This window comes from Lissotriton helveticus, chromosome 4_1, assembly GCF_964261635.1.
Source record: "Lissotriton helveticus chromosome 4_1, aLisHel1.1, whole genome shotgun sequence".
In the NCBI taxonomy this organism is placed as follows: Eukaryota; Metazoa; Chordata; class Amphibia; order Caudata; family Salamandridae; genus Lissotriton; species Lissotriton helveticus.
The window spans coordinates 709,635,878-710,789,310 of NC_136063.1; the positions used below are offsets into that span (position 1 = coordinate 709,635,878).

At 44.8% G+C, this 1,153,433-nt stretch overlaps 2 protein-coding genes across 21 annotated transcripts in view; both read right to left on the bottom strand.

The window, feature by feature from the left end:
• The window catches only part of MAPRE2 (microtubule associated protein RP/EB family member 2), a 1,024,543-nt gene extending 968,185 nt beyond the window's left edge, over positions 1–56,358 (bottom strand). For all 3 annotated transcript variants that reach the window (XM_078687332.1, XM_078687330.1, XM_078687331.1), the window contains exon 1: positions 56,241–56,358. The gene's annotated coding sequence lies outside the window, so the exon portion shown is untranslated. The remainder of the gene's footprint in view (positions 1–56,240) is intronic.
• Positions 56,359–119,866: 63,508 nt separating this feature from the next.
• On the bottom strand, positions 119,867–778,720 carry DTNA (dystrobrevin alpha). Of its 18 annotated transcripts, none has more exons than XM_078687336.1 (24): positions 778,590–778,720; positions 584,106–584,173; positions 515,731–515,811; positions 494,749–494,962; positions 442,482–442,567; positions 415,083–415,237; positions 390,631–390,736; positions 379,098–379,264; positions 368,491–368,615; positions 358,238–358,321; positions 341,161–341,250; positions 313,559–313,636; positions 301,536–301,628; positions 277,201–277,288; positions 268,957–269,054; positions 265,368–265,481; positions 255,828–255,924; positions 255,085–255,105; positions 242,010–242,169; positions 204,478–204,567; positions 199,736–199,904; positions 168,335–168,467; positions 160,902–160,948; positions 119,867–126,042 (listed from the first exon to the last, which is right to left on the bottom strand). In XM_078687336.1, the coding sequence occupies exons 2-23, from the start codon at positions 584,170–584,172 to the stop codon at positions 160,931–160,933; spliced, it is 2,334 nt and encodes a 777-aa protein (XP_078543462.1). In that variant the 5' UTR covers position 584,173; positions 778,590–778,720; the 3' UTR covers positions 119,867–126,042; positions 160,902–160,930. The 18 variants fall into 18 exon arrangements, with proteins under 18 accessions (XP_078543462.1, XP_078543460.1, XP_078543459.1 ...); XM_078687334.1 differs by lacking the exon at positions 778,590–778,720 and adding an exon at positions 769,603–769,794 and having other exon boundaries at positions 268,957–269,051; XM_078687333.1 differs by lacking the exon at positions 778,590–778,720 and adding an exon at positions 769,603–769,794.
• Between the last annotated feature and the right edge of the window lie 374,713 nt (positions 778,721–1,153,433).

Here is a 1,153,433-nt window from a genome sequence, read left to right on the forward strand (position 1 = left end):
GCGCAGAGGTGTCAATTTGAAGAACACTGAAGAGAAGAGTAAAGGGACAGCAGTTACTGAGATGAAAGAAATTCATGAGCAGGAGAGCTTCTGAACTGTTTAGCCCGAAAAACCGTTGTGAAGCATGTTCTTTTAGGGGTGACTCCTTTTGTAGAGTCCCCGATACCTAGGGAACGCGCATCGAAAACGTTTACAAACACTTCTTATTAGAGCATGTGCAACGTGTAAATGATGTCTGAGAGTCTGTTTGTTGAACAGACACTACTCTTTCGCATTTGCACATTTGTTACTGGACTCGTTTCCATGATGGTGGTATCTTTGTTAGAACTGCCGTTATTCTAGTGGGGAGATTTCATATCCTTTAATATTATGGTGAGTCAATAGCAGAAATAAGTTTGGGATAGAAAGTGGATTTATTCTGAGCCCATCATGGGACCTCAGGTGAGTGAATGAGCTCTAGTTATCCTTTATTTGTATGGTTTCTGACACCCATAGTCTTGAAAGCACACATTCACCTGTAGTTATCTGGGCGCTGAATAACAGACGTTTCTTGTTACTAAACTCAATGGTACTCATTTTATCGACCTTAGATGGTTGAAAGGCTGAGTGGACCAGCCGGGATTCGAACCTGTAACCATGAGGTCAAACACAGGCCCCTGCAGTGGAGGCATTAGTCCACTGAGCTACCAGACCTGGCAGACAATGGTTCCAATATACAATTATGTACACGTTTACAAAATGTAACAATTTGTGGTTATGTACAATGCTTCCAGAATGCTCTTTTGTCGTATAACATTACTTTCCAGAGTAGGGAGAGGTACAGAGTAATAAGCAGGACCACCACATCAACCTGGCATTCCTACTTTCAATGCAGAGGGTGATAAAGCCCAAAGGATCGCAAGCCACTCAGATGGCAGCAAAATGGATTCTTATCCTTCCATATTCAAAATCTCTGATGTCTCCCTTTTCAGGCTCAGAAAACATTTTGCAAAAAGAACAATTGATGGACATAATGCAGAACAATGTCATACATTCACCCCAGTACAGAGATCTGGGCCTAAATCCATCCTGTTTTTGCTCCCCATGACATTTCAGTTTGAACCCAGCCATATTCAAATCAGTCTTGACCATGCACCCAATCAGAACAGTCCGGCCCGAACTGCCAGGCCAGGTCCTCCCTGGACTGGAAACAAGCATCCTGGGACCGGTTTCGGGGTTTCACCCCTCATCAGCCTGGGTAGCTTGACTCCAGTGGTATGGAGAGCACAGGACCAGAAGAATGATGGATTTAACCCAGATCTCTTGACTGGGGGTGAATTTTTTGATTTGTTCTGCATTCTGTCCATCAACTGTCTGTCTTTTGCTTTCTCGCTCTAAGTGCGCCGGGTATGCCCAGACGTGGGTCCTGGGCTCATTGTGTCACTGGATTCAAGCTATCCTGGCTGATGAGGGGTGAAACACCGAAACCGGTCCGAGGATGCTTGTTTCCAGTCCAGGGAGGACCTGGCTTGCCAGTTCGGGCTGGACTGTTTCCAGGAGGCACAGGGTGAAGACTGACTTGAATATGGCTAGATCTAAACTGGGGTGGCATGGTGAGCAAAAGAACGATGGATTTAACCCAGATCTTTTGACTGGGGGTGAATGTTTTGATTTGTTCTGCATACCGTCCATCAACTGTGTGTCTTTTGCAGAAAACGTTTTGAGCAAGAAAAATACATGAGTCAGTGAACCCAGCTAATTCCTTGATTCTCATCAACAGAGTGACACGGTCCACATGTCATGGGCTGCTAAGAGATCGAGGAGTATAAGCCTTATTTTCCTGTTTTTATCCAGTGACAACAGCAGCTCTTCTCTGATATTAGCCAGGGAGGCTTTGGTATCCCTACCTGTCCGAATGCAGGTGGATTGTGTTAAAGAATGAAATTACGTTTAATGTGTTCTTGAGGTTGTCTTCTACCATCCCTTTCCATGCTTTTGTTTGGGTAGGGTAGGTTGGACATGGGTCTGTGTTTGGACTAGACTAATTTTCTGATCATGCTAAGGTTCTGAACAAGACAGCATTTTCATCATGCAGGTTTTAGATATTATTTATAGCAGCCTTCAGGATATATCATTGCTCTCTTTCTTACCTTAGTTCTGGGGAAGAAACTTGTTAATTATTTGCTCTGGCAAATTTACTTCTAACACTCATTAGTTTTTGCAAACATTACTGTGAATAAAATTAGATTTTACTTTGGGGCCCAGTCCCTCAGTTGCCAAATGAGGAACAAGTTTGACATTTCCCACTTGACCACCTTGTGTAATACTTGGGCATATCACTTCTTCTCACTGTGCGCAATATCCGTGTGTGCCATAATTGTCGCACACACTAGGTTCTATATAAATGACTGGACATTTACATTTTAGAGCTAGATTAACTCTGCACAGTCTGGTTAGAGACGTTTACGGTTCCAGTTCTATCTAAGCATGCAAGTTTGACTTACACACAAAAGTTTTTTTTCCACTCATACCAGGATATACTTGCATGAAGGTTTTCTTGTGAGCAATGCAGCGTTGTGATTGGTTTTGAGCGTCCTGGTTTGACGCTCAACCAGGTAATGGGAGCCTGGGCATGTTCTCCACGCAGGCTGTAATGCAGCCTGCATGAAGAAGGAGGAAAGTGTGCATGACTGGTGTGGGCGGCCCGAGAGGGCAGACTAAACAGTCATTGCGCTCTTAGGAGTGGGCAAACCACTCTTCCCCTGCCCTGCTTCGAGAGCAGAGCAGCCCTGCCCGCCTGCAAAGCAGCACAAAACTGAAAGTTATTATCATTTTATGTTTTCTCTTCTCCCACTGCTTGAAAGCAGTGGGGCGACACTCCTCCGCCATAGCGGAGGAGCTGCCACTGCAGCATTGAGAGCCATTTATTAGAAGTGATCATTTTCAAACATGAACGTTAAAAAATTATTGGCTCCCCTTCTGGACAAGAATGCCATAAGTGAACCAGGAGGCAAGCCATTTGTCAGGTACACCCTCAGTGTGGCCGAGGTTTCTATTAATATTGGAACAACATTGTAATTTAATAAATCAAACACAAGATAAGGTTTTGTACAGCACATATCTTGAAGTCATGCATTTGTAGGTCCTCTCACATGTGGTAATGAAGAAAAAGGAGGCAAAGTGAAATAAAACAATTGCCTAGAATTACACAGTTTGGTCAAGTGAGGAAGCTGGGATTGACCCCAGGTTTTCTTGTTTCACACTGTGCAATCCACCCACAAGATGAGTATTGCTTTCCCTTTCACGTTTTACAACAAAGTCTAGGGGGTCATTAGCATGGTGGGCGGATCGCCACCGCCCGACCGGCGGTGGTGATCCGCCCACCAAAACACCCCGCCAGATGGCCTGTTTTCAATGCCTTTCCTTGGCGGAGACTCCGCCTTGAAAAGGCATGCAGAGTTCTCTTTAGGGGCCCGTTGCGGGTCCCCAGGGGGATGGTGGTGTGTGGGGGTTGTACTTGGGGGGTACCCATGGTACCCCCCAACATTGGCATGCACAAGGTGGCAGGCACAGCGCGGTGCCTGTCACGTTGTGCATGCCAATGCACAACATGCATTTATTGCATTGTGGCGGGTGCTGCTTGCAGCATTGCCCGCCACAATGTAATATATGCGGGATGCCACCACCACCGTGGCGTAGGCATCCTAATTGCCAATGCAGGACCGCCGCACCACTGGCGATCAGTCCCAGCACTGCTAGGGTGGCGGGCAGACTGAAGTTCGCCCGCCATCCTAATGGGCCCCCTAATTCTTTATCAAGTGAGGTTAGAGTATGGATGGCAGACAGAAGCCATGTAAAGGCTTGGTGAATTGTCCACACCATGTAAATGTTTTGTTTCCCCCTCCACCCATCTTAAGTAACTGTGACCCTCACCCTGCAGACATTAATGTGGCCCTCGGGTATTTCAATGACCATACTTTGTGGTCCCTGAGGAAATGGTTGCACGTACCCATGCAATAGACGAAGTGAGCCATCACAAGGGCTCCATTGAGCTCCAACCTCTATTGTATCATCATTTACAAAGGGTTTCTAAAGATTTCTCGATTCTCGATTGAAAGGCTTTATTTCGATACGTGAATATCTTAAAAGCAATACATTACAAAATACAATTTCAAGGATTAAGAAATGACATGCAGTTATAATTCATAAAACAGTCAGATAAAAATACAATAAATAATTAAAATAGGATTAAATTGAAATGGAAAGCCTTTTCGCTCGAATCATCCAAGCCAATTTTAGGAATTTGGAGACGGCGCAGACAATAAAAGGGGAAGTATCAGTTAATAAAAATGCGGAGGGCCACCAAATGTTGTCTAGTGCCAAGGAGCCTGCAAAGAGGTGCTAGCCAGCGCTTCCTTGGGGCACGATAGTCAGGACATTCAAAAAGGAAGCGAGCCACTGTCTCAACCCTTGTCAGACACACCGCACAGGAAGATGAGGGCTGAGACGTTGGGGATCTCCACCTGGACACCAAGTCAGCCAGAGGTAAGGTACCCACTCTAAGTTTGAAATAGAGGGCCCTATCCAGGGGAATGGAAATTAAGTCCAGGTAAGGCTCTAGTGCTACTATATCTTTTATTCGTAAAAATGCGGCAGTTGAGTTGCAGTGGTGGGGATTGCAAATGAGTTTGTTGGTTACCCAGTCCCAAAATATCTTTTTCAGGGTGGCTTTTGGAGGGGCAGAGCGGGTGGCCCAGCAGTCTTCCAAGCCCAACTCCACCAGAAGGTTCTTAATGTCTTTTAACCATTTTATTCAATGCCATCGTTCCATTGCAATTACTTCAGACAGGCCAGCTGCATAAGATGCTAGCTCCGGGACCCTCCATAAACGGGCCCACAAAAGCAGAGGCCACAATCGCGCCTGGTCCATGATCGATTTACAGCCCGTGTCGAGAAGAACGGGGACAGTAGGTGTGCTTGTTGGAAGTATCAAAAGATCTTTAAAAAATTTATTTTCTGCTTTGCCCAGTGCCTCCAAGTTTGATGAGCCCCACAGCTCCGCCCCATACAGAGCCGATGGAACCCCTCTGGCTTTGTAAATGTCTATTGCTGGGGAGATACAATGTTTAGAGGAAGAACGATGTTCCCTGAGTATGGCGCCTGTCACCCTTTTATGATTAAGTAACATCTTATTAATGTGTGGGGTCCAACTCATAGAGTTACTAAGGCGAATCCCCACGTAGTCGAACTCCAGGACCCTTTCTAGCGCGACAGAGTTTAAGAGCGGGGGTGGCCCAGGGTTTTTTGGAGGGTTCATGGATAGAAATTTTGTCTTGTCCACGTTAATTATAAGGCCCCTGAGGGAGCAGAACTCCTGGAAACGATTGAGGAGCTTCTGGAGACCCTGCGGTGTTTTGGCGATGAGCAAGGTGTCGTCAGCAAAGAGCAGGGTTGGTATCCAGGTGCCCGCCAAGGACGGGGCGTCTGCAGGTTCCTTGAGCAGATATTCAACCACACCATTCACATAAAATGAGAATAGTGTGGGGGCCAGCACACAACCCTGTCGGACACCCCTTTGCACTGGGATTCTGTTGGTTTTCTCCCCGTCCTTGCCCCACCGCACCTGTGCATAGTTATCTGAATGGAGTTTGACAAGAAGCGACAGGATGTAAGCGGGTAGTCCCAGCCCCTGCAGGACCCTCCAAAGCTCCTCCCTTGGTACTAGGTCAAAGGCAGTCTTCAGGTCGATAAAGGCTAAATAAAGACTGCCCTTGCCCAGCACCACCACCTTCCAGTGCAGGAGGGTCAACCTGAAAGCTTGTTCAATCGTCCCCGTGCCTGTGCGAAAGCCCGCCTGGAAGTCTGACACTATCTTGTGCTCCTCAGCCCATTGGAGGATCCTCCCCAAGATTGCCTTCCCTGCCACCTTTTGAGAGGAGTCAATCAGGCTGATTGGCCTGTAGTTGGCGGGGCTGTCCGACATCCCTTTTTGTAGATCGGGACAACCTCCGCCCCCTTCCAGGAATCAGGTACTGGTGCACCCCTCATAATTGCGTTTAGTAAGGTGGCAACCAGTTTGCCCCATACCTTGGGATTGGCACGGAGCAAATCGCCGGGGATCCCGTCAGGCCCCGCAGCTTTTAGTGGGACCACAGACTTTATTACTGCTTCTACCTCCCTCTCGGTGAAGTCATCCGTATCACTGACCATTAGATCGTTCACGAGGGAAAAGGAATCACTAAGAGCCCCTACAGGGTGGGAGTAAAGAGCCTCAAAGTGAGTATACCAGAGCTGGGCGGGGATGTTGCAAGTAACAAGCGACCCATCTGGCCTATTCTTATTCTTAATCAGACTCCAAAAGCTCCTTGCGTCCTTTCCCTTGCTTGCGGTCAAAAGATCTTCCCAAAATTCACCTCCCATTTGTTTTTAGCCGCCTTTATGGTCAGGGAATAGTCTTTCCTGGCTAATCCAACTGCAATTGGGGACTTAGATTTAACTGCCTCTATCAGGGCCGTTTTCTTGTGCCTGCATTTAGTTGTATACCAGCCCTGTTTTGTCCAGGGATCTTTCCTGTTGGACGTACTCCGGGCGCCGCTGGGTAAAACAAAGAGTTTGCCCAGTGCACCAATTAGGGCACAAAAGACCTGCGTGGCCTCCTTTGATGCACTAGGCAATAGGGTCAGTTTGCTCTGGGCCTCGACCAGCAGGACCCCTATAGTAGAAAGTTTCTCGCTGAACAGGGCGATCTTGGGCCATTTTAGCCGTCTCTCACAGTTAGATACCGTAAATCTCGGGGTATTAGGTGCCAGCAATGATCGTTTGGACCTATCCATATCCCTAAGCCACCCTGGAATCAGATCGAGAGACAGGAGATTATGGTCGCTATCAATACGCTCAATAATCTTCATATCGCTCAGGGTACTCCATAGACATACGTCGAGAAGAATATAATCTATTCTCGATGTACGATTGGGCCTATTGTATGTGTGTGCGCCCTGCACATCTGATTTGGACCTCCCGTTTACTGCCCTTAGATCAAATTCCAAATTTAGTGCGTTGATCTGTAAAGCCACTTGCGTCCATTTCTTAATGGGGGGCAGGACCAAGGCCGGGATCCCCCTTTTCGCATCCTCCTCCTCTAAGCCCAACACATCGTCAAGACCAAGGGGCTCGAACGTGCAGTTAAAGTCACCCGTCACCATAGTGCTCGAGTTCCTTGGCCGTTTTCTTAACAAGTCTTCCAGGAGTGCGATGGTGGCCGATTGCACTCCCCCCCTTGTACCTCTGGCGTAGACGTTATAAATGTCTAGCTGGATGCGACCCCGGGAATCCTTCAACATGATGTTGAGTATGTCAGGGGAGTTTGTAAAATGCTCCTCCACCCTGCAGTCCAGAGAGACTGCAACCCAGATGAGGAGACCCCCCGAGGGGCGCCCCCTCCCTGCCAGGGGCTTGACCGCGGGGATAAAGTGTGACGAATAACCCACCTTGTGACGGGGCTCCAGGGCCCATGTCTCTTGGAATATGCAGATGGAGTAACCCTCCACGAGGGCACTCCATTCGGGTGACTCCAGCTTCCTATCAATTCCGGCGATGTTCCAGCTGAAAATACTAAGAACTGGATCCGTCACAGCTGTAGCAGCGCCGGGAGTTGGTTCGTTCTCACCCGCCACAGGTTCCTGTAGCACTAGAGTACTAACCCCTTCTTGCTCGGCTCGAGCCTGGCTTCTCTCATACATGGGTGTGGGGATTTTGCTGCATAAAAGGGGAGTGACAGGGGCAGCGAGCAGTCCACTGGAATCGGGGTCTCCCGCAGCAATGTCGTCTCCGACCAACTCCACAGGATTTGGTTCGTTTCAGTATCCCAGAGGGCTCCGCCCAGTTGGTTGCCAGGCTGCCTGAGGATAGAACAGAGGTTTGGTAGGGAAGTCAAAGTAGTTAAGGCTGTTGTTTTGCCCTGACCCAAAGTCTCGACCAGTCAGAAGTGGGGTTATTCTTGGATAGAAGAATGTTAGATCCACTAGGCTGATTCCCTGCCCCCCAGGATTAGGATTTGAGTCGCAAATGGATTGTGCTACTCTACTGTCTCTAAAGTTAACCACCACACATTCACCTTCCACTTTCTTTTGACCATAGCCCACCCAGTTCACCCTTCTTGCTCCTATGATATGGCCATCAAGGCCCCTAGCTAGGGGTTTATTGGATTCGAGCCAGTGCATAGTTTTATTTATTAATGCCTGGGGGGATTCATTGGTGCCAGCCTTTAGTGTGGGTACATTAATCAGGACGGCAACATATGGGTGGCAATCTGGTGGCAAGTTGACTGGAGGAGGTTTGGGGGCAGTTTTAGACAGTACGGCTTTATGGACAACCTTAGATGTTGGAATTTGCGGTCGCATTGGGGGATTGCTAGCGTGTGGGGTTAGAACAGTGTGGGCATACGAGGTGGTTTTACTTTTGCCCAACCCTGTAGGAGTTCCCTTAGTTGTTGCTTGATCGTTCCTCCCCGGCAGCTCTGCCCGACCCGATGCTTTAGGGTGCTTCAGGATACTTGGAGCAGCTCGCACTGCTTGACCAGTGCTACCCACAGGAGAAGAAGCCCTCCGTGGCTCAGCAGGTGCAATGTCGACCGGCTGCGATGTTGTTACACTGGTCGCGAGTGCTGTATCTGGAAGGGCGAGCTGAGACACCAGGGTGGAACTGTTGAGGGTGCTCCCTCCCTGCCCCTCATCCCTTGTCTTAAAGTGTAGTTTAATCAGTGCTTTCAGCGAGAAAAAGCTGTCCAGGGTCGATTGTTCGAGCCTGTCTAGCCTTTCTCCCATCCCTGCTACTTTATCAACAATCGGGACCAAGAGAGATTTCAGGAGCCCCTCCATCTGGACAAAAGTAACCGGGGCACAGAGAGACAAAGACTGTGGGGCAGAAGAGGGAATGGCACTGGCGTTAGCAGCAATTGAGCCTGCCCCCTTAAATACAAAAGGGGTTTTAGTTTGATGCTTAGAGAATGAGCCCTTCAGACCCCGTTTCCGCAGTTTCCTGTACCATTTCATGGAGCTCTTTTTAAAGGGGCTGACAGTCCTTTTCGTTTTTGTTTTCCCTGTGGTCAGAATCCTGGGGTCCGGCATTGGTTTGTCCGAGGACCCAGGGTCTCTTACTAAAGCTGGAGGAGCAACAGGGCTTGTTATTATGGGGAGCGGTACCTCAGAGCCAGCAACCTCAGGATGGAACTGTTGAGGGTGCTCCCTCCCTGCCCCTCATCCCTTGTCTTAAAGTGTAGTTTAATCAGTGCTTTCAGCGAGAAAAAGCTGTCCAGGGTCGATTGTTCGAGCCTGTCTAGCCTTTCTCCCATCCCTGCTACTTTATCAACAATCGGGACCAAGAGAGATTTCAGGAGCCCCTCCATCTGGACAAAAGTAACCGGGGCACAGAGAGACAAAGACTGTGGGGCAGAAGAGGGAATGGCACTGGCGTTAGCAGCAATTGAGCCTGCCCCCTTAAATACAAAAGGGGTTTTAGTTTGATGCTTAGAGAATGAGCCCTTCAGACCCCGTTTCCGCAGTTTCCTGTACCATTTCATGGAGCTCTTTTTAAAGGGGCTGACAGTCCTTTTCGTTTTTGTTTTCCCTGTGGTCAGAATCCTGGGGTCCGGCATTGGTTTGTCCGAGGACCCAGGGTCTCTTACTAAAGCTGGAGGAGCAACAGGGCTTGTTATTATGGGGAGCGGTACCTCAGAGCCAGCAACCTCAGGATGGAGAGTAGACGATGCAGCCAGGTTTTTCAGTCTATCGATGCTGGCCCTTAGTGAAACAAGCCGAGGTTCCTCATGTATATGAGGAGGGATTAGCGGTTGGGCAGGGGAGCTCATGGGGGAATCAGCTCGAGCTATGGAGCCCAAGGATGATGACTTTGACGGGTTTAGGTCCAACGAAAGCCGCCGCTCCGTCATGACAATCTCCTTCTCGATAACGGCAGCAACCCGGGTTATGAATTTGTCCATAGTGCCTATTGCGCCTATTGAGCACCCTCCACTTCCTCCCCTTAAATTCTTCCCTGAGCGGGTTGTCATTAGTCCAGGGAACAGGGGAAGAGCATATACTCACGCTAGAGTTTGTATTTTCACCGGTGGTATCCGGGTAGCAAATCACAGGAGGGTGGCCCAGCCCAGCCCTAGACAGCCCCTGACTGCCACAGACTGCTCGCCCTTTGCCCGGGCTTCGCTAGCGTCCCGCTCGCATCCCGCGAGACGCTAGGCGGGCTGTTGAAATAAGGGGCGTTGCAGGCTGGGGGCGTGGCTATCAGGGGGCGCGTCCGCGATCTTCCTGGGTGTGCAGGGACTCCTGGGAGACAGAGTCTCTCCCGCGCACCACCACTGAGGCAACTGCCACACTCCAAGTCTCCCACACAATCCGCAGCACAGTCCTGCCGTCTGAGCCCACGGTCCTGAGCGCGAAGCGGCACCCGCGAAGCGGGTGCGGCAAGCTGCAGCGCTGTTAGTAGAAATCCACAGGAGGGTCTAAGAACTGCTGCACAGCCCGACACACAACAAGATGGTAGGCGTCCCACAGGCTCACAGGGAGAGCCCAGCTATATCCACCTGGACAGGCTGGGGGCGTGGATATCAGGGGGCGCGTCCGCGATCTTCCTGGGTGTGCAGGGACTCCTGGGAGACAGAGTCTCTCCCGCGCACCACCACTGAGGCAACTGCCACACTCCAAGTCTCCCACACAATCCGCAGCACAGTCCTGCCGCCTGAGCCCACGGTCCTGAGCGCGAAGCGGCACCCGCGAAGCGGGTGCGGCAAGCTGCAGCGCTGTTAGTAAAAATCCACAGGAGGGTCCAAGAACTGCTGCCCAGCCCGACACACAACAAGATGGTAGGCGTCCCCCTAAAGAAACCAATGGATGCTTTTAAAATGCCTCATATTTAAGTGTGAATCTGAGATGAGGCAACCACATAAATCCAGCCTGGAAATGCACCACTAGCTCTGACTAGGTGTAAGAATAAGGTTCTAAATTCTAAGCGCCATGTAAAGGCTTACTGTGCCAGAGGCCTAGGATAACTACAGACAGGCGTCTGTGAGATTAACAGAAACCTAGGACCAGTAACAGCAAGCCTTGTCTCTTATCAAGCATTCAGATGGAACACCCATGAAGGTCAAGGCTAGAATGTGGCACTTACTGAAACCAAGCCTCAGGGAGGAACCAAACTAAAAGCGTTTCCAGAAAGACATAAAAACAGAACGCATCCAGAGTGCATTCAGCTAGACGTCTCACTCTAGGGACAGTGGCCGAAGAATATCAGACTGGGACTCTCGTCAACTGGACTCTTATTCCCCTAGTCTACATCTTACTAAGTGATCTCAGTTAACCGGAAGCGACTCGTAGTTCTATAAGTGCTGGAGCCAGTGCTGCTCCAGTCTCAACTCTGAAGAAAAGGGCCATGCTTACAAACAACTTGGCTAGCACTATTCTGTCAAACAGTGCAATCATTATACACACGTCCCATCAAACTCACGATGCAGAAATGTTGAAGGCCTCCATTTAAACTGCCCTAAATGTGTGCTTCTCGATGGAATTTTAGAACACAAGATAATCATCCACAAAAATTGTCTTTTCTTGGCAGTGAACAATCAAATGGGGGAGTTGGAGTCCCAAGCAATGCCCTCTCCACTGGGAAACCAACGACCCGCATGGTTCGGGTGCCAATGTGTTGCCCAAAAATGGTATACTTCTAGTCTGTAATCCTTCTTCTTTCTGATAACTTGACCTTAAAAGCTACATTAAAAGCCAAGTAGATCAAGTAATAGGACTTGGTATTTAAATACTATAAATGTTGCTTGCACTCAGGAACGTGCCAAGCACTCTTTTATGTTTCATATTTATACAATCATCAAACGTGATGTCTTTTGTCACACAATACATTCCGCTGTTCAGCTTTAAATGACTGACCACTTTGTAAAAGACTCCAGAAAAACTAACAAGGCTCTTCAAACAAATCTACATCAGCTAAATGACACCACGGGAAAAAGCGATTGACTCATAATAAACGTTTTATATTGTACTTCATACTGAGTTTCTGCTGTTTCCGAACATAACATGTTTTTATATTGTGCTTCAAAACTGAAATCTGATATTACCAAGCACTGTAAATAATGGATGTTATTAACATCCATCCAGGTACTCAGTGCGCGCATTTCAGAAAGATGTAACCAGGGCTCGAGTCGGGGTACCACGCCGGTGGACGGCGTCCCCCCACTTATTTTACCAGAGGGACGCCGTCCCCCCTGCCAAACAGCTGGACTTCACTCTTTGGCCTCTCTGGGACGAGGAGCTCGGCACCTTTTGTGACGTCACTCCCTGTCGTGACGTCACTTCCGGTGACAGCGTCCCCCCACTTCTTTTTTTACGACTTGTGCCCTGGATGTAACACTGATTTGGCCCAGACGGTATTCAAAGTTGTAGTCAGCAGATCCCTTCATGTTTCAGTGGCAGACAATCAACTCACTGGGGTATCCTACCAGCTTCAGGAGTATTACCACGCACCCTGGCAAGACGTTAACTGTCATTGAACCACAGCATACTGTCAGCTGTCACTTTCTGCACAAACAACTATTCTCCATCAGCTCCCAGCCACTACTCACCAATAGGTTACATATTAACAACAAAGGCAGCTCTGCAGGACATCGCAGCTACCAAAATCCTAATGGTTGCCCCGCTGAACTACAGAGCCGGGAGGCCCAGCCTGAATGAAACAGTTAGTGAGGGGGGCACTGTTAAGGCTGCAGAAAAGGTAAGGGCCAAACAGACAAAGTGGGAGTCCGGTGGAGCGCCTGTTGGCTGACTGGTTCAATGCGTGGACTGTGGCACAAGAAAGCCTTAAATGAGTCAAGCGCGGGGATCAGAGAGGGACTACAGCTCCGGTGCACAACAGGAGGTTATGAAGGAGAGCGGACGGAACCCAGCAACGAGGATGAAACTTGAAAGGACACAAGGAGTACCCCATCTCTTTTTTTGTCTACAATGCTTATCAGCCCTGTTTTGATCACTGACTGAAGCACTTGCCCACAATAGGGGATAAGGGGAAATCCAAGAGGGACAGGAAGAATTTCATACCAATCCTGTCAATCATATCAGGCAATACTGTGGCGACAAGGCCAGTCCTGTGGACGATGAAGCAGGCAGCGCAGCTGGGGATGAAACCCTGAATCTGTGGCTCTAACAGTGTTGCAACACACGCCTCAAGTCCTGAGACAAAGGTTTCTTCTATACAAGATGCAATGGCTGCAATGGATCAGAGGCTTACAGTGATTAAGGAAGATGCAGTAGCTTCCAAAGAAATGAAGAGCCAAGCAGTAGCTGCAGGAGAAACTCAATAAATCTAACAGAATATATCAACAGACATAAAAGCCATAGCAGATTTACGGCAAACACCAAAGGAATTATGTAACAAAAGACTGTAAAACTGATTCCAGAGATAAGACGACCCGACAGTGGTGTGGTCAAAAATAGCTAAATTGGAGTTGTCCATCAAAAATTTGAAAGAGACAGAGGGCTCTCATGCTATGCTACAACCTTTCTAGTCCACTTGGATTCAAAAATTGAATATATCAAGAACTTTCAGCAGGTTCCTAACATCCACATATTTGATATGCCAACTGATTCCAATGAAGGGTCTCACTTTAAGATATGCACCACCGTTTTTTGGAAAAGGAAGATCTGACATCTGGTCCTCACCTCATGTTGTTGTGCGGAAAGCTATACAGACTATACAGAACGCGGCGGCACGCCTGTTGTCCAGAACGCCTAAATTCGCGCCCATTTCAGACACCTTAAGGACTTACCATTGGTTGACCATCCAAAACAGGATTAAGTTTAAATCCCTGTGCACAGTTTATAAAGTACTGCAGGACCAAGGACCTCGTTTTCTCAAAGACCAGCTAATTCTTTATAACCCGGCTAGACCGCTCCGATCTACATCCCTTAATCAACTAGTTGTCCCACGTTCCAGAACAGTCTCCTGGGGCGACCGCCGCTTTTTAGTGGCGGCTCCTAAAATCTGGAATACTTTGCCACACCACATAAAGACCAGTCCTTCACTCTTGCAGTTTCGAAAAAGACTGAAGACGTGGTTATTCAACCAATAACATAGAACATCAATCTGCATGAGCTTTCAATCATTGGGGAGGGACATTGCTGTAGTCTAGCGCCGAGACGCCTACGGGTATTCGTTCGCGCTCTATAAATGTCAGTAAATAAATAAATAAATAAATAAAGCTTGATTGTCTACGAGCGATGTGAAGACTGCTCAGGAAACCAAAGGTAGTGTAGTTCATGAATTGAGTAGCCCTCAAGACCGCAAATGACTCCTGCAGGAGGCCAGTAAATAGAACCTATCTTCTGATAATCTTGAGAGGATTTTGATTTTACGAGACTGTCTCAAGATGACCATGAAATGGAGGCAGATACTGCAACAGGAAGGAATTGAAAAAGCTGGATGAGAAGGAAAGATGAGGGTCAAGGCAGATGGTAGACACCATGTTTTATGCAGGTCAACGGGCTGAAGTGTTTCTTGAAGACAGGAAGAAGATCCCTGTGTAGTAGCACAGTGGTAGGAAGGTGTTAGCCTTTGCTGTTCATTATATTCAACAGTAAGGTCTCCTAGATGTTTTAACCCTGTAATTTTCCTGAGGTCAGAGCGCGTTGTTTCAGTTATTGGGCTATATTTTCCTTCTACGACATTGACACAATTGGTTCCCTCCTCCCCTTTGGTCTCCTACCACCGCCTGTCTAGCTAGGCAGCAATGCCTGCGGCCTACACAGAAATGGCTAATATTTTTCATAATCTGTGATGCCTGTTGGCTCCTTTGGTCCCCATACTGCTTTATTATTATTGTGCTTTTTACATTGCTGCTCAATACATTTTTTAAACGAAAAACGAACTCTTCTGAAGTGGCCACAAGCCTACACCTTAGCCATTAAATGAAAAAAGACAACAACAAAAAACTCATTTAACGTGTGCAAAAATATGGAAGTAGTAAAACGTTATATTGTCATTGACAAGTTTACGACTGTTGCAATTTATTTCAATTAAAGTAAATTAACCTCTAAACATACTGTCAAAGTTAAAAACAAAGCATTGAAAATCAATACAAATATGCCCTGCAGCACACAGTCGTGTCTGAGTTGGGGGCGGCTTGTATTTTTTTTAATTGGAAAGCCTTCCACACACAAGGGAGGAAACGAAAATATGATAACCAACGCGCCGTCAAAGCAGGGTTGCTTTGCAGAAGAAAAAAAATCATTGCGGAAGTGTTTTCTCTGGAGTTAATGAACGAGACTGTAAATCAATAAAAGCGAGAGAGAGTGCAGCTTGCTGGGAACGAGGCGGTCGGCTGCAGATGGGGCACGAATGGAGTGCACATAGGATGGAGAGCATTTCCGTTGATAAATTACCCTTATCCACCAATGGCTTTCAAGGTGCAGTAGCCAATGAAAAGGATGTGTCATTTCAATTTTCGATACTGGAGTCCACTCTACTGGAAATAAAGGATAAATAATGTTTAGGTTTAAAATACAAGACCTCTGAGTTTTGTGGGTTAGAGTACCCCTAAATGCACAATAAGAGGTTAGTTAGGTTATTAGGGTCGAAGTGGCACAGTCGGTAGATGCCCGAGGCTGCTCCTGCAGAACCCGAGGCTGCAGTGGCCCGAAGGGCACTCTATTGGCTGACATAGCTGCCAAGGTTTGAGATGCGTGACATTTTCATAATTTAAGTATAATTACGAGTGACATTTCAGCAACTATGAGTGACACTTTCTTGCGCGCAAAATCAAGCAATGAAGACGAGGGAAAAATATACATATCAGAACTAATACCCATTTGAGCACAGTGACTGCGCCAGGAAAGGCACATTTTCACAGCATAGGAAGTCAGTGCAACGGTTAATCATGACTTACAGCATAGCCGCCACGTTTTCAGATTGGTTATGTATGACATTTCCGAGTGGCATTGAACTGCAAATGAGTGAAACTGACAGTGATATGGAAAAAGCTAAAATACAAGAAACTTCAAATTATTGAGAAGTGATAAGGTTTAAAAAATACTTCAAACTAATCAAAACTCCTGAAAACCGCTTTCTGAGTTGATCTATCTATACTAATATAATAAAGAGAGAGCCCAAACCTTTGAGGCGGGTAATCTCAGGAACCACAGCACCAATCACAACACCCAATACAGTGTTGGAAAGGGCAGTTGCAGCAGATGGACATAGGCTATGCAGACGTCCACCATATACATTTAAAAGGTAAAAGAACTGTGTCAGCAAAGTAGTCCCTTGTGGGCGTGTCTGCGTTGTGCTGTGGGGGTGTGCTGGGGGCATGACAAACGCTGGGGGCGTGTGGTACGTTCCGCCCTTCATGCCATGTCTCATATCGTGTGCTAATCCCACCCTGCTCCCTTTAAATACCCCTGCACCCCATAATCATAACCCACCCGTACTCCTTAAAATACCCCAACACCCGTAAACACTAACCCATCTTAACCCTATGAATATACCCTGTACCCCAAAACCCAAACCTAGCCCGGAACCCTATAAATACCCCTGTACCTCAAAACCCAAACCTACCCCAGAACCCTAAAAATACCCCTGTACCCTAAAACCCAAACCTAGCCCTGAACCCTAAAAATACCACTGTACCCCAAAAACCACCCCTGAACCCTAAAATACCCCTGTACCCCAAAACCCAAACCTAGCCCTGAACCCTTAAAATACCCCTGTACCCTAAAACCCAAACCTAGCCCTGAACCCTAAAAATACCACTGTACCCCAAAAACCACCCCTGAACCCTAAAATACCCCTGTACCCCAAAATCCAAACTTACCCCTGAACCCTAAAAATACCCCTGTGCCCCAAAACCCAAACCTAGCCCTGAACTCTAAAAATAACCCTGTACCACAAAACCCAAACCTACCCCTGAACCCTAAAATACCCCTGTTCCCCAAAACCCAAACCTACCCCTGAACCCTAAAATACCCCTGTACCCCAAAACCCAAACCTACTCCTACTCCTGAACCCTAAAAATACCCCTATACCCCAAAACCCAAACCTAGCCCTGAACCCTAAAAATACCCCTGTACCCCAAAACCCATACCTATCCCTAAACCCTAAAACTACCCCTGTACCCCATAACCCAAAACTATATCTGAACCCTTAAAATACCCAAACACCCCAAAAAATATACCTCAGTACCCCTAACCATATACCCCTCTACCCATACTTACCTTTTCCAAACATTAAAAAAAAACATGCGTTTACCATTCATGCATTTACAACGCTTTTCGTTGTAAATGTATGCGTGGTAAAAGCATATAAAATGTAATGCCATGCGTTATAATGGCATTGCGGAGTCATGGTACTTTCGTAATGAAAGTATGCGGAGTGATGGTATGCGGAAAGAAAGTTGCAGAATAATGGGTGTTTACCCTCCCCCGGTAAGTACATTGGTGGCACGGCGGCCCACATCTCCAGCAACATACTCATATTTTTTCACCACCCATTTGAAAAATGCACAGGTCTCTCTCATTGATGGCCAGCACCGACATACACTTTTAGACACACCTCCCGCCACAAGTTCTAGAATTGCGAACTTTAGAGCTGGGGAGCTACGTTCGAATCTCGTCATCAGCTCAACATCCTGTGATTCCAGGCAAATCGCTTTGTCTCCCCCGTGCCTACCACAAATGAATGTGTTCTTCTGTAATGTAAATTGTGCTCATGCCATGTTGTCGAGTTTGCGCTATATAATATTGCAAGGAAAACTAAAGTAGGGAAACTCGAGTTCACACACTACTGAACGCGCACTCTTAAGTGCATCAGCAGTGCACTGTGAATCGGAGCGTTTCACCGGCCTGTCACAGATAAGAAATGCTATCAAAACGAATCTTTTTTTTTTATTTTTATTTTTTAATAAAAACTTTTATTGAGCAATAAAATAAGAGTTACAGAGATGGGCCTACAACCACACGGGCTGGCCGCTAATAGCAACGCACAACATAAGTAGCGAACGATCATTCCCGTGACCGGGCACTAAGAATGTACCAATTATTGCTCGAAGCATAGGACAGGACATAACAATTTTTATATGAAGCATAAAAACAACAAACTCTGAACAAGGCGAATGCACAGTAATCAAGTCAGCCCAGAAGGTGGAGGGGAAAGCAACTAATCAGGAAGACAAAAGCAAAGCAATGAAACTCGGCATGGCCGAGGGGGGGGGGGGCAGCGGGGAGGGCAGGAAAATCCTAAAACCATATGAAAAATTTTCGGGAACGTCAGCCTAGGGAGACAGGGTAACATCGGGAGTGTCAACCAAGGGAGGGGCACAAATATCTCCACGATATGCATTCCACTGACCCCAAATCTTCGTCCACGCCCTGGGTCTGCCCCTAGCCACATAGACGGTCTTCTCTCGGAACATGGACCAGTCCATGTTATCCTCCCACACCGAAACTTCGGGAGGTCTGGATGCGCCCCAAAGTTGCGCAATGTCCCGCTTCGCGACCATGTATCCCAAGGTCGCCCATCTGGTCTGGGTCACAGAATAGTCGGTGGGTTCCCACACGTTCAACAGGCATCGTCGGGCCTCAGGCCGCAGGGTAATACCAGTCACAACAGTCATCACCGCAAGCACATCAATCCAATAGGCTGCTACCACCGGGCACTCCCAAAGAATATGCAGAAATGTAGCACTCATCCCACAACCACGCTTGCATAAACCATCCGGGGAAAAACCCATCACAACCAAACGCGGACCAGTTACATACACCCGGTGGAGGATCTTAAGTTGAACCAAACGGAGACGGGCGGGGATGGCGACCTCTTTCGGAGAAGAGAGTGCCGACTGCCAATCCTCGTCATCCAAGTCCAATCCGTCACCGACCCAAACCTCCCTAAGTCGGACCAATAAGTCAGCGCGATTATTAAAAAGTTTCTTGTAGATAAGGGAGATAGTGCTATCGGGCAGGTGCCCATCCAGTATACGATCCTCAAGGGGAGAGGACTCGGGCAGGGTCACGTCAGGATTCAGAACCGAGGCCAGGGCATGCCGGACCTGCAAATACCGAAAAAACTCTCTATCACTCAAGTCATATTCTGCCTTAAGGGCCTGGAAAGACTTCATTCTACCCTGCACACAGACGTCACCCACTTTACATATCCCAATCATATCCCAGCGGTCAAAGCCCTTAGTAGACCAGAGACACCCCAAACGTTCAGAAGCATAAAGCGGGGTCGCCATTGTCAGTCGGTTCTCCCACCCCAAACTCACATTCGCGGGGCGCCACACATTGACTGCGATCCTGGACGGGCCCACAAGATGGCGCCCGGCCGATCTGGAATAAAGCGCTCTATTAAAATCCCCTCCCGGCAGCTGGAGTCTATCCATCTCAAAGGCCGGATCTCGACCCGGGGAATACATTGCGTGATTAATGGCAGACAGCTGGGCAGCCCAATAATATCTCTTGATATCGGGGAGCGCCATGCCCCCGCCATACCAAGGGATAGTAAGTTTCGCAAGGGCGATACGTGGACGCCCGTCCCAGATCAGTTGCCTTTGGAGACTCTCGATCTCCCGGAAATAGGTAGCGGGAATGTCGTCATAAGAATTTTGAAGCGCGTATAGGAATCGCGGCAAAGACATCATTTTAAAAAGGGCAGCCCTGCCCAGAGGAGACAGGTGTAGCTTACGCCAACGGGCCACATCCAGTCGCAGTCTAAGAAGCGGGGGGAGGAGGTTACGCTCGAACCGGAGTGAGGAGTCCAGCGTAATAAAAATCCCCAAATACTTGAAGCCAGATTGGACAACCTGGATAGGAAACCTGTCCGGTAATGGGGGCAAAACACCCGAAAGAACATATACACAGGACTTAGCCCAATTAATAACCAGACCCGAGTTAGCACCAAACGAAGTAAGAACGTCGAATAAGACATTTAAAGATTTACGCGGGGAAGTAAGATACAGAAGGATGTCATCCGCGTAAAGCGAGACGCGGTCTTCAAACTCCGGTGACCAACGGATCCCTTTGAGTGAAGGCTCCCATCGAAGCCACGCAGCCAACGGTTCCAGAGCAAGCGCGAAAAGCAACAGAGACAGGGGGCACCCCTGACGGGTCCCCCTACCAAGACAGAAGGGAACAGAAACTCGACCGTTTACCACTACCTGTGCCAAGGGTTCGGTGTATAACAACTTCACCCAACCAATAAACTCAGGTCCAAAACCGAATTTCTCAAGAGCTGCCCAAAGATAGGGCCACTCTACCGTGTCAAAGGCCATCGAGGCATCCAGCGAAGCCAAAATGGCGGGCTCCGTCAGAAGCCCCGCCCTCGCAACAGCTCCGTGGAGACGGCGTAGGTTAAGAGCCGTGTTGCGATGTGGGATAAATCCGGATTGATTCGGATGAACCAAGCCACTAATGACCGTCAAGAGGCGGGTTGCCAGGAGCTTAGCCAGGACCTTGGGTTCAACATTCAACAGGGAAATGGGCCTGTAAGACGAACAAAGGTCCCGAGGCTTACCTTCTTTGGGAATAACAACTATCGTAGCCAAACGCTGATCATATGGGAGAATACCCCGTGCGCGGGATTCCAAAAACATGGTAAGAAGATAGGGCGCCACCCTGTCAGGACGTAGCTTGTACAATTCAATTGGCAATCCATTCGGGCCCAAAGCTTTGCCCGAACGGAGTGAGCGAATGGCCGTCGCTATCTCGTCCGTAGTAAAAGGGGACTCCAAAGAGACTCGGTCTAAATCGGAAACACTGGGCAGAGCTATATCACGCAACAAAAGGCGAGAGTCATCAACATCCCGTTCGGACACAGGGGTATAAACCGCACGAAAATAATCTGCAAAACATTCAACTATTCCAACCGGGTCTGTCACTCCCACGCCACTCGAAGTCTGAATCACAGGCACCACACGATTCGCCCTCTCCATCTTATCCAACCATGCCAGTAATTTACCCGCTTTGTCCCCCACATCATACAAACGACCCTGTTGCTCCCGAAACATCAGTTTAGCCGCATCTGTGACCAAAGACTTATATGCAAATTGTTTCAGACCCAGGGCGTGGAGTTTAGCAGATGTAACGTTCGATTCTAGGTCAGCCTCTATCTCAGCAATCTCCCTCTCAAGGTCTACCACCTCCCGATTCCTCGCCCTTTTGGATTCAGCAATAAGGGAAAGGGCCTGCCCGCGAATCACAGTCTTAAAGGCCTCCCACAGGGATACAGCAGAGGAGACGGAACCCTCGTTGTCTAAAAAATAATTGTCCAAAGACTTAATCAAGAGATTGCGGGTCTCGGGGGAGGTGAGGTACCATGGGTTGATAGGAGCCACCCGGCCCGCCGCCTCCACCCCCACCTCAAAACAAAGCCAGAGCGGGGAATGATCAGAGATGCCCCGGGGGAGGTGCCTAATCTCACGAACCGCTGGCGACTGCGCCGCAGGCATCAGGAAATAATCCAGTCTAGATAGACTCCCATGGGCCCCAGAGTGGAAAGTGTATTGAAGCTGAGTAGGATGCATAAGTCTCCAGCAATCCACCAAGCCGAACGTATCCAGAAACCCACCCAGCCACTGTTGGGCCAAAGGGGTGTCCCTAGGGGGGTGACGATCATGTAGACCGGAGAGCACAGAATTAAAGTCACCTGCTATGAAGAGAGTACTATCAGGGAGGTTCAACAACACACGGCCCAAATCAGAAAAGGTAGAGGTCTGTAGACCGGGGGGGCACATAAACGGCAAACAAGGAAAGGGTTCGACCCTCATAGCGACCCACGAGGACGGCGTAACGCCCCCGATCATCAAGGATCACATCATCAATAGCTAGGGGGAGGGAAGCCCGAACAAGGATACCCACCCCCCGGGAACCCGTGGTAAACCCCGAATGTGCGGCGAGGCGATAGCCCCACCTATTCATTGCACGACATGTATTGCCTACCAAATGAGTCTCCTGTAGAAAAACAATATCTGGAGACAAACGTCGTATACATCGCAACACCACACCCCGCTTAATACGATCCCCCAGACCGTTAACATTCCACGAAATAAACCTCAACCCGCTACCCCCCATCCCATACAGCAACTCCGCAACCCCCCTCCAATGAGCGTGACATCAAAAACATCATTAGCAAGATAGAATCGCCTTGAGAACACAACACACAAACATCAAACTTCCCATCCACCCACCCCCCAACAATCGAGGAAACACCCCCCACCCTGCACCCCTGCAAGAAGCTAAAAAGCCACCCCAACATGCAGTGTGCCTGTCGCCCAAGAACCCCCATTCTACAAAAAGACCCCGGAGGAGGAAAGGCTCTGACCCACCCGCCACCCCAACAAAAAAAATAACAAAGAAAACACTCAGACAGCAGAGGCACTGAGGCATAGAATCCCAGAAGAAGTTACTTTACACAAGGACCCGGGCATAAACAAACAGTTCAGCTCTCTTCACCACCCTCAGCACCACCCGGGTGGGCGACGGACTCAGCCGCAGGAGGTCGGTCCGGCAGGGAGTCCAGCCAGTCATTCACAGAATCAGGCCGATCAAAGAAAAAGGTTTCGTTCATTGTATTCAACTCGCAGCCTGGTCGGAAAAAGCATAGCGTAGCGCAGTCCCATGTCCCGGAGACGTTTCTTGACTCCACGGAAGCCCATACGCTGTTTCTGCACCTGTCGAGAAAAGTCCGGATAAAAGTTCACCGTGGCATTCTCAAAGGCCACCGGGCCCTTCACACGTGATGCCTGCAGGATAGCGTCCCGATCCCTATAGTGGAAGAGTTTCGCAACAATAGGCCTCGGCGGGGCGCCAGGCTTACCCTGGCCTCCCGGAACACGATGGGCACGCTCCACTGCGAAGAACTTACTCAGCCCAGACGGAGAGAGGTAGTTCTGGATCAGGTCCTCAACCAGGAGATCAACAGAGTGCGGTTCAGGATTCTCCGGAACGCCAACCACACGCACATTACAGCGAAGTGCCCTGTTCTCAAAGTCCTCCAAGCGCCGGGTCATGAAATCGTTCACCCTACGGAGATTGCCAATCTCTGTCTGTATCTCCGAGACGTCTGCCGTGAGGCTGGATGACTTGAGATCCAATGACTTCACCTTCTCATTGGTTTTAGATAGGTCGGCCCGAATCAAGTTCACATCAATGGCCACGGTGTCGATTTTGTGGGCCAAAGCTTCATATTGTTGACCTATCGTTTCCTTCATGCCAGAAATGGCGCCCATGATGTCCTGCAAGGACGGTTCCGTTGATGCGTCCACGACGTGGTCAACCGCACTTGGGCCAGGCAGGGCGGCTCCGGGGGACCCCTTCGCATGGGTGTAGCGGTCCATAACGTTAGACTGGACCGGGCCCCCTCGCAGGGGCGTCTTGGTCTTACGTGTCTCTCGGTCCCCTCTGCCCGCCATGTCGGAAACCGCGCCACCAGGAGACTCACTCGGCCCGATGGAAATGGCCGCAGGAAAGTAGGGCGTCGGGACCAAAAGGCCGCTGCAAAGGTACCACTAGGAGAGGACCAGCCTGAAAAGAGAATAAGCCAGCCAAAGGCCGGACAGCCGTACCGCGTGCCGGACCCAGCCCAAGGCCAGACTCCCCTGCCAGATGTCTCAGTCTGAGGCAGAATCGAAACCGAAACTTAAGAGGGGGACCCACAAGTCCAATCCCTCTGCCGTTGTTGTTCAACTCCGAGCGGTACAAAAGGGGGTGGTGATGGACGGAGCATCTGAACCAATCAAACACTCACACCCAGTCAAAAGATCTGGGTTTAATCCATCACCATTCTTTAGCCCACTCTGCCACCCCAGTTCAGACATGGCCATATGCAAATCAGTCTGACCCTGTGCCTCATGGGAACAGTCCAGCCCGAACTGCCAAGCCATGCCTTCCCTGGACCGGAAACAAGCTTCCTAGGACCGGTTTCTGGCATTTCAGCCGTCTTCAGCCAGGCTTGCTTGAATCCAGTGGCAAAGTGAGCAAGGGACTCACGTCTGAGCATACCCTGCCAACTTATGGCGAACAAAGCGGTACAAAAGGGGGTGGTGATGGACGGAGCATCTGAACCAATCAAATACTCACACCCAGTCAAAAGATCTGGGTTTAATCCATCACCATTCTTTAGCCCACTCTGCCACCCCAGTTCAGACATGGCCATATGCAAATCAGTCTGACCCTGTGCCTCATGGGAACAGTCCGGCCCGAACTGCCAAGCCATGCCTTCCCTGGACCGGAAACAAGCTTCCTAGGACCGGTTTCTGGCATTTCAGCCGTCTTCAGCCAGGCTTGCTTGAATCCAGTGGCAAAGTGAGCAAGGGACTCACGTCTGAGCATACCCTGCCAACTTATGGCGAACAAAGCGGTACAAAAGGGGGTGGTGATGGACGGAGCATCTGAACCAATCAAACACTCACACCCAGTCAAAAGATCTGGGTTTAATCCATCACCATTCTTTAGCCCACTCTGCCACCCCAGTTCAGACATGGCCATATGCAAATCAGTCTGACCCTGTGCCTCATGGGAACAGTCCAGCCCGAACTGCCAAGCCATGCCTTCCCTGGACCGGAAACAAGCTTCCTAGGACCGGTTTCTGGCATTTCAGCCGTCTTCAGCCAGGCTTGCTTGAATCCAGTGGCAAAGTGAGCAAGGGACTCACGTCTGAGCATACCCTGCCAACTTATGGCGAACAAAGCGGTACAAAAGGGGGTGGTGATGGACGGAGCATCTGAACCAATCAAACACTCACACCCAGTCAAAAGATCTGGGTTTAATCCATCACCATTCTTTAGCCCACTCTGCCACCCCAGTTCAGACATGGCCATATGCAAATCAGTCTGACCCTGTGCCTCATGGGAACAGTCCAGCCCGAACTGCCAAGCCATGCCTTCCCTGGACCGGAAACAAGCTTCCTAGGACCGGTTTCTGGCATTTCAGCCGTCTTCAGCCAGGCTTGCTTGAATCCAGTGGCAAAGTGAGCAAGGGACTCACGTCTGAGCATACCCTGCCAACTTATGGCGAACAAAGCGGTACAAAAGGGGGTGGTGATGGACGGAGCATCTGAACCAATCAAACACTCACACCCAGTCAAAAGATCTGGGTTTAATCCATCACCATTCTTTAGCCCACTCTGCCACCCCAGTTCAGACATGGCCATATGCAAATCAGTCTGACCCTGTGCCTCATGGGAACAGTCCAGCCCGAACTGCCAAGCCATGCCTTCCCTGGACCGGAAACAAGCTTCCTAGGACCGGTTTCTGGCATTTCAGCCGTCTTCAGCCAGGCTTGCTTGAATCCAGTGGCAAAGTGAGCAAGGGACTCACGTCTGAGCATACCCTGCCAACTTATGGCGAACAAAGCGGTACAAAAGGGGGTGGTGATGGACGGAGCATCTGAACCAATCAAACACTCACACCCAGTCAAAAGATCTGGGTTTAATCCATCACCATTCTTTAGCCCACTCTGCCACCCCAGTTCAGACATGGCCATATGCAAATCAGTCTGACCCTGTGCCTCATGGGAACAGTCCAGCCCAAACTGCCAAGCCATGCCTTCCCTGGACCGGAAACAAGCTTCCTAGGACCGGTTTCTGGCATTTCAGCCGTCTTCAGCCAGGCTTGCTTGAATCCAGTGGCAAAGTGAGCAAGGGACTCACGTCTGAGCATACCCTGCCAACTTATGGCGAACAAAGCGGTACAAAAGGGGGTGGTGATGGACGGAGCATCTGAACCAATCAAACACTCACACCCAGTCAAAAGATCTGGGTTTAATCCATCACCATTCTTTAGCCCACTCTGCCACCCCAGTTCAGACATGGCCATATGCAAATCAGTCTGACCCTGTGCCTCATGGGAACAGTCCAGCCCGAACTGCCAAGCCATGCCTTCCCTGGACCGGAAACAAGCTTCCTAGGACCGGTTTCTGGCATTTCAGCCGTCTTCAGCCAGGCTTGCTTGAATCCAGTGGCAAAGTGAGCAAGGGACTCACGTCTGAGCATACCATGCCAACTTATGGCGAACAAAGCGGTACAAAAGGGGGTGGTGATGGACGGAGCATCTGAACCAATCAAACACTCACACCCAGTCAAAAGATCTGGGTTTAATCCATCACCATTCTTTAGCCCACTCTGCCACCCCAGTTCAGACATGGCCATATGCAAATCAGTCTGACCCTGTGCCTCATGGGAACAGTCCAGTCCGAACTGCCAAGCCATGCCTTCCCTGGACCGGAAACAAGCTTCCTAGGACCGGTTTCTGGCATTTCAGCCGTCTTCAGCCAGGCTTGCTTGAATCCAGTGGCAAAGTGAGCAAGGGACTCACGTCTGAGCATACCCTGCCAACTTATGGCGAACAAAGCGGTACAAAAGGGGGTGGTGATGGACGGAGCATCTGAACCAATCAAACACTCACACCCAGTCAAAAGATCTGGGTTTAATCCATCACCATTCTTTAGCCCACTCTGCCACCCCAGTTCAGACATGGCCATATGCAAATCAGTCTGACCCTGTGCCTCATGGGAACAGTCCAGCCCGAACTGCCAAGCCATGCCTTCCCTGGACCGGAAACAAGCTTCCTAGGACCGGTTTCTGGCATTTCAGCCGTCTTCAGCCAGGCTTGCTTGAATCCAGTGGCAAAGTGAGCAAGGGACTCACGTCTGAGCATACCCTGCCAACTTATGGCGAACAAAGCGGTACAAAAGGGGGTGGTGATGGACGGAGCATCTGAACCAATCAAACACTCACACCCAGTCAAAAGATCTGGGTTTAATCCATCACCATTCTTTAGCCCACTCTGCCACCCCAGTTCAGACATGGCCATATGCAAATCAGTCTGACCCTGTGCCTCATGGGAACAGTCCAGCCCGAACTGCCAAGCCATGCCTTCCCTGGACCGGAAACAAGCTTCCTAGGACCGGTTTCTGGCATTTCAGCCGTCTTCAGCCAGGCTTGCTTGAATCCAGTGGCAAAGTGAGCAAGGGACTCACGTCTGAGCATACCCTGCCAACTTATGGCGAACAAAGCGGTACAAAAGGGGGTGGTGATGGACGGAGCATCTGAACCAATCAAACACTCACACCCAGTCAAAAGATCTGGGTTTAATCCATCACCATTCTTTAGCCCACTCTGCCACCCCAGTTCAGACATGGCCATATGCAAATCAGTCTGACCCTGTGCCTCATGGGAACAGTCCAGCCCGAACTGCCAAGCCATGCCTTCCCTGGACCGGAAACAAGCTTCCTAGGACCGGTTTCTGGCATTTCAGCCGTCTTCAGCCACGCTTGCTTGAATCCAGTGGCAAAGTGAGCAAGGGACTCACGTCTGAGCATACCCTGCCAACTTATGGCGAACAAAGCGGTACAAAAGGGGGTGGTGATGGACGGAGCATCTGAACCAATCAAACACTCACACCCAGTCAAAAGATCTGGGTTTAATCCATCACCATTCTTTAGCCCACTCTGCCACCCCAGTTCAGACATGGCCATATGCAAATCAGTCTGACCCTGTGCCTCGTGGGAACAGTCCAGCCCGAACTGCCAAGCCATGCCTTCCCTGGACCGGAAACAAGCTTCCTAGGACCGGTTTCTGGCATTTCAGCCGTCTTCAGCCAGGCTTGCTTGAATCCAGTGGCAAAGTGAGCAAGGGACTCACGTCTGAGCATACCCTGCCAACTTATGGCGAACAAAGCGGTACAAAAGGGGGTGGTGATGGACGGAGCATCTGAACCAATCAAACACTCACACCCAGTCAAAAGATCTGGGTTTAATCCATCACCATTCTTTAGCCCACTCTGCCACCCCAGTTCAGACATGGCCATATGCAAATCAGTCTGACCCTGTGCCTCATGGGAACAGTCCAGCCCGAACTGCCAAGCCATGCCTTCCCTGGACCGGAAACAAGCTTCCTAGGACCGGTTTCTGGCATTTCAGCCGTCTTCAGCCAGGCTTGCTTGAATCCAGTGGCAAAGTGAGCAAGGGACTCACGTCTGAGCATACCCTGCCAACTTATGGCGAACAAAGCGGTACAAAAGGGGGTGGTGATGGACGGAGCATCTGAACCAATCAAACACTCACACCCAGTCAAAAGATCTGGGTTTAATCCATCACCATTCTTTAGCCCACTCTGCCACCCCAGTTCAGACATGGCCATATGCAAATCAGTCTGACCCTGTGCCTCATGGGAACAGTCCAGCCCGAACTGCCAAGCCATGCCTTCCCTGGACCGGAAACAAGCTTCCTAGGACCGGTTTCTGGCATTTCAGCCGTCTTCAGCCAGGCTTGCTTGAATCCAGTGGCAAAGTGAGCAAGGGACTCACGTCTGAGCATACCCTGCCAACTTATGGCGAACAAAGCGGTACAAAAGGGGGTGGTGATGGACGGAGCATCTGAACCAATCAAACACTCACACCCAGTCAAAAGATCTGGGTTTAATCCATCACCATTCTTTAGCCCACTCTGCCACCCCAGTTCAGACATGGCCATATGCAAATCAGTCTGACCCTGTGCCTCATGGGAACAGTCCAGCCCGAACTGCCAAGCCATGCCTTCCCTGGACCGGAAACAAGCTTCCTAGGACCGGTTTCTGGCATTTCAGCCGTCTTCAGCCAGGCTTGCTTGAATCCAGTGGCAAAGTGAGCAAGGGACTCACGTCTGAGCATACCCTGCCAACTTATGGCGAACAAAGCGGTACAAAAGGGGGTGGTGATGGACGGAGCATCTGAACCAATCAAACACTCACACCCAGTCAAAAGATCTGGGTTTAATCCATCACCATTCTTTAGCCCACTCTGCCACCCCAGTTCAGACATGGCCATATGCAAATCAGTCTGACCCTGTGCCTCATGGGAACAGTCCAGCCCGAACTGCCAAGCCATGCCTTCCCTGGACCGGAAACAAGCTTCCTAGGACCGGTTTCTGGCATTTCAGCCGTCTTCAGCCAGGCTTGCTTGAATCCAGTGGCAAAGTGAGCAAGGGACTCACGTCTGAGCATACCCTGCCAACTTATGGCGAACAAAGCGGTACAAAAGGGGGTGGTGATGGACGGAGCATCTGAACCAATAAAACACTCACACCCAGTCAAAAGATCTGGGTTTAATCCATCACCATTCTTTAGCCCACTCTGCCACCCCAGTTCAGACATGGCCATATGCAAATCAGTCTGACCCTGTGCCTCATGGGAACAGTCCAGCCCGAACTGCCAAGCCATGCCTTCCCTGGACCGGAAACAAGCTTCCTAGGACCGGTTTCTGGCATTTCAGCCGTCTTCAGCCAGGCTTGCTTGAATCCAGTGGCAAAGTGAGCAAGGGACTCAATTCTGAGCATACCCTGCCAACTTATGGCGAACAAAGCGGTACAAAAGGGGGTGGTGATGGACGGAGCATCTGAACCAATCAAACACTCACACCCAGTCAAAAGATCTGGGTTTAATCCATCACCATTCTTTAGCCCACTCTGCCACCCCAGTTCAGACATGGCCATATGCAAATCAGTCTGACCCTGTGCCTCATGGGAACAGTCCAGCCCGAACTGCCAAGCCATGCCTTCCCTGGACCGGAAACAAGCTTCCTAGGACCGGTTTCTGGCATTTCAGCCGTCTTCAGCCAGGCTTGCTTGAATCCAGTGGCAAAGTGAGCAAGGGACTCACGTCTGAGCATACCCTGCCAACTTATGGCGAACAAAGCGGTACAAAAGGGGGTGGTGATGGACGGAGCATCTGAACCAATCAAACACTCACACCCAGTCAAAAGATCTGGGTTTAATCCATCACCATTCTTTAGCCCACTCTGCCACCCCAGTTCAGACATGGCCATATGCAAATCAGTCTGACCCTGTGCCTCATGGGAACAGTCCAGCCCGAACTGCCAAGCCATGCCTTCCCTGGACCGGAAACAAGCTTCCTAGGACCGGTTTCTGGCATTTCAGCCGTCTTCAGCCAGGCTTGCTTGAATCCAGTGGCAAAGTGAGCAAGGGACTCACGTCTGAGCATACCCTGCCAACTTATGGCGAACAAAGCGGTACAAAAGGGGGTGGTGATGGACGGAGCATCTGAACCAATCAAACACTCACACCCTGTCAAAAGATCTGGGTTTAATCCATCACCATTCTTTAGCCCACTCTGCCACCCCAGTTCAGACATGGCCATATGCAAATCAGTCTGACCCTGTGCCTCATGGGAACAGTCCAGCCCGAACTGCCAAGCCATGCCTTCCCTGGACCGGAAACAAGCTTCCTAGGACCGGTTTCTGGCATTTCAGCCGTCTTCAGCCAGGCTTGCTTGAATCCAGTGGCAAAGTGAGCAAGGGACTCACGTCTGAGCATACCCTGCCAACTTATGGCGAACAAAGCGGTACAAAAGGGGGTGGTGATGGACGGAGCATCTGAACCAATCAAACACTCACACCCAGTCAAAAGATCTGGGTTTAATCCATCACCATTCTTTAGCCCACTCTGCCACCCCAGTTCAGACATGGCCATATGCAAATCACTCTGACCCTGTGCCTCATGGGAACAGTCCAGCCCGAACTGCCAAGCCATGCCTTCCCTGGACCGGAAACAAGCTTCCTAGGACCGGTTTCTGGCATTTCAGCCGTCTTCAGCCAGGCTTGCTTGAATCCAGTGGCAAAGTGAGCAAGGGACTCACGTCTGAGCATACCATGCCAACTTATGGCGAACAAAGCGGTACAAAAGGGGGGGGTGATGGACAGAGCATCTGAACCAATCAAACACTCACACCCAGTCAAAAGATCTGGGTTTAATCCATCACCATTCTTTAGCCCACTCTGCCACCCCAGTTCAGACATGGCCATATGCAAATCAGTCTGACCCTGTGCCTCATGGGAACAGTCCAGTCCGAACTGCCAAGCCATGCCTTCCCTGGACCGGAAACAAGCTTCCTAGGACCGGTTTCTGGCATTTCAGCCGTCTTCAGCCAGGCTTGCTTGAATCCAGTGGCAAAGTGAGCAAGGGACTCACGTCTGAGCATACCCTGCCAACTTATGGCGAACAAAGCGGTACAAAAGGGGGTGGTGATGGACGGAGCATCTGAACCAATCAAACACTCACACCCAGTCAAAAGATCTGGGTTTAATCCATCACCATTCTTTAGCCCACTCTGCCACCCCAGTTCAGACATGGCCATATGCAAATCAGTCTGACCCTGTGCCTCATGGGAACAGTGCAGCCCGAACTGCCAAGCCATGCCTTCCCTGGACCGGAAACAAGCTTCCTAGGACCGGTTTCTGGCATTTCAGCCGTCTTCAGCCAGGCTTGCTTGAATCCAGTGGCAAAGTGAGCAAGGGACTCACGTCTGAGCATACCCTGCCAACTTATGGCAAACAAAGCGGTACAAAAGGGGTTGGTGATGGACGGAGCATCTGAACCAATCAAACACTCACACCCAGTCAAAAGATCTGGGTTTAATCCATCACCATTCTTTAGCCCACTCTGCCACCCCAGTTCAGACATGGCCATATGCAAATCAGTCTGACCCTGTGCCTCATGGGAACAGTCCAGCCCGAACTGCCAAGCCATGCCTTCCCTGGACCGGAAACAAGCTTCCTAGGACCGGTTTCTGGCATTTCAGCCGTCTTCAGCCAGGCTTGCTTGAATCCAGTGGCAAAGTGAGCAAGGGACTCACGTCTGAGCATACCCTGCCAACTTATGGCGAACAAAGCGGTACAAAAGGGGGTGGTGATGGACGGAGCATCTGAACCAATCAAACACTCACACCCAGTCAAAAGATCTGGGTTTAATCCATCACCATTCTTTAGCCCACTCTGCCACCCCAGTTCAGACATGGCCATATGCAAATCAGTCTGACCCTGTGCCTCATGGGAACAGTCCAGCCCGAACTGCCAAGCCATGCCTTCCCTGGACCGGAAACAAGCTTCCTAGGACCGGTTTCTGGCATTTCAGCCGTCTTCAGCCAGGCTTGCTTGAATCCAGTGGCAAAGTGAGCAAGGGACTCACGTCTGAGCATACCCTGCCAACTTATGGCGAACAAAGCGGTACAAAAGGGGGTGGTGATGGACGGAGCATCTGAACCAATCAAACACTCACACCCAGTCAAAAGATCTGGGTTTAATCCATCACCATTCTTTAGCCCACTCTGCCACCCCAGTTCAGACATGGCCATATGCAAATCAGTCTGACCCTGTGCCTCATGGGAACAGTCCAGCCCGAACTGCCAAGCCATGCCTTCCCTGGACCGGAAACAAGCTTCCTAGGACCGGTTTCTGGCATTTCAGCCGTCTTCAGCCAGGCTTGCTTGAATCCAGTGGCAAAGTGAGCAAGGGACTCACGTCTGAGCATACCCTGCCAACTTATGGCGAACAAAGCGGTACAAAAGGGGGTGGTGACGGCCAGAGAGCCTCACCCAGTCCCGGGCGCACCTCAAGGGCGGACCCCGAAAGTTCGAATCGCCGTATCTTCGGCGCCCCGGGTCCAAATCAAATTCCAAAAAGCACAGGAAGATCAGCCCAGTGTCCTCTACATAAATCCTCGTGAAGAATCAGGATATGTTCAGGATATCATGCCGGGAGTGGCGGGGGTCCGGAGAGCGCTGTGCTCACGCGGCCATCACGGATGCCCGCCAAGCTCCTCCCCTCAAAACGAATCTTACAAAACAATATACTACTGGCCGGCAGCAATTCATACCCAGACAACGTCGGGACGGGCTGCTAGTCGTTATATAAAACAGTTGTGGCACCATTGTTCACTTGGGCGCTGGATGTGCGGGCCGGCCCAGAGCTTCAATGAAGCTGAAACTAATGCCTTTGTGTCACTTGGTATTGTTAGCGGATACTGGGTACAGCAGACAGCTAAGACCATGGTGGTATGACCCCTGAGATAAGGATGTTGCAGGTCACAGCTTTCCCTTCAAGTTGCTGTTCTGACGACAGTATAGAGACAGCAGGTCAGAAATGTTATGGGGTGATTATTTTAGTCTATTTGTGGGCCTGTCTGGCGTGCGTGGGTGGGCTGGGTTAAACTCATGATTTTTGTTCGGATAAAAAATAATTCTGGCAGCAAGATTAAATGGACGGAGTGTGACATATGCAAAACCCATCTTCTTCAGCCCTGTCTATACTGGCTGATGCAGCAGAGTTACTTACTTGAGATGAACAATGGTGCCACAACTGTTTTATATAATGATCAAAAAAGCGGTTTTCAGGAGTTTTGCATTAGTTTGAAGTAATTTTTAAACCTTATCACTTCTCAATAGTTTTAAGTTTCTTGTATTTTAGCTTTTTCAATATCACTGTTAGTTTCACTCATTTACAGTTCAATGCCACTCGGAAATGTCATACATAACCAATCTGAAAACGTGACGGCTATGCTGTAAATCATGATCTCCTACCGTTGCACTGACTTCCTGTGCTGTGAAAATGTGCCTTTCCTGGAGCAGTCACTGTGCTCAAATGGGTGTAATTTCTGATATGTATATGTTTCACTCATAGTTGTTGAAATGTCACTCATAATTATACTTAAATTATGAAAATACTAGCAGCCCGTCCCGATGTTGTCCGGGTATGAATTGCTGCCGGCCAGTAGTATATTGTTTTGTAGGATTTCGTTTTGATAGCATTTCTTAACTGTGACAGGCCTGTGAAACGCTCCGATTCACAGTGCACTGCTGATGCACTTAAGAGTGCGCGTTCAGTAGTGTGTGAACTCGAGTTTCCCTACTTTATATTTCCTTGCAATATTATATAGCGCAAACTCGACAACATGGCATGAGCACAATTTACATTACAGAAGAAAACATTCATTTGTGGTAGGCACGGGGAGACAAAACGATTTGCCTGGAATCACAGGATGTTGAGCTGATGACGAGATTCGAACGTAGCTCCCCAGCTCTAAAGTTTGCAATTCTAGAACTTGTGGCGGGAGGTGTGTCTAAAAGTGTATGTCGGTGCTGGCCATCAATGAGAGAGACCTGTGCATTTTTCAAATGGGTGGTGAAAAAATATGAGTATGCTGCTGGAGATGGGGCCACCGTGCCACCAATGTACTTACTGGGGGAGGGTAAACACCCATTATTCCGGAACTTTCTTTCCGCATACCATCACTCTGCATACTTTCATTACGAAAGTACCATGACTCCGCAATGTCATTATAACGCATGGCATTACATTTTATATGCTTTTACCACGCATACATTTACAACGAAAATCGTTGTAAATGCATGAATGGTAAAAGCATGTTTTTTTTAAATGTTTGGATAAGGTAAGTATGGGTAGAGGGGTATATGGGGTACTGAGGTATATGTTTTGGGGTGTTTTGGGGTGTTTGGGTATTTTAAGGGTTCAGAAATAGTTTTGGGTTATGGGGTACAGGGGTAGTTTTAGGGTTTAGGGATAGGTATGGGTTTTGGGGTACAGGGGTATTTTTAGGGTTCAGGGCTAGGTTTGGGTTTTGGGGCATAGGGGTATTTTTAGGGTTCATGGGTAGGTTTGGGTTTTGGGGCACAGGGGTATTTTAAGGGTTCAGGGCTAGGTTTGGGTTTTGGGGTACAGGGGTATTTTTAGGATTCAGGGGTAGGCTTGGGTTTTGGGGTACAGGGGTATTTTAGGGTTCAGGGGTGGTTTTGGGGTACAGTGGTATTTTTAGGGTTCAGGGCTAGGTTTGGGTTTTGGGGTACAGGGGTATTTTTAGGGTTCTGGGGTAGGTTTGGGTTTTGAGGTACAGGGGTATTTATAGGGTTCAGGGCTAGGTTTGGGTTTTAGGGTACGGGGTATATTTATAGGGTTAAGATGGGTTAGTGTTTAAGGGTGTTGGGGTATTTTAAGGAGTAAGGGAGGGTTATGATTATGGGGTGCAGTGGTATTTAAAGGGCGCAGGGTGGGATTAGCACACGATATGAGACATGGCATGAAGGGCGGAACGTACCAGACGCCCCCAGCGTTTGTCACGCCCCCAGCACACGCCCACAGCACAACGCAGACACGCCCACAAGGGACTACTTTGCTGGCACGGTTCTTTTACCTTTCAAATGTATATGGTGGGCGTCTGCATAGCCTATGTCCTTCTGCTGCAACTGCCCTTTCCAACGCTGTATTGGGTGTTGTGATTGGTGCTGTGGTTCCTGAGATTACCCGCCTCAAAGGTTTGGGCTCTCTCTTTATTATATTAGTATAGATCACACATAGAAATCTGAAACCTTTGCAGCTATGGATTCTGCGCAAATTATCGAATCCCCCGGGGCCTACCAAAAATGAATGTATCTCTCTGTAACACAACTGGTGCACATGTAAAGTGCTCCAATACCTTCAGGTCGAGTTGGCGCTATATAAATCTGCAAAGAGAATATATATATATATATATATATATATATATATATCACACAGTGGCAGGGAAGATGAGTTGGAAACCACTACATGGAGTGGGTTTCCAGTTCGTGTTTGGAGGCTCTGAACAGCTCATAGCCATTAAGGGGACATCAGCGCCTGCCTCAGCCTCTTAAGTTGTTAGTTCTCCATGGGCCCCATATTGATGCCCTTAATTTTACTGACAAAAAGACATCCATTTCACAAAAAAAGAAAGAGAAACCATTTAATGTAATCCATGACACCAACGCAGTCCATATTTACTTTTCACGTGTTAGTTCATCTTGTATTCCCTAAGGATGTTTGTTATTTGCAGACCTTGTGTTTATGCGTTTTTTGCATGAACATATGACTTGTAAATAGTACATACTGTGAACTGAGTTACCTCTAGGTGTCCATGTGAACTCAAGCTGGTGATGATCATGAAGGGGTACGATTGAGAGCTCTGGAGTTGTGAGTGAAGGAAGTGAGAAGATTGAACTGACCCAGTCAGTGGGTCATAAAGGAGTTCAGAAAACATGCTCATCCAATCCTTGGCCTCGCTGGAGAGCACCAATGATGTTCATATTATAGTTACGATAATGGGAACGCGTATGAAGGGGTACACAGCTGTTACAATACTGACTGCATCAACATAAATGTAAATGCTCTGCTTACGGGTGAGGTGAGTGGGAGGGATGGAGTGGAGAAGATGAAAGGAAATACATTCAGAATGAGAGAGTGAAAAGACGCCACTGAAGGGCGATTAAAAAAAAATTGGTTTATGGGTCTGATAAAGGAGAGATACAGAGCAATGTAAAGGAAATGGGAGAATGGGAGCGTTTGAGACACTCAAAAGAATGCTACCATTCCACAAACCTTGTAATGTTTAATGCATAGTGCCATTTTAATAGAATTTAACCAGTCTATTATTCACAACAAAATAATTTTTAATGCTCGTTTCTCGAATACTGGTAACAGGCATTGACAAAGCCAATAGGTGTGGCTTGTTTTAGTCCGTTGTGTTTTATTTCTAGCTTCAATAACAGAAAACACAGACAGAGGCATCCAAATACTGGTCTGGTGGCCCACTGTGTTCAGTACAGGAATTTAGGTCACATGTTTTAAACCCATAGGTCATCCCTCTTGGGGACGAAACACGGATAGCTTTGGTGTCAGAAATGGATGTATGACGTTACAACGCATACTTTTACCACGCCTACCATTACCACGCATTTTTTACAACGCAGGATCCATTACAACGCATACCATTACAACGCATGTATTTACAACGCAGGTACCTTTACAACGCATACCATTACAACGTAAGTATTGGTAAGTATATAATATTTTTTTAAATGTAATTTAATTAAAATTAATATAATGTAATTTAATTTAATTTAATTAATTTAATTTAATTTAATTAATGTAATTTAATTTAATCAATTTAATTTAATGTAATTTAAATTTAATATTTACTTTTTACCCTGTACCCCTTTACCCAAAACTGACCCTGAACCCTAAAAATACCCCTTTACCCAAAAACCCAAAACTGACCCTAAACCCTAAAAATACCCCTTTAGCCAAAAACCCAAAACTGACCCTGAACCCTAAAAATACCCCTTTACCCAAAAACCCAAAACTGACCCTAAACCCTAAAAATACCCCTTTACCCAAAAACCCAAAACTGACCCTGAACCCTAAAAATACCCCTGTACCCCAAAAACCCAAAACTAACCCTGAACCCTAAAAATACCCCTTTACCCAAAAACTGAAAACTGACCCTGAACCCTAAAAATACCCCTTTACCCAAAAACTGAAAACTGACCCTGAACCCTAAAAATACCCCTTTACCCAAAAACTGAAAACTGACCCTGAACCCTAAAAATACCCTTTTACCCAAAAACTGAAAACTGACCCTGAACCCTAAAAATACCCTTTTACCCAAAAACTGAAAACTGACCCTGAACCCTAAAAATACCCCTTTACCCAAAAACTGAAAACTGACCCTAAACCCTAAAAATACCCCTTTACCCAAAAACCCAAAACTGACCCTGAACCCTAAAAATACCCCTTTACCCAAAAACTGAAAACTGACCCTGAACCCTAAAAATACCCCTTTACCCAAAAACCCAAACTTATAATATTTTTAATAAAATTATATACTTACCAATACTTACGCTGTAATGGTATGCGTTGTAAAGGTACCTGCGTTGTAAATACATGCGTTGTAATGGTATGCGTTGTAATGGATCCTGCGTTGTAAAAAATGCGTGGTAATGGTAGGTCGTTGTAAAAGTTGCGTTGTAAAGGTTGTATACCGTCAGAAATATACGTTTATGAGATGTTTGTTTCTTGAGAACAGCTTCATTTTCAGCTGCCAGATCCTCAAAGATATGTGAACCCCAAGGGAGACTTCTGTAGCCTGCCACATTTGCATGTGATTTCTTTGTCACCAGACTATTCCTTCTCAGGTATTTGCTGTACGGCATCTGTCCAAGTCCTGAGCCTGTCTGATTTGTGCAATCAAATACACTAGCATTGTTTTCAGAGGTCTGAGCCTAGGAGGTCTTTGTAATCTGTGGATAGTTCTGCTACCAGGACCAGAAACTGCTGAATCTTTATAACCTGTAACCCCAATGACAGCTCTGCTGTCACAGAGTAGACCTCAGCCTGTGTGTGACAAGAAGTAAAGCTCTCCTGCCATACACCTGAGCCTACAAAATCTGTGTAACTTTGGGGATAAATTTACAGCCAAGTTCATAAGCCTGTATTTTCTCTGTAACCTGAGCAAGGGCTCTGCTGTCTGAGCCTGATTCTATAAATTTGATGCAATCTGAAGGATAGCTTTCTCAGATCTCAGAGCTTATGAGGTCTCTGTAACGTGATAGGTTTGTTGGCATAATCCTCTAGGCATGTGAGGCATGTATAAACGAAGGGGTAACTTAGCTGTCCAAACTTGAGCCTGTGGACCTGTTTCTGTATGATACCTCAGCCTGTAAGGTCTCTTGAGGAATGGAACAGCTGTCCAAAGTATCAAGGATACACATTGGGTATGGGTTAGCTGAGGCATCTGAATTCTGAGGGCTGCCCTCTCTCTGTAACCTCTGAAGGGTTCCAAGCTTATCAGAACTCTATGACCCCAAGGATGGCTGCCTGAGAGTGTAAGATATGCATAGGCTTTCCTGTTTTCAGTTTTGATTTTTGGTGAATTCTGGTGTTTTTTTTCCAGTGTTTTCAATATCTTAAAAAAACAGTTGTTATCAGTGGTTACACATTTTCGTGCCACTAAAAACAACAGAAAAAGTGTTTTTCCGGGGTTTATGGAACGTTCCGCTTTTATTATTGCTTGCTTTCTGCACTGAAAGAACATGGTAAATAAACAGTGTACATATAGTGTATATGAGGTCCAAATATATTTTTGCAAATGAATCTTATTGTAGTACACCATACAATACTTCTTCAGTGAGTCTTTGGGTCATGTACTCTCGCTCTTTCCTTCCCATGTAAACTTCTGTGAAAAGGCCCTCTCAGCATTCATAGCCCCTTGGGATGAGAACCATCAGCTAAGGGACACAGTTGTGATGACTCTTTCTTTAATTCCACATAAAGCACAAAATGATAAATATTTGCGTTTTAGTTCCTGTGCATAAGAAAACAGTGCACCAGAATGGACTAAAAAGTCAATAGCATCCCTCATTAACTCTGAAGACTGTAAAGGTGCTTTCAGCATACCATCTAACAAGTGGCAAGGATCTCCTAGAGGGAATCACTTCAGCTCGGGTATCAATTTGACAGGTCATCACACAACTTTTTTATAAACATAGCTGAATCACTGCAAATACAAACAATATCACTCCAATCTTTGTTGAACTTGGAAAGAACCTTTTTTGCAGAGCATTACAAGTGACACTGCGTTCCATGTTTTCCAAAAGTCTGGTGTCATGTTTTCACCATTATCCCAGATGCTTGGTGATATATATAAACTTGTCACTATACCTTGCATTGAATGTTTAAAGCCTGAGGTGTTGGCAATTCACCTACTATCAATACTGACCCACTAGAAACTATGGTCTGAGGTATTAAGGGTTTTTACCTATTCTCTGTGGGTAAATGTGATGACACATATTAGGAAAGATTTTTATGAAACCAGCCATTTTACCTATCACTGAAAGAATCAAATGCAGCCAAAATATCAAATAGGAGTTTGATATTTCCTGATTCTCTTCAGTTTATAAAATAATTAAACTACACCTAAAATATGAAACTAAACCCTGCATCTTTAGACCAAAGGCCACAAAACTGAAAAAAGTAAAAGGAAGAAGAAACAATATTTTAGTGGCATCCCTAAAGAACAAAACTCAAGCAGAATAATGTTAGCCAGTCTTTCTTACTGCTAGTTTGTATAACAAAGTTAAATTGTATTGACCTCTTCAGGAAGAAAAAAAATGACTCTTTCACTCTCTTTTTCCTTTCTTTGATTGGCATTTAGTTTGTGGTTGTGCAGGTGTTTTTTCAGTGTTTATATGTTTTCACCGGTGAGGGCTATTTTTCTTTCAGTGGGGTTTTATCAGTTACTATAGTTTTAAACCTAAAACCCCACAGCCTAGATATGCATAACCAAAAAAGATACCTCTAAGGCCCAAAGACAGATGGTGCACAACAGTGATATTGTTTAAAAACGGACACAAATATTGTCTCCAAATATCGTTCCGGAAAGAATATTGCAACTAAGAATATTGGGCCAGATGTAGGAGCCCTAATACCGGTCGGTAACGGCCGAATTCAGCCGTTACCGACCGGTATTTGGGTTTTCAGATGTAGGGGCCATTATTTTACAGAATCGGTAAATGTACCGAATCGGTAAATTTACCAAATCTGTAAAATACCGAATCGGTAATTTTACCGATTCGGTAAATCCAAATGTAGGTGACACTCCTGAGAGTGCCACAGGCCCTTAAGAGTCGGTATTTTACCACACATTCCTATTGTGTGGTAAAATACCGAATCCAGGTGAGCATGCACATCTTTGCATGCACACTGTGACACACAGACATGCCCTTAGGGCATGTATGTGTGCCACATGTCACAAATGCCTTTACTTGGGGTGCTAGAGGGTGTCATAGGTGACACCCCCTGCACTCTTGCAACATTCGGTATTTACCGATTCGGTAAATACCGAATCGGTATTTCCCATTCACAGCCCATAGGAATCAACGGGAAATACCGAATCGGTAAATACCGAATGTTACCGATTCGGTAAATCAAATTTAAAAATTACCTACATCTCCCTCCTTCATATTTACCGATTCATAAATACAGAATCGGTAAAATTCGGTATTTATGAGTCGGTAAATTGAAGTTACCTACATCTGGCCCATTGTGTTTTAAGTGGTTAATATCACTTTTTAAAATACAGCTGTATTGTATGCAACATTTATATGGCGCTTGCTACCCCTAAGGGAGGTCGCAGAACCACTTGCCTGCATGAGAAGCATGCTACACCATGTATGGTGTGTGGTTAGAAGGATATTGTTTTCGTTTTGATCCGAAGTAGTGTTTTGTTTTGATCCTATGAAGTGTTTCCCTCTTGTGCGTGAGGTGCTGTTTTCATGTCATGTTATGGGACACAATGGGGAGCAGTATGTTGGGTGATGACGTGTAAGAGATAGACAAGCAATTTTATGTTTTTCAGTATGCTGTTAACTTTGAGCAGCTCTGCAGGTCCCTTTATGGCATTTCATATAACTTAATCTGCTTAGCTGGTTACTACACTGGACAGTCCAATCTGAGATTCTGTGTATAGTTGTGGTCCTGAGCAGGCATGGTTGTTGGGAGAGAGAAGTGGAGCGATCTGTTGGAGTGGGTATATATTATCAGTTTTGTATTCTTTTCTAATGTTTTATGATTTTTGTGTATTTTAAGTTATTAATATATGTTAATTTTAGCTGCCCGTAATTCTTTTAGTAGTTGTTTCATAGTTTTGATAATATTTTTAATGAATTCTTTTTAATAAGGCTCCCTCAGCCCCTTGGTACTCAGTTGAGCTTAGAACAGCTAAAGCATTATGTAAAAGGTTAGAAAGGGCCTGGCGAGTTAACTATCATGAATCAGACAAAGAAATACCAAACATCAGCCTAAAGGCATATAAAGAAAGTATTAGAAAGGCCAAGACCGCCTACTATACAGACCGCATTGAGAAGGCCAAGAACTCAGCCAAAGAATTATTCGATACAGTGGTGAGTTTATCATCCCCTAAACCGATGAAAGAGCAGGCCAATCTCGAATTGTGTGAATCTTTGGCCGACTTTTTTCGGACCAAGGTTCAAGCAATATTTACCTCGCTTGAACATCAGGTGGCCCTTAGTCTAGCGGAAGGGTCCCTTGGGACACCTGCTGCCGATCTCAGGGAGGATAAATTTCTGTCCTTCAAGCCAGTAAATTCAGGAGATGTTTTTAAGCTTCTAATGGCAACCAAATCTGGGTCCCCTCAAGATCCCTGCCCTACGTCAATTGCTAAACTGGCTGCTGGCCCTATTTCGGACCATCTGGCCAGTATATTCAATTTGATGTTTGAGAAAGGGGATTTTCCAAGAACGTGGAAACAGGCCTCTATCCGTCCATTACTTAAGAAACCATCGCTGGATAATACAGACCCCAACAACTACAGGCCAATCGCTAGACTACCTCTGCCGGCGAAACTAATTGAAAAAATCATGAACCACCAGCTCTGTGCCTTTCTGCGGAATTCGAAGGGTCTAGATCCAGCCCAACATGGGTTCAGGGACGGGCACAGTACCGAGACCGCCTTGATTAAGTCCACTGAGGAGGTCCGGAAGGTGCTCGATGAGGGAGGCCAAGCAGTGCTGATCCTACTGGATCTGTCTGCGGCCTTCGATACGGTTCACCATGCCATGCTGGTGAACCGATTGGAGGCCTGCGGGATTCAGGGGCAAGCACTTAACATCTTGAAGGCCTTCCTGAAAGATCTGATACAAGTGGTGGCCATGGGAGATTTCGAATCAAGACCTTTCGAACTCCCCGGGGGGGGTCCCTTAGGGATCCTCCCTTAGCCCCACGTTGTTTAATATCTATGTATCCTCCCTTGCCCCAGTGATTCGTGCCTTCGGATTTGAGTTAACCTCCTACGCGGACGACACTCAGATCGTGGTCTCAGTGATGCCGGGAAAAGAGCTAGGGGTAGCAACGAGATTCCAGGATTGTATGTCCGCTGTAAGTTTATGGATGGCAAAAAGCTGTTTAAAATTAAACTCCTCCAAGACCGAGGTGCTCACCTTTGGCTCTAACACGAATCTTTGGAGTTCTAATTGGTGGCCTACAGATATGGGCCCGCCGCCATCCCCAGTTCAAAGGGTGAAGAATCTTGGAGTTATTATAGATAACCAACTGACCTTTAAACCCCAGGTAAAGGCGCTGACTTCCTCAATATACTGGATACTGAAAACCATTAGGAAGGTTTTTCCTTTTCTGCCAGAGGGAAGTAGGAGAACAGTGGTGACGGCGCTAGTTATCTCGCGCCTTGACTACTGCAACAGCCTCTATTTAGAGGCACAACAGGGGGTGCTTAATAAACTTCAGATCCTACAAAATGCAGCTGCCCGCCTGATCGGGGGCCTGTCCAAGTTTTCATCAGTCACTAAGGAACTGGAGAGGCTGCACTGGCTCCCGATGAGGAAGAGGATTTTATTCAAGACCCTCTGTATCGTTTTTAAGGCACTGCATGGTGTGGGACCGGCATTTCTCCAGGAGCTTTTCCAGTGGTATAGACCAGGGAGACAACTGAGGTCTGCCACAATGGGACTGATTAAAACATTACGGATCAGGAAAGCACGCTGGGGAGGCAGGAGCTTTGTGGGAGGAGCAGTAAAAGCATGGAACTCCCTCCCCCTGTCCCTTAAATCAAACACCAACCTGTTGGCCTTCAGGAAAAATCTTAAAACCTGGCTTTTTTCCTCTAAACATTAATGTCTGAACCTTAGGGAGTTACCACTTCAGCGCCAGGACACGGACTGGTATTTGCGCGCTTTACAAGTGTTAAAATAAATAAATAAATAAATAAGATTATTTTTAGTTTTTTAAATTATTGGCAGGTTGTTAGGTTTGTAGCACAGTAGTGTGGAAGTATTTTAATATATATTTACATTTTGTATGATTTTTTTTTAATTTACAATTTGTTAAATTTAATTGGTAAACACCTTGCATGCTCATGACGAGGTCAGCTCGTCATGAGCCTGGTGCTCATGACGAGCTGAGCTCGTCATGACGTTGGAACGCTTGTATGCTGGGCTAATTCCCCCGCTGTGCAAGCGTTCCACACAAACGGGTGTGGTCATGATGAGCTCAGCTCGTCATGAGCACACGAGGACTGTGCCTCACGACGAACTGACCTCGTCATGAGCATGGGGACGCCGTGTGCAAATTTAATGTTTTTAAGTATATATATACATTTTTGGGTGAATTTGCAACGTTAATTTTGTTTTATTTCAGTTAATTTTTATTTTAAAAGAGTTTCAGTGTGTGTCATTTATTTTAAATTTGTTATGTAGATTACTTTGTAACAATGTAAAAGATTTTTCTCTTTTTTTGCTGAAGATAGATATATTTTTCTTAATTGTAGTTTTTATATCAGTATTTTGAATTTTGGATGTTTTTCTTTACATATACTGTTTGTGATTTTATATGAAAGTACATTTGTATTGTAATGTGCTATGTTTAGTGTATTTTTGTTTTAAAATGCTATATATTTTTTAAAAAAAGTATATATATGTGTGTGTTATTTTCAAGAGCTGATCTCTTGGAAGACAGTTGAGGTCTCTTCTTTTTTTTGATAATCAAATTTATTGGTATTTAAAAGAAACCACAGATTTACAATGGCAGCAAAATCAGTCACATTATCACGATGATAAAAAACAGCAAAGATGATGACAGAGATCTGTGTATCATGCTGCAGAGTAGATTCCCGTGTACGGTGATCGCGATACATACCAACACACACACACCACTCAAGACAATATATTGAACCATTTACCCCGAATCTTTTCTAATAGTTCAGGGCAGTCCCAGGCTTCGAAAAGGGGTTCCTCTTGGGTCCTGCACCAGTCCACGCCCGTCTCCACCTCCATACAATAGAGGGCTTGGCCTGAGACCAGAGTGCCGCAATGTCACGTTTCGCCACCGCCACTGCAGTCCCAAGAAAGCGTGTATCAGCCCGAGAGCCATCCAGGCCATCAAACATACCTAAAATCAGACGTAATGGGTCGTGGGAAACCACCCACCCCAGGGTCTGTGTAAGTTCCAGTTCCACACCTGCCCAAAATGACGTAATGACGGGGCATTGCCAGATCATATGGTAAAAGTCTGCTGGAGCGTGATTGCATTGTGTACTAGTCGGGGAGGGCCGCAGTCAGGCTCTATACAAACGTGCAGGGGTTAGATATGTAATGTGTAAGTAGTAGAGTTGAATTAAACGCAGTTTGGAGGAGGTCATCAAGGTCTTGGGAGCCATGAGAGCATCTCGCCAGTCTGCATCCTCCAAGAGGCCCAGCCAACCCTCCAAGCGGGCGCGCAGTGAGTCTAGGATTGCGGGGCGGTTGTTCACTAGGGAGCGGTAAATCTGCGACACCCCTCCTTTACCTAGGTTCCCCGTCATGACTTGAGCCTCGAGGGAGCTGAATTTGGGGAGGGAGGTGGGGGACGTAATGTGCGCATTGAGAGCATGCTGAAGCTGCAGGTATTTGTAGAACTGGGAGGAGTGGAGGGAGTAGCGCTGCTGCAAATCTGCAAAGGCCCCGATGTGGTCCCCAACCCAGACTTCCCCAAGAAGCGAAATCCCAATGCGGTCCCATTGACGAAAGTCTCGGAGAGTGGAAGTCTCACGCAGCCAAGCAACATGCTACAAGGGGGGTATGTCAGGTAAGCTTCCCATCCCATCCCATTTCGTGTGGCGCAGGGCAGTGCGCCAAGCCAATAGGACTGTCCTAGTGATGGGGGGAAGGCCCTGTGGTATGGGGGCCCCGTACAAATAGGCTTGGAGCTGTGGAAAATCCATAGACAGGAGCTCAACCTGGTACGCCGGGTCGAACCAGCTGCCAGCGAACCAGTCGTGAACCACGATAAGTCTTGTGGCCAGATAATAAAGTTGAAGATTGGTCACACCCATGCCACCATCATAAGGAGGTATCAGACAGTGAGCAGGGACATACGCGGCCTCCCACCTCTCTATAAAAACTGAGGAGGTGACCATCAATGTCACTGAACCAGCTCAGCTCCCCGGGAGGTGAAAAGTTATGTTTTGAAGAATATATAAAAAGCGGGAGAGAACCATCCTTTTAAAAAGCGCATGACTGCCATCGCTTGAGGTCTGTCTTGGCCTTGGTAACCAGGGGCATAAGGTTGAGGGCCCATTCAAGTTCCGGGAGCAAGGTGACCCAGACTCCCAAGTACTTGAAGGACTGCCTATGCAGGGAAATGGTTGTTTGCCAATTGAAACAGACATGTGATGGGTGGAGGGGAACCAGAGTGGATTTCGCCGGGTTGAGCCGTAGGCCAGAGACTCGCTCAAAGGCGGAAAGAACGTCCAAGCATCGTGGGCCGGAGTCCTCGGGATCCGCTAGGAATAGGACGTCGTTGGCGTAAAGGGTGACCTTGTCGATTTGACAAGGGTCTCAGGCCCATCCCCGGATGCGGGGGTCTTGGCGTGCGAGAGAGGCCAGGGGCTCCATTGCCAGCGCAAGTAAAAGTGGCGAGAGTGGACAGCCTTGGCGGGTGCCCCACTGGATGGGGAATGCCTACGAAAGCACGCCATTAATTAGGACCTGTGCTTTAGGACTGGAGTATAGAACTCGGATGAAACTCCTGAATCGGAGGCCAAATCCCATTGCCACCAGCACGTCCTCCAGATAGCTCCAGTCAACTGTATCAAATGCTTTTTCAAAGTCAATGAAAAGCAAGGCCAAGTACGGGGTGAGCTGATGGCGGCGTGCGAGGGCGAGGTGGAGACGGCGTATGCAATGCTGGGTACCAAGGGCAGGCATGAAGCCACATTGGTCTGGGTGGACCAAGTCATGCAAGACGGGGCAGAGGCGTTGAGCCAAGGCAGTGGCAAAGATTCTCACCTCGGTGTTGATGAGGGAAATGGGGCGGTAGTCCGCACAGGAGAGGGAAGGCGGTTGGGTCTTCGGAAGAACCACAATAGTGGCCACGTCGGTCTCTGGGGGTGTCCACCACATGTTGGAACAGCTCTACCAGGTGCAGAACCAACAAGTCGCAATAGGTCACGTAATATTCTTGAGGGTATCCAACCGGTCCTGGCGTCTTACCGGAGCGCAAGAGTGAAATTGCCCGTGTATCTCCTCCGGGGTAAGGGGAAGGTCCAGAGTCTCAGAGACTGCCTGAGGAAGACGGGGCAGTTGAGTCGTCTCTGACATCAGTGTGGCCAGGGAGGCCTCGGGAGGCCGGACCGCATAAAGGTGGGCATAATAGCCTGCAAAGGCTTGGGCGAGAGCATGTGAGGTGAAATGATGAGCGCCGGCCGCATCACAGACCTTGGGGATTATCCAATTGGCTTTGGGTTAAGAGACTAGATTATGGAGTAGCTTTCCATTTTTGTTACCCCAGCCATATACACGCGCCACCGAGGAACGCCATAACATTTTAGCTGATTCTAGAGAGATCTGACAGATCTCTCCAGTTTCTTTTGTGATCTTGACTCACTGTTAACAGAACTTATATGGGTAATGGTCGCCACCGGTTAGCCCATAAAAAATGACTATTGCCTACCGGAGAGGGTGGTTTGGGCGTCCCATCATTTGAAGCCTACATCCTGGTGGCACAGTTGCAATGGGTTGCTTGGTGGTTCGCGACCCACAAACTAGAGAAAACATGCCAATGCTTGCCGATCCTCATTGCCGCCACTGTTCATGGCTTTCTACTCCCACACCTTGTACAAGACTACCCATGCTCACAACAAATACAGGTTGGCCACCAATGCATCACCAGCTTACGATTTCTCACGCAACATATTACACCCCACTCCCTCTACTATGTTCCAGGGTTCCCACTACAGGGCATCCCACGTTACCCAGGCACATATTTAGCTTCAGACCAGCGTAGCTGGCAGGATCGGTACCTAACCACAACCGTCTACCTCTTCTCAGATGGCCATCATCTCTCATTTGAGCAACTCCTGTCAGAGTATGTCCTTCCATCTGGATAATTCCCAACCTGCCGCCAACTACACAATACCTGCCACACTTTGTGGTCAATAAGGGACAAGGAGCCTCCTACACTTGCTGTTCTTCAAGTATTTATCACCATGGGGGAGGGTAGCCACTTGCTCACAATGCTCTACAGCGTGATCCGGGACCACACCGAAATTTCCCTAGGGCCCTTCCACACTAAATGGGAAGATGACATGGGAAGGGCGCTGAATGATACGGAGTGGTTCCAAGCCCTAGCTTTTCCCCACAACATCTAAAGAAAAGCCAGATTCAAAGATATCCAATTCCATATCCTTCACCATGCATATTTGATTTCCGCACAACTCAACCACTATTTCCCCACTGCAGATTTACAATGCCCCCGCTGTGACTCGGGAGACGCGGACTTCCGACACATAGTATGCTCCTGGCTCGCCATACTCACTTTCTGGCAAGGATAACATAGTACTGTCACTAAGATCACTGAACTCACAGACATAAGAGGTAAGAGTGGTAAGAGAGGTAAGAGTGGGTGGCAGCTACTCCCCGCTGGGCGTCGAGCACGAACTCTCATGAATTGCTAACTGCTGTCAGAGGCTGACAAACTTTTTAAAAACGCACATTGCGCTGATACTTAGAGCGGAAGCTCGCTTTTATTAACTGTTTGTACTGTTGTTGTGTACTGTGATTTTAGTAGCACTCTGATTGAAAGAGCACACACTTGCACTCACCAGTCTGCAGCATTTCCTAGCCGGGGACTGTATTCCGCCTAGTTTCTCTGGCAACCGGCATCCCAGCCAATCGCGGGTTGTTCGAGGGCGGGACAGGGACAGTCACCTGACGGAGTGTCGAGCGGTTAGCGCTCTAGACCTCCGCTTCCTGGCGACTATTTAGGCTGCGAGGAGGCAGACGTTCCACGCGGTAAGAGTGGGTGGCAGCTACTCCCCGCTGGGCGTCGAGCACGAACTCTCATGAATTGCTAACTGCTGTCAGAGGCTGACAAACTTTTTAAAAACGCACATTGCGCTGATACTTAGAGCGGAAGCTCGCTTTTATTAACTGTTTGTACTGTTGTTGTGTACTGTGATTTTAGTAGCACTCTGATTGAAAGAGCACACACTTGCACTCACCAGTCTGCAGCATTTCCTAGCCGGGGACTGTATTCCGCCTAGTTTCTCTGGCAACCGGCATCCCAGCCAATCGCGGGTTGTCGAGGGCGGGACAGGGACAGTCACCTGACGGAGTGTCGAGCGGTTAGCGCTCTGGACCTCCGCTTCCTGGCGACTATTTAGCCACTCGTCGGCCTCAGCGCGCAGCGATGGCGCGCAGGGTAGGCGCCTTTGACTGCGCCAAAGACGAGCCTAAGACCAGCCCGTCTGGGCCCGTCCGGGCCAGGCCGGGTCACGGGGCACGGGACACTGGTACTTTTTCATCGGATCAGCTACGGGCGCTGCGTCCTAGTTTTAATTGTAACTGTTCCGTTTTAAAGCCTTCTTTAGTGGGTACACATGTATGTCCCCATTGTGCTTTTGCGCTAACTAACATACAGCCCTATCCAGAGGCACCACTTAAGTCTATGTCACCCACCCAAGCCTCTGTTTCAAATCCCTGTACCTTCACTTTTTATAGCATTAATTGCAGATCACTGCCCCAACATAAAGCTGATATCTACCACCTCCTAGTTGAAGAAAAACCCTGTGCGGTATTTCTAACGGAGACCTGGCTGCACGATGGCGCAGGCCCTGATGTAGCCGCTGCCCTGCCCTCTAGCTATGCTATTGTTAGAGTAGACAGAGAAAAGAAGATAGGCGGGGGTATTGCCGTGATCTTTCACAGGGATTTTACTTGTGATTTTGAAATGGTTAATATACCTGGATGTGAAGCAGCATTTTTTAAAATTTCGTTGAACCCTAATTTCATGTTTTCGGGTTTTTTAATTTATCGCCCCCCGGGAAACAGTAGTGTGTGGGCTGCAAATCTGGTTAATTTGATTTCACCTTATTTTTTGAATGCCCAAAACCTGACCATTTTGGGAGATTTAAATCTCCATTTTGAAGATGAATCCAACAGTATAGCCACTAATCTCTTGGAGGATTTTAATACCCTGAATATGTTTTTGAGAAATGAAGGCCCCACACATACAGCCGGTCATTTGTTGGACCCCATTATCTCTAACATACAGGAACTGAAATGGTTAAAAACTGATCCTGTGTGTTGGTCGGACCACTTTCTGACGCTCTTTAGTATTACTCTGACTCAGTCCATGATGCCTGGTTCTACTCGGCCCCCCACTTTTATGAGAAATTGGAAAAAAATTGATCTGACCGAGTTGCAGAAGGCATTACAGATATCCCCTCCTGTTTTGGGGGGGGACATGGAAACAAATGCGCTAGAAGCCCACACTTGGTTGGAGAGAGCAGTTGATAGTTGTCTACCCGCAACCAGGTGTAGAGGGAACATCCATCGGCCCCCAGCTCCCTGGTATACAGAGCAATTAAAAGTGGAAAAAACTAAATGCAAGGGACTTGAGAGGAAGTGGCGCAGGCATTACGATCCCCAAATCAAGGAATTGTACCGTAAGGCTAGGAACCTTTACCATACGGCTTGCTCCAGAGCTAAGGCAGTTTATATAACAGAGACTATAAACACTGCGGCCAATAAAGCACGGACCCTTTTTAACACTGTTAAAGACCTTGCCGGAGCAAACTCTATGGCGGCTGCACCCCCACTTACCCCTCAAAAATGCCAAGATCTTGCCACGTATTTTGTGGAAAAGATCGAAACAATTCTTGGTAATATTAATTCTTTGGAGAGAGAGGACGAGGAAGTTTTTCCCCCACAAAGTCTTGGAGGAAGTCGACTTGACTACTGGCCATATATTACCTTGGACACACTAAGATCTTTGGCTACCTCCATCAAATCGGGCTCTCCATGTGACCCTCTGCCAATTAACATACTGAGCCAACTCGATGATGCTGCTCTGGGGATTATTGCCGAGACACTTAACTCCTCCATTCGCTTGGCATCCGTCCCGGCGTCCTGGAAGCATGCCATGGTCAGCCCTCTGCTGAAGAAACCATCTGCTGACCCAGAGGTACTGGCAAACTACCGCCCGATATCCCTGCTGCCTGCCTTCTCTAAAATTCTAGAGAAGCACATCCACAGTGTACTGTCATCGTACACGGAGAAAAACAACCTACTCCATTTTACCCAATCGGGTTTCAGGGCAGGCCATTCCACCGAATCTGCCCTCCTGGGAGTTACGGAAAAGATCAGGGGGCTCTTGGACGATGGGCAAACAGTTGCTCTTGTCCTGCTCGACCTGAGCGCAGCCTTTGACACCATCTCTCACAACAGACTGCTTGCCAGGCTGAGTGGGGATGGTGTCGGAGGCACTGCGCTGGACTGGATTAGATCATATTTGAGCAGCCGGACGTTTCAAATCTCGTCCTCACAGGCCCAGTCGGATGTCTTTCTGTCACCCCATGGCGTGCCCCAGGGCTCAATTTTAAGTCCGTTGTTCTTCAACCTCTATCTCCGCCCCCTTGCTGACTTAGCAGAACGGGTAGGTCTTGAACTCATGACCTATGCGGACGATTCGCAGATCATCTTTTCCCTTACCAACTCAGAGTCTTCATCCCCGTCTGTACTGAAATTAGGTCTTCAGGAAGTCTTCAGCTGGATGTCAGCTAACCAGCTGAAGCTAAACGGGGAGAAGACGGAGATTCTTCTCCTAGTGAAAAAGCGTGATCTGTGGCAGGACTTTCATTGGCCGCCCTCTCTAGGCACATTTCCTACACCAGCAACCCAGGTTAGAAACCTAGGGGTGTGCATCGATGATTCTCTGTCGATGAAGCAGCAGGCCAACAAAGTGGCTGGGACTTGCTTCACGATCCTCAAATGGTTGCGGAAGATTATCTGGATGCTGCCCGTGGATACCCAGAAGACCGTAGTCAATGCACTAATTACATCTAGGCTTGACTACGGTAACATCTTATACCTGGGTTCCAATTTGGAAGTAATCAGACGGCTACAGCTTGTCCAGAACTCCGCAGCCAGGCTGTTATGTAAGATCCCGAGGACAGCGAGGATCTCGAAGCACCTCAGAGATCTTCATTGGCTGAATGTGGAGAATAGGGTCAGGTTTAAAGCCTTGACTTATATGTTTAAGATCAGAGCAGGAACTGCCCCTAAATATCTGCAAAAATTGGTTAGGCCCCATGTCCCTGTACGAAATCTCCGTTCTCTCAGTGGAGCAACTTTCGTGGTCCCTAGATTCAAACTGGCCCGAATGGGGGGGAAATCTTTCTCCCATATGGGACCAGTTCTTTGGAACTCCCTCCCTCTAGCCCTTCGCAAAGATGACAATTTTGCCAGTTTTAAAAAAAATGTCAAAACGTGGTTGTTTAACAAGTAATTGTGGTTATTGACAGCTGTTGCTTTTTTGTGGTTTGATCTTTGAGCCCTGGCGCCGGGAAACCCTTTGTGGGTATCTGTGCGCATTACAAATGCAAAAAAATAAATAAATAAATATACCTGGGAAGCCTGCGCCCTCTATATTTTCAAGCGCAAGAAGAAACACTCTGTCTGCACACGCTTTTCTGTGCTGGCCCTTTTACTAGCCAAGAGGATGCTTACGCTACAATGGAGGGCCGCCTCTGCCCTACCAATTGCAGCATGGCAGGGTGAAGTATGTACATGGGGAACAGCAGAAGGGGCCACCCTCCTCTATGAGGAAGCATGCCACATTTGCAAACGCCCAATATCCCAAAATATATGGGACACACTTCTATCACAGTTCCTGCACCTCATGTCACAGGATGATCTCCCCCTGTGAACCAGACACCACAACACACCACCCCTCGGCGCCCTTTGTGAACTCCCGCCACGATTTATTATCACTCATTTCCACCCCTCGGCCCTTCTCTTACCTTCCCTTTAACTGTTCACACTGCAATGGACACATAGCAAGTCCACCTTAACGCCCTGATTTCAATGTTATTTTTATCTCATTCAAGCATCCATTCAATCTTCCTGTTACCTACTAATACATTATATGCCATGTCTACCTCCACGCCCAAGCCCTCCCAAGTTCTAGCTACGCAATTTATACACTGCATTTGCATTGTTTTTCTTTTTCAATTATTGATATTATGGTTACTTTCTATAATGCTCTATGTATACACTTTGATTTGGTGTTCCACTCAATTCGTCTACTTCTGTAATTCCCTGCTTATTGGTCTCTTTTGCATTAATGTGTTTATGTATATTGCAAAACTCTAATAAAAACATTTATTTTAAAAAAAACAGATCTGGTAAACACCCGATCGCTCACATATCTGAAAAGTTATCCTATGCAATCACTGCAACCCAAATTCTGACGCCGGATTAATAAATTATCTGTAAACTGATCACTTGATTAACATTTCTTAAAACACCTGCAATTTTCTATTTAACTTTACTCAGGTCAGTGTTATCTTCTGATGCAAATAACCATCGTGCTACCCATGGTGTGGCTCTGGTAGCCCACTTCATGTGCTGAACAACTACAAGAGAGGTATAGTATGACTTAATAATAAAAGGAATTTCCTGCAAAACGTTCTAGAAACAACATGAGGCCTATCACATGAACAGGTTTGTGTAAGCATTATTGACCAAATCACAAACTAATTTGTGTTAGTAGTATTTTGAAATTATCAGTAGTAAATGGTGATGGCAGTGTTTTAATTTGTCAGAAAAATGTGCACAGTTCTTGATGTTAGTATCCTATTGGACCACAGTTTTCATTGTTACCAGTGATATTGTCAACAATTGAAATCATCTTTTTTACCTGGGTTTCTCCTTTTCTATATGTTTATATAAAGGAAAAGGTATGATTGCAACAAAATTGTCATGAACACTTTCTTTACAAATGTAACGCATTTTCTTTTTCAGTAAAAACCTCATTGCATGAGTCTAATATCCAGTACAAATATTACTTTATTAAACCGGGAAAGAGCCACAACCCATCTTTAAAAAAAATGAGAGGGAAAGCACATATTATGGCTTTTTCAGACTGTCTTTGGGAAATAGACTATCTGCAGACCAAATATAACCTTGGCAATTCACACACAACACCTTTTTGTTTTTTAGTTTTATATAGCGCAAACTCGACCCGAAGATATCAGAGCGCTTTACATGAGCACCATTTGCGTTACAGGTGGTCACATTCATTTTTTTTGTTAGGCACAAGATTCGAACCTGGTTCCCCAGTTTCGAGGCCGACCACTACAGCCGTTAGGCCACATCCATTCATCACAGGCATTCTACCCTTACTGCTGAAAACCCGTTCAGGCTACAAAAAAAGTATTTATTTAGTCAATTGCACTTGCGGCATCAAATAAATAAGCCAAATGCACACTGGGTAAACAGTCCCTCCTTACCTATGAAAGAAATACTTCAAATCAGCAAGTAGTACAAACCTATTCCTAAAAGGATACAAACGGAGGAATGGATCACACAAACCAATTGAAAATGGTTTTATTGATCTTCCAGGAATGTTATGAATAAATAGTGGTACTATGAACAGCCAAGTATAAATGACGTCCAGGGAAGCTGACACGTGTTTCATCTTTTTGGACTTTATCAAGGCTGGTGGACTTAGTAGCCCGCAGACCCTGCAACCAGAACACCCAATCCACTTACCAACTGTAAGGGTTTGATGGCTATTATTAAGCATTGAGAAGGTAAAATATTGGGGAGTAGTGATATATGCGGAAACAGTGACAAGTAAAGCCTACGTCTGAAGGGCTCCACAATATGATGAAAGGATTAAACACGTAAAAATGTTAGGTCACAATAAGCCATCCAAAGTAAAAGAGCCATTGTGAATAAGAGGCGTACCATTTTGAGCGTGTGACATACACACCCAAAATGCACTGTTCCTTACAATCATTTTGCAACTTATTTGCGTGCTCCAATCCTTCTTTTGTATCTCAGATTAATTGGGCCCCAACCAGGGTGGAGTCCAAACACAACACCTTAGGAGCCGGTTGTTTTGGTTTGTTATGAGCACCACCTTAATGGTACAGGTAATTACTTCAATAGGAGTGAACCTCTGAGGATATTTTAAGTCCATGTCACTGCGAGCATTGAAAACAATACAGCAGCACACTCAACTTCTTTCAAAGGAAGGGTGATGTGATCCAAATTCTTAAGATGGAGGTAGAAAGTCTGTTTGGATTTGTAATATCTGAATTTTGTGTATTTATCTGTTTGGTATACCACCTTCAATTACGTTGCTGTGTTCTAGATAAAAAGAACAAAGTTCATAGCTAGAACTGCACATAAATTCAACTGGATTGCCAGATAAACCTTTTGATCATCTGCAGCAGCTCGATAAAATCAGTGGTCTCAACTGACCTTTAATATGAAGGGAAGGTATCTGGATTTCACTTTTAAGAATATTGTAAAATGCTAAGGTTTCTTGCAGTGAGCAGCCTGGCTATTTTGATATTTGAGTACATATTAAGGGAAAGCTCAAGCTCCAAAAACACTTTCATGAGACATCTTCAAGTACAACACCACTGATAACAAGCTCATAAAGTTGACAGCAGAAAGGCATGTGCATTGGAAGAGCTTATAATTGGGCTAAAAGTGAATGGCCCGGGTAGGAAGGCCATGATGGTGCGGTACCACTCCTTTGGACATGTTGTTGGACAACAATGTTATGGTTGCATCATGAACGACAGATACGTGGAAGGTGGACTCTACCTCACAATATGAAAAATATGTTAATGTATGGGGCGGCAGTTTCAATGTGGTGGTGCCATAAGAGCAGCTTGGTAGCCAATCATTATTCGCCCCACTTACGTTTTTGTGTGGCAACTGAAATTGTGAAGCTATATCGTGCGCGTGGAGAGGTGTGGTTGGATATAATGGAATACTGCTAGAGACTTCGGTAAACATATCCGTGAGCTTGCCTCTGCCACACAGAGAACTTTGAAACTGCTGTGGTTGCGCTTTCGAAATATTCACACAGAATACAATCACACCCAAAAAGTCTGAAGGGAGGAGGCTACTCAAGAGTATTAGTAGGGTTGGGTACATAATGGGTATGAGACTGTCTCTTGTGCAGCATGAAGTGGCATTTTCTACACATTGACAAATCAGTCATTATCTCTCGTCCTTTGATGTTTACATTTTTACACAATTTTCATTTTGACAGGAGAAAGCACTTGTAAAAGTTGGTTTTAAAAGAGGGGACACCTATAATGGCTAAGAAAAACGTGGAGAAGGCAAGAGGAGAATACACTTAGCACTAAACAGTAAAAAGGAAGACAGAGATTGCCTGCAACGGGTGATGGGTGGGCAGACACGCCCAATGGCACCAGGGGAGTCTTAGCTCAGAGTAGGTAGGTAGTAATTACAAGCGGGTGTGCGAACTGCTGCACGCTGCTGCCCACTTCTGGATAGGTGGACGAGCAGATTCAGCCACCTTGCCGGTGCCAAATATAGACTTTGGCTTTAATGGAGAACCCCTGCACCGATACCCTGCTATCCTTTCAGTGTGGCCCCTCTCGGTAGCAGCTGGTCACGAACCTCCGCCTCCAAGACCACTCTCACCGGTCATGACGGTCCCACGGCTGCTGCCCCCATCCCACACCTCCCTCGTTCTAGGGGGGACGTGGCGCCTTTAAATACACTTGACTCACCTGCTCCTCCCGCGCGCCGCTCCCTCTCGCTCCTGTCACAGCTGCTGTCCGGGCTCGCGCTTTGTTCCTCCTCCCTCGGTCGTCGCGAGGCCCGCCCATGGGGCACGTGACTCCCTCATCGAGCCAGAGGCAGCCCCGCCCAGGCAAACGACAGAGAATTGACCCACGAGAGGGGCGGTGGCTCGAGGCACTTTCACTGACAGGAGGTGGGTAGAGGGAGGCGCGCGCCTCCTCACGCCTATTTAAATGATGGTGAACGTTTGTGTTTGTTTTACTCGTTAGAGAACTACTTTACCCTAGACAGATACGAGGTGGGGTTATTCATACATGCCAATACGCTCGATACATGAGGGAGACACCCGATGTTTTGGCTGTCTCTCGTCTGAAATTGCCTCGCCTTCTTTAGGCGACAATGGAGGAAATACATTTTCCCTATTTCGTTTTTTAGAATCTGCCTCTTTCCTCTTCTAAAATGTTGGCATGTATGGTTTATTTACCCTGTATGCATTGCCTATTCATACCTGACAGTTTACTTTACTCATTGCCCCCGGTCGGTGTACATTCTTGTGTGACAGGTAAAAGTAATGTGAAAATAGGCTTACATTTTTAGTCATTCTTTAGCAACATGTTAGAACATGGAATAGAAATGCACAACCTTTACTGAGTGTTAAGCATTCAACTGCTTTCAGATCAGCATCGTAAAAAGTTTAATCGTGAGATGTTCGCAGGATTGTTCATCCAATTTAATGTGTATATTTATGGAAATCTCAACATGTAGGAGTCCAAAGGCAAAAGAGTGGATTGATTCATACCTAAACAAGTGACGTTGCGCTACGTGTCTTTCTCTTGCAGGACTGATGGACAGGGCATGGTGTTCGGAATTTGTTGCTCTTTTCTGGACCTGTTCCTCTGTAAAGAACTGTAACTAAATATGTCAATTTAGGCATTAGTGTAGTGACATGCTGGTGATGGAGCGAGATAGAAAACAAAATTTTGTTTAAACTCGCAAAGTCACATTTCCATAACATGAATAATAATATATTTTTTTTTTTATTTCTTTTTTTTTTTTTAGAACCTTTATTGTGCAGAAAGAAAGAACAAATACGGGCCCACAACCGTCAGGCCGGCCACGATACATTAAGGCACAAATGCAAGCAATACAGCTCCTCAGCGGTAGCGGATGATAGAACAACAAGCATCGAATGCTACATCGAATAGAATCATGGCGCCGAGGAGAAGGAGCATGTAAGGTTAGGTTTGAAGGCTTTTCTTTAACTTTGAGACCAAGTAAAAGGCAATGAAAAATAAGACATTAGGAGAGCTGAGTCCATACAACAGTAACACGACACTGGCAGGCGGCTGCACAACTGAAAGCAACAATGGAAATTAAGTACTCAAGCAATATGGCGATACAAAGTAAAACAATCAAAACAGCAGCCATCAGTCGCACACCATATACAGCGCCGCCCCTCCCATCAACCCCTATCACGGACCCAGAAAAGGAACAGGGTAAGAAAGCGCAGAGAAATAGAAAAAATAAGGCCCATAGAAACTAAACAATAAATGAAATCCCACCCCCCACCCAACACCAATGCGGAGGCTACGGCCTACCCCCCCCCCAGCAGAGTGTCTGTCGCCCAATAAAGAACCCGAAATTCAGACGAAGAAAGGAAGAAAAAGGAAAAAGGAAGAAAAAGGAAAGAAAGACCCCTCACACTTGAGATATAGGGAGTAGGAAGGGATAAACCAATCCACTACTCCCAGAAAAAGGAAGGTGGGGAGGAGCCCACCCAATGTCAGAGCTCCCGGACGTCCCAGCCATACACAACCTCTACGCCGTGCACAACAGTAGATTCGGAGGACCGAGAACACAAGAAGAATCAGAATCAGGCAAACCTAGAGCTCCGGGTCAGCACAAAACAACATAGCAAAATACAGTGCCGTCCGGGTCTTCGCAATTCAAGCAAATAGCACCAATGAGGGAAACACCCACAGTCTGGCCAGAACTACCAAGTCCCACCAAGCATGGCCATCGCAGAGAAGAGGGCCAATTCCATATGCTCCCGGGCCCCCCAACAGCAAATAAACCGTCCATCCCAAAGACTATAGTGCAGCACGATACACAGGAGAGAAGGGGGAAAATCATCGTACAGAACAGCGGCAAACAATTAAGAAGAGCCCCATCTCAAGTCCCACTTGCCAGTCAAACACATGCCCACCGAGAAAAATACTCCCCTAGCCCCGGACAGTCCGAAAACTGAGCCCAGAACATGGCTCCCCCGGAGGGCCCGCCCCCGTTTAAACGAAAAGACAAAATGGCCCTACACAACAAAAAGAGGATACCCAGAAACAAAATGGACTGCACAAGTCACAGACAGCGTCATCAATCAAAAGAAGCCGACCCGGAGGAGGGCACCAATAACCGAGTCTCGGCCTCCACCGCCAACATCAGACCTAAAACACACAATTTCCTTCCAAAATCCGGCCACCCGAACTCACAAGCCCCACACAGCTCCCACACCGTGTTACGTTAAATTCAGAAGACATTCAGCCAGGAGAGAATCGAAACATCCATATCTAGAGTCACAGATCAACACAGTAATCATAACCCCACAACCAGAATAACAAGCAGGATATATCGATGTTATAGCAAAGCGAGAAAAAAGGAATGCATCCTGTGCGGCCAGTCAAACAAAATAGGTCAGTCCGGATCTCCGTTGTCTGTCCGAGCAAAGTCACGAGAAAGAACCTCAGCCCTGGCCCGACCGGCGAATTTCAACCGGGGCCGGCCATCGCTGCGAGCACCCCCAGGTAGAACAAAGGAGCAAGATGGCCGCTCCAAACAAGGAAGAAACCCAGGAGGCGGAGAGGAGCGTCCCCGGTCACCATCAGTTACATCATCCATGTAGTTAAGCACCCCCTCTGCCAACGGACAACACAGTCCCCACCGCTGTAGAAAAACGGCTCCAGAGACAAAGACCCCAGGGGGAGCCAGGCACCGGGAGGCTGACGAATATAGCCATTGTAGGGAAGGAGTCACAGTTCCCAATGTGGGGGGCAACATTGTAGCCAAAGCTTCATCAAGGAGAGAATTAGCAACATTATCGTCCGGGACATTGCACATCTCAGCCCTCACGTATTGCAACCGTGTAGCAGTTCCAGACAATGTCAGAGGTGGCAGGGGGTCAGCCTGTCCCGGTCGCGTCACACATGAGGAAGCACCGTCGATCCTCTCCGCCAGCACCTGGACGTTACGCCTCCATGTTGTCCCCCAGTCCGCCAAGGCGAGCAGGATATCCCTATAAGTCAGGGTGTTCTGAATCAGCAGCCGATCCGCAGCGAGCGGCGATGCCCCGGAGGCCGCCTCCAGCCCAGTAACTGCCCGGGCTGCGCGCGACAAAGATGGCGGGGCAGCCGTCGTTTTGTCATGAAAGGCAGGCGCCATTGCCGCCACTCAGGCAATCCGCAAGGACGAGAGGAAGGGGGGGGGCGATCTTACTATCCGGGGAGGCAGGCGCTTAACCACCGGTGTTTAAGGGGTTGTATAGCACGAAAATCACCATGCCCCTATCGCCAATACGAGTGTCTTGCAGCCGAGATTCGCCCCAGGATGAAGAATGCCCAGGCGAGAAGCAGCAGGGCGGGGGGAAGCGCCGCGCAGGAGCTCCAGTCATATAGAGACCCACCTCGGCCAAGGTGAGGCACTCTGCATCGGGAGAGAAATGGAAAGTCAGCGCCGAGAACGCAACAGTCCCGTGGGCAACGGCACCTCCCCCGCTCCTCTCACCAGCTCGGTATCATGGCGTCCAGTGGTAGTGATCAGCACAGCTACCCGGGCAGCTCCGGAGATCAACGAAATCAGTAAATCCTGCACCAATTCAGACTGCAGAGGTCTCAATGGAAAGCAGACGGTTTCTGCACCTTCGTTTCAGCATTTAAACACGGTGTGAGCCAGGAGTAAAGTCAGGATATTCCGCTCAAGGTAGGCGGCTTGCGGAGCCGGGCGCTCAGACGTCCGTCCCGTTCGCCATCTTGGCTCCTCCCCATGAATAATAATATTAATGATTTGTGATGTATTGTATTAATACAACCTAGATTAAACTTTACACATGGGGGGACTAACATGTGTGCTCATAAACGTGCATAAATGTTGCATCTTTTTGTTCGTGCAAAATAATAAAAATAATTTGTCGTTTTCGTTTTTGTCATTACTAACTGCAGCAAACTTAAAAGAAGCATGTGCTTAATTTGCTTTTCCTTGTCTATGTGATGTCATTTCTACTATTCTAGGTGCATATAAGTCTCATGGATTAATGAAGACTGGTAGATATAAACGCTGCTTTAATTGTTTGCATTTGCTAGGTAACATTAGTTTAATCGGGAGGGTTAATTAATTAGTAAACCTAGGGTGGATACAGAACCAACATTATTTCTTTAATTAATACTTTTCTTGTTTTTGTTTATTACTAGAAAGCATAAGTTGACTGCTTTTGGGCCTAGTTTGCTCGAGTTTGCTAAAAGCTGAATTTTACTTCTGCACAAGTCACGAGAAGCCCATTCTGAAAAAAGTGTTCGTCAAAGCTACATTCACAAAGCAAAAACTGATGTGCTGTCATCATTCTGTCGGACGTGGCCAAGGTCGAATATGTGATAAAGGACAATTTTGTCAGCTCTAACTTGGCACCCGCGGAAACGAAATGAACACTGTGAGAATATTGATTTACAATTGTTGCAAACCAAGGAAGCTCCTGGTTGCATTCGGAAAAGACAATGGTCTTTAAGAAACGTGACCTAATGGAACTTTTGAAATATGGGTGACATGTCACTTGTCACTCTCAGCCAATGGGACTTCGAGGATTTTTGAAAACTTTCCTTTGCTCAATTTAGCTAGCATAGAAAGGTATAAAAAGTCATGCCCTTAGGGATGGGCTGGCTGCTGCTTTCTGACTTTCCGATGAGGGTGAAGTGCTGCTGGACTTTGCGTGGAGCACGTAAGAATCCTCAAAGAACTTTACTTTAATTTCCATTTATTTAGCTTAGCTAGGGACTTAGGTTTTAGAAATGCTAAACTGCTAAATTCTTACTTAAAACTTTGAATTTCTTACTTAAACTGTAATTTTCTTATGAAACCTATCAAACATGCTTACTTTAATGCTAATAAAAATGCATTTATAAAATTACATTTTGAATTACCATAATTTAGTAAATAAAATCTTACTTTTGACAAACAAGCTGGTCTTGGTTATTCAGAAGTGCAGGTTACTGTTAGCTAGATCCCATCGCCAATGGTGGTCGTTTAAATGGTTAGGATTTATTCTAATGACAATATTCCTTCCGTAAATGTATAAAATTGTATATAGTTTGTAGATAATGTGTATATAGATTTAATCTGACCACCTGATTCAGTAGGCCCAAATATGTCATGTTTATAAATGGGTCCATAAGTTAGTGTAGAATTTTGTTTATAGGTTATGAAGTTGGGTAGCGTTGTTTATGATATATTTTCTATAGGCCGCTGGATCAATTCTCTGGTAGCAGAAATTGATGGTTGCTAAGGGTAACCAAGGTAATATGTTGGTTGCTAAGGGTTACTAAAGTGTTATGGTATGGAAATAGGATCGATGTTTTAACACATGTTGAGTTTGTTTTTCGTGCTATCTGTAAGCTATACCGGTATAGATTGTGTGGCGAGAAATTAGTCACGCAAGTCATCTGTTTTGTTTGCAGTGATATCGCCGAGTATCACAAGAGGTACCGCCGTGTACCATAGTGTTGTCGCCGTGCAGCACAGTGTTAGGGCTAGGTGTGAATCTTGTAAAGTGAGGGTTTTCTAAGAAATTAGAGCAGCATGAGAATAGGGACAAAGCGCCTTCCATAAAACTCACTGTGATAAAAGTATTAGTTATATCCGAGCTTGAAAGAAGGGCAGAGTAACGTCGGTGCATGATTATCTATAAACAGGTTAGAGTCCTGTAGGGGTACATGTTTTATATCTATAAACAGGTTAGAGTCCTGTACGGATAACGTCGTTATTTTGCTAACGGTGCATGATTTCTATAAACAGGTGAGAGTCCTGTACGGATTTCATGTGTGTTTGAAATTAGGGAATTTTCCGTGTGAAAGTGCGAATTTGATTTGTAATTTATGTTCAAGTGGAACTCTTAGAACTGTCACTTCGCGGTGGGTTCAGAGGAAAACGAGTTCATAATTTTACGTGTTAGAAGGGTGGGGTAAGAGTTACTCTACCAACGATTGAAAATTATCCTTAGTGTGAATAGCGCCGACTATTCCGAAGTGTGGATACTTGAATGTATGTAAACTATCCTAAATAGTGAAACGAACAGATGAGTCCTTATTGTCATTGTTTAAGAATTAATTTACACTGAAAAGTGCCCTTAAAATGGCGCTGTGAAAAGATTTTGTGAAGGAGGGGTAAGCGCTAGGAGTGAGAAGCGAGAAACCGCAGCTGCTGTGTACGTCACAAAGCCGCGCTGGGATTGGGTGACCTACGTCACAAGCTATACTCTGATTGGCTCTTGAGTCTCTGACGACCTGTAAGCTGATTGGTCCTTCAGAAAAACTCCATTTTTATTCGTTGAGCAGGAAACTGACGTAGCTCAACTGTCATTGGCTTGTTGGTGTGTTTCGCGCACGGATTGGTTGCTTTGCGGAACATCCCGGAAATATTTTACGAACGATTTTGCGAATTAAATTTAACTTTTAAAAATGAGTTATCATTTTAAACATGTTGAGAAAAAGCCAACATTATTTCAGAAACTTAAAAACTTATTCTCACCTGACAAGAAAATCGAAACGCGAGGTGGTAAATTACTTCATAAGTATAAAACACCTGCAGCGTACATGGAAGGTGAATATGGATATCATACTGTTTTATGGTTTGATAGCTGGAAACGCTATACAAAGAACGACGGTGTTTTAACTTGGCCTAATGATGGTTCATTTAATGTAAAAGTCTTAAGAAATTTACGAGAGAAAATGAATGCTCTTATTCCAAAACCGAGACCAACTCAATTTGAAGCTTTAGTTGAGTGGGAAGACGAGATGTATCAGTTACAAAGAGAAGCTAGTGGAATTAAAAGACCTACTAAAACTCCACCTTGGAGAAGAGAAACTCATGAAGACAGATTGCGAATGTGGAGGCAGGGAAACATGAGTGAAGGATTGTATTTAATTCAGGAAATGGTCATGGGTACTCCTGCTGGGAAATCTATAGAAAGCGAATCTGAAGATGCAGTTATGGAAGAAATATACACTACAGCTAGAAAGAATCAACCTTTGAGACCTCCTAGATCATGGTCTACTCCGGTGGTTTCTACTGAAACTTCACCGAGTGCACCTCCAATTAGTGAAGCTCCAAAACTTTATCCAAATAATTGTGAAATTATTGAAACTCCAAGAAGACCAGAATTTGATAATGTTCGAAATGAAGGTAGACATTTTGCAATGACTCCAAGAGCAAGGGAAGCTCCAAAAGACTATGCAAGAGAAACAAGAAATGTTGAGGCTGTTGATTCTGCTGAATATTTTAAATCTAAAGAAGAATTAATTAAAAGAATGACAAAAAGCGTGGAAGCTGTGACAGTTCCAGTAACGATTGGTCCTGTTCAGCCTGTATTTGACCAAAGAGAATCAAACAAAACAGGGTTAACTATTCCTTTAAATGCAGAAATTCAAAAAGCTGCTGAAAAATTTTACACAGACATATCCGAAATAAACTCTTCGAGATCGAGAATGCCAGACTTAACTTTTTTTTTTTTTTTTTTTTATTTTTTTTTTCAAAACCTTTATTGCGCATTATCATAAACAGATACGGGCCTACAACCATCCGGCCGGCCGAGACAAATATACGAGCATGAGACAAAATTATCGCAACTCAGTAGCACAGAATACAATAATAACAAACGATCCAAATTACTGCAAATAAGCGGGCGCTACCGAGAAACAGGAGAAGTTAAGGTTCATTTTTTAAAGGTGACATAATTAAGTGGTAAAAAAGCATACGAATCGAGAAGGATCTGAACACATATAGGTCACCGAAGATAAGAGTGGGCAACGCGTACCCGAAGGATTCAGAGCAAGCAATGAGAACTAATCAAAATGGCGGCTAAAGAACAACACTAAAGGATAAATAGGCACCAGTTACACATAGCACGCCTAGCGTCACCCATCTAATCCCGAACGATCCCACCGACCCAGAAAAGCGAAAAGAAAAGGGTGAGAACATAAAGAAAAATAAGGTACCATAGAAACAAAAGCGGACAAAAGAAAACCCTTCCCCCAACCCCCCACCCTACACACATGCAGAGGCTATGGTCCACCCCCCCCCTAACAGTGTGCCTGTCGCCCCAAAAGAACACCCGAAATATAGAAGAAAAAAAAAAGAGAGAAGAAAAAGAGAAACAGTAACGTATCAGAGGAGGGCCTAACGAACATACTCAAAACAACCAGCATACGTAAACGCGGCCGCCATCCCCGGACCCCCAACCCGACATAGAATCAAAACACAGGATCCCCGCGTGTACGATATAGTCCCAGCAACACAAGTTCAGGAATCACAGGGAGAAACTTCATCAACCTTGCCCCTTACGGTCCGACGTACAAACAAGGTCCAGCTGGATAGTGGCCGTCATTAATAGAGCGGAAAGACGGGATGACCATTGCAGGATAGAAGACCGTCCACCAAAGTCTGAAGAACTCGGAACCGTGCATGTCACAACATCACAGAAGGGTCCCACACTCAGCAACAACAATCCACCGGGAGAGGCCGAACAAAGAAGTGAATACCGTCCCAGGAGAAGGCGGCGAGAAACATCATCAGACCACTGAGGCGCCGCCGGACACAGCGCCCGGATACGAACACCCAGCCAACTCGCAAGTCCCGGAATATCAAGGCTCTCCCCAAACATAGTATCCAATTCCACAACAGGAGCGGGGTTCGGTAGCTCTCGTACCTCCGTAGACGTCCGGTCAGTCAATCCATGGCAAACAGCAGCAGGATGTGGCATAGTGCTCCGCACATGAGAGCAGACGTGGTCAGCCGAGGGCATAGCAGACAAAAGGGCATCCAATCGGTCCTCCAGCTCTCGGGCAGTACATCGAAAAACATCTCGCAATTCACCCAGCGCCCCAACAATATCGCAAATCCGCAGCAGTTCCCCGGGACAGGAGGAAGCAGCCGCACCCTGTATGCCAGCCTCACAGATATGGAGGAGATCATAAGACCGGCCGGCGACCCCCCTTGCGGGCAGCCGGTCATCAGGTCGCAACTCCGTACAATAATGACAAGTCAGAGGCACAGGGGCAGCACACTCCATTCCGACACCCAAACAAGTCCAGGCAGCGACGGGGCACGCTCGCATACTCAGGAGCAACCCGGGGTCGGCAAATGCTGGAGTCGGGGAAGAGACACAAGATGGCACACACCAAGGCGCTGGGCAACGAGAAAGCTGGAAAACTCTCGTACGAGCTGGGGAGAAGATATTGTAACACCCACAGCCGTCTTGCCCCTGAAGAATAAAGCGTTGCGGAGCAGGCGGAATATCCGCGGTGGATAGCACAGAGAAACAGCACACCCCCGCCGGGCGGCTCCGATGTAGTTACGATGGCCGCTGGCGATGCAATCATGGCCGGCCGTCTCCGAGGAAGAAAGACCCGGTCGCCGCCATAGGGCCAAAGGAGGGAGCAGGGGCGCTGTCTCTCTTCCCCCACCGGGAACACATCGAAAGCACAGCGTCAGGAGCAGAAACACCTCCCGGATCCGAAAATGCGGGCATGGAGCAGGATAACTTGCAGGATGAGCCGCAACACGGGGTAAAAACGAGAGGGTCGGCGGAGCCGAGGGTTCAGGCGGCCATCATGGTTGCGGGCTAGGCTCCTCCTCCCCAGACTTAACTTTTAATGAAGATTTATCTCCCAAAACACCAATGGGTGCTATTTCAGACGTAGGGAGTCCTGAAGTTAGAGTAACTACTCCAAAACTTGATGTGGCTAAATTAAAAGCAAATATCGAAGAATTAATAATTGGAACAATTGGTCCAGATAGTTTAAACTATTATCGAGATGATGAACTACTGTTCATTTGTAAAAGTATTCAGTGGAAAACTAAAAATAAATATGATCAATTAGAAGATCTAGCAGCGGAACTTGAAATTGATGTGAGTAAACAAAAGAATTTTGCAAAACATTACAGACTAGACTTTTCAGAAAGTGACATTGAGAGTTTGAACTCAATGGGAAGAATAGTGCATATAAAAGATTTGATTGTTTACATCAAAAAGCTGGGAGAACTCAATAAATGGAGAGTAAAATGGACGAAAAAGAAGGAAGATGAAAGATTGGAAAAATTGTCAAAACAATTTCCAATGAGAGAGATTGCAGGTGGAGGATATGTTCATGTCCCTTGGTCGAGACAGGACATACTGCTATTCACAAATGACTTTCCAAAATTGAGGGAGAAACCGGTAGAGTGGTATAGACAAGTGGATAGATTTATCAAAGTGTCAAAAGTTCTGTGGATTGATTTAGATGGATTTTTCGACATTGTCGTACCATCAGATCTTTGGACAGAATGTAAAATATCAATAAGTTGGCCAAAAACAGAACCTGAACGAATCAAAGAAACAGGTGCCCCAAATCCTCTTGTAATGGATTTTTACGAAAAAGTGATCGTTTGGATGAAAAACAAAATTCCACCCAAAGAAGTTGATTGGGTTAAAATAGAAAGGACAAATCAGGAAACAAAAGAATCAGTTCATTCCTTTTATGAGAGGTTACTGTTAATTTTTAAACAATACAGTGGCTATGAAAAATTAGATGAAAAGGACATGAGTCATTTTATCTATAGATTCGTTTATGGACTAAAACCTGAAATTGCAGATATGATTAGGAATAGCATTGTAGGATGGCAATCACTTTCTGTGGACGATATTCTAAGAAAAGCTAAGTATTGCAGTGATGAGTTAGAAGTGAGACAAAAGAAGCTCAAGGAGAAAGCCATGTGGGCTCAGGTAAAGGTAGCTGAGCAACAAATTGCCAGCATGGGTAATAAGAACACAAATTTTGTTCAAACTGGAAATACGAACCAGATACAAGGAAAGCTTAAAGGTAATATTTTTCCAAGAAAATTTAGCCCAAAGATCGAGGAGTTGAAACAAAGATTACCTTGTTTTAATTGTGGCGAAATTGGACATTGGAGAGACGAGTGTCCTAAACCTCCTAGAAACTTAAAGAATCCCTTATTAAATCCACAGATGCAGAATGGTGTTGACCTGCAGCAACAGCTACAGTTGCAACAGGGGTTAAACGAGTTAAACATTCAGCGACAGCAACAACAACAGGTGAATAACTGCCAGGATCAATTGCCACAACCACCATTTCCAAATTGTGGGGGAGTTCAAAAATATAATCCAAACGTGGGATTTCAGGGAAATGAGCAAGTAATAAGACCGCAAAAACAGCAAAAGCAACAAAGAGTGCAAATGCAAAATGCTTCACAACAATTTTTGTTAACAGAAAGCCAAGACAGTGATTCTGATGACTATTGCTGACGGTGCCCGAGAGAGGAGGAAGAGTGTGTTGTTGGAGCCACTCTTGAGGTTGACCAGTCCGGTCCATTTGTAAATGGGAAAGTTAACGATGTAGACATCACTTTTCTAGTGGACACTGGTGCTACCCGTTCTACTGTTAGATCAGTGGAAATTGAAAACCTACCTCTCTCTGGGGATACCATCCAAGTTGTTGGAGTAAGCAATCAACAAATTAAAACTGATTTAACTGATCCAGTTCCAGTTGAAATTGGAAATTATAGAGACAAACACAGATTTGTGGTTTGTAATAGTAGTCCAGTAAATTTACTAGGCAGAGATATTCTGTGTAAAATGAATTGCAGAATATATTGTTCTCCTGATGGAGTTGAGTTACAAACAATGGAGGAAGATGGTTTGTACAGAATGACAATGATGATGATAGAAGCAGAAGAAACAAAATTGTTTCCTGCATTTGAAGAGAAAGATTTGCCTGAAGAGCTCAAGGAAACAGTGAAATCTGATATATGGGATTTTACCGGGAACGAGATGGGTCTGATGAAAAACGTAGATCCAGTAAAAATTACATTGAAACAGGGAATAGAATTTCCTAACATTCCACAGTATAAAATGAAAGCAGAAACAATTGAAGGTATTACACCTATAAATTGAAAAATTCCTCAAACAAGGTGTATTAAAAGAAATGGAGAGTAGTCCTTGTAATTCACCAATTATGGGAGTTAAAAAGTCAAATGGAGCATTTAGAATCGTACAAGATTTGAGAAAGGTTAACCAAATCGTTGTTCCATGTTGTCCTGTGGTTCCAAATCCAGCAGTAATTCTGTACCAGATTCCACATGATGCTGAATGGTATACTGTCATTGATCTTTGCAATGCATTCTTTACTGTTCCCTTACATCCAGACAGTTATGAAATCTTTGCTTTCAGATTCCAAGGTAAGACCCTCGGATGGTCAAGAATCCCACAAGGCTATACAGAAAGTCCTTCAATCTTTAATGAGTTGTTAAAAAGATCCTTGGAAAACTTGGACTTACCAGGTAGGTCTACATTAGTGCAGTATATTGACGACTTGTTGATAGCTGCAAAGACAAGAGAAAATTGTGTGACAGACACAATAATACTGTTAAATCGCCTTGCAGAAGAGGGACATAAAGTGTCTCCAGCAAAATTACAATTTTGCAAACAAGAAGTAAAATATCTTGGTCACAGAATTGCAAAGGGAAAAAGACAAGTAACAATTGAGAGAATAAAAATGATACAAGCAATGTTACCTCCAAGAACACAGAGACAGGTCAGAATGTTCTTAGGAATGGTTGGTTACTGTCGACAATGGATAAGTGGATTCTCAGTAATTGCAAAACCACTACAAAGACTGACAAAATCAGATGTAAAAGATCCAATTATTCTCAATGATGCTGAGATGGAATCTTTTGAGAACCTGAAAAAGAGCTTATGCCAAGCTCCTGCTTTAGGTATGCCGAATTATGAGAAAGATTTTGAACTGTATTGCAGTGAGAGAGAAGGATGTACATTGTCTGTATTGATTCAGAGACATGGGAATTTAAAGAAGCCTATTGCATACTTCTCTGCAGTTCTTGATCCCATTGCAAAAGCATTACCAGGCTGCTTGAAAGCAGTTGCAGCTACAAGTGTTAGTCTTGAGCAAAGTGAAGGAATCATTATGGGATTTCCTGTGAAAGTTTTTGTGCCTCATTCAGTTGAAATATTGCTGACAAGAGGTAAAACTCAGCATCTGACAAGTAGCAGATTGACAAAGTATGAGAAAATCATACTAGGAGCAGATAATGTTTCAATTTCAAGATGTTTGAATCTGAACCCTTCTACATTACTGCCTGATTCTGAGATCATTGATAACATCGAAACAGAACATGAATGTTTAGATGTTATGGAATTCTGCACGAAACCAAGACATGATATCAAAGATAGACCTCTATCTGAATCAGATTTTGTCTACTTTGTGGATGGCTCTTGTTTAAGATCAGAAGGAGGTGTCTTGAAAACCTCATATTCAGTCTGTACAGTTAAAGAGGTTGAAGAAGCATCATGTCTTGAAGGAGTTCGATCAGCACAAGTGGCTGAATTGATTGCTTTAATTCGTGCTTGTGAAGTATCAAAGGATATAAGAGTTACCATCATTACTGATAGTCAGTATGGGTATGGAGTTGTACATGATTATGGACAACTCTGGTCTCAGAGAGGATATATGACATCAGCAGGATCTCCGATTAAAAATGCAGTTTTCATAAGGAGATTAATTGAAGCAATACAATTGCCGAAAGAAATCGCAATTGTCAAGTGTGCAGCGCACACTAAAGGAGTTGATTATATCTCAAAAGGCAATGCATTTGCAGATGAAACGGCAAAGTTCTGTGCAAGAAAAGGTTATTCTTACAATCGGGAAAGGAGTAAAGAAACTGATTCAAATTCATTAATGCTAACAACAGTTGTAGAAACATGGAATGAGATTAGAGAATTACAAAATGAAGCAGATGATGAGGAAAAAGATCTGTGGTTAAGATCAGATTGTAGACCACGTGAAGAAGATGGAGTGTGGGTTTACAAAGATGGCAGAATAGTCTTACCAAATTGTTTAATTGCAGATATGGCCAGATTATATCATGGTCCAGCACATCTTGGAAGAGATTCTATGATTAGACTTTTCAGAGAAACTTGGTTCAATACTAAATTCAGAACAATTGCAGAATCTTTTTGTCAAAGGTGTTTGTCTTGCCAACAAATGAATCCAAACAGAAAATCATTGGTGGGGACAGGAATAATTGGTCGAGAGGGTGGTCCTTTTACCAGGTTACAGATGGATTTCATTGAAATGCCCTTACACAATTGCTTAAAATATGTTCTTGTAATCGTTTGTTTATTTTCAAGATGGGTAGAAGCATTTCCTACAAGACATTGTGATTCAATTACAGTAGCAAAACTATTGCTCAGAGAAATTATCCCAAGGTACGGTTTTCCAGTCACTATTGAGAGTGATGGAGGAAGCCATTTCGATAACAAACTGATGAAGTTAATTTGTGAAGCTTTGAGCATTGAGCAGAAAATACACTGTGCATACAGACCAGAGGCATCAGGGGTAGTTGAACAGATTAATGGAACAATTAAAAACAGAATTGGAAAAATGTGTCTTGAAACAGGTGTAAAGTGGACAGATGCTCTTCCACTTGTTTTGATGTCATTAAGAAGTACACCAGATAAAAAGACAGGTTTGAGTCCTCATGAAATTTTAATGGGAAGAGTTATGAGGCAAGCTTTTGTACCTGTAGGTAAACTGTTGAGCATAAATGACAGTGCTATTTTGGATTACTGTAAAAGGTTATCTGATATAGTGACTTCTGTGTCTAATCAGGTGGGAACTGAAGCACAATCAAATGAGAAAGTTTTGACACATGACCTGAGACCTGGTGACTGGGTCAGAACAAAAGTACATCGGAGAAGAAATTGTTTGGCTCCTAGATGGCAGAAGCCTAGGCAAATAATTTTGATCACTACTAATGCTGTAAAATGCAAAGGATTGAAACGTTGGATTCATCCTAGTCATACTATTCCAGTACCGACTCCTGAAAGTTCTGATGTTGAAAGTGATACTACAGATGATTCTGATTCTGAAGCAGAAGGTGAAATAAATCCAGATCTTGAAGATCGACAAGAAGGTCGACATCTGGAACCTGTATCTGTGAATGAAAATTCAACAAGAAGAGACTTGGAAATTATTGAAATAAATTCTGAAGGTGAAGAGAATCTGTTAAAAGGAAAGATAACTGAGGATTCAGTTATTACTATTGAAGACAGAGAAGCGAAACAAAAAGAAGTTTCAGACCAGGAGAGTATCGAAAAGCAGAAAACAAGCTCTGAAGTAAGGAACAGAAATCCAAAGTCTGGGAAGTTGGAGGTAATTGAAGAAGAAGAAGAAGACGAATTACCAAGTACCAGTATTGGAAATCAGAGAAGTGTTCCTGAAGGAGTAAAACTGCCGAATAGAGAAGTTCCTGAGTCAATTGAAATTTCAGACAACGAATCTGAAGAAAGTGACGTGGATGGTGCAAGTGAAAACAGAAAGAAAAGGGCTTGGAAGTCAGAATCAAATGCTTCTGAACCAAAGAAGAAATACGTGAGAAAAGCAGACTACTGGCCTGGTGGAAGATTGAGAGTCAGGTTGATCAAGAAACCTAAAGAGCAAGTTGAAGAAATCAGTAGTCAAAAGAGTCCTGGAAAGGAAGTGGGAGTTGGAAGGAAAATTGAAGTGGTGTCGAGAAAAGGAAAAAGAATAGTGAGACCAAACCAGAAATACAAGTCTCCTGAGTGGACTTATTTAGTAATTCCACCCGTTATTGACATTTATGGTAGTAGTGAAGAAGAAAACGAAATAGAGGAAATTAGTGACAATGATTGAAGTACAGAAATTTTAATTTGGCAAAAGGCTGAAGAAATTTTGTTAGCTGACATAAGGTCGAAGAAAAACTGTTTAGTGGAAGAAATCTTATGTATGACATAAGGTCGAAGAAAACTTGTATAGGGTTTTAAAAATAAAATTATTTTAAAAGGGGGGTATAAATAATTTAAGTCAATTTTAAAATTAATTTTCTTTTTAATTTTGTGGCAAAACTAAAACTAACCAAAAATGCCTTATGTTAAGGAGAGCACTTCAAAGTGTTCTGTTTTTAAGAGATGCTGTAAGATGACTCTGGTGTGTCTGCTCATTTTAATTCTGCTCTGGTTAGTTTTAGCTGTGATCATCCCATTAGAGATGAATAGAGAATTACACAAAGTTAACATGACAAGCAAAGCTTTGGTTAGTCAAACTAAACATAGTGCATCTGCTAAAGTTATTGATCATCAACCTAACTTTCATCAAGATAAATCTATTAGTGATTTTTCAAGTAATACATTCACAAAACTTTTGAGTGAATATGTCAAGGTAATGGATGCTAAAGACTGCTATGTCTGCGTCAAGTTACCTGCTTCTGTTTCTGAGGGAGTGACATACAATATGCTCCCTCTCACATATGGTGTAACATGTAGTGTGTTAACTAGCTTATTTTATCAAACTGGACGCTTAGAATATTACTATTCAGATTTTGACGAGATTTTTGCGAATATAAAGATTGATGGTGCTTTAAATAAGCACAAGAAAGCAAAACAAATGAGAGAATTTTTCCTTGTTACTAATGAACTCACTTACGAGTATGCTTACAAGAATAATCTAACATGCAAATTGAGTGCTGAGGGAAAGAAATTTTTGAATATGGTTGAAGAGAGAAGAGCAATTTACAAAAGAAATGAATTAGTCAAGCAGACTAAGTCAAAATTCTGGCAAAAAGAGGATGAGAAATTAAATGGCAAAATGCTTGAAAATGTTGCAATACACATAGATAAACCAGTTAGTGGAAAGCTTTGCATTAGAAGAGATAATACACTTTTTGATAATTATTTTGTAGGTGCAAGTAACTGTGAAGATACTTATCAGATTTTGGGAGGTTGGGGATTCAAAGGTGGAAAAGATCCAATCTTCCCTGGGATTTATTTTGTTTGTGGTGACAAAGCCTACTACAACCTTCCAGACCATTGGTATGGAACTTGTTATGTGGGAATTGTTTTTCCTAAAGTGTTTCATGTTGATAGAGATTCAGAAGGATTGTTCAAAATTCATAATTATGTAAATAGAGTCAAAAGAGAAACATTTACAGAAGTTCTGGGAGATATTTTTCAAGCAGTGATACCTTTTGTTGGTATAACCCTAAATGCAGGGAGAATTAGAAAATTGTCCACAATTGTTGACAGATTGTCAACAGACACTGCTGATGGATTCCAATTAGTGAATGTTGAAGTAGTTGCAATCAGATCTATGGTAATTCAAGATCGTCTTGCTTTAGACATACTCCTAGCAAAAGAGGGAGGAGTCTGTGGCATTTTACATGTACAACATTGTTGCACATATATACCTGATGAAAGTAAGAATATAGAGATGTACATTAAAAACATTACACAAATGCATTCAGAGATAATTCCTTTAGAAGGAGATGATTTTACAGGGAAACTTTCAAAAAGATTCCAAGCTATTAAAAATTGGTTTCATGATATTGGTAGTTCAATTCTTGGCAAGATTTTGGCACCTTTGATTATAATAGTATTCATTTTTATTTTGACAAAAATAGGTTGTTTGTTGCATAAGAGAAAGAAGCAGTTGAAAGAAAAGAAAAGAATCTATAAACTTAGAAAAGAAGAAGAAAGGGAGATCGAGTTACAGGAGTTACATAGAGAGCGTTATGCTAATTCCAAAGATTATGCAGAAACAGATTTTTAGGATTACTGATACAAATGAATTTGAATCAATTTCTCGGAAATTTAAATTACCAAAATTTTGGGTGTTGGTGTGGTGATTTGTTAATCACCAGATGAGGGAGTTGATGGAGCGAGATAGAAAACAAAATTTTGTTTAAACTCGCAAAGTCACATTTCCATAACATGAATAATAATATTAATGATTTGTGATGTATTGTATTAATACAACCTAGATTAAACTTTACACATGGGGGGACTAACATGTGTGCTCATAAACGTGCATAAATGTTGCATCTTTTTGTTCGTGCAAAATAATAAAAATAATTTGTCGTTTTCGTTTTTGTCATTACTAACTGCAGCAAACTTAAAAGAAGCATGTGCTTAATTTGCTTTTCCTTGTCTATGTGATGTCATTTCTACTATTCTAGGTGCATATAAGTCTCATGGATTAATGAAGACTGGTAGATATAAACGCTGCTTTAATTGTTTGCATTTGCTAGGTAACATTAGTTTAATCGGGAGGGTTAATTAATTAGTAAACCTAGGGTGGATACAGAACCAACATTATTTCTTTAATTAATACTTTTCTTGTTTTTGTTTATTACTAGAAAGCATAAGTTGACTGCTTTTGGGCCTAGTTTGCTCGAGTTTGCTAAAAGCTGAATTTTACTTCTGCACAAGTCACGAGAAGCCCATTCTGAAAAAAGTGTTCGTCAAAGCTACATTCACAAAGCAAAAACTGATGTGCTGTCATCATTCTGTCGGACGTGGCCAAGGTCGAATATGTGATAAAGGACAATTTTGTCAGCTCTAACTTGGCACCCGCGGAAACGAAATGAACACTGTGAGAATATTGATTTACAATTGTTGCAAACCAAGGAAGCTCCTGGTTGCATTCGGAAAAGACAATGGTCTTTAAGAAACGTGACCTAATGGAACTTTTGAAATATGGGTGACATGTCACTTGTCACTCTCAGCCAATGGGACTTCGAGGATTTTTGAAAACTTTCCTTTGCTCAATTTAGCTAGCATAGAAAGGTATAAAAAGTCATGCCCTTAGGGATGGGCTGGCTGCTGCTTTCTGACTTTCCGATGAGGGTGAAGTGCTGCTGGACTTTGCGTGGAGCACGTAAGAATCCTCAAAGAACTTTACTTTAATTTCCATTTATTTAGCTTAGCTAGGGACTTAGGTTTTAGAAATGCTAAACTGCTAAATTCTTACTTAAAACTTTGAATTTCTTACTTAAACTGTAATTTTCTTATGAAACCTATCAAACATGCTTACTTTAATGCTAATAAAAATGCATTTATAAAATTACATTTTGAATTACCATAATTTAGTAAATAAAATCTTACTTTTGACAAACAAGCTGGTCTTGGTTATTCAGAAGTGCAGGTTACTGTTAGCTAGATCCCATCGCCAATGGTGGTCGTTTAAATGGTTAGGATTTATTCTAATGACAATATTCCTTCCGTAAATGTATAAAATTGTATATAGTTTGTAGATAATGTGTATATAGATTTAATCGGACCACCTGATTCAGTAGGCCCAAATATGTCATGTTTATAAATGGGTCCATAAGTTAGTGTAGAATTTTGTTTATAGGTTATGAAGTTGGGTAGCGTTGTTTATGATATATTTTCTATAGGCCGCTGGATCACTGGTCACTGGTTTAGTGTTCGCTGTTCCAGCCACTCCCCGAGGGCTAGCTTACACCCCACCCCCACACCCATCCAACACAGGCGTCACAGGACATGTGACCATGGCAATAAAAGGTGCCAGTTCTACCAACCATATTCCAGTGTCCATGTCATGGTTATTAACCCCTCCCCTGCTGATGACGGAACCGCTCCGTCATCAGCCGCAGTCGGGCTGTGCTGATGACGGAGCGGTTCCTTCATGGCCCGCTCGGCACGCCTGCGCGGCGCGGATTCCGCGCCTGCGCTGAGCGTTCTATTGAGCGGGGCGGGCCATGACGGAACCGCTCCGTCATAAGCACAGCGCAACCGACGCTGGTGACGGAGCAGTTCCGTTACCAGCATGCGCCCGCCGCTCTCCCGCCCCGCCCCCTTAGCACTGCGGCGGAATAGCCGCCGCAGTGAAGGGGTTAATGCATGGGAGCCTAGGACCCCACTACATTACAACTAGAACCCTTTTGGTCCTGCAAAAATGATAGAAAGTAAAGGGTTATTTTCAGATTGTAAGGCATACAGAAATCAAGTAATTTATGCAGTTCCAATAAAACCTATATAGGATCTGCGTGTTTAGACAACATACACTGCAGGACTGGTGTCAGACTGATTCTAGACACCCACACCGGGTATGTTGGCCTGGTGTACCAGCTAGCTCACAGTGCCACTAGAAACTCCTCTTACCAAGGAGAGAATAGTTCTATGCAACTATCGAACATGACAACCCTGATCCCTCAGGACTCATGCTCACTTAGTCTCCGAGAGTTACACAGAATAAACAGTAGGGACATTTTTCAATAAGTGTTTATTGAACAGTCGTTATCCTAGTGTAAAATAGGTGCGCTGAAACAATCATTAGACAGTAAAAGATATAAATGATTAGAAGCACTGATAGAGCGCGCAGGTCACCCGAATCCTAATTTTACCATATGCACATTTGGGCCCATAAATTCAATTCACCATATTTATTAATCGGGTAACCTTACACTCTACTACCAGTAACCCAGTTCCTTCCTATTAGTTACCAATGTACACAACTTACCAATCCACGTTATGGGTACCTATGATCACAACGGATCAGGGAGCTAGCTGTAAAAGAAAGGCAGACACCAAAATACAAAATACCTTTTACTGTAGTTTGCACTCATATAATAACCACAGACTCAAGAAGTTTCAAAACCTTTATCTAGTTTTCATCAAGATCAGAAAGCATGAGATTCACAGCAAGTAAACTGTCAATAACTAAGATTACAAAGAGCACATATCCATATAGGGAGTAAATAAGACCAACCATTTAGGACTCTAAAGGAAGGTAAGAACAGGGAACATGCTAGCAAGGATTTTCAGGAATTTAGACTTGACATGGAGTAACTAAAGGACGGGGAAAAATAAGGAACATGCTAGAATGTCACAGTTTGTATACCCTGGCAAAAGTGGGCAAACAGAAGAACTTGAGTAAATCTATAGAAGACTCGAAGGTAACATGTAACTATAGGGAAGGTAAAAAGTGGAACACACTAATATTCTAGAAAAAATTACTTTATTTGGCTAAAGGAGGGTAAAGAAAAAGGAACATCTATATTTCATGAATTTGTACGTCTCAATTTTCCTGATAGGACGGGGAAGAACGGAACATGCTAATATAACAACTATAATGAAAGACTTTATCATTTGTCAACCAAAAAGAGAAAGTATGGAAAATCAATATGCAAGAACACGTCTTTATTAAAGCAAAGAAAAAGAATGAAGGATGCGGAATAGGTTCCCCAGCGCTATATTTACCTAGAACGGCGCTACGAGGCCTTCGGGTAGTAATGCGCTTTATAAAACCCATTTTCATTTCATTTCAACGGTGTGAAGACCAACCCTGGCCACGGGTCAGTTTTTAGGACAGGAGAAAGGACCCCAAGGAAGGACGGTCGCCAGTAGGCCAACAGGTGCAGAATGGACACTCAGGACAGGAAAACCAGATTAGGATTAGGAAAGGACCACCAAGGTAAGACCAGCACCCGCAGTTCAGCTGCAACGCCTGCGCTACACCCTCTCTGCAGTTATCGGTCAAAACCCCGATTGGGTTATCGAATTCCCCAGCAAAGTGCTCCGCCAGCACTTAAGGTTCTCAAAACCCCAATGGGTCTGTGAGACAGTCGGACAGAGTGCTTCGCAGCACCTCTGTTTCTGGATCAGCTATTGAGTGTGTAGGGTCAGTGACAGGTCAGCTATTCGGACAAGTCGGACAAATTCTCTAGCTAAACCTAGGCTAGTTATACTGTTTTTGGGTCAGTGTACCACCCCCCAAATGTTGCAAGTGTAAGAATCCCCAATTTCGATAGGCCCATAAGTAGGACAGGTCAACACACCAACCAGGATTTGACTTTCACAAGCCCCAATTTTCATCTTTTGGGACCGCCTATTGAATTTGGGGTTCCCATGATATGTGCTCTTCTCCTAACAAAGGATTATACAAATTTATATACAATTGTTTCAAATGTAGTACAGTTCAGCTTCGTCCTGCTGGGTCACAGGTCGGTTATCATGAGCATCTTGACTGTGGCTGCCAACTGGCTGGGTTCCACTGGTACAAGGTTTTCTTCCCTCTGCTAGGATGACATGCGCAGTAGGGACTTCTAAGATGGAGTGTGAAGCATCTCCCCGGCCCAAAAGACTCGATACATGGAAAGTAAAGGAAAACAATTTAGAACACAGAAATAAATGATTACACTGTATACCAGGAATCCCTATATGACTCCCCTTACTTTATAGTAACTGTTGCATTAGGATTAGTGCAAGACGAACAATATAGCAAAAAGCAGCGGTGCAAGCATCGTACATGTGAGAACACAAAGCAGCCATTTTAAACTAGTGCGCAGGCGCAAAGTTTTTCCACCAGAACTGCAAGTACGTCACGTCACGTGAGTGTGACCAACGCATGCGCAGAAGAAATTCCCGCTTAGTGAGGTTCTGTGAATTCTGAACCCATGGGTTCCATTTTGTGTATGGCAGCCATTTTGTGGTTGCCCTCACATCGGCCAATGATTGTGGCTGAACTAGTCTTTTAAGGACATGTACACCTTAGCTCGAGTTCATGCTGACTCCTGTTTGACCTGAGTGAACTGACCCTGTTGCCTGAAGCTGACCTTGTTAAACCAGTTCCTGCCCTTTAGCTGATCAAGATTAAGGACCAGAGCACAGGACATCATAAAGTTTTACTGCACACAAACATGCCTTATCTTACTTCTATCTGTGTCTGTTTTGGTCTATTTACGATATGGGTTGTGGTCCTTTTTATTATGGGTCTGTCCGGCTTGTCTAAAGAAGAATGTTGGGTTTGTTCAATGATTGATTATGGGCCGGACAACTGTAAAATGGGTTTATCGTTTGGCAGACCTTGCATGTCCATGTTAGGCATTTTTTGCATGCTTGCAAAAGCAAGGACTGCCCCTTACTTTTATGCTGAGTTTTGTAACCCTGAGTATATATATATGGCCTCTATTCTCTGTACTCCTCAGACTACCTCATTCAGTTGCTACGGCTTCTGTGTGACGTGGCCTCACTTATTACATTTAATAAAGATGTCTTTTCATATTTTCAGCTTCTGTGCCAAGTTCTTTTTTCTATTAGTAAGTATTCCCTGAGATTGAAGACTCCATTTCTTCAAATGGCGCCCCACGTGGGGCTTCATCAGAGAAGTGACTATCTGTGGGAGTGATCTTGTCAGAGGACTGAAATCTACTGAGGAGGACAGAACAGGATTCTACTAAGGAGGTACTCTGTGCACAGGGATTCTGGAGATTCTTTGTTTCTGCAGCCCAGTATATTTCTGATCTTCCTGATTTTGATCCTCCACATGATGTCACTCCTGACTGAGAACCTTTTTGGCGTGAGTATTCTAAAAAAGACCGTTAGGTCATGTAGAACTTGACAGTTAGAATTTGGATAACCTTTTGATTAGTAAGAATAAGAAGTACAAGTGGGTCGCTCCCACGACTTTGTTTGGTTTCTCGGTTTTGATTTGGTTATTGCAATTACCAAAGCCGAGGGGCTCGTATATTTGCGAGTATATCGTTTTTGATAACCCCTTGAAGTTTGAAGCTAGATTAGTGAGCTATAAGATGCCTGGTCTTAGCAAATTTAGGACTGTAACTTTGTAACTTTGGAATTTGTGTTGGCCAACTTCGGATGTGTATAGGTTTGTATATGCGAATTGCAATTTGTGTAGAACAGGTAATGAGGAGAATTTTCTCTATTTGGTTTAGTTGAACGGTGCACGTACGAAAAGTACATAAAGAACTACATTGATTATGATATTGTATATTTTGCAATATTTTTGGCATGCCTGTTTAAAAGCTCACATAAGAAGAATGTGTGGCTTTATTTGGAAGGTACCATAGTGTGATGTGAAATTAATTAGCCGGCTCTCCTAGAAGGAATACTTAACCGCTACCGCGTTTTCCCGCTGTGCGCTGGAATTTAAAAAATGCGCGGTTTGTGACAAAGCCAGCTCGTCATCAGCGTAGCGCAGGTAACGCCCATGACGAGCTGGCTCTGTCATCAGCGTTGAAGGGGTTAAATAGGTTTAAGTATACAAACATATTTCTTCCTTGGTTATTTTGTATCCCCAGGGAATTAAAATATGACATAATACAAAACAAGGATCCTTTGTTCTGCGCAATTTTATAAATGAAGATATGCAGAGCGATTTTTTGGTGTTCTGCCAGCCACAGCTAGTGAATTAAGTGTGTTTTGGCTTCTTGGATATGCGGCAGTCTGTTTTTGCAGTCTTTTGGAACACTATTGAGAAGCGTTTCTTGTAAATATGACTTACAACTAGTATTTGCAAATAGTTTGGTTTAAGTACAGTCTGTGGGCTGTCCTTTGTTTTTGTTCTGAGTATTGATTTGTGGGTTAAATTTGTATTTACATGTCTATGTGGGTTTCCCATTAGTGCAATTTCTGTAAGTGAATAGCGATGGCGCTATTCACGAAAAGGCTAAAGCGCGCCGTATTGTGTGTCCTAAATGTTTGACCCTTTCTGTTTATGTCTGAAATGAGCTCAATGTTTGTTCGTGGGTTTCTTGATATTTTCAGTCTGAGAAGAATGTCTAAATGCTTAAAAAAAATTAAATTAAAATTCACATTCACTAGGAATAAAAAGGCCCCCAAAAACGAATGGTGTGTTTTTGTAGAAAAACCAACTTATAGCATTTCTTCATTATTTTGTATTACAGGAAGACATTTCAAATAAGGGTTTCCTCTCTTTAAGCATTTTTGTACGCCTGTTCTGGGCTCTGTTGCTAAATACAAATCGTCCCTTCTAGAGAGAAAAATGTGGTGCCAAATTTTGTCATGTTTTAAGTTAGGCTTCTGTGCTTAGGCTTATAAATGAATGCGCCTAAAAATGATAGGCAAGGGATGCAGCTTGCTTTTATATGTGGTATTATCAAAAATGATTGGGTTTATTAAAAATAATTATTAATTATGAAAAATAATTAATAAAAATAAGTGCTACAAAATTCGTTTTTTACTATTCATGAAGCTTAATGCTCATACTGTGACCTCCTAGCATTATAATTTAATTTGAGTTTTGTTGCACTGCATAATGAGGACATTAGCATGTGACATCTCACTTGGCGCATGTGTAAAATACTCATTTTTCTAAGGATTTACATGAGATATGTCTAATGTCTAGTATCTGTAATGTGTAAAGAACATTCTGAGGATGATTAATATGCAACATACTTATAGGATATTTATTTTTAAGTGCCCCAAATATCAAAGTCGAATTTGGGTATTTTTGCCATTTAAAATAGCTTTAAAGTGCCTTAGGCTTCAGTAAATGCATAAATTTAGGTATAAAACACAAATTTGCAGGTTGTTCCCATTTGGGGTTACATTTAATGGCCCAGTGAGCCAATGTGTCTGGTGCAGAGGTTTGAATTTAATATCAGGGTTGAAGGTTTTTAACTTTGGCTGGACCTAACTGAGACCTTCATCTATTTAAGGTTGATGAAATGAGTACCACTGCAAACAAGCATTTGTTCTAAAAACTGGTATGTGTGTTATTATGTTCTGCGAATTATTCACAGTAAATGTTTTAATAATATAAGTATAGAAATAAATTATAGCCCCTAACAGGAGTAATATATTTAACATGTGTTTTAAATAGAGTAAATTATTGCAGGTTAGGAGGAATCCGGAAGGCCTTTTGACTTTGTCAGCCTCAGAATGAGCAGAGGGTGGGGGCTAGTAGAACTGCAGAGGTTTGTTCAAGTCCCGCTGAGGTGTTATCTTTAGTTTTCCTGTAAACAATGGAAGGAGGCTGTCATGTTGACATTTGTGACCTTTTAAATTAAGGCCTTGTCTCTGTGAAATGCAGAATGACCTTGCTAAACAGGCCTCTAAAAGGAAGGGTTTCTGGTTTCTCCACAAAATTAAAGAACTTAATTCCAAGAAAAGTCCCAACACATGCTAAATGCTCTGCAGAAATGATATATTTGTATCTCTGCCTCTAAAAAAAATAATGTCTGCTAGTTGCTTTTATTTGACCGAAAATGAAGCATTGCATTAAGTCTTAGACAGAAAATAAGACAAAGCTTTTTATTTAAATTTTGAAGGCTACATGCCTAAGTGAGAACGATTTTCCAATTAAGAATTATTTTTTACAGTGGGAATTGTGGCCCAAAGATAACATGGAGTGTCAGTGAAAGAATTTTACTTTTGGAAAGTTAAAATGGCTTAATGTTGCAAGCTGACTGACAAGATGGTAACAGTTAAATAATGGAAATGTATTTTTGTGTCTGTTCATGTGTATTATGTTTTGTCTTCTGATTAAACGTTATGATTGATGTCTGTTTATTTATGAGAAATGTCTCTCTTTTGTGTGTTGTGTATTTTTATTTTTTTTGCTTCTGCCCACAGATCATTCATGGATTGTTCTGGGTGATTTTAAGGCTGACAAGACACGTGAGTTTGGTTGGTTGAAATGAGATGTGTTTTTGCGTAACTCCTTTGGAAAGAAATGTCCATGCGTTTTTCATATTTGTGTATTTGGTTCTATCATGAATTGTTCTTGCTGGTTCTGTGTGTCTGAAAGTTTTATTTGACAGCAGATATCCACTAATTGGTGATCTACTGTCAAAAAGGAGGGTAAGGATTTTAAACCTGACACAGTGTTATGCGTCACCGCTCATTTATATATGCTATTGTTTTGTCTATGCTTTTTTTGTGCTTGATATACAGCAAGTATATCTGATGGCTTGACATGTCCGTTTTGTGCGTTTTTTTGCATGTTTTTTGTTTTATGTTGCTGCTTATGATACTATTACAAGTTTACCTGTGTTGTGAAGGGATATACATGACGATGTGTATCCTGTACAACAGTTGGGTGAATTTGCGCTAAATTTCACAGATATGATATTTTTTTCATCCTGTGAGCGAGACAGACAACACTTCACCAGTGCATGTCTATTTTGGCTATATAGTATTGAAGTAAAATAAAAGAGATATACAGGAAACAAGGTTTCACCTACAGTCACGTTACTGCCCCCTTTCCTGTAAGGAACAGGCAGCCCTAAATTGATGTATCCTGAATTGGACGTAAGGATAAATTATAGATCTGTGACTTTTGTGCATAGTGACCTAATTTTTATATTACAATAGTGGGTGTGTCACAAGCTTGACTATCACCCAAGAAATTTCTTGTTCTTCCTATAGATTTTTCTTTCATCACTTCTCCCCTGATTGATGTTGCATCGTGCCTAGTAATTGGGGATTTTAGCTGTGTCCTAGTCCCATTTTCCCTTTTCCATATTCCTTTCACCAGTTAGCCTTCTTTTATTATTATTATTGTATTAGGTTCACACTTCCAGATTACAGTAATGTACCAGAAACCCCTATATTATGTATAATTCCCTTTTGTATGACCAGACTGGTTTTTAAGAATTTTCTTTAGGCCTATCTACATGTCCCTGATAATCTGTATCATGTGATTTCTCTTTTGAGATGTTCTAGATAAGGAATTTAGGAACACCTAGACTTAATAATTGAGAGAAAAAAATGTGTTTACCCCATTAAACGATGTCACTATGTGTGAGGACATCCATTTAGATAAAATTCTCATATAGTTATCTAGCCTTAGATGGTAGAGGATATGCTCTCACATGGAAACCCAATTGAAGAAATTAGAGGCACTGTTTTGCTTATTGCCTTTGTCTTTGCACTCTATGACAATGACAGTGTGTTCTAGACCAGAATTGTCTCATGGCGTATGGCCACTCCCTCGCAGATTGCAGGCCACCTGCTTGCAATACTCTTGTTAAAAACAAACTGTTTTTGTACTAAATTGAAGGAAAATAACAAATGTGTCCCATTTCCTACGTCACTAGGTTCTGCGGGATTAAGTCCTAATAACCTGCGGACCTTTGATGAAAAGCTAATTCCCATCAGTGACAGTCCCAGCACCCAGAAAAGCAGCAAGGCTGGACAGTGATCGCCATTACAAAACAAGTTTCAGTGCAAAAGAACAAAAGAGAAGGATATCTGTTGCTTTGAAGTTTCAGTTTTCTCACCTGTCATGTGCTGGTAATCTCTGACAGTAGGCAGTCCATTGAGCCCCTTGGCCTGAGTTTTGGCCACACCCCCCCTTTCCTTTCTCCAACGGAAGTGCAGTGCACCGGAAGATCCAAAATTGGCAAAAGGCATTACATTATGGTGCCTATGAAAGAGCAGCCTGACCATTCTCTGACACTGAGTAATGAGTGTTGAAGCCTGAGAATGTAGACCCGGATCTGCATAAGATGATCTGTGCCCTTGATCAATGAAGAGCACACTATCTGTAGTGCCTGCCGCAGAGGAGAGATATTGGTGCACTGCCTTGAGACATTGAGACTTTCAAATAAGCTGCGAGTGTTTGCCAGGAGGGCACTCCAACGGATACTGAGAAGGACCATTTTCATGAAAGACCTGAATGAAGAGGCCCATGCGGAAGAAAACAACACAAGAGGATTTGATGAACAATAGAAGCCTGCCAGAGAGGCTTGGACGGACTCTGGGTATTTCCCGTGCGATTGCATAAAATGGGTGTTAGGAGACTAATTCTTGCTGTTTTGCTGGCATTGTTTTAAAGTAGTATTCTGTTTAGTAAAAGCAGAATAAAGTCCATTCTCTGTGGAAGAGTATCCCTTTTCAACTGAGAGCATTAATAAGGATCGCCACTGTTTCACCTGAGTATATAATAGGTTTCTGAAATGCATAGAAGCCCTAAAATGTTACTAGATAATTTTAGGATTTGCTTTCTGCTTAGAGTTGTGAAAAATGATAATTGGGTTTGTAATAGTGGTCATTACTTTCTCCTGTTGTCCATATGTTCTTAATAACATGTTTTCTAGTATTTTTAAGCATGACGTTGTCTTTTGTGGGTTGGATTGTTTTTGCTACCCAATTGACATCTGTACCCACCTCCCAACCTATGTCTCTTCCTACTACTACTTCTTCGCATTCTTTCCATACTTTACCTGAACATGAACTGGTTAGGAGGTCAGAGTTTATTAATAATTCCTTTGTACAGCTTCTGCATCAACACCAGTTAGTAATGAACACCACTAATTGTTGGGTGTGTGGTCTTATGCCACATACTACAGATAGAGGTATTCCCTATTTGGTCCTGTCATTTAGTTACAATGGGTCTGTATGGGCATATCAGACGATGTTTATTTATGCCAACGAAGTCTATCCCTTGCGTTCCATGAAAGATAACTGAAGTAATAATGCCTTAGGAAGGGAATAACGGATAATATTGACATCGATTCAGATACAGACTGAGTGATTGCCTATGTAAGGGCAAAAGGAGGGTCTGAGGTTCTGTGAATTCTAAACCCATGGGTTCCATTTTGTGTATGGCATCCATTTTGTGGTTGCCCTCACATCGGCCAATGATTGTGGCTGAACTAGTCTTTTAAGGACATGTACACCTTAGCTCGAGTTCATGCTGACTCCTGTTTGACGTGAGTGAACTGACCCTGTTGCCTGAAGCTGACCTTGTTAAACCAGTTCCTGCCCTTTAGCTGATCAAGATTAAGGATCAGAGAACAGGACATCATAAAGTTTTACTGCACACAAACATGCCTTATCCTACTTCTATCTGTTTCTGTTTTGGTCTATTTATGATATGGGTTGTGGTCCTTTTTATTATGGGTTTGTCCGGCTTGTCTAAAGATGAATGTTGGGTTTGTTCAATGATTGATTATGGGCCGGACAACTGTAAAATGGGTTTGTCGTTTGGCAGACCTTGCATGTCCATGTTAGGCATTTTTTGCATGCTTGCGAAAGCAAGGACTGCCCCTTACTTTTATGCTGAGTTTTGTAACCCTGAGTATATATATGGCCTCTGTTCTCTGTACTCCTCAGACTACCTCATTCAGTTGCTACGGCTTCTGTGTGACGTGGCCTCACTTATTAAATTTAATAAAGATGTCTTTTCATATTTTCAGCTTCTGTGCCAAGTTCTTTTTTCTATTAGTAAGTATTCCCTGAGATTGAAGACTCCATTTCTTCATTAGCAGCAGCCATTTTAGTGGCAAGCGTTTTAGGATAAGTAAACACATATGCAAGCTTCGCTGGGATACCCTGTGTAGTGTAGAATATGCAATATTAGTAACACAGACAGGTTGATTATTCTTATTAACATTATTTGAGGTTTTTGATACAAGCAAGTCGCTGTACGTGCGAATCCTTGCTCCATCAATCCCCTCTTTGATGATATTTTATATCATCACAAATTCATGGAACCAGATGCCAACTTTTCACATTTTCCCTAGTTCAATCTCTTCAAACATTCTGTTCAGCTTTTCTTTAGTTTCTTTATTAGGGTGAGAGTTTTTCACCCTTTTATAAATCTGGTTATTCAGTTCCTCTAATTCAAGTTCATCCACATTTCTCTTTACTCCTCTCTTGTTCACAGTGTACTTCTTTTGGTGCTTTCGACATTTACAACAAATGAATATGATGAATACTACTAATCCTATTCCCGCAATTGGCATCAGTACTTTTATCAAAAAACTTTTACCTAAGTTAGAAAACCAATGACCTATAGCAGAGAGACCCATCAGTAAGTCTCTTCCAGGCACTGTCAACCTCCAGTGGTTTAAGCTCGTTTTCCAAATTAGTAATGTTCCTCACATACCTTTTAATTTCCACACTTATGTCAGGTATGTAAGTGCAACAATGTTGCGTTTTCAACATTCTGCAGACTCCTCCCTCTTTTGCCAATAGGGTATCAAGAGCAAGTCTATTCTGTAAAACCATTGATCTGATCGCAACCACTTCAGTATTGACCATCAAGAATCCTCCAGCAGTGTCAGTAGATAACCGATCCACTACTGTTGACAATTTGCAAATTCTGTGTGTGTTCAGAGTCACTCCCACTGCAGGTATCAGTGCACTAAAAATATCTCCTACTATTTCACCAGCACTTTCTCGTTTACTACGTACTAATTCATTCGTTTTTTCAGTGCTTCCAGTGATTTTCCCCACATGGTATATCTTAGGGAAGACAATACCAAAGTAACAACTTCCGTACCAATGGTCGGGCAATTTGAAGTAAGCCTTATTTCCACATATAAAATAAATTCCAGGAAACACAGGCTCTGACCCATCTTTGAAACCCCAACCTCTAATTACCTTATAATTATGTTCACATTCACTGGAACCAATGAAGATATTGTTATAATAACTAGTTTTCTCTCTTTTAAGACAAAGTTTCCCATTTTTTTTCGAAATCCAGCAACATCGCAGCGTTAGCTCCACCATTTGAGGTGCTCCCTATACTTTCTGCCCATTTGGGAACTTTCTGGTTCTTGTCTTTTGCTTTCTTTTGAAAACTTTGTCTTCTCTTTTCTACCATGTCTAAAAATTCTTTTTCTTCTTTATATAAAGAACAGGTCAAGTTATTTTTGTGTGCGTCATCTATATCTATCTTTCCTACAGTTAGAAAATAATCACTCATGTATTTAGCTGCGTTTCTAGTTGTATGTACAAGATTCAGATTTCTTCGAACAGGAAGTTCAGAAAATGTCACATCAGAGTTTGAATAGTAATACTGTAAAGGTCCTCTTTTATAAAATAAACTAGTTAGGATACTACAGGAAATTCCATAGGTTAAGGGCAAGTGGTGGTAAGTCACACCTTCAGCTACTGAAGTGGGTAGCTTCATGCAGACATTACAGTTGTCTATCTCCATAGTTTCTACATAATGTACTAACAGATTTGCGAAAACATTTAAATGAGTTTTGTTCTTTATTTTGTTAAAGTGTAATCCTTCCTCATCTGGTGCTTCTACATCTAATTGTGTCTGTTTCAGGTTAAGTGGTTTGTCCAATACGTCTACTCTTCGTGGTGTACTTCTAGTATGTGATTCTACAGTGTCATCAGGTAGGTTATTATTTGGGTAAAGACTTGGGTTTTTACTCATCATAAAAGGAATAGTTATTGTTAGTCCTATCCAAAGTATCAGTACTATTGCTACACTACATAAACATACTTGGCAGCATGTTTTAAAACAACCTCGTCTCGGTCTCCCATTCTCAGAAGAATCAGACATTTTGGCTCAAAAGAAGCCTCAACCCCTCTTTGTAACTCTGTACAGCTTGCTTACTCGAGTAACTTTTCAGGTTGGGTTTGCTTCTTCACTGGTCTGTTCAGCAATCAATTCTTCATCACATTCGTCACTCTGGTCACTTATTTCCAGATTCTCAAATTCCTCCAACACAAAATAAGTCCATTCAGGACTCGCGTACTTGTTATTCAGTTTCTTGATGCGAGCACTTCTTCTCTTTGACTTTGTCACTACTGGGTCAGTTTGACTCGAGACATCATTCATCTGTTCAGGCTCCTCGGTTATCGTCTTCAGACGTAGTCTCATCCTTTTTACAAATATAGGTACTGAGTCACTTTTTCTGAGTCTTTTAACTGGCACTGTGTCTTGGCCTTCGTCAAACACCCTTTTGTTTTCGTTCAGTTGTGGCACATTGGGATCAAGTTCGTCCTCTGTATGGTTCCCTAACTGACTAGGTCCAGGTCTTTGATCTGTTTCTTCTGCCTGGTCCCTAAACTGGCCTTGTTCAGGTGTGTGCTGATTTTGGCTTTGATCTGTTTCGATTTCTTCTTCCTGAACACAATTGTCTAATCCTACCTGTTCCTGTTCAAGCTCTTTGAGCTCTTGATTTTCTTCCGCTTGAACTTCCGCCCTAGTTTCTATCTGTCCCTCCTCTGACGCAGGTGTTCTTGGAGGAGTGTCAATTACCTGCTCTTTCCCTATCTGGTCCTCCTCAGAATCAGATTTAACGTGGATTTCGATGATCTGAGTAGCTTCTTCTTCACCTGTCTCGTCCTCACTATCCCACTGTCTATCTAAATGGGTCTGACTTCTAGTTCGTATAGGGTCGATTGTCAGATCGATTATTGGTACCCAATCTTCTTGACTGGAGCTTGGTTGTTCTTCTTCAGCTACTTCAGCACCGACGTCTTGGGATCCTTCAGCTGCGCAACCTTCAGCCTCAGTTTCGTCAGGTTCAGTCACTTTCCTCGTATTGCTGGCATGGATCCAGCGAGGTACTCCTGCACACTTTACAGCTGTGGTGGTTACCAGGATCACCTGTCGTGGCTTTCCCCACCTTGGTTCAAGGCAACTTTTCCGAGTGTGCTTCTTTATTACGACCCAGTCACCTGGATTCAGGGCATGTGCTGGAGTCGTTGGCCTGGCGACATCTTCTCCCCCAATCTGGCGAGAGATAGAACGTACTTCGTCAGCCAGCTCTTTACAGTATTTCAGTACCAAATCATCAGATATGCTTATTATTTTGTATCCTGGTACCCATGCTTGCCGCATTGCTCTTCCCGTCAAGATCTCGTGGGGACTCAAGCCCGTGTTCCGGTCTGGAATACTTCTGAGTCCCATCAACACAAGAGGCAGAGCATCTGGCCATTCCAATTGAGTGTATTCACACATCTTTCCCAATCTCGATTTGAATGTGCCATTTATCTGTTCTACCACTCCAGAAGCCTCTGGGCGATATGCACAGTGCAGTTTTTGCGTGATCTTGAAAGCTTCACAGATTTGCTTTATTATTTCATTCTGGAAATGACTTCCTCTGTCAGATTCAATTAAGACTGGGAAACCGTACCGAGGTATAAGTTCCCTAAGCAATAATTTTGCTACTGTGATACTGTCATTTCTACGGGCAGGGAAAGCTTCCACCCATTTTGAAAACAGGCAGACAATGACAAGTAGGTATTTCATTCCTCTACAAGGGGGCAACTGAATGAAGTCAAGTTGTAGTCTAATAAAAGGGCCTTCTGCCTTTCCAATTTTCCCTGGTAACACTATAGTTTTCTTTCCAGGGTTAAATTGTTGACAGATCAAACACCTCTGGCAGAGTGCTTCTGCTACGCTTCTGAATTTTGAATTGAACCAAGTCTGGCAGAACATGCGAATCATCGCATCCCTGCCTACATGTGTGTCTCCATGTATCAGCCTAGCCATAGGAGCAAGCATACAGTCTGGCAACACAGGCACATCATCAAGATAAACAATGACACCATCTGCATTTCTCCTTCAACAACCAAAGTTTCTCCATCTTTGTTTCTCCTGTGGCTCTGCTGCTTCCTGTAAGTTTCTCACTTCCTCCCATGTATTCACTCCCTCAAGCATCAAAAGTTGGCAGCTGTTTCCGTTTCCCCCAACCTTTATATTGATTGAAACTCTGTACTTTGCACAATGTTGGGCTAACTGGTCAGCATATCGATTAACTGCTGTCACTTTGTCTTCGCCAGATTTGTGAGCAGCACACTTGACCACAGCCAGTTCTTTTGGTAACTGGATTGATTCCAGTAAATCCTGCACGTATTTTCCATTTCTGGTAGGGGTGCCTGAAGAGGTCAGGAACTCCCTTTGCATCCACAGCTGTCCGAAGTCATGCACAACCCCATAACCATACTGGCTATCAGTATATATGGTTATTTTCAAATTCCTCCCAATTTTGCAAGCTTTTGTCAATGCAACCAATTCGGCTATTTGTGCAGACTTGACTACATATAAATAGGATGCTTCCACTGGACCTCTCACTGTGCATACGGCATGGGCAGCGTTTAAGCCACCATCCTCATGTCTCATGCACGAGCCGTCCACAAAAAATTCATAATCCTCACTAATCAAAGGGCTTTCTTTTATATCTGGACGCGGTTTTGTACTGAACTCAGTTAAATCAATGCAATCATGTGCAAATTCGTCCCTTCCCTCAGTTGCGATTGAGCTAGGTATTAAGGTAGCTGGATTCAGAATGTTACATCGTTCGATGGTCACATTTCCTGCACCTACAAGGATTCTCTCATACTTAGTCAGCCGACTAGGGGTGAGGTACTGGGTCTTTGTTCGTGTTAGCAAAATTACAACAGAGTGTGGAACATACACAGTTACAGGATGTCCCATCACAATGGACTCACTCTGTTCCAGGCTCATGCAAGTTGCAGCTACAGCTTTCAAACATCCAGGTAATCCAGCTGCTACTGGGTCCAATGTGGAAGAAAAGTATGCCACTGGACGTCGAGTCAAACCATGAATATGGGTCAGGACTGAAAGTGCACAATTGTCTTGTGTGTCACAAAATAGTGCAAAATCTTTTGAATAGTCAGGCATTCCTAATGCGGGAGCAGTACACAGACATTCTCATAGTTTTGTAAAAGCTGTTATGCTTTCGTCATCCCACTCTACAGGATCTTTTGCTCCTTTCTTTGTCATTTTTATCAATGGTTTCGCTAGGACTGCAAATCCCACAATCCACTGGCTACAGTAACCTACAACTCCAAGGAACATTCTGATTTCTTTCTGGGTATTTGGTAGTTCCATGTTCCGAATTATCCTGATTCTTTCAGAGGTGACTTTCCTAACACCTCTCTCTATCTGGTGCCCCAGATATTTCACTGAGGTGGTACAGAACTGCAATTTTTCTGGTGATACTTTATGTCCTCCCTCACTTAAATGGTTCAGCAAGGCAATGGTGTCAGTAACACAGTCGTTTCTGCTCTTAGACGCCACCAAGAGGTCGTCTATATATTGCACCAGAACAGATTTTCCGGGCAATATTAGGGTTTCGAGGCACTTTTTCAGAATCTGATTAAATATTGAGGGGCTTTCTGTGTACCCCTGAGGGACGCGATTCCAAACGTAGACATGACTGTCGAACTCAAATGAGAAAATAAATTTGCTGTCTGGATGCAATGGAATCGAAAAGAATGCATGACATAGGTCAATGACGGTAAACCATCCTGCATTCCATGGAATTTGGTATAGAATCACTGCAGGGTTTGGCACAACAGGACAACAAGGAATCACAATTTTGTTAACCTTGCGCAGGTCCTGTACTACCCTGTACTTACCACTAGGTTTCTTAATTCCAATTATGGGCGAGTTACATGGACTGCTCATCACTTCCTGTATGATATCTGCTTCTAGCATTCTTTTTATTTCAATAGCAACTCCTGCTTTTACCTCTGCACTCATCTTGTACTGTTTAGTATTTGGGTAAACTGCATCTTCTTTTATGGCTATTTTAATTGGGTACATTTGCCATTAATCCTACATCTTTTCCAGTAAAATCCCACACTCCTGGTTTCACTGTTTCTTGGAGCTCTTCAGGTAAGTCTTGTATTGTCAGTCTTTTAATTTCAGAGTCTGGTCTAGCTAACATTAACTTGTAAATTCCATCTTCATCTGGGGTCTGAATTTCGACGCCATTTGGAGTGCAAAAGATAGTGCAGTTCATTTTGCACAGCAAATCTCGTCCTAGCAGATTTACAGGACTGGAATCACACACAACAAATCTATGCATTTCTTTGAAATTCCCAATTTTAATTTCCATAGGTTCAATAACTGGGGTACTAATTAGCTGATTAGAAACGCCCACTACTTGGATCGCTTCTCCCGAGAGGGGTAGGTTTGGAACGTCTGCTGTTCTCACAGTAGAACGGGTTGCACCAGTGTCCAACAGAAAGGTGACGTCATTTCCTTCAACCTTTCCTTCAATGTATGGCCCGGTCTGTTCCACCGGCAAGGAGTCGCCAAGCACGCACTCCTCGTCCTCCCCCCTCAGGCACCGTCAGTAGGTGTCCTCACAGAGAAACGTGTCATTTACCAGAAATTGTGAAGTTGCTGCATTTCTATCCTCCCTTCCTACCCACACCTCTGTGTCATCGCCCTGTTGTGCTTTGCTCCTATAATTAGGTCTAGGGGCACGCGGCAACTGATTTTGCTTTACCTGTTGCTGGGTCTTTCGTGGAGTCTCTTTCTGCGTCTGTGGATTTAAATCATTAATTTGAATATTTCCATTCTTTACATGTGGACACTCGTCTCTCCAGTGACCTATCTGTCCGCACCCGTGACAGGGGAACTTCTTTTTGGCCTCCTCTCGGCTCATCTTTACTTTGGGCTTTCCCCCACCCCAGGGGCCCGGATTCTGATTACTGGTTAATTTATTTAACTGCTGTTCCTGTTGTTCCGCTAACTTTACCTGTGCCCACATGACCTTTTCTTTTAATGCTTTTCATTTATCTGCCATCGCATCCTCGCAATATTTAGCATACTTCAGAACCGCATCAATTGGTTTAGACTGCCAACAGATTTTATTGTCTTTGATCCATTGTGAAATCTCAGGCCTTAACCCTAGCACAAATCTATAAATGAAGTGGGTCATGTCCTTCATTTCAATGTTGTCCAATCCACTGTATGTTTTGAACACCTGTAACAGTCGTTCATAATAGGAATGCACAGTTTCATCTCTATTCTGGGTAGTTCTATCTATTCGGGTCCAATCAGTTTCCTTTGCAGGCACCTTTCCTTTGAGATGCAACATTACCTGGTTGTATTTTTTCATTACCTCGGCTGAAGGAGCCCCTGTGTTAGGGTCCCTCGGGAATTCCTCACTAGGCCAATCAATAGCAATTTTACATTCGGTCCACAAATCTACGGGAACTACAATGTCAAAGAAACCATCCAAATCTTTCAATAGGCATTTCTGAACCTTCACAAATCTTTCTACCTGTCTGTACGAATCTACAGGTTTTTCTCGTAATTTTGGGAAGTCATTGGTAAAGGACACAATATCCTGTCGGGACCATGGAACATGCACATATTTTCCCCCTGGCACTTTTCGCATAGGATATAATTTCTCTGCCTTTTCAGCTTCTTTTAAGACATACTCTGAAGCCATCTGTTTTGATCTACTATCCTCTTTTTTCTTAGCCCACCTGGTTTTCTATTTTTCTAAGTCTCCCCATTTCTGTAACAGGCTTAGCAATTCTCTGATCTGTACCTTTTTCCCTGACACATTCATGTTTTCTAAGTCTCTGAGAACTCTGCTCTGTAGGGTTTTTGCAACACTTTAGATTTACCAATATCTATTCCCATACTAGCCGCGGTGTCCATTAATTTCTCATGGAACACTCTGGTATTACGGGTTAGACTTTTACAAATGAATAACAATTCTTCTTCAGTAAATGTGTTTAGCCTGTCCAAACCCACATTCCCAGCTATCAGTTCTTCCAATTCTATTCTTAGTTTGTAAATATCTAATGGTTTCGACTGAGGATTTTGTTTCTCTAATTCTCGACTCCATCTTTCAATTTCTTCAGGAGTCACTACTGTGGCACTTCTAGTACCAGAAGCTGACTCAATCTGCACCTCTCCTGAATTGAAAGGAGTGTTTTTCCTCCGTGAACCCCCTTCTGGTTCCCTTATCGGTAAATCCATCAAGGAAATCACAGATTCACATTCACTTGCCTGATCATCTACAATTAAGGGCTCTTTTCTCGGTTGTACTACAGATGGGGTAATCATAGGAGTCTTCAGGCTATTCTGCTTATCCCCGTACAAAGGAACAACTGGTCCAATAGTTACTGGGATTGTCAAAGCTTCAGGACTTGTATTCAATTGGGAGATTTTCTGAATTAATTCTGTTCTTTGTTTAGCTAGAGCCTCTCGTTCTCTCTCTTGCAGTACCCTTTCCATGCTGGTTTCATGCACTATTTGCGGAGTTAGGGTAGGAATATAATTCAGGGCAGTTGGATGTGTCATACTTGGTCCCTCACCATAATTAGGTTTTAGGAATGGATTCCCCGTACTTAAAGGTCTTGGCTCCTCCTGAGGTCTTAGACCGGTGTCTCTCGCACTTGCGGGTCTTGATCCTTCAGTATAAGGAGGTGGATTCTTCATTAACAATTCCTCCAAATAATCATCATCTGAATCCCCACTGGTCATCAAATGTTTTGTTTTCTCTGTCCTTTTCTCTCCCATTGGCGCTTCTAGTGCTGTTACAGGGTACAGTCCTTCTATTATCATGTTCTGTCTCCATTCTTCATTTTTTTCTCTTTTGCTTCTCCATGCATTTTCGGGTACCATTTACTTATTCCTTTGTCAATTCTAGGTCTATCTCGCTCGAAAGCCTCAATTTCCCATTCTTCTAAAGCCTCATATTGTGTTAGTCTGGGTCGGGGATGTAAATCATTCATTCGGGTTCTTAAATTGAACAGAATCCGGCTATTAAAAGTACCATCTAACGGAAATGCCAAAATCCCGTCATTTTTAGTATATTCCACCCAATTTTCCAACCATACACAGGTATGATACCCTTTGTCAAATAACATGAATGACGCGGGAGTATTAGGTGGTGGAATAACTATACCTTCTCTAGTTTTGATGGGTTTATCCTTCTTGAAATAATTTTTAACTTTGTCTACTAAAGTCAATTTTTTCTTACTTCCGTACATATTATAAGGTCTGCCTTTTAGCATCTGTTCTTTAGCAAACCCTAAGTATTTCGGATCAGGTAAAAAGTCTGGATACCACATATACTTTCCCACAAGCGACTTTGTTTACAAAATCACTTCCAATCAAAAAACGTCTTTTAATTTTCTGCAACCAATCAAATGCAATATTTCAAAATAATTCAACCAATGGGTGCGCGGCGTTTCTCGTAAACGAGTTCTCACGCTCCTGTGCTCACCCCTCCTTTACAATTCCACCTCAGCTACACGCCCGCTGTCTCAACCAAAACCAGCGCGACACTGAGTGACGTCAGCGTAGCTCCGCAACTGACTCCCTCCTTCACAAGGTAAGAAACCCTTCGATTTTTACCCTTTAAAGTGCAAGTGCTCTGTTTAATTTACAACGCAAACACATTTGCCACTGTACTCGAGTGTCTAGAAAGAAAAGATTTGTTTCACTGCAAGTAAACATCTATTTACTTTTCAAATACTGCGAGTAGAACCCTTCTGCCTACTCCTCACACAAGCATTAGTGAACCTGTTACTCCTTTGACTCATCCACTCCGGGATATATGCTAAGCTAAAAGTTTCACTAGGGAACCCCTTTGCTATCAATCAAGCTCAGACGAACCTGCTACTCCTCCCGTGTGACCCTTACTAGGTTATATCACAATAGAAGTTTTGCCAGCGAACTCTTTGCTATCATTTATTCATACATTTTTACAGAAAACCCTAATTAGTGCTTCCAGTTCTGCCTAACCTGCACCAATTTTCCGTGAGCAAGTGACCTCACTACGGCGTGGATTCTCCTCACCACCCGCTAATCTTTCCCCGGGGATTCCAGACAAACATATAACAATCACTAACCAGTTATTAGTACATAAATCAATATAGCAGCAAGAAAAACAATTTAAAACATTTCATAATTTTTCAAAGCAATAAACATCAGTATTTAATCGATCAATACTTTTAACAGCAACATTTTTTACAATTAGTAGCAAATAACCTATCTACCTATCTTAACTAGTCCTACCTAACTTTAACTAGTCCCTAACCATAGCTCTGCTACCAGAAAATTACTGATAGAGCGCGCAGGTCACCCGACTCATAATTTTACCATATGCACATTTGGGCCCATAAATTCAATTCACCATATTTATTAATCGGGTAACCTTACACTCTACTGCCAGTAACCCAGTTCCTTCCTATTTGTTACCAATGTACCCAACTTACCAATCCATGTTATGGGTACCTATGATCACAACGGATCAGGGAGCTAGCTGTAAAAGAAAGGCAGACACCAAAATACAAAATACCCTTTACTATAGTTTGCACTCATATAATAACGACAGACTCAAGAAGTTTCAAAACCTTTATCTAGTTTTCATCAAGATCAGAAAGCATGAGATTCACAGCAAGTAAACTTGTCAATAACTAAGATTACAAAGAGCACATATCCATATAGGAAGTAAATAAGACCAACCATTTAGGACTCTAAAGGAAGGTAATAACAGGGAACATGCTAGCAAGGATTTTCAGGAATTTAGACTTGACATGGAGTAACTAAAGGACGGGGAAAAATAAGGAACATGCTAGAATGTCACAGATTGTATACCCTGGCAAAGTGGGCAAACAGAAGAACTTGAGTAAATCTATAGAAGACTCGAAGGTAACATGTAACTATAGGGAAGTTAAAAAGTGGAACACACTAATATTCTAGAAAAAATTACTTTATTTGGCTAAAGGAGGGTAAAGAAAAAGGAACATCTATATTTCATGAATTTGTACGTCTCAATTTCCCTGATAGGACGGGGAAGAACGGAACATGCTAATATAACAACTATAATGAAAGACTTTATCATTTGTCAACCAAAAAGAGAAAGTATGGAAAATCAATATGCAAGAACACGTCTTTATTAAAGCAAAGAAAAAGAATGAAGGATGCGGAATAGGTTCCCCAGCGCTATATTTACCTATAACGGTGTGAAGACCAACCCTGGCCACGGGTCAGTTTTTAGGACAGGAGAAAGGACCCCAAGGAAGGACGGTCGCCAGTAGGCCAACATGTGCAGAATGGACACCCAGGACAGGAAAACCAGATTAGGATCAGGACAGGACCACCAAGGTAAGACCAGCACCCGCAGTTCAGCTGCAACGCCTGCGCTACACCCTCTCTGCAGTTATCGGTCAAAACCCCGATTGGGTTATCGAATTCCCCAGCAAAGTGCTCCGCCAGCACTTAAGGTTCTCAAAACCCAAATGGGTCTATGAGACAGTCGGACAGAGTGCTTCGCAGCACCTCTGTTTCTGGATCAGCTATTGAGTGCGTAGGGTCAGTGACAGGTCAGCTATTCTGACAAGTTGAACAAATTCTCTAGCTAAACCTAGGCTAGTTATACTGTTTTTGGGTCAGTGTACCACCTCCCCAAATGTTGCAAGTGTAAGAATCCCCAATTTCGATTGGTCCATAAGTAGGACAGGTCAACACACCAACCAGGATTTGACTTTCACAAGCCCCAATTTACATCTTTTGGGACCGCCTATTGAATTTGGGGTTCCCATGATATGTGCTCTTCTCCTAACAAAGGATTATACAAATTTATATACAATTGTTTCAAATGTAGTACAGTTCAGCTTCGTCCTGCTGGGTCACAGGTCGGTTCTCATGAGCATCTTGACTGTGGCTGCCAGCTGGCTGGGTTCCACTGGTACAAGGTTTTCTTCCCTCTGCTAGGATGACATGCGCAGTAGGGACTTCTAAGATGGAGTGTGAAGCATCTCCCCGGCCCAAAAGACTCGATACATGGAAAGTAAAGGAAAACAATTTAGAACACAGAAATAAATGATTACACTGTATACCAGGAATCCCTATATGACTCCCCTTACTTTATAGTAACTGCATTAGGATTAGTGCAAGACGAACAATATAGCAAAAAACAGCGGTGCAAGCATCGGACATGTGAGAACACAAAGCAGCCATTTTAAACGAGTGCGCAGGCGCAAAGTTTTCCCACCAGAACTGCAAGTACGTCACGTCACGTGAGTGTGACTGACGCATGCGCAGAAGAAATTCCCGCTTAGCAGCAGCCATTTTAGTGGCAAGCGTTTTAGGATAAGTAAACTCATATGCAAGCTTCGCTGGGACACCCCGTGTAGTGTAGAATATGCAATATTAGTAACACAAACAGGTTGATTATTCTTATTAACATTATTTGAGGTTTTTGATACAAGCAAGTCGCTGTACGTGCGAATCCTTGCTCCATCAGCACTAAGAAGGTAAAAGGATAGTAGATCTCTACCATTTTGCTATAACCATCAATACAGGCAAGTATATAAAATACATGGCAATAACATGCGTACTCTACAATGCTACCCTAACTAGATTTACCTAAGTGTACCTAGCATGTATGTAGGTGTTAAACCAAGAATCCTTCTAGGATAAAGTCAACCCCGTTACCTGAAGTGAAAGACTGCTGTCCCCGTCTTGGTCTCGAGTTGGACACCCCGCAAGGGATGTTAGATCACTGCGAGCTGGGGTATCTACATGCAGGAACTTCAGCGTCTCGGGTCAGTGTGTGTCGGTAGGGAAATCCTGATCTCATCTCTTTGTCTCAGCAATATGTGATGTTTATATACCTGTTTATATACCCAAAGGTCTCCCCGGGGGTTCTACCTTGCTGTGCCACTTGACGGACTTTGGATGACATCAGGAATTATCTTTATACATAGATATTATACAGGAAATAGTAGTCCTGCTGAGTTTCCAAGAATCCTCATGCACAATGTATGAGGCCTTTACAAGGGAAAACCCCTCGTTCTGTTCGCAGCGTCGTATCTAGGTAAAAGGTCAGTCCCTAAGAACCGTTATGTATTTAATGTAGGGAAGAATATAGGTACAGGGTTAGGATGTTACCTGAGCCTATATTGGGGTACCTATATAGAATATAACACCCACTCCTCATCCGACTGGATGACATAATTAAATTCTAACATACTACTAAGCTGTCTAGGCTCTGGTACGCAAATAACTACAATAAAAATATTGTTTGTTAAAAAATGTTAAAATCTAAAAAAAAATGAGTAAAAAAATAAAATTGTCACTTAAGCAATAGTTCTAATGTGTCCGTATATAAAGTTCGAACCACTACAAGCATCGGAAAGCCATGCAGTTCATAAAAATGTCTATTGTTTTGGAGTTCCAATTTTGACTTTGTTTAAAAAAAAGCCGAATTTTTCCCAGCACACGACGAGCTAAATGTTTATGTGTCCTGACTGGTAGACGCAACATCGTTGTTGCCTGCCATCGCAGACGACGACCCTTGTAACACCTCACAGATCACTTTAATTGAGCACAGATGACCTTCTGTACTGTCTGCAGCCAATGCTGGGGCAGCCTGGGCGCTATCCAAGGCCTGGGTGTCAGTGGAAGAGCCTGTATCCATTCCAACGGGAGCAGAGACTTCCTGTGGAGGCTCTAAGAATGCAGCCATCAACATAGGAATACGCTGGGGACACTGCAGAACATGGGCCGTTATCGAGTCCAGTAAAGCATCGACGTCCGGTTGCGCAACTGATGGAAGTCTCAGACAGAGATCACACATGCATTCTTCTCCGCAGAAAAGGCATTGGAGAACAGGTAGTCCATTCAGACTGGTCTAAATGACAAGAACCAAGAGGCGCTCAGTTCTCGTAGGTGAAGTGTGCCCAGATGTTGTACCATGCGATAACGGTACTTACGCTCCCGGAGTACTGTTTCCATCTCCTTGGTGACTGGGACATCCATTGCCTAGCAGAAAAATTACAATCAGGATACCTGCTATTAGAAACAGAATCAGCGGAAGTCCTCCAAAAATGCTTCAGAATACGGAGTGTATAAAGTATGGTATAACTCAGAGGACCGTCTGAAAGGTGCTTAACAGTCCCGAACCTATGGTCTTAAATAGGTGGACTATACCCGTTGTGTCAGTCATGTTAAAGATACAATTTACCATTTCTGTGAAACGGAAAGGGCTGTATGTACGTATGAGTGCCTGTATCTCAGCCGAAGACCTTGCGATCTGGAGATCAAAAGTCTCCTGGGTGGAGGTTAAGGCCACAGTATTCTGTAGACATATGGCTTTCATTCTGCTCAGAGTATCAAACCGTATAAAGGAAACATTCAACGAAGGCCATAACGGCCCCTCCCTGACTGTGTGTGTGTGTCGGTGGAGACAATACTTGCATACAGCAAGTAACTCTGGAGCTCACGGTGACGAGATATGCGATGCCCGGAATCATCCCACAACAACCTTGATTGTTCAGCATCAAATAACTCCCATTTGAGAGTAGCTTGAATACCGGGACAGGGGTGTGGAAATCTTTAAAAAATCTACTTGGCCAAGAGGCACAATGTTACAGAAACCTACTTGCCCTCTGTAAATTCTGCTTTCCGTACCTACTCCATAAATCACTAAGATAGGTCTGCACAGAGAACGCCTGCACTGCAATCAGTGCAACATACCATGCAATATATATTTCAAATGCCAGTACAATTATGTAGCAAATGGTGATGCAGCCTTACATGCACATGTTGTACTGGCTAGCTGCACAGCATGTGTGAAGATGTGTCATTGTGCACTGCACCCACTTATCAGCCAGTCTGCCTGTGACAGATTTTCATACCTAGTAAAAAAACGCAGAGTGCAGACTGGTAATTGACTACATTTCTTGCTCTGTTTTTGGGGCAGACTGTGTCGGAATATGAACCTGTTGGGCAGAAGGGCTTTCTCCTTCGTAGGGCCAACGAAGTCAGAAGCATTTTCCAGATCAGCTAGTGGCTTGAAACTATTTTTTGTGGGGATTTGTAAAATAAGATCTTCCTGAGAGCCTATAGTCGAGGCCGAATTCATATTCTTGATCAAATCCTGCTTTTGCAGTGTGGCGTTATGAGATTTTCGTGTTTCAGGATTAGCTTTTTTATTGGTTACTGACTCCTGGGTTTGTGCTTTGAAGTATGAGCGCAAAGAGGGTGTAATTTTTACTTTCTTAGGCTTCCCTTTCTCTTTTTCTTTTCATTTCTCTTTTACTATGGAGCTAGACCAAACTGGGCTCCGTTAGTGTTATTGGTGAAATTACTTGAACTCTTGGTCTTGGGTTCACTGTGCTTACTGTAAGATCCTCCACGCCCCAAACCCCTCTGCTCCTTAATGTATATCTATTTATTGTATTTCTACTAGGTAGCTCCTTAAGGGACCCGCTCTTTAATTTCTCTTGCAGCTTGTCCTCCCTTTCGCCTTTCCTCCCCTTCTTTCCTGGGGTTTTTCTAGAGGTTTCGGCCCCCCTCCCTACTGTGCCCTTCTCCGATGCTTTCAGCTCTTGCCTCCTTACCGGGGTCATCGATATAGGCTCCCCTCTCGCATTCTCGGGCCCTTATACTGGCAGTTGGAACAGAGTCGCCTGCATTTGATTTCCCAAGTGGATTTATTTTTTTTGCCTGAATCTTGCAGCGCAATCCCGATAACTTTGATGAAAGGACCCCCCTAGAGTCCTCGGAACCTTCGGAGTTGTTTCCCGCAGCCTCCAGACACGAACAATAGCTCTAGCTACGCTCGCCCATCAGCCGGGTAGGAAAGCTCACGACCGTTACAAGTTAGCGGCCGCCATGTTCCACTCTGTGCACTACCCTCCAATCAATTAACTGTGTTTTGTTATCCCATAAGGAGAAATTGAGGCAAGACCAACTTTGAAAATCTTCTTTGATGCAGGAGTGCCGGGGGCCAAGATTGTTTTCAACCATGTTAGCCAGCCCTGGGGATATCCTGATACTCAGGTACTTGTACTTCAGTGAGTCGGAGGTCCACAAAAATGGGTGGGAGTCGAGAACAGCAGGGGATGTGTGTGCCATCAGGGCCATGGCTACGCATTTGTCCCAGTTTACCTTGTAGCCAGACAGGCCTGAGAATCAGGAAATCAGTGCAGTCAGGGCATCAATCAAGGCAGTTGGTTTATCGAGGGTGACGAGAATGTCGTCCACATATACTGATATTTTGTGTACCCCACCCGGAATAGGGATACAAAGAATGTTGAGGGAGATACAGATGGCAATTGCCAAGGGTTCCAGAGCTATGATGAACAGTAACCAGGAAAGGGGGCATCCTTGTTGTGTGCCCCTTTGAATACCAAAGGGTGGAGATATGTGACCATTACACATTACTCTCGCTGACTGCTGAGTATAGAGCTTCCGCACCCATGCTAGGAAGTTGGGACCTATGCCTACATGCTGTAGTACCCGGAACATTTAATCTCACCCCACCCTGTCAAATGCCATCTTGGCATCGAGGGAGAGCAACCATTTTTCATCCGTGTCATTACGCACATGCCAGAGGACGAGGGAGAGGGCCTTCAGGTGGTACATGAAAGTGCGGTGAGGGGCAAATCCAATCTGGTCCCGGTGCACCCGGGATGGGACGACTTTCTGTAGGCGGTTGTCCTTGTCCTCAGTGATGGGGAGGCCGAGTTGTGCCTTTTGTGTCGGTGAAAGGCTAGGGAGGTATGTTGTGTAAAGAAGTAGTCAATGTCTGCAGTGGGACTAGCTTTGTCTAAGGTGTATAGGGCTGCATAGTATGAGTGGAATGCCTCCAGGATGTCTAATGGATGAGTATGGGGTGCACTGCCTGCATGGAAGATGGCCGGCACAGTACGGGATGCTTCATGTTGGCGAGCCTGCAAAGACAATTGACGTCCAGCTTTCTCCCCTCTCTCGTAAAGGTGCGTCTTAAGTGTTTTCTCTGCCCTAAAGGTGTACAAAGAATTGAGAACATGTTTGACCCTTAGCAGGGCTTCCAATGCTGGTAACATGGGCGAAGCAGAGTATTGGGCCGTAAGTGCACAGATCTCTTGCTCCAGTGCAAATTGTGCTTGGAGGGTCTCCTGCTTTTTATGAGCCCCAGCCTGCATTATATCACTTCTAAATGTCGCCTTCCCTGCCACGCTCAGCATCCCGGGTTAGGCCACTGTCTCAAAGTTGTTTGAAGGTGGTCACAAAGGCGCTGTTTATCATCCGGTAGCCTATAGTGAGCAAGATTTAACCTCCACTGTGGATGGGGTGGTTAAACCTGGCCCAGGGATACATACAACTGTATTGCATAATGGTCGAATTCCCAGAAGAAACAATAGCTACAACACTCAAGTGCGCCAACATGGGCGAGGAAAGGAGTAAAAAATCCAGGCCTGTGAGTACCATGAACACAAAGTGAATGTGTTGTTTCGAAACAACTAACTAAATATCGGATATCAAATTCAAGAGGAGTCCTCTATCTGGGTGAGCAGTTTACATTGAGTGTGCAGATTTGTCAATGAATGGGTCAAGCACCAGGTTCCAGTTCCCTCAGAGTATAGACTTGGTGCAGGAGTGTTGGTGTAGGATGGGGGCTATGGCCAAGAAAGTGTCTCTTTCTGCGTGTACAGGGGCGTAGATAGAATAAATCAAGATAGTCTGACCATGGGGGATGCTTTAAGAAAAGGATGTAGCGACTGTGGGCGTCTCGCCAGGTTTTATTTACCCTTCGCGGGAATCGCTTTACCACCAAAATGACAACGCCCTCTTTACGATGAAGGTGAGTACAGTGGCGGATCCTCCATGGGGGCGTTTGGGCGCCGCTCTACTGCTTTCTCGCAGTGCGAGAAGGCAGAAACAAATAGTAGAGAACTACCATTTGTTTCTGCCTTCTCGCACGGCGAGAAAGCAGAAGTTCATGCATGAGAGAGTGGGAGGAGTTACTCGAGGGCAGGGGGAGTGGCTTTTCCCACTGTTGTTAATACTGTCTGTTTGGGCAGCCTGAGAGGCTGTCCAAACAGACAGTATTAACTGTATTCATTACAGCGGGCAAGCCGCTCCCCCTGCCCTCGAGTAACCCCTCCCACTCTCCCTGTTCTCTGTATGCTGCAGCATACAGAGAAATGACGTAGTGTTGGGGCAGCCAGCCGAGCCAATCATAGCGCTGTGCTGTGGTGCTGGGTAGGGAGGCTGCCTGGCTTCCTGCGTGACGACGATTTGAAGAACAGGACAGCGGGATTCGGAACTGACTTGAAGGCGCCAAGGGAAGATAAGGTAAGTTAAGTTTATTGACTTAAATGATTGCTCGCAGGTGCGTATCTTAAAAAAGAAAAGGTCACCGTGTGTCTGTTAGCCAGAGATTGCTGTTCGTGGGTTGCTGATCGCTGAAAATGTGCAACATGCTCGCCCAAAAAAACACAATCCATGTATTCCTTTAGCGTAAAAACATAAACGTTTCCCCAAAAGTAAGTTTTGTGTCCAGAAGAGGTCACTCAGTCACTTTCCACTCTCGCCTAGAAAGTACCAGCCGAGGACGTTTCCAGTTCATCGGGTCAAATCACTCATTCTGTCAAGCATACATTAAAATGCACAAGACGCATTTTCCACAATAATAACGCACAGGTATCTCCTGTACCTTAAAAAACCTACATGCTTTCACTTCCCTTCCCTGCAGGAAAAAAACCATGCCTCGTGTGAGACGTTTGTCATCCGAGTTTAGTGCTCACAATAATGGAGTGATCACAATCACTGAAAAGTTTCCTCCAAAAGCTTTTGCACTGTCCCGCTCCAGCCTACCAAGTGACTGCGGTACCGTTTCCAGATTTTAAACCATGATTGTTAGCTCAAAAACTGTCTCTAGAGTCCCGGAACAGTCTGGACCCAGTCCAGCTACCCCAAGGCGGAGTAGAGGAGGTGGTGAGCACTCCGGCAAAGCACTAGGAAGAACTTTCACTGGGCTCAGTGAAACCGGTATATTAATGGCCGGCGCTTTGATTGTGCACTTTAGAGAGAAGTGAGCGCCGAGCAACATTAACAAAATGCTCATGTTAACGTTGCTCGGCGCCCTCTAAAGTGCACAATCACAGCGCCGGCCACTCTTTTCAACGAGCCTTGTTGTTGGCATGACGTTGCTCGGCTCTCTAATGTGCATAAACATAGATAGATCTAAAGTCATGATAATGAGAAGAATGTTTTTTTTTTTAAAAACAGGAGCTTGGAGTATAAATTGCACAGTGATTTAAAGAGTAACTCAAAAAACAAGTATCTGGGCATTGCCATTGAAAGTCGTGAAACATTTTTCCCACAGAAACTGCTGATAAAAGCATTTCACACAAAAATCGGGAATACAACATTAGACCCAATGATAAAAGTTATATGTGCCAAATTATTGCCAACCATTACATATGGGTCTGAAGCAATGCTCGCTCTATGAAATTCATTTTCCGCCTCACCACTTACAAATGTCACCAGCCGCCACTGGGTGAGTAGTGAAGGATTCACTCTGCCCCGGGGTAGTCTTGCTAGCGTGGTGTTCTCAACCCACCCAGGCCCGATGAAGTTTCTGACTAGCCGCATCCGTAAGATGTGTCTTTTGCAAAAGGACCAGATCAAAGTGTAGGGATTTCGTATAGTCAAGAACTTTTTTACGCTTACATAGGTCAACAAGTCATTAACATTCAAAGAGACAATTGACAGTGTCATGTGTTTCCTACAGGGCCTATTGTAGTTTTCCCTATGTTAGCTCACTGTGCATAACACAGCCCGCATTAGCTTTGCACGTTACTACATAATCATGTTTGTTTTTGTGCCACATTATAATTTCACACAGAACCTGCAGTTTTCTCATTCTGTTCTTTAATGGGTTTTAGTCTGAACAGCAGATAAGGTTCCTTGTTATTATGTTCTAGTCAGTCACTCGCACCTAGACACAACATAAAAATGCAGCTGTTGTTTATGTGCATGTGAATCTTGTCATATATGTATGCACATCACTGTAACACACAGAGAAGGGTTGATTTTTCCTGAGAGAAGATCACGGCTGTTTCGGAGATGTAATACATTCATCTCTGTATGCTAAGGTTCGGGGTCCGCTGCTAAACACAGAGACCTTTGCTGTATAATCAGTTTTGCTTCTGTAGAAGGGGCGGGGGGGGGGCTGGGTTAAGCTATACTGTCTTATAATATGACAGAGCTTTTCATAGTATATGGTTTATTGACAATGCTAATGCATTTTTACTAGGCATTTATTTTCTTATTGTGGCACGTAAATGCATTTCAGAGCACAATAGTTTAAATAAACATTTCAAACTTCCTTTGTGTCTCTTTCATATATTATTGTGGACGAGTACAAGTGTATAAGCAAAAGGGAGTGTCCTGCCACCGCGAGACCTGAGAGGGTCAGGAGTGTCGTGTTCTGGGGTGTCAATTTACTTGTTCCTCGAGTTATGAGTAGGAGGGCAAGTGAAACACTATAACTAGTAAGACTCAGGCTTATGGCACTGAGGTGGTATGGTGACCCAGTCCCTAGCTACAGATGTTCTATGGTCCCAAGCATAGTTCTGTTCCTGAGGAGAATCCCGGCAACAAAAGGAGGGTACAATTTCTATTGGCGCTCAGTTTGGGGCCATACTGGGACATTATGGGGGTAAATCCCTGTGAAAGAGACCGAAACAGGTCAGTGCTGTACTCTGTAAACGGACAGGAGGGTGAGGCCAGGGGTGTGGCATGCCCCTAGGGGTCACCCATGTAAGTCGTGAACAACAATGGTCAGGGCCAGACACACAAATAGGTGGCACCGAATGGGGGGCATCTGAGAGGTGGGGTGGGGTGGAGTGGAGATGAGGTACAGTGCCAAGAACCAGGTATGGTTGTGGCCTATAGGAGTCCAACAAGTGGTAAGGAGACAGACTAGTGCTGTTTCTTCCCAAAACAAAAGTTGTTTAAAAAACGATTTTCCCTTTCTGTGATTACTGTCTTTGCATGTGGTTGTTACAGTTTAAAATTGCAGTTTTGATCTGCCTGTGGTTGCATATTTCATCACCTGTTTTGTGTTTTAAACTTGGGGTTTTCCCTGGCCATGATTGCTTACATTTAACGTGTTGAATTGTGGGATTTGCAGTCCAACATCTGTAGTTTGTCCCTCTCATTCCTTGGTGCCAAATCTGTTTTCCCTCCAAATTTCTCCTTTGCTCTGTGCTAAGACCTGTGTGTTAAAACAGTGCACCCCCAGCCACCATTTTGTGTTCACAAGCCAGTGAGGCCAGCCCTCCTGCCTCCCCTCCCCCCCAGCAACAGGGATATTCTACATCAGAGGGTGCTTCTGTGAGCTGTTTAAACTGTATTTACTGGGGCCTGTGCATTTCCTTTTTTGGCCAGCAGGGGGAGTAAAGTTTCATTCAAACAGTATTGTTAGGTTTCGAGTTAGTGAAGCCTTTTCCTGCAGAAGTCCAAAGTGTGGATTGAGCCGGTCTGTCTCCAAGGAGATTCTGAACAGGAGAAGCAACTTCCAACTCCCTGGCCAGTAAACCTTGTCTGAGGTCGCTGGGTCCTTATATGGTCTGCTAGTGGTTGGCACATGTGTACACTGATTGGTGGTTGTATCTGGTGTTTCTATTGGGTTAGGGTTAATGTCCTCATTGGTTGGGTATTTGAGGGTTCTGATTGGTTTCTGGGTCTGTAACTCAATCATTGTAGGGTTGGGACTAGGGCTAGGGTTAGGATTTCAATTGGAAGTAGGGACTAGGGCTACCTGTACCATTGGCTGCTTGGACTTGGGTTGGGACTACTGGTAGGGCTAAGGCCTTTATTGGACATAGAGATCAGGTTTTTTTTTTAACTGATTGGGTGCTTGGACTAGGGCTAAGATTGTCAGTAAGGTCCTGGTCTCCTATTGGTTCTAGATTTTAGGGCTAGTGTTGTGATTGGATAGTGTTAGGCCTAGGGTTCCCATTGGCTGAAGGGGTAACCTGATTACTAGGGCTACACGAGGCCAGGGTTAGTGCGTCTCAACCCGGGCATCGAGGCTAAGGGCGGAGAGGACAAGGGTAGTTGCCTGTTTGAGCCTGTTCGGGACTAGGGCCAGAAATGCTGCCCTTTTTCTCATTTCTCTTCCTACTGCTAAGACCTAAAAACAAAAAAACAAAAAAAAAAACTTTCCCTCTTTTATCCCTCCACTATCCTTTTCAATCAAAATTAACAGACTAACATGTTCACTTCTCAAATACCATATTCAGCTATACTAATATACTGCCCAAATAACTGAATAACATATCTACTACTCAAATTACTTCATATTTATACTATACTAATTTTAAACACAAATCCTTTATGGGTTCTGGAGTGACGTGCTACTCGCCAGAAAAGCGCTTCAACACCCATCAGGGGTAACAAGTGCTATATGAATGCTAATCTTTCTTCCCCTTTTATCCCTCCGCTATCCTTCTCACTCCAAGTAACAGACTAATATCCACCACTGAAATTACCTCATATTTCACCATATTAATTCACCACTAATCCTTTATAGGCTTCCGGAATAGCATGCGTCAACAAGCGATAAATAAATACAAACCTTTGTCCTCCTCTATCCTTCTGCTATCATTTCATATCCAAATAACTGACTAACCTATCCACCACTTAAAATGTACTTGCATGTTACACTATACTAATTCAACACTAATCCTCTATGGGTCCCGGAGTAGCGTGCTACCCGCCGAAAAAGCGCTTCGACACCTCGTCAGGGGTAGTAAGCGCTATATAAATGCAATTACAATACAATACAACAATCTCTGTGTTGGCACGCAGGACCAGTCTTTGGTGACCTCCTCCAGCCGGTGGCTCTCATCCTCCAGGGTGTTAGGCAGGGACGTGCAGCATTTGTCTGTGGTGTATTGGACATCAATTTGGCAGTCACCAACTTCCATCCCTGAAGGGGTCAAAGAGTCCAAGAAACCTTCTAGGTGGCCTGGGTCAGTAAATTCTGTAGGTTTGTTGCCATGTGTTATGAGCATTGTGGCTGGGTCGAGAAGGCTGTAATTGATATTCATACTTTTAAAAAGGATCAGAGTGTCCTGGGATAAGTCTTGCGAGATGCAAATTATATGCTCCCCATGTAACTGGGCCCCCGAGAGAATCTCCCTGGCCTGCTGATGTCTCAAAAACAGGTGGTTTGAAGCTGTCTTTTCTGTTCCTGCAGACGGAGGAAGTGGATGCAGTGAGCGCTCTAGAATTCCAGTGGGGGTCAAAAGTTAACTTTGTGGTAGCCGGATGACTTCACAAAGGAACCCCAGCGTGTCCTCTCCTTTCATTTTCTCTGTGAACCCTGAAAAACTGAGGTGGTCGTGCCAATTCCGGTACTCCAGCTCGACAATCTGTTTTTTGGAGGTACCAATGATCTTATACCCAGTCTATTGCAGCGGATAGTTGATGGTCAATTCAGTTCAATAGCAATTCCGCTCCAGTGAGGCGGGTATGGAAGGAGGTTAGGTCGTGGTAATGGATTGCGCACCCATTGAGGACTTGGAGGTGTTGTTGCCACCTCTTTTTTAGTGGTCTGAAGTGCGGAGAGCTCCTCCAGAATGACCTCCAGGGCTGTGTTGTGTCTGGAGCCCATCTCTTTGACATCTTTCTGTTTGCCTGCAACTGCTTAGGTAAAGAGAAGTTGCCAGGAGGTTTTGACATTGTGGACTAATGGGAGCAGTGGCAAGGCAAGAGAACTGGAGGGCTCGTAAAGTACAGTCCGAATATTCACAGCAAGACGAGGGCAGATGACGATGTGCAGGTGCACCAGTGCCCAGGCAGGGAATGCGCCTCCCGGGCAACTGTCACAGTACTGAGGCAGTCAGCGTCCTCCGCCATGGCGGTGGGACAATTGGGCATCACCAGTGGCCAGGTGCGTGTAGAGGGAGCAAGCGACAAGTTTAAGTGAGGCAACATGAGGCAAGATCGAGAAGTGAGAGCCGAGGGGGACAGGGGCAGGGTCCCAGCAGTGAACCGGCAAAGTATACGTCCAAGCAGGAGGCCTTCGATTATACAGCATAATGCAGCCCCAGGTGCCTGGCTCGCCACTCTAGCAGCGGGTCCAGTGATGCGGCAGGCATAGAGAAAATCAGACTGACAACCCAACACGGGACAGTCCCCCAAGTTGGCACCCCCAGGAATGATAGCAGCTGAGGTGAGAGAGGGGAACTGGCTCCTTGGGCCAGCAATTGCTGCCGGGGATGTTAAGTAGGAGAGTGCCGGTCACTCTCCTGTTGAACCGCTGCTCGCTGTCAAGATGCAAGAACAGAGTGCCATCTTCTCCTGCGCACAAAAGGCAGAGATAGTATGTCCGCTCCTCCTAACTCCCACTGGATAAAGGCATTGGGGCAGGGATCCATGCGCATGAGGGCACAAGCTCACCCAACTGCCATTTGAAATACCACCAAGCCAGTCCAGGTACCCTTCTGTGGTCGCTTGAGATCCCCTGTATCAGTCTCCAGTATCGGGCACCGGGGGAGAAACGTCCGGATTTCCAGACCCCATGCAGTGGATCTCAAGTCCAGGGGGTGGCGCCCCCAATTCATGTCTCAGAGCAGGTCTGGAGGCATTGCAGGTCTACTTCTCAGTGGGACCAGGGCCAGCTGCCAGAACCACTGTTGCACCCACCAAGAATTGGTAAAATGAGGGGAAGCGGCCTGGCAGGCAGGCAGTATAGCCCGCTTCAAGCGCCCGGGGTGCTCGCAGGTCGGTGCGCTCTGGAGGGACGCAACCTAAAGAGCAAAGGCTGCATGCCTTCTGGAAAGTGCGGTATGGCCAATCCTCATAGATCTTGAACGGTTCTGTTTACCCTCCAGACAATACTTCCAAACAACCCAACTTGTCGGGTTTGGGGACCTAGACAGGTGTATGGGCATGGAATCTGATCGTTTTGATCAAAGATTGCCTTCAGGAAAGAAAAAATTCTTTCTAGAGTCCCCTCACTCACCAGGGTTTCCCCGGGGTGACATGCTTCATGATAGGGGCCATCCCAGTTCTCTACGAACTGGGGCGTGCTGCGACTTGCGGAAACTATGTAGGAGCACTTTTTGGAAGACTATGTGTGGTGCACTGTGTGGTGGAGTGGAATTGGTGATTAAAAATACCTTACTAGTGGGATGCAAATACTTTATTCTAGTTCCTAGGTTGGTATATTAAAATGGGGTGTACACAAAAGGACTAACTATTAATGGGCTAGTAATTCAGTGTAAGATCAACTTGTTTCAAGCCTACCCCTAGCTCTTCGTCAGGACCACACAGGGACCAGCCCTGTGTTTGCCACTCTTAATAATCCTAAATGTAGAGATAAGAAATTAATGAATTCAAATGAACAAAAATGCTGCAACTAATAAAAGCATGCGTGTTTATACAAACGATCGCTATGTCACGTAGTATGGTTAATTTTGAGCAAAACTGTGCCTCATGGACTCGATAGGGACGAGGTCTCCCTGAAAGTAATATTTGTGCTAGGAGAACCTCGTATATTCAGACCTAGTCGGACCGCATCTTAGATGTACACCTCTACCTCCCCCATATTTGTGAATTACCCTCCAGACAAGTCAGTCTGGGGACCCCACTTGAAGCAACGACATCTGACCTCTATTGGTAGAAAAGGACCATGAACGGGTGCTGCCAACTCAGGAGCTCGCTTAGAGAGCTGCCCTCTTCCCCGAGCATCTACTCAATTGGATTGCAATACAACAACCAATCTGTTACATCACCTGGAGATGCATATTAATTTAGAAAAATCAATGCTCTCTCTAGTACAGATAATCAACTATTTAGGGGCAACTCTAAACACTCAAAAGGAAGAAGTGTATCCTTCGGAGAAGAGAGTATCTGCAGTTTTGCAGAAATGTCACCAATTACTAAATAAATCTCTCCAACAGCTTCTCAGATCTCTTCCCTGTTGGGGTCCTTGGCCTCTGGCATTTACCTAATTCCCAATGCACACCTATACAAGAGACCACTACAACAATGCCTAATCGACTATTAGTTACAATGGAAAGGCAATTGGGAGGACAGACTGAGTCTATCTCTATAGGGGAAACGATCCCTGAAATGGTGGTGTTGCAAAAAGTTGCCAATTACTAAATAAATCTCTCCAACAGCTTCTCAGATCTCTTCCCTGTTGGGGTCCTTGGCCTCTGGCATTTACCTAATTCCCAATGCACACCTATACAAGAGACCACTACAACAATGCCTAATCGACTATTAGTTACAATGGAAAGGCAATTGGGAGGACAGACTGAGTCTATCTCTATAGGGGAAACGATCCCTGAAATGGTGGTGTTGCAAAAAGTTGCAAAAAGAATCTTCTAAAAGGAATGCCTCTCCATCAAGAATTACCAAACCAAACGATTGTCCCGACATGTTGAGGAGTCCATTTTCAGGATTTAACCATTCAAGGTCTGTGGTCAGAAAAATAACTTCTCTACCCCAGTTCTTAAAAATAATAGCAGTCCATCTAGCCCCAAACTCTTTGTACCATCATTGAAGAGGAGAAGAATCCTAGTGCAAACAAACAATACCACAACAATGTACTACCTCAACAAACAAGATTGCACCAGATTCAGAATTCTGATGCTGGACTCCCAATTGGTTTGGCATTGGCTACTAGTGAGAAAATTGTCAATTCAAGCCGTTCACCTACCAGGAATGAAACACTGTCAAGCACACCTTCTAAGCAGATGTTTTCAGGAAAATCACGAGTGGTAATTACAAGAAAGCTTATTAAAAATCTTCCATGACTGAAGCTTACCAGATATAGACCTTTTTGCAACAGAAGAAAACACAAAATGCCCACATTATGCCTGAGGGTATGGGAACCAGGGACTCTGGGTAATGCCCTTTTTATCAGTTGGTCAGGAAATTTTCTTTACACTTTTCCAGCAATTCCACTGATACCAGCATTGTTAATCAAACGGAGACAATGATCGTAATATCCCCAGAATGGCCAAGGCAATGGTGGTATACAGAGCTTCTTCGTCTAGCTCTCAAGCCTCAAAAGAAGTTTCTGTGCAAGCAGAACCTATTGTCCAGAATGTAAGGGCAGGCTCTTCATCCCAAAGTACACTCATTGAATTTGGGAGCATACCTCCTGAAATTATTCTATATGGCAACTTGATTTTACCAATAATTTTCAAAAGGGAGAGGGACAGTGGGGCTTTTTAGAGAGGTCCAGTAAACGTGCCCATAAGGCCATGTGAACAATAGAATTGGATACTGTTCCTCTAGGGATAGTGTCTGTAAGTTAAGCGATGTGTAAGCCAAACACCAGCTAGTCAGTGGTGGTAACAGTGATGTTGTAGGGAGCACTCGGAAAAAGAAAGAGGGATTTGGGGATCCCGCTTTTGCGGAACTAGGGTCCTCACACACCCAGCAAGCTAGGTGTCATGCTTCATCATTTGGACCTGCTCCTCGTTGGGCCGGCGCTGCAAAGCCCAACGGGCACCCGCGAAGGGGCTCTTTATCGGAGATCTTTTGTTCCTTTTGCCGTATGATGAAGTGCGGGTGTGTGGGTCAGGAAGGTGTAGATATAGTGTGGTGCAGTGAGTGCGTTTTAAAAAATGTTGGATATTCCAAGTAATGATTTATTCCGGTTGGTAATCATCCTTATTAAAAAGTTATAGAGTGGCAATATCCTCAGGGAGAGGTGGTCAATTGGCCCTATGCTCAACTCTGGGTTCCAGCGAGGCTCCACCAACGGCAAGGGCACCTACGTTGGAGACGCTCTTGAAAACTCCCCACACCAGCTGAGGAACCTCGCCAAACACAGGGAGGTCTTCAGCATGGCACTACAGCAGAGTACTATGGTAGTGCCCCCTGGATGGTAGTCAACATTGAATTACACCATTCAGTGTAGATACATACACACACACATTTCACATTGTCACAGTTAAGGTCCTGAAGAATTGCTACGGTATAACCAACCACTAAGCAAGAAACATGTCGACCATAAGAGTTGAGCATGGGGCCAATTGACCACCTCTCCCTGAGGATATTGCCACTCTATAACTTTTTAATAAGGAGGATTACCAACCGAAATTAATTATTACTTGGAATATCCGACCTTTTTTAAAACGCACTCACTGCACCACACTATATCTACACCTTCCTGACCCACACACCCACGCTTCATCATACGGCAAAAGGAACAAAAGATCTCCGATAAAGAGCCCCTTCGCGGGTGCTCGTTGGGCATTGCAGCGCCGGCCCAACGAGGAGCAGGTCCAAATGATGAAGCATGACACCTAGCTTGCTGGGTGTGTGAGGACCCTAGTTCCGCAAAAGCGGGATCCCCAAATCCCTCTCTCTTTTTCCGAGTGCTCCCTACAACATCACTGTTACCACCACTGACTTTATATAAAGCTGACACATTAGTAGGCCAAGTTGCTTTAAAGAACGTATTTGCTTAGCCACTATCCTGAGTAAGTTATCCATGAACTGTACCAATCTTCACTATTGTTCAGCTTATTCACAACCACGGACTAGGGATACACTTGCTGTTGTATTCTATTTTTATAACTATGAGTGAGCCTCATATGATACAGAAGAAAATAACACTTACTTGTAATGCTGGTTTTGCATTATAGGAACCCTCACTGAAGTTAGAAACAACCTTCCAATCTCCCCTGCTCTCCATAGCTTTTTAAAAATAACATCTCACATCATAGTCGTCCAAAAGAGCTGGATCTGTGAGGCAAACTGCCAGTATCGTGCATGTTGGGACAGAGAAGCTGCTGGCTTCTTAAATATACTGTACTCTTATTTTGGCTGTTTCAGCCTGTGAATTGACAGGTAACTTTTCTCTAAATTTGTCCCTAACAGAGAGCAAATATGAAAGGGTTGTTTAGCCCACTGTTATACATGCCTTCACTTTAGTGCTGCAATAGGGTATTTAACCCTTTCAAAATAGGATAATTGTTTCCCTCCTTAAAAAATGCTGGTAAAGCGGTGCTGTTTATATATTGCAAGAGGAGTCACTGGGCAGTTTAACAATGCGATGTCTACCTCCAATTTAAGATTGACATATAAAATAAGTGTTACTGGTTCCCTGTGCATAGGTGAGAATTGTCTACGTTTATGACTTCAGTGAGGATTCCTTCGATGCAGAACTAGGATTACAAGTAAAGTAACATTTTCATCTATTAAAAGGGATACTTTCACTGTTGCGGATTAAATCATTCCCAACCCACAAGGAAAAACAGTAAGGGGTCATTATGGTTGTGTCCCATTCTGTTCTTCAATGGTGGAAAGTTATAAACACCATCTACTCAACTCCCTCTTCTTTGCTAAAGAAGATCAACCACTTTTTTCTGGTGCCTTTGGGAGCAGTTACCATGGGTGCTTGCCATGAATGTCAGCATAAATTGTGCTAACACACTTTCCTGCGTTCCAGTATACAACTTCTGAGTTTACTTCAGGAATCTCAAAATGGTAGTCTGTTTGGCTTCTGGGCACTTAAGATGAGACAGGGTTTTGGGCTCTAGGAAAAAAACGGCAGTGTCTTCTAATTGAGAGTGATATTAAGTTCAAATTCCTCATCCGAAAATTGTCTTTCTGCGTTTGCTGTCCTCTTATCAAATCCTTGGGTGCTTGTCATCCGATAAAACGTTGCAGCAAATATAAAAAATAAAAATGCTGATTGATAACACCTATCAATTCTGTGTCAATATGGAAAACTGGGCTTTTGTTGCAGTTGTAGTTGTACCCCCACTTTTTGCCCCCCTTTTAGGTGCTAGATGCTAATTTTCAGTGATATTGCATCTTCCCTAAAACAAGGTGAAGTCTAATTGTGTGACAATTGGCTAAGGACTTTAGCACCCCTGTAAGTCTATAGTAAATGGTACCCCAGGTACCTAGGGCATGGGTGTTAAACTGGGTGCCTAAGGGCTGCAACATATCTTATGCCACACTAAGAGACCCAGATTCAAATTTCACACAGACTGCCATTGCATTACAATGGATTCTGCCATAGAATCTTTATTTAGAGAGTGTAGTACATGTGTCATTGCCCACAAAACCACGAGTACCTTTAGAACTGCAATGAAGGCATAAAAGCACCGGAAGAAGCTTGGCAGAAAATTGGTGTATCAATAATAGGTCCTACACGAGAAAATAGTAAGCATATAATTACCATGATTGATTTGTTTTCTACGGGCCCAGTTATTCATATAGGGGCCAGATGTAGGTAAATGAGAAATACCAATTTCTTACCAATTTCTTAATAGCGAATTTTACCGATTCGCTATTAAGAAATCGGTATTTCCTATGTAGGTAAAGATTCGGTAAAAAATACCGAATCCCTAATATTCCTTATTACCAAATCGGTAATTGAGATTCGGTAATAAGGAATACCTACCCCTTCATTTCTATGGGCTTGGAGGCCCATAGGAATGAATGTGAAGACATTCAGTATTAGCGATTCAGTATTACCGTATCGGTAATACCGGGAGGTATTTCAAGGGTGCCAGGGTGCCCAAAGGACACCCTGTTGCACCCCTGAAATGTGCATGTGTGCACATGTGGCGCACATTATTATTATTATTTTATTTTTAGAGCGCGTAGTCACCCGGAGGTATCCCAGCGCTAGACAATCCTATCTCCTGAGTACAGTGGGACAAAGAAGGGAACAAGGGAAAAAGGACCAGGAGGGTGGAGCGCAGGAACAAGATAAGGGCCATGGGTGATTCACTGTGGGAAAAGGTCGGTTTTGAGCTGTTTCCTGAAGCGGAGATATTGCGGTTCGAGGCGGAGGATTCGGGGAAGTGTGTTCCACAGTCGTGCGGTCTGGACTGAGAAACGCCTTCCTCCGGACCGGGCTCTCTTGAATTTGGGGGCAACAATGAGATTTTCTGTGTCAGAACGAAGGGGTCTTGAAGATTTGTAAGGTGTAATAAACTTCCTGAGAACAGGGGGGCCTTGATTTCGTCGTAGCTTGTAGGCCAGACACAGGGCCTTGAATTTGACCCGCTCTCTTATGGGAAGCCAGTGGAGGAGTTTTAAGGCCGGTTTGGCCGATGCTCTGGCAGGGGTATTTGTGAGAATCCGGGCCGCGGTATTCTGGATTCTCTGAAGTTTGTTCAGAGTCGCCTCTGGGGCGCCCAGGTATATCGCGTTGCTATAATCGAGCCTCGAGATTATTAGGCCTTGAATAAGCAACTTTTGGGAGTTGGTGGGCAGGAGGGGCAGGACTTTCCTCAATGATTTCAGAAGTCCAAAGCAGGTCCCGGCCACTTTCTTTGCCTGCACAGTGAACGAGAGGTCGGTATCAAGCCACACTCCCAGACTCTTTACTTCCTCTCTGGGTTCGGGAAGAGGGCCCAGACAAGCTGGCCAGATGTTCGGGGACAATGTGAACCCTTGTGGGCCAAGGAGCAGAACCTCAGTTTTTGACCCATTTAGTTTTAGGGCAGAGGTGTTCATCCAGAGATGGACCTGCGCCAGGCAATTGAATAGGTCTGCTGGTTGTTGTTTGGGGTGGGATAATGACACCACCAATTGTGTGTCGTCAGCGTAACTGACGACACTCACTCCGAAAGGAATGATGACCTCCTCCAATGTGGACATATAGATATTAAATAATGTGGGGCTCAGGGAGGAGCCCTGAGGCACGCCACATTGGAGGGGAATTTCGGAGGATCGGGCGTTGTTCTCCCAAATTTGGTAGGTCCGTTGAGCCAGGAAAGAAGTGAGCCAGGAAAGAAGTAAGCCAGGCTAATGCGGAGCCTTCTACATCCATGCCCTAAGGGCATGGATGTGTGCCATATGGCACTTTATAAAAGGCAAAAAACTTGCTATTTTAAGGGAAATCGGTAATTACCACCAACTTGAAGATGGTGGTAATTACCGATTTCTTCAGGCTCAAAAGCACTCCTTAATGTGCTTCCTACATTGCATGTAAGGAACTGGTATTACTGATTCCTTAAATGCATAAGCAATAAGGAATCAGTATTAAGGAATTGGTATTTACCGATTCCTTATTTACCGATTCCTTACCTACATTAGGAATGGCTAAATACTGGTCGGTAACGCTGCAATTTACTGAATTTCAGCATTACCGACTGGTATTTAGCCACCTACATCTGGCCCATAGTAGCAAGATACAGACGTTATATTGAATTTTACGTATGACGTTTTTCTTGAAAAGGGTGTTTCGGAAGTGTTGGTGAGGGATAATGGAGTACAATGTTTATCACGCAAGGCTAGTGTATTATTTCAAAAGAGCAGGCATAAACCACAGGATCACTTCATTGTACAACTCAAGTGACAAAGACACAGCGAAAAGATTTAATAGGAACTATTCGGGTGGAAGTAAAAAGTTAACTTAATTGGGAGATTCAAATTAAATGTGGACATATCACAGTACATTTGTGAAATGACCAGGACAATATCATTTAAGTTTACTAAGAGGACGTTTTTGCAAACCAAACAGTGTCCTGAACGGCTCTTTAAAGGGAAGGAGTGTTTGTAATCTATTGCTGAAAATAAGGGAGCACAATTAATAAAGGAAATAACAAGCAATACTTTGACAAGAGAGGTGCACAGGAAGTTAAATTAGATGTGGGTCAGTGGGATTGAGTAAAGAAACCAATCATGGTTGCCAAAGTAGAAAGCGTTTTTTATGATTCCCAGAAAGCTGTTCCCATCTTGAGAAATGAAGTGCAGTGGTAAGATTTCAAAATTTAGCTTTCGAGTAGAGTAGAGAAGTGTGTGGAACTGGAAAAAGAAAATAATCAAATTTGGTTACAAAATTATGGTTGGAGGAAAGCACTAAAATGTGTGGTGAACTGCTATCTCAATCCACTCTTGACTCAGGTAGGAGCAGTGGAAGAGAAGCAGATGTTGGCGAGAGTAATGAGGCAAACTGAAGGATATTTGCATACTGCCATTTTAAAAAAAGTGTTAATGAGATTGAAAATAGAGATAAAAGGGTAACACATCCTCGCAGGATTATCAATGTGATAGGTGAATCAGTATGTAGAATTGTTATGTCTTTTTATCTAATATCTATTTTCTTTTACTCATATTGACTGTTACAGTTTTTAGTGGAAATCTTCAACATTAAGTTATTCAAGTATCATTAGTTCTTTTGTTTTGATTCCCTGTTAATTTATCATTTTTCTTGTTTGTCAAAGGGAATAGGATGTGTAGTTTGTATAGTAGGAACATCTGTGCTCACATGCGTGGGACCGTTCTATTTGTTATTCGAGTTCTATAATGGAGAGGGACTAGAGAGATATCTTCAATTGTAAAATGTTTTTAAACTCGTTACTCCTCACTTTCTACTCTGTAGCTCAATGCTACAACCACAGAGCAATTTTGAGCACCCAGCAAAATGAGTAAGCCACCACACTTGTCAGAGTAAAGGGAGCATGCCGACAAAATAACTGACACACCTTTAGGACGGGCCAGACATTTTACAAAATTGTTTTTCTTTTAATGAAGAAATAATTCCATTCCAAAATATAGACACACAAATAGTTTAATCACTTCAAAATATAACGTGTCCCCAAGGAGGTTCGAACACACACAAAACAATACTTAACAGCAATACAAAAAAATCCATACAATAGTAGTTTTCTTACAATACCAATTAATATTGTGAACTTCGTTAGTGTCTCGTTGTCTGCTGTCCCAAGAAGTCTCAAGGATAGTAGTCATAGTTACAAAAATCTCTTATGGTTAGTAGTCTTGACATGTGGCTCTTCATACATTTTTGGTTCAAAAGAAAAAATGCCCCTGCTTTATGCGAGCTTGGTTAAGTGGTTGTTCTTCATGACTCCCTCAGTTAAAATTGAACCAGGGCATTCAGCGCAACCCTAGGTTGCAGTATTTACAAGATATATCTACAGTAGTTGCCAGTAGTTCTGAGGGAGGCTAAACCTATACAGCCAATTGTGCTAAAAGAAGATGCTACTGTTGCTTGGTTCATGCATGTAAGAAAACACATATAAGAACACAGCAAATGCCACACAAATTGTAATGCAATTCAGTTAACAATACTACAGCACTTACTTATGATCCTTCTTTACAATATCTCTTAACGTTCAAGGACCTGCACAGCCTATTACCTCCCTTTCCTTCTTCAATTTTAAATAAATGTTTAAAGTCTCGCAGAAGACTATCTAAGATTCAAGTCTCTTAGGATTCTTACAGATGCTGTGGTAACTCATGATAAGGCAATTTGTAAATTGATTTGAGACAGTTGGGAAATTTCGTTTTGCAATGATTTCAAGCTCAGGGGGAAATCCACAAAGAGGAATGGTAAACATCTGGTTCAGATCTGTATTAGGGAAAAGATTAGTTTGTACACAAGGGAATTCGGTACCCTTAAATGAGGTACTATACAGCTGGTTACTAACATAACGAGGTGATCTTCCAAGCAGAGCCATGGCACTGTTGCAGCTGCTGATGGAAGAGCAAAAGACATTCGTCATTTTACACAAAGAATACACATTGGTCAGTTCTCGAATTACTTTAAGTGTGTTCATAACAGCCCTGCATTAGCATTGAGAGGCTGAAGCTAGCCTCAACGTTTGCTTGCAATAGCTGTTTAGAGGTATTTGAAAGTTGTCAGATGAAGTAGTCAGGTAATCTACATTCTTTGTTAGCTCAGAGTGGTTTCCACATTATGCTGTGGCTTTCGTCACTAACTTGTGCAAACACCGCTTTGACTTACATGTCACAACTAGGTAAGCATGGTGTGGGAAATTCTGGAGCCACACAGAGATTTTCTTGCCACCTCACAAGGCAGTGGGACCCTATCTGATTCTTTTATGAATATTCTGGCATATCCTTGGTTGTGCTGCCATTGATGGCTGATTAGTATAAGCTTTGCTGTAGCACCAGCCCAGTGGCACTATCATAGTATTCTCGCATACACTTGCAGGACTGTCTCATCCACCATGAGTAAGCAAATTGTAAAATGACAAAGGTGTTCTCTGAAAAATTTCATTATTTTACTGAAATATTGCTGCAATATTATTTTTCATCTGTGACTAAACTTTGCACGTTGCTCCGCCTGTCATTCTCTTTCACTAGTGGAGGGAGCAATATCATCATAATGCCTCATACTTCATCTCCACCGAATTATGATTAGAATTGAGCAGAATTGATCTATCTGCTAATATGACCTTTTTGAGCGAAAGCTAATGGTGTGGGAGGAGGTTAGTAACAACATACTCTGGGCCTGATTACGAGCTTTGCGGTTTTGGAGCAGGCCGCCACACCAGCCCCGCTCCAAGACCGCCAAACCTGTAATTTGGCCGCTTGCCGTATTCCGATTGGAATACAAGTTGGACGCCCCTGAGGCAGCTGACCCACAGTGGTGCCTTTCAAAGTCTTGTATGTGAAACTTAGAAAGGCAGCGCTCTGGGACCATCACAGCGCATTCCAGGACGGCATAGACAGTGAAGTCCAGTTCGTGCTGGAACAGGGGATGCATACATACAGGGGAGGACACACCATGTGCCCCCCTGCATGCATCCCCTGACCCAGAGGTTTCCTCACCATCACACTTTTCATGGTGGGCTCACCGCCATAAAAATTGTATCGGTGAGGAACTCGTAATATGCTTGCCGGTGCCTCAGTGGCACCGCCAGCATATTGTGGGCCTCAGACCGCTGAAAGATCAGTTCAACCACCAAACTGGTAATACGGTAGTCGGGCTTCCGGTGCAGTGGTAGCCGCACCACAACTGCGGGCTGCCAAACTTGGAATCAGGCACTAGGTCTGTCTGTAACTACAGTTCTAAAGTTCCAATAAATATTTCTCCATCAAGAGAAAAATATATTAGCTTTACATAAAAGCATAGTTTATTTGAACGGTAAACACAGACATTAAAATTAACTTACAAGTTGAGTGCAGTGTGGGGATTTATAAAGTGGTATTAGTTGTTGGTTGTCTCTCACATTGCCCAAGTTTGAGATCCCACATTCTCCGATATCTATGTCCTCATTTCACGCCTTGTTCAGACATGCTTCAGAGTTATAATTCGCTTGCTAATATGCAGGGATGCTATAAGTAAAGAAGTGGGCATAATGCATACTTAGTGTGGATATAACACAGCTAGCCAGACTTAGGAGTTATAGTCATCATATGGGCAGAAGCCTGTAGTGCAGTGTCTGTTGCTCCTTTGCCATATTACAATAAGACCACTCGGCGCTAAACTTTGACCTCAAACACAGATTCAATGAGTGAAAAGAGGGCATCTGATCACCACTAATCGCTGGCAATATGAGTCCCTCATAGAGCAGCCATGATCTCAAAGGGATGGAGGGCTCTCCAGCACAATTAGAAGCCTTGAACACAATTAAAACCCCTCTGCCCTCATGTAAAAAACAAATAACTGAAGCGATATGGACAAGCAGCAGACAATTAGAAGGATAAAACACAGTCAAGGTACCTATTAGCCAACATATTATATGTAATCCATAGAAACCAATATCTTGCTTATCAAACATTCCCTAACTTTTCAAGAATATACATGCTTTCCACCTCTCTGATGATGGCTGAGCCTGAGAGCTGCAATGGGTCAGCACTTTTTGAAGCACTGGGCTAATTACCAATACATCCAATGATGTGAAATGTTCCTGCAATTAATTTGCGCAAAAATAGTACCTGATTGCACGTGGTTGTGCTAATGCAAAACAGTAGTTTTTAATTATTTGAGATTAGAACCTACAATTAAATGGTAGGAGTATTCATGGAAATCGTGTTTCCATACCAGATGGTAGTGAAATCCTGCCTTGTAAAAACGAGATTTTTGCTTACATTAATTAACTGACATGCCTGCGTTCTTAAAAGCTGACAGGTCAATGAAATGGTGTGAAAATATATGGGTCGAAATTGACCTTTAATGGGCCAAGTTGTTTGCTCAATTATAACAATATTTCTTGAATTACTGCAAGTTATGACAACGTTTCTTCACATTAGGAGTAGGCTGGCACAATCATTATCTAAAAATAAGTTACATTTGTTGCTTTTTTCTCGTGATTGGTTGTAAAAAGCACAATAACAAAGAATTGTACTCTTACAACCATGCAAGGCAAATCCTCCAAAACAGTTATTGTTTAGCAAGATAATTTCATGAAAGTGTTTCATATGCTAGGTTGTAAACTTAAAAAAGGGGACTTTCTGGGTGCCGTGTGCAGAATTTACACTGTTTCTAATGTTTGTGTAGATCAACTTTGCCTGCAACAATAAGCTAGTCCTGTGGACACATTTTTAAATATTGTTTAACATCCGAACTAATGAAATACCCACAACAAAATCAGAAGGTTCTTTTTCGTTGTGTATCTAATTATGCACACAGCCCAATATATATTCAAAATATAACAATCCTCTTGGATGAAACTAAGCACCCGTAGATCCTGATAGATCAATGTATTTGGGCTAACACAAGGACAATCCTCTGGTGTAAGGGCTTCCTCACCTCCTCTTCTTTCAGTAATGTCTTTGCAACCCCACAAACCTTTGTGGGACATTTTCTTTAGATTTCTGACAAGACTATTATCTTTCAGGTTTCAGGCTAACAAAAGTGGAATCTCCTGTGTCCTTTCTTGACCCTACTGCAGTATGTTTTCATGTCATGCGAAGTAACATTTTGCTGTCCTATTCCATTGGCAATGGGGACATATTTGATTCTTACATTTTCGATCTAGTGGCCACTTGCCTGGCAGCATAAAGGGCCTAGAATGACATTGGCGTAGTATTGGCTCTTCCCACTTAGGAGAGAAGAACTTTTTTGCAGATGATTCAAAGTCAATGCACAACAGCCAATACTTGAATGTTCATTGGCATCTTCAATGACACTTTTTTCTCTTGGAAAAAAAGGAAACAAAAGACATGTTCATCATAGGTTCTGTGGGGTTTGCAAACGCCTGGTTTTAGACTTATTGACTTGAGGATGCCCCTTTACGTGGCAGTATTTTAATGTAAATAATTAGAAAAAGAGGTTAGAGCAGGTAAACTGTGAGTTGCTGCGAAGGGCCAAATAATTCTGTAGCATCATTTTCAGAAGTGCCACACCTGCCCTCGCTGGATCATAGTGCCTTTGCTACATTTTATTATGTGTGGTACCATGCGGTAAGGTGTGCAGTGTCGGTTGAGCTCTCTTTCACTATACCCCAGGCAGTTTGTAGGTGGAAACCACTGTTCACACTGGTGCAGCTGACAGAAATTTAACACAGTGTTTTCTTGGCAACATTTCTTCTTGTGGGGCCAAATTCTTTACTTCATGGGATGTAAGAAGGGGCAAGCTAAGGGTTTCCAACCCTGTAGGGGAGTTTAGATTCTACTTCTTAGATGTAACCCCAGTACCCACACCTTCTTAATCATTTCTCCAAATGAGTTGCTATAATCAAGCCTTAATCTGTTCAAAGTGATACCTGTTTTCTCACACCAAAATCCAACATACATCTTTGTGCTTTTCGCCAACAGTTTTGGTAGATAGGTTGCTGCAGCCCTGGAAGAGACTGCCTTGTGGGACACTTCTAATAGTAGGCATGCAGAACACCTGATGGCTTCTAAGGCAATACACATTCAGAAAATGTAAACAAACAAACATGAAAGTTTGCAAGCATACTTTAAACCTGTCTCTGAATGTCTCAACATAAACTGATAACAACAAAAAACAAATCTGATGATTTCTTGAAGGCATGCTTGATTAAGTTAACACGGCAACAGAAACAACCAAACAAGAGTTAATTTAAAACAAGCTTCAGTCAGTTCAGGGATCTTATGGCACCTGTGGTTTATAAACAGCTTTAGTACTTCAAAACATAGTTCACAGTTTTAAGAAGATCTGTACCCATTTAAAAACTATATACTATATAATTTGAATGTTACTTTTTTGTATATGATAATGTCTTTCTGGAAAAAAAATATTTACACAAAGTATTTGTATGGCTGATTTCTTACAATATTCTGAGAGAAAACATTCCCAAGTTTTACATTAGCCCTAAGTTATAGCTTTCATTTTAGTGCATTTCGCACACGTTGTTTTACATACAGTAGGACTTGTAAACAAGCTGCGAACATGGTAGTGTACATTTCTCTTGGGCAAAAAAAGGCCTATACACCCACTCAGGAGTATTCTCTATCAGTGTACAATGCATAATCACAGTTTCTTTTCAGCGCTGTGAAATAAAGCGTTACAGTGTATATACAGTAAACGAAATCTCAAAAGTATTCAAAAATGAAACTGTTGTCTACAAACAGTATGGGTATTGCGAACTAAACAGATTGGATAACATGTGCAAATGTTACGTATCTTGGTAATACTGCCGATAGCTGTTACAGCAGCACAAGCCATATAGCCTGTGCCCTTGGCCAGTGATGAGCCATGTTACAGAACAGGTCTCCAATTATACATTAGCGTTTAAAAATGTCTTTTTGTTTGCAAAACACACACCTACAAACTACAACTCTTAGAACTAAAGTACTGTGCTACAGTCCTCAGCGACGTTTAGACTCTTCTTAATTGAGAGACGCACTCTTTGCTCCACTCCGCTTCCTTCGGCGGCCATGTTTAGGCGGTTCGCATTGTCATCAGTTCTCCTACAACTATGACCGTTTCGAAGGTTGCCTATAGAGAAAAGAAAATATGACTTACTTGCAACAGTGCTTAGATTTATTTATTTATAAAGTTTTATATATGTACAGCATACAAAAGGCAGCAGAGAGAGACAAGAATAAATAGTTTGTTAAGAGCAGCGCAGGAATGTTTTTTTATTTCATTGGCCATTTCCCCGGTGGCTGGAACCATTGGTGGCCCGATATGAAAGTCCAGGGCAGTTGCTGCTGCCTCTGTCACTTTTCACAGCTCTACGAAATTAATTGCAGCAGACACTGAGGGTTCAAGAGAGAGTGAAGTGGGGCAGAGGGATAGCGAGAAGGCAATCTGGGAGTGTGAGAAGCGCAGGAGAGTGTGAAAATGGATGGAAAACGACAGAGCTAGGAGGAGGGCACAAGTCGGGGGTACACACGGGTACACAGCATCCACCCACTATTTTTACAGGGTGGACACCGTCCACCTTTCCAAGGAGTTGGGCCCCACAGAAATATGCTGAATTTGTGTCGGTGTAATTTGCAGACAGCTAAACACGTTCAGCAGTGCCTACACGTTGTCTGCTTTCAATTCCTAGCAGAAAAGTGCAGGAAAGGAGGGGGGCTTTTTTATTTTTGCCTCCAGCTGGGCCAAAGATAAAGGCTGAAGTTAAGAGGCCATCAGGCCTCCTTTTGATTGGACGGCAGCCTGGAACCTCACAAGTAAATGCAAAGGAAAAGGAGGGGAAACAAAAGCACAGTAAGAATGTCACTTGTGTTGGTCTGTCCCAGTATTTATACAAAAGACTAATTAAATAGCACTATGTCTTTTCTTTTATATCATTACTGAAACCCAAAGCAGGGTGTCAGAGCACTTTATGTAACATAAGCCTTATACATTGGCAATAAATCATGTAAGTTTGTAAATTAATGTACAAGATGTGTTACATGAGAAAGTGAGGGTTACAAGGTGTAGGAGTCATATGTCCTTAATGCTCACTGTACTATATTAGAAGGATTTCAATTTATGAACTGCAAATAACAAAGGATCCCCGTGTTCAAAGCAGTAACCCACTTACCTAGCTACATAAAATAAAAATCTGTCATCTGCATGTTACATGATGTGCTTTGCAGGAGACACATTTACCTTCTATACTACTTTGATTCAAATCTGGGACTACACAAAACACAGATCTTTCCAACAAATTGTTAACCCCCAAAGTTATATCGCCATTATTGTTATTCCCTGAGATTTACTAGGCACCTCTGCACCACCTGCCTTAACTCATTAAGGGCCCGATGTAGGTCGCCAAATACCGGTCGGTAACGGCCGATTTCGGCCTTTACCGACCGGTATTTGAAGATGGAGATGTAGGGACATGTTAAAATACAGATTCGGTAATTTTACCGATTCTGTAAAATACCGAATCGGTAAAAGTACCGATTCTGTATTTTGACATGTAAGTAGCACTGCAATCAGTGCTACAGGGGTCTAAGAATTCGTTATTTACCACCAACTAGAAGTTGGAGGTAAATAATGAAAACCCTTTAAAAAGCATTTTTTTGCTTTTTAAACAGTGCCATGTTGCAGACATACATGCCCTAAGGGCATGTATGTCTGCAACATGTGCACCCATACACAATTGAGGGGTGTAACAGGGTGTCAAAGTGACACCCTGCCACCCTTCAATGTTTCCCCCAATTACCGAATCGGTATTTACCGATTCGGTAATTGACATTCATACCAGGCCCATAGGAATGAATGGCAATTACCGAATCGGTAAATACTGATTCGGTAATTACCGAAACTTACCGATTCTGTAATGAAATCGGTAAAATTACCTAAATCCCGATTGCCAGTTCTTAAATACCGAATCGGTATGATTCGGTATTTAAGAATCGGTAATCTGGGATTACCTACATCGGGCCCTAAATATTTTAAAATGCAGACTTTGCTATCAGTTAAGCAGAACAGATCTACAATCATACTTCTTGTTGTGAATTTAATTTGTGGCAAGGTTTAAAAAAAGAAATTAATTAGTTCAGGCCCAGATTCTGCATTGGGGTTGCCCAACTTTTTTGCCACAACCCCAACACAAAATCTCATTTGTTAAATCTCATGATGCACTTAGATGTACTCATGATATACCTGTTAAACATGTGTGAGGTCTTAATATCTGATGTCACTTCTTGTGGTCTCGTTTCTTTTGATGTCACTTCCTGCGAGGTCGCTTTCTGTGAAGATATTTGCAAAGTCATGCGTCATAATGTCACTTGCATACTGCTTAACTTGGTTAGCTCCGCCAAATTCTTTTTTTAGGACTTGTGCCCTGACCAGAAGAGGAAGGGTGTGGGGCTTTCAGCATTTTTTGATTCCCTAGTCTGGCTATGGTCGAGAGGGGGCTTCAGTGATGTCATCGGTTTCGAATATCAATTCATGCATTCCCTCCATTCTTGTAAAACCGAAGGGTGGCGGCACTGACTATTCACGAATGGAGCAGGATTATATAAAACAATGCATTCTGTGGGCAAAAGGAAATGTGCTGAGTTCTATTCTTCAGCACATACGTCTCTTTTCCACACAACACTCAAAGAGGGCATTGAGTTGAATTAAGTCTGTAAGGCAAATGACTCCCCTAGGTTGTCGGTAAGTAAGGCAGGACCCTAAAACCCTTTCAGGTTCATGGAGATCTAGCAGCAGTACTTAATTTGTGCTAATCTTTTTCTGGTGGGGTCGCCAACATTCATTTGTGGGCATGGGAACTCACTTTTCATCATCAGAATTTGACCTAGAGAGAAAATGCCAGTAACAGTGTAAATAAGGGCGAGGGGAAAGATACGAAAATGGGCAAAAACTGGGATGAAAAAGAATTTGCAAGAATGCGATTAGGAGACAGGAAGTGTAGGGTGGTAGGAGAAAGACAGACTCCAAACTACACAGTCTTAGCATTCGTTTGTGCTGCCAGTGGGCTCACCAATCATTTTGTGGCGCTTTTTTCAAATTAAGCACTGTCCAACTGCGGACTAAATCCCCCCATACAAATATAATACATGACAAAATATTGCGTCCAATATATCAACCAACCACTACACTGCAAGGTAAGTGTAGGTAAGTGGATGAGGTGGTAAGAATAATAATTATAAACTTACCTTGACGATGTAGTGGTTGGTGTCTCAGGGGTGCTGTATTTTGTGCTGGTTGTATTATCGACCACAAGTTCAGAACAGCAGTATAAGTGCTGTTTAGGCTATCTTTTTAATTAAAGTATTAAAAAAAATCAATTTACAAAAATACCTTCTCTCACACTGCATACTAATAATCCGTCTTTAAACAGGTCAGCGAATCACACTAAGATGGCTCAGTGCATTAATCTGATGTCATTTCCACTCAATAGACAGTCCCTTTATTGTGCGCAGGCCTCCCATGCCTACGTGTGTTTGTCTGGCCATCTCAGCGGGGATTATCGCCCCCTAACCAGGTCAACATATCTGGCCATGGTATATGGCATTTTATACACGGTATGAACAGTAAACATTGTACAACTAGAACTATAACTTCCCAGTTTAGGTCATGTGCGTAACTAGTGTTTTGTTTACCCAGTAAGATTCCCTGTCACTCTGGAGGGTGAGACAGTACCCCGCTAATGCTGCGGGGGAGGTAAGAGGGTTTGCTGGGCTCAGGAGGGGTAGGGGGGTCTCATCTGATAACGTAGTTTCAGATATCACTGCCAATACAAATGTCATGGTGGTGTCCGTCTACTTGTCCACTAGTTCTACCAAGCTGGACAACACTTCTGTCCATTGCTCAGCCATTGTAGCTTTACGGATCCCTCTCGGTTCTTCATCCCAAAGGGCCTCCCCCTCTGCCCTCGCCCAGCTCTCAACCTGTTCTGCACCTGATATGTGGCAGGCCAGTCCAGGTGGACGAGACGGTACCCTGCTAATGCAGCGGGGGAGGTATAAAGGTCTGCTGGGAACTTAGAGGGAGGGGGGGGGTGGGTTTCATCTGATATGGTGGGCCAGTCAGGGACTTCCAATGGCGAGTAATGTCTCTGCTGGCAACTCCCAGTGCAAGGCCCATGAGCCTATTTCTCGCTTTTTTCTTCGGGTGTCTGTGAAACAGCCCTAGTGTCTGGTGCATGTCAAGGCTGTGGGCTATGTCATTCATCACTTGGGTCCAAAAGTGTATGATTTACGGACACTCCCAATCCATACATATAAAGTCTACATCAATAAGGGCACAGCAGGGACAACAGGCATCCTTAGAGTGTAATTGCAAGAAGATGATCATCTTCTTGCAATTGCTTATGTGAATTAATTCACTATTGGGGAAAGTAGGAGGACTTTTTTCTCGTGATCGCTGCACAACACAGAACAGGTTCCCATTGAAATAACAAGTGCAGTATTGTTTCTAAGGCCCCCTTGTAAATTCTTTCCTTAGAGTGTAACATCACGTTCAGTCTCTGCGGCCAGAGAATATGCAGTGCAGGTAGTTGAACTGTGTGTATTTAAATTTCATGTTGCGGATGTATGTGTATGTACGTGCTAGAATTTTGTCCTAGTCTTCTCTGTGAATTGCCTTCCTATATGTCTCCTGTTGGTCGTGTAGGGCGGTATGGCATCCACACTCATTACCTGCGTCCTCCTGTATAGCCACAAGATTAGGTGGCTGACCTGTTCAAATGTTACTAATGTCTGCTGGAGGTCATGTGTGTGTGGCTCTGGGTCCAGGGTCCCGTACAGGCCCTGCAACATCTGCACCACTTCTCCTTATGTCAGAATCTGGCCATCTCCAAGGCCGTCTCCTGCCATCACTTCCTCTACTGTGCAGAAGGCTCCCTCGTTAGAACAGTCACCCACTGTAACAAGGTTAGCTTCGTCAAGGCTGTCATGTGTCACAATGTCAAATAACTGGCTCCTGCCATCGGCAGCCCAACAATCGGCAGTGAATGGGCATACAGGGGCGACTTGGACTTCCGAGCTGGTGTCACCGTCCCTCCCAACATCATTGACTCCCCTCATCTCAGCCAGGCCTATTCCAGCTAGCCACCGGGTCAACCACTGTAGCTGTGCAGTATAATAGTAGGTTGCGAAGTTGGGGATACCTAGTTCACCTTTGTAAGTTGGTCTAAGAGGACGTGACACCCAATGACGCTGTCCATCCCAGATTAGTTCTCTTAGCAGTGCATTCAAGGTCCATGACTAAATCTTCTGGATACAGGCTGGTAAGTTCCCAAATAATACAATGCCCTGGGCCGCATAACCATTTTAGTCAGGGCAATCCTGGCCATGATCAGTAGCGGCAGCCAGTCAGATCAAATCTTTGCGGATCCACAACGGCATGATATAAACATACATTTTTTAACCTTAATTTCTGAAAAACTTCAGAACAGATTTACACCAAATAACACTTTCTGGGCACAAGATCTAGCGGTCTGCCAAATTTGGTGTAATTCCATTCAGCAGTTTTGGTTGCAGCTGCATCTAATTTTCCCTATGGAGACTTGCATGGGGAAAAGGCAGAGGCACTGCTGATGTAAATACTTTCTGGATCCAGTCTGACTCCTGGGGGTAATTCTAAGGTAAGGAATCTAAAACTAACGTGTTTCTTTCAGATATTTGTGTGCAATGCAATACGAAGGCCCTGGGTGAGGGGCAGGTGCGAGGGATTGTGGGGTGGGGTTTCAGAGGTGACCTCTGTTTGGAAGACTCAGTCTTAGATCTTCGCAAGGAAATAAGAAAAATTTGATAGGCCACAGAGTCTTCTCTTCTTACTCTTTTCATAATTTCAAAATAAATTTTTGTTGAGCATTTCATCAGGTCATGGCCTACTTAGGAGATGAGAAATGGAAACTTACACAAATTGGAAAGACTGTTCCTTTCTATCTGCTTGCAACTTATGTTAGACTCAACATATACCTCTGATGAGCTGAATTGAGGTATATTGCTCATTTACTCCACAAACCACTCCATCACAATACATTTCAAGTCTTGCCCTGTGCAGCATGCTTGAAGTGACCCATCGATTTCTTATTTTATATGGCATTAGCATACCAAAGTCCCACACCAATAAAACTCTAAGCACTCTGTGAAACATAGCCTTTGCACACTTCATGGATAACTATTGGGTACTGCACAATAAGATATTTTATATCATGGTTCCATCTTATTTGAGCTGGAAACTGAAAAGGAGTTAATTATACTGTGCTCTAAATATTTTCCTGACATTTTCATGTCCTTGCTAATCATGGTGTTTGTGTTCCTTTTCTCAGAAACACTTGCCATCTACCATTGGCTTGGATTTACTTAAGACTTCCATCTGTGTGGGGGGCCCTGTACCAGTGCGACTCTTAACAACCTAGGCAACTCTGCTTACAAGATTCTATCTGCAAGGTCCAGTAATTGCACCTATGGTGCCTGATCCTCTGTATAGCCACATTATTATAAATTATGGCTAGGCTGTCCTGTTTTCAGTTTCTATTTTTGGTGAATTCTGGTGTTTTTTTCTCAGTGTTTTCAATATTTTAAAAAACAGTTATCAGTGGTTACACATTTTCACGCCACTAAAAACAGAAAAAGTGTTTTTCCGGTGTTTATGGAACGTTTTGCTTTTATCATTGCTTGCTCTCTGCACTGAAAGAACATGGTATATAGACAGTGTACGTATAGTGTATATGAGGTCCAAAGAGATTTTTGCTAATTATTCTTATTGTAGTACACCATACAATACTTCTTCAGTAAGTCTTTGGTCATGTGCGCTCACACTTTCCTTCCCATGGAAACGTTTGTGAAAAGGCCCTCACAGCATTCATAGCCCCTTGGGCTGAGAACCGTCAGCTAAGGGACACAGTTGGGATGACTTTCTTTGATGTCACATAAAGCACGAAATGATAAATATTTGCATTTTAGTTCCTGGGCATAAGAAAACAGTGCACCAGAATGGATTAAAAAGTCAATAGCATCCCTCATTAACTCTGAAGATTGTAAAGATGCTTTCAGCATACCATCTAACAAGTGGCAAGGATCTCTTCACTACAGCTCGGTATCAATTTTGCCAGGTCATCACACACACTTTTAATATACATAGCTGAATCACTGCAAATACAAACAATATCACTCCAATCTTTGTTGAACTTGGAAAGAACCTTTTTTGCAGAGCATAACAAGTGACACTGCGTTCCATGTTTTCCAAAAGTCTGGTGTCACATTTTCACCACAATCCCAGATGCTTGGTGATATATATATACTTGTCACTATACCTTGCATTTAATGTTTAAAGCCTGAGGTGTTGGCAATTCACCTACTATCAATACTGACCCACTAGAAAATATGGTCTGATGTATTAAGGGTTTTTACCCATTCTCTGTGGGTAAATGTGATGACACATATTAGGAAAGATTTATTTTTATGAAACTAGCCATTTTAACCATCAGTGAAACAATCAAATGCAGCCAAAATATCAAATATGAGTTTGATATGTCCTGATTCTCAGTTTATAAAATAATTAAACTACATCTAAAACATGAAACTAAACCCTGCATCTTTAGACCAAAGGCCATAAAACTGAAAACAAGTAAAAGGAAGAAGAAACAATATTTTAGTGGCATCCCTAAAGAACAAAACTCAAGCAGAATAATGTTAGCCAGTCTTTCTTACTGCTAGCTTCTATAACAAAGTTACATCTTATGGACACCTTCGGTAAGAACAAAATTACTCTTTCACTTTCTTTTTCCTTTCTTTGAATGGCATTTAGTTTGTGGTTGTGCAGGTGTTGTTACAGTGCTTATATGTTTTCACCGGTGAGGGCTATTTTTCTTTCAGTGGGGTTTTATCAGTTATTATAGGTTTAAACCTAAAACCCCACAGCCTAAATTTATGGCCCAGATGCATGAAGCTAAAAACCGCTCGCAAATGCAAAAATCGGAAATTGAGAATTCGCTAAATTGCGATTACTTGCATTTAAGGAATCTCAAATTGAGATTCCTTAAATGCAATGCATTAAAGTTTAAAAAATAGAGATTTTGCTTATAGGGCTCGCAAATTACCATGAAGTACAACTTCATGGTAATTTGCAAAAACTTTGGAAAAAAAGCACTAAAGTGCATTTTTCAAAGTTTCATGTTGCGCACACACATGCCCTAAAGACATTTGTGAAATCGCATTCTCATTTTGCGATTCGCTAATTGCGATTCGCAAATTGAAAATTCTTCCCATTCATTCCTATGGGCCTCTAGGCCCATAGGAATGATATTGTGATATTAACGAACGAGGGGACATTTGGATGTGGAGCTATTTAGCAAGCCCACCGAAAAGAACACGTTATTTACTACACTATTTAAGCCATCATCTGAAAGCACAAAAAGACAACATCCCCTTTAGGCAATTTCTTCGACTACGAATAAAATGCTCATCCACTGAGAATTTCTATAAACATTCTGAAAACCTTAAAAAGAAGTTTAGAGATAGAGGTTACCCCAAGAAGCTAATTAATCACTCATTTAAAAGGGTCCGACTTTATAATGGGGAAAGCATGTTTAACAAACCCACGAGAAACAGAATTGTGGAGATGATTGTCTTTATAAGCCACTTTTCGGACAAGAGCAATCACAGCAAGTATGTCATCAATACAATTTGGAATATGCTTAATGACAATGAGAAAGTGAGATTAGCAAAACTACTGTTCACATTTTGGCGAAATAAAAATCTGAGAACTCTCTTAGACAAACGCATAGAGAAGAAAACCCCCAAACATAGGTGAACCTGGGAATGACGTAAGCGCTGCGAGGCCTCCGGGTAGCTACGCGCTATATAAGTGAAATTCAATCAATCACAGGTAAATACAGGTGTGGCAACTGTAGTATCTGTGACCAATGTGCCATCACAAACTATTGAAAATCAAGGCACTAAATTCACTGCCAACTCGTAAATAACTGCCGTAGTAGTAATGTGGTATATCTCTTGATGTAGCCATGTAGTTTGGGAAACGTGGGTGAGACCAGTAGAGAACTCAGACTTAGAAATTGCGAACACAAGTCAGCCATAAACAAACGGAAGACTAATGACCCACTAGTAAAACACTTTTTAGAAAATGTCACGTGAGAGAAAATAATTGGTAAAAAGAGATGAGGAAATACAAAGGAGAGAAGGAAGTTAAGGGAACAATGGTTCATGTCCAAATTTAACACAATGAGACTGGGCCTTAATAATAAAGAAGAGTGGGATTGGTTTACCACATAACTGATTCCCGATGAGACTACTACTTTTATGCATTTCTATAAAACAACATCTGGGTGAATGGGACACTGAACTTAGGTTGATTGTACACCCTAACCTAACCCTTTGTGGGTGTTTGCATAGCTCCCTGCACCGGGGAAGATCAACAATTCTCCCTGATGGGGTATTTGGGTCAACACTTGCAGACAGCACTATATATTATTTAGCAAATAGCCGGGTTGTCTAGACAGTAATAAATGATAGAGACTTATAAATTCGTCTGTACTATCAATATAGAATACATAGATTCTAACATATTTATTTTCCAACCAATAGGGAAGAATTCTTAGACATCCTCATGCTAAGAATCACTTAATCTATGAAGACAGGTATACATTAGATGTAGTGATCCTGATTAAGAGGTATACATTTTGAGATTAACCTTTCGGGCCCAAGATGGTGCCCAGTTATTTCTAACAGGGTTTTCGAGCCGGTCTAGATGTTGAAGCACATGGTCATTACCACATGATGATAATTAGCCAATGGAGATGTATTTAAATAGTACATGCGATAGTGAGAGTATCTTTCAAAAGGAACACATATTGGCGTCCTTGCGGCACGAAAATTCAAGGTAAGCATGTTTAAGTTTTCCCCATAGGTATTGCCTCATTCAATAATATAGTACAAGCTAGGATGCCCAATCAGCGAGTGTTGGGCAGCACTGGCTTTGGTAGGTGGAAGGGGTTTCTCTTCCGAACCTCTCGCATTGACCACAATATAGGAAGCAGTGACGTTCCATAGGTAACCAGTAGAGTCCCTTATTGTGTTTCAGGGATATGCGCACGCTTTCAAATGAGACACGCTATAGCGAGTACAGGGGCCAGTCCGGGGAACAGTTGAGCAAACATTAGCAACATTTCACAGACACAATCAATACACACGGGTGGCGGTGTTGTTGTTTACCCACATGCACGCAATGAGGAAGGTAGATAAAGGAGCCTACTTGGTAAAATCGCTCTTGAGCAGTCCAAGGCAGTGACCGCTTGAATCTTTAAAAGGACTGGGTGCCCCATTACAAGCCAGCAGGGATATTTAGGTCAACACCATTTGGCTATAAATAGGCTCCATTTAGATATCAGGATTATGGCAAAATAAGATAGGGACATATGGGTCTATATGTCCCGAGCTTCAAACTATATAACATATGAACACCATTGAGGTAATAGAATGGTCACTAATATGATAGGCGTACTTAAGCATGTGTTCTACCAAGAGTTAGATGGCCTCCCCAGAGATGTTTAATAGGGTAATTTGGCAACCCTACTATTAAACATAATGTGGGATCTTGCTTCTGCTGCTATCTAAGAACAGGGGCACTAGTTATCATTTATAAATATGTAAATGGAGAAAATATATATTCATCACTTTTATCTTTTAGGAGATGAGCAGCTTTCAACACTTTTCATATAAATCGAGTGGTGGTTTCTAAAACCTTAATGATAATTCATTTTCCTTATGAAACTTTACAGTCTGCATATTTTTTGTCAACTGGTCATATATTGAAGTGATACTAAGCAACGGTGAGCAAATGAGTTAAATTTAGCACTGAGTGATACATATGCCTATTTTGTTGCTCTCACTTCTTCTCGAATGCTTTCTTGAACAATAGTCGGCCACAACTGCCTTGAGCTTTTAGGATAAGAAGCCCTTCTGGGACACTAATATTTACGTATTGGTCCCATTAAGGAACTTCGACTTATATCTATAGATGAGTGTGTTACAATGTGGTGATGAGTAGAGTGAATGATGTATGAAGGCCTCAGTGTAAATAGTATGACAGACTAGAGATGCTAGTAAGTAAACTAATTGAAATAAAGTGACGAACAAGGGGGGTCAACACTAATAGATGCTATGTTTGACTGATATGGAAGCAATGAGTGCATGATGTCACATGGCGTTTGAGACTAGTTGGTTGGCGACAGTACCACTGCAGTATGGGATGCACTGGGGTTTTGATGTCTTGTTAATATAAGTATTTCCGTTAGCCTTGTAATTAAAACAATTGCTACACGAATACCATAATATGTGAATTATATTTTCTCTACAGGTTTTAATCGCTTTAACTAACACATGTGGAGGAATATATATGTTTATCCTGAAGAAGGTGGCAATACATTGTGAAATGCACCGAAGCACATCGACTTAACTAATTAACTGAATCTGTATAATTTTTTGATGCAATAGATGAGGATTTCTATTCGACATCATGTATCATGTATAATGGCTTAGAGTATAGGTAGTACTGAAATAGACAATTGTTTGTTGTCTTTTTTTGTCTCTACCTTTTTATTTAAATTTGATAAATTATTTTTGTTTTCCGAATTGGGGCTTTTTTAATGCAATATTTACTTTTTTTTTTTTAAATAAGTGCTTTTAATTCCATGTAAGTGATATGATCACAGCATTATTGTTGATATACATATTGCAATCATTTGCAATCAAAAATGGTGTCTGCGAACACACCATTAAAGCTTTGTGTTTCTTTATATTGATGTGTTACTGGATTTGCTTGTAAACTCTTGATGTGGCATTAACCTGACGGGTGTCTGAAAAGGTGTGTGCAGCATATGCATGTGACTTGGTGATTTCCCAAGGGGAGATTTGATTTCCATACTTCCTCTAATAACTTAAAGCATAGAAAAAATAAACAAGTTGCCATAAATATTCCCTGCTTTTACAATGAACCTTGTTGTGCAAGCAGAAAGTACACAAATTAGAACTTCACTTATGGTTTATGTCTGGCAAAGAGCTGGTTGCTGCTTAACCTGGGGAGAGGGAGTTGGGGATGTTAACTTTAGTCTTTGGCTGATTAACCTCTACCATGCAAGTCACACACTGTCTGTGGTTATGTTCATGGGAGCTATTACTGTCAACCTGTAGCCTGCTACATGTGTTCAGTACAAGTAAGTGGCATAGGTTGTAAACAAATACATGCATTACCGACTTGCAACATGCTGGCATGGAATGTAAGAGGAATGGTCACGCCTGCAAAAGCCACACTTACCTGAAGCACAAGTGGATACACATCACATGCATCCGCGAGACAAACATGATTGCCATAGAACTTCAAAGACTGACAACGAGCTGGAGTGGCCAAATGGAAGGCACAATGTATTCACCATATTCTGGACAGGTGTTGTTATGGATCTCACTTAGCACTCCCTTTGTAATCCAGACTAGGCGGGTGGATTCCAAAGCCAGATATGTAGTGGTGGAGGGATTACTAGATGGGGACCCGCTGGTCCTGTTCGTAATATATTCCCAGAACAGTAACTGCCCAGCATTCCTGGAGTCCCTCACTCCTTATCTAGTTGATAACCTTTAAATACCGCACACATTGCAAGGGGATTTCAACAGTGTTCCTGACACTGGGGTGGACAGATTCCCCCCAATTCTCCCCAGAACTCAGAGGTCTGAGTTACAGCCCAATTTTAATCAAGCTGGGCCTTGTGTGCCTTTCTTGGAACATGCATCGAATCCAGTGCTTAACTTGTAAAAGAATAAGTGCTGGGGCTCTCGTCGGGAGGCCAATGCAGCGTGCACTACCAATTGTTCAGAATTGGGCTGGCATCGCCGGGGGGCACAAGCAGTGCTGGGAGCATGGACATCAGGGAAGGTCACAATGGCTCGACCGGCGCCAGACTGAATCCATTCCCGGATCCGTAGGGGGACATCGGGGCCAAAGCCCCTGTTGCAGAATCCGATGAAAGCCACCTCTGACCACCTGGGGCCCGAAGGCATGTTGGGAGGGTCAGGCCTCTTAAAAATGAGCCGCACGGCCTCATAGAACTCTCGGAGTTGGGCGGGGGTTGCTCCGGCTCCTGGAAAATCGGGGAGGCGCGAAGCCGACCCAGGTACAGGTTCCGAAGAACGAGGCCTAGAACAGCAAGACTCCTCTATCACGTCAGCTGACGGACGGGAGATTTTGCTTCTTGCCCTTATGATTTGGAGTGGGACGAAGAGGACGTGAGACTCCTGGAGTAGCTCCCGGACCTTCCTCTAAACTGGGACTGTGATCGAGACCTCCGAGGAGTCACGCGATGCAGGGTCGACTGCTGGGCCACAAGTAGCTTTAGGGACTGCTCCCTCAAAGCCTTCGGAGCCGTGGCCCAACAGTCGGAGCCGAACTTCAAATCGTGGTCGTGCTCCAGGCAGCACATTCAAACCAGATGCGGGTCCGTCACCAACATGGTGTGGTGACGGGAGCCGCACTGTTTGAACTCAGAAGTCTTCCTAGACATGATGGAAAAAACATACACACTAAAAGCGGTCAAAAAAAGTCTATTAAAAAGTGACGGAGGGTAGCTCTCTTCATGGATCAGGGCTTGACTGGTGCGAAAAGAAAAGAACTGACGTCAGTGCGGCGAGGTGGTGTCAGTATAGGTGATGCAGAACTCACTACGGTGCAGATGACGTCACGCAGAGCCGACCAATGCCACCTACACTGGTAGTGTAATGAAAATCAACATCGGACTTGCATCCATTGAAAGTACAGAAGGACTTTCTACACCTTGCCAGTGCTCTAATGAAAAATTAGTCCTCTCAATGGGTCTGTTAAAATCAAACATAGGTCTAGCTTCTCATATAAAATGAAGTTGAAGTTTTGAACTATGACCACCCTATGCACTAGCAAGTACTCCACTAACTTTTGGTATTTTCCTTAAGCCTTCACTCCTTAATCTCACACTTCTGTTCAACTAATTGTCCACTTCATCTGATAAAAAAAAAAACATAATAATAATTCCCTCTGACTCCAGCGGTCTATGAGGGGCATCAGTATAGAACCAATCCTTACCTTAACAGTATCCGAGGTGTGCAATATTGACCCTATCTTAAGCTTTGATATTACCTGTGTTACTATTGCATATTGTCATGGCTCTCCTTGTCTAGTGTTTTTCCAATCAGTTACCACCCTGTCTAGCGTCTTTCTAATCAGAAACCTACCAGTCTCTGACTGCAACTATTTTATCTGTGTATCAAATCATGTCTCCTACAAACCCCCCCCACAATACCCTTGACCATGCCTTTGCTAGTCATGGTCCAAACTCGTGAAGCATCATTTATCCGACTAATATATCTAAGAATGCCAAGAAAATGGTCAAACATAAATTATTGAAACTTTACCCTGAAACTCTAATAGTTGATACATACTATTCCAAACGTCCAACTAACTTCCTTCTCCACATTCCTATCACCAAAACAATCAAAATTCCGTATAGAATTAAACTGACGACTATGCCCTCCCTTTCCTTCAATAGGGAAATTGATATATCCATATACAGGACTGGGAACATTCTCATTCAAGCATCCAACCTTCACCTCAACATCTTTGACAGGCATTTCAGTACTATGGCCAGTTTGATCAATCTCCCCGAACAATCTCACTGTCCTCCTGCGTCCCTGCCATCCTCACTAAGGCCCCACCGGAATTGTTCCATCAATCCAAACACCCTGTCAGAACCTCACTGCCGTGCCTTGCCCTCTTTACCGACTGCCCTGCCCTTATCAATGGGCAACGTCTCCAAAACTATCCTTGATGATTCTCATGCCCCGCCTAGGTTTGTGGGTCCCACCTTAGACCCGCTTCAGCTAATCCTAGATCTGATACCTCCCCTTCTATCGGTACTCCCTCTTCACCCTCGTTGTTGAGGGCCAGCCTTAGAACCCCAGTCACTGACTCACCTCCCAGTGTAGGTCCCTCTGGCCCCCCGTCCCTAGAATGACCGCTTACACTCCTACTCTCACCAACCCTCGAGCACCCCCTGTCCAACCCTCGAGCACCCCCTGTCCCAACCAACTTCCCAATTTCTCCTTCGAACATGCACTTTATACAATTGCCTTCTTTTTGTTCTCCTACTGCCCTCTCCTCTATGTTCAGTGACACAGCAACTAACGAAGTCCATTCAAATCGGCACAATGAGTTTTATTCCCTGAGAACACCTTCTTACTATCACTCTTCCAACTCTTACCCTTTTCTAATGGCAGACCCAATGCACATCACACAGTGATTATTAAATCCCAGTCCGAAAGTCATTGACCGCCTTCCTAACGTGATATTTCCCTCCCCTGTAACTGACCACCCTCCTATCGTGGGGTTGCCCTCCCCAGTCTCCACTTACCCTACTGTGTCTCCCCCACCCTCACTGCGGGATTCCCCACAAAATCTCTTGTACAGATTCTGAACAGAATGGAGCTTAAACTCAACTCTCTGGCTACAGAATTAACTCATCTTAGGTGGGATCTCTCTAACCTTGACTCCCGGGCCCTCCTCTACACTTATGATACTTCTCCCTCTTGTTCTACCAACTTCTCTCAACACTCCTCCTGGCAGACCATCCCCCTTTGCAGACAGGCACACAGGCCCTACCGCGCTCTCTGCCCTCTCTCCACTGCAGAACTGGACGCCCTTAGAAAATCCTATCTTCCTACGCCCCAGGCGACCGACCATCTCCCCTGCAACACACAACTCACCCAGAACTCCTGCGCAATACACCACCATCCACACCCTCAAATCAGCTAAGGATAATCCTACCCCTCTTTCCTGCATGCTCGTTAACTGCAGATCTGCAGCACTACATGCTGCAGAGGTTGCTGAAAGCATCCTCAGCGAGGCTATTGACATTGCTTTCCTCACAGGAACCTGGCTCAATGACCCCTTGATGGCCATCCTTGACCTACTCACTCTGCCTGGCTACTGCATCTTTAGACAGGACAGACCTGATAGAACAGGTGGCAGTCTAGCCATAATCCACAAAACAGAATCTCAAATCTCCCTTCTTAAGAATGCTCCATATTCAACCTTTGAATACCTTGCCGCAGAACTCAATGTTAAAGGCTCGCCACCCATCAGACTGCATAATATCTACCACCCTCCTGGTGAGCTCCCACCCTTCGCCGAAGAGCTGTCCGACCTTCTCACCAATTTCTCCCTTTCGGACTCGAAAAATGTGTTTTTAAGAGTTTATAACATTAATTGGAACAATGCTGATGATCCCATTGTCAGGCACCTCGTCACCCTTCTTGAGATGAATGACCTAAAGCAACTCTGCAACAAACATACCCACATCAGAGGTGCTACACCTGACGCCATCATCACTAGCACCTATCTGGTCTCCCTTACTGACATCATCCCTATCGACTGGTCTGACTACCACCTCATTCTGTTCAACATCTTGACCAGTGTCTTTCCTCCCCCAGTCTTAACCCCTTCATTACGCCCGTTGGCCAACGGCCGTCGCGAGCACTACCTCCATAGTGCTGCACACATCCGTTGGCCGACGCGGCCCCGGCCACTTAATGAAACTGCCGCACCGCGGCGGAATTCCCGGCGCGGTTAAGACATGGACCAGAAACCTCTAAACAAGTCCCTCCTACTGAACTAGAGTCAAAAATTCAAGCTCAACTACAACTTCTCCCGCACTCCCAAAATGCAAACAAACTTACTGACCACTTCAACAAGGCAATTACCGATGTCCTTGACCAAGTTGCACCGTTTAAACCAAAACACCACAACCAGGTATCCTGTTTGCATTGTAACCGGCAGCCGTGAGGAGAAAACTGCGGTAGCAGCGGTGCAAGGAGTGGAGGCGTTGAACGGAGCGGAGCGCTGCCGCGGTTAGAGGCGGAATTCGTTACCCCCCCTCGGACTCCCCTGAGGCTGCCTAAAGCTCTTGGTGCATAGCTACATCTCTGAAGCTTTGTGGAGGGACGTATGCGAGCTGCTCCGATCGACTAGTTTGGCAGTCAGAAGTTCTCAGCCAAGTTCAGGTACCCCCTTTTTTTATGGCTGGAAGAAACATCGCGTTTGAGCAGCAGTAAAAACGGGCAGCTCGGGGGGTGGAGAAAATAAAGGTAACTAATAACGGGAGCTCAGAGCCATACTTGACTTGGGTCCCGCTTCGCTTCGTGTGTGAAGCCTTGCCATCAGAGGTGCTGAGGCCGAGGAGGACACAGACTAAGGCCCCCTGAGACTGTTTTTACTGTTGGGGCTATGGGGACGTTTGCACGGGACTCCCAGGACCAGGAGTCCGTGCAACAGCACAATTGCGGAGAGCTCCGCCCCCCTACCGACGGCCTATAAGATCTTCTTCCGGGTTATGCAGCGCGGAACGCAGCGCGGGACGAAGCCCGGACAAAGGGCTGACAGTCTGAGACAGGAGGAGGCAGGGCAGGGCAGAGACTCGGTACCGTGTCCGATATCATTCTCACAAGTTAAGTGGACCCTTTTATCGCGTTGTTTATAATGTCATTTTTGTATTGCGTTTAGTCGTACCTCTGTGCTCCCAATTTGTGATTTCCTGTTACTAGTGATTAATACCCAACATCATATAAGCCCCAGACCTTACCATGGACGCCCAAGTCAGTTCCGTTGTATCCTCTTGTTTTTTGTCCCTTCGTCTCATCCGGAAGATTTCCCGGTATTTTTCAGCGGACGCCCTTAAATCCATAGTCCTGGCCCTTATCACCTCTCGCCTTGACTATGGGAATGGTCTGTATGTAGGCATTCCTGCTTATGAAACCCGACGCCTACAGGCCATTCAAAACCAGGCTGCCCGTCTCATCCTCCGCCTCCCCAAATCATCTCATATCACGCCTGCACTTAAGTCCCTCCATTGGCTCCCCGTGCACCTCAGATAATTTTTTTAATTGGCCTGTCTGACTTTTCGGGCCAACACTGACTCAGCCCCCTTCTTCATTAGTTCTTTGATTACTCCTTACACCCCCACCCGCACTCTTCGTTCCTCTTCTCTCTTCCTCCTACATGTCCCCCGCTTTCGTAAATCCAGAACGGGGGGCACCCGCTTTTCGGTTCTGGCCCCTCGGTTTTGGAACACCCTCCCTCTCTCTATCCGTTCTATTCCCACCTATGCTCACTTTCGCAAAGCTTTGAAAACATTTCTTTTCTCCCAGGCATTCCCCTGTTAGCTCCTTTGGTTTCCTCAGTTGAGTCTAGTTTGGTCTCAGCGCCAGGAAGCCGCTTGGCCGCAGTGCGCTTTATTAAATTTCTTTTTCATTTCATTATAATGGCCAAGCAGATATCTACAATGGATAATTATCTAGTTAAAGTCGTAAGCAAGATAAACAATGACCGGAGAAAATCGCTGGGATTGGAAATGCCTTCTGCGTCATTTACGGAGCCTCCTGTTGCGGATACTGTGTTGACTCAGGAATTTCCTTGTACCCCTGATACTGTGCGGATGGAAATACCGGTACCTATTATGCCAATACAGGATTTAACCACACAGGACTCCCAGGATGTCTCCTACGAAACCCCGCTCCGGCGCTCTCCTGCTAAGAGAGCTGTGAGGGCTTGCAGGAAAGTACAAATCAAACGCGGTGGTAATTATCATAAAAAAAGGGTGGAAATAACCCCGAAGAGCCCTGTTCGGGCCATGGAGACTTCAACCAATAACAGTGGAGCAAACATGAATCCGGAACAATTTGATCTTTTAATGAACATGTTTGAGGCAAGGTTCAAAATACTTGTTAAACCTTTAGTTGACAAGATTGATTTTCTGACATCGGAAGTGTCGAGATTAGGTAGTCTTTTGGCTACCAACATTGATAAAAAGGATAGTTCTATGACGCATGAGAGTGTAGCATTAGGTAGCACTAGTGTTTTAAAGCCTTCCCAGGGGAGTTAAAATATTATCAATTCTGGTGGGTTTGGCGGAGCGGGCAGTCTGATGGTACAGACCCCAGCTATTCCCGCTAGTACGGGGAGGTACCATCCTCTATACATAGGAGAACTCGTTCTACTAATCTCCCTCCAGACTGTGCCCCTTATGTAGTAGTGCTCTCTAATGTTCCACCTTTAGACTCAAATTTAACCCAACCTACACAGGAAACACACGAGGCACTTAAAAATAAAACAGTATCCTGGCTGAACAAGCATTGTGGGTTTCCAACTAATTATTCAGACCAGATACTTACCACCAGAAGGGTAAATTGGATTGGGAGTGCTAGGAAAAATTGTAGGGGCGAATGTGTTATTGTGAACTTTAGGCACCCCCAACACGTTGCAACCGTTCTTCTTAGAGCTGCGTCTTTGACACCAGGAGAGAATGATGTACATGTGCACCCATTGGGCTTTTTCTACAATTATCTTAATAAGGCACCCCATATTATAAACCGTGCTAGGCCACCCAATCGCAACCAAGGTATGATCTATGAGATTCCAACACAGAATAGGTATCAAGCCTTAAGTACACTGGACCAGAATGATTGACTTTCGAAGGTCAGTGAGCCCAGTGTGAGTGTAATCCCAAACTCATGTGTTAGTAATTGGAACAGGATTAATACAGATCTTAGGTTATCCTTGGCCGTTAACCCCATACTGAACTCTGGAACCAGAATAGAACAAGTGAACGGGGGAAAGAGGGAGGTAAATATAACGACCCAAGTGTGTGGCAAGGATCCTAATGTAGATCTACTTGAGGTTGTGCCTTGTGAAGGCAATGGTACCTGTGGTCCAGTAGAGGCTATGTCTCGTGTGGGTGAGGGCACACGTGGCAATGCCCTGGACCAGGTAAAAAATAACCCTATAGAGGGCTTATCCATTGTGAGTTGGAATATAGCCGGTTGGGTGTCAAAAGGGGAAAAGCCGGGATGGGTGAATACGATTAGGACGCATGATATTTTATGCTTTCAAGAAACCTGGTGTATTTTTAAACCCAGCTTTGAGGGGTATGTGTGTTACAGTATTGAGGCCACAGAGTCACGACATGATAGGGCTAAGGGTGGTCTACTTGTGTTGGAGGCAGTGGATTTATTATTGACTGTGGTTAAGTATGTCACAGTAGGAAATCATTCTCAAATTTTATGGGTACACCAGAAGGATGGTCCAGAGGTACTTCTAATTAATTTTTATAATAATATTTTCGGTAATTTACGGCACAAGGTTATTGAGGAACTGGAAAGTGCCCTCATGAAGCTTGCATCTGATGCCAAATGCATTTTTACTTATATTTGGTTGGGTGATTTTAATTCTTTAATCTGCCCATTGTCGTCCTCCAGGGCTTGTGGTGTGTTAAATAATAATGATGAGAACATATCACATTTTCCACACAATACATACGGGGAGGCTATTAATAATACTCTTATAACATTCGACCTTGAACTACTCCAGCCAGCAACAGACAGTAGGGGCTATATTATTCCGACATTTACTGGGAGAAATACAAACTCTAATATTGACCACGTTATGGTCTCATCCAGTCTTGTACCACACTGTAAAACCATGGTTATCGAGGATCCCTCTTTAAGCGATCATAATTGTATCGTATTAAGAGTTGAGTCCTGGAAGCGTATAACACAAGGTGTGTCAAGAACCCTAGTTAATGCTGAGCCGCATAGGACAAACGGAGTTAGGCTAAGGTGGAAAGGGGAAAAATCCTCAGTGGTAATACCCATGATTGTATCAAAAGCCTTGGCAGATATTAATTGCATCCTGACGACAGAAAGTACGCCTGTTGTCATTATGAATAACTTTATAAACATCAGTAAAATTATTGATTCTATATTTACGGGCCGTAGTACTGGTAATATTACACACAAAAGGGTTGGTTCGATCATACTTGTTCAGCCCTGCTTACTCAACTCAGGCAGGCGTTAACTTTTAAGCCAAGGGGCCAGAACCAAGTTACGCTTCTGAGACGTGATTATAAATTGTCACTCTCGAGAATGAAGAGGGACTTGAGAAAGGAAGCATGGGATAGCTTAACCCGTGCTGCGGAGACATCTGATAGCTCCCTGTTCTGGTCCACGGTCAATTCGCCCTTCCTCCAGGATGAGAAAGCCCCCCACCTTGCATCCAATGTAAGCAATGAGACCTGGGTGACCCATTTTTCGGCAATTTTTTATGATGGAGGTCCCAAAGAGGGAGAGCATAGGTGCTGGCCTGTAGCCCCATTGGATATTACCCTCAATGAGGTTGAAAGTAGTATAAAGGCCAGTAAGGGGGGTAAAGCACAAGGGCCTGACGGAGTCCCCATTGACGTGTATAGGGACGTCCCACTGCTGTGGGGACCTATTCTCACTCTGGTCCTAAACGCAGCGGTGATGGACCGGATGCCGCCAACCTGGGGAGACTCTATTATTGTCCCTATCCATAAAAAGGGGGATAAGTCTGCAGCAAGCAACTATCGTCCAATTAGTTTGCTCGACTCATCGGTAAAGGTCATGAGTAGAGTGCTATTGTATAGGTTGGAAGCTTGGGCAGAGGAGAAGGGGGTTATTGCGAACTCCCAATATGGTTTTAGAAGGGGTAGAGAGACGCATAAATTTAGAACTTTTAATCGGTAAATATACAAGGGCGAAGTCGGGTAATTTGTACCTCTGCTTTGCAGACTTGAGTAGCGCATTTGATCTGGTTGACCACGCTATTTTGTGGTCCGTCTTGTTAGAATTAGGGGCCCCGGAGCCGATAATCTTCTTCTTGGCTAGACTATATGAAAAGCTGCAAGCCTGTGTGCGTTATGGGGTAAACGGAGAGTGCACTCCCAATTTTAATGTAAAGCGCGGGATTAGGCAGGGATGTGTTCTCGCCCCTTTTTTGTTTACTCTTTTTGTTAATGCTGTAGACATCATTTTAAAACAAGTGGAGGCGGATGTCCCACAGGTCAACGGATTAGGTGTGCCAGTCCTGCTTTACGCGGATGACGCTGTCCTATTATCAAGCACTCCGGTGGGCCTTCAACGCCTAATGGACAGGTTTTCTGCTTTTATCAGGGAAAGAAAGTTAGTGATTAACAAGAGTAAGACGCATACGATGACCTGTGGTGCCAAAAATAGTAAAAAGCATGCCTTTTTTATTGATGGGGTTAAAGTGCAGCAAGTCGAAACTTTCTGTTATCTGGGTGTGACTTTTACGAGTAGTGGGAGCTGGACCCAAGAGCTATTAAGTGTGAGGACTAAAATGGCAAAGAGTGCAAACGGTATATTCAAATTTGCTTCTAAGATTGGCGAAAGGCGGATCAGGGACATGATGATGATCTATCAGGCTAGAACTGTCTCAATTGCGCTATATGGGGCTAGTATGTGGGGTTACACTAATATAGATATTGTGCAAAGGGAAGAAAATGTATTCCTTAAGAAGCTTTTATGCCTACCCACCTCTGCCCCAACTGATTTGATTCACAGGGAATTGGGTGCCGCTTATCTAGGCGACCTTATTTCACTGAGGCCACTAATGATATGGCGCGCAATCTGGAGGAAGGAAGAGACAGCCTTTAATCAAAATGTAATCAAGGATTGTCTCGATCTTGATAAATGTAACAAGATACCCTGGCTCAAGTATGTAGTAGACAGCTTTCGTGATATTTTTGGACTCGACATCTTGTCGGAACCTGGTTCGGCTGGAGATATTCCTAAACAGGAGATGAAAAATATTTTTATACAATATAAAGCCCAGAAACGTCTAGCAGCTAACTGTCGACTTAATACAGTATGTTCTCTATAATAAATACATAGAAGGGGATGGGCTTCAGTTGTATCTGACTATGGTCACTAGACCTAGTCATAGGTTTGTCTTAACCAGGCTTAGATTTGGAACAGCCCATGTCTTGGTGGCCTTTCCCCAATTCAAGAAACATCCTGTTGGGCCATGTCCATGCGATGGGCGTTCCAAGCAGAGTACCTTGCACTTTATGTTAATTTGTACTCTCTTTTTGAATGTTAGGGTGGTTTATCTGAAACCTATGTTTGTAAAGTATGGTATCAGTGGTGTGGAGGACGCCATGAAGCTGATTTATAATGTGGACTCACCTGACAAATGTTTTTATATTGCATCCTTTTTATGTAAATCTATACAGTACAGAAAAAGTATGTTTTTTAAGTTATTTATTCAATTAACCTGTAACTGTATTGTATTTTATAATGCATTTTGCTTGTGTGCTTTTATGGACATTGTTTACATATGCCGAATAAAGCTTCATGAAATGAACACCACAACTATTCTAAATCTTGGTTCAATCCTGAGCTCAATAATGAAAGAAGACAACTTAGACTAGCAGAAAGAATTTGGAGACAACACCCCTCACCTTCTCATTTAGCTCTCCCTAGATTTGCAAGATCAGCTTACAAGAAGCACATTTTCAGTGAAAAAGCGCCTTTCTTCCGTCCCCAACTGGATCATGCTAAAAATAGGCCCAGAAACCTCTTTAACATTGTCAGAAGACAAACCTCCTCTGCCCCTCCTGACCTGACAGCCTCCAAAGAAAGATGTGAGGAAATTGCCAGCTTCTTCACGGACAAAATTGCCAAAATTGATCAATCCTTCCCTAAAATCATGGCCTTTCGCAATCAACAAATCTCTCTTAATATCTCCCCTTTCTCCAAACCAACCCAGCCTCCTGATCCTTCCTCAATTAACCTACTCCAATTGGCTCTTGAGACATCCTTTCTAACACACAACCGAAAAACTACACCACTTGGACTAACTTCAAACCCATGTCGGAGCTTGAAGTCTTTAATATCATTGTCAAACTAAGGCCGACCTCTCATACCAAAGAACCACTCCTGACTAAGCTAACACATAACCTAAACCACATCATTGCCCCTTGCTGTACAAAAATTATTAACACCTCCCTCCTCTCCGGGTGCGTCCGACTCCCTTCAAGTTGGGCAAATCACTCCAATTCTTAAAAACCACAAGGCTGACCGTAATGATCTCAACAACCTCCGTCCTATCTCTAACCTTCCACTCCTAGCTAAAAACATGGAGAAATGTGTCTAAGAACTCGACAGACACATAGGCAAATACAACCTACTTGATTCCTTCAAATCTGGTTTCAGGAAAGGCTGTATTACGTGAAACGCCATGCTTAACATTGTTGATGACATTCATCGTTCCTTAGAGAATGGAGAGGATTGCCTTCTTATCCTTTTGGACCTCTCAGCAGCGTTCGATACAGTCAATCACTCATCCTTACTGGAATCTCTCAAGAATCGTTCTGGCCTCAATGGCACTGTCTTAAACTGGTTTTCCTCCTACCTCAAACACAGAATTCAACAAATTAAAATTAACTCCTTCCTCTACAATCCTACTCTTGTCTCTCTGGGTGTCTCCCTGGGCTCAGTTCTCTCCCCATCACTCTTCAACTTCTTCATGGACCCCCTTACTATCATTTTGAATCAAGCCGGAATCAACTATCACCTGTACGCTGACGACACGCAACTCTACTACAAAATCAATTCACACAGCGACATCCTTCATCTAAACACTGAGCAAGATTCAATCCTGGTATTACTCCAACCATCTAAAATTGAATCCCAACAAAACGGAAATCATTCTATTCTCCCCAAAAAGTAACCACCTCCCTATGCAAAGATGGATCAATGACCTCACAGCCCTAAACTGTCTGCTCACTCTATCCAACTCGGGTAAATCCTTAGGTTTCATCCTGGACAAAAATTTGGCACTGAAGGACCATATCAATAACTCAGCCAAAGGAGCTCTTTTCACACTTAAACACCTCAAAAACATCAAACCCTTCATCCCTCAAGACGACTTCAAATGGGTTGTTCAATGGCTAGTCCTCTCTAAACTTGACTACGGTAACGCCATTCTCACTGGAACCCCTAAAGCTTACCTAGCCCCCCTCCGATCTGTGCTCAATATGGCTGCCCGGCTTATAACAGACTGCAAACGATTTGATCAAATCACGCCGGCCCTTAAGTCTCTTAACTGGCTCCCCATCAAAGGAAGAGGCATCTACAAGGCCGCCTGCATTACCTACAAAGCTCTTAACTCTCAATCTCCTTACTCCCCTACTTATCAAATAAACTCACAAGAGTGGGAAGTGCCAGACCGATGAGAGGCTCTAATGCTCTTCTCCTCGTTCCCCGTTACTCTCCGTTACTAAAAAAGAAATCTACCCAGACTTGCTCCTTCTCAGGAAATGCCCCTCGCATCTGGAATGCCCTTCCGAGGAACTTCGTTGCAACCCCTCCGACCATGGCTTCGAGACCTTAAATGCCATCTCCTCAATACGTACTGGAGTACATGAGCCTTTCAGAATCTGATATCTTGTGACACCTATTTCAAGTTATATCTCTGCTAATCTGCCGGCCTTTCGTTTTCCTTGTGTTCTGTTTATTTTTTAAACCTGCCTTGCTCTCCCTGGTCTCCCATGTATTTTATGTTCTAACTATATTTCTGTCGTTTTTTGTTGTGTTCTGTTAAGACTGGCTCTTGTTAGATTCAATTATGAGTGTTCCTCTGTCACACCACCCTTATTTTTTTCAAACTGTATGTAATCCTTCGATCCTAATTTTTTTTGCCTTTCTCCTGATTCGATGTTGGATAATCTCATGTCCTTGATTGTATTTTGCATGTATCCTTTGTTCCATTTACATTTGCCTTGCTCGTCCTCTGGGTCTAACCAGCACTATATAAAACCTTTAAAAAGACAGGCGTGGGGGCGTGGCCCAGATGCCGGTGAGGTAGGACGCATTCGCTGGAGCCCGCCGATAATAGCTTCAAACAGCCCCTACGAGAGACGGGACAGCAGATTCCAGTCCCGGAAGACCCCCTCACGGCATCGGTTGCTCTAGTGTCGGTGGTGGGTGACAGAGGGTGCCAGGTGCCGGCGGCCGGGCTGGGAGGCAGATGGCCGGCCCGCGTGTGCCACGCAGCGGCGGAGGCAGAGAAGGAGGGGCGGCTCGCATCGGCAGCCGTCGAGGCCAGCATCCACAGCACGGGCCTCTGCTGGACCGACCCGGAAGAGACACGGGTCGCCCCAACATCCCTGGTGCCCCAAACGGCTTCCCCTGAGCCGCTGAGGAACGGGAGTCCCAGACGGAGGTGGATCTCACTGGTGGAGACGAGATGAGACCCCGTCGAGCGGCCTAGGGCGGGGCGCCAATTCTATGCGAACAACGGTGACTGAGGTGAGGCATACAGTCTACAGCGGCGGCAGATCGGCCCCAGCGGCGCCCTCTCTCTGCTTGGCTGCCACACGCCCCCATGGAGACAGCCACGACTGGCCCCCTGGCTGGGACGAGGGATGGGCACGATGTAGAGAGCCGGAGATCAGAGGGACGGGAGTCCCGGTGTGGTTGTACCTGGCTCATAGCGGACTGCAGCTGCAGCACTCATCGAGCCCGGGGGGCTCACACCCTGTTTGGGCTGGAGAGAGGGGCGAGCGTCCCAGAGTCCACGGGGAGAAGAGCCTGAAGGGGAGTATTGTGGCGCCAACAGCTGACGGCCCACCTGCAGGACTGCCACCATCTTTCCCCATACAGCAAGGCCTGGCGACAACCCCGCCCTTGAATTTTGATCATGTGGCCGGCCATGGGTAGAGGCGGGCCGAGCTGCAGTATTTGAGAGCCTACCGTTGGATGGACATAGCTATGTCAGGCCTGGGCCCCACAAACGCTCCTAGGCCTGCAGCGCCTGTGAGGGACAGCGGCAGAATCAGGCGTCTGGGCGGTGGGCGCTTCCCTTCCCGGCGTAGGCAGGGACGGGCCGCCTACTCGCCGGCACCCCAATCCCCACGATAGTGAAGCAGCGACTCAGCCCTCCCCCCTGATGCAACACAATTTTCTCGACTGTGGTGACCCACTGTAAGGCACTGCGGCCTAGCACTACGCATCACGAACCTTCCGCAATTTGGGCTTAGAGGCGCTCAAGCTAGGGTGGCCCAAGACAGGGGAGACTCGGCAGACCTGTTCAACCAGGACTGGCCCGGTGTGGCGGCTGGAGACCACGCGGGGTGCAGAGGAGACAGGAGAGCGGAGGCTGGTGCCCAGGTGGAGGCAGTGAGAAGACCAGGACCCCGGGAACATGCTGGCTTGGAACCTCCATCGCTGAGGTGTTGAGTTCTGGGACCAGTGGGGGCGCACATCACGCCATCCAGAGGCCTCCGAGGTTGGGGAGCCGTCCTCTCCTGGGGTGGGCGCTCTGACTGGAGGCTGGTCGATAGCGCCTTATTCACACTTGCCTGCAGCGACGGGAGCGCCTTGAAGTCACAGAACCCTTGCAACATCTGTTGGGGCGGCCAATCCATTGCAGACTGCTTCCAGGCGGTGGGGTGAGCGGCGGCGGTGCCCCTTTGTTGGCCTTACTTCGGCGGCCCCACGACTATGTCCTCGGCTAGAACAAGGAAACAGAAGTCCCTGAAAGACATCTTTGCAAGAGCGCAGTCTAATCCTGATTTGCCAACCACGCCCTCTCTGATGGCGACCCCACCAGGCGCAGCCCGACGTCGGAGGTGAACTCATCACCCAAGCGTTTTTGGAATCACTTTTCAATACCCTCCGGGCGGATATACAAACTGTGAAAACAGACCTAACTGCTGAAATGCGGGAAATTCGCAGGGATGTAGATAGTGTTGGTGAACGCGTTGCAACCTTGGAGGGCAGAAGCGACACCGTGACGACGGAGGTGGCCATGCTCAAACAAGAGGTCCTCCGCTTGCAGGACCAGCACCTAGATGTCCAAACACACCTGGAAGACCTGGAAAACAGGTCATGTCGCCATAACATCAGGATTCGTGGGGTGAAGGCCTCAGATCACACCAAAGATTTATTTGCTTTCACGGAGGGTCTCTTTCGCTACATCTTGGACTGCCCCTGCTGACGCTCCCATTGTCCTGGACAGAGCACACATGGTCGGTCCTCCTTGGGCACCAAATGCCCCACCTGCTGATATCCTTGTTTGCTTACAAGACTTTAAAACCAAAGAAGCAATTCTCTCCAAGGTACGGTCCCTTCATCCCATCTCCTACCAAGGGCACTCCCTGGTGCTCTATCAGGACCTGGCCCTGATCACCTTACAGCGCCGGCGTCAATTTCGCCCAGTCACGGAACATTTCAGACAACAGAACATCACTTATTCTTGGGGACACCCGTTCCGACTCATTTTCCGCTTCAATGGCAAACTGCATCAGATGCGCTCCCTCATCGACACGTGCCAACTATTGGGCCTAGCCGTACCAAATGAGGAAGATGACCAACAGAGCGTAGGGTCGGGGCTGGAGACGTCTCCCTCTGGGTGGCAGCGCCCTAAAGGATGCCGGCGATTCCGAAGACCAGGCAAGCAGGAAATAGCGAGAGGCCAGCAGAAGGCGCTCACCTCGGCTACCGATGCACTGGCGGACCCAAGCCCTACTGCTGAATAAAGGCGTGACAGCAATTCATCCCTGATGAAGACTCTCTGTCAATGGGTGGGCGGCGGAGGGACCCGGCTCTTCCCCCTGGGTCACACCACGGATCCCACTTTGATGTCCGCCCTCTTCCTGGAGGGGCGGACACTCCTTCCTGAACTTGGTTCCTTCCCAAAGACTGGGTTTTTTGTTTTTTATTGCGTTTTTTATTTTGTCATCAGTGTTTTGGGATTTTTCTACATCTATGACTTTTCAGTTTTTGTTTAGGACACTATTGTCGTTGGGACTTTCCATGAGAGTTTCTGTTGATGGGTTTGGGTTTCCTCATCCACCTCCCCAGGGTACCCCACACACATTGTCATATTCTAACCCACTGGTCACACCGCACTTCTCCATCTGTGTATGGTTATCCGCTGCTTGCCACGGCCAGCGACAAGCACAGCGGTCTGTCTTGGTCCCGGGTTTCCGATGCTGCACAATGCCCTGAGAATTCTTACCCTTAATATGCGTGGCTTGAACAACCCGATCAAACGCAGGGCCATACTACACTACCTTGAACACTCTAAGGCTGACATATGCCTACTCCAAGAGACCCACCTCCTCCCCAAAGACCATCACAGACTGAGGGCTAGGGCATTCCCCATGCAACTGTTTTCCTTTAACACCACAAAGTCTGCCGGGGTGGCCATCCTGGTTTCCCGATCCTTTCCGGGGAGGGTCCTACAGAAGCAAACGGAGATCAAGGGTCACCTGTTAACATACCAGTTCTCACTAGGTGAGTCGACTCATGTTGTAGGGTCCATATATGCTCCCAACGAAGGGCAGATGAAATTCCTTCACAAGGCCTTGCAGGAGGCTGCCACTGCTTCAGACAGACACCTGCTGCTTGATGGGGACCTCAACATTGTGTTTGACAACGATTTAGACCGCTCCTGCCGGTCGACACAAGCCGGGGTCCTCCCGCCTTCAGGGTGAGCATTACTCCAGGAGTTGGGCTATCCGACCTCTGGCATCACTTTTACCCCCACTCACACAGCTACACCTTTTACTCGGGGTCACACAAAACCTATGCGCGCCTGTATTATCTCCTCAGCTCCCCCTCTCTCCAAGCTCATGCAACCAGTACAGACATTCTGACGGCTTCTCTCTCAGATCACTCCCCTGTATTAGCCAGCTTTCACATCCCATGCTCACCTCGACCCCTCCGACACTGGCGCCTGCGCGATACACTCCTACAGCTTTCACCAGTGATTGCTCAGATCCAGAAAGCCATCAAGGACTTTCACTCCCTCAACGCCAACCCAGACACCTCCATAGCTACACAATGGGCAGCCTTAAAGGCAGTCCTCCGGGGGGAATTTATAGCGATTTTTTCAGCCCACAATCGGGACAGGGAACGCAAGAGAGCGGACCTCACCCAGAGATTTTCTGAACTTGAGTAGCTCCATCAGAGGACAGGAGCTTCTAGAGCCTGGCGTCAACTCTGCATAGAAAGGAAGCAACTCGCTGCCCTAGACCAGGATAAGGCAGAGTACGCTGCCCTTCGACTGTGGCACTCTTACTACACGGGGGGATAGATGCGGCCGCCTTCTCGCCAATAAGGTCCGGGAGGCCGGACAGCAACAGGGGGTCCAGACCATACACACCACGAGAGGCGAGTCGCTCACAGATGATGTAACCATAGCTGAAGTCTTTCGGGACTTCTATGCTGACCTTTATGCCGGGGACTAGCTTGACCTCCAATGCAGCGCAGAATATATAGCTGCTGCAGGCATGACTTCTCTTTCCCCAGCGCAGGCAGACTATCTCGATAGAGCCATACAAATAGAGGAAGTCATCTCAGCGATCTCCCGCCTCAAAGTAGGTAAATCACCTCGCCCGGATGCTATACGGCCACCTTTTACAAGACCTTTTGCAACCAACTGGCCCCCACCCTCACGCGATTGTTCAACACTTTTGAACACACAATTCCGGGTGAGATGTTGAAAGCAGGAGTGGTCGTCATACCAAAACCTGGAAAGGATAGGACAGCTTGCGGCGCATATAGACCTATCTCACTGCTCAACATAGATATCAACTCTACACCAGCGTCCTAGCGACCCGGCTGGTACCCTATATGGCACAGTTGATTGAGCCTGACCAGGCCGGGTTCATCCCACAAAGGCAGACCAGTGACAACACTAAGCGCATATTACATTTAATTGAGAAAGCATCCCGCACCCAGGGCGAGTATATGCTCTTAGCCATTGATGCGGAGAAGGCCTTCGATAGGGTCCACTGGCCTTATCTAGAGATGGTATTGATTGCTGCTGGCTTCAGTGAGAAGCTTCGCACCCGCATCCTGAATTGCTATAGATCGACAATGGCGACAGTCCGCGTCAACGGCCACACATCTTCCCGGTTCTCCATTGGGAGGGGCACTAGACAGGGTTGTCCCTTGTCACCCCTCCTCTTCGCACTCTATATGGAGCCCCTTGCGCTCAGAGTCCGCCGCCACCCTCTAATAACTGGGATTCAATTTGGGGGTGATACCCACACTATTAGTCTTTACGCTGATGATATCCTGCTGTCCTTAACAGATCCGATCACGTCCGTGCGGGCCCTCTTCATTGAGATACACAACTTTGCTCTAGGGTGAGGTTTCAAAATTAACATGGACAAATCCCTGGCTCTCAGTCTCTCCCTCTCTCCGCACACTCTCACCCGCCTCCAAGAGGAACACCCGATGCAGTGGTCGTCGGAGGCAATCCCGTACCTAGGCATTCAGCTCGCGTCCACCATCCAAGCTACCTCTGATATCAACTACTCCAACCTCCGCGGCTGCGTTAGACAGGAATTGAGCAGGTGGAAGCACTGCACTATATCCTGGCTGGGTAGGATAGTGGCTACTAAAATGACCATACTCCCCCAAATATTGTACCTGTTTCAGACCCTTCCCCTCCGCCCCCCTTCGGGCTGGATCCAACCGACACAAGCGGTCTTGTCGCGTTTCATATGGCACGGTCGCAAGCCGCGATTCCGCCATCCGGTCGCAATCCTTCCACCGGAGGGGGGAGGGGTGGGGGTGCCCGACCTTCAATCATATTTTCATGCTGCTCAGCTTAGATATCTTGTCGAATGGCAGAGGCTGGAATCAGAAAAGCACTGGTTATTGCAGGACCAGGCAGTAGCGGGCAGGCCACTACAAGGGGTTCCCTTTCTTCACAAACGTCACCGCCAAGCCAACTTCTATGCATCACACATCACAAGCACCATTTTAGAATCCTGGGATCGCACCAATAGCCATGAACAACTGACCACGTTCCCATCACTCCTCACGCCATTGTGGGACAACCCAAAATTTCAGCCTGGCACAGAGGCCTGAGCTTTTCAAGCCTGGCATTCCTCTCCCTGCAGGTCCCTGGGACACCTCTTTGACTTGGAGGTCATCATCCCTTTCCCACAGATTAGGGAGCATTACGGCCTCCCCGAATCGGTACGCCTCTCATATCTCCAGGTGCGGCATTGGGCACTACACCCACACATTAAGCCGCAGGCACAGCGGTTATTGTCTCCCTACGAAAAGTGGCTGATCACTCGCTCCTCTGACAAGAGAATCATCTCGGATCTGTATAAATGCTACTAGGCCCCACTGCCCACACATATAACGCAGGCCGCGCTAGATGGGAGAGGGATATAGGGAGATATCTAAGCCACAAGGAATGGGAGGGCATCTACTACAGGGAACGGCACTCGGCGTACCATATGGGCCTCACGGAGACCTTGACCAAAATTGTTACTTATTGGTACTACACGCCGGAGCACATACACCACTTTGACCCACGGCGCAGCGACCTATGCAGGAGGGAGTGTGGGGAAAGGGGTACACTGGAACACGTCCTCTGGAGCTGCGCTTGCATACAGCCATATTGGTCACAGGTCCTTGACAACATAGATCTACATTTGGAAACTCAACTCCCTTGCTTCTCCTCATACATACTCTTAGGTCTACCTAACCCATTAACATATCCACTCAAATCCCAAAGGGGACGTTTGATAGCGATTGTCCTGGGAGCGGCCTTGCAGAACATCCTGATCCACTGGCGTACCACCCAACTCCCCACGTTCTCTGGCTGGCTTCAACGGCTATGGACGGTATTGGGTATGGAGAAACTCACACGCACACTGGCTGGGAGGGGGTCGGAGTTCCGAGTTCCCTGAACTGTGGCGGCCTTTTCTGACTCTCCTGGTGTCTGAGTTTCGAGAGTTGACGTGCCCCAGATATCTCCGATTACTCCGTCTCTCTGACACGCAGATTCCAAATGATAGCTCTACGAAGAGCCGTAAACGACGCTACTGACAAGTGTGTTGTTTTTCGCTCCTCAACTTTTGTTTTTTGGTGGACGGGGGATGGGCAGGATGGGTGGGGTTTGGAGTGGTGGGGTGTTAGTTTGGGACACCCTTATCATGTTTTTCTTTTGTTGATTCTGTCGACCCGCTCCATGCTTATTACCTGTGGTAATGTTAACCTTTGCGCACTACTTGTCACCTTTGCATGATGCCATGGGAGCTGAAGGTCTTGTTTTCTATTGTGTATGAAAACCAATAAAAGATTTAAACCATAAAAATACTGGCGCTCAGTGGTACTGCTTGAAGAAAAATCTTCCGAATGCAGTTTGACGCCTGGGAAATTCAAAGGTAAGGAATCTGCGGCTAGATGTCTCTATCAGATATTGTTTTATTTTCTTTTTCCTTGAGTCTCCTGTGGCACTGATAATGTGGAGTTTGATAATGGACTAGCAATATGGGAAATGCACTCCAAGGGATGGCAACCAGTGCAAGTGCAAGATTGTGGTAAAACCTGTTCATAGTCTAATTGTGCTAGAACAAGTTACGTGAATATTGGTCATTTGAATCATTAAAAACTACAAAATGTAAGTAAAGAGAAATTTTTCCAAAAATAGTTGTCATAAATATCTCCTTTCCACTGAACTCTTTTAATTTTTAGAAACATATATCAGAAGAAAGAAATGGCAATTCCAGTGTTCCTTGTTTACAATTGGCCTTCAATTATGCTCTGTGAACTGCCTTTCACCCCTGCAGCTGGCTCTAGCAGTAGGCACTGCAATGTCAGAACTAAACTGTAATAACGTATTACAATTGAGCAGCTACGTCATTTCTTTATTGCAGGAGACTAGAGTAATCACAAGTCACCTGTAATAAGGAGATTAGAGAATGTCTTTTATACAGGGAAAACAAGATCCCATGTATTATAACACTAACCAGTGTACACCACAACGTGAATTGTTTCAAGCTGCGTAATAATAGGATTTATTAGAACAATGCAATGTTGGGAGCTCCACTGAAAATAATGGGGTGCTCGGGCTTCTACTCGGGGCTTCTAATGGCAAGTAGAAGCCCAGAAATCCAACATTACAATGTTTGTTCACAGCTGTAAACAAATATGGCTAGGTTACTGTTAACCTTCAACAATATATATTCAGTCCCACCAGGGGCTATATTATGTAAAGTGCCCCCAAGGCATAATGGGCACGTGTGCCCACTTTCTGTACCCAAGGAGCACTTTGGTAATACAGAAGGAGAAGCACATTATCAGTAATAGGGTGCACCATCCCTGTTTGCACCTGGCGCACTTACATTAAAGGTGTGCCACGACACAAACAGGGACAGTGCGTCCTTACAGTTATAAGGCCCCACACAGTCTAAAGATATGGGTTTGGTTTACCTACTTAAAGGCGTGCCACGACACAAACAAGGAGAGTTAGTCCTTTCTGTAATAGGGCCCCAATCAGTCTAACTGACAGATATGGTTTTGGTTCAACCGTGTTTTCTGTTGGATTTTAATGCTATAATCTCGGTGGTGAAGCTATTGATTATGGTAATAGTAGTGCAACATGAGGATGACCATGATGACCTGGGTATTTCAACAGTGGTAAGATATGACATGTACTGTCAACAAAATATGGGAGAATTAAGCTTGCATTACTTAAGTAACAAAAATCTTGCCCCTCAAACCTGAGATTCACACTCAATGTGTCTTAATTACCCGTAAACCTGTATCCACAGCCTGGATTTGGGTGTTCCTCACCCATAAAAATTTTTCACCAGCTTCAGGATAAACAGTTTAACTCGCCTGAGCGCCTGGTTGTCTCTAACATAGTTGGAGGCTCTAACAGAAGGTGACAGAATTGCGGCTTTTCTGGCTGGATTTGCGAACCATTATCAATGGGGAATATCAATCAATCAATCAATCACAAAACTTATATAGCGCTAAAGACCAAGAAAGTGGCAACAGAGTGCTGGGGGTTGTGTATGCTAAATCAATCTCTTTTACATAAGGAGTTTGTGGATGCCATTTCATCAAATCAGAATCTTAAATTGAATTAGATGAGCAGGGCACGTATTCGGACCATCATGTTAACTTTTAGCACTTGTATGAATACAGCACAACAGTGAAAACAACAAATGCCAATAGACATCATTGGCGAGCAGCTTTTGTGCACCATGTTTTAATACTTACTTGAGGAGAGTGACATCCTGACATTGCGCTCAGCCCTGCAAACTGACCTGTGACCAAAGAAACAATCAGATAAAGAAATACAATTATAGTCAGTTTCACAGTCAATGTCAGAATTATTGTAAATCATAAACACTGGGTCAGATCTTATTGTATACAAAACACAGTGAGTAATTGTAGAAACTTCAAGTGTATGACAAAGACATCAATACCCTTTAGCCGTGTCCCAGCTGAAGAGAGGCAGACACAACATTAACAGAGAGGAGCTTTTACTTTTTTCTGAAGGTCGGCTGGTTTTACCTCAGATATTGGCAGGGAGAGCGTACATAGGAAGGGTCATTGGACAACAGAGTGGCGGCCTTCTGACCTACTGCCTCTTTTGGGTAGTGAGGTAGAGTGTGCCTGGAACTGTTAAGTGCCCAGGGATGCAAAATCTTCATGCGTTGCTGAGGTATTCTGGGCAATTCATGCACAAGCATGTGTGGGTGAGGCAAAGGGGCTTGAAGGTGTATCCAGAATTCTCTGGGAGTCAATATAGTACCCTCAGTGTAGGGTTGACTGGGACATGTCTTTATACACAGTGAGCAGACTGTCACATGTATAACCTCATTACTGACCAGTCTTTCCATTCTTGAAACTACTGGCATGAGATTGCTAAAGCATTATATCTGCCCACTTCGTGCCTTAAAAACATGCCAATGCCCTGCATGGAAAGGAGTAGAACATATGGATAGAAGAACTTCATAGTGGCAGCAGAGACCTTCCCAGTGTGTAAAGGTTGTGCTATCAAGATGATTTTTCAAGCAGAAAACAATTATATCTGTGTCAAAGCACGCTTTAAAAACTTTATATACATATTCCACCTCCTTTCTTGAGCTCACTAGGCTTTACATGTGATCATCGATTCTAGGAGGTGCCTTATAAAAGATATCCATCTCTTAACCAAGCCATCTGTTTCGGCTGAAACAGAGATTAGCAACCTTGTAAAAGCCCAATGTTGACCATCATGCCTTTCAATCTGATAACCTGATATAACTTCATGAATACAAATGTAAGTGTGTCACAGCATATTTGACGTACAAATAAAGTTTCTGTAATTACTGCAGTTCTTTTTGGGATAGTGCATATCCGAACAGATGCCCAATCTACCACGCAAACCAAAATTATTGCAGTCACCCCCCCCCCACTGAGTAGCATGCTCTAGCAAATGTTTACCTCACATTATTGTTCAAACTCATTTTCATTATCACAAAGGAGAAATGGACAACCTATAACTCTGATCCCTGTTTTTTTGGTTCTTTAACAGGTGATTATCGCCATCATTAGTAAAACTGTCTTCAGATCTATAGTGCTTTAAAAATATTAACACGGTGTTGAATGTACGGGTGACATGCTTGATCACCATCTTATACATTGTGATATCCTGACCCCTAATCCCACTCCAGCCATCACTACACATCCCATTCTCATGAAAAGTAGAACCTGATTACTAAGAACAGCCTAGACATAGTCTTACCAACTCCCATCCGATCTTACATGAGATACCATTTTAAGTGTGGCTAGGTTTAGTAACTGGATCACTAGCGCCCTAGGTGGCGTAGCCCTCCTCAAAAAAAGCTCTCTGACAGGAAATGCACCCTTTGTCTACCTGATACACAGAGGCCCTTAAACACTATCAATGCAAGCAGCTAAATAAGGCCTAGAAATGCTCTCATTCAGCTCAAGACCGTCACTTCTACATAGTGGCCCACAACATTTGCCACAAGAAGATCCGCCTGGTCAGGTACAATACTTTTATTATTGTCCATATCTACGAAAGCTTCAATTCCTCCAACAAGATCTTCGCAGTTGTCAAATAAATCTCCAACCCTACTGACAAATCGTAATCTATTCAGCCATCTTCTCAACTCTGTGACACTTGCTGATTTTTTTCCATGAACAGAATCAACAATCTGTATGCCTCTTTTTGACTCCCTCCCATCTTCAAGTACCTTTCCCATCATCAGTCTTTCTTCTGCATCTGCCCAAGGAGCTGTGTTGTCCTGCTTCGACCCCAGTCAGTTTAGAACATTTTATTACTTCTATGCTGTCCAGTAAATCAGGTTCTCTTGACGATACTTGTCCTTACCCGAGCTTCACTTTAAGCCAATTGGTCATTGGTCTTGCTTTAACCACTCTCTTCAACAGGTCGCTCACTATGTCTACTTACTGAACTAGCTGGAGACACGCCGAGGTTGTAACACTCCTAAAGAAACCATCAACAATAACCATTATTCTATCCAGTTTCAGGCCCAATTCCTTGCTGTCTTATCCTGCTAAGGTCTTGGAAAAGTTAGTCAAAGCCCAACTATTTAGGTTTTTACAAACCATTCAACTCTTGGACGCATCACATTCAGCATGAAGGCTACTCTCATAGCTGCAATGGACAATATCTGCTGCATCCTGGGAGCATCAGCGGCCTTGATCCTGTTGGATCTCTCTGCAGCATTCGTTACAGTGTTTCATGTCGTACTGCAAAATGTTTACATGGATTTGGAGAGCCTTAAATGGCTTTAGTCTTTCCTGACTGAGCGCACTCAATTTGTATGCCTCATCCCCTCTTAGTTCCACCTGACAAAGGTAATGCACCAAGTTCCCCAGGGCTCATTACTGAGCCCCATGCTTTTTACCATTTACTTAGCTTCCCTAGCTGCAACCATTAAATTGTGTCGTTTCCAGGTTGTTTTGTTTACAGACGATACGCAGCTTATCGTCTCCATATCTGAAAACGTCCCTATCACCTAACGAAGCCTAAATGCCTGCATGCTCAAAGATGCTAGATGGATGCACTAAAACTATCTAAAGCTTATCAACAACAACACAGAGGTAGTCTTGTTTGGAAACGCACTGTGCGCTGGTCTAGAGGTCGGTGGCCCAAGAGGTGTCATATCCCCGCTACAGATAACCTCTTCCGTGCTGGTGACGGAACCACTCTGTCACGAGCCACGGACGCGCTGTGCTGGTGACGGAATGGTTCCGTCACGGCGCGGCCGCCCCGCCCACGCTGATGGAATTCCGTGCCTGCGCGTTCTATTGAGCGGGCAGGGCCGTGACGGAACCACTCCGTCACAAGCACAGCGCGCTTGTGACGGAGTGGTTCCGTCACGAGCATGGTGGCGCCACGCGGCCCCCCCTCCCCCCTAGCGCCACGGCAGAATTACCGCCTTGGCCAAGGGGTTAAAGGAGCTAAAAATGTGGGAATCATAATGGACAATCAACTCTCCATAGCCAATCAAATCTCTGTTGTTTCATCCACCTGCTTTGGCATCCTCAAACATTTGTGTAAAACCTTTTTCTGGTTGCCCATAACCGACCATAAGATGTTCATTCAAGTCTGATCACCAGCAGACTGGACAATGGTAATGACCTAAGTTGACATACTAGACTACATGGTCAAGAGGCTCTAAATTGTCCAAAATGCTACAGCTAGACTGGTACTAAATCTCCCAACGCATCGGTCACACACTCACTCCAGGACCTTCAGTGGCTTCGGTGCATACGTCAGCTCTATAAGTTGCTCTGTCACAACTTCAAGACCTTTAACCAAGTTTCTTTGATCTTCACTTCTTCACCTGGCCTTTACTCCTCGTATCTGTCAAGCCAGTTCAGGTGGCTGATCATTCTCTTATCTAGCACTGGAACCAACTTCCTCTTAAACTTCGATCATCCAGTTCCCTCCATGTGTTCGAGAGGAAACTTAAAACCTAGCTTTTCTGATGTTATCCTGCGCTCTTCCATGCATCACCAGCCAATCCTTCCAGTTTGTTCTAGTGCCAGGATACCCAGTGGTGGGTGATATGCATGCTATAAATATCTGCAATACAAAACCATGCCATACTATAACATAACATAGATTGAGGACCTGAGACTCCCTGATCAAAGTTGAGAAATCAACAAACGTTTGTTCCACGTCAAGCTGATGGTGTGCCTTCTGGTGGGCAATAAGCTATTTACTGTCCCTTTGTCTGGTCCATACATATGGAGAGCTAGTCCTCAAACAATATTAGCTCTGGGCAGCCTGTTATTACAAGATACGTTCAGGTAAAGCAGTAACATAAAGGAGGGACTAGAGTTGAAAGAACCTATGCAGATGACCAATTACAGGAATAAAATTGAATTTTCTCACTGTAAACTAGGGCAAGCTGACAAGAAAGACATTTGGATTGGTCCTGTGTGTGAAGGCAGTAGTTCACTACCAATACGTTACTCCTTCACAGCGAATAAAGACCTCAATATCAAATTAAAGACTTTCAACCTGAATGATGCCCTGTATCGTGCTATACGACAATTATCTGGGGCACCCAAGCCAGTAACTTTAACTTATAAGCTGCATAGTAAATACTGTACAATAATGTCAGGTCTCAGCCTACAACCCTCCTAATGCCAAACTTGCAAACATTGTGCTTGGGCATCCCATGAAACTACTATGTGGAATACGTGTTACAAAATTGCTACCAGGAAACACAGGAAGAAGCGGGACAGTTTGGAAAATGTATCCTTTCTTTGAAGAACACATATATACTACTATTATAAAGAGAGAGCTGAAACCTTTGAGGCGGGTAATCTCAAGAAGTACAGCACCAATCACAACACCCAATACAGCATTGTAAAGTGGAGTTACAGCAGATGGACATAGGCTATACAGCTGGCCACCATATACATTAGAAAGGTCAAAGAACCTTAGGGGTAAAGAAGTCCCTTGTGGGCGTTGGCGTTATGCTGTCAGCGATGGGCGTGTCAAAGTAGCGATGGGCGTCTCAAACTACACTTCACATTACTCCTTTGTGGGCATCACCGTTGTCAGAGGGGCATGGCCCAAAACAAAAAACAAATAAAAAATGGGCGCGGATTTCACTGTGCGCGCCCATTCACGCTCCATTACTGATAACACTCACAGTACTTGCCGACTTGCCGCGCTAACTGCCGACTTGCCGCGCTAACAAAAACAAAGCTTTACTCATTTGTGAGCCTCGGCATTGTCAGAGGGGGCTGGCCTAAAAAAAGGAGCGCGGCTTTCACAAGCGTGGAATTCACTCGGCGTCACATTCACGCCTTTGTGGGCGTCACATTTTCAGAGGGGCCCGGCACAAGAACAAAAAGGTGCGCGGATTTCACTGTGCGCGCACATTCACGCTCCATTACTGATAAAACTCAAAGTACTTGCGGCGCTAACAAAAACAAACCTTTACTCATTTGTGAATCTCGGCGTTCTCAGAGGGGGCAGGCCTAAAAAAAGGGGCGCGGCTTTAAGAAGCGCGGAATTTACTCGGCGCAACATTCACGCCTTTGTGTCCGTCACCGTTGTCAGAGGGGCCTGGGCCAAAACAAAAAACACAAAATGAATGGTCTTGGATTTCAATGTTCGCGCCCATTCACGCTCCAATACTGATAACACTCACAGTACTTACGGCGATTACTGATAACACTCACAGTACTTGCGGCGATAACAAAAACAAACCTTTACTCATTTGTGAGCCTCGGCGTTGTCAGAGGGGGCAGGCCTAAAAAAACGGGCACGGCTTTCAGAACCGCGGAATTCACTCGGTGCCTCATAAATTAGGATTTACTATTACAAACATTGCACACATTACATTTCATCCCCGGACAACGTCAGGACAGGCTGCTAGTAGGTTCATAAAGTTAAAGGAATATATTCAAGAATTACGAACATTAAGTTCTGATGCCGAGCAGAAGCTATCTTTGGATTTGACAGTGGCACAACTACCAATGCAGCCTCTTAGTCTGCTAATTTTCCATATTTAATCATTAATGTACCTTAACAGTGATTGCTCAAAAGCTTTGAATAATTTTTGCATCTAAGGAATATATCCATGAAAAGATCCTACATGATGACTGATGCAAGAGATGCCAAGCAGGTACCTGTTTGTTATGCTTGTTATGTTATAATTATTTGTAGGGTTTCTACTCACCCCAAACGGGTATCTATACGCTTAGAACATCTGCAGAGGAGCATGGAACCTGGACAAGGACTTGGAATAAGGACTGAGCTAGGTTGCCAAAACAACCATATCTTGAGTTTCTTTTTAAAAGTGAGAAAGTTATGAGTCAGTCATAGATTAACCCGTTGAGTGCTCATGACGAGCTCAGCTTGTCATGAGGCACAGTTGAGCTGCACTTATGACGAGCTGAGCTCGTCACGGCCTTTGGAACGTTCACACGCTGGATAATTTCCCTGCTGTGCTGATCGTTCCAAAACGGGTGTGGCTGAGACGAGCTCAGCTCGTCATGAGTGCAGCTCCACTGTGCCTCATGACGAGCTGAGCTCGTCACAAGCACGGTGGCGCCGTGCGCGGCCCCCCTTCCGAAACACCCCGCAGTGAAGGGGTTAAGGAGAAGAAGGATCCTATTATGAGCTGCCAGAATGGAAAAGAACCGACCACTAGTTTTTGTGAGGAGAATTTGTGGAAGTGTACCTAGATAAAGGGTGTTGGAATGGAGCAGTCTTGGAGGCTTGTTCAAAGAAATCTTGCTACTCAGGTAGTGTGACCCACCACCATGTAACCCTTTGTGTGTGTGTCATAGTCATTTATAGATGGAATGTTTGTGTATAGGAAGACAGTGCAAGGCCTTAAGATGTGAAGACATCAATGTACATGCTGAATAATTGTGCACCAGGCGGGCTGCTGTGTTCTGAGCAGTACACAGTCATCTTATGAGATACTCAGGAATGTGAACATATAGAGTGTTGCTGTAGTCAAGACAGCTGGTGCTCAGGCCTTGGGTGACAATTTTATTAGTGTTAAGAGAGCCACTTGAACATCTTGGCCAATTCTCCACCAAGCATCAGGCCAGATGGAAGTAGGTTGAAGAGAGTCACAATTGGGAGTACCCCGGAAATACTGTACAGATGTTTCTGGAGGTTTCAGAAGAAAAAGGGGGCAAGGTAATTGGGTTAGGTTAGATACAAAAAACATCTGTGCCAGTTAAAGGCATGTAGACAGAAGCAACAGTGAGATCCAATAAGTTCAACAATGCTGATGAGCCTTGATCAAGAAGGCGAATATCATCCGCAGCTGCCAGAAAAGCTGCCTCGTCTCCATACCGTGGGCAGCCCAATGTTAATTTTATGCCCATTGTTAAGATCATGTCTTATCTATTGAAAGTGCTCAAACTAACAATACTTCATTCTGCTGTGCGAACATTACTAAATCAATACACCTATATGGCTGGCAAGACACTACCAGAGTGTGCCATCTAGACAATAATGTGGAGCGCTACATGTCTGTGAACGAAGGACAGGTAGGAGAAATGGTCCTTTACTTAACAACACTCCTTGGCAGGCACACATGTCAAAAGAGAGGTACACAGAGTGTCAGTGAAGAAAGGACATGGTGACTGATACAATGCAGCCTCTGTCTGGGCCTTGGTACACATACCTGGTAGGCCTCATCTTGCAACTTCTGTTTTAGATACTCTTCCATCTTGAGTTCATGTTCGAGCTGATGGACAGAATCATTTTCATAGACTTCATCATCCGGCCTGCCGTAGGAGTCTCCATCTTCTGTAACTCTAAAAGCAAAATATTATTAGTAGCAACACACTTTAAACATACTAATGCTCTTTAAACTCCAGAAAGGTGGTTGGTTCAAACTGATAGTAAGCCTGATAGCTAACTATTCAATTCAGTTATTTTGAACCTATTTATTTTACATTATAGGCGCCTACTCAGGAACTGCATTTCGCAGTACATTTAGTAGTACTACAGTAGTACTACTACTAACAAACTACAAAGTGCTACTCACTAGTCTACATGTGGAGATCTATGGCTCTTCCGCTCTTATGTTTTATGTGTAGAGATCGCCACCCGACTGTAGAGATCTCCACACACTTAGGTATACATTGTAGAAGTAAATGTGGGACGGACGGAGTGTGACTGAAAAATAGGGAATACTTATGACTAAAGGGGAGAGGTTAACGGAGGAGTAGAGAGGTTTATGGAAGGGTTGAGAGGGGTGTAGTGAGGGACATAAACCTACCCACAAAAGAGTAAGCCCACTTCTATGCACAAACTGAACTTCTACAGTTACTACAGCGAAAAAGGACCCAAAACAATTGTAAGTGTACTCCAGCTCAGAGCCGGAGTAAGTCCAGTACCACACATAACCACTCATAAATGCTGCAATACCCTCCAATAGAAAATAATAGATGTAGGGATTTAAGATTAAACCCCATTGGAAGTAATGTGAAAATAAATCAACCAATTCTTTTTTATAATATTAATTTATAAAATGTTTTAGTGTTAACAAAATATATAAATTATAAATAATTTAATGATCTTTTTCAATTTAAAAAAACATGTAACTTATTTTTTAAACAATTAACTCGAATGAATGTTATATATAATTTCAGTAACTTTTAATACTTAATATAAATATTTTACATTAGTTAGATTTAATTTTTCAAAAAATCTTTAAAAAATAATATTAATATAATTTAATATACTTACATATATTAACAAAATAATTTAAAATGTATTTAATAGTGCAGTAACATTTTAGAGTCAATCATTTTTATTGAGCGGGAACATGGCATGGTACACAGCCCAGCTGCCTACATCAACTTGCCGTACAAAAGGGGGTGGTGATGGACGGAGCATCCGAACCAATCAAACACTCACACCCAGTCAAAATATCTGGGTTTGATCCATCACCGTTCTTTAGCCCACTCTGCCACCCCAGTTCAGACATGGCTATATGCATATCAGTCTGACCCTGTGCCTCATGGGAACAGTCCAGCCCAAACTGCCAAGCCATGCCTTCCCTGGACCGGAAACAAGCTTCCGAGGACCGGTTTCTGGCATTCCAGCCGTCTTCAGCCCGGCTTGCTTGAATCCAGTGGCAAAGTGAGCAAGGGACTCACGTCTGAGCATACCCTGCCACACTTATGGCGGCCAAAGCGGTACAAAAGGGGGTGGTGATGGACGGAGCATCTGAACCAATCAAACACTCACACCCAGTCAAAAGATCTGGGTTTGATCCATCACCGTTCTATATGCCATGTCTGAACTGGGGTGGCAGAGTGGGCTAAAGAACGGTGATGGATTAAACCCAGATCTTTTGACTAGGTGTGAGTGTTTGATTGGTTCGGATGCTCCGTCCATCCCCACCCCCTTTTGTACCACTTTTGGCCGCCATAAGTGTGGCAGGGTATGCTCAGACGTGAGTCCCTTGCTCACTTTGCCACTGGATTCAAGCAAGCCGGGCTGAAGATGGCTGTAATGCCAGAAATCGGTCCTCGGAAGCTTGTTTCCGGTCCAGGGAAGGCATGGCTTGGCAGTTCGGGCTGGACTGTTCCCATGAGGCACATGGTCAGACTGCCTTTAGCCATGTCTGAACTGGGGTGGCAGAGTGGGCTAAAGAACGGTGATGGATTAAACCCAGATCTTTTGACTGGGTGTGAGTGTTTGATTGGTTCGGATGCTCCGTCCATCACCACCCCCTTTTGTACCGCTTATGGCCGCCATAAGTGTGGCAGGGTATGCTCAGACGTGAGTCCCTTGCTCACTTTGCCACTGGATTCAAGCAAGCCGGGCTGAAGATGGCTGTAATGCCAGAAATCGGTCCTCGGAAGCTTGTTTCCGGTCCAGGGAAGGCATGGCTTGGCAGTTCGGGCTGGACTGTTCCCATGAGGCACATGGTCAGACTGCCTTTAGCCATGTCTGAACTGGGGTGGCAGAGTGGGCTAAAGAACGGTGATGGATTAAACCCAGATCTTTTGACTGGGTGTGAGTGTTTGATTGGTTCGGATACTCCGTCCATCACCACCCCCTTTTGTACCGCTTTTGGCCACCATAAGTGTGGCAGGGTATGCTCAGACGTGAGTCCCTTGCTCACTTTGCCACTGGATTCAAGCAAGCCGGGCTGAAGACGGCTGTAATGCCAGAAACCGGTCCTCGGAAGCTTGTTTCCGGTCCAGGGAAGGCATGGCTTGGCAGTTCGGGCAGGACTGTTCCCATGAGGCACAGGGTCAGACTGATTTGCATATAGCCATGTCTGAACTGGGGTGGCAGAGTGGGCTAAAGAACGGTGATGGATTAAAATCAGATCTTTTGACTGGGTGTGAGTGTTTGATTGGTTTGGATGCTCCGTCCATCATCACCCCCTTTTGTACCGCTTTTGGCAGCCATAAGTGTGGCAGGGTATGCTCAGACGTGAGTCCCTTGCTCACTTTGCCGCTGGATTCAAGCAAGCCGGGCTGAAGACGGCTGTAATGCCAGAAACCGGTCCTCGGAAGCTTGTTTCCGGTCCAGGGAAGGCATGGCTTGGCAGTTCGGGCTGGACTGTTCCCATGAGGCACAGGGTCAGACTGATTTGCATATAGCCATGTCTGAACTGGGGTGGCAGAGTGGGCTAAAGAACGGTGATGGATTAAACCCAGATCTTTTGACTGGGTGTGAGTGTTTGATTGGTTCGGATGCTCCGTCCATCACCACCCCCTTTTGTACGCTTTTGGCCGCCAAAAGTGTGGCAGGATATGCTCAGACGTGAGTCCCTTGCTCACTTTGCCACTGGATTCAAGCAAGCCGGGCTGAAGACGGCTGTAATGCCAGAAACCGGTCCTCGGAAGCTTGTTTCCGGTCCAGGGAAGGCATGGCTTGGCAGTTCGGACTGGACTGTTCCCATGAGGCACAGGGTCAGACTGATTTGCACATAGCCATGTCTGAACTGGGGTGGCAGAGTGGGCTAAAGAACGGTGATGGATTAAACCCAGATCTTTTGACTGGGTGTGAGTGTTTGATTGGTTCGGATGCTCCGTCCATCACCACCCTCTTTTGTACCGCTACATCAACTTGCCGGCAGGGCGAAACCTCAGTGCAATGACACAGCTTTTGGGTCTACATCCCGGAGGGCGACCCCGCGTTATCGTACCTGGGGAGCTGCCCCACTTGTGCTGCAGTGTCTGCCTTTTATCAAAGAACAAACATACAAAAGGGAAAAACAAAACAAGACAAAAACACCCTCCCCCTCTTCGTAAAACGACCCCCCTTCCACTCCCACCCCGCTCCGCATCAGCTTCCTTCGCCTCAGTGCACTTCTACAATCCACTAGATTAGTCAAAGAACAGTCAGCCCCCTGACTTGGTCACTGTTGACTCCAGGGGAATGAGTTGCAGAATCTGCAAGTATTTCGGGCAGGTTACTTCTCGGAGGTCCTTCGATAAGAGATGCAAGAATGGGACCCACGATTGAGCATATTCTGACCCTTTCCCATCCATTCCCATCGAGAGCCGCTCCATCGATAAAATGTGCCAAAGCCTTTGAAACCAGTCCCGAGGGTCGGGCACAGCCGGAGAGTTCCAGTGCGCCAGGAGCACTTGCCTTGCAGCCAACAGCAACCGCGCAATCTGTCTACCTTTCCGTGAGCGCAGGGGAAAGACTTTAGGGTAGGGAAGCCCTAGCAGAGTGTACTCAGGAGAACGGGAGAATGTAATCTGAAACGCAGCGTCTAGCTCATCTAAGATTGTGGTCCAGTACCTCTTCAATTTTAGGCAATGCCACAACAAATGCGCCAGTGTCCCTGTAAGGCGGCACTCCCGCCAGCAGAGGCCCGACTTGGAAGGATCCCAAACCCTAATGCGCGCTGGGGTGTAATACCAATACGTCGCTACTTTGTAGGCTGACTCGGTACCCGCAGTACTAGAGGCCGTTTGCTGTGCGCGGTAGAAGACGTGCTCCCCCTCCTTCTTCGTCAGCGGGCGACCCAGTTCCGTTTCCCATCTAACTTGTGCCGCAGTACGCTGCCTCCTGGGCTGATGCACTATCATCGCGTATAACTCCGAGATAAGTTTCCGATCATCTTTCTTGCAGACCAACCGCTTTTCGAGCGCTGTCAAAGGTCGGGACATGGAGGCCACATTAGCTGGCTGGATGACCCAGTGCGCTACTTGCGAATAATGGAAAGCATCAGTGAACGGCAGCTGAAAGAACTCTGTTCGCAGCCAGGCGAACGGGATTAAACCATCTAAGTCAAAAAGGGAACCAACCCTCTTGCAGCCTTCCCCTCGCCAGCGATGGAAGACCGCGGACGCGCGGCCCGGAGGAAAGTCCGGGTTGTCCACGATGGGGGTCATCGGGGAGGGGAACGAAGTCCACCCTATGCGTTGAGCCAATTGATCCCATGCTTTAAGGGTCGGAGACGTCAAAGGGGAGGAGTAAAGGCCCCAGGCTCTATGTTTGCGCGGCAGCCAAAGCTCTCTCCAGATATTACAACCAGCCACAGTCTGGTCCATAAAGTTCCAATGCTTGCTGGACATTGGTCTGTTCCATTTGACTATAAATCGAAGAATGGTCACCTCAAAGTAGGCAGTCAGCAGAGGAAAGCCGAGCCCTTCGGCCGACCTCGGTGTGACTGCCACGGACAGGACCTGCCGGTGCCGCTTATTGTTCCATAAGAACCTATTAAGAAGCCCCTGCAGCTTCCGAAGGATTCCGTGCGGGGGACTTAACGGTAACATTAGAAAGATGTACAATATTCGGGGAAGTACAGTCATTTTTAGAGCCTCCAGTCCTCCATACCAGGCCAGATTAAGACGGGACCAATCCGCAAGAGCTTTAGTAACCTGCTCAACCAGCAGCGCATAGTTCAGGGATAACGTTTTGGCTATAGAAGGGGCCAACCGTATACCCAAGTACGGGATGTCAGATGGAGCCCACTGGAACTCGAAGTCCTGCTTCAAATCCCGGACATCCGTCTCTGGAATGGATAGGTTAAGGATTTGGGACTTGGAGTAATTAACTTTGAAGCCGGCCACTTTCTGGACCCTTGGCGCCCCAGTCCTCTCATGGATCGCTTCCAGGGCCTTTACCTCCCCCTCTAATTGCGCTTGTTTTTCCTTGCGCAAACGGGAGTATGTCGCTGCCAGCGCAATAAATTCTCCCCTCGCCACCAGCTTCAGGGCTCCCAAACGGATGTGAGTGGCGTATCCCCAATCTCGTTTTCCATGATGTAATGTATGATGACCTCCCGCATCTTTGCCACCACCGATTCGGACTGAAGTAAGGAATCTCGAAGGCACCAACCTGCGGCCGGGGGCCTAATAAGAACTACAGAAATAAGCGCATGGTCCGACAAGGAGCGCGGTGCAATGTCTACTGCAGACAAGTGGGGTATAAGGGAGGAAGTAGCTAAAAAATGGTCTAAGCGCGCATAAGCCTTATGAGCCGCTGAGTAGTAGGTGTAGTCACCTTCCTGGGGATGCTGAGCGCGCCATACATCATGCAACCCTCCATCCAACAGCCACTGCTTCCCCCCCGGGATTGCCCCAGCCTGGTAATGACCGCTGCCCCGATCTATCCACGTCAGCCTCCATAACCATGTTTAAGTCCCCACCAACCAGCACTAGGGCATCCGGGGATGCCAGGACCTGCGAAAGTGCTGTCTGCAAGAAGGGCTCTTGATTCGTGTTTGGAGCGTAAATGGACCCAATCGTGAACATTGTCTCCCCCCACTGTATCCGCACAGCTAAGAACCTGCCTTTAATGTCCACTACCTGTGAAACGACTTTACAGCGTGCTCGCGCGCTGAAAAGAATGGCCACCCCGTTTTTCTTACTAGGCCCTGAAGACCACCGCTGCAAAGGAAAACGCCTGTCCGCCAGCCAGACTGGTTCCACAGGGTCACATGCGCAGTATTCTTACAGCCAGCCTAGAGTGCATGATTAATATCATCTCAGACTATGACTCTCTGAAAAATAAGGCCCCCATGCGGTGAAACAGGAGTCCACAATCGGAAGATAGCATGACCATATCACATCACTAAGGAAGCATTTTTTTACAACTCGAGCACATAATTATTATCAGATTGTATTTGACTTTTAACATTGAGAACGGAAAAAAGAGAGACAACAACGTTTTTTTGTCTTGAAAAAGATGGTGCACAATGAGCAGCACACCGAAACGCGTCGATGCTATTGTCATTATTAAATCCGAGGAACCAGTGTGCTGTCGTTCGCTAATATTAGCCTGACGTGGTTTTCAAGATTCTAACGGATTAATAACATATGAGGATTTCGAAATGAATCACCTGATTTTGTCTCTTTCGTGTAAATGATTTTAACTTTTTACATTGTTTTGTTTTGTGAAATGAATTTTTCATTATTGGGTTTTTAATAACTTTTATTGATTACGTAATACATTTGAATATTGTCTTGACAATTTTGGAGTCACATTTGCAATGGGTTTGTATATGTAACCTGGGGAGACCCCTTACTTTGGCACAAGTGTGGATGAAGTATTGTATGAGTTTGAATGACTACTTGTGATAATAAGTCCAAGGGAAATTTACTTTAGACTGTTTGTGTTGGCATCCAGTCCCTTGGATGGTTGGGCCACTCCCTCTAGAGTTGAAGAATAGCCAACAGTCACATAGTTACTTGAAAGTGTGAGACTAAACTTGTAAGTACAGAGGTACTCATTTGTAAGTTTATGTTTGTGAATAGCCCCCACAGGGGTTAGATACGTCTGCATGTATTGATTTTCTGCTATAACATACTTATTCACCTCTTTATTGGTTTATACAGCATGGACTAGGCCCAAGTGTAACCATCATGCTCTTACATAGAATAGTGAACCTTTGTAAATAAGACATTAAAAAACTGCCCCCAACAGTTAAATCTACTTATTCTTACATGATAATGCTTTTGTTAACAATAGCCTTACTCTACAGACTGAAAGTGTTTGCTGAGCATCCTCTCCAATAACACACACCACTTTGACTGTAAATCTGGTATAATAAGGGTGAGCTCCCAAAGAGTTTGACCTAAACTCCTGGCTCCATTACACAAATAGCATAACGTTAAATATTGTCTTGGTGATGAAGATGTCTGGTCCCTAATGCTGGGTTTTGTTTTCATAGGTGTTGGAAACCGGCTATTTCTGGTAGGCTAAGGCTTATGCCAAAGCCAGGCAGAAACCACCATTCCAGTCAGGGCAAGGAAGTCACACGCCAAGATAACCCCTGCTCGCCCTCTAGGTAGCATGGCGCGGGCAGTCTAGGCTAAACTCGGAGGCGATGTGTAAAGCATTTGCGTCAGCGCACGACAGCAACAACATACTAGGCCCACCACAAAAGAGACTCCACACAAGGTTATATTAAAAATAACTTTTGTATTGTCAAAACATATCGGATAGAAATCACACATGTACATTGTGCCAACTGGCACGGCAGTATTCACAAGGGATTATTTACAAGACAGGGCCCCATGGGCCACTGTCGGAATCAACACTTTGCAGATATAGCAATACTTGTCAGAAATTAGAATAAAAGTATATAAACTTCACTGTAACACAAAGTAACAGTTATAGATCACACCCAGTAACTACTGGGAACAGGTAAGTACATACTACGCAACCCTAAACACCTTAGGAGCATGTCACGCAGGTACCCAGGACCTCACTAGGACCACCTGTACTAGAAAGAACAACCACCTAAGGATGAAATCCACTTAGGGGTATAGCTCAAAACACACTACCCATGATGCATGAATATACATTCAGAGGAGTAGTAAAGAAAGAAAACACATGTTGTATAGACCTACACATTCAGCGGTGTTCAGGACAGAGCACATGATGCAATTAAAATACAGTCAGGGGTGCAGCGCAAGAAGACACATGATGACTAAACATTCAGAGGTGTAGCGCAAGAAGAGAAAGACACATAATGCATGAAACATTCAGGGGTGTCAAAGTAATACAATAGCGCAAAAATCACATGAGGCCTAAAAACCTTCAGAGGTGCAGGAATAACACATGATGCAAGAAATCACATTCAGAGGTGCAATAACCATATGATTGCGCACAAACTCACATAAGCCACCACCTGTGGCAGTCCCTAGGCCAATGGCCTTGTTGGGGCTCAGACGCCCTGAGTCTCAGTGTCAGGGTGTGCTGCCATGCAGCGCCAGTCTCAAAGTACCAAACAGCCTAAACGTAGCAGGTGCCCACTAAGTGCTGGGCACCTGGAGAACAACAGAACTGAGCCAGGGCCCTCACTGGCCCTTCGGCGCCAACTGCGCCACTGCTGGAGCCACACAGGCTCTGGGCATAACACACATGCCCCAGACGTTGGATTCTCAAAGGCTCTAAAGCAATGATGCCAACCGTTGGAGCCACACAGGCTCTTAAAACACAGATGCCCCCATGAGCCTCACCGGACTCTAGCCCTCACACTCAGGGGCAGGAGGGGACGAGCACCGAAAATATGCCCCGAAGCCCCCCTCTCGAATATGGCCCTCTCGGGAGCCAAACGGGCTCGTAAACATAATGCGGCCCCTCTGAGCCTCTCTAGGCTCATGCGCGTTGGGGCGACCCACTGCCAACTGGGGCCGCCCTTGAAGGCTTTGCAATGCGTTGGGGCGACCCACTGCCAACGGGGCCGCCCTTACTCGGCGCCTTGACCGGCACCGCACGGAGCTTTCCCCACTCTGCCCAGCCCTCCGCCCAGACTCACCGGGTCTCCTGCGCGGCGGGGGCGGGGCTCGGCGGCAACGGAGGAGCTCCTGCTCCTTGCAGACTCTCCTCGCTTGGCCCGGTCCCCCGTCTCGGGACCGGGACGCAGAGTGGAGCCAGCCAGGCTCCCGGGCAGTCTCTTCTCCCGTTGCAGGGCTCCCTCGGCACACGGGAGCCCTGTTCACCGGCCGCCATGCGTCTCGGCGCCCTCCCGCCTCCTCTCACTGCAGGTCACGAGCGATGGGCCAATCCCATCGCGGCTCCTTCGCCTTCCTGGGGCAGGCGCCGACAATGCGCCTCGGGCCCCCAGGCTCTCCCCTCTCGGCATCGGCCGCCATCTCCCTCGCGCCTTCCTCCTCTTCCCCGGCGCGGCCCAGCCAATCACGTCGCGGCTCCTGCGCCGAGCCCCTCATGACGCGAGGCCGCCAACCAATGGCAGCGCGGCCTCGCCGATCCACGGGCCAATCAGAGCACGGCTCTCCTCGGGTCTCGGCCAATCCGGTCGCGGCCCCTTCGCGGTTTGTTTTCCTCCGCGACAGATCGAGGTGGGCACTCGTAGATAATTATATCCATGCAGGCAGGAATCCTCAGCGCATCCAGCGCTATAAACAAGCAGGAAAAGCGCTCCTAAGCGCTAGAAAGTCCAGAAAAGGCGCTCTCAAGCGCGTGGGGGAAATTAAGCGCCCCCAGAGCTCTAGACAGCAGGCAGAGCGCTCCCAGGCGCTCAGGGGGAAGCCCAGCGCCTCCAGGCGCTAGAAATCAACTCCAGCGCTCTCCCCAGGAAAAGGCAGCTTCTCCATGCTGCCAGGGTCCCAGAACTTCCCCAGGGGCAAAGCCAAGTCCCCCCTTCAGCCCAGGCAGGCAGAAGGGTCCCCCAGGAGTCCAGGAATTCAGGTGTCCAGGGGCTGGGCAGCGCCCACCCCTCGTAGATCCCAGTCAGCCCCAAGAGCAAAGACAAGAACATTTTGGAAGGAGACACCGTCCCTTCTTGTACACAGAAATGCCTTTGAAGTACTTTGAAGCTTTCGTGCAAGGGGCCCTGAGTACTGGAATGTTTCTGGTTTACGTCTCCCTGACAGCTTCAGGGCCAGAGGTGACAGGGGGCCGCCAGGATGGAGAGCCAGCAGGGTGGGCGACAGGCACAGCCCGGCACCACCAGATGCTCTTTCCTCCCATCCCTGACAGCAGAGGGGCCTTTCATCTACGGCTGACTCAGACCCCCTCCTCTGGGGCCTTGCAGACCCTGCAGACCCTGCAGACCCTGTCCTACTCAAACCAGACAGTCCATCTACCAACAGGCCCAGGCATGCCTGGGCCAGGCCCATCAGCCAATCACGTGCTAGCAGACTCACTACACAATTATGCCAACTTCTAAAAGTGGCGCTTCTAGACTACACACAGCCATGCCGCATATACCATTCTGCAGCATTCATTCTCACGAGTTCGTACATATCGAACTCGCCCCTGCACTCCCCACGCATCAGGAATCTACCATGGGCATACATATTTCCCAGTCATTCCTATGGGAGGGCAGGTCACTCACCATCCATACACAGAAAGCACCCGCACTTTACACTGTACCACAGTGAAAAAGTGCGCAGAGGCCTATAATCACCAATCCAGGTTCCAAAAACAGGCTAGGAAAAAGCAAAAAGTCACGGGGTAGACCTGCCCAAAGGACCGGGTCCAACACATCCCCCTTCCAGCCAAAACGCAGGGTAGACCAATCAATACACTGATGGTCTTCAATGCTTTGGGCGACAAAACCACGGAGACGGGCCTGCAGGGCAGGGCCACCTTACAGTTTTTCGCCACTCTGAACCCACAGGGATTTCCCTCAACAAAAGCTCTCTGACACAACTAGGATACCCCACTGGTACACACTAGTCATCCACAGCCAGGACCAGGCCCTAGGCCATCCAAAGATCACAGGTCCTAACCAATCCACAGAGTGGGGGCAGAAGCCCCTGGCACACAATAGCCAATCTCCACTCTCTCTCTCAGGGTAGCTACACTACCACTGATCCTACAACCTAGGGACCACACCCTCAGGCTGACTAGAGGTCACGGCAAGAATGCCCCACCCTACCTCTACTCCATCAATGTTAGAACTGGGGGTCTCCAGTTGGCAGAGGTAAGTACCTTAGACCAAGTAGGGACCCTTGCTTCCAGTCAAGGTGAAGGAATAACCCTCACAGCGAAGCACTCACCAGAACACAACTCTCCTACCAGATCAGGTCCTCACTCCGTCACTGGTCTATCACCTGGAAACGATTCCACTTCTGAGGTACAAAGCACACAGCACAGTCCCTCTTCAAGCAGGTGGGGGGACACAGCACACAGCAAAGCCCCCTTTCCTCTACCTTAGTGGAAACAACAAACTGCAGGTGGGCCCCAGAACACACAGCAAGGGCCGCCTCCTCAGTCTCTTCAGTTGATCCACCTTAGGAGAGACTCCTCTTGACCTAGAAGTTTCCTAATCTCCCAACCTAGGATTTACACCCTTAAGTTGCACCGGGGTCAGAAGTACACCGTCCTTCTGCACCCCCTTCCAGTTCCACTATCACAGGCACAGTATGTCTCAGGCTAGACAGAGCACACGCCAGCGGCGTAGCAGTGACACACTCTCCTCCAGTATTCCCTATCACAGGCACAGTATGTCTCAGGCTAGACAGAGCACACGCCAGCGGCGTAGCAGCGACACACTCTCCTCCAGTACTCCCTATCACAGGGTGATTCTCAGTATGTTCCAGGCTAGACAGAGCACACGCCAGCGGCGTATCAGCAACACACTTTCCTCCAGTACTCCCTATCACAGAGTGATTCTCAGTATGTTCCAGGCTAGACAGAGCACACGCCAGCGGCGTATCAGCAACACACTTTCCTCCCACCGGGGTCAGAAGTAAGGACACCGTCCCTCTGCACCCCCCCTCCAGAGCTCTGCACCCTCCCACCTGGGAGCGGTACCCCTGGAAGCCAACAACCGGTCAGGACACTGATTACAGATGCCCTTTCCTCCAGGTCAGGCTGAACCTGAACCTGGCCTCCCCCCTCCTCGGGGAACGACCTCCAGAGGCCCCAAAAAAAAATGGTCAAGCACTCTAGACGGTCAAATGCTCAGCGAGCCAGGACTTCTGCACCCTCCACTTAGGAGCGGTACTGCCCAACACTAGGACCGCCGGAGGTCTGGTTACAGAAACTCCCCGTCCTCTTGACACAGGAAGATCCTCCTCAAATGACTTATAAGTACAGCCTAGGCCCCTGACCTGGCGCTCCCTTAGGGAACCCTCCAGGCCCTGAGACAGGGTTTCGGGCCAACGTGGGACACACCGTCCCACACTCACTCCGCCTCCACTGAGACAGGACGTGAGCCCCTACACCCCTACCATCCTAATGGGACTTAGCCGGGCTACACATGAACCTCTTCACCTACACAGGATCATCAGATACACAAGCCACTACTGTTAGAATCACTCCCTAATGTCTCTGTAAGACATCCAGCGCACCGCCAGACATCCACCTTCTTGTCCAATGCCTCTGCAGGACGTCCTGCACACCACCAGAGGTACACCTCACGTGCAAGCTCCTTACAAAAAACTCACACGAACTCCTCCAGTTCAAGACACCACTCAACCACACACTCCCCCTCCAGACTGGTGAGACAGTTCCTCACTGCCTCTGACTCTCAACCTGTCACTCTCTTACTGAGCACCAGGCACCATACTCTGGGAACTGGGAATGGGACTTCACGCACTGGACACATTTAAGCTGCCACCACTGGATCCTACCATACTGGGGAATCCAGACACACACACTACACTCAGGGAATAACCACCCTCCTGAGCAAGCAATTTCTCCTCCACCCTCCCTCTCTTCCATCTACCCACACAGGGACAGGAATAGGCTTGGACACTGGACCCAGCAAGGGATTCCTAACCTATGGGAACCTCCCCTATCTACTGGCGTCCCGCCCTGTCATTTTCTCTCATCTGCCACTTAACATAAAGCGCAGGAACACCATCTGAAAATGACACTTTTGAGGAAAAACAAAATCAGAAACAATAATCCCAAATATGTGACTATCTGAAAAACGCAGAGTTTTTGTAATGTAGCCAGTTGTCGCTATGGCACTGGGCAAACGCAAGTCCAAATCCGCACCGCTGACCCACCAATGTTGGAAACCGGCTATTTCTGGTAGGCTAAGGCTTATGCCAAAGCCAGGCAGAAACCACCATTCCAGTCAGGGCAAGGAAGTCACACGCCAAGATAACCCCTGCTCGCCCTCTAGGTAGCATGGCGCGGGCAGTCTAGGCTAAACTCGGAGGCGATGTGTAAAGCATTTGCGTCAGCGCACGACAGCAACAACATACTAGGCCCACCACAAAAGAGACTCCACACAAGGTTATATTAAAAATAACTTTTGTATTGTCAAAACATATCGGATAGAAATCACACATGTACATTGTGCCAACTGGCACGGCAGTATTCACAAGGGATTATTTACAAGACAGGGCCCCATGGGCCACTGTCGGAATCAACACTTTGCAGATATAGCAATACTTGTCAGAAATTAGAATAAAAGTATATAAACTTCACTGTAACACAAAGTAACAGTTATAGATCACACCCAGTAACTACTGGGAACAGGTAAGTACATACTACGCAACCCTAAACACCTTAGGAGCATGTCACGCAGGTACCCAGGACCTCACTAGGACCACCTGTACTAGAAAGAACAACCACCTAAGGATGAAATCCACTTAGGGGTATAGCTCAAAACACACTACCCATGATGCATGAATATACATTCAGAGGAGTAGTAAAGAAAGAAAACACATGTTGTATAGACCTACACATTCAGCGGTGTTCAGGACAGAGCACATGATGCAATTAAAATACAGTCAGGGGTGCAGCGCAAGAAGACACATGATGACTAAACATTCAGAGGTGTAGCGCAAGAAGAGAAAGACACATAATGCATGAAACATTCAGGGGTGTCAAAGTAATACAATAGCGCAAAAATCACATGAGGCCTAAAAACCTTCAGAGGTGCAGGAATAACACATGATGCAAGAAATCACATTCAGAGGTGCAATAACCATATGATTGCGCACAAACTCACATAAGCCACCACCTGTGGCAGTCCCTAGGCCAATGGCCTTGTTGGGGCTCAGACGCCCTGAGTCTCAGTGTCAGGGTGTGCTGCCATGCAGCGCCAGTCTCAAAGTACCAAACAGCCTAAACGTAGCAGGTGCCCACTAAGTGCTGGGCACCTGGAGAACAACAGAACTGAGCCAGGGCCCTCACTGGCCCTTCGGCGCCAACTGCGCCACTGCTGGAGCCACACAGGCTCTGGGCATAACACACATGCCCCAGACGTTGGATTCTCAAAGGCTCTAAAGCAATGATGCCAACCGTTGGAGCCACACAGGCTCTTAAAACACAGATGCCCCCATGAGCCTCACCGGACTCTAGCCCTCACACTCAGGGGCAGGAGGGGACGAGCACCGAAAATATGCCCCGAAGCCCCCCTCTCGAATATGGCCCTCTCGGGAGCCAAACGGGCTCGTAAACATAATGCGGCCCCTCTGAGCCTCTCTAGGCTCATGCGCGTTGGGGCGACCCACTGCCAACTGGGGCCGCCCTTGAAGGCTTTGCAATGCGTTGGGGCGACCCACTGCCAACGGGGCCGCCCTTACTCGGCGCCTTGACCGGCACCGCACGGAGCTTTCCCCACTCTGCCCAGCCCTCCGCCCAGACTCACCGGGTCTCCTGCGCGGCGGGGGCGGGGCTCGGCGGCAACGGAGGAGCTCCTGCTCCTTGCAGACTCTCCTCGCTTGGCCCGGTCCCCCGTCTCGGGACCGGGACGCAGAGTGGAGCCAGCCAGGCTCCCGGGCAGTCTCTTCTCCCGTTGCAGGGCTCCCTCGGCACACGGGAGCCCTGTTCACCGGCCGCCATGCGTCTCGGCGCCCTCCCGCCTCCTCTCACTGCAGGTCACGAGCGATGGGCCAATCCCATCGCGGCTCCTTCGCCTTCCTGGGGCAGGCGCCGACAATGCGCCTCGGGCCCCCAGGCTCTCCCCTCTCGGCATCGGCCGCCATCTCCCTCGCGCCTTCCTCCTCTTCCCCGGCGCGGCCCAGCCAATCACGTCGCGGCTCCTGCGCCGAGCCCCTCATGACGCGAGGCCGCCAACCAATGGCAGCGCGGCCTCGCCGATCCACGGGCCAATCAGAGCACGGCTCTCCTCGGGTCTCGGCCAATCCGGTCGCGGCCCCTTCGCGGTTTGTTTTCCTCCGCGACAGATCGAGGTGGGCACTCGTAGATAATTATATCCATGCAGGCAGGAATCCTCAGCGCATCCAGCGCTATAAACAAGCAGGAAAAGCGCTCCTAAGCGCTAGAAAGTCCAGAAAAGGCGCTCTCAAGCGCGTGGGGGAAATTAAGCGCCCCCAGAGCTCTAGACAGCAGGCAGAGCGCTCCCAGGCGCTCAGGGGGAAGCCCAGCGCCTCCAGGCGCTAGAAATCAACTCCAGCGCTCTCCCCAGGAAAAGGCAGCTTCTCCATGCTGCCAGGGTCCCAGAACTTCCCCAGGGGCAAAGCCAAGTCCCCCCTTCAGCCCAGGCAGGCAGAAGGGTCCCCCAGGAGTCCAGGAATTCAGGTGTCCAGGGGCTGGGCAGCGCCCACCCCTCGTAGATCCCAGTCAGCCCCAAGAGCAAAGACAAGAACATTTTGGAAGGAGACACCGTCCCTTCTTGTACACAGAAATGCCTTTGAAGTACTTTGAAGCTTTCGTGCAAGGGGCCCTGAGTACTGGAATGTTTCTGGTTTACGTCTCCCTGACAGCTTCAGGGCCAGAGGTGACAGGGGGCCGCCAGGATGGAGAGCCAGCAGGGTGGGCGACAGGCACAGCCCGGCACCACCAGATGCTCTTTCCTCCCATCCCTGACAGCAGAGGGGCCTTTCATCTACGGCTGACTCAGACCCCCTCCTCTGGGGCCTTGCAGACCCTGCAGACCCTGCAGACCCTGTCCTACTCAAACCAGACAGTCCATCTACCAACAGGCCCAGGCATGCCTGGGCCAGGCCCATCAGCCAATCACGTGCTAGCAGACTCACTACACAATTATGCCAACTTCTAAAAGTGGCGCTTCTAGACTACACACAGCCATGCCGCATATACCATTCTGCAGCATTCATTCTCACGAGTTCGTACATATCGAACTCGCCCCTGCACTCCCCACGCATCAGGAATCTACCATGGGCATACATATTTCCCAGTCATTCCTATGGGAGGGCAGGTCACTCACCATCCATACACAGAAAGCACCCGCACTTTACACTGTACCACAGTGAAAAAGTGCGCAGAGGCCTATAATCACCAATCCAGGTTCCAAAAACAGGCTAGGAAAAAGCAAAAAGTCACGGGGTAGACCTGCCCAAAGGACCGGGTCCAACAATAGGCAAACAGAAATCGTGGGTGAGTGCAATGACATAGGCCTGTCTCATGGATTCTGGTCTTGTTGGACTCGGAGGGGCACCCAAAGTGCTACCCTCATAGTGACGAGAGGCTACTGCCTCCACAAGGAGTTAAGCAGCACAAGTGCAGTGGTGGTGGCATACTGTGTAGTGATCAGTAGGAATGAACAGGTCCTTATTAACCTGTGTCACTGGAGTGAGGCCCACAGGCTCACCCAGAGGTGTACTTAACTCGCCCTTAACCCATATTGGTTGGGTATGTAGTGCTGCACAGTGCATGGGTAGTGTATCTGTGCTGGGTGTATGTGTGCTTGGGAAGGGTACAATACAGGGATAATGCAGTACTGTGCAGTGCATGTATGCTGAATGCATGTGCTGAATGAATATGTACCTATGAGTGGTTCAAATATTGAAGGATGTAGTACTCTGCAGTGCGTGCATGGTAAATGTATGTGCTGAAAGTATGTGTGCCTATTAGTGGTACAATACATGAAGGATGTAATGCTGTGGAGTACATGCATGTTAAATGTATGTGCTGGATGTATGTGTGCCTATGAGTAATATGGTGCATGAACAATACAAGGCTCTGTTTGCATGTTAAATATATGTTCTGGATGTATGGGTGCTTATGAGTGGTACAGTACATGAAGGATACAGTGCTGGGCAGTGTGTGTATGCTGTATGCATGCACTGGGTTTATGAGTGCCTGTGAATAGTACAATACATGGAGGACCCTGGGCTCCGTTTTGGGAGACCTAGGCCTGCATGGGTCCCCCAACCTACCAGGAAACTCTGCCACCAATCCCTCTGCCTAGCAGCTACCCGATGCATTCGCCGGACGAACAGAGGAGGCCATTCCTTCTCCCACCCGGCAGCTAAGACCTGGAACAACCTTCCCCTGCACCTCAGAGCATCAGCATCGCTCCAGCAGTTCAGGAGGAACATCAAGGGCTGGATTTTCAACCAACAGTAGAAAAGGCAGCACGCTCTCCCAGAGTGTCGGGACCCACACGGGTGATGCAGCAGCGCTCTACAAATCCTGATTGATTGATTGCATGGTGAAACATGAGGGGAGGAGGTAGAAGAATACCCCTAGACAGATTTGTGTATTGCTGCATTGATGTTAGCTGGGTGGTACACACAGTGGAGAAGGGAGAGACAGCATTCCTCGTAAACTTCAAAGGGTGCTCTTTGAAACAATGAAAGGTCACAAGAAAGGGGCCTGGGCACATTTCAGGAAGGAGACAGGGCTGATAAGGGATTCATAAAGAGTGGGGCTGGGACCCTGGGCTAACCTTTTTATACACATCACTGTGGCTGACATCCAGGTGTGAACTCTATAGTCACTCCCATGGCTTGTGTTGTGGGGCTATCAGCTTTGGAGTCTCTCTTGCTGTGGCAAACATTTTTAAAGAGGAAGCGAGGACAGACTTCAAATACTCAAGACTCTAAATCACATTTTCTGTCTGGAAATTGACTATAAAATGGGAGGTTTGACTGGCATTTTCCAATCAGCCAAATGGGCTGTATGGGGTGGGGAAGCTCTGCATGACTTCTGCCTGTGACCAGGACTGGGGACCAAGACCTGCTAGTCTCCTCGCTGGGTATGGGGACATCAGCCAAGGAATCCAAGACCACCTGCCCTGGAGCCTGGAGCACCAGTGCCTGCCTGCTTGCCAAGACCAGTGTGTTCTATGAGGAAGAGGAGAGCGTTAGAGGGAGCGAGGTCCAGTGGGGAGCCCATCAGAAGGACTCCCTTTGCGGGTGTGAAGAGACAGCAGCTGCACCGATTGGGTCATTGTCTGTGTGCAGGACAAAGTTGTCAACCCTCGTATGCCAGAGGAGGGTTGCCGTGATTTGAGCTGTGTGCATCGTTGTGTTGATCCGGCTCGAGCGTTGTGTAGTGAGGAGTTGCCTCCGTGAGAAAATTGCTGTGCTGTGAAGGCTGTAGCCCTTGTGCTTTGGTGAGCTGCAACACTGTATGCCAGGAGGGGCCGCCACTGAGGACTTCACTGTGCCAAGCAGGCTAGGGCCCACATACAGGGAAGATACAGTGATCCCATATGCCAGGGATGTCACCGAGAGCGACAAGGAGTGTGACCTGATCGACAAGGGGAGAGACCCTCTTCAGGATTGTTGCAATAACCCCCTCTGCACCCCACTGTGGAGTAGATCTGAAACTTACCCTGTAAGGAGGAGCCACAAAGAACCTCTTGTTTCTTCTGTGGGGTGAACACGTGTGAGTGACTCTGACCCCGCTGAGTACAGCCCGTATAGGCTGTGTGCAGTAAACACACCTGATTCAGCTGTTGCCGTTTGAAGATCCTGCGATTAGGGCATGCTCAGGAACTCTAGATGTTCCAAGCTGCAGATATCTTTGATCAATGCCACAGCCACACAACTGGGGAGGGGTTATTCGATTCATGTCACATCCTGGTGAGAGGACAGCATGAACCATTTAGGACGGGCAAGGTATGAGAACGCAAGCATATAGACATGCTTGGTCTCATTCGAACTCATCAATGTGGTAACACTTGTGTCCCTAGTCAATGGAAGATAAGAACACAAATCTGGGCGGCACTGCTACTCTTTCACCAAGGCCAAGACTGATCTGCACATGGTTGAACCTTTTCTCTAACACTCAGTATTCAAGAAGAGTTGACTCAAGTATTTCTAACCATCACCTTTAGAGGTTATCCCTAAGTGAACAGACAATGCCCTGCTCAGGGCCCCAAATCTTGATTTGCCTGGGGAATAAAACTGCACCTTATCAATGAGGCCAAACTAGGATGGTGTTGCATGTAGTCCCAGGAGTAGGGAAAAACGAACTAGAATTCCAGGTCTGACTGTTCTGTTTGAAGGGAGAGCCAAGCCTGATTTCCATATGGTGCAGATAAACAATGGAATAGAATGCTAGCCAGAGGAACTTCCACGAGGAGTGACATTTTGTCTCAAGAATTTCCATTTGTCACTTTTTGTCTACTTCAATTACGAGTCTAAGGAATCTTCAGACCTGTCTTTCTCTACAGTCTTCACAGAGTCCTGCACAAAAGTGGAAATCTTCTTGCCTTTTGGAATACCAATTAACCAATTACCAGCCCAAGCATCTGCACAATTCCATCACCTGGCTGCAAATCTACACTCTCAGAATGCATTCATGATCCACACTGAATACCCTTGCTTCAGGGCCCTAGGGTGATGTTCCATTGAGGCATTCCCTGAAGGCCTGGGACATCCTACCCACAGATACATTCAATTACGCCTCTTTCTCCATCTATAAATCAAGGGCATTTATGACACAGGGCAGCGTCACCATCTTCAGATGCATCATGTTGTATATTACTTATACTCTGTCTTCCATGTTCTGTCCCTATGTCACACATATTCCAGAACGCAGATGGCTCTGACTCATCCTAGAATCTTTGGAGAGGCAGTTTGTGCTTGGCCAGCTAGCGTTGGGATCTCTGTTGTTGTTGTGAATACACTCACCTTTCAGCAACTTGGTGAATGTGTCTACTTACTACAATTTTGGCGACGTTTCCTGCTGGTCAAGTGAAGAGATTCCAGTCTTCAGAGATGGTCCGGATGCTGTTGGATGTCAGCGTCGAGATTTTGTGACAGCAGCTCCCATCGCAGAAACTCAATGCGTGCATAGCGGTATCTGTCTGATGTGACGGAACAGAAAAACGACGTCGGATTACGAACAGGCAGGCATATTTTGTCAAACTTGCCCAAAAAACTGTGAGTAGCTCGCGCATTCGAAAATTGTTCAGTATTCTCCCTGGTGACGTGGCCCACAGTATCCAGGCAACTTCCCCATTGTGGTGCGCAGCAGTCTACATCAGCAAGGCAATAGTGTTGGAGCTGACTGCGCACAGGAAGGAAGTGACGGCGAGTGACGGCTCACGCAACTTAACCAACGTGAAGCGTGTGTTACAAGCCTCGCTTTCGTTCTTCCTCCAGTGGTGGCCATCTTAGTTTCTTCGGGAAGCTGATTGAGTAACCGGCAGCGCTGAGTGGCAGTTTGTCAAAGAAACTCGGGTTATTATTTCATTGGAAATCTAACGGAAAGCCTTTATTTACAGAAATATTCCAAGGTATGTTTTAAAGACCATATTATACAGAGAAAATTATAGTTCAATTGAATTTTGGGTGGAGGTACGAATTTCACCATTTTGAGACACTTCAAAGCTGTACAGATATCTGTGGCATACGTGAAAGCATTTTTGGACATTCACATTTATATACCTTTGCGATATTCAAGTAATTTTGGGACAAACATGGCACAACAAGTGAATGTCAAATTACCACCGCCATTTTTGAGTGAACCTGGTAATCCAAAATTACCTTGGGAAGATTGGTTCATTATTTTTGATAATTATCTTGAGGCTCTAGATGGGCAAGATTGTTCTGCTAAGAGGAAAAAGGCTATTTTATTGAGTACCCTAGGGAAGGAGGGGCAAAGAATTTTTAGATTCTTACCCATGGCCTTGCAAGCTAATGGTCAAGCTATGCCCAACGAATACAAAGAAGCGATTTCCAGACTTGAAGTGCGATTCTCAAAAGAGGAGAATCTGGTTATGAATCGCTACAAGTTTTATACGCAACGCCAAAAGGAGACAGAATCAATTGATGATTTTGTAGCTCGGTTAAGGGAACTGTAAAAAAAATGCAAATTTGGGGCGATGAACGATGAGCTCATAAGAGATCAATTGATGGTCCAGTGCTTTAACAAGAAAATACAGGAAAGACTATGGGCGGCAAAGAATCCGTCATTAAAAGTTGCTATAGACTTAGCAAAAGTAATCGAAGAGTCTGACAAATGCATGAAAGTAATAGACTCGCATAAGAAGAACAGTTCGCAACAAGATGTTTCAGAAGTTTCTGAAAAGAAATGGGGTACAGAGTGTGAACACAGTGATGGTGAAAATGTAGCTGTTGTAAAGAACAAATTTTAAGCCCCTGTGAGGAAAAATTCCTCACCAAACAAGTTTAGTACTAGAAGTGGAAGTAATAGCCACACATCGGAAGCGAGGTTCTGTTTTGCGGCAAATAAAGAATGCCTTAAGTGTGGTTGTTTAGGACATTTTTCAAAGATGAGCAAGACTAAAAACAGACAGAAAGTTGCTACTGTTGAAGACCACTTACATGAGAATAAAATTGAAAGTGACAAACTACTTGTTGTAGATGATGTCGACGTGGTTGGTGAGGAAAGACGACAGAATAGACCCAAAGCAATCTTCAATATCGGAGGTCATGAAGTATCACTAATGTTGGGCAGAGGGTCTCGATATACTATTATTCCTCAGTCTACCTTTAACACTATTTGGAAAGATAAAAGACTGGCGCACAGTGACATTTCACCAAGAGGGTTCAACGGGGAGAAAATTGACATTCTTGGTTATTTTGATTCTGATATTGTTTTTGAGAACAGATCCACATGTGGTAGGGTATATGTTTCTATTGATGGCCCACCAATCTTGGGTTGGGTACATCAGTATGATGTCTACATTATCATTAACCCCAGGGCTAAAAATCAAGTAATTGTTGTCAAAGATGATTCTGTTGAGAGTATCCTGGAAGAATTCAACTCTGTTTTTAAAGACGAGCTAGGAGAACTTTAAGGATATTCTCATCTCATTAAACTTAAGAAAAATAGCTTGCCAGTGAAACATCGATTAAGGAGAGTTCCTCTTTCCATTAGAGATGATATTAAGTCACTAATCAATGAAATGCTCCAGAGTGGGGTGATTGAGCCAGTGGAGGCCTCTGCATGGGTTACTCCAGTGGTGATTTCGAAGAAATCTGATGGCAAATTGAGGTTTTGTGTTGACTTCAGGTCTTTGAACAAATGTGTGGTTGCTGACACATTTCCACTGCCCAACATTAGTGAAATGGTGTCAACTCTTCAAGGAGCTAAGTTTTTTTCGAAACTTGACCTGAAGAGTGCATATCATCAGGTAAGGCTTCATGAAACCTCAAAACACCTCACCGCTTTCACTACCACGGAGGGAATATTTCAGTTTACACGCCTTCCGTTTGGATTGATATCTGCGGCCAGCGTGTTCCAAAGGATGGTAACTGAGATATTCAAAGGTTTAAGGAAAGTAGTGTCCTTTCAAGATGATATCTTGATCTTCGGTGACTCAGTAGCTGATCATAATTGGGTTCTCAGAGATGTTTTGCATAGGGTTTGGGATACTGGCCTTACCTTTTGTAAGGAGAAGTGCTCCTTTCTAGTGCAAAAAATTTAATACCTAGGTAATGAAATATCAGCTAGTGGAGTTAAACCGAAGAAGGATCTTCTTGAAGCCATACGATCTGCTCCATGTCCGATTGACAAAGACCAATTGCGCTCATCCATGGGGTTGATCGAGTACTACTCGAAATTTGGTGAAAAGTTTTCTGAAAATACCATACACCTTAGAGCGTTATTGAAGAAAGGTTGTAAATTTGTTTGGGGGCCTGAGCATGAGTCAAGCTTCATCAATATCAAGGATGACATCTGTAAAGCTAAAGTACTTGACCTATTCGACACTAGTAAGATTTCGACATTGATGGTTGATGCTAGTGCCACTGGGCTTGGAGCTGTGTTTCTACAAAGACATAAGGAAGGGGAGCGGCCTATTGCCTTTGCTTCGCGAACGCTTTTTCTTCATCTGAACAGAATTATTCTGTTATTGAAAAAGAAGCGTTGGCGGCAGCTTGGGGGGCGCACCGCTTCCGCATCTATCTTTGGGGAACCATGTTTAATCTGAAAACAGATCACAAACCACTAATAAAAATTCTTTCACCCCGTGGTGCAAAATGTGGTTCACCGAGGTTAGAAAGACTAGCATTTAAGCTCCAGGAGTATCATTTTGAAATTTCTCACATACAAGGTTGGAGAAATTTCCAGGCAGATTGTCTGTCTAGACTTTCTATACATGGAAATGTTGAAAGTGGCGTTGATTTTAGTTTAGAGAGTAAAGATGAGAATATTGCCTGGATTGGTGACATTCTCTACATAAGTGAGAGTTATTTTTCACGTGAAGATTGGATGAATGCCATGGTCAATGATAATGTAATGCAAGAAGTCATCCAATTGATAAAACTAGGCTCAAGACGTGAAAGCTGTGTACATGTTACTGTTCGACCATTCTTGAAAGTTATTGATGATCTTTCTATTTGTGTTGATGCGAGGAGAAAAGTTCATTCCTCCCACTGAATTAAGATCTAAAATTATATCCATTGCTCATGAGGGACATCTTGGTCAGACCTTAACACAGCAAAGACTTAGGGCCAATTTTTGGTGGCCTGGTATTGATTCACAAGTGTCCTCATGGATTGAGAAATGTCCGACTTGCAAAGAAGGAGAGAAAAGATTAAAAATTGCTGTGGGTTCAACTGTGGGTAAATTGGATTCTGATGATATTCCTTGGCACACTGTCTGTTTAGATTTTATTGGGCCAATGGAGGAGTTACCTGCTTCTCAACGGTTTGCAGTAGTCTCTATTGATTGCTTTAGCAAATCTGTTGAGTTCTTAAAGGACATCACTACAGAAACCACTATAAAGCATTTGAAGTCTTTATTCCAACAGGAAGGTTTTCCAAGTGCTATTATTACCGATAATGGGACGCAACTAGTGCGTTCTTTCTTGAGTAATTGTGGTATATCACATCATAGAACTTCCCTTTATAACCCACAGGGCTTATGTGAGCGAATTAACAGACTTTTGAAAGGCACGATCCAAATGGCTCTTTCGAAAGGCTGTTTGGTCTATGATTTTGTACAGGATATAGTTTATGCTTACCGTACCACTACCCATGGTATCCAAAACAGGTTACCTTTTGAAATTATGAGAGAAAGGGTTCCAAGTACTAAATTAACTCCATCTTGGATAAAAGATGTATTTTCCAATGTTGATCAGTTGAAAGTGGTTGAGGGAGTAAAAACTTGTGCTTCTAATATTTCGAAAGGGGACTATGTTAAGGTGAAACCTGGGAGAGTTTCCTGAGGGTTATCCAAATTTAGAGGTCCATACATTGTAAGAGAAGTGTTTCCTCACTATGTTGTTCTTGCAAATGGTGAGAAGTGGAACATGAGGAGAGTGGCCTTATATCAGAAGGGAAAAGGAAGCTTGTCTTGTGACTCAAATTCTGGGGAAAATCAGTTTGATTACAATGGTAGCAATAGTGCGTTTACTTCTTCAGATGATTCTACTACCCCTTATTCTTTTCCAGTTCACAGGAGAAGTGATGGTGGAGGTGATGCTGCTGATTCACAATCTTGCAGTAGTATGACCAATGTCACTTCTGATTCTTCCTGTACTGTACCTTCCCAGGTTAATTCCAGGTCTTCAAGGTATCATAGACCACCTTTGTACTTGAATGATTATTGCTGTGATTAATTTGACATGTTTTCATGTTTATTTGTTATTGTAGCATTTGTTTTCTTTTCTTTTCAATGAGAGAAGATGTGTTGTATATTACTTATACTCTGTCTTCCATGTTATGTCCCTATGTCACACATATTCCAGAACGCAGATGGCTCTGACTCATCCTAGAATCTTAGGAGAGGCAGTTTGTGCTTGGTCATCTAGCGTTGGGATCTCTGTTGTTGTGCTCCCTGAATAAACTCAGCTTTCAGAACTTGGTGACTGCATCTACTTACTACACATCACAATGAGGACATTCAGTCTAGTAACTGTCCCCCTCATCTGGAGTTTGTAGAGAACTGAAAATCCCACATTTTCGTGAGGAAACTCTAAATACAGAGTAGAATGCACCAGCTGAATGTCCTCTACAATATTATTCCTCCGGTGTAGAAAATTCAGCCCTTGAAGTCTACTCTTTGTTTAGAGTTTCCTGAAATCCCCCTTTAGCACTTGATGAAATAATCGTGATTCGAGGCAAAAACCTGTCTCTCATACATGAAGTTGTAAATATGTAAACAGAAAATGAAAGGTGACCTATCCCAATTGCATGCTCTTTTCACATTCTAGTTTCTCTAATCTAGTCACCACTGAACTCCATCTATCATACTATATTCTATGAACAGAACCCCCAGGCTTGAGAAAAATGCTCCCTGGAAAACACTTGATTAATCCTTGGATTAAGTATGAATTTTATCAAACACCTTAAAAACAGGAATTCTCCAACAAAGCCATTATATATGGGGGTGTACTCTCATTTATCTCCCACAGGAAAGGTATTTGACTTTTGCCTTTTACATTAGCTAATGTATGTGAGCTACAAGGGTGGGAAACTACGTGTAAGAGATACCTGAATATCCACATAATTAGATGTTTGTGGATGTCTACCTGCATGTGTAGTATGCCCCACCCATAGATGTTCCAGATTATGTTGATCAGGATGTGGAATTCATATATACAAAAGTATTTTTTCTGTGTTGTGTACGTACTTAAGTGACACTTTGGTCGGCTCAATCCTACAAGTAACAGCCAAGACGTTTCCAATTGCTAATGTGAAACTGATATTGAAGCTTTCATACCAGCTTTTTTAAACTACTGAAACGCACATTGAACTTGAAGTTAACGAGCATTTACCACAAGATCTACAAATCATTTGTGCTGGCAAATCAAGATTATAATATTTCAGCAAGGAAGACCCTAGGATCCCTGGAAAATAACTATAACAAAAAGACACACTGGTCCCTAGCAGCAAAACAATTTCAACACACATAGCGGTGCAGTAAATACTGGTGCAAAAAAACATGCTTGGTGCTCTCTTTAAAGGTGATACACTCAAGTGATGAATTGTGATCAACAAGTGCATCAACAAACAGATGGGGATGCACTGGTAGTGCTGACCGGCAGCATGGAGTCCTTTCTCCTAGTCCCAAAACGGGCTTCATGCTGCCAGTCAACGCTACTGGTGCATCTCCATTTTTGCGCTGATTAGAACCCAGTAAGGGAATCTGGCACTCAACCATGAGACCCAGGCCCCGCACACGGTTCCCACTGTGGGCTGATTGGAGCCCTCTATGGGTATCCAGCATATTTCCAGCCCTGGACATTCCCGGCCATCCTGTTCTTGAGCCTTCTCATCAGGGACACCCTTCTTTAGCAACTGCATTACCTTTCATAATCTCACTCTGGCTCGTTGTATACCCCTGAGCCCTGATGATGATACCGCCATTTTTATTGGGATGACAACACTGTTGACTTTAAAAACACAGACCCTATATAAGTGTTGAAAACTTGCTGTAATGGGTTGTGTTTGTTGATATACTTGTTGATTGTAGGGTTGCCACCTGGCCGATTTTGTAACGGCACCTCCAGTATTTAAATGGCCCAGCTGGTACGAAATAAGCAAAATCACCAAAAGCTGGTATTTTTAACCCTTATCTATACAAACGTCAAACAGCAAACATGAATAGAAAACCCTTTTAAATATGTTCTGGTGCTGCGTTAACAATTAATTACTAAGAATTGAACTAAACGCAGGCAGAAAAGTCATGTTACGAATGAATACATAACATTTTGTGTGAAGTCCTATCTAGAATCATGTCTAGACCATTTACTTATTTGCATGTAAAGTATTGTTACTAGGGACCAGTGTGTTTTTGTTATATGTCTCAAATCAGACATTGCAATTAAGGTAGAGCTGTAATGGTTGCAAGTTCATGTTAATGTACAGAGCCTGATAGTATTATACATTACATGATTATTACAATCCTATGCATTATGCATCAAGTAGATACATTACTATTGACTACTAGGATTCACCTGTGTGTTAATCTTTGAGGAGCACTGGCATTGTCCACAGCCTAGATGGGGAAGCCATCTCTGTCAGGGTTAGGAGGACCACATCACTCCAGGTCATTAAGGACACTGTGTCATGTCGTCAAAGTTTCGTCAACAAATTAATAATTTTAAGTGCATTAGATAAATTAGTTCAAAGGAAGCAAAACAAAACTACACCTCCCAGAATGCACAAAAGTCAAGGACTAGCAAAAGTTTGCCATGAGTTGAATGCAGTGGTGACATTATTCAGGGTGCAATGTTGACTTAAGAGATGCTTCAGCACTCAGCCATCCCAATTAATTATTTGAGATTTGCGTGAGCCGCTGCATGAGCAAACGTCTCTATGTGATACGTAATACACTAAAAGTAAGTTAAGTATATTGTTGGCTTCATCGTATTAATCCCAGATATTAGTGTCGCCATCTTACTTAGCCTTTTGCTGATCACTGACCAGTCAGACAGCTAGAAGCCTTAGCGCTGGAGGCCCTGCACGAGGCAGTCTTGAGGTAGATTTACATGCGAACGCGATCATGGATGCATGCACTGCGCCGCCTTCCTTTCGTGAAAGCTACTAAGCGTGCTGTCAGCGGCGCCATATTACGAGCAGGGCCTAGATTTACACAGCTTGTTTAGCTAGCTACCATCCTGTCAATAGGACAAGATAAGCCATCTTGCCGTCCTTGTGCAGCAGTGACTGCTGTGAATGATCAATCTGCTCATCTGCAGTGTAATTATAATGTAAATTACTTTTCATTATGAATGAAGTCATGAGATACTGAACACATCACAACAAGTCATAAATTGTAACTAGACTGACCTTTCAGGGGAGCAATAAATGGCATTCCGAGGTAAATCTATTTGTGGGATTCGACGCTCCAGCGGTGTGCTTCAGTTTATGAACAACTGTCGCCTTAACTGGGCCTCGGCAGCCTCTTAAATGTTTTACTGCGCACTTTGGGAGGGAGTAATTGATTCTGTCGAGTCAGATTGTAACTAACTGAACATCTGGCTTTTATGGGAGGATGAACCCAAGGCCTGTTCGTGCTCCCCCCGGACGCCGCCTTGAGACACCTCTGCGGGCCGTTGGCCTCATGGCCGGGTCACAAGCCGGGTGCTCCTCAATCAATCTTTTCAATATATTTTATCCTCATTTCTAACATGGTTAGTTTTTTTTACACACTTTTACTGTTACGCAGACACCCTATGTAATCCGTGGTCTCTCGTGGCAACGTTTTAAAATCATTATAAATGCTCTACGTGAAATCTCACAACGAACAGCTAAGCCACATGGGCTGTCACCCCTGTATGTATAAACGCGATGAAGAATTCATGTTATTTGTCTTATGTTGTAAGTGTAAAAACCCAATAAACATAAATATTACAAAACAAGCATTTACAATGCAATGGGTTCGGCATTATTAAAGGTAGAGCTATTGGCATTGCTCATGACTTTTTTTTCATTTTTTTTCTTCAAAACATAAATAAATGGTATTGTCATTTACAATGGCAATAGGTGAGCATTAGAGAGTAGTACAGAGTATTCGCGGACACAGAGCCACACACACACACAGAGTCCCCCCACACACACACAGAGCCCCACACACACACACACACAGAGCCACCCACACACAGAGCCACCCACACACACACACAGAGCCACCCACAGACACACACAGAGCCCCACACACACACAGAGCACACCACACACACACACACACACACAGAGCCCACCACACACACACACAGAGCCACACACAACGCCCCCCACACACTCACACAGAGCCACACCCACACACACGAGGAACAGGGGGGGGCAAAAAAGCGAGCACAACGAGGCAACGGGGCAGAAAAGCGAGCACAACGAGGCAACAGGGGGTGGGGGCAGAGAACGAGCACAACGAGGAACAGGGGGCTGGAGGGGCAGAAAAGCGAGCACAACGAGGCAACTGAATTGTGCAAACTTAGGAAAGGAAACACACAATAATCTTTTTAGAGAGTAATAATAATTATAGTCGTTTGTGTAGTGTGCATGATTCCCTCCAAAGTGCCTTGGTAAAAAGCCATTTTCATTTGTTTCATAACCATGCTTTACTGTCAAGCGTTCTTGTGGTTGAATCACACCATGTGTGTAGAAGCGCTACACAGGCTTCTGAGCGCTCGGGGCAGACAAGGGTATCACCACACCGCCGGCCTGGGGAAAGACGTCATGCGGAGAGGAAGAGGCAGAGACAAAGTAGGAATTCCAGGAGAGCTTTGCTGGGTTTGCGGCCCTGCGGTCGGATACGTCAGGAGTGTGTGCTTACTACCATTAAACTACGTCCCTACTGCGAGATGGACTGTGGCTTAACGGCTAGAGTGGCCGACTTTGAAGCTGGGGAACCAAGGTCGAGTATGGCAGGAGGAGGCTCAAAGATCCCGTGATCCTGGGCAAATCACTTAATCTCGTCCATCTGTACTTCAACCTGTGCTCATGTAAAGCGCCCTGATACCTTCGGGTCGAGTTCGCGCTATTTAAAATTGGAGGGAAAAAATGAAATGGCACCTCTGGGCATACCTATACAGAAGCAAGGCCTGACTGAAGCTATGAGTATACCTAGCACTCCAGTCTTTGTAGGGGTGCAATCCAGATGTGGGTCGGGTGACGCATCTCTCTTTTGGCCCCTGGAGGCTTCTCATAAGGCGACCACCTATACACATGCTTAACCGGATGTGATGCCCCAATTTCGGAGAATTTTTCCGGGCCAGTCTGTTACCAATAAACATTTTACTTGGCAGTCTTCTGCCACATTACTGCTCTCATTCAGCCTCCCGGCTCCTCCCGGGTTACATTTCTCCAAAGGCCGCCATGTAAAATCTGCCGGTTTTGCGCGCAGCGGCGCCTCGTCCTCAACGAGCTAAAGCGAAGCATATGGGCACCATACGGCTCTTGTCATGCGCGTCGTGGAGGGGCACAGTCGTGACAGGAGCATCATTCAGAGTCTTTGACAGTCTAATACCCGCCGTATGCGCCTGCGGTTCTGACACCCGCTAATGACCGCGTTGGGGCGCGGATGAAGACGGCGAGGGGGGCCGGGAGATAAAAGAAAACCCAGCGGCCCCCCCGCACCTGCGGACTGATAGATGGAGTGGCCGTTTGCCATCTTTCAAGCTGGCAGTCCCTGTCCGTCTTTATTGCTTTTTTATGATGATGGACGTCACTGGGGTAATGTATGGGCATTGTCATGTATATCCGCTCAGACAGGTAGCGGCCATTTCTATGACACCCCAAGCCCCCCAATGAAAGCCTCGACGAGCCTCGCGCAGCTGTTATATCTATAGCGTTGCAGTACTATACATTATGAGACAAGTATTAATGTGCCCGTCTATATATGAATGCATACAAATATAACGCATGAATAAAGCCTTGTGTCACTTAATCGCAGCACAGCAGAGCAAGAGAGGAGCGCTCCTCACGAAACGCAGCCTCATTTTCGCATTCGGGGGCGTGGTTTTTTTCTTTCCTCTTCCCATTGGCTGGAAGGTAAAATTCCAGCCAATGGGAAGAGAAGAGAAAGTAAATAGAAAGAAGCTTAAAAAAACGCCCCCGAATCCGAAAAAGACGGGGCTTGGACCGAGTGACGCCCCCCTCCTCCAATGGCTGGCCAGCATTTACTAGGCCAGCCGATGGAGAAGAAGGGCGGGTTCCAAGCCCCCTCTAAGAAACATTAAATCTTCGGGCTCCGCCCACACTGCTTACAGCAGTGCGACAAAGTCCTCGTCCTAAATATATTAGGCTCTCCTTTATACTATATTAAATAATAAATCAGGGGTCTCCATAACACAAATGAAATGGAACACCAAGGGAGGTCCTATGAGTCTTATCTGCGCCTGCGCAGAAAGCAATAATATGTCCATGTTCTTGATAGATGTCGCTCGGCCTACATCACATGCTCTAACTAAGTAACCGTGAGCTCGCTCATACACACCAGGCACTGCAGCAAGGTAACACGGGCCAGGAAACATGCTGTCTGCAGTTTCCGCAGGCACAGAAAAAAGGTTGTGACATGGCCCCACGAAGAAAAGCAAACTTGCAGCGCGCAACTTGGAAGTAAAGAAAAAACACATAATTACATGTCACTGCGAAGGGAGCCCGTGGCTGCTCCGCTGTAGCTGTACCCAGGCTTCCGGGCGTGGATCTGGGCGAGGAAGGCTTTCTCGGAGGTTGGTGATGGGACCAGATCATCGAAATGCGTCCGCCCAAACTCGGAGTCCACGTTACTGTCGGTCTCACTTCCCACTTCTGTAAAACAAAGCCAGAATGTCACTGAAACGTATGTCGACCATGTATAACAACATGCTCCGAGCTAGAGACTGTGGTGATGACATACTAATATCCAGGAAAGGGCTCTTTGTATGAACATTACTCCCTCATTGGCATTCGTAGGTGGTTCCCCTTGAAGGCAAAAACTTTAGGAGATTACACGTTTCAGCATCAGTGTAGAAGTGTTTTGAGAGGGGGGAGAAATAGAATGATTTTTACACTCAATTATTTGCCCTGGGAATGAAGTTACGAGTTTTGCTGTAAATCACCCCCACAACCCCCCCAAAAAAAGATTCCCTGGCAGATGTGGAAAGTCAAACCTGATCAAGTTGTTGGTGGAAAATATTTTTTTTAAATGGTGCTCTTTAGATTAATTAAGCAAAGAGTTCTCCCCAAGACCTAATGCAAACTATACAGTAAGGACACAGTAAAAGGTCCAGTCCTGATGGGAGATTACAACAGAAGACAGGGAGGTACTAAGGAGGGACTAATACGTCTATTAACAAATCAAAAGCCAACATTTACAAAGGCCTGTCAGAGCCGCCAATTGCAAAGACGGACGGAGAGTGGGCAGAGCTTCAAGTCCATCCCTGAAAATTGCCTCACAGAGCAGCGCATGCGCGGCCCAGGCTCGAACTAAAAAGGGTTTTATCCAGATATCACATTTAGTCTCTACAAAAACCCAAGCAACCCATCCAAATTTATGGTTAAAGATTAGGATAAGGATAGTTACATATGAGACAATTTGACATCACTTGAATGACCAGGTAAGCGTAAACAGAAAGCTGTGGGAGAAATGTGGTCTGTTTGTCTAGACAACGGTATTCCTCCGATAGCACTTAGATAGACAGTATCTACAAAGCCACAACATACCATGAGCAGTGACAGGACTACAGACTAACACCATCTAATGTACGTGCCATCTTCACAGCACGGGTCTACCAAGAGCCAATGATTGCCTTTCTTGTGAGCTCTGAAGCAACCGTTCCTTGTTGTGGTTGTCCAACGTGTCTTATTCCAATAACAATTTATGGAGTCCACTCTTTCAAGATGTTTTTTTTAACGTGTTTTACACCTGACCCATTATTTGCAAAATAATTAACTTTTCCGTATTTAAAAAATTCCTTTCTCAAACCCACTAGAAACCCATGGCACATATTTCTACTCTCCGCCATGACCCTCTGCATTTATCCAGGTGAGCAGTTCATCATTCTGCTATCAGGAATCAAGATATGTGCCAAGGATTTTGTAGTGCATTCTCATGGGATGAATCAGTCTTCTGTACTCTTCGATGGCGTAAAGTGTTGCACTCAGTACAAATAATGAGTATAAATCCCTAGGTGGGGCTAAGCCAATATGACAAAGGACGTCTAAACATGTTTTAATAACAAGTCAAATAAGTCAGGTTTATCTGGCAATTGATATGGCGTCATATTCTAAAACTGGAACTACTAAAGGCATCAAATGACACTGCAACATTTCTACTTGTCTGACCTCTAAGTGCTTTGTACTTTTTCCTCGACCATTTTCCCAGTTGACCTTTTACTACTAATATAACAATTATAAAACCATACACATGCATATTTTTTTGAAACCTTATGGTTTCATTTTCAGGTTGAAGTGCACGTTTTATACAACATAAATACTGTAGTGAGTACCAAGGCTCAAACTCTCAATTTACTAATTCCATACTTCGCTTGGCCCGTTTGTTGTTTTCGAACTCAGAGTCTTGTAGCCCCATATTAATAAGTCTATGTATGGCGAGTCTATAAATGCAGGAATAACAAGCATTTACAATGCAATGGTTTCGCCTTTTGAAAAGTTTGAGCTATTGGCATTGTAAATGACAAAATTTGTATTTATGTGTTGGTTTTGAAAACAGATAAATAAATGGCATTGTCATTTACAATGCCAATAGTTTAATCTTGCGCAGCTTTCGACAGGCGAAACGTAAAAATGTCTGATACTCATCTAAACTGCTCTAATGCTCCAGGCCAAGACCGTGCTATATGAAACTGAAAAATAATACAAATAAATACAAAATATATGAAGTTGTTTGGATTTGAATTATTGAGTAATTGAATGGTATGGGGAGAAACAAAATGAGATTAAGTGAAAATGGAGACTATCGACAGAAGGCTCTAAACATCACATGTAACATCTCAACTACTGATCCGGCAGGACCGGGGTGACTGTCCATTAGCATGTCTGTGCCATGCGAAGGACAGCAAAACGCCCCCCGAGGCACTATCCGCGCCTTCGGAGGGTCATGTGAGGACTGCAGCCCCCCTCTCTTTCTCTCCCTGGTGTGAGCAGCCAGGACGGGTCTCTTCTTGTAGTGCCCTCCTGCAGAGACAGCCTTCAGTAGCTGAGGTGAGGTATAGGACCGAGCGCTCTCTCAGCGTGACAAGAAAGACCATGAAACGCAAGGAAAAGCGTTAGAGCCCCCTGGCGGCCGACATGGGAACAGGCCCCACAGTGGATCTTTCTCTGCGAACAAGTTGTTACTGAAAGGAAAGTGCGTCTTTGTTGCCTTTCTAGCGCCTCTATTTTACTCATGCTAATTTATCTGTACAATACAAGGCACTAGAGTTAACTGACTAGTTTCGTGCTTGCTTTTGTTCTGTGAAATAATTGCAAATGGTAACCGATGACAGATGCATTTTGTCGTAAACTTTTAAAGCACCGCAGTACACCTCTAGCAGGTTATTTTGTCCGTTGTAACTATTTCACAGCTGCTAAACGGGTAAAGGTTGCTTTCTTCTAAAGCGGCAAACACAAAGTGCATCCGATTGTTCGACATGGGTATCTTTACGTTCAGATGTCCACATGCTGGTGATACTGGCCTGGGTTTCAAAGTAAAATAATACAAACTCTACTACATGAAACGTAACTTCATCGCACAGGCCTCCATTGAAAATCCGTGTCCCTAAATGTACAGATAATTTAAACAGTTCAAATGCAATGAAACGAATTGTGCAGTCTGTTTTGGCGGATTTGTGAACATAGAGACGATTTGGCACGCTTTTCGGAACCTTTATTGGTTCTGAACAGACATGAAGCGTTCCGTACAGGCCTCAGTGGTGCGTTAGTTGCCCTTAGACGCTGCTCTCCCCGCCCTGCGTGCCCTTCCCTGCCCCTTCCTGCGGTGCCACAATCATCTCCAAGGTGCTGCCTTGAAGGTGAGGGGAATAAAGCGGCCGGAGGGCGTGGGTTGCCTTGCAGTCACGCGCCCTCGCCACGAGGCGCCCTTGGTGCGTGCACGTCCCGGCCCTGAGTCCCGCTCCATACTCACTCTTTATTGTGAGTTTAAGGTGGCCTGCCAGGGGGTACAACCGTGAGAGCCCGCACTGTAGCGCAGCTCTGGAAAAGTGCTCTTTGTGTGATTAGTGGCAGCAGGAATTCTTATTTGTAATACTTTATACATATGTGCGTGTGGCGCGTGTTCTGCCAGTGGTATGCATTTGCAGTGCAAACCAGTTTCACGCCTTCCCCTCCCGGGCCCAAGGGTTCTAATGCAAGCCGGTGTGTGAGGGAGCTTGGCGCGTGTAGTGGCATCCGGCAGCGTGGGGGATCTGTAGCTGTGCTTGTGGCTAATAGACGTCTCATAAATGTGTCCTGTAACCCGAAATCCGACATACAGCAGGATAGCCGAAGAAACTTCGTGGCCTGCTTCCTACCCACGCAGAGAGATTTCACAAGAACTTTCCTCACGTCTTCCCAAGTAATGATTTTGCCAGAACACCACAGTCGCCCCAGAAGCTGAAGGAAACGCACAGCTCACCACAGCAACGGGCACACGGACAGCGGGAGGGGGGACGGCACACGGACAGCGGGAGGAGGACGGGCACACGGACAGCGGGAGGGGGGACAGGCAAACGGACAGGGGGGGAACGAACAAACGGACAGCGGGAGGGGGGCAAACGGACAGCGGGAGGGGTGCGGGAAAGGGCGCAAGAAAAGTAAAACAGCACTCACCTGGACATCTTCCGGCGGCAAATGATAAAAACATGGCATCCCCCCCAAAAAATAGGAACCGCCCACCGCCGCAATGACGACGTTAAAGGGGCGGGATGAGTAAAAATCGCAGGAACGCCCACGAATCTGCTCCGGCAATGGCGGACAGATCTGTCTTCCAATGGCTAGCCTCCATTTATGGAGCTAGCCAATGGAAGACAGAGGCGGGAGAAAGCTCCATACTTGTTTACAAAAGTTTTCGCCTGCGCGATACTGCTTGCGCAGTAAACGCCAGGCGAAACCTAAAAAGGAAGTCACTGGCTGGATGAGATACTTAAGTATGAAGAAGTGACACTCCAGAGCTCTGTCCATATTACTCTTTTAGCAGAAATGTGTGCTCTCTCACGGCATGCTCATTTTTCCCCGTTAAATGACCATAAAAAGTATAGTCTCGATCTGAAATGGATGCAGGAACAATAGGTTCACTGAGTGCCAGGATATGTTTCCTGTGGATTAACCACAGCAGCAACAACGTCATCCATGATGCTAGAACAAGACCATGAATGCCTATCATTATTGCCAAGTGAACTCTCACCTGAGTTCAGCTCCTTGACCAGCGAAGACATGGTATTGGTGATGGAGTCTGCGGCCACCAGCAAGTCATTCCTTAAATTTCGCCGTGTGCCTAGGTGGAGAAGAGAAAGCAGATTTAGATTTTAAGAAATGTACACCTTGACTGTTTTGGCACAACATCATGTCTGGTGTATGCATTTTAGAATGCTTAACATGTATGCCTCTTCTATAAGATTCAACCTGTAACTGAATGCCATGACAGGGTACATGCATTTTTCCCTTTAGTCACTGCCCCAATTCCATAAGAGGTATTGATGCAAACACATATGAGTTCAGGAGAAAGAAGTGGACAATGTGATATTTGGTGGGTGTGCTTAAACCTAGTCCTTTAGTCAGAAGTTTTCATTATTAGACAACTATTCAAATTACTTTAGGTAAGCTATCATCTCCAGTTTGGTAAAAGACTAAAATACAACCCTTGGCTAATGACACCGTCTGGGTAGTGAAATGCAACCATTTTATCCAGCTCTGATCTAAAACAACATAAGCATCCTCAAGAGCTGGATAAACTATCAAGATGGGTCAAGTGAGTTCTAGTCATTGTTATGCTTTGCCTGTGACCTGCTTGCAAGTTTAAATCCCAGCAGGTTGAATTGGGTACCATTACATTGGGAAATAATAACACTTGTTATTTGAGATGCTGCAATATTACTAACAATAAGTTAATACACATATGTGGCACATGTTTGCTGACAATATTCTCTGTTTCAGCTGAGAGTTAGAACACTTGTAGGGCTCCTCACTTTCATTCTGGACAAGGCACCATGAACCATCAACAAATGCCCTTTGCTGCTGAACGATTACCTGTGGAAGGCAGGTCTGTAGTTTCCTGCGATGCCCTTCCGAAACCAGATAGGAGCACCAGATCACAAAAGCACAAAAGAAAACAAAGATGGTGGAACAGCCCACTTAGATCTTGTCAAAAGACAGTACTTAGTGAAATCCCATACCCACCGCTATCACAGATCTCAACCCTGAACCAGACTATAAAAAAAGGCTGCAGAGGAGAGACCCTTCATCTCATAAATGTATCCATAAACCAAAGCTCATCCTCTCTTCACATGCCAATCTCATCAGAATGTTTTTGAGGCCGGCTAATAAATGCTGTGATTTATGGGAGCCAGGAATATAGTGCTGCCACAGAAGGGAGATGACATCCTCCCACTTGTGGTCCCATTGTGTGCCCCTTATTTGGCCATCCATCTGCATCTAGCAGACCAGCGGCTCCAGTGCCAGGACGAATAGACCAGGGGGAAAGTGCCCTCGTCCTAGTCTAATCCCTTTTTAGGTCTCGCCAGCGCACAAGACATTTAGTAAGTGGGTCTTCAAAGTGCTACCACCCGCTTTTGCTGGCCTCAAGCTTGCGGTTAAGCGCATGTGCAACGCGCGCAGCCGACATCTGGCTTTCCTCTCGGCCTTTCGCTCTCCCTCAGAGCCTCTTCTTTACCCCCTTCCCTGCTGCTCTTTCCCACCAGCCACTTCACGCGCCACGCCATCTGGCTTTCCTCTCGGCCTTTAGCCGTCGCTCTTACTCAGAGCCTCCGCTCCACCCCCCTCATTCATTCACAGCTGATCCTTTCTCACCTTCTACATTTGCACTCGCAGGCTCAGCCAAGTCATTGCTCACCACACTTTTATCACCCCCCACTCGCGTGTCATTGTGAGCGTTGCAAGGACTGTGCGGGCGGACATAGCTTGCCTTGGGTGTTTTGATAATCAGTCGGCGTTGGTGAGTTTCACGTCGGGTGCGTGCTGATAACATTTCTTTCCCCCGTGTTCCATCACTGGCGCCATATTTCACATGCTTGAGGACAATCAGTCTGTTTCACAAGAGCGCAGTTTCAGAAGAGTGGAAGTCTAGTGACGCCTTTGGACGGCTGTAAATAACAGAGCGGTCTAGTGCCCATCAGCTGTCTCAGACATCTGAGCCATGCCTGGACTGAAGTTCATAAGCTGATTGATCTCTTCTCACCTCACCTCTCCCCCTCGAGCAGAAAACAAAGCTCGTCACATGCTCCCATGGATGGACGCGGACGATCTCTTAGAAAATATGGCTTAGGTTCCGGGGGGAATTTCTCAATAGCACAGCCGCCTGCCTCCCGTCATCCTGAAATCACATGAGGTATTAACTGGCACCGTAGGGTCTCCCGGATCACATTCCAAGCTCTTACTCTGGCCTCACTAGTCCAATCATGTGACGATGTCCCGTCTCGCCCCCTACCCTCAAGCCCACTTTCCTTTCTTCAGTTCACATACTTTGTTTGGTCATCGGCCTTGTGACCGTCACTTTCGGGATGCCTGGAGTGAGTTGGGCGTGAATACTTCGAGTTTTACATTGATCTGGAAATATGCTCCGCAATGTTGCTCAGCTGACGCGCGTGAGGTGTCAGCAGGGATGTGTTTCTAAAGGCTTCTGTCATCCACTTCTCTACAACTATGAGATGCGACATATGGGTACTGTAATTAATTCTTTTGTACTATGTCTACGTCTTGTTTGTGTTTTCTTGCACAGTACACGTGTTTATATGGATGAACACGGCTGTCGCTTCATGGACGCCACGCTTTATATTTTACAGACACGCACAGTACATGTGTTTTAATGGATGAACACGGCTGTCGCATCATGGACGTCACGCTTTATATTTTACAGACACGCACAGTACATGTATTTTCATGGATGAGCCCGGCGACCGCTTCATGGACGCCACACCAGATTGATGTTTTACTGCAACTCGCTCTCCTACCCCTGTAAGCGTTTACATGGCTCAGCACGGCACCCAATTCATGGACGCCACAATTTAACTTTTATATCCAACATGTTTGAGTACGTCAGGAGCGGCGTCAACATTTGTATTTTTAATACTGCGAAATCGAAGATACCACAAACAGATCGATACATAACTACAAAAGTAACCTTATTTGCACCCTGCACAAACGCTTACAGATGCCACACATCAGCTTTAGAAATAGATAAAAATCTCATATAAATTAAGCGGCAGTCAATGAAATGTTTTCCTGGCACTAGAACGCAGGTATACAACTTTTATTCAAGCCACCTTGCAGTCATTTTATCGATACATATGTCTTTAATGCATTTGCGAATGCCCCAGGGCAGGAATAACAGACAGAGAATTAACAAAATGCTCAGAGAAGGTAAGGCAAATTCAGAGGGAACAAAATTGTTTTAAATCGAACAGTAATTGTTAGAGATAACAAGGGCAAAACAAACTGGCTAAGACACACGTACAAATGTACGGAAACATTTATTTTTTTCAGCTAAATTTGAGGTTTGCAGGGGATTCTGGGTAGGAAAACGTTGGGGAACCCATGCAAGCCATACCTCGCTGGACTCCCCCAGGTGTCTAGTTTTCAGAAATGTGTGCATTTGGTAGGTTTCCCTAGATGGCAGTGAGCCCGGGGCCAAAAAACCAGCCCCCCCCAAAACCAGGTAGTTTTGTATAGGTAATTTTGAAGTCTCCACCACAATATGATTTGGGCCATTTCCTGTTTTAGCCACTTTGCCTACCCACACAAGTGAGGTACCATTTTTATCGGGAGACCAGGGGGGACACAGGGTGGAAGGAAATTTGTGGATGCACAGAGATTCCAGAACTTTATCACACTGAAATTTGAGAAAAATATGATTTTTTCTGCTAAATTTGAGGTTTGCAGGGGATTCTGCGTAGGAAACCGTTAGGGGATCCATGCAAGCCATACTTTGCTGGACTCAGAAATTTGTGGGTTTGGTAGGGTTCCCTAGATGGCGGCCGAGCCCGGGACCAAAAACCCAGGTGACCCCCTTGAAAACCCCGGGCTTGCTGCCATCTAGGGAAACCTACTAAACCCACACATTTCTGAACACTAGACACCCTAGGGAGTCCAATGAGGTATGGTTTGTGTGGATCCCCAGTTTCCTTACCCTGAATCCCCTGCAAACCTCGAATTTAGCAGAAAAAAACATTTTCCACATATTTTTGTGTGGAAATTCACTGTGCTGGCACAAATGTCCTACCACCCAGCGTTCCCCTTGCTCTCCCGAGTAAAATGATATCTCACTTGTGTGGGTGTCCAAAGCAGAACTGGCTAGAATTTTTTTTTTTTAAATGTAGCACTTAGAATTCTCTGTGCTATACTCTAAAACCTATATTTTGGGCTCTTCCTAGTCACAGGCTTTGGCCCACCCACACAAGTGAGGTAAAATTTTACTTGGGAGAACAAGGGGAATGCTGGGTGGTAGGACATTTGTGCCGGCACAGTGATCCCATGCAAAAATGTGTGGAAAAAGTGATTTTTTCAGCTAAATTTGAGGTTTGCAGGGGATTCTGGGTAGGAAAACTTTGGGGACCCAAGCAAGTCATACATCCGTGGGCTCCCTCGGGTGTCTAGTTTTCAGAAATGTTTGGGTTTGGTAGTTTCCCAAGATGGCCACCGAGCCCAGGGACAAAAACCCAGGTCACCCCCCTTGCATAACCAGGTAGTTTTGTGATACGTCATTTTGATGTCACCTCAATAGGTTTTGGGCCCTTGCCTGTCGCGGGTACTTGACCCACCCATGCGAGTGAGGTATCATTTTTATCAGGAGACCTGGGGAAACGCTGGGTGGTAGGAAGTTTGTGGATCCACGTAGATTCCACACAGAAATTTGAGAAAAAGGTGATTTCTTTAGCTAAATTTGAGGTTTGCAGGGGATTGTGGGTAGGAAAAGGTTAGGGGACCCATGCAAGCCATACCTCGCTCGACTCTCCCGGATGTCTAGTTTCCAGAAAGGTGTGGGTTTAGTAGGTTTTCCTAGATGGTCGCCGAGCCCAGTGCCAAAAACTCCTGGGACCCCCCTTGCAAAACCAGGTTGGTTTGTGATAGGTAATTTTGATGTCGCCTCTATTGGTTTTGGGCCCTTGCCTGTCGCGGGTACTTGACCCACCCATGCAAGTGAGGTACCATTTTTCTCAGAAGATTTTGGGGAATGTGGGATGGGTGGAAATTTGTGGATCTACGCAGACTCCAGAACTTTCCACCACAGAAATGTGAGGAAAATGTGTTTTTTTCGACAATTGAATAGGTTTGCAAGGGATTCTGGGTAACAGAACCTGGTGAGAGCCAGTCAAGTCAACCCATGCTGGATTCCCCTGGGTGTCTAGTTTTCAAAAATGTATAGGTTTGCTAGGTTTCCCTAGGTGCTGGCAGAGCTAGGGTTCAAAAAGTAAAACTAGGCACTTTGCCAAAAAAGGGTAATTTTTCACTGTGAAATTGTGGTGTGTCCACATTGTGTTTTGCGCTGTTTCCTGTTGCGGGCACTAGGCCTACCCACACAAGTGAGGTACCATTTTTCAAGATAGACTTTGGGGAACGTGGGGTGGGTGGAATTTTGTGGATCCTTGCAGATTCCAGTACTTTTCACCACAGAAATGTGAGGAAAATGTGTTTTTTTGGACACATTTTTTAGGTTTGCAAGGGATTGTGGGTAACAGAACCTTGTGAGAGGCAGTCAAGTCACCCCATCCTGTATTCTCCTGGGTGTCTACTTTTCAAAATTATATAGGTTTGCTAGGTTTCCCTAGGTGTCGGCAGAGCTAGGGTTCAAAAACAATAGCTAGGCACTTTCCCAATAAGGGTCATTTTTCACTGTGAAATTGTGGTGTGTCCAGGTTGCGTTATGCGCCATTTCCTGTCGCGGGCACTAGGCCTACCCACAGAAGTGAGGTACCATTTTTCTCGGAAGACTTTGGGAACGCGGAGTGGGTGGAAATTTGTGGATCCACGCAGATTCCAGAACTTTCCACCACAGAAATGAAAGGAAAGTGTGTTTTTTCTGGACATTTTTGTAGGTTTGCAAGGGATTATGGGTAACAGAACCTAGTGTGAGCCTGTCAAGTCACCCCATACTGGATTCCCCTGGGTGTCTAGTTTTCAAAAATATATAGGTTTGGTAAAGTTTCCCTAGGTGCAGGAAGAGCTAGGGTTCAAAACCTACAGCTAGGCACTTTGCAAAAAAAGAGGGTAATTTTTCATTGTGAAATTGATATGTGTCCATGTTACGTTTTGCGCCTTTTTCTGTCGTGGGCACTAGACGTACCCACACAAGTGAGGTACCGTTTTTTTCGGAAGACTTTGTGAAACACGGGGTGGGTGGAAATTTGTGGATCCACGCAGATTCCAGAACTTTCCACCACAGAAATGTGAGGAAAATGTGTTTATTTGGACAATTTTTTAGGTTTGCAAGGGATTCTGGGTAACAGAACCTGGTATGACCCAGTCAAGTCACCCCATCCTGGATTCCCCTGGGTGTCTAGTTTTCAAACATATAGGTTTGAAAATCTACAGCTAGGCACTTTGCAAAAAAAAAGGTTATTTTTCATTGTGAAAATCTGGTGGGTTCACGTTGCGTTGTGAGTAGTTTCCTGTTGTGAGCACTATGCCTACCCACGCAAGTGAGGTACCATTTTTATGTGGAGACTTAGTGTAATTACGATTTGTAAAGCAATTGTTATTACCTATTGATTTTCCATGCATTTCTGCCTTTCAAATGAAAGACAATGTGTAAAAAAGAAGTAATTTTGAAAAATGATCGATAATTCTCATGCTAGTATGAGTATTCCCAATTTCGGAAATGTGCAAATATCTACTGTTTCTAAACTCTATATTTTGTTTCCATTTCAGAAATACATAGGTGTCTTTCATACCGATTTTTCCACGTATACATTTACCCAGAATAATTGCTATATACCCGGTACATAATAAAAAACCATTGCAAGTCGCTGCTCAGTTTTTGGCTCTGGGTTCGTCGGGTTCTTGGTGAACCTGCAAGTCCTATATATCCCCACAACCAGTAAGGTCCAACAGAAGTAACGGCTTATTGCTTTGAAAGAGCTGTCATAATTAGAAGAAGTTACAGGTGAAAACGTTGACACAAAAGGCTGTTTTTTTCAACTAATTTTCAATTTTTCCTATTTTTAACTGTTAGTTTCTATAAAGAAGCCTTGAAGGATCTACACAAATGACCCCTTGCTGAAGTCAGAATTTTGTCTACTTTTCCGAAATGTATAGCTTCCAGGATTTATCATTGCTTTCATACCCATTTCTACCATTAACTGGAAGGAGGTTGAAAGCAGAAAAAATAGGCAATGTCCCAGAATAATGCAGGGAAAAAAACAGACGCTTTCATCTGTAGCCCTTTTTTTTGCATTTTCCCCTCCAAAAAACAAAATTTTGCTTTATTTTGGCTACTTTCTGGGTCTCCTTCAGGGGAATCCACAAACCCTGGGTACCTTTAGAATTCCCATGATGTTGGAAAGCAAGGACGCAAATTTGGCGTGTATACCTTATGTGGTCAAAAAATTACAAGGTCTAAGCGCGATCTACCCCAAATAGCCAAAAAAAGGCTTAGCACTGGGGTGGGGGGTGGGGAGCGGGGGTGAAGGCCTAGCAGCGAAGGGGTTAAAACTAGTATAACTTCATAGGCAGAAGGGCTCTAAAGCTATTATAACATTCCATCCACTGAGTGTAGAATGACCTAAACTAAAGAGGGAGAAAAACAAAGATAAGCACATGAATGTTGGAGCTGAAGGTCAATCCCTGCCATTGTTGGCCCTGGGCCCCCGTCCACCGTTGTCTTCAGTGGAGCTCTCAACATTCCAGTGTTCTAATATAAGTAATACCAACAATGATTATATTACCCTCTGATTCATAAGTTGTTAAGACCCTGTTTGTGTAAATAAAGGTCATTTTATTATACTTATCAGATAAAAAAGTTGACACAAGAAGCATTAACTTTGAATGACTAACCTACGATTTAACCGCATGCGTGCGGGCGGAATTCCGCTCGTACGCTGAGATTTTTCAAAGCGCACTTTACGTGACGAGCTGGGCTCGTCATCAGCGTAGCAGGAGGCTACCTCATGACGAGCCCAGCTCGTCATCAGCGTCGAAGGGGTTAATATAAGACAACACACTATAATTAAAGAGCAGAATTTGCTAGCAAAATATACTTTTAAATTATTTCCCAGTTAATTAAATTTGTCTTCTATATTACATTGACAAATTATGTTTGCTGCTTTCTAACTCCCCATTGCAACCAATCTTTTCTTCATATTCTTTCTGCCCAATTCATTAAATCCCCCTGAAGTAAGCAATTTACTGTAAGTTTATGCCTTTGTTTAGAGTAAATGTATGCCTTGTTTGGAATTCTCCTGGCCTCGGCACACATCCACATGCGAAAACAGAACGTAAACGTGTGAAACTTTGTCATTTATTTCTTTGAGGGGGAATCTGTGTTCCAGTGGAGAAACTTGTTGCCTTATAAGCCCATCAATGAATCAGAAGGAGTAGTTTCTGTCCTGTAACTCCAGTTCTGTAGTAGGGGTATCTCTGTTATAGTCATAATCTAGTGAATAGTCCCGCCCATGTGCGTGGACCCCGGAGCAATCAAAAATAATCTCTTACAGTGTCAAAAAATGCAGAAAAGCATAGACACTTAAGAGAGAATTTAAAGACAGATAATGCAGCCTAAAAAAGGCTACACTGTCCAGTACTTCAACTAGAAATTCCACCACAAAATCCACAAAACAGCAAAAGCCTGTACAGATTTCCATTGCTTTAACAGCAAACTCCCTCAGGAATGATAGAGAGAAGAACCTGGACAGACAAGCCCCATAGGCTGCCATTATGTGGCTCAAAACAGGATACTGTGCCTTTAAGAGAATCTTCCAGAACCTTCTCCCAGTATCCCAGAATGCACAGCAGGTCCCACTTACTTTCAGTTCTTTTTGAAGGCGTAACACGCCAGACCTGTTGCATTCCGTACATGAATATCTCGCTCCACCGGGGAGGAGGGCGGGCGCTTATGACTATAACAGAGATACCCCTACTACAGAACTGGAGTTACAGGACAGAAACTACTCCTTCTGTAGTAGGGGATCTCTGTGTATAGTCATAATCTAGTGAATAGAATGGCAAGCCCATCCCCACACCAAAGCGGCGGTGGAGAAAAGAGAATCAACACCACTATTGTGCGAACAGATTTCGCAGCGAAGCCTGTCCAACCTGAGCATCTGCCCTAGCATCAGAGTCCAGGCAGTAATGCTTAGCAAAGGTATGAACCGACTTCCAAGTGGCCGCCTTGCATATTTCTGCAATCGGAACATTATGGACAAAGTTAAGAACATCTACCAGTCGTTTCCTAGTACGACGCTGCCTGTGATCCCCTTGAGGGGCTCCAGTAGTTGTTTGTCGCTGCACTCTCTCCCTACTCTCTCTGGAGATGAGTTTGACAAGTGGGCGCAGCGAGTCAAATCTGGCTCGCCTGCAGACCCGGTAAGATCTGCCCTTTTCAGGGATCCTGCCTTTCAGTGGCGCACGACAGTGTGCTCACTGATTAATCTCTCCCTGACTTCAGGCCTCGTTCCCGCCAAGTGGAAGCAAGCGGTGGTTTCCCCGATCCTAAAAAAAACATCCTTGGATCCTTTAAAACCAGAAAACTACCGCCCGATCTCTTTGCTTCCTTGGCCGGCCAAAGTTATGGAGGCCCATGTCAATCTGGCCCTCGCGGAGCATATGACCCGGGCCAATATCCTCGATCCCATGCAGAATGGGTTCCGTGCTGGTCACAGCACGGAGACAGCCCTTCTGGCAATGGTTGAACATCTGCGGAATGTGTTGGATGCAGGTCAAACGGCAGCGCTTATTCTATTAGATCTTAGCGCTGCCTTTGACACCGTGTCCCATCGCATCCTTCTACACCGCTTAGAGGACATTGGCATCTGTGGCTCTGCTCTGCAATGGTTCCGCTCCTTCCTCAGTGATCGCTCCTTCTGCGTTGCCACCCCTCCTTTTCAGTCCAAGTACCACCCTTTGGACCTGGGGGTTCCCCAAGGCTCCTCGCTGAGTCCCACGCTTTTCAACCTGTACGTGCAGCCGCTGGCTGAGGTCGCCAGGCAGTGGGGCCTAACCATGGTCTCTTATGCCGACGACACTCAGCTAGCGGTTACGATCAGCGGGGATGCCGAGCAGGATGCCCCCAGGTTCCGAAACGGGCTGAGAGAGGTGGCCAGCTGGATGAATAACAACTGTCTCCAGCTGAACGCGAACAAAACTGAGGTGATGATCGTTGGAAGAGATGCGGACCGTTGGGGGGACAGTTGGTGGCCGCCTGAGATGGGGCCAGCCCCTACACCAGTCTTGGAACTCAGGAACCTGGGAGTGTGGCTTGACCATACACTCTGTTTTACGACCCATACCAAGAGAGTGGCGGCAAGCTGTTTTGGTGTACTACGCGGGTTAAGACCGGTGCTCAAATTTTTTGATGCCCCGACAAGACAGCTGGTCATCCAGGCGATGATTATTTCCCGGTTGGACTATGCTAGTTCACTTCTTCTTGGAGCAAACCAAGCTGAGATTCTTCGTTTACAACGGGTACAGAATGCAGCGGCGAGGGCGGTGGTCGGTTTGCCTCGGACCTGTCCTACCTCTAATACTCTTCGGTCCTTACACTGGCTACTGATTAAAAGTAGAATTCACTTTAAAGCCCTTAGCCTGGCCTTTAAAATTTTAAAAAGGTCGGCACCTGAGATACTTAACAATCTTGTATCTCCTTACGTTCCAACTCGCCCACTCAGATCTCTCGGTCAATCCCTTGCGGTTGTCCCACGGTTCAGACTCAGCCGGATGGGCGGACGTTCCTTTCGAGTGAGAGCTGCGACTCTCTGGAACGCTCTTCCTTTATAAATCCGCCTCTTAGATGATCTATTAGCATTTCGTAGGGCTCTGAAAACCTTTTTGTTTTGAAAATTCCTGTTTCTTCCTTTCCTTCTGGTTTTAGTGTTGTGTTATGTCCACCTTTCCCTGCGCCAGGACGCTCCTTCGCTGGAGCATCTGTGCGCACTAAAAATGACAATAACATAACATAACATAGCAATGCTGTTGTGGCAGCCTTGCCCCTGGTGGAATGAGCCTTAGGCTTACCTCCTATGGTCTTTTTAGCTTTTTGGTAACACAGCTGTATGCAGGACACAATCCACCTAGAGATAGACTGCTTAGAGGTCGCAAGACCCGTCCTGACAGATCCATAATTGATGAACAATTGGTCTGACCTACGAATATCCCTGGTTTTATCCAGATAACATTTCAGCACCCTCCTAACATCCAGGGAATGCAAAGACCTTTCCGCTGGAGATGAAGGATTCTGAAAGAACGTAGGTAAAGATATAGTCTGATTGATATGAAAATCAGAAACAACCTTGGGAAGAAACTTAGGGTGAGTACGCATAACAACCTTAGCAGCATGAAATACAGTATAAGGTTCTTGGCAACACAACGCCTGAATTTCACTCACCCTGCGGGCCGATGTAATGGCCACGAGGAACGCCGCCTTCCAGGACAGGTGCTGCAACGAAGCCTTATGAATAGGTTCAAAAGGCTCCTTCATCAACCTGGACAGCACCACATTCAAGTCCCACGAAGGCGAACGAAGCCTGACAGGAGGGAACACTTTCTTCAAGCCTTCCAAAAAAACTTTGATCACAGGGATCTGAAAGAATGAAGTCTGTGAAGGGCATTTCCTGTAGGCAGTCAAAGCAGCCAGATGAACCTTAATGGAATGGACATTAAGGCCAGACTGCGCCAGATGTAGCAGATATGGAAGGATGACATCTTCCTTGCATGTCGTAGGGTCATAGTTCTTAGACTTGCACCATATGCAAAACCTCTTCCACTTCAGTATGTCCATACAATCCTCTGGGAGATTCAGATGGCCATATTGCACTATTTCAGGAGCCATGCCGCCAAACTCAAGGACGAGAGGTTGGGGTGCACCATCCGCCCCCCGAACTTCGTGAGAAGGTCCGGCCTGCACGGCAGCTTCATGTGAGGAAGGAGAGACCGGTGAAGCAGGTCCGTGAACCACCACTGTCTGGGCCATTCCGGGGCAATCAGATTCATCTTCGCCCTGGATTGGGAGAGCTCGATGAGAACCGCTGGAATCAGGGGAATAGGTGGAAAAGCGTACAGAAAGCTGTTCGACCAGTTGATCCATAACGCGTTCCCCAGTGTCCCCGGCTGGTAGTACCTGGAGGCGAAGTCTCGGCATTTGCTGTTTTCGGCGGTGGCGAACAGATCTATGTCTGGAGTGCCCCACCTTGCGAAGACTTCTCCTAGTACTTCGTCGTTTATGACCCATTCGTGGTTTTCCTGAATCAGTCTGCTCAGCTCGTCTGCCTGAACATTCTGCACACCTGGCAGATGAGTGGCCGTTATCGAGAGTCCTCGAGCCAGAAGCCAATGCCAGATCGCCTGCGCCTCCTGAGACAGAGTGCGTGATCTCGAGCCCCCCTGCTTGTTGAGGTAATACATCGTGGTCGTATTGTCCGTCTGTACAAGCAGAGAGTTGGTCCGGAAGGACGGTTGAAAAGCCTTCAGCGCCAAGTGAACAGCCCTGAGTTCCAGGAAATTGATGTGGTACGTGGACTCCGACGGGGACCACGTCCCTTGAATCTGTAGGTCTTCGGAGTGTGCTCCCCAGCCTTGGAGAGAAGCATCCGTCACGATAGTCTGAGTGGGAATGTCCTTGTGGAAGGGAACCCCTCTGAGGAGATTCTCCGCTGAACGCCACCACTTCAGAGACTGAAGAGCATGCAGAGACAGTCGTATCTTGTCGTCCCAAGATCCTCTCCTCTGGTCCCACTGATCTTCCAAGCACTCCTGCAGCGGTCTCAGCCGCGCATGCGGTGTCAGGAAGATGCAAGAGGCCATCGATCCCAGCAGAGAAGACACCGTCCTCACTGTCGTGGATGGAGTGGACATGAGAGCCTGAGCCTTCCGAAGGAGTGATAAACGTCGCTCTTCCGAAGGAGACACGCTTGCTGACAGCGTATCGATGGAGGCTCCCAAGTACTGGATGCACTGGACCGGAGTCGGGACAGACTTGGACATGTTGATGTGCAACCCCAGCTTGTACAAGAGAACGCACGTCTTCTGGAAGTGTGCTCAAGCTTCCGAGAAGGAGGAGGCCTTGATCAACCAATCGTCCAGGTACGGGTAGACAAACACCTTGTTCTTCCTCAGGTGTGCCGCTACCACTGCCATGCACTTCGAGAACGTCCGGGGCGCAGACTTCAGCCCGAACGGAAGTACCGTGTACTGATAGTGATTGGTGCCGACTTGAAATCGCAGGAACTTCCTGTGTTTGTGTGCAATGGGCACATGGAAGTACGCATCCTGTAGGTCTATGGCGCAAAGCCAGTCTCCCCGCTGCAGCTGAGGATAAATCTGATGCAACAACAGCATGCAAAACTTTTCTCTGCGAATCCATTTGTTTGCCTGTCGCAAGTCCAGAATGGGCCTGAACTCGTTCTTGTCCTTTTTGCGGACCAGAAAGAACCGGGAGTACAGACCTCTTCCTCTTTGAGACAGAGGTACATCTTCTATTGCCCTTTTCCTTAGAAGGATGTCGGCCTCCGCCTGGAGCTCGCGCAGTTGATACTGCGAGCTGACCGGAGGAATCGATGGAGGAGGGCTGATGAACCGAAGACTGTATCCATTGCAAACAATATTCAGCACCCACTTGTCCCGAGTAATTTTTCTCCACTCTGCCAGAAAAAATTGAACGCTTCCCCCCACCGGAGCGGGTAACGGACGAAGGGGAAGTAACCGCTCAGGGGCGAGACCCAGCCGGGCCCTTGTTCGCGGTAGAGGACTGCTGTCCACCTCTACCCCTCTGACGTTTCTGGAAGGGTCTTCTGTATTGCTGCTGTTGTTGCTGCTGCTGTTGTTGCCCAGAAGACTGTCCCCTTCCTCTACCCTGCGACCCGAACCGTCGTTGGAACTGGCGGTAGGGTTTCTTTTCTTTTGGCTTCTCCAAGCCCACAGCCGTCAGGGTTTCAGCCTCGGCCTTCAACCTGGCCATTTCGTCATCTGCGTGTTTCCCGAAGAGGGTGTCGCCGGAAAACGGCAGATTTGCCACTCGTTGTTGCGCTTCAGGCTTGAGCGACGTCAGCCGGAGCCAAGCATGGCGTCTCTGATTGATACCGTGGCAGTATCCATGCGCGGCCAGCAGGGAGATATCCGCCGCGGCGCTGATGGCCTGGTTCGAAACCAGCATCCCTTCCTGGACGATCTCCATGAAGTCCTCTTTCCTGTCTCACGGGACAAGGTCCGCAAACTGTTCCATGGAATCCCACAGTGCACGGTCGTATCGCCCCAACAACGCCGAGTCGCTGGAGGCCTTCATCGTCGTGGAAGACGTCCCACACGCCTTCCGTCCAGCTGAGTCAATCCAGCGACTCTCCTTATCCGGAGGCACAGTGGAGGACGGGGAGGTAGCATGTAGTTTCCGAGCCGCCGTCACAATCACCGAATCAGGCACTGGGTCCTTCCGTAAGAAGGCCGGGTCCGACTCTGGAGCCCTGTACTTCTTGACAAGCCTGGAGGGAGCAGCTTTCACCACCGCCGGCGTAAGGAAGAGCTGTTCAGCAGGCTCGACCAGTCCTGGCACCAAAGGCAGTAGAGGGCGAGACAGGTGCTTCGTGTGTAAAGTCTCGAAGATCACAGAAGTTGTGGGCGTAGGGGCCGTCACCTTGATCCCCAACTTCGCAGCCCCTCTCAGGAGAACCTCCTGGAACGTGCCAATGTCATCTATCGGAGACACCCTCGTCTCCGGTGAATCCGACAATGTAGGTGAATATGAACGGGTCCCAGAGGCCGAACGGGACCTGGACCTATGCCTCCTATGGCGATGTCTGGATTTCGAGGAGGAACCGTGTCCACTCCTAGATCTGTCTCTCCTCCCGGAGCGTGACCTCGATCTCCTGGGCCTGGGACGCTCCGCCGGCTTCCCCGGGTCGGACGTCTTGGGCTTAGGAGGAGCCTTCGACTTAGGAGTCTTCTTCGGAGGTGTCGGAAGTCTGGGCATCGACACCGATCTTGGTGGAACCGGAGGAGGAGCACCCGGCACCGGGGCCTGTGGTCCTGACGGAAGAGCAGGTAGAGGAGGCAATGGAGGAGGGGTCGAAGCCCTCGGAGGAGGACCTCTAGGCAAAGGAGGAGGAGGAGGCGGCTTAACAGTCTTCTTCGGGGTATACACCTCCGAGTACGCCGTTCCCGGCGAGCCACCATCCTGTCCTGACTGAGGGGAGCCCCCCACAGGCCTCAGCCTGTCCTTATGACCCCCTGACATCGAAGACCGGTGTTCAGACGTCGACCGTGGTTCCTTCGACGTCGAGCGGCCCTTCGGCGTCGACCGTTTCACACGCCTCGGCGTCGACCGGCTTCTATGCCTCGGCGTCGACCGGCTTCTATGCCTCGACGTCGACCCCGACCAGATGGACGATCCTCTAAACCTCGACGACGGGCGCTGACGCCTCGACGGCGACCTCGACCACGACCTCTTTGATCGCCTCAACATCGACCTAGAGCGCCTCGACGTCGACTTCTTCAGCGCCGGAGACCTCTTCCGCCTCGACGGCGACCTCGCCTTCCTCGACAGCGGCCTCGACGACGAGGATCCCCTCGACGACGACGATGACCTCGCCCTCGCCGGCGAACGGCGGTGTCGCCTCGACGGCGAGCGCAGACGCCGGGCCCTCCGATGCCGTCTACTCGACGCCGACGGCGAAGAAATCAACACCGGGTTCGACGGCGGCCTGTGTAGGTCCCTCGACGTCGACGGGCGACGTTTTCTCAACCCAGAGCCCTGGGGAGACCGGGAACTGGCCGTGGACCTTCCTCTCGACGTCGTGGTCAGAGCAACCGACCCAGACGGAGACCTTGGACGTTTGCTGGACTTCCTGCCCCTGGGGAGCCCCCCAGAGGCCTCAGCATGGGCAGTAGAAGCCCCTCCAGACCCACCTCGAGCCTTCAGTCTTCTTTCTTCAAGTCCCTGAAGTCTGATCTTCCTCCTGTCCTTCAGGGTCCTGCCAGAGAAGCCTCTACAGATCACACACTCCTCTGGGATGTGGGAAGAGGGAAGGCAGAGGATACACACCTCATGGGGGTCTGACTTGGCCTTCTTCCTGGAGCACTCCGGGCATTTGTCAAATAATGCAGGCATTATGGACAACAAAAGAGTGCAGAAACCAAGAAGAAAGACACCAAAGTACTTTAAAAGTACACAAAATCGAATTTAGTGAAAAAACACCAACAAAACCCTCGAAAAGGGAGAGCTCAATGCTCCAGGGTCCTGCTTGCAGGAGCCGGAAAAAAGAACTGAAAGTAAGTGGGACCTGCTGTGCATTCTGGGATACTGGGAGAAGGTTCTGGAAGATTCTCTTAAAGGCACAGTATCCTGTTTTGAGCCACATAATGGCAGCCTATGGGGCTTGTCTGTCCAGGTTCTTCTCTCTATCATTCCTGAGGGAGTTTGCTGTTAAAGCAATGGAAATCTGTACAGGCTTTTGCTGTTTTGTGGATTTTGTGGTGGAATTTCTAGTTGAAGTACTGGACAGTGTAGCCTTTTTTAGGCTGCATTATCTGTCTTTAAATTCTCTCTTAAGTGTCTATGCTTTTCTGCATTTTTTGACACTGTAAGAGATTATTTTTGATTGCTCCGGGGTCCACGCACATGGGCGGGACTATTCACTAAATTATGACTATACACAGAGATCCCCTACTACAGAAGTAGCATTTTACTCTCGTTTTTTTTGTTTGAATATCTTTTATTTGTTTTCATTATATACTCACAATACACGTCAGATTTGGTAAACAAGGAAATGCAGCTTGTCATTTCTTAGTCATACAAAGGCCTTCAGAAGAAAACACACTTCGCTATAAGTCATTAATCACACAACATTTCGCCTAAGGCAAAGAGGAAATAAGGAAGGGAAAAAGGGAAAGGAAAAAATGTTTCATTCTCAAAGGTGTGTTGTTCACAATGATAAATCATATGCCTAAGCAGCAAGGGGCCCGTGACGGAGAAATGTAATGTGTTGGGCAGCAGGAGATCCTAATAAGCCCCGAGGCATAGTCTGAGCAGTTGCGTGTGTTGCGTGTTTTGGAAGTGACATTTAGAGAGTGCTCAGTCATTTGTCTTAGAGCGCAATGCGCCGTGAGGCATGTGGATTTGTTGCAAAGTGGAATGATCGTCCAAGTATGTATCGCTGCCAGCTCTTATCCGATAACAGATATGGGGCATAGCGCCCGATTTGCGTCCATATATAAACGCTTTAAAGTGGAGGGCGACTGACATATAATCTTATTATTCAAAACAATTCAACAAATGCGTCAACCGAAATATAAAAACGGTCACGACGCTGAAATATAACTAAGAAAAAAAAATTAGGGAAGGGAAAAAATTAAAATAGTTACAAAAACTGAAGCAAGAAATATTTCCCTATGCTTTCATGAGCATGTGTCTTTGGTTCCGGGGAAGGGTCAGTGTGGGGGCCCGGGAGGCAGGAGTCCGCCGCGGCAAGGGTTCCTCCGAAGAGGGAAAGCTGACTTTTCATGGCAGGTAGGTATCAAGCCCTCTGTGCTGAGGGGGGTAGTGTCACTGTTGTGTGGGTTAGTATCACTATTTCGTAGTGTAATTCTAGTACGTCATATACAAGTGTGTGGCATTTAGCAATTGTGGGGATGTGTAGCTCTCCGTTCCGTTCGCCTCCCGGGCTGAACCCGGGGGGGGGGGGACGTCTAAGTAACTCCCTGGGCAAGACACACCCCGTGGAAAGACTTCAGGGTATCATCCTAGAGCTGCGCAATGGGGAATTTCCTCAGTCCCGCCGTCTCCTCCCTATGAAGGGTAGTGCTCTCTGCCCTTGCCCAGTTGTCAAAAGAGGTACACCAGTGCTTTGCTTGTGGGGGTTTGCTGCCTTTCCAGCATTTAGTGAATAGTCTTTTAGCTGTGATGAGCCCTAGGTCCCAGAATCTAGAGGGGACTTTATTGTGTTTCGTTCTTTTCTATAGGTCCAGTAGACACACCTCCCATGTGTGTTGCCGTTCCTCGCCAATACCCTCCGCCAACAGAGCCGTCACTGTACGCCAGTACGTTTGTATGTTGGGGCAGGACCACAGCATATGGAGGAGGTCAGCACCAATCAGTGAGCATCTCGGACACGCAGAAGTTGTAACCGCAAAGTACTTGTTGATTTTGTCAGGTGACAAGTACGCGCAGTGCAGTATATAAAATTGGATAAGTTTAAAGCGGGAGTTACGCGGTACGTTAATGGGGCTGGCCAGCCCCATTGCCCATTCATTATCCGTCCATGCCCTTCCCCTGTCTATCTCCCATTTATCTCAGAGTAGTTGGGAGGAGCATTGCGTGTGCGCTAAAAGAGCCTAAGTCAGCCAATGAACCACATGGGTGCCATTTCCCATGACATGCAAGTATTGGACTAAAAGGTGTGTAGGCAACTCCTCGGAGATGTCGCCCCAGGCCCGTGCGAATGTGTGCATAATAGCCGCGTGTAAGAGGAACTACCCAGCTGGGAGGCCTGTGTCTGTGGCTAGTCATAAATGGAACCAGGGCGCCATCCGTATACAAGTCCCCAATCGTAGGGAAAATACCTGTGCACACACAAACTAGATACAGAAAATATGATATTTTTTTGGTCTTTTTTCAAAACAACAATGAGGGGCAGTTGGTGTAGGTAGCAATTTCATTTATTGCGCCAGCCGACACGTGTTTCATTGGAGTTTTGTGCACTCCAAATCTTCAGGGCCATATCCTAATGGACACGACGGGTAATCCCCCACGACTGGTGATAATTCCAACCCAGTCCGGGTGATGAAGGATGTTCAGGTTGTAAATGCCAAGGAGTCACGCCGCACTTATTAACAGTTGAGAGAATTGGTCTTGCGTTGTTGCAAAGCACAGGACAGATGAGGGCGATGCGGATAAGGATAATACGTAATTGGTATGCAATGGTCACGAACAGTCTATGGTTATGTAGATGATACTATGGCGGTGTCCCACGAATAAGTTAACAGCCGGTGATCCAGTCGAAACAGAAGCTGCCACAACTGCCCCTCATTGTTGTTTTGAAAAAAGACCAACAAATATCATATTTTCTGTATCTAGTTTGTGTGTGCACAGGTATTTTCCCTACAAGTTACAAATGTGTGCGTAAGCATTACATTGCTAAGGGGTTGTGAAGGTCACCCCTTTCCTAGTAGCACCACCACACCTTAACCATCCCTAAATACCAAACCAATACCCAATGGTGCGCAATATTTCCCTTTAGCTAAGTACCTTGTTCTTGCTTTGAAAAGTCCCCAATCGTGTCCACCCCAACCTGCGTCCAGCGCTCCAGTGCAGCCTCCACCACCACCCCGCCATCCCGGGGCCTTCCCAGTAGCGGCAGCATCGGGGCATATGGCGTCACAGCGCGGGTGATTTTCAGGCTGTGTACATTGCATTTTCGGCCACTGCCAAATGTATCTGCGATGGGCATGTAGTTTTGGTCAGGGGGTGGAACAGCGTATGGACCTGCGTTTGGGTCCAGGCAGTGACATCCGTGGCAGTATCACACAAGTTCTTCCCACTCAGCCATCCAGCTACCCACTGTAGCTGTGCCGCCAGATAGTAAAGCTCCTGATTGGGAACTGCTAGTCCCCCCGCTTCCACAGGCGCACAGAGTTTTTTTAATGCTACACGAGGTCTCCCAGTATTCCATATGAGGTTCCTGACCAAAGTTTCTAGTTCCATAAAGATACGCGTCGGGACGTACACTGGGAAGTTAGCATAGTAATACAATAGTCTCGGTAAAACTATAATTTTTGTCAGTGTGACACGGCTAGGCACATTGAGGGGGAGGGTCTTCCAAAAGGCCATTTGTGCTTGTAAGGAGGAGACAGCCCGCACTAGGTTGCCCTCTAATACATCAGGCAGGGTTCTATATACATGGATTCCGAGATACCGGAACGTGGTGGAATACCAGGTGAGCCTTTCGTTGTTGATACTGATCGCACATTCCTGAGTGTCCGGGCTGAAGGAGTATACTCCAGATTTGGCCCAGTTAACCCTGAGTCCTGACATAGTCTCAAAGGTTCGAAAGGTGTTAGACAGTGTCGGCGGCAAGCAGGTCAGATCCTTGACATATTAATAGGAGGTCGTCCGCGTATAAAGAGACTGTGTGGAGACCATCCGCTAGGGGGATCCCCCACTCCACGCCCTGCGTTTTCAGTAGCGCCGCTAGGGGCTCTATTGCCAGCGAGAAAAGCAGCGGGGACAGAGGACATCCCTGCCTAGTGCCTCTCTTAACTCGGACGATGTCTGACAACAAGTGACCTGTGCGTACACACACCGTAGGTTTCTGGTACAGTAAGCCTACCATATCGATATATTCATCACCTAGGTCATATTTCCTCAAGACTGCCATAAGGTAAGGCCACTCCACAGAGTCGAAGCCTTCTCGAGGTCTAGCACCAGACACCCCGAATGAGGCCACTGCAGCGTAGCGTAACCTTGTACCCTGAACAACCGTCTAATATTATGGGAGGTGCTACGAGTGGGTACAAAACCATTCTGATCGCTGTGCACGAGGGCAGGCACCAAGGGGGCTAATCGCTGAGCCAGTGTGGAGGCAAGTATCTTATAATCAGTGTTCAGGAGGGCCAGCGGTCTATATGAGCCCAATTACTTGCAGTCCCTGCCCGGCTTCGGAAGGGAAATGAGGTTGGCTTCATTCATCGTGGGGGGGAGGGAGGAATCCAAAACAGCCGCCTCGTACACCTTTAGCAACTCGGGGATCAGGATATCTGAGTAGGGTTTATAAAACTCAGCAGGCAGCCCATCCGGGCCAGGGGACTTGCCATTAGATAGGGCAAATATGACCGTGCGCAACTCATTAGGCGTAAGCGGGGCTTCCAATTCGTCCCGCCCGCTGTGTGTCGTCGATCCCTGGTAGTGTTATATCAGAGTGATATTTGATGTTATCATTGAGGGGGACCCGTAGCTGAGAGCAGTATAATGTCCGGTAATGGTCTACGAAAGCTGCATGTATGTTGTTTTGTGTGTATGCAACATCTCCTCTGGTAGTGCATATCGCTGCCACAGGCGTCGTCCTGTCTTCCTGCCTGATCAGCCAGGCCAACAGTTTCCCGGGCTTGTTGCCAAGATGATGTGTGCGCGCTCAGTGGGCTGCATAATTAATATGACATAATTTCTCTAGCAAACGTGCATGCTCTGCGCATGCCTCTAGTAGTGACTCTTCATCGCCCCCCGCTGCTTCCTGCTCCCTTTGAAGCAGGTCAGCCTCAATATGTGTCAGCTCCCCATCTAATTGTTTCCGCATATTAGCCTGTGTGCCCAGACAATGGCCCCTAGTGACGACTTTAAATGCGTCCCACTCAATTTGGGGGGTGGATGCTGTGCCAGTATTCTCTTCAAAGTAGTGAGCGGTTTGCGTGTATAATGAGTGACCAAAAGGAGCATCAAGTAACAGATCCGGTTGAAGCCTCCAGGTGGGAATATTGAAAAACAATGGGGTAGACCCAGAAAGTCAACAGGACCTGGGTAGTTATGTATTTATAGAAAAAGTGGTCCTAGACACAATTTGTTAAACCAGACACAATCAATGTAAGTGTTAATTATTCACACTAAGTAAGGGGTCAGATTTAATCTGAACAAACAAAAGGAGATGTATTATTAGCTAATGCTGCTATCAATGCGAAAAAACCCAACAAAACAGTACCAAAACAATTTATACTGCAGTTTTATTTACATATTGATAAAAAATTTTGGCAATAAGAGAATTAGAAAAAGGGGGGTGCTCAAGTGATGAGAAGGAAAGGCTGAAGGTACAGGATTTAGAATAGGTTCAGTGCAAAACAAGGATTATATTTACATTGCACAAAAGTAAAGCCTACCCATACAAAGTATATACACACTATTATACACGGGGACTGGGAAAATGGTATAGGCTTTAGGAAATTAAAAGGGGGGCATAACCGTCGACGTTTCGACCCTGGCGCAATACGGGAAAGTTGCGACCTCTGCTACGGGTCTTCTTCAGGACAGATGGGGGCGGGGAGAGGGGAGCACCACGGCAAAGACTGTGGCGGTGTAACAAGGCCAGATCATTTGAGCGATACACCTCTGACTGATAAATTCAATTTGAAGCCAAGATGGTGATTATGAATTTGAACAATGAGGCGATATCAATCGTGCCTGATATGGTCAAACAGTGACCAATTAGTTGCGGGCGAGGGAACCAAGCTCCTGTTTGGAAAGGACCTAATATTCCTTGGCGCGTCCCTGTATATTTAATTCCAATTATTTAATCGTTTTTGGGCAGATGTGGCTCGTAGCTGCAGTCTCAGTCCGACAGGTCCCGTTTCCTACATCCTAGACCACGTGGTCTCCTCCCGGATGTAGGAAACGGGACCTGTCGGACTGAGACTGCAGCTACGAGCCACATCTGCCCAAAAACGATTAAATAATTGGAATTAAATATACAGGGACGCGCCAAGGAATATTAGGTCCTTTCCAAACAGGAGCTTGGTTCCCTCGCCCGCAACTAATTGGTCACTGTTTGACCATATCAGGCACGATTGATATCGCCTCATTGTTCAAATTCATAATCACCATCTTGGCTTCAAATTGAATTTATCAGTCAGAGGTGTATCGCTCAAATGATCTGGCCTTGTTACACCGCCACAGTCTTTGCCGTGGTGCTCCCCTCTCCCCGCCCCCATCTGTCCTGAAGAAGACCCGTAGCAGAGGTCGCAACTTTCCCGTATTGCGCCAGGGTCGAAACGTCGACGGTTATGCCCCCCTTTTAATTTCCTAAAGCCTATACCATTTTCCCAGTCCCCGTGTATAATAGTGTGTATATACTTTGTATGGGTAGGCTTTACTTTTGTGCAATGTAAATATAATCCTTGTTTTGCACTGAACCTATTCTAAATCCTGTACCTTCAGCCTTTCCTTCTCATCACTTGAGCACCCCCCTTTTTCTAATTCTCTTATTGCCAAAATTTTTTATCAATATGTAAATAAAACTGCAGTATAAATTGTTTTGGTACTGTTTTGTTGGGTTTTTTCGCATTGATAGCAGCATTAGCTAATAATACATCTCCTTTTGTTTGTTCAGATTAAATCTGACCCCTTACTTAGTGTGAATAATTAACACTTACATTGATTGTGTCTGGTTTAACAAATTGTGTCTAGGACCACTTTTTCTATAAATCCAGGTGGGAATAGGCGGGTGAGGGTGTTCCCATGCCAATTCCAGTATATGTGGGTTATGATCAGAGTGGGTGCGACCCATATAGTAGGTGTCAATAACATGGGGGAGTAATTCACTTGACAGCATAAATCTGTCTAACCTGACGTGTAATGTGTGTGCACCTGAATAATAGGAATATGTTTTAGTGTTAGGGTTGCGACTCCGCCAAGCATCATGCAAATCCCATTGTAAGGCCCAGCTAACAAGGGCCTTCATGGCTCCCTGCACAGGTGTGCCAGACAGGGGCAGGAAAGAACGGTCTAACGCTACCTCAAGAATACAATTATAGTCCCCACCCAACACCCAGGGGACCCCATGTCAAGGTGCTAAGTCTACAGATAGCTACACAAGAAAACCCCCCTGATCCGTGTTAGGGGCATACAATGAAGACAAGACCACAGGCTGCCCATCTAGCGTGCCGTGAACAATCACAAACCTACCCTCCGGATCTATGCGGGAGTGCGAGACTGCAAAAGGGGTCCCGGGCCTTACCCATATCAGTGCCCCACGGGCGTAGGATGAAAATTCCGTGGCATAGAGCTGCCCTCGCCATCTACGGCATAGCGTTTGTACCTCCGCTTTGTTTAGGTGTGTCTCCTGTAAAAGTGCGATATGAATATGATGTCGTTTAAGATAGGAGTAAATTTGGTATCTACGTGACGGTGTATGGATGCCACGCACATTCCACGTACATACTTTTGTCACTGACATTTTGTTACTTCAGATGATTCCCCTGCCCGCACCCCCATCGCTCCCCCACAAAGAACTGCCAAAGACACATCATTAAGTACTTGCGAGAGTTGCGGAACATAAAAGAAAAGGGGGTAAATCAAACAATGGAAAAAACCATGGCAAACATAACCAACAAATAATGCCAAAAGGTCGGCTGCTGAACATGCCCCCGTCCAAACTCTCCAATGAGATAACTAACTTTTATATCCAGGGGGGTCGCTGTGCACTGGGCACATCTGTATTGGTATAGCAACTGGATAAACAGAGGAAACTTCTCCCTCTCCAGGCAGATTGAGCCAGTCACAGCTGATGTAAGTCGTTCCAGCTGGAAATTGTACGGCTCATCGGGTGTACCTCACTCAGATTGGGGTTCCCTCTGGAAGGCCGATCAGGTCCTGTCGATCTCCACCCAACCAGGATGTCACCTTCTGAGCCACGGCAGATTGGTTCGCCAGAAAGTCTCCGCCCAGTAAGTTTCTCCTCAAAGGGTCAATTACCATCGTTTCAGTACTCCCTGCGTCTCACACCAAATGGCCAAGCGTCTCGTAGGCATCTGTGCTCTGGATGTCGTCAAGGCCGGAGCCCCATCGCATCTCAAAAAAGGCGACGCCACCAAGGCACCGCAAACAAGCGCTCTGTGTTAAGCAACGGGTTGCTAGATCAATGAATCAGACCTGCTGTTTGCGGAGTTACATCTGGTTGCTCCGTGGACATCTGGGAATCGGGTATTCCATAGATAGCCTCATCGTCGCTTGGCAGGTCTCGTGGGCTGTCGTCCGGTGCGATGTCCGCGGTCGGGGAACGGCTGTGTTCCGCCACCATTTGGAGGGCATCCTGTTGTTCATCGCGGACAAGGTCCGCAGACGGGCTGATATTTCTCGCTGCCCGTGCCTGGCGGGCCGGCGACGACCTATTCCTGCGGCGCCGTCGTGATCCACGAAAGCGCCGCGATGCCGAGTGCCCCGATGTCTGCCGGGGTATCGTTTCTACTCCACTGTCCAACCATGCCTCAGCTTCCTCCGGGTTGGCAAAGAAATGAATTTTGTCTTGCGCTACCACTCTCAATCTAGCAGGAAAGAGGAGGGAGTACTTGAGGTCCCGCTGGCGCAGTCGCTGTTTCACAGCGAGGAAGGAGTGTCTCTGGGGCTGAACTTGGATCGTATAGTCAGGGAAGAACATTATTGAAGCATTGTCGATGCGGACGTCTGCAAGCCTTCTGGTTTCTCGCAAGATGGAGTCACGATCGCGATAGTTCAATATCCGAAGGAGCAGCGGTCGAGGATTAGATCCCGCGGGGAGTGGCCTGGTCGGCACGCGGTGTGCTCGCTCCACGACGAAGTAAGGTGATAGCGTGCCATCCGGTAGCAGAGTCTTCAGCCAGTTCTCCACGTGCGACGCAGGCTCCATCCCTTCCCATCTTTCCGGCACTCCTACGATCCTCCCCTTGTTTCTCCGTGCCCGCCCTTCCGCATCCTCGGCACGGTCTTCCAAAAATTCGACTCTGTTGAGCAGGTCCTGCACCTGCTTGTCAGTCTGGGTGACCCGGGGCGTAATATCTGCCACATCGCCCTCCAACGTAGTTGTGCGCTCCGCCAGTTTTTTGTGGTCGGCGCGCAGATGTGTTAGATCAATTGCGACACTGTCAATCTTGGTCTCCAGAGATGTACGGGTGAGTTGGACTGATTCCTTTAATCTTTCCACTGCAGCTAGCATCGTGTCAAGTTTAGCCGCAGTTTGGTCGGTATCAGTTAGTTTTGTGGACTTTTCCATCTTCCCCTTCGATTGCGCGCCTCCCGTGCCAATCTGTGTCCTAGTGCCCCCAGACATGAGCAGCGCGATGGGTATAAGACCAACACCTACTTCTGCGGTCTCCAGCGGTCAGTCCTCAGCCGGCAACCCAGGTAGCGCAGGGAAAAGTATCGGTAATGTGGTAGTTCTTGAGACAAAGAGAAATGTAAATATCGTTGATAGATTGAAGACAGTTTGTAGTGTTGAATATTAGTCTTTATTTCTTTTCTTTATTCGAAAAACGCCAGCCGACACGTGTTTCATCACAGGTTAGAGACTGTGACTCATCAGGACTGTAGAGGCGTGATGAATATCAAGTTGTCTTGGAGTACGTAAATAATCCAAAGGAAAGGAGGACAGCAAGGGTATATGCTGAGTGAAGGTCTGCCGTGCATTTGGGTACGAATGCTACGGGCTGTCCTGAAAAGGGTGGTAATGCTCCTGGCCGTGGTTTGGCAAAGCATCCTGGTTTGGCCAGGAGCATTACCACCCTTCTCAGGACAGCCCGTAGCATTCGCAGGTCCCAGCCCTGCTCGAATGGGTTTGCCGTTCCGGGTGGGTGCCTCGTCGCAGGGCACCGCCCTCCAGGACTACAGGGCCTCTAGGATGGGCAACAGTCGGTCGTGCGACTCCAACGCACCTCCGGGCCGCCTCGGCGTTCTCCTCCGCTGGTCTCGCGCCTCCAGTCCGGCGCGGTCTCTCCACCTGCTAGGCTGCGCCCCAGGGCCCAGCGCGCGGGCACAGGTCTCGGCCCCACATGGAGGGTCTCTTCGTTCCGGTCGGGCACCTCGTCTCGGGGCACAACAGTCCAAAAATGCGGGGCCCCCAGGGTAGACGACAGCCGGGTGTGTGGCTCGGTTTCAGTGCAACCCCGGACACAGTGTCACGAGGTAGGCGCGGCCACCTCGTTCTCTAGGCCGCGCCCCGGGGCCCAGCGCGGAGTCACAAGCCTCGGCTTCTCCTAGATGGTCTCGCTGGGCGGGCAGTTATGTTTGCGGCCACGCCACACTGGATGCCCCTGGCGCGGTCAGAAGCTCCCGCCTGGCCCCAAAAACCACTGAGTGGTAGCCGGCAGCTTGGCACCGCTTCGCCTGAAGTTTCAGCTGGAACTGGATAAGTTTAGTGGAGTAATGGCCCGGAGAAGGGGAGCTCGGGCTGGAGCTCTACCTCAGTGCATCCGTACCCATTGCGTGCTTAGCCACGCCCCCAGCATTTTACTCTCATAGATGCAGTGATTTCTGTGCCCAAGTTGCATGCGGTACTATATAGCATTGCTAGTCACAGTCTTACATTTTTTCTCTGTTTCATATCTTTTAAATCTGGCTAGGCAAAATACTATTAATACGTTTTAAACTAGATGACTGTGAATGAATTTATCTGCTGAAGATCCGTTCACACCTGAAGTATTCTCTTATTCTGAATTCTCTGCATCTCTGCTCCGTGCTGTACACAGTATGAAATAATAAAGCAATAAATAAGTCTCAACATTGTGAGCTATGTAGCCCAATAAGGTTGGCAAGAAAACAAGTTTAGTGCAAGAAGCCTACCACTATGAACTATGGAGATTCTAAACGAATATATATATTCGCTCCCACTCCTGCTTTCTCCAATGCAAACATGTACTGACACCACTGGAATTTGGCAGCACATATTTTAATGCAGCAGACCCTTATGCGTTTCAGCAGGTGCACTGCCTTGCTCAGTGGTGTTGCAAGAGGGCGTGGCGGGAAGGGGCGGTCCGCCCTTTGCAGCACGAGTTTTGAGGGGGGCGGCCTCCCCCTGTACGTCAAAACGTAGATGCCATTTTAGATTCTGTTTACATACTGCCACGTGTTACAGCATGGATATAAATAAATATATATATATAAAAAAATAAATCTATCTATCTATATATATTTTTATATATAGATATATATACGAAGAACGCTCCAAACAGCCTCCAGCAAGCAGTGCAGCAACACCGGCGAAGAAGGAGACGGACCACAAGGCTCAGGTTCGATGTTTATTTTACCCAAACAGAGAGCAGCTACTCGTTTCGGGCTCAACAAGCCCTTGTTCACACTGCAATTGTCAAGAATTGCATTGCTTTTTAAATGCTAAGTGATACACACCCTCCTTCATTACGTAACTGATCACGTGATCATAGAAAGTGAAGACATACATATTATTTTTCTTTCTGAATAATTCCTGTTACAAAATATAGTAGCACCATTAAAATATTGTATATATGGACCTTTAGTGTAACTTTTGTATTTTATATGATCGATATCTTTTGATGGTTAGCTAAGATCACTGTGCAACCAATTTTTGAAATAGTTATAACACACAACCAAGCACATTTGTGTATAGTATTATTTAGCACTGTCTGTATAAATACATAAAATCAAAACAATTTCTTAAATACAATCGCTTTCCTCCTTTCTTTTCCTCTAGTCATATTACTAAAAAGCTACAAAGGTTTATCCATGGTCTATTCAATTTTATATAATAATAATGGTGCAAATAGCAAAGCAGCAACTGATTCAAAAGTGCAAAGAACTGTGCAAACCATGTGCAAAAGAAGCATTATATAAAGTGCAGACTGCATGATTCAAGAAGCGTATCAATATTTATAACAATAAAATATCCCAGATCCCTAGGATTTTTTTTAAAATCATATAAATAACCTAAAATTATTATAACAGTATAAATAGTGCTAAAAGGAGATAGAAAATGAAATAAATAGATATAAATATGTACACAAAAACAAATATAGTATCAAAATAGCACGATGTTAAATGCTGCATAAATTGTTTTCAGATAATAAATGAATGTGCATATTCTACTTAATATTAGGGAACCTACATATTAAGATAACCTGAAAACAAATCGAATTACTTTGGAAGCGAGACATAGATAGATTTAGATTTAGACAGTCAGAAATTTATCATGGGAAGAAAAGTATTTCAAAGAAAATTATACATTTCTTCCGTATTATTTAGTCCATTGGGCCATTTACCATCAAACTCCAAAATCATTTTGGTTTCTAATTGTCTTAGTAGGCGTTCTCGATTTCCTCCTCTACGCATCTTGGGGACGGCACCAACTACATAATATTTTAGGCAGGCCACGTCATGATCATGGGTGCTTTTAAAATGTCGGGCCACCGGATATGTAGGGTCACTGTGTAGATGCTGTAGTATCCTGACATACACCTGTAGCTTGGTACTGCCAATGTAACTTAAGCAACAGGTGCATGTCAGGACGTACACGGCAAATTCGGTCTTACAATTAAAATTGCCTCTAATTGTTGTTTCACGTGTACAAAATGGAGTAGAGTAATGAGTCACATTCACACCAAATTTACAGGCTCTGCAACTTGTACATCTACGGAATCCATTGGTAGGTTGGAGCCAAGATGTATTTTGTCTCATTTCTGGAGCTGCCTTATCTAAAGTAGTGCCCATATTTCTGGCTCGTCTAAATGTGATTATAGGAATATTAGGGAGCCTAGGGTGAAGCACTGTATCAGTCAATATGATAGGCCAATTTTTCTTTATAATGGCCTTATGTTTTCTCTCTTCACTACTGAAAGTAGTTATTAATCGTGAACATTCATTAGTAGTGGTGGATTCACATACTGCTTCCTGAGGTTCTACTTCAATCTCAGCAGAGTTGTTAGCTTTGAAAAGGCTTTCTCTAGATCTGAGTTTGGCTTTATCAATAGCTTGTTGTAAAGTTTTGTCAATATAGCCTCGTGCCTTTAATCGTTAAATCATATCATTAAGGCAAAGATCAAAATTATCAGTGGAACTGCAAATCCTTTTTAGTCTCAATATCTCACCGTACGGGATGCTGGATATTAAATGCTTCGGATGCATACTGGCGGTGGATTTTCTATGTAGGGTTGTCTCAATTGTTTCATTTTTAATGTAAATCTGTACATCTAAAAATTCCATTAGCGTTTTGTTTATATGGGAAGTGAAATGTAAATTGAGAGAGTTTTTGTTAATAGCTTATACAAACTTGAGTGCTTCTTGCTCGTCTCCTTGCCATTGAATAAAAATATCGTCTATGTATCTGAGGTAACAGCATATATTTTCATTGACCCAAGTTTTGTGCTCAATTTCTAGGACCTGTTCCTCCCACCAGCCAACGTGTAAACACGAGTAGCTGGGGGAGAAACAGGATTCCATCGCCACTCCTCTAAGTTGTTTAAACAAATCCTTGCCAAACAAAAAAGAAATTGTTTTTGAGACACCATTCAATAAGACTGACAATAATCTTGTTATGTTCATGATATTCAACAGTTCTATTAGCTAAAAAGTGTTTTACTGCTGCTAACCCCTGTACATGATTGATATAGGTATATATATATATATATATATTTATAGTCACTAAAAAAACAAGGTTAAATAGACGTTATAATTAGGTGAAAATGTCATTTAAAACAAACAGTTTTAAAATTTTAAAAAACACTGAAATTCACCAATTCTAGTTATCTCACGAAACTATAACCTGTGCTCCAAGCTAACTGTAACTTCACCCCTGCCATGCACAGTATTGTCATCAACACCATTTCAAATGCTTTAGTCATGTTATCAATGATGTCAGATCATTTCATGAATTAAGTAATATGTGGGGTAATTAGCAGTACATGGTGAAGACGGGAGTTCTAGGTATATTAATTATAGTTATATTTTATTACCATACGCCAACCTCACTTCATGCACGGCCGTGGCCAGCATTGTGCTGGCCTCACGGCTTGACCCTCAGCCCGCCCTGTGACCAACCTCTGTGTGGACAGCCAACCACATGCCACGCTGGGCAGGCCAGTCTCAATGTCCAACTCCCCGCAGGTATCCATTCCATGCACCGCTCATGCTTCAGCCATGTGTGATATGCAGTTGGCCACTGGCCAGGCACTGCGCCCAACCCCCACTGGTGCTCAATCCCCCCAATGCGCACAAGCATAGCAGGGGGTTGGGCGGAGGACCCGGTGCACAAATTCCAGCTGGCACACATGGCTGAATAGAAGGACTGTTATTTTTTTTGATAATCAACTTTATTGGCATTTGAAAAAAAAAAAAATTTAAGACAGCATACGGTTACACAGTAGGTCAGAGTCTTTCCCCGGCACACAGCAAGAGTCCCAATCATAAGTGAAGAATTGCAAGGTAGCCATGTCGTTTAAAAACCATTATAGTGATACAAAAGGAAGGACATGCACACATCTCAGGACAGAAGATTCAACCACTTGCCCCATATTTTCAAAAATTTCTCGGGGCATCCCCAGGCCTCAAAGAGGGGTTCTTCTTGAGACGCGCACCAAAAGAAGGACTGGTATTTAAGTTATTTATTTAAGAAACATAGAGATACTGATAATGTCGAAGGGTCAGAATACCAAAATATAAAAAGTGGGCCTACTGCTTAAAGAAGGGGTCAGAATATCAACATATATAAAACACATGCATTATCTTTGTCAGAAATTGACCAATAATAATAATGAAATGCAATAGCTCAATGCTTAATAAAAGTGATATTAAAATAAAAGTAATAAAGCTTTATTAAAAAAAAACATCAATGTGCCTGAGTATGTTTTTACCATTTTTCCCACTACAAAGTACAGCCATAGAACCGACCACCGGGGGGCTATGCGCTCCAACAAAAGAACATAGAGCTCCAGATAGGAGTCCTTTGAAAACATATGGTAAGCTCTCCTGAAGACTTGGATTCAAAACCTGTGAGACTTACTATTTCTTTTAATGTTTGTGGGGTGCTGCTGAACTCTCTGTATCTCCCTTTACAACATAAACAAATGTGGGGGTGCCCCTGGCTCTCCTAGGGGCATTGCAGCATGAACATATATTGTTTAAATGCCCAAGGGCATTATGGGATACTCCTTGTAAGGTGCAGTGAATATTAAATGAGCAGTTCCTGCAGCTCATTTACTATTCTTTTTTTTGTTAATATATTTTGGGTGTCCTTGTGCCCCATGGCCAGTATGAGGCTCTGTCAGCTCTCCTGCCACCACCCATCTTGGGTGCCGGCTGGAGCCAGCAATTTTTTTTTCAGGGGCGGGGGGCGTGCGTTCCCCCTCTCCGATCTTTTATAGGCCCCTGGAATACAATCCCTCTTGGCAATACATATTTTTTCTGTGGCGGCCTTATGGCCCTCTTCCCCAAGCCTTTATAGGCCCTGATTAAATCCATCCCTCAGGCCGTATTCGTTTTTATGGGAGTGTGGCGGGTGGACTCTCTTCCTTGAGCCTTTACAGGCCCAGGGGACCCCATCCCATGGAGCTCTTATTTATGGGGAGGGCATCACGCGGCCCCCCTGGCTCAAGCCTTTACAGGACCCGGGGATCCCACCCCCAGGCCATTTTCTTTATTTTATGGGGAGGGGAGCACACAGCCCCTGTTCTGAACCAACGCTGGTCCCGGAAACTCCATCTTATGGGGCCTTGGGTAGGTGTATCGGTGCCCACCTGGGTACCCACAACACAGACCATTGGGGGCTGTGCAGATTCCCACTGGGTCCCCGTGGCTCCGCTGGCTTCCTTGCATGCACCCATCCCATTCCCGGGCAGGGTAAAACTGTGTGCTACCACCCAGCATGAGCAATGTTGCAGCTCCTGCTGGATGGTAGTGCCCAAACAAATCCGAACACTCTATTGTTTGAAGTTGGGCTTGCAGAACTCTAGCAAGAGTCCTGCATAATCAACCATCCAGATATACAAATGCTTTTGAACCTCAAAAACTGCTAAACGGAATTACACCAAATTTGGCGGAAAGCTGGATCTTGGTTCAGAAAGCATGCTTTACGTGATTTGGTGTAAATCCATTCAGTAGTTTGGATGAAATTAAGAGTAAAAAATATTTGAATATATATCAGGTTGCGGAGGATCCACAAATCCAAAAGATCAAAGGATTTGATGGGATTGGCTGCCACCATATCAACAAAGATGTGGCAGCAGCCATCTTAGGAGTTGGGAACTCAGTCCCCTGTCCTAAGAAAAAGGCGTAAAGGCAAAAAAACATGGGGGGTGCAGGATAGGGACACCCTGCCCCTAATGCCTGGGGGGAGGTTGTCCTAGAGGGATGCCCCTAGGCCCAAAACATAACTTTAAAAAAATGTGGTCGCAAATTCACAGAAGATGAAGATGCACTCTAAAATAAAATACAAGTGTGAGTTCCTGCGCTTTTGAGATCTCCCCCCACCCCCCACCCCGAGGGCCAAGGCCTGAGGGGGCGGCACAGTTTATTGAATAGAGGAGGTGGCGTGCACCCCTCCTTTCTGAGCCTTTTAAGGCCCCCGGGATCCGATCCCCAGACTGAATTATTTTTTGAGGGAAGGGGGACATGTGTCCCCTCACTCCCTGAGCTGAGTTAGGGTCCCAAGCACCCCCTTCCCCAGAGCCGAATCATTTAATGTGAGGAGGGTGGGGACAGCCACATTTCCAGAAGCATCGAAGAGGCCACGGGGAACTCATCTGAAGGGCCCAGTGTGTTTTTAAGGATGGATGTGTGCATGAGGCTCCCCTCCTCATAGACTGGCTCTGGAGACCCCATGCCCCGGGGCATGTTTGCAGTGTCTCGAGAACCCAGGACCCGGGATACTGCTATTCCCTGTTTGCAAGAATGCCGCTGCCCGCGTCCCACGCAGGGGAACATTGGCAGGGCAGCTTCCTAGTGGCCATTCGTCGCAGCTCCCCGCCCGTTACCCGGGGGCGTGGAGGGGAGGCATGCAGGGCTCCCTGCCCCTCCCCGCGCTCGCCATGTCACGCGGCCAGGGGAGGGCTTACCTGTTGGGGGGGGCGTGCCTGATACTTAAGCCCCGGCTGCCCCTGGCTCTGCCTCTTTTTCGGCTGTCCGCCCGCCTGAGCGCTGCACCAGCTTCGTGTCGTCGTGCCGTCGTCGTCTTCGGCTTTGAGGTATGTGCTACTCTCTTGCCTCCGCCCTGGCCCCGTCCCTGGGCATGACCAGGTTGCACAGGGGCCCTGTGGTAGGATACCACGGGAGGGGGGGTTGGGGGGGGAAAGAGGTGGCCGAGCTAGACATTGTGTGCGAGTTGACTCGGGCTTAGCGGACCGTGGGGTCGGGGCGGTGGTGGAGGGTAAAACCTACCGCCACGGGTATGGGTTGGCAGTTGGGACCAGTGAGCCTGTATCAGGTCCTACAACACCTAAATACCTCCCCACCAGCGGCGGACCGGGTCGTACGATGCTCCTCGATCAGCGGCCCGCCACGTGCTTTTCAGCTGCCGATGCGGCAGAGCACCAGATGCCCCCGCCCCTCCATTTGTTGCTCCTACTCCTTTGTTAAGCGCAAGAATTTAATTACACTGTGGCTCTGGTGTTACCCGAAAGCCGCCTACGTGACCAAAAATTTGAGCAGTGGTCGCGCTAAACGAGGGGTTGCGAATCCGATCTCGCGGGGGCCTCAACTACGTTGACCAGGTGGTGAGAAAGTTGTACGCCGGCCTTTTTAGTATTCGCCCCCCCCCTTATGTCGGTGTCCGGACAGTGAGGCCTGATTGTCGTCGTGGCGGCTACCGGCGCGTCCTACCTTTCGCCCCCTCGCCCCCCCCCGCCTCCATGCGGTGCGAAAGCTTCACGCCGGCCTTTTTGGAGCAACGTGAGGCCCAAGCTAGAACAACGCCTCGCATTAGGGGGGGCCCCACCCAATGTCCTCATTATCCACCTGGGGGGGAACGACTTGGTCACCAAAGGGAGGAGGGCACTGATTCAGGTCATGCAGAAGGACATTGTGGCAATAAGCAACAGGATGGGAGCGTGTGAGTTATGGTGGTCCAAGATTGTTCCTCGCAGAGAATGGAAGGGGGCGAGATCCCCTCTAGCAGTAGAGCATTCCCGCAGGAGGGTCAACAGGTCCATGCAAAAGTTCATGGACAGGAGAGGCCTTGGTTTCATTAGGCACGCATTAATACAAGAAAAAACGGAAGGGTACTATGATAAAGACGGGGTGCACTTGTCAAAATTAGGAATGGATATGTTCCTATTGGACGTGCAAGAGGCACTAGCAGCTGCAGGATGTCAGTAACTAACTAGGTTGGGGGGCTCTGTCATCGACGGTGGCCTCCTCCAGAGCTGTGGCGGAGTTACAGGGCGATCTGGAGGCAGACGGGTACAGTAAGGGTACCTCTGCCTGGCACGGTAAGGGTGCCTGGGCCAAGGACCCGGAGGAGGTTCCGGGAAACCGCGACGGCGCCCCGTTAGTCCTTCGGGTGGTCGGGGGGCCTGAACCGACCGGGGGTGTGCCATACCGCTCCGCCCTGAAAGGGGGGGCGGGAGTATAAGATAAGATCGACAAGGTGCTGCACGGTCCGAGCATCGACTCACCGTGCTGGCTGGCTCGTTAGGCAGGCGGGACAGCGAGGGGCTGCCTGCCTTGGATCGCCCGTAAAATGACCCACCAAAATGTCATACGCTTGTTGTATGAAAATAAACCTGCAGCAGTTCTTACCCATAAATACGTGTCCAGTGTATCATTTATTGGGGCTAGACGTGCATGAAGTTGGGTGGGAGCGAATGACGGTGTGGGCACTATGCTGCTGCCCACGTCCCACGCAGGGGGACATTGGCAGGGCAGCTTCCTAGTGGCCATTCGTCGCAGCTCCCCGCCCGTTACCCGGGGGCGTGGAGGGGAGGCATGCAGGGCTCCCTTCCCCTCCCCGCGGTCGCCATGTCACGCGGCCAGGGGAGGGCTTACCTGTTGGGGGGGGGGCGTGCCTGATTCTTAAGCCCCGGCTGCCCCTGGCTCTGCCTCTTTTTCGGCTGTCCGCCCGCCTGAGCGATGCACCCACCCTATCCTCTTACCCAGCGGCTCGACAGGTGGCGCGAAGTGATGGAATGTTTTAACATTGTCTTTTGCGGAGTTACAGGGCGATCTGGAGGCAGACGGGTACAGTAAGGGTACCTCTGTGGCAGACTGGTACAGTAAGGGTACCTCTGCCTGGCACAGTAAGGGTGCCTGGGCCAAGGACCCGGAGCCGCAGGAGGTTCTGGGAAACCGCGCCGGTGCCCCGTTAGTCCTTCGGGCGGTCGGGGGGCCTGAACCGACAGGGGGTGTGCCATACACTCCGCCCTGAAAGGGGGGTGGGAGTAGAAGATAAGATCGACAAGGTGCTGCACCGTCCGGGCATCGACTCAACGTGTTGGCTGGCTCGTTAGGCAGGCGGGACAGCGAGGGGCTGCCTGCCTTGGATCGCCCGTAAGATAACCCACCAAAACGTCATACGCTTGTTGTATGAAAATAAACCTGCAGCAGTTCTTACCCATAAATACGTGTCCAGTGTATCATTTATTGGGGCTAGATGTGCATGAAGTTGGGTGGGAGCGAATGACGGTGTGGGCACTATGTGGGCATACCCTGCCTGCTCTCTCCGAGGCAGGGAACAGTGGTTTGCTCCTGCCGGGCAAGAGCAGAGAGAAATGCTTCTTCCGTCTGGGTGGGCTCGGATGCAGCATGGTGCCTGGTTGAAAAGCGAGCTGGGGCACCAGGGGCCCTACGGCCCCCCCCTCCCCCCGCGCAACTCCCCTTAAAGCACACATTGTGGCTGCCTCAGCTAGGCACCCACCAACTATTGTAAGTGGCCGGCTCCCGCCTGAAGAGACGGCTGGGGCATTGACGACCCTGGGGCTCCCCTGGCGGTCCACAACAAAATGGAGACGTTGGTGCCCCAGGTGGGCACCCACTTAATAATAAAAGGCTGGCTCCTGTCGGGACCTACGATGGGAGCATGTAAATAAATATGTATATATACATACACATGCATACTCCATAGTTTTCGGTCATGGTTTCTAGATATGGTTTCACCACAGTCCACTCAGAAACATCTGCAATCTCTGGCATTTAGCAAGCAAATGCCAGCACTGCACATTTGATAGTATGGAGCGAGCAGGGGCTTTCTGCACCTAAAACCAGTTAAACTGTCCTTGGAGAGGAGCTTCTGAAGCATTATTTCTGATTCAGACACTTCTGTGCTCTCGACGTGCGTGTCCCACTCCAAAATGTAAGAAGCTGATTGAGGACAACATGGGACTAATGCTGACAGCAAGGGAGCAAAAAAACACTCCTCTCTTTCCCTTGCCTTAGCATCCATTTAGTAGCACTAGGGTAATCAGGATGATTTCATCTTACATTTCCAGAGGTTACAGGCAGATGCGATGGTAAAACCGCAGACCTCCCATTCATTTCTGGAAAAGTCACAGGTATCACCCGCTGCCTTTTGCTGCTGGTGGAGATGTGTGGTAATGACCCTCAGGCGCCCGTTTCCCTAAAACATTTTAGACCTGTTTAAAATACAGTGGGTATGACTAGCTGTAATAAAAATATCGGATCAGTCACTTCTGCCATACTGTAGGCAGTGTTCCAGGCCTTGGCCTTAGGACAGCAGTTGACCAATTACAACACACGTTTGTGTACAATAGGACATATCTTGATGGGCACTGCAGGAAGAGTTTCATTGGCCTACTCGTGGCACTAGGAGGACCCAAGGGTTGCCCCAACCCATGCTGGCTTTCATTTCCCTTGTCTCAGACAGAGTACGTCACTTGAATTACAACTTTTTACATTGATTTAAACTACATTTATATTTAGATGCGTGAGGGCCAGCTGGTACAGTAGGCATTGTTTTAATATACATGTGTCACATGATTTCACCTGTCCTGCTCTGAGTGCACCCCGAATTATGCTGCATAATTGTAAACACGTTTCTGTTCCTTCTTCCTTGAACCTTCCAAATACACATTAATACTCGAGCCATGATTGTCACATTAATGCCATAAGACACTTGACTTCCTACCGTTAACTCACACACTTACTTTGTGCGAATGCTTCCTGCACATCTCCCCCAACCCCCGTCAGCGAGTCCTGCGGCGTGTGGGTTGGGGTGGAGCAGGAGGACGCAGACCGGATGGGCATGGGGATGGGCCGGCTAATGGTGTGACTGGGCGAGGAGCGAGGGGAGCCCGCCCCCTGAGTCTGGAAAACAAGCAGAAAGGGTTAGGTAGGTAGGTAGGTAGGTTGGCCAACAACAAAATAATGCTCGCTTGCATGCATCTCTGCTCAAGGCAACCATGGCTGCTTCCCCTTACATGTGCAGAGTAACAATTGACATTTCAAGGACATGATGCCACTGTAACTAGGAGATGACTGAAACTTTACTGCCTAGGATGTGGCAAAAAATAAGCAGGATTTAGGGAGTTTTCTGAATGAAGCAGTCTATATTTGTGAGGTAAATCTAAACCTGGGTATTAACATTTTGGGAATAAATCTGCTAAACTTTATATCAATGCATGAACCAAGGAACACACGCTGGTGGATCGCGATAAGGTGATATTAACGTGAAAAACTATTTGTCCAGGCGTGTTCATCTATGTGTGGGTAAACGACGACCATGCTTGTGCGTCCATCAGGAAAACACATCACCATCACCGAGGTCAACATTTAGTCCACTCTAATCATAAGAAATTATCACCAATGTGCTACCAATATGTTGAACTGTTATAGGTGAAAGGTGGTTCAAAGTGAGGCTCTGCCGGCGTAGACAACTTCAAACATTTGATTTTTTTAACCATTGTAATTTCTGGTTATACTATAAGATTTCTGGAGCACAATATAAAAAACAAGCTGATCACAGACAGAAGTAACAGAGCCCTGCATGAATGACAAGGTCAGAATGTTTTCCAAACTACATACTCAAGCAGGATTGTCATGAATATCAATAATCGGGTACACCAGATGATTTTTTAGGGAAAAATGGGAATTTAGGCCCGGGGCTGAGGTGCTCTCGATATGTTGCTCTTTTTCCCTCAGGAATGCTTGTGCATCACAAATCAAGTTACCTTTAGATGAGACAACATGAAAAAATGTAGGCATAACTCCAAATGTCACTTGTTCTCTACATGTTTGAATTTCTTGGTGTCCAGATTTATGATATCTATATAAGAAGCTGTTAACAGGCGTGAAACTCGGCTGTATCATGGGGAACTTCTTGATTGGATTCAGGGAAATCAAAGATTGAGTATATACAGTTCTTTGTAATATGTCCATACATGAACTCTTGAATTGCATAAAGAAACCCTGGGGAAGAACAATACAATGTGAAACATCTAGGTTAAAGCATAGGGGTCATCTTTTTAATGTTGTAATTTTGGGGAAATCATAAATTTGAAAAACAAGAAATGCAATACATGTAAAGAATATGTGAAATTTGGAGTTATGAATATTTACATCTGTTTCAAGGTGTCCAGATAATGCAAACCTGATTATTATTCTGGTAACTGTAAGAGGGCAATCAAAGAATGGACAGGGCCACCTATAGCCTTCTGGAAGTTTGTGTGCACACACATTGTCCAGCCATTCAATCTCTATTGGTTTATTGAATAGAGAAGCTGTTTACACTTCCGGCCTTTCCCCAAGACATTAACGTCCACACTTCCTCACAGAGGCCTTTCTAGATCCCGCTTCACGCCTTCAGTCGTTTATTTCACCTGAAAATACCAATTTCCAAAGCGCTTTAGAGATAACTCTCACAGATCACTAAATACATCTAGAAAGAAATATAGAAGGGACAAAGAAAAGGTCGCATTAAGCAAGTCATAATAAAGATAACTTAGGTAGTTGCATTAGCCGAAATTGATGACCTCAGGATTAACTTTTAACCACAGACCTAGCCCACTTTTAAATGACGAATGGTTGATCGACAATGAACAGCGGCAAATGCCCAATGGCCAGCTAAGCACAAGATTAAAGGCCTGCCAGTCTCAACATTCTGCAGTGTCAAACAATGAATGCCACCTTTGTAATGCAGGACGAACACTGGGGCCAAGGTGTTTGGTATAGAGGATGATGGGGTAGTGTCCACCACTGAATACTTCAACAATCGTGACGTCAGCAGCAATCCTCATGTAAATGTTATCGGCCACAACACTTTGCACCCCTTTGCTGGCTGACGTGGTCTGGTGTTTCAAAGTAATGTTTGGAGACTAGCACTCGGAGATTTTATCATGTTTGTGGGTGCAGTTGATGAACAGAAGAGCATCATCTTCAAACATAGCATGATGCTCGATCACGCCACAGCTCTCTAAATAGAGTTTTAGACACTAATAGTAATAACATGCATGGTTGAAACTCAGAGTTGATCGGCCACCTTCAGAAATGACATCCATTACTGGTTCCCAACAGAAAACAATCCTCTTGTTTATTCTGAGTAGCTCGCTTCTCTTCTCATCCTTTTGGAGTGGTCTTTAGTTCAACAAGTATCTAAAACCTTTGAAAAGGTAAGAGATGTTCCACAGGAGGAAATGCCTGTGAGATCAGGATCAAAACATGCCTGTAGACCCACAGAGAGTAGGATAAAGGCAGCGTTTGGGGGGTGTTTTATAATATAAAATAATTGTGGCAAAGGTTCGTTCGCAGAGGAGTTTAAGCTGGATGGTGGTAGTTTGGTATGAATGTGGAACTTTGACACGACTTTTAAGAGTAGTAGCCAATGTCTTTATGGACCGTGAACTGATGGAAACTATTCTAGACAGCAAATGTGGGTAACCTCGAGTAAGGGTTGATGACTGCATGTCACATAGGTCATGGCAGTGCAGGACCACTATGTGTCTCAGGATATACAGTTCCACATTTATGTGAGTGCTCACTACCAAGACTCACCTGAAATCCACAATAATGTGGCTAAGGTTAGCGCCCTCTGTTGCAGAATTCCACTCTGATTGAAGTGTGAGCTGGTGCCGAATGTGGTCTCTTTTACTCACAGACCATTCATTCAGACCCTACAAACTCATAGACTAAATCAGACACAGTAGCAAACGGTATTCATAGATTTCAGGTCTCATGAATTTCAAAACTCTTCTTTATATGCAAAAACTTGGTTGGTATCTCCAAGGACTGATAAAATGGCCATTTTCGAACCCTTAAACGTTATATTTTTTTATGTAGCTGGGCATAACAATTCTTACATGTAAATGCCGGATTTCCCATGATCTGATCTGTCAATGTTTTAATGCATGTTTTGCCCTTAGGCTGGAAGTAAATGATCCTATCCCCTTCCTTCAGTAAGATCTGGCGTCCACTCTGAACTACCGCTTAGGAGAGTCATTTTCAATGAATTACAAGTATAATAAATTCGTCCCACTTCTCTGCAGACTACATGAGACTGGTTGTCCTCATCTTTCATTAGTAGCAATGCATGTGTTAGTTGTACTGTTTCAACAATCCTAAACTAACTGATGAAGGCAGTACTCACCGGTGGCCCTTGGTCCGGGTAGAAGAGTTCCGGGTACAGGAAGTGGAGCGTCCACCAATACTTCTGGTTATTTTTCCTCTCCTTGAGGATCCATGTGTCTTCAAAGCCGGAGGTGTTTGTAAGAGCGCAGCCAGGGGTGTGTGGTTCTTAACGGCTTGCATTTGCCAAAAAAGGGTCTCTTTCCCTCTTATTGTGTTGTTGAGTATTTTCCTCTTCTTGAACAGGTCGGATCTTAGCAGAACAACCATTGCCTCAGTTTCCACAACGTCTTATCTTCTGTCCCATATACCAAGGCAGGGGTCAGGCCAGTGGTTATTAGTCATCCATCTTTTATCGAGGCGCCAGCATGCCTCCCAAATAATGCTCCCCCCACCAAAAGTATTCCATGGTTCAAGGTCCAGCATTGGAATGACAGACTCTGTTCCATCCGTCGACAGTCACATACAGCGGCATCACCTGGAGGGTGGCTCTACAGATGGCCACAGACTGTGGACAGAAACCTGGAGCTTGCCATGCTGGTAACCTAGTCACAGGCTAGCAATCAGCGTGCGGAAGGATGGAGATATGGGTAAAACTCTTGTTGCTGGGCATTGCATGGGCTACGGACAGGTCCATGTTTAGTGACATCTTAGAAATGGCAAGTGATGCACAGGATGAAACGGACTAGATGCTTGCTGCAGCGGGTGCCCCAATCTTATGACCATGACTTGTCTTTTGCCGCTGCTGAATGCTAGTGATCAGCTGCTGATGGACACCAATGGTCCTCTTAACTCACAGGCTAGACTGGTAAATCTGCTTTCAGTGCTGACTTATCTGCCTGCCTGTCCCTGTCCTAGCAGCTAAGATGGGACAGAACTACTGAGAAAAGGGAAATTTAAAGTAAAAAAGGGTGGAATTAATTTCCCCATTAACTTGTTGGAGGATTTCTTAGTGCAGGAAAGCTGAAATAGAGTCTTTTTTTGGTTTACAAAAACATTAGGATTCTCTCGTGTGAACTAGGGGCATTGGCACGTAGATTCTGCACAGCTTCTCTGGCTTCGCCAGCATCGTCTGGTGGTGGTTCGTGGGTACCAGCATCCGAGGTAAGCACCTTGACTGCTTCAGGCACACAAGCAGCTCTGCTAGGGTGTGCAGAATCAGATAGGGGTAACCAGGGTTGCTTGTGTAAAGGGAACCTACAGGCAGAGTGCTTTGGAGGTTGGCGTTAGGTAGCAGCATATAGGGGTGCTGGACAGGAATGAAGATATCCTGAAAGCTACCTGACAAAAATCTATTTTGGCAATGTAAACAGGCCCCCACACCTCGTTGTATGTGTAGAACAAAGGTTACACTGAACCTTGAACAAAAGCCCCATGGTAGTTGTTTGCATCACTGGGGTCTTATTATTAGCAAAACATGATGCCATTCGGTTCTTGTGGCAAAACAAACTGCCCTGCCAACGCTGGAACATGTTATTTTGTAAAGCTGGTTGGTGATTTCAGTACAGGCATGCAGTCTACAAGGGCGGGAATTCCAAACACACACACGCACACAAGGTGTCTATTAGCATCTGATGTTTATGAAGAACACACGGCTTTGTGATTGGGTTGTCAAGGGATGCACACCGGAAGGCCACAGCAAGTAATTCCACTCAATTAGCTATGCTGGCAAGAGCACAGATGCATGCACTGCTGGGAGGCCTGTGGCCGAGATGCTTTCAATTTAAATTCTTCTTCTGCGTTCAGCTGCTTTCAGTTAACTTGTTTAATGTGACTAAACACACTGTAAAACACCATGCTGTTAGCGGCTCACACGGCGGCGCTCCACTCAGAGGCACAGCGTCATGCTTTTCTCAGGGTTCATTGTGCGCTTTCAGGCGCTTCATTTCCCCCCTTCTTCCACCCTGCCAACACGGGCTCCGTAAGAGACACGTAGGGAGGAGATTTAAGGGCTAACAAAGCTCACACAAAAGTATCATTTATTTTAAGTAAGATGGATGGTCTTGTCAGCCTCCGGAAAGGCCATAACTCCGGCTCCAGTCTCCGGGCCCACTGCTGGGGTGATTTAGTGCTGTGGCTGTCACATACCGGTTGCAGCTGATGTATGCCACCCTGTGACAATCCGCTGCCACGCACGACTCTGCTGCAACAGAAACGTCTGCACGGAACATGTATCATTCTGGGTGCTCGCGAATAACAGCTGGCCCCCGGCATCTATTTTTGTTAACAGTATATGTTCCGCTTACCCTGATTGACAGATTTTTAAATTCCTTTTCTTTCACAGTGAAAGGGCTTAAAAGATTTCAATTCCGCCTATCTGTGATTTAGCTATGTGCTGCGCGCTGTTGCCAAATGTGAGGATGCGGCGCCCTCTACCGGATCATCATGATTATTTTAAATCTGCAGCTAAATAAAAACGTGCCAGTGGGAAGAGCACAACTGGCCATATTATAGCACTTTCATAAGTGTTTTTTTTTTAATCATTTAAGTAATTAGAAAAAAGAATTGAATGCAGTTGTTTAACGGAAGTGTTTACGGCAATTATAGTATCCTATTGCCTTTAGATGCCTTGGCAATGAACTCTGCGAGGTGCTGGACACGGAGAATAAAGACTCCCTCCTGCAGAAAACAACCGCAGACCGCCACACGCACGGAGCTTCATTGCCAGGACAGCGGAAATTAAGATTTTAGCATTTTGGGACCGGTTTGGAATTACCACTTGTGTGATAAACCGCACTTTTTCTGCGCACCAATTCCTGTACGTAAAATCGGGTAGATTTTGAGACTAAAATACCGCACATTCTGAGTGCTGCAGCTCGAAATAAAACAAAAACATGCAATATCGTGCTGGTACTCCATTCTCAGAAGTAGAACGCGGAATGACAAGTTAATACCACAACCGGACGAATCTGTATTTATCGGTTACTTGTTGTTTTTTTATTTTTATTTGTTAGAGTTTTATATAGCGTGAACTAGACACGAGACATCGGGTATCAGAGCGCTTTACGTAGCACCAGTTTCCTTACAGAAGGACACATTCATTTTTGTTAGGCACGGGGAGATTAAGTGATTTGCCCAGAGTCACAGGATGTTGAGCGTCCCTGCCGAGACTCGCCCGGTTATGGAAATGTGACATTTGTCTTGTCATTTGTCACTCCCCTATGTTCTTTTCAATAACAATAGGAGAGGTAGGGAGAATGAGGCACTCTCTTAGTCCCCGGTTAGTCATACAAAAACAAGAAAAGAGAGGTCAGATCAAACACTTGATCAGTCTAAGCGTAAACTACACAGACCACAATTCAAGGAGTCAACATAAGATTAGATTCTCACATCCGATTTGGGTGATAAAGAAAGCCCTCACACACTGACCTAGTCAGTGTCATGCTTCATCATCGGGCCCCACCGACAGAGGCCGAATGCCTCTGTGGTGTGCTACGACGCCAGAAAGACTGCGGAGCAGGTTTTTTGTGTGTGGAGGGCGTGCTCTTGTTTACAGTGAAATATTAAAAGTGCCTAAAGCAAGGGTATCGGAAAAAATATATTTAATAAATGATCCCTGAGGCACAAAAATAAGGAGTATTTTTGGAATTGAGTATTTTTACTCTTCCACAATTTTTATGCACTTTTTTCACTCTTTACTTTTCACTTTCACGTCCCCAGGTTAGGGTGGGTGATTAGAGAGCCCATACCGCCGGGGTATAGTCCTGATGAATGCCACGGTAATATACCACCCTTATGGCTGAAACATGTTGACTGGAATGAACTGAGTATATTCTGTATTTCACCAACCTTGAACCTTGGCATATAAATACAGACACGTAATACTCCTTATTTTTGTGCCTCAGGGATCATTTATTAAATATATTTTTTCTTTATCACCCAAATCGGATGTGAGAATCTAATCTTATGTTGACTCCTTGAATTGTGGTCTGTGTAGTTTACGCTTAGACTGATCAAGTGTTTGATCTGACCTCTCTTTTCTTGTTTTTGTATGACTCCCCTATGTTCCTCAAAAATATTTCCCCTTAAACGTTTCCCTTATTTTCTCCCTCTTTAAATGTAACATCGTCTTACCGTTTTAAACCCGGAAGGCAGGAGGATGGCACTTGGCACCTCGCTTCATACATGGCTTCTGTCTTTTGAAATGAAACTCATTTTATCCCATAGTATAACGTGTGGATATATTTAAACTTCCAAAAATGGAGTAGCTACTACATTTGTACACAGAAAAGACCCGCCTTCCTGTCAAAAGACCAAACTGAAGCAGAGTATGGCTTCCTGCCCGCCTAGGTGGCCAGCCAACAGAATTAGGACCTGATCCCATCTGCCGAAATACAAATCCCATTGTTACTCTTTTCCGCAGTGCTTTCATATAGAATATCAACATTTCATTCTTTTATTTTTTGGTGGAAGCGACAGATGAGTGGAAATAGGTTTTCTTTCCCCCAGTTACTTATCAGGCATTAGCTGTCCACCACTCAGCAATTCGTGTCTTCTATGTTTTCTAATCATGTCCTGCTAACAGCCATCTTTTTGTGCTTACTCTGTGGTTTTTGTTACCCTAGCATAATTATCTGTCCTCCCCTCTGTCACTAAAATCACTATTTTACATTTTTGCTGCTTAGAACCACAATGTTTGCACACCAAACACATCATGTAGAAAAAACAGTTGACGTTTTTAAAAGCAGTGTTTTTCAGGTCAACTTTTCGGGCCAGCTGTTTTCCAAGTCATCCCTCAAATTAGGATTTTATTGAATGTAATTTACAGGAGCGTGAATGTTGTCTTAATAACAGGTCAACGGATGATACATTATGGGCTTGGCAGGCACTGGTCACCCTCAACCTGCGCCCCGTTGACTCAAGAAATGCCAAAGTGGAACCAGAAGCCAAGCAGTGTGGCAAGCCATAGTTTGAGATGAACAAACAGCAAGTCAGATCAGAAAAGCAGCCCCTGAATGTGCACAGAGGCACAAGGTTCCAAACATAATGTTGACGAGGCAGAGCCTGGTTTTGGTGCTATCACAAATGCCACAGAATGGTGCTTTTGTTGCTGACTTTTGAGTGATAAATGGTGTTACATCTGCCAATGCTTAGTTCCATGGGCTGGCCATGCAGGACCTTGGGTAACTATAAGAGCAGCGCTGTGCAGCTGGAAGCTTTTGTTTGGATAATCTACCAGGTTCTTAAGAGATTACTGTCAAATCCGCTAAACAGTCTGATGAACTCCTCTCTGTGAGCATTAAAAACTACACACACTTTCACTTCCCCCTTCCCGCAGATATCAGGCTGTCCCCGTTTTGAGGGTAGGGGTGCAGCCAGCAGTTTTGAAGGTGGACAACCCTCTCCGGCTTGTTTGGCACTTCCCAACCACACTATTTCGCCCACCACGGCAACTGGGCTAGCTTGCGTCTGTTCTCTGGTTTACAACAGGTTACTCTGAGGCCTCCATCGACTCTCAATAGCCAGGTAACAATCTAGTGCCACTCCATCCAAGGCTGCACGAGGCACTGTCCCTGCCTGCCTCATTTGCATTTTCAGTGGGAAGAGGAAGTAACCAGGTGATTTGAAAGACAGCTACATAGTACAAATCCCATGCCGATCCGCACACCTTCAGATCCCGGCTCCAGCCCTTATTAAATCTACATGTTCAATACTGAAAACCTGTCGATGAACCCAAAGAGGTGTCAGAAATGGTAAAATGTGCAGTCTTCAGGGGCTGGTACTACAGTAATTGGACAGCACTCACCATCAAATGGCACTGCATCCTGTCAGAAGAAATGTCTATAAAATATAAATTACAGTAACAGGCTTTACTTGGATCCAAAACCGTACAAATCAGAATACTGCATGCTGGACTATTCTGAATTGTGGTCGTCAAGAGCCCAAAATTCAGGTTTTAAAGGGAGCTGTCCAGGTTATCACTTTCACACAGTGGTGCATATGGACAATGTATGGTCAGCCTGAGTTGTGTGTGATAAACACATTCCGTTAGACGACTAGGATCTCAATGAAGACATGGATCGACCATACCGCGGTCTTTACGTGAGCCTGTAGCTAGACTACGAGTCACGCTCAATTGCACATAGCCTATTTTGTAATATTTGAAGGAAGTCTTAATAAAGGACGGAGATGGAGTGTAGGTATTTGGCTTTAACTTGAGAAGGGTATGGATAGTGTCTAAGAGAAGAGATCGAGATGACGGAGGAAGATGGGGAGTTGTCTGGCGGTATTTTACCTTGTTGCATATTCAGCCCTGGTTGCCAGATCCTGAGCCCAGACCTGCCCACAGAGGGCGTTTGGTTTTGCAGACGAAGCTTAAATCTGGTCAAACCAGAGTGTCTCCTTTGGATTAGGTGTGAGCTACCATTACGTTTCAAGCTTAGTTTCCAGATCCCTATCCATCAAAATAATGAGCAGAACAGATATTACCAGTAACAGTCCAGCCTACAGTTTCCACTTTGAAAATGCAGAGAGGCTACCCAACCAAAGAAGGAAAAACAGTCGATGGCAAGATGCCTGCACGAAAGGCTGAGGGTGCTGCTGCTCAGTCAGGTTCATCGCCAGACTCACCTGGAAGAATAAAGTAATAGAAAGAGAGACAAAAGCTTAATCCTAAGTAGTATTACTCAACACTGGTTACCAAGGGTCCCTATCACATCTCTGGCCTACCGAAAGCAGTTTGGTTCTCTGGAATACTAGAATCTTGCATAATCGGTGGTCCCTTTGGAACCTGCCAAATTGTGAGCATACGTCTTGCTATGCTGCAGGGCCTCGCAGACTCCTTCAGACTCACGAGCTCTTAAATGAATTTGTATATTTGAAAGGATGCATGGAACTATCACTCAACATATTTTTAAAGGAAAATAAATAAAATAAACTTTTCAACTTTCATAATCATGAGCTTGTGGAACGGATTTTTGTGGAGCGGCTAAAAGAGCCCAGAAGACAGTCTAGCATTAAGGAGAAAAAGTCTGTTCAGCTGTTCCAACACCTGCAGAAATACGCGAGCACCACAGGAAGACGACCGTGTTAAAGGAAGAGGAGGAACTGAATTTCCGACGTAAGAAATGTTGAGAAGGTGCTAAAATAAATTACGATAATGTACACTGCAAATAGTAGCAAGAACTCTCATCCAAAACCCCCAGTTTGAGGAGGAGGAATACATTTTGATACATAAAATCGGTGGCACAACTAGTGTTTGGAGACAATCTGGATTGTGTTAGGTGCTAGCATAAGGCAAATCAACAATGCTTCAGTTCAAGGAGCTGAAATGCATTAAGAGATTACTTAGGCTAACCGGTGTAAACACTAAAGTTGCCTACACATCCATTTTCAACCACATATCGATTGGGTAAATGTCCACAAGAACATTATCCAAGTACTTAGACCGGACATTCAAGAGACAGTCATCCCTGGTGCTCAAACACCCAAAGAAAAGGAGAGTGAAAGGCATATGCTCATATGTCCTAACAAAGAGGAAATACAGTTATCGAAAGCAGAAGGGATGACACAAAGGGTGTTCAAACACTGGAACTTTAGCTAAGTAGAAGTGGATTACCTCAGCGGCACGCGAGGGAATAAAGAGAGGTAATCACCCATTCCTACAAACAGAAAAACTGCAAAGAGTGCAGAGGCCACCTCTGTACAATGGACATCCTAAGGACATATTGTGCCTAATTTCCAGCTGCCTCCAAGGCTCTTCTACAAGTAGGTCTGCTAATGGCGTAAACACAAATAGCAATATGACTTTACTGGGAAGGCTACCCCCTAGGAAGGAAATCAGACTAAGGACTGAGACTGAGATGCACTGAGTGGAGGAAAGGCCACTAGGAATAAAAGCAAATAGGAGAACACCTGCAAAAACTGCCATTAAAAAAGAGAAGATTATGGCAATCTTGAAAGGATGAAACAAGAGAAAACAGGTGGCAAGAGGAGCAAAACCAAAATACCTTGAGTACACAGAGTACAACAAAGACAAAGGTATTGTTAACAATAGTCTAAACTTACACTCATTATACAAAAAAAGTGCAGCAAGCCCTAGAAATTGGACCTCGAATAAACAAAGGAAGACATGCCCTCACGCCTGAAAGTCATCGTTTATGCAATCAAAGCATGATCTAAAAAGGAGGAAGAAAATGTGTCTAGTGCATAGTATACAAAACTGGAAACGTGTTTCGCTTTGTGGTTAAACAGGGTATTTGAAAAAGATGGCAAGGCCTAAGCAGTTCCAGAGCATGCAAATCATGGAAGAATTAGTAAACAATTGTATCAGGCCCTTGACACAGCTGGTAACTGATGTGGTTTTTAAAGTATGCTTCTTATTGTCTCCAATATAAATGCTTTCCCACCATTAAACTTCTTAGCTTTTTCTGGTAGAGAACCACATCCTAATGGATACCCAAACTTTAATGGCAGTTAGGTCAACGGTTTTAAACGGTCACCACCATCTTTATTATTTCACTTCTGATAACTGAAGGCTTACGTCAAGTGATGGCAAATGAACTGGGATTTGCCGTGGTGTTCTAAATGCACAGAAGACATGAAGCCAAGTGCATGCATTATTATTTTTTACGTTTGTGGCACCCTCTCTAACACGGCTGACCTTTTAATTCAGGGGAGATCGTCTCCTACCATGCTGCCCTATGGTATAACGCCAGTTCCTCACTCTCATGTTCTATTGAGTCATGCACAGGAATTGATGTCCTTGCTGTGGACCTGGAAAGATTACTATCTGCAAGGTCCTAGTGTCCTCAATGTGACATGACATATCTACTCTCCTTAAAGAAAGAGGACATTACAGACTGTGCACTACTCATGATGGATTAAAATAAGGTATAGGAGCTTATGACCTGTCTTTGACTCATCAATTTTAGGTACAACAGATGCTTGTAGGAGCAACCTACTAATGAACACTAATGGTGATGGTGACAAAGCCAAGATGTAAAAAAGATGTTGGTCAAAAAAGGTACCACAATAATGCTGAAAAATCCGAACGAGGCAGTGCAATGGGCATTTGGGAGATGATTATCCAAAGAGTGGCAACAGGTTTGTGGGAAACATTTGTGTATTAGGCAACAGTTTGTTTAGAAACAATGATCGCAATACTTGCACATGGCGCACAACCCATCTGTTTGTGAAGTAGGCACAAAGAAGAGAATGGCAGCCATTTTGAAAACTGCCTCTAAATTGGAGTCTGTCTGTACATTTTTATTTCTGGAGGACTGACAGAAACCTGTGATATCCAGATAATCTCCAAAAATAAGGGCCAGTTAGTGCCCAGTAGCAACAGAAATAAGTAATTGGACTATTAATACTACGGTGGGGTTGAGTCTGTAGAACAAAACTTTACACCCTTAAAGAGCCATAGACAAAGACACGAGATTCCACTCAAGATTTCTCTAATGTTAACTCTAAGTACATTTTGAGGACCGGTTGTTCTTTCTAGTTTTCACGGGGGATTCTTATTGTTGAAGCTTCTATAAATGATTAATCAAATAATCAAACTGTGATTACCAGAGTAGGCTTGAAGCTTGGCAGATTACTTAGTTTTCACACTCACGCCAGGGCAAAAGCAAACGCAGCATGCAATAATATTCACAACCAATGCAAGGTGCAGATGGGCTCAAAAGTTAGTCTGGCCTACACCAGAGGGTCTGGACTTACTCCCTGCTTCAGCTCTTCTTCCTGTGGAAAGGTTGGACCAGCAAAAAAAAGTTAGAATGTTGCCTAGCAAACAAAATGTGAGGTTCTAATTGTCCCACTATTTGTTTTACGATATAGCAACACGTCTTTAGCAAAACTGTATTCTTTCTAATTAAGTGTGCAAAATCAGCTTTAAAAACAGTGTGTGTGCATTATGTTTCTTCATCAAATCCATTCTATCGAACACACATATAAATACATTTGTGCTGCCACTATTTGGACCCCTTGGCACTTTGTACCTAAATCATGATGTGTAAATTTGCCAAAAAGTATTCGAAACCGACAAAAGAAAGACAATAATATTGTTGTGTATTTTCGTTTTTCCTCACTATAGTGTTTGAAAAAGAGTACATTCCTATCCTGCAACAGCTCATCTGGGGGAACTTTGACACTGTCACTCCATTTTGGCTCACTTCTGTCCTTCCACTCCCATTTTGGGATATGTGACTCTGACACTCCATGTTTGGCGGTGTTTCTGTACTTCTACTCCCCAACTTTAGTTCGTTCTGTAACTGCACATCCTATTTTTTGCCCCGTCTCTACTGACACGTCCCCCCTTTTGGCCATTTATGTATTGCCACACATCATCTTGGGCCCACTTTCCTGAGCCGCCACTCCCCGGCCGGGGCTTTTCCTGTCTTGGTGCTCCCCTCTACTGCCCCTTCTCAGGGCCAAAGTCACACTGAGCCTGGACACTTGGTTACCTTCAGCAGCTTCATCAGTCCTTCCAGTTGCACCATCAGTTCCCTCCTGCTCTCCTGCAGAGCAGACATTCTCTGCTCAAGCTCATCCTTTCGTTGTCTGAAAAACAAGCAGAGGACATCAGTATTTGTGAACACCTTTACAACGCTATATTCTTGTGCCCGCGACCAGCAGCCTCCGCTTCAGGGACTGCTTGTACTAGGCAGAAGCGAGGAGCGCATAGGCTCAACCCTTAGATTCTATGCAGGCTATAATAAACCGGACAATTTGCAGCTTCCCCATTATCCCTGTGCAGTGTGTTCATGTCTGCCAAAAAACAGTATCTGGTGGCGTAGCCGAATACAGGGGAGGAAACAGAGGTATAGTCGACCATGCACAATTTGGGATGGCCAACCACTCATGACAAGTCCAGCCTGTCACCTTGATGCCCTGTGACACAGGCAACTCTTCTAGACTCAAGGACAAGAGACAGCTAGACACAACTATATATGTGACACGTAGCCCCGAGACACATATGAATCCATACCATTGATATCTGTGCTTGTTACAGTTCACCAAGCCACAAAGACAGGCATTTCTCAGATTGAAGTCAGACTGTATTATTTAATCTGTTGATTCTCCGATGCTTACTATTCCTTACTGATGTTATTTCTGGACTTCAGATTTATGGATTCAACACCCTCTTTGTAAAGTATACTTTGATGTTACTCCATTGGCAATTTTACCTATAGACTTCAGTTCTAAGACCACGCCACTAGCAATGCATGCATGCCTCCTAAATTGTATTCAAAACCATGAGAAATTTCATGTTAACGATCTCTAACCCCTCCCATGCTACCACGGTTCCCGTGTGCTCATGACGAGCTGAGCTCGTCATGAGCACCGGTGCGCTGTGCGCGCCCACCCTGCCCCCAGCACAGCTGGGGAATGTGCCCCGCAGCCAAGGGGTTAAAACAAATTAAGATTTAAGTAGAGAATTCACAGTCTCAATATCACATCCACCGACACCAAACCATTTTAATAATTCTTATTTGCACAGTAATACATTTTAGATAGTTGGTTCGATGTTGCCCCATTGTACGCTCACCGCCCATCCATCTCAATTTGGGTATCTGTTAAATTAATTTTTATCTTGATTTGATCTCAATGGCATGAATGGCTTTTTGTGACAGCATTACATCTATCACATACAGTAATGAATTCTCAAAGGACTCCCATTTGAGCACAGCTGTTTCCTCATTACATCTAAGTCCACAGAGGACTGTGTTTTCAAGTCTCAAACCAATTCACAATCAGAGGCCCCGTTAAAGATTTCCATGTCCTAGCTTTGGGTATTGCCAATGAGGATATCCATTGCCCGAGAGGCATTCTTCAACTTAGCAACGCCTGGATGGGGGCAGCATATCTCTGTCTGCCCAGAAAAACAGTTTTTCTTATTTTCTCCAAGAATTTAAAAGGCAGATTTCGCTATTCAATTCTTAATATCTGCTCTCGCTTCAGAGAAGACCTGGCAAGGTCTTAGTAACTCCTCCCGTTTGCTTTGGTTTTTGGTGAGCTCACCACACCAAAGAACCTCAGACAATAAACCAATGTCTCCTTCCCACGAGCATTAAATCATGTATTTCCTTTTCCGTAGTTTTGTCCATAATTCAGTCTTTTGTTTAATGTCATGTTGGTGCCATCATTAACGGGACTCGCATATGTGCACCGATTCATCTCAACCCCAGCTCGTTTAAATGTGAAGGTTTGGAAGTATAAATGCACTGTCTCTAGTGAGCTTGCTTCAGGAATCTTGACTCTGGTTGGAGGTGGGCTGCCAGTGAATTGTTCGGGGAGAATATGCGACACACACTAAGACCACGGCATACCTATACAGTCGACAAGGTTACATTCTATTTCTATCCTCCCTCTCTGCAACTAACGGAAGAGCTTTTACTTCAACCTTCAACAGCACTGTAGGGAGCAAAGTGCCTGGAATTCAGTTGCACATTGATGTCTCCTGATATTCTTTGTATAACTTGAGGCTGGCTTCAGCCATAGCTTTGGGCATTGTTTGAGTACGAATTATTATGTATTATTTCCCTTAATTTTACTTTGGAGTTGTTTTTTGTTCTATATCTGTTTTTCTTTTTTTGTGTTTGGTTGCCAGATGGGCTGCCGGGGAGTTTATATTTTGAAATGATTCAGTGTTTTTGTCTGGAGTTACTACAGGGAGATGCCTTTTAATCGCTTATGACATCACTGGGCCACATTTCTGGCTTCAAGTTCCATTTGGTGGTCCTCATTAGGGATCATGGCCCTAGTGGAGGAAGTTAGTCCTGTGGGATCCTAGTAGTTTCTTGTAGACCAAGAGACCGATTCACAAAGGAATTTGTCTTGGTGAAAAGGACACTATATTATTTTTAATCCTATTGGTCGTTATCACCCTAATAAAGCTCGATTCTTTTCAGGCCGCAAAGTACTCCTTTGCCACTGAAATATTTCAAATAAAAAGAAAATAAATCACAGCTGACCTGTTGAATAGGATAAAAGTAAAAATGGCAATGTTAGAATTTGTTTCCCCTTTACTCCTTGGAATTAGGCTTGGAGACATTATTCAGAAGTACACACATTTTTTTAGCTAGTTATCTCTTTCACTGTCACTATAACCTTCTTCCAAAACCTCTTTAAACAGCAATTTATAAAAAAATGAGGCTTTTGTACTTTCACGCATGTCTGAGATTGTTACAACGACTTTTAATGTCTGACATGCTTCATTCCATTCAACATGTTTCAGTTCCTTCGCAGGTCTGTGTCCTATTTCTCTCCATTTTGAAATGATTGTCGGCCTGATTTCAGAAAGTGCTCAAAAATTGAGTGATTTGCCAGATTCTTTTAAAGGTTCAGTAACCAGCCACTGCTTTGCAGATTATTTGATATATCAGAAATGTATGACAATGTAGATTACATTTTCCCATCATCATCACATTCACTAAACTTGCAAATTAAAATATGTATTTAATTTCATTAGTTTCTTTCCAAAAGGTAAAATACATAGCCTTTGCTATATCTAACAGGTACTGCACCCCTAAATGATTTTTCACTTTTCAATTACTGCACTCTAATGATGACACTTCACACTTTGGCACTGGCACAGTTGCCCTTAGAGTTTGTGAAGTGGTTTAAAAAGGAAAATAAAGAATATGGGGGAAGGTGAACACGTGAACTACTTATATCTAGTTCCTCAATGGTTATGTGTGCAGTCTAAACTCCCTCAAGTGTGCACATGGATAAGAACATGTTTGTATGTGTGACAGATGAGTATGACCAGGCCAGGGTGATCTCCTATAACTTAAGTTCCCTCCTTCTTCTCCCTGTAGCTCATGTGTTAGGCAGAATTGACTGGAGGGAGAGGACTGAGGTAACTGGATGACCTGGCTGAGTGCAGGCCTCTTTCCACTCTTCCACGTTCATTTTTCGGGTGGAGATTCTGCGAGGAAGAAGTGCCCTCTGAACTTGTCTCCGGTAGAAACTATTTTGCATCAAAATAAATGTTATCTGGAAAAAGTATGATTTACACCCGGAAGTCAGAACTTCTGCAAGCATGGTTTCATCCTGAGTCAAAGTGTGTAACAGGCAGAATGCACGCATTGATATATGAGTGTGAATTATACTTCTCCAATCAAGGTTTGAATAAGATCTTGTAGTTATTAAGTTGCATTACAGCAGTGGTGATAAGGAAGAACCCAGCCACTTCGGACCATCGCTGCGTAAAACTGATGTTATCTGAAGACCTGCTCAAAGATATCAGAGAAGCTGAAGAGGCCACATTGTGACCCAGTTATACTTCTCAAAATCCACATATCGTTCTAATCTTTTGCAGTATTAAGTCACAAGCAAGTATACAAAACAGCTGCTCAGCTGTAAGCTTCGTACACTCGAGTCAGGTTTGCTGCACTTCGAAAATATAATTATATTTTCTTGTGTTTTGCCTGGAGTTAACTTGAATCTTAAAGCCTTCAAAAGCTGGCATTAAAAAATCAGACAGATAGCTCACACAAGACATACTACAATAGGTGAACCAGCCGTTGCATTTATATACATCACTGAACGCATCACTAAGAGAAGCTGCAGTACCTACCGAATGGAAGCATGCGATGGTAGTACCACTACTGAAAAAAACAAATAGTGACCCAGAAATATTTTCCAATTTTAGACCGGTTTCGCTGCTCTTGATATTTTCTAAAATTTTAGAAAAACATGTAAACCGACAGTTAGCAGAATTCATTAACTCCAATAACCTTCTTCATTCCTCACAGTCGGGCTTTAGAGTTGGGCACTCAACCGAATCCACCCTATTACGAGTGACGGAAACGATACGTCAAAAGCTCGATACTGGTGGCACTGTGGCACTCATTCTTTTAGATTTGAGTTCCGCCTTTGACACCATATCTCATAAAATGCTACTTGAAACCCTGAAGGAGATAGGGGTGAGAGGATTAGCTTTGGATTGGCTTAGTAATTTTTTAACAGAACGATCTTATCAGGTCTTTTCCCAAAATAACATCTCCAATACAATGTCCTCCCCTTATGGAGTCCCACAGGGGTCAATCCTCAGCCCACTATTATTTAATATTTACATCACCCCTCTAGCGGGTATTGCAGAAAAATTTGGACTCACTTTTTTTCATATGCAGACGATACTCAATTAGTATTCTCCTTATCAACTACTGAAAACAGTAAGATCTCTTCCCTACGCTCTGGGCTACAGAACATAGCGAAGTGGATGCAATCCAAAAAACTAAAATTAAATGGTGACAAAACGGAACTATTAATTTTCGGAGAACAAAAAGAGCTCTGGGGACAAACACACTGGCCCACAGAAATGGGTCCCCCGCCAATAGCAGTTCCCTCGGCTAGAAATCTAGGAATACTGATTGATGACAAACTGTCGATGCGTGATCACGTAGCCAAAACAGCGTCAGTCTGCTTCGCCATTTTAAAATGGCTAAAGAAAATCCTATGGCAACTTCCTGAAGGCGCACAAAGAACTGTAGTGCAGGCCTTGATTGGCTCAAGGCTGGATTATGGGAACATTCTTCTCCTTGGTACCAATAAAGAGACCATACGACGACTACAGGTCGTCCAAAATGCGGCAGTGAGGGTGCTTCTGTATCTACCAAGGAGGGCGCATGTCTCTGAACTTTTACGCAATTTACATTGGCTCAAAATGGCCAACAGAACCAAGTTTAAAGCGTTATGTTATATGTTTAAGATAAACACCGGAGAAGCCCCAGCGTACCTGTGTAAGCTGGTCCAAAAATACATCCCAGCCCGTAATCTTAGATCAACACATTTGGCGAAATTTGTTGTTCCGAGATTTAAACGAGCACGAATGGGCGGACGCTCCTTCGGATATTTGGCACCAGCTTTATGGAATTCGATTCCACTAAAACTACGACTGGAACCTAACTATATAACATTCCGAAAAGGTATCAAGGCATGGCTTTTCGACCAAAATTAAGATTCATAGTCCACTCCACCTGGTTTATGTTTCGATCCAAGGCGCCGGGAAACCCTCAGGGTAGCTGTTGCGCCATACAAATGAAATAAATAAATAAAATAAATAAATATACATAGCACATATACTTATCCATAGATTAACCAGTTTCTCCAAGGTTGCTGTTTGACCTCTAATCAGTCTGCTAGTGCTTTATGGATATAGAAGCTGACTTGACACCGCTGGGCATGAGTTACTATTGGACAACATGTCCCCTGTGGAGATTAAGAAATACAGACACGTCTTTGTGAGAATGTCTCTTTCTGGCATGTATTCTTGCGTGACTCACTTGGTTTTGATTCTTTTCATATTAGGAAGAGTTAGCTTATTTGTGAGAGCGAGATGTGGCTGTTTCTGTGCAGGATCAGTGCAATAATTTTTAGCAGCCTAGGCAAAGTTTCTGCCAGCTGGAGCACTCCACTCCCACTAAAAAAAAGCCATCTTGCGGCTTTTTCAGTAATTTAGCGACTTCACCAGGTCACGCTATAAAGTTGCTGTCTTAGCGCGAGTTACTGAAGCGCCGGCCTCATCGTGTGTGAATGTCCATGTCCCTTCATTTCCTGGACTGCAGTGAAAGGGATTCTCAGGTTGGGGTGCAAGAACCCCTGCAGCCTGTGTGTCCTTGTGCTCTGCTCAAAGCGCCTGGCCTCTGTTGGAATGCCAAGAACTGAATTACATAGCATTATTCTCTCCAGTTTCCACTTTGAGTAGTGTGGCCAACTGCAGAGTAGGAAATCTAGCCCTCCAACAACCAACAACCAACCAAGAGGTCAACAACTGGCTGGGGTAACATTCCTACTCAACTTCGGCCTGGCCAGGCTTAATGTGTTAAATCAGGTTTTAATAAACCAATGAATAAAATGACCGGGGCTCACCTGACTAATTTTTACCCTAACTTTCAGTTTCGTCACTTCACCCACTAACAGTTTTGGGTAGCTGGAAATCCTTTACACTTTGCATTTTACACCTTGTGGTGAGAGAAGTGAGCTCACGCTGGAGCATTTTGCCTACTAGATAATCCTGCTACCCCTTCCTACCTTACGCTGTGTAAGTCTGGGGGTCAAAGCCCGCCTTAAAACCGGAGCTCAATGGTGACGTACACCGGGGCAGTGTAGAAACTTGAGTGCTTTAGGGCAATTGAGAAACTGGAATGGCAATGTTTGGTTAAATGCCACAATGTAACAAGCATTGGAAATGCAATAGGTCTCGCATTAGAAAAGTTGGAGCTATTGGTTTTGTAAATGACAATTTTTTTTATGTGTTGGTCTTGAAAATATCAAAATTAATAGCTTTGTCATTTACAATGCCAATAGTTTTAACTTTTTGCAAACGTGACACCTATAGCATTTGTAATGTAATATGTGTTGTATTTACATGACTATAAAAAGAAACAGGCTTGTAAATACAAACGTTTAGTTTTGTGAAAATGCACTGCCATGTGACATGTGAACACATTTCATGCTGGCTAATTATTCTAATTTGTTTAAATATTTACAACACTTAATTCACCCTAGTAGCCTAACAAAGTCAGTACATGACGTGCCATTTTAGATGATTTCATAGGAGGACAGGGAAGAACTGTAAGACTGCATAATGCGCTGGGAGGTGTCTGAAGGTGAACCAGGGTACAGAGAGGCCAGCAGCATCACAGGGACCGCAAAACATGGCTGCATTAAGCTGCACAGAAGGGGTAAAAGAATGGGCAGAGCCGGCGGAGGAACAGGAATATAAATAAGAGATTCTAGAAAAAGAGAAAGAGAGGGAGCAAGTGGGAAGTGGGATAAAGGCGTGAGTAAACAAGAAAAGTAAAATAAAGGGAGACACGGCCGAAACTGCAGGGAGAGAGAGGGGAGGTGCTGGCGGCTGGGGAGGGGGAGGAGAAAAGTCACGAGTCTGTGACTGCAGACCAGGGAGGGTGGCACGCAGTGGCGTAGCCCGTGGGTCACGGGCCCTATTGCAAGAAAAGAAAAGACTCTGTCGCCTCTGTTTGAACTTTGAAATACAGCAATCACATGAGTGCAGTGTGCCCCGGTGCCACTGCACCTGCCGCACAAATAGAAGCTACGCGACTGGTGGCACGGGCAGATCAGGAAACAGAACTGCATCAAATCTGTCAGTAACGTGTCCTTGGTATTAATGAAAACTAAATTACTTCCTCGTATGCTGCCCCAGATCAGAGGAAAGACGGGAACGCTACTCTGAAGATTTCACGTGCACAATGGCTGACGTCGGAAATATTAACAAATGACCGCAGGATTTGCACATAATTTAAGACCATGAACCGTTATTGTACTGTTGAGTGTGGAGAAGAGAAGATCAGACTGAGATGAAAACAGGGAGGTGTCTGAAGGTGAACCAGGGTACAGAGAGGCCAGCAGCATCACAAGGACCGCAAAACATGGCTGCATTAAGCTGCACAGAAGGGGTAAAAGAATGGACAAAGCCGGCGGAGGAACAGGAATATAAATAAGAGATTCTAGAAAAAGAGAAAGAGAGGGAGCTAGTGGGAAGTGGGATAAAGGCATGAGTAAACAAGAAAAGTAAAATAAAGGGAGACACAGCCGAAACTGCAGGGAGAGAGAGGGGAGGTGCTGGCGGCTGGGGAGGGGGAGGAGAAATGCGAGCCTGGCGGCCGTGAAACTGCAGCAGGGGGCGGAGCGGGGAGAGCGGCGATGAGGGTGTGAAGCAGCAGGGGCTGCGGGAGGGAGGCTGGGCTGCCTTTGATGTAGTAATGCAAGGCAGGCGGCTGGTGGCATGTGCACGCGCTTTTTAGGGCTTGCACTTGCGCAATGACCTAAAACGCACATGCACTGCATGACTGTAGGGGTGGGCTTAGTTCGCGAAGTAGCGCTACGCGAAGTGCACTTCGCACTACGCGAACTTCATGTAGCACTACGCGAGCTGCGTAGTAGCATGTTCGCACTGTGCAAGATGCGTTTTCAATGATTGCACAGTGCGGACAAGCATCCGGCACTGTGCAAGCATTGAAAACGGCATCTTGCACAGTGCGAGCTGTAGTTTTCTGCTGCTCGAGTAGATTATTACTCGAGCGGCAGCTTTCTCAACGCGAACAGGTAGTTTCTCATTGAGAGCGGTCGCGAGCATGCGCAACCACTCACAATGAGCAACCTGACCTCCTCGCATTGAGAATCTCGCCGGGATGTCATTTTGCTTGCTCGCGGTCGCGAACATGACGTTCAGGACCGCGAACAAGCAAAAAATGACCGCTGCACTACGCTACGCTGCACTACGCATGTTCGCACTGTGCTACGTGCAGCTCGCGTAGTGCGAAGTTGCGAAAACTTCGCAAACTCCGCGAGCGTAGCGTAGTGCTTCGCCCAGGGTTAATTGAGAGGCGAGACCTAAAAACTGGCATGCCAATGCGTGATTACCTGTGGAAGTGCAGAACATGCTATGGAAATGTGTGTTTTCTTCGTGCAGTGCAGAAACTGTCATGGCAATGTAGACTTAAGTGTGGTGATGAAGAAAGTTGCTACTACAATATTTAAAATAAGAGTAATTTCTCATGTCATACAAATTAGGAATGACATTTCTGTGATGAGACAGAGAAACATGGTATTTATTGTGCACTAATTCAGTGAAGTGACAAAAACATATTCTGCAGTCTGATAAAAACATATATTATTTGCTACTGCAGGGTAATTAATGCACCTGGGTACTGTGGCAAAGTCCAAACACTGCAATATTTCATAATGTCCATGCTTTCAATCAGATATACCTGGAAAACCATAGATGTGACTACACTTGCTTTCTCAAAGCAAAATGGGTATAGTATTTGCACCCCATCAGTTTCCAAGACACCAAACCTCAGTGTTTGGTGCACACCTGACTTTCTTTTTTCAGGATCTATTGTTTGCATTCATAGCACTAGTGATCTTTTCAGCATACTGTGAGCTTTGGCACATCCGCTGGTCTTTGACATGTCCTCGGCAACCGTAGAGCACATACCTTGGAGCAGAACGCGCAGCTACTAGTAACTAACCTGAGGAGCCGCAGCTCTGCCAGGAGAGTAGGGTTCTGTTGCGCCTTCTCCGGAGTAGGCTGTGAGGCCTGCTCATGTTCCAACCGTAGTCTCTGGATCTCTTGTAAGATTTCTCTTGGGGGGAGAAGAAGGGAGTAGGAGGAGAAAAGGAGCAAGCATTAGGTTACATTTCCTATAAAATCTCCTTCACTACTTCAACGTTAAAGGTGTATTGATCTAGTGGAATAAGAGGACATTTCTCAGAACATCGGTGTTTCTGTGGGGTAAGGAGGGCTGGGGCACAGTCCATGATACATTCTGCTGACTTTCTCTAAACTCCCAATTTACGCGCTTCCCATGGCGCGTTTTGTACTATGGGGTGTAAACAACCCACTTATAATACCATCACCGGTTCATGCATGGAAGCATTTCTGCATTAGCCAAATAACACTGCTATCTTTGCAAGAGTCTATTTTATTTATATGAAAAAGGTGTGTTTTTAATCTAAAGAGATTTCTCATAATTCTTCTCACAAAACCAAGATTGTATTTTGCAAATATTGAAATGATGAATGAAGACCAAGATGCATTGCTTGTTTAGAAATCATTTAATACGCATTATTGGTGCCTGGTGACTTTAGCTGTCAGGAGATCTTTATTTATGGTCCAGGACTGTCATCCATCATTGCAAACGGTGTTGCTAAGAGACAGCATTTCCGTTTTTCTAGGGCTTGTGATGGTGAATGGGACTCCTTGCATGCAGATCGGTCTTTGTGGGAGTGCTATGAAAAGCATTTACTACAAACTTACGACATACTGTTCAGTATGCTTGCAGACCGTGAGCACGATGCATATTATTGCCATTAAAGATCCCTCATTATTACTGTTTAGTGATGTGGGAAGTGAAGGCTTTAAAATCAGAGCGAAATCACTATGTAAAGGAACAAACTGCACCCGAGCTGCTGGGGGGTTAATGAACAGCAGGCATTGAAGCAAGCGTGCTACAGAAGTGTTAATCTGTCCCTTTACAAACCCGAGCAACTCTGCCACTACAAAAGAAACTGCTCACCGATATCTACAAAGAGCCATGCACGCGGGAGTTAAAGGGTTACAACACAGAATATCATTTATTTATAAATAAACTTCCCCAGGGATTAGCATTTCCACGATTACCGCACACACCTCACAGATTCTTTTACTTGCAATAAATTTGGGTCATTTCTGAAAGTATGTGTCCACCTCAAACAGTTCAAAATCGGCACAAGTTAATTTGAATTACACTACTGGTGAAACAGAGGCAAACCTGACTTTTCAGCTTTCTATAAACTAGAGCTCCTTAACCTTTTCACTTGTGTGGACCCCAACTGAATCATTTCTGGAATCCACGGATCCCCCCACTGACTCATTATTGGAAGGCGGCGACCGCCAGCCTAAGCAATTTCTGTGATCTGAACCACACAACAAAACACAAGATGCAAAAGCAAGTATGCACGAAACAAATGCTCAAATATTGAAATATTTTGCTTAATTCAGAATCAAACATGGAAAAAGTAAAAAATAAAAATAAATTTGCCTTCTTAATTTGTATAGACTTTATTAATTGTAATGTATTCTTTTAATTATTATTTAGTTTTGCATAACAGTTATGGACCCTGTAAGTTAGCCTTGCGGTCCCACAAGGGTTCTCGGTCTACAGATTAAGAACCCCTGCTATAGACTACCCAAACCAAGTAGATCGTCATAGGCAGAAAGATTTTTTTAACCCCCACCCAGAAGAAACGAAGGAAGAACAAGTGATGCAAATAGGTATCAACAACCCTTCTTCAAACCCTGGACTCCCTCCTATGCTGAAGGCCGAACATCTGTAGAATACAGGTGTTATGTTTGTAATGGTAACACAGAGAAACTGTGGCCTGACCCGCCTAGGAGTGTGAAAGTGTTTGATTGCCAAAACTAGCAGAACGTGGCACTGTTTATGTTAACATTGTGACAAACTCATCAGATCAAGGCGGCAGTTTCAGTTCATATAAAGTAATAAAGTCAGAAAGCAAGGAATTGTTGAAGAAAATTAAAAAAATTGTGTCCCTATGCTCTAAAGCAAAAAAACATTTCTAATAAATACAGCTTGTTTTTAAATCCTGTGTTTTTGCTTTGTTGTTTTTTAAAGCTTATTTAGCACAGAAGGAAAATATTTTATGACTTACAAAACATTTAGAATCAAAAAGACATTAAATAACGTTTAAAACATATCATTCTGCTCACACAGTCACAGTACCAATTTAATTTTTTTTCTCCAGAAACACTGTTCCTTAAAGTCATCATCTGTTAAAATCTCTAAAACAGATTAGCAGCAGACATGCATGCAACAGAAGCAAAATAAAAACCAATGAGAACCCAATGCCGCCCTATGTCATCCTGAAAATGTGCTATCATGCTTTTCTTAAAAGTACTCGTGTCCTGCAGCGGACCATAGCACCTATTGTAGCCATCAAAATCCCTCCTTCTTGCTATAACTGATGGATGGGATTACTTACACGGTGTAGGCTATGGGATTAAATCCTTCTATGATTTTTAAAGCTTGATAAAACAGAGTTGCTAATAGATTCTAGTCATTCTTAGTCCTCCTATTCAGATGCAGCCCTTCCTTAAAATATTCCTAATAATGCTTATTAGAGCTTTACGATTCATAGGCTGTGATCCAAGCACCCTTTCATCTTTCCTCTTACAGGGTGTGTATGGATGGAATCCTTAAACAGGATACTTAGATAGTATCTCTCACAACCACTGTCCCTCTCATTTTTTGTCGTTTCAGTAAAATCATCCTGCAATGTGAGCACGATTAACTGGTGCACTTACTGATGCACTTAATAATAAAAAAAATAATGAATATTAATTAATAATGTAAAAAATCCCAAAGAGCAAATGTTTTTCTTGCCAAGGAATCTGGCTGAAATGTGCATTAAATCGAGAAGTCCTTGTCACTAATTTACTGTATGCATGTGCATCAAATTTCTGGCTGTAAACTAAGGAGAGGAATATGTGTCTTATGAATGTGTATTGCACTTGTAACCTGAAGAGTGAGATTGATTTTAGAACTAGAAACTACAAAGTTGACCTATTAATGCAAAACAACCAAAAGGAACAATGGCTATAGTTACTGGTTATCATGAGGCCCCAAAGTGCTAAAATTATATTCATGAAGCACAGCCAATCTTCGGTAAGGAAATATTTATACCATTGCTATGATTTTTGAAATGTCATTTTAATTATTTATGGGGTTAATGGTGTAAAAACTAAGGTGGGACAACTCAATCTCTAGATTGCATCATGCATCAAATTCAATTTTCCTATAGCATATTATACTTTTAAAATTTAGGTTTTCGTTGTAGTTTTATTTTATGTTTGTGTCTCCTCTACCTGTTTTTTCGAGCAGATTATAGGACAAAATCTGGAAACCGATTTTTTTGTCGTTTCTTGTTGCAGAACTCCCATGCAAGATGCCATGCATACACAATTTACAAACGCCCTGCATGTGACATCACAGCCTTCTGCTGACGATGGACTCCTTTCCACCTTCAATATTTGATTACCTATCTTGCGAAAGCCCTTACCTATTCTTATTCTCAAGCTCTGCGATCAGTTGTCTCTGCTGCTTATTTGCATCGATGGTGAAGGAGATATCCGCAGCACCTTTTTGCTGAGCTTGCTGCTGTGGCGAAAGAGATGGCAATGTAAGAAAATCTGCAGCATGAACTACTTCATCTGGTCTAAACAGCAAGCACCCTTAGGTGGGGTCCCATTTTAGGAGGACGCGAGCCTGCCAAATAAAGGTCTGTTAAATTCAGAGGTGACCAGATCACAGAACCGACCTAAGACATTTTCTGAAAGACAGTCATTCACTATCAGAACTGTTTTATATTGCATCCTTGAGGCAAAACAACAACACACAATGATATGCAGACCTAGCAAATTTCTCAGCAGTGGAAAAAAGCACAGACATGATATAGCCTTCATCCCTGGATCGCTAGTTGAGACGACTTACCTTGCGGGGTGGGTAGTCCAATGCACGAACAGTGCGATTTGCCTTCTTCAAGGAAGTCATTTAGAACAGATACAGTTAAACCCTAGTCCGGAGATGCTTCTGCTGCTTGGCATGGTGATACACTACAGGGCAGCTCGGCTCTGATCAGACTTATTACGGTGCCGGCTAACCGTATATCACATGGCGCACCCATTGATTTTCTGCCAGGACAGAAAATGGATGATGAATGCTTTTTTTCATCCAAGCGATAATGTTGCTGCGCCTCAACTGAATAAAGATCATTCCGTGCAGCTGAAGGGCAAATACCATTGCATGTTTGTTTGTGTATGCGGAGAACAGGCAATGATTCTCCCACAGAAATGCACGTACAGTGTAATGCCATGGCAAGGGTAATCCCTTACATTTGTCTACATCAACCCAGGAGTACCCTGAGTAATCACTGTATAAAAAATTATTAACATTTCACACTCACTGCTCTGTTGTGCTTTGTTAGTCACTTGCATCTTTCCTTGATGATTTTTTAATGTGTGGCTGCCAGCTGGCTTCATGCTGGCAGAGGTAAATGAAATAAATGTGGCTCTTCCCCCTCTACTGTAGGTGTTATGTTTGTTGCTGTTACTTAAAAAGCCCATGACAGACCATCACTAATGCATCCCAGCGTATACAAATAATTAGGAGCCAAGGGACGTCCTGCAGACACCTTGTTTCAGGTGGCAAGATAATTCGCCAGGGAGCTAGTCACAAAGCCATCTTGGAGATTGTAAAGTAGAACTCCTGTTGTACCCTTTTATGCACGCTTAAATGCCTTTGTGAATTGACCCCAGACCACTAAAGTGGGAATAAACCAGGAATATATCTGGAGCATTCCTAAACATATAGGACAAATAGAAAGACTGTGTCCTGTCCGCACTTTTACTAATAAGCTGGACAACTCAAGACTGATTCACAAAGACACCTAAAGGCACATAAAAAAGTACACATGTAGTGATACTCTCCTTACTCATAAATGCCTTTCTGAATTGGCCATTAAAATGCCCCACATTTGTCGCTTTACGACGCCTATGGTGCAGAGATCAACTCCTGGCCAAGCATCTGATGCCAACAATGATCAAAGCACTAGGGTGGATACCTCACGTGACAAGCTGCATGATCACAGGGGACGTACTTTGTGAATATTGATACATTACAGTGCTAGCTCAACTAAGCACCCTGGTGGTGACTTTAGGCGTTGCAGGTAAATAAGGCCGCCATCGCGGGGCTGAGGTTTAAATGTACTTATGAAAGAGCTCGGGTTTGATTGTGTATTAAAATAATAAGGTTAACAGAGCAATATCTGTGGAAAGGTTCACCTTAACTACTTGTCATGAAAAAGTGTATTCCAAGTATAACACTAGCATGTGGAGCTCTGTCACATCTTTTTCGGTATTATAACCTTGGGATAAAAAGTCTTGTGCATACTAAAGGGAAAGCAAAAAACAATGGGAAAAAACGGGATGGGACAGGTAAGTATAAAAAATTAAGGTTAAGGGCTAAGTTAGGGGAATGGGTAAAACTTAGGAGGAATGTTTCGTGTGAAGGGATGAGCCAAAGGGAAGAACTGAATGTAAACGTACTATTAATTAAGATTAACCTTCGTAACATCTTTAAAAAGAATTAAAAACCTTAATAATGCACGGGGATCTCTCCCTGTAAATAAAAACCATGGAAATGCGAGGTCTAAATCGAATTTCCATAAATTAATGTCCTGAAAGGAAAAAATAACAACCTGAATTTCAACACTAAGAGATTATTCATACGTGATGAATCTCAAAGCAATTGATCAACCCGACAAATACATATGGAGCTATTAATAGCCTTGGCAATAAATAGTCAATGGGCACAAAGAGAACATGAGGAAGGGGGTCATACTACAGAATGGCTAACCTATGTGCTGCCAGGGCTAGTGCCCGGTCAGAGGGATAGTTGTTAAATACATCTCCCAATGCTAGTAAAATGTGGGAGCTTAGTTTCCCACAAGAGTCTATGAGACCTCAAGTTCTGAGTCAGTTGATAGTCGATCTTTACCATTTTTGTACAGGAGCTAATAATAACATAATAGATCAACATGGGCGAAGTACGATGACGAGAGGGTAGGTTTTGGTAAGGAGAGTAAAGGAAGACATATGCCATCAATATAAATGCTCTAAAACACGGGTAGCTGGCTTTATATTTTATGTAATATGAGTTTATGTGACAGGATCTACGTCATCATGTGCTATGATATAGTGCTGATAGCAGACATCTGACACTGGTGTGACCTTTTCGTTTGGAAAACATCTGTCTAAAATAGTGACATATAAAATGCACTGCTAGAAAAATATGCAACTTTGAAAGATTTTTTTTATTTTAAATGTATGCTGAATTCAAAAATCGTTGTTCTGTTCTGTTATTTTTTATACACGGTTCTAGGCTAAGGCGTTAAATAAAAGCTTACACAGAAAGCATTTTTGTAAATGCATTTGCTTTACACTCGCACAGCACCAACATTGTTTCTGAACTCAAAAGCGCAGATAAATAGTTTATACAAAAAAAGATCTCTGGGGTGCCCACAGCAAAACCGATCACTTTATTTTATACATTTTGTGAGATTTTGATCCAAACATTTTTGGAGATGGATTGTACATATCTGAGTCAACGAAAGGCACACGCTAAAACGTTACTTTTTGAGTTCAGTTTTTAAAACACAAAAAAACATAAAAGCCTTACATACCCTTTGATAACTCTGGAGTAATTCATTTGCCATTATGTGTATTATTGCATTTATTAATTTACAGTCGTAAGACAACGGCACCCTGTCCATCATAGCTCATTTCTAAATGTAGGTACTTTTTAGGTCACGCCTAGCGACGTAGCGAAGCTCCTCACTAAGCAAGATCTATTGGTGCCGACTTGAGTTTGGAAGTGGGACAGGTGATGTGCACTCTCACGGCGCCCGGACAGGCCATGTGCACGCTCACGGCGTCTCTATCAGACAGCCGATGTGCGCGCTCATGGCGTCTCCTTCAGCGTGCGCATTACACACATGTCTCACTGGTCTGCAGGTTCCCTGGCCGTCTCCTCGGCACGCCGCGGGGCTCTCCTCACCACTCGGAAGCCCCGTCTTGCCTCTGGTGCTATGCAGTTTGCCTCGCGACTTCAGCATGGAGCCTGCAGGTTTCCGGACGTCCTCTCCGGCGGTCCCTTCCTGTTTGTTTGGCAGGCCCCGCCCATGTCCCAACGAAGGCTGCCTGCATTCCGGTTTCATCGCCATCTGCACCAGAAGCAGGGAGTGCACCCCGCGATGTTGCCTCCATATATGTGCATTGCACAGCACGGTAAGCATCCTCCAAACACTGTAAACAATGTAAATCCTGTAAGTTACAGTGTACAATGGCGGCACTTGAATTTGTAGCGCGCCCACACAGCACTCGTTGGACAATGGCAGGCGCTACTTGCATGCGGAGCGCGCAATGCGAGCCTTCACTTTAATAGTGGCCAAGATCGCCCACCAGCACTCGCGGGACAATACGGGTGTTATTTGTATACAGAGCGTGTAATTTGCATGTTCACTTTAATAGTGGCTGTCTGCTAGTAGCGCAGTACCGCTGGAGAGTGCTCGGAAAAACACACCCCACTCCAAAGCCCCGTTATCGCCTCTCACTCGTATATATATCTCCACCTTTACTGTTTTCTTCTCCTATCGAATTCCCTCCCCTAAGGCTTTCTTTCTCTTCGTCCCTCTTTGGTCTTTTCTTTAGTCTTGCCTCGCTTCTCTCCCTATACTGTGTTTCTTTCCCTGCTCTTGCGTTTGTCTGTCAGTGCCTTGCTTCTCCAGCCCCCCTCCTCCCCCACCGTGTCTAGGCCTCCCCGGCCGCCCCTGTGCAGCAGCCACATACCTAGTCAGCGGAGGTCAATAAACTATGTAATTGCTGACAGCCTCAATCAGCGCTGAGATGTGTGTCCTCCCCCACCCTTTCTGATCGGACCATTGGAACAAGCATTTGCAATGCAATAGGTCTCACAATTACGCAAGTTTGAGCTATTGACATTGCAAATAACAATGCCTTTTATTTTTGTTTTTGTTTTGAAAACATAAATAAAAGGCATTGTCATTTACAATGCCAATAGCTTAAACTTGTGTAACTGCGAGACCTATTGCATTGCAAATGCTTGTTTGAGTCTTATGTTTAATATAGTGTCCTCAGAGACAGCCTATGAAGGAAACTGAGCAGGCCAGGTAATCAGTGTTGTTCTACTAAGCAGACTCAGTGCTCCACAAAGGTATAACACGGACTTGAAAGAACTAGAACTCAGCCAGAACTACACCTCAAATGTTGAAAGTTTATAGATGGTAATTCGTAGAGGGGTGTCGCATGTCTAAAATGTAGGACTTTTTGGTGGAAGTTACAACCTTCACTGCCAAACTGACCTGTTTGCGAGATCCTCGCAAAAAATAAAATCCTTACATTCCATGACAAAGAATCTTCATTTGTATGATGCTCGTTCCCACAGTTCGCAGTACCTCACTTTCCTAATATTTAGCTGCTTTTTTTGAGAGAGTTATTTTAAAATATAAGTGACCTACTGTGGGAAAACTCTCTGGAGCTAAACAAAGCAACATACTTTTTCCTCTACTTAACCTACCATTGTTGTGGTATGCTCAGTTTTTTTTGTTGAATATTGTTTCAAAGAACGCAAAATAGTTAGAACTAAAGTTGAAACACATCTCTCCTCTTTCCCGAATGTCCTTCCATTACCTCTCATTCGTATCTTCCTCAATCACGACTGTAATGTGATTTCTTCCTACTGTTAAGCCTGCTCAGTTCTAAGCTTATGTTTTCAAAGAAAGCGAAATTCAATCACATCCTAGTGTCAGTGGTTCTGGATGACCTATGAAGTTTGGTAAAATAGAGGCCTTGATCTAACATTTACTAAGAAATTTTAAGCAAGACTTTCAATAAATGCCATTGTTGCTTATAAACCCCCGAATAGTAGTGAAATCCTTAGTCGTTTGTGAGCATATTTCACTAGCAGCCCTCTTCTTGGGAACATTTTGGTTTGGTAGTGGTTGTATAACATTTGTTCAGAAGTTCTTAAATTATCAAGAAATCAAGAGAAAAATGTAATACAGACTCGCTCATCATAATACAAATACAAAAATGAGGTATCGTGGAGTCAATGGAGAATATGATAGTCAGTTAGCTTTCGCTTTAACTGACCTCAATAGGTTTTTATTGATAATCTGGGTCAGTAGAGCTCCTTGTATTATTACAAATGACAAGCACTATATGGGCACATCTTGATTGTGTTATAAAACACATCTGATGCCACCTAATCAAGTCTACATTTTCTGTCTTGATAATCCACAGTGTGACATAGTTACCTAAAGATCCCAAACCATAATGGTGCTGATAGAAAACCACAGGAATAGTGAAATGTGGTTTGTTTCTATTTTAAAGGAATCGGAATTAGCAATTCTGAATTTGGACTAAAGTGTAAAATATTCTCAAAATTCTAGTTTCATTCTTGTCATCAAAACTGGAAACCTACCACAATGCACTACTTTGTTAATTTTCTTAATGCATGAACAAGGTAGGCCTATGTATTAGCATTGACAAATCAATGAGAAACATCTGAGATACTCAGCATGTAGTCTAGCTTTCGGGAGTGGCCATAAAATAACAAAGAGAACCTTGAAGAACAGCGCTAAACAGGAGGTCTTAAGTTTCCCAAGTAACTCTACCAAGATGAAAGTTTGTCTCAATCCAATTGAACACATATTTCAAGTTAATACATCAACTACAGAAACAAATTGAGGAATGTGTCTCCAACTGTAAGAGTTCTTCATTCCTCCCACGTACCAGAGAGATAATGTTTGTGACATAGCCAGATTAAAATCTCAGTACATAGGTCTCTCTAAACGGAAGCCTAGCTAAGAAAGGTAGTCTATGAAGATGTCTCAATAGCAGTGCCATTTTCCTCCAGCCACTACCTTAACTCCAGAATACAATGCCACTTGTGGATAGGTTGGTACAGCTTTGGTAGGACAACAAAACACAGAGTTCCCAGCACCAATCATGGACATGAATCTACACAGCAGAGCAAAATTGAGACCACTAAAACAACTTAATTGTTATGTAGAAATAGCGAGTCAGCAGTTTGCCGCCAATCTTTTTAATGTTTGGATTGATGCCTAGCTGGGGAATGTGCAGGAATGACAGATATGTGGCAAAAGGATAACAAGCAGTGTGTGGCAGCTTGAGAAGCATGCACTCCAGAAAAGTAAAATATAATAAAGCAGAGAACAGCAGTGTTCAATCATTAGTGTTGATCTACATACCTGGGAAGGACTTAACACTTTGGGAATCGTGATAAAGAGCCACAAACCTCCTTAACACAGTCCTTTCTCGGAAGGGTCAGGAGTCAGAGTCTGCCAGCTTTTTGAATTCTGCCTTCTGGTCACCAGTACGTGAATGTATTGTTAAAACGTGCTGTGAATGTAGGGATCCAAACACCTCCTGCTCTGAGGCAATCATGAAAATGAAACCTATTTACTACAAATCTATTGAGGATAAGCACGTTAAAAATTTACAGGAACAACGCTGGCTGCCACCGTTTCAGCTGTTTCATATATGCCTCCATGAACAACTTTTAGTAAGGGGCCTGCAGGTCTATGTAAATAGACAAAGGCACTCAATGATCATGAATGGAGGTAAAAATAGAACAAGAATAGTTTTGTGAAGTTTTGAGGCACAGGGAAATTTCAACAAGTATGCAAAACAAGCACCTATTACAGCACTTGATAATAATTATGGTATGCACGTGTGTGATATAAGCACTCCAATTTGCACTTAGCGTGTAAGAAAAAATGGATGTAGACGAGTGGACACTTCATTTCAAGCTGCTGTGTATTGTTCAACAATTCATACATGATCATAATGCTCCTGTGCAATGCAAGTCCATTTCAGGCCAATACATTTTGACTTACATAATTCCAAGATGGTTATACCACCCATCCTATTAGGATTTCTATTACCGTTGAGGGTATGGGAAGTCAAGAGGGAACATTGAGCTGTGAAGATAGACACTCGGAATGCCGCTTATGTCTAGAACAAGAAATGTAAAGAAAGGTCAGCCAACATCCCCTGAATTCTGGGAGGTCCGGTTTGAGGAGGCTTCTGCTAGAAGAAAGTATTAGGGACACAGAATGATTAATGAGGTGACCTCTGCTTCTTCAGGTTCAGCCCACTTCTTGGTTGAGGTTCACCTTTTAACACTGGGGGTGCAAAAAGTAGGCACAGCCAGGAAACTGTCCCGCACTCTTTTCCGTATAGTATTTTCGAAGTCTTCCTTGCCACACCCAGAAAAAACACGTTGGGCTCCAACACAGAGTTTACTCGGGGGGCACTAGTCAACAAATATCACTATTGAAATCATAATTTTCTTATGTTTTCCTAACAACTTGGAATGTTTGAGCAATCATTTGACACAGGTAATATCAATTACACTTGCGTCCCATCACAAGGACACGGTCACATGTTCATTGCATTATTATGCAGTGATTGGCAGGGAAGAAGTTCAACTATGACACATCACATATAACATTGACCAACCTGCCCCTCAACCGTAACTGCAATCCTTCAAATTCTTTTCCTTAGATAGTCCAGTGCACGGTTTTTCCAAGTGTATCAAATGTCCTAGTGCAGGGAAGTTATGTGGATGGGACTATAGCACATCCGTTGCTGAACGGCACTCGCAATAATGAGGTTCAAACATCTTTCTTATTACCACTTACCGATGGCGAGGTCTCCGCAGCCAGTCGTGCTGCATATCTGGCGATCAGTCTATGCTCCTCATCGAGTCTGTTTGGGCTCTCAAGCATGCTGTCAAGAGGGAAAGGGGGTGAAGGATAAGTCACTTGGATTATTTGAATGTTAATGTACAGAAATGCTATAGCATTCAATGCTACTTCCTCCTGGTTGCACTTTGCTATCTTAGAATTCATACAGGTTTTAAATGACACGTTACAGGCACACTACAGGCTCAAAAAGACTTCATACATTTTAGCGTGAAGCTTTTCAAATAGTCATTTTCGATATAAACTGTAACTCAGAACATATGGCAATGTAACTTCTTTCAAGGCCAACCTTTTTTTATTTTATATCTTCTTCCTGTATTGTAAAAGTCCTCATGGGTATTTAGGACTTCACATATCTCAAATATTACAGTGAGTAAACATGTGAAAAAGCTCAATACACCATCCAAAATACCACAGAAACGAAATATTACCTGTGATCATAGCGGATGACCGAGAAATCCATAGAGGAAGAAATCCAAGTTCTAAGCGAGAATAGCACTTGAAAATGAAGTGACTTCAAGCTCTTATGAACTTTTCTCCGGTCAAGGGTGATGAAAATGGCTACAGTCAAAGGCTTAGGCAAAATAGAAGGTTGCTGTTCTCCATTCAGATGTGAGTGACAGAGCTCCAAATGAGAGAATTAAGCAAAGTCTGATGAGTGGGTGAATACACCTAAAGAGTAGTAATCTAAGAGTACACTTATACAGATTCAGTTCCGGTGGCCGACTCAAAAGGTCTTTGTACATCACAAGGCGCACATTCTATCACAATTTCATTGAAAAGACTCCAAAGGCATCTACCTGACTTGTTCCTGTTGTAGTCCCGCAAAATATGACTCATAGTCTTGCTCACATCAAATTAATATTGTGAGCAAGATTATGGATGAAAGGCATCATATTTTGGTTGCATATTAACTATAGGACCTTCACCCCGCCCGAATCATCAATTGGTCTGTTGTGTCATTCACATTATTCTTCCCCTCACTACTGAATACACAATGGGGTAATGGGTCAGTCCACTTTATCTAGTGGTAAACTTCACAGTGAGTGACAGCATTCAGATCTTTCACAAACAGCACCTCAACACAGAGTACTTCCCTTCAGTGCCAAGGACTACTGTGGCAATGTGTGTTTTAAGCCAATTTTCTATGTTGGTGAGGGCCTAAAAAGCTCATCCAACAATACCATTTTACAAAACCCCTGACAAAAACAAAATAAGCATTGAAAAAGCTTTAAGGCTGTTAGCCAACACCAGACCTATTGCCTTTGCTAATGCTTGCTTATTTTTAAACCTGTGGCCTGGAGTTCCATCTGCCACAAGGACAGACAGTCAATACATCATAAGGCCTTTCCTATTTAGAGCAGACCTTCCAGTGTATACTCTTCTTGCTTGGGTCCACTATTTGAGGCATAGTTAACCTGGGTAGGAAAAAATGATCAATGCCCTAACACGCAAGGAGAAAATGCCTCCTTCCATTCACATCAGTACCACAGATTTACGCAGTTTAAAACAAAATGGTACCTAAATGACATAACATGGCAGCTGGCCAACTAGCATTACAATTTTGACGGAATTGCTACCACTGTGAAGGCGGAAGCATTTTTGCCAAAATGATCCCTGCCAAACCAGCGGGGAACGTAGTACAGAGGAAAATCTTGAGGCTGACATTCGTGGGTTTCGGCTTCACCGTATAATTCTCAGGCTGCCCGACATTCTATGAATGACCCTAAAGACTGGTGATGACCACAGCTTATCCATGATATGCACGACAGGAATTTGAAACCGAGGCAAAGAAAGGACTGTACAATGGACATACCTGGCTCAACCAACATATAACCGTACCACAATTTTGTGAGACGGCCAGAGCGAAATCAGGGCTGAAGATTTTTTGACAATGATCTCAGGGCCAGCTCAAAATGTCAGGGCTGGATTGCAATTTGAACACGTCCCCAGTTAGGGCAAAATGTAATGGGTGAAAAAATCTTTCTTTAAAGCTTTAATTTTAGTTTTCAGGAATAACAAATGTGACAAAGCCATAGACAAGAATGGCATTGCTGACAGAGTTTGCAGTTACACATGGAACATATAAAAAAAGTAATAATCATCTGTACAAATAATTGTATATCAAGGATTACCATACATGCGGAGATTAGACTCCGATGTCTAATCACAGTATAAAGTCACATGAATTCCAGAGCCTCCATATTACTATGGGCCAAGATGTGTTGCGGTGTCTCATCCCGCAGTTCTGCATCCCCCTTCATGGATTTATCCACAACCGGTCAGAAGGTACCCCTCATGAATGTGCAGAGGGTCTGCCACTGAAGGGCACCTCTGTTTTAGGATCATCGCTTATAAGGGAAGACTGCAAATATCCAGTGGTCTGCTGAGGGCAGGTTGCATGTGAGACTACATAGGACACCTTCATGCAGCCTGTCTGCCATCTTGGGCAATGGGCCTCTCTGCCAAGACACAGAGACTCTTTGCTGAGCTCGAAGTAATAACAAGGCACCGAGTCTCCTGCTTGAAGCTGGGGTCCAGGCAACATTTTCCAGCACAACTGTCAATGGGGAGGGCTACACGGAACATTGGGTATCTTTTGTAATCTAACCAAATATCAAAGTCCAAAATTCAAGACCACCAGGGTAATTCCATGCTAAATGGAGACAGTTTGCTCGGGGATAGGAACATTGCTGGCAGGCATGGCTTATATTGGGTCAAAACGTTGTAGTCACGATAGAAGCAGAATTAGAGTTTAAAAAGTATTTGTCCGTGGCTATAATTCATAAATATAGCTAACAGTGCCACATCTTCTCCTCATTGTCGAAGCACAGGTGTGACTCCCAGTGGGCCCATTCGGGATGGCTCAAGGTCACAAGCACATTCATGTACATCAAGTATAGTCTAGAGACCCATCCTCTAGTATTCAATGAGTTAATCATCTGCCAAAGGCGAGAAACTCAGCGGCTCCCCTGGGAAGTTTGTACAGGTGGGGAAGAGTAGTGTTCCGGACCCTGAAGTATGCAAGTGCATCTAATGAAGTTGTGGTAGAGGAGTCTCCATACTGATCCAAGATTAGAAAAGTTACATCCCTGAATAAATGACCCTTGCACGCCTCCTTCAGTGTCTTGGGCCAAGGTTAGTAAGGGTTTATTTCACATCATGTCAGGTCAGGTGAGTAGAGCTGAGCAGTAGCTGAAGACTTCAATGGCTGAGAGTTCTAGATGTAAAATACCATGACCTCGCAGCAGGTTCTCCCTGAAGCGCTTGTGAAACAGTGACATTCAAGGCATTCAATTACTAGCAGACTAACGGAGAAAGAAGAAGCTGCTACCAAGGAAGAGGCAGTGGAGGTTGCTTACCAAAAGAGCCATATTTAACTGACAATAACTTACATACAGCTGCGTTGAGTGGTAGAAACATATCGACATTTTCACAAGTGATTAGTGACATTAGCAAATGTTGACATGTTCTAAAAAAGTGGTGAAATGGAAAGCACACACTATCACCCTTGGTAAGCACAGTGTCCTGGTTATAGTGTAAGCAAAACAAAAATGTATGTAAAACTGCCCATCGATTTCAAATTTGAAAGGCCGATCACAAACGGCACAGTTATGGAAAATCTAGTTATTAAGGTCAGTAGGTTTACTCCCTTATAGGTGTGGAGAACCAAAAGTTCTTGGAGCTCCCAAATATCTTTCAGAAGTATTCTAAGGCCCTTATTCACTAGCCTCCTAACTTCACTAGTATTTCCTTACTTTCTGCATTAATGATACTGGGGGAAACGTTAACTCCAGAGGTGGGGAAATCTGACCTAATAATGAGTTGTACTCTGAAGATACACTAAGAAATGAGTAATTACTGGGGGGATGGAAATTCTGGGTCCAATTGCCCTGATGATGCCTCATTTTCCCTCAGACCTTTACACAGAGATTTCTGCTCGTTCTCTGACATCTCATATTTTCGATGTGGCTGATAATTGCTGTTTGCACCCCATTGGAATTAAGAGTAACCCATCATGTGGGCGTGGCTTTTTGAACCAGGCTCCAAATGTTAAATCCTAATACTTTTGTAGATTTCTGACTATTTGGGAATTCTCAAAAATCCCCTGTAAATTTGCATGAGCACTCCCGCCCCCCCCCCCTTCTCAATCCTTACACCTTTTCCTTACCAATCTACAGGAGTGGGCCTGGCAGAAACATGCATTTAAAAGTCAAAATGTATTTCCTCTTTTTCCAACAGGAAGATGTTTCCTCCGTAGCTCCATGAGATATGTGGATGTTTTCAACACTAATTTGCAAACTTAGACCAGCATTTATTGACACTAATTATTGGTGCATAATAAGCACCTGAAATAGTTACGTTTATTTTGGGTATTCACTATTTTCCAAGACCCCCTATTCCTGCCTCTTACCATTGGTAACACAATATTCAAGCCCCTACTCCTAGACGCAGGATTGTTTTGCAAATGAGCCCTCTGTACATGAAAATGTAAGTACATACTGATTCCATGACCCAGGATTACACCCTCCCACCCATCCCCATAAATGGCATTTTTGCAGAGCTATGTTAAACTTGGATGCACAAAAGTTATGTGAAACGAACTCTAAACGTTGAATGTTAAGGCAGTGCAGAGAAGCAGAATTTGGGACAGTGGCACTCCCCCTACACATTTAATACTTTGTACATTGCTCAGTCCGCAGAAAGAAGAAATGGGGTCCTAGAGATTAGTAAATCGCGTTGTCATTAAATATATGCTTCTGAGAGCTTGGCTGTAATATGGACACTCATTATTCTCAGACATGAGCCATTATTATTCTCATGTGTAATGAAGTAATTGAATAGCCTGCCAGGGACACAGACGTATGTAATATCAGTAGAGTACTTTTACAACCTGACTCGTTTAGCTGCAGTTCAGATTTAGAACTTGTAGGGATCAGCAAAAATATGAGATGAAACCAGAGAAACAATTTAACAAGCAAAACCTCAAAATAATGCAGCCAAGGGTCTGAGCAGGGATGCTCCGGTAAAACAACAGAACAAACGCATGCATGCTGTAATGATTCGTATAAGCCTATGAGATAATACAGCATCATCAAGAGAACTTGGAAGACTTATATCACCGGCTCAGCCTCGACTGCTGGGGTCAAACGTGTTATTAGAATTTTGGAATGTTGAGCGTTCCGTTGAAGACAATAGACTCCTACCTGCCAGTAGTGATGGGAGACCTTCTGCTCCAAAATGTCAACGTTTGTTTTTGTGTTTCTCCCATTTTAATTTAGAACATTCAACCCTTATTGGTAAGAGTGTTCTAATAGCTTTATAGCCCTTCTGCCTCAGGCTATACTGGTTGTTAAATGCTTGCTCCCTCATTATAGGCTCTCTCCTATGGCTCAGGCCTGTAACTCAGGTTCAGGGACTGTAACAACCAGCTTAGCCCTCTGCACTAGGCTATAATGCTATACTGCAGTATGTGGCATAGTGCCTTACATGATGCACTAAGTGGCATAACACCCTATGTAATGATCAGCAGAGAGGGAGGACTAGCTAATTAACTTGCGACGGAGTAAGGAGAATCACCCCATTCAGAGGCTTGGTCTGAGGCAAGTGGATGGGCTTATCTTTAAAATAACATTTCCCTGTCCTGTTTGAGCAAGGGTAAACTGAGGAGTTCTGGACTTCAAGTCTAGTGGGGCTAATGAAAGGATTAGAATGTTGAATGCCATGGAGGATGAGGTGCTGTATGGGATTTGCCAATGTCCTCTTCTATTTTGGATGAACACTGCCAAGGCCATGCCCTCAGGTGCCTGCTAATTAATTCTTCAGTGTGAAGAGATGCTGTCCGGTTAGTTCTTTGCACAACTTGTTGTTAATACTCTTTCTGAGTTTTACAAGCTAGAAGATGAATAGATCCCATTTTGCTACTGTTTCCTACCCTGGATGCACACATTTTCAGCTGAGTCCAAGGACAGGGATGCACCTAATGCTTTGGTCTTGCCGGCCCCACAAATTACTGCGTTTCTTGACATGAACATGTCCTCATTTTAGCTAATTCTGAGCTTGCAATCTATCATTTTACACGAAAGGATCAGAACTATTTTTTTTCGCACAACTATGAAGTTCACCCGCACTCAGGGCTCCACACTCATCAAGGATTGAGATTTAGGAAGTGGGAAGAGTTCAGTAGGCTCTACATAATTCCTTATCGTGGTATAAGAGGACGAAGAGCATTAATCATCATTGGCATTAGAAAGGACTATATCATCTTCTCTAACAGAATGGCCAAAGTGGGGTGGATTCCTGGCCGTTGGGGGAAGTAGAGATGGCAGGGGTGCTTTTGCCAAAACAGAGCTGTCAGGGGCATGTGTAAAACAGAGTGAATGGCCTCCCAAGTACATGAGTCAACAAGTCCGCGAAGAGTAATACTAGACATACTGTGAGATTAAGACATGCAATCCAGCCCAGATCATCGTTGAATGCCTTTCATGTCTCAGCCAGACCTGGTTGATGGTAAAGTGAGCATACCATTCTGGTAGCTATTTTCGTCAAACAGGGAGGTAAGCAGATGTCAAAGAACCCTGTGTTGGAGTGCCATTAGGAAAAACGAAGGCACAGAAATATAGAAATGTCTGCGCATGCTGGGAAAGTATCATATCACTAGTTGAGGACATTGTTCCTGGGAGGCAAAATGATTGAAGTTGTGTTGTCCCTATTTGTGCCACAGCACACGTTTAAACATCATGGTGAATGCGCTGCCCTCAGGGTAACCGGGACCTTGGGCTGCCCTGTGAAATAAGGAGTAGCTCCTTCAAAGCTGCTCCGTGGTTCTCTGAGCGGGCGGCAACCGGCCTGCACTTTTAAGAGGGGTCAGAGATCCCCCAGCAGGCGCGTATAGTGAGTAACTGTACCTACCAGCAGGAGGATGTGTTCTAATGTTTTGCTACTCAGGAGGGATGAAGATCCTTTGAGGGGTTTGGGTTTGTTTTGATCGATTTTAGAAGCAGCAGATCACATTACATAATGAACAAAACACTTGAGGGATTGGAAGAAAGCTCCAAATCAGTAATCAGGGCCTAGAAAGCAATGAAGGGCCTGCTCAGTCTTTGCTCAGGACTGAAGTCTGACTTGTCTTTTGACACACTTCTTCTGGTAAGTGGTGCCTTTCAATTGCTACCTCCTTCAGAAAGGCCACCCAGGACTGAATTAATTAAGGTCTCTCTCCACGGTCTTTTGTTTTACCTGCAAAAACATGTCACGTTCACAATAGCGGCTGCTATGGGGCAGTAGTGGTGGCGTGGGAGGGAGGGAGGGAGCCGGGGTTAAGAAAAAAAGAAAATTGCACTTACCTGCTGGCCGCCGTTTCTCCTCCCTCCTCTTCGGTCGATGCAATCACACCGCTGCTGTCATCAGCATGACAGCAGCGTAATAGTGCATGCTAAATTCTACAACTTAAACTCTCTTCCAAATGAACTGCCAGGCAGAACAGCATCACACCCCACAAAACTCCATCATGCAATTTGAAACAATATCACACTACACAAAACTTTCCTTTACCCCACACAAAAGCGTGATAAAAAAACTTGAACCATCATAGCAAACAGTCAATTAACATCAGTAATCGTCCAAAGCATGAGCTCCAAACGAGATGAAGAGCCATCCCCTCTAACTAACGTGGAATGATCCAATGATCAAGAGACCCATGCTTGCATCGAATAACTCCAATGAAGAACACTGCCTCCTGACGAAGGAAGGGCACATCCCCCTTGTGACTAAGGTTCAAGGATGCCAAGCATGCACCAAAGACCTCATGCCAAGAAACAACCAACATGGTGGAACTTTATCTCTCATAACAAACATAGAGGAGGCCCCCAGAAGAGGTTGACTGGCCATGTATAAGTAAGCTAATGTGATGTTTGCACTCAGAGACAAACAAAACATAAATGTATATGGGGTTCCCTCCGGTGGAATAAACAGAAAGAAGAACCAAAGAACACATGCAAACACACTGCACTCCGCCGCTTGGTAAGGGCACGTTATGTAGTCCAAAATACGCAGGATAATCTGGATTTTACTCTTCAAAGCAAAGAACTTGAACAGCAAAAGATATTCAAACGTATTGACTCTCTGCAGCCAATGAGGCTCATAGTGCACAAAGAATAATCACCAGATGAACTAGACGACTACTAAAATATCCCTTTCACACACAGAAACTATACCTCTCAGCCTTACAAGGTCAACCCGTGTGACATCACAGAAGTGACGTGCATTTGACGGTGTTGCATCACAGGATGTGACCTCCCTTGCTCGTCTAACACAGTCCTATAATATTACAATTTTTTACATATAAATTCAAAAGTACATCTCTTAACGCCCATGGAATGGTAAATTCTTCCAACCTTCCTAGGTTATCACGCATGGTGAACATATTGGCCCACAAATGCCACGTCCAGTTTGAGCCCTTCCTGCTTGCACTGACAATCAACCTTATACCTGTGAATCAAACTCTCAATAGAAGGGCCTTAGATTTCCTATCTGAGCTGCCCCTCTCTGTAAGAATTCTGCATTCTTTCCTGAAGGTAGTGGGATAGGTTAAAGTGCAACTTGGATGAAAGGCAGTGAGACGAGTCGGAGGGAAAGGGAGACAACCCAACCAGACAGTGGCCGTGAGATGGAAACGGGGAACAACGCATCAGCCCACACAGCGTTCCTTGGTTGGGACACTTAGACACATGGCTCTCTGCACAATAATGCACAGAGTGTTGGTAATGAGACAGGGAGGGAAGGGAGGACACCATATGGGGTGAATGTGGGAGTACATGAAGTGACGCTCACAGGTACCATATGCCACAGTGCTGCTGTTATCCGTGCCCCAGTGGAAAGTAACAAAGAAACGAATGGTCCTAGTGTGGTTAAGTGTTTGGCTGCACTGCAGAATGAGCACAGCTCATTGTCTCAGTATAGCCAACTTGACGGAACCATGATGCGAGCACGTCCTATGTCAGCAAAGTGTCTGACCCACTTAGTGGCAGGTCAAAGTACTGAGTAAGGTACACAGGGGTGGAAGGCTGTGTTTTTATTTCTGTCAACGAGATGTTGTGATGGAAGGATTTAGTGAGAAACATTGTGTTATGCATATGGCGATTAGGGAGTTCCAAACCACTTAAGATAATTCGCCCTATAGATATGATTTCCTTAAAGCTCAGCGTGAGCACATGAGCTGGAAAGTGTGAACTATGTTGGAGTATAAGATGAAGAGATTCAAAATACTGACGTGCTGCAATATTTATCACATCAAAGGTATTTATTAACCACTTATTTTCATAAGTTTGTAATACACAACACATAATGTGTGCAAAAGTTCAGTTAGCATTGAAAAAATCCATAAAATTGTGTTGAAAAATATAGAAGGATTTGAACCTCTGTAAGTTTTAAGCCATGGCCGTGTAGGAGTGCCCCAAGAAGAGAATGAACATAGTGAAGAAAACTGCATCTTATAACATGAAGTGAACTCCAAACAATAATTAAGTAATTCCTGACTGTTTTAACTTAGAGCCTCAGGTATGTGAATCATTGTTTTTAAATCAAACCGGAAGTGAAGAATCAAATCATACCTCTTGAAGGTGATATGGATGCCCACTTGGAGTTCCTTACTTGTCATTCATTATTTATAGAGGGTCAAAGGATGAATCTGTTGGGTGTATTTCCCTAGTATTTTTAGCTAAAGCATTTCGACCTGATGTGGCGGAGTTAGGGGATTACAACAAACATTCTAGAGAGGCACTGCGATACATCTCATTCTGCTTGGTGGTCTTCCAATGGTTGATGTCACCCATTCGAAGTGATAGCTGACGGCTAGGTGGTATCTTCAGGGCAGAAGACTCTAAACACTAGAAAGGAGCTGGGTGTGATGCTTGCTACAGTCTCCTTCACTAACTATTACACTGTGCTATCTAATGAAATCATCAACGTGTTCAACTTACACCCTAGAAGGATGTGCAAATGAACTGTGAGGCGCTGTCCTTGCGCAAGGATGAACATTCTAAGCTAGTTCTCCAAGTGAAAGTCAAGCAGGCAGTGTTCGTGAATGAATAAGGCGATTATTATTGAAGGTAATTTGGAGGGACCCATTATATTTTAGCACTGAGATGATCAGCAGGAAAGACGCTGCATCCCTTATCGGAGTCATGAAGGACACTCTCATGGAGAAGAGGACCCCAGTAGCAATGAAGCTATACTAGGAGAATAACACAGTGAAACAGCAAGCCTTGTGAGAATAAATGACAGGCCTCCTAGGACGTACAATCACAAACAACCACATCATTCATTACCCTCGCCATTTGTAATTACAAAACTAAGGGGGCAGCGTGAGCAAAAAACTCTCAACTGACAGGAAAGTGCAACTATCTCTGTACTCCATTAAGCAATTTGGTCATTATAATGTACTGTGATGTGATGGATAAACACTACTGACACAATACTGGACTGCCCAATCAATGAACAAGGTTTACTACCTCAAGTAAACTGTTGTGTGTAAAAAAATCTTTCTACTTCCAAAACACCTTTCCAGGGCGAGATTTAGGCTGGAGCTCGGGCAGGTCATACAATCATTAGCCCTTAAGGCCGACTTTCTAAATTATTATTACCGAATTCTAAAATCTCCGAGGGAATCCATAAAGAGCTGCCTCAGAGACACATCCAAAAAACCGGCTCGCCATGGAATAAATAGCTTACAAGAGCCATGACCAGCTTTGAAATGAATAAACCAGCACTCGCTCTCCCCTGCATTTCATACACCATCTGGAAATCACATATTAATAAACAAGTCCAGCTAGTTTTGTTCCAGCAAGACCAGGCCACATTAAAAACCTTATCTTTCCTGACCCCGCTGAATGACTTATACCTAGTAAACAAACCTCAGAACCTATCTTACTGTCACGCTTAACCCTAAAACCAGGAGAGAGATTATGTGCATACGATTGCTGGCACTTCCAACTACGGATTTCAGCAAGGCCTGGGCAAACCAAAACACTGAAGGAGCATGTCGACTGTGTGATTACAAATGTGAATCATGGCTACACCTCCTGTGCTGTTACCCGGCCTTAGCCACAGAAAGGAGGATTCTTCTGAGATAACTATGCCCGAGAGAAAAAGTAACCACCTGCTATGAGGCTTCTGCAGTATGTTTCGCACAAAAAGAACCTCACATCCTGGCCCGCTGTGGAAGATTTATACAAGTGATCAGAGGTGCTATGTACCCCGGAACTGCCCCCATCCCAGCTCTCGCAAGGACAAAACGTTGGTACTGGACTATTTTAAAAAAAACACAGGACCGTCAAAGAACACTTCCCAACACAGTCGATAAGCACAACCACTCTATAAGAGGAAGAGTATCAGCGTGTGGAATGGTAACAAAATAAGTTCAGCAGACTTGAGGAGCCAGACTGCTGTTACTTTCACAGTGGACTGGACAAAGAACAACGGCCAACAGCAAACATGTGAAGAAGCACAGAGTCAAACGTTAGGACTCAACTATTGCACCTTACCAGAGTTTTTAACTTCTATGAATTGTGTTATTTTTTCCTTTAATATTTGTATTGTAATGCAATGGTTTTAATTAACTTATGCAAATAAATCCATTTCATTCATTAAACTGTTGTGTGCTTTAATAATTTACACATGCATGTAATGTAACGTAACAGGTTTTTTGTATAGCACATACTCGCAAATTACTTCGTCTCCTAATGCTTTGATGTAGAGCTTGCTTGGACTTGTGGATTTACCTATGTGACAGGGCTCTGTGGGCTAATGCCGTGGACATACCCTAGCCCAGTGAGTAAATGTGATGAGGATTGAGTCTATTTGTTTCTCTGCAGATAGGATCTGTAGAGGGACTGGACCCCACGACTTGCCATCCTAACCCTGCGGAGTCGATATGTGTTTAAGTTGTACTTCGCAGTGGTTTCTTGGGGCGCGGTCTTCTAACTCTCCACCAAACTCAAGCCAACTGTAGAAGAGCATCCCGCAGTGGCAACAAATACCATACTGCACTGGTTGGTTACTGCCTTTCTTAGGTATTGGAGGGTGAATCTTTTGGTGGGGTTACTTTCATACTTTCTGAAGAGTATTCTGCCTGGCTCCATGTCCCCCAAACCAGTGTCGTTTCTGTGTTTCTCAAAGCACCAGTACTGATTCTACCTGCTGCAGCGTTTGGTCCAATTATGCTAATTTGTTTTATCACATAATTCAATGTTCACATGGGTTCCATCATTTGCAATGTGATTGACACATGATTCTTTTATTTTCAGGTGTCTCCTCTGTATAGTTTGCATCCTGATGACCAATCTCTAAATAATTGTGTATTTAAGCATTGTCAACTATTACAATGGACTGTATTTAAATTGATCTAGGATTTCAATAATTCTTCCACTGGGAGTGTTGCTTGAACATATATATGTCCTTATTAGTCATATGTATAATGTGCATTTTGTCCAGCACCTGTGCACAATTCATTCACCTTGTCACTTTCACTGTGCCACTACACCAATAAGTTGTAACAGCAAAATGCCTCTCAGACCACAGGTCAATGGCTATTTCATCAGTGCAGGGCTCCAAAAGTTGTCTCCACAAGTTGTCTCCACTTGTGTACAATTAATGAACTATAATTACTTGTATAATCTTAATAAGAATTTTTTTAGCGTTTTCCCTATCCTACATTGATATGTGCAACTCATTTATTTCAGACATAATCATTACTCATAAAGCAGGTAGGTTGACGGTGTCAAACATTTATCTCTGAATGAAACAATGAGATGGAACAATAACATACATAACTACATTTTGGACAAAATCAATACATTAATCGAAACAGAACACAAATGAAAATATCACAGACAAAATGTGTTGATACATTCTACACAGTGAACATACTAAACGTTACATACATTACGACAAATAGAAGCCCTTGTTCTAAGATTATTTCTCTAAAAACCAAGGAATTGAGTTTTTGTCTCAATATAAGACTTTTCTATTGTAATCAAAAACAATTGTTAATCGCAACATAAACCTTACTAGTAGAGGTTCTGTGTAACTATTGCTGTGGAAGTCAAGGCCTACACTTCATCCATAGGGACCACATGTGTCTTTATTATTGGTCCTACCCTGTCACAGGGCTACTGTGTTGCCCCTTATTTGTAAGAAAGGCCACCTTAGAATGGCATTTGCTTCACAGATTAGAAACCAGACCCAATGTTTCAATGCCTCGAAGACTCATGCTTGAGGAGGCGGTGCGAGCATCACCACATACACAAGTAACATCAGCACAGCGTGGGTGTGGATGGGTAGTTTACAGGCATTCCACTCTGTGCTGCTTGGTCGTGTCCACACACTCTTCCAATATGTGCCACCTCCTTCCCAGCCTGTGTCCCTTTGGTACCAATCTGTGTAACTTCACTGCACACGACCATGATGGAATACAGCTATACAGCACCATTCCAAGTTTGGTACACACTAACTCTGGGATTTGTCAAAGGCCTGCAGTGTGCTATCCTCACCTCTGCTGCAGACATATTTTTATGTTTTGCATATTTGTTTGCCTTGTTACAGGGATGCTAAAGTTGTGTGATTAAGCTCCTACGAGTCTAACCTCAGAGTACTCACTGTCAACAGGTCTGGCTTCAGCTATGGTGGCGCCCAGGGCGACAATCTTTTTAGACCCCCCCATGGATTTACCCCACTACGTCCCTCCAACAATATCCCTCATCTCTCCATAGACCGTCTCTTATATGCATTTTTTTTATAGCACTACTCAAACCAGTGCAGGGTTTCGCATTACTTTACATCACGCACACATTATATATACAAAGACAATGAATCACACATGTATACATAGGAAATGTTACATAAGACAATGAGGATTACAATGAGTAGGAATCACGGCATCCATTAGTCAGTATGTTTTAAGAGTGATTGATCTGGAGAAGCACAAACTTAGGATTTTAAATGTATCACTGTGGTTGGGGTTCGCTTTACTAATGAGAATGCATTTCTACCTACTTTTTAGCATCATTAGGATAATGAAAGTCTGGGGGAAAAACATAACCTTCTGATCTCTAACAAAAGGATTTCTGTGACAAATGCAGTAAACACACTGAGCCATCCAAATGAAATACAGTTCTATTATCTGCCTGGTAAACATTCTTTGCAGCAGGCATATTAACCTTCTGTGCTACTTTTTGATGAGTCAAAACTGCCACTAGACAAAACTCCCATGTCTCACCAGCATGAAAATTATTCATCAACATTATTTTGACATTTTTATTGTTGCTTGAAAACTGCTGAACACACAAGGAGCTCTGCAGCAGGTGTTTTTAAACGCATGCTAAGTCTAAACACAGAGTCACCCCAAGGTCAGTGCCAGGTGCAGCTGCTACTGATTGCACCACCTCACACCCCATCCTGGGTGTTGTGGATAGAATTCTTTTTTTTTTAACTTTATTTTCAGTTTTACACATACATGGCAATACTTAATGTTCACAGCGATGCATAGCGAGAGAGTCTGCATATCCCAATGGAGCGCGATATATGATACATGTTATTTCCAGGACAACAATAAGCAATATATTACGAATGCGAGACAAGTACCATTAACCCCCACGCCCATAGGCCCCCGTCAGCTTCTACCACAGTCTAGCCAGCCCAAACCCAACCCCAACCCACTTCCTAGCTGCAGTAACACAAAGAGCATAGGAACTATCATAGCATATAAGGATCATTTGGTACCCTCCTTCCTAGCCTACCCCTTCGGGGACAATGCCATTCGTGACTTGTGTGCCTGTAACTCCCCTTTGCTTAGCAATGTATGCTCTGTACGGGCCCCATATATCCACCGGGCGCGAGGAACTGGGCACTAACGTATTATATTCCTCACTGTTCACATTACAAAACGCCAAACCTTAAGCGTAGGGACTCTTTTACTGCCCCATAGTAACGCCACCTCACGTTTAGCCAACAGAAACCCCAGGGCTGCTAACCTCCTTACCTTTTTGGGGAAATTAACCGTGTATCCCAACATTGCAATCTCCGGCATTGGGATCAATGTCATGGAAAGTATGTCACCTAAAGTAGCGTGTATCAGTACCCAATATTGTTGCAACTTTGGACAGGTCCAGGAGAGATGGGCAAAGTCGGCTTGTGGAGCAGAACATTTCTGGCATTGGTGAGGCCTAGTGGGATAGATCATATGAGACCACGCCGGAGTGTGGTACATCCTGCGAAGAAATTTAAAATGTAGCAGTTTATGTCTACTGTTTAGGGACATCACCCTCCTAACCCTGCAGCAGTATTCCCATTGGTCATCAGTTATAGACCAACCAAAGTCTTGCTCCCATGCAGTGCGGATTTTGACGTCGGAGAAGGGGAGCCCCATCACACATCGTCTATACAATCTGGAGATTATCATGTGGATTTGAAATTTAGCCAGTGTGCGCTGTACTAAAACCTCACCAGTTATGGGGAGCCACGTGGAGTTCGGAAGTGGCAACGCCGGGGAATACATCAGGTCTAAACCTAAAAATGTACGTAACTTCTCCCATGCCCAGCACGTGGTGTATACAGTCTGAATATCATGCGGGTCCCTCTGGATCCCTTTAGGCAAAACTGAGGACAGATTCTGCTGAAGCACCAGATCCGCCTCGCCCCAGCTGCAAAAAGAAGGCCTGAGTGAGAGGGATGGGAATGTTGTTAAAAAAATATAAAAATCTCGGGAGTACCACCATTTTAATAAGGCCACTCTACTTGCTATTGACAAAGGTAGCTGTAACCACCTCTCGACCTACGATTTAAGCGAGCTGATTGCGCGCCCATAGTTCAATCTGATGATAGTGGCTGCATCTAAGTGTATGTACACCCCGAGATACTTAACTGCATCGCTGCACCACTCCAAGGGAAACTCACAGTCCCATGCAGGTGTGCTGGTTGTCAACGGGAAAATTACGGACTTGTGGCAATTAACACATGCCTGAGAACCTATCAAATCGGATAATTTCCCTGATGAGGGGATCCAAGTTAATTTGGGGCTGCCATACGTACAGAACAGTATCATCCGCATACAGAGATACCAAAAAGGGGCCAGTACGAAACTGCAGACCTCGATGTAAGTGTTTCTCTTGAAAGTGTCAAACCAATGGGTCCATTGCTAATATAAAAAGCAACGGGGACAGGGGACAACCCTGATGGGTGCCACGGGACAGACAAAATGGCGGCGAAATAGTACCGTTCAGGCGCAGTCTAGCTATGGGTTTCGTATAGAGCAGGGCTGCTGTAGAGACAAAACATTCAGGCATTCCTGTGCAGCGCATCATAGAAAGAAAAAAAGGGCCACTTAAGGGAATCAAATGCCTTTTCAGCATCAAGAAGTACCGCAGTGGCGGGAGTATTGGGGTCAATCCTATGTAATACTGTAAATAAGGTTCTCAAATGAGAGAGGTGGACCTATGAGGGACGAAGCCAGACTGTGCCGGTGAAATTATATATACCATCAATAAGGACAACCGGATGGAGATTACTTTGGCTAAAATTTTGTAATTGAGATTAAGCAGGGACAATGGACAATAGGATCCGCAGAGGGTCCTTGCCAGGCTTAGGGAGAAGTATAATTACAGCTTCTCTGAATGTGGGAGGGAGGATACCAATCTCAAGAGCCTCAGCATAAACCTCTATCAACCGTGGAACCAGTATATCCTTATAAGCATTATCAAAATCAGCGGAAAACCAGTCAAGGCCGGGCACTGAGGAACCTTTAAGTGCATCAATCACCTCCAATACACTATCCAAAGAAATGGGAAGAGCAAGGAATTCTTGCATATACTTTTCAAGATGAACCAAAGCAATTTCCGCTAGGTACTCTCCTTGCTCCCGGAGGTCCCCAGTGAGCTTAGAGGTGTATAGAATTTTAAAATACGAAAGGAAGGTGTCGCAGACATCTGGAGTGGAATGGAATACCCGGTCATTTGGGCCTTTAATTTCAGTGATATAGGCTTTATGGTGTGTAGGGTGGAGAGTGTGCGCTAAAATCTTACCGGGCCGTTCACCCTCCCCATATCTTCTGGCCATGTGTTGCTTACCAAGGAACAGTAGTTCTCGCTCAGCAGCATCTCAAAATTCCAACATCAAGGCCAATCGTCGGGCCTCGCCAGTCTCCGACCCCTCATCAGTAGTTCCAAATCAAGGGCAGCAATTTCTTGCTCAATACGTCTTAAAGTGGATCGCAAAGATCTCAAGACACCCGCATTCTTAGCTATGCATAACCCCTGATGTAGGCTTTAAAACCCTCCCAAAGCACCGCCCAGGTATCCACCGAACCAGTATTTATTTCAAAATATACCTCGATGGCCTCCCTAACTTCCTCCAAGAATACCTGATCCTGGAGTGCCCTCCCAGGGAAGCGCCATTGCCTCTCATAGCCCCCGGGTTTCGGGATGTTGAGTCGAAGCAGGACTGGGGAGTGATCCGAAAAACGTTCTTGGTAGTGTCTCCAACCCTCCTAGCCAACCACCCACCCCGGGGGAGACTAACCAGTAGTCTATTCTGGTCCAGGTATTGTGGAACCCGGAATAATGTGTATATGCTGCGAGGTGTGGGTGATGTGTACGTTCAAAGTCTACCAGCGAAAAGTGTCTACAGATGTCCTGCAATGCCATATGTGAACGGTGTTTGGAGTCAGGTGCAGAGGAGGTGCTGTCCCTGGTGGGTTCTAACAACAAATTAAAATCACCACCCATTATCAATGAAACAAGGATCCAAAGCAAAAAGGCATACCTGCAGCGCGTGGAAGAATTCCGGCGAGTCCGCATTCGGACCATATATGCCCACTAGAGCCACATTATGTCCCATCAAGGAGCCCACTACTATCTACAAGCGGTCATCGCCATCAGCTACCACCTTGTGCAGCGCAAAAGGAACTCTCTAGTGGATAAATATGGCAACCCCTCTGGCGTAACTGCTGTAATTAGAGAAATATCTGTGGGTTCCCCAGCTTGCCGCCATGAATGTAGCATCGGATTTGGACAAGTGAGTCTCCTGAATGAAAACAATATCTATGCTATGTCTAGCAACGTAATTAAGGACTTGTCGTTGTTTGCGCGTATTATTCAACCCCCTGACATTCCATGACATCAGAGAGAGCCCGGAAGGACCGGGCTGCCAGCCTACCTGCGCAATTCAGACAATATTACTGCAATCCGGAAATTAGGGAAATCAACCCAACGCCATGCATCATTGACCTGTGTATAAAGTTCTGAAAACCTGTGAGAAAACCGCAAGTGACCCCCCCCCCCCCCCCCCCCCACCACCCAGCCTCATCCCGTCCCTGGCGAGGCAGATCCCATCCCTGCAAACCAAATGATGGTGCAAGTCAAACAAGCTTCGTAATACAGTTATCGCATATACACACCGTAAACTTGCCATTTCGAACAAATCTCGGTGTTCACCATGAGGCGCAGCAACGCCACGCCAGCCGGGCAAAACTGAACACAACAATGGCGAATGGAAGATATCTCAACTATGGTAATAACATAACAGAGCCTTCACATACAAAAAATGAATCAACCAGTCCCAGGAATGTGGATATAATTCTCTGATGTGAACTCCTCCTCCCTAGGCAAAGCATGGCTTCTTAATAAACTTGCTCGCTTTGCCCTTTTATCTTGTCTTTCACTCCTTGCTGTTTCCCTCTCACCACCTCTCCACGATTTACAAGGCTGGAATAGAAAATCATAAGCAGCTCTGGCATCAGTGCCAAAATCAGCCTCTCTTCCTTCAACTCTTTGCACACCCTCTCTTCCTTCAACTCTTTGCACACTTTTGCATTGTTACATCCATCCATTCTCCCTCTCTTCTCCCTTTCTGATCGCTTTCTCTCTACCTTCACCCTCCCTCCCCCCGTTCCTTGTGGCGGCTGCAGTTTAAACTTGGGTACCTTGACAGAGTGACAGAGGCACAATGAGTGGACTGGACTTTCAAAACCCTCCACCAAGGGATCTAGCCCACCAAGGAAATGCCCAGTGAAATAAAAGGCCAGTCCTGGCCAGCTCATTTAATTACCCACAATTCTTCCAAACTTCTTTTAATCCCACTACTAACTCAGTTTTACGGCTTTCCTGCTCACGTGCTGTATCTTTTGTATCCATTCCTACTCATACCCGACACTTTCATGGTATCTCTATATTATACACAACCACATATTTCTGTTCTACAGCTCTTCTTTTCCGTTCCACTTTGCTTTACACCCATCTAACCCCTCTCTCCCTCACTCACTCTCTTCCCTGCCTCATGCTGTCATCTGTTTTCAAAGCTGTAATTTCTTTACCTCCTCCACTCTCTTACTGTACCTCAGCCTTCACTATTTCTCACCATCTTCTCTCCACCTCATACTCCGTCTTCACCCTCTCCCCCCTCACTCTATCACCACCTTGCTCTCCATGACACATCTCATCCTTCTCTCAGACTCATATGCCTATCTTTATCCACCTCTTCTCACCCTCATTTCACGTCAACAGCAATCACCTGTACCATCATGCACTCACATTACACCGCATATACCCACACGTACACATCTAACATCACACTCGGAGTGAAGCTGGCACTTCTGCCCTTCATCATTTGCATATAGTATGTGTGGAAGGAAGAATGCACTGCTGCTGTCAGGGATGAAGAGTAGCTTCTGATGTTTGCATTGTACCTGTTTTGTGCAAGTTTGAGAACCTTGTACTGCTACTGCTGCCAACTGCACTGTGTCTGGTATTTGTGATAGGGGAGCTTGGACTGCTGCTGCTCATGCAACATCTGGGTTTGTGTTAGTGAATATTGCTAAACATCTTTTAACTATGTAAGTGCTGGAATAATTGCCACTTCCAGTGCCTGCTCCATATACTGTTGTATTCCGTTGGACAGAAAAGGGACAATCATTTCTAGGAACATGTAAGCTTAGGTGCAGCTCCATATTTCCAGACTCTGTGTCTCCAGTAGGAGCTTTCACATATTCTCTCCCTTTCCAACACAAGCCCCACATTTCAAGCCTTCATGCTGTTTCTCTTTCTCTATATACATATATATATATATATTTCTCCACTCTCCTCAAAAAAGGCACGGTCACTTTGGCCTCACAGTGTCTGTACATTTCTTGAAATGAAGGGAATGGCGATATAGACGATGTGAGGAGAGTCTGTGTGGCTGACACACCATTTGGTTGGGTGTATGGTACAAGACGAGGAAGAGAATATATAGGTAAATACTCACTGCAAAAAATCACAAAGGTTTAAGTGATGTTATAATTAAGAAGAATTGTAAGAATATCTTGCTTTCTGTTAGAAAAAAACTTAGAAACTCACTGTGAAAAACAAAGTTTAGGAGATGTTATAGGTTGGTGAAACTGTCAGTAAAAACATACAATTTTAAACGAAGAAAACGACCAACATTCACCAGTCATATTTATTTCAAGCAACTATAACTTGTGCCCCTTACCATACACAGTGTTATCAATGATATTTCAGATGTTGCAGTGATGTTATCAATGATGTCATAGAACACGTCTTAAGTGGTGTAATATGTGAGATAATTAGCAGTGCTTGTGAATCCTAAAATGGCTGCCACCACATCTTTGCTGATGTGGTGGAAGCTAATCAGATCTTTTCTTTAGATCTGTTGGCTCCGTGGATCCTCCGCGGCCTGAACCTTAACTAAAACTACTGAATGGATTTACCCCAAATCATAAAAACATGCTTTCTGGACCAAAATCTTTCAGTAAAATTTGGTTCATCCGTTTATGCTGTAGCTGTGTTTAATTTTCCGATGGAAAATTGCATGGGGAAAATACGTTATAGGATCCCCTTTTTTAATAGGCCCCTGATTGATGGCTCACCCCTAAACTCTCCAGGAAGAAGCTTAGGTGGATGAACTTTTTGGTGGAAAATTCTGTGAAGATTCATCAACAGCCACTAAGTTATACGTAATCCAGAAAATCTATTTCATATGGAAATGTGGTCTAACTATAACTACACAGTAACGACCACCACTGGACAAAATAAGTGTGTGTGTGTGACCAACACATTGTGTTACTACTTTACCTTTCATTTTAGCATCAGTGCCTATGGCACATTAAATATTGACCACTATTCTCATTTTGGATGGCTGTATTTATGCTGACTAAATATTCCTTTAAACTTATGTTGATAGCATTAGAAGAACCGAAACAGAATGTATTCTCAACTGTCTTTGCTGTGTAGATAGATAAAAGAACATGTGGAAACCGATTCACCTCCAAGAATGGTTGAATGTCCACGCCTTCTATTTCCTAATGAAATACAAAAATAACCTTCTTTGTTGGCACCATTTGTTTTTATATGCATCTGGCCTTATTTCTGAGGGGTTAAAGAGCTACCCCCTTCTTACCGACAGGATATTCCCCACTAGCACAGCTACTCCTTACCTGCTAGTTAATAAATTGGTACATTTTCATGTGTTTATCTTCTACAGCCACTGAAACTTCACTTCTGAACCACACATTTTAGTTAGTAGATTCTGTAAAGAATGCCATCTGCATAGGGTTACCACCTTAGTTTCCTGCTTGACTGTACCCTCTTTTTGACCTCCACCAGTGACTGAGGCATGTACTTTTCTGCTGTATCCTCATATGCTTATGTTGTAATGCACCATCATTTCTTCCTAGTTGCTGCCACACTGGTAAACTGAGCCTGGCGGCCTAGACAAGGTCTGCTTTCATGTTGCTGACGATGTAATGAATGAAGAGTGTACGTGGAGATGCCCTACCAGCAACTCTGCAATTCTTAAATAAGTAAGCAGGGAGAAACATATGCACATTGGTGAGGCCTCCATTCGTGCTGCAACACCCAGCACTGCTGTACACAACTGGATTAGAGATTAGAGTATATTTTAACATAATAAGTGAAATATCCAAGTACTTTAATGTATCTTTATTTACAGCTTCAGTCTGCACAGTTCTTGATAAGACAATCCTCAATTTGAATTGACATGCTTTCACAAAAGAGATGAAAATTATTATTTTTGGCGCAGCCAATAAAATGTCCATCTAGATGATAGCAACTCCAGATGACATAAAACATTTCCATCTAAGGATCCAACATGTTTGCTCTGCCCCACCCTTCAAGAAATCTGAGCAGAGGTGAGCCAGTTTATGTCATCTGTCCTGGGTCATCTGGGTGTAATAACCACTAAGCAAAAAAATATGGGGGTTAAATATGACTGCGAGGGAGGTACTCAAGACCTGGTAATGATTCTGCTGTTGTGCTCCCAGCTGTGCATCGCCAGGCCATGCATCGCTCTGAATGCTCCCAAGGCAGTAGAATGGTAGGTTCTCATTCATCAGATTTGCGAGGCAGAGTTGGCTGTGGCTAAAGCCAGAGTTCTCACCTCTCTGAAAAAGTTTGAAAGGACCTGGAATAAACTCTGCTGGATCCCCTCCAGTGATAATCCTGACTAAATATACTGTGGGACATTTTCCGATATGCAATGATTGTTCAAAGTCTCTTTTTTAAATTCGAATTCTCTTTTCTTTCCCTCCCTATATATAGCTTTTTCCCTTCTACTTTTTCCCCTTTCCCTCCTTTTTTCCTCTTCCTTAATATATTACAGGTGTATATAATTTGTCACATACAGATTTATATTTATTATATTGTTTTGTAACCTATGAAATTGCCTATCTTTGAACTCCAATAAAAAATTATGACAAAGTCTCTTTTTTATGTATGAATTTATTTTCTTGCTTTTTAGTTTTTCTGCATCTTTCTGTTTCATGTTTTCTTATATATAATGTACGTATTCAACGAGTCTATGAATGACTAAACTTTGACCTGAAAATAAAAAATAAAGGATCCGACACGTTGCTGACAATACACCACGCGTATACCTGCCCTTACCTTTCTTCATGCAATTCACCTACCTTTGATTTAGCAGAACAGAAGAGATGGGCCAGTTACTGCAAGTGAGGCCAGGAACCATGCTGAATTTTAAAGGAAGCGTTACTGGTGAGAGCAAGCAGCAATTAATCACCCTCCTCAAGAGCTGGCCATGCTACACTGTTGAAAAGTGGCCAACCTAGGCCAAGGTTAGGACAGAAAAAGCAAGCACCAAATTATGATATGAACTTTCTTATAAAATGCCAAGCTGAGTTTAAAAGCCGTGTAACAGTTTTGGAGAGAAAGGAATTTCTGACTACTTAACCAGAAATGCATATGTGCTGTCCCCACTTGCACCAGTGCCCCCAGCTCAGCTCATGCTACACCACATTGAGGCAAGCCACTTTAAGGAGACCTCCAGCTTGCCTCTGCAAAGTCTTCTAATTAGGAAGTGGTGGGGGCTCAGTGAAAGCACTATGTTGCCGCCGCCACTGTCTGAACAGTGCCCTGCCACTGTGAATTCTTACAGAAAGCATCAATATCTCCCTCTTTTCACCTTTACACAGTTGGGGTGTTTCTTTGAGGTTGGAGGAGGTAAGCTTTGCTTTACCTTCATGTTTTTACTTAATGTTTTTTTTTAACATTGTCATTTTTTCAATCTTGAATAAAAGTTGTTTAGATCAAAGTCCTGTAGATCACACTTGAGGACACAATTACGTGTCCTATTTCCCATGTTTATAAAAAGTCTATTTTATTGGATTTTGGTAGTGATTTCTTGTTTGAAAAGTGCTACATTATCTACAAATCGACCCACTTAAAATACCAACAAGAAACATGTACCACACGTAGCTACGATCCTTACCACATATGTCTCCCCTAGACATCAAATAAGGACCAGATCAGCACTGTAGGGGAAGAGTGGATCATGGCCACCACTGGACAGCTTAAGGTGGCAGAGCACATCATGGCCATATGGAGAATGGTCAGCTGTGAATGCCACCCTGGGAGTCTCCATGTGGCAAGAAAGTGGCAAGTGGCAAACACTGAGCAGAGCGGCTTGCTTAACAAAAACTAATGGGGCCCCCTGCAAAATGTGATGGGGGCCCTTGAGTCGCCCAAATCTCACAGCTTTTTATTGGTTTAGGACTGAAAGGGGGCCTCGCTCAGGAGCTGAGGTGCCCCTGAAGGGGTGGGTCCCCATACAGCTTGGGAAAGATGGGGCAGCTGTCAGATTAAACGCTGGAAAAGTATACATTAACACTCTTCGCACTGTCTCTGTTAGCTAGACAGCCTGTGAACTAACTCATTTTCAGTGCCTAATCTGAGCCAAAAACATTTACTAACCATGTGGGGCTGGTCTGGAGCATGTTGGCATACAGCCCGATGAGAACATGTTCATCAGCTAGCCTGTCTGCAACATCGAGGCTGTAATGTACCCTGGAAAGAGGTAAAAGGTGAGGAGAAGGGAAGCATGCTCATGAAAAAACATGAAAGTAATGAGATACAGCAGAAGACGGCATGCAACGAAAAGCAAAGAAAGACTATGGAAAAAATTCTCATAATGCTGTAGACATGAATAGTGGCAAATGAGACAAGGTTAGCCCGGGGTTTATGTACACATTATGAATTAACTTGAGAATACAAATGCACTTATTTCTAGACAAGAATGTTAAGGAAGATATCCAGTGTTATACAAAGCTTCAAAGCGTGTGCACTCTGGGTAGATTTGAGCATTCTAATAATTCCTATTTCAAAATGGATATTCTCATGCAGAGGAAAGCTAACAATTGTGCCGTGCAAAGCAAAAGGCCACGAGGTTAGGAAAATGCCAATTAGTGCTGCTAAGCAACCACCATTGAGGAAAACCACAGTCGCCTTTGCATTTCAGGAAGATGGAAGAACCACTCCGTTCCACCTCCTCATCCAATCAACTCACCAAAACTGCCCAAGAGAGGAGGTCTATTTTCAACAGATACACCTTGAAAGCGCTGCTGGAAGCACAATAAAGACATAAATGCCATAACGTCACACCCTTTTCATTAAACTACCAAATGAGGTTGTAGGGATTAATACTGTCCATACATGGGCGGTGACCAAATGTTTAAGGTAACTAAGAATTAAAGATTTGGAAAACCTTCGCTTCTTTGGTACATTAGCTGTGTAATCTGCAGGACATCAAGAAAGATACTGGGATGGTGATGTCACACGAAGACTGCCAAACCCCCTCTTTCTTTCCACGTACCATTAAGTGATTGCAACATAACTCACAATGTTGGCTTGGGGAGCTCTGCCGACAGGTGAGTTCTCAGTCACAGCTGTTACAGTTAGATGAAGGTGCTTTGTGAGTCATGCTGCTGAAACTGGGGCTGCACTTCGCGCACAGTTCTGCTCTATGTCCTTCAAGATGCCCACCCTTTGGGTCTACAGGAGAAGAACTGCTGCAGCGCCAACCTCAATTGGTCTTTATACCCATCTGCAAGCTTAGGATTGCACATTTTACACATTTGGATAGGAAATCTGTTCCTCTTCACTGCTTTATCTTCACACGTTACCAAAACATGAGCATGATCTGGTATTATAGAAGATCCCGTTCAAGACAATCAGAATCTCCAGTCAGTCAAGTTACACCCGCTCGGATTTCAGGAGTAAATAATGCAGTTTCCTTTATTTATTAACATCCCAAAACCAAAATAAGATGACTTGTAACAACAGGAAGATGTGAAAATAGGAAAAGAATGTTCAATTACTAGTCATGTGCCCTCCTGAGACCCCCAGTGCTTTTTCATCTGCCCAATGCTTTTTAATGCATGCACGCGGCATGCAAGAGCTACTTGATCCCTACTTATGCAGCTGATATCCCGACAATATTTCCTCTATCAGGCGATCTGTGTAATGACCAAGACAGAATAAATATAATCCGTGACCACATTCAGCATTCAGCAGCAGATGATTGAAAACTGGTTAAGCCTTAACAAAGAAAAAAGAGAGTTCATAATCTTGGGCTCAGAAGATACTCAAGGCAAATAAGAGTCAACTGCCTCATCTTCACGATGGGCAGTCCAGCCAAGTCCAATGAAAAATAAAGGTCGGACCCTTGGTGTATTTGAATCCTGTTTGTCCATGAAGTACCAAACACATGTAATTGTTGGTGCCACCTGGTAAATCTTAAGCTACCTGGTAAAGTCCGTCCTCTTTTAGGTGAACCAGAGACAGCAAAATTGAAACAAACTATACTTGGAGCTAAGGTTTATTTTTACAACTTAGTAATGGAGTTTTGTCGAATGCAACGAGAGCCATCACCAGTATAGATCCCTGATGTTGTGTTTTTTCTTCAAAAAGGCTGTAGGTCCAGGAAAGGCAAGACTTCATAGCCCCCTGGCTGGCTCGTCCACCGATAAACAGCAATCCCCTAGACTACCTACAATAGTATTTCTCTACATCCTTCCTGCAGGACTACACAACCGCTAGTGCCAGCTCCATCAACAGAAACAGGGCAGGAGGCCTTTCCATGGTATAGAACCGACCAGTGCATCTAGCAGCCATTGTCCTTTTAAAAGCATCTATAGATAATTTTGTTCTGTTGATATGAGAGAGACTTGCTCTCTCCCTTTATGCCAAGCGCTTGGCTGCCCATAAGTGTGAGTGCGATATAGAAACTCTTTGATTGACAGATTCTAGTATGTAAGGCGAGTAGAAGAGGGTGGTGGAATTCCGAGTGACAATAAAGGTGCCTGACAATGAAAGAATGTCCTCACAGGAAAATAACTGTACACAGAAACAACTATGGAGAAAAGTGTCTACAGACATTTACAGAAAACCCACGGCAAAAAAACCCTAACAATTTTTCTGAAAATGAATGTCTACTCATTCCTAAACTTACTTTCACCTTATGCTAGCCCTAACTCTAAACCGGACCAATTTCCTAGGCATCGCTCTAGTCTGAACCCTAATATTAACACTAACATTAACATACATGCTAACCTAAATCTATTCTTTCCTCTGCTTCTTTGTAGCATATTTAACCCGTTCATTTAAATGTTTTATCTTATCTCGAAATAAACTCTCATTGTATTGGACTTCCATTTTGTTGTAGCAATCTAACATTTCTCTGCACCAGGTAACACTTTTCTGCACCAGTAATTCTCTATTTAGATGTCTCTGCAATGACATAACGCCTAGAAGGTAAACATCCAGGAGAAACACACACTACCACTCTAACATCAATAACTCAGCCAATCAGGGTATTTGTATGAAATTTCGAATGTTAACCAATTACAGTGGCTATAGATGAGACAACCTCATAACGCGTCATGCCGCTGTTGCAATGCCATATCTCACTGTTTATAATTTTGCAAAGGCATTCATCGACCATGGCAAGGCATAAAACCCTTGTGGAGTGGAGTGAGTCTAAATAAGAATAGTTAGCCCATCCAGTGACTGCTTAAGGATAGAAAGCTGAGATTTCCCTGCGGAAGGCTCTCCAACTGCTTCTTTGTCAGGCAGCAAACCTGAGGAAATTCATCTCTTTAATCGGTGATGGCCCTTCTGGGGTCTGTGCATCCCACACCCTCCCAGATTGTTGTGAAATAGCTTTCAATTTGTGTTAAGTGATATATAAAAACAAAAAACAAGATGGAAACATACAAATATTAAATTGTGTAGGTGTATCAGAGAGGTTAAGGAGAGGTGTGTCAGGTGGTTTTCGGTGTCTATTGCTGCTGTGTTCACTGTTGGCACACCAATGCCCTCGACAGCCTCCTTTTAAACTGATGTCCTTCTAGCCGTTAAAGCTCACTCTGGGATGGGTTAAGTATTTGCAATCCCTATATTTTTCAGTAGCACAACGGCAGTGATACAGCAATAACAAAACCGAAGGTTTTCTTCGCTTTTTACAAAAATGCAAAGACCGTTTTTTTTTTAGGGAAGAGCTTATTTAAGTGGGCGGCAAGGAAGGCTTAGGGGGGTTTTCAGGCTCAGATAGGAAGCTGTCATGTTGTCCCTTTAAGTTATTCTTTGGAATTGTTTTCCTTTAACATTCTTTGTTGTCGCATGATTCTTTCTCTGGCTTCTGTGCAGACAGTGGTTGGGAAGAAGTCCTGCTTAGGTTGTATCCTACCTTGCTCCTGTGCTTCCAGCTAATAAACCTACTTTTTCCACTACACCTGTGTGGAGTCAACTTTACAATTTTGGCGACGATGTTTAAGAAGCACTAGGAAACCCACGAACCCAGGATTTAAAGCGTGAAGAATTATTTATTTTATCCTGTAATACAAGAAGAAGAATTCTTCAGAGGAAATTTTTATCTAGAAATAAGAAGGAATTCTTCATCTCTTCAAGAAGATAACTTTTTGTTGAAACGGATTTGAGACTCTTTTGACATTATTCTACCGCTACCTCTGTGAAGCTTGTTGTGAGTAAAAAGAACTTTTATCCTTATTCTCACTCTAAGACTTTCATTATCTTAGCGCGTTTGGAGTCTAATCTGTGTTTATCTTCATGCGCAAATCTATTTGGATACTTAGCTTTATTTAAGCACTGTCATACTTGTGCATCTTTTAAAAAACAACTACTGAAGCAGTTACCTGCAGCTCGAGAGCAACTCCTCCGGCATTCTCGCACTCATCGATTCCTGCCTTCTCTTCTGCGTGTCTACGAGATGCACATCACGCTATGACTCGATATGCACGTAACGGAATGACATCATAACTTTGACGCTAGCGGTCATTTTGAGTTCACCATAGCAACGCGATCTCCTACACGATCAACAATTCACCTTGTTTTCTCTCAAGAATTGTGTTTTATAGCGCGTTTGGAGTTATTGACATTTTCGATCCTTGATAATTTTATTTTGGTTATTTCTCAGCGATTTAAAGAATTTGAAGTGTATTTCCTTTGGTGCATCAAGTAAGATTCTCACTTTATTTTTCAAAATTTTTACAGTATTGAAGGCATCTTTATTTTAAAATCTTTTACTGACCTATTGGATTTCATGATTCACCATGGCCACCCAAAACTTCACTATTCAATCGCCACAAGCCTTTTGGCCTTCTGGAACCGAGCCTTGTATGAAGTGGCTTCAATGGAAAGCTTACTTTTTAAACTTTATTGATACTATCGACAAAGAAGGAAAAATTAAACCTGAAAGGAAGAAAAAACTATTTTTACATTCTCTTGGTGCTGGGGGTTTAAAAGTTTATGAGGAGATGTCAAAAAGTGCTGGTGGTGGGGATTCTAATTTATTTACTGATATTTTAAAGGATTTTGATAATCATTTTTCTCCTAAAGTGTGTATAGGTATTACTAGGTACACATTTTTTCGTAGGAAACAACAACCGGGAGAAACAATTGATTTGTATGTTGCTGAACTGAAAAAGATAGCTGAGGACTGCAAATTTGATCATCTTCAAGAGCAGTTTATTAGAGATCAGGTAGTCATGCATGCTTCAGACCCACCAATCCAAAATAGACTTTGGATTAATGGAGATTCAGATCTCAAAGATGTTTTAGCCATCGTTAGGAAGGCGGAACTCTCTGGTCGCAGCGCAAAAGCTATCAAAGTTAATGAAAATGTTTCTATTGATCAGAAGATTGCTTCTGAATAAATTATCTCTAAGGTTCAAGGTAAACCCATTTATAAACAGAAGTTTCAAATTAAATCCAAACCTAGTGATGTTAAAAGCAACGATAAACTCAAATGTTTTAGATGTGGTAGCAGCTCACATTTGGCCAATTTTAGATTGTGTCCGGCTATTAAGGAGAAATGCTCTAATTGTGGATTAATTGGGCATTATTCTAGAGCTTGCTACAGAACTAAAAGTAAAAAAGTCAAAGTGATTTGTGATTTATCTTCTAGTGATGATGAAGATATTGTTAAGAAAGTTTTGCACTGTTCTGTCGAAGATTAATGTATTAAAAAAGTTATGCATTGCTCGATGGAAGATGAATGTGTCCAAAAACCACTTGAAAGGGTTTACATTTTCAATATTAATGATTCTTATAAGAAAAACATTCTCAAGAAACCTATTTGTAATATGCTAATTGGCGGAATTCCTATTAATATTTATGCTGACTCGGGTTCTCCATACACCATAGTTAATGAGGGAGTTTGGAATTCTGATTTTGCACATCATTTAGGTAATGATTTCTACACTTCAGACATTTCCCCTGAAGGATTTTCAGGTGAAAAAATCAATATGATTGGTTTCAAACCTTTGAAAATTAGATTTAAGGGCAGGAAATCCCTTGGGAAACTTTATGTTGCTAAACATGGTCCTTCTGTCCTCGGATGGAGAGATCAGAGGGATTTAGATATTATATTGAATCCCAATAGTCCTGAAACTGTCTTGGTTGTTAACGATGGTGTAGAAATTGGTGATTCTATGCTTAAAAGATTTCCTAAAGTTTTTAGTGGCAAGATTGGTAGTTTTCAAGGGTTTTCTCACCGCATTGTTTTGAAGAGTAATGCTAACCCTAAGACCTTTAAAGCCAGGAATATTCCTATTTTGGTAAGTGGTGATGTTGAGAAAGAATCGGAGAAATTAGTTAGTGAAGACATAATTGAACCCATAGAATCCTCCGAATGGATTTCTCCAGTTGTAATCGCCAGACGTTCAAATGGTAAAATTCGTCTATGTGTAGACCTCCGCCATATGAACGAAAACATTGTAATAGATAAATTTCCTTTACCCAAGATTTCCGAAATGTTGTCATCAGTTAAAGGTGCTTCTATTTTCTCGACATTAGATCTTTCTGCTGCATATCATCAGATCTCACTTGATAATGACAGTAAGCATCTTACAGCATTCATCACCCCCATGGAGTGTTTTCAGTTTAAAAGAATGCCATTTGGGTTAGCCTCCGCTGCTGCAATTTTCCAACGTATTATGCACCAGCTTTTTGGCAAACATCCTAATGTTAAATTTTTCCAGGATGACATTTTGGTTTACGGAAAAGATAAATCTGAGCATAATTCTATTCTTGAAGACGTTTTGAGCATTCTTGAAAACAGAGGATTGACTATTGAATTTTCGAAGTGTCATTTTGGGGTTAAATCTGTGACTTATCTTGGTCATGTATTGTGTTCTGATGGTGTGTCTACTAAACCTAAATTGGTTGACGCTATAAAAGAAGCGCCGTCTCCATCTAGTAAGGATGATGTTCGATCATTCTTAGGAATGGTGGAATTTTATTCTAAATTTGTTAAGGGTTTTTCTAGCAAAGCTTTTAATATAAGACAACTTTTAAAAATTAATGTCAAGTTTGAGTGGTCTGCTCTTTGTGAGAATGAATTTAATGGTATTAAGTCTGATATCATAAATGCACCAGTGTTATCTCCCTTTGATTTGGATCTCGACTCTGTGATTACTGTTGATGCCAGTAATAAAGGCTTAGGCAGTGTACTTTCGCAAATTGATAGTTTTGGCAAAGAACGTATTGTTGCGTTCGCCTCTAGAGCACTTTCTGTTCCTGAAAATAAGTTTTCGGTTATTGAGAAGAAAACACTCGCTGTAGTCTGGGCCTTGGAACATTTTCGGAGTTTTGTGTGGGGCAAGAAATGTGTGGTTAGATCTGATCATAAACCCCTTACAAAGCTACTTTCCACTGATGGTCTTTACTATGCCACAGCTAGAATAGCCAGAATGACTATGCGTTTGCAAGATTTTATAATCAGAATTGAATACTTTCCAGGAAAAACGTGATAGCTGATTTCCTTTCACGCATGCCTTCTGATTTTCAATAATGTGAGGTGAATGAGTGGGATTCTTTTCAGATTGCCCTTATTCATGATGAGAATCCTTTTTGTGTTGAAAAGAAGTTGTGGAGTGAGGAGTATGTGAAGGACAGAGTTTTAGTCTCAGTTATTACATTTATTCGTGAAGGATGGATAGAGAAAAGTAAGTTATCATCTGACCTCAAACCATTCTGGGAAGTCAGAAATGAACTCACTGTTTTAGATGATACTATTTTTCGTGGTGACAAAGCTATCCCCCTCCTTTATCTTTAAGAAGTCCCATTCTAGGGTTATGTCACAAGGATCATTGTGGTATAGTCAAGACTACACAAAATGTAAAACAATGGTACTGGTGGCCGGGTATTGATGTTATGGCAGAAAGAATAGTACGTGAGTGTGTGGTTTGTTCAAATTCGGATAAAGTTCTTAACACATTAAAACCTGATATGTGTGAACCTATAGTTCCTGAAGGTCCGTGGCATACTGTTGCTATTGATATTATGGGACCTATTGGGGACAATCATAAGTTTGTAATTTCTATTACTGATATTTTTTCAAGATGGCCTTGCATTACCATTGTAGATAGAGTTGATTCAGCCACTGTCTTAGAGTTTATTGACAAGGTATTTATGAAGGAAGGTCTTCCTACTAAAACCATTAGTGATAATGGTGTTCAATTCATGTCAAAATTAGCTCAATCTTATTTTGACAGAACGGGTATTATCCATAAAACCACTTCATTGTACAACCCTAGTGGAAACGGGTTATGTGAAAGATTTAATAAAGGCTTGAAGAACGCTATTCAAATTGCCAATCTAAAGAAAGAAGATTGGGAAATTGGCATTCATAAAGCTGTTTGGTCCTACAGAACCAATATTCATGACACCTTGAAGATGTCACCTTTTGAAATTATGAGAGGTCGCATTGCCAGGACTAAGTATAATCCTAATTGGTTGCATAAGAAAAGTTGTTTAGACATATGCATGAATAAAGTTAGAGATAATATCATTGAGAAACATCTACAATATAAGAGGAATGTTGATAATAAGTTTGCTGCTGGTACTGTGGATGTTGAAGCTGGAATGTGGGTCAAAGTAAAAAAAACCTTGGAAAGTTCGCAAAGGTGAATCTCAATTTTCAAAACCTTTAATGATTAAGAAGGTTTTACGGAATGCGGTTCTTTTGAGTGATGGAAAGGTATGGAATCTGAAAAGGATTGCTATTTATAAGGGTAAGAGAGATTTTTGTACTGATTCCATTGATCCTGCTCATTCTTCTAATAGTGTTTCTGATTTCTAACTTGTTCAAAATGAGGAACATGGTGGTTTGGTTTTTCTGAAAGTATTTCTGTTCCTGGAAGTGTCCTCAATGATTTTGTTCCCACAGAGTATGTTAATGATGCTGTTGTTATGGATTAATCTACCAACATATCCGACGATAGTATCTCACTTAATCAAGATTTCAACAATACCACAGTTAAAGATTCTAATTGTACCGATGATACTTTTATGCATGAGAAACGTGTTTGCTCTAAACCCAAATGGTTACAAGATTTTGTTTGCTGATTTTATTGTTTCTTTTGTTTTATAAGGAAGAAGATGTGTCAGGTTGTCCCTTTAAGTTATTCTTTGGAATTGTTTTCCTTTAACATTCTTTGTTGTCGCAGGATTCTTTCTCCGGCTTCTGTGCAGACAGTTGCTTGGGAAGAAGTCCTGCGTAGGTTAAATCCTACCTTGCTCCTGTGCTTCCAGCTAATAAACCTACTTTTTCCACTACACCTGTGTGGAGTCAACTTTACAGAAGCCTATGGTTGATTCACAAATATAAATATATATATATATCTGAGGAAGGCCTAATCCAGGCCGAAATGCATTATGCCCAACTACAGCTTTAAATAAATGGTGTCTCCTGTTTCCCCGCTGAGGTCTCTGCTTCTGCTAATTTTGGGAGAAGATGGTGTTTCACATTGCGCGCATTTCCAGATAATGCGCTTCAGTGACCCCGTTCCATTTTGAGGCTTGGACACATCTGGACCCTGCGTTTGCAGTCTTCTAATTAAGCAAGGTATTGCTACTGTCTCAAGCCCGCCTCTGAACACCGGTGTTTTCCTGGGCGGCAGCAATGGCTGAACCGTGACTTCACGGGGGACTTACAAGCACTGTTTTTGTTTGGTCCCTGCTCGCTACACATCGGGACTAGGAGGTCGGAACGCAAAGGGGACTGGAGGGAGCATGCTGATTATTTTGCGGGTTATTGACTTCTGCTGCTCGCTACATTGCTGCATCAACGTTTGTCCACTTGGACACACCACCAGCAGCACTCACCTGGCTGTTGCATTATGGACCCTGCAGTTCCGACGAGCGGCAGGTTGCGTGATTTCACTCCATTGGTGGGCGTGGCGCCTATCTACAAATAGGATTGCGGCATGGACTACTTTTTCGAGCAGCAGAGTCGCCCGAACACTTTCACTGGCATCTGAGGAAGGCCTAATCCAGGCCGAAATGCATTATGCCCAACTACAGCTTTAAATAAATGGTGTCTCCTGTTTCCCCGCTGAGGTCTCTGCTTCTGCTAATTTTGGGAGAAGATGGTGTTTCATATATATATATATATATATATATATATATATACGAAAGAGGGTTTACTAATTTACCCGGCAAAATATACTTTTGAGAATGGGAAATTAACAACATCCCGTGTAAAAATATTATTGTGACATATTAAAAGATGACAATGCACATTCATTTTTGTAGTGGGACATCACTCCCCCAACCACTGTAGTTTTTTTTAGCTCGCTGTTTTTAAATTAAGTAAATATCACTGAAGTTCATTTCTAAACTGCACTTCTTGTTGGAGGTCACTCTCTCTCGGTGCCCTGAGTTCCTTTACAGCCTTCTGGATTGGACACTTAATTTTCATATTTAAAATAGTTATTTGGAAACACTCAAGAGCACCACTAAATATCCGTTTTGTGGCTAAATTCCTTCTGAGATACACCCCTCTTCAAAGGTCTTGGCTTAGATTATTTATACTCAAGGTGGAAGCTGAGCATGGGAAGTTTAAAGGCCACTTCATTTGGGTAAAAATGGCCATTCAGTGGCTTACAGCAAAATGACGCCCCCTCCGCAGAATGTGAAGAGGGGCCATTAGGCTCCCATATTGCACAGATATTCATTGCTCTTGTGCTAAATGCGTCCACCCATGAAGAGGCTGGGGTTAAACCGAGACGATCTTGAAATTGGAAACCTTACCTTAAAATAATTAACTAATTAATATGAATAGTTTTCCCATATTTCTTGTGGATGGCTGTTTCACCAATGCCCACCTCTGTCCTCTAGCTGTGATTTTGAAAATGTAATGGCAACAAAAAGAAACAAAGAATGACAATCCACTGGTCACTACTTTTAGGTTGATTAAAATGTGGACCCGATGGACTGAATGCTGGACCACTTTCTGCATATCTTAGGAAATTAGAAAATTACTAATTTTCCTTGCTAAAGCAAGATAAATCGCTGTTTACTCAGATAATTGTCTTGTGCTGCCATTGTACATCCTCAATCATTTGTGATTGCATTACATGTTTACCTTTATTTGTGTCAAAGTGCTCCACTGCCAGTCAACTTTCCCTGCTGCTAACAAAGCTGTTGAGAATCATCACCAGGTTTGATGCGATGCCACACTGGTCAATTTGGCAGGGTGAGTTTCAAACCATTAGCCTGGTAGAGTCTAAATTTGAGATCTTCTCCCATATATAGGCTGCAACTAGCTGTCCGATCTCATTATATCAATGACAATGTTTACATCCGCTGTGGAAAGGGATTTGAGACACCCAGCTGATACTCAGTAACAAAGCCACAACCAATCTGTCCCAGTCGGGATGACCCTATAGATCATGGTAAGAAATGCACCCTTTAATCTCCTTGCTATTGGCAGTGAAACAGGCGATACTGTTACTTTGAGAGAAGAGAGACACACCAGAATATAACACATGGGTACACATGATAAGGCACATTCTGAGGATGGATACACTAGCATATGAATTTATGGACAATGAAAAGCAATATCAGGACCAGTTCTTCAATTTCTGGTACAGGATTTCCTCAGCATCCCATTTTCCAAAAGGCTAAGGGCACTGAGGTTGGTGGATGCTGAAAGACGGGAGGAAGGAGTCAAAGTCTAAGAGGATTCTCAACGACCCTGAAATGTGGACTAAAGGGAGTAAATATTGCAAATAAGAAAAGAAGCGACTCCAATGGGAGGGACAAGGGGATTATACCGGTTGCGACTACCTGAACAGAGGCTGATATTCTAACCGCTTATGCAAGTGACTGAAACTAAAATATGTGCACAGAGTAAGATGATGGGTATACTATAGAGGGGTTCAAAAGAGGGGGCGGGGGAGTTTTGTGGGGGTATATTAGGTGGACGTGCCTGCCTTATGTTGTTTTTTGATAAAAATGCAATAAAAATGATTGGAAGTGCAAACACATCCTTCATAAGTTTTGCAATTGATCACCCTAAATTATCTACGCAGTAAGTTTAAGTGAAGCAACATTTTGTTAACAGGGGAAACACCAAACCACTCATGATTAGTATTGTTAGATCAGGGACGCAGCACACAATGCCCTCGACTTACCCTTTGCCTTTCAGCAAAGTTGGCGCAGCCCTAACTAGTTGCTTGTTCTGCTCGACTTCAGCAGCCTTGTGTTGAGCGCTGGGTAAGAAGAGGAGAAAGTCAGAAGAGAGTGAGCAATGGCTGCAGCGCATCGTAGAAAAAGCCGCTCTGTCCTCAGGTGGGAGAGTTGGCTTACAGAGGGGGTAGGGTCAGTGGCGGGGAGGGTGTGAGGGCTGGATCCGAGAGGGGAATGGGAATAGGCTGAGAAAAGTAACCCATGGTGCGCATGCCACACTGCTCCAAAATATCAGTCAATTTAAGTACAATTATGTTTCACATGGTCAAAATGTGGTAGAAGTGATGGAATGATGGAATATTTATATGCACCAAGCACCACCATCTCATGAGACAAGCTTCATCTCAACTTCAAGTGCTGCTGACCCTTAGAAACGAACATTTGCCTTTCCTGTGCACCTTGCATGGACTGCCACGTGTACCCATTGCAGATCTCCAATGGCACAGACTGATGTAGAACCGAACTATGGTGTGATAGACTCAGTCTTACGAATAACAATATACAGTGCCTGAATCAACTAGCAATCTGTGCCCAGAAGCTCTACGTAGATTAGCAAAGTACATGATTTACACTCATATATTGATTTACTCAATTAATCCATCCATGAAGTGGTGTTTATTGAGGAAATTATTCCATCCAGCAATTTAACATCACAATTATATCATCATAGAAAGACAGCTCCATCAACATACATCGCTACATAAGTAAATCTTGTATAAAATACAATTTTTCAATAATTACTAATAATATTTATATTATAAATCCAATACATTAAGTATCCAGTATTTTATATTACATGGAAGACAGGCTTTAAAGTGCAAAAGTACATATATAGATGGGTCTCGCGAAATACAGTAACCTTCTGGTACAAAAGTGAAATGGAGGATTGACCAGGCAACCAGGCGCTATTTATAAATGTTGCTGTACAAAATTAGATCTTCATCAACTATGTGCCTTTACGGAGGGCCACAGCCTCCATACACTTTTTTAAATTAAACTTCACAAAAGTGGCATTATTCATGATTTCTCTGTAATTTAAAAAGAAAAAGAGCAATAAAACTAGTAATTAAACCATTTACAGCCAGAGCAATTAAACGATGGGTTCCCCCTGCTAATCTAACGTTTAAACGCTGCACATATGATGCTTTCATTAGATCTGGAACTTGCTCTCGGTCGCAGGTTCCTACAAGGCGCATAGGCTCCCTTCTCTTTATGTCAGCTCTGAGAGACAAGTATGGAGGGCTCACTCGGTCACAAACTCTCTCCTCCAGAGTACCAGTACCACAGGCTTGCTTCCATCTCAGGACACTCTGCCAGTACTCAAACTCTGTATGGGTAGCATGTGACAACGACAAATGCAATGCATGCACTGTGGACAGTTATTATTTCAGAGGCTTTTGGACAATATTTGACCAGCATGGGCAATATTTTCATGGGCACACCATTTGAAAAAATGTAGAAAATAAGGAAAAGCCTAGATTTTTCCACATTTTCTTCATTAACTTAAAACATCAACTCAGTACTCATTTTGTAAAAGTATTAGTGCCAGGGACCAAGGTTAGCACTACCCACAGTTCCTACAGCTGCTGTTAAATGCCAGTGCCAGCATTACTTACTAATCATCAGACTTGGACAAGTGTGCCATTTTTAACAGTGCCAGGTCACCCTAGGCGTTAGGGAAGGCCAGAAAATAGTTTGAAATGTCAGCTAGATGCATCAAACAAAAATCCGCTTGCAAAGGGGCAGATTCTCAGAATCTGCCCCTTTGCGAACGGTATTTTTGCATTTGGGATGCATCATCCCAAATGCAAAAATCGCAATTTTAGAAATCGCTAAATTGCGATTATTTGCATTTAAGGAATCTTAAATTGAGATTCCTTAAATGCAATGCATGAAAGTTTTAAAAATAGCGAATTTGCTAATAGGGCACGCAAATTACCATGAAGTACAACTTCATTGTAATTTGCAAAAACTTTGAAAATGCACTAAAGTGCATTTTTCAAAGTTTCATGTTGCGCACACACATGCCCTAAGGGCATGTGTGTGCACAACATATGTGCACTGATCAATTTCAGGGGGGTGCAACAGGGTGTCCTTTGGACACCCCATCACCCTTAAAATCTCAATCTCAATTTGTGAATCGCTAATTGCGATTCGCAAATTGAGATTGTCATCCCAAAGGGGTCTAAGCAGGAGCCGTGTGCATGTGATCACTGTAAGCAAGCAGCTCCCCAAACGCAGAGGGTGCCCCAAAGACATATCCAGTTGAGCGGAGGAGCATCATCCCACATGCCCCAGAGCTAAAAAATAAAATGGTAACTATGCTTATTTTTTACAGTTTTATTTTTCAGCAAAACATCCTGAACTAAGTGTCAGGACGAGGCGGGCCAGCGCTGTGGGGAGCTGAGCGCTTTAAAATGTGCATGTCTATTTGGCCAGCCATCTTGGGCCAGCCAGCCAGAAAGGCGCATTTTAAAGCTGTCTAACCTAGCTTTCTAGAGTGAGCGCAGGCCTCCAGTGTTCCTAGGAGCTCAGAGAGAGGCCACTCTATCCAATCGTGGCGCTGCTTTCATGCTGTGAAACCATCGCCAGGATAAGCTAGTCCAGATACCTGCATGGGAGCTCCCTTGAAGACACCCACGGAGGAGGACGTTACGCTATGAAGGAAGGTAAGTGATTTTGTTGTTATTTTGTGTGTGCCCCCACCCCACCACCCTCAGTACAATCCAGCCGCAATAAAGACATTCAAAAATCTAAGAGAACATGGAATCTGGCTGCCACAGAGTAAGAACTTGCACAGTGATCATGGGAATGCACGGTCTGGTGGAGGGCGCCCCCCGTGGGTTTTAATGCCCGGCAGACACTGCACTCCTGGCGCCATTTTCCTCCCGCCAGTAGTAGGAAGATGCGAGAGTGGCAACGAAAAAAATACTGGCACAATTGCCTGCTCGCCGCGGAGAGAACAATGACTGCCCCCAGATTAATATTAAATCCTGCTTCTCTCAGCTGCTGAGCTGAAGACGCCGGAACGCGATTAATCAGGGAAAGTGTTCTCGCCGTGGAGTCTGTGAAGCAGGTCTGTAGAAGACCCGCTGCTGAGGAACAGAAGAGAACTTTAAGTAGTTGCAGAGGGGGCAAAGGGCACAAGAACGTCTACTAAGGCAATACATTATTTTAATGAAATACCACTTCAACTCGCGCATGTTTATGCAGACAAGGGAATTCCCTGAAATGAAACCTGGGCGCAATGTACTCACTCCCCTGCACCTCCTGCTGGGACAGAGATTGGCTCGATCCATCTTTTCAAGTTCTGCATCGCAGAAATGTTTGAAGTTACCGCATCATCAGCAAATCCCAGCGTTGACACGAGCAAGTTCATTCCAGGGCCTTTAATGGGCCGCCCTGTGAGAGAGAAATGCTCTCTTTCGCCAGCCCTGCATCTCTGACAATCATCAGCAATGCCATTCCAGAGTATTCCTGATTTTGAGGATATCTGCCTAAGTTCTGAGACATCGGTGACCAGAAGGACCCTTTAAAACAGCGAGGTAACCTGCAATAAACTGCAGACGATGCAACAAGACACCACTCCCCTCCACAGCTGGCCTGCCTTCACTTGAGGCCCACTGAGGTAACAAAAGTCACCAGCGGTAGGGTTGTAGTGGTGGTTTCCATGTGATTTACTGCAAGTACAGATATACTGTTGTGGCTAAAATAAACTAATATGTCAACACAGGGCTGTCCGTGGGCCATGCATAACTTACCTGTTGCTAAGCCCAAGAATACTATCAGATTGAGAAGCCCTCCCTCATCCAGCAAATCTGACAACAGCACTCGGCTGGCACATTTTGAAGAAGTAGTTTTGTGGATGGGTTGGAGAAACAACCTACATCACAGTATCACGGAGAGTGTAAAATGTAACTTTTAAAGTATCTTAGTGGTCTGCAATGATTACAACATGCACAATGTAATTCTTAATGCACTGCTTGGTATTTGGGTTTCATGTACAGTGATAGAGCAGAGGTGTTTCCTCTCACTAATTTACAATTAACAGAAATGTTTTGTGACCCTACTTTACATGGAAATGACAAAACGTGTGTTAAGCTCTGCGTTTAATGAAATGGCAGTATGTAATTCTGAATTAGATACTGCATCGTAAAAACATGCAGAATGTTAGAAATATTTTTATTAGGAGGTGTCCCAATCGAACAGGTCAAAGTCATGACCTATTTGGGCGTGACCCTTGACCATCAACTTACTTGGAACCCCCAGTTGGAGGTTTTAATTCTTAAATTTGTTCGCCTCACAGGATGCTTGCTGAAGGAACAGAAAAAAACCTTGACCAAACGCATTACACCTGCGTTAAAAATCTATGAGGCCAAGGTTAATGCAGCTACCCTGTATGGCGCGGACATATGGGGCTACAAAGGCTTGTCAGCACTAACCATAGCACAGAACAGGTTCTTTCGGAACTTAGTGGGGCTACCTCAATCGACACCCATAAAACCATTGCTTTTGGACTTAGGCTGCAGACCCCTGGATGAGATGGCACAGTATCGTCTTGTTGCTCTTTGGCGACGCCTCTGGACGACCCAAGAGCTTAGTCTTTTCGCTCACGAACTGGGCGAGATTAGATCATTGTGGGGTGCCCAGAAAATTCCTTGGTTGCGGGAGGTCAAACAAATGTTGTATTCTATGGGCCTCCCTGAATTATGGCTACATCCCGAATGTTCTGGGTTCCCTTCTAAAGCGGAATTTAAAGAGCTATTTTGGGCTGCAAAGAAATCTGCACTGGTCTCCCTCTCATCAGAAAATAGCCTAACGGGTCTGTTTTTAACACACAAGATAATACCGTCCCTTGAGCCCTATTGGGATTTGATATGCAAAACCCTTGACCGTAAGTTGTATCATCAGTTTCGGGTGGGCACTTTGCCGATCAATTCCTTTACTGCAAAGTGGGCAAAGAACTCAAGCATTAAATGCCCTTATTGTCCTGACCAGGTTGAAACTATTGGTCATCTGTTTTTTGCTTGCCCAGCATATCGATTGCCCCGACTAAAATGGTTGAGACCAATTTGTAAAACCTTAAATTGTGATGGGAATCGTACAGCCCTGTTGAAATTACGTGACATGCGTACTGAAAAATCTGTGATCTGTGTTGCTAAATTTTTGGGGTGGATGTGGCTGATTCGCGCAAAGAATTTGTAACCCTTTTTTGATTAACTTGTCTTTCAATGTTTGTATATTGCCTGATGGCAAATTTTTTTATACCTGGGGTTCCACTGTAAAATGTAAAAATGTTGATATGTTGAAAATGTTTTTATTCTGTGGTCTTTTATGAATTTTATTCGAAATAAAGACTAAATGAACTGAACTGAACTGAAGTTTATGTTACATTTAATATTCAACAAGTAGATGTGAATTTTAACACTTTAATGATGTGATCTTGAGATTAATGTGATAATAACAATAACACAGAAATTCATATGTGAGAATTAAACGCTTCACGTGTTAAGGATGAATAGTATTTTAGAATGTGTAACGTGGGCTCTGAAAAAACCCAAAAGAAAAGTAAGTGCTAGACGAGTTTAGCTAAATTTGCATTTTCATAAATCTTTCTTTTGATGCGTCTTTAAACATGTAAGCTTCAATAACACATAATGTGAAAAACAAACATACACAATATATGTGAGTGACAGTGACATTTTCGAAATTTTAGGAGTACCCTATACTTACATGCATTAATTGTAATCTCATTGAAGTGATAGTAATACGTTTAATTGAAAGATAAATACATTTTTCTATGTAACGCAAGATTCATATTTTAGCACAATTTCATTGTGCATGAGCTTTATTTCATGAAGGCCTTGCTTCTTTTCCTAATATGAATTTATGAATTGAGTAGTCCGAAGCCTACGGGAACTTGTCATGAGGTTACCATTTGTGTTCTAACTTTCAATTGCTTCCTTTGACATTTGTAGCACAGTTTGATTAGACTCACAACAAAATTGTCACATGCTAGAGCAAATGCTTGATAACTGACAGACCAAGGATGAGAGCATGAAGCTGTCTACTTTCTGAGTGCCACATTGTTCATATGACTAAAACTATGATGATTCTAGCGAAATCACGAGCTATGGATTACTAAGTTCTTCTAGATTTGTATACTTTTTACTCTCCTACTTCATCTCATCCGATCGAAAGCGACCAATGCGACAAAGTGGTCCGACAAATTCAGTGATGTCAAGAGGTGTAAACCTGGAACGGATCAAGTATAATTGCCCAGATTTTGGAACTGAGGGGAGCAACTTGCTTACTCATCTTGCAGCACAGAAACTGATAATTTGGACTTCCAGACACGAAGTAAACTGTGACGAAATACTGCGATCTGCTGCCAGCTGGTATGCTAGCGTAGTGGAACTTTTTTGGCTGAAAGGATTCGTGCCATACGACTGTGCCATTAAAGCTTCAGTGACAGACTGAGACAGGCATTCCGTCTTAAATCTGGAACGGGTTATTTGGAATTTCACTGAACTCTCTTAAGGGTTTGTATGAGGCACAACTGATTTTTACTGCAGGCTAAAAAAAATTTAAATGACTAATCTCCCTCGGTTGAGGAAGATCAATCCCTATATACTTGGATCTTGCAGAGTTTGCTAATGCTTTATTAAACCTGATGTAATTTAAATATTAGGATTGTATGCTATTCATTAGAAGAGGAAAACTACAATTTTGAGATCTAACCCTTTCCATGCTGATGACGGAACCGTTCAGTCATGGCCCGGCCGCCGCGCCTGCGCGGCGCGTTCTACTGAGCGGGCGGGGCCATGACGGAACCGCTCCGTCATGAGCACAGCCCAACCGCGGCTGATGACGGAGCGGTTCCGTCATCAGCATGCGGACGCCGTGCGGCTGCCCCGCCCCCTTAGTGCTGCGGCGGTATAGCCGCCGCAGCGATGCGGTTAAACTAACTCTGCTGATTCTGACTCATTATTTACTTGTGGGTAAACCCATTTGACTGGAATTTCTAACAGAATAAGTGTAGCACTTTTCCTTTTTAGCCTGTGCGCATACACGTATTCTTCTAAGCCTAAACACAACAGTTCTTTCTATAACACCTACCACTCACACTCGACTCGGGTGGGCATTACATCACTTCCAGCTGATGCATACTCATTTAAAGGGACTGGCCAAGCAGCTCTGCATTGCCACTTACCTCAGCAGCTGCAGAGAAATGATAAGAAAAAAGAAACTGGACATATCCCGACTGTAGTTTTTTCGGGACAATCTGATCATTCTGCAACACTCTGGCAAAACTGGCTAGTTAGATAATGTTTTAATACAGAACTTGATAATTTCTGCAAAAATCCAGCAACACAGTCCACCAAATCTGGAGAAAATCTGCAAATGCCGCCGAGGCCACGGCTACTGCACTCTGAATTTTTCTCATGTGAACCATCTTCCATCGGAACATTCCATTGCAATATTTTTAAATACAAATAGTCTGCAACCGGTTTATTTAAACCATATAAACATTATAATTATTAAAACCTTTCACACTATTGTAACACGCTTTATAAAACTGAAAAGTCAAACGCAGACTAGAACTTACCATGTGTTACAATACATACATATTTGTCCAGCGCCCAAAAATGTATAAACAATTCACCCAGCACCCACTCCACACAATCTCAGGGACCTAATCAAATAATTATCGTTTGTGGCCAAGCAGCATGGCCGACAGGACGTGAGCTTCACCAGCTCCCGTCCGACGGACCCCTAAATCCTTTCTGATTATCCTGTCTGGGCTCCGATTGCCGCGACCGCGGCCAGACTGCCCTGCTGAAGGCGGGGGGACCCGACTGTCCGAGCCGCGGCCGGAGGAGAGCGTTGGTGCCGCCGGACACGGGTGCTGGTGGCCAGGTGTCGGCCGCCTCGCCTACGCGAGACCGTGGTCTGGGCCTGGGCGCCCGTGAGAAGCCTGACCCTGTGGAGCCCCAGTTCGGCGGAGAGGACCGGAGTGTCTGGCGGGAGCCTTGCTGGCTCGAGCACTTGCCCTGATCATTGCGGGCGGAGGCCGGAGATCCTGTGAGCGGCGGCGGGGAGCGGCGGTCCCGACAGTTCCTGGCTCGCGCTCCGGAGTCCGGTGAGGGGGCACCTCGGCCGCGGGGACGCTCCGGAGGCGGGCTCTTTGAGCGAGGTCACAGGAGGTCGGCGCAGGTACGGTGCGGCCCAACTGCAGCGGGGGTACAGCGGGAGCGCGTGTGGAGTGACCGTGCCCCTCCCCCACAGTCCCGCCATCTTGGGGACTACTCTCCGGGAGCAGGAGACGGACGCCGGCGATCCTTGCAGGGCCTCCTTCCCTGCAGACGATTTAGGAGGCGGTGAGCTTGGGGCACAACGTGGTGGTGTGGAGGGCCCAGACAATGTGGAACTGGTCTTTGGACCCTTAACCAGGGACAGGGAGCCGACACCTGTTGCCCCCCCGCCCCCCCCCCGCCTGCCTGCACACGGTGTTACAGGGGGAGTGAGACCTGCCGCTGGCCCCCTGGGGGCCCTGGTCCTGTGGGCTCATCTACTGCTCCTGGACATCGGCTTGTTACCTTTGGAGACCGGCTGCACGAGTGGGGAGGCTGTGTGTCCATCCGGCTGTAGCCTGCAGGTGCCGCTGGTGGGGGCTCTTGGTCCCACCGGGCTCGAACTGCGGTGGATCCTGTCTGCCCCCCAGGCCTGCGGAGTCCCCTGCCTATGTCTTGCATACCCTGTGGCAGTCCTGGGCCTGTGGGGTGACGGCGGCGGAGTGAGTCTAGCGATAAGGCTCCCCCCGGCACAGACTGCCGATTGGGGAACGGTGTGCTTCAGTCAGCTGTTGTCTCATAGACGAGCCGGCCCTCCGTTGGGAGCACCCTGGAGATGGGCAAGGACCGGATGCCCCGCACGACGCAACCCAACACGATCACTCAGTACACCACGCAGAGGCTGCCGTCCCAGAGGATCACGCGCCAAACGGGCCAAGATGAGGAACCGGAGAACCCAGGTGAACCCTCCCGCGCAGAGCTGCTGCAGGCGATAAAGGGCTCCCACTCAGCACTGGAGAGGCAGATTGAGACCGTCTCGATGGACGTCAATCTATTGCGAACGGACCTCCGGAAGGTGGCGGACAAGGTCACGGATGCCGAGGGTAACATTGAGCAGCTGCAGGGGGAAGTGGCCTCCCTCAGAAAGACGGTCACGCACCTTACGGCGACGACGAGCGCCCTGGAACGGAGGGCGGAGGATGCGGAAGGGAGGGCCCGCCGCAGCAACATAAGAGTCCTGGGGGTCCCGGAACGGATGGAGGCTGGTAACCCCGAACGCTTCCTGGAAACATGGATCAGAACGAAGCTGTGTCCTCAGGGTCTCTCGGAGGTATTTGTCATCGAGCGGGCGCACCGGGCGCTAGTCCCCCCGCCGCGTCCGGGGGACCCCCCAAGAGCGCTGATAGCTAAAATATTGAACTACCGTGATCGTGACTGCATCCTGCGAGCTGCGAGGGAAACACCGGATCTGACCATTGAGAACAAACGGATCTCTATATACCCAGACTACACGCACCTGGTTCAGGAACAGAGAAAATCCTTTCTTGGGGTCAAGCAGAAGCTCCGTGCGATGCAGTTGCAATACATGCTGCTCTACCCCGCCAAACTTAAAGTGCTCGCACAGGGCAAGGCGCACTTCTTTGAATCCCCGGAGGAGGTGTGGGAATGGCTGGAGGTCAGGGGAGATGGCGTGCCACCGGGAGAACGGGGTGGCCCTAAGGAGATGTGGGGTAGTCGCCCTCGGCGGAGGCAACGGAGTAGACGAAGACACCGCTCTGCGACGGAGAGTACCGAAGGACCTAGGATCACGGTTGGGGCGGATGGTGGCATGCTCCTGGAACCTATGCTCCTGGGGGCCGAGTCGGGGACCCCGAGCCAGCCGGAGCCGGGTGACGTCCTGGTCCCGGATACGCTACAGACTTCGGAGCAGGGCACGACGCCTTCGGAATTGGTGGTCCCGGAAACTGGTGGAGCTGATGCGCCGGGGGTGAAGGGCCCCTCATGAGGTGATATGGGGACTGTGCATGATGTGCCTGATTGGCTGGAGTAACTCCTAGAGGGGGACTACGGTATAGTTGTATATTGACTGTTATTGTGCCCAGAACCACCAGCCTCCGCATTGTGGGGTGGGGCGGGGAGCCGTCCGTTGTTGGGTGGGGGCTGGTGTATAGTCGGGGGTTGGGGGTGCGGGTGTGGGCTCTAGGTCCTTCTTGTTTGAGGAAGTTTTTGCGGAGCCAGATGTATCTTTAGTATGCACGGGCTGGAGTTTTTGTGGTAGTGTGGGGGTGTGATGGGTAGTATGGGGTGTGTGGGGTGGCTGTGTACGTCCTGGCACCAGCAGGGGAAGGGCGGGGTGACTTGTTGGTTTGTTGCTGTCATCCTGCTCGTGGGTGGGGGTGGGGGGATATGTTCTTTAACAGTTATGCAACAGGGAGATTGGTGGGAGGGGGGGGAGTTTTTGAATTACTATGTTGTAGGCATCATGTGTATCACCGTTCGGACCCCTAGGAGGTGGTGTGTTGACAGTAGATTGCATGGCCCGGCTGGGCGATCACAGGGATTATGGGGTACAAATTCCTAACATGGAACGTGCGTGGGTTGGGAACCTGCACCAAACGACACAGAGTCCTGTCTTTCCTCCGGAGACATGGCATCTCTATCGCATGTTTGCAAGAAACGCATCTGAATGAGGAGGGTGCGCAGAAACTGGCAAAAAAGTGGCGGGGGCAGCTGTTTCATTCCTCCTTTTCCACATATGCGCGGGGGGTATTGATCTGGGTGGCCCCCGGGATCCCCCTTGCGGTGCAGTATGCGGAGGCGGACATTGAGGGCAGGTACCTGCTGCTGAAAGTGAAGCTGAATGGGAGGGACCTTACACTGCTCAATTCATACGCGCCCAATGTAGATGACGCAGCCTTTTATTCACAGGTTCAGGAGGTCCTGGTGTCGGATTTGGACAGCCCCCTTTTATGGTTTGGGGATTTTAACTGTGTTTTGGATCCTGTCCTAGATAGATACCCTCCCCGTGCAGGAACGAAACCTCGCATGACGGCAGGGCTGCGAGAGGTGATGTTTAATCTGGGGGCGGAGGATATATGGCGCCTGGGTCACCCCTCTCAGAAACTGTACACCTGTTATACACCTACGCACAACACCCATAGCAGACTGGACAGGGTCCTGGCAGCGAACATGGATGCGTCGTTTTCATTGACGATTACACATCTGGCCCGATTCCTGTCCGACCACTCCCCGGTGCAGTGCGCCATGCAGGAGGTGGACCGGCCTTGTCGCCCCCGCACGTGGCGAATGCCCATGGACCTTTTACAGGACCCGGTGGGTAGGGATCAGGTGCAGACGGCCCTAACGAACTACGTTGATCTGAACTGGAATGGGGACGGCATACCCCTCTCGACGAAATGGGACGCTCTGAAAGCTGTGATGCGGGGTGAATGTATGGGGCTTACTTATGGGGTCAGGAAACAACTGGCTCGTGAATTGCAGACGGCAGAAGACACCCTGCTGATCAGCCAAGCCTCACCAGACCCTGGGGAACCAGAATTGGCGGCGGAGCGCGAGGCCCGGGAACGCGTACACGATATACTTACCCGCCTAGATAAGTTCACCCTGGGTCAATTTAGACAGCGTCTACACCGAGAGGGGGACAAGTCCGGCCGACTGTTGGCCTGGATTTTGAGGAGAGAAACGGCCCCGGCACGTATAGTTGCCCTGAGGGGCTCCGAGGGGGTTACGGTGCATTCGGAGTCGAATATCCTCCATGTCCTCCAGACCCACCTGCAGCAGGTGTATCGGGCGGATCCCCTGGTCACGGACGCTTCGTATCGGCCTTACCTCCAGGGACTGACCCTTCAGGCCCTCTCGAGGGAGGAGACAGAGGAGTTGGGTGGGACGCTGACGCTTCACGAAATACGAGTGGCAATGGCTGGTCTGCCACGGGCTAGATCCCCGGGGAGTGATGGGTTCCCTTCCGAATTCTACCACACGTTTGGGGATATGCTCGGCCCCCTCCTCCTCCAGGTCTTCCTGAGGGCACTGGATGACGGATTCCTCCCGCCCACGATGTATCAAGGGGAAATCTGCATGCTCCTGAAGCCGGGCGGTGATGGTTGTGATCCCGCGGCCTTCCGCCCTATAACGATGATTAACACGGACGTGAAGGTCCTGACCAAACTGTTGGCCGCGCGCTTGGCACCGCTTATGGCCCACCTAGTACACCAGGACCAGTGTGGGTTCATCCCGGGCCGCAACACCGCAATGAACTTACGGCGGTTGAACCACATCCTACATGAGGTGCGCGGCGGGGAGGATCCCCGAGTCCTGGTCTCGATTGACTTAGCCAAGGCGTTCGACACTGTTAGCTGGGAGTACCTGCTTGAGGTGCTCCGACGGGCCGGACTGGGACCCGTGTTTTGCAGGTGGGTCCAAATTCTGTACCGAGCGCCTCGAGCCCGGGTTAAACTTGGGACCGCACGTTCCGCGGACTGGGCATTGGGGAGGGGCACTCGTCAAGGGTGTCCCCTCTCACCGCTCCTGTTTGCCCTGGCGATTGAGCCACTAGCTGTTGAGGTCCGGGCCACGATGTCCCAATGGGGGATCAAAGTAGGGAACACGGTGCACACGGTTTCCTTGTATGCAGACGATGCTCTGTTTTATTTAACCTCTCCGCGGGAGTCGCTGCCGGTCTTGCTACGACTGCTGGACCGGTTCGGGTCAGCCTCGGGCCTGCGTATTAACGCTGGCAAGTCCCTGATCTTCCCCCTTGCGGGATACGGCGCGGCCAGGCTTGGGGACTTGCCGGACCTGGGACTGCGCTGGGAACTGGAGGCCTTCCGCTATCTAGGGGTTCAAGTGGCACTGTCGGATGAGCAGTTACTGGCCCGAAATGCGGATCGGGTGGTTACATCTCTGCAAAAGTCTGTGTCCTTTTGGAACACGCTGCCTCTCTCTTTGATGGGACGCCTGGCGGTGGCCAAAATGGTGATGTTACCAAGGGTGCTGTACACCTTGCAAAACTCTCTGTGCCCACTTCCTCAGCGGATATTTCGCACCCTTAATACACTCCTCACGTCTTTACTTTGGGCGGGCAAGCGTAGTAGGGTTGCCCTGCACACGGTTGTACGGAGCTGGGATGAAGGGGGACTGGAGGCGCCAAGGTTTGACTTATATTACTACGCAGCCCAGTTATTGCCGGCTGCCAGATGGTTCGCGGACTCGGACAACTGGGAACTACGGCTCCTGGCGGGTAGAGCGGACGAGAGGGCGGTACAATTGGCTCTTCTGCGCGGGAGAGGTGCGGATGAGGCACTGCCATTCATAGTGCGACACACGGCGGCTATCTGGCAGCGCTTCGTGGAGAAAATCCTACGCAGGGCCCCATTCCATAGGGAACTGCCGTTATGGATTCTGGCCCCGGTGGTGGCCATGGAGGAACATATGCCGTTTCAGGAGTGGAGAGCCGGCGGTTGTGAGCTACTGGCTGACCTTTACCCGGATGACACGTTTCTATCTATTGAGCGGGCAACGGAGACGTTCGGGCTCAGCGGGGGCCAGTACCTACAATATGGGGGCCTTCGCGACATGGCGCGGGAAACCTGGCCTCAATTTCCTGAGGCACCCCCGATGTCCCATGCCCTCAATGTTATTCTCTCCTGCGGTAGGGGTAGGAGGTTTATAACGCTATTGTACTCGGCTATGAGGCAGGACTCCACTCAGCCGATCCCTCCGGCCTGGGCAGCGTGGGAATCTGACCTGGGACTGGACTTGGAACCGGGACAGCGCAAACGCATAGGCGCCCTCACACGAAAGGTGTCGTGTAACGCGAGGTTTAAATTGATCCACTTTAATTTTATGCACCGCACATATGTGACGCCGGTTACCCTGAACCGTATTTCCGAGGAAAAAAGTGACGCTTGTCCTAGATGTGGGGTGGCGGGAGCGGCCTTTCTCCATCTGGCCTGGGACTGCCCGTTGGTCAAGACATTCTGGCGGTCGGTGGTGGAGCGCATACGTACGATTACCGGGCTCCGGCTGGAGCTGACTCCCTTACATTGTTTGTTAGCCTTGGTCCCCAAACCCAGGAAACGTAACCTGTCCTATAAGATGTTACAGCTGCTGTTGGTGCTGGCAAGGAGGAGGGTGGCGATTACGTGGATGGGACGGAGGGCCCCGGAGGTGTCGCAGTGGCTTAGAGATGTGGGTGAGTGGACCCTAGCGGAGGAAACTTTCATGCAACAGGTGCGCAGGGATGAGAGGCTACAAGATGACCTGCTTGCGTGGAGAATGATGCGTGTGGTAGGAGCGACTGCTGAGGACTCGGAGGGCACGAGTGCGGAGTTGTTCACCCCTGAGGGCTCGGGATCAGAGAGTGAGGGCGGTGGGGAGGGGGAGGGAGGGTACTAATTTGGAGTAGGGCCTGGCCCAGCACGCACGTATATGCTTACTCCTGCTGATACTGTGTTTTGTCTCAGGAGAGAGTTCTTCTTATTCCTTTGGACAATCGTTGCTGTCTCTTCGGCCCCTAGGAGAGTCACACTGAGGTGAACGAACTGTACACGCTTGGGTTAATTCCCGTTAGATGCCAGTTTTTTTTTGGGGGGGGGGTTCCTTCGGGGAGTTGGGGGTTAATCTAAATGTAGTAGGAGACAAAAGCAAAACGAATTACTCTGCCGTACAGATGCATTGTTGTGCTCTCTATTTGCTATGACGTGTTACCACCTACTGCCGCCCGGCCTTCGGGATGTGGGCTGATGGGCTGTGTGATATTCAATCATTGGTTTGACACCTGTAATGCATACGGATAGCACTGTCGGCATCTTTGTCTTATTGTTTGTGACATAAATCTGCAACAAAAATAAAGTTTTCAAAAAAAAAATAATTATCGTTTGTACAGGATTTACTGACTGCTTTCAAATGCGAACTCTCAACTTTAATTGACTGATCCTGGGCTTGCAACAGCAGAGAAGTGCAGCAGGCACAATGCACACTGAAGAGGACAAGAGGCTTTTCACAGTTGCAAGTCCCTAGGTATACTGCGCATTGCACCGGTGTGTTCTCAAAATGGCAGCATCATCGTGGTAAACATAATGTAGGTTCGCCTTATGTCCGGTGATTGCCCCAAGAGAAGATAGTGCTGAATTTGTAGAGCTTGATAACTGCCAAAATATACCCCGGGAGTTTATTTTACAGAGTAGGGAGACTAGGTCCATGGACCTGGAGCATTTACCAAAGCATGTAGCTACCACCACCTTAAACGAGCTACATTACAAGGTCTGACTATCAAATAAGGCTTTAATACTTCAAACTTCCAGGATATCATTATGCACATGGAGCTAATGATTTCAGTTCTCTTTGTTGACTTGAGGAGTTTATCCTATATGATCTTGAATGATGTCAGTGGCAGCTAGTAAAACCCAATACTGCCACTTCAATAACGCTCTCAGAGGAAGACTAATACCCCATGCGTATTTCAGTTCCAGCCATTTGAAACTTAGATGGCAATTGGGGGAAATGGGCAGGATCATAGGCAGTCATGGGAATCCCAGTCATTTTTTAGCTCAGTGGAGGAGTTGGTTGGGAAGCCTACCGACCAGTCTATGTCGAGCCTCCAACTGCAGGATCTGGCTGCATGGGGGGTTTCTTCAATGGCAGCACTCTGGGAGCAAGAGAGAGCAATGGAAAAGAAGCTGGACATTACATGGATTCAGAAGAAAAATTTCCAGATGTCACATATGAAACTGGAAAAGATCTGAAAGCCCCCTTGCAATCTGTGGTAAAGCCTATGATAATAAAATGGTTTTAAAAATCTCTATTGGTGGGGCTGGTGGAAAACGAAATAAATCCATTTTTATAATCTGGAACAGAAGTGCGCACACACACACACACACACACACACACAACCACACGCACAGACATACAAATGACTAAACGATCGGCAAAATCTAAGACAAGTTGGCAACTAAAAATGGTTTGAAAGTGCAACAGTATGAAAGACATTGGCTAGGAAAGTATGGATGATATATTCATCCCCGCAGCCATCTAGTGTGGGACAAAGAACAACCCACAGAAGCTATATTTGCAAACAAGTCATTAATGGTGAGGATGGACAGGCAGCACTACAGACATCTTCATAAAATACATATTTCAAACAAAAAGAAATTAATATTTTTTAAAGTGTTAAAGAAGTGCACTGGTTAGTTCGATGTTAGGAATTTAATTTTAAGTGGAAAGGAGATTTAGCTAGAGGCAACAGAGAAACTGTGAGTGAGAGAAATTACATTGAGTGCAGAACTGTATTGTACTGATGCATCTATATAGTGCTACAACAAGCATTGCGGGGTGCTGAAGCACGTTATTGAACGCTACACTGTAGGAGAGTGCTTGAAGGGAAGAGTGTTGTTTTTGTAGTGACCCTCTAAGGGAAACACTTTGATGTGTGTTAATGACCAGAGAGGTGCTCTTATTTTGTCATGGAGTGCAGTGCAGTCATGGAAGGCAGTGCCTAGCAGTGTGGTGGATTGCTATGGAAGGCAGTGCCTAGCAGTGTGATGGATTTCCATTGGATGGAGCGCCTAGCAGTGTGATGGAGAGCCATGGGAGGCAGTGCCTAGCAGTGTAAAGGAGGAGGATGTGTGAGAGATAGGGATGCACATTATGGTTGCAATTGGCAGCAATTTGAGTTTAGTCTAAAGGTTCTGTATTGTGTTTGTGGATTTCATTAAGCTTCACTATCTGCTTCCGATACTATTAACAACAGTTAGGTTGACCGTGTTGCGAGTCTTGCAGCTGTGGGATGCGGCTAATAGAGACGGGATGTGGGCAGAAAAGAAAGCAGGTAAGAGATCTACTGCATGGACTCCATCACTGTCACACCGTATATGGTCAGACTTACAAGACACCCAGTACGGCTTAAAGGCGATGTAATGATCAGGACCAGCCATGATAGCCTATATTAGAGTCTTCCAAGGTACCACCTAAGCGTGATAAATGTCTCTAGCCAATTATCTGATTGGACTGAGCAGTCAGTTTTTCGTGGATGGACACTAATGTTCTTAAAATATGGCATAACCCTCAACGGTTGGGATCCGTTATGGGGGCTTCTTCAGGACCGACTGGGAAGAAGATTCTTGGCATACAGCTTGCACTGATTACAGTTGGCCATTCTGGTAATCGTCTGTAATGACTCCTCTCCAGTATGTGCACCACTGTAGTCCTCATTCAGATGTAGGAAAGCGATGACACAAACACTGAGAAGATAGGGAAGAGACAGGGCAAGAATAATGAAGGGGGGCCAAAGAAACGCCGGGGCACAGAGGGGAGAAACCTACCTGGAGACCTGACACTCGCCTGCTAGCTCCTGGGGCACAAACGCTGGGAGTCTCGCCGCCACCGCATTCCATCCTGCGGCTAGAGACTACAGCTCCCAGGGAGCATAGCGGCCACTTCCTGCATCCGGCCAGAGCACGCCCGGAGGCGCTACATCAAGGGACGCTCCCTCGGTGGAGCGGGGGCCAAAGAAACGCCGGGGCACAGAGGGGAGAAACCTACCTGCAGACCCGACACTCGCCTGCTAGCTCCTGGGGCACAAACGCTTTGAGTCTCGCCGCCACCGCATTCCATCCTGCGGCTAGAGACTACAGCTCCCAGGGAGCATAGTGGCCACTTCCTGCATCCGGCCAGAGCGCGCCCGGAGGTGCTACATCAAGGGACGCTCCCTCGGTGGAGCGGGGGCCAAAGAAACGCCGGGGCACAGAGGGGAGAAACCTACCTGCAGACCTGACACTCGCCTGCTAGCTCCTGGGGCACAAACGCTGTGAGTCTCGCCGCCACCGCATTCCATCCTGCGACTAGAGACTACAGCTCCCAGGGAGCATAGCGACCACTTCCTGCATCCCGCCAGAGCGCGCCCGGAGGCGCTACATCAAGGGACGCTCCCTCGGTGGAGCGGGGGCCAAAGAAACGCCGGGGCACAGAGGGGAGAAACCTACCTGCAGACCTGACACTCGCCTGCTAGCTACTGGGGCACAAACGCTGTGAGTCTCGCCGCCACCGCATTCCATCCTGCGGCTAGAGACTACAGCTCCCAGGGAGCATAGCGGCCACTTCCTGCATCCAGCCAGAGCGCGCCCGGAGGCGCTACATCAAGGGACGCTCCCTCGGTGGAGCGGGTGCCAAAGAAACGCCGGGGCACAGAGGGGAGAAACCTACCTGCAGACCTGACACTCGCCTGCTAGCTCCTGGGGCACAAACGCTGTGAGTCTCGCCGCCACCGCATTCCATCCTGCGGCTAGAGACTACAGCTCCCAGGGAGCATAGCGGCCACTTCCTGCATCTGGCCAGAGCGCGCCCGGAGGCGCTACATCAAGGGACGCTCCCTCGGTGGAGCGGGGGCCAAAGAAACACCGGGGCACAGAGGGGAGAAACCTACCTGCAGACCTGACACTCGCCTGCTAGCTCCTGGGGCACAAACGCTGTGAGTCTCGCCGCCACCGCATTCCATCCTGCGGCTAGAGACTACAGCTCCCAGGGAGCATAGCGGCCACTTCCTGCATCCGGCCAGAGCGCGCCCGGAGGCGCTACATCAAGGGACGCTCCCTCCGCGTAGCGGGACGCGCGCGGGCTAAGTCCGGGCAAAGGGCGGGCTCTCTTTGGCCCTCAGTGGCCGGAAGTGGACGGGACGGGCCACGGACCCTGGCTCCAACTTAAGGACTCAGTACATTCAAGTGAGACATTGGACTGTTCATATTCTATATTTAATTCGTTCTTGTATTGTATTGTGGACAATTGATACATCAGACTGATGTAATACAGGTCTCCTATCGCCTACTGGGGGCTCGGGGCATATCTTAACAGCTATAATGCCCAAAATAATCTCAGATGCACCAACAGCTGCCCTGCTTACCATGGATAATTTCCTGGTAAAAAAAGTAACTCAAATAAACAACGAACGTAGGGCCTCACTAGGCAGTAAAAGTCTTCCCCCCCTCATGGATAATGTGCCCATTGAAACAACAGAAGGCATTTTAGAAGATACCCCACATAGTACAGGGGGATCCAGCTTAGTGGTACAGGCACAGGTACACTCTGAGAAGCCTGTGGTACTGCACAATACATCGGAGGAAGACTCAGTTGTGGAAGAGTCAGTAGAGGCCCCTTCTGCACAAAGACCAGTGAGGAAGTGCAGAAAGACTCAAGGGAGGCGCGGGGGGAAACCTTTAAAAATTAAATCCCATACTAATCCACTCAATAACTGCAAAGCCACTATCGTTAACAGCGCAAGTAATCCTGTCATAGAAGAAACCAACCAAGAGGGCATTAATGAGGGAGGCCTAATCTTATCCGCCTCCAATCTAGAAACATTGATAAACACAATAGTAGGAAAGCTGGAGGCCAAAATCACTGATTTAATCGGCCCAATAATGTCTAGATTGGATGTAGTAGCCTCTGAGGTAGAGAGGCTGGGTAGTTTGGTGGCGGTATACCTGACCCCAGCCCCAGCAGTTACAGCCCCGAAAATTATTTCTGTTAGGGGCGGGAAGGAGAACGTAGCCAGGGGGCAGAGCGGGCAGCAGCCGAATCCCCAAGGGTTGGCTGCTATTGGGGCTGTGATACCTACAGCACCAGTAATCCAGCCAATTCAACAGGCTCTTCCATCCTTGGGTTCTCGTCCAGCTGCTCCACAGAGGGCTAAACTTAGGAATGTAAATCTCCCTCCTGACTGTGTGCCATATGTGGTGGTGTTAACCAATGTTACACGCTACGAAGAAGTACCAACTCAGCCACACGGAGAATCTCATGATTCTCTAAAAAACAAAACGGTGGCGTGGTTAAACAAAAATGGTGGTTACCCAACTCATTACTATGACCAAATTATTTCCACCGAAAGGGTCAATTGGGTTGGCCCTTCGAGGAAGGCGACCACGGGGGATTGTGTGGTTGTTAATTTCCAGCATCCCCAACATGTCGCGACAGTCTTACTGCGTGCATCCTCATTAGTATACAATGCAAACAGTGTATGTGTGCGCCCTCTGGGCTACTTCTATGCTCCTGATCAGAATTCCCCTAAAGACCCTCGTAGGTACAGGCTCATATCCATGCTCAGACCCCAATTTCGTCAGTACCACACATGTATAATAATAATACCAATGGGCTGAATGGTTGGCAAACACCGGCAGCAAATTCCAATGCTGTTAATCAGAGTATGAGAGGGTACAATGTTCCCACACAATCGCTTTGAAATGTTTTCAGGGCTGGATGCCTGCGATTGACTGAGGGTCTCGGATGGTCAGAGTATTGTACAGTCTCCTGTAGGACAGCCGACAGAGGTGAACTCATCCACAACACTTAAAAAAAATGTTATATGCTGGAATGTGGCGGGCCTAGAAAAGAAAATGCAAGATGAAAGCTGGTTATCATACATTAGGGGTTTTCAGATTATCTGCCTTCAAGAGACCTGGTCAGTTAAATGTGAAATGTATATTGAAGGTTACAAGGCATTTTTTGTACCTGCTATATTAGTAAACCGGGGAAGGCCAAAGGGTGGCATGGTAATGTTTATCGGTAGCACTGACATGTACAATCGATAGCAGGGCATCAAGTAACCTAGGTATACAAGGTCTAGTTTTATCTGCTGGCAATTGTAAGGCTGGCCTGATCAATTTTTATAATTCTATTAACAATGGTACAGCTCATGGCAACCTAGAAGTCTTAAATGATTACATAGGTACCTCAATGAGGGATTGTTCACATAATCTGTTGATCATGGGCGATTTCAATATTCACCCTTGTGGTGACCCCCTTGGGAAAAACCTTCAGGAATTACACTGCCCCAGACTAAATGGTTTACATCTGGAACATACCATGGAGGGGGCCCGTTTTAATAATTTTCTCAATGATCATGGGCTTACTCCAGCAATGGCACTATGTGACCCCTCAAAGCGCTTTGTCACTCCAACCTTTAAAGGGCATGGAAAGGGGCCTATTATCGACTATATGTTGTTAACCTTGCCCATGCAGGTTTTTGTGCGTTCATTTTCTATAGATAGTAACGCACTCAGCGACCACAACCCACTCACTATACATTTAAGGGGGCCCTGGGTGGCTAGCGTAAGTCGTAACCTGGTCAAGGGTAGGGTAACAGCAATGGATGGTAGACGCCGCCTAAAATGGTCTATGTGCACCCCGGACCTCATATATCAGAATATCCAAGATAACTGTAGTGACATAATCATTAGATGCACCCAGGATGATTCTGATCCGACTCAGGTCCTGTCTGATTTTCAGAGCATAACAGATAAAATAGCTACTTTAATGACAGAACCTCTAAAGAGTAGAGGGAGGGAGGGCTCGAGGTGGTTCAACAAGGAATGCTCTAATGCAGCTCGTGACCTCAGAGCTGCATTGTCGGTAAAACCAAGAAACAAGGAATTAGTACAGAGATCTCGTAAAGAGTACAAATCAGTCATTGCCTCACGGAAGGAGGTATTGAAGAATGAGGCTTGGGCTGAGATCCTGGAACCACAAACATTGAAAAATAGTGCTAGATTTTGGGCGGCGCTTAAGAAACCCTTCCTGGTGCAAGATTTGGGTGAGGGGTTAGAATGTGTTATAACAAAAGATGAATGGGTTGCACATTTTAAACAATTGTATGGGGGTAGTGAGGTCAACGCTGTACTTTCTGAATGCACCATGCCTTAATGTCAGTATAGGAGAGGTTTTAGTGGGAATAGAGGGGCTCACAGAGGGCAAATCACCAGGCCCTGATGGGATACCCCCGGATCTCTTCAAATCTGATCCAAATTTCTGGGCCCCGATTATTGTGGCGGTTATTAACGCAGCCGCGAGAGTCGGATGCCCGTTATCCTGGGGGCTCTCCACCATTGTGCCTATATTTAAAAAGGGGGACAGGGATAGCCCCCTCTGTTACAGGCCTATCTCCCTAATTAACTCTATGGCGAAACTAGTGGGGAGAATTGTACTGCGGCGTCTCTCTGAGTGGACACGGGACAATAACATCATGTCTATTACTCAATATGGTTTTTGTAACGGCCGCTCGACCACAACACAATGTTTAAATCTTTTCTTAATACTCAGTAAATATACTATTGCACAAAAGGGTACAGTCCACCTGGCCTTCATGGACCTATCCTCAGCTTTCGACTGTGTGAACAGGGGAAAGCTGTGGGGGTCCATGAGGGACAAGGGAGTAGACAGCGGTATTATAAACTTTTTGGTTGACCTCCACAGGAACACAAGTGCTAATATAAGGTATTGCCAAGACCTGTCAGTAACTGATGATTTTAGAACAGGGAAGGGGGTGCGGCAAGGCTGCATATTAGCTCCTTTCCTTTTTAACTTTTATATAAACGAGCTGGATGGCGTTTTACAGGAGGTGAAAGCAGACAGTCCTAGAGTGGGGAAAAGAAGTATCCCTGTCCTGTTATACGCAGATGATGCGGTGTTGTTGGCAAGAACTGAAAAAGGCCTTCAATTACTACTGAACGCATTTAAAAAGTTCATGGAAGATAGAGATCTGCTAGGGAATAATTCCAAATCTTATATTATGCAAGTTGGGAAACAGCCAAAGAGACAATATACTTTTAAACTAGACAAGGCAGTAATACCGTTTTCTAACACATTTTCCTATCTAGGAGTTCTCTTTGACTCTAAATTATCCTGGGGCCCACAACTTGCGAAGAAAAGATGTGATGTGACTAGGGTTAATGCCTCCATTTTTAACTTCGCTTCAAAACTTGGTAAAAAGCCCACAGCTGCTATGATAAAATTATATGACGCAAAATCTGTAGCAACCGCAGCCTTTGGGAGTGAGCTTTGGGGTTACATGGCTGGGGATCAACTTCAGATCACAGAAAATTCTTTTTATAAACGGCTTCTGTGTGTCCCGGCCTCCAACTTTGCAGTTCACGAGGAATTAGGAGTGGGGTATTTGAGTGATATCCTGTCCCTACGACCTCTGATATGCTGGTTGAAAATGTGGTTATGCGAAGATATTCCCCTAACACATTTAATTGTTAATGATTTTATGGCTCACGATAATGCGTTGGGCACTCCCTGGTTGAAGTATCTAAAAACTTGTTTCTCTGAGATGGGTCGTCCTGATCTGTTCGAACACCCGTCAGGAATTGGAAAGGTGGACATTGATCTAGTCAAGCAGGCCTTTCTTCTGCGCAAGAAGGCTGTGAGGGAGGGTGCTGAGTTACAAAAAGTAAGTGTAAGGAAATTTATCATGGTTAAAACCTGTCTGTCAACAGAGCCTTACCTACTCGGCACTCTTAGCACTCATGACAAGTTCTTATTAACAAGATTCAGATTTAACCTGTTTCAACATCTGCTTATCAGGCCTAAAAAGGAGAGTTTCTGTAAAAATCTAATATCCTGTGGCTGCGACGGAAAGTCTCCACAGGATATGTTGCATTTTATGTTTTTATGCAGATTTTATTAATTTCCACGTAAACGCTTTTTAATTGCTCTTTTAAAAAAAATGAATTTTAATCAGATACGACCAGCCTTTCTATACTTACAATTGCTGCACAGTGATAGTGTCCTTCAAGTTCTTGAATTTTTTAAACTGTCTCTTAAACTGCGAATTTGTTTGGACCAATGAATGAATTGACGGATTTAATGTACTCAGTCCTTTTATTACCTGCAATCAAATTTTACCTATTGTCATTGTATGTATGTACTGTATGTTTTATGCACTTTTATGGTTGAAAAATATACCGAATAAAGTCTTTTTGATTTGATTTGAATAATGATGAAAAGGACGCTACAGCAGGAAATTGTGAGGCAGGATCAGTGGTAACAGTGAAAGGCAGAAGTAAGAGAAAGAAACTGGGAGGGTGACAGAGAGGGTGAGAAAGTGTGAGAGCGAGAAAAATGGAAATAGAGTGGACAAAAGAAAGGTATAAAAATAAGACAAGAGAGTGGAGAAGAGGACAAACATGGAGAGTGCAAGAGAAAGCAGGAAAGGTGGTGAGAAGGAAGTCAAGAGAAAAAGTGACGCAGGGAAAGAGCGAAATGGCAAGAAAGAGAGGAAGATTATAGAAAGAGAGACATCAAAAGAAAGAGGCTGAACGTTTTCAAGATTGAAGGAGAACAACAGGGAAGAGGAGAAAGAAAAACCCTATAAACAAGACTTCAGCACATCTGCCGGTAGGGACCAGCAACCGGTTACTGTGCCAGTTTTCTCTCAGATTCGCAACACCATGGCACCTCCAAATCCTGTCGTGACATACATTCTCGTTCAGATCGTATTCATTGTCTCAATTGAGACATATGAGATGATTACACATTACCAGATTATCAAACGGAGAGTCCTGTTAAAGAGTTACAAGATTTTTAAACCTCATGACTCATTGTCAAAAAACATTAACTATGAGGTTTACCCCACTGAAGTAAATTTTTAGGTAAATTATTGTTTGGTACCTAAGAATCTAATTGTTAATGAGCTATTTAATGGGTCTTAATAATGCCTAGTCATGGGTTAAACACTCCAGTGAAGTTAAAGAGCGGCTCCATACCTACAACAAAGTTAGCAGCATAGCCTTACTCATCAAAGTGATTTTTAACATATTTAAATACGTTGAATTACGAACTACCTATATTAATGTTTCTGCAACCCACACTATAAATGTAATGTTACCTTATTGGCCTCCATCTTCTCCTTCTATGTTTATTCCAGATATTATGGATTTGATTACTGATCTTTGTTCAAACCATGCTCCATGTATCATATTTTAGGAGACAAAAATGTACATTTTGAAAATCCTACTGATTCTTGAATGATTAATCTTCTCTCTTATTGTATGAATCGGTTTTGTTCAACATGTGAACTTCTACATATGTGAAGCTGGCCACAATTCTATTCATGCTTTAGTATTAGACCATCAAACTTAGACTGACCATTTTCTAGTGCCTTTCAAACTAATAATAGGCAACAAACAAAATCCGGCATCTGGAAATTTTTCACACACTAGGAAATGGCATAAACTAAAGGAAGGTAAACTTGCACACAGCTTTTGCTTAAAACTTACCTGCCACAATAAAAATGAAACTGACTACACTAACTGGTGGCTTCTCGTTGTTAATGATATAACCCTTTAGTTAAGTGTAAAAAGTCAGACAAAAGCAAACTCTCTTCTTAGCTCTCTTCTGACCTTACTAAACTTAAATTAGAAGTTAGACAAGCAGAAAGGAGGTAATGTCAACATACACTTCGGAATCACAAAGATGTTACAAGAATAAATTGTTAATATACAAAAGGGCTATCTATTCATCTCACAAAGATTATTATTCCAACTATTTTTCCACCCTAAAGTAGACCTTTAAGGTCATCAATGAAATTATCAATGGTCAACCCTGATATTCACGCCCCATTGCTTACTCCAGATTTTGCAATAAACGGCCACAATTATTCACAGACAAAATTGTTAAAGTCCAGAAGAGTATCAAAATAATATTTGCTTTTCTACTGACTTAAGACATTGAGGGGCCTCTGTTCCAATCCAATGTAGTATTTTTGGCTATGCTAATCTGTCCCTTAACACTGGTTTACAAGGCTTCTCAGAAACATTTCACATTCCCTTGATACATCAAGTGCAGGATTGTATCAGGAAATGGAGATCTGACTCACCTTCCAAGCCATTCCAATAAAAAAAATCTGAAGAATGTATCAGAGTTAAATAAAGTCATCTTTCAAATAATCCCTGAAATCTGGTATTGTACCCTTCAAATTCAAGCAGGGCACAATTGAGCTGCTGTTAAAGAAAGAAAAGCCAATTTGGATCGGATCCAGAAGAGGTACTGAATTACCATCCCATCGTTCTTCTCCTTGCTACAGACAAAATGTAGGAGCCTCTTGTTGCCTTCCAGCTTTCTTCCTTTATCGAAAGTCATGTCTTCTTGGATGATGGACAGGTTGGTTTTAGGCCTTATCACAGCACTGAGTCAGCCCTGTTGGTAGTGTCTTAAGATCTCAAAACTGTAACCGAAAGAAATTCCACCTGTCCTTTAATTTTGTTAGGCACCTCAGCCAGCTGCCTTTGACACCATAGATCATAATAACTTAGCTGCTAGGTTGAAGCAATACACTGTCAAAGACACTGCCCTTGACTGGTCTGTTACCTTTATCACTTGAAGATCCTAAAAAGTGAAGTTCAACAACTTTTCTTCTTCAGCTGCTGTTCCTAACACTGAAGTCCCCCACAGCTCCGTTCTTGCCTCCTCCTTTATAATGTCTATGTGCTTCCGTCAGCACTTTTCACTAGTATGTTCTGGTGCTCATTATAAACGTACACTGATGAAATGCAGCTCTCTTTTTCAGATCACTGAGCAAGGTTATCAACCCGATACCTTGATGAGCTGCCTTTGCAATGTCACAAATTGATGAGAAGATGGACGTCGTGTTAGTGGGCAGAAACAAGGCGTTAATTACCTGATCCCTTTTCTATTCATAAGAATGCGATCAAATAACCAGGTGTGAAATTAGAAGTTCATCTTAAAGTAGATTCTCAAATTTCTGCAGCAGTCTGAAACTGCATATTATACTTTCATAAATTAAGGCTATGTGCCCACATCTTTCCGAAAAAAGGTAGACACTTAGTCATTTCAGCTATCATAGGTGCAAGGCTAGATTACTGCACATCTCCCTAGTTTGGGATATCTATGTGCCACATCCACAGACTCCAAGTTATTCACAATCAAATAGCAAGATTGATTGCAAAGGATGACTATTTTTTGTCTGCCAGCCCTTTTCTCCAGAGGTTACACTGGGTTTCTATTAAGCAGAGAATTTTCTTTCAGGCTCTGAGTATCCTGTTTAAGGGTCTGGACAAGTCTTTTCTAGGCTTCCTTAGCTCAAGGACAAAACATGAAGTGCCCCAGATATTCAGTTCACCAAAGCCAACCAATCAGTTGTTTCACATTTCAATAAGTCTTCCTGTGAAGGTATGTCTTTGCTGCACTGGGTTTACAGCTTTGGAACAACCTCCTCTCTGTTGTAAACGACTCAGACACTTTCCTGATCTTCAGGAAAAGACTTAAACCTCAACTCTTTATTTTGTAACCATCATTATCATTCTCGCTTTTTACTGTTTAAGCACCAAAGGACCTGTGGGTGGTTGTTGCGCTTTATACATTTACATGAACAAAGCATAGCATAAGAGACTAAGAGAGAGGGAGAGAGCAAGTGGAAGCAAGGGAAAGTGAGTGAAAGAGACCAAGTAAGCAACTGAGAACTGATACCAAATTGATAGACCAGGTTATAAGATTCAGAATATTGGTGAAATGTAGACAGGATATCATTGAAATGGAGCAGCTGAAACCATGTATTCTTGTGCAAGTTTCACCAACAGAAATAAGACTTTGTGGACTGGACACTTATGGTTTAGTACATCCTATGCCGGCTACAGTGGTTAGTGTTTTAGTACTTCTTTACTGACCGTGAATTGTCGTGCAGCTGATTTGCAAACAGCTTTATAAAAGAATGCTCATCAGCCAGGGGACTGCTGCTATTTACCCCCTCCTGTAACCTGAATAATTCAAACAATAAAGCCAGGGATTAAATCTGTGCCAGCATGCAGACAGCTTTCAATGCAAAACATGCTCGGCAATTGACACAAAAATTATGCGCCAAAGCTTGACAGAGTATAAAGAACATTAAAACACAATAGAATGCAAACATACGCATATAATAATTAATCAGAATATTAGTAACGTGACCAGGTGACTCCATATCCCCAATTCCTCTGTATCCGTTTAACAACCTAATTCAATCTGGATGTTGGAGTCCTACACCACTTCAAATGAAGGAACACACCTGAAAACAATGATGTATAAAAGCAAAGTTCAAGACTGGAGCACTGCAACCTCAATGATAGGGAGTCATCTCGTAACCTTAAACTTTCAGCAACAAAGCCACAGTATTGTTAGGGAGCAAAAACCACATTTCACATTACAAGCTTTAGCAAAATCTAAACACAGCAAGGAAGCAGTCGACTCACCTGCTGCATTATATTCTGTGTTTATAGTAATAGCAAACTGAGTTAAAATAAGCAATGTCTTACCAGCTACGGACATGAGCGTCATTAACCCCTTCAGCGCTCATGACAAGGTCAGCTCGTCATGGGCGTTACCTGCGCTACGCGGATGACGAGCTGACCTTGTCACGTAACGCGGGATTTTCAAAATCGCACCGCGCAGCGGGAAAACCGCTAGCGCGCATGCGGTTAAAAGCCATTACCAGAAGAAGCATAAATATTCAAAATATGATCACATTGGTTCTACAGGCTTCAGGAATGTTAGGGAATAGCATTAATTCAGTGACCAACAACTCAAAATATTTTGAATGTTCAAGGTTTTAGAGCATTCAAGTTTTCTAACTGGATGCAAGTTTGAGATTCTAGTGTATTGATGCCATTTTTAGGTTTTAGAGCATTCCAGATTTTGAACTTGCTGCTGATGAGAGCTAAGGTTTTTAGGGTGTAAATTGAGACTTCAACCCTAGTGCTTAAGTGTAATTTTAGAGCATTCAAAATGTTAGTACAGTTTTAAATATAAAATATTATTTGTACTTAAGATTTCAGAGCATTTGAGGATTTAGTGTTTGAAGTTTCAAACCTCATAATGAAAACACGATTTTAGAGCATTCACGATATTGAACCTGATGCTAGTTTGAGATTTTGAAATCATTACAGGTGTCATATTTAAGAGGATACAAGATCTGTAAACAGATGTTAGCTCAACATTTGTGAGTATTCAAGATTTTACAACTGAAGCTCCTGAATAGAAGAATTTTGGAGCAAGAGCCTTATTTGAGGCCCTAGTAGATAGGAGCATCTCTGAATTTTCAGTGAGAAAATAAATGCTGCTGAGGATCACATCAACGTTTTTTGCATCAAAATTTGTACCTAAGCGATTCAATTAGTGCAGCAAACACTGAGATCTGAATGCTTATATTATTTTAACCTCTGGACCAAAGCCAGACCAACATGCTTTGTCTCCTTCAAGGCAACAAGACCTTGACATCGGCATTTCTATAAACAGTCTAAACAGTTTTGTATTTGTAAATTGAGGTCTACATCTTCAGAAGCTTAAAGGAGCAATTTGAATGTATGTGTGTAGCATATTTTGACTGTTACTAGATACTTGTATTGAATTTCAAAGAAATATTCTCGTATAATGTTTTAGAGTAAACAGCACATAATATTAAAAAGAAAGCATCATATAACAGAATGCAATCTTATCTACAACAAGGTATAAAGTCCTTTACATTGACAATAGTCAACAATGAGTTCATTACACTGCCAACAGTTAAAGCAATCTAATAATACTAATAGAACAGTCACCAACCAATTTAACAATAAATGTTATAAACTAAATTTAAAACTCATGAGATCACTTAACTTAATAAGTGCACTATCGCAAGAAACTACAATCTAAAATTAAAACATGAAAAAAATTAGAAAAACCGTAGATCACAAAAAATGTTCTACTTTGGGCAAGTAACAATCAAGGGCGGCTCCAATGCCAAAAAATGTAAAAGAAAATAGAATGTAGAAAGCTTCCTGTCTGGTGCGACATCCATATTTTAAGAATATAGGATTTAGATTTGTTTCCCTTTCATTAACAATGATTTCAGTCCAGAGAGTGCACTATATGTAACATTCAGGTAGTAGAAACAGTGACCACCATACTTCTGAATCTGCACCATAACACCTTTGTTTTGCCAAGATGGATTAGTCAGAATCCTACTTCTCATAATTTGACTTCTTAAAGTTTTAGTGGGAATTTCTGACAAGTAAGACAAAATGCCACCAACACCAAACTGCAATTCTAGCTTACCAGGTGACAACCAAAGCCTTAACTTTGAATGTAGAGCAGTTTAAATAATTTTAAAAATCCAGGGATTGGGTTTTAGCGAGCAATTTCTAAGAGGGAAATGAGAACTGAACTTCTAAGCTATGTTTTCAGTTCATAGGAACTGAAGACTGTTTTTTAAACAAATGTTTTCAACACAGTCCCACACAACCGTGGGATCTAATGATAATAATTCAGTGCCATAAAGGGCTTGGGGTAATAACTTCACTAAGCTTGTTTTATTAAAGGGACAAATGAGTTAACACCATATTTATAATCAAATCTCTTAAGAACATCTATTATAGCTAAAACAGAATATTTTAACCTCTTGGATGCTATGGGAATTCCCCTGCTGTGCTGGGATTTCGCGATCCTCGCACATTCATGACGAGCTGGGCTCGTCATGAGCGTAGCAGGAGGCTACTGCATGACGAGCCCAGCTCGTCATGAGCGTCGAAGGGGTTAAAACTATTAAATATATGTCTCAACTAAGGGTATCAGCAAACTACAAGCCAAAGTATTTATAACTTCAATAAATTCTTACCTATTTTTGAGTTTTTTTTACGGAACAATTGGAATTACTTAATTCTCTTTTAGTCTTTGATATTGTAATAGTTTGTTGATGAAGCATTAATCGTTTGGGGCACTGATTTTCCTTTGAAGGCAACCAGTGAGTAGTCTAATAAAATCAGGTTAACAGCATACAGTAACCACGGGATAATCTCATTACTGATTTTGGGTGGAAAAGGATGGGTCACTGCAATATTATTTTGGAAAGTCGTCCAAAAATAAACTAAAAGGAAAGGGGGCCAAGATACAACCCTGCTCAAACCGTTTTCAACCAGAATCTTAGAAGAGAGGGTATTACTGTTATTAAGATTGACTTGGACTCAATTCTGTGAATGAAACAGATGTATAATGTATAAAAGACCTTCATGAATCTTATAGTCTTGAAGTATGAACCACAGCAAATTTTGATCCATAGGCCAAAAGGTGCACAAAGATTGACAAAGCAGCATCAAGGCTTTTCAACTGCATCTTTTACTCTTCTTGATAAATCCCAATGAATAAAACAATGTTCAATTGTCAAATAGTAATGTCTAAACCCTTCCTGTTCCCTAGGGATTAGGATCTCACTGGAAACCCCATTTTCAGGACACTGTAGTACTGTTCTCAGAAAAATCTTAAATATGGTATCCAGCAAATTTAACCTATAATTTGCTGGGTCAGTTTGGTCATCCTCCTTTAAAATAGATGTTAGAATTACTCTATTCCAGGAACATGGAATGGAGCCGTGAATTGTTACCCACTGAGAGAAGATACTGAGTATAAAGCCCATCAAAAGAATGAGTTTTGAATAAAATTGCAGGAAGGTATTTGGTCCTCAAGTGTGAGTTAGTTTTAAATTCTCAATCATTTCAGGCAAAAGGCCAGTTTCCTGCAGTAGTTATAGAACAAGGCAAGGGTTATAAATCCCATCTTCTTTCATGGGATACGATCCTTAGTCCTTGTTGTATAGACCAGTAATGGGAATACACCTGTATTCATGGGGAATTCAGATTTCAAGGCTTGTTGGTGGAAAAATGATTGCCTTGTTTACTGAAGACCAACATTTTTTACTATTTATTATATTAATGGGTGAAAACATTTGGAAGCAGCATGAATTATAATTTTCAAATCTCTTATGTAAAATAAGACAACAGTAGCACCTTTTCAAGGTTTTCCATTTTCTACTATTTGAGAATTCTTATCATTAGGGATTTTACAACAAGCCAAATTAAGTTTTTTCCTAAATGTCTGACATTCTGAATTAAACCAACCTATTAGTTGTATATTTTCCTCTTGGGACGACAACATTAATGGTGACTGTTTTGGTTTTCAAGATGTGAGAGACATTAATGATCATACATTCATACCAAGTTAGATCATAAGCCCCCATGTAAAGGATACTGGTGGACTGGAAACTAATCTTAAATTCACAGAGATTATTGTCTGCAATTTGGACTCCTCATGTGGAAGTATGAGGATGTACATTTTAAAATTGGAACAACAAAATGGCACCAACAATATTTGGGGAGTTTTCAAGAGCCAGGTCACCACATATCGCAAAAGCAAACACCCCGAAAGATTTAATGATGTTAAGATGTTCTGAAGATAAGAAAATAAAATCAATCTGCTCTTTTGGTGCCCGTGTATAAAAGTTGGATGAGCAGGGCTATCTTTAAGAAAGTGACCATTTAGCTTTACTAAATTAGGTTGTACTAACAACAAAATTATTTGCTTTGCTTTTAATGAGTGCGCCAAGATGATACTATTATCTCAGGTATTTTGAATGTGCAAATCTTTTCTGCAAGTGCACTGTCTAGGTGGTTTAGCAGAAGTTTAGGAAATACCCTGACATGAAAGACATTGCTGTATGGTGAAGAGTCCCAATGCTGAATTTATCTCTGTAAAGTTCTGTTAGCTTGTCTTTAAAATTAGTAGGATTAAGAGGAACATAAATGATTACACAAACCAATAAATTGCATACTGACCTAGATTGCATAAGCTCAATGTACATTGATAAGACCTAAGCCATTAAGTAACTAGGGAAAACATTTTGTATGGAGCTAACTTGCCTCAAGGTAACTAGGCCTCCCCACAGCAGGTATATTCAGGCAACATCTTTTTTGTGCCACGCAAATAACTGTCTCGGTCACTTTTCCCTGTGTATGCCAATGTTTTTTTTTACGCTCCTTAAGTGCCTGTCTGATGCAATGCACCCAAAGATGACTATAATGTTTATTATAATATGTTAGCAAATCTGTCATTTGTATGATACTGAAATTCACATTTTCTGGCCTTGCTCGAAAAATAAAAATCTAAAAAGTAACTGTACTGGGCCATCTGGGAATTTTTCATGATCAATTTATTTATTTATTTATTTATTGGAAAGTTTTGTATAGCGCGAACAAGACCCGTGGGTATCAGAGCGCTTAACATAAAGGTAAATGCGAAAGACATATATATCCAACAGTTATATGGGTATAGGAACGAATAACATATGTAGGCGTATGAGAGAGACATATATATCACACAGTTATAAGGCAAACAAATATGAGGTAGATGATATGAGGTAGGTGATAAATCTATTCAATAGTGGATATGCTTCTATCATCAGAAATGAGTAAGCAAGTATGACTATTTGGGTCGTTGACATTTCGTGACTAATCTTTCTAGGTAGACATATAAATCAAACGGTTGTGATAGCATCAAATATGAGGTAGATGATAAGATGTAGATAATAAATAAAGTCAGGGGGAAAATATATCTATCAAGGATAGAATGTGTAAACAAGTATGGAATTTAGGTCAATGCAGTGCGAGACTGATCTATTCTAGGTAGTGTATTTCTTCATCAAAAAGCTCTTTACTTCTCGCTTAAATGATGCCACATTTTGGATCTTCCTGATGCTAGGAGGAATTGAGTTCCATATTCTGGGGGCAGCTCCTGAGAACGCTCTGTCATAAGTTTTTTCTTGCGGAAAAAGGCTGGACGAAGTAGAAATTCTTCAGTACTCCTCGCTGGTCGATTCCCACCTGATAGCTGGATTTTCTTCGCTAGGTATCCTGGGGTGTTGTGGTGTAACGCTTTGTGGGTGATACAAGCTATCTTCATTTGGATTCTTGCTTCATAGGGAAGCCAACGTAGAGTTTTCAGGTGTGGTGATATATGGTCGTATTTCCTGGTTCCGGTGATAATTCTTGCCGCAGCGTTTAGGCATGCTTTCAATGGTGCAGTGGACATTTTTGGTAAGCCCGCTAAGGTGGAGCAGCCATATTCAATCCTAGAGATAACTAAGGATTGGATAGCCAGTTTGAGATCCGCCTCTGAGATGAATGGTTTCAGTTTTCTTAAGTAGTTCAGGTGGAATCGAGCATTTTTGGCCATTGAGTTGATGTGGGCTTTCATGTCTAAATTCTCGTCCAGAGTGATTCCTAGGGATTTCGCTGACTTGATTAATTTTGGGGTGCAGTTCAGTGCAGTCAACACTTTCATCCATTCCTTTATTTCCGTCCGGTTCCTTGCTGGTGAGATTAGTAGGAACTCCGTTTTGTTGGCGTTAAGCTTCAGTTGGTTAGCAGTTAGCCATTGCAGAGCCATTTTTAAAGCCTTGTTCATTCGTTCCAAGTCTTTTAGGGAAGAGATCTTTAGGTATATTTGCGTGTCATCTGCATACATGTGATACGATATCTGTGTTTTTTGGAGAATTTCTGTAAGCGGCTCAACGTAAAGGTTAAACAGATCTGGGGATAACGTTGATCCTTGAGGGACTCCGATTGAGATAGGGCATGGAGGTGAAAGTGACTGGTTGACCAGGAATCGTTGTGATCTGTTCTGTAGAAAAGAGATGAACCATTTCAGCACAGTTCCTGACAGACCCATCCTGTCCCGTAACCTAGACAATAATGCTTCGTGATTTACGGTGTCGAAGGCCGACGACAGATCGAGGAGAATCAGTAGGCATGCTTTGTTTTGGTCAAGTGCCTGTAGCGCATCGTCCACAATGTGGAGGATTGCTGTTTCAGTACCGTGCCCTGCTCTGAATCCTGATTGACATTCATCAAGCAATGAGAACTTGGTGATGTGTTGGCTTAGTTGGTTCTGAACGCATTTTTCTATTAGTTTGGCCAGAAGCGGGATGTTAGTCACAGGGCGAAAGTTGTTTGGGTCAGATTTATCAGCTGTGGGTTTTTTGATTATGGGGGCCACTTGACCAGTTTTTAGGCAGTCCGGGAGGATCCCTTGTGATAGTGAGGCATTCACGATTTCGGTCCATATTGGTATCAAAACGTGATTGATTTCTTTTACACATTTTGCAGGCAGGGGGTCTTGATAGTGATTGTTTGGTTTTATTTTGGTGAGCGTTTTGGCGATACTGTGCTGGTCATATAGTTCGAACGTCTCCCAACTTGCCTCATTTTTTGTTATGGTACTCTCCCTTGTAACGGCGGTAGGCATTTGTTCAGTGGGAGTGTTTGTCACGGCGTCTTTGAGCTCCGCTTCTAGTGATTTCGCCTTCTCTGTGAAAAATGTAGAGAATTCTTCACAATTTAGGGTTGATTTTGAATTCTCATGGGCAGTTTTGGCTAATTTATTTGATTGTTGCTTAAGGATTTCAAAGAGTTTTCGTGGTCTGTTTTTGGCACTATCCAGTTCAGACCGTATGAATTCCTGTTTTGATTTCATGATCATTTTGTTGTATTGGCCTCTAATTTTTCTGAGTGCTTTCAGCTCTGGGGATGAAGGGTGTTGTCTCCATTTTCTTTCGGCCATTCTCAATTTACGCCTTTCTTCATTTAGCGATTCGTTAAACCATGGATTTTTTGTCTTCTCCGAAATATTTTTCAGTTTTAGAGGCATGGCGTTGTTGACAATAGTTTCGACCGTTGTTATATAATGTTCGGTCAGTTCGTTTACGTTCTGCCGATTATTATGAGGTTTTAGGTCTCTTTCACAGCTTTCCACTAGTAGCTCTAAGTTTGCGTCTCTTGTGTCTCTGACCCATTTTTTGGTCTTGAGGGGTTGTCTGGTTGTGCCTTTTTCCATTATAGGTATCGTGAATGTTATGGCATGATGGTCCGACCAGTCGCATGGTGTTATAGAGAGGATTGCTGTGTCTTTGTTTCGCGCGATAATCCAGTCTAACGTCGCTCCTTTCGAATGAGTGGGTTGTGTGCATAGTTGAATAAGGTTCAGTTCAGCAAGGAAATCTTTCAGCGAATTGACCAGTTTGTCGTTGTGGTCTTCCCAATGTAAGTTGAAGTCGCCGAGAAATATATTATTGACGCCGTCATTCGAGTTGGTCGTTATGATCTCCATTAGCTCCTCTGTAAACTTTTCACTGTCTCCTGGAGGATGGTAAAAAGAATGGAGGTTGAATCTTTGTTTGGTAGCTGTTCTGAGACTAAGACCTAGGTATTCGCTCGATTCTAGGGGGTCGGCTTGGATTTGTTTGACCTCAATATCGGATCTGTGAATACAGGCTATGCCTCCTCCTACCTTTATGGGTCTATCGAGTCTCAAAATGTTGAATTGGGGTGGTACTAGGAGATCCATGATAGGGGATGAGGATTCCGTAAGCCATGTTTCAGTAAGGACTGCTAAATCAATGTCCTTGTTGATGATGAGGTCAGCTATATCCGATGCATGCTTCGTTGCCGACCGACAGTTGAGTAGTAGACATGTCAGCGGTTTTTCTTTGTTGCTGAGGTTTCCGTCCTTATTCTCTGTGGCTGTTAATAGTACCTGTTGTAGATTATGAGGGTTAGCTGATCTATCATTCTTTCTCATAGTTCTGTTTGAGTCGAGTGGTACTGTTTTGATTCTTTCCTCTCTCTCGTGTTCCGGTATTTCATACGATCGTGTTAAGGCCAGAGTTTCCTCATTAGATAGAGGTTTTGCCCTATTCGGTCTGTTGTCATTGTGTTTCAACTGCCCGATCGTTTCGTTACTCTTTCTTTGTGAGCGGTGTATCACGTTTTGGATGTGCGTGATCTTGGAGTGAATGTTCGTCAACGTCTCCTCAATTTTTTCCATTGCCTGTGAGGTATTTATGGAGATTTGTGCCATCTTGTTTATAATTTTCTGGAGCATATTAATATCTTTCCTGTTCTGGTGTGATTTCTTAGGGTAGGCAAATCTATTGATCCGGAGTTTGTATTTTGTTCGTCTCTTTATTGGATCTGTTCTTTTTTCCGTATCCCTTTCATTTGTAGCCCCTGTTTGATTGTTCCCTCCGTTACTATTGGGGGTGTCGTCATTGGTCGCTCCATTGTGTGTTGTCATGAGTGCGTTTGTGGGTGACGGTCTACATGGTGTTGGTGTTATACTCAAGGGAGGTGTAGGGGGGCTGGTATCTTCTCCCTCGTCCACTTCTTGGTCGTCGTGGGGCATTATTCTCGAGCTAGATGTATGCTCTGCCAAGGAGGCTTCTTCGTTCCTGAGTGAGGACGGCTCTTCTCTTTGGGGTCTGTTCTGTTCATTGTTAATCTGATTGATAAATCTCTCCGTTCTTTCTGTCGTGTTCTCAGGCTTGGATCTTGCTATCTCAGGTCTATCTTCTCGTATCAAGCTTTGAGCGTGGTGTCCCCTGTATCTAAAGGCTCCACTGTTGTTATCATTAGTGACCAGAGAGTCTCCTGGTGGAATCTGGTGTAGTTGGTGTCTTGGGTCTTCAACTGAGTCTTTCATTATTTGGAATATCTTGGCGAATTTCTCCAGTTCTCTGTTTGCTGCTTGTATCAACACTATACCAGATTTGTAGATGGTGATACTTAGTTCTGCTCTGCATCTGTATGATGGTGAAGTCGTCATTTTTATGCCATGAGGGATGTTTGTAGATGTTTTTATGGCAAGCGTCCTTGAGAAGGTGTTGCGCCATTTTGTTGTTTTATTCGTGTAGAATATGAGATCATTCATTGAAGCGCCATTAGTTATATTGAAGTATAGGTCCGTAAATAGTATATCTTGGTTTTTTCTCAAGGTGTCGTGTTTAAACTTTTTAGCTGCATTCTTAGATAGATTAGGTGGGTATTTTATAGTCTGAGCTTTCACGCCTACCGTCTCTTGGTATCGCCCGCTCATCCTAGCTCTGTGTAGCACTTCTTGGTGTGACTCTTTCGTCAGCTTGCTTCAGGGTATAAATGTAGCAGGTCTTCACGTGACTCTTTTTTCGGTTGTTTCAGGGTATGAATGCTGCTGCTGATGTTTTATTCCCCTTCTGTGCTTACTTTCTGAATCTAGTCTTGTTTTATATAACAGTTTGCTATGTGAAAACTTCCACTCAGTTTACTCCTGGTATCCTTTTTGTCAGTTTCAATTCCAGCTGGACACATTTAGAGAACTCTTATCTCACTCGTTATCTTCTCAGTTGTATTCTTAGGGTTGTGAGGTATAGTACCCAGATATTGTAAGATGGCTGCTGTCGGGCTGGTTCTTGTGGGAGAAGACTTTCTTTCTTTCTACTACTACAGTTTTGTCCTTCTTCCCTGGTCGGGCTGGTTCTTATGGGAGAAGACTTTCTTTCTTTCTACTACTACAGGTTAGTCCTTCTTCCCTGGTCGACTGTTTTTGTTCCTTGTCGGATATTTCATAGAGGTGCTAGTTTCCCCTGTTCACGGGGTGCTCTTATTTTAATTATTAGTAGTCTGTTCAGCTGGAGTACTCGAGTACTTAGATCGGTTATTAAAGTTCGCGTCCGATTTTGGGCGCCATTTTAAGGTCAGGCAGGGCACAGTGTAGACTCCCGCCTGACTCCCTCTTCCTGCTTGTACCAAAAAGCAAATAGGATAGGTCCCGCCTCGCTCACCGGACCTCCGCGGGCCTCCGCTTTGGACTGCAGACCAGCTCCTGTCTTCTGCATGCAGTTCCCGACGTCCCCGCCGTTGGCTCCGTTAGGACGCTCGCCTCCGCATGCACTGTCCGGCCCGGCTCCGGCTGGTGTTAGCTTGCTGCACGCTGTACTTCCCTGCAAGATATGGTCCTCGTAGTAGATCCCTGCCTCAGCGCCTACCCGGGGGTCGTCTTCTTTCATCGGCAGCTTCCACAGATGGGCAGTTCTTCTCCGGTGGCTCTCAGTCCTTCAGGTCAGTCCGCCATTTGCTGACTGGTCTTCTGGGTTGCAGTTCTAGAGCGCTCGCCACACTGCTTGCTCCGCTGTTATAGTCGCTTTGCAGTTCAGAGCTTCTTCCCGTATGTTTTGCAACGGAGTTTTGTTCGTCTTCTTCTTCTTCTTCAGGGTATTTCTGGGATTTAAACCGGTTACGGTGATCCCTACCCCAGGAGCTCTTTCACAGAGCTCTCATTCGGCGGCCATCTTCTCCTTCTCCCAATGGTAGGAGAGGTTGCAGACACTTTGAATGGTTGGACGACATGAGTGGAGATAGACTTGTCCTCTTGAGTAGCTCCTTGGCCGAAATAATTAGATTTAAGAGCCAACTCTAAGAGGAGTTTGAGAATTCTTCCACATGAATTGCTTATGAAAATGTGTGCAATTTAGAACACTTCTGGTTATCAGCAAAATAGACTGAGTTACATGTAGTCTCACAATCACTAGTTAAAACAATACCCTTCTAAAGCTATGTTTGTTGTATTAAAATAATAAATTAAAACAGAGTGTTATGGATATTAACCATGAAAAACGATTCTTAAGCAAGACAAAAAGCAAGGCATATATCCCTCACCTCCAGTTCAGAGGTTATGATCCAGGGGATCAAACACTGGTACACAAAAGCACCCTCGATACAGGGAGTCTTCTCTTGACTCAGATGACCACTGTCCACTGTCCCGGGCAGTGTAACTCAAAGAGGAAATTGGTTCTGAAAGAATCCTGGGCTAAACATCAGTAGAATTCAATAATCCATTAGGGCAACTTTCATTTTACTTGATCATCAAAAGGAAGTCAGTGGCAAGTGGGGTTGGATCTCAGCAGCTTGCATCCTAAGGTTTCCTACACAGCACATTTCATTCCCTTTCATTGCACAGCATTCAACATGATGGGGGTCAGAGAAAACTAGTAGATATGAATGTTTGCAAAATCTTAAAAAAGACTTACAGAACTGTGTTGTGTGCTTGTTTAAACAGATCATTAATATTTATTTGAAGACATTAAAGTTCTGTTTGAAATTGATAATGGTCATCTTACAGAGCAAGGATGTGCAATGCTCCTGGTCCATTTGGAGGGTGCCTTAAGCTGAGGGGCACTAGTAAGCTTGACACAAAAATGTTCTGAAGGGGTTTGAAAACATAACGACCCTTCCAACAAATATACTGTTTACACACCAGGGAGCATGACTTTCTAGAGGTTAAATAATAGCTAAAAAGCCTAAGTGACGGCAAACAGATCTTTGATGGTTCCTTCCATGCAAGTGTAGCTCCAACTATGTTTCTCTGCCTTTTACCATAAACAATAACACCAGACACGTGATTTCCCATGCAGGAAAAGGGACAGTTGGGATGACTTAATGAATGAAATATCTTTTCCCATGTTTAAATAAAATTAACTGATTAAAATGGCATTGGTCAAGCCACTGAGTGGTGTACATCCTGATTCACAAAAAACGTAACATGTTCACCAGAAGTTGACAAAAACAGCATTGACAATAGTTTAAATCTAACCAGTTCAGAAACTGATAGTACCAGTTAATAACTACATTCAACACACCAAAGTACTTTATAAAGTGACTAATACCACTAAACTCCAATAATTCATACTATTTTGAAGTAGTCTGAATGTTAAGTAGTTTCCTAGCAGCATATCCTGGGGTGCTGTTTGCCATTTCTGCGCTGAACCAGCAGCACAACCAGATGTCTGACTTGACATTTATTATTTCCACAAGCTTAGACAAACTTACGGTGCCTAGCAAAAACGGTCTTGTTCCCCACAACGCACCTCATCCTAAGGAAGTGATTTTTGAAGGAAGACGGGATGTGATTACGAAGGAAGACGAGAAAGAGTGGAGTGAGAATAATTCAATTGAGAAGCTTTTTTTAAACCACTTGTCTTCTTGGCACATATTTTTGATCAGTCGCTGAAGCCTATTGATACTCCTAGGGGGTTAAACGAAGGTCTGTATGGTCATTCTGAGGTTCAATGCCTTCTGCAGGTTCTGAACAAACCATCTCTGGTAACTGGGTGTGTGGCAGATACTGGGGTTCTGGTGAGTTGGAGCGTTACAACCGAAAATGTGACACATTCCTTCGTAATGAGTGGTCATTTTATGAGGCTCCCGTAAAAAAGCTGTAGGGGAGAGAGAGAGGTTGGTCGGTCCATCATAGCCCTCTCAAAAGTTAAATTACACAACGAAGGTATGATGTTATGATTTGGTGTTCACCTTTGAGTCTGTTTGAACAGACTCAGATAGAAAAAGGGGAGTGTAGGGGATAATCACCAATTGAAGTGGCATGCTTCATCATTGGGTCCTGCTGGAGGGATTAGGTGCAATACCCAATGGGCATTCTTTAAGGAGTGTGCAAGTCAGAGATGCTATAGTGGTCAACAGTACTGGCCTGCACTGGCTATCAAAGGTGTTGCCTTATTGTACATTCCACTTTGCAGTGGCAGACAAATATACTGGCTTTGCTGTACATTCCACTTTGCAATAGGTTTATAGGTGCACTGTGGCATGCTGTCCCACTTATGTTAATATCAGAGGCAATTGGCTGCACGATTTAGAAATTATAATGCCTCTGATATACCCGATACGTGGGATGGACTTGCATGTGACATAGTGGCAGGTGTACTAACCATTTTAATGGTTTAACAAACAATGTACTAATCAGTTTTTCAAACTCCTAAACTGGGAATCCAATGGATAGCAATTTTCATATCTGGACGCGACATGTTGTAGGCATCCCTTCTAAATACAGAATCAATATCTTATGTATCAATGACTTGCAACTGAAATCTGGTTGTAAAACATTGAAAATTTACTGACTCCTCAAGGGAGGTGGTAATGCATTTGCAAAAAGGAATGAGTCCCCTTCGTGAAAGTGAAAAAAAAAAGTTTGTTGACGACTAGGCAGTGGTAGAAATGACCACTGCCTCTCTTCAACAAAATGTAAAAAGAGATCTTTTTTTAACTCAGCCCTGTTTCCTTTAAGACAATCTGGCTGCATTTAAACAAAACGTTTGCTTATTTAAAAGCAATCACAGATATGGCAGTCTGCTATACTCAAAATACTGGTCGCAGTTTGCAACCAGTATTTTATGACCATGTAATTTGTATGCCTGGCCATATTTTCCATTGCCTCATTTACTTTCAATTTAAACTTTTCTGCTGTACTAACGCACTGAGACCTAGACTCTTTCTTCCATTTTGTTCAGACAGAGCTATGTTGATCACTAGTGACGTGAAGTAGTGAAAAGTAACTCTATTTTATGATGGCTGACTGCTTGACAAAGGATGCAGGAGGACATGTTTCCACATGGTGCCCAACAATCTATGGCCGGTATACGCCATAAAACATGCTTATTTTTGTACATAATTTAAGAACAATATCATTGGCTATACAAATCACATGAGCATCAAAGGTTGACTTTAAACACCATCAGTCATCTCAGCAGGCATGTAGACAACAGATTGCCTTTACAACTCTTTAGGCATACATCTTATACACAATAGGGTGGATAAGGTTTTTTCTGTGATATCAGTGGATATATTTACATGATTATTGTGCATGGTGTCAGATGTATATCAAAGTATAGAGAATGAATGCATAGAAACTTAAAAAGCAGTGATGACAGCCACATCAAAGGGCGGCCCGTCACTGAAATATGCGGTTATTTTAGGTACACACCCGTAATTTGGGAAGGTTGCCATTTAGGAATAACTGATTACCATTACCTCTATTGAGGCACACATCTTATAGATACCAGTGTGGATAAGCGTTTGTCTGTAACATGTTTGAAGATTACTAAAGACCATCTTACAAAAAATAACAATAACATCCAGTTCAGCGAATTATTCAGATTATTCGCTAAAAAACAATTATATCGGTGTTAGTGGAATATCTATACACAAATTATGTAAACCAAAATGTGTGACAGTTTTCACTTAAAACGAATGCGAATGGAGAAATCAATTAAAAAAATGTGTGTGAGGTAATATTGCCAGGCATGCAAGTGTGTATCCGTGAAGTAGTTTGCGTGTTTCCAGGGTAATGGAACAAATGATGTGGGATTGATTGAGTTGGCCAGAGGTCAGACCCTCCATATAGACTCCTACTTGGTATTTGTTCAGACGATTCTTCAGCATCCTTGTTATCAGGTGATTGAGATAATAAGTATGGTGGAATAACTTCTGAGCATGATCATCATCAATCTCTGCACATTATACGCTTGAGATACAATTAATGTTGTGTAACTTGGCTCAGTACTAGTGCTTGGGTGTACAATTACTGATACCACGTACATGGACTAAAAGTCCGTAAAGATTGGGTAATAACTTAACACTTGAGCACAGCTAGGAATGCATATTATGGTAAAGGGGCATCTGCATGATCACGAACCACTGGTCATCGTTTGTAATTACCGAAAATATACCTCATAGACGGTAGTTCTCAATTCAAGACAAACCCGCTATGACACACATTTATAAGCACTAAACAGATGTGCACAAAAAATTGGTTATATTAAGGTGTGACTTTATCCCTTCATCATTGTTTTGTGATGGGACCCTTTGTTTAACAATTCCTTAATCGCTACTGTCAAGATACGCAATGTTGCTAGTTCAGAGACCCCGGTTCAATGGTGGTGAGGAGGGTGAGAAATGGGTAATGTCTAACCCGAAAGCTACAATGTATATGGCACCATGGATGATCAACCAGTTAATTCTTACTTGTTAACTAGACAGATGACACCATGCATCCACACTATGATTAAATGGAGTGGTATGATCTCATTCACTCAGTTGTTTTCGCATTGGTTATTGTCTTTCGATGCACAGTTTACTGCACAACTAGTGACGTTTACATGAGGATTTCACATGCTAAGCGCATTGTTCTGATTACAATTTTGATTGTTACTGAGAATTCACCGGATGAAGTGCTAGCGAAGCAAGAAATGCATTGGATGATTGTGTAAAGGTGGTTAAGAAATACAAAGAATGAAAAGATGAAATTGCTGAAATAAAGCGGGTTATTGATCATTCAGACAGTATTATAATAACTATGAAATTAATAATAAATCTAAACATCCTTAACAAAAGCAACTTCACAAGTTTTCTTTTTTAAACTGGATGTATATTGAAATATATACAAAGCAGGGACAGGAGCATGGACAGTGGAATCCACAGGTGCAGTTATTTGTTTGTTCACTTTAGTGTCTGTTGTCAGTTCTGAGGTTAAATGCCCAGACACAATAACAAATCCAAGACAACTAGATAGCTGACTGGATATTTATAATTTTATAGTAATCTTTCTCTAATTACACTGTGGCCTGTATGTAATAAGAGCTAATCTCACAAAATACGGACAGCTTTGGTGCATGGTGTGATCTGCCTGGCTTCCTTTGTTGCCCCTCTTCCTCCTCTGTGACATGAGGTTGAAAAGTGGAGAATTACTAGGTAGACATCGAAACAATTGAGTGAACAGTCATCAGATCCCACAAAAAAATTGCTTAACTGATTTGCACAATGGAGATGCTGTTCTTGGAGATTAGATGGTCAGGAGAAGGCTTCTCTAAAAGATCAGCGTTTACACAAATTACAGTTTTGTGAATCAATTGGTCTGTACAATTAAATATAATTAAAGTAAGAAGGTATTATTTTTATGGTAGAGAGCCTGCGTTCAACTGATACCTCCATAACATATTCTAGGACAACAGAGCTCCATACAAAGGCATAGAGCCTGTTTAATGACACAATTAATCTTTAGGATTTGGTTACAAAGCCCATCCCGCCCTCCCTCCCTAGATCAGTATTTTAAAAATATTTATATGTAACTGCACTGTAATGGTGAGGGTCTTCTACAGGGGTTCTCAAGTCTACCACACCTAGGTTGTCTTATGGCCATTCTTCCTGTTTCTAGTTGACAAACACAAATGTGTACATTCAATAGAATTCTTTATACTTTTGAAACCAAATTTTCGCATAGTATGTATTATATTAACTCAACACTCACCTTTTGTTTGTGAAAGGACTTCCTGAGGAGGGAACAGAGTGCGAGAAGATTGTATCGTTCATGCTGGTTACAGGTCTAGGCGGCCTAAAAAAATGACAATTACCAATTCCTTTAAACTACGTCAGTCTTTGCATATTTCGTAACTTTAGTATTTAACACTATCAAGCAAATTTACTAGGAGTTCACTGGTTTCATGAACTATGTTTTAGATATTTCAAATTATAGATCTGGTCTGGTGACAGCATCACACGTGTCTTAAGCCCCTGCGGTGACCAAAACAATCTATTCAGCACCGGCATCACCACTTAAGTCTCACAGTATTGCAACAAATATCAGTATCCTTTTTTAGGCAAATGTATACGGTTATGGACATGTTCATATTTTGGGATAACAGTACAAACAGTTTTTTATTAAATAATTATTTTTATTAAACATGATCGGCAATATTCAGCATTGACAATCATGAGCACAAGACAGTACAAGAACAGTGCAAAAATAACCAAACAGACTACATCAGATTATAATTGCATACTGAGACCCCTTTGTTCTGTGTGTTTTCCCAAATTTCATGACAGTCTGTTTGTTACTTTTACAGTAATTTTAATATTAAGCAACTTACAACCACTTAGGAACTATGTAAAAAATGGTGTAAATTCACAGACTTATGGTGGTTTGGAAAGCTAACTGGATTTTATTCAGCCATCTTTTTAGTTTGCAGACCCTTGGAAAAGAATCACCAGACCTCCTAGAAGAAAAGGTCTAAATAGCCTATAACAAAAGATATGCTTGGTAGCAATATTATTCCATAAAGGACACAATGAATGATTCTAGAGGGTGAAGAAAGAGTATGCTATAAAATGCAAGCTCTCAAATACTGTAAAATTCAGGAACCTCGTTTGAAAGTTTTAGGACTTTACAGATCAACCTAATAGCACAGTTAGAGGCACGCTATTTTAGAAACCAGGTTAAATTGTTTATGCCAATTTGTATACAACTCTAAAACTCACTGACAATACTTAAAGGAAAAAATATTAATATTAAGACACAACAAAAATTTAGTTGGGGATTTTGTACACATCTATGGAAAGTGGATCCTTCCTAACCACTTTTGACACGCTTGACAATTCTGCGCAGGATAAACTGTTATTGAATTTGATTCAATTTCAACAAATGGTTCAATCTTCATAATCAACCATACAACATTTTTTGTCCCTGAAGCTTTGAACTTTTAGTTTATATGCACTGTCATTCAAGGTACTAAATAGTAGTGGGGCCTAAAAAAATGTGTTGATTGTTCTTCAGGATTTTTTGTTTGAGTTGAGCGTAAAAAACACTGAATAGTTCAGCACCCATGTAGCTTGCTGGAAGAGTTAATGTTAGCTCTGCCTCCCAATGTGTGTTTTTGTTTAGAAATAGGTCAAACAACAAGTACTAAATGGTTCTATATTGTTAACTTGCCAGCATGTGCAGAATTTGCAGATCCTATTATGAACAGTTTTGAACTTATAGCATTCGACCAAGAGTGTAGTGAGTTGTGGTGGGGGGTGGCTTACTGAAAACACAATATTTAATTGGAAAAGCTGACTCTCTTAGTGTGGTAGAGGGTCACAATTCCTGATTTTTGTAGTAATAACTTAGAAACAAATGTTATCTAAAATAGCTTGGATAATGTTCCCTGATAAATACAAAACTATCTGTTTTCATCAAAAAGAATATCATAACACAGCTTTCAAAAGGCCACTGAATATTAATGAGACAATCGTTTTTTTGTTGCTGTATGAGCCTAGAAAATTTGGAAGGGAGAGTCGGTCGAAAATAAGATACCCTCGCAGAGTTTGTAAACATTTATTAAATGCTGATGATCTCTGCTCACTCTACAAATGTGCAAAGCTGCCAGGTGCAAAACCAGACCAGAGATACAAACACATAGTACTCATAGGGAAGCACTGTACTTACCAAGTATCACTGTGGCAGCAGTGACAAAACAGAAAATACAATAGTTAAACAAGTTAACTGCAGTTTTGTTGACAGCACTTAACTCTGTGTTAGTTGAATATTTGTTTCACATTGAATCACAGCTGAAAACTCTAAACGTAGGCGAGCAGGAGTTTGTAAGGGGTTTAGCCCTTGCAAAGAGGTTAGTTCAAAGGAGGCATTATTGTGATGCAAATGAGCTGTGCAATGAGATTCATAGGCTAGCGACAAATCATTCACAGAAATATGAAATATCAGATTTAAAATAAATATCCTTTGGGACTGGGGTGTAATTTTTATCGCCATATAGTAGTCTATGTCCAGTCTGTGTTAGAATACATCGGGAATTTTTTTCCAGAAAACAACCGTATTTCCACACATGAAGAATATATGTGTTTGACAACCATATAACACACAATGATTTGTTCATAACAGTGTAGGAAATATTTTTGACTTCATACTGGCAAATAACTTTCAGGCACAGATTTTGCTAGCGGTGGTATCAAATCTATATTTCAGCACACTTTCTTACATTGCACTAATTCCAATGGAAAATTAGACATTGCTGTATTCCTTGACCAGTTACACAATTGTAGCTAATGCCATGTATAGCTTGCAGTCAGTACAATGTATAATGTTTATTCAGGAGGTGCAAGAAAAAACGTTGACAGCCTATCTGCTGAAGTCGCCATATTCAGTATTCAATAGAAAAACTGAAATAATATTTGTACTGCACATAATTTGGGAGGTATTCTATCAGATTTCGATAAAACAGTTTAGAGAACAAGCATTTGCAATGCAATAGGTTTCACATTTGTGAGAGTTTGAACTATTGGTTTTGTAAATTATATTGTTTTTAAGTTATGTTTTTTGTTTGGAGAGGATGTATGTTTGTTGTGGTGGAATTATGTGGTTTGAATTGGAATTGTGAGCTGTGAAATTGTGTTAGGTGGAACTCTGTGGCGTGTAGTGAAATTATGTGGTATGGTGAATAGATAGGGGTGAGAGTTGTATAAAATAGATAGAAAAGTAAGATTGAGAGGGATAGGTAGTTTGTGTATGAAATGGTAAATGAAATCTAAATAGATAGAGTAGTAGAAATAGTGTGTGAGAGAGAATGAAGGGGAGAGAAGGTTATAGACGCATAAAGAGGCTGTATTTGAGTACGCACAAGATGGAGAAAGAATTGGAGGCGAGTGTGCGTTTGCGGTTTTAATTTTTTGAAAAGTTATGGTAAAGAAACTGTGCTGAAAGACCTATAGTGAACCAATATGAGAAATGTTGGTTCAGTGTGTTCTTGTGCAATGGAATTATGTGGATAATAATTATGTGGTATTAAGTGTAGTGGACGTATGTGTAGTGGTGCTGTGTGTCGAGGAGTGGCATGTGTTGCATGAATGTATGTGGTGTTGCATTTATATGGCATGATGTGGAATTTTGTGGTGTGAATTGGATGTATGTGGTGTGTAGTGGAATTATGTACTGTGAAGTGGAATTTTGTGCAGTGGAATGGAATTGTGTGAAGTTGAATTGTGTAGCATGGACTTGTGTGGCACTGAGCAGAATTATGTTGAGTGGAATTATGTGACATGGTGTGGAGTGTATTTGTGTGGAGTGTTGCTATGCGGCATTGATTAGATTTATGTGAAGTCTGATAATGTGCTATTGAGTGGAGTGTAATTATGTTGTGTGGTATTGAATTGTGTGGCACTGAAGTGTGTGGCATGGTGTGGAATTATGTGGAGTGTAAATATGGGGCATGTGGTGGAGTTCAATTTTGTTGAGTGGAATTATGTGTAGTGGAATTATCTGGAATTGAATTGTGTTGTGTGGAGTGTAATGAAATTATGTGGCATGGAGCAGTATTAAGTGAAGTGGAATTATGTGTCATAGAGCAGAGTGCAGATTTGTGAAGTTGAATTTGTTGGGTTGGGATTATGTGGCATGCAGTGGAGTGATGTGGAGTTAAATTGAATTGTGTGGTGTGCAATTATGAGGTGTTGAAATGTGTTGTGTAGTGGAATTATGCGGAGAGTCTTTGTGTGAAATTGCGTGGTACTTAATTGTGTGGCACTGCAGGGAGAGGGTTCTGCGACTGAACCAATCAGTAGTAGGTCAAATTACAGGTACTGTACCACATTATACCATACAATACTTAATCACAACATACCAGACTATGCAACACACCATGTTGCACATTACAAAACCTCATCATATAACCCCACCCATACAATTCTACACCAGGCCATACTACCACATCCAAAACTGCAAACTGTCTCTTTCTCACCACACCAGTCTCAGTATTTAACACCAGAACATACAGAACCTTTCATGCAATAGATCATGCCATATTATCTCCTATACCACTGTATCATGTCATTGTACATTGCAACACATAACACCACACAGCAACAGACCCCACCACATCATATCATATTTACCAAGCAAACTTAAACCTTAGACATGCAATACCATCAAATGCATAAGACACCATTCAAAATCACATAACACCGCAACACTTAAACTCACCTCATTCTATACCTGACCATAAGGCACCAAAGCATCTAAGACACACCACACAAAACTACACTCTGTCTCATCATAGAACAACATGTCACTATCCAAAATCACATCATCCTACTTAACAAAACACACCACATCACACTATTCTACGGCATATACCACCTAATACCATACAATGTAACACAATAACGCACCATACAAAACTACCCTAAAACACACTTCATCATACCGAACTCCACATCATACCATACTGCTCCACATAACATTACACTACATCATATAACACTAGATAGTACAACAACAGCATGCACACCACATCGTGCTACACAAAGCCACAGCATATCAACTCAAAGAATCCAACATGCCAGTCACATCACACCATCTTACTAAAATCACAACATTCAGCAATACATCATACTATTCAGTGGCACTTCAACCTAAAAACGCTATGTAACTCGACTGGCTTCCGGTTCTCACAAAACCCTCCCCACCACACAAAGCTGTAAACAGATACCTGGAAGATGAGAGCAAGAAAAACAGAACTGATAACTTATGCAAGTTCGCCAATGGAAAGCTGAGTGGTTATCCATTAGTAAATTAAATTCAGAGTATCACAGGATAAACTTTTTGTCTCCTTCTTGTGCAGCCTCCGGAATTTATAAATCAAGGTCAGTTTTGTGGCCCCCTTCATTCTACAGAATCAGAGTGACTAAGAGTCTGGGTGAGAAAGGGTGGAAGTATGCTTGGAACTCCGCATTTCACCTACATCTCTGTGGCTTCACAGAGTCAGTGCGCAAATCCGAGTTTTCTTCTTTACCTTGTACTTTAATGGAAATAAATACATGGATTTACCATATTGTTACGTTCTGTTAGTCTATCGAATGTCCTGGGGTCTGGAAACAGCAGCAGCAGTAAACTATGTGCAGGGCAAATTTAAAGCGCAGTACGCCACATATGACTGCTTACTGTTGTAAGTATCCACAGAGGGAGAAAGGATTAACAGACTTGTACACGCCTCAGCCCAAGTAAACAGAGGCAGGCAAAGAGTGGGAGCTGCTGGTGGTGGTGGGAGGGAGATCACAGTGCGAGGTCCTGGTGTCGGCTCTCTGCCGTATACTAAGAAACCCATAGCTGCTTTTGTGTCAGGAGGGGGGGGGGGTCCTAACACAGGAGGGAGGGGGAAAAAGAACAAAAACAAAGAGGCAGCAACGAAGGGAAAGATAAAGCGGGCATAATATAAATGCAACAAATGATGTCTAAACATGACGGACGCCGTGCTGATACATAAGTAGAGAGAAATGAAAATAAAAAGAGTCCGTGGGAAAAAAACAAATATTTTTTAAAACGTAATACCACATGTAACAGGGGCAATCGCCTGGGAGGGCCCAAAATGCGAAAAGGCGGGACTCATTTGGTATACCCACCAAATAAAAGCGGGCATTTAAGACGGGCACTAATAACAGCCTATAGAAAAGGTGGGAGGTCCTTGCACTACATATACTAGCTACACAATGCCACGCAGAGCAGTGCATGCGCGCTGCGCTAGAATTGACCTAAAAAAGTTCAAAGGGCACAAATAATGCACTTTATATCATGAGATGATTTAATGATTCCTATTCCATCACATACTAAATGTCAAAAACAAAACATTTCTGTCATCAGACAACATGTTTTGTCCTCATAAATCCAGGACTTCTTCAGGGCAATCACACATTTCTTGATTATTCAGTTTTCAATGAAAGATTTTTAACCTTTCAAAATTTCAGTTCATATGCTCATTTATGAAGCGCCTGTTTTGTGCATCTCTTTGACAGAATAATGAAACAAATCATGACAGAAGAACCATTATCTGCATTCTTTGAACTTTTTCTGTATGCTGAATTATGTATATCTAATAGTTTGATTTTAGCCTTGCACATTCTTTCTGAACAGATGTATACACTTTAAAAATGTTGCCTCTCACGCACCGTGATTTCAAAGTCTACTCATAATACTGAAATCTACATACCCTGCTGGTGCGAATGGACATTTTGGAATGGGATTTACATGATCACTCATTTAAAATGAAGTATGCTTTTTATGAGTGATTGGGTCTGTCTATTCAACTGTATTCTTATAATTATCCTTTTTTAATTGTTTATGAATTAACATTTTTTCACTTTACCCTTCAGTGCTGAACATGATTATCTAATTTATTGTTTAAAAACTCTTAATTATTTATTTATTTATTTATTTGTGACATTTGATTAAGCGCGAACAAATGCCCGTAGGCGTCTCAGCGCTGCGATTTTTGCAAAAAAAATTAATTTGTATTTACTGAAATCCCCATGAACTGCTTTTGGCTGAGTCAGCTAGAAATAAATAGCAGCTAGCAGAAAAGAAATGGGGGCCAATACCATTACGCACATTTCAGTTAGAGGGAAGATTTGCCAGGGTTTTCTGGAGGACAAAAGGGGGATCGGATGCCCCGGGCAGCCAAATGTCACTGTGTGCAAGAAAGGACAACAACTAAGTTGGTCACTCAGAATCTCTGCTGATTTCTCAGGTGGCCTAGAAAAAGAGATGGTAAGACCTCTTACTCAAGTTTGCAAAGTCAGTATAGTGTCAGGATATGGTAGCAAGCTTATGAAATCAAACTGTTCCTATTCTGTCTGTACTTTCCATGGTTCAATGATAGTACTGTTTGCAAACATGCATGCACAAGACATGATTAGTGACAACTGGCGCCTACTGTGACACATGGCCCGGCAGTCCTTTAAGTGTCCAGCAGCAGTGGGTAGTTATTTTTTAGCCCCCGCTCCTCCCTTAGAAACCTTTCTTCTATTACTGTAAGACATGCCAAAGATTCTGCTTTGTATCTTGAAAAAGAGGTGCAGGTTCTAGTTCCCCTCAAATGAGTCTTATACACCTTGTGGTCGGAGGTGTACATTATAGGCTGCTGAGGGCCAATCCATGACCTGGGGTTCAGATTTATTTTGAACAAAAAGAAATGCAATGACCTTGCAGTGCAGGTGTGATTCCCCTCATTGTCCTCTGGTTTTGGTAGTACCTGTTTTGATATATTGCAAGTGTTGAAACCTAACAGCTTGTCTTAGGAGTTGGTGCATTGCTGCCCAGGTTGATCTGCTCTTTCAGAGATTGGAAGGGAGGGGCAACAGTTGTCTAGTTTACCTCTTCTGGTTTGAAGTTGAAGGATATTACCTTGCTGCAGCCCGACTCTTGCTTGTTTCCCTCCTTCTACCGTTAAGAGAAGTACAGATGCACGGATATGGGTTGGAGCCGTCATAGCACTGCCCAAAGGCTAGAAATGAAAACTGTAGGATATATGTTCATTACTCCCTCACCCTGTTCTGCGACTGGAAAGGAAGGGGACTCCACATATGTATATCACGCCTTGTAGGTTGTTCTTAGAAGTTGGGTCTTTGTTGGCAGATAGATGTTTTTCCACTCCCACCCGACCTGCCAGTTTCATTTCACTTTGGATTTAGAGGATGGAGCAGCCAGCCTCACAAGCGTCTAATATTGCGTAAAACTCTGGAACAGCTTTAGTTAAGACATTAGTAACTTTTCCATGAAGCTGTAGATTGAGAGGAGTTTAGCAGCAAGGCAGTACTTGTCTAGTTTCAATTAGCAGTTAAGGCAGGAGCATGGTGCTGAGGATGTCAGTCAATGCTTGCTAAACCTTCAACCCAGAGTCTGAGTTCAGAAAGCATTCTCATTGTCCAAGAATGCCACATACCGTCGTGCTAGGTGATCAACAACATGCAAACCCTAATCCAAAAGGAGAAAACTGATGCAGTGAGACAGTCTCATTAAACAAAGTGCCAGGCCATGCTATGGCAAGAATTGCATCTCCAAGAACTTGTAAAGGTCATAGCATGATTTGCATATTTTTGTTTTCTCCACATTTTTATACCATTGCTGTCATTCCACGTTGCATGTCTCTGCTATTCCCTCTGTAGATGCTTCACTGTAAACCTGGTAAGAGAATTGGACTGTGCGACTCCTCTGAGACCCCAACGGATACGGGTAGCCATGAGGATAGGTATGTGCTGCGCAATCACGTTAGGTAAGGGCTTGCTGTGTCTGGGTTTATGGCTGCTATTTGTGTGAGCATGTATATTAGCTATTAACCAGGCACTGTAAAAATGGGGTTCTTCGACCTCTAGATCCTGCTCAAAACAAGAAACTTCATTTAAATTTAATGGACAGGATGCATATTTCTGATGCTTTTATCACAATGAGGGTGCAGTGAAGGTGTGGTCCTCAATTGTCACTTGAGGACTATGGCACCCCAGACAGCAGCCGCCCCCTCTTAGTGAGCATGCTGGAAGTGAACCCAGGGTAATCATTGCAATCTGTAGTCCTTTGCTTGAGCACAATATGAACATTAGCGTGCCTTGGTGCTGCGGGTCACCTGCCCTTTCCATTGCCTGCACAGCCTGATGTTGATATCATCTACTGTAGGCACAGCTGCAGAAACAAGCTTGCATTTTATTTTCATTTCATTGCTGGCCTGTTGGAAGTCCTTCTTCCACCCAGAAAAAGCCAACTGTTCTTTGTGATAATCATGGAATGGTTTAATGAGTAGCTCATTCACCTGCAGAATAAAGGCTGCTCCCTGTATCTCATCGTGCTACAGAACATGTACTGTGAGAGATGCTGTTCTGTGAGGAGACCTGAGAAGCTAACAAGCATGTAATTGTATTACCTCACTTTAATCTAAAGGACCATTTCACGAGAACTATATGGATTAACAGTTAGAACTGTGTTAATTGTAGTTAGTGCAGAGTGGATTAAAGTTCAGACTGATTCAGACGTCGCATGGAGCAGAGCAGGAGATTTAGAAAACTCTCTTAATGAGAGAGCTGTCTTTACCCTTCCCTTTGAGGAACCTCATATGGCTGTCCCCTTATTTATATGACTCTGATTGAATTGAACTTCCTATTATTTGATGGATTCATATTTGATTGATACTGCTCTGAATTTACCTTCTGTAAACATACAGCCATTTTTAAACCATTATGGTTTGAGGACTTAACTATTCTCTGTCCTTCTGGCGGAGTTTAATGTGAATCCCTTTATTTGAAAGTACTGGTGTATTGAACAGCCTCAGTTGTTAACTTTGATTCATCCGATAGCGCTTCATGTGGCCCGAACTTTGCACAAGATAAGGTGCTAACATACCTTAAACATAGATCAATTCTAGGCATTAGGGAAACCACTGCCAGTGTTTTTATACACCCTTGTTAATCTCAGAACTGGTCTTGGAACAAATTTCAACCAGAAGTGGTATTGCACTGACAATTAATTGTTCTCAAACTCTGCTCCTTGACTGTATTTTAAGGAGCAGAGTTTGAATCAAAGGTTCCTTCTTTCATCTCAGACATCTGTTTCCTAGATATTGTTCACCACGTCTTACGTATATGTCGATGCCCCTTACAGACAAGCAAGTATGCACCAGGAATCTTGAAAAAAATCCATGGTGATGTGCAGAAGCTTTACAATATAGAAGGCAAATCAGGGAAATACAAGGCATGTGGGTAGATGGTGGCATGAAATGTACCACTATAAAAACTCTTTCACTCTGAATAATCTCTGTGCAAGGCACAAAGATGGTGTTGGGGAGACACATCGAGCTACCCATTGCTCATTATTGCATCTACCCTTAAGAGTAATTTAAAGTGAAACAAGGTGAAATACAGGTAAAGCAATGGTTACTTTTTGACGAGGGAGGACATAAATTTGATACTTACACAATATGAGCCAGGTTTAGAGGTTTTTCGGGCTGGTCAGGGAACATTGGGTGCAAAGGTTCACGACTGGAAGCACAGCTTAAAGACTTGCTAAGGGCATTGGTTAGCTTCTTAGCAGGTGATTTCTGGGAGGAACAAGGAAGGTAGAGGTAATCCAGGCAAGAATACAAGGTCAATACAGTTATCACAATAAAACTACAGGAAGCGAAAGAACAAAAGGCTGCTGTCCACACAAATGCCCCAGTACAATCTGATACAAATAATCAACTCCCCCATGCCCACTGTAGAGTCTTTCATTCAGAGGATATCCCGCCTACCAAAACCCAGTGTTTCTAGCCTACATCTTGTCATCAAAAGAGAGTGACCACCTTCTTTAACTTGAGATGCCACGAAAATATCTCCCTATAATCATGAGCAGAATCAAAGTCATGAGGCAAGAAGCTCCCACTGTAGAGATAAACCTTCTGTGATTGGAGGTGGATAAAAAGCTGGAAGTATCTGGATGTTGGCCTTTCGACGCCTTAATACAATATTTTTAAATCGGGCAACCAATGACCTAGGATTACAGTCTCCTCCTTATGCCTTACATTTGTTTAGGAATAATAAATAATACAGACATTAACTGCAAGTGCTATTACTGAAAGAATATCATAATTAAGTAGAGAGCTAATTAAACAGTATATAATATGACTGGGAGAAAAAAAACTGGTAATCATGATGAAAAGCGAGAGTGGAGAGAAAATGTTTTTCAAGACCTTAATGTGTGTACCACCGTCTAAAAGAAATGTGCATTTTGTGCAGATGCTCCAACTTTCCTATAGATTGTTTTAGCTGTAGAGATACGAAAAACCTGGCGATTAGTTCCCAGTTACCTTTAATACTTACATTTAAATTACTCAGATATGATCAACTAAGGTCACTCTGCCCAACGTCAGAAAATATAGGATGTAGATGTATGTCCAGTTTGAGAACTGCTGGCAGTACGGTTCATGATTGCTTCAGTGCTATCAAGCCACCTGACAGCAATCTTCAATGACAGCGAGAGACATTTGCGGACTGAGGGGCATGACGTGGACCATTTGAGGATTGGGAGTAGGAGGACAGCTTCCTGACGGGTGGTTTTGAGAATTAGTTATGTTGGTAACAACTGTGAGATTTAGAAGTTGGAGAAAATTGTATTTGGTTGCATCGGGGTGAGATGGTAGGGGGTAGTAGCTGTTTTTTTTCTGGTCAATCTTACGTTTTAGGGTGTTAACTGACCCTGTTATTTATTTCCCGATGAGTATTTGTCAGGCATGTACGCGACGCGTGGTTAGGTAGGGTGTTGATATAGGAGAGGACCAACTTCAATATAAACTATAACCTTGATTTGTGTTGTTGGCTAAAGGGAAGGTATTCAGTTAGAAGTTCGATTTTGCCTGGGTTATAGCTTGTTCACCCAAGATCTTTTAGCTGGAGGAAGCCTGTGTGTGTGCAGTTTAGTCTAGCCCTCCTTTAGTGGCTGGTTATCTCTTTCATAGAGGTTCAGCTCCTGAATTTCCCAGTCTATTCCCTTTGGGATCATTTTGTAAGCTTCAGCAGAGGTTTTCTCCGATTCATTATCACTTCCACTCTTTGGAATAGCTGGAATGTATGAGGTATTTCTGTTAGTGATAATTCTTTCACGTCTCATGGCTCTTAGGACATTCTGGGGGATGGGTTAGACTCATTCCTTGTCCACCACCGTTGATCTTCAAACCAAACAGAATGTGAATGTTAGTTTCAAAGGGTTATCCTCGGAGGCAATCAGGGACTCAGAACCAAGACTGAGGGTTGCATCAAGGATGCCTTCCTATGCGCTAATTATGCCAGTACTTCCTTGACAGCCACAGCAGTGCATCATGCCCATCACTCTTAATCTTCTGGACGGCCTTAACCTTTCACCTCCCACCTGGAAGCTGGGATCCATCTTTGACTCGTCTGGACCCACAGTCACACCTCCTGTCTCAGGCACAGATGAAGAACCCAGCTCTACAACATCTAAAATGTTCACTATTTTCTTCACTTGTAAGCATCTGAACGTCTTATTCTTACCCTTGTTCTCGTGGGTCAATTGTCGAGCCTCGGTTGTTCCTGATTCCCTTGACTACATTCTTTATCATTACCTAGGTGTGCTTCCAGCATTCAATGATCTCCCTGCCTTCCCTGCGCACAGCCTCATTTTTGTTTCAATTATCTCTTTCATTCCAAACATCTGAATTGCCTGCTTCACTTTGCATACACCTATGGTCCTATTCTGAACTCCTTTTGTTTGCTTTCAGAAATATTTCTCTTATTCATCGCCTTCCGTTTTTGATTCAAATCTATTTTATTTTTTGGAACACAGCGTTAAGCCTACAACCTCGTGCCGAGGCCGGCCGCGTATTTGAGAACTCTCGTGTTTCAGTGCCGGTGTGGAGGGGAAAGGAACTTTAACACAGCGCCTTGCCTACAACCCTCCAAGGAGGGCCGGCCGCGTGGCTTAGGGGTGCACTGCGCAGAGAGACGGCACATGTGAGAGTATGTTCGCTTTTGCGAGGGAGGCGTGGGGCGTACAACTTGCCCAGCAGTCAGAAACTGCCCAACAGGGCACAACTGTCTCACAGAGAGACGAGGGCCAGAGCGGCAAGTAGGAGAAGAGGAAGTAGGAGAGATGAAGGAGCCTGAGGGTAGGCAGAGAGGGGGAGAGAGGATGGTGGGTATGCGCAGCCCATTGGCGAGTAAAGCGCAGGGAGGCGTGTGGGGTAGCATTGGCATCTGTAGTGTGCATGGTAATCAAGGACACAGTCTGGCCGGGTCCGCGGGGACAAGGGCATCCTCAAAGATGTGTAGAGCGCGGAGTCTAGGGGGCATTTGTCGCGCGGATTCTATTGAGCAGAGGTGCCGCACTAAGGGCTCCCAAACCGCCTTGAAGCGCGTGTCCCGCGCCTGCAACCTTGCCGTGAGTAGCTCCATCGCCAGGACCTGCCAAAGGCGCACAAACCAGGAAGCTATGGGTGGTGCCTCTGCTCGCTTCCAGTATAGGGCGATGAGCTGCTTAGCTGCACCTAGCATTTGGAGCGTAAGGACCCAGTCGTTGCGGGTAAGAGCCTTGAGCGCGGTGGGTTGGATGTCGAGGATGATCATGTGCACTTCCTCCGGCAGGGGAAACCCCAGCACCCTTTTGATGTGACTAAGCACCTCCTTCCAGAAAACAGCCAGGGTCGGACACGTCCACCATATATGCACAAAGTCACCAGTCGCAGAGTCACACCTCCAACACGTCGGCGAAGCGGTGGGAAACATTTTGCTAAGACGTAGCGGGGTATAGTACCATTGCGTAAGCAGCTTATAGGCGTTTTCCCTCTGTGGGATGCTACGAAACACCTTGGGTATATCCCGCCACAGTCTGTTCCATTGGGGGGGGTCAAGGTCTTTTCCTGACGCCAAGTGCCATTGTCTCTGATAGGGGTGCGCAGGCGTCAGGGTAGGGTGTTGCAGGATGTAATACATTTGCGAGATTAGCCTCCTCAGCCCCCCAAGGGAGCGTGCCAACTTCTCGAAGGGCGTATATGCCCGGGTGGCCGCTTGATACATGTCGTCGCTCGCGGTCCAGTGGCGCAGCTGAGCGTGCTGAAGACCAGCCGTCTCAGGCACCCTGAATTCCTCCCTGCAGTCCTTCCAAGTCTTGGGCGAGCCCCCAAGGAAAAGGTCTCCAATTACTCTGCAGTCCCCATGTGTCCATTTGTCAAATGCCCGAGTCTGATAGGCCGGGGGAAACTGCGAATTCCCGGCTATCGGGGTATGTGGGGATGGGAACGTGGTGAGCCCTCTGGACACGGCTATGCTATCCCAGATGTCCAGAACCGTTTTGGTGGGGACTGCAAGGTATGCACTTCTGGAGCGTGCCGCCCTCGGGAGCCAGGGCAGGTCCCATATGGTGCGCCCAGTGACCGCTCGGTCCATGTGGAACCAATGCTTATCGCTCGCACGTGCGCCCCACTCCACCACAAAGCGGAGGTGTGCAGCCCAGTAATAGTGCACCAAGTTGGGACATGCCAGGCCACCTCTAACCCTCGGTTCCATGAGAACCTTCTGCAAGAATCGGGGACGCTTCCCGCCCCACATAAAAGACGTGAGCTCGCGTTGGAGGCTCCGAATGCAGTGGAGCGGGATAGGGGTGGGTAGGCATTGGAACAGGTATAGTATTCTAGGGAGGATCGACATCTTAACCGCGTTAAGGCGTCCCAGCCATGAGATCATCAGAGGTTTCCACTTGCGAAGGTCCTCTAACACCGCCTTGCGACACTCCGTCCAGTTTACCGAGGACCAGGAGTCTAAATGGGGGGTAAGGGTGAGGCCCAAGTACTTGATGTGGTTCTCCACCCATTGGTAGGGTACAGCCTTCTTCAGGGATGGGATGTCCTCCGCGGGTACAGTGAGGTTGAGCGCCCAAGATTTAGTGTGATTTATTTTAAGGCCCGACGCTCGTTCAAATAGGCAAAGCACCTCGTGGACCGCTGGGAGGGACTCGCGAGGGCGCGTTAGGGTGAGGATCAGGTCGTCCGCGAATAGAGCCACCTTGTTGTCCCTCCCCCCATGGGCTATTCCATGTATTCTAGGGTCGCGCCTTATCAGTGCCGCAAGGGGTTCTACTGCAAGGGCGAACAGGAGCGGCGAGAGCGGGCATCCCTGTCTCGTGCCTCTGTGGATCGTCAGCGGTGGCGTCAGCTGACCGTTCACCCTGATTCTAGCCTGCGGCCCTAGGTATGGGGCCATAATGCACGCTATCATTTTGGGGCCTAGACCCATTTTCTGGAGGACCTCTTTCAGGAAGGCCCAGTCCACCCGGTCGAAGGCCTTCTCCGCGTCGAGCTAGAGAAGGCAGGCCGGGATGTCCCAGTGTCGCACCTTGCCCACCAAGTGCGCCAGTCTGCGCACATTATCAGCCCCCTGCCGGTCCCGGATGAACCCCACCTGATCCGGGTTCACCAGACCCGGCATGTAAGGGTCAAGTCGCTTAGCCAGACTCTTGGTATATATCTTCAGGTCAGTGTTTAGGAGGGCGATGGGGCGGTAGGAGGGACAGAGCGCGGGGTCTTTCCCCGGCTTCGGTATCAACGCAATCTCCGCCATTCCCATATCAGGGGACGGACCAGATGCTTCTGAGAAAGAGTGGAACAGCCTCAGCAAATGGGGGCGAAGTTGAGTCTGAAAGATTCGGTAGAAGGTCAGTGGCAAGCCATCTGGCCCCGGAGTTATCCCGGCGGGGAGATCCTTAAGAGCTGCAGAGACCTCATCCTCCAGGATGGGCTCCTCCAGCTCCGTCGCACATATCGGCGGTAACGGTGTCCCCTCGTACTCAGCGAGGACCGCCGTTCGCGCCTCCTCTGATGTGGACTCGCCCATGTACAGGGAGGTATAATAGTCTACAAAGGCATCCTGCTTGGCTCTTTCGGTGACGGCACTGGTACCGTCCTGGCGTCGAATAGTAGCAATGTGGGCTCTGGCTGCTCTCGCCTTCAGTCTTCTCGCCAGCAGGTGGCCCACCTTGTCCCCCCCTTCAAGAAGTGGTCGATGCGCGAGTAGGTGCGGTGGGAGTGTGAGTAGAAGGTATAGTCGCGTATTCCCGGATTGTGATAGCGCCACGCATCGACGAGTCCCAGGTCCGTAATCTGCTCCCATAGTGTGGCCGACATCGCGCCCGTGCCGCTAAACGCATTATCCCCGCGGTCCATGCCAGGGTCCCACATGAGATTGAAGTCCCCGCCCAGTATTGTACGCGGCGCGCTAGTCCGAAACTGTTCCCGCAGCAGCGACTGGAGGTATTTATCTTGCGACTGGTTGGGTGCATATACATTACCTAGCGTGAACTGCATCCCTCCCACCTGTACCGCGGCCCGGAGGAAGCGCCCATCTTCACTCTTGTAGGGTTTTGTGGATCCCCGCCTAAAGCCAGCTCTGCACAGAATCGCCACCCCCGCCGTTTTAGTGTCAGCCGAGGCCCAGAATTGCGTGGGGTATCTGGGATGTGCCATGCGCCTAGTGTCCCCCCGCAAAAGATGTGTCTCCTGGAGGAAGACAATGTCAGGGGAATGTTGGAGAAGGTAGCGCCACACCTGGTTCCGCTTGTTGGGGGAGTTAAGGCCTCTGACATTAAGCGTCAGGACTTTTAAGGGTGTAGGGACATTCACCGCCATGATACTAAGGTGAACGAAGCCGCCTCATCTCCCAACCTGTGGAACGGAGGGGGTCAGCCCTCCCCACCCACCGCAGGCACGCAGGTGTTGCTAATAACCCCCGAACTACCACTCTACACCAAGAGAGAAGAGGTCTAGCGCAGAAAATGCTCAGATGAGAAGTAGGAAGTATAGTACAAGTAGGAAGAGAAAAGGTACACAGAGAGTATATAACCACAACAGGCCAACGTGGCCGCAGAATAATGTCCCAGGTTCCGGGCATCCTCTACCCGAGGGTTCGAATGTCACTTCCTAAGGGGCAAATAGGGGGGTGTTCTGCTAGAAGGGTGGGTCTCGGTTGTCCCGAGGCCCGTCTGCCCCGCTGCCCACTGCGGATTCGGGGGTCATTAACACAAGGTCAGCGCAAAGATAGTCGTGGCTCAGCAATCGGTTCAGAGGCGCCAGGCCCCGTCGGCGGGAACGCCATTCCCGGACTGTAGGGCCTCCGAGATCGATCCCCAAGGTCTCCCCCACGTCGCCCCCCCCAGCCCCCTTTCCCGCTGGCGATCCGGCGAGGCCGCCACCCATGTCCAGTTGACCCCACTCTCTGGGGTGGCAAGGTCAGTTCTGGGGGCGCACCCCGCCCACAGTGCCTGAGGGTGCAGTCTCATGGGGGTCGCAGTAGCGTGGGGGTCATCTGATCGTCCTGCAGGGGGCACCAAGCCACTATAGATGTCCAGTACAATATCAGGAATTGGGGTGTGGATCTCCTCGCTGGCCGTTGATTACCTAGGGTCGGGTGTTGGTCCTCCGCAGTTCACGGTGTGCGGGGCTTCGTGGGTTGCCCCTCACGGTCCTCCTCGAGGGAGCGGATGTGCTCAATGATATCTCGCTTGGCCTGTAACGTGGAGGAGGCATCCACGGGGGGTGTTCGGCGACGGCGAGTCACCGTGGTCCAGTCCGGCCGGGCCGGGATTCTCTCTTGGCGCTGGGGGCGGGAGGGGGAGGATTCCGAGAGTCCAAGTAGTTGTGCCGCCTCGCGGTAGGAGCGGATGGTTCTGCGCTTGTCTTCCCAGCGAAAGATGAGGGCAAAGGGGTGTCCCCACTGGTAGGGTATGTCGAGAGCTCGCAGCTTCTCTGTCACCGGGCGGAAGACCTTCCTTCTGTGCAGCGTGTTGGGGGCCAGGTCTTGAAAGATTTGTATCTTGTGCCCTCCGTAGCGTAGGTCCTGCTTGTCCCTCGCCGCTTTCAGTATGGCCTCTTTCTCCGTGAAGTAGTGCATTCGGGTTATGATGTCCGGGAGGAGGCCCGTCCTACCTCCCGCACCGAAGGTCCGGTGGGCACGGTCTAGGAGCGGCGGGGGGCGTCTTCATTTCCCCACACCCTGTGTAGGAGTAGGGCCACATAGGCCATGGTGTCAGTCCCCTCTTCCCCGAGTGGCACGCCCCGGATACGGAGGTTGTTGCGGCGCCCCCTATTTTCAAGGTCCTCCTGCTTGATCTGTAGCTCGATGTTTTGCTCCTCCAGGGCCGCAACTCTCTGCCACAGCTGCTTCATGTCTTCCGTGCGCGTATCCACGGTTTTCTCGAGTCCGTCGACCCTGTCTCCCAGCTCGGTCACTTCTTTGCGCAGCTCTTTGACGCACGAGTGCACCTCCGATCTCAGAGACCCTATCTCCGATTTTAGGTCTGCCATGAAGGATGACATGAAGGCCTGGGTCACCGGGGGGAGGATGCAGGAGGTGGCGGCGCGTCCTCCGTCGGCGCTGAAGCTCCCGCTTTGCCCCACATGGCAACCACCGAAGTGTCTTTGGATGCCGCCGCCGGGTCTGCCTTGCCCCCCCTGCCGCAGTAGCTTGGGGACAGTTCCGCAGACCACCAGTATTCTCCTCTCCTCCCGAGCACCCACTCACTGGCAGGCCCGCTTCGACCAAGGGGTGGGGTGGGGCCCGTGTCCTCACCAGGCCATAAAGGGGCACCAGTGCATGTGTGGGTCGCTATGGGGGCCGATTGCCCCCTCGGGCCAAAGGCGCTTCGCCACTCACCCCCGCGGCGCGTGGCAGTCTCTCACGGGGGTCGCCAAGGTGCCCCCCGCTCCCCAACTACGGCCGTTCCTCCCGGGGGGGCAAAGGAGCAGGGCGCATATCACCCCAGGGCCCCAGCAAAAGTGGAGGGGTACTCACACGGTCGTAGTCGGTCCTTTCCCTCGTCCCAGGCCAGCCAGCAAGGCCACGGGGGCGCGGGCACCAGCGGAAGGAGCAGTCCGCCCAGCCAGCCAACAGCAAAGTTCTCTCCAGGCAGGGGGGCAGCCGGTAAGGGGAGAAGCGCGTGAGCCGCCTCTGCAGCCACCCGGTCAGTGTCGCCTCCCCCGAGGACTTCTCCGAGGGACGAAGGGTCCGGACCAGCGTGTGTGCCCAGGCAAGGGTGGTAGGGCCGGGCAGCGGCAAGCAATCACCCCCCAAGGCGGGGCTCTGTCGCACTCACCGGGAGCCCCGACGGGCAGCTGGGCCAGGCACCCGGGCCAGGGTGCCGGTGGGAGCAGCGAAGATGGCGGCTGCGTCACAGTCCGGGGTCGCAAAATGGCGGGCAGCCCCTGCGGCGGTATCAGTCCTGATGCAGGAGCCCAAGGCGGCAGGTAGAGTGGGGTTGTGGTTGGGACAGGTCACTGAGGCGCCCCGGCAGCAGCCCGCGCTCTTGTGGCAGGGTCCCAGCAGTGAGTCCGCCGGCGGCTTTCACGCGTCAGACGCCGCCTTGCGTCACCTCCAGAGCCGGGTCCTCGCGTAGGGCCGGCAGCCGAGCGACCTCCACCTCCCTGCCCGGGGGACCGTCCCGACACCGGCAGCTCCGTCCTCTCCCTCCGCCGGCCTCAACACGCCCAGTCCGCGTGCAGGGGGACACCTCCGGGGGTCCGCTGGCAGCTCCGATCACCCCCAGAGCGTTGTGAGCCGCCCGCAGGAGGAGTGAGACCGAGGCCCCAGCCGCCAGGCGCGATGAAGAAATGGCAGCGGTGCACCGGCAGCGGAGTGTCAGGGTCTCAGGCGCCCTCGGCTGGGTCTCTCGCACCGAAGCGGCCGCTCCGAGGATCGCCTCACATCCAGGGACCAGGCAGTAGACGGGGTCCCCCAAGTAGCCCCCCGAATATCGCTTTGGATATCTTATGAAGGCAGCAGGGCAGCGGAGCTCGCTCGAGGTGCGTCTTTTCACATCGCCGCCTTAGCCACGCCCCCCCGCCTTCCAGTTTTTTAGCTTTTATAATTTTGCTGTGGTTGTTCAATTATATTTATTTCGAGTATTTTTGTGCCCTTGTTCAGCATTTGGGGAAATACAATAAATGACATTTTTTATTTTTAAGAAATATGCTCCTAAAACACCCTGAACAAATTTTGCCAACCTTACCTTTGAGCTAACAAATAATTTTTTGAAAGAAAATCCAAGAATAAAAAGTTATGAATCAACCCAAGAATATAGGAAGATGTTTTTTGTGCCTGTCCAATTAGAGTTCTCTGTTCAGTTCTAGGAGCGCTAAATTTATCTGCCTTGCAAATTATAGTGAAGAAATGCCAGCAGGCGAGAATGTGATACGCCACCATTACAAGCAATCAGATCACTGTAGGAACACGCCACAATGACTTTTGCAATACTACACCAATCAGATTGGATCGGGAGAAATACAGTACACTTTTCCAGTTACCTACAAGGAGCAATGACACCTCAAAAGCCAAGGTAACACAGTATTGGTGTATTCAGCAAAAAGAGTGATAGATCAAGGTTTAAGGACAAGGCATATTTTTTGAAGGGTATAATTACTGAAAGGTGAAATAGACCATGCTCGCACAATGTACCTTTTCCTGCACGAACCTCACCCTACACATCTATCTGTGCTATAAAACATAAGTTGATATAGCTTAAAATCTACCGTAAATCCTATTCAAATCATTACCTGAAAAGAGGTTAAAACTTGTACAAATCTAGCTACTCTTTCAGCTGCCATCGACTGAGTACTCAACCCATGTGCCTCAGAGTCCTGCACTTGCTTAATTCTGCTATACAAACTTCTGCTTTCTCATGTATATACAAGGCCGCCTTAAGGGCTACAACTAGGGAGAAACAATAAGCGGTTAGTACAGAATTACCTGTATAAACCCGTTTCACGGACCGGCATGGGCTTCCTGGTCTGCTGCCCAATGTTAAATTGCTAACTGGCTCCAAGAAGAAAACTACCCATTTCAGGTTCCGCTGAGTCCCACCGACAAAGATAACCAGATGGATGGATATATGGAAGGCCCTTCGGTAAGGGATTCTTTTTAATCATAATTCTTTCATTAAGGCAAAGCCTGTTTACTCAGCTAGGCCAGCTGCATCCCTGGGATCTACCTTCCTATGCTGTCTGTCCAGGGTGGGAGGAGCTCCCCTAACAGGCGGCCCTACTTACCCATGAGGTGTACTCCTTCATTTGGTGCTGGTTGCTGTGAGAGCCGCTGGCATGGCCCCTCCAGAAGCAGTCCTGGCAGAGCTGGTAGTTGGAGCACTGCTGGCAGCGGTAGCGGAACCCCATCATGCTCTCGCTGTGGCAGTAGGAGCACTCCACGGGGTGGAAGACTGTGGGGTAAACAATAAAGGCAGGGTTTGATAGGTAGGGTCACAACAACAAAAAAGCGTATACATTTCCCTTGCAGGTAATGAGCTCTCCCCAGTCTGGAGTGCACTCTCCGCAGGGGAGACTGCTGTCTACTAGGCCGGCTAGCGCTTAGAAAATACTGCGTAGTAAAGGACAGGATTACAACCAATTTATGGCCTTCTTTCAAAATAGGATAGCTAATCCTGGATCATGAACATGCACCACTCGGCAAAAATTGGTTTGTACACAACGTGCACATCTCTCCATATTACATTTTTTTTATCAGTTCGTATAACAGAGTGACTTTTGAATTCAGAAGGTTACAGTGCTGAGAAACTTTCTTACAATACAGTAGATATTCAATATATATATGTAAATATACACACACACACACACATACATATATATATATGTGTGTGTATATATACACACACACGCACACACACACACACACATACATATACACGCAGATACATACATATGACAAAATGAAAAGAAAACAGAATACAGCCAATAGAAAATACCTTACTTTTATCTGACTGAAAAGCATTGCTTAAAATTAATTAAAACTACATTTTTATCTCATAGTCTCACTTAGGAACAGCTTAATAAAACGCACACCAACTGATGTAATCACAATAGAGTTGATTTGCACAATCTGATTGTCTGTATAAAACATAGAAATGTAGCTGCGTGCGTGCAAATCTAGGTGCATACATAAACCAGTCTTTGTACTGCCACACACTGTTGAATCTACACAGCCCCTACACTGTGCTGGAAATGTGAGTTGATTTCCTGTCTCCATGCGTCTTAAGAGGCTAACCAGGACTCTTCTCTATTTCCTGATAGAGCCACAGTTTTGCCTGGACACACGCAGCCCAGCATCCCCTTCATCAACAGGAGCAGGTGAATGTGGGAATGCTGAGGCTGCAACAGAGTGACAACTCAGGGGTAAGTGGAGCCGAAAGCAACGGTGCATTTGTGTATTAAACCACTCTACATTGATAATAGTCCCTGTAAGACTGTACCATTCCGGGTTTAGATATTTTTAGAATAAAATGTGTCCAGTGACTGGCAAGTACCTTAAAAAAACAAGCATTTGCAATGCAATAGGTCTCGCATTTATGCGAGTTTGAGCTAATGGCATTGTAAATGACAATGTCTTTTATCCATGTTTTGGTTTTTAAAACATAATAAAAGGCATTGTCATTTACAAAGCCAATAACTTAAACTCGCTTAAATGCGAGACCTATTGCATTGCAAATTGGAATGCTCTCTGTTTCTCTACATTTAAAGGGAAAATGGGCAATCTTCTAGAGAAGCTTTGACAACTTATATATTCTGCTAGGGACTCTGGATGCTACTGTGTCTATTCTTCTAGCAATTCACAGTGGCATGAAGTCTTCAGGCTTCTTCCACACTTTACAAATGTACTCATTTATGAACTCACTCTATAATTGCCGTAAATCTGCCTTTTTAACTCCTCCTTCTTACAGACAATGTTGCTTTGTCACAAAGGGTGTCGGGTTCAAGTAAAAATAAAAAAAGACCCATGCCCAAGATAAAGATACACGATGAGTTAAAACTGGAAACAGAAATAGAGGCCAGGCACTGAGACGCTGTTCACACTCAGAGAGACTGCAGTGCTCTGGTGTTTGGTGGACCCTATGAGACTGAAAATCTTCAGAATGGCCATCCTACATTACGACAGGGTCAGTGTGAAGGGGAGAGGAATGAAGGGAGGGGAACAGGAATGAGGGGGAAGTGGAACAGGAATGAGGGGGAAGTGGAACAGGGATGAGGGGGAAGCAGAACAGGAATGAGGGGGAAGTGGAACAGGAATGAGGGGGAGGGAAACAGGAATGAGGGGGAAAAGGAATGAGGGGTGAACAGGAATGAGGGGAACAGGAATGAGGCGGAGGGGAACACGAATGAGGGGGAGGGGAATAGGAAGGAGGGTGAGGCGAACATGAATTATTTCTTCCAATTAAAATATTACCACTCCTATAAAGGTCGGTACAAATGTTAAAGCCTATTTGGTGAGAAGAAGTGAAAGTGCTAGCGAGAGAGCTTGAGGCAGGGGCTCACTCGTGCACGTCATCTCACTTCAAGCCAATGTTTGCAGAGCAGTCAATGAAGCACTGAAGGGTCCGCAGCCTGTGCCCACAAGGCCCCTGTAGGGTACAGTTCAGAGCTAGAAACAACGCGCAGCCAGGCCTGGGGAGCTGCGCAGAGGGTGACAGATCAGTGGGTACCTGATGCGGTTAGTGCACACGCAGCAGCACCCCATAAACACCCCATCAGGACGTCCGCTCGGAGGCCTGTGTCCACAGACACTCTTTGAGGAGAGTGTGATGAAACTGCGTCAGTGTAGACACCCCCGCGGCGCCACACCTCCGTCGCGTAAACCTGTGGCGATTTCTAAAGTGTGAACATGCCGTCGACACAGGAAGCAAGAGCAGGGCCAGTGCCAAGGCAAACACAGCGAGCAGTGACAGGGCTCAGACAGCGCCACTGGATCCCGCCATACCTGGGTGTCCATGCTAACACTCACATGTGGCCCATTAGGTGCCTAGTACGTGTACAGTGTTACATCAAACAACAATGCAAACATTCCGCCCATCATTTGTTTGCTGTAACACTTTTCGCACTAAGTGGATTGGGTACGGCCAGACGTGGGACCCTTGCTCACTGTGCCACTGGATTCAAGCTAGCCTGGATGAAGAAGGGTGACAGACCCTGAAACCGGTCCCAGGATTGTTGTTTCCGGTCCAGGGAGGACCTGGCCTGGCAGTTCGGTCTGGACTGTTCCCATGGGGCACAGGGTCAAGACTGATTTGCATATGGCTGGGCCTAAACTGGGGTGGCGTAGTGGGCAAAAGAACAATGGATTTAACCCAGATCTTTTGACTGGGGGAGAATGTTTGCATTGTCGGCATTCCGTCCATCATGTGTTTGCTGTAACACTGCTTTGTGTACAGGCTACCGACTCGTGTCAGGGGCGTCCAGCTGACAAGGGCCGTGTCTTGGGTGCCCCATAAATAACCCCTCCCTTTCTAAAGGCTGGCCTAGTGAGTGCTTTAGCTGTCTCGTGTCCACCTAATATAAGAAAACAAGCATTTGCAATACAAAAGGTACTATTGCATTGCAAATGGTTAAGTTTAAAACTGAGTTCCCTGCCGCGCTCCACATAATTGTACCGGCGGTAACAGCAAACGTTTAATATGAAAAGAATAACGAGTGTGAGCTATTGGCATTGTAAACGCTAGGCGCGAGACCTAAAAAGTGTTTACTGACACGTTTCTTTGTACCTAGGTCTTAGAGAGACTGCTGCAGGGTGCTCCAGTGCCCCTTTGGGGGTGGGCACCCTGAGCGTAGGTCTGGCCATGCGTACAGGCGGTATGAGCTAGCAGTGCAATGGTGTGTACCACTGCCGTGTCAAGTCAGTGCGGTGTGCGCTAGCAGTGCAGTTTGATCTAGCTGTGTGGTTTAGTAGACCAGAGCATCTTTACACACAGTATTGCCACTGCTGAGTCCTCTGGTGGAAGTGAATCCTTTGGAGTCAGTTACATATGCCCTGGCAATACAGCGGGCGCACCAGTGCTATGTGATTTGGGAGTGCGGTGTCACACCAGTGTAGTGCGCTATGGCAGTGCAGCGTCATGAGTCGGTGCAGTGTATCAGGACAGTATCGAAGATCAGTGAAGCGTGCTCAGTCAGTGCAGTATCATCACAGATGAGTGCTGTTTAAGATGGCAGTGTGGTATCACAGACTACGCTGTGACGGGCATGGAAATCCTAAAATGAAAGTAAAAAAATACTTATCTGGAGGAGTTACTAGCTCACAGGGAAACCCAATAACTCTGCTAATGTTGCTCTACCTTACAAAGCTTTGTTTGTATATTGAAAGAACAGAGGTGGTGGAACATTCTGTGGAGGGTGGCGAGAATGCGAGGGTTCCCATCCACCTGAAGAAATTCAGATCAGGTATGCGTGTCTGATGAGCTGTTTTGAAGTTGTAAAGACATCCTGCGTAGGAGTCTTGAGGGTATAATGGAAGACAGGTTAGCTTTGAGCTTGCTGCAGGCAATGTGTGTTTTAATGTCAGTTGAATCCAAATTAAAACGCTGCCTAGCAGACCACAGAACAGGCAGAGAAGCAGCCAAAAAAAGGGCCCACACACTGTCCTGTCAGGCCAGCACTTCGGCCACTGCCTGCTTGTCCTAGAGGCCAGTCTGGCTCGGATTCTACCTCCGCTCTCTACGACTAGCCGTAGTCATAGACACGGGAGACAAGCTCTGCAGTGATTGATGACGGGAAGCCCCTCTCGTCACCATGCATTATCTATCTCCCTGTGCGGCCGCTGCTGCTGGAGCTTCAGTAGCGGCTTCAACATGGCAGAAGGAGGGCTAGAGGGTGGCAACCTCTCTGCTACCCACGGCCTAACACTCCTCCTCCTTTGCCCGCCCAACCAGCGGGTGGCGGACACGAGGGTCAGCCAGAGGTATGTCGGGGACGAACATTTGGAGAACCTAGTGATGATGGATAGATGGACGAGCTCCCCTCCTTGTACAGGCGTCACAGGGGAGCGGGACCATTCCGGTAACAACGTTCTCCAGCAGAGGGCGCTGGCCCTCCATGCTGCTCCCGCTGTCACTGTCGAGATGGTCCACAGAAGTAGCAACCGCATTTTTAAAGATGGGTCCCAACCAGGTGTCCGTGGAACAAGGGAGGCTGGCAGCGGCCACTGTATTGTAAACGTTCCAGATAGAGGGGGCGCAGCGGATAACACGATTGGTCACAATATTAACGCCGGGGCAATTTGTGACACTGATGAGAGAGGTTACCTGTGTGGGAGCACCCGCATACATGAGGGACGTCATCCAGAGAGAGGGAGCGGTGTCTTTGACAAAAACAGTATCTGTTTTACCAGCAGCCGCATAAATGAGGGATGCCGTTCCAGTAGAGGTGCCTCTGTTCTCAGTGAGGGCACTATCAGAAGTAGCAGCCCCCACACAGATGAGGAGTACTCGTCCGAGAGAAGGACAGCCACTGACCACAGTAGCCATAATGACAGCACCACAATTGATGAGGGACCCATGTCCGGTTACGGTTCTCGGGACAGGGCCACCTTGTTGAACGAAATGGCAGGAGAACCGGAGCAAGGGGAATTAGTGTCGCAGACCAGTGGTGGATTCCCACCACCCCCCTCCTTTTCTGAACAACCATTCCTGACCCAGGATACCCCGGTCCCCAACCATCAGTTGCAGGTTTCGGTGTCCCTTGGAGAGTGTCACGTCACCAGCAGGGGGTCTGCCTCCGACATGCTGCCAGAGAAAATGGTGAGCCTCAGGGAGTAGAGGGGGTAACGGCTGGTGTAACGTGAGGGGATATGTCCAGTGCTGTGGTTTTTCCGCAAGTCAAATTTATCAGCAGATGGCCTATACCATCCCGCAGGAATTACTGAAAATCGTGACTTGAAGAAACGGTTCAAAACCTCTTTCCTTCTTTCATTTAGTTGCTTCCCTGTGAAATGGATCCAAAGGAAGAAGCCCGCGAGTGTTGCGCGCGCCACAGTCAGCCATCTGTTTTCAATTATCACGCCCATGTCTGGGCCCGATAATTGAAACCGCATGGCAGCGGTACACGTAATAGACACCAATAGGCTATGGGCAGAGCAATGCGTCTGCCTTTGGCCAATTGCTTGCTGTCTTTGTAAAAAAGACACACACAAAGGCCAATAGCGTGGCCCAAAAGGAAAAGCACACGCACGAGCGTGTGCGATTCCTAGGGTCGTTTTTAAACCCCCTACAAAAAGTCTCTCGCCTGCACGACAATGCTGCACACTGCAACGCAGGCACAAGACTTAAAAAGGTGTTTGTCTCCCGGGTTTTCCATGGGGCTGGTCGAGGAAGGGGCCGCTCGACCATCCACCCTAACCAATATAATCCCAGAGTTCTATGGGAATTCCATCCAACCAGTATCCCCGTGCCCCATATGCTTTTTTGCTGCGGACACCACCCTGGTGGATCAGGATGTGCAGTCTCTCCTAGCCAAGGGAGCGATCTCCTAAACCCTCTTATACCCCAGGGGATTTCTCAGCAACCTGTTCCTAGTAGACAAAGCGCATGGTGGTCAACGTTAGGTCATCAACCTCCGCGAATTCAACAAGTGGCTCGTCTATCGCCATTCCAAAATAGAAAGTATTCACCTTCTCCGGGATAACCACAAGATTGGATGGTGCGCCTGGATCTGAAAGACGCCTACCTCTCGGTTCCTGTTTTTTCCCTCCACAGGAGGTTCCTTCAGTTCTCTTGGGAAGGCAGAACATACGAGTTCACCACTCTCCCCTTCGGCCCCCTGGTGTTTCACCAGGTCCTCAGGCCAGTACTGGAACGTCTGCGTGCACAAGGGATGAGGCTCAGCAAGGGATGAGGCTCATCGTCTATCTCTACGACATCCTAATGATGCTGCAGTGCCCCCGGACACTCACACAACAACTCCAGACAGCAGTCGACTGTCTGCAGGGTTTGAGTTTTGTGATCAACAAAACAAAGTCTTCCCTAGTCCCCTCCCAGAGGGTGATTTTTCTAAGTTTCTCAATCAACTCCGTTGAAACTACACTCAGCCTTCCTTCCCGAAAGGTGACCAAAATCCGCCACGAGCTCCGTGGAGCACTAACAAAGCCACTCATTTCCCACAGACAGGTGGCCCGCATTGTGGGGCTTCTGTCTTCCCAGGGCCATTGCACTACTGCGCCCTCCAACACATGAAGGCCGCTCACCTGCGCAGAGTCTCTCATACTCGCAGAAGGTGACGTTGACAGCGAAGGCCAGGGAAGAGCTCGCTTAGTGGCTCAAAAACATGGAGGCTTGGAACGGACGGGCAATCTTTGGTTCTGGACCAGATATTGTCATAGAGTCTGACAGCAGATTAGGATGGGGAGCAAGGTGTGTGGTCACCTCTAGAACGAAGTTTGCATATAAATTGCTTGGAGCTTCTGGTGGGCTCTTTCATGATCCAATGCTGGACCAAGTACTCGATCTGGTCCTGTGTCCTCCTCAAGACGGACAATATTTCAGCAGTGTGGTACATTAACCACTTAGAAGGCACGCGATCGAAAGCCCTCTCCAACCTTGCCGCCAATTTTTGGCAATGCTGCCTGGACCGCCAGATCTCGGTCATGGCGGAATATCTCCCCGGTCAGGACAATCAAGCAGCAGACTTCTAGTCACTACATTTTCGTGATGTAAGCCTTTGGAAGCTGCACACCAAGTGTTTGCAGATCTCCATCACAAGTGGGGTCCTTTTTCAGTGGATCTTTTTGCCTCCCACCTGGATTACCAACTGCCTCGGTCCTTCAGTTGGAGACCAAATCCACTGGTGGAGAATACGGACGCATTCCTGCAGAACTGGAAGGAGGAATGGGGCTCTGCGTTTCCCCCGTTTGCAATGATCACCAGAGCCTCGGCTCAAGTGCGTCAGCAGAGGGCAGACGTGGTAATGATCACCCTGATTTGGAGCTTGCAAGTCTGGTTTCGGGTCCTTTTGGAACTTTCTTGGGTTTCCCCAATCTCTCTCCCAGCTTCCCAGCACTCCTTCTCAGTCCAGATCAAAAGCCTCATCCGCTCATCATGCAAGGGTCTCTAGCTCTTATGGCATGGAGGACTACAGGGGACGATGGTCAGTCCCAGGCCTTCCGGGAGTGGCTGCGAAGTTCATGTTCAAAGATGTTCAAAGCCTGGGCTGACAGAAATGTCAAACGGTACAAATCCACTTGGAGACGGTGGTCCGTTGGTGTTTCCAACAAGATCTCAATCCCGTGGCAGCAAATGTGATTCACATTCTTAATTTTTTGGCTTCGCTGGCCGAGGAAGGTCTGGCTTACAGATCATTCAATACGTTTAGATTTGCCATATCGGCAGGTCATGCAGCGGTGGATGGATCCTCTGTTGGGGAACATCCTTTTGTCTGTTGGCTCTTACAGGGGATAAGACTCTCCCTTCCCCCAGAGCAGAGGAACCAGGTCCTCAATCTTTTCCTCTTTTGGCAGGCGAATAGTTTCCTCTCCAGGAAGGAACTCTCGACAAATCTAGCCATGCTCCTTTCCTTGATCTCGTGCAGGCGGGTGTCTGACGTCAGGGCACTAGATGTCTCTGACAAGATCTCTCCCTCTGGAGTTACATTCACTATCCGGAGGTGAACCAAATGTGGCAGGAAATCCATCTCGTATCCAGCTTTTCTATATTCCCCTAAGTTATGTGTGGAGTCCTGCCTAAAGACCTATGAAGAGATGTCATAGGAGTTCCGCCCTCCGGGAGAGCATCAACTCCTCATCGATCTGCGAAAACCACATAGAGCTGTTTCCTCCCCCACGAATGCTCAGTGGGTACGATGGGTGATGCAAGAAGTGGGCATTGACCTGTGGATGTTTGGGGCCCACTCTACCAGAGGGGCAATGGCTTCTAAAGCCTTTACCCTAGGAGCTCCATTGGAGGATATCCTTAAAGCTGCAGACTGGTCTTCGGACTTTACATTCAAACAGTTTTATTTCAAACCGGTAGTGCAGATGCCCCACTTGGTGGTAAGTAGGCTTTAAACTAGCATAATCCTCGCCTCCAGTCTTGACATAGAATGAAAAATGTCCTAGCTATCGTAACGGAAAGTTTCAATTCTATTAAGGACTTGGAGGCAAGGACTATCTCACCCAAGGTTCATCTAGATCTGGAACCTCCTCACCCTTGTTTTGGAGTAAGTAAATGTTCGGAGTATACCTCTTAACTGTATAAGGTTGCACTGTGGTTACTGGAGTACACAATTGAATGATCTTCCCTTTCCGGTCTAATCCTTTGCCATGGGGGTGTCCTAAAATATGTAATTTGGTTACAGGAATGGATACAAGCAAACAAGACTCGTAAATTGCTGATGAAGGCTGATCTCGCCCGACCAAAGAGGAGGAAGGGCCAGTGACAAGGGACTATGATCCAGCTGGAGCCCCCGATTGGGAGGATGGACAGACAGTCTACCTGTTGGACTCTATTGTTGTTTTGTAATATTCCCAAGGTTTCATGGGGATGATAGTTTATTCTGTTTTACTTTGAATGGCTACTAGTCAATAAAGTGGAGAAAGATGAGCATAATCCTCGCCTCCGAGTCTTTAATAGAATTGAAACTTTCCGTTACGATAGCTAGGAATTTTTTCATTCTACCACACGTAACAAGTGAAACACATGGGATAATTCAGTAGTATATTCCCACACAGAGAGTAGGCGGTACAAGCTCAAGTAGCATTTTAAGAAACAATGTCACATGCTCAAGCTCCTATTGGTTATCTGGAACTATCGCACTATAGTCAGAGTGCACAAACCTGGACATTAAAGGCTCAAATCTTCAATCAATAGTCACAGTCAATAGTCACAGATGGAGGGAAGCAGGCAAGTAGTAAGATACAAGCTCCAAAAAAACCAAAAGAAGTGCGTTGATACCGTGATAGCAATGGCAGGAAGGAAAAATACGAACACATACCAAAGGCCATCTTCAAGACAGCCCATTGCACGTTTGCTGTGTTTATGTCCTAATACACTTTTTTACCCACGTTGGTCACCACCAGTATCAAGTTAAAAGAAGCAGAGCACTTCCGGCTGGTACCAATTACTAAACTCAACCTCAGGCTCATACTGGAGGCTAGTACTATCGATCTTTCGAAGGAAGCTGTTGTAATTTTTGATTTTGCCCTTTCATTTCACAGCAAGGGCAACTTTCAGCAAATAAAAGTAATTGAATTTCTGGAGGAAGTTGTATGTACAGACGTTCAGTATATAATAAACTACCTGGATGACTTCGGGTAAGACTACAGCATTTGAATGTCTTAGTATCATGCTACATGGAAATACAAGTTTTGATGATTAACACTCTGAAGAGGCCATCACTTTTTGATAGGCCTACCACATAAATACAAAGTGAGCTTGCATATGTTATCACAATGTTTCTCAGTGTGCTTCTGCACAAGTCTTTCAATGTACTGATGTTCGCCTCTCCATGGACTGATGTCATGTCTACCAGTGACCTGCTGTCCGTCTCTCAATGCACTTCTGCACAATCCTTTCAAAGTATTACGGTCAGTCTCTTAATCTATTGCTCTCATGTCTCTATGGGCCAGATGTAGGAAGCCTAATTCCGGTTGGTAACGGCCGAAATTACCGAATTTCGGCCGTTACTGACCGGAATTAGGCTTTTCAGATGTAGGTGGCCAAATTGTAGGATTCGGTAAGGAATCGGTAAATTACCGAATTCTTAACATACCGTTTCAGTAAATTACCGAATCCTTAATGTAGAGAGCACTCAAGTGAGTGCTTTTTACATTTAAGGATTCGCTATTTACCACCAACTATTAGTTGGTGGCAAATTCCGAATACTTTTTAAAAAGCAATTTTGTGCTTATTATTCAGTGCCATGTGGCATGTATGTCTGCCACATGTGCACCCATGCACTATACAGGGGTGCAACAGGGTGTCAATGTGACACCCTGCCACCCTTGTAGGTCTACCCCCTATTTCCGATTCGGTATTTACTGAATCGGTAATTCTCATTCATTCCTACGGGCCTCCAGGCCCATTGGAATGAATGGGGAATACCAATTCGGTAAATACCGAATCGGTATTTACAGAATTTTACCGATTCGGTAACATTTACCGAATCATTAGCTACATATCATTTACCGATTCTAAAATACCGAAACGGTAAAATTCAGTATTTTAGAATCGGTAAATGATATTTACCTACATCTGGCCCTTAGTGACCTGCTGTTGGTCTCTCAATGACCTGCTTCACAAGTTTTTTGATGTACTACTGCTGTCATGTCTCTCAATGTATGGTTGCACAATTCTTTCAACGGATTGTTGTCCATCTCACAATGTACTGCTGCACAAGTCTTTCAGTGCACTGCTGTCCTTCTTTCAATATACTGCTGCACAAGTCTTTTAATGGACTGCTGTCTGTCTCTCTATGTACTGCTTGACAAGTCTTTCAATGTTCTGCTGTTTTGCCTCTCAATGTACTGCTGCACAAGTCTTTATGGGACCGTCTTTACAGGACAGCTGATTCTTTGCAGAAAAGTAGTACAGCAATTTCAAAAATCTACTAGTGTCCTATCAAGCATGTATCGCATACCTGGGAACTTCTTAGTCTTGCAAGTAAAATGCATTTTTCCTTGAAATCTTATTTGGTCAAAATCTACAATCAATTGCACATGTTTCAACATAAGACAATATATGACGTAAGAGCATCGCGCAGTAAGGCTGCTTTTCTTTCACAGATTTTGCTACAGCGAGGAAGTAACAGGACTCACCATTTTCTACATTTGCCAGTCGATGCAATAACGGCAACCAGACCAGACACTGTGGCGGGGGGTCAGACATCAGGGTATCCAGGAAAGAATTTAGCGTGACTTTCTTCTGTATAAATACAAAGCATGAATCATGAACACAGGCAATGCCATGACCATCTCCTCAGTGAGCATTTTGTTCAGTTTTCGATGAGGACATGAATTGGTTTATTGAACAAAGCCACCCATATTGTCAGCAGAGTCTATTCAGTGAAAGCCACCATAATTACACAGATCTATAAATGCTGGTAGGTGTTAACAGCCGACATCAGACCTAATTATTATCACATTGAATTCACAACTCTTTTGATATCATGCGGTTATATGCAGCACAACTGATCTGATGCAGAAAGGGCGAGCAAACATACATGCAGATAGGCTGCCAGTGTGCGGGACCACAATCATTTGGTTCTGCACATGCGCAGAGCAAAGACCAGTGTGGGTAAAAATCCCTGAAAATGTATTCATTGCAGCCGAGAATCCCAACTGCAGAAGAGACCATACTCCAATTCTGTATCTGCATAAATACATGTAATGGCAGAAATTATTGCTCATTTTAAATTCCATGCCCAAGATGACTGAACCCATTTCAGTTTCACTTCTTTAAACTGTCTGGTTATTTTGACACATCGAAGTCAAAATCGAAGTCAACACCGCCATTGCCGTGTTCTAACGATGCCTGATTATAGTAAACACTTACTGCTGCTCCTACTAAGAAAGTCTGAGTGATAAACATAATTGTTTCAAACACAATTTGCAATAGGATAATTCCTTTTTGTCAATGTATTGATAAAATATGGTGTTCAAAATAAGATTTTTGCAAACGTTAGGTTGCTAGGTGATGAGAACCACAAAGGGCAAGCACCGCCTTTGACGTAGTGTAGAAACAAGGGTCCCAACTTACAAACTGCATTTTGTAGTACATAAAAAAGTACTACTCACCTTCTACAAAATCCCGTTCACAAACCCATGGCAGCAGGCCGCCTCTATCTTTTCTGTGAAAAGATTTTAATCATTGTGGGGGAGGGGTGGATATCTGGGGGAGGGGTGGATATCTGGGGAAGGGGTGGATCTCTGCACTCATAGATATACACTTTAGAAGTAAATGTGGGAAATAACAGGGGGAGTGATGTGACAGTTGGGAATAATTACTACAAAATGGGAGGGGTTTAGGGAAACCTAAGGAGAGATGAAGGTGGGACACAATACTATATAACACAAACACACGTGAAAGTAGTACTTTTGCAATGCACTAAATACTATGCTAAAGTTACTACAGCCCTAAAGGATGGTGATATGCCAATGTACAACCAAGCATTCCAGAATGACATATTCGTTTTCACCGACACTGAAGAGGAACACATGCAGGTTTTGGAAAGAGCGTTGCATGTTTTAGAATTCAGAGCAATGTCACTGAAACCTTGCAAGTGTAAGCTTTTGGTGTAAGAGGTGGAGTACTTAGGACACACAATTTCGGAGCAAGGTATAAATCCTGATGTTTGTAATTGGAAAGACATCACAAATGCTTTCTGCCTACTGATAAAGATGCTCTGGGTTCTTTTCTGGGGCTCTGCGAATACTAAGCAAGATTTGTGTCTGGATATGCTTTGACTGTGCAACCTTTAAGAGCACTGCTCAAGAAAGGAAATACGTTTGAAAGGAACAGTCAAGTTAGAACAGCATTTGATGAAATCAAAGGGTTCATACTCACTACTCTGGCATTACAATTATTTGTGCCTTCAGAAAATCGTTGTTCTCTGTTGATGCCAGTCTCAGAGGTCAAAAAGAACAATTAATGGACAGAATGCAGACTCATGTCATACATTTATCCCAGGACAGAGATAGTTTTTTTGCTCCCCATGCCATTCCAGTTTGAACCCAACCACATGCAAATCAGTCATTACCCTGCGCCCAATAGGAACAGTCCAGCCCAAACTGCCACGCCAGGTCCTCCCTGGACTGGAAACAAGCATCCTAGGACCTGTTACGGGGTTTCACTCCTCATCAGCCACTATAGCTTGACTCCAGTGGCATGGAGAGCACGGGACCCAAGTCTGGGCATACCCGTCCCACTCGGTCTTGGCACTGTTTTTGGACAGTGGGTTAAAGGGCAGGAGAACATGGTTGCATTTGCATATGCTGTCGGATGCGAATGCAATTACAGCACTATTGAGAGGGAGGCTCTGGAATATGTATGAGCAGTACAGAAATTCAAATCCTACATTTGGGGGACCATTTATGATATTTAACCGGACCATAAACCTTAGGTGTACCTTTTGAGTGGTAATGGTTTGGGAAAAGCGTCTGCTCGCTTAGTACGCTTGCTATCAAAATTACAGAAATATGATTTGGTGGATAAGTATATACAAGGGGCTAAAAGCAGTAGGGCAGATTGCTTGTCATGGATACCATTACCACATTGTGATGTTGTGAATTTTGATCAGGATACTGAATATGTGGTAGTTCTGGTGGATGCTTTGTTTGTTTGTAATGGAAGCATCACAGAGAACGATTGGAGTGTGGCTATGGCTTAAAGATGAAGCTTTGTTGCTGGTTCCTCGATTTATGAAGACTAGTTGGCCCTTCTGGGAAAAATCTCACAGGAGAACTCAGGAGTTTGGGACAAATAGTCATGAAATTGTTATGTGAAAACAATATTTGTTTAAGAGGGAGTGTGTTTGTTCCACCTACTGAACCAACAGACATAATTATAACAATTGCTCATGAAGGACACATGGGTGCTTCTGCCACTTGCAAGAAGTTAAGGCAAATGTATTGGTGGCCAGGTTTAGACAAACAACTATCCAATCATATTGATAAGTGCTCACAATGTGCAGTTTCTGATAAACACTGGAAAACCGCTACCAACACTTTGTATACAGTTCCTTTTCCAGAAAAGGCTTGGGAAAAACTAGCCTTGGGTTTTTCTGACCCATTTAGTTTTTGCCTTGAGACGAGAAGTATCTAATACTGGCTATTTATTTTTATTCATAAAGTTTTATATAGCGCTAGCATGAGGATGCATAAAGATATAAGCCAAGACATAACACTTATGTATACAGTGAAGGGTAGAAAACTGCAGGTGGTTGAAACAGTCAGATAACCACGATCCTTGAAGGTAAAAGTGAGAGGGGAGTCCATTAGCTTATTGATGCCTAGGTTGGTTGATTTGGTCGGTAAAGTATTGGTTGAGGAGCAGGAGTTTCAGGTCCTTTTTGAAGCAAGAGAACTGAGGTCAATAGATTATGTTTTCAAATGGATATATTACCCTCTTGTACAAGCTGCCAATTCTGATAATATAAATTATTTTTTGGTAAGACTTTTCTTGGGTGAAGATTTCTCGTGTAATATTGTCACTGACAATGGGATGCACTTTGTGTCTAAACAAATGACTGATTTTTTTTTATCTATTGGATTTTATTTAACAGTTCACAGCAGTGTACCATGGTTCAATATCATTTGAGATTACAGCAGACAGAGTAAATAAATGACCAGCAAGAAAGTGTTACATCATTATCTTCAGCTTACATACAAAACAAAAAACACAACCAGCACAACCTAACAGACAGATCTATATTACAAATTTGGAATAGGCTGATTTGGCATTGTGCACCTAGACGACCCATCATGTTGTGCCCATACATGAGAGTATAATGCGGCACGATGACCCGAATCATTGTTAGTCTCGCCCACATCTCTTGCCATAAGATCTTGTTTATAGAGGCCCCAGAAACCTTTTCGACGACTCTGTGGGGGTATTAGCTCACTGTATATTTCAGGCTGTGTGTTACAGAATATCATGTCTTTTTCCCCATTCAGACTTTGATGGGGGAGGGGGTGTGTGGCCAGCGCAACACAATTTGACGCTTTGCTAGGAGCAAACCCAAACCAAAGAGTTTCCTTACATCTTTATTCAGGGGCTTCGTGTATCCTAATAGGGCTATCAAAGGGTCAGGGGAGAGCGGAGATCCTATTATTCCCCCCAGTTCCTGAAATATTTGATTCCAGAAGGCAGCAATCTGGGGGCAAGACCACGCTGCGTGGAAAAAATAACAAATGACTACATTTATGGCAAAATTCAATATTAAACCTTCTCAGGTGACTTTGTATAGCCCTTCGTCCAGTGTTTTGGTTGAGAGGGCTGATCGCATTTTGAAGGACAGTATTTGTACTGCGATAGCGGCCAATATTGATGTTTCACATTTTCTTCAAGAAAAAATGTGGGCGTACCTCACTATTCCACATCTACAACTGGACAATTCCCATTTAAAATTACATTAAAATTATCATGGTTGGGATGCCAGGACCAAACTAGCACCAGCAAGGTTCTCTGAGATTTTAGTGGGCAGAGGTAATGTAGCTGAAAGAAATTATAGAACTTGTTTGCAACACAGAGTGGTGGAAAAACAACTAACACAAAGAACTATTATGACAACTGAAAACGTGTCAAGAATGTTCAAGAGAATGATTGAGTTTTGATTTAAAAAAAAAAAAACTTTTAAGATTATTAAGGTAGAATTCATCACCCTGTGTACAGTACACCAGGCAGTTCAATGCTGAAACCAGCAAGAAAAGTTCTTCACACAGAACTCTTGTGAGTAGAAACATTAGTGGGAGTGATCTAAAGTCTACTACCAATGTGGTAGATGACAAAGCTGGTACTTTGTTTCCCAGGTACCCTTAGGAGTTGTGTGTTGACCACAATCTTAATGAATGTGTTACTGAGTTGGGTAGATATAATGCTACTGGGGAGGGGGGGGGGAGAAATCCATATAGGAACCTTCTGTACACACGTAGTACTAGTATAGTTCAATTACCATCCAAATTTGGTGATTACATGATGTCTTAATTCTTGTTTCCAAATCTCTTCCAGGTCCTGTGTACCCTATGTATGGTTATGTTACTACAATGACGTAATTGCAATTTGTGGTTGGTTCTGTTTTTTTTTTGGTTAAGGAACAGGGGTGATGTGGTATGTGGCATTTTATTAAGTATTATTCACCTTCATTATGTTCTGTCATTTATTGCTTCCTGCATTGTCGTACTCTCATGTGCATTCTTCTGTGGAACGACGATGACATCAAGTGCTGGATTGGTTCCAGAACATGAGGCTTTGGTCAGCTGCCTGCTGTTCTTTGGACTGATATGTGGTTGATGCGGTTGTGGGTACTTTTATTAAAGGATCATTCATTTGACTATAAAATGGCTCCAACAGCATCAATTCATCTGCCAGAATGGCGTGCATAATCTCTGTGTTGTGACCACTACAGAGGCGTTCCATGGGTAGAGAGTAGGTGTTCCAATGAATCCACCCTTGGATTTTAGCGCATTCACAGATTAACCAATAGTGGTACACCTGGGAATGCATCAAAATGCCACGCCTCCCCAGGGGAGGGGCAACAAGGAGCGATATCTTTATTTCTCCTAATTGTTTACTCTTTCCATTGGGGCTACATTTTGCAGGAAACATAGAAAGAGGAAAATGGCTATTAGGGTGGTTTTAGTGCAGTCCCATTCCTGCAAAAAAAAATCCAGCTTAGAACGCCGGCATTCTTGCACCATGGTACAAGGGTGCCTACGTTGGCGCTAGGCAGCCAAAAGTGCGCCAGTGCAAGGAAGGACAGGAATGCGCCATATGATGGTAAATACCTTGTATTCTAGTTCTTTCCCCTTCTCTTTCATGCAGCGCAGAAAGGCGTCTTACTGCGTTGCGTGGTGAGAAAGTATGATAAATATGCCCCTTAATTGAAAAATTTCAATTAAGCTTTTAAACATTTTAAAAATGTAATAAGTTTAAAATAAATTAAATATATAACTTTTAACCAACCTTACTAACTATTAAATAAAAATGTTGATGGAGAATGTTTTTTTAAAATTATTGCTTAGAAAACAATATAAAATAAATTAATATATTTTAATATTTAATACAGATTTAATTTGACGAGTTGATGTAATGTAACATTTTATTTTGTATGACATGGTTAATAACACATTTTAAAATAATTTACCCTTTTAATACACTTTAAAATATTTGTGTTATTTTTTAAAGAATAGACTTTCATATTTCTCCCTATCATTTCCCATAAGGATATCACCACCTCATCCGCCCTGATCTTCTCCAGCAGAGGAAAAGTTAGTAATGTTACTATATATATTTTTTTAAACAAACTTTATTGGTTTAGAAATTTATCCACATTACAGTATAACATTGACATTAATATTTTTTAATTTAAAACAAATAAGACGGTGCTGTTGGACATGGCCCTTCCGAGGGGATTTCCCTAAAACTTTTTGCTATTTATCCTCATGGTTTTTGCTGATTCTCATGTTTTTTAGGCACTCCCACTGTAATGCAGTGTGAAAGCACGCACAGCCTTCCTACACACGCTAGGAAGTGGTGCTTACTCGATTTGTTTAGGTGGTGTACCTGTGAGTGCCCTGTAAAAAGACACACCACATACCCAGGGCAGAAACTGCACTGGCAAATAGGGGAAGCAGCACTGATTGTGCCACCCACCAGATTAGCCTGTCAAATATTGCTTCAGTTGCGCTTATGCTCAGGTTGGCATTTATCACTCATCAGCCAACCCTGGGTGTGCCTTCCACTGCCACTAGAGCACACCTAGGGTAAGCCCTGAGGGAAGCAGCAAGTGGTAGGAGAAAGGCAGGGCAGGTACACATGGTTTTCCATGCCCAGGCCATGAAGAACCCCCCCATTTAGGTTTTCCCTACCTAAGAGGGTGGCTCTTCCCATGGGACACCAACAGGGTTTTCCTGATTCTCTGCATGTGCCCTAAGTGCTCTGGGCACTTTCCCACTGTAAATGCAGTGAAAACGTGTGCACACCCTTCCTACACATGTAAGGAAGTGGTGCTTCCCTGATGTTATTGGAGGCCTGTGTGTGCGCACTTGCACCTATGATGTTTGCAAGCCTGTCTAAAGACTGCCATTGCAGGTCTGTGTGTGCACACTTATTTAAAAAGCTTGTAGAGCACACGGCTACCCCAAAGGGTCTCCCGGCTCTATTTGGGGGGCAGTAGCAGGAAGTAGGGTCTGAGGAGGCAGGCATTAGTCAGGGATGCTAAAAAGTAGAATTTGTAAGTTTTTACGGAACTGAAGCAGTGAGTTACAGGATCTGAGAGAGAGCGGCAGAGCGTTCCAAAGTTTTGGGCCCAAAACAGAAAAGGAGCAGCCCCTAAGACAAGCTCAGAGGAACCTCTGCACCGAAATCAAAGCGCGGTTGGCTGATCTCAGCTCACGGGTGGGGACATATGGAGACACCAGAGCTTGGATGTAGGAGGGCGCGAGACCGTGTCTAGTGCGAAACATGTAGCACAAGGCCTTGAACTTGATCCATTTGTCAACTCTTAGCTAGTGTAGTCTCTGTAACAGGGGAGAGATGGATGAGAATCACGGCAGCCGAAAGAGAAGGCGAGCAGCCACATTTTGGATGATCTGATCTGCAGGTGGAGAATAACGGCTATGTCAGCACCCAGGTAGAGGGCATTCCCATAATGCAGTCCAGATGTGACCAAGGCTTGCAGCACAGTTCTCTGAGTAACTGGGGGATCAGCCAGAGTATTTTCTTCAGCCATTCCAGCATGGAGAAGCAGGAGGCAGTGAGCTTAGAGACCTGTGGTGTCAAGGAGAGATTTTTGTCAATAATAAAACTGAGATTCTTCACTTTATCCACCGGCACGGGCAGTGGCCCCAGAATGGCAGGCCACTGGCTGACTTCCCAAAGACCAGGGTTATTTCCCAGGTTCAGAACTTCGGTTTTATCGCCATTGAGTTTAAAGGCGTTTTTGTTTATCCAGTGTGCGACATTAGCCAAACCTTGCCTGAGGAGGGGGGGGGGGTCTTTATTACGAGCCTCGAATAGAGAGAAGATAATCTGAGAATCATCCTCATATGAGAAAACTGAGACCAGACTCTTCGATCACATCCATCAAGGGGAGGGGCGTCAGTAAATGTTAAACAAAAGGGAGCTCAAAATGGACCCCTGCTGAACCCCGAGGGGGTGGTGTTAGAGTAGTAGAGCTGTTGTTTTCTGAAAAGACCTGAAAGGTTCGCTCCTTTAAAAAGGAGGACAGGCATTTCAAAGCAGTGTCAGCAATGTCTATAACCTCCAAACTATTCAAGAGAATAGAGTGTGAGATCATGTCAAAGGCTCCACTTAGGTCTAAGAGGATAAGCCTGGCAGTCCCACCCGAGTCAAGTTCTTTCCTCAAAAAGTCAGTGACTCTGAGTAGGGCAGAATCCATGCTGAAGCCTGCCCTTAAACCAGACTGGGAAGGGTACAGCAGTTGCACCTATGATGTTTTTAAACATGTGTTAAGCCTGCCATTGCAGACCTGTGTATGTGCAGCGCACTTATGCTCAGGTTGGCCTTTCTAAACCACTGGCCAATCCAGAGATTTCCTTTCACTGCTTGAGCACCCCTTGGGTAAGCCTTAATGGGTGAAACAAGTGACAGGTGAAAGACAGGGCAGGTATACATGTGGGTTCCCTTCCTAGGTAGTGAAGAATACCCATGTGTTTTCACTACCTATGAGGTGTGCTCTTACCATAGGTCAACATGGGGGAATGGTTGAAATTACTTCAAACTGCAATTGTATCTTACAGTGTTGCAGCCTCATAATGTTTCCTAACATTGGATTCAAAATGACAAACCCTTTCCTGTGGTAATGGTGCATTTTTCATTAATAGCTTAGAAATCCCACCTCTAGAAAGTGGGCATTTCCCTGCTCTAAAACTCTGTTTGTGCCTTTTATTTTGACTCCAGTCCACACTGAAGTCTGGGGGAGCACAGCATGTCACCTTATTCAGTGAAAAAAATGTATATCAAATCCATATCTGTTGACTGATCTTAGTGGAAGAATAGTATCCATTCCAAGGAAGTACTGGCAACACCAGTCCTTTGTTACATGTCTTGTGGTAGACTAGTGTAGTAAACCATGTTGTATGCCACAGTGAGGTCTCAGAGCATCTGGATTGCTTGTTCACCTTCAGCAAACATAGTGAGGTGTGCTTTCCTAATGCTGGCAAGGGTGGTTTTTATCCTCTCACTGGTTTGAAGTCTAGATTGTTGATCGAGAAGGATGATACTTTATTCAAAATGTTGCTTATTTTTTTGTTACCTCTTTCTCTAGAAACTGCACATGGTTCCATCAATAAATTGGAGTGTTTGAATTTTTGAGCCAAATTTATGTTGTCTTCCACATTTATGGTGATGAATGATGTAAATTTGTTTGCCTCCTAGAGAGGAGCAGTGCAGGGGGAAGATGTCACACCTGGATTGAACAGAATAACTTCTTGGTGTCTATCTATTAAAAAGTAAAAGTCCGTGTGACAAGAGTACTCTTATCACCAAAGCATGCGCTCATTTATCATGAAACTATTCAGTTTCTTTACATCAGTAAACGTTCAATTATGATAATTGTCATCCAATATTTCTCCGTAGTAAACAAGTCTTTATTTTTCAAAATACATTTTCCATCATATTGCATTCATATGAAATCTTCTTGTTGATTTAAATGGTAATTTGCAATACCCAATGCATTTCGGGTCAATTACAATAACCCTTCATCAGGGGTCTGTAAATGGAAAACATACAGGACCATAGCAGTCAGGACAAATGTACATCAAAAGAATACACAGTGTGTATAAGAATAGCAAAACATGAATGAACAAAACTGAATTGGTGACTTAAAGTACTGTGAAGTTTAACCAGTGTTCGCCAGGGCAACAACATAATGCCTATAAAGAGTAGCAGGGTGACTGTGAAGATCTTTCTAAAACAATGGTGAAAACGCTCGGCATAATGTGCAGTGCCAAAATGAATAGAACGAGAAACGTTATCGCGAGTGATCTCAAAGTGCTGGTTTACCGCGAACGCGGTTCCCAAAGGAAATGAAAGCTAAAAAATAATGGACGCATCCTAACAACACTTACTCGTGCAAATACCTTCACCGTAAGTCGGCTTGCAAAAGCTCAAAACGAATCCATCCGAGTTCGAAGTGAAAGGAAGTGGAGGTGACTAACCAATGGTACAACGTTTGTTGCAAAGTGATGCGGGTCACGTGATATGAGTATAGCTGCTTCAAACATGGAGCGATATGCCGCTGCGATGTTCGGCAAGAACTGCATGCAATAAAGCATTTTAACAATTACAAAAACCTAAACAAATCGCCCAATTAGGTGTGCGCGATGTGCTAGAGAAAATACTAATAAAAATTAATAAATTTTAATAACTCAATACTAAAAATCGACCAAAATGAGATCCCGAAAATTGGAATCCAAAAATATAGAACTTGGGCTGAATACGAATAGATGCACTATTATAATTTCTAAACTACGTGAGAAAAAGCTCCTGTGAAATAAACAATAGAGAAAATAAGTGAAACCACCATGATAGAAAATGAAACCTCCATAATTGAAAAAACACTTGGGAATAAAGTGAATGTGTGCATGTGTGAGCTAAACGCCTAACATAAAGCATCTATGTTTATCAGTGAAGAAAGTGAATATATATATTCACTATATGCAATGCATACTCGAAATGATCAAGGAGGGGGGGAGGCAGAACAGTACATTAGCCAATGTAAAAAATGTTCATAGAAAACAGGCGAATTCAACTCTGTCATTCATCCCGACGGGATGTAAGGAATTTAGTTTTTTATCCAATAAAATTCAGATTTTAATCGCTGTTTGACTGGATCCATGTCGCAGCATTGTGGAAGTACCTCCAATATGGTGTATTTCAGTTGGGATATTTGGTGTTTAGCCTCCAACCAATGGGTAGCCACAGTCGATTTCATATTTTTTAACCGGATATTACTTTTGTGTTCAGTCATCCGAACTTTAAGTTTCCTTTCGGTTTGTCCAACATAAATCTTGCCACACAGGCATTTGATTGCGTAAATCACATTTTTGGTATCACATGTACCGGAATGTTGGAGATCGATTTTATGACCTTTTGTAGGATGCATGAACACATTTCCCACGATGATGTTGTTGCAATGTACACAATTTTGACATTTGGACATTCCTTTATGTGTTATTGACTTTTTGTTGCTGGTCGTTAATATTTCTTTTAGATTTTTCGATCTTTGAAAGGCAAAGGTAATGTCATCACTATATAACCCTTGTAGGTCTGGTTCCGCTGTGATAAGTGACCAATGACGATTGATTATGCTTTTGATTCTTTTTGCTTCAGTAGAGAATTTTAATACACAAACTATTTTTTTCTCTGCCGCTGATGTTTCAGAATGTAGTAGAGCTTCTCTGGACATTTGATTGACTCATTTAATTGATTCCTCAAGAACTTCTTGTGGATATCCTCTTTGACGATATTTCTTGGTTTGATTGGTGAATGAATCCTGAAGTGTGTTGGAGTCTGAAATGATTCTTTTAAGCTTGATGAATTGTGATGTTGGGAGATGTTTTTTCAAAGTTTCCGGATGAAAGCTCTGATATAAAAGACTGGTGTTTCTGTCTGTAACTTTTATGTATACTCTAGTGTTTAACTTATTGTCTTTAATGGTGACTTGTACATCCAAAAAATCTATAGAATGACTGTTGATGTTATGAGTGAATTTGATCCTTTCATTATGGGAGTTAATCATTTCAAGGTTTCTTTCCAGTTTATTTCTGTTTCCTTTCCAAATTAAGAATATGTCGTCAATGTAACGCTTGAACATGATAAGATTTTCTGTCCATTCCGGATTGCTCAAGATATGCTCGGTTTCAAATTTCGACATGAAAATGTTGGCATATGAAGGTGCCCCCCCGAAGCCCATTGATGTTCCATTACATTGACTGTAGAAATTGCTTTGCCATTCAAAATAGCTGTGGTAGAGTGCGAAATGCATGAGTTCTATAAGAAACACTTTTTTGACATCGTGTGTGTTATCCTTTAGTAAACTCCACTCTAAGGCTTCTAGGCCTTCGTTATGCAGAATTGAGGTGTACAAAGCTATGACATCCACGGTACATAGCCAATATTCTGCATTGATCTCTAAAGTGATGGTCTTCAATAGGTTCAGAAACACTGTGGTGTCTTTAATATAAGTACTACAATTTTGCACAATTGGTTGTAAGAACCGGTCTATATATTTTGCAATGGGTTCTGAGATAGAACCACAGGCTGACACTATGGGTCTGAAAGGAGGTTTTACAGCATCTTTGTGAATTTTGGGTAGCATGTATAGCTTGGGTCTGCTGGGATATTTTATTTCGAAAAACTTGTGAGTTTTTTCATTGATCCACTGCATTTCAAGTGCCTAATCCAAAAAAAATTGTAAAATCTTCTGATATTCATTGGTAGGGTCATTTTCCAGAGGAATATAAATCCCTTCGTTATTGACATGTGTGTTGACGCTTGTTATATAGAAATCGGTATCCATCACAATAAGTGCTCCTCCCTTATCTGCTTTTTGAAAGGTTAAGTTGAGATCTTTTGAGAGATTTTTCAAGGTACTCCATTCTTTTGAGGAAAGGTTCGTTTTCCTTGGTTTAGAAAAGTTGATTTTTTGGACTTCTGTGAGAACTGATCTCTCAAATGCATCAATAGTCTTGTGGGAGAAAGGTGCGCAAAAAGTGCTTTTTGGTTTGAAGTCCTTTGCGAAGAGTGTATTTTCATTGTCTTGTGTAGGTTGAGAATATTTGAAGAAATATTTGAGTTTAAGTAGTTTGAAGTATTGGAACAAGGCTATTTCAGTTTCTGGTAAGTTTGACTTGTATGTAGGGACAAAAGAGGTTCCTTTGTTTAATACTGCAATTTGTGCTTTAGTGAGTTTTGTTGATGAAATGTTTATAACTAAGTCACTTTCGTTTGACTCCTTGTCACTCTCTTTTCGCGTTCTTCCTCAGTTCCTTTGCCCTTCCTTGTTTTTATAATGGTGGTGCATTGGCTACTGGGCTTATCTCTAAAAAAGCCGTTTTTTTGTACTGAACTCGATTGTATTTGTTTTTCAATTGCTTGTGAAGTGCTGGCGATCGGTCTCCTGGTTTGTGCTATGTCTGTGTCTGAAATTACACTTTCTTGTGAGGAACTAGTGTTAGGTTTAGGTTGTGGTTGTTACCATTTCTTTTGATTATAAATTTCAGCCCAGGTATAATTTTCTTCTAATTTATAATCAATAGTATCACGGTGATACTTCCTCACTTTCCGTTCATTCACTTCTTTCGCATATTTCTCCAATTTAATGTTGATGTCATCTAAAATGGTTTGTAGATCAGGTTGTTTGTTCAATTCCTTTTTAATACCTTCGAGTTCTTCCTCTATTTCTTTGAAAACATTAGAGAGTTCATCTACAATAAGGAGAATCAGATCTAATGAACATTTGTTCAAGATTTGATACCATCTTTCAATGAATTTCTTATTGTTCTTACATAACATTGGCTTCAGGGCTATTCTTAGACCCCTCGGAATTCTCTTATTCTTATGATTGTGAATTAACGTTGTGGCATGTAGCCTTTGGTTAATCTCTTTCTTGCTTATGTATTCAAATTGGCGTATTAGTTGCGCTGCTGTTGTGATTTGTGGACTGAATGCTCTGGTCTCCTGTATTAGACCATAAATCTCTTCTGCCGCTTCTGCAGAAAAACCTAAGGTTTCTGTTTGTTGGTGGTGATTTGGGCTATATCATCGAATTACATTTTTGCAGTTGGTGCAAAGGGATGGGGTAGACAAGTTTGAAATCAAATAAAATATGTTATCCCCATGCACTCTGTGATACAAGTTTGAATCTTGTCGGAAAAATTGTGTTGGCGCTATGCCTGTCGCACTGTGTCTGTCCGTGCCTTTAAGAATCAAAGTCCATGTGACAAGAGTACTCTTATCACCAAAGCATGCGCTCATTTATCATGAAACTATTCAGTTTCTTTACATCAGTAAACGTTCAATGATGACAATTGTAATCCAATATTTCTCCATAGTAAACAAGTCTTTATTTTTCAAAATACATTTTCCATCACATTACATTCATATGAAATCTTCTTGTTGATTTAAATGGTAATTTGCAATACCCAATGCAGTTCGGGTCAATTACAATGACCCTTCATCAGGGGTCTGTAAATGGAAAACATACAGGACCATAGCAGTCAGGACAAATGTACATCAAAAGAATGCACAGAGTATATAAGAATAGCAAAACGTGAATGAACAAAAATGAAGTGGTGTTAGAAAGGCGATCCCAGGGGAGACAGAAGATGTCTGACTGTCCACCCCGAGACCCGCCTCTCTTTATGGAATAGGCCGAGCGCCGTCGAGGGGCCTCCTTGGCGAGGCTCCTCTCCTACAATCGTAACAGCCGAGCAATCACACTACCACAGACGGACACCACACGAAGGTATAGTCTCAAGAATCTTTATCTAAGGAAGGAAAGCACGTTCTTGTAGTGGTATATACACAGGGATCGAGGGATCCTTAAAGTCTTGGTCTCAGGGCAGAAGGGGTAGCGGGACAGTCTTGGTACCAACTGGTGCGTGGATAGTTCAAGGGGTCGGGCCGCGACAGCGTCAGCAGGGCCTCGAAGATAGTTCAGCGTTGGTCAGGCCGCGCCAGCGTCAGCAGGGCCTCGAAGGTGGTTCAGTTTAGTCAGGCCGCGACAGCGTCAGCAGGGCCCCGAAGGTGGTTCAGCGTTGGTCAGGCCGCGACAGCGTCAGCAGGGCCTCGAAGGTGGTTCAGTTTAGTCAGGCCGCGACAGCGTCAGCAGGGCCCCGAAGGTGGTTCAGCTCGGTCAGGCCGCGACAGCGTCAGCAGGGCCTCGAAGGTTCCAGGTGCAAGAGTGCGGATCAGGGTCAGCCGCGACGAGGTCAGCAGGGCTTCGACTCCAAGATACAACTGAAGTCCTAATCCAGGGCTGGCCCAGATATAGGACCGGAGTCCTTTGATGTCCGGACCCTCGCGCCTGGGGGGTCAGAGGGGCCGGGATGAAGGTGTCCAGACACCCAGCAGGGGGGTGGAGCCAGCGCCCAGGGAGGCTGGAGGGCGATCGATACCAGGCGTCCGGGGACGGCTGGAGGGCCATCGAAACTCCCCTCCCCCGGGATCCGCCAAGTGGATACTCTACCACCTGGGAGGATCTTGGTGTCTCGATGTCGGGGCTTCGCTGGGGCCGGGGCCAGGGGTGGCTGCGGCCACGGCCACGTGCTCGGGACGTGATGGGCCCAAGCTGGAGTCGGGCCGGAAATGGTGGCCTGGCATGGTCGCCGGACCGGCAGAGTTGGCGAGCAGGGTCCGCCGGGGTCCCAGGGGGGAGAGCCGTGGGTTGCCAGGGGGGCTGCTCTCGTCGAGGGTTCGTGAGGGTTCGTGTCAGGGGGGCCGACAGCGGGTCGATGGAGGGCCGATGTCGTCCCGGGCCCGCCATGCGGGAGGGGTAGGACCACGCCATGAGGCCGGGTCCAACACACGTCCCCTCCAGCTGAAGGCGGGGAGAGTCACCCATCTTCTTGGGGATTCTCTTCGTCGAGGCGAAAGAAGCGGGACAGGCCATCAGCGTTGGCGTGGTCGTTGCCAGGGCGATGCTCCACAGTGAAGTCCATCCCTTGCAGGGAGATGGACCAGCGCAGCAGCTTCGGGTTCTCGCCGCGCATCTGCATCAGCCACCGCAGGGGCCGGTGGTCAGTCTGGACCCAGAAGTGGGTGCCGAAGAGGTAGGGCCTGAGTTTCTTGAGGGCCCACACGACGGCGAAGGCCTCTCTCTCGATGGTGCTCCATCGCTGCTCTCTGGCCAGCAGCCGCCGGCTGATGAAGGCCACAGGATGGTCAATCCCCTCGGGGTCAACTTGAGATAGGACCGCCCCGATGCCGTGCTCCGAGGCGTCGGTCTGGACCACGAACTCCCGGCTGTAGTCAGGGGCTTGGAGCACAGGGGCGGTGCACATGGCTGTTTTCAAAGACTCGAAGGCCACCTGACACTCGGGGGTCCATTGTACCTTCTGTGGGTGTTTCTTAGAGGTCAGTTCAGTGAGGGGCCCCACAATGCTCCCATAGTTTTTTATGAAGCGCCGATAATATCCAGTGAGCCCCAGGAAGGCTCGGACTGCGGTCTGGGTGACCGGGGGCTCCCAGGCCACGATGGCGTCAATCTTGGGTCGGAGGGGAGCCACGTGGCCGCTCCCCACTTGGTGCCCCAGGTAGGTCACGGACCCTTGACCTATCTGGCACTTGCTGGCTTTCACAGTTAGTCCGGCCCGTCGGAGGGCCGTCAGGACCTCCCAGAGGTGCTGCAGGTGCTCGGTCCAGTGGCGGCTGTACACCGCGATATCGTCCAGATAGGCGGCACTGAACTCTTCTAGCCCCACCAGTACCTTATTCACCAGTCTCTGGAAGGTTGCCGGGGCGTTTTTCATACTGAAGGGCATCACCTTGAAATGGAAGTGGCCATCGGGGGTTGAGAAGGCCGATCGCTCTTGGGCACCAGGGGTGAGGCCGATCTGCCAGTACCCGGCCGTGAGATCGAAGGTGCTGAGGTACCTGGCGGCTCCTAGGCGGTCGATTAGTTCATCGGCCCGGGGAATGGGATGGGCGTCGGTCCTGGTGACGGCATTCAATCCCCGGTAGTCGACACAAAACCTGAGTTCTGGAGGGGCGCCGGGTGCGGCGGCTTTGGGGACCAGGACAACTGGGCTGGCCCAGGGACTGTCGGAGGGCTCGACCACCCCCAGGGCCAGCATTTTGGCAACTTCGGTCTGGATGCAGGCCCGAACTCGGTCGGGAACTCGGTAGGCCCGGTGTCGCACTGGCTGGCTGTCCCCGGTGTCGACATCGTGGACACACCACTGGGTGACCCCGGGGGTTAGTGAAAACAGGTCCGTAAACTGCCCCAACAGCTCTTGGCAGTCCTGGCGCTGTGCAGGGGTCAGGTCGGGGGAGAGGGAGATTCCCTCGATGGAGCCGTCTTTCTCAGAGCACTTCAGGAGGTCGGGCAGGGGCTCGGAGTCGTCTCCGGCCCCATCATCCGTAGCTAGCAGCAGGCTCAGTTCCGTGCGGGCAAAGTGAGGCTTGAGCCGGTTGGCGTGCAGAACCCGGAGGGGGTTTCGGGGGGACTCCATGTCCACCAGATAGGTGACGGGGCTCTTGCGCTCTACCACTTTGAAGGGGCCCGTCCATTTGTCCTGGAGGGCACAAGGTTTGACCGGGGACATGACCCAGACCGGCTGGCCTGGCTCGAACTCGATGGACGAGGAGTTCTGGTCATACCAGCGTTTCATCTCCTCCTGGCTGGCCTCAAGGTTGGCCTCGGCAAGGGCCCGGAACTTCCGAGTCTGGTTTCGGAGGGTCAGGAGGTACCGGTAGACATCCGGCGGTGCGTCTTGGACTGTAGTTTCCCAGCCTTCTTTGACCAGGCTGAGGGGACCTCGGACAGGGTGCCCGTACAAGAGTTCAAAAGGGCTGAACCCCAGGGATTTCTGTGGTACTTCCCGATAGGCGAACAGGAGGCAGGGCAGCAGGACGTCCCATTTGGGCCGGAGGGGCTCTTCCAGGCCCTGGATCATCCCCTTGAGTGTTCGGTTAAACCGCTCCACAAGTCCATTCCCTTGGGGGTGATACGGGGTGGTGAACTTATATGTGACCCCGCACTGTTGCCACAAGGACCGCATATACTTCGATATAAAGTTTGTGCCCCGATCACTCACGACCTCTCGGGGGAACCCCACTCTGGAGAAGATCCCCATCAGCGCTCAGCCCACCACGGGAGCCGTTATGGTTCGGAGGGGGATGGCTTCGGGATAGCGGGTGGCATGGTCCACCAGGACGAGGATGAAGCGATGCCCTTGCGAGGTTCGGGGGTCCAGGGGCCCCACGATGTCGATCCCCACTCGCTTGAAGGGGGTGGTCACTACTGGAAAGGGTTGGAGCGGGGCCTTGACCTTCCCCCCGCTCTTTCCGCTGGCTTGACATGTCGGGCAGGTGCGACAGTGGTTGTGCACATCGTTGCGCATTTTCGGCCAGTAGAAATGGGTCACCAGGCGGCTGTAAGTTTTGTCCTGCCCCAGGTGCCCGGCGAGGGGCACGTCGTGTGCCAGGTTCAGGAGGAAGTCTCTGAATCATAGGGGGACCACCAACACTCGGCCGGCCCCCAGTTCGGCAATTTTCTGTTCGCTGTACAGGAGGCCGTGGTCCCAGTAGACCCAGTGGGACCCCGAGGTGTCCCCGGCAGCTTGGGTTGTGGCTTGCTGCCGGGTCCCCTCGAGGGAGGGGCAGGCCTTCTGCTCCTGCCGGAATTGCTCTCGGGTGGGACCACCCTCCTGGCGCCATTGGGCTAGTTCGGGGATATCGCTGAGTTCGGCGCTGTCTTCGCGGTTGGGCTCCGATGGCCCGGGTTCAGGGTCGGATTCTTCATTGACTGCGGGCGGCGGTGGCGCGGGCCACTCTGGCTCTTCGGTCGGGGCGGCCTCAGTCGCCGCCGGGGCCCGGGCTGCCATAGATCGGGTCGTCGCGCAGACCCACTCGGGTAGTCCCATCATTCCCAGATGTTCTCTCCGCTCGACTTGGGCCCAGGGAGAGCTCTCGAGGTCGTTTCCGAGGAGGCAGTCCACGGGGGCGTCGTCCCGGACGGTCACCTTGAGGGTGCCCGACACCTCTCCCCACTCGAAGGGGATTCGGGCCATCTGACACAGGGTCTCGGAATTGTCGGCGGCTCTCACGGGGCATCGTACGTTCGGTATGATCTGTTCGGGGGTCACCAAGTGGCAGCGGACGGCCGTCACACTGGCTCCAGTGTCCCGGAGTGCTTCGATCCGCCGTCCATTAATGTGGACCCACTGACGGTATTTTTGGGTGTTGCTCGGGAGCGGGGCCTGGGGGACCATGTCTCTTTCGCCCAGACAGACTAGGCCCATGGCAGCCGGCTCCCACTCGGTCTGATCCTCGTTGTAGGCCTCTTCATCTTCTTCTCCTCCCTCCCCCAGGGCTGCGGCAGCGAACTGGCGGGTCGGAGGCCCGGTGGTGCCGGGACGCTGGTTCATGGGGCAGAGGGGGTCATTGGCATAGTGACCGGCCCGCTGGCATCTGTGGCAAGTAACATTCGGGCGGGGCCCCGGCCGTGCTGGGGGGGGGGGGCCCTCTTCTGGTCAGGGATGGCGAAGTGTTATTCTGGGGTGACCCCCGGGGCGGGCTCCGGCCCGGAGCCGACAGGAAGTCTCGGTTCCTGTTCTGGCCTCCTCCGCCGCCACGCTGGCGGGGTGGCCCTGGCCGTTCCGTCCCGTCTCTCCTATCGGGGTCCGGGGGACGCGGGTGCTCACCCATCGATTGGCCTTGACGGCGAGTTTCCGGGGCTCGGTCAGCTTGCTGTCGAGGAGATGCTGTCTGAGCTCGACAAAACAGTTGTTGGAGAGGTGCTCCCAGACGATGAGGTCGAACAGCTGCTCGTAGGTGGACACTTTGCTGCCCTTGATCCATCCTTCCAGGGCCCGGCTATAAACGTTTACGTACTCCACCCAAGTGGTACCGGGGATCTTTTTGCAGTCTCTGAACCTCTGTCGGTACATCTCGGGGGTGAGACCATACCGGGTGATCAGGGCGTCCTTCATGTGATCATAGGAGGACATCACGTCCTCGGCCAGCTCTAGCAGGGTGTCTTCTTCCTTCGCTGACAAACCTCCCCCATAAGCCGGCACCCCAATCTTTTCGTGGTATGCGGTGCGCGGTCATGGCAACTTCATAGGCCTTAAACCATTGCTGGATATCGTCATTCTTATAGTATTCCTTGACTATATCCTTGGGAATGTGGACCTTCGGGTCGGAAGGAGGGTTCCGGGTTACCGCGGCGCCAGCCTCTTCGCTCTTGGCTTTGATCTCTAGTTCTTTGAGGCCACGCTCGTGTTCGTACGTGAGCTTTTTTTCTTCCAATTCTCTTTGCCTCCGCCTCTCTTCCAGATCTCCCTGTAATCGTAGTTGCTCAATGGCCATTTTCTTTTCTGCCAATTGGAGTTCTCCATCCAGCCGGAGTCAGGCGAGCTCTAGTTCATGGAGCCGGCTTCTCTCTCGCTCCCGGGCGTCTTCGTGGGAGAGGCCCGGTTCTCTGTTGGTGGTTCTTTCTTCCACTGGGGCTAGGACTGTTCTCGGGGGTACTTCTAGGACCACGTCATCGTTAGTTTGGGGTGGAGTCGCTCCGGTCTCCACCCAGGTTTGCAGTGCTTCTTTAAAATCTTCTTTTGTGCTTAGTCCGGTGGTAGCGATACCCAAGGCTTTGCAAAATTGTTTGAGTTCTTTATGGGTGTACTCCTCTAATAGTTCCTTCTGGAATTCTGTGGTCGTTCCGGCTTCCTTAGTAGTCATCGTGGTTGTGGGTCTCTGCTAGTAGTGGCGAGTTACTCGCTGTACGATTCGCGTGGGCTCGGATCCCGTCGCCTGCCACCAATGTTAGAAAGGCGTTCCCAGGGGAGACAGAAGATGTCTGACTGTCCACCCCAAGACCCGCCTCTCTTTATGTAATAGGCCGAGCGCCGTCGAGGGGCCTCCTTGGCGAGGCTCCTCTCCTACAATCGTAACAGCCGAGCAATCACACTACCACAGACGGACACCACACGAAGGTATAGTCTCAAGAATCTTTATCTAAGGAAGGAAAGCACGTTCTCGTAGTGGTATATACACAGGGATCGAGGGATCCTTAAAGTCTTAGTCTCAGGGCAGAAGGGGTAGCGGGACAGTCTTGGTACCAACTGGTGCGTGGATAGTTCAAGGGGTCGGGCCGCGACAGCGTCAGCAGGGCCTCGAAGATAGTTCAGCGTTGGTCAGGCCGCGCCAGCGTCAGCAGGGCCTCGAAGGTGGTTCAGTTTAGTCAGGCCGCGACAGCGTCAGCAGGGCCCCGAAGGTGGTTCAGCGCTGGTCAGGCCGCGACAGCGCCAGCAGGGCCTCGAAGGTGGTTCAGTTTAGTCAGGCCGCGACAGCGTCAGCAGGGCCCCGAAGGTGGTTCAGCTCGGTCAGGCCGCGACAGCATCAGCAGGGCCTCAAAGGTTCCAGGTGCAAGAGTGCAGATCAGGGTCAGCCGCGACGAGGTCAGCAGGGCTTCGACTCCAAGATACAACTGAAGTCCTAATCCAGGGCTGGCCCAGATATAGGACCGGAGTCCTTTGATGTCCGGACCCTCGCGCCTGGGGGTCAGAGGGTCGGGATGAAGGTGTCCAGACACCCAGCAGGGGGGTGGAGCCAGCGCCCAGGGAGGGTGGAGGGCATCCGATACCAGGCGTCCGGGGACGGCTGGAGGGCCATCGAAACTCCCCTCCCCCGGGATCCGCCAAGTGGCCACTCTACCACCTGGGAGGATCTTGGTGTCTCGATGTCGGGGCTTCGCTGGGGCCGGGGCCAGGGGTGGCTGCGGCCACGGCCACGTGCTCGGGACGTGATGGGCCCAAGCTGGAGGCGGGCCGGAAATGGTGGCCTGGCATGGTCGCCGGACCGGCAGAGTTGGCGAGCAGGGTCCGCCGGGGTCCCAGGGGGGAGAGCCGTGGGTTGCCAGGGGGGCTGCTCTCGTCGAGGGTTCGTGAGGGTTCGTGTCAGGGGGGCCGACAGCGGGTCGATGGAGGGCCGATGTCGTCCCGGGCCCGCCATGCGGGAGGGGTAGGACCACGCCACGAGGCCGGGTCCAACAAGTGGTGACTTAAAGTACTGTGAAGTTTAACCAGTGTTCGCCAGTGCAACAACATAATGCCTATAAAGAGTAGCAGGGTGTCTGTGAAGATCTTTCTAAAACAATGGTGAAAACGCTCGGCATAATGTGCAGTGCCAAAATGAATAGAACGAGAAACGTTATCGCGAGTGATCTCAAAGTGCCGGTTTACCGCGAACGCGGTGCCCAAAGAAAATGAAAGCTAAAAAATAATGGACGCATCCTAACAACACTTACTCGTGCAAATACCTTCACCGTACGTCGGCTTGCAAAAGCTCAAAACTAATCCATCCGAGTTCGAAGTGAAAGGAAGTGGAGGTGACTAACCAATGGTACAACGTTTGTTGCAACGTGACGCGGGTCACGTGATATGAGTGTAGCTGCTTCAAACATGGAGCGATACGCCGCCGCGATGTTCGGCAAGAACTGCATGCAATAAAGCATTTTAACAATTGCAAAAACTCAAACAACTCGCCCAATTAGGTGTGCGCGATGTGCTAGAGAAAATACTAATATGAATAAATAAATCCAAGAACTCAATACTAAAAATCGACCAAAATGAGATCCTGAAAATTGGAATCCAAAAATATATAACTTGGGCTGAATATGAATAGATGCGCTATTATACTTTCTAAACTACGTGAGACAAAGCTCCTGTGAAATAAACAATAGAGAAAATAAGTCAAACCACCATGATAGAAAATGAAACCTCAATAATTGAAAAAACACTTGGGAATAAAGTGAATGTGTGCATGTGTGAGCTAAACGCTTAACATAAAGCATCTATGTTTATCAGTGAAGAAAGTGAATGCATATATTCACTATATGCAATGCATACTCGAAATGATCAAGGAGGGGGGAGGCAGAACAGTACATTAGCCAATGTCAAAAATGTTCATAGAAAACAGGCGAATTCAACTCTGTCATTCATCCCGACGGGATGTAAGGAATTACGTTTTTTTATCCAATAAAATTCAGATTTTAATCGCTGTTTGACTGGATCCATGTCACAGCGTTGTGGAAGTACCTCCAATATGGTGTATTTCAGTTGGGATATTTGGTGTTTAGCCTCCATCTTATCTATTAAAAAGTGCCAGGACTTAAACTAGGCAGCATATTTTGGGTGCATCAGCTGCTATCCTTATGGCAATCTACTAGGTGGGAGACAGCATAAGAGCCCCAGGTGCCAATCAAACCAAATTCTTCTCAGTATTCTACTATTGCATTTTAATTTGCTATGCAGAGTACGATTTCTGCTACAATAACACTTGGCTTGTATCCTCTTTCAGACTATAGCATTTTGGGCCATATGTTCGAAACTTCCAGCTTGCATTCCCTAAATAGCGAATACTAAGAAATCGCTATTTTGGAAATGCAAAATGGAATGTAGTGAATTTATGATTTCCTAATGGCAATTCCTAGAAGGTCGCAATCACTTTTAGGAAATCGCTATTTAGGAAATGCAAAACCCTTCGTTCTTATGGGCCCTTGGGTCCAAAGGTACGAATGGTTTTGGGTTTCCAAATTTGCTATTTAATTTGGAAATGCAAAAGCAATCATACATATGGGCCTAGGGCCCCCCTTACGTCTAACAAAAAAAAGTGGCGTGCATGGAAAGCGCTTCAACAGCCTTGGGGCAAGTGCTTGCACATGGCCTGCAAAAAGTGCATTTTGGGTGCCCTTTTGCATAGTACCATCAAATCAGATTTGATAGTAATAGCATTTCCTATATGCCCATTTCCCATTTAGGAAATATTTGGTACATGTGCTTAGGAAATTGCAAATAGGAAATCCTTATCTCCTATTTTGATGATCACAAAATGTGAGTTCTACTGGGCAGAAATGCAATTTGCGATCGTGATTCTGCTTTTGTACATATGGAAAGCCATTTAGCATTTTTTAACTGCCTGAAATAGCGATTCAGTCCATTAATAAATGTTAAACGTCTTTGTACATATGGGCCTTTGTTCTTAAATCAAGTGTGTGGTTTTTCCTCCATTAACATTTGATACACTCCTGTTACGCAATACTTTTATGAGAGCTACAAATGTTAAAATACATCAACAATTTGCCTTGCTCTCCACTCACACTGCAAATGTATAGCTCCAACACATGTATGTTTTTTCACACACGACAGTCTAGAACTGTGTAATCACTTGCAATGCTCCACCTCAGAGCAGTGCTAAACGCAAACTCCAGACTGCCCAACCTGACAAGAGGTACACCAGACATGCTATACACACAACACACAACATAACATCCCATGACCTGGTCATTTCTGAAGACCATCTAAGACACATAACAAAACAATTTTCAAGCACATGCTATGGAAATGTAGCCTGTCAAACAGAGCAGATTCTTTTGTACGTTTCTGCGTGTAGTTATAGCGTCAACCTCGCTCCGAGGCATTACTGCAGAACACAGGGTAGAGTTATTACTTTTGTCAAAGATATCCTGGTTTTAGAAGGACATTTGTGTCTAATACCTAATAAGGCATTATCAGGTTCCCATGAATTGGGCAAAGGATTTGGCCTAACAGCTACAGGGTCGACCTCGAAGCTGAGGCACCGGGTCGAGTCTCGGCAGTGACGCTCAACACCCTGTGATTCGAGGCAAATCACTTTAATCTCCCCGTGCCTAACAATAATGAATGTGCCGCCTGTGTAACGCTACTGGCGCTCTGATACCTTCGGTTCGAGTTCGGCTATATAAAACTCCAACCCCCACTATCCCCCTAAAAATGTTTTTTTTAAACTTGCAGTGATAATTTCTCCTAGCACAACACTTCTCCGTTACCTGCTGGGCGAAGCACGACCGTGCTGACTGCTCCGTGTAGCCAAAAGAAGGGCCTTCGAACACTGCCGTGGGAAGCTTCAGGACCTCGCGCAGAAACAGGTCGTATCTTTGATAAACCATCACTCCACTGGAGTCGGAAATCATGGAGAAAATATCTGGTGGCGAAAAATACAAACAGAAGATCGATGTAGGAAACAACAAAAACAAAACGCGAAAATGTTTCTTATATACACACATCAAATAAATCTTCACGTGATCGTAAAGGGAACGAATCAGCAGGCACTGCAATAACATGCCACATTTAATAAGTTTATAAATATAAATTTACACGTGATTTATCATCTTGTGACATGGCTAAAGGACGAACATGCTTCACAATTTCTCACAGGCTGACAGAAAACCCTGGCAGACTCCTCAGTCAATCGCCACTTGATGTATTTCGGAGTACATAGCAAAAGACATTGACTAGCCTGGTAAATTGAATCTCTTTTTATTAAAGTGAAAGTCTCTGCTCTCTGGCCCGAGGCATGCCAACGTTTATCATCAAACCCTTCCAGGGGAGGCATTACACTCTTTATTCCCGTTTCTGGGGATGCAGAGAGCGGTGATCTCATTTGAACATGGCTACTGGGTTACAGGTTTGAGGTATTCTATGCCAACAGGAGGAACAAAAAATGCACAATGCAGATATCGTTTCACTGCTTTTGTCTCGTTTACTACTTTCATTTGTTTGATTTTTACATCTTGTATAAGATGTAATCAAGAGTATTCAATATCATTCAAGTCAATACAGAGATTGCCAAACTGCATAGCCTTTGCTTTGGCGTTAGTGCTACAGCAGGACTAGTTTACTCTGAACATAGCTATTGCATATACTTTTAAGGGGATCAGAGTACCCCAAGAAACATTCAGATAACAATGTCCTTATATAAGCAGTTGGGGACCAGAAACCACAAACTAACTTTCTGTGCAATTTTCTTTTTTGCTGAGGCTTGGCGGATGTGAGAGTCAGGCGATTGTGAGTCAACAGTAGAAAATAACAAGCATTGGCAAAGCCAATAGGACTTGCTTATGCAGGAGCTATTTGTATTTGCTTTGCCAATGTATTTTAGTAATAGTGTACACCAGTGTGGCTGCTGTTCAGCATGGCTAAAAGTTAGAGGCGTAGAGAGTGGTGTTTATATGGACTGCCAGAGTGGAGAAGCGTGTCGTAGAGTGGGGTGGCTTGGAGTAGAGTGGGATGGCATGGAGTAGAGTGGGATGGCATGGAGTGGGGTGGCATTGAGTAGAGTGGGATGGCATGGAGTGGAGTGGCGTAGAGTGTCATGGAGTGGTGTAGAATTGAGAGGAGTGTCAAGCAGTGCCGTAGAGTGGAGTATTGTGGAGTAGTGGAGTGTTGAGGAGCAGAGTGGGGTGGCGTAGAGTGGAGTGTCATAGAGTGGAGGGTTGTAGAGTGTCCCAGAGTAGAGTGGTGTAGATTCGAGTAGAGTAGGGAAGGGAGGCACAGAATGGAGAAGATCAGTGTAGAGTAGCATATAGCAGAGTAGCGTGCCATATATTGGAATGCCAAACAGTGGATGGGTGTAGAGTGGATGGGTGTAGAGTGGAGGGGTGAAGAGTGTCGCAGACTGTCCTAGCATAGAGTGCCATAGAGTGGAGTGGATTGTTATAGAGTGGAGTACCATGGAGTGGGATAGAGTGAAATGTTGTTGAATGGAGTGTCATAGAGTGGAATGTCATGGAGTGGCAAACAGTGGAATGGAGTGGAGTAGGGTAGAGAGAAGTAAAGCGTTGTAGAGTGGAGTAAAGTGTTGCAGTGTAGAGTGGCATAGAGTGGAGCACAGTGACATAAAGTGGAGTAGCCTAGAGTGTTGTGGATTTGCGTAGAGTGGTTTGGTGGTGAAAGGCAAAGAGTAGAGTATCAAGCAGTGAAGTGTTACATAGTGGAGTGTCGTAGAGTGGTGTAGCGTGTATTAGTGTCAAAGAGTAGGTGGAGTGGCGGAGAGTGGACTGGAAGAGCGTGTTGTGGAGTGTTGCAGAATGACATGGAGTGGTATAGTCTGAGGGCAGAGAGTAGAGAGTCATAGACTGGAGTACAGTAAGTGTCGTAGAGTGGAGTGTCGTAGAGTGGGGGGGCATAGAGTGGAGGGGCATAGAGTGTCGTAGAATGGAATGAAGTATTGAACAGTGAGGTGGCAATGAGTGGAGTTGTGCAGAGTGGAGTGCCATGGAGTGGAGGGGCGTGGAGTGTCATAGAACGGAGGGGTGCAGAGTGAGTTGAGGGGCATAGAGTGCAGTAAAGTGTCATATAGTGGAATGATACAGAGTGGAGTAAAGTGTTTTTCCGAGTGAAGTAGACTGATATAGAGTAGAGTGTCATGGAGTGTTGTAGAGTTGAGTATCATAGATTGGAGTGCCATAGAGTGGAGTGGCATAGAGTGAAGTGGCGTAGCATGGTGTACAGTGGCTTAAAGGTAAGGGATATAGTGTGGGTAGAGTGGTGTAGAGTGCCATGGAGTGGAGAAGTGTCAGAGTGGAGTGATATGGAGTGGAGGGGCATAGAGTGGAGTGCTGCAGTGTGGAATGCCGTAGAGTGTTAGGGGGGTGTTAAAGTGGTGTGTTAAAGTGTGTTGTAGAGAGGCATTGTGTGTTGTAGAGTGGAGTGTATTATAGTGCAGTAGAGTGACCTAGAGAGAAGTTAAATAGAGTGGAGTAGAGTGTTGTAGAGTCAAGGGAGATAGAGTATCGTAGAGTGACAGAGTATAGTAGTGTGCTGACATAGAGTGGTATATGGTGAAGTGGAGAAGAGTGGCTTGGAGAGGATTAGAGAGTCATGGAATGGAATGGCGTAGAGTGGAATAGAGTGTCATAGAGTGGAGCGGCACAGAGTTGAGCATGCATGGTGTGGTAGTGTACTGCCATTAAAGCCAACACATTTTTTATTGAAATGACCACTACATTTGCACTGACATATAGTTTTATTGATATAATAATACAGCGCACGAATGTTAATGTGTGGAAATGGCATCACCTAGTGTATTGATTTGCTTTGATCGTATTCAAATATTTGTTCCCAGCCCACTTTGACATTACAAAAAGAGTGCTTCATTGTGCTTTCCTAATTCTGAAATATTCTGAAATATTCGCACAGTTAATTTACAAACATTTACATTTTGTTGTGTGTTACAATAAGCCTTTAGTAAGTAAAATAAATTTGAAGAGAGCACAGTACCCAAAGGTGTCATGACGCTAGCAAAACCCAGTAGCTGCAACAGAGGCAGAACGAACAAGTTAAAAAAGATGAGAAAACCCTACACAGAACCAAAGAAAAAAGCCACCTCCTTTCACACACCCAGATTGACAGATGAAGTCTCTCACTTTGAAGTGAGAGAAAATAAAATAAACACCAAGCTTCCTCAGACGACAGAGCCTGACATTTGAACTTTGTCTCTGAATGCACAACAAATGTGACAAGAAACAAAATTTAAAGGCCTGTTTACAGAAAGAGACGCTGTGGAAGAATATAGTAAATAAAGTGTAGTGTAGTTCATATATTCCCAATAGGCTCTGTGCATTGGAATAATATATCCTATAGATATGACGTAGGACTTAGGTCAATAGGTCTCTATCGAATATACTAAACTTAATAGTGAGTGCCAGCTAGCTCAGAGGTGACTAGAAATGTTCTCGAATACACAAGTAGTGATTCGTTTCTGACAACCGCATAACATGACAACTTTATTTCCTAGGACTGGACTAACTATCTTCAGAGGCGTGGAAACAATAGATAACTATTTTACTCAGTCAATCGTGCATGCTTCGTTTGAGACGGGTGTTTTCAATAAAAGGTTTATTGAATAGTCGTCTTTCGCATGCAAGAGAGGTGAACTGCTACAATCCTTAGACAGAATGCAAAGTATAATGGGTACAGCGAGAATAGTATTATAAAATAATACTGTAATAGTATTGTATGGTTTCTAAGCCATATAAAAATACATACATAAATAACACAGGCTAACATACTCCACTGATGCTTCTAAAATACGCCTACCCCAATGTACCTAACCTAGGTCTAGTACGAAGGAGGAAGTAAGTATGGTCTTTAGCATAGGTTTAGTTTTGCCAAGAATTTGCCAAAGGTTTTTCTAGGTTCCAATCAGCTCCATACCTTGGAATGAAGGAGGGCTGGTATCTCTGTCTCGGGACTCGATTTCCCAACACCATGCAAGGGGAGTCATAAACACTGGAGCTGGATTCTCGGCAGAGGAGGGCAGCTTCCTGATCAGTGCATCAGCTGGAGAGTCGGCTTCCTTCGGCACTTGCTGTAGCGAGCTGCGTCTGGCAAGTATGTCGTCAAACTGCACCGAACCACACTGTGCTTTGCCATAGCAAATGAAGGTATACTTATACCTTGAAGGTGTTTAGGAATGCCATGTTTGATGTAAAGTTGGGCATATGAACGTCATGAATGAACCCCTAAGGAATAGATGTTCATTGTAACCTAACTGAGTTCTTGGAGAAATCAATATTCAAGCAAGGGGAAGTCCCTAACGGCTTAAGCTGTTTTCCAAGAAATCGTTGTGACGTTTGGTGAAAGGATGGAAGTAGCCATGCCTGTATTTGGACTGCATGGGCTATGTCTACATAAGGGCCTGATTTCTATGCCTATATAAGGGCAACGTGAAAAGTTCATGAATCGGGAAAATCCATTCGGAATCTAAAACGCCATACAACACCCACTCCACTTTCTTATGTACGACTTTGACTAAATAATAAGTTCTAAACATGTATAAACGCATCTAAAAACTATCTATACAACAAGTGTTTAAAACCCACCCAAAATACATTAAAAAAAGGCATTGGTACTGGTTATACACAAACGAGCATTGATGCTGTACGCATTCAAGCAATGTTTCATTCAAAGCATATAGTTGACATTCGAAAATGCTATCTGAATGAATCACGAAAATACATTTATGAAATGGCTCATAAATACAGAAGAGAAAAGGTGCCGAAACCATTTCATGTCAGATAACATATAACTGTTGGTATGAGGACAAGGTCAAATATTGTCTCTGGAAGTTTTTCAAAGAAGTCTAATTCTCTATGAATAGTTCTACTTTAAGCAGATTACTTGTGCTAAAAACGAAAAAATACAAATTTGGAAAAATAATAATCATAGAAAAAAGAGTTCCAAAGTTAGAACTTTATTTTAAAAAAAATTAAAGTCTAATTCAGAATCTCTCAGATCACTGTGTGCCAAATCAAAAGTCAGTGTTTGCGGTCAGAGAAAACATCAAATCTTCTAAGTCTGTAAAAAAGTAATCTAGCATTGTAGGTGAAAGTTTGATTACCTCGTTAAGAAGACCAACCGCACATAGATGTGAAGTATCGCCGTCAGCATTGGTCGCATTAACAATGTTCGAATCAGATGGTACCTTTGCGCCTCTGGTTTCTCGTACCTCAGCAGTAGCATTTTGCGTCAGTGAGATCTCATTGAATGCCGTTATCAGAATTGGTAGCCGCTGGGGACAACACAGTGCATGGGCCATTACTGGTTCAAGCAAAGTATCAACATCCGTTGGCATGACTGACGGGAGTGTGAGACATGAGTCCAACATGCATTCTTCTCCGCATAGCAGGCAGTGCAGAACAGTTAAGATGCAATCTTGCCAAATTAGTCCGAACGAAAGAAACCTTGTGGTATTTAATTCTCTTAGATGAGGTAGTCCCAAAATTTGGACGATGCGCTCACGACACTTCATCGCCAGTAGAGTTGTCTCCATGGTGAACTGGGTGTCGCTGGTGAATTGACTTGCCATATTGCAGCAGTAGGAGCAACATTTGTATCCCTGCAGCGAGTCCCAAAATGAGAGGCAATCTGCCAAACACAGAGTGGATGAAGTTTGGAAAAATTCCTTGGACTGCTTCAATAGGTGCTAACAGTCCAGAAAATACGGTCTTAAATACATGTACAATACCACTCGTAACAGACATGTTTAAGATACGACTTAACATTTCTGAGAAATGTATAGGGAAATTTGTAGTTAAGAGGGCATGTATCTCGGCAGAAGTCCTTGCGACTTGCAGATCATAGGTTTCTTTGGCCGAGGTCAGTGGCACAGTTTTTTGCAAAAGAATGGCTTTCATTCTGCTTAAAGTATCAATTCGTATGGAAGAGATGTTCAGTGAAGGCCATAAAGGCGACTCCCGGTCTGTTTTGGTTTTAGGAACAATACTTGCATACAGCAAGTGACCCTGGCTGACACAGTTACTAGATATGGTATTTCTGGCAACATGCCACAGCAGCTGTGCTAGTTCAACATAATGTAACTTCTATTTGAAAGGTGTCCAAAAAGTAAATCAATCACCGCAGCCGGAGAACCTTGCAGGTGGCAGGATAAGTTGTTAGAGGAACCATCGAAAGCCCTGTGTAGGCTTATACCCTGTCAAAGGAGGGAACCGCTTAGTGCGTTTTCACTGTTTTTCCCACTAAGAAATACTTCACGACCCCCACTCCAACATCTGTAAGTGTATGTTAATTTCCAGGATGTCTTGATGTTTTCTTTACCCAAACTTTCATATATACCTGCTGGTATGTGTTTTAGGCAATACTGAAAATGGAAAATTGTAACAGGCAGAGTGCTTGTTCCATGTATAATCCATTCAGTAGCTGGCTTTTCGGCAACAGTAAATGGCAATCTTTCCAGTTTTTCAATGCTCAGCACCGTATAGTCTGCTCCCCTCTGTGCCAGTTTGATCTGTTCAGTGAGATTAAATTCTGAAAACAGTGACTTGGTATTGATTAGACACCAAGGCACATAGCCTGAACGAAGGTTTTGTAATGTCCAGCCGAATAGCATAATAGAACGTAATTGCGACTGACCATGTTGCAACATAACCAAGTCCTGTTCCATGATGTCTATGGCAGAAGATACTATGCTGTCCAAAGAATATATCCTGGATGACAGTCGTTAACCCATTGTCAACTACAGAGAGCGATTTCTCTAAGTTAATAGATCAATTTTTCGTATTCTTTCTGCAGTCTCTGATTGCGTTATCTTCCATATTTCATTATATGCAGCATATATACCGGCATATATAAAACGTTTATGAAGCGGAGTTCTTGGTCCTAGCAAGGATCCTCTAAGATCAGCGCCATCTTTAAGTAAAGATAAGTGTAGTTTAACATCCTTAAGTGTAGATCTATGTAGCCAATCAAGGCACAGCTTCCCTACACTGAATGTTGTTACTATTCCTGAATGCTGTCTCTGGAGATATCTTGGATCTGTCCTAGTGAATGTGAACCCCTGTGTCTTATTTAGGAATCGATCTTGACAGATGTTTTGTGTCTGTGGGCCAGATTAACCATTTTTTCCAATCTGAATCTGTTCTGTTGTGATGCATAATAGTATGTACGTCGATCTCCCCCTCTGAAGTGTTATCACTAGCAGGTGTAGGTCTTTTATCTTGGCTAACCCAAGAAAAGACGTCTGTTGGACAGTGCCATTCAAAAACATAATTTGGTCTGGGATGATACAGGCTCTAAATAAAGCTTCTATACCCTGTACCTGCCAATCTTTTGTGCCTCAGACAGTTTTTGTCTCAATGTCATTTCAAAAGTTGAAACCTAGTGTTTGTAAACATACTTTTCATTTCTGTTTTGTTTACATTTTTAAAGTAAAATGATTCGGGATTGGATTCATTGAAAACTAAAAAGTATGGAAACTTTCCATAACATTTTTTTGAGCTGCCCTTTGGGGGTGTAGGACAATGTTCCCATTGGTTATACATTAATACATTTCTAGGATTTGCAGATTTGTGCCAGAAATGATTACCATAATGATGATAACAATACATTTGTTAATAATCTGATGAACCTTTTTAAGTATTCATGATTTGTAAATACAGCAGACATTTCTAGGTCTGACATCATATTATTAACAGTCTCGAAGTCCCAATCATCAGAAAAGGTACTAGATGAAACAAAGTCATTTAGGAAATCTTGAACTGGTGTGGAATCTTCAACAGCCCTGCAGGGCCAAAAATGTAATTATCAGTTCTGTTCCAAGCTATACCCCCAGGTATAGGAATGGCTGTGATGTTCACTGATGACAAGTCTTTGTTCACGATGAGATGATTTGTGTAGCTTGAGGAGTAAGTTGATGTTCTTACTTGCTGTGTCCCTTTGAACATATCTTCCATTTATCAGCATGATGTGGTTTGACCAGGTCGATGGACACAAACCTGTTCTCCTTTTTACCAGCAAGGGGCAGCAGTAATACTGTTCTTGATCCGTGGATTGCTAGGACAGGTACTGGTTGTCTGTAAGAAAGCCAAAATTCCTTCTTGTCCGCGATCTTCTCTCTGACTAGATCCCCAATCTTTGGGATCCAGACAGGCCTTGCTGGGACAGTCGGTTTCTCTTCAGTGGTGGTTGGCTTCAGGAACACGTTACTTTGTTTCGTTCTTATTTCATTAAGTCCTGTAAAACAGCCAAACGGTCTTTGATATCAAATGGTATTTGGTCTACCACTGAAGTCTGACAATCGAGGTCCGCTACTATCATTCTGGTCCCAAAAAGGACTCCATATGGAGTGATACCCCCTAGAGAACTTATTGGCAGAAGACTACGTTGGACACTTATTAGATATTTAACCCACCCGTTACCCGAGCCTAATACCCTAGCTGTTATAGATTGCTTTATGTCCCGGTTTTTTCTCTCCACTACCAAATTTCCCTCAGGATGGAATGGACTAGAATACCGCAATGCAACGCCCAGATTGGCCATGGCCTCCTTGTAAGCGCGAGAGCTAAACGCAGGACCCTAGTCAGAATGTAGCGTGCCGACTGCGTATGTGCCGAAAAAGACTCGCAAATCTTTTATAACAGTTCGAGCGTCAGCCGAGAGCTGTGGCCACATCCAAATGAATCTCGCCTTAATATTTGTGGGACCGCATTTGTCCACAGGGACGTCTGCGTGTAGATAGTCTAATGCTGTCTAACAATGGTGTCTGTACTGGGCTGACTATGCTATAGTCAGGTATCTGGCGGCGTTCTGTGCTGCGATCTCTAGTGCAGCTTATGCAGTTAATGACAAACATGTGAATGTGAGCATTAATTCCTGGCCACCAGTACGTCTCCTTAACAGTTAATATCAATTTAGAGATCCCTTGATGTATCAGACCCTCTTCCAAATGTGCTTCGAATATCAAAGCTACTCTACGTTTCCTGTTTGGAATCACTCTACCCCCCACTCCAGGGCTTCGAGCAAAAGGAGCGGAGTTTGCATCAATTATATATGAGTATTTGAGTGAAAACTAATTAGGTAACGCTGCACCACTGCCTTTGCTTGTGGCATTGACAGCTAGCATTATTTCATCGTCTATTTTCGTTTTTTTACGAGTGATTGCAGTTACGGAAGCAGTTTGTAAAGCTGCCTTTGCGGTTTCATCAGCCAATGAATTCCCTACAACGTGAATGTCATCACGTTGATGACGCAGCGTATGTATCACGTGAGTGTTTTGTAGTCCTTGTCGTAACTGAACTACTGCTTCCCAAAGCAACTTATGCTTGATTGTGCCACCTTTGGCATCTTTGTAACCGTTTTGAATCCAGTTTTGCAAGTATTCATTGTAAGATTGAACCTAATAATACAAATCGCACACTATGAGTGTGGGGAATTCGGGGTCCGTATTTTCAAGCGCCATCTTAAATGCTTGTAGTTCAGCTCGCTGAGCTGTACAATCTCCTAGAGATTGTGTTTTAGTGACCATTGGTCGGAATTTGCCGTCGCGCCAACGACCTTTACCGATCGCGCACGCCGCACTATAAGCTTGTTTACCCTCTGTAGCGGGTTGGGCTGAACTGTCAGTATACATTTTACATTCATACTGCTCTAGAGGCAGAATTTCAGAAGGCAGGACATGCTTGTTCATATTGTAGAAATGCTTGTGTTTTCAAATAAGGATCAAAAACATATTCAACATCTGTTGCAGCAAGAGAATTAACCCATTGTATCCATCTTGGATGTAAAGCTTTAGCATTTGGAATGCTCACTTTTGTCACTGCTTCTAAGGCAGGTACAGGTGTAACGACCATAATGCATTTTCCCTGTGCGAGGGCTCTCTTTTGCTACAGCAGTCTGAACCGCTGTCAGAATTTTTTCTGTTGAAGTAAACTTAATTTCTGCTTGTGTATACAAGTGTGATTTGCAAGATATTGATACTTTTTCACCTTCGTTAAAAGTTAAGTACGTGAATCCGTATTGACCTGGAATGATTCGGATAACTAAGTTGCGTATGGTTACGCGGGGTTGTAAATGTTTTGTTGCTAACATGTCTGTTTGCAATGAACGCAAAATTTCAGTGTGTTTTTGTGTCCAATTATTTGTTTTAAAATCAGGTTTGATTATTTCGTAGAGAGGTTTAACCCTTTCTGCGTAGTTTAGAATGTATATTCTTCCAAAATTCAGGAAACCTAGAATTGACTACGTTTTTCAGCATTTTTGGAGGTTGGAGCAGCGTACATTTCTCTAGAAAGTTTGCTGCCAGGCTTTTGCCTTCACTTGATAACTCGTATCCCAGGAAAAGGACGTTGAGGTGGGCAATTCTTGATTTCTTAAAATTGAATTTATATCCTTCAGAGGCGAAGCCCAGTACAATGGTGTTCACCCTGTTCAAGTGCCTGTCCAAGTCATCGTCTGTTAGATAGATGTCATCTACATATGAGAAGGCTTCATCATCATATGTTTGTGGTAACTCTGTTACCCTGGCTGAAACTAACCCAGGACTATTCTTGAATCTCTGAGGGAGATGACAGAAGTGACGCTGTGTCCCCATAATTGAGAAAGCGGTCAAATACCTACTTTCTGGTGCAATGTTTTGACAGAAGAAACCGTTAGAAATATCTAAAGTGGTTTTGTACTTTTAACGCACAATGTTATTTATTAATGCTGCACTGTGTGCATTTTGTACGGCAAATGTTTTGCAACAAGAGTTTAGGTGTCTGTAATCCAAAACTAGACAATATGTATTGTCTGGTTTGGGGACAGGAAACAAAGGATTGTTCATGGACGAGGTGCATGTTTCAATCACCCCCTAGTATTCAAGTTGATCTAAGATCTCCCTGACCTGTTTTGTAGCTTCTTCCTTAACTGGGTACTGCCTTGCAATTGGTTGATTTTTCAACTGGATTTTGTGGTGAGGAGAATCCTCATCCCATCCTCCATGATTCCTGTATAAAGCAGGAGCTTGGGCAACTGCCCATTTCCTGACATAAGTATATTTTAAATGAATTGGAATGTGGTTGGAGAAGGCTGGCATAATTATTTCTCCGCCATGTGGGCACTCCCTGACAAATTCTGGTGGCCAGTCTTGTTCAGCTAGAAGAATGTCATAACTTTGAGAGAGTCGCTCCAAAAGAGTGCTCTCACTTTTCTTGGTATGTCTCTCTCCATCCGGAGTGTTACCTCATATAACTTATGTGGACAACTAACCCTGGTCTCTGCACTGTCTCCAGATGATCCTTCAAGTTCTTGCTGCGCTGTCCAACATTGTCTGAGCCCATTCCCCGTTCTTGAGTTGTGTCCTCAAGATCCTCGGCATGTCTGATTTTTAGACCTGCTACCTTCTTTTTGTTGAATGGAGGTTTCTTGTTTTTCTGAACGTGTTGATCGTCTTTGGACTTCACGCCTTCTTCCTTGTGTTCTGACCGTCCTCTTCTTTCTGATTTCTGTGACGAAGTCTGAAAGGTACGAGAGGTACTTGTATCAGTATCTTGTTATCTATCAGATTTTCTCAAATGATCCCTATTCCTGAGGTTATACCTCCTTTCAGAGGGCTCCTTTTGAGGAGACCTACCTCTGGAATGAGAACACTTCCCTTTAGAAGTTTGTTTAGTGTTTTTGGTAAAGATCTTTTTAGGACTTTCAGACAGTTGGGGTTTCATTGGTTTTCCTCCCAGACTATCTCTGCCTAATTCTTCATAGGATTTTTCAATTATTCTGGCTAGTTCTTGTGGTTGCTCAGTTACATCAAATTCCCTTAATTTCTGGCGGATCGCCACGGTCACTGCTTCACGTTTAATATTAGCTAATATTATTGTTGAGACCTGTTTGAAATCTTTCATTAGTTTCATACCTACATTTTTTTTATATTTCTTTTTATTAAACAAGAAACAATGAAACAAACATAACAATTGCATTGGGAATACATCAGCATTATCACTGCGGTGCTCGGACCAGAGGTCGTCTCGCAAACAGGATATAAAACAGAATAGTAAAAATTTGGAATCAAGGGGAATCCAGAGTGTCCAAATCAGTTCGCCTGGCTGGGGGAACACAAATATCTCCCCGGTACACATTCCACGGCCCCCATATCTTTATCCACTTCTCAGGGCAGCCCCTTGTGACATACACAGCACGCTCTCTGAACATGCACCAGTCCAAGTCTTGGGACCACTTGGCGCGTTGCGGCGATTGAGTGGCTCCCCATAGTTGTGCTATATTGCGCTTGGTAATCATACAGGTCAGCGTAACCCATTGCTTTAAATATTGATTAAGATCCGTGGGTTCCCAAACATTCAAGAGACATCTGCGTGCCTCCAATCTCACCTCACAACCCAGAACATCTCGCAGAGTCTCATGTATGGCGCGCCAATAGGTTTGAACTCTATCACAGTGCCACAGTATGTGAAGAAAAGTCACAATATCTCCACAGCCTCTCTTGCATTCCCCATTTGTACTCCATCCCATCCTCACCAGCCCCGGACCAGTAACATAAGACCTATGTAGAATCTTCAATTGCACCAGGCGCAACCTCATCTGTATCGCTACCACCTTGGGGGGAGACACAGCCTCAACCCAGTCCTCATCATCCAACTCTAATCCATCGGCTACCCACGCCTCCCTGATAGACCTCAGTGGGTCTTCCATGTGATTGATCAACTTTCGGTAAATCAAGGAGATGGTTTTTTCGGGTAGATGACCATCTAATACATGATCTTCAAGGGGGGAGGCCTCGGGGAGGGTGTCTCCCGGTAAGACATGAGATAGAAGGGCATGCCTGACCTGCAGGTAGCGGAAGTGCTCTTTGTTATGAAGGTGGTGACTCAGCTGAAGTGCCTCGAAGGTCAGTAATTCCCCTCTCTCCCAGACATCCTTTATCTGACCAACTCCAATCAACTCCCACTTGCCAAAGCCCTTGGTGGTCCACAGATTGCCCAATTTGGCGGAGCTAAAGAGAGGGGTCGCGAGAGTCAATCTGCCTTCCCATCCCAGATTCTTATTAGCCGCATGCCAAACCCTGACTGCGTGAGAGGTGGGACCCACAAGAGAAAAACGCCCCGGCCGATTATACAGGGCCCGAAGGAAATCTTCCCCGGGGGACTGACTACGATCCATAGCATATCCAGGGTCTCCAGGCAGGCCGTAAACTATCTGATTAATAGCTGCCAACTGGGAAGCCCAATAATATTTCCTCAAATCGGGGAGCCCAATACCACCATCATACCAGGCCAAGGTGAGTTTGGTATAGGCAATGCGGGTCTACCATCCCAGAGGAGCAGCCTCTGGAGCGCCTCAACCTCCTTGAAATACTTAGCAGGCACTGGGTCCATAGCATTTTGGAGAACGTATCAAAATCGCGGAAGAGCCAACATTTTAAAGAGTACCGCTCTGCCCAAAAGTGACAAGGGCAACGCCCTCCAACGCTCAACATCAGCACGCAGTCTAACCAACGGCAGCAGCAAATTCTCAACATACCTTGTCTTGGCGTTCAAAGCAATGTAGATTCCCAGATAGACAAAACCCTTAGTAGCAATTTGGAGAGGGCAGTTCTGCGGGACCACCGGCGGATCCCCGGATAGTACCAACAATACGGACTTAGCCCAATTAATAGCAAAGCCAGAGAACTCACCAAACACTCTGAGAATGTCTAGAAAAACATCGAGCGAGGACCTAGGTGAGGTGAGATAGAGAAGCACATCATCAGCATAAAGAGAGATCTTATCTTCCCAATCAGGGGACCACCGCATCCCACGCACTGTCCTGTCCCATCTAATCCAAGCCGCCAAGGGCTCCAGTGCCAACGCAAACAGAAGGGGCGACAGTGGACATCCCTGTCGCGTCCCCCTCTCCAATTCAAAGTCTCCGGATTGACAATTATTCACAACCATGCGAGACAAAGGGGCGGTATAAAGCAAACGCACCCATCCGATAAACTCGGGCCCGAAGCCCAGCTTCTCCAACACAGCGAAGAGATATGACCATTCAATCTGGTCAAAGGCCATGGTGGCATCAAGAGACACCAGCACGGCGGGTTGTAGCAATTCACGGGCCTTACCCAAAACGCCATGCAAACGTCGAAGATTGAGTGCGGTGTTACGGCGTGGCATGAAGCCAGATTGATCCGGGTGCACCAAGGTGGAAATCACCTTGACCAACCTGATCGTCAGTAATTTGGCCAATATCTTGGGCTCTGCATTAAGCAAGGAGATGGGTCTATAGGAAGAGGGGGAGGCACGGGGCTTACCTGGTTTGTGAATCACAACAATATTAGCAATACGCTGATCATAGGGGAGGATGCCGACCTCCTTACTTTTAACAAACATGGCTCTAAGATGCGGCGCAATTTTGTGAGCATTCAATTTATAGAGCTCAATGGGAATACCATTGGGGGCTGTCGCCTTCCCTGAGTTGATGCCCCTAATAGCTCCCCCAATTTCGTCATCTGTAATAACGGAATCCATATATTTCCGGTCATCATCGGACAACTTAGGCATAATAATATCTCTAATCATCTCAGCATGTTCAGAGCCGTTATGTGCATCCGACGAAGAATAGACATTTTTATAGTAACAACCGAAGGAGTCCGCGATCAACTGAGGGTCTGTTAGAGGCTCAGGACCATCACCGTCAAGCTCAGGGACTAACCGAGAAGCGCGATCTCTTTGCTTCAGCCACGCTATAAGCTTACCAGCCCTATCACCATGTTCATAGATCCTACTCTGGACCTCATTATGTTGCGTTACAGCCGACTCCCTAGACAGCCCGTGATATTCATCTTGTTTGAGGCGTAGCTGATGCCGATTCTCAGCAGTCGCATCATCGGCGACTCGTTCTTCCAAGCGGACAACCTCAGCCTCAGCCGCATTGATTTCCGCCAAACGTCTCTTTTTCTTACCCGCGATGAGAGACAACGCCTCTCCACGCAAGACCACTTTATAGGCCTCCCACAACGTCTGGGCCGAATCCACCGTTCCCTGATTATGCTGAAAGTAGCGTTCGGAAGCCCCACACAGTTCTTTCTTAATATCTGGGTTGCAAAGATGCCAGGCATTGATGGGTGCAATTCTACCAATCATAGGCTGTCCCATCTCCAATCGAACCCAAACTGGGGAATGATCGGAGATACCCCTACCCAGAGGGCGTGCCTCCCTAACTGTGTCGGCCATAGCAGCGGGCAATAGGATGTAATCAAGCCGTGACATAGAGCCATGTGCCGCCGAGAGATGCGTATAACTCCTGAGCACAGGATTCAAAAGGCGCCAAACATCAACCAGACCCAAAGAGTCCAAGAACTCAAAAAGCCACTGACGCGCCGGAGGAAGCGATCTCGGCGGGACACAGTCCAAGCTGCCAACAGTATTAAAATCACCACCCAGGACCAGAAGACCAAGTGGGAGCGAGAGGAAAACATTAGCGAGATCTTTAAAAGTGTCAGATTGGAGGGCCGGGGGAACATAAACAGAAAGGAAAGTAACGGCTTTACCCCCGATCCTCCCGGGCACTCCCACATATCTGCCCCGCTGGTCCGACCATGTAGTCTGCACCTCAAACGGAAAGGCCCTCTTCACCAAGATCCCAAGTCCCCTAGAGCCTGTCGTGAACCCTGCATGTGGGATCAATGTATAACCCCCTCTAAGAAGGGCCATACAGCGATTGCCCACAAGATGAGTCTCCTGCAGAAGTACCACATCCGGCGAGTGACGCCTGATAAACCGACTGACCATGCCCCTTTTAATTTTGTCCCCCAGGCCATTCACATTCCAACTCAGTACCCTAATACCCGATCCCTGATTGGAACAAGACATTCACCCCACTCCCTCACGCACACCCACATCCGTCAACACCCAATGCAATTCAAAACGAAACCGAAACCAAGTAACTGCAAACAACTCCCCTCCCACACTCGGAAGTCCTCCCCCACCCTGCACCCCTGCATCAGGACAACGCCCCAACCCCAACTTGCAGTGTGCCTGTCGCCCCGCCCAACAATGGTCACTAAAAGTAGGAAGAGGAGGCGCCTGCCGCGCAGCCCCTGACCCATCCCCCCAAAAGAATCGACCCAAAGAACAAACTTTTAGTCCAAATCAGTACAGTTACACGATAATAAAAGGCCATAACCCCCCCCCATGATCAAAAACCAAGCAAGCGCTTAAGACAGGAGTCTCTCATTCTGGGCCCTGCCGACCATCCTCAGTGTCCTGTCGCTGTTCTCCAGTGTCATCAGGTCTAACAGTGTCCAACCAGTCCGATGCCATCTCCGCATTATCAAAAAAACCAAGTTCGCTCATTCGCTTCGACTCATAGCTTAGCAGGATATAGCATAGAGTACTTAATCCCTTTATCTCTCAACCTCCGCTTGACTTGGAGGAAACTCTGACGCATCCTCTGTACAGCTTGCGTAAAGTCCGGAAAGAAGGACACGGTAATATTCTCATACCGTAGCGGGCCGTCCGTTCACGAGGCCTGTAAAATGGCATCACGGTCCCCAAAGTTCAGAACCCTCGCAATCATGGGCCTAGCTGGCGCCCCCACTTTCAGCGGCCCGCCCGGCACTCTATGTGCCCTTTCCACCGTGAAAAACTTGCTGAGTCCCTTAGGCTTCAGGTGGTTAAGGATCAGGTCTTCAACAAAAAGATCAGGCGTGCGCATTTCCGGAACCCAAATGCGAACGTTGTTGTGCCGATTACGCCGATTACGACCCTCATAATCATCAAGTAGCCGTCGGATCTCCTCCCGTGCCGCTTGTAAGGCCCGGACCTCTCTCTGGAGCTCAGCGGTGTCATTTACCAGGCTCGATGTTTTGATGTCGAGGGATTTCACTTTTTCGCTAGTTTTAGCGTGGTCTGTACGCAGAAGGTTAACGTTGATCTTAACCGAGTCCAATTTAGTGTCAAGCGCATCCATTCTAGTCACCATAGATGTCTCAATTCTGGTGACGACCTCCATTATATCTTGCAATGAAGGCTCGGAGCCGACACTCGGGGAGGTGGTCTCGGTTGCAGGAAGTTGTCTCTGGTCGCAAGGAGATCCCTTAGGGAGCGTATATCTGTCCAGTTTATTGGACTGGACCGATCTCTGGACTCTGCCACCCCTGGTGGAGGGTTTCTCGGAGTCCGATCTCGCCGCCATGGAGGGTGATAAAAGAGGACTCGGGCAAACCAGTCGATTGTCATACTAGTTCACACCCCCGACAGTACTTCACACCTCTCCAACGCTCCAAGAACCGAACCAAAGGGCGGCTGATTTGTGCAGGGAAAGCCACTTAGAAGCGCCCAGCAATTAGATGTGGGCCCTAGGGATGGTTCCAGGAGGGGGCACCACTTCTGGTAGACACTGCCGCTGTTGTCGCATTTAGTCCCGGCCACATCTGAGACCAGAGTCCGCTGCCCAGGCGACAGAGAGGCCCAAAACTTGGGACGACGTTTTGAGGGGGTTGAAGTACGCCTTTCGAGCCGCAATTTCACCAGGGCGCAGCAATACTATTCCCCCATCGAACACGGTCCTCAGGATATGTGGCAGGATAGACGAACGGTGGAACGGGTCTTACGGAGCTACACGATCACGCAGCCATCTTGGTCCCGTGCCAGGCTCCTCCTCCCATACCTAAATTTAAAACAGGCTCTGCCCCGTATTCATTTTGAATCTGTTTCAGGACGTCCGGTATTACCACCATAGATGGAACACCATGTGTTTTAGTGTAGATTGCAGCAAAGTCTGTACCCCAAGTGTCGCAGTCCTCCAGATGTGATGCGATCCCCATTGGTAAACAAATTGTTAAAATTATGTGTTTCTCATGAGGGGTAGTATTAGGAAAGACTGCTTCATTTTGAGTGATTTTTGAGCTATCCAGAATGGAATTTGTTCCCGTTTTGCGGGTAATTTACCAATGACTGAGTGTAGAGTCTGTGGTGTAATTTTATGTGTGTTCCCCTGGTGAGGTGGATGTTGTGGAATCATTATTTACGGTTGGACTGTAAAAGTCTGCATGACATATTAAACCAATTGTCTATAGATTTTGATTAGCTCTCTGAGTTGAGCTCGTAGTGCCACATCTGTCATTTCATTAATTCAGGATGTGGTGTATAGCTGGCTAAGACCGGCAATGTTGCTCCTGGTCTACCTAGTGGACTGAGTCTGGTAATGTGATTTATATGTTTTAGGGCGCCTTTAAACCAGAGCGCATGCTCCTGGTATGTTAGTGGAATTTCAATGTCCTCAAAAGGAATGTATACCGTTGGTGGTTCATCTTCTTTGTAGAAGTAAAACACATTTGTTCTTGGATCTGCTTCAGGTAAGATTATCCATGAGTAGAATACCTCTGTCTGGTGATATTCCTGTGCCTCTAGCACAAAATACTGCCTTACCACCTCTTGATGTTAGGCCATTTTTTTATAAGTTTTATAGTGATGGCTCTCCTTAAATTTGGAGGAATGATTATAGCATCATCGTCGGTTTCTTGGAAACCTGAATAGTCTAAAGCTGCGCCGCCTGGATCAGCCGCAGCTCCATTTGTCCAGGGACTGTTATCCCCGATTAGGGACATTTTGTTGACTGTCAGTTTGCAAAGCAAGTTTCAAGGAAACAAATATAAGGTGCACCATATTATGGAACACTGTATCCTTCAACGTTGAACAAACCAAAAAGCTAATACATAGGATTTTTCGTCCTACTCAGCTATGGCGGATATTATCCTTTTACCTACTCCAGACGTCTGTCGAAGTATTACGGAAAAAGGGGTCTCTGAGAAAAGCCAGATTGAGTTACTTTAGTATCTAGCGTTAAATTAGTGCCTTACCAAACGTTAGGCACCATGTAGTGTAGTTCCTATATTCCCAATAGGCTCTGCGCATTGGAATAATGTATCCTATAGATATGACGTAGGACTTACGTCAATAGGTCTCTATCGAATATACTAAACTTAATAGTGAGTGCCAGTTACCTCAGAGGTCACTAGAAACTTTCTTGAATACATAAAAAGGGATTCGTTTCTGACAACCGCATAAACATGACAACTTTGTTTAACTTAGGACTGGAATAACTATCTTCAGAGTCGTGGAAACAATAGATAACTATTTTACTCAGTCAATCGTGCATGCTTCGTTTCTACAGAGTTGCAGAGAAATAGTGAGACGGGTGTTTTCAATAAAAGGTTTATTGAACAGTCTTCTTTCGCATGCAAGAGAGGTGAAATGCTACAATCGTTAGACAGAATGCAAAGTATAATGCGTACAGCGAGAATAGTATTATAAAATAATACTGTAATAGCATTGTATGCTTTCTAAGCCATATAAAAATAAATGCATAAATAACACAGGCTAAAATACTCCACTGGTGCTTCTAAAATACACCTACCTTAATGTACCTAACCTATGTCTAGTAGGAGGGAGTAAGTATGGTCTTTAGCATAGCATAGAATTTGCCAGAGGTTTCTCTTAGGTTCTAATCAGCTCCATACCTTGGAATGAAGGAGATCTGGTATCTCTGTCTCGGGACTCGATTTCCCAACACCCCTCAAGGGGAGTCAGAAACACTGGAGCTGGATTCTCGGCAGAGGAGGGCAGCTTCCTGATCAGTGCGTCAGCTGGAGAGTCGGCTTCCTTCGGCACTTGCTGTAGCGAGCTGCGTCAGGCAAGTAGGTCGTCGAACTGTACTTAACCACACCGTGCTTTGCCATAGCAAGTGAAGATATATTTATACCTTGAAGGTGTTTAGGAATGCAAGGTTTGACGTATTGTCGGGCATATGAACGTCATGAATGAACTCCTAAGGAATAGATGTTCATTGTAACCTAACTGAGTTCTTGGAGAAATCAATATTCAAGCAAGGGGAAGTCCCTAATGGCTTAAGCTGGTTTTCCAAGAAATCGTTGTGACGTTTGGTGAACGGATGGAAGTAGCCATGCCTGTATTTGGACTGCATGGGCTATGTCTAAATAAGGGCTTGATTTCTATGCCTATATAAGGGCAATGTGAATTGTACCTATATAAGGGCATGAATCGGGAAAATCCATTCGGAATCTAAAACGCCATACAACAAAAGTATTCTCCATGGGATTAACTAAGTCAAGATGGACAGTCTAAAACAAATAAAGCCAGCAAATAGATAGCAAGCAAATCTGAGTTATAAACCTCAAAGCCAATGGTAAGCAAAGGGAGAAATGTTTTCCTAGGGCAGCATTATGAAAGTTCCCAAGATGTCTTTATCAAACCAGGCAGCTGCCTTGTCTGGTAGGTTACAATCTAAAAAGGGGCAGTGTCAAAAAGAACAGAGAGATAGATATGAAATGTATTAAATAATTAACTGCATTACTTGAAAAGCGCAGAACAGCGGATATGTCTGGCAATGTAATTGAAATCTGCAGTTGTATGGTTTGAGGCGTGATAAACATCAGGACAGATGGGGTGAGCCATAGTAAAAAGTCATGATTACAGGCTTACAAGATCTGTAGAGAAATATAAAAATATCTTGATGGATCATATAATCTACACCACGATCGCCAAAGAGCTAAGACTGAAAATTGAATGATCCAGTTGGGCTAGGTCGTGAGCAGGAGCTGGAGTGGCACTAGCTGCCATAGGCAATTGTAGATGATCCACCACGGTACAAAGGATCAATTAATCATTCTGTGGTGTTGGGGACGTTCAGTCTTTAAATGCCAGAAATTCCGACTGAAAGAACCAACGATTTCAAATTGTAACCATCCAACAAAGAAGAATGTAGAGGGCTTGTGGGCATTATGAAAACGTCTTCCGAAAAAGAGCAGGATTGGAACAAAAATACTAGGCTTTTGTTTACTAAAGAAAAATGTAGGACATTTAAAATGATTATGCACACAAAAATGAAGGTCCAAGCTACGTCAGGGACTGAGCTATATCTTAGTTAGAGAATAGGTTTTTACTTACAGCAGATAAATGTAAGGTGTTTCAAACGAGCATAGAAAAACAGATGGTCCTAGCTGCTTCTGGGGAAAACATGTGACCCCAGTTTAAGAGCTTCTTGACATTAAGTCTATATAACCATTCAACATTAGCGCCGACAGCTGATGATATCCAACAGGAGAGAGTTCAGAAGAATCAAAACCCTTCAGGGATCTCAGAGACTCAGCAGGACCCAATCCAGAAATGAGGGATATAGGTCTCAAAAGAGAGCTGGATTGAGAGTCTAAGGGAGGTGGTGGGGAGGTCTGTGCAGTAAATCACAGCCAGTTCACTCCTGATTGTTGGTAGGTACTTACAATTCTCTAACGGTGTTACAGCTACTCACAGTCATGGTTCAGGGTTTCTTTATATCTGGGGAACAGGGTAGCAACTTGGTTGGTAGCCAAGGGTTGTAGCAAAACTGCAAGGAACTGTAAATCAACAGCTTATGCGGATCAGATTTTTCCAATGTCGGGGGCACCCTGGAAACTGTTACCCCCCAATTGAAATAGTTGCATACTGGCTTACGGTCAGGTGACACTGGAATATTGGTAACTTGGGTAGACGAGAGTTGGTGCCAACCTGATTCATTAGAAGAACCCAGCAGTTTCTAAAATCCTCTCACTAAGAGTGTTCGGAAGGAAGCTGCCACTGTTGTAGCTTTTTTTTTTAAATGTGCAAATGTGTATTACCGTATTTTAAAATTGATGGTTTTAATGATGGCTTGTGATTTTTCTTAGACTTGCCTAATTACGCAACATTTTCTGTATTACTGTATATGAGGCTTCTTGGCAATTCATGCATTTTTCTCTGTATCCCATTTATGATTCTATAATAAATCTATTTTGCCTTATTTTTTTTTTTTTTTTTTTTTTTTTGTAAGACCTTTATTGGTAGAAATCGCAGATACAATACAACAAAGAGCCCGAGGGCTCACATATACAGTACAGTGCAAAACAGTAAGCGCAAAGGATCCGATTCAGGAATATTAAGGTCTAATTTTTAAAGTTCTTGTTCCGAAGGATAGACTAGAGCAGGATATCATAGCACAATAGGTTGGTTCCGGTCTATTACGATCAGGATAGATAAATGCACATTGTAACAAAAAAACAGAATCGCTGCGTACCACCTAGGAAATAAACGTCTAAACCCAGAAAGAAAGAAAAAGAAAAAGAATAGAAGGCCCATAGAACCAAAAATAAAAACAACCCCCCCCCCCATCCACCCCCCACCCCGCACCCCTGCAGCTGGCTACGGCCTACCCCCCCCTAGCAGTGTGCCTGTCGCCCAATAAAAGGAGTCCCGAAATATAGAGAGTAAGAAAAGAGTCCTAATCTAAAACTCTCGTGAAAGAAAGAAAGGCGGGGAGGAGCCCACCACCCGTCCCTCGGCTCCACCCTCTCGCAAGGCAATAACAGCGCAAAATATGGCGTCCAGCGGTGGTAAGCAATACAAGCAAAAGAAGTCGGAAGCACATAGGCAGCCCACAGCATAATCAAGGGTAGCAATCCACAACCCACATATCAGTCCCCGGTATCACCCTCCCATAGTTCCAATAATGGCGTGAAGCGCAAAGTCCGGTGACAAAAACAGTACTAGCAAAGCAATTTGTAAAGCACGAAACCGGCACATTGTACAATCAGAGAAATCAGCATGCCGCATATCCAGCTCGGTCAGCAACGAGGAACCTATCAGGCAATGATAGGAGGCGTTCATCCCTGTCCCGTTTTATCTCGTTCACCACTGCTTACCAATGTGTCCCAGAAGAATGCGAACAGCAACCCAAAAATGTCAAATCGGTTCAACCACCCAAGCGTATCAGTTGCGCGCAAGTCCAATAGTCCCAGCCTGGACAAGAAATGAACCATCCCCATGGTGTAGTGCGGAGCCGAGCCAGGAAGGAAATTGTCAACATCCAACAACATCCGAGGCGGCCCCCGGGCAATGGGGAGTATGGCTTGGAGCGGGCACTCCCGTCGCGACACCAGTCCGAGGTCTTCACGTCGTCTCAGACATGCAACATCTTCAGCATGGTATGTTTCGAGGTTCGGAGTCTCAGATCCGCCAGTATAATGTAGGGCAGCCATCTTGTTGGAGACGGACGTGGAACAAGGAAAATCGCTATGTACCTGTAAATCTTCCATTCTCAATCTTCCCAGCGCGCTAACGATGCCATCCACCGTGTTGATCAGGGTTTGAACAGAGTGAGCCATAAAGTGACGGAGGGAGAGAACAGCAGCCAAAAGATCGCCATAACCCAGGTCTCTTCTACTCTCCCCTCCGAGCGCATCCCCCTGCGCCACAATTCCGCCATCACACTGTAGCCCAGGCTCCCCCAGGCTGTATTCCATCATGTCCGCTGTAAGCGTGAGTGTGGACACTCCGAGTCAGGCCAGGGTATTCAAGGTGGGAAGCCAAAGTTCCGTGCACTAGTATAGTAGCAGACGATGCCAGTATGTTGCCACAAGCTAAGGCCCATAGAGACGTTCTCCTGTAAAAAGTAGCGGGAGTAGAAATTCGGGAGCCTCCCGCCGATTGCGGGACATTACTCAAGCCGTTTCTCTGCGGCCAGCAAACAGGGCACTTGCAGCCGCGCGGTTGCCCCGTACAAAGAGCCAGGCACGATTAAATCCGTACCTACAGTCCAGCGGGGTTTGCGTGCTGAAGTTCGGCCGTCTTGCACATGAAATGATCCGACCGGCTCACCGCGATCGTTGGCATCCAGTGTTGTGCACTTGGTAGCCGGCCTCGCTACCCACTCGAGGCCCCGGTCTCAGAGCTGCTGCGGGCCGCAGAGTTCAGTCGGTCATTGCTCCCGCTTGCAAAGGTGTTACAGCCTCAGGATTTCTCCGTGGGTCGCCGGAAGTCATCATCGTCCACAATTCGCCACTGCGGTTCAGGATAGCCGGCAGGATTGCTGCAAAGGAGAAGATGGTCCTCGGAGCCGAGGGACTGGGTGTCCTACCCGGACGCCATCTTGGCTCCTCCCCCTTTTTGCCTTATTTTTGATTTAGAACTCTGTTAATAACGGGTCCTCGTTTATTTTGTTTTATTCTGCTGAAATGCATATTTTTCATGAGGAGCGTAGGGTCTAACCACTAGAACTACTGGAGATTCTGTGGATGAATTAATTAGGTGAAAATTGTGGTATTCGAAATATTGGGGTTCAGGTGATTATTGAGGTTTGGCTTCCACACAACTATGAAGCACCAAGTGGAATCTGGACCTTTCATACTGTCAAGAAATAAAGAAAGTAACTGCTTCATTCTTTCCAATGAAAGTCCGAATACTGTAATAGTCCAGTAAACAAAAGGAAAGTTGACAAATCAAAGACAAACAAGTGGGCAGAGCTACCAGCAGAAATGCTTGCACATGAAAAAAATGACCAAAGCAAGGCACAAGAAGAAATGCATTACTGCCTCATTACAGTTCAATGAAAGGCAAACTCGTGTTGTTTGCTTTAATACAAAACAGGGTTATATGAAGTTAGTCCAACTCATCTTCAAGGAGTACATTTCTTTACCATATACATTCTTTTAAAACCAATCTAACATTCTAAGGATTACAATCAAATGTTTGAAAAAAAAAGAAAAGGAAATGACTGCATCGAATCGTGAAACACTTCTTTTAGGTACTTCTCTACGATACACTTTTTCAAATTGCCTCTTAATTCAGAAGGATTCAAAAGAGATCCCCACTCTTGAAAGCATAGTGAATAAGAACTATCTCATTTCAAAGCAAATTACAGATACCGACTTCATAATGCTGTTCTATTTCTAGATGTGATTCCTAGAATTTGTTACCTCTTATCTCACAAGGTGTGACCAAATGCCAGCAATGCTGCAACTGAACAAAGCACCTCCACATCATAAAGAGACCAATTCAAAAGTACTCAAGTTAGTGCTCAAGGTCTGACCTGGGTCCAACGACTCTGAAGCATCATCTTCATTTAAAATGTAGATTATTTGACACCTAACCAAACTATAACAATAACTGAACAGCAAACAACACACGATTTTCCACTGTCATAGTTTAATATATATACTTTTGGTATTTTTCATGGACGCCAACTGAACCAGACATTTATTGTGGAGTATTTACATTCATTTTCTTTAGTTTTTTTAAAAGCCTTTTTTAACGTATGTTATTTAGTTCCACACCTGACATTAAGATGAGCTTTACAAAGGAATTCACATTAAAACTTGGCTGTCTAGTCTAGGGATTCATTTTCATTCTTTAACACTGCTGCCCGACCTAGCCCCATTAATTCCATAAGTTTTATTTAGTTCACATACCATCATCATCTTTAGGGTTTGAACATCATTCATCTGTAGTGGAGGAGGATCTTTTTGAGAAGTGCATTAAAACAGCATATTTAACAGTTTTCTGTACTCTAGTAATGCAACTGGTTCCAATTGTTAAACTTTGATTGAGTATATCATTCTTTAATTATGTTCACGTCTTTAAAGCCACCTGGACAATGTGTTGTGATTCAACAAAAAGCAGGATTTTTCATCTTCCTATATATGCAGGACCAGGTGTAGGGTCTTTGGAACAATGTCTAACTTTACATCTGCTTATCAGTAAATGCACTGAAGCCAAATCCTGTCCTTCATACTTTTTTGTTATTGACCGGTCGTGCGGCTTCAATAGTGTGAATAGATCTAAGGTATGGACATCACTGCTGGCCAAAGGCCAAGGCAAAGATCTGGTTGACTTTCTCCATTTCGACCTTTTAGCCTCAGTCAGATTTAGGGAAAATGGGGAATGTTCTAGATCTTTCGACTTAGCTCGCCGGGTGTGAGATAAGGGTGTGTCCTCGCACCAGTGTTGTTCCTAATATATATTGATGAACTAGCGGTGAGGGTAACAGAGAAGGGACAGGATTAGCAGTTAGGAGCAAGCCCATACCTGTGCTCTTGCATGCAGACGATATGGTGTTAATTGGCTAAAAAAATAAATTATTACTTTTATTTGTTTCATGCAAGAGTTGAACCTTACAACCAATCTCTCTAAAAAACATGGTGGAAAAAAATATAAAGAGTTGGGCATATTCAATCAAGCGCCGCACTATTAGAAGGGTGTGTCATTCCCAATTTCTTGGGTGTGACCTTCTACCGGGCTGGTTCCTGGGATCCCTTCTTGGCAAACAGGAAGCTGTGCTTTGCTCAGCCTGCAGGGTTCTTGTTCAAACTAGCTGCAAGCAGAGGCAATTAACAGATTGCCTCGCAAATGTAAATTTACATTCATACGTGCGTCACTGTTCTGACCTATGGGTCCAGAATCGGGGGGGGGCGGGAGGGGGTTACAAGGACTTGACTAGCCTTCAGGATGAGGAAAACTGTCCCCTCCAAGATCTTAGGGGTCGATTAGGATGGCGGGCAGATGGCCGCTGCCGGTCCAGTGGTGGCAACAGCCGTACCAGCGGCGCCATCCGCCCGCGATCGAAACCCGGAAAACTGCCGGTCTGATTAGCATCGCAGTCGTGACCGCAGCAGTGTGATTTTCCGCCCGCTCCTTTTCCCTCGGTTGCAGTCCGCCCGCTTGCCTGCGGACTGAGCTGGACCGCTACAATTGTTGCGGATCAAACACCGCCGGCACGATTATGATGCCGGCCGTAGCCAGCCTTTCCGCTGCGGTGGAACCGCCATGGAAAGGGTGGTGGAGACATGTTCCGAAGGCCTATTGTGGGCACACAATGTGTTTGGGTGTGTGAGTACATTTCCCTGTGCAAGGTGGCAGGTACTGTGCAGTGCCTGCCACGCAGTGCAGGGAGATGCAGGACATGCTCCTTTTAACATTGCAGCAGTGCTGCTGGCAGCAGCTACCGCCGCAATGTTAATCGCTAGAATCCGACCGCCGCGGTCTGATTTCAACTGCGGAGCACTCTAATTGGACCGGCGGTTATGCTGCGGTCCTTGCTGGCGGACTTTTCCCGCTACCATGGCGGTCGGGGAGGTTTTCTGACCACCATCATAATCGGCCCCTCAGCATATAAGATACCATAAAAACATGCCAGAAGTTAAAAGGAGGATGATGAAATTAACATTCAGAGCAAGCTGTAACTGTAAACCAGAAAATACTACTATCATACGAGTCTTCTGAAATAGATATAATGATATCCATGCCAGCCTCATGTAATGCAGATATCCATGCCAGACTCATGTACTGTCTCATAAAGGAATCATTACTCACATCTCAATTTGTCCATGATCTTTCCTCCACACATTGTAGCCAAAGTCATTTTGACTGCGAAAACAGATATTTTACCATGGCCTTCCCTGGATAAAACAAATACAACATTTGTTATTTTGAATGCTTTTAAGGCATACATGGTACATTTGATGCATGATTTTACGTATCCCTCCATTGCAGGACACATACATTTATTTATCATATTTCATTATGTTAACTTTGGCATAGCATGACAAAGTGATGCGATAAACCTTGTAATACCTTGTAAATAACTTCGGAATGATGCTCTGACCCCTAACAAATATACAAATCCTAGAGAAGGCTCATCTTTCTAGATATTTATTGAAGGTGAGGAGTATCTTAGCCTACTTGACTTTGAGCATTTTTATGACACAACAGCAGCAACAATATCAAAGCCCATTATACATGGGATTCATATCAGATATGTGATTGCAGAATGGTTTGGTTAAAAAGCCCAACAACAATCTTCGCCACTATTTCATAGTCTTTGATCCCATTCTGAATTACTTTCACTGGAATTATTATTGTTATCTTCAGCGCACTTTATTTACATGTTGAAGCCCTTAAGGGGCGAGCACTTCCATTATGACAGGAGGACTAGTATAGTTAGAACCAGCAGATACAATGGAAGACTAGAGTGAAAAGAATGTTCAGAGCAGTTAATATGTCTATTTTACAAAAACCCTAGGAGGTGATCCCCTGTCTTCTTGCCATTTACATTGTGCTTTTTGTTTTTTCGTTTTGACACATATTTCATAACAATGCCGTAGGGCTATCCTTAGACTGCCTGAATTGGAAGATAATATGAACTCAGCATGTACCCACCACTAAACATATTAGCTTTTTGATGGACAGCATGTTAGATAAAATGCTTTCTTGGAGTCCCAACAGCTTTTTTATAAATTAGTACAACAGCGGATATACATTTAGCAGAAAACTTCCCATTCTATAAAATTTCAGAGGTCCCCGGCCGTTCTCCTATTAGAAACAATACATTTTGGGAAGACTGTCCTTCTGGTTTGATTCTGGAATATGGTGTAAGCTGTGGGAATGGGGATTCCTGTAGATCTATTTAATTGTAATTGTTTAATCTATGTGAGATCATATTTTATCACATTTGGTAAAAATATATATTGTATGGGCAACACAGGGTTTTATTCTAGTTTATTTTACACTGATTATGTCTGGTTACTATCAGTCATAACATAAGTATGTCGAGAACAATCTAAAAATACAGGGGAAAATGGAGGGCGCACTAGGCAATTTTCTGTCTATTAAAAGTATTTCTTTATCCTTGCAACATATGATACAACATCTAAAACTTACCAGTCGTCCCCTGCAATATTGTAATACAAACTGCAGGCTTGTTAGTCACTTGGAATAAAGAACAATTGATACACACAGGCGGCACCATCCTCCCTCAAAAATAAATTACTAAGGTCCTAACAATAAATACGATAGTAACTTGTTTTAATGTGCAAGTCTTTTGAAATCCAGTTTTCATAAAATTAGAATCATGTGTAAAGAACTTAACTTCCCAAACAACCTGTCTATCATACTGTGGTTAGAAACCAAAAGATACAACTTAATAGCCACCCGTTTGTATTTTTCAGTTTAGCAGTGGCCAGGCTTACCAGAGATTCATCATACTCTCCCATATAAATGAAGATGGGACAAAAGCATACTCAATTAAACTATCTTTATTGAGCGAAGGTCAAATCTATATCTTATCTGTCAATCTAGGCATGAATATCACAATAGCTTTACACAGGCATGCGGGGTTTAGACCCTCATTTAAAGTCAGAAGAGGTAAGGTAAGCCAAGCATGGAGGACAGGAGCATGGAAGCGAGGCTAGTACTCACTTCCGGGCTGTGGATGGGTCTTCTAAGGGCCTTATGGATCATTGACCATAAAGACCAGTGCAGGCACTGGAACGGTGCTCGGGAACATCTTCTGTTGTGTAGACTTACTTTGCTTCGTTAGTTTGTTACTCTGTATTGGTAAACCCTCATGGTTATTTTTACCCATATGCAAGCAAGGAGGGGGCAGCCCTGATATGAGGTTGAAGCAGATTGCAAGTTTTATTGGGCCTGGTAACAAAATTACTTCCTCCCCAGTTAATTCCCTTGAATCTAGAGACCACTGCTTTCTTTACCCCTATCGATTGTAGATTTCTGCTGGTTTCGTACCACTTCAACCCTTGTTTCAAGAATTGAGTGCCAATATCATGCAAAGCCTTTGTAGGCTGTGCAAAGCGCCTTGAATTTTATGTGGGTCTCCACTGTCAGCCAGTGAAGCCTTCTGATGGCCTCAGTGACATTGAAATTTGGGAAAAACCCAAGAGCAATCTGGCTGACGCATTTTGCATGGTTTGCAATGTATTCAGATACTGCTCTTGCAAATTTAGGTACAACCGATTCCAATAGTACATTTTTGACAAAACTAGGGTTGTAATTACGGTTTTCCTAGCATCTGAGGGGATGAAGGGAAGAATGTTTTTAATAATCCTCAAGGTCTTAAATGAAGATGAGTCCACTGAATTGGTTTGATTTCCAAAATTCAGCCTGTCATCAATCACGACTCTTAAGTTCTTTTACTTCTTTACTGGAATTGGGTGTGGTCCCATCTCCAATTGCCAACAGGATGGGGCCCCAAACTGGGAATTATTCCCAAAAAGAATCACCTCGGACTTTCCAGAGTTTAGATTTGGCAAATATTGCTTATCCAGACACTGACTGCACGCATACAATAATGGCACTTAACAACAACGATGTTTACATTATTGAATGCGGACAACACAATTTGTGTGTCATCAGCATAGGAGACAACGGAGAATCCAAAGGATTAAATCAGCAATGATGGCTCTGTTAGGCAAAGGTTAAGCAACGTAGGGCTAAGCGAGAAACGTTGCAGGACCCCGCAAGGGAGAGTAAAAGGTTTAGAGGTGTATGAATCCAGGGCAACAGTTTGATCTATTCCTTCCAAGAACGTGTTCAGAAGGGCAAGTACCTTCTTTGTAATCCCGAAAGCCTCAAGGCGGTCAATCAAAGCAGTATGGTTGACCGTACCAAAGGCCGCTGACAGGACGAGGAGAATATGGGCTGCGGGGTCTCCCTTATCCAATGCCGCCTTTGTTTCCTCAGTTGCCTTGATCAGAGCAGTCTCTGTGCTGTGTCCAGGTCCAAACCCAAACTGTGTTGGATCCAGAAGATGGTTATCCAGGATGAATTGCCCCATTTGTTAATTCATCACTTTCTCTGCAATTTCTGCAAGAAGTGGTAGGCGGAAAATGGGACGACAGTTAGTAGGATCTTCGGGGTTTAGGCTCGGCTTTTTCAGAAGAGGAAGAATTATGGCCTTTTTCCAAAGTGATGGGAAATATCAAGCCACAAACATAGAGTTAAAGATGCTGGTTAAGTTAGTAACTATGGGCCCTGGGAGCAGTTTTACCACTGAAGGCGGACATGGGTCTGATGGAGAACCTGATTTGATACAGTGAATCAGCCTGATCACTTGGTCAGGTGTGACTGGGGAGAATTCAAGAAGAATTATTTGTTCAAGGGCATTCTGAGTATTTATTTTGTCATCAGCTGGGTTTTTGTAGGTATCTTCCCTAGAGGCTAGATTTTGATTGGTGGCGAACTTCAGATACATTTGGTCAACCTTATCACAAAAACAGTGGACAAGCGAGTGACAAAAAGTGGGCTACTGCTTGCTCCTTTGTTGCCAGGAAGTTTGGTGGCTTTAGTGATCACCTGGAATAATTCCTTAGAGGAATTTTTAGCTGCAATAATAGCAGCCCATTTTTTCCTTCATAAGTAGACATTTACATTTGGTCATAGAAAGTTTATATTTTGTTTTCTCATGTGCACAGTAATGTGACCTCCATTTTCTGTCAAGCCTTCGACCGTTTTGTTTTTCCTGTCTGCATCTGTAAACCATGTAGCGAAGGATTGTTTCCTACTAGCATTCATTTATTTGTGGGCATCTAGCAGTGATTAACTATTCTGAGTACTCCAACGTGACTTGTTCAGAATCCTGGGAGAGTATAGGCTGTGAGCATAAAAGTTGCTGAATTAGTTGCCTGCTATCAATTTTGTCCCAGGTACGATAGCTGATTGGACCACCACGTGCCTGATTAGGTTGGGCTATCTGGGAAATATTGATTTCAAAAGTAATTGCAAGGTGGTTGGACCAAGATAGTGGCTTGAAGTCTTTTACTGCAATATGAGGGTTATTTGAGAAGATCCCATTTAGCATACGGCCAGCCAAAGGGGTGGGCTTATGCAGTAATTGCAGGAGGCCAAGAACATTCGTAGTTTCCAGGCGAGCCATAGTGTCTTCGTCTTCAGGGACCTAAAGATGAAAGTTAAAGTCCTCTACGATTGTGAAATCATTACCGAAAACTCCAGCTTCTAATTGTGAGCCAAAGGATTTTTAAAAACTACTCCTAGGGCGGTAAATGAGCAGACACCTGGAAGATTGCTTTTTTTTGTAAGATCAAAGCAGAAAGACAGCGCTACTCAATCTGTGGATGCTGCTGTGTTAAATTTGGCTTCAAGGAAATCTTTACAGCTAATGCCTATCCCTCCACCCTTTTTCAGGGGTCTATCCAATCTATAAATAGGATAACCCAAAGAAGTCCCAGCTACTAAGTCCGGACTGGTGGATCGCCCAGGATATTCAAGACAATATTTAACTACGGAGCAGGAGTTTATAAGCGCACACTGCATTTTGGTCATTGTGTTATTAGAGGTAGAAAGATATCCAGATGCCAGATTGCATTGTTGAATCACGTGGGCTTGGAATTGGAAACCCAGTAATTGACTGCTGCTCCGCCCTTCTGGCTTCAGAATAGGCTCTTGTATACAATCCAGTATTTAAACGTTTCCTTAAGAGTACTTGTATTATGTGACGAAAACGTAATTAAAAATAATTCTTTCTGATTACATTTATTGTCTGCCAACCAGACCCACATTCACAAGGTCTGGTAACATCAATGTAAAGTCACAAGACGCTTCTACGCCATTCAAAAACAAAACAAAAAACAGCCTGGCCTACTTTCATCAACATTCACAACATGTGGTCACCTGCAGCTTTTCTATGTTTATTGTAATCATGAACAGGGGCACCAGAGGACCTGTTGTTTGCACAACAGGACAGCAAGCAAAAATGATCTTGCTATGTTACGGGATGCCTACATTAAGCAAACAGTGCCCACATGCAGTAAGGATATCTGGCTCGCAAATCACATTACTACGAGCGCCAGTCTATCCAAATCATTTCATAAGATTTCGTATGGCTTTGACTAAGCCTAATGAAGCAAACACGAACACAGTGCTTCCTCCATTGTTACAATTTGATTTAGTGACACGAGCTGCAGCAATACAAATCTACAAATTGGTACCATTACAAAGAAAATGTGTTTTCTAGCTGATAGGATACATGTCACAGACACTGGCACATTTCCCAAGGAGCCCCATGCTAAGAAAAATCAGCACTGGAAATGGCCTTCTTCCAGTTTTTGGTAAATAACTTCAATTAATCATCCAGGATTTGTAGAGTTGTCTAATCACCCATGAGGGTATCCAGGCGCAAGGCTCTTGAAGCTAGGGGGTGGGACCAGTCGAAAAGCCTTTCTAAATTCCGGGAGAGAGGATGAGGTTTGGAGATGGTTCCATTATCTGGCGGCGAGACAGGAGAAGAAGTGTCCTCCACTATTGCTTTAGTGGATGCAGGGAGTGTGAGCGAGGGTGGGAGAGACGGATCCCATGTGTCTGGAGGGTTGGTGAAACTTCATGTGGTGTTTGATGTATGCTTGTCCTCGATTGTGAAGGGCTTTGTAGGCATGTATCAGCATCTTGACTTGACATCTTTTCTGGATGGGAAACCAGTGGAACTTCTTGAGGTGAGAGGTGATGTGGGTCTGTTTGGGGAGGTCAAGGAGGAGTCTGACAGCAGAGTTCTGTATCTCCTGGAGTTTCTTCAGGAGTTGGGTGGTGATTTCTACGAACATTACTTTCCATAAGAGTGTGTGGGATAGGTTATTTAATGTTGCTGAGGGGTCGAGGAGGTTCAGGGCCGCTTTTTCTCCCCAGTCAAGAAGGGTTCTGGTGTTATCAGTGGCAGCGATCAGGGCGGTCTCCGTGCTGTGGTTGGTGCGGAAACAAGATTGGGAGGTGTCAAGCAGATTGTTGATCCCCAGGTGTTCGGTGAGTTGGTGGAAGGCGGCCTTTGAGGACTTTGGCATGGTAAGGGAGCAGAGAGATGGTGCAGTAGTTCTTGAGTCCACTGGGGTCTGCGGAGGCTTTCTTGATGAGGGGTTTGACCTCTGTGTGTTTCCATTTCTCAGGGAATGTGGCCGCGGGGATGGATGCGTTGAGAATGCAGGTGAGTTGGATGCTGATTTTCTTGCTCCTGAGGTTGAAAAGTGGTAGGGACAGGGGTCGTTGGGTGCTCCTGAGTGGCCAGAATTTATGATGGCTGTGGTGCTCTGTGTGGTGAGCTGTTCCCATGCGGTGAGCAGGTGGTTGTAGATGGCAACAGTGGGAGCGAGGAGGCTGGAGAGGTCGGTGGCTTGAGGTTGATATTTCTGTAGATGGTGGATATTTTGTTGTGGAATTAGTCTGCCAGGGTGTCGCAGAGTTCCTGGGAAGGGGTAATTGTGTGTTCGGTGACTGGCGGGCTGAAGAACTCTCAGACGATGTTGAAGAGTTCTTTGCTGTGGTTGGAGATGGCTTTGATGCGGTTGGCCGGGGTGCACCTTTTCATGTGTTTCAGGAGTTGGTGGTATTTGTTGAGGACTGAATTGAAGGTGACTTGGTCTTGGCAGCCCCCGTTCAAGGTTGGTTGCGGAGTAGGGATGGGTGGTGATGAGGGTGTTTGTCCACTGGCTCTCTGCCACTTAGTTCCAGCTGCGGTGGAGGAGTTGGGAGGTTTGGTGGTGGTGCCTGGGGATCCTGTTATGGTGAAGTAGATGGTGGTTAGTCAACCCAGATGAGTTTGGAGACATGACTGTACTTGACTCTGTCGCTGCCCGTGAAGATCGGGTCAAGTGTGTGTCCTGGGCTGTGTGTAGTGTTGGTGATCAGTTGGGTGAAGTCGATATTTCTCATGCTTTCCAGGAAATTGGCACCGTTTGTGTTGTTGGGGTCGTCATGGTGGAAATTGAGGTCACCAAGGAAGATGCAGTGCTTGGAGTCAATGGCGAGTGGAGTGATGAAGTCAGGGATGGTGTTGCAGAAGCCGGGATGTCGTCCAGGGGGTCTGTAGGCAAGGGTGCCTCTGTGCCAGTGATGAAGATAATGTCAGTGTGAGAGGTGATGGTGTCCTAGATTTTGGTGGTATACTTGCAGAGTGATTGTGCATTGAGCAGGAGGCAATGGAGTATTTCTGGGATGGTCATTGAAGGGGGTGTGATGATGATTTACATGTGGGCAAGAGGTCCTGAGATGCAGGAGAAGAGACAGTGGTGGCAGGTTAAAGGTCGAGGAGAGGTGAGGCAGCAGCTGTTGTTCTGTTGTTTGGGGTCCAGGGCTCGGAGCTCAGCGGTGGAGTATCTGTCAGTGGCGGGAGGGACAGTGTTCCTGCCGCTGGTTGCAGACCAGGCACAGACAGGTGCAAGCGGGCTTGCCTTTGGTGTGCCAGAAGCGTGCCTGCTCCATGGCCCGCTGGGTGGCTGCACTGCGGCCTTCATTAACTAGGTCCTGGGAGGGCGGAGAAGCACTGGGTTGCTGAAATGGGAAGCGGTGAACGGACGTGAAAAGGAGCGAGCGGCGAGGTGAGCTGGCTCCAACAGACAAACAGCGCAGTACAACAATCAAAATTGAAATTGACAACAGTGAGTGAGATAGAACCAGCAGAAAAATAAAATTGACAACAGTGAAGGACTAAAATTGAACAATAATGTAACCAGTGGTTGGAACGGTTAAAAGAACGCAGTGGAACACAGAGCAAATAAAAGTAAAGAGAGAAAGGACTAAACAATACAGGAACTAAGCAGTGCTACCAGGTGGGGCAGCAGAGTGCGGCAAGGGGACAATGAGCAGGAGAGTCAGGGAGACCTGCAGAAACGAAGGCAGCGTGATGTGAACGGATTAGGCATCTGATTAATGGGGTCGCTCTGTGGTCTCCATTAAGTAGGTCCTGGGAAGGGGAAGAATCGCTGAGTGGCGGGAAGTTGAAGCATTGAACGGGCTGGGAAAGGAGCTAGCGGCAAGGCTTGCCGGCTCCAGCAGAAAAACGGTGCGGTACGGAAATCGAAATCGATATTGACAACAGTAAGTGAGATAGTACAAGTAAGACTAGATTACAGGTTTAACAGCAGAAAAATAAGACTGACAACAGTGAAAGAATAACATTAAACAATAATGTAATCAGTGGCTAGCACAGTTAACAGAACGCAGTAGAACACCAAGCAAATACAATTTTAAAGCAAAGGGATTATACAGTACAGGAACAAAAAATGCTACTAGGAGTGTCAGCAGGGCCGGTAAGGGGACGAGTGGCAGAGTCAGGGAGACCTGCGATGCAAAGGCAGCAAGAGGGGAGCGTATGAGGGAATTTGATTATTTCGTAAGGTAGTGTGCGCTTATCGCCTGTGATGGCACCACAGTGGGACCTGCTTGCAAACTCTGTTCTACCATGTCAGTGCAGAAAGGCCGCACACCATGATTGGAGGGCTAATATCTCAGAAGCACAGAAGATTTCCAGCATATATTACTGCATTTTGAGTTGTCTGCATCACGTGACAGCAAAGGTGTGAGTAATGGAAGTATTAAATAAATAACCAATGATAAGTGTAAGAAATAAGTAACTCCATTACTAAATATATTTATTTTCTTCTTACTACAATTAAACAATGTAGTCCAATCTCTCAGTTACTTTTAGCAACAAAACTTTCACTGTTTAAACAAGCAATGGTTAAAAGCTAACGGCACCCAAATAAACATCAAATAAACATCAAAAATATGTTATGAGTAAGTTGTGTGATGTGATCATCTTGGGGTTCTGGGGCCTTCATGGGTTCTGATGACACCAGAACCCTTCAATCACATTAAAATACCATATAACACAATTACCTATTACTTATGCCATATACAGTATATGATACAGTGTTTTTAATGCTCAGAATGCAGTGATGTAAAACTATATTTTAAGTAAGCTGTGAAATCTTTGCTATATTTTGTGAAAATAGCAACATCAGAGCGTTTGCAGAGCTTCACCGGTGCTCATTTTTAATTAGTAAGGAAAAGCTTCAAACAGCTGAGTTTAGCGGTATCTTGTCGCTAGGGTCTGAGGAAGTCAAGAAACATCATAACATTCTGAATGCAATAAAAGTGCATCAACAGCGCTGATGTGCGGTCATTAACCCTAACTATCTCTCTCCATAATCACCGGAACCTTTTTAATCAAGAGTCTGTTCATGAAAGATGTTTATAATGGCAATCAGCACCAACATTTCGCACTGCCTTGCTAGCAGAGCTCTGTGCTGTATAGCCAAAGTGCATTTTTAAGAAAGACAATCCTATTTTATCACAATACTGCTTTTTAAACATATATTAAATTATTTTCTTTTTACTACAATCAACCAGTATATGAAAGTATTGCCCTTCTTGTTTTCAATAAATCTGGCCACATTTAAAAAGAAGCACGAATGTCATGCTACTGTCACCAAAATAAACTTGTAAAATGAAAAAATAAGTAACAGTCAACTTGTGTGATATGCGCCTACATTGCCATATTGGACATCTGGTAACATTTAAAACGCACTCAAGCCGCAACCTCATGGTTTTCAATGTCACCAAATCCAATTTCTGGCAAAACAGGACAATAATACACAGTTACACTATATGTATCTTCCATTTATTAGATTTGTGGGTGCTTGTACTGAACAAGATGCAGTAATACACAAAATACATATTTCCCAGAAACCAGTGAAATATGAAATATATTTCACGGTTCACTGAAATATAGGTTTATCATCAGAATGACAGGACCAAAACCACTCCATAGAGCTTAAACAATGTCAGGGCCACTAGGATTATGTGGGCTATATAAATCATACAGCAAGAAAAGGCAAATTACAGAGCATTTTGCAGCACAACCCTTGTAGTATTGTTTTGATCCACTTTCTCAAGAAATATTGCTTTTCAAAATTGGTAAAACTATGCAGCAAGTGTGGCAAACCCATAGTTATGTGGTAAATGTCACAGCCACATAGTTGCATAATTCGACTGGCTCTGAACATTGTCCATTGCTTTTATCAACAATCTATTCAAGTGAGATAAAAAAATCGAAATCTTCAAATTACTATCAGTACTCATTGTTAGCTTCACCTTGAAGATAAAAGATTCAACAATTCCTGCCTTTTACAGAAGGATTTTTTTTTATCATGCAAAGGGTGTTATTTTCCTATAAGTCGACATTAATAACTATGTAATTGTTATTCTCGAACAGTGTTCCTATTAGAAAAAACAAATTTTTCAAGCTTACTATCCCAAAATTAGCATGTAATATAAAAAAAAACACAACACGTATCATGTGTCATATGGCCTATATTGCCATCTCTAGGTTTTGGAGACATTTACAAACTTCTCATCCTTCCATTTTGTGCATTATGAGGTTACAGAACCCATTTTTAATGAAAAAATGAATACATAATTAACCAGGAAGATAATTGTTCCCACAAAGAAAAGAGAATGAAATATGCTAAAATCAACTGAGTGCATCTATTTAAAGATTGTGCCCATATCTGTTTAAACTGTCTTCTGCAAGGTCTTCAGTCCACACATGTCTAAAAACTGTGACCACCAAAGAGTGATATTTGGGGGTTCCGCATCTAGCGATAATCTAGCAATACATAACCCAGCCATTATAATCATAATACCACAATAAAAATTAAATCTGAACGTTTGCATATAAACCCAAAATTATTAATTCAGGATTAAGATTAATTGCAGCACCTATGAATGTAGAGTTTTTCAAACATACCTGTGCCTAACAGCTTCACTTTGTTACAAGTGGCACAAATATTTGCAGTGTCTGCCGCTGGCTGTTTACACTGGAAAAAGGCAGAACTTCCACGGCATATCCATTCAAAAAGTTTCTTCAATGTATAATATACATCCTGGAAGACTTTATAGAGGTGCGTTTTCAATTGTGAAATATTGAAGAGAGTTAGATTTACTTTCTTATTACCTCTAAGGGGGTTGTAGTTTTCAATCTTACTTGATCATTTGTCAGACAAGAAAAATAGGTTATAAGGTTAATAATAAATCAACAATTTATATGCTATTGAACACTGCAGATCCGACCCTAAATTCTAGTCTTAAGTAGTTCAAGGACAGGAATTCTATACAAACTAAAATTCTGTTTGGATTGTTGCTTGAAAAAATGTACCAGCTGTTTATATTTAACAAGCATTGGAAATGCAATAGGTCTCGCATTAGAAAAGTTGGAGTTATTGGTCTTGTAAATGACATATTTTATTTATTTGTTGGTTTTTAAAATTGCTAAATTGATGGCTTTGTCATTTACAATGCCAATAGTTATAACTTTCGCGAATGTGACACCTATAGCATTTGGAATGCAACATGTTTTGTATTTACGTGACTTAGATGGCAGCTCTGGTCGTTAGGCCACATCTCTAGAGAGCAGGAGAGTGCAGCAGGGGAGAGAAGCACAGCAATGCAATAGGTCTCGCATTAGGAAAGTTTGAGCTATTGGTATTGTAAAGGACACATTTTTTATGTATGTGCTTGTTTTGAAAATAGCGAAATTAATAGCTTTGTTATTTACAATGCCAATAGTTTTATCTTTCGCAAATGTGACACCTATTGTAACACAATATGTGTTGTGAGGGTGAGTGAGGGTGAGGGTGAGGGGTTGAGGGTGAGTGAGGGTGAGGGGTTGAGGGTGAGTGAGGGTGAGGGGTTGAGGGTGAGTGAGGGTGAGGGTGAGTGAGGGTGAGGGGGAGGGTGAGTGAGGGTGAGGGTGAGTGAGGGGGAGGGTGAGTGAGGGTGAGTGAGGGGGAGGGTGAGTGAGGGTGAGTGAGGGTGAGGGTGAGGGTGAGGGTGAGTGAGGGTGAGGGTGAGGGTGAGGGTGAGTGAGGGTGAGGGTGAGGGTGAGGGTGAGGGTGAGTGAGGGTGAGTGAGGGTGAGTGAGGGTGAGTGAGGGTGAGTGAGGGTGAGTGAGGGTGAGTGAGTGAGGGTGAGTGAGGGCGAGTGAGGGCGAGTGAGGGCGAGTGAGGGCGAGTGAGGGCGAGTGAGGGTGAGGGAGGGTGAGTGAGGGCGGGTGAGGGGTTGAGGGTGAGGGGTTGAGGGTGAGGGGTTGAGGGTGAGGGGTTGAGGGTGAGGGGTTGAGGGTGAGGGGTTGAGGGTGAGGGGTTGAGGGTGAGGGGTTGAGGGTGAGGGGTTGAGGGTGAGGGGTTGAGGGTGAGGGGTTGAGGGTGAGGGGTTGAGGGTGAGTGAGGGTGAGGGGTTGAGGGTGAGTGAGGGTGAGGGGTTGAGGGTGAGTGAGGGTGAGGGGTTGAGGGTGAGTGAGGGTGAGGGGTTGAGGGTGAGTGAGGGTGAGGGGTTGAGGGTGAGTGAGGGTGAGTGAGGGTGAGGGTGAGTGAGGGTGAGGGTGAGTGAGTGAGGGTGAGTGAGTGAGGGTGAGGGTGAGTGAGGGTGAGGGTGAGTGAGGGTGAGGGTGAGTGAGGGTGAGGGTGAGTGAGGGTGAGTGAGGGTGAGGGTGAGTGAGGGTGAGGGTGAGTGAGGGTGAGTGAGGGTGAGTGAGGGTGAGTGAGGGTGAGTGAGGGTGAGTGAGGGTGAGGGTGAGGGTGAGTGAGGGTGAGGGGTTGAGGGTGAGTGAGGGTGAGGGGTTGAGGGTGAGTGAGGGTGAGGGGTTGAGGGTGAGTGAGGGTGAGGGGTTGAGGGTGAGTGAGGGTGAGTGAGGGGGAGGGGGAGGGGGAGTGAGGGTGAGGGTGAGGGGTTGAGGGGGAGTGAGGGTGAGTGAGAGTGAGGGTGAGTGAGGGGTTGAGGGGTTGAGGGTGAGGGGTTGAGGGTGAGTGAGGGTGAGGGGTTGAGGGTGAGTGAGGGTGAGGGGTTGAGGGTGAGTGAGGGTGAGGGGTTGAGGGTGGGTGAGGGGTTGAGGGTGAGTGAGGGGTTGAGGGTGAGTGAGGGTGAGTGAGGGTGAGGGGTTGAGGGTGAGTGAGGATGAGGGTGAGTGAGGATGAGTGAGGGTGAGAGAGGGTGAGTGAGGGTGAGGGGTTGAGGGTGAGGGGTTGAGGGTGAGTGAGGGTGAGGGGTTGAGGGTGAGTGAGGGTGAGGGGTTGAGAGTGAGTGAGGGTGAGGGGTTGAGGGTGAGTGAGGGTGAGTGAGGGTGAGGGTGAGTGAGGGTGAGGGGTTGAGGGTGAGTGAGGATGAGGGTGAGTGAGGGTGAGTGAGGGTGAGTGAGGGTGAGCGTGAGTGAGGGTGAGGGTGAGTGAGGGTGAGGGTGAGTGAGGGTGAGGGTGAGTGAGGGTGAGGGTGAGTGAGGGTGAGTGAGGGTGAGGGTGAGTGAGGGTGAGTGAGGGTGAGGGTGAGTGAGGGTGAGGGGTTGAGGGTGAGTGAGGATGAGGGTGAGTGAGGGTGAGTGAGGGTGAGTGAGGGTGAGTGAGGGTGAGGGTGGGTGAGGGTGAGAGTGAGGGTGAGTGAGGGTGAGGGTGAGGGTGAGTGAGGGTGTGGGTGAGGGTGAGTGAGGGTGAGGGGTTGAGGGTGAGTGAGGGTGAGGGGTTGAGGGTGAGTGAGGGTGAGGGTGAGTGAGGGTGAGGGGTTGAGGGTGAGTGAGGGTGAGGGGTTGAGGGTGAGTGAGGGTGAGGGGTTGAGGGTGAGTGAGGGTGAGGGGTTGAGGGTGAGTGAGGGTGAGGGGTTGAGGGTGAGTGGTTGAGGGTGGGTGAGGGTGAGTGAGGGTGAGGGGTTGAGGGTGAGGGGTTGAGGGTGAGTGAGGATGAGGGGTTGAGGGTGAGTGAGGGTGAGTGAGGGTGAGGGTTAGGGGTTGAGGGTGAGGGTGAGTGAGGGTGAGGGTAAGGGGTTGAGGGTGAGTGAGGGTGAGTGAGGGTGAGGGGTTGAGGGTGAGTGAGGGTGAGTGAGGGTGAGTGAGGGTGAGGGGTTGAGGGTGAGTGAGGGTGAGTGAGAGTGAGAGTGAGGTGTTGAGGGTGAGGGGTTGAGGGTGAGTGAGGGTGAGGGGTTGAGGGTGAGTGAGGGTGAGGGGTTGAGGGTGAGTGAGGGGTTGAGGGTGAGTGAGGGTGAGGGTGAGTGTGGGTGAGGGTGAGTGAGGGGTTGAGGGTGAGTGAGGGTGAGGGTGAGGGAGGGTGAGGGGTTGAGGGTGAGTGAGGGTAAGGGGTTGAGGGTGGGTGAGGGTGAGGGTGAGTGAGGGTGAGGGGTTGAGGGTGAGTGAGGGTGAGGGTGGGTGAGGGTGAGTGAGGGTGAGTGAGGGTGAGTGAGGGTGAGTGAGGGGTTGAGGGTGAGGGGTTGAGGGTGAGGGGTTGAGGGTGAGGGGTTGAAGGTGAGTGAGGTTGAGGGTGAGTGAGGGTGAGGGGTTGAGGGTGAGTGAGGGTGAGGGGTTGAGGGTGAGTGAGGGTGAGGGGTTGAGGGTGAGTGAGGGTGAGGGTGAGTGAGGGTGAGGGTGAGTGAGGGTGAGGGGTTGAGGGTGAGTGAGGGTGAGGGTGAGGGGTTGAGGGTGAGTGAGGGTGAGTGAGGGTGAGTGAGGGTGAGGGAGTGAGGGTGAGGGAGGGTGAGGGGTTGAGGGTGAGTGAGGGTGAAGGTGGGTGAGGGTGAGTGAGGGTGAGGGTGAGTGAGGGTGAGGGTGAGTGAGTGTGAGGGTGAGTGAGGGTGAGTGAGGGTGAGGGTGGGTGAGGGTGGGTGAGGGTGAGTGAGGGTGAGGGTGAGTGAGGGTGAGGGTGAGTGAGGGTGAGGGGTTGAGGGTGAGTGAGGGTGAGGGGTTGAGGGTGAGGGGTTGAGGGTGAGGGGTTGAGGGTGAGGGGTTGAGGGTGAGGGGTTGAGGGTGAGGGGTTGAGGGTGAGTGAGGGTGAGTGAGGGTGAGGGGTTGAGGGTGAGTGAGGGTGAGGGGTTGAGGGTACATGCTTTTCACTTTCTTCAAAGGTTGTCCGTGCATCAAGGGTAGTTGACTGAACTATAAGTATAATAATTGTAGTACTCTTCGGTGGCATTGAGCTCACACCCTCGAATGGTCTTCGGTAGTATTGTTTCCTGTAGAATTCTATTTCCTGCTTATAAAGCGCATGTCTCGGTCAGTATCAGCAAAGTGGTATGTGCATGTGAAAGTCGGAGAGTTGGAGGCGGTTAAGGAAATGCAGAACATTCTGCAAAAGTAATGGGAAACCATTTTTATCTTGAAACTGTTTTTAACCGACAGTCTTTTATTCCTAATCATAGATGAGTGGGAGCAATACAGGGACTGGAGCAGCAGCGCCTCAGTTTGGATTGGTGTGGCAGGCAGGAGAAAGTCAGGAGAGGGAGGAGGGGGAACTGCTTGCGAAATGAAATTAAAAGTGGCCGGCCGGGAAATGCTCTCGGTAGCATTCGTTTGAAGTGTGAAGCAGGGGGCGGGAGCAGCCTTTGATGTGCGGATAATTAGGGGAGGAGCAGCCAGGAGATCCAAGCTGGGGAACAGATGGCTGGCGATTTGATGCTGTGCACGCGCATTTTAGGTCAATGCGCTTGCGCATTGACCTAAAAGCCACGGGCACAGCACCAAATCGCCGCAGTTAGGTAAGCTTTGTTTAAAGCCCTATAGTCTCGCTTCTCTCAATGCGCATGCGCATTGATAGGTCACGAGACCTAAAAATCCCTGTCAGGAGGAGAGGATATTTCAATTCTATACACTCAAATGTTACCTTTTGTCCTCCTCCGAACAACTGCCCAACAAAAACAAGCCAAAGCTAGACCACTTTCTAACAAAGAAGTGATGAGAAAATTACAAAATCAGGGGTTATGTCATAATGATGTATATCAGGAGATACTAGGAACTGAACTGGGACTTGCAATGCCACTGCAAATGGTATTGAAACAGGTAAGCTTAAAGCAGGCAGGATAATAATACTAATTCAGATTTATGAAGTGCAAACATATTACCATCTTAAGGGTTTTAAGGCGCTGAGGTCAGTTGGGGAGATTTAGTAAGCTATTGCCCAGAGTCACATGATGTTGAAGTGAGCTGCCACTGGCCATCGAACCATGAGCCCTGAGCTCCGGAGTCAGCCGGCAGCTGCGTCACTCCTCTCCATGTGGATCAAATAAACCCAACTCAGATGATATATCAGAATGTATTGATCGAAGATTTCATGGGCCTCCAATAGATAAAACCAGATATACTGACTGCAAAAGCAGCAGAATAATAGACTGTGAGGTTCAGTAAAGCCTAGTGTCCCATATCCAGTGGAAACCTAAACAAGCATTTACAATGCAATAGGTCCCGCAATTGAGTGATTTTGAGTTATTGGCACTGTAAATGGCAATGCCTTTTATAATATTAAAAGGCATTGTCATTTACAATAACAATAGTTCAAACTTTGACAAAAGTGATACCTATTGTATTGCATAGCCCGGTGTCCCTAAAGTGGGTGCTGTGCTCAACATTAAAGATATAAAATAAAAAAAAAACAGAGCGCGGTGTCCATGAATTGAGCGCTGTGCTCAACATGACAGTAAAAAAAAAAAAAAATAGAAACAGATCGCGGTGATCCTGAAGCGTGCACCACGCTCAACATGAAATTAAAAAACAAAAACTAAAAGAAACAGAGTGCGGTGTACCTGAAGCGGGTGCCACGCTCACTATTAAAGTAAAAAAAACTATTATTAAACAGAGCGCGGTGTTCCTGAAGCAGGCACCACACTAAACATGAACATTTAAAAAAACGAATTAAACTCAGCGTGGTGTCCCTAAAGTGGGCGCTCAGCATGCAAGTTAGAGTGGCACAGTGCTCCATAAGAAAAGCGGCCACCATTGTCTTGTGTGGGTGCACTGCAAACACAAAAAGCAGCCCCCATTGTCCCCATCAGTGTCAATAAACAAAATAGTGCTCACCGACTTATAATGCAGACTGTGTAACAAGCCAAGTAAAAGGTCCAGTCGTTATGAAAGATAACAAATGCAGACAAGGCAGTATCAAAAAGGGACTAACAAGCCTATTTCCGAAACAGAATCCAGCCTTTACGAAGTACAATAACACAAGCCAATGACAAATATGGGCGGATAGTGGACGGGGCTTACAGGGAATACTCCAATAAGGAATGCAGCGCATGCGCGCTGCCGTTAGGCTCGACCTAAAAGGCAGCTAGCCTTCGCGGGCATTGATACTGCCAGATGAATTTATTCCTCAGCCTTTCTACCTTAGCTGAAAACGCATGCAATAAATATAAATGGATTGCACTAGAAAAGACACAAAAAGAGGGGTAAATTATCAATTTGATAAAGTTGCACTGTCCATGACACCCAATGATATTCCATTCAGTTTATCAGGATACAACGTTGTTGTGCTAAATGCTAATCAAGGAGTCATAGTTATGGGGAATCATAGCACCGTTTTGAGGTGACACTTTGATACCTAAATACGCAGCTTATATATTGTCAACAAAATTAAACAAAATCTGTTTTCTGACTGGGTTTAATAAACAAGCTGAGATAGCACCAAATTCCTTGGCTTCTGCTTTTATGGCACAGATAGCCAGATCGGGGTTCGAAGAGTAAACAGCTATATCATCAGCAAAAGCTGCAATCCTGATTTCTGCTAAATTCAAGATCAATCGGAGAATAGAGACAGTCAACATCAGATGACACACTGCTCAAGGTATAGGGCAAAAAGTTGAGGAGATAAATGGGAGACCTGTAGCGTACCTCTAATTATTGGTACGATGTCTAGAAACTTCCACTTGCATACCACATTAGAAGAGAGTCAATCACAAGGCATTTTTGATTCTAGCAAGGAACTTCGAACCAATACCCAATACACACAGGAGATGCAATTGAAATTTTTTCGGCTCCAACAGGAACATCCCAGTCAATGTCAAGTGTTTCCACAAAACCAAAAACAGCAGTTACCAAATTCATATGAGAAGTATTGTCTTTGTGGGAAACAAAGTCACGTTGCCGCAGGTTGACCCAATTTGCAATAGTAGGGGCTATGTGATTAGCCAATATCTTAGAATAGATTTTATATTCATAATTTATTATTGAGATGGCTAAATGCGATAAACACCGCTTTGGTTCCTTTCCCTTTTAGATGGTAAATGAATGTGACTTGACACAATAGAGGTGCTTTATATCCTTCCTAGAAAGGCTGTGCCTGAGTAGACTAAATGGAGAAAGAATGTCAACAAAAATCTTACAGAAGTCCAACAGGATTGAATCAGGAACTACTGCTTTATCTGATGAGAGGGATAGGATTGTCTTCCTGATCTCTTGAAATGTAATAAGTGAATCCAGAATTGCAGTTCAGTAACCATGAACTTGATTGCTGGATTAAGATAATGACTTATCTCTTCCAGATAACTGAATATGCCCTTTAGGGACCCTTCAACATAATATGTATGGTAGACCATAATAATGCATTCCTTTCTTGACAAAATCAGCCCTTGTGAGCCTATTATGTTGTCTATATAATTCTAGCAATTGAGCTCCTTGATTTGAAGAAGCAGTATCTGAACCATATTTTCACTATTCTCAAAATATTGGTGTCAAGATATGCTGTGTCATTTTGACCGCCTTATCCCAAATTAATCTTTGAATGTCATTCTTAACCATGGAAAACCTTCAAAAAGTGATTGACTCTACGGAGTCCAAAATACCTGCAGAATAAGAGCAGCGTTTTCAATTTCTAAAGGCTTTACAGAGTAATATCTATTTTCTCCTGGCGATTTTTATATCTGTGGATCGTCAAACTAACCATAGCCATATGGACAACTTCCTTCATGGTGTCCCAGATGATAGAGGGAGTGGTGGACACAAAGGGCCTGATTTAGAGCTCAGCACACAAGTTACTCCATCACAAAGGTGACTGATATCCCACCCACTGTATTACAAGTGCATAATATCCAATGGCACTTGTAATAAGGTGGATTGGATATCCATCATGTTTGTGACGGAGTAATCCATCCTCCAAACTCTAAATCAGACCTCAAGTTCTTGGAAAAAAAATGTGCACAACATTTACCATATGCTCCTGAAATTGGTAATCATGAAAGAGAGCCCTGTCAAATGTCCTTCTTTTAATAATAGGCTTGATACATAAATATTCTTGAAAAATATAAAACACTATTGGATAATGATCTGATACAATGCAAGGAAAAGGTGCACAGACATATATGACACTAGCACTTGGGCTATACAAATTATATCTAACATAGAATAGTGTTTTTGTGGTGAAGAGTACTATGTACATCCTGGAGAGAGAGGTTGACAATTAATAATAATAATCCACATTTGTATAGCGCACAATCACCCGTTAGGGTCTCTAGGCGCTGGGGGCCGTCGGGAAGATTAAGCAAGCTATTGCCCAGAGTCACATGGTGCTGGGCTAACCTGCCGCCGGAGCCGGGGATCGAACCCTGATCCCCAGATTCCAGCGTCAGTCGCCCTGGCCGCGGCGCCACACCTCTCCCACAATTGTGTCAGCTATCAATCAGACCATGTGCCTTTATGAGATATGAAGCCCCTGCAAGTATATGGCACATGCGTCTACCAGTTGCCTTAGTAGCAGAATCAATGAAAGGATCCAGAGTCATGTTTAAGTTTTCACAAACTATGAGAGAACTCTCCTAGCTGGCCAGCAATAGCAGCAAGTGCTGAATCATGGTTCGATCATCCCGATAGATACCATGTACTCAACCGAATCTAAAATATCCTGTCTCTACCACTTCTAGCAATGATCCAATAATCTCTTTTTTGAAGCAACATTTTGATGGCACCCATGATTTGCTGTGTGCCAAAATGGCGACACATCTTGTTGAATTTTCAAACGTGGATGAGCCGATCTACAGATAGTCACGAGCTCACAATGGATCTCTCTCTGCTTTTGTAAAATGAGTTTCTTATAGGCATAAAATCTCAGCCCCAATATATTGCAATTCAGTTGTAAACTGTTGCAATTTGAATGAGGCCTGGTGACTGTTCACGTTCCAAAACATAATACTCACAGCCCTTTGAGTCTGGCAAATCAGTATGTTTGAAAAATAACAGCAAATCTGAAATAGCGCACACTACTACCAACCTGTACGACTTTCCATTTTTCCCCTTCATGACTCACCCGCACCCCGGCACCTGGTCCACCTTCAACCTCCCCCTCTAGAGACTTCCATAATACCACTACCTTCAGACCCATCGAGGTTAGGTAATCTGCATAGACCTTTCTCTTCCATCATCATTATCTCCTTTCGTAGCACAAAATGGCAGACTAAGTCACGCCGAAGGAGGGTTCTCCCAGCCTCTCTTATTAGTATTGACGTAACGAGGTAGCCCCACTTGCATATAGATACTCCCATCCCTTCATGCCCCAAGTGGCAGATAATGTTGATCATTACTCAGTGTCAGACTCTGGACCCTTCGAGCACTAACTCAGTATTTTTTTTACCAGAAACCCAAGGTGCAAAAATGCATGCGGTTTTTATAAACAACTTTGAGACTGGTTAGTTTCTGCAAGAAAGCTTCTGCACCTGTTTTAAAAGAAACAAACAAATATTGTTGAAGCTGACATTACTCTTCCACTTTAGCTTGACAAAAGTCTGAACGTACAAAAAAACACACAACTCTCCAAACTTTCCAAGGCTTTGGAGTCTGCTGATTGATACAATAATTATGTGAAGTTCAAATTGCTAAAATGAATCAATGTGGCTTGAGGTTGAGGCTTGCCTTTTCCATTTTAATATTTTCGCTATGGGAAATAATGAGCCATCTGAATTTGACAATCAATGGTCCAGTCACTTAAATTAGCAAAAGCCTGTTGTAATACATGCATGATAAATTTACTAGGATCTTTCTCTTTTACTGTCATGTTCCTTTGCTAAATGGTGCAAGGTCTGTGTTTTATCCTCCAACTTTGAAGTGTTCTGCTCTACTTCGGATATTCTACTGCCAAGCAAATTGACTTGTTTTGACATGTTATGAGTAGCGATCTGAGTTTTAAGACGTGAAGTTTTCAAGGCAACATAATCTTTTTTATACTCTTCTCTATCTAGGCATGAAAGATCATACATAGAAATTAGGATTGGCTGTTGCTGCTCTGCTCCTGTTACATCAGTTGCCATATTTTTTGTGGTTTGGCAGATGTATGCGCTTAGTGGAGAACTGTCACTGCAGCTAAATTAAGTGGGAAAGTACTATTGAAGCTGCTGCATTTGGTCTTCATCTTCACTTTCAAGATCATGTTGTTTTTCTTTTTCTATTTTACCCACTGCTGCGCCCCAACCAATGTCTGAATCCATCGTGAGTCGGCTTTAAAATAATCTTATAAGGAAAAAAAGTCTGGAGCATCTGCCCATTCTGTTTCTTCTTTAATCATGAACAACATACTCCTGTCAGCTACCCAATTCCCCCTGCTTTGCAGAGTGTTGGCGATCCCAAATGCAGCAGTTTCATCCAGGGTTGGCACTTGGCCCCTAATGTGTGCTTGAAGAGGACACAGAGGACAAATCATTAGGTAATGACTCAGGCAAAGTGCCACTCCCACTAATGGTTATGTGCTCCAGCCCCTCTATGTCTACGGTAGTTCTATTGTCCATAATCAACAGTGAATCATAATCCACCGCAACATGTTTTAATGGCATGCTTTTTTCAGATAAGTCATTCTTTGAGTAAGATATAGCATTGTGGTTGACAGTCATCCTCAAAAACAATATTTAAACAAATGCATGTCTTTTACCCCAGGAAGGACAGATTCCAGCACCCAACTCATCCCCAAAGAGGCGCTCGCATTAGACGGAGCAGAATTGGTGTCTACACTGTCTATCTCCTCACTCACCATGTTCGTGAGCTGGTCTTGACCAATATATGAGCACCTTTGGGTGGGAGTGGGTCCTAAATATGTTACTGCTACTGTAGTGCTATCTTCATTAATCTTGTGGCTGGGTTCACCCTGCTATGTCCAGTGCAGCCGTTAGCCTGCCCTCATCTTCATCCCCGTAGTCCGGCCAAAGCAAACAATGTTATGTTAGTTTCGATTTATATAGCGCCAAATCACCGACAGGTCTCTTAGCGCTTGCTTTGGGAACCCGTCCTGGCTTTCCCTGTGAGATAACCCCTACTGGGCATCCCGAAAGTGAAGACCAGGCATCCCATCGCAGTGGGGCCATAGTGGAGATTAAGCAAGCTATTGCCCAGAGTTGCAGAGTGTGAACCCATGATTCGAGTAGGCACCTAGGCGAGAATTATCGAGTCCGTGGACATTTTGAGCTCAAGACCCTGCCGCATCGGGAATTGAACCCTGGTCCCGGGTCTGACCTCTGCATCAGGGTCTGCCTCCTCTAACCAGTGAGCCACACTTCTCCACAATTCATCATTTAAATTGTGTCTTTCTGAATACTTGGTTCACAATCTTATTATGTACCTGGAATCTGCTTGTCTTAATGTATCAGCTTTGTTTCCCCCACAAGATTTTTTTTCCATATCAATTTGCCCAAAACGTTAAGCTGTCCGAATTGGCATCATGCTTTTCCCAGTAGTGCCTTGCAACTGGATACCTTGGGTCCTTGTTGCTAATTGCCAAGAACTGTTCCATTATCTAATTTCTGTCGTTTGAAAATCGGGATACCAATATATCTTAATAGCCATCGACATTGCAATATGCAGACAACATATTTACTTTTAAATGTTATATGATTCTGAATTTGACATTTCTTCCCATTGGATTTAAATTCCTTCATGCTCAGACTATATTTGTATGCTGTAAATTTTCAGCATTTCCAAAAGCCAGTGTGTTTCAGATTCATCCAGGTTATTTCCAGTTTCTCTGTATATTGGCTTTATGTGAGTAACATGGAAAGTGAAGGAGCTCTCCCATATGGTACAAGAGAGTGGTCTCCAACTTTATTTGCTATGTTGAAGTCACTTTTCAAAAGATGCCAATGTTTACACGAAATTCCTTTTATTTGGTTCACCTCTTTGGTGTAGCCCGTAATCAATCTGAAGTTATTATGTTACTTTTTAGAAATGTCCTTCTTTTTTATTAATGATGAGATCGTCTCTTTTTTGACTGCCAGCTCTTTTTTCAGCTCTGGTTGCTATTTCCTTAGCGTAACCTTTTGGCAAAACAAATTGTTTCACTTTGGCTACAATGTATTCTTGTTTTCTCCTCGGTTGGGGAATTTCTCTTCACTCTTAACATTTCTCCATATTGAATGCTCCATTTCAGCCTGTTGATATGGTGGCTTGTGGCACGGGGTAGGCTGCTCATTGTGGTTGATTTTCCATAGATAGTTGTCTCAATTCTTCCTTCTACATAAATTCTTGTATTCAGAAATTTGATCGCTGACTGACTTATAAATAATATCTGTATTAGGTGGATACTGTGGTGGTTCTGATTCAAATCATAGAGGTATTCCTCGTAGAGTCTCCGTGGTATACCCCATATTATTTGCAAATCGAAGCCAGAGTACCACATGCTCCAAACATCTCTCACAGACTCCTGGATAGGCAAACTCTTTCTCATACCACCCCATTGTAATCTTAGTATAATTAAGGGCAAAAAAATGTTCAATTGGACTTCTGCATGTAATGGTAAACTTAATTTCCAAAGGGAAGAAATCATTTCGTAAAGTTATCGCAATCATTTCTAAGATCATGTTGGTGCATTTTGCCCTCACTATGTTTTGTGTTTGCGAGAAGTATCGGCATGCACTTATACCCATGACATGGTTAATACTGGTGTATACCACCGCAACACCAATAGTTACCAAATAATTTTACTTATTTCATGTTTTTAGATGATATATCAAGTCAGTCGTACCTCTAATATAAGAATGTAATTGCTTGACTGTGGGTGCTAAAAATGTATCAACATTCTTTGATTTTTTTTGTTTCAATTTCTTTATTGGTATTTTCTGCATTTTTGGAATAAAACTGTCATGAGAGTCATTTACAACATTTCTAGATGTTTATATAATGCATACGACACATAAACAACGGATTATTTCCTACATTTCTACAAGTTGTTAGTGGTGTTAATGCTGCATTTCCTAATGTTGTGATTAACATCTCGGGTAAGTATGCGCTCTGGGATTCCAGTGTGCCATCGCTCACATTACTACAACATATCGGTTCAGAAACTATAATCAGTCCCAGACACATCTTGCTTCCGACACATTGGGCTTAAAACATATTGATAAGCTCTAATGCATATATAACATGAACATACATCTGCTACCCTTCGGAGCCGAACATCACATCATTACAGAAGAAGAAAAGAATTTCTGTCCAGTGACAATTTAAGAAAAGAAATCACTGGAAGTTACCAATAAATCTTGCATTCTAAAACTATACAAACCTAACGAAAACCTATTCTATGTATAAAAAGAAAAGAAAAGGAGAAAATTTGCCATCAGCGAAATACAAACATATCATTTTCACTTGGCAGGGTACGAGGGTATCTTGCTGGTTCCGTTCCTCATGATACAATGAGACAGTGCATGTGGCTAGGTGTAATTGTCGACTAGCAGAGGGTACCTCCAAGGCTAGTGAAGCAACTGGGGTACACGCGCTTACCTATATCTGAACTGGGGGATATTGAGTGATAGCTGTATAGTGCATTCACGAACCGGCGGCCAGGGTATCATCTACAGTTATGGTGTTGTCGGCGTGCAGTGCAGTAAGGAGTGTGTCCCAGTCTTGTGCAATAGGGAATTTACAGAGCCCCCTGCCTCCTCCCTGTGCAATACCGTACTTTCCGCTTGTGCCCATGTTAGAAATGAGCACTTCCAGCAAGTTATTACTGGAGGATTTGAGCTTTTATAATTCTTGGTTATTAGACGTTTTGCAGTAATTAAACCTAGATTGTGAAATCTCGAAGTGACCTTGTATTTTTTTAGATCTGGCGTAGAGCCCTAGGAGGCAAGCTTAACATGACATTGGCAGCTGCATGCCTGTGTAGAAGTGCAACGTTGTGATTACTTCTTGCCAGTAAAGCTGAAGGGATGCGCAGACCCACAACATATGAAGCAGGTCTGCATCTAGATGTTGACAATGTGCACATGCAGAGGTGGTTGTGTTAAAATATCTGTTTATCATATCCGGCGAGAGGTATGCCCTTTGTATGATATACGTTTGTATAACCTTAAATCTAGAGTTTTGCGGTACGTTCCTGGCACCTGCAAATATGGCGTCCCCATTCCTTATCTGTCCAAGGTCGGCCCCTATCCGTCTCCCATCTAACTCGAAGCCGTTGCATTGGTTTCAATGTATGTGCAAGCAACGCCTCCACTAGCCAGTGCACCACGTGTGATCCCGCCCCCATAACGTGCAGATATTGCAACCTCTGGTAAATGTGGTCTGTGTGGGAGCCTTGTAAAAAGTGGAGGAGTTGTCAGAGGAGTAGCCTCTGGAGGTGCCTTTGTAAAAGGAGCAACAAAAAGAACGTCTGGGAGCTTGAGATTGCAAGGCTCCCATTGATTTAGCCGTGTCAGTGTCTTTTTTCATTTTCTTCAAAGATGAATCCACTACAGGTCCAAACAAGTGTTTTTTGTCAAATGGTTAGTTAAGGATGGAAGCATGTACTTCAGGTTTAAAGCCTGAAATGCGTAGCTAAGCATATCTACGCAGAAGGACTAATGTACTGATAGCTCTGGAGGTGGTGTCTGCTACGTCTAGAGCGCAACGGATGAAGGTGTTAGTAATAAGCTTACCCTCCTGTATGAGGTCATTGGCCTTGGTTTCATATTTGTCCAGAAGGTGTTGCAATGGAGTCTCTAGTTCATCTTAGTGTGCTCTATCATACCTAGCTAACACAGCTTGAGTGTTGGCGATACGCCATATGTTAGCTGCTTGTGGCACTGTGCGTTTACCAGAAGCGTCCAAGAGTTTGGATTCTTTGTTGGGAGGTGGAGCGTCCCCTGATGTTTGCAAGTTAGACCTTTTTCTGGAGTTGGAGACTACTAAGGAGTCCAGCGGTATGTGGCCCTTAATGTATGCTGGGTCTGCTGGTGCAGCTTTATATTTCTTCTCTATCCTGGGGTTAATAACCCTAGCCCTAACTAGATCTTTAAACACTTCAGGTGCATGTTTAATTACTCCTATGAGCATAGGTAGAATGGAGGTGGACTTTTGTGAAACATCAAAAGTATCCATTAAAAAGTCCTCTTCCTCAGGGTCTGTATGTAAATCAACCCTGTAGTATTGTGCAGCTCTGTGAACAAGCTGGTTGAAACCTATAGTATCCTCTGGAGGAGAAGGTCTAGAGGGGTAGATGTCATCTTGTGGTACGTTAGGGACATCTGGTGTGTTGTAATCGTCCCAAGGGTCTGGGCTAGAAGGTGGACTAGGATCCCCTAGTGGCTCATTATCTGCACCGTCCCCTGTGTCGTCATAGGTGTCATCATAGTCCACTGGTGGAGGAGATGGTGTAGGAGAGTGGTGTGGTGGAGAAGGAGGTGGAGGAGGAGGAGGTAGAGAAGGGATCCTGAGAGGAGATGTAGCAATGTCTCTCTTTTTGGGTGGTGGAGCTGGTGTATGGGTGTCCAGTGGTCTCTTCTTAGAACTGAGAGTCAGCTGGTCAGCCTTTGGGTCTTTTTGAAGAGTGTTTTGGGTGGGATTGGGTTTGAAAAGCTCTTCATTTGGAGGTTGGTCTTTCGGTGCCGATTTTTTCGGTTCCGAATGCTTGGACGGCACCGACTCCGGAGCGGTTTTGTGCTCTTTATGCTTGGAACCGTGATGTTTTTCAGTCACTGTAGGAGTGTGCGGAACTAGTTGTTTTTTCGGCTTCGAGGACTTTTTCAGCTCCGAAGTTCGAGAGTCTATAGTCTTTGGTAGCGTTTTTTTGCTCTGTTCCGATGGTTTTTTCGGAGTCGAGGGATTGGTGCCGGTAGGCTTCGGTGCCGAGTGTGGAGCAGAGACAGAGACAGTAGTCGGCACAGAGGAGGAAGAGGAAGACGATGGCTTCTTTTTAAGTGTCGGGGTTTCGGCACTGACGGCAGGCTGACTCAAGCTTGAGTGGCTTGAAGGCTTAGTTGTTGGCTTCATGGCCGGGCCCGGAGGGGGGTGCGTGAGAAGTACTGTCTTGGTGTGCCCCTGGGCCCGAAGGTGAAGGTGTGGCCAAAGCCTTTTTTGGTGTTGGGGGGAGGGGGTCGGGTACAGCGTTAGTACTTACGACCCGCTGCCCAGGAGTGATGTCTTCAACGTCGGAGTCATTGGCTATGTAGGCGCAGACGAGGCCTTCTTCGACCTGCTCGTGTTCTGGTACATCAATGCCCTCCTGGAAGATGTCGTTGGGAATGGATGTCGACGAGCGAGCCATGTTTCTTCGAACTTGACGATCTCGAATAGTCTTCTTGGAGCGGAAGGAGGCACACAAGCTGGACAGTCTCTGGCCTCGTGCTCCGGTGAAAGGCAGCGGTTACACACCTCATGCAGATCTGTGTGTGGGAATTTCGACCCACATTGAGGACACTTTTTAAATGGAGTCTTTTCCATGAGCCAGATGGAATGGCCTAGGTAGGCCCGAAGGCCTTTGTCGACGAACGGAATCGAGGACTTCGACTTGGAGAGATGAGCGTCGACTAGGGATCGAGATCGAAACAATACCAGAGAAAGGAGTGAGGATTACGCATCGGAGGGTTCATCGGTAACGGCACCGAACTGGGGCGCGATAAACACATCCAAGCCCAATGGCGGAAAAAAACAATCTGAAGATGGTGCTGATGCCCATGCGTACTATCATCCAAAGGAGGAGTCACCTATCTTGTGACTGCCAAAGACTTTTACAAGACAAAAACAAGTGCAAACATCCGGGCCCAACACCAGATGACGATCTATGCATAGTGTGTCATCTGCAGCTCATATGCCTAAAACATGTGGTTTTTAAATTGTTGATTGGACTTCTGGTCTTGGCATAATCATTTTCCCCAGTGAACCATATCATATATGTTTTGTTTAGGTACTCTTGTTCCATAATGTGTTTGTTAGAGGAGCATTTCTTTGAGTGGTGAGAGTGTGAGATAGTGTGATTGGAAATGGGATGGTAAGAGAAGCATGTGGGATAAAACAAGTGCTTTGACAGAAGTGTTTGAGAAGTTAAAACTAGCATATATCTGAAAGGAAGATGTGAGAAAGAAGTGTTTGAGGTACAATAATAATAAGGTGACTGCAAGGAAGAGTAGTGTGTGTGTGTGGTGAGTGCGAGGGAAGAGAGAAAGAAACAGCAGGGCTTGCAAAGATGGGCAGAAATGGAGTGTATATGAAAAGTGGAAATGTGTGAGAGAGAACAATGTGCGAGATAGAGAAGGAGAGGTTGAGGAAGAGAAGAAAAGGTGTGAGGCTCTTGCATTTCAGAAACTGAAGGGGGATGAACGATAAAAAAAATACTTCAAGAGAGTAGCTGTGAGGACAGTGTTACACACATGAGAACATGGGCAATTTTTGAGGAAGACGTGGATGCCTAATCTGGCACCAGCAGGGGGGTTACCATATTTCCAGTAAAAGCAGAAAATTAGACCCCAGAGCTTGAGTGGTACAGAAAATAGACCTTGAACTAGGGATGACAAAGATATATGTGCTGGCCCTAGGTGGCCCACACAGCGATAGACGTAGTAGAGACAAGTAGGAAAGAGAGGGGGGTATATGAAAGAGAGGGGATTAGGGTGTGGAACCAATGAGAAGAGTGTAACAGAGCTATGTAAAATTGATTAAATAGGCATAGAAGACGGCAAGCGTCAGGATTCTGCCATCTGACAAAAGATGGTGCTCACATTTGCCCGGTCAGGTACCACCTTTCCAACAGTATATGACAGAACACTTTTCAGCACCTTGCATTCCCAGATCCACATCACATCCCAGTCCAGGTTTCCACACAACTTTTGTGTTACATCATGGTCCTTGTAGGTTCCTATGTCGCCAAACCCTGCCTGGATCATGCCTTGGTGGTGGTGCTTTGTTCTGTATCTTGGTTCTCGAACCCTAAGGTAATTTTGACTCTTTCATAAATGCATTCTGGACTTTTCTCTCTATTGTCTCCAATCTGCTCTCCATTTCAGGCTTTTCTTTTTCCTTTCTTGTGCCATCTGGTTTTCCTGGTCCTCCCTTTTTCAAGTCTGAGTACAGTCTTTCTTTCCTCGATGGATCCTGGATTCCAAGCAATTGCTTTATTCCTTGCACTAGGCTCTCTCCAGGCACCTGTCCCCCTCTCCTGAGCCTCAAGCTATTTGAGCTCTGCTGGCTCAGTTAGGAACAGTCCTTACTGCTGAGGCTCCTTATGTTCTGACATGCCCCTGCTATTCTACTGCCAGATTTGCTCTTTGATTTTGTTTCCCTTACTACTTGTTCCCATGTCCCTGGGTTTTGCTGCTAGTCTTTTTTGTTTCTGTTTCTTGTTGTTTCTTTCTCTCGGTCTCTGTGGTTATCATAGTTTATTTGTCACCCTGCACACTTCCTGGCCTGTCCTCGTTGTATGCAGGCTCCTTGCCTTGTGTTCCAGTGTTTCCTGATCTGTATGTAAACATCCATTCTGTCAGTGTGCAACTCTCCCAGTTATTTATAGCACTCCTAGTCCTGTGTCTTTATTTCTAGTACTGTCCTGGTCTGTGATTCTGGTCCTGCTTTTCTCCGTGCCCCATTCTGATTTCAATGTTTCCTATTCTATTAGCTTTTGTCATTCCTTGTATCTGCGTTAACACCTTGATCATTGTTACCAAGTCTGCCAGTGAGATTCTGAGGCTTTATGCCTCTGTTATAGAGACTCACCCAGTGATCTTCCTCCACAGGAGCTGATGTGTGTCTACCAACACTGTGCGAGTAACTGCTCGTTGCCTTAATGCAACATTTTCGTACCTCACCAAATGATCCCTTTCTAAGGAGCATGCACATCATCATTCATTTTCCTGCTTGTTCCTTTCTGTTGTTTGTAGTTTGTATTTGCATGGTCTTCCCAGACTCTTTTTGCGGGCTTTGCCAGTTCATGTTCCATTTACTGATCACGGTCTATAACAACATGTTCCAGTCCTCAGCTTCTATCCTTGTTTCCTTCCCAGCTCACAGATACTCCATTGTGTATGCAAAACCCCTTCTTCTGAATTCCCTTGTCCCTGAAAGAGCACAACTCTCATTTAGTTAACCTTGTACCGATTTCAGCCAAGTCCCTGCCAGAGGAAGGCAGATGCCTGAGAAAGTGGATTATTAGTTGGGGTCACTGAGAGGATTTACCAAGTTCTAATAGAACTATTCTGTATCAAGTCGGGCAGGATTTATTAAATGAAACCTTAGCTCTGTCATGGGTAGCAGTGGCACAGAGCAGTCAGGCTTAACTTAAATAAAAGCAAGTGTAACAGTTTGTCAGTACCAAAACAGTCAATAAGTAAACAACATAATACAATAAAAATCCCACTCCATTATACAACAGTAGTATATATTTTTTAGCTTTCAATAGACACCAAAATGAGAAAAATCACATGAAGGAAACTAGAGTTATGATTTTTGTAAGATTTTCAGAAATCTCTGCTTTTCATTCTAAAAGTCTTTAAAGTTCTAAAACGTTTGGTAAACCACTGCTTTTCGCTCTTAGCAATAGTCTATCACCCCAAAAGCAGGCCTCAAGCCAAAGTCAAAGTTTCAGGCCAACTGCGATGGAAGTCGGGGTTGGATGCGGGCACTGGGCTGGTCCCGGTCAAGGTTTTGCCTCTGTACTTCTAAACTGTTCTGGATCTTTTTCTTATCAATGGGGAGGTTGGCAGCATTCTCTAAAGCTTCAGGACGGCATTGGGCTTGAGGTTTATGAATATGTGAAGTCTAGCTGTCCGATGAAGTCTTAGTTCTTGGCAGTGTTCGAGGCTACCCACGAACCAGCAAGTAGCAGTAGACTTAGTGCCTCCGACTCTGCCCAAGAACTGTTATCTTTTGCATTTGGCTTACAAGATGCAGTTCTAGGGGAGAAAGAGTACACCTAGCACAGGTGTCTCTAATCTGTAGATTGTGAGCTACCAGTAGCTCTCAGACACCTTCAGCGTAGCTCATAGCCTTGAGTTCATTTTTAAAGAAGCGCAGGGTCACTTTTCCCTTTAACCACATGGCTGCTGGAGTCATTCCTCTGCTGTGCTGGACAGCAAAAAAAACGGGTGTGGTCATGACGAGCTCAGCTCGTCATGAGCACCTGAGAGGTGTATGCCATGACGAGTTGAGCTCGTCATGAGCACCGAAGGGGTTAAAGTTAGAGGAAGGCTGTGTTTATTTTACATTATTATCATCAGGCTGCAGAGAGCAGGGCCTGATAAAGAGCAGTGCTCAGTCTGATTTATGAATGGGCTGGGATACAGAGGTGAAGAACTGAAGCACTGAGGTATTTAACTGCTAAACAAAAGTCCTTGTCAACTCAATGCGGGAGTGTGAGAATAAAAGGAGGTTTCTGAATGCTTTTAAATGGGAGAAATGAATCGTTAACTTAATGATTAAGTTAACTCTTCATTTTAATTTTCTCCCATTTCAAGGTGTTGTATTTACAAACAGCAGGACTCCTGCTCCCAGTGGCCAGCAGACACTGTGCCATATGTATAACTGAAAAATAAATACAATAATGTTTTTTTAAGTGAGAGATATTTAAGGTGCAGAAAAAAGTTCCATGCTTTGAACATTTTTCTGCACTTCAAATTTCTCCCATTTAAATAAATAGGTTTGCATGTTTGAGTTATACATGTAACAGTGCAGCAAATGGCAAAAGGTATGTGCTGTGCTACAAGTACATATGACACAGGCTCTTAGTCAGCAATAAGCATATATCCTAATCATGCACATACATGTTCATACATCCCCAAAGACCATATTCTCACTGAAACACGTGGCAGCCCAGTCATAGTGCCCCTAGTCAAAGTATTATTTTTTCGAACCATAGTATCTGGCTCTATGGACATTAAACTTAAAGTCAATGAAGCTGGGCGTGGGGGTGTCAGGTAACAATGCGCAAGTTGTTTAGCTTTGAGTAGCTCATGGGGATTTTCACTGATCTTAAGTAGCTCTTGCTACAGAAAGGTTAGAAACCCCATGTCTAGCCCCAGTCAAGGGGCCAGGACTTGGGAGGTACCCTTTAGGGCCTAGGACATGATCTTATTGGCTAACCAGCGGAGCCCAGGGCAAGTCCGGTGGCAACTGATCAACTAGGCACTTTGCTGGTGCAGGTCTACTGAGCTTTTTTGCCCCCGACGAGTAACAGGAGGCTATCCAAGAGGCCCTTGGAGTCCACTCATTGGTCCTTGGCAGGAGTGGGAATAGGTCCAGCACTTGGGATCTGTTAGCATGAAGTCCATAGGCAGGTCAGTCCTTCTCTCGCTATAGTCTTGTCTTTGTGCAGCAGGTCCATTCTTCCTTGGTAGAGCCTTTCTTTCTGAAGTCCAAAGGATCAGCAGGTGCAATACTCCTCTTGTCCATTCCAAGTTCCGCAGTTTTAAGCGCCTGGAAGGTAGGGGTGCCACTTTTATGTCAATTGTGAGTTTGTGAGTGGGGAAGACTTCATAGCTAATGGGGCTAAATTCCTATGGGGCAATTCTACCCCTTCTGACATAATTTCCTGTGGGGCTGGCAATAAACAATCCCACTGTGAATCTCTTGGCCCAAATCCAAAATGTTGGAATCCTTCTTCCCGGTGTAAGAGCTATAAGCACACCTCTGAGGTGTGTCCAGTATAATTAGCCTCCCCTCATGGAGAACTCTGCAACTGGTTTTCCCCTTTTGGAGGAAATGCCAGCCTATCTACCTACACAAAGGAGCGGACAAGCTAAAGTGTGACTCACATTTGCCTCTCAGAGTCGGTAGTCCCTTTGAACCTGGGCCATCTGAGGCCACCGCCCTTCGGCCATCCTGTCAGGAGGTCGCACCTCCTTCCTCCAGCAGACTGCTTGTTCCCCTTTGTGGGAATGCTTCATAACTTCTAGCACAAGGGCAGCAGGCTGTGTTGGGTGACAACTACTGCAGTTAATCTGCAACAGCTACCACAATTTTGGGGCAAGAAAGTGGTGACTTTCTAAAGTCACCTTATTAATAAAAGTTACTTTAAATCCAACTTCAGCTCTGAGTTGGCTTTAATGTAACACATAATTTAATACCTTTAAGTACTATGTTTGGCGGTCCCAAATGGAAGTTAGTGTGGACTGATGTAACTCCATGTTAGTCAACGGAACCACCAGCCTTGCTACAGTGAAAACAATGTCAAGTTTTCACTATCAGGATATGTCAAACACGAAAGGAACATGTCCTTCTTTTTAATATTTAGAACCCTGCCTTGTGGGCTGGGAAGACCTTCTCTAGGGGAGACTGGTTTTGACTTGGCAAAAGGGTTAATGTTTTCACTAGGTCACTGTAGTGGTGGCACAATAAGTGCTGCAGTCCACTAGTGACATTTAACCTACGGGCCCTGGGTACATTTTGTACCATCTACTAGGATTTATAGGTAAGTTAACTATGCCAAACAGGGATTAGCCAATTGCACATACACATTGGAGGGGTCAAAGCACAGTACAGTGGTCTGGTCAGCAGGACCCATTGCACTTCAGAGTCGGAAAACCAGCAGCATCAGTCAAAGAATTTGGGCGGGGATCATACAAAAAGAGGCACTTTCTTACAAGGTGTCAATGAACAGTGTGAAGCCATTGAGAGCAACAGAAAGGGGTGAAAAGACAAAGGAAGGTGAAACAAGCGAAAATAAGAAGAGACAAAGAAAATGAGAAGAGACTGAAAAGAGTTAGAACTCTAAGCCAAAGTGGTGTATACGAGAGAGTAGGAGGGAAACAGAAAGAGGGAAAAGGTTGGAAAGAAGAGAATGGATTGCTTTTGCATTTTATTTTTAAATGGACCATACTGGGCACATGCCTGTCCATCCACCCCTTTCACACCATGAGTAGAGAAGGTCTCTATGTTGGTATAGCCAGCGCTCAGCCTTTGAGGTCTAAAGTTGATTGACAAATGTGCATGTAAATTGCAGCAGATGGATCTGAAGAAATTGATAGCAGCAAGACTGCATGATTTAACACCATGCGAAGAACAGTGACAGCAGGTCTCTGAATGACAGCAGTAGAACTTTTAGGATGTTGATGTGGTATAACACCTAAGTGAGAAAGGTGTCAGGACTTACACATTCATTCATTTATCCACCTACACATTCCTCTCAGTCATTTAAGCCCTAGCTGCATAGATCTGTCTGCAACATACATGTGAGTGATAAAAACTGGTACTGGTCTGCCCTGCTGAATCTGTTCTACAGAGAAGGAACATTGCGTTTGCTGCCTTCTCTGAGAGAAGTAGACTTACTTCGCTACTGCCATAGTGTACCTGTTCTGTGAGGACGCAAAGCTTACACAGCCTGATTTGTATGTGTCCTGTGATAGGGAAAGCTTATGCCGCTGCTGCTTTAGCTATACCTCTCCTATGAACAATGGGATATTACACTGTTTCTGGCCAAGATGTGCCTGTTGTATGATGAAGGGTTCTTTCCACTCATGTTGCCCCATCGTATGAAAAAACAAAGGATGTATTGAGTGCACTTGTAAAACATGCCCTATGAATCAGGGATTGTTTCACAATATTTGATATGATATTCCAAGACCTGTAGCCCTGAGAAAGGCACCTGACCTTACAGAGGCAATGTCTGAGTGCCGAAATATGGTGAAGGAAAAGAGAAGCAGGTTTCAATGTTTGGCCCTCGTATTTTTAATCTTGTAAGAGGGAGACAGTAAAAAAATGTTTTAGTTCACTGATACACACAATATAAATCTAAGTTTAACAAAGGAAAACATAAATGTGGACTTGAGAGGCGTATCCTCACCCGAACTAATGTACCCATAACTAGGAAATAAATAAAAAACAGTGAACACTAGTACTCTTAGATGCTTCCCAGTGCTTGATGTGAAAGGTGAGAGCTCATCATATATATGAGTACATGAGTATATGGTAATTCTATAAGTGGTTTGGCTGTTTCTTCCGGGACTGTTGTAGTTCCTATATTTTGATGTCTGTTTGCAGAGCGTACAACAGCCCTGTAATTCCTCTTTCTCCCTCTTCTGTGTGTTAGTTACCTGTATTTTACCTGTTCTGTATGTGTGAGAGAACTGTTTGATGTCCCTTCTGCTTCTGTGTCCTCTCTTTTACTTATTCTGTGTGTAAGGGAAGGCAGCACTGCTGCTGCCCATGTTGCTTTTTATGACAAACGCTTTGCATTGCAGTGCTTGTTTTGAATCATGATGTGAATGAAAGTACAAACCGTCACAAAATATGTGAGCAGAATTTACTTTTAGTTTTATTCGTGAAACAAGCACTTTTTTTTAAACTAGATCAAATGACTTTGTAAAAATGTAAACCGTAGATGTAAAGTGGCTTAATGTTATTCGTAATAATACCTCAGAAGTATTCTGGCATTATAGCCAGCTGCCAACAGTACTTTGCAGGTTGGGGTTCGGAACCCATCATGGCAGCATTGAAAGGAAAATGAATGACAAGCCCAAAATGCCACATGCTACTGGATGAAAGAACAGCAAAGGTGGATGATATTATATGCAGGGCCATTGGAATTATGGTTGTCAATATTATGTAACTAAAAGAGGAAATGATGTGGCATAACGTGGCACAATGGGGAGAAGTGTTATGTTGCCATTTTAGCAAATATTTAAAGTTTCAGACAAAGTTGCACCACATTTGTACCAGTTTAACATCTGAATGCTGCACTCAGCAATGGAAAGGTGCCTGGTTACAGCGTCTTTTGTTTAATAACGTTTGAGCTAGAATTTCTCTTTTGTGGAATAATCAGATTATGAAGCAGATGCGGCATTATGCGGCAAATGAGTAAAATCCATGATTATGTGGAAAAAGCTGCAGCCAAAGAAACATAATCAAGGCCACTGGGTTAATATATGTCACAGTGCCAACTGACAGACGAGTGAAATGTAAAATAACATTGTGTCCCTGACTTTTTTCTTATTTCTTCTAAGCAATTAAGGGTTAAACAGCCCAATTGGTGAGCGATCAGAGATAGTCATTCAAATACAGATGTGAGCATCTCATCAATAATTGGCTAACATAGATGGGAGTCATAGGTAAAAAAGTGTCCTGCTTATAAGACATGTATCAGAGCAATGCAAGCAGCATCTACTGACTAAAGTGACTGAAAAGACACTGTGAAAATACAAACAACGAGCTGGCACCCCTCTTCTGAGCCACGAGATTGGTGTAAATGGAGCGCCTGGAAGAGGCCCTGCTTGAACCAGTGCAGCACGTGCTGCCCCGTGAGGCCCCGCAATGTGTCAGATCCCCACACGAGTTTTGATACTTAGGCATGCATTTGGCAAGTCATTAAACATTGCAAGGCGGGCAATGAAAAGCTCTTCCACTCCAAAGGATAATTTAATTAAGCGGAAAACCGTTAATTTGAAAGTCATGAGACGGGGAATCAAACACATACATGCCAGATTGCTGCAAATGGGATGTCTTCAGAGGCTCTAAAGATTACATTATAAACGCGGAATTGCAGAAAAGCTATTTAACAAGAATGGAAGATTTCTGCGGCATCGCAGTGATCTTAAATAGCACAGCGAGGAGCCGGAAATTATTTTTTTGTATTTATTGCAGCCAGCATATCTCTTGGAGATACATATTTTTGTTTACAAAGCAATATTTATGAAAGCATCAACATGGAAAATTCTTTACAAATATTCATGGTCCAGTTTTAAGACTCTGCATTCCTCATGAGACACTCACAGTTCCGCAGCACTTACAAGGAAGGCCTCTCTATTCCCCTATGAGTGGTAAACTTCAGGAAGCAATACCTGGGTGACAGACCGCCCTTCATTGGCCTATTTTGTAAGTACTGGTGAGCGAGCCACGAAATGAACAGGGAGAGCCGAGCCGAGGGTCTGATTGGGCCACAAGAGCCCACGTACTTGCAGAGTCCTGAAAACGTATGGCACGTAAAATGTGCAACACACACCATATAAGAACACGCTGAAAACTCCCATTCAAATAAGTGTATTTCTTTACCATAAAGAAGTGTTTCAACTTAGTACATCAAATTATATCACTGCATTGAGGCATTTACTAAAGGCGTATTTTAAAACATGAATTAAAAAATATCCATGTCTCCCATCACTCACTGTGACAACAGTGCCCTTAGTGAATTAAGAGGTAAGTCAGAAGTCACGTGTTTTGAATTCTTTTTTTTTTACTTAAGAATCAGTCATATACACAAGACATCATTGCAATCTCATTGCAATAAAACAGAAATAATGCAAAATCATAGAAACATGAGGATAGGCCGCGATATAAAGTAATACGAAAAAAAAGGGATAGAGAAAGAGAGAAGAAAGAAAGAAAGAAATAGACCAATTACAGAACAATGCAATCCATCACTAAGTAAAACAGGCCCAGACACATCGAAAAAGTTCAAAAGCTTTGGGGCCTCTGGCCTTAGGGATGGCCCACCACTCTGGTACCTTGGGAGGAGAGGAGCTCATCCAATACCTAGCTATACACAGCCAAGTGGTACTTATTATGATTGACATCAGTGATGTTTGCCTGGGGTTAGAATCTATTTTGTGAGCCAACATAATCTCATTGATGGATAGCTGAAAATGGCGTCCAAGGTGGAACATGGACCCCTACCAAAAGTCCTGCAGCGCAGAGCAGCTAACAAACATATGAACACTATCTGCCGCGGGCAATCCACACCTAGAACAATGACTCTGGTCAGAAACATGGCTTGTAGTCCATTTGGAGATTCTTTCAGGGGTGTAGTGGGGCAGACAGATGGTCTTAAACTGCTGAGGCTTTCAGCTGACAGAGTGTACAGAGTGATCAATACTTTCTAAGGTGCAGAGTTCAGCACCCTACTCCATTAAGAGGCTAGCAGTGAGCAGTCATTAGTACTGTAAGCACTGAAGATCTGAGATAATGCTCTGATCAAAGCCTTGTCAGGTGCCCTGTATAGATAAGACAGAATATCAGGGCTGGATTTAGCACTGTGCGACAATGTTTGTTGGTACCCCCATAGACTCCCTCACTACCACCCTTCAACAGTGCCCCCTCAAGTCTCCATAACCACACTCTCTCAGATGTATTTAATTAGTTATATAGCACCTCTTATACCAGTGTAGGGTGTCAGAGCACTTTACATCACACACACACTACAAAGAGACAATCAATCATAGGTGTGTAAATCAGTGTATAGGAAATGTTACATACGCCAGAAGACTACAAGGTGAGCCGCATGTCCTCCATACTGGTACACAGTATAGTTTAAGAGTGCTTGGTCTGGAGAAGCACAAACTCAGAATTTAAAACATAACCCCATGGTTTGGGGTTACATTTAATAATAAGGATTTTTTCTTTACCGAAATGAACACTCTTTGAAACATTAGAATAATGAAAGACAGAGGTAAAACTTATAATGCTATAATCTATACTTTGCAGTTTGCATGCAGCTCTTTGACAGTTATTAGCTCACTGTTCCATGTTAGGATTTTAACATCTACACTACTAGTAACAAAGGGATCTGTCTGACAAAAGCACTGACCCCTTTAAACTATATGCACATTGAGATCTGCATGATACAAATTATTTGCAGCAGGCATATTAACCCTCTGTGCTACCATAAAATGAGTTAAAACTTCTACTAGATGAAACTCTTTCTCTCTCCAGGAAGAACGTTAATCACCGTAGTTATCTTGAAATGTGTATTGTTGTATGAAAATTGGAGGAGGCCAGCAATGCAACAGCAGGTGCTTTTAAAACTATAAAATACTTCCAAACAGGGCGCCCCCTCGAAGAGTAAGCACCCGGTGCGGTGGCACCGGTCGCACTGCCCTAGAGCTGGCCCTGCAGAATATCCATATCTTCCAAAATTATCCTGTCTTTCCACCCACATAGAAAGAAATCACACATTGCAAGTGCTTACATAAAATGATAGGGAAGGTCAAAAGAGGTGTGAAAGGAAGAAAATGAACAATGCCCATAACTGTCAAACAGCTGCCTAGCAGTCTTCACCCCTAGAGTTGCCCAGGCTTTACCTATTGTATCATGGAAGATAGAGGGAAATTTCAGGCTCCCCCAAAGTTGATCATATGTTGTTTTTTTTTTAGTTTTATATAAGCGCAAACTCGACCTGAAGATATCAGGTATCAGAGCGCTTACATGAGCACCAGTTTTGTTACAGATGGACACATTAATTTTTGCTAGGCACGAGGAGATGAAATGATTTGCCCAGAATCACAGGATGTTGAGAGTCGTTGCCGAGACGCAAACCTGGTTCCCCAGCTTCGAGGTCGACTGCTCTAGCCGCAAGTGTGTGCAGGGTAGGTAAGGAGTAATTGAAACAGTTTCCTTCCAGATACGGATGATGTCTTTAGTAATTTTAAACCTGATCCGCTAGTAGTAGTTGAGATCGGAAAGTCTATGAAAAAAAAATCTATCATCTGATCCCAATGCTAGTTGATAGCCCAATGTAGACGGGTCCGGGTCTTGACCTGTATGCAAATTTCTGATATGGCCTCCAAAGGCTGCCCAAAAATAGAGCTTATAATCAGGAAGCTGACACTCCAAATCCCCCTTAACCCACCCTCTGCCCCGGTTGTATGGGAGTTTCAAAAAACCAATAGCTCATCTGGTCCTCTTATTGCCCCATAGGAAGCTGCCAGTAGCACAGTCGGGTGTTTAAAGAATTAGTATGGGACCAGAAGTGGTATTGCTCGAAAAAGGTATAAGAATTTTTGTAAAACATTCATTTTTATGTTGCTGCCGTGACCGATTGCAAGAGGGGTTCATAGTTTAATTGAAAGATGCAGTCCATTCTGCTGTGAAGCCTAACTCTTAGGTAGGTAGCAGTTGAATCTGTCCCCAGGATTGGATCCTCTGACAAAGTTAAGTAGGATGTGCATTTTGGGTAGATTTAGTTTATATCCGGAGAGAGTTCCGAACTAAAAGCACCCTTTGAAACTATGTCGATGGTTACTTGTGGTTCAGGAGTAAAGATTGTAATGTCATCAGCATAAGTTGTAATTTTAAGCTCAAAACCGGTAGATATCACTGGCTGTATCTGTTGGTTGATTACAAGAGACCTTAAATAGGGTTTGGTATAAAGTGCAAATAAAAGTGGAGAAAGTGGGCACCCATATCGGGTGCCCCTGAAGATCCTAAATGGTGGAAAACGATTTCCACCATAGACCAAGTTACCCGTCGGATTTCTATAGAAAGACTGTACTCCCGTAATAAATCTTTTGCCAATACCGAGGGCTCTCATTATTGCCTTGAAAAAGGCCCATGTGACCCAGTAAAAGGCCTTTTCTGCATCTATCAGGACCATGTCAACCCCTTTAACCAACAATTCCGCCAAGTTGAAGGCGGCAATTGCGTGTTTATATGGCTGGCAGTATCCCTATTGGGTGAAAAGTCTTGCAGTTGCGATGAAACCAGGTACTGGGCTAAAAGGGCCAGTCGGAAGGCTAATAAGTTCGCAAAGATCTTAGAATCACAATTTATCATGAAAATGGGACGATAAGAGAACCTGTCCTCCGTTGGTTTATCTTTCTTTAGAAAAACAATGATATTAGTAAGGTTCCATGAGCCAGAAATCTCTCCGCCACTATCGATATAGTCCACCAGATGCATAAATTCCGCAGCGCAGGGCCCTTTTCTCTAGCAAAAATCCCAATCCTTAGTTTAACTCACCAAGTAGGTTTACATTCCATTTTTGAAATGCATCTTATCTTAAGCCATAATGTCCCATACACTGCTATTGGCACAAAATTTCAAGAACTTATATTAGGTTGTATTTGGCTAAAGAGCTATTTAGAAAGCTTGTACGGGAGAAACTCCAAACACAGCACACATATTGTATTTTATTTCTACGTTTTTAGGTCTCGCCTAGCAAACGCAGCGCATGCATTGCATTGCCTTGGCATGTCTATTGTTGTGGCTTTTGTTAGCGAAGGGAGACAAACCGTGTGCGCGCATGGCGTCTCCTCTCTGGCTTCATTCAATGCCGCTTGCACACATGCACATCTCCTGTCCCTCCCTGTCTCCTGTTCGCTGTGCCTGCGCGGACAGGAGATGTGCACACGGAGACAGCTTGTTTTTGAATATTGCACTTGGCTTGAGTTGGCAGCCACATAGGCGCAATCGGATATTTGAGATCTTCTGCTGGGAGAAAGGAGGTATGGTTGGCATTTGGGAGCCCCCACGCCTATAGTTTGAGAGCCCTGCTGACCAGTAGAAACAATGATGTGGGAGCCCTGCTTCCGTTGGGAGCAACTGCTGCATCGGGTTCACTCGCAGGCACTGCTGCCGAGCTCAGGTCACCTGAGCGGGGTGAAGTCTGGCAGCGCTAGATGATGCAAGTTGAAGGCGGCAATTGCGTGTTTATATGGCTGGCAGTATCCCTATTGGGTGAAAAGTCTTGCAGTTGCGATGAAACCAGGTACTGGGCTAAAAGGGCCAGTCGGAAGGCTAATAAGTTCGCAAAGATCTTAGAATCACAATTTATCATGAAAATGGGACGATAAGAGAACCTGTCCTCCGTTGGTTTATCTTTCTTTAGAAAAACAATGATATTAGTAAGGTTCCATGAGCCAGAAATCTCTCCGCCACTATCGATATAGTCCACCAGATGCATAAATTCCAGGGAGAAGAATTTTGATAAATATTTGATAGAATTCAAGCGGGATGGTATCTTCCCTGACTGGCTTCCCAGACAGCGGGACTCTGATAACATCCTCGATCTCGAACGTAGAAAAGTCTATCTGCAGAGCCGAGGCCTGGTATTCGGCCAGACAAGGTAGACCGCTCCCCTGTAAGTAGACCTAGATTATTACATAGAGCAACTTCATAGTCTATTTAAATCAGGCACAAGAGAGGTTCTTTGTATAGTGCACTACCTAAACTCACCAATTTTAAAGTGCTCTGAAATGCAATAAGGAAACCAAAAGCACAATGAAATAAAATATTTGCCTAAGATTGAAGTTTGGTAAAGCAGGAAAGCCAGGAAAAATCTAAAAATGTCTGATTTCATATTGTACCATTCAGCCTCTAGATGGGTATATATTTCCCTCTCTTGTTTTACATCATAAGGTTAATGTTTCTTCTTTTATTCTTGGCGCATTAGGTTTGAACGTGGGTGGCAGGCAAAAGCCACATTAAAGTTCAGCTTGTTTTGGGCATTAATTAGGGCCTCGAGCTGAGCCAGAGCCTGACATCTGTCTCCAGAGCTTGGTTCGAGCTTTCATTGGCTCGCCCAACTTTAATTATAAGCACCATCCATCTGACTCCATCTCCTCACCCCACAGTCGAAGCTGAACTCCTGGAATGCGGTACATGTGAAGCTTAAGATACACACAGGTGTATAGTATATGCTGGTGCCCTGAAATGAAACAATATGAGAGTGACAATAGGAGGGTAGTCTCATAAATGGCAGAACTGGGCTGTTCTGAATTAGAGTTCTGCACTTATTAGAGTATTTATATCAAAGAGGTATGACACTCTTTGTATGATTTCCACTGCCCAATTTTTCTGAATGTAAATAATACACTAGGCGGTGCCTGGCTAGAGTGAATGGCAGCAGCGCAGGGCCCTTTTCTCTAGCAAAAATCCCAATCCTTAGTTTAACTCACCAAGTAGGTTTACATTCCATTTTTGAAATGCATCTTATCTTAAGCCATAATGTCCCATACACTGCTATTGGCACAAAATTTCAAGAACTTATATTAGGTTGTATTTGGCTAAAGAGCTATTTAGAAAGCTTGTACGGGAGAAACTCCAAACACAGCACACATATTGTATTTTATTTCTACGTTTTTAGGTCTCGCCTAGCAAATGCAGCGCATGCATTGCATTGCCTTGGCATGTCTATTGTTGTGGCTTTTGTTAGCGAAGGGAGACAAACCGTGTGCGCGCATGGCGTCTCCTCTCTGGCTTCATTCAATGCCGCTTGCACACATGCACATCTCCTGTCCCTCCCTGTCTCCTGTTCGCTGTGCCTGCGCGGACAGGAGATGTGCACACGGAGACAGCTTGTTTTTGAATATTGCACTTGGCTTGAGTTGGCAGCCACATAGGCGCAATCGGATATTTGAGATCTTCTGCTGGGAGAAAGGAGGTAAGGTTGGCATTTGGGAGTCCCCACGCCTATAGTTTGAGAGCCCTGCTGACCAGTAGAAACAATGATGTGGGAGCCCTGCTTCCGTTGGGAGCAACTGCTGCATCGGGTTCACTCGCAGGCACTGCTGCCGAGCTCAGGTCACCTGAGCGGGGTGAAGTCTGGCAGCGCTAGATGATGCAAGCTGTCCCCGGACCCGCGCGTGCACAGCCCTCCTGGAGTTTCGGAGACCACACCATTCCCAGTGCAGCAGACCTCATTCTTCGGGCTAAGAATATAATCTCTGGGCTCGGACGTGCTCCCGCTTCACAATGATAAATGAGTCGGACGCAGAATATGGAACAAGGGCTGAAGAAATACAAACCTCTGCAGAAACAACGCAACAATGTCACCTACCCAACCCCACCCCACCCCTCCTCCTCACTCGCCATGCTCCGATCTCACCCTCTCGCTCCATGTATTCATTTCACCTGCCTTATGCTCTCCATTCCCACTTCTGTTTCAGTCAGTTTTCAGTCGCCTGATCTCATTCACAGTCTGCAAGTCCTGATCTCACCCGCTATCCACCCGCTGAGCCTCCCTTGCCTTTTACTCTCATTAATCGACCTCCCCAAGCCTCTCATTTGGCCAACTCTCGCCATCTCACCTACTCTCCATCCACAACCTCACCCACTGCCCCATCTCCACCGCACAATCTGGCATTCCCCCACCTTCCCATATCCTGAACTAGCCCGTCCGCCATCCACGAAGTCTCTCACCCATCACCACGCTCGCCACCCTCTCTCGCTGTCCGGCCACACACTGTTTCATGACCTCACTCATCCATTCCTTGAGTTCACCCAACAGACCCTCGATCTTTGAGATCATCTACCCCGTCCACCACGCAGGTACACCATTCCAAAGTGCGCTCCACCTTGCCCCACTCTCCATCCCTCATCTAACCACTCTCTCCATGGGACATATTTCTGAGCTTACGCATTCCCCACTATCCATCATGGAGCTCACGCTTCGTCCTCACATTCTGCTCTCATGCCCCACATCCCAGAGAACACTTGTCGGCTCACACACTCCGTTTCTCAGCCCCCACCCTCCCCTTGTTCTATGTCTTCATAGGAGCCCATTATGAGTTTCCCACAGCATTTGGGGCAACCATGTGTCGTCTAATATTTCTGTACCAAAAATTACGGGGTCTTGAAACTCCCGACCTGGTTTTACTGGATGTGAATCCAAACTCTTTGAGACGAGAAGTAGCTACCAGCAGAGGCAGATCCAAGCCCAAACTTCCACCTCTCATCTCCATGCCCCACTCTCTGGGTGCCCCATCTTCTCTTCTCTCTCTCACACCTCTCTTTCATTCTTTCACGCAGCCTTCCTGACACTCTCATATTAGGTCACTTCAGGTCTTCAAGCACAAGTTCTTTCCTTTGCCTTTTGAACGTTTCAATCACTCAAACCCACGCTCTCCTCTGCTTCTTAGGGTCTCTTCTGCGGTCACTCTTTATGCATCTATGGCATATTCTCCCATTTTTCTCTTTCTCACACACTCTTTCTGCTCCTCGATCTACAGCTTATTCAACACTTCGTGCACAAACTACCTATCCCTCTCTATCTTCTTTGTATCTATTTTTGCAGGTCTCAACCCTATCTATTCACCATGCAACAGAATTCCACTACACAAATCTACTCCCCACCACACAATCCCACTCTACACCATTCTCCAACTAACCATTCCAATTCAACCTACATAATTCCACTCCAAACAAAATTCATCCGGTACACTCTAAACCAAACACATAGGTAAACGACATAGTCATTTACAATACCAATAGCTCTAACATTCACAAGTGCGAGACCTATTGCATTGCAAATGCTTGTTTTAGAGTGCATATGAATTGAAGGGATCATAGTGTACAGTTAATACTGGCAATGGGCGATATCAATTAGAGTGAACTAGAGATAAACATGCATAAGTACATACTGCTTCAGTCCTCTGGGAAGAGCTGTCAATCTGGACTCAGAGGGACACATGTAAATCATTAAAGAACTCTATTAATCTCTATTAATTTAGTGGTTTCAAGATGTTTCTTAAGATGTAGGACGTTTTGAAGGAGTAAGAGCTGAAGTAGTAGGCTATTCCCCTGAACCTCTGTTTTTCTTGTCTGGGAGTTTGAACAGTGCCACACTTTAAGAGAGAATGAGCCTCACTGGTAAATGCTGGTGAAATATGTTGTATGTGGGTTGTGCTACTATTTCTAAGTGTGCCTAAGCGTGAATAATTGAAGGCTACACACCGTCCTTCCTTGTTTGACTAGAAGTCCCAGGATGGTGTGTATGGATGATCTGGCATGCTGAGCTTTATTTGGGCGCCATGTTACTTGCCCAAGTGATTTTCAATGGCTAGTGACACAAATGGAAATGACTTGTACATTGAATGGTGTGACAATACAAAAATCACATCTTTTGCGACAAAATCATTCTGATTCTTATGGCGGAATCAATACCAGCTTCCCTGAGAGTATAGTACGAACAAACACATATATCTCTTTGAAGTATGATCAACACCAGGAGGCACCTTTCTGCTTTGGGCCAGCACCCGCCCAGGGCAACACCGGGAGAAGGCAGGAACCAGCGCGAGAGCTACCGGGAGGAAGGGAGAGGAGTGAGGACTCCAACTCCCAGCAGCCTCGACGCCACCATCAGCAGCGTAGCGCCAGGAGGCACATAAATCTCCTTGCCTGCCTCCGCGGCGCGGGCCGTGCCCGGGCCAAGGGCGGGTCCGTCCTTGCCCGTCCGTGCCAGGAAGAGGCAGGGCAGGGCCCCTCCTTTTCGCTTGCAGTTGTGGACAGGCATGTCGGGATCGAGTCAATACTGATACTGATAAGGTACTGTTATGGAGTCTTATTTGCTATATCTCCCGTTTGACTCTGCAAATTTCTGGCAAAACGCCATTTGATAACTGTTGCTGACCTGTGCAAATCCCATTAAGAAGGAGCACTGTTTGTAGGGATGGGGAAAATAAAGTCTATGGAAGGGGGGGGGGAGATGAAGGATTGGGTGGCAAAACTCACAAAGGGAAAAAAGCAAAGAAGGTATTTAAACAGCCAGCTAGCAACTGCGTATTGGATCGTATTGATACACTCATAGAGGAATGTGAGGACCTTCTAGTGAGTGAGTCAAATCCACAAGGGGTGACAGGAGTGACAGATAAGTCTCCATCTAGCATAGTACATCCTCCCAGGGATAGTTTAAAAACCCATCCAGTTATCCCTAATATGTTTCATAAACGCAAAGGGTGCCCTAAGGAAAATATAGATGCGAGTGGCGCAAACCCAGGAAGGGAGGAGGTCCCCTCTGATACCAGCTCAAGTCCTAGTGACTTGGGTGGCCCCCATCACACACTAATCGATCCCTTAGTTATTACTAAAATAGATATGCTGTATTATCATGCACTCTGGCGGAGGAAAACTCTTAGTCCTTGGAATCCACAATTGCAATTAATAAAGAGCAGGACGAAAATCAGGCCACAAATTCACAGATTATCCAAGTATGATCAATATACAATTAAAGTGTTGTTAATATACTTAGCTTGAGAAGTACTAGATGTACGTAACTAAAAAGTAGTAAACATTTAACTTCGTTAATTGATCTTTTTGGCATGTACCAAACAACACATTTTGGATGTGCAGAAGGTCATCTCTCACCACTATAGCGACGGAAACATGTACCTTTCCTAATTGGGTGCTGAGTAGCGCTCAGGGCACAAGTCAAAGGGTACACTTGGGTAGGCGGTCTCCCCTGTCAAGAAGTTGGGCCCTGCAGAAATATGATGGTCTCGTCCTGGTGTAATTTTCAGACACATTCAGCAGCGCTTGCACGTATCTCCGTTCATTCCAAGCAGCAACGTGCAGGTGAGGGGGCTTTGTTATTTTAAATTCCAGCTAAGCCCAAAACAAAGGCCAAAGTTAAAGGGCCATCAGACCTCCTTTTGATTAAGTATCCTGGCTGGGAGCTAACTGGAACCTAACACTAACTGCAAATGCTATGGAGGGGAAACAGGCTCACAGCTTGTTATTATTTCACAGGTACTCAAGAAAGGCATGCTTTTGACTTTGTTCAGTTCCTGTATATAAGACATATGTATGCACTTTAAGAATGTCAGATGTGTTGGCGTTTCCCAGTATTTACACAAATAACAATTTAAATACCATTATTTGTCTTTATTTCTTTTACAGCGCTACTTGTCCTAATCCAGGGTGTCAGGCCGCTTTACATCATATATACACATTATACATTGACAATAAATCATGTGTGTAAATCAATGAAAAGGGAGTGTTACAAAAGCCACTGAGGGTTAGAAGGTGTTGGAGACGCATGTTCTTCATAGCCCACTGTGCTATATTAGAAGGATTTAAATGTATGAACTGCAAGTAACAAAATGATCTGTGTGAACCCACTTACCCATCTACATAAAATAAAAATCTGTCATCTGCGTGTCACATGATGTGCTTTGCAGGAGACATATTAACCCTGTATGCTACTCTGATTCAAAACTGGGACTGGACATTACAGGAGTCTTTCCAGCAAGTACATTGCTTTCAGAGTTACATTACCATTATTCTTATTCCCTGAGATTTACTGGGAACACAAAGATCTATGCAGCTGGTGTGTTAACCCCAAAAGATATTTTATAATGCAGATTGTGTACCAATTAAGTAGTTCAGATGTATTGCCACGTTTCTCCTTGTACCCAATTTCTTTGTGGCAGATTTAAAAAAAAATGAATGTAGAAGTTGAGGCCCAGATTTTGCGTTGGGGTTGCGTCACATTTTTGGCACAACTCTGGCATAAAAAGTTATTTGTAAAATATTGTAATGCGCTCAAATGTAGTCATGATAGACCAGCTAAACATATGTGTGAGGTCTTCAAATTTGATGTCACTAATTGTGATGTCACTTCCTGTGAGATCATAGGTTGTGATTCTACTTTCTGTGGTGCCTAATGTGATGTCACACTGTGATGTCACGCACCATGATGTCACTTGCATACTGCCTAACTTGGTTAGTCCCCCACTTCTTTTTTAGGGCGAGCCCTCGTGATGCACTGCGTAGCAGTGCTCGCGTAGGCGAGCCGTTTTGTAGGGGTTTTCAAAATGGGCCTGGAAATTCCACACGCTCGTGCGTGTTCACTTACTAGGTCCATTTTGATTGGACTTTGCGTGCGTGCTGTTTCTTAAACAGAACACGCAATAGGACATAGGCGGTGGCGTAGCTCCGCCCATGGCCTATTGGTGTCTGTTACGTGCACCAAAGCCCATATGTCTTCAAGTATCGTTCCGACACGGGCACGATAATTGAAGACATATGCTTTGCAGTGGCGGGCGCGCACCACTCACAGGTGTTTTTTTTTTTTTACATTAGCGAAAGCAATCGCTTTCAGTGCAGTCTGAATTTTGGCTTTTCTTCCGATTTTACCATAGGATACAGTTTTGGGTGCACGTGACTCGGGAAGGTGACAGGGCTGACATGATTCCGGATTATAATTTAAAGGGAGGCGATAGATCGGGGAGGGTTTGTGCTGCTTGTTATGTGTAGATTCACCCACATCTGTAAGTGCTAGCTGTGCATCCCGTCCGAGAACAGCTGGAAACTGAATGAGTGCCCGCTAGCAGGAACAGCGTCACGGCCGCAGGACAGCAATAACAGGGCACGTGGCAAAAAAAGCAAAACGGAAAAGGGACTTCTGAGACTGGAAACAGCCTGAACTGGTTCGTGACAGGAGTGCGCGCGGCAACAGGTCTACACAGGAAAATGACATGTTGCTATTCTCAGAAGCCACGTCTCATGTGTGAGCCGCGCATCGCTTTTCATGATATAACTGGAAGGGTTAACACCTGCAGACCCAGGCAGCACGGGGACTTCTGCACACTGCTGACTCAGCTGAGAGGCCAACCACTGAATGGGTACATGCGAGGAGTCAGGAGGCCTCCACTTCCGCCACGCACTTCTGTTTCTAATGCCTATGGTGCTTCTCACCTTCCACATTCACACCTACTCTAAGGCCCTTGGGTTCAGTAACTCTTTTATTATCCACATAAAAATACTAAAGCCCATGTGCAATACCAGGAAGCCCACATTTAGGTACCCGCTGCCAGAAAGCCTGCAAGCAGAGGGTCCATTCCGCCAGCCTCTACCCCCACGTGACAAGTGATATACACAACTAATGCAGAGTTTACACTCCGCTTCCACCACCGCGAGCACATATGCTCAAGATGGCACTTGCGGGCAAAGTTAGAGGCGGACTTTGGAGGGCAGTGTGAAAATAAAGCGAGGGTGGGCGATTTAAGAGGCAGACACTGCGGAAAGTGGAAGAGACGGACTTCAGACACTGGTGAGTGTGAGAAGAAGTAGACGGCGGGCAGCGATGGCAGTGTGAGGAGCAGACACTAGAGGGCAGAGGGAGAAGCGGGCAGAGATGGGCAGTTGTGGGGCCTGGCAGACAAGATCGGCGTAGCATGACGTGAGAGGAGACAGTGGTGGTGGGCGATATGTGGAACAGACACTGGTTAACAGTGGTAAGTGCAGATGTTGGTTCGAGGGTGAGAACCAGGCACTGGTGTGCGGTGCACAGCGAGGGCGCTGTTAGACGTGTGAGACAGTCTGAGGTGGGCCGTGTGAGGAGACGTAAGAGGAACAAGTGAGAAGCAAATGTTGGTGGGTGTAATGTGGTGACGAAACACCGCGGGCAATGAGAGGCAGACCGAGGTGAGGAAAGTGGGCCTGATGTATCAAAGAGCTTTGCCCATTCTGAGTCAATGGGAAAAGACGTTATTAGTACATATGGGCCTTAGATATGTGTTTGTGTGCCCCAAACCTCACCATGTAAGCCGGCCATGTGTGTGCACAGACACAAGACTGTTTGTGCTTTATACATTCATATACCTGTGTGCGTGTATGTTTTTGTGCATGAAAATGAGCCAGGCGCTTTGTGTGTGGCTGCTGCAATACACTCAGAAGAATGTGTGCATGTGTGCTCATGCCTGAGTGACTGTATGAATATATGCTTTGAGTAAAAATCCTAGAATGGGCCGTATGCATTGAATGTCCATGTGTCTCCTCCCGGCAGGACCCCGCCCCCAAGAATCGGCAGTGCTTACTTCATATTTTCACAGCACACTAGATTAACTATAGTGGCACACAACACCTGGCGTAAAGGAAGTTGTCATTATACAGTTGTTGATCCTGTAGAGCAGAGCGTGTCCTGGCACACTGGTCACCAAATACTTTAATCTGGGTGCTTCTGGCCAAGCAAAATGCATTCTAGATGTGCCTCAGGTCTGAAATTTTGTGTGCCTTTTGAAAATAAATCCTGTTTTGTTTATTGCAAACGCACGTTTACATACACTAGACTGCATAGACTTTCATGATTGTGCATGCCGCGCTCGAGTACTAAGAACATGAGAACATTGGTGCACGTGGACGAGTGAATGTGTTTAAGCTTCAGCCCTCCCAGCATTCTGCCAAGGTGTAGAGCAGAACCGCATGCGTCACTTTGCTGGCAGGTCAGTTTGCACGAAGCACTCTGCTCTGCTGCATGTTTTTATGCTTTTGACGTGCTTTCAGTCGGGCTTTTTTTTTTGTGGTAGCGAATAGAAGAAATCATCACTCAAACGAACGCTCGAATTGCAAGTAGTTAAAATGTCATAAAGGTACTCAAACTCTGTAAACAGCATCTTTAACAAGCATTGACAAGGTCAATATATCTCGCCTTTCGGAGCTACTGGTTTTGCCAATTACTTTAGGTGTTGCTGTGCAGCACTGTCAAAATAAAACAAGCATTGAAAATGCAATAGGTCTCGCATTATTAAAGTTTGAGCTATTGGCATTGTAAATGACAATGCCTTTTATTAATTTGCGTAAACAAGCACATTGTACTTATAGTCCATGCTTATGAGAAGCAAGGCTGGCAGTCTCTTTTACTGCCAGCCTTGCTCATCGTAAGCAAGGAATATACGTTCAAAGTGCGTGTTTATGCACCGATTGCAGGTTTTAAAAACAAATCAATAAAAGGCATTGTCGTTTACAATGCCAATAGCTCAAACTTTAATAATGCGAGACCTACTGCATTGTAAATGCTTGTTTAGGACTTGAGCCCTACATTCCACATTATGTTTTGATCTCAGAATTGCATTTTTTATCTGTGTATGACGATACTATTCTTTTTAGCATCTCCATTATAGGAACTTATATTTATGATTCAAAAATAGAACTTGTTTATTGATACCCTCGGGGTGATAAGCTGTGCTATATAAATATTGATTGATATTATAACAGAGTGATCATGTGATTATGTCATTTTCGTGCATACACACACACATCATTTAGTATTTATTTTATACAAAAGAAGTTTTGTGCCTTTTAGTCACTTACAAAGGGATGAAAAAATTAAGTGTTCTCATAACGGTTGTCCTGAAACACAAACAATGAATGTTTTTTTCCCCAAAAGTTTTGAACTTTACAAAGAAAATGACCAGTCACTGACATCACTGTTGGGTCAATTCATTTTGAAAAGACTGCACTGACCTTTTATGTCAATAAAGCACTGGGGTCTTTTAATACTGTCCTTTCCCTTACAACTTGGCATTTCTAGACTAGCCCTCTAATTTTCAAACAAAGGGACTACAATAGTATTTCCAATCCAGAGTTTAGTTACTGTAGGTACTTTAGCCAAACTTCGTGTGGGATGCAGATGTAGTGTGCATTACAACTGCATTCATAGAAGGTTCCTAAACCTCCGATATACTAAACTCCCCTGGAACGTGTACAGCACATGATGTAATGCTCAGTGCGGGCCACATTTCATATTTATTAGGTAGATATATGGTTATACATGATGTTCCGTCCAAAGAATATTCATAATTTCTTGCTATCAGAACAATTCTAAATAAATGAATAAGATAAACATACGGGTCATAGGCTGCCAGCAGGAAGTTGAGCAATAGGCTGATAGACTGATCCACGTTGATCTGGTGTGTGGTTGGCATCCGCTTGTTGAGCTGGTAGAAGATGGTGGATAGCACAGCTTCCAGGCGAGCCACATTCAGCTCTACATTTGGGTCAAGGTTGTTCAACGCGTTTTCTCTAAGTGCTTCAATGACATTCCATATATCCACCAGGTGCACTGTGTACAAAACACAAATTATTAGCTTCAAACCAAACATGCAACATTTAAAAGGGTGGTATAGATCACAGGTTATATGTCAATGTGTAGCTAACTTTGCATATTACAGTAAGCTGAAAACAAAAGAAGCTATCTGACATACCACCAAAGGATGTTTGTGACAATGAAGTGATACTTTTGCTAGATATGTGTGCACCATCAGACCAGAGGACATGCCTTAAGAGCTTTTTATGGATGGTAGTCCAGTGTGGACCACTCCTTCACCCAGACACTTGGAGAGAAATCTGTAAAACAACTGTAGGAAGTGAGTTATAAAGGTGGGTCAGGAAATCCATCATGCGTAGGGGATCTCCTAAGTGTCGGAATATAATTTAGTAAAGTGTTACAGAAGTCTACTGCAAGCGTAGTTGTTTTGAACAGGCAGGCTTTGCACATGCTACAGGATGAACAGGGTTGTTGGGATTAGGCGGGTAGTGAACGAGTCTGAAGGACCTCTCGCTCAGGTATAGGATGGAAAAGTAGCACCGGTAGGCCTGTGATTTTGAAGAGAACTGATAGGTCCTGTAGCGAAGGTGAGGCCCAGTTCATTCCAGAGGAATCAGAATTAGGTTTTAAAAAAGGGCTTTAGGAAAGGAAGGTTGGCTAGTACATCATGATGAGGTGTGCCACTAGGGATATTAGGAGTTAGTAGACAAACAGGTGATTACCACAGGTGCCGTGGGGAGGAAAAGAGATCAGAGTTTTAATGCACGAGTAAGCTGATGAGTGTAGGTTTGAATGGCAAAGCACCTATAATGTAGTAGTTGTAAGCACAGAACTGTCACAGTAAAACTACCTAATGAACACAGCACTGGTCCTTCGCGATGACTGCCATCTCACTCAATGACTTTTTCAAGCAATATAGGTTTTTGTCAAGCGAGTCAACACACGAAAATGCCACTGCCAGCCTAATAGCTCACGAGTCACAAACCAGGACTATGAACAGGAAAGGACTTCTATATTTATGCATTTAGATAGTATCAAATCACTGGCGCCTCTCCTTTGGCTTGTTATATCAGGTTTCACTGTGACAGTATCAAAGTATGGTACACTCGAGAGCTCCTCGTTAAACAAGAATCGTGTTTCATACTATTTGAATTTTGGACAATAAATATATTTAGTATTTGCAATATTGTACAGTTCTGATTACAGAACATAAAGCATGCTTACATATGTTACAGGTTTATCATTAAATTCCAAGGTGGATGTACCAGGCAACCATAAATCAATACTGGTTCTACTTATGGTATAAAACACATTACGACTAACATCAGTAACATCACAACATGCCTATTTACAGTACAGTTTTCTATGGCAATACAAAACAAGGGCACTTTACATAGAACAATACAGGTGGCTCGTAAGTGACTGCGGGGTCCAACGGTGGGTCAATCTAATAGTGATTTCAGTTACAATTATGGTGCAAACAGGAAGAGATAAGTCTTATGAACGTTAGAAAAGAGGTTGGGGTAGAGATCTATTTTGGCAAGAAATGAGTTCCATGATGAATCAGCTGTAGTGCCTGTGAATGACTAGTTCTATGTTGTGTGGTTCAGGATCTCATAGTTTTCAATTGGACAGTGTTCTTGCTTCAAGTACACATTGGCTGCCTGAGATAACCAGCAGACTGGGGAGGTGCGCTGGACTTCTTTTGTGAATCGCTTTATGGACTAGGCAGTAGATCTTGAACTTCATCTTTTCCTCTTTGGGAAGTTCATGCAACAGTCTAAGTAATATGGAGGTATGATCATGTATAGGCAGGAGTCTTGTAGTTGATTGGAAAATGGCTTTGACAGAAGCAAATTGTGTCTGACTTACTTACACCAGAAAAGTGCTCCTAAAGTCTACACAAGATACAGTCAGGGCAGGAACTGCTGCTTTCATTTTGGGATTGAGCAAATTTGTTGAAATGAGGGATGATGGAAAGCAAAGTGCCACACATGAAGCACACAAACTGATGACATGAACAAAGGTGAAATCTTGGGTTCCTTGAGTATGTGGCGAACTTGTTCTCTAGGGGTTATCAGGAGGAGTGCAGTATTTTGAAGGGTTCACGTCATACAGGTGTTCTGCATCCATTGCTGAATTTATAATCAACATGGTTGGAGGATGAGGAAGATGTAATTTAATAATGATACTTTTTAGATATACGTGTGTATCATTAGTATAGTGATGACTGGACGTGGTATGTAACCAAGATTTCAAGTTTTTACTTCTATTAGCATTGTCAACAATGTCATCAATGATGGAATAATAAGATCATAGGGTGGAGCTAATATTAAAAGATGAATTGATCAAGGATCACGATTACTCGGACCAGAACGTGTAAAATCATTAAGAGAAGTATAAGGCATATTTTCTTGGAAGGGCTCTTAAGAACAAGAGGATGAATTTGAATAGAGATGGAGAAGTGATCAGCCCAGCCACTGTATACTGGTAGTAAATAAAGGATAGCTGAAGAGTCAGTCATGAATAGAACAAACATTTAGCCTTCATTGTGTGTGAGCAAGATAAAAAGCTGATGCAACTTGAGGGCTTTAGTATACTGGTAAATTGAATAATGGTTTGCACTTGTCAACGTCCATCAATATTAAAGCTTCCCAGGTAGATATTGTTCGAACAGAGCCTTTGATTTTTTGGGAGGTAATCTGAAATGTGGTCCATGAAACTAGAATCTGAGAATGGCGTACTCCTAGGGAACCAGGAACCACAATGTAATGTATGATTTTGCTGTTTGTAGGCTACATTTCATCCAGCAAAAAAAATGCATTTATGTGATTTGTCGCCTTTGTGTGCCTATTTCTGGTGACACAGGAAAGCCGCTGCCTACTATGGCCTTAATGGAGTAACTAAGCTTTGAATGTACATGAACAGAAAAAGAATAGTGAGTAAACACACTTTCCATCTTCCGTTTACATGTTTCTCTCTACTTACATGCCATTTTCAGTCAGGAAAGTGAGTGTTGAGTGAACGCATATGCTTTCTGAATAAGAAATGCGTTACTTACCTGTAACAGCAGTTATCCAGTATTGGTGTCTTTCATAGATTCACATGCCTGAATCATTCCCCGTCGTCGAGACGGGAGCCCCGGTAATAGAAAAGTAATGTCCTATAGACATACATAGAGAAAAATAGGCCTAAGGGCCTTGCCTTAGTAGCCTATCTATGTCCTTTTGTAAAAAGGACCAAATTCCTAAAGGTAGCCAATCAGCTACCACCTCCCTCTAGAACCTTCCTGTCAGGAGCCTCAGTCTCTCAGATTTTTGTACGCACCACGCTAGGTAGACGTAACATATGCTCTGTAGTGAGAGATGAGCCCTTCCTGGGGAGGTGGGAGGGTTGCATGTGAATCTATGAAAGACACCAATACTGGATAACTGCTGTTACAGGTAAGTAACGCATTTCTTATCCAGTATTATGGGTGTCTTTCATAGATTCACATGCCTGAATCAGAATAGCAAGCAATACATTATGCACATATGCGATGGAATATAACAGTCTGAGATAATGCATATCATGTGACTAGATACCATCAGTAATATAATGAGTAAAGTAAAGAAATGTGCATACCATTGCAGGACGGTGGGAAGTAGGAAGGCTCATCTTACTGGAATAGATGGCGAAGTACAGCTTGGCCCACAGCTGCATCCTGCATCAGTTCCGTGTCCAGGCAGTAGTGTCTTGTAAAGGTATGCGGCGATTTCCAGGTGGCCGCTCTGCAGATGTCCAGAATCGGTACTCCAGCGAATAGTGCTGCCGATGTGGACACAGCTCTCGTGGAATGTGCTCAGACTGTGGAATGTAATGGACGTCCGGCTTTATCATGACAAAATGCAATTGCTGCCGATATCCATCTGGAAATGGTTTGTTTGGAGAGTGGCATGCCTTTTCTAGGCCTGCTGAAGGCGACGAAAAGTTGTTTTGTTTTTCTGAAATCTTTTGTTTTGTCCAGGTAAAATTTTAGACATCTCTTAATGTCCAAAGAGTGAAGAGATCTTTCAGCCACTGTGATTGGGTTAGGGAAGAATGAGCGAAGCACAAGCGGTTCATTGAGATGGAAGTCCGAAGGGACTTTAGGAATGAAACGGGGGTTGGTTCTTAAAATTACTCTGTCCTCTCTAAATTGCATGAAAGGATCCTGTATCGAAAGAGCTTGTAACTCACTGACTCTTCTGGCTGACGTTAAAGCTAAAAGAAGTGCAGTCTTCCATGAAATGTATTTGATATCAGCCCTATGGATAGGTTCAAATGGATGCTTCATCAATTGATTGAGTACAATATTCAGATGCCACGTTGGTGGTATTCGTCTTGGTCTAGGGAAAGATCTATAAAGCCCTTTAAGGAACTGTTTTATCAGTCTGTTGGACCATAGGGATGGACCTGTTGAAGTCCTTGTGAAGCGTGAGATTGCTGCCAGATGTACCCTGATGGAAGCATGCGCAAGTCCTGCTTGGGCCAGATGTAGTAGATAAGGCAGTATCTGCTCTGGAGTGATCCTGAAAGGATGTATATTGTTGTCTTTACACCAAATACAAAAGCGCTTCCATTTCAAGGAATAAGTTTTGTTCGTGCTAACTGCTCTTGCTTTAGCTAGGACTTCCTTGCACTCCTGCGGGATGCGTAGGTGACAGAATTCTCGGTACTCAGGAGCCAAGCCGATAATCTGAGAGATTTCAGATTCGGGTGGAGTATCTGGCCGTTGGACATCGAGAGTAGAGAGGGATGTTGATGCAGTTGGATTGATGGTCGGACTGAGAGGCGACGGAGGTCTGCGAACCAATGTTGTCTCGGCCAGTATGGGGCAATGAGAATCAATGTGCAATGTTCCATTTTCATTTTCCGGATGACTCTGCTTATCAGGGGAAATGGCGGAAATGCGTACGCAAACACGTTGCGCCATGCGATGGAAAATGCATTTCCTAATGACCTCTGTTGGGGATGCCAACTTGCGAAGCTGTGGCATTTGTTGTTCTCCCTGGTGGCGAAGAGGTCTATTTGCGGTTTTCCCCATGTCGAGAAGATGTTGTCTAGAACTTGTTGGTCCAGTTCCCATTCGTGGGACAGTGAGCTCTGTCTGCTGAGAGCGTCTGCTATGACGTTGTCTTTTCCTGGGACATACTCCGATGTTAATGTGATGTTGTTGAGCAGTAGCCAATTCCAAATTTTTTGTGATTCGCGAGACAGTGTCAGCGAGCGTTTCCCTCCCTGCTTGTTTAAGTAGTGCATTGTGGTCGTGTTGTCCGTCCTCACAAGCACTGCTGAGTTTTTGATGCGAGGGAGGAATGCCTGTAGAGAGTGAAGGACTGCTCGTAGTTCTAGTAGGTTGATATGCAGAGCCTTCTCTTGCTCTGACCATCTGCCGCTGATTTGTAAGTCTTGAAGGACTGCACCCCATCCTTCGAGAGATGCGTCCGTCGTTATGACGTGTGGAGTTTCTGGTAACAAGAACGTGAGACCTTTGGATAGGTTCTTGTTCTTCATCCACCAATGCAGTGTCTCGGTTATTTGTCGAGTGATGACTATGTGATCCTCGAAGGAATCTGTACATTGGGTCCACTGTTTGGTCAGGGCTTCCTGAAGGGGGCGCATTCTGAGCCGACAGTGAGGGATGAGTAGTATGCAGGAAGACATCATCCCTAGAAGAGATTTGAAAATCCGTACTTTGATGGTTTGTTTTGAAGATACTGCGGTAGCCAGAGTCATCAGTTTGTGTTTTCTTTCTTGAGATGGGAAGGCTTTGGAGGAAATGGTGTTTATAGTGGCCCCCAGGAATGTTATAATCCTGGTGGGTTGTAAAGTAGATTTCTCGAAGTTGAGAGTCAAACCTAGGTTCCGGAAAATATCGAGACAGGCGTTGGAAGACAGCTGCGCGTCTGTGAGAGACGGTGCTTTCACCAGCCAGTCGTCCAGGTAGGGGAAGACCTGGTGATTTTGTTGTCTCAGGAAAGCTGCCACAGGAGCCAGGCACTTTGTAAAAATGTGTGGCGCTGATTTGAGGCCAAATGGGAGGACACAGAATTGGTAGTGGAGACCTGCTACTTCGAATCGTAGGAATTATTTGTGGCGTTTGTGTATTGGGACATGGTAATATGCATCTTGCAGGTCCAAAGACGTCATAAAGTCTCCTTCCTCTAGGGAACCTAAGATTTCCTGGATAGTCACCATTCGAAATGATTGGCTTTTCAGGAAGGCATTGAGCGCCCTGAGATCTAGAATGGGCCTCCATTTCTTCTTTTTCTGCTGGATTAAAAAGAAGCGGGAATAAAATCCCTTTCCCTTTTGAGCTGATGGTACTCGCTCTATTGCTCCCTTTTTTATCATGGAAGAGATTTCCTTTAGTAACATACGAAGGGGTTTGTGATGATGCTTGTGAGGAGGAGTGAACGGTGGGATGGAGTTGAATTCCAAGGTGTGACCGTGCTGGATTAATTGTAGTACCCACCGATCTGTCGTAATCGATTTCCAATTGTGGAGGAAATGTGTCAATTTGCCTCCAATTTTGAGCGGACAGGACGGTGGAGGGACTGGCTGCGGGAAATGGTCATTGTCTTCCGCCAGCCGTTTTCTTTTGAGATTTGCCCCTGAAGTTCGATCTCCCGTAGGAGGTCTGACGACCTTGTTGTTGCTGTCGCTGCTGATATTGTGAGCGATTTTGATTGTATGAGTATGTGGATTTTCCTTGATAGGATCCTCTGTATGTGGATTGTCCTCTTCCTCTGTGCCCTCGAAAGGACTGGTTTCTGAATTGTAAGGTCCCGAGAGCTCTTGCAGTGTCGGTGTCTTTCTTGATCGTCTGCAAGGTTTCATCTATTTTTGCTCCAAATAGTTGTTGTCCGTCATAGGGCATATCTACAACTTTGGTTTGGACCTCTTGTCTGAAGGATGTCGCCTTGAGCCATCCTTGTCTGCGCAGAACTGCGGCGCCTGCCAGCTGTCTGAAGCCTGTCATGGCGACATCGACAGCTGAATCTATGATTTCCGATGCTGACATTTGACCTTCAGGAAGGAGTGCCTGGACCTCATCCTTCAAGTCGTCAGGTACATGTGTTAGATATGGAGCGATATCTTCCCATAATTGTCTATTGTATCTGCCTAGCAGAGCAATGGCGTTGGCCACTTTGACCGTCATGGCTGACGTTGTGGAGAAGCGTTTGCCTATGCCATCTAATTTCCTGCCCTCCTTGTCTGGTGGTGCTGACAGTGGCGAGGATGGGTTTCTGGAGTTTTTCTGGGCGGCTTGAGTGACGACCGAATCTGGTTTAGGATGTGAATTAAAGCAAGTGGGTGCCGTTGACAGAGCCCTATACTTTTTATCCAGTCTAGGTATCACTATTGAAACAGATGCAGGTGTTTGCATGAGCTGTAGACCCTGTTCCCAGATGTGATCTATTATGGGAATGGACCTTGCCTCTTTCTTTATAGGATCTTTAAAGTCATATAAGAAACAATCCGTTACTTTTGTTTCCATTGTCATGTGAAATCTAGTGGCCGCTCTCTCTATTAAATTGTGGAATCCGCCGATATCCACTGGTGGAGAGTCTGACGTGCTGGGTTCCGGTGTGGCCGGAGAATGAGCAACGTAATCTTCGTCATCTCTGTTATGAGAGAGGTCATCTCTAACCTCACCTTCTTCAGGAGGTTCGTCGTCCTCATCAGAGGATTGGATGTTGTGAACCTGTTCACTATCTTGAGGAATAACCAAAGGCGCTGGTCTTGTCCTTGGTGATCTTTGCGGCAATGAAGATTCCTGAGAGTTGTCTTTTGAAGGGGTCGATGACGATTCTGGGAATCGTTTTTTGTAGTCTGTGATCAAGAATTGAAGATCAGTGACTATCTCAGCCGGCAAGACGATCATTGGAGTGACTCGAGTCTGTACTTGAGCCTGAACAGTTTCCTCTGTAAAAATAACATCATCTCCGTCATCGTCAGTACTCTGGCGTTTGACATTGAGATCTGACGGACTAGTAGCTTGTTCGAATTGTTCATCATCCGATTCGTCATCTTGTAGTATGCGAGAAGGGAGCAGTGTTTGAACCCTACTGGGTGATGTTAAATCGGGCGTAATAGGGAGTTTGGTGACCTTTTTTGATGGAACTAACTCCGCTTTTTTCCATGGCGTTGACGATGCCGTCGTCGTCGACGAGGTCGTCGTTGGTGTCGTCGACGGTATCGACGCCGATCGTTTTTCAAGCGTCGACTGTTCCTTCGCCGATGAAGCTGTCGTCGACGGTGCTGTCGTCGACGGTGCGGCCGTCGACGGTGCGGCCGTCGACGTGGTCGTCGACGGTGCCTTCGCCGTCGTCGACGGTACTTTCGCCGTTGTCGATGTGGCCGTCGACGGCCCTTTCGTCGTCGTCGGCGTAGTAGCCGTCGACGGTGCATATGTCGTCGACGGTGCTCCTACCGTCGTCGGTGTCTTCGTCGACAATGCGGTTGGCGTCGACTGAATCCTCGTCGACGATGTAGGTGTCTTTTGTTTTGTCGACGTCGACAGTGATGTCGACGGAGTTTTGACAATCGACTGCTGCTTTTTAATAAGTACAATCGACGATATTGGCTTACCCATCGTCGACGAGTGGGTGGTCGTCGTCGTTGAAGTCAAGGCTGACGATGCCACCGTCGTCGAAACTGTCGTCGTCGATGTGGAGACATAGTTTGTTTTTCTTGAAGAGAACGTCGTGGAAGTAGTCGACGATGACTGCGATGGCTTTCTGAAGGTTGCAGCATCCTTCACAGACGTGTCAGATCTTGCCTCAGAAGACTTTGAAGCAGTCTTTTTGTGAGGGACGTCTGAATGGCCAGGGGAAGCCTCCCTTGGCCTTTTCAAGGACAGTTTCGAAGAAACTGAAGCCATTTCACTGCCCTCCGAGGAGAGCACCTCATCATCTCTGGTTTTGAGTCTGTTTAACCAGAGGAGCAGTCTTCCTTCTCTATCCTTAAGTGTTTTGGTAGAGAATGTTCTACATACCCTGCAGTCTTTAGCTGTATGGTCAGGGTAGAGGCAGTAGAGGCAAGTCTCATGCTTGTCGTCGACGTGCAGTCTCTTCTTGCCACAAGAAGAACAGGCTCTAAAGAGTCCTTTTTTCTGTTGTTCAGTCATAGTTGAAGTATAATCCAAGTTTGTTGAAGAAAAGGAGAGAAATTGAAGAAACCTGAGGAGAGCTCAGGTGGGGACTCCCTAGCACAACGTGCGGTAGAAAATCTGAGAGACTGAGGCTCCTGGCAGGAAGGTTCTAGAGGGAGGTGGTAGCTGATTGGCTACCTTTAGGAATTTGGTCCTTTTTACAAAAGGACATAGATAGGCTACTAAGGCAAGGCCCTTAGGCCTATTTTTCTCTATGTATGTCTATAGGACATTACTTTTCTATTACCGGGGCTCCCATCTCGACGACGGGGAATGATTCAGGCATGTGAATCTATGAAAGACACCCATAATACTGGATAAACACATTGCCTTCATTGAAAAACGAGCTGAAGCCCTCGCTCTGCTCATTCCCGCACTTTGCCTCTTTTGATGATGCCCCAGGCGGAATCTGCTCCAGTCCAGCCTTTTCTCTGGATGTAAATGAGAGATACTGCTTTTGGTGCTGGATTACCCTGTGCACTTTTAGAATCAGATCTTTAAAATCATTTACTTGCGCTGTTCGCACACATGCCTTGCATTCAGTATCCTGAAGGCAAGCTCCTAAAGGCTGTTGTCTTTCCATAGACAACAAGCATTGCCAATTCCAACAGGTCTGGCGTTGGCAGTTAGTCTTAAGGTAGTATTGTTTTGTTCTGTCAGGGTTTTTACAAAACTTTATTGTTTGGAAGCTGCTGGCCCCTCATCAAACTTAAAAATAAATACATGTTTTGTTGGTCTTAAAAAAAGTACACAATTCCATAGTACTCCCTGGCACTGAATGGAACTATTTTGTACATGGATGTGCTCCTTGTGAAAGGCCAGCATGCGCAATTCACAGTGAAGCCACTCAATGGCTATAGTGGGCTCACACGTTGCCCTTGAGGCATGCTGGAGTGGGTGTAAAAATATGTGAATGACACAATCACAGACTAATGGATGAAGTCTGGCTGAAATCCCCTATAAATAACTATGTTACATGTACTTTTAGTAAAAATCAAAAGGTGGTGTCTAACAAAGGCAATTGGCCAGGCATTAGCTGCCAGCTTCTTGCCTTAGAGAAAGACGGCAAGGAAGAAAGTAGGAAAGCAAGACGGAAAGAATGAGGGAAGGAAGGAAGAAAAGAAAGACAGAAAGGAAGAAAGGAAGGAAAAGAAAGAAAGGAAAGAAAGAAGGGACTGCACAGAAGCAAGGCGGCAGGCAAAAAGGCAGCAAGGCAGGCAAAAAAGAAGAAAGGGGGGCAAAAAAAGGAGGAAAGAAGGAAAAGAAAGAAAAAGGAAATGCAGCAAAAAAGAAGGAAAGAAGGAAATGAGGCAAAAAAGAAGGAAAAAAGAAAGAAAGGAAAGAAAGAAAAAATGGAAAGAAAAAAGGAAGGCAATAAGGAAAGAAAGAAGAAAAAAGAAAAAAGGAAGAATATAAAAAAGGAAATGTAAAAAAGAAGGAAAGAAGGTAAAAAGAACGTAGAAAGGAACAAGGAAAGAAGCAAAGAAAGAAGTACAGAAATATGGAACAAATTAAAAAAGAAGGTAAGAAGGAAAGAAAGAGAAAGGCAAACAAGAAAGATAAAATAAAGAAAGAAGGCATAAAAGAAAAATAAGGAATTAAAAAATTCAAAAAAGAAAGATAAAAGGAAAGAAGTTAAAAACAAAGAAATAAGAAATGAAGGAAAGAAATTAAAAGAGGAAAGAAGGCAATAAAAGGAAATAAGAAACAAAGGAAAGAAAGAAGGGAAAAAAGAAGGAAAGGAGGCAAATTACGAAAGAAAGAAAGAAAGAGGGCACAAAGAAAAAAATAAGGCACAAAGAAAGAAAGAATTCAGGGAAATAGAAAGACAAAATGCAGCAAAGAAAGACAAAATGCAGGAAAAAAGAAAGAATGCAGGTAAGAAGGAAAGGAAAGTAACGGCGAAAGAAGGCAAAAAAGGAAGGAGCAAAAAAGAAAGAAGGAAAACAGAAAGAAGGCAGGAAAAAAGGAAAGGAAAGAAAGGGAAAGAACTAAAAAAGAAAAAAGGAGGAAAAAACTGAAAGAAAACAGAGAAGACAGAAAAAGAAAGGATAGTGGGAAAAAAGAGAAGGAAGTAAAAGGGAAATAAGGCAAAAAAAAGGGGGAAAGAAGGTAATCAGTAGAAAAGAAAGAAGGAAAGATGGCAAAAAAGAAAGAAGGAAAGAAAAAAGAAACAATGGAAGAAAAAAGCAAAGAGAAAGAAGAAAAGTGGGTACACAGTAAAAAATATTGGCAACTAAAGCCCAAATTACACCCCACTTATGTGCAAATGAAAGTGGTATATGTGTGCTGAAAATTAATACATTAAAGTTTGGTTTTCTTCCTGGGCAAAGTTTATTAAAACACCATTGGTGAAAGTGAGGCCAGGAACACAATATGGTAACTTATTAATGAAATAGCTGCAGGAAATAAGCAAAGGCCTCCCTAAATGGAATTTACAACAGCACTGGCAGGAGACAGGAACTGATGAAGCTGGAATGTGCCTTGTGCTCACTTGAAAGGCGTCCTGTTATCGCATTAGGCTCTAAACACAATGAAAACACTAACATAATTATAAAATAAAAATAAAAACAAAAACACCGGCACTGAAAAGACAAATGTCCACCTTGTGAAATAGCAAAATGCAGTCAATCAAAGTGAAGTTAACCAGTGGCCTAAGTAGGCTGACCCATTGTCCCATGCTGTATGCTGTAGTGGGTGGAAACAAAATGTGAATGACACAAGAACAGACCAATGGATGAAGAGAGATGGCTGAAAATATATTTTACATACATAAAATCAAAAGGTCTTGATAAATAACAGATCTAATAAATGGAGGCTCGATCAATTTCAGACATTGGAAAAGCTACAGGAGAGAAGAAGTAGGTGTCCTTCAAGCTATGTTATTAAGTATGAACTCTTTTTCTGTTTATCAAAAAACCTCCCACTAGTGCTAAGGTTTTCAGGTTAGTTAAATGTGTATATTAAAATGTGTGTATAATACCCAAAAAGGAAACACAGACTAAATTGCTCAATAGTTCAAGGGTTGCATTAAGGTATCAAAATAGAGAACACCTACACAAAATATCCTTATGGACCTCCCTAAATTGCATATTTAAAAGGTCAGACCTCCTGTGCAAAGCCACACAGTAGAAGGCCATCAAAGCAGGCACTGGAACATATGGCCTGGGATGGGTCTGCAGTCTATACATATCTGCCTCGAGGGAGGAAAACGGCAGAGGAGATGATTCTGCAATATCTCTCGCTAATTGGCTACATTTCCAGGCATGCTATTGTACATTTCATTAGAAAAATCAAAATGCTTAAATTTAAAAGTCCCGTCATCTAACCATCTTGTCTTGGGAAAGAACAGTACTTGGAACAGACACCTAAAAGCTTGCTACAACTGGTTACTTTGTTTTTATATCTTTATCTGGAAGGAATATAGGAAGGAAGGTATGATTCTTGTAATAGTGTTTCTGCAAGTTCCTTTAATGTCATAGTATTGGACTGAATACCTTTTAGAATTTGCTGGAATACATCTATTGAGATCCATGATTACTCAATGCTGCACACATGTATGCTCTTCTCACCACTAAATGGAATGTGTCAACAAATATAATCACTCACTACTGGCTCAACAAACAGTCCTTTGCAAAGAGGGCAATCAAAGGAAAGGGAGCAGATAGCCTAGGTAAAATAATAGCTCTGCCGTGTCCCTCCCTCGAGGCAGATGTGTATAGACTGCAGACCCATCCCAGGCCATATGTTTCCAATTGAAAATATCAAATAATGTCACTCTCTCAGGACTCTTAGTCTATTGGCCACTGGATCTAACCGCAAAGTGGATTACTTAATTTTCAGATGTTAATTCCTCGTATATGTTCTCAGCTTTTCGAAATTGTATCTACTGTGTGATTTTGATATTAATCTGGATGATTTACATAGTACCTTGGCATCCCATATTGTGGATGGTTTAAAAGGGCTCAGGCTAGATTAATTAGTAAAGGGCCCTACGCACATAGCAGGCCATATTTTAGATCCTCTCTTTTCTAATCTAGCCCTGCTTGAGGTTGAGCTTCCTCTTGCTATTCAGGCCAAATTAGTTGTTAAGAGCTGAGTAACGTCACAGAAGAATGTGGGGCAACCCAATGCATTGTTGACCCTTCCATGTTTAATCACTACCTCCTTAACAGTCCCCAGGAGCTGGAGAGTTCCATTGATATCAGGATGCTGCAAGTTAATAATTGGGTAGAGTCTATGCTTGATACTCTCCTCCCGAAAACTATGGTTACCAAAAGTAGTTCTCAGGCACTTGCACCTTGGTTATCCTCGGAGTTCCTTGTTCTTAAAAAATCCTGTAAGTGCGTGGAGTGCATTTGGTGCTGAAATTATAATACAGATGACAAATTGAAGTACTTGAATGGGTTTAAATCCTACCATAAGGCGTGCCGAGAAGCGCATGCTATCTGTTTCAATAATAAAATCAGTTGCACCAAGAACTCGGCCAAGGAGCTATTTCAGATAGTCAAAGCCCTGTCACATCCAGCTTGTACGGCTCCAATGATGCTCCTATTGTTAGACAGATGTAATGAATTTACAGACTTCTTTTTTGACAAAGTTGCCAGCATCTCCGTTTCTTTTGATGTCCCTGTGGATGAGGGGATCCCTTCCACGGACATGGAAGAAATGCATGTGATAGTAGGAACAGGAGATGGTACTATCTTTGAGTCATTTACTTTAATTGATGCTCAAAGCTTTGAGCCATTGTTGGATGAGCCCTTCAATTGTTCTGCCGTTTCCTACAAGATTGAACCTTACAACTGATTTCTAGCTACTTCTCTTCAGTTCGCAAGTTGCCTTTTGGAGTTCCTCAGGGATCTTTCTCGAGTCCCATGCTCTTCAATGTCTAATTTTCGACACTTAGTGGACTTTGTAGAAGCTTTTGGCATTGCATTATTTTATATGCTGTTATATGCTGATGACACCCAAATAATCTTTTCTTTGTCTACTACCGTGGATAAAAGTGGTCCTGAATGATCCATTGCCGAACTGCAAAAGTTTTTTGCTTGTACAACAAATTCAGGATGGACTCACAGATCAACAAGGTGTCTGTCACGTGTTTGGGCTCCCGAAATGCTTCCGTAAAATTCTGGGATTTCTCCTGGTCTCTGCTCAGAGAATTGTGGTGCAGGCTTTAATAACTTTGGAATAGACTGCAAATAGTGCAGAACTATGCTGCTAGACTTTTCTCTCATATCCTCAGTATGCCTCAGTTTCTATCAAATTGCGTGTGCTCTATTGGCTGCCTATTGAGAAACAAGTCAAGTTCAACGCACTGTGTTTTATGCATAAGGCAATGGCTCAGAAGGCCCCTGATTATCCTAATCTGGTTCTGCCATATTCCCCTAGGTGTGTGTGTTACGCTTATGCAGCCTAGGCCATGTGGCTATCCCTCGGGTGAAACTGGCCAGGCAGGGAGGCCGATCTTTCAAATATCTTGACCCTTATCTTTGGAATTCACTCCCCATTGTAGTTAGCACTGCCATTTCCCTTGAGATATTTTGTAAGAAACAGAAGACCTGGTTTTGTAGTCTTCGATGGGTGCCCACTCTTTCGGATTCAGCGCTGGGAAGCCTTTGGGCAGCCAGGCGCTCTACAAATGCACCAAATAATAATAATAATAATAATAATGATAATAACTAACAAAACATAACGCCTCATACCTGAATCTACTCCATGGTGTTTATTTAGTAATGGTGTGTACAGATTCCCAAGTAACAGCATTACAGATTTCTAGATTAAATGAAGTGTGGCAAAAGTGAAGACAGCTACATGAAAATCGGGGCTTTGAACATTACGGCCACAGGTGCTGGCAGGCTTGCCAGAAGTTAGTGCATAGTGTGGGGCAAAAATGAAATTTATTTATTTATTTATTCAATTTATAAAGCGCACTGTCACCTAGCAGGCATCCTAGCACTAAAGTGGCTCAGGGGAGGAGAAAAGGAGCCCCTGAAATGTGGAGGCCCCTGAGAAAACATCATGTCTGTCATCATCTAGTGTCCTGCCCTGCAAGCCGCCTGATTATGAATGAAGCCAGCAGACTTTGCAATTAAAATGTATAAACAAATGCTGCTGAAAGAGAGACTAGCCTCTGATAAGTACAGAGCATAGGGTATACTCTGCCACCCCTTCTTTCTTGTGACTGGTTATTTCATAAACTAATGACAGCTGGTTGGCAGTGGCATGAAACACTGTACTCAAAATGTTATCTGTATCAATTCAGTGCAAATTAACGAGATATACAATGATCTAGGGAGTGCTAATACTTGAAAACTGCCCTGTCACCCAAAGAAAAGGAAGTATATCTGGACCTGAGTCAAGGACATTTAGGGCCTGATTTCAACTTTGGAGGTGCGTTGCCGGGTCCGAACCGCCAAAGCAGTGTTCAGACCGCCCACCAGATTACTCGTGTCTGGCGGGCTTTTGTTTTGACGTTCCCACTACGGTGCCATGAAAATAGGCACTGCAATGGGAACGCCAAAAACAGTTCCTGCACGGCATGGAATGTAAAGTCCATGCCGTGCAGGAACTGGTGTGCATGTACACAGGTGGGCACATGTTGTTTTTAATACAACATGTCCCTCCAGGCCACAATTATGTGTCAGGGAGTGATTGGGTCTCATTAATTGAAACCGGTCCCTTACCTTCCCTTTTTCCTTTAGGTTTTGCTGATCTAACAGAGGGACCGGGCGGGTTCTATTGTTTACCCACTTTCATGTTCTGAATGTACACCATTGTATTAAATGTTATTACCCTGAAGAAGACACTAGTCCATCTTAGGCTTGTATAGTGGTCGAAACATGTTGGTAATGTTATATTTCATATAGGTACCCTAATATAGATCCAGGGAACATTGTACACTTTCCCTACATCAGCTACTGTTATTTCATATGAACGACCCTTATAAGGACATAACTCCAAATAAGGACAGAATGCCTTCTACAGACATCTCGCCTTCTAAGGACTGCAACCTTTTAAGGACTAAACCTTTCACCTAGTTCCATGCCGAGAGTGGGTTTTCCCCAATCAATATTGCTTAGACGTCATCCTTAGCCATATGAATAATTGATGAGTACACTCTCCAGGGGGTATACTTCACCTGTCCCATCGACGCACAAGGTTTAATCCCCAACGTCATCCTCATACGGAACAATGGGTAACACACGCACATAGACTGTATAGATACAGCACCTCTTGCAATCAGAAGGCAGGAGGGAAACGCGACTTCAAGGCCAACACACTGACCAGAGACGCTGCAGCTCCGGCATGCCATCGCTCCAGCTGACAGTGGTCTAACGATCCCTTGCAGGGTATCCAGCTCAAGTCCAGGAAGAAGACACACCCTCTCACTATTCAGGTATGGGGGTTTGACTAAAGCCTAGTGGGATTGTTGGCTCTTAGACTTAGGCTCTATAGCACCTACTCACATGCTAGGTACACTTAGGTACATCTAGGCAGGCATCTTAGGAGTACACACTTTATTTTATAAATGCATTTTATATTCATGTATATGTTCATGACTGTTGCAAAATGGTAGAACAATACTATTCCTTCTTATTCACTGTACTGCTGGTTCTATATCTCTGCTCCTGTGTTACAGTCATAACAGCGCACTTATTCTACATGAGAAGAACTACTGTACAATAAATTCTTATTGTAAACACGCTCAACTGTTTCTTCTCTGTATCTCTCTGACAGCAAAACAAGCAAGCACGAGTGACTGGGTGAAAAGTAATATATTGTTTCCACGAGTCTGAGGTTATTGTGTTCTCAGGTTGCCAAAAACTAATTTCTCTGATAATAGGAGAGTCTAGTGGCCCTGCGAGCTAGCTAATGCAAACCATAGGCTAACATATGCGGCGGGGGTGTACGGAGTCAGTCTGTCACCAGACCCACGGTATATGTTATTCGTAAACATTGTAGGTCCTGCATGACAGGGTACTTTTGGGAGTACACTACAGTAATAATAGATCATAGGTCCTGTGATTCATTATATTCTACTAGGTGACCAAACGTTTTAGTGTTTTTAAATATACTAGAGGTAATTGCTGAATAAAGAATAGTTTGAGTATACCCCTAGGTATATTTTATACTTTTCTTGCCCCAAAAAACAGGACCCAGTTGAACTGTCCTGAGCATAGAATTATAAGAACTCCCAGGGATAGATTAGCTTCCCTTGGTTGAGTCTGCTGGGGTGGCATTGTTCCTACCCCGGTGTGAGAGGTTGTCAAATGATGAAGCATGACTCGATAAGTTGAGGGTGAGACGACCTTTCAAAAATCTTTTGATGGCCCACAGCTGGGAAAAGTAAAAAAACATAATGGGTTCACATTTTGGCTTTAGTACCCTTAAGTGACTTTTTGTAAACCTATATAATAACAGTTAATAATTCTACCAAATTAAGTAAATTTTATATTATGTGTGGCAGTACTTCTTACACAAATGTAATGCCAGGTCGGACAAAGATATAGAGGGATGTGAATTATCAAAGGAAGTAATAAAAAAATTATCAGAACTCACTGATCATTTACAAAAAAAATACTACCACAAAAGAGTTGGTGCAAGGGAGACTTTAATTAAAATATGGCAGTATGTACAGGTGAAAAAAAAGAGTTTATTTTGAGAAGAGTGAGTCGAAGTTTTTAGTACCAATGTAAGTGGTTAAAGTTCTATGCAACTCTGTTAAGATTGCAGAATGGGCAGATGGGCACTGTTGCGCTGTGTAGGTCAAGCAGTTATGTTTATAGTGGGTGCATGGAAGGCATGAGAAAATGCGCTTCTTAAGCGTTGAGCTGTTTAAAATTGAAGAATGAGATACTGGTGACTGGTCATTTAGAGGATGGTGAAGAAGGTAGAAATATTGGCATTGATTAGGGGTGATTCGCAGAGTGACTTAGGGTCTGATTTAAAGTTGGATATAAAGCACTTTTAACATGGTGGACAGGATTGTCGGCACATCGGATTGGTGACCAATTGATTCACCCACTGAACTCTAATCAGGACCTTAGTTAAGAATGAACAGAACAATGTTAATTGTTCCTTAACAATGTTGGAGTCTGATGAACTCCACTGGAGAAAATGAGAGTGGGTAGATAGGGGAACAGACGAAATGCATACAAGGGAAACTACCCGCCCACAGTAGATTAAACTAGGCCCCAGTAGGGGGTACTAAGTTAAGCCCAATGCCACCCAAGCAAGAAAAATACAGAGAAGATCAGTCACTACAATAGGTACAAAAATATATGGTTTATTAATTTTTTATAAAGACATATTTCTGAAGGATATCTTATTTAACATGTTACACATAATACATATAAAAACATCCACAACAAAAGATATATCATCCCAGACTCCTCTTGCATACTGCACATACATAGCCTCATAATCGCCACCATTCAACACACAGCCTAATGTCTCAAACACACAAATAAATCACATTCACACAAACAACAAGACATTAATCAACGCCACATGATGGTTCTGAGGCCGGATGATACGGCTCATCGTAGTACCGGGGTAGATATCATCCAGCTTTCCCTTGACTAAAAACGCCTTCGGTGTGTGGTCCCAGCCGGGGCTACACCTTCTTCAGGGCGGAAAACACAACAATAAATAAAGAGGGAGTGGGACGACAGAACTCCAGGTGGTAGAGAAACTGTTATCCGCCAGCCAGTAAATCGCCACGTGTACGCCACCAGGCAGGTGGCCTTACTGGGGGTCCAGGAAGAACGCTCTATTCTGAACAAATGTTTCACGTAAATATCCAGGAGATGTTTAAATAGGCTACAATCCAGATAGAGATTCTTTATATGAAAAACCAGCTGCCAAGGAGGTCACCAACTAAACACGTTTTTTTTTGTCAACAACAATAAATGGTTCACACCCTCCGATTCATAGATCCGGCAAGATTCAGCAAAGAAGGCAGCTGAGCAAAGAGGGCTCATGTCAACGGGCTCCGCATTTCCAACCTAGTAGAGTCTGATGAACTGCATGATGAGGGTGAAGACGTGGTGGAGAACAACATGGTGTGTTGTCCTAGGTGAAACGCAGAATGCCCAGTGAGATTTGGTGATTACAACTTTGATTGACTCCAGCACCATTATGTGTTACTATGATTTCCAAAGTAGACATGGTTCAGATTTAGATTTAAATATAACTGCCAAAACCTTATGTCTGCAATGTATGGTAGATTTCATTTTGCTTCTGTTAGTGCTGTTTTATATATGTATTGTGCTTTTGTGCGTTGTGTTGTTGGGTTGCATTTATTTAGAGAAGAAGAGATAAGTGTAGCATTTCCACCTTGAATTATTTTACGTGATTCCACCTTAAGTTTATTTTTTATTTTTTCTGTATTCTTAATAGGTTTTTGTGGGGTTTTAAGCAAGCATTGGTGGGAACTGATTGTTTGGGAGTTAAATGGATAAATATCTGCTTCGAATACTCCTTAGTGCTGAGTGGGTTACTGAAGACATTAAAGATCTGTTATTTTGTAGGGATAGTTGTGTAAAGAAATTGGTTGGTTAAAGTGCAAGGCCACTGATCAAACTTATGTGGTATCCCTACAGTAAACCAGCGAGAATGAGGGTCTATGACGGTAGCAGAATGAAAATAGAGTTGCTTTGTTATTAACTAGCCATGTAGTGTCGTGAAAAATGCTTTAATTATCTAAAGCTAAATCATACTTGTTCTTTGACAAGTATTATTACTGCTAGATGTAACATATATAAACTTTGATACTTTTATGTACACTGGCTTTCCTCAACAAAGGTCATCAAGTAAAAATATTTATACTGCATTTAAATATTGAAAGAACAATTCAGCTGAAACTCCTGTAGACAAAAGACCATGCTTATTAGTTCAGAGGAAAAAGTTGCAACAATTTCGTCCTAATTTCTTCAGAATGCTGGGAAAAACATTTCCCCAATTTGCTTTGTCATTTCCTGCATTAGCGAACACTTTTGTAGTCGAGCATGTTGTCAAGTAACAACACAGGTAATGCTGTGTGAACAACGCAGTGTAAATGAAATAGTACATGCACAGCATAAGAGGAAAGTTTGACAAGAAACACATGTTCCTTCAACAGCTGCAGTTGCCAACTGTTTTTAATACCTATGAATTCTAAGGAAGGTGAAGTGGTGTAGGTGCTGCGAAGGTGACCCCTAGGGTCGGGATTGCCATTTATTCCACTGGGCCTTTTGGTGGGAGAGCTGGGGCCATTGAAGGACAGTTTTTGAAGGTTGATAGTCATTGTCCCAATCTCAAACTCCCCAGGGTCAACGCAAAAATAGAGATAGAGAGAACAGTCAGAGACAGAGCAAGATATTGGAAGAAAAGATAGAGAAAAGAAAGAGATAGAAAGGGAGTGGTGCTCAGGTGATCATTATTGACTCCTGGCTTAACCCGGGTCTCGTAGTGGCTTGTTTGTGAGCAGCCACTAAGAGAGTAGTGGACTTGAGCTAGTCCTATAATTTCCGCGTGGGGCATCAGACCTCTGTGAATAATGATGAAGCAAACAAGGATGTCAAATTGAATCCGTGTGATCGAGATGAGCTAGTTAACTTACAGTTGCATTTCTTCTGTACAAATCTAAGTTTGCACGCCGTTCTGTAGGTCGATAAACGAATGCGATCCAGATCTTGTGCCCCTAATGGGAAAAAAAATACAAAAACTACTTAGTCAGAAGGAAAGAAAACTTTAAAGGCCAATATACAATCTCTTAAAATGGTTTGGAACAATATTATAAAAACATTGAATAAAGATCAAATAGTGTTTTAGAATGAAAATAACTATCTTGCATCTGAATTCATCCAACTTTCTTTTATAAGTTAAATGTGATTGTTTTCATTTTCTATACATTTTTCATATAAATTAAAGTAGTCGTTTTTCACATAAAGTAAAGTAAACTGTTCCAAGGAATTCTAAAAGAGAAGACCAATACACAGTAGCCCTGGGAAAGATGAATGGTGTAAGTAGATGATTTACATGAGATTCGTTGTGGGTCTACAATCAAAATACAAACAATTACCCACATGCATTTCAGACGATTTTGTGACACTCACTATGCTGATACTGAGGGCACGAGTACAATCTTGTATAACATGTGGGACATTCTGTGCCCTCTCAACAGGTCAGCACTCCCAGACCTACAGCACCACTTCCCTCCTGGCTCCTACAACACGCCTTTCTTCAAGGTAACTGCGGCACCTGTCTCCTCCAAGGTCCCTTTTGCACTCCCTACCTCAGTTGCTTCTATTACAGCGCTCCCTCCAGAGAGGCTTCATGAGTGAACCCTACCACTAGCCTCCTGCAGCAAGCTCTCTCATCTGCATGGCTTCCACTAGGCTCCTGTCATGCACACAAGCACCATGCCTTATGCAGCACTGCAGAACTACAGGCTCCCGCAACAGTTACCCTGCCTGGGCTCATCAAGTGCTCCCTGAGTCCTCTCTCCTGGTCTGTGTAACACGGTCTCTGACATACCTCGGCTGTGCACCATTTCTCCTGTCTCTGGTAGCGTACACTATCCCGAATATATTCTCAAATCACGATCCTACAGCCATTCTTCCCCCCAACCCCAGGAGCAAACACTCATCATCAACGTTCTGCATGCCAAGCAACTCCTAAAACTCCAATAGCACAGTTAGAAAAGCAAATGGCCAGCTCATTCAGTAGAGCTTGAGGCTGGACATAAGAGGAAGACTTGGCTTGTTGCACCTTATCCTCTGGGATTGCTTACACCATATTCATTATAGGAAAACCAAATCCACAAGACCCAACATGCAAAGTGGTCGGAGCGAACAATAAAGTCAGGACTCACTGAAGTTTTTACACATGACATGGATTCACCTGGCAATCTAGAAGAGAATGCTTCCTGCCCTGCACGCATGCTCTTTCTCTACGACCCATGCAGTTCAGCAACACCTAACACCCAGTGGAAATTATTTTTTTATGAACATGTCTTTATTAATGACATTGCACCATATCCCATTCCAAATCCGCCATATACATGTTACAGCACGTCAGCGCTACACTATTAAGAACCAATTATTACTTTCCACATCATTAGACTATCCGTGTATCACACGAAGTGGTAAATTTTTTAAGCTTATCATAACTCTTGATGGTGTTCAACAACCTCAACTTGCCCAGTGGATCACTGTACAAGCAATGCTCATCAATTCTTTTGATTAAAGATACATAAATTAAAAGAGACAATATGTAAACTAAGAAACAAGAGAAACCTTTGGCAGCGACTGGCGGCAGTGCCCAACACATGTGTGAGAAGTATAAAAAAACAATTCTAGGGTCTAACCTTCAGGAGACCCCAGTGGGAATTGTCTACCTCTGATCCACCACTACCTCCTTCATATCACACCTGTTAACAAGCCCCTTGTTGTATGTGACCTGTGGTGAGGCTGTCTACTATACTCCCCAACTTGAGTAAAGTTTGTTGGTTGAGGCTGCCTCTTTGGCAGAGATCAACACTCACTTCACTGCTCACAGTCAAACTCGGCCTAAGTGTGACCCATCTTCCACAGCACCATGGGGATGAGCCCAACACTACAGGACCGAGAGGCTGCCCGGCTTCTACCCCAGTAAAGGCAAGCCAGTAAATCTCAGTCTGTGACCATCATATCGAACTTTTTAAAATACGCATGGAGCCCAGTCCACTGTAGGCCTCATGATCTCATAGCTACAAGCAGCCAAAGAAAGCCCAAACTTCAGTGAAGGGACCACAGCCACGACAGACCAACATACACAGATACATGTTGGTCAGAAGCTGCACACTCCTAAGATGTAGAACCCGCAAAAAATGGAACAGAGTGTTGTGTTTGCATAGTGATGTATGCACACAGCCAGTTGCAGGTAGGGCAGTCTCACAAGGCACTGATAGACCAATATTTTAAAGACGAAACTATCAGCTGAAGTCAGTTGATTTTACATGACATATTTGGTTATACAATTTCCAAAACCAATAAGTCAGCATGTAATGTGTGAAACTTGACTAGGCAGTAACTAAAATCTAACTGTACCTGCTACCTATACATTGTAAATTTGGAAGATTGCATTTTCCAATCGAAAATTACAAACTAAAAGACATGCTATATTTGACATACTACGAGAAACATCCTGGCTGCCAAAAAAACACATCTAATCTAGAATCATTTGTTGGTTTTAAGAAACATATGGAACACCACAATATATAATTCACTCCTGTTTCCCACATATGTACTCTTCCGAAAGTGACATATGCTACAATTTAGAGGTCTTATTCTATTCTATTCAAGATGTCTTGTAAAGTGCACAACTACCCCAAAGGGCCTCCCGGCGCTGAGACTCACCTGCAGGCCTTGGCTAGTCCTGTCAAAATTAGATTGGATGCTTTAAAAAGAGAACTTTGGCTGCGTCGGTTCAGGGGGCTCTAGGTGGAACATGGTATTTCCTCACACATTTGTTTTTACTTTATAGCTAATTTATGTGAAGTCTTTATGACTATAGAACTAACTTATGACTAGATATATATATAAATAGTACTTTAGATTGTGTTAAGGGTAGTCAATAATCACTATTAATACGTGTTTTCTCTGTTCAATACCTGTCTAAAGCAACAACAGATTCACATAAAAACAAGAATCAAAATGTTGACATCTTTTGTTATCAGAGCAAATTGCTTTTTAAAAATAAATTGACCACTTCGTGTTACATCTCCTGAAAAGAAGCCATCAATCTTTATCTTCTGATGCAAAGAGATGCAATGGGGAGAGGGGTCGGCCTAACGGCTAAGGCGCTCGACCTCGGACCAGGGGATCTGGGTTCGAGTCTCGGTAACGACGCCAAAAACCCCCTGTGATTCTGGGCAAATCACTTAATCTCCCCGTGCCTGAAATGAAAGTGTGTCCTCATGTAACGTAACTGGTGCTATGTAAAGCGCTCTGATAACTGATTCGGTTCGGTTCTAGTTCGCGCTATATAAAAAAAAAAATAAAAAAAAATAACATCTTAAAGTGGTGTATTAACTGTATTTGTCTGCTATGTTCCTTTATTGGCAAACATGTTTTCCACTAGGTTCAATATGTCTAGGTTGCATGTATAATTTTACACTTTTGTTCCACTGCACATATAAACGGTGTGTATTTTGTATTTCCATTCTTACTTTCTTGCTCACTGTATTTAATCTAAATAATTGCTTACAACAAATAGTCCTGGTCTATGTTTCGACCTTCTAAGACCCTCACAACAAAATACATGATCAGAAATATTCTACAATCAATAGATATTCGCATGCAGAATTTCAATGAAAGCCCTCGACGGCCACAGCAAAATGTATCACCACGAAACCCAGTTATAGTGATGCTTGCTAAAATTGAATAGAACAACGTCTTCAATTCGATCTGCTGACGCTTTAAAACGAAACGTATTTGTAGATTGCATAAAAAATGGATCACCCTTCTTCTACTCAGAAAAGTATTTCTTTCTTGTTAGATTTAGCATTCTTTTTCCATTAAAATAGAATTAAGAAGTGCAGCCTTAAATAACACTGAAGACAGGTAATGCCAAGACAAACCTGTCATTTGAGCGCGCTCTGTATCCCATATTGGTACAAAAGGGGGTGGTGATGAACAGAGCATCTGAACCAATCAAACACTCACACCCAGTCAACAGATCTGGTTTCTGGCATTTCAGCCGTCTTCAGCCCGGCTTGCTTGAATCCAGTGGCAAAGTGAGCAAAGGACTCACGTCTGAGCATACCCTGCCAACTTATGGCGAACAAAGTGGTACAAAAGGGGGTGGTGATGGACGGAGCATCTGAACCAATCAAACACTCACACCCAGTCAACAGATCTGGGTTTAATCCATCACCGTTCTTTAGCCCACTCTGCCACCCGAGTTCAGACATGGCAATATGCAAATCAGTCTGACCCTGTGCCTCATGGGAACAGTCCAGCCCGAACTGCCAAGCCATGCCTTCCCTGGACCGGAAACAATCTTCCGAGGAACGGTTACTGGCATTTCAGCCGTCTTCAGCCCGGCTTGCTTGAATCCAGTGGCAAAGTGAGCAAGGGACTCATGTCTGAGCATACCCTGCCAACTTATGGCGAACAAAGTGGTACAAGCCAGAAACCGGTCCTAGGATGCTTGATTCCGGTCCAGGAAAGACATGGCTTCGCAGTTCGGGCTGGACTGTTCCCATGAGGCACAGGGTCAAGGCTGATTTGCATATGGCCATGTCTGAACTGGGGTGGTGTGGAGTGCAAAAAAACGATGGATTTAGGCCCAGATCTCTGTACTGGGGTGAATGTATGATATTGTTCTACATTCTGTCCACCAACTGTTGTTTTTGCATTTGTCACCCGTAGTGGGATGGGTATGCTCAGACGTGAGTCCCATGCTCTCCACACCACTGGATTCAAGCTATCCTGGCTGAAGACGGCTGATAGCCAGAAACCGGTCCTAGGATGCTTGATTCCGGTCCAGGAAAGACATGGCTTGGCAGTTCGGGCTGGACTGTTCCCATGAGATACAGGGTCAAGGCTGATTTGCATATGGCCATGTCTGAACTGGGGTGGTGTGGAGTGAAAAAAGAACGATGGATTTAGGCCAGATCTCTGTACTGGGGTGAATGTATGACATTGTTCTGCATTCTGTCCATCAACTGTTGTTTTTGCTGTATCCCATATTGGCATCATGTATGCCTATGAGCTCGTAATGGAAAAAAGAATTCTAAAGTCTGGAAGGTGCATAGAGGAACGAGGCAGGGGTGCGTGCCAGTGTCGACTCCGCTATTTGCTTTAGCCATCGCCCCGTTTGCAGCAAAATTAGAATCCAAGAAATACGGAAAGGATTTCCGTTGTTAAGAAATACCCACAGAATTTCGCTATATGTAGATGATGTCTTGCTCTATGTTATAAACAAAAGGGGTGTCTCGGGCCATATTCGCGGACAAATAGATCACATTGGCTTGGTCTGGAGGCTCAGACCCAATAGAGCTAAGTCCTGTCTGTTCCGACTCTTGCCAGGGGAAAGGCCAGATCTTCTCCCCAAGCTCTCATTGCAATGGTCTGAGACGAATTTTAAAAATCTGGATTTCTAAGTCTACCATGAAGATGCCGACATCATAGAGGGGAACTTTAGTACTGCTAAAAACACTATTCAGTTTGGAAAAAACTGTCATTGTCTACCATGGGTGGAGTTCCCTCTTCTCTCGCCTTGCCTGCTTTACGTTTTTGCAAATGTACCAGTACTAGCTCCCAAACACACATTAGCAATGTTGAACATCTTGCTACTTGATTTGATGAGGGATGGTTGACGGATGAAAAATAGCATTATCGAAATTGGTGTTGCCTGTCTACCGGGGTAATCTTAATGCCCCTGATTACGAGAATTACTAGACATCTTTCAAATTTCAATTGGTGCCCAGGTGGCACACAGACCCTCTACATTTATAAGGCAAGCGGGTGGAGGCAGTTGGCTTTTGCCAGAAGCGTTAAGTGGGACTGCCAATCTAAGCTACAGGCAGTAGGAAAGTGCTGCTAGAGAAAATGTTTGTCCAAAATGAAGATGGCTGTGGCCTATGCACTGGAGACTCCCTTGAGGGAGTTTGAGAAAATTCTCATGCAAAATAAACTGATCTCTGGACAGGGGCTGGATTGTTTAAACTTGAAGACATGTACGCTGAGCACACTTTAATGACGTTTGAGGAAATGCAACAGATGTGTGACTTACGAACAAGCCAGTTTCTTCCTGTAGGTGCTATTTCCCGGGCTCTTAAAAATGTCTGGGAAAGTGGGAGGGACTGCTGAGCCTGAGGACCACAAGACCCTGCAAGTGGCGTTGACATTAGGGAAAGGCCAGATGGTCACAACGATCTTATACTGTGCTATCACTGAACAGACTAAAATTAGCCTTGATGTGCTGCAGGGGTGGTGTGAAACAGACCTAGCCAGAAGGTTCACCGATAAAAAAAAGGATGCAAATACCCCATGAAAGTCACGAGAAATCCAGTATTTAAATTAATCCAATATAAAATATTGCATTGAGCCTACTTAATTTTCCACAGATTACACCGAATATACCCAGAATCCATTGATGAAATTCCAAGAAGCCTCTGGTGTCAGGGAGTGCATATATTTGGTCTTCTGTTGATATTAGAAGGGGTTCACCTGAGTGGCAAGCTTACGGTCCAGGGAACTGTATCCGGAGATTGAAGTCTGGACCTCAGTAAGGGAAGTTGGTAACTTGGTTTATCCATCTGGCACTAATTGACACCAAATGTCAAATTGCCAGGGCATGGAAGTTTGCGAATGCACCCACACACGAGTTGTGGTTGAAGGAGGTGCACAAATGGATGGAAGTAGTATGTGACACATTGTTGTCACATCATAAATATGCTCACAGCTACTGCGATGGTTTAGCACGCTCGAAGATCTAAAAATGATAAAAGGCCTCTGTGATTGTTAGCATGCTGATGGGACTTCATTTCGCTGCAATCCTGCATACGTTCTTCATGGGTCGTACATGTGAACACGTTCTTCATGCCCTCCTGTGTGCTTCCCACCCATGAGTACGCAGTAAGTGAGGGGGACTGGTGCATGATTGGAAATGTGTACCCATCGCACTCTTCTAACCACTGACGCTGGTTGCCTCTACATGTTCAGTCTTATTCTAATTAGGCCACAGACACCAGATAAAGGGAGTATGTTGTGTATCCTCCATGACTTGCTGACCGAGTTTATGTTTTGTGTTTGTTTTGGCTGTTTACAGGATTGGTACACATTATGCAACTATACAATTGAAGCTGATGAACATACTATTGGTGTACTCTGCATATGTATTGCACACTCATAAGACTCAATAAATACATTTAAAAAGGATCATAAATGTATGTCTAAATCTTCTTTTTTTTTTAAACAGCACAGACCATAAAACGACCTATTTTAGGCAAATTTCACAAAATTTGGAAGCAGGCCTACGTTTGTGCCTCTTCCTGAAATAGTTCTTCCTGACATTGTGCTGTGTGTGAGCAGGCTGAAGAATGCTGGAAGAAGTTGGAGATGCTCACATCCATCTACAGCCATACATGGGAAAGATACTCTGATGGGGTAAACCTGTACAGAGGATGAGTGTTGGGGCAAAAAGAGAGAAGCCCAAATATAACAGGAGCATCTACAGTACCTCTCTGTTCTGTGGGTCAACATTAGAGAAGCGTGATACTAACGACAGCTGTGCCATTTTTACACAACTTACTATTCGTTCCAGTTTCAGATAGGAAGACATGTGCACTCGAAAGGTACCGTACTTAAATGCACATTGTGATATGCATTTACTGTGTTGCTTCTCTTTTTCTGTGTAATGTTTTTTGGTCCCTGGAGAGGGCGTCACTGTTCATGGAACGGAGAAGCATTCCCTTCCCTGAGCCCTGAAGCTATCAACAGCAGTACAAGCTTCTCATAGTGTACAGAAAAATATGCTTTAAACATTTGTTAAAGACTTGATGGGAATAACATTTGATGCTGTTAAATTACCTAAAACCATTTACTAAAAGATGTACTTTCTGGCACTTGATCCAATATCTAATTTTTTAGGACAATTGTGGTGGTGTCTGCAGCATGTGGTCTGGCCCTATTGGCATAAGAGTGCATGAAGCAGTCCATCAGTAAGTGAAGATTATAGACTACATGGCCTTGCTATGATTGAGGTATCTGTTGTGTGTCACCGCAGCTGGCCATTATGTGAAAATAATGAGGGCCTCACTTGCCATATAACCAACCATTCATCACATATACAAAGCACACAAGCAGGGTTAGTAAGGTAAAACATTAACAAGGAAGGAAGATTTGTGACAATGCACCGCAAAAATAAGTTCCCAGCACTGAAGTCCAGGCACAAAAGGAAAGTCACCTGAAGCTGATGACAACTCATGTTTATGCATGTATTACATACGTACGGAACAGTATTTGAATAGTCCAAACCCGTCAAGAAAGCAACCAGACGCTGAGAAATAGGCAAGAGACCAGGGGAATAATTCAGATTCTATAGAAGCACGCAGGTAACAAACAAGTTCCTATGGTGTAAGCCTGTATTTTTTCTGAATTTCAGGAGGATCAGAGACATTCTGATGTCATTGTGGCTAGTGTTCCAGATCCAAGATGCACACTTGGAGGACTGTCACCTATTATTTTCTTTTTGCCACCTATTTATCTCCAGTGCAGTGGTGGCCTAGATCCTAGTGTGGTGCTGTCTGCCTGAGGTGGTTCGTTTTTGGCCAGATACATGGGTGAAACTTTCAATGGCCTTTTAAGTGATGCAACTGGTCTTGAAGAATAGGTGCACATGTAGGGGGAGCCCCCTTTTAGTTCCTTCAGCGACGGGTGATGTGATTTAACTTCTTCTAGCTCTTAATGATACATGCCACCCCTGGTAGGACACCTTTCAGGGATGCCAAAATGGTGTCTGTGAGCTGCTGAATAGAGCACTGCCATCACCCAGGTGGGAGAGGACCTGGGCTTGCACTTCTTCGTTAAGTACTGATGGTGTCGCACCTGTCAAATGACTGTGGGACTGTACAGCCTGGGAGTGGACTAATGCAGTGTTTAAAGAACTTGAAGGCTGATTTACCTTCTGCCTCTTTGCTTATGATAATCGGTGGACCAGGCTTTACTCGTGATGAAGAGGGATTTGCACACCAAATAGTTTGGTTTGAGTTGAGTGAGTGCATGGGCATTGGTCTGTCTCCATTTCTTTTCTGGGTTGCGCACAGAGCACTTGATTTCTGAGAGTTCATAGGTGCACCACTGTGCTCAAGGGTTAGATTGTGAGGATGAAGCATTACGATCTAGGCATTTTTTTCAGGATTATGTGGTATATGTTGGGAGGTCTGTTGATACCTGACGTGTGTTTAGAGCCATTTTGACTGGTTGTAGTGTTCTTTTTGGAGGGCTCTCATGGAGTGGCCTTTGTCGGAGACGAATGTAAGCTTTTATCGTGTCGAGTTTGATTTAAAGGTGTGGTGTGAAGGATGAACGTGGGGACGGTGAATTCGGCCACTCAACTCAGAGGTATCAGGAAGTTTCACTAGATTGTGGTTGAGGCTGACAATACTATATCAAGTGTGTTGTATTGAGTGGATGTGTTCATTGATGCCCTTTTTCCCCAAAAAGTTGTAGTATTTTTTTATGGAAACAATTTGAACAAAACAGCAGCAAATATTAAAGGTGCTGAGAACAGGCTGTAGTTCTGCTTAATTCAAATACACCTGTCATCAGGACATTGCAAGCATGGTACATTTTGGCGTCTGTATGGGAAACTGTCGGCTGTCCCAGAGGGGGTTGTTGGATGACTCCCTTCCTATAGTTTGGACAAGATACGGTAGAGGGTGCAGGGGCGGCCTTAGGCATGTGCAAGCTGTGCACCTGCACCGGGCTCCAAACCCCAGGGGCTGCCACACCAATACTGTAGTCGTGTGCTGACTCGAGAAATGATGACATTGCACGTTTATGTGTCCTCGCGCACACACCAACTATATTTTGGCTCCTCAACCGGCTCCAGCGTTTTCTAAATCCTGAGCTACGGCCGGCATTGTAAGGTAAGCGAGCTTGCTGCTCGATAACCCTCTGCTTCATTTGGCCTACCCTACGCCAGACAAGGCACACACCCATAGCTGAACCGGCTTTTTACCGATTCCTTTTGCTGCACGATACCCTGCGTATCCCGTCTGAGGATTAGACAATGGCCTACCGGCCCAACCTCTCTCATTTATCAGGAGGCGTTCACCCCCCGCCTTTAAATAATACTGCAACAGCATGTGCCCATTTTTGTAAACCTTTGCCGGGCAGGGAACTTTCTCTAACTCAGGAGGCCCCTTCCCCGCATACAATGACCATGTTTGACTGTGTAACCATTGCCAGCATTTATGAAACGCGAGGGCCCCTGTCATGGCTGCAGCCGTCTGTGCCAGTCCGTCACGTCGTGTGTCACACTACCCTCCTCCTCCTAAATTTGATCGTTTCGAGACAAATTCGGAAGGGTAGGAGCAGCCGCAGATACTGGTCATCTAACGCCTTTTCTGGACGTTTTATTAAAACACCTTCCTGAGCTCCAGGGGGCTCCACCCCGCCCGGACCCCCTCTTCCGGGGCCCCCTACCTACGTTCCCTGCCTAGGGCCGCCATGAACCAAGAGCCGCCCCTGGAGGGTGCTTACATTCAAAAACCTTTGTAAGCCCTTGGGCAAGGAAAGGGGGGGCAATGTGGAGGACTAACAGAAACGCTCTAGCACTTGGGTAAAGCTGGGGTAAGCAAAATAAAATAACAACAAATACATGCATGCCAAAAGTAAAACATACTAAACAGTCTATAGGAACGAGCTAACCACCATAGATTTTGAAAATAAAAAATTGCTCATTCAACAATTCTCAACAAAAACATAAATGGCAAATCAAAATAAGTCTTAGCTTTAAAAAAATCTTTCTGGGCTGTTGTGAACACCAGGAGAGATATAAATATAAAAAATTGTTAACTTTGACAAAGGAAGGTACTCTCACTACTGCAGAGCAATGTGCAAATAATCGCACCCACACATTACCCAAATTTGAAAGCTACTATGGAGACTTGCTCTCAGTCAGCTGATGCTTTCTAAATGATGTCAACAGGCACCAGTGCAAACAGCATTTACCTGTTACACTGTAGCATATTGCCTGAATAAGTTACTTTACATTTTGTATACTCTCTCTAAGTAAGAAGTTGGATCCTGCAATATGCTGAAATGATAATTACATCAGGTGACCACTTGAATGATTTGAAGTTTCAACATGATGCCAAAAACATGTAAGTCTTAGACACTTCTTCAGGCTCGTTCCTAAACTGGCATGCTGCAGGAATGGAAATTTAATTAGATTGGAGGTGCCAAAAAGCAGCACTTCAGTTTTTTCTGCATTTAGGGCAAATCAATTTTCATCAAGTAATGCCTGGAAATCTGTTAAGCAATAATGCATAGCAAGGCTCCATACAGTGCTTAATTTAAGGCGGTGTTTCTAATCTCTCTACCTATTTCTAAACATCAGCATGTATTTGATAATCCACCATATGGTGGTGCTTTGGGTCTATTTTCTTTTAGCATAGCACATCAGTGGAACATTTAACTATTTAATATACTTTTAAAAACATTAAACAAGTAGCATTTTCAGGCCATCTCTAAACTTAAAGGTGTCTTCAAACAGTTCAAAATGTCACACTAGTTTGAGTGGGATCATTAGCAAGTAATGCTGCGTTAGAAATTGGGTTGTTGGTTGACTTGTGTGAAGACCTGGTCAAGCAGCAACCACAATCCTAGTCAGGGTAAGGGCAGGCAAACCCTAAATTAACTTGTGCTCACCCTTTGGTAGCTTGGCACAGAGCAGTCAGGCTTAACTTTAGAGGCAGGGTGTAAAATATTTGTGCAACACTTCAAACAGTAAAACTGTGAAAACACCACAAACATTTTTTCCACACTAAGTTAGAAAACTAGATCTAATTTTCATAAATAATACAAGACCAAAACAACAAAAATCCTATTGGTAGAACCGGAGATATCGTTTTTTTAAGTTTATAGCAAAAAAATAGCACAAAGCGCTATTGGAGATATCTGTTCTCGCTGGACTGGGACAAAGTCACAAGTTCAGTAATGGGCCAGCTACAAGGACCCAGTTAGGGTGGTGACCAGAGTACATCAAATCCTCTGCAATGGCAGGCCTGAGACAGACTTAGAGGACTACTTAATTGGGTGGCCCAATTGATGCTGCAGGCCCACTAGTAGCATTTACCTGTGTACATGCATTACCACTTTACTAGCGACTTATAAATAAATAAAATATGCCAACTGGGAATAAACCAATATTACCATGTTTAGGGGAGAGAGCACTTTACCACTGCTAACCAGTGCTAGTGTCCTAACACCAACCAAACACAGACAGAAAGTGGAGGAGGAAGGCAAAAAGGTGGGAGGAAGACCACTCTAACTAAGGCTGTCATGCTGTCACTGGCATTCAGCAGCAGTGGCAGGAGTTGTGGGCCATACCAGGTGCAGTAGACCACTGTTTAAGACCTTGGGCTCTGGCACTTATTTTTTCAAATTAGGCACTGACTCCATGGAGGGGTATGTGAACAACACCTTCCAGCCCAACAAGCCACTGAGTGCCATTGGCGTACAGCAGTTATACTACTTTGTGGTGCAGTTTAGCATTAAGAATGGGATTTATAAACATGCTGTATATAAAAATGGATGGCCATGAGCCACTCGGTATGTCACACATCAATGAGGCTACGGAGGATAAAGAGCCTGCCATTCAGATGCATTTGAAGTGCTGTTTTGACAGGTGATGACCGTACTGAACTTCAACCTCAGCTTGTGAAATTGTGGCATTCAGGTTTTGTCTTGTCGGTGCATGCACTGTGCTAAATAGTTTACTGGTCATTTAGCTGCCAAAAGTCATGTTTTTGTGTGTGTTGTTCATTACAGAGATAAGAGTGCAGTAGGCAAGTAAGCATTGGCTAACAGACAATTTATCATAATGCAATAAGTAACACGCAAATTCACAACTGCTTGTGTGGTTTGGAAGCGCAGGAGGAGGACTGATAAAAAGATATTTTAGCGAATCTCTATAAATATGAGTGTAAGTTCTCTAAAACGGGAACGGATTTCCCGAAAATAGTTAATAAAAAGGGTCCATGCATTAGAAAATAATAGCAAATTAATGATGGTCTGTTTTACTTTGATGGTGCTATAAGGCAGTTCATGGCATGAGACACTATACAAAAATTAAGTTAATCTAAAAGTAATGGAAATCATGATGGAGAATAAAAACATTGGGATCTATTGCATTCTGCCGTAAGGTTTAATAACGATTCAGAAAAGGGGGTGGTGATGAACAGAGTGTCTGAATTAAGCAGACCACTCTTACCCAGTCCAAAGATCAGGGCTTGATCCATCACCGTTATTTAGCTCACTGCCCCATCCCAGCTCAGAACCTGGCTACATGCAAATTAGTCTGTCCCTGGCCCAGTGCATCATGGGAACAGGGCAGACCAAACTACCAAGCCAATTCTTCACCAGAAAGGAGACAAGCTACCGGGGACCGGTTTCTGGCATTTCAGCCTCGTCGGCCCGGCTTGCTTGAATCCTGATGGAGCAGTGAGCAAGGGACTCATGTCTGAGTATACCCTGCCACACCTATAGTGGCCAAAAACGATTCAGAAAAGGGGGTGGTGATGAACAGAGTGTCTGAATTAAGCAGACCACTCTTACCCAGTCCAAAGATCAGGGCTTGATCCATCACCGTTATTTTGCTCACTGCCCCATCCCAGCTCAGAACCTGGCTACATGCAAATTAGTCTGTCCCTGGCCTAGTGCATCATGGGAACAGGGCAGACCAAACTACCAAGCCAATTCTTCACCAGAAAGGAGACAAGCTACCGGGGACCGGTTTCTGGCATTTCAGCCTCGTCGGCCCGGCTTGCTTGAATCCTGATGGAACAGTGAGCAAGGGACTCATGTCTGAGTATACCCTGCCACACCTATAGTGGCCAAAAACGATTCAGAAAAGGGGGTGGTGATGAACAGAGTGTCTGAATTAAGCAGACCACTCTTACCCAGTCCAAAGATCAGGGCTTGATCCATCACCGTTATTTAGCTCACTGCCCCATCCCAGCTCAGAACCTGGCTACATGCAAATTAGTCTGTCCCTGGCCCAGTGCATCATGGGAACAGGGCAGACCAAACTACCAAGCCAATTCTTCACCAGAAAGGAGACAAGCTACCGGGGACCGGTTTCTGGCATTTCAGCCTCGTCGGCCCGGCTTGCTTGAATCCTGATGGAGCAGTGAGCAAGGGACTCATGTCTGAGTATACCCTGCCACACCTATAGTGGCCAAAAACGATTCAGAAAAGGGGGTGGTGATGAACAGAGTGTCTGAATTAAGCAGACCACTCTTACCCAGTCCAAAGATCAGGGCTTGATCCATCACCGTTATTTAGCTCACTGCCCCATCCCAGCTCAGAATCTGGCTACATGCAAATTAGTCTGTCCCTGGCCCAGTGCATCATGGGAACAGGGCAGACCAAATTACCAAGCCAATTCTTCACCAGAAAGGAGACAAGCTACCGGGGACCGGTTTCTGGCATTTCAGCCTCGTCGGCCCGGCTTGCTTGAATCCTGATGGAGCAGTGAGCAAGGGACTCATGTCTGAGTATACCCTGCCACACCTATAGTGGCCAAAAACGATTCAGAAAAGGGGGGTGGTGATGAACAGAGTGTCTGAATTAAGCAGACCACTCTTACCCAGTCCAAAGATCAGGGCTTGATCCATCACCGTTATTTAGCTCACTGCCCCATCCCAGCTCAGAACCTGGCTACATGCAAATTAGTCTGTCCCTGGCCCAGTGCATCATGGGAACAGGGCAGACCAAACTACCAAGCCAATTCTTCACCAGAAAGGAGACAAGCTACCGGGGACCGGTTTCTGGCATTTCAGCCTCGTCGGCCCGGCTTGCTTGAATCCTGATGGAGCAGTGAGCAAGGGACTCATGTCTGAGTATACCCTGCCACACCTATAGTGGCCAAAAACGATTCAGAAAAGGGGGTGGTGATGAACAGAGTGTCTGAATTAAGCAGACCACTCTTACCCAGTCCAAAGATCAGGGCTTGATCCATCACCGTTATTTAGCTCACTGCCCCATCCCAGCTCAGAACCTGGCTACATGCAAATTAGTCTGTCCCTGGCCCAGTGCATCATGGGAACAGGGCAGACCAAACTACCAAGCCAATTCTTCACCAGAAAGGAGACAAGCTACCGGGGACCGGTTTCTGGCATTTCAGCCTCGTCGGCCCGGCTTGCTTGAATCCTGATGGAGCAGTGAGCAAGGGACTCATGTCTGAGTATACCCTGCCACACCTATAGTGGCCAAAAATGATTCAGAAAAGGGGGTGGTGATGAACAGAGTGTCTGAATTAAGCAGACCACTCTTACCCAGTCCAAAGATCAGGGCTTGATCCATCACCGTTATTTAGCTCACTGCCCCATCCCAGCTCAGAACCTGGCTACATGCAAATTAGTCTGTCCCTGGCCCAGTGCATCATGGGAACAGGGCAGACCAAACTACCAAGCCAATTCTTCACCAGAAAGGAGACAAGCTACCGGGGACCGGTTTCTGGCATTTCAGCCTCGTCGGCCCGGCTTGCTTGAATCCTGATGGAGCAGTGAGCAAGGGACTCATGTCTGAGTATACCCTGCCACACCTATAGTGGCCAAAAACGATTCAGAAAAGGGGGTGGTGATGAACAGAGTGTCTGAATTAAGCAGACCACTCTTACCCAGTCCAAAGATCAGGGCTTGATCCATCACCGTTATTTAGCTCACTGCCCCATCCCAGCTCAGAACCTGGCTACATGCAAATTAGTCTGTCCCTGGCCCAGTGCATCATGGGAACAGGGCAGACCAAACTACCAAGCCAATTCTTCACCAGAAAGGAGACAAGCTACCGGGGACCGGTTTCTGGCATTTCAGCCTCGTCAGCCCGGCTTGCTTGAATCCTGATGGAGCAGTGAGCAAGGGACTCATGTCTGAGTATACCCTGCCACACCTATAGTGGCCAAAAACGATTCAGAAAAGGGGGTGGTGATGAACAGAGTGTCTGAATTAAGCAGACCACTCTTACCCAGTCCAAAGATCAGGGCTTGATCCATCACCGTTATTTAGCTCACTGCCCCATCCCAGCTCAGAACCTGGCTACATGCAAATTAGTCTGTCCCTGGCCCAGTGCATCATGGGAACAGGGCAGACCAAACTACCAAGCCAATTCTTCACCAGAAAGGAGACAAGCTACCGGGGACCGGTTTCTGGCATTTCAGCCTCGTCGGCCCGGCTTGCTTGAATCCTGATGGAGCAGTGAGCAAGGGACTCATGTCTGAGTATACCCTGCCACACCTATAGTGGCCAAAAACGATTCAGAAAAGGGGGTGGTGATGAACAGAGTGTCTGAATTAAGCAGACCACTCTTACCCAGTCCAAAGATCAGGGCTTGATCCATCACCGTTATTTAGCTCACTGCCCCATCCCAGCTCAGAACCTGGCTACATGCAAATTAGTCTGTCCCTGGCCCAGTGCATCATGGGAACAGGGCAGACCAAACTACCAAGCCAATTCTTCACCAGAAAGGAGACAAGCTACCGGGGACCGGTTTCTGGCATTTCAGCCTCGTCGGCCCGGCTTGCTTGAATCTTGATGGAGCAGTGAGCAAGGGACTCATGTCTGAGTATACCCTGCCACACCTATAGTGGCCAAAAACGATTCAGAAAAGGGGGTGGTGATGAACAGAGTGTCTGAATTAAGCAGACCACTCTTACCCAGTCCAAAGATCAGGGCTTGATCCATCACCGTTATTTAGCTCACTGCCCCATCCCAGCTCAGAACCTGGCTACATGCAAATTAGTCTGTCCCTGGCCCAGTGCATCATGGGAACAGGGCAGACCAAACTACCAAGCCAATTCTTCACCAGAAAGGAGACAAGCTACCGGGGACCGGTTTCTGGCATTTCAGCCTCGTCGGCCCGGCTTGCTTGAATCCTGATGGAGCAGTGAGCAAGGGACTCATGTCTGAGTATACCCTGCCACACCTATAGTGGCCAAAAACGATTCAGAAAAGGGGGTGGTGATGAACAGAGTGTCTGAATTAAGCAGACCACTCTTACCCAGTCCAAAGATCAGGGCTTGATCCATCACCGTTATTTAGCTCACTGCCCCATCCCAGCTCAGAACCTGGCTACATGCAAATTAGTCTGTCCCTGGCCCAGTGCATCATGGGAACAGGGCAGACCAAACTACCAAGCCAATTCTTCACCAGAAAGGAGACAAGCTACCGGGGACCGGTTTCTGGCATTTCAGCCTCGTCGGCCCGGCTTGCTTGAATCCTGATGGAGCAGTGAGCAAGGGACTCATGTCTGAGTATACCCTGCCACACCTATAGTGGCCAAAAACGATTCAGAAAAGGGGGTGGTGATGAACAGAGTGTCTGAATTAAGCAGACCACTCTTACCCAGTCCAAAGATCAGGGCTTGATCCATCACCGTTATTTAGCTCACTGCCCCATCCCAGCTCAGAACCTGGCTACATGCAAATTAGTCTGTCCCTGGCCCAGTGCATCATGGGAACAGGGCAGACCAAACTACCAAGCCAATTCTTCACCAGAAAGGAGACAAGCTACCGGGGACCGGTTTCTGGCATTTCAGCCTCGTCGGCCTGGCTTGCTTGAATCCTGATGGAGCAGTGAGCAAGGGACTCATGTCTGAGTATACCCTGCCACACCTATAGTGGCCAAAAACGATTCAGAAAAGGGGGTGGTGATGAACAGAGTGTCTGAATTAAGCAGACCACTCTTACCCAGTCCAAAGATCAGGGCTTGATCCATCACCGTTATTTAGCTCACTGCCCCATCCCAGCTCAGAACCTGGCTACATGCAAATTAGTCTGTCCCTGGCCCAGTGCATCATGGGAACAGGGCAGACCAAACTACCAAGCCAATTCTTCACCAGAAAGGAGACAAGCTACCGGGGACCGGTTTCTGGCATTTCAGCCTCGTCGGCCCGGCTTGCTTGAATCCTGATGGAGCAGTGAGCAAGGGACTCATGTCTGAGTATACCCTGCCACACCTATAGTGGCCAAAAACGATTCAGAAAAGGGGGGTGGTGATGAACAGAGTGTCTGAATTAAGCAGACCACTCTTACCCAGTCCAAAGATCAGGGCTTGATCCATCACCGTTATTTAGCTCACTGCCCCATCCCAGCTCAGAACCTGGCTACATGCAAATTAGTCTGTCCCTGGCCCAGTGCATCATGGGAACAGGACAGACCAAACTACCAAACCAATTCTTCACCAGAAAGGAGACAAGCTACCGGGGACCGGTTTCTGGCATTTCAGCCTCGTCGGCCCGGCTTGCTTGAATCCTGATGGAGCAGTGAGCAAGGGACTCATGTCTGAGTATACCCTGCCACACCTATAGTGGCCAAAAACGATTCAGAAAAGGGGGTGGTGATGAACAGAGTGTCTGAATTAAGCAGACCACTCTTACCCAGTCCAAAGATCAGGGCTTGATCCATCACCGTTATTTAGCTCACTGCCCCATCCCAGCTCAGAACCTGGCTACATGCAAATTAGTCTGTCCCTGGCCCAGTGCATCATGGGAACAGGGCAGACCAAACTACCAAACCAATTCTTCACCAGAAAGGAGACAAGCTACCGGGGACCGGTTTCTGGCATTTCAGCCTCGTCGGCCCGGCTTGCTTGAATCCTGATGGAGCAGTGAGCAAGGGACTCATGTCTGAGTATACCCTGCCACACCTATAGTGGCCAAAAACGATTCAGAAAAGGGGGTGGTGATGAACAGAGTGTCTGAATTAAGCAGACCACTCTTACCCAGTCCAAAGATCAGGGCTTGATCCATCACCGTTATTTAGCTCACTGCCCCATCCCAGCTCAGAACCTGGCTACATGCAAATTAGTCTGTCCCTGGCCCAGTGCATCATGGGAACAGGGCAGACCAAATTACCAAGCCAATTCTTCACCAGAAAGGAGACAAGCTACCGGGGACCGGTTTCTGGCATTTCAGCCTCGTCGGCCCGGCTTGCTTGAATCCTGATGGAGCAGTGAGCAAGGGACTCATGTCTGAGTATACCCTGCCACACCTATAGTGGCCAAAAATGATTCAGAAAAGGGGGGTGGTGATGAACAGAGTGTCTGAATTAAGCAGACCACTCTTACCCAGTCCAAAGATCAGGGCTTGATCCATCACCGTTATTTAGCTCACTGCCCCATCCCAGCTCAGAACCTGGCTACATGCAAATTAGTCTGTCCCTGGCCCAGTGCATCATGGGAACAGGGCAGACCAAACTACCAAGCCAATTCTTCACCAGAAAGGAGACAAGCTACCGGGGACCGGTTTCTGGCATTTCAGCCTCGTCGGCCCGGCTTGCTTGAATCCTGATGGAGCAGTGAGCAAGGGACTCATGTCTGAGTATACCCTGCCACACCTATAGTGGCCAAAAACGATTCAGAAAAGGGGGTGGTGATGAACAGAGTGTCTGAATTAAGCAGACCACTCTTACCCAGTCCAAAGATCAGGGCTTGATCCATCACCGTTATTTAGCTCACTGCCCCATCCCAGCTCAGAACCTGGCTACATGCAAATTAGTCTGTCCCTGGCCCAGTGCATCATGGGAACAGGGCAGACCAAACTACCAAGCCAATTCTTCACCAGAAAGGAGACAAGCTACCGGGGACCGGTTTCTGGCATTTCAGCCTCGTCGGCCCGGCTTGCTTGAATCCTGATGGAGCAGTGAGCAAGGGACTCATGTCTGAGTATACCCTGCCACACCTATAGTGGCCAAAAACGATTCAGAAAAGGGGGTGGTGATGAACAGAGTGTCTGAATTAAGCAGACCACTCTTACCCAGTCCAAAGATCAGGGCTTGATCCATCACCGTTATTTAGCTCACTGCCCCATCCCAGCTCAGAACCTGGCTACATGCAAATTAGTCTGTCCCTGGCCCAGTGCATCATGGGAACAGGGCAGACCAACCTACCAAGCCAATTCTTCACCAGAAAGGAGACAAGCTACCGGGGACCGGTTTCTGGCATTTCAGCCTCGTCGGCCCGGCTTGCTTGAATCCTGATGGAGCAGTGAGCAAGGGACTCATGTCTGAGTATACCCTGCCACACCTATAGTGGCCAAAAACGATTCAGAAAAGGGGGTGGTGATGAACAGAGTGTCTGAATTAAGCAGACCACTCTTACCCAGTCCAAAGATCAGGGCTTGATCCATCACCGTTATTTAGCTCACTGCCCCATCCCAGCTCAGAACCTGGCTACATGCAAATTAGTCTGTCCCTGGCCCAGTGCATCATGGGAACAGGGCAGACCAAACTACCAAGCCAATTCTTCACCAGAAAGGAGACAAGCTACCGGGGACCGGTTTCTGGCATTTCAGCCTCGTCGGCCCGGCTTGCTTGAATCCTGATGGAGCAGTGAGCAAGGGACTCATGTCTGAGTATACCCTGCCACACCTATAGTGGCCAAAAACGATTCAGAAAAGGGGGTGGTGATGAACAGAGTGTCTGAATTAAGCAGACCACTCTTACCCAGTCCAAAGTTCATCACCACCCCCTTTTCTGAATCATTTTGTCCACCATATGAGTGGAAGGGTATACTCAGATGTGAGTCCCTTGCTCATTGCACCATCAGGATTCAAGCAAGCCGGGCCGACGACGCCTGAAATGGCAGAAACCGGTCCCCGGAAGCTTGTTTCCTTCCCAGTATAAGAATTGGCTTGGTAGTTTGGTTTGCCCTGTTCCCATCATGCACTGGGACAGGAACAGACTAATTTGCATATAGCCAAGTTCTGAGCTGGGATGGTGCAGTGATCTAAAAAACGGTGATGGATCAAGCCCTGATCTTTGGACTGGGTAAGAGTGGTCTGCTTAATTCAGGCACTCTGTTCATCACCACCCCCTTTTCTGAATCATTTTGTCCACCATATGCGTGGAAGGGTATACTCAGATGTGAGTCCCTTGCTCATTGCACCATCAGGATTCAAGCAAGCCGGGCCGACGATGCCTGAAATGGCAGAAACCGGTCCCCGGAAGCTTGTTTACTTCCCAGTATAAGAATTGGCTTGGTAGTTTGGTTTGCCCTGTTCCCATCATGCACTGGGACAGGAACAGACTAATTTGCATATAGCCAAGTTCTGAGCTGGGATGGTGCAGTGAGCTTAAAAACTGTGATGGATAAAGCCCTGATCTTTGGACTGGGTAAGAGTGGTCTGCTTAATTCAGGCACTTTGTTCATCACCACCCCCTTTTCTGAATCATTTTGTCCACCATATGCGTGGAAGGGTATACTCAGATGTGAGTCCCTTGCTCATTGCACCATCAGGATTCAAGCAAGCCGGGCCGACGACGCCTGAAATGGCAGAAACCGGTCCCCGGAAGCTTGTTTCCTTCCCAGTATAAGAATTGGCTTGGTAGTTTGGTTTGCCCTGTTCCCATCATGCACTGGGACAGGAACAGACTAATTTGCATATAGCCAAGTTCTGAGCTGGGATGGTGCAGTGAGCTAAAAAACGGTGATGGATCAAGCCCTGATCTTTGGACTGGGTAAGAGTGGTCTGCTTAATTCAGGCACTCTGTTCATCACCACCCCCTTTTCTGAATCATTTTGTCCACCATATGCCTGGAAGGGTATACTCAGATGTGAGTCCCTTGCTCATTGCATCATCAGGATTCAAGCAAGCCAGGCCGATGACGCCTGAAATGGCAGAAACCGGTCCCCGGAAGCTTGTTTCCTTCCCAGTATAAGAATTGGCTTGGTAGTTTGGTTTGCCCTGTTCCCATCATGCACTGGGACAGGAACAGACTAATTTGCATATAGCCAAGTTCTGAGCTGGGATGGTGCAGTGAGCTAAAAAACGGTGATGGATCATGCCCTGATCTTTGGACTGGGTAAGGGTGGTCTGCTTAATTCAGGCACTCTGTTCATCACCACCCCCTTTTCTGAATCATTTTGTCCACCATATGCGTGGAAGGGTATACTCAGATGTGAGTCCCTTGCTCATTGCACCATCAGGATTCAAGCAAGCGGGGCCGACGACGCCTGAAATGGCAGAAACCGGTCCCCGGAAGCTTGCTTCCTTCCCAGTATAAGAATTGGCTTGGTAGTTTGGTTTGCCCTGTTCCCATCATGCACTGGGACAGGAACAGACTAATTTGCATATAGCCAAGTTCTGAGCTGGGATGGTGCAGTGAGCTAAAAAACGGTGATGGATCAAGCCCTGATCTTTGGACTGGGTAAGAGTGGTCTGCTTAATTCAGGCACCCTGTTCATCACCACCCCCTTTTCTGAATCATTTTGTCCACCATATGCGTGGAAGGGTATACTCAGATGTGAGTCCCTTGCTCATTGCACCATCAGGATTCAAGCAAGCCGGGCCGACGACGCCTGAAATGGCAGAAACCGGTCCCCGGAAGCTTGTTTCCTTACCAGTATAAGAATTGGCTTGGTAGTTTGGTTTGCCCTGTTCCCATCATGCACTGGGACAGGAACAGACTAATTTGCATATAGCCAAGTCCTGAGCTGGGATGGTGCAGTGAGCTAAAAAACGGTGATGGATCATGCCCTGATCTTTGGACTGGGTAAGAGTGGTCTGCTTAATTCAGGCACTCTGTTCATCACCACCCCCTTTTCTGAATCGTAAGGTTTAATAAGGCAAGTGCTGACAATATTTTACCCAAATCACAAGCTATGCATGGGCATCTGTCTGTCTGAGTGGAATGTCTTACCCACTTATTGTTTCCATCTTAGCAAGATAAATTGAGCTAGATCTTGTTATATCTGTAGGTTTGTCCCAGAGAAGCAGATTATTTCTTGGGGTCAAACTGTTTATATGAAACTCTTTTATAACAGGAAACAATGGCCAATTTAGAAGGAGCGAGACTCTGATACCCCTTTGGTCACATTCGCAGGTTGGGGCCACCACTTGAGGTGTGAGGACCAGCCTCAAGGATTACTGAACCTACCTCCAGGTAGGCTGGTTTTCTACAGTACAGAAAAATATCTAACAATCTTTTACTCCATAACATCCATAACTTATCAATTTTCTTACTCTACTACCCAAATGTTACATTACTCCTTATTTGTGGTGCATTAGAAATGGAGAGGTTAGTACTCATCCCTCCTCACTACAAAAGCTATGACCTGAAGGCAGAATGGGTCCACCTCCTACACTCCAGGTCAATGATTAATTACCTTTTCAATATTTGACTCTCTTAATATGTATATTTAGGGTGCCTTTATGGCTTTAATGATGGGCACTCACCCACCACTACCGTCAGAACATTACTGCTGTATGTGCGTCCTTTTTATTTCTTTCACTTTCTAGGGGCTACACTCCCAACTGTGATTTCTAGAAGTATAATGTTCATGATTCTTTGACTCCCTCAGCCATCAATTTCACAGCTCATAATTCACCACCAAAATCTCTCTGTTCCCTCACTTCAATGAGTTGAAAAGTGGTACCCTTCAAACATCTCGCCACCAGGAATAACCCAGGCATTGGCAAAGCACTTCATTCTAGTACCTTGGGGAGCAACTCTCTCTCCATGTACTGCCCAACTTGTGGTAAGCCACAGGGTGGGGAAAAAATCTAAATAGCTGAAAATGATCCAATGCCTAAGGCAAGAGAAGATCAAATAGCTATATTTCATCCTCAAAAGATGCTTAATTGATCATTATCCCTCTCTGCCAGCCCTTATGTCACAACTATGCACAAAAGAACCAGAATTTCCCCTAATTTACAATGGGGATGGAGAGGTTGTAGACCCCATGCAGTCAGAAAGACTGCTGTGGTTTTAAGGATGGGAGTTAGGTCTAATGCTGTGCATATCGCTCTCACTCCTTCATTAAAAAAAAAAGTGCTAAAGAAACACCTGGCAGAGGTGACGAGGGTGGAGTCGGAAGTGACACAGTTAGAGAAACGCATAGCTGGGTCTGCTATTCCGGGAGACCTGCATTCACTAAAGCTAAAGTAAGAGGAATATCAAAACCTCTCAAGAGAAAAAGCAGTTACCTATGACCGTGCCCTGCAAAGTCGGATCTATGAACATGGAGACAAAGCCGGTAAACGGATTGCTTGGTTGGAGCGTGGAGAATGGGCCTCTAGGTTGGTTCTGGGGATAGAGGGGTCAGGACCTATTAGAGTCACAGACCCACAGGAGGTGACGGATGCGTTTTCTGAATATTTTAAGGAAGTGTACACCTCGGTGGGAGGTTTCACAGAGGCTGATAATGGTGAACTGCTCAACGATATCGTCGTGCCTAGTCTCTCAGAGGATAATAAGAACTATCTAGACTCCTTTTTCACAGATGATGAAGTCGCATTGGCGATTAGAGGCATAAAATCTGGGAAGGCAACGGGTCCAAATGGAATTCCGATAGAATTATATAAATTGAATGCTCATAAAATCGCTCCGTTTGTCCGGGCCATGTTTCTAGAAAGTAGGGAGTTGGGACAGCTTCCATAGGACCAGCGGGCGGCAAATATTGTGGTCATACACAAGACTGGCAAGGTTAAGACAATTCCTTTTTCATATAGGCCCATTTCACTTCTCAATGCTGAGCCGAAGATTCTAACAAAATTGCTTGCCACCAGATGGGTCAAGGTCATAACAACCCTGGTGCACCCCGACCAATCCGGCTTCATGCCACGTCGGAACATGGCCCTGAACCTGCGGAGACTGCATGGGATTCTGTATGGTTCCCCAAAGATACTGGAACCTGCCGTCCTGGTGTCATTAGATGCCACTATGGCATTTGATAGGGTCGAATGGGCCTACTTGTTTGCTGTTTTGGCCAAGTTGGGCTTTGGTCCGGGGTTTATCAGTTGGGTTAGATTGCTATATGCCACTCCCCTGGCCAGAGTGATAGTCAATCATTGTAAGTCTGCGGATTTTCCCCTCGGAAGAGGCACAAGACCGGGGTGTCCGCTATCCCCGCTGCTCTTCGCACTTGCGTTGGAGCCTCTGGCGGCATGGGTCAGATGGGATCGGTCATTACGAGGCTTGCGGTGGACACCTGAATGGGAGGATAAAATTTCGCTTTATGCAGATGACATTCTGTTATATCTCACCAACCCCAGGGCGTCCTTAAGTAATATTTTGGATGCCCTGGCCATATTATGGAGGTATTCCGGGTTTGCCATTAACTGGTCAAAGTCGGTGTTGTTCGTTTTGTCCAGGGCACCGCCTGTGGTTCCACAATCGTGCTCGATAAAGGTTGAACTGGTGGGATTTACTTATCTTGGTTTGTATATATCCTTAGATCCAAAGATGAGATACGACAAAAATCTGAGGCCCCCCTTAAATCGATTTAGAAAGGATGTGGAAAGATGGAAGGCTCTCCCTCTCACATTATTTGGGAGAGCGGTATTATTTAAGATGATGGCCTTACCTTGATTACTATGCATGCTCCAAAACACAATGGATCCGGTGCCACTATCCTATTTTAAGGAGATCGAGGTGCTTCAGCGGCAACTTCTCTGGGAAGGCAGGCCATGGTATGACCGGGGCATCGGTCTCCCAGACTTGAGGAAATATTATTGGGCCTCACACTTTGCTGCGGTGAATCACATGATCCCCCGGAGACCCAGGCTACGCTACGGATCGTGGGCAAGCACCTGGAGGTGATATTCTTACAGCCTTATATGCCAGGCCCGGGAGATTCGCGTTGATGGGCCCGACAGCACACGCTGTACAAGTTTGGCATGCTGCTACCAGAAGTTTGGGATGGGAGGGAAGATTGACATTAGCCAACCACTGTTCCGTTTGGAGAAGCTTGGGAGCCTGTGGAAGACTAAAGGGTTCGATAAATGGGACCTCATCAGAATCAGCCAGATCAAGGATGTATGGGGGAAAGACGGTGTGTTGACATTTGAATCTTTACAGAAGCAATACAGTTTGAATGTTCCTGAACACTTTCGTTACAGGCAAATTAGACACGCTCTTCTCGCTCACGTCCCCAGTGATACAGACCTCCCGGAGGCTTCGCCTCCTGAGGACCGTGTGCTAGATGGTAACTTGCCTGAAAAGACTTATCTCCCTGATCTATAGGAAGCTTGTAAATAACATGGAGGACCCATTGGGGAGTATTAGAACAGCGTGGGGAGCCGATGGACTGGAGCTAGACGATGAAGACTAGGTAGAGGCGGTCTCCTCCCCCAAAGTGGTCGCAATTCAGATGAGGCTCAGACTGGGGCAGCTTGAGATTTTACATCGGTCATATATCACGGGACCTAGGCTTGTGCACATGGGACATGCGATGAGCGGTGAATGCAGGAGAGGATGTGGAGAGCTAGGCACTTTCATACATATTATATGGCACTGTGAGGAGATACAAACCCACTGGGCAGCGATACACGATAAAATTAAAGAGGTACTGGGGGAAGAGATACGACCGGAGGCCCGGAGGTGCCTGCTGAATGTATGGGAACCCACGGACTTGAATGGGTACTTGAAACAGTGGGTGACGTTGGCATACATGGTGGAGAAACGAAACATTGCTCAGCTGTGGGGGGCCAGCCAGCTGCCCCGGATTACTAAGTGGGCTGAAGATCTTGATTGGTGTATGTACAGGGAAAGGGCAGTGTTTGTGGCCAGGGGTTGTCCGGAGAAATGGTGGAAGATATGGGGAGCATGGAACAGTTACCGTGGCGATTTGTGTACACCCCTGAGGCGACAAAGGGAAGTAGAACCGGCGGAATCCCCGTGATCCCGAATCCAATATGAGTATAATTGCTGCATATATACGAATGACAACCAAAACCTCACAATGAAGTCAATTGTTGTTCACACGATGCTAATGTCATTCTTTTGTTTTATTACAATGAGAAGATTAAAAAAAAAAAACGTGCTATTGGTGTCAAGTGGATTTTCTCCCCCTGCCTCTCTGGGGAGCATACTGAAGGTAAACCACGTCAATCTACAACCAAGGCTGGCAGAAAGACTTTTGGTCCTGTTCTGGGGTACAGATAGAGCCCTGGTATCTAGTTGGCCTTCTCCACGGAAAGCGCAGCTTGGGGGAAAACACACCCTATCCGTCCTGGGTGCAGAAAGACTGTTGTGCTCATTCTGGGGCGAGGGAACAGCCTGATCCTTGGATGGGCTCCCCACAGTCCTATTTTTGGCAGGTTTGTCTCCTGGTGTCCAGTGGACTTTGTGTTGTGATTGGGGTAAAGCACATAATCTGCCCCTAATGGGGTAGAAGGATTTTTGTGCCAGTTCTAGGGCAGGGTCATGGCCTGATGCCTGAGAAGGCTGCCTTCAAACCTTTATTTTTTGTCATTTCCCCACCATCTAGTGGGTATTCTGCTCTACCAGGAGGGGAAGTGGGAGGCAGATTGGGGTTAAAACCCCAATCTTCCCTCCCTCATGGGGGAAAGAAGGCACTGATAGGCGTCAATTCCATGCCCCGCCCCCTTCGTACATTATGCTTATGAGTTAGCGGAATGTGTCTAACTAATTACTTGCATTTACGCATTTACGTTTATGTTCTCATTATGCAGTTATTCACTTATGCGTGTGATATCGTTTGCAGTGTTCTTAGCTTAGCATGTGTGCCACCATTTTGAATTATTTCTCTCTACGTGCAAACTGTACTTGCTCATTCCCCCTCCCGTAGGAATAGGAATAACTCCTCGTGTCAGCATATATGCATTTCTTGGTTTACTGTAGCTGAGGCTCCTGCTAGCGAAACTCCTTATCAGGCTGTTCTCATGCGCTGGGGATGTAGCGGCCTGGCTCTGTGTCCTTGGGAGATGATAACAAGTGTTGCTATTACAGGTGCAGATGCCTCTTGTATGAGGCCATTGTCCACACTCCTGGTGGACCAGTACTTTTCCATTATGGGCGTGTTTACTCTGCCTTCTCGTAATATAATGTATCACCATGATGATGTGAGTCAGTCCTTCTCGGCACACTCTTAGGGGTGAGGTCGATATAGGGCCCTCTCATATGGGAGTTTGTGGCCTAAAAAACTTGCTTTGTTTATTCTTCTCCACTGTCCGGCTGACTTATTTTGGGTAATTGTAGGTGAGTGAGGTAAGTCACTCGGGTGGTATTTTAGCCACGCTTATCAGATGGCGCCCGAATAGGGACTCCGCGATTAGGACCTTTCTCACCCGTAAGTGGGTAGCAGAAGGCCGGAGACCCCCTGGTCGGCACGGTGGGTCTGGGTACCCACTTTGATGCCGAGCTTGGTTCTCGCAGCGCTGCCCCACCCTGCTGATCGGAGGAGGTCTCGGTCCAAGATCCTACGCCGGAGTCCGGAAGGCGGAACCTTGGAGCTGACCGTGTTGGTCCAGCCAGCCGGAAGTGGAGAACGGTAGAGGTCGGGACCGCACACGGAAGGTAAGTGGTCCGACCGATGATTGAGGGGCCGGAGTGCTCCGTGAGACCGGTGTGTCTCTGGTGATTGGAGGAGCCGGTGTGCTTCTGGGGCTAGTGTGCTCCGGGAAACTCAGGGTGCAGATAGCGCTCTGACAGACTTGATGGAGATTGGGGAACGTTGGTTTGTGAAAATCCGACTGGATAGTACTGCGGGTTGGTGAGCGGCTTGCTACGCGAGGATTTTGGGCTCGACCGAACACCTAATGTGGTGATTTGCGGGAGAGTGCCGGGTCCCGCGCGGTGTGGCGCCTGCCGATTTGTAGTGCTGCCCGGGAAACGGATTGGTTTCCCAGTCTCGGAACAGCGGGTGTGTGCTGTTCAGTCTGCGGTAGGGTCCAGGTTTCCCAGGACTTGGTCGACGGGCCTTGTCCCATTTTGGTAACACGTGTTTTGGTGCGGATTCTATTTGATCGATATATGCATATTGAAGGTGAATTTTTTTTTTGTGTGCTGTTGTGTGTTTGTAAGAGAATAAAAAATGCCGTGCTTTAGTAAATTGCGGTGTTTCGGGTGTTGTGAGGAGGTTTCAGATGTGAGATTGGCTAAGAGCCAACCTGCCCCGCAGGAAGGCTCTCCGAATTTCGACATGTACGTCAAACATGGCTTACCTCCTATTTTGTTTTCCTCTTTGTGGCATAAGTATACAATGGATAATGTGGACTTACAGTGGCCTTTGCTGTGCTCTTTTGATGCAGAAAAATTAGACTATTTACAAGACAAATTGTTTGCTAGGCGCAGCCGTCAGAGTATGTTTGATTCTTTGCGAATGTGGCAGAAGGAGGCACGAGAACGGCAGATAAGGGAGGAGAAGGTAGCTCAGAAAAGATCGGCACAGACCATGGCGCAGAAGGCGAAGGAACACACTAAGAAAGAGAATGAGTTGCGGATTGAGCGCGCAGATAGGCGTTTTAGGTTATTGGAAAATAAGTGCTATGTGGTAAAGGAAGAGGATATAGACGAGATGGAAGATATTTTGAGCACCCGACCCCCTCCCCCATATGCTCCACAGCCGCTGTACCCCGTGCTCGGAGATTCCGCCCCACAGGCGGTGGTTTCAGTTCCCCAAGTCGGTGCCCCTCCCTTGTCCGGTACACCTGCTTCCTCTGCAGGGGGACCTACTTCCCCTTCTACCACGGCACCCTTGCTCCCTTTCTCGGCGGCGAGCCCTGCGTCTGCTGCGCTATCACCGGTGTTCTCTGCCGGCCCCGCTATCCCCACTGTTTCTGCCAGCGCCACCCCTCAGAGCGCGTTGCGAACACCTGCTAGAGTAGCGGAGGGAGGACTATTTACTCAGGTACGAAAGTTACTCACACGTGCTACTGTACCCCTAGACGAGAAGACCATGGTAGCTAATCAAGCTTGTCAATGGGCCAGGAATAATATTTATTCACTAGAGGATATTTGGTCTACTATGAAGGATTATGAGCCTTTGATGCAACAGCATGCTTTGTGGCACATGTCAACGACCCTAATAGCGCTATGGGAGCAGGGATATGGTGGTGTGGCGCCAGCGATTCTTCGCGACATTAAGACTCATGCTTACAGGGCTAATACTGGAGCAGCGGAAGTGCTCCGTAGTTTGAGGTATTTGTTGGAGTACAGGAATGAGCTAACAGCGACAGGTGAGACCCACTTCCCGGGGATACATCCAATGCGTGAAGTACACCCTATATTTCACCCTGAGGTAACTGAAATAGTAGACCCGACCACCCTGGTTGTGACTAGACCACGTGTAGATGCTCATTTCCAAGAACAATGGGTGTATACGCCCTGGAAAAGGAGCGAGGTATTAGCTCTGAAGGCGCAGTTACCCGACTCAAGAAAAAATCCAACGGCTTATTACAAAGAATTAACGGAGGCAGCCTCCTCAACAGTAATGACGTTAGCAGATATTGAACTGTTTTTTGGTTTATTGGTCCCCGTGGATGTGTGGAGACAGGTGAAGGGCTCGGAACATAGAGAGGAGTTAGGCGGAACTTGGGAAGAATTTACAGATTGGGATAAGGAACGAAAGCCAGGTGAAAAGCCGAAGCCCGAGATACTAGCATTACCCGGGCGTATTATTAAATATATGCATTCACTCATTCCTCCTAAGAAGGTAGATTGGGATAAGTTAACGGCTTGCAAACAGAAAAAGGATGAGGCAGTTTCAGATTTCTTCACTCGTTTTGAAGAAACATTTATGGATTTTAGCGGACAAGATATCTCTCAAGATGGAGGGCTCCGTCTTTTTGTCAACAGATTCGTTACGAATCTGCTGCCAGAAATATCGGCCCGACTGCAAGCGTCGGAGAGTACATGGACAACATCTACCCCCTCAGGAATTTTGAGCATGGCCCAGTATTATGAACATAGAGAGAATGAGAATAAGGACAGGCAAGAAAAGAAGGCGAAAGATTTGAAGACAAAGGTCTTGTTGCAGCAAGTAGCGAAGGGGAGAGGACGGGGAGCCCCGCCCGTGTCAGGTGGTCGAGGAAGTAGCTTCGGAAGGGGAGAGAGAAGAGAGCGTTTGGGACCCAACCAGTGCGCTAATTGTAAACAGGAAGGGCACTGGTGGAAAGATTGTCCTCTACTACGGTCCCAGGGTGGACCTGGGAGAGGACGAGGTCGGGGAGAGGTGAATAGAGACACTAGACAGTCCGAGGAGGGTAGGAGACCGGGAGGAAATTATTTTGACGGAGGAAAGGATAGACAGCATTCTCAGAGGGAGGGCGATAGCGGCAGGGATAGACAGTTCTACAACGATACGTACGCCATGGATGATTTCACAGGATTTTCCTATAACTAGGACAGCGTAGGGCAGAGTGAGGGACCTGTTTCTGTGGATGTTGATCAACGTGGGCCTTATGTAACGGCAGACTTGTCGGGATCCCATCAGAAATTTTTATTGGATACAGGTGCTACGAAAAGTTCTGTAGCACGTTCTCAGGTTCCAGGGGCGGCTCTGTCTGGCAAAACTAATATTTCAGTGGGGTTCTCTGGTACCCCGGTGGTTAGCCCCATCTCTAAGCCCTTGACACTTACGATTGGCCCCTTCACTGTTGACTCCTCCTTTCTCTTGACTTCGAATTGTGGTGAGAATTTACTGGGTTTGGATTTGTTAAAAAGGTTGCATGCTACGATTTACTGTTCCCCGGATGGTGTGTACCTTACGATGGGTCCTTCTGTCGCGCGTGCGCAGCAATGTTTTTCAAAGGACGAGCCCCTCCCAGTTGAGTTCAGGGATGTCCCCCCGAGTCTGTGGGCCAGTAGCGATACTGATGTGGGAAAAATGGACATTGCACCGGTGTCCATCAATGTTAAGGTGGGAACGAAGCTGCCTCGCATACCTCAATACAAGATCTCTAGGGATGGTGAGAGGGCCCTGTTGCAGATCATACAGGATTTGATTGGATCGGGGGTAGTCGAGGAAACGGACTCGAATATCTGTAATAGTCCGATACTTCCGATACTTAAAAGATCCTCAGGTGACGCTGGTGAAAATACACCTGATGTCTATCGTTTTGTGATTGATTTACGTCATATTAACAAGGTTGTCGAACCCCAGTACCCAGTGGTTTCTGACATTACTACCATTTTGACTATGATACCCCCCTCAGCTAAATATTTTTCAGTGTTGGACCTTAAGAATGCGTTCTTTAGTATACCTGTACACCCAGATAGCAGGTACCTCTTCGGATTCTCATTGGCCGGCCGCAGTTTTAGATTTTGTAGAATTCCTCAAGGCTATACAGAAAGCCCTAGTATTTACAGCCAAGCATTAAAAGCACAGTTAGATGATTTGGAGCTCCCGCAAGGAAATGTCTTGTTGCAATACGTGGATGATATTCTCATCGCCTCCGATACTAAGGAGGGGTGCCGAGAGTCTACTGTTAAATTGTTACACCATTTGGCTCGTAAGGGACACAAGGTGTCCCTCCCTAAATTCCAATACTGTCGACAGGAGGTCACCTACCTCGGTCACCTCCTATCGAAGGACGGGAGAAGGCTGACACCAGAGCGCGTCAAGGCAATAACTAACATGGCAGTACCTAACACACAGCGAGAGGTGCGCGCGTTCTTGGGCATAACATCGTACTGTCGCCAGTAGATACCTAATTATGCTTTACTAACGAAACCCCTGCTGTATCTGACCACAAAAGAGGTGTGCGAGCCCCTACCTTGGACACCTGAATGCCAAGAAGCGTTTGAGTTGATGAAGACTGCTCTATGTTCTGCACCCGTTTTGGGAACACCCAATTACCAGAAGCCTTTTGTACTCTATGTGCACGAGGCGGAAGGTTGCGCGTTGTCTGTCTTAACACAAGATTTTGGAGGGAAACAGAGACCGTGTGCTTATTTCTCTGCAATGCTCGACAACGTGGCAAGAGCGCTTCCGAGCTGTCTAAGGGCTACAGCGGCTGCTGCAGTCTCGATAAGACAATCGGCAGGGCTCGTACTGGGTTCAGCTCTTACGGTAATGGTACCACATGCAGTGGACATTTTGCTGAACAGAACACAGACGCAGCATTTAACTAGCGCCCGCCTGACTGGTTATGAGATGACACTATTTGCCCCACATGTAGCGATAAAAAGATGCGCTACCCTGAATCCGGCCACACTGTTGCCTCTCCCTTCAGATGAGAAAGATGGTGAAGTGCATGACTGCTTGTTCCGAACAGAGGAGGAGACAAAAGGGAGAGTAGATTTGACGGATAAGCCCCTAGATGACCCTGACGGAGAGTTGTATGTCGACGGGTCTTGTTTTAAACTAGCGGACGGTACCACAACAGCAGCATATGCAGTCACGACATTACAAACAGTGGTGGAGACTTCTAGAGTCCCGTACAACTCAGCCCAAGCTGCAGAGATAATAGCGTTGATGCGTGCATGTGAACTGAGTGAAGGATTGGATGTGAACATTTATACTGACAGCCAATACGCCTTTGGCGTGGCTCATAGTTATGGAAGACTGTGGGCAGAGAGGGGATTTTTGACATCACACGGACAACGAATTCAACATGGCCCATTGATATTGCGCCTGCTGACGGCTCTAACGCTTCCCAGACGACTAGCAGTAATAAAATACAGTGCACACAAAGCGGTGGTTGATGACGTAGGGCGGGGAAACGCGTTTGCAGATCAGACAGCTAAAGAAACTGCCAGGAACAGACTTCCGCGAATGTTTGTGGCTGGACCGGCTAGATGGGTACCAGACGTTAACATGTTTGCAGACACTGTACAGAGTGTGCGGAACATACAAGAGAAAGTGACTGAGGAGGAGCTGAAGGAATGGAAGAATGGAAAGGGACAGTTGGACTCGGATGAGTGTTGGACGGATGTGACAGACAAAAGACGATGGTTGCTCCCAAATGCATATGTCCTCCCAGTGGTGACAATGGCTCATGGACCAGCTCATATAAGTGCCAAGGGAATATGTAAATTATTAGACCCAGTATGGAGTAATAAGAACATTTCCAGGGTGGCCACACGTTTGGTACAACAGTGCATGATTTGTTTACGACACAATCCTGGGAAGGGAACACCCGTCCCTGTGGGTAATTTTGCACCCCCAACATACCCCTTTGAAGTAATACAGATGGATTACATTGAAATGGAAAGAGTGAACAACCTTAAGTATGTACTTGTGGTGGTGTGCGCATTCAGCAGGTGGGTGGAGGCTTTTCCAACAAAAGACTGTACAGCCATGTCGACAGCTAAAATGTTGATTAAGGAATACTTTAGTAGGTTCGGGTTACCTAGAGTGATCTGGAGCGATAACGGTACATCCTTCAATGCTGAACTGATGAAAAATATCTGTAAGGGATTACAAATCTCTCAAAAATTCCACGCAGCCCTACACCCACAGGCTGCGGGTTTAGTTGAAAGATTTAATGGTACACTGAAATTGAAAATGGCCAAAATACAGGAAAGTACTGGGCTAAGCTGGCCAGACGCTCTCCCCCTTGCTCTGCTCTCCACACGAGTTACAGTAAATTCCAAGACAGGTGTTTCTCCCCACGAAGTTGTATTCGGCAGGCCCGCCAATGTGTGGGGAGTTCCTAGACCCAAATGTTTCTCAGAAATAGAATGTCCTATGTTGACAGACTACTTGTATGCTTTGACTAAAGATCTCCATTCTGTTCACCAGCAGGTAGCAGACACACTGAAGCCGCTGCCTGAGGGGCCCGGCCACGGCATCAACCCAGGGGACTGGGTCATCGTTAAGAAGTACCAGCGGAAGTCCTGTTTGGAGCCCAGGTGGTCTGAGCCACGGTTGGTGCTGCTCACCACCCGCACCGCACTTCGAGTGGAGGGTCGAAAGGCGTGGACGCATGCCTCCCACGTAAGGAAGGTTCCACTACCTTTACCCTATGATGCATGGGTAAGAGGTGGCATTGCAGATCACGAAACAGAATCGTTGCCTAAGTATCTCCCCTTTTCTGATGCTGTGTTGATTGGGGAGGAGCACGACGAAAAAGCACGAAAGCCAACCCTGAGTACGAGTAGCGAGGCTTCTATCGGTCACGGTGCTCAAGCGACCGAAGCCACCTCTTTTCAAAACGACCCACCAATTCTGTTTTCAGACCCCGAAGTGCGAGGGAGCACTCGCTATAACTTGCGGCCCAGGAAAGAGAGGCAAACGCATTGAGCACTGGAAGAAGGGCTGAGATAGGGACTAGGAGTGGACTATAGTCGATAGGTTATTGTAGCAATAGGGATGGACTGCTGAAAGGAGCCCTGGTGCACTTCTGAGACATTGCTTCTGAGATATTGCTGAAAGGAACATTAGAGTTGTACGTGGGCCCAAGTTCTGTGCTCCTGAGTCACTGCAGTTGTGTGACTCCGTCGAGGGAATAGGGTTTGCGAAGTCGAAAGCCTGCCTATGAGGCTTTAACGGACATAGGGAGAACAGCCCATCGAAGGGTGAAGAACCCCTCTGGCCGGTTTTGGAGTGTCTGAACTTTTAGCAGTGTCCCTAGCTTTCGAACTTTTAGGATATCCCTTGCCCCGTTCTCTAGCAGACATGTATCCTTTTGGCCGTCCAATACCAGATGAGGAACAGCCTTTTGCTGCCCCTTGCAGACCAGAACCAGATTCACCATGGCGTGCCCTATCACGAAAAAGCAAAATTGTGGTTATTGTGGTGCTCATTATTTTCTGGATAAAGCTTACCCCGTCCACAAATTGGTTCCTACGCCTTCTCCCTTACCAGAACATAATATGGTTACTGTTGATTATGGTGAACAATGTATGAGAAAAGGTTACCGTGATAATGTCTTCATAAAAACGCTACATCATGCACACGCTGTATACAATGTGACAGATTGCTGGGTATGTGGGTTGCTTCCTTCTGCAGCATATAAGAAGGACAGGTTATTGGCGCTGCAATTGACCCCTGTGAATAGCTGCGTGGGCTGGTATACCTTGATAGGTAGGGTGAAGTTTTTTCAGCAGCCTGACTCTCTCACCCCACGACTCCCCGACAGTAAGTCTACATTGACGATGCGAGTACGCCCTTTGCTTCCCTCATCCCTTGGACGATTATTTACTGATGGACGTTTCGACCAAAAGTTTTTAGAGACTTGCTCGAAAAAGTTGGACAAATTTCTGATACCTAATGACACTGATAAGGTTCGAGAGAGTTTTCTACAGTTAAACTCTTCTCTAGCATACCGACGCCCTCCTGCAACAAACAGTAGTGGTCATTCTCTGGTGCCCCTAGCAGTAGTGGGACCCTCGCCTTATTTCTGTATACAGGGTAGAGGTCCGATTAAGGTGGGCGACAGTATTTGTAATGTGACGACATCGATTCGGCTGCCCCTTAGTCCTTCGTTTGTCACTCCCCCTAATGTCTACTTTGTATGTGGAGATAACGGGTACCTGTGGTTGCCTGAGGGTTGGGGTGGGACATGTTACCTGGCATATTTACTCCCTCCTGTTTATGTAGCACCTTCGGATTATCATAAGACACATAGGAGGTTTGATGTGGTGCAAGAACCGCGAAAAAGGAGGGATCTTAAAGTTGATGACGTTGATCAGACGGATACCGCTGGACAGCAGTTTAAAGATTTTTCTAAAGGCCTGCTGCCATTCTGGGGCCCTATTTTTAATAGTAGGTCCATCAGACGTCTTTCACGGGTTATGGAAAAGGTAGTGAATACTGAAGCTGATATTGCAGCTAATATGTCACTGGAGATGCAGGCTATGAGATTATTTACGATTCAGAATAGAATGGTTCTTGACGTCATCCTGGCAGATAGGGGTGGAGCTTGCCGCGTCATCGGGACGTCTTGCTGCGTGTATATTCCTGACTCCGCCCCGACAGTTAACTTGGCAGTGTAGAAACTTCATCGGTTGGCTGCTGAGCTTCATCAAGATACTGGTACCTGGTCCCTACACACATGGTTGTGGGGTCTTTTCTCTTCCTGGGGTTGGAAAATATTAATGGTCATTATAGGTGTTATAGGTTCCCTACTGTCATGCTGCCTCTGCGTTTACTGCCTTCCCCCTTGTTGCTCCATGTGTGCCAGCAATATGAAAAAGTCTACGAACAGATTGAAACAATACCCTGTCTCCAATGCTGAAGAGCTTACTGATGCTAATTGGTTGATACTCATTCATGATGATGTTCTGGTTTAAATATGTCTTTCCAGTTTTGCCCAGCCCATAGATTTTGCTGTAAAGGCCCTCCTTTTGGTTAATAAATGGAAACAAACGTGTTAGCCACAGTCCGCTAAAAGGAGGGTCTGATAGGCGTCAATTCCATGCCCCGTCCCCTTCGTACATTATGCTTATGAGTTAGCGGAATGTGTCTAACTAATTACTTGCATTTACGCATTTACGTTTATGTTCTCATTATGCAGTTATTCACTTATGCGTGTGATATCGTTTGCAGTGTTCTTAGCTTAGCATGTGTTCCACCATTTTGAATTATTTCTCTCTACGTGCAAACTGTACTTGCTCATTCCCCCTCCCGTAGGAATAGGAATAACTCCTCGTGTCAGCATATATGCATTTCTTGGTTTACTGTAGCTGAGGCTCCTGCTAGCGAAACTCCTTATCAGGCTGTTCTCATGCGCTGGGGATGTAGCGGCCTGGCTCTGTGTCCTTGGGAGATGATAACAAGTGTTGCTATTACAGGTGCAGATGCCTCTTGTATGAGGCCATTGTCCACACTCCTGGTGGACCAGTACTTTTCCATTATGGGCGTGTTTACTCTGCCTTCTCGTAATATAATGTATCACCATGATGATGTGAGTCAGTCCTTCTCGGCACACTCTTAGGGGTGAGGTCGATATAGGGCCCTCTCATATGGGAGTTTGTGGCCTAATAAACTTGCTTTGTTTATTCTTCTCCACTGTCCGGCTGACTTATTTTGGGTAATTGTAGGTGAGTGAGGTAAGTCACTCGGGTGGTATTTTAGCCACGCTTATCAGCACCCACCCCTTTGAGTGGCAGCTTGGAGGTAAAAATCTCCTGTCTGCTCCTGGTGGGGGGCAGAGACAATGGCACAGAAAGACTGTTGCGTCTGAGGGGAGTGTTGGCCCATTCCCAGAGGAGGCGGCCCTCCCCTCAATAAACATGTCCCTAGTGTCTATTGCGGAGATCCCTGCTTCGGGAATCACTAGGGAGAGACACTGCTGGAAAGGGGACACTAACATTGTCCTCTTTACAGTATTGCCTCTCCCACAGAGATCAGTGCTAAAGGAACAAAGCTACAACCTTCCCCCGCCCGTCCCCCAGCACCAATCAAAAGTGATAGCAAATCACAGTTCACTATCTTTGATTGGTTTGAGATTCCCGTGCTGTGCGTCTTACAAAACTAAAACAAAAAGACAAACTTCTAAAAAAAAAATGAAATGCTGCTGTTGCTTGCACATAAGCATTTTCAGCTTTATTGCCTTGGATGACTCGTTGGCAACCTTTTCACGGTGAAGGTATTGCAGTAGTCATCAAGAGATTATCCACAATATTAAAATGGGTAAGCCAAGTTACACCCGGGAAAGACAGTGTGTCTTCCAGAAGGGTTTGCCCCTTCCTCACAACCTCTAAAAAAAAAAAAAAAAAAAAAAAAAAAAAAAAGGACCGCCACCTCTATCAAGGCCTTGAAGGGTGATGCCAGACAGGAAATATAAACAAAGGAAACAGACTTAACTTATCCAGCACTTATCCATGGTGTTGATTGGTAGAGCTCTGGTAGATCATTCTCTAAATAGGTGGATCTGATATGACACATGTTTCTTGGTGCAAGCACGGCTATCACAGATACAAAAACGGAGAAAGCAGAGCTCTTTGGTACATGGGCGAAATGAGAAGGCTCCATGTTCACGTAAAAGTGCAAGAATCCTACAGTCCCTAAACCACAGGACTGGCTGGGCTCTGACATATTCTCTGCCCCTCCTCTGAAGAGCAGATGCATTCCTCTCCTTTTATAGTCCTGACCCCTTGATATACCTCTGTAAAAAAGTGTTATCCAGAGATTTTCATTTTTGATTTGTGTTTTTGTATCATTAGAGAAGTAATTTAGCTTGGGTAGACATTGCTAATGCAGGCTGTATTTTTCTGGGCAAAATTATAAAAAACGGCACATATGTTGCAGTGATGATTTAATATTTTAGGAACCATGATACCTATATACTTCATTTTGGTGTCAAGAAATAGGTTTTGGGGGTCAAGTAGTCTTATAGAGACAGAAAATAACTCATCAGAGCAACCCTTCTATAATGAGATGTTTTAGCCATCAAATTGGTAATTTATTTTAATATGGTTTATGTTTCAGGTTTTCCATTGATTCAAATTCGTAAACATGAGTGAAGCAGGTGGTAGCAGAGGATCTCAACCTCCTGACAGTGTGTTGATAACTACAAAATCTGTGGACTCCTTCAACAAAGAAAAATGAGTCATATGCCAAAATAATCTGAAAGAAAAGCTAACATCAACTGCGGCTGGACAGAAGAGAGATTGAGATGCTTCAGAAATCAGGCAAGGCGAAGTTCACAAAAGATTTAAACTGATGTGTGAAGAGGATCATATATTTTATCATTGTAACAACAAGTGCTACAAGTAATACACAATGGAAAAAAGCCTAGAAAACAATTGTCAAAAAATTGCAGTAACCAGTGAATCACAAAAAGAATCCGAGTCTTCTGAGAAAGCAACGACAACAAACCCAATGCCCATACACTTATCATTAGCTACCCCTCGCCCATTCCACCTCCAACAACTGACCAGCAAGCAGAGGATTTTCAATGTGTTATCTGTGGGTTAGCCGAACAAGGGCCAAAGTCATAGACAAAAGAACTAAGTACAGAGTATATGAGTCTAAAAGGGCAAACGTTTTTATTTGCAGCTAGCTTCTTCCAAGATGAAGTTCTCAGCCTGAGCCGCTGATCTAAACAGTGAGGTGAATGTATTTGCAAAAGATTTGTATGCCCACCCGAACTGCATGCATGCATACATTTGAAAATATGAATGTACAATGAGTTCCCAGCAGCAACGTAATCACCAGCCTTCAGTTAAGTTGGTACTCTTTGAAAAAGCAAATTAAGTTTTAAAGCCACTCTTGAGTGCTGACTACGGGTTCAAGCTCAGTGAGATCAGAGAAATAATGGTCTACATTGATCAATAATAATGATTTTTCTGGTGAGAATGTAGAATGATCGAAATTCATTTTGTCAGTTTAACAAAAAGAATGAACCACTTATGGTGTTCTTAGCTGATTTGACTTCTGAAGTTCTTGCTGCCAAAATAAGGTCACTAGATGCAGTAAAATATGCAGGAACCATTTTAAGAAAAGCCCTAAAAGATTTATATTTTGGACTTAATAACAAATTTCATGATGCCCAAAAAGCTCCGCAAATCATGGGAGTCAACAAGAATGCCTGATGTGGTCTTAAAATTCTTTACATCATTGTTTCATGTCAGCAAAGCGAAACTGTTACAAACTAAAGTTCTTGAGTTCGGAACAGATGCCAACAACATTGAGGATGACTTTGAAGATATAAGAGAAGAAGTGGAAGACAATCCCATGAACCGAAAGGCTTATGCTGTACAAATGTATTGTCTTTTCTAAATCATGTTTTATTAATGACATCACAGCAAAAAGAAAAAACTCCACTACACATGATGACTGCCCAAGCAATCTCTGGCAAGAGCAAAAGTAGAGAGCTAATCACTTTAATTTATAACAACAAGTTATAATGTCATAGTAAGGAGCAGGAACTTGTTAGTAGCTCATGCTGTCAAATCTAGTGAATCCGACAGCACACCGCTTCCAAGTCACTTGAACAGGAAAGGATTTACAATTGCTGATCTTGATCATTTTGATTTTGAAGACTCTCTACTTCGTCTGGAACATCCAGCACACATGATACTACAATGGTGCTTTTTCAAGACTGTACCAATGAAGAAGTTGCTGGAAAACAAGTTGTGTCAGCTGTAGGCATAAACAAATGAAACTGCAAACTTATAACCCAACCTCCTTTTCAACGTGTGCAAAATCACTACAAGCCATCAATACGTCCCAGTCTACCAGAAAGTTTAAAGTGGCTGAAGATATGGATCTTCTTCTACCTGAATTTATCATATTGCTTATTTGGTGCGGACTGAAGGATAAAGAAAAGCCAGTTCCTCCGTGGGCTGGAATTCATGCTCTGATCATCCAGAATACCGTCCCACTGAAGAAGGTTGATGTTTTACCAGTAATACCATCTTCAGTCACAAATTATGTAAAAATATACATAGCTCTCAAATATTTCCAAAATGTGAGTGCTCAGCTTGAATACCAGCCTACCCTGCCAATTTTCTGTGATGAAGGAGATTTCCGTATAGTAGCTGGCATTTTTATGAGCAATTTAGTAGAATTTGATGTATCCAATGATGTGCATTTTCCACATGATAAAAGTTCAGTTGTGGGGTGCAGGAAGTTATCTCAGTGAATGTGTGACAATGCACTTATTGAGGCTGAAATCTTTGGAAGCAAAACTGTCCAGTCTGTATTGAGTGGAACCCATGTTCATTCGTTACAAGGTATACTGATCATATCTGAGGCTACAGAAACGTTAAGTTGACATGATTTCTGGAACAAGAATGACAAATTAGGTTTTGCATATCCTATCTCAGAAGTGAACAAGGCACATGGTGCACTTCATTCAAAAGACATAATGCAAAGCTTGGCAATGTTCAATACACTCAGTTCAAAATAGGAAAACCTGAAAAACACTTTCTACGAGTTTGACAAAGAATGTGAAGAAAAAAATCAGAACTTTGCAAGTACTGAGGAAATGATAGCTCTAGTGAAAAACTTGTTACGTGCAGATGGGAAAGGTGATTGGGAGCTGCACATGAAGACTGTGAAGTCACTGATTGCTGTGTTTCACGAATTCGATTGCATAAACTACCTGAGATATGGGTCTCGGTAACTGGAAAGATTGAAGAAGCTAGATGCGGAAAAACCATACCTCTTCAGAAAATTCATTCATTGACATTTTGTGGTGAAAGACAAAGAGGGAAGGTTCAATGCTGTGGCTCCAGATATGAAACTAGAACAGATGTTCCAGAGATCACAAAGCTCCAAGGGAATTGTTGGTCAGACACCTAAAAGTGAATAAGTTGCTCAATGGCAGCTATTTAACCATGAAGTCTTTTCTATTTGCAATGTTTTCAGACAGATGACAAATTCAAAATTAATGGACCATTGTGAAACTATTCCTCACCACAAACTTGTGGCAAAGGAAGGGGAACATTTTAATAAACATGTTGACAGCTTTCTTCATTTCATGCAGCAGCAAGGAAACCCTATTAAAATGACTGAGCATGTGCAACTACACAACTTTGTGACCGAACAATATGTGGATAACGATATTAAGACATGTTTACTAGATGTCCTGGAACATGGATTACAACTATAATTAGACCTGAAGCAGGAAAGATTTGTATTGAAAGAGAAAAAGCTGTTTGATATAATACCAAAGCTAAACTTGCACGTTTTAATTGCCATAGTAACCGTTGCGTCAAAACAACCTCTACAAAACAGGTTACAAAAAACCAACTTTTTCAGCAGATAAAAAGACTGATGTAGCAAAAGAAAGGGTTGAATTTATCAAGGACATTCTGTCACATGATCTTCTTCCAACAAACACATTATTTGATGGAGATGCTGCAACCAAACCAGTAAAGCACAAACTCATACAAGAGCTCGAAAAAAACTTTCACCTGAAGAATTTTAATTCAAAATGGTTTCCTCATTAAAAACTGCTGTTGTTGTGGACTATATTTCACAATTGCGGATGGTCAAGATTTCATCCATTCAAAACTTCGGAGAGGTTGGTCAGACTGTTCTACAGATATCAAAGTCAGTGTGCACCTTGCAAAAACTGTACACTGTCTTTGACAGCTATCTTGAACTATCTGTCAAAGAATGTGGGAGAATCATATGAACGTCTACAAGTGGAGCAATTGACCTTGGCTGCATCAAACATTCAACATCTACACATGTGCAACTTGATAACTGCTGTTCATCAACATCGAACAAGATGAACTTCGAGAAGTTAACTTGCCAAAACATTGCTGATGCTTCAGTGAACACTGAATTTCCAATTAATGCAAGTGGAATGATTGTCAATGAGGAATTGGTGCCTGCAGCGAGACATTCAAAAGTCATGGGCCATGTTGTTCAAGACCTTAACAGCGAATTGGAGGAAGCTGACCTTTGTGTTGTGCCACATGTTGAGTGGGCTGTTCGAAATGGTTCCAATTGAGTCATTGTACCGTCAAATGACACATATGTTATTATTGGGCTACTTAGATTTGTTGTGATATTAATAAGTCAAGGATTGTCAGAGTTATGGATTCGTTATGGAACAGGTGAGAATAGACACTTAATCCTGCTTCATATTTTGTACAAGAAATTCGACCCAGAGATTTCCAGTAATCTTATCAAAGCACATATTCTTACAGGTGATGACACTATGAGCAAAATTGGAAAAAAGCTTAGAACTTTAACTGCTGAACCTGTGAAGTTTCTAAAGGGATTTTCTGAGATAGAAGAAGAATGTGACTTTAAAGATGTAGAAAAATACCTTGTATGTGTGTCAATAAACGAGTTCCGACTGTCACACATTTGACGATCTTCAGTACAGTGAGTTCAAGAGATCAGACCCGCTAAGTGACCTTCCACTGACGTCATATTCTGAGTGTTGACACATTAAAAGAGTGTTCTCCTTGATCAGAAGATGTGTAAATGTTTTGTATCATGCATTTGTAGAAAAAGATCTGTGTGAATTTGGTTGGGAAGATATTGATGGGGTGCTAAAACCTATGAAATTTCTAAAGTCTCTACCCACAGAACTTGCATGTTCATGCACTTGCAAAACCTGTGCTACAAATAGATGTCCCTGTCGATATGCTCTTCTCAAATGTTCATGTTCAAATGAAATATAACATCATCACTGCAACACATCTGCCATTTTTAAAAACGACGTCCAGAAAAATACTTCTCTAATGATCCAAAATCACATATCAAAAATGAAAATCTCAGAACATCACTTTTTATTATGTAAGGTATATCAGGAGTCCAGGATTATTACCATAATAGAATATACTGCTCTGCGTCATTCACTGCTCGGTCTGGATTCTGGAGACTACTGAAGGGCTGTCAGAAAGCTTACACTAAGTGGGCACCTTTGAACAACTGGCTCCATCAGCTAGTCTGTTCACCATGTTCCCTGATGTGAAGGAATGCACAGGGCAGAAAACACTGGCACAACACTAATCCTAAAATGGAACTAACACAACGGGCCGTACAACCAATGAACGATATTATTGTAGCTAAAAAACAGACATTATCATATTTAATAAAATGCCTTAAATTGAGCGATGGCAATGTGCAGTAGTAAACATTCAAACTGCAAATTTGCATGTGGCATGCGTTTCCTATATACCAAAATGAGCAATGATTATGAGTTTTGTTTCCTCAATAAATGCATACTATGGAATGCTGTGATACATTTCAGCATTTACAGACAAATACATTACACAGTAGGCTCTCTGATTTGAGAATCCAAATTCATGGAGCACCCGATGCTTTTAACTGCGGCTTCACAGCTGCCATTACAGCTTCTACTAACATAAGTGTGAGATTAGTTCCAAGAACTGGAATTAAAGGGATGAGAATAGTTTGCAGGGGGGAATTCACTGCACTCCCAGCCCATGCAGAGCATAGACAAACCTGTTAGTGTGGGATGGTGAGATTCCTTTAGCTTGACGTAGATAAAATATAACACAAAGAGAGATTTAATGTCGACAATTTTGATAAAACGTGTATTTTCAATTAATATAAATATGCTGTTCTAAAGAGCCAAAGTTATTGTAATTCCTTGTGGTATGTTTTTCTTATGCTACATTCGTATTGGTTACAGACCATCTGCGATAATGCACACGCTTCATCATGTTAAGGCAGGATACTAAGTAGTTGTACAGTATCACCACAGCAATCTGTTAGTGCTGGTCACAGTGCGCGACCTAGTCACAAAGGGTGCTCTCAAGCTTCTTTATAAACCTTATTATACTAGGGGTCGTCTAACTTCGAAGAAGACTATATTCCAATATTAGGGGCAGGCACAGAAAAAGAATAGCTTCCATTATTAATAGCGTTAATGAGCTGAATATCCATGTGTGCCTGAATACAACTATGCAGATCTTTGGCGAAGTGTATAGTTTGAAATTCAGGGAATGAGATAGAAGATGGTGCATTTATGAGTCAGACAGACCCCCTTTGTTTGCATGTGCTCCATTAGGGGTAGCCAGTGCAGGGATATCCCAGTGGATGCAACACAGTCGCACAGAAATCGCTCAAAGAGTCATATCTTGAGCCCTCTGTAGTCTTGGGTAGTCTCCTTTTTAGGAAAGCCACAATAAACCACAGATTATGAAGAGTGCCATGGCCTTCTAAGCTATTTCTTTACCACACTTTCTAGGCATGGGTGAATGCCATGCCTAGTTACTTTTGGGTCTAGGTTGATGAGCATAGGGTCTGACCAAAGGCTAGGTCTTGCACTCACAGTCCAATGAGGCATCCATAGGGTGTGATCAGCAGGCTTAACGGGAGGAGTGTTCATGCAGGGCCTGGAGGCAGGTACATGGCCAGTGGGTTCAAAAGCAGGAGTTCTGAGCACAGGGCTAGACAAAAGCCAAGCCAGGTAGTCTTACCCCACTGTGTATAATTGCACAAAATGGGATCTGGGGGGCGGCGGGTGAGGAAGGGGGACTGTACGTTACACTAAAGCCTAATTTTAATCCAGGCTCCGCACAGTGACACAAGGACAAAGCTGAAGCCTTTGCCCAGTAGGCTCTGGAGCAAGAATGCAGTTCATGTGCTCAGAGTTTGCAGAGCAAGACGGAAGGGGTGGGGCAAGGCAACTGGGTAAATAGGCGATCTAGGTGCAAGGTGCAGTTGTGTTTAAGTTTTGGATTGCCTTAATACTTTACCTTAAACACAGAATTTGTAAGAAAATTTGTATTTATTTTTGATATAATTAAGTTCTGTTCTTGATGCTTGCATTAAATGTCCCCTGTTACCCTGAACACACAGCATACTTAGCATAGGTGCTGACCAAGTTTAGCGGGTTCTTAGCACAGCATTTGTTCATGCTCTATGCAATTTTCAGTGAACAGAAACATGAGAAATGCAACTTACTACAGTTGACTGTTCTGCACAATGATTATAGTAACAGAGATTCAGCACATAACTTTGTAATGTTTAAAACCTATCCGTTTGCCTAAGGAAGCTAGAGAAAAATGTTACTCTACAAGCGCAGGGACAGTGGCTGCAGCTGTATTACAACGATTTTCTGAAACGAAAATTGAAATCAGTGTTTGTGCGCAACATTTAAACATGTACTTTTTTTTTTAATTCAAAATGCTTTATTGATTTTCAAAAAAGAAAAACAGAACACAATAGAACAACAAAGAAAAAGATCAGCATTTCAAAGTTAGAACAGCATACAGATAATACAAACATCTCTCATTTAAAAGAGAAGAAAAAAAAGCATAGATTGAAACTACAACCCCGTAATGGCACAGAGCAACTAACCTCTACTAAACGGGCAAGAAAAAGGAAAAAGAAGAGAAGAAAAGAGCAGGAATCAAATACTGATAAATATCCATACAGTTGTAGTTACAGGAGTAACCCAATATAGCCATATGCACCATATAGGGCACCTATGATACAGATATTGTAATGAGCTGCTACGATCCGAAATGAAATTGTACATAAATATAGAGGCAAACATAAAATTTTGTCGGGACGTAAGAAATAGAATCAAGCAATGCAATAGAGATATTTTTGAGTTCACGGAGGCCTATGAGAGTCAAAGTAATTGTCTACAGTATTCCACAACAATCTGGATGAGGGTTTCCAAGGAGAGTTTTGTAGAGCAATGTTATCAGCACCCCTAAAATGGGTAATCCCATTAATCCAACCTTTATAGGATGTCTTACTCGCGTCTTTCCATAGTATGGCCCAGTGTGGCCAAATCCTATCATGTAAAACAAACTTAGGTAAAGCATTCAGTGGCGGTTCTTCCATGGGGGCGTTTGGGCGCCGCCCCCCTGCTTTCTCACCGTGCGAGAAGGCAGAAACAAATGGTAGTGTAGTTATTGCCGTTAATATAACTACCATTGTTTCTGCCTTCTCGCACGGCGAGAAAGCAGAACTTCCTGGTTTAGAGTTTTACTCGAGGGCAGGGGGGAGTGGCTTGGGGGAGTGGCTTGCCCACTGTTGTTAATACTGACTGTTTGGGCAGCCTGAGGCCGCCCAGACAGACAGTATTAACAACAGAGGGAAAGCCACTCCCCCAAGCCCCTCCCCCCTGCCCTCGAGTAACGCACCCAGTCCCTGACTCTCTGTATGCTGCAGCAGCAGCATACAGAGAGAAAATGACGTAGCCTGGGGCAGCCGGCCGCACCAATCAACCTGCGGCAGTGGAGAGGGAGGCTGCCTGCCGCGCCGGCTTCCTGATGACGTGCTGCCTGCAGGACTTGAATCAGGACGGCGGGAATCGGGACGGAGTCTCTACGGTAAGTTTACTATATTTATTTTATTTTAAATATATTTGTTGTTGTTGTATTATGTTGTTTCCAAACCCCTCCCGCCTCCCCCCTCATCCCCTCAAGTGCAACCCCATTTCCAACCCCCCCCCCCCGCCTCTCTAGCATTGTCCGGGTGCCATGGCAGAGTCACCCTGCCCAGGAAGAGGTCCAAAACTTCCCACAGCAGTGGGGCACCAGTCTCATACAATGCCCGGTAATATACTGTGAATGCTTCACAAATCACAGTTTGGGAGCAGAGCAGTTCTCTTGTTGACCCCGCTATTTGTGTACTAGGTTTCACCCCGTCTTCAGAGCGGATCAACCACACCAGTAGCCTCCCCTGCTTGGCCGCCCTCGGCATGCAGAAGCTTGGTGCTCTCATTTACCAATGGAATGAAGCTTTTCTGATACTGCTATATATTTTTGGCGGTCGTCTTCAAGTGCCGGCCAGGTCTCAGCATGCCCTGGGGCCTCATTCTTCAGGCGCTTTATGGTGTCACCTATGGCAGACAACTCTGCCCTTGCGAGTGGGGAATCCCACAGATTGGCCAAGGCAGTGTGCCCATATGACCACATTAAAGGCATCCCACACCCACTCAACATTGGTGTGTGAAGCTGTGTTCATATCGGATTTATCTGCTATCTGTTCCGGGAGGGTGTCCTTTAATTTTAGTATGACAGTAATTTTTCGCCTCACTACTTTCAAATGTCACCAGCCGCCACTGAAAGCATTGCTTTTCTAAATGAAATTCATTTTCTGCAAAAGCAAAAAAACAAGTTGTGTCAACTAAGGCAAACGCTTTGTAGCTAGCCGAATAAAACAGGACTCTGGCACATTGAAAAAATAAAAGTACTCTCTGCTCCCTAGGGAGGAGTCTCACTCGCCTCATCTGCATTAACTTCACTCAAGTATACTTGCAAATAAACAAGTACTATGTTGGGCTGACATTCTAAAATGTACAGATGATATCATAAGGCGACACAAGGAAAGAATGTAACATCATCAAAACTCAAATTAAAAGCATATCCTTCCTTGATCCCTTTGGTACCTTCATGACTTACAACATGGCTGTAGCCACCTAAGCTTCCAGTGCCTAATTTGTAATAATGCAAGAGCCAGGGCCTGAGATATTTCTCAAGAGGCCACTGTGGTTGCTACTACCAATTGACCCTGCCATCACTGCCAAATACTAACCAGCACACAGTACAAGCGTGACAATTAGGACTATTACAGGTCACCTCAAGCTGTAAGGATGTCCTGGATCGGCTTGATTTTTAAGGATATTAAACACATTATTGATGATTGATTTCTGCTTAATAATAGGCAGACTTTGCCATCATGTAGAAGACTGTCATATATAAGTGCTGGTGTTTAGAAATAAATGCTGGTGCCAAGCCATGGCAAGTACCAGCACGTAAGAACTACAGTATTTACGTCTAATGGTAGAGCCAAGACTTGTAAATGTAAATGTAAATGTGTAAATGTATGTATGTATGTAGGCAAGTAAACCATAATAGGTTCCCTAGGAATTCTTTGTGCAAGTTATATTACAAAAACAATACATCAACCTAAAAAAGGCATCCGCAAATTATGATGTCTTAGTGGTTATTAGTTTTCATTACCTTGTATAACGTTGGTGCTTATTGTACATTATATTGAACATTGTAATGTTCCAGAAAGGGGATGCTGGAACTTTTCTCAGCCAAGTACAAATGGAAGACTGCAAGAATAAAGATAAAGAGAATAAAGAGGATTCTCTTGCTCTCTCATTTTCCAATGTCCCCTCCCATATCCCTTAGTATGCACTTTTTAGGTCTCGCGCCTAGCGTTGCAGTGCGCAGCACTGTTCGCGCAGCGTGAGACCTCTTGTAAGGGTGTTTTGAAAGCTGACTACACGCTTGTGCGTGTGATCAGGCTTTCGGCGGCTGTAATTGGCTTTTGCGTGCTTTTTTTTATAAAAAGGCAGCATGCAATTGGGCAAAGACGGTGCAGCAGCACGGCACAGACAACAGGCTCCCTCGCCCCCGCTCCTCTGTGGTGCACACACACCACTGGTTTTGAACAAACATCCACGCAAACTGCATGAATTCAGTGGCTTCGGGTCCAGCATTCCATGTGCTAGCGGTGGAGCCTGGAAATTATTTAGGATTCGGCCCAGAATAGCAGTGAGAGTTATTGTCTCATTTCAGCAGCTCACCGCTGCATTCCTGGAACAATGGCAAGATTTGACTCGCATGCCGCTGAGAACTTGCTAACTCCTGTCCAGCGAAACCTCCACTTGGCAGCGCGTTCCTTCCCCTTTTTCAGAGGCTGGGCCCAGTCTGAGGCTTAGAACCAGAATCCCAGTGTAACCTAACTACGTTGCTGGAGAGAGAACCAGTGATGTAGCAGTGTCTTGAACTCTGAGGCCTGCTATTGGCTGCCTTTGGAAGTCTCATATGGATTCCACCTTTCCGGTCTGTCCTCCCAATGAAGCACCAGGCGTCGACCACACACAAAGCAGGCAGAATCTAAGAATAACGCATGCGTGTGGCTTATAATTTTGTCATTTTTAGTACCCACAACTTTGATCTGTTTCTCTAGCGCTGCCCACCGACATAGCCCTTTCAAATGCGCTGAGTCGAGGGAAGCACAGGGAAGTTGGAAACGTGATCAACTAGGGCGCGATTCGCAGTTTACATCTGAGCTGATTATTTGTCAATGCAGCCGTTTTTTTGCATCCAAAAACTCTGTTTTGCTACTCCATCATGTACTAAGACTTGCAGGAGCCATCGTGAAAATGCAAAACTGGAGGAGCTTTTCAAACGTAACGTAAGACAGTTTGGGATTTCTGGAAGCATCATGTTCTGCTACTGTACAAGTGCTTGTTTGCTCCGCTACACACCGCCTTCAATGATCCAGACATGAAATTAATTTCGTATCTTTCTTTCCCATTTTCTTCTTTGCTCTTTTGATTTTGTCCAGGACCCCCTTTTAATTTGTGAATGAAAGGTGTGTGTGTGTGTGTTTCTTTTCTGCCTGCTCCTTGCTTACGGATTCCTCCCCCTCAGGCAGCTGGACAGGTTTCTCTGATGGCTCCCTCCTTTGATGCCGGGACAGGTTTTGCAAGTCCTCTCTGGTACCCACTTGTAACCGTGGTAGAAGTGGAGCGGAAACAGCTCTTAGTCATTAAGTGTCTTTTGACCTCCCTCCTCCCGCGTGTAACAGAACTGGAGCTAAACCAGGTGTGTCCATGCTTTCTTCAAACCTGGGCTTCGGTGCGTTGTCAGTCTCGGGGAGTAGGGTTGCGATTGGAACCAGTTTTCTGAGTGTGTAGTGCAAAAGCCAGCAGCTCTCCACAGGAGTGCACCAGCTTCTACTTATTGTGAGTGGGCTGGCTTGTGAGAAAGAGACTAGGCTCTCTGGAAAATTTGAGAAAAAAACATGAAAGGCTGGCAGGATCGTTGCGCCCCTTCCCCTGTTCTACTGTACCATCCTGTCGGGATATCTGTCCAGGGCAGCTGTATCTCTGTGCCATGAGGATTTGTTCCTTCCTCTGTCTGGTGTGAAGTTAGTAGGGTTGATAGTGGATTCAGGTGGGGTTTTAAGATGTGGAGCGAGTGTTGTGTTGCTCGGTTTTGGAGCTCGGCTGATGTTGGGGTATCTCATTAGTTACCTGATGAGGTTCCAGACAGTAGAAGGTGGGCGTCAAAGCTGAGGACTAGTTTAAAATGGGAGTACCTTCCCTTTCTGGATTAAACCTTTGAACTTTTCCATTTTGTGAGGGGCTAGAGGGAAGTTGGTGAATATACAAGTTTGCGGATATGCACAAACTCACCTGGCATCCCAGCCCTGGAACTGACACACACTGCAAAAACACTATACAACATGGGCTTATTACAGTGCATTCTGTGAAACTGACCTGTGATTAAAAGAAACAAGCATTGTCATAGTCAATAGGTCTCGCTTTTCGGTCCTTATAAGTATTTAGGTTTGCATCACAATATCCTTGGTGCACCAACATTATGGCTATACACTTATAAGGTCCCAAAGGAGAGACCTATTGGCTATACCAATGCTTGTTAATGTTACTTATCCATCCACTCACCTTGAGTGCTGCTTGCCAGCACCCGGGCATAACTAGTCTGTCAGGCAGGAGAACCTCTGACTGTGGTCCATCATAGAAGTCGCAAAGAAAATGTACCTCTTCCTGTTTGTCACATTAGCTGTGTAAATTGCTCTCTTCACTTCTTTTTAATAAAAAAAAACATTTATCCTCACCGACTGTGTTGCGGACATACAAATGTGTCTTGAATTCTGAGGCCTGTACTGCTAATGCTTTTTAATGTATACATTTGGCAAACAAATGCTAACCACTATAAAACTATCTTCTTAAACTTGGTGACTCAGCCTACTGCAGATACTTGGAGCTTACACCAGCGTCTTTTATCTTTGAGGAGTGTTCAAATGTGACTTCTGATTGAAGCATCCACATTCCCTCTCCTAGATATGTAATTTTTAAGATACTTGGGGGCATATGTATGAAAAACCGTTTTTCCGATTCTCAAATAGCAATTTTTTGAGAATCGCTATTTGAGGATTGCAAAACGGGATGTATTTAAAATTTCACTTTTTTTTGCGATTTCTTAGTATTCCTTAATTGCGATTAGCAAATTGCGAAATCGTAATTAAGGAATACCTTCCCATTCATTCGAATGGGAAGTAATTCTCAATTTGCGATTTGCAATTTGAGAATCGCAAATTGAGAATAGTTTCAAGGGTGCAAGGGTATCATAAGGACACCCTGATGCAACCCTGAAATAAGCATGTGTGCGCATATGGAGCACACAAATGCCCTAAGGGCATGTATGTGCGCCACATGGCACCTTGAAAAATGTCAAAAAGTGCATTTTTGATAGAAATCACAAATTACCACCAATTTGAAGTTTGTGGTAATTTACGATTTCTTAAGGAGAAATCGCACAACTTGGGTGCTTGTTACATAGCATTTAAGGAATCGCAATTTGCGATTCCTTAAATGCTTAAATGCTTACGCAAAATTAAGGAATCGCAAAATTTGCAAATCCTTAATATTGCGATGCGATTTTGCTCATACTCGCGTTTTGCAAATTTTTTGTCGCAAACACTGTTTTTTGCGATTCGCAGCGTTTGCGACTAAAAATTTGTTTCATACATATGCCCCCAAGAGTCCTCTCACTAAGGTTTGAGCTACTTTATCATTTGACTTCTGTTTCCTGACCCAGCACTAGATATTTCACAGATCTGCCCCATCTGGTTTTCCGACATGAATAATCATAAAAATATTTATTATGTTAAGTATTTAGCATCCGAAATATAAGAACATAACAGTTGCACATTTATGTAGCGCGAACTCGCCCCGAAGGCATTGGAGCGCTTTACACGCGCAACAGTTTATGATGCCGCGATTAAGGAAAAGGAAAGCTGAAAATTATTTACGACATCGTGCGGCCTGGCAGATGCCAGCTGTGAAGTAAACAAATAGTTTGTTTTGCAAATTCTTTTGTTTTGCAGCCATCGCGGCACTGGAGGATTACTTTAAGAATGTTAAAGTATAGCGCCGATGCCGCGATTAAGGAAAAGTATGCACGCTTGTGAGACAGGCATGAGGCTGATGAGGGAGCTGACGAGTGAAAGAAGGGAGGGGGTAGGGGAGGTGATTAACGCGATAAAGGCAAATGCCAGCAGCTGTGCACAAGGCGCGCGCATAGGAGGGGATTAACGCGATAAAGGCAAATGCCAACAGCTGTGCACAAGGCGTGTTCGTGTGCGCGTAACAGACAGCTGGTGGCCTGCAAGCCTGTGGTGGGTAGCATTTTTGAAACCCGCTTACTAAATGTCTCGCTGACAGCACATGTGCGCTGGCTCAGCGAGACCTAAAAACAATGTGGACTAAAAAGAGCCTGTTCCTAAACCGAGCTTGAGAATTTTCAAAGATTTGACATAAATAGAAATCTTATATGTTCATAATCTGGTATGATCAGCGTCTTGCTCAAATCCAAAACCTTACACTTGTTTTTTGTGTATCTGACTTTAATGTGCTCACACTGGGTTTGCATGTGTGAGCTGATGAAATCCATGCTTATTGACTTTGGAAGTGCTTGTTTTGCTTTTCTGTTAATAATTCTAGCAGGACCCAGACCACTTAAGGCACTGCATTTGAGTTTAGAAGTGGAAATAAGCGTGAAAAAAGCTCAGCGCATCCGCCCGAATCTCCCCATCACCCATAAAAATCAAATTTGCACAGACCACACCCACGGACGCTTCCCTGACATTTTACACTATGTTCACGTTTCCTGAGAAACCTCAACCCTTAGTGGAACTTCGCAAAATTGGGATAATTAATTTCACAAGTAAACGTCGGCGTCCTACAATGATTTTCGATTATCCACCCCTTTGTGAATTCAAATTCAATTTTGCACGCAGAGCATGTCCACTTTTTCTGAATGCAAGTAAATAAATGGGGCAATGTTGAATTATACCTGTGAGGCCGAGCTTGTACAGAAACAAGATTAGGAAGAAGGCTTCATTCAGCCTAGGCAAACTAAAAATCACGCGCAGTGAGTGACATCATTGGATATCCAACAAAGCCACAGTACATTTCAAAATAATATCTCGAAACACTGCATAGCCAGAAACTAATGCCCTAAAGCATCCAGAACGACACTGATACTGTACAGGCAGCCGTAATGTAAAATTATATTAAAATGAAGTAGAAAGGGAACTGCAGACGTTTAGTACCACACGGTTTATTTACTCTCCGGATTTAGTTTGATTCATCCACATACAACTGTCGTCGTCCAGAGGCTTGCGTTATACTTTACTGGGTTAAAAATCCAATTTCTGTCTCTCTTAGAGTACCACTCACAATAACCCAAAAAAAAAAAACAAGCATTTGCAATGCAATAGGTCTCGCAATGATTAAGTTTGAGCTATTGGCTAAACGCTATATAAATTATGCAATACAAAGAAGTGACAGTAACGAATAACACCACCTCATTATTGACACAGAGCATGTCTATTATGAAATGTAAACATTTGGACAGACGATTAGGTTTCGTGATCGATAGGCTAGAGACACCGGTAGATAACATAAATAAATACGCAAGTGGAGCTATTTAAGATAAATATAAGCCAAGAGACACAATGGCCGACCTGCCCTGTCAATGCATCTCCCTTTCTCTTACCGGCTGCGAAGTGCAGAGGGGTGCTCTTCCTGCCTGCTATATCCTTGGTATTTACTTTGCTTGTGTCCACCAGTCGCTTAACCCGGGACACATCCCCATTCCTGCAAGCTTCGAAGAGCTCTCGGAAGGGCCCGGACACACCAGCAGCCTCGGTGGGGCTATCCATAGGACTGGAGCCGAGGAGGGGCAGCTGGTACTGCCACTACTGCTGGAAGACGAGCAAGAGCTTGAGGCGACCCCCAGAGGAGAGGGATCGGGGAGGCTAGGGCCGCAGGGAGCACCAACCAGGAAGGCGCTAGGGGCTGCTCCGCTGGCCTCCCCCTCGGGCTCTGCGTCCAAGCCGTGGCGCGTGGAGAGGCTGGGGTCCGCGGCGGGGAGGGCGGCACAGCATGGGCCGCTGGGGGTACCACTGGGGGCGGCGGATGGTGCTGATGCTGAGCACGACGAGACGCCGCCATCTTCCCACTGCCCAGCACTTGTCACTGCGGCAACGCAGCCATGACCTCTTCCTGCCTAGCACTGAACACGGGTGAACGTACAGCATCACATCCGCTGTCCAATAGGCGCTGTTCACAGTCTAGTACTTTCTCTCTGTCAACTAGCTGCTATGTTCACAACGATGCACCGACAGAAAACAAGCGGCACTGGAAAAAATAAAAATCACGGCCGCAAGTGGTGCACGCACGCCATAGCAAGCCATATGTGTTTTCAATTATCGCTAAAAAAGCCATCGGGGCAAAACGTCCCTCTTTCCGGCATTCGCTTTCGCTACAGGCCGAATGTGAAGTCATCTGTCTAAAAGGGAAAGTACTGCGCGTGCACTGCCGAAACCTGTCGTGGGGCGTTTTTTGCTGGAAGCCCGCGCCCACGGAGTGGCTGGCCAGAGGTGCAGTGGTGACGCAGGGCTCCCATGCCCGAGGGAGAGCCCCGCAGAGGCTTTAGAAGTCCGGAGTGGCGCCGATGCAGTGAGTGGGGCTTAGCGGCGCGCGGGGGTGGGGGGTGTCTCCGTGCCCTCGTGTGTGTGCGCGGCGGGGGGGGGTCTCTGTGCACCCGTGTGTATGCGCAGCGGGGGTGGTCTCTGTGCGCTTGTGTGTGCACGCGGCGGGGGGTCTCTGTGCGCTTGTGTGTGTGCGCGGCAGGGGGTGTCTCTGTGCGCTCATGTGTGTGTGTGTGCGCGTGGCGGGGGGGTCTCTGCACGCTCATGTGTGTGTGCGGCGAGGGGTGTCTCTGTATGTGTGAGCTTGTGTGTGTGTGTGCGCGTGTGTGTGTGTGCGCGTGTGCGAGCGTGAGTGTTTGCAAAAGCAGGGGGAGGTGTGGCTGTGTGTGTTGGAGCTTTCAAGGGAGAACGGAGATGGTGAACGCGCGCGCGACCTGATACGATTCCTGAGGCTGCGTGTGCCCATCTCCTGTCTCCCTTTTGGCTCCTAGTAAGCAGAGCTGACGGCTATAGGTCACTCGGCAAGAACGCGCTTCGCGCGCTTTCGCCAGGGCGAGACCTAACTAGAAAAACACATAAACAGATAATCAGGTGAAAATAAAAATACAATTCAATTAAAGTATCCCTATCAATTAAGAGATCATGTAGACAAAATGCTAAAACTGAATTAAAAAGAGATCTATGTTAGATCAAGAACAAGAGTTAACTCTCACGTCGTTCAAAGACAGCATTTGAACATTTACTTAAATGTGAAGTAACCTAATCAACGTGAAGACAGGAAAAATCTGCCTGTTTTTTTCCTTCAAACTCACAGAATTCCAGTTGTATTTTTAAGGGCTGGAAGCCTTGAGAAATTAATCTCCGTGGTAATAAATCCCTAAAAATGAAAGCCACGTGTAAATACTGCAAGAGGTAAGAGATTTAAAACGTATCTCAGTAGCAGTAAAGTTTTAAGGGCTGTTGGGATGACAGCCACTTGAACTCAACCACAGCCGGTATGTTTTATTGTGCTGTTGTTCTCTATTGTTCCAGTGAGGTGATCCTGTCTCCCATCCTGTAACATCCACCTGGGTCAGGTTTCCTTTTATTGGTTTGGGCTGTAATATTTGTATCAGTAGTTATTGCAACCAGGATTTTTTTGTGGTCTTTCACCAAGCCCGTTTGAAGTAGCCCCTGCAGCGGATGGTCATATCTCCATACATGCATGCTTTTCTGAAATCCCGCTATGAGAGGCATATTTTCATTAGGCGCTATACCACATATGCTAATCATAAAGCTGCAATCCAAGCAGTGGACATTGACCAGGGGGTGATTGGTTGTTTCTCTGTTCATAACTGCACTGTGCCTGTGAAATCGCAGAGTCATTTTGTCTTGGTTTCCTGCCATGCTGAATGTGCCTGTTCTATATTGCTTTTTCCTCCCCTACTCGTGTTCAAGACCCCTATAGTGAAGCTTGAATTATTTTGCAAGTCACAACTCTTGTACCTGCAAAAACCTCTATATGCATCGAATCCTCCTTAGTGAAGCAAACTATGCTAGGTTTGGAGGTATACTTGTAAACCAACATAGTCTTACAATAAGGTGCATGGATGCAAGAATTCAGAAAAATTAAAAATCTTTTGGAGAGAGCTGCGTATCTTATTTTGGTGGACTACATTTGACAGTCTGTTTTTCAATTGCAGCCAGTTTGGTTTTCATCTTGAGGTTACCTAATGTACTGGCCCTTCCATACCAGCCACCACTGCACTTTCATTTCCCTTGAAACAGCAAAGACAGATTTATGGTGCTCTGCGGCAGTCGCCATTTGTAAGCAGCAGTGATATTTGACTAACACATTTTTCATAGCCAGCAAAGCAGACTGTGGAGGTGGTGTTGTCCCCCAATAAAGACAGGACTCTCTGCTTCTTTCGACGTTATTTATTTATGTTAAATTGCACTTCTCAGAGAGCGCCGAGCTAGATGCTTATCTCTAGAGCTCCGGCACCCGAACACTCGCGCTCTTCGCGTGCGACCTAAAATGGCCACCGTTCACGCTACGTGATGCTGTAGCGTGAGCACTAGAACGCCAACTCTACATATCTTCCCCTTTTTGTACCATTTGAATAAACACAGTCCTGGGGGGCTATCGTCCATCACCCATCTCATAGTCCCGGAACCTGAAGGGTCTCACCACCAACCGCCCCCCCCCCCTTGTGCATCTTATCGGGGTGGACGGCATTTCTCTTCCGCCAGCCATCGTGGCCTCTCTCTCTCTACCTTCTTGGATACACGGACTCTCTCTGCCAGTTGGCTCTCTCCTCTCTCGACTCTGTGTCTCTTCTCTTGGAGTTTCACTGCCTCCCTGTTCCAACCCTGGATCCGCGCCTTCCATGTCTCCTTCCTGGTTGATGTGCTCATTCTCCGATGCACTCTGATCTGTCACTCCTTGTTCCCGATCTTCGGGAGCCCATTGTAATATCTTGTTGCATCGAGCCATTCGATCCTGGGACCACACATTCCCATCGCTCAACAGCGCTGCTCGATCATAAACCTCTTTGACTCGGAGGGGCCGGCTATACTTGCTGTCCCCCTTTTTCTGTAACACTGCCAGTTTGACTCTCACCCATTCTCCTTCTTCCAATGACGTGTCCTTTACATTTTTTCCCTTGTTATAATGTTCAGTATATATGGTTTGAGCTTTTTCTAAATTTGCCTGTACGACAGCAGGAGACTATTTGCTGGTCACCGTCTTCTCCTTCCATGCCAAATTGTCTTTTGTGAAGGAATCTCTGCCTCTGAGAATCTGGAAGGGACCCCGTACTCGTGGGGGTGATGCAGTAGGCCCAAATCATGTGTAAGATCTCCTTCTCCCAGTCCTTTCCAATCATGATGGCTGCCTGGATGGACCCCATCAGTACTCTATTAAACCGTTCCACTAGTCCATTCCCAGCGGGGTGATATATGGACGTGTGTTTAGTGATGATCCCGTTCCTTTCCATGTATTTGAGCCATTTTTTCTGAAGTGAATTGGGTCCCATTATCGCTCAATATGGACTTGGGAATGCCTTCCCTGAGAAAGGTAGCAGTAAGAAACCTGAGTATGGTCTCCGTATCCAACTCTTCTTGGATGTGAACTTCAGGCTATTTAGAAGACCTGTCTACTAGGACACACAGATATTTCGGAGTCCCTTGTTCGTCCAGAATTGGTCCCAATATGTCAATGGAGAGTTCCTCTCATGGATTCTTCGGGGTAGCGAATTTTCCTTAGGCCGGCCTCAATGGTGTCACCGTCTTGTCTGCACGTTGGCATTGGTCGGACCCTCTTACATGTCGTTCAGTTTGTAAGTCCATGCCTGGCCACCAGTATCCCTGTTTGACCCTCAGTTTGGTTTTTCCAATGTCTAGATGACCCTCGTGCAGGATTGCTAGTAGCCTTGGGATTAACCCCTTCGGGAGTATCACCTTATCCCCTCTGTACACAAACACGCCCTTGTCATCCAGGAACAGTTCCTCTCTTACTTCATAATACTTCCTTAGGTTTCCTCCTAAATGCTTTTTGTCAGGCCATCCCCCGACTATGTGTTCCATCACCTCTTGATTGTTCATGTCCTTCTTGTATGCCTCCTTCCATTCTTGATTGCTTATTACCTTCTCCAGGTCTTCCATCAGTGCCACCATCTCTTCATCCACTTCCTTCTCTACCTCGGCTAATTCCATTGCTGCAGCCCTGCTCAAGTAGTCTGCCACTTTGTTCCTGCTTCCTGGGATGTATTCCACGTCGTATCGATACTCCAACACTTTGAGGGTCATTTTCGCAATTCTGGGTGTGGCGCTAGCATGTCCACTAGATGTCAGAACTCTCACCAATGGCTTGTGGTCCGTTTTAAGCTGGAACCTCGTGCCCCATAAGAACTGGCGAAACCTGGCCATGGCCCACACTACTGCAAGCATTTCTTTTTCGATTACGCTGAACTTCTTTTTTGTGTCTGTCAGGGCTCTGGATGCAAAACTCAATGTCTCAATAGTTCCTCTACCCTGTCTTGCATTAGGACTGCTCCAAGCCCTTTGTCACTTGCATCCGTTGTCAGCACCGTTTGACCCTGCAGATCGTACCCGTGGAGGGTTATGGCCTGAACCACATCCCTTTTGATGTGTTCGAATTCATTCTGCGCCTCTTCCGTCCATGCAAATGTCATTTTCTCTCTTGTGAGTTGCCTCATGTGGTGAGTTTTTGTCGCGAAATGTTGGACAAACTTGCTGTAGTATTCAGCCATCCCTAGAAAGGACCTAACCTCTTCTTTACTGGAGGGGGGTGGGGCGTCACATATTGCTTTCACATTCTCCTTCTTTGGTGTGATACCCTGTTCACCAATTTCATGTCCCAGATAGGTGACTGAAGCCATCCCTAGGTGGCACTTCTCCCACTCCGCAGTTAGGCCTTTGTCTTACAACACCTTCAGTACTCTAGACAACTTGGAGTCATGATCCTGTCGGTCTCTACCCATCACCAGGATATCATCTTGGAAGTATTGGATCCCTTCCATGTCCTTGAAGAGGCGATGCATGAGTTTCTGGAAGACAGCCGCTGCTGAGGCAAGTCCGAACGGCATTCTGCAGAATTGGTAACACCCGAAGAGAGTGATGAATGACGTCAGTTTCCTACTCTCCGGGTGTAATGCTATCTGGTGGTACGCCGATGTCAGGTCAATGGTGGAGTACCATTTTATTTCCTTTGTTTTTGCTAACATCTCTTCAATGCAGGGTAATGGGAACTTTTCCACCACAATGCTTTTGTTTAGTCCCGTAGGTCCACACACAACCGGACCTTGCCATTGGGTTTCATCACCACTACCAGGGGCGCCAACCACTCCGCACACATGATGGGTTCTATTATCCCATTCCTTTCCAGCTCTTGCAGTTCCTGTTGCACTGCGCCCCTCACTGCAATCGGCACATTCCTCACTTTGTGTGATACCGGCTTGGCATCCATCTTGAGGACGATCTTGTGAGTGAGTTTCTCCAATTTCCCGACCTTTCCGCCGAACGCCTTTGGGAAGTCTCTTTTCCATTGTTCCAGGTCTGGCCATTGTTCCGGCGCTGTCATCAGCACCTGCACCACTCCGCCGGGGTCCAGCTTGATGCCCAGGTCTCCTTGATCCACCCAGCTTAGGACCGACGGGCCATTTTCTGCTACATATAATTTACACGCTGCACTGCGTCCTCTGAACTCAGATTTCAACGGTCGAAACCCCACCATTGGGATGCGATCACCGAGGTACGTGACCGGTCTGATGTCTGGTGGTTCCAACTGCGGACCCAAATGAGGTGTGAATTTCTCAGTCCATACTGCTCTCTGGACTATTGTGTATGGCGAACCTGAGTCCGCCACGATGCTTATCATCACGCCACCTATTAGCATGTCGAGTAACGGTTTGTTCAACCTCCTGGCATTCACACTTAGGACTTGATCCTCTATGCATAGCACCTCGTCCTCTTCCTCTTGACCTCTTCCTTCTATGCCTTCTTGGTCTTGGTCTACATACTTCACTGTGTTGCGGCCTGCTTTCCTCCGGCATACCTTTTCATAATGACCCATTATGCCGCAAAACATGCACTTGGCGCGGAACGCTGGGCATCTCTTGTCGTGTACTTCATGAGCCGAACTGCCACAACGGTAGCAGGGATTCTTAACTCTTTTCGACTGCTTCCCTTGTTGTCCTGGCTTCCCCTGCTACCTGTTGGGTCCTCTGTAAGCCGCACCCATGTTCTTATTCCCTCCTTTGGGTTCTTCATCGTCTATCTTATTAATCATTGGCCTCGCTGCTGGTTCTCTTTTAGCTGCGTCTGCACATCTCCGCGCCAATTCCGCCTTCTTCACTATTGCGATCACTTCTTTCAACGACGCATCTCCGCTCGCCCATAGTTTGTCTTGTACCGTCTTATTTGTTGTGTGCATCACAATTTGGTCCTTGATGAACTCATCATGGAGTGCGGCGTATTTGCATGTCGTCACTATCTTTTTTAACGATGCCACATATTCGTCGATAGATTCTCCAGTTTCTTGTTTTTGCAACTGAAAGTTATAGCGGTCTATTGACACGCACACTGCCGGCCGGTAGTGCTCATTGAGTTCTTCTATCGCATGGGCGAAGACGTCGTCATCTGTATCTTGCCGAGGCTTGGGTACCAGGTTCTTGAATACCCTGATCCCCTCCGGGCCGAGGTTGTGTAGTAAAATCCCTCTTTTTCTTTTACTCGTGAACGCCTCCTCATTTTCGTCTTCCAGGACTTCAATGTAATTTAAGATGCACTCTCTCCAGTCATCCCACTTCATCAGGGGCTCTCCCGGTTTGGGCAGGAATGGTATTGGAGCCGTCGCTGAGGATGTCTGCGCGCACATGGTTTCGCGCTTTTCCGGCACTGCTTTCCTCTCCCTGTTCTGGGTGGAGCTCGGGACTCCCTGTGTCTCCTCTATCTCTGCCTCTTGATTCCGCCAGTGCTCCTGCTCAGTTGGGATCTTCCCACGCAGTGTAGCCCCCTTTGCGCTCTTCCTAGCACCTATTTTGGGCCTGGGTAGGCTGTCTTCCTACTGCCTCACCCTGCCTGGGCGCGCTTCTTCCTCCCTCGCAGCCCTGGGTGTGTGTTGCCCTTGTACCTGGACTCCTCAAGCTTTATTGACGAAGTTGGGGTACAGCTGCTTCTGCCACGCTCTCTGAGTTCATCTGACCACCTCCTGTGGTCAAACTGGTAGTGCTGGCTGGTTATTTTCTCCTGTGCTGCTGTGGGTACCTTCCCAGAATTTCTGTTTTTTTTTTCTTTTTGTTTGTTTCCAGGTCGCACTCTCGTCGCCACTGTGGAGGTGGTGTTGTCCCCCAATAAAGACAGGACTCTCTGGTTCTTTCGACGTTATTTATTTATGTTAAATTGCACTTCTCAGAGAGCGCCGAGCTAGATGCTTATCTCTAGAGCTCCGGCATCCGAACACTCGCGCGCGACCTAAAATGGCCGCCGTTCCCGCTACGTGATGACGTAGCGTGAACACTAGAACGCCAACTCTACACAGACGTCAGAGAGTTCTCCCCTGCACTCCCACTTCCCTTTTCTCAGATCATTTCTGTGATGTGGGTTTGGGGATCGGGGTCCGTCAGCTCACCCAGTCTTTCATGTGCCCCAGTGTGTGCCTTACTCATGGTTGCCCTCATCATTCCTCCCCGAAACCGCAGATTAACTTCATTGAAACCTTGCTTTCTGTTAAAGAAATGTTTCTTTCTTTTGATGCACATGGCATGTTGTATAGCACAGTGCCTACTGCCAACGTTTTGGCTGTAGGAGAATATGGAGGAGAATGATTGTAGTGGAAGTTACAACTGGGAGAAGGCGGATAAGGAAATGGTGGCTCATGAAGATTCAGCTTGAGAGGGTGAGAGAGTCCACTGTTCTCCAGCACAAATACAAATCGACAGGCGTAGAAATTTCCAACAGCCAGCACTCCCATATATATAGGCATGATGGTGACCCTCCACCAACTGACCAGACAGCTGCGATCAGCTTCCCTCTCCCTCGCAGACACACCACATGTCCAACGGACCTACAGTGTTAGACACTCCCTCTCCCACCTGGCGGGCAAGGCTTGTTGGGCTAGGTTTGTGCAACACAAATACCATATACATACAAGCATATTTCTGTCTCTCCCAGAAGTAGCCATACAGTCTTTATTTACATCCTTCTACTGGTCTCGCATTACTGAAAATTGGTGTTGCATTATTATTTGCAATGCCAAGAGCTCAAACTTGTACTAATGTGAGACCTAAGGCATTGCAAATGCGTGTTCTTCTTTGCTTCTCCCACCTTTCTCATATGCGCACAGTTCATACACTATGCACACACCTCACATGGATACCAAGGCCCTAAGCCATAACCAGAAGGAAGAGGTCTTGATCTTAAAATAACCACTGTGGATTGTCTTTAATTCTTTATTTATAATTTAGGTGTTTAACAAACAAACAGCAGCATGATAACAGCCGTATGTATTCCCATGTACACAGTCACAACAATCATTAATTAGGAACATTATACAATACAATACAGTAATAACCCGGATGAAATATTCTATACCGTCTTTGTCTAGTCACATCCCGCCTCCCGGGCCCTCTCCGTTCAAAAGTCTATTCCCTGTCAGGCAGTGCTTTTTCTCCCATAGCATTCATTTGAGTTGAGCACAGCGACAGCGTTTATCAGTCAGTAATCCTCCAGGTCTCACTCAAGGGGCTTTCCCACCATGGTATCTTCCTTTTGAAGGCCCTGCAAAAAGGTTTAGAGTATTGCCACCCAACACTCCAGGTCCGGCTCTGCCACTCATCTCTTCGCACCCGTTTCAGTCTCTCTTCTTCTGCCAGCGCCCGCTCTTCTATGTCCCAGTGGCACATGTAGAGCATTAGGTCAGTTGTAGAATTGTTTTCTGGTGTTTGGATAGTAGTGAGCCCAAGGTTGCAAATGTATGCTGCCTTTTGCAGTGTGTGTGCTTTGGGGGGCTAAGCCCAATAGACCTTGCAGTATAGTTGTTGCAAGATGAACATGTGCTGCCCTTTTGAACTGTTGTACCAGATCCAGCCAGCCACTGAGGAAATTTAACAAAGGAAAGCAAAGCCTTTTAATTGCCATTGCTTCAACAATCTGGTAAGTATTTCTAGGGAAAAACTGCACAACAGTTGCAGTGATAAGAAAGAAAGTACATCATTATTATTTTTTTTAAACCGGGAGAGGTACAGAGGCAAAAATGTATCTTCCACTTAATTTAAAATCTCCTTGAAATGCTGCTCTCCTCTGTGACATTTGTGATCCTTCTTTATAGTGAATTTCCAGTGCAAAGGAATCCCTCTAACGTAAAAAATTAAATTAAGAGAAAAATAATTGCCATTATCAAGACTGGCAGAAATAACATTTTGCTATCCCGAAGTGAGACCCTCAGAATTTCGCGTTTTAAGAAAAGGTTCAAAAACGTGAACCACAATGCCACTTTAGAGTTTATCTGAAAATCCTACACATCTGACACTATTTCAGTGAAACATAAGTGTAATCGTTCCTATATCCCTACTAAGGTGAAGTTTACGTTTCCCAGCGGGGACCAATAAAATACCCACAATGGTTCCCAATAAATCTTAACTTATGAATCATAAAATTACCAATGCCAATGTGCACATCTGCACCTTAATAAAATCCTCTAAATTACCCTAGGTCTGCCCTCTAGCAACAGTAATGGGTACACCCAGTAACATTTCCTAAAATTCTACTATCTGGGTGGGGAACAAAATCAAATGCCTCCCCATTAATCCTACACTATCATTCCTTCGGATTCCTTATGCATCTTGATTAAAGAGTCTCTGCTGAGCCTCACATTTAAGGTTTAAAACATCAGTGCTTCTGTTGTGTGAGCCAAGGTACCTATCAAACTGAAAAATTAACCCACTCCAGTATCTCTGTCAATAATCTGACGATCACAACCTGGAGCTCAATATCTAATGTGTATTAGATGGATAGAATTGTTCACATAATTCTCAATAAACCGCCTTTGTACTCATTTAAAATGCACTCGCTGCTTGCAAATGGCTAATCTGCGTGTCATCACAGCAGCTGAACTAAAGTAGCTTTCATTCAGGCTGCTTGCTTCACCGAATTCTCAAATTTTTTGTGACACTACAGGAAGAATCCCTTTCATCGCAAGCCTCTATGCTCCTTGCGGTACAGAAGAAAAGTGGAAGTCCTGAGGTGTTTATTCTATTTTTCAAGCTTAGTTCTTTGAATGGGAGAGCAGGAGGAAGATGATTTCCTGACAGATGCTTCGGGGTGCTTAGGAAATGCACTAATCGTCAATTTTGAAGCCCATCTAAACACTGGACACTTGATTTCCCCTGTGGAATCTATTTCTGCATAGGGGCTGACATGTCCTTCTAAAAGCTGCAGGTGGCTTTGACGCACATATATGAACAAAGAGAAGGATGTGTCCAGGCCCTACTAGACAGATTACCTGGGAACACTCTGCAACTAATCTGAATCCTCCGGAATTCCCTCTTAGCTGTGGCCAGAGACAAGGGTGCGTACATTTCTTGACAGGACTATCTTTCTGCCACTTTGATTGTTATACTAAGATTCAAGAGTTTAACAGGAAATCCAGAAGACCTGTAATAGGTATTGTTAGATGATAAGGAGGCATCCTGAGAAACCATTTATTCTCCATCACTTCTTGAACCACAGCAAATCATGTATGTAGTGGGACGTCTCCACCCAAATATACTCTATGTCCTTACTTTGGGATGACCCACATTGGTTGGGAATGCTATCTGTCCCAGTTCTTGTGCAATTTTGTGAAAAAAGAGATTGTCTAAATCCCAATGCAATTTAGCAATTAGTCAAAATCTGTAAGAACATTCAAGAAACCCCAGCAATCTGAGAGTAACTGTTAACAAACATCTGACCAGGTCACACCCAAACAGGTCCACTCTTGGTGCCCATCTTGCTCAATTCATCCACCCCAAGAAAAACTGCTGAAATGGCTACTGTATATCCTGAGTACCTTTATGTATTTGGGATGAGGACACTGTATTCAAACTAAACACAGAAATACATAACAGCTGGATAAATCATATCCTGAAGAGGATGGAAATGACTGCCTTAAACTAAATATAGCAATAAGGGAGTTATGGTTATTAGATGGAGTCAACAGATAACTAAATTGAGTCTAGGCAATATATAATTCAAGGTCAAAGGAGGAAAGATTACTAGTGTGATACAAGTTAAGACAGTGGGCTTCACATATGATACCAAGTAGATAATGGAATTTTATCACTAAAAACTGTGATCCTTGTGCCTGGCTGTTTGCCAAGGTGAGTTCTTATTTGGACGTAAAAAGACAGGCATCTTTTTCCAGCGCAATTATTGGTTTGCACATCAAATACTGTTGTTGATTATTTCTAGGAACATTAGCTAGAACATTAAGTAGACTGCAAAAATGGCAGAATTTCACAACTCATGCAGTTTCAGGCATGTCTAAATTTGTTTAAGTGTCACCGACTTTGATTTCTTCATTAGCTGAAAATTTAAGTTAGATTAAATGTTAATAGTTTCATGCACGTGCATCAATTTCTGCCTGGCAAGGGATTAATACAATATATTAAATCAATAACCTAATTTGTATCAAATAGAGATGTGAGCTCTCAGGCTAACATATGGTCACTAATACAATGGTTTGCTGGCCGTGACTGCAAGGTAGATCCATTTTAGTGGTTGGCCCAAACTATTGGAATAAAAATCCTCTTGAACTGAAGCCGATTCAAAGTTGTACCAATTCAACAAACATCTAAAAAAACTGCCTTTACCAGCTGTAAACTATGATAGAATTATGTGGCAAGCATTTGGCTAACTACAAAGTATTAGCACTCTAGAACGTTTTCCAATTTCCCTTAGAAAACTGCAAAGAGTAGTGTATTAAATCGACATGCCAAGAATATATATACTGTCCACCACGAAGGGTTCATGCCAATCGAAAAAGGTTTCAAGCTCAAATATCAAAGTGAAGGGCTTATAAAAAAACCTTTACATTTCATTCGATTATCGATGTAATTAATAAAAGGTTACTTGATTCATGGAATTCACAATATTCCCAGAATTTTACACGAAATTCTATGAACACTATGCTCTGGTCACTTTATTTTTGATATTGTATTTCTTTATCGTAATACATTCTTTTGATTTTATACTACTGATTGGAGATGATCTTATTTCTCACGCACCTGAATTGTGTTTTTCATTGAGCCTTGCCATCCAATGATTTCTGACGAGGAGCTTTGTGCATTGCTGGCAACCAGAAAGTGCGCTCGGATTACTTTAAGACACAATTGTTCTCTTTTTATGCATGACTATCAACAAATGATTTTGACAGGTTCTCTATCAGGGCTCATTTGTGCTACTGGGCAGCCTCCCTATGAAATGTCTTCACAATGTAGATAAGTTGGTCATCCATACTAAGTACATAGAACACTTTTGGGGTGCTACGGGCACAGTTGTGGTGGCTTGCTCAATAGCCTTATCGAGTGGGGTTTTTGGTGGATCAGATGATCGATGATCAAATGTTAGACATAAACCAATTTAAGTCATGGGGGCTATGATAAGACAATCCTAAAGTGTGCATCTAGATCATTAGGTGCATGGGACACACATACTAGAGAAACAGGTTTGGAGTAAAATGACTCAAAAGTAAATGGAATAAATGAAGTTGACTTGGCAAGTTGTTTTTACAACATTCTTACATACTCTGAAGAATTGGGCAGTTCATGAAGTGATTGCGTGTTTAACTACTATGCCATTGAAGTACAGATTGTTTATCATGTCACTTTTCACGTGAAAAATATTATAAAAGCATGCAAGTGTTTTGTGCCTTTGTATTTGCAAAGCATAAAAGTTTTTATTCATCATCATCATTCCAAGATGAATTCACATAAAGCTGTTGTCCCCACTAAATAAGAGATTTTAAACTATAATTGATAAAACTGGCATTCTAGTAGGTGAAAACTGCAACAGTTATCGTTCTTATCTTTTACAATTCACTGTACAACCGCCAGGCCTAATATAGAAAAATATTTGTTTCTTAAAGCAACTCTAAAAGTTGTATTAGACACCATTACTACACTCTAGCGACACATAGACTGTTCCATTATTCTAAGATGCTTTGTACTTACGCATTTCTGCAAAGAGCTGCCTTCTTTCTGCCATGTTATTTCCCCTTTTCCCACAATCTTCAATCATTCTGGGGACAGAAGAAAATAAATTGTGTAAGAATTTTCTTTAACTGAAATGGCGTACATATCAGCAAAAACATATTTACACTTCAAGGTTTATTACAATTTCAGTTTCACATCTGATAAGTACCTTTACTTCTCATTTTAAAGTTTAACATTTTATTTGAACAATCACATTTTAACACAGAACATTGGGGAATTGCCTACAATTTTCCCATTGTTTAAAATTTATTAACTTGTATTTGGAGTCCTGCTAGTGATGGTGTCTGAGACACTCATTGCCGATTACTGTCCTAGTAGTACAGGCTCTAGTAGTTGTCACTGAGGTGGCAGAACCATCTCCATCCTACCCAAGGACATTCCCACAGCTATTCCACACAATGAGAGTAAAATCACGTTGGCTTGAAATTAAGACTCTAAACAAAAAATACGAAATCAGGAATTGGTTAGGGCTTTCACACAAGTCAAACAACTATTGCAAAGTGCAAGGTCGGAGTTTATAAAACATGTCTTCGTCTCTATGACATATTACCCACTTGCCTGAGTCCCTAAAGTCCTTCATGCTACAGATCTGAGGCCTCTCAACGCGATTCTTTTATCTAGGGAGTGGTATCCGATTATGAGTTTTCTAAGGAACTACTGCAGGAGTCGAGTTCCAATGCTGTGAATAGGTCCCTCGTGCTAACTAAGAGCAGTTTTCTGATTCTGGTCACCCAGACAAAGAGAATGAGAAATGTGGTAATTCCATAGGCCTGGTGCTCCTACTAGCAAGGAGATGCATCACTGTGCCCCAGAAAAATCCCAATTGTATGTCACGTATTGGTTGGGCTACAGGTCTGACACAGTGGGCATAAAAAAACAAAGAAAGCTCACTCTATGCAGGATTCAAGGTGACCTTTGCTGTATAATAATATGCTTCTATACTCAAGCACAGGTGTAGTAGTAGGTGAAATGTAAGTCTCCAGTAAACACCTCACTCGGACTAAAACAATATACTGCTTTGCCTCCAAAATCAATTCACAACCAACAAGAGAGAAGGTCGCAGAATATATATATCTCATAACAGACAATGTACACACTCTTTACCTTACATCCAGGACAACGAAACTGCATGGCAGCTAAATTTCCTTCCCACATCCAACCACCATCTACTCCACACACACCTAACCCATCCTCTACTATCCGAACCAAGGTAACATTTTTCCATGCAAACAGAATGGCCTATACCACGCACACCTTTTTCCTATGTTGCCTAGTGCTTACAGCACTTGGCTTTCTATTACCCACACTCATCAATCTCCTACACTGTCTAGTTATCCCAAAATGGACTTTCTGCAACTCACACACATAGTTCTGCTGAAGTTAGAATTAGAGGTGAATGGAAGTGAACACAGGAGGAGATGCAAGCCGTGAGACATTGTAATTCACACTATTGTATCCGCTTGAAAATCTACATCCATGAATATTAATATTACAGGCTTGTAGAAAATGTATGTACATGTCTTCACCTCATCAGCAGTAGGTCAGTAGGCGGTGTTATCACTGGTGGTGGGATGGTAATTTGTTCCTTGTGATAGAACATCTGTAATCATTTAATTTACGAGGGATAGGAAATCGGGAGAACTGGTGCTTGCTGCCAGTTCTGCCTGAGCTAATTTATGTTTATGCTGTAATGGATATTCATGTAACAATTATGAAGAGGTAATGCTAGACTCACGTTATTGTTTTCAGGACACACATCATTTTTCTGTGTTCTCATGTATTTTTCAATTTTGTGGCCTAGATAGCAGGTGTTTTTCGATCCCTTGGTGCACACTGGCCTGCCCAATAAGCTTTGGCCAGCCGCTGTCCGTGCAGGTAACATCGGTGAGGTGGGATTTCGAGGGACGATGCAGAGGGAAAATTGAATAAATAATGAATTTTGCCTCTGCAATGTCCCTCGAAATTCGCCCCACGCAGCCCCACCGCCCCACCTCTGTTACCTGCATGGACCGCGGCTGGCTTTGACTGCATGAATGCTTCCCAAAAAACATTAAAAAGATTCTGTTGTTTGAACTGCATATTTGCCACTTTATAAGTTAGTTGGAAAGTGGCACACCAATGGCGAAGGCTGTCTAAGGGTCAATTCCAAATGTGAGCCTGCAGAGAGGTTCCTTCACTCACATTTGGAGCAAAACCTGCAACATGAGTGAAGAGTGAAGGAAGCAGCCATGTAACACTCTAGACCCATCAGCAGTGGATGCTTGAATTAAAATTAACCAATTTTTTGCGATTCAGATGCTAGATTTAACACTGTCTAAATCCACTGTAAGGTTGCATAATTAGGTTTACCAGCGTGAAGAATCGAGGTTGTATGACATACCCGTTTTACATCCATTTGACTTTTTATTCGTTATGTACTTTTTAACCGTGTGATTTTGTTTATGGTTTTAATTGACTAATAAACTAAACTAAACTATACTACCAGAAAGGCTGCAGGAGGCTACATGCTTTTAAACTCATGCTGTCTCCAAAAACTATCGTTCCATATTTCTTCATAACTCCAACTAGGAAACAGGTATAAAAGTCATTTGCACACCGTATAAATATATATATATATTATGTTGCAAAGGTTACTTCCATAAGTTGTCACACTTTCTATCATTGACAATATCCACTATGTGCTGGTGGCCCTACTCCTTGTCCTTTAGTTCAAACTCTCACGTTAATTGGTTTACTTCACACCACCTCGACCATTCTGGGAGAGGTGCCAACCACAACAGGCAAATGCTTTACTACCTGTCACCCACCGCCCTTCTAATTACACCACTGACTGTCCAAAGAAGCTCTTGACACTTAGCTGCTTTGAAACACTGGAATCTCACAGCTTTGAAGGAGGCACCATCTCGAGGTGTAAGGAGCATATGTGTTTAGTAAAAGTGGGATGCGGATTTGTTTCCAGAGAGGCTGGTGTTGGGAGAAGTAATGAAAGAGAGAGCATCCTACATACACCTCAGCAGACATTTTGTAAAATAAGAGAATAAAGCATTACCAAAAATTCCTAGTTGGGACAATGCAGCTATTGGAACATCTTTTGTTCAAAGAAGCACAAATACCTTCATTAGACTGGAAGAAACACTACCAAGACATATGGCTGTGGTGCTGTTTGCAAATGGGGAGAAGTATTTTTCCAACTTGAACTTGTATTCCGTTATCCAAGAAGCAATCCCTGAAAGTTTGGAGCACCAGGAAGATGTCACAGAAGTAGTGAATATCTGGTCGTTTTGTATGATCAGCTACTTTTTAAACCAGGATATTTGCTGAACAGGAGTACAAATGAAATAATAAAGGACAGAATTTTCCCCAACCTATTCTCTTTTAAAACCATTCCCTAAGGAGGTACGGATTTGTCTCAGTAGCAAAAGTGAATCCACTGCTGCACCTATTAGAATTTCTGAGCAGCACTGCTAGCTCATTGGCGTTTTCATGTTTATTTCCAATAACAAGTTTTTCTTAAATGTATCCTTATTCCTTTTTTACAAAATCCCCATTACCACAACAGATTTACATAATTATGTCTCAATGTAACTATTAAAGTTCTTTCTTTCTCACTAAACTGTTTTTGGACATTTGATATTGTTCATTTATTAACTGTTATGTTGGCTTATTGTTACTTTTCTTGTACCATATATAATTTTCGCTGCAGAAGGCCGTGGTGCTGCCCTCAAGCTACCAACGGTACTCTTGGAATTCCACACAAAAACTGGTTTACTGCTAGTAGCGAGATAGTTTTGACTGTGTGGGAGCTCAGCCACAGGTCATATGAAGACTTAGGTCTTTCCCCATCATAGTTTGGGCTTGAAGATGAGGTGCTTTCCACACCTTACATCATACTTCCTGTGTGCAGCCCAAAAGTGTTAAGATTTGCAATTCTGCCATTATACCTATGTATACAGCAATTCAGATCAACACAAGAAATAACAGGCTTACAATTCATGTTTGATAAATATACTGTATTATGATGACTCTATATTAGTTTAAAATGTGGTCAAGATCAGCTTCAGCACGGCGGGATTTCAGAAACATGCAGATTAAAGGATAAGGAGATCTGGTTCATTTCCATGATCCCCCCTAACATTTCTATGTCAGTGGAAGTACTTGCAATCATAGCCTGCGGTTACAAAGTAGTCCACACAACAGCGATTCCTTTGTGTTATTTGAGATAATAAAATCCCTTGCAGCATCAGGAAGGAAAGCTTTGTGTATTTTTGAGATTATAAAGGGATTTGCAAAAACTAAATTCAATCCCCTTTACAGGAGCTGTAAATAATTAACTGATATGCATTTCACTCCATGCTTTGAGATTGTCTATACAACAGCGCACTGAAAATTCTAAATTTAAATCCATTCAAGGCAAAAATGACTATCTGAGCTTAAGATAACAGTAGGGAACTTCAAGGATTTAAGCAAAAATGTATTTATACTGCAACTACAGCGAAGAGCAGGTTGTTGCAAAAATGATTTAGGAATGGCCTCACGTAAAATAGTTTTGCAAATTCAGTTTGCATTTTACCATATATACTAAGCAATTAATTAAAACATCTAAAATTAACTCTCGTCTAATAAACGTTCATTTCAGTCATGGGAGGGAAAAACTATTTTTCAGATCTAAATGTAATTTTTCTATTATGTTTGTTTGTTTCTAATTGCATGCTGGAGCAAGGATGAATGCATATTTGAATGGTTTCTTAGGGATCAGTATCACATTGCATGACATTTTTACCTTTTATGAACAAACACAAACTTTAACAACTATTACCTGTATAGGTCATTGATCTGTGCTATAATATATGACATTGTCTTGTTCTTGATTTGTGGAGTACAGGTAAATTGTGTGTCTACTATGGTGGCTCAGTATGGATGTTGTTGCTCAGTATCTGGAACTCAGATGAAACAAGCTTAGACAGTAAGATGGGTAGAGAAAGGGAAAAGAAAGCATTTGCTATTGTGTGGGATATGATCATTCTATAAACCGGGGTCTACTTTATCTAAGGATTTTATTTGGGCTAATTCAAGGAAGATAGCCTGCCATGTTGTTTATCGGGGGTTTCGCGTTGCCTCCTTCTGTAGTGACATGAGCCCTGCTTCTTCCAATTCCACCCATTTCTGTATCTTGGCAAGCTAGCTAAAACATCTATGGGCCTGATTAGATTTCTAAGTGATGAAAACTATTTGCTTTGCATTTAGTAAAGACAGATCTTTGAATCTGCACATCGATGTATGCTTCTTATGTCTGGGCATAAGGAGACAGGTCTCAGCTAGAAAGTGCTCGCTTTCTGATCAATGTTGAGATAGCTCAGTGACAGCTTTCTAGTAGTTCTGCAGCAATAGGCAAGTTCAGGTCAGGTGGTCAAACAAAATTCCCTCTGTTGTGCATTGTGGGAATATGTCAGTTACCGCAAGGTGTACAGGGATTTGGTGTTAGGTACATCTGGTTTATGTTATGATATATAAGTTTAAAGTGTGAAATTCTGGATGCTTTAGCCATGTAATTTACAGCCAAGACCAATTTTTGTCCACTAGCATTTTACCTACATAAGCTGCCTGATGGGACCTGATGTTACTCAGTTCTTGTGTGGTCATGTTTAAAAGTGCCCGAGTCAAGTCATCTATGTATTCCCATTACCCAACAAAGTGTTGCTTCTGTCTGTTTAAACTAAGAATGCCACACAGCAAGATTTATTCCCTAAATTTCAAAGGTTATTTGGGAATCACACCTTAAACATTATTGTTTTATAGTTTAATGCCATGCATACGAGGAAAATATCCATCGGAGTGTGGTATACTATTTAACTTACAAGAAAGCATTGTTGACGTTTTTGTGCATTATTTATAACATGCAGAATGAGGATTTTATCTAGAATGTAAAGGTGCTCACTGACATGATGCTATTGCACTTGGAACAAATGTGCTATGACTTATAGAAGTGTGTGTTTGCTGACATGTTAACTTGGCCTCAATTTAGGCATAGATCCAATCTTGTGCAAAATGTCTCCTGCTTGTAAACTATTCATCATTTCTGCAGCACAAAGACAAGCAGGGTAACATTTGTTTATTTCAATTCACAACATTTGTGCTGCTCTCAAAGAAAAATGTCAACATGGATATAATAATATTGCTTTTTCAAGGCCCTTCTGCTAGCTCACTGTACTTTATTCATTCACATTAGCAAACTTGTATGTAAGTAGTTTGTCCTGTCATCTCATAGACTGGGCAGAATCAATATTTATGTAGTGGATAGTGCTTAGATGGTACAGCAAAATTACTGTGCTTTGATATGCTGAGAGTATAATTCGTTTGCTCACACCATGATGATTTAGCAGAATTGGTTGATTTCCTATGCAAGAAAACTGCATATAAACCCTCAATTTTGGGGGTGAGCAAGAAGACTTTCTGATACTACTATGGATGCTGTCCATTTTCTAACTGATTTTGCTGCTCAATTAGGACTTAGAATTATTCTGTGTTTGCACTGAGTGTGTATTCACCCTATTTATTGAGAGCTTTCATGGCAATGACTTCACACATTTGCATGTGTGATCCTGAAACACACCCTTTGGATTTTTGTAATAAATCCTTAACACTATATTTCAACTCTAGAACTCAATTATTGAGTCTGTCCTTACTTAATTGTCTGCAACGTGCCTTATTCTCTGGGACACATTGCCTCCAAAAATCGAGGTTATATTTTGGGGTGTAAAATATTAGGGGTACCCTGAGCCCACAGCCTCAATGTTGTGTGATCTTTGCTTTGAGGTGTAAACACAGTAGAAATATTACCATTGCATAATATTATTAAATCACATTAACAGCAGAATTAAGTATTTCTTTAATGCCATTTGTGACCACTATCAAATAAATTTGAAAATTGCCCACAACCATGGAGGGGTGCCCCCACTCCAGCGCTAGAAAACAAAAAAGGATCAATATTGCAAGTGTCTTCCTACTTAGTAGGGCTTGAATCTGTTTTAAAAATGTTGACTATCCTGCAATGTCTTGACAAATCTTGCTTGATATTCGCTCTCGCAAATAACACACCAACTTCTCAACAATGCAATACAGTTTAAATTACTCAGAACTGCCTCATTTAGATTTGCATCAAAATATTTTACTCATTTCTATACCTCAATACAACAACATTATATAGACATTGATTGTTAGAGCTGTCAACCTCAGGGTGGTCTTCCCCAAACATTTTACCTACTTACCTCCAGTTTTTGCTGGATTTTGTTTTTGTTGACCTTAGGGCTCTGTGCACTTTAACACTGCTAACCAGTGCTAAAGTGCTCGTGCTCACTCCTCTAAACATGGTTTGATTGGCATATACATAATTGGCTTATTTAATTCACTTGTAAGACCCTTGTAAGATAGTAGGCGGGTAATATCCATGTTCATCCTCCTTCTGTCAAGGTATCCCTGGTGCCACAACAAGAAAGACCCAAGTGTGAAGATGAAGCAGGAGTAAAACTTAAAAAATGACTAATTGACAGAAAAAAAGGAGAAACACGTAATGGTCTTAGATGTCGAGTGTAGTGTACACCAAATTACTGTAAGGTACTGCACAAACACAAGTTCTAGCCTCACCGCTGATCACCAAGTTTAGAAATTGGGTCTGTAGTTGTCAGAGGTATGTACCCTGTCCAAGTAGGGACCACAATCCTAATCAGGGTAAGTAAGATATACAACCTAAATGAACCTGTGGTCACCCTCTGGTAGCTTGGTACAGAGCAGTCAGGCTTAACTTAAGAGGCAATGTGTATTTGCGCAGACTTTAATTACAGTAACAGAGTGAAAACACCACAAAAAGTCTCCGCACCAGTTTAGCAAACTAGAGAATATTTATCTGAGTAAAACAAGACCAAAATGACAAACATCCAATATGTAGAATTTGAGATATGATTTTTAAAGATTAAATCCAAAAACAGTGCTTAAAAGTGAATAGGGCCTAAATGTTACTTGAGGTAGTGCTAGACTGGGGTAAAAATATGATAATTGGTGACAAAACTAATGACTCAAACTACTTCAACCATCAATCCTGCACTTGTCACACCTTCCATTCTCCCTTACTTCCCACATGTCCTGTACGCCCTATTGGATTATTTTTTGGTTGGTAATAAAAAGGTGGCCACAAGGAGGGCACATTTTTGGTGTACTGCTTTTTTTTGGAAAACATATCATTGATAGCTGAGGATTTAAAAACTGTCCCATCTACTGAACAACTGGGCCGAACCTTCACAATGGCCCATTTTAAAAGTTGTCCTTTTTACCATTCATTTTATTTATTTCACCTATTTATCCCATTGAACGATTTAAATAATCATCCTATATTAATTATGAAGTATAATCAGACTAAGAAAGACTTCAAAATAAAATAAACATGATATAATGAAGTAAGGTGTGAGTTAAAGTCAAACACTAAAACTGTCCTATCCAAATGAAAATACAGCAAGAGAGATGTTTTCTATCTTTTTGGCGTACAGCTAGCTACTCACTGTTAACATAGTATTTCCATGCATGCTTGAAATCAATACTGAAATAGAGAAATGTACACATTACATTTTCAGTCAGAAATATGAAGAATACCATACAACACGTAGTTCGTCCCTCACTTTCAGCCTCGAGTTATTGAGACACCGAGGAGTGATTACACTTTGTTCTAGAATACTGGGGTAGTCTACAACCAGCAATTGTTTGACTTTTTTTATTTTTATCCACTGGCTTTAGATATTACCCTTCGTAATATTTAGCTTACAGTTTATTACTGGTTTCATGATACCATATACACACATCTCACATTAAATATAAACTTACAGTTAGAAATTATATTAATAGTCTTCATGATACTTATTTTATCACATTGTAAATAGGCATCTTAATAAAAAGGAAACGGGTCTACCACAGAACACCTTTACTTAATACTCGTAATACCATTCTCTAATTTTCTCACTTTTTAATCAAACTTGATCGAAAAGTTACTAACTGCTGTGATGTTATTCACACTTTATTATTTAATCGATCGTCAAGATAGCGATCATAAAAGAACAACCGGCACACATTCGCTAAAAGATCCATAAAATAGCAGAACATCATAACTAAAAAGCATTAAAGAACAATAAGATAAAAATAGTAATAAATAGTACATTAACAATCATCCCTGGGAATATAAACATAGGAATAATCATTAAAACATCAGAGAATTACGATATTTAATAGCAGATTTTCAGAAATGCACGACTCTGTGGCATATCTCCTGCAAAGCAACCGATGCAGGTAAATTAAGACAGCTCTACACTTTTTGATCTGTAACTTCTTGAAAATTGGGATCAAAAGACCTCTTGACAAATACTTATAATATTTACCAAAAAATACAAAATGAAGCAAAGTTTGGCATGAAATGTAATCACAAGGACAACGTCTAATGCTAGCAATGTTGTATTGACCTAGAGGGAAACAAAGCTTCCATCCCATGAGAAACCCGGAGAGTAACATTCTTTCCCAAGTTTGTCTTACCCATTCCAGGTATGGTTCCACCCCAGGGCCCGTTTGAATCAAACCATACTCCTCAAATGAGGGATTTACAGACTCATTAAATTGCCTCTCCAACACTCCTAACCAAAAACTCGAGGGTGCACCAAATTTAAAGAGGATGGTCTGAATGTAATGGAACCGGGGCATTGAAGCACCCAAGGCACACACCAGGCAGTCCTCAATAATGTCCTTATTAAGTGAAGCATGATCATTGGTCCATATTGAGCACCATAACAACAGTGGTGCCAGTTTAATTTTGATCTTCTAGGTAGACCAACCCAAGCTCAAAAAATGGGGTCTGCTTGCTGGAACCCCCAGGATCCTTCTAAGCGTCCTACTTTCCTCTACCTGATTTTTTTTACTTTACAGTATCCCCAAAACACTGCACCATATGTAAAAACGGGGATACACTTTCATCTGTAGAATTCCCCAAGCGGTCAAATGGGTCTGCTCACTGTTCTAGAAGAGAATTTAAAAACAAAACCAACTGGTCAAGAGAAACATGCTCTCCTATTTGCCAGACAGGCATCCCATGATTTGCTACAGTCATACGTTATGCAATGATATTGAAAGTATTTAACACTCTCCAGGCAGAGACCCTTAATAGCATGAGTACAGGTTTTCCTATTTTTCAGTCGATAGAACATGATCAAACTTTTTGACCCATTAGTCTCAAGGTCCAAATTCTCCATAATGCCCAAAAATGCATCTAATAGTTTCTTGAGACCATTTGAGGTTCTAGCTAGCAGAACCGCATCATCCGCGTAAAGAAGCCCGTGCAGAGGCCTATTCTTCTCTTCACTACTACTAGCAAACACTCCCCAGCTGCCAAAGGGCAGACTCAAGATTAATAATATTGAATAGAAATGGTATAGGGGCCAGGACGCAGCGCAGGCAAACTCCTCAGGTTAGTGTAAAGGATCCAATACACTCTCACTTATCCCCGAACCTCACTGTAGCAGAGAGATCAAAATGCAGAACCCACAAGAAATGAACCAACTCCTTCACCACCATAAGGTAGTCAGCAGGGCCGAGAGCTTCGATCTATTCACACTATCGAACGTGAACCAGAGGTGCAAAAAAAAACCAAAAGAAATTAAAACATTGTTCTATTGTCCCAAGTCCAGGGCGAAATACCATGCTGTATCTTAGACAAAATATTATTATTCAAGGACCAGGTTACAAGTCAGTCTAAAAAAATGTGGCCTAGTAATTTGACAGAGGAGTCCAACAAAGAACAGAGACAGTAGCTGGATAGTTTCTTATGATTCTACTTTTTTAAACATCGGTACAATGATTGATGTCCTCCAAGACATGGTAGGACCAAACTGGCAGGCACCATCAAACAGATTAATTAAAAGAGGAGCCCAAAAATCTACATTATCCTTATAAAGACCCATTGGGATGCCGTTGAGGCCAGGCGCTTTATTAGAGAGACTTGTAACAATAGCAGTTATTACCTCTTCCAAAGAGAAGGCGATATTAACAGGAAAGTGTGGGGGTTTAAAATCAAAGTGTTTAACTCTACTATCTACAGAGCGATAAATCCCACTAAAGAGCTACACCAATACCTCAGGACCTATATAACAATTCAGAGCAGGATTTGTGGATTCACGCAAGGTGTTATTGTTGACAATATTCCAGGAAGCTTGTGCATCCTTCATCAAACAAGAATGGACCAGATTGTCCCAAAGATTAATCTTCACCTCAGCTTTCCTAATTGCCAAAAATTATTTATACTCCTTGCGACAGGCACCAATTTCATCCATATTCCGCTGGTATTGCCTTAGGGCAGAGGGTAACTTTCTATGTTCATCTGCAAGCTTTGTTAAACCAAGGACCAACCATTATATTTTCATAAGTAACTGTTTTATAGCATAACCTAATATCTCAAAGGCAACAACTCTATTCTTGCCCACCGCTACACAGGTGAGGCAGGCAGAAATTGTGTTGAAATTACTGGATACAACTTTATAAAAAACGAATAGAATAATAACATTTCTCCAGACCAGCCTTCTCAAATTGCCCTGGATAGACATGTGGGAATGCCCTGCCTCTTGCCTCTTTTGAGGTGGTAAGTGGGTTATGATCAATAAAGACGCCAGTTTCAACAGACCCAATAATGATCGAGTTTGTTAAGTCCCTGGTAACAAAGAGGAAGGGAATAATGGAACAGTGACCCCTGCCAATAAACGTGGTTATCTTAAGAACATTGAATTAAAAAAATTGAGGGCATTACATAAACCATAGCCAGCAAAGAGAGGAAAAAGCACAGATTCCCCCTGGCATCTCAAGTCTGGCTCGGGCATAAGGAGTTGGTCACTTCAGAAGTATTTTGAGCCAATAAAATTGAGGTGTTGCCCAGCTTGGAATTAAAGTTGCCTGCTAACAAGAAGTTTCAAATACCTCCCTTAAGAAGTAGGCTATTCTGCAAACCGTCAATAAAAGAAAAAAGGGATCTAATATTGATGTTATTTTGAACTGAAAAATCATCATTATAATAGTAAATTATAAATAACTATGGATTTGATGCCCACTCTAGATAGAAAGCTTGGAACAGACAGCTGCCGTAATCAACTGGAGTTATCACACAATCTAGTGTGACCCTAAACCAGGCTAAAAGGCCAGCTCTGCTCTCCCAGAGGTGGATGGGAAGGAATACTGTGTATAGCTCTCCAATATCCGAGTCTCTTATCAGCCAGAAGAGACCATTCCTGAGGCGCCCAAAAACAATTTACAGAGTTTTTTAGGATTACTTTAGTTTGAACTTGTATTAGAATTTCAGGTGTGCCACACCACCTCCCATTTTATAGCTCACAAAGCCATCACAAAATACCACATCTTCAGCCCAGGTGTCCTGCTACAAAACAATGTCAAATTGCTTAATATATTCCAACCAATCAGATAACCCCAGCTTTGCCTTCACGCCTGCAAAATTCCAACTAAGGATTTTAAGACCAATAAAACTTAAAATAGGATTGCGATAAGGACTTACATCAAATGGTTCCCTCCAATAAGTTTGAAGGAGGAACAGGAGGTACGGTGTAAGCATCAAGTGGGAGATCATGTTGATCCTGATGATCGATCAGCTTGAGGGATATATCACTTGGGGAAACCGTACAAAGTACAGAATCAGTAAGTCAGCCTAGCTGCACCAAATTAAAAAAAGCTTCAAAGTGATTTGCTATCTAAACCCCTGCCACCTGCACAAAACTAGCGAGATCGATTTCGGGGGGTTTACGGTTATTCTGGCTTGGTGCAGGTGGTGTAGAAGAAAGATTAAGGTAAGAGCTTTATTTTCTTAACTTGATCAAACCCTTGTTTGCCTGGTGAATGAAACCCTCCACCACCTTGAGTCGATTAAAACTGACAATTACACAATCTCCTTCTGAAAATTTAGGGCGGGAGCCAACCCACTGACTCCAAGTACCATTAAAATATCATCAAATAAAGTGGAGTTAAAGCTAACATTGCGACTAAGCCAATGTGTGACCTTATTTTTCAGCTGCTGATTGGTCTCCACTAACAGTTCAGGGAAAACACACAGTTCTCCTGGGTTTGAAGCATCCCCTCAGCTGCGTTCCTGACTCAGGGATGCAGCTGAGGGGATGCTCCCTGACCCTACCAACAACTGTGACCCCGACCTACCTCACAGCAACAGCACATTTCCCCTGAAAATGGAACCCCTCTCGACGAATCTCTGGATGGTGAACTTAAGAAATAGGTGGTAAAAGGGACAACCCCAGAATTAATATCAATTAAACTATTTGTGGCATGGTTGGCGATATACCGAGCTGCTCCCTAAACAGGTCCACGTTTCCCTTCAGCATTGCACCCTGATAGTTTTACCAACGTAAGCTAAATTGCATTCAACCGATCATTAATGGGATTCAATTTAAGATTTAAAAGGGCACTAAACTTGGCAGTTCGACCTCACTGCTCAGGTTTATCTTCATTAAGTCCTTTGTCTGTGTTCCGCTACTGACATTATTTGTAGATCACCATGTCCTAGTAGGTGTTTTTCTACGTTTGGCCGCCGGGCACACCCCGGGGATGTCAAAGTATCCTGGGAGGTCCCATGAGCAGTAATCAACACTTCAGAATGCCGCGTGTCCGACTGATTGTCTAACGAAGAAAAGATGGAGAAAAAACAAATATCAATTACAGATGAAGATATTGGGGGAGGGTTAGGCTGAGCTAAAGGTGTTGAATGGGTATGAGAGACTCTTCCATAAAAGAAAGACGTCGCTCTGCCTGCTCAATTTCTATTGAAATTACCCCTATTGATTGTGCCAAAAACCTGTCAATGGTTGAACCTCTTGAGGGCGGGGGATGAGAAGATGCTGAATTATGCTTCCCCATTTAAACAAGTAGTTATTTGTAATGGACAGCAAAATAAATATAAGGAGAGTTCTTCCAATGAGATCAATATAGGCGCTCAGATCTTAAGAACCCAAATAGAACACAAGCCAGGATTGTGCCTCCTGAATATCTGGGGACCCACTGACCTTGATAGCAAAGCAAGGACCTGGGTGATGTTGGGAATTGATGATAGCGAAACACAACATCGCTAAGCTTTGTAGGGCAAAGGAGGCGCCGACACTCACAACCACTGTTCCCAATAAGCTGCACGGGTGATCGCGCGCGCACAGAGGTCACCCTTAGCGCGCAGTGAACTGTATTTACCGCGCCCTCCCTGCAACACCGTTTGCGCCACCGCTGCTCGTTGCAATGCACACCAGCAGCTGGGCACTGTTAGAAATGTAATGCAGAGTGTCATACACGCGGCAGATCGTTTCACGTTCGGAAGTTAAAACTCTTCCTCGCAGTTTGCGAAAGTCACAATCTATAGAGACTCATTTCCTTAGATTAGCACTATGGAAACATTCTCTGATAGTCTGGTAAAGTAACAGACGACTGCAGCTCACACGGACAGAAAAAGTAAAAACCATTCTTACATACAGTAAGAAAAGTTTCAACATCGCCAACTCTAACAAAAACATTGGGATGTATAACACCACAAAATAACTATTTAAAGATGTACAGGCAGACGCATTCTTTGAAATAAAGCATTCTTCGTAGATCCTGGGTAACTCACTGCTTTAAAAATCTGCATAATTGAAATTCGCAACCAATCACATTCAGCCTGCCTTTTCCTGACACACACAGCCGAGCCTCGCTCTCATTACATTTAAGTAGTGCAGTGTGCACGAGCAGCCCCAGCCGGGCCTCTGCCCTGCCCTGACCTCTGCAGTTCTCGGCTGCCATGAGTTAAGGTTTGTCGTTTTGCAGTCTGTAACTTAATGGTCTGATACTTTTTATCAGTTTTATTTGGATGCCGTCCTTCTCCCCCCTTTTTATCATCACCCCCCTCGACAGCTCAAATGAGAATATTGATTAATCGCATTGTGCCAAGTGCTGAATCATGAGTCATGGTTTCTCTTTCAGGAGACTATTACTCGGTGGAGGAAAAAGCAGGTCAAAACCATCAATTTAATTAATGGGAATTTCTATTTATCACGAGCAGCCAGAGGGGTTTTGCTACATGCTCTGAAGGCCCTAAACCATCATTGAAAGGAGGCTTTGTCACAAGTGTAAAGGGCACTGAAACATCCTAACTTTAACCTGCAGCCTTCCACCTCACTCCCTATATTTAATAATTTCTGCATTTCTAGACCTAATTAGCTCAATCAGTTCTTGGTATCACCCTTTATACATTACTGAAACACCCACAGTGTTTGTCGAGAATAAGGTGCCTTGGAGGCAGTGAGTTAACCCCAGCTCTCCCTCTATCAAAACACAATTTTTCTAGAACAGGAAGGCAGTGGTGAGGGTCAATATGTCTTAGCCATGTTTTACAGCAGTGTGGCTGCTATCTAGTATGGCTAAAAAGTATGGTGCAAAGTGGCGTGGAGTGAAGCCTTCTAACGTGGAGTAGAGTGCATTGTTATAGAGTGGCGTGGAGTTGAGTGTTATGGTGTGTTATGAAGTGGTTTATAGTGATGTAGAATGTAATCTAGGAAGTATAGTGTTGTCCTAAAAAGTATCCAATGGCCCTGATGCAGACTCTAGCATATGAGGGCTACACTCTATACTACTAAGCAAAATATGGTTAATAAAAACAGTCTCATTGTTCTCTTAAAAACGATAGCATTGCCTCAACACTGATTTTATTATGAACAATGCTCGGGCTGTTTGATGCTAATGTTCTACCCCACAACCGACCTTCAAAATTAAGACATGACATTTTGACCTTACTACCAGTGAAATACCTAAATCAACATTTACACCCTTGTTAGGGTAGGACAAAAACATATCTGAAAACATTCAAATTTGCTCCTAGAATGCACAAAAGTTTAAAATTAAAGGCTGCACATTGTCCACAATGTCCACAGAAGTAGCAAATACTCTACCTCTCCCTCCCTCCATCTCCTTCTCCCTCCCTCTATCTCCCTCCCTTTACCGCTCTGTCCCTCCCTCGACCTCCCTCTCCCTTTCCCTCCCTTTCCCTCCCTCTCTGTCTCTGCCTACCCATCCCGCTCTATCCCTCCCTCTCCCTCTCTGTCCCTCCCTCTACCTCTAGCTCCCTCTCCCTAGCTCTCCCTTTCCCTCCCTCTCCCTGTACCACCCTCTCTGTCTCTACCTACCTCAACCTACCTCTCCCTCTCTGTCCCTCCCTCTCCCCCCTCCCTCTACCTCCCTCTCTGTCTCTACATACCTCCCGCTCTGTCCCTCCCTCTCCCTCCCTCTCCCTTCCCTCCCTCTCCCTCTCTCTGTCTCTACCTACCTCTCCCTCTCTGTCCCTCCCTCCCCCTTTCCCTCCTTCTAATTCCCTCTCTGTCTCTACATACCTCTCCCGCTCTATCCCTACCTCTCCCTCCCTCTCCCTTTCCCTCCCTCTCTGTCTCTACCTACCTCTCCCTCTCTATCCCTCCCTCTCCCTTTCCCTCCTTCTAATTCCCTCTCTGTCTCTACCTACCTCTCCCTCTCTGCCCCTTCCTCTCCCTTTCCCTCCTTCTAATTCCCTCTCTGTCTCTACATACCTCTCCCGCTCTGTCCCTCCCTCCCTCTCTACCTCCCTCTACCTCAGTCCCTCCCTCTTCTTCCCTTTCCCTCTACCTCTCTGTCCCTCCCTCCACCTCCCTCTCCCTTTCCCTCCCTCTACCTCCGTCCCTCCATCTACCTCTGTCCCTCCCTCTCCCTCTAGCTCCCTCTCCCTTTCCCTCCCTCCCTCTCTGTCTCTACCTACCTCACCTGCTCTGTCCCTTTCCCTCCTTTCCCTCCCTCTCTGTCTCTACCTACCTCTCCAACTCTGTCCCTCCCTCTACCTCCCGCTACCCCTGTCCCCCTCTCCCTCTCCCTCTCTGTCCCTCCCTCTCCCTTTCTCTCCCTCTACCTCTCTGTCCCTCCCTCTCCCTCCCTCCCTCTCCCTTTACCTCCCTCCCTCTACCTCTCTGTCCCTCCCTCTCCCTTTTCCTCCTCTACCTCCCTCTCCTTCTTCCTTCCCCTACCTCTCTGTCCCTCCCTCTAGCTCCCTCTTCCTCTAGCTCCCTCTCCCTCTACCTCCCTCTCCCACCCTTTCCCTCCCTCTACCTTGCTGTCCCTCCCTCTCCATCTACCTCTGTCCCTCCCTCTACCTCCATCTCCCTCTACCTCTCTGTCCCTCCCTCTCCCTCTCTGTCCCTCCCTCTCCCTCTCTACCTCCCTCTACCTCCTTCTCCCTCCGCACCTCCTTCTCTCTACCTCCCGCTACCTCGCTGTCCCTCCCTCTCCATCTACCTCTGTCCCTCCCTTTCCCTCTCTGTCCCTCCCTCTCCTTCTCTGTCCCTCCCTCTGCCCCTCCCTCTCCCTCTCTCTCTACCTCCCTCTACATCTATCTCCCTCTCCATCTACCCCCACTCCCTTACCTCCCTCTCCCACCTTCTACCCCCTTCTCCCTCCCTCCCTCCACTTCCCTCCCTCCCTCTACCTTCCTCTCTCTCTCTACCTCTGTCTCTATCTATCTGTCTGTCTCTGTCCCTATCTGTCCAAATTCTGAATGTGCTTACATCCAGGCGTGCAATGCCCATTGGGCTCAAAGGGCTTAAGCCCCAGCCTCCCCCACTTACCCATTCGTTTGTGGCAACCCGGGCTGAGACAGCTTCCTGGGCGCGCACACAGCTGTACCTGAGTACTTCACAGGGCTTCCATTTACTTGTTAATGAGGCTTTGTTGTTTTTTTCACACCTTCTTACAGCCCATGCATCTCCACTTTGCCTAGAAACGACAAGGCAAGGTGCGTGCGCCGCCAATGAAGGCCTGCTAGGCCGCTGGCGGCCCGCGGGCCGTACTATGAGTACCACCGATGTAATTAGTTTACACAACTTTAAAATACTTTTTAAGTGCTTTTAACTTGTATTTGCTATTTTGTCAGCTAAAAATTACGGCAAACCTAACCACACAACACAGTATAGTTTAACGTGACACTGTATGTGTGGAAATGCACCATCTTTTCAGATTTTTAAGCAAAAGTTTGGAGGGATATTTGGCGCTGCACACACGCACGGTCTGGTTCCTGGCGCACATTGCCATGGCTGCAGCGCACAGAGACCCTACACTGCCGCACACAGAGGAAAAAAATTAGAGGGAACATTGCTCACAACATGGAAAGGTGATCTCTATTGGTATATGTTGTTGGAGCAAACAATACACGAATAAAGGGGCTGTCCTAAAAAATGGTCGCAAATATGGGGCTTGTGGAATGAATACAGAGGAAATATTTGTGAACCTCCGCAGGCAAATCCCAATCCAACTTCTGTTGCAGAATGAGCAGAATGCCTTAGTATAGAATATTTGTGGATTAGAAGTAAATAGAGTCAGGTGAGGAAAACAGAGAATAGAATTAACGTAAAGCTCTGTACAATACTGTATGAATTTGTTTATATTTAACGCACAGGGCCATCAATAAAAAGATTCATAAAAAAAAAAAAAGAATATAGGCGCTCAGAGAGGTGGCCCACCCCAGCCTCTCTAGTGGATGATGAGCAAAGACGGGCTCAATCTTGGCCCGTCCGTGCCCAGGCAAATTCCGCAGACAATAAGCTGGGATTTAAATGCCCACATCAGTGCTGTTCACACTCCGGACCACCACGCAATGGCAGGATTTATAACAGTAGTCCAAAGAGCCCTTATGGTGCATCCCACAGCGCAGACAAGAAGCTGGGTTTCAAATGCCCACACCGGCGCTGCTCACACTCCACACGTCCAGGCGATGGTTCGAGCATAGATAAGGACATAGAAATCACATCAGGGAAGACCACTGAAACTATTGCAGTAACGTTTGCAGATGGGTGAGACTTTTTAAGAATCATTAGGGATTTTTTTCTTCACATCTCTTTGTCTTTGCCCAGTTGTGCCAGCACTGGGTATTCCCATAACTTTTCATTCATTGGCATTCACCAACAAAGACTTTTTTTTTTTTTTTTGACCAACAATAACTTAAACTAAGCCATATTGTCAGACTACTTGGGTGTTCCTTTTTACTGTCCTGAAGAAGACCTCCCTTTGATGCACAACTGACACGCATTCTCAGCGAATCGAAATGTCGACAAATCTATATTCTCTACCAGTATGTAAAAAAATTAAGTGAGGCCAATATAGTCCTTGGAAATTAATCAGAAAGGTCCTAACGGTAAAGACTTTATGAATTATGTGTTTTGAACAGGCTCTTATACAGAACGAATGTGAATGTTATTTTACATTTGCTTGGTTATATTTCATACACCAATTTTTACACTGCACAAGCACTTGTTTTACTTATCACGGAGTGCCTCAGCAGAAACCATTGCAAACTTGATTGGTGCAATGTTTCCGTAAATTGTCATCTATGATTTTTAACTCCTGTACGTGCTTTTGCAATATCTGTTTTTTCATCCGTATTAAGTGAATTGTGGTAAATAAATAAATAATACCCTATTTTTGACTAGACATATATCATAACAGATAGCTCAATAAATAAGAGTCAAGATTCGAGGTAGTAGGAGTTTTGCAGGTTTAATACAGCATAAGGACAGTAACAGGACAACCTGCACGGGAATAGGATGGCAGGGCCCAGCAGGGCGACAGGGCCCAGCAGCTGCTGGGGCTGGGATGAGCGCGCTAACTTTTAATAACAATACATGAGCTTATATACAAAACGCAAACACATAGCATTACATTGCAGTAGGCGTAGCAGTGGGTGGAGCAGAAGGCGTGACGCGTAGCAGTCGCGAAAGATAAGAGTAAAAGTAGGTGTAACTGGGCGTATACATAGACATGTGGTGCAGACGTAACAGAATATGTCATGAATGGGGCGGAAACATAGGAGGGGGCTACCTAAGGAGCCGGGACCTCTAACCTGGTGGTGCGCGCAAACTGGCAATGACGTATTACGAGGAGAAGCTGGGGGCTATGAACTCTGTGCTAGGAGCAGAGACTAAAGTCTGGAGAGTCGGAGCGACATGTACCTAAACCCTATCTAGTATCTGATGTTTAGGGAACATGTTGATATAAACTAGAAGTCATGAGGGGAAAGCTAACTGACTCCAAGACTGGAGCATGCATTATTCTACATGTAGTGCGTGATGAAGAATATTAAATGACCATTAAATGCAGTATTTCTCTAAAGTGGAGACGAGAAGGCTAGACAATGACGGAAACTATTGATGCAGTTCAGTAGCTTAGGAATGCAGAGAAGGAGGACTGAACTGATAACTGGAACTATAACATACTTTTGGCAGACTCAGAGGCAGAGCCAAGCTGCACCGGGCACTGCGAGGCAGGAAGTAAGTGAAAGGTCGAGGATACAGGTGGGGGCTGTATCGCTCCTCAGCGAGGCTTCAGGAGACAGGAGCTGAATCTGATGTCCGGGCCCTTTTGAGGCCTGGAAACGGGGACTTATAATGAAATAACGTGCACACTGAGAAACGTGGCAACGTAGCTTTACATAGGCCTGGTATTCGTAGTATTCACGAGGACTGGAAACTAGCATACTAGAGGTGGACACAACTGTAATTGCGTCATTAATCGGACATGGGGAATAACATATGCATATTGATCATGCACACATAACATATGATGGATGACACGTAGGGACACAGAACATGGCAAAATTTACTTTTCCACATTCCCTCCTTGTCACTACGTTTCCATCAGGAAACATCAATATTCATGATACCATCTATCATTTCATACAGTACCATTTGTTCATCTCGAATTGTCTTGGAACGGGATTTAGAACGGGGCTTGGGACTAGGAATACAAGAGGTAGCACACATGCCGCAAATCGCAGGGCCACATTGTATACAGAGGCAGCAGCTGAATATGATCGCTACTGCAATACTTAGAAAAGACAGGACTTTCCATCCCCAGGCAGAAATTATATTCCAGAACCAACCGGACCATGTCCAGGTGCCTGGATCTTGGTGTAACAGATGGGCAATTTTATGGAGTCTGGTTATAGCTGAATAAACAGACGGCGCGTTATTTGGAATGAAAATGCAGCAACTAGATCCGAGGACTCTACAGGCCCCGCCCCTATCGGCCAGTATGACGTCAAGGACGAGACGATTCTGGAGCACAACAATTCTCATAAAGGATTGCTCTTCGGTTAAGTTACTTAGAGCGGAGGCAGTCTCATCTACTACTGCTTCAAGGGTTCTTGTTAACCTACGGATTAGCTTACTGTTTACAACTGTACCTAAATAAGGGAACACGCCTTTATCAATATCAATGAATTGTTCTGCAGCAGTCTCAGTATAATCGACAATCGGGAGATTTCTCTTGTGTCTAGTATGTACTAGGAAGGAATTCCTATGGTAGTCAGGTGGGGCTAGAAAAACAGGTGGCAGTAGGAAAGCAATGTAACAGGTTCCCTCCCAATCGAGGGGCAGACGAACATATGCGGTCTGACCACAAACAAAATAAGAATGACGTGAAGCTTTAAAAATAGATTTCCCACTGTCACTATACTTGACAATAGTAGTACAATCACTATGTCCTACGTGTACGGAACCCTTATTTCGGACACATAATTCGCCTTTGACTGGTAGTACTGAAATAGCAGGTGAATCTGGAGTAGTATCAGACTGAACATTCAGGACCATGAAATTCGAAGAATAGTTACCTAACTTGTACACTTCATTTTCTAGATCTAAACCTGTTCTGTGGGGGAAACCTTGCTTGTCTGGGAAACATGTACTGTTAAGAAAAGACATATCTGTTGAGGATGACGTTAACGTGGACCATGCTCCACACGAACCATTATGTGAAAAAGGATAAGGAAAGAGTGGCAGAACTCCTTTCGGTGTCTGGAAAGGGGGGAGTCGACCACACACCCAACAATTAGTGGCATTGCTGGTCTGGTGTGAATAATGTAACATGCGGATAAATGAATTATTACGCATAGCGAGGCGATATGAATATTCGTGAGGAGGCAGATCACTAAACGTGTGCTCTGCTGTAGCATTAGCAGGCTTATTTACATGAAGAACTGGGAAATATAGGAAAAAGGCATAACTGGTGCAGGAAATCATAATGCTGATGAATAATATGAAACTTAGAAAAATGATACATTGAATTGAGTTTTTACTAACTCTCTCACTATGGGGGTCTATTTTATACATGTCAGAAACAGTCTAACCGTTTCACCTAGGGGAGGACTTATACAATCAAACTGACTGACTTATTTTACTAGACCGGAGTTTTTGCTTATACTCCTGCTGCGGAGTTTTCTCTACCAAGGGAGGGGTTGTATCAATGTCTTTTGCGGGACAGTCCTTAAGAGCAATATTTTGGCAGTCCTTAAAATCCTGGGAAATGTTCTTAAAGACGGGTTTCAGTCCTTTTAAAAGTTTAACGTGAGAAAGGTGTATCCATCCTTTTCGGCCTTCCAACTTCACGGCTGTACGGGTGGTGAGGAGGACCTGACGGGGCTCTTTCCATCGAGGCTCCAGCGGACTTGATCTGTCAAAGTTACGGACCATCACCATGGAACCTGGAACGATTTCATGCGGTGCCACCTCGGTATTGTCTGGAAATGCGGCAGCAACCTGTGAACGACATGAGTTGAGGGCAGACATCAAGGAAGCTAGGTAATCTGTCAGCATATTACATGAAACATCAGTAATACTTCGGGGTCTAGGAGTACCCCACATGTTAGGGGGGCGGCCGAATACGACCTCATACGGGGACAGACCTGATCTGGAATGTGCGACCATGCGCATATAAAATAAAGCAACTGGCAGAGCTACTAGCCAGTCCACACCCTTATCTTTACATATCTTTGCAATTCGAATTTTCAGAGTCTGATTATGTCTCTCGACTAGACCGGCTGCTTCAGGATGGCGTACACAATGAAACTTCCACTGGTACCCTAACAACAGGGAAACGTGCTTCATCAGCTCAGATGAGAATGGCTGACCGTTATCAGAATATACGACTCTAGGGAGTCCATATCGAGGGAAAAACTCACGAACCAACTGCTTAGCAGTGGTCGCGGCTGTGTAATCTGGGACTGGATATGCTTCTGTCCATCTGGACAAAGCGCATACAACTACAAGGACATACTTGAAACCTCGACATCGCTCCATCTGAATATAATCCATCTGGAGGACCTCAAAAGGGTGGTCAGGAGGCTGGAAACCACCTTGTTCCACCGGGACACTTTTACCTGGATTAAACTGACAACATATCATACAGGTACGGACTTTCTGCTTGGCTGCAGCTCGTAAATGCTTGTTGAACCAAAGGTTCTGGATACTGTCTAACATAGCTTTTTCTCCTAAATGTGCTGGACTATGTGCGGTATTAATGATGACTTGAACCATAGAGTCGGGGAGAAACCATGCGGTCCTACCCTTTGTTAACCATCCCTGATCTGTCTGGACCCCTCCTTGTTCGGACCATTTCTTGATTTCTTCAGGAGTAGCATGTAACTGGATATCTATGACATCTTGAGTAGGGTCCTTAACTGTCATACATGTAGTCGGATCTGGAGTATGTGTCTGTGTCGGATTAACTTGAATGTCTGGAGTCTGTGCTGTAAGCTTGGCTGTGCGATCTGCTAGGTCATTACCTTGAGAAATAATGTCAGTGACTTTCGTATGTGCTTTGCATTTCATGATAGCAATGGATGTCGGTAAGTGTATGGCATCTAACAGAGCTTGAATAAGGAGACCATGCTGAATCTTGGTTCCATGAGAAGTCATAAAACCTCTCTCCTGCCAGAGCACTCCAAAGTCGTGTACAACTCCGAATGCGTAGCGTGAATCTGTGTAAACATTAACTTTCAGGTTCTTGGCGTGTATACAGGCTTGTGTCAGAGCGACTAGCTCTGCTGCTTGAGCGGACAGAGTATCAATACGGTGTGTTTCAATAACTTCGGTGTCAGTAGTCACTGCATACGCGGCGACTAGTTCTCCTGTACTAGTTCTCATACATGAACCATCCACATAAAGTGTCAGGTCAGGATCTGGTAACGGAATGTCTGTCAGGTCTTGTCTTGGCTTTGTCGTAATATTGACTACTTCCACACAGTCGTGTGTGGCAGAATTTGAACTAACTGATGGTAACAGTGTAGCAGGATTCAGAATGTTGCAGCGTCTAATTTCTATGTGTGGCTGGAACAGTGTTAATTCATAACCTGTTAAACGTGCAATTGTCAAGTGCTGTGTTTGTGTTCGGTTTAAAAGAACTTCTACTGAATGTGGGACTTGTACTGTCAAGGAGTGTCCTAAAACTATGGAATCACTTTGTCTGATAGCTAGTGCTGTGGCTGCAACTGACTTGAGGCACGCAGGCAACGCCTGGGCGACTGGATCTAGTGTGCTCGAAAAATAAGCACAGGGCTTGTATTGTCCTGCTTGATCTTGTGTGAGAACAGATAATGCTGTACCTTCACGTTCAGTAACGAAAAGTGTAAAAGGCTTACTGTAGTTCGGTGTTGCTAGAACTGGAGCTTGACATAAAGCTTTCTTTAACTCGTTGAAACTAAGTGTATGTTCAGATGTCCAAGGGAGAACAGTCGATACGGCTGCCTCCTGTGTCGTTAACTGTATCAGTGGCTTGGCTAGAAATGCATACTGAGGAATCCATTGTCTGCAATAAGAAGTAAGGCCGATAAAGGCACGTACCTCCTTCTGGGTTCTGGGCTGGGGAAGACTCGCTATCAACTGGATACGGTCTGGTGTCAACTGCCTACCCCTCTTGGACAGTAAGTGTCCTAAGTATACCACTTGCTGGACACAGAATTGAAGCTTCGAAGGTGACACCTTGTGCCCCATCTCGGCTAGGAAATACAAAACCGTGAGTGACGCTCGCTCGCAGTCACGTTCAGAACGGGCTGTGATCAGTAGATCATCGACATACTGGAGCAGGGCAGTGTCAGTTGGCATGTGAATATTGTCTAGTTGTCTCTTAAGTGCTTGACTGTAAATACTAGGGCTTTCTGTGAAACCTTGAGGAGCGCGTGTGAACATATAGCTCCTTCCATTTAAACAAAATCCGAAAAGAAACTGGCTGTCTGGATGAATAGGAACACTAAAAAATGCGTTCTTGAGGTCTATTACTGTGAAGAACGTGGCTTCGGAATCAATGGCTGTCAATAGGGAAGAGATGTCTGGGACAACTGGGTACTGAGGAATAATACATTTGTTAAGTTCTCGTAAATCAATCACTAATCGATATACTGGGGGTGCATTTGGATCAGTACGTTTCATGACTGGAATGATCGGAGAGTTACATACATTGGAGTCAGTTTCTACAACTACTCCTTGAGCGATGAGCTCGTCTATAATTTTGGATAAGGCTGCTACAGCCTCGGGTGGCAATCTATACTGCTTGATTCGTGGTAACACTACACCTGGTTTGAGAGTCACACGATAGGGTGTGATTTGCATGTAACCTACATCAGTTGGACCTTGCGCCCATAAATGCTGCGGAACTTGAGACAGTCTTGAATCAAAATCTCGTAATACATAGTGACCCTTAAAGTCACGTAGGAACAGACGTATTCCCTCCGGGGAACAACATATAACTGCACCTAATTCTTTCAGTGTTTTAATGCCTAATAGGTTTTCTGGACATGACTTAGTAAGTAACAGATCAGTAGTACGGGACAATGGACCTACTTCTAGAGTAACTGGCTTTGAAATCTCATTTACGATAGGCTTTCCTGAAAATCCAAGGGAAACATTTCTTGAGCCTGAGAGCGGAGCCCCTGGAACTTCGGCGTGACTAATTGTGGTCCTACTTGCCCCTGTATCGATCAAAAACCTTCTGTCTTTCCCTAATACTTGACTGTGAACATAGGGACCTTCTTGATCTACAGGTATCTCGATGAGAGGCAAGCCTACCTCCCTCTCTAGGCTGTTTCATGAATATGACTGGTACTCTGGATACTCAGACTGTGCATACTGGTACATCTGCGATGTAACATGCTGTGTTGCAGCAATAGGCTGCGGTACTGTAACTGTCTGTGGTGCATTCTGTGACTGAGGAGTCTGTGAAACTTGTTCTTGTCTAGGCGGACGTGGTCTTTCTTTAGTCTTACCAGTAGCTATGTTGTGTTTCAGAACTGCACACTCATTTATAAAATGACCTGGCTGTTTACAATAATTGCAGTTCCCTTTAACGGGAGCTGCAGGATGACTGGCTTGATTCGGACCCCTCTTCTGACTGTCTTGAGGAACAGATTGTGCAACTAGCACTTTCATTTTCGTGTCTTTCATACGTTTTCTTTCGTGTTCTTGCTCTTCCCTGATTCTATTCTGGTGGTACTGGAGCATCTGGAGCATCTGGGACGGAGTATTAGCTTGCCAGGTGCTTTCGACTTTCAAAACTCGGTTTTTAATTGGTGGACTTGAATTCTCGACTAATTTAGTAACAAAAAGGTGAGGGTATGACTCACTACTTGTCTTGAGACCACTGTTGATACTGAAACATTTTTCAAATCTAGAATAAAAATCACTAATATCTTCATCTTGCTTCTGTTTACAGGCTGAGATTGCATCCCAGTCTTCTTTTCTAGTTGTCAATAATCTGGGTAAAACTTGAATCAATAATTCTGGTAATTCTTTACATTTAGCTCCAAGACCGGTACCTGGTACTCGTGCCTTGTCTTCAGCTTCTAGAACTGCCCAATCGATTTTTTTCTCTCCCACCTCCCATTCTTTTTCCTTGAGCTTTTCATACACCCCTGCGGGCAACAGGACCTTTAACATTTTAATGATATCTGGGTAAGTGTATTCTCCCATACGGAGCATGTCCTTTAATTCTCGATGGAACCCTGCTGGATCTTTGTCATGACAGGGAATTAATTTCTTCATTTCAAGGAGTTCCATCTTTGTAATCGGAGTGTAAACAAACACTCGCTGCATTTCGCCACCCGTTCCTCTAACTGGGTGGACTTCTCGTAACGGATTCTGTCTGTCTATGTAGAATGATTTACTTTCTGGGGGTGAGACACGAACAAAATGCGGGTTCAAGAATGTTCTATATTTGTGACGCTGTTCTAGAATGACACTAATTAAATCGGTACCTAGACCTCTCCATTTATACTGGAGTAACTCGTTCAGGATATCATGTAACGGACCTGGATCAGAGTGCTGACCCTCATACAGGGTAATGAGGTGCTGGATCATATACATACCCACCAGTCGCTGCTCGGCTGGGGGCAATTTCAGAAACATTTGTGCCACTATTTCGTCTGGAAAAGTGGTAGAATCAGTAATCCATCGGACTGCTGATCGCACTAATTCCTGTTCATGCATAGTACTTAACTCACTATAACCGATTCGTGATTTCAGAATGTGATCGGTAGCTTGAAATACTTGTTCTAGGGAACCTTGTTCTGGTGCTGAATGATGGAAAGTTGACTTGTGTTCTAGACGTAAATGGCGATCTGGAAATCTAGATTTTCCTACATACGCTATTCTGGCAGTATTCTCGTCGTCTTCCTCTTCAGGATCAGAGGTACTTTCTTTCTCGCTTACTTGTGCTGCTTTACGCTGTTCGTGTATCTTTATTATTTCTCTACGGATTTTCTTGTACATACTTTCCATGGCACCAATGGTATTGTGCTTTCCTTCGGCTATATTATCACTCCACTTTGTTAGAGTTTTCATTTCTTCCGGATCTTTAGACGGGTAATCTTGTTCTCTTATTAGACAGTTAATTAAGAACTTTAATATCATACGCTGAATCTCGGCTTTCCTTTGAGACATGGCATCACTAATACTTTGTGGGTCATCCCCTGTACGGATGAAACGATATATTCTGTCTAGATCTTCTTTCATATTCGGCAAGGTGACTAGATACTCGGTCACCCTCCTTATGCGTACGGAATATAAAACCATATTAAACTCGCCTGGAACTGGGTCATAGACACATTCGCCAAGGGTTTGCCTGATTTCTGCAACAGACTTATTACTCTTAGGAGTACGCTGTGATGCTTGAGCATGTAATTCGAGTGCTGATAAACGCTTGTATGGCGGCGGGGTTTGAGGAAGACCTCCCCCTGCGGCCCCTAAACTGGAATCATCAACTGATGCTTTTCGTCCTGGCAGGGTCGGTAATTGTAACGTGGGCTGGACTTGTATGGCGGGCTGACCCGGGGGGGCTGTTAAGGGCACCCCGGTGTCTGGAGGAGCAGGAATTACCTGATTTACAGGGACTGGCGGAGCGTGAACAGGATTTGCATATTCGGGGACTGTGTCGTCCAGATAGGACGAAATAAAAATATCAGCTGCGGTCGGTTTGTGACGTAGCTTGGTCGGAACTAATGGTGGCGGGAAATTACTGGATGCCTCTGGGGTCGCTTTTGGCAAGCCCTCAGCAAGAAGAGGATACATACCCTTAATGAGGGCATGCCTCTGTCTGTCTGATTGCTCAGTTCTAACTCGTTCACCTATCTCGATTAATTCTCTTTCTTGGGCTCGTTCTTGGGATTCTCTACTTAGTTCTGACTTTCTGATTTCTTTTTCGGTTCTTTTATGAGCTTCTTTGCGCCATAACTCGATGGCTTCTTTCTGTGACTGTCTGGCTTTCTTTTTCCATAATGCTTCTTCTACTCGCATGATGCATTCGGCATCCCATGTACCCGATACGGGCCATCTATACTTTTCTTCTAACTGTTTGGTATAATCTACCCATAAATCTAGATACAATATGGCGCTTATGCCATGTTTCTGATACATAAAATGACCTGGACTGTCCCTGGGCGGGACAGGAACTGCTTCTTCTAACAAACCCTTTCTAGTTTTTAACTGACGTAGTCTCGAAAAGAGAGACATTGTAAACTTGAATCGGAACACGATACAATAGACGAGGAACAATAACAATTGGGAAAACAATTCAGGCATACCACGATATTGGAAATACATTGAACAACATCATAACATAACAGTTCGGACGGAATACCTGGAATACTAAGAACAGAAACACAAGAATTTCTCGAGAACGGAACAGACTAGAGTTACTGGATGCACTGCTGAAACAGTACGGAACATACCGGTCCCATAAAGGGACGCATCAAGACCCGTATCCACCTAGGTGAACACTTCGTTAGTGGGCCTGGGTACCACCAACCCACGGACCAGAGTCAATTTAGATTGACCCTGTCTAGATACTACCCCAGCAATGGTACTCACCGGGCAGCAAGAACGGAAAGGCCTTGGACTGGACTGGACTGCTACGACGACGGACGACGAACTTCGGACTTCAGTTACGGGTGGGCCTCCGGATACCTCGGACCTTGGACTCTTGGCTTGGGCTCTGGTCGGGACTCCCCGCGTTCCTCCACCGTCTCGTTTGGATGCTGGACCGCCTCCTCCGTCTCCTCCGTGGGCCTGAGGGATACTTGAGCAGAAATATCTGCCACTGCGCAGAAGAGTTCCGTCACGACTGCAGAGGGTCAGGGGGTCGGCGTGGCTTCACCGACGCGTGGGGAAAGGGCAAGTCCCTGTTCGGGCGCCATTATGTGGTAAATAAATAAATAATACCCTATTTTTGACTAGACATATATCATAACAGATAGCTCAATAAATAAGAGTCAAGATTCGAGGTAGTAGGAGTTTTGCAGGTTTAATACAGCATAAGGACAGTAACAGGACAACCTGCACGGGAATAGGATGGCAGGGCCCAGCAGGGCGACAGGGCCCAGCAGCTGCTGGGGCTGGGATGAGCGCGCTAACTTTTAATAACAATACATGAGCTTATATACAAAACGCAAACACATAGCATTACATTGCAGTAGGCGTAGCAGTGGGTGGAGCAGAAGGCGTGACGCGTAGCAGTCGCGAAAGATAAGAGTAAAAGTAGGTGTAACTGGGCGTATACATAGACATGTGGTGCAGACGTAACAGAATATGTCATGAATGGGGCGGAAACATAGGAGGGGGCTACCTAAGGAGCCGGGACCTCTAACCTGGTGGTGCGCGCAAACTGGCAATGACGTATTACGAGGAGAAGCTGGGGGCTATGAACTCTGTGCTAGGAGCAGAGACTAAAGTCTGGAGAGTCGGAGCGACATGTACCTAAACCCTATCTAGTATCTGATGTTTAGGGAACATGTTGATATAAACTAGAAGTCATGAGGGGAAAGCTAACTGACTCCAAGACTGGAGCATGCATTATTCTACATGTAGTGCGTGATGAAGAATATTAAATGACCATTAAATGCAGTATTTCTCTAAAGTGGAGACGAGAAGGCTAGACAATGACGGAAACTATTGATGCAGTTCAGTAGCTTAGGAATGCAGAGAAGGAGGACTGAACTGATAACTGGAACTATAACATACTTTTGGCAGACTCAGAGGCAGAGCCAAGCTGCACCGGGCACTGCGAGGCAGGAAGTAAGTGAAAGGTCGAGGATACAGGTGGGGGCTGTATCGCTCCTCAGCGAGGCTTCAGGAGACAGGAGCTGAATCTGATGTCCGGGCCCTTTTGAGGCCTGGAAACGGGGACTTATAATGAAATAACGTGCACACTGAGAAACGTGGCAACGTAGCTTTACATAGGCCTGGTATTCGTAGTATTCACGAGGACTGGAAACTAGCATACTAGAGGTGGACACAACTGTAATTGCGTCATTAATCGGACATGGGGAATAACATATGCATATTGATCATGCACACATAACATATGATGGATGACACGTAGGGACACAGAACATGGCAAAATTTACTTTTCCACAGAATCCAAAAAAAACATTAATGTAATACTATAACAGAATAATCCGATGGAGACTATACAGAGGCTTCCTATGAAATCATTGATAATACTTTGATGCCCTGTTACGGGCAAGATCTTAACAAGTGGTTTCACTGAATAGGCTCGATACCATAGAAAAGGCAAAAGATTGAGTTTGCTTTTTTTGCACCGAAACACTTCAAACTAAATATTCATATATACGTCCTTAAAATTATAGAGATGTATGTCATAACTGTGGGTTCATAAAGCAGCGTAACAATGTATTATCATCTAAAGCAATAATTGTGAGCGTGTTTCCGAAAGGTATAGATCGAACTGTTAGAATAAAACAGCTTTTAATTTACATTTGGAATAAACTGGACCTAAATGAACGAGCAGTGGGCAAGTAAAACTGGAACACTATCCTTCTAATAGCTAGACATACACTCATTCAGATACATGCATCACATGGGCTTTCAAAGCTCCAAACAGCAACTCATAATGTTACTTTCAATTAATAGCACTGGATTGCGGTTACAAACTTTCTTTATACAGTTGAGGAATAATCATGCAAGTGCCTATATAGGTGATGAGTCAATTCGGCCTTCAGGAAAGATGATTTGTTTTGCTTTATAGTATAATTGCCATTGGCGTAAATCAAATGCCCATGTCACTCTGTATGATTATAAATTATGGGGACAAATATTGTTTTATAATCTGTATTTAACACCTTGCGTTAATTGGGGGTTAAAAGGACAACAGAGGCCAGAATTGCAACCCTATGACAGACAATCACTGATCGACAGAAATTAGAAGAGAGGAATGGGAACACAGGAGAGCCAAAGAATTCTAGGCCCGCCTACTTTTCTCGGAATCCTTGAGAAAGAGCGGAAATAATGACATGCATCCCTCGCAGAATAAAGCGGGGAAGAAATGCAGTACTTAATGTAACCATGGTATACCAAGCATTCTGGAGTATGTCTATCAACTATTAGCCATATGATGTGACATATTTATTACATACACTTTATGTTTGATTTTTAATGACTTTAAGTGTATACCCCTTAAAATGCTAACAATTACTCATACCATATCAGAAGCATAACAATAGGACAAACCAAGTTTCCCTATTAAAGCATTTACTATTGACAGGTAAACTGCAGTAAGACATAACTCTGCATAGCTAAGGATAGTTCTGCTTCTCACTGGAAATGAATCACCTGGATTTCCCTAGAGACGGCAGCCCTGTTCGTTTCCCGACGCAGCTGTCGCGATCCCGAGATGATTTCCCCCCCATTGGAGTGGAGAGAGAGAGCTCTGGCTTTTCAGTCTTCAGCCTTTTTCACCCCTCTGGCGACCCCTCTTGTGGTCCAGGTGTCGGCTCAGTCTTTTCCTTCAATGGTAAGTCATCTGAGGGTCCTAGGGGTCTCTACCCTACTTTATTATGGCTGAGGTTCTTCTTTGGGTCTGGTGATTACTGACGGAGCCCTCCATCTTGGAGGTGGGAGTTTTTTTTCCTACGGGAGCACCACTTGCAGCCTGTCCCGTCCTGTTATTAGTTTCTGCAGCTTGGTCAGTGCCCAGTGTTGGACTGCATAGACCCTTTCTTGCTCCCCCTCTGCTTCTCGTCTGCTCCCTGTTGGTCGTGATGGCGGGCGTGAGGCGGCCATTTTACCCCTTCTGATGGCCCTCTCGTGGTCTGCTTGTCTTCGGCGCCGCAAGTGAATCCGTTTTGCTGTGCTGCTGTGCTTCGACCAAAATCCTCCTGAGGGTTCTTCACATGTTTCTAATTGGACTGCCTATGTTTGGGCCCGGTGGGATGGACTGAGCTCGGGTGTACCCTTGTTGGTGCCAGCCTACTGGACTTGAACTTTCTTTCTTATGACCGTCTGCCTTACTCCTGATCCCCCTGTCCTCTTTGCTACATGTACCTGTGTTCTTTCCCTTGCTCTGCTGTACTTAGAGTATTGGACATTGATGTGTGTATCTATTGTATGTAACCTGTGCATCGTTCACGTTCTCTCTCATGTAAAGCGCTCTGATACCTCAGGGTCTAGCCAGCGCTATGTAAAACTCCTACAATAAGTAAAATAAAATAGTTATGTTGGTACTACACGTCTGGGGCAGTGCAGGGAAACATTTAATCAGCTGCAAATGCCGGTTTGTGGCTGTACAGACTTTGGGACCCAGAGACCTTGGTTCCAATTTTAGCTTTTGGCCCTTGTGTGATTCTGGCACCTGATCTCCCTGTGTCCCACAAATTGTAAATAAATGTAATATAAACAAATGTTATCGTATAAATATTCATGATATCATGTAAAGACCAACTGCACAGTGTTATTTACTAGTATCCCAATATAGTCTTAATCAAGATAGAGACACACACAATATTGTTATATACACATTATATTATGCTTGAGAAGCTTCTGTTTCAAAAGGATGTTTACTGTAGATAGATCAAAATACCTAAAATAGTAGCTAAAATACCACCGTCCTAAATAACTCAGCTAGTTGTTTGGGCTGCAGCACTTTTATTTTCTTATAGACCTATTTTATTAGATCTTTTTCTTAAGTCCTATGAATGTTTTTCGAATGATAATACAAAAGGGTACCCATCCCTATTAAGAGTGCATTTACTAAAGCAAGAATCCTATAGATCAGACCATTTACTTCAAATCCATCCGATGATGGAAAGCAAGACAAAATAAATCCCTCGACCATTCCACCATTTCAAGTTAGTATTTGCTTTTCCAGTTGATCCAGGCAAATGTCTTACACCTAATACAATAGTTGTGTACGCCACTGCTTTTCTTAATGAACTAGATCCTCACATGCCTTAAGATAACTTCATACAACTGATTTGTATGATAATTAAGATAAAAAGTATGTATGTGTCATATATGATTAATTAAAATCATTACATGCAGTAAAAAGTTATACAATTGTGCATAAAATGTAAGAACGTTTACAATTGATGTTAACTCATCTGATTAAAAAAAGTTACTAGTTTTCTAAAAACAGGGATAAATATACTACGAGTACAGAAAATATAAGAGATGTAAGTAAAATAGCCTCGTAACAGTAAATGTCAAAAGTTCCACTTCGCAGCCCAGTTCTCTTCTACATAACTTAAAATGAGTACTCTAACAAGCCTGGGGAGCCTGGCCACCTCGGTATACTCATATAAGGGGATATTGTTAGCAAAACTGGACACACAATAGGATTAAAAGTACTAAACACAGGCTGTTTTGTGCCAACACTGCTAAAAGGATCCAACATCTCATCAAGGTATGAAGGCGCCAAACTGGCTGGATAAATCTTTGTCACTTGCATTTGTTTCATACTCCAATTATGTACATTGCAAAGAGAACCGTGAAGGAATATGTAATGTCAGCCTTTTACTGACCAGTAGCCAGATCTCTGTGTGCTGACCAGGTATGACCTTTCTCATGGCCTGGTGGTGGCAGTAGAGGACCAGAAACCATGAGGTTGTTTTTGCTGCTATGCCCGTGAATTTAACCAGCTGAATGTTCAGTACAGTGTATGATGCAAAGCCCCAATGACAACATATCTATATGAACGCAATCTTAGGTTATTAAATTGGAAATGCAACAGGATTTTTATTTCCGTCAGTAGTGCATAGCAAATGCAGATAATGTGGATTATTGACTCGCTTTGATTTCTACAAGGTCTGCAGATGGTTCCTTCATGCATTTTCAGCCACTCAGGGGGATTTTCCAATGTTGTAAAAGTTCCAAATCGCAGTGCCATGAACTTGTTTTTTGTGCAGATCGAAATGGTGCTTGATAAGTAACCTTGGGGTCTTTGGTCATAGTAGAAGTTTATTACCATCCAAGCATGGGATCACAATGCCGGTGCAGATTTACCTTCTAGCCAGAAGACGAGCTTTTGACATTTGTTGATGAACTTTTTAAAAACTTGCTGTAAGACGTGAAGTTTCTAGACTTACTCAGTGGTGGCTTCTCCACTATGTCGGAAGAGCGTCGCCCCACTGCTTTCTCACAGTGTGAGAAGCAAAAACATAAAATGGTAATAACTTTTAGTTATTACCATTTTATGCTTCCAGTGTGGGCGGAGCTGCTCTGCTAACGGAGCAGGGAAGGGGAGGAGTGGTTTGCCCAAACCAGTCATGCGTGCTTTGCCCTTCTCCATGCAGGCTGCATTACAGCCTACATTGAGAACATGCCTACCCCTCCAGCCCCTGGCTGGGCTGCATTGCAGCGTTGTGATTGGCTTAAGGAAGAGAGCCTGGCTGCCTGCGTCCTGTTTCAGTCCAACTTGGAGGCAGGATGAGAGAAGAAGCGTGACCCGGCCTCAAGGTACATTTTTTTATTTTTTATTATGCTCCCTCCCGGGACCACCCCTCCCCAGGCACCCGCCCACCCGCGAGCCATGCTGGCCGCAAGTGGACTTACTGTCCAGAAGGTGTGTCTAGGGTCTCCTCTAGGTAACACCCATGACTAGATGTGACTCCTACCGTATTTATCGCTCTCCAGGCTAGGCCATCTAGGCTACTGGTTGATTTCAGCTTGTGGCACAATTTGAGATAGAACCCCCACCTGACTAGTAATTGTTTCTTTAGGCCAAACTCAACCACACCTGTGCTAAAGAAGCTGTTCTGGGTAGTCTGAATACTGGTTTATACATTTTTTGTGAGGGGTGTGTCCAGCAGAAGAGAGCTTTTGCCCAGTAGTATTTTGCTCCCATATGCGATTGTTGGGATCAATTTTGCTTTTATTACTTAAAAAAAAGGATCCAAGCTATGGCCTCATAGCAACTTGGTTGTTGCAGGAAATGCTGACAAAAGGGATAGGGCTTTGACCTTTACGGCCTCCTTTTGCAGGTTCCTATTGAGTGCATTATAACACCTAAGTATTTATGCTCTTGTTCCTTAGTAATGTTATTGTCGTCCATGTGCCACGTTCAAGATTTGTTAATTTTTCTACCAAATATTAATATTTTCACCTTAGATTGAGCTCCAAGTTGTTTTTCATAGTGTACTCATGTAATTTATTGATTAGTCTTCACAGCCCAACCTCTGTTTTACTGAATAACTCTAGATCATCAGTGTAAAGTATATTTGATATTTGAGCACTTGCTAGTTTAGGAGAGCAAGCACTGATGTTGTCTAGTACTTCTGACAAGTGTCAGCATTGCCGAATTGTCTTTTCCACTAACCAGGAGATGACTATCAAATTTAAAGTAGTCCTGGTTTTTTGACTAATAGCTTATTGGTTACGAGGGATTATCATGCCCCGTAAGCTCCTATGTTAAGATCTATTAATAGGAGGCTTGCAAAATATTTTGCCTCATTGTCAATTAGTGCGGTAATTACTTGGTTGCGATTCATTGCCTCATTTATATACAGGGTGGGTGGTCGATGCCTGCCAGGACTCCTGGATCGTCTCAGTGATCAATATATGATTGTACAATGAGAGAAGCGTATCAGACCAGTATCCTTTATTTGTTTTAAATAGTGACTGTCGAAGCCCATTTGGGCCAGGGACACCATCTCTCCAACAAATTTTGATGATTCTTTCCAGTTGCTCCTTTGTATAGTTTAATTACTAGTCGTCTGAAGTGTCAGCAGGTGCAGGGTGCTCAGGGGTTCATTATACCCATTCCATCCTTGCAGGCAATTGCTGGTCTAATAGCATACGCCTTGATGGCCTTACTTTGATCCTCAATTATCCCACAATAAGCTTTTAAAGTCTGTGCCCACTGTGATCCCGGAATATTGACATTATATACATTTCTATTCCCATTTTCGGTCTGGTTTATTTACTAGAACGCTCTTGAGTTTTCTTATGATTTAATCTCAAAATTTGAGGATAGCCCAAACCTGTCATTTTTTTGTTGTTTAACTTCCCAAATTTTCTTTTTGAGTCTTTATTGTTTGGATTTTTACACAGAACCATAATCTCTTTATTTAGAAGCTTCCTTGACAACTTCACTTCTTTAAAAGCAAACTTGGATTTTTAACTTCAAGAGGATGAGCCTTGAAGGCAGGTTTGTGTTGTAACTTGAAATGTTGCTTTACATCCTTTCCCTTAGCTATCTGTTCCCTGCTGCTCAGCCAGTATGAATGTGATACATGTGGAATGTTGGAATTCTTGATGAGATAGTGGAAAGCTGGAGTGCTGGGTGTGGTTGACAGAGAGACAGTTGGAGTGTGTGGGCTGAGCAGCAAGGATGCTGCTTCTGGTGGGGTTCAACTGCTGAATCTATTATCCTACTTAACCATCCTGTAACCAAGCTTAATAAACCTCTACCTACAACCTACTACATGGCTAAATCTGGACTTTCTTTCTAAAATCAAACTAGCTCGGATGGGTGGAAGCTCTTTCTGTTATCTAGGTCCCACACTTTGGAACGCCTTGCCCACAGCACTACGCAACAAAACTGACTACGTTAAATTCCGAAAGTTCTTAAAGACGTGGCTTTTTGATAAATAATCAGCCTCTCTTGTTTCCTGTCTAAATTCTGGATATGCTCGCTGTGCCGGGAAACCCTTTTTGGGTAGCTGTCGCGCATTATAAAGTTAAATAATAAATAAAAATTACTTCAGTTTGCTTGGATTATCGCTGTGGGAGAGCTTTCACAAAATGTTCCCAGATCTCAATGTTACAGCCTTTGCTTTCAATTTTTTTATTTAAAAGAGTGACAATAAATTCAAATATTTCAGTTACAGTCGAGCCATTTCTTTTCAGCCTTTTCACATTGTCCATGAATAGGCCCATCAGTATGATATTGTCTGGTTCATAGCTGGGTGCCTTTGCGACCAATTTAATCACCTGGGGACTGTGGTCGCTTTCCAATCGAGATTCTATTTTATAGCATGATACAACAATGCTACACAGGTTATAGTGCAGTAAATACAAGAAGCTGTTTAGTCTGAGATTCGAGTCTATGAAGGTGGATTGTTGTCCAGAAATCGACCATTTAACTCCTTTTGGCCTGATGACATGACATTGAGTTGCCAGAATTTCATTTAGCTTGCCCTGCCTCGTAGTTGTACGCATCGTTTAGGCGGATAAATCCAAGTCAAGGTTATACTCTAGCACTTGTTTGGTAGTTCTTGAAAAAGATTTAAATTGAAGTCTCCCTTTAGGGCAATATTAGCATCCTGATGCTCTACTTTCAGGTTCATTAAAAAGTTAATCAGCTTCTCCACAATTGATTTTTTACCTTTTGGACTGGAGTGTATGTTAATATTCACTAAAAGAAGAGTATGTAAATCATTTCTTGACCACCCTTCCAGCTTCATCACTATAATCCATGCTTTGCTAGCCGGGATTAGCTCAGCTCCTATGTTTAACTGAGTACTGATGCAGACCGACAAGACAACTCCTCCTTAGAACAGCCATGTTGCTTTTCCTTTATTAAAGATCTAAAAAAATTCGGTATACCCTATCAATGGCGTTGGTGACAAGGGCCAAGTCTCTTGGAAGGCGATTATGTCAGATTTCTGCCAAAACGTGATGATACCACTGTCAGTGATCTTTTGACACAGACTCCATTATTCCAGGAGCAAGTATTCAACTTGCAGGCCAGATGCTGCTGACAAGGTGACATATGGTATTCAATCTCATGGAGAGCCCCCAAGTAACGCTGGCAGCCAACTTCAGTCTTTTTTATGATCTGCCAGTGTTGCAGGATTTGTTGGAGTTAGGTTATTTCGGAATGAGCCCTCGAATCCTGGGCTTTTGTATGCTCTAGCTGTGGCACCCACTGCACTTATTAAAATTGAAATTTCTGACATGGCACTGAATTACAAATAGACTGTACAACACATTCTCCAGTTTATGACGGTCAGATGGGAGAATAGTTGTTTATGACAGATGTGGTTAAAGTAAACCATGTACTGAGAAATGGAAGCATTTTACTTTCACATCTGCACTTTGTTCTTTCATCCTGAATTGGTTAATACCTAAGAAGCAAATGCAGACGTAGGATTAGAGCATCTACCTTCAGTTAGGGATGCAAGTGGGAGACAGCCTGCGCATACGGTAGCCAGCATGCACATTTGGAAGCCAGCATGCATACACTGTCATATACAGTCAGAAACCACAAGAGGCCAGCTGATCTCATAACAACACAGGTGTAAAGGTCTTGCACAGGAACGATGAAACTTTTATTTTCCATCACAAGTAGTGATGATTGAAGGTTTAAGTTTTAGAGTATTTAAATACAGAAAGATCATGATTATCAGCTACAAAGTGATAATTTAATATTTTGGCACCAATTGAGTTACTGTGCATTGTGCTTTTTATAACAAGAATGCAAATTGTTTTGTGCTTCTGCAACAATCGATGAAAATGAGAGATGTGAGGCAGCAAATATGAACTAAGAGAGTTGCACTTCAAAATGCTGAAGAATGCCTCGTATTTTAGAATATGGGAATGTAGCTATCCTTCGAAGACAATCAATTTCACATTTAGACCTGGAGTTAAGCACTGCTGTTTCATCTATCTCTGCTGGTGAGTTCCTCCCATCTCCAGAAATCGATATGGAAGTAGCTCACCAAAACTACAAATTCTCCTTCATGGGTCTTCTTCCTCGATGTATGTAAATCCGTAGTGTTAAAATGGGGCTAAACAAATGTTTCCTTGAAGAATTCTTTCACAATAATATTCTATTGTTACTCGTCTAATTTTTAAGTGTCCCTCTGTAAAAGGAATGCATGGGAAAAAATGTATGTTGATGATTGAAAGACAGAGTGGGGAAGGCTGCAAAACATAGAGCAATGCCTGGGGCGAAACATACTAGTTTTGTTTGTGTTTTTTATAAATAGCATGATGTTTTGTTTTCAAACATGTTGGTGGGATATGTCGTCATCATATGGTGTGGTTGTATAAAAAGTCAAATGGACAGCGAAGTAATGTGTCTCCCTCAAATAAATGCAACTACATTTATTTTATATTTGGACATCAAACTAGATCGACTCTCTGTGTCTTGGTTGTTTTCTTTTTATGCACAGGGTGTCTTTTTTCTTTGTGACATAACACCTTGTTACCTTATAAAAATGGTATTGTGGACAGGTATGAAGCATGTTTGGGCTATTTGTGTAATGTAGCACGGTAGTCGATGTAGCCAGAGAGAAATATGGCAAAGAAATAATTTTTCGGCTAATAGAAGTGATGAAAATCCGACTTGATGTAACAGAGTTCGTCTGTGGTTATAGATTTTCTTCACTACACTGGAATCTGGAAGAAACATGGTCTACGCCTGTCTCATCCACTTAGCTATATTTAGATGTACGTGTAATACAGCAGACGTACATCCTGCAATCTGTTCAGCTCTTTACCCTCATTAATTTATACCAGGACACAATTTGGGATGACACTGGGTTGGGGTGCCATCCACGATGAAACAATCAAAGGTGTATAAAAAAAAAAAACACACACACTTTATGGGTGCTAGTCAGAAACATAATAGTATAAGGCAAAAGACCTTCTTATAACTTGAATCTGTTTACAAATAATATTATTTTTAACTTTTAAATAGTTAAAAGAGTTTCAGTGTGGAAATCCCAGCCTCATGCAGTGTGATGCATTTGTGTGTAGGGCCCTAATCTGCTCTAGAGGTGGGTATACGAACGGCCTATACATTGAGCTAATAACAGCCTTAATGTTATTATCAGCCAATCCTAATGCAAATGATCAGTGGTATAACAGGCAGCTTCTATTTAGCCATCAGCATCTGAGTATTTTTTGGCTCCATTATTTTTTTTTTTATATATATAAATCTTTTTATTGAACATATTCGACAGAGGTACAGTTCCACATGGATCAACAGCAGGGAGCACAGTGAAATCAAGATACATACAGGTATAGTAGGGTAATGTTTGGCAATCATGGGGAGGGGGGATAATCACAATCGAGGTTACAGGGGGGGAGTACATATATTGCCACGGTATTCATTCCAGGAAGCCCAAATCTTAGACCCTTTTCAGGGACAGGCCCGAGCTGTTTATACTGTCTTCTCCCTCAACATACACCAATCGAGATCTTTTTTCCAATCTGCAACTTTAGGAGCATGTGGCGCCCCCCCAGAGTTGGCAGATGTTTCTCTTGGCGATCACGAAGCCCAGTGTGACCCATTGTGTGGCATGTGCGTTAAGTCGGTGGGTTCCCAGATGTTGAGGAGGCATCTAGGGGCCTTTGGTTTGATTTCGACTTCAAGTGTTTCGCTCATTATTTCATGGATTTTGCGCCAGTACTCTTGGATTGGGTTGCAGTGTCATATTATGTGTATGAACGTGCCCAGTTGGGTGCACCCCCGCCTACAAGATCCATCTGCCGGTCCACCCATGTGTGTCAATTGGGGACCCGTGATGTAAATTCTGTGCATCGTCTTTAATTGTACTAGGCAGAGACGCGCTGGGATGGCGACAGTTTTGGGGGATGAGACGGCTGCCTGCCAGTTTTCGTCATCCAATTCGATCCCATCTCTAACCCATTTCTCTCGTAGGGACAGCAGGGGATCGTCCATATTGTTAATGAGTTTTCTATAAGTTAGGGAAATAGCTTTTTCAGGTAGATGGTCATCTAGTAGTCTGTCCTCTAGTGGAAAATAGTCAGGTGGGGAGGAGTCACGGGGCAACGCTGTTTGCAGTTCATGTCAAATTCGCAGGTACCGAACACGTTCCGAGTCTGCCATAGCGTATTGACATTGGAGGGTGTGGATTTCACATAATTTTTGTCCTAGAGGTCTCTGATGTGGGAAATGCCGATTAGATCCCACTTGCCAAAGCTCTTGGAATTGCACAGGTCTCCCAGCCTCTGGGAGTCCCACAGAGGTGTGGCGAGAGTTAGTCTATTGCTCCAGCCTAGCGATGTAGTCGCTGAGTGCCAGATCTTGACTGTGTGTTCGGTAGGACCAGTAAGTGGGTACCTGTTTGGCTTGGAGTATATGGCTCGGGTATATGATCCATTTGGGAGGAGCCACCTATCCATATTGAACTCCGGGTCGTAGGGCCTGCCATAGGTGCCATGATTTATTGCAATAAGATGTGCTGCCCAATTATATTTCTTGATGTCTGGCAAGCCGATGCCCCTATCGTACCAGCGGAGCGTAAGTTTTTGTAGAGCGATACGTGGCCTCCCATCCCAGAGAAGGTGCCGCTGGAGCCCTTCTATTTCTTTAAAGTACGAATTTGGTACAGGGTCAGCCGAATTCTGGAGGACATAGAGGAAGCGGGGCAGGGACATCATTTTAAAAAGGGCCGCCTTGCCCAGCAAAGAGAGTGGAAGTGATTTCCAGTTTGTAATGTCACGTTTGAGCCTTTGCAGTGGAGAAGCCAGGTTACGGGCAAATCGGAGTGAGCTATCAAGAGAGATGAATATACCCAGGTATTTGAAGCCCTCAAACTATTGGTATGGGGCAGTTTCGGGGTATCGGGGGGGGGTCTCTACATAGGACATATAGGAGAGATTTCTGCCCATTTAATACGGAATCCGGAGTATCAGCCAAAATGGCCAAGATGTCAGCTACAGCAATAAGGGACCTTTTGGGGGATGTAAGATATAGAAGGATGTTGTCAGCATATAAGGAGATATGATCTTCCCAATCTACCGACCATCTTAGACCATGGGTAATTACGTCCTTACGAATCCAAGCTACAAGGGGCTCGAGGGCCAATGCGAATAATAAGGGAGAGAGGGGGCATCCCCGCCGGGTCCCTCGGCTAAGAAGAAAGGTATCTGATTTTTTATTGTTTACGACTACCTGCGCCATCGGGAAGCTGTACAGCAAGCGCACCTACTGGCTGAAACCCGGTCCAAATCCCAACTCTATGAGTACAGCGAAGAGGTAAGGCCATTTGATTGTGTCGAAAGCCATAGTGGCATCTAGGGAGACTATGACTGCATCTTCACGAATGGTCGGCACCCTGCCCAAAAGCCCATGGACTCTGCGCAGATTCAAAGCATTGTTTCTCCTGGGCATAAACCCCGATTGGTCCGGGTGTACCAGACCGCTTATTACCTTGATCAGCCTGTTTGCAAGCACTTTGGCTAAGATTTTAGGTCCTGCATTAAGCAATGAGGCGCAGTCAGTTTTGGATTTCCTTCCTTGTATTTGGCTCCATTATTGAATGAAAGCAGAGCCGACTTCAGGGTGGTGCGACCGGTGCCACCGCACCTGGCATCGAGCTCAAGGGCACTGTCTTTTGAAATATTTTATAGGTTTAAAAGCACCTGCTGCAGAGTTCCTTGTGTGCCTAGTAATTTCCAGGCAACAATAAAAATGTCAAAATAACGCTGGTGTTAATGTGCCTGCTGAAGAGAGTTCCGAGTTTCGTCTAGTGGTAGTTCATAAAGCAGTGCAGAGGGTTAATATGCATGCTGCAAGGCACGTGTACCATGTAGACCATAGGATTGTATTTTATGTAGATAGCTCAGTGGGTTACTGCTTTTGACACAGAGATCCATTTGCTACTTACAGTTCATAAGTTACAATCCTAATATAGCACAGTGAGCTATGAACTGTCATCAAAGAGCTGCATTCAAACCGTCAGGTAGAGAATAGCACTTCTGTTTTTCCCTCAGTCTTTCATTATTCTAATGTTGCTAAAAGGGTTAGTTTAGGTAGTAATACATTCAGATTAGTAAGGCCAAAACCACTGTGTTACGTTTTAAAACTCGTGTTTGTGCTATTCCAGACCAAGCACTCTTATAATACCAGTATGGATGACATGTGACTTCCACACCTCGTAGTCCTCATTGTAGTATGTAACATGTCCTATGCACTGATTTACACACGTATGATTAATATATCGCTATAATGTGTGTGTATGTAAAGGGCTATAATACAAATGAAAAACATGTGAGAAACGGGCTACAGGTGGTACTGATGAAATCCTAGAAGTAGGTCATTGGGGGGTGCAAGAAAGACTGTCGCACCAAGCGCCACCAGCACTAAAGCCAGCCCTGGGTGAAAGCATGTTGAAAAGAGAGATACAATTCTAAAGTAAAGTAATCGACAGTAAACATATGAAATAAAGATATAGGAACAACCTTGCATCCGATTGACACCTTTGTCCACAAATGATCATTCATTTTTTTTTTAAGTTTGGGAAAAGGAAACAAACCTTATGAAATGTGAAGGGTACATTGATAAAGGTAAGAAACTCATCCTAGTTTTAAGACGATTTCGTCCATATAAGCAATACTGTAAAAACACAGAACAATGAATATACAGATGTATTACCAAATTACTTTTCTTAAACATAAAAGCAACACGTACACTAACGCTGAACTTTCAAAGCATATTTTAAACAGTTACTACGTGTATAAATACACGTCGTCCAATTGGCCCAACATTTACAGGTTTCTAAAATAAATTCAGACATGAAGTCCGTAGCCAAAAACGTCAGCTTGCAACGACCACCAGGACTGCACAACATATCACTCCTTGGTTGCACCTTAGGTTTAAATAGAGGATTGCCTTTGAAATTCGAAACAAAAAATGACACATAATTCATATTCATAGGCAAAGTGTTTTAACGTTACTGACAAAGCATATTATCGCTTTTTTTAACAGAACAGCATATTTAGAAAAGTGTCTTTCAAGTCTCTTAGAGCTGCTGCAGAAATTGGTGATAAATAACCCAACAGTACTGACTCCTGCACTCACACATAAATCCTGGTCTCAAATGGCCATTTTTGGAACATGAGTTTAAAACACAGGCATTGCTTAAGTTCTTAACCTAATGTAACACTACTTTGTTTAGTGAACAAAGTTTACCTGATCTTGCTCTTGACTAGAACCACAAGAAGATTTCTCATCCCTGTAGACCCGTGTACGAAACATCCACAAGCACTCTACAACATGGCCAGACACTCTTCAACAGAAAGGCGGAGTAAGCATTAAGATAATTAAAAGAACCCTACACTGCACATGTTCATTCGCCTCTTGTGCTCAGTGCTCCGAAATGTAATCCACCCCAGCAGCTGCCATGTTGGCATAGCAGCATCCTCACCTGCTCGTGAGAATGGAAGAAGGACAATAGACTCTCCTCCCTGCTCATCTTTCAAAGGATGCAATGGCTTTAAATCGTGCATAGGTGTGAGGAGCTAAGTACCATTTATATAGCACTTACTACCCTTATATTGGGCACTGAAGCACTTGCCTAGGTGGGCAGCAAGGTATGCTATGTATATTTTGAAGGGAGTTTTCTGTTCTTTGAAATTGTGTGGGAAGGGTTTCCATGTTGTGCATAATGACCACTGCGGTGGTTATCGTGTTATGGGACACAGCACCTAGCAGTGCGGTGGATGAAGAAGTAAGCATATTGTCCTATCGACAGGCACGAAACATTGTATTTTTAATTGTGATACACAAGGTACTTAGAGTAAACGTTAGCAACACACACTTTATAAACATGTGTACACCATGTTGCATTTTCTTATCATAACGTTTGGGGTAAATAAGGCTATACTTTGTGCAATTTTGTATAGTGTGCCAGGTGTGCACAATGAACAATTGTGAAGTTTTGACATGATGGTTGGCTTTGTGATGCAAATTTAGGACCACAAACTCTTGCGCAGTAACTTTTATTAAGCATCAGTTTGGGACCAGAAATCATGTTCCCTGTGGCATGCGACTTCAAGCAAAGCAGTGACGAAAAAAATGCATAAAAATATATTTCTATAGTAGCCCTGAGGCAAATCAAGTATGTACCATTATTGCTGGATATTCAATTAAAAGTAAATCTAGCTAATAGTCCTTTATTTGCGTTTAAAGGGTACATACGAGGATCTCATGCTCTTGAAGAAACTACGAACGGGGTCCTTAGTTTCTCTGGAATGAGAGTTCTAATCTCCATGGGGACACTTGTTTTTATTGTGGTCTGTACCTGCAGCAGTGGTATTGCTCTTCACCAAGAGCATGTTAATTTCCCAAATACCTAGTCATCAGCTCTTATTTTTGTTCAATCAATTTTATTTCATAATAATGAAGAAAAAAGCAAAAAGAAAATACAACATAATTATTCACCGAATGCGACCCAACTGCCTGAAGCTCAACTCTGACATGACAGAAGTACTGGCCTTTGGCAACAAGACCTCCCCACGGGATTCCACCTGGTGGCTGTCGGATCTAGGACCAACAACAACAGACGACACAAGAAATCTAGGGATCTTCCAAGATGACAAGCTCAACATGATGGCTCATGTCAACACAGTGTGCACCTCCTGCTTCCACATCCTACGCATGCTGCAAAAGATCTTCAAATGGTTGCCTCGGAACCCCAGATGAACTGTCACACAAGCACTCATCACGAGCAGGCTGGACTACGGCAACATTCTTTATGCCATAATCTCCAAACAACTTCTACACAGACTCTGGCCCAATCAGAATGCAGCTGCAAGACTCATATTCGACCTCCCATGCCACACCAACATCATACCACACCTCAGTAAGCTTCACTGGCTTCTCATTCACAAGTGCAGCCAATTCAAACTTCTCACACACACATAGAAAGCTCTACACAACACAGGGCCAGAATACCTGAACAGCGGCATTTACTTTCCCCAACCCATCAGACACCTACGCTCTGCCTCACTTGCACAGGCCGCGCATCCGCAAAAGCAAAACTGGAGGTCACTCATTCTCCTACATCGCACCCAAGAGATGGAACAACCACCCTCAACACATCAGAGTCTCCTCCTCAATGTTTGAGATCTGCGAGAAGCTGAAGACCTGGCTTTTCACATAAGCATCTTGGGACCACACCTTGCCCAAGCACCTGGATACCCTTTGGGTGATTAGTGCACTATACAAATCAACATAACATAATATAATATAACCTAATTATTTAACAAGAAATAAGGCAAAAAGGAAAGCAAGAGCAAAAACAACCAACCTTTACAAGTCCGTCAAACTATATGACAAGAATTTGAATAAAAATGTGAAATTAATCTAAAAAATACTATGATACGAAGGACATGGCTTTTGTAGTTCGGACTGGACTGTTCCCAGGGGGCAACAGGGTCAGAGCTGATTTGCATATCGCCATTGTCTAACCCAGGGTGGTGTGGAGTGCAAAAAAACGATGGATTTGGGCCCAGATCTTTTGACTGGGGGAGTGTGTGACATTGATCCACATTCAGTCCATCACTTGTTGTTTTTGCAATTGCCGCCCTAAGTGCGCTGGGGATGCCCAGACGTGGGTCCCAGGCACTCCACACCACTTGGAGTCAAGCTAGCCGGGCTGAAGAGAGGTGTTACCTCGAAACCGGTCCGGTCCTCGGATGCTTGATTCCGTTCTGGGAAGGACATGGCTTTTGTAGTTCGGACTGGACTGTTCCCAGGGGGCAACAGGGTCAGAGCTGATTTGCATATCGCCATTGTCTAACTCAGGGTGGTGTGGAGTGCAAAAAAATGATGGATTTGGGCCCAGATCTTTTGACTGGGGGAGTGTGTGACATTGATCCACATTCAGTCCATCACTTGTTGTTTTTGCAATTGCCGCCCTAAGTGCGCTGGGGATGCCCAGACGTGGGTCCCAGGCACTCCACACCACTTGGAGTCAAGCTAGCCGGGCTGAAGAGAGGTGTTACCTCGAAACCGGTCCGGTCCTCGGATGCTTGATTCCGTTCTGGGAAGGACATGGCTTTTGTAGTTCGGACTGGACTGTTCCCAGGGGGCAACAGGGTCAGAGCTGATTTGCATATCGCCATTGTCTAACCCAGGGTGGTGTGGAGTGCAAAAAAACGATGGATTTGGGCCCAGATCTTTTGACTGGGGGAGTGTGTGACATTGATCCACATTCAGTCCATCACTTGTTGTTTTTGCAATTGCCGCCCTAAGTGCGCTGGGGATGCCCAGACGTGGGTCCCAGGCACTCCACACCACTTGGAGTCAAGCTAGCCGGGCTGAAGAGAGGTGTTACCTCGAAACCGGTCCGGTCCTCGGATGCTTGATTCCGTTCTGGGAAGGACATGGCTTTTGTAGTTCGGACTGGACTGTTCCCAGGGGGCAACAGGGTCAGAGCTGATTTGCATATCGCCATTGTCTAACCCAGGGTGGTGTGGAGTGCAAAAAAACGATGGATTTGGGCCCAGATCTTTTGACTGGGGGAGTGTGTGACATTGATCCACATTCAGTCCATCACTTGTTGTTTTTGCAATTTCCGCCCTAAGTGCGCTGGGGATGCCCAGACGTGGGTCCCAGGCACTCCACACCACTTGGAGTCAAGCTAGCCGGGTTGAAGAGAGGTGTTACCTCGAAACCGGTCCGGTCCTCGGATGCTTGATTCCGTTCTGGGAAGGACATGGCTTTTGTAGTTCGGACTGGACTGTTCCCAGGGGGCAACAGGGTCAGAGCTGATTTGCATATCGCCATTGTCTAACCCAGGGTGGTGTGGAGTGCAAAAAAACGATGGATTTGGGCCCAGATCTTTTGACTGGGGGAGTGTGTGACATTGATCCACATTCAGTCCATCACTTGTTGTTTTTACGAAATACCCAGTGGCAGGAAAAGACTAATGCCGTTATAGATACGCAATTGTTCTGTAAAGGAGCACATATTTTTAGCTCTCAGTCAGTGGTAGTGAACAATCAACATCATTTATTAAGAAAATCATAAATATGGATCTGACATGCCTGTGTAAGAGAAGGATAATATACAATATATACATTATAGAATTATAGTTGGGAAAGCCATCTGGCTGTAAATGGTCAGATTTATACTGAGGTGTATATCGTGGGTTTGTATCATGATCCATATACCATGATAGGAGGAATAAACGAGAAAAGCAACAGGTTTAAGGTTCAAAGAAGCTTCTTTTTTACTAAGTGTAGGTCTAATGTATTTGATAGGGGCTGTTTTATCATGAATAACTTTCAAGTAACAAAGAGAAGAGTTGTCTGCACTGAACAGAAACACATCCAGGGCCACCAAGTAAGTACTGAATGATTTTCAATCAGGGAGAATGATTTTACTACTCAGTGGTTTCACTAGAAAGACATTGTGAAGCTAGAAGGGGAATTTACTTCCTATCAGCAAGAGATCTACAAGAAGACAAGTGTCACTAACCTTTCCCAGTCTTTGGTGTTTTAAGGTTTCTTGTGTGTCCCTTGTACACATTCCATCTACTTCTGCCTCAGGCATTTTGCGAGCTGTCAAGTCAATGTCATGCTTATGTGTTCTAGTGTTAGAAGGGGAATATTATTTAGTTTTCCCCCTGTAACCTAGGATGTATGGATGATGGTGTATGGAAGGGAAGGAGTAAAGTCATTTGTCTAAAATGAACACGATTTGAGTCACTTAATGGAACTGAAAGGGCAGATGCAAGGAAACTGCAGGTTAGCAAATTGGAGATTGTCTTTTTTTGGTTCTACAGATATGTTCTGAGGTATGCAAGTGACTTTAGGGATGGTCTGGTAAGATGCTTAGGGTAGTGCCCCCTTCATGGAAGCAAGGAAACCCCGTGTGTTACATCTACTCTAGATCTAAGATTGCTCTCTGCACAGAAACGAAAAGAGAAAGGGCGGGGAAGCTGAGAATGTCAGGACCTGGGTGGTGTGTTGAGACTTGTTGAGGCCTCTGCCAATGTTCACAGGTTTGTGACAGGGGTCCTATCACATCTGTAAACCTCTTTAGCTCACTCACTTTCCGTTTCCACTAATTTATTGTGGTGGTGCCCTCTGATTTCCAGTACAGTATGTTGCATTAATTGGCTAACATTGTTAGTACTTGGAGCAGTTACTCGTTCCTTTGGTCTAGCGTTCCAGACTCACATATACCGCACAGAAAGGGAATGGGCCATTCGGGAGAGTTTCACCTTGGATGGTGCTTACTCTGAGGAGAAGCTGTGTTCATAAGTATTGTAGTTTTGGAAAGGCCTAGAAAATGTGTCTGTGCGACCATGAGGTTTACTTCCTCCCCAGCATTTGCCATCTATTTCTCCCCGTGTCTCATTTGGTTTGGGATTCGAAAGAATATTTAAGCTGCATTCCACTGCAATTCCCCCCATGAAGAGCTTATTTCCTAAGCGGTTGAGAATATTGCTGCAATCATCTCCTCAGAAGGTCCTCCCTACATCCTTTTCCCCTACTCATTTCTAATTTTCTGCAAGGTGACTTCCTTCATGTTATGTTATAGTGCTTCATACAGTGGGTTACTAGATGCCTCTCGTGCTTGGTTCTCATGCGTGTGGGTGGAGCGACGGTGCCCTGCAGTCAACAAGCCCTTCATTGTTCCACCGGTATGGGTCATGGAGTGCACTTCCCTGCATATGCTGTAAAAAGGCAGTGCAACATCTTGAAAAGGATGACATTCACACGTCTGAATTAGGGAATGGTGACTATATAGAGGCAGCCATGACTTTCATCAGTATTGTGTTCATGCCCAGCAAGAATAAGGACCCTCCCAAATGACCTCACTCACAAAGAGTTGAAAAGGCATGGCTGTTTCCAACCCCTGCCACCACTCGGGCATATCTGACAAGAGGAAGATGATATGTACATAAAAGTACACAACTACCTCCCTCAAACCCTTCTGCTGGACCTCATGATTACAACCAACTAAATGTTCAAGTCACCTTCCAGCCTCTCGTATGACAACACACATGGGCCACACTATAAACTCACTTTCTACCAGTCATGTACAACAAAAGGGGTAGGCTATTACCCGACCACCCAGGAATGTGCTTCAAAGACACAGCAGCAGTGCTTAATTTGTGCTGGTGGTTTGCAGTGCTCAACACCAGCACTTATTTCACAGGGCCAGGCCTATATGACTTTTGTCTTCGGGGGGTTAAACAAATATGTACCTGTTCTCCTTTGGTGTTCTTCACAGGCTAGCCAACCCTGGGGCCAGGCATGTTGAATGCACATCATGATAACTTTTGTGATGTCAGCAGTGCATTCATGCCTGTCACGAAGGAACATGTCATATCCATTAGATAATCATGGCTGAGGGCTGCTCATGGGTGAGCTGGGTTGTGGTAGGCTGGGAAAGTTAAGGACAAACTTTTCACGATGTCGTAGAGGCTCAGATTAAAAGTGCGTTGAATGCTTTTTTTCTCCACACGCACGGAACTGAAATCAGCTGGAGAGATCTATACTTCTGCATTTGAGGAGTTGGTGGTCCGTCCCCCCCAACTGCAGTGATTGTGGGACACAGGTGTGCAGGTGCTGTTCTGCACTCTTTAAAAACTGCCAGCAGTCTAATTGTTGTGCTGAATGAGCCTTGCAATGGCAGCATTACTGGGAGCAGCTGGGCAGCAGGCACTGCAGGGCAAGCCGAACTGTAGACACCGCCTGGCCAGCACGACTTAATTGGTTCACCAACTCGATCAGCACAACAGTGACCTGCTGTGATCAACCATCACCCCTCATGGATTGGGTAAGTGGAACAAATCATTGCTGGTGCTGGGAGGGCCTTTGCTGGGGGTGTGGTGGGTGTCTTGAAAAAGAACTCTGCATTTTTGTAAAGTTTTCTTTTATTTATTTATTTATGCAATTTGTTGAGCGCGAACAATTGCCCAAGGGCGTCTCGGCGCTGTGGATGAGGCAGAAAAGAGGGAAGAGGGGATTGGGTTACTGGTTGAAGAGCCATGTCTTTATTTTTCTTCTGAAAATGGTCAGAGTGGGGGCAGACCTAACGTCTGGTTCAAGGGAATTCCAGAGTTTTGCCGTTGATACGTGGAAACTACGATCACCCCATGCGACAGTTCTGGTGCGTGGGACTGTCATGGTGAAATTGTTCATTGAACGGAGTGATCGTTTGGGGACATGAAATTTGAAAGGGTCAATGAGAAAACGCGGGCCTTGTTTGTGCGAATCTTTGTAGGCGATGCAGAGCGCCTTAAACTTTATCCTATTTTTGACTGTTAGCCAATGATAGTTTTTTATGGTGTCAGCAATGGGTTTGAATTTAGGGGTGCCAGAAAGCAGTCTGGCCGCGGCGTTTTGTATAGATTGTAACCTTTTAATGACCTTGTTTTGGGCATTAACCAAAAGTCCGTTACAATAATCCACTGAGGACATGACAAATGAGGTGACCAAGGTTTTGCCAGAGTTGGGGGGAAGGAATGAGAGAATCTTTTTTATGGCTTTAAGTTTGAAAAACGATGATGAGACAATGGAGTTAACATGAGCTGAGTAAGTGAGTTTCTTGTCTATGAGTATTCCTAGGTTTTTGACCTTGGTGGCTGGGAGAGGGGGAGGGCCTAGATTGGTGGGCCACCATGCATCTGGCCAAGTAGGCGTGAGCTTGCCGAAAGTCATAACCTCGGTTTTATTGGAATTTAATTTAAGGCAGTTTACTGACATCCAATTACTGATGGCCAGCATACCCTGCTGAAAATTGGCTGCTATTTTGTTCTCCATTCTCTTTGATGGTAAGAACCAACTGGGTGTCGTCCGCATAGGGTGTTAGGCTCATCCCCCAGTCTTTAATTACCCTTGCCAGATCGGTGACATAGATATTAAATAGGGTTGGGCTGAGGGATGAGCCTTGGGGAACACCACAAGGTAGGGCCAGGTGTTCAGATAAAAAGGTGTCTAGCTGGACTGTCTGGGTGAGGCCGGTTAGAAAAGATCTAAAAAGGTCTTTTGCTTTAGCTCAGATGCCAATGGCATTGACACGGTCAATCAAGGTGTTGTGATCGACAGTGTCAAAGGCCGCCGTGAGATCGAGCAGGATGAGTACTGCCGCTCCTCCCTGGTCAAGTGCTTTTCTTATCTCGTCGGTGGATTTGATGAGTGCGGTCTCAGTGCTATGCAGTTTGCGGAAGCCGAATTGACTGTCATCTAATAGGGAGTGTTGTTCTATATATTGGGAAATTTGGAGGTTCCTCAGTTTTTCGGCTATTTTTGCTGGAAATGGCAGACTAGCTATTGGTCGATAATTGTTGGAGTCATCCGCATCAAGGTGAAGCTTTTTGAGTAGGGGTTTAAGGAGAGTGTCCTTCCAGATTGCAGGGTAGATTCCAGTGCTAAACATGGTGTTAAAGATGTTAGCAAGTTGGGGTGCAATGATATCGGAAATGGGACGGAGAATAGAGGCAGGACAAGGATCTTTGGCTGATCCTGATTTGATGGTGTTCATGGCTTCGACAACTTGGACAGGATTGATGTTGTGGAATTGTGAAAAAATGGGATGATTAATGGGAGCAACATTAAGGCGTGAATCTGTGTGGGTTTCTTGTGAGAAATTGGTATATATGTTGTTTACCTTATCAAAGGAAGTGGTGGCCAGGTTGTTACAGAATGCTTGGGTCGGTTTAGGGGTGGATTGGGGAGGCAAATGTGACAATTTGGTTACCACTTGGTAGAGTTCTTTATTAGAGTTCTTGGCTTGCTCAATTTGAGAGGAGTAGAAGGTGCTTTTAGCATGTTGGACGAGAGATTTATATTGGGTCATTTCTCTCTTGTAGTTTTCCTTATCTTCAGTGGAGTAGGTCTTTCTCCAGTGTCTTTCTTTATTACGGCATAACTGTCTCTGCAGTCTTAGAGCCTCAGAGTACCAAGGTGCCGATGGGGTACTGTGATTTTTTGAGGTGGTTTTGGTAGGTACTAGTTTGTTAAGGGTCAAAGTAAGCCATTCCGAGTATTCTTTGGCTGCGTTGTTAGAGTCTTGGGGCAAGTTAGTTGCGGAGGCAGATAGCATTTCACGAAGTTGTTGGTGATCGATGTGTTTCTATGATCTGAAGGTTTTAACTAGTCGAGTATTATGTTCCTTATGTGACAGAGAATAGAATGGAATAGTGAATATAACTGCATGGTGATCTGTCCATCCCAATGGGATGATCTCCGTGATATGTAGGTTATTGTCATTAGTGAATAGCCCGTCAAGAGTATGCCCCGCTTCGTGCGTACTGTTTGTGATCCGTTGAGTAAGGCCAAGAGATTCTAGGTCAGTTATGAGGATTTCGGTGTCATTATTCATCCCGTTTTCTAAGGGAAAATTAAAATCTCCTAAAATGGTGGAAGTGTCTTCGATGGCAAGAGATTCCATCATCTCAGCAAAGGTGGCAAGGAATTGACTTTTGCTTCCTGGAGGTCGATATAGGAGGACGCCTTTAAAGCGTTGGGAAGGGCCCAAGACTATGGAAAACTGCAGGGCCTCGCATGTGGAGAGTGGGAGGGGGTTGACCGTAGTTTTGAACTGGCTACGATATATTATGGCAATCCCTCCTCCGGTCTTTAGTTGTCTATCTTGCCTGAGAATATTATAGCCTTCAGGTATGGCTATTAGGAGATCAGGTTCTGACGCTGGGTTAGTCCAGGTTTCTGTTAAAAACAGTATGTCCAGTTTTTCAGTACAGATAAAATCAGCAATTTCCTCTTCGTGTTTACTTAAGGATCTGGCATTTATTAATGTGGCTTTGATGAGTTTGGGACTCGTTTTTGGGGACGGGGTTTGGCTTGTGTTGATTGAGGGGCCTCCAATTTGAATCCGCAGTGAATGCAGGATTTGAGATGGTAAAGAGGCTCATATAGATTGTAAATGCAATCAGGACATTTCGTTGGAGGGCGTAAGTTGAAAAGGGCCTGACGGTGGTAGGTAAGGGGTGGGGCTGAGGCCGATGGGTCAAGATTTGTGGCCCTGAGCGAGGTGCAGGCGCGGACGGGCACAGACGGGCTTGCCTTTGGCGCGCCGCCGGCGCGTCCGCTGCACTTGCGCTTGCTCTCCACCCTTTGTAGACTGGGGCCGTCGAGAGACTGGAGCGCTACTTTCGGCATCCGCCGGAAGTGAGGATCTTTCTGTAACTCCTGATATAGCCCTCCAAGCAATCGGCACAAGCCGTGTTGGAACGGGGCTTCGGAGCCAGAAAACAAGAATTGCAGGTAAAGACTGAGTGTGCAATAGGTAAGGCTTTTAGTGCAAGCACGTGAAAATATTAAAAAGTTAAAAACAACAAGAAGAGCGGCGCCTTGTAAATTCAGGCTGCTCTCATCCACTTGCCTGCTCCGGTCTCTCCGCCCTTTCTAGACTGGGGCCGTCGAGAGACTGGTGCGCTACTTTCGGCAGCCACCGGAAGTGAGGATCTTTCTGTAACTCCCGGTATATGCCTCCAAGCAATCGGCACAAGCCGTGTTGGAACGGGGCTTCGGAGCCAGAAAACAAGAATTGCAGGTAAAGACTGAGTGTGCAATAGGTAAGGCTTTTAGTGCAAGCAAGTAAAAATATTAAAAAGTTAAAAACAACAAGAAGAGCGGCGCCTTGTAAATTCAGGCTGCTCTCATCCACTTGCCTGCTCCAGTCTCTCCGCCCTTTGTAGACTGGGGCCGTCGAGAGACTGGAGCGCTACTTTCGGCATCCGCCGGAAGTGAGGATCTTTCTGTAACTCCCGGTATAGCCCTCCAAGCAATTGGCACAAGCCGTGTTGGAACGGGGCTTCGGAGCCAGAAAACAAGAATTGCAGGTAAAGACTGAGTGTGCAATAGGTAAGGCTTTTAGTGCAAGCAAGTGAAAATATTAAAAAGTTAAAAACAACAAGAAGAGTGGCGCCTTGTAAATTCAGGCTGCTCTCATCCTTTATTCATGCTGGTTATCAGTTCCCACTGTCTGCTGACCTCAGGAGGGGGAAACAGGATTGCAAAGGTACAAGAACACATTTATTAGAAGAAAAGAAATAGCCAAAAGGAATAGAAGATATCTATATGAGAAGGCTGTACAAATTGCTTTTAGCTTTACCAAAGTGAAAAGACAGGCCGATGGGGTGAGGATAACAAAAAGCAAAGAAAAGCTTTTAACACAGTACATATCCCCCAAAATGAAATGGATGTGCTTTTTGATTTAAAATGGTAACACCAAAGAGCTGAAGAAGGTCAGCTAATGGCAGTAAAGTGTTTCTGTATATGACTTCCACATGATTGCTGCATTGTCTACACAGATTACATTTTTGTTTAAAATATAAAAATATATGCGAGATAAAAAGGGGAGGGGGATTAGGTTTGAATCCCTGGGCTCAGCACCTTGTGTATCTGATAAATCTCCCTTTCCATGAAAAAAGTATAATGTAGTCTCAATTGTTGAGAAGTGCTTGCATGCCCTCGGTCCCGGATTGCATCATCAAAAACTGGTAAAATAAAATGCGCATTAAGATTTGATGTCAGAAAGAGATACTCATCTAATCAATTTTTTAATGGCACAGTGTGAAACTTGTGAACCTGAGGTGAAACCCAGCTTCCCTGCTTGCCCAAATCATGACAAAACAAGTGCTTTATTTCACCAAGCTACCTTTTGCCAAATTTGTGCTTTAAATGCATTCTGCGTTAATTTTTTCCCAAACTTTTCTCTGTAGGCGAACCTCATATCAAAAGTTACTTTAGCAAGGCTCGCTCACAGAAATTCTGATCAGGGCACGATTCGAGGGTACACGCAGGCGTCCACCCACTGTTTTTACAGGGTGAACGCCGTCCAACCATCCCAAAAATTGGCCTTACTGAATAATGTGCTCAACTCTTCCCAGTGTAATTTCCAAACACCGGGACACTTTCAGCAGTGCCTGCACGTTGTCTGCTTTCCATCTGCAACAAGCAACAACGTGGGGCGGGGACAGGGCTTTCTTATTTAAGAATTCTGCTTGGCCCATAACAAAGGTCGAATTTGAGGGGTCATCCGGCCTCCTTTTGTTTGAATCTCCTGGCTGGGAGCAGTCTGGAGCCTCACACAAATGCAGAGAGGTGGAAAGAAAGGTTAGCACTTCACACATACGAGGCAGCTTTTCCCTTTGTTCAGTCCCTGTTTAGGAGATGTGCATGCACTGTAAGAATGTCAGATGTGTTGGTCTTTCCCAGTATTTACACAAAGCAAATTGCACTTATATAGAGCTTACTGCCCCGAAGTAGGCATTGAGAAAATTTAAGTACCACTATTTTTTTTTTTGTATAGCCCTACTCATCCCAATGCAGGGTGTCAGAGTGCTTTACATCAACACGTGCATATTACATGTACAATAAATTATATAAGTTTGTAAATGAACGTACAGGATGTGTTACATAAAACCGGGGGATTGCAAGATGTAGAAGTCACATATCATCTTCCATAGCTCACTGTGCTATTTTCCTCGCAATGCGCTCAAACGTACAAATGATAAACCTGCTAAACATATATGTGAGGGTTTTAGATTTGATGTCAATTCTTGCGATGCCTCTTCCTGTAAAGTCGTTGCTTGTGATGCCACTTTCTATGATGTCAATTTCTATGTCAATTCCTGTGATGTCATGCACTGTGATGTTGTGTGCCGTGCGCCGTGATGTTGCGTGCCATGATGTTGCACGCCTTTGATGTCCCTTGCATACTGCCTAACTGGGTTAGTCCTCCCACTACTTTTTTTTAGGACTTGTGCCCTGGGTATTACACTAGGTTTTCAGCCATGCCAGTGGTGGCTGTGAGTGTCGTTACAGGAGGAAGTGGGTGGAGCCTCTTAAGAGAAATGTGGGCACCTGCACTTATTATTTTACAAATTAGGCACAGCAGTGCTACAATGCATTATACAATGTGACAGTACAGGGTGGCTGCAATGCAAGCAGATAATATCTTTATCTACTATTCCCACTGCATCTTCAACTGCATACGAGGTGGGAAAAACTGCGTTCACCTCCAAGTGAATGAAGGATGTAGCCACATTTGCGCCAGCAACAACCAAAATGCAGATGTGCACAGCAGTTGTATGTGCTCCTACATTACATTTTGTATGAGCAACATTTTGATTAATGAATCTGCACATGCACAAAATGTGCTTTAATCCCTGATCTGTGGTTTGAATTGTATTTTCATTGATAAGAATTCCATTCAATGTAAAACAAGACCAAAAGTAGGCACGGTTTCTGTTACATGCCAAAGCCCAACTTTCTCTGTAGGCGCCCTCTGAAAAAAAGCGTTCTGCCGCTGGCAATAAAAAAAGAAAATAACTAGGGCACTCAGCTTCGTTTAGTTTTGTCTAAAACAGAATTTTAGGAGACAAAAGTAAAAGCTAATTCCTGTCGAAGCCAGAAAAGACTACACAGAAATGGAAATGAATGCTTTCTTGCAGCCAGGTCTCCTATTCATCAGAAGTGGTTGTTCCACTCATAACCTGATTAAAATCCCTTAGAAGCCAGACCATGCGTTTAGGGACGGGTTCGTCTATCTCCCAAAGAGGAAAACCTAGTCGGTTTTCAGAATAACCGTAATGAATATATAGGACATAGTTTGACATATAATAAGCTTCCATAAATATTATTTTCAAATGAACACTTCTCAAACCTAAGAGTTCTTCGTCAGTTTATGGGATGACGAGCCCAGCGTAACTTGTTATGTTACAATTCATTTAAGAGCTCTAGGGTTTTTCCCAGGGTGTGGATTTTCCTTCTACAAGTCATTACAGTGATCCCCTCCCTGCACAGTGATTTAAGCATACGTGTACTTTGGTTTTCCTTTTTTTTATTCCCAATACATCACTTTTAAAATTAGATGTTTACACCTCGTTTTCTCAGGGGTTAAAAAGCATATATGTGTTGCAATTTACTTTAAAATACATTTTATGAGCAGAATAATACATTAGGAGTTGTGTTATTGAGGAATTCTGTACACATGTGAAAATGGTATTTGGTTCTCGGCGATCACTAACCACCAGAATAATGCACCATATGACTCAGACATGCCTTAGAAAAATACTACAGGTCACAAACAGTAGGTGTATGTCCTAGGCAAGTGCAAGATGGAAGGTGCACCACAAATGTGCCCTGCACCACACACTGTGATGCTGTAAAGAGATCCTACAGCCAACAGCAACCTGCTACCACCCTACTTTGTCATAATTTGGCGTGGAATCATTAGAGCGGCAGGGAGGGAGGGACATCTTAATGCAATTTAACAATGGAAGGCTCATGCATTATACAAAATAAGAGACGCAAGCTGCGGCGGCAGCACAAAGAAGCCTACACATCAAAGAGTTCCACTGATACCCCACACCGCTTGGCCAGCACCAAACCCTTTGATGGAAATAAATCCTTTGACTTGCAGCAGCTGAGCCCTTACACTCTGCACAATTCATGGAAGCAGCTATTGCTTTCTGTATGGAAACATACAGGATTTCAGGCCTTACAGTGATTAAGGGATGCAGGACAATTTACAGAAATAGTTCCTACTTTACATTTTCAGAAGAAGTTGCTAAAGGTGTACTAAAGGCAAGGAGCGTTTACTTTCCAAAGTCTTATTTAGGGAATGAAAAGAAATCTATCTCGCTCTCAGACAGGGGTGTAACGCAGGCAGCTGCAGCCCCTGAAGTGTAGTGGGGGCCCCAATCCTTCACCCCCCCAGACTTTGGGGGGCTGGGGTTCCATTCAGCTCAAGGCCTATGAATGTCTGTGAAATGTACACCTTGCCCCATCATTTTGCGCTACAGCACTCCTCTGAGATCCCCATTTCCTGATACATCAAGTAATGATCTGCGGCTATTGACCACCACAGATGGAAAGAGTACTCAGAAAACTCACCATCTGAACTCAGGAAACACGAAAAATAACTTCTGTAAAAAGCAATAACTGGAGTGTTTGTGTTGTAACCTAGTTCTGGTTTCCCCCCTGCAACCTTTGGCAAGTGGTGCCTACCAGCTCTCCTGCGCGAGGGCATCATCTGTCACCTGATTGGTTCCCCTACATTCCGCCTGTCCTGGTTCCGTTCCCTTGCCCCCAACTGTCATAATGATTCTAACTAACTGACCTACGCACCGCCTTAAGGTGTGGGGCTGATATAATAAACTTCTACTTCTTCATCTTACCCTGACTCTGACTTTGATTGCAACAGTGGCGACGAGGGTGGGATTGAGGTGCATTTAGAACGGCGCAAACCCTTGATTGTCTGGCAATCTGAAAGAAGAAGGGTGACTTTCCTCAGCGCGAGGCGAAGAGGCTCATTTAAATGTTAAAAGTGAATCGGCATCGGCGAGTGTTATCAGTATATTCTATGGAGTGGTTAGCTTACCTTGAAGCTGCACGTTGGGGAGCTTGAGGGAGGTTGTGGCTGGCAGACCTTGACGGCGCTCGGCTGTCGTAGAGTTTTCCTCAGCACATTGGCGCGAAGGTGAGAACTACGCACTTCACGCAGCAGCGCCACCTGGTTGTCAAAGGCCGAATGCTTATGCACACGATCATCTCTATGACCAAACGAGCACATAAGCATTTAAAGGATCTTAAGGCATAGAGTTCTCCACAGTGTCAAAGATTAGTGCCACGCATGACTGATTAGCCGTGTCTTAAGTGATAATTAAGACGTAAACCCTTGATTGTTTAACAGTCCGTAAGCGCGAGGCGAAGAGACCCATCTGCACCATTGAGCGTCAGCCGTCCTTCTGGGTTTTTCTGTATAATTCAACGCGATGAGTAGCCCACTTTGAAGTCAGGGATCCGAGAACCTTAAAGTGTATGCGGCTGACATACCTCAGCGGCGCTCGGCTATCGTGAGTTTTCCTCAACTCTTTGGGCGCGAAGGGGAGAACGACACACCTCTCGCAGCAGCGCCACCTTGCCGTTAAAGGCCGCAACTGCATACACACACATATCCCGAGAAATAACGAAAGCGAGTGGTACTGCACATAAGTGAATAAGAACAGTACCCCTTAGAGGAACTTTCCAGCAACTTGTCAAGGAAAAGCTTTTAAGAAATAAAATGCACGTCATGCGCTAAATGGGCAGATAAGTGGAAACGTAAGGACATAAGTATGCCCAGTTAAGTGACAAAGCCTTAACACACAACCCCATAAAATCCATTAAAAATAAACTCAATGAGCTACGGGAGATGAATCCGAACTGAACTTCAAGAGTGAAGAAGACCAACTGAACAAAGCGCATCATCCACAACATATAGGTAGAAACCACGGCACTGCCAACACATAAAAGGGAAATTATACAAGTCGAATTTGATAGCAGCAGCAACATGGATAAAAACATAATGTGCATCTTACCCCCACCAGGAAAAGAAGCCATGAAGGTAGCGAACAGTAACGTATTTGAGGAGGTGAAGGATGACTTAAGTGAACTTTACGAACAAAAACTGTTTGCCAACGCACAAAGTGACAAAATTCACCGGGAAAATGGTGATTGCAAAAATGATTTTAACATGAGTGAAACCAAACCTGAGAGTACCATAGACATAAATGGAGTTGGGATTGACGTTATCGCTGATTCAGGTTCGAACTGCACATTGATAAACATGGGTATATGGAAAAGTAAACTGGTTGTGACACAAGGGAATGAATTGAAGGAAACTGAAACGTCCCCGATAACATACACAGGAGAAAACATTAACCTAACGGGGTGTAGAGAAGTAAAATTGAGCTATATGAAGGGAAGCACATGGAGTACGGTTTATATTTCAGAAGAAGGACCCTCGGTACTGGGGTGGGAAGAACAGAAGAAATGTAACATAATGATAGATCCCAACCGTATTGAACCTTTGAAGGCACAAATCAACAACAAACTCAGTACAAGCTCTAAGATGTTGAGTGAGAAGAAGCCATCGTCCACGACCAAAAGTGGATGGACAAAGGCTGCATGGGGTAAGAAATGGAAAAATGAAGCAGCCATTGACAAATTCAAAACAAAACAAAATGCATTCATGAGTTATAATGTAGAGGACAGTATTAGTGAAGAAGTTCTGGCAGATAAAAATGAACCGGCCTATGGAGGAACAAGTATGGTGTCTCTGTCCACGGTGCCAGTGGTGCACTTTTGTAAATCAACCTGCCACAAAGACGAGGAAGTGTGGCACTCTACTGCACTGATTAAGTCAAAACCCATCACAAGAAAGAATGATGCTGACGACGGTCACCAAGAAGAAAATGATGGTCAGTGTCTGGTGGTGTCGGAGTACTTTGACTGGTTATATAATGTAGAGCCAAAGAATGAAAGTAAAGTTGCACACAAACACGTACTAGATCCTCACCCCAAAGTTCAGTTAAGGAATAACAAGAAGCTTGTGGAACGCTGGAGAGAATGTAAGTTAAGTGACACAGAGAACACAACCACATCCTCTAGTGGAACTCACGTGATGAAAGTGGATGGGGAACAGGTCCTTGCGGATGCAAGTATTGAAGGAATGAGAGTTGTTGGAAAAGAAAGTACAAGTGACACTGGTACAGAGTACTACAAGAGATGTGATGTCAGACCCATCCCAGAGAGTGACAACGTGAGGGATACTTGTTGTATTAGTATGTGTAGGCGCAGACGCAGTACATTATGGTCCTGGAAATATCCCAGGAAAAAGGATTCCAAAGCCGTGGCCACTCACCAGGGTGGAGAAGTCAGTACAAGTTACAGCAGACAGGAGCACAATACTATAAGGGAGTGCCATGGCGGAGAGAACGATGAGGAATCAGAGAAAGGGAACAAGAAGGCACTCAGACCAGTACCTTGCCCACACCATGTGGTAAACATAGGAACAGACTAGATGCATACAGGTCTTGCGGGCCAGCATAAGACCTGCGGACCACAAGACCCAGCGAGCCCTTACGGGAGCTCACCATTCACGTTAGGGATGTAACTGTGTAACTGTGTTTGTGACTATTGTTTACCAGTTCACTTATCACCTAAGCTCTCATTGCTACATGTTGGGCCTACCTGTCAAAACCCTCTAGAGAGGAAGATGTGTTGTAACCTCACACCATCTCCCACCTGCCACTGACTCAGCTGACTGTCAATCACTCAGACCAGTCCCTGGGGGTCACTCCACGCACTCCGACTACCTAACGGAGCTGTACGGTAACTCCCACTCAGTCTCTGAAGCCCAGCTTGGCGGTCACTGCTTCAGCGGTAGGTCTGGCAGAACCTACATGTAATCCCAGCCTGACACACAGAGTGTTCCTCATGCCCTTGTGGCCCAGGGAACATCAGGGAGAGCCGACCATATTCCAAATGTTTTAAAACTGTGTTGTGATTAATGTTTACCAGTTCACTTATCACCAAAGTTCTCATTGCCACACGTTGGGCCTACCTGTCAAAACCCTCTAGAGAGGAAGATGTGTTGTAACCTAGTTCTGGTTTCCCCCCTGCAACCTTTGGCAAGTGGTGCCTACCAGCTCTCCTGCGCGAGGGCATCATCTGTCACCTGATTGGTTCCCCTACATTCCGCCTGTCCTGGTTCCGTTCCCTTGCCCCCAACTGTCATAATGATTCTAACTAACTGACCTACGCACCGCCTTAAGGTGTGGGGCTGATATAATAAACTTCTACTTCTTCATCTTACCCTGACTCTGACTTTGATTGCAACAGTTTCCATTGTGGAAAAGAGTAGGAAGTATGCATAATTCTAATGGGATTACAAAGGAATAGGTTTCTCCAGAAGAAAACTAATTTCTCTGTAAAGAGAAAAACACAAAATATTTTCTGTACAAATTGGCAGCACTGTCTCATGCAAATAACCTGCCCTGAAGAAAATCCACAAAATGAAGGGCAGAGGAACAGGCATGGAAATCTACAATTTGTGTATGATTCCAGGCATGTGCATAGGGTTTTGACGAGTCCCTACTAAGGCCCTCATTACAATGCCAGTTGGATGAGCGTCCGACTCACATTGTATAGGGAGTGTCGGAAACATGCTTTATAAAATTTAGGCTTGTGCTGCGGCTCAGTAAAGGGCCGCAGCACATGCCCTAATGCAAAAGGCATGTTTACAAACATCTCTGCACTCATTGGTGGCCCGCTGCACTGGGAACTCCCCCCCCCACCAAAACGCAAGCTTGGCATCATACTGGACTCCACGCTCACTTTGATCTGCCAAATCAACGCTGCCTCCTCGTCATGTTTCAACAGGCTCTGCCTGCTCTGAAAGACCTTCAGATGGATCTCAACCAAATTCAGGAAAACAGTCACCCACGCCCTCATCAGCAGCGGAGTCGACTACGGCAACACACTCTACATCGGCGTCACCCAGAAACTCCTCCGAAGCTTCAAAACATTCATAACGCTGCAGCCAGACTGGTCCTAAACATCCCCCGCCGCTGCCACAACACCTGTGTTGAACTCCACGGGCTCCCAGTCGACAAAAGAAGAACCTTCAAGCTCCTCACCCTCACGTACAAGGCCCTCCACAACTCCAGACCAGCACAGCTGAACCACCGTCTCTCATTCTACGCACCCAACAGACCCCTCCACTCTGCACAATTGTCACAGGCCATCATCCCACGGATCCGCAGGACCAGAACCGGAGAAAGATTGTTTTCCTACCTCGCTGCCAAAACCTAGAAGAACATGCCCCTCTGCCATAGGCAATCCCCATCATTATCCCAATTCGGGGAAGGATCTCAAGACTTGTCTCTTCGAATGAACACAGCGCCCAGATGGATGTGCAGCTCCCCCCAATCCCCCCAGCGCCTTGAGACCCTCACAGGTGAGCAGCCGCGCTTCACAAACCCCTGATTGGTTGATTGACTGACTTTAAAATGTCTCAAGCTGGCTTCTGTATGACTCTGATGGCTTGATTCACAAACTGCATTTTCTAGTATGTAAAGTCATACTATAGTGGTACTATTTACGTACTGCAAAATGCAATTCACAAACCTATGGTGCAAATCTATAGCTCTACTTCTCCCTTCTTTTCTACTGGGAGCTCTACTAACATGGATGTTTACTACTCAGTATTAAATGTGGGAAGGACTGAAGAAGTGATGAGAAAATGGGGAATAGCTACAAAAAAATGGGAGGAGTTTAGGAAAATGTAAGGAACGGTTTTAGGAGGGACAGGCTACTACAAACACTCATCACCAAGAGAGTAGGCACATTGCTAAACACAAACTACACTTCTAAAGTTACTACTATCCCAAAGGTGACAAAATAAGAGTAAATGTACTCCAGCTCAGCCTTGGAGTAAGTCTAGCAGCACCAATGGGCACTCACAGGTAATGCAACACTCACATAGAAAATAATAAATAATGGTACTTCATTATTAAATAACTATTTTTATTAGTTTGATAACATTTAGATAAACTTTTAAAACGTTGCTACAAAAATCTAAAAAATGAATACATTCAACACCTTATATATTTTAATACAATGTAATAGATATTAACATAAAAATTTTACTGTGGGTGGGAATTTTTGAAAATACACTTTAATAATTTTCCCTATATATTGGTATAGGGAGATCTCTGCCATGGTGGTGAAGATATCCACCAATGTGTCAAAAGTTAGTAGTAGTAACTTCTTGCACTTAAAAGATTAAAAGCCAGGGCTCTAAGATAAACCATTCATATTCCCAAATGATATCTCTAGACCAAGAATCGAAGACCGAACTCCTGTGGTGGTTGAAGAATGCGGAAGCATGGAATGGCAGACCCATTTTTGGGGAGGAACCGGATCTAATAAGAGAATCAGATGCGAGTTTAGAAGGATTGGGAGCGAGATGTGGGAACTCCTCAACAGGGGGTCGCTGGACTACCCAAGAGAAGAAGTTGCATATCACCTGCTTAGAATTACTGGCAGGTTCATTCGCAATTCGCTGTTTTACACCGAAATCAGTGAAATGATGTGTGACATTACGGATGGACAATGTGTCAGCAGTTTGTTATGTCAACAAACTAGGCGGACCCCACTCCAAAGGGCTAACAGACCTGGAGAAGGGCTTCGGGGAATACGGTTTGAGCAAAGGAATTTCGGTTATAGCGGAACACATTCCTGGGTTGAGCAATGGTGTAGCAGATTGGTTCTCCAGGAATTTCAAGGACTCAAGCAACTAGAGACTAGACAGATAAACCTTCTAAACTATCCAATCCATATGGGGTCCCTTCACAACGGACCTTTTTGCAGATCGATTGAACACTCAACTGAAAAAATTCTTCAGTTGGAGACCGGACCCTCAAGCTCAAAAGGTGGATGCCTTTCTCCAAGATTGGAGGGGGCTGGAAGCCTATGCTTTCCCACCTTTTGCAATTCTACCCTGTCTTCTTCTTCACGCTTGGCGTTACCACGAGATCATAACCGTAATAGCCCCCCTTTGGAGATCCCCAGTCTGGTTTCCAATCATTCTGGAAATGAGCATAGACTTTCCAATCCTAATACCCTCATTCAGATAAATACTCTTGAGTCCAGAAGGGGACATTCATCCCCTTGTACATCAAGGTTTTCTGGTCCTGACGGCATGGAGGATTTCAGGAGACAGCGGCAAATCCCAGGGCTTTCGCCAAATGCTTTCAGACTCATTTCTGAATCATGGGCACCTGGAACAAGGAAGCATATCGACTGGCGTGGAACAAATGGGTCTGTTGGTGTTTTCAACGAAGTTATGATCCCGTTTCAGTTGATCTAGTACATGTCGTTAATTGCTTATCTGAACGCTTTACTTCAGGCCTTTCTTACAGAACTATCAATGTCTATAGATCCGCAAGTTCTGCCTAATCAATGGTCTCTCTCTCGGTCAAAATGTATTAACTAAAAAGATTATGAGAAGTATGAGAGTCCTTAATCCTCCAACTGCTAAATATTCGGCACTTTGGGATGTTACTCTTGTACTTCGTACATTATCTTCCTGGAGAGAAAATTCTTCTCTTTCTTTGAAATACATTTCATTTAAACTTACTGTTTTATTATGTCTTTTATCCTTCAGAAGAACATCTGATGTTAAAGCTCTTGATATATCTAACAGATCTTTTCAACCAGAGGGTGTTTGTTTTTACCTAAAAAAGAGAACAAAAAATATGTCCTCTTCAATCTTTTACCCATTTGTTATTCAGAATGAAAGTCTCTGTGTGGTTAAATGTTTGAAAGAATATGAGAGAAGAACTCTTAATCTCAGATTGAATGAAACTCAATTATTAATTACCTATAGATTTCTTCACAAGGGAGTTTCTTCACCAACCCTAGCAAGGTGGGCGAAGGAAGTCATGTATGAAAGCGGTGTAGACACCTCTATCTTTGGAGCCCATTCTCTCAGAGGTGCATCAGCTTCAAAAGCCTACTTTCTTGGTGGGGGATTACAAGAAATTCTTACTGCTGCAGATTGGTCCAATGATAATATGTTTAAGACTTGCTACTTTAGACCAATCGCTAATGTGATTGATAATGTTCTTAATGCACTTTAAACTTACATAATATGGCCTCCGTGTCATGCCATAATATTTAGATTTTTCACAGCCTGCTGGGCAAAAAATCTGGATTTTATTAAAGACACGGTGGCTAATATTATGCCACCACTTGTTTTGTTTTTTGAGACCCTCCCTGTTGTATTGAACAATGCTACGAAAATATATTTTTCTTCTTCTTTCAGAATAAGAACAAGAATTTCCTTCCCTCTGGACTACAAGTTGAAAAAAGTTTCTTCGTTTGGAGTCCTGATTCCTGCATTTTGATTCTCTTTCTTCGCAGCCTAACAAAAAAGGAAGATGCCTAGTCATAGAGGGACTTTTTATCTCTTCAGAATGTTCACTTAAGTTCTATTCAATTGTTGCTGCTGAGCGTGACAATAAAGGAGAATTTGTGTAATATTAGCCTCCATGTCTTTAATAAAATCCAGATTTTCTGCCCAGTAGGCTGTGAAAAATCTACATTTTCCCTATATATTGGTATAGGGAGATCTCTTCCATGGTGGTGAAGATATCCACCAATGTGTCAAAAGTTAGTAGTAGTAACTTCTTGCTTGTAATTAGATGTCTCAATCACTTGAGCTGAGTGGGTGGAGACATGCAAGTCTACATTTAAGTGTAACTCTGCATTTAGAAATGTTTCATAGCATAAAGTGTAGATTATCATATACGTTCAGGAATATGCTTATACAGGACTAAATTTACACTTGTTAATTTACCTTAGTTACTAGGCCCCTGCATGTTTTTTCACAATAGAATTAATATACCTCGGATCTATCAGAAATGCTGTACAGAGACGCAGAATGAAGCAGTGAGTCTATTTCAAATAAAATAGAGCAGTCTACATGTGCATGCCTCTGTAACAGTATGAGTTTCTCTATGAGCTGTATTAGAACAGCTTGGACATACAGATCTCTCATTTCCACTCTGGTTTACGAGCTGTGTTGTCAGCAGCTCATGTCGAACTCCAAGAGTCTCTGAGTTGGCCGAGTGATTATACACAGCTCTGTAATGCCACTGCAGATGGGTCCATGATAAGGCACTTGGGAGAAAAAGTATGTGTAAAATTGCACCATACTAATAGCGAAACTTGGGCCTGTGACATCTTTTGTGAAACAACTGCTGAGATAAATGCAACCACCTACTTAGAACTACATTTGGATCACAATCCTAATTATACATAAGGATTTTACCAGAGATAGCACTACTTGTACTTTTGGACACTGTGCTATTTGTAAAGAGAAATTTGACTGCAACTACCAGTTGTACACAGGAATATTTGATACCTGGTGTTGCAATGTTTAATAGTGTCTTGCTGATAAGTTATTGATAATATCAATCAATACGGTATGCTATCCCATAAAGAGGTTTGTCCTCTAAAGTCCACATCTGACTGACTGACTGATCTATTGTCACAGTTTTTTTAGTTTGAAAGTTTCTTTCCTTTCTGGCAGACCCAAAACCTTTGAAAAACATCCATAAAGCATCAACAGCAGTGGTACCATGTGGTGTACTACATTAACAGAACAACAGTTCAGGTCTCGCCAGGGGCACACCCTCAGTGGGTATGTCCCATTGCAAGCCAGGGCAATGGACCTGATTACCAAAACATTTCCTATCCCAAGTGCAGTTTGTGTATGTGTATGGTGTAATTCCCTCATCATAGAATATATGCCCAAAAAACGTGAGTTTGGTTTCACTGTTGGCAGATTGGGATTAATTTGAAGGGGGCAGAGATCCCTGCAGATGTAGATGCACAGTATTCTAGAAAATCTGCAAAACAATGGCATGCCCAAATTATGTGGATCGGGAATGGTGTCAACCTCAAAATCTATGAGGTAATGCGTACCAGAGATAAGATTGGAACAGCATTTCAAAAATACAATTAATAAGGGAGGACTGATTCAAAAATGAAGTTCGGGATCAGAAAGTTAGAAAAATTATGAAGATTTATTACACATTCAAAAGGCCCCACACAGAAATTAAGTCTCATGTGTTCAGCAAATCAATATAAAATTGGGAAGTATCCCGAGGGGCTCGGGAATGAGCCTCAATATCTCTGGGTCACCCCTCAATCCAGGGTTTTTATTATAGCCATTTTCAGCATAGAAGATCTATGTCAGAATGGTGTGAGCATCCTAGTGAAAAGTCATAATGCATATTTCTTTAAAACGTCAAATAACCCTCACATCTTAGCACTAAGCCACTACATAAATACTGATTCGCCTATCCTGACCTAATGTCATCCAGCGGTGCTTGAACAAACAAGTCTTAAACAACAGAAAGCAATTTTGAATTAATGCAATACAGTGTTCAAGAAGTAAGAACCTTGGAATTTAGCAAAGGAATTCCTCTAGTGAGTTCTTTGAGAACAATGTTCTGCAAAATAAACAGTACACATCTTGCTGCTTGTGTTGTCAAAAGAGTAAATAAACAAAGAATGTGATGTGGAATTCATTTTGAATAAAGATTATGTTGAGGCCTCACTGGGACCAGTTTTAGCCTAAGCCAGAAAACACACTTTAACACATTGTAATGATTTTGTTTCAATTGCAAAAGCTCTAGGTCAATACACGTCTGAATTCAAATGCAGAGAAACTATTTATTGATGCACATTTTAGTTAAACTTACAAAACATTCTTCCCAGAGGTGTGCATTCTAGTACTGCTTCCATACGCAGAGAGACTCCATGTTCCATGCCATGGGTCGCCATTGTATGCCCCTCTTCTTAGACTGTACACTTTGCAGTGTCATATGTTGGCAATACAAAGAGTGTGTACAGATAGAGGTGTTCCCTCATAGGTATGGTGCTACACATCATTGATGAAAACATGACCCCGTCACATTTTATAGGTGTGAAAACAGAACCGGCACAATGTGTATATTATAGAAGGAACCACACAAACATATGCAGAGGCCTCTGTAAAACCTATATACCCCAAGGAGTACAAAAATGTTAACCCAAACTCCCACTATGCCCCCATACATTCAACCAAAAGTGACAAAAAACAAGCATTTCCAATGCAATCGATCTCGCCTTTGGGACCTTATATGTATTTAGCTATGCAGCACATTAGCCTGGGTGCTGAAACATCTACTGTTCTTTAACATAGAGGGAAAGTAAGCATCAATCTGCGTGACATGCCAGGCATGGGCACACATGGAAAGACATATTCCTTTCAGCTGGAAATGATATAGTCCAAAGCTCTGTTTTTAATTTAAAATCAGGGTCTTCGGTGTTCATATCACTGAAAATACAAAATTAAAAAAAAATATTATTGTCTACGGGTGCTCGTGGAAGACAATTTCTATGGACTGGAATCTAGAGAATGCTAAAGTGATTCTGGTAGTTGACTGACCTCTGCTGGTCGTTTTCTATCAAGAAAGTTTAATAGAGGCAGCTGCCAGAAAAAAAAAAAAAAAAAGAAAGTCCCTCAGCAGAAAGCAATTCTGGTATGTTACTGACCTCTACTGGTCATTTTCTATCAAGACAGTTAAATAGAGGCAGTTGAACAATCAGAAAGCAATTCTGGTATTTTACTGATCTCTACTGGTCGTTTTCTATCAAGGCAGTTAAATAGAGGCAGTTAAAAAGAAAAAAAGTGGAAGCAGACAAGTCCTAGGGCTGATCTCCAAAGCCCACAAAGTACATACACATATAAGTATATACTAAAGTATATACAAGAGGTCTCGAATGCTCAACCTAAAAACAAAAGCCTAGGTTTGAGAATGTTACAGCCAGGATCCGTAAGACATAACAGCATTTCATGCATTAGAAGGATAACAGCAAGACAAACCGAGTAAAAAGTGTAAGCCCAGAATCATTAAAAAGAAACAGGTGGACACAAATTTGCTGCAGCAGGTCCCAGAACTGGAAATGCCCTAACATTCTCCACCCAAGATGTCCTAAACACACGTCTGTTCTTTTAGCAAAAGATGACTGAATCCTTCACTGCCTAGAGAGGGCGATCGCCTGGATAACCTAAGGGGTTAAACGATTTATAAATAATACATACCCTATAGATTTCTTGATTAAAAAAATAGTGCATGCACTTTATTCTGAGCGCACAATTTAAGTTTACCAACTCATTTCTTGCGTTGTAGGCACACACAGAAACACACACATCGAAAATTCAAGGTAATCGGTATTTATAAAAATAACTTTGTGTTTCATACAGAGCGTAATACATACTGGGTGTATGGCAGTGTGACAACACGTTAGCATTGCTCAACTAGACGGTATTCATTTCAACAACCTCAATAGGATTAAATGCGGAGCCAGAAATTTCAGAATCCAAAGATCTAATGGTTACAGACAGATTTCTGAAGCTAGCGCCTTAGGGCCCAGTGAACATGCTGTAACTGTATAAGAAGAAAACTTGAATATTTTGCAGCATCTGCATTTTATAAGGGTTATAGAAGACAATAGAGCTCACTGAAGGGTACCTCTAGATGCTAATCACTTCTCCTGGCAACCCTAGGCAAGGAGCTTTATCGGATTCTGCCCTGAAGGGCTACAGAACATCACTTAGTTCCTCTGGAGGAAGTTTACCCTAAACAGAAACTCAGGAGTTATGCTGCGTTCCTTTGAACCCTGGGTTTAATGTAACTACTAGATTTGCAATGGAGGCGGGCGGGCTGGGATAATCAAAGGCGTAACTATCAACACTGCAGCAAGTGCAGTAGCACTGGGAACATAAGGGAGGGAGCTGTGATCCCAGAAAATTGTTGTATTTTGCTACACACTTATGGCTAGGGAACTTTTTTGATGCTTATGTAACCATTATGAACCATTACTACACAACTGTGGATAACCCCAGAACTATCCAGCTAACTCAAACACCTTCGCTGTTGGCCTGACTCACAAAAGGCAGCTAGAAAAGGTTGAAAATTTACTCTTGTGGGTCTAATACAACATTCAGAACATATTTAATATTTTTGGCAAATCCACAGACAGAACTCCTAAAAATCTAGGATTGCATTGATTTTCCAACAGAACTGGCAAAACTCACTTGTGAATATATTCTCCAAGGTGGAAAATCCACATGAGTAAATCATATCGAAATGAGCATTTGAACATGTAAATTACCAGTGGAGAAACCCCTTGCCCTGCACCCTCGTGAATTACGAGTGTGTTCCCATCCCTGTACCATTTTCTCCCCTTCTAAAAGACTCTCCTGCATTTTCAGAGTGGACGATTGCCCCCAAAATGTGTGTGAGTACCCACAAACTATTACTTGCTTGCAGGTGGTCACTGTGTTCTGCAGGTCCACTTCACCTCCACCCCTTGCTACACTGTTTCCCATTACCCAGCACTAGTTGCTTCATGAGTTAAAATGCTCACCATTGTGATATGCAATGATCTACAGATCGTGACTTCAAATTATGACAAGACCTACTCAGCCTCCCATCCTTCTGAGGCCAGTAAATTGAATAGCAAACATTGGGGTATGGTCACAACAGTTATTTCAAGCTCTTAGGAATGGCATACGTTCAGTGCGAAGCACTACACGTGGTGATGTTTGTTAACTTAATTGTATATTTTGGCACATACAGTTTTTTACACTTCTTGTATGTATGTGATATTTGTATGGCGTATACCCAACCAAAGGGCAGATTAGCACTGTACATGGTCTAAGACGTGCACAATTAACGGGTGATAGGAGAGCGATCCGGGTTTGGGGAGCAGAGCAATATTACTGCCTTGTGATGTAATGTGCTTTAAGGAGGTGGTCTTCAGCTCTTTCCTATATTGGAGCAGGATCTTCAATTGATTTTGATAGTATACAATGTGTGTCTTCTCCTCCAAATTGTTATAGGGAATCTACAAAATGCCTGTTCTTTTTGATTGCCATGCTGCAGAGTAATGCTGGGACCATGGATATGTTTTTGAATCTTGGTGGATTTCGGGTCGGTAAGGTCCGTTGTTGCAGCTACCCAGAGGTTCATTTTCAGGGGCGTAGAACCTCCAAATGAATACACTGGTACTGGTTGGCCTTGGTCCATTCTCTTGACATAATAAAAAGTCCCCAGGCTCTCACTTGACAAGCATTTGCAATGCAATAGGTCTCGCTTTGCGAGAGTTTAAACTATTGGCATTGTAAATGACAATGTCTTTTATTTATCTGTTTTGCTAATTAACACATAAATAAAAGACATTGTCATTTGCAATGCCAATAGCTCAAACTCTGGTAAATACAAGTACTACTCAAAGAAGCGGCCGCCATTGTCCCAGGATGCTCGGAAAGTGAAAGCACGCATGGTGCACTGAATGTTGCATTGCAGCATAGTTATTAGCTCAGGGGAGCCTGGGTGCGTCCTGCTCGCATAGAAGCCAGGAAGAGGACAGAGAGGACGGAGGAGAGGAGGTGGCCGGCCAGGCAGCTTGCCGGCAGGTAAGTGTTCTTTTTATTTTTGACTTTTAAGCTTACCATGCCCCCCTTCCCCTCTCCCTGCCCCACTGCTGCTTCACTGTAGCAGCTGCTACTGGTCCTCATGGTATGGCAAATAGAGTTTTTAAGACCAATTCTTACTTTTGGGCAGTCATTTTGTTTCCACTTCAGTGGAAAGTAAGATTATCCCCTCTTCTTGATAGGAGTCTATCCTATAGCCATTTCTAAAGAAAAGTGACCCATTGCTTCGTTTAACTATTGTATGATTACCTTGCTCCATTTTAAAGCAAATGTTTTTGCTAAACTTCTGGTAAATGAAACTGAGTCTTAGGCAGAGGGTCGAAATCGGATTCCATTTTATCAGACGAGGTTTAGGTAATTTTGCGATACAATGTATGACGTTCTGACCTAGCAATCATTAATTAATTGATTTACTCGCTACTACGTGTTTGAGAAGCACCATGGTTAGCACCTTCCAAGCGATGCTGTGGGACATATTGGCCCTCCACAACACTGCCTCCTCTCCTCAGACAAGGTACTTCGAAGATGTGTTGTATGGATTGAAACTGGAAGAGGCTGGGCACCAGGGCGGACTGGAGAGCCAAAATTAGCCCTGGCAAAAATACTCAAACCAACCCTGCTCCCTTCATTTCCCCGGTCTCTCTTGCTTCCCATTTATCAATCTCTCTTTCTCTCGAGTACCCTCTTTCCCTCTTTCATCGATCGCTCCCTGCCCATTTCCCTCTTCCACTCATTCTACCTTTCGCTTGAAGCTCTGTGTGCCTGCTGCAATGAATCTTTGAAAACTGGGCTAAGTAAGTGCAGCACCAGCAGCAGCCTGGTCTTTCAAAACCAGCCTTCGAGGGCTCCAATCCTCTGGGAAAATGCCCAATGGAATAAAAGGCCAGTCCTGCCCTGCTTGGCGCTCCGAAAAGCCACTGTTGATTTTTAAGGTAGCTGCGAGGAGAGCCCTAAAGTTCTCTAACGTGCTTCTAAGACAGAAGTATTTCGTTAGAAGAAGGGAGTTTGACATTTGGAGCAGTCTCCTTCCTCAGTGTCTTCACTCCCTACGTGTATAGTCAAGTTTGCAACCACACAAGACCAACTTTTTTGTACCTCCACTTCTTGCTAATTCCTTAACAAGAGTTTAGAACCAACTGACTGAGGCCTTGAATTCTCCATGGTGCAAACTTTATTAGTTGTACATTGAGGACTTAGTTGCTATTTTCTACATTTACCTTTCCCTTACCCAGGCTATGAATAGATCATTTACACAAAGAGGCTGAGGCAGTGAACCATCGCACCTACTGCTTTAGTGAATTAAATGTCACAATAAATCAAAATAGTGCCAGGGCAGGGAAAAACAGACCCCCCCCCTTCATCTCCCTTACAGGAAAAAAATTAATTTTCCCTAACACAATTAGCTATTTTTCAGTGATACAGCACAACATTTCAACATACAATGAACACAGTTCAACTCAATCGTTTAACATAATGCACAGACTTCATTAGATTTATTCTGAAGAAATGTCTTTTCTTTAATTGAGATGTAGCCAGTCTACATTTGAATTGACGACATCTCAATTAAAGAAAAGACATTTAACAAAATACAAAAAAAATGAGCAAGAATAAAGAAAGTCTGTTGATTGTGTTAAACAATTGAACTGAACGGTGTTGAAATGTATCCATTGTATGATGAAATGTTGTGCTGGGCCACTGAAAAATTGCTACAGGCTAAAACAATGTTGCTAAAATCTTCATTCACCAGACACAAAGTAAGAAGCTGTAATTAATGGTGACCCTCTATCCGAGACTTGTTCGAGTTATACAGCGGGCAGGGGCCCACAGATTGCTCTGATATGCCAAACTGTACCAGCTGTCAGTCGTATGATACTGTAACTCTGACAAATTGTGTAAAAGTAAAAACCTCAATAATAAATACAAAGTAATGGTGATCGTCTTATTTATTACGTAATCTAGACCAGTAAACTTCTCCCATCTGTTGAAATACTTTTGAAATTCAAATAATCATCTTGCCTTAGATATATGTCCTCTCTGGCCTCCCTGGATTTCAAATGACTTTATGTAGTATATTTATTATTTGCCTGGGTCAATCACGTGACTAACATTACGCATTAGTTTCTGTCCTGCAGACTTTAGTCGAGCCATTTTTAAGGTATTATTAATCGAATAAAATTGGAACTGAACCCAATGAACTTATTGAACTTGTTTGACAGTGTCAAAGCCCTGTCCTCCCCTATGATGCGCAAACGAAAATGAGGCACTTGCACGTGCGCTTGACAAATTTAACAAACTATAGACGGGGGTGGGGTACTGATTTCATTAAGGCAGGCCTAGGAGGCAAGCAGAGGTGAGTTATGAAGGTACATTCTAGTCTATATTTTTTTCAGATTGCATCTTAGCATACTGTAAACATATTTATGAATTTTGACTAGTTATATGATTAATTAATGAAATTGTGGTTATTGTGTAAGTCTATGTGAATTATCTATTTAAATGCAAATTGACAGCAGATGCCGCCTATATATTTTGAAATGATTTCGCTATGTTTCCTTATTTTTGGTCTGTTGCAAATATCTTTCGCAACATTCACTGGAGCAAAACCTGTTTGCGCCATTCCAGGACACACACGCAGCAGACACAGATAACTGAGTATCTCACAGTTTTATAACACAAGCTAAACACCGTGTATGGTTGTGCTTCAAATTACAATAATGACACTGAAAAACAAATCTGCCACGCATGGGCTGATATATTTCGTTCAAGAAGGTATTCATTTTCCCTAGCTTGCCACTAAGTGTCACTGTAAGAGCAGGATTGCATGCAAAACCCAGCACAGTGTTGCAGATATTGGAATATGAAAGCCCAGTTGCTAAACCCGTGGCTTTTCAAAGCTTAACCCAGGACTTTGGGCTGGTCCAAGTGGCTATTTTATCCGGGTAATCTACATATTTTCATAATATACAGGAACAGTAGTGTATATTTGATTTAGGTTATCCTTTGTTACTTTGTAAAGATTGTTTAGTGTCTTTAAAACATTTAGGAATTCCATACTTTACACAGAGTAGTACAGATGAACATATTAAGTGCGTGGATGTACTGCTGTTCTGTGACACCATCTAAACCGTTCACCAGCAATTTGCAGGGTGTGACAATTAACTTCAAGCGCTGGATCACAAAACATGCTCAATGGGTCTATTAAGGCAACACTTGCTCTTAACACCTTTTACAATCTCATTATGAAAACAGAATTCTAGACATTGTAATGCAAGACAAAAATGTTTGTGCACATTTGCTGTGTGACTTTTTGTTGTGCTGGTAAATGTGTTCAGTAGTTGATGTTCCATTCTGTTTTGTTGTGATGTGCCACGTTATGTTTTAATTGTGTTATGTTACTTTGTGTATGGTATTGTGTTATGTCTAATTGTTTAATGTGTGTGTGTGTGTATATATATATATGTCTATATAAAGAAGAAAGAGTTGTCCCTAAGTGGGATGCACTTACAGGTAGGAATTGATGCCAAAGCAGGGGCGCGAGCCTCGAACAAAGTCCTTTTCCTGCCAGACGCGTTTCGGGCCAACGCCCTCTTCAGTGGCAGACCATGTAACATGACGGCAAGCGGCAAACACCAGTAAATACCCACAGTAATTATACGCAGGTGTACCACCTGAAGCAATGCTTTCTGGGACTGTGGTTTAGTAGAACCCATATGTGTATGTGTGTGTGTGTGTGTATATATATATATATATATATATATATATATATATATATATATATATATAAAAACAGAATAACAAGCAGAAAAGTGTGTCCTGTATTGTTGTCTAAACAGTGGCTTAAGTGAATGGCGATGAGGGACGGGCATCTAATAGCCGACCTCCAGAAACCCATTGCTATATTATGTTTTGTTAATAGTTTGCATTAAGAAATTGTTGACAAGTGGCATCTAAACCCAGTACTGTTAGCATGTCAATCTACTTGGGGAATGGTACAGTCTTCGTCGATTTGCAGTAGCTGAGAGGGCCTTGTATTCCTCCTCTTTCAGGGATAGACAGTTCCAGGGTAGGGACCTTCATTACGGACCTATCGTGCAATAATAAATCTATCTGCATGTTGATAACGTGCATGTGAAAAGGATGTCAATAAAGCAATCCCTCTGAACCCACACACAATTGAAGAAGGACTGGATGAGCAGTTTTCCTGTCTGACCAATTCCATCTAGAATGGACAGCCAGGTAAGAAAGTCACTGCAGGGTGGCGGGGAGCGATTTGACGTCCCATTTGGGGGGGCACTTCTGTGGGCTCCAGTCTGGAGGAAGGTGGGGTCCCTTGGGGGCCACCACAGGTGCCTGATAATAACAGAGACTGCCATCAGTGCTTCCCTCTATACATAACTCTGTTGTTGTGGTTGTTGTAAATCCTTATTCGGTTTATTTAAAACCATAAAAGAACAAAGCAAAAACATTCCAATTAATAAAATGAGGCGTCCGGTCAAATAAAACCTTTAAAACCAACAGTTATAATAAATATAAAATTAAAAAAGCATTCAGATAAAAAGAGAAAATCACAATAATACATCAGCTAAAATATAAAATCATTTACCCACCATGTTCCTCAATCTAATAGGAGCCAGTAAACGCTTGTGCACCATCAAACAGACATACTCAGACTGTAATAGCTTAAGATGAAATAGAGCTGATCTACATTTCCTTATATTAAGGGACTTAAGCAACGGTATAATAAAAGTCTTCATAGGCAGATCATATAAAGGACAAAATAACAGGAAATGTAACATCGATTGATTAGACTGTGAATCACAAGGACATAAATCCAAATCTGAGTCACCATAGGTGCATCTAGCATAGGAGACTAAGAGATGAGCAATGCCAAATCGAAATCTAATCAAATAAAAACAGTCAGTGGTGCACACGTGCATATGATAAGCCTCCATACCAAACAGTTGCTGTTGAATGATAATGAGCTGCCACACTCTTTCTCCTGAGTTCTTGATCTTCCCTTGACTCTGCCAACAAAGAAAGGAATTCCACTTTTAGGGATGTCTTGGAGGCAGCGGCAATGTCCTGTGCATTGTCAAAACAATCCTGCCTCCCCAGCAGAGTAAATTGCTCTTAAATATATTGGAGCCAGGGAACATGGAGAACATCACTCTATTCTGAGAGGCGTATCCCTGTCACCTCAGGCTACTAATGTCGCTGTGAAATCAGTATTGGCCACTCATACAGCTTAGTAGCTTACACTGATGGGGGCGAGACAAGATTACCAGCCTGTGCCGGAATCAAGATGGTCTGCTGGGGTTTGGAGGGTGGTCATCAGATATTGTAGAAGACACCTGCAGGCTCCTTTACAATCATCGATATATCAAAATCACCAAGTCAGCGCGTCAGGCATTTGAGGCTGCCCAGCTGTAGAAAGCATGTTTTCTGTGGATGTCTATGTTTGAATGTGATTGTGTGTAGTGGTATGGGAATGATTTCGGTTTGATTGAATGAGTGAGTGATTTGCGTGCCAATCTTTTATTGTTGCTTGTGTCCTTAGGCTGATGTTATATTTTTATGTATGTCTTCTTGAGAAAAATGTATATAAAAATATGAGAAAGAAATGTATTGTGCACTAACTACTTTTGATAATTTATATCAAATAAAATGTTTTTATGTGAATAAAAATAAATATTTGATAATATTTAGCTGTTCTGTGGGCGTTTCTTGGATTGTTGGAGAATTCCCCCTCTTTCTATCATTGGGAACTCCCCTTTCATGTTGTTTGACCAAAGCATGCTCTGGATACTGCATCTGTCTAAAGGAACTGGGCATGTGCTGCTATCAACAAGGACCCCATAATCTCTCACCACGTCACATTTCCAAACACACTAGCCAGAAATTAATACATGAAGAGCTAGCTTTCATAGACTATTGTATTCACAACAAGCTTATGCCTATGGTTGACTCAGAATGCCAAATTGTTGGTGGTAAGCACTATACAAATGCCAAAGCGATAACATAAGATAGATTTTCTACGAGAAAGGGAGTATATCCGACGTAAAATTAAATGCAACAAATCAAAAACAGGCAATCGCTGTTAAAAGGGCACTGTCCAGCAATATACTGTTTCAACCTATTTCCAATGGGAACGCATGGGTTAACAAGCACATATCCACGACAGGTTTGGCAAGAAAGTTGTATTTAAGGGCAACTTGTAGATAAAAAATAAACACGCACAATAGCTGAATAGAAAGGTCAAACGCTGAACGCAAAATAAAAACAGTACAGGTGGAAGACAATAAATAAATAGCAGGGTGGAACTGAGCCCAGGAGAGAACACACAGCTGCAAGGAGAGGACGTTAGGTTACACGGTGCTTCTAAAGCGATGCCCAGAGGGAACATTTCCCAGCCTGAATCAATAAGAACCTGTTCGCTTTGTACATATTCAGTAGCAGACAATGGACCATGCTCAGCTTGCAGAAAGAACCTCTCTCTGGCAAGGACTCTGGTATGGGTGCCATTATCCACAAGCGCGGCCTATGACGAGGCAGCCTATCAGAGTGCAGCATTCAGCACCAACACAAGACTGACTGCAGCTCATCAACTCAAAGGGAAAACACAGATCATATAAAGCAAATGGCGTACTGTCCTCTAAATTATGACGTGGGCATCTTGGATACAAATGTTTTCCAGCCATGTCTAGCCTGCGCTGTACATAGTGAAGGACTGGGTAAGGGCAAACTTCCAGTTCGAAATGTATTAAAATGACAATGCAAGCCACAAATGTAGTATCTACTCACCATGTTAACCTTGCAAATTCTTCTAGGAAAGGAAATGTATCCATCTTGCAAAATACTGAAAAGTTATTGACTGTGAAGGGCAGCCAGTAGCTGCCCCTGTGCTGACAGCAATGAGCATTGCAAGGGGAGCAGGGCGCATGCCCTGGTGCACTGACTTCTAGTGATGTCCCTTTCTCATCGTTCTACTTTTAACTGGCACTGCAATGCCGGCACTTTATGAATGCATAGAGGAAGGACTGCTGTCCCATGCAGACTTCTAGCTCTGCATTTACATAAATTTGCATGAATAGTGATTTATGCGAATTCTTCCCACCAGCCTCTTTGTGCTTATCCGGATTGATGCATCCAACACAGCCAGAAGGTTTGCTACAAAGTCTCATTGCACATGCTGTGCAAACATGGCGCTGCAATGCGACCTGGCCAATGCTACATCTGCTAACAGAGCTTGTAGTGAAGCAAGTTGGAGTACCCATGAAGAGTTAAAAAATGCCATTAGTGGCTAGTAAATATTTGTATGTTGGGTAAAAGGAGTCTTCTCTTTGGCTACCATCACTAGACACTGCTGCAGTGGCTTAGCATTTGTGTATATCATCAAGCACCAACTGTGTGACACAAGACAGAGTCGGAAAACAAATCCTCCTAAAGCACTGATCAAGGTCATACCTTTTAAAAGATGCACCCATCTTGTGGAGCATTCAGAGAGTTCGTTGGGAAATACTGAGCACGCACACACAAAGGGATAGTCACTTATTTCCTACCACAACTATAGATTTTCAGGGACGTTTTAGGGATTTTGGGGCTCTGGGCCAAATGTATTTTAGGGCCCCCTGTTCTGAGCAACTTTGATTTTATGATCCAGATTCAGCTCTTTCATGGCCTCTTCAGTAAAATTCTAAATGTGCGTACTTCTGATAATCAGGGATACTGATGTGTGTTTTCAGTATTGTAGCACAGCAGCAGCTCCCTTTACTACAAATAATTTCTGTGACAGCCTTCCATTTCTCATATGTGAGGTCCTGTATTGATCTAAAAGAAACTTTGCATATGGATGTTGCATGAAACAAACACATTTTTTTGTCTAAAATGTCTTTAATAGACTCTCATATTAAATATAAATGATAGAAAAACGCACTGGCGTAACGAAAACCGAGGGGGACTCCCTGCACGGTACTTAGAGGGGCCCCCTCCGGGCTCAATCAGGAGCTCTATGATCAGAGTGCAGTGCCGAGGGGGCTCCCTGGAGCTTGGGGCCACCCGCAAAGCTATTTACAACAATCTGTTTAAAAATAATTCATGGTCATCAAGGCAAAACTCTCAGCAGAAAAGAGCAGGCTCTATCAGGGGCCCCCCTAAAGAGGCTGGGACCCTGGGCCAGAGCCCACTTTGCCCATGCCTTAAAATCTCTCTGTAGCTTTTCTGTTAACAGGGCTGACCTAGGAGGGGCAAAAGTGACTGATTTCGCCTGGCCAGTCCATCTGTAGAGCTATCGATGAGGTCTTTGACTAGAATAGGCATTCTTGGTGTGGTCCCTGAAGTGCCACAAAAGTATGCTGGGGGTTACAGGGAGCATACTGGGACCATACTAATCCGGCCAGAGAGCACTTCTCTTTACAGAGCTTCATATAGGCACAAATTCTATGAGTTTTAGATTTGCAACTTCTAAGAAACTGTGCCCATTCCACCCAGGGTAAAAGAATGCTGGTCATCTCTAAAAAGAATGAAAAGCTGTATTTTTATTTAGCTACTATCCTCCATGGCACACAACTTCGCAAGAAGCACAAAACAATTCGATGTGTTCTGGTCCAAGGTTCAATTTGAGCAGCACCTAGAGATACCATGTCCTCTAAGGTGAACCTCAAGCGCTGTATACACTGTTTGTTACTAACTCAAAAAGCACATTTTAGAGTTTGGAGGTAATGGTACAAAAGGACTACAAGACTTCCAGTCAGCCAATTGAACTATTTAATGCAGGCCCAGGATTCCCTTTTTAGGTTCCAGACATATTTTAGCCGCCTCACTGTTTTTAGGTCTCGCTACGAATGCAGCGGAGCTGCTTCGCTAGCGAAGACTCTATTGCTGTGGGTTTGGTGTGCGAAGGGAGACAGGAGGTGGCACGCGTGGACAGGAGATGTGCACGCGTACGGACAGCGTGCACATCTCCTGTCCGCCATGCCACCTCCTTTCTCCCTTCGGGACAGAAGCCGGCACAGCGCGCGCTTTAACTCCCCCCCCCCCCTTCTTGTTTTAGCTCTCGCAGACTGTTCTGGCGCTGGAGGGGGGCTCGGAGTTCACCGAATCCCTTTATGGGAGTGCGGTGCCAGGCGCTGCAATGCCTCATTTGGCGCACATCTTCGGAGAGCGCCTGGCTTGATCCCGAGCACGGGCGGCGGGGCCTTGAGGGGGATGTTTGCTTTAGAACCGGGCCCCGCGAGGTGATTTGGGGACTCCATGTCCTCCGTAAATGCTAATTCCTTATCGTTCTGTCTTTTAATTATTGGCATCGGCTCTTCTCATCTAACTTTGGGAGGATGCAGGGAGATGCGCTCGGAGATGCCGTGAATGGCAGAGTGGGCGGTGTTTAGTCTTTGTTGCCCCCAGCTCGCACTGGTGCATACAATTACATACATTTTCACACTGGGTCTCTGTTTTTTGCCTGTTGCCACAGGAATGCTAGTTTCATGCTTACCTTTCTTCTTATTCTCTAGTCACTAACATACTGTATGCCACAACAGTCACTTGAAAATACCACACATCAAGGTTAATTAAGTGTTAAAGAGACAGACTCCACCAGAGAAAAGATACTGCAGAGAAACTGTTAGAAGAATAATGCATCAAAAATAATAATCACAGAAACGAAGGAGGTAAATCTTGAGTGAAGTTTAATCCATCTTCACAAGTCCTGTCTCAATGTATAATGAATGCACATTCCAAGCCCGTTAACCTCCCCACCTTGAACTCCCATTGAAAACATAACAACTTCGTGTAGAGCATGACAGCCATGGCAAGAAGAAACACGCTTGTGACTACCACGCTCAGCACAATCAATATATACAAAACATCTTCCTATATATATATATATATATGCCAGTAAATTCGCCAATCAACTCGAGGCAGCCGCCCCAGCCCAATCCAAAAGACGAAGGAGCAGACCCAGGTTTTGTGCTTTAGTCAAGGTGCTTTATTTCTTCCAGCAAGCCAGCCACCATTACGCGTTTCGCTTTACCACAAAGCTTTTTTTAACTCATAACATAATCCTTGAACTTTTCAGGAAAATGATGTTCACGCACCCTCCTAGAGGAATCTCTACTAAAGTGGGAATTACAAGAATCCTGTTTGATAGGAGCATCACAGTACTCATCATCTGAAGATACATTCCTGCCTGAATCCCTAGAAGAATGGACATTACCATTGAACAAAGAAATCCTATTGAGGTTCCAAACACTCCCAACCTCAATTCTCACAGCATTTTTAACAACTTCTATAACTTTCTTGGGATCCGACCAACATTGAAACCCTTTAGAAACACCTTCTTTTTTTTTTAAGCGGACCAAATCGCCAATTACAATTCTTTTTTTACTCGCAGAACCCTTCTTCCTGTCTATGACCTGTTTCATTCTTCCTTTGTACATATAAACTCTGTGTCTAACTAAATCATAGTCAATTACTGCTGTGTTTTTATCCTCACTTAAATTCGTTTTTAACCACCAAGGAACCAATTTAGTACTAGGCTTACATCCCCTAAAGAGTTCAAATTGACTAACCAAAGTAACTGAGTTGGGTGAAGTCCTATATGCTAACAACATAGATTGCAATGCATTACGCCAATTAAGTCCTCCCTTGATGGATAATTGAATTGCCTCCTTCACCACGCGATTAAAACGCTTAACTTGACCATTAGCGTCGGGATGGAAGACAGCTATTCTTCTATGAGTTATTCCACACTTCTCCAAAAATCATTCCATTTCCTTACTAATAAATTGAGGTCCATTGTCTGTGACAATTTCCTGTAGAATGCCTTCTCTGCAAAAAATATCAAGAAATTCAATTACACTCTGTGAAGTTACCTCCTTAATCATATTTACCTCTGGCCATTTTGAATATTAATCTATAAGGACAATACCAAAACTCTCAATTTCTGGTAAAACGTGAAATGGACCAATGATGTCTTAGCCCTATTTCCTCCATGGACCAACAGGAAAATCAACAGGGTGAGATTCCGTACGCAAAACAACAGCAGACTTATCACTGTGTGAACATTTGGTACACGAACGCACAAAATGCTCAACAGAAGCATCTACTCCAGGCAATCAAAACACCTCCCTAATCCGTCTCCTAGTAAAAGAAATACCCAAGTGTCCCTCATGGGCAATCTCTATAATAATGTCTCTCAAAGCAAAATGAGGAATAATCTTATCATCTCTCATGACTAAACCATTTTCAATAGCAAATTCATCCTGAATTTTCGAAAAACGAATCATATATCCTGATAATTTTCTCTGTTCCGGCCATCCTGGAACAATTACTTTTTAATAGTGTTTAACTCAACATCCTTTTCCATTTCCAACAACCAAGTCTCTTCACAGAAATTGGGTCTTTCACCATGTATTACATTTACATCCTGTGTAGTAAAAGCTTCTTCACAATCATCCTTCTGATGCATTTCATCACTGACAATAGGTAACCTAGACATGCAGTCAGTGTGCATGTTCGCTTTCCCTTGAACATATTCAATCTGGAAGCGGAAGGATTGTAGCCTTGAGGACAACCTAGCCAAACGTGCAGACATAGATCGACCTCCACCTGGAGACATTAAAAATACAAGTGGTTTGTGATCAGTTTTGATGATAAATTCAGTGCCCCATAAAAACTTCTAAAATGTTCTGCCCCCATACACAGGCAAGTAACTCTCTTTCTATGACAGAATAATGTTTTTCGGCTTCTCTCAATGCTCTGGAGGCATATGCTACAATCCATTCATTTTCATTGTCCTTCTGTAGTAATACAACACCCAAACCCAAATTACTGGCATCAACCATTACAATGCATTTTTTTCCACTAACAAAAGGTTTTAAACATGGTGCATTTACAATACTTTTTTCAATTTTTCAAAAGCATCAAACATGTTGTTAGACCAATTGAGTTTAGCATTTATTTTCAGGAGACATCTGAAAGGATCCACTTTTGTTGAATAGTTAGGAATGCATTTTGCATAGAATTCTACTAAACCAAGGAAGGTAACTAACTGTTATCTAGAAGAGGGAACAGGAGCATTAATGATACTTTCAATGTGTTTACGTTTAGGTTTAATGCCCTTCCCACTGATAGTATTTACGAGATATTCTGCTGCTTTCGCTTTGATCTTGCATTTGTCCAAGCGAAGGGTTAGACCCTTCATAGACAAAGCAGCAATAACACTGTGTAAGTTACGATCACGGTCTTCATCATTCTTGCCATATACTAAGATGTCATATTGGAATGCGATGGCACCAGATAGCCCCTCCAGAGGTTCTTTCATTAATCTTTGGAAAACTGGTGCAGCACTAGCAAGGCCGAAAGGCATGCGATAATTGCCGAATAAACCTTCAGGTGTTATGAAGGCAGTAAAGTTTTTAGATTCTTCAGCAAGGATGACTTGATGATACGCACTTGCTAAATTGATGCATAAAAATAATTGCACATCAACCAAAGTTGAAACCATTTCATGCCAATTGGGAAGAGGATGAGCATCAACCCAAATGGCACGATTTAAACTGCGAAAGTCAATACACAACATGAGTTCCCCTGAAGATTTAACCAAAATAACAATGGGAGAAACCCATGGAGAAGACTCTATGGGTTCTATGATACCCTCATTGCATACATTTTAAGCCTATCTTTCAACTTGCCCCTGTAATAAAGAGGTATGTTTCTTACTTTATGATGTATGGGTACAGAATTTTCATGTAACTTAATAACATGTTCAAATCCTTGGTATTTCCCTAATCTTCCACTGAAAACACAGAGAAACTCTAAGACCAATTTATCAATATAATCTGAATTAGAATGAGCAAAAGAATCAATTACATTCACAGGAGGGTCAGCTCTGGGATCGAGTTTGATGCCTAATTGCTCTTGATGTGGTCACCCTAAAAGTGATTTACCTGACGTTGCGACATAAACTTTGCTAAATGTATGACGACCAGAAAACTTACATTTGCTGAAAAATATCCTATTAAATCAATTTTATGTCCTATATAACCTCCAGGAGACACACCAGGAGGAGAAAGAAGTCTATTAGGCCATTTCTCATAAAAAATCTTTGAGGAAATGATAGAGTACAATGCACACGAGTCTACTTGACACCAACTACATTGATGAAACATGAAGGAAATTTTGGAAAAAGTTCATCATCACAAATGTTGATTACTGTGTTGATCTCATTTTCCTCATTATCACACGAAATGTCATTACCTTCTAGATAATGTATGTAATTTACATTACTTGACAAAGACTTACAGTACTTACTGAAGTGACCATTCTTATTACATTTAGAACAAACTCTATCAAAGGCGGAACATCCTTTAAAATTTGCTAAATGGCCATTACTCCTACATCTGAAACAGAGTAATTGTAAGTTCAGTTTCTCAAACTTTGGATTGGTATTCTTAGATTTGTTTTCAAATTTATTTGAGTTGTCATTCCTATGGGTGAATATCCTTTTGTGTTTCTCTGCATCTTTATTGTCCTTGCTGACATTGAATACGTCGCCTTTCTCATTGTCTCTAATCTCTTTTACAAACTTTTCTGAATGTTCGATGGATTTTGCAATGTCAATGGCAGCATTTAATGATAAATCAGAAGTAGACCATAACTTTTCCTGGACTTTTTTACTGTTTGTTCGCATTAACATTTGGTCTCTTAGGACTTGTTCATACGATATATGTTCAAAATCACAAGAAACTGCCAGAAAAAAGAGTGCTGACACAATCTTCAATCGATTCATCAGACTGTTGTTTGCAAGAGTAAAAAATAAATCTTTCCATGACTGCATTCTTTTTCTTTCCAAAACGTAGATTGAGTTGAGAAGAAGCATACTGATACACATTAATTCTCCCAGGATTGACTAATGCATGTAGAGTTTTAAACTCTTTTAAACCAAAACCTCCTAAACAGTGTTTTAACAAAGATAATTTCCTTTCAGGTTCACAATCATCTCCTTCTAAAACTTCCACATATGCCAAAAAAACAGGTTCCCAAACTTCCCATGCCATTGGAGGTTCACCGGAGGATGAAAGAAATGAAGGAGGAGGTACAATGCCAGACATGGTAAGGAATGAATGGTAAAATTAATATTTTGAGTAAATATTATTAATAACAGAGCATGCTAATACTGGAAGCAATTTTAAACAAATGGAAAATGAACGTGGTACCAAGAAATGTAATAAAACAAAACACGCCTCTTGAGTCTCATGAAAGAAACAACATAAATTTGTTAAATCAGTTGCTTCATAATCACGTGGTGTGCGTGTCACAGAAAATTCTTAAAATGAAAAAATTAGTTATTAATTAATGTACCTTAAAGACACGCGGTGTGCGTGTCTCCGAATGTTTTCTTTTAATGAAATATTATTATAATGCTTTTTGAATAAACGGTGTGCATATCACCGAGAGACGTGCAAAGTGGAAATTCCAAGATGGAGGCAAGTAAGGTTCAAGGTGAGGATACACACGCAACATTGGAATGCGTCTTAACCTTGAAGAACATGCTTACCTAGGGTCCGTAGTGCAGTTTACAGGAAGAATGGCGTCAAGATCGTGCTTTTGTTATCATGGAGCTCCGAGGATTCTGCAGCGAATGAAGGTAAACTAAACGGTTCGCAAATTCAAAGGATGCGATGATACGTGTAGTATGCACACGGATAAATCGATGAAATAAATCCTCTACTCTCTCGACTTTTTCATCTCAAAACGTCGTTTTTTTTTTTTCATAGGGCGCAATATTTCCTAAGTGCAGATGTAAAAGCGTAAAGTACAAGAATCAAGTAGGTGTGGAAAACACACCAAAAAACCAATATATCAAACGTGAATCCGTGAATGAACTGAGTAGAGTCTTCCTCATTAGCACCGCCAATAACGTATCCAGGCAGCGTTAGGTAGTTAACACAGATAATCCACTTAGAAAAAAAAACATGGAAAAAATAGCATAAAATTCCTTAAAAGAAGTAAGGGCAGTGAATCTGTGTCCGCTCTTGGCCAGTGTTAGAAGAATAATGCATCAAAAATAATAATCACAGAAACGAAAGAGGTCAATCTTGAGTGAAGTTTAATCCATCTTCACAAGTCCTGTCTCAAGGTATAATGAATGCACATTCCAAGCCCGTTAACCTCCCCACCTCGAACTCCCATTGAAAACATGACAACTTTGTGTAGAGCGTGACAGCCACGAGCGGCAAGAAGAAACCGCTTGAGACTACCACGCTCAGCACAATCAATATATACAACAGAAACATAGTATGAACCTTAATAATGATGGCTACAGAGTTCGCAAGACCCCTCACTTCATAAACAGCCAAACTACGTAAGTAAAATAGTAAAAAACATAAGGCATTTTTTCTGCAATCCCATGAGACTCCTGCGGGATTGTGGGAAAACAAAAATATTTTAAAAATGTAATGGTGGCCCACCATTTTTTTTTCAATATTTGGGATGAGGGCATATGTGCCCCCCACTCTCCCCCTACTCCCCAAACTGTTTTGGGCCCCGGGAAAACTTTGATTGCTCCTGGTGGTTGGGGGCACGTAGAAGTAGCTACTACCGCCAGGCAGGAGCCAGCTACGGCCAGGGGGGCTCTTGGGCTCCCCTGCGACCCCCAACATTATGTTTTGCCCTGGGGAGACAGGGTCCCAGGGGCCAATTTTGGCTTGGGGAGGGAGGCCACTTGCACCCTCCCCTAATAGTAAGGTACTTGGCCTCAGGGAAGGGGTCCCTATCTCCTCTTGGCTCCTCCTTTATAAATAAAATATGGTCTCGGAGCTAGGGCCCGCATACCTCCCTCCGCTAATAATAGATTTATTGGCCCCGGGGGATGGGGTCCCCGGGGCAAATAGTGGCTTTTTAAAAACAAAAGGTCCCACGGTCAATAGTGGCTTGGGGAGGCGGCAGAGGGATCCCCTCCCCCAGCAAGGGACCGGCTGCTTGCTGGGGTTGGACACGGCCAGGCCCTGCGTCCAACCTCCCGCAGGCAGCCAACTCCCCTCCAGGGGCTATCTCTAGTAACTAAAACTCCTGCCATCACGCCCTCGCCATTCACGGCTAATAACCTCCCATACTACATCACTCATGACATGTTGTATGATATCATTGATAACATTTTAACATCTGAAATGCCATATTTGATGACAAGACTGTGCATGGCGGGGGCATGAGTTATAGTTACCTTAGGCCACGCGTTATAGTTACTAAAGATAACCATAACTGGTGAATTTCAGTGTTTTCAGTTGAAAACATTCCGTTCCCACTGAAATTCTCACCTAATGTCATTTTAATCTTTGTTTTTTTTCCAGTGAATATATATTATATATTCTTTATTTTTAATTTTTATTCTTTTTCATAAAGCAAAAGCCAGACCCCATATAGCGTCAGAAGTCTGAATCAGTGTAACTGGCGAAGCACCGTTGAAAGCATCTAGCCCACGGCAAATTCAAAGAAGGGCATGCAAGACTTAACTAACCAAGAATACATTTAACTAACATGCAAATGATAAACAGCTAGATTCATCATTGAAAATTGCGCTCGCTAAGGGCCAGATTCTGAGAATCTGGCCCTTTGCGAGCGCAATTTTTGCATTTGGGATTCATCATCCCAAATGCAAAATTCGCTATTATAGAATTCGCAAATCTGCGAGGAATTGCATTTAAGGAATCTCTATTTGAGATTCCTTAAATGCAATTCATGAAACATTTAAAAATTGCGAATTCGCAATATTGGGCCGCTATTTACCACGAAGTCAAACCTCGTGGTAAATAGCGGAAACCTAGAAAAATGCACTTAAGTGCATTTTTCTAAGTTGCATGTTACACACACATGTCCTTGGGACATGTGTGTGCATAACACCAGCATCCAATATCATTTCAGGGGTGCAACAGGGTATCCTTTGGACACTCCTGCACCCTTGAAATCGCAAACTCAAAATGCGATTCGCTAATAGCGATTCTCACATTGATATGTCTTCCCATTCATTCCTAAGGGCCTTTAGGCCCATAGGAATGAATGGGGAGTTATTCCTTATTTGCGATTAACAATTAGCTAATCGCAAATAAGGAAGCTGTAGGAATCGCAATAAATATTGCGATTTTTACATGAATCCCGTTTTACGAGTCTGTAATAGCGATTCCTTAATAATCGCTATTACAGACTCGCAAAACATGCCGATGATGAATCTACCTGTAAGTGACTACAAAATAATATTTGTACGTTTTTTGGTGTCTGACGTAGTGTTAGAAGTATAGCTTGTTTATGAAGAGGCTGAGAGAGCAGTCCTCCATAGTATCTAGGTGAGAACGTCCCGAATCACATAATCTACTGGTGGAGTACATCTTGTGAGAATTGTGTTGAAAAATCATAAGCACTTTGTTTCAATTCATCATAAGGTGGCCTGAATACTTGATACTGAAATACATTAGTGTCATGAAACACACTGCTATAAAAAGAAAGTTAGAAAACAGGAAAAGAAAAAAGTACCAAACTAACAGAGTAGTGACATCACCGTGCCAAGCTGAGACACAGGCTACATGCATCTTACTGGGGAGTTTTATCTTTGAAATATTTATTGTCTTTCTTCAGACAGTCATGACTGGTTGATGAAGGGTCTGGGATTTAAGAGCCCCAACTTCATGCCAGCCTTCTTGTCACATTCATTGCACTGAAGTGAACATATAGAACTGTCACTGTCTTAGTATCTGAAGGTTTCTTCACACCTTAAAAGAAAGTGTGATGGTAAATCGGTGCATAACTAGCGAGTGCGCTTCTTTTTTATTTAAATGAAGTAAGAAAATAATTTTAAACAGTGGAACTGGGATGACAATGTACATTAAATGGAGAATAAGAGCAAACATCATCCAAGAAAAAGAATTTGCATTTAGATCTTGTTTCGTTCAACAATGTTATTCAAAACAACATTATTAATAATTTGGTTAATAAAACATGTATATGCTAATTCAAAAGGAAAAGAGGGCATGGTTTAGAAAAAGTCATTGGTAAGAAGGCTGTCTGTTGATGCTTTTTATCTCTGCCGACACACTGTGCATGCTTCCACCTATTCTGCAGTCGTTATTCCTCATATGATACACAGCGGTAGCCTCTAGCACCTGCACAATCTTCAGGGGCTCCGGTTGAGATGCCGGCAGCAGAGCATTGACAAATGTGTGACTACAGGAGGCTGCCTCCTTTCAGCCCCTATGGGGTAGAACACAGTGTTGTTTAGGTTTGCTGCGAAGGGGAAGCAACCATGGGATAGGAGTTGGCCTAACGGCTAGGGTGGTCGACCTTGAATCTGGGGAACTGGGTTTGAGTCTTGGCAATGACGCTGAACATCCCGTGACTCTGGGCAAATCACTTAATCTCCCCGTGCTGAACATCCTGTGATTCTGGCAAATCACTTAATCTCCCCGTGCCTAACAAAGATTTGTCCTCATGTAATGCAACTGGTGCTATGCAAAGCGCTCTGATACCCGATTTGGGTCAAGTTTGCGCTATATAAAACTCCTTAAAAAAAAGAAAAATAAACCTTAAAATTGCACGAATACCATCAATGAATGGTTTTGTATAAATAGTCTAATTGATACAGAAGAATGTCGTCCTGAAGACAGCCACTGACCTTTCATTGCGCTGCCTGAAATATGTTGAACATCTCTGACGTGGGAATAATTATAATTCCTGGATATTAAAATTATTTTTAATGTTATCTTTGGAACCCACAATAAAGAAAATGTTGCTATGGATTCCAAGAGGGAATTTTACATTTGTGGCATCCGGTTTCCATCCTACAACAATCTCATGAGCTCTCTGACAAGTTCGAGCTCACCTTGACAATTAACCTCATGGGTGGACTGGTTAGTAATAAAGAATCAGGCCACAAAATTGGTAAGGCTTCCCGTCCACATGAGTGCTGCTCCTATGTACGTTGGAAGACACATCCCCCTTCTTGAGCAGTGGGATCTCCCAGAGGCTAAGACTGAAGATGAAATAGTGAAACCAGAGGCACACAAGGGAGCCTGGAGGGATTAACCAGGTTTAAGAAAACAATTGCTAAATATCTGACAAATGCCTGGTTCAGAGTGTACTTACTACTGGACAGTCCGCCAGGGAATGGTGGGAAAGCTTGCACTAGTAAGATACCTTGGGTTGTACTGAATAGAAAAATATAAAATATCACTCCATATGGCCCTGAGTTTATTATCTATCATCAAAGGATCAGTGCACCATAAACAATGATTCTGCACCAAGTTTGTGATCTGCACTTATTACACATTCTACATCCCCTTGGAAAATCCACCATTTTTGGTTGGTTTTGCAACACTCCAGACACTCAGGGCAACATTTCCTTGGTTAGTGTAATGGGATGTATGTTTGTCGATATGAGAGAATATGTTAAAAAAAATGACCTCTCTACATTTTAAATATATCTTCAAGCTGCAATTAGATATTAATATGGTATGTGTGGCATCACGTAGCTCAACATTTGCTTACAAAGACATATAGGTTGTATGGGTGTACAAGAGATCAAAAAGCTATATGTGCTTGAACAACCTAATGCTACTTTTTTAGAAAACACACCCGGGTAGTGAAAGGGTGAAATCTGCTGCGTCATATGCAAAAACAGTTAATTGTAAAATGTCCCTCTGTCTCACATACAAGTTGAAGATATCAAGTAGCAAATGCGATGTTTGAGAAAAAGAACCCAAGTAGAAAAGGAGCAGAAAACAAGCCGCCCACAGCTACACTCCACGGATCCTAACACTATTCCAAAGCAAATCTGACTAATACCTTCTTTACAATTCAGTTAGCAATTGAAGATGCTTCTTCAAGGTGCAACTTGTCGGTAAGTAACACTAAACTTAAAAGTAAATGAGTGTTGAAAGACTTCCAAGTGAGCAGAAGATGCTGTTCGTCAACAGCAAGAGCGGTGTAAAGATGCTTATGTTTGTTGAATGCTGGCTGCATGTGGGTGAGAGGTTCTTTTTCTCATCCAATTTGACTGGATGTGGAAAAGGCCTGTTTCACCATCTCAAACCACTATGTTTATTTATTTTATGGTGTGTGATTTTTTCTTAGGGCTCAACTTACCTTATTTGAAAAAAGCCTGCACTTGCCACATAGCCCTTCATCTTCTGCATAATTTGCAGATTTTAACAAAAAAATATTTCTAGCTCAAATGGATCAAAAGTTACAAAAAAGCTACCGCATGTGCCTACAAGCCATGGCAGGCTTTTTTGTCATGAGGAGGAAGGCAGTACTTAATTTGAGCCAGTGGTTCCCGGTGCTCAGCACCAGCACCTAATTGTCAGCACTGGGCACTGGTGACAGTCCACCACATGGTAGCGCTGTGTTTCATTTTTAAAGGAGCACAACTGTGTTTATTAAGTCAATTTGCATTGAAAATGAATAATACCAGCCACTTACACCCTTATTTTAGCTTTGTGTGGCCTGAAGTAGTCCAAATTGTCACTCTTGTAGGAGTGCAATGGTTAATTGTTATGAAAAGTAACTGAAACAATGCATACAATCAATTTCTATCTTAGTAGTGGTTTGCTTTATTTTTATTTTCTTTCTGCTCTGACCCTATTCTTAACCTGTAATACTAACTGTCAAAAAAACACACTGCTAATGCCACTCGTTTTGACTTTTCAGAATTGAAAAGACTTTGCCAAGTGTCACTAACACAACGCAGCTAAAGCATGGGCAGGAGCAGTTCAATTTCCTGTTATACAAAGAACAGTATTGACAGCTGTTCTATGGCACTATGGGCATCATGCACTGCCACTGTTCTGCCTGCTCCTTTGTGGTGCAGGAAACTGTACATTTATTTTCTCCCCACAAATTCTCCGTCACATTGATAGAAATGGATTATAGGACTGCTTTAGCCCCACAGCCCTAAACCAATAATACACAAAAGTGGGTTAATTTGCTGCTAAGACGTTCCTACAGTCTGTGGATTCCAGAATTCATAAGTTCAATATTGCTACTCAGCCTTTCATTTTCGACTGAAGTTTGAGATAGAAGGTGCTGTAGAAAATGTGTATGTTCTACCATCAATATAAAAATTCTCTGGGTGTTTCTTATCAGGATAGATAAAACACTTATTTGAGCTTCAATTAATTTTGGCCTCGCACATTTTGAAAGGCAGAGCACAAAACCTGCTTAGTTACCATCTAGAAACTAGCTGATGTGGTTGTGGTGGTGTTCTATCATCAAAAGACCTAAAAACCAGGTCCACAGCTTAAACAACGGTGGGTCTAAAGGGTAGTGAACTTAATTGAAAATTCTAGAAACTTGGCACTTAGAGGTGAGTGTGAGGATGGAAAAAATGGGGGCAAGGAAAAAAGGACGGATAAGAAAGAAGAATGGCAAGGAAAGGTGGACGAAATAAGAGTAACGTAGTGAGTAGAAGGGAAGAGAAGAAATATGACAGAAAGGATGATTAGAGAGGAGGAGGAGAGAGAGGTGTGTCATAAAGTATATAATGTGATGAAGATGGTGTTAGAGGTGGATGAAGGAGGATGCAGCAAGGATACAGTGCAAGAACGATGAACAATGAAGGTGATGGGAAATGGTTGGTTGATAAACCTGAACTGAGAAAAGGATAACAGGTGAGTAAAGAGAGAAGTGGGGAAAGGCAAAGGAGTGGAATGAGTCTGAGAAAGGATTAGGATGTAAGATAATCAGAAAGGAGCATGATTAGCAAATGCTAAATTATGCAGAAGGAGTGTTAAGAGGAGAGTAGTAGAACAGAAGGGAGAGGCGAGTGATGGGTGGTGAAAGTGATGGAGATGGAATGGAAAGACTAGAGGGAGAGAGGAAGATGAAGATGAAGGAACAGGCCAGTCACAATTTAGAGAAGACTGTTCAGTCTTGAGGCACTCACAGGACCTATACATTTTCACTTGGTTCACCTTAAAATATATTCTATGGAAAGGACTGACAGCTGAATATTGATTGAAAAACTAGCCATCAAATTACAATTCCAGTTGTCATCCTCAGAATCTGTGCTCTTGGCATAGTGAGAAGCGAAGGGAAGAAACAAGCTCACATTTGATGTTTGGTCAGTTGTAACCCTGGGGCTAGTTCGCATAGACGCGCTATGCGTAGCTACCCGAAGTGCACTACGCGCCACTTGGACGCTACGTATAGTTATGCGGACTGTGGTATGAAAATGCTGTTCGCAATGATTGCACAGTGTCGGTATCATGCACAGTGCGAGCACTTGTTTTTCTGCCGCTCGAGTAGATTTGTACTCGAGTGGCATTTTTCTCAACGCGGACTGGTAGTTTCTCATCGCGAGCGGTCGCGAGCTTACGCGACCACTCGCAATGAGAAACCTGACCGCCCTACGTTGAGATTCTTGCCAGGAGGTTTATTTTCCATGCTCGTGATCGGCAACTTGATGTTGCCGATCGCGAATGAGGAAAAAGCCTCGCCGGGATGTTGATTTTGCTCGCTCGCGGTCGCCAACTTGACTTTGAGGGCCGCGAGCGAGCAGAAAATGCCCGCTATGCTATGCGTTTTTGCACTGTGATGCGTGCGATTTGCGTAGCCCGTAGTTGCACAAACTACGCACACTCCGCGAGCATAGCATAGTTTTCCGCTTAGGATTAGTCAGTTGCCAAGTTTGATTGCTCTTTCAATTGTTGTTATAGTTATTTGTAGTAAATGAACAGCAGTAGGCACTACTAACAACGTCAGAAAGTCACACAGCCCTTTACACTCTATTAAAACTATGCAAGTCATCCAAGTCTTTGTAAATCTTTTGCACAAACATACTGGTTAACCCAGGGCTTGGTGTGGCCTTTGTTTAGAATGTCGAGAGCGGCCATTGGGGAACAGGTGCAGGGCAGGGCAGCAGAACTGCAAGGTCCAGTTACGCACACCCACACAAGCACAAAGGCTTGTAAGGAAGCAGTTCAAGCTTCCTTTACAAACACACATTTATTACCCAATAGCACCAGCAATGAAGGTAAGGCTGAAGAGGATGAAATGGTGAAAGGTGTTTCAAAGAGGGGATGCTGAAGCAGGGAGAGGGGTGCAAGATAGGTAGGAGTATGAGAGGGAATTAAAGGAGGATGAGGCAAAAAGAGGAAGGATAATGGGGAATGGAGTGAGGTTGGCAAGGTGAAGAGAAGGAGGCAGGTGATTGATAGAGTGAGAGACATGTATGCAGAGAAGGAAAAGTGAAGTGAGAGAGAAGAATGAGGTGGAGATAAGAATAAGGTGGAAGTGGAAGGACAGTGAGGTAAAGAGAGAGGACAATGAGGCAGAAAGGGAGGAAGGTGAGGGTAGAAAAAGATTAGGTTGAGATAGGAGAGGAAGAGGAGGCCACTGCAGGGAGACAGGAGGATGAGATGGCAAAGGAAGGGTGAGGCAGAAAAAGAGGAGGGTGAGGTTAAGATAGGCTGTCCCTCATAAACTCAGAGGATGAGAAGAGCAAGTTGAGGTAGAGACAGAGGAGGATGAGGTGGAAAGAAAGGAGGATGAGGCATAGAGAAAGGAGGGCACAGTGAAGAGCAAGGAGGCTGAGATAGAGTTAAAACGAATAAGCATGACACCAATAGTAGGCAGAGCATGCAGCTCATTCCCATACAAGACCATCCAAAATTCCCAGACCCAGGTCTCAGACACCCAAGAGAAGCAATGCAAAGCCATTTTGTAGTAACCACTCTGGACACAGGTGTGAGAGATAAGAAACTTCTTTATCCACCACAACCCTCAGGTCCTTGGAGTCAAACTGACCGCAGGACCAACAACAGAATTGAATCATAACATTCCATTGGAATTATAACTATGTCACAATACAGTCCCCTGAATGATGAACAGAATATCTCCTTTCTTTCCAAGTAAATCAAACTTACCATATGCATAACAAATGAAATATAGAAATAGTGTACCCAGCGATTATATAAAAAATGCTATTTGACAACTTAACTAGTAACTAACCCAGTTTATGAAACAAATTTCAAATAACCTAATATTTACATTACATGAAAAAAATACATTATGAAGAAACAATTCTAAAATAATGAACGTCACAAAGTTGACTATGACAACATATACTTATAATATGTTAATTTCTATGCAAACCTTTGTCCAGCGACGTCCCTGATAGGTCAATCATTACCTAAAGGTTTGTAGAGCATTCACCTTTCTACCACTTCTGCCTGGCACATTCTGTGGACTACAGACATCACCTGTGACCCCTCCATGGCCGTCCATTCTAAGTGTGACTTGATCTGGCAATTGGTATACTCTTGACAAATTCCACCAAATTCCAAAATTCCCTTTGATCCTTACCGCATAACGAGACATAGCACCCTCACAAGCAGACAAAATTTAGATAAATCTGTAGACACTTTGTATGGGTGCTCAATTCTAATCCAATCACCCACTTGCAATTTGGGTCCCTTACTCTTTGTACTATCATCCCTACTTTCTTTCCCTCCCTTTCTAACCAACATCTCTTTAGCTTTGGTTCTGAAATCCATATTATTTTCAGGAGCAACTTGTAATGTGGCTATTCTCCATCTAACATGGACTCTTTCCTGAAATGCGGTTGGGTGTGGTGCGATGTGCCCATAGCATACTAGCATACTTTGTATCGCCTTCATGACATCCATCCTACCACTCAACACCGATTGTACACAATCAAACAACATGCAGTTCATCCGTCCCACAAAACCATTTCTGTGAGGATGATAAAGAGAAACTCTGAGATAAACGATATTAGATTGTCTGAGAAAATCACTCATTTCCTTTTGAACAAATTTGACTCCATTATCCGACACTACTTCTCTCGGAAAACCTTCCCTGGCAAATATGTTTTGGAAATACTTAAACCCATCTGTGTTAGGATCTGTCATAAACTGTACATCCCACCATTTGCTGTAATAGTTTGATACCATCACAGCAAATTTGTATTTGCTTGGAAGAACATGGAATGGCCCAATGAAATCTACTGCTACTTTCATCAATGGTCCCTCACGTAATTCCACTGCTTGACATGGAGGAGTATATGTCTTGACCACCATATCACTGGTACAGCAAACCATACACCTTTTGACCACTTTAGATAATTGAACATCGATCAATGGCCACCAGAATACACTGCAAATTCTCCTTTTCGTAATGGTTTGGCCAAGATGAGCTTGCTGACCTAACTGGACTATACATGTTCTTAAACTCTCCAGAGGGATAAACTTGTCACCCCACACTATCATGTTCTTCTCCTCCAAAGACAATTCCTCAGATACCTTAATACATTTGAATATTATGAGGAAGGCTTTTCTTCTTAGGCCATCCCTTAACTATGCATTCAACCAATGCACGCAACACTGTCTATTCGAAAACTTTGCAAACCATTCTTCTTCAATAAATCCTCCTGATGAACACTTGTCCACAGCCGCAATCAAGCACTACGTCTTCCTTTGGCTTGTCAACCTCATCCATCCCTATGGGCATTGGTGATCTTGAGAAAAAACCTGCTCTATAATTTTTTTCACAGGATATATATTCAGCCTTAATATTGTATTAATGTGGAATAGAGCACCCCCTGGTAATCCTTGGTGTATGATCTTTAATCTTTAATGACGTTGCCACTAAGGATATAAATGAGGAGGTTATGGTCCATCAATAGCCTAAACGACCTGACCCACAGAAAGCTCTTGAACCTTTCGACTGCCGAACAGCAGTCTAACATGTCTCTTTCGAGTAATTCATTCTTTTCACTTGGGCGTAAAGCACGGGAAGCAAAACCTTGACACATTTGGGTAATCATTCTCCCAAACAACATAAACTTGCATCCACAGACTCAATGCATTCTATGTTAGCATCAAACGGAGATAGAATTTTCCGTGAAGCAAGCTCCTTTTTAACTTGATCACATTTTTTTTTACATTCTTCATCCCACAAAAAAGGAGTTCCCCTTCTCAATAATGATCTTAAACATTCGGTTTTAGCCACAAAATCCTGCACAACTTAGAGAAAAATTCACATACCCCTACAAACTACGAGACTTAGTCCTTGCGAGTGTGGAGGGGCGTCCGGACAATTGCTTCAATTAACGCATGGTGTGGCTCCGCCTCATCCTGAGGAACAAAATGTCCTGAATACTCAATGGAGCCTATTGCAAAAATACACTTCTGTTTGTTAGCCACTATGCCAGATTCCTGCAATTTTGTCAAAACCACATTAAGATTTTTATCATGTTCCATATTCGTTGTACTTGACACTAGAATGTCATCCTGAAAAACTAGAGTGACTGCCAACCCTTCCAAAATCTTTTCCTTTATGTGTTAGAAAACCGGGGCAGCTGAAGTTAATCAGAACAGCAGTCTTTTAAATTGAAAAGTGTCAACAGGGGACACAAAAGCAGTAAGGTGTCTGTAATAGATATCAAACTCCACTTGGTGATATGCTGAAGCTTATTCTATATTGGAAAATACCTTAGCCCCTGACAATGTATTTATAATGTCATAAGTTCTCAGCAAGGGATGGGAATCTATCCATACTTCTTTGTTGAGGCTACGTATATCTACACAACCTCACAGTCCCGTTTTTATTCCTTGCCACAATCAATTGAGACAACCATAACAACGATTCAATGAGTTTGATAACTCCTGCCTCACACATTCTTTTAAACTCATCAGCCAAATTGTCTCTCACACTTAACGGCACATTGCGCAATTTGTGCTTTACTGGGGTGGCATTCTCCTTAACCTTGATTCATGCCTGGAACCCTTTATGTGGCCCATATTGTCAGTAGACTGTTTTATAATACGTCTAATCCTTTGCTTCGCTATGGTCCTTGTCCCCCACAATAGACACTTGCTCCCTGTCCCTGGTCTTAATGTCACGCTGAATGAACCCTAGTGATACCACCCCAATATATTCGAACCTTTCTTAGCAACATACACTTTGCCCTGAATGATGCAACTTTAAAATGTCAGCTGTGTCTCTAAATATTTTTTCAAATCTATTGTCCTTCCTTCATATGACACCAGATTTCTATCCAATGGTTTCAGTTGTTTGTTATCCCATTTCTCAGCAAACTGTTATTTTGTGACCATTGTCATTCTTGCACCTGAATCCATAAAGTCAGTTCTTTACCATCTGCATAAATACTTGTATATGGATCATTATACTTGTCAGATTCATTTTTGACAACAAGCACTAAATCATTCATCTACTATGCTTTTATTCATCTCATAATCCTTCTCCTCCTGGTTCGCACTATTAATGTTATCCCTGGATTGACAGACTTTGGCAAAATGACGCTGTTTACCACACTTGCCACATGACGCATTCTTCGCTGGACATGGACATCCATTCGGGAAATGTGAGGATAATCCATAACGAAAATAAACATTCTTCTGATTGAAAACATTACCCGTCTCTCTCATTTTGACTGGCATGGAATTTTTGTTGAACTTTACTGTAGTGTTTTGTATTACATTCTACTCTTTAACTGCACCATGGTTTATTTATCATTCTTCACTAACTACTGGGGCGAACCCTGAGAGAACTCCATAATTTTCACTATGCCAATAGTTTCTTAAAAAGAAGGATTTTTAAGTGCAAGTGATTTCTCTTGTACTTTCTTGTCTCTGCATCGTACAACAATTTGATATCTTATCAACTGAGACGTGAATCCTTCAAACTAGCAATCAGCAGTTAATATGTACAAAGCTGCAATATACACATCAATACCCTTGTCAGTTTGCTGTTCTCTAGTAAAGAATGTGTGTCTCAAAACAACCAGGCTTGGTTGTATACCAAACTGATTTTGTAGTCTAGATACAGCAAATTCATCTAGACCATTCTCTCCTTCTGCAAGTCCTAAAGACTGCAAATGATCAAGTACAGCCTGCCCCTCAAACACCAGATTATGTTCTAATATAAACCTCTTGGTTTGAGCACGGAATCTATTTACACCAACTGCACCTAAATACTTAGTGAAAGCTCTATACCATGTTTTCCACCTAACTGGTGGATCTACCGGTGGTGGTGGTGGTGGAACACTCTGCATGTTGTCCATTAACTTTAAAGGTAATACCATGTATTGTTAACCTATAAAGTACACACAATAATGAAAAATCATCAAAATTAAATCACACAATATTTCGATCGTATGTGAAATCAATCATGCCAATATTTTGTTTTAGAAAAAACTAAAATCCATGGTCTTGCCACCTCACATCGCAGTCTGAAATAAGTAGAAAATCCATATGCAAAGTTAAACAGAGAACAAAACCGCTCTCCATATGGCTTCACTGCTTAAAGACGAGATGTGTGCTCAAAGCCATTGGTGGAGCACTTCCACTCATACAGTACCTCTGTAACATGAGACATGTTGTGCCACTCCACCCAGACAATGTTCTCCTCCTCACCACAACACCATGATACCAGCAAGTATAATAATAGCTGTTGTTGTTGTAGTATAATAGATACTAGAATTACTACAGTAATAGTTGTATTAGTAGTATTTTAAATAGACTTTAGCTCTGCAGGTGCGATGCGTGTGCTCCAACTGTATTTTGTATGATTATTTAGTTGTTCTGCCGATACGCACTCATCCAAAATGGCTCAAAGAGTAGGATGGCACCCCAATAGAAGTTGTGCTGCCAACGCTTCTTGTGAGCCCAATCAAAAATGGTGCGAGGAATCATATTGCACCCCCAAAGAAATAGTGCTCCGAATGCCACTTGTGAATCTAATCCAAAATGGTTAGAGGAAGCATTGCTTGATTACATCACACACTGAACCAAAATGGCGTTTCCCGTTATTTTTATGCACCCAATCCAAAATGGCACAGGGAAGAATCTTTCAATGTCGAATGCGTCCCAAACTAAAATAGCATCTGAAAACACCTGAACTTCATCTTACGCTGCCCTGGGGTCACTCCTCCACAGAACAGCATTAAGCGTCAAACGAACTGATGTTCAATATGTACTGTCTGCCAGAAACCGTCAGGGCACAGGCTCTCATTCACCAGACCTTTGTAAACCCGGTACAGCTAGCCGATCGACAAGAATCTCAACGCTGTACGACTCTTCTGCACACGTGGGTATGGTTACAGTGAAACTTGTCACCCAATTTGTAGTAATCACTCTGGACACAGCTGATTGATAAACAACTCCTTTATTCACCGCAACCCACAGCTCCCTGTTAAAATGACCCAGGACCAGCAACAGATGTAAATCGTAACATTCCATCAGAATTATACATATGTCTCAGTACAGTCCCCTGAATGATGGATACTACACATTCATCATCATGGCCAACCCATACTTCTTCATGGCCCACCCAGATCCTGAATCCTAGAGCCAAGCCTGGGTGTGAATTACACCGTAAACGCCTGCTGCCATTACAGGAGTAGAATAGAGGTGATCTAAAAAGGAACAACTCCTATAACGTAGAAAGTTTAGTCTTTTTATATTTTACAGAAAAAATAGGAGCGCAAAGAAGTGCCATCAGCATAAGGGACAGTGATGTGGAGTACGAATGGCCCCAGCCCATAATTAAAGGTTGACCAAGGCATAGGTATCTAATAATTATCACAAAAGTGGATGTTCTCTTTATTTGGAGAGAGTGTAATAAGCTGCCCGGATAATAGAAGGCATTGCTGATATTCGCAAGACGATAAACTACTTCACCTCACGAGTACCGACCAATAAATCACAGAAAACAAACGACCTTAGTCTACAGTGAATAAGTGCTCCCCTTCACTGCCATAAACTGTCTCGGAAGCTGCTTCGTCGTTTACGGTTCTTAACCTTTAGCCTGTGAAGACAAAGGGGAAGCAGTGCCTGGAATGTAGCTACAAACAGCAAACACAGCGAGAGCTCAACACATCAGCAGTGAAACCACGTGTAACCACCGCAGTGAGGCCCCAAAAATGTGCTGGACCTGCCCAGGGGCGGGATACCAGCCTCAGTGCATGCCAGTGAGCATAGCAGGTTAAAATGCAAGCTTAAGAAGCCTCTTTCTCTTAAAACACTTCACAAGGCATGCAAAGGACAGCTCTTCATTCTTCCTTTAACAAATATGATTTGGGGATTTTCTTCACGGGGGATGAGCGTTAACGAGGGGTGGTGAAGAGGGCAGAGCTGTTGCTACTAATCAGGTTGTCACCTGCTGAAGCGATGCAGACGGGCTGCTATTCAGAAGGAATCAGCCAAGTGACAAAGGCAACACAAACAAACGTCAGATCAGTAACAGGTAATGTTAAGGTGCCATAGGGGTCAAGTGCTGTGACCTGCAATCACATACCCTGGAACTTTCAGTAACAAGCAAACTATTGAGAGACCGGCACAAAAACAATCAGTGGGAGAGGTTCTTACTGCTTTAGAATTTAAAAAGCTAATAAATATAGTAACAAATAGTGGGGGAGGTGGGGGGGAGCAATTCGAGTTCAGGACAGGAAGAATCGCACCCAAATATTAAATGTTAACAACCATCAGAAAATCTGCAAAGTAGGTGCCTTATTATGCACATCAACAAACACTTTCTAAACAGAAGTTGCTAAACACAAAGCTACAACGTACCCCTTAAGGGGTGATATGTTCGCTCTTTACAAATCGGAATTACTATTATTATTATTATTATATCCAAAAATGTCACAATGAGATGCCCTAAAGTGTCACCTGCCATTTCAGGCTAGTGCTTGATAGAGCTATAGGTACAGTTTAAGGCTTTGTCCTCTCAACCACTGAACACATAACAAATATCCATTTGGATCAGACAGCTATCCTTCTCAACAAATATTACAGACCCTATGATAAGTCTTGACTTAAACCAGGTCAACCATGTTGGTCTTATTTTGTCACTTTTGAACCACCGTGGTTCTTTGAAATGATTGAAAAAAGGCATTCAGCATTTCATAAGATCATACATAAATATCTATTGTAAGGATATATTGGTTATCCTGGGACAACTGGCCCAAGGCCCATAGATTGAGTCTGATCTGTCAAACGTGGGCGCTGCAAACTCTTAGACATGAGTATTTTAACAACAGATTCAACAAGAGGGGTGCTGAACTGTTCCTGTAAGAAGGGGAAGGTTTAGGAAAATCTGGCGTGACCGGAGGTGTAAGTATTACACCTTTGGGCATCCATTTTGTTGGATGTTTTTGCCTCACACACCCAGAAGGGTGTCATGCTTCATCATCGGCGGTTGCTCCTCGTCGGGGGGCGGTGCAATCCCCGACGGGCTCACCTCAAAGAGGGGCACTTTGGCGGAGATCTTTTGTATCCAACTGCCCTGTGGTGAAGTGCGGGTGTGTGGGCGGGAGAGCAGGTAAGCCTGGTGTGGTGATTAAAATGCAGCAAGGGGTGCCGGAAACTGTTTTATTCTGGTGGTCCCCCTACTACAATTAAAATCGTGAAAGAGCTCGCTTGATGTCACCTCGTTAGGTAGAGTGACCCTAGACGAACTTCGAAGAACAAATGGTCAACATGTTTCTCGCAATTTGGTAAATCACCTGCGATTCATCAGGACCTTATAGGAGTGAAAAATTGAAATAAAAAGAGCTCAACAACATGCCAGTGTCATGTATGTGATGTAGGTATATTTTACCACTGTGGAAAGTCCTATGCCTAGACAATGAGAAAGAAAGAAGATAAACATTAATAGTACATTTCTCATCAACAGCAAGGAGGGTCAGCGCCAGAATGTGTACATAGTGTGGCATGCTCGGGGTGGTGTTGGGGGATAAACACAACCTATACATGCCAAGTGGTTTCAGCGTGCAGTGTGGAACACACACACACTAACACTATGTTGGTGGGGAGGGTAAAAAACAGTGGTTTTAAAAAAATTTTTTATAATTGGTTAAAACAGCAGACTAATCAAGAGACACCATTATGTCACAACGTGGCAGGTCGAACCATGATTATGTGAGTGACACCATGTAAAGTCAAAGTGGTTTGTCAAAACAAGGCGCAGAAATTACCATGCGCAGGACTCACCTAATGGTCAAGGTCTAAGAGCCACATGAGTGGTCGGCGGGTCAGTACATCGGGGTTAAGCCTTAAAGCGTAGCTACAGGGCGAAAACATTTTAAAAGGCTCAGGAGTAGGTACAGAAGACTAGGAATAACCGAGTCTCATAGGGGAGCCCCATCTTACCTTAATCAGCCCGTGACCGCGTGGGAACACCTACCCATCTCCGCCGAGCTCGGATAGATGGGTAGGAACGGCGGTGTTAGTATTTATTGTAACCGGCATCATGGAGTCCTAGCCGCCTACGCCCTTCCGTGCAGGTCACGTGACATGGGTGGAAACGGAGGCGGCCATGATGTAATGGGCAAAAAACCGTAGTGGTTTGCAGGCAGTGTGGAAGTCGAGTGGGGCAGTGAGCTAGTATTGGACCTGTCACTGAAACCATGTATAATTATGTGTTCACCCGCGAAGTATGCCCAAGCAAACGATGAAGTGGCAATTTTGGTTTAGGAACTGAGGAGGTCACGTGGTGTAGTGAGTGACCGGGTCGGCCATGATGTAAAGGGCACAAGGTATTGTGAACCCGGACTGTATCACAAACCAATAAAAGACAAATAGACAAGACAATGCGACTAATATGGTATAACAAGTATAACCGGGCTAGTCATGTTTTATTTAAATTGGCAATGTCGGCCATGGTGTAGGTGTCCGAGGGTCTAGAACCGGAATGCTTCACAAAACAAGTCAGTAAGGTCATAGTCTCTAGTCCATACCCAAAGAAACTAAGAGGAGCCATATCAAGTATAGAGTAGTAACTTATGGTTGGCTCACAATGAGTGCCAAGGGATATCTTCATTCAGCCCTCGGCTATCAGAGGATAGTCGATGGACCCATCTTTGCTCCTTCCTGAAAAGTGCATTTCTTGGGCAGTTGGGACTAGATTCCAAAATGACCCATTTCAAAGAGTCTGCGTTGTGATTGGATTCCACATAGTGTTTGCACATTTTTGTATGGGTTTTCTTACAGCGAAAATTGCTGCGGTGTTCAATAATGCGGGTTTTTATTGGGCGGGTGGTCATCCCAATGTACTGCAAATTGCATGGGAAAATCAACAGGTAAATGCAATGTGTCGTATTGCAATTAGTGTGATGCCTGAGTTCCCAATTGAAAGTCTCAGAAAGTTTGATTGTTTTCAGTGTTAAGGTATACCTACAGACACCACAAGAGCCACAAGGGTAATGGCCCGTGACAGGGGGTAGATGCCAGAGGGTTTTTTGAGTCTCTTTCGCAGCTTTCTTTGGCCTGGTGCTAATCAGGATATCCTTCAGGTTCTGTGATCTCTTGAAAGCAAACCTAGGTTGTTCCAGATCCAGATCACCTGTATTGAGGATTCCCCAATGGCGTTTGATGGTATTTTTGATTTTGTTGGACAGGGGGGTGAAGGTGGTGACACAGGTGATCGGTTGGTTCTCGACCGGTGTACTCTCCTGTCTCTCTAGTAGAGCTTCTCGGTTATTATTCCGAGCCCGTTTCCTAGCTTTGGAGACATCGCTTTTCGGATAACCTCTGTCAAGGAGGTTCCTAGAGAGGATTGTGGATTCCTTCTTGTAATCGGATACTTCGCTGCAATTGCGTCTTATCCGGAGGAATTGTCCGAATGGTAGGTTTGAGCGTAAGGCCTTGGGGTGATGACTATCATAATGAAGTAGACTATTACGGTCTGTAGGTTTTCTGTACATGGTGGTTTTGAGGGACCCCCCTTCCAGTTTGATAGTAAGGTCAAGGAAGGCAATTTCCCTCGATGAAGAGGACATAGTGAAACGTAAGAAAGGGTTCAGTGTATTCACCCATTCAAAGAAATCCTCATGGGCTGTCAAGGGGCCTGTCCAGAGTATTAGGATGTCGTCTATGAAACGTCTCCATATTTTAATGTTATCTCGAAAGGGGTTAGACTGGTGGTGTATATGTTTGTCTTCGAACTCCGCCATATATAGACAAGCCACCGAAGGGGCGAAGGTGCTGCCCATAGATGTCCCCTGGGTCTTGTGGTAGTATTGTCCATTGTACTCGAAATTATTCTCAGTAAGTGCTAGGGTGGCACACTCCATGATGAAGGTTTGTGGCGTATTTGAGTTCCAGGTTTCTAGGCCCAGTCTTTCCTCTATTACTTCTAGGGTGGCCCTCTGAGGGATATTCGTATAGAGGGCCTCCACATCTAGAGTAATCAAAAGATCAATTTGTGTTGTGTCCTGGATGGAGTTCAAAATGCGTAAGACATCTGTGGTGTCTTGGATATAGGAGGGGATGCATTTTACCAGTGGTTGGAAGAAATGGTCACAAAATTGTGAGAGTGGCTCCAGGGTGGAATTGATCCCTGACACGATTGGTCTCCCTGGTACTGGTCTGGTCCCTTTGTGGATCTTAGGCAGTATGTAGAAATATGGTACCCGAGGGTCCTTTTTCGTCAAAAACTCTGCCTCTTTTTTAGTGATCCATCCCTCACTCTCTGCACTTGTCACCAGACCTGTTATTATGGTCTGTAAGCGTCTGGTTGGGTCACCGGGAATTGGTGTATAGTATCTGCGATCATTAAGTTGTCTGGTACATTCCAGATCATAATCCGCAGTATTCAAAAGAACTGTGGCTCCGCCCATGTCCGCCTGTTTAATGGTAATTAGGGGGTCGTCTGCCAGTGATTTCAAGACCATCATTTCATTACTGGAAATATTAGAAAAGTGTGTCTGTCTGTCCAGTTGGTTTATCTCTTTAAGGACTGCTTGTTCAAAAGTCAAGACTTCGTTGGGGACCATCCCATTGTGAGGTGTAAAGGTTGAAGGGTTATGTAAACCAGAGTCTTCAGTTGGTTCACAGGGTTTGCCTTCAAAGAAGGCTTTAAGTCTTATTTTCCTGAAGAACGATTTAATTTCCCTAGTTTGTTGGAATAGGTCGGCCCTCGGGGTGGGGACGAAGCCTAACCCTTTTTGGAGGGCATGTTCCTCTCTCTCAGTAAGGGCACGATCTGACAAATTGACCACTAGACTCATTTTGGTCCTGAGCGGGTCGTGGTCCTCGTGTCCATCCCTTGGGGGCATGCATCCTCCCATTGTACTTTCTTTTCTTGCGCGTTCCCTCTTTTTCGCCCTCGCCCTCTGCCTAAAAAAGGGGTGTGTGTAGGGTTTTGAGGGGCATAGAACGGAGGATATTGTGGAGCCAAAGGCGGTTGGAAATGAGGGAATTGTGGGAACTGCCAGAAGGGGGGGCCCATTTGCTGCCCTTGGTACGGGAAATTTTGAAAGTTGTGTTGTCCACGGCCTCTTCCCCTTTTGGCCTTTGGTGGCAACTGTTGGAGGTCATTGTTCTCACTACTGTCAGAGCCACTATTCGACCCTCTTCTTGAAGAAGTAGCGCTCGAATCAGAGTTATAGCTTGTTCCAGGGGGGACATAGTCATCCTTCAAATAAGGGTAGACTTTTTCTTTAGAGAATCTCTTAATGTCTTTTTGCAGTTTTGCTACTTTTTGATTCATGAGATACTCTTTGAGTTCCGCCATCTCTTTGTTTAACTCAGCCAATTTAGTTTTAAAACCCGGGTTGGGACCCGCGGTCTTTAATGCAGCCTCAGCTGCTTGAATGCGGACCAGTAGAGCATCTGCTAATCGTCTTGCCGTATTTACGATTAGAATCAAGAGGTCATGGGTGCACTTCCACGAGACCTGCGACCATTCGATCTTAAATTGTCCATCTTCCCAAATAATTCTAGGACTTTTTTTTACGATCAAGCCATTGGGAGCAATTTTGGCTTTAAAGTATTCCGCCATCATGGTCCCATGTATTGTTATTCTTATCGACTCTCGTTTAAGATCTGACAATGATTGCCACTCAGCTGTATTGCTCACTGAGGCCGGCTCTACGTCGATGCCAAAGAGTGATGGTGTTCTCATAATTGCTGCTGCATCCTCTTCGCCGAAGCTCAGGCCCTGTCCCTCCATAACGGAAAAGGTCAAGGACCGTGCTCCGGGTGGAAAGAGGGTCCTTAAAATGAATGTGAAGGAAAGAACGTAGGGGAGAGATTCAAAACCCAATTGAGGGTATGAATGGTGAGCCACACACCTAACAGGTATGAAGGATATCCTGATTAGCACCAGGCCAAAGAAAGCTGCGAAAGAGACTCAAAAAACCCTCTGGCATCTACCCCCTGTCACGGGCCATTACCCTTGTGGCTCTTGTGGTGTCTGTAGGTATACCTTAACACTGAAAACCATCAAACTTTCTGAGACTTTCAATTGGGAACTCAGGCATCACACTAATTGCAATACGACACATTGCATTTACCTGTTGATTTGCCCATGCAATTTGCAGTACATTGGGATGACCACCCGCCCAATAAAAACCCGCATTATTGAACACCGCAGCAATTTTCGCTGTAAGAAAACCCATACAAAAATGTGCAAACACTATGTGGAATCCAATCACAACGCAGACTCTTTGAAATGGGTCATTTTGGAATCTAGTCCCAACTGCCCAAGAAATGCACTTTTCAGGAAGGAGCAGAGATGGGTCCATCGACTATCCTCTGATAGCCGAGGGCTGAATGAAGATATCCCTTGGCACTCATTGTGAGCCAACCATAAGTTACTACTCTATACTTGATATGGCTCCTCTTAGTTTCTTTGGGTATGGACTAGAGACTATGACCTTACTGACTTGTTTTGTTAAGCATTCCGGTTCTAGACCCTCGGACACCTACACCATGGCCGACATTGCCAATTTAAATAAAACATGACTAGCCCGGTTATACTTGTTATACCATATTAGTCGCATTGTCTTGTCTATTTGTCTTTTATTGGTTTGTGATACAGTCCGGGTTCACCATACCTTGTGCCCTTTACATCATGGCCGACCCGGTCACTCACTACACCACGTGACCTCCTCAGTTCCTAAACCAAAATTGCCACTTCATCGTTTGCTTGGGCATACTTCGCGGGTGAACACATAATTATACATGGTTTCAGTGACAGGTCCAATACTAGCTCACTGCCCCACTCGACTTCCACACTGCCTGCAAACCACTACGTTTTTTTGACCATTACATCATGGCCGCCACCGTTTCCACCCATGTCACGTGACCTGCACGGAAGGGCGTAGGCGGCTAGGACTCCATGATGCCGGTTACAATAAATACTAACACCGCCGTTCCTACCCATCTATCCGAGCTCGGCGGAGATGGGTAGGTGTTCCCACGCGGTCACGGGCTGATTAAGGTAAGATGGGGCTCCCCTATGAGACTCGGTTATTCCTAGTCTTCTGTACCTACTCCTGAGCCTTTTAAAATGTTTTCGCCCTGTAGCTACGCTTTAAGGCTTAACCCCGATGTACTGACCCGCCGACCACTCATGTGGCTCTTAGACCTTGACCATTAGGTGAGTCCTGCGCATGGTAATTTCTGCGCCTTGTTTTGACAAACCACTTTGACTTTACATGGTGTCACTCACATAATCATGGTTCGACCTGCCACGTTGTGACATAATGGTGTCTCTTGATTAGTCTGCTGTTTTAACCAATTATAAAAAAAAATTTAAAACCACTGTTTTTTACCCTCCCCACCAACATAGTGTTAGTGTGTGTGTGTTCCACACTGCACGCTGAAACCACTTGGCATGTATAGGTTGTGTTTATCCCCCAACACCACCCCGAGCATGCCACACTATGTACACATTCTGGCGCTGACCCTCCTTGCTGTTGATGAGAAATGTACTATTAATGTTTATCTTCTTTCTTTCTCATTGTCTAGGCATAGGACTTTCCACAGAGGTAAAATATACCTACATCACATACATGACACTGGCATGTTGTTGAGTTCTTTTTATTTCAATTTTTCACTCCTATAAGGTCCTGATGAATCGCAGGTGATTTACCAAATTGCGAGAAACATGTTGACCATTTGTTCTTCGAAGTTCGTCTAGGGTCACTCTACCTAACGAGGTGACACCAAGCGAGCTCTTTCACGATTTTAATTGTAGTAGGGGGACCACCAGAATAAAACAGTTTCCGGCACCCCTTGCTGCATTTTAATCACCACACCAGGCTTACCTGCTCTCCCGCCCACACACCCGCACTTCACCACAGGGCAGTTGGATACAAAAGATCTCCGCCAAAGTGCCCCTCTTTGAGGTGAGCCCGTCGGGGATTGCACCGCCCCCCCCCGACGAGGAGCAACCGCCGATGATGAAGCATGACACCCTTCTGGGTGTGTGAGGCAAAAACATCCAACAAAATGGATGCCCAAAGGTGTAATACTTACACCTCCGGTCACGCCAGATTTTCCTAAACCTTCCCCTTCTTACAGGAACAGTTCAGCACCCCTCTTGTTGAATCACTTGTACTAGATACGGGCACTTGCTGTAACTGGACCTTCCACCCTCATGAGTGGTAATTAGTGTCCGTTGATCTATTGATCACTCTCCCTCTTTTTGATAAATATTTTAACAACAGGACATATCTGCCTTTACATCCTGCCTGGGGTTTCATAACCATGAATGACAATTTTAGAATGACACTCAAATTAGGATGGTAACAAAGAAAAAAAACGCAAGAGTCCCCTACCATCCTGGACATCACTTTAGTTAGTACCCACTGATCTGAGCCATGACGAGATATCAAGTAGACTAGAGCACATCCATCAAACGTACACATAATTACAATGCTGCTCCAAAGTCCAGCCCCAGGTGTAACCCCACCAAAATCCAACATGCTAAAACCCTCCTAGCATATTAAACATATTTACAATATTCCAAAACAGAGCCTACCACAACAGATATCTTAATCAACCTCATTTAGTGTCCGGTGATACCTAATGACATCCAGCACACTAGGCTTAGGAAACACCTCTCTCCCAAAGATACAAAGAAAAAACATTATCAACCACAATAAGGAATTCTAAGTTCACTCCCAGGGTATTGAAGTTTCAGGGAGAAAACCACCCTGGCCTGAAATTCTCATTCAACATGCCTTAACTTGGGGCTTCTTAACTAGAACATGAGCCAAAACATACAGTTAAATGTTAAATGTTGTATACTTGTAAAGCGCACAGCTGCCCCAGCAAAGGGGCGTCCCGGCGCTGTATACTGCTGGGGAACCCATCCTGGCTTTCCCTGTGAGATGGTCCCTCCTGGGCATCTCCAAGGTGAAGACAAGCATCCCCGGCGCTGATGGGGCCGTAAGTGGAGATTAAGAAAGCTATTGCCCAGAGTTGCTGAGTGGGATCCATGGTTAGAGTAGGCACCGAGACGAGAATTATCGAGTCTGCTGACCTTGGCCTAAGACCCTGCCGCGTCGGGAATCGAACCCTGGTCCCGGGCTGACCTCTGCTTCCGGGTCTGCCGCCTCTAACCAGTGAGCCACACCACTCCACTAGCTACTTAACCCAATATTCAAATAGGTGTTAAGGCAGAAGGCCTGAAAGTCATATTTGTGTGACCACTGTTGGTCTAGGGGTTACTGGCAGAGCCTTGGGTGCAAAACTTAGACAATCGACAACCTCCGAACCACTTAAAAATTACTTGTTCTGCAGACAAACTAGACCTAAGAATCACCCTGGAAAATCTCCTAAAGTGGACGTCCTTTTTCTCTCTGAAATCAAGCCATCCAAAAACAGAAATTCTCCTCTTGCACAACAAAGAATGTTGACGTCCTCTTCAAGAAGAGCTTGGAGCCCTTGTAGAGCTAAATATCTTTCCGACATTTTCTTCATTCTCCAAATCACTCCGTTATACATCTGATATCAAAAACTAAAAATAAGCCATGTCCAAAATCAACTAAACTGCCTCCTACCAATTTCTTCTTTCAAGGAAGCTGAAACCACTCATTCCTCTCGTGTATGTCTGGATAGTGATTTAGGCAATGGTTCTTTCCCACCTAACATGCCTGAATAAAAATGAGTACCACTCAAGAGCTGCACGCCCTGTTTGAGGTGCTAAGAAATTAGACCATATGAAAACATTTCTAATAAACTTCCACTGCTAATTTTGAAAGCACAAATTTATTGTAAAAACTCTGGAATCACTGGACCCTCTTGGCCACACACGAGTTTCCTGGGTCCAATTTTTTCCTTATCCGAATTCTGCCCTGTACCGCCCAGGGTAAAGCTAAGAGGCCCTCCCATACTCCTTCCAAATACTATGGGTGTTAAGAAACGTTTTTAGCTCTGGGAAACCATTAAACTAAAAAACTATGAGACTGAGGTGTCAACTCTGCTCAATCAGAATAGCTGTGTCATAAAAATCAGCATCCTGTGCGTTATCAAGGGCTATATTCACAATATACACTAAATTCACCTTAGCTAGCATCAGCTATCGAACAAAGGTGACTTCTGCAGGAACGCCTCAGAGGTCACCAAAATGTTGCTTGAGTTAGAATTTCTTCGAAAAAATAGAAGACAAGAGGCGTTTGGCAAAACAGGAACAATTTGTTTAATTGAACAGTTCACCCATGAGAACAGTTACAGGCAATAGGTCTGAGGACTGTCTCATTTTACCTTGGGTTGAAGTCCTTCTTATATACAAAATTACGACAAGTCATAAAAGTTTCCTGCATACCATATATGGTGAGAAATGTTGGTTTCTGCCTTTGGAGTCATAAATTAATGGTCAATGGTTACTACAAGTGGGTCTCAAATTCGCGTGGACACAGTGTGGCCAGTAGTGAACGTGTCCAGATGTCTGGCATGAGGAGTGTTTAATCACTACGTGTGCTAGGTCCTGATTGGCTATGTGTTCTTAACTCATGTGGCATCTGAATTTATTGTGTTTTTAGGAACATGCATACCACCTCCAGCCAAGTGTGCTTTATTGGGGATATCTCCCCTGACCATTGTAATGTCGCTGCACCTATCAATGGGATTGATCGAGTTTCCTGCTCGAGTTCTTGCCTGCCAGCTATGCACCCTCCCACCTGTGACCCATCAATCAGCGATTCCTGGGTCTAGGTCTCAGGGCCTGCATTACTACATATTTGAGAGTCGAGGTTGATGTAGAGTTTACAATGGGCGATCCTATTAATAAAGACGATATTTCATTTTCCTCGATGTCTGCATTGATTTCCATAACAACAGCAAATCTAGATCATTACTTAAACCCACTGATTTCCTGAACAGTTTCCATGTGGGGAAAAGAACATAGCTATAGAGACACTAGTCAAGAAAAGGAAAACCAAGTCCAATGGCAAAGCAGCTAATAAGTGGCTCAATAAAGGGGTACCTGATTTGGAAAACCAAAGAAGCACCCAGCAGGTGGAAATCCGGAACTAACAAAGATTCTGGCCCTCATTAGGAAAGACCTGTAAATTCTGATGTACAGATAACATAAGCTACCAAGACCATTGGAATGCTATGTTTTCGTTTTTCCACACAGAGATGTTGTCTGCTTTCAGCAGTCAAAATCTCAACATGAAAGGCCGAAGAAAAACACGCAGAATTTGACTCAAAAACACCAATATCAACATATTTCTTCCCAAAACGTATAATATTTATTATTTCTGTACCACTAGAATTATTGGGGTCTCTGGTAATAGCAAGTCCAGGGCAGGGAAATTAGAGGAATTGTTCAAAGATAATTGTTGTTGAGGCCATATGTTCCCTAATATCCATACTAAGGGATACCGGAGAGCAATTTCTCGTATGGCGCTGAAATATCATCAGCATAAGGGGTCATAAGCTCTGTAAAAGTGGGCATCGAATGTTTTTTGTGACGAGGGAAGGAAAGAGCTAATAAAAAGCAGCAAATTGACAGACATATGAAAAAAATAAAAGTGGGGTGGGGGAGATGCAGCGCGTTTGGTTGTGCAAAACACGGCGAAAAACTACCTACCCCTATCTATGGTGTGCAAACTTGTTTTCATCGCTTCCTCGTTAACTTTATTTTGAACTTATATTTTGCTGTTCAAAATAATTCCACCTTCAACTAAGAGAGCTGGATTTCCCTGCTCAATGCTCGTCTTGCTTTGCCTTTTGGCAGGCAAAACACTCCTGTGCCTTCCAAAAAAAAAAAAAATCTGGTGAGCCATGCCACCACACATTGCTTTTACAAGCACAAGCCTTAATTATAACTCTATTATGAAAACACTTTTCAGAGCTCACAGTGTGTCAGCGAAAACCACTACAGAAAGAATGTGGGTGTTGTTTCAAGGCCAGCTTTTCCCGAGACTGCAGGCGACCTGACAGTGTATTGCCCTGGGAAAGATGGCCGCCCTCGGGCAGTGATTCAGCGCATTGTTTGACAGAACCAAATCCCCAGGACCGGGCTCAGTCTAATAAAAATACCGTATATCCTGGCGCGCTGGCAGCCTGCTCAGAACAACGGAGTCGCATTATACTCGAACACTGGTAGAATTATTGATGCGTGCCCAGTTTGCTAATATTAACTTAGATTTGTTTTTGTCCTGCTTCATCTAGTAGTTATTTGTTTGGAGAATCTGTTCACTTTCAGTTGGTCGTTACAATAACAGGGAACCGATCATATGTTGTTAGGTGCCGCGATCTCAGCATCATTCCTTTCATTGCAGACCGCATAGTTTGGGGAACTAGGCAAAAACAGAGACTTCAGACAGTGGCGTCGCTTTAAAAAATACCACCAGTAAAGTTACTGGTCTCCGACTGATAGATGGCAGTTGGGATCTATTCGACACACCTAATGAATGTTTCAGGATAAACAATTGGTACATTGTCCCATGTTAAGCTGAACATAAAGTTATAACAAAAACCACTTAACACTAAGCACATATATAACCCTATGCAGTCACCGACAGACACAACGTTATTATTAACCACTAACTTTTACCTTGGTGCAAAAATAAACTAAAAATGTAACTACATGGCTGATGTCAGGGCATCTTGAGCTCTAACCCCGGTAGGATGCACTGAATGCGCAAAGTAAGACAAGGTTCTCTGTCCACCACTAACCTTCCTTACTGCTTAACCAACTAGCAATCCCCTGCTTTAAGAGAGCTAATGAGGAGGAATGATGCTTTTGTCTTGAAACAGATTGCTAAACATTATCATTTTAGGTTGCAACTAAAAGCCGTTAATTTCCAACAGACCGTCCCCACATAGGCTTTGCACGCCTCATACGGCTGCCTGTGACTTCTACCATGTAAACGTTCTTAAGACCCATAGTGGCCACATAAATCTGTCAGATGCTGGAGGTTGAGGAATATCTTTTTTTCTAAAGACAGACCACGTTTAAAGTCTTAAACAATGTCCATATTAATGTCCTTAAAAGTCAGTTTATCAAAGGAACCGCTTTTGCCGTCTCCTTCCTCTTCTTCTCTTGTAATGGGCCTAGCGAAGTCCTTCCATTCTCCTGTGGCATCCGAGGCATAAAAGGGTCCCCTATTATTCCTACATACTCTATGGAATGTTCAACACTGAAAAGGCTTTTTCGTCCTTCTATATGGAAATTCTTCAATTATACCTCCTCCAGTGGACACCGACCGGGCCGTAATTAGACAACTTTTTAGAAATTGCAGCCTCTTTGAAGTTATGGCTTACCTCTTACTCATTTTCTGGCCATCTGTCATCTTTAATAGAAAATGGTGGTGCATAGTTTGATACTTTGCCTCCCTCTAAAATGTATTGCCTCCGCTCTTAACCTCTCCTTGATTTCCTCTGTATTCTATCCTTGGACTCCATCGCCATGTGACAACAGCTGGCATGTACGACCCCCTGTTGGCACCAACCATCTCTGCATTCAAAACCACTAAGGAGCTAAGAGGGAATACGGAAAGGTTCGCCCTCCACTCACAATCTATACTTCAAATAAAGACCCAGTCTAATAGCGTGCATATGTAGCAGTGACAACCAGGGGGGGGGGGGGGGTTTAAAAATCCTACTCCCCACTACACTCTTATACACATTATAAGGAGGTAATGCACTGTGCTCCGCTCACAATAAAAGACCTGTTCTCTCTGGCAACACCACAGAACACCCACTCAAAGTGAGCCAACCCAGAATTGGTCACACAAGTCCACCACAAACATTAGACATACCTCTTCATAGAGGAAAAAATGTGCGAGAAGCAAATGACCCCTCACGGAAACACCACCATCGGGGTAACTGGTATGCAATTTCCAGACAGGCCCCTGTCTCATCATCGGTGGTCACTTGCTTCTCAAAGAAAAGTGAGAGGAAAGAAAAGACGTGTCCAAAATAAACAACATTTAAAGTGACAAATAGTGAAGTGCAGAAAAATCTGCTAGTGACAAACGAACACAAGTATAACTGAGTGCTTAAAAACACACACAGCACACCAGTCCCTTAACCAATTTTATTCATAGGGCGGTGATCGTGTGCTGTTGAATACTAAAAAGGCTGGTAGCTAATCATGCCTACCATTACCTACTGCCAGTGCCGACATGTTTCACTGCTATGTTTCATTAAGCAGTTTCATCAGGGCTGCACTCAAATGCTGCCACTTCACTTTTTTGGACACTAGTTCTGTAAAATTCTGCCAGGAGAGAACAGGTAAAACACATATTTAAAAACACGTAAACCCTGGGGTGGCAAGAAACACAATAGGGGGATTGTAAGTATAGTAATGTGTGGAGACAGCCAAGCTACTCATACCGGCCGCTCCGGTATCAACAAGGTCACCGGGTACTTCTAAAATGAGGATATCCCTTGATTCGTGGAAGACTTAATGATCTGCAAGGAGAGACGTACAGGGGCTTGTAAACTGTACTGTGTAGGGCGTTGTTCTGCTACCTTTCAATGTGCACAATCATACTGCAAGTCACAGTGCTGTTGCTCGTGCCACCGATATCGAAAAACATAGCCACAGTGCCTGCCAGATGTATACTAGTTAATAGAAGCAAGCTCGTAAACAGATGGTGCATTTAGAACGGGCACACTGTACATTTATAACCATTCCCCGGTGTACACCACACTCCACACTGCCCATAAGGCACACTGGCCCCGAGGTGCTACTCTGCCAAATCACTCTCGCAGACACCTCCTCACTGCGCTTAAAATATGCCCCAAGCGTAGAGCACACAACAACACGCACATAACGCACTCTGGCCCCGAGGTACTTCCCTGCCATGTCGCTCCTGGGAAGACCCCTCCTCACCGTCACGGGCTTGGAAGACTCCTTTCCTCAGCCATGCCGGCTGCTTCTACTGGCGGTATACAAATACGGAGTGTAAGCGAGGCCACGCCCATCACGAAACAACACATGATCGCCACCAAGGGCGTGGCGGCCATCTTAGCCTAGTCACTGTAACGCGTGTGAAGGCAAGTTTAGTGGCATATTATTCTGATTATGCCCCAGAGAGGTCCCAAGGTGCCGCACTATTTAGAGACTCCCAACCTGACAATACAAGGCTGATCATTAGGAACAATTTTTATTTAATATGGAAGGTTGAGAATACCAGGGAACAGCACTGATCTAGTGGTTGTAAGTGAGATTCATTTTTGCCCAAAGGATAAAGAAAGTTAATGCCATAGATGAAGCATGCCCAGGGGAGACCATTGCACCAGTTACACATGGATGTCACATAGAGGTACAGTGGAAAAAGCAGCACACGCTCTTACTTCCTAAGGGACACGCTGCATATAATGCACACCCTGTTACATGACAATGCACTAGTCAAACCCCTCACATGACCCTTGTCATACAAGGCACTGTGATTATATATCGGCTGGTTGGGGAGTATAAGGGGCCCCCTAAGAAAAGGGCAAGCATGATACAACCTCCCTCACCTATACCCGGGGGGGGGGGCATGTGTGCATATTGCAGATCAAGGGACTGTAGTTGAACAGTGTGTCCGTCATAATTTTATCCTGTTCCATTCTATGATCTCATTGAGCCCTGTCCTGTCTGTTTTCTCATTGTAGATCCAGCGTGATTCTTTGGCTAGAAGGATACCTTCAATGTTCTGAGGGGAACCCTTGATCTTCTCAAGCACTGTCCACTGGAATGTATGTTTCTCAGTGACACAGTGTTGGACAAGTTTGGTTGTTAATCTGCCCCCTCTGATGGTACTCAGATGTTCCTGTATACGTACTTTGATCTTGCGTGAAGTGAGCCCTATATAGTGGAGACCGCACTGGCACGTAAGCCTGTATATCACTTGTGTAGAGTTACAATTGCTAAACTGATTGTGGAACCACTCTCTACCCGATGCGAGTATCACACTTTTGCTCTTCTTGGTGAGCGGACACACGGAGCATGTTCCGCACGGAAAGTGGCCATTAGGTATGGTGGAGTTACATTCAGTTTGTGCTACGTGGGCCTTAGAATGTACAAGTCTATCTTTCAAGTTGGTCGCCCTCTTAAAAGCGAATCTCGGTGGTGGCATGTGGAACTCGCTGTTGGACAAAATAGACCAGTGCTTGCGGATGGACTGGCGGATTTTCGTGGCCATAGGGTCATACGTCATGACAACTGGTACACAGTCGTCCTTCTGTTTGACTACCTTCTCCAGGAGAGCGCTCCTAGGTGTATTAAGAGCTCTCTTTTTTGCTTGTTTCACTATCTTTTTAGGGTAGTTCCTATTGGTCAACTTCGACGCCAGTTCTTCAGATTGTTCTAAAAAGGTGTTGGTAGTGGAACAGTTGCGTCTGTACCTCAAAAATTGACCCACGGGCAAATTGTCCCTCAATGCCCTGGGGTGGAAGGAATCGTAAGAAAGTAAGGAATTCCTATCTGTGGGTTTTTGATGTACACAGGTGTTAATGGTGCCCATGCTGTACTCAATGTCTAGATCAAGGTACACTGCCTTGTGTCTATCATAAGTCCAAGTAAACTTGAGGTTACCATCTTGTACATTCAGCCAGTTGAGGAATTCCAGCAGAAGTTCTTCAGTCCCTGACCAGATGCATAGCACGTCATCTATATACCTCTTCCAGAGCCGGAGCTGGCTCTGGAAAGGATTGCTGTTATGATAGATGACGTGCTCCTCGAACTGTCCAACATAAATACAGGCTATGCTGGGTGCCATCGTAGCCCCCATGGATGTCCCAGACACCTGGAGATAAAGCTGATCTTTATAGCCAAAGTAGTTCCTTGTTAAAGCAAGCTCAATACACTGCAATACGAATGTCTGGGTTGTATCGTAGAACCATTCTTGATTACCCAGGGCGCGGGCTGCTGCCACCAGCGCCGCGTCCTGGGGTATGCAGGTGTACAAGGATTCGATGTCAATAGTGACAAAAAATTCATTTGCAGGATCATACTGGATGTCCTCAAGTACATTCAAGATGTCAGTCGTGTCCTTGACAAATGATTTTTGATTGACCACCGATTCTCTTAAAAAGTAATCCGCGTACTGGGATAGCGGTTCGAGTATCGATTGGATACCTGCCACGATCGGGCGTCCAGGAGGTGGGCGCGTGGGCTTATGGATTTTTGGTAAAATATAAAAGGACGGAGTCCTAGGATTGGTATTTACAAGGAACTCCGCCTCTTTAAATGAAATCCATTTCCTTTCCTTGGCTTCACAGACCATTTCACGAATGATTTTAGACAGTTCTTCCACAGGATCTTCATTCAGTGGTACATAGTTAGTTCTAACACTCAAAAGGCGAAGAACTTCTGTTTCATAATCGGTTGTATTGAGAAGGACAATTGCCCCGCCCTTGTCGGCCGATTTTATGGTCAACGTATGGTTATTTTGGAGGCTTTTGACTGCTTCCCAGTCTTCCTTCGTCATATTTTTGTAGTTGGACTGACTCTGGGTCTGTTCTATTTTTTCTATGTCCCGTAGGACAAGAGATTCAAAAACCACTACTTCTGGGCCAACCGCTGCGGTAGGTGGACAGAATGTGGAAGGTTTCCTCAGGTTAGAAGTATAGGTGATATTCTCTGATTGTTGATTGTCCTTAAAAAACTTCTTCAACTTGATTTTCCTCATTGTCTCGTGGAATTCAAGCCTGCACTTAAATGCGTCATGCATAGGGGTAGGGATGAACCCCAAACCTTTGTTAAGTACTCTCCTCTCGTTCTCTGTTAGGGTATGATCAGAGAGGTTGACTACAATGTTCCCCCTCACTTCTGGGTCCTGCCTCTGCTGCGAGTCATCCTGGGTGAAAATGTCTGCCATTGCTGGCGGTGCTGGTTCGGCTGGTGGGTTTGGTTTCCTCTGCCTCTTCCACCGCCTTGACCTCCCCCACGATTGAGAAGCAAGTGACCACCGATGATGAGACAGGGGCCTGTCTGGAAATTGCATACCAGTTACCCCGATGGTGGTGTTTCCGTGAGGGGTCATTTGCTTCTCGCACATTTTTTCCTCTATGAAGAGGTATGTCTAATGTTTGTGGTGGACTTGTGTGACCAATTCTGGGTTGGCTCACTTTGAGTGGGTGTTCTGTGGTGTTGCCAGAGAGAACAGGTCTTTTATTGTGAGCGGAGCACAGTGCATTACCTCCTTATAATGTGTATAAGAGTGTAGTGGGGAGTAGGATTTTTAAACCCCCCCCCCTGGTTGTCACTGCTACATATGCACGCTATTGGACTGGGTCTTTATTTGAAGTACCAACCATCTCGGCCCTTCACTCAGAGGCACCACTCTTCCTACAAGAACTTACACCGTGAGGCACATCAAGACTGCCTTTGGCATATTGGCAGTAGTGAGGAGAGGTGACAGGCTCAGATCTAAGGAAAGAATATCGACACTCTTCACTTAATGTGTAAAAAAATCCTAACTGAAGGAGCCAATTTTTTTTTTTAGCAAGATCTCTTCCATCTCCATTGCCTGATTAACCCACTTTTATAACTGGCGCTGCCCACTGCCATTGTGGGAACCTCTAGTAGAAGATGTACCCCCTTAAAAATTGAAAAATATGACCAAATAGTGGATTTACAACATCATTTTCACATAAAATGACTTAAATTTCAGAGGCTCTCAAGGGGCACTAATGAAATATTCCAGTTATTTTGTGGTGTGCCACACAAGCCTTTGCCTCACCTGGAGATACTAAGGCTTAGCGTTCACAACAAGTGTGAACAAACTGTGTCAAAAAAATTGATTGTCCGAACAATTTCCCTAAAAAAATCGCTCGCAAGAACTGCATGTATTCTACACAATTTAAAAAGTCTGATTTACAATTTCACATGGGCCAATATTGATCAGAATTGTCATTTTTCCATCCTGCCCCCTTCACACAGTTTGTAGGATTCTGATTAGAAAAGGCTGATTAGAAATGTCAAAGGTTATACATATATAAGAATCACATGCCATAGTAGCTTTGCTAGACAAATCATACAGCATTTGTCGCTATATAAAACAGGCTTCTATTATTATTGCTTTTGCCCTGGCAGCTGTCTCTGGTGCCATTTACAACAGGTGGAGGGCAGTGCTGCAATACTAACCTGGGAAATTTCACGGTGTGACCGGCAGGTGGCGCCTTCAGAGGTTCATGCAGAGAAAAGCGAACAGTAACAGACATACTGGAAGCAAGGGCATGATGGAACAGGACTATTGAGCCATAGCTGTGTTCTCTGACTCTAGAATCAAAAATAGAAATCACCTGACACAACCTTACTCTCCTACGCATTCACAATTTCCTCTGCCATCCAGACAAAACATGTTCAAAATTATGTTTTTATGAATTGGTGTCTTCCATTTTGAGTGTGCCTTTGAATTCTCTATTAATCAAGTTTACATTGAAATGGGTTTACCAAGTGCATACTCCCACATGCATATGCTCACTTTTTCCTCGTGTGGGAGCTGCTCTTTTATTAATCAACACACTAGGATAGAATATGTGTTCATGAATTAGCTTTGTCCACAGGGGCACAGTTCTCATATATCTTGGATCAGTTGGTGGCAAGTGTAACTAATCAGATTGGAGGTCGTTAATGGAGGTGTACCTCTATCAGACAAGGTGGATAACTGGTAAAGCCCAGCCAAGGGTCGCAAGTGGTGCAGAGTCTTTCGTGCAATAATGCTAAGGAGAGATGTATGTTCCCAGCTATTTAGCCACTGCAGAGACACAACCTTGGGATTCACCTTTGATCAACATTGCCAGCATTAAGCATAAAAAGAAAACTGTATTCCTTGCAACGTTCAATACCATAGATCTGAGCCAGCTTCTAGCATAACTCGCTTTAGAGGTGGGTTTAGAAGGCATATCTTAAGCATCCCAGGATTCTACAGCATTCCTGTACATGCTTTGCCTTCTTAAGGCACTTTAAGGGGGGCTCTGGGTTTGATTTTTTTTTCCTTGTGTCTAGTGGCTGTTTGTACCAGATACCTTGTCTTCATCATGTTTTGTAAAGGGTATCCACCAACTTCTCGATTTTTCCTCCTGATTTCAAGATCTTTTGTCCTTCGGAACAGCAGGATGAATTTGCCTGGAGAGAAATCTTCAGAGTTTTTGGCAAGAAGGCAGCTTTGATTTCTGTTCAATGGGGTATAAGGTGGTTCTAGGGTGTTACAAAGACCTGAGCTCCACCATGCAAAGATACATTCTAATTAGTTTTCTGGTGGTTTTGTTAGGTCAGAGTTTCAGGGTTTTTGCACCTCCTAGGAATGGGAGTGCACGGCTACCTGATTCCAGGGAAATACGGACATTGACACATTGCTTTCCTCCCTGGATCGTGACTAATCTACATGCAAATCTAACTCTTGTGCCGCAACAGAATTACGGCTAAATCAGGGACAGACTCCGATTACAGGGTGTATGGTGCCTTTTTTTTTGCACCAGTTAAGAATTTACCTCTTTTGCCTCTGGCCGCTACTTTATTCCTATTATCATTAATTTAGGTGGTTGATATATTTGTGAAACCAGGAACTTGAGCTGTATCTGAGCCTTTTCGGTTCATCACATTTGGCTACGTTGGGTTCCAGTTAAAAAAGACGGCTCCCCTTTCAGTGAAGTAAAGTCCTACACTAGCCACCAATTTGTTAACTGGAATCTCTTTCCATTGCCATTTTTTGCTGGTTGTAACTAAGCACACTAGCAGTCTTGGGTTGGGAGGATGCACTGGCTGCTGTTGTAATTTGTAGATGTTGGTCTCCATAGATATTTACACAGCTTTGGAAGGACCAGGTAGTGTTGATGGGCACAGCCTATTTGGTGGCCAAACCATACATATCTCTACAGTTTGAGCTAGTCTCTCTCCTTCTGGTTTGATTAAGGATTCATTATCCTTTCTTGGAAGACAAACATGGTAAGGCAAGAGAGGTTGGTCTCTTGCGAGTTGTGAGTATTTTGCAATTGGTTAGATATTTGTGGTAATTGACCTATCTGCAGACAGCTCCAGTGCTCTGTTTCCGGAGTTCTATTCCTGCTTTCTTCTGCAGGAAGTCTTCCTGACTGATAGCTTTCACCTTTGGTCGGCTGCTTGTTTTTATATCTTATTTCTTCACCAGGATTCTGAGGTAAGATCTAATAAGCACAGTGACCCTTCTCTTTACACAGAAAGTTTTGGCTCGGATTGTTTGATGCATGGTAATATATGCAGTGTATGGGTCTTACAGTAGCCCTATTCTCTGTTCGCCCTGCCTCTTCTGAATGAAACCTTTTCTTCTTAGTAACGGAGACTCTTAGTTTGAATGTTTAAAGAAGTATGATTTTCATTTCCTCTCGGTCTATAGTCACCTATAATCCGTTCTTTCAGGTTTCATGTAGACCTTCCACAAGACATTGGTATATATGTTGTGGGCACCCTTCTTAGATTGATATCGTCTTCCTTTTTTAGCTCCCCTTCAGGGTCTACCTGAATTAGTCCTTTCATTTATAAGGGGCACTATTGTTGTTCTACCCATGTCAACACATCAATTTCAATGGCGTTGTACTTCTAATGGGTTTATCACTGCATGCCTCTTATGACTATCCTTTTCTTACTGCATCCCATTGGTTGGAATATATCTTTCCCTTGTGACCTGCTTCTTATTGTTTCTGGTGTTGTAGAGATTTCTTTCAAAACCTTTGAAGGAGGTTCCTACTGCAGCTTCTTCCTCAAATTATTAGTGATATAAGCTCTATCCCTTTCCTAGGCTCGGAGATGCAATCACATTGCCCTTCCACGATATGGTGCGTGTTCTACATTCCTATCGATGTGGTGAACTAGGTTTCATCAGTAGGACAAATTGCCTATTAACTTGATGTTTCCTGAAGGGTTTTTTTTTCAAATCATTTTTTTCATTTTTGAATCACTGCATGAAGTCTGTTTACTCTTGGCAGACACTCAAACCACATTTACTCTTCATGGTGGCATTCAGTGCCACTTTCCAGGAAGGATGTCCGCTTCCTCAAAGGTTTTTTTGTGCTGCCACCATTTTAGATATTTACAAGTCAGCTACTTAGATTCCCCTTCTCCATTAAATTTTTGCACAACAGGTTGGATGTGCCTGGTTGACTCTGTAATTGACATGAATTGTCTTTTTTCTGGGTAAAGCAGTAATGCTGATTTGGGTTACGAAATAACTTGATCTTGAGTATATTTTTTTGTTCAAGTTGAATAAATCACAACAAAAGTATATTGCTTGGTTATATCCTCATTGCATAAGCAATGGGACAAGGAACGCGATGAGGAGGTAATGTTAGGATTATTTACCAGTAATCGTCATTATTCCGATACTTCCTTCCTCGAACAAGTACTTAGGAATGGTGGAGTTTCGTTTGCGATGTTGGCCATTTGCTTGGCATTAGCAGGAAGTGAAGATTACTTGGCAGTAATCCAAACATTCTTCGCCGGAGTAGACAGAAGAGGTCTGAGTTCCGAATCCTTTTCGTTGATTGGCAGTATTTGAAACGAGCAGCACACTGTTCCACAGACAATGTGCATTGCACTGAATACTAAAAGTCTACTACTCGAGGGCAGCTTGGTCAGATGAGTGACAAAAAATAGACAGCCTGTGTGACCCACCTTTGGCTTGTTCCTCAAAGGCATCATTGCATGCGCAAACATAGCCCTTGAACCCTCAACAATGTAAAATCTGGTATATCTGTTCTGAGACTACTTTGATTGCATCCACTTCCATTTCTGAATTAAATTGGGTGCATTCCTTTATATTGTGCGACCAAATTACTCTGCACTTCTTTTAAAAGTTTAACAAAACAGTTCACATACCTTTTTATAACCAAATATACATTGCGCATACATTACATTTTCGGAGACAAGGAACGAATAACCCTTTGCATTACTCAATAGAACAGTGCACAGTCATTTTAGTAATGAATAAAAACAGTGCACAATACCTTCCACTACAATCTGAAGAGTGCACACCCATTACATTTTTTTAGCAAAACAGCCATTTAGGTTTGTTTCAGCTCTGAATAAAAAGCATGGGCAACATTAATAGATCTGGGTTGAGAGAAGTGAGTAGGAATGCAAACAGCAATGCAGAAACGATGTTTCCCAAATGATGGCGCATTAAAGCCAGATAAATTATTGACTGTGAGAATTGTGTTAGTGGTGGCATGTAAATATGCCTATATATTTATGGCATTTGTATACAGCAAATCTAGAGAAAAACAGAGTCAACGGCAAAGATAAAGTCAACAAATGATTGAAGAGGTAGCTGGGCTCTGGAAGCAGAAGTGGACTGTTACTGCAGCATGATGTCATGTTTTATACAGACGTGTGTTTTCATTTCTTTCCTAAATTGGAGCAGGGTTGGAGAGGCTCTGATAGATGAATAGATGTTGTTCAAGGCTCTGAGTGTATTTCTTTTGCACATTTCTTTGCCTTCAGTCTGATTTCTTTCGGATGGTGGTGATGACATTGATAGTGCCTGCTGCAGTAAAAAATATATACATTTCTCTATGTAAAGCGTGTATGAGAAAGAATTGAATATGACAAAAATGTGATTGTTGAGTGCGCTTTTTACACTCCAAGCATGAGGAAGAATCATATACTAAACAGCCGATAAATAAAATAAAGCAAAAGCGAGATGCTTCTCTGAGATGATTCAAAATGCTAAAGGCAAAGTGTCAAACCGATGGCTGAAAAAGGCTGATGCAAATAGTTAAATGCGGCTAATGCAAAGTCCACCACTCCACGTATACTGCAAGCAATAAGCCATGCAGACGTCTGCGTTGTCAACCCAGACATAAAAAGTGCAGGATTCATTCTTCAAATCCTTTACAAAGCTGAGAAGTAGGAATGCAACTGGACCCCTCTCTCCTCTCCATAAGAACCCCCCCCCCACCCCCCCCCCCCGCAGGGCCCACTTAAAGTTACTCTATCTCGGGCTACCTTTATGGTCATGTGAGGAAGGGGGGTTATGTATCTTTTGTTATTATCTAGTAGGGAATGTCTGGAACACTATATGGACGTAAGTGTGTTTTCATTTATATTAAACTATATATATTGGGCTTATCATGCTCAAAGAAACTGTTGTACAGCTTATAGATTACTTTTTATAAATGGTCAAGGGCCTAATATAAGTATTTGGGAAGCGTGAAAGAATAATACTATTTATTTCTTAACCATTTACATAGCACAAAAGGGACATATTCTAAAATCCATTTCAGTAGATGGATATAACCGGTCTGCTCCACTTGCAATAAGAGTGCAAGGTAAAATTGAAAGCTTGGCAGCTATTATTGGAAGTAACAACCTTTTTCCTAAGCTAACAATGAAAAGCCCTGTTGTCACACAGGAGCGACTATAAGGATCTGGTCCTGCCCTGGACTAGCTTCCCTGGAGCCTCTGGACAAAAAACAAGCATTTGCAATGCAACAGGTCTCACATTTACGAGAGTTTAAGCTAATGGCATTGTAAATGACAATGCGTTTTATTTAGGTTTTAAAAACCAAAACCTAAATAAAAGGCATTGTCATTTACAATGCCAATAGCTCAAACTAGCGTAAATGCGAGACCTATTGCATTGCAAATGGTAGGCATCACGGACAGCAGGAGGGCAGGGGAGGGAGAGTCCACGGAAAGCGGGGGGGCGGGGAGGGAGAAAGCACGGACAACAGGAGGGAGGGCGGAGGTTAACAAGGCACGACAACGAGAGGGAGATAAAGAAGGCACCAAAGCACCTCGTACCTGCAGGTAAGAGAAACTAAATAAAGAAAATCGTGTTAAATATGGAGAGAGATAGATGCTGCTCTTTTAAGATAATAACAGGGGACAGTATGTTCTTTGCCTCCTGCACCCCGCTTGCTCCAGTGACACCTTGGTGTGTATGCTCTGACTAATGCTGACTTCTTTGCACAGATTGTGACGGCATAACCTCAGCCGAACCTTATGGGACATTGCGCTCACATTGTCTAGGTAAGCGGCAACTACTTCAATAACCTTCAGTCAGCACAGTGTGATCGGAGGTCTTGCCATCAATGGTCAACCATACAGATTATTTTTCCCTTAATCCAGTCACGAGCCACAGACAGCTTTTTCTGCACTACTACACGCTCATTTTCCCTACTATGCATCTAGGGCCGGACTGGGAACCAAAACCGGCCCTGGCAAGGTGCTCGGCCGCCCCCGCCCACCCACGGGGGTTTAAGGTGCTGCCGAGCTCTTTGCGAGGGCCGTTTTTCTGCAGATTTTTTTACAAGGAAGATTTGACATGGCCCTGTAACAAAAACGGCCCCCAGGGGCCCCAAACCGGCCCCCCACCCGTGTGGCGCCCCGGGGGATTGCCCAGGGCCCGCTAGGGCCAGTCACGCCCTGTATGCATCGCTCTAAGAGTTATGGGCTGCATTATGCCACATTAAGTGTTCTATGATACCAGTACTGGCTTACAATATTAATTGAGCCTTACCTATGTGTTTGTTCGTCTGTCACAACTTGTTTATGCCAGCCTACACCGGTCAACCGGTAAGTGCATGACTGGGTGAGATGATTAGTTGGCTGCATTGTGAGCTTATGGTCGACCAATAGGGGACCTTCGCTCCACACAGAGATAACGCCCCATGATTGGGTTTCTTTGCGTTGACTGTATGTCTTCTGTTCTTGTTCCCTTGTCCTTCTAGATAGAATCATTCTACAACTCCAATGAGTGGCACTACAACATTTTACTAGGCCACCATACTGCACTAGCACTTACTTCACTCTCTTTCTGGTTTTGTGGAAGCGCATAGGATCTCCTCCTGAGACCACCACACTGCGCGAAACATTTCAACCCTCTGTCCTAAACTGACATTACACTTGTCTAGCTACTGAGGGCCATCATCACCCTCGAGCAACACACAACCTTTTGGTTGTTTAATGATGACAGAGTGGTTTCTTCCTATTAAACCTACTTTTACTCCCCTCTAGCCATCTTTTAATACTGCATTTAACATCACTTCTACTCAGACCCGCACACACCCATACGGATAGATCATTCAAAAGATCTCTGAAAATGTGACCCTTCAGGGGATCCGTAGGGCTTTGCAGCGTTGGCCCGACGAGGAGCACCACCCAAAGATGAAGCATGACATCCTTTGGGGTGTGTGAGTGCACCAAGAGAAGGACATACTGTCCCCTGTTATTATCTTTAAAAAAATGCATCTATCTCTCTCTTCTTTATTCCTCTTTAGGAACTGTGACTCCCCTCAGCAACGATTTTACTTTTCAGGAGCACGAGTCACTGGACCTAGATCTAGCTCCTTGTTCCTCCTCCCCCAATTCTTATGATAAAGAAAATAGTTTTCAGAGTCTAAACACACTTACCATGTAACAACCGATGTAAAGGGGCCAGTCGCCATGGGAGCCGACAAATGAAGAGGTACTAAGAAGGGACTAACAAGCCTATTTACGAATCAGAAGCCAGCATTTTGGGCAGACAATGACACAAGCCAATGGCAAATGTGGGCAGAGAGTGGGCGGGGCTTCTAATCAGTGCTCCACCACAAAAAGTCTTGCAGAGCAGCGCATGCGCGCTGGCTTTAGGATCAACCAAAAAATGAAGTAGTCAAGTGGTGACCAGCAGGGTAGGAGGTGTTTGGGGTAGCAGCTAACTGGTGTCCACTAGTGTTCAAAGAGGGAAAAGGAAGAGTGCAAGTACACTGCTGGACCTACCCACCAACTCATGGTGGTCTGTCAGTGTTTAGTGGTCTAGCTGGCCCCAACATCAGTCGAGCAGACACTGTCCACTGGCCAGGCTAGCCTAGCAGCACTATAAAATATTTTGTACTTTTGTGTTGTAAAATCATTTGGGGATTTTCACTGGTATAATAGCAATAACAAATAAGGTTGCAAAATGTACATGGCAATTATGTAAAGGTACGTACAAGTTGTCTCTCTGGCCTTATGCTATCAATCACATTATAAACCAACCCATTTCAACGATACATGATAAATAACAGAGGGAAGTAAATGGTAGGGGGGACCCTGTTCATTTAAAATGTTTAACAACATGTTAAAGTTGCTTGTGCAGCACTGCATATTTCTGGTTCATTCAGTAGGCTGCAGTATGGCCCCAATGTTTACAATGTGCAGCCACAGCGTTGGTATCAATTTTTGGTGTTTTGAGACAGTCAGCCCCCTAGTCCCCCCATGGTCCTGGGCAGTACACTCCACCAGGAAGGGTGTGGGGGCTCACCGCCAGCCGCACAGTATTTAGGGAGCACTATGAACCTCAGTGACCTACTGGAACAACTACCATTCCTCAATGCTGGAGAGTATGACGGCATTGGGGCATCAAAATAACTGCACTACAGACATCAGCCCACTGGGGAAGGTCCAGCTATTGATAGTATAGTCCTGAATGAGAGCTTCAGGAGTGCTACCTTCAGAGAGTGGAGGTCCACTGTAATAAGTGCCTGTAGGTTGGTACAAGCAACCACCAGCACCAATCACAAATTAAACACTATAAGCAACAAACCCATAACTGTTAGTGTTCTGACATTTTTGCGGTCTCGCTAAGACAGCTGCCTGTTGGAGACTGTATAGTATACAATACTGCACAGAGCCAATCCTTGCTCAAAATTGGATGGTTTTCGTTTCCATCTCAGTTGCCTTATGTGTGGCTTTCATCCCTTTCATCCACAGAAAGCTTTTTGATTTAGTTGTCAGTAGATTCGTCAAGTTAACCTGTTAGGAACACAGCATTGCATCCAAGAAGCCAGAGCCATGTTAAAATAACACCAGTGTACTGCATTTCAGTGTTACCAAGCGATCAATAGAAAAAGTGCAGCAGAAAGGCAGAAGCTAAAACATCGATTTTAACAGGCATGGAAGCCTATTATAAAAAAGCTTTGGGAATGCCAATGGATCAGCCTTGCTTGTATATAAATGTAAGAGAGACTGACTGACATTGCCAATGCTTGTTTAGAAATTAAGAAATTCTAAAAACCATCCCAACTTTGCAAATGTGGTTAAGCAAAGTGGGATTGACATATAAAACTTCTAAAATATAAGGAAGCAAACTAGAGTTGTTAAAAGCTAGAGGTAGCTGAAAGTCCACCAAACATAGCTGCGGATGCCAGGTGGTGAGATGCTGGTGTTTTCCAGCTACACTGAAGGTATTCTACCCAGGGCCTCCAACTTAAAACAGGCCCAAAGGAACGCAGGGTAAAAATGAGAGGCGAATTTATTTTTGTTAGCATATCTATTTAAGGTGAGATTCCCCTTTTGATTTATTAAATATTAATGCAAATGCTGAAACAAAGTTTCTAAAAACTAGGCCGATTACCTTGTGCACACGGAGCAGTATGGTGTCATTTTTAGGTCACCTATACAAATGGGCTACAGGACACACCTTATGAAGATTAGTCTGAACTCACCTCAAAACAAATCCGGACTGAACTATTGCATTCTATGCTGTAGATTATTAACAGTCGCCCCCAGAAGCCTTCATGTCTTGTTTGTTCTCGTAAGTGAGGTTTTAGCTCAAGTCTGTAGTAGTTCTTTTTTTCCTTTCCGTGGGAGTTCTACTTTAAACTGAAATTCAAGTCCTGACTCAGCCTATGTGCAGAATGTGACGGGTGCAAAGAAGATTTCTAATGTGGTTATAACGTTTTAGTAGTAACAATAAATAATTGGATTAAAAAAAATACAAAACCAGACAATTAGCAGTAATGATTGATTTATGATAAAACAGAACATACAGCTTCGTGCCACTGTTTTGCGCATGTTCGCTCTCCACCTCTTCCCTGCCAAGTACTGAGACCATTACACTATATATCTGAGCCCAGAGAGGCTGCAGATGGCGGGATAAGACATGGTACACCTCCTTCCAAGCATATTTTTAGGCCCTCCTGCACATGCAGGAATAAAACTACCAATGATGCCATCACTAAATCACCTCCCTGAGAAGCAATCACAATAATAAGAGCAGGTATACAAATTCTTTCTAAGAAACCCACAGCCAACTCTGATGAATGTCGGGACTGCGGAATACCAAGGTTGCCTACTCTTGATTCCACCTCATGCTTCTTCCTTCCACCATCACAAACTCCCTTCTCATATATTTCACTCTTGCAGGTTCTTTTTAATTCTTGCTTTCTCTCTTTGTCAGTTTTTTCCATCTTTTCATTCCTCATCCTTTCCTCCTTTTGTCGTTTTTCTCGGTCTTATCAAAGTAAATTCTAGTCCATAAAAATTGGGTGCCAGTGCGCCCCACCTACAACCGCCAATTCAAATTAAGCACTGCCCTGAAGCAATTTCTGCCTTTTTTTTTAAATATAATCTGCTACTGGGAAGAACCCATGAATGTAGATGATGTTGGCGACAATGTTCTTCCAGCACCTCAATGCAATGTTCTTTCTTCAATCACCTCAATTGTCAGGGAGTATGCACCCAAAAGAGCAAAGGCGCAATTGCTTGTCAATTCAATGCTGCGACCATTCCAAGAGTAAGCCAGAGGACAGCCTCCCTGATATTCTGTTCATGATCATACCAGCAAGGATCCTATGGTAAGCAATGATGCCTCAGACAGAGGACTACTGTAACTTTAACCCAGGTGCAAAAGGTGTTTGTAGTCAATTTTAACTCATGACTTTCACACAAATTACGGTTGGTACTAGAATTGTGCCCATGCAGTTTTCTTCATGTAACGCCTGGAGGAATTTGCATAGCCAACACAGTGTAAACCATAGCAAGGACCGCAACTGCAAGTTGTTCCCTACTCCACAGGGTATATCTTAAATTGTGGTGTAAAACCTAGCCTCCTTCTCTGTGGTAACAGAATCCCTCCTAGGCGTTTTGGCACTGATGTTATCCAGCACAGATAATAAGGGGATGTGCAGAAACTACCACTTGCATTCATTTGATGTTTGCACGAAAGATTTCTAAAGGTGCACCTTTTGCTCAAAACACAACTGCATTTTAGTAGTGACTGTTAACTTGAAAGAAGTGTATAGAAGAAACTATTTTCATACACCTCTGGAAGAAGAGCGTTTTCAAAGTTTCTCAACCACCTATTAAAGTGACAATAACATGGCAGTCTATTTAGCGCGCTATGCACGCCGATTTACTCTAAGTCAGAATGAATCATGCAAAGATCTAAACACAGAATGTTCTGGCACACTAGGCTGAAACATCAAGGCCAAAGATACATTTTATATCCATATTAGGTTGTAGAATACAATCAACTGTACATTCTCTCAACGGTTTCATCCCACTCAATCATGGAGTCAGAAGCAGTGTGCAGCATTAACAAAATGGCACGAAACGTCTAGAAGTTTTCGTGCAGTAAGACATTTAGGGAGATTAACTACCGCGTTATTTACCGCAGAAAGAGGCCTCGGGGAAACTAAAGATGACCCAAATTACAAATTACAAGAGCAGAAAAATAGTGTTTCAAAATGTATATTCCATGGAGGCAAAACGCATGCTTTCTAAAAATATGTATATTTATCTGTGACCATTTCCAGCATTTTCTGCAAAAGACATAGATTTGAAGGAAAAAATGAATCATAACATGTTTGTGCTAGGAGTCTTAACATTGACCGGGTGAGCTACTCAAGGGGTCATCTAGTGAAGGAAAAAATAGTTCTCTATAACCAGTCCTGCATCACTAATGACAACAGCAATAAATATTTCTAGAAAGTTTGAAAATATCATTCGGAGGCATGTGATAATATCTAGTGTTAAAGTTGCTTTTAATCTGTAACCAATGTAATTTTGTAATGTTACGCACTGCTCCTCACACTTCGTGTATCCATGTTGCATACTGTCATAAAATCAATAAAAACAGTTTTAAAAAAAAAGAAGAAAAATGTCAGTCGGAATTTCGGTGCCCAATATCTTACACCGATGGCATCTTTCCACTGATCATGAAACAAAACAGAGGACCCTGAATTTACTCGTATGTGCCTTGTTAATTTAGGTTGTGTTGATCATTTGTACAGTGCTTGTTGTCACGCTAAGCTCCCCTCCAAGAGCCGAGACAGGACTAGAGAGACGAAGAAGTGGGACAGGAGTGTGTAAGAATAAGAAGGCAGGCGGGAAGAGGAGAAGAAATGAAGCAGATATGAGAGCCCACACCCTACCAGGTATAGCTCGGGACGGTCTACATTTTAATAGGTGCAGGGGCTTTTGGGATCACAGATATATCAGGTTTTGGGAAAGACCATTCCACACGAAAAACTCCCATTTTGCAAAATAATATTTCAACGGTCAACAGAGTGAGGGATTGCTTTAACAAAGAGAGTGGCTCTTTATACAGTACCTGTGAGTTCTTTGCCTGGTAGAGTGATGGAGTGCCAGATCTGTATTAACAATGTGGTCCTTCTGCTTGTAGCTGCATTACTTTTCTATGCAAAAGGCATTCCTATGCAAAGTTCATTCGAAACACAGCCATTGCCCTCTTTTCCGAATGGTTTTTAGGTCGAGCATTCGAGACCTCTTGTATATACTTTAATATATACTTATATGTGTATGTACTTTGCGGGCTCTGGAGATCAGCCCTAGGACTTGTCTGCTTCCGCTTTGCAACTTTTTTTTTCTGTTCAACTGTCTCTATTTAACTGCCTTGATAGAAAACGACCAGTAGAGGTCAGTAAAATACCAGAATTGCTTTATGCTGAGGGTCTTTCTTTTTTTTCCTGTTTCCGGCAACTGCCTATATTTAACTTTCTTGATAGAAAATGACCAGCAGAGGTCCGTAAAATACCAGAATCACTTTAGCATTCTCTAGATTCCAACTAGGTGATTGTCTTCCACGAGCAACCGTAGACAATAATATTTTTTTCAAATCTTGTATTTTCAGTGATATGACAACAGAAGGCCCATATTTTATATTTAAAACAGCTTTGAACTATACAATTTCCAGCTGAAAGGCAATATTTCTCTCCCTGTGCTCCCATACCTGGCATGTCACGCACTTTGGTGCTTATTTTCCATCCATGGTAAAGAACAGTAGATGTTTCAACACCCAGGCTAATGTGCCGCATAGCTAAATACATATAAGGTCCCAAAGACGAGACCGATTGCATTGCAAATGCTTGTTTCACCAAGGTGCTATCAAGGGCGCATAGGAGCTTCACATCCGTTAACAGAGAGAGCAAGTTTATATGCTGGTGCTAAGGGAACTAAGGCTACCACAGAAGACTTATGAGTGAATGAGTTGCGTGTCTGTGTGGAGACAAGGGGGAGAGAAAAATACAGCAAGAGTGAAAACAGAAGAGCAACTAATCCCCCAAACTCAACAGTTCCAGATCTGTTTCTCTGCTAGTGATCCTTAGCAAGTTAGGAAAGAACAAGTCTGGAGTTCTGATACATGCAGAAAAGACAACCAGACCCTCCCCCCCACACGCACATCACACCCCCTTTCAACCTCATACGTTAGAGTATACATCTGGAAAATGAACCGCAGCCTCCCTCCTGGCCACGCACTGTTGTTCCAAATTCTGTACAAATGTTTCTATGAAAAATCCTATCATACAAAGGTAGGGAAAGCGGGAAGAATGTGTGTCATTTTCTGCACAAAGTGTATGTGTTTACCGCACTGCCACATGTTCACCCTCTGCTGCATTACTTTCAGTTCACAAAAAGGTTTTCAAAAGTTACAAATGAAAATTTGCCATGGTCAACTGTGCTATGCTTAGGTATCAAATTGGTGCTGAGGAAATGAAGAAAGAATTAATGTTACCAACTGGTGAAATTGGAAATAGATGTCAGCAGCACAAAGAAACATTTCAACATATTTAAATATAATATTTTAAAAAGGGTGGAAATAAAGCTTGTTTGTCATAAAACAATTTACTTCTTTTTTTCATGCAAACTCATTTTACACCAAAGTTATTTCTGATGGATCGCAGAATACAGACACATCCCAAACATTTGACTTCTCTTCTTATGATATGAATGTCATCAATGTTAAAGTGCCTCTTAGATAAACGCCGTCAATATACATACATATGCAGCATAAAATACTCTTCTTCCTGCATGGTTGATCCCCAGACCCACAGTGTGGTTAGAGTAAAATCAAAACTGAAGACCAGTTCTAAAATACGAGTGGAATGTACAGAAAAAAAGAGGCAGGCCTTTATTACACGAGTGTCTATATTTATTCTAACTTTTTGCTGAGAGCAATACTGTATATTTTCATGAAAAATATTTTACTCTGGAACTTAGTAGGGGCAGTGCTATTAAAATGGTGTTCCTCTAATACCACGCAAGTCAAAATAATTATTTACTTGTTAATATGAAAAAATAGTTATTACGTACAGACTAATTAGCTTATTGGCTGCATGATTTACTCCATCCTGCTGCATAATTTGTTCCTCCTCTACCGCATAATTCCGGTGACCCTACACAGAGTGTAAGTGATCTACTGTTAAAGCTTTGTTGGCGCAAGCTACTGTTCTCAACAAAAATGTTAAAGGATAAAAGTTAAAGTAAAGACGAACAAACAACATTGTTTCCTAATGTTAAACATGCTGGACATCCATCTGTTCCGAAAATCATGCTGAAGTTATTTTTGTCTCAGAAAATCACGCAACAGTTATTTTTGTTGCATTTGTAGCATGTGTACTGACAACCCACATCAGAAAAAATACGAACTTCAAACATTTTTACCAGGTTTGCACATTCCTGGGACATTCTTTAGTTATTGCCTTATGCAACCACATAGCTGTCCACTCGGCAGTCTACTTCTTTACTGCCCCTCTTCTTCTCCACCCTCTCGACTACTTGTACCCAGGACTTCAAAGCATTGCCAGTGATGGCTGCAATAAGGTGTGTCCATCGTTGTTCCACAGGGACTGTAGGTATGCCAGAGTTTTAGGATAGAAGGCAAAAGACACACGGGTGACTTTCAGGATAGCCCCATGAGATAATCCCACATCCATATCATCCTACCTTTAATCCATTTAAAAGTTGGCGGAGTGGGGCCTTTGGAGACAGAGAGGTGCACCCTACGCCCACTCTGTTTTTTCTCTTTTGATCTAAAGAATGTTCTCATTATTTTGGGCATTGATCTTCACATACTTGTACAATGCATGCTGGTGTAGAAATGTTTTGTGGGTTTATATTTGCGTGCATCAATAACCTATACTATGCATTTTCTTACATGATTTTAACATATATAGGCTGAATTAATGTAATTGCTATTGAAGCAAACTTACTACGAAGTATAGAAGTGAATTTGCTTTAGTTAGGCCACATAACAGTCAAAACGGTTTGTTTCCCTTGTTGTTGTGGTGCTGTGGTGAAGTGAAACTTCTATGGTGAGAACGTCAAAGTGTTACACATAGCTATGCTTTTTGTTTTTTTACTGGACCTATTCATTCAAAGAAAGTCTCATTGTCAAATTTCTCATATTAGTTTGAACATTAGCATGGAGAGCGTTTAATAACCGTTCAAGCAAATGGGATGGTGCATATGTGTTCAGGTAATTCTTCTTGAGTTCTGATTGCTGAAGGAATTATACATTTGCTCACACCACAATGAATCTGCAGAACTGTTAACGTTTGATGCAAAAATTGGGTATAAAACCCCTTAATTTTGGGGGTGTAACAGAAGACTTTCCTATTCGGTCAACGATGCTCCCCACTGGGGCTTAGAATATTTTCTGACTTTCACATACTCTGTATAACTCTGCTTCTGAGAGCCTTCATGGCATTTACTGTGTATCACTTACTTTTGAATTTTTGTAATAAAACCCTTTAACCGTACATTGATCTAGAACTCAATTATTGAGTGGAACCCAATACGTTGTGAATTGTTTTACTATGCTGATTTGATGTTTCTGTAGGAACCTTAACGTGGGGACTCACTCATTGCCTCATGAAATTGAGGATTAACACTGTCTCCGATTCACTTAACTGAGGGAGAACTGATTGAGGTAACTTTGAGGAAGGGGGAGGGCTACATTTTAGGGTACTGCTTTTGCTTCCATACTGGGTGATGACCACCTTCAGAGGTTTCGAAGAATTCATAGATTCGTAGGCTAAAATCACACTGGGAAAAGGTGTTAAATTAATACCATAACTTAATTTGAGATGAGACAAAAGCAAAGATGATTGACTTGATGCAGGAGAATAGTAAACGTTTTAAAAACTGTGGCTCAATAAAACAGCTTCTCCGGCGGTGGACTTCTGAATTAGCTGTCAATGAAGTGCTGTAAATGGTACTCGGTTTTTAGGAACTGATCCTTAAACAATTCCAACAGAGTCTCATGCTGAAAGGTACTTGCATTGGCTGAAATAGTTTCTCCCACTAAACTTACTTTGATCGACTTATCTGAAAGGGGCAATAGCTGGATATGGTAGGAGGTTGGGCAGATGGAGCCCGGAACAGGTGATGAACTTGTATAGCTCCATAACATGCTCCAAAGTAATTTATGGGGCAGAAGTTTGGGGCTTCGTGAACACTATTAGAATCCAACAGGAAGAAAATAGATATCTGAAATCTATCCTGAGGGCACCATCCAGCACCGCCGGACTCATAGCCCACAGAGAGCTAGGGAGGCCATACCTGGATGATCTGTTAAAACTTAGGCCAATTGTGGCCTGGTTTAAAAAGATGGATCAACCCTGATGCGCATTTAAGTAGAGAAATTCTATTGGACTGCCTAGGTAGGACCCATTGTATGCGCATCCCCTGGCTAAAATATGTGAAAAACACCCTTGAGGATTTAGGGTTTGGAAATCTCTTCACGAACCCCGCATCCATTTCAGCACAGCACAAGAAACAAGTAGGGGAAATTTACCAAGAGCGGAAAACCCAATGCCGAGCTGATATTGAAGGAGTGAAAAAAACTGTGAGGGCTCATAATCTGGTGAAGAGTGTGGAGGGTATGGAGCCTTACCTATTTCTTGTGCATAATACGCAGGATAGATTCCTCATGTGCCGTTTTAGATTGAATTTGCTTCCTTTTATGTTGGCTACACCTACAGGTTTCACCTCGTCAATTGAGCAGAAGGGACCCTGCGGCTGCGATAATCGGTCCCCGCAGGATTCCCTTCACTTTGTCTTGCTCTGTCCTTATTTTTCTATGCCTAGGCGTAGATTCCTTGTAAATATTTTTTAAAAAAGCCCAACTGGAACATGCCAGGGATGCACTAGTCTTTTTGCAAAAAGCCTCCGACCCACTAACCTTGTGTAGTATCATGAATTTTATCACGGTTGCAGTCCGATTAAGGATGACGAGAGGAGAGGAATGAAAGACTTGAGATTTCTTATCTTTATGGCTCTGTATGTTGGCATTTTTTATTGTATTAACTATGTACAAGGATCTTGATTAATATTTTATGTTTTTTTAATTTATGTATATGTATATGTGCTTTTATGGTGTTTTCTAATCACCGAATAAAGATTCTTGAACTGAACTGACCAGCAAGAACTGAGTGCAAAGTCCTGACAGCCATCATGCTTTAATCGTAGGATGAAGGTTTCTACTAGTGGACCAAAGTTTAAGAAAACCTTGATCTTTGGCTTGATTATTGGCAGTTTTCTTTTTAGCCTTCTTTTCTTCTTCTCTACCACAGCAGTTTCTGGTCTAAGTCACAGGCCTAACCTATGAGGCCAAACCACAGAGTGGATTTTTGAACATCAGCACATGTTGCACAAAGAGGCAAAATAATCTTTTTTGACCCAAATCAGCATGAAAACGATGGAAATCAACTGATTTTGTCTTGTATCTACTTTTGTAGTAGATTACAGACTTTTTGGTAATTTGCAGGGAAATTTATGAGTAGTCCTAAAAATCTGCAACAGTTTCAGACTTCAAGAATTACTCCTACTTCTTAAAACATACAGATTTTCCACGAGGTGTGAAATGTGTTTGAGTTTATGAGGAATTTAAACTTTAACTATTTCTCCACTCCACACAGAAAACATTTTTGCTGTGAAAAATCCTCTGCTCCTTCAGTCCTATGAAATATGAAAGCATTCCCCTCCATTTCCTAGAATGATTAGGCACTTACTTCTGCATTTAAAGGAAATGATACCTAAACATGCATTCCCAGGACATGAAACTACCCTGAACCTGTTTTATAATTCCCACAAACTCATGAGTTTGTAGAAGTCCACACTTGCAAGGCCACTCAACTCACATGACCACCCCTTTTCTTCCTCTTTAATAAATTTGCAACCAAAATAAATCCATCATGCTGACAGATTTCCGAACATTGTAAGTACACTTTTCGCTTCATGGGTTTCACTGACTGTTTCTGTCAACCAGGATTTGGAATTTCAAAGAGCAAATTGCCTTTGTGATTACCTAAGTTTCACTTCTGTGTGCAAAATCCTTTGTGAATTGGGCCATTGTGCGGATTTTTCTCTGGCACACTCAAAGTCCTAGATGATGTGAATTATTTTTATTTATCCTGAGGAAGGTTCCTGCCTCTAGGTACACCTCTCCAGGAACTTTCAGAAGAAGGACGTACGGAGTCCTGCACCTCAGAACTATCCACCTACGCATTAATCATCCTTTGCAAACTTGGACTATCCACAACACGGTGAAGGATCTTGTGATGCCAGCAGACAGAGAATTCTGTGGTTAAAGAGAGATGAGCTACCGCTAAAGCAGCATGTCAATATGCAGACAAATGTAGCTCAGAATCACAAGTTTCCCATCAAGATAATTTTGGTTGAGGAGGGGAAAAAAAGATGGAGGCTTTGTATAATCCAGAATCTTCTTAAGAATATGGGAACTGTGGAGTAGTTTTCCAGGTAAGCTTGCCTAGGGTTCAAAGTGGGATGCTCCAAACCCTGGAAAAAGCTCTTTTATGGGGACTAGAGAAGAGAGTTGTGCATAAGGTGGTTCTTGGGGACCCAGTAAAGACTCCACAGCATCGCAGAGAAATAGGGTGGGGAAACCAAGATGAGACAGTCAGACAGACACACACACACGCATAATATTGCAGTGCGACATTTCTAATGAACATTTATTAGGCAGGTCACAAAATGTCCCTCACTCCAGAGACTGGCTACAAAAACAGAGGGATTGTGGCCTATACGAGACAGCAAACCTTCGTCCCTTGTGTCTGCATTCTCAAATAGAAACTTTTTAAGCAGCATGTATTTCTTGAAGGAACAGGCACTGCTTTGAAAATATAAAAGTGTCCGGTTTTGAAAAATATGGGATGTCGTAGGCACACTGTCAACTACTCCCAAGCCTGCCAACACAGTTCTCAAAGGGGAAAGGGTTACTGATTTGTAAACCAGTTACCACCCCCATTGAGGTGTTGGTATCTGATCAATGGTTTGTGACTGCAAACCACTCATGCACAGCATACCAAATGGTGGCTAGGAAGGATTGAACCCTGACTAATATTTAAATTAAACAAAGGCAGAAAAATCATATTAAGTATGAATGCATACTATTTTGTTTAAAGTCCTATTTAGTATCATGTCTGAGCCTCTGCAGACTCTTAAAACAAATGGCTGGTATTTTTCTCTTGGAAAGGTGGCAACCCTAGCCACTAAACACATTTTAAAACAATGTGTGTACAGTGTAAAGTAACAGTTTCTATTCACAAACTCTGTGATTTTGCAAAGTGCAGGGTTTACAAACACAAATTGGGTGGCATATCTGGCCCCTGAGCTGTGCTTTCAACTTGGTTATTCTCAAAGGCCCACAGTACACGAGGTTCTTTGGTTTCCTTGTATTTAAGAAATCAGTACTGAGAACTGTCAGAGGAAAGCTCTGAATATAACCTGCTGTGAAGTAGTTCAGGAATATTCAATGAAAAACGCACATCCCATGTTGTGCTGAATGCTCATACTCTGAATTTACTCCTACAGGTATCGCCAGTAAGCTCAGAACGTCCCCTCTGTTCACGGAATTCACAGATCCTAATTTACTAAATCTGGATCTTTGTATTTTGTATTTTCACACAGCACATGAGCCAGTAGTAAATCTGCCAGCCGCGGTCCGTGCAGGTAACAGCGGTGGTGCCGGGTAAGGAGGAATTTCGAGGGACAATGCAGAGGGAAAATGAATTATTTAATTTCCCCTCTGCACTGGCCCTCGAAATCCCCCCTTACCCGTCCCCACCGCCGTACCTCCACGGACCGCTGCTGAAATGTGAGGATTTGTCCTCAGTCATGAGTGCCAGATAGCACTGGAGAAATGGGATGACCCTTTAGAGTGTTAGGGGAGCAAGGACTGAAAATGTGGCAAACACTCACTCATTGCAACCCGGACCAGGGGAGGCAAAGCCAGACCCAATAGGGGCCTAGGACAAACGGCGTCCAGAGGTGGGAAGCCCCGCCCTGCACAACCAAATAGCCCGCTCGAAAGGGGCGACCAGGATTGGTTGCCCCAGGGCAAGCGGGAACACCCCAATCTGGGGGCCAAATGAGGGGGGGGCGATAAATAGGGGCCTATAGGCCCAAACAAGCACAAAGCATTCCCCCCTCCTCGCAGGTAGAGAAAGAATCCAGAGGGACTTCGCATCCAGACCGTTCATTGACCGGATTTCCTCACTGACTGGGTCCCCTGGCGCAGTGAGGCTGGATCGGGAGCAGCAGTAGTGGCTTTTGGGGCTAAACGGTCGAGCAGCAGCTTCGGAGAAAGGTTACCTTCTTTCGAAAGGCGGGAATCTGCTGTGGTGGTCCCGGCCCGCCTCGCCTCAATTCCCGCTGTTCCAGCTCACCGGCATGGTTTTCCCGTGGGTGGGACTCTGCCTGGGTGATCCCGGCCCGCTCGCTTCCCGCTGCAACCAGCTTGTTTCGCTCGCTCCCCACTGCTCCCACCTCGCCGTGGGCGGCTTCAGACCCCGGCATGGTCTACGCGCTGCCCATCTCCAGGATACTGCATCAGGCGTACCTGCTTTCTCGCAGCCCTGATAAGCCTGAGCACTGTCCCAACCACCGAAGTGGGCCTCTCGGGTCTCTGGGCCTCTCTGTGATACCAATTCCCCTCAGGAGTAGCACCAGGAACGAATCACACAGCCAGAAGCAGCGGGCGGAGGCTGCATCTTAAAGGGGCAGAACCCCTCAGAAACAAACCCAGCGGAGCAGCAGTGTATCGCTACACACAGCAGCGGGTTCAGGGCCTGAAGTATGAAAAAGCTCCCCGGCGGCAGAAACAAACACGAGACCGGAGGTAAACAGGGGGTCTCCGGTATCCAAGCAGGAACGGTGAAAGGCGCGAATAGCGCTTCGGGAATTTCTTTCGATTGGTGCTACAACTGGCAAAGTGCCCCAGCGGCTGAGACGGCACAGGAGACCCGAGGCCAGCTGGGGGGCTTCGGTGGCAGCCCAGGAGGGAAAAAGGCGCGAACAGCACGAGTGGCATATTCTTTTATTTGTGGTAACTGGGGGCTGTTAGACCAGGGCCAGAGCCCGGAAAAGAGATCGGAAGTAGACCACACCGCCGGGATAAACCTCTGTCACATTAGGCACCGCGGGAGGAGTAGACAGAGATAAAAACACACAGGAGCAGATCAGCAAGAAACACGCAGTGCGGAAACAAGGAAACCATTGGCAAGAACAACAGCAGTGACCAGTACCTGGGCAGCTGGGCGCTACTGGATCAGCAGAGCAGGTCGTAACACAGGAGCTTGCGGGTATGGCCGTCAAGCGGGGGGAGCAGGAGAAAAACTCAGCCCCTGGCTCGATTCAGGGAGTTACGGGTGACTCTGGAGGCTGCAAAGAGGAGCCAGAAGAGACGGGGACGACACACGAGGCCCGAGCCAGTCAACGACCTGCAAGCGATGGTGGAAAAAGCCAGCGTGCTTGTTGCCTTGAAGGGACAGAGCTGGGTGGACAAGCAAATCAAGGATGGGGCCAGGGAAAAGAACAGAGGCCCCGGCGGACATTCCCAACATGGCCCCCCCTAAAAAGGGGAGGGGTATGGGGCATGCAGCCAGAACAGCGGCACTTGAGAAAGCCGGAAAAGGAGCGGACCAAGGGGGAAGGAACCCCCACAGGCCAGGAGCAAGAGGGCGGCGTCTCCAGAACAGATATCTAGCTCTGAGGCGGATGGGAGCAGCGGTGACGAGGGGTCTGTAGCCAGCACAGCGGCTCCTCACAGGAGACGCAGGAGACAGGATGGCATGGTCGACAAGGAGAGGGGTAAGCATGGTGCAAGGGGCAGCAGGCGAAGGTGCGAGAGAAGACGGCAGGGTGGCCCAGCAAAAGGGACCCCTGGACTACACATAAATCTGGGCAATCAGCTGGGAGGGTGCAATGTGGCACTCCAAGAATCAGGGCCAATGCACCCACTGTGGCAGACAGGGCTAGGAAAAGGGCAACATAATTTCCAGGGGAGGCCTGGATGGCAGGGGCAGCTTATCCAGCAACATGGATACCCTGGTGGCAATGACCAGGGGCAGGAGCTCCATTCCCGGGGTACACCCCGTGGGGCGCAAGGGGGGAAAGGGAATAACCCGATGCCAGACTAGAGGGCGGACAAGAGAAGCCATGCAAAAGAGGCGACAAACAAGGAAAAAGGGGTGGCAAGCCAGACGCAGCTGGGGGAATCAACAGGAACCGAGGCGACCACACGAGGAGGGACAGGGGCCCTTGGGGTGGATAGTGAAAGTGCAAGCAAGGCAGGGGAGGGGCAAAGCACAAATCGAAAGCTGGCCAGCGAGTACGTGCGGCCCTCCCTGAGTGACCATCCCACAACCACGAAACTGTTAGGGCTGGCCAATCTCATCCCACTAAAAGTGAAAGAGTGGATATGGAGTAAGGAGTTCATAGACATTTTCTCTCTGCTGGAAGTGCACCAGGCAGGTTTAGACTTAGCGGGGCAAGACAAAAAGGACGAGGACAGGAGGGAGCACCGCAAGCCCACAGTAGAAAGAACAATAGAAAATTGGCTGAAAGCCTTCAGATTCGATGAGGGTTTCAGAGAGAAGATGCAGGTATGGCCCATAATGGGTTGGGACTGCCAGGACATGGAGGGGTTCACTACGCACATGGTGGCAGCCAGGGAAGGGGTCAGGAGCACAGAAAGCGAGTCTTGTCCCTATGGGAAGAAGGGCGACGAGGAGGGGCAGGAACAAGGGTTCAAAGGGAAGCAGCAAGGCAATAACAAATCAGGAAAAATATGCTGGAAGTTTGAAGAAGACAATTGTAGATGGGAAGTGCCATGCAGGTTTCGGCACGCATGCACGTAGTGTGGGGGGAGCACAACGCCATCCGTTGTAAGCAGACAACAGGGGCTCACAAAGACAAAACAGGCACAAGGGAGTGAGGTACATGCCCTCGCCCCACCCCTCCCTATCCTGGACAGGGGTGGGTGGACCTGGGGGGTAGGGGGAAGCTCCCTCCCATCGTGGAACCGTAGGTAGCTTGGCGGAGGGAACACAAGAAAGGTAGAAAATAAAGGAGAGAATTACTAAAATGGTAGAGGAAAGGCCCACACAGTGTCCATGGGGTGCCTCACAGAAGGGGCACTGAGGGAGCCAAGGGCGAACCTACCTCCAAGGAAAAGTGTAGATGTGATGCTCAGCCAAGACCCTTGGGATGCCTCACAGCAGGGGTACAGAGGGAGCAAAAATGGAAGGACTCAGCATCATAATAGATAAGAGTAGATGCTCAAGCAAGGTACTTGGGATGCCACACGGCAGGGACCCACCGGGGAGCAGGGAGGGCCAATGAAAGCGCAGGGGAAATGGGACGGCACTTACAGCCCAGGCAGAGCCTAGATCGGTAGCAAGTTGAAGCCTTAACCCGGGAAACAGAGGCCCAGACAGGTGGCTCCTCCCTTCCCAGGAACTTGAGGAGGCTGGGTCCACGCAGCGACTAAAGGGCTGTAAGTAAAATGAAGTATATTCCAAAGAAAGATTAAGAATAGGCTGAACATGAACTTTGGAAAATATAAACATGTTATGTTGAATTGTTGAATAAACTGCGACCTTTTTTGGCACCAAAGGACTGTGTCAATGGTTTGATTCGAGGGACACGAGGGTCGCATTTGTTGTAAAGAAAGGGGAGGGGCAACTCGACTCCTGGGGGGGGTTGGAACCCAGGGCGGGGGAGGCGAAGCCGGACCCAATAGAGGCCCGGGACAAAAGGAGTCAGGAGGTGGGAAGCCCCTCCCTGCACAACCAAATAGCCCGCTCGAAAGGGGGCAAGTGCGAACCCCCCCGAATCCGGGGGCCAAATGAGGAGGCGAGGGGGGGGGATACATAGGGGCCTATAGGCCCAAACAAGCAACCCCCCCTCCTCGCAGGTAGAGAAGAATCCCACCCACCCACACCAGAAGGAACGGGCGTTGTAGTTGAAAGGGTAGAGGTGAGGCAGAGGGAACACAAGAAAGGTAGAAAATAAAGGAGAGGATTACTAAAATGGTAGAGGAAAGGCCCACACAGTGTCCCTGGGATGCCTCATGGCAGGGGTACTGAGGGAGCCATGGGCAGCCTACCACCAAGGAAAAGAGTAGATGTGATGCTCAGCCAGAACCCTTGGGATGCCTCACGGCAGGGGTACAGAGGGAGCAAAAATGGAAGGACTCAGCCTCAATATAGATAGAGAAGATGCTCAAGCAAGGTCCTTGGGATGTCACACGGCAGAGACCCCTGGGAGCAGGGAGGGCCAACAAATGGGCAGGGCAAACGGGACGGCAATTGCAGCCCAGGCAGATCCTAGATCGGTAGCAAGTTGAAGCCTTGACCCAGGATACAGAGGCCCAGGCAGGTGGAACCTCCTATCCCCAGAACTTGATGAGGCTGGGTCTACGCACCGACAAAAGGGATGCAAGTAAAACTAAGTATATGTCCAAGAAAGATTAAGAATAGGTTGTACATGAATTTGGTAAAATATAAACACGTTATGTTGAAATGTTGAATAAACTGCGACTTTTTGGCACCAAAGCACTGTGTCAATGGTTTCATTCGAGGGACACGAGGGTCGGAGTTGTTGTAAAGAAAGGGAAGGGGAGGGGCAACTCGACTCCTGGTGGGGGTTTGCAATCTTGTGGGTTTTAGCAAACATTTGCAGTTACTTTCCACAAGTAACTGCACCTGTCATTTTACAACTAAATAAGTATGCATAAGTGGTGTAGGCAATGTTCAGAAGAACCCCAAACATCCCCAGTAACATGGGGTGGATGGAGGAGCAAAAAATATTGACTACCCTACAGGCCGGCTTTAGAGCTGGAATTTCGACCCTGGACCAAATTTTTAGGTTGCAGGTCCTATTTTGGAAGACAGCAAGTGTAGAGGGTGGCAGCCTCTACCTTGTTTTCGTAGACCTGCGGGCTGCTTTCGACCTTGTCCCCAGGGAAAGCCTGTGGAGGGTACTGAAAGAACTAGACCTCCCGCCCTATCTGCTAGACGTCCTGATGCGCTTCCACGTAGGGAATTACACCAAGGTGAGAGGCGGGAAGAATGGGGAATTATCAGCCCGCTTCCCCGTGACTAGAGGCGTACGCCAGGGCTGTGCCCTGGCCCCTATGCTCTTTAGTCTTTATATAAATGGCCTGGTGGGTGAACTGGATAAAGTCAGAGACAGTGATGCTCCCGGTATACAACCTTTACAACGCAACTTTTACAACGACCTACCATTACCACGCAATTTTTACAACGCAGGATCCATTACAACGAAGTACCATTACAACGCATGTATTTACAACGCAGGTACCTTTACAACGCATACCATTACAACGTAAGTATTGGTAAGTATGTAATTTTATCAAAAATATTATAAGTTTGGGTTTTTGGGTAAAGGGGTATTTTTAGGGTTCAGGGTCAGTTTTGGGTTTTTGGATAAAAGGGTATTTTTAGGGTTCAGGGTCAGTTTTGGGTTTTTGGGCAAAGGGGTATTTTTAGGGTTCAGGGTCAGTTTTAAGTTTATGGGTAAAGGGGTATTTTTAGGGTTCAGGGTCAGTTTTAGGTTTTTGGGTAAAGGGGTATTTTTAGGGTTCAGGGTCAGTTTTGGGTTTTTGGGTAAAGGGGTATTTTTAGGGTTCAGGGTCAGTTTTGGGTTTTTGGGTAAAGGGGTATTTTTAGGGTTCAGGGTCAGTTTTGGGTTTTTGGGTAAAGGGGTATTTTTAGGGTTCAGGGTCAGTTTTAGGTTTTTGGGTAAAGGGGTATTTTTAGGGTTCAAGGTCAGTTTTGGGTTTTTGGGTAAAGGGGTATTTTTAGGGTTCAGGGTCAGTTTTGGGTTTTTGGGTAAAGGGTATTTTTAGGGTTCAGGGTCAGTTTGGGGTTTTTGGGTAAAGGGGTATTTTTAGGGTTCAGGGTCAGTTTTGGGTTTTTGGATAAAAGGGTATTTTTAGGGTTCAGGGTCAGTTTTGGGTTTTTGGGCAAAGGGGTATTTTTAGGGTTCAGGGTCAGTTTTAAGTTTATGGGTAAAGGGGTATTTTTAGGGTTCAGGGTCAGTTTTAGGTTTTTGGGTAAAGGGGTATTTTTAGGGTTCAGGGTCAGTTTTGGGTTTTTGGGTAAAGGGGTATTTTTAGGGTTCAGGGTCAGTTTTGGGTTTTTGGGTAAAGGGGTATTTTTAGGGTTCAGGGTCAGTTTTGGGTTTTTGGGTAAAGGGGTATTTTTAGGGTTCAGGGTCAGTTTTAGGTTTTTGGGTAAAGGGGTATTTTTAGGGTTCAAGGTCAGTTTTGGGTTTTTGGGTAAAGGGTATTTTTAGGGTTCAGGGTCAGTTTGGGGTTTTTGGGTAAAGGGGTATTTTTAGGGTTCAGGGTCAGTTTTGGGTTTTTGGGTAAAGGGGTATTTTTAGGGTTCAGGGTCAGTTTTGGGTTTTTGGGTAAAGGGGTATTTTTAGGGTTCAGGGACAGTTTTAGATTTTTGGGTAAAGGGGTATTTTTAGGGTTCAGGGTCAGTTTTGGGTTTTTGGGTAAAGGGGTATTTTTAGGGTTCAGGGTCAGTTTTGGGTTTTGGGGTAAAGGGGTATTTTTAGGGTTCAGGGTCAGTTTTGGGTTTTTGGGTAAAGGGGTACAAGGTAAAAATTAAATACAATTAAATTCAAATTACATTAAATTAAATTGATTAAATTAAATTAAATTAAATAAAATAAATTAAATAAAATAAAATTATTTAAATTAAATTAAATAAAATTAAATTATATTAATTTTAATTAATTTACATTTAAAAAAATATTATAAACTTACCAATACTTACGTTGTAATGGTATGCGTTGTAAAGGTATCTGCGTTGTAAATACATGCGTTGTAATGGTACTTCGTTGTAATGGATCCTGCGTTGTAAAAATTGCGTGGTAATGGTAGGCGTTGTAAAAGTATGCGTTGTAACGTCATACATCCGATGCTCCCTGGTTGGCCACTGGCCGGGTACCTGCTCTGATGTTCGCAGACGACACCCTGTTGTTGTCTCGAACATCATCAGGTATGCAGAGGGTCCTGGATGGTTTTGTATCCTTCTGCGCTCTGAGGGGATTAGAGATAAACTTAGCAAAGACTAAGTTTATGATCTTCCATCCCCAAAGCGAACTCGCCCTAACCCGGTATTAAATGGCCTCCCGCTCGAAAGGGTGAGAACCTTTATATACTTGGGGGTTACCCTGACTGAAGATTTCGGTTGGGGCCCACAGATATCCAAATCTGCTTTGAGGTTGGCGCAGATCGGAGGGGGCATTGGCAAGTTCTACAGAGCAACCCTGTTTAAGCCAGTTGCCCCTGCCCTTGAGATCTATGGGGCGCAAGCTAGACCAGCTGTGATGTATGGTGCAGAACTCTGGGGCCATAAGAGCACACCAAGCCTTCTTAAGGTGGAACAGGCCTATATGCGGAACCTGATAGGCCTTCCCCAGAGCACCCCGCTCACACCCATGAGACTCGACCTAGGCCTAGAGCCCATCTCAGAACTGCTAGCCACCCGTCCTCTTCTGTATTGGAGAAGGCTGTGGACAGTGCCTGAGCTTGAGGATTATAGAGCTGAGTTTGCTGCAGTCTGGGGGCACCTAAAGACCAAGAATATCCCCTGGCTAGCCCACATCAAGGCCCTTGTACATCAAATTGGTATGCCCCAATTATGGGAGACCCCGGAGGTGAGCTGCTCGAGAGTGAAGAGATTGGAGCTATTGGCCTCCCTGAGACATTATAACCTAAGCCTTCTGTATAGCTCGACTACGCTGGGCAGTTTGTCTGCAGAGTTTTTGCAGGTAAAACTCGTGTCTAAGAGGGAGGAGTTTCTGGACTTAATACAGTCTCCCCTCGCAAGAAAACTTTACACACAATTAAGACATGGTTGTCTACCTATTGGGGCATTTACTTGCAAATGGAATGGACGAGAAGAGGGAATCTGCCCAGTTTGTAACAACACCAAAGAGGATACTGTCCACGTCTTATTCTTCTGCCCAGCCTACAGTACAATAAGGAGATGTTGGTTGGCACCGCTATGCAGAAACCTTGGTTTAAGACAATGTGCTCAAGCTGTTAGAATTTTACGATATGACACCTCTCCCTCTATTGTGTTTGCGGTATCCCGTTTTTTATATGGTATGTGGCGGAGAAGGCTCACTTTAATGAATTGCAACAATTTGTGATTAACTGGGATGTTTTGATACCATTACTTTGATAACTTACTGTTTAATAACTTTGTAACCATGTATTTTATAATTACTTATGTATTTTATTCCGTGTATGTATATATTTTACTTGTGCTTTTATGGTCTACGACCGCAATAAAGTTATCAAAAGAAAGACATAGGGAGTCGTTTTTTTGTACGCTAAGAATGTGTTTTATATATAAGAAAAGGTGGTAAAAAGTGAATAAAAGGCACAACTTCCCTAAGTCTATCTTTCTGAAGACACATTTAACAGGGATCAACAGTTTTCCCCCTATTAAATTCTGTCAGGACAGATCTGTCAAAACCTATTTGGGGACAAAGCCAAAACATGCAGAATGCAGTGTGCTAAAAACCAATTCTGTATGTTATGCATCATTTTCCTAATTACAAACTCATAGAATTTGGTAGAAGAATTATACCACTGGAAATCCATTAAGTATTATTTTTCACCCACAGTATGCCTGTGGGTTTCGTTTATTTCAAAATACGCAAAAAGCTAAGCAAATCATGTTCATGTACCCAGACCATGGTGGATTACGAATTTTTTGTGAAATGTGGCTATATTTTGTAAATACATACATTGGCGGAACATAACTCATAATGGCAATCATCCTTTTCTCTGGTGATATCAGAGACTAAGACAAATACCCCCATCGATGCCAGGGCTACGGAAGGAGGCTGGTACCTTCCCTGTCAGAGGAATTAACAGGTGAGCGTATGCAAACTGCAGGACTCTCGACCCATCACAATTAGCTGATGGACTGTACCTCTTTCCTGACAAGTGTCCTCTGACTTCTCGTGGGAGCTCCACACCTCCCACTGTTTTTGTTTTGCATTTTGTATAGCGCGAATTTGGCCCAAGAGCATTGGAGCGCTTTACACGAGCACCCGATTACATTACACAAGGTCAGCTTTTTTTAAGGCACGGGGAAATTACGTGATTTGCCCAGAATGGCAGGATGTTGTGCTGCTGAAAGGATTTCAGGATCACAGAGATAGCCAACTTCTAAAGAGTTAGTGGATACCACCCACCTCGCCCCAATATAGATCGGGGGGCAGCTGCATTATAAATTTAGCAGCATGAAACTAGAAGTCACAAGACGGAACAGAACATAAACACCACTAGCGCATGCAGGACACACAGAGAGAAACGAGGTTTCCAGTTTAGGATAAGAAATGTGGTAAATATACAAATGCCACAGCCTCTTTTCTCCCAGAAAAATCAATTGGCATTTCATGTTATTAATAGTCGAAATAACCGAGCCTCGTTAAAGTGGTCTGTCTCTGGCGGCGGCCGGAGCGCATATTTCTCTTGGCCACAGTCTATGTAAAACTATATAGGCCAAGACTACAAATAGTACACTTGTTAATAGACTGTGTCCTCAGCTCGGCTCGAATTCCGCAGCTGAAAAAGAAAGCACCGTGTGAACACAAGCAAGACCCTTCCCACCTAGGAAGCCCTGGCAACAAGGAGTGCAGGTGACAACTGAAAAGAAACTAATCTCAAAACAGCCACTCATCCAAGATTAGGTATGGGAAGCAGTGCCATCTCAACGATTTTGGAGTTCCTGGACAAGAAACAAAAATTCGTGTGGGGGCTGCTAATCCTAAATCGAGCCCTGCGTTGGCTCACAATATTTAATTACAGGTAAAGATGAAGATCCACAAATACACAGAAGTGAGCTAAAGAGAAAGTTCTCTTCCCCAGGGCAGCCCTTGGAAGGTGGGGGCCCTGTGCAATTGTCCACTGGACCCATGCCTTAAAATATCGCTGCTGGAGGCAGCACCCCATCATCACGGAGGGATAGTGGGGAGACGGGTAGCGGCATCATAGACAAGTGGTACATGGCCATAAGTCATCATGGGATGAACGCTGTACCCCGCAAAACCGTGAGGTTATGAGCCATCAGGACTGCATTCTTCCGATGCGCTCACGTCTTACCCTGGCACAGACTCCAGACAGGGCCGGATTGGTAACACGGGCACTCGGGCAAATCCAGCTGTGGGCTGCTTTTTTGAGCAGTCTGGGAGGCCGATTTGGGTGGTTTCGACATTGTTCGAGTACCCCCAGCAGCCCAATGTGTCGTGTATTTCTATAGGTTCTGATTCGATCCCCCTATTCCTGACCCTATTCTGGTTAAACTTACTAGCTAGTTAACTAACAGTCAGCCCATGAGGCAAGAAATCCCCCATGATGCAGATACCGTTATCTGACGCAGTCACACTACGGCACAGGAACGTGTTATCTGATTAGGTCATAACGCTTGAGATCTAATTAGACAAGCGATATTCCTCCAGCCCCTGATAAGGCATACGACGTTCTCATAACAAATCAAACCTATGACAACCTGGATAATCCGTGCGGCCATTGTTTTGATTTCACAGAGAACTTTAGTAAAGAATGTGCTAACGAGCAAGTCGTATGACATCTTTATTGACGTACCTATGTCCATCCTTACGTCAATCTCGGCACCTTTAAGGTATAAATATTGCCGACCTTGCCCTATGCAAACACACGCGTGGTGACAAGACGGAGCAGCCATACTTGCCGAAGCCGAGAGCAGAAGCAGACCCCGCAGGCAGCAGCCCCGCCTTCCTGACGCGCTGAGAGACGCGCTGCTATCTCAAGCCGAGAGACCCAGCACCGGCGCTTCTGGGCAGCCCTCGCAGGCAGCCTGGAATATCGAGAGCAGAGAAAGAGATACCATTCCTCATTCATCCTAAATTCCAGGTACAGAACTGAATAACCCCTCCTAGAGAATTCTTTAGTTATTCACTTGGCAAAAACAAACTTAAACTAAACTGTAACTTTCTATTCCCGCCCACGCATTAGACTTAGGTCAGGTACACGGGGTAGGCGTATTTAGAAACACCAGTTGAGTACGTTTAGTCAAATGTATATGTGTATGTAAATATATTTCAATCATTTTAAACATCATATGGCTCAGAAACCATATCAATGTTTTTACAGTATTATTTTATACTATTGCTTCTAATGTATGCACTTTACTTAACTATAAGTATTGCAATAATATCGATCCATTTCTCTTGTACGAGAAAAGAGACTGATCAATAAATAACATCTTTTATTGAACACGCCCGTCTCTTCCTTTTCTCTACATTCTGATGAGACTAAGAATGCACGTACTGACTGAGTAAAATAATTGCCTTGTGCTCACACGACTCTCGAGATTGACTCTTGATTAGGGGAGAGCAAAGTTGTCATGTTCTATGGTTGTCAGAAACTAAATCCCTTCTTGTCTAATCAGGGGAGTTCATCCTTCCTTGAACATTCGAGAAAGTTTCTAGCGAACTCTGAGCTTAGCTGGCAAACCCAAAAATTAAGTCTAGTTTCGACAGTAGTAGACCTAGTTAACGTCTGGCCTAGGCCTTTACTGCTGTAGGTACTATTCCAATGCGCAGAGCCTATTGGGAAAATAGGAGCTACACTACATGGCGCCCAACGCGTTTGGAAAGGGCGATAAAACTAACGTAAGACATTTAGAGTAACTCAGTCGTGCTTTCTCACTCAGACCCCTTTTCCCAAATACTCCAAAGACGTCTGGAGTGGGTGAAAGGTTATTATATCCTCCAAAACCTCGCAGGAGGGAACTCCTATGTATGGTTCTTGGTCTAGTCAACGTTGAAGGATAAAACAGTTCCAGAATATTGTGCATCTAATCTCTGTTTCCATAAAGAAACCTGATCTGCAAATAAAAATAATACCATCCTGTCTGTAAAATGGCAGAGAGTGATGATGAAAGAGAGGCAATTAGATTAGCTACTGAAATAGCAGATGCTGATGCTACCATGCAAACAGCAGACCCGGATATAATACTCATCCAGGTCGCCAAAAGGAGATCTATAACCTTAAAACTTATAGAAAATGGACTGACACCTAGAGGTGGCACAGTCATATTCGTAATTGAGGCACACGAATATCGGCAGACAGAGGTATACTATACATGGATACATTTTCCAGCAGCAAATGCTGTAACAAAGTACTTCCACTATTACAAAGTAGAGGAACCTCCTGAAACGTACACTCCTTTCGAGGAGGTGGAAGTACCACTCAAATTCCAAGAGCATTTGCTCTTATTTGATGGCGCCCTAAAACATAATAATCACATTACAAGGCTCGGTCCTTTAGGAAGACCAGGAGCAACGTGGCCGGTCTTAGCCGGATACACACCACATCCAGACATCGACGAGATGACTGCACCAGAGCTATTAATACAGCTAAAACAACTACTAAAAATTCACAGACAATTAGTTCAGTATGTAATGCGGACTTCAACAATTCAGCCAGCGATTAAAATTCCACAGCTGACCCCTCACCAGGGGAACACAAATAAAATCACACCACAGAACATCCAATCCTGCCTAGGTAAAGTTCCAGCTAAACGGGAACAGATACCATTCTGGTTGGCACAGAAAATCACCCAAATAGAGGCGGTGTTTCCTGACACCACCCCATTAGAAAAGCACAGGATTCTGACTATATGTCTCCCAATGGGAATCGCACCACACATTGAGGACTGTGACACTTGGGGTACGGTCTTTGCTTCAATCTACACAAAAACGCACGGTGTTCCATCCATTTCGGTAATACCAGATGTGCTAAAACAAATTCAAGATGAATACGGTCCAGAACCTGCTTTAACTCTTGGTATGAAATTACTGAAAGACTTCAAGCAGGTCTCGGCTATATTACTAGCCAACATAAAGGGTGAAGCAGCAAACGTGGCGATCCGCCAGAGGTTAAAAGAGACAGATATAGCAGACCAACCAGCTGAAATTGCCAGAATCATAGAAAAATCCTATGAAGAACTAGGCAGAGATAGTCTAGGTGGAATACCAGTAAAACCGCAACTGACTACAAGTCCAGAAAAAATATTTTTTAATAATAATTCACCAAAAAAGAACTGGGATGGAAATAAACAATCCAATCCTAAAGAAAAGAAATTCCAGTCCAGAGGAAGGTCTCCTAGGCGAAGAGAGAAATCTCCAAACCCGAGACAAAGGTCACCTCAGAGTGAACCCTCTGGGAATAGATATAACCTTAGAAATAGGGATAATATTAAAAAACCTGATAGATATCAAGACATTGATACACGTCCGTCTCAATCTTTTCAGAATTCCTCGCAGAAATCGGAAAGAAGAGGACGATCAGAAGAGCACGCCAAGTCCAAAGACAAGGAACTTGCTCAACTGAAAAAGAAATCACAATTTCCAAAAAAGAAGGTAGCCAGTATCAAGGTAGTTAACAATGCCGAGAATACTGAGGACACAACTGAAAAACGGAGAATGGGCTCAGACAATGCTAGACAGCGCAGCAGAGGTGAGCATAGCTCGCAAAGTCCTTATGAATCATCTGGAGACAGTGGACACGAATGAATACCTTCAAGTGGAAACTGCAGATACCAGAGTTAGCAAGCCCCACAAAATATACGAGATAACATTACGTATAGAGGGAGATAAGACTAGGAAAATAAGGGGACTATTTTGGGATAACCTATCCAAGGGCTATGACATCCTTCTAGCTGAAAAAGACTGGCCACCGGAGTTTGTCAGGGAGTGCCCTCATGGCGAAGAAGTAATTATGCCTGCCTTCTCGAATCAAATACCGATTCATAAAAAATACACACTTGCTAGAAAGTGGGCAGTGGCCTTAGCACCTGCTTTATATAAAAATCACGTAGGATGGGATGAGGATTCTCCTCCTCACAAAGTCCAGTTAAAATCACAACCTACTGCACAAAGGCAGTACCCAATTAAGCAAGAAGCTAAAAAACAAGTAAATGAAATATTAGATCAGCTAGAATACCAGGGGGTGATTGAAACTTGCACCTCACAAATGAACAATCCTTTGTTTCCGGTCTCCAAACCAGACAATTCGTACCGTCTAGTTTTGGATTACCGACACCTTAACACATGTTGCAAAACTTTTGCAGTGCAAAACTCACACAGTGCTGCACTAATGAATAACATAGTGCGCAAAAAATACAAAACAACCTTGGACATCTCCAACGGATTCTTTTGTCAAAACATAGCACCAGAGAGCAGATATTTAACTGCATTTTCAGTAAATGGCACTCAAAAACAATTCTGTCGGTTAGCCCAGGGGTACAAGAACAGCCCGGGGGTATTCTCAGCGAGAGTAACAGAATTACTACAACTATATGATGATGAAGCATTATCTTATGTCGATGACATTTACTTAACAGATGATGACTTGGAGACTCACTTGAAAAGAGTGAACACCATAATACTTGGTTTCGCTGCAGAGGGTTACAAATTCAACTTCAAAAAGTCCAGAATTGCCCATCTGACGGTCCTATTCTTAGGATATGAGCTATCAAGTGAAGGCAAAAGCCTGGCAGACAATTTCCTAGAGAAATGTGCCGTAATCCAAGCTCCTAAAACACTAAAAAACCTACAGTCAATTCTAGGCTTCCTAAATTTCGGAAGAACTTACATTGCAAATTACGCAGAAAGGGTCAAACCCCTTTACGATCTAATTAAACCAGACTTTAAAAGATCCAGTTGGACTCAAGCACACACAGAAATTTTGAGATCCTTACAAACAGACATGCTAATTAAAACAAAATTAGAAACCCGTGATAATACACGCAACCTTGTGATCCGAGTCATCCCGGGGAGATACGGATTCACATACCTAACCTCTAATGAGGGAGATAAGGTACCAATTGCATTCAAATCACATTTGTACACAAAAGCTGAACAGAGATTCAACAACAAAGGAAAAATTGTTCAAGCAGTTCAAACCGCAATAGCTAGAGAAAAAGACATAGCTGACGGTAGACATATCACAGTCAGAACAGCAGAATCAGCCTTTGAGGCATTAACAACACCGTGTACTTTACCAACAACAACATTGGATCCAGAATGGTTACAATGGGTAAATTCAATCACAACGGACAAAGTATATTACTTCTTTGATCCAGAACTAGAAGAATTAAAAAATCTAAAATATGAAAAAACGTATCCTCTGCCAATCGACATTCTGCCTCTACGACATTACGCCTGTGTAATCTATACAGACGGACATGCTCAACCCTCCGTTTGGGGAGAACATGCATACAATCCCACATGTGAGATTACAAAAGAAGTGTGGCACGGAGGTAAACTAAGACCTCTATTAACAAAATCACACTCAGTAGAAACTAATTCAGAACTACAAACTGAAATATTAGCTTTGAAAATGGCGCTAGATAATGCGGATCGCGAATTCCCGACACTTATAGTGTCAGATTCATATTTCTGCGTCAAAGCATATAACAAGGATTTGCAGACCTGGATTCAGAACGATTACAAAGATGACACGGATGCACCAATAAAGCAGAGACTGCTCTGGGAACAGGTAGCTCTTTTGAAAAAAGAACTACCAAAGACTCACGTGACACACTCACTGAGTCACCAGCGTGATGGCGTTCACGTTGTAGGGAATTCATCGGCTGAAACAGCCGCAGCGGCAGCCAGTAAACCGGCTCCCGTAGATCGAAAAAAGCGTACATTAAAATACATTGACGGCGAAACAGTGCTGGCAGTAAAAACGTCATCAAAAGGCGACTGCTCGGCGTTACCGATCAACTATCCACTCAATTACACATACATCATAGATGCAAACTCCATTCCTTTTGCTCGAATCCCTGGAGTGGGGGATAGAGTGATTCCAAACATGGACAGGAGAAACTTGTTAATCGCAGACGCACACATGGGCGAGGGTCTCAGACACCTTAAATTAAAAGATTCTCTGGAAGAATTACAATCACGGTACTGGTGGCCAGGCATGAGCCTGCACTACACCATGTTTGTAAAAAACTGCCCAAACTGCAACAGAGATCGCAGTGGGGAGAGAAGCAGTTTAATACCTCGTCGTATCAAGGCAGATAACATCACCACTAAAAAGAATGGCTTGCGATTAACATATACAGGCTAGTTCCCACTTATAATGTAGATCCACAGCACTCGGCTGACGTCCGGACTGTTATACAAGATTTGCGAGTCTAAATGGCATATACGCTAAGAGCATGCTACGTTCGACCATTTTTTTTTCTTTTTTCTCAGGCAATCCAGCCTGGGGGGGGGAAAGAATGGCCAAATGAGCACAGCCCAGCGGGAATCTTCTCACTTCCTTCCTGAGGGTATGGGATGGTGTAAAGAAAAAACCAAGACAGAAAGCAATCTATAATAGAAAGGATATTAGGTTCGGGAGCTGGGTGGGTCAAACATCTAATAAGTGTCCAACGTAGTCTAAATAACTTGCCAAGAAATTCTCTGAAGGGATTCAGTCCGTACGAATTATTATTCGGAACTAGGATGTTGATCTCTGACCTTGATAGTCAGACTTCAGTGGTAACAGAAAAAAGCTTTGGTGTCAAAGACCGTTTGGCTATTTTGCAGGACTTAAACAAAACAAGAAAAGACCTGAGCAACATACAGTTGAAAGAACAGCCAACGACCACTGAAGAATCACCACCTGTCCCAGCAAGACCTGTCTGGATTCCAAAAGTCGGGGATCTAGTCAGGGAGAAGATCGCGGTAAAGAAGGAATTTGGGCCTTCTTACAGAAAAGCAGTTCCTGTATTGTCTGTCAACGGGACAAGATCAGTTGTACTACCGCCACTTGCTGGAAAAAAGGAGAACCGAGTTGTATCCATCGACCTGGTAAAACCACAACATGTGGCCGATAACCAACAGTAGGCCAAGTGGACTCCCAATAAGTAGCAGAACACCAAGGTTTGCTACCAGTACAGAGGTCCTATCAAAGAGGCTCATCACATTCGAAACGCCTACAGAAGAACAACAAGGACTATGCAACAATGCAATAGAACTTAGACCTCTGAAAACCCAAATAAAGACATTTAGCAGAGACACACCAATCTATACAGAAGTACCAAGTGAAAATGCAAGAAACAAAAATCCTGAACCAATTGGAACAATTGACAGAACTGCATCCGGTTACTTCATCAACTTCGATGATTCCTCTGAAGGCTTCAGCGAACAAAAGACACAGCCATCATCAAAATCCTTTAAAGACAAAGCGAAGGAACTTTTGAAACAACTGAAAGAAACATATCTAGTTTCTCCATGGATTGAATTTTGGGTGGGTTTTGGTGCATTTATCCTCATACTTTGGCTCATCATGGTATTTACCTTGGGACGCTTCATTGAGGGAAAATATGCTAAAATGGACACAGCAAGTCAGAACATCAACTTGGTCCTCAAACCACACACATCTTCACACGTCGAGAAAAGAGAACTTTCTTCAGAACTTTCTTCAGCCAACTTCACAGCAATTCCAATATCTGGTGGGGTAGCCTGGGACAACACTGACTATGAAATTTATGGTCCGGTCGAGATCCTGAAATATCCACACCAAATCAAGATCTCCTTGAGTGACTTTGCAAAACCAAACTCATTTGCTGATGATTGGGACTTTGAAAGTATAAACAATATGATGTCTGACTTAGTAATGTCTACTAAATTTACAAAACATGATTATTTGCAGGGTTCTACAAATTATGACAGCATGTACTGCTATAACCATTATGGTAACCATTTCTTGCATAAATCTGCACAACCTAGAAATGTTTTAAATTTTAATCAATGGGAACATTGTGCTACACCTCCAAAAGGGAGCTCTAGAACCGTGTATGGCAAATATTCATATTTTTCAGGTTTTAACATAACTAATGCTGAAACATTTTATTACAAATTGTCAAACAAGACAGGGATGAAAACCATGATAACCAACACAAAATTGATATATTCAGATTCTTTCTTTGAAAAAATGAATACTTTTGGATTTGATTATTGGGACAAACATGTTGATTTGAAAAGTGTTTGGGGTACAAAAGAATGGCAAGTACAGGGTATAGAAGCTTTGTTTAGAGCCTGCATGATCCCAGAACAAATGATATTTTTAAATGACACCGTTCAACAAACCACCTGTCTTGGCTTAGCCAAAATCAAAGATTTAAATAACCTGTCTATTCCAAAGCCGACAATGTTTAGCAATAACTCTGAAACAGATGAAGAAATAGACATAAACCATATACTTAACCAAAACAGAACACATCCTGATTGGAAACAATGGTTGATCTGGCCCACAGATACAAATAACTGTCAAGATAGATTCCTGAATAAAACACAGGGTTTCAAAATGAACAGGCCAGACCCTAGATATCCCCAAAGACATCACCCAGGGATAATAACAACCTACAGTGTGGGCAAATTATGCCTTCAATGGCTACAAACTTCCACACTGCCTGAAATTAAGCAACACCTAACTTTACTTACTGATGGTGCTGACTTGCGTGATTTCATAATGGGACCACGCAAACAGCGTCAAAAGCGTTTCATAGCAGCCTCTGTATATGCAGCATACAATGAGGCCTGGAAGGTTACTCAAATTGAGACAGCAGAAAGAATACGGGAAATTGACCGTATTAATTTGGAAAAATCACTTTCTGTAATGGACAATGGGTTAATGACTCTGTCCTCCAGAATTTTTTCATTGGACAGCATTGTGTCTTCAGCAATCGATATATTATCGCAAGACTTACTGTTATTACAACATGGTCAGTCACAATTGCGTTCTATTGTACAGCTTGGCTGGACGTTACAAAATCTGCGTTCAGGCTATGTGCCTTGGCGTTTAATCAACACAACGTCACTATTTCAAATCTTTAACCTTACTGATAGACAAATCGGTATGGCGCAGAAGGGTGCTGATTATACAATCTTGAGCATTGAAAAACTAGAAAGATTACCGTTGACAATGTCAGAACGACCTGTCAGTGAATGGATAATCCACGGAATCATAAATATTCCAATCTCAACCTTCAGGTTTCAATACTGCCAAAAATATATACAGGCTGGCATGTACGAGAAATTGGGAAAGGGGTACCTTAAAACAACATGGAACCTGCCCTATTCACATGCATGTATCAGTAACAAAGGACAGAAAGTGTTTCTTAGTGGCGTCAATTGTGCTATGTCACTAAGCGGCACGCTTCTGTGTAACGGTATTAGTTTGCACGGAGCCTGTGAAGGGAATTCATACAACCTTTCATGTCACCAGCAAGGCGCACCTGCAACTGAAATAGAACCATTCTTTCAAAGACTCTATAATGGGAGTTACATTCTTATTGTAGACCGCAGATGCTGTAGTCTTATGCCCGGGACTCCTTATCTCGTCACTACGACGGCGAAGGTCAAGTGCTGTGGACGTTCTTTGTTCCCCAGCTCCTTTCCAGACAGGGAGGCGAGGGCATGGCCCAGTTTGAAAATTACTTCTATTCGAATAGACACTTTAAGCAGAATGAAAACAGTGCTTCTTCAGACGCCTACAAGGCTCACGTCATCTAAAGAAACGTATGATCTACAAGTCGCAAGGACTTGGTTTCTATCATTTCGACCAATGTGGCAAAGGTGTGTTTTACCTGTACTAAGGTGTCTGCTATGCGGAGAAGAATGCGTGTTAGACACCTGTCTGACGCTACAATCGGATGCGCCGGTGGATGCAGATACACTGTTGGTTCCTACCAAGGTTCACGCACTGTGCTGCCCTCAAAGGCTGCCAATTCTGATGACGGCATTCCTGGAATCTTCACCACCGCGATTGAAGGGTAGTGAAGTTCAAGATGAAAGCAGCATCGAACAGGTACGACCTTCTGTCAGCAATGCAAATCAGAATGTCAATGGAGACAATCATGCGCATGAATGCATGGTTACCCCTATTTCCGACTTAGAGGAACTTTCCCATGAAGCTGTTGACAGTTTTTTCGAAAGCCTGAATGATATGATGTTCTCTCCGGAACAGAAATAGAGACTTTTGAGTAAACTCGCACACGGCGTTCCCTGAATTCGGCCTTCAACTTTAAAAATAAAGTCACATGAACAATTACAATCCAGTTCACGGACAGCAACTTTTTTCAGCAAGCCCCTAAAATATTTTTCTATATATTTTTTCCCGGGACACTGATTTTCTGCTTAAAGTAAGAGACTATTCCTAGAGAACTAAGATTTCTATTTTAGATACTTTATAGACTTTATAGACTTTAGCTGCCCGCTGGTATGTTCGCAATAGATTTTATGTGATGAAATGGTTTCGACTTTTTTTTTCTGTATAGCCATATTAAGAGCCATTTCATGTGTATTTCTCATATACCAACAATCAATAATGCATAACAATGCGTGTTCACTTTTGCATTTAATTCATAGCTTAAGTGCATACAATATATATGACTGCAATTTTTCAGTATATTTGAAAATTTCGAAATGCATTTATGTATTTTGGGGTGGTAAGGTATACACTATACTCTATAGTATGTTGTACTATGTTATACTATGCATAGATTAGTAGATATGACCATAGTTAGCGTGGAGTGGGTGTCGTGTATTTCTATAGGTTCTGATTCGATCCCCCTATTCCTGACCCTATTCTGGTTAAACTTACTAGCTAGTTAACTAACAGTCAGCCCATGAGGCAAGAAATCCCCCATGATGCAGATACCGTTATCTGACGCAGTCACACTACGGCACAGGAACGTGTTATCTGATTAGGTCATAACGCTTGAGATCTAATTAGACAAGCGATATTCCTCCAGCCCCTGATAAGGCATACGACGTTCTCATAACAAATCAAACCTATGACAACCTGGATAATCCGTGCGGCCATTGTTTTGATTTCACAGAGAACTTTAGTAAAGAATGTGCTAACGAGCAAGTCGTATGACATCTTTATTGACGTACCTATGTCCATCCTTACGTCAATCTCGGCACCTTTAAGGTATAAATATTGCCGACCTTGCCCTATGCAAACACACGCGTGGTGACAAGACGGAGCAGCCATACTTGCCGAAGCCGAGAGCAGAAGCAGACCCCGCAGGCAGCAGCCCCGCCTTCCTGACGCGCTGAGAGACGCGCTGCTATCTCAAGCCGAGAGACCCAGCACCGGCGCTTCTGGGCAGCCCTCGCAGGCAGCCTGGAATATCGAGAGCAGAGAAAGAGATACCATTCCTCATTCATCCTAAATTCCAGGTACAGAACTGAATAACCCCTCCTAGAGAATTCTTTAGTTATTCACTTGGCAAAAACAAACTTAAACTAAACTGTAACTTTCTATTCCCGCCCACGCATTAGACTTAGGTCAGGTACACGGGGTAGGCGTATTTAGAAACACCAGTTGAGTACGTTTAGTCAAATGTATATGTGTATGTAAATATATTTTAATCATTTTAAACATCATATGGCTCAGAAACCATATCAATGTTTTTACAGTATTATTTTATACTATTGCTTCTAATGTATGCACTTTACTTAACTATAAGTATTGCAATAATATCGATCCATTTCTCTTGTACGAGAAAAGAGACTGATCAATAAATAACATCTTTTATTGAACACGCCCGTCTCTTCCTTTTCTCTACATTCTGATGAGACTAAGAATGCACGTACTGACTGAGTAAAATAATTGCTTTGTGCTCACACGACTCTCGAGATTGACTCTTGATTAGGGGAGAGCAAAGTTGTCATGTTCTATGGTTGTCAGAAACTAAATCCCTTCTTGTCTAATCAGGGGAGTTCATCCTTCCTTGAACATTCGAGAAAGTTTCTAGCGAACTCTGAGCTTAGCTGGCAAACCCAAAAATTAAGTCTAGTTTCGACAGTAGTAGACCTAGTTAACGTCTGGCCTAGGCCTTTACTGCTGTAGGTACTATTCCAATGCGCAGAGCCTATTGGGAAAATAGGAGCTACACTACAAATGGGTGCCTGAGTGGCCTTTCTGGAAGCAGATAGGCGTCCATTACCTCCCTTTTATCAAGGGGCAAAGGTGTCACTCCCTTTCTCTCGCTGGGCCGGCTCATTAATATATGCATATTGAGCAGGGGGCCTGAGCAGAAGTGGCCTCACTTCTTTTCAGGTGTGTTTCACCAATGTAAACTAATCCGTGCATGTTTTTTACCTTCCCCCTTTTAAACTAAATTTTAGCAGTGTTTTGGGAAAAGACAATATGCAAATGTGGCCCACTTTTTTTAGCGTGCCTGGACCGATTTATAACCCCAATCCAACCCTGACTCCAGATTCCAAGACTGGAGAGAGTGTGCCAATAAAATGGCGAATGAGAGAAAATCATAAACAGCGATGGATTAAGGAGAAGAGATGTTAGTCTTAGCAGCCTAATCTCCTCTTCAGTCATTTACTTTATTTCAGCCAAATGGCCATAAAAGTACAATATCAAGCTTAAAAACTGCGGGTTCAAAATGCATGAGCTGGAGTACAGTTACGCAAGCAAGAAAACAAGATGTTTGACATAAAACATATTGTAAACATTGGAGAATACAATGAGCTGGAATAAAGTTATGCATGCAAGAGAGCATAATGTTTGACATAAAACATATCATATCCATCTGACAGAATACAAAATCACAAATACAAGGATGTAACTGCTATCATTTATAAACGTTCGCTCGTGAGCCTTGGACTTGAATATAGCTAGGCAAATAAAATGCATAATATATGACATAAAACATTTCATAACTACAGCACAGGGTACATAATCAAGATTTTCCCAAAAAATAGCTGCTAGGCCGTTGTAAACACTGCCTCATGAACTCTTCTTAGGGCCAGAATACACTCCCGGATGAGTCGTGCGCTCTAAAAGTATACATAATATAACAAAAGATGACTCGGAGGAAGACCATACAGAGTTGGATTTAGAGTTAAGGTATAGGAATGCTGTAGATTGACTGATTTATTGCATTTAAATTAGATAGCTCAGTCTGCTTATTGAATGTTTGTCAGTGGCTTCAAAGGTCGTATTTCACAGTAAAGCGGTGGTCCTAACTGTGAATTATTTACTGTAATTCCCAGTGCTGATTTAATCTGCAGTCTATTTATCTTCCCTAAACAAATAAAAAAGTTAAATGAATGGTTAGCACAGCAATCAGTTTTTTCTCACTGCTGGTAAAAGAGAAACGCCAGTGCTGCTTTTAAGAGCATTAATCTGCGCAGCTGACAAACTCATCATTTCAGGCCCAACCTTGTTGCAAGTATCTACCAATGAATCCTCCCCAGTGTCTCAAAATAAACACAGTAAAAGCAGAACCCTGTCAACAAAAAGTTGCTGTCGCACATTGCACTTTATTTTATTCTTTTATGTCTTGTTCAGCCTACTTTATACTGCCAATGTATTACATAAGAAAAGCACATTTTAGAATGCATGTTAATTTCCTTACAAAGAGCTGCATAAAACATATTTTAAATATCAACACATAATCCCCAACAAAAAAACACATTTCTCAAAACATTGGCAGGCATATCTGCAGTCTCAGGAAATTATGAATACTAAAGGGATGATGTGCACATGCTCCAAAGCTTTCTAAATAGTACTAACAGAAATTAATCAATTACGTAATACAAAAAATACATAACAAGTAACACGCCTAATTCTTTTGAAATCGCTAGTGGACCTAAGAGGATGTACGCTGCCCGCCACTACGGTGATAACATTTTGGGTCGTTTCCCCAAGGTCTTTGAAGGCCATCACCCCTCCAGGTTATAAATCTAGCCCTAGTACTGGGAAAACGTAATGTAGCCATGCGCTGGATATTGCCTACGGCCCCTGCGATGGCTGAGGGACTTAGTACGGTGGGCTGCAGCAGAAATAAAATGATGATGCGCATACTCAGGCCGACTGGTCGGGTTACAACTCACTCTGAATGGGAATCCCTTCTGGCAGCCACGCTGGCTAAATCCAACGACCTCCCTCCCTGACTGACTTCAGGTACCTGCGATTGTACTTTTTAGCCCAATGGGTGCAGCTATTTGCACACTCATAGGGGAATGGTGGGTCCCCACTCGTTTCCTCTCGGGGGCGATCAACAGCAGCATCTTGGGGATAACGGGTGCTGCAGACTTCATTAGGCACCATTAGGCTGCAGCAGGATGGTAAAGAGCCAAGCTTTTATTAGTACTAGACTATGTGTGTATTGCCCGGGAAAATGCTATTTATGATGGTCATTGATAAGCATGTGGTAATTGAGTTCATGCGGTTTCTCTGCATTGGTTTTGATATGTTAAAGCTTCGGCAGCAGAGGGCGGGGATCAAGGTAGTGACTGGCTGAATGGATGCTTAGATTTTAAACTCTGTGTGGAATCGTTGTGCAAATATGTGTAAAACGAAATAAAGAGTTATTTTTAAAAAAAACAAAGCAACACCTAATATGGTCCTATATTTCCACTTTGGGGTTCATTCGACATTTATAAACCAAATTGTCAGAACCCCGCTGTGGCAATATAAACCCATATAACACAGCTACTTGTTATGTTTCTCTGTATATAGCAGACAGTACATGTCTTGGTGCTGAATGCCACGTAACCTTTAAGAAGGCAATGTCTAAAAAGCGAGAATAGTTCTAAACCAATCTAATATGAGTACAGAAGATGTCACTATTTAGAAACGAAGATTTTAAGTAGGCCCCTCCTATTTAGATACTAGTCCTCTTGCCCAATTGCTCATGTCAGAGCATTCGAGGTTCTTTGAGCCAGGATTAAAAATCGTCTCCTTTCCCAAACCGGCACAACTTCACAAATAAAAAGAAATCCCCACAGATCTTAACAGTCTAAAATGGAATTGCATCATATTTTAGATGCCAAATACGTTTGGTCTATAAAACGAAAGACCCAGTGCACCATGCAGAGATTTTTTAAATGAATGCAGTCCTCAACAATTAACCAGTAAATGAGCTTTCATTCTTCCAAGTCACTTTCATATTCAGGGCCATTGTCTCTCCTGTATTTTGAGTAATTTCCAGTTTATTCAGCAGGTATAAAGGGGTACTTACCTAATGGCTATTCTTATGCTTCAACTGTGAGCTTCTCATGACCTCCGTTACTATGGGTCGGTGTTGAGGGATGACATTTATCATCTTGCAAAGCAACGATAAATGAAAGAATGTGCTTTTCGCCGCTTGTATGGCATGAAGAACCATTGGCAATTCTCCTTCAAGGTACACTACAACGTTCTTTACTGTGCCCTGGAGTTCGATTGAATGCCAAAGCGGGTTCAGAAGGGTGCCATTCTTTACTTGATGTGCTACCATACTTTTAATTCCAAGCAACATAAATGTCTTGGCCCCATGAGTTTGATCTAGATAATAGATGAATGAGAGTAGGGGAGAAAGCAGGTGCAGAGCTGTCAGGACAAGGCACCCTTAATTTCTGGTCAGAGACTGGGCAACTGTGCATAATTTTAAATTTGCTCGGTCTCAACCAAGTTCCATCCTGCATGCACTCAAACTCTCGCAGCCACGGGTTATCTCTGGTCTGTTCTTGTGATAATACTTCAGTGGGTCCCACAAAGCTGCAATTCGGGAGCCATGCCAGACAAGAAACTGTCTCAGTCTGGCTTGACTAACGAAGGAAGTGGGCTTAAACACCACATATGCCAGATGAAAAGACATTCTTGGCTTGCTGAAAAGCCACGCGTATGGAAAATTACAAAAGGATTCTCAAAGTAGTGGATAATAACATTCATCATTAGTTTAATCTTTAAGATATCATGCTCCTTCTTGAGACATGAGCTCAAGGACATACATCTCCAGATGAGAAACTTAATTTAAAGGATTTGATTAGACTACAGGGTATGTGTAGAAGGATATTCGGGTAGCGGAGTTGTAGGTTTTTCTATTCTTTTCGTTGGGATTTATTATTTAGAGATGATGTTATCTTTGTTTTCATAAAATGCAAATATACAGATCTTTAAAAAGAAAAAAGAAAAGAAATCTCCTGAGAAACAAATCTTAATTAAATATCATGATGGCATGCACTGTTCTGAGACATCACAGGGCGGTGTGAAGTGTTCATTCAAAACATGTGGCTATCTGTTCAACATGAAACCACAGCTTGTCCAGACAAAAAACCCATTAAGAGTTCTCTAGTGCTCTGTTTGCCAATCAGAGCCCATCTATCCATTCTACACTCCCAAAACAAAATGCCCTGGGTTCACTCTGAAACAATTTACCACAACAAGTCACACTGGCTTCTCAGATTTTCTAGTTCATTCCGAAATGGCGAAGCTTGGCTATTTTGAAAGGACATTTAATTACTTTTTACCACAATAAAGCCAGCACATTTCTTCAGAGCCCCATTATGCAGCTAAATATCTTGCATACCCACCTGTTTTTTAAAGACTGCTTTACCTCTGGGTGCACTGAGTGTGCTCATGAATCTATCTGAAGGGGGAGATACTATGTTCCTTTCAATGCAATCTCAAGAATGACAGAAAATAAACTCCCCCAGGGTCAGCTGTGAACTTCCTGCAAGATGAAGCTGGGAAGGACTTGGAATTGTTGAAGAAACCCCCTATATAACTAGCAATCCAGGCTCGAGCGACCACAGCCAAGTTACTGTCTTCGAGTCTGCAAGGAAAAGGCAGCAAAATGTTTTTTTATCAGTTTCAACCTCTGGCATGTTTAGCAGAGGAATGCAACTGCAGTCCAGGAAACCGGCAGGGACAGAGAAATGTTCTGCAGATTCTCCCTACTTTGTGGAAACAGGACCGGGTTGGTGTTCTCCAGAACTTCTCGCTCTCTTCTTCTCTTCAACATATTCACTTTTCTCTATTTTTCCTCCTCAACAACATATATGTACAATTACAGAAGTGTACCAATAACACACAGGTTGACTGGAAGCTGTCTATAGACAACCACCTCAAATCATGGCCTCAACATCCGAGATCATCAAGTTATGAATTAGCGCCCATCGTCATTATTTTAACTGTTCTGATCATATCACAAGTAAAACAGATGCCCAGAAAATACAGAACTATATCAAAAGTAAAACCAACAAGACACGATATGAATGCAACTGTAATTACTCTATACCCCATCCGAACAGCCAGCTAGTGTAGGGGAGTGCATAGTTACAATTATGCTGGCAACGTTTTGAAACAGTGACTAAGTTTGTAAATTTATCAAAATGCCATCACTTGTGGGCACAATTTTGGGTACAGCAAGGATTCTGTGGAGGTGCTTTTTAGAGGGCTCCCCTTAAAAAGTAGATTTTATAGGCTGGTTCTACAAAACCTACTTTTTGCTGGGTTGTCAAACTTCTGGTTTAAGGAAAACATTTGGAAATCGTCAAGTTGGCAAAGTTTAATAAAAATCAGGAATTTTATCTCCTCCACACACTCAGACGCACAGCATGTCTTCTGCTTCAAACAAACTGCACAGAACTGATTCATACCTGGTAAGAGATGTGTTGCACGCGACTGGATCAATCTAGTGCTGGCTTTCTTGCATCTGGCATGGCTATGTCAACAAGGTCTGAACAGCTGTCATGAATGGCGCAACGCAAAATGATTAGGCCTCTCTGAATAATGCGAAAAGGGGCAATTGAATCACCCATATCATGCAGATATGTATTTGCTTTCGGCGGAATGTGGCCCCCTGAAGGGCTTCCCACCCCTCTCCCCCCAACACACACACACACCAGAGATTGCAGGGGCCTGTTTTACGCCACTGCTGCCAACGAAACTATCAGCACAGCAATACAGCTCCGTGCAGATCTAACAGTAGTTGGAATACTTACAACTGTCCTCAAAACTGGTGTTTGTTTTGTTTTGCTTGCTATGCTGCAGGATAGAGTAGTATCAATATAATGGATGAAGGGCCATACCCGAGTCAAATAAAAAATGTTTTAAAATGCATTGGAAGATTTCCTTTTCTACTTATATGTCCTTATATGTTTTCTTTTTATTTAGAAAGCTTTCCAAGGATAGGCCTGGAAACCTATTCCAATCAAAGGTTTAAAGGCCTGTACTGGGAAAACAATGTAAAATTCTTTGTTTCGCAGCACTTTCCCCAGGTGGAATTGTACGCGTAGTAGAATTCCTCCTGGTAAAAAGAAAGCACTAACCTCTTCTTCTACACCCCAACGAGGTTTGTTTGGGTGTCGTTCATTCTCCTACGTACCCCGAGAAATAATTTATTCCAGCTCTTGTATAGTGGAAAAATACGCCCATTGCCAGAGATGGAAAAGGGGGGTTGACATGTTTGTGAGCATTTACCAACTTTTACAGAAACCATACCTTGTAGTGACCACTCCACATTCAATAAATTGGACTCAGTACTATGTAGTATTACACTAAAGTAAGGTAATGTTACACAGTAAATGGTTTTACAACTTTAAGGGCAACTTTGCAAATATCTAGCGGCAAAACTCTAGCCTTTTTTGATTGCAATATACTTCACCACCAAAAACGGTAACAATAAGGCAATATTCCCACTTTTTATGTACAACTTTAAGAGAGAATGTATGCAGGGCCGTAGATTTACTTCTTAAAAAGTATTAAAGGATTAAGAAGAAAACTCTTAGATCCTCGATGACAGGACTGCTTGCTAAAGCCAATTCTAATACCACAACAAAGGGAGACATTTCACTGCAGAAAGGTCTTAGGTTGCAATTACAAAAGAGCAAAGAAAGAAACGTCTGTACTGCCATTACATAAACTTTGAAAACTAGTTATTTCTCACTAGCCGATGCAGTGCCAATAAACTCACAGAGGAAAGGCAACATATTCCTATTTCTCTTTGTTATTACCCAACACTGCCCTGGAATGAACACACTAACCCACAGACCCGTGCACAGTCCTATCCCTTCTCCATGTCACATTGGTGAGGCATCCTGTACAGATTTCCATTAACCTGGCAGGACATCCAAAAGAAACAACTGCCTACATTCGAGGGAGGTCCAGAAAGACAGGTGTAGGTCCGAGGTGTGCAAGTTTGCATAATGTGTTTTTGTTAAATTTAGTGAAATCTTATGAACATTTTGTGAAATTGTGCAAAATTCCAGTGGCGGCTGGTAGGGAACAGGGGGAGCGGGTGGACTGAAAAATATATATATAAAAAAATGTACCTCCGGTTGCCCGCTGCATCTCTCCTTCGCAGTCTAGGAACGAGGAAGCACCCAGGCTCCCCAAAGCCAATCACAAAGCTGCAATATAGCCTTGTGATTTGCTCCTCTAAGCTATTGGTGCTCAGATGGGGACAGGTAGCCTGTGCATATTCTCTACCAGGCTGTCCATAATAGCCTGGTGGGTATATGCAAATTGCGCATGACCGGTCAAGTTGTCATGCGCACTTTATGTGCACAGTCCACTCCTCCTACCTGAGCACCAGCCACGCCCGTATCCAGCCCTGCAGCAACAAAAAAATACAATAATAACCTCGTTGTTATTATTTTATTTTTCCCTTTTTCACTGCTCTAAGAGCAGTGGGGCGACACTCCTCTGCCACTGCAAAATTATGCTTTTATTGGAAAATGTTGATTGCCGCTTTCTTATGTGACTGTTCGCATGAGTAACAGGCAGGAGAGTGGTACAAACGCAAATGTCTCGTTGTAAGACATTTTCTGAGCAAACCAGTGTCATGTGTTCAAAAATTATTAAAAATCAGGTAATGCAAAAGTCGGCAAATTTCACCTGTGCTAATTTATATTTCGCTCAGGCCCAGGAAGGTCTGTCCTTGTTCCATTCTGCGAGATGAGAATGAATGTGCAAAGTTCCTCCTCCCTGCTCCAACCCACATCTAGGAGTACCCGAACATCCCATAATGTGCGTGAGAATGAGAAGCAAAAACATATGATGGAGGGACTTTGGGGACATATACAATAAAATGTTGGAGCGCAGTGTTACTTAAAAATTGGTACCGCCAAGCTCTGCCATTTTTATAAAAAGCAGGGATGCGCCATATTTACAAAAATATGGCGCACCCCTGCATTTCCCATAGCGCTGGAGCTAAAAAAAAGCGGCCTAGCGCAAGCACCTTTGCGCCATTTTGCAAGGGTGCCTGCGCAGCAAGGGCAAATGTTTATGTGTAGGAAGGGACACCTTCCTGCACATAAACAACCTTGGAAGGTGATGTGCTGTTTCTGTATGTGCCGCAGAATGCAGCACATGTAGAAAGCGCAAAATAGAAGGAGAAATGTATAATTTCTCTTCGCATCGCCATCCTAAGACCAGGTAATACCTGGCCTTAGTTTTTGGCGCCGCCCCATCCTTGTAAATAAGGCTCAGCGTCAAAAAGCAATGGGTGTTATAGTGGAACGCCTACTGCAACTCCCATTGCCTGCAACTTTTCAGCAGCAGACTGCTGCGGAATGGAGTATATTTACAAGGTGGCGATAAGCCATGTTAAGTGGCTTAACGCCACCATGTAAATATGGGGTATGAAGAAACTCAACCGGAGCGTCAGAAGTGACGCTTCGGTGGCGTTAGGGGCTTGTAAATATTCTCCTTTGTTTCTATAAACTAAAATGTATTTTCTGTCAATGCCTGCTCTACCCGTATAACTTCTACCTCATTTTACGAGATGCTGTAATAAAGAATTCCAACCTTTTTAGGAAATTCATAGTTATTAACGTGTCCTTACAGTCACCTTTCCAGCAACTGTGCAGATTAAGAGATAGTTGCCAGTGAACATGTTTCACATTCAGGGCCTCAAACCCGTATTTCCATCCCATAGCTAACACATTTGACGGAATTTACGACTATCCCACAATGGGAATTCTCAAATTCGTTCCTTTACCCTAGCCCAAAGAGAAATACTCAGTCAAGAAGCAGGTACACCCTACCCTGCACTCCTCTCTCCTATGCAGCCTAGGAATGGAAATTGCTAGGTCCTGTCAGACACCGAGCAGAATACTTTCGCTATTAGGAAGCACCACTTTGTCTTTGCTTGCAGCTGCAAAAATAAATATTTTGGCCATAATTCTGCTTTTCTACTGCTCACTTAGCGCCAGGTAATAGGTAGGCTTGCATATGCTTGACATTAGTAGGGAGTCAAATTATGTTCTCTCTGATATCTGTTGTCACTCCTACCAAGTGCCAACTAGAATAACTCTCAGCTTCCGTGAAGGGGACCGCATCCATAGGCACATGCTGATAGCATGTGCTGAAAGTAAATATACATTAAATTATTGTCAATCAAGAATAAGACAGGCCAGATACAAAGAGTTCAATAAAAAAGTTGTGACATGAAGTAAAGCTCGCACTTCCAAGAGTCCCAATCCAAGTTTGCAGGAATCAGCAGGGGTTTGAGATTCTCTTTTAGTGTTTTCCCAACAGGTACTACCCAATCTGTGTCATGCCCCTCGCCACTCATTCAAACACAATCATTTGAGCTCTGCAAACACCAGAAGTCTCTAGAAACCTGCCAAGAGTAGCAGAATCTTTTCACCCACCATGTCAAGACTTTCGAATAGCCCTCCTTTCATCCAAACTTGAAGGCGCTGCTATTCACGCATGCCTGGCCCCCAAACATCCACTCATCCCATCTCAACCAACGCAGGATATAAAAGCTCGATTTTTGATCTATTCCTGGTGTTCATTTTCTCTCTGTGACTAGTTCTTTAGTAGGATAAAAAGCATAAGCAGCTCACAAGCTCATCGGATCACACTATTGGAAGTTAAATACAACCAACGTGGACTACTGAGCTATTTTTCTCAACAGAGTTTCGTCGTTTCCATTCTAGAATATGGCATCTCTCTGGTTTGCAAAAAGATTGAAGAATCGAGGTACGGCGCGGTTAGCTTGCTATGGATAACCTGACCTGGGCACACTACGGGTAAAGCTTACAAGATCTGTCACTGAGGTGTTAATAAGACACCATTTGCATTACCACTTTGCACCTGGACATGTGTGCAGTGAACTGTAAATATCAGTCAAGTCAATTAATCAGTTACATTGAAGAAAATCTATAAAACACTCACCCATGCTAGAATTACATTTGTAATATCAGTGCTCATTTTATTTATAACTGTGAAGAAATTAACTACTGATTAGCTGAAGGAACATGGAAATAATTAGTTATTAATCAATTATCAGTAGGAAAAAGGGTTGCACCCAAAACAGTTTTTTGGACCAACACTTAAGGTGTGATATCAGTGGCTCGGAAAAATATTATTCAAATTGTTGATGTGTGGAGGAATGATGGAGTCAATTTAAGAGTACTTCATCAGGCTGTACAAGGCAACGCATGGTTCACTGATAAAACCAAGTAAAATAAATATGGAAGAATAGCCAAGAAAAGAACAATTGATTTCAAAAGTGTTCCTTAAGAAGAAGGAAATCATGCAGCAAATGCTGGAGAAAAGTCTACCCTTTACACCAATATGTTCCTTCACGTCCTATAGAATTGACATGTATGGGTCTTGGAAATTAGATTTCTCTTGTAGAGGATACAATGAAGAAACAGCTCTGGTTATGATCTGCCTAGATTCCTTGTGGACTGATCAGGGTCTGTGCCTTCTGCACAAAGCCCTATCCTTGCAAGTCAAGTGCTCAACATTTTGCCCTCAAGAGTTAAGACTAGTCCTCAACAAAGGTACAAAGAACTGCCCTCCCCAAAATCAAAATGTTTGGATAACATTGTGCTTGGGGGCTACTACTTGTTTCTTACTGTATGGCCGTATTTACTGAATGAAAGTATTGTTCCTGTGGTATGAGAATTTTCCAGTGCATATCAGCGTGCATATGTTGATGCAAACCTGGATATTCGGGAAAGGTAAGCAAGTACAATATGGAAAGAGGATTACTGGGTATGGAATGCGCTGAATTGCGTAAAGAAACAGTAACTAAATCAGAATGCTCAAGGATATAGGTAATGGCCATCCACCATCACCACGTGTGCAAAAGCCCACACATAATCAAACAAAAAGAATTAATATTCCGAGCAATGAAGTCCAAAATAATCAGAACAATCCACGCCAGGAGTTGCCACAAAATTCTTCTTCTTCTTCTTTATTTTTTTATGACACAGTTCAACATAGATTTTAGCCAACACGTGTTTCATCTTATGTGGAGTAAACCACAGACTTCTTCACTGCAAACTGTTAAACAGCTTGTTCAGAACATATTATTTGACAAAGTTGGCCAAATAATGAACTCTAATGGCGTCAGAGACCGCAATGGTTCAAGATTTAAAGGAAGAAAAGAAAACCTAATTGTGATGCGCTTGGTAATTCCAAAATTAGTCCAAATGCAGTGATCAAAAGTCTCCTGAAAGAAACGCCATTTCTCGTGGAGAGTACTCCCAGGAAAACGGCTAGAAGTCTATTGGGCTTTCTTTTTCTTCCTTTAAATCTTGAACTATTGTGGTCTATGACGCCATTGGAGTTCATTATTTGGCCAACTTTGTCAAATACAATATTCTGACCAAGCTGTTTAGCAGTTTGCCCTGAAGAAGTCTGTGGTTTACTCTACATAAGACGAAACACATGTTGGCTAGAATCTATGTTGAACTGTGTCATGAGAAAATAAAGAAGAAGAAGAATTTGTGGCAACTACTGACGTGGACTGTTCTGATTATTTTGGACTTCATTGCTTAGGATATTAATTATTTTTGTAAGGTAAGCACGTAGATCAAGAAACAGCCAATAAGAGTAGAGATGCTTAGGAAATACAACTGCCTGGATTTACAAGTAGACTCTATATTTTCAGAAAAGTTGTAAGTGGTAAGTTAGCGTCCATTACAGCTTAAACAAAAAAAGGTCACTCGAGCACACAGACTTTGAAATGCACAGCTCAGATTTACTAATTACTGATGCATGCTGGGTTCTCAAAAATGAAGGCCACTAACTCATTCTTCAGTATTTCCCGCAAGCCTGTGGGTGCTGTAATACTCCAACATATAGCTTCTGTAACCAGGAGACATATACCTGACATGACTCCTCCATCACGTCGAGGAACACCTAAAAGCCAGACCAGGTGACCTGGAAATATTGATTGTCTACTTTCCCTGGGTATATGCTGTATAGCCAATAGTGGAGAGGATGTAACCTTACGGCTCGAGCGGTCGACCTCGAAGCTGGGGAACTGGGTTCAAGTCTCGGCAACGACGCTCAACATCCTGTGATTCTGGGCAAATCACAATCTCCCCATACCTAACTAAAAAAATTTATGTGTCCATCTATAACAAAACCGGTGCTTATGTAAATCGCTCTGGCACCTGATGTCTCGGGTCTAGTTCGCGCTATATAAACCTCTAAAAAAATACATTTAAAAAAAGCATATGTACTACAGAATACCATGCATTTTGTACATCTGTCAAACCTTGTAAGGAAATGGCTAAAGGAGTTGGCTCTAGGGATCCTTAAGTTAGATCAACTGCTATATTTTGACACAGCGTCAACTGGTGCTAAAAGCACAATTTAATGTACAGATCTTCTGTTTCTAAGAAGTGTGTTAAGCTGATTAGTAAAGCCCTGGTGGTCTGATTCTCCAAGTGCGAAGAGACAGAAGGCTTTAACACAGTTTCTCAGACCAGTATCCTGCAGAGTACAATGTGAGGCAGTGGGGTACCATTGACTGGTCACAGAGTGAGGCCTGCTTGCAGACACAGCATCGAGCATCAGTATGTGCTGCTAATAAGGCAAGTACACTAGAACCATTCTATTGGTTGGTAAGTTCCAGCTACCTCTGTGTTAGTAGAGGATTCCATTGACATCGCTCAAGGAAATCAAACTGCAACAGCAATCAGCCTAGTACTCTTGAACAAGCTACTTCTTGAACTACATTCGATCGACAGCCTAATGTGGCATAATGAGATGTTTTGATTTGTCGGCCTTGGATACCAGAACTTTACTGCTTTATACCAGGAACTTGAGATCTGCTCAGCTAAAACTGCTGCAAATCCTCAGGTACAGCAGGGCCGGCTCTAGGCTCATGGTGGCCCTGGGCAGGGAGCGTAGGTAGGGGGCCCGGAAGAGGGGGTCCGGGTGGGGCGGAGCGCGCAGGCCAGTAAAGAGGGGAGGGGGTCAGGGTGTTTAGAAGTGGAACAGAGCTGGATGCCGCCAAATCCCTGCCAGGGGCCACCACGCAAATATGTATCCATCCTCAGAGGATTAATATATTAAGGATATATTGGCGTGGTGGCCCCTGGGGTTTGGTGGCCCTGTACAGGTGCACAGCTTGCACATGCCTAAAGCCGGCCCTGGGTACAGACAGGCAGGTTGGGGAGGTAGGAGTTTCTTGCTAGGAACTGCAAAAATATGGAACCGCCTGCCACTGACTATCAAAAACAGCATGACACTCAGACTTTTCAGGAAATCACTCAAAACATGGTTATTTCTAACCGATCTATAAGACATGCTCCAGCACATTCCTCTCACATACATCCAGCCAAGTCCTTAGTGCCAAGACGCCCCTGTGCATTCGTTGCGCTTTATAATTATAATAATCAAATCAAATTATAAATTATTACCAGTCTTAAGGTTAGGAAATGAGACACACATAAGGAGCCCGCTGTAGACTTGTTTAGGGTTGGAAGTTGGCAGCACAGAAAAAAGTGCAGCACAGAAAGCCACCGGCTCCCTTCACACGGTTACATGGTGAGGAGTCAAAATCACACGGCAGCAGGAAGAACAGTTGGAAAGCATTCCACAGAGTGGCTTTCCAGCTGTTTTTTGGAGGCCGTATGTAGCTGATGTTCTTTAAGAGGTGTGAAAACACCCCAGGACATTGCCGACAGCCCTAGCAACCCTTTGTGTTTTTTGGGTGAGAGGGCATGAGGGGATTTGTGGAGGGCACAATGTTTCTCAGGTAGCTCTAGGCACGAGTCTCCGCCCGCTCTAAAGCCCCACCCCATCACACGGTGAAAACATTTTTGTAGGTTGGTATGTCTGGGCTTGTGCCTCACACTTCTAAACACCTGCACACTAGTTACCTAAAAGGGGTGTTGCAGCTCTTCTTCCACCAGGATGCTCACACTGGTGATCGGCCCTCCACAACCAGAGTACATTTGCATGGTGGTGAACTCCCTTTACTGGGTTCCACTTGCTTCGATTCGCTGTGGAACACACTGCCTGATCGTACAACTTGAAGAGTTTGGGATGACCCTGCCATTAGTCCAGACTCCGATTGGTCTTGTATCTGGAGTGTCAGCGTAAGCAAGCTGAGGATCTTATGGGTATCTGTCAGGGTGTGGGAAGGCCATGGTGATGCTGCTGTCCCCAAGTCAGGGGAATCACACCAGCTCCGCCTAGTATAAGAACTCCCTATGCTCCAAGAGAGTGCAAGCCGTATTATAGTACTAAATAACACATGCCCAGCGGCACATGTTCTCCACTTGTCCCAGCAGAAGCGGATCTTACTGTGCAATTTCTCGCTTCACGGGACACCCCCACCCCTCAGTAGAGCAAAACATTGACCCATCCTACAAACTAAAGCAAAATGCCAAGAACCAATACCATTGCAGATCTTTGCTTTTAATGGCTTGCGCAACAAATAGGTTTCCAAAATTCAGGAATAGCGAACAGAAATGCAGGGTGAGAATTAAAAGAAGAAAGGAAAAGACCAGAGGGCAGGCCTTATCCTGATATCACACAGCGTCTGGAACTCCATCGCTACACAGTTCTGACATACACCTTTAACCTCCACTAGGAACCTGGTGAAGACAATGCAACTGCTGCACACTTTGTCAAGGGAGGGGAGCAAAAATAAAAGAAAAAAACACATTTTAAGAGACCTTGCCTCCATACCACACTCTAAAAACTCATCTATTCAGACTCCACCTAAAACCGGGGTATAAACAGTCCTATTCTTTGCTCCTGGTACTTATTCTACGTGGTCCTTTCCTAGTGTAGATAGTTGTTAGACACCTCTTTTCCTCTGGACCGTTCCTCTCTATGTTAGTAGCTTCTTCTATGTAACTTGCTGTTTTTGGTGGGGGGCTCCACTCCCGAGGCTGTGAGGTCCACTCCAAATAAAAACCACAATAATAATAATATCATCTTAAAAAAAACACCTCACCCAAAAGCAACAACTTTGACTCATCACTCCAAGTGGACAACATGAAGGCAAGTCTCTCGCCTCTACGGAGGTCTAGCTTGCTCTAGACTTTGAACTCCAGTTATAATGTAAAGTGCTCTATTGCTTCCCAGTGAGGTTTGCACAATATAAATATCCATACACAAAATATAATGCTCACTTAAATATTTCTTCATAATTCAGGCTTAGGAGAGCTCAGGTGGAGTAAATTCAGCAGAATGCAGATAGTCCATGTGCTTTGCAGTCAAGATACAAACCGGATTGCCAGCTGAAATGAGCAGTGCTCCGTTATAATTTTTTCATGGTTCCAGGGCTCCAAGGCTGTGGTTAGTGGCAATGATTATTTTTGCAAAACCCCAAAATAAATAGATTGTCTGCTCTCGTTTATTTTCCTGGGTTCAATGTTAAAAGGAGCATTAGCTGCCCCGTTGTGTGATCTTATAATGTTTGGCAGAAGCAATTTGAATCAAGAAACTCCGGTGCCCTGCTACATAATCTAGCTCACTAAAACGGGACACTGAATAGGCTAGTTGATGGCTAGCGTAGATTTTGTTCTGTGTTTGCGAATGATATCCATCTTCTTTGTGATCTAGTTCTGGTAAAACCATGGTTTGCCATTCTGAAAATATCCAGCTTTTACCAATGCAATCAAACACCTGTTCAGGTGTTGCACGCTGACACTTTGCTTATTGGCTCTTCCTCCACATTTGTGTAGGAGTCTCCCTATATTAAGACAGGCACCGAGACTTTGGATTGAAAATTATGTACTTGTTTAAACAAATTTAACCCGGAGGTCTGCCTTATGAATGGTGCAGGATGATCGGTGTAACCCTGGTGAATGGTAATGTGGGAGCAGTCTGGACTGCTTACCTGTCTCCTGGAACCCCCACACTATGGATAGGTTGACTCATGGTAATTGTCAGATTTAGTGAAAGAGGTCCTTTCCGTCTGTTGAGGGTATGCCTGAAACTAGATTGAATCTATGTAATGATGTGTGACTATGCTCCATTATTGTTACTCTAGGTAGGGGTTTTATTTCTTGAGTGTTTCCTTTACTCCTCAAGGGCCTTCTGTACTACAGCTCCTTGCCAAATATCCTGTATCTGTTCTGTACTACTTGTGTATTTGTATTGTTAAAGGAAAATGGATAAAGAAATGCAATACAATGGTACAGGACTCCTCCGTCAAGTAGCCTCCCATTTATGCAGGAGGCATGCGTGGTAGTGGTACCACACTCTATGAGCGGAACTATCTTGGTGATAATAATAACTTGCTATTTGAAGTCTTGGTTCTACAGTGCAACACAGCACTCCAAGCAAGTACAGCGAAGAGTGGCATGCGCTTTATACTTTGGTGGGTTTTCTGCATAGATATCATGTCATAAGACAGAGGTCAGTTTGCAGGCAACAGGCGTGCATCAAAGAGGTGAATCCCAGAACTCTACCATGCTGCCTGGAGGTGCTGAGGAGCAATGTCACGTTAAATGGTCAAAAGCAGAAGAGGAAAAGTGAGGAGAGTTGGGTACAAGATCCTATAATCTTCCAAGTGCAGAAATATATTTTTGTGGGAGCTAAAAGGCAAAGCTTGCGGGGAATGTTGCTGATAAGGCTGGAGAGGTCCTGTTGCAAAGGTATCAAAACCAGAGACGAGCTCCCGGCCTGCGGCGTTCTCGCTGCAGAGAACCGGTGTGTGAAGGCACAGTGTTTGTTAATGGCCCAGTAATGAGATCAGACTTGCTCAGGTCATGGTGATGAGTAACCTCAGCACGATCCCTGTCAGCTCGTAACCCAGGCGTTCCAGGCCAATTAGACATTTAAAAGAAGGCCCCTGCATCTACTCTCTCTACCGCGACTACTTTCCATGCCAACCTTGGTTGTAAAGCCATCACTCATGCATTTTATGCAGTGGCTAGAACAGACTTTACAATTTTGTTGTGCAGGTGGTATAGAAAGTTGCAGTACAGCTAATAGCAGCATATTAGAAATCAACATGAGAGCTGCAATGCTGACGTATGCAAGGCCTGTTAAGAGTTATGCATGGCACAGTTGTAGCCATACTCTCTGGGGCTTCTCGTCCCAGAGTGGATTGATGGCTCTCGGAGATGGAGGCCAGGAAGAAGAAAATCCATTTTTGGACAGGCCCAGATATCCTGTTCGAATCAGATGCCAGCAAGATAGGCTGGAGGGCAAGATGCGTACAGGTTCTCACAGGACAAAAGTGATATCTAGAAGAAATCTAAGTTCATATAAGTTGCTTAGAACTGCTGGTTGGTTCAGGCCTCGAATTTTTTTATGTAACTATATTGACTTAAATAATCTACTGGACCTAATTATAATGCCCTAGACCCATAAACTGGTTTAAAAATTATTTGATCCTGGGCAAATATTTTAATTAATGTTCTTCTTCATCACATATGAAAGCACCATCAAATATGTAAGTTCAGCATGTTTGCTGTATAATAAACATTTTAGTTTGATTTAATAGACTAAACTTTTGCTCCATATAGAATACAAATCTAGCCACATATAGGATACAAATGCCCGCCGATTTGCCTCTTACCTCATTAAATGCATTTTGATCAGGGCCGGAGCAGGACTGTTTCTCAAATCATGCTCAACACCTATCACTTTTAATACATACACAAGTGAATCAAGAAGTGGTAGCATATTTATTTGTAAACAGCAGATTCTCCATTGAAATGACCACAACATTTCCCACTGATGTGGTTTTACTGATAACAACTATATAGTGTATAATGTTTGGAAATTGAGTTTCTGCAAATATTTGTCATTTGCACATCATCAAATAAAGTGTCTCTGCGCAGATGGTTATACTTAAGGATGGCAAATGATTAGTGGCTTGGCTGCGAGGTCACCGGGACAATAGACAGCTGACCTAAGTTTCAATATATAGTAAGAGTCTGTCTTCCATTCATGTTATGTATACTGTATTTCTTTGCTGCTAGAAACTTCAGTAGTAAAGATCAGCCATAATCTTTGCCTCAGATTTTTTCATAGAATCCAAACCTGCTGTTGTGTTAGTGGAGATTTCCATTTCTACCAATTCCATTACTACTCCTGAATCCTTTAATTGAGCTGAGTAAAAAAAATGCAAAGACCACAGAATGCAGAACCTTTTGTAGTCCTGCAGATTTCATCTTCAGTTAATGTTCTAAAAACTCCTGCAGATTTCATCTTCAGTTAATGTTCTAAAAACTTCAAGAATTAAAGTACTACTGGGTTATTTCTCCCAAAACATCAACAGCTAAAAAGATGTATTTAATTGTAGAATGTTTTACTTGTAGATGGAGGGGTGGCAAGTTCTTTGTACTATAAGCAGTTATATACACCAGAGCCTCTGGCTTCAAAGCAGATCAGCAGAAACCTTTAGATAAACCCAAGTACGTTTTTAGTAAGAATGGACATTTTCCTCAGTAGATAGATGTTCAGACCAGCGGACAGGTCAGCACATTTAGCACACATAAAGCATTCTTGCTGAAAATAATACTGTCTACTTTAGCCTTATGCAAAAAATATCAGTTTACCATTGGCTGTGACATTCGCAAACCAGAAGGCACCTGTGCAGGGAACAGAGGTTGTCATTCACTTTGCTATAAGATTATATGTCTTAGAAAGGTTTTCATTTTCAATTATTCAGAAGTAGCATTTTCAATAGTAGCTCTGGAACAGGGCGCAGAGGTGTTTGGAGGAGAGCGAGTTGTAAAACCCTGCCATAGATGGAAGTTTGAGCTGTGCATTAAAAAGGGCAGGTTACAGGCCTGCAGACGCACAGTACAAAGCTGACCCCAGAACAACAGAACTATACACAAAAAGCAAATTCGGGAGCTACAGCCTACTAGTACCTTGACTCAATGTGGTCAGTGGGTAGCACTGTGCCTGTGGTGATGTGAAGAGGTAAGGGCGACCTTCATGCAAGAAGACATACTGCCCGGCGGGAACAGGTTCTGCCAAGCAGCCAGTGTGCCAGAATCAAGACCCTACTTTGCAGCTGGAGTTCCAATACAGCCGATGCCTACATCCAAACATTCATTCCCTGACTTCGGCGCTGCTATGTATGATATTAACTACGGATCTCTCATACACACATCCCTTGGAAATGCATGTCCCAGAGCCCGAGTAAAAGACGCACACAGCTTCCCACTGCTTTTTGAAATGGCGCAACTCGCACCTCCGTGAGAGCTGAGCGTCGTTAACACGCGGCCCGTCCACGCCTCAGCAGTCAGCGCACACCAAGCAACTGAATTTCACCTTTTGACCCCGCACATAATGTCACTCGACCTACTCATGCAGAACACGATGCACCACACGCCACCTCGGCCTTCTGTTCCAGCCGGCGTGTGGGAGAAACCACAGGGCCGTTTGAGCGTCAGTCCCTGGATGAAGACAGGGGAGGGGGTGTTGGGGTGCACTGCTGAGCCCTGCGATCAAAATACACACGAGGGGTGGGCTGGGTCTGCCTGCAGGAGCTCAATATTTACCTTCTTCGCGCGCCCTGTTTGCAGCCGAGCCGTTGTTAGTAAAATGACACATTCGTCAGAGGCGCCCTGTGAGGGTGCGTGTCACCGCGAGGACAGCGGGCCTCGAGGAGGCGGCGCGCTCGCTCGGAGCCCCGCACCCTCGCGGATAGGTCACCGCTCCACCGAGGCAAGACACCCCCGGACGGTATGCCCCGCTCAGCCTCTGCCCTCCCCCGACTTCACAGGAAGGCGCGTCTCTCGGCGGAATGCGGGCACCACATACCAACCGCAAACAGACCACCAGCACCACCTCACAGGCATCCTTATCCACTGCGCGATCTCTCTCTCGCGCGCGCAGGCAGGTGTGGGGGATTACACTGCTTTCTTTCCGTCATTCTCATTCAAACAGTTCCTAAAACACCATCAAAGGCAGCCCTGCCTGGCAGTTAATCGTTGCTTAAAAGCAGGAAGAGTGGCGGCGCGAATGTCAGAAGACGGAAAGAAAGGTAAACCGGAGAAAAGGGTTATGAATTAAAAACAAGGATTAGTGTCTACGACGAATCCTTAAAAAATGGAAAAGAAAGTAACGATACATTGCTGCACGTTTCCCATACATGGCGCAATATTGGACCATTCCAGTTCTCGGTTTGTGAGTTCTGGCACCTGTAGTTTGCGCTCCCCGTTATTAATACTGGACTACGAGTACCACAATGCAAATGGACGAGCGACTCTACCTGGACAACAGCCTGATATCTTCACAGCACAGAGCACACTTCTCACACACCGCTCCTTTATCAGTAGCCCGCCATGCTAATCGTAGAGAAAGCTGTACAACTTCCATTAACATTAAATGTACAAATGACAACCTTCCTGGCAGAAAATAATGTCTGCCCAACCCCCTCCTTTTCAGCACCGGCTTTCCAGCAGGTGGCAAAACAGGCAAATAATTGTGTACAACGTGCCCTTTAAACAGGTGAAATGAAAGATTCCTTGCAAACTGTTTTTTCAAAACATTCGCCAATGATATAGAAGTTTCCACCGCCTCCTCGAACCTTCATATGAAAATACTGCCCTGCTTGCAGTATAAGGACCAAGCGCGTGCGTGCACCTTGCACAGGCGGCAGCCTCCACTTACCCCGCAGCGTGTACCATGGTCCCCTGTGCCACTCGCGCGCCGCGGTAAATCCAGGCTGAAGGGAAACGTCACGCGCACCTTGAGGAGTCTCGCGCCCCTGGGTGCGGCCGCAGGGTCCTGGGAGCAGTGGCTGAGCTCGAGCCCGGCGCGCGGTGCCGCCGCCGCCTGTGCCCAGTGTCTATCTTTAACTCGTGGATGCTTCGGTTTCACATTCCTCCCGAGCCCTGCTGGCAGATGCCGCGCCAATCAGGAGCCCTCGGTTGCACTCCCGTCCTCCCGCTGCCCGTCCCTCCGCCCCAGCGCCGGCTCTGCTCCAGAGCGCCGGCTGCTCTTTACCTGTCTCTGCAGGATGAAAGGGGAGCCGGCTTTGTTCGCTGGTGCAGGGGTCTCTCGCTGCGGCTGGCTGCCTCCTTCGCGCCCCGACGATGACGATGCATGAGGGAGTCCACTGAGACCTTTCCCTCCTGTGCAGTGGTTCACCAGGGCGGACCTCCCCGGGCTCCTGTGGGGGCACAGTGCCTGAATAGGCTGGACTGCTCCTCTCACCTCCCCAGACGTTTCATAGAAGCAGGGTGAACCCTCGAGGGGGGTCTCCGTCAAAAGGCTGCGTTTATAGGTTTTTGCGCGTAATTTGTTTTTACTCAAGCGTAAACTCGTGGCTTAACTTTCTCTTGGCAGAGACTTGGTAGAGCAGAACATGACTTTCGCAACCTGTGAAACCAGAGTGTATGCAGTAGTGGTATACGCTGCACTTGCAAGGGTTCACTGCGAAACTCTAGAAACTAGATGGGCATAAATATGTTGGATCTGGTATCTTGCTGCACCTGGCATAGAGAGGTTTTTTTTGTACTCGACTCGCGCGTGATTTTCACATGGACTCCTTCCTTGCAAAATATCTGTAAGTCTCACAAATGTTGTTCAAATATACAAAACGCTGCCCACCTTGAATTTACTTACAGAAGGGCAATAGAGGCAGGACAGATCCCTTGATTATCCAGAGACAGGCGTATTATGGAAATGTCCAGGGAGTACTGTGGGCCTTTGCACTCCCCTTTTGTGCTCTGGGGACAATTTCTAAATACAGAAATAATATCAGGTGTCTGTAATACGCATTTGACAGGTGCACAGGTGTGGTCCCATACAAATAAGGGAATGCCTTTTCCGTTGCTATGTCGTATGTAATTTCTGTGGCAGGCATAGAACCAAAAAGGCCCTTCGGGAACATAGCAAATTGGACAGTGCTGGGAGTGACACAAAGTTAGCGCTCTCTCCGAGGGCATCCTTACACCTCACAGGGTGCACCCCTGTGAGGTGTAAGGATGCCCTCGGAGAGAGCGCTAACTTTGTGTCACTCCCAGCACTGTCCGATTTGCTATGTGCCTGTACCACCTGTGTGTAGGGGACACTGCCCCCCCGCCCCCCCCCGCCAAAGACAAGCTGGATTTTTTTTCATAACTCGACATGAGTTAGGGTCTAGACACGAACTGCACCCTGGCCTATTTCCTTCACTGTAGTCATCCTGTCGGATACTGCTCAAGGGTTCCTTCTGATCAGTCTGCCCAAGAACAGAGCTGGCCTTTGCTCAGATAGCACCCTGACAAAACCACATTTTGAGCCCACCCGACCCCCATTATCTTTAATTGCCAGTGTGTTGGGAAAATGGGAAGGGTAGGGGGAAACACATACTTCAAAAAATTTATTTACTACATTTTTCTTTGGAGCCAGTTTAGAAGGAGTCAGTTGCCTCCCTCAACAGGTCAGCGCCTTGGGCGTAGGCCCAGCTTCCCCATGCTAAAGGCAGGCCCTGCCCACGTCACACTCAAAGATTGTGTGTGCCCAGGTGCACACCCTAGTTGGGTGCTGCTGGATCAACAATCCCACCCAGGCGAGAGTACAGGGGTTCCCTGGAACAGGCCTTTGAAGCCTTATCAGTAATACCAATTACGGCTGGAATAGCTAAAATGTCAGATACTGCCAATCTGCCAAAAATGCAGCCCTTTTGCTTCCAGTGTATTCCTCCACACACACAGGATGGAATAAGTGTGCTCCCTCCCACAGGACAGTACCTCTTGGGACTGGTGTGGGAAATTGTCACAAATTTAACCGCCAGATATTTAGTTTAAAACATGCAACGCACAGGATTAATTGACATGTGCACAATTTTCCATTCATATCGCCCCAGTTTATTCCATAAAAAGTTAAATAGGCAAAATGTACATAACTTAAAGAAAGCAAATCTAAGGATGATGATTACGATATGGAAGATTATTGTTTTCCTTTTGTCCGCTTGCAGAAAGTAGGCAAAATAAGACAACATAGTGTGTTGTTCGAAAATACAACAATACAATTTAGAACACCAACTAAAGGTTTTTATTTATAAAATCAAAAAGGCTTGATCTGAAGACAATAAACATTTTTTATCACTTTTTAAAAGTTTTCTTTGTATGCAGTTTTATTCTTTTTTTATTCCGAATAAGGGGCAGGAGAACTGCAAGTGAATCCTAGAAGCAATACATTTATAAAACCACACAAAATTCGGAATTAAATAAGGGTTTATTTTCGAAAACTGCAACATGTCATTATTCATACCACTGAAAATTATAGACAATTTGTCAAACTCATGCAGTATGTTTGCATAGAATATCTCTAGTCAGTGTACATTCATCAAAGTAACATAGCGTTATATTCCATAGGCTCTTCTATTTACAAAATCATCCAAATGTCATCGTAAAGTTTGTAAATGGTGCGATAATGAAAGTCAACAACCGAACAGACCTCAAATTAGGTTTTCATTGCCCTCTAAGAATATTTTAATTAAACAGGAAAATTATTTGGGTCTAAAGGCAAGCTCAAAAAACTCTTGCGAGAAGATGAAAACACCCAGCTGATTCTCTACCTCACAGAGGAATGCACAGCCACCAAGAGCAACTTCAACAGGATGAAGGCAGTCACCAACTGGATGAAGGGCAGCTACCTCAAGCTCAACTCAAACAAGACAGAAGACCTCATCCTGGGCTCTACCTGCTTTGCCTGGGATGACTCCTGGTGGCCCGCAGCGGTCAGAACCCCCCACACTCACCGACCATGCACAAAACCCCGGCATCATCCTGGACTCCTCGCTCTCAATGAACTGCTAAATCAATGCAGTCTCATCCTCCTGCTTCCACAGGCTCCGCCTGCTTCGGAAGATTTTCAAGTGGATCCCCACAAGTCCACGACAACGGCCACTCAGGCACACGTCAGCAGCAGACTAAACTACATCAACGCACTCTATGCCGACGCTACCCAAAAACTCCTTAATAAACTGCAGAACATCCAGAACGCTTCCTCCAGGCTTATCCTGAACATCCATCGCTGTAGCCACATCACCGGTCACCTGAGAGATCTCCACTGGCTCCTGATAAACAAAAAAATCACTTTCTAGCTCCTCATGGAAGCCTACAAAGCCCTCGCCAAAGCCATACCTGCATACCTGCATACCTCAACCACAACCTCTCCTTCTACACATCCACCAGACATCTACGCTCTGCCTAGCTTGCCCCGGCCACCATCCCACGGATCCACAAGACCAGAGGTGCAGCAAGATCCTTCTCCTACTTTGCTGCGAAGCCCTTGATCTCCCTGCCTCTAACAATGACAGCACACCCCACAACAAATGCTAGTTAAAGAGAAGATTTTTATTTATTTATCCAAATTTCCTTTTTATTTGTTTATAGGATACAATACACCATGTCTCATTGTATGGCAATGACATGCTGATTTTTTTAAATGACAAACAGACAGATCCAGTTATTTGGTAATGAAGCTTCAAAGTGGCACTACAGAGGCATTACGAGACAACTGTCCTCCTAGAAAAGGGGCATTCTTTGGTCTTTTGAACTGTTGCTAGTGAAGCTAGTTAAAGTGTCTATAGTACAGAAGTGGATATATATACAGAAAGAATAATTGCTACAATTCGAGGTAGAAATATAGAGGTAACATGTCTTCAGAAAAGAGAATGCAGCCTGCATTCTCACTATACAGAAGTACAAGAGCAAGCTTGGGGCTGCTTGACTAAAGCTATGTCTGTAAATAGTACTTGCAGATTAAAAATAAATGCAAATATCTCCTGTACAAATGTAGGAAAATTCTAACACCTATTTCTGAAGAGGCCTGAATAAATTATGTTACAACATTATTCTCCACAAATTGAGCCTCATCAGAGGTGAATTAGAAAAAATACGTTTAGTACCTTGTACTCCTCCGACATCTACAATGGCAGCAAAATGTTTTAAACAAGCCAGAAAGACAAATATTCAAGGCCTGGAAGGACTACCCAACTCAGTTTTGAAGCAGAAAAACGTATTAATTCTATGTCAAGAAATATTACGTTAGAAATGTCTGATTTAGATAATATCATTGAATTATAATTGACTCTGAAAATATGTAGTAAGTAAAGAGCAGCTGGTTTACCTTTCATTAATTCCTCCACAGCCTTTGATAGGGTACATAAGGCCGTACTTTTTAATAAACAGACCACCCTAGAAATTTCCATCAAAACTCATTAGAGTTTTGATTCCTCTATATTCTGTGATCTGGGCCCAAGTCCTCAACTGATGGTACAACTAAACAAATACAAACAGCCAAAGGATTAAAATAGGACTGTCTTTTGGCCCCCTTATTATTTTCCCCATATATCTACAACCTAATCAGAATATTAGATTTGGTTCTTAAATTCTCCTGCCTTGGAAGAGAAAAAGCTAACTATTCCCCTTCATGCAGCTGATGTAATTATGATGTACTCAACATCATAGGCGTCCCTCGGGACCTTACTGTTCTTCAAACTTATGCTGAATTACTTTACCTAAAGGTAAATGTAGCAAAAAGGAAAGTTATGAACGTTTGTCCGGAATAAAGCGGTGACGAAGACTCTGCAATTTGCCTCTATATCTGGTCACCATAGAATCTGACTGGAATGCCGGGACAGTTTTGGAAGACTGGTCTATGGCAGTAGGGGTATCAAGATCATCAGTGAGCAAGGGACTTCTAGATCATGAGTGGTAGTAGAGCTTTATAATCAGTCCACTTCCCTTAAGAAGGTGCCTGGCAACTTTCTGTGCTGTGTTGGTTCATTCGATAATGCCACAGTTCATTCACCATTATTGTTTCCCTCACCTTTGTGTTTTGTTTCCCTTCTCAGCTCCCTGACCTTGGCTTAACTTTGACTTGCCCTCTGGACCACTGTTTGGTATTGTTTGCTGACCAGTTGCCTGTACTTTGACTTGCCCTCAGGAATGCAATTTGAATGAGGTTGCTGAACGGTTGCCTGAACTCTGACTTGCCTCTGGATTAAATTTTGGTACTGGTTGCTGTGCTTGTTCTCCTGCTTCCTTCCCTGAATTCCAGGTTCTCTTTCAACCCAGGATTCCACTGTTGAGATTACTGGCTTTCATTGATTATAGTTTAGGTTCCCTGTAGCCCGTCATTACGAAACCGGTAATCAATATCATCAATATCTTCTTTTCTAAGATAATTTTTATATAATACACTGAAACTTAGTTTTTCATAATTTTAGTATATGTGGGGCATTCACAATTGAAAATATTACTGGAAATCCCTTAAAATATGAGAGATGTGTGGTTGACTAGATCACAACATTCGTGCAGTCTCCTCTCTCTCACTCACATTCCCCCTCTCCTCCCCTCCAAGCTTTGGTTCTCTATTCATGCTCACTTACGCATGGGCGGAGCTACATCATGGGTAGTGGGGCATATTATCTTGAGAATCTGTTGAGCAAGACCCGCAAATCCTGATACCTTTAATATATCAACAGTAAAACATCTTTATTTGGTCTTTTGGTGGAGAAGGTCTATAGAAAGATCCCATCACCAATATTTGGGAGTTATTCTAGTACAAAACTTGAAACCAGCATGTTGAACAACTAACCAAACACCTTTCACATGCAGCTGGCCTAGCTTCTGCTTTTTATACAATCATATAAACGCCTGAAGTATTTGCTTAAAGAGATAGAATACTAAGATTGCATCTACCATTCTTCCTGGTTTTGAATGTGCTCCCCGCATAAAAATCCCCTTTATTAGATCTTAAAATCACTTATGAGTCTTTGAAATAGTGTACCACTTCAAGCCATTTGGTTGGAATTAGGCCTGATTAGGTATTGAATATACGGCCTTTGGGTGTATGTTTAGATGAGATTACAAGCATTATAATGCATAACCTGATATTACACATAAAACACAAGTAGAAGTAATGAAAGGTGATATTATGATATACATATTATTGAAGAACTTTAATTTTGCTTTTAAAAAAATATGTCTGCCACTAGGTCGAAAAAAAGCTGCCTTATATTCACCTCACTTGAAATCCATTATTAGAAAACGTTATCTCATTGAAGTTTTAATAATGATGTTAATTATTAAAGAATTGCAGTTAACAACAAGATTGTAGACATGAGGATTTGAAGAAGATGCAGCCATAATTGGTATTTCTGAGGGATTAGAAGATACGTAGTTTTGCTTAATTCTGAGAATCCAAGGACTTCCTATGAGGAGTAATATTGTAAAATGATATAGTACTTGTTTGGAAGATTTTGTATGCTTGCTTTTTAAATTCGGAACGCAACGCATTGAACATGTTAATTACGTGCTTAGGTTTAATATCTCTTCGAAGAAAAAAATCATGTTTTATGTTTTTTATAAATATATGAGAATTATAAATCAAGCCCTTAGTGTTATATATAATCCAGTTACTCTTACTGATTTGTATAGAATATATATTAAAAAAAAGAAAACCGATTTGTAATTTGTTGAAAACATGTCTGTGCTACATTTGCAATGTCTTGCTCTCGTTATGAAATCCCGATTAAACTTCAAATACATTTGTGAATTTTGTGAATGGCCTGCAAGCAACTAAAACATAACTAAGTATTGTGGATATATCTTCCCTCTCAGTACCAGCTCCTATGCCCATGGAGGATCGGGTAATTTCTTCTCTATCTCCATCTTTAACTTCAAATTCTACCCTGCAGGAATAGATCACAACACACAGCTGTTCCTTCCCTCCCTGACAGACTCCCGCCTTGTACACTCCTGTTCCGTTCCCAATAGTTAGTCTTAAGTTTTTCATGCAGTGTGGTGTTCTTGAGGGGAGTAGGCAGGATTAATGGGGTGGTTTTATGCAGTTGCGGCCGGCATGGCTAGCGGGGGTGGGAGGCACAATTGCGGGAGGGAGCACAATGATGAAAGAAAAAATCACTTACCTTGTTGCCGCCGCCGGGTCCCGCGTCTCTGCTCTGACTTCAGGAACAGGAAGCAGGCAGCCATGTACCCTCCCCAAAGCCAATCACAACCCTGTAATGCAGCATTGTGATTAGTCAGAGCGCTGTGACACAGTGCTCTTCCATGGGCTGGAGGGGTGGGCATGTTCTCCATGCAGACTGTAATGCAGCCAGCATGGAGAGGTGGAAAGTGTGCATGACTGGTTTGGGCAGCCCAAGAGGGCCAACCAAAGTTATTGTGCACTTAGGAGTGGGCAAACAACTCCTCCCCTACCCTGCTTCCTTAACACAGCAGCCCGTCCGCAAAGGAAACATAAAATAACATAAAATGATAACTTAAAAGTTATATTTTATGTTTTTGCTTCTAGTTGTAGTCTAACTACACTCATCCCTGAAGCCAAAAAACCCTCTGTATCCCAGAAATCCACCATCCTTGAACCATAAAATCACCCACTACCCTTAACTCCACCCACCCATTCCTGAACCCTAAAACCCCTTTTCTGTACCTTAAGCCCACCCATCCCATATCGCTTAAAACACTTTAACACAACCAAACTTCAACTGTCCCTGAATCCTATAAAAACCCTCCCCACCCTTGAACCAGTCACCCATGATCCATAAACTCCTGATCACCCTTAACTATGCACCCCTAAACCCTAAAAACACTTTTTACACCTAAACTCCACCCATCCCTGAATGCTTAAAACCCCCCACCACCCTAAATTTCACCTCCATCTAGAACCCTAAAATCTTTTCACCAGGCTAGCCATTACCCATAATTGAACCTTAAAAACCCTCACCAGCCCTAAACTCCACCCATCCATGAACCCTAAAATCCCTCAACACCCTTACATTCCCCCATCCCTGAAACCTAAAAACACCCCAAGCACCTAAACATCACTTATCCATGGACCCTAAAAATCCCTCACCAGCCCTGCACTCCACCCATCTCTGAACTAGAAAAAAAACCTTTCTATGCCTGAACTCTTGACCCCTAAACACCCTCATTATCATAAACATTACCCATACCTGAACCCAAAACCCCACAGTAGTCCTAAACTCCACCCAAGTTTAATGTAATTTTGGATTTTACTTAAAATGATAATTCCTTCAAAATGTTTTTTTAACTTTTCATTTTTGTATTTCCTTAAAATAGTTTTTCTATGATTTGGTTTCCTCCAATGTGTTTTCTCCGTTTTGGTTTTCCATTAATTCACACACATCAAGGAAAGTCATTCGATGGAAAGGAAGGTGAGAGAAACAGTCACTAGTTTTAAGTCAAGGTCCAGTTTTCCATACAAGGTTAGAATATAGAGGAGTCTTTTTGAAAAAGCATACAAGGGTGTAAAACTAGAAACACATTACATTATGTACCTGAGACACTGTAGCATTTGTGCAGCGCCTACAACTCCCTTGTCATCCACACAGATAGAAAGCAACATTGAGATATGTAACAATTACGTGGACAAACATTGGCACACGATTTACAGACTTTCGGGGGATGGAAGCCCAAATTGGCACAAATGGGTTGGAATTCATGATTTGCCGATCATCGCTTTGCTCCAGCGGTAAACGTGTCAGGTCATTGAATTCCCAGAAGACAATGACGTTGAAGCTAATGCAGTAACATGCATTTTTACACCTAATAATAAGTTTATGAGTTACTGTACAAAATATAAAATAGATTGGCGGAATATATGAGGTACTTTACCGCTATTGAGGATGAAATTAAATAATCCGTTCTGAATGAAATTTGATGAGAAATCCATGATAATAACTGCAATAATGTAATTGTTTTACAGCAGTAGGGTTGAACGATATTACCTTGGATTAAGCATTTTCCACAAGATATGGGGAATACCGCATCTATAAAAATTAAATGAAAGGAAATTACAAAACGAGAACTTTTTTTTTCTTTAAATCCTGTTTTAAACAATAAAAAATATGACATTGTGCGACTAGAAAAGGAACAGCTAAAAGCTTTTTGGCGTGGTGCGGATACAGTACAGACAGACACAGGCGTTTGGGCTCCTTCACTCAATAAATGCGTCAGCTTCTGTTACAGGGAGCCTGCCAGGCGGGTTACAGGAAGCCTCGCGCTCAGAGATGGGAAATGAGATCACGCGAGGAGTGTCTGCAGCTTACGGTCCTCGGCGGGGACGCTACCCACTGTTCTGCCCAGTGGCTCTCAAGTTCAGATCCCTTCCGGTTTTGGCAGGGCCCTATCAGGTAACTCCGATTTCAGCGTCCTTCTGTGTTTGGGGAAAAAGCGGCACAATGGGCGACGGAACAAAGATGCCTTTCTCAACAGGCTTGTGGGAAGATTGGCACGTGACTGGCACTGTTGTTCTCCGGCCACTGAAGGGTTAACAAGGGCACAAGGGGTGGGACAGTGGAAACAGCAAAGGGGTGAACTTCTAAAACATGCAATTTCTTCCATCTGCAATAACGAGGGGAGGGGGTATAAATCCCCAAGCCGTGGTGACCTAACTGCCACTGTAACAGCCACTTGGCTGACCCTTCTTACTTATAATCTATTAATATATTAAAAATATCAAAGAACCAAAAAGAAAAAATTGCACTTCATCGCTGCTAATCAATTGTATTGTTGAAGAAACCAGTCTCCCTAATACTTTCCACCAATGTAATTTCCTTTCGTATTCTTCCTCTTTCTTTTACAAATCCATATGTAATATAACATGGCCGAACCTTTATGCAAATAAGAATAATAGTTATTTAGGGCCGGACCGGCCATTGTGCCTCTCTGGCATTTCCTTGGTAGGCTGCAGGCTTAAAGCCTGCCTTCAGAGCAGGGTGAGCTGCCATAATCTAATGCTGGCTTCCTATGATGTGTTGCACATTTTTGCCAGAACTGATTTTGGTTGCCAGCAGGCCCTATGTAGACACTTAGAATATCACAAAGAAGCGTAGCAGCAGCGGCTCCTTCACTATGGCGGAGAAGCGTCGCCCCCGCCTCAAAACGTCAGGAAAGGAAAAAGAAAACGATAACACGTTTTATTAGCGTTTTATTTTTCCTTTCCTGCCGAGTCTTTGGGGTGGGGCCAGGGGAATCACATGGGGAGTGGTAGTGCACAGTAATCAGTGCGCATAACGGTTTGGCCACCCGTTTCAGATCGGCCAAACCGCCATGCGCTCTGAAGCTCCATCCAACCCAGTGCGTTGCCGGGTTGGAGTGAGCAGGCACAGGCTCCCAGTCTTCCTGGGAGCGCAAATTCAGAACGCTCAGGTCAATACAGACGCTCTTCTTATGACATGAGAGCAGCATCAGGATTGGCCGTAGGGGAGGCTGGGAGCCTGTGCCAGCGAGGAGAGAGCAGAACAGCGCGACGCAACCGGCTGCAGATACATTTAAATTATTATTATTTTTTTGTCCCTTGACTCCCTTTCCCTCCTTGCCACTCCTACACAACACCGGATGCTACTACCGTAGAGCAAGAATTTACGCACAAGGGGTAGAAGCAACTACAACCATAGAATATGCTCTGCTCTCTGTAACTCCTTTGCTAGAAATAAGAGGTATTGAAACCCGTCTGAAGTCTGGCCTGCCACCTCCCAGCCTTCCTGAATTTCCTTCCATGGTGCCCCAACTTTGAACCTCGTGACACAGAAAGAGACAAGAATTACTACGTTTCCGGAGGACAGGGAGTTTAGGCCACCCCTAGCTGGCAGGTTGCTCCTACGTGTCAAGTTTCCCTAAACTGAATGCGCCTCCACCAAAAGAAAGGACATACATTACTAGAACTATTTATGCTGGTGAGTGAACTGTGTGCTGGGGAGGCTTGTTTTACCCCCACTTTGTTCTTCTGTTCTACAGGACACACATTCATCCAAAATGCCCTAGTGAGCAAAATATCCAAATCACACCAAATGAACTAATTAGAAACACCTTTTGGCACAATCATGCACAAAAACACAGATCCAAGCAATCCAAATGGCGAAGAGTTTGCCACGTCAAAGGTACACAGATTAAAACATGAACACGTTTGGTCCTACGACATTATACATGCAGCACAAATTGTGGTATCATTATGTGACACTACTGGGAGATATGCGGCTCTTTGTGTGTGGACAGGCACAGAGCCCTATTCAGGTGCAAGTGTCAGCTTTTCCCACCACTCTAGCTCTGTGGTAAATAAAATATTACCCTGGCATAATTTCTAGGCATTAACAATTAGCATGTATCAAATGAGAGGCAGAGAGTCCGTGGTGTCCAAGTTAAAAGGGCTTTATTCCAATAACTCGAGTTAAGGGAGAATCTGTTCCATCACCACTGAGGTTCAGGAAGGGTCTTCTAACATTATTTACAGAGAACAACATATATACATTTTGTCTTGTACATAGGGCGTAGGAAGGAACGCAGAGCAGAGAAAGAAACAGATAAGAGCATGTGGGCGTACATGTGGGTGTACACTTTATGAGTCATAGGTAGGTGATAGGTAGGTGTCATAGGTGGGTGGTACACAGAGGAGGAGTTTGCATGACCAGCTGGAACTTTGCCCTACTTGTGTGCAACTTGGTCATGACGTGCAATTGACGTGTAACTGGGAGGAGAGCTGACTTTAAGTCTAGTAGAGAGATCTTTAGTGTCAAGGCGACCAGCACATCTGGTACTAACTGATATCTTAGAGATATCTAGAGTCGGGGATGTATTATCTGAAGTAAAGGTTACTCGTCACTAGGAATCAGAAAAAGCATATATTTCTTCGTTCATTACATGGGGGCTGTGAGCAAGCACTGTGATTTCATCTAAACGGAGACAGGAAAGCTAGGCCCTATGTTTACAGACGGGTTCTGTTTACCCTCCTCACTGGGCAGGAATGTGACTCTGTACAGCAGGCAGATAACTGTTATTCATAATAATATCTTGGCAACCCTTGCTGGATTTCTTTCGGCTGAGCTAGAAGCATGCGAGGTCAGAGATACGTAATTGCAGCTTTCAGTGTGTCAGGAGTCATGAAAAACCCTTATTTCAGAAAGTGGCTCAGCTGAACCACAAAAAAGGTTTGTCGTGATTTATTTAAAAGTGCACAATGTAAATACATGGGCCTTCATGTTAGCTTAATATTTCTTACATGGGAGACTTGATTTCTGGCATCCTAAAGCAGGACGTGATTGCAGAGGCCTCTTTGTTCAGGCCACTGAAAGAAATATGCATGGGTGACATGCACATATATGTAACACACATGTAACATAGGGTACACGTAGGGGGCATCTTGGTCAGGCAAAATTTCATTTTCCTCAGCTCAGGAAGACCCATCAGCCTGATGATGGGCCATCAGGATATGCAGGACACACCTCAGCTCCCTTTATGTGTGACTGCCTAGAGTGAATTCACAAAGCCCAGGTGTCACCCTGGCCCAGACATGTATTCTAGGGACTTGCAAAGGCACAGAATGGTTAAAGTAAGAACATGTCAACTTTTAAAACTTTATATTTTCAGACCTGCAGAGTCCAGAGACACCTAACTCCAATTTTATATCAGCTTCCAATTGGCAGCTGCACTTCTAAAGTGTTACAAGGCAGGTCCAATGCTAATCTATGGAAGAGATAGGCCTTGCTGTATTGGAAAGCAAAATGAGCAGTTTTTCACTACCAGGACATGTAAAACTCAAAGGGTACATGTCCTACGTTTTAACTACATTGCACCCTGCCCTTGGGGCTACATAGGGCCTACCTTAGGGGTACCTTATATGTAGTAAAAGGGACGGTTTGGGCCTGGCAAGTAGGTGAACTTGCCAGGTCGATATTGCAATGTAAAACTGCACACACAGGCTCTGCAGTGGCAGGCCTGCAACATGTTTGAAGAGGTATGCATGTGGGTGGCACATTTTGTGCTGTAGGCCCACTAGTAACATTTGACTTACAATCCCTGAGCACATGTAGTACGCGATGCGAGGAATTTATTAGTAAATCAAATATACCAATCATGGAGAAACTAAATGCCAATACATTTTAGACACAGAGCACATGCACTTTAGCACTGGTCAGCAGTGAAAAAGTGACCAGTGTCCTAAAACCAGCAAAAACAAAGTCAAAAATAGAGGAGGAAGAAGGCAAAAAGTTTGGGGTAACCCCCAAAAAGGGCCATTTCCTACAATGGCAAGCTCATTTCTAGGTTGTTATGCCGCTTTTGATCTGCTCAATACTGCTGGTTCCGCTTCTGACTTGGCAAACACTGCTCAACATTCTTAGACATCTTATAAGGGCGTAAGACCCGTGAACTTTCATTAAAAGACCCTGGTTTTGGAAGCATCTGTAGCTGCCTTAACCCACAAGGCACAATCTAGGCATGTAAAAATATCCATAAAAACAATAGATTTGGCCAAATGGACTTTTCAACTCTGTTTGTCTACTGGTTGACTGATTTCTCCTGTGCTGTTTGCAGAGTAGTTGAGGGTTTCCTGTCAATAAACGTCACTTATTCCTTTATCTTCTCCCTTCCCAGAGCTGGGAGTATGTTGTGAAAGAACTCTTGCTGATGCAGTCATCGCATCAGTGCTACGAAGACCTCATGAAACAACGCTGTTTTTTATGCCTCCTCAACTAGTTATAACTTTGTTTCTAGAATTTGAAAACAAAATATCAGACTGGTTGTAGGTACACGTTATTAGTACAATCATGTGTTATACATTGAACAGGGATACTGTTCTTATTCTCACAAGAGGTTCACTTAGAATCATGTAGTAATGACAAAAACGTGTGATAGTGTGATTGTTGGGTTATCACACATTTTGCCATTAAGGCAGAATATGATTGATGCAACCAGAGGCGCTGGGACTGGGGTGCAGCAGCACCCCCCAGACCCGGCAGTTCCCAAAGTGGAAAACAATGAGGCTTTCCAAACAGTTTCTTTTCACATAGCATTAGCTGTTTGTTCAAATTCAGGTCAACGTCAATGATAATTAAGACGAGCCCAGGCAACAACTTTTAACAAACCACTGCAAGTTCACTTGACATGTATATTTATGTTTACATTATATGTCTTCAAAGAGAACCCATTTGCTAACTAACCTTTAGACAAACTTGTGATCAAGTCCTATGGAGGAAAAAATGAGCCAAGTGAAAGGCTAAATGTCAAAATAGCTCCTTTGAAAGTTTACAAATATTATACAAGCATTAGCAAAGCAAATAGGTCTGGCATTAATGCACCTACAAAAGTAAACACAGCCATTTACAAAGGCTGTTTGCATGCATTGTATGCACACATCTTGTTTATCACATTAAAGCCTGCCCTACTGGTTTTTCCAATTCTGGGAAAAAGCAGCAAAAAATAGTGTTTTCTGTGAAGAATGCATAGAGAAGAAAAATAACTGAAAGTGAAAGCATAGTTTAGTTTATTGTTTAGATTTAGAATAATTCCTCCTGCATCATATTAGAAGCACTTCCTGGAAGGTAGAATGATACATTGGCAGCTGATAGAATGAGGTGAGAGAGTAACAGATCTGCGGATGGAGCCAATTAAAAGGCCATTCAATGCATATTTTAAAAATAATCTAAAAATATGTCTTCCAGACAACTAGGCGGTCAAACGAGATCTAAAAAGCGACGTTTACCATACCTAAATAGGCTATAAAGAAAATTTAGAATAATCGGGCACTAATATTTTGAGTATTTTGTCATTCATGGATGTACTACTTTAGGGGTCATTTCCGGTCATTTAGAATACGTGGGAAGCTGTGAAAATCCATCCGGTGAAATGTGTGGAAAGTGTTTTTAAGTGCTTTTAACACTGTTTTTGTATTAAGAGAAACGTACTACATTCTTTGCCGGTTAGTACAAGAGCACAAGCAAACAAGCTGGTGCTAATTGTATACCAATAATTTTGGAAAAAAAGACAGATACAATGCTTGTACATTTTTCTCTACACTCGCGTAATGTTATGATAACTGGTTGTAGTAACGCTATTACCAAAATGTAGAATAACAGCAAAACATGAGATATTCTGTAAATGACTTCATTAGTGGGTGGTGCTCATGTATTCCAAATTGCAATGCAGCACAGCTCTGCTGTACATAAACAGCAAAAGTAGTCCTGAAAGTGCTTCCACTGATGCCCTAAATACGTTCTTCCGACTCTTTAAAGAGGTAAGCTTTTCAGTGTTGCTTGACGCCACCAAGGGCCTTTTAACGACGCCCCTGGTATCACCTGGTAACTCTTCCCCAGAGTTCCTGTTCGCATGGGTATTGATAACTTGGGGAGAGAGGTTGCAATAGAAATAAAAAGATCACAAGCGGAACGTCGAGGAACACCTTACAAACGTGGAATTACTGGGGGAATCAGTTGTTTGATTTCCAATTCTTTCCAGTATTTTACCCTTAGGCTCTAGGGTTCAGGGTAGTATGGGGTCTCTGTGTTAAGGGGTAACAAGGGGCTTTCAAGTATCAGGGAAGGTGAGTATTGAGAGATAGTAAGAGATTTGCAGGGTTCAGAGATGGGTATCATTAAGGCATAGTAAAGGTCTTTAGGGTTCAGGGAGGGGTCGCCTTAAGGAGTATTTAGGGTTTATAGGGTTCAGGGAAGGGTAGCGTTAAGAGGTTGTAAGGGGTTTTTAGGGTTCAGTGATGGGCAGCTGAAGGGAAGGTAAGAGTCTGTTAGCTCTCAGGGATGGGCAGGGTTAAGGGATAGTAAGAGTTAACATGGTTCACAGAAGGATTGCATTAAGTGCTAGTAAATCTTTAGGGTTCAGGGATGGGGATGGCTAAGGGATGGGTAGGGCTAAAAGGGTGAAACGATAGTCAGGATTCAGGGAAGAGAAGTGCTAAGTGGTATCAAGCGGTTTTTAGGGTTCAGGGAAAGGTGGTGTTAATGAGTATCAAAGTAAAAATACCAATAGGAAAGGCGCGTATCCCCTTCTTTCAATGTTATCAATCAATTGTTGAATTTCGCAAAGAATTATCAAGGTTACCTCCTCGCCAGGTCACTGCCTGGCCACGAGTCCTGGTGAGGAGGTAACCTTGATTTTTGTGTGACTATGGGTGCCCCTTCCCTCCCGTTTTGAAGGCTCATGGGGCATTATCTGGGCGATATAAGAAACCCATTCAGCAATATACCTACTGGGGTATAGTATACTGTGCATGTTAAATGTATGTGCACCACTTAGTAATGATTATATGTAAATACAGAGTTGTTTTGATTTGAGTGTAGAAGGGATCTCTTCTAGGTCCTGATGAGAAGCCTGGGGAGGGCCTCGAAACATGTTGACACAGGAGACACTGCTCATTAAAGCATAGTGTCTCCATCTCATTCCCCACTTTTAACGATACCAGCTCAAAGGAACATTAAAATGTATTTTTTCCACTGAGACAGGTATTTTTTAATTTTTCACCATTCACTCACTTCTGACCCTTCCACTCACACTCCTACACCACACATAGTATTGTTTTTCATAACCAGTGCTCCCACGTAGTCATAGGTCGTAGCACGCTCCGTCCCGCAGCAGGGCGGGAAAACCCCCGATGATGAAGCATGCAACAAGGGTCCTTTTGGTGGGTGAGGGGTGTTAATGAGTAGAAAGGGATTTTAGGGTTCCGAGATGGGTATTGTTAAGGAGTAGTAAAGGGTTTTTAGGGTTCAAGAAAGGTAGGTTAGGGTCTAGTTGGGGTTTTCAGGGTTCAAAGATGGGGTAGCATTAAGAGATAGTAAGGGGTTTGTATGGTTCAGGGAAGGGTTGCATTAGGGGCAGTCAGGGTTCTTTGGGGTTAAGTGATAGGTAGCGATGAGCAGGGAAGAGTAGAGTTAAGTGGGGGGAAAGGGTTTTTGTTGTTCAGAGAAGGGTAGTGTTAGGAGGTCGTTTGAGTTTTCTAGGTTCAAGGATGTGTAGCAATAAGGGGTGTGTAAGGTTCAGGGAAAGGTAGCGTTAAGGGATAGTAAAGAGTTGTCATGGTTTAGTAAAGGGTTGTGTTAAAGAGTACTAAGCATTTTCAGTATTCAAGAATGGGTAGCGCGGAGTGATAAGGGGTTTGTAGTGTTTAGGGAAGAGTAACATTAGGGGGTATTAAGGAGTTTTTAAGGTACAGGAAAGGATTGTGTTAAGGAGTAGTAAGGGTTTTTAGGATTCACAGGAGGGTAGCATTAAGTGGTAGAAAGGATTTTTAGAGTTCAGGGATGGGTAGCAATAATGAATAGTAAGGTGTTTGCAGGGGCTCTGGGAAGGGTAGTGTTAAGGGGTATATAGAATTCAGGAATGGTAGCTTTAGGATCCATAAAAGGGAAGCATTAATGGGGTATTAAGTTTTTTGTTTTTTAGGATTTAGGGAATGGTAATTTAGAATGACAGTATATTAAGTAAATTAATATAATTTAATATATCAAAATAGTAAATTTGCAGTAAATTAAATATGTTTAAAAAAAAAAGAATAATACATTAACATTAATAATTAAATTACCTTTTGGGAGCCAAGGAGCTTGAAAAAAGTCAATCTAGCCCATAAATCTTAAAACTAGGACCTAGAAAGAAAAAACATCATTCTGTCCAGGAGAGCTATGTTAAGGTATCTATGAGGTTGATGAGGAAAAAAGGATGGTGACTGTGGCTGCAATGCAGCAACATATTCCTCCTGTCACCCTCCCATCTGTGTTGCTGCTAGAGAAGAAAAAACACCATAGTTACCCAACTATTTATGAGATATGTAGCATTGCAGTGGCATGTGTTTGACCTAAAGGTCAAGTTCTGCTGTAAAAAAAAAATAGCTTGACATGATAAATATCTCTGACTTATGCAACTTAATAAACAAATGATTACAGCTCTTGAAGAGTAAGCATTTTTTCTGTGGAAGCAACCAACTTCTGCCAAATCAAACATGTATGACACAAAGGGATGTACAAAAGTTCCCCGGGAAGAGTGATAGAGGGGTGTGTGTGTGCTAGTGAGTGGGGGGAATCCCCTAGTTGGAACTAGAACCCTCACACACCCAGCAAGCTAGGTGTCATGCTTCATCATATGGGCTCTGCTCCTCGTCAGACTGGCGCTGCAATGTCTGACGGGCTCCCGAAACCGGGGCTCTTTATCGGAGATCTTTTGTTCCCGCCATATGGTGCATGTGGGTGAGAGGGCCTGGGGAGTGTGGTCGTGACGTGAGTGTTAAGTTAAAAAAGGTGAGTCAGTCCACATACAGAATTTATTCTCGTAGTAGACTCCCTTGGTTAAAAACAAATGAAGGTGGTGTGGGAGGGGAGAAACAATGACCCCAGTTCTGCTAGGGTCAATTGGACTGCTACCCTCAATTATTGGTCGACATGTTTCTTGCCTGATGGCAATTCTTCAGGACCTAAATAAGATCGTACCACACTGTGAAAATGCTAGCCATTACCTAGACGCTGTACGTGGGGTAGGTGACACCGTTTGGACTGCTGACGCCGGAGGTACTATACCTCCCCAGCCAGTCCCACGGGAGCAGACTGAGGGGTCCACCAGGGATCCGGTTTAGGGCTTTGCAAACTGCAGCAGGACTGACTAGCCTGCATCTTGGTATTTCTGACTACAATACGGTCACAGACATACCTGCAAGTTTCAACCCTTCACTTTTGTATATATATTTGTCACTAGCATTTTCACAGTGTGGTACGATCTTATTTAGGTCCTGAAGAATTGCCATCAGGCAAGAAACATGTCGACCAATAATTGAGGGTAGCAGTCCAATTGACCCTAGCAGAACTGGGGTCATTGTTTCTCCCCTCCCACACCACCTTCATTTGTTTTTAACCAAGGGAGTCTACTACGAGAATAAATTCTGTATGTGGACTGACTCACCTTTTTTAACTTAACACTCACGTCACGACCACACTCCCCAGGCCCTCTCACCCACATGCACCATATGGCGGGAACAAAAGATCTCCGATAAAGAGCCCCGGTTTCGGGAGCCCGTCAGACATTGCAGCGCCAGTCTGACGAGGAGCAGAGCCCATATGATGAAGCATGACACCTAGCTTGCTGGGTGTGTGAGGGTTCTAGTTCCAACTAGGGGATTCCCCCCACTCACTAGCACACACACACACCCCTCTATCACTCTTCCCGGGGAACTTTTGTACATCCCTTTGTGTCATTAGTCTGTAGGACAAGTACACTGGACCCCGTAAAATATTGTCCTTGCTTAGTTCCCTTCTTGTATTGAAAATCAAACATGTACTCATGATCACCAGCATCTGTGTGGAGCCAAGGCAGCTCTCTGTAATACTCCAGAAAGCCTTTTTAGGTTTCGACCTGGCGAGGGCACGAAGTGCCCCTCCCAGATCGAAAAATGTTGTCAACAGTATGGATGTCGGCACCGCCTCTGTTTCTCATTGGCTAGCTCCATAAATGGACGCTAGCCATTGGCAAACAGAGGCGTCCGTCAAATCCAGAGGCGACTCGTGGGCGTTCCTGGGATGTTTTTCTCATCCGGCCCCTTTGGAAACGTCAGTGCGGCGGTGGGCGGGGTTTACTTTTTTTTTTCTTTCCCTGTTGTTTTCGTCTTTACGGGAGTGTCTTCAGCCGGATTGGTGTTGTTTATATTTTCGTTCAGGTAAGATGCATATTGTTTATCTTTTTATAAAGGTTTTGTTGCATTTAGATAGATAGTACTGCGAAGCTAGCGCTCCGAAGATGAAACAAGCGTTTTACCGTCCAAGGGATCTATAAAAAGCAATGGTAAGTACTAAACCATACACACTCGCACACCCAACACACGAGGGCACACCACACACGCACAGACAACACACGCACAGACAACACACGCACACACCTCTCTGCTGTTGTACAGAATCCCTCGCGTGATTAAACAGGATATATGACGTTACAACGCATACTTTTACCACGCCTACCATTACCACGCATTTTTTACAACGCAGGATCCATTACAACGCATACCATTACAACGCATGTATTTACAACGCAGGTACCTTTACAACGCATACCATTACAACGTATAATGTAATTTTATTTAATTAATTTAATTTAATTTAATTAATGTAATTTAATTTAATTTAATAAATTTAATTTAATGTAATTTAAATGTAATTATATTTAATTTTTACCCTGTACCCCTTTACCCAAAAACCCAAAACTGACCCTAAACCCTAAAAATACCCCTTTACCCAAAAACCCAAAACTGACCCTGAACCCTAAAAATATCTCTGTACCCCAAAAACCCAAAACTAACCCTGAACCCTAAAAATACCCCTTTATCCAAAAACTGAAAACTGACCCTGAACCCTACAAATACCCCTTTACCCAAAAACTGAAAACTGACCCTAAACCCTAAAAATACCCCTTTACCCAAAAACTGAAAACTGACCCTGAACCCTAAAAATACCCCTTTACCCAAAAACTGAAAACTGACCCTAAACCCTAAAAATACCCCTTTACCCAAAAACTGAAAACTGACCCTGAACCCTAAAAATACCCCTTTACCCAAAAACTGAAAACTGACCCTGAACCCTAAAAATACCCCTTTACCCAAAAACTGAAAACTGACCCTGAACCCTAAAAATACCCCTTTACCCAAAAACTGAAAACTGACCCTAAACCCTACAAATACCCCTTTACCCAAAAACTGAAAACTGACCCTGAACCCTAAAAATACCCCTTTACCCAAAAACTGAAAACTGACCCTGAACCCTAAAAATACCCCTTTACCCAAAAACCCAAAACTGACCCTGAACCCTAAAAATACCCCTTTACCCAAAAACCCAAAACTGACCCTGAACCCTAAAAATATCCCTTTACCCAAAAACCCAAAAATGACCCTGAACCCTAAAAATACCCCTTTACCCAAAAACCCAAACGTATAATATTTTTAATAAAATGATATACTTACCAATACTTACGTTGTAATGGTATGCGTTGTAAAGGTACCTGCGTTGTAAATACATGCGTTGTAATGGTATGCGTTGTAATGGATCATGCGTTGTAAAAGTTGCGTGGTAATGGTAGGTCGTTGTAAAAGTTGCGTGGTAAAGGTTGTATACCGATTAAACATGCCTTGCCGGCCTAACGCTCCCTTCTACTAACGCTCTCCACACGTTCACATTTGAAGTGCCCACATGCACACGTGTGTTTCCAGGGCAGCTGCGGCAGACACTGCGCGCAGCCACCCCGCGTCCACGCAGCGAGGACACGCGTCGTGCGGTCACATGTATGCGTGCAGCGCCTAGACACGGAAAGTGCTCCTGACAGGCGATGACACACACGCACCGACGACCTCCCAGTGCAGCGCGTGCACAGCGGAGCGTGCACAGCACCCTCGGCCTCTTCTTTCTAGAGCACGTGAGCACGCGTGAGGGGGTTTCATTTGTAGGAGGGCAGACTTCCGTTTCTGAATAATGTGCATTGATCCGAAGATGGTGCAACAAAGAATCTCTGGAGCCCCGGGTGCCTGCGCCCCCCCCCCCCCCAACTCCGGAGCTGACCCCCCTCCTCAGTGCACCCCTGTCGAGGCCCTTGGCTGGGCAGCCCTGCCCTGTGCACCAGGGTGCAGAGACAACAGCTTTTGTGCCACACACACCAGTCTGAAGCTGCATGCTGGCACGGCGTGCGTGTGTTCATATGTGACACCACGGTGGTGATGCTGCGGTGCACACAGGCCCGGCGGTGATGCTCGTGCACACAGGCCCGGCGGTGATGCTCGTGCACACAGGCCCGGCGGTGATGCTCGTGCACACAGGCCCGGTGGTGGTGCTCCGGTGCACGCAGCCCAGGCGGGCCTGCTCTCAAGGCGTCGAGGCCTCCCACCACAGCCCTGAACTCACAAGGAAGCCTGACTCCTTGAATGCAGTGTGGAGGGCTGGGGCACGGGGTGTGTGTATTCACATGTATCACCACGGCGGTGATGCTGCGGTGCACACAGGCTCAGGGGGGCCCCGAGGCCCCCGCCTCAGCCCTGAACGCACAACCAGCCCTGCCTTTAATGCAGTGTGGAGGGCTGGGGCAGGGGGTGTTTGCTGTTTTTGTGTTGCCACACAATCCTTCACACGATCCGGGAAGCGCGTGTAGTGCCGGTTTCCCTCTTAACTCCTCAGTGAGCCCCGGACGACGATTTCCAGAGCAAAAAAACAAAAAGAAGAAAAACAAACAAACCCCCGCCCAGAGCGTGTTTTTTGGGACTTGTTGACGCACGGAACGCATTGGAGGAGCCCCCCCCCCAACGAGTGGAAACACCCCCGAGACACCCAGAGCATGCACAGGGGTGGGGGGGGGGACGCTGCTGTTGGCAGCCACCTATGTATGTCTGTCTGTGCGGGGGCTGATTCTCACGGGGTGCAGTGTCTTTGGGCTGCGGGGGCTGATTCTCACGGGGTGCAGTGTCTCTGGGCTCCCCCGACGGAGAGTCCTGGCAGGGGGGGGGGGCTGGTGTGGGAGGCTAGTGCTGGGGGCCCGGATGTGTGACTTTACATCTTGTACATTTGCATTTTTTTCTGTTTGTTTCTTTTATATAACACATGTAATCCTAAATCCTTATGTTTTGCACCTGGTTCTTATGTAAAGCGCTCTGACACCTTCGGGTAAAGTTTGCGCTATATAAAACCGCATAAAATAAAATAGATACAAAATAAAATGTAGCTGGTGTGAGGTGGAGAGAGCGACAGTGCTGGGGGTGGGGGGTGGGTCGAGTTCTGCTGTTTGACCCCCCCTCCCCATCTCCGTTTTGTGGTGAAAGACTAGCGTCCTTAAGTTGATTGAGTTTGCTTACCCCTGTGGAGGGGGGGGGGCTGCACCTTCCCCTCGGTACAAAGGGGCCTGGAAGTCCATTTTCCACTTCAGTCGCTGTAATAGCGCCGCGTGGGCCGCCGAAGACCCCTCCCTGCTCTTGCTGCTGGTAGCGGAGCGAGCCTGCGGTGGAAGGCGCTGCATCCCCCTCACCTCCCTCAGAAAGCCGGCACCCCAATCCCATCACTGCGTCATTTCTGGCCTAAAATATGCGCTGGTCTCAGAAGGGCCGGATGAGGACGCGGCCAGGTGCGTGCGCCACTCCTGTGTCCTTCCTTGGTTCGATGGGCTATATTGGCGCTCGTGTATTTTCACACTGACACTTCTGTACAACATCCGTTGCACCAGTGCAATAAATAGTGAACCAATGTTTCTGGAGTAGAGAACATGCACGGGGGAACTGTAGCACAACTATTTAGGGGTTGCAGTGAATGCACAGGAGTCATTTTGCACGGATACTTGTGCATCGCACAGGTGAATGTTGGGACAGATATTTCGAACTTGCACTGACCGCACGCGTGTTAATACAGTTCCGCACCGACCTTTGCGCTAACAGTGGCAGCAACCAGCCAGGGCAAAGCGTGATGTGCCGGTGCCCAGCCCCTGAAAATGTCTGACGCTTGGCAGGCCCTGGGGATGTGCGCTCGGACTGCACCAGCCACATGCAGCCGCGCCGCCAATGATGCTAGTTTGCGCTGCAGATCACACTGCGAATCTGATTAACGACTGAGGAATTCAACACCCCAGTCCCGTTTCCTGGCCGCTCCAGGGGTGACTTTACCCCTTTGGTGGAACTGAATTCGCTGAATATGCAGAGCACCTGTCCAGGGTCAGATTGCGCCCTAAACCCGGTTTACTCTCGGTAAATATACTGCCCGCCCCTGCACCCTGGACCCGACCACCCCTGCACCCCGGACTCCAGCCGGTGCCTTCAGATCATAGCGGGCTCTGCTATAGGAACCCCATGCGGTATCTAGCATCCTGCAGGGGTCATCAGCCCCCGAAAATGCCCGCTCGTCCCCCTCACACAGCGGGGACTTCAGATGTAGCAAGGTCGAAATTCGTGGCAAACTGAGAACAAACCCTGCTCTCGGTTCTCCTTGCCCCGCTCCAGGGGACTTATTTATGAAGGCCTTGCGCCGCCGGTGCGCCACTTTTAAAATGGGAAAAAGTGACGCACCGGCAGCGCAAGGCCTTCATAAATAAGGCCCCAGGTGTGTGCGTTTAGTTCCCTCGTGGGGCGCACATCGTGGGTTTGAAATTCGTAAATATTGCAGTATTAGCACAGGGAACACAACTTGTTAAAAAAAATAACCGAATATTCACGCCTGCGCCTCAGACAACTCGAGGTGTGCACGTGACATTATCAGGATATGAAATATGAAGTCGATGTTTGCTCCGATTTCAGAGCAGCGCATTCCCTGATACACGGATATTTCTAAACCATGCGCGTGTTTACAGCCTTGTTTATCCTAAAGTACCAGGATTCCGTGTCACAGCTCGAGAGTGTATGTGTGTGTGTGTCTCTAGGTGTGTGTGGTACTCTGGGTGTGAGAGTTTGTGTGGTTCTGGGTGTGTGCCTGTAGCTATAAGTGTGTGTGTGGCTCTAGGTGTGTATGTGTGAGGCTCTGGGTGTATATGTGTGTGGCTCTGAATGTGTGTGTGGGCTATTAGTGTGTCTGTGTGACTCTAGATGTGTGTTGATCTGGGTGTGTGTGTCTGTGTGGCTCAAAGTGTGTGTGGCTCGGGTGTGTGTGTGTGGCTCGGGTGTGTGTGTGGCTCTGGATGTGTGAGGTGCTCTGGATATGTGCATTTGTGTAGCTCTGGGTGTGTGTGTCTGTGTATGGGGCTCTGGGTGTGTGTGGCTCTGGATGTGTGTGTGTAACTCTGACAGAGTGTGTGTGCCTCCGAGTGTGTATCTCTGGGTATGTGTGTGTATGGCTCTAGGTATGTGCGTTTGTTTGGCTCTAGGTGTGTGTCTGTGTCTCTGAGTATGTGTGTGTGACTCTGGGTGTGTGTGGGGCTCTGGGTGTGTGCGTTTGTGTGGCTATGGGTGTGTGTATGTGGCTCTGGGTGTGTATGTGTGGCTCTGGGTGTGTATGTGTGGCTCTGGGTGTGTGTGTGGCTCTGGGTGTGTGTGTGGCTCTGGGTGTGTGTGTGGCTCTGGGTATGTATCTCAAAGTGTGTGTGGCTCTGGGTGTGTGTGTGTGACTGAGTGTGTTTGTGTGGCTCTGGGTGTGTGTAGCTTTGTGTATGTATCTCTAAGTGTGTGTGTGGCTCTGGGTGTGTGCATTTGTGTGGCTCTAAGTGTGTGTCTGTGGCTCGGAGTGTGTGTGTGTCTAGGTGTGTGTGGGGCTCTAGGTGTTTGTGTGGCTCTGGGTGTTTGTGTGGCTCTGGGTGTGTGCCTTTAGCTCCGAGTGTGTGTGTGGCTCTGGGTGTGTATGTGTGTGGCTCTGGGTGTGTATGTGTGTGGCGCTGGGTGTGTATGTGTGTGGCTCTAGGTGTGTGTGTGTGGCTCTCCTAGTGTGTGTATCTGTGTTGGGCTCTTAGTGTATGTGTGTGTGGGGCTAGCTCCGAGAGTATGTGTGTAGCTAGCTCTGAGTGTGTGTGTGTCTCTAGGTATGTGTGTGTGTATGGGGCTGACTCTGTATGTGTTTAGCTTGTTCTTAGTGTTTGTTTCTCTGGGTGTGTGTGACTGGGTGTGTATGTTTGTGTGGCTCTGGGTGTGTGCGGCTCTGGATATGTATATGTATGTGGCTCTGGGTATGTATATGTATGTGGCTCAGGGTGTGTGTGTATGTGTGTGGCTCTCAGTGAATGTGTGGCTGCATTGTGTGTCTGTGGCTCTAGGTGTGTGTATAGTAGTAATTGCTGTCTGCTGAGCTCATCCGTAGGGTACCATAAGTCTAAGATTTGCAAGAGATTCAGCTAATGGCAATGTAATTGACAATGCCATCTATTTGGCTATTCTCAAAACAAAAACACATAAATTAAAATTTTGACATTTACAATGCCAATAGCTCCAACTTTTCCAAAGTCGAAACCATTGCATTGAAAATGCTTGTTTTCTATGTTTATCACATAAAGTCGTGCGAGTGCTGCGCTGTCAAGCCAGACCTAAAAATGATGCTCATTCACTCCTTTTAAGTATGGAATCAAGGGGCAGGCAAGTTTTGATGGATTGTGAGAAAACAAACCAATACACATTCATTTGACTTTAGTGTGCACCCAGGGCTGAAAACGCTCTGAATTGTTTAACTTCACACGATGTATGCATATAGTTAAGAAGATTGCATCATATGGCACCAAGGAACCACATTTTTGCAAACCAACAACTTGGACTACCATCTCGTTCACCTCTCATCCCAAAGACACGTTTTTCCATTTGCTGCACTCGCTTGACAATGTCAGGATCTTTTAGAACCATAATAATAGAAGCGAGAGATTGCCCCAAGCAAACACCTCCAGACAGAAAATTGTTCCAGCACCACTGGATGGAGTAATCACCTGTACTTCGTGTATTTGCCCTTCAACCCGAATACATGTATAATAAGACGGGGTAAGAGTGTTAGTGGTAGAATGTGGCCTAGCGGCTAGAGCGGTGGACCTAGAAGCTGGGGAACAGGGTTTGAGTCTCGGCAGGGACGCTCAACATCCTGTGACTCTGGGCAAATCACTTAATCTCCCCCTGCCTAACAAAATGAATGTGTCCTTCTGTAACGCAGCTGGAGCTCATGTAAAGCGCTTCGATACCTTCTGGTCGAGTTTGCACTATATAAAAAAAAATACTACTACAGTAGCTGGGTGCTAGCCTGGGATAAGCCAGTTTGGGGCCCATCGGGAGACGGGGAGGGGAAGAACCGACCGGACACAGGTATATAGTGTGTTAAAGGCCGCTTTTATTGGAAACAGGTGCATCCTGAAAATACCCCAACCTTGGCCTTTGCCGCACAAAACTAGGCCTAACTAAATATGCACATAACTGTCAATCCCCCCACCCCCACCCCTAAACAGTTCCCCAACAACCTCATAAAACTCCTTGCCATTTACACAAACTCCTGGCTCAATGTTTTTATCTCTGCCCTCTGTACCCTCCTTCCCTTCCAACCAGTAAATCTCCTTCCTCCTATCCTACCCCCCCCCCCCTTATACTAGGAAAAGCGCCAACCCAAAGAAAACCACCCCCGCACCTGCTCCTAGCGACACACTCGACAACCCTATCACAGAAAGCACCTGAAACCAACAAAAACCCTTACTGTATCCCCCCCCAAACCTAGCTATTATAAAACAGGGAGGGAGGGTGGGACAAAAAACCCCTTTACCGCCCCGGCTGCTGGGTCACTGTCCCATCAAAATGGTGACCAGTGACCCAAAATGGCCGGTTTTATCCCCACCCAGCCCAAAAGCAGCCCAAACCCGCCGACCAGCCCAACTAGCCATTCCCTTCCTGTGTCCTCTTGAAATGCTTCCCCTCCCCTTCCTCCCGGAGCCCCAAATTCCCCGGGGGGGCGAGCCTCCCTCCGGTCGGCCACCCCCCGCAAAGCCCCATTGGGGCCCATCGGGAGACGGGGAGGGGAAGAACCGACCGGACACAGGTATATAGTGTGTTAAAGGCCGCTTTTATTGGAAACAGGTGCATCCTGAAAATACCCCAACCTTGGCCTTTGCCGCACAAAACTAGGCCTAACTAAATATGCACATAACTGTCAATCCCCCCACCCCCACCCCTAAACAGTTCCCCAACAACCTCATAAAACTCCTTGCCATTTACACAAACTCCTGGCTCAATGTTTTTATCTCTGCCCTCTGTACCCTCCTTCCCTTCCAACCAGTAAATCTCCTTCCTCCTATCCTACCCCCCCCCCCTTATACTAGGAAAAGCGCCACTCGAAAGCCTTTACCGCTTTCGACCCCCCCCCCCTAGGACCTCTGCACCTTCGGATACCGCTTCACCCCTATCGCCCTGTCCAACGCCTCCTTCAACTGCACCACATACAATTCCATCCCGTATCTAGACAAATGGACACCATCCTCCAAGAAAAAATATATAGCTCCATACGTCAGCTCCGGGTGTTCCATCCTGCCCACCCCTTCCTTCTCACAAAAGGCCCTCATTTCCCTGTTGATCTTCCTCCTGGTTCTGTCAATCGCCCCCGGCCTCACCGCCCCCCTCCAGCATCTCCTCGGAACGAACTCAGACCAGATAATGTAACACCCTGCCCACTGCCTCTTAATTTCCAATATATCCCTCCGCATTTGCTTTACCAGGGCCAAACCCTTACATTGCACCAGGTCGTTTTCACCCACATGAACTACCAAAACATCCTGGCACACCCCTCCCCGCACAACATTATTTAAAACCGGCACCAACTCGTGCCAACGCATTCCCCCCTTTCCTCTCCAATGGCATTTAAACAACTGTTCATCTAATTCCAGGTTAAGGCTCCTGCATTTTTCCCATTCGGCCTTTTCTGCTCTTTTAACAAAAGAATGTCCCACCACATAAATGGACACCGCCGCCGCCGTAGGCCCTGCCACTGCACCTGAAAAGAGACACATGTAAGCAACAAGTCCACACCTTCTCATTCCACCACTACCTCTCGCAACCTGACGTATGTCTTAAAACAATCTGACTTCCAGCGCCCCAACCGCTTTATGTCCTCCTTCCCCCAACCCCGGCGCGCCGCCTCCGTCGCCGCCCCTATGCGGAAAGAATGCGTCCCGAAGTCTTTTTGATCCTCACCCATAGACCGCAGGGCGTGCCGCAGGACCCACAACAACTGCGCGGCCGTCACACGTCCCGCCTCTCCCCTGTCAAAAACCTCCGCACCCGCCAGCGCTCCATCGGCCGCCAACCGCCTCCCCCACTCCACCGGACACACCGCCTCCTTGGCCCCCGGACCCAGTACCACCCACGTGCCCCTCTCCCGCTGGTCGGTCTTGGAACGTCGGAGCCGCACCGCGACCTCCCTTCCCCGAAACTCCACGTCCCCCCACAGCAAACCCGCCTGTCCTTTCAAACCCACCAACTCTGACACCCGAAAGGCCCCGAAATACAACCACGACATCAAAGCAGAGAACCGCACCGCCTCCTCCTGATCTCTACACACCCCCGGCAACCGGCTCAACAACCCCTCCAACATTGCCTCCGTAATGGGCCGCCTCTGCCGTATCCGGGCCCCCTTTTCTCTCTCCCAACCCTCCAGGAGACGCCCTCCCAATTCCCCCGCCGAGGGAGCATAGCCCCACCAAAGCTTGCCCATAAACGCCACACCCGCCAGCTTACCCGCAATAGTCACCCTCGCCAGACCTCTGTCCATCAACCCCAACATGAATTGCACCACCTGTTCCTCCCGTCGCCACCTGTCCCGCTGCCTTACCGCTCCAAAACGCAGAAACTCCAGCCAAGCTTGTTCGTAACTCTTCCATGTGGACACCGCCACGGACGACCTCACCAATCGAACGACCCGCGCTCTCCCACCAACCACATCTCCGCCGGCACCTCCGTCTTGACCGCCTCCGCCTCCGTGGCTAGCCCATGGAATCTCCGCCACTGTTGACGAGACAAAGCATCCGCAATGTCATTGTCCACTCCCGGCACATGTTGTGCCCGAAACAAGATATTGTTGTCCAGGCACCTCAACACAAACACGCGCATCAGCTTCAGCACCTGAGGTTCCCGCGCAGACTGCCGATTCACCACCTGTACCACCGACATATTGTCCACCCTGAACAACACGCGCCTGTGCGCCAACTCACGCGCCCACACAGTCACAGCCACCACCAGCGGGAACAACTCCAAAAAAGCAATGCTTCTCCCCCCCGCCTGCCACTGCTTCGGCCACTGTTCCGCGCACCACCGGCCCGCCCAGTAGAGTCCAAAACCGCCGACTCCCGCCGCATCCGAGGACATGGTCACGTCCCACTCCCACTCCTCCGGCGGCGCCATGGGAACACCGTTGAATCTCTCCAAGAAAGCCAACCACATGCACAGATCTTCTCTCGCGCCCGCCGGCAACCGAACGTGGTGATGAGGCATTGACAGCCCAGACAAAGCCAATCCCAACCGTCGACAAAAAGTCCGACCCGCCCGCACCACTCGGCAAGCGAAATTCAAGTGCCCCAGCAACACCTGTACCTCTCGCACCAACACCTTCCTTTTTGCCAACATGTCCCTCACCAAAACCACCATCGCCGACCTCTTGTCCTCCGGCAGGCGTGCTTCCATGGCCGCTGAATCGAGCTCTATCCCGAGAAACGACAGCACCGTGCTGGGCCCTTGTGTCTTCTCTGGCGCCAAAGGCACCCCCAGGTAAGTCATCAGGTCCATAAAACTACTCAGCTGTTGCTGGCAGTCCGTTGAACCGGGGCTACCTACCAGGAAGAAGTCGTCCAGATAATGCGTAATCGCCTCAGAGCCTGTGCGCCAGGAAAAGGCCCACTGCAAGAAAGAACTGAATCGCTCAAACAAGGCACAAGACACAGAGCACCCCATCGGAAGCGCTCTGTCAACAAAAATCAACCCGTCCAGCTGTATTCCCAGCAACTGATGATCCTCTGGATGAACCGGTAGTAACCTAAATGCCGATTTCACATCGCATTTTGCCATGAGCGCCCCTCGCCCCGCCGTCGTCACCAAGTTTCTCGCAACGTCCACGGACGAGTAGGACACCGACGCCAAGTCTGCCGATATAAAATCGTTCACCGACGCGCCCTCCGGCCACGAAAGATGTTGAATCAAGCGAAATTGACCCTGCTCTTTCTTCGGGACCACACCAATGGGTGAAATGATCAGATCCTCCAAAAGGTGCCACCGCAAAAGGTCCCACCATCCTCCCCTCCCTTACTTCCTTGAAAAGCTTCTCCCGGACGATGCCCTTGTGCGCGTTCACAGACTTCAGGTTCTCCGCCCAACGAGCAATCCGCGGACCCTCGTACCCCAACCGAAAACCCTCCCTGAAACCCCGACGCAGCACCGACGCATCATCCGCCCGCGGATATACCTCCAAGAGAGGTTCCAACCGATCCAGCCTAACCGGAGTACGAGCCTTTTCCCAAGGTACTCGCACCCCCCCTTCCCCCCCCTCTACCCCTACCGGGCCCGGGAGCCGGGAATTGACCCTGTGAGGGGCCTCCCCAAAGCCCCCAGCAACGCGATTCTGGATGTCGTTTCCCACAAGAGGAGCACTCGTGCCTAAATTTGCACGTCTGCCGGAGACAGGAACCCCTGTTAAAATCCCAGCAGGCCCCCCCACTCTGGACGCTCCCGGCACCCCCCGGACCCACCCCCCCACGGGTGGGGCGAGCCGAAAAGGGTGTGGAAGCCAGTGGCAAACCACTGGCCGTGTAAATAGTGCGGCCAAATTTCGCCCCACTCATCGTTTGTTGATAAAGGTCCGCGTCCAACTCCCCCCACTTAGCCTCCGGATCCGACGCCATACGCGCCCTAAACTCCTCGTCGTAATGTGACCACGCATTACCACCGTACGTCACTTGCGCCCTCCGCACTACATCCATGTACTTGAACAGCGCGACTGCCCTGTCCGGGTACTTCTCACAGTATACGCTCGCATAGATTAAGAACGCCGCCGACCAGTTCTCAATAGTAACTGGCACCCTCGGTCGCCGCGCCAATTCCTGTTCCTCCTCCTTAGACCCTTCCTTGGCCATCAACTCCCGGTGAAGCAACCTAAAGATCTCGACATACTCCCCTTTCCATATTATCTCCCTGGTCGCCAATGACAAATGAGCCCCCAATGGCTTCGCTACACCCATGTACGGCAGTTTTTTAACCGGAACGTCGCAGCTCTCTTTCGCCCCGGAACTCGCCGCCGCCGCACCACCTAACGCCCCGTCCGTCCCAGCGGTCCCCACTGCCGCGCTCGCAGCCAGACCCTCGCCGCTCCCTTTCGCTCCGACACTCGCCGCCACTAACTCACCAGCGGACCCGCTCGACCTCGCACTCCCCGCCGACCCGCAAACCGCCTCAGTACACACACCGGCATCCATCACATACCTACCTTTCACCAGTCTCACTGTATCCCCACCCTCCGCATCCGTCCCAACCGACACGTGGTGTCCTCCAACACCACCACCTCCCGCCTTGCCTCCTCGAGGCGTGCCCAAGCCACTCCCTGACCCCGTACTGGTCTTACCTGGCGTCAAGGCTGGCGTCCTCACCGGATCCCGCCGCCTAACCAGATCCTCAGGGGGGGCCGTCACTCGCGGCACCACTTGCCGGGGGCAATCCTGCAAAACACTGGCAACAACATTACAAACCTCCCCTGCCTCCCGCACCTCCCCCTCTTCCTCCGACTCCAGCTCTGCACTCCCTGCCCCTGCCACCACAATCTGACTCGTAGATACCCTACTCAACCCTGCTCTGGCCCTACACTCTGTCATCAAGGCTCCTAGGTCCACACTCACTCTCCGTCTACCCTCATGTTGGTAAGAAGAAACCGCTGCCTCGTTGCTCCATCCCCGTCCCCCGGCGGCCGGATCGACCCATCGGGAGGGGGGCGCTGGAGAGCTACTGTCCATCCATCTTCTTTCGGACCACCCCAGGTCCCTCGTTGGAGCGCGACCGCCCGTACTAGGCAGAGCCGGCCCATCCACTCGGCGGGGTGGAGCCGCATGCTGCTCACCCGAGCCCCTCCCCCACTGCTCCTGCCAAGAGAAAAACGGGGAAGTCCAGCAAGCCGGGGCAAAACCATCTCCACTACCCCCCCAACCGCCTCTCCCCCCCGCCGCAGAATGTCCCCCCCGCCACGCCGGTCGACCCCCCCACCCCCCCTCTCCCCACCCCCAGTCTCCAACCCCGCCCGAACCGCCCCACGCGCCCCCCCCCATACCCCCCCACCCACCCCAACCACGCAACTCCCCCCCCCTGCTCCCCCCCGCACCCTCAAAACTACCCTCCTCTCCGCTGGGTCCCTCCAGGAACCTCCCCCCACCTCCGTCCACCCCCACCCCCCGTCGCATCCCCCAACCCCCAACCTGCACCCTCCTGCCCCCCTGTGCACTCCCTCCCCCCATCACCCCCCTCCCCCCACCCCGCGGTGAACACCTACCTCCTACCGGGTCATACTGCTCCTCCTCCGATTCCTCTACTTCCTGCCCGCTCCCCCCCCCAACCCCCCCTCCTCCTCCTCCTCCCCCTCAGTATCCTCAATCAACAAGGGTGACACCCCCCCATCCCCTTCCACACCCCCCTGCACTGCCCCCCTTGGTCCCCCTTGCGCCCCCTCCAGAAGGCCCTCGCCCCCCTCCCCCTCCAACCCCCCCCCCTGCCTGCACCACCGTCTGTCCCAACCCCCCGGCCCCTCCCCCCACGTGCCCCCCCCCACCCCCACATTCACCTTCTCCGTGTGTACACCCGATCCTCCCGGGCCCTCCCCCCCGCCCCCCCACCATGCCCAGCCTCCCCCAGCCCCACGACATCCCCCACAAACACCAGGGGCGCCTTCTTGCCCGATCCGCGCCTCTTCGCCGGAGCTTTCTTGCGCTTCGGCGCACCAGCCGCCTGAGGGCCGCCACCGCGCGCCGCCCTCTTCCCCGCTCCCGCCCCCTCCCCCTTGCGCGCACGCGACCTCGGCGGGTCACAGGCAATCACAGCCGCCGCGGCGCCATCAGCAGCGCGCCGCGGTGGCCTTACCCGCACTCCGCTGCACAGCAGGTCGGTCCTGCCCGCTTCTTCCAGCAAGCGCAGCGCCTCCTGCACCCTGGGATCCCCGAACGCATCCGCCGCCATGACGAGTAATTCTGCTTCCAACCGCCGCCTCCTCGCACCGCAGCCCGGCACTTGCAGACAACCAACAGGAACCAGACCGGAAACCACCCGCACCACTCAACACGCGGCCGCTGTCCTGAACGCCTGAAAGCCTGACAGAAACAATCGCTTTCCAAGTAAGCACTACCACAAAAAAACCCTTTACCGCCCCGGCTGCTGGGTCACTGTCCCATCAAAATGGTGACCAGTGACCCAAAATGGCCGGTTTTATCCCCACCCAGCCCAAAAGCAGCCCAAACCCGCCGACCAGCCCAACTAGCCATTCCCTTCCTGTGTCCTCTTGAAATGCTTCCCCTCCCCTTCCTCCCGGAGCCCCAAATTCCCCGGGGGGGCGAGCCTCCCTCCGGTCGGCCACCCCCCGCAAAGCCCCATTGTCTTGTCCTTTGCTGCCCCCCCCTTGTTTACTTGTGACGTTCCTCTCATCTCCCTTAAAATATTCATAAAAGCATGGCACATCCGTTCTCCTCATTTGGCCATCGCCGGCTTAAATCCGTGTTGCATTTCAGCTCAGAAAACTAGAGGGATTTACAGGGATTAGCAATGTAAAAGCCCTGCAGACATTTAAAAAATGTTTAAATCCGACAGGTGCCCATTTTCTGCATAATGGTTTGTTGCTTACTGAAATTCAAAGCAAAACCACAAAGCAATTACGCGTTACCATTGGAAGAGTGCAGGCACACAGAAACAGGGAAGTCAGCAGGGGAACATGCTCCTCGTTTTTGTTGTCATTTTCTGGGATTCACAGAAAAGCTACAAGCTGTAAACTTGCAGACGTGCGACAATGATGCTAGGCCTTCCTAAGTGCCACAACAGACATGGGTAGGCTTGGCAGTTAGTGCGTTAAAGGGATACTGGGGACCATAACAAGACTTGTACTTGCAAATATGCCAGACACAAGCTCCAAGCCTGGGACTGTGCAACCAGTTTTTACAGAAGACATATACCTGTAATGGTAAAGACCTCGGGCTATATACACCAGATGGTACTAACCACTGTAGCACTCATGGCTAAACATATGCACAAAAGGGAAATTTTATTCACATCCTGACTACTCATAAACCAACTCAAACAGCCAGTAACCAGAGACTTCAAGACCAGGTAGTGAAGGCACCCACACTTCGGCCGAGCCAGGCCCCGGCAGAAAGCAGTCTATACAAATCTCCCCAGCATCACGTGTAAAGAAAAGCTTTCTCGGACAGTTCATGAAATTATAGGGATATTTGAATTTTTCTTATTCTATTCGCATACTTATCTCAAACTTTTTAGAGGTTTTAATATTCACTAGGAATTTCGATGTCGAATTTCAGGGGAGTACCCAAGATTAATCATGGTTACTCCCGCTGAGGCCGCCATTACCCACCCTTTAACTAGGATACTACTGCATAAAATTCTTGGGGCGTTTTTGTTTGTAATCACTGGAATTTGGAGTCAAAACGTCCTGCAAATTCCGATTCCGTTAACCAGTCTCTGGAAATTACAGGAATCCTATTTTTAGATTAAGCAACTGCAAAGTGGTTTATGAAGTCTGCTCTATGTTGTCTTTGTGCACATAATGTCGACTAGTGCCCACACTCTGAAGTGGAGGAATTCACCTATGTTGTTCTAGTTGTTCTAGTGCTTGACCTGCTAGGTAGCTATCCCTTATGTGAAAACGCAATTATCTAATTTCAAAGAGGCTTACTGGCTCCTGTTGGGAAATGGAAGTTTTCATTATGTTTCTTTGAACTGTGATCTTCTTGAGTTTAAAAAGCTTTTTGCAGGAAGCAACATAAATACCAGTTTGCCTGTCCTTAGATAAAGAGATCTGTTAAAAGTCTTAAAAATGTCAAAACGGATTGTCAGATTAACAAGAAATGCTCCACTGATACAGAAGATTTTATTATGTCTGTGTACTCAATTACGTAGCACATACTGTTAGCAGTGGCGCAACGAAACTTGAGGGGGCGGCCCCTCTGCAAAGCACATGGTAGGCCACCCCCTCCCCCCCCCCCCCCCGCTCCGGTCCCAGTCAGGAGCTCTCAGGCCAGAGGCCGTGCACGGTATCGGAAGGGCCCCCCTGGAGCTCGGGGGAGGGGGCACCCATGCACCGTAGGAGCTGCAGGGGTTAATGTTAAACCATTGTCTGTTAGCAGTGGTCCAAGTAGGCTTAATCTGAAGAAAACAACATTCCCATACTTTTTTTTAATTTAAGGCCAACAGTGCCCCTACTTTCTGTGAAAAGATAACCGTCCCGGGATGGTTAATTCCAGAGATGAAATGCTTCTGCTGCAGTGTAAGACAGGGAGTCTCTTGTGCTATGAAAGTGAAGGTGGGCAGATGGCTAAACAAGCCTTCTTGCCAGGGTGCCTGCGTGCCTGAAAGAAATGTAAATATGCACAACTGGTAAATCTGCAAATGTAAAGGGAGCTCGGAATCTGTTATTAGCTTTGATTAATGGAATCAATTGACACTTCCTGATGACACAGATTTATTCTTTTTGAGTGATATGGGAAAGGAGTTACCTGATGTGCGGTGAAGTGTGTGATTTATAAAGGGGCATAACACAGGCCCCTGCACCGCAGGGTCTGCAGGGGGTTACGCCTCTACTATTCTCCACTACTTCAACCAGGATTCAATTCCCTCCCCGTCTGGTTACAGACACAGACCTCTGCAGTGCATTAACTAATAGAGGTCTCATAAAGTCTGATACTCTATTTCCCACTGATTAACTTAACTTCTATTTATTTTACATTTAATATGTGTGTTATTTTATATGTACATACCTGAAGATGAAAGACCGAAGAAAGGTACAGCGTATTTTGTTATTTTAGACACACCTTTGACCCGCCCCAAGCTTACTCTCCCCGCCCACCATTGTGCATAGCATCAGTTTCCTTACTTTTTTTAATGCACTTTGACTAAGGACTGTTACAGAATGGTCCGTAGGAAAGCATGCACTGTGGTGAGACAGAAGATCAGCATACATGACACAGTTATTTACCAGTACTCATTGCTCTGAATCCTAGTCTTCCTTGTTGCCGTTCTTACGTGAGCCCACTCCCTGTGATGGACGGAGTTTAACCGACCCAAGTTAAGCAGTAAGAAACAAAAAGAAGCCACCACTCCCATATGATGTCTGAAATAACTCCTTCCCCTTCACAGGAATTAAATGGTCTAAACACGTCCATGACTTGCTATTTCCCAATCATAAAAAATCCACTGATGCCAGGGGGACGAGGGATGGGGAACTAGAACTGTTACAAGGAAGACTAGGATTCAGGGTAATGGAGATTACTGGTAAGTAACTGGGCCATTACCTCTTTGTCCATCTTCCACACCCAGTCCGTGCCACATAAGAACACATGAGGCTGTACCTAAGCAAAAAAATTATCATATGGTCTGAAACCTGCTAAGAAATAAAGCACACACTTCTACTCTTTCCTTCTTCCTTCCTGTTTTATTGCAGGAAAAAAAATATAAGCAAAATATATAGAATGCAGGAGTTGACCACACTCTTAAAAAAATAAGTGGAATACCCTTCCCCACTTGCAAATGATAATGTGGCACAAATGTGTAGGGAGTGGACCAAGAGGTAGCATTCAGTATATTTCTCAGATTGGCCCCTTTAAAAGATGTCCTGAAAACTGCTATATCTCTGGTTGATCTGCAATATCTTAAGGAGTAGAAATGGTAAAAGAGATGCGTTAACTCAAGTTGGCGGAAGATGGGCAGTTTCCCTGTGCAGATAAACCAAAAAGCACATAAGGAAAAGAATTTCGATGAAAATAATATGTCCTCTCCAAGTAGAAAGAGAGTGCCCTATGCACATCAAACAAATGTAAACATTACTCAAATATGGCTCTTGGAAGAATCCCCTATTCTCCCACTGTAGGAAAGTAGGATCTGCTTTTATGGTTACTACCACTTTTTGCCTGGTGCTAAGCTGTTTTTGACTAGTCTGACTGGGATACTGCTAATCAGGACCCCCGCCTCTCTGCTTTCTCCCTTAAATTGTTATGTTCTGTACTTGGTACATCTCAGATTGGATACCGAGGTTCCCTTATAAGTCCCTAGTATATGGTACTAAGGTACCCAGGGCATAGGTACCCCAGAGGTCCCCCATGGGCTGAAGCATGTATTATGCCACACATGGGAGACCATTCAAAGTGCAACTACAGGCCTGCCATTGCAGCCTCTGTAAGCTGGTGCTAGCAACACTTACGAAATATATAGGTTTCCTATATGTAGGGTCACTGCACTTAAAACCTATAAGTCACCCTTATAGCAGGCCTTGGCAATCCTGAAGGCAGGGTGCTTGGTTCTAGTGTGATGGTGCCCCTGCATGAGCAGGAGACCCCTACATCCTATGGAGTCCATTCTCACAGGTTGTACAGGAAGCAGCCTCATACCATATAGAAACACCGCGTACTTACGCAATGCCCATCTTTAAACTGGCTACAAATAATCCTATCATGTTTGGTATCAAACATGTTGGAATCATACCCCCTTACTGTAAATGGTGTAAAAAGGTATGTTTCAAAGCACGGGAACGGGCCTTCGTTAGGCTCTCCATGCTCCTGGTACCTGTCTTCTAGACCTGGACAGCACAACATGGCTACTGCCGACCCGAGACACTATTCTGCTCTCCTGCTGCTGAGCCAAACTCGAGCAGGGAAGGCAGAACAATAGGTATCCTATCACAGGGAGGTGTGACCACCTCCCAGACAGGATTTAGTGTATTGAGGCTGGGTGGGTGCGCTTGCTAGCGTCACTCAGTCTGCATGAGGGGCACATTTGGTGCCTCCTTGCATAGTTCAGTTCAAACCAGCTCTGGGAGCCGTTGGCTCCCGCTCTGGTGCAAAACTGGACAAAGGACATAGGAGTATCCTCTCTACTGTCCACTCCCTCCCCTGGGAGGGAACCTTGAATGGTCCCAACCCTTTCCCTAGGGTACTTAAGGGCTTACCTGTTGGTGGGTGGTCACTAAATTCGTCGTGGGACACAATTCAATTCATTCACCACTTAAACTTCTACCGTCTGGGCACTCTGGACTTCGCTGACTTTGTTTGGTATGGACCTCATCCCCTTTTCAGTCTGCTGCATCGTCTGTGCCTTTGCACCATACAAACCTTCCAAGGCCTGTGGGCATCAAAGACACCTGAGGGAATCTCCCTTGAAGTGAAGGAGTCACTTCCCTGCATCTGCAGGCACCACAACTAAGCTGCCCGGTCTACTCATCCTGAGCTCCTATGGACTCTGAAAGGTTCATAAGCACAGGTAGTGGTTCTCCACAGCTCTCGAGGCCTGACCTGCCCTCTCACCAAGTTTGAGGCCAGTATCCCACATGGTAGCCGAACCCCTGTGCTGTGCAAAGGCTTGTTGGCTTCCTTCCAAGAAGATCTTCGGGCTCCAAGTAGCCCCAACCTTGAGCATCTCCTGTGACCAGAATCTTCAGCCACACCGCATCATGACCTGCATCTTTTGGAGAGCTGCTTGAGGTCCTCTTGCAACTCCAGTGCCTCCGGCCTGTGGGTCTATTTGAGGGTCACCTCTGCTTCTCTTGGGCTCCCCTGATTGCTCGGGTACTGCCCTGGCTGGTCCCGACACCATCTTCGACTTTTGCGTTGGTTGCATTTGCTAAGGCTTGTTAGTGCTCCCGCCGGACACCGACCCCTCAGCTCTCTACATCCGACGTAGAACAGCGCGTGCATGGATCCTGGTCTTCCTCAGCATTGCCTGGTCCTCACAGCTTCAGGGTGAAGGTCCTCGTCAACGCTCTTGCAACTCCCGACATTGGTGGGAATTTGCCTTCCAGATTTCCTGGTCACGCCTGAGTGACATAGACTCTGTCCCATCTGCTTGCAGGTACCTCTCAACTAGAACCCACCTTCGGATTCCACCGGACACTTTCTCCTTCTTCAGCAGCGGCCCTTTCTGGAAGTCCTCTATTGGGTTCGACAGAGGTTTCCGACAATACTTCACACCTATGCACCAGGCTTCCCTAGTGTAGGTAACATGGGTACTAGGGTATCAATGAGTGGGGTGGCTCTCCAATATTCTGTCTTCCACAGGCTTTCTTCAGGGTCCAATGGGCAAGGTCCTTTATCTTTAAAACTCCAACGTGAGTTGCACGTTGATTTCTACGGAGCACGCGGTCATGTTCCCACACTGCACACGCTCTCCGTGGGGTTCCTAGTCACTCACCTTGGGTCCCCAGCACTTCTACGTCCTCTCGACATTGTCATGACCCGAGTCGTGGTTCTTATACCACTTTCTTAGTATATGGTTTGGCCCCCCCTAGGGTCCACTGTGTATTACGTACTATTTACTGGATTTCTATGCAATTATTGTGTGCATTGTGCATATCTCAGGGCAATGGATATTTGTATATGTTAGAGAGTATTATATAATAAATACATATTTTTATAAATACCTTGTGTGGTTCTTTTTCACTTAAACTATACATATAAGATTGTGTTCTGGTGAAACAAGCTGCTTTACATGCCATCTGGACTCAGCCTGAAGGCTGCTCTCCACAGCTACCACTTAGAGAGCTTTCTATGGTTGTCTAAGACCTCCTAAATCACCTTAAGGGTTGTCTGGACTGGTGCAGGGTGTCCACTTACATAAGTGTACATCATATACCAGGCCTGCCTCTCACACCTTGCTAACAGAAATAAAACTTTAGCTGAAAGGAAATTTGGATCTTGTCAAGATAACTGGAACACATCTTTGTCTAAATTTATAGGTTGAAGCTGTCAATACACGGCCTGTTGAATATAAAGAATTACAGGAACTAGAGACTCGAAGTTCACGAAAAACGGGTTCCAGTGCACAAGAAGATACTGCAGTAGAGGCTGCAGATAACTGTGAAGATCAGAATAACCGTCATTGTGCCAGCCATCTTCTTCTGCACTCTCAACTATATTCTTGGCTGTCCCTTGATTCTTTTCAGCAGAAACCTCAGGAGAAAAGTAAAATTTTCCTCCTTGATTGAGGGAAGAACACCTGCCCCAGATTGGACCAGAGCACATGGCAATGAACAGGAGATACCACGATCTATTGAGATGTGACTTCTTCAGGTTGATTATCAATAAGAAGGCCTGGACCAGATGGCAAACCTTATGAACATCTTATGTTTCCTTGGAAAGACAGGATGCAGAAATTAGCCAGCATCTACATAAAGAAATAGTTTAATACCTCTCGTATGTAAGATGCCCATCAAGGGAGCTAAAACCATAGGAAATACTGTCTGAGCTAAAGGCAGGCCAAATGGTAGGACAGTGAACTGGCAGTGAAGACGCAGGAGGCAAAAACATTTGCGGCCCTGGGTGTATGGGAGTATGCAAATACGTATCTATTATGTCTCTATCAGTCAGAAAGTCTGCTGGAGAAATGAAAGGGAGAATGGAATCACAGCATTACCATCTTGAATAGAACATGAGGAATAAAGGAGTTGAAGTTCTTTAAGTTTAACACAAGGTAGAACTCCTAGATTGCTAATGAACCCAAAACAAAATTGAATAACACTGCCCTTGCTTCAATTCTGAAACTTAGGAATAAGCGACCCTCTTGGAGAAGTTCTTGAATCCCCTGCAGTGTAGCTTTTGATGCAGAGGACAAGGAGAAGCACGCATGGACTGGGAGCTGTCTGGAGGAAGTACCGTAAACTGTTTTTTGTAGCCTTGATGACCTGTTTAAGGACTCAGGCAACAGATACTACTGACTTTACCTACACCGTGGCAAATTGTTTCGGATGTCCCCCTACAAGACCTTCTTCTAAAAACTCCATTGACTAATAGGCATGGTTTTCTTGCTGAAGGGTCAGAAGTTGAGCTTATTTCTATAGAAACACGTTCACCCTGCACCAGCTAGTCTACCTAGAATGCCATTCAAAGATCAGGAGATTGGTGGTGAACGTAAACCAGGGGCACTACAAGAGCCGACACAGCAAGAATACCCACTTGGTGAGGCAGAGCGAACAAGCAGGTATGCTGATTTGAAAGAGCTGATATAAGAACTCTCACTGATTTTTCATTTTAAGATAAAAGTGGATCTCTAAAGCAGATCTGTTGGGAGCAAAAACCTAGGAAAAACCACACATTAATATATAGGATGAAATACACTAACATACGATTCCAGTAGGATTTTTAATTATCGGAATAAAAACAGGGAATCATAAACGTGTTCGAACAATGGGGAAAAGGGAGCTGGCAATATTCTTCTGCTCTTTGAGCCTGTGCTATGCATGCATTGCTGGTAAGGAGGGAGATGAACACACCTTTCAGAGAAGAGAGGATCTGAGGAGACTTACCAAACTGGCTCGCACTCCGCGATAAATACTAGATAATCGAGAATAATTAGAAAGGTAACTATGGCACTCACTGCAATCTGGAAGATGGGAGTGGACGGATGATGATGGCGGCTGGAGACATTACATTAACTATAATGGAGACCCCTGAGTCTCCCTGGGGATGGATCTATTACAGGGACAAGGCCTGTGCCTAAGACAGAGTAAGACTGGAACTTGGGGAATTGGTTGGTAATGGGGGGGGGTTTCTAGAGGAGAAAGGTATAAATCAGGAGAATAGATGTGTGGTCTCTTTCCACAAGATTGTTGTCCTGTAAAACGCTTCTTCTGTATAGCATTTGACAGTATAAGCTTAACTAAATGTAACTGCCATCCAGAGTCACATTGAAGGAGTGAGAGGTCCATGCGGTGACAAGGCAACAGCTAGATCCAGCTCTCAGGTGGGAAGCTGGTGATTGGAGACCCAGGACCCAGTCCCTGGTTGTAATGAACTGGAGTGGGCCTTTTTGGGTGTAACACATTTGAATCAGGTGACTGCATTACATAAACCAATGGTATTCGTTTTAGATGCAGCCCACCATGCAGTGTAGAGCGGAAGAGGCTCTCCTGCCGGACCCACACTGACAGTGTTCACGTGTCAGAGCCTGAGAAGTAATAATTAAACCCTGTTATTTACTGCAGTGCCGCTCTGAAAAGAGGCACATGCGAGGACGACCCCCCACAAGCCTTGAGAAGGCCAACAATCAGGAACCAGCTCACCCCAAACCTTATGTCAACACTGATCAGCCCGAACTTTGTGTAACAGTCTATCGCAAAACGCCCCTCGAGACCTGGAAGGCTCTTTACACATACATAACCTATTGAATATTCTCTCTTTCTTTTAACTCACTTTATAATCACTGGTGGAGAATCTACACAACCTTTGTTTCGGATTTGAGCACATCAGTTCGTCATTGATTCAACAATATTACAAGCCTTTTTCATACGAGCTCCTGGATCTGAAAATGTACCTTCGTGTAAAACTGCAGAATACAAAATTACACTGATTCTTTCTCCCAGAACAACAGATTTATGAGTGTACAGCAGGAGAAACTTTTTTGCATTCCTATTGTTATTGAGGACCAGTCTCTTCCCTGCTCAACAAGCACCCAATCCCATTGTTAACCAGACTATTTGAAGGTCAGGCAATTCAACTAGAACCTCCCTCTGGGACTACTGTTGGCAGGAGTTCTTCCTAGCCTTTAATTTCTGAACTGCCCTGCTACACCTTTGTCTACTAGAACTCTGGTGTCGCTTGCATCAGTAAGGGAATCACTGTGAACTGATTCCAGGACAGAACATGGGAAATTATTACTCCATATCTGGAAAAGTTGGAAAAAAGGGACTAAACCACACACAAATGGTTCCAGGATTTCTCATTGATAAGTGTAGGTGATGCTCCACAGACTGTCAGGGTATCATCTGAGATCCAGGGAAGGTATTGCTGACAGAAAGTCTCCAAAACACAAGGCAAAATCGCCTGAAGAAGCCTGCAACTACTTGTTGAAGAGTAGCAGTAGCTCTGGGTCTATGTTGGAAAGGACCATGCCAGGCTCGCCGAGAAAGGGTGGCATGGTAATTCCTGCAGGAGGAAGTCTGCCCAGAGGAGAAGTATGGCGAAGGACGGTCTAGCTTTTACGGATGACTAAATTTCACAAATCCTTTAGGCTCCCCCATTATTAACGGATACCAATCTATATGTTACAACGCCTTTTTAAGAGGAATGGAACAAACCATTTGCACTAAAGAAATAAAGATCCATACAGCCTTGCACAGTGCCCTAATGGCAACATATTTACATGAAAATGCGGTAAGCAAGCTTGATATGCGGTTTGCACCAAATAGTTTCCTAGACGATAAACAGTTTTGCCTAGACTGGAGCAAAATAGACAATAAATGTATCGGAGTTGACTCACTTTGATAATTAATGTAGACAAACTGCTCAGTGAATAACTGTTGAAGGATATTCTTTGGAACTCATCAAGAGCAATAAAACTATAGTTGACACAAACTTAGTTACCTTGATGGTGAAATCCTAGAGTAGAACACCTTCCTAGTGAAATAGAATATTAAGGCAATGAAAATGAACCTAGATAGGTTCACACAAGTGTGGGCTTTTCTATATACTTTGCATTTGTACTACAGGTCTTAACCCCAACGAACCCAAGATCTCAAAAACTAATATGAACTCTAAGTGGGCATTGAACAAAACTAGAAGTGAAGAACGACCATCTTCTTCCACTGATTCGAGGGTTCAATTTGCTCTGTCAACACTACAACCTGAGCAAGATTTAGGCAACCTCTTCTTTTAGAATCAGAGTAGCAACAAAGGCAAACATCACGCACAGGATGCTCCTCTAACAACCAACTATGCCGGAATCAATCACCAAGAGGAACCCAGACCCGAGGGAGGGGGACAGCTTCCCCAGTTTTAGTCATAGTCTTTCTTTCTGACTATCAACTCATGGAGGCGGAATTGGAAACTAATCAAGGACCTATGGGTCCAGCTGCAATCGTAACATTGAAGACATCCTTTTTTCTTTGTCCTGATGTCCCAAAGAAATTGCTGCAACTGCCCTGGCAATGAAATATGTCCACCTTTGGCTCATAATGATCTTAACATGTTCTACGGTTTTTAATATGTACAGCAAATGAACAGTTGAAGTTCATCATCCCCTTGATAGGTTTTTAGCTATTCCATGTAGAATTAATCAATTTTTGTTCCTACTAGCTACGGTAATAGGATGAGTTATTGTTGACCTTCTGTTCATCCCTTTGAGCTGGGGCCTCAAAAAGGCTGACTATATACCAATAGGCCCTCTTGCCACTACTGGACCTTCCTTAAAGTATGGCGTGAGAACTGATGATGAGAAGGCTGGGACAGAGCAGCCTAAGTATCTGTGCACCCTATATGTCGCTCCTGTGAGGTGTATCCCTGCACGGTGGCAGGCATCTAGTTGTCTACTGCTCACATAGTGGTACTAAGTTCTTATTAGGTAGCTGTATGTGACTGGATCTAACTTTACACATTTTTTAGTACATCTAGATAAGAATCAGGATGTACCGTGCCTTTTTTCTTACCAGAAAAAAATATCACCAGCTGTTTGCTGACTGGGGCATATGTTGTACTTCTATAGAGTGGAGTATCACTAATCTATTTTCCATTTGACTCAGTTTTTTTTATCTAGTGCTCAGAGGAGAAACCCTGCTACAGCAGCCTGGTTGAGGCACTTTCGAGAAGATGTGGACTGAACATTAAACAAGTCATCTTAACCTGCACCAATGTCGTCAGAACTGCCCGTAGCTCAGAAAGTGCCCCACTGCTATAGTACATATTCTCAGTGACCCTCACAGGCCTCGAGTGTTCTCTGTATCTGATCTGGTCTGGGAGTAATCGGAGTGGCAGCTGGCATGGGATCACCAGTGGGACATTGTAGAATGCGGCAATGAAGTTGAAGTGGGCCATTCTGCATCTTGGAAGTCCAGGGCCGGCTAAGGCATGAGGACTGTGTGAAAGCATTGCTCCAGTCATTCAAAAATCTACTGCGCACTTATGCTGCAAAAAGGAATAAACCACCAACATCCCCGGTGACTTCTACAACCTGTGTTAGTAATGGAAGTGGCCCCCCTGTGAACTCTGACTCCCAGTGTCATATGACAGAAACCCTGGAACATGGGCTCCTGGGACCAGCTCTCATTCCCCTAGCGGCTCCTGTGAATTATCCCATAACTTGAAGGTAGGTTCAACATCTTTGTATGGGTGGTGGGTTTTGTTTGGGCTTGAACTGCACTGCACATTGCAACAACTTCCCCAGTATGACTGTAACAGCTGCCTCATTGCCACTTAGTCTGGGAAGAGGCAGGCTGAACATGCTGAACAACAAGAGCAGAACCCAAATTCTGTCTGTTAAAAATGGGGGTCTCTAGTTGGCAATGGTTTGCACCTTGTCCAAGTAGGGACCCTTCCTTTTAGTCAGAATAAGGGAGTTACACTCCTAAAATAACCCCTGCTCACCCACTTGGTAGCTTGGCACGAGCAGTCAGGCTTATCTTAGAGGCAGTGTGTAAAGCATTTACACATAACCAACAGTAACACAGTGTAAGCACTACAAAAGGACACCACACAAGTTTAGAAAAATATCCAATATTTTTATATACTTAAGACTTGACCAAAAAAGATAAAAATCCACAGTACAGTACTTCGAAATCTTCAGTTATCAAAATAAACACGAAATAAAGTTCCTTGAAGTCGATAGCTCCGTCTGGGGCTATCATGGCGCAGTGAACAACAAATTCCAAACAGTTCTGGCTGACCACGGCATCGCAGACCAGCTACGGTGTCGGGAAGACTGGCAAAACAGTACCTTTAGAAATGTAGGGTGTCCGTGACCTCTCGTTGAGCTCCGAAAGCACGGCGTCAGCAGGCGTCGGTTCTGGAGGTCAGTGCAGGAGTTGTCGGCCCCTTGAAGTCACACACGTTGCAGATCGAACTCCTCGCGGTTGAAGTCAGGAGCGCAGGCGTCGGGTGCTGCGGTGCGAAGTGCAGCGGTGCTCATCGCGGTGCTGGCAGGTCACGGTGCAAGCAGCGGCGTCGTCGTTGCTGAAGTGCTGTCGTCGGCTGACGAACTGGAGTCAGGGGCGCCTGCCTGGGTAAGCCAAGCCTGCAGTGCGGGATGAGGATGGTGCGTCGTGTAACTTACGAGCGGTGCCCTCGAACCATGGCGCAAGCAACGGCGTTGATGTCATCGTGAAGCGGCGTTGTCGGGGATACCAGGGCGACGGCGTGAAGAGAGGCAGTGCGGGGCCCACAGGTTGCGGTGCAAGCAGCGGCTCAGTGGCGGCGTCAGGTGGTGTCGTCAGTGAGACTAGGGTTGCATTGTGGCGGTGCCCTCAGGACACAGAGTCTGCAGTGGGTTGCTTTTTCTTCTGTAGCAGAACAAAAAACATAGTCCCCAGTGTTGAAGGCAGAAGAACTTGAAGTATTTGCTGTTCCTGAGACTTCTTGAACAGGGGGCAAGCTCTACCTCAAGCCCTTGGAGAAACTCACAAAAAGGAAGTTGCAGAAAGTTCAAGTCCAGTCCTTTCACTGCCCAAGACAGAAGCAGCCACTGCAGGCCAACACAGCAAAGCACACAGCAAAGTGGTAGTCCCTCCTCACAGCTTCTCCAGCTCTTCTTCTTGGCGGTCTTCTTGGTTCCAAAAGCGTCCTCAAGTTAAGGGGTTTTGGCCCCACCTTTTATAGCCCAAAGTCCTTTGTCCTCCCAGGCAGAGTGTGTCTGTGCCCAGCCAGAACCAGTTCTCTCCTATCTGGTGCAGCTTCCTGGCAGGAGGTGGAGACAGCATTGTCAGAGGCAGACCAGGCCCATTCAAGTGAAAAGAAATCTCCTCCCCCTACTCTAAATGCAGCCCAGGTCTATTCAGCCCATCCCTGACCCATTTAGACTCTCTGGAGCCACTGCTCCTCCCCAGCCCCTGTCATCCCAAAGCCAGACAGTCAATCCACAAACCGAGCAGAGGCACACTGGATGGCTGAGCAAGAAAATACCTACTTTCTAAAAGTGATATTTTCAAACACAGAATGTAAAAATCACCTTCATTAAAAGGTGGATGCATCTTTAGATTCTGAGTTCAGGCATACTAAACGTTATTTCTCTACCTTGTTCCCAGGGCCAGTTATGTTTATAAGATGTTATAAAAAAACTCCCCATTTTGTCCTATGGGAACAGGTAGCCTTGCAATAGTGAAAAATGAAGTTGGCAGTAATTCACTATCAGGACATGCCACACACACCAGGGTGTGTCCTACCTTTCACGTACACTGCACCCTGCCCACAGTATTAATTTGGGCCTACCTTAGGGGTGACTGACATGTACGAAAAGGGAAGGTTAGGGCCTGGCATTTGGGTGCACTTGCCAAGTCGACATAGCAGTACCAGACTGCACACAGGCTCTGCAATGGCAGGCCAGAGTTACATTTACAGGCTGCGTGTGTGTGTGGCTCAATCTGTGCTGCAAGCCCACTAGCAGCATTTGATTTACAGGCCCTGGGAACACACAGTGAACTGTACTAGGGACTGACTAGTAAATAAAATTAGCTAATCATGGAAACAGCAATCCATAATAACAATTTACAATAGTAGCACTTGCACTTTAACACCGAACAGCAGTGAGAAAGTGTGCAGAGACACAAAACCAGCAAAAACAGAGTCAGAACCAGGAGGTCAGAAAGCAAAAAGTCAGGGGAAACACGCCAAAAGATGCCAAGTCTAACAAAGTAGACGGAACATGTGATTCCACAAACATTATTTACCTGTTAAGTTGTCTGTGTGATAAGCAGTATGTGGGACAAACAGAAAGAAAATTAAAAGTAAGGCTCAACAAGCATAAAAGCAACATAAGAACCAAAATGTCAAAATCTTCAATAGCCACACACTTTGTAGAGGCACAACACCAAATTGATGATTTGAAAGCCTGCATCTTGGGACAGGTGGACAAAGTACCAGGAAGAGACAATAGGAAAACTTTGATCAAAAGAAAGAACCATTGGATTTATTTTTTACAGATCATGAAACCCAAAGGGTTAAATGAAAGGATTGAATTTGCTTGTTATTTGTGAATAAGAAAATATCTGACATGTTTATTGGGTGGAATATATGAAATAACGATAAACGTTGTATTGAAGTGTTTAAACTGCATCTGCGCCTTTAAGAGTAGTTTAGGTGCACAGGAAAGCACTGTCCTTTTAAATATACGAACAACACGCACGCGTTACTAGCAGCACTCCCAGCATGCATGAGTGTAGAAACGGCCCGAGAACGCCAACACGGTAAGCGCTGCTCTCCACGGAGGGCTCACCACACTATACAGAGAGGTTTACCCCTCGTTTTTAAACAGTTACGGTATTGAGATAGTACCTTTATTGCAGTATAGGGTGAGATAAAATGTAAACAATCAGTGCAAGTTTGCCGGCAATACGAAATGTTTAGCCAGACAATTGAAGGGTTTTTTCAAGAAACGTTATTGGGGAGATACGAAAACATATGCTAGCATGCCGACAAAAAAGGTTAAAAGCGTGTATATATACATTTGTTTTGAGGAGGTACAGCCGCGAGTTATGTAATGGTGAAGTATCAGAATTAATTACATGTAACATTTATGAGGTGGCATGAAAATATTGGAGTAATGAAATGCATTATCGTTGTTTTTTAACAGATTGATCCCTTGACAAAGGCGCAGCGCGCCGAAATGCATTGGGAATAAAGATAATCAGTTGATGATTTAAATTGTTAAAAAGAGGATCCAGAAATAATAATGGATAAATAATGAGATGTGAAAACAACATCTAAGCCAAACACGAAACTATTGAATAAAACTTTACTATTCAAATATCAATCACGTGAAAAGATTTATTTTTGAAACATAATTTGTAAACAATCATAGCAGGATAATCAGCATAACCTGATGCCCTAGGAGACAGAGCTAAAAACGAAAGTTCTGCAGACCAAGTCTAACAAAGTCCCACTGCACATGTAAATCTGCAGGCAATGGCACTGCTCTAGAGTCCAAGGGTACTGGAGAAACTGTACTGATTCTAGAACTATTATCTATCAGGATATATGCACAAGAGACACAGTAATGTGCTTGAATCCCCTAATATGAGCCTGCATTTGTGAATTTTCCTCTGCCATAAATACCCTATGATCCTTGCACTTATTTTTATGTGTTTTATAGCGTAATTGGTATATTAAAGTCCTTTTTCTTTTCACAAATAAAATCACTGGGTTAGATTTTATTTAATGAGAGCTACTGTCTTGAATGTTGAGTGCTGAGTCTCTATCATCACACCACCTTCCTTAGCCTTGGACTGCTTGCCCAGCTATGCTAGGGCCAAGCGCTAAAAGGTTTACTGGTGCATAGTTATCAGTGGCCATAGTAGGTCACAACCATATCAGTGGTAAAAGATATCAAGCACCACGACTGGGGCCAAGGAAATCTTGTGCGCCCCCAGGACTCCTAAACAGTTTCTGGCACTGGGTCTTGAGTTCTTGAAGTGATGTGTCAGTTACCCCACCATGCTATCTGTCTTGGCAATTCGTCCACAAACATGTTTTAATGCCTCTTCTGCAAGTCAGTCATCAGTGACATAAATATGGTTTCACCTCTTCACAAACCGAGGGTCTTCTGGACCTGCCATATTTTACACCGGCTGTCAGGCCCCAAAGATTCACCAGCTGACAATGAGAAGAAATCAAGCCTTTGTCTCATAGCTCTATTATCTTTTGGGGACTTGCTAGCACCATGACTGCAGTTATAATTTCAGAAAAAGGGAGTACCATTTTCACAGATTCCCCTGCATGCAGCCACAGAGCATTTCATCCAGGGCCGTAGCAGGGACCGGGCAGTTTCCCGGTGTGCCAGAAGGGTGGGGCCTGTTTTTGAGTGGTAGGGGCTGTTTCTGTTACTGGGGCAATATCAGCCCCCAGTAACAAAAGAACAGCAGTGCTTCTCACTAGCACCCAACCCCGGGCCGGTCCAACTGAATTGCCAGGGATGGTTTGTGCTCCCAGTCCGGCCCTGGTTTCATCTTCTGCCTCGGTCTGCCATTATCCTCCAAGAGGCACGATCCACCATTTCCTTGTTGGTGCTGCCTGACCTACAGCTCTCAACAATATCCTTCCTTGCGTTCCATCGCTCCAGTGCCAGATGTATCCGGTTAGTTCTGGCCTCACTAATGGGCCCAGAATGACCACAATCCTCCTTCTCAGGTTACTGCAGGTGCTTGTGTGGTTCAATGCGCAAGGGAGATCCACCCTTGCTGAGCTGCAGTGTCCCTGGCATATGTAGTCCATGAGGCTTGCAGGACGGGTGGATTAAAAGCCTCTAATATTCCATGCCTACATGGGTTCCAAAAGCATGGGGAGCAGTCTGCAGGTGAGCTGCCCATTCTTCCACCAGGTACGCCCATACCAGCTTTCTCCCACGTGTTTTTGGGCAAAAATGGTAGAGTGGAATGCAGCCTGGTGCAATGGCTGGTGGCTGAAAGTAATGTAAGCATTGCTTCTGTCACTTTGTTCTTTATTGCAGTCGACACCCAACTATTTACAGCACTGCAAGTTCTCTTAACTCTCGAACTGCAATTCATAAAATGTAGTGTATGCAATCAGGTGCTCCCCCAAATCACAGTATGTTGCAAAGATCATGCAAGAGGCGTTAAAAAGAAGTACGCAATAATGTTTTAGAATATGTTGTGGGATGGAACCTGCACCCTTGCTAAGTCACTACGAAGAAGCAAGACAGAGAGGATGCTAAGGAACAGTGGTCATCCATCTTTCAGGGAGAACCTTTCTTCACTAAATTAAACGTTCAGCGAGGGAACAGATACTAGTGGACTGTTGTTTTCGGACTATGGAACAACCTGTTTAAGTGCTTCGATATATAATTTTCCTGCTGAGGAATGGCTTGTATTTGCTTGTATAAGAGGAGAAACTGCATTAACCACGCTGGCTAAGCCACTTGTGCCGTTTTCACGCAAGTTGAACACTGCTTGCCCTAACCACGCATATGCCTTAACCACCCACATGCATGGGTAAGGCAGTCAGCGGTCTAGTTGCACAGACCAGAAGGAAGACTGGAGAGAGGAAGGATCGGACTTGGGAACAGAGTTATGGCTTGGTAAGTAGAGCTTGGGGAGGAAGGGGGTAGTTTTCAGGGCAGAGGGGGTCGTTTTCAGCAGGGGGTAGTTTTAAGGCTCAGGGCAGCGGGGAAAGGGACAGTTTTCAAGTTGGGGGCTGTTTTGGGGCGGGAGCAGGGGCCAGGGTAGTTTTTGAGGCAGGGGGCTGTTTTGGGGTTCAGGATGGCGGGAGGGGTCGGGGTAGTTTTTGAATCATGGGGCTGTGTTTGGGCGAGGGGGCGGGGTTGGGGTCGTTTTTGAAGCTAGGGGCTGTTTTAGGGCTCAGGGTTGGGTTTAGTTACTAGGTAGTTTTTTAGGTCTCGCCTTTTCCATTCCGAAGGAATGGGAAATGGAGAGAATTCAAGTGCTCAAAATACTCGTGAAACCAAGGGCTTTTTGGTGCGTTTTTCTTTGAGTTCACGTGAATCACGTGACCAAACAAGCACGCGCATCAGCCTCCCTCCCTCCCTCCTAATTGCATTTTGTTCACGGCCGCCACCACATCAAAGGGCTTCTCCCAGCGTGTGCTCTGCGGCTTCTCCTCCCCCAATTATTCATGGCTGGCCGGTGGCCGGCCGTACTTTCAGTTTCCCGGCCGCTCTTGTTTTTTATTGAAAGCTTTTTGCCTATCTCGCTGTCTATCCTCGATCACTCCGCTGCTCTCTAGCTATGCTTGTTATTTATTCCTTTTCGTGTCTGTCTGTTCTCCATGTTACTCTCGGCTTCGGCTGCCTCTCTGCTGCCCTCTTCTGTGGCTCACCCCCTTATCTATTCTCCTCTGTGCCTCTTTCTCATGTGTGCTTCTCGTTCTGCCCCATCTCTCCCCCACTGTATCTGTCACTCCTGTCTGTCTATCCTCGATCACTCCACTGCTCTCTAGCTATGCTTGTTATTTATTCCTTTTCGTGTCCGTCTGTTCTCCATGTTACTCTCGGCTTCGGCTGCCTCTCTGCTGCCCTCTTCTGTGGCTGTCTATCCTCGATCACTCCGCTGCTCTCTAGCTATGCTTGTAATTTATTCCTTTTCGTGTCTGTCTGTTCTCCATGTTACTCTCGGCTTCGGCTGCCTCTCTGCTGCCCTCTTCTGTGCCTCACCCCCTTATCTTTTCTCCTCTGTGCCTCTTTCTCATGTGTGCTTCTCGTTCTGCCCCATCTCTCCCCCACTGTATCTGTCACTCCTGTCTGTCTATCCTCGGCCCCTGTGTCTCCTCTCCACTGCTGTCCCCCCCTATCGTTTCTCCTCGTGTCCGTCTGTTCTCCATGTTACTCTCGGCTTCGGCTGCCTCTCTGCTGCCCTCTTCTGTGGCTCACCCCCTTATCTATTCTCCTCTGTGCCTCTTTCTCATGTGTGCTTCTCGTTCTGCCCATCTCTCCCCCACTGTATCTGTCACTCCTGTCTGTCTATCCTCGGCCCCTGTGTCTCCTCTCCACTGCTGTCCCCCCTATCGTTTCTCCTCGTGTCCGTCTGTTCTCCATGTTACTCTCGGCTTCGGCTGCCTCTCTGCTGCCATCTTCTGTGGCTGTCTATCCTCGATCACTCCGCTGCTCTCTAGCTATGCTTGTTATTTATTCCTTTTCGTGTCCGTCTGTTCTCCATGTTACTCTCGGCTTCGGCTGCCTCTCTGCTGCCCTCTTCTTTGGCTTACCCCCTTATCTATTCTCCTCTGTGCCTCTTTCTCATGTGGCCTTCTCGTTCTGCCCCATCTCTCCCCCACTGTATCTGTCACTCCTGTCTGTCTATCCTCGATCACTCCACTGCTCTCTAGCTATGCTTGTTATTTATTCCTTTTCGTGTCCGTCTGTTCTCCATGTTACTCTCGGCTTCGGCTGCCTCTCTGCTACCCTCTTCTGTGGCTGTCTATCCTCGATCACTCCGCTGCTCTCTAGCTATGCTTGTTATTTATTCCTTTTCGTGTCCGTCTGTTCTCCATGTTACTCTCGGCTTCGGCTGCCTCTCTGCTGCCCTCTTCTGTGCCTCACCCCCTTATCTTTTCTCCTCTGTGCCTCTTTCTCATGTGTGCTTCTCGTTCTGCCCCATCTCTCCCCCACTGTATCTGTCACTCCTGTCTGTCTATCCTCGGCCCCTGTGTCTCCTCTCCACTGCTGTCCCCCCTATCGTTTCTCCTCGTGTCCGTCTGTTCTCCATGTTACTCTCGGCTTCGGCTGCCTCTCTGCTGCCCTCTTCTGTGGCTCACCCCCTTATCTATTCTCCTCTGTGCCTCTTTCTCATGTGTGCTTCTCGTTCTGCCCATCTCTCCCCCACTGTATCTGTCACTCCTGTCTGTCTATCCTCGGCCCCTGTGTCTCCTCTCCACTGCTGTCCCCCCTATCGTTTCTCCTCTTGTCCGTCTGTTCTCCATGTTACTCTCGGCTTCGGCTGCCTCTCTGCTGCCATCTTCTGTGGCTGTCTATCCTCGATCACTCCGCTGCTCTCTAGCTATGCTTGTTATTTATTCCTTTTCGTGTCCGTCTGTTCTCCATGTTACTCTCGGCTTCGGCTGCCTCTCTGCTGCCCTCTTCTTTGGCTTACCCCCTTATCTATTCTCCTCTGTGCCTCTTTCTCATGTGGCCTTCTCGTTCTGCCCCATCTCTCCCCCACTGTATCTGTCACTCCTGTCTGTCTATCCTCGATCACTCCGCTGCTCTCTAGCTATGCTTCTTATTTATTCCTTTTCGTATCCATCTGTTCTCCATGTTACTCTCGGCTTCGGATGCCTCTCTGCTGCCCTCTTCTGTGGCTGTCTATCCTCGATCACTCCGCTGCTCTCTAGCTATGCTTGTTATTTATTCCTTTTCGTGTCCGTCTGTTCTCCATGTTACTCTCGGCTTCGGCTGCCTCTCTGCTGCCCTCTTCTGTGGCTCACCCCCTTATCTATTCTCCTCTGTGCCTCTTTCTCATGTGTGCTTCTCGTTCTGCCCCATCTCTCCCCCACTGTAATTGTCACTCCTGTCTGTCTATTTTCGGCCCCTGTGTCTCCTCTCCACTGCTGTCCCCCCTATCGTTTCTCCTCTCTCCGTGCAGCCGCTCCTCTGTGCCTGTCTCTCTTCGTTCATAACAATACATCTTGGCTTTGGGGATAGATGCTCCACTGTGGAGGTGCACGTGTGTTCTTTTACATCTAAACCAGCGTACGGTGTACATTTCTCAGCAATCCCCATACAGACAAGCATTTGCAATGCAATAGGTCTCGCATTCACGAGAGTTTGAGCTATTACAATTGCAAATAACAATGCCTTTTATTTTTGTTTCCATTTTAAAAACATAAAGGGCTTTGTCATTTACAAAACCAATAGCTCCAACTTTCCTACTGCGAGACCTATTGGCAACGCCAGTGCTTGTTTGGGTAGGGGCTGGTTTTGTGGTGGGGGTCTGGTACTTTTTAGGGCAGCAGCGGGGTGCACAGCAAGGCTGGGGCACCGTTTTTAGGGCTCAGGGTGGGGGGTATGGGTAGGGTTAAGAGCGGGGGCAGGCGGACTGCAGTGTTGGGGGCCGGTTTTAAGGGATCAGGGAAGGGTGGCTGGGGTGTGAAGTTTACTACGCACTCACTTCACCAAGCATACCATTACAACGAAATGTGTTGTAAAGGCATGCATGGAAAAGGCAAGCATAGTAAATGAATGCGTGGTTAAGACACATTCGTAGTTGTGACAGCGTTGTTGGAGTACCTGTGGTTTAGCCATGCATTCTTCTGTCATAAAACCGATATAAGAGCCACTGTGCACTCTGATGGGATCGGTTCTCCTTTGTAATACTTACATTCACCGGCTTTAACCTTCAGTAGCCACTGCACCTTACAGCTATCTTACAATACCTAGAAATTATCATAATGATATCAATGAATATGTGTACACAATTAAAGCGTAAAGTGAGTCTGGTACACAGCACACTTCGTAGCCAAGGGCTGGGAGAAGCTAAAGTAAAGGACCCTTCGGCAACCAGACCTCACCTAGTCACAGTCTCTGGAAAGCCCACCGACTGGTTCCTATTTAGAGCGGTGAGAAGTAAAGGCACCCTGGCTTTGCAAGGACCCACAAAATAAGACTGTGTTTGCTTTACTCACACGTAATCAAAAGGGTTCACCTTGACTGTATGCAACTGGGTAACAAAGACGGCAGACCTTTGAAACCATGCCAGTGTAGGTGTGTGCACACAAGTCTTTCAGGCAAGCAAGAGACGGAAAAGCACACAAAGTTTACAGAAATACGGACAAATACAGATAAATTACATAAAGACGTCCTTGAAAGGCAGATTACATTCTATTTTGAGCCTCACGGAAGAAATATGTAAGGACAGGAGCCAGCAATGGTCTTTCTGCATGGAGGGCGAGAGGGAGGAGGGAGGCGGCACATGCCTTGCAAATTCCACATAGTGGAGTCTACAATGTATCATTGACACCAGCGTTCTTCTCGGAGTGACCTCAAATCTTTGTAGTATATTTCTAAAAAAAAAACCAGCAAGATAAAAAACAAGCAGAGTTTACATCCTCACCAGAATGTTTTTTTAATCTGTTCATTAATATTTCAACAGGTGCATCAGGAAAGCTGCTCCAGGCAAGCATTTTTTATTTCCACTAGTTGGAGTTCTCTGCACAGAGGAAATGGCGCCTCCTGCACTAATGCACTTTTTTTCTTCACAGGAAAAACATAACCCCCCCAAACCCCACCCCCAATAGAGAATGCCCTTCCCTATACCCCACGCAACTCTGGAGGTGTTCCATTCCTCTTTCCATCCTGGAAGGAGATTACATTTCCAACAATTTCTATTATTGAAAGGGGTCACAGAGAAGGTTCGAAAATGTCCACAAATGTTTCTAAACTTCCAAGGCAAACCACGCTTTGGAACACACAATTTTCAGATTTACTGTTTGAGATTTCTCCGCACTCGTTGCAGAGAAATCCATACTAATAAATGCATTTACGCCTGCCAGAAACCCTATATGAAGTCCTGCAGGAGCAGAAAAGTTACATTTGTTGTAAATTTACGTTTACGACTGAAGTTACTGGATATACTCACTTGTCTTGAGCATAGGCCTTATTGCTCACTTCCCTAGTGAACAGATGGTGGTAGGGTGACCAACCGTCCGTAAATTTCACGTCCGTTGTCGGTGATGATCCATTTTACGGACACCTTTTGTCCGTTATTCTGGGCATTGCGGGGAACAGCAGCACTGTTCCCTGCAAGGCGTCTCAGCCTCCTGATGGGGCCACCTCACACTCCTCTGAGTACAAGAGCAGCCCCACCCCACCCATTGTCATTCTGTCTGCGGCTGTTTGCCACACACAGAATGACAATGGCCAGTCTGGGCTGTCACAGCATGGGGTGGCCTCCTCCTGCCTTGGTCTAGGGCAGATGATTAAAAAGGGGGTGGTGGTGATGGACAGAGTATCTGAGTTAATCAGAACACTCCTACTCAGCGCCAGGAAACCTCCGGTGTCAGTGCGCTTTATAAATGCAGCCTAACATTAACATTAACATACCCAGTCAACAGATCAGGGCTTGATCCATCACCGTTTTTTAGCTCACTGCACCATCCCAGTTCAGAACCTGGCTATATGCAAATGAGTCTGTCCCTGGCCCAGTGCATCATGGGAACAGGGCAGACCAGACTACCATGCCAATTCTTTACTGGAAAGGAAACAAGCTTCCGGGGACCGGTTTCTGGCATTACAGCCGTCTTCGGCCCAGCTTGCTTGAATCCTGATGGTGCAGTGAGCAAGGGACTCACATCTGAGCATACCCTTCCACGCTTGTGGTGGCCAAAACGATTCAAAAAGGGGGTGGTGATGGACAGAGTATCGGAGTTAATCAGAACACTCCTACCCAGTCAACAGATCAGGGCTTGATCCATCACCGTTTTTTAGCTCACTGCACCATCCCAGTTCAGAACCTGGCTATATGCAAATTAGTCTGTCCCTGGCCCAGTGCATCATGGGAACAGGGCAGACCAAACTACCAAGCCAATTCTTTAATGGAAAGGAAACAAGCTTCCGGGGACCGGTTTCTGGCATTACAGCAGTCTTCGGCCCGGCTTGCTTGAATCCTGATAGTGCAGTGAGCAAGGGACTCACATCTGAGCATACCCTTCCACGCTTGTGGTGGCCAAAACGATTCAAAAAGGGGGTGGTGATGGACAGAGTATCTGAGTTAATCAGAACACTCCTACCCAGTCAACAGATCAGGGCTTGATCCATCACCGTTTTTAGCTCACTGCATCATCCCAGTTCAGAAGATGGCTATATGCAAATTAGTCTGTCCCTGGCCCAGTGCATCATGGGAACAGGGCAGACCAAACTACCAAGCCAATTCTTTACTGGAAAGGAAACAAGCTTCCGGGGACCGGTTTCTGGTATTACAGCCGTCTTCGGCCCGGCTTGCTTGAATCCTGATGGTGCAGTGAGCAAGGGACTCACATCTGAGCATACCCTTCCACGCTTGTGGTGGCCAAAACGATTCAAAAAGGGAGTGGTGATGGACAGAGTATCTGAGTTAATCAGAACACTCCTACCCAGTCAACAGATCAGGGCTTGATCCATCACCGTTTTTTAGCTCACTGCACCATCCCAGTTCAGAACCTGGCTATATGCAAATTAGTCTGTCCCTGGCCCAGTGCATCATGGGAACCGGGCAGACCAAACTACCAAGCCAATGCTTTACTGGAAAGGAAACAAGCTTCCGGGGACCGGTTTCTGGCATTACAGCCGTCTTCGGCCCGGCTTGCTTGAATCCTGATGGTGCAGTGAGCAAGGGACTCACATCTGAGCATACCCTTCCACGCTTGTGGTGGCCAAAACGATTCAAAAAGGGGGTGGTGATGGACAGAGTATCTGAGTTAATCAGAACACTCCTACCCAGTCAACAGATCAGGGCTTGATCCATCACCGTTTTTTAGCTCACTGCACCATCCCAGTTCAGAACCTGGCTATATGCAAATTAGTCTGTCCCTGGCCCAGTGCATCATGGGAACAGGGCAGACCAAACTACCAAGCCAATTCTTTACTGGAAAGGAAACAAGCTTCCGGGGACCGGTTTCTGGCATTACAGCCGTCTTCGGCCCGGCTTGCTTGAATCCTGATGGTGCAGTGAGCAAGGGACTCACATCTGAGCATACCCTTCCACACTTGTGGTGGCCAAAACGATTCAAAAAGGGGGTGGTGATGGACAGAGTATCTGAGTTAATCAGAACACTCCTACCCAGTCAACAGATCAGGGCTTGATCCATCACCGTTTTTTAGCTCACTGCACCATCCCAGGTCAGAACCTGGCTACATGCAAATTAGTCTGTCCCTGGCCCAGTGCATCATGGGAACAGGGCAGACCAAACTACCAAGCCAATACTTTACTGGAAAGGAAACAAGCTTCCGGGGATCGGTTTCTGGCATTACAGCCGTCTTCGGCCCGGCTTGCTTGAATCCTGATGGTACTCTGTCCATCACCACCCCCTTTTTGAAATTATTTTGGTCTAGGGCAGGGCATTCTGTCAGATGGAAGAAATGTGCAAACATGCTGCTACGGGATCCAGTTCATGATAAGAAGGTTGTGAAAGAAGTTAAAAAGAAGGGGCTAGGGGGCGTGGCCAAGATGGCGACAGAGTGAGACGTGCTGCACAGTCCCTCCGGCGCCGACATCAGCTTTGCATTGTAATAGCCCCCGGAGCAGTTAGCAATCGGCGCCCTTCCTGCCCGCTGTGAGTCCTGAAGCAGAGGGGCACGGCCCGGTGGCGGAGTTTTGCCTCCCGGAAGCGCTTTGGAGGTGGTGTCCTGCCGCGTACACTGCGGCGTGGTGAGGCCTTGCGATCCCCGGCCTCGAGTGAGAGGAACGGCCGGATATCGAGCGCTGCGGCGCGGGGAGCGGACGCCAGCGGGGGGCCGTGTGCCGAGGTGGCCCCGGATCGGCCGGCGCTTTGATCGTCCTCTCCCGGCGGCTGCCGCGGAGTGCTTCCCGGCGCGTGGGGCGCTGCTGGACGGCCGCTTCAGAGCTCGGTAGGAGGGAGCCGGTAGTGGCGGCCTACTGGGGAAGACCGGAGCCGCTGCCACGCCGCCCCTCCCCCCTCCTCGACCAGGGGACTGATTTGGCAGCTGGAGTTACCTTGCTGCGGTGGGCCCCCAAAGCTTTGGAGACCTACTGGGGACGCCCGGTGGTGCTGCCACGCTGCCCTTCCCCCTTCGGTCAGTGGGCCGCACTGCTGCGGTGAGCCGTCGTTGGAGTGCCCTGGCCTGGGGTCGACCTACATCCCTGAGGGCCGCTGCGGGTCTGCGCTGCCTGTTGGGTTGCCCGGACTGGCGCAATTCTGTGGAGCAAGGACCGGAGGAGTGCCGCCGGCGGGGGCCGGATTGCGGGCCCCGTTTGCGGGTGACTGTGGCAGGAGGTGGATCCGGATCCCTGGCAGGTCTGGTCGACGGGGGGAGCTCTCCTCGGGTGGTCGCATCCTGGGTGGCACACTCCCCTGATTCTCCCGCAGAGCCGTGACTAGGCAGGTTCCAAAACAGAGGCCTGGCAGCACGCGCAGCACGGTGGACTTGCTCAGGCACCCGGGTGGTGTGAATGGTGACGGGCGGCCCATGCCAGGTGGGGAGCGCGCTACATACCGGAGATCTGCTGAGCGCTTACGTCTTGCACCGGGGCCCGGCTCTGCACGGTGACAGTGGGCAGTTTGGTCCCTGAGCGCGTCAGTGGTGGTGAACGGTGGCCCCTCGCCCCGATTCCTGTCCCTAGGCCTGTGTGTTGCCCGAGCGGCGGGACCTGGTCGCGCCAGTGGAGTCCGGTCCGGAGGGATCGTTGCTGTGACTGCAGGAAAATCGCTCCCTGGGCTGGGACTGGTGGCCTATACATCCGGCGGGGCTTGGAGTTACCCAGAAGATACCCGGGTGGCAACTACTGACGATACCCGGCCTGCCACGTGGGACGGTCTGTGCTGCACTAGTACCAGCCCTATACTCGCTGCAGAAGCGGCGGAATCTACGAGACGACCCGTGGCGAACCGCTCCGGGGCCGTCTTTCACGCGCCGTTGGAGGGCGGGAGGACCAGCGGCGACGCAATGTCCACTACTCTGCGTAAAGGGAAGCCCGGTAAGGATGCCCCTCAGAAGGGGACCCAGCAGGCGGCGTCTCCTGGGCCCAGCGTATCACCTAAACCAAAGGACGAGGAGGCCCCCGCAACTAAGGCCTTTATGCTGGAACTTTTCGATTCCATTAAGGAGGACATCTCTGAACTCCGCTCTCAGCTGGCTTCGGACCTTCGCGAGGTGAGGAGAGATGTCGATGGCATCGGAGAGCGGGTAGCTACTCTGGAGGATCACGACCTGAGCGTGGCGAACGATGAGCACCAACTGCAGCAAGATGTGATCCGGGTCACGGAACAGAACCTGGACCTCCAGGCACACGCGGAGGACTTGGAGAACCGTTCCCGCCGGAATAACATCCGCATTCGAGCAGTGCCATGGGACGGGGAAGTTGGTGATCTGCGGGGATATGTAGGAGCACTCTTCTTGCAGATCCTGGATGATGAGGACATAAGCGAGATCAGGATGGACAGGGTCCACAGGGTCGGCCTGCCTAGACGCGGAGAGGCCCCTCCCCCCGATGTTTTGGTTTGCGTCCAGGACTTCCAACTGAAGGAGCGCATTCTTCGGAAGGCCCGGGAGACCCCATCTTTGCAATTCCGAGACCACCGCCCCCAGTTATTCCAGGACTTGGCGGCTTCGACACTCCAGAAGAGACGCGAGTTTCGCCCTGTGACCACCTTTTTGCGAGAACAAAATGTATCCTACTCCTGGGACCACCCCTTTCGCCTCATCTTCAGGTGGCAGAATAGATTGGTACAGGTCCGATCTCTTCAGGCGGCGAGGGACATCCTGGGCCTTGATGATGCAGCCCCCTCCCCGGGCGGTGGGAGCTCCCCGTCTAGGCGGAGACGGCGGTCACCGTCCTGGCAGAGAGTGGGTCGGGAGACGGAGCTGAGGCCTGATCGTACGACCAGCCTGCAGGAGAGGGGGACAGCGGTTGCCTCTGTGGTCTCAGTGACGGAGGCGCCGTCGCAAGATTGCTCCGGGGCTGCCTGAGCCCTGGGAAGACGTTTGATTGGCGCCGGAGGGACACCTACTTCCAGGTACTGTGGGTAATTTTGTACTTTCGGGAAGACACCCCGGTACGGAACCCTGGGGGCACACCCTGTGGTGCCCCGTCCCTCGCCCCCTGGGGGACTCTACAGACGTCCACACGTTGGGAATGTCAAGGACACTGTTTTTTCTTGTTATCCTTTCTCTTCTTGCTATTTCCTTTGGTTCTGCTGGTTTGGGGGCGGAACTCACAGTTTCTTGGGGGGGGGGAGGGATCTAAGGGATTCGTTGTGGGTAGTGGGAGGGGGGGTGCGGGGGGGTAGTGGTGGTGACTGGGTTGTTTGGCTTGCTGCAACTCTTGATTTCCGGTATGTAAGTGGACTGTCTTCGGAAAGTTTACGTTTGGCCCCTGGGGCTTTCTCTCTGACTGTGTGTTTTTGGAGTGGCTATGGGGGGGGGACCCCTGATGCACTGGAGAACGGGGTGGCGGGATGGCGTTTGGGGCTGTTTGGAGGGGGGGTCCTGGTGCACTGGGTGGGTTCAGGGAGGTGGGCTGGGCTGTGTCCTCCTGCCCTTGGGCCTTTATGAATGTCCTTGTTGTAGTACACCAGCTCTGGTTGCCACTGGTGGTTGTGGGTGGGAGGTGCGGAGTGGTTTGGATGTAGCGGGGGTGGATTCACTGCCTAGTAATGCCTCTTAGTATTGGAACATGGAATGTGAAAGGCCTAAATTCCCTGCAAAAACGGCAGAGGGTCTGGAAATATGTGAATGATCACCAGCTAGATGTCGTGGGCCTCCAGAGACCCACTTGGCGTGCAGGGATGAGCTCCGCCTCCGGCACAGACATTTCCCCCTCATTTATAGGTCATCTGCTTCCACGAAACACAGGGGGGTGGCGCTTCTCTTTCGCGCGACCCTACATTTTCAGCCTATGGGTGTGCGCAGCGATAAGGAGGGCCGCTGGCTGATGGTCAAAGGTTTGGTACATAGTAGGCTGTGCACCTTTGTGGTGGTGTACGCCCCCAATGCGGGACAGAATAGCTTTCTTCAGGACCTGCTGCAGAAGGTGGAAGACTTTGAGGGACACCTGTTTTTATTGGGGGACTTTAACTTAGTGTGGAATAAAGAGATGGATAGCTCTCGTACTCAGAGGGCTGAGGCTGGCTTGTTCTCTGCGGAGACACAGCGGCTTCTGGGTGAGTTGGGCTTAGTTGATGGGTGGCGTTCTCTGCATCCCCTGTCCCGGGACTACACCTTTTTTTTCCCATGTCCACCACTCCTATTCTCGCCTAGACCACATTTTCCTGAGTCAAGCCCTCAGGGGAGATGTCCGCGACTCTAGTATTTTCCCGCTGTCTGTTTCTTATCATAGCCTACTCGTGCTCGGGCTGCACTGGTCACCGAAAGGTGACGGACAACGCAAGTGGTACTTCCCAGCCGCGCTAGTCAGGGATGACGCCTCGTGTAAGGAGTTACGGAAGGCCATACAGGAATTTTTTACTCTCAACCCTGTGTCCGACACATCGATATCTACCACCTGGGACGCCTTTAAGGCTTCAGTGAGGGGCACATGCTTGGCTCTCAATGCTAACCTCAACAAAATGCGGCGAAAGGAACGGGAGGAGCTGGAAATAGAGCTTGCTGCTCTCGAACAAGCGCACAAACTGAACCCTTCCAGATTGACCCTTCGCCCTTTGACGGCGGTTAGGGGGAAACTGAGGGCCCATTACAACAATAGAGCAGAGTTCACCTTGTTGAGGCTACGGCACCTCTCTTACTCTCAGGGGAATAAGGTGGGGAGGCACCTGGCTCGTCAGCTTCGAGACAAGAGGGAAAGGGATTACATAGGAGGAATCCAGGACTCGATGGGGGCTTTGCAGCACCGGGATGAGGTTAAGGCCGATATCTTTGGACGCTTTTATGCCGTGCTCTATGCAGGGGAAACCCTCAATCCTGAGGACCAGCGGGGTTATCTACGGGACCTACCCAATCCACAGGTCTCTAAGGAATGGAACGAGCTACTGGCTGCTCCATTCACTAGTGTTGAAGTGCTTGATGCCATTAAAAATCTGAAGCTTCATAAAGCTCCGGGGCCTGATGGCTATACCGCCCTTTTTTACCAGACGTACGCGACCGAAGTGTGCGACTTCCTGGTCTCCCTTTTTAATGACATGGCTGAGTCCGGGGTGACGTCGGGATCAATGGCTGAGGCTGTAATTCCAATTATACCTAAATCAGGGAAGGACCCCACTCAATGCTCTTCGTATCGCCCGATAGCCCTCCTCAAAATCGACGCCAAGCTGTACTCCTCGATTATTGCAAGCAGGCTCCAGGATCTGATGCCGGCGCTCATACATCCGGACCAATCTGGATTCATTAAGGGGCGTCAGACCCATGATAATACGAGACGGGTTGTTCATTTGATAGAGAAGGCTAATAGATTCCGGATACCGGCGGTGCTAGTAGGTCTTGATGCGGAAAAGTCTTTCGACCGCGTGCACTGGGGCTTCTTGTTCCATACATTAGCTGCCTTCGGCTTCTCGGCTAAGTTCCTCTCGATGGTGAAAGCAAACTACAGCAATCCCCGCTCCAGAGTAGTGGTAAATGGCCACCTGTTGACTTTTTTCTCGCATTCCCGCGGCACCAGGCAGGGCTGTCCCCTTTCCCCCCTGCTCTTCGCCCTGAGCATTGAACCATTGGCGTTAGCAGTGCGGGAACACGAGGAAATACGGGGTATTCCCTTTACCGGAGAGCAGCACAAAATTTCCCTATTTGCTGATGATGTACTTCTTTCTATTAGGGACCCGGCTCACTCTCTACCTCACGTCCAAAGGGTGTTATTGCGCTTCGAGGAGGTGGCCGGCTTCAAGGTCAATTACGACAAATCCTATGTTCTAAATCTTACGCTTTCACCAGCGGAGGTGGATCGAGTGCGGCCTCTCACTCCGTTATCCTGGGCCCCCAACTCCATCTTATACCTGGGGGTCCGATTGACACCCTCGATAGGGAAGCTGTATTCTGCGAACTTCCCACCGTTGCTGGCAAGGACCCGGTCGGACTTGGACCGTTGGAAGCCAAAATACATATCGTGGCTGGGAAGAATTTACGCAATTAAAATGGTACTCCTCCCCAAATTCCTGTACCTTTTTCACGCGCTCCCTATCCCTCTGGATGTAGATTTCTTCCGACGCCTTAAAACCTAGATGCTCCGTTTCGTCTGGCAGGGGGGACGAGCGCGATTCTCCTTCGCAACTCTGCGACGGCCTCGGGGAGGGAGGTGTGGGTCTTCCCGATATGCTATTGTATTACAAAGCCGCACAGTTGCGGGTTCTGGTGGAATGGTCCCAACAATACTCGGAAAAACACTGGCTACATATGGACAGAAGTGTCGCGGGGAGATCTATCTGGGACCTGGCTTGGAAACCCAAGAAAGATAGACCCAAGAACGCCTACATTAGTACCCCCACCGGCACCACCCTGAAGGTCTTGGGCACGTTGGCTACGGATGGCGGTTGGACTACGTTCCCTTCCCCGTTCACACCTATACACTTTAACCCGGCCTTTCCGCTGGCGCTGCAGGAGGGCCCTTTCAGGGTGTGGAGGGAGGGGGGTTGTAGGGCTTTAACCCACCTATTTCACGGCTATACCCCGCTTACCTTTGATAACTGTACGAGGGACTATGGAGTCCCACCGACGGAGCGTTTCCATCACGTCCAGCTGCTCCATTGGGCTATGTCACCTGGGGTCCTCGACGCGGCTACGAGACCTCCCTCACCCTTTGAGGCCTTCATCCTTCAGACTACCACCATGAAGGGTGTTATTTCCTTTCTTTACAACCTACAACTTCGGCGGCGTCGCCTCATCCCCGCTATATGGGACACTGGGAGGAACTCCTGGGGCGGGACATTTCAGATGGAGAATGGTCGGCCCTGTGGCGGGACATTGCTACGCACAATTACTCGCTGGACTTAAGGGAGGCCCACCTTAAGACGCTCATGGATTGGTACTTGTACCCGGCCAAGCTCCACCGCATTTTCCCGGCCTCTTCTGATAGATGCTGGAGGGGTTGTGGTCTGCTTGGGGATTTCCGCCACATTTGGTGGGACTGCCCGATCATCCGCCCATACTGGGAAGAGATTCTTTCCCATATCAAGGACATCCTCGGATACCCGGTAGCGGACTCAATGGCCCAAGTACTTCTGGGTCTTAGAGATCCCATTCTCGAACATCAGACGCATGCGGACAAACAAATCCTGTGGCTATGCCTCGGGGCTGCCAAACTTACGCTAGCGGCGGCCTGGAAAAAGCCGGAGGCCCCGGCGATCTCCCTGTGGCATGCACGGTTATGGAAATTGTTGAGCGTGGAACGAGTAGCGGACATCTTCCTGGGCAACTTCAAAAACTTTCAGTATCGCTGGGGTCCCTTGGTCCATTTCCTTTCGAAAGGTCTGCCATCTGCAGTTTGCCCATCCTCAGTACGAGCATGCCACCTATTTCAGGTCTAACAGAGGAGCTACAATGAATGGCTGATGCGTGTTGTTGTCACCACCACTAAAGGGGGGGTGGTTGGGGAGGGGGTAATGTACTTTGTTAGTTAACTTTTTGAGGTGCCCTCACAGATGCATGAGGCTTTTCTGAACTCGATACGATAAACTGTGTGTTTGAGTACTACTACTCCACCCTTGCAGAGCTTTCCACCCTGGTGGATTTCTGGAACTGTGCCCACACCTGAACTGCTCCGTTGCCCTATGGCACTGCCACTCTGCGCTGTTCGGTGGTAGCTTGCTAGTACTCGGTACCCTTGCTTTTTGCCTCTCCTTATGCCCCCTGTGTGGGAAGTTGTGCGGGATTGTCGCTGTTTTCTTCTTCTGTTCTCTCTAATAAACTAAAAAGAAAAAAGAAAAAAAAGAAAAAAGAAAAAAAGAAGGGGCTAGAGTTCTTTCACAGACTCATCATTTTAGTACTGATGTATTTTCAATATAATATACATAGAAGCCATGTTTGCTACTTTTTTATTTGATGCAACTAACAACCATTGACAAAATCAATAGTTTTGGCTTGTTGTAGGTGTAACATTACATGCTGTGTTATATATCTGGATACAAGGACAGAAGAGGTAAAATACCAGTCGGGCGGTACACTATACTAAGCTCAAATTTTTTGCTTGCATGTTTTAAGCCAAGTCCTTAATTACATCGAACACCCCCTTTTGGAGATACCCCCAGTTTTTTCATCCCACTTAAAGCCCTGGAAACAACAACTCTGCAGACAGGCTTATAATTAATATGAAAAGGTGGGTGAGTGAGTAAGTGAAGGGATGGGTGGCTGGCAGGATGGATTAGTGGAAGGGTGAATGGATGAATGAAAGGGTTAATGGATGGATATGAGAGAAAGGATGGATGGATGGGTGAGTGGAAGGATGGATGAGAGAAAAGGTAAATAGGTGTATGTATGGGTGGATGGGTAGATGGATGGGTATAAGGGTGAATGGATGAGTGAAAGAGTGGATGATGGGCAAGTGAATGAGTGGATGGATGAGTGAAATGATGGTTGGATGGATTGATGAATTGAAAAGTGAAAGGGTGAATGGATGGACGGATGATAGAAAGGGTGGATGTAAGGATGGATGAGCGAGTGAAAGGGAGGGTAGATGGACCAAAGGATGGATAGATGAGTGAAGGAGTGAAAGGATAGTGAGTGAAAGGATGGATGAGTGATCATGGTCAATAGATGGATTCATGAGTGGATGAGTGAATGGAAGTGAAAGGGTCGATGGAGAGAAAGGGAGGATGGATGGATGACTGAAAGGGTGAATGGGTGGAAGTATGAGTGACTGGATGGATGGATGAGTAAGTGAAAGGATGGCTGTACTGGTGAAAGGGTAAATGGCTGGATGGGTGAGTGAATGGATGGATGGGTGGAAGAGTGGAAGGATGAGTGTACGGATGGATAGAGTGAAAGGGTGGATGGATGGACAGTGGAGGGATGAGTGAAAGGGTGGAGGGAGAGATGGATGAGTGAAATGATAGATGGAAGGATACATGATGGATAGGTTTGCAAATGGTTGAATATGTTTGAATATGGATGGGCTTACTTATATACTATTGCGCGGCCTCCTCTGATGTGTCTGTAAAACTTACCTTTTGTCCCAAAGGTTTGTCCTGAATTTTGACCTCCTGTCCTGAATTTTGACCCTTTGTCATGAATTTTTACACTCACCGTCCTGAATTTGCACCCATGCCAGTTGGTCATCCTAGATGGCGGAGGGGATTGGAAAACCCCTTTATCATTAAAAAAAAGTAGACGTCTTCCCTCCACATCTTCTTCAGCCTTGGGATTTAGAGTATGGGGTGCCAGTCATTAATGAAGGGGTTAAGACGTGTGCCACAATGAAGGAGCATTACAATGGGATTAGCAGAAAGCGGCCTGAACTACCATCTCCTTCTTTGTGTTATGCTCAGCACCTGTCAATAACTTCTCTTCAAGTCCTCAGGCTCTGGTCACAATAGTTGTGAAAGAAAGAAACATTATTTTTTTTACTTGTTTTTTATTCAGAATTGCACAAAAAGTTACATTTAATGCTGTCTCACAAGATCAAGGAGTAGTGAAAATCAAAAGCAAAGAGTATCACACAATTCGGATTATCAATGCAGTCTCTTACATTAAACCGGGTACAATGTTGCTACTCGCAGCCCACGAGCAACACTATGAAACACACAAGAAAGAAACATAATGACAGGGAGGAAGAAATAAATTATGTGGAAAGTCTAATACTGGAATGCAAGGAAGGTGTAAGGCTGACAATGTACGGGGAAGGGTACAAACATCTCACACTAGGATAATTAAGTGGTACTTTACCACCCTCTAGTTCAAGCAGGCTTGTCGGAAGCTGTTATGGGGCTCAGGTCACAAATATAATGAGGGGTTATTTTATGGTTACATCGCGACACCTGGTGACAGTTAATGTTACATACCGTAATGAAAATATATCTCACAGAAGCAGGTGAATCCTGCTGTTGTGATACATACACAGATGAGCAGTGGCAGCTTGGGGCAGTGAAACGAGAAGGGCCTGGGCCAAATAGTCGTGGCTGCTCCTCCTCCTCTTGTGACTTCCCTCCTGCATTCAGGTATCAGAATTTACCTTCTACATTGATGTTGCATTTTCAGAGTAGTGCTGAGGTTTTCTCAACATGAATGTTTTGAAAGAAAATAAAGGAAGCACTGTGCAGAATTCCAGGTAGCTTATTTATTAATGCCTCAACTCTACTCCCCACAAAAGACTCATTATATGCTTGGTGGGACAGCAGCTGTGCTGCCAGCATATTGTGGCCTCAGACCGCTGCAAGACCGCCAGGGATCACGGATCCCTAGTGATAGCAGTGGTCCTATGGCGGTCCGACCATCAAAGTCATAATATGGTAGTCGGACTATCAGTGCGATTGCCGCTCCGCCATCGTTCAATTTAACCCTGATTTATATGCACTTTAATAAAAATAGTGTGAGTGGAAATTATTGATGAGAACCTTAAATAACCTACCTAGGGTGAGCCTGCAGCTGCGGCTCCTGCATCTATAAAATTCCCGTAGTTGCACTATCACTAGGAGTCCTTCCTAGCATTAAGCCTGCTCATTCATTATTGGCGAGAGGATCTGTCACTCAACTTTTGTCCTTCTGTTCTTTGGACACTCCCTGATATCATATGAGAAGCAAAGTTTTAATGTGTGCCTTGCCTCTTTCTTTCCTGAATAAAGGACATCTAACCCCTTAACAGCGTATAGAATACATATATATGTATAAGCAATGTGACCCTGTGCTGATTAAAAAATGAACTCAAGGCTAAGAGCTACTCTGAAGGTGTCTGTGATCTACTGGTAGATCGCGATCGACTGGTTGCAGACACGTGGGGTAGAGATGAAGGTGCTGCGTAGACCGTTGCTTGTTGTTGTGAGCATTGGTATATTCCAGTAGCTCACTCCTCTTGGGCGTTTCCCTTGTGGAATTTTGAGTCTGTGTTCTGTTGTGGTTTGAATTCCTGTGGGATCACCCTATTCTGTGATTTTAAATAAAAATAGTGATTTAGAGAAAGTGCTTTCTGTTGTGAAGTGGGCAGGAAGCCTCCTGAAATGCTGACAGTTGTGAGGAAGTTATTTTGAGTCCTAGGTGTGGGCTGATATGGAGAGAGAAGGTTTTCACATTGAGTGTTTCTTATAATGTCTCTGCTGACTGGTTTCAAACACTTAATCCAGTAGGTTTGTGTAGCTGTCGTGTAGCCTGTGGTGAAGTGAGCTGTGGACGTTGCAACTATTTGCAAGTTTAGGATTTCATTGCATGCCTCCATTGCAGTCGGGGTCATGGCAGCAGGCCCTGGGGCATTAGTTAGGTCTTGGGACAGGGATCCCTATAGCAGGAAGTTCTACCAATTGAGACAGAAGAAGTGATTGCAAAGAATCATTATAGTTCAAGGCGGAGACTAATCTCTAATAAGTAATTCATTCCTCTCCAAAATGTATGCAGATTTTGATAGTGTAGTGAATATTAAGACTGCGCAGTCCATGCGGTGCAGGAACAGGGGTGCATGCAAACAGGGGGGCACAACATGTGCCCCCTGCATGCACCTCATGCACAGGGACAAGAGGGGACCCTGTAGGGCACCCTTTGTTTCTTCGCCGCCAGCAGTTTCATGGCGGGAGAACAGCCATGGAACCGCTGGCGGTGAGGAAACTCGTAATTTCCTTATTGGTGCCGCATCGGCACCACCAAGCATACTGCGCCCTCAAGACCTTCAAACCACCGCCAGGGATCATGTATACCTGTGGGTTGCGGAGGTTCTCTGGAGGTACGACCGCCGTTGTCGTAATACACCGGTCGGACTGCTGGTGCGGTGGTCCCTGACTGCCACCGCACCTCCACCGCAAGTTTGGTGGTCCCATGGACCTCCAAACTCATAATTAGGCCCTACATTTGTTTTTTGTATAAAGTGGCTACATACTATTTTTATGCCGTAGGATTGACGCAACAAGGTTTTTTTTTTTAAATAGAAACATTTGTATTTCATTTCCATAACAAACAATACAAGCAGTCACTAGGTCTGACCACACAATCTGCACATGAGATTTCTCAATACCCCCACCCACATAACCACCTCCCCACTTCCATCTTTTTTTTTATTGTTTTAGGCACGATCTTAAGTGCAATCAGTTTCATTTTTCATAAGTGAATCTAGTGATTAAATGACCAAAATAAACCATTTCTGACTAAATAACGCTCGGGAGACCGTTTAGTTGGGAGTATTTTAAAACAGTAGAGATCATTGCCAGTAGTAATGTGTTTGTTCCCGTTCAGAATGTGACTCTTAGCATCACACCCGCTCTCCCCCGTCCTTTTAATGTAAGCTTTTTCACATCCATGTGCATCTCTAACAGAACAAGCACAGGAAAAGCCAATAGGTCTTGCCTTCAAGAATTCCGTTTATTTATTTTTTGCAACTGTCCAGAGTAGTTATTAAAAGTCTCAGAGTAAAATAATGACATTGTTTAAAGGTGATGTGCATACATTTGCAAAAAAAGTAAACAAGTAAAAAATGACCCATCTCAAAAATAAATGTTGGACCATCTACCTTGTCACTAAAATGGACCACATTTTCAGGGGATGTGATAGGTTCACAAGCCAAATGCTGTCACTCGCAGTGAAGAAAGCCAATGGCTGAAGCGTGATGACCCACTGCCTCATGCTGTATACTGTGGTGAATGTAATCAACATGTGGCTCATCCTTTAGTAGACAAATGTATGAGGACGGCTAACTAAAAGCTCTTCAATACATGAATATGTATGAATTTGTTTAATTTTTTGGAAAACATTAGACTGTTGAGGAGTAAAAGGACCAAAAGAACTTTCAGAGATGCCCTCTGTGTAAAAGTGCCATGGCCACCCATGTATACACATTCCTTTAGAATATGGCAGCCCAGGTCAGTTGTGAAGATTCAGAAAGCAGCGGCTACAGATTAATTCTGGAATGCCTTTTCATATGCGGTCCTCAAAGGGTGACTTCCCAGCATGCAACGCTCTGTAAAATCTTCTGCTCATTCATGTATTAGAATACTGCACAAAAGCCTGTGTAGCCGGTTCATTCAGGAAGTAACCCATCCGGGAGAAGACAGTAAGGACTGTGATGCGTATGAAGTTGAGGACAATTTTAATTAAAAGATTATGCCAAGGATTTAGAAGTAAACAGTAAAATTTAAGCTGGTATTGTGAAATGTGTGCAACCTGCAGCCATAAATGATAAACAAAGTGGTAACATGAAAGTTTTTATCCCTCGTAGGTGATAACATTAAAATGGGCTAATAACATCCTGATGTTTTATAAGTGCTTTAAAATGAGGCAGTCAGTGCAATAAAATGGTAAATTACTATTATTCTCTCGGATCTCACCTGATCACTAAATGCGAAAGAGGCTAGTAGATGTTGAATGTGACCCTATAAAGAGTAACAAGGGTCATTCAGCTTCAGATAGGCGCGGAATGCCCATAGGGCTTTAGCCAGCCCCCCACTGCCCCTCACCCCTGTCGTGTTTCTCAGCCAGGTACTGGATGGGCACTATCTGAGTCTCTTCTCAGCCTCTCCCGGGGTTTTCACAGCTCTGTAAAAGATCATTTACATGCCTTTTGTGAACTGGTTAACAAGGCTTTGATTGTTATTTTCACTCGTTCCAGTATCTCCTGGGCTTGCAGTCAGCCTCTTCCTTACATTTGTATTTTATTTTTACTGCCACAGTGGGAGAATGCATTTAGTGAAAAGGCATCCTAGGAGTAGGGATGCCACCTTTCCAAAAGAAAAATACTACCCATTTGTTGTTTAACCCGTTGGCTGCTGCCGTCGGCCATTGGCCGACGGCAGCACTACCTCGCTGGTGCTGCCGTCGGCCAATGGCCGACGCGAACGCGCCCGTTTTTTAAAACGGCCGCAATGCCGCAAAAAAGCGGAAGCAGCCAACGGGTTAAAGAGTCTACAAAGGCCTCACCTTGACACTTAATAGGGTTGTAAATAAAATGGTATGCATTCATTTGTACCATGACATTTCTGCATTTGTTTCCTTTAATTATTAGTTATGAATCATTAATGCAGCCCTGGAACACATTTAAAAGTGCTTTCTATTTATATTTTATGTTTGAAGTATGCACAGATAAGCGCTAAAAATACAGGGTTTAGGTGATTTTACTTATTTTTGTACTGACTGGGACATCAAAATACTGGTGGTGTTGGTTGAAAACAGATCAGCTGCCAACCCTAATCAGAAGACTGAAAGTTTGCTGAAGGATCAGCAAATTATTTATTTCCACCACCCTCCATCCCTGATAGATGCCATAATGGCAATAGTTAAGATTATATCTGATACCCTACGCCAGCCGTCAATGCAATGCTGAGTTACTCAATGTGTCTGGGAATACGTCCTGCATTAAGACAACTCACTCCTCATTCTCACTGCTCACCCTTCACTTTCATGCTCACCCTGCACTCACAGCAATCACACTGGACTCCCACTGCTCACCATGCACTCACACCATTACCCCTCCTTCTACCCTTCGCTCACACGAGCACACCCGCTCACCCTGCAGGCACATGACGCTCCGCTCACTTGTCACTTTCGCCACTCACCCTACACTCACAGCGATCACACTGCATTCACGCTGTTATCTTGCACTCACAGCGTTGATCCTCCTCTTACCCTGTGCTTAGACGAGCAAACTTTTCACCCCGCACTCAAAGCGACCACATTGCACACATGCCCTTCACCATGAACTCACGCTGTTCTCCCTTCACTTACCCTGCGGTCACATAAGCACACCGCTCACCCTGCACTCCCAGTGATCGCACTGCACTCTCACAATTCACCATGCACTCAAGCTTACCCTGCACTTACACAAGCACACTACTCACCCTGCACTTATGTGACACTTCACTCACCTGTCAGTCTCACTGCTCACTCTTCAATCTCAGTTAATCAAGCATATCACTCACCATGCATTCATTCCACCCATTCTGCACTTTCAACCGCACCCAAACTCATATGTCACATCACTTGCCCTGCAGTCACTCCTTTCGCCCTACTCTCACCGTGTCACATCGCTCATTGTTCACTCACATGGGCACAAACACGCAAACAAGCAAACACTCACCCTGGAGTCACACCACTCATCCTGCTCTTCCTCCTCTCACCCTGCACTTCCAGAGACAAACCTCTCAGACTGCCTTCATATAGGCACTCTGCTCATCCTGCCTGGACACAGAGACAATTGTCTGCCAGAACATATAGGGACACATCACTCACTCTGCACTAAATTCTCTCACCATGCACTCACCCATCATTCTCACAGATCACCCCTCTGTCTTGCCACTCACCCTGCACCACACAGGCACACCACTCACCTGCTCACGCCACCTTGCACTCACTCCTCTCACTCTGCACGCACTCCTCTCACCCAACACTCACACGGCCCCTTATCACTCATTGCATTCATACAGCTCACCCAACAGTCATATCTGCAAATTTTTCACCCTACACTCGCACCACTCATGCTGCACTCACTCACACTATTCACCATCACCCAGCACTTACATGAGCACGCCTCTTACTCTGCCCATACAAAAATTACACAACTCTCATGACCTGCTCTTTCCATAGTACTAGATGCCTACTTAATTATATCTGCAACAACGAGGCTGGTGCAAAAGGGGAGAGTGGACTGAGAATGAGGGATGGTATAAGGAGGGAGACTAGGGAGGAGGCTTTGGGGTCTGGTGCTGGATTAAGGGTTGTGTGACACCTTCAGCCATTCCTGGCTTTCTATTCACCGCAATTCTTCATTCCGAGACATGCAGTTTTTTACATTGTAAGTTGGGTCTCAGAAACCCAAAAATGCAAAGATTTACTGGATGGAATTCATGGTTGCCGAAGAAGTAAAAAATGTCATAAGATCAGTTGGATGCTGTGATAGTACATGTTAGAACGTGGATTCATCCATTTCCAATATTGCAACAGCTTGATCCACACGTGAAACCAAATATATGCCCTGTATAGCTATTTTAAGGAAGTGCACTTTTCATTCAACATCATACTTGTAACAAACATTGACAAGGCACTATATTAATATTTTTGAATAGCGTAAAGAGAATATGTTTTTATTAAGCTTCACTAAAAGGCAAGGCAGGTATAGCAGAAGCAGCAGGGCAAACTTTTCTAACACAATAAAGCAGATTGACTAATGGAAGTATGAGTGGCAGTTTGTGTGTGTGAGTCTGACAAAGTACAAATGTATGAAAGAGTGCAAGAGATATAGCGAGAATGTGTGTCAGTGTATGTGTGTTATGCGTGCAAGTGTGCTGCTCGTCTGGAATACTGGAAGTTATTCTTGCCTTATGGAAAAGGGCACTAATAATAAATGGATGGGGGAGGGGTGATACCTAAGGCAAACTTCAGGTCCTGACATGCTTCTATTAAGACACCATCATCAGGTGTGGGGACTCAAACGGTCTAGTTGAGAAAGCCGCTAGCCCAGTTATACCCAGTGGCAGGGACACAGAACTCGTGTCACCGCACCTGGCCTAAGGCACTGACTTGATGCACTTAATTCTTAGCATATGGGGTGGATCCATAGCAAAATGTTGAAACTGATATTTGAGGTAACACTCGTCATAAGATTTCCTGTACTCATTTTATAGGGGGTGTCAATTGCAAAAAGCTAACCCTTGAATACCAGAGGGAATTTTTAGAAGTACCCATGACTGTGGCTGAAGTATCCATGGTACATTTCTGGCACTATCATATTGAATGTACTCCTTGGCATAAGGGGCTCACCCATGAAAAAAATGATGACCTTGGTATAGTGTAAGAAATGTCTGACTTAAGACATTTGAAAAAACCCACGATCTATTCCTAGGAAAGCCCAGGCTTCCTTGGTGCACCACGAAAGTACTAGAATATTTCATGAACGCCCTATAAGAGTCTGCGACGTTTTAGCAAATTTTATCCCGAGTTTTTAAAAATTGTCAGGGGAGAAGTCTACTCTTCCTTAGATCATCTACAAGAAATCTGTTAACTTGTTTTGCTTGCTTAAATTTGGGGGAATCACACCCCACCGCTTACATAAATATTTTTCCTCGTGTAATGGCTATGAGGTTAGCTCTGACCCATTTCTGGAAATGCTTGTCCTGCCCCATTGCTGGGAGCAGGACTGGCTTTAGGGGGGCGTTGACTTTTGTGGGGAAAGGGGTGCTTTGTTTAAAAATTGTTTTGGATTTAAAAGCACATGAACTTCCATGTGCATCAGGGTGTTTTCAGGCAACAATAAAAATGTCAAGACAACTCTGGTGATTAAAGTTTCTTCTGGTGAGAGTACGGAATTTTGTCTAGTGTCAGTTTTGGCTCATCGTAAAGTTGTGCAGAGGGTTAGTGTGCTTACTGCAAAGAACATGCACCATGCAGGTCACAGAACAAAATGTGAGTGAACTATTTGTAGCACTATAACAAATTAAATGTTCGTCAGGGAGACGCTATGGATAGATGAGGTGCACTCTTGGAGAGTGGTAGTGAGGGAATTCATGGTGGAGGAGGGTATGGGGATGAGAGCATTAAAAAAAGACTATTGTAGCAGCTGCCACCAGCGTTCGAGCCAGCTTTGGCTGGGAGTCTCAGCCCCCCTCCCCCGAAGATTAGGTCTAGTTGCACCCCTGGCTTCAGATGTTATTTACTGGTGCAAACGCACACCAGTACAAACAGCATTTGAACCACATACTCCTAGTGTGTTCCATGTAATTTACAATTGGGGCTATAAACGGGGGAAGTGTACAACTGGACCGTTTTGCAAAAGTTATTACGGCTTCTGCCAAGTTTGCACAAACAGTCCCACCATGTAGGACCAGAGGCCCTATCACAGAAAATGTGCATTTTTTTTAATGCAGCAAATCCATTTTGCACTGTTTCATTTCATGTGGAAAATGGAATACCGAAACACATTTTGCTCTATTTTGCTCCAGTCCATAACTTTTAAATGCTTTTGCACTAAGATGAAAATGGAGAAAATGAAATGTGGATCCATTTCTAAACAAAAATGATTGCAAAATCATTTTACGTGTGCAATGCAGAGTTTAAAGAAAAACTAGCAGTCCCCAAATAACCTTAATTTAAAAGAAACAGAAATCTGGCTTGTGCTATTTTTTGGCTACTTATGAAATAAAAATGGAAATGAACAATTGTACTTTAAGGTTAGTCCCAGCAAGTGCATTCTTTTCAATTTAATATTATATAAACACAGGAAAATCGCCTACCAACTGTGTGGTCCATGTTTTGCCGCAGTAAAAGGTCCTTTGGTTCTTTCCCTGTTATGCTAAAATTTAAAAATAGTGCGATCAGTCTTGCCGTTTCTGTAGAAATCGACAATAACCGATTTTATATTTAGTTTTACACTTGATCTACGTGTCTAAATGACTCCCTAGGGTTTGCACATTACAAGCAGACAATAACGCTTAATTTGAGCCATGGTTGGCGGTGTGGCTCACCGGCACTTATTTTTTGGGACCTGCTGTTTTTCCTCTTCAGACATTTGCCAAAAGCAACAGAGGAAAAACACACAAAGCGGAAAGACCGAGGAAGAGAAGAAGGGAAAAAACGTCACAAAGGGAGAAAGCAGGGACCTACAAAAATGCGATAAAGGGCAGGGGGTGTCTGGTATTTATTTATTTATTTATTTATGCATTTTTATATAGCGCGGACTTTACCCGAAGGCGTCAGAGCGCTTCACATTAGGAACAGAAATGAAACATAATGGAAACATTACAAAAGAACAGATTACAAAAACATACGTTACTTACATAAGGTAATAGTGACAATTGTGAGCAAACAAAATACATGAGGTAGTAAAAATTGTGAGCAATCAAAAATACATGAGGTAGTAAAGTTAATAGTGACAATTGTGCGCAAACAAAATACTTGAGGTAGTAAAAATTGTGAGCAACCAAAAATACATGAGGTAGTAAAGGTAATAGTGACAATTGTGAGCAACCAAAAATACATGAGGTAGTCAAAAGTGCACAAGAGGAAAAGTGACAAGTGTGCAGTTATAAGAGAAAACAGAGTATAGTTTGAGGTATAGTACTGCAAGAAGTGCTAAACACTCAGGCACAAGAACAAGCGTTACGTAGGCAAGGTGGCACTTGTGCAAGTATCAAAGGTAAAAACATGTGAGAGGTAGCAACCGTGTGTTACAAGGGCAGAGTGGTGTGTGCATGTTGCAAAAGGGCACCGAACACAAGTACATGGAAAGTACTGCAAAAGGCAGACACTCCAACCACAGGAATACACTGGGAAGGCACTTCCATGGTCATGGAAAGTAGAAATTATCAGTAGTGGGAAGTTTTCCTCACAAATAGCAAGAGGACGTGAATTACTTTTGGAGGTGTCTCTGGAGGAGGAGAACTTTGAGGTCCCTTTTGAAGGCCTGGGAGGAGGCGGTGGTCCGGAGCTGAGGCGGAAAGGAGTTCCAGATTCTCACTGCGTTGCCTGAAAAGGATTGGGCCATTGTTCTTTCCTTCTTGAAAGTGGGAGGTTCAAGCAGTAGATTCTCCGCATTGCGTGAAGGTCTGGAGCCTCCAGAGAGTTTCAGTTTATTCGCCAGGTAGCGGGGAGAGGAGGAGTGCAAGGCTTTGTGGGTGATACAAGCGGTCTTGTAGATAGCTCTAGCCTCGAAGGGAAGCCAGCGGAGAGTGGATAACATCGGTGTGATGTGATCGCTTCTTTTGGCCCCATAAATGAAACGAGCTGCTGAATGGAAGACAGACTTAAGTGGGGACAGGTGAGATTTGGGGAGGCCAGTAAGAAGAGAATTGCAGTAGTCCAGTCTAGAGAGGGCCAGCGATTGCACCAGGGTTATAAGGTCCTGCTCCGGGAAAAAGCGACGGATTCCCGAAAGATCCTTGAGGTGGAGTCAAGACTACGCAGCCTTGATAACTGCAGCTCCGACATTTAATAGCACCAGTCGAGGACTGCTGGGCAGAGCTTTGAGCACCCCACTCATTCTTTTACAAATTAAGCATTGAGAAATATCAAGATTGATAACAGCAGACAGATTTCAGTTAAAGCTTTATATTTATTCAGGGCACAAGTCCTAGAAAAAGAAGTGGGGGGGACGCTCTCACCGGAAGTGACGTCACGTCAGGAAGTGACGCCACGAAAGGTGCCGAGCTCCTCGTCCCAGAGAGGCCAAAGAGTGAAGTCCAGCTGTTTGACAGCGGGGACGGCATCCCCCCGGTAAAATAAGTGGGGGGACGCCGTCCACCCACATGGTACCCCAACTCGAGCCCTGCATTTGAGTATAAAATTATACTTTCAAGTTCATTTTTAAAATGCGCCTTCAAAAAGTCGAATGTAAATATAACAGGCATTTGCCTACTAATACAAACAGCAGAGAGAGAGAGAGAGAGAGAGAGAGAGAGTTTCAGTGAGAGAAACCTTTATTTAAAATGAGAGTCAGAGTCCATGGACAGCACCATCAAAACCCTACTCTCCATAATCCTTCAGATAACTTGTTATAGATCACATTTGTGTTTTGGTATATTTAGTTAAGGATTCAAGGGATTAAACTTCACACAGCATGTGATCTATCAACACAGCCCTTCTTGGCTAAACTGACAGTCATTCAATCAATGAGGTCATACTTGTAGAGCGTGGCTTATCACCCAGGAGCATATCCAGGTGCTGTGGAAGTGCTTAATTTTAGCCAATGGTTTCGGGTGCTCAGCACTGGCACTTAATTGTGAATACCAGCGCTTGTGACAGTCTGCCACAAGGTGACACTGTCTGGCTAATTTAGAGATGACCACAACAACATTTAATTATTCATTCAAAGTACATTAAAAATGACTATTATCTGCCACCCAAGCCATTCTTATAGCTTTGGGGCTTGGAATAAACTTGTCACACTTGAGTCTGATGGTTAGTAGTAGTGTCGGTACTATCATTGGCAGCATGGCAGGGGCAATGTGTGGTGCAAACTGCAGTGGCCTCCTAAAAAGAGCACTGGCACTTATTTTTTTTTTGACAAATTAAGCAGTACACAGTGCTGCAATTTTCAGTCGAAAAACCAGGTCTTGAGTTCACCCCTGAAGTCGGTCAGCAAGGGTGCAGTGAGGAAATGGAGCGGGAGGGTGTTCCTGGCTTTGATGGCGAGGTGGGAGAAGGAGAGTGGTATCTGTGCGAGGGCTGGATGAGCTGAGCGGAGATTCCTGGGAGGTTGGTGAACTGCAGTCTGTGGTTCATGTATGCGGGTCCTTGGTCGTGGAGGGTTTTGTAGGCATGGGTCAGAAGCTTGCATTGGCATCTCTTCTGGACGGGAAACATCCGTTTCAACGCAACTTTTACGACAAACTACCTTTACAACGCATTTTTTACAACGCAGGATCCTTTACAACGAATGTCTTTACAACGCATGATATTACATCGCAGATGCCTTTACAACGCATGCCATTACAACGTAAGTATAGGTAAGTATATAATTATAATAAAAATTTTATTTAATTTTTTTTTAAATAAATATTAATTATTTAATACATTTTTAAAAAAATATCATTTATTTTAAAAAATAATTTAAGTAATTTTATTATTAATTACATTTTTTATCCCTACACTATCCAGCACTTACCCTACTATTACACCCCCCTGGAGTTAGAATAGTAATTTTTACCCCTACACTATCCAGCACTTACCCTACTATTACACCCCCCTGGAGTTAGAATAGTAATTTTTACCCCTACACTATCCAGCACTTACCCTACTATTACACCCCCCTGGAGTTAGAATAGTAATTTTTACCCCTACACTATCCAGCACTTACCCTACTATTACACCCCCCTGGAGTTAGAATAGTAATTTTTACCCCTACACTATCCAGCACTTACCCTACAATCACACACCCCTGGAGTTAGAATAGTAATTTTTACCCCTACACTGTCCAGCACTTACCCTACTATTTCACCCCCTGGAGTTAGAATAGTAATTTTTACCCCTACACTATCCAGCACTTACCCTACTATTACACCCCCCTGGAGTTAGAATAGTAATCTTTACCCCTACACTATCCAGCACTTACCCTACTATTTCACCCCCCTGGAGTTAGAATAGTAATTTTTACCCCTACACTATCCAGCACTTACCCTACTATTACACCCATTATTTTAAAACACCTACATTATTTTAAAAATATATATCTATATTTAAAAAAATAAGAAAATTAGAGTAAAATAAAAATTAAATTAAATTAATTTTAATTAATTACATTTAAAAAAATATTATATACTTACCTATACTTACGTTGTAATGGCATGCGTAGTAAAGGCATCTGCGATGTAATATCATGCGTTGTAAAGACATTCGTTGTAAAGGATCCTGCGTTGTAAAAATTGCATTGTAAAGGTAGGCGTAGTAAAAGTATGGGTCGTAACGTCATACATCCCTTCTGGACAGGGAGCCAGTGAGGGCTTTCAAGTGCTTGCTGATGTGGGTCCTCTTGGGCAGGTTGAGGATCTGCGTTCTGAATAGTCTGGAGTCTTTGCATGAGTTTGGTGGTTGTGCCTGCATAGAGTGCATTTCCTTAATCAAGTCAGCTGGTGATGAGGGCTTGCATCACAGTTTTCCTGGTGCTGGTTGGAAGCCATTTGAAAACCTTACAGAGGATTCGCCATGTAGTTAGCTATCTCCAAATCAAAGACATGTGGTTCTTCCAGTGGGTTAGCAATAGCCCCCGTGGTGTGGGGAGGGATGAGCTCCAGGGGCCCCCCCTCCAGCACTGTGCATGGGCCCCTGGCCTGAAAGCTCCTGGCTGGGCCCCCCCCATCTATTTTGCAGGGGGGTGGTCCTCAAGCTTTGTTACGCCACTGGGTTCTTCACTAGTTGGGCTTCTAATAAGAACTAGGCTCTCAGGAGCCGCTTTATGTATATGTTAAGATATGTTAAGTATGTACACTGAATAGTAACTCAATCGGCCTAATGCAGCATGGCTTTGGGGCAGAACCTTTGCCAGTTTAGGGCCACTCCAGTTTGCTGCTTCACGGTAGCTGTTTCACACTGCTCCTTACTACTAGCACCTCTAATGAAGATACTGTTTAGGTTTCGCCTGAGCCAGCGCGCATGCGCTGCTCTGCGAGGCATTTAGTAAGGGATTTTAATCTCCAAACACACGCTCGTGCGTGTGCTTTTTTTTATGACTTGCTATTGATTGAGCTTTGCATGCGTCTTTCTAAGAAAGATAGCACACAATTGGCCCAAGGCGGGTGCAAGTCCCGCCTTCTCTGTTCTCTGGCTTAGCATGCTCGGGAGCAAGCATCAGCGCCATCTGTTTCCAATTATCACGCCCGTTATTTGGAAACAGGTGGCGGTCTTCTCCTGCAGTGGTGGGCACAAGCGCGCTTGTGCGCACACCACTTCCGGGCTTCTTCAGTGTGTAAACACACAGCACTGATCTCATGCACTAGAGGTGCCCTCTGATCTCTGGTGGCCGGTACAGAAGCTGGACGACGAGTCCCCAGTATACGGTAATTGCTAAAAAGAAGGAACCATGCTGCATTTGTGACCCATATCCAGAGGGCAGTGCAGAGTTCTCTAAAAAACAAAGAGCATGCTAAGTAGGGCCAAAAACGCATTTCCTCAGTGGCAAGGCTAGTTTCAGGGGGGTTTTGCTAGTAAGAAAGAGCACATAATGTACTTCTGATTTGAGAACCTCGTGCCCCCGTAAGGAGCCGGGAGATGCCATCTCAGAGGCATGCGTACCAGCCTGCCCCCCAGAGGCACACCTACAGGGTTTGGAGGTGGCATTCTGAACTCCAAGTGAGCTCGGCTAGACTTTCTTTGAAATAAGAGTGAATCCGACAAGTAAGAGAGTGCACCTTGACAGATTTGCCTCGGTGAAAAAAGTCCCATCTTTCGATGTTTTTGACTTTCTTCCCAGCATTCGGTGCTTGTAGAAAGTAATATCACTAAAGCATCCCCACCTACACTGCCAGCAGCCTACCAGGCATCCCAGAGCACATGGGTGTAGAGAGCCATCCAGGCTCTCCAATGCAGTGTATCGAGCGCATGCACTCCTCTGGGCGGGCTCGTCCAGAGGAGATAAATAAACTGAGACCGTTCGGGATCTTCCTGCCAACCACAAGGTAACGTGTTGGCTCTTATCATTTCCTGCACCGGGCATCGCTAGGCCTAGGTCGCCCCGTCACCTCAGGTCTGCACAATAGGGATAAGGTATGTTGGGGGGGAGGGGGGAGGGAAATGTTTTGGCATGCACTGCTGCTTTTGCAGACTGGGTAGATACAAGTGGGAATAAAGTTTCACTATACAAGTGGCACGCATCTAGCGTCGAACTAACGCATTTGCTATAGATTGGTATCAGATTAGCTTAGCTGCTCCTCTGGTGTTATCTGCCCTGACCCTTTTGGAGCCTTCTCCTCTCCCTGATAAGATGAAGGTCTTTTCATCAAGCGACAGGACTTTTGCATTGGCACCTCGTCTGCCACACAATGTCATAGAATCAAAAAGTGTTCACTGACACTGGGCCAGTCTAAGCCCTGGCACAGCTTTGATAAGAGCAGCCAAGAGGAGACAACATTGACAGCTCTGAGGGACAACATACTATTCAAGACTCATGCTCTCTGGCTGAAAACTAGAGATCAGTGGTAATGATGTATAAAACATATTTACAAGACGGGCCCTTGAAAAACCCAGACACGGACTACAGTGTCTGTAAAAGTTTGGCACAGGTGCTCTAAAAGTAGGACCCATTAGATATTTAGGCTTCCCTGTACCTTGCTCAGAGTATGTCTGTCCCTCTCACTCCCAACCTGTGAGTAGCTCTCTTCTCAGACTAGTATTTCTGCTGTCAGCGTGGTGGGTTTTAAGCAGCTGTTCTGATGACAACACGATTGAACTGAGGGAAAGAAATAGATGTTCAGAAAAAGAGATCAAACATTGAAACTATGTGGTGACAGTGAAGCAGTTTAACGACAAGCTTCAGGAGTGAACTCCTGCTCTCTGCTTGAGTGCTGCCAAAATAACTCCTAAATGCTCACATCAGCCTTCAGGACAGACTAGCACCTAAAAATCAAGCACTTTTAAACATTTTAATAAATGGTAATTCTGCACCCCAGTTCTTATACCTCTACCTCCGCTTGGGAATTCTGGAACAACCAAAGGTTTAGTCAGATGGCTACTGTACTGATCTTTGTTGTGGGAGAGGAGTTCACATCCCAGCTTCCGAAAGACACTTGGTGGTTGTCAACCAGTAAAACAAGCATTGGCATTGCTAATAGGTCTCGCCTTTGGGACCTTCTAAGTGTTTAGCCATGCAACAGTTGATGTTGTTGCACCAAGGATATTGTGCTAAATAAACACGTATAAGATCCCAAAGGAGAGACGTATTGGCTATGTCAATGCTTGTTTTAAAGATGCATTTGCAGGCCACAGTCTGTGATGCCACTCCTCCTCCCGCCCCCGGTTACCATGTGTGCAGAACAAGCCATAATTGGAACTTCAAGGCATTTCACCAGGCTGCTCGGGGTTTCCTGATCCAACCTATTACATATCTAGAGGTAGGGCTAACCACTGCTCGGCTAGCGCCCAGGGCAGAAGCAAATGTGGTGCCTTTCTGTTAATGATGAGTAAAGAAGCAACAAAGGGTCCCATTTGTGTTCACAGGTTAGTTTCCTCACTTTAATATATCAGAGAAGTGACTGGCCTTTGAACACAAATATCTCTGCTCCTCCTCCTCTTCCCTGGATCACCCACAGCTCAGCTGCTTCATGCTGATTCAGAGTTGTTTGCAGGGGTTGGGGTTATGAGGATATTATGGGAGAGTGACAAGAAGGAAGGGGGTTGACCACAGGTGCCAGAATGCAGCTCTGTGCACCGATTTGAACGTTGGCATGTTGGGCATGGACCCAACTCGTCAACACCACTGGCCAGCCCTGACTTCAGGATCCCTAGAGGCTCCGGGGTACAGCACACACCAACATTCTCTCCAAAACACTGTGTGGGAAAGATGCATCAGTGCCACAACGAGGTCCATGCCTGGCAGCAGCCAACAGGTTGGCCGCATTTAGTGCGGGAGGTTGGATTTAAGCTGCATGCGGTTGCATAACAAGTGTGGCATGGGCGCTAATGCAAGCAAGGAAAATGGGTCCCTCCTTCCTTTAGGTAACAAAGAGAGCCTAAACTGGACTGCAGTGGGTCTCAAATGCCACTGGACCCAAAGCCACTGCAACCCAAAGCCACTAACAACATCCACACACCTTGCGGGCAGGTAGTGTCATTGATCCTGGGAGAGAGAGGTGAAAAGGGCCTTGGCAGAAGACATCTAAGAGCAGTAGGCGCCTGAGGAGGCGGCTAGGGTGCTTGAAGGTTAAATTCAGCTCAGGAACCAGTTTACTCCCATCTGCGATCTGGAGCTCTAAATCTTTTTCATTTTTTACAAGAAAATCAAAAACACCCCCCACTAGGAAACTTACTTTACTGTGCACAATTTGATTTCGTATTGCTGTATAAAAACTGAAAACTTTTTGTAGCAAATCGTTTTTCACAGAAAGGGCTTCTTATGAGGTTTCCCTAGTTTTCTACTTCATAAGGTGCTAGAAGTGACCCAACAGCAAGGTATACTACTCGGCTGTCTGGGCTGTCCTATATTATTCGCGGAATCATAAACACGGCTATATTGCTGGGGGGTAAAGGGGAATACAAACGTTCAGGTCACTTAAGAGTAAAAAAAACTTGCGCCCACCAGATGCTCTGCTCATGCGAGACAGAGTTGTCAGTTTAGGAGATTAAAAAATCAACAAATAAAGATGTGAAAAAATGAGATCCTGTGAATAATAATGTTCACATGAGGTAGGAGAAAGCTCTATCATACCAATTTAGAAATAAATGATTCTTAGTTTCAATCATTTGTGCAAAAATAGCATTAATACATTAATGCATACAGATGGATTATTCCACTGTCGAATATCTATATCTGCAAGTATGGAGGCTTTTCCATAGGTCCAGTTTTAGGTTAGGTGTTACGGGTATGAAGGGAGGGAGGTTGATGTGGGTACTCATTAGGGAGTGAGTACACTCCCACAGATCTACATCTATACAGGTATTTTACCAATGTTTTCACAGCAAGTTGCACATTTAACTTTAGCGCAAATCGGAGATCTAGCAGAGGAATGTCTCCAGCTGGAAAATTAATTTTCAGGTAGTAAAACAAAGCAAAATAATTAAGGTACTTTAACCCCAAACGTAATATAGTGGATTTTTTGAGGGTGGACAATTTGTCTCTTTACGGTTAGGCATCCGCATAAGAATCTATGATTTTCATAGATTTTTTCAGAGGCAACAGAACTTGTTTGTGAATACTAAAAAGAGTAATGTCGGCAAAAACCCGTAGGCATAAGCCTATGAGTTGGTAATTTATTTTTCCTCTGCAATCGTCAATGAAGTGCTTGCCAACATGGCGTGATCTAGTTGTGGTTACCTTCTATTTATATAGCGCGCCTCTACGCTTGGGGTAACGCAGTTGCAATGTCCACTTTGTTGCAAGATACCCAGCAAGTTATGCCTGACTAGCTGCATGCAGGGTATGCCTTGTGTCTGAAGCTGGGTACAGTTGGAGGTGACACGCTTGACCGGAAGTGTGTGAGTGGCATATGACCCCCTTGGTATCAGGGTGCGTGTGGGTCTTAGAGGAGCTCTGACCACGATACAGATGTGTGCAGCTTTTTCCTCCTTATGATAAGCCAGGTTCACGAAGGTTGGCTGTACGTAGGTGTGATTTACGCGCCTAAGTCCTGAACTAGAGGAGTAACCTAGCGGTACACTTCATTTCCTCCCGGAAGTGGCAGGGACTTCCTTGTGAACGCGGCCTCATGCGCCCTGCAGAGATGCGCGGTGCCAGGTATGTACGTGTGTTTGGTGTGGCAACCGAAGCCAGGGCGGGGGGCGCAGCACCTGCTCGTGTTGTCTGATGAATGTCAAATGGCGGGTTATTAATAGCGGCACACGCAGCACGCGCACAAGATCTGAAAGATGCCTCCTACCAGGCCCCATCACCGGAATCTACTGACGCCATCGATGGCAGTAAAAGGTTACCTGACAGTTGTTATTTTTTAGAGAGTAAACATAAACACTGTAAAAGAACAGTAAAAAAAAAAGCAAGAAGAATAGAAACCTCTCCTTACAGAATGTATCGATCGCTTTAGACTGCACGTAAATACCTGCGGCCCTCTTGCCTCTCCACTTCATTTTCTATTTTAGCACTTCATCCCGGGGCTGGCATCGAGGCCCGCACCAGCTGCAGCTGGCCAGGCCCGGGGATCAGTGGGAGAGGGGAAGCGGAGGGTCATGACCCCAATGTCAACAGGGCCAGCCGCCGAAGGGCCGGCACACACACCCTGTATACATCTTTCTATTTCTTTGACCCAGTGACGTAGTGCAAAGTGATGGGACCCCCATGCAGAGTAAGGGGTCCCGAGTCTCCAATATCGCACAGATATTTATTGACCTTGGGGAGAATGGTGCCCACGTGAAGGTTTGGGGGCACTAGAGCCCCCCCCCCCCCCGCACGTCAGGGGCCTGCCTTACACCCCTGCTTTACACTGCAGTTTTTTTTTATATATTTTACTTATAATTATCATCACATCTCAAACGAGTGTTGCCACCTGACAAGTATTTCTGGGGAAAAGTAATATTTTTATACCAAGGTATGTTTAAAAATGGCAAAGCCAGCAATATCTGGTATTCGAATCCCACCCCTTTTAATATGTAAACCCTTTCATTGCCCTCATGGCGTATAAATACTTCATAAAATACAGTGGATTGCGTAAACGCCCTGGCAGTAATAGGGGTTAATATGGAAAATATACAAATAATTTCAAAGGTGCTTTAAAGCTAAACTATTGCTACGTTTATTAAAGGAAGCGGAGGCAGAATTGTCAAACTGAAAGAGAATACAGAGGATTCTGCACTACATCTTATGGAAGAACAAGTATCTAGCCCTCTTCAAATCGGAAACCATGAAGAAATGACAAGTATTTATCTCTGAGAAAAGTGGCAACCATATTTTAAACACACTTATGCTGTGTTTGCATTTACAGTACTCCTGTTCTTAGTCGTGCGGGTGGAAGTACAAGAACGGGCCAGGCAGACATTGAGGAGAAAAGACTGTGTACCCAGCTCCAGCTGCAATGTCATTAAAACACAGCTCTGCCTGTACATAGTTTGAGTTATGCTAAATAAATCATGTTGCTGTTCACTTAGGAGTGCGTCAGTGGTCATAATTATATTACAGGATACAAGACTTAAATCAAATATATAATAGCAGTCACTGACAGGAATCAGATTTCTTTTTTCACTTTATCACAGGGTTCCCAAATCTACCAAAATGGGCAGTAGATTACTAAAAAACAGCAATAATCTACTGCTCCCCGACAAAGTCTACTCTCTGCCAAATTTAACTGAGGACTAGCCCTTTTTAGGTCTCGCCTAGACAGCGAACGCGCTGTCTCTTTGAGGCATTCTGTTTTCTATCAGTGGGCTTGGAGGCTACATATTTCTTATGATTGGTTAGCTGAATTGGCACTCTCGTTTGCTTGTTTGTTACTATAGGGCTGCCATAGCAGCCGCGGCCCATGCTGGTAAGAGCAGTGGGGCCAGGTTGGAGGGGGGTTCGACAGATGACCACAAGGAAAAATTAAATAAATAATTAATTTTCCCTTGTTGCCTGTCAAAATCCCCCCCCACCCGGCCCTACCGCCCCACTGCTCTTACCTGCATGGGCAGCGGCTGTGCCATAGTCTTCCTTCCTCTTCGTGTGTTTGTTTCTTCCCTGGAGCATGGGCGCATTACTTGTCTCCAGCCACTGCTCATTTTTTAGCAGCTATTTTTTGTTAGTTTTTAGGCATTCTATGAGAGTGCATCTTCCTTGTGTTCTCCCCATCACTTGCTATGTTGTTGTTTGCCCCACCCACCTTTCGATGCCTATTGTTGCTTGCAGCCACCCACCCTCCCTCCCTCCTTCCCTTGTTGTCTGTGTTGGTGCTTGCCCACACCCCCTCCATCCCGCCCTCCATTGTCCATGTGCTGCCTCCTATCCCCTTCCTCCCACCCTCTATTATATGTGCTGTCCACCCTTCGTCCCATGTTGCCTCCCCGTCCTGCAATAAACCTAACAAAAACAGCGGTATGATGCAACGAGCACTGACCGCGTTATAGCACTTTTTTCACCACGCCCTACCGCCTTCTTCAAATATGTTACATAAATAAACTTTTCAATTGGTTTAATTCAGTTCCCTACGTTTATAATACAGGTTTGTGTGGTTAACCCTCTCTCGGCTCATGCACAAATCTCAAATGCACGGGCTTGCTTATTCCTTTACTTTGAGGTGAATGTCAGGCGGGCTTTAGAGACGCGGAAGCAGGATTTTTGGCAAGGTTCTGGTAAGTGCATACTTTTTGTTTGTGACCCAGGATGTGCTTCTGTCAGACGCGCAATGCCAATGCAAAAGAGCAAAAAAAACAGTTATCACCTGTTGAAGACCACCTTGTGAAAATGTACCACCATTACCATTGTACCCCGCTTTCTTCTCACCTGGCACTAATGTTGTGTCTTAAACTGGCTACCACTACTTCTGTTTCTGTTCCCACCATGTCAGTGATTATGTATACAATCTCATATTGTCCTTCTATATTAATTTGTGCTGCTACCGTACTATGTATTGCAAACCCAGGGTTCCCAATTAAAAATAAAATCAGTAAACAAGTACACAAAATGTGCCCATTGGGTCCATCTAGGAGCTGTTGCTAAAGGTCTCAGACAGCACTTTAGCAAGGTTTTTCACTTCAGTAGTGTAGCCAGTGCTTAATTTGAACTGGTGGTTGCAGGTGGGTACCGGCATTTACTTTTCCTCCACAGACTTTGATCCAGAGCAACAGAGAGAGAAAAACACAAAATGGGGAATGAAAGAGGAAGGAAAATACAAAAAACAGTGACAAAGGGAGTGTGATGAAAAAAAACCTGCAAGAGGGAATTAAAGAAGACGCATATAGTGGGGGATTAAAAAGGCATGAATTGGAATCAAAAGTATAAAGCCTTGGTATTCTGCACCCTGATCTTTAATAGGATTGGCCATGGGCTCCTGAGCAGGTGTGTATTGCAGCCAGCAGTGTTTAATTTGTAAAAAGAAATAAGTGCCAGAGCTCTTTTCAGGAGGCCACTGCAGCTTGCACCACACACTGCCCCTGCCATGCTGCCAATGACAGTACCAACACAACTACTAACTATCACAGTCCTACAAGTGTGACAATTTGGAGGATGTCTAACCCCCAAAGCTATAAGAATGTTTTGGGCAGCAGATAATAGTCATTTTTTAAGATTATTGAATTAACAATTAACTGTTGTTGTGGTCATCTAAAAATTAGCCAGACAGTGTCATCTTGTGGCAGACTGTCACAAGCTCATGTGCTGAAACTTAAGTGCTGGTGTTGAGCACCAGAATCCACTGGCTCAAATTAAGCACTCACAGATAACAGATAGTACTGTACTGTAATTGCATTCATATAGCACTTACTACCCCTGCGAGGCATCGAAGCGCTTTTTCGGTGAGTAGCACGCTACTCCAGGACCCATAGAGGATTAGTATAGTGAAACATGTAAGTAAATGTTTAAGTGGTGAATAGGTTAGTCAGTTATTTGGATTCGGAAGGATATTAGAGGATAGAAGATGAAAAAAAGAAGACATCTGAGCTACATGTTTGCCATGCACTGCCTTTGAGGTGACAACGTCATGTATGGGCAGTGCTACTTTTAATATGATGTTTTTAACCTTAGGCATTTTTCAAGAATAATAATAAGTTATTACATATGCACTGCCGCCAGTTTTACTCTGATTGGTGTGATTTTACGAGCACTGAGATGGATAATATATGGTGGCTAATACTAGGCCTGGGCGTGAAATTCCGCTCAGTTCGCAGAGTTTTCCCCACTCTGCACTTCGCATAGTGTGCGGAGTTCAGGGAGCAGAGTTTTATCCTCGCTCGCCAACGTTAAGTTGGCGAGCAAGGAAAATCTTACTCCAGACCACCTCCGGGCGTTAACGGATGGCAGCTGCCGCTCGCATTGAGAAACTTTCAGTTTACGTTGAGGAAGTGCCGCTCGAGTAGAACATCTACTTGAGTGGCAGAAAGAAGCAGCACCCTCTTGCACTGTGCATGGTGCCGTTCACACAGATTTTCCAGCACGGGACAAACACCCTGCACTAAAACACAGCGCAAGCGATGTCACCTAGCGCTGTGTCCTAACGCACTCTGCTGCTTGTGGAACTCCGCGTAGTGTAGAGGAGGTTTTTGGTCACTTTCCGCGAACTCCACCCTCGGCTAGCAAATACCACGAGCCTTCATAAAATGGTAGGCATAAAATAAACCCTCAGAGATAATCGGCAGTCTAAATTTCCATGCTGGACAACCAAACTTGTGCTACACGATATCTGCTTTTCAACCAACAAGCCAGCCTAAAGCAGAGGTTGCAGTGTAAGAAGGTCCATTAGAATATGGCCAAATGGTGTTGTACGTTACATTTCCAGTAAAAGAGTGCACGATGAACTAGGTTCAATATACTCAGTAGGAAGTAAGTAACCCCCATTCTCATTTTAGAACAAGATAGAATTTTTTTGGGGTAAAACTTGCACTTAAAGTTTCAACTTTCGGGAAGTGGCGTAAATGCCAAAGCCGCTGACTTTGGAATTGGAGAACTATGGGTCTCATTTACCAGCCCCTTGTGCTGCCGGTGCATTACTTTTAATATAGGGATAAATGTTGCACCGGCAGCGCGAGGGGCTTGTAAATTAGCCCCTATGTTCAAGTCCCGTCGTTGGATCAGCATCCTGTGATCCTGGGCAAATCACTTAATCTACCCACGCCAAAAAGAAATAAAAATGTATGTGACCTCCTGTGATGTAGCTGGTGCCCATGTAAAGCTTCTGGTGCCCATGGGTCGAGTTTGCGCTATATAAAGCTGCAATAAAAACATTATGTTTCAAGTGGGATGATTTTATGGAGTACAGATTTTATGTCTTCATTTCCTTCTTGCTTGGTAAAGGACTTTCTGTCAAGTGAGTTGAAGGGTCACTTCTGCTCATGCCACATTACTGCTGTTGCAATCCTGTGATCAGGAAGGTCTAGCGCTGAGCTGCTTTCCAGATTACAGCTTCCGGCGATCATGTGCTAAATTGCTCCATTGTTCTCTTTGGGCCTTTTGATGGCTTTGGCCCGGAGTCTGGTGCAGCACACGGCATCCAGATCCATAGCAATAAACACCGATTCCACAGGGAGAAGAGATGTTAGGCACTTCATATAATCACAATTCATGCACAGCATATTGCAAGCAGAACAGCAATGCATGCTTTTTGCATGCAGAGTGCACTGTTTGCAATAAAAATCTCATGCACGCCTTTTTTTAGATCCCGCATAAGACAGCAAATGTGGTCTCTGTTGTCTCTGTAGCAAGACATTTTGTTAGCCTATAACGGGTTTAGAGCCTGCCCATTGGTTGGCCTTATTGTCATTCTTATTTGCCTGCTTCCTATTGGATGACTTGTGTGTGCTTTCCTTCCCTGTTTTGAGTTTGTCCCTAGCCTGGGGAATGGGCACATTACTGTGTCCCCACACAGCTCTTTTTTTGGTGTTAATGTTTCTGTTAAGAAAAGCACTCTATGAAAGTGCATATGTTTTCCAGTTGACTCTTTTTTGTGCTTCGATGCCCCCATCTATGTGTTACTATGTCTTGCCATGTGCTTCTCTGACCTGCAACCCACCAGTTTCCATGTTGCTCTGTCTCGCTATGGAATTCTATGCTCCCCCGTCTCCGAGTTCCTTTATCTCACCATGTGCTTCTGTGACCGCTCCATAATGTTTTGTCTTCCTGTGTGTGCTTCACTGCCCAACCTGTGTTGTTTCAGGCCTCCTTGGTGCTATTCTCCGCCCATGTTCCCATTTTGCTTCCCCTGGCCAAGTCCTCCATTTTTTTCTTCAATACCTCTCCTCGACATATTTTTATTTTATAGATCCAACTCAGATCAGTAACTAGAAAAATAAAGTGCCCACATCATTTTATATACAAAGTATCATGGCAAGTCAAGTGAAAAGTATATATTTTTATTCTTTAGCCATGCTGTGCAGCATGGCTAAAACCCAGTGGTAAGGCCAATAGGTTGCAAAGGCGAGACCTATTGGCTTTGCCAGTGCATGTTTAGGTTTGATGGTTGACAGCGTAGTTCTCAAACAGTTCTAATGCTTACAACATAAATATAGTGGGCTGTGAATCCAACCCTTTCAAACGCTGGCTTTTTCGACCAGCCTGTATCAGCCAATGGGTTGAGACTGTCAGTCACTTTTTGGGGCCATGTGATAAGCCTTTGGCTGCTCGAATGTATCCTTCCTCCCCACTCAAAGACTTACATTATATTGCATTCTACTCCAACATTTACATGGTGCATATCCACCCTTTGTGTGGCACTGAAGTGCTTGCCTACAAGGATTGGACTGCAACAAGGATTAATGTGTAACTATAGCACTCTCACAGTGGCGGCCGATCTAGCTCGTGGGTGGCAGGGTGGTATACACTTACCTTGCTGCCGAGTTCTGCATCTCTGGTCCTGCTCTCCAGCATCCCACTCCAGGAACAGGATGCATAGGCCAGTCTCCCATGACCTATACCGATGCAGTGTTGTGATTGGTCTGAGCGCCGTGTCACGGCGCTGAGCCAGGGTCTGGAGGGGTGGGCATGTTCAGGGAACAGGGAAAGTGCGCATGACTGTTTTGGGCGACCCAAGAGGGTCGACCAAAGAGTCATTGCGCACTTTGGAGTGTGCAAACCACTCCTCTCCTGCTCTGCAGCCCGCCCCTCAAGCAACGCTGCTGCAGCAGGAGGACGGAGTAAAATTATAATAACATTACGTTGTTATCTTATTTTTATCTTTCTTTTACTGCTGCAGAGCAGTGGGGCAACGCTCCTCCACCTAATGCTCGTTACTCTTAATTGCTGTTATGAAATTAGTAAAATCACTGGCAGCCTCCCCCAAGCGCAGCTTATAGGTGAAGGCAGTGCGCTTTCCACAGCCCACCTCCTCATTTTCCTCTTGTACAGATTGCTACACCAGAGCCACACACATTAACAGTTACAGAACTGAAGGGGAGACAGGAGAAATTAGCTCACATGATACACTGAGCTGCCCAACTGCTCTCTCATCCCAGCACCTACTCGTTGTGGCTGGTCTGACTGCGGGGCCCTGCCCATCATCGTCAGCGTGACAGGGCTACTGACCTATCACCCACTGTGATGCAGGTACTGGGGCAGTGCTTAACTTGAGCCAGTGGTTTCTGGTGCTCAACACTAGCACTTTATTGTCAACACCGGCACTTGTGACAGTCTGCCACAAGGTGGCTCTGTCTGTCTAATGTAGAGATGACCACAACAGTTCCTTTATAATTCAATATACATGAAAAATGACGTTTCCCTGCCTCTCAAGCCATTCTTGTAGCTTTGGGGGCCTGAAATAGTCAGAAATGTCACAGTTGCAGGAGTGTGTTGGCTAGTAGTTGTATTTTTACTATCATTGACAGCATGGCAGGCATGGTGCAAGCTGAGGTTGCCGCCTGACAAGAACCCTGCCAGTTATGTTTTTTTTTCAAATTAAGCACTGTACCAGGGCCAACTGCCACTAACGGCCCAAGTGAATACTCACTAAGCAGGTGGAGGCACGGAGCCAGAGGTTTGCGTTCACTGGCCTGACAAGAGTGCAGAGAGTGTGGCCACGTGACCTGCTGCTGCCAAAACTCCTGAGTCACATCTGAGTCTACCCTGCACATTGACTCTAGTATGTAAAGGAAGTCGCCTTTTTATGGTCTTAATGTTATTTAAGGTTGTTTTCTTTTATTATTGTAATTGATTTATTAATATACTACAAACCTGTACCTACTAGTATGTAAACTAAAACACGTTTCCATTAAAAATAGATTTCTATTGCTATCTACCATGATGAATTCGAATATGTGATGTTACAACGCGATCAAAATGAACGCAGTATGTAACATTGCAGTTTTTACAACGCAAGTCCTTGCAGCGACTTGCGCTGGAGGGCGCTGGACTTAGGAGTAGTAAGATTTACTATTCCAACACCAGTCTACGTACAGTAGGGAAGGTGCTGGAATAGTACATTTTACTATTCATTAGGTTATAGCGCCCTCCAGTGCAAGTCGATGTAACACTTGCGTTATAATGGCAGTGTTCTAAATGCATCGCGGTGTAATCACCGCGATGTAAAGGATGTTTCCCGATTAATTCAGTTAAAAATGTGCTTGATGATTCAATAACTAATACTACATCCTGCAAGCCATGGGTTTTTAAGAAACGTGATCTAGCCTACACGTTTCCGAAAAACCAAGCTTCTGCCTAAATCTTCTGCCTATTGTAGGTTAAATGGTGGTTTATGAACATTTGATTGGGACTGAGGACATCCACGGAGAACAGGATGTCGTCAATCCTCATCACATGTTCAGAAATCAATTTAAGAAACCTACATCCGTCCATTCATCCTCCCTTCGGCTTTATCCACACTTTAACATTTGCCACTGCGATCATTAGTATGAGACAAGGTCATTTCGGGTCCCATTGCCCAAATGCTGTAAATCAACAAATGATGGAAGCTTGGCAATGGTTGACCCTATGTCTTACTACAGTGTGATTGTCATGAACAAAAGGATTCACGACTGTCATGAACAAATGGATTCACGACCCCCAAAATGGACAAATAACAGATCCAACGTATGCAACTGATCTGTGGGTCATGGGTGAGGGCTCCCCAATTCAATTCTTATATGAAAGGAAGTTTTTCTTCTGGAACTCCCCAAGCAACAAACGTAGCGGTGGGAACACTGAAGGCTTTAATCAAACAAACTGGATGAGCCAGAAAGACAGAAGGCCACAACCCTCTCTAGGTGGGTACCGCTTTCTATGAGGTGACTGTCCGCAAGGGCATTAGGAGATTTCACTGCCTGGGGATTTCTGCACTGAGAGAGGTAGTAACAGGGGCAACATTCAAATTCTTCTCAGAAATTAAAGAGGAATTTGAACTACTTTTATTTATTTATTTATTGCATTTTTTGTGCGCAGCAGCTACCCACAAAGGGTTTCCCGGCGCAATTAGTAAAGATGTTGAAATAGGCTAAGGTCAGGAGTGTTTAGATGTTGAATAGCCAGGTCTTTACAGCTCTTCGGAAGCTCATGTAATTGGTCTCATTATGTGTTGAGAGAGGCAGGGAATTCCAAAGCACAGGTCCTAGGTAGGAAAAGGATTTGCCGCCCATACGAGAAAGTTTGATTTTAGGGATAGCAAATCTCTTTGCTGTGGAGGAGCGAAGAGAGCGGGATGGGCAATATGGGTGCACCAGCGAGTGAAGATATTTAGGGGCTTTGTCCGCATTGATTTTATGCATGTAGCAGAGTGCTTTAAACTTGATTAGACTTTCGACCTTAAGCCAATGAAGATCCCGGATGTATCGGGTGGTGGGAGTGGTACTAGGGATTTTATATAGCAGTCTTGCTGACGAATTTTGGATCGTCTGTAGTCTGCGGATAGTAGCTTTCTTTGAACCCAGGTAAAGCACATTACCATAATCAAGCCTAGAAGTAATTAAGGCATTGATTACAGTTTTCTTTGTAGATTCAGGCAACATCCAGAAAATCTTTTTTAGCCACTTTAGGATGGCAAAACATGTGGCTGAGGTTTTTACAGCTTGCTGGTGCATATTGAGGGAATCATCAATAATAATGCCACGGTTGCGAGCCTGTGAGACTGGAACGGGGAGTGTGCTCATTACATGAGGCCAATGGTGAGGGCCCCATAAGCTTTTCTTTTTGCAGAGAATCATGACTTCCGTTTTCTCCCCGTTTAATTTGAGAAAATTGTTCTGCATCCAACCCTCAATTTTGATAAGACCGTTTTTGAGTGTGGCGGGAGTATCAGTATTTTCGGAAGAGAGGGAAAAAATCAGCTGAGAATCGTCTGCATATGAGTACATCGATAGGCCTGAATCTTCCACCACCTTAGCTAAAGGGCTCATATACAAGTTAAATAATAAAGGACTGAGTATGGAGCCCTGTGGTACACAATGTTCAAAGACATGAATGTCCGAGCAGGCGGTTTGAGAAAAAACTTGAAAAGTGCATTTATTCAGAAAGGAATAAAGCCAATTAAGTGCAGAACCACGGATACCTAGGGAGTGAAGTCTGTTGATTAATACAGTATGTGATACCATATCAAATGCGGCGCTTAAGTTTAAGAGTACAAGGGCCACAGTCTCTCCCTTATCCAGCTGGCGGCGAATATTTTCTATGACTCCCAGTAAGGTGGTTTCTGTTGAGAATCCTGCTCTAAAGCCTGATTGACAAGAGGGCAGCAAGTCTTGGGCAGTGACAAACTCAGTTAGGGTGTGATGCACATGCTTTTCCAAAATTTTGGAAAACACAGGCAGCAGAGAAATGGGTCTAAAGTTGGAAGGTTGATTTGGGTCGGTTCCAGCCTTCTTTAGCAGGGGATGAATCATTGCATGCTTCCAGTCTACTGGCACAGTCTCTTCCCGAAGGGAAGTGTTAAGAAGATCAGTGATAATGTCCAGCGACGGAGTGAAGTTTTTTGAGTATAGAGCAGGGTAGGGGGTCTTTTGGGGAACCAGATTTAATGGTATTAAGTAGTTTGGTTAGAGTGATGGTATTAAGTCTGGGCCAGCTGTCCAAGGTACAACTGGGGTGCGGACGGACAAATATATCTGTATTGCTGGAATAGTTGGAAGTGAAGGGGTCCAGTGAAGTGGATGTTAATGGGAGGCAGCTGTTCTGTGCTATTGCTATTCCTTGGTAGATTTTGTCCACTTTGTTAACAAAAAAAGTGGCCAGTAAATCACATTGCTATTTGTTTAAATCCTGTGGAATGGATGATGTTTTAGAGCCCGCAAATTCTTTCACCATCTTAAATAGAGTTTTGGATCGATTTAGAGCCTCCGAGATGGTGGAGCACACGAAATCGGCTTGTGCCTTATCGCAGAGAGTGTAATATTTATTTCATTTACTTTTGTAATTTTTTTTGCTTCAGGTGAGTAGTTTTTTCTCCATTTACGTTCAAAAGTTTTGCATTTGGATTTTTCCTGTTTCAGTAATTCCGTGAACCATGGGGCGGGGGGTCTCTGGCCTTTGCGCTTTAATTTAGTCAAAGGTAGGCAGGTGTTAATTGCTGCCATAAGCCAATTCTGTACTGCTGTAGATAAAGAATGGACAGATTGCATTGAACAGGGAGTATGCAAGTTTAGAAAGGTGTTCAAAGTATCAATATCTAACTTTTTTCCAATTCCTAATTAGCTTGGATTGGTCAGGGGTGCTCCTAAACATCAGTGTGGCTACTTGGAGTGAAAACCTAATCAGATAATGGTCTGACCAACAAATAGGTAGTGTAGGAAGAACAGTGATTTCCTTGAGATTAGTGAAAATGGGGTCAAGTGGGTGACCTGCAATATGAGTGGGTCCAGAATTTAGCAGGTTTAAGTTAAGAGAGGCTAAATCGGAGATAAGCTCAGAAGTTGATGTACTAGTTAGATTTTCTAGATGTAAGTTAATATCTCCGATAAGGGAGAAATTGGCAGCCTTCATAACTAGGGGACCTATGAATTCTGGGAGGGCCGCTGCCCATGCTGTAGCAGGGCCAGGTGGGCGATAAACAAGTATACCAGAGAACGTAAAGTTGGGGGTGAGGGAAAGCTTGAATATAGCTGCTTCACAATTAGGACACGGCAAGTGAGTGAGGTTACAGCTGTATTCTTTTTTAAAAAGGATAGCAATCCCGCCTCCTATTTTGTTAGTGCGGTCAATCCTTTCTATTGCATAGTGGTCGGGCACCGCCACTGCAATTTCTGGGCCCGAGCTCCCTTGGAGCCAGGTTTCCGTAAGAAAAAGGGCGTCCGGCTTATCGTCCATTAGTAGATTACAGATCTCAAATTTGTGTTTAGGTAAAGATCTGCAGTTTAAGCTAAGAAAAGAAAAAGTTTTGTATTGGGAATTGCTGAGGTCGTACTTATCTCTCTCACTGTTCCCAGTAGGCTTGCAATCTAGAGCAGCTGTGAAACTACAGTTAGGGCATGGTGCAATTTCACCTTCCAAGTGTAGTTTACAACATTGCGCTAATTGTGGAATTTTAAAGCGTGTAGCTGCTCAAAATTGTACCTGAGTAATGGCTTTAAACTCAGTTTTACTGATAACTCCAATACAAGCATGCTTCAGTGCCCTATCTAATGTATCTTTCTTTAGGTTGTCCCAAAATTCCACCCCCTAGTCAGGGGCATAGCTTGGTCAGTAAGATTGGGGGGGGCTTCAGATATCCCGACAATCACACTGGCATGCACCTGTACCCAACTAGTTCTCAGGAAAGAAATGTATTAGGGGGTGTAACATCCCATCCCCCCTCCACCCCGAAGGATACGCCCCTACCCCTAGCGGCTAAACTAACAATGTCTCCACTGGTTTGACTATGGACGATTTACTGGCTGCAAAGAACAGTGATCATTAACTCACAGACACTTTCAACAAGCTTAGGGAATTATTGGGAGACAGACATCAGCCCCCTCAAAGATAATGAATAGATGACGGCATAGAGATGATTCTTGGTGTAGCACCACATTGTTGGGTTGGAATTTATTGCTAAAAGGTATCCTTTGGAAAGATGTAGACATTACTGCTGTACTACATTGTCATTAAGACTTGATCCATCGCAATAGTTGATTGTTTTGTATCTAAAGTTTAATAAATAAAAATATATTTTAAAAAAAGATGACTATTAACGATTGGACCTCTGCACTTGTGGCCTAGCGGGAAGCTCAATCATGAATATGCTCTGCTTAATGAAATTCAAGTGCCTACACAGAGCCCACCTGACCACCTTACAACTGTGGCGTTCTGGAGAGGTTCGGTGTCAGACTGTCTGAGATGCCTCGTGGAAATGGGAGATTTTATACACATGGTTAGGGTGTGTCCCGTCTTTAGGCCCTTTTGGGAGGAGATTTTCCATACATGAACACACAGCTCTATTGAAACTGCCAAACAAGTGAACCCAAAGATCACCCCTTAAAGCATACTGGAGGATGATGACTTTTGCAAATACAGAGAAGCCTATACCGACAATAAGGTTAACGTTGGGAAAACAGATCTGGAGAAAACCAGCACCCCCAGTTAGCAGGGTGGAAGCGGAACATGGACAAGATGTCCCATCATGGAGAGCCCAATATATGAAACCAGGGGCTAACCCCAAAAGCACAGTAAAATCTGGGGTAGCTGGAAAGAGTGCCATGCATACTTGGCTGACGACTAATGTAAATTCATTATGTTTCTTAAAACACAAAGTTTATGGCTGGGCCATAAGTACACGTATGCGGCCAGATTTCGCTTTGGCTCTCGTATTGATCCATCAAGTTCAGCATCTAAATTGCAGATTCAGCAGATGAAGATGAAGGAGAGGACTAAATGTTTAGCTGTCAATAATGGCTCATGAGTTTAGTGGAACTCTATGAAGGAACCGAGCCAGGCCAGGGATTGGATTAGGTCTCACCATCGACAGCAAATGACAATATGTTTTAGTAGAGCCAGCGGAAGGGCAGAAACTAGGCTCTGCCTCCATTTGCTTCCTCAAACTGGGTAATAGATGGACTAGATGGACTTTGCCGTCTTTTATCTTAAATCACTTTCTATGATTTAATGTAGGTCAGAAGTGCATGTGAATAGGCTTTTATGCCCACTGCTCTCGTCCTTGCTTACGGCCCTGCAGGGCCGTACTGGCCGTACCAGCCATCAGGCATTTCCCTTGGAGGCTGGAAGGGTGGATGCCGGTTTTGCAGGGATGGTCACCGGTTTCGTTCCTGGGGGTCGGTTTTGCAGCGGTGCTGCAATATTGACTCCCAGTAACAGAAGCAACAAGCAAGCATTTCCAGCCTCCCGGGGCCAGTAAGGCTTTCCCAAGGGCTTTTCCAAGAAAATTGCCAGGGCTGGTTTGCGTTCCCAGTCTGCTCTGAGTGACAGGGTCATTAGTACTCTAAACCGCCATATTGTTGAGTCTTGTAGTTCTGACACTGGACATCACTTCCTGTCACAGGGACAGACAGGAAGTGTGAAGGCAATGATGGGATTCTAGAGGATGGCCATGCTGGGATTCTAGAGGAGGGCAGGGAAGGAATAGCATAATGGGACACAAGTTCTCACAAAGGATAACTGAAATAAAGTATAAGTTGCAAGCCTCTCTCGGGGTCATCTGCTCCCCACAAGCAGAATTGGTGATGAGGCATCTGAACCCATCTGCCTGCTTGTCCTGTGCAGCTGTGGGAGAGGTCCATATGGCAAATTAAGCTTGCTGCGGCTGCCTGCAGTTACTGAAAACCACTATGGATTGTAGGGAGTCCCTACACTTAAAATCTCAAAGCACTTCAAGCTACATTTAGCTGGTATGTTGACACCACACAAAGAGCTCAAATAAATATAGTTAAACAAATAAATATCCTATAATTTATGAATGCATATTTGGGTAATTGAATAAGTGGACCAGCTCTAAAAAAAAATACAGGCCCAATCACTCACACTGGTTACACACTAGTATTACAATGTATGCATTTGTTATAAAATCTAGGAGGTACATTAATGTTTTCCAAATCATCAAGTTCATACATCATACGTATCTAACCAGTTATTTAAGAAAACAACATTTTAAGAAACAGAGCCCACATAAATAAACTTCATTCCAACTGTTCATCGCCCATAATATGATCCATTCAATCACTTCTCATTCTTTTCCATATTTTTGACAAAATGTCCATTCCCATCGGCAAACAGGTCTTTTGCAGCATTGAGCGGCAGCAAGGCTATTTTTAGGTTAAGCCTGGGCAGTGCTTGCACTGCTCTGCGATGCATGCTGTATTCAGGTAGGGACTTGAAGCTCCACCCATATTTTGCATTGGCGTGTTGTTACTCGGTAGGCTTTAATTACAGCCTCTAGCACTATTTTCTCAAATAGCTTTGCCCTGCCTGTTGTTGCAGGCAGGACACGATCTCTTCTAATTCTTTAAAAATATTTTTATAGCATGGGCACCGAACACATTTGAAATGTAATAGGTCTGGCATTTGCAAGATTTTGAGCTATTGGCGTTGTAAATGACAATGCCTTTTATTTAACAACACATAAACAAAAGCTATTGTCATATACAATGCCAATAGCTCAAGCTCTCGTAAATGCAGACCTATTGCATTGAAAATGCTGGTTCTTGTTTGGAAACAGTTTTCTGCCTTAATCGGTATCTTAGTAATTTTTGGTAGATTCTTTTAATCAGAAACACCTTTGATGCTGCGTCTTCCTCACTCCGGCAAAGCTTCTATCTAATTGTCTATATGCATACAGTATCTCAAAGAACTCAGAAGCAAATCTAATCTGAAATGCTGACACTACAGAGAGCGCCCAAATACATATACTTAAATAAATAAAATATCACATGACAACAAGTCATGGTACTTGCTTAAAAATGCAATAAAAGTCATCCAGTTAGACATTATTTCTGAGTCACACTCGCTGCAGCTATGGCAGACTTCATCACTTAAAATAGGTGATAATTGGAAATGCAATTTTTAATCAGCTCATTGTGAGAAAACATATTAACGAATTAGACTAGACTTTTCCACACTTACAAGAAACGCTGAAAAACTACAAGCACTATATGATTTGTTTTGGTGCGTGAGAGCCAGTTACGCAATGTACAAGAAAGTCGATACATTCAATAATGTTAATATATGTGTTTTCCTGTTTGTATCCTTCAAGAGTTCTATAGTAGGATAAATGCCAGTCTGAGAGCAGGCACTCTGGACCTGAAATAAGGCGAAAACTGAGAATTCCCATAAATCTTCGCACACAGCGCAGCAGCGCCTTCCTAAATTGAATTATGCCCATCATTGATTTTTCGTTTTACTGTGGACTTTTGCAGTTGAATTGAGTTAGCTGTTTCACAAGATAAATAGTGTGAGAAGAATGGCCAGTCAGCCAATCTTTTTGGATTTGACTGACTCCTCAAGTGCATCACGAGGTTTAATAGCCACCTCTGATCAATGGGCTTGTCCTCTGACATTCTAAAAGGCAGAGTTGGTCTGAAGAACTACATTACCCATCATTCTTGCATTATCAACCTCACGCAAATCAAGGCAGCTATTTTGGGAGCAAGTTTATGAGGTTGTTTTCTTTTGAATTTCCATGAGCAGGCTTAATGTTGTCTCACACCCGGGTTGAAAAGCTATTCAGTTCTATGTTCGGTGATGGTCCCGATCAGGATGCAAACTCCCATTTGCGCCTGAATCGGATGATAACCTTGGAACAAACTGTATACAAACAAGGACTTTTTGCCTGTTCAATTTTTGGTAGTTAATACCTGCAAATCCTGTAGGCAAATAATGTACACCCCGAGTTTGCACACATTAAAATGGGAAATACCATGCAACATATGCTAGTTAGCTTCCATCCCATTGTCCTTAAATTGCAATGTGGCACAGATTCGGTAGTGGAGCAAGGATGCAATGGGCCATAGTGCAAGCAAGGACATTGTCCCATTTGCCTGCAGTTGGGGTAGTAAAATACAGGAATAATCAAGGTTCACTGACCCCTCAGGGCTCTGAGCCCGGTGCACTGTATCTACTGCACGAATAGTAGCCACGTCCTGCACAAATTGTGGACCAGATAAATAACATCGGAGTTAACTAGTGCATAATGTGTACCCGAGATTGTGCCCAACATAGAAAGTGATTCAGAAAAGGGGGTGGTGATGAACAGAGTGTCTGAATTAAGCAGACCACTCTTACCCAGTCCAAAGATCAGGGCTTGATCCATCACCGTTATTTAGCTCACTGCCCCATCCCAGCTCAGAACCTGGCTATATGCAAATTAGTCTGTCCCTGGCCCAGTGCATCATGGGAACAGGGCAGACCAAACTACCAAGCCAATTCTTCACCAGAAAGGATACAAGCTTCCGGGGACCGGTTTCTGGCATTTCAGCCTCGTCGGCCCGGCTTGCTTGAATCCTGATGGAGCAGTGAGCAAGGGACTCATGTCTGAGTATACCCTGCCACACCTATAGTGGCCAAAAACGATTCAGAAAAGGGGGTGGTGATGAACAGAGTGTCTGAATTAAGCAGACCACTCTTACCCAGTCCAAAGATCAGGGCTTGATCCATCACCGTTATTTAGCTCACTGCTCCATCCCAGCTCAGAACCTGGCTATATGCAAATTAGTCTGTCCCTGGCCCAGTGCATCATGGGAACAGGGCAGACCAAACTACCAAGCCAATTCTTCACCAGAAAGGATACAAGCTTCCGGGGACCGGTTTCTGGCATTTCAGCCTCGTCGGCCCGGCTTGCTTGAATCCTGATGGAGCAGTGAGCAAGGGACTCATGTCTGAGTATACCCTGCCACACCTATAGTGGCCAAAAACGATTCAGAAAAGGGGGTGGTGATGAACAGAGTGTCTGAATTAAGCAGACCACTCTTACCCAGTCCAAAGATCAGGGCTTGATCCATCACCGTTATTTAGCTCACTGCCCCATCCCAGCTCAGAACCTGGCTATATGCAAATTAGTCTGTCCCTGGCCCAGTGCATCATGGGAACAGGGCAGACCAAACTACCAAGCCAATTCTTCACCAGAAAGGATACAAGCTTCCGGGGACCGGTTTCTGGCATTTCAGCCTCGTCGGCCCGGCTTGCTTGAATCCTGATGGAGCAGTGAGCAAGGGACTCATGTCTGAGTATACCCTGCCACACCTATAGTGGCCAAAAACGATTCAGAAAAGGGGGTGGTGATGAACAGAGTGTCTGAATTAAGCAGACCACTCTTACCCAGTCCAAAGATCAGGGCTTGATCCATCACCGTTATTTAGCTCACTGCCCCATCCCATCTCAGAATCTGGCTATATGCAAATTAGTCTGTCCCTGGCCCAGTGCATCATGGGAACAGGGCAGACCAAACTACCAAGCCAATTCTTCACCAGAAAGGATACAAGCTTCCGGGGACCGGTTTCTGGCATTTCAGCCTCGTCGGCCCGGCTTGCTTGAATCCTGATGGAGCAGTGAGCAAGGGACTCATGTCTGAGTATACCCTGCCACACCTATAGTGGCCAAAAACGATTCAGAAAAGGGGGTGGTGATGAACAGAGTGTCTGAATTAAGCAGACCACTCTTACCCAGTCCAAAGATCAGGGCTTGATCCATCACCGTTATTTAGCTCACTGCCCCATCCCAGCTCAGAACCTGGCTATATGCAAATTAGTCTGTCCCTGGCCCAGTGCATCATGGGAACAGGGCAGACCAAACTACCAAGCCAATTCTTCACCAGAAAGGATACAAGCTTCCGGGGACCGGTTTCTGGCATTTCAGCCTCGTCGGCCCGGCTTGCTTGAATCCTGATGGAGCAGTGAGCAAGGGACTCATGTCTGAGTATACCCTGCCACACCTATAGTGGCCAAAAACGATTCAGAAAAGGGGGTGGTGATGAACAGAGTGTCTGAATTAAGCAGACCACTCTTACCCAGTCCAAAGATCAGGGCTTGATCCATCACCGTTATTTAGCTCACTGCCCCATCCCAGCTCAGAACCTGGCTATATGCAAATTAGTCTGTCCCTGGCCCAGTGCATCATGGGAACAGGGCAGACCAAACTACCAAGCCAATTCTTCACCAGAAAGGATACAAGCTTCCGGGGACCGGTTTCTGGCATTTCAGCCTCGTCGGCCCGGCTTGCTTGAATCCTGATGGAGCAGTGAGCAAGGGACTCATGTCTGAGTATACCCTGCCACACCTATAGTGGCCAAAAACGATTCAGAAAAGGGGGTGTTGATGAACAGAGTGTCTGAATTAAGCAGACCACTCTTACCCAGTCCAAAGATCAGGGCTTGATCCATCACCGTTATTTAGCTCACTGCCCCATCCCAGCTCAGAACCTGGGTATATGCAAATTAGTCTGTCCCTGGCCCAGTGCATCATGGGAACAGGGCAGACCAAACTACCAAGCCAATTCTTCACCAGAAAGGATACAAGCTTCCGGGGACCGGTTTCTGGCATTTCAGCCTCGTCGGCCCGGCTTGCTTGAATCCTGATGGAGCAGTGAGCAAGGGACTCATGTCTGAGTATACCCTGCCACACCTATAGTGGCCAAAAACGATTCAGAAAAGGGGGTGGTGATGAACAGAGTGTCTGAATTAAGCAGACCACTCTTACCCAGTCCAAAGATCAGGGCTTGATCCATCACCGTTATTTAGCTCACTGCCCCATCCCAGCTAAGAACCTGGCTATATGCAAATTAGTCTGTCCCTGGCCCAGTGCATCATGGGAACAGGGCAGACCAAACTACCAAGCCAATTCTTCACCAGAAAGGATACAAGCTTCCGGGGACCGGTTTCTGGCATTTCAGCCTCGTCGGCCCGGCTTGCTTGAATCCTGATGGAGCAGTGAGCAAGGGACTCATGTCTGAGTATACCCTGCCACACCTATAGTGGCCAAAAACGATTCAGAAAAGGGGGTGGTGATGAACAGAGTGTCTGAATTAAGCAGACCACTCTTACCCAGTCCAAAGATCAGGGCTTGATCCATCACCGTTATTTAGCTCACTGCCCCATCCCAGCTCAGAACCTGGCTATATGCAAATTAGTCTGTCCCTGGCCCAGTGCATCATGGGAACAGGGCAGACCAAACTACCAAGCCAATTCTTCACCAGAAAGGATACAAGCTTCCGGGGACCGGTTTCTGGCATTTCAGCCTCGTCGGCGCGGCTTGCTTGAATCCTGATGGAGCTGTGAGCAAGGGACTCATGTCTGAGTATACCCTGCCACACCTATAGTGGCCAAAAACGATTCAGAAAAGGGGGTGGTGATGAACAGAGTGTCTGAATTAAGCAGACCACTCTTACCCAGTCCAAAGATCAGGGCTTGATCCATCACCGTTATTTAGCTCACTGCCCCATCCCAGCTCAGAACCTGGCTATATGCAAATTAGTCTGTCCCTGGCCCAGTGCATCATGGGAACAGGGCAGACCAAACTACCAAGCCAATTCTTCACCAGAAAGGATACAAGCTTCCGGGGACCGGTTTCTGGCATTTCAGCCTCGTCGGCCCGGCTTGCTTGAATCCTGATGGAGCAGTGAGCAAGGGACTCATGTCTGAGTATACCCTGCCACACCTATAGTGGCCAAAAACGATTCAGAAAAGGGGGTGGTGATGAACAGAGTGTCTGAATTAAGCAGACCACTCTTACCCAGTCCAAAGATCAGGGCTTGATCCATCACCATTATTTAGCTCACTGCCCCATCCCAGCTCAGAACCTGGCTATATGCAAATTAGTCTGTCCCTGGCCCAGTGCATCATGGGAACAGGGCAGACCAAACTACCAAGCCAATTCTTCACCAGAAAGGATACAAGCTTCCGGGGACCGGTTTCTGGCATTTCAGCCTCGTCGGCCCGGCTTGCTTGAATCCTGATGGAGCAGTGAGCAAGGGACTCATGTCTGAGTATACCCTGCCACACCTATAGTGGCCAAAAACGATTCAGAAAAGGGGGTGGTGATGAACAGAGTGTCTGAATTAAGCAGACTAATTTGCATATAGCCAAGTTCTGAGCTGGGATGGTGCAGTGAGCTAAAAAACGGTGATGGATCAAGCCCTGATCTTTGGACTGGGTAAGAGTGGTCTGCTTAATTCAGGCACTCTGTTCATCACCACCCCCTTTTCTGAATCATTTTGTCCACCATAAGCGTGGAAGGGTATACTCAGATGTGAGTCCCTTGCTCATTGCACCATCAGGATTCAAGCAAGCCGGGCCGACGACGCCTGAAATGGCAGAAACCGGTCCCCGGAAGCTTGTTTCCTTCCCAGTATAAGAATTGGCTTGGTAGTTTGGTTTGCCCTGTTCCCATCATGCACTGGGACAGGAACAGACTAATTTGCATATAGACAAGTTCTGAGCTGGGATGGTGCAGTGAGCTAAAAAACGGTGATGGATCAAGCCCTGATCTTTGGACTGGGTAAGAGTGGTCTGCTTAATTCAGGCACTCTGTTCATCACCACCCCCTTTTCTGAATCATTTTGTCCACCATAAGCGTGGAAGGGTATACTCAGATGTGAGTCCCTTGCTCATTGCACCATCAGGATTCAAGCAAGCCGGGCCGACGACGCCTGAAATGGCAGAAACCGGTCCCCGGAAGCTTGTTTCCTTCCCAGTATAAGAATTGGCTTGGTAGTTTGGTTTGCCCTGTTCCCATCATGCACTGGGACAGGAACAGACTAATTTGCATATAGCCAAGTTCTGAGCTGGGATGGTGCAGTGAGCTAAAAAACGGTGATGGATCAAGCCCTGATCTTTGGACTGGGTAAGAGTGGTCTGCTTAATTCAGGCACTCTGTTCATCACCACCCCCTTTTCTGAATCATTTTGTCCACCATAAGCGTGGAAGGGTATACTCAGATGTGAGTCCCTTGCTCATTGCACCATCAGGATTCAAGCAAGCCGGGCCGACGACGCCTGAAATGGCAGAAACCGGTCCCCGGAAGCTTGTTTCCTTCCCAGTATAAGAATTGGCTTGGTAGTTTGGTTTGCCCTGTTCCCATCATGCACTGGGACAGGAACAGACTAATTTGCATATAGCCAAGTTCTGAGCTGGGATGGTGCAGTGAGCTAAAAAACGGTGATGGATCAAGCCCTGATCTTTGGACTGGGTAAGAGTGGTCTGCTTAATTCAGGCACTCTGTTCATCACCACCCCCTTTTCTGAATCATTTTGTCCACCATACGCGTGGAAGGGTATACTCAGATGTGAGTCCCTTGCTCATTGCACCATCAGGATTCAAGCAAGCCGGGCCGACGACGCCTGAAATGGCAGAAACCGGTCCCCGGAAGCTTGTTTCCTTCCCAGTATAAGAATTGGCTTGGTAGTTTGGTTTGCCCTGTTCCCATCATGCACTGGGACAGGAACAGACTAATTTGCATATAGCCAAGTTCTGAGCTGGGATGGTGCAGTGATCTAAAAAACGGTGATGGATCAAGCCCTGATCTTTGGACTGGGTAAGAGTGGTCTGCTTAATTCAGGCACTCTGTTCATCACCACCCCCTTTTCTGAATCAACATAGAAAGTGGCCCGTAACATTGTATTTTTACTTTTTGGATCCATGCATTCCAGCATTTATAAAAAAAACAACGTGGCTCTAAAATGATCCATTTTATAGGAGTATCTTTAACCAGTCCAGTTTTCCCATCACCACTGAGCATACTGGGACATATAACTTTACTTTTCCCATTACCCCTATACGTTCTAGCATGATTAGCGATTTGGCTGAAAACCTGCACTGATAAAAGACACCCTAATTAAATGGCACCAGCTGACAGCAATGTAAAATGGAAATAAAACTGCAAGCAATAAAACCAATGCATGTAAACAAGGGAGGATTAACTATTGAACCCTGATGAAGTGTACATTGAATCTCTGCCAGTCCGGTTTCCAGTAAGAACTGGCTTAATGGCAGGATTATGGAAAGACTCAAAGCTGCAAAATGATCCACTCTTATTTTTTACGTAGCACTTCGGTAATTAGGGTGTGGAAAATGGCCCTTTCTACAGCCCCCACCCCCCAACCTTTTTGCCTTCCTCCTCCCCTCTTTGCTGAATTCGTTTTTGTTGGCTTTAGGATACTGTGAACTTTACCACTGCTAACCAATGCTGAAGTGCATATGCTCTGTCCTCAAAAAGTAACATTGACTTATTCACAATTGGCATATTTAATTTACTAGTACAAGTCGCTAGTAGAGTGCACTATATATGCCCAGGGCCTCTAAATTAAATGCTACTAGTGGGCCTGCAGCGCTGATTGTGCCACCCACTCAATAGCCCTTTAAACCTAAGGCCTGACACTGCAGACCCTGTGTGTGCAGTTTTAAACTGCCATCTGGACCCGGTAAGTTAACAAACTACAACTACATCTGCTTCACTAATCATAGCTAAAGCATTGCAGAGCGGACTGTCTCCCCTGCCCTCTGTTAAAAACATGGGCTTCCACCAACCCCTAACATGTCTCTGAGGCCCAAACTAAGGTGTTTCCTCTGCTTCAATGTTCCCCTCCTTTGGGCCAATATTTCAAGGCCCAAAGCAACAGTGACATAGCAAAGGAGCATTCGGTCTATTGAAAGCATGGAAGGATAGTAAAATAGGCATAGGTTGAATGCAGTTGGGTCCTTGTCCTCCTAAACCATGGTGCCACTGCACTAGTATAACCAAGGATAGCTCCAGCCTTGCGGAGGAGGCTGCCGCCTCTGCCCATGTCACTGGGACATCACTCCAAGGCCTGAGGTCCAGTGAAGACTGCATGCCTTTGTGCAAAAAAAAGGGAAAAGAACTCAAGGAATGCATTAAATGGGCAGAACCTCATGCCGCCCCCTACAAGGTAAGGTGCAGGGGGCTCCATTACCAAGACTGGTGGAAGGTGAGCAAGAAGGGGCTGGCATGTAGTCTTTGATTTCTTCATAACAAGGTTCAGTTGTTGCCCTATTACATCGAAGAATTGTAGCTATGTTAGGTTCCAGGTTCCACTGCACACTAATGTTTCAGTTCAGTTTCAGTTTATTTGATTTAGTTCTCTACTGAGAACAACACATTTCATATAAAACGATTACTATTACTATACACATAAAACAATCAATACAAATTTAAAAAAGATTAAAAAAATTTAAACAAATTATGACATACAAATTCGTCTGGGGGGAAAGTTTAAAAGCGTGATCATATTTTGCACAAAAGTGTGATCAGATTTTGCACAGATACGGTGTTATATCTAAATTGTATTGGTTTTAAATAGCGCCTTATCGCCGCAACCATTATCGGGTTTGGGCATACCAACAGTACGTGCTTCAAATTTTGCACACCACCATTGTTGGTAACCTGTTCTTTAGGAGACCAATTAGAAGTCAGTAAATTAAAAGGCAGTAACCCTAATGCTCATAGCTATTTGGTAAATGAGAATGAACTATTTAAGGCAATGGTGGCATAAATGCACATTTGTCCACCAGCAGCAAACACTGAAGGGCCCAACCCGGCCACTCTCCTTGCCTCCATCTTGGGAAAAAACTGACAACGACAGAAATGTGTGTTCTGAAGCATGCCCACATGTCACATTAATCTGTCTCAAACGCAGATGGTGCACCCACATAATGTTTGCGTCTTGCCTACTATTTGGCAGCTACACACCATCATGTCATTTTAGATGCTCTGGGAATAACTCACAAATTCAGATCAAAAAGATGATAACTTGTATTTGCCTCAGACTGCCACAGGAGTGACGGTCCAAGGCTTTTTAAGACTGCAAATGGGAGTTATCTGAAACCTACAGTCAGTTTAAATGCTGATATTCAGTCCGCAGATCTAGAACAAAAAAATCGCATTCATGCCCTTTTCTTAAAAATAATTACAGGCAAAGCACCGAGGGCAGGAAGTGTGAGAGCTCCATTAAGCCCACGCAGGCGGGTAGATGCCCAACGATGCCTCCAGAAACCGCCACAAGATACTGCTAGATTGAAATGGTTACCCACAAAAAACATAGCCTTGTTGCAAGGGGAAAGAGAGTTCTCCAACGGTAAAATGTAATTTTGGCTGGGGCTCAAACTTCTGAACCTGAGTAACACGGCGGCCAGAACAGACACAGAGAAAGCGATATAGGGCCATATCAAGATTAGTAATTGCGATTTCCAATTTGCAATTTTTATCGAATTGGTAATTTCGAAAACGCAGTTACTAATGTATGAAAGTTTTACATTTATATTAGTAGTTTCCAGAGGGTCGCAAATCAAACTACTTCGTCACAGGGGTGATGGCTTGCTTGTGTTAGCAGGCCACCATATCTTTGATTGCTTTTTTAAAAAAGCACATTTTTTTTTAAGGCCGTTTCACTTAACCCCTTGGACGCGGCCGGAAATTCCACACAAGCGCAGTTTGGACGGCTCCCGGCCATCCGACGTATACGCCCACCGCGGCGTCCGATGCATGTAAGGGTTAAAGGAAACAGAACCACGTTTTGTTTTGCTTAGGAAAACAAAATGGTCCAATGGTCCGCTAACTCATTCACAATTTTTTAGACTGTTCCTGCATCTGCTCTGGGGCCACGCTCTGGACACCGCGCACCCCTCGCCGCTACTTCACCCCCCTTGGCTCACGCTACCAGAGCGCCCCACGCTGAGCGTTCTCCCCCCTCTGACGGGCAGGTCACTGGGGCGGGGACGGGCGTGGCTTCCATCTCGGGCTGCTCTGGGGTTGGCGGTGCAGCTCCTCCCCCCCTGGCTAATACTTCCGGGCCTGGCAAGTCCCGCCCTCAGCTCTTCCTGACACTCAGACCTCCCGAGGCTTCGCCGGGAGCAACGACGCTACCTGCTGTGGCGCAACTTTGCTTTTAAAATCGTTTTTTTAGACTGTTCCTGCATCTGCTCTGGGGCCGCGCTCTGGACACCGCGCACACCTCGCCGCCACTTCACCCCCCTTGGCTCACGCTACCAGAGCGCCCCACGCTGAGCGTTCTCCCCCCTCTGACGGGCAGGTCACTGGGGCGGGGACGGGCGTGGCTTCCATCTCGGGCTGCTCTGGGGTTGGCGGTGCAGCTCCTCTGTCCCTCCTCCCCCTGCCACGCCCCTACAGCTTCCTGTGGCCTATTTTATGGCACTCCTATCCCGGCCGCGCAGCGGACGAGCGCAGAGGGCGTGACGAAGGCGCGCCGAAGTTGCGCCTAAGTTAAGCCCGTCTGCGCCCGTCCGCGACAGGCCGGTACCTGGGGCCACACACCCTGCCCCCTTGCTTGCATACTCCTCTGTGCAACTCCTTTCCTGCTCGACTGATGTGCCCCTTCCCCTTTCCCTTACGCAGCACCTTACTTCCTTGGGCATTTATGCTCCTCATCCTGGCCGCGCTGCTTCCCTGCAGCTCATTTCCTCCATTCACTCCCAGGATCCCCCGCCTTCTATCAATATTTCTTCCCCTTCCCATATTGCCTCTGCCTGTCTCCTCAACACTCGCTCGGCAGGCAAGCACCAACTGCAATTATTCAACCTTCTTACTTCAGATTCTCCTGATATTCTGTTTTTAACAGAAACCTGGTTCTCAGAGGCTTCACTTCCTGATATCCTGGCCATCCTCCCTGAATCCTATTACGCCCTCCGGGCTGACCGCCCTGACGGCAGGATCGGAGGGGGTGTAGCCATGATTGCTCGGGTTAGTCTTCAATTCCAGCTCCTTTCCCAACCTTCCATAGCTGGGGTGGATTTCTTGGTTGCCCGTTCCACTAACCTTCCCGTCCCTTTGACAGTTGTCCTTGTGTACCGCCCCCCCCTGAGTATGCCTTTATTTGTGGCCTCCCTGCAGGAACTCCTTGCTACGCTTGTAGTTAATAACTCCTCGGTTCTCCTGCTGGGAGACTTCAATTATTGGCCGGGTGACCCCATGGAGGATCTGGCATCCAGGGACTTTACGGCCACCCTCCTGTGTCTTAACCTCCAGTCCCATGTTTCTGCTCCTACCCACAATCTTGGCCATGTACTGGACCAAGTCTGGTCATCTCAGGACATAGTCTCTCCCACTAGCATTCTTCCCTGCACATGGTCCGACCATTCTCTTATCTTTTTCTCTATTAATCTCGGCTCCCTTCACAAACCCCCTCGCCCTAGGAATATCCTTGCCCGCAGTTGGAACCGTGCGGATCTGCACTCTCTCTCTCTTTCCCTTGCATCTTCTCCCCCTGACCTTATTGGTCTCCCTCTTGATATCCAGGCCGCTGCAGTCAGCAACTGGCTATCTTCTTTCTGTGACCAAGTTGCCCCTCTCAAGATAGTCAAGGCTATTCGCCCACATGAGGCCCATAGATGGTTTAATTCTGAACTTAAGGTTCTTAAACTGGAACTCAGACGCTCTGAGCGTCTTTTTGGCGCCGTAATTACTGCCCTGACCTCAGGGCTAAATACAAACGTCTGCTGAATGACTATAAGAAAGCCATCCTTGCGTCTAAGACCAAGTACTTCTCTGAGCAGGTCGCACTGTCCGCAAATAAATCCAAAGAGATTTTTTCTCTGGTCAACAACTTGGCCACCTCTGATCGTGTATGCCCCAAGCTCATTCCTTCCCAGGCCCTCTGCTCCTCCTTAAACGACTTCTTTATCGAGAAGATCGTTAAAATAAAATCTAACATTCCCACCACACCTTTTCCCTCCCCTCATCCTGCCCCTTCTGTGTCTAACTCCTCTTTCGATTCCTTCCCGCCTATTTCCTTGGACTCCTTTCTTGCCCTGCTCACTAAAGCCAAGTCCGGCTCTCCAGCCAATTGTGCTCCTGCTCGCGTGCTGAGAACTCTCTTTACCTCTTGCCCTACCACTCCCCTTTCTCTTCTTAATGCTTCCCTCTTTTCTGGTTTGGTTCCTTCTTCATTTAAATCTGCGATTGTCTTTCCTATTCTTAAAAAACCTGGTCTTGATTCTTCTCTTCTTTTTAATTTCAGACCCATTTCTCTCTTACCCTATCTTGCTAAAATTCTTGAAAGCCATGTCACTTCTTGTCTTTCTTCCTACATTGAGCAGAACCATCTCCTTGCTTCCCATCAAGCGGGCTTCCGCTCGGGCCACTCTACGGAGTCAGTGGTGCTTGCGGTTCTTGATGAGCTGAAAGCTAAGGCCGATACCAACTCCCCTCAAGCTCTGGTTCTCCTCGATTTGTCCGCTGCATTCGACACGGTTGATCATACCATCTTACTTGACCGTGTCGGCGCAGCGGGCATTCGGGGCACTGCTCTCTCCTGGATCACGTCCTTTCTAACAGGACGCTCACAAGCCGTTCACCTCTCTGGTTTCTCGGCTTCCCCCCTCCCGGTGTCCTGTGGGGTTCCTCAAGGCTCCTCTCTCTCCCCTCTTCTTTTTAATCTCTATATTCGTCCCCTCATTGTTTCTCTTCTTGATCTGGGGGTCTCTGTGTACAATTACGCAGATGACCTCCAGCTCGTCTTCGACCTCTCCTCCTCTACTCACTCCCTTTCATTTTTTCGTTCCACTCTGGTTTTTATTTCTGGCTGGATGAGCGCCAATCATCTCAAGCTCAATCCGGACAAGACTGAGCTTGTCTTGACTGGTGGCTCATCCAGTCCATGGTCTTCTGCTTTCTGGCCCCCATCCTTGGCCCCCCTCCCACCCCGGTTTCCTCTGTTAAAACGCTGGGCATCAAGGTCAGCCAGGACCTGTCCATGCATGCACAGGTTAGCTCTGTAGTGTCCTCCTGCTTCCTCTCCCTCCGCTTGATCCGAAAAATCTCCCGTTTTTGTTCCCTGGATTCCCTTAAAATTATCATTTCGGCCCTCACCACCTCCCGCCTTGATTATGGAAATAGCTTGTTCGTGGGCATCCCCGCCTACGAAACTCGCCGTCTTCAAGCAATCCAGAATCAGGCTGCCCGTCTTATTTTTCATTTTTCCAAAACCCACCATATCACTCCTGTCCTTAAATCACTTCATTGGTTACCTGTTTTGCAGAGATCCCTATTTAAACTAGGGTGCCTAGTTTTCCGGGCTGTTGATCGCTCCGCTCCGGCATTCATCAATACCTTGATCTCCACTCATACCCCTGCCCGTACCCTCCGCTCATCTACTTCCGCCCTCCTCACTGTTCCTCGCTTTCGCAAATCCCGCACTGGTGGTACAAGATTTTCTGTGATGGCCCCCCGATTCTGGAACTCCCTCCCTCTATCTATGCGCTCAATTCCCATCTTTTCACACTTCCGCAAAGCGCTCAAAACCTTCTTGTTTGCCCAGGCCTACACCTGTTAACTCCCTCGGCCCTGTCAGTCTCTGTTGTTTAGAGCTATCAGCGCCAGGAAGCCGCTTGGCCACAGTGCGCTCAATAAATATGTCATTCATTCATTCATTCATTCACAAAGGGGGAGGGGACCCTTCCCATTTGCGGACAGGTTACCACTACATGTTTGTAGTCTATAAATTATTAATGTTTTGCAACCCGAATCCTCACATTGTGTCCACTGGTCCTCTCCATCTCCTTGCATCAGCCCACTCCCAGCATACTATTATTTTACCTTACCTTAATCGCATTGAAACAGCGTTGGTCGTGAGCAGGGTTGGATTGGGATTGAAAATCAGCCCGGGCACGCAAAAAAAAATAATAATAATAACCGGCCCACATTTGCTTAATCACTCTGCAAATCACTGCTTTGGCGTAATCTTATATAAAAAAAAAACCTTTAGGAGGAGGGTAAAAAAAATGCACGCTTTAGTTCACAGTGGTGAAACAAGTTAGGCCACTTCTACTCAGCCCCCCTGCCACCACTCAGTATGTGCACTCATTAATGGGCCGGCCCGCGAGACAAAAAGAGTGACACCTCTTACTAAACGGAGGTAATGAGCGCCCATCTGCCTCTAGAAAGGCCACTCAGACACCCACTGGGCTGCTGGCTGTGTTCGAACAGTAGAAACAGCGTCCAAATGGCCCCCCAGACTGCTAGAAAAAAGAGGCCCACAGCAGCACTCGGACACCAGCCCCTCTGGCATTGCCCGAATGCCCGCGTTACCAATCCGACGCTGGTCGTGAGCATCACTTGTACTCTATGATTTGGGGCGGCCCACGATCAATGGGGGGTTGCTATTTGACCTGTAATCTGTAATGCCTTCTGTTTAGAGTCTGAAAAATGCAACACAAATTGTTTTATACTACTAAAATGTGTTGCGACCAGAATTCGGTTGCAAAACATCCTTCGGAATGCCAAATCAGTATTTGGTCACAAACTGAAATTGCGATTCGGTAACGTTTAACCAAATTGCAGTTTAGGTTTCATACATGCCGAAATGCTCTTTTTACATATCTGCCCATTTGCAAAAAAAGTTTTAATACACCTGACCCTAAATTCCAGAAAATTGGATTTCTCTGTTCTGTCTGTTTGGGAGCCAATCGCATTTCTAAAATGTATGCTATGGAATATCCTCACAGTTCTAAGAAATTAAATAATGAGTGGATTATGGACTGTTAAGTGTGATGATTAAAAAAATGAAACAACACAACACATGATCTTCAAAACACCAAACAGCTCATGTACAACCCCAGAAGCAAGTTACATGCAGAAGCTTTAAGTATGCATTTATACCATGATTAGGTACCACATGACAGTTGTTTTTTCGTATTCAAAGGCTATGACTAGGATAAAAAAATAAAAAAAATTCAAAGAACTGGGTGACTAAAAAGTCTGAAAGGAGACCTGCACAGAGGGAGTGGCTTTTCAAATGCCTTATCATTTAATCTAGTCAATTCAATGGAGAAAAGGCAACATTTTTTATCAGGTGTGATGGTTTTCCTACGAGAATACAGATGGATTTTCCACCTTCCAAGCGCTCTGTTAACGGTGCCCACTTGGATTTAACGGATTAGCATAGTCTCTTTCCTTTCAGGAATGGCCTTTGAGCTCTGCCATCCATAAGCCACTTCTAGTTTTCAGTTACATCCAATACCCATTTGAAAAACCAGTGAGTGATTTAAACTCTGCAGTGTTTTTACTATTTTTCTGACTATCTCTTCTGCTTTGTTTAATAATGGCAGCTGTTGTTATTCACTAAATTAAGAGAGTAGTCCTGACGCTTCAGGATCTTTGAGAAGCCTTTTAATTTAAAAAAAGTCTTTGACAGTGGCTACAAATAGTTATGGCTCAAGGGAGCCCTGTCCTGGCTGTGGGCGGGGAACCAGAGGGGAGGCGTGTTCTGCACACTGATGAACCAAGGTTCTTTATCCTTGATCCAGTCCCTCTGAAGCGGCGCGACAGTAGCATCAAAGATATCACCATTTGAAAAAGCCAAGTGTAGGAAAAAAAGTGATGTGAGTCCTCAGGTGCTACTTCATGCAGCGCTTTAAGTGGAATAAAAAGGTGGAGGGTGTCTATAAAATGGGTGTGATAAAAAAACAGGACCCAGGAGTCCTTTTCGTGTGGCATGGCCTATGCTCCCAAGATCATGGCCTAACACATATGAACTAGAATCCTGTGCTTGACAAATTCTTAGAATTATACTCCACAAAAAATTATTGAAATCAGCAATCACTGCGATATAACAAAAAAAACAGATATAGAAGAAGACCAGTCTTCTACAGACAATGACCCTGCAAATATAGGCAGGCAGCCAGTCTCTTATAGACAATGTTGCACATATTTAGACAGGAGACCAGACTAATATAGTTAATATTCGCAAAGATGTGGAAGGCAGGCAGGGTACTATATATTTCCTTAGTGTCCTTAAAGATGTAGCAGGTGAGCGGACTCCTACAGGAAATGTCCCTACAGATGTTGACAAGAAGTCAGTCCCTTAGAAAAATGTATCAGAGATTTGTACCTTTAGCACCAGGGTGCACTTTTTGGTGGTAACTGCCATGCTTTGTAAATTTAAGAACATAACAACGCTCTGTTTTGGGTATTTAAGCACTAGATAGCAATTTGACATGCAGCCCTGAATGTCATTCATTTCTAGGTGCTAGCTGAGATATGCTGATGATACTGATGATCTTTAAATCCAGGGTGAGGACGGATTCACTTGTCATTGAGACGGAGGGATTTGGAGTAGACCTAATCGAAGAATCTGCAGCTGAGGTCCACATGCACACATGCCAACATTTTAGAAGAGGAAAGCGGGAGATTAAAAAAATAATAATCGGGAGAATGTATTTCCTCTATTGATCTCTATTGAAGCAGAATCGATTTCAGGGAGGAGACATCTAAAATAAAGCCTTTTTTGGCTTAAAAAATCGGACCCATTGGCATTTATGTACACATGCATCATTAAAGTGTTAAGGATTCCATGGTGAATTATGTTGAGCAATGTCTAGCAGGATAAGACATGCACCACATTAAAAGACAAAATGGTCTCCAACTTCCAATCCAGGTATCGGGAGCCATGCTAGTGTACAGGAGAAGTATGTTGCACACACAAAAGTTAAGATGTTGGCAGCGGAGACATTTTTTTCAATGATGCTGGCAACAAGTGAGACTCTAGCGATCTATCATTACCTTAGAACTGCCACCCTTAGGGAAACTTTGTTATCCTTTACCAGATTCAGGGAGCAGGCTTTGGTGGGGCAGGATGTTCATGTTCTCGTTGGCCTAAACCTAATGAAAAATTGCATTGTTTGGAGTGGAGCTAGGACCTGGAACTGTCACTGGTGCAGGACAGTTGTCCACAGAGCGCTGCTCAGTGACACATGAGTGCCAATCAGTGTCGTCTCGTGTTACATAAGACTACCACTACACTTCCAAACACCACAAATGGAGTCTATTTTTCCAGAATTATATTTCGGTCCTTGATACTGTGGTACAACCCAAACAAAGAGATATCAAGGTGCCCTGTGAGGTTTGTGTTAATACACAGCCTCCTCACAAGAGGTTGTAAGTATACTCTGTGGAACGGCTCACGGTGTGTTCACATGTATGACTGTTGATTTAAGGTGTGACCATGAGAAGAATGCTGATTCAGCAATATTTGGCTCCTATGCAAGGCAAGGTACCTTTCTGTAGAGACAATGTGATTCTATTTAGCCTAGATTGGCAAGTAAATGTCTTTCTAGGCACTTGAACAAAACTTGTGAATAAAGTAGAAAAAAATACCTAGATTTAACTGGAAGTCTGATTTTAGCCTGGAACCATAAATAGATACTGTAATATGACACTGCTGGGTCAGCCTTCATCAGCTGCACAGTGTTTCACTTTTTTTCTAAGAATTCCCATTTAATGATGGTGGGAGCAGTTATTAATTCCAAGCTTGCAGTGGCGGCCAGCATGGCTCGTGGTTGGCGTGGCAGGCGCAGCCGAGATTGCGCGGGGGCGTCACGGAGTCGCGCATGGTACAAATAGGAAAAAAAGGATTAAAAGATAAACTTACCTTGCCGCCAGCCGGTTCCTGCGTCTCTTCTCCTGCTCTCCTCGTGCACATCGAGGAACAGGAAGCAGGCCCCACTGACCAATGACAACGCTGCAATGCAGCGTTGTGATTGGTTTTGAGCTTCCTGGTTCGACGCTCAACCAGGGAATGGGAGCCTGGGCATGTTCACCATGCAGGCTGTAATGCAGCCTGCATGGAGAACGGTAAAAGCGCGCATGACTGGCTTGGGCGGCCCGAGAGGGCCGATCAAACAGTCATTGCCCACTTTTAGGATGGGGCAAACCACTCCTCCCCTGCCCTGCTCCAAGAGCAGAGCAGCCCCGCCCACCCACCTGCCCGCAAAGCAGCAGGAAGCAGCATAAAATTATAATAACGCAAAGTTATTATAATTTTTTGCTTCTGCTTCATACTGCTTAAAAGGAGGTGTGATGCTTCTCCGCCATATCGGTGGAGCCGCCACTACAAGCTTGACTGTGGGAATACCCATTTAAAAAAATGCCGGGTGTAGAGAAAGAAGAGGTTAGGATTTTGTTTCAGCTCACATGGTGAGAGGGCGAGAGTAAGAAGTAATATACTGACTCAGACATTCAAGTCCTGCATTTTGCAGGTTTCTCCTCCAGTCATGGCTCCTGTATCACTATTTTCACAGGGGCACTGCAGAACACCCGCTGTCTCATTTTGATTCCCTGCTGCTTTTAACCATCTCAAAGGGCAAGCAACTCTCACTCTTTCAGCCCTTTATGAGCTGGGAAAGACATACCTATTGTCATTTATATTTCTTTCTTTCATTAGACCTGTTTTAAAGGGCTCACATATTGTCAGATGAGTGGATCGAGGCACAGGGAATTTATGGTTTTCCCAGGATCAATGTTAAAGTAGCAGACCAGAGACTGCAGCATACAGCTACTTGTTTGCAAAGGCTATACATTTACCACCATTGCATACTGGCAAAAATACTATGAGGCCAGGCACCTCTCTCCTCCCTCAGATAATATCTAGTTCATTTTTTCACCACGCACTTAACTACTTTTACATTGATCCAAAATACTCCCAATCTTGCCAAAAAAAGAGCAGAGGAATACGTTCACGAAGTGACTGCCCAAGATCACACTATTTGACCAAATGGGAAGCCAGGATTACAAACCATGCCTCATGGATCCATGTTTCCAAATAGTCTATTAGCCCACAATGGCGTAGCAGTGATTCTGATAACAAGGCAGAAGGTCTGCCTTTTCCAAGGAAATGCCACTGTGCTGTGGGCACGGCCCAGCTTTAGAAAACAGTTTTTATTACCGGCACATGAATGTGAAGTAATAAAGCTGATATTGGATGCTAAGGGCCAGATGTAGGTGGCCAATTAGCGGTCGGTAACGGCCGAATTTGGCCGTTACCGACCGGTAATTGGATTTTGAGATGTAGGAGCATGCTTTACAGAATCGGTATTTTACCGATTCTGTATTTACAGATTTGGTAAAATTACCGAATCGGTAAATACAGACTCGGTAAAAATACCGAGTCTGTAAAAGCATATGTAGGTAGCACATCTTTGAGTCCCGCAGGCCTTTCAGATTCGGTATTTTACCACCCAATCCAATTGGGTGGTAAAATACTGAATCCAGGTGTGCATGCACATGTGTGCATGCACACCTGTGCCATGTGACACACAGACATGCCCTTAGGGCATGTCTGTGTGCCACATGGCGCACATGCCTATTTTTGGGGTGCCAGAGGATGTCAAAGTGACACCCCCTGCACCCTTGCAAAAATCGGTATTTACCGATTCTGTAATTACAGAATCGGTATTGCCCATTGATTCCTATGGCTGCAAGGCCCATAGGAATCAATGGGCAATACCGATTCAGTATTTACAGAATCGGTAAATACCGAATCTTAACGATTCGGTATTTACCGACCCTGAAATACCTACATCTCCCCCCCTTTATTTTACCACCTCTTAAATACCGATTCGGTATGAATCGGTATTTAAGAGGTGGTAAATTAAAATTACCCCCTGTAAGGCTTGCTTTATTTTGAAAATTAAAATTACCTACATCTGGCCCTAAGTATCTTAGTCCCATGGCTAGAACATAACTCCACTACCAGGTCCTGTGGCCAACACTTAGTTACTGAGAAGTTTGCATGGTGGATACTGATATTTATCACAGGTGCTTCAAAGGTTAAGACTATTTTATTCCGTTTGGATACCAGTGTTGTTCGCTTTGTAAACTTGAGTCTCAAAAGTAGCAATAGAGTGCAGTTAAGGTTTACACCAGGAGGCGGAAGAGGGAAAAGAACTCAAATTAGGTAGCGATCCCACTCGACAAGCTCAATCTCCAGGAGAGTAAAGCACTTCAACGCCTCGGCGGTGGTAGTAAGAGCTATATGAATCTAATTACAATTATATATGTAAATATGGCATGATGTAGAGGTGAGACAGTTACATCAAACCCCCCAAAATGCAATCCACTTCCGATAAAAAAAAAATGTCGGGGAGTTTTTTATAGCGCAAACTCGACCCAAAGGTATGAAAGCGCTTGACATCAGCACCAGTTGCATCACAGAGGGGCACATTATTTTTGTTAGGCACGGGGAGATTAAGTGATTTGCACAGAATCACAGATTGTTGAGCATGCCTGCTGAGACTCGAACCCAGTTCCCCAGCATCAAGGTCGACGACTGCTTCCACGTGCCGGAAATGTTCTGCGAACTGGTAATAGAAAGTCGGTCACCATTCAAGTGTCTGCATGTCTGTAGGGTGCACAACTTATATCGGAGATAGACTCCGTCTCAGTCATTTCTCGAGCCCTCTTATGTCATTGGAGGTGGCCCTTCTGGTGACCCCCCACAAAAAGTGTTATTGTATGGTAGAAGATGGTTTTCTGTTCTGGGACCAACTTTTGGAACAGTCTGCAAATTCATGTCAGGCATGAACATTCCCTCGTGTTTTTTGTTGTTAAAGTTGTTAAAAATGGCTCTTCTGCTCATTGGCTCCTTGAAGTTGATCTGTATGTTCTTCTAGCGCCTTGATATGGTCTGTGCTTTTCGAACTTTATAAATACTAATATATAAGATTCAACGCTGCACGCATTTTTATCAGTGGAAGAAGTCTACAAAAGAGCCGTTTGGCCTGCACTGGGCTGAACTTGCGACCTTTCACACCCAAAGATGTCAACTACTGTGCTGTGCTGCCACCTACACGTAAGCAGAGGAACTGCAATCCTTTTTGTGAATACAGTTTCAAGAGTTCGGATACATAGCATTCTTCACTTAAATTATTCTATTTCGCTACACATTCACAAGTATTAACACGACCAAGGCCCCAACATTCTTTTTTCCTCCTGATTCGTATTTCAGTCAACGCTAGTATCCCGCACCAAAATAAGTAAATCCCATAATTTTAGGGAGGTGGTCTACAACACGTAAAGTCATTTCAAAGCCATGAATGTAATTTTAAAATAAACATTCATATAGGTCGACTGAGAGTGTAATGGCTGTGATGTCGTAGATGCTACCATAACAGTACCTTGGAGTTTCATGGAAGAAATTAGCTTTCTTCCTCTCTTCCACCAGACCTACGTCATCTAGGGTCAAAGTAGCAAGATGCAGAGGGCGACCCTTCTCTACAGAAGCCTGCTGCAAGAAACATGATTGTTTATAATTCTACGTAGAGGCTCTATTGAGAATAAGCTACTATTTTTATAAATCATAAAAACCAAGGCATGCCCTTGCGGGGTGTAATATACATATACATTTCCAGCGATCTATTCTGTATGTAACATTTAAAACATTGGCATCCCAATAGTGGAAACTATGCTGTTCCCAGTAATGACAACTAACTGTGCATTATTGCCCTGCACTCGCAGGCATGACACCCTTCACTCAGTTACCAGTAACAATAGCCACCCATTGTAAGTATGTCACCTCAATACTCTTAATTTGATCCAGTGGTTGCCGGTGCTCGGCACCAGCACTTAATTGCTAACACCAGCACTTATGACAGTATGCCATATGGTGGCGCTGTTTATCTAAATTAGAGACGAGTTCAACAGCAGTTGTTTATTAATTCAATATACATAAAAAATTATTAAACCAGCCGCCCAAGTTATTCTTATAGGTTTGGGGGCCTGGAATAGTCTAACCTGTCACATTTGGAGGAGTGTGATGCTTATTAGTTGTGTTGGTTCTGTCACTGGCAGCATTGGGAGGGACAGTGGGTGGTGCAAGATGCAGTGGCCTCCCAACGAGGGCCCTGGCACTTATTTGATTTCAAATTAGCATTGATTATACATAGGTTGTCACTTCTGATCCCGGGTGTAATCTGTTTGAAGGCTCTTTCAGCACGCAGACAACTACAGAGCCCAAAGTAATGGGCTGCTTCAGTGTAACAACCCATAGCTTTTCATCGCAACGTCCCCAGGAATCCAGATGCTATGAATTAATATTTGCACAGAACCATCGTTGTGTGAGGACTCTTACATTTAATTCTATCAAACGCCCTAATCTTTAAACTCAGAGGGCCCGATTTACAAATAAAGCAGTCAATGTACACCTATGTTTAAGAGTACATTATTACTTTCTGGCGCTCTCATTCATTCCGGGGAATACCATGAAAATATGTGCCAGGTGCAAGTTTCCATATGGATTCCTAAGAATGTTATGTGGAATTCCCAGACGGATCCTATTCTTTCTCTGTGGAGTTCTCCATAGCAGAAAACTCCGTGCAGCGGGGACAGGATCCTCTATGTAAATGCATATTTTTTTCCTCAAAGGGAGAATATTTTACTCCACAAAAAAACTCCTTCCCAACACCTACAGAAAATCTGGGATGATATACTCCCCTTCCCAACTGGGAAGGGATTTATGTCAGCCCACAGCTAAAGTAAAAATCCTACCATGTCCAGGGTGGAATGAGAGGAGTTTGTGAATGTCCACAAACATATTTGTCTTTGGGCGTTCACAAATCTACAAGGCTAGCTATGCCTTCTAATGCCTAGAAATGTCAATTTTTCTACCACTTGCCTGGATTTATGGATAAGAACTCAGCACTCATGGCAGAGATGCCCACACATTTAAATGGGTTTAGGCATGCCAGGAATCCCTTTGTGAATTCCTGGCAGGCATAATAAAGGTAACTTTAATTATAAACCTATGTTTATGACCAAATTTACCTTTGTGAATAGAGAGCATAGTGTTTGACTAATGCGTGTACATCTGTAACCCTGTTGCAATTCATTATTTTGTTCTGAAGATTTTTCATCTACGTTGAACAGTCTAAGTATTTCAGGTTCGGTGCAATCACAACCACCCTCTGTACCCGTCCAATTATTTATTATTTGTCTCAAGAAACAGTACTTTTTAAAATATCTTCCATTTACGAAACACCAGGTTAGCCAGAGAAAAGAAAAAGAAGAGGCGTTTCATTGGTTTTCAAAACAGAGTTAAAAGACTTTGCCAAATTTTTAAATTTAAATACAAGTAATAAATCAAAGATTCTGTATGTTCTCTTAACTAATCAATAGCTATTTCCAAGCCAGAATTAAAACATTGAAAATCTCCTCAAACTGTCACCTGCAGTCACACTTTATATTTCATTTGATCATGCTGATACCCCCATATTGCAAGGCTAGTTTAAGCAGATTCTTCACAATTTGCACAAGTTCATAGATTTACCATGTAGTTCTTTAGATATCCTGGGAGAGTTCTCCCATTCAAGCCAATTTCATTTTTTTTAGTAAACAGTGCAGCAGCACATCTTTTACCAAATAAAAACATTAACAGCTATTCGTTTTCCAGGCAGTTCAAACAGTCGGGCCGTCCTAAAGGGCGGTGGGACAATGCCCCCTTCCCCAGCCTGACAGACAATCTTTTGTTTCGGCCAGACAGCCAGGAGCTAGACATGCGCTAAATGTGGGGGCTCCTGGCTGCCTGAGCGGAGCTTTGCTGGGCTGACGATGTCACTGCTCCTGGGAGCGTGACCTCTTTAGCCTGGCAAAGCACCTCAAGGCCCTCACCCCTATTGACGGGGGGTATGAATTGAAATGAAATGAAAAATTGCATTTATAAAGCGCTATCACTACCCTGAGGCCTGCCAGTGCTGCAGACTGAACACAGAAGGACAGAGATCAATTAAATACAGTCCTTAAAAAGGTATGTTTTTAGGAGTTTACAGAATGCTAGCCGGTTAGGCTCCTTCCGGAGAAGTAGTGGAAGGGCGTTCTATTGGATGGCGGCATTGTAAGAAAAGGAACGCCTGCCGCATCTGGCTCTGCTTACTCTAGGAGTAAGGCCAGAAAAGAGGACACTGAACAAAGGTTTCTGCTCGGACAGTACGGGGTGATCAGGAATTGGATAACAGCCTTCTTCCAAAAGGCCTTATGGGCTAGGCACATGGCCTTAAACTGAATCCTCTCCCTGATCGGCAGCCAATGAAGGCTCCTAAGTGCTAGTTTAGCAGATTGCCGGTAGGGAATCTGAAGTAACAGGCAGGCTGAACAATTTTGAATGACCGGGAGCTTATGAATGGTGGAATAAGGGGCTTCTTAATAAAGGGCATTCCCGTAGTCCAGTCGGGAGAGGATAAGGGCCTGGACCATAATCCTTCTTGCCTGAAAGGGGAGAAGGGAGAGGATCCTGCGAAGCATTATCGGCAGGCCGTAACATGTGGCTGTAAGCTACGCTGCCTGGCAGTTAAAACTAAGAGAACGGTAATTAAGTATCACTGATTGCCTCAGTCCTGGGTACTTCAGTTTTAAGCTCTGAAGTGCCCAGGGACGAGTGTCAATCACTGTCAACTCGTCACAGAGTGGGGTGGGGTCAGCAACTCTTACTCTTCCCATTCTGCGATGAGGTAGGTCAGCCAATAAGGGGAGGAAGCAATTCTAACCCTTCTGGGGGCCTCGGAGGCAGAGCTGCATAGGTAAGTGTGATTTAAAAAAAAATGTTTGGTGCATGAGTGTAGGTACGAATATTTGGGAGTGAGTGTTGTAAATGGGTGTGTGCATGCGCGCCATGTGTGAATACATGGGAGTGAGTGTATATGAGTGTGTGTGTGTCCTGTCTGCCCCACTCCCTGCTAAAATTACTGTTGTGAAGATGTTCAGGTAGGCAGCAAGACACTTCTTAGTAGTTACAGGTTAGGTTTATTAAGATACAGCAGAGCACCACACCTCGCCAGCTGACCAGACCATCAACTGACAAGTGTGGAACATTCATTCATACAACATAGAATGTACACAGGCATTCTGGGAGGCTTAGGAGGTGGGAACAAAGAGGAAGGTGTAATGACAGCAGGTGGCCATGTTTGGAGAAGAACACTACACATCTTCCTCCTTTATCTAGAAAGAACTAATGACCGCAGATGGCCATGTTGGGAGGACCACATGTTTACTACAATTACCAGACTCAACTGAGTTCAAATAAGCTATTTACGCAACTTGCACTTCCTCCTATTAGTTTACAAATTTTAGAACACATTTCCCTCTATTTACGTCTCTGATCTCCTTCCATTTTCCCACCCTGCCCCTTCCAAGTAGAATAAACAGGAAAATGAAATTAACCAGATCTTGAAATCTCAGGAACTACACAGAAGAGCTATCCCTCTGGTTAAACAGATCCCACCTGCCCAGACACCAGATCTACCACGCAGGTGACAGAGATTTTACTGGTTAACATACTACGCCATCTTATAGCTGAATTTCCTCGCTCACAAGCCACCAAAACAACAACTGCTGTTTTTCCATCCATTCTCCTCACCGAGCATTTTTTTAACCTCCATATTTTTGTGAAACTTGCTTCATTCCCCACAAGCTGAGCACTCGTTTTTGGGTTTGAACATTTGTAAGACTCATGTTGTTTATTTGTGTCTCAGTGTGCTGGCTCTCTCTTCCTAATGCTGCCAGCCAGATGGAGAGATTAAAGCAGCTCACACATTACTCATCTGAGTAGTGTGCACTAAGATGCTGTGTTTCAGCCCCACAACTGCCTGGACTCTCGACTGTCCTAGAGGAAACAAGCTGTGGCTAGAGCACACTTACCCTCCTTTGGAGCAAGGTGCACGCCACAAACTTATCGTTACCAAACAACTAAAATGCCTCCCATAGACATCAATGCAATCACCTAGCCTCAAACTTTTGCTCGCCCTACTGTGTTTCTCTTCCCATCTTTCCCAATGGAACACTCTCCAAAGCCAGGAGCATAGTTACCATTGGTGTATTGGCACTGGGGACAACTGAACCCTGATAATTGCTGTACTTTACTACCCCAACATTAGACTAAAGGGCCATTTTCCAAGTTTGGACCAGGGCCTGTGGTATCCTTCCTACGCTGCCATCCAAAACCCCTCAATCTCCCCACCTTCTTGGAGTCCCAAAAGTTTGAGCATTATGGCTCCAGGTAGCCGCTACTTTGACATGCATATTGGTTGGGGGCGTGGGGGGTGTAGAAGAACTAATTTCTGAACACTTTGAATAGTGTAGCTTAAGAAAACGTAGAAATGGATCCCCATTTCTCAGGGCTATAAATGGGATGAAAAACTAGGGGGTCTCCGACTTTGGTGCTGGAGACCAGGGTTCGAGCCTCGGGGTCGCGTCCACATCCTGAGATTCTGGGCAAATCACTTAATCTCCCCCTACCTAAATGTGTAATGTAAATACGGTGCTCATGTAAAGCGCTCCAATACCTTCGGGTCGAGTTTGCGCTATATAAATATGCACCCAAAAAAATGAAATTAAGGGCGTGGCTTAAAAAACGTATGCTAAAAATCTGTGCCGCCCGACTGATATGTTGCTGCTTCTGTCCATTCATCCAGATATATAATACAACAAGTAACACTACACTCCAACTGAAGGAATGGAGAGCCCGATAGGGACATGTTTCGGCTCCTGCTTTTAAAAAGACCCGGCCCAGTGAAAACCCTGCCTTCACTTTTGAAAGGAAGTGCTGTGTTATATCAGCAAATGATACACTGATCCTCTGTACCTAGCAGAGAATTTTGCCCACTTTAAAGACAATCGAAGATTGTTCAGATCCCTTCCACACTCCAAGCCAATCTCCCTCTGACTGACTAAAAGATAACCGCAGAATGAGTTATACATTATTCAGGTATGAAATACAAGCCCAGCCAGCACTCAAAGCCGGCTCACCGAGCCCAGTGTTTATGTTTTTGGGCCAGAGAAAGAGCTGATAAGAGAAGGGAGTACAGCTAAGAAGGGTGTGCTCTGTATCTTTCACTTTTATCCTGTGCCAGGTTCACGTCTACATCTGCACAGCAAGTGCTAGACACAGTGTGGTACTATCGCGTGTCGGACGTGCTTCCAAAAACAGCAAAGAAACAAAAAATGCAGAGCATGATGTTTTCTGATGTATCTGCTAAAATAACAGGCGTGCCAAGTGTGTGTATGTGTGCCTCTCGGCGCTATTAATCTATGACTCTATTTGTTGTGTCACATTGACATTGAAGTGAATAATCAAGAAAATTCCTCCAATTTCTGGAAAAATGCTAAAATCAGAGGAGAATGTACTAGTGAATTTTCTCGATGCATTAGGCTTGATTCACAAAGAATTTGCTATGGCTTCGTCTTTAAGTAGTGCCTCAGCAGCACTACAAGAGTGAATCACTCCTCATAGTCACTCTTTTACCCTGCTGAGGCTGATATTCATCGTCATTGATCTGACAGTAGTGAGACTTCCAAACAACATGTATTTACCAGCCAGTGAAAGAACAGCACTTCAAAGAAACAAATGATGCATGGGAGCAAACAGTAAAGAATCCAGAGGGAGGAACAGGAAATGATGCACAGGAACTTCTTATCCATTGGTGGCACGGTTCACGGGTTGACAGAATCCTGGCTGAGATTCATGCATTCTTCTACCTCCACATCTTTAAAGTGATAGTACAGATTAACAATGTAAAATTACAGGGGTAGTAAATTATCACCAAATTTGAATAACAGACTAAATGCATTTGTCTTTTTTGCTATTAATAGATTCGAGATGATTTGATTTTTAAATTTCACTGAGCTACCAAGCAGACCGCTTTATCTGACCAATGGCTGCAAGCAGCTAGAATGGCACAGACCTAGTCCATTATGAAACTACTGATACTGCTTGCAAACCCAAGTCTAGTAAGAAAGTGAGCTGTGTGTTTGTGGGGCGGTGATGTACTGGGCTCATGAGGATCTCTGTAAGGTCACTGTACAACAATGGAAGCAGGGCTTGAAGATGCAAGCGCAGACAGGTTGCTTTGCATCTTTGAATCAAGAGTGATATTTGTGACCACCACATTCTGTGAACCATTTAAAAATGTTAGGATCAGAGTCTTATGGCTCTGAAAAACTCTGAGCTGTACTGGCATTTTATCTCAAATGTTAACTGACTGTCCGGAGGCCAATCTTTTTGGAAGAAGGTGCAGGAAAGGGCACAAGCTGTAAGTGACACAGGTAAAACAACTTCCCCCATGCAACTTGGCTCTATAGCTGCCAAAGAACTGATCACAAAACAGGTAGAAAGCTTGATGGTCTGCAGCTTTCACATGGAGTCGTGCTGCAATGCAAGACATCTGATCGCATGGCACATCAAACATAGAGCCAACTTATCAGACACTGAGAGACGTTAAGGATGAGACGTGCCAGGAAGAGAGTCAGAGTCCATCTGTGATTCAGACTGATTATCCGAAAAAGTAGAAAGCTCTGAAGGTTCATAAAAAATCTGTGGACGACCTCTGAAAGTTATTCTGAATCGCGAGGGACCCTGCAAAGGAAAATGGAATATTCATATCTATGAGCCTTCTGCAGAGATTCAAGAAGCCTTTACGACGAATGACAGTGTCTCTGGCAAAATCTTGTGATATTGATATTCTCTGGCCTTCCCATTATAATATTTAATCTTCCTCATTTGCGCCAGGATTTGCTCAGTGTGTTTGTGATGCGGGGGTTTAAAAATCAATGGTCTCGGAGGAGACAAAGATTTAGGCTTAAAGGTGGGAACTCTACGAGCAGGTTCTATTTCAAAGTCCTTTTGAAATTAAATGTTCAGCACAGTAAGAATCCAAGTAAGCAAAAAATCTAACACTGAAGGAGCAGATTTCTCACAGTCCTCCGGTAATCCAAAAATATGAAGGTTACTTTTACGATTTCTGTTTTCCTGCTCAGTCAGGTCTCTCCTCAGTGAAGCCAAAGATCGCTCCATACTTTGAACATGTTTAGCTTGCTTGGTCGTGAATTTCTCAACAGTACTTATTCAGATTTCTGCATTGGGGACACATAATGACAGATTTTTGAGGTCATTACGAATTGCAGCCACCTGAATTTGAAGTAAATCGGTGTTTGTTTTGGTGCTCTGTGCTATGTCATGAACTGAATTGAGTTTAAGTAGTATTGTGTCTAAGGTCGAAGCGGAGTCCAAATGACCCTTAGCTGGTAATTCCGGGGTGGGTGAATTTTGTTTAGACCTCTTCAGATTCCCTTTAGAATCTATATCTTTGGAGGTGACATCCATGCCTTCCGCCATTGGAAACAGATACAATAGATACACCAATGGGCTGAAACAGTGTAACCATTGCGAAATGAGCACGGAGTTCAGTAAAAATGACTTAGTGGAGAACAAAGTAGTAATGTATGACAAATCGAAAACCACTTTGTCTATGAAATGTGTGAAAAAAAGAGGCCTTAAGACTTACGACAACAGAGTGTTCATATGAAGTTGTCACTACCAAAAAGGCAAGGTAGCGTGAGCTATGGATAGCAGAATTAAGCGATTAGTATCCAAACACATTCATAAATCGAGATGGTCCTCGTTATGCTATAACCCTAAAATTGTTGCTGATATTGATTCTGAGACGGTTTCTTCCTGGGCTATTAGAGGTCTGACATTGGCTAAAGATCTTTATGACTCTAATCACGACCCTCTGCCCTTTTCTTCTTGGGCTAGAGAATATAACCTTAATAATATGGATTTTTATTCCTTTTTGAAATTGAAGCTTGCTCTTTCCAAAATATATCTTCCTACAGAGTCGGTTATTGTCTCAATTCTGTCTCAATTCTTTCTATGTGGTATCGCTCAGGACATACTGCTTCGAGAATGTATATGTTTCTACCTGCTCCACTTCCTTCACAGTCCACAATTACACAAGATAAATGGTCTCATCCTTTTGATAATGATATTTTTAAACACATTTCACAAGAGACCTTGCAGTTGATTGGAAAGTTTTCCCTATGTAATAAAATTGCTCCTTCTCTTATTCAATCTAATTTTTTTACATTAAATCTCCTACACTGGACCCCTGCTCTCTTACATAAATTGAAGCTCAGAGATAACGATCTTTGTTGGAATTGTAATTTGGTTTCAGGCACTCATCAATATATGTTTTTGGAATGTACGTTACTGCAATCCTGTCGGGATTTAGTACGGAAACATTTATCATTAATCTTTTATATTTCATTGGATCTCTCTCTACCTATGATCTTATTGGGACCATGGGCTACAACAACTCCTTTACCCCTTGATACTACAGATATGCAATTACTGGATCTACTTACATCTATTGCTGTTAAAGTTATATGAGCAGAGTGGAAATCATTTAATCTTTTATCTTATCATACTTGGTGGGCATGGGTATCATATCTTCTTGGGACTCGTACTTTTTTTGAAGAGAATCATTACACTCCTTTCATTTCTAGTAGTGTTTGGAGGTCACTGGATAAATATATGAATGTGTCTTCTCAGGGGTTGGTAGCTCAGTATCCCTTTGATTCTACTATTTAATTTGTTTCCCTCATTGAAGCAGTTGTCCCATCTCTCGTTTCTTCTTTCCTATTTTTCTTTCTTTACTGTCTCTCTATCTTTTCTTCTTAACCTTTACCCTCTTTTATTATGTACTTTCATTTTACTTGAGCAATACAACTAGGTTTTGGTATAAAAGTAGTACTGGTCCTGTTCTCCATAAGGCTAGTTGCCCAATATGAACCAACTCCGCAATCGACTAGTGTTTGACCAGGTAGGGAATGGTCTAAAGTCCTAAAGCTAAGTGAACTTCCAAGATTAGTTGATAACAGTAGCTTTGACCACAATAACTCAGTGGATGTCAATTATTTGAATTTATGTAATCAGATCACAAGCTCATTAGATCGGATGATCCCACTGAAGAAAGTCAAAGCTGACAAGAAATTGTCCGTCCTGTGGTACAATAAGGAATTGAGAATGTTGAAGACTTCCTGTAAACAAGCAGAAAGGAGATGTAGGAGAAAATATCAGGAGGTAGACAATGCAGTCATGAAAAAGTTATTACATAGTTATAAAGAAATGTTAGGGAAGGCAAAAGCTAAATTCTTGGAGGAGACTATCTTACAATCATCTAACAAGTCTAAAACACTATTTAATTTAGTAAGAGATATGTCTAACCCAGAATGAAGACTAAGATTCTAGCATCACAATCTCTTTGCGACGATTTGGCAGTATTTTTTGAGGAGAAAATTAACAAAATTTTAACAGGACTAAACTCTCCCAGGGATACTGAACTGAATAGAGAAACTGATAAGCACTCATTATTAAATGTTGTGACCCTAGATGCAACTCTCATTAGGGAGGTTACGCGGCCCCTGGAATGCTTCCAAGTCTCTTCACAAGAAGAGTTTAATGTGATCGCAGTTAGCGTCACCTCAGGTTCTCCTCTGGATCCAATCTTTAACTGACTGTACAGCACCTAACTGCTGGAAAAAGGCAGTTATGTCCCCCTGTTAAAGAAAGCAACATTGGACCCTCAATGCCCGTCTAGTTATAGAACTATCTCCCTGCTACCCTACCCGATCAGGATCTTAGAAAGAGTAGTGAGCAAATCAATGTCGAAACATCTGGAGGAAAACAATCTTTTGGACGAGGTCCAATTTGGATTCCGGCCAGGACAAGGCACCGAAACTGCTCTGGTGACAGTCCTGGATAACCTAAGATTGCGGGCTGACAATGGCAAAACAGCCATTTTAGTGCTGTTGGACATGTCAGCCACATTTGATACGGTCAACCATAAGATCCTGATTAAGAGGCTTGAGGAGATTGGCATTGTGGGCAAGGCACTGAATTGGATGCAGTCTTACCTCTCAAACAGACAACAGGCAGTGACCTTGATGCCTTCTTTCTTCTCCCAAGATAGCCCCGTAAAACACGGGGTTCCACAGAGCTCCGCGATCAGCCCAATTCTTTTCAATCTATATCTGTGTCCTCTCATTTCGCTTATAAAATCTTTTGGCATTGAGGTCATAAACTACGCAGTCGACACTCAACTCGTCTTCTCCGTTGAGGGTAAGAATGCAGCCCCCCTGGAGAAATTCCATAACTGTTTGCGAGAGACAGCAGACTGGCTCAGAGCTAATTCATTACAATTTAATGGGGATAAGACGGAAGTACTCTGCTGTACTGTAGGTAGAGTTTCCTGCTCCCTACCAATAGACTTCAGGCCAACCCCTGCTAATAACCCTCCGCTACCTGTCAAGACAGCACGTAATTTGGGAGTGCTACTCGATAGTAACTTGCAACTTGATTGTCAAGTAAATAAAACTGTGAGCATTTGTCTATCCCTGCCCCGAGCTCTCCGTAAAATACTCCCCTTTCTACCGACCTCAGTAAGACCTCAAGAGGTAAGGAGTATTATTATGAACAGATAAGACTACTGCAATGCCCTACTTTTAGGAGCACCAGCTTACTTGACAAAAAAACTGCAAAGAATACAGAACATGGCAGCTAAACTTGCTTTAATTAGACAATGCAGTGCATCAGCCTCACTTGCCTTAAAAGATCTTCATTGGCTACCGATAGCGCAAAGAGTTCAATTTAAGGCACTGTGTATTGTCTATAGAACAATACACAAAACGGGGCCTAAACCCCTACAGAGGAAATGTCAATGGTACTGCCCAGCTACAAGTCTACGCTCCTCCTTAGCCAATCTGGTATGTAACACCCGCATCAATAGAGCCCAATTAGTTAGTTTGTCTTTTAGTTCTGCCGCATCTAGTCTTTGGAATTCCTTACCAATCGAGCTGATACAAATGAACACTCTAGCACGATTCAGGAAGGAGTTGAAAACTAGATTCTTTCCTAGAGATTAATTCCTAGACACCTTTCAATTCAGTCACACACAGTGTCTTTTTTTGGTAATCCCAGCGCCAGGATACCCGTTGGGTGGCAGCCGCGCTTTAAAAGTATCTCATACAATACAATACAATACGAGATGTTGTTCTTTCATATTCCTTCTACCCGGGCTTTGTAATATTTTTCAAGTCAATTTATACCATATAGTATATGTAATTTATATATTCTGCCTTCTTGTGAGTTCATTATTCTCTGCTATGAACTTTATTTTCAATTTTATATTTATTCGATTTTAACTTAATGTACATCTCATAATACTATGTTGTATTGCATTATATTATAAATGCATTAACTCTTTTTAAATAACAATAAAGATATTGGAACAAAAAAAGACATCTGATCGCATTTGCACTGCCATTTAGTGGCAGAGGGTAAGTAGATCTTCACAGCTTTACTTGAAGTTAATAATGTATAAGTGTTTACATTCACTCTGAAATAACACAAGTAAAATAGTTCACAATTAAGGTTCTTTCACTTGCACAGTACCTATAGTCTCTTCTACCAGTCCTACACTGACCCACAATTCTAAAGCTGAATCCTGCAAAAAAACTCACAGGAGTCATCATAATCTGATGCAACCTAGGGGTGTGTCTCCATCCTGTAGTACTCAGTGTGGAACAGAAGACACAGGGTGGTCTGTCAAGAAACCAACCATAAAACGGTTCTGAAGGCATAAGACAGAGATCCCTTGACAGCCGCGGCCGGCAGTGGGAGTACCGGCCGGGCGGTGACATGAGGAGAGGGAGGGGCAGGGTGGGGGGTAGTAATATATGGATTACGGAGTTTAACAGGTAAGCATATAAATAAATAAAACGAATTTCGTTGCGCACACTGCATCGCATTTGGTGATGCAGTGCACACAACAAAATTCTTTTTATTTATTTTTATGTTTACTTACCTGTTAAACTCCGTAATACATACATTACTACCCCCCACCCTGCCCCTCCCCCTCTCCACATCACCGCCCGGCCGGTACTCTCACTACCGGCCGCGGCTGTCCCTTGACATGTCCCACCAAGGTTCTCGCCAAGGAAAACTTGGAGGGTCCCACCAGCACTTTGTTTGACACAAATCAAGAGTGCCTCCATTACTGGATCCATGGTGCAAATTCACAAGAACCACAAGGAACAGGAATGTGAAACGCTAAAATAGGGGTTTGTCCTTTCAGATGCAGAGTGATTTTCCGACAAATGATCCATTGCTGGCACACATGAAGGGAACAATAAGTAGAACAGTGGTATTCTCATGTGATACTAAAATACTCAAAAGTAGGATCTCAAATATTTGCCAATTAACAGGTGGAAAAGAATAATGTACATTTGTATAAATGGTAATCGTCGTGCTTCACAAATGTAGCAAAATGCAATATATCAAGTGAATTATCATGAAATGCTTTCAATTGGAGTCGGGCTCTGGTTGTCTGACACAGACCAATTCTACCCTGAAAGTTAATGTGGAATGAAGCCAAGTTGAAAAACATGTCAGTTTCTACAAATCACAACCAGCAGGGATGTGAATACAGGGAGACATAAGATGGAAAGATGGAAACTAAGCCTGGGCGGTGAACTGAACTCCGCTCGCTGAGTTTGCATAGTTTTTCACAATCCATGCTCCACGGAGCTCCCAAAAACTCTGCACGGCTGTGCGGAGCAGAGTTTTTTCCTCGCTCGCCAACGATAAGTTTGCAAGTGCGAGCAAGGAAAATTCAACGCGTTGAGGAACCTGCCGCTCGAGTAGACCTTCTACTTGAGCAGCAGAAAGAAGCAGCACCCTCTTGCACTGTGCGAGATGCTGTTCGTACTGATTTTACAGCGCAGGACAAACACCCGGCACTAAAAATTTGTGCAAACGGTGTGAGGTAACCCATTCCGCCGCTCGCGGAACTACACCTAGCTTGGCAGAGTTTTTTTTGTCACTTTGCGGAGTTCGGAAGCCCTCCCAGGATTAACAGAAACCCAACCCAGTGCTCCACTGCCATATCACAGGTAATGGTGAGGTAACCTTTACCTCTAAACACCATTCTCAAAGAAACCTCATGGAAATGAGTACATAGATATAACGGGGTTTCCCTCCAAAGAAGAGGAAGGATTCGTTTCTATAATCAACAACGGAACAGATGGAGGGTAAAGCATCTTGTATGACACAATTAACATGCTAGACTCTTGGAAGCAATCAGCATTCACTTTTTCAGCATCCTGTTGCCTTACCTCAACAGAGGTGGGTACCTAAAGCAATGCAACTCGTCTGCAAGCATTCAGATGTCTGATGAGGGTGTGCAAATCAAAGTCCCTAAGATTTTCCACTAGGTTGGTCCGAATGCACACGTGGATCCAATTAGGAACAGTACTGTCTTCCAGCATCTAAGGAATGTTGCAATGTTATTACTGCTAAGTGAATAAATACATACAATAAACAAATATATGTTTTTAAATTCCTCAATGGACCAGAAATTCCCAAAATGTCCTACTAAATGTTATTGCACTGCCAGAAAAGCAATTTCACTTTGCAGAATAGTCTCGGCCTTTAGCTTTCACTCAGGTCTGGTGTTTTTTCATTTCCTCTTTTCTACTTAATCTAAGTACAAATTTGCCTGTACAGATTCTTGTATATGCCATGTTGGTTGGACAGAGACAGCCATAAGTGGAGGTCCTTAAAAGAAGCGACACCATAAATGGAGTGAAGTGAGTAGAGCCACATAACATAGCAAGGTAATGGGTTGGGGCCTGGCAGGCACTCTGTCTCCACAATTCCCTTGCTTCACATACCTTTCTTTCCCTGACAGAGTAAGTGCACGCATTACCTCTACGTCCTTGTCCTCGTCCCAGTCATTTCTTTTGAGGGGAAGCTCTGCCTTGAGACAGGTCAATTCAGTAAATGCAATGAAAACAAGCCTCTTTCATTCCAGTTGGGCACCATAAATATGCTTGACATGCACAGCATCCTCCTGGCTTTTCTGTCTCTGCCGAGAAGAGGAGTCTAGCAGATGCTGGGGCCAGGGCTTTAAGTGGGCCGGGTCTCACCAGTGCTGAGCACCGGCAGTTTTTTAAAGGAGGCTTCGAAACGGGTCTCGATCGGGCCCAGTTTTGTGCCCTGGCACAGGCGGACCGTTTCCAGACTGCAGTGACAGCAGGCACATTGATGTGCACATGCTTATACTGCTCACTTCTCACTAGTGAGAAGTTACAGCATGACGTCATGCCAGGTGAGCGTTATAGGGAAAGGTAAATCCTTTAAAGAGAGTCATTTTCTCTCTGGACTTCCCTTCTCTTTTTGAAACTCAGGAGCAGCACCATTGTTGTGGTGTCACCATGGCTTTAAGTGAAAGCTTTTTCATTATTATATACAAGCCATAGTTGCTGCTTATTTATCTTATGCAACTAACAACCATTGACAAAGCCAATAGTATTGACTTGTTGCAGGTATGATGTCACTTGTTGTATCATATATCTGGATGCAATGAGAAACAGCAAAATACAAGTCGGGCGACACACTATGTGAAGTGCAGATTGTTTGCTTACGTGTTTTAAGCCACACCCTTAATTACATTAGCCACGCCCCTTTGAGAGACCCCCCCCCCCCAGTTTTTTCATCCCACTTAAAGCCCTGGCTGGGGCCACTGCTGGACTTGGTCCTCCTACGCTTTTCCCCATCACCCTTTCCCTGCAAGGCTTGGGGCAAGAGAATATTGTTTATTTTTTGACACAGGGAGTGTAGGAAGTGGTCCCTATGGAGTTTAACAAACTGGAGACTAATGGTGTGGTATTACGATGATGATAAAGCCGACTTTTACCAAGCAGAAGTGTCAGTAGTAAGTAGATGGGCTTTGTTGCAGAAATCTTGTCCTGTGTTGAAGTTTGGAGAAACACTAAGCGGATAACGCTTCTATTTAATACATTTGCATTCATAAGAGCAGGGGCAGTTTTGCTCGTATGCAGAATTAGGTTGTTTGTCCTGGTAAGCCAATCCGTATGCATGTCTAGAAGAAGCCAACTGGAACCTGTTGTCATGAGATTCAATGACAGAAACATCACAGAAGGCTACAGCTTAGAGGATGCCATTTAAAAACACTCGTTTGTAGGGGTCAAAATCGAAAAACTATGCATTCCTTATTCAAGAAGAAAAAGCATTCTTCATTCTGACAAAAGCAGAACTCGCCTAATTCTCAAAGTGGAAGATCTTCCTTTCCACAAATATCCAGAAGTCAGGAGCAGCCATTTAAATCATGAAAATAGCATGCAATAGGTTTTTTGAGTTGTAACTCTTCAAAAGAGAAGTTGAGACTACAAGTGAAACAGTCCATATCGTGACGATTCCAGAAATGGCCGAAGTTTTCCGGTAGGCCGTTGCTTCAGTACTTCCAGGAATCATGGGAGAAATCTTTCTCAGACTCGTGGGTATTTTGAGTGGTCAGGGAAGGCTACCCAAGATAAAATGTAATGCTTTTCCTAAATTAAGGGGCAAAAAAGACTCCTTGGCCAAGTTGCCCAGAGACAAGAGCAGCCTTCTCCTCGGCTCTTCAGAATCTTCTGGCACTAATAAAAGAGATGACTAGGGAAACAGGCCCTCATATTCCTGGCACCATAACCATCAGGAGGTTAAAAGATAGTCATAGATCTTAAGAGCCTAAATTAATGAGTGAAAGTCATATTATTCAAACATAAGACTCGTCAAAAAATAATTCCATGGGTGGAGTCAAGGAGATTCATGGCGACAGTATATTTAATGGATGCATAGTTTCACATTCTAATAGGTTCACCACAATGGAAGTTCCTCAGATTTTGTGTGCACGACCTTCATTTCCAATTCACTTCCTTTTTATTGGGCCTCTGATCTGCTTCTCGAGGCATTTAAAGATACTTTTTATTGTTTTACTTATAATGGTGCAATTATCATACAGAGACCCAATAGAAGTACATTCATTTTATCATCATATCATTATACACCGCTGTTGTTGCTTTAAAGTCTTTTCCGCATGACTTTTCCATTAAGTTTGTCAAATCTCCTTGTTCATCTTACAACATATTAAATCATATTGACAACCATTCAGTGTATGAGAAATGATAGTAAAAAACTACATTAATTCGTAACTAAAATCCTTAGTACCTAATTATTTTACCCTTCAATCATTGTTGCATTTATGTTCCTGTACAAACGCACCTATTTCGGGAGAGGACCCTGAGTGCTATTGCCTCAAATATTGCCATTGCCGAACAGCCCGTTCTTATTTTCTCTATGGAGCCTTTAAATTTCATGCATCCATCTTGAATCAGCCCCCTCCTTTCCCCTTATGGCTCTAGAAGGTTTATTCGTCGGAGTTACCATCCCCCTTGGACTCAGAAATGACTGCAGTTGCTTACACTAACTCTGCTCATCTCAATCCTCTTTTTGCTTTATGTGTAGGAGTGTACTTTCACAGTCCGCCCACCTGAATACTTCCCATTGCCACTTAGCAGTGCATGGCGCCTCTCTGCTTTTCCACTCCATTGCGATCTGCTAACACTAAATCCAGATCTGTAAATCTGTTGGTGTCTCTCTTTCCTGTGGGTGACAAAAAGCATCTAGGAGACATGTTTATGCATTACACTCAATGATCCCTTCTTTAGCATTGCTAAGTGAGCTACTGATTCCCTCCCAATGGACTCACTAATTAGGTCAAGCCTACATTATGTAAAAGAAGCTAACATCTAACCCCCACATCTTGGGCAGCGCACCTGATGTTGAGGGGTGATATAGGTTCTGTGTAAATAATTAATATGTATCCATTTGAATCTTACATTTTTTAATATTTTGTGTGCGTTAGTTAAAATGTGCTCCCATCCTGTCTCCTCGAGAGGTCTGGCAATGTCGTCTTCCCACTTGTCTTACAGTTCTCTGAATGACCCTTGAACCTGGTGTAATGTTACTCTATGTTACAGTGCTACTGCTATAACTTTGCCTGATAAGCAGATGACTTGCAGTCCTCTGTGAGGCAGTTCCGATCAGCCCAAATTCTCTGCATCACAGTATTTCCTGCTCCGTGTAGCAGGAAATATCCTTTTGGAACCCTATAGATTTCTACTAATTCATGGAATTCCTCAGGGTACCTCCCTAAAACAAATCTATATGGGCAGGTCCCTCCTCCTTCAATATGCCTAGTCCCTCCCAATTGCCTTTGCGTCACAAGGCTTCCAAACCCAAAAAGGAAGAACCTGGTGCCTGGGGGGTTCATGTTTGTTCCCCAGCTACATTTGACAGCTTCCAGTGCTAGTAATTATTTCACTTTGCACAGAGCTCAATGGGTTATGAATTTAGTGTTTTGAGAATGATGGGGTCATTTGGGAGCTGGAGAGATATTGAAACAAAACATCTTAAATGATTCTTCCTGTCTTGTCCTCGTACTCATCTGTCCTTCCACATGATCTTCCTTTTGTCTTGAAGGCTCTTCAATCCTATAGTCCTATCAATTGAAACTGAAGAGTTAGTGGACATTAATTTCTTGACTTGAAGTCAGCCTTTTTGATTACAGTCACTTCAACTAACTGTATTGGGGAGTTGTGAACACTGTTGTGCACAGTTTCCTTTTTGTCTGCATTGGAAGTCAGAGCGATTCTTAGGTCTGATCCTTGTTTGTTTCCTAAAACTCCTACAGCATTATATCATACTCAGGAGTGATTTCATGGAATTCATTAAAATCAATGGGTTTTACATGTTAACTTGTGTGTTTCTGTGTTTAGTTAGCTGAAGTATGGTTTTGCTTGGGTACATCACAAAGTAATAACTAGGATGAGAATGAAAAGGGGAGGGTAATGTTCGAATTACTTACCAATATTCTTAATTATTTTTAATACTAGGGGTCCTCATACTAGTCATTTTGATCAGCAACTCCCGTTCTAGACCATACGGTCTTCGTTTGAACTTGGATATGTCAGAAAGCAGCTTTGATTGTCAACCCAATTTATGGTGCCCAGCTGTGATAGGCAGGGCTCGCTTTCACGGCAGGGCTCGCTTTCACAGCATTTCCTGGATTTTTCAGTCTGGAGGGGGAGCTGCATCTTCAAAACAATGGCTGGTATGAGGATTGTCAAGAGTAAAGAAGATCACCAGTAAGTCATCAGGACAGTACATTTTGCTAAACACCCTCCACCCCAGAAGAAAAATGTTTTATGTGACTTAGAAAGCTACTATACTTGCCAGTCACTGGAGCCTCTAGCATGAAACACCATGCAGGCATATAGAAAAGTGGTAGCTGGAGCATTAAGGCAGGGGTTTCGCTTAGTCAGAGAGATTGGGTGAGAGGGGGTGAATTGCAAATTTCCAGATTATAAATCAGTATGCCGAAGGATGAAGGGAAGCGATGATCAAGGCTTGGGATACACTGTCCCCACTAAGAACAGGTTCAATACTGATTTGTATTTGGGGTGCCTCTTTCTAAGTTCCTGATAAAAACACAATTAACAAGTTAAAACATTTCAGTCAAATAAGGATGAAGATAAAAACTAACAAAGGCCTAGGAGACCCGACTCAGGGTCCCCACATCCAACTCTCAGGCCAACAAGCCAACAATGCAGTTATTTGGGGGGGGGAGTCAAACCCCAAACAGCCCCCATGAAGTTATGCCCCTGCATGAATGAGATGATTGCACGTATGAGAACTTATTTTCTTGTAGGAAGCGATTATGGCTACCCCATTAATGCAGATAAACAAATAGACTGTTTTGTAGCCATGTAAGGGAAGAACCCTTTGCAGATACGTTTTTTTAAGTTCATTTACTCCTTCAACCTTTGTAGGTATCAAAAGGGCTAACGGAGTCTATGTGTTTCAAAGGGGGGGCATGTCTCCCTCACAATAAACTACATCCTCTAATAGTTTCTCAAGAAGACTTACTACTCATCAGGGAATCCTGCCAGACAGAGAGAGAGGCCTGATAAATATCCTTTTGACACTACCTATTGCAGCTTTTAAGAAAGTGGTACTACGAAGCGATGGCCTGCTCTTGTGTTGCTGAAGTGCAAGCTGCTTGTGATAGTGCTAAAAATGACTGCTAAGAAGCAGGAGTCTGTGAGATGGCACTTGAGAGAAGTGCCTCCTCCCACATAAAGGAAGGTCTAGGAGTTCATCTTGAACGCATGAATCCAAAACAGGGGATCTTTATCCCACCTGCCTATGGCGCGTAATTACAGAAGACATACCTCCAGAGGCGTTATCTCCTCAGTCACATGTCAACTGCAGCTGGGCTCAGGCCCACAGTGTATCTTCATCGATCTAGGATTGAGTTTTTTGTCCCAGCTAAATCCTTAGGGAAGGAGCCACAGAGAGGCTGACCTGGTCTGTATGTTTCGCGTGAAATCTGATGCCATTTGTTGTCTGGAGGTGCATGTTGCAGCATCTCTATGTGATTGTCCCCATATTTGTGCCTGTGCCGTAGAGGCCTTGATGCAGCAACACTTTTCTGATGAAGCAACGTCAGCTCCAGGTCTTTGGCCGGCATCGAAAAGGGTTCTCTTTCCATTCGGAGCATTAATCCTTAGGTATGAGGCTTGAGTATAGACAGATGCATATTGCTTTATTGCTAGGGAGTCTAAGCCTGGATTCAAGCGAAACACCGAATGAGGAAAGAAAATGGCTCCTCTAAAAATCAATTCAAGTGCGTGGAAAGAAATCACACACGAAAGGTGAAAAACCCCTAAATCTGCCCTTTGTATTACAATGACTTTTACAGCGCTGACACAAGCCATCTAAAATGCAGCTGTTCACCTCTAGCTTCCAACATATGCGGGCGGTTATTGTGCTGCGACATGACATTAACAGCCATTAGATGTTCTGGCATCCCATATGATAACCCTCATCTTATTTTATTTCGTAGCTCATGTAATAGGTCTCTGAATGACTCGCGAAATATGGCTTATTTCAAATTCAAATCTCATGAATGACTTGCTGATAATTATAAATATAAATAAAAAGGCGAATGAAGGGGCATTTTCACTCTGTTTTGTGGGCTTGAATTAGGTATTCTGCAGGCATTTCATTTTTTTTTTTATCTTGGTAGCACAGAAGGCATATCAGGGGAGGAAATAATTAACCTTGTGCACTCTCTGGTCAATGCATTCAAGGCATGGCAGACGCACCGTCGAAACAGAGCGACGTAGCGGCGCGTACGTGCAGGCGCGCGCAGGTTACCGGCACGCAGAATAAGCAAGTGGCCTAATTAAAATGGCCGAATCAATGCGCGCGCGCCCCCATAGCTCTGAATTGTGACAGGAAGGAAACGATTTAAAGATGTGGCAGCACCTGTCCATCTAACCCTTTGTATGGAGGCAGATGGACAGATAACAGAAGGGAGACGCTCGTTTAAGTCAGCCTCCATACAATAGCCCGATGAATATCATTATTTCTGCAGCAGAAAAGAGAAAGCTGGAAAGCCTGTCATCCGGAAGAAAAATGCTGATTTCTTTGTTTTATTCATGATATCCATGAACCCAGACTATTTCCGCCTTTACATTCAATTTGACAAGAGCTAGACCTACTTCATCACTCTTATGCTCTGCGCAACAACTGACTGATGATAAATATTTTACAAACTGAAAGAGGAAATGAAGCTTTAATTAAACTCTCCTTTCCAGGGGCAGGCACTCCATTAATCAACATACAAAAAAGTGGCAGTCAAGGCGCATCATTTTAACCGCATCTCTAAATTAGACATGTTCCAGTTACTAATTGCCAAGGCGACATAATGCATTGGCTGCAGGAAGCTGGTGAGCCATGTTGAATGCACTTTTAATCAATAAATAGAAATCCATAATTATTTTTGGATTACCAATTAAGTAAAGAGTGGACCTGCTCAAGGCTTAATGGAAGTGCTGTGCACCAAGCAAAATATATTAACAGCAAGATTTTAGTCTTAAGGTGAAAGTAATTTAGAGTATGCCAACATGCGTGTAGGATGAAGTGTGTTGGTGGACGGGTAAAATATTCGCAAGTGGAAAGATGCTCTGGTCTATCTATGCCTGCGCAAGCATAAAACGTAGCTCAGAGGCTAGCTTCTGTGTACAACTGATGTAAACAGAACCCAGCACTGAGAAAAGTACACACTGTGGGATATATTTCTGCATTCACAACTTGCCGCCTGATTTCAAGGTAGACTGAAGGGAGCGTAAGTACTTATTTAATATCCATGTTAAAGTTCATTTGAGGCATAGGTTTGTGATCATTTTCTATTACATTGAAATGGAGACATTTGTATGGAGGGTGACAAGGGATTGAGAAAAGGTATTATTTGTCCTTCCAACTTTTAGGTCTCCCCTAAAACAGCACATGCGCTCTCTCTTTTAAGACCTATTTCTTTACGTTACAGTGGTCTGGGAGGCCACCAAATACTTACCAATGGTGGCTTCATTTTCACTCATTTGCTTGTTTACAATTGGTCAGCTTACAAAGACTTTCCTTCTTCTTCTTATATTAGTCACTCCTGTGGAGCACACGCGCATTACTGTGTCCTTCCCCTGCTCGCTTTTTCAGGTGCTACTTTTTTCTTTTTGTTTAAGCACTTTACGAGAGTGCGTGTGTTTTCTAGCGGCCCCCATTGTGTACTTGTTCCACCTCCATGCCCTTCCTCATTCGTTCCCACTCACCCTGTGTAGTCCATGTGCTTTCCACAGCCGCTCCGGCTCATCCTCTACTGTCTGTGAGCTTGTCTGTGTGCTTCCTCAGCACCCCGCCCACTCTCTATATTCTGTGTGCTTTCCCAGCCCCTCCAGCTGCCCTCTGTTGTCAGTGTGCTTTTAACAGCCCCTCATGCCCACCCTCCATTGTCCGTGTGCTTACCCCAGTCTCTCCCCATCTCCTCTTGTCAGTGTGCTTGCCCCTGCCCCTCCCATCCTCCCTCCATTGTTCTTGTGATTTCCCCAGCTCCACCCACCCTCCGTTTTATGTGTGCTTGCTCCAGCCCCTATACCCGACCCCCCATCGTCCGTCTGCTTGCCTCAGCCCTTCCTGCTCACCCTCCATTGTCAGTGTGCTTGCCTCTGCCCTTCCTGTCCACCTCCATTGTCCATGTGCTTGCCTCAGCCCTTCCCGCCCACCCTCCATTGTCCGTGTGCTTGCCTCAGCCCTTCCTGCCCACCTCCATTGTCCGTGTGCTTGCCTCAGCCCTTCCTGCCCACCTCCATTGTCCGTGTGCTTGCCTCAGCCCTTCCTGCCCAACTCCATTGTCCGTGTGCTTGCCTCAGCCCTTCCTGCCCACCTCCATTGTCCGTATGCTTGCCTCAGCCCATCCTGCCCACCTCCATTGTCTGTGTCCTTGACCCAGCCCTTTCTGCTCACCCTCCGTTGTCCTTGAGCTCCCCTCTCTCCTTTCGCCTGTTCTCTCCCTTCACCCAGGTCCTTCGCTCCTGCCCTTCCTTCCTCCCTCCGTTTTGTCTCATCCCAAAGCCCACTCTTCCATTTGGTTTTTTTTCTCCAACAAAAGGGGGGAGCTGGTTGGGGTTGAGGGATGGGTAAATGTGCCTTCAAGGGATTTATTCAATTAAATAATTAGTTTATTTTAAGATAACATTTGGGAGCAAGATCGAAACTAAGCTTGCTAATTGATTTCTTTCAGCTCGTCAATTCTTTTACGCAATTTCTTGTAAACGGGTACAACTCCGTTCAAGAGAGAACAATCATATGGAATAGATCTCAAAGAGGTGTATAGAACAGACAAAAACGGGTGTATACATGAAAGTATTACATTTTATATTAGAATTTTTCAGGGTACTTATATACAATACATGCAATGAAACAAGAAGGTAATTATTATCCACTTGAAACCCTTCACTGTAACAATTGCAACACTTTTTCTTACAGTAAACCACAAATCAATATCAAAGAAAAAAGTGTATAAGTCGACGTTTCGGTCTCTAGTTTTATATTAGTGAGACCATCTTCAGGACTCTAACCTATATCACCCCTGAACAAATTCATAGACATTATACAGTCCTGAAGATGGTCTCACTAATATAGATAAGTCCTTCGCTAGCTCTACATTCGTGTGAAACTTGAGATTTCCCTCCAGTTCGAGGAAGTTTCAACCAACACCCCATAAAATCTGAATACATTTCGTTAAGCGTCGCGTAGCACTTCTCCAGCGCCACAATTTTGAAGAAATTGAGTCAAACTGGTCTGATTGTTTCTAGGGGTCTACAACCTCAATACTATACAGTCCTGAAGATGGTCTCACTAATGTGAAACCAGAGACCGAAACGTCGACTTATACACTTTTTTCTTTGATATTGATTTGTGGTTTATTGTAAGAAAAAGTGTTGCAATTGTTACAGTGAAGGGTTTCAAGTGCATAATAATTACCTTCTTGTTTCATTGCATGTATTGTATATAAGTACACTGAAAATTTCTTATATAAAATGTAATACTTTCATATATACACCCGTTTTTGTCTGTTCTATACACCTCTTTGAGATTTATTCCATATGATTGTTCTCTCTTGAACAGAGTTGTACCTGTTTACAAGAAATTGAATAAAAGAATTGACGAGCTGAAAGAAATCAATTAGCAAGCTTAGTTTCCATGTTGCTCCCAAATGTTATCTTAAAATAAACTAATTATTTAATTGAATAAATCCCTTGTAGGCACATTTCCCCATCCCTCTTACTTTGCCCAAGCCCTCAAGGGTAGTTTGTGTTGCCCATTTCTCTCGCCATGGTTGGGGTTGAGGCAACATGAAGGGAGGGAGGATGTGAGAAAAGGACGGGTGGGGGTGAAGAAATGCAAGAAGGGACAGAGAGCACGCAGCAAAAAATATATTTTTTTTTACAAGGGCTTTAGAGGTGGCCGCATCATAATGTTTTTTCTTTTAAATTAGTTTTGGCCGTGCTATACAGCATGGCTACACATAATTGCCAAAGCCAATAGTACTAGTAGGCAAGACCTATTGACTTTGTCAATACTGGTTTGAGAACCAGAACAAATAGGAGTGTCGTAATGTTCACTTAAAAATTAGCTCACTGGGTGAAGATTTTACCCCTATGCGATACAAACTACAACATACACCTGCCCACAGCATCAGATAGAAAATGTGCCTTTTTTTGTTGCCAAATAAGTTTGCATATTTAATTGAGATCCTATGAGAAAGGGCCGCTCAAATATGGCGTGAACATTTTGTATAGAAAACGCAGTTTTACAACTATGAAACTTTTTTCAATTACTGGCAGAGCTGAAAATCTTTGGGAATGAGACACATATTTTCGCTGATTTCCACAAAAATGTCTATCACTGCTCTTCTTACAGAGAGAAAACAATGTGCCATGGCATGAGAAAGGATGAAGAAATCACTGGTGCCAAGGAAGCAATACTGCAGAGACAGTCATCGCTATGCTGTCACTAACAAGTGCCAACACTGCTTGAGGCAGTGATGTTTTGTAATTCCAGCTCAGCTGAGTTATAAGCTGGGAGCAGCAGTGGGCGCTGGTGTTTTGAGTGATTTAAAGCATTGCCCCCAGCTCGAGCCACTGTTTTATCCAATGGAGCCACTCTCGTATCCCCTAGAGCGACAGAATGATTCCTTATTTTAGATTTCATTGCCCCGCGGGTAATGTGTAACTTGTGCAAGTTGAAGGAATCAACCAGCACAAATGCTCAGCAGCTGTGTATCAATGTACATGCAGAAAGAAGGACAAATGCATACAACAGGTTCTCGCAGGAAAGCTGGGGCTAAACGAGAATAGTTTTTGATAATTGGGAGAAATCAGGGTAAAAACACAATACGTTACAGACTGCTTAGGGTCTGCCGTGTTGCTGCAGCAAGGAAGAAGGCACAATAGATAGGCGCAGCAATCCAAATAGCGCCTTAATTTTATTTTTAGAGGCAGAGTTCTCCAAAAATCAGTAAAAACCTGATCTTAAGAGTTTTCTACTTCACGCACTGCTCTCATGCAAACACAACTCCCTCTCCCCTTTAAATCATGGTTTACGCCCCATATCTTCAACCTGATGGTCTGTGCACTCCCATAAGCACAGGCCTACCTCTCTTCATCTCCTCCTTTTGCTAAGCTCTCTAGCTCACGAAAGAGCTGAGAGTTAGACACTGTGGAGTGGGTGGGCAGTCTCCTGCATCCAGAGGGATCTCATTTGCCTGCCTTAATCTATCTTGAACAGTGATTTTTAACTATTTCTATACCTGCGTCCTCTCACCATCTTCTCTCATTTCCTCTTCGGCTCCTCTTTATTTCCAGTTTTTCTTCCCAAGTTACAGGTTTGATAGACGCTCAGTGATGACTGCCATGTACCGAGGAAGGTGGGGCCAAAAACAATAATAAAAAATTTAAAAAATAACTTGCCTTGAGGTGCGACGCAACGGTCTCCTCCACTGGTTGTCTCCCCTCCAGGCAGGCTTCAATGCAGGACCAGGAAACTGAACTAACCAATCCTGGCGCTGCTCTCGCAGCATCACAGCAGCGTCAGGATTGGATAGAGCAGGCTCTCTCAGCACTCCTAAGAGCACTGGAGGCTTGCACTTTCTCTAACTCAGCTGTCTAAGACATCTGGGTTAGAGAACTTTAAAATGCGCATGTCTGGCTGGCCGTGGCAAGACGGCTGGCCAAACACATGCGCATTTTAAAGCGACCAGATCTCTGCAGCTGCCCCTCGGCAGCACTGGCCCCGCCCCGTCCTGTCAGTTCAGGACAGTTCAGTTGTTGAGAAATAAAATGGTAATAAACTTTATTACCATGTTATTTTTCAGCTCTGGCCTGTGGGGTGACGCTCCTCCGCTCAAATGGAGGAGTCACCCCTGCAAATGCCTAAGGATGGCTACCATGAAGGATTGTTGCTCTCTCTGTTGGGATACCAGTGACTTGGGGAAGACCACACCCTCAAGGCTCCTTCATCATTCCTTCTATAACGTCTTATCCTTTCCTCTCTCCTGCTCTCACTTTTCAATGTATCCTTTCTTCTCTCATATCCTTCAACTCTTTGAGATGACCGAATGGCGGCAAAATTAGCTGCACAAATAAACACCATAACATCTTAGGAGAGCCCGGGCCAACAACCACAGATCTTTTGTGCTGAAATTCTAACTTAACTTTTTCTTTACTTTAAAGCAATCCTAGGTTTCTCTCACTCACTTACTCACTCTTACTTAGCTGTAGAATATCTCTAAAGGTCTCTTTGTCTGGGTCTCCCTGTCAAGATTTCTTTCAGTCTCTTTCTATATCCCTCTCTCTGGCTTCTTGTCTTTTATCTGCACACAGAAGCAGGATAGAAAACTAAGGGGTCATTAATAGGTGAAACGGAGACAGATAATGTAACCTTTATTGCCCTCAACCCCAGCGTCCTGCACCACACAGTCTTGCGTCTGCTTTTATGATTTGTTACACATCCACACATATCCAACACAAAGAGCATCATCCCCTCGTCCTGCACTAGTCAGCCTTTCATCATCTCTCCACTCATCCTACACCCAAATATTCTACACCCCTCAATTCTTTAGTTATTGCCCTGTATCTTCGTTAGCCATCAGGACTTCTCCTCACATACTCCACCACACAACACTTCCTCTCGCCTATCTCTCCTCATGGCCTGGCCTCACCTTCTTTCTACCTTCAAACCTATCCCACATCCTCAAACCAAGCCCTTTCACCACTGCTGGCTTTAGGGCAGTCTGACTGGTGCGGCCGCACTTATGATTGAAGAGATGAGGAGCACTTACGCCTGGTGGTAGTGAGAGAATCAGAGGAGGCGGGCATGGGGTGTAGGGACACCAAAAATGATTGTCGCACTGGGTGCCACCAGCGCTAAATCGGGCCCTGCCTTTCACTCCTCTCTACCATTATTTCTCCCTCCAGTCCTTCCTCTCATCATCTTACTCAGTTTTCCTCTCATCCTACACCGCACTGCCTATCCTCCTGAAATGAATGTCCTGCCATTCTTCTTCCACAAAGCATCAGGGCACAGTATCTGCGAAATTCTGGTCTATTTGATATTTATATGCTTATATTATTCCCAAAAGAGCAGGTTCCAGGGGACATGCAGGGATACATACCTGCAGCGGAGGAGCGTCCCCCACTGCACTGTGAACAGTTCAAAAAGGAAAAATAAAATGATGATAACGCAATGTTATTATCATTTTATTTTTCCGTACTGGGTTAGGTGCGAGACGGGGCTGGGCTGGCCAGAAGCAGGGGGAGTAGTGTTGGGAATGCTCTAAGTGTGCATGATGGTTTGGCTGGCCGCCTTGGCTGGCGAAACAGTCATGCACACTTAGCATATTCTCCTCCCGGCTGTATTGCACAGGCTGGATGGAGAACACGCTCAGGCCCCCAGTCCCTGTCTGAGCTCCGTATCACAGTGCTCAGACCAATCACAACTCTGCTGTCATGTAGCGTCATGATTAGCTAAGGGAGCCTTGTGCTTCCTGCTTCCAGGAGTTTACCAAAGAGGACTGAAAGGCGGCGCCTGCCTGCAAGTAAGCAATTTTGTTTTCATTCCCCTCCCTGCCACCCCCGTTAAGTAGCAGCCGCCTCTGCTACTGAAGAAGCCACAATTCAGGCACATACATACAGAGATGTGCTAATTTATTAGAATGTTCCTAGAACCAGATGTACTGTTATCATATATATATATATGTTTCTGATAGTTTGGAAAATACACCAGCAAATAGATCTGCTGCTAACGAAGTGAAAGGAGGAGAAAAAATACCTAAAAAACACCTATTGCTACCGCTTCTGAGGCAAAGCTGTTACTAACCCTATGTGATTTAGGAAAAACTGGTGACACAGCCACACAATCTAATGATATGGAAGCTGAGAGTACACAGGTGGGCCTACAGAGAATTGATGTCAGACAGAAAGGTGCAGGAGAAAGCCCTTTTAAATCTAAAAGTAAATTTGTCCCAATGATGCTAAAAGACGCTGTGGACATATTCCACGAATGTGTGGTTGAAGATTTAAAACAGTTGAATAAAAAGGTCAATGGCCAGAAATACAAAAAAAGCATAAAGAAGTCCAATATGAGAATTTGATGAATAGACTCAGCAAAAACCAAGAAATTGTAATCAATAAAAGCGATAAAGGAGGGAATATAGTACTCTGGCGTAAAAAGGATTACGTCAGCAAGGCCCTAAAACAACTGGGTAATGCTGATTGCTATACTAAATCTAACGGCATGGAATACAAAAAAGCAAAGGATAGTCTAAAAAAACGGCTGTCGACTTTTAAAAGGGAAGGCCTGATATCACCAACTGAATTTGGCTTCCTACATGCAGAAAATCCTGTAATTCCATACTTGTACTTAATACCTAAAGTACACAAAATGAAGGTCCCCACACCTGGGAGACCAATCATCTCAGCAGTCAACAGTATAAGTGAAAACATCTCTCAATATATCGATTTTTATTTGCAGGATAAGGTGAACGGTCTTCCAAGTTATATCAAAGACACTGGAGACTTTTTAAACAGACTCAAATTGATAAACTGGCAAGATGGTTGGTGTATGATAACTCTAGACATTGAATCATTATATACATGCATCGATCATGACAAAGGAATGGAAGCCATTAGACATTATTTGGGACAGAGTACCTGCGAATATTATAGTCATAATCAAATGCTATATGAACTGGTGAGCTGGTGTCTAAACAATAATTTCTTTATGTTTGGAAAGGACATGTGGAGACAGACAAGAGGTGTGGCGATGGGATCCTGCTTCTCCGCCAGCTATGCATGTTTACATGTAGGCTGGTGGGAGGAGCGGGAGCTCAGGGCCACACCAGGTTTTAATCATGTGTGCCATTGGTTTTGTTTTATTGACGATGTTTTTTGTGTGTGGGAGGGAGACGAAAATAGTGTACTTAAGTTTGTGGAGTCACTGAATGAAAATCAACAAAACCTCTTTTTTACATCCAATATTAGCAGTGTTAAATCGGAATTTTTGGATGTAGAAATTACAATCAACAACAATACAATAGAAACAAGCCTGTTTCGCAAAGCAACAGCAGGCAACAGTATTCTACACGCCACCAGTTGGCATCCGAAACACCTAATCGAAAGCATCCCCTATGGGGAGCTTCTACGATTAAAAAGAATTTGTAGTTCCCAGCAGAGTTTTGAAGCGGGTGCGAAGGAAATGGTAGGGCGTTTGAAAACAAGAGGTTACAGTGATAGTACTTTATCAAGGGCATTATCCAAAGTACAAGATCGGCCAAGGGAATCTTTGTTAGTTGGCAAAGAACCAGATGAATCAGAAGACAATGACACTCCTCGCTTGATAATGACATTCAGTAAGCAGGAGAGAAAGATAAGATCAATTATCAAGAAAAACTGGCCGATCATACTTACAGATGGGGTTCTTGGAAACAGAGTGTCAGACAATCCCACCATCACCTATAGAAAAGCTAGGTAGACTAGTAAAAACCAGTCCCGAGTTAGGTAGTGGCAGTGCCTGGCTGAAACCAAAGGATGGTTTCTTCAAATGCTCGTCGTGTCGAGCTTGTAAATTTGGGACCAATACTACCCATTATGCTACTCCTTTCTCCAAATATCATACAGCGATCAAGGGCAACTATGGTTGTCGGACAGAGTTTGCTGTGTATGTTCTGGTGTGCACCTATGGCCTACGGTATGTGGGCAGCACTAAGTTACAGGTGCACGTCAGAATATTGCAGCATCTCAGGGCCATCGTCAACAACGATAATGCCTATCCGGTGGCCCGACATTTTAAGGCAATGCATGGAAACAACTTGGCATGCCTAACATACTTTGTGATCGATTCTGTAGCACCACTAAGACGAGGTGGGTATAGAGAAAAACTATTGAGGAGACAGAGTACATAGTAGCATTGGATAGTAAATATCCAAATGGGTTAAACACAACGGAGGACCTGCACCATTTTCTATGATTTCGTTCTTTGGGATCATTTGTGTATTAATTCAGCCAATTGTAAATATGTGTTTGACTGTGTTAAATAAATTATGCCAAGAGCCATGGAGAAGCTGAAAATATAAGATATGAGATTGGCGTGTGTGTGTACATATATCAAGTTCTAGTTGTTATAAATCTCACGTACTTTACCAAAATTGGTAATATTCTAAGAATACAGACTTTTTTTCATAAAAATTATTTCTTTACATATAGCACTATAAATATGAGCACTTTTTTTTACTAGTGAAGAGTTAGAATAATTTTTGGTACCAAGGATTATAATATAGCACTGCTATGCACTAAAAAGCACTTTATGTACTAAAATACCAACAAAAAAACACAAAACAAAAATATAAAACCATTAAGATAAACTCGCACTCATTCTTAAAAATATATATACTGTGCATTTTTTTGGATAAGGTTGCGAATAAGAAGAGAAAATTAATTGCCAATAGTTCGAGTTCGTTAAAGCAGGTGTATGAATATGGCCACAACAACACTAATTTGTGAACATAGTTAAGATTTAAGGCTGGGAAAACATATAAGCCTTAAGCATAAGCAACCCAATAATGCAGAATTTTGCACATTATGCTTTGATTTGCACAATGGCAGGAGGTTTGCACATTTATTTACAAATTGGTGAACAGGTATCTGGCACTATATAATGTTTATATGATTGTATATATAAATGAAACTCAAAACCCAAACATGCATTTAAGCAGTTAGAGGGTGAGCTGAGGTTTTAACATATTGAACATGCATTTTAAGTGTATTTATTTATGTATTTATAAATGTTTTGTATATTAACCATTATAAATTTTGTAATGCACTAGCCACTTTGAATTGCGAACAGTATTGCATTCATGCAGTATAAAATATGTACAAACTATAAAATACAATTAAGAATCTATAAAAAGCAATTATAAATATTCTGCAACTACAGACATTGCAGCCAAAGGTAAACAAGGAAGTTCCTTTGGGCAAGTATAGTGATTTCAAGAACACTAAAAGCGCAACAGTAATGTTTCAATGTTTCTATGTTTATGAGTGTGATCACATGCTTCACTATGGGGGGGTCTCTCACAAATGTGTTTAAATGGCATAGGCTGACGCGATGACTGGTGTGTGAACAAGGGCACCTGATGCTCAAAACGTCAACGAGAAAGGTCGAAATTAAATAAAGGAATCGACTTGCCTGAAGCTGTCTGCTTCTTCATTTCGCCCTCGAGGAGGCTATGAGGATTTTTTCGTGCTGATATATATGTATATATATATATATATATATATATATATATATATATATATATGACAAAAAACTAAAAGATTTTGAGTACACTGTCTTGTGCTCGGTACCTCAGCCCGGCCGGGGGGGGGGGCGCATGAAATTACTCAGGCAGAAAGAATCACATCTTATACTGTCTTTAGATACTAAGGCCCCTAATGGCCTTAATTTGACGGAGGATTTAAGTAATTTTCTTTAATATCATATTACATCTTATTTAGTCCCTAAACATCTTTATGGTACTTGACTCGTTGACATACTCTTTTGTGTTCAACTCCTTGTTTGTTGCTAGGGTACGATCATCTAGATTTAGTCGCCGGCTGTTGACTATTGTATATAAATATTTTTTTTTACTTGTGTAGAAAGACTTTTATAATGCATTAATCTGTTTTGCCATTTCTACATTCGGTTTGAATATTTTTAGTAAGGCTGTTATTAGTTTGTCATCATATTGCTGTACATTTTTTTAATTTTAATTTCTTTTGTGGGTCACAGCTTGAATTACTATGGCCTTTTTTCTTATGTCTTATCACTGCACTTTTTTTAGGCACTTTCCACTATGACAGTACAATTGTTTGTTCAAACGCAGTCTAATATAAATTCAGTAATCTTTTACCAATTTTGTGACTATTCCATAAAAATGTTGTTTATTTGTGTAACATTTGTTTAATATGCAATGTTGAAATTTTTAAATGAAATTGATCCTGACACATATATATGATATACATACTATCAATTAAATATCTAGGCACTATGTCGCAATATATTTAACATTTCATGCAAATTTCTGAAACTTTCTATTTTCTGGCACTATGTCGTTATTCTTTGAAAGTTTCTGTCTTTTGCATTTTTTGGCTAGAATTTAGTGGCCTTTTCGCATTTACATCTCTTTAACTTGTCAACATGTATTAATATGTGTGGCTCATTTTGCTTATATTTGAATAGTTATGCTGCATTTTGATTGTCATATTTGCTGATTAATGGCAAAGTCTTTTTGTTTAACATTATTTTGTTTGCGTTTTCATGAATTTGAAAAAATGAAAAACAAGTCTGTCTATTATGTTTATCATCAATGCAGATGGGCGTGCACATTTTTTTGAATTGCCCCACCTTTATTTTCATTATAAATTGTCCTTGTGTTTCTGAGCGCGTTATGAGAACTAGCTCCCTAGTGGAGTGAAACGCGTCATCTTTTTTTTAAAAATAAAAACGTCATCCTGCAACTCACTTGAGGAGTAATTCTTTTTTTGCGACTACTACTCGCTACATTGGAAAGGGATAGCCGGAGGTCCATACCTGCTTGGATGCGCCGAGCACTGACGGAACAGGAATGTGTATATATATATATATATATATATATATATATATATATATATATATATATATATATATTTTCTTGCTCAAAAACACCAATAACACAAGTCACTCATGCAGCGGGTGCTGTTTCCGTGGTGGTGTCCCACGATAAAAATGTCTGCTCCAATCTCTTCAAATGATACCCAGCCGGGTTAGAAGAAGTACAGCACTCTCGGAGTTCCAATTGTCAGCAAAAGGTAGTTTTTATTACCAAAACAAACGCTTTTCGGGAGAAACTCCCTTCGTCAGTGTTCAAACGAACACGCTGTGCGGCATCATTAAATGCATCTGTTGTGGGTGGTAAACACAAACATAGGACTGCTTCCGAAATTTCAGTTTAAGCGCCATCTTTGAATGTGCATACTATCTCTGTCACAAGCCACCACAATATAATCCTGCCGTGTATCGGCAAAGTCAACATCAAATTAGTGACACATACAGTTTCATTTCTACATGGGTTAACTAGATGACTCTCATCACTGAATTTATGATGTTAAAAATATTCAACATCATTTCCCACATAATAAGTGTGAAATTTAACAATCAAATATGATTAGTATCTTGCCGTGGATCGGCAATTGCAGCCTTCTTAGACCGCCTAAAAATCCAGATTACTGAAATATTTTCAACTGTGCCCATGTACTGACATTTTCATAACATTGTATAGCCACTACAAACAATTCTCTCTGAAAACAAATTAGCCCTCATAACGAATACATCATAGATTCAGAATTCAAGAATTGTTTTTTTTTTTTAATAAATCACTTTTACATTGGGATTATCACACATATGTCATTATTATTCAAAATTAACATTCCAATAATTAGCATTCCAAATTCATCCTAAATGAGATAACTTTTCTTCTCCCATATTTAGACCTCCCGGTGCCTTAGTCTCTAAATCGATTATATATCGAGACTCTAGTCTCCTGAGAATCTGTAATCTGCTGCCACCCCTTGGCCTTTCGGGGACACAGTCCAGGCAAAAGAATCTCAAGAGATCCCTATTGCTGTTATGCTTGATTGCAAAATGTCGGGCGACAGGGTATGAAAAATCTTTATTAGCCATCGCCCGCATATGTTCTAGCACCCTTAATTTCACTGGATTGATGGTACTGCCAACATATTTTAATTGGCATGGACACATCAAGCAGTAAACTGCATGGTCTGTGTGGCAAGACATGAATTTGTTAATTATTTTTCCCCCTTTGCAGCCCCTCACATCGAATGTTAACGTTCGTTTACTCGATGCGCAGGCTTTACACTTGCCACAAGGAAAAAAGCCCTTGGCATCTTTCAATGTCCCTTGTACCTTTCGTGTGGATTTTAGATGACTTTGAACCACACAATCTCGTAAAGATCTCGTTTTCTTGAAAGTGATCAGGGGGGCAACCGGAATATCAGGACCAACAATGTGGTCAGTTTTCAAGATATGCCAGTGTTTTGTCATAATAGATCTTAGCCTGAAGGAATTGGTTGAATAGGTGGCAATCATACGGAATTTTCCGTCAGTTTGTGGACGTAACTTCTTTTTAAAGAGTGAACCTCGATCCAATTTCCTCACCCTGTTCATTGCATCCAATAGAAGATTTCGTTTGTATCCTCTATCAGAAAATCTGTCCAAACTCTCACTGGCTACTTTCTCAAAATCCTCTACTGAAGTACAATTACGTTTTAGCCTAAGAAATTCCCCATAAGGGATGCTGTTTATAAGTCTTCGGGGGTGGCTACTGGAAGCATGAAGTACGCTATTCCCTGCTGTGGGCTTACGATATAAGAGGGTACAGATTTTTCCTTCCCTGATGTTTACTTGCAGGTCTAGATAGTTAACTTTCTCATGGCTCACTTCCCCCGTAAATCTTAGGTTACAGTCGTTGTTATTTAACACTTGTATGTACTCATAGGCCTCTGTCACCGACCCATTCCATACTAGGAACAGATCATCGATATACCTGCACCAAGCCACCACCTTGGTGTTCCATGTGGCATTTCCAGGGGCCCAGGCTACCTGCTCCTCCCACCAGCCGACGAACAAGTTCGCGTAGCTGGGGGCGTAGCAGGAGCCCATCGCCTTGCCAGACAGCTGTCTGTATATATCATCCTGGAAAAGAAAGATGTTATGATACAAACAGAAACAAATTAGTTCTAACAACATCTTGCTGTGCATGGCATATTTTAGTGATTTTTTGTCCCAAAAATGTTTTATGGCATGTAGACCTTTCTCGTGATCGATGCACGTGTAGAGGCTCATTATGTCAAGAGTGATTAATACATAGGTCGGTTGCCAGTTTAAGTTCTCGATCTTTTGAATGAAGTCAGAGGTGTCTCTGATATAAGACTTCAGTGAGAGTACGAACTCGAATAAGTAGTGATCCAGAAATTTGGAAAGGTTCTCAGTTAACCCCCCAATGGAGGAGATGATCGGTCTTCCTGGGGGAGTATCGATGTTCTTATGAACCTTGGGCAGGTGATAAAATGTGGGCAGAATTGGGTTCACGGTTTTTAGAAACAAATATTCTTCAAGTTCAATCATCTGTTTGTCATGCCATTTTTTGAAAAGATCATGTAACATATCAATACTCCCAAGAAACGGGGGAGGAGCCAAGATGGCGAACGGGACGGATGTCTGAGCTCCCGGCTCCGTAAGCCGCCTACTTTGAGCGGAATATCCTGACTTTACTCCTGGCTCACACTGTGTTTAACTGCCGAAACGAAGATGCAGAAGCCGTCTGCTTTCTGTTGAGACCTCTGCGGGCTGAATTGGTGCAGGATTTACTGACTTTGTCGATCTCCGGAGCTGCCCGGGTGGCTGTGCTGATCACTACCACTGGACGCCATGATGCCGAGCTGTTGAGACGAGCGGGGGAGGTGCCGTTGCCCACGGGTCTGTTGCGATCTCGGCACTGACTTTTCATTTTTCTCCCGATGCAGAGTGCCTCACTTTGACCGAGGCGGGTCTCTATATGACTGGAGCTCCGGCGCGGCGGTTCCCCCCGCTCTGCTTCTTCTCGCCTGGGCATCCCCCATTCTGGGGCGAATCTCGGCTGCGTGACACACGTATTGTTAATAAGGGCATGGTGATTTTCGTACTGTATAACCCCTTGCTGTGGGCTGCTTCATCGTCGGAGGTTTAACGCCTGCCTCCCCGGACAGTGAGATCGCCCCCATCCTCCCTCTCGTCCTTGCGGATTGCTTGAGTGGCGGCAATGGCGCCTGCCTTTCAGGACGAAACGACGGCTGCCCTGCCATCTCTGTCGCGCGCAGCCCGGTCTGTTACTGGGCTGGAGGCGGACTTCGGGGCATCGCCGCTCGCTGCGGACCGGCTGCTGATTCTGGACACCCTGACTTATAGGGATATCCTGCTCGCCTTGGCGGACTTGGGGACAACATGGAGGCGTAACTTCCAGGTGCTGGCGGAGAAGTTCGAAGGTGCTTTCTCTTGTGTAACGCGGCCGGGACAGGCTGACCCCCTACCACCTCTGACACTGTCTGGGACTGATACACGGTTGAAATACGTGAGGGCGGAGATGTGCAGTGTCCCGGACGATAATGTTGCTAGTTCTCTCCTTGGTGAGGCTTTGGCTACAATGTTGCCCCCCACATTGGTAACTGTGACTCCTTCCCTACAATGGCTCGATTCCTGTGCTATGATGTTACCGCCCAAGCACGTGGGGGATGTTTCTTTTGGCGACGCTACACTGTTTCCCTTCTTGCTGGATATCAAGACTTCAACCGGGGCAGTGCAATCATGGTTTACGGAGCCGTCAGTGCAGCGACTGTCTTTCCTGCAGATTTGTTACCCGCAGGCTCCGTTACTTTTGTATCTTACTCTGCAATGCCTGTCTGCCCTGATTCTGATACTCCCTTGGGACAGTGAGACTGAATGTGCTTGGCGGAATCCTTTTTGCCCTTTGATGACTCGATTCTGCCGAGGGCGGCCATCTTGCTCCTTTGTTCTATCTGTGGTGGGCTCTGACCGGGAGCCATGGCTGGGCGGGCATTTACGATCAGGCCAGGGCTAGGAGTCTCTATGCTCTGAACTGTGTTGGACTGTCTGGTGGAGTCTCGGACTTTGGCGCTTCCTCTGCATGTGCTACAGTAATATCCCTTCCCATCTCGTTTTGTGATTCAAGCTTATTGTGATTATTCACGTACGGGGTGGTGGAGTACAATGATGGCTGGGGAGTTTTGGGGACATTGGATCTGGCCCTCCGCCGGTAATAATAGATCTATACTTGCTGGGGATTGGGGTTGGAATGTTGTACGTACTGACTGCATGTATCATATGTATGATGTCGATTGTTTCCTCCGTCTATCTCTATTATTGCTATTGGTAGATATGCTTTACAGTCATGGCGTCCTTCGAGATATTGTGACCTTTGTTATTGGCACAGTCGGCACCATTTACTGGCTACCCTGATGAATCGCGGGCTATCGGCTCCGCCGCGTTCTCTTTGGTTCCTGTCTCCTGATCATGGAAGTTTATTGTGGCGTGGGGGATGTTTGTTTAGGGTAGCGTCCATCTTGCTCTCCTTTGTCTGCGTCCTTATTAAGGTGGCCATTTTGTCCCTTTGTTCCGTCTGGGGCGTGCTTCTGCTGGGCGTCATGGTGTGGTGGTCGCTCGCGACCTGATTAGCGCTGACGATCTCCGGGGGTTCACCTTTGTTAGGCTAGCTGGTACGACATTGAACACTGCCGCCTCTCTGGCGTATGTACTGGTTGTAGCTCCCCACATTTGTTCTGCTAATGATGTCTATCCTGGTATATTCGCACATGGGGCGGGACTGTGCGTATCCTGCTATTGCCCGTATAGACGGGGTGATCATTCCGGTACTGACTTGGTAACCCGGATGTGTCTGATTTAATTCTCCTTTTGGAAGTGTATTTCTCGATATTATTGTTTCATTCGATAAAGGGGGCTATGCATGGCTGGGAGACCGGGAGTCTTGTTGGTGTTTGGGCTCCTCCCCCGCTTCCGTTTCCTTTCCTTTCTCTTTTGGGAGTGGTAGAATAGCTTGTTCTTTTCTTCCTCCCGAAGCTTCAAGTGTGAACGTCTTTCTTTTCTTACCTTTTCTTCTTTCTCTTCTCTTCTAATTCTATATTTCGGGTTCTTTACTGGGCGACAGGCACTTTGCCGGGGGGGGGTAGGCCGTAGCCTCCGGATTGTTGTAGGGTGGGGGGGTAGATTTAGTTTTCCTCTTTTAGTTTCTATGGGCCTTATTTCTCTAATTTCTGCGCTTTCTTGCTGTGGTTTCTGTTCTGGGTCTGCAATAGGGGTTAGTAGGGAGTGGGTGGCGCTGAGGGTGGTGCGTGAAAGTCGACTGAAGCTACTGCTGTTTTGTATGGTACTGCCATATTGACGGGATGTTTTTTCCGATGTTGTTCTTATTGATGCCACCCGCTCATGTTATGTAGCTAATGTCCGGACTCAGTTCTTCTTGACTCTATTCTTTACTGATTTATATTTCACTCGAAACTTTAGAAATTTAACCTTCGATGCTCCTTCTCCTTGGCGGCATAACTCCATTCAATGTAACTGTTACCGATTACTGTTATCCTGCCTGATGCCGCTGTAGAACCACATTGCTCGCACCTGTGCTTGAAAGTACCGTGGCCGGCCTGATGGTTGTAGGCCCGTATTTGTTCTCTTTTCGTGCACAATAAAGGTTTTCAAAAAAAAAAAAAAAAAAAAATACTCCCAAGAAACTCCTTCCTGGTTATTATAGCATAACAGGTCTCGTCACTCAACTGCCGCATAGCTTCTGTAACATATTGCTCTCTTGTCATAATGACGATGTTACCTCCTTTGTCGGAGGGTTTGCATACGATTGAATTGTCCTCTGCTAGTTGTTTTATGGCCAGTCTTTGTTCATTAGAAATGTTGAAATCTTTTCGTTTTTGCTTTTGTTCAGTCCTGATGGATATGAGGACTGAACAAAAGCAAAAACGAAAAGATTTCAACATTTCTAATGAACAAAGACTGGCCATAGAACAACTAGCAGAGGACAATTCAATCGTATGCAAACCCTCCGACAAAGGAGGTAACATCGTCATTATGACAAGAGAGCAATATGTTACAGAAGCTATGCGGCAGTTGAGTGACGAGACCTGTTATGCCATAATAACCAGGAAGGAGTTTCTTGGGAGTATTGATATGTTACATGATCCTTTGAAAAAATGGCATGACAAACAGATGATTGAACTTGAAGAATATTTGTTTCTAAAAACCGTGAACCCAATTCTGCCCACATTTTATCACCTGCCCAAGGTTCATAAGAACATCGATACTCCCCCAGGAAGACCGATCATCTCCTCCATTGGGGGTTAACTGAGAACCTTTCCAAATTTCTGGATCACTACTTATTCGAGTTCGTACTCTCACTGAAGTCGTATATCAGAGACACCTCTGACTGCATTCAAAAGATCGAGAACTTAAACTGGCAATCGACCTATGTATTAATCACTCTTGACATAACGAGCCTCTACACGTGCATCGATCACGAGAAAGGTCTACATGCCATAAAACATTTTTGGGACAAAAAATCACTAAAATATGCCATGCACAACAAGATGTTGTTAGAACTAATTCATTTATGTTTGTAACATAACATCTTTCTTTTCCAGGATGATATATACAGACAGCTGTCTTGCACGGCGATGGGCTCCTGCTTCGCCCCCAGCTACGCGAACTTGTTCGTTGGCTGGTGGGAGGAGCAGGTAGCCTGGGCCCCTGGAAATGCCACATGGAACACCAAGGTGGTGGCTTGGTGCAGGTATATCGATGATCTGTTCCTAGTATGGAATGGGTCGGTGGCAGAGGCCTATGAGTACATACAAGTGTTAAATAACAACGACTGTAACTTAAGATTTACGGGGGAAGTGAGCCATGAGAAAGTTAACTATCTAGACCTGCAAGTAAACATCAGGGAAGGAAAAATCTGTACCCTCTTATATCGAAAGCCCACAGCAGGGAATAGCGTACTTCACGCTTCCAGTAGCCACCCCCGAAGACTTATAAACAGCATCCCTTATGGGGAATTTCTTAGGCTAAAACGTAATAGTACTTCAGTAGAGGATTTTGAGAAAGTAGCCAGTGAGAGTTTGGACAGATTTTCTGATAGACGATACAAACAAAATCTTCTATTCGATTGCACTGAACAGGGTGAGGAAATTGGATCGAGGTTCACTCTTTAAAAAGAAGTTACGTCCACAAACTGACGGAAAATTCCGTATGATTACCACCTATTCAGCCAATTCCTTCAGGCTAAGATCTATTATGACAAAACACTGGCATATCTTGAAAACTGACCACATTGTTGGTCCTGATATTCCGGTTGCCCCCTGATCACTTTCAAGAAAGCGAGATCTTTACGAGATTGTGTGGTTCAAAGTCATCTAAAATCCACACGAAAGGTACAAGGGACATTGAAAGATGCCAAGGGCTTTTTTCCTTGTGGCAAGTGTAAAGCCTGCGCATCGAGTAAACAAACATTAACATTCGATGTGAGGGGCTGCAAAGGGGGAAAAAGAATTAACAAATTCAGGTCTTGCCACACAGACCATGCAGTTTACTGCTTGATGTGTCCATGCCAATTAAAATATGTTGGCAGTACCATCAATCCAGTGAAATTAAGGGTGCTAGAACATATGCTGGCGATAGCTAATAAAGATTTTTCATACCCTGTCGCCCGACATTTTGCAATCAAGCATAACAGCAATAGGGATCTCTTGAGATTCTTTTGCCTGGACTGTGTCCCCGAAAGGCCAAGGGGTGGCAGCAGATTACAGATTCTCAGGAGACTAGAGTCTCGATATATAATCGATTAAGAGACTAAGGCACCGGGAGGTCTAAATATGGGAGAAGAAATGTCATCTCATTTAGGATGAATTAGGAATGCTAATTATTGGAATGTTAATTCTGACTAATAATGACATATGTGTGATAATCCCAATGTAAAAGTGATTTATTTAAAAAAAAAAAATCTTGAATTCTGAATCTATGATGTATTCGTTATGAGGGCTAATTTGTTTTCAGAGAGAATTGTTTGTAGTGGCTATACAATGTTGTGAAAATGTCAGTACATGGGCACAGTTGAAAATATCTCAGTAATCTGGATTTTTAGGCGGTGTAAGAAGGCTGCAATTGCCGATCCACGGCATGATACTAATCATATATGATTGTTAAATTTCACACTTATTATGTGGGAAATGATGTTGAATATTTTTAACATCATAAATTCAGTGATGAGAGTCATCTAGTTAACCCATGTAGAAATGAAACTGTATGTGTCACTAATTTGATATTGACTTTGCCGATACACGGCAGGATTATATTGTGGTGGCTTGTGACAGAGATAGTATGCACATTCAAAGATGGCGCTTAAACTGAAATTTCGGAAGCAGTCCTATGTTTGTGTTTACCACCCACAACAGATGCATTTAATGATGCCGCGCAGCGCGTTCGTTTGAACACTGACGAAGGGAGTTTCTCCCGAAACGCGTTTGTTTTGGTAATCAAAACTACCTTTTTCTGACTATTGGAACTGCGAGAGTGCTGTACTTCTTCTAACCCGGCTGGGTATCATTTGAAGAGATTGGAGCAGATATATATATATATATATATATATATATATATATATATATATATATTTTTTATACGGAAGAGAAAACAGACAAAATTTCAAAGGGATGAACAAGATTACTTGTCGGGCAGGATACTAACTTTTGCGCGCAAGTGTGATGCCACAAGGAAAAGACTCGCCCAAGGAAAAGGACAGACGAATGCCATTGATACTGAGGATTCAGAGGTAGAGCTATCAGATGGGGAACAGAACACGGTCCCAATGGCAAAAGGAACAGATAAGGTAAAACCTTTTTTAGACGAGTACCAGGTGATGAAAGAAACCCTGCAAAGACCACAATTGAGGAACCATCCGCCCCAAACAAATCGAAAAGGAGGACGAGGCGGGGGCAGAGGCACAAGGGGAGGTTCTCAGGGCAATACCACCCCGATGGTCACATGGAGTGTTTCCAATCAACGGAAACAATGAAGAAAATGGAAGACAACAATGTCATCAACCTGTCGAAGAGGATTTTAACAAACGATGAGATCAAGGTACTCGAGAAGGGTTTGAGCTTCTGCCCAACAAGTGAGTTCAATTTGGTAGACACTAAAATAGACTTGTTCAGGTTTATAAGAAAACTAAAATTCAAAAAAATCTTTTCACAACATCCAACAATAGGGCAAGAAACTACAAGCCAAACAATGGTGGCAAACGCACTGAGAGAGGATACAACAGAGGATAATCTCCTGAATATCTTATTGACTCCAACACAAGATTTACAAACTGGGGAGCCATATGTAGAGAGCGACAATGCAACAAATATCGCACAAGTTAGAGACCCAAGTAATCTTAAGAATAAATCAAAAAAACTACCAAATGCGTCTCACGATGCGATAGATGTCTTCAGTGAGGCGGTGACGGCAGATTTGGAGAAAATGGCCAATACAAAAATGGATATGAAAAATTCTAATATCACAAGGAAAGAATGGGAAGCAATAAAATCTTTACGTAATGACAAGTCAATTGAGATCAAGCCCTCAGATAAGGGCGGGAACATTGTCGTTTTTTCTAAAGAGAATTATGAATATGAAGCACTGAGACAATTGAGAAATACTGAATGCTATGCTATGGTGAAAAGAGAACTTTATGTAAAGAGCACCATAGAATTTGAGACTCTATTGAATAAATGGAAGAGCGAAGGCATGCTAAGCTCAGATGAATATTCTTTTCTCCATTGCGATTCCCCTGTTCTCCCCACATTTTACCATCTGCCGAAAATCCATAAAAATGCCAAAAGACCACCAGGGAGACCTATTGTCTCGGCAATAGGGAGCCTCCTTGAGAATACCTCACGTTTTATTGACACATATCTGGCTCCAATTGTGAAGGATCTACCGTCGTATGTGAGAGATACGCAGGATTTCCTTTGCATCATGGACAGTGTCACTTGGGACAAGGACATGTTGCTAATAACATTGGATGTTGTGAACTTATACACTTGCATTGACCACGAAAAGGGGATCAGTGCCACAAAATGGTTCCTGGACAGGAAGAACGATAAGTTTCGGGCACATAGTGAAATGCTTGTGTGTATGATAAGGTTTTGTCTGTATAACAATTTCTTCCTATTTGCAGGCCAGCTGTACAAACAAACCAGGGGAACTTCTATGGGCTCCTGCTTCTCTCCCAGCTATGCGAATTTATTCGTAGGCTGGTGGGAGAAGCACGAGGCCTGGGGAGGAGACAATGAGATCTGGAATGAGAGAATCTTGATGTGGACAAGGTACATCGACGACCTTTTTATTGTTTGGCGCGGAGATAGAACCTCGGCTGAGGAATTTGTATCCGCGCTCAACAAGAATGACCTGAATCTCAGATTCACGAGCACAGTGATAAGAGTGTATTTTACTTAGACTTGGAAGTATTTGTGGAAAAGAACAATCTACAAACAAGATTATATAGAAAACCCACAGCGGGAAATGCCGTGCTACACGCGGCAAGTCATCACCCCAGAAGTCTAATTAGTAATGTACCCTACGGAGAATGTCTCCGTCTGAAAAGAAATTGCTCAGTGGATACGGATTTTAGAGAGGCCCAAAAAGACGCCAATAACAGATTTAGAGCGAGAGGCTACTCACAGAAAACATTACATCAAGCCACTGAGAAGGCAGATACTATCAACAGGAGGGATCTTCTGTTGGTTAAGGAGGCGCAGAAAGGAGACGATCAGGTCACAATGATCACCACATTTAGTGTGAAATCAGGTGACCTTGTCCAGTCCTTTAAGAAAAACTGGCACATATTGAAAACAGATAATATTCTGAAAAAACATCTTTCAGATAAACCAAACATCACGTATCGGAGGTGTCAGTCAGTTTCAGATCACTTGATACATAGTCACTTCTCCCCAGCTGTATCAACCCCAATTACGAACAGGGTTACAGGATTTTTTCCATGCTTAAGCTGTAAAGCATGTAAGTACAGCAAAAGAGTAAAAGAATACCCAGGAAGATCTGGAGGGGGTGAACCCAATAGGGCTATCATGAAACATCTGAATTGCAATTCAGATTTCACTGTGTACTGTCTGGTGTGTCCGTGTGACAAACGGTACATTGGCAGTACTATAAAACCCGCCAAACTGAGAGTCCTTGAGCATATGAGGGCCATCGCGAATAAGGACAAAACCTATCCGGTGGCCCGTCACTTTGCCCAATATCATGTTAGCAACAGGGACCTACTCAGGTTTTACTGCCTAGACCAAATAGTAAGATCAGAACGGGGCGGAAATAGGGAAAAACTACTCCGCGTCACAGAGTCACGGTACATTTTGGACCTGAAAACAATGACACCATGGGGTCTGAATAATGACGCAGAGATGTGGGTTCATCTATAGGATAACACAGTGAATAGACAAGAGTGCTCTAATCTATGAGAGCTAGAGGTCGGTCTATACTTGCAGGATCTTTGGGCTAATCCGTGTAAATTTGTAAATATCTGTATGATAATGAATTTAGATGAAAGCCCATACAGGGCTGAATGGTAAGAAGGAGGTAAAGGTGGGGCATGTCTAAAAATGTAAATATTGGACGAGGGGATACACCCCGATACAACTATGCACACCAATCCTGTTTTCTTAAAAATATATATATATTTAAAAAAAAATTAAAAAATCTAATAATGAAATTCTACAGATATGAAATGAAAAGACATAATGTCCATAAAATGTACAAATGTAGTGTGCACGAAAAAGATATAATTGTTTGTTGCTGTCAATGATTTTATAACTGCACTCGAGCACTTTTCATTAATCTTACGCTATTTTTCACCATTGTAAATCATTGTAAATAACACATTGCAAGATGGCCGCCGTGGCAGTAGAGGGAACGTCTTCTATGTCAATGAAAAGAGTATCGGCGATGGGTTTAAAATGGCGTTTGTAAGAGAGCACAAACTGACACTGACGAAGCTTAATTGCGAAACGCGTCTGTCGGGGTGAAGGGGGTTTGGAGATTGAATAAACTTGAAAACATTCTCACACCGGAGTGCTGGCCGTTTTTTCCGACGAGAACTGGTTGGATTTTGTGTTCGCATATATATATATATATATATATATATATTTGTGTGATCTTAAAGGATTTGGATCATAAATATATTTGCTGTGACACCAGAGATACCGACTTTCTACCACTTACCCAAAGTGTTCAAATGCACTAGAAACCCACCTGGAAGACCCATAGTCTCCTCGTTGAACAGTTTACTGGAAAAAGCATCGATATACATCAATTGCTTTTTGAATCCATGGGTCCGAGATCTAAGTTCGTATGTCAAAGATACCAAGGACTTTTTGAGGCTAATAGCTGTCATCGAGTGGGAACCTGACATGCTCCTCGTGACGCTAGACGTCACAAGCTTATACACTAGTATCCAACATGAGAAGGGGCTCCAGGCGACAGAATTCTTTCTAATGAAACGTGAAGCCAAATATTACGAACACAACTGCATGTTAATGGAACTGATTGCATTTTGCCTTAAAAATAACATTTTCTTGTTTGCCGGAGAGCTCTTTAGACAGGAACAGGGGGCATCAATGGGCTCGTGCTTCTCCCCCAGTTACGCGAACTTGTTCGTGGGCTGGTGGGAGAAGCACGTGGCATGGGCAGGCGAGAACGAAAAATGGCTTGAGCTCATTGTGCTGTGGGCGCGCTACATTGACGATCTTTTCATTACTTGGAAAGGATCTCGGAAAGATGTGGAGAACTATGTAGTGGCCCTTAATAATAATGACTGCAACCTGCAATTCACTGAATGTATAAGTGACAGAGAGGTATCTTATTTGGACTTAAGAGTATACATTGAGGATGGGAACCTGCAAACAGCCCTATACTGTAAACCTACAGCAGGGAATAGCACGCTTCATGCGAATAGCTTCCATCCAGAGAGTGTAATTAAAGGGATTCCTTTTGGTGAACTTGTGCGAATGAAAAGAAACTGCACAGTAAACAGCGAGTTTCTGAAAGCAAAGGGCGAAACATTCCAAAGACTCAGAGAGAGGGGCTACAAATAAGGCACACTTAAAGCGGCTGAAAAGAAAGGGGAACATCTAGAGAGGAGGAACTTAATCTTGGGGGAGACAAAGAGCAAGGACAATAAGTCCAGGAATGAGCTGAGAATGATTATGGATTACTCAGCACAATCCCCAGAAATTACTCAGATCTTCCGAAAAAAACGGTGAGTCTTAAAGCTAGACAACATCATAGGAAAAGAACTCCCAGAAGTTCCCCATATTACATAGAGGAGAGGGCCGACAATCAGCACCCATATAGTGAGAAGCCACTTCCCTAAGAATCCCAAAAAGAAGGACGTAATAACAGGATATTTTCCATGCATGAATTGCAAAGCATGCAGGAATGGGCAAAAGGTAAAAGGAATATATGATCCCAGGCAGGAAAACGAAAAGGAAAATAAACAAACTGATGAACTGTAACACTGAGCTCACAGTTTACTGCCTAACCTGCCCTTGTGGATTGAACTACATAGGGAGCACGATCCACCAAGCAAAAAAGAGAGTACTCAAGCATAGGAGAGCCATAAAAAACCGAGATATGGTATATCCTGTAGCACGCCATTTTCAGGAGCATCACAAGTCCAATCCTGAATTACTGAGTTACTTCTGTATGGACTACATCCCCAAACATGAAAGAGGAGGGGCTAGGGTAAAAAAATTACGGAAGTTGGAGTCCAAATATATTATACAGATGCAGTCCAAGAGCCCCACAGGACTAAATAACGAGGAAGAACTTTGGGTACACATAGGCTAAGTCGAGACATATCAGTATTCAGATACAGATTAACAGTGCTTGAACCCTCTAGCATTAACTTTGTACTTGAAAGAACAGTCTGCACATGTTTGAGATGAGGGAATAGGGGAAACCGGTTAATGTGACACAGCGGGTGCCGAATACAGAGAATAAGGAGGGGAGTGAGACGACACAGAGATAAGGTGACATGCCCATTCAGGACTAGATTGACATGAGATGAACTTTGGTCTCCAACCTATCCGGGTGCAATAATTAACATTTAAAACAAGATGTTTGCACTCATGTAGCTAATGGAATAAGCTACATCTTAGCATTAAGTATACCTTTATTACTGTGGTCTACAATTGACTATAAGATGTGTATATATAGAAATAGACTTAATGAATTCAATGTAGAGTAATAATTGAATTACAACACACCTTCCATGAACTACTAAATGGCCCCCGCATTTGCACCAAGAAAGGCAACTACGAGTTTGTCCCTCATTGATTTTCACTATTAACCAGAAAAAAAAAATTTCACGGCATGAAATTGTTTGTTAATAAATATGGTTTGAAACATTACCCCACCGACATTGACAAAGGCGTGTAGCCGAAACGCTTCTGTCGGGTGTTTTTGTTGCGGAATAAAAACTGAAAAGACATCCTCCTCATGTGCGCCTCATCTATGATCCACAAGGGGATTATCGTACAAATCATATATATAGATTCCTGTCTCATCAGCTTTCACGGAGGCATACCTTTCCAGGCGGCATCTTCCCTTGTTACTTCCCTTGTTACTTCGCCCACACCACGCCGCACCAGCTTCGCGGGTGCCGCATCGCACAGGAGTGCTTGGGGCTTGGACCTTCGGGCAGCAAGGCGGTTGGGCGTGAGGCTCGGCGGGGCTGCGAGTGTGCAGGGGACTCCAACCACCAGGAGCCCCTGCGAGACCAGGGAGACCAGCATCCGGTCCGCTCTCCCTGCTGGCCCGCCCCCCGCCCAACACGCCCCCTATATTATAACCACTTACTCCCGCAGCGCGGGACGCAGCTCGGGGCGAAGACCGGGCTAAGAGCGGGCCGTTCGAGGACAGAGAGGACTGGACTGGCCCACCCTCTTTCGCCCCTTGCCTACCTCCTTGGTTTATTTGGTCTATTGGGCATACTATTGTATTACCTTCATAGAAATGCCAGCCTAGGGGGCTGGACCCTCTTGCTAAGCCATGTGCACCAGGACAACCCGGAGCAGGCTGGTTAAGGGTCTACCATCAATCACCGGCCCAATGGACGACTTTATTTCTCGTACTAATTTAGCCATAGACAATGAAATTACTAAACTACAGTCTCGTGTTTCTCCGGAGTTGGCTGCCGCTAGAAGATTGTCCCAGGATTTTGCTCTCTCAAAAAAATCTTCCCTGGGCCACATAGCAAATGTTGTTACCCCAGAGCGACCGGCCATTCCCCACCGGGCATTCACGCAGGCAGACGTCCATCAGACCCCGATTTTACCCCCCTTCCCACAACCTTGTGTCCCTTGACTCAGACAGGCGACCTGAATTTACCTGTGGTCATTTCACAGCACGAAGCAAGTTCGTACTCCCCTGCCCTGATATCTTCAATCACGCCTAAGGGTAATAATATTAACAGTAAACCACCCAAAAGGAAACGCAATTCTCGGTCTGCTTACTCTCGTAAGAAGGCTAAAATTGCGGTGCAGCAACAGCTAAAATTGGACAACGTTCCAGCCCTTAATGTAGTGGGAGGGGGCATTTTTAGGACACAGCCACAACTAGAGGGAGTTGTAGAGGGGATAGCCCCTGCCTCTATTTCTACAACTGTAGAGGACAAGGGCCCTTATGTAGAGGGCTTGGAAGGGAAAGACGGGGATTTCATAGGTCTAGTTTGGGAAACTCTTAAGAAACTACTTTCTCCACTAGACCTGAGACTCTCACGAATCGAAAATAACTTGCTTGAGATGGAGAAGAGTATTATTGCCCTGGCCACTCTTGGCCTGAGAACCTTAGAAAATCAAGGTGCTCTTGTAGAAGATCTAGTACCACAAGCCGCCCAACCCTCCCCTCCTATACCCGTAACAGTACGGCCGGTTCCTAAACCGCGGACCGTGGGTGTGGATCAGATTACTGCAGTTCCCATTACTAGGGCTCCTAAGCACCCCAATTCCCAATCTTCAGCAAATCTTAGCGCTGGCGTCCCTTTAAGATCTTCTCCCAGCGAAGCTGTTCACCAATCTACTCAGGACCCACACGTTAAATGCAATTTCAGAGGGGGTTATATTGATCTTCCTCCTGAGGCCAATGACTACGTGGTTGTTTTGACGGGCGTCCCCCAGATCGGAAAGGGTCACCACGAGAATCATTGGTCTCTCAAGAATAAGATAATGCATTGGCTTAATGCGAACAGACCAATTCCAAATGGGCGGAAAAGTAGAGTTCTGATGGTTCGTCGAGTTCCCTGGGTAGGTCCGTCTAGGAAATCCAGTCCTGGGGACTGTATAGTGGTGACCTTTGAGGACCCATTTACGGCATATCACATCTGCTCGTGGCCCTCCGGCGAAGGTTCTCCCATTATACCCAGGCCGTTGTCCTTCTTCTATCCGCCACGCCCCAGACAAACTCGGGAAGGCGACTGGTTAACGGTTCGCCATCATACATGGAGGAACAACTCGAACAACTACCAAGATTTTCATAGACAGTGGAATGGGTTCCCGACCTCGAACAGGTTTGGCGGTCTTGAGGATGTAGATTGACTCCCAAGGCAACTTGCTTCCCAAGCAATGACAAGGGCCCCTTTACCTATGGCCCTAGGGACCATAGTATCTCCATCCTTGAAGACAGAAATCATTCCCACCAATCTCCTTGCTCCAGAAGCAATGCCACACGTTTTGTCAATAGAGGGGGGTTTTAATACTATAAGCACTCTAGACTCTGAAGATGCAGTGCAGCAGTTGGACATACCTTTTGTGGCTCCCTTGTCACCTTTTCTGATCGCTTCAGCGGGCGGGAAGCAGACTGCTGTAGCAAAGGAATTTAAACTTCAGCAGATTGAGCCCCCGCTAAGGTCAATTAGTGCGGCTGCAGTGGCGACAGGTCTTCAGTCTACTCCGGCTGTATCCGCCGATTCATCAAAGCTGATTACCCCAGGCAATTCTCCGATCAAGATTTTAAGTTGGAACGTGGCAGGACTCGCACGCAATCTTGATATCCCTGAGTGGAACACTTTTGTGGACCCCTTTAACATCTGCCTCTTGCAAGAAACCTGGTGCCTAGAACCCAGGCACAGAGTAGGCTTTACATCTTACTTTGTTCCAGCTTTACAACATCATGGCTGCAAAGGTCGCCCGTCTGGCGGCCTTCTTATATGGGTTAGCATCGCACTGGGTTTAAGCGTAAGTCAAAAGACCACCCAATCTCTCGACCTTCAGAGGATAACTATACATTGCCAAGGGGGTAGGAAGTTAGAAGTGTTCAATCTCTATCTAAGGGGGGCCAAGGGAGGGGCTTCTTCATTATCTTCCACAGGGCTAATTAGTGAACTAGACGCTTGCAGTATTGATTCCTATGTTCTTCTTGCAGGCGATTTTAACTGCTGCTTCGAGCCACTGGCTAGGGAGGACATTCTGGACACTTGGGATGATGATATAAGGAGAGGCATTCCCACCCTGACCCTAGATCCGATTCAAAAATGGACGCAGAGTGCTATAGATATCAACGCACTCTGTATGGAACACGACCTGAGAGCGACAAATGGTCGATCTAAATCGGATCTCAAGGGTATGCACACCTATAATAGAGTGGGATATACCTCCAGAATAGACTATATTATGTTGAATCATAACTTATGGCCATTTCACCAAGACATGGAAGTTATACCGTCTTGTGAAAGTGACCACAATTCTCTATCCTTATCCATCATTCCGCCCTGGCACGCAAGAAGTCCAGCAAAGGTTGCCCACACGTGGAAAACATCTCATGATCTCGTACCCTCCAACTGTGGCAGACGTCTAAAATGGGCCAAAGTGGCAGAGGATGAGGGAAGGATTGCGCAAGCAGGGACTATAATGGCAGCAGTGGGCCCGCGACTCGATGCCTTGGGTACTAACAGCCAACCTGTTTTAATGACATTCACAGAAACTATTGCTGCATTAAGTGATCTGTTTATTATTCCCCAAAACAGGGCGAGGGCTGCAACGAAAGGCGCCTCCAAGGCAAGAGACAAGTGGTATTCCTCTAGCTGTCGGGTTGCTAAAGGTGAACTTATCTCTGCAGTGAAGTCCAAGGACCCTGACAACATCAGATTTGCGAGGAAATTGTACAAAAAAACTGTAGCCACAGCTAAGGAGGCTCATGATTACAGCTTCTGGAGCGAGTTAATGGAGGCGAGCATTAGAAAAGACTCTAAGGGGTTCTGGGACCTGTTGAGAGCCAGGGGCAAGCCCATTGATCTTCAACTCACATGTAACATTCCTGGTGAGGTCTGGTTTGCCCACTTTTCCAAACTGTATTCCTCCTCACATGGTGTATTACAACCAAACATGGGTTTTTCGGTCGGATCTCGAGTTGCTGCAATGACCAATGCTTGCCCCTTTGGCATTGAGGAAGTCGAGGGGGCAATCGGGGCCATTGTCACCAATAAGGCTGCCGGCCCAGACGGAATCCCTGGCGACCTGCTCAAGGTAAATCCATGTCTGTGGAGTAGATTAATCTCCATGCTACTGAATGAGGCTGTGCTAGGGGGTTCTTTTCCCGATTCCTGGAGGGGCGCTGAGGTCGTCCCTATTTTTAAGAAAGGCTGTCGGGACGACCCAGCTAACTACCGCCCAATTAGCCTGCTTGACTCAACACAGAAGGTTGCGGGCAAAGTAGTACTAGGTAGGATCTTGCAATGGGCCGAAGAAACCCAGGTACTGTCAGATTTCCAGGCAGGCTTTAGAACAGGGACAGGCACCATTGAGCAGACATTTCGCCTTCTAATGCTATATTGGAAAGTGGTCGTACTGGGAAGGGGCAGTTTGTATTTGGTCTTTATAGACTTGCGAACTGCCTTCGACCTGGTCCCACGAGTCCAATTGTGGAATGTCTTAGATGGGTTGGGTATCCCGCCCTATCTGTTGGCTTTGCTCATCAAGTTTCACGACAGCAACTTTGCCCAGATTAGATGGGGTGATCAGGGGGAAAAACATCTCGTATCCCTGTAGATAGGGGCGTCCGCCAGGGTTGTGTGCTTGCCCCCACTCTGTTCTCACTCTATGTCAACGGAGTGGTGGAGCATCTCCTTCAACAACCAACAGATGCACCTTCCCTGGCTGGTAGAAAAATACCTACGCTCCTATTTGCGGATGACACCCTTCTAATCTCAAAAACACCAGTGGGCATCCAAAAGCTGCTTTCTAGCTTCAAGGCCTTTTGTGACAGCAAAGGCCTGTCTATAAATATAGGCAAAACCAAATTCCTTGTTCTGAACCCCCCCAGGAAATCTGTTATTCCTCCTGTGCTAGATTCCGTCCCTTTAGAAAGAGTCAAAGAGTTCGACTATTTGGGCATTCGACTCTGTGACACCATGAGTTGGAAAGCACACCACCAAAAGGTGTTTCTGACCCATAAGAGGGTCACGGGGTCCTTGCTCAAAGAACAACGTGCTTCATCTCTTAAACCTATTGGGGCACTATTAGACATCTATAGGGCTAGGGTGGTGAGTGCAGCGCTGTATGGTGCGGAACTGTGGGGCGTTCAGAGAGTTGACACCTTATCCCACCTCGAAAACAACTTCCACAAAGATCTAATGAAGTTACCCCACAGTACCCCCACACTCCCCCTCCTTCTAGATGCAGGTACACGCCCTATATGTGAGCAAGCTAGACTACGTCCCCTTTTACTATGGGCCAGGATATGGAACGTCCCAGACCTGTGCAGCTATGCCGATGCCCTGAGAGAACTCCTATCCTTACCGGGCTGGCACAAGGTCAGCTGGCTTAGGGAGGTCAAGCGCCTTCTACATGAATTGGGTCTAGGAGACGCTTGGGCTAACCGAACAGCACCTTCTAAACAGATGCTCAAGAAGTCGTACTGGCTATGGGTGGCCAAAGAGAGAATGTGCAATTCTAAGCATTGTAAATCTGTTGTTGAGTTTCTCCTAATTAAGGAGCTCCCTTACAGAGAACCTTACCTGGACCTAATTCATATCCCCAGCGACAGATCATTGTACTTCAGATTTAGGGTAGGAGTACTTCCCTTGGGGCTGTTGACTTCTACTTGGAAACCACCCTTTCAAACAATTCCGCATTGCCCCTTCTGTGATCTAAGGGTTGAGTCTATTGCCCATTTGTTGTTTGAGTGTAATGCGTATGCAGCGCCCAGGTCGAGGTGGCGGAAGCCATTATGTAGGAGCTTGAGTACAAGATCACACTTAGAAGCCTTACGCATATTACGGTCAGATGCCCGCCCCTTCTTTGCCTGTTCTATGGCAAAATTTTTGGGCTGGGCTTGGCGGATAAGATCTGCAAAGAAACTGCTGCTCCAGTAATGTACCTTTTTACCTTGTACCTATCTTTATGACTGGGCCATTAACTTACTCCCCTGATATCTATGTTGTCCTTGCAGGTTTTTTAGATTGTATAATTTACTACGTGTTGTCCTTGCAGGTTTTTAGATTACTAAATTCTTAACTGTTTTTATTAATTGCTGTATATGTATGCTTTTATGATATGCTTTTATATCGAAATAAAGCTTTACCAATATATATATATATATATATATAACTTCATACACCTTATGAGGCAGCTGTCTATGTGCAGACTACTCTGCTTGAATGGATGTATCGGTAGAGTAGTGGCCCATATAAGTAATGTTTAGCTGTGTGTTGAGAGGACAACAGTAGTATTCTTAGCCTGTGTTGTTGCTGCATCAAGGCGTGTATTGAAGATAAAAGAAGTGAGAGATGTACATGCTTAAGAACCAAAGCTGCTTATATGTTGGATGGACAAAACTTAAGCGACTGCAATGTGACATATGTTGGAATCACTTTGGTGTGGATACTGTCTGCTCATACCCTATTGCATAAAATATGTAGCTACGTATAAGCGTGAGTTCAGTGAAAAGTGTGAGGGTACACACAGTTGGACAGGGGGATACATACCACTTTTGACACTGTCTATATAATACAGTTTAGCCACATGGACTATGAAACACAGGACAACTGTCCTGAATCGAATGGCACCACCCTTCGGAGGTGCACATTTCCATTAACTATAGTAAATGCTCGACTGAGTCCAACCAGGATTATTTTACACCAAAAGTCATAGAATGCCTTCTGAGAAATCCACCCAGAAGTGAAAGAGGAGCTGCAAATAGGTAGCCAGGTGCACTACATGCTCCCAGGTGTCCACTCTGAAATTGCAGGAAGCAACACATAGGAATGGGTACCAAACAACCTGTCTTGGCATGCTCTGTGAAGTCCATGCAACCAATAAAACAACTTGCTGTAATCTGCATTCTGAGGTCTTCAACCAGGTACCGAGGGAGCAATATACAGGAATGAGCATTCCACTAGCAGCCATGTTAGGGGTTACATAATCTATTCTGTGTAGCTGGGGGGCATCCCTCATGAGGGCGTGGTTTGGAATTTCGAATATGATATCTGGGATATTCTCCCTGGGTATGGAAAGCAACACATAGTAACTCTGCAGTGCATCCTGTAATGGAGGTGTCAACTAAAAGGAAATACAGTTGAGCAAATTAGTTTGAATTGGTTGAGAAGAGTTAGAATGGATTTAGGAACACAGGGGTTTGGTGGATATAAGGGCACATTGGTCCCTGCATGAGAATGTTGGTGCAATCCACAGGATGGGGGATTAAAGGCTGAAGATAAAGAAAATTGCTGGTTCGTTCTGGGGTGGAAACTGGGAAGGGTCGGAGAATAAGAGGGAGTGACAAGAGGATGTATTTAGGCCTGGGTGAAGTAGGACATGGGCTGGGTTTTTTCTCAAGGCCCTTCTTGGCCCAAATAGGGACTAAGCCATGAACCTTTCTGCCCTCCCCCTTGAAGCCCTGGCTGGAAGCCCTTGGAGGAGAGGTTAAGTAGAGTTAGGTTTGGGGGAAGACCCAAAGCCTCTCAACTGACCCTTGGATTTGGGCAAGGTTCAGCAGGTGCAGACACCAAGGAATCAAAAATATGAGAGCAAAGAAAATATCAGCACACTAACCCAGATTCATGTTTATCTCAATTGCAAACCCTGCTGCACTTCCAAAATGTTTTACATTGGCGCAATCAACAGTGGAGGCTGGTGACATTTGAAAGTGGTAGGGTGTAAAATATTGTCGTACTGCACTACAGCGAGCGAGCATAGACAGCGAGCCGGAACAACCTACAAGGGTTCTCCCCAGAGAAAATTTGGAAAAAAGAGTGGACAAATGGTGCATTTTCAAGCAAATTCTAGAAAGCAGGCAGGTTAATAAAGCAATTGTGAAAGTGCAATTACATTAATAGAGAGATGTCATATAAAAACATAGATTTTTTTAAATTAACATACTCAGCCCGGTCAGGGAGGCATGAGACCATTCATTCCACCAGGCCCTAATTAACTCACAAACACCCAACACAATATCACGAAGAAGGGTGTCACTTGGCCAATTTTCAACAGGCGTGATATGGAACGCCAGTCAAGCCTGCCGAAAAGAACTATATTTAATGTGGAAACCATGGGCCAAAATCGCTATGTTTGAAGTCCAATCAAAAGCCAAAAGTGAAAATACTGGCAAACAACGTCATTATTAAGTTTGCCTTAACCCTCGTGGCCTGAATGCCATGATGAAACAACAGACAAGCGCCTACACCATTGAGGTACAGCTCACGGCTACTGCTGGCAGTGCTGGCCCTCACTTGACATGCACAATATCACCATGATCACCATAATAGCGCAGAGAGCCCTCACAGAGGTGCCTAGCCGCTCTCGAGAACACTCACCGCTTGCCTCCTCGAACGAGCAAGTCAGCCAACAGAGTGCTTAAAAACACCCCAACTTCCCGCTATAAGAAAAGACACAGCCTTACAGATAATTAGCTCAGCGTGGTTCTGCTCTGACACCAAGGTTTCCAGTAAAGTAGTTAAATCAGTGTAGACATCTGGTCATGTGGAAATACAATTTACACCAGGAGTGATGGAGGCTGAGCCTCAGTAGGTCTCTTTTTAATAATTTTGAGTTTAGCAGACCTTTGCTGGATGACTATGTTTTGCCCCTTTCTCAGAAAAATTACCATGAAACATAGCAATGGAGCTGGTATACTGTAAGTTTGCTCTCTTCTTTTTTAATTTACCTTTTCTAGGTCATTCTACCTTTATTCACCTCCATCGCACTGAGAAAGCAATCTCACTAAGGCATCTCCAGTGTTGCTGTAAATTGTAAACCTTTTCTGTTACTACTCCAGGTGGCCACTCCGGCCACACAGCCACGCACACCCCAGCAGGAGGAAGACACAGCAGACATGCCAGACCCCAAGTCTGATAAATTCCTAGGCAAAAAGTCCATGCCCCCCACCCTGAGCACAGCGGACCCCCAGCCGGGTGAACTCCTTAGAAATAGGCCATGCCCGCACCCCCTGTCCGGACTCAGGAAGGCATAGCAAACCCCTAGCCGGGTGAACTGATTCCTTGGAAATAGGCCATGCCCCCCACCCCCTGTCCGGAGGTAGGCACACAGCGGACTCCCAGCCGGGTGAACTCCGAAATAGACCATGCCCTCCACGCGACAACAAGGCTCAAAACGGGCCTCTACTAGAAGTTAAAAATACCCGCCTGGGCCTTACCTGGGCTGATGAACTGACTGAGTTAGTTCACAACGTCAGACATCAGCAGCCAGTCCGGTTTACTCTCTGGACAGCAACCAGCCTGCAGTAGTGCTGTAAGCGGCAAGCAACCATTGGACTAGCTGCTGTAGGCACTGTGCAGTAATGATGATTCAGACTGAGTCTGCTCTAAAACGCAGTCCGTCTAGTGACACAGTAAAAAATACACTCCGACTGCTACACTGCAGAGTGCAGACTCATGTGCTGGAAGCCGTCTGAGGTCGAGTCTGCGCAGACTCAATTCCTGCTTCCCACCTGCCACACCATTTCCCAACTCGTCACAGGGTGGATCCCACCATGCCCTGTAACGAGTTGGGAAAGGGAGTGGTGACAAGCTCTCCACTCTCTCTGATTGACTTGGAGGGTTAGCGATCCCGGGCTTGTATTTAAAACGCCTGGGGATAACTTTACCTCCATGCCATCAGGGGATGGAGACTACGGCTTACAGCTAAGTCTTTGCCGAGCTGATGACATCACAGCCTTCAGAGCTGCGAGGTTCTTAGCCCGGCAAACACGTAGGCTTCTTTGGGACCGCTCGGGGAGCAAACAACAGGGGAGAGACTAGAGAGAGTCAGTCACTGGTCATGTGACGTCCAACACCGGCGATATCGGTGAGAGGGGCAGACAGTGCCCCGTGTTCAAGTTCTAGCACTGCCCTGAGTGTTAGTGTACTGTAGGACACTTAAATAGCAACTGATAAATGAGTATTTTTTTTCTAAATCAACTATGAGCTGAGCACTAAAATGTAACGGGGCGGAGCCCCGACACCCTGGCCGAGAAACCACCACTGATAATCAATGCTATTGACAGCTTATGAACACGCATACACGCAGAACAAAAAATGGCAATCTGTATTTACAAATGTTGTGCAAACTCACTGTTTCGGTTGGTTGGTAGATCTGTCCAATGCAGATAGTTCACCTCCTTTGCCACCACACTAAATCATGGCTGGCTTCAAAGGATAAGACTGAGGGTAGAGGCAAGGCCCAGGGTAACGCAGGCAAAAGGCCACTTACCTGACCATCAGAATACAACTTTTATTCTGTTCAGTCTATTTAAATAGTGCCTCTATTTAGGTATGATCTGCAAGCTCTAACACCATAATTAAAAGTGACGCAGAGCGGGTTGCCAAATGTATTGCACCTGGTTAAATCCTAAATCACAGGTTTCGGGTTTTACAGAGGGAGATAATTTTCACCTATTCTGAGTTTTTTGCCCTAAAAATGGGACGGACCAGCCGATTTTGGTGCTTTCTGTACCAATATCAGCATACTCCTATAATTACTGGGAATCAGAATAGGATTTATTGTGCAATTAATTAAAAGCATTACAATGACTTGGCGGCCACCACTTAAATACAAGTAAAAACATCCCACACCTAAAAAGTTAGCAATGTACATCATTATTTTTATATGGTAACGCTGCCACTTTAAAAATAATCACTAACGTTATAATTGCAGTATATTTCATCATGTGTTGTACCCGAGGAAAATGCTGGAGTAGCTCTTCAGAACATCCTCATGGAATGGAGGATAAAAAAAACTTTGCTCATATTTCCAATATGTGCGATAACAGGAGTTACCACAAATACTAGAATTCATGCAGCACTCATAATCATCCCCAAAGTAAAACAAACCTTCTTTAACAGTTATACTCTAATTTCATGTACTTAAAAAAAATTTGTTTTAATGGGGAAGGCAAAATCTATTCAATATTGTTTAAACTTTATGTCATACCACTGAGCCTCAGACTCTTAATGACATTTTAATGGGAGCTGATATTTTCTTTTCCTGTAGCTAGTGATGCAGGGTGGTACCCTTGCTGTTCACGTATGGCTGAGGTGGGTTGTAATACAGGTGGGGGAGCCATTGAGGGCTCGAACTAAAGGCCAAGCTGGGGCTCAGATCGAGATCCTCTTGGACCCTCGAGCCCAAAACAAGCTGGGCTTTCATCAGGCTTCTTCCTGACTTCCACACATTAACCTCATGTGCCAAGGGTTACAGACAAAGCATTCAACTTTGATGCAAAAGAGGAGCGAGAGAGAGAGAGAGATCTCCATCAGGTAGCTGAACTGCACACTGTAAAACCAGAAAGTCTGGTATCAATCTCGGATCTTTATTTGACCAAAGTGTGTAATCCTAGGCAAATGCCTTTCTTGTATTTGATACAATAGACTATCACTTTTGCTCCACATATAATAAGAATCTAAGCCACATATAGCTAGCACATAACAACTGACTTGACTCTTAATTTACTAGTGGCGCTGTCGTCATGACGGTGGGCCATCAATCTTTCTAAGTTCCTGTTTAAAAATTATCATTTTTCATAAATGCCCTCAATGCAAATGATTTAATCTTAAGTACTAAGTTGAGACACTTGATTTTTAAAGAGACTTTTGTCATATTTTTACCAGACGTATATTGCATTATTTACATGACATTCGTTTTCTTGGCTTGCGCACGGGCCCTTAGAGCAAAGAATTTCTTTAATTCTGTGGTTTTTGCAGGGAAAAGTATTTGCAATGGGAAAAGTGTCCTCACAGTACACCCTGTGAATTATGGAGATGTTCATTACCTTTTCCAACACTTTCAGGATTGCAGACACCTGACTCATTCAGTTTGAAAGTCCTGGGATGAGGATACGACTGTGTGGATATTCACCACATTTGCATGGCTGATGGAGCGAGGTACAGAAGATTTTGTGTGTACCCCATTTAGATCAATCACCCCCATAACAAAGTAAATATATTAATTTTGATTGCTGTGTATTAACCAAAACACACACATTACATGTGGGAAATGCTTTGTACTAACAGGTTTGATTAACATATTAATTAATGATGTAAAACGCATGTTTAATCTATTTTGTGAATTTAAGTGGTATAATAATGCATGTCTGTGTACATTGTGCATTGCATGCTGCTTTTCCGCTTCATTTTAATGGCTTGCATTGTGATGCTTTTCTGCTAGGTAACAGTTTTAAAGGATACATATTAGCACTGGTGGTTGGGGGGACAGAAAACACTTATGTTCTGTGTATTTACATTTTCTTTTTCTGTTTATCGTAGTTTTGGTTGGTTGCCAATTCCAAAATGGCTTCGCTTTTCCCGGTTCTGCGCAGTAGAAAAGCTTACATCATTTTGCTGAAAGAAACTCGTCCATGCTCTGTCTTCACTGAAAAGTTTGCAACTTCAGCTGACTATATTCGAGGCCATTTGATATGAACGCTGGTGAGTGGCTGTGGGCCAGAATGATAAACACGAGAACAGCTGAATGTCTGCCAAGGATAAAAGTCAAATGCCTTCCAAAAATGACCACGTGGAAACGGCTGAATCACTGAAAATGAACATTTAAAGGCCTAATGATGAACCGGAACAGTCGAACTTGTATTTATCAATTTGTCAAACAAAGTTGTTCACGGACATCCTGGAAGTTAGGAAATGCATGGACAGTCACATCTGTCAGCTTTTTAATCAGGAAGTTATTCATGGACATCCTGAAAGTTAAAAAATACATTGTCGATTAACGAACATCCTGAGAGCTAATAATTGCAATGTCATGACCAATCAGAGAAAGGGAAATGGCAAGACTTGAAACATTTGAGGGTAGAGAGACAGAAAATACAGTATAAATATCAGAGCAAAATTGGGGTTTAATGTCACAGAAGCTGATCGCAGAGAGATGCTGTTTGCACTGCAGCTGTTTGCAGAGATGCTGGGAGCCTGAAACTACGGGACACTAGCCTGGGAGACTGCGTCCGAGGAGGGCTGGGTTAGTAAGTATAGTTGGGGTTTAATGCTGGGTAGGTAGGTTTTAGTGTAGGAATATTTAGAATTAAATGCATGTGTTTTTTAACTATGGTTCTCTGATCTTTTCATGAAGAATTCTCTTTCAGGTACATGACCAAAGATTAATTGATGTTTTTATTTCAGAGAATAATGGAATTAATGTGCACCTGAATTTTCTCTTCATGATTTTATTAAACAGTTTTCTTGATTTATTTCCTGATAAATGGCAATGCTCAATGAAAATTAACAATGACAGAATAAATGCTAATTTTCTTTTATGCAAATTAATGACAACATTTTTTAAATGATGTCAGGTGTTTGTGATTCTTTTAGAGTCAATTAATTATGAAAATCAATGTATTATTGTAGTGAGGTTAAGCTGGTCTTGACAATCACCACCAACTTACTCAACTAATTGGTCCATCGACCTAATTGGCGGGGTACATTGATGCATAGATTAGTTTAGTAGGATTATTGAGGCAAACAAATGTTCGCGTTAAAATCTGTGCTTAAAAGGTATCCTGTCATAGGAGAGAATTTACTCAACCCATTTTATATATATATTTGCAAGGGTCTGGGGTAAAGTGTGTGTGACTAGGTGTGTTGTACTTCGGTGTTATGGGTCCCACCGGAGTGACCTGGACCCCGGTTTGGTGATATTTCTGGGTGAGCGCTGCATCATGGCTATTCCCTTGGAAACGCCCTTTCCCCTTCCAAGTGGTAATACAACTACAGAAAAATCTGCACATGTAGCAGATCACATGCAGTCGCAACTGACAGTCTGCGTACAAAAATCCACAGCTTTTGACTTTTTGAATCAGGATCAGCGTTTGGCATAGAAAGTTCTATTTTGTCTACGGGTTTTGCACCATGGCAATTTTTGAGCAAAGCGCTGCTAAGGAATTCCAGTAACCTTTATAGGGCAGTCATGTAGGCCAGGATGAACAGCTGTGAACCAAGAGCTTTCGAGATTAATATAAGCAAGGCCGAGGAGAGTCAATATGCTGTTTAGAGACATAGAAACCATTCACTACAGGAAAAAGATCTTAGAAATGGGAAGGTTGATGTTCTGATGAGCCCATTTAATAAGGTATAGCATGTATTTGATAGGAATGTTATCTGTTGGTTGTGTACGCTGCCCTGTTGTTGCACTAATCTGATTCTTTGCCATAAGGTCTGTGTGGCCCCAAAGATTTTCTTAGGAGGTGGATTTGCCATAGTTCCATTTGTGTTGTAGCTAGGGAAGCTACGCCATATAAGCTAGTGACCCAGATATCATAGAATACACATTACATTCTTATACAACATGCATATTTGTAAAGTGCATGTTCACCCAGGGGTATCTTGGCGCTGAATAACAGATCTTTATTCTTACCTAACTCAATGGTGCTCATTTTATTGACCTCAGAAGGATAAAAGGCTGAGTGGACCCGCTGGGATTTGAACCTGTGACGATGAGGTCAACTAGACGGGATCTGAACCTGTGACTATGAGGTCGAACACAGGCCCCTACAGTGGATACATTAGTCCAGTAAGCAACCAGACGCGGCTCACTTTGATTTTTCTACAGAGCACGCACTCAGGCAAATGAAAATGCACTGAGGGGGGCGTGGCTAAGCACGCAACGGGAATGGCCGCCTTGGAGTAGAGCTCCACGCCAAGCTCGCCTTCCCGGTGCATTTATCCGGTACATCACCGCCTACAGACGGCAGAAAATCACTGGCGCTGCCGCCGGACACCATTGCCGACCTCCCGGCCGACTTTGGGGAAAATCGGCACACCCGAGGTGCACCGGAGGTTCCGCGGCGCAACGGCCGCAGACATCGCTCCCGATCTCGGGAGGCGTCCAGGAAAGTCCGAGGCTTCGGCTGGAGCTGCAGGCCCGAAGCTGAGGCCTGCACGCACTGAGACCACGCGACGCTGGGGTGAGTGCGGAGACGAACTGTGATACCTGGCCTGGCCCGATCGGAGGATCCGCTAGCTGAGTGCTGCCTGCTCAGACACCACACCAGCAGTACAGCTACACGAGGCCGGATGGAGCCGATCTGACCGGCACGACCAAGAGGCGGAAAGAGCGGAACCGACCCACCGGCCCCAGAGGCGTACCCCAGCCCAGACGCCCTGCTCATTTGCTAAGACGTTAACGGCGACGGGGCTAGACGACCGCGGACGACCCGTGATGTGCAACAATGCGGCGGAACCAGCCTAACCAACGACGCATTTGATAAAACGCGCCCACGTGTTGGCCAGAAACGGTGGGACCATACGGGCACCCTCGGCCCAGGAAACAAAACGCCCACAGCACCACCTACGCCACGAGAGTACCGCTACAACCCACATGGCCTACCACAGTGCTTACTCGCCACGGTGAGACACACGCTAACCCTGCGCCACGCACTAACCCAACCACACCGTCCCGACAGACGCGAGGTGCCACAGGCCACTGACCCGGGCTCACGCCCACTTGGGGGCCACGGACACTGTGCAGTGATCACCTACCCCGCGGCTAGACAGCCGCGCACACGGGCTGGTCCTCTGAGGGTGAGACACACTACTGGACCAGGAACGACGAGGTGGTGCAGATGTCTAACGGGCCCAGAACAAGAACTGGAACCGGCAACACAAACCCGAAGGCCAAGATGGACAAGACCGGGAAGAACGCTGACCCGGACCAAACGACGGCTAAACTGGACACCATGCTGGCGGCGATGGAGAGGCTCGAGGAGTCAATAAACCTAACCCGCACCTCCTTGGCCACCAAAATTGACAGCGTGGTCATCGACCTCACGCACCTGAGGGTGGATCATAAAAAACTAGCGGAGCGCACCACAGCCCTAGAAGGCACACTACAAACACTTCAGCCTCAAACCGACCAGTCACATAAGCACATACAGGACTTATTGAACAGGGTGGAGTTCTTGGAGGACAGGGCCGAAGACGCGGAAGGTAGGACCCATAGGAACAACGTACGCTTGGTCGGGGTTCCGGAGAAATGGGAAGGGAGGTCCCCAGAAGAACACATGGAGCAGTGGCTGAAGGGCATACTACCGGAAGGATCGCTCTCCCCGCACTTCGTTATAGAACGAGCTCACAGGGTCCCCACCAAACCTCTGACGACGGGCTCCAACCCGAGACCCATGCTGCTCCGCATAATGAACTATCGGGACAGAGACTCCATACTGCGAGAAACACGCAAGCTCCAAGAGGTCCGGATCGAGAACGCGTCGGTAATGTTCTTTCCGGACTACACTGTACAGGTCCAGCGGCAAAGGCATGACTTTCTGGCGGTGAAGAAGCGACTGAGACAGATAGGCCTCCAGTACTCACTGCTATTTCCCGCGAAGTTGAGGGTCGTGGCGGGAGAACTGACTCATTTCTTTACGGACCCCACGGAGGTGGAAACCTGGCTGGACAGCGGAGTAGACACAGAACCCAAAACGACAGCGGGTCCTGTGCCCCGGCGACAATCCGGTAATCACAGGCGAAGACGACGACCCCGCCAGAGTTCTCAGCCGGGATTGCGAGCAGCGACGAGAACTCCCCCTCCAGCGGATGCCAGACGGCAGGAGAAACAGGACGCCCTCCGCCTGGTGATGGAACTCAGCGGATCCCCTGCACAGAGCGAGGTGGCGGGCGGCAGCGCACAGGACCTCCAAAGTGACGATGAAGCCATCTATGGTGTGCCGGACTCCCCGACCTCGGAGGACCGACCTGATGTCACTCCCCAAACGGCGGACTACATCAGCTGACCACGCGACGAGCACGGCACTCTACAAGAACGTTTGCAACTGACCTCCGCAACGGACCTGAGGCAACACAGCTGCAGCGAGAACTGATCATGGCAGCGGACTACACCCCCAACCCTACATGCTGCGCACGCGGCTCACACACGCCGAACAACCCCCCAATGAACATGAGTCCGGGAATCGGCGGGGGTGACCTGCGCTCGATCGGAGTGCAGCTACAGGGATGCTTTGCTCTGCCTGGTGGCGGTTCGATTGGAGCACGTAATGTATGGAGTATTGTGCATGTGCATGATGGGTTCACTGTCTGCAAGGGCGGCCTAGACTGATACATTCCTCCCGGGAAGGCAATAGGCCTTCGTTCAACAACCATATTGACACAGACCAACTGATTTTGTGCATATAGCACAACCACCCCCTTAGACTTGAATTTTGTTGCTCTCCTAGAGAGTATGGACGGGAGCACGTTTCACATCCGACCTTTTGGTATTTTGAAGGTTCATAATGTTCATTGGCTCACTGTTCCGTTAGCCATGTTTTTTCCCCTCCTATGGTCACAGTGAAGTGGCGTGCCACATTAGGCGCTTACTTGATGGCAGGGACCGTTTACATGACGGCGGGCACAAAATGCATGGGGTGGTGGAGGGAGGGATGGGTGGGGGGTTTGTTGCAATATTGTAATGTCGGCCATTAAGATATGTACGTGGAATGTGAGGGGTATACATACGCCATCCCGACGTTACCAAATTTACTCATACCTCAAACGCCATCACATACAAATTGCCCTCCTACAAGAAACACACCTTAACACCACGGAAACTCCCACGCTGCGGCGCAGGTGGCGCGGACAGCTCTATGCAACAGGGTTCTCGTCGTATGCTCGGGGGACACTGGTATGGATCAAGCCGGGCACTCCATGGACCACACAAGATGTACACATAGATCCCGAGGGCAGATACGTAGTAATCCACGGCAGGTTAGATGGCAACCCACTGGTAATAGCCTCAATATATGCGCCTAACGCGGGGTTGGCAGACTTCCTTACCCAATTGTCGCACACATTGGCCCCTTGGCATGGAATCCCCTGGGTACTTGGCGGGGACTACAATAGCTCACTAGATTTGGCACTAGACCGCTCTCATCCTACACCACCCAATTCACAGGCACGGACCACTACGAAAGCACTGCAGGCGTGGTCCACACAATGGGGTCTACAAGATGCGTGGCGCACTCGCAATCCACACTCCAGAGTCTACTCATATTACTCGGGAGCACACGCCCTGCATGTACGCCTTGATCGGTACATGGTCTCCAGTGAGCTCCTACCTAATGTCACGAACACCTGTTACATGGGCCGCACAAACTCCAACCACAACCCGCACCTCTTGGACCTGATGTGGGACCAACCTCGGCCACCGATACCCACATGGCGGTTGCAACCTGACCTATTACTAGACGGCACATTTAGGGGTTCCATATGCACAAAGACAGCGCAGTATATCGAAGACAACGCAGGCTCGGCATCGACACCACAGATTGAGTGGGACGCCTTTAAAGTGGTCCTCAGGGGGCAATGTCTAGGCACTCAGGCCCACTCCCGACGGCAATTAGAGGCAGATCCCCGACGCATAGAATCAGACTTGCTGCGACTGGAGCAGGCAGCAGCCACAGACACAAACACTGACTTATTACAGGCGCGGGCAGAACATGACAAACTGATTGACAGGTTGAAAAACATCAACTACAAGGCCCACTCGGCCCGCACACATCACACTAGAGACAAACCTGGCAAGCTGCTGGTGTGGCTGATACAACGCGAGAATCGAGTAACGCCAGTGACAGCGGTACAATCGTTGGCTGGCCCAACTGTGTACACGCAGGCACAGATACACGAGGCCTTTGTGACACATTACGGCGCGCTATACAAGTCCCGTCTGCTGACCACATAACCCGTCATAACTGCGTATCTAGAGGATGTCGCGCTGCCTGCCCTGACGGATGATCAACGGGATGACCTGGGGTCGCCGTTGCCAGCAGAGGAGCTTCGTGAGGCCATCTATGCCCTCTCGAATGGCAAAGCCCCGGGCCCTGATGGGTTGCCGGCGGAATATTATAAAGCATGCTCCGACATCCTGATTCCAGAGCTCCTAAGGGTGTATGCGGCGGCGCTGGAGGACTCGACCCTGCCCCAGTCAATGAATGAGGCGACACTAGTGTCCCTTTTAAAGCCAGGTAGAGATGGTACACTCCTCGGCTCATATAGACCCCTAGCACTGCTAAACACGGATTATAAGATACTGGCTTCGACTCTCGCCCGACGACTAGCAGGACTGGTGCCAGACTTGATACATAATGACCAGAACGGCTTTGTGCCCACCAGATGCACCTCCCACAACATACGGAGGCTATTCCGAGTACAAACGTACGCAATGCAAGATTGGCCCAGGTCGGGCTGCCTAGTCCTTGACCTAGAGAAGGCATTCGATTCGATCGAGTGGCCCTATCTACTGGCTGTGTTACGCAAATTCGAACTTGGGGAAGACTATATTGAACTAGTGGGATTGCTATACAGACACCCAGTGGTGCGAGTCCGCACAGGCGGGCTACTATCTGACGCCATTAGGGTGCAGAGCGGCACCAGACAGGGCTGCCCATTATCCCCATTACTCTTTTCACTGGCGATTGAACCCCTTGCTGAAATATTGCGCAATAAGGGCACACACTGGGGCATCCCACTAGCAGATGGCATACACACAGTCTCGCTATATGCAGACGACCTCCTTTTGTGCGTTAGGGACCTTACTCAAATACCACTAGACCTCTCGGAGATCTTCAAATCCTTCGAGACCATGTCAGGTCTCAAGGTAAACTGGGCCAAGTCAGGGGCATACTCGTTCAACCCAGACATCCCAGACCCTGGAATCATGATTAATGGTGAGCGATTGCCGTGGCACCACACCACGTTCAAATACCTAGGAGTATACATCTACAGGACGCCCCAGGACATACTAGACGGCAACCTGACACGCGCCATAACGTCCATAAGGTCCCAAATTGCCTTTTGGAAATCCCTACCACTCAATGTCCCGAGCAGAGTGACGCTGACAAAAATGATCGTACTCCCCAGGCTCTTATATTACTTCGCCAACATACCGGTATACGTGCGGGCACACACCTTCAAGGAACTGGCATCCATGATCAGGGACCTGATATTGAACACTGGACGACCCAGAGTGGCCCTCCAAAAACTATATGCGCCAGTCGATGAGGGTGGCCTCGCGGTACCGAACCTCGAACTTTACTATCTGGCAGCCCAGCTACAATGGGTCACTGCCTGGCTCGCGGGAAACCACCTAGAGGACACAGCCACGATTACGGATGTGCTATCCTCCACACAAATACATACCCTATTCCACCCCCTGACACACCCAAGGAAAACGGCTCAACTACATGTGGGTGTAGCGGTAAGATGTTATGTCAGAATCCTACGGCTCACAAGACTGACTAAACCGTATGCCCCAGCGCTCCCGCTCCTAGGCACCCCCAAGTCCACCTCTATAGTCACGGAAACAGCACTGGAACACTGGACGCGCACTGGAGTAGACACCATGGCAGACCTATACGCCGACGGTGTCCTGATACCTTTTGGGACACTGGCTGCTGACACGGGTCTCCCACCGGGACAGTTTTTACAACACGCCTCCTTACTTTTAGCATACACGCAGCGGTGGGGTAGCATCACTGAAGAATTGCCAACACATCAATTGATACAGAGCCTACATGTCATGGGAAACGGTACACACGTGGTGCACTGGCTACATCAGGCGCTATTGTCACACACGCAACACTCGTTACAACCGCTACGTGACAAATGGGCAACAGACATGGGGAGGAACTGGACAGATACGGAGTGGAAAACGATACTGCTGGGCCCCAGGCACATTCCCCGCAACGCACGCTTCAAACTGATACAGTTCTATATACTGCATAGAGCGTACCTCTCACCCAGTAAAATTAACCAATACTTCCCGGGTGCTACAGCTAGCTGCCCGAGATGTGCACTGGACGGGGCGGACCTGCTACACATGCTGTGGCAGTGCCCACAGAATCAGGCATACTGGGGGGCGGTACTGGTGATACTAGACAAATGCACAGACATGGTGATACCGCACACGTGGGAGGCATGCATACTTGGCCTATATAAACGAACTAAATTGAATAAAGTCCCCTCTCGTTTCTGGGACCTTGGCCTCCTCACGGCAAAAAGATTGATTACAAAACACTGGAAGCGAGCTACCCCACCACTAACGGAACACTGGCACGCATCCCTGGACACCTGGGCGAAAGCGGAAAGCACCACCCTCCATAACGAGGAAATAGCAGGTCAACGACAGTTCCCAATCGCGGTATTATGGGATGTAATGCTCAACTCCTTTCATAGGGAATGCCATCTAGCACGGAACCCAGCAGATGTCAACCACCCGGATGATGCCAACGGCACACCCCCTGCTGATACTCTGTGCGGACAGACTTGATGATGCTCCCCCCAGCACTCCCCGAACACCTACCACAACTGACCCATTGTCCCCCCCAAAGCCACGCTCACTCCATTAGTCAATTTTAAATGACGCCCACACAACCCCCCCACATCGATACACCCTCAACTAGACGCACACGTCACACTTTCGAATCAGATGACCATAGCCAACCCTTCCCATTTCCCCCCATATGTCCTCTGTTCTCTCTCCTTCCCTCCTTCCCTCACTGTTTATCTCAGAAAGTTATATCCTCTGTTGCGCTAACATGGTTGGAACATTTGTGATGAAACATAGCCATGATGTATGAGGCGGAGAACTAATGCATTGTGTGATATGCCCCGTAAACATGACAGACATCTCTGAGATGTAGTACTATGTATATTGTAACATTCATGTTTTATTCCTCCTGTGACTCTAATAAAGGATATTTAAACAAAAAAATGTAAATGCACTGAGGAGCTGAGCCCATCTGGTACACTGGTGATGGTTAGATAGGCCTGGGTGGGGCACTAGATATATATATATATATATATATATCTCACCTGCTGCAATGAGCCTGAGAGTTGTCCTCTGTTCCGATCTAAACACGCACAGGCAAATAGGTGCTTTTATTTCCAATTCATCTAAGAACACAAGAAATAAATGCAAAAATGCTACCACATAGCAATGATCTGAGCCACAAGCCTCAGGTGTCATCCCTGAGGCCACATTTAAACTCAACAACCCTTGATTAATTTGCACCAGAGAAGAACGACCAGGAGAGAAAAATTGTAATCTGGCAAAAAGAAAGCGGTATCACAGCCCAGTACCTGACAGTCAACTGTTCAACTGTTTTGGCAAATAATAGAAAAAGTAAGAAAAATGAGCAGTGAAATTGTTTTCCCTTTATCAGCCTGATAGAGCTAAGCTTATTTCGCTAAAACCAGAGGCACAATCCTGCCCCATTTATTTCCGAGCAGTGCAGTTTCGCAAGACAGGTGGATGGATGCACGCCTCGCCATCACATCAAAGGGGACTACACACTGTGCCACAGGCATCAGCAGAACAACGTCATCTCACTGGCAGGCCCCCATTCAGGAAGAGGGCAGCGAGAAGCTGAGATTAAAGGGAGCCACACACGGCACAGACACAAGGCGCGCGCACCGGCCTAGCTCCTGCAGCGAGCTAATGAGACCTGCACATAAATGTACAATAGCTTTTATGGGGATTTGCATATATTTACGTGATTACCTAGGGGAAGTGACGCACTGCATAAATTGCTCATATATGCCAATAATATAGAAAGGTGTTTTAAGTCAATTTTATAACATCTTCCCACCATTATTATCAGCGATATTTTCCAGGTCTAGGGTTAAGACATTCAGTTAAGTACAGTTTAAAAAATGTGTGCTTCAGTGTTGAAAATGTTCAACCATTTCACCCCTCTCTTCACACATCTCCGAAGTAGTGGATTGAACCGATTACTTGATACGTGTTATTTTGCAGCGCTTATGCCACGTCAATGCAGTTTAATTTAAGAACCCCGAGTCTCAAAAGTTTTCTATTTTTTAGGTGTGACCCACATTTTCACTGGATGCCTGGGGTCACTCTTCTGACACTTTTTCCTGGGTTATATCCTGTGAGACACCTATATCCATCTTTGTGTTTTTACACATTCTACATGCACTAGGCAACTGTAACTCATAGCAACCATTATGCAGATGAGGCATACGCATATGCACACATTAAGTACGCCCACATGTGCATACCTTTGGAATATTTCTCAACTTTTTCTAGGTGTATGTGTATTTGTGCTCCACAAAACGTTTGAGAATTAGGCACACAGAGTGCAAATTTAGAGAGGAACTGTTGTCTTTTGGATGTATGTGTCCGAGATGTTAGGATGACCACAAACAACAAATATATTCTAATCAATACGCGTCCGGTTCATGCCCACGATGGCCAGATCTATGCCAGGCACTCAAGATACTTCTACATATGGTAAACCTAACTGGAACTTATTGACCGCCAGTGGTTATCCCGATAATTCAGAGGGGCCCACCTCTCCTGGTCCTACTTTAGACACCGCCCTGATATAGGCCTTCAACAGTATTGCCCATCAATGACAAAAACAGGGCAAAAGCATCCCATAGACAGGATCACTAAATCCTTCAATCAATGCCCCTGTAGAACAATAATAAAAAAGACCACACATCAGTAGTGTAGATGCATACAGTTCACTCAGCCGCCAAGAGTGATAGAAATCAGCACAGTATCACAGAATAAGTGCAGGAAAAAATGAAAACATAAATATGCGAAATGCATCATGACAGATGTTCCCCCTCCAAGTTATATATGTAAAAGAATTAGCATAGGACAGGATAACATTCTTAAATGTGTTTACTAAATACATGGTTGCTGTGAATAATCAAGAGACTGGGCAGCAAATAGTGTAGTCCACCTTTTATGAGAGCCGAGGGCATCCATGATACTGCTGAATAGCACAGCATAGCACATCACTGGAAAGAACTAACCAGAAAAAAATATGTATCAACTGAAGGTTGATGAAGGGTTAGCTTGGCTGAACCCTGAAGCAACAACCTTCATGTAACAAGCAGCCACCAATTCCTTCTCAAACAGCCACCAATTCCTTCTCCAGTAGCCACCAACTCCTTAATTTCATTAACTCCTTCGCCGCGGCGCAAATTTCGCCACAGCGCGGCAGGCAGGGCGCTCCCGTACTCAGGATGGCTCCCGGGCGTCATGAGTCACAGTAGGCGTGTGCTCATGATGGTCGGGAGCCGTCCGAACTCCCCCACTAATTAATTCACCCGCACAGGCTGGGAATTAATCGCGCTTGGGTGGAGCGGCAATGTTCGGACGGCTCCCCGCTGTCATGAGCACGGAAGGTGTTAAACAGTGAAATGAAAAATAAAATTGCAAGACTCACAAGAACACTTTCCCAACAGAACATCAAATTACCAAACGATTTTGTGAGCTAGAGAGAAACTGGGTTCATATAAAAAGAACTCTCTCACTCCTCCCTGAATTATCGGTCTGCTCCGTTCTAACCCTTCCCACAAAACACCCAGTAAGCACGACCACAAGGAATTTCACAAACCCACCACTATCACATTGGTCCAAGACAACAATCATACCAAATTCAGTTATGTATCACAAGGATACAACTAGCACACTAAGGGCCCGATTTCAAGTTGCTTCTAATTTTACAACCCACATGTAAACTTCTCTTTACCCATGGGTCGCAATTAAGAGTGTGAAGGTATTTAACGTTTACGACAATTAGCGGATGCATTAAATAACTCAATCTTCAGTAAATTTCGGTAGGTCAAACATGCTGAAATTTAAAAAGGGAAAACATATGGTATCTACTGTATCATGTTATTCTCCAAAAACGTATAATAGGTGTTATTTATCACACCCGATAAATAACACACCCCGTGGTATCGGTATTTATCAGGGGCGATAAATAATGCCTTAGCTCATAATCAGGGACAAACTGTGCTCTGCAGGCTCTAGAATTCCTGATGAGCAATAGAAAATATTATCTAATTATCTAAAAGCACAAACTTCGCTCAACCTATGAGAAACATGGCTCAGCCCCGTCTCCCAATCTGTTAGTTATTTCTTCTTAGCATCAGGCTTTCTCATCACTAATGTAGCTGTGGAGAATCAATTTCACTGATTCCTCAAATTAGATCCTCATCTGTATCTTCTAAACACCTGCCTAATAGCAGTAGAAACACCTCCAATTCAAAATAATTAATAGTCAAATAATCTGCCAATCTAACAGAAAACAAGCGATTTATCGACGAAAGCAATGGACACATCACCAAGTCCCACAATCTCCATGGTAATGACAAAATCCAAGTCTATTGGTTGGGTCACCTGGACCAAAAGAAAAAACAAAAGAGAATATCACCACAACGATAGGCTAAGGTAAGGCACTTTGACAGTCATGTTAGATTTTAAGCCCCACAGATCCACTCATCCCCAACAGAGTAAGCCGACGTATACCACCTCTCATTATAATACCATAATATATGACTGATCTCATTCAAAAATACCAGCAATCTAGCAAAAAAGATACTCTTTAAGCCACAAATCCCTCAAACAACCGCCCAAAGACCATTCCAAACAGTTAAATATGTACTCACCCTTCTGTCCCCTCACACTCGGATGCAAAACTTGTTAACATTATTTAGTGAGATGCTCGAAAACTAAATTTCCAATAAAGCAGTTTCCAGCATGAACATACACAGTCACTGACTCCTGCCCCTCAGAAATCCTGATTGTGACGGTGTGGTTTACATCACTTAGAAGGCTTTAGGCCTGCATGGTTTTTGACTTTATGACCTCCATGGTAAAGAAAGCATTCTAAAACCTCAGCCAACAGTGGATTATGTTGCAGTGGTGAAGCCAGGCTGGAGGGGAGGGCGGGGCGGTCCGCCCCGGGCGGCATGAGTTTTGGGGGCGGCAGCCTCCCTCTCCCGCTCTTACCTCCGTCATCACTACCACCCCCACGCTTTTACACGCAGCCGCTGCAGGTATCTCCAGCACCCCCCACTCTTTACATACAGCGGCGCGGCAGCCTCAGCAGGGACAACTAGGCTAGCTATGCCACTGCTATGTTGTCAACACTACCTACAATAAGGAGCTTTATAATGTTGTGTGTGGGCTACTGAATGTTCAATCTCAGGTAGCCAGAGAAAGAAAAGCAAGGATCACAGCTGTGTGGAGGGCAAGCACTTTTTTGTGGAAGCACACAGCTTCTGCCCAATCAAAACATGTGGGGGGGAGCCAAAGCCACTCTCTAATGATACTATCTGTACTGTGTGCAGCTGTACTGTCAAGCCAGACCATAAAAACAACATTGCAGTGACCCATTTGATCTCAACAACCACATAGCATGCCCCTCATTTCTAACAAATGCCACTGAAAGCTGAACTGCCACAGCAGGTAAAATTATAGAAGAGCACCTTGCATGTTATCAAGTATGTACTTCCGTTATGGAGGTAAGACAGGCATGTCTCATGATCTTCTTTGGGCTATCTACAGGAGGGACAGGGAAGTTGCATTTGGAAGGTAGACTACACTAACAAAACCATAATTTTGCGACAGTGCTTTAAATGGGCAAGTACTGAGTACCACCACTACTTGACTTTAAAAGAGAGAGTGCTGGCAGTTATCAGCAGCGGCACCATGCTTTTAATGAGAGGGGCTGGCATTTTACTTCAGAAAACAGGAAATCTAAGACAGTAAGTACCAGCACTTACATATTTCTATTTCAGGCGCTGCTTGGGGTGTTTACAAACGTTTGCAATGGTTTCTAACATGCAATTCACATACCTATGCTTAGTGACACTACCGGCTGGTGTAAGAATATAAGTTTGCTCGATCAACCACGAAACACCTTAACCCTGAGCAAAAACTGTAATATCTTTCACCAGCAGAAAGTGGTTTATGGATAGACATGCACTTGAAAAGCAGAGTAGTTTTCATATTCATGCTTTGGCTCTTTGTATTTTTGTGAATTCCCAGAAGATCAAAAAATCCGCTCAATTTATGGGAGGATAATGAGAATATATATATATATATATTTTTTTAATGTATGCTATTTGGCCATAACTCAATACGCCCAGTTGCCATAAATGCTGGGATCAGGGTTATATGAGGGAACGCAAACATGAAAAAGATTTTTTACGGAACAGCTAGTCCACTAAGAGCAACCAGAACCAGCCATTGAGGAGGATGTTGAAATGGCGCACATGTCCTGTGACATGTGGTTCAAATCTAGAGACCAGACCTTGCTGGATTCAGCAGCAACATTTGTGACTGTGATGGTCTAGCATTGATTGGATATGCTGCCACAGCTGCATGGTGTGGGGATTCCATCATTGTGCATAGACTATATGGCTAGAAGCCAAAACCTCTATTCCCATCGCCACATCCTCTATTCTGATGAATAAAATACTGCTTGTTGTGGCTATTACATTTAAGGTCAATGGCTCTGCAGCTCTGTGGAACATATGGCCGCCAGCTGAAAGCCCACATGTCCCAAAGCAACCACAGGCTGGCACAAGTTCAGAAGAACAGTTTCACACTTTCTCTTTGCTCATATGTTGAGGTCAGTTGAGGCAACTGATGTGGCCGTTTTGCAGATTATGTGGCTTCACTATAAATTATTGAGGATAGAGAGGGCAAAGTGCCAGCCGTTGTGGTCTCATGCAGGCTAGCATTAACTTTGGTTTAGAGAGAGACTCCTGCTTTTTATTGACACAAAAATTATTTTTCTAACTTTTCTGCGCCTATTTGAAGCCCCATGTTTTAATTACACTGGAGTTTGATAAAGGCTTTTGAAAGAACTGTTTTTTACAGGTTCTGCTGAGATACTTATTATTTTTGTTAGTTTGAAACATTTATTAGAATACTGGAAAATTAGGAGATCAATTTAAATCAATGGAGTGCTCTGGGTTTCTAATGGCCAGTAGAAGCCCGAAGCCCCAACATTCCAATGTTGTTCACAGTAGATTTCAACCCCCTCGGGCTCCATGAGGCCTTCGTTTTACAAATTAGAAAGTTCTGCCCTCTTGGGGCAGAATGTTCGAATAGCTTTATAGCCCTTCATTGCGGGCTCAACAAGCCATTTAAGGCCCGTTCTCCATGAAGATAGCGCTAGCGCTTTATGTGCACCATCACTATCAGTAGTGCAGAAGGGGCCAAAAAAACGTCTGCAACCCCTTCTGTAATATCAACGTGCCCCACGGAGTAGAAAGTGGGTGCAAATGCCCGTTGCCCACCTCCCCCCCCCCGGCACTTGTGTAATATGACTCCATATGTTCATACAATATTCTATGCATTGTCTGAAGCAGTCCAATGCAGCACAAAATACAGCAAGAAAACAGTTCAGCAAAGGCAGTAGCTTTCTCTGTATTAACAAAGTGGGATCTGATGTACAATATGTATTTTCCGATAGAGGCAATTGAGGAGGCTACAAATAAATTCACCCAGATTGGTGTGAGATGTACCAAAATATTATCGTTAACTGTATGAGCTGCACAATTACCTGTGCAAAATGTGGCCTTGGTAACACATTTACAATGCGGGTTGTGAGAGAACTGCTGTGCTCTTTTCTTCAGAAATGATGCATAATGCCTATGAAGACCAACATTATATTTCACATCTGATAGGTGGCAGCACTCTGCTCCATGGCTGCAGAGAATCTGCACTGGCCCTCACAGTGCATTCAACACTCCATAACCCACCTTGCAAATGGATTGAAGAAGTATGACCACAGCATCCTCCACCCTGATGGAACTCCTCAGGCTCCTCTTGCTCGCTTGCATCATCTACAACGCCATCACAACCTCTGGCACCTATCAGAGTGACAAGCTTACCACCTCAAGTGGCTGTTAGCACATGCGCTTCATGGACACCATCCAAATATAAACAAAGAAGTGTAAAGGCAAGATGCCTTCCCAAGCTATGCACACAGGCTCTGGAAAAAATGTTGTATCCATCAGCAAATTTGTTTAATTTAGGTAAGAGCTGAAGATGCATCTCTCTGAAGAATTCTTCATCACAATGAAATAAACAGTCCATTTTCACTCTCAGAACCCAGCTACACCCTCTAATCATTCACTGTTATGCCTACATCTTTGCTTCTGGCCCTGTACAGAGCCCTGCAGCTTTTTTTGCTCGGTTTACACTATCCAGATACCACAAACATAATAAATATGTCCCTGTTTGCTCCATGCTTTAATAGCAAAGTGACCACCTTTGACTTCGTACACAGCGTGCAAAGGAAAGGGGGGCTTTAGGACAAAATTTCATTGTGAAAGAATGTCCCAAAGGAGGTGCTGTGAAAACAACTTTACATCAAAGGCAATGCATGCATGAAGGGCTCACTGAAGAGCACATCAAGCCAGCAGAAGAGCACATCAAGCCAACAGAAGACCACTGCTCAATGCATCAGGGGGTGAGAGTACATCACAAAGTAGAGAGGCTTCCAGCAGCAAAGATGGTGACTTCTTATTTGCAGATGGACCACAAAAGCATTGCTGGGTGGCACAGAATGCATAATCAGGTCCTCACAATGCCGTCCTATTTAAAACTATGTTTATTTATCTCACTCTGTACATTTGTAGGGCACCACATATCAAAGACTCAACGCATTGCACATACAGAAGGAGGTGTTGTTGTAAATGTAACGTATGGAAACTGCTGCTCATATAAAGTTAATGACCACCACACATTGGGTGGCTTCTGTAAGATGGCTGCACCAATAGTAGCATCAATATGTTAGTGAAGACACCTTAGGCATGGAGTGTGGCTCGTCTTTGGGCAGAAGGGATGCTCTGATTTGTAGAAGGGTGGCTGCCGGTGGTGTGAGGCCATGACTAATGGATGATGATCAGTGTGACATGTTTTTTGCTAATTCTTTGCCGCAGATGACAGTCCCATGGAATGTTTGCAAATACACAGAATAGAGTCGCTTCATAGATATTTATTGTTTCTCCCACGCATTTAGGCAGTACTCCCACACAGGAGTCACATTAGAACTATTTATATATATATATTTTAAAACAAATGCTATTTGTCAAGTGTCACATATACTGCAGTGCCCTGTACCCCAGGGATATCCGCACAATTAGAGCATATATCATTGACTTTGACATTTTGCAGAGTAATACCCAAGAAACAATAAAGGCAATACAATCAAAATCTAACTCCCCGAATCCCCTCCCAGCCCTCCCCTGATCGCACTATACACCCACTCTAGACAGAACCATTCCAATGTTAGAATAAAGACACCCACCAGGGGTCCACCACCCACCCCTCTCCCTGAATCCTCCCCTACGAGCCCAATCTTATAAACGCGGGTCCCGTTCCATCGGAATCAGTTCTAGGAGCAATCCACAATATTCTGCCCACTTTTTCCATATTTTAAAGTGTTTTGGGGGGGCCCCCTGGCGATGAATATGGGATTTTCTAGGCCCATAAAACTACTTATAATTTTAACCCTTTTGGCGATTGTAACTGATGCAAGGCACTGCCTGTGTGCAGACTATGCCATGGTTCAATCCAGATGATATTCTCTTTGTGCTGTGGGCGCCCTCTACAGTACCCAGGGTAGGAATAAGAAGGACGCGCATCCCCAATTGGTGACATAAGAGAAGAGACTTCCCCAGAGGAAAGATATGTTACCAATACTTCAACCAAAGAATTCAGGATTTTTACTCGGACTTCCACTGCTCAAACCATCATCAGTGGATCACATTTGTAACATTCGGAGACCAGCAATAGAACTAGGGATTCTTTTTGGCATTTGACATCACTCTGGAACCTGTCGTTATTGGTACTAGCAATACAAGGAACATTACAGATATACAATAGATAAACAAAGCTAAACATTAACACTAACAAGTCCATCATAGTCTTTTCCGGAGCACAGTGATCTCCTGCAGTAGTTTGACTAGTTCTCAGTTATGCCTCTTAAACATATCATATGCATGCACCAAGACACAACTAATATTCACCATATCCACTCATAAGAAATAATGACAAAATTATGTTCTTCAAATGTGGGAGAAATTCACTTCCCACAGTTTTTTTTCAAACATGAAAGACTGGGCTGAGTTTGAGATCAAGACTGATTTTTCTTCTCTTTATAAGTAAGAAATTACCCTACTGCAAAATAAATTAGTGTTACAGAGTGATAAACACAGTAAATATATGTTCTTATGCAAAAACAGAAAAGTGTTACATTTCCTAAAGAAAAATCCAAATGTACTCGTGCTCTGTAGAACATTTTCAGCAGATATGTAATTAACATTACACACATCATTCTTTGAATTGTGCGCATAAAACTTTTAACCAAGTGTCAAACGAAGTTAACCTTTTGCAAAATTTACAAAAGTCGACACGCAAATCATTCTGACAAGTATCAAGAAATAAATGAATGTACATACTCAATGTAGGTATTTAACGTAAAGCTCATGCTAATTGATACTTATTTTGGTACTTGGAATGTACATAAGAAGTGTTTGAGACAGTAAGATGCAGAGAAGTATTTGAAATACTTTAGTGATGGTAAAATATACCTTACCCCCGAAAAGTCGATGAAGATTGCTGCACAAGGGCACCTCAGGAATTTGTGACATCATAGGGTATCCACGGTATGTACGCAAGACTCCAACCCAGATCTGTAAATACAAAAATGAATAATGCATATATTAATACTTGGCAACATACGTATAACAATTGCATTATATCTCAAGTACGTGTTGTGCGTATAAACCTTGTTTAAGACAACAATATATATTTTTTGGTAGATATACACCAAGGACCTGTACGTCTCATGTTCTCCTAAACTAAGGTTTGACTACATCGACCTACATTTATCAAGCATTGGTAATAAAGCAAAAGAGGCGCTGGAAGAAATGACCACTTGTGGCCCTGATTCTGAGTGGGATAGCGCAGTATCTGAGGAGTTACACCTCTACCTGATTACCAGTGGCCCAGTTTTCCAGCACCTTCATCTTCAGAAAGATGAAGGAGAAGCCACCGGCACAAGAGCGAACAGACAGTTGCCTGACCCCTTCCCATGGTAGTGGGGAAGTATATATGGGTCATCCCCACCACAGACAACTTCCTCGTCCCCTGACCCACAGGAATATACCAAGTTACCCCGTTTGTTTTTTCACCGTATGCCATTACAATGCGGTCATTACAAATACTGCGTTGTAACAACGCATGCCATTACTTCACAAGTCGGAACAACGACTTAATCTAGGGGGGGCACTGAATGTTAGAATAGTATAATTTACTTTTCCAACTCCAGTCTGTGCAACAGAAGGGAAGGTGTTGGATTTTAAATCCAACACCTTCTGACCCCTAGAGCAAGTCGTTGTTCCAGCTTGCAGAGTAACAGCATGCGTTGTAACAACGCTGTCGTTGTAACGACCACGTTGTAATGCCATGTAGTGTCCTGATTTTGTAGTAAATGATGTTTACCGACCCACACAAATGTCCCTGCACCTAAATCTGGCTTCCTCTTAATCAAGGCCCAAGAAGGATTTTAACTCTTATACAAGTAATCTTTACATTGGCAATGAGTGGTTGCGCATGTGACATTTCATTACAATGACCGTCTCTGTCGTAAGACACCTTGTTGCAACATCAGTATTCCGGCATTGGTTTGCGTGAGGTAAAACATCCTCTTAGATTGTTAATGTAGCAAACAATCTGCTTCTCAGTGGAACAATTCAATCATTTTAACCATTGTTGTATGGCGTTTTAGGATCCGAGTGAATTTTCCCAATTCATGCCCTTATATAGGTACAATTCACACTGCCCTAATATAGGAATAGAAATCATTCCCTTATTTAGACATAGCCCATGCAGACCAAATACAGGCATGGCTACTTCCACCCGTATCAAAACGTCACAACAATTTCTTGGAAAATCGGCTTAAGCAGTCAGAGACCTTCCCTTGCTTGAATATTGATATGTCCAAGAACTCATGTACTTTACAAAGACCTACTATTCCCTTGGGGTTCTTTCCTGACGTTATTATGCCCGACTTTATGTCAAACTAGACACCTTCAAGGTATAAATATGCCTTCACTTGCTCTAGCAAGACACAGTGGTTTGGAGCAGTTCGACTATCTACTTGCCCGACGGAGCTCGCTACAGTAAGTGCCGAAGGAAGTCGACCCTCCAGCTGACCCACTTATCGAGAGGCTGCATTTCTCTCAGCGAGAATCCAGATCCAGTATTTCTAAGCTTCCCTTGCGGGGTGTTGGGAAATTGAGTCCCGAGACTGAGCTACCAGACCTCCTACATTCTAAACTAAAAGTATGGAGCTGATTGGAACCTAGAAAAACCTTGGATAGATTCTTGGCAAAGAAAAACTAAACCTATGCTACACCACACTTACTCCTTTCCGCATACTAGGCTTATGTTAGGTACATTGGGGTAGGCGTATTTTAGAAATACCAGTTGAGTACTTTTAGCCCTTGTTATTTATGTATGTATTTATATATGGTTTAGAAACAATACAATGCTCTTACAGTATTATTTTATAATATTGTTCTCGCTGTACGCATTATACTTTGCAGTCTGCATTACGATTGTAGCAGTTCACTTTACTTGCATGAGAAAGAAGAATGTTCAATAAAACCTTTTATTGAAAATGCGAGTCTCTCGATTTCTCTGCACCTCTGTAGAAACGAAGCATGCAGGAGTGACTGAGTGAAATACTCATCTATTGTTTCCACGACTCTAGAGATACTTTTCTTATTCTAGGGAAACAAAGTTGTCATGTTTATGCGGTTGTCAGAAACTAATCCCTTCTTGTGAATTCGAAATAGTTTCTAGTGACCTCTGAGCTAGCTGGCATTCACTATTATGTTTAATATATTTGATAGAGACCTAGTCGACCTCAGTCCTACGTCTAATTTATAGGATATATTATTCCAATGCGCAGAGCCTATTGGAAATATAGGAACTACACTACACCATAAAGCAGATATAACAATCATGTAATGATTTGAAAGATGCATTATGTGGAGAAAGACCAGTCAGACAGCAAGCCTGACGTTTCTGACTATGGCACACTTGGTAAGTTGTGTCGTGGCATGTAGAGACGGGGGAAGGTATGTTGCCTCAGCAACATAAGAGCATGATGGTGTGACATGGAGTCATTACATCGCAATACTATGACTATGCAGCAGTACAGGACAACTCTGTGGTTTAATTCTGTTTTCTCTTAGCGAACTGGCACATCAACAGTAGAATGCTCTTTAAAAATGATGAACATTACAGCGAGGCACGGGTGGTAGCAGTCAAATTTACCAGAAAAACCTGTAAAGCAGTACAGTAAGGCCTACATTTGACACAGAGGTGGGCGAGCTACTGAAAGCACAAGCCAGGCTCGAGCCTGAAGCCTGGCTCTGGATCAGCTAGAGGTACTGTTGGAACCTCGAGAACATAGGTGCAGAACTTTCATGCAGTTACTGCCTGTCTACCTCCCTCCCTCTCTTAACCCAGGTTGTGGCGTTAAGATCAGAGCTGCATGCGTGGTTTGGGTGCTTTCAAGATGGCCGCTGGCTGATTGCGCTCCTGATCCCTAGCCCGGGTTTTCGTCCTTCTCTCTGAACGGAGATGTCTACAGCCTCAGTTCTTGGTTACATAAAGCGGCAAAGGGCCTGTGGACCACAGAGGCGAGTTTCTTTTGGTGCTTTCTGCACCCAGCATCAAGCTTCCCACCTAATTCTCTTCAGTTGCAGAAAACCATGACTGCTGTTTTCCCGCCCTTTTGCCCGGGGAGGATTGTCAGCGCCACACTCTCTCCTTATGAGGAGGTTTTCTTCACCTCCAGCACGTGCACTTCACCTCTGAATTTTCACTAATGGTCATGTCTTTTGATATTTTTTCCCCAGCATTATAATATTTATTGCTTTGCCATTCAGTTTTCTGGGGCCCCATCTACCAATCAGCCATGGTCGAGCATCCTGTTCTATAATTAACTTGCCTTCTGCAGTATTGGCGCAGGGCAGTCTTCAGGACTGCATTTCTCTAGGTGTCGCCTTGCTGATTTTTTGCTTTCCTTCTCCACACTACCCCAATATGGCTGAGGGCAGCGGTCCTCTGTTGAAGAATGGCTCAAACACCAATACCGCTTTTGTTTCACACAAGGAAAACACTGGAGGTAGCAATAAAAAACGTTAAAAATGCCCCACGTCTCCCAGGAAATACCCCCTTCCAATTACCATGGAAGACCTAATGGATGAACCAAAAATGCTGAAATCCTTCAAGATGGAAACCACCATCACCCTCCAACATTTAGAGGACGAATGGTCTTCTCTTGAATCTAAGGTTAGAAACTAAATGTGCTGCTATGGCCAAGTAGATCGAAGCTCTCAAAAGGAAGACTGAAGATTTAAAAACAGAAACAACAAAATTGGTGTTTATGTTATATCGGAAGGAGCTAAAGGGGGTGATAGGATTGGCTTTCTTTACACCAATTTACCCAAAATAGTGGGCCTCACTGACCGTTCTACCCTTATAATCCAAAGAGCCCACCGCCTCGGACCCAAACCTTCCAGATCCAATTTTACAACTAAACCTAGCGGTATTATCGCCATTTGTCTACAGTATAAAGACTTAATGCAAGTTCTCTCCACCTCCACGCAAAGGGAACAGATAATTTGGTGTGGTCACTAGATCTTCTCGTAGGATGTCACCTGAGCCACAGGTGCACAACGCAAATAGTGCTTGGATCTGCACCCTCTGCTTCGTGCACAGAATGCTAGATATGACCTTCTCCATTCTTGTATCTTCAAGGTCACCTTCAAGGATAAAACCACCTCTTTTGACTCTCCATCCCAACCTAAAGATTTCATTCACTCACACTGAAGAGAAGCTATGGACACTGGTGGCCCTTCAACTTTTATTTTACACCCTTTTAGTGGTCTACAGTTTAGAATTTTCATTGGCGTAATATTCTTGTCTTGATGCTTTTTTCTCCTCAGTAATGTTTTTTCTTCTCTCATTCCTGGTCCCCTGTCTGTTCTTGACGTTCATGATTTTTCCTCATGTTCAACTACTTTTTCATCCTCCTTCCATGAATGTTCATCCCTTGCCTCCCTCCTTGAATGGGTACAACTTTATTTTAAAATCTAAGCACGCCACCTTTTTGCTCAATTTACTTCTTGTATACATCTTCTCCCTTCAGTACCTTTTTCTTTCTTATCGCCGGTCCTCCTCGTTCTATATATATTGGACTGGGTGTTTTGGTTGGTTCATTCACCATGATGCTCTTCTGCACACCTTCTTCAAATTCTTCCTTCTCTTGAATTTTTTCCCTGTGTTTGAGGTTTTTACGACTTTTCACCATACTCTTCTTTACAACTTTTTTGGGTTCTATTCTGACCCACTCTCTGTTCCTTTTGTCCTTTCCTGTTGTCCCATTTTCCTTTTTATTTAACATTTTTCCCTGGTCTCATTTGGTTAAATTTGCCTGTATGCAGTTATTCCTCAACGCATTTTCCCTGTTAGAAGAGGTTGTTGTTTTATATCCTGTTCGCCAATATTCCAATGAATATATTTAGGAGTGTTTCATGGAATGTCAAAGGCCTTCAGAGCCCTATTAAATGACAAAGAGTACTTACACATCTTTCCAAACATATTGCAGTGTTATAAGAGACCCATCTTAAAAAAAATATATATTCATTTTGTTAAAGAAAAGTTGTGTCAGTTCAGTTAATTATTGTCCTTCTGTTCATCATAAAAATTGTGTTATTATTTTATTTCACAAAAGTTTATTGGTTCATATTTTAAAGCAAGACATTGGGATTCCACAAGAAACCAGTGTCCTTGAACATGTCTTTCAAGCAGCATTTGTAAAGAGACAATTCTTCAACTTACCTGTTTACTCGGTATCCAGAAACCGCAGAATAGAGAGATAACAACTGAAGAAAGAAACTCAGGAAGAGAGGTATCAGAATTGGAGGCATACAGTAAAAGATTGTCTGCATAAGCAGTAAATGTAATATTTAACTGTCTGTGAATGTAGCCGGTTAGGATCAGGGATTGTCTTAAAGATTCTAGAAATCGTTTCAAAGAAAGAAGGAAAAGTTAAGGTGATGAGGGTCATCCCTACCGAGTACCTCCCTTAAGGGGGAATAGTGAGACTGAAGGGCGCTGGTGAAAACGGAAGTGGAGGCGTAAAGTAATTGAACATACTGTAGGAATCTGGGACTGTTTGTGAGCTTTAAACCTACATTCCCAGATAGAAAGTCAAAAGCTTTTTCAGCCGTCACGTTGACCGCCACTAAAGGAGCTGTACTTCTAGAAGCACCTTAAATAATGTTAAAGAAGTTACCTAAATTATCTGAGATGTTTTAACCTGCAACAAAACGCAATTGTTCAGTGCCAACTAGGAAGGGGATTAACTAATTTGCAGGGAGTGCTAATATCTTGGAGAACATTTTTCAGTCAGTATTAATAAGAGTAATTTGCCTGTAATTCTTTCACTCAGTCAAATCCTTGTCTTTCTTTGGAATTAAAGATATCATGACCTTCGAAAAGTGTAGTATTGGAAATGAAAATATGTTGAATAAGTAGTAGACGTGTGGGTACCAGAAAGTTAGAAAATATGGAATAGAACTAGTCCGTAAAACCATCAGGACCAGATGCTTTGTTCTTTGGAAGTTTAGAAAGAGCTGGTCGGATGTCAGCATAGGAGATATCTGCCTCCAACTGAGAAAAATCAATCTGAGGAGCTTGTAATTTTGGGATGTTACGGAAAAAAGTCACGAGGGAAGCAGGAGTGGAAGGTGTATCTTCAGTGTATAACTTGAAGTAGAATTCGGCAAAACAAGTCAAACTCTCCTGATCTTTGCATAATTGATTACCAAGACGTCATGAATGACTTCCATTTTAGACTTTTGTTTTTTACCTTTTAAATAATGGCCGGCAGCTTACCAGCCTTATTGTAGCCGCCATAGTACTTAGCTTTGATTTTTAAAAGAGCACTACTGGCATTAGTGATGTTAAATTTAAGTTTGGCCTGAATAAGTTGCTCTAAAACATCTTTATGAGAGGAGGTATAGTATATGTGTTCGAGTTTCTTGATATGCTGCAACAGAATAGAAGATTCCTTGGCAGCGGACTTTTGTTTTTGTGATGCATAAATAATGATGTAGCCACGCACTGTTGCCCTGAAGGAACTCCAAACATGGTGGAACTTGCTGTCAGGATGAATGTTATTATCAAAAAATTCAACAATGAATTGGTCAAATCTGATGGAAAATTCTAGAACGATAATAAAAAATTGTTGAGACCTCATCTATCAGAGCGAGTGGGGGAAAGGGTAAACACCAGATCAATAATGACTGAGGTATTGGCAGGATGAGATTGGGCCCTAATTCAGCATGGATAACATTTTGTGTGCAATGTTTGTCCCAAAAATATCATCTATTCTAGAAGAGGAGTGATGGGTGGGGGAAAAATGAATATTGCCCTTCATCCCAGTGCACTGACCTCCATGCGGCTCTGCTACCACTCCCTCCAACCCCTTTTGGGAGTACAGCTATTGGGATCTGCTCCTAAACTCCCCAAGCTGCCTCCCCTGCCTAACACTACTTTGTGCCTCCCATCGCTGTTCACCTGAACCTGACCCTCATCCTCACTCAATTCCAGCATTGCAGCCAATGTTGTATCCTGTACCTCTTAATCCCCAATTGCCTCCCGCCTCCACAGGTTCTACCTCTACAAGTCTGCCCTCCTGCCCAGTTGGCTTGTAAACCCAGTGGCACCCTCTCCATCTAGTATCCACATCTCATGTGAAATCTGTGCCCTGCTCCCAGCCCCTCTGGCCTCTCTGAATGCCATAGGCAGGGGCCCCACAGCCGAAGCCTGCCCCTTACTGTCCTGCTTTGCAGAGCCTGCCATTTCCCCTTCTGCAAAAGGCCCCTCTGCCCTCAGCCCCCTCCCACTCTTGATTTGCTTGGCTAAAACTGGAGCCCAACTCCTGGCTCCTTTGCTCCCCCCCCCCACACAGCCGCTCCTGTCTGACTGTAAAGTGATGGATGGGCCTGTCGCCCATCTCGACCATGCCACATGGCCTTTCCCAGGCCTTTTGCACCTCCCAAAAAATCCTATTCTGGGAGCACTAGAAGAATTGGAACGAATCTAACGCAAGCATCTGTTGTTTGCACCATGTGTATTACTCTATTTTGTGTTTATTGTTAATCGATTGCTTCACACAAAAATAATCACACAAATGTCCAAAATCCAGGATTATGATGCAACAAAGCATATGGCACTCTCACTCATTCCATGCACTAATGTTAAGACTTATGATGTACAGGGCCAGACTGGGAACAAAAAGCAGCCCTGGCAAATGTTGTCAGACCAGCCCCCATACAGTTCATTGCGAGCGAGCCTAACCACTACAAGGGGGCTTGGGGTCGTCGTCCCCAAGAAAATTAGGGGAAAAATGACAAAAATGGTGCATTCTACGACACATTTTTCATTTTATATTCAATTGTATTAATATTTAAAGCATGGTAAATGATGATCTTAGAGTGCACCAGGATACGGGCACTGTTGGAAGATGACAGAGAGTAAATAACTGAAGAACCCAATAAAGATTGCCGTATCCTGGTGCACTGTAAGATCATCGTTTACTATGCTTCAAAAACGAATACAATTGAATATATAATGAAAACTGTGTTGCAGAATGCACCATTATCGCCATTTTATCCTGCATTGTGGGACCCAGTTTTAGCTGACACAAGAGAGTCCGGTGAGAGCTCGTCAGGACTTGACAGAGGACAAGCTCAGAGCATCTTTGGGAGGAAAGACATATGGGTCACGACGGCCTGTGGGGAAGGAGCACCGCAGAGTGTTTGTTATGGGCCCCTAGGAGAGTGTAGACGGTTACCTTGAGGTGGGGCACAATGTGCCATATCAGGTGGCGGCTACACTATGCGATGAGTGGGCGGCAGTGGATGAATTGGCGGATTGCTTTGAGTTGGACTATGAGGAAGCGAGACTTGCGGAGGGTGAGATTGTGGACTGTGATGTGCCGATTGACATGGAACAGCATTGGTGGCAGCAAACAGCAGGGAGGTCTGTCAGTGTCCAAGTAGTGTTTCACAGGTATTACACATGGTACCAGCAAGATCCACGGACATCTGGTTGGCAGGCAAGCGGCTTCCACTGGGAAGGCGGCAGGCTATGGACTGGGCACCGACCTTAACAGCAGGTAAGAACGTAGTAGCCGCAGGGATGGTCCCGGTGATAGTGTCAATTAGGGTGGATGCTTGGGGCAGATGGGAAGAGGAAACTATACAGCTAGAAAAGGGATGCTATGTAAAGGACACTGGGGTAGGCATGGAGGAGTGGAGACTGGACACAAAGGAAGGGGATGGTACATAAAAGAAGGTGGTTGCACACACAGAAGGTAGGACTCCCACACCAGCAGCGATGTTAGCAGGGCAGCAGCGGGGCCAGAAGGTCAAGGCCATGGGAAAAAAGAAGGGGGGAAAGGAAAGGCAGAAGGGAATGAGGGAAAAGAGACTAAGGAACTGAAACAAAAGTAACTCTCTTACATGGGGGTGATCAAACCAGAAAGATTTGGAATGGAGATTATGTGAATATGTTTAAGCTGTTACATGGGGAACTGATGGCCAAGGAGGGGTCCAAGGAGGAAGAATATGAACTGGTTAAATGCCCCAGGAAGCCCGTGACCATAGAAAATTGGACTGTAGCATTTTTAATTAACTCCAGCTTCTACTGTGAAAAATATCCAGACAAAAAGCTGAAGATGCAGCTGTTGTTGAACATGATGCTGGAGAGAGCCAAGGTTGAGGTCAGGGAAGTGCAGGTGCGGCTAGGCCATCTCAGTTTTGCGTGCAGGGTGCTAAGGGCGAATAGGACTTTGTGGGAGGCTGAAAAAGGCGTTGCCTGGCCTGTCCCTGCTGCAGCATCATGTGTGGCTGTCAAAAGGTATGAGGGAAGTTCTGCGCATGTGGCGCTTCTTTTTGTACTCATTTAACAGTATTCCGTTGTGTACATCATGGGAGTTTGTGTGGGATGCCCACATTTATTTTGAAGAGGCAGGGGGTTTGGGGTTTGGCCTGTACTAGGAATGACATTGGTGTGCAGATTGAAAGCATGTGGGCCACAGTATTGCTTTTCTTGTGTTTTTTTCAATTAGTCATAGCGGTTAACATGTGGGGAGAAATTAAGGTTTTGTTTCATATTGACAACATGGCGATGGTGCAAGTGGTTAACAGTCAGCCAGGGACGGACCGTTGCCGAATTTGCTACTTTTTTAATGCTTGAGTTCTTGACACATGACATTTTGTTCTGGACAAAATATGTGCCAGGTGTGGAAAATGGCATTGGGGATGATTTGTCTCGTTCCCAGTGGAAGACATTGCATGGGCTGGCCAAAGAGGCAGACAGGGACAAGACGTGCATTCCGATGGAGCTAAAGACAATAGGAGACAAATGTTAGTCCAGATGGTCGTAGTGTCTTTGGCTGTGTCCACACGGAAAGCGTGTGCACAGGTGTGGTTGAGTTTTTGAACACTTGGGCACAGAGGAGACTCAAGAGATGAGAGAGAGTGCAGGATGCAGTACAGTTTATCTTGACGTAGATGGAAAAGGAACTTTCATGGTTCACAACTGCATAAAAGTTAGCCGGCATAGACTTGATGGGGAAGCTGTTCTGGGACTATTCATCATCAGTGGGGGAACTGGGGAAGAGGATGTTGAAAGGATGGTCCAGGGAGCAGGGCCTTTCGGGGCGCAAGCAGAACCCCCTTAATTGGCAGATCTTTACACAGGTTATTCATTTCCTGCCGGCTATTTGCAGTTCAGAAGGGGAAACAATCTTGTTTGGTAACTTAGTGACCTGGATATTTTTTGGTGTATTCAGGTTGTGGGAATTGGTGGGGAGCATGGGTAGTAGGGCCCCTCTATGGGAACACTTAGGGTTTCAGGAGCTGGGGGTAGGGATTCGGCTGCAAAGTTCTAACATGGACCGGAGGACGAACGGAACTATGGTTTGGTCAAGTTACTAAGTAGAAGTTTTTTGCTTAGTAGCATGGAGTAGGAAGGTTTGTGGGCATGGAACGTCATACACAGGGGATGTTTTCAGGCATGGGAATAGTGAGCTTGTGACCACTTTCCAACTGTTGTTAATATTGAGGAAAGCACTCGCTAGGCTGAGGTTGGTAGCTACTGATTATGGCATGCATTGCTTTGCATTGGGGTTGCGACAGAGACGGGTAAGAGGGGTTGGTTCAGGGAGCGAATTATGGGGCAGGGTAGATGGTCTTCCGATTGTTTTAAGAGATATGTCAGATCAGGTGCGGGGGGAGTTTAAGAAGCAGATCGCTGTGTCTTTTCATTACTGCTCTATTGCATTTGAAGTTTGGTTCTGGGCCCGGAGGCTGCCAGCTTGTCTGGCTGGATCGTGGGGCATTCGTTCATGAAATAGGCTGACCGGGAAGTCGGAAAGAGTCATCCAGGTCGAAATCTGGTGTTTGATCTAAGTGCACTTTCGGTGGCATGAAATGGTAATGGATATTGGGGGGTATGCGCTAGAGGGAGCCGCTGCCCAGTCAGAACAGGGTGATACTAGGGAAGAATTGTTTTGATGTTAGTGCACTTAGGGGGAAATTATTTGGTTGTGGAAAAGGGTTTGTCATTGCTGCAGGCAATGAAGAAGGATTTGAGGGAGATAAAAGTGCAGTGGTCAGGGTGCTTCATATCATGGGCGGTATTTATACCCAGGAGAAATTAGAGAAGTGCCAGCAAGCTGGCAGAAATTGATAAGGCTAGAAGGAAGATAAATAGGAAAATGTGAAGATTCTACAGAGATGAAGGACTAGGCCGAGTAGAGCATTCTGATCTGAAATATGATACAGTGGAATTTTTTAAAGGGTTTGGGGTCCAGCTTCCCTGTTACGGGATGGAGTTCTATTTGTTGGAGGTGGAGAATTTCTTGTCACTGACCTTGAGGGTGCAGCAGTGAGCTAGACAAGCTGTTGGGAAAGCAGAAAAAATCAGGCCAGTGCCATTTTCTGAGTGGCAGTTGTCTGACACGTTTGAATGGATTTAGCTAAGGTTATTGTTGTTGCAATTGGCGACCAGGCTGAAAGGGGGGTGTGTGAACAAGCTCACACTGGAATTAGGGAGGAAGTTAAAGGTTACGTTATAGGAACTTAAGTTTAGTAGATGTTAATAGATTCAATGTTAAACTGTAGGGGAAGGTAAAAACTTTACCATTTCAGGTGTGCAGAATGTTAGGACATATATACTTGCTGGGTTACGTTATCTCGGGTCAGAACCTTAGGGGTGGGGGTAGGAATATTAGGTGACAAACTTTGTATAGTGAGGTTTTCATTTTGTAAGGTGATATGCATAGGAATGTTTGTGATGGGCACCTGTTTCAATAAAGCAGCCTTTTTCACACATATTAAAGTGTCAGTGGTCTGTGCTCTGCATTTCTCACCTAATAGAGGTTTGAGTGACAGCCGACCAGAGAAAGGTTGTCCCCCAGGGGTACTGGGGGTAATGGTACAGTTTAGACGACCATGCACCTTTAGGCTACATTCGTTAAAGGATGCAGCCCATGGCTATATAGGCTGACTTTTTGGGCTGCCACCCACCATTTTGTGGTAGGTGACACAGTGCCAGTCCAGTGAGCAGCATAGTTGCAGGTTTTTGCACCCACCCATCACTTAGATTAAGGGATTTCTGGGAAATAAGGAGCAAAGCTTCTCATGAAAGGTTGGTTAGTTTGTTTGGGACAGGGGCGCAGGGGTTGAAGAGTTTGTATGGTTGTAGCTTTGAGACAGGTGCAGGTGTTTTAGTGGTTGGCTGAAAGTGGTTTTAGCTAAGGTTATTGTTGTTGCCATCTGAGAACCAGGTTAAAAGGGAGGGTGTGAACAAGCTCACACCGGAACGAGGCAGGAAGTTAAAGTTACTTTATAGGAAGTTACGTTTAGTAGATGTTAATAGATTCACTGTTAAAGGGTTTGCAGGAGTACAGCGTGTTAGGACATAGCTACTTGCTGGGTTGCGTTATGTGGGGGGGCTGGACCTTAGGGGTGGGGACAAACTTTGTATAGTTAGGTTGTGGTTTTCTTACGCGGTATGCATAGGAGTTTTTGTGATGTGCACTTGTTTCAATAAAGCAGCCTTTTTTCACACATATTAGTGTGTCAGTAGTCTGTGCTGCGCCTCTCCCAACCATCCCTTGGTTTTTATTCAACTTTTAATGACACTTTTTTCTCCTTAAGCTAGGTAATGATACAAAACCAAGTCTCCCTGGTACGGAATGCGCTACTTAGCATTCTGCGTGAGAGACAACATAAACACGATGTGCTCATTGCACGCTTTTTGCTCGGAGCCTTCCTCCCACACACTGAGTTACTGTCCCATTAAACTGCTTGGCGGGTGCATCCTCCTCCTCGCTAGGTGGCTCGTACAAATCATTTTAGGTGTTTTTGAAACAACGTAACAATATACCAATTTAAAACTGGAAATTAGTATGTACACATAGCATGCACAAATTTACGTTACCAGTACTGAACACGGAAATCGAAAATGTAAATGATTTGAATTTTTTAAATTAGAACATATAAGTTGTCAGTCACATTGCCTGTTGCCCCTGATGTGGGCTGATAAGAGAAACACACCCTTAAATTCGGAGACAGAGCCCAGCTTAACACAATTGCTTGCCATTTTAATTACTGCGCAAGGAAACAGTGGTAAGTGTAGTGACCCAGAGTCACAGTCAGCATTCTAGTGTTCTGTATGCAATTACACTGAACACCCACCCACCACTGATGTCACCAGTCAGGTGACACAGCTATAATAAAAGTGGCCGAGCGCACATGCTCTGGGCCAGTTGCACCCAGTATCCAGTGTGTCCTGTGTCTCAGTCATTTCCAGCATGAGGGCCTAAGGCCCAACCTTACAATGGCGACGAGGGCGGATGCTAGCCACGCGTCCCACAGCTGAAAGAAAAGTTGATGGAAAAGGGGAAGAGAGCTGCCTGCATCGACGGCACACCCCCTGGGAAAGGAGCCGGCCGCCGAGAGGCCCCACGGGGCATGTGATGAGCCCCGGGCCTGGAAGAGACTGAGAAGGTGACTGGAAGCCCACCCTGCACCTCTCCAGCCCTGCAGAGGGCCGCCCTGCTAAATGAGAGGCCCAGGAGGAAAAGCGGAACGACCGGAGCCCACCCGCGTCGGCTGCCACTGACCCCCGCCTCGGAGAGGCCATGCGGAGCTCACCCACGCTGATGAAAAGGCCCGTAGGCCGGAGGTGAGCCCGAGCGCTGGGAAAGTGTGGACCGACCGGAGCCCACCCGCGTCGGCAGCAAGGCAGCAAGACAAAGACGCAACCGTGGAAAGAGCGGACCAACCGGAGCCCACCCGCGTCGGCCGCGACTGTGCCCACCTGTGCTGAAGCCTTCGCGGAGCCCACCCGCGTGAGTAGAGTGATCCGTTGGCCAAAGGTGAGCCTGCAGTGACCAGCACCGAAAGCGGAGCCCACCCGCAATGGTCACAGCGGTTCTAATGGCGGCCGCCTGCTAGCGCCGCCCGGGACATGTTAAGCGGAGCCCACCCGCTATAAACGTTAACTGTGCCCCCAAAAGTGCGAGCGGCGCTGGATACTGCCCCCGTAATGAAGCAGAACCAGCGGAGCCCACCCGTGGCCTGCCTGCAGCGACCCCCGCCGCGCAGAGTGTGACTGAAGCTGCGGCGGCGGGGTGAATAAGCCCGCAGCGTATGGAGGGCTGCCAAACACTGCCCAAGAAAAGCAAGTCGAGCGGCGCCCACCCGCATCGGCCGCAACCGGGACGCAAATGAATGCCCCCTGCGTGTGTTAGTACCCCGGGTGAAGTGGAAGAAGCCGAGCGGAGCCCACCCGCATTGGCAGCAACAGAGGACCCCGCAAAATAGAGACCCACGTGGTGCCCACCCGCGTGGGAGTAAAAGCCTGCCAGCCGGCGGTGAGGCCCGCGGGAACCCACCCCGCCACAAAACAAACACTGACCGGTGAGGGGTCCGGGGGTCCAGCAGCGGTTTTCACCCCACCCGCGCAGCGTCGAAACTGGTTAATACTGCCGCGGGTGGGAGAGGGAGCAGCCCAAAGAGGGTGTACGGCCCGGCGTCCGAGAAGACAAGTGCAGCGCCAACACTTCTGCCGAGACCCCTGCTGAGTTCCAACATGCCCTCTTGTGGGCTCTAACACTGCCCAAAGCGGAGCCAGCCTGTTCCAGTAACAGCGTTTAAACCTTTTTCCCCCGCGCGCAGCGTGATAACTGTGAGGCTGCTGCGGGCGGGGACAGACGGGAAACAAGCACGAGACAGCGGGTAGCCGCGAAACAGTCAGCTCGACCAAGGTGGAATGGAGCCAGGTCTCCCCATCAAAGCAAGCAGAGACTCACCGCAACGGAGAGGGAAGGCTTGCAGTAGCGTCTGGCTGCATGCGTGTCTCTGGCGGCAGCCAACGGAGAGGAACTCTGCCCACAAGTACCGGCATCTCTGCCTCAGTGAAGCCCACCGCTTCAGTGAGCCAATCTGCAGCACATCGGAACCGGACTCGAATCGAAAGCTCCCCTGCCATCTAGTGGACACCAGCGGGAACTGCAGGGATTTAACAGAAAACAAGCCTACAACAAGCCAAATAAGCACACAGCAGAGCCAAGAGGGCATGGCCCCCACAAATGATGCCCAGAGACTGATAGAGAACCACCTGCTGGCAGGTGGCTACTCCCAAGGACAAGAGAACTGAAGAAGGCACACAAGGGACACAGTCAGCGATACTGAAGCGAAGGCATGCACACAAGGCATGGAGAGGCGATGGCGCAGGAGCGCGCTAGAAGCGCAAAGAACGCAACAGAACCCCAGGAACGCGCCAGAAGCCCCAGAAGCGCATCAGGTGTGCAGCAACTCCTTGCAGGACTTTCTAGAGGATATGCAGCACATGCGTAGAAGAAAAGCGAACAAAGAGCGCAGCCATCAGCGCGCGCGAAAGGAAAGACCAGAAGAACGTCAACGGAGTGGTGACGCAACCCTCCAAAAGCAACATTCCAGAAGCACCTACGCCACGCCGGAAAAGAACACAGCGATGCCTAGTGGCCACAGGCCATCGCTGCAGCAGAATGGCAAAGACAGGAGCACCACCACAATAACCAATGGTGATTCTGGAACCCGGCAACAGGAAGCGCAAAGTCGCATGACACAAATGCGCAGCAGTGCAGACTGCACTAGCCCAAAGCAGCAAACCACATGGGAACACCCGAAGAGCGCACCCAGATGCGCACCAAAGCAATCAAAATGCGATGAAAGTAAAATTGTTGTGCAGACAACCCGCAGCATTGAAGACTCAACACAAGAGCAACCTGACCACTCAGCCTGGTCACAAAGCAAGTCGACCCCCCAGATGGTCGCACCAAGAAGCCGACCCGCCAGATGGTCGCACCAGCAGCATTGAAGACTCAACACAAGAGCAACCTGACCACTCAGCCTGGTCACAAAGCAAGTCGACCCGCCAGATGGTCGCACCAAGAAGCCGACCCGCCAGATGGTCGCACCACGAAGCCTACCTGCCGGACATCGGCAGAAAGGACCAGTACATGGTCCAAGAAGTTCAGCCAAGGCGCGGTCCGCTAACATGGACCAACGAACTTCAACTTCACGTAATAGAAGCAACTGAAAGAGAAGTGAAGGTCGCGACACTAACCCTGGGAGTTGAGAGACAAGAAGACAGTGTCCTAGGACTAGGACAAGACCAGGAAGACACGTGCAGAGTGCGCGCGCTGCATGGGGAAGCCTGGCCAGAGAAGAAGAAAGAAGGTTGGACCAGGTTACGTCGCGAGAAGGAGGAGAGTGGCCACTGCCACTGAGAAAAGAAGGAAGAAGAAACCAGAGTGGCACACTGCCACTGCAAGCAGAAGTAAGGAGAAGTCAGAGTGGACACCGCCACTGAGGAAAGAAGGAAGGAGAAATTAGAGTGGCACGCTGCCACCGCAAGAAGAAGCCGCCTCTGCGAAAAGAAGGTAGGTGACAGGCACTGGAACATCTGAGTGCATTGGAAGACAAGGCCTGGCAAGAGCACCGGCAGCGCATATCAAAGACAGCTACCTACAAGGCATCCATCCACATGGCGATCGCAGAAGAGAGCAAGCTAGACTGTTAGCGACATCTACCTCTGGGGTTGAGCGGAAGATTGGATGGCGAGACTGCTCAGGCCTCCGGAAGCTGAGGAACTGACCACCTCACACCAGCCCGTGGCAACCCAGGAAACAGAGGCCTCAAGGAACTCTGGTGGCAGCCAGTCCCGCACGGGAGACAGATTCTCAGTTGCGCGTCTGCAGGACCCACAGGGATGAAAACCTTGCGAGCAAAGAAAAAGAGTCAACTCAACCTTCAGGTGGAACTAGGACACACGAGGAGGCTGGTGGAGCGCCCTGCTCACGGCCCGAAGGCTATGGTAGAGCAACACGACCGAAAACACCAGTCCAGTGGAAACCTGGCAAAGAGGTCCTCCCGGACATCTGGTGAGAGAAGAACGCCGGCGAGAGGGGCATCCTAGTGAGAGGGATGTTTGCACCTACTCTCTTCACCTGCCAAGAGACAACATTGTAGCCTGCCCAGAAACATCACGAAGATAGAATGGAGAAAAGAAGCCAGAAGACAGTCAACACCTATATCATCCATCTCTCTCCAACTACTCATCATCACCAAGTGAGCGAAGCAAAGGCAGGGCTAATAACAACGTCCAGACGGCACAGATAAAGAATGAACCCGGCGAACAACTACGAGCCGTAACACAGAGAACTGTTAGTCCTGGATGCAGGAACTACACTGCCTGCGGTTTACAAGCAGCCAAAGAGACTCGTTGAAATCATAAATCCAACATTACATTTTCGTGTCTTTTCTTTTCCCCACAGGGTGTTGGAAGTTTCCTGTTTGGTTTGATTTTCACCAATTTTGGGAGGGATGTAGTGACCCAGAGTCACAGTCAGCATTCTAGTGTTCTGTATGCAATTACACTGAACACCCACCCACCACTGATGTCACCAGTCAGGTGACACAGCTATAAGAAAAAGTGGCCGAGCGCACGTGCTCCGGGCCAGTTGCACCCAGTATCCAGTGTGTCCTGTGTCTCAGTCATTTCCAGCATGAGGGCTTAAGGCCCGACCTTACAGTAAGCTCAGAATTACATTCTGTACTCTCTGCAACTAATCCGTAAACCAGTTCTAATAACGTTGAGTAATATACGACTAACTGCAACACTTACAACTAGCACTACAAACTGGCTCTGAGCTCCACAGATAGTGTATGACCTGTCCACAAAGTGCTTCAACTCCTTATAAGAGGTAGAAAGTGCTATATGAATCTACCATACAAGAAGTAAACGTATTTCTTGTTTTTACTGAAAATATAGGGAACTCATCCAAATCTAAAAAACACAATTAAACAGTAACACCAAGGACCACTTTTGTGCTCCCTCTTGTAAATTAGAAAGATAACTGACAGTCGCCCCTCCATACATCAGCCCCAAGAAGTTTGGAACCTCACAGATTGTCAGTAATATTTTCACTGCAGGTTTGTAAGCAGGCGGTCACTCTGGGGATTGAGGCCAGGTCGCTGATTGTTGGTATGGTTGACTTCATCTCAGAATCTTTGTTTAGATATATTCTCCCTTGACCCTGGCCCTGTGCTGGCATTTAGCAAATTGATTCCGACCATGATACAAGAATAAAAATCATTTATCTTCTGTGCTTTTCACAAACCACCCACCAGCACCCTTGGCCACCACAGACCAGAAGGTAATTGCTTCAGTTTGGTGGGCCTTCCCTACTGCTCCGAGACCTCTTTTAGCAATTGCTTGTATTCTTCTATTAGTTTTCCAAGCTCCACTGTTCCTTTCCCACATCTATTCTCAACACATACCGTGATTTGTTTTCTGTCAGTATGGAGTATCAAAGCAAGATGTCCGCCTTGGGACACCTCCTAAATAAGGCTATCAGCAACTTCTCTGGCCAGCCGTGACTGTTTAGGATGCATTCTATTGGACTCTTACACTTGAAAAATGTCCTAATTAAGAACAAACTAGTGATTATTCATAAAGAAGGCACCTTCATTCATGGTGAAAGCAGTTCCATACCAGAGCCAGAAAGATGGTGCAGCGCGTTTAACACTTGCTGCTTGGACATGCTGAGATTGGCAGGCCATAAATGTGAATCCCAGCAGGGGCAATTTAGCCTTTCATCATTCCTAAATTAGTACTCTGAGTGCCGTTAAACTGATTAATAGAAACAGAGGCTTTTTACAGCGATTAGAAATGGTAAAAATGCAGTATGAAGCACTACATAAAAAACAAGGTATTATCTTAACTACCTGCCTGTAAATAATCTGCAATGCCCAGTTCATTGGTACAAGCAGTGAAAGTCCCATCTACTCCACCAAAATATATGGGTAAGTGACCACTGACCAGGATATCACCAGTTACAAAGTGAGTCCATCTTTTAAAGTGCAGTCAGCCAAGAAGGCATCATCTTTTGGCTTGGGGTTTCCCACTCATAAAAGTTATTTTCTCTGGTTGGTTGCCACCCAAATGTTTCGTTAAACAGTATATAGAGACAATATTCATCTCCATCACCATCACCCATAGGACTTGTCTCATTCCGCTTAGGGGCTTTTTTTCTATTCAACTGCCTTTATTTAACTGTCTTGATGGAAAACAACCAGTAGAGGTCAGTAAAATACCAGAATTGCTTTCAGCTTGTTCAACTGCCTCTATTTAACTGTCTTGATAGACAATGACCAGTAGAAGTCAGTAAAATACCAGAATTGCTTTCTGCTGATGGACTTTCATTTAAAAAAAAAAAAAAAAATTGGCAACTGCCGCAATTTAACTTTCCTGATAGAAAACGACCAGCAGAGGTCAGTAAAATACCAGAATCACTTTAGAATTCTCTAGATTCCAATCCATAGAAATGGTCTTCCACGAGCACCCGTAGACAATCATTTTTTTTTCAAATCTTGCTTTTTCAGTGATATGACCACCGAAGGCCCTGATTTTATATGAAACACAGAGCTTTGGACTATACCATTTCCCACTGAAAGGCAATATTTTTCTCCATGTGTTCCCATACCTGGCGTGTCATGCAGTTTGGTGCTTACTTTCCCTCCATGTTTAAGTACAGTAGATGTTTTAGCACCCAGGCTAATGTGCTGCATAGCTAAATACATAGAAGGTCCCAAAGGCGAGACTGATTGCATTGCAAATGCTTGTTAAATTGATCTGCCAGTCCCCTGCAACTTGCACTTCGTCCTTGTGGGACAATGTGTGTGTCTCGGTATAGAGGTTATTTGTGGAGTGTGTCTATTACATGTGACACTTGTTACAAAGGAATCCGTTTTCATTTCCGGAATCCACTTGGTACCTAAGATGAAGGAGGAGAGAGTCCTATACAGCAACATGGATTGCAGGGCTCTTCCAAGTGATTCCAGATATACTCTGCAGTGGGGTATACCCTAGGGCGTGGAGGAGAGGAGACAGAGGGTCTCTTTGAAGGGTTACCGCCACAGGTTAACCGGTAAAATGGTTCAAACTCTCCCTCTTTTGTGCCATTGATTAGGCTCTCCCTTGACAGGAGGCTTCCGAATCCATTCCTTCCCTCTTCTAACTTACAAAAGGCAAACACTATGTCTAGACTAACTGCTTGAAACTAGTCCCAGGGCTCAATAACTTCATTATTAAAATGGGACAGAAACTTCCAGCCAGTATGCCGAGATTTCTCTATCAGAATTTGAGGTCCTCTACCAGTGGTGACCAAGATCCTCTTTTGTGCTCCAAGTTTAGGGTACCCACTGCCAAATCTCCTTCCCGGGGTTCAGGGTGAGTAACCTGGGCAGTTCTACAGACAGCGAAGAGAACTGCTTTTGGCCCGCCTTTGTAGGAAGTAGATGACTGACTGTTTAATAGGGACTTTGGAGGTGCCCTTGCAAGAGGAAAACACAGCCTGGAAGTAGGAGACGGCAAAGGAGCTAAGGTGGTGATGACTGTAAATGGTTTAGCAACCTGGGGAAGGCCTGCACCACTTATGCCGAATGGTGAGTTCAGGGTGACGTCAACGCTTGCTAAAGCATGGAAGTGTTCTTGACTAGGAGGTGTTTTTAAAAATTACTATTGTGCTTTGCAGCCTATGCTGATGAGAGAAGTTTGTTTAATACTTTATCATTATGTAACACCTTACACAAAGCCCACAGTGAAATCAGTAAGTCCTGAATCTTTTACAAACTTCCAAATCTTCTCCCACTGATTCAAACTTATTCAAACATTTCCAAAAACTCAAAGTGCCATAAAGGTCAGCCATTTCACTAAAGCTCATCTCTCATGCATTGAATGTCCCTGTCTTCTCAGTGTGAACCATATATTCCCTCAAATCTTCCTGAAAGATTCAATGAGAGAGCTAGCAATGACTATGGGGCATTTGTTATTTTACACCGGGTCCAAATTATGTGCAATTTCCCAACACACAGCTCTTGAAGCAGGCTCCTTACAGCAAGTGGTTTTCCCAGCAGAGACAGGTCAAACTAGCACTACGACCACATGGCTTGCTCCATTTTGGAACAAAGCCCAAGTCACAGAGATTAAGGCAGGGGGCCAATTTTACTATTTTCCCTATAGTTCAGACTAAGCCTACTCTTCCTGCTGAGGTTCTGCTGTCCAGCCTCACTGCTGGACCTCCCCAGTGTAGGAGACCCCGGCATGCTTAATGGGACCTAGGACACAGATGGGAGAATGAGCCCCCTCTATGCGCCTCATAATGAGACTGAAGCCAGCTGCTCAAGAATCAACCTCTACACACATTGCTGTTTCAGAACATCTGTTGAACACTTGATCCCTTCACCAGGAACGTGGGAGGAATAGCTAAAAGATCAATTACTACATGTGCAGATAAAAGAGTGGCGAGCACCCCAGGGACGGTGGGTGACATTTGAAAGTGGTGGGGCGCAAAGTGATTTGCATACAGCACCGTAGCGAACGAGCGCAGCGAGCGAGCCCGAACCCCAAAAGGGGGTTTTGGGGGGATAACCCCCCCCCATGAAAATTTTGAAAAAAAAAGAAGAAAAATCGTGCATTTTCAAGCAAATTTGAGAAAGCAGGAAGGTTAATAAAGCAATTGTGAAAGTGCAGTTATTACATTAATAGATGGCATAACATAGGTAGCTGCTTATTCAGTATAACCACAGAGCTTCATACATTCCGTCCTATTATGCTCAGACTGAATCCTGTCACCAGGCCAACTGGCTCACTTTCAAGAACAGGACCGTATTCAAACCACTTACATGAACATACAAATCAGCAAATGACATGGCATTCAACCTACTCTCTGACACCCTACCATGCTACACGCAAACTCGGAACTTTAGATTCACCAATCACAACTTTTAAATCAGCAAATGACACGGCTCCCAACACCCTCTCTGACACTCTACCATACTACACACCAGATCAGAACCTTAGATCCACCAATCACAACCTTCAAACACCAAAGCCACCATGTTTGCCTCCTAGTTCTGGGACTTTTACATCTCTGTCCTTCTACACTGAAACTCCACATCACCCAATATGTGGCCCATCCAATCTCTGCAGGAATTTCAGATGGCATTGAAAAGACATGTGCTTCAAGGAAAAAACACAGCTGCATGGCGGATGTCGACAATGGCATTTAAAGAACGTGCAATACAAAATAACGTTATATGGGCAAACATTTTTGTTGTTTTCCCCCAAACATTTTTTATTAAGTAAATAGAACACTATGAGCGATCCGTACAGGAGAGCTGCATAATTGTGACCAATTGACTACAATCAACAATCAAGGGGAGAGGATGTAGCCTTACGGCTAGAGCGGTCGGCTTTGAAGCTGGGTAACCTGGTTAGACTCTCAGCAACAACACTCTACATACTGTGATTCAGGGCAAATCACTTAATCTCCCCGTGCCTACCAATAAAAAAATGAAGGTGTTCATCTATAACGAAACTGGTGCTCATGTAAAGCGCTCTGATACCCGATGTCTCAGGTCTAGTTCGCGCTATATAAAACTCAAAAAAGAAAAAATCTGAACTTCAAGGTCTGCTTAGCCATACAATATGACTATTCAATGATCAAATTATACAGGTCCTACACACGGTCACTGCGAGGAACCTATGAAGCAATGACTGATGACTCATATGCCTTCCCCATAGGCCTATACACCCAGGAAGCAGCACGTGACTCTTCTGTAGCTACTCTGCGAGTCACTCTTGTGGAATGCTCAAGAGGAACTGACCCTTTTCTAAGCGGAACAGCTTTGAAAAACCGGAAAGAGAATGAGCTTAACTCTGTAATGCTAGGAGTGTTGTCTTTATATCTTTGGCACCTCACCTGTTCTAGGGCCCTCCGGTACGCATGGAACTTCCCATTATCAGAATAAGGGAGTGGATGTGGTTGTCTGCTTGTTGGTCTCTGGTGTTTGTGTGCATGTGTGAGTATGGTTGAGTTTACATGTGCTGGTGTTTGTGGCTGTTTGCATGTGTGAGCAGGTTTGCGTTTACATGTGCTGGTGTTTTTGGCTGTTTGCATGTGTGAGTATGTTTGAATTTACATGTGTTTGGGAAAAGAATTACAATCAATGCAATGAACTCCCCACTGTATTTATGTCCTGAGAAATTTGCCACAGCCTCCTGTGCACTGAGATATCTACACAACAATATTAACCTCCTCCCTGCAGCTAGGCAACATGCAGAAATGCAATTTCATTAAAACTCATACTTACAGGCCTTGGGGATAGCATTTATACCAGATAAAAGCCAGCCACTCTGTTTCTATTAATGTCAGATTTCTGCATCCGTTATCTCTAGAGGAACCATGACCAAGGCTGAGAGGTAAAGTGGGCGTAAAATTAGACTTTAAATTTGCTTTTGAAGTGAGATGAAATCCAAATATTGGCAAAGCGAATGTGTTTGACTTTTATAGTAAATACAGATACACACCATCCAAGCACATGTTGACTCGACATAGATGATACATGCATGTAAACATCCATGCACTCTCAGACTAACACACCTACAGTACCACATGCATACATACTATCGGGCAGACCCCCATGCCGACAGAACAACAGACCCCAGGCAAACAGAACAAGAGACCCCCCACACACAGAACAACAGACCCCCATGCACACAGAACAACAGACCCCCCCCAGGCACACAGAACAACAGACCCCCAGGCACACAGAACAACAGACCCCCAGGCACACAGAACAACAGACCCCCAGGCACACAGAACAACAGACCCCCAGGCACACAGAACAACAGACCCCCATGCATACAGAACAACAGACCACCCCAGGGACACAGAACAACCGGCCCCCTGGCACATGGAACAACCGGCCCCCTGGTACACAGAACAACAGACCACCCCAGGCACACAGACCAACCGGCCCCAGGCACACAGAACAACAGACCACCCCAGGGACACAGAACAACAGACCCCCAGGCACACAGAACAGACCCCATGCACACAGAACAACAGACCGCCCCAGGCACACAGAACAAGAGACCCCCAGGAACACAGAACAGACCCCCCCACACAGAGAACAACAGACCCCCACACACACAGAACAACACACCCCCATACACACAGAACAACAGACCCCCAGGCCGTCAGAACAACAGACCCCCAGGCACACATAACAACAGACCCCCATGCACACAGAACAACAGACCCCCATGCACACAGAGAAACAGACCCCCAGGCACACAGACCAACAGACCCCCAGGCACCAAGTTCCCTATTTCTATTGAGCAGCAGTTCATGTTAGTAAACGGAACGCGTGTCACGTCGAATCGGACAGCTGGAGAAAAACAGATCGGGTGTGCCCTCAGTCCTGGTGACAAGGCCACGCATTAGTGTGTCTGTGTTATTCATCAGGACAGCGACATGTGGCACACATGACATATCACACCCAGTGTCTACATATTGCTAGCACTGGGACGTGTTTATAGATTAAGGTTGTACAATAAAGCTTTTGTTCTAAAAACAAACAAAAAACGGGCAAGACAGATTACTTTTGCAGTTTTGTACAAAGCGAACTCTTCCCGAAGGTATTGGAGAGTTTTACATTACAGACAAACAATTTGATTTTTGATAGGCGCGGAGAGATTTATTAAGTGGTGTACCCAGAATGGCATGAGGTTGAACCAAGGTCGAGAATCGAACCTTGGTTCCCCCTTGCAAAGTCGGTAGCTCTGGCTCTTACGCCACATCCTCTCACAACTTCTAACCGAAAACAGCCTACAAGGATACGCCTGAACATATTTTAGACACAGTTTGGCGCTAATTAAATTAAAAGAGTCTATGTGGTATAAGAAAGAGTTTTCGCTGCCATAAAACACACCAGACCGGGTAATACATTTGGTTAAAACGTAAACAGCTGCACGGAAACAATAGTTGCTCTACTTTGTAGTGTAAAACAATGATTTGTATGGCTATGCGCTGTAGTGGAAGATTCCATAGGGTACATTACAATGTGCTGTAAAGCCCTCCGTTCTACAATCTGTGACGTAAGCACCACAATGGACATGCTATGCCTGTTGACAATGCATCACATCATTTACTGTGGCTAAAGGTACCGGCTACAGAGCAGGTATTTTGGCACGGATTACAGCAAATGTAGTGAAACGCAAGTGTATTTTTAATTCCAAATACACACACTTTCATACACTCATGAATTGTCTAATGCAATGTTTTAACTTTGTGCTGAAAAATTGATGCAATGCTTCATTGTTGTAAATGCGTGAAGCACATAAGCCTGACCTCAGCAAAATGGTGAAATTATTATTTCTCTATTATTGCGAGGGCATGCTACAAAAAATAAAAAAAAGTGCCACCTAAGCATGGCATAACATGCTCGCAATAAAAAAAAAAAAAAAAAAAAATTGCAATCAAATACAACTGTGATAGAACAGTATTGGCCTTTCCTAGGAGGTAAGTGTACATAGAACACATAGAAATCCAGTTTAGTTTAAATGTGTGTCACAGGGAAATGCGCTTCTTATTGGCACAGAGAATAGGCATTATTGGCTCTGAACTACTGTAACCTTAAGACAAAGTTTAAAACCATATGGATGAATACAAAACAGTAAGAGGATAGTAGAAAAGGACAAAATATTGAAAAAGTAAATTATCAGCTCACCATCCCTGGTACTGAAGTGAGCTTCTTCTTAGGCAGGTGTGTATATATATCAGGCAAAATGTCTCCACTCACAGCACAGGGCAGTCATTGGATAAGGGAATAAAATGGACTGATCCTTGCTCCATGCTGTGTGCGGAAGTGGGCAGACGCAATATGTGAATGACTGCTGCACAGATCTATGGATGAAGAGAACTGATCAAAAGCCCTTTTATGTACGTACTCCTAATGAATGATGATGTGCCAGTCACCTCAATGTGTCAAAGGTGTGGTGGTTTCTTATAAGTAAGTGATCATAAGCGAAAAACTGTTAACAATTATAAGGCGTTTACTAAATCAATAACATAGTTCATATTGAATATATGGTCCATATGGATCAATACCTGTGGGTATGACCGCTACTGTGTTTATAAATCTCTTTTTTGTAAATTGTATTGTCATTTATAAATACAGTTTCACTTTTATTTATACGCTACACTTCAGTAACATGAACTACTGTGATGCCATCAGGATAGAATTCATGTGGCATCACTTCCTTCGATTCGGGGTCAACGGTCATATGACACGGAGTCAACTGTGATGTCATTGCATTGAGGTCAAAAGGTGTGTGATGTCACTTGCACGTCATCTGAATTTTTGATGAATCGAAGTCCATGGTGCTAAGGTTGTGTGTATTTGCTCACTGAACAAAAACCTATTGACTTTACCAAAAGTTGTTTTGATGGCACCCCTCCATCTCAGGTTTCCTCCCCAGCTCCCAGCCCAGTCCCCTTGTGCCTTATAGGTATTACATCTAGAGTATAAAAAGAACCCTAGAAAGTTCTACGCAGCACTGACCCTAGGAAACGAACACTCTATGCAGGATTCGTAGGTCCTTTAAATGTAATTCTAAAGAGAGAAGTCTGTATATTTCAGATCCAGAATCGAAGAAAGGACTTGTGTGGTCTTGAAAACTAATGCCCTGCCCGTTGAATATTAACTTGAACAGAAATCGAGTGGGTGGCAGCCAGGCACTTGTTTTGAATGGTTTGTGAGTTTCCCCCAAAAAAATAGAGGTAGTATAACTAGTCCCCCCTTTGAGGAAATCTCTCAACTTCCTCTAGAACCAAACCGCCTCCACCCCCAGACTTTTATGACGCAGCTTTACGAGATCTACAGAATGCAGCCCGACACACCTTTTATCCTCAGTTCAAACATACAAAAGGCCTGCTTAAATACTTTTACGGCAAAGCGGTACACGTGTACAGAGTGCGTGTGAAGATGCCACTGTACAATAAAAGTGCATGTAGTTCTCATTTGTAACTGAGGACCTGCTCAAAAGGGGATCGGCCATCCCCAGAACTGCCTCCTCGCACAGTCGTAACTTCGTAAGTGCACCCATGAAAGTATGTGTCCTGAACCTTCATATATAATAAAACAATTTAATTAAAAAAAATAACGGTCACTTGTCTTACCCAGTTCGGAACCGTGTGCTCGAGGGAGACGACCGGCCTTCCGACTGCATGATGAAGGGGGTACTGGAAACTACGGTGAACAAATATGGCCCCTACACAGATACACCCGGCCTGGCCGGAGAGATAACAGGGCAACACGTCCCACCAAGAGGTGCTGGCGCGAGCACGCGCACTGACGCGGGTCGATGCCAGGGCAGGGCTAATGCCCGCCTTTACTCCTGACACCTTCCGAGCGGTGGACTAGCCAATCCTGGCGCTGAGGGCACATTTACGACTCGCTCTTTTTCAACCTGTTTCAGCGGCGGCGCTGCTGTAAGAAGCAGCACCCCCTTGGTCCCTCTCTATGGGGAAAGTCTAGCGCGCATGCTCGGGCAAGGTGGCACCATAACTGGTCATGCGCAGTACTGCTGCAGCTGAGTGTGGACTGTCACTCAAGCTGCAGCAGCCCAGCCAGCCCCACCCCCTGCGCACTCCCGATTGAGTCGGGTGTGTCCCACTCCCGGCGGATTCCCGGACGGCAGCGCTAATAATAACAACACAGAGGTAATTACCAAAAATACCACGGCGTGTCCATGTGGCTTAGTGGGGCTACGCCCCTACGCCCCAATGGACGCACCGCTGCTGGAGCACACCACTGACTCCACAAAACGTCCTCGTTTCCTTTTTTTCAATCAATTTTGTTCGCAGTCAAAGGCTTCTTGGTGAGATGAAAGGACACAATAACTTCAGTGTCCAGACCAGTGGTTGTCTTTTTTTAAGAAAAGAAAGTCATTTTTAATCTCACTGCAGTACTAAATAAGACACAATTAAATCCATTATACAGGGCAGTGGGGGCCTAGTCACAATTCTCCTATGTGGTATTAAACCTGCTGATTCCCCCCTGTTCTGTCTCCCTCCTGGTTGACCCTTCATAAGCTTGTCACCCCAGCAATGATAAAAGAAGCTTCAACAGTCTTAGGTGCAGATTCGGGTTCTCCATAAAACATATACACAGTGAGTTCATGTATATTGGGTTTCTTACTCTTGGTGATGAAGTGGTTAAGAAGTTAGTATCCGAGTCTCTTGCGCTCGACTAGCGCCAATCCAATGGCTTAGTCTCCGCCTGGAGGAGGTGACCCACAGTAGTTAAAAGCAGTCCTCAGAATTCACCAAGGAGCCAGGCGCAGTCCGCACCTCTTCTCACGTGGCTGCCGGTCCAGTCGAATGTCGATCGGCAGCCCTGAAATTTCCCCACAGGTGTCAGCCCTGCTGCTATGGCCCACTTTGGCTGGTGAGATGGATGCAGCTCTGCTTGGGCCGTTAGCTGACCCAAAGCGGCCCAATATGATCTTCAGGAATGTAGCAGCCAGATTGGGATGACACAATCCCCACAGGAGTTGCAGTCCCAACAGGGCCAGCACCAGAGTTTTAAGGCATGGGCAAAGTGGGCAAATGCTCAGGGCCCCACCTCTGAAGGGGCCCCCTGAAAAGGTGATATTACTCTCTCTTTCTCTATGTCACCTCTATTTCTCTATCTCCGCCTCTACCCCAGTTCGCTGTCTTCTTGAGAATGTTTGGAGCCCTGGGAAAGACTTGTTTCAGAAGAGTTTGTGTGATCCTGTTTCCGAAACATACACATTTTATATTTTTGTACATTGCATTATTCACACAGGAGGCCTCAAAAGATGTTGTGCCCGGGGGCCCACAATCTTTAATGAGACACTGGCCAGCACAATCACCACAGCAGTTCCAGTCCAATCGGGTCAACACAATCACCAAGGGTGTCAAAGCCTTAATTGGACTCGTGTTCATGTAAGCTTTTCATAGGTTCTCGCATGGATACGTCTGAGAGATCGGAAGACCCTCTGCAACATGAGTTGTTCCTAGCTTTGCTCTCAGACAGTCAGCTTTTTCTGGGTGCCCCTCTGTCCAGGGACACACTGGACTTCTCCTTCTCGACAGTCTGCCATCCTGCACGACCAGACAGACTCCTTCCCTCCTCCAGCAGAAAGGGGAGGCTTCAGGTGATCTCTCCTCACCTCTGGGGGACTGGCCATCAGGCAGACACCAGCACTGCTCACACAGCATTCCTTCAAGTACTATGTGGAGCACTCCCTTCCTTGGCTATGAAAGACTGGGACAAAGCGGGGTGGTTTGTGTCATTCTTTTAGACAGGCAATGTGAATCCACACTCTCAACTTTCAAAACCAGTTTGAGATCATTCTCTTTGAAAGTACCCGGCTCAGGATGCTCCCCAGGCACAACCTTCTTGTAGAGTGATGCCGCCCACATCAGGCGCACTGGGGCTGCGTCCAAACAAGAGCACCCACAACATGAACACAGTGAAGTGTGATCAGCTTCTACTTACCCGTCATCAGACTCTCTTAAACAGTAACCAGGAATAGACAAAAGGGGAAGGCCTGACCTAGAAACTTCCTGACTTTGCTCAACAGGAACTGCAGTCCCTCCCCTGAGCCCCAACATCAAATAGGTGACAGTGATCAGGACAAACGAATTACGAATCCCTTGCTTAAGGTGGCCTTGCCCCCATCCTCCTCACTCTATTGTCTGAATCTTCACCCACCAGATACAGGAATGTAAGCAATACGCTGTCACTGTCTGGGGAGGCTGTTGTTTTCCTCCATCCTGTGCCATGTCAACAAGGGGCAAAATAAATGGATCTCAGTGGCTTCAAGAGCAAATTCAATCACAGAGTCCTACTACTGCACATGTTCTACACAGACACTTTACATACATACCCACTCAGCATACATACATGATGTCAGTGCAAAGGTCTGGAGATTCACATAACATCAAAACTTTACACATAAGGGGCCTTTCGGCCATACTCTGTGGCACAGATAAAATGTTTTGGTCACTCTATCAATCTCAAAATATAGTGTGCTGACACCACCACTTTATGTGCTGTAACCAGGACAGGGATAGTAGTCCTCTGCCCATTATGAGGGAACGCTGGGTGCGCCCTAGACACAGGGCAGGTCTAGGACATTGCATCATCAGGGAAAAGCCTAGGCCTCTGTGCTTATGCTAGGACCGAAATATCAGGATAACAGGATATCAGATACACACGCAATCAGGCACTCAGTGCTGGGCAACATGCACATATACCATGCAGCGGACAGTCCTATTCCAACAGGGACCCCCGAGTAAAGCAAGTTATTTGCGGGCTGTATTTGATCATATTTCACACTTGTGGGTGCTGAGATTTTTTAAAAATATTTTATATTGATTTTCTCTAGTAGGTGATACTATAAAAAAGCATTGAAGTACGAATTTAATCATGCTTAGTCTCAACATTTAATACAGCATGTTTTTTTAGGCCTTCTCTTAGAGTATTACACCTCTTCTTGAGGTTTATCCAGTTTTGTGCCCTATAAGTGTACTAAATAGACATAGTGGCGTCACTTCATGTCAAAGAGTCATCACATTGGTAGTACATGGATCTAGGGTGAGAAACAGCAAAACAAATTGGCAATATTTCTGGATCCAGCTGAAGAGTTGGCAAACAACATCCAACAGGGTAACACGAAATATAGTATTGAATCTACATTGATCAGCATCTCAACAATCTCCCAAGCCTAGGCAAACATATAAATGAGGGAACAATATCTCATTATCGCACTGTCGTAATTTTTTTGCCGGCTTAGTCTGTATTGCAGAAGGGCTCAAACACTTGTCCATAACCCTATTCTGCAATATCAAAGTGCCCTGGACAGAAACAAAAGACTCCCGGTGTTCATCTTATTATATGTATACTTTACAACTAAAGTTTTAAGAGCATCTCAAAGTTTAAAAACATTATAGGAAGAATAACACGAAACATCACTTTTTCATTACTATCTGGAAATGCTAAATGACACATTAGAAGTCAGCATGGGTTCTTTCCGGGAAGATCTCACATCACTATTTTCATGTCCTTATAAAGGTTCAGGCTTCTCTTGGGGAATCACCGGCACGGCCTCGTAAAAAGCTATAAAGGGCTTTGTTTTCCCTGCAGGAAACACTTCAGCTTATATGAGCTGACAGCACTGTCGCCGCCAGCATAATACTTGTGTGAGCAATGGCCCTAATTTAACATCATGTAATAAAGTGGTATTAATTTTAAATATTTGCCTTTTACAAGAGACATTAACACAGATCTTAAATGGTTAGGGAAAAGCAATCTAAGTCTTCAATTTTACACACAGGTTTTATGTACAGAAGCATGGGGGTCCCCAAAGAGGGTCTCTCCTATGCTCGATTATGCAGCTCGTCCGTTTTGCATAGAGCACACTTATTACCTGATAACTGATTCATTCTTTTTTTTTTTTTTACTTATTTAGTCCACCGTGAAACCTTTGATAAACTTACCCACAGATTTGTAATGCACCACCGGACACAACACTTCTAATTGTACGTTTTCATTATAAATCATCATCAATTTATGATCTTATATCTAAATCGCAAATTGATAATGTTAATACATTTGGGAATAAACTTAGGCGAACTCGAATTTCCGCTGATAGTACAAGTGTTGTGTATGTATTTTCATTAGATACAAAGCCTTCTGCCACCCAATGTAACAGGATCTATTTTTCCTTAATACATATACTGAGCCCACGTGCCATCTGGCCTGCGTACAATCCTGGGAGATGCGCATTGGCAAAGCCACCTACACTAGCAGGCAGCGATAGAGCAGTGCTAAAGCCGGTTACCTAGTCTTGTTCCAACCACTAACTCTGACAGGGGTCACATGGGGTTAGGAAGGATAGAGGGTTGCAGTCAGTGCTGTCTTAACGCATGGGCACGCTCGGCAGTTGCCGGGGGCACCACGAGCATAGGAGCCCCACCCAGACCAGAATTTAACACTAATTTTACGTTAAACATTTTTATTCCTGTGAGTGGTTGTGTAGGCAGGGCCTGTTAAGACGGCCCTGGTTGCAGTTCCTGAGGTTACCTCTCAGGCAGACGTGCCAAGTCTGAAAGGGACACTTCGACCCCTCTAGCTTTCAGCTGATAGTACACTTTTGAGAAATTGAGACCAACATCAAAAGGCTATTAGAGCAGCAATTGCAGCAACATGGGTTGTATATGTCATTTCACTGTATCAGTACAATGTTAATTGTTATGTTAATTATTATTTATTAAGCGCGCATACGCCCGGAGGCTTCTTGGCGCTGGAAAGAGATAAAAAAACATAACAAAGGTGTATCAAACGAAAGTCTCTATTTCAGATATGCCTGTGTGAATAAGTGCGTTTTGAATGCCTTTCTGAAGGCAAAGAGGTCCTTGCACTGCCTAAGAGCTGGCGGCAGGGAATTCCACAGGGTTGCTGCTAAAAAATGAAAGCTACTGCCTCCCTGTCGTTTCTTCTTGAAGCGAGGTACCTCCAATAGGTCTTTGTGGGCTGACCTCAAGCTGCGTGAAGGAACGTATCTGCCAATAAGCTGTTTGATAAAGGAAGGGCCCTTCCCTTGCAGAGCCTTAAAAATAATGCAGCCAGCTTTGAATTCGGCTCTTTGAGCCACAGGAAGCCAATGCAAAGTCTCTAAGCCGGATTTAATCGAGACCCATTTGGGAACATCAAAGATCAGTCTCGCGGCTTGATTCTGTAGGTACTGCAGTCTTCTAAGATGGCCTATAGGTAGGCCCAGATAGAGACTGTTGGAAAAATCAATGTGGGAAAGGACAAGGGCCATAACCACCTGGATTAGGGCGGTGTGGGTGAGGAGGTGTGCAATTTTCCTAATCTTTCTCAATTGGAAGAACCCAGATGAGACCACCGTACCAATTTGAGTTTTTAAGGTGAGGTCCTCACTGATAGTTACCCCCAGACTCTTGACAGTTTTGGATTTCTTAGGGGGGACGCCCATCTCCATGGGCCAAAACTTAGGACTCCAACTAATTTCACTTTTACCGGGCAAAATCAGCTCGGTTTTCCCCGGATTTAATTTAAGATGATTTAGAGACATCCAGTTCTGAATTAGGGTCATGGTAGCGTGAAAATCCTCCACAGCATTTGGGGAATTGAGTGTAAAGACAAGCTGCAAGTCGTCTGCATAATTATATACAGTGACTTTATGTTTACTCAGAGCAAAAAGAAGGGGCCGCATATACAAATTAAATAATAAGGGGGACAGGGAGGAGCCCTGGGGGACCCCGCAGAAGGAGTTAACTTTAGGAGCTGAGAAAGATCCTAAGCAGACAGACTGGGTACGTTCAAATAAGAACGATTTCAACCAAGCCAAGGCAGAATCCCTGATGCCTGCCTGTTCGACACGGTTGACCAGAATGGAGTAGTCAACCGTGTCGAATGCCGCAGACAGATCAAGGAGTACCAAGGCTTGGTGAAAGTTTTTGTCAGCATTGGACCTCAAGGTGTTCTGGAAAGCCAATATGACTGCCTCAGTAGAATGACCAGGCCGGAATCCTGCTTGATTAGGTTGTAAATAGCCTGATTCCTCCACAAAATTTGAAAGGCAGTTGGTAACATGGGCCTCCAACATTTTGGACAAAAAGGGCAGCAGGGATATGGGCCGATAATTCGTAAGGTCCAGTGGATCAATACCAGATTTCTTCGTGAGGGGTATCAGTAGGGCCTGCTTAAAGCTACTGGGGACCATCCCTGAGGTAAGCGAGTTATTAAGCAGGGACATCATACTGTTAGGAATGGCTCGACCAATTTCCTTCATAATTTGAGGGGGACAGACATCCATAGGGGAGCCAGATTTGACTCTGGCTAATAGCTCTGAAAAGACTTTCAAATCAATAAGAGGAAAAGAATGTAAAGTTAGGGGGTTAAAAGAAATATCATCCACAGGGGCACACATAGGAAGTGTAGAGATGTGCTGTTTGATCAATAAAATCTTTTCTTTGAAGAAATCATTCAGGGAGTTACATAGTGCTTGTGTCGGAACAACCGGAGGAGAGGTTCTGTCGTCGTTACAAAGGTCGTTCACTATCCTGAAGATTTCCTTCGACTTATTAGTAGAATTTAAAATTTTGGATGAAAAGTAGGCGGTCTTGTGGTTTAGTAGTGTTTTTTTATATGCCTTTCTTACTAGGCAGTAAGTAGCCCTGGCTAGAGGGCAATACTGAGTACGCCAAACCCTTTCCTGTTGCCTCACTTCCAGTTTAAATTTTTTTAGCTCAGGAGTGAACCATTTGTGTGCATCCCTGCTCCTAGAGCTACAGAGGCGTGTGGGTGGAGCGTAAATATTAATCGCAGAAGAGAGCCATTCTTTAAATCGAAAATCGGCCTCCTCCACGTTAGTACTCTCTAGGGGAAGGGAAGTATTTAGAAAATTTAAGAACATGGGCAAATCCATGGACGTCCATTTCCTGATAGTCCTACAGGTTTGAAGCTTAAATTGGATATTCTTGTCCAATTGGAAAGAAAAGCTTATACAGTGGTGATCAGACCAGCTGCAGGGTTTTATATCTATTGAGGAAATTGGTAGATTCAATGACCAAATTTGGTCAAGACTATGACCTTTCTGATGAGTCTCAGTAAAAATAAATTGTGTCAAATTGAGATCATCAAGAAGTTCTTTCATCTCTGCAGCTTGGGGGTCTAGCGCTGTATTATCAAACCAGAGATTTAGGTCACCGACCAAAAGAAGTTTAGAATGGTTGGTGACCAAAGGCGCCAATAACTCAGCTAGGGTAGAAGGGAATGTGGCCATAGATTGCGGTGGACGGTACAGTAGCACCAGTACAAGTGTTCCACTAGGGGAATCCAATTTAGCAACTAGATTTTCTGTGTTGGGCAGAGGCAGAGATGACAGTTGTCTAAGTTGGTGTTTTTTATTAGCAATGATGGCTACTCCTCCCCCAGCTTTCCCTCCCGGACGAATTACAGACAGAATATAATAGTCTGCTGGTAAAACTGCTAAGACGTCCGGCAGAGAATCCGGGGTGAGCCAGGTTTCGGACAATAGCAACATATCAGGTTGTATATCCGTTAATAACAGAAAAATGTCTGTTTGATGTTTAATCAAAGAACGGGTGTTTAAATATATACACCTAAATGTACTAATAGTGCTAGGTGTGGTAGTAAGCATCGTGTATTCAGGGGCGGTGTCGGCTGTAAAAGTGGCAGTGTTGCCAATGCCTAGATGAATAATTTGTTTAGCCGAGTTAAGAGGGATGGGAGGACACATCGATCTGGCTGGACGTAGCGCTTGTAGATCAGCAGATGTATATGTGTAGGTGCCTGTGGAGTCCCCAGCCCCTTGTCCCGGACGCTCGCGGACGAGCGCAGACGAGCTTGACTCTAGCGCGACTCCGGCGCGCCTACGACGCGCCCGCTGCGCTCGTCCGCTGCGCTCCCTCCAATACATCACGTTTTATGTGAAGGAGCCTTGAGCAACTGGACCGCTACCTCAGGTCCCAGTGCTCTCGGACTCCTCCCAATATGGCGCCCGCTCTCACCACCAGACCGGCACCAATCGCCGCGGTAGATGAGCCGCCCTCCACTCAATCGGCATGGGAGCCGCGGTGGACCGGAGCAGAGGGGCTGCTGTCTAAAGGTAAGGAAAGGCTGCGCTATTAATCAGCTGCAATGCGTGCCTTAAGCGGAACAGTAGATGCTATTTCAGCCTATGAAAGAATTCAGATTAAAAAAATGACCGTTTTACATCACAGTTAAACAATAAAACTTTTAAAATAGTGCAAACAAACACATGAGCAGATTTAAGCGTGAGAGTCTCGAAATATGCCCTTATGCGCTTCTCTTTCTAATGGCGCCGTGAAGCTGCCACCAACCCGGAATCCACGAAGGGGAAGTGAATCCCTATCGTTTTATGGGAAGGAGCCTTGAGCAACTGGACCGCTACCTCAGGTCCCAGTGCTCTCGGACTCCTCCCAATATGGCGCCCGCTCTCACCACCAGACCGGCACCAATCGCCGCGGTAGATGAGCCGCCCTCCACTCAATCGGCATGGGAGCCGCGGTGGACCGGAGCAGAGGGGCTGCTGTCTAAAGGTAAGGAAAGGCTGCGCTATTAATCAGCTGCAATGCGTGCCTTAAGCGGAACAGTAGATGCTATTTCAGCCTAGGAAAGAATTCAGATTAAAAAAATGACCGTTTTACATCACAGTTAAACAATAAAACTTTTAAAATAGTGCAAACAAACACATGAGCAGATTTAAGCGTGAGAGTCTCGAAATATGCCCTTATGCGCTTCTCTTTCTAATGGCGCCGGGAAGCTGCCAGTACAAGGGAGGAGGGCATAGCTTGTGTGGGGCTGCAACTAAAGCACATGTCCTATACTTCAGACAGAATATGCCTTAATGGTTGATGGACCAGATTCACAAGACCTTTTAGTCACCAAAGTATAAACTACTTGTGCAAAAAAAGTAACATATGATAGATTCTGACTGGCAGAAGCAGGATCCCTGCAGCTATGAGGGTGTAACTTCCACTTAAGACAGTAGAAAAAAAACATCTGAAGTGTGTGATTTTCTCCTGTGCAGATTTGGACTGAGAACAGGGGAGAGTGTAAGAGAGTAATTTCTGCAATTGTTGGGAACAGCCACAAAGTGGCAACTTTGTGCTTATTACTCATTTGCTATCAATTTCCCAACCTTTCCTTGCAGCATTCTTTTTAAAACAGATTTTATTGAAAATACAGGTGAATTGCGTATGCCATCCATCAAGGCCAAACAATATTCTTACATACATATCCAATGAGCTGTAGATTAATGCACAGTAAATGATAATCAATATATATATAGACATGAAAGGCCTTACAAGGAAGCAATCCGTGGTACATCTTTTCAGAGGATAGTGGAGTACCCCCTTAAAATTGTACAGCAATCATGGGAGAAAAAAAGAACCCCCCTGTTCTCCCTATCCCACCCACCACAGTCATGCCCTGATCTGCTCCAGACTCTGTAGATTACAGAAGCCTCCACAGTTTTGAATAGGTGGCTCCATGTGTGTATACAGTGCCACCAATGTCTCATGGGTGTGCTATTATCTCATGTCTCCCATATGGCATTCCATTGGTAACTCTAACCTCTAGTACTGCTACAATTGTTAGGGGGGTACCTGACAGCTCTTCAGGGGAAGGGAGGTCTGTGTGTTGGAGCTCATCTACCAATGCCTCCATTCCCTGGCTACATCCAGTAACCCGAGGCATCGCCTGGCCTCCCGGAGCAATGCCAAACTCTAATAACCCCCCATCTCAGCAACTCTTTTTACCAGACCCCCACCTGGGGCCCTCTTGGGGCTTTCCATTTCCTAGTAATATCTCTCCTTGTGATGATAAAATCTAGGTTTTGGAACCTACTTGTGTTTTTATTCTTGGGTGTGTGTGAGAACCAGCTCAATAGGCAGTGTCCAGGAGTGCATGGGACTTCCTTCTCAGTGAGCTTGGCCACCACTCCAAAGATTTCTTCCCAGTAATCTCGGAGCTCCGAGCATTCCCAAAACATATGAAGGAACTCAGTCCCCATGTCCCAGCACCTCCAGCATTTCTCCTCTTCCATTGCAAAGTATCTACTAATCTGCAGAGGGATGAGGTACGCCCAATGGAACACATACAAATTAATGAGTTTGAACCTTGTGTTTCTGGAGCACTTGGATATACGTTCCAAAATGGTCTCCCAGTCTCTCTCTCTCTCTGGTATGAGAATCCCCAGATCTTCACCCCCAGCGGGCTCCAAGATTATCTATGGGTAATAGTACATCCCCTTCAATATTTTATGGACACATGTGACTGATTTAAAGGTCCCCAACGAGGTGATCAAGTACCGGCAATTTTTTGCATGCAAGGGTTTTGCCATGCCCATCCCCATTGCCTGCGAACTACAGTTATTACCCTAACATGAAGAAGGAAGTGGCCCTGTGGCAAGTCATATTGTAAGCAGAACTCTTCAAACAGGAGGAGCATCTCTGTGGCAAAGAGGGTCCCTACTTTTCTGCACCTGCCGCTATCCAGTCTGTCAGGCCTTGCCAATCTCCTCCATGTGGAAGCATATCAAGAAACTCCATCGGGATACCATGGGAATATGGGAACTTAACATATGTTTCCTGCAGACTGGGTACCACCCCGCATTGACGCATCGCTTGAAATTACTTGGTGACGTATGGATGGGGATAGCGAATTCCAAGCAACACCCTAATCAGACTAAGAAGACTACTGACAAGGGGAGTGTTTTCCAAAAATCAATGCTAGAGCAAAGTGCCTTTCCTACATTACCTTCCAGTAGGTCTGCAGGGTCCTGGTATACCAGAACCCCAAGGTAGGGCAGGGATCTGGACTCCTATCATAACCCTCCTAGTTCAGCTGGTGGCACCCTGGCTGCCAATGTAGGGAAATGCTGGACTTCTGCCAATTCATCTGAGGTTCCGTGACGATTTTACTCGTGTTTATAACATTGTCGTAAATACATAATTTTGGTATCAGTGAACCGCAAATGATCCATTTAGTACATCCTGGTGTTTTCGCTATGCTACGAGCAAGAGCACTCCAGTTACAAACACATTTCTGTTCTACCCGTGGCATCCATTTTAGAACACGGAAGCCATTTTGTATTCCTTGCCCTCACATAGTCAATGGACACGCAATGATCTCTTTCCATTAAAGGACACGTAGGCTTTAACCGGCAATTCACCTTGCTAGTGACACGTGCACCTTAGGCCAGCAACGCTGTAGCAGCATGACTCGGCAAGAACTGCCTCCCCAGCCTGAGGCCAGTCCTGCTATACTGGTTCTTGTGTTCGTTGGCCTGATCATGATTAGGCGGCCGAAGCTGGTAACCGTGCCCATTTACGACCCACAAACATTTCTTATCCTGTCTTTCTATCTTCTACACCTGGCTCTGCTCCTTTCCTTCTGGGCCTTTATTAGGGGGAGGTAACGAAATTTACGATGAGGCGGTCCGGGTCTTGAATGAAGAATTGACATGGGATTATGATGGACTAGTGGGAACCCCTCATTCGTAATGTTTTGACATCAGATACTGTTGACGATTCCTGTGCAACGCCAAATATTTATTGTTTAAGACACGAATGTTTAGAACTGTGGTAACATGTAAAGAATTTGCCTGAAGCCCAATATTTAGTATATAAGGAGCAATCCTCTTTGTACAAATCGAACAGGCTCCTAGATACTGCCCATGTGTAGTTTCTGTGACTTCTGTGTCCCTGCAGTAATAAACCTTTGGTCTTTGACGCCACCATCGAGAAGCCCGTGTTTCTGTTTGTTTGTGTACCAAGACAGGTTGAACTCCGGGGTCTTCGGGTGTTGTCCCTGACACCTCTGGACAGAACTAAAAAGTCCAGAACTCCAGTTGGCGCCCAACTCGGGGCGACGTCATTCGGTACCGGTCCAAAAGCCTGAAGAGTTCGAGGAGCTTCGTGTGAAGATTTCAGAGGGAGGCGCCCCACTTCATCGATCCCGGCATATCGCAAAAGTGGCCCCGACGTCCTCTTCCACGAGGGTTCCCGTTCAGACGGCTGCAGTGCTCCGTTGCCTTGACCGTCGCCCTGTCTTGGACCCGAGGTGCAGTCCTCAGTACGGCGAAACGTGACGGGTTTCTCCTTGGTGACGTCTTCAGTGCCTCAGTTAAGTATTCAGTGGTTGCTAGTTAAATATTTTGTGAGGATTGCTCCTGTTTGGATAATCCTTTTAGTTCTCAGTTCAGTTCAGTTCTGTAAGATTATCACTGGTTATTCTGGTTACGATAATCATTCTGTTCAGTTCAGGTATCGATACATTTGTCAGTTCTGGTAGGCCTAAGTTCGTGGTTCGAGTGCGCATCTTTTCTGTTTGTGTCTTGTTTGTCTTGTGTTCCGGATTATAAAATGGTAAGTCGGAAAAATTGTATGTTGTCTTGTTTTAGTTGCAACAGTGATTCCCGGTTGGAGGACTCGTGTTTGGTTCCTCCGATTGGAACTCCCCTTTATGATCTATATTGCAAATTTGGTGTGGGCCCTATCTCTTATAATGAGGTATGGATCCGCTTCACAGAGAAAGACGGTGTCCTTAGTTGGCCACTACATGGTAGTTTTGAACCTGAAGTTCTTGATAATTTAGAAAGAAGGTTGTTTAAGAAGAAAGCCCGGCCGGCAATGTTTGATTCTTTCCGTTATTGGCGAAAAGAATCTAAACAGAGAGAAATTAAAAAGTTGAAGAAAGAACAGAAAGAGCAAGAGTTGACTTTAGAACAGTCTGCTAGGCAGCTGCAACTCAACGAGTCTGAAAAAGCGATGGAGGTGGCCGATAGAGAGCGTAATTTAGCGATAGACAAGTGCTATCCTGCTTTGCCATCGAGTACGGCTAAGACAGTAGAGGACCCTGAAAAGGATCCCCTATTGTCTTACTTGTTACGATCACCCCCACCGTATGCACAGGGTGCTACGGCTCCACCTATACCGAATGTTCAATTACCGGTTGCTGGACAACCTGGTGTCCCTGTTCCCGTTCCCCTGAATCTAGTTCCTGTACCTCCTGTGGTCAATATTAATGTTCCTTCGACAACCCCTCTTCTAGGGTTGCCGGCTTCTTTTCCTATGCCTGTGTCACTCACACCTGCCACTTCACAAGCTATTTTGCCTGCTACTCCTACTATTCCTGATCTATCTATTCCAACTACTACTCTATTCACTGCCTCTGCAAGTATTATGACTCCGCTTTCTGTTCGACGAAGAATCACTGATTCTGTCTCTAATATTCTATCTCCCTTCTATAAAACTCTGATTAAGACTCCTACCTCTGACTCTGTGCAGAGACGTAGTCAGCTTCCCAGTACTGAAGAAAGAGGAATACTAGATTCCACTGCCCTTAGATGGGTTTCGAAATTTGGAAGATATAATGTACAAAATGTATTAGATACATTTATGCAATGGAACGAACCGACACAACGATATGTGTTCGATGAAATGTGTTTCCTTCTACGTGAGGAATTGGAAGAGGATGACCCTGAATCAAATTTAGGAGAATTAATTAATGTTCAGAAAGAGTTTGCTACAGGTATGATAGTTGGTCAAAATATAAAAGAAGCGATGGAACTAATTTTAAGTTATAGATCCGACTCATCCCTTCTTTCACCGAGAGAGTTAGAGAAACGTAGTACGAAACGAAATCGTCAATATCCAATGAGAGAGGTTCCACCAATTTGGCGCGAAGCTGTGCAAGCTAATGCACCGCTTGGTATTGCAGCCGCTCCGGCCCAATTCCAGAGAGTCTGGATACATATTCCATGGAAACGAGCTGAAGTATTAGCAGTAAAACAGGCCTTGCCAGATCCGCGTAAAAATCCTGCAGGGTACTACAAAGAGTTGGCTCAAACAGTTGACGCTTGTGTATTGAATCTTGCTGACATAGATCTGCTATTTGGTAACGTAGTACCGCAACCAATTTGGGCTAAAATTCGTAAAGAGAATCATCCAGTTGCCCTAGGTGGTGACTGGGCAGCTATAACTGCAGCGGATGGTCAACAAATAGGTGGTTCCAAACCTGAACCTTTAATTGCTAACTTGCCTGGTAGAATAATCGATTTAATGAAAACCTTAATGCCTGCATTACGCGTTAACTGGGATAAATTGTCCGCATGCAAACAAAAGAAAGACGAAAGCGTCTCCGACTTTTTCACAAGATTCGAAGAGACTTTCGTAGATCATAGTGGTCAGGATATGAGCACAGAAGGGGGCCAGAGATTATTTGTTGATAAATTTGTGCACAATCTGTTGCCAGAACTTAGTGGTAAATTAAAGAATTCTGAAAGTGCGTGGGCTGTCTCTACGACTGCGCAAATACTTGCGACTGCTCAGTACTACGAAAATAGGGATAAAGAAGAGAAGGAAAAATCAGATAAAAAGACGAAAGATTTAAAAACTAAAGTACTTTTACAGCAAGCTTATCCGCCTCGCATGAATCAAACTAATATGCAGCAAGGGTCATATCAAAGAACGGATTATAATTTTCAAAGGCCACAATACCAATGGAATCAATGTGCTTATTGCAAAAAGGAAGGTCATTACAAAAGTGATTGTCCAGTTCGGGCGCAAAATAATGATGCGGCCGCTCAGAGAGGTCGTGGTAGTTCTATGCAAAACTCTAGAGGTCGAGGACGAGGTGCTATGCCTCCACAGACAAGTGATCGCCCCTCTAATTATTTCGACCAGCGTAATGGACAATCTGCCCAACAGAATAGGTCTCCACAGTATCATGTTGAAGACTATTATGAAGCTAGTGAGGAAGGTCAGCAAAGTGAATACTAGGACAGCCATGGACAAAGAGAGGGAGTAGTATCAGTTCCAGTAGATCAGAGTGGGCCTTATGTCGCAGTAGCAACATCAGGTATAGTCGAACCGTTTCTGTTGGATACTGGTGCAGCAAAAAGTTCTATCATACATGCGAAACTCCCTGGCGCACCTTTGTCTGGCTCAACAAACGTTTCAGTAGGTTTTTCGGGCGCCCCTGTTCACAACCCTGTTTCTGGTCCTTTGTCTATTTCTGTTGGACCCCGTCAATTGAAAGCACCCCTGATTTTGACGACGGGTTGTAACGAAAATCTGCTTGGTTTAGACTTGTTAAAACGCCTGTACGCGACATTGTACTGTTCTCCAGCAGGTGTACAGCTTACGTTGGGTAAAAGAATAATCTCCCCGATGTACTTGTCGATGGATGCGCTCCCACCAGAGCTGCGTTCACTCCCTGATACTCTTTGGGCGTCTGGTCCTAATGATGTAGGCCTATTGGAAATTCCACCCTATGTAGTAACTTTGAAAGCAAATGTCAAACTTCCACGAATTCCACAATACAGAATCTCTAGTGAAGGTGAGCGTGCGCTCCTACTGATAGTACAAGACCTGATCAAGAAGGATGTTGTAGAAGAGACTAGAGGTAATGTCTGTAATAGTCCTGTACTGCCTATTTTGAAACGAACTGACCCTACAAAGCCTCCAGTATATAGGTTCGTAATTGATCTTAGAGAGGTTAATAAAATTGTGATCCCACAGTTTCCTGTGGTTCCAGACATTACTGCATTGTTAACGTTGATTCCTGCTACAGCAGCATGGTTTTCGGTTGTCGACTTGAAAAATGCCTTTTTCAGCATTCCGATAGCCGAGGAAAGCAGAGATATCTTCGGTTTCTCTCTAGGAGGACGAAGTTTTAGATTTAAACGCGCTCCACAAGGTTATTGTGAAAGCCCATCCATTTACAGTCAAGCATTAAAAAGCCAGTTAGATTCCTTCGTACTTCCTCGTGGTTCTGCTTTAGTACAGTATGTCGATGATCTTCTAGTGGCTGCCGATGACAAGGAAACTTGCAAAACAGCTACGATTTCTTTATTGCATCACTTGTCAGATTTGAATCACAAGGTGTCACCTTCAAAAATGCAATACTGCTGCCAAGAAGTGACCTACCTAGGTCATCTCTTATCAAAGGAGGGAAGGAAGTTGACCCCAGAGAGAATAAAAGCAATTACACAGATGAACGTTCCTAGCACGCAGAGAGAAGTACGTGCCTTTTTGGGTATTACCTCATATTGTAGGCAATGGATCCCACATTTTTCTCTTCTAGCAAAACCATTGGTAGCCTTGACTGGGAAAGGTGTCCCGAGTCCGGTACCATGGTCTGCTGAATGTCAACAGAGTTTTTCTGAGTTACGGAATGCACTGTGTTCAGCACCTGTATTGGGTACACCCGACTACAGTAAGCCATTCACGCTCTATGTCCACGAGAGAGAAGGTTGTGCATTGAGTGTTTTGACGCAGAAATTTGGTGATAAACAACGCCCTTGTGCGTATTTTTCATCAACATTAGATCCAGTAGCTAGAGCATTGCCTAGTTGCTTGAGAGCTACAGCCGCAGCTGCAGTTTCCATTCGACAATCTGCTGGTTTAGTAATGAACAACATGCTAGTAGTCATGGTTCCTCATGCTGTGGATACACTCATGAACCGAACCAAGACGCAACACCTTACCAGTGCTAGATTATCAGGTTATGAACTGACACTGTTAGCTAGTCATATTCAGATCAAAAGATGCAATGTATTGAATCCAGCAACATTGTTGCCGACTAGCGAAGAGTCGAGTGATTCCGAACCACACGACTGTTGTTTCAGAACTGAGGAAGAAACAAAAGGACGAATCGACCTAAAAGACACTCCGTTGTCAGAACCAGATGGCACGTTGTATGTTGACGGGTCTTGCTTCAAATTGGAGAATGGTGATGTGACTGCTGCTTATGCAGTAACGACCTTGAGTACGATTGTGGAGACTGCAAGAGTGAGTCAGAATTCTGCCCAGGCTGCAGAATTGATCGCGCTAACAAGAGCGTGCGTTTTAGCTAAGGGAAAGAGAGTGAACGTGTTCACAGATAGTCAGTACGCGTTCGGCGTGGCCCATAGTTTTGGCCGTTTGTGGAAAGAGAGAGGTTTCATTACGTCCCATGGGACTAAGATTCAACATGGTCAGCTAGTTAGTGACTTGTTGGAATCTCTAACCTTACCGACTGAAGTTGCGATTGTGAAATGCAGTGCTCATAAAGCAATCACGGATGATGTTGGTCGTGGGAATGCTTTTGCTGATGAGACTGCAAAACAGACAGCCAGAAATATGATGAGTAGAATGTATGTTGCAACGTCTGCAAGATGGATTTCTGAGTCTGGAATGTGTGAAGACACAGTGGAAAGCGTGAAAGAAATTCAGAAAGAGGCGACTGAGGAGGAAAAACTTGCATGGAAAGAGAGCACGGGTAAATTGGACTCGAGTGGGTGTTGGATTGACTTGTCGGAACAACAGCGTTGGATGTTGCCTGATGCGTATGTGCTTGCAGTAGTGACGATGGCACATGGAACAGCGCACATCAGTTCAAAAGGGATTTGTAAGATGTTGGCTCCGGTCTGGAAGAATGACGGGATTAGTAGGTGTGCAGAGAGAGTGGTGAGGAATTGTATGGTATGCTTGATGCATAATCCTGGCAAGGGAATCCCCACACCTGCAGGTCACTTCGCTCCTCCTTCCTGCCCCTTTGAAGTGATCCAGCTAGACTTCATTCACATGGATCGTTGTAATAACCTGAAATACGTCCTAGTGGTAGTTTGTGCTTTCTCCAGATGGATCGAAGCATACCCACTGAAGGACAATACTGCCTTATCCACTGCCAAAATTCTTCTTAAAGAATACTTCCCCAGATACGGAATGCCACGGATTGTATGGTCAGACAACGGAAGTGAGTTCATAGGGAAAGTTATGCAGAGTGTGTGTGCCGGCCTAGGGATTAGACAGAAATTTCATAGTGCGAATCATCCCCAGTCCGCGGGTTTAGTCGAGGGTTACAATGGCACCCTTAAACTGAAACTCGCTAAGATACAAGCATCCACGGGTTTGTCCTGGCCAGACGCATTGCCTTTGGCTTTGCTATCAACAAGAGCAACTGTACATTCTAGAGTAGGGCTTAGTCCCTACGAAATAGTTTTCGGTCGTCCTGCAAATGTTTGGGGGGTACCTAGACCGAAAGAATTTAAGCAGCTGGAATACCCAATGTTAATTGATTACCTTTTCGACTTGACTGCTAAATTGAGTCTTATTCACCAACAGGTTTTCGACGCATTGCCAAAGCCATCGGAGAGTCCAGGCCATCAGCTGAAACCGGGTGATCAGGTGGTCATCCGAAATTTTGCAAGAACGAAAAATCTTCAGCCCAGATTTATTGGCCCGTTCCAAGTCCTGCTAGCAACGAGAACTGCTATTCGTGTGGCCGGAAGAAGAAATTGGATCCATACGACTCATGCTAAACGTGTGCCTCTGCCACTTCCTTACGACAACTGGGTAAAGGAAGGAATCGGTGCCTCTGAAACGGAACAAATCCCCAGGTTCATACCTTTCAGCGATGCAGAACTGATCACGGATTCACCAAATTCTGACTCTCCTCCTGAAACTGCTCTTTTGAACCCTGAACATTTGTCATCTGTACCAAAAGAACATTTGTCATCTGCGAACGTGAACATTGCAACGTCAGCTGAAAATACATTGTTCCCAGATCAGACAGCTCCTGCAAAATTGAGATACAACTTACGTTCTTGCAATATGGACAAATAAAGCAGGAAACTGCCTATTTTCAGATTTGAATTTGCTATACATCGCCTCCAGCCAGGAAGTTTGCTAATACTATGTATTGTTTCTTTTTGTTTTAAAATTGCCTTGCCGTCTGGGTAGCCGTAGGGTCGTGGCTGTGTGCCTAGTTGAATCTGCGGGGGTCCGACACAAGGTCGATCTTTCTGTTAGCTCTGGGAACTCCCAGGGCTGATAGAGGCATTTTCATCTACGTACACATCATCAGTGGTCGCGAACGGTCGTAGAAGATGGAGCTTCCTGAGCTACAACGAGAAAATGTAATTTATGTTCGCAGAAATAGACTGAACAGAATACTACACAGCAAATGCTTTCTAATGCAATGTGCAGTTACATTTTTAATCGTTTTAATAACGTTGGTGGGTGGAATCGTCTTTGGTGTACATTTGATTTTTATGCCAGTAACTACAGTACCTTCCCTTGATCCTACTACTTCTACGGTTTCTTCTATGCATTCTTTCCACTCATTTCCTGAACACGAACAAGCTCGACGCTCAGAATTTATTAACAATACATTTGTACAGCTCTTGCATCAACACCAACTGATAGTTAATACTACAGACTGCTGGGTATGTGGTTTGATACCTCACACTATGGATAAAGGCATTCCCTATCTAGTCTTGCCTTTTAGCTATAATGGATCATTTCAGGCTTTTCAGACCATTTTTTCATATGCCCTTGAGACCTATCCTCCGCGTCCACCACGGTCCACTAAATACAACTCAGCCAACAAAGCTTTAGTCCAGGGAATTATTGATATGATTAAAGACGTCAATAATACTCCATCTTATCCTAGAGATGAATTACTGGTGTATTTGAGTTGGAACTCTACAGAGTATCGCCTTGGTTTGGGAGAAAGCAAGCGTAAAAGCTCCACTTCAGTTTGGGTCGTGCCTCACCGAGGTCAGGTCTGTTTGCAAGGAAATGGGAGAAATCCGAGAGCTCAGCTAGGGAGCAGTGAGTGCGTTGAGACTTACGTATTTCCGTCTGACTCCTCCCCTGCCTTTCTGACTGCTAGGGGTACCTACTTCATTTGTCAGGACAGAGCATATACATGGCTGCCTGCTGACTTTTCAGGTTCATGTTATATTGCTCGATTGTTACCCCCGACATACACTGCTTCTTCAGATTATCACAAAACCAGAGTAGCAAGAGGTGTCTTCAGCAAGGAAGATACCGCTGGTCAAGAAGCTGGAGACTTTTTCAAAGGTTTCCTTCCGTTTTGGGGGCCTATGGCTAATAGTAGAAGTATACGTCAACTAACACGAGTAGTTGAATCTACTATTACAGAAACTGCTGGTGCCCTTAGTAACTTAACAGCTGAGCTTCAAGCGGATCGTCTCATGACGTTGCAGAACCGTATGGTTCTAGACGTAATACTTGCAGATCGAGGTGGGGTATGCAGAATGATCCAATCGAGCTGCTGTGTCTTTATTCCAAATAATGCTCCAACAGTCTATGAAGCAATCTCTAAGCTACATAAGATTTCCGACTCTATACACGTAGATAAGGGAAACTGGTCCTTCATGGAGTGGTTTTGGACTCTGGTATCAGAGTGGGGATGGAAGGTTCTGATGGTCATTGGTGTCATCCTAGTATGTCTGTTCTCGTGCTGTCTTATTATCCAATGTGGTCCCGCTCTGTGTAGCCTCTGTGCTGCAACCTGTTTCAGAAAACCACCTACATTAGGAGAAAAGACACGAGACAGGATGATGATACAACAACATGTCACTGACCTAATGAGCATAGAATTAGACTCTGACTCTGATATAGACTAAGTAATTGCCTATGTAAGGGCAAAAGGAGGGTCTGAGGTTCCGTGACGATTTTACTCGTGTTTATAACATTGTCGTAAATACATAATTTTGGTATCAGTGAACCGCAAATGATCCATTTAGTACATCCTGGTGTTTTCGCTATGCTACGAGCAAGAGCACTCCAGTTACAAACACATTTCTGTTCTACCCGTGGCATCCATTTTAGAACACGGAAGCCATTTTGTATTCCTTGCCCTCACATAGTCAATGGACACGCAATGATCTCTTTCCATTAAAGGACACGTAGGCTTTAACCGGCAATTCACCTTGCTAGTGACACGTGCACCTTAGGCCAGCAACGCTGTAGCAGCATGACTCGGCAAGAACTGCCTCCCCAGCCTGAGGCCAGTCCTGCTATACTGGTTCTTGTGTTCGTTGGCCTGATCATGATTAGGCGGCCGAAGCTGGTAACCGTGCCCATTTACGACCCACAAACATTTCTTATCCTGTCTTTCTATCTTCTACACCTGGCTCTGCTCCTTTCCTTCTGGGCCTTTATTAGGGGGAGGTAACGAAATTTACGATGAGGCGGTCCGGGTCTTGAATGAAGAATTGACATGGGATTATGATGGACTAGTGGGAACCCCTCATTCGTAATGTTTTGACATCAGATACTGTTGACGATTCCTGTGCAACGCCAAATATTTATTGTTTAAGACACGAATGTTTAGAACTGTGGTAACATGTAAAGAATTTGCCTGAAGCCCAATATTTAGTATATAAGGAGCAATCCTCTTTGTACAAATCGAACAGGCTCCTAGATACTGCCCATGTGTAGTTTCTGTGACTTCTGTGTCCCTGCAGTAATAAACCTTTGGTCTTTGACGCCACCATCGAGAAGCCCGTGTTTCTGTTTGTTTGTGTACCAAGACAGGTTGAACTCCGGGGTCTTCGGGTGTTGTCCCTGACACCTCTGGACAGAACTAAAAAGTCCAGAACTCCACATCCTGGGCTCCATCCCATCCTCCTGTGACGCCCCGCAGTGCTCGGAACACCTCCAAAGGACCATGCACAAAACCTTGGCATCATCCTGGACCCCTCACTCTCACTGAACCACCAAATCAATGCAGTTTTTTCCTCCTGCTTCCACACACTCCGCCTGCTTCGTAAGACCTTCAAGTGGATCCCCACTGAGCCTAGAAAAACGTTCACCCACGCGCTCGTCAGCAGCAGACTCCCCTATGGCAACACACTCTACACCGGCACCACCCAGAAACTCCGAAAGAAAATACAGAACATCCACAGCGCCTCCGCCAGACGCATCCTGAACATCCCACCCTGCAGTCACATCACAGGCCACCTTAATGGCCTTCACTGGCTACCTATCAACAAAACAATTACCTTCAAACTCCTCATGCACGTCTACAAAGCCCTCCATAACTCTGGACCGGCATACTTCAACCACCTCCTCCCCTTCTACACTCCCACCAGACAGCTCCGCTCCGCCCAACTGGCCCTGGCCACCATCCCACGGATCCGCAAAACCACGGCTGGAGGAAGATCCTTCTCCTACCTCGCTGCAAAGACCTGGAATTCCCTGCCTCTGCACCTCAGGCTATCACCATCGCTGCCGCAATTCAGGAAGGACCTCAAAACCTGGCTCTTCAACTGAACTGCAGATCCCCCTCCACTAAGCACCTTGAGACCCTCATGGTGTGCAGGCACGCTCTATAAGAACCCTGATTGATTGATTGAATTAACACGTAGGCCAAACAGGGAGCCAAAGCGCTCCAGTAGCTGCCTAGCTCCCATCAATGCCCCAGTGTCATGCAGAAAGATCAAAAGATCATCTGCATATAATGCAATATGATGTGTCTGGGCGCCTACTGTTAAGCTCCATTGCCAGGGCAAAATGTAGAAGCAACCAACCGAGTGCAGCCATGTCTAGTCCACACTCAACTCTATAGCCATCATATAATTAAAATACAAACTATAAACAAAATTACAACTAACAAAGTGAATTATCCAATTAACTTTTAAATTGTTTTTTTAAAATAACAATATGTTTAATTATCCAATAAATATTTTAAAAATAAATATTATTAAAACACTTCCCACTCTCTCCACAAACCCAACAACCCACAAATAAATAAATATATTCAATTAAAATAGAAATACCTTTAAATATATTACCAAATTAAAAAAGTTACAAACTAGACTAAGAAATTACTACATGTATTTAAAATTAAAGTAATAAAACTATATCAGAGAAAAACTAATCAAACACAACGAAATGAAAAACAAACACTATACACAACTATATTAAACAAATATATAAATAACTAAAAAACGCAATATTCCTACCTGTGATTGTTTGTCACACGATACTATTGGCATCATAATATTTTTGACATAATATTTCTGTCAATCAACGGATTTGATAGTTCATTAGTATCACACACCCTGAGAAGAGGTAAACTTGTGAACATTCACAATGGGGAAAAAAGAACAGTGGATCAGAAGACGTCGTTGGTTGAGTGAGTCCTTGAAGATCCAGACACAACAAGACTCTGACTGTAGACCAAAGTGCGATTCTACTTCAAGACTTCTCGGATTTCATTCCGAAGCATCTCCAAATTACAAAACATGATCCAATTTTCACCTCCTTGTTGCTTGCTCTACAGATAAATGTCTAGGCAAATTTTGTTCAGAATATTTCCATCTGGGTAGGATCAGGCCCTGTGCATACAGGACTGTTAATAATCTGATAATAATCTTAAAGGGCGTTTTTGTAGGCTCTTTTTTGCTTTTGCAAATCCACATTTTTCTTACTATAAAAGTGCATAATGCTATGGTAACTTAACCCCTTCCACGCAGGGCTAATTCCCCCGTGGTGCATGGGTGGGAGGGGCCGCGCGCGGCCCCGCGGTACTCATGACGAGTCCAGCTCGTCATGCTGCACAGTGGAGCTGTGCTCATGACGAGCTGGACTCGTCATGACTCCGCCCACTCCAATAGAAAGCCCGCACAGGCATTAGTCGCGTGTGGGAGGGTCACGGCAGTTATGACGAGCTCAGCTCGTCATGAGCACAGCTCCACTGTGCTTCATGACGAGCTGAGCTCGTCATGAGCATGGGAGGGGTTAACTGAGAATTCATGGGATGCCCTAATCATACAGCTTCTTTCTCCTCCGTCAACCAAAATGTTGTCTATTGAGTTGTGGTGGTTCCTTATTGTTCTTTTAAATCAAAACGTTGATTGTTTTACAAATGTTTATAATACATTGTTTACAGGTATGCCTCATGAAAACATTGCTATCACACCATTATTACGCTAGCTCTTTTCCAACTGATTAATTGGGTCCTCATGATTTTAGACTTAAGAAGATTGATATTTCAGAGTATGGGAATAAGAAAGATTCAATCTAAGCAATTCAAGATTAACCTGATTCTACTGAACAGGTCAATCTATACGGTAGACATTCTCCTCCAAGAAAACTTGACTGGAACAAAAGGTTGTGTGAGTTGAGTTCCTAGATTGAAAGTTATATGCAAAATAGCGAGGATTAACTTTTGGGAGACAATGTCTTAAGTCTTCAAAGGATAAAACCATTGCTCTGGAATCTCTACTAACTTTTACAGTTAGGTGGAGGAGCAACACAATACATATTGGCTTACTGAATTATATATTTTCAGTTGCAAGACTGTATTATAAATTTGATATTTATGCATTTTTGCATTATGTGGTACATAAATGAGGATGACCAATTTGTATTTAAATAGTATATATACGCATCCAATGTCAGTAAGCCAGCATGTATTATACCAAATGATGTAGCCACGTATGAAGCTATTCTAAAAAAAATATATTTTTAATAAATATAATAAATCCATAAAATATAATCAGCAGATTGCATGTATTTTGATTAGCTGCTTGAGTCATGTTCCTGAGCTTTATTGGTCCACGTCCCTGATTCTTCAGCTAGGACGTCAATGCGCATGGCACAAAAAGCTCCCAGTTCTGTGTTTCTCCACAATAATGAGAGAGTGCACACACTGTCTTATTTCATAGCGTGATGAAAATAACAGCCACAATAGACTTTGCTACACTCTGGGCCACAAAACCTTCGAGCAGACAACTTGAGCCGCTGCTCGCCCAAAACAGACATGCTTCTCCAACTTTCTTCAAGGCACACTCACTCCAAATACTCGCTACAGTTCACTGACATCAATGTCATCCGAGCATCAAGATCTACTTGCTCTAAGCAGCTCGAACAACTCATACATGCAGCCTACAAACTTAGGTCTTAATTCCGACTGACATCGTAGCAGAAGCGGGACTACCCGAGAAGGAGTCAGCAGTCCCGCTTACATTATTAAGATGCAATCACCTTCACGGCGGTCGGAAAGTGTATATTTTCTATTGAGGCTTGTGCTGCGGGCTGCAGCACAAGCCTCTATAGAAAACATACACTTTTAAAACATCCATGCCCCATGTGGCAGGTACCAAGCGGTGCCTGCCACGTAGGTCATGGATGTTTGAGCCTCAAAACAGAGGATGCGGAGGGACAGGGGCCCTGCTAGGGGCCCGCAGTCACTTTCCAGCAGCCTTTCCGTGTTGGAAAGGCCGACATGGAAAGGCTGCCGGAAACTGACATCTTAATCCTGACAGCAGGTGCCTGAGCAGGCACTGCTGCCATTTAGGGATTATCTGTCCAACTGACACCTGTCGTAGGTTTTGGTCTTTCCCCCAGTCTGCAGCAGTCTGACCAACCGCATCGTAATACAGACTTCGGCCCGCTGCTTCCAATATCAGACGGATTGCCACTGACAGCCTGCCGGAGACGATCCGCCCAATATCATAATAAGGGCCATAGTGTCTTTTCTTGTGTATGATAAAAAGTTAACATGACAATATAAGTGGATAGAAAATGTAGAGACACTTGTATTGAATAGTACTATGATGATAACTTGATTTGCTTCCTTCTGATCTGTACATTATTACAAGGACGGTGTGCTTCCTGTTCTTATGGTCTAACCTCATGTGACAACTGACCCACCCACTGCTATGGTACTCCATTTGGAGAAGTGATGTTGACTGTATATGTTGGACTAAGCCCTTTCTGCATACTCATCCCTAAACGTGACAAAATAAACTTTGTGCTAGGTCCAAACCTTCCTTTTTAATACATACAGGCCACCCCTAGGATAAGCCCTGGACAGCTCAATGTACATGGTGTAATGTATTTAAAAAATAGGATATATACTCTTACGTTTTGCATGTCAAGTAATGAAAAAACTCTTAAATTAGTTGTTCATTACTGCAAGGCGTACCTCTCCCATAGTATAACATTGGAGTTACATTATTACATTTAATAAGCTATAATTTCCACATGGGAACAAGTGACCAGTCAACATTTGGTGTCTTTGGAACTGTAATGAAAAATCCATACTCATAGTGAAGTCGGATTTTAAATTCCAATTTTGAAAATAACACTTTTTGAAAGTTGGCATTTTCCTGCCTTAGCCATTTGGTACCTGTAGCCTGTCTCTGGGTCACATGATTGGTGTAGTTGACAGTTGGACTTTGTGTATACCTCCTAGACAGTCAAACACAATAGGAAGCTTAGAAGTGCCTAGATGGGCCATCGCTGACAGGATGGGAGGGAGGAGTGGCCCATTTACACTTGAATAGGCTGTGTCTTGCCTCCACACAAACAAACACATACCCACTGATGTTAATCTGGAGCCAGGGCAAGGAAGGCACAGCACCTGTCCTCTTGATAGGCAAGCCTATACAAGTTTCTCCCACTTCACTCCCTGACCCCTGTTCAGCAATAGGGTACAGACCTTTGGCTGAGAGACAAGTCTCAGGATACCACCCCTGAACTGGTGGGAGGGAGAGTGGAAGCTGTTGCCTAACACCCGGGCAGCTGCCCCCCACTCTGAGAAACGCAGAGGTCAGTGAAACCTGGATGGCCTGGGGCCTGCATATTGACACTAACACCTGTCAGTGGCCTCTGTTGGCTGTTGTCCTTATGGCCAGAGATTTCCTTGGGTGGGGGACAAATGTTGGATCCAAGGGGCGGAGTGGGCCACATAACCTTGTTGGTCACGGTGATACTGTCTGGTCTACTGGGCTGCATCTGTGAGCAAGTTAAGGTTAGGTGCTGCACAGATGGGGTCCACATGTAAGAAGGGTTCCCCAAGGATCAGGGCTGTGGCTCAGGAGAGTGTAGACAGAGGAATCCAACTAAGTTCAGAGAGGCATAGAACTGACAAGTGCCCCTGCATAAAAGGGCCTTCGTCCATGTTCTATCACCTAAGCAGGGAAGCCCATCAAGGTATTGATCAGTCTACCCTGACTATTGGCGTGAGAGGGGTCGTGTTGGACATGGCCCTTTCTTCAGGGTCACCCCCAAACGTTTTTCATTCACTCTTCTATATTCTGAACCCTTTTATGTCGGCTTTTAGGACTATTAATTGGAAAAAAAGGGGACCCCTACAATTTATTTAGTTTGCTATTCGTAGGGAATGCATAAACAATTTTAGGAAAAGGAATTATCTAGCAAACTAAAGGTATATACTGCCCTAGGACATATATCCATTAACGAGCACTGTACAACATTAAGCAGGAAATTTCAGAGACAATGTTGTATCCAAAAAACATTTTTTTATTTTATTTCATATTTTTGTTTTTGTACTTGTTATATTATTGATTCTTTTGGTCTCAGTTTTTCTCTCTTATAAAAATTGCACCAAATTCATATAGGTTAACAATCAATTACATATAGTGAACATATATTAAATTAAAAGTGCAGTTCAACAATTAAACATGACATAATATACAAAAGTGCTATACAATATGACCAGTCGATGGAACATTGGATGAAGGCAATGCGGTGGAATGGAACTACGCGCGTTTCGGCCAGATGGCCTTCGTCAGGTGACCGTCATTCATACGTTACGAACATAATAACGTGTAACACATACCTAAACAACAAAAAACATAATAATATATATATAAGTTACATATAAATAGCATATCAATTAATGCTGTCTTCTGCTTTATGCACAGTGACTATAGGGTCAGGGATTACGACTATATACAGTGATTATATATCAAGCTATCTGTTTACCCTATGTTATACTGCGTTGCCTGTTATTTAAAACATTATCATTTCATATCTGGTTATTGTGGATTTATTCGTTTATTCATTCCATTATCAAAACATAGTTTCTAGTGGATATCTCATTATGTATCTCCATTCGGTCATTCATCCTCATAGAATTCATTTTTTTTAAAACATTATTTTTGGTATCCGGTATATTGTATCTATCTTTTTAAGTGCTTCATCTCTACATATTCCCAACAAAATAGAAGATCACTAGAAAAGACAAAGAAACCAAGAACAGACCAGGAATAGCTATAGACAGTGTATAGATGGTATTAGAATTTACCAAGTTAAGTAGAAAACAGATATAGTACTTACAAAGAGTAAGACTGAAGTGACATATAAAATATTCATTTCTTATGGATGTCAATTCTCCTTTAGCGACGACGACTCTATTTACAAACTGTAAGATAAACATATAGTTCTGTTTAGACACCAGGAGGGTTAATGTATTTAACCGTGGGCGCTAACCGATCTATCATATAGATATACCTGATAGCTTTTCTTTAGGTTCTCCTTGTCGCAGGCGTTATCTCAGAACACTCCAAATTTTAATTGCAATTTTATCTAGATACGTGGAGGGTACTTCTGAATGTTTGTATCTATGTTGGCCTGGGATATGGAGACAAAGTAGATAACGATTGTCTAATAGATTCATACTACACTTATTTATTTAAAATATAACATATATTCTAATACTATCTAGTAATGTTCTAATAATCAGTTACAAAACAAGTTGTCTCTGTAATGGTAGATAGCGTGTAGCGTTAGATGGAATTTAAGCTGTACTACTTATCGTTTGAACATAGATTGTCCAGTTTTATACCCAACAACAGTCACCAAACTTTATTTTTGTCATACCTTTGATAGATTTTTCTCGCACCTGCACTTCTTTTATTATTCTTATATGGGGTCACGATGTAGGCAGGTCAGTTTCTTCTTAACACTAACAGAGACAGCAGACAGTATTTTATGGGCTGATTATTAATTATGGTTAATGTTCGTCGTATATTGCATTTGCTTCGATAATTATTACCTTTTGTTGATCTTTTATGGCTCTAGTCGGGTAATTCTTTAATCCGACTTGCGTGAAGGGCAGGTAATCTAGAATATAGGACGGGTACATTAAGGTGTTAGTATTGTCCCTACCCGCAACCTTTCCCTAAATAGAACTGTATGGTTTAGCCCATAATCTTACCTTCATTTTGATGTAGCTCTGTTTTAGTGTGGGATCTGTTTTAACGTCGTCTCCAGTGATGCCGGTCAAGCAGTTTAGTTTGAGAGCTCAATATTTATACGGCACACATGCACTATTAAATTCTCGCTGACGATTTGCAGCTAATCTACGTCTCCACGACGCATTATTCTGACGTCTCTTCCTCAAGACGGAAGTGTATACCTCCATACTTGTGTGTGCTTCATAGATATGGATGACGGACTAATCAGTAGTCCTTGTTTGCATCCGTTGTACTCTAAATAAAATAGAAAATAGACTTCCATAGTTTAATTTATTTATTTGAGTTGTTTAACAGTAGGGGCTATTTTAGCAATAGTCTGGATTATATTACGATGACTTCTAATATTCTCACTTGTAATAGGTAAATTCGCAATTTATATACCTATATCACCAATTATTATTCCGTACTATTGATATATCTCCATATATCTCATGACCCCATATTTTATGTATTTGTCTATTTCCCCAACAAAAGATGTTTATAAACAATGTAATTATCGTTTAAAGTTATTTATGACGAGAAAAAGGTCAACGAACCCTCATTATCTTTCATATTGATTTCAAATGTATTTTAATCGTGCCATAGATAATGGACATGTCTATATTTTAGATCCATACATAAGCAATATTAAATAATTGCTTGTTGCCAAGGAATTTCAGAGTTTAAACCTGATCTTGCGGTGTCCAAAGAAAAAATCCAAAAAACTTCGCGTTTTCGGCGAATTTTGTCTGTATTAATGCCTGGTTTAGTCACAATTTTTTCTAACACTACCCACTGTATTTCTTCTGGTTTGTGATCATTTTCAATAAAGTGCGCTACTAGGGGAGCATTCAATTTTTTTGTTCGAATTGCTGACTTATGCTCCGTGACTCTAGTGTACATTGACCGTGAAGATTCCCCAACATATCCCTTATCACAGGGACAGATAAGTAGATAGATAATGTTTGTAGTTTTGCAGTTGGTCATGCTTTGCAAAAGGATAGGGAATTTATTGAACGTTAATTTTTTTGTCTCTATTGCTTGTGGACAGATTTTACAAGTTCCACATTTGTAATTTCCTATTACCGGAGCCCCGGTAATTATGTTTCTTTGACTTTTGTCTTTCGTTGTTGTCATCCTTGATCTAACGACTATGTCTTTTATGTTTTTGTTTTTTTTATATGCAAAGAGTGGTTTTTGGATTGCTTCATTACTGGTTTTATTGATATTAAGAATATGCCAGTTGGAATATAGGATTTGACGAATCTGATTATTGAGCTGGGAATGTCTTGTAACAAACACCAAACTAGCATCACGCTTGTCATTGGTGCCTGTAAGGAGGTGCTGGCGATCATAATATCTTGCTCTTTTATATGATTCGCGTATTAGTCTATGTGGGTAGCCACGTTCTGAGAATTTCTCCTTCATTACAGCAGCTTTCTCATCATAGTCAATTAGTCTGGTACAATTCCTCCTCAGTCTCAGAAATTGACTGAAGGGAATGCTGTCTTTTTGTGATGTAGGATGAAAGCTGCTGTAATGAAGGAGTGTATTTCGAGCGGTGGGTTTAACGAAGAGGTCCATTATCAGTTGTCCTTCATGATGTTTGATCTTTAGATCCAAAAATTCTATCTCTGAATTACTTACTTTTTCAGAGAAATTTAAATTCGGATCACAGATATTAATCCATGATATGAATTCTTGTAACACATCTTCATTATCATCCCAGATGAAAATGATATCATCGCTATACCTTGACCAGTAAAATATCGATTCAAAAAATGGTGCCACCTCGTTAAAAATATATTTTTCCTCAAAATGTGCCACGTAGATATTAGCAATTGTTGGTGCGCATGAAGCGCCCATACTGACTCCTTTAGTTTGTTTATAGAGCTTCCCTGCAAATTCGAAGATGTTATTTTCCAGAATGATGTTAAGGCAGTCTAAGATAAAAGGCATATTACAATCAATATTGAACGACTCTATGAACCATTTTGTGGCTTCTATGGCACCTTTACAGGGAATGTTGGAGTACAAACTCTCTACGTCCAATGTCACCATCCATTGTCTATGGGCATTAAATTTTGTGCCTTCAAATTGAGTAATCACATGTCTGGTGTCCTGAATGTATCCTAATATTTTTCCAATATGTGGACGCAAAATTGCGTCAAGATATTTCGATATTGGTTCAGTCACACTTCCGATGGTAGTGACAATAGGGCGAAAAGGCGGATCCTGTTCGTTTTTATGTACTTTAGGGATACCGTATATACTAGCCATTTTTGGATTGTCTATGTTCATGAACTGATATTCTTTTTGACAAATATCACCATTACTTAAAGCTTTTGTTATCAATTTGGTGATCTTGTTCTTAATTTTAGTAGTAGGGTCTCTCTGGATATTAGTGTAGAACTTGGTGTCGCTAAGCATAAGTTCCATTTTTTCAATATAGTTGTTGGTATCTAGAATAGCGATTCCACCGCCTTTATCACAGCTTTTTACAGTTATGTGAGCAGATTCCTTGAGTTCCAGCAGTGCTTTATATTCATCGATGGACATGTTATAGGGGGTATGTGGTATATATTTGGTGATATTTTGTAATTTAGACATTACAATCTTTTCAAAAATTCCTATTTCAGGATCTATCTGATCTAAAGTCGGAGTAAAAACCGATTTCGGAGCCAGACCAGATTTATTTTGTTCTTGAATGTCATATTCCCTATTTGAAAAGAAACTCTTTAGTCGTATTTTTCGAAAGAAAGTCATCATATCATTGAACAACTCAAACTTATTCAACCCTGAATGGGGAACAAAAGAGAGTCCCTTTGATAGCACAGCAATAGTAGCAGGATTGGTATTATGGCTGCTCAAATTAAAGATAGGTATTGTTTTTACTGTCTCCAATACCTCGCATTTCTTGTTTCCAGATACCGTTCCGTATTCTGCGGATGGTCCTGGAAGTGGGGTTGATATTGACCTTGTGGTTGGTATGATTGATTTTGTGGATATTGTCCATGAGGCTGATATTGTTGATTCTGTTGGTATTGCTGTTGAGGCCGATATTGGGATCGATAGTTCGGTCTCCAATTGCCTCTCTGTTGGCGCCTCCCTAAAAAAGGTCTATAACCTTGGTTAGATCTAAACCGGTTTCCTCTCGGTTGATATGGTGACATACTGGAGTTGCTCCCTGAATCTGAGGAATTGGAGAAGGTTGAAAAATGTTTTGATCTAGATTGTTGATGTGTATCATAATCCTGATCTATTTCGTCGGGTTGGCCATAAAAATTGTCGGCCAAATATGGATATGCCTTTTCCTTACTAAAATACCGTAGGTCCTTTTGTAGTTTATCCATTTTACGTTTGAACAAATAGTCCCCATATGAGTTGAGATCCATCTCAATGTCCTCTAACTTTTTTTTGATGTCTATTATTACTGTGGAATTTTTAATCTTATCCTCGAGTGCTGTAATTTCTTTGGCTAGTTCATCAAGAACTTCTTTCACTGTTTCAACTATAAGCATCATGTGATCCCTAGAACACCTGTTGGAAATGAGGGACCAACGTTCTAAAAAGTGCTTGATATGAACAAATAGGCCAGGGATATTTTTAATTTGGAGTCCCTGGGGGATAACTCCAGCTTTAAGATAGTCTAATATGAATCTACCATGGAGTTCAATTCTTTTACTTTTCTTTTTTAAGGCCAATAGTTTTAGTAACTCTCCACATTGCTCATCATTAGATGTATTTCTATTTTCAAAACTCACAGATGATCCCACCATAGAGGCAAATTCTTCGTCGCTAAACCCATATGATTTTAGTGTGGCCATAATGAGGTCTAAACGGTATGGTTAGATTTTGTAAGGCAAGTGGTAAATATATCGCTTGAAATGACTTTCAATATATAGTAGTGTAAGAAGGACGAGAGAGATACAAAGTGAAGAAGATAAAAAGATAAAAACGAAAAAAAGGTGGTATAATATAAAGTAAAAAAGTAAATAAAGAATATATGTCAGGGTGTAGAAGCTGTGACCAACGCTTATAGATAGACTAGATTGGATGACATTAAAGGCAACTAGTGTAGTAACACAACCTTAACATTACTAGCTTGACTGGCTAACTAAACAGTTATAATGATAAAGCAAAATTCGTGAATAACCCCTCATGGACCGGCCACGAGAATCTATTAATTGGAAAAAAAGGGGACCCCTACAATTTATTTAGTTTGCTATTCGTAGGGAATGCATAAACAATTTTAGGAAAATGAATTATCTAGCAAACTAAAGGTATATACTGCCCTAGGACATATATCCATTAACGAGCACTGTACAACATTAAGCAGGAAATTTCAGAGACAATGTTGTATCCCAAAAACATTTTCTTATTTTATTTCATATTTTTGTTTTTGTACTTGTTATATTATTGATTCTTTTGGTCTCAGTTTTTCTCTCTTATAAAAATTGCATCAAATTCATATAGGTTAACAATCAATTACATATAGTGAACATATATTAAATTAAAAGTGCAGTTCAACAATTAAACATGACATAATATACAAAAGTGCTATACAATATGACCAGTCGATGGAACATTGGATGAAGACAATGCGGTGGAATGGAACTACGCGCGTTTCGGCCAGATGGCCTTCGTCAGGTGACCGTCATTCATACGTTACGAACATAATAACGTGTAACACATACCTAAACAACAAAAAACATAATAATATATATATAAGTTACATATAAATAGCATATCAATTAATGCTGTCTTCTGCTTTATGCACAGTGACTATAGGGTCAGGGATTACGACTATATACAGTGATTATATATCAAGCTATCTGTTTACCCTATGTTATACTGCGTTGCCTGTTATTTAAAACATTATCATTTCATATCTGGTTATTGTGGATTTATTCGTTTATTCATTCCATTATCAAAACATAGTTTCTAGTGGATATCTCATTATGTATCTCCATTCGGTCATTCATCCTCATAGAATTCATTTTTTTTAAAACATTATTTTTGGTATCCGGTATATTGTATCTATCTTTTTAAGTGCTTCATCTCTACATATTCCCAACAAAATAGAAGATCACTAGAAAAGACAAAGAAACCAAGAACAGACCAGGAATAGCTATAGACAGTGTATAGATGGTATTAGAATTTACCAAGTTAAGTAGAAAACAGATATAGTACTTACAAAGAGTAAGACTGAAGTGACATATAAAATATTAGTTTCTTATGGATGTCAATTCTCCTTTAGCGACGACGACTCTATTTACAAACTGTAAGATAAACAGAGAAGCTCTTAGGGGTGCAGTAGTGGTTAACGGGAGACTGCAGAGGGCGATGCTGCCGTATTCAATTCGCGGGATTACTAGTGCTTGTACTGCAGTTTGGAAGTCTTTGGCTGGTAGGAAGGGTTTAAGTTTCCTCAGGGTATTGATTTGGAAGTTCGCTCCCTTAGTAGCCTTGCTGATATGATGCTGCATGTTGAGATTGGAGTCGAGAGTTATGCCTAGGGATTTAGCTGAATCCACTATGGTGGGTTGGACATTGAGTGCAGTTAGCTGTTTAAGCCAGGTTTGAGTGGTAGAAATCTTCGCGGGAGGTGAGATCAGAAGGAATTCTGTTTTCAGAGCATTGAGTTTGAGATGATTATCAGCAAGCCAGGATTGGGTGCTTCTGATCGTTGAGTTCAGGAGTAGAATGTCATTAGGGGATTGTAATTTGAGATATAGTTGGGTGTCATCTGCGTACATGTGAAAAAGTACATTGGATGCTTGTAGCAAGGTGGTGAGAGGTTCCATAACTAGGTTGAACAAGGTTGGTGATAGGGAGGATCCTTGGGGGACGCCTAACGAAACAGGTATTGGCGAAGACATCAGGTTGTTACTCTTGAATTTCTGCGACCTGTTGTGTAAAAAGGAGGTGAACCACTTGAGAACAGTCCCAGATAGACCCATTCTTGTGTTCAAAAGATCGAGTAAATTCTCATGTTTAACAGTGTCGAATGCTGAAGAGAGATCAAGAAGGATGAGGAGGCAGGTATCATTTTGATCTAGGATTTGAAGGGCGTCGTCAACTATGTGGGTCATCGCAGTTTCAGTACTGTGCCCTGCTCGGAAGCCTGATTGATGAGGGTTGAGGAGATCAAACTGATCAATGTGTTTAGTCAGTTGTAGTTGTGCGCATTTTTCCAATAGTTTGGCGAGAGTGGGAATATTGGTGATGGGACGGTAGTTGTTTAAGTCGGATGGGTCGGCAGTAGGTTTCTTTAGCAAAGGTGTGACTTGTCCAACTTTGAGGGAGTCAGGGATTGTTCCTTCTTGGAGCGAGCTGTTGATAATTTTAGTCCAGAGTGGAAGGAGCAATGGGGTGAAATCTTTGACAGCGTTAGCAGGGAGGGGATCCGTGAGGTGATTGGAAGGTTTCACGGTGCTGAGCAGTTTGCCTATTTCTTCTTCGGAGTAGGTTTCAAAGGATGACCATGTTGCATTGTTTTTAGGTTCGGTGAGTGTTATGCAGTTGGGTGTGGTGTAGAGGCTTGCGTCAGTGCGGAGATCACTCTTTATGTTGTCAGTTTTTTGGGTAAAGAAAGCGGCGAAGTCTTCAAAGGAGGGTGCTTCGCACAAGGTATTGAGAGGTTGGGGTTGTTCCTTGGCTTGTGTTCTGATTAGCTCAAACAGTTTTCTTGGACGGTTTTTTGCTTGGTCGAGCTGGATGCTGAAGAAGTTTGCTTTTGAGCGCTTAATTTTCCTGAAGTAGGTGTTTCTCTTTTTCTTCAGGGTTTTCAGGTGCAGTGCAGAGGGAGCTGTTCTCCAGGTGCGCTCTGCCATTCGCATGGCTCGTCTATCTTCATTGAGACTCCCGTCGTACCATGGATTGGAGATTTTAGCGCAGACTCTTTTTAGCTGCATGGGAGTAGCCTCATTAATTATTGAGGTCATGGCATTGAGATAGTGGTCAGTCAAGGATTGGACATCTGTAGCGCCCGTAGGAGGGACCAGGAAGTCGCGGCTGTTCGGGGGTAGGGAGTATGGGTTTAGTTTTTTCAAGGCTCTTTTCCAGACTTTAGGTCTGGAGGATTGAACCGTGTTGAGTTTGACTTTTTCATTGATGTGGAATGTGACAATATGATGGTCTGACCAGTCACAGGGTTGGATAGACTCAAGTTGAATAGCGTCCTCTTTGGCGATGATAAGGTCGAGGATAGAACCTTTCTCGTGGGTCGGGCTGTTGCATAATTGTGTGAGGTCCAGGGCGTTGAGGAAGCTTTTAAGGCTATTTACCACCGTATCATTGTGATCGTTCCAGTGGAGGTTGAAGTCACCAAGGTATATTTGGGTGAGCTGTCGTCCGGCGTTGGTTGAGATCATGTCCATGATTTGTTGGGCGAAGGTGAGGTTGTCTCTGGGTGGGTGGTAAATGCCGTGAAGAGAGCATATCGGTTTGCCATTACTGATAATATCGAGGCAGATGTATTCGTAGGAAGTTGGGGAGGGTAGGGAAGGTGCGGAGACTTTCAGAACAGAAAGGCTGTTCCTGTATATGCATGCGATTCCACCACCTATCTTGCCAGACCTGTCAAGCCTAATGATGTGGTAGTTGGGGGGAACCAGAATGTCCATTATAGGTGTAGAAGATTCGGTTAGCCAGGTTTCAGTCAAGATGATTAGGTCCGGGTCCAATGTTAGGATGAGATCAGCGATGGCGGAGGAGTGTCTAGAAGCCGATCTGCAGTTTAGGAGAGTGCATTTGAGACGGGGTGTGTCAGGGGAGGTAGAGGGTACTAGAGAGAGGGGGACTTTTCTAAGGTTATTCGGGACGGAGGTTCTGTTGTTTAGTGTGGAGGGTCTACGGGGATTTGAGTGTATCGTGGGAATGGGGAGGTGCAAGGCGGTTGTGGTGTTTAGGGGAGCTGGGTCGTAGGAGCGGAGGAGGGTGAGAGTGTCAAGATCCGAAAGAGGGTTGCATGTGCAACGGGGGCGGTTGATGTGATTGTGGGCAGGGATCGCGGTCCAGTGTGGGCGGCGGGTGCGGTTGTTGCGATTGTGGGCATGGATCGCGGTCCTGTGTGAGGGATGTAGCTTGGGCGCGTCATCAGGACGGGTGGAGAGCAAGTTGAGAGGGGGCGTGGTGGTGAGTGAGGTGTGTCTAGGTGGTGTGATGAGTATCTCTTTGATGGTGTGAATGTCTTCCTTTATGGTGTGAATGTCTTCTTTGAGTTGGAGGAGGGAGGACATAATCTTGTCCAGCGTGGGATAAGTGTTAGTGCTGGGGGTGGAAGTCATGGGTGAGTGGCTGACCTGGGAGTTATCGTGCGGGTGGGGGGTGATGTAGGCGTACGGGTTGATGTTAGGGAGGCGAGAGGGTATGGGGGCGATGGGGGTGGAAGAAGTATGGAGGAGGTTGGTGGCGTAGAGGAGGGAATTTGTGGCAGGCGGAGAGAGCGGGTGGAAGTGGAGTGTATGATGGTGGTGATGGGGGAGCCTGAAGGGTAGTGAGGGCTAAGAGTGGGGGGGGAAATGGGGTTGGAGATGGTCCTGTCGTGGGGAGGGGGAGTTATAATAGATGTGGTGTGCTCTGCGTGGTTAGTTAGCGGATGGTAGTGGGGACTGAGAGAGCGGGGGGACAAAGGGTAGGATTTGTCGTTATGCGTGTCATTCTGGTGCTGATCTAGGTTAAAGTGGTTGTGGGTGGAAGTTGTGATGTCAGGGGAGGGGGGAATGGGAGTGGTATGTGTGGGGGTCCAAGGGTTGGTGTTGGGGGGGCGGCTAGTGTAAGAGGGGGAGAGATTTGTGGCTGTGATTGAGGAATGTGCGGTGGTAACAGCAGGTGGGTGATTGACTAGGGTGCTGGGGGTAGAGGCGAGGTGCGTGTCAGGTTAGAGGGGTTGTGGGTGGGGGCTGTGACGTCATGAGTGATAGTGCGGGAGGAGTTATGGGTAGAGGTCCGAGGCTTGGAAAGGTGCTCTTTGAACTTGGGGAACAGGTTGTCTAATAGTTCCAGGTTCTTGTCTGTGGATTGAATTAGGACAATCCCGTTATTGTAGATAGTAATGGTGGTTCTGCCAGGGAAGAGTTGGGATGGTGTGATGGAGAGAGTTAGGCCATGAGCGGTTTTCCTGGTGGTGGAGACGGTGAGTAGGGTGAGGAACGCTTTTCTCCATTGAGCTCTGCGTGAGGTGTGGAAGATGATATAAATGTTCAGGGCTCCATTGCCCGGTGAGAAGTAGGTGTCGGCAAAGGGGGTTTCAGGGTGGGACCTCAGGAAGTTGTGTTTAAAGCGTTTAGCGACTTTTTTGGTGAGAGTGGATGGGTAGTTGATTCTATATGTATGCTTGCCGATGAGATCCATGTTGGGATGACTGTATAGGTGGGTATGGGAGGAAGAACGCTAAAAATACATATGTGCAAAAAACAACTGTCAGCCGTAGGTTACGTGGCACAAAAGTGACACTAGCGAGTGGCCAAAAATAGCCAAAATATAAGAGGTAGCAATCGGTGCAGTCCAGGAAACAGTGAGTGGGTGCAGCTTACAGAAATGTACAAGATATATGAGGTAGCAATCAGTTAAATGGACCCAAAGCGACACTAGTGAATGGCCAAAAATAACCAGAATGTAAGAGGTAGCATCGGTGTAATCCAGGAATAGAAAGTGAATGGGTGCAGCTTACAAGAATGAACAAAATATATGAGGTAGCAATCAGTGCATAATAGGGATAAAAGTGAGATGGGTGCAGCTTACAAAATATACAGTATACAAATAGGAATAAAATACTAAAGATATACTGGAACCAATATAAGTGCAATAGACAAATATGACACTAGTGAGCAACCGGTAAAATATGAGGTAGCGATCGGTGCACTACCGGTGAGGAAAAAAGTGAAATAGGTGCAGGTTCCACAAAATGTATAAAATACAAATAGAAATATAATATAATGGGCCTAACTGGTACCCTGGAGGCAGCACCCACTCCACTGGGGTCAGGCGGAACTTGTTACTTTGTCCTGGTCCTGCGCGACCACAGTTGCCTCTTTGTGCTTGTTGCTGCTATTTTCACTAAAATCTTTAAACTTGCATATCTCCAGTTTTACCGAATGGACTTTTGTTTTGTTTTGTCTAGTTTAATTTATTGAAAAGTACTCTATTTTAATAACCTGGTGTGAGATCCTTTTTGTGTGGAATTTTCCCTTTATTACTGTTTGAAGTGCTGCATAAATAATTTACACAATGCCTCTAAGTTAAGCCTGACTGCTCTGTGCCACGCTAACAGAGGGTTGAGTACAGGTTAACTTGAGGTTTGCGTGTGCCTCACCCCGACAAGGGGATTGTTGTTTCTGCTCGAGTAAGGTTTCACCCCCCTCAACCAGTAACCCAATTTCTGACAGTATACATGTCACAATATAAGGCAACACCATTAAGCTCAAGCCTACACATCACAATTTAAGCACTTCTTTAATGCTCTGACCTTGCTCCCAATCTAGGAAGTCCCCTTGCCCCTCTTTTAGTCACTTTTAAAAAAGTGTTCAATTTTTTGGGAAGGGATTACATGTTCACTGTTTTGACAAAGATGGGCTTTGGTGTGAATTTCCTTTGACATATCCATCCACTTTATACAAAACCGCTGGCCTGAGTGCCAGTCAATGGAGTTCTCTCTAATTTCTTTCCAATACATTGCAGTATATGACAAGGCTGTCCATTATTGACATTACTTTTTGCCCTCACGAAGGAAGCACTGGTAGAATACATCACTGTTGACAGTGCAACTGGGACTCGGTCGATTTCGATGCTGGTGGCTTCTTAACATTTCTTACTGGAAGGTAATTATGAATTAAAATACTGGTCTCATTTGGGCAACACTTGCAAAGTGGCTCAAACCAGTATTTCAGCCAGTTCAAATATCAGGAAGAAATACATAATGGGCTCCTGAATTACTCCTGGAGATTTAAGGATTCAGGTACTGGTCGTGTTTGTGGCCAGGGATTCTTCCTGTGCGTGGAATAGCCAGATGGTCCCAGTGTAGGAAACACTAATATGTGACCTCACTTTCATTACTTGTTATGGGACACACTGTCATGGGTAAAATGGTATTGCTTCCGAAATTACTATAAACATTCCAAAACGTTCCACTTCATATACCCTACTCTTTTGTTGCCCAGAAAGAATCATTGTTCTAAAGTTTTCTCTGCGGAGGGAAGGTTCATCAGATAGCTATGGTCTAAAGCTATGAATCATTATTCGATGAAGGACTGGGTATGATGAATATAAGAATGTATTAGCATGCTGCTTATTTATTTGTGGTTAACGACTGGCTGTTTGCAGACTGTTAGCTTATTCATATGCCAGAGGACATCCTAGACAAATATCAACTTTTGACCTAAGCAGTATTCAAAACTAGAAAAATGACAATCTGCTGGAATTCTAAAATAATGGATGAAACCCCTCTGCAGGATTGTACACAGTTCCCACAATTGACACTGATTCAAGGTTTTTCCAGGAGGGATGAAATTAGCATCTCGATGGTAAAGGATACTATGAATCAAGGACAAATATCAATTACATAGAGATGCTTCTCTGATCTACCTCTGATGTCACTTAGCGAAGGGCGATTTCTTTAATAAAATATGGCAATATCCAGTCTATCAGACCCTCTGGATGGTTGTAACAAAAAGGCCTGCCAAGGGTGTTGGGCTGGTCTGTAACTTTATCTCCCAAATCAGCTATCCTCAACATTTTAAAAGATAATGGAAGCTTATAGATATGTTAAACGTCTCTTGAACCTTGGGTTTGTAATCTCTCGACCAGATGTAGCCTGGCACTAGACGGCGGTCTCGCCCCCTCCTTTCAGAGGCATGCTTAGGTGTATGGTATCAGAGAAGTGCATTTATGAAGCAAAGTGCTGCAAATATAAATACTACAACTGGTGGGGGCCCTGGCAGTCGGAATTTGGTCCTACGTAATATCAACTGTTGCGCTGCAATCTATTTTGTATAAAGGGTGTACGATCATTGCTAAAGTCTCTAATCCTACCATGGGTCTTGTCAAGAAGATTCACTTCGGAGGGCCGTTAGACATGCTGTTTGTTGTATATTACCCACTTAAAATTGTTTACATCCATTCAATGTAACAACTTAAAAATGCCAGAAACACTTTATATTAATATAAAAAGATCAAAAGTCAAAGGTAAAGTAATATCAATAAACATTTCTAAAGTAAAAATATGTCACACTCAAAATAATCGAAATCCAGAAAAACTAAAAAACATCATTGGCAAAAACAAATTTTAAACCATATTGCATGAAAGAACAAGAGAAAAGCCAAAATTGAAATGTCACTAATTAAAATGTATGCTAAAAATAATATATTCGAAATCAATTTATTAAAAAAAAGAAAAAAATAAGAACTAATCAAAAATATACCTAAAGAAAAATAATAGCAACAATGCTACCTTAATAATCACAAGGACAATGAAATATGTATGGAAAAAACAGTACAAATTGAAACAAGTGGAAATAATGATCTAATTACAATCCTGAAATTAATGGTAAACCCCAAAATTCCCAATGAAAAATAAATATAAAAAATGAAAAAGCATATGAAAAAAAAATAAAAAGTAAACTACCAGACTCCTTTAAAGTTGCCCGGGAACTGAACCCCCATGTACCCAACGTTGGGGCATTCCCAGATGGAAACAAAGTGAGAGTACCTCCTGCTATATGACTTTATCATGGCCTGGTTACGACTCCAGAATTTCAGACACTTGTGGGAGCTCCCAGTCAAAAACAGACATCCAGTATAGAGACTTCTATGCGGTCCACGAAAAAACACAAATGAGGTACGCTGCATAGAGACTTCTATGCGGTTCACGAAAAAACTCAAATGAGGTACGCTGCATATCCAGCGGCTAGAGTTTATGTGTTTCCCCAGGTCCAGATGTGAAGCTTTTCAGATTCAAATTTAAAATGGAAAAGTGTTGTCCTCTTTACTAATTTTACAGCAATCTTCGAGCTAGGTCTCCAGTGACTACCCACTTACAAGACATAGCACGGTTCTTCAACCAGAGGAATTCAAGCGATACAGGCCCAGCAACGTTTTAAGGCTCTGTCCCAGGGCCCCAACCCTTCAGGGGGCCCCCTGATAGAGTCACCCCTGTTCTGCAGAGTCTTGCCCTCATGTTCTTGAATAATTCTTAAACACATTGTTTTAAATATGTTTTCCTTTATTTTATTTTTAAAGTGGGTGATGTGTGAGAGTCTCTTACATGCATTTTGCAGAGATATGTTGTGTTTATGTTTCATGCAACATCCATAAAAAAGTTTCTTTTAGATTAAAACAGGACCTCACATATGAGAAATGGGAGGGGGTCACAGATTACCTGCAGTGATATTAGTGAGCTTCTGCTGTGTTACAATATTGAAACACATATAAATATCCCAAAATATTGGATGTAAACACATTTAGAATTTGAATGAGTGTGCCTGTGCACTCAATGACAGTGCCAAAGAGGGCATGAGAGAGGTGGGATTGGATCATGAATCCACAATTGTTCCGAACAGGGGACACAAATTACGTTTGCCCCAGGGCCCCCAAAATCCTTAAGATGTCCCTGCACCCTCAACAACTGGTTACAGTCTTTCAAGATCCCAACTCTATTTAATTGAACATCTAGCACAGGTCACCAGTTTACCCAAAGCCATAGCTGTAAATTCCAAAAGAGCCACAGCTCCCAAGGGCTGAAAAAACCCACCATATATGTAAATCCAATACAAACTGAGGGATTGGGTGCTATTTGAAAACTTGATTTTTTTGAATAATCATATTCATTCTCCAATCACACCTTTCAAAGTGCAAAAGGTCCTCCAGCAAGGAAATAAACATTCCTACAGAACACCGACTAAACGTGCCTGGTCCCTATGCAAAATTTTGCCACAGTCCATCCCGGTTCATTTATCTTATGCAACAGAATAATTCAGGGGCAACGGTTGCACATTTCGGCTAGTATTCCCTACCACAGGCAAAAAGAAGCCCGGTGCATGTCCTAGCTCAGTATGAACACTGAGCAAAAGGGACATAAATGAAATGCAAAACCAATATTTTCCTTTCCCCTTGGGTCATGGAAGCCAGCCAATGTAATAATATTTCTCTCAGAAATACACCACTTTGTGTTTTTGTCAGCACCCCTATCTCACAGAGAATTCTCGGTACAATTGCTAGTGGCACAGTGCTTCTGAAACGTTAAATTCTTTCCCCGTATAAAAAAACTCAAACAAAACTATAGCTTTCCTGGGAGTCAACAATCAACATATCCTCGACTGCGAACATTTCTCCCCAGGAGCGGTCCACATCGATATCACTGTAGTTCCTGACAATTTTTCTTTCTTTTTTACAAAGGAATCCGTTGCTCTGCTAGAGGATTCTCCACCAGGCACATAATGTTCCATTCAATGGCTAAATATTGTTTAGAATTTCTGATTATAATACAAATATTTACATTTTTATTAACTTTTGAAACAAAATCTCGAATCTACTTACTTAATTAATTGTGAGTTTGAGTCCAATCTGTACATATGGTGAAACAATGTCATGTGACTTGCTAACATCGGCCTGAGGAATTTATTATAATTTTAGAAAAATGAAGCAGCAGTTTGAAAGAGACATTTCCCCTGCATTACAGAATAACAACATTTCGGGATCAACATAACTTAAACCTATCAATTGCTGGGTTAGCTTCAAACTGCTACACTGAACCAAACACTTGCCAATTATCATTTTAAACTGCAACTGACGATGCTAGTCACGTGACCTTGCTCATGACAAGCCACTACCACTGGGGCAGTGCCGCAGCGAAGGTGGCTTGGAAGGACATTGTATGGTTCAATTTTCTGCATTGCTGTTTTCAACAATCAATTACACTCTAACATTGCCTACAACCAAAAGGAAGGCTTGTGTTGATATCACTTTATTCCAAATATTTCCTCCAGAGCTAAACTATTACCTATGCCCCAAACTAGTTCAGGACAGCACTTGCCTTTGACTGTTCCATATCACTTGGGTACGTTTCTTCTTTTTAGATACCTCCCTTTTGCCGTCATTGAACGCTATCACCAATCAGCTTCGAATGCGGCTCGGAGTTCGGGTAGGCCATTTTTGACACAGAATCTAGTAAAAGGGCTTCTTTATCAGAACTCATCCACAGAGAAGTACAATACTAGGGGTCCAAAATATTTTTCCATGGGAGATGGAGTTTATCAAAAGGCAGAACTTCTATGTATGCATTCAACTTCTTCTATGATGGCAACAAAACACTAGTGGTAATCGTAAATATTGTTACTACGTTCAACTGAGAAATCAGGACTTATCTTGAGATTCTGTAATTCCGTGTCCGAATCCCCCAGGAAGTCCTCATTTTGCCTCGGTATTTAAACCAGAGTTGTCAGTTGTCTTCAGCTGCAATCTCTCGGTGAAACACCACAGATCCTCACTGTTTCAGCGGATCATATTATTACAATAGGGCCAGAAAGTATTGTCAATGGCCTATCTGAATTAAAGGTGGTCTTCCATGGCGTCCTCTAGTTTGTACAATACGACCAAATGCAAACATTTTAAGCTACATGGAGGTGAGACCAAGGCTCACTTAGCGAGCCAGACCAGCTGTAGTCCATGAGAAAGCCTTGGAAAGCCACTTGATCCAAGCACGTTTATGTCACCATTCCTGGTTTTCTTTAAAAAGAAGCACATGCATGTGTAATGGTAGAGTGCACTTCAAGCCCCACCAAGGTTCTAATCAGGCACAGCTAGGAATTCTACCAACCTCTGCTGCCGCATGATTTTGTCGTGCTTAAGAGCCATCTTGGATTATTCAGCATTAATTTCTTTACTTGAAGGGGTCATTACTTTCTCTTTGATATTAACAAGTCATTGATGTGCAGGCTGCTCTCCTGTTGATGAAAGGACTTAAAAACACATTTACAGGGCTGTAATTATGGCCTTTCTGCATTTTCAATGCTGAACCGCCCAAGGATGAAACAGTAATCAAATAGCTGCTGGGACTGCAAAAAAGCCACCGAAAACTAATATAGGGTGCTAATATCTGAAAACATTACGGAGCAGCAGAGACATAATTAGTAATGATAGCTCTACTGCTGTAACTACTGAGGCCATTTTGAAGCTTTACAGAGCATGCATGCCTTTGTTAATCTACATTTTAGAAGACTTAGCTACATATCCAATCAAACAAGATCTGCCCAGTGCCATATGTCCTAGTATGACCGCTTTGTATGGACATGTATTGCTGTGAAACAGAACCCTAATGAAAATATGATTTACCACAAAGCAGATTCGTGTGCTACATGTAAGTACCAGAGGAATCTCACTCTTTGAAGTTCACTCCATGCTGGAACTCCCAAGTAAATGTTCATTAATAAACACTTTTGATCTTCCGTATTATACTCAAAATAGGTAAGTGCAATTACTTTTTTTTCTTGGTGCTTGCTGTTTAACTCTTCCAACAAAGATGCCTGGGGACATATTTATCAAGGGTTTTGAGTAGCCCTTGCGCCATGCAAGGGGGCGCAGAGAGATACAAAACCTATAATGAGATTTACCAAGCCATGCAAGACCACCTTGCATGGCCCTGCGTGGCTTAGTGTGGCTAGAGTAATGCAAGGCAGCGCAAGTAGCTCCCTTGTAGTACTCTGCCCTCGGGAGGTGTTCCATGGGTGGAGCGTGGGTGTTCCTACACATCAAGCCATGGATTCCGAAGTACTCCCAGATTTACCAATACTGGTAGACCTAAGAATGTATCAAAATGCTACGCCTTCTCAGGGGAAGCATAATGAAGAGAAATATGTTTATTATTCCTCACTTTTTCCTCTTTCTAGGAGGAAAACGCCTTAAAGGATTGTTTTTATGCAGGAAGGTATACTTCCTTCACAAAAAAAACAATCCTATCTGTAACACAGGTACCCTTGCACCATTGCCGTCGCACCACGCCGTCTCCTCATCATGCTTTCACACCCTACGCATGCTTCGCAAGATCTTCCGATGGATCCGAACGAAACCAGGAAGACGGTCACCCAGGCACTCGTCACCAACCGACTGGACTACGGAAACACCCTCTACGCCGGAACCACAGCCAAGCTACAGAAAAGACTCCAACGCATCCAGAACACCTCCGCCCGACTCATCCTGGACATCCCCCGACGCAGCCACATCTCCGGCCACCTGAGAGACCTGCACTGGATCCCCGTCAACAAGATAATCACGTTCCGGCTCCTCACCCACGCACACAAATCTCTCCACGACCTGGGCCCCAAGTACCTCAACGACCGCCTGACCTTCTACACGCCCACCCGCCAGCTACGGTCTACTAGCCTCGCCCTCGCCGCACCACGCATCCGAAGAGCCACCGCCGGAGGCAGATCCTTCTCCTACCTGGCGGCCAAGACATGGAACTCCCTCCCCATCCACCTTCGGCTGACCCAGGACCATCTCGCCTTCAGGAGACAACTCAAGACCTGGCTGTTCGAGCAGTAGCAGACCCCCCCCCCCAAGCGCCTTGAGACCCTTCCGGGTGAGTAGCGCGCTATACAAATGTTATGATTGATTGATTGATTGATTGGCGCTAGCAGTAGCTGTTTAATCGATATAGTACATTTCTGCCCTTTCTCTTTCATGCAGTGCAGCAAGGTGTCTTGCTGAGTTGTGTGAAATAATGTTACATATGGCCCTTTGTATGTACCTGTTCGCATTGTTAAGTAAGTTTACTGTAAAGCGCTCTGCTGCCCCTGTGGCTAGGTCACAGGATACAAGTGCTATAGAGAACTAAAGAAGGAAAAAGAGAAAGAAAGAGCGAGAGAAAGAAAGTGGACAGGATTTAGCTTTGCAAAGCAGTTACACGAACATCTGTGTATATTCATATTTGTGTTTCTGAACAAGGAACTGATGACAACTCATATGTAGTATGTTCTGTAAACTTTTTCTTGCAAGTATCTTTGTAGTTTGGCATCCTCCCACTCTAGTCCTTCTATCAGAGTCAGAACCTGTGCATCCCAACAATGTGCATCTTGAGAACACGTTAATAATCTAAAATATGAATCTTCAAGCCCTGTGTTCTATGTAGTCTGCAACTTAGCCCTATCTGCTCTGATTCTTTCTCTCTTTGGTGATGTGGGGGGGGTGTTTGCTAGGCAGTGAGGGACACAGCGCATGTGGAGGATGGGGAGCAGAGTCATGGGTAAACTAAGGACTTGCGAGACCGCTTTATTGAAAATACATGCCAGGTCAACAACACATACCTTTAATCAAGCTTCTTAGAAGGCTAAGAGTAAGAGTCAATTTGTGGTGGGAGGAACTGACTTACACACACTTGGTTTTATAAGTCACCCATCGTGAGAAGGCCCACACAATGGGAGGCTTCCATCAGTTGCATATGTTATAATCAAGTCTTAATACTTTAAGAGCAGGATAATTCCACACCTCACTTACATGCAAATGAATACCATCAACTTCTTTAAAAATGGTTGTGCTCCATCAATGTATTTTATTTCTAGTACTTTTCTGACATTTATGTATGTATTTAAGTAATTCACACTAACTGTACTGTACTTGTGTTATGTTACTTTCAGCAATGCTCTTGTTTAAGTGGCTACTTAAGACTATAAAAGCATTTGACTGAGTCAAAGAGATCAAAATGAACACTATGTTCTATTGGTTAAAAAAATCTGCCCATCTGTGATTGCAGGAACTACTGTGATTTTCAAACAAGTATGTTAAGAAAGTGTAAATAGTAAATACTTACAAATGTTTTGTTTTTGCATATTGATTTGTACCAGTCTTTGCCATCTCTATGCGGTATCAAAGATAGTTATTAATGAGCAATTTAATGGGACTCAATTTACCAACCTCCGAAGGATGAAAGCCAAGTTGAGCCTTCTGGATTCAACTTTGTGATGTACAGTTCAAAGTAGTTGTAAGAGGCCAGTGCTTAACTCACTGAGTTGTTCTAAAAACAAGATGTAATGAAATGAGATAATGTGCTGACAGTAAGTCTTAAGGTTTTATGATTTTATAACTCTTTCTGGAAAACATGTTTTATGCTGTATGTTTTTATTCAACTTCTTGTGGCAGATGTTGACCAGCTTAGATCATTCTAGCAGGAACTCTGGGCCATATATATGTACAGACCACTTTTTGAGTCAGAAATAGCCCGGTTCACAGAATTGGGCTGTTTTCTGCCTGAACAAAATTATTTTACTTATTTCAGTTGAACACTTATTTTTTACCAACATCTCAAAGGTGGTGCACACCATTCACAAATGGGAAGGAGCCTCCGAGGGACCCCTTCTCATGTGTTAATGTTGAAACAAACATTTTTTAAGAGCAGGCAGCAGCCTCATGCACCACTGCCTACTCTTAAAAACTAAAGCTTCAAAGTTTCATTTTTTTTTCTTATAAATGCATCTTGCTCTCCTTTAAGGAAAATGGCTGCATTTAAAGAAAAAAAAAGGAAGAAAAAGATTACTTTATTAAAAAGGAATCATAGACATGGTGGTTTGCTGACCTCAGCTGGCCACCAACCCTGTGTTAGCCATGATTCCTAATGGGTCACAACTTGCGATCTACAGCATTAATATTCATGAGCTAGGCCTATTTTCGAACTCATTAGGAATCGCTATTGGGGAAATTATTCTCTTGTACATGAGGAATTGTGATTTCCTAATTGCAATTCGATAAGAATCGCAATTAGGAAATCTCAAATCCTATTTTCTGTACATATGGCCCTGAGCTGTTTATTGTATTATGGTGGATTGTATCTATATAGGTTACTACCCCTGACAAGGAGGCAACAAGCTTTATGCCGGGCAGCATGCTGCTCTAGAAACCAAGGTTAATGATTAGTTCAGTTTTATTAGTTACTGTTTGTTATTGGGATTAGTTTTTTGCGCTCAAAGCAAACAACTCCATGCAGTCATTTCAGTTTTTTATGGTGGACTAAAGTAAAAGTGGCTGGTTGCAATCAGTATTCCTCCTTTATGGAGCATCCTTGACTGGTGTGTTGACATAATGAAGACTGCACGGATGAGGACTGTGTGCCTCGACACAGCAAATGTTCAGCCACGTCTTAGATCTTCAGTGGAGCCTATGCCACGTGTAACCCTGAGCACATAAGAGGAACCTCACTGTTTGACTTTCAAAACTTTCTTGAATCCCTTTTTGTGTATTTCTGAACCCCTTTATGCACATGTTCTTTCTTTAGCTTGTCACTTTGAATCTGAAATAGGATTTTTCTAGAAGTTGAAATGTGTGATCCCGAAAATATTCTTGAAACCTAGCTCTGAAAAAAAAATGTATTTGTATGCCTGTAGCATTTCACTTCTTGGCGCTGTAAGCATGTGATCTAACACCATGTGAAACTTGAATTACATTCTTAATGTCCTAACCTGTACTGTAAACCAGGAAGGCCTGCTGAGTGGGCCAACAGGTTTTGGGGATTGCCTCACCAAGATTTGTGGGATGATGTAGTGGCCTCTGATTAGAAGATTCGCCAGTTGCATTTAACATTCACCAGCAAACCCCTTATTTCCAAGCACTAAAGTCAGGGGCTAGAACTTAAGCGAAATCCTTGCAGTTTGACTGCTTCAGTACGCTACAGGAAGGCATATCACTGCACTGATGCTGTGTGTACCTTGATTCTGACAAGATAGTAACTGGAAGTTGTTCCTCCTGGTAGTTCCCATCCTAACGCCCTTCCCTAAACCCTGTGGAGGTGTCTAGTGGGTCATTTTCTAATCGCCTCCGAGGTGAGTGGTTGCATTCTGCATCAGCATACGTATACTTGGGCTAGACCTGAACACACTCATATGGCCTCCTGCAATATTGTTACTTAATACACAGATACACCTTCAGTTATAATCCAGAAAGCCACCCTATTGCCTGCAATTTAGGGATTCATTGCAGATTCTGTTTTTAATCACAGCATAAATTATGGGGCTTTTCCATACGACATAAAATAAGAGAGCTGTAGTATATCCTTGGTAATAAGGCACACTGATTTCTGTGTAAAAATAGGGTTTCCGTTGCCTACGTTTTTTCAGTTCATGGGACAACTGAGGCAAGTCATGGAACAGCATAACAACACTGCATGCTCCAATACTGGTGTGTGACCTTCTTCATCTTTCAACCAATAAGAAAGTCACATAGCTAGAATGGCAGTAAGTGCCGGCTTAACGCATGGGCAAGCAGGCAGTTTGCCCGGGTGCCCCAAAAGCATAGGGGCCCCATGTGGACCAGAATTTAAAACTAATTTTCTTTTAAACATTTTTATGCCTGTGAGTCTTTGTGTAGACAGAGCCCAGTGCATTGCTTTGCCCGGGGCCTATAATGCTCTTAAGATGGCCCTGGGCACAGTTGCATTATTTGGTGGATAGGATGGTGTTACCAGGTTAGCTCTTTGTGGCCTAGCAAACCACTCTCCAGTGTCTAGAGAGCACAAGGTTCCTGTGCGTGATTGGGCACATACTGTCCTTTAGCCATCATCGGTAAAGATCATGAGCACACGCGTTTGGTGGGACGTGGCCGGATTACAGCGAGCCCAGACTGTTAAATGTCATCAAATAGCAGTGGCATGTGCAAAGTTGGTGATTTATTGCACGAGTAGTTACTTTGGAAGTGAAGATACCTCAAAACATATCTACTATATGTCACAACAATATTTAGAACACATTCCCAGGGCTGGACGTGGAACCAAAACCAAAAATGCCCAGGCAGCCGGCTTCCTTGGTCTACTCGTGCCATGTCTCCTTCCATCCACCAATTTCATTCTCTCTCCTCTCTTCACTCTCTTTGATATGTTTCTCTTCATCTTCCCTTCTTCTGTCTCTTTCCCTCTCTCTTGATCCCTCCCTTGTCCGCTGCAGTTTACTTCAGGAATCAGGTCGGAGTGACAGAGACCTCAGGGGCGGCCCTGGACTTTCCAACAGCCCTCCAAGGACCTCAGACTACTAGGAAAATGCCTGGTGAAATACAAAGTTCCCACAAACTTGATCTCCATGTCAGGGCACAACTGGAGCACTCGATTGGGGATATGACTGTCAGCTTGAGGCCTATCTGGAATAGCAATATGCTACAAGAAAGCATCAAATTTGGTGACATATGATTAGGTTATGGTAGGCAGATATCTAAGTTTAACAGCATTATGGGGAGTTTTGGAGCTCAGAAAAGGAATGATGTGGACAGAGCCCCAACATAAGATGACATAAGAATTTAAAGCAGTGATTCCAAACATTTCTCCCATGGAAGAAACCCTGAAATACATTTTCAATTCCAGAAGAACTCCTACAAAGTAAACTGTTTACATGCCAAAAAGAGGTAATAAGAAGGAGAGCAAGTTAATTACTGCTAAATTATTGTCAAGAAAATGTTATTTGTGCAAAGCTGCTATAATGTACACGTATGTGCCAGTTTATGTGTAGAAACAACATTTACCTGTCTTTTTTTGTATTACCTGATCTTTGTTTTATTTTGAAACCTTCTTATACGTTATTCTTAGCCAGTGTGTTACTTAGATCCTTTAAAATAAACTGCCTACTCAAGAATAACTCGGTGGCTCAGTCATCACTTTTAAAAACAGAAAATGAACCTGCTGGAACAATCTGGTAAAGTGGAGATAATAAACATACAGAGTAGAAACCTGGAGAATTCTAGGAAGCAGTAAACAGGGAAAATAGATTCTCAGAACTTGACCTGCAGATGCAGACACTGCTTCCAAGAAGAGTGTTTGCCTCTCTGCTCTTTTCCAATTCGCAGCACATGGTTTACCTTTCTGTCGCCAACAGTCAGGGGGCTCAATAACAATAAGAAAAACACCGAGCTAAATCAGGCATGCTGAGCTGTCAGCCAGTATGAAAACAAGCATTGGCAAAGCCAGTAGATCTGGTGTTGGCTCCTGGCCTTTGTGCTTTGTCAGGATATCATTTTTGTAACACTCTATTGTGGATGCATCTGCTAGGCTGTTCCTGTACTCACACACGCACGCACAGCTCCCCGCGCTGTCCTTTAAAAACAAAAAAAATGTAGCCTGTGGGTGAGACCAGGAGAACCAAGTAAATATAATAAAAAAGAAAAGCAGCCTTACTGTCTCATTATTCAAACAAATAAAATATTCACTACTTTCTCACAGGAGCGCACCATAATGCCCTGCATGGGCTTTTTTTTTTAATAACAATTGTGGTTGTCATGGTGCCCCAAAAAGGGGCAGGAAGCCACCTACAATTTTAAAATGTGTTGGGCTGGTTGCTAGAAGCACCGCAGCCTCCCAGGAAATTCAAAACTAAATTAATCCGTCTTTGAGGTCATTGAATACATGACCCCTGCAGCGTTTCCCGCTTTTTAAAAACAATTTGAGCTGCAGGTGTATGCTCTTCAGCTGGGGTGCAGCGGACCCCTTGTGGTTGGTTCTATGGCTGCATTTTGTGGCCTGAACAGTGTTAAAGAAAGACTCAAACACACTTTTATAGCTGTTTGGAATAAAACTGCTTTATTTTAAATTTGTTTGTGAAAATGATTATAATGCATTTTTGTGTCTGTATTCATAAAGATTATTTTGGAATATGGTTACTGATAAAGTATTATGGTGACTCTTTGACAATGCCAGTAGGTCTGTTTTATATAGGTTGGTGTGCTGAGCTCTTGCTTATGCCAATAGGCCTGCTTTTTTAGGTCGAGGGACCGTTAAGCTGCGAAGCAGCTTACGGTCCGGAGAATTAATGTCTCTCAGTAGCTCAGTAGATCCCGCCTCCTTGCCCTGTCTCTTCTCCATTGGCTGGCTTCCTAAACGGAGGCCAGCCATTGGAGGGGAGATCCGTCACTCCGATGTAGCCCCGTCCTTTTTGGATTTGGGGGCGTAATTTTTGCTGTTCTTTAGACAGTGACGTCATGCGTCACTCAAAACAGCAAAACCACGCCCCCGAATCCGAAAATGGCCGTGTGTTTTTCCCAGGCATTTTCTCCTTGCCTCGGAGAAACGTGGTGGTGATTTCGGAGCTGCTCGCCTACTACAGATAAACAACCAAAGGATATTTGCAGAGCTGCGGTAAGTATGAGTCTGTAAAATACCTATACAATTCGAGAGTGAAAAGATGTATCTTTGTAACTCAAAGGAAAATAACGCCGTTTACATTCACAGGCAACAATAACCCATTAAGCTTGTTCCTATTGATGATCATGTATTGTGAACCTGAATCAGCCGTTAAAGTCACCATAATTCCTCCTACAATAATATCACAAACGGGTTTTTTCCTCATTTTGCCTTGGTTGGTAGATTCATCATCACTAACACAACATCCTGGTCCCAAGCCTGATGGTGGCTCGCCTCTCGCCACCTCTATTTTCTAATTTACCGTTTACTTTAGAAAACCAACATAGATTCATGTTTGAAGATCGCCGCGCGGCGAACGACTAATGTTATATTGCTACCGCAGGAAGCTCGCGAGGCCTTAACCAAGATGGCGCTGTTCGCGAGCTATTATCTAAGATGCCGCAACTGACGTCGATTACCTTCGGAATCGATACCACCTTAACTAAAATGGCGTCCTTGTTGCAACACTGTACGGGTGCTGCGCTGGTCCCAATCAAACCGTTTTCGCCTTTCTCCTTCCGCCCGCTGTAACATGGCGGCGGAGCTGTCCTCTCCTCCGCCGGGCTCGGCTGAAGAGCCGGAGACCCCGAAGCTGGCCAAGCTGCTGCAGTCGGGCTGGCGGCTGCTGGAGGCCGTTGAAGGCAGCTACGAGCCCGCGGGGTCCGAGCCGCTGCAGCAGCAGGTGAAACTGGGCCTGGCAAAGCTGGAGCAGGCGACGCGCATGGCCTCCGAGCTCGATTTGTTCAGGTAGGGCTGGGCTGTGGTGTTCTCCGGGCAGGTACAGCACCACAAGCTCGGTGGGGTGCTCGTGAGATGGGTAATGTATCTTTTTTTGCCGTTTGCGGAGCCCAACACCGCTCACAAGCAGAGTGCTTTTTATTCCATAGTCTGAGCCAGAGAGAGAGTTATTGTTTCGCAGTACAGTGTCGCAGCCTACCAACCTGCAGCCTGAGGTTCAGTTTATTGCTCTCTGACCACATCATTGCCATGGCACCCATGTGCGCTGTAATGTGTCTTTTGACCACCTTTTGAGGTGCCCTACAAAGGCTTTGATCACGTTATTCCAACTTTAAAACAATTCCATTATTTGCTAATCAAATACAAAATGTATTTCACCATTAGTTTAATTTAATGAATTCAGTTGAGTGCTATAGGTGTTGGAAGGCACAGTTTCTGATTCAGTTGAGTGCTATAGGTGTTGGAAGGCAAAGTTTCTGATTCAGTTGAGTGCTATAGGTGTTGGAAGGCACAGTTTCTGATTCAGTTGAGTGCTATACAAGGTGTTGGAAGGCACAGTTTCTGAATTACCTTTACTCGTCATTCGTATATTTCTGAACTGCTCGGTGATTTTTAGTTGCAGAGTAATCTCATGATTTTTGTTTCGTTCGTGGAGACTCCCGTTGATTTCACATGTACCTAGTTTTTAGTTTGAATTTGAGTGCCATTTGCGTTTTTTAAGGGTGCTTATGTTTGCATATCAATGCCTTACTTGTGACACTTTGACAGTTCATAGCGAATAAAGGGCAGTCATGACCATGTAACACATGGCTGTAAAGTTTTCAGGTTGCAGATGTGTGATATTATCAAAGATTAAGTGTGCTTATGAGTGATATCCCATACGTTTTATGTGACACTGAAAGTTTCACACAACGCATTTTCTGTGTGAAAGTGAAACGTAAATCTGATTAAAAGCGAACAGAAAACATCCCTATAATAACATTACAACAATAAGATATAGGAATGTATACTCATTAGCACAACATGATGCTCTAGAAGTACGTGCAACTTTATTTTCGTTCAGATTTTCTCACTTGACACTGAAGACGTGCTGCTCACTGGCAGTAGACTGTCATGGAGTTTAAAGTTAGCTGCAGAACAGGTACTCCACAGGTACTCCACAATATAAGCCTCGTAAAACAGTACATACTATTTGGAGGTGTGACCATGACAAGAGTTTCGACCTTTCCATGTCCCTTTATTATCTATCTGGGCTGCAGACATTTGTAGGACTTGTACTGATGAATAACTGTGTTTTAGACCTAGAACTACTCCTGCTGAGCTTAGAGGAGTTCTCAAAACTGCGTGACAAAATGTCCAGTGCAGGAATGATTAGCGATGTGCGTTAGTCTGACCCATGATGTGGGCAAGGTTAGTAATAAACTACATTTCTGATATGCATAATGGTCCTGTATTGCTTATGCACAACAGGTATCATAATAATGCCTGTTCCCCAACCTGGGTTCAGAAGAGACCAAGCCATTTCCAGATCACAGGGCTGCTGGCACGAAGAATTCGAAGGCAGAGGAGAGCTTGTGTTGTCGCCCTGTTGTGAACGTTACGATAATTCCAATCTCGAGTCAAATCATTTTCTTGAGTTTTTTCTTTGTTTTCAATTCAAGTAATATCTGTATTAGAAAGTATGAGATACCTTCTGTGTGTAAACTGCTGATAAAACATGGCTTGCCTCCATTGTAGGTGGACGTTTTATGTTATTGTTATCTTTACAATTGAGCTATCCATTGTAGGCTAGCATTGCTCTTGATTATGCACCTGTCATCATGACGCCCTCCAAGACCAACATGGCACTGTCCTTTTAATTTAAATATGTGTAGTTAAGATTACTTACACTTATAGCTTAATCTACTTTACAGTCCGTTTTGAGGAATCACACTCTTTTTGTCTAGTCACATCTTTATTTTTGCAATTCATTGGTCTCCATGTGCCAAGTCTAGGACGTGTGGAATTGAAATATTTAATAGGACCAGTTGAATTCTCTGAGGAGTAGCCCGTCCTTGGCCAGGGACATCTCTCACCTGGTAGAGAACTCATCGCCATACCTGGGCATTTGGTATACAGTAAAGAAATATGGTCATGAGGATCTCCATCCATTCAAGATCCATGCTTGCCTAACTAGTCCTAGACACTCATCTTCTTGGCAGGCCGTTACTATCCATTGATGGGTTATCAGCCCATGCCCTGACCTGACAATGATCAAATGAACATATGCTCTCAGTTCATTCAGCTCGGTTCTCTTCATCTTTGGTAAAGTCTCTTAGGTGTATGGACAAATAGTCTGCTGAGTTCCTATGACCAGGCCGATACACAACCTTGAATGCATACTCTTGAAGTTATAGTATTCCCTTTTAGATGCAGTGTGGCGATTTCAATACAGTCCCTCTGCATAGGGAGATTAGTGTTTGCAGGGCATCTCTACTTGGATCCGGTTGCCATACTAATAAACCTGGAAATAATGACACCCCCATAGCATAGCAATCACGTTTTTAGGTCGAGGACCGCAAGGCTGCGCTTGCGCAGTCTCCGGTAGGAGATTTAATGATTTCTAGTATGGGGGCTTGAACCCGCCTCTCTCCTCCATTGGCTGGCTTCCTAAACGGAGGCCAGCCATTGGATGAAAGGGGCATCACTCAGTTCAAGCCCCGTCTCTTTCAGATTCGGGGGCGTGTTTTTTTGCGTTCTTTCGACTGTGACGTCATCCGTCACTCAGAACGCCAAAAACACGCCCTGAATCCGAAATTTTCAGACGTTTGCGGCGGCCGAGCACCAGAGGGAAGCCCATTGATATCTGTCTGATGCTTCGTCGATGGCGCTGGGGTCTGCCTTTTCCCACTCATTAGAGGGTTGCAGGCCATGACACTTGCACCTGAGGATCTCATAAACAATGTCGCCGCTCTGTGCTCGTGGGCAGGTGAGGTGCAGCCTATTTATTGACCCGTCCCGCTGACAGGAAGCCCTTCATCAGCCATTGTGAGGTGACACAGTCGAGCTTTTGTGTTGAGGGGGGCAGGAGTCTGATTTTTGACTCGGCAGGCCACTGTTTCCTTGGCTCAAACTAATGAGTCTTAAGGTGACGTCGAATACGCCTTGAGCAACGGGTCAGGTTACCTTTGCGCGAGGTAAGGTGAAGAACAGTCAATAACAACTACTTAGAGGGCTCTTTAGAAAAGTACTTATTTTGACAGTCGTTATCATCAAAAACTTCCTTGTGATGATTGCAATTGTGGACGTTTCGACCTCGGTGTTACAGTTTAAAATTATTCCTAATAACTCTACATCTCATATTGGTATTTATTCGCATCTGACTGGAATTGCGTTAATAACCACAACACGTACTTCAGAAGGGACAATACAACGTGAGTGCAGAGTGCGGCTCTGTATGTGTGTGTGGGTGGCTCTGTGTGGGTGTAAATGCAATAGGTCATCATTTGCGAGCGATTAAGCTATTGGCATTGTAAATGGCAATGCCATTTATTTAATGATTACGCTATTGGCAATGTAAATGACAATGACATTTATTTATGATTTAAAAAAAAAAAGCCATGAGCAATGCCAATAGCTCTACCTTTAATAATGCCGAGACCATTGCATTGTAAATGCTTGTATTTTTTGGTGAGCTGATTCATAAAGCGAATAGATCAGCCTTACGTTAAAAAGATACTCAATATTTCAATGAAAAAAACACAGGTTAAGGGGAAGTTATATTTAGGTGAAAATTAGGCATGGGCAAAATTTTTATTACAACAGAGTAATCTGCAAGTTTTTGTAATTTTGTGTTTTGCTTTTGACGCAGTAACACAAATACACCCATTTGTGTGGTTATGAGTAATCTGACACAAAGTCCCTAGCGCAGGAGCACAGGAACTATGAATTTAGCAAGCTCAAGTGGCTACTGACTGTTGCTGTTTGTGTTCTATTGCATTTAGAGCTACCAATTTTGGACATGAGGGTGCATTTCTCCCTAAGGAAATAGTGCTCACTGCTAGGTTTAGTTCCTCACAAAATTCAGTGCAATCTTGCATAATCTTGCCATGATTCGACATAATTACGCCACAGCGAATCATGCAAGTTAATCACAACCCTAGTAAAAATGTCAGTTAAAACAAAGTTTTAAACAAACAAAACCACTGAAAACCACCCGTTATAGTTATCCAACTTAACTAGAATTAGTGTCCTCGCAATGCACTGCTTATACCCTCACATATTAGATCACTCATGATTTGTTCAGTGACTGCATTGATAGCATCCCTAATACCATCCGAAATTACATTATGCATGGCATGGGCGTGAGTTATAGTTATTTATCAAAAATATGTTTTTGGGTTTAAAAAGCACACTGCTATATTAGTCCCTGCACTGAAGGGAATTACTTTCTTGTGGATGTGCTCCTTGTGAAGGAGCAGAAGGAGTAGTTTCTGTCCTGTAACTCCAGTTCTGTAGTAGGGGTATCTCTGTTATAGTCATAATCTAGTGAATAGTCCCGCCCATGTGCGTGGACCCCGGAGCAATCAAAAATAATCTCTTACAGTGTCAAAAAATGCAGAAAAGCATAGATACTTAAGAGAGAATTTAAAGACAGATAATGCAGCCTAAAAAGCTACACTGTCCAGTACTTCAACTAGAAATTCCACCATAAAATCCACAAAACAGCAAAAAGCCTGTACAGATTTCCCTTGCTTTAACAGCAAACTCCCTCAGGAATGATAGAGAGAAGAACCTGGACAGACAAGCCCCATAGGCTGCCATTATGTGGCTCAGAACAGGATACTGTGCCTTTAAGAGAATCTTCCAGAACCTTCTCCCAGTATCCCAGAATGCATAGCAGGTCCAACTTACTTTCAGTTCTTTTTGAAGGCGTAACACGCCAGACCTGTAGCATTCCTTAAAGGAATAAGTCTCTCTCCACCGGGGAGGAGGGCGGGCGCTTATGACTATAACAGAGATACCCCTACTACAGAACTGGAGTTACAGGACAGAAACTACTCCTTCTGTAGTAGGGGATCTCTGTGTATAGTCATAATCTAGTGAATAGAATGGCAAGCCCATCCCCACACCAAAGCGGCGGTGGAGAAAAGAGAATCAACACCACTATTGTGCAAATAGATTTCGCAGCGAAGCCTGTCCAACCTGAGCATCCGCCCTAGCATCAGAGTCCAGGCAGTAATGCTTAGCAAAGGTATGAACCGACTTCCAAGTGGCCGCCTTGCAGATTTCTGCAATCGGAACATTACGGAGCAATGCTGTCGTGGCAGCCTTGCCCCTGATGGAATGAACCTTAGGCTTACCCCCTAAGGTCTTATTAGCTTTTTGGTAACACAATTGTATGCAGGACACAATCCACCGCGAGATGGACTGTTTAGAGGTAGCAAGACCCGTCCTGACTGATCCATAATTGATGAACAATTGGTCAGACCTACGAATATCCTTGGTTTTATCCAGATAAAATTTCAACACCCTCCTAACATCCAGGGAATGCAAAGACCTTTCCGCTGGAGAGGAAGGATTCTGAAAGAACGTAGGTAAAGTTATAGTCTGGTTGATATGAAAATCAGAAACAACCTTGGGAAGAAACTTAGGGTGAGTACGCATAACAACCTTAGCAGCATGAAATACAGTATAAGGTTCTTGGCAACACAACGCCTGAATTTCACTCACCCTGCGGGCCGATGTAATGGCCACGAGGAACGCCGCCTTCCAGGACAGGTGCTGCAACGAAGCCTTATGAATAGGTTCAAAAGACTCCTTCATCAATCTGGACAGCACCACATTCAAGTCCCATGAAGGCGAAGGAAGCCTGACAGGAGGGAACACTTTCTTCAAGCCTTCCAAAAAATCCTTGATCACAGGGATCTGGAAGAAGGAAGTCTGTGAAGGGCATTTCCTGTAGGCAGTCAAAGCAGCCAGATGAACCTTAATGGAATGGACATTAAGGCCAGACTGCGCCAGATGTAGCAGATATGGAAGGATGACATCTTCCTTGCATGTCGTAGGGTCATAGTTCTTAGACTTGCACCAGATGCAAAACCTCTTCCACTTTTACGCATAAGAAGTCAGAGTGGAAGGTCGCTTAGCCTCCTTCAGTATGTCCATACAATCCTCTGGGAGATTCAAATGGCCATATTGCACTATTTCAGGAGCCATGCCGCCAAACTCAAAGACGAGAGGTTGGGGTGCACCATCCGCCCCCCGAACATCGCGAGAAGGTCCGGCCTGCACGGCAGCTTCATGTGAGGAAGGAGAGACCGGTGAAGCAGGTCCGTGAACCACCACTGCCTGGGCCATTCCGGGGCAATCAGATTCATCTTCGCCCTGGATTGGGAGAGCTTGATGAGAACCGCTGGAATCAGGAGAATGGGTGGAAAAGTGTACAGAAAGCTGTTCGACCAGTTGATCCATAACGCGTTCCCCAGCGTCCCTGGCTGGTAGTACCTGGAGGCGAAGTCTCGGCATTTGCTGTTTTCGGCGGTGGCGAACAGATCGATGTCTGGAGTGCCCCACCGTGCGAAGACTTCTCCTAGTACTTCGTCGTTTAGGACCCACTCGTGGTTTTCCTGAATCAGTCTGCTCAGCTCGTCTGCCTGAACATTCTGCACACCTGGCAGATGAGTGGCCGTTATCGAGAGTCCTCGAGCCAGAAGCCAATGCCAGATCGCCTGCGCCTCCTGAGACAGAGTGCGTGATCTCGAGCCCCCCTGCTTGTTGAGGTAATACATCGTGGTCGTATTGTCCGTCTGTACAAGCAGAGAGTTGGTCCGGAAGGACGGTTGAAAAGCCTTCAGCGCCAAGTGAACAGCCCTGAGTTCCAGGAAATTGATGTGGTACGTGGATTCCGACGGGGACCACTTCCCTTGAATCTGCAGGTCTCCGGAGTGCGCTCCCCAACCCAGGAGAGAAGCATCCGTCACGATAGTCTGAGTGGGAATGTCCTTGTGGAAGGGAACCCCTCTGAGGAGATTCTCCGCTGAACACCACCACTTCAGAGACTGAAGAGCACGTAGAGACAGTCGTATCTTGTCGTCCCAAGATCCTCTCCTCTGGTCCCACTGATCTTCCAAGCACTCCTGCAGCGGTCTCATGTGCAGCCGCGCATGCGGTGTCAGGAAGATGCAAGAGGCCATCGATCCCAGCAGAGAAGACACCGTCCTCACTGTCGTGGATGGAGTGGACATGAGAGCCTGAGCCTTCCGAAGGAGTGATAAACGTCGCTCTTCCGAAGGAGACACGCTTGCTGACAGCGTATCGATGGAGGCTCCCAAGTACTGGATGCACTGGACCGGAGTCGGGACAGACTTGGACATGTTGATGTGCAACCCCAGCTTGTTCAAGAGAACGCACGTCTTCTGGAAGTGTGCTTGAGCTTCCGAGAAGGAGGAGGCCTTGATCAACCAATCGTCCAGGTACGGGTAGACAAACACCTTGTTCTTCCTCAGGTGTGCCGCTACCACTGCCATGCACTTCGAGAACGTCCGGGGCGCAGACTTAAGCCCGAACGGAAGTACCGTGTATTGATAGTGATTGGTGCCGACTTGAAATCGCAGGAACTTCCTGTGTTTGTGTGCAATGGGCACATGGAAGTACACATCCTGTAGGTCTATGGCGCAAAGCCAGTCTCCCCGCTGCAGCTGAGGATAAATCTGATGCAACGACAGCATGCAAAACTTTTCTCTGCGAATCCATTTGTTCGCCTGTCGCAAGTCCAGAATGGGCCTGAACTCGTTCTTGTCCTTCTTGCGGACCAGAAAGAACCGGGAGTACAGACCTCTTCCTCTTTGAGACAGAGGTACATCTTCTATCGCCCTTTTCCTTAGAAGGATGTCGGCCTCCGCCTGGAGCTCGCGCAGTTGATACTGCGAGCTGACCGGAGGAATCGATGGAGGAGGGCTGATGAACCGAAGACTGTATCCATTGCAAACAATATTCAGCACCCACTTGTCCTGAGTAGTTTTTCTCCACTCTGCCAGTAAAAATTGAACGCTTCCCCTCACCGGAGCGGGTAACGGACGAAGGGGAAGTAACCGCTCAGGGTCGAGGCCCAACCGGGCCCTTGTTCGCGGTAGAGGATTGCTGTCCACCTCTACCCCTCTGACGTTTCTGGAAGGGTCTTCTGTATTGCTGCTGTTGTTGCTGCTTCTGTTGTTGCCCAGAAGACTGTCCCCTTCCTCTACCCTGCGACCCGAACCGTCGTTGGAACTGGCGGTAGGGTTTCTTTTCTTTGGGCTTCTCCAAGCCCACAGCCGTCAGGGTTTCAGCCTCGGCCTTCATCCTGGCCATTTCGTCATCTGCGTGTTTCCCGAAGAGGGTGTCGCCGGAAAACGGCAGATTTGCCACTCGCTGTTGCGCTTCAGGCTTGAGCGACGTCAGCCGGAGCCAAGCATGGCGTCTCTGGTTGATACCGTGGCAGTATCCATGCGCGGCCAGCAGGGAGATATCCGCCGCGGCGCTGATGGCCTGGTTCGAAACCAGCATCCCTTCCTGGACGATCTCCATGAAGTCCTCTTTCCTGTCGCGCGGGACAAGGTCCGCAAACTGTTCCATGGAATCCCACAGTGCACGGTCGTATCGTCCCAACAACGCCGACTCACTGGAGGCCTTCATCGTCGTGGAAGACGTCCCACACGCCTTCCGTCCAGCTGAGTCAATCCAGCGGCTCTCCTTATCCGGAGGCACAGTGGAGGACGGGGAGGTAGCATGTAGTTTCCGAGCCGCCGTCACAATCACCGAATCAGGCACTGGGTCCTTCCGCAAGAAGGCCGGGTCCGACTCTGGAGCCCTGTACTTCTTGACGAGCCTGGAGGGAGCAGCTTTCACCACCGCCGGCGTAAGGAATAGCTGTTCAGCAGGCTCAACCAGTCCTGGCACCAATGGCAGTAGGGGGCGAGACAGGTGCTTCGTGGGCAAAGTCTCGAAGATCACAGAAGTTGTGGGCATAGGGGCCGTCACCTTGATCCCCAACTTCGCAGCCCCTCTCAGGAGAACCTCCTGGAACGTGCCAATGTCATCTATCGGAGACACCCTCGTCTCCGGTGAATCCGACAATGTAGGCGAATATGAACGGGTCCCAGAGGCCGAACGGGATCTGGACCTATGCCTTCTATGGCGATGTCTGGATCTCGAGGAGGAACCGTGTCCACTCCTAGATCTATCTCTCCTCCCGGAGCGTGACCTCGATCTCCTGGGTCTGGGACGCTCCGCCGGCTTCCCGTGGCCGGACGTCTTGGGTTGAGGAGGAACCTTCGACTTAGGAGTCTTCTTCGGAGGTGTCGGAAGTCTGGGCATCGACACCAATCTCGGCTGAACCGGAGGAGGAGCACCCGGTACCGGGGCCTGCGGTCCTGATGGAAGAGCAGGTAGAGGAGGTAATGGAGGAGGAGTCAAAGTCCTCGGAGGAGGACCTTCAGGCAAAGGAGTAGTAGGAGGCGGCTTAACAGTCTTCCTCGGGGTATACACCTCTGAGTACGCCGTTCCCGGCGAGCCACCATCCTGACCTGACTGAGGGGAGCCCCCCACAGTCCTCGGCCTGTCCTTACGACCCCCTGACGTCGACGACCGGTGTTCAGACGTCGACCGTGGTTCCTTCGACGTCGAGCGGCCCTTCGGCGTCGACCGTTCCACACGCTTCGGCGTCGACCGGCTTCTATGCCTCGACGTCGACCCCGACCAGATGGACGATCCACGAAACCTCGACGACGGGCGTTGACTCATCGACGGCGACCTCGACCGCCTCGACGACGACCTCTTCGATCGCCTCGACGTCGACCTCTTCGATCGTCTCGACGTCGACCTCTTCGATCGTCTCGACGTCGACTTCTTCAGCTCCGGAGACCTCTTCCGCCTCGACGGCGACCTCGCCTTCCTCGACGGCGGCCTCGACGACGAGGATCCCCTCGACGACGACGATGACCTCGCCGGCGAACGGCGGTGTCGCCTCGACGGCGAGCGCCGACGCTGGGTCCTCCGATGTCGTCCACTCGACGCCGACGGCGATGACGAAGAAATCGACACCGGGTTCGACGGCGGCCTGTGTAGGTCCCTCGACATCGACGGGCGACGTTTTCTCAACCCAGAGACCTGGGGAGACTGGGAACTGGCCGTGGACCTTCCTCTCGACGTCGTTGTCAGCGCAACCGACCCAGACGGAGACCTTGGACGTTTGCTGGACTTCCTGCCCCTGGGGAGCCCCCCAGAGGCCTCAGCATGGGCAGTAGAAGCCCCTCCAGACCCACCTCGAGCCTTCAGTCTTCTTTCTTCAAGTCCCTGAAGTCTGATCTTCCTCCTGTCCTTCAGGGTCCTGCCAGAGAAGCCTCTACAGATCACACACTCCTCTGGGATGTGGGAAGAGGGAAGGCAGAGGATACACACCTCATGGGGGTCTGACTTGGCCTTCTTCCTGGAGCACTCCGGGCATTTGTCAAATAATGCAGGCATTATGGACAACAAAAGAGTGCAGAAAACCAAGAAGAAAGTCACCAAAGTACTTTAAAAGTACACAAAATCGAATTTAGTGAAAAAACACCAACAAAACCCTTGAAAAGGGAGAGCTCAATGCTCCAGGGTCCTGCTTGCAGGAGCCGGAAAAAAGAACTGAAAGTAAGTTGGACCTGCTATGCATTCTGGGATACTGGGAGAAGGTTCTGGAAGATTCTCTTAAAGGCACAGTATCCTGTTCTGAGCCACATAATGGCAGCCTATGGGGCTTGTCTGTCCAGGTTCTTCTCTCTATCATTCCTGAGGGAGTTTGCTGTTAAAGCAAGGGAAATCTGTACAGGCTTTTTGCTGTTTTGTGGATTTTATGGTGGAATTTCTAGTTGAAGTACTGGACAGTGTAGCTTTTTAGGCTGCATTATCGGTCTTTAAATTCTCTCTTAAGTGTCTATGTTTTTCTGCATTTTTTGACACTGTAAGAGATTATTTTTGATTGCTCCGGGGTCCACGCACATGGGCGGGACTATTCACTAGATTATGACTATACACAGAGATCCCCTACTACAGAATACCCTCACTCATCAATGAAGTTAACCAATGACTTAAGTTGGCATATGCACTGCTCCATGCTGTTTGCTGTAGTGGGTGGAAGAAAATGCGAAGAACACAACAACAGACCAATGGATGAAGAGTGCTGTCTGAAAGCCCCTACAAGTATATAGTATATGCAAAATTTTAGTAAACTCAAACGTCTTGGCTAACGCTGGGCATACAAATGGAACAGTTGCGGTAGTCATGTAAAAGGTGAGTAGCCACCAATTGCCCAAAATGAAGCACATAATCTTGCCTTACTCAGGTGTACCCCACAATATATATTTCACAGTCAAATGATTAAATCAATCTATCAGCAACAGGAGCTTTTTTAGGGAATGTAAAATCCTGAAGAGTCCTAATGTTAATACCAACGGCAAAAGTGTGTTCCTAATTGCCATCTAGTGGCAGCTCTAATGATCGATTAAAGCACAGTAACAATAGTTGCCTGCTCAGGTCACAGCTGAGTATCACACCTCCAACTACACAGTTCTAAAATGAACTTGTGAGAGATACAGAGGTATTTTAGAGAGGGGCATCAGATGGGATAACACAGAGTCTGCCACTCCATTAACTGAATATAAAACCATCATTAGAGTTTATGTTATCGCAATCAAAACAAGGACAAACTAACAATGTGTCTATCCCGTCATAAATCGGAGCAATGGACATAGGATTCTGGACAACATTCTTGAAAATGAATTCTGAGGTTACCTGTTCGCTTGATATATGTTCAAAACAGACATATTTCTCAAACACCTTCATCACTAGTTAGCGATTGAAAATGTAAAAAAGTCATTTTGTTCATTAAGAAAAGGCTTACTCGTGATCTAGAATTTTATAGGGACTTCCTTACTTGTCCCAGGATATCTGACAAATGGTCTGAGTCACTTTCGTTAGTCAGGAATGGAAGAATGAAAATTATCTGTTGTTTCCAGGCATGTTGATATTTATGAAATACAGAATAATAAATACTTTGGGAATAAAAAGTAGTCTAAAAGCACTGTATTTGATTCTGTGAGTGAGTATTCCAGGATACAACACAATTCCATGACGGGATTTTTGGGTCAAGAATCACCAGGCAAAGAACATACTTTTGCAGAAGGTGATTCATTTTGTAGCAGTCCCTGCACTTTCTGCGAGGCCCTGTTACTATTTTGGCTGACTGCTACTACTAGTGTTTGAAACATAGCAGCACTGCCTCCAGCAAAGTGCAGGAGGCAGAACAGCTCAGCTCCAAATCCATAGAAAGATGCGCTGATCTGGGCCCCACATCCTGAAGCTACTTATTGGTAGCTTCTAAGCTACTGGTAGCTCATGAGCTACCAAGTGGAGACTCCTGGTACGTGCTATACCTGTCGAGTTTGCGGAACTATGGATGAAGCATAACTTTGTGTTTGACCACAAAGAACACTGACTACCTACACAGACCCCCAAAAATATATCTCTCAATTTTCTTTTTTTTCTTTTTCTAAACTGCTATGAAAGCATTTTGGGCAGTAATACTGCAAACACGAACCATTTCAAGACTACTTTATGGGCAGGTTTCTGAGGTACCCCATAAATTAATACTCGTGCACAATAGTGTCAAATGGTGCTTTTTTTCAGAAAACTTGAATGTGATGATATCAACTATTTCAGCTGCGTATAACATGACATCGTGAGAAATAAATTAAGCATACCTTAATCCAAGGTTGAAAATATACAAAGGAAGGTATGCATGGAAGGAAGATTAGTGTGAATGCTTTATGTGCCAGGGATACAGAATTTAACAATAATGCAGAGGACAGCTGATTGCATATCCTGAAATTCTGGACATAAAAAGATCGCTGTAAGGAACACGTTACCAGTTCACCTTCGAGTTCACCAGCCTGACCAGGCCAGCTCTTGAAAAGACACATAAAGAGGCATCACTTTTAATTCATGCCTTCTCATCAAAGATGCTTGTACCTGATGTGTGTGAATTAGTGGGAAACGAAAACCTAGAAACCACATTGGAGAAAACCAAATTTAAGGAAAACAAATTTTAAGGAAATATAAAATAATCGAAAATTAAAGGGAACATTTTCGAAGGAAGGATCATTTTAAGGAAAAATCCAAACTGACATTAAACTTGGGTGGAGTTTAGGACTACTGTGGGATTTTGGGTTCGGGGATGGGTAATATTTAGGGTTTTTAGGGGAGGGGTATAAATGGACTACAGGCACAGAAAAGGGTTTTTAGTGTTCAGAGATGGGTGGAGTGTAGAGGTGATGAGGGGTTTTTAGGGTTCACGGCTATGTGGTGTTTGGGTTTGTGAGGTGTTTTTAGTTTTCAGGGATGGGTGGAGTGTGGGAGTGTTGAGAGGATTTAGGGTTTATGGATGAGTGGATATTAGGCCTGGTAATGGTTTTTAAGGTTCAATTTTGGGTAGTAGCTAGCTAGGGTGGTGAAGAGTTTTTAAGGTTCATCATGGAGTGGAGTTTAGGGTGCTTAGGGGCTTAAGGATTCAAGGATGGGTGGAGTTTAGATGTAGACAGGAGTTTTAAGGGTTCAGGGATAAGAAGTTTAGGGTATTGAGGAGTTCTTATGGGTCATGGATGACGGGTGTTTAAGGACAGTTAACGTTTTTTAGGGTTCAGCGTTGGGTGGAATTTGGTGTGCTTAGGTGCTTTTTAGGGGTTTGGGATGGGTGGAGTTTAGGATTAGAAAGGGGGTTTTAGGGTTCAGTAAAGGATGGAGTTAGGGGTAGCAAGTGATTTTATAGTTCAGGGATAATGGATTTTTGGGGTGAAATAATGTCCCATTAAGCAAAGCACTAAAATAAATATATCTGACAACACTGTTTTGGAAAGTAAGACCTGCAACATTTGCATTTACACTTGAAAATAAGCATTCCAACACCCATTTCGACCGAAAAAAATTCTATGAATTGATTTCTACAAAACAGTAAATGCCATTCATTCTGAAAATGTCCGTTAAACAGTTCAGATGAAATGGTATTTCAGTAATGGTATTCCATGAAATAGTTTTTCTATGAAATCACATACAACCGATTGTACCAGGATCTGTATGTAACAGGATCCTTACGAGAAATCGTTTCTGTAGGTGTAATGACCCACATGACGCTCTTGAAGCCAATGTACTACATAGTACACTCTCTCTTTTCCAAATGGTGCAGATAGCAGTATTCTCATGGTCAAGGAAAGGAGGAACAATTGTTTCCCAACAGGTGGCTACAAGGGCGGAAAATGCAAACTCCAAGGTAGTCCTGAGGATGTGATAATGACGGTCAGCTTTAATGCCACTGTGTCCTTCAAAACCCAACACTCACATGCGCCCATACAAAAGAATTCTCTGCTACATACTATGCAGCTGTATACAGTAACAGAGCATGCTTTTTCCACCCAAGAATGAGCAGTCTGTAGCATCAGTGAGGAAAGGTAAGCAAAAATAAATCAAAAACATGGTTCAGTTGAAAGAACTAGCGAGGCACACAGGGGACGAAGAAGGAATGGTTGAGGATTAATGTATTTTATGCTCAAAATCATGTGGTTATGGCAAAGCTTTTCTAATGCAAACACAATGGAAAGGTACTATTCACTTTTATTGGGAATAGTGGGTGTTGAATCCAGGGCTACTGTGTGTATCTGAAGCCTGGTCATGTTTCACCACTTCCAACAGCACAACAACCAAAACACAATGAAGCTTGGAGACTGAATTTACTGGTTTCTCAAAACAACTATAGTAGGCGTGCATGGCTGTGCCTATACTTACACAAAGCACAGAAGGAGTTAAAGTACGTGAATTTCGTTTAAAAAAAAAAAAAAAGAAGGAACAATACATTCTCTGCAAAATTCGCTCTGACATTCTGCTGACCCTGTTGAACATTGCTGTAGTACGTAAGAGATATTATATATATGATATTATATTATATCACATTATATACTGTTTGGATGGTTAGTTTTTCTGCAACAACTGCTGCTTTATGCACTTTCCTGACAAACACTTGTTTTTATACAGTGCACACGGTCTGAAACAATTGCTTCCATAAAACGTTGAACTGATTGTGAAAAGACGTGTGTATAAAGGTGCATTCGACAGTAACTTTTCCCGAGTCTAATGAATTTAAAAGAACATTCTACAATACCCTAGAATATGAATCGAGGGAACAGACAGGGATGGGTAGTAATGAAAATATTGCACTGGTTGGTATGAACCATTCTCTCTGTATAGAATAAAGCACTCCCACTCATACATTACAAAGATATTGCAGGTTACTGCGCAAATATGAAGCAACAAGGATGAAAGCACAGTCACAGTACTTTGAGGTGACTTCAAATATGAGTTTGTTTTTTAAACACTTGTCCGGGGGTACTTTGGGCCAGATGTACTGAACTATCTTGAGGTCTCAAATACTACGATTCGCAAAATAGGAGTGTTTGTGACCGCAAAAATAAGATTTTTTTTTATGTACAAAACCAATTTTAGAAGTCGGTAAACAATTCACAATTTGGAAGGGACATGATGTGAGAATCCTTCCAAATTACGAATCACTACCATATGCATTGATGGCTTGTGACCAGAATTCTAGTCTCAAATCATTGAAAAGCTGGACTTCCAAGCTGACGTAACACAGTTGCATAAAGGAATTGGTCCCCTTTGGACCCCTTCCCCGTTGCGAAATGGGGATAAAGTTTCAGCAGGAATTAAGCAGTGGTCCAGGTGACCACTACCAAAACTCACTGAAACTTTGCGCTTTTTTTCCTTTTTCCTTTTAGGTCTCGCGTGCGAATGCAGCGCATGCGCTGTTTCGCTAGCGAGACTATTGTTGCCGCTTTGGTGCTGGAAGGGAGAAAGGAGGTGGCAGGCGCGGACAGGAGATGTACACGTGAACGGACAGGAGATGTGCACTCCGTACGCGTGCACATCTCCTGTCCCCGGAGGCTGGCAGCGCGCACATTGCGCTCTTTCAGTTTCCCTCCCCCTGTCGGCCTGTCACATTCTTTACACAAGCCCAAATACCCCGCGGCCTCTAATGATAAGCTCGAAGGGCTCACATGATTGCCTTTGGCTTTTGGTTTTGAAACAACAAAATACTTTTTTCTTTTTTTTAATCTATGTTTTGCTTGCAGGCCAGCCCAACAGATAATCAACCACTTTGTTTTATTTAAAAAAAAAAGGCTGAGTAGGCACATATTTGATGTAGCACTCACTGTAGTCACTTGTGGGGGTCTGTGAATTAAACCACTTTTAAATTGTAAGCAGATGAGATATTCTCGGATCCACGAGGCCACTGTGAACCCCAACAACAAAGGCCAGAAGCATGCCTCATGTGTTTTTCTTGTTTGTTAAAGCTTTTATTAACGATTAAATGAGCCCGACCAGGCATACAGTAAAAAGGAAAAGAACATGCATTTTTGTTGTTAGGCACAGGGAGAATTACTAATTTGCCCAGAAGCACAGGAGCGTGGTTGCTGAGGCTCGAGCCCAGTTCCCCAGATTTGAGATGACCGCCCTAGCCGTTATGCCACATCCTCGCCCCTTGTTAGTATGTACGCAGCGGCTTCTTTTGCAGAAACATCAGTCTCTTTGTGATCGTAGCAGGTTGAAATTCAATGCGTGTGCGGATTCCAAAAACGTTGGCTCAGAATCAGGTAAACACCCCTAATCAGCCATAGAGGCCGGAGGATGTAGGCAAGATGTCTTATTAGCATCGCCGTGTCACCTCCCGGGGGTGCTGGTAATCATGTTTACTCCTGCAGCAATCGCGCACTTTTTATAAACCGCAGATAAAATGTACATACCAGCTAATTCCACTCATCTGATCTGTCCTAACAGCTCTTGAGAGGGTAGCAGGAAAAATGTGCCGTCCAAGACAGACATTCTGTGAAGTACGAAAATACACAATGAGCCATGTTACGCAATTTGCGCAGGTGCCAGGCTATTTTTGCATCATCTTTTACCCCAAAATAGAAAACACCAATGCAAAAACTACATTAGTAAGGAATGATGAGTGTTTTACAGCATTTCATTCCTCTGATGATGTGCCAATGTCATTTTTGGGGAGTGCTTGGTTGGAAGAGTGTTAAGTTGTAGTGTGGCTCTGCGGGTGTTTTGGTGTTGTAAGTGAGTGACCAACATGATGCGCTTAACTTGTCATAGGTTGTTGTGCCTAGGTGTAGAACAGCAGAAAGGGGAGTGAGACCGCAACAATAACTTATTGTTGTTTGGCCTGACTATTCCAGTCTCTGGAGTAGCCACCCAGAAGTGACAGTTGCAGTCCACAGCATGCACAGGATACAGACAGCCACGGCTGACGCTCTGTTTGATCCTGGAGGGAGAAGAGCACGTACCAAAGGTGTGGACAGCATACAGCTCATGACTGTATGTGATCTGAAGGGTCGAGCCTGAAGCAACAAGGATTAACCTTTAGACATCACAGTCAAAATGCAGTCAAATTAAGTTCTCTTAGGGTGTTCCGAAAAGTGATAGCAGAACAGGCCATGGGGCTCTCTTGGTTACAGGTAGCCAGCTACCAGGGAAGAGTATGTGGTCTGACGGCTAGGCTGCCGACCTTGGCCATAGAAACCAAGGTTTGAGCCTCGAGGTCGACTCCACATCCTGTGATTCTGGGCAAATAACTGAATCTCCCCGTGCCTAACAAAACAAGCATTTGCAATGCAATAGGTCTCGCTTTCACGCGGGTTTGAGCTATTGACATTGCAAATAAAAATGCCTTTATTATTGTTTTTGTTTAAAAAACATAGATAGAAGGCATTGTCATTTACAATGACAAAAGCTTAAACTCGCGTAAATGCGAGACCTATTGCATTGCAAATGCTTGTTTTTTAAAGCAGCTCAAATGCTCAAATGAAACTGGGCTCCTTTAAGAAAATAAATCTTTACGGAAAAAACATATCCCAGATTTGGTGGACTGCTGACACGGGCATGCCCCCATTCCTGTGATCATCACCAATTGGAGTGAGTCCCAATGTGTGACCAATATAATGAATTTTAATGAGCTAGGTCATATTACGACCCACTTTAATTACTTATTTTGCGTACCAACCTATTTGTACATTGGTTGGTTCACGAAACAAGTTTCCTGTTGCAAAAAGTCTAGCCTGAAATTGCAACCGCTTTTTGCCAACAGAAGCTTAGTACATCTGGCCCTTTATTTCTTATAACGGTTATCATGGTCATCTTTCATCTCCAATGTTTGGTACCATGGTGCCACCATAATAAGACATGATCCAAGTGGCGAATTGTCTTTATTATGGAAATAAAACAAAAAATCAGGGAAAGCCTGTAGTTTTTGCAAAGCAAGTGTTTATACAGTATAAGGTGGGTCGCCATGGTTGTGTTTTAATATTTACTGTAACATGAAGAAAGATTTGTGGGATCTAGCAGCAAGTTAACTAAACAAAATCACATTAACGTGACCTCATCGGTTAATTAGTTACCTAAAAAGATAACATGAATATATTTAGTGCAGAACAAACTGCTTTCACAGGCAGTGTGCTAAGAGGCCAGCTCTCTACATTCTGCTGGCTTTGGCAGCAGACACTCAGACGTCAGAATTCTCCTATGATGCATACTTGCCGTAGGGTACTTATATAATTTTCTTATTACAAGTAATAGGGACGTCAAAGATAGGCGGTCAGAGTGAAATTATGTACAACTGTGTGCACAGATATGGCAGGCTGTCCATGTACTCATATATTTGAATACAATAATACAAAGGTTTTAAAGACACGGCCTTCAAAAGCTCCAACCCAGGGAATACAAAATGTTCTTGAATCTCTTGAACTGGGACTGATCAGTCTGTAGGCAGCTACATTCTAGAGTTTCTGGCTTATGATAATTAATGACCCAAGAATGCTTAATAACAGGTCATTTCCATAGATGTAACATAAAATAAGCTCACTGTCTAAAACCATTTTTGCATTTGGGGCCAAAATTGTAGGATCCTCTTCGGGAACATAGTCAACACTGGCCACCTTTCATATTAGCACTAGGGTAAGAGTCACAAATGACTCTAAGGACTGTATGCTGTTGGTGATGAGAGAACTAGAAGCATCTCTTTGGAACATGTGGGGGTCCAAGTAAGAGAGAGAAATGGCTTCTACATGAACACTGATATTTCATTTAAAAAAACACTGGTGCAGTCAAAGAAAAGAGGAACATCAACGTCAAAATTAAGAGATTGCTGAAGCACACCTCAAGACAAAAACGCAGAACAAATTTTAGCGTAAATGAGCCATCCAGTAAAGAGAAAAGAACAATAAGCATTGTAGAAAGTTGCATTGTTTGATGATAATGGCATGGGTTTTGAGGCATATTACAATATCATTCATGTGGTGGTCTCTTTAAAGGAATTTGCACACTGAAACAACTAGAAGCAAGACAAAGCTTAGGAAGTGACCCATGCAACCAAATCAAAGTGTTTCAGAAAACTGGCATATCAAAATATAACAAAAATGCAGAGAGCTCTTTTAACCATGCATGGATTCACCGAAAAGCAAAACATACGGTGGTATTGTAACTACCTAAGAAGGTTATCTCTGTCCTGTGATTGAATATGAACCAGAAAGGCAGGCACCCATAATGTCTGAATTTAGTAGATTTGACTTCAGGTGATGTTATGAAAAATGTGTAAGCCTGTGAAACATGTCTGTTGACCTTTTCTCTTGATGTTGGAGAGCACAAGAGCCACAGAGACAGAGGACCTGATACACCTGAAAGAAAACCATAAATCCAACGGCAACTGAACATTTCTTCAGACAGCCCATGTGAAACTTTGTTGCTTGTCTGCGGAGCGAAGAAAGCCCTGCAGACTGAGGAAACTGGAGCTGGCTAGGTCAAAACCCAAGACCCAGTAGAAACTGGATGCTTTCCTGTGGACATTAACTGGAGTTCTGGGCAGCCTTGCTGCATCTTGAACCTATGGCTTGGTTTCCTAAAAGACTTTCTTGATAGTTTGCAATTACGGAACATCTTCGGAAAAAATTGTAAAATATTTTTGAAAAGTTGGAACTCATACGTTTTTCTTCACTAATGGGCCAGTACAAGGTGACAAACCTATCTTAAAAACGGTGACCTCGTTGGCCATATTTTGGTGTTGTGTCCCATGCTGAGCTTATTAATGTTAAACTGGATGCTACTGAAAAAGAGAAGTACTTGACTTCATGCAGCAACATCCAGCTAAGCTTCTGCTCCAAACATTTTCATCATCCAGAAAAGTTCAATAACAATGAAAAACAAACACTGAGCTACATCATGCATGCTGAAAAATCTTTATAAAAGGATGATTGGCAATTGATAAGTTCTATCAATGTGTCATACAAGATGCTGATAATTTGAAGCTTAACCACACATTGTCACAATTGAATAAAGAAGAACATTCAGCACCGCAAACACTCAAGCATGATAAGTCTACTATTATGTGTACTTCAAATAAGGGAGGCAGTGTCGTTCCTGTGATTTGTGGAGATGAAAGGAACTGTCAATTATACATAAGTTGAAAAAACAGCTATACAAATGTGAAATAAAAAAAAGATCTTCAAAATGAAGATTTAGGGGCCGATTAGGATGGCACCCTAGCGGTGCTAGGAGCGGCCGTCAGTGGTGCGGCGGTCCCGCACCTGCAATTAGGATGCCTACGCCACTGTGGCGGTGGCATCCTCTATTCCCAGCATTGTGGCGGGCGGTGCTCACAGCACCGCCCGCCACAATGCTGGGAATGCACTGTGTGCATTGTCATGCACAAGGTGACAGGCACCATACGGTGCCTGCCACCTTGTCCAGGACAATGTAAAGGGGGTACCATAAGTACTATAGGTACCCCCCATGTGCACCCCCCAGCCCCCGCCAATACCCTGGGGGCCCGTAATGGGCTCCCAACCGCAAAATCTGCATGCCTTGCCGCCACGGAAAGGCTGCTACCCACACACATGCTAATATGGATGGCGGTGTCTAGCAGACACCGCCACCATAGCTAGCCCCTTTTCCGCCTGGTCAACCGGCGAAAAAACGGTGGACTGTCTCCCCCCCCACACCATACTAATATGGCGGGGGAAATGGGTGGCGGGAAGTGTAGGGCGGATCGCCACCGCCCGCATGGTGCAGCCCCTTAAGTTTCCTGTAATCTATATTTTTTACCATACATTCACAAGCAAAGCCCCTTCCCAGCAAGTCGCCCCGATATTGAAGTGACTGGCGCTCTAACTGAAAAATTATGCAAAATTGTTGAATGCCACATGCTTCATTAGTTAGCACTCTATCTTCTTCCAAGAACATTCTGATTTTCCAAGATGTTATGCAGCAACACCTTGGGATGTGGACTACTGACTGATTACCACGAATATCTGTAAACTTTATACTATTATTAATCATGATCAGGGACTGGCAGTTATGAAGAGATTTCTAGGAACAAGAGCGTCCATGTATCATACACATACATTGATGCTAATAAAAATTACTACCTTCCTACTAAATAATAATTTCTTCATCAGAATTCTCTATGTAAACATCTTAAGGGTATAGCAAAGGGCTCCACAGTTTCAGTATCATATACAAATCTCCTTACGTTCCTAAATGAAAAAGAAAACCCATTCAGTGAAGAATCTGATAAATACAGAACAGATGTGAGATCAAGGTGTTATTACACTGACATCATCATGATGGTCTGGATTGGAGGTAAAAATGATTTGAAAGCATATACGTCCCTTTAAATAAGAAAGTTAACTACATAGATTTGACTTGTATGTAGAGTTCAGCAAGACAGCTAATGTATTTGTTAATATCTAGATTGCTATTAAGAGCAAGAAGCTTTTTTACAAGGATAAACAAAAAAATACATTGGTAATTAGTGTCCATCTTGGTCCTTCCATTCAACCTAAGAATCAAATCTCAAGCATACCATTTGGAGAAAAGATTGGCGCTAGAAGATTTTGTGGGGGCACGGCCAAGCACTCAAGATGGCGCACATACTCTTGGTGAGCTCCCAATGCCAGCCCTGTAATCCTGTAAAGTCTCTAACAAGGGCCCCGGTCTTACCCCCCCCCATAATACAGGTGATCTACTGTTACCTTGGCTGACGTGCCGAAGAGGTGGCCCTGCCGGGACTGCGGAGCACGTCTGGGTGAGCGAGGAGGACCTGTAGCTGGGTTGCCATGGAAAACACTGCGCACGGTGGCCTGGGTGATTTGTCATTGCCTAACCATGATGCCTCTGCCTGGTGTCTTCTGTAAGTGTTGGGGCTCTTACCCTCCCGGAGCTATTACTAAGTACATAGACCACTGCCCATATGTCTCCTTTGGCAGAGGTCTGTCCCTGCTGCGGCTTGACGTGGCATAGTTTGAAGACGTGTGGCCTCCTCCACACGTTATGATTCTCTGCCCAGTCAGCCATCTGCGCTGGTGTTTCATTGACTCTTGCCCACTGCACAAATTGGGCCCTGCCAGGCTGCAAGATTGCTGGGACCGGACCCTGGCTGCCGGGCCCCAATTAATTGTTCCTCCCCCTTGTGGAGGACCTTGAGGCCATAAAGTCCAAAGAATATAATCAACTGAAGCATCCAGATTTCAACCTTGCACTCTACTGAGACCTTGAGGTTGGCCCCTCAACATACTCTGGATCATGGCTGCCCCCCAGGACCCGAACAAACCGAGCTGCCCCTTCTCAACTGAATGGGATCAAATAATTTGGAAAGCACTAATAAAACAAGTGTTATTTCTCGGAACAGCATACATTATCCCCTCCTAGAACTTTCATATTCCGAGGCTAAGGGCATCCTTTCTGGGGAGCCTGCTTTTCGTCTGTCCCATGGACATTGCTGGTCTCCTTCCAGGGCACCTGGTGGGCTAATTTTGAGTACATCATCACCACAGGTACCATCCTTGATGGACTTGGCCCTTTCTGCAGGCAGGGTCATCCCTAAACTTTTTTCCTTCACCCTTCTGTTTCCTGAACCCGTTTTTGTTGGCTTTTAGGAGCCTGTACACTTTACCACAGCTAACCTGTGCTGAAGTGCTTGTGCTCTCTCCTTTAAACATAGTAGAATTGGCTTATACCCAATTGGCATATTTAATTTATTTATAAGTCCAGTGTAAAATATTAGTACATGTACTCAGGGCCTGTACATTAAATGCTACTAGTAGGACTGCAGCACTCCTTGTGCCACCCACTTAAGTAGCCGTTTCAATAGGTCTCAGGCCTGCCATTGCATTGCAGCTTGTGTGTGTGCAGCTTTAAATTGCCACTTCGAACTGGGAAAATAAACCTTTTCTCTGGGCCAAATATTTGTTTTTACTTGATCTAAGACAAGCCCTTAGGCCCTGAACAGCCCAGATGGCAGGATGCCGTGTGTTCAAAAAGTAGGGCATGTGCTTTAACATTTTACATGTCCATGTTTTTTTAAGTTTTACATGTCCTGGCAGTAAAAAAAACCTAAACTTATGCAAGGCCTACCTCTCCCATAGGATAACATGACCGTATTACATTGAATGAGCCGTAAATTCCAATTGGGAACAGGTAAACATGTTGACTTTGGTATCAAAGAATTGTAATTGAATGCACTTTTTAAAAGTAAAGTAGGATTTGTAATCAAAATTCTGAAAATGCCACTTTTAGAAAGTTGCCATTTTCTTTCCCTAACCATTTGGTGCCTGCAGGCTGGTCCTGGGTCACATGATGAGGTGTAGCTGGCGGTTGGTCTTTGTGTATTGCTCCCAGCCAGTAAGACAAATAGGAGATAGATGTTGGCAGCATGGGCCAGTTAATGACAATGACACTTTTATTGTGTGGTTAATAAAAACCAATACAAAAGGGAGAAATCAATATAAAAAGAATAAATAAAATTGAATAAAAATAACAATGTACATATACGGCTTAATCCTAAAACCACCCTTTGGTGTTTTATTTTCTAAAATGCAGTAACTATACATCATTTGGCTGCACCGGACAAGTTTTTAGAGGGGACCGGACTGCATTAGGCCAGTTAATGAGTGGAAGAGCTGTCACCAACCACACTTGCACATTACAGGCTCTGTATGAGCACTCTCACAAAGGGTTTGAAACAGGTCTTTTGTGACCCCAGACAAGCTGGAGCAAGGACAGGGAGGTAGGGAACGCCTGACACTGCAGGGAGGTGAAAACCTCTAGAATCTTCCTCCACTTCAAAGTGTGTGCCAAGTATACATTTTGGACCTCAGACCCCAACTCTACAGTACACTTCTGGACCTGTAGACTCTCCCAGGAAGAAGGACTGCTGTGCTGCTAAAAAGGAATGTCACTCTGCTGGACTGCTGGCCTGGTGTGCTGGCCTACTGGACTATTGCCTAGGTGAGAAGAACTGGACCTGCATCACTAAAACCAGGACCCTAGAGTGACACCAAGGGTTAGTTGTCTGGCCTCCGGATCAGAAGCCTCAGGGACTAAACAGACTTCCAATAACCTTGAACCCAGCACCTGGACTCTGCCACCTGTGAGTCCGCCCTCCCAAGTGGAGTAACCCCAGTCCTGAACCCTTGGAAGTGGGCCTGAAGGTGCTTTGCCAACCCTTCTGTGGGTCCAGCAGAACCAATACATCTCCACAGTGTATCTCCTGCAGAACCTCCACATCACTTAAATACATCACCCTCAAAACCGACACATAGCCTCTGCTGCCTGGACTTCCCAGAAGTAAGGACTTTGCATCGCCGATTGAAAATGACACATCTCTACGAAAGGACATTGCCTCATACAATTCAGCTCATCAGAACTGCCGCTGCGGGACATCTTCTCATACTTTGCAGCCCTCTCAAACTGCTGCTGTGCAATGCATCTTCTCGCCCGGACTGCGCACCGCCTCTGCTGCGCGACACATCCTCGACACAGGACTCTGCATCTCTCTGCAACAAGAATTTAAAGTACTCTTGTTCAGCGGGCCTAAGTGGGTCCCTGCAGCTGTGATTCTACATGATTGGTCTGAGCTTGTTATTTTGTCCCTGTTTGGAGCGATCAGACTACCACAGTTGGCGCCTTGTGCTTTTTGGCACTATTTTCACTTAAAAAATTTAAATTGCATTTCTCCGATTCTACTGATCGGAGTTTTGTCATTTTGGTCTTGATTTAGTTAATAAAATGTAATCTATTTTTCTAAACTGGTGTGTGGTTTTTCTTGTATTGTGTTGTCACATTATTACTGGTTGAAGTGCTGCATAAATACATTACACATCGCCTCTACGTTAAGACGGACTGCTCTGTGAAGAGCTACCAAAGGGTTGAGTACAGGCTAATTTGGGGTTGCTTGTGACTTTACCCTCACAAGGATTGTGGTTGCTGCTTGAGAAGGATTTAACCCCCTCTCAACCAGTAACCCAATTTCCATAGTCTTGATGAGTGGTCTAGAGACACATGGAAGTGGGTCTTCTTAACTGACATCCAAAACTTCCTCAGGGCAGCTTCTCGAGCAAGACTTACTTGTTGGAATCCCCTGTAGGCGTCTGACAGGCTGTTTATTAATTTGGACAAATTAAAGGTATGTGGAGAGAGAACCCCTGCCCCCACATCAAACCAACAGAGGTGCCCATATGTAATGGGCAAAACCAGAGTAACTAGTGCAACGACTCACCCAAGGGACACACTGGAAGAAATCTTGGCCCTAGAGTGGTCCTCCCAGGACTCGCAGCTGATGCACTAACCTGCCAACAGCGTCACTGTAGCACTGGATAAACTGCATCTATCTTAGCAGCGATCAGTGATACTAGATCAGCACTTGAACTGAAAATACACACATTTATGCTTGATCTTGGACTAGTAAGTGGAGACCAACACAAATTGAACGCGAGGGTCCACCATAATGAAGCATCCCAAAGGACTTTCTCCAGTGCACAGCAGACAATGAGAAGCAAATATTAAACCTGAAAGACAGGATATTTTACTTAGAAGGTTGTGCAGAGGAGGCAGGGGGCATGCAGATATAACTTGCGAGTCATGAGCATGCCATATGACACAGAGGGATCAAATGAAACCTACTACATTGAATCATATCTCCAACGTGAGATATTTATTTATTTCGCCATTTATTGGGCGCATGGTTACACCACCTGTGTGTCCCCGTGCTGGAACAGGCACACTGAAAGGGTAAGGAACACCAGTATTTGCCTATCATAGCTTGTCACTCCATCTGGTCTGCATGCTAAATTTAATATGCTGTTAGGAATAACCATGTCTTCAGTGGTTTGCGAAATTTAGTTTTGCATGGTTCTATTCTTAGGGCCATAGTTAGGGTGTTCCACGCTTTTGCTGCAAGGTATCTGAATGAGCGTGTCCCCATTCTAGCTTTAGATAGTCTTGTTACAGTCACCAATGCCCTATCCTTAGATCTTAGGTTTCAGCATTGTGTATACTGTGTTAACAGTGGTTGTAGGTACCGTGGGCCTTTTTTTGATAGAATACGGTGACAGTGGCACATTGCTTTGAACACGATTCTCTTCTCAACTGGTAGCCAGTGTAATTCTGCTAGGGCTTTCTTTATGGAGGCTTAGCACCAAGCGAGCCGCCGCATTTTGCACTGTTTGTAGTTTTGATAGCCCTTTTTAGTGGCACCTAAATATAGCACATTGCGGTAGTCCAATTGGGAAGTTACCACAGCATGTACTATGGTTTTCCTAGCATTCGGTGGCAAGAGATCAAGAATTTTTCTCAGGATTTCCATGGTCCCATAGCATTTGTCCGCTACTTTCCGAATCTGGCTGTCGATTTCAAAACTTTATTCGAATTTTTGCAAATTCATAAAAGCAATACAGACAATCCCAAATCAAATAACATATTTACAATAGTTAAAAAACAGCAATATGAAAACAGTTATGAATTTAATTCTCAGATTTACTAAGGATTCTCCATTGTTTTACGAACATGGGTAATGACTCTTAGAAAAGTGCTAGTGCGGAATATCAGCTCTTCATTATTCAAAGTTAATAACATCAAATTGGATTCCTCTAGAGAAAGTGGTCTGTGCTTTTTAAAATAGGGTGCTAAAAACCATTTAAAATATTTTTGATAAAATTTACAAAAGAAAAAGAAATGTAAATCAGTTTGCGGGCTGGTATCATCACATGGGCACAAATTGTTTCCAGGTTTCAAAAAAGTATAGCCTAGTGGGAAACATAATAGAAATCTCACAGTACCTGCCCTGAGGCGAAAAAGCAAATATCTTTCCCACTTAGACATTGGAAGCGTGAGGTACAGAGAAGTTGGTTGTATATACAGATCTTTACTCACATAAGCCTGGATTGTCGGTTTAATATGCTCCCTTGCCAATCTTTCTTCTCTGTAAAGTGCGTACAGTGCAGATTTTAAAACATTTTTATCCTTGGGGTTAATTTTGCTAGGGTCGTAGAAAAGGTGTCCTTTGCCTACGCTACTTAATTTTTTTAACACTCCAGAGAGCCAAGGGATTAACATCCCTTTATCACAGTAAAGGCAGTCTCTTATGATGTCCTGGGTTAGACCAGCCATGTCATTTTTCCATAAAGCAAGCCAGAACATTGCCGGTCTGGAGGCAATAAAATCTGATATGTAATACAAATTCAGTTTGCAGTGGCAAATATATTCTGAGGAGGAAATGGGTGCTCCGAGGATTTTTCTACAGAAGCGTTTTTCCTCTGTCTGGATGCTTGGAGTTTTTCCCAGGCCCCAGATCTCTGCCCCGTAAGTAGCTACTGGTACACATTGTGATTTAAAAAAATTTAAAATAGCCTTTGTAGCGTCTACTTTCCTGGGCCGTGGGAGGCTAAGAATGGAGTTAATGGATTTTGAGAACTTGCTCGTGGCGTGGGCTAAATGTCCACTCCACGAGCCGCTCGCAGCAAAAACCATTCCTAAGTAGGGAAAGGTGTTGGTAGAATAAAGTTTATCAACACCCACTGAAATAGCACTTAATTGTCTCTTACCCGGGCCACAGGACATAATAAAAGATTATTTTAAATTTACTTTAAGATCAAGTTTTTCCATGTATTGCACAAAGTCTTTTACCAAGCTACGCAGGGCATTCGGGGTTAGGCCCATAAGCACCGCGTCATCTGCATAGAGCAGAGTCGGTAACAGTCTCCCCCCTATTTTCGGGACATCTGGGGTTGTTGATTTCAGGGATTTGTTTAGTCCATTTATATAGATAATAAATAACAGGGGTGCTAAAACACACCCCTGCCTGACTCCTCTCTCTACTTTTATGGGTTCTGACACTTCCCCCCCCATCCCGATCCTTACTTGTGCCCTTGTGTCAGTGTGCAAATATGCAAGAAAATAAACAAGTGATTCATCCAGACCGTATTCTAAAAGAATCGCCCACAGTTTAGACCTATATACTAGGTCAAATGCGGACGATAAATCCATAAAAGCTAAATAGATTGGTACAGACCGAGCAATGGTATATTTGCCAATTACTAGATTTAAGTTTAAACACTGCTCGGTTGTTCCAACCCCGCTCCTGAACCCCATTTGGCAGGCATCTAAGATCCCAGTTTCATCTGCCCACTCATTAATTCTATTGTATAATACTCTTCCCAGAATTTTAAGAGTATTATCTAGGAGGGAGATGGGTCTGTAGTTCGTTGGGTCTGTTCTCTCTCCTTTTTTATATATAGGCACTATTATGCTTGTGGACCATGTGTCAGGTATGGGCACTAAAGGTAGGCTATTAAATACGTTTGTCAGAATGGGTGCCCACAATTCTGGTTTCCATTTAATAATGTCAATTGGGAGGCCGTCCGGCCCTGGGGCTTTATTGCCGAGGCTTTGTTTAATACCGGCGATGACCTCTCCCAGGCTAATCTCTAAAGGGCGCAAATCGCCTAATACAAAATTATTATTAACGTTTGGTGGTGTTGCATACACTTTAGAGAAATGGTTTTCCCATTGATTGCTGGAAATGGTGCAGCTTATTGCTGACATTTGTGTAACCAAATTCCGCAGATTTTTTACAGCGGCCCAGAAAGTGGTGCCTTTTTTCCCAGAGGCTGAGTCTGATAGCTCCTCCCAGCGTTCTGACAAAATAGTTGCCTTACGTTTCCCTATTTCAGCTTTATAACTTTTTCTTGCCTCCCTAACCTTAGTTTGACATCTAGGTTTAGCACTCAATGCATTACGTAGGGCCCTATTTGCGGCAGAGCAGTTGTTATCGAACCACTTAGGGTCCGTATTAGTTTTACCATTAGGGACAATTAAAATTGTTTTTATAACTAAGCACAGATTAGTAAAATCTGAGATCACCCTTTGGTGATTCCCATCAGCAATAGTACAAGAATCTATTAAGTTTTGATGTTTGGTAGTGAGTTGGTTAATTATATTACCACAATCCACTTTCCTCCATTTCAATCTTAAATTATTTGTAGCGGGCGTTATATCTCTGGCCCCCGTAGTGGTTTTAAATACTGGCGGGGGCCCTAGTCTTATATTCGCAACCAGTGCATTATGATCCCCGAATGCAGTCTCAATGACCTTAGCCATCGTTAGACTGTCAATAAGTTCGGGTGACATAAAAATATAATCTATAGTTGAGGAATAATCTCTGCCTCTAAATGTGGGGACATAGTTATCATTAGGAGTTGGGCTTGCATCCATGATGTTAATTAGCATATGTTCACGGATAAGCAAGTCCAATTCTTGCCCCCTTTTGTCTGCTCGATCGTTACGAATATTAGACCTTGGTCTATCTAGATTTGGGATTTTAGCATTAAAATCCCCAGCTAGAATAATCCTTTTGCTTATAACATTTTCTAAGGGTTCAGTTAAACTGCTCAAGATTTTGGCTAATTCAATAAAATTAGTGTTTGGGATTAAATAGAAATCATTATTATAAAAATTAATAATATAAAAGGGGACCTTTCTTTTATATTCGATAATCTGAATATTAGGGCTTTTAGTTGGTATTACCGTAATATTCCCACCTGCAGTAATCCTAATACCAGTTAACAATCCGCCCATCGGTCTACCAAAATCAGGTTTGCCCGCAGTTACACTATTACAGTGAAAGCCCTCAATGTGCAGGTTAGTAGTGGCCCATGTTTCCTGGAGCATAATTATGTCTATGTTAGACAGAGTCTCTAACCAATTTAGGTCAGACAATCTTGGCTCCAGGCCGGCCACGTTCCAACTAAGGATCGCTAGATCAGAATTAGACTTAGTTGGTATATTAAGTATGTTAGTACTGGCATCTACGATGCTTTCAACAATTACAAATCTTTCTGGCTGGGTTTCCCTTACGGGTGACATGCTATCTATACCCTCGCTCTTGCTTATTGTTGGTATTGTTATTTCCTGTTTGTCATTACTAATCCTCGTAGGTGGGGGGCTAGGAGTCTGATAGACATTAAGCAGCTGATTATTTCTGCTATTGTGCTTCTTGTAACCACCCTGTTCTTTATATGGGTTGATGGTTGGTATCAGTCAGTCGACCATCTCTAAACAGCTATATCGGTTATAGGTAGGAAGCCCCATGAAATTATCCATGGGGCCGACATCTCTTCCCGTATTTCCTCCCCAGTTACCTAGGTTCCCTCCCCAGCTTCCCCATTCTTCTGTTGGTATTGTTATTTCCTGTTTGTCATTACTAATCCTTGTAGGTGGGGGGCTAGGAGTCTGATAGACATTAAGCAGCTGATTATTTCTGCTATTGTGCTTCTTGTAACCACCCTGTTCTTTATATGGGTTGATGGTTGGTATCAGTCAGTCGACCATCTCTAAACAGCTATATCTGTTATAGGTAGGAAGCCCCATGAAATTATCCATGGGGCCGACATCTCTTCCCGTATTTCCTCCCCAGTTACCTAGGTTCCCTCCCCAGCTTCCCCATTCTTCTGTTGGTATTGTTATTTCCTGTTTGTCATTACTAATCCTTGTAGGTGGGGGGCTAGGAGTCTGATAGACATTAAGCAGCTGATTATTTCTGCTATTGTGCTTCTTGTAACCACCCTGTTCTTTATATGGGTTGATGGTTGGTATCAGTCAGTCGACCATCTCTAAACAGCTATATCTGTTATAGGTAGGAAGCCCCATGAAATTATCCATGGGGCCGACATCTCTTCCCGTATTTCCTCCCCAGTTACCTAGGTTCCCTCCCCAGCTTCCCCATTCTTCACCCCACTCTTGGTAGCCTGATCTACTCCAATTCCTATCATTGCCCGGCCACACACGACTCCTGGGGGGATAGAAAAAAGAGAGTCGCTTTGTTTCTATATGTTTGTAGGAGCCCTGTGTATTCCAAGAACATATGTAGTCTACAGTACGAGGATCCTCAAAGTTGATTATAACACAGTCGCCCTGGGTAGTTTTACGCTCTTTTCCAATCCAAGGTACTCTGCGGACTGTTAGAATCCTAGTAGTGTAGTGTTGGGGTAGCGGTCGGTTGACATTAAGCCAATGTTGTACTTTATTTTTTAAAGACCAATTAGTTTCAGTAATATGATCGGCTACCTCTGGGACCCCGGTCATTACTACTACCAATGAGCTTGCCTCTGGAGGCAGGTGAACCATACGTCTATGCTCTTTTTCTCCCTTCTTAAGGTCCTTATCCAAGGGCAGGGGTGTTGGCTTAGTTTGACTCTCTGTTTGTTTAGTGGGTTGGGGAGGTACGGAATCATTTGTCGATTTCGCTTGGTTTTTATTTACTTGGGCTGTTGAAGTCCTAGTTGTTGCGGTAGTACTCAACACTTGTGCTGTAGTCTTCTTGGGCCCTGGACCCACGGTATTGTTATTTCCAGTTTTGGTTTTAGTCCCACCTGCTAGAGAGGGCTCGGAGTTAGGTGTGTTTGTGGCAATCTTAGGGGTAGTTTTTGATGGGGCATGCAACCCAGCTAGTTGTTTTTCAATAGTTGAGAGTCTGGTCTCTATTGGGGTAAAATAAGATCTAAAAAGTTCCCCAATTTTTACTAGGAGGGTGCTAGTTGCCTCACAACAGTTATGTGTATCCCCCCCTACTGCAAGTGTCTCTGTACTTCCCAATTCCAGAACCTCAGTAGTCTCAGCAGGGGTTATTCTGCTATTCCCATTTAGTGTTTGGCAATTTTTTACTTTGCTGCATTTTTTAGATGGTACATTTTTCTCCTTAACCAAAGCCGCTTTAGCTGGTTTCTTTTGCTTTGGTATAGCACCCTCTCTCTTGCCACGTAACTGTGTATTCCCTACTTCGTCTGGCGTGTGATTAATAAGTAAATTAGGTGATTTTTCTAAAGCCAGACTTAGTTGGGAGTCTGATAAGAGTTGGGATGCAGACAGGTCAACTATATTTGGCAAACTGAATCTTTCTAATCTAACATCATTCGCGGCACCTGAGTCCTGGGTTTGTACTGGGGTTCTTGCTAGTGCGAGGAGTCCCAAAGATGAGCGCCTAGCTATTTCTAGGTCTTGGGATACTCTACGTTCGAGGAGGACAATGCTCTGATCTATAGTTTCATTCACCCTTGTTATGAAGTTATCCAATGGCCCAATTATCTGGCCTCCTCCCGCCGCAGTTTTACTTCTGCTTCCCCTTGTGGACATATTATCAACTGGTTCCTTATAAGTACAGTGAGAACGTGCAAAGGTCAAGTCTCAAAAGCGGGATCAGTACAAATACCGGGGAACCAAGAGAGGGGGCCCGGTCCGGTCACAAACGGTCTCTAACGGGCACAAACGGGCTCGGGCTTTGCCCGGCGCTCCCGCGCGGCGTGGGGATGAGCTTGTAATATAGATGGAAGAAGGCGACCAGGAGGCGGGGCAGTCAGGGGGCGCAGACCAGATGACAAAGGTCAAGCAGGGACTCCTGGGAATGCGAGTCCCTGCTGCGCTCCACCCCTTATTCCCTCACACCTCTCTCTCCCCAAGCAGAGCAGCAAATCAGCAGAGCGATGGCCCCGGGCAACGTTACACACCGCGCAGCGGCACCCGCGAAGCGGGTGCGGCAAGATGTGGCGAAGGGGCTCCCGTCCAGGAGGCAGAGGGCAGCAGCGTCCCAGGTGCAGTTCCCCACGGGTAGGTGCAGGCGTCCAGGCGTCCAAGATTCAAGGTTCCCGCCAGTGCATGGGAGGCCGATTGGTTTTAAAGAGTTTGCCGTCCGGGAGGCGGGGCAGTCAGGGGGCGCAGACCAGATGACAAAGGTCAAGCAGGGACTCCTGGGAATGCGAGTCCCTGCAGCGCTCCACCCCTGATTCCCTCACACCTCTCTCTCCCCAAGCAGAGCAGCAAATCAGCAGAGCGATGGCCCCGGGCGGCGTTACACACCGCGCAGCGGCACCCGCGAAGCGGGTGCGGCAAGATGTGGCGAAGGGGCTCCCGTCCAGGAGGCAGAGGGCAGCAGCGTCCCAGGTGCAGTTCCCCACGGGTAGGTGCAGGCGTCCAGGCGTCCAAGATTCAAGGTTCCCGCCAGTGCATGGGAGGCCGATTGGTTTTAAAGAGTTTGCCGTCCGGGAGGCGGGGCAGTCAGGGGGCGCAGACCAGATGACAAAGGTCAAGCAGGGACTCCTGGGAATGCGAGTCCCTGCAGCGCTCCACCCCTGATTCCCTCACACCTCTCTCTCCCCAAGCAGAGCAGCAAATCAGCAAAGCGATGGCCCCGGGCGGCATTACACACCGCGCAGCGGCACCCGCGAAGCGGGTGCGGCAAGATGTGGCAAAGGGGCTCCCGTCCAGGAGGCAGAGGGCAGCAGCGTCCCAGGTGCAGTTCCCCACGGGTAGGTGCAGGCGTCCAGGCGTCCAAGATTCAAGGTTCCCGCCAGTGCATTGGAGGCCGATTGGTTTTAAAGAGTTTGCCATCCGGGAGGCGGGGCAGTCAGGGGGCGCAGACCAGATGACAAAGGTCAAGCAGGGACTCCTGGGAATGCGAGTCCCTGCAGCGCTCCACCCCTGATTCCCTCACACCTCTCTCTCCCCAAGCAGAGCAGCAAATCAGCAGAGCGATGGCCCCGGGCGGCGTTACACACCGCGCAGCGAGATGTGGCAAAGGGGCTCCCGTCCAGGAGGCAGAGGGCAGCAGCGTCCCAGGTGCAGTTCCCCACGGGTAGGTGCAGGCGTCCAGGCGTCCAAGATTCAAGGTTCCCGCCAGTGCATGGGAGGCCGATTGGTTTTAAAGAGTTTGCCGTCCGGGAAGCGGGGCAGTCAGGGGGCGCAGACCAGATGACAAAGGTCAAGCAGGGACTCCTGGGAATCTGGCTGTCAAATGCCAGTTCGGAGTCAAACCATACTCCGAGATTTTTTACTTCAGATTTCCGTGTGGGTAATTGGACCAGTATCTCCGGCCACTAGGCTAATGACCAGATGGTTGGGGCCTTGCCCACAATCAACACCTCCGTCTTATTTCCGTTGAGCTTTAGGCAGTGGTTAGACATCCACGCTGCCACTTTTACCAGACACTTGGAGAATTGGATTGCTCCCTGTCTTGAGACAGCATCACAATTAGCTGCGTGTCATCAGCGTATGGCACGATGGACACCTTATGTTCTTCTACTCGCTCAGCCAGTGGTCCCACGTATAAATTAAATAGAGTTGGGTTTAGAATAGATCCCTGAGGGACACCCTGGAGCAGGGGGGTGCTCTTAGATAGGTAAGACTGTTGTGCAACTTGGAAGCTCCGTGCGGATAGAAAAGATGTCATCGAGTGCAGTGCATTTCCCCTAACACCGTCTGTCTATGGCTTCTGGAGGAGCAGTTTATGGGAAACGGTGTCAAACGCCACGCTGAGGTCCAGTAGGATCAGTACCACCGTCTGTCCTTCATCCGCATATTTTCTCATTGTTTCTGTTGCCAGTAGTAGTGCTGACTCCGTAGTGTGTAGAGCTCTAAACCCTAATTGGGAGGGGTGCAATAGATCATTCTTGTTAATATGATCTACTAGTTGTTTATAAGTTACTTTTTCAGTGATCTTCGCTGTAAATGCTAACAAGAAAATGGGGCACAGGTTCTCCAACACTCCTTGATCTATAGATGGTTTCTTTTTGAGTGGCCGAACTATAGCTTGTTTCCATTTAATGGGAACCTATCCTGTTTGAAAGAGCATGCGATGAGTTCAGAGATATATGCATAATGAGGTTCGCTCCCTGCATTATTATCTCCGGGCGGGCAGGGTCTAATGGGAAGCCTGATTTAATCCCTTTTGCTGTGACTTTGAGATCTTCTATATCCTGAATCTTAAATTCATCAAGGGTCTTTCCTGCGAATGTGATAATACATCTGCATGTTGTGCTTGTCCCTCGCCGCACTTCCACTAGGAAAGTGTCATATATTTTTGTCACTTTTTTTGCGAAGAAATTTGCTAATTTATTGCAGCTCTCCCGAGATGCGACTGCCTCATTGTTTTTATTTTCGCGTGCTTTGAGGGATTTCAGTATTGAGAACATTTCTTTGGAGGAGTTACTGGCCCTTTCAATCATTTCCGTGTAAAAGTCACATCTAGTTTTCTTAATTAAGGCAAGATGTTTTTTAATTCCTTTCTATAGTTCTCTTTAGCCTTACTACAATAGTCTTTACGTCATGCACGAGCTGCTTAAACTCTTTTTTGGCTCTCATCAGTGCCTCATGAACCTGTTAACCACGGTGCAAAATCTGCTGGAGTGCAAGTGTTTTAATTGCGCAGGACGGGCCACGTCGGCCAACGTACGTGCTCAGCACTACCGAGGTAGTGCTCACGATGTCCGTTGGCCGACGCGCGCACTTAACGGGTTAACCATGGTGCTGATGCTTTATGCCTCTTGGAGACCCTGGTGCTCCAAGGTGCCGTCTCATCTAAAGCCTCCATTATCCATGTTTCAAACTGACTATTGGCTAAGCCTACATCTTTGTCTAGTGTGAGATTGTTTTTCCTCAATGCCTGAGTGAATATATTGGGATTACATTTATTCTGTTTCCTGTTAGTGACTTTCTGTGCCAGTTTCTCTGCCTTCTGTCTGTGAGTGGGTACAGTAAAAGGGACTAAGTAGTGGTCTGACCAGGGTATTGGCCAAAGTGTTCTCATCTCTGTCTCCGTTAAATTGGAGGATATAGGATCTAAAATATGTCCCCTTTGGTCTGTTGACATTCCTGCTTTTTGTGCTAGGTTCAGTGTCAGCAAGACCTTACAAATGGCTTGCGCTTCCCAGTTTTCCTTATTATCAAAGTGTATGTTCATGTCGCCTAAGATGAGGAATTTTTTATACCGGAGGGCTGAGTGAGCTATTTTCTCTTCCAGTCTGTCTATAAATTGGGCTGCTAGGCCTGGTGGACGATATATTAGAAAACCCGCTATGGTGTTATCTTCTACAGCTGACAGTGTAAATAGACACGGTTCACAGTTTTCCAGGTTTGCTTCCTTAATGTTGCACTTCATTGCGGATTTATAAATTATTGCTATTCCACCGCCTCTTTGACCCTCTCGATCTTGTCTTGCTATCATGTATTCATCTGGGAAAGCATCCAGGATATCTGGGGTGGCGCTCTTGTTAAGCCGCGTCTCAGTTAGGAAGAGCGCATAGAGTGTTTTTTTCCTCAGTAAGTAATAAATCTCATATATGTGTTTAGTCAATGACAAGTCTCACAGAACTTGTGATCTAGGTTTGTGGTGAATCGTGCTCATCCAGTACTCCAGTTGACCACCTCCAGGGCCCTCCTCCCCAGGCCTATCATCACAAGCATTCTGAATTATTGTGACAGCAATTGTATTTTGCAGAAGCCTAGAGCCGGTGGCCCAATGACCACAGGGTCCTCCAGAGTAATGAAATTTCCAGATTTTACACTAGCGATTAAAAATGCAGAGCCTCCTTCCTGGGAGAGAAAAAACACACTCCAGGACCTCAACTTGAAATATGCACTCATTTTTCATGCATGAATAGCAGACCAAAGTATGCCTTTCTTCACTGATATTAAGGAGGCTTGGGCTGAACAAGGCCAAGCTGCACCGATGCCCTTCCAACAAGAAGAACTGTCTTACTCATTGAACTTAGTACCCAACAGTAGGGCCATCATCCTCATCCTCCTACTGACCAATCTCACTACTAAATTTGGAATATAAATTTTTTTATTTTTTTATAAATGTTTTTATTGAAAAGGAATATTAAATTTTAAGTAAAATACTTGCGAAGTGACTTCTCTCCTCCATTCCAGATTTGGTTCACCCAGAACAAAATGGATTTATGCCCAGACACAGCATGTCTTTACATGCCAGACAATTCTATTCTGCTCTGGAGGATGCGTCCCTCCTCTGGTCCCACTTGGCATACCTTGCCTTAGATGCAGAGCAAGCTTTTGACACTCTAAACTGGAAGCATATGTTACATGTCCTAACAAAGTTTGGTTTGACCCCAACTCATTCAATGGATGAAGCTTTTATATAAAAAACCTATAACCAGAGCCAAAAGCATCCTTCATATTTCGGACTCATACCCAGTTGCCAGAGGAACAAGGGAGTGATGTCTACTTTTGCTCCTATTTATTGCTAAGGCACTTGAATTCCTGGTGATGAAAGGCAATTTCCATTTCTCTCTACACAGATGACAGGATACTTTATCTGCAAGAGATTAATATTAACCTGGACTCTAGCAGATACCATCAAGGACTTCACATTGCTCTCAGGTCTTGAAGTTAACTATAATAAGTCCCTGGTGTTTCTTTTCATAAGTCCCTCCGTAGACATGAGAGTCAACTAGGTAATACAGGCCAAACCCGGGCTCCCACACTTTCTGTTACTTAGGAAATCAAATGTATCACAAAGTCACAGACCTCTTAGAGGGCAACCTGGGGAAAGCTACTGGCTCTTAACCATTACACGTTTCCTATTGGACTCCCCTCACGCTATCAGTGATGAATCATATAATTGTATGCAAAATTATAGTGCTCCCCACCTCCTTTATTTTGCCAGTCTCCTAATCCAGATCCAGTCCCAAACGTTATGACAGTTGGATTCCTTTCCAGATTTTTTTATTTGGGGATCAGAAAGGAAGGGAGTAGCACTAGCTAAACTTAAGCTCCTGATTATAAGTCGTGGTCTGGGTGCCCCAGCCTTTCTGGGCTACTACCTCTCCGCGCAGCTCCAGTAGGTGACTTACTGGCTGGCTGGTCATCATCTCTGGGAGATGGATCTCACTCAAATGCAGATCTAGGGAGGGGCTCTACATAAGGCCATGTTTCCAAGCCCAATAACTCTGGTAACTATCTTCTCCTAAATACCGCTCTGGGTTTGCTAAAACGTAGTCTTTCCAACTCACAACCAATAAAGTCTTATGCCCTGTATGCCCTGGCAATACCACTCAAAGGCTTCCTCACATGACGAGAGGTGTTCTAAGGACTGGAGAACTGTCATCATGGGATGAAGTGGCCATTAAAAGCCCAGGACCTATTTACTAGTGGTTCACTTCTGAGTTTCTAGGAAATAGAAGAAAATTGTAGCATGCAGAGAGGCAACTTACTCCTATATGGTACAATACGTAGGGCACTTTAGATGTTTTGGAACATACAGGATCATGAGCCAGAAATGAATGCACTACTCAAGACACTGTATACTACAGGTCATGGCAGACGACTAGTCACATAGCTAAATAAAGCCCTGCAACAACACCCAAAAACAAATTTACTCCTGTTGAGAGAAAAATGGGAGACAGCCGTAGGCCAACCTTTTAATGTAAAAGTCCAGCCAAAAATATAGAATACCAGTTTATGGTTTAGAAGAATGCACATGTTAAATATATTCATTATCATTTATTACTTACAGCATGTATAACTCCACAAAGGCTTAATATGATGTATCTCACAGTTTCAGATGATTGCCCCACTGTCACACCCCTCCAGCTCATATTGTCCACATGTTTTGGTCCTGTCCTGAGCTGAGGCAATATTGGGCTAACATGCTAGCTGATATAGGAGTGAAACGCGCTGGCTGAGTTTTATGCTGCTTATTTCCTTGTCTCTCTGGTCTTAAAGATTACTTTATCTGTGCTATTGTTGCCTCTCCATTAGTTGTATGATCCTAGTAGTGTGGATTTGGGACGGCTGATGCAGGGAGCGGGGCAACACTAGTGTTAACTTAAAGTAGAAGGTTTAAAGGAACCAGCCGGTGGATGTAGTGAGGAGCCTTTAACTTCACACGTTTTCTGTAATATAATTAAATATATGTGTTTGTGTGAGAAGTGTTCTGTAGGATCATCTAAGAGGGGAGGCACATTTCCGGGCCATTTGAAGATCACAGGTATTTTTTAATTATACACTTTAAAAAGTTCCATCTCTGCTGAAATAAAGAATCTGAGGTCCCTTGGAATTGATCACATTGCCCAATGTAGGAGAGGAGGTAATGGCGAACAACTGTTCCATAAAAATGATACAGTTAGTCATGGGTTAAATACAGATGAGGACTGTACCACATGTTGTAATTTACTAGTGGGTCAAGTACAGACACGCCATACCAAGACAGAATCCATAGTACCCAATAGGCAATACTAATTTCTGATCCTATTCTCCACTTTTAGGAGGATAAAAAATATAGAGCTTCTAAACAAGTTACCAGCCAATCTAGGTATGCTAAACAAATAATGTTACGCATGATAATACAAGCCATATAGTTGTGACATTCGATTTGTGTGATATACATTGTATTAGGGAGAGGACCACATATATCAGGCGTCCTCGTCTTTCAATATAAGACACACATGTTCTAGTTACTTTGCTCGTTTTCACAACAATCAGAACCATAAAGCCTGTTCACATGATGTAAATATAAAAGTTGACAATTTCCGAGCTTTCCGAATAATGTACAATTCTGAAATGATATTTGTTATGGGTTCCTTGTGAGAATGATAGCAAAATAACAGTGTTATGTTATCCCCGGATTACATTTGCTATTAAGGAATGAGTCATTTAAACTATCACACACACCAGAGGCAAATGGCATCTTGTACACCAATGCCTATTGAATATCCATTGGTTACCCTTTTCAATTCTGGGAAGATGGGAACAACAGAGTAGACAAGGTAGGTTTGCACTAGATCGAAATTGTGAAAGCAAACATAGAATGAGATTATTGTTTTCATTTACTCAAAATATTGAACAAACAAGTGGGTATATAGATGCCTAATACCCTTAATCATTTAAAAATGAAAAACTTTCCACAACTGCATATCCATTGTTGTACAAATTCGGGCAACTATGATAACAAGCTAGTAGTGTTGCTGTAAATAATGCCCCAGTTTCGGTTCATTACATACCAAAATTATAAGACCAACTATGAAGAGTTATTTCGTTCTTTGTTGATGTATATTTCAGGGTTTCTTTTTCTCATTAAAAGTGAACATGTCACTATTGGCCCTGGGATAATGAATATGAAATGTTATCTATATAGTGTAAATAAGGATGAATCTGATTAAGTTAAGATACAAAGCATTGTCATTATTGAGGATCTGTATATTGAATGAGATTAGTTCGATTCAATTGTTTGATGATTACTATGGAGGAATTAAATGATGGTTTATATGCCCATATTTTCATCTATATATATTTGTTCTTGTTTTATTTAATATGTTGGGCTTAGATGGTTATCTAATGATCATTGCAGTGAAATCATGACACTATATAAATGTTTATTGATACGTTCTTGTGTAGCGAAAAACATTCAGCATAATAGTGTATCATAATGATTACCACGATTACCATGAACAGAAATACTATTTTTATATATATATATATATATATATCACGAACACCTCCTTTACACGAAAGAAGTGGAAGCCACAGCGGGGGAACATCAAGGAGGCCGCTTTATTCAGGAAGATAACACATAGCAGGCAAATGCATTTCGGCATGGAGCCTTCTTCAGTGCCCGGTGAGTATGTCAGGAGGCGTGCACAAATCCCAAAGAAATGAGTCCCGCTCTGTTGTGATAGGTTGAGGCCCAATGACTCCCCCTCCAAGTGGAAACATCACCCTGATTGCTGACCACTGTGTGGCAATGGACCGCAAGTCCCAGAATGCATTGTTCCGGTACTGGGCGATGCTGGGGTAGGTCGCAACCAAATTGCACAGGCGAGTCGGGGAAATTGGACACGACCTGTATCCTGATGTGTCCTGTAGAACAAAGCACCCCCTCGGGTCCCCACACCGCACCAACCTCCTGTCCGAGAGTCTGTTTGGCGAGGGCACGACGACAGTGCATCTAGCCCAGTGTGAGGCGCAGTGGCTTCAACATCGCTTCTTTTCTTCTCGGGCGGTGAAGGTGGGCTCTGGATGATCCGATACCTCGGCACACAAGAAACGAGCAGCAGCAGCCGCCCACGCCAATGAGCACCAGAGCCAACTTGCAGTGCGGGGCTTCCAAAAGCGTGTCACAGGCAAACACGCTGAAGTAAATCACGAACACCTCCTTTACACGAAAGAAGTGGAAGCCACAGCGGGGGAACATCAAGGAGGCCGCTTTATTCAGGAAGATAACACATAGCAGGCAAATGCATTTCGGCATGGAGCCTTCTTCAGTGCCCGGTGAGTATGTCAGGAGGCGTGCACAAATCCCAAAGAAATGAGTCCCGCTCTGTTGTGATAGGTTGAGGCCCAATGACTCCCCCTCCAAGTGGAAACATCACCCTGATTGCTGACCACTGTGTGGCAATGGACCGCAAGTCCCAGAATGCATTGTTCCGGTACTGGGCGATGCTGGGGTAGGTCGCAACCAAATTGCACAGGCGAGTCGGGGAAATTGGACACGACCTGTATCCTGATGTGTCCTGTAGAACAAAGCACCCCCTCGGGTCCCCACACCGCACCAACCTCCTGTCCGAGAGTCTGTTTGGCGAGGGCACGACGACAGTGCATCTAGCCCAGTGTGAGGCGCAGTGGCTTCAACATCCGCTTCTTTTCTTCTCGGGCGGTGAAGGTGGGCTCTGGATGATCCGATACCTCGGCACACAAGAAACGAGCAGCAGCAGCCGCCCACGCCAATGAGCACCAGAGCCAACTTGCAGTGCGGGGGCTTCCAAAAGCGTGTCACAGGCAAACACGCTGAAGTAAATCACGAACACCTCCTTTACACGAAAGAAGTGGAAGCCACAGCGGGGGAACATCAAGGAGGCCGCTTTATTCAGGAAGATAACACATGACGATTACCATGAACAGAAATACTATTTTTATATATATATATATATATATATATATATATATATATATATATATATATATATATATATATATATATATATATATATACATATATATATATATATATACATATATATATATATATATATATATATATATATATATATATATTGATGCCGTTGGAACAGTGGAAAACAATTTTTTTGCATTAAGTAAGTGTCTTTGCCATAAATGTATATTTATTTTTACATGTAATTAATTATTGTGTGTCATCTCACACTTAGGAGACAAAACATTTTAATTACGAAAAACTGTGGTGACTGCCAACCGCAATGTTTCTTCTATGTCGATTGTGTTGTCAGGGTTACAAAATGGTGACTAGGAAGGATTGAAACAACTTGACAAAGGCCGTTTTGCGGCTGAAACGCGTTGTTGTTTCATGATTTAAGTTGGTGTGCGCCTCATTTCTACTTCATGGATTTCAATTGCTTATTTTCGTGGTTATCTGCTGCCACGGCTGGCACCAGCACTTAAAGGCAGGCGAGCAGCGTTTTTGCCCGCTGACCGCGTGACCCGCAGGGGAACATGGGCGGGACAGCGCTTTAGTCCCACCCGGCAGAAACTCCAGCCGACACTGATAGGGCGCCCCGCGTTCACCATTCACAGGCCAGGGGAGGGCCTGCAGGTGGGAGGGGCGTACTCGCCATATCTACCAAGGTGGCCAAGGCTCGGCCTCTTTTTATCCCAGTCTCCCGCGGCTCAAGCGCTGTTGTTTGTTCTTCAGGTGCTGTTCCTGTCCCGGCCTCTGTGTGGCCGTCCGGCGCCTGCCTGCCTCGCTGGTCTTGCGTCGGGTTGTCTGCCTTGACGGGTGTGCGGTGAGTGCTGGTGATCGGGGCCCGCTTCTGTTGTCCCCGATGCAGAGCGGCGGTTTGAGTGGTCTAGGGGGCCGAGGGAGAGCGTGTGGGCAATGTTTGTTGTGGCGGTGTTCGGTGTTTGAGGAGCTCCGAATTTAGAGAACGGGTTTTCCTCTGTTTAGTGAGACCGTCATTGATGCTATTGAATGCGTTTGGATAATGCCGGGCAATGTTTGTTGTGGCGGTGTTCGGTGTGTGAGGAGCTCCGATTTTAGAGAACGGGTTTTCCTCGGTTTAGTGAGACCGTCATTGATGCTATTGAATGCGGGTAATGTTTGTTTGTGGCGGTGTTCGGTGTTTGAGGAGCTCCGATTTTAGAGAACGGCTTTTCCTCTGTTTAGTGAAACCGTCATTGATGCTATTGAATGCGTTTGTATAATGCCGGGCAATGTTTGTTGTGGCGGTGTTCGGTGTTTGAGGAGCTCCGATTTTAGTGAACGGGTTTTCCCCTGTTTAGTGAGACCGTTATTGATGCTATTGAATGCGTTGGTATAATAAGGGCAGGTCCAACCGCAGAAGCCCGAATGTGAACGGAGCGCGCTCACCACCGAGCGCATCGCGAGGGGCTTGGAACAAAGGACCGGTGGTGGCGACCGAATTTTGGCGCCAACCCGATCACCTCGCTAGTCAAGTGGGATACAGTGGTTCGTTTGAATTTGCTCACGGGTACAGGCAGGGAGTGAGTTCACTGTGCCCGGCATGAGCTGAGACCTAGACTTGTGGTCGCCCATAGTCAACCTAGACACGTGGTCGCCCATAGTACAGGGCCGCTTAGGCATATTCGATTCTCGGGGGCGGCGGGTGGAGAATTCAAGTGATGGTCGTTTCACGTGTTTTGTATGCATCTCTTGGTACTGTCTGGTGTTTTAGGTAAAGCGAGTCCCCGGGGATCTCCGACAGTCGTAGTGCCATTGTCTGTGCCCTAATGCAGTAATCTTTTCGACTCCGTCTGTGCCCTAATGCAGTAATCTTTTCGACTCCGAAACGTGGGCCCTCCGTGGTGGGCCAGCTTTCTATGATGTCTTTTGGTTCTGTCCGGAGGCGGCGTGCGTCTACTTTGACTCCAGGCACATTAACAACACGATCATCAGCAAGAAGCGGCCCCTTGTTGTCCCCGTGGCGCAGGCTTACGGTGTAAGATTACGTATTGCATCTCGTTAGCAGAGAATTAAAATATTGGTTACCCAAATGCCTCACGGCGCTTTGGCGGCAACTTGCGCGTTGGTTGTGACTGCGCGTTTTATAAGCTTAATAGTAATGCCACGATGCACGGCCATTGTGGAATTTGTTCCCATCGTCGTCTGGTTGATGCGCTCGGGTAACAGAGTCTTGCTAGGTTGTTCAATTGTCGCTAGGACATTTAGTATGATTCAGCCACGCAGAAAGTGCCATTCTGAAGTGTCACACACCGGTCGTTGAATTTCACTCCGAAGTATTTTCAAAACTATGAACATGCCACACATTAGCAAATTCTATCCCCGGCAGCTATGCGGGAACTGAAATGAGAAACCGATTTGAAATACCCCAGGGTATTGGTCATTTTAGTTTCTTCTTGTAGCGACGCTACAGGATGAGTGTCCCGCTTTGTGTTGTGCGCGGAGTCTGATTGCTCTGTCTTGGTTGGTTGTGCTTGATGCAGCCACTTGGCTGTTGTGGGGTAGACATGGGTCATGTCATTTCAATTTGAGGGCCCCGTTTTCAAGGGGCTGGTTTTCGTCAGTTGGTGGGACCGTATCAGCTAGTTGCTCGCATGCCTGACTCGGCTCGGGTCTCTCTCCCTTTCGGGAAGGTAACTTTCCCCAGTGTCGGTTTCGATCAGTCAGGTAGGCCGGATACACCGGAGCCCTATCTGCGTCATGTTTTTTGTGGTAGCTATAAAGCGCCAGCTGTAAGAGGTTTAGTATATAACAGCGAACCCAAGGTGTAGTCTTCTATCGTGTGTTAAAATTTTGGAATGTAAGTTAGTTACTCCACTATGCGCCCAGATATTGATGCCTTTTAGGAAGGTAATTTAGTTACTCCTTTATGCATGAATTTTTCTGAACTTACTTGGTAGTTGCTTAGCACGGGCAACTCAAAAACGATGTTCGTGCTTTCAAACAATACACATTGCCATACGAGCCATTGACACGAAAGGGGAACTACTTTGTGTGTGGATGGGTCATTCATGGAAAACATGCACATAATATTATAAAGTTAAATTAGAGTCGGTAACAACCTGGGTTGCTCCCCCCTTTTGATAAAATTGCTTAAATAAATTCCCACTCTGCTCTGAAATCAAAGAGCAGGATGTTGTTAAATCTGTATTGAAGCCTCCAGCTAATATAGGCAGACCCCCTAAAAAACAGATTGTTCAGTGGGCCTGATGTGATATTTGTGCAATATGTGCAAATTAAATTATTGAACTTGCAAGAGGTTTTCACAATTTGTTTATTCAGTTGCGCTGCTCTGTTCTGCCTGACCTGCAAACAATGAGCCGTAGTCTTTCAAAGTAAATCACTGGGTAGCCCCCACTGGCTGAATGCCACCACAGCGTAAACCATCTCATTCGCAGCTGGGCCCAAGTTTCCCACCAATTTGCAGACATCTAAAGGGTACTAAACGGCTTTAGGGTCGAGTTGTTGTGGCCCGGTTATTCTGTGTCATGTCTCACTCCGCGGAGCAGTATGTAAGCTAGGCTCTCCATCCTGATTTCGACCCCTTCAGCCCATAATTCATGGAGTCTGCTCCCATCGTTGGCTTGGTTTGATACGCTCGTGTAACAGAGACAGATGCGGCCTTGCAAAGCACCTTATGCTTCGCCAGCTGGTCATACAGCTGGGGGAATTTGTTCTACCAACACCAGTCTTCCCGAGTACAGTATATTCACCTGGGGGTAGTCTACACGTGTTGCTGTCTTTCAGCTATATCTTGATCGCGCACATATGCGTCGTGCATTCTGTAGCGTGCGTTGCTAGGGCTGCTTTTAGGTAGTGTTATATAGAGGTGTGATGGTGGGCGGTCGGCTGGCTGGAAAAGCAGGCAAGGAGGCCGGATATAGCGTGCAATTGTGTGGTTTATTGATACACTGAGAGTCCGTGCAAGAGAGTCCAAAGGGGTGTGAGGGAGGCCAGAACCCCACGCCACGAAAACCTCGCTGTGGGTAGTTGGGGGACGGTATGGTAGGAGTCAGAAGTGGGATTCGGGTCTTGAGAAGAAGGGATGGATCTTGGGATGTAAGTCCGGGTCTTCGGATGCAGTGCCGGGTCTTGGGTGTAGTGCCGGGTCTTGGGTGTAGTGCCGGGTCTTGGGTGTAGATCCGGGTCTTCCTCGGGGAGTCCACCGGAGGGCAATGAGAGAAAACAGGAAAAGGAGCCGTTAGTCCCACTGTATCGGACTATAAGCACCTCCACCAACACCGGGTCGTGAGGATTGGAAATAGGTATCGTGAGGGAAAAAGGGTATGGGGCTTCAGGATACAGACAAAGAGGCTAGGGACTGAGTGTGAGACATGTTGGGGGGGGTTTGAAGGGGCTGATTAGTAATCGAGGGCTATCTACATCGAGAGTGCTTTACAAGTATATACAGTGACCTGACAGGGTTAGCGTGCCTAAGTCGTGATAAGCAAAAAGAAACAATACTCTATACTATATACAGGCACCTAATGTGCAACAGAGAGGCGAGGGGTTACTCACGGGCTCCGCCGCAACTCTCCGGGTGAGTTGCGGCCGCTCTTCAGCTTCCTCCTGGGGGACTCCACCAGTCCTCGCACCACTCGTCTTCTTCTCCGCCGTATTCTCCGCTCACTTATTCCTCTCCGGTCGCAATCTCCTGCCACGATCTTCCGACCCCTTCTGGTCCTCTGCTTCCGCCTTTTCTGTCTCCGGCCGGCGTCGGGGAGGCTGGACTTCCGGGGTCCGACGGTTGTACTTCCGGTTCCTGAATGTTCCGGATTGGTTCCTGAAAAACAGAGAGGGGAGGGGTTTTGGGTGTCAGGGACGCCGTTGCTGCCGGATCCGCCGTGAAAGGTGAGAGTTTTAACGGGGGCAGCCCCGATGGTGTATGGGACAGGGTCCCGGGGGTCGTCTCCCGAGGGGCCATTTCACATCCCCTTTCCCTACCTGTCTTTCTTGTACCGGTAGAGGTTCTGGGGTACCGGGAGAGGTAGTCCGCATTGCCCTGACGAGTCCCTTTCCGATGCAATGTCTTAAAATGGTACGGCTGTAATGACAAGAACCAGCGAAGGACGCAATCGTTTCGCCCTTTGTTTCGAGCCATCCACTCTAAGGGGGCATGGTCCGTATATAAGATGAAGTCACGGCCTTCCAAGTAATAGCGTAGACTCTCGACGGCCCACTTAATGGCAAGAGCCTCCTTCTCCACCACGGCGTAGTTCTTCTCTCGTGGGAATAGTTTCCTGCTGAGGTAGAGTATTGGTTTTTCGTCTCCATGTCTGTCCTTTTGGGATAATACTGCTCCCAGTCCCTGGTCGGAGGCGTCCGTTTGGAGGAGGAACGGTTGGTTATAGTCCGGGCTCACCAATACCGGACTGGACGTCAGGGCGTTCTTTAAGTCTGTGAAGGCCCTCCACAGTAGGGGAGTGGGGTCTCTGAGGGCGGCCACCGTTTTGGTGGTCTTCTTGAGGAGATCAGTAAGGGGGGCTGCTCTTTGGGATAAATTAGGTACGAACCTTCTGTAGTAACCCAAAAATCCTAAAAAGGCCCTGAGATCTTTACGGGTCTGGGGAAAGGGAATAGACTGAATGGCGTCGATCTTGTTCTTCTGGGGTCTTATCAGGCCTTCGCCTAAGAGATATCCTAGATATTTCACAGTTTGTGCGGCCAGGGTGGTCTTGGCGGGGTTAATGGTGAATCCGAAAGACCCTAGAGAGGTGACAACTTTCTGTAGGTGTTCCAGGTGTTGGGGCCAACTGTTACTGTAGATGATGATGTCATCCAAGTAGGCGCCCGCATATTGGGAATGAGGCGTTAGGACGTGATTCATTGCTCGTTGAAATGTGGCGGGTGCTCCATGTAATCCAAAAGGCAAAAAGGAACTGGAACAACCCATCAGGGGTGGAGAAGGCGGTCTTTTTTCGGTCTTCAGTTCGGAGGGGTATTTGCCAATACCCCTTACAGAGGTCCAATGTGGAGACGTATTTCGCCTTCCCAATTCTCTCCACCATTTCGTCGAGGCGGGGTAGTGGGTATGTATCGAAGGTAGAGATTTTGTTGATCTCGCGAAAATCGATACAAAATCTGACCGACCCGTCAGGCTTCGGTACAAGGACGATAGGTGAGTTCCAGTCGCTCACTGACGGTTCTATGATTCCCATATTCATCATCTGTTCCGTTTCCTTCCGTATCACCTCCCTACGGGCTTCGGGCACTCGGTACGGTCGCTGTCGGACGGTCTTCCCTGGTTCGGTTTGAATGACGTGTTCTGTGACAGTGGTCCTTCCAGGTGAAGAGGAGAACACTTGTCGCAGAGGGTATAGAACGCTCTGAATTTCCTGTCTTTGGGTACTGGTCAGGTCTGCATTGAGGCAGGGGTCGAAGGAGAGAGGGAGAGACGAGGCAGAACCGGACATGATAGGACGGGGTCCTTCCCACTTTTTGAGGAGGTTCACGTGATAAATCTGAGTCGTGCCCCGAGTGGAATCCAACTCTAGTTCATACGTGACTGGGGTCACCTGTCGCAGGACGGAATACGGCCCCTGCCATTGACCCAAAAGCTTCTGGTCCGAAGATGGCATCATCAAGAGAACCTGGTCACCTACGACGAACTCCCGGGGTTTCGTACCCTTGTCGTATTGTCCTTTCTGGGCGAGTTGGGCGCTCTCCAGGTTTTGTCGCACGATATCACGAATCACCGACAAGTGGGTTTTTAATTTGTCGACGTATTCGGGAAGGGGACGGTCCGGTCTGGCTCCACTTCCCAGGCCTCTTGAGCCATGTCCAACAAGGTGCGTGGTGGGCGCCCGTACAAGAGCTCAAAAGGGGAATATCCGGTGCTGCTTTGGGGTTTGCATCGGATGGCGAACAAGGCAAGCGGTAATATCTCCTCCCACCTTCTGGCTTCAAGTCCCAACAACTTTTTCAATGTCTGTTTTAGGGTGGCGTTGTACCTCTCGACTAAGCCGTCGGTTTGTGGGTGGTAAGCCGAGGTTCGGATTTTTTAATGCCCAGCTGGGAGCAGATCTGTTTCATTAGTGCGGAGACGAATGGGGTGCCCTGGTCTGTCAGGATTTCCCGGGGAAACCCTACCCTGGAAAACACGGAAAGGAGTGCTTTAGCGATGTTCTGTGTAGTAGGTTGACGCAGGGGTAGGGCTTCGGGGAATCGCGTGGCGTAGTCCACAATCACTAGTGCATAACGACAGCCGCTTTTAGAGGGAAGTAGGGGTCCGATTATGTCCATCCCTACGCGGCTAAATGGGACGTCAATCACAGGGAGAGGGCGTAGTGGAACTCTGGGGGGTCGGTATCTACTGTGTTTCTGACAGACGGGGCATTCTTGACAGTACGTTTTGATGCGCTGGTAGACGCCTGGCCAGTAAAACTTCTCCAAAACCGATTGGCTGGTCTTCTCATCACCGAAATGGCCCCCCAGGAGGTGACTGTGGGCCAGGTAGAGAACCTTATCCTGGAAGGGTCCGGGGATCAGGAGTTGGGGATTTTGTTGGGCCCCTCCCTTGCGGTACAATAACCCTTTGTGTTTGAAAAAATAGGAACCTACATTAAGGGGGTCCTCGTTTTCCAGGGCTCTGCCCCACGCCTCCTGGAGCTGGGGGTCCTCCTGTTGTGCCGCTCTGAATTCCCTGTCCGTCTGCCAGGGGTGGTCTTCGGTTGTGGTGAGGTGTACCTCGGTGTAGTCCCTCTTTTCCTTCCTTTTCTGGGTTCGGGATTTGTGTACCTTGGAGTCATGAACTGGTGGAGACAGTCCCTGTGGATACGGTGCTTCTCCCCACCACCTGGTAAGAGAATCGGTGGGGTCTTGGAGAAGCTGGGGTAGACCTGAGTAGTCTCTTCCGAGTATGGCTTGTTCGGGAAGAGCGGGAATAAGACCCACTTTGAGAGTGGAACCGGAATCCTTAAGGTGTTGTACATGTACCCGGGTGGTGGGGTATCTCTTGGTGTCCCCGTGTGCGCACTGTATGGCAACCATGCCTGAAGGCGGTTCCATTGAAGAGGTCATGTCTTGTGGCCTGAGTACGCTCTGACGGCACCCAGTGTCTGCTAGGGCGAGGACCTTCTTTCCGTTAATGGTCACTGGACATCAGTACGGGGGTGGTGCCAGGTCCGGTGGAGAACATACATAGTTGTGCACCAAGCCTACTTCCATGGGCTCGTCTTTCTGAGGGCAATGTCGAGCAATATGCCAAATCCCCCGCAACTGTAACACTGGGGCCCCGGATTGGTCGGCCTAAACAGGAGCGGGGTAGGTATAACGGGGGGCAGGTCATGTCGTCGTGGCAACGAGGGCCGGTGATGGCGAACGCCTGCAGGGACGTGGGGTTTGAACGGGTGTTCATTTTTGTGCCGCTGTTGTTCCTGGGCTCGGCTGTAGGCGCTCGCGATTTCGACAGCGGTCTCTAGGGTGAGTCGGGCGTGCTGTCTTACCCACCGCTGGGTCCCAGGGTGCAGGGAGGCCAGGAATTGCTCGAGGTATAGCTTCTCGAGGATATCTTTCTTAGTTGAGGTCTCAGGTCTAAGCCATCGGTTGGTTAGGTCCTTAACGCGGAAAGACAGGGCTCTAGGCGTTTCCTGGGGTCCTTCCCTGATCTGCCTTAGTTTGACCCTATATCGTTCATCGTCGATGCCAAGACGTTCCAGGATACACTTCTTGATATCCGTATAGGGCGTGTTGCCCTGTATGTTAGCCTGTTGGTATGCCGCCTGGAGATCGCCCGTCAACAAGGGTCCCAGATATTGACCCCAGCGATCGTTCGGCCATGCTGCGGCCTGGGCTAACCTCTCAAAATTCGTGAAAAAGTAGTACGGGTCTTCCCCCGGTACATACTTCTGCAGAACGACTGATGGGAGGGAGGTCATCGGTCTCTGTTGACCCAGGACGTCGGTGAGCTTGCCCATTGCTTGCTCATGGGAGTCCCCTTGCCCTTTGAGGACGTCATGTAGTTGGCCACGGTCATCCTCAGCGGTCTTCAGGAACCGCTCCATAAGTTTCCCCAGCTGTTCTTGGGACTCGGCCATTTTCTTCACCGCGGCCTCCATGCTTCCAGGCGATCCCACTTCTGACACCAAATGTGATGGTGGGGGGTCGGCTAGCTGGAAAAGCAGGCAAGGAGGCCGGATATAGCGTGCAATTTTGTGTTTTATTGATACACTGAGAGTCCGTGCAACAGAGTCCAAAGGGGTGTGAGGGAGGCCAGAACCCCACGCCACGAAAACCTCGCTGTGGGTAGTTGGGGGACGGTATGGTAGGAGTCAGAAGTGGTATTCGGGTCTTGAGAAGAAGGGATGGATCTTGGGATGTAAGTCCGGGTCTTCGGATGCAGTGCCGGGTCTTGGGTGTAGTGCCGGGTCTTGGGTGTAGTGCCGGGTCTTGGGTGTAGTGCCGGGTCTTCCTCGGGGAGTCCACCGGAGGGCAATGAGAGAAAACAGGAAAAGGAGCCGTTAGTCCCACTGTATCGGACTATAAGCACCTCCACCAACACCGGGTCGTGAGGATTGGAAATAGGTATCGTGAGGGGAAAAGGGTATGGGGCTTCAGGATACAGACAAAGAGGCTAGGGACTGAGTGTGAGACGTGTTGGGGGGTGTTTGAAGGGGCTGATTAGTAATCGAGGGCTATCTACATCGAGAGTGCTTTACAAGTATATACAGTGACCTGACAGGGTTAGCGTGCCTAAGTCGTGATAAGCAAAAAGAAACAATACTCTATACTATATACAGGCACCTAATGTGCAACAGAGAGGCGAGGGGTTACTCACGGGCTCCACCGCAACTCTCCGGGTGAGTTGCGGCCGCTCTTCAGCTTCCTCCTGGGGGACTCCACCAGTCCTCGCACCACTCGTCTTCTTCTCCGCCGTATTCTCCGCTCACTTCTTCCTCTCCGGTCGCAATCTCCTGCCACGATCTTCCGACCCCTTCTGGTCCTCTGCTTCCGCCTTTTCTGTCTCCGGCCGGCGTCGGGGAGGCTGGACTTCCGGGGTCCGACGGTTGTACTTCCGGTTCCTGAACGTTCCGGATTGGTTCCTGAAAAACAGAGAGGGGAGGGGTTTTGGGTGTCAGGGACGCCGTTGCTGCCGGATCCGCCATGAAAGGTGAGAGTTTTAACGGGGGCAGCCCCAATGGTGTATGGGACAGGGTCCCGGGGGTCGTCTCCCGAGGGGCCATTTCACAAGAGGGTTATGCACTCAGATCGCATCTACAGCCTTCTTTAGTCAGTGTTGTTCCATACACAACCTTAGCCCATACTCAACCAGTGATTGCTACTCCACAGCCGCAACATTGAAGCAAACTTTCTGTCTTTGTGGAGAGAACAACTCCAATTCCCTAGGAGCTGATTCAGCAATTTTGACCAAATAATCAAGGACAGAGGGCATAAAAACAAGCTGCCTTGTATTTAATGGCCCCGATAAGGTGCAACCTTGGCCCAGACACTATTTAGTAGTGTTTTTACTGACAAAGCATCACTGGTGGTGCTGCGATATGCCACATTATTTCTTGCTGCAGCGTCGCACCATAGTCATGGCAAGGGAAAGGCTATAAATAATCAAGGTGTCGGCAGTTCACAGGTCAAAGACACCCAACCGAATATTAAAGAGGCATTCTAAATTTACAATGACTTATCCCGAGCATTTCGCTTGCATCGTCGGTACGACCAGTTAATTGTACTATGACATAAAAACAATTGCGCAACTCGCGGGCCCTGTTTGCATCGCGCACATTCCCAATACGTTTGGGGAACCTCCTGGCACTTTTAATTAATGTCAACACAAACTTTTGTCCATAAGTTTTGTAAACTCATATAATACTCCACAATACGTTACATTCTACGGCCCAGTTGCCTCAAAAGTATATGTCTGCTGTAAAGACTGCTCTGATGAACATTATGAGACTGCTCTAATGAACATTAAGGAGACTGCTCGATATAACGAGAAAGGTATTTGCGCGGGGCTCGTGGAGAGCAAACTTGGTACCAGCAGGCAATATCATCAAACGATCTTCCCCCCTAGGGTGGCTAGGGCCTGGTTAGAGATCCTGGGAGACAAATGGCATCGCCGTTTAGGTGGGATGGTAATGAATCCCAATTGCACGCTACGATGCCGGCAGAGACCGGAGCAACTCGGCAAGACACACGGTTTTGCGTGGGTCAATAAACTATAGCACTATATTGATGACTAATTGGTGCTAGTCTGGTGGCGTAACACATTAGTTAGTTACCCAGTCTGGAGGTGGCTTTTATCTAATGCCAGCGTTGAATCATCCTGGCACCCAACGGAGCTGACAAATTAAGGTAACGAATAGTAGCAAGGGATGTGTATATGACAATTCAGGCAGCTTATTGGTCTTCCTAACTAAGAATAGAACCGCTACTGACTCCATTTGAGGGGTGTGGGCTCTGGTGGTACATGCATGGCAGTGTGCAGTAGATTGAGCAGTGGATCGACACGAAGCGCCCAGTGACGGTATACGTGATGTAACAGTTTATTCATTGTATATATCCTGTTGTATTAGCAGCGCCATACGGCTGAACAAAGTTGGAGGTGTGGTCATTTTGGAATACTGCTCCGAGCATGGTGTTGCAAATGAAATTGGAGGAAGGTTCATTTGACAAATGCCCCAAATATGATAAACAGACTCTTACCTATTAAATCTGCTAAAATATTGCTTACGGGCGCCATTCAGCTAACAATGTCATAATATGTCTAAAAACCAAAGCAATAATCCACTTTCATTGGCTGGAAGAAATTGCGAGCAGACAACATTCACATCTGTTCTTAAATCTTAACCATCTTCCTGGCCCACGAAGTAGCCACTACAGCAATTTCTATGCGACATTAAGGATGGAATCCATCTTTTATAAATCAGGCACAGGATTTGATTCCTTTATAGCGCCACGCATCCCAAGGCAGGATGGCAGGGCGCTGTCAGGTAACATGCACGTTACACAGGGACAATACATGGTGTAAGTGGGTAAGTGGGTAATTAAAGCATGTGATGCATGTTGTGTTACATGGGACAGCGGAGGTCCCAAGGTACTAGAGTCCCATGTCCTTCACAGTCCGCAGTGCGACATTGGAAGGATTCCAGTTTGTAAAGGAAACAACTTAGGGATATTATTTCTGGATATTAGCCAGAAAGCGAGTTTCGAAACCGGAAATACTACAACCCCTGGAGTAACTGGGCCTCAATCGTTGGGGTAGGCGAAAGGAATGACTGGTTGAAATCCACCCAAACACGCAAAGGTGCAATGTGATCCTGTTTACACTGAGGGCGTAATGTACGATACTGAGCACCTGGGGTGCACTACAGTTAAACTCCGGCATCAGTTAATCCCTATGCAAGGTCGCCAAGTCACCTTCTGTAAGCGGAAGGAATGGCGATGGTAACTAGCCCTGCTAAGAATTGAGACCTGCCCTTGTTGCATATCCAAGGGCATGCAGTGTTTGGAAGGGGTCATCACCAATGCTATGATCTTTGGATCCATTAGGTAATAAACGAAGTTAAGGGGCAACTGTAGTGGTAGACCATTCCCATAAGGGGGTCAACAGACCCATGATGATTCATGGGGAGAGGGACTTGGGTTTCTTTTGGCAAGTACCAATACGAGAGGAAAATCGAAGGGTACTAAGACAGGGAACACTTGGCTAGATTGGGAGTTGACATATCCCTCCTGGAAGTACAAGAGGCACGGAAAAGCGACGGGAAGTGGCTAGGTGGGTGGGGGGCTCTGTCATCGACGGGGGCCTCCTCCAGAGCTGTGGCGGAGTTACAGGGCGATCTGGAAGCAGACGGGTACAGTAAGGGTACCTCTGCGGCAGAAGGGTACAGTAAGGGTACCTCTGCCTGGCACAGTAAGGGTGCTTGAGCCAAGGACCAGGAGCCGAAGGAGGTTCCTGGAAAACGTGACGGCGCCCCGTTAGTCCTTCGGGCGGTCGGGGGGCCTGAACCGACCGGGGGTGTGCCACACCACTCCGCCCCGACGGGGGGGGGGGGAGTATAACGAAGTTGGTAATGTGCTGCACCGTCAGAGCATCGACTCGCCGTGCAAGATGGCTCCTGCTTTGGATCGCCCGTAAGATGACCCACCTAAAACGTCATACATGTGTTGTATGAAATAAACCTGCAGCAGTTCTTTCCCATAAATATGTCTCCAGAGTTTCATTGGGGAGGAAGTGTGTATAATATACAGGCGGGCGGGAGTGAATGGCGGTGTGGGCACTATTGGCAGTACTTGGTGTGTGAATCCATATACGCCATCCCAGCCATTCCAGAAAGAAAATTTCTTTACGATCAAGAAGTTGGAGGTAGTGCTGGATGTAGGAGATACGCAGTGAGTGAGTTGTTTTGCTCTGAGCCGGTTTTAATCTCCCTGGTGCGCACACTTCTCCCCCGCTGTTTCCGTGTTTAACGCACACCCAACGAATTGTGTTCAGTTACCTGGAGCAGTGCCACCCGGCAACAAGGATTTGGTTTGCCGTGTCATTTTCAGATATCGGGGAAACAATCACTTGTTGATTTATCTATTTTTTCATGGGAACATGAGCATATGGGAAGACGAACGACAAGCAGTTGCGTTATCACTCTTTGATGAAAACACAGATGTGTATGATACTGCTGCAGTATCTGGGACTATACTTGGCATCTTGGAACCCACATTGAGACAGAATTTGAGCAACTTGGGAAAACTGTGCAAACGAGAGTTGAATAAATGGTGGGAAGTGACCTCACTCACCAATTATGTGGAAGTTGGTTGAGTGCATTGAGGCTTTTTTATTTTATTTATTTAACATGTTTTGTATAGCGCTGGCTGGACCCGGGGGTATCAGAGCGCTTTACATGAGTTTTCATAGCAGTATAGGAAATTTACAATGAGGTAGTATTCAGAAACCAATACAGAACAGTAAAAAGCAGTTTAAATAATACATAATAAAACAAACAAATTATAATCACGAGAGATAAGGCTAGAGAGAGAGGGAGGGGATATCAAAGAGGGGGGGTATGGGAATGGGAAGAGGCAGTTGAGGGGAAAAGTTAGTCGATAAAAGACAGCTATACGTAGATAAATATAATACATGATACAGGGTTACAATGAGGTAGTATTCAGAGTAGCTCAGGTTGATATTGTCACAGTCAGAGAGTGGCATGGGTAGTCACAATTAAGACATTTGAGAAGAGGGGGAGGGGTGTGTGAAAAGGGTAGGCTGAGGGGGAGGGAAGTTAAGGTAAGACTTGGAGGGGCGGGCAGGTCTTGAAGGCAAAGGTTGGTGGGGGGAGTTGGAGGGGGAGGAAGAGGAAGGAGGGGGAGGAGAGCAAATAGGAGGAAGGAGTGTAAAGAGAGCCCAGTGGGATGATTAAGCACACCAGTATTTGTTCAGAAGGAGGAGTTTTAGGTGTTTTTTGAAGCTGGTGTAGGAGGGTTTGCAACTAAGATCTTTGGGGAGGGAGTTCCAGATGTTAGGTGCATTTCCGGAAAAGGAGCGAGATTGTGTGGATTTTTTGTTAAGTAGGGGAGGGACAAGAGCGAGGGTGTTGGAGCTCCTCAGTGATCTAGAGCAGCCGGCTTTGTGAAGGTTATCTGTGAGGTACTGTGGGGTGCGTTGATGCAGGGCTTTGTGCGTAATGCAAGCTGTCTTGAAGGAGGCACGTCCTTCAACGGGCAACCATTTGAGGGTTTTAAGGGCCGGGGAGATACGGTCGAACCACTTAAGGTCGCTAATGAGCCTAGCAGCAAGGTTCAGAACCGATTTGAATTGGGGCGAGGTGGACTTCAGGAGTTCCGGCGAGGATGGCGTTCCCGTAATCAATTTTAGACAGGACCAGCGACTGGACTACTGAATTGTGTTCAGTTACCTGGAGCAGTGCCACTCGGCAACAAGGATTTGGTTTGCCGTGTCATTTTCAGATATCGGGGAAACAATCACTTGTTGATTTATCTATTTTTTCATGGGAACATGAGCATATGGGAAGACGAACGACAAGCAGTTGCGTTATCACTCTTTGATGAAAACACAGATGTGTATGATACTGCTGCAGTATCTGGGACTACACTTGGCATCTTGGAACCCACATTGAGACAGAATTTGAGCAACTTGGAAAAACTGTGCAAACGAGAGTTGAATAAATGGTGGGAAGTGACCTCACTCACCAATTATGTGGAAGTTGGTTGAGTGCATTGAGGCTTTTTTATTTTATTTATTTAACATGTTTTGTATAGCGCTGGCTGGACCCGGGGGTATCAGAGCGCTTTACATGAGTTTTCATAGCAGTATAGGAAATTTACAATGAGGTAGTATTCAGAAACCAATACAGAACAGTAAAAAGCAGTTTAAATAATACATAATAAAACAAACAAATTATAATCACGAGAGATTAGGCTAGAGAGAGAGGGAGGGGATATCAAAGAGGGGGGGGTATGGGAATGGGAAGAGGCAGTTGAGGGGAAAAGTTAGTCGATAAAAGACAGCTATACGTAGATAAATATAATACATGATACAGGGTTACAATGAGGTAGTATTCAGAGTAGCTCAGGTTGATATTGTCACAGTCAGAGAGTGGCATGGGTAGTCACAATTAAGACATTTGAGAAGAGGGGGAGGGGTGTGTGAAAAGGGTAGGCTGAGGGGGAGGGAAGTTAAGGTAAGACTTGGAGGGGCGGGCAGGTCTTGAAGGCAAAGGTTGGTGGGGGGAGTTGGAGGGGGAGGAAGAGGAAGGAGGGGGAGGAGAGCAAATAGGAGGAAGGAGTGTAAAGAGAGCCCAGTGGGATGATTAAGCACACCAGTATTTGTTCAGAAGGAGGAGTTTTAGGTGTTTTTGAAGCTGGTGTAGGAGGGGTTGCAACTAAGATCTTTGGGGAGGGAGTTCCAGACGTTAGGTGCATTTCTGGAAAAGGAGCGAGATTGTGTGGTTTTTTTGTTAAGTAGGGGAGGGACAAGAGCGAGGGTGTTGGAGCTCCTCAGTGATCTAGAGCAGCCGGCTTTGTGAAGGTTATCTGTGAGGTACTGTGGGGTGCGTTGATGCAGGGCTTTGTGCGTAATGCAAGCTGTCTTGAAGGACGCACGTCCTTCAACGGGCAACCATTTGAGGGTTTTAAGGGCCGGGGAGATACGGTCGAACCACTTAAGGTCGCTAATGAGCCTAGCAGCAAGGTTCAGAACCGATTTGAATTGGGGCGAGGTGGACTTCAGGAGTTCCGGCGAGGATGGCGTTCCCGTAATCAATTTTAGACAGGACCAGCGACTGGACTACTGATTTGAAGTCTTCTGCAGGAATGAACAGTTTGATTTTCTTTAGATGATGGAGTGTGAAGAGAGCGCTTTTGGCCGAATTTTTTATGTAGGGGATGAGAGTAAGGTTCTGGTCAATGTTAAAGCCGAGGGATTTACCTGAGTTGGATATAGTGAAAGAGCAGTTGAGAGCTGTCAGGTCAGAAATCCAGGTTAGAATGGGGAGTGAGTTGTTCTTAGGGGAGAATAGAATGATTTCAGTATTTTTTGGGTTGAGCTTCAGGTGGTTGCAGTGGAACCAGGATTGAATCTTACACAGGGCAGCATTGAGGTGAAGGATATCAGAGCGGGATTGTCATCGGCGTAAAGGTGGTAGTTGATTCCGGATTGTTTAAGGATGAGGGTGAGGGGTTCCATGAAGAGAAGAGATTAAATAGGGAGGGGGAGAGGATAGAGCCCTGCGGGACTCCAAGGGAGATGGGCAGAGGTTTGTAAAGGCTGTCATAGATTTGAACTTGCTGGGTTCTGTGTTGGAGAAAGGAGGTGAACCATTTGAGGACTGATCCGTTAAGGCCAAAACGATCCTTAAGTGTGTTAAGTAGCGTAAAGTGGTTAACAGTGTCAAAAGCAGCGGAAAGATCAAGGAATGAGAAAGGAGGATTCGCCTTTGTCGAGGCTTAAGGATTTCTATAATCCCTACTTGCGAGAATCCAAATCCTGAATTACTGGAGGAGTGGGCGACCTACATGGCCAAAACATGCAAAGGCATGTTAGAAATGTTAATCAAATACGCAAAAATAGACCTTGACAAAACAAGACAAGAGTTAACAACATTACGTGCAGAACTGGATAAAAATAAGGATGACAAAGTACTAATTGATTTCTTAAAGTCATTGGAGAGACATCTAATTCACTGTAGAGGAAGCAGAATCCATTCTGGCCAAAAAATTAACTGGAAACTGGTGGCAGCAGTCCATCTGATGGAGATGCAGGTTCAACTCGAAGAGATTTAGGCTTTCCTGTGGATAAACCTTCAAAAAAAGGTCTTAAAATTAAGTCAAGGTTCAATCCTAATGTGTCATTTGACAACAATGAAGCCTTTCACCAAGCTATGATTCTTGAACTGGTCAAATTAAGGGAAGATCACTCCTACTGTATACAGGAAAATCTTACCAACAGCCAGAGTGATGCAATTAAAGATCTAATGCAAGATCCTACGATCATCATAAAGCCCTCTGACAAAGGGGGGAACATTGTTGTGTGGGATATTGAGAGCAGCAGAATGGAAGCTATCCGCCGACTGGCCGATCAAGGTTGCTATGAAATCATCGATTGGAAAATATATGACAGCACTATCAATATCTATCTGAACATGCTTGACAATCGGTGGTCTCTTGGATGATGATGAACGAAGATTTTGAAGAAATAACAATCCCAAGGTACCCTGTATATATATTTTGCCTAAGGTACATAAACGTCCAACTAGACCACCAGGGAGGCCTATTGTTTCTTCTAATGGGGGCCTATTAGAAAATACATCTATATTTTTGGATCGTTTTCTGGCCCCATATGTCACAGATCTAAGATCTTACTGTAGAGACAGCTCCGAATTTATGAAACGTATTCATGACATCAAATGGGAGCGGGGTATGGGATGATTTTCTTAGATGTATGCTCGTTATATATGTGCATAGACCAACAGAAAGGAGTGGAAGCATGTATGCATTATTTGAAAAGAGAATGCATTGAGAAATTTGATCATATAATGATGTTGAAAGAAATTATGCTGTTTTGCCTTCAAGAAACTATTTTTCTATTTGAAAAAACTTTGTATAGGCAAATGTCTGGTACAGCAATGGGCACTTGATTTACTCCCAGCATAGCTAATTAATTTCTGGGCTGGTGGGAGGAGCAAGTGGTGTGGAGTGAACCCAATGAACAGTACACAGAACATGTGCCACTCTGGCTTTGGTATATAGATGATCTCTTCATCATCTGGGATGGTGGAAGCGATCATGCTATAGAATTTATTGATACACTACCCAGGAACGATCTTAATCTGAAATTCACACACGCCATTAGTGACACAACCTGTGAATTTCTTGATATACGGATTTTGGTCAAAGAAGACAAATTAACAACCACTCTATTGCGTAAGGAGACTGTTGACCCCCTTATGGGAATGGTCTACCGCTACAGACTGCGGGTAACACTATTGTGCATGCCTGCAGTCACCATCTAACCTCTTTGTTGAATAGTATCCCCAATGGTGAATTACTACGTGCACGCAGAAACTGTAGTACAGACGAAGCATACACAAAAGATGCCACGAACATGAAGCAACGCTTTAAAAAACGTGGTTATTCTGAAAAAGTCCTTACCCAGGCACATACGAAATTGTCCAAAGTAACACACACGGATGCACTTTTTTGCGCCCCAAGAGTCAAAAACGAAACAGGGCAACACAAGCAGTCCTCGCATGATAACATTCACTGCTAGATCTAATAATTTGAGGTCCCTAATGAACAAACACTGGGGCCTTGTGAAATGAGATACTGTAATAGGCAGCCCTGTTGGAAATGTTCGTGTTGTCACTTATCGGAGACCAAAATCTCTAAAGGAAAAATGTGTTCAAAGTTATCAGAATGCAGAACCGAGTGCAACGTGGTTGCAACCTAGACAGGGATTCCATAAATGTAATACCTGCAAGGCCTGCAAATTCATCTTGAGTTGTAGTACATATAAGATGCACAATGGAAAAGCCAAATGTATCAATAAGTTCATCACATGCACTGCAGAGTATGTAGTTTACTTGTTGGAATGCCCGTGTGGATTGCGCCACACGGGCAGTACAAAACTAGCTCTCAAAAAACGCATTTTGTAACACCAAAGAACAATCACCAATGTGGATTTTAACTATCCTGTCTCAAGGCACTTTTACGATGCACACCACAGTGATAGGAAACTTCTCAGCTACTGTGGCATTGACAGGATTTACATACACATTCGAGTGGGAGATAGTGAAAAAGAATGATGTATTCTCGAATTGAAACACAATCGATCTAAATACAAGATCCCCTTACGGGTTGAACAGAGAGGAAGAATTGTGCACTCATATAGGTGTATAATGTAAGTTGCGCTCATATTATTTGCGAACAATGTCCTTTTGAACTTTATGTTCTTTAATTCTTCTTATCTTAGAAGATTTAATTTTAGTGACTTGAATCTTTTTCTGGGTGTTACAGTGGGGTAAGGGTTTCCCTTGCCACCTTCTTACAATTTTATCTTAGGGTGCACTTATAACTTAGGACTGTATTTATATATGTTGAATTAAAGGGCAATTGTTCCTGCTTTTCCGCCAATTGGCTTGATTTAGTTAGAACGAATTTTGTATTATTTTATTGTCCATGGATTGCACTGGCATGTAGGGACAAATTGATTTTACTCACTATGGTTCCGGCATTGAATATACCTTAACGGGTATTTCGTGTAAATATATATATGATTTTTCCTTCTTCTACTTACATGTCCTCTGATATTAAAGTAGGGCACTTTTTTATTAATTCTCACACCCCCCCAAAATACCCCCACACTAGAATAAAAGGGCATTTTTCACTGACCTCATGCATTCCTTCCTTTGTCACAAGCACTTTATTAAATACTAATTAGGAGAATATTTGGAATTTGGCAAGATGTGTTCCGTAATATGTCTCTTATGGATTATAATAGAAATCATTCATGCAGAATTGATGGGGCATATAAAATGAACTTTGGGCCATTTGGCACTGTTATGGCAATTATAATAGCACATGTCGAAGTACTATGAAATAAATAGGTACTTTCTCAAAATGACACACTCTGTAAATAGATATTTTAAGTATTATTGGAGCTTGTGCTTTAAGAAATGTAACGTCAGGTGCTTTCTTCCCTTTCTATAATGTCGAGGAGGAATGACATTTTATTTGGAAACGGCATGTGCAATTGAAAACAAATTCTTTGCATTAAGTAAGTGTCTTTTGCATGAATGTATATTTAGATGTAATGAATTATTGTTTGTCATCTCACACTTAGGAGACAAAACATTTTAATTACGAAAAACTGTGGTGGCTGCAATCGCAATGTTTCTTCTATGTCGATTGTGTTGTCAGGGTTACAAAATGGTGACCAGAAAGGATTGAAACTACTTGACAAAGGCCGTTTTGCGACTGTAAAACGTTGTTTGGTGATTAAATTACCCGTTCTGAAGTTGGTGTGCCACCTCATTTCTACTTCATTGGTTTGATTTGCTGATTTTCGTGGTTATCTGCCGCCTAGGTTGACACCGGCGCTTAAAGGCAGGCAGGCAACATTTTCTGGCAGTACCTGGTGTGTGAATATATTTATTTTATATATATATATATATATATATATATATATATATATATATATATATATATATATATATATATATATATATATATCTCATGAATATAATTTGAATGAAAATGTTCCTGTTTTAACACTATATTTTGGACTGAGAGACATTTCACCTCAATTAATTTTGATCAGCCTTGAAGACGTTACTTTTGAATCACAAAACAAGTTTCAGCAGTTTTAAATGTTTTCGGATTGAACAAAGTTATTATATTTTGAACAGTGTCTCCAAACTTTCAGTTAGACTCACTCTTCACTTCTGATCAGCTGCAAACAGTGCTTAGGTCCTGATCTATAAAACCCCACTAACTATGTTTGAATTTGGAGTTTCCATTTTTTATGGAATATATATAGCTTTTATTTTTAATCATTTCTGATATCGTTTAGGATTTTCAAATCATTTATATTATTGCTGTAATGTTGTTTTGGTATTGTGACACGTGCAACAAATATTTTTCTCTGATTAAGGCCTTGCTTGTGCCAAGCTACCTAGAGTGAGACAGGTATTCCATACAGAAACAAATTTGCCTCTGTAGAATCGGATTGTTTTGACTCTGTGGGAGTTCAGCTACAACTCGCATCAAGAAAGCAGCCTCCTTCAACCACAGTTTAGTGATCTGGAGTCCTGTGCTACGGGTTCATCAATTGTGTTTTGTCAGGTCATAATTCTAAAACAGCACTTTTATTCAACTTATGACTGGATTTGGAGACAATTCAATGGACATAAAATAACTAAACCAACTTTAACTTTTGATAGTTATGAGTGAAAAAGGAATAAACAAAAATAAATATGATCAAATATAAAAAAAAATAGTAAGTACAAAAAAATTAAAATAGTAATCCTTTGTGTTCCTCTAGCAACCTTCTTAATCACAGGAGTATTAAACTTTTGCCTGAATGGGGAACGTTATATTATTCTTTGTTGACTTGTCCTCTTATATCATTGCCTAGAGATGATACAGCAAGTGTTCCATGAACACGGTTTTTGTTTCAATGTTATTGGAACACCTGGCAATGAAATGGTGATCATCAGGATCGAGACAGCAGAGTGTATCCTCATTCCATTGCGAATTGTGAGGAGTAAGGCGTGGTTGGCAGCAGAGCTGGCAGGGGTAGTAGTCCATTTTCCTCTAGGGTCGAGGCCGGAGCAAGTTATCTCAAAATGCCGTTTTGTGTTCAGTCTCTTTCTTTCTGAAGATTTGTCACAGAGGTTATATTATTGGTGCTGTTTAGGTGATCCCATGCAGTGAAAAAGTGTGGCCGCGGTATGTGCAATTGTGGCTCGCTCCAGTTCTGAAAAAAAAATCTTGCTGTAGCTAATTCAGAAAGTTGTCAAGGGTAGGCGTAAGAATAGCCCAGCAGTGCTGGGGCCCCTGGCTTGAGGAGGCCCCCCTCCAGCACTGTGCACGGATGGGCCTGATAGCTCCTGGCTGAGTCTGGAGCGGGGGTGCCCCCACAAGTTTCGTTATGTCGCTGGAGCAACCTACTGGTGCTAGTAGTGAAAGCTCCTCCTGAGGGGAGAAGATGCAGGCCCCATCCAGAGGCTGGAGTAGTGGATAGCACAAGTGAGAATAGTATGCTTTCCCTTGCAGCACCACAGCAGATGTGACCATTCTTCTCTGGGGGCAAGATGGGGCATGGTCTAGAGGACCCATGCCATGCAGATCCATCTAGAAGGTGTGTCAGATGAGTAATGTGCACAGGGACGTAGGTGGTGCCAGCCACTGTGAAGGATACATAGTGGCTCTACATAGGTTAGTTGATAGGTATGTAGACAAAGATTAGCTCCCACAAGCTTGTGATGAAGGGTGTCTATGCAGAAAAAAGGGTATTTGAAAGATACAGAGGGCAGCGAGAGGAAGGCCATAGCTACAATAGTTTATGGAAGACAGATGGCACAGAGTAGCCTGAATGGCAAGAGAGGAGCATGCCTGCCGCACCAGGGGAGTGTGAGTTGGCCAAGTTCCAAACGGACTCAATTTTGAAAGTATGGGCCAGAGTAATGCTTAGTGGATGATTAAAGGGTTGGTACATTAGACAGCCATTGAGAGGAAAAAACACAACTGAAATAAACCAGGAAGAAGGGGAGAGCAGAGTATGGTACAGGAGGTTCAAGGGAGTTGCAGAGGAGAGTTGTGGAGGAGATGGGTTATCTGACTATTATACGGCAGCACAGTAGAATGGCAAATTAGGGTGGGTGAGGTTGTAGAGAAGAGTGTGGGCCAATGAAAGTCACGTGAGAGATTGGGGTTCTGAGGGAAAGGCAAATATGGTAGGGCTCAGGGCCACGCCCCGTCAGCAAACTAGGCGGGACTACAAGGATAGAGGGCTGGTAATGAGGCATCTGTGAGGGACAGGTGGACCAGAAGCCAAGGGATAGAGTGTGTGCTTGGCATACTGATATGGAGATTTGAAAGTCAATGTAACTCACAAGATTGGGAGTGACTCACGTAAGCATCACCACAAGGGAATCCAAGTGGGAACAGAGAGGAATGGGTGGGGTATAAAGCAACCTCCCTGCCACTGATTGACAGGCTGAAAAGGCAGAGGAGATGGAGACCAAAATAGTCTCTCTAGTAAAGGTACAGAACCGAAAAGAGGAGAGCAGATTAAACTATGAAGTGAAAAGTCTGAGAATAAATGGCTGACCGAGGAGAGTGAAATAAATGTGGTGTAGAGGAGCCCCTCCAGGTGACCAGACCAGCTTCACTGCCATAAGTCATAGGTCATTGTCAAGAGAAGATTGAGAAGTGTGTGTCACAGAGCAGCCCCCTTAACAAATATCCATCAAAGATCCAGGCAAACAGGTTGGTCTATGATTAAGAAAAGGCCTAGAGTCAGCAGGGGCCAGGAGGTATATAAAATGTTGAATTTAGGGAACGAAGAGCTAGACTATGAGTAGGATAGAAAGGTGAATGTAGCCGGGCAGGTAAACAGGTTAAGTTGGAAGTAGTGGATGGAGGTTGGTGAATGTTATAAAGCAAGCGAAGAGGAATGTGAAGCGAGGAGGTTCTGAGTGAGGCATAGGCCTGACAGGGCAGTGTTGGGAGCAGAAGTTTGGGGCAAGGGCTGTAGTGAAATTTAGTTGGTAAGAGTGGGGTGAGAGAAGATACGAGTGGTTTAGGAGGGGAGTAATGAGGCAATATAACCTCAAATAATAGAGTAATGTCTCAAGTTGAATATTGTTCAGGAGCAGCAGGACACCAGAGAGGAGATACAAGGGGTGGAGCTCACAATAGAAAATCACAAACAAGGGACAAATCATTGCTTCGCTTTGGTTCCTCCTCCATTGCTTTTTCACATTTTCTCCAGTCCCCTCACCTAGGCCTTCTTCATTATGTCAAACTAACAAAGGTGATGGGATGTGAGTGCTTGCAAGAACTCTAACCAATGGCAATTGCTCAGGAAGAATTCCAACCCATGGGTCTTTTGACCACCATGTGAAGAAGGCAAAACCCCAATCAGGGCGCAACCAGTCTTGGGCTGCTTATGTTCTGGTTCAGTAAGGACCTGGTCTGGCAGTTCAAGCTGGACTGTTATTAGTGGAGCAGGGTCAAGACTGATTTATATATAGCTGGATCTTAATTGAGGTAGCGTGGTTGGCAAAAGAATGATGGGATGACCTGATACCCCCTAGTGACTGCCAGTGGTTAGACTTATTGCAAGTATTACTCCCATCACGTTTTGTGTGTTTGACCACCTTTCTTGTTGCCATGACAAACTAATACAACCTGAAGAGGAACTATAATTTGCTCCAGAATTAAATGTGTCAACAATAGAATACCTTTTATTTTGCACATGATCAACAGGCCATACAACACATGTCATGCCATTTAGTTAACACATTTAATACACATCCGGGGAAGCAAGTGCCCTGTTATGGGGGTCTTAGAATGCTTTAACTTGATTGACTGGGAAGCTGTCTCCCCACCAGGGATACAGGTAGACCGGCTTTGGCCTCTTAACTACAACCAACTGCCCAAAAACGTCAGACTGTCTACAGCAGTAACCTCCTTTGATTCTTAAAGGGGTTACTCTTGAAGTGCCCACCTCAAGCCTTATGCCCTGCTCCCGGATGATGAGTAAAACATGGGGGCCTCTCAACTAGATTCACAGGTTGTTCAAGTCTAAGAGGAACATCACAGGCTAAGTCGGATAGGAAGGGACAGGGTGGCAGAGCTCTCCTTAGAGTGGTGACCAGATGTGCAGTGAGAGAAGAGATGGCCAAGTGTAATAAAGTAGGTGGTTAGTCTGTCATTCACAAAAGATCAAGTGATATCTACCAAGATTATTTTATATCCGTCAGTAGGTGCCGAAAGAAACGGGGATGTGTTAGCCTGTGAAAAGTTAATGAGAAGGTGGCAGGGTTTGCATTACCACTTACAACGACACCTCCAAGGGTATAGAATTGGTTTCGACAAGGCTGGAGATAGATTTACCCAATGGATAGTCTCAAATGGATTGAGAATTTGATGTTGGTGCAGAACCACGAGTTGAAAATAGTGTAGTGGCTCCTGGGACATTTCAATTTTTCTTGCAGGTTGGTGAATCAGAAATTGGGGCACAATAATCCAGCAGGCTCTGGAGACTGGTGACTCCATTATGGGATGTGTGTGATCCAAGATGATGAAGAAAGTCCGGAAAGGGCAAGGTAAGGACCATGACCAGTAAGTACGGGAAGGGCACAGTAAGGTCCAGGATGGTAGAGGTCAGGGCACGAGTCCTAAAAAGAGAAGTGGGGGGACGCTGTCACCGGAAGTGACGTCACGACAGGAAGTGACGTCACGGAAGGTGCGCTCCGATCTCGTCCCAGTGGCCTGAGAGTGAAGTCCAGCGTCCCCCTGGTAAAATAAGTGGGGGGACGCAGTCCACCATGCTTGGAGCCATTTGGTCACCCAGCTCATTTGCACACTGCCCTCTCTGCACTCAGCTGAGACACTGCTGCTGCTGCTAGGGGGGGGGGGGAAATGCCTGGGGGTCGGTGGTTCCCTCAGCTGAAACATCATGGGCGCTCGGGACCGAGGACCCAGGGCCGTACATAAGTTGGTACCTATGTCTAAAGAGCTGCTTCGGTGCGCTTTGTCCGGCTGCCTCGGAGTGACAGCGAGTGCCGTGAGGAATCGAAACAAGTAGGTCTTGTGACGCATAAGGGTAAACTCGCGGGCAGAAACGCCTTGCTTCCGAGGAAACGAAACTGGGAGATGGCCCAGGGGAGTGTATTGAGGAAAAGGAGGAGGAGGCGGTATTAAGGATGTGAGGAACGACAGACTTTAACCTTCCTCCTTTGCTGCTGTGTAAAGTGTCTTAAGGAAGGGCGATATTTGGGTTGTAAACTGAGAGGACTTTAGGCTGGAAAGGCATGTTGCAGGTGGGCGGGACTGCCGTTTGTAATGATGGACGCGGTTTTGATTAAGCAGGGTGGACGGCGTCCACCCTGAAAAACCCTCGGAAATAAGTGGGGGGATGCCGTCCACCCGCGTGGTACCCCGACTCGTCCCCTGGTAGAGGTTGACCGGAAGTTAATGAGAACTGGTTGGTGTATTCAACTTAAGGTGGGATGAATCGGCCCAGGAGGAGGACTTGTGGGGGAACAATAGGCCCAGAAAGTGGGGAAGGACCGGTACATCGAGGATAGATGAAACAGGACTATGAGGGCTTTCGATGACTGGAAGGTCGGAATTTACACAGCTAACAGGAAGAGAGGATTGGTATGTCTGAGAGGGGGGATTGTAGACCAGACCTGTGGTATCTATTGATGGTTATGATAGTTGATAAGGCAGTGCTGAAGAAGTACAGCCATTTTCTGTAAGCACAGGCCTGTCACATTGCGTGTCATCCTGCACAGTGCAAAATGTCTGTCGTTTGACTCAGCGTCCCTTCATTGGACCATCAGTGGGTTGGCTGTGTTCATTATAACAGTGGGCCGCACTTCCATGTGACCTTGTGCCAAAAATTGATCTACTGCTTGTGGCGCAGCTGATACAAGTGGTCGGTCACTGATGAAAGAACGAAGATTGGGGTAGTTAAGTGAATTCAATAAGATAAGGGGCGTGGAAGGGGCAGGGAGACACCAAGTTATTGTGCGTGAGACCCCCATCAGGCGTGAGGGCGCAATAGTATATACCGCCATGATTTGAATACTACAAAGAAATGTTGCAAAAAATTAGCAAATTCACCCTACTTGCATCCGTTTTTGGATATTTCCGCTCCACGTGTGTGCCACGGCGCAATGCTGAATGAGAAGCGTGTTCTAGTAAGTTGGAAATAGCTCTCACCGCCCCAGAGGCTGAAGGAAGGGTCCCTGGAGGTGGCTGCTTTCCGCTCGCGATGGGCTCAGCCTCGCCGAGTCTGCTCTCGGTGATCAACTTCTGGAATTCAATTTGCCCTCGTTTGAAGTTTTGTCACTTTTTTCTGTGAAAAATCGAAACAGGAAAGCAGTTTGTTACTTCCCGCTGCCAAATAACCTCGTAAATTACAGAATCCTGCATCAATTATTTGGGTGAATTCAGATAAGCAGGTGCCGCCCTGATTCCCAGGCCCTGTGTTTCATGAGGCAGCTGTTTAAAAATAGAATCCTTCGAAAACTCCACCCACACTGCATTGCGCGTCTTTTGGACTTCGGCGAACGAGGGCAAAAAGAAAGCGGGCCAATGCAAGGGCTTTTACGGCCAGGGGAAAAGCATGGGCAGGCATGATATGGGCTACTTTTAGGGGCAAATCTGATGGCCCCAGCTAGTGGCAGCAGATGGCTTGGTCTTACGCCAACTTGCCCTAAAAACATAACCACAAACAAACCAGTTACATCCTTATTTTCACCGTTTATTGCTACAGCTACAGGTCACTTGCGTTAACAATTTTTGAAAAAAATTCTTGTTGATAGCGATTCTAATTCAGAGATTGCAAGGGCCAGGCTGGAATCAGTTGTGGCGCACGGCCTTTGGAAACTGAACTATGTGAGACCCCGTTCACATTTTTTTTGTAACATAGGTTGATGATAACTTCGGATGTAAAAAAAACAAATGGATTACTACATATATACCAGAAATCCTAAATCACAGAATCAGCATCTCACATGCAGAAGCCAACCTACTCATGTAGAAAGTCTGCCTACTTGATGTTGCTTTTCCACTTAGGTCACAGTAAGGAACATAAATGACCCAACAACTCCACAAGTCTGCTGCAAATTACTTTCCAGGAGAAAACAAATCCAACAGATTGAAAAATATTTGGGTGACACTAATGTCAGCATACTGCTGCCTAAAAAAATTACCAGAACATTTTATAAATGTAGGGAATGTGGCAGAGTCCGTTCATGGGCCACAGGGCAGGGAGTTGTTTTGTCACTGGTGTCCTGGGGTTCGTCCTCTGCTCTACTATGTCTTTGCAAACTGGGCCAAGTACAGTCCTTTCTGAACTTGAATGTCAGGGTAGCAAGGGTGAGCAGTCAAATGCTTTTCGGGGAGGTAGGGTGGCTTGCATAATGCTCAGAACTCACCCCACAGGCACAATAATCTATTGTCCAGACCAGTGCTTATCTGTTTATAAATGAAAGTACTTTAACCCCTCCGCTGCGCCGAACGTTCCGCGGTGGTGCGGAACGTTCTATTGAGCGGGTGGGGCCGGAACGTTCAGCGGACGTGCGCAGCACTGCAGAGGTAGTGCACGCGACGTCCGCTGAACATTCCCCGCACGGAAGGGGTTCTTCTTATGGCACAAAGAAAAAGTACACAATTCAATTTTACAGGGACTGTAAATGTAGGGCTGGAATCTTAGTCATGATCTTCAGTATGACGTCAAAGCCGTTTGTCCCTTATCTTCCTACTACATGTCTAATGTAGCCAATCCTAACTCTCTCCTACTTCTTACAAGAAATTTAGAGGAATGACCCTTCATATGCAGGGGATGTTCATCTTGATTGAATGAATGTTCAAGCTGATGCTGCTTGACTAAGTTGAGCTCAATGCTTTCTGACTTCTCCAAAGTATCTTTTCTTGGTTAATGGAACCTACATCACACCCCGCACCAGTACAGCAAATGCCTTGACTACATCACTCAAAGTGATGCTGGAAGCATACCGTGTTTTATGAATCAGTAGTATGGCCTGACCTTTTTCTAAAAGTCAAGGACAACCAAACTTACTGGCTTCTCTTGTGCAAAGTTCTGCTACTATGTCAAACCCAGAACCCTGTGCTGCCATTCCATGTGCATCTCAAGTGCATGTATGTACTGTGAGTGTGCAATCCATTTTGGGTGGCCTGAATTAAGCACGGCACAAAGAGGATGGACAAAGCTTCCCCCGACAGTGGTACTGCATTCTAAACATTCATATGGCTCGGAGGGTGGAGATCCAGAAACTGAAGTGAGGAGGACGCAGATAGCGTTACTTTTAGAAATTCAGTGATGACCTTAAAGTTCTTCCATAGCACTGTCATTTGGTAAATAGGTGGGGGTAAGTGGTTGGACGTAGTTTCTGTTGTTCAAGGTGAGGAAGTTTCTAGGCAGGGTCTGCCTTTTTGTCTGCTTCTGAGTATTACTTTGGGAACTCCAGGTGCAGAGAAATTACTCTCCATTGTGCCATTGTTTTGGACACTCCTGCTTGGAGCCAGCCCAATTGCTAATTGTTGTAAGAGCATTACCCTGCACAAAGGCTGTGTCCGAGGATCACCCAGAAAACTACATTTGAAAGAGTAATACTGGGGCAGAAAGAAGGCCAAGGCACCAAAATAAAAGAGGCTCCCATTAGCGAATTGGGTAGTAAAAATGTTTGTAAATTTAGCAAATCTGAACCTTTTAGGACATGCTGCCTAAGTGCTCTCTGAGTGGTGTGGAACCACAAGTATTTGTGCTCGCAGCAGGTAATGTGTTTGTTAATGTGTATACTAATAATAGACAAGTGCAGCAGTAAAAACATTGAAACTTCTCTGCTCTTCTACCGACAGTGTCCAGGTCCATCAATGCCGTCTTTTGTGAGATAATAGGAACAACAATGCACCTTCCTCATCTCTTCTGTGGATTAGTAACCTGAGTGGTGTATTGGTAGCATCATACCAAAAGATGCTGTATGTCTACAGATGCCTTAACCATTTCAGCAGTTGCTTTAATACCATAAACGAGTTGACCGAAAGATACAGTTGCCTGGCAGATTATAGCTGGTTGATATCTTGGTGGTCAATGTTTTTATTGAATGCAATTGTGGGAAACCCAGAGGCAACAGGTTTGAAGCATGCTGTCAAAAACCCAGCCTTTCATTCTTCTGAGGTGAATAAAATAAGCACCACAGAGTGGGGCATTTGTAACTCCCATTGACATTGCTACTAAACTGTGCAACTGCGGTAACAAGCGGTAAGTAAAAACACAAGTACAGGAAGGCATGAGTCTGTGTTTATTTCTGTATATGCAAGCAGTTTAATGATAAAAAAGGGTGATGCAAGGGAGCATTTCACTTTCAGGTAGACAACGCTTATATTCCATATATCCTGTAGATCAAAAGTGCAACCCTACAGATGGAAAATCTAAAATCACCATGAACATATGTCTAAGGATGAGGGTTCTGCACTAGACATTGTGGTGCTGACAACTTATTTGTATTGGCATTTCTTATACTACGGTTCAATACACAAACATTGAATACATCTACAGATAGCATCTTCCCTTAAATCAACATATTCCTACAAAATATATTGTCCCAGAAGAGCTCTGATCAATGGCTCACATCTTTATCGCTGTACTGTATTTCAATAATGAGGTGAATAATGTCCTCAAAGTCGCAATATAAAGTGATATAATTTAGTATTAGATATACATTTCATCCAAGTCTTTCACTTGAGTAGCCAGTGGTTTTGCATTAGGGTATGACAGAATACCCCAACACAAATAAGTTTACTTTTTTAGGAAGAAAAAGAAACAACTTCTATAACAAATTTAAACCTGTGCAGTGGAGTGGTATACATTAGAAATCAGCTATTTGTAACTGGGGGGATCTGAGCTTTGAGGTAGAGGGCCCACCAGGGCGTAGCAAATGAGAGGGAAGCGCTCCCCCCTCCAACATTATCCAGCATTTGTCTAATCCCTTGTCTCCACAGCCAATAGGTCAAGGAAAGCAGCATATATGCCCTTGCCTTTACAGGGATAGGAGCAAACCATCAGGGGTCAGTGTCATCATTCAAATTGTCTCGCTCTCCTTCCCCTTCCTCCTCACTGGTGTGCACCGGCTGTTCCCATGACATCATCATTTCCTTCCATAAATCTGCTATGGGGCATCTCCGCACTCCTCTAGCTTCCTCCCAGCTCAATGCACTACCCTAAGCACCCGCCCAGTTAATCACATCTCGATTCCAGTGTTCAACTGTAGGTCCTTGTGCAGACTTCCATACTAACGCTATTCTGTGCTTAGCAAGACCCAGAGCTAGGTCAATTAGTCTATTTCCAACCTTACGTTTCCATGGTCGAGGAAAGAGCCCCAGCAAGCACACCCGGGCCGTAGATGCCAACTCCCTCCCCAGAACCTCTTTAAGTTTAAAAACAATGGCGTCCCAGTAAGGGCATATTGTTTGGCAGTCCCTGAGCATATGTGTGAAATCTGCATCATGGTGGGCGCACCTCGGGAAGTTTCGTATATCCCCCCCATAGGTGATGTTGAGTCGGTGAGGGGTCATGTAGGTCATATGAAGATATTAAATTGTATATATTTAAGGCGCGTGTTGCGGGAAATCTTCTTGGGGGTCTGCAGAATTTTGCCCCATTCAGCATCATTGATTCGCCACCCAATATCCTTTCCCCTCTCCCTCGCAAGTCACCCAGTGGGTGCAGGGACGCTGTAAACAAGGTAGCATAAAACCACTTCACCTTCACCTGGTGCCCAGCTGTGCCCAGGGTTATCAGTGCATGCAAGATTGGGTGGGTCTCAGGTTCTCTCCTTCCTTCCCCCCACAACTGCCCAAAAGTGCGTCCTAGAGCTTCATAATGTAATTACTGCCCAGGGGAAGACCATTACTATCCACCAGTTCTTCAAAGGGAAGTAGTTTTTTTTCCCAGGTAACAGTCTCCTACATTTTCCAACCCGACCTGTGTCCAAGACACGAGTTGGTCTCTGGTAAATAATGACATTGGAGTGCTGTCCGGTAAACCCACAAGGGGGAGCACAGAGGTATATCTCCTGGCTTTTTTAACTCTGTCAAGTTATCTCTTCTAGGCCGGTAACGCGGTGCATTGTAAGACTGAGTGATACGGGGTGGGGGTACTCGGGAACAATAATTTAGCCAACAGCAAGTGGGGATGACCATCAGGTTCCAACAAACATGCACCCTCCTCATTCACCTCCTCTAACCACTGCGCCAACCATTGCAGTTTGGCAGCCAACATATAAAACTCGAAATTTGGTACTCCTAGTCCGCCTTCCATCATGGGGTGCTGTAACATCCTCAAGGAGACTCTCGGACGCCCACTGTCCCACACTAATTCTCTCAGCAATGAGTTTAACGGGCGAAAGCAAACTAGCATCATCAAGACTGGGAGGCTGACAAAATAATATAGGAGCTGGGGTAACATTATCATTTTGGAAAGGGAAATCCTAGCCATAATAGGGAGTTGTAGGGTGCACCAAAACTGAACATAGGTTTTGAGTGACCTCACTGCTCTACCTAGGTTTGCCTCACTCAGATCCTCCAGGGAGTGAAACACCTGGATACCCAGGTACTTAAAGGAGCGGGGAGCCCACTATAGTTCCAGCTGTAAAGCCTCTGGCCTGGGCAGAGGTCCCACTATGGGAAACAGGAATGTTTTGGCCTTATTAACCCAGAGACCCGATATTTGTTTGAAGCTCTCTAAGATCTGCATTGCTGATGCGGTGTCATTCACTGCATCCCCAAATAGAGCAGCAGGTCACCTGCATAGAGCGAGATCATATTTATCCGAGCACCAATCCTAAGACCCAGCCCAGCGCCCCCCAGTCGAGCCCCCACCGCGAGCGACTCTATCGCCAATGCGAACAGACGGGGTGAAAGATTGCATCCCTGTCAGGTGCCTCGGAAGATCCTATATTGAGCAGAGATCGCCTTACCCCTTTTGAACCCTGCAGTTGGAGACGCATAAAGTAGCTGAACCCACTACTCCCAATTGTCTCCAAGGCCATTCGCAGCGTAACCTCAAAAAGGTATTCCCAGCTGATCGTGTCAAATGCCTTTTCCAGGTCTATTGACAACACTGCTGCTTCCTGCTCCCAGCAAGGTTCTTCATGGTACAACAAGGAGTAGAGTCTCCGAAGATTGTAAGAGGTACAGCGGGAAGGAATAAAGCCATTCTGGTCTGGGTGGATAAGGGCTCTCATGTGTGGGAGCAACCTACTTGCCAGGACTTTACTAAGAATTTTAAAGTCTAGGTTTAACATTGAAAGGGGCCTAAAATCCCCCACTCAGGCAGCAGTCTCTTTGGTTTTAGGGAGAGGCATCAAAAGTACATCCCATATCGTTATCGGGTAACTCACCTCGTTCAAGCGAGTCAGCATAGAAAATCTCCAGCCGTGGCGCCGGGCTAGCGGCGAACCGCTTGTACAATTCTGCTGGGAGGCCGGCCCCGGCGTTTTGCCCGTCGCCATGTCCCCTATAGATGCATGCTGACAAGTGATTTGTATATATAGCTTCTATTGGTGGCTCTTTTTGCCGGCTGCCAAGGAAAGTTAGACCACATGGGTGGATGGTACAGGCCATGCCTTTTTCTTTCCTGGTCTCTTAGAGTTTGACTGGCGACCCTCTCTCACTTAAATTAATTTGAAAAAAACTACAACTCAGCAAGAGGGGTAGAGGGTTATCAGTAGCATTTGGATCTTGTGTAAGTTTTGAAAAATGTATTTGCACTTACTGCATATGGCCCAGGCGTTGGCTGATTTACTCAGGTCAGAGCGGTAGAAGTCATTGCCATGTTCTACATGTTTACACTTGTAAAATGGCAGGCAGATGAGACAGTCTGGAGAGGCCAAGAGACTTATTGGTATAGTCTTTGGGTGATTTGATCCTCAGAATCGGGATTCAGACGATACTGGGAGCAGGTGGTGTGGCTTGGGGCCACCCTACTTCCTGAAACTTACTTGATGATCTGTAGTCACTGGGGCCCAGAAAATGATGAGTAGCAGCAATGGGTGATAGCATGGCCAAAAGATATCTGGCTTGTATAGAACTGCAGGCAGTAATATGATTGTCATATGTCTCCTCCTCCCTGACAGTGACTTGCTAATACGGACATCTGGGAGAGCCCCTGCTGTGGCTTCTCAAGTATACCTCCTATGTGAATGGGACTTCCACACTAGAAGCAGAGGCGTAACACAGTCCCCCGTGGTGCGGGGGACACCCAAGCTCCAGAGGGCCCCATCAGCACAGTTCTCTGACTGGAGAGCCCCCAAATGAGTCCAGAGGGGGGCCTCCATGTACCTTGCAGGGGGGCCACCTCAAGTTTTGTTACGAAACTGACCAGAGGCATGGATACCTTACTCGGACTAACCTGAAAGAGGCAGTGGGCAGTGGAGCATTTTACACTGGTCTGTAGACAAAGCTTTTTTGCCATCCTAAATGCATATATGGCAGAGGAGAGAAGCGAGATTAAAAACATAGAAAAATACGCAGAGGAAAACACGGGAAGATTGGGAGTGAATAATGGATAGAAGGAAAAGGAGACATATAAGATGGGGGGATGCAAAGAAGAGAGGTGAGACAAAGCCGTAGAGAGGCAGGTTTTCTAAAGGAGTGTTCAGCGAATGGCTGGTCGGGATCGGTTTCCTACTTTTGTTATGACCCATTTAACTTCCACTGAAGTGTGCCATTACAGCCAAGGCTGGCATAGTCTATCCATTACTTAATATCTGAGTAAATGATATTTACAACTTGTCCAGACACACCACCATTGGAAAAATTGACTTTTGGCTTCCATCCACTTGTCAATGTCCAAATCAGGCAGGACACTGCCTCGACCTGTTTTCCATGATTACTGAATGCCTCCTTATCGGCTTCCAGCAGTTATCCTGGCCGGCCCTGTTTTAATTAACTTCTCTAATGAAAGTGAGTTATGTGAAAAAGAAAACGAACCTTTCTTTCTCTTTAGGCCACAGACACTTTAGGCTTCTGATGTAATACAAAAGCCTCTGAACTCACTGGATTCCATTTAGCGGCACGTGAGTACATTCTAATACACTGAAAACAAATGTTGTGCATTTGATACTCTTGCTCCCTTGCCCACCTGCAAGCCCAATCCCCCCCAAGACAAGTCAGTGATTCACCGATCACCTTTGTAAATTGCAACATCAAGGAAAGACACTGCAATTATCTCAACCTACCACTTACAAAGTGCACCTCAAACCAGCCAGCACCAGTGCTAAAAACAATGCTTCATAGCATGGATTACTGAGGCAGTAAAATCAGCAAAGGAACTTGTTCATACCTATAAGGAAATGCTTACCCATAGACTAACAGCAAACCTCATAATGCCAGTAAATGTGCTGTGTGACAACCTCCTTGCCCTTTCCACCAACAAAATCACTGATCAAAGAGACAGCATCTCTTCCACCGCTGTGTGGTCTAATGACTAATAGCCTGTAGTACTTACCCGTGCTACCCCTCTTTGCGAGTTCCTTACAGTAACTGCTGATGAAATCAGAAACATCTTTTTCGTTCAAAAATCCTCCCCATCATGGGCTGTTAGACTGGGTCTCACTGCAATATGCACTTTTACCACCAGACTAATCAATTCCTCCTCCTCTATGGCACCTATATCTAAAACACTTCATCGTGCAGACTTAGTCTGTGTTACAAAGACAATTGAAACAGTAGTCATCCTTTAAATTTCATCACAACTGGAATCAAATGCAATTATTAGTAACTTTCAGTCTCAGTATGGTTTCAGACCCATTTAGGGCACAGAGAAAACAATGTAGTAAGGAAGAACTATGCTAAGGGGAGCTAGAGAGAGACTTGCTTACGCTTTTAGAGCATTGTTGTGTACTATTGAAGGATGCAGGTTTCAAGTCTGGTATACCTATCATATGTGATCACCTGAGGATTGCTCTTCATTCACACTGCTCCCCACGAAGGCAGAAGGTGGTGCGAGGCCACTGGACAAACTGGGTCACAGGGTGGCTACTTTCTAAAAGTTGAATTTCTTTAATAGTGACAATATATATGACTTGGGAATCAAATCGGGTTTAAAGCCACAATTAACTTGAAACCTTACAGTATCCATCTCAGTAGTCCCATTCAGAAATTAGCAGGGCTGAGTGGTCAGCCGGTAACTCTGTGTTGGCCAACGAGGCAACTAATTATCCCATAGCAAAACAACAATTTGGAAGTGTTGCTGCCAGGACATTTATCTAAAAGATATATACTACTTGATAGTATACAGCTCGGTGCCTTAAGGTTCGATAGGCCTTCCTTAGGGGAGACTTATAAATTGAACAGGGAAGTGGAGAATTTGCCATTGGTATAAATGGCAATTTCGAACTGACAATGTTAGAGGCATTTCCTGACAATTGGTTGGTGCATTGATGGGTGAGCATTGATGATTAGAAGTGTGACTGGATGTTTGGAAGGATGACAGGTGAACTGGTGCATTTGCTTATGCATTCAAAGTTGCATTGGTTATTTATACCTTGCATAGGAAAAGACTGACCTCCTTGAAAGTATTCATAATGTGTGGCCAGTACTATGCACTGATCACTAGAACAAGGTCATTCTACAAAAAGTTAGGATGAATGTAAAAAGGTAAAACATACAAACATAGTTAACCTGTTCTGCTCTTCGTCTGCTTATTTGTTCCACTGGTGCTAATTCAGGAGGACGAAACTCAGATGAAGATCCTCTAAAGTGCAAGGAAACATACTTTGAAACTCCCCCTATACATAGCAAAGAGAATTGGAGAGCAGGGGCATCCCTGCCTCACCCCTCTAGCTACCCCAATTTTCCCCGATGCGTTACCCATCACTTGTAGTCGAGCATAGGGTTTATAGTACATTACTCGGACAGCAGTGATAAGTCAGGGACCAAACCCCCTTTCCGACAAAACTACCCAAAGATACTGCCATGACATCCGATCAAAAGCTTTTTCGACATCTAGGAGGACTACAGCCAGCAATATCCAATAATGAGAAAACTCGTTTGATATGATCTGTGGCCCCTCTACCCGGTACAAAACTATGCTGCCACGGTGAGACCAGCGAGGCTATCATCCTCCGTAGCCAATTCTCTTCGCTATGTATACAGACCCATTTATCAACCAGATTTTCCAAAATTAAGTAATTAAACCAGTAACAACTAATCGGTATGACACCAAGGTCTAGGCGTATGCGGATGATATCGCTATTATTACAACAGAACCTGAGCAGACAATTAGAGAGGTCAAAAGCATGGCAGAGGAATTGGGGAGCAAATCAGGGTACCTCCTGAATAAAGGAAAGACATAAATAGTCTGCTCGCAGCAATGCAATGTTCAAGATCTTCAAAAAGTTGAATAGACCCTTTTCTGGGGTTAGGATAAGTTCTAACATGGATGGAATTTGGTCCTTTAATCTAGATCCAGTACTTGATAATATAAGTACGGAATTAAGACATATGTATTAACCCTTTAAATGCGGGCGAAATTGTCACACGTGCACAAATCGGATGGCTCCCAGCCGTCCGAAGCACACACCACCCTTGACGTCAGACAGCCGGGGGCCGTCCGAAGCATCCAAAGGGTTAACAAAGAAAATATTCCTTAAACTGTTGTATCTGTTTAGCTCAATCACTCTGACATTCCCTCAGGAAATAGGGGGAGGGGGGGTTGGTTGTCCCAAATTTTTGTTTATTTATTGGGCTACCACACTACAACAAATGGGTAATTTGATTATATCGGATAACTCGACTATTAACGACTTAGACGCGTTTCAATTGCATAAAGGCGGCCTGGAAGATCTGGACGAAGATTGGCAGAATGCTGAAAATCTCAAGGTATAACGCATATACACCTTTATGGCATTCCCCTCTCTTTCTGGCGGCACTTTATGACGCAATGGGTAGAAACTGGGAACATGCCGGAATTGACAGGATAGCAGACCTGTACAACAATGCAGAGATTTTATCATTTACAGGCTTTATACAAAGCTACGGGATAGATCATAGAACACAACTTAAGTATATACAGATTAAGGAATACCTTATGCATCTGCCTACTGGGTCAAAATCCTAATCTTGGAGACAATAGGCCGTGGAGATCATAGGATTAGGGACTTGTATAAAATCTTACTTTGAACCCTCCCTGATGACTTAGAAAAAATTGAAGCAAAATGGGCAGCAAAGGTGGGGGATGGAAATGCTGACCTAGATATGTCAATTAAAATGGGGATGAAGATCTTCTAATTAGCCAATGTGAAGGCCCAGCAATATAAAACCATTTTGAATCTACACTATACACCTGCGAAGCTATTTGATTTGGGAAAGAGGGAGAATGACACCTGCCCTAGATGCCAAACAGGTCCTGCTGACAGTATACATATGTTCTATTCATGTAGTAAACTGTTGCCTTTAAGAACTGGCATAGAGAACTTCTGGCAACAAACAATCAATAAGGCAATCCCTATTAGTCCAATCTATATGTTATTAGGATATGATAGCCAGGTTACTCTAGATGTATCACAAAGGGATTTTATATTTATCACAGTTGCTGTGGCTCGACTACTGATTGCCACTGCATGGAAAGATGCTGATCCCCCTATGTATCAGGTCTGGCTACATCGCCTGCTGAGTATCCATGTGCAAGAAACAAGAAACAGCATTGTATAAAAGCAAAGGCCTATGGGCCCGGGAGAGGGTTCGGAAGATCTGGGCACCCTTGACGATAAGGTTCAATAACAGGGCAGGATAAAAGGGGGCAGCTCCAAGTCAAGCGAATTGAGCAATAAATGACGGGACGTATGTTCTGCCTCAGGATCCAGCACTGATCTTATGATCATATGTGCTTATGCCTAAGATCTGTGAGAAGGCAGGCCCCACTCATTATGACTATGCAGGGATCTAGCTAGTGGGATATGTGGGATCTGTAAAGATATGAGTAGTGGGATAGAGATAACGGTGGCACTGAATTAGCTGACAGGTCAGATATTCCCCCCACACCCTTAAACTAGAAATGTAGTACTTTTTATTTCCTTGATGGACACCTTGCGGTAATATACGTAGCTATATATGTATTTACGCAACTATGTATGAAATATGTAATTTGTCTACTTATGAAATTATTACATGTGTAACTTAATCTCTTATTGTATCTTTCTGGTTATAATATTAAAAACATTTTTTTAACTCTCCCAAGCCTTCCTTGAAAGTCAACCCGAACTACCTGTGATTCAGGTATTTAGACTTGATTTCTTATTTAACTCGGGACAAGCCACAGGTGACTATCAAAGAACATCAGCGAAGATGACCCCCAACGACTGATTGTACTCTGACATCATAACGCTCTTCCATCTAAATATGTGCTTTCTCCATTCTCTAGCACTCTGAGGTAATCAAAAGGCAACATGTGGCGCTTTATAAAACAGATTTACTAGCTGACAGCTGACATCTTCTGAGATGCCATATGTATGTGCACAGTACCCCATTTGAGGTGTCAAGTGTCTGATAACACCCCCATCATCTGAGGTGTGTTAGAGTTCTTTCCCTGAGGTGCACCCTTCTCTTTATGTCTCCTCAGATCACAGTTCTCCTCTTTGAGGAAAGCCCCTCCAACAACCCCTCCCTCCCACGCGTGAATTCCTGGCACAGATATCAGACCAATTGCTGTCCAGGGCTGCAGCAGCCGTGCGATTTGACACACAGAGTTGTACCAGAGCAACATCTTGGCACCCTGAAAACAACTTCACTGGGGGTGCACAAAGATGAATCAGGGGTAGAGGAGGCACACCACATGATACTGAAGGAGCGTGGATGTTATCGGACGTCTACCATATCAATTCTCACCAGTAAAGATCATTATGACATATTCCTTGATGGAGACATGATAACCTGTTAAGACGAAAATTGTGAGATCACATACTGCATCGTAAAAGCATGCAGAGTGTTATAAAATGATGATATGAAAATGTAAACAGAGAGAAAAAATGAGAACTACACATACCTGCATCTACAAGTTGTGAGTTGTTCAAATGTGCATCAAACATGAAGTACATACATACATAATGAGGTTCCTGAAATGCAAAATTGCTTAATTTAGAAAGAATTGACAGTGCAATTTTGAGATTATGTAACTTTTATAATAAAATACACGCATTTGATGGTGACAAGTAAATAATTAAGCTTAAAAACGGTAACATGCACATAATGACTAGAAAGATTATTTTTTTATAGTAACTCACGCTGATATGTAATACATGACGAAAACTATAACTGAAATGTTGGAGAAAAGTCAAATGCATTTATGAATGTGTGATTTATATTAATATTAAACGGCAGTGATTCAGGTAATTTTCCATGTAGGTCTCAAGTGCTTTTTCTTTTCCTCCACTAATGTAAAATCATTTGAGGAAATCATCTAAACCCTATGAGAAATTTCTGTAAAGTTTCACTTTTGCATTAGCTAACAATGGACTCACTTCTCGCTAAGAAGCATATTTGATAGAACTGTAGCAACACTGTTGCAGATCCAGGGAGAGGCACCTTAGAATGGATGGACTATCGGCAGAGTAAAGTTCCACCTACTTCAGTGGAAGTGACAAAATGTTAATAAAATAGAACTTAATGAATCTTAATGACATTTGCAAAAAGGATTACCTAATTCTTACGGATTTGTATAATTCACTGATCACCCCACTACAACTCACTGTGAGCGACCATTGAAACCCCATGGACAGATGGAATTGATACGTTAAGGGGTGTAAACCTGCAACATTGTGAAGTCTCATTGACCCATTGGAAGAGGAGTCGGGCTGGCTGTCATTCTTCTCTCCTGCCTGGCATGCTGTTGGACAGACTTTTGATCCCTATTGTCTCTTCTAAGCCCTTTACATTCACATTGGGTGGAATAGACTTTAATGAACTGAACTATATCTAACTACGACCTCGAATCCTGTACTTTGCCAACTGGTAAAGTTGAGGAGGAAAATAACCTTTCGGCTGAGAGGTTAGCTGACTCCTGCTGTGGCTGCGGTGCTGCAGTCCAGACTTGACCAGATCTAACTGAGGACAAACTTGAAGTGAACAGCTTTGCTTTGGTTTTTATGATTAAAAACGGAACCTCTATTTTATCCCATTTCACTCCACAGACAAATTCTAGCTCTCAAAAATGATCTGCACTGTGCTGTATGGCTACTTGTAATAATAGTTTGTCATTTAATCTGATTTGAAAGCCATTTTCCTGACCTATCTATGAAATTTGAGGCATTAGATAAATGTTTTTTATGACTTCTCTTTATAGATTCTGTCTCATTCTTTTAGTCATATTTCTTGTCTCAAGGCGTTTGTATCTGTGGCTGAGAAAGGTTTTGAATTAGGGTTAAGTGATTATGTTTATTTTAACAGTTTTATATTCCAGGTCCTCATAGAATAATTGTTAACGTTTTCCAAGTATTCTAATCCCTATCAGCACAACAAATAGATTCATCGGAGGACAATGATTTGAAGTAAACATGGGTATCAATCAAGATTATTGAGAGTTTAAACATGGATTGTGAAATGAGCCTAGCGATTCAAAGATTGTTGCAAGTGTAAAGATATCTGGTAAGCTTTACGCTGCATCAAGACCAACCGCTAGCCTCTCCCTGCACCACAATAGCATACCCTGCTACTCCTGGTCCTAGCATACCCTGCTACTCCTGGTCATGGAATACCCAAACAGCTTTGCCAATGAACCTCAACCAGCAGATTATCTACTAGTAACCAGGGCCGGATGTAAACCACAACCGGCCCTGGCAAAGTGCCCAGCCGCCCCCACCCCCTCCCCACTCGAGGGGGGGGGGGGGGGGGGGGGGGTTGGAGGTGCCGCCGAGCTCTTTGCCGGGCCGGTTTTCGGCCGATTTTGGTACAGGGCCGATTTTGCAGCTATGCTGCAATAACGGCCCTGTAACAAAAACGGCCCCCACCAGTGCAGCGCACCGGGGATTGTCCGTTGCCCGCTATGGGCAGTCCGGCCCTGCTAGTAACCAACGCAACACCCAGTCTTGGCAGGAATGGTGTCTGAAACAGCTCTGCCAATAATTCTCAGTCTTGCAGCACTGCTTGATTTTCCAGGCCTTTGACACACACAGACCAATCAATACGTCTTAACCCTGAGATGGACCATGGCCGTAATCCTAAATCTGAGGCACACATCTCTCTGCTAATGGACATAATTTATGGCCTATGACCTGTTTCAACACTGGGAGCCACACATCTCTGCTAGTTCACCTCTTCTCTGACTTGTACTGAAAACTGCTCATTTGCCTGGTCATCCCTAAACAGACTTGGGACGATACCCTCACCTGTCTCTGTAGGACTCACACATGACTCTTTACTATTCTGGTACTTAAGGCCGGACTGTTGAACCAAAAGCAGCCCTGGCAAAAATGCTCAAACAACTCCCCTCCATTCTCTCTCTCTTCTCCCTCTGTGATCTCTTTCTGTCACCCACCCTGCTCATCTTTCTCTTTTGAAGCTCCCCCTGCTCCAGTTACCCTAGGAGAGCTAGAGAAAGTGACAGAGGAATGAGAAGCACCCCTGAGCTTTCAAATATTGCCTCCAGTGGTTCACACTCCCCAGGGAAATTTCCGGTGGAATAAAAGGCCGGTCCTGGCCTTCCAATACTGAGACAACCCACAGCTGTGCTGGAGCACCTCATTTCTCTTCCAATGCACTAATAACACCCAAATATATGTCTACCATTGCTCATCTCATCGACCCACATCTCCTACTACTTCACCAGTGGGGCTCGAAGAATCTATTCACATGAAATCCAGGTGCAGAGATAGGAGAGACTCCTTGACACAGGACATATGCTCTTACCAGGGTCAAGGATTGCAGGAAGGAAAACATTGAAAGAAATCAGGGTCAATGGCACTACTGTAGATTTCTCAGATACATAGTGGCTCACTTTTGGGTTGAGTCATGACTACACAGACATATGGGTTAAACGGAAACAAAATGCAGTATCAGATCGCTATTTCAGATATGTAGGTGATCATTTCTAGCTGTCCGATATTACTGATTTGGGAACAAACACGATTTTGCACCCAGAGGTTTTTCCCTGCACAAATTCCACCAGGTAAAATCTGACAACATTTGTGCTGGGAAGAAATCACAAGATTCTGAGTTTTGTAACTTGGAAACTAGGAAAAGATGTAGTATTACAGTCCTCTGGTCTATTCTGACCTGCAGAAGTCTGACATAATATCACACTATGTGCCCTGTAGAATTTTCATGAGCCAAATACTGGGCAACTCAGAATGGGCCATTAAACTGCTGTAGAAAAATAAAACAATTTCAGCAAATCACAAATTTGGTAGCTTATCAAGATATCAATCGTATGGATTAGCATGACACTAGAAGGCAAATATACACCCTATCCTTTATTACGTTAACTTCTGACAGAAGCCTTACAATGGATATATCAATTCAGACTACAAGATTTTGCTTCTGAAAACTTGATGAACTATGTGTTATGCTAATTTAGGTAAACAAGGAAAAACCATATCAGCAAAACTAGGCTTCACTGGAGAAAATATTTGCAAACTGGGTTTTGATTTTTTTCTAGCAAAATATATTAAATAATGAAGTAAGTGTACTGCATTTACTAGAATGCAATAGGTTGAACTGTGATGGGATAAAAGGCAGTGTGCTCCCTCCCTCCCTTGTGTTCAAACTAGATATACCAGCACTCTCTACACCAACTTTGGAGAAAAGCTATAGGAACTTTGAAGTAAGCATACTGCATTTACCAGAATGCAATGGCGTGAACTGTGCTGGGATGAGAGATAGTGTGCTCCCTCCCCCTTTTGTTTAAAAGGCTCAGTTCAACCAATGAGCTCACCTGGGATGCACCGGTTTGCCTGTGGATGGTACTGTGACCGTCTGAAGACTTGGGCAGCATTTCAGGAACCCCAGATGACTTTTCTCTGCTCTCTGCTACTTCTGCTCTACGTGGCTACGTGCCCAGAGCACTACCTGCACCAACTTTGGTGAAATACTACGCAGCTTTGACATAAGCATTCTGCATTTACCATAATGCAATGGGGTGAACTGTGCTGAAATGAGACAGTGTGCTCCCTCTCCCCTCGGATATTAAATATTCTTCAGAGGCGAGAAGACAAGCTACATCGCAAGGGAGAGAGTCTGATCATGGGCCATTGCCTCTAGTGAATTAGAGAATTCATCTTATAGTATAAAAGACATGAACATCAAGAAGTGCAAGCGTGAACAATAGAATTCAAATTCTGAGAATACTGTGTGTCCAGACTATGTGTGATGATTGAAACTTGCTATATAAAATGATCCAAAGATCGGTGAATAGAAACTAAATAAAAAGGCCTTAATAAATCTGCTTCAGAAAATCACGTATTAGTTGAAGTGTGTTGATAAGGACCTACGGTCCGACATTTTTAGTTTGTGACCAAAATACATAACAAGAAGAAGTGATTCAGGTGTATATTGTATTGCTAGTCTGTTAGTGAAAAGACCACTGCATGGGGTACTAGCCTAATATCTTGTAAAGTACTATTCTTCAGTGTTAATTCGCTTTTCAAGAGACGTTTTCTGACCATTTAATCAGAGGCCTCATGTGAGCAATAATTTCAAATTTCACAAAGCGATGAAACATTTGCATACTACTAATATCACGCACATTTTAAAATTCCAAAACTGGATTCTTTTATCTACTTTGCTGCAGATTATTTATTTCTCTGAAAGAGTTTCTCTGATAATTCACCAAGGATCTTCCTTGGTTTTGATCCTTCATCTAGTTTAGAAGCTTAACTCATCAGATTACAAGCATTCTGCGGTCTAGGGCGCAATTAGCAGTGTAATCAAGATAACCTTATTATTCTAAAGCACAACAATATCTCAAATATGTGATCAGTAAAAAATATTTGCCTTATCTGCTTGAGCACAAGGATAAATGATGTCAGGGAATGATAGCGCTGTAAACCAATTGATTTTTTTTGTGCTTACTCGGGGCCTGGTACATGTCCACAAAAACATTCAACCACAAATATTTTATAAAAGGCCTCACTAATCATTCATTCACTAGAAATTTAAAACCATCATCAATGCCATTGAAAACTCAAGGTTGTCGATCAATTGTATGAAACCAATGTTCAATTAACCCGGAGTTTATTGGAAAATATGTAAATGACATTACCACATATGAAATGTTTTAAGTGTAGTTAATGGATGATTGAGTACAAAGATTAAATAGATTGGGTGTAACTGGTCAATAATACTTCACTCTGGAGAGCATTTGTGCAGCTAAGGAAACTAATTTATAACTGAAAATCTCTACCATTGCAGTTTCACCACAGTGGTGGAACAGTTGAATGGTCCTAGTTGAATGCTTTCAACATTGTTTGTTAGGGAACAGACAAGTAACGCCATTTAAGATTTTCATTTGTGATGGATGTCTAGGTCTCTTATAGGCAGCTCACTGTACAAGAGATGTATTATTTAATGTAGTATGCCAGTGGGTCCTTAATTCAGATCAGTCTAACCTTTAAGTGTAAGACAATAACACTACGAGTGGGCATCCAAAAGTGTGGAATCAAAAGCAAGGAGCACCCCATGATTTGATGTCTCCCACTTCATCCCCATCCAATGACTGCATGAAGGCGGCATCCTTCCTGACTGTCCGTACCCAGCCTGGCCCCCTACTTTTCAGATATTCTCAACCTCATCATTAGAGTACCACAAGGTTTCTCATTCAACCCACCCTCTTCAACACCTACATGATACCACTCCCCACCGTCATCCGCGCTCATGGAATCACTGTTCTATCTTACGCCAATGACACACAGCTGATACTCTCCCTCTCTGACAAAATGCCAATCATCTGGACCAAGTTTGTCACCTGCATGGCTGAAGTCACCATCTGGATGCAAGCCAACTGTCTCAAACTTAACACAGACAAGGCAGAAGTCAGGATCTTCAGCAGATACTCTTCACTGTGGAACTCCACCTGGTGGCCAGCAAAACTCAAACTCTTATCCACCATTCTCCCACGCCATGTACCTTGGTATTGAGAATTAGCTCACCATGATCGCCTGTGTAAGCACTGTCTCCACCTTCTGCTTCCACACCCTGAAGATGCTGAAGAAGATTTTCAAATGGCTCCCCACCAGCATGTGTAGAACCATCGCCCAAACCCTCATTATCAGCAAACTGGACTACAGAAACACCCTCTACACCTGAATCAGTTCATAAATGACTAAGCGACTCCAAATCCTATAGAACATGGCTGAGATTGGTCCCAGGAGCTTCTGAATCCCAACTCAAGCCATGAACTTTGTCAATAAAAACTCCATGTGGGATGAACTTGAGAATTCGAGCCACTTAGGCTGTTTTACCGCTGGCAGTCACTTTGTGACCGCTTTTGACGCTGTAGGCTGGAACTACATCACTTTTTTGGAGGCTGCAATTCTTCAGACTCACGATATATCCCCGTCCAGATTTTGGAGTATTTCTGTCACTTTGCAGCAGAATATCTTGTGGAAGTCACTGGTTGAAGATAACAGACAGGAGGCTCAGGTCTGCTTATCTGCCCAACATCTCCAAGCCTGTCCTTGGGCTTGCCCATTCTAATCCAGTCCATCCTGAATTTGGTCACATTATCAACTGCACCCCCTCAGAGAAAACAGCCAGTGTGCCTACGGAAAAACCTGCAAAAAACACAGTTGATGGACAGAATGTAGAACAATGTCATACATTCACCCCAGTACAAGGATCTGGGCCTAAATCCATCGTTTTTTTGCACTCCACACCACCCTGGGTTAGACACTGGCAATATGCAAATCAGCTCTGACCCTGTGCCTTATGGGAACAGTCCAGTCCGAACTACCAAGCCATGTCTTTCCCAGACCGGAATCAAGCATCCAAGGACCGGTTTCTGGCTATCAGCCTTCAATCAGCCTGGATAGCTTGACTCCAGGGGTGTGGAGAGCCTGGGACTCACGTCTGAGCATACCCAGCCCACTCGGGGTGAAAATTGCAAAAAACACAGTGGATGGACAGAATGTAGAACAATGTCATACATTCACCCCACTGATAGCCAGAAACCGGTCCTTGGATGCTTGATTCCGGTCTGGGAAAGACATGGCTTGGCAGTTCGGGCTGGACTGTTCCCATAAGGCACAGGGTCAGACTGATTTGCATATAGCCATGTCTGAACTGGGGTGGCTGAGTGAACTAAAGAATGGTGATGGATTAAACCCAGATCAGTTGACTGGGGGTGAGTGTTTGATTTGTTCAAACGCTCCGTCCATCATCCCCTTTTGTATCGCTTTGTTCGCTCCAAGTGTGGCAGGGTATACTCAGACGTGAGTCCCTTGTTCACTTGGCCACTGGATTCAAGATAGCCTGGCTGATGAGGATTTTGAATCCGAAACCGGTCCCAGGATGCTTGTTTCCGGTCCAGGGAAGACATGGCTTGGCAGTTCGGGCTGGACTGTTCCCTTAAGGCACAGGGTCAGACTGATTTGCATATAGCCATGTCTGAACTGGGGTGGCTGAGTGAACAAAAGAATGGTGATGGATTAAACCCAGATCAGTTGACTGGGGGGTGAGTGTTTGATTTGTTCAAACGCTCCGTCCATCATCCCCTTTTGTATCGCTTTGTTCGCTCTAAGTGTGGCAGGGTATACTCAGACGTGAGTCCCTTGTTCACTTGGCCACTGGATTCAAGATAGCCTGGCTGATGAGGATTATGAATCCGAAACCGGTCCCAGGATGCTTGTTTCCGGTCCAGGGAAGACATGGCTTGGCAGTTCGGGCTGGACTGTTCCCATAAGGCACAGGGTCAGACTGATTTGCATATAGCCATGTCTGAACTGGGGTGGCTGAGTGAACTAAAGAATGGTGATGGATTAAACCCAGATCAGTTGACTGGGGGTGAGTGTTTGATTTGTTCAAACGGTCCGTCCATCATCCCCTTTTGTATCGCTACGGAAAAACCTGCATCAAAGAACCTTCACCAGTCCCCTGTCTTTGAAATAAGTGAAGATGAGTGGGGCTGTTTTTGCCCAAATACTCCCTCTCATAACCACCTTATACTACATAGGTGGTATCCCCTGGCAGTGTGAGCTCCTGCAATCCTAATCCCTTTTCTTGCTGGTTGTGGGCTCACAGCAGGAGAATTTGCCCCAAAAAGCCCAAGGTCCACACAGGAGAGCATTTAATCACACTAATTTATACATTTTTGAGCAGGACTCTGGACGAGGGAAATTGAATCAGTCAATTAAGGTTTCTGCGTAGGAAGAACTGGTTTGGTCACGCCAGTAAATGAGGCAGAAATAAACAACCTTTCTAGAAATCTTTTTTTATGATACTGGTACTACAAATCTAAGTTCTGTTGAATTAGATGTTCAATGGTAAGAATATTGGTGAAAGAATGGTATTTTCAGACTGTAAGCATCCCAGATACAGAAATGCTTTTAAACATAGTGCATGCTATTTCAAAGGAAAGCTGCAATGATCCTTATGCAGCGACAGCACTTTGATGTAGCTGTGATTGCAGAAGCATGTAAGGTAGCACGACTTCTGAACATTGCACAACTCAGCCTTGGAGACTCCAAGCACACTTTACCTTTGACATATTTGATGTAGGCTTGAACAAGCCAAATGTTTTAGCCTAACCTGTTAACATTACAGCCTTGCTAGCAATGCCCCATTGCTGCTTATCAGCCCTTTTGCTCTGTTTTACAATCCCACGCACCGAATCAAAAATTGGGCAGTTGACATTTAGAAAACGTTATCACTGCTTTTTATGAATTAAGTCATTAGACATTTATGCATCTCGTGCAGGTTTTGCACAGGTTTATTGTGGCTCGTGTAATAGCCAAATATTCTAATTGGCGTTTGCCAATCAGCCGCTACTTTTTCAGAGAAAGTGTTCAACATACAGTCACTGACCAGAGGTCCCAGAGTCCATCTAAACAGGTCCATACAAATAAAATTAATTTGGGGCCACTGGCAAAGAAGCAGATTTTCCTACAGTTATTTTATCGACAGAGCACACCATCACTAAGATATATATAAAAGTGCTAAAGTGAAGTTACTAACAATGCATGTTAGCTAAATAATAAGAAGTAGAAATCAGGGAAAATTTAACCAAGACTTGAGCAGTTTTCTAAACTGAAACAGTGATGGCTTACCATGCGTCTCTATATGATGGGAATTCCAAAGCTTGGTTCTCGCCACGGAGAAAGCTCTCTCTTCAGTATATACAATCTTAGTAACGGGTATGTGTAGCTGGGCCACCTTAGCAGAACCTAAAGCTCTGTGGGAAAGATAAAAAGCACGCTTGGCGTTCAGAAAATCAGGCGACTTCTGGTAACTGGCTGGTCCACAATGACCAATGCCTTAAACTGAACGGTGTTTCTGGTGGCAAGCCAATGTAGGGATTGCACCATTCTTCCACAGACCATTCACCAGCCTTGGAACTACGTTCCAGGACCAACAGAAGGCAATCCAGAATCTTTTCTGATGCTCCTAGCTAAATGTTGTTTCCATAGTGAAGTCATGACATGATCAAAGCTGTTCTGTTGCTACCTAGTAAATGTTTTCCCCATAGGGAAGTCATCATGTGATCAAAGCTTTGATCACAGGAACATGCAGGTGAGGCAGGCAAGATAAAGACAAGAGTTAGCAACGAAGTCTAGCTGGCACAAAAGAGAAATACCGCAGTCAATGAAGAGCCAAGCAAGGATTGTGAACTGAACATTTTTGGCTGGGTTATACACCCATACTACATGACCATGTAACATAGGACCATACCTGGGAGTAGGCGGAAAGACCCCACACCTCTGTGTCACAGCAATACAATTTCAGTAAATTCGCTGACATTCAATATCTGACTAGCTACAAACAGAAAGACTATGAGAATATTCATCTTCCCCAGTTTCATTACTCTCCTCTGCCACGTCGCCAACCTGCCAATTAAACAGTTATAAACCGTACCAATATTCATTTGGGAAAAACGTCCCTCTGTAATGGCACCTTAGAAAACTGTTAGCCACTTTACAAGAGACGCAATCCCTACAGAAGCGACAAATTCAAAAGCCAACCAACCTTCATTCGCACATGGTCAGCGACTAGCTGCCGCCTCCCCCCAATCCGGCACCCAACACCCAGGAACTTGGACACGAGACGTGTTTTACTTTTTGGAAGGCGGGCGCTAGTCGCCCGGCCGTATTTATTAAAGTATGAAATTAAAAAAGGTTTTAATTGCATAATCAACAATGAATACAAAAATCAGCAGGACATTCAGTTATACAATTGTTATCAACAAGTTTGAGAGCCTGACCTTAACAAAACTCTAATACAAGTTGTTCCTAGCTTAAACTAAACATCCTACCTTGATTTTTGTACATTTCTGGCCATATGGCAGGGTCACTACCGGTGTCAGGTCCTACAAGCTGCGCCTCCCCCCTAGAAGTGCGCATGCGCAGTGTTACCCCGGGAATTGCCCGGTCTACGCCCCAAACTCCATTTACCCACTAAAGGAGGGCCCTTACTCTGCGCCGGTGGCGTCATGAGTCCACGCGCGCGGGGTGGCTACCAGCCTAAGGAAAGCGTGAACTACTCCTACCCGCGCTCCTTTGCATATTACCTTGCCCCTGGAGTACTGGGAGTGGCCCGCAGGCCCCTCCCCCCGGGCGGGAACCTCCATAGGATGATGCCCGCCCCCTCAGACCTCAAATATGTGCTCACCGATAATGACCTTACCGCATGTCCCATACCTAATAAATACGACGACCTATGGAAAAAATTCTAAAGGACAACTACACTGGCTAATAAATAACAGTATCCACGCATAGCTAAAAGGGGAAAAAAGGCCTAACGACACATGGCATAACATTACAATTCGGTTCACTCATGTTATTCAAAATTACAATATCAACGTATAGCTACAAAGGGAAAAAAGGCCTAAAGACACATATCTTCAAATACAGTTCACTTCACACAACACTTTTCTACAAAGGGGAAAAAGTCCTAACAACAGATCACACAATACACAACAGCCTACTCTCTCCCGCGGTCCATACCTTTGAAACTTACCATTAAACCGGACATAACGCTGCTTAAACTTTGTACCAAGGGATGGTGGGTGGGAAACAAAGAAGCCCCGAACGCGGGGCACAACGTTCAGCGAGGGAGCGTCCAGGGACAAGGGGGTCTCCTGGGCGCTCCTTACCTCTTATTCCCGAGGGGCCGGGTGGCCCCTCCTATCGCCCGCCCCCCCCGACCCGGAACCAGTCCATTGAATCCGGGTCAGGAGGGGCGCCGGCCAATCGGCGGTGGGCCGCGCCCCCAGGGCACGCCCCCACCGTCGAAGGACCCGAGGGGAGAGGAGGTGAGACGGTCGCCGCGCCGCCATGCGTGCGGGGGGGCCAAGGGCCCCCCCTTTTCACATGGTCAGCGACTAGCTGCCGCCTCCCCCCCAATCCGGCACCCAACACCCAGGAACTTGGACACGAGACGTGTTTTACTTTTTGGAAGGCGGGCGCTAGTCGCCCGGCCGTATTTATTAAAGTATGAAATTAAAAAAGGTTTTAATTGCATAATCAACAATGAATACAAAAATCAGCAGGACATTCAGTTATACAATTGTTATCAACAAGTTTGAGAGCCTGACCTTAACAAAACTCTAATACAAGTTGTTCCTAGCTTAAACTAAACATCCTACCTTGATTTTTGTACATTTCTGGCCATATGGCAGGGTCACTACCGGTGTCAGGTCCTACAAGCTGCGCCTCCCCCCTAGAAGTGCGCATGCGCAGTGTTACCCCGGGAATTGCCCGGTCTACGCCCCAAACTCCATTTACCCACTAAAGGAGGGCCCTTACTCTGCGCCGGTGGCGTCATGAGTCCACGCGCGCGGGGTGGCTACCAGCCTAAGGAAAGCGTGAACTACTCCTACCCGCGCTCCTTTGCATATTACCTTGCCCCTGGAGTACTGGGAGTGGCCCGCAGGCCCCTCCCCCCGGGCGGGAACCTCCATAGGATGATGCCCGCCCCCTCAGACCTCAAATATGTGCTCACCGATAATGACCTTACCGCCACAGGCCAGTATTGTTAACCGACGATCTGGCCTCCCCCTCTAGCCCCTGCCTAAGGACACACTCCTCCTATCCCAGCCCTCTAGCCAAGCCCAGATATTGTCAGACCATAGGACATTACCCTCTTCTGTCAAATGAACCCCGTCCTTCAAGTAATACTTGTGACCCCAGATGCACCCATGAGGTATTGACTGTAACACGGGGGTTCGAAACAACCTATCCAACCGTGTGTTGATCCTCTTTACCGAGTGATTCAACGCCCTGACCGAATGACCCCCCCGCCACTGAAGTCGAGGTATGAGTTGTGACCATACTAGCGTGCACCCGGGGCAGGTCCTAGCTATCCAACCCGCTGTTGAGATAATCTCTTCAATCAAGATGCGCCTGCCCAGTGTTGCCAAGTCGTTCTCCCCAAGGTGAAGTATCACCACTGACGGTGGAGACCGCTGGCGTGCTAACAGCCCTTGGAAGAATCCCCTAAACTTGTGAAGACACAACCCTCCTCTGCCAAAGAACGTGATATTCAACCCTAGTTGTGCCGCCCTTTCTTTCTTGTCACCTGACAGGAAGACACATTCCGCTCGCTTCACATATGAATGACCGACAATCCAGACATTGTTCTTTGTTGTTTCCTGTTCGCCGCTCCGTGCCGATGAATATTGGCGGTGCCCGACGACAAATTCCTCCCCTGCGTAACAGGTCTGAGAAACTGTAAGAGAGCGGAAAGAGACCAAGCGTGAGTGACAAGTAATCATAGCATGTCAATCCGAACATAACGTTTATAGCAGTCTGATGACCACCTCCCAATTGTCTTCACTCTTTCGACCGGGAGGCCCCCCGCCACCGCCTCAGTTGCTGCCCCAATCCTGAAAGAATGAGATCCAAAATCTCTAGGATCAAGACCTGCTCTTGTAACCCCTATTTCGAACACTCTCCTGAATTGATACCTGGTCAAGGGGCTCCCGTCGGCGTGACAGAGCAACGCCCTGTCTGCTGAACCGACCATCAGTCCCATGAGTGATTCTACGTGCCCCACCGGGCAGCACGGGTTGGCGGGGGCCCGTTGCAGAACTATGGTGTGACCCCTAGCTTCTTGATCGGTCTTTGATTTCTGGATAATCACCCACATGGTGTCACCCCTTATCGTCACCCCAGCCTTCTGCAAGCCACCTAATATGTCAGACTTGGATCCTGCCACAAGTTCACTAATTCTCAGCGCCCCATAAAATGCCAGGGAGAATGCCGCCTTAAAAAGAAGCACTTCCCACTCCGAGTTACAAACCATCTCCAGCGTGCCCAGTAAGGCTTTTAGCCGGGCCAACCCCATGGGCTTCCTCTTATCCTTCTGGTGTCCCTGAATACGGCGCCATCCCCTTAAAGCCTTGCGTATCATAAAGGTATTAGTGGGATCCCGGAAGCCCCTAGCTTGAGCGAAGAATGACACTGCTGCCCTATGTCTGGTCGCCGCTGCCACTGAGCGCCCCTCTTTGTGCATCCATTCTAAATAGGCTGCAAACCCATCCTCCTTCGCCCAAAGCACTTCCCACTGTGGCCCCAAGAAAGAACAATAAGACAGAAACGCCCCTTCGTAAGCCGTCTTGGTCCCGGGGGCTAGGCTAGCGACCACGAGGTCCTGTAATCTGGGGCACCAATCTGCCAAAGTACTGGTGGGAAGTGTGCTGGCGAGGGGTCTGCTGTGGGGAGATGTTCCCTGAAAACCTGCATTTTGAAGCGAGAAAGGGAGTCAGCAGCATTGTTTAAAACACCAGGGACATGTTTGGCTCTAAAATTAGCATTCAGTTTAAGGCACCGCAGAACAATTTCTTTGATGAGACGAAGTATGAAAGGACACCGCGCCCCCTGCTGATTGATACATTCCACCACTGTCATGTTATCTGACCAAAACACCACTGATTGGTTACATAGGTGTTCGGGCCAAACCATCAGTGCCACCCATATTGGAAAAAGTTCCAGGAAGCCAATGTTGCTGAGCAAACCCCATGTGTTCCATTCTTCTGGCCATTGTTGAGCGACCCACCTATTCCCTAGGATGGCACCAAAGCCCACACTACCGGCCGCATCAGTCCATAGTCCCAACTCCGCCGATGTCGTGAGCGGGCCGGGCCAGACCACCCTACCGTTAAAATCCTCCAGGAATGCCATCCAAATGAGCATATCCTGGCGAATTTCAGACGATAGGCGCGTGCGGTGGTGCTTTTCCTTCAGCCCCCTCATCGCGTGCGCGATGGAGCGAGAGAAGGGGCGAGCCATTGGGATGATTCTTAGTGCGAAATTCAATTGCCCTACCACCTCCTGTAATTGCTGCAAAGTGACCTTCTCCTTCCGGAGGCATAACTGTAGCGATGTCTTGAATTTGCACACCTTGTCCCTAGGTAGTCTAAAACATCTCTCCATTGAGTCAATCTCGATGCCCAGAAATTCCAAGCAGGTGGTCGGGCCCACCGTCTTCCCAGGCGCAAGCGGGACCCCAAAAGCCCGCATGAGCACGCAAAATTCCTGCAATGCCAGTGCGCACTCCTGAGAACCCGCTGTACCGAGGAAGAGGAAATCATCTAAGTAATGCATGACCCTTTGATGGCCCGTCACTTGTCTCATGGCCCATTCGAGAAACGAACTAAACATCTCAAAGTAGGCGCAAGAAATAGAACAACCCATAGGCATGCATTTGTCCATGTAGAACCTATCCCTAAAGGTGAAACCTAAAAGATGCTGGTCCGCCGGGTGGACTGGGAGGAGGCGGAAGGCGGATTCTATGTCTGATTTCGCCATCAGCGCCCCGGGTCCAGTGGCCTGCAATAAGGTAACAGCCTGATCAAAAGAGGCGTACTTAACACTACAGATACCTTCGTCAATGGCATCATTCAGTGACGCCCCCTTTGGCGCTGACAGGTTATGAATCAATCTGAATTGTCCCTTCTCTTTCTTGGGGACAACTCCCAGTGGGGAACACACAAAATTGGGTACTGGCACTGCGGGAAAAGGGCCAATTATCCTGCCTAAGGAAAGCTCCTTGTCAATTTTTGCGGCCACAACAGCCGGATTGTGTTTGACTGATAATTGATTTCTACAGTGCGCACTGCCTGTGTATCCCCCGGCCGGGATCCTAAAACCTTTAGAAAAACCTTCCTGGAGTAGAGTGGCCGCTTTGTGGTCAGGGTATCTGTTCAACAATGGAATCATTGCCACCACATCCACTGGAGTGGGGGGGCGTAACCTGTCTGACTTATAGTGGCTTTCCCCTACCCCTCTGTCCTGTGTTACCTTGCTTGGACCTACAGGTAGTTTCTGGATGAGAGGGGTGCCCACAGGAGGAACATGCATGCCGAAACTTACACGCGGCCCTTGTGCAGGTACGCCTATTAAAATCCCAGCACACCCCTTTCTTCTCTGGCCCACCTGCCCTAAATTTCCCAGGTACTTCACTCGTTTGGGGGGGCCGAAAGGGCTGCTGCGGTCTAGTGAACACCTTGACCGCACCGAACTGAGGGGGCGGTGCAGTGTCAGAGAACTGCTTGTGCCAAGCCATGGAATCTACCGAGTCCCATGGCAACGATCTATTGAATTCCAATGCCTTCCTAAAATTGACATCATAACCCTTCCATGCTTCCCCAGAATACTGTTGACTCCACCCCACGATCCTGCTCGAGTAGCAAGCCAATGCAGCCTGCAGATCTGGAGGACGCTCAGCCTTAATTGCAGTGAAAACAGCCCATGCTTGCATCCAATTATTGAGATTTTCCTCAACCCTGAATCTAGTACACTGCGCCCTCCATTCACTTGGGAGCATCCACTCTTTCAGTGCTTTTGCCTGCTCCATTTCCCTATTATCCAACAATAAAGAATAAATGTACACGTATTTATCAGCCCAAATCATTTCCTTCACAGCTAATGACACATGCTGAGCTAGATTTTCACTCCTGGAAGGTATCACACCGTCCCCCAAGAGCGGCAATGCCACTTCCTTACCAAGTGCGGGCACCGGGGGCGGCTGCCCCTTTACTCCGTCCAGCTGGGGAACACTTGGACCTGCAAGGGGAGAAGAAATTGGCAATGCAACACTGTCGGCGACCGGTGCCGATCTGATTTTTTCTACAAACCTTGCCGCCTCTGCCGCATGGTCTGCAGAATTCGGGAAGGCTCCCCCTTTTTGGAGCCATGGCATCATGGCCGTTAACTGAGATACCAATTCGGGTGGCATCGAATCTACATTACCCCCCGGGACAACAGGTACCACTGGGGTTATGCCCGGTGGTCCTGGCACAGGTGGCAGGGCGGGCGCCGGGTGAGGCCAGCCTGTACCCGGGATTGTGGGTACCGGTGCGGGAGCAGACCCAGCGTCTACTGGTTGACCTGCCGGCACCGGCACTACGGGGGCAATGGGTGTAGGCACATGCGGGGGTGGGACCACCGCGGGCGGTGCGGCGGGTAACGGATCCACTGGGCCTGGGGTGGGAACCGCCTCCTTGGGTCTTTTGGATCTAGGTTTCCCTTGTGGAGTGACAAATTCCCCTCTTGGCACTGGTGCCACCCTCTTGCGGATCGGTCGCCCGGACGGGCCCGGTGCCTCACTCTCTCTGTCATCCAACCGAGCTTCCCGCTCCTTAATTTGTCCTAGCTGTTGTTTAATGTCGCTCATCTCCCGCATCATAGCCCGCATCATAGCCTCCATGTTGGACCCCCTTTTACCACCCCTTGGGCCTGGCATGACGCTTACCCCAAAAACACCCGCTGCCTACTCTCTTAGTACCCAACAGGTCAACTGTGTGTACCTTGCAGATGGAGGGTCACCAGGGGGCTTTCAGCACCATGCAACGGCGACCGCAACACCAGCGGCTTGTCCGCTTATGTAAGGGGTGAGTAAACCTAATGTAGACCCACCCGGCGGCCACCAGGAGCAAAGAATGCTAGCCCCCCGTACCCCTCTTACCGATCTGTCCTGCGTCCTCGCCGCCGATGATGATCTGCCACAATGTTGCGTGCCCTGTCTGCGAGTGAAACGTGCCGAAAGTGTTTAAGGTTGCCTGAAATTGAAAAAAGGTATTACTACTGTGCCATAAAGCAGGAAAAAGTTTTCAGGAAATCCCACTCAAATACCGTCCTTTCAAATGCCACTGATGCCAAAGGCCGGTACACTGTATTGCAAAGGCTTGCAATTATTCTCTGTTTTGTGTCATTACTTGAACAACAAGTCATGAAGTAATTAATACCACAGTAGGAAAATACTTTAAGCAAAGTCACCTCTTCTGTATACTTGGACAACAATTCAAACACAATTTGATACCACACAGTAATGACAAACACCTAAAGAAATGCCACCTCGTTTTCTTAAAATTGCACCCTCTGTGTAACAATCTGTAAAATGTATTATAACGCACAAGGCAATGTCACTTCGTTTCCTTCAAATTGCACACTGTTTTGCCCAAATAGTACAATGAATTATCACTAAATATACGAATGTAGCGTGAAAACATTTACATAGCTGCCACCTCGTTTTTGCACAAACCCTCTTCTTTCCTAAAATCGCTCTCTTCGCTCTTGCACACACTTTTTTATGGGGCCCCCCCTACAAAATTGTCCTACGCGCACTAGCGTGACAAAACAGCGAAAAAGGGCGCGAAGCGGGTAATTCCCGAAGCGAGAGCTCTTTCAAACCGCCCAATAATCACCGGCGGTTCATTTACCTTAGGCCACAATCCTTCGACCCTGTGGGGCGGGCAGGGACACAGAAACCCTCTGTTCACGGAGCTGCACGCGCGGGGACGTTGCCTGAATCAGAGGCCGACGCTCTCCCGCACGTATTTGCCCTGCCCCTTCCCGCCGCTCCCACACAATACCTCACGAGGCCCGACCGCCTCACTTTTCCTCCGCCGCTCCACGGCTAACCGCACCAATCCAAGCGACGCTCCTGTCTCTCGACGCGGTTGGCCCCGACGTGGCTCTGCTAAATGCGCCACAGTCACCGCTCCTCGCCACCTTGCTCCTGCCTCGCCACCTCGGAAGCCTAAAGGAAAAGGGGGAAGTTGAACCCAATCGAAGG

Coding starts and splice junctions, on each gene's coding strand:
- DTNA (XM_078687333.1), bottom strand. Junction 341,251..358,237: donor AGTCCTTTCACAAACAAAAG/GTGAGTGTTGAG, acceptor TGAATTATTCAG/GTTACAGGAGGGGGTAAATA. Junction 168,468..199,735: donor GGCTCCCTTCGCAGTGACAT/GTAATTATGTGT, acceptor TTTTGCTTTTAG/AGTTACAGAAGATGGAGACT.